Source organism: Acanthopagrus latus, chromosome 7 (assembly GCF_904848185.1).
Source record: "Acanthopagrus latus isolate v.2019 chromosome 7, fAcaLat1.1, whole genome shotgun sequence".
In the NCBI taxonomy this organism is placed as follows: Eukaryota; Metazoa; Chordata; class Actinopteri; order Spariformes; family Sparidae; genus Acanthopagrus; species Acanthopagrus latus.
Window position 1 is genome coordinate 8,197,455 of NC_051045.1, and position 1,026,873 is coordinate 9,224,327.

At 42.1% G+C, this 1,026,873-nt stretch overlaps 53 protein-coding genes and 5 long non-coding RNA genes across 142 annotated transcripts in view; 21 read left to right on the plus strand and 37 right to left on the minus strand.

Moving 5' to 3' along the window:
- LOC119022861 (NEDD8-activating enzyme E1 catalytic subunit-like) overlaps positions 1-596 on the plus strand; it is a 6,372-nt gene extending 5,776 nt beyond the window's left edge. For both annotated transcript variants that reach the window (XM_037104249.1, XM_037104250.1), the window contains 2 exons: positions 49-103; positions 201-596. In XM_037104249.1, the coding sequence (XP_036960144.1) occupies positions 49-103; positions 201-289 (144 nt within the window). In that variant the 3' untranslated portion in view covers positions 290-596. The remainder of the gene's footprint in view (positions 1-48; positions 104-200) is intronic.
- A 149-nt stretch (positions 597-745) lies between these two features.
- Positions 746-11,229, plus strand: LOC119022863 (chemokine-like protein TAFA-2). The gene is made up of 5 exons (XM_037104252.1): positions 746-2,365; positions 3,726-3,845; positions 5,977-6,132; positions 6,360-6,484; positions 9,189-11,229. Exons 1-5 carry the CDS (start codon positions 2,341-2,343, stop codon positions 9,198-9,200), a joined length of 438 nt encoding a protein of 145 aa, XP_036960147.1. The 5' UTR covers positions 746-2,340; the 3' UTR covers positions 9,201-11,229.
- Positions 11,230-22,013: 10,784 nt separating this feature from the next.
- Positions 22,014-57,665, minus strand: LOC119023320 (chemokine-like protein TAFA-1). Of its 4 annotated transcripts, XM_037105159.1 has the most exons (7): positions 57,608-57,665; positions 53,398-53,496; positions 48,219-48,360; positions 25,634-25,774; positions 22,545-22,669; positions 22,259-22,345; positions 22,014-22,094 (listed from the first exon to the last, which is right to left on the minus strand). In XM_037105159.1, the coding sequence occupies exons 2-6, from the start codon at positions 53,431-53,433 to the stop codon at positions 22,313-22,315; spliced, it is 477 nt and encodes a 158-aa protein (XP_036961054.1). In that variant the 5' UTR covers positions 53,434-53,496; positions 57,608-57,665; the 3' UTR covers positions 22,014-22,094; positions 22,259-22,312. The 4 variants fall into 4 exon arrangements, with proteins under 4 accessions (XP_036961054.1, XP_036961055.1, XP_036961056.1 ...); XM_037105160.1 differs by lacking the exons at positions 53,398-53,496; positions 57,608-57,665 and adding an exon at positions 52,918-53,007; XM_037105161.1 differs by lacking the exons at positions 53,398-53,496; positions 57,608-57,665 and adding an exon at positions 49,564-49,959.
- Positions 26,290-90,609, plus strand: LOC119023317 (calcium-independent phospholipase A2-gamma-like). Of its 3 annotated transcripts, none has more exons than XM_037105155.1 (9): positions 26,290-26,533; positions 85,487-86,977; positions 87,213-87,365; positions 87,456-87,613; positions 88,255-88,349; positions 88,476-88,647; positions 88,767-88,824; positions 88,979-89,173; positions 89,805-90,609. In XM_037105155.1, the coding sequence occupies exons 2-9, from the start codon at positions 85,583-85,585 to the stop codon at positions 90,261-90,263; spliced, it is 2,685 nt and encodes an 894-aa protein (XP_036961050.1). In that variant the 5' UTR covers positions 26,290-26,533; positions 85,487-85,582; the 3' UTR covers positions 90,264-90,609. The 3 variants fall into 3 exon arrangements, with proteins under 3 accessions (XP_036961050.1, XP_036961048.1, XP_036961049.1); XM_037105153.1 differs by lacking the exon at positions 26,290-26,533 and adding an exon at positions 84,418-84,636; XM_037105154.1 differs by lacking the exon at positions 26,290-26,533 and adding an exon at positions 84,502-84,618.
- slc16a7 (solute carrier family 16 member 7) lies at positions 71,555-78,743 on the minus strand. The gene is made up of 7 exons (XM_037105156.1): positions 78,694-78,743; positions 77,653-77,747; positions 75,363-75,476; positions 75,015-75,246; positions 74,780-74,923; positions 72,300-73,163; positions 71,555-71,876 (listed from the first exon to the last, which is right to left on the minus strand). Exons 4-7 carry the CDS (start codon positions 75,229-75,231, stop codon positions 71,665-71,667), a joined length of 1,437 nt encoding a protein of 478 aa, XP_036961051.1. The 5' UTR covers positions 75,232-75,246; positions 75,363-75,476; positions 77,653-77,747; positions 78,694-78,743; the 3' UTR covers positions 71,555-71,664.
- Positions 79,171-81,920, plus strand: LOC119023319 (uncharacterized protein At5g50100, chloroplastic-like). The gene is made up of 3 exons (XM_037105158.1): positions 79,171-79,705; positions 81,244-81,432; positions 81,560-81,920. The coding sequence occupies exons 1-3, from the start codon at positions 79,556-79,558 to the stop codon at positions 81,752-81,754; spliced, it is 534 nt and encodes a 177-aa protein (XP_036961053.1). The 5' UTR covers positions 79,171-79,555; the 3' UTR covers positions 81,755-81,920.
- A 165-nt stretch (positions 90,610-90,774) lies between the features above and the next one.
- On the plus strand, positions 90,775-107,675 carry nfascb (neurofascin homolog (chicken) b). Of its 5 annotated transcripts, none has more exons than XM_037105251.1 (28): positions 90,775-90,880; positions 91,133-91,413; positions 95,523-95,639; positions 95,722-95,827; positions 95,936-96,126; positions 96,503-96,625; positions 96,762-96,980; positions 97,356-97,467; positions 97,579-97,766; positions 97,852-97,983; positions 98,081-98,224; positions 99,501-99,612; positions 99,740-99,903; positions 100,677-100,824; positions 100,927-101,051; positions 101,146-101,247; positions 101,331-101,528; positions 101,777-101,847; positions 101,954-102,176; positions 102,414-102,529; positions 103,441-103,651; positions 103,950-104,072; positions 104,452-104,625; positions 104,744-104,875; positions 104,962-105,031; positions 106,219-106,230; positions 106,407-106,442; positions 106,564-107,675. In XM_037105251.1, exons 3-28 carry the CDS (start codon positions 95,564-95,566, stop codon positions 106,793-106,795), a joined length of 3,540 nt encoding a protein of 1,179 aa, XP_036961146.1. In that variant the 5' UTR covers positions 90,775-90,880; positions 91,133-91,413; positions 95,523-95,563; the 3' UTR covers positions 106,796-107,675. The 5 variants fall into 5 exon arrangements, with proteins under 5 accessions (XP_036961146.1, XP_036961147.1, XP_036961145.1 ...); XM_037105252.1 differs by lacking the exon at positions 90,775-90,880 and adding an exon at positions 94,114-94,215 and having other exon boundaries at positions 90,937-91,413; XM_037105250.1 differs by lacking the exon at positions 90,775-90,880 and having other exon boundaries at positions 90,937-91,413.
- Positions 107,676-109,682: 2,007 nt separating this feature from the next.
- Positions 109,683-113,666, plus strand: LOC119023370 (acidic mammalian chitinase-like). The gene is made up of 12 exons (XM_037105254.1): positions 109,683-109,753; positions 109,917-109,960; positions 110,043-110,072; positions 110,182-110,386; positions 111,404-111,460; positions 111,576-111,741; positions 111,868-111,992; positions 112,081-112,204; positions 112,291-112,473; positions 112,604-112,720; positions 112,958-113,090; positions 113,201-113,666. Exons 2-12 carry the CDS (start codon positions 109,936-109,938, stop codon positions 113,536-113,538), a joined length of 1,503 nt encoding a protein of 500 aa, XP_036961149.1. The 5' UTR covers positions 109,683-109,753; positions 109,917-109,935; the 3' UTR covers positions 113,539-113,666.
- Positions 113,667-114,733: 1,067 nt separating this feature from the next.
- LOC119022609 (acidic mammalian chitinase-like) lies at positions 114,734-125,526 on the plus strand. 4 transcript variants are annotated; one of them, XM_037103676.1, is made up of 12 exons: positions 119,113-119,534; positions 121,454-121,552; positions 121,636-121,662; positions 121,773-121,977; positions 122,052-122,108; positions 122,198-122,363; positions 122,442-122,566; positions 122,654-122,777; positions 123,290-123,472; positions 123,628-123,744; positions 123,875-124,007; positions 124,694-125,526. In XM_037103676.1, exons 2-12 carry the CDS (start codon positions 121,528-121,530, stop codon positions 124,972-124,974), a joined length of 1,443 nt encoding a protein of 480 aa, XP_036959571.1. In that variant the 5' UTR covers positions 119,113-119,534; positions 121,454-121,527; the 3' UTR covers positions 124,975-125,526. The 4 variants fall into 4 exon arrangements, with proteins under 4 accessions (XP_036959568.1, XP_036959570.1, XP_036959569.1 ...); XM_037103673.1 differs by lacking the exons at positions 119,113-119,534; positions 121,454-121,552; positions 121,636-121,662; ... (7 more) ...; positions 123,875-124,007; positions 124,694-125,526 and adding exons at positions 114,734-114,796; positions 114,881-114,907; positions 115,008-115,212; ... (6 more) ...; positions 116,884-117,016; positions 117,928-118,462; XM_037103675.1 differs by lacking the exons at positions 119,113-119,534; positions 121,454-121,552; positions 121,636-121,662; ... (7 more) ...; positions 123,875-124,007; positions 124,694-125,526 and adding exons at positions 114,734-114,796; positions 114,881-114,907; positions 115,008-115,212; ... (6 more) ...; positions 116,884-117,016; positions 117,952-118,462.
- Positions 125,527-126,984: 1,458 nt separating this feature from the next.
- Positions 126,985-132,148, minus strand: pm20d1.2 (peptidase M20 domain containing 1, tandem duplicate 2). Its single transcript, XM_037103670.1, has 13 exons — positions 131,809-132,148; positions 131,577-131,663; positions 130,205-130,440; positions 130,003-130,089; positions 129,758-129,891; positions 129,458-129,577; positions 129,215-129,290; positions 129,064-129,125; positions 128,609-128,687; positions 128,446-128,517; positions 128,177-128,342; positions 127,986-128,085; positions 126,985-127,616 (listed from the first exon to the last, which is right to left on the minus strand). The coding sequence occupies exons 1-13, from the start codon at positions 132,131-132,133 to the stop codon at positions 127,487-127,489; spliced, it is 1,674 nt and encodes a 557-aa protein (XP_036959565.1). The 5' UTR covers positions 132,134-132,148; the 3' UTR covers positions 126,985-127,486.
- A 126-nt stretch (positions 132,149-132,274) lies between these two features.
- On the minus strand, positions 132,275-137,938 carry lemd1 (LEM domain containing 1). Of its 6 annotated transcripts, none has more exons than XM_037103678.1 (11): positions 137,593-137,938; positions 135,772-135,874; positions 135,513-135,651; positions 135,345-135,411; positions 135,088-135,135; positions 134,796-134,951; positions 134,502-134,588; positions 134,289-134,381; positions 134,070-134,150; positions 133,664-133,737; positions 132,275-133,001 (listed from the first exon to the last, which is right to left on the minus strand). In XM_037103678.1, the coding sequence occupies exons 1-11, from the start codon at positions 137,785-137,787 to the stop codon at positions 132,689-132,691; spliced, it is 1,356 nt and encodes a 451-aa protein (XP_036959573.1). In that variant the 5' UTR covers positions 137,788-137,938; the 3' UTR covers positions 132,275-132,688. The 6 variants fall into 6 exon arrangements, with proteins under 6 accessions (XP_036959573.1, XP_036959572.1, XP_036959575.1 ...); XM_037103677.1 differs by having other exon boundaries at positions 135,345-135,409; positions 135,508-135,651; positions 137,593-137,936; XM_037103680.1 differs by lacking the exon at positions 135,088-135,135.
- Positions 137,861-140,056, plus strand: LOC119022613. 2 transcript variants are annotated; one of them, XR_005076006.1, is made up of 3 exons: positions 137,861-137,982; positions 139,412-139,521; positions 139,661-140,056. It is a non-coding gene; the product is annotated as an uncharacterized LOC119022613 (long non-coding RNA). The 2 variants fall into 2 exon arrangements; XR_005076005.1 differs by having other exon boundaries at positions 139,666-140,056.
- On the minus strand, positions 138,237-140,256 carry LOC119022612. Of its 2 annotated transcripts, XR_005076003.1 has the most exons (4): positions 140,048-140,179; positions 139,399-139,544; positions 138,970-139,074; positions 138,237-138,451 (listed from the first exon to the last, which is right to left on the minus strand). It is a non-coding gene; the product is annotated as an uncharacterized LOC119022612 (long non-coding RNA). The 2 variants fall into 2 exon arrangements; XR_005076004.1 differs by lacking the exon at positions 138,237-138,451 and having other exon boundaries at positions 138,472-139,074; positions 140,174-140,256.
- Positions 140,257-153,238: 12,982 nt separating this feature from the next.
- On the plus strand, positions 153,239-157,963 carry mfsd4ab (major facilitator superfamily domain containing 4Ab). Its single transcript, XM_037103672.1, has 10 exons — positions 153,239-154,705; positions 154,819-155,017; positions 155,155-155,397; positions 155,492-155,654; positions 155,803-155,918; positions 156,069-156,242; positions 156,333-156,480; positions 156,572-156,642; positions 156,788-156,908; positions 157,013-157,963. The coding sequence occupies exons 1-10, from the start codon at positions 154,476-154,478 to the stop codon at positions 157,105-157,107; spliced, it is 1,560 nt and encodes a 519-aa protein (XP_036959567.1). The 5' UTR covers positions 153,239-154,475; the 3' UTR covers positions 157,108-157,963.
- A 186-nt stretch (positions 157,964-158,149) lies between these two features.
- Positions 158,150-162,665, minus strand: LOC119022983 (acidic mammalian chitinase-like). Its single transcript, XM_037104531.1, has 10 exons — positions 162,575-162,665; positions 162,138-162,339; positions 161,988-162,044; positions 161,517-161,682; positions 161,146-161,270; positions 160,851-160,974; positions 159,629-159,814; positions 159,325-159,444; positions 158,578-158,719; positions 158,150-158,487 (listed from the first exon to the last, which is right to left on the minus strand). The coding sequence occupies exons 2-10, from the start codon at positions 162,269-162,271 to the stop codon at positions 158,210-158,212; spliced, it is 1,332 nt and encodes a 443-aa protein (XP_036960426.1). The 5' UTR covers positions 162,272-162,339; positions 162,575-162,665; the 3' UTR covers positions 158,150-158,209.
- A 2,869-nt stretch (positions 162,666-165,534) lies between these two features.
- On the plus strand, positions 165,535-167,667 carry LOC119023110 (CMRF35-like molecule 3). The gene is made up of 4 exons (XM_037104784.1): positions 165,535-165,631; positions 165,735-166,100; positions 166,332-166,389; positions 167,383-167,667. Exons 1-4 carry the CDS (start codon positions 165,595-165,597, stop codon positions 167,513-167,515), a joined length of 594 nt encoding a protein of 197 aa, XP_036960679.1. The 5' UTR covers positions 165,535-165,594; the 3' UTR covers positions 167,516-167,667.
- Positions 167,668-169,414: 1,747 nt separating this feature from the next.
- On the plus strand, positions 169,415-173,934 carry LOC119022281 (cell division control protein 42 homolog). Of its 2 annotated transcripts, none has more exons than XM_037102971.1 (6): positions 169,415-169,573; positions 170,133-170,273; positions 170,376-170,448; positions 170,566-170,675; positions 171,667-171,864; positions 172,724-173,934. In XM_037102971.1, exons 2-6 carry the CDS (start codon positions 170,169-170,171, stop codon positions 172,811-172,813), a joined length of 576 nt encoding a protein of 191 aa, XP_036958866.1. In that variant the 5' UTR covers positions 169,415-169,573; positions 170,133-170,168; the 3' UTR covers positions 172,814-173,934. The 2 variants fall into 2 exon arrangements, with proteins under 2 accessions (XP_036958866.1, XP_036958865.1); XM_037102970.1 differs by lacking the exon at positions 172,724-173,934 and adding an exon at positions 172,046-172,624.
- A 212-nt stretch (positions 173,935-174,146) lies between these two features.
- Positions 174,147-178,090, minus strand: LOC119022279 (F-box only protein 6-like). 2 transcript variants are annotated; one of them, XM_037102966.1, is made up of 7 exons: positions 177,966-178,090; positions 177,589-177,814; positions 176,355-176,604; positions 176,137-176,251; positions 175,942-176,037; positions 175,576-175,711; positions 174,147-175,479 (listed from the first exon to the last, which is right to left on the minus strand). In XM_037102966.1, exons 2-7 carry the CDS (start codon positions 177,694-177,696, stop codon positions 175,333-175,335), a joined length of 852 nt encoding a protein of 283 aa, XP_036958861.1. In that variant the 5' UTR covers positions 177,697-177,814; positions 177,966-178,090; the 3' UTR covers positions 174,147-175,332. The 2 variants fall into 2 exon arrangements, with proteins under 2 accessions (XP_036958861.1, XP_036958862.1); XM_037102967.1 differs by having other exon boundaries at positions 177,589-177,736; positions 177,966-178,069.
- A 915-nt stretch (positions 178,091-179,005) lies between these two features.
- LOC119022280 (F-box only protein 6-like) lies at positions 179,006-183,286 on the minus strand. Its single transcript, XM_037102969.1, has 6 exons — positions 182,765-183,286; positions 181,167-181,416; positions 180,946-181,060; positions 180,743-180,838; positions 179,875-180,010; positions 179,006-179,776 (listed from the first exon to the last, which is right to left on the minus strand). Exons 1-6 carry the CDS (start codon positions 182,843-182,845, stop codon positions 179,630-179,632), a joined length of 825 nt encoding a protein of 274 aa, XP_036958864.1. The 5' UTR covers positions 182,846-183,286; the 3' UTR covers positions 179,006-179,629.
- A 2,684-nt stretch (positions 183,287-185,970) lies between these two features.
- Positions 185,971-193,714, minus strand: dnajc11a (DnaJ (Hsp40) homolog, subfamily C, member 11a). The gene is made up of 16 exons (XM_037102965.1): positions 193,560-193,714; positions 192,323-192,452; positions 192,093-192,166; positions 191,267-191,368; positions 191,031-191,159; positions 190,751-190,873; positions 190,586-190,659; positions 190,291-190,480; positions 190,100-190,185; positions 189,779-189,895; positions 188,865-189,020; positions 188,667-188,736; positions 188,356-188,413; positions 187,048-187,190; positions 186,750-186,879; positions 185,971-186,421 (listed from the first exon to the last, which is right to left on the minus strand). Exons 1-16 carry the CDS (start codon positions 193,629-193,631, stop codon positions 186,396-186,398), a joined length of 1,680 nt encoding a protein of 559 aa, XP_036958860.1. The 5' UTR covers positions 193,632-193,714; the 3' UTR covers positions 185,971-186,395.
- A 2,301-nt stretch (positions 193,715-196,015) lies between these two features.
- On the plus strand, positions 196,016-483,530 carry camta1a (calmodulin binding transcription activator 1a). Of its 5 annotated transcripts, XM_037104955.1 has the most exons (25): positions 196,016-196,220; positions 199,998-200,099; positions 209,942-210,045; positions 324,981-325,048; positions 360,281-360,416; positions 419,884-419,955; positions 443,605-443,758; positions 449,151-449,291; positions 449,876-452,190; positions 454,426-454,552; positions 455,280-455,414; positions 468,807-468,893; positions 468,939-469,006; positions 469,188-469,384; positions 469,493-469,571; positions 469,697-470,045; positions 470,162-470,637; positions 471,357-471,535; positions 471,711-471,954; positions 472,804-472,875; positions 473,098-473,118; positions 473,259-473,458; positions 475,805-475,879; positions 476,257-476,310; positions 478,440-483,530. In XM_037104955.1, exons 1-25 carry the CDS (start codon positions 196,196-196,198, stop codon positions 478,501-478,503), a joined length of 5,544 nt encoding a protein of 1,847 aa, XP_036960850.1. In that variant the 5' UTR covers positions 196,016-196,195; the 3' UTR covers positions 478,504-483,530. The 5 variants fall into 5 exon arrangements, with proteins under 5 accessions (XP_036960850.1, XP_036960846.1, XP_036960848.1 ...); XM_037104951.1 differs by having other exon boundaries at positions 468,807-469,006; positions 476,257-476,287; XM_037104953.1 differs by lacking the exon at positions 449,151-449,291 and having other exon boundaries at positions 468,807-469,006; positions 476,257-476,287.
- On the minus strand, positions 288,975-291,150 carry LOC119023203. 2 transcript variants are annotated; one of them, XR_005076200.1, is made up of 4 exons: positions 290,961-291,150; positions 290,469-290,509; positions 289,927-290,110; positions 288,975-289,206 (listed from the first exon to the last, which is right to left on the minus strand). It is a non-coding gene; the product is annotated as an uncharacterized LOC119023203 (long non-coding RNA). The 2 variants fall into 2 exon arrangements; XR_005076199.1 differs by having other exon boundaries at positions 288,975-290,110.
- Positions 483,531-483,890: 360 nt separating the features above from the next.
- LOC119022268 (urotensin-2-like) lies at positions 483,891-488,925 on the minus strand. 2 transcript variants are annotated; one of them, XM_037102953.1, is made up of 5 exons: positions 488,819-488,925; positions 485,357-485,524; positions 484,851-484,976; positions 484,348-484,391; positions 483,891-484,251 (listed from the first exon to the last, which is right to left on the minus strand). In XM_037102953.1, exons 2-5 carry the CDS (start codon positions 485,463-485,465, stop codon positions 484,138-484,140), a joined length of 393 nt encoding a protein of 130 aa, XP_036958848.1. In that variant the 5' UTR covers positions 485,466-485,524; positions 488,819-488,925; the 3' UTR covers positions 483,891-484,137. The 2 variants fall into 2 exon arrangements, with proteins under 2 accessions (XP_036958848.1, XP_036958846.1); XM_037102951.1 differs by lacking the exon at positions 488,819-488,925 and having other exon boundaries at positions 485,357-485,675.
- ccdc187 (coiled-coil domain containing 187) lies at positions 488,895-506,470 on the plus strand. 4 transcript variants are annotated; one of them, XM_037102949.1, is made up of 12 exons: positions 488,895-489,215; positions 489,855-489,947; positions 495,159-495,221; positions 495,780-495,918; positions 496,075-496,165; positions 501,380-501,458; positions 503,962-504,083; positions 504,203-504,274; positions 504,369-504,503; positions 504,838-504,950; positions 505,044-505,138; positions 505,222-506,470. In XM_037102949.1, the coding sequence occupies exons 2-12, from the start codon at positions 489,899-489,901 to the stop codon at positions 505,368-505,370; spliced, it is 1,107 nt and encodes a 368-aa protein (XP_036958844.1). In that variant the 5' UTR covers positions 488,895-489,215; positions 489,855-489,898; the 3' UTR covers positions 505,371-506,470. The 4 variants fall into 4 exon arrangements, with proteins under 4 accessions (XP_036958844.1, XP_036958841.1, XP_036958843.1 ...); XM_037102946.1 differs by lacking the exons at positions 488,895-489,215; positions 489,855-489,947; positions 495,159-495,221; ... (1 more) ...; positions 496,075-496,165; positions 501,380-501,458 and adding an exon at positions 502,247-503,490; XM_037102948.1 differs by lacking the exons at positions 488,895-489,215; positions 489,855-489,947; positions 495,159-495,221; ... (1 more) ...; positions 496,075-496,165; positions 501,380-501,458 and adding an exon at positions 502,247-503,490 and having other exon boundaries at positions 504,862-504,950.
- tnfrsf9a (tumor necrosis factor receptor superfamily, member 9a) lies at positions 506,449-514,253 on the minus strand. Its single transcript, XM_037102950.1, has 7 exons — positions 510,566-514,253; positions 509,612-509,731; positions 509,355-509,492; positions 509,180-509,252; positions 508,959-509,062; positions 508,715-508,873; positions 506,449-508,584 (listed from the first exon to the last, which is right to left on the minus strand). The coding sequence occupies exons 1-7, from the start codon at positions 510,699-510,701 to the stop codon at positions 508,460-508,462; spliced, it is 855 nt and encodes a 284-aa protein (XP_036958845.1). The 5' UTR covers positions 510,702-514,253; the 3' UTR covers positions 506,449-508,459.
- Positions 514,254-514,350: 97 nt separating this feature from the next.
- dvl1a (dishevelled segment polarity protein 1a) lies at positions 514,351-541,118 on the minus strand. The gene is made up of 15 exons (XM_037102945.1): positions 540,555-541,118; positions 535,347-535,416; positions 531,993-532,114; positions 529,281-529,399; positions 524,656-524,794; positions 523,650-523,743; positions 523,425-523,494; positions 523,182-523,321; positions 522,569-522,645; positions 521,232-521,299; positions 520,851-520,928; positions 520,593-520,727; positions 519,820-519,987; positions 519,484-519,699; positions 514,351-516,463 (listed from the first exon to the last, which is right to left on the minus strand). Exons 1-15 carry the CDS (start codon positions 540,722-540,724, stop codon positions 515,943-515,945), a joined length of 2,187 nt encoding a protein of 728 aa, XP_036958840.1. The 5' UTR covers positions 540,725-541,118; the 3' UTR covers positions 514,351-515,942.
- A 1,658-nt stretch (positions 541,119-542,776) lies between these two features.
- LOC119023456 (matrix remodeling-associated protein 8-like) lies at positions 542,777-554,889 on the minus strand. 3 transcript variants are annotated; one of them, XM_037105394.1, is made up of 11 exons: positions 554,799-554,831; positions 554,123-554,374; positions 549,300-549,326; positions 548,868-549,176; positions 548,679-548,780; positions 547,781-548,239; positions 545,120-545,278; positions 544,989-545,019; positions 544,827-544,906; positions 544,296-544,349; positions 542,777-544,164 (listed from the first exon to the last, which is right to left on the minus strand). In XM_037105394.1, exons 2-11 carry the CDS (start codon positions 554,148-554,150, stop codon positions 544,139-544,141), a joined length of 1,275 nt encoding a protein of 424 aa, XP_036961289.1. In that variant the 5' UTR covers positions 554,151-554,374; positions 554,799-554,831; the 3' UTR covers positions 542,777-544,138. The 3 variants fall into 3 exon arrangements, with proteins under 3 accessions (XP_036961289.1, XP_036961290.1, XP_036961291.1); XM_037105395.1 differs by lacking the exons at positions 554,123-554,374; positions 554,799-554,831 and adding an exon at positions 552,083-552,495; XM_037105396.1 differs by lacking the exons at positions 542,777-544,164; positions 544,296-544,349; positions 544,827-544,906; positions 544,989-545,019; positions 545,120-545,278 and adding an exon at positions 546,867-547,578 and having other exon boundaries at positions 554,123-554,889.
- Positions 554,890-555,012: 123 nt separating this feature from the next.
- Positions 555,013-556,751, minus strand: aurkaip1 (aurora kinase A interacting protein 1). Its single transcript, XM_037105397.1, has 4 exons — positions 556,620-556,751; positions 556,080-556,185; positions 555,508-555,971; positions 555,013-555,273 (listed from the first exon to the last, which is right to left on the minus strand). The coding sequence occupies exons 2-4, from the start codon at positions 556,129-556,131 to the stop codon at positions 555,160-555,162; spliced, it is 630 nt and encodes a 209-aa protein (XP_036961292.1). The 5' UTR covers positions 556,132-556,185; positions 556,620-556,751; the 3' UTR covers positions 555,013-555,159.
- A 1,777-nt stretch (positions 556,752-558,528) lies between these two features.
- Positions 558,529-606,654, minus strand: LOC119023025 (rap1 GTPase-activating protein 1-like). 12 transcript variants are annotated; one of them, XM_037104617.1, is made up of 26 exons: positions 606,498-606,654; positions 595,478-595,513; positions 582,314-582,407; positions 576,436-576,471; positions 575,254-575,301; positions 574,743-574,781; positions 574,456-574,647; positions 573,407-573,510; positions 572,819-572,897; positions 572,667-572,720; positions 571,259-571,342; positions 570,139-570,239; positions 569,835-569,964; positions 568,509-568,664; positions 568,353-568,424; positions 568,177-568,263; positions 567,943-568,083; positions 566,402-566,533; positions 564,398-564,475; positions 562,778-562,887; positions 562,446-562,568; positions 562,143-562,278; positions 561,578-561,689; positions 560,975-561,054; positions 560,412-560,459; positions 558,529-560,232 (listed from the first exon to the last, which is right to left on the minus strand). In XM_037104617.1, the coding sequence occupies exons 1-25, from the start codon at positions 606,539-606,541 to the stop codon at positions 560,451-560,453; spliced, it is 2,277 nt and encodes a 758-aa protein (XP_036960512.1). In that variant the 5' UTR covers positions 606,542-606,654; the 3' UTR covers positions 558,529-560,232; positions 560,412-560,450. The 12 variants fall into 12 exon arrangements, with proteins under 12 accessions (XP_036960512.1, XP_036960517.1, XP_036960515.1 ...); XM_037104622.1 differs by lacking the exon at positions 566,402-566,533; XM_037104620.1 differs by lacking the exon at positions 564,398-564,475.
- A 14,779-nt stretch (positions 606,655-621,433) lies between these two features.
- nt5dc2 (5'-nucleotidase domain containing 2) lies at positions 621,434-632,572 on the minus strand. The gene is made up of 14 exons (XM_037105360.1): positions 631,154-632,572; positions 628,342-628,526; positions 628,180-628,254; positions 628,025-628,080; positions 627,329-627,422; positions 626,289-626,417; positions 625,829-625,889; positions 625,643-625,745; positions 625,433-625,534; positions 625,218-625,299; positions 624,925-625,011; positions 623,876-624,016; positions 622,899-622,963; positions 621,434-622,068 (listed from the first exon to the last, which is right to left on the minus strand). The coding sequence occupies exons 1-14, from the start codon at positions 631,590-631,592 to the stop codon at positions 621,807-621,809; spliced, it is 1,881 nt and encodes a 626-aa protein (XP_036961255.1). The 5' UTR covers positions 631,593-632,572; the 3' UTR covers positions 621,434-621,806.
- A 6,963-nt stretch (positions 632,573-639,535) lies between these two features.
- LOC119023441 (cytosolic sulfotransferase 3-like) lies at positions 639,536-644,662 on the minus strand. Of its 2 annotated transcripts, XM_037105370.1 has the most exons (6): positions 643,321-644,662; positions 643,069-643,194; positions 642,685-642,815; positions 642,419-642,545; positions 642,225-642,322; positions 639,536-641,825 (listed from the first exon to the last, which is right to left on the minus strand). In XM_037105370.1, the coding sequence occupies exons 1-6, from the start codon at positions 643,457-643,459 to the stop codon at positions 641,748-641,750; spliced, it is 699 nt and encodes a 232-aa protein (XP_036961265.1). In that variant the 5' UTR covers positions 643,460-644,662; the 3' UTR covers positions 639,536-641,747. The 2 variants fall into 2 exon arrangements, with proteins under 2 accessions (XP_036961265.1, XP_036961264.1); XM_037105369.1 differs by lacking the exon at positions 639,536-641,825 and having other exon boundaries at positions 642,110-642,322.
- Positions 644,663-644,785: 123 nt separating this feature from the next.
- LOC119023436 (cytosolic sulfotransferase 2-like) lies at positions 644,786-648,449 on the minus strand. 2 transcript variants are annotated; one of them, XM_037105362.1, is made up of 8 exons: positions 648,337-648,449; positions 647,510-647,648; positions 647,278-647,406; positions 646,275-646,375; positions 645,884-646,010; positions 645,701-645,798; positions 645,381-645,555; positions 644,786-645,299 (listed from the first exon to the last, which is right to left on the minus strand). In XM_037105362.1, exons 1-8 carry the CDS (start codon positions 648,370-648,372, stop codon positions 645,187-645,189), a joined length of 918 nt encoding a protein of 305 aa, XP_036961257.1. In that variant the 5' UTR covers positions 648,373-648,449; the 3' UTR covers positions 644,786-645,186. The 2 variants fall into 2 exon arrangements, with proteins under 2 accessions (XP_036961257.1, XP_036961258.1); XM_037105363.1 differs by having other exon boundaries at positions 645,158-645,299; positions 648,283-648,409.
- A 2,905-nt stretch (positions 648,450-651,354) lies between these two features.
- LOC119023438 (cytosolic sulfotransferase 3-like) lies at positions 651,355-656,339 on the minus strand. 2 transcript variants are annotated; one of them, XM_037105366.1, is made up of 8 exons: positions 656,214-656,339; positions 653,930-654,068; positions 653,687-653,815; positions 653,243-653,343; positions 652,215-652,341; positions 652,025-652,122; positions 651,749-651,923; positions 651,355-651,648 (listed from the first exon to the last, which is right to left on the minus strand). In XM_037105366.1, exons 2-8 carry the CDS (start codon positions 654,018-654,020, stop codon positions 651,536-651,538), a joined length of 834 nt encoding a protein of 277 aa, XP_036961261.1. In that variant the 5' UTR covers positions 654,021-654,068; positions 656,214-656,339; the 3' UTR covers positions 651,355-651,535. The 2 variants fall into 2 exon arrangements, with proteins under 2 accessions (XP_036961261.1, XP_036961260.1); XM_037105365.1 differs by lacking the exon at positions 656,214-656,339 and adding an exon at positions 654,375-654,871.
- On the minus strand, positions 656,214-659,845 carry LOC119023437 (cytosolic sulfotransferase 3-like). The gene is made up of 8 exons (XM_037105364.1): positions 659,402-659,845; positions 658,314-658,449; positions 657,924-658,052; positions 657,615-657,727; positions 656,911-657,037; positions 656,718-656,815; positions 656,433-656,607; positions 656,214-656,339 (listed from the first exon to the last, which is right to left on the minus strand). The coding sequence occupies exons 1-8, from the start codon at positions 659,420-659,422 to the stop codon at positions 656,227-656,229; spliced, it is 912 nt and encodes a 303-aa protein (XP_036961259.1). The 5' UTR covers positions 659,423-659,845; the 3' UTR covers positions 656,214-656,226.
- Positions 659,846-659,996: 151 nt separating this feature from the next.
- On the minus strand, positions 659,997-663,119 carry LOC119023439 (cytosolic sulfotransferase 1-like). The gene is made up of 8 exons (XM_037105367.1): positions 662,977-663,119; positions 662,567-662,702; positions 662,329-662,457; positions 661,989-662,089; positions 661,144-661,270; positions 660,958-661,055; positions 660,671-660,845; positions 659,997-660,579 (listed from the first exon to the last, which is right to left on the minus strand). The coding sequence occupies exons 1-8, from the start codon at positions 662,995-662,997 to the stop codon at positions 660,467-660,469; spliced, it is 900 nt and encodes a 299-aa protein (XP_036961262.1). The 5' UTR covers positions 662,998-663,119; the 3' UTR covers positions 659,997-660,466.
- A 1,886-nt stretch (positions 663,120-665,005) lies between these two features.
- LOC119023440 (cytosolic sulfotransferase 3-like) lies at positions 665,006-669,075 on the minus strand. The gene is made up of 8 exons (XM_037105368.1): positions 668,827-669,075; positions 667,909-668,047; positions 667,530-667,658; positions 667,262-667,362; positions 666,140-666,266; positions 665,957-666,054; positions 665,698-665,872; positions 665,006-665,597 (listed from the first exon to the last, which is right to left on the minus strand). Exons 1-8 carry the CDS (start codon positions 668,842-668,844, stop codon positions 665,485-665,487), a joined length of 900 nt encoding a protein of 299 aa, XP_036961263.1. The 5' UTR covers positions 668,845-669,075; the 3' UTR covers positions 665,006-665,484.
- A 1,725-nt stretch (positions 669,076-670,800) lies between these two features.
- Positions 670,801-678,583, plus strand: wdr46 (WD repeat domain 46). Its single transcript, XM_037105460.1, has 14 exons — positions 670,801-670,941; positions 671,198-671,365; positions 672,249-672,329; positions 672,427-672,539; positions 672,662-672,749; positions 673,025-673,086; positions 673,396-673,500; positions 673,617-673,767; positions 674,564-674,799; positions 675,572-675,725; positions 676,979-677,126; positions 677,219-677,409; positions 677,531-677,644; positions 677,744-678,583. The coding sequence occupies exons 1-14, from the start codon at positions 670,885-670,887 to the stop codon at positions 677,861-677,863; spliced, it is 1,788 nt and encodes a 595-aa protein (XP_036961355.1). The 5' UTR covers positions 670,801-670,884; the 3' UTR covers positions 677,864-678,583.
- Positions 678,584-680,646: 2,063 nt separating this feature from the next.
- b3galt4 (UDP-Gal:betaGlcNAc beta 1,3-galactosyltransferase, polypeptide 4) lies at positions 680,647-685,389 on the minus strand. The gene is made up of 2 exons (XM_037102759.1): positions 684,688-685,389; positions 680,647-684,562 (listed from the first exon to the last, which is right to left on the minus strand). The coding sequence occupies exon 2, from the start codon at positions 683,922-683,924 to the stop codon at positions 682,809-682,811; it is 1,116 nt and encodes a 371-aa protein (XP_036958654.1). The 5' UTR covers positions 683,925-684,562; positions 684,688-685,389; the 3' UTR covers positions 680,647-682,808.
- Positions 685,390-685,556: 167 nt separating this feature from the next.
- Positions 685,557-688,688, minus strand: LOC119023387. The gene is made up of 3 exons (XR_005076251.1): positions 688,559-688,688; positions 687,643-687,770; positions 685,557-686,422 (listed from the first exon to the last, which is right to left on the minus strand). It is a non-coding gene; the product is annotated as an uncharacterized LOC119023387 (long non-coding RNA).
- Positions 688,017-698,467, plus strand: nr2c2 (nuclear receptor subfamily 2, group C, member 2). 3 transcript variants are annotated; one of them, XM_037105278.1, is made up of 15 exons: positions 688,017-688,168; positions 690,265-690,346; positions 690,631-690,726; positions 690,933-691,133; positions 691,291-691,396; positions 691,545-691,724; positions 692,207-692,363; positions 692,460-692,550; positions 693,992-694,137; positions 694,304-694,481; positions 694,686-694,807; positions 694,918-695,057; positions 695,290-695,427; positions 695,651-695,756; positions 695,933-698,467. In XM_037105278.1, the coding sequence occupies exons 2-15, from the start codon at positions 690,290-690,292 to the stop codon at positions 696,105-696,107; spliced, it is 1,893 nt and encodes a 630-aa protein (XP_036961173.1). In that variant the 5' UTR covers positions 688,017-688,168; positions 690,265-690,289; the 3' UTR covers positions 696,108-698,467. The 3 variants fall into 3 exon arrangements, with proteins under 3 accessions (XP_036961173.1, XP_036961175.1, XP_036961174.1); XM_037105279.1 differs by lacking the exon at positions 688,017-688,168 and adding an exon at positions 688,723-688,855; XM_037105280.1 differs by lacking the exon at positions 690,265-690,346 and having other exon boundaries at positions 688,025-688,168.
- Positions 698,468-699,126: 659 nt separating this feature from the next.
- On the plus strand, positions 699,127-700,965 carry mrps25 (mitochondrial ribosomal protein S25). The gene is made up of 4 exons (XM_037104489.1): positions 699,127-699,260; positions 699,523-699,629; positions 699,721-699,808; positions 700,198-700,965. The coding sequence occupies exons 1-4, from the start codon at positions 699,127-699,129 to the stop codon at positions 700,385-700,387; spliced, it is 519 nt and encodes a 172-aa protein (XP_036960384.1). The 3' UTR covers positions 700,388-700,965.
- A 769-nt stretch (positions 700,966-701,734) lies between these two features.
- On the minus strand, positions 701,735-709,284 carry LOC119022963 (rabenosyn-5). Its single transcript, XM_037104488.1, has 12 exons — positions 709,156-709,284; positions 708,015-708,293; positions 707,554-707,688; positions 707,335-707,435; positions 706,499-706,544; positions 706,235-706,396; positions 705,883-706,145; positions 705,630-705,700; positions 705,450-705,536; positions 705,225-705,327; positions 704,664-704,768; positions 701,735-704,454 (listed from the first exon to the last, which is right to left on the minus strand). Exons 2-12 carry the CDS (start codon positions 708,241-708,243, stop codon positions 703,348-703,350), a joined length of 2,409 nt encoding a protein of 802 aa, XP_036960383.1. The 5' UTR covers positions 708,244-708,293; positions 709,156-709,284; the 3' UTR covers positions 701,735-703,347.
- A 2,265-nt stretch (positions 709,285-711,549) lies between these two features.
- Positions 711,550-714,081, minus strand: trh (thyrotropin-releasing hormone). Its single transcript, XM_037104701.1, has 3 exons — positions 713,885-714,081; positions 713,331-713,538; positions 711,550-712,878 (listed from the first exon to the last, which is right to left on the minus strand). Exons 2-3 carry the CDS (start codon positions 713,524-713,526, stop codon positions 712,253-712,255), a joined length of 822 nt encoding a protein of 273 aa, XP_036960596.1. The 5' UTR covers positions 713,527-713,538; positions 713,885-714,081; the 3' UTR covers positions 711,550-712,252.
- A 28,375-nt stretch (positions 714,082-742,456) lies between these two features.
- On the plus strand, positions 742,457-791,136 carry tmcc1a (transmembrane and coiled-coil domain family 1a). 18 transcript variants are annotated; one of them, XM_037104455.1, is made up of 9 exons: positions 742,534-742,550; positions 744,284-744,364; positions 744,928-745,028; positions 754,681-754,726; positions 755,247-756,178; positions 783,676-783,933; positions 784,147-784,838; positions 786,363-786,498; positions 788,904-791,136. In XM_037104455.1, the coding sequence occupies exons 5-9, from the start codon at positions 755,513-755,515 to the stop codon at positions 789,216-789,218; spliced, it is 2,067 nt and encodes a 688-aa protein (XP_036960350.1). In that variant the 5' UTR covers positions 742,534-742,550; positions 744,284-744,364; positions 744,928-745,028; positions 754,681-754,726; positions 755,247-755,512; the 3' UTR covers positions 789,219-791,136. The 18 variants fall into 18 exon arrangements, with proteins under 18 accessions (XP_036960349.1, XP_036960361.1, XP_036960350.1 ...); XM_037104458.1 differs by having other exon boundaries at positions 742,541-742,678; positions 754,681-754,730; XM_037104453.1 differs by having other exon boundaries at positions 742,541-742,678.
- A 1,715-nt stretch (positions 791,137-792,851) lies between these two features.
- plxnd1 (plexin D1) lies at positions 792,852-861,335 on the plus strand. The gene is made up of 36 exons (XM_037103585.1): positions 792,852-794,392; positions 796,591-796,767; positions 800,362-800,493; positions 802,672-802,772; positions 808,104-808,233; positions 810,550-810,727; positions 810,977-811,085; positions 816,649-816,748; positions 818,175-818,273; positions 819,819-819,908; positions 820,172-820,280; positions 821,270-821,427; positions 824,913-825,058; positions 830,662-830,767; positions 832,188-832,327; positions 833,358-833,537; positions 833,910-833,994; positions 834,588-834,863; positions 838,273-838,422; positions 842,329-842,443; positions 843,817-843,924; positions 845,611-845,723; positions 846,782-846,886; positions 847,957-848,087; positions 849,102-849,300; positions 849,414-849,560; positions 849,688-849,844; positions 850,225-850,328; positions 853,033-853,096; positions 854,359-854,393; positions 856,071-856,175; positions 856,361-856,524; positions 856,616-856,763; positions 859,075-859,215; positions 859,319-859,393; positions 860,303-861,335. Exons 1-36 carry the CDS (start codon positions 793,181-793,183, stop codon positions 860,417-860,419), a joined length of 5,706 nt encoding a protein of 1,901 aa, XP_036959480.1. The 5' UTR covers positions 792,852-793,180; the 3' UTR covers positions 860,420-861,335.
- A 207-nt stretch (positions 861,336-861,542) lies between these two features.
- On the minus strand, positions 861,543-866,365 carry LOC119022580 (rhodopsin-like). Its single transcript, XM_037103591.1, has 5 exons — positions 865,667-866,365; positions 865,292-865,460; positions 864,965-865,130; positions 862,598-862,837; positions 861,543-862,418 (listed from the first exon to the last, which is right to left on the minus strand). Exons 1-5 carry the CDS (start codon positions 866,025-866,027, stop codon positions 862,293-862,295), a joined length of 1,062 nt encoding a protein of 353 aa, XP_036959486.1. The 5' UTR covers positions 866,028-866,365; the 3' UTR covers positions 861,543-862,292.
- Positions 866,366-866,862: 497 nt separating this feature from the next.
- On the minus strand, positions 866,863-889,952 carry ift122 (intraflagellar transport 122 homolog (Chlamydomonas)). The gene is made up of 29 exons (XM_037103586.1): positions 889,812-889,952; positions 888,814-888,880; positions 888,635-888,719; positions 888,469-888,547; positions 888,281-888,357; positions 888,080-888,146; positions 887,850-887,996; positions 887,025-887,100; positions 885,529-885,720; positions 884,998-885,136; positions 884,316-884,518; positions 883,272-883,409; positions 882,029-882,193; positions 881,601-881,798; positions 881,341-881,481; positions 881,022-881,075; positions 880,256-880,417; positions 878,378-878,544; positions 876,516-876,687; positions 875,095-875,197; positions 872,191-872,331; positions 871,985-872,082; positions 870,772-870,872; positions 869,441-869,606; positions 868,819-868,936; positions 868,600-868,728; positions 867,936-868,012; positions 867,649-867,813; positions 866,863-867,530 (listed from the first exon to the last, which is right to left on the minus strand). The coding sequence occupies exons 1-29, from the start codon at positions 889,853-889,855 to the stop codon at positions 867,444-867,446; spliced, it is 3,558 nt and encodes a 1,185-aa protein (XP_036959481.1). The 5' UTR covers positions 889,856-889,952; the 3' UTR covers positions 866,863-867,443.
- On the minus strand, positions 870,004-870,761 carry LOC119022583. The gene is made up of 2 exons (XR_005075977.1): positions 870,546-870,761; positions 870,004-870,415 (listed from the first exon to the last, which is right to left on the minus strand). It is a non-coding gene; the product is annotated as an uncharacterized LOC119022583 (long non-coding RNA).
- A 6-nt stretch (positions 889,953-889,958) lies between the features above and the next one.
- On the plus strand, positions 889,959-894,307 carry mbd4 (methyl-CpG binding domain protein 4). 2 transcript variants are annotated; one of them, XM_037103589.1, is made up of 8 exons: positions 889,959-890,088; positions 890,284-890,613; positions 890,700-891,403; positions 892,774-892,839; positions 893,008-893,142; positions 893,257-893,406; positions 893,837-893,940; positions 894,043-894,307. In XM_037103589.1, exons 2-8 carry the CDS (start codon positions 890,339-890,341, stop codon positions 894,115-894,117), a joined length of 1,509 nt encoding a protein of 502 aa, XP_036959484.1. In that variant the 5' UTR covers positions 889,959-890,088; positions 890,284-890,338; the 3' UTR covers positions 894,118-894,307. The 2 variants fall into 2 exon arrangements, with proteins under 2 accessions (XP_036959484.1, XP_036959483.1); XM_037103588.1 differs by having other exon boundaries at positions 889,977-890,112.
- Positions 894,308-894,495: 188 nt separating this feature from the next.
- Positions 894,496-896,875, plus strand: LOC119022582. The gene is made up of 6 exons (XM_037103592.1): positions 894,496-894,711; positions 894,826-894,962; positions 895,070-895,197; positions 895,285-895,344; positions 895,459-895,648; positions 895,795-896,875. The coding sequence occupies exons 1-6, from the start codon at positions 894,702-894,704 to the stop codon at positions 895,903-895,905; spliced, it is 636 nt and encodes a 211-aa protein (XP_036959487.1). The 5' UTR covers positions 894,496-894,701; the 3' UTR covers positions 895,906-896,875.
- LOC119022579 (protein disulfide isomerase Creld1) lies at positions 896,873-903,102 on the minus strand. Its single transcript, XM_037103590.1, has 11 exons — positions 902,638-903,102; positions 901,014-901,134; positions 900,840-900,922; positions 900,366-900,476; positions 899,952-900,043; positions 899,648-899,827; positions 899,446-899,541; positions 899,268-899,351; positions 898,593-898,688; positions 898,355-898,495; positions 896,873-898,264 (listed from the first exon to the last, which is right to left on the minus strand). The coding sequence occupies exons 2-11, from the start codon at positions 901,128-901,130 to the stop codon at positions 898,044-898,046; spliced, it is 1,221 nt and encodes a 406-aa protein (XP_036959485.1). The 5' UTR covers positions 901,131-901,134; positions 902,638-903,102; the 3' UTR covers positions 896,873-898,043.
- A 270-nt stretch (positions 903,103-903,372) lies between these two features.
- On the minus strand, positions 903,373-912,154 carry wu:fl23c11. Its single transcript, XM_037103587.1, has 16 exons — positions 911,570-912,154; positions 909,590-909,617; positions 909,358-909,492; positions 909,052-909,165; positions 908,805-908,917; positions 907,791-907,902; positions 907,664-907,705; positions 907,353-907,486; positions 907,164-907,226; positions 907,016-907,073; positions 906,694-906,926; positions 906,243-906,290; positions 906,084-906,135; positions 905,832-905,927; positions 905,709-905,747; positions 903,373-904,765 (listed from the first exon to the last, which is right to left on the minus strand). The coding sequence occupies exons 1-16, from the start codon at positions 911,732-911,734 to the stop codon at positions 903,957-903,959; spliced, it is 2,241 nt and encodes a 746-aa protein (XP_036959482.1). The 5' UTR covers positions 911,735-912,154; the 3' UTR covers positions 903,373-903,956.
- Positions 912,155-914,519: 2,365 nt separating this feature from the next.
- LOC119023558 lies at positions 914,520-924,562 on the minus strand. Its single transcript, XM_037105600.1, has 18 exons — positions 924,423-924,562; positions 924,169-924,337; positions 922,752-922,767; positions 922,518-922,625; positions 922,341-922,423; positions 922,130-922,222; positions 921,939-922,041; positions 920,680-920,831; positions 920,511-920,579; positions 920,355-920,421; positions 919,029-919,204; positions 918,894-918,941; positions 918,749-918,794; positions 918,365-918,516; positions 918,207-918,275; positions 918,069-918,120; positions 917,255-917,362; positions 914,520-917,007 (listed from the first exon to the last, which is right to left on the minus strand). The coding sequence occupies exons 2-18, from the start codon at positions 924,256-924,258 to the stop codon at positions 916,076-916,078; spliced, it is 2,364 nt and encodes a 787-aa protein (XP_036961495.1). The 5' UTR covers positions 924,259-924,337; positions 924,423-924,562; the 3' UTR covers positions 914,520-916,075.
- Positions 924,563-927,144: 2,582 nt separating this feature from the next.
- Positions 927,145-941,308, minus strand: brpf1 (bromodomain and PHD finger containing, 1). 7 transcript variants are annotated; one of them, XM_037104849.1, is made up of 16 exons: positions 941,053-941,306; positions 938,996-939,776; positions 938,505-938,694; positions 938,130-938,417; positions 936,750-937,267; positions 936,418-936,607; positions 936,158-936,289; positions 935,561-935,689; positions 934,557-934,962; positions 933,523-933,831; positions 933,159-933,437; positions 932,931-933,078; positions 931,297-931,430; positions 930,263-930,378; positions 929,757-929,911; positions 927,145-928,304 (listed from the first exon to the last, which is right to left on the minus strand). In XM_037104849.1, exons 2-16 carry the CDS (start codon positions 939,736-939,738, stop codon positions 928,121-928,123), a joined length of 3,921 nt encoding a protein of 1,306 aa, XP_036960744.1. In that variant the 5' UTR covers positions 939,739-939,776; positions 941,053-941,306; the 3' UTR covers positions 927,145-928,120. The 7 variants fall into 7 exon arrangements, with proteins under 7 accessions (XP_036960744.1, XP_036960738.1, XP_036960741.1 ...); XM_037104843.1 differs by having other exon boundaries at positions 936,158-936,298; positions 941,053-941,305; XM_037104846.1 differs by lacking the exon at positions 941,053-941,306 and adding an exon at positions 940,674-940,897 and having other exon boundaries at positions 936,158-936,298.
- A 740-nt stretch (positions 941,309-942,048) lies between these two features.
- Positions 942,049-988,102, minus strand: LOC119022584 (serine/threonine-protein kinase WNK2-like). Of its 9 annotated transcripts, none has more exons than XM_037103596.1 (30): positions 987,541-988,097; positions 986,343-987,192; positions 968,764-968,936; positions 968,392-968,612; positions 968,147-968,304; positions 966,443-966,531; positions 965,789-966,008; positions 964,006-964,282; positions 963,794-963,906; positions 960,849-961,985; positions 960,290-960,328; positions 959,561-959,755; positions 958,914-959,345; positions 958,249-958,548; positions 958,008-958,051; positions 956,782-956,941; positions 956,534-956,650; positions 955,724-955,894; positions 955,393-955,444; positions 955,087-955,185; positions 953,880-954,673; positions 953,374-953,431; positions 953,216-953,274; positions 952,373-953,028; positions 950,737-950,963; positions 950,329-950,553; positions 948,695-948,793; positions 945,690-945,734; positions 944,885-945,186; positions 942,049-944,796 (listed from the first exon to the last, which is right to left on the minus strand). In XM_037103596.1, the coding sequence occupies exons 2-30, from the start codon at positions 986,988-986,990 to the stop codon at positions 944,446-944,448; spliced, it is 7,461 nt and encodes a 2,486-aa protein (XP_036959491.1). In that variant the 5' UTR covers positions 986,991-987,192; positions 987,541-988,097; the 3' UTR covers positions 942,049-944,445. The 9 variants fall into 9 exon arrangements, with proteins under 9 accessions (XP_036959491.1, XP_036959489.1, XP_036959488.1 ...); XM_037103594.1 differs by having other exon boundaries at positions 958,249-958,545; positions 963,794-963,909; positions 987,541-988,095; XM_037103593.1 differs by having other exon boundaries at positions 963,794-963,909; positions 987,541-988,095.
- LOC119022585 (ninjurin-1-like) lies at positions 988,103-1,001,152 on the plus strand. Of its 3 annotated transcripts, none has more exons than XM_037103604.1 (5): positions 988,103-988,189; positions 988,567-988,702; positions 994,839-995,076; positions 999,020-999,178; positions 1,000,585-1,001,152. In XM_037103604.1, the coding sequence occupies exons 2-4, from the start codon at positions 988,664-988,666 to the stop codon at positions 999,160-999,162; spliced, it is 420 nt and encodes a 139-aa protein (XP_036959499.1). In that variant the 5' UTR covers positions 988,103-988,189; positions 988,567-988,663; the 3' UTR covers positions 999,163-999,178; positions 1,000,585-1,001,152. The 3 variants fall into 3 exon arrangements, 2 of the variants coding, with proteins under 2 accessions (XP_036959499.1, XP_036959500.1); XR_005075978.1 differs by lacking the exon at positions 988,103-988,189 and having other exon boundaries at positions 988,572-988,702; positions 1,000,585-1,000,740; positions 1,000,902-1,001,152; XM_037103605.1 differs by lacking the exons at positions 988,103-988,189; positions 999,020-999,178; positions 1,000,585-1,001,152 and adding an exon at positions 995,171-995,563 and having other exon boundaries at positions 988,572-988,702.
- A 34-nt stretch (positions 1,001,153-1,001,186) lies between these two features.
- Positions 1,001,187-1,007,592, minus strand: LOC119023075 (caspase recruitment domain-containing protein 19-like). 2 transcript variants are annotated; one of them, XM_037104710.1, is made up of 6 exons: positions 1,006,989-1,007,592; positions 1,005,019-1,005,164; positions 1,004,737-1,004,893; positions 1,004,287-1,004,355; positions 1,002,496-1,002,561; positions 1,001,187-1,002,285 (listed from the first exon to the last, which is right to left on the minus strand). In XM_037104710.1, the coding sequence occupies exons 2-6, from the start codon at positions 1,005,100-1,005,102 to the stop codon at positions 1,002,185-1,002,187; spliced, it is 477 nt and encodes a 158-aa protein (XP_036960605.1). In that variant the 5' UTR covers positions 1,005,103-1,005,164; positions 1,006,989-1,007,592; the 3' UTR covers positions 1,001,187-1,002,184. The 2 variants fall into 2 exon arrangements, with proteins under 2 accessions (XP_036960605.1, XP_036960603.1); XM_037104708.1 differs by having other exon boundaries at positions 1,007,004-1,007,591.
- Positions 1,007,593-1,007,950: 358 nt separating this feature from the next.
- Positions 1,007,951-1,013,906, minus strand: LOC119023600. Its single transcript, XM_037105666.1, has 5 exons — positions 1,013,373-1,013,906; positions 1,011,136-1,011,324; positions 1,010,155-1,010,302; positions 1,008,816-1,008,983; positions 1,007,951-1,008,720 (listed from the first exon to the last, which is right to left on the minus strand). The coding sequence occupies exons 1-5, from the start codon at positions 1,013,857-1,013,859 to the stop codon at positions 1,008,393-1,008,395; spliced, it is 1,320 nt and encodes a 439-aa protein (XP_036961561.1). The 5' UTR covers positions 1,013,860-1,013,906; the 3' UTR covers positions 1,007,951-1,008,392.
- Between the last annotated feature and the right edge of the window lie 12,967 nt (positions 1,013,907-1,026,873).

Below are 1,026,873 nucleotides of genomic sequence, written 5' to 3' on the forward strand. Positions count from 1 at the left end.
CATTTAATCAGAAAATACAATGAAACTGTGATTACAATGTCATTCCAGTCTGTTAAATCCATCGAGGAACGCACCAGGCCAAACCTCTGCAAGACTTTGAAAGGTAATAACAAGCTGCGCTCAAATCATTTCCAGTACGTCCAAAGTGACCTTTTGTCTGCTGACATACGTGTCATATGTTTCCTTTTCCTCTGCTGCAGAGCTGGGCCTGTCTGACGGACAGGAGCTGGCTGTGGCTGACATCACTACGCCCCAGACGGTTCTGTTCAAGCTCAATTTCACCACCTGAACATTCATTACAGCACACAGCACTGATGTCAGATTGACTGCATCTGAATGCAGACTAGGTCTTGCATCACATGCTTCCTGTGATGTTGCAGTAGCACATTTGATATGATGTAAATAAGATGAGGAACGTCTCGCTTGTGGGATAGGATCGGTTGTCCTATGAAAATTGGGTTGTTTAACAACGTTTTTTTCTATTAGTAATGTTGTTTACTTCATTGTTTATTTGTCCCGTGTTGAGTTGTATCGTAACTATTTCAAAACGCGAATTATTATGTGCACTGTGCTCTAATAAAGTTTTATTATCATGATGTTGCAGAGGAAGCCTCTTTCACCAGGCATGTTGTGTCATCTTCACTTAAGAGCAGCAGGGCAGCCTCACTGTTTATCCTTGAAGGGTATTAAAAGCAACTGGATTAAACCCACGACCCATGAAAACATCCCATTAAAACAGGCAAGAACTGGTAGGAAGTGTTTCTGAAATAAAAAAAAAGATTGTAACAAAATATTGAGCAAACACGATATTATTATAAAGCAATGTAAATTATAATGTTTAATGTAATAGTCCCAACATTTTGGGAAAGCAACCTCATTTATTCTGCATTAAGGTTTATCACGTTTCAGTTGAACATATATAACCAGCCCAGCTTTACATACACTTGTGCAAGCATTTATTTTAAAGGGGTTTTCCACCAATTTTACAAATGAAATTGTGTCTACAGGTCTAGAGGATTTCTTTCTTTGTGAATAAACTTTTGTGGTTCCAGAAGAAGCTGCGTGTAATAAATTGCCTCCAGCGATGAGACTCAGTTGCTAAGTTGCCTTGTGGGTAATGTGGGCGCTGGGTATTTAAAAGTAAGAAAAAATGTGGAATGTAAAAGGCAATATCTGTTTCTAGTGTACGAATTTTGATCATTTGTTTGACTAGCGCAGTTGACTGTTTTTTTTGTTAGTTTTGTTGCATTGTGGGTAATGTAGTCCACTGTTCTAGCACTGTCAGGCTCATTACAGACAGCTTGAAAACAAATGATCAAAACAATTAAGCAGACCCAGAGACATGGCCTTTTTTGATCCTTCATTTGCAAAACCTGGCACCTACATTACCCACAATGCAACCTCACCAACAAGTGACATCTCTGGAGATCGTTGCATGCATCTCAAAAGGCCTTGCACTACTTTTCTCTCCTCCACATGTGCAGCAGCTCTCCATAAGGCCTGCAAACACACTTAAATATCTACAATTGGTGGAACTAACCTTTAATATGAATCACAGAGCTTATGGGGGATTATTATTTCTCTTTGCTGCCAGGCACTAATTGAATAATTTACATCTCAGCTTGACATTTTTGCCCCGAGTGGTGTGATCTGCTTAATTAAGCGAATTTGCAAATATTTATTTATGAGGGTGGGAAACTTAACAGCTGTGAAAAAAAACTCACATGGCGTTAATAGAATCCATGTTTCCAAATATTACATCTTAAAGAAGACATAAAGCAGAAAAAACACCGTCTCCCGAGAAGAAAGCAGACCACAGGACCGGACCTGCACACGCAGTTTTTAAATCCTCTGATCACTTTAAGCTTCTTAGAGGCGCTAATGAAAGTGGTCGCATATTGTCCGGGGACAGACATCTGTTTCCGTCTTGATTAAGTTTTTAATTTTCCCTAACAGAAAAAAAAGAAGCTGCTAGGCTTTGCTAATCGGAGTGATCCCGAGTGTGTTCACAGGAAACCTGCGCATCTCTCCCATCTCCCGCAGCCTGAGAGCCACTGTGACTGCAGAGGAGAGGAGAGGAGCTGAGGTGTGAAACAGAGCGCACCGTGTTTATTTATTTATTTATTAATTTTTTTATTGAGCTGTTAACTCCGTCAGCTGGAGCGTTATTTTTTTTTTTTTTTTTTTTTTACCTCTTCTCGCTCACTCTCTATATCGAGGCGGAGGAAACTTGAGAAATCGGAGGATTACATTTCCTGCAAAACTTTTTCTATTTTTGTCGAAACGGTCGTTGCTTTGTATGCAGGATGAGCCAGATGGAAGCTTCCGCAGAGGCTCATCATGTTGATCTGTAACTTCAGCGCAGGTGAGTGGTCGGGAATTTAAAATAGTGGTTTCAATCAATGTCAAAAGACTGCTTTTGAATGAACAGTGGCTTAAATTCCCTATTGAGCAAACTTCAGCATGTCATATTTTGATATAAAAGCAGTTGTTGTGTCTGCATATATAAAATGTGTCTCAGGCAGAATCACTTGTTGATCATTACATTTGTACAACATTGCGTGTGTGTTTAGATGTGGGTGTGTGTGTGTGACAGATGATATGTATGAAACAGTTATAAGAGTTTTGGCACAAACATGAAAAAATATATATATATTTATCATGTTTATTGCTGCATATATCTCTGAATATGAATGTGGAAAATGTGCTTCAGCAGTCCAGACAGAAAATTAATTGATGATCAAGTACTCTTCAATTTTCAACCAAAAATGCCCCCTATTTGTTGTCTCCAGCCACTTAAATGTCAGGATGTGCTCCTTTTCATTGCTTTTCACGATTTAAAGTTGAACACCCTGATTTTTTTCAACCTTTATTTAAATAGGAATAACTCTCATAAAGATTATAAACAAAAAAATCAAACCATCTACCTCTCCTTTCTTCCAAGTCATTCAAAGGGGCTCAAACTCAGATATTTACTTTTTCCATCGCTGAGTAAACAAGCCGTTCTCTGAGGAAAATGAGGTCCCCAGAACACTGTTAGAAGCCTGCAAGGTGGCAGGGCCCACCACATATAAACAAAGTAAAACGGTGTGAAGTTGTGTTGCCCTTTAAGGTCAGTTTGTTTACTCAGTCATGAAGAAAGAGTTTGTTTATTCAGTTTGTTAAGGTCACTGAAGATCCTTCTCTACTCCAAAACTACACAGTGCACCTTTAAAAATCACTGATATCAAATCAATTTTTTAAAGCTGTGACTTATTGAGTAACCAATTTAATTGAGAAAACAATCAGATCAGTTGACGAACGTAATCGCCTGCTGGTCTCGTCGTCTTTTGCTGTAGTCTGACATAAAACGTCCACGTCCCAGTTTCTTATTTTTTTTTCTGTGACTCACATACAACTATTTTTTTGGGGTGGGTTAACTTGTTTACAGCTGAAGGGGAAAACATGAGTCAGAAGTGAGTGTAAGGACCCACTCTCATCTGCCTCCACAGATGCCTCTGATTGGTCTTTTATTGGCATTTCTTTGATTTGCCTTGGCTCAGCTTAGTGATGTGAGAGTCATAATTGACCAAATGGACGCAGTGTTTTTTACTAAACCACTATCGAGATTCAGGATGACATTAAGAGCATTTAATAAGCCGTGTTATTTGGCTTTATCGTCACGCACTAGTGGTTTAATCCTAAGCGTGCTTGAAACCTCCTTTTTTTTTTTCTCCCCCGTGCAGGCGAGATGAAGCTGAACATATTGGCTCAACCAATACACTGGGGCCTCCTGCTTCTTTGTATTGTGGGCTTCTGCAGCCAGCCAGTGTCCAGTGGCAACCAAAGCTCCCGAGGACAGACAGGTAGGTCTCAGACCCGACCGGAACCCGTCACACCCCCTGAGGGACTCATTATGGCTCCAGGTCACCAGCCTGGTCGCCCGGTGGAGAGTTCAGCGTGAGCGACGAAGACCTGAAACTCACTGAGCTTCTCATTAGAATAAGAAAATTAATTACTTTTCTGCTCAGAACCTTGTAGTAGGGAAATGGATAACTCACGGACAGGAATATTCATGTGAAGGTGCTGTAAAAGGGATTTGATTGGCGAAGTAATTATATCCAGCATAATGATACATGTTGCACTGGTTGAAGAATTGAGTTATTAATGAGTCAAAACAATGAGGAGACAGCTGAATGTGGAGCAGGCAGGAAGGAGCTGAGGGAGACCTGAGCCTGAGGCATTAGCTGCATTTAAATGTAAACAGTTACATATAACTTTTTAAATTAAAAAAAAAAAAAAAAAAAAACAAATTTAGCAAATTGTTGTTAAACATATTTGTGGTTTTCAGAGTAAAAAAACTAACTTTTTCCTACTTAGGGTTAGGGTTGGGGCTAGAAGAAGTTGTGATTTTAGGTCCATTGTGTTAATATAGTATGTCAAAAAATAGCTTTATAGTCACACATGTGAGGTTGTGCTGAAAATAATGACACCAAACAAAGCAAGATAAACAGTTTTTAAGGTGAAATATAATGGCAAAATCATAAATGGTCAATAATGGCCAATTATACCCTGGACCCCAGAGGGTTAAGATACCAAAAATGTACCAAAAAATTAAACTTTCAAACCATTGTGCAACTAACAGAACAGTGTCACTGGTAAAATGTCTTAAAGGATAAGTTCACCCAAGAAATTTAAATTCTGTTGTTTATTTGGTTAAAAAAGAGTCAACTTCATAAACACAAACTGGCTCCCAACAGCTCATTCAGCATAATCCAAGTCTACGGAAGCCCTGCTGAGGTGCCAGATTGATTTGAAAAGACATTATTTACACCAATTTTTTTTTATTCGCCGCGGCTGCTCATCTACTGCTCTGATTCTTCTCAAATGCAATCAATGAGCTTGGGCTTCCGGATACCTGGATTAGGCCAGAACAAGTTGTACGGAGACCTTATTAACACCCTCGACATGCGGTTGAGCTGAGTCACCCACATCAGACGTGGTGCTTTAGCTCAGCAGCCACAGCGAAGATTTCCGCTTTAGAAAATGGCTTGAATAACATCCTTCACCTCAGCTTTCCAGAGATTATTGGTTCTGTCCATTGAATGAATGCATAAACTACATTTTACCCTCTTTATATACCTCTAGTCTACCCAGTTCAATCCGCTGTTCCTCAACCGAGGGCTCAGGCTCCCTCCTCGGAGGGACTGTGTGATGATAAAAGAGTCAGGAAAGATAAAGAATAAAATTGTGCCTCTGAGATATTATATTTAGTTGCTTTGTCAGGAGCCACAAGCTTTGTTTAATCTGGTTTAATCCGTTCCATTGCATCGCATTTTTGCCATTTTTTTTTTTAATCAACATTAAACCTTGATATGAAAAGTTAAATAAATGTTAAGTAAAATGTACAAAACTCCAAATGAACTGTAATAAAAGCACCTATGAATTGACCTTCCAGTACAGCACCTGCACAAATGTGCATATTTTAGATAGGAGACCTTGTGTTTGTCTGTTGATTAGTGACATGTTTCATTTTTTCTTTTAGTTCTGTTTTGATTGATGTCTGATTTCAAACCCCATCCTATTTAAGAATTGACCTTCTGGTTGATCATGCAGCCAGCCAGACAGCTCAGTTCTGAATTAGAAATATTCACGCCACTCTTTTTCTCCTCATGTTTTTTTTTTTTTTTTTTTTTTTCTTACCTGGGCTTTGTTGCTCCCCATTCTGTTGGAGGTTGAATTAAATGTCAGCGTGAGTCATCAGCTGGCCACTTGGTGGTGCTGTAGCTTCAGAAACACTGAAATTAGGCTTTGCTGACTGGCTCATCCTGAATGACTGTAACAAATAGACCACACCATTTAGTTAAATGAACATCTAATGAAGCGAAGAAACGATTGATGATGATCTCGAGAGGCTGAAGTGACTCAAGTTGCCTTTGCTTATATGCAAAATATGAAAAAATGGTTCTGTTTTTGCCTTTAAATTCTCCTCCTCAGGGTCAAAGCAGGAGAGGACGGGGACCTGTGAAGTGGTTGCTGCTCATCGCTGCTGCAATAAGAACAAGATTGAAGAACGCTCTCAAACAGTCAAGTGCTCCTGCTTCCCAGGACAGGTGGCGGGGACAACAAGGGCGCTGCCCTCTTGTGTTGAAGGTAACATTACGGAGGCCCTGTTTTAACTCTCTTAACCAGACATTTCCGACCTGACATGAATATGTAATTTATTAAAGTAGAGTGAGGTTAGTCAGTTTGACCACTGTCTATGGATACTGAGACTTTCAAGGACCACATTGTGGTTTTTTTCTCTCCCCCTTCCAAACACATCTTTCAAGTCCTGTCAGTAAAGTGACCTTCCACCGCTGTGGGTTTTTTTTTTTCAGCCGCTATTGTGCGTCAGAAGTGGTGGTGTAAGATGGAGCCCTGTCTTGAGGGGGAGGAGTGTCGAGTTCTCCCTGACCTCACCGGCTGGTCATGCATCTCCGGGAACAAAGTAAAGACCACAAAGGTGAGCAGAGTCCATGCATTAGTGTGAGTCACAGCGGCACCTAGAACTGCACAGAGAGACAGACCACAAAATGGTTTCAGTTTAAAGACACGGTATTTATAGACGCTAAAAAACGCGCTCGTACGGTAAATCTTCTCCTTTTCATTGCATCGCTCCGATGCAAAACAGGGGCCGACAGCTTTTCTTTTTTTTTTTTGAGTAAGCTCTGCTTTGATGCTGAAGGATTCCACAATCAAGCGTAATCACTGCTCCCACTGGCCATATCAACCCTCTTGCTCTGCACAAGGCACAGTGGGCTCAGAAAACCTAATTCTATAATCTGTTGAATGATGGGGCCAAGAGGACAAACATGAAATAAGCTGTGAACTAATACTGAACACTAAAACCCATGTAATTAAATCTGACGGCCAAAAGAAACCCCACTACATTTCAAAAAAATGCAATTTTTTTTCATAAGTTGCCGTTGCGTGGAACTGTTTAGTGTGTTAGATTCCTGGGGGAAACATTTTTTTTTTTTAACAGTGAAACAGGGGCAAGTTAGCGCTGGCAGCGTGCAGCCAGTGATCAAAAGATACCCAGCAGTCATGTGGTCCATCAGATTAAACTACTGAACAACAGAATGAAATAGAAACCAACAGGGTTAGAAGACATGCTCAAATCTTTTAGTAATACGACAGTGTGGAAAATCTTTTACGAGTAAAAAAAAGTCCAGCATTCAAAATTAAAGTAGCAGTATAAATATATATGCAAGCATTGAAATGTACTTGCAGTATCAAGAGTAAAAGCACAAAAGCAGACTGGCCCATTTCAGAACAATCTATAATGTATCATCATTGTGACGCTAATTCTAATTATTTTATATGCTGCTGTATAGCTTCCAATGTCCCATAGCAGAGATTAATAGTCTTATTTAATGTTAAACTATAGTCAGTGATGGAAAGTAACTAGATACATCTACTCCTGTATTGTAGTACCATTTGGTTGTATTTGTATTTCACTTGTCCTGCTGCGTTACATTCCTACTCCAACACATTATGGAGGCAAATATTAGTATTTTTTACTCCACTAAATTTATTCGATAACATTAGTTACTTTGCAGATTGCATGTTGCATCAGACCCAAAGTACATATTAATCTGCTCCACCAGCAATAAGATAAACAACAACAAAAAAACTAAACAATGATTCCACTAATCAGGAAAATGCTGAACATCAAATCCAGTATATATGTACGTACATGCAAAATATGTGTATCATTTACTTTGTACTTTTGTTTTAAATACATTAATTGGAGGACAAAGGGGTAAAGCCAGCGTCTTGTTATTGGAAGGTTGTTGGTTCGATTCCCCTGGTCTGCATGTCAAAGTGTCCTTAGGCAAGATACTGAACTCCAAAACTGCTCCTGATGTGCTGGTTTGCACTTTGCATGGCAGCCACCACCATCAGTGTATGAATATATGTATGATTTACTGTAAGTTGTTTTGGACAAAAGTGTCGGCTCAATGCCCTAAAATGCAAAATTACTTTTGTTACTAATAATTACATTTAATCTCAGAATTTTACCCCAGTTCTAGTCTTATGGGTGACGTTACTTTGTCTCACATATGACTTATAGTTACTTTTTACAACAAAATATTTTAGGCCTATATAAACTAAAAATTGTGCGTACAGTACTTGCATCACTGTGCTTCATTACTTTCCACCACTGGACAAGAATACAATTTACCTTTTCACTATGCCTGTCAGGCTGTCTGTAACAGAGGCAGGTTAACCTCTTGAAATTCTTGTTTTAAACAATAGGCCTTGATTTTGCAGAGAATTAAACAAAGAAAAAAACTGTTGGCTGACAGCTGTATTTAGCAGATTTTCAACCAGCATCAAGCAGAAGCTAACATATAATTATATAATAACTCTGAAACTCCACAGGTTGGTTGAAACGGTTCTCTCCTGTCTTCTGAGCTGATTTGTTTGAAGGGAAATTTGTTCAAGGGGCTTTAAATGTGTACAGTACATGACACCATGCTGAATAAACTCTTAAGCTACTTTTTTTTTTTAAGCAGAACATCAGCATGCAGAATGTGAAAATCAGGCGGTATTGTTCGTCCACTGAAAAACCATACTTCGATAAGCAGATTTGTGTTTTGATGATTCTATTTTCAAACCGAACGCGTCACATTTAAAGGGAAAAGGACTTGAGGATGACAAGTAACTGATGAACTGATTTTGGTGAACGTAACACCATCGAACGAAAGTTTGGCCAGAACTGACGGAGTCCCCTTAGAGAAGAGGACGGAGCTGCTCTAAGCTCTGGTGTTGTAGCATCTATGTTTCAGCCCTGATCAGATTTTCTGCTAATGTGACTTAAAAGCCCACAAAGCACTGCGTATAGCTAATGAAGTGCCTCATGCCTTTTTTTTTTTTTTAAATGTCACTCTGTTATTTCTGTAGGCAGTAAGCTAGTTAGCCGGGAACGCTAACAGCCACACACTTCTGTCCTTGTCCTTTAAGGTTGATAAAAGCTCTGAAGGACACCGCCCTCCAAACTCGTGAGATACGGACAATTGCTCAACAGAATAAAACACACAAAAAAAAGTCATTATGTCCCTCAGCATTATCTTGTGTAAAACGTATTTAAATAATTGCGATGGAAATTAACAAATCCACGTTGTTAATTCTTTTGTAATTTCACGTGCTCTTGTCCGCAGGTGGCGCGGTAGCAGCAAGACGGAAGCTCCATCTGATCGGCACGTGCCCATCCCGGCCTGCAGCGGTTACCTTAACTAACACGGGACTCTGAGGACGGCGAACACCACCGTCAGACGGAGCAAAGAACAATATAGATTTAATTAGATATCTCCTGGCTGGGCTTTAAAACAGCAGGAACTCATTATTTTAATTTCTTTTGACTTGAACACAATTTTGGATGGGGTTAATCCCGTGGAGTGGACAATCTATTAGCAACTGACTTGAGATAAAACGATGCAGCACCTTTCCCACCCGCCCCCGACCCCCCCAATCCAAACAGGGTGGCTCCTGCGAAAAAGTCTGTATCATTGTTTCAGTGCTTGATATGCTGAGCACATTGTGATGCACTCAATCAAAGTTTGGATGGGACTGCTGGCAGACTCTTAAAAAGAGATTTTTTTGTGGATTTTCAGGAGGCAGAATGTGAATCCAGGCACTGGCTTGTGACTCTCGCCGCCGATCAAAGCGGAAGACCACAAATACTGAGAAATTTATGATTATGCTGCATTTGTAGACAATGCTGTCCTGTCGACTTACTCGGAGCTTTGTAAAGAGGTCAGATCCCTTTGGACTACTCCTTACCACAAAGAGAGGCACGCCCGCATACACAAACACGCACAAAGGCTTGCTTTTTTTTTGTTTTTTGTTTTTTCCAACCGGCTGGACGGAGCACCACCTGCAAGGCTGTGATGGCATGCACACAGGCACGAGGCTCTGATGCAAAACAAGGACTGTTTGAAATGCTAATCATGGGGAGAATGGGGAGAGAGGAGAGGAGAGGAGCTTCTTCACTGTAGAGAGTATTTACATCATGCTTTTGTTTGTCTCTCTAAACCGAGTGCTCCTGTGGAGGGGAACTCCGATGCGAGCAGTGATGGGAAACATTTCTCCTGTCTTGAAGCAAGCGGCAGTCGCTAACAGAACAGAATGGTTACCGTTATTACCCCTCCATCAGCTGTCCTCTTCGTGTGAATCATTTCTCCTTCCGGCCCCGCCCTGATCGCCCGTCTTCCGTCTCTCGAGCTCAGTCAAACACTTTGCATTTTTTACCTTTTGCAATGAGGAGACACTTAACGATAACACAAGTACACAAGCGTCTGCGAATCATCACATCCGAGGCGTCAGGCCTGTACGAGGGGCCTCGAGTTGCCTAGTTGAGAGCAGCTGAATTTACATCAGTTTGCTCAACATCTGCTTAACGCAGTCATGCACTGTGATTGTTTTGGTCCAGACAAGATTCAACAGTGAGGTGTTACGGGGGGCCCAAAAAACATGCAACATTAAACTCATGATAATCATGATTATTTCTGTTGGTTATTCCTCTTAATGGGTAAAATCTTCTACTATCTTATTTAACCCACAGGAGCTTGTCGTGCAGCTGATAACAGTATTATTGACATGATCTGACCCGGCAGTCAGATGAAGTAGGAAAACGGCACTGTTTACAAAAGAACTCAGGTAGTACAACGATGACCCGCGCTCTAACCACAGTTATTAAGTATTATCTCGGAACAATCAGACTAAATGAAATGCTCAGCATCTATCTCCATTTCACCTGCTTGAACCATTTTGTAAAGCCTCAAAACATTCCCTGCTTCTAACATCTCAGTTGTGATCTTTCCTTTGTCTCATGTGATCGTTTACTGAATATTTTGGGCTGTGGGAAACTGTGAGGGGGGATCTGTCGACCTTCCTCTGACAAGCTTGAGACCAAATGATCGATCCAAAAAACAAAATAGCAGGTTCAAAGACCTAGAACAATCTTTGCGTCAATTATGTATTTATTCTGTTTTTCCAACCCTATTACAGCCGTCGGCATCAAATGCCATACATCATTTGATTAAGGGGAACGTTATGTTTTAGTCTGGCTCAACTGAAAGTCCCAATTTTACATTTGCTTTGAACGAGAATGAATGAATGTACAAACACAAGAGGCAATTCTTTCTTCTTGACTGGGAAGTGAGAATCTCAGGAAGTAAAAAAAAAAAAAAAAATAATAATTCTAAACACATACTTGAATATTTTAGTCTTCCATATGAATTCCTTCCTACATATGGTCTCTCCCAAGCAAGTTACAGCCATTTACTATAAGGCATAAAGGTATTGTCCTGTATTTCAGTTACTGACCATTCACATGTCCCCTAAATAATCTAGTCTGGAAGAAGAAACTATGACAAATCAATGTTGCTGAATGTGAAGGCGTACGAAGTCCCCGAATGCCCAAACAAGGCAACTTCATTTTACAAAAGTTTTTAAAGCATTAGCAGTTCAAAATGCATTAAACATTATAGAACAACAGCTTGTTATAGCCGCTGGTTATTGTCTAGGTCTTTGAGGGTTTAATCCTTAAACGCATCCCTCAAGTTTTTAAGAATTTCTTGCTTTTTATTTTGCTGAGTTTCGGTAGCCGAAGCCGACAAACTCTTGTGATGTGATGTGTACAAACTCTGGGAGTGAACCAAGAGACAGATGAATATGTTTGACCCCTTTGATTATGCAAACGGATTGAAATACTGTTGGAGATGCTCAGTGGTGGATTTAACTTCTCAGTGTTGGATTCCAAAAAAATTCCGTTTACACAAAGGGGTTAGATTTTAGATTTATATTATTAAGTTAAGATTAGGAAGTCCAACAGTAGTCTCGCTCAGGCTCATTAAAGTTAAATGTCCCAGGATTCCCCAACTGTCTCTTAAAATCCAAGTGAACCTGGACAAGTAAGTTTAGAGGAATCGGGAACTTGCCGAGCTACATTTTCTCACTAACTCCACAGAAGCTGTTAGAAAAAATCCACTGGGATTTGAACTGAGAGAGTTTTTGTGTGACTTACATATTATTAACACCCTCACACTCACACTTAACATTTTTTTCTTTTCTTTTTTTTTATAAACACATTAAGATTCTAACTTTTTATTCCTGCATGCACAACGTTGGTTATTGTCTGTAACGCAGTGTGCTGCCAACTTTGTGGGGATATTCCTTCAAATAAAAAAAGATTCAGTTTTTCAAATCCTTAACAAGAATGATTTTTTAGCAATAAAAGTTGAAATAAAGGTAAATCTTTTGAGTCCCACTGGGGTTTTTATCAACACTGACAAGACACCTCCACAAAATATCTGCCTCCACGTCTTAAAATACCAACAGCACTCACAACGTTGTTTGTCTGATTCATTTTTCAAAGGAGCCGGTGTGACATTCATTAGGTGACTTTAAGATGTGTTTTAGGTAAACTCTGTGATTCGTACACATTCACGTTGCTGCTTACCAAAGTTCAAGAAATCTGTGCATCTGTGAAATAGACTTCAAGCCAGTCGAAAGAGCTTCATTTCTGCAAACTGAGTCAAATCCCTTTGAGCGCCTGTCATAATACATGCCTTTAGAAATACAAGTCGTACCCTAAATTCAAAGAAAAAGTGCTTACGTTAAATATCAATATATGTTAAAATGTGGCAAATAATCTCAGTTTTACAAATGCTATTTCAAAATGTTCTGACCAGTTCGGTCTTGATTCTCCCAATTCCAACCAGTCACAAATAACACGTATCTGGCAGCTAATTTGATATCAGTTTGCAGTGATATGTGGCAGGGAACCTTCCCCCTCTTGTGACTGTCTACTGGGGACACTAGTTCATGCTCACTAATAGAACATGAACTGTCCTGGGGCTCATGAAAAACATAATGGAAGTGCTGTTCTGTTCCCCTTTAACAACTCCTTCCTCATCTGGAATTGACAGTTACAATAAAAAATGTAAACACAATTCTCCTTGTCTCTCCCTCTCGCTGTGTGTGTGTGTGTGTATGTGTGTGTGTGCATGAACTAAATTAGCCGTCTTTTACTGCAGGCAACTACATAGGCGACTCAGAGCAATATGCTGAAAGTAGTTTGGTTACAGCTGAGAGGTTTCATCTACTTGCCTTGTCATTATGCATACATACTATCTCGAATAGGGATGACTTTTTTTGTGGTTTGCTTAATTAAAACAGAGAGCTGAACAATTACATTTTAATGAACAAACATTAATTGGACAATATTAATGTTATCAGCTGTGTGTGATGGATATACATGCATTCATGCCTCATGGCTGTTTTTTACATTAATAAAACAGACAGTGTTATGCACCATTACAGGGAGGAGAGGCGATTGCCGGCGCTGCAATCTGAATCATTCTGTGTCTCGCAGAATGTATAAATTTCACACAGTTACTTTTTTAAGTTCTTTTTATGTCTAAAACAAGGCAAAAAGGGGTAATAGATCTTACATTGCCATTTTATTCATCGCCCAAGTAGTGAGAAGGTTTCGTTTATCTGGTTTCTGTGTAGATCATCACAGCAACTCTTGGTTTTACAGGGGTGGCGGGGGGGTGCCAGACTATTTTCATTTTTTTCCAGAGTCTCTTTTGGTTGCCTGGCAACCCCACTGAAATGACAAGACCCCAGAAAGAAATGGAAATAGTATTAACTTAACCCCTGTTAAACCCCAAATTGTTGTGAGTCACTGCACCCAGTTTAGAGAAAAGAAAGACTCAGACACAACTCTCCTTAACTAAAATAAACTACAAATTGTTTTTACACTTACACTCTATGTTCAGACAGGGACAAGTTAGCGGTTCCCTCTGTTTTCAGTTTTTCAGCTAAGCTAAGCTAACCATCATTTCAAACTGCTCGTCTGAACCATCTCCCTCAAAAGAAGTGTCACTATGACCTGGTGGAGCTCACAGTACCTGGACATTTTTATGGGCGTGACTGGGAGGAACAGCTTGCCTGACCTGAACCCGAGCCTTACAGAAGTTCTGGCAAGCCATTCGATGACTCATAAAGGTGGAGTGACTGGGACCATCCGTGTATAGCGAAGTGAGAGCTGTGTCTGTATTCTCGGCACAAATTCAAACACTTTTTCAGTGGGTGTTAGAATCTGCCAGGTGTCTCCTTGTATCCCATCCTATATCTGATATTCATGGATTATGGATTCAGGATCTCAAGGTGCAACCAAGGAAAGAAGAACTCTGGGAATCTCAGAATTGAGTTCCTGCTTTTTTTTGCGATGACATAGTCCTGTTGACTTCAGCAGCCCTTCACATTCATTGAGACGTTTTGCAGCAAGTCGTGAGGATGAGAGTCAGCTCCTCCAAATCTGAGTCCATGGTTCTCTAATGGAACATGGTTGATTACTCCCTCTGGATCAGGTCTGAGTTAAACTACATTGAGGTCTTGATCACGAGTGGCGGTAAGATGTAACATGAGATGGACAGGTGGATTGATGCAGCATCAGTCATAAATGCAGGTGTTATACCAGACTGTTGTGGTGAAATGGAGCCTGAAGACAAAACTTTTTGGCCATCTGGCTCTGTTACAACCCTCACCTATGGTCATGAGCTTTGGGTAGTGACTGAAAGAACGCGATTGCCGATACAAGTGGCCAAAATGAGTTTCCTCCTTAGGGTAGCTGCCGGGCTCAGCCTCAGGGCTGAGAAGCTCTGACATCTGAAGGAAACTCAGAGTAGAGCCACTGTTCCTTCAAGGTGAAAGGAGCAAGCTAGGGTAGACTGATTAAAGTTTTCCAGGCACATCCAACTGGAAGGAGACCTCGGGGTTGACCTAGAACTCGCTTAAAGGATTACATATCTCTGCTGGCCTGGGAATGCCTCAAGATCCTCCCGGGAATGGCAAGAAAGTGTTGCTTGGGGGGGGAGAAGGGACATGTGGAATACCCTGCTAAGCCTCCTGCCAACATGGATAAGCGTAAGAAGATGGATGGATGGAAGCTAAACATCTGCTGACTCTACCTTCATGATGGACACAGTCATCAGAGTGGTATCTATTCTCATCTCGCTCTCAGCAAGAAAGCGTATTTCCAAAAATGTCAAACTATTTCTTTGACAAAGACGCATGAACAAAATGAATGGGTCATTACACCACTAAGGTTTGACTAAGCACCAAGTAAACACATGACTACAGCTCTTCCCTCTGAACTTTTGACTGTCGTATGATGTGCTCTCACAGAACGCTGTTCAGGGCGGGCCATGTGTTCAACCTTCAGATTAGGGCTGCCTAATTTCCTAAACTATTTTTAAAGTGTGTTGTATGGGTAATTGTGATTTACTGTCAGCCTTCATTAAAGTCAGGCGTAAGGGATGTGGCCACTGTGGTGCGGAAGAAAATAACCTACAGCAAGACACCAAAGTGAGAGAGAGGAATTGGACACGAGTCGGCCGCTGCTCATTTCACTCCCTCCGCCTCAGCGGATGACGCTCACATTATGTCATTGTCTGCCACGAAACAAACAAACCAAAAAAAATCTTAGTCAGACGGTTCCTTGGTGATAAACACGACTGTATCCCTATCTAAAAATGTTTAGGATCTTACAAACTTGTTAACATTAGAGGTCCTGTCGGTCCTTTCGTAAGGCACAAACCCTTTTATTTTCAAGGCTGAGACATTAGAAACCAAACAATCGGTCTTGTAAAGTTATTGCTACCTATTAGCAGCACAACTCCAACTTATTTTCAGGGTTTTTAGAGACTTGATTTTCAGAATGCAGTTCCAATAAGAGCCTGGAGGCACTTCCATGGTGAATCTGTATTATACCAAACCTATTTTTGCATACCTGTAGTTATTGTGTACTATATGCTGTGTTGTTCACAATAGCTTGAAAAAGGGGGGGGCTCATCTTTAATTCAGGGCTGGCTTTCTCACACAGAGATAAATCCTCTTCCCACTTATATGGGGAGGAAAAAAGCCTCCACATATTCATCTCCCCATTCAGCAATTATTGAGCTACCTGTATCGTCTGCAATTTCAGAAAAGGTTTCAATTTTATGTTTCTGTCAGGCATTTAGGCCATGCTCTTACCAAGAACAACACTGCGTTGATTAATCTGATCCTCTTCCACTTTCCAGCGTTCCAGCCCACAACATATGGCTGACAGACACTTGTCACGTTCATTTCCAAACAACCACGTTGTGTTCACAGCAGGTCACATCCTATTCAAATTACCACCACAGGAAACTCAACATTTTGTTGTGACTGTCTCCACGATGCAGCTTGATTCTATTAGAAAACCATTTTTAGCCCTCTGATTTAATTTACTCTCACATTTGTCGGCGTGAATATCCGCAAATAACATCCACGCTAAAACACTGAATGTCAGCTGAGTGCCTCTGCATCGGTCTGACATAACTTGATATAAGCCGGTGCAACAGACACTGTGCCAGTGTCATTGTAAATCTGTCTACGTTCGCTTTGTGTGATCAAGTTGTTATTCCTTTGTGAGGACCTAACGGCATGAAAGGCCTGGTGTTCTCTGCATGAATCATTTAGATGAAAGCCTGAGGAGGAGGGGGAAAGGAGCATGAGGCACCTGATGTCAACTTTAATTAGAATCCAGTTTAGTCCGCGTTACCTTGACTTTGAAATCCCAGAATCCTGCAGGGGCAGTGGAGACAGTTCTCGGCTACAGGATGTGATTAGACTGGGTAATCTTGACGACTGCTCGATGCCACAGAAAACAACCGTGAAGAAGAGATAACTTTTACCCTGTTGAATGTTGTGAGAGCGCTGTATATTTCCATACGGCAAAGTTTCTCATCCGGTGCAGATGTGGCGCTCCGAAACAGCAATACCGGTAATTTTATACACTATTAATAAAAAAAGGCATCTGGAGCATTGATGTTCACTCAAGCAGATAATTATTGGTGTGTGGGGATTTACTCCTGATAGGAGTTATTTCACACTCAACGCTATATCATCCTGTTGCTTAAAGTCGCACCTTGATATTCATGGGAACCAAGCAGTGACTTCCAAGTGCAGAGAATGGAGCATGACTAGACTGTCTGAGTGTTTTGAATGAAATGTGTCTTAAGAACAAACCCATGGGAGACTCAATTCCCAGGACGTCCCTGGTGCATCATAAAAAGAAGTCAGGGCACATCATCATCACTCGTGTCTTATTTCTCACTGTTCTGCAGCCTGATGTGAGACATCAGAGCCTACAGCAGCGGCCCAGAGAGCCACTCAGAAGACTGACAGGAAATGTGATGCTGCTTGCTGCCATCTTGAAAATAATATGCCCACTTAGACAATCCCTTGTTGGGCAGGACACACTGTTTTAAAGGCTAGTTTGAATTGCCAAAGCCTGAGGCAAATACACCAAGACCTAAGGAGCATTTTATGTATTCATACAGGCACGTATGGCAGTCGCTGCTGCCTCGACAAATGGTGTAATTTCGGTACAATGGATGATGGACAGCACGCTGTAATTTGGCATCTGTTTTTTTTTTTCCTTTTTTTTTTTTTGCAGCACGATCCAAAGCTCGGATGGAGCCAACAGACCAGCATGTGCGAGGGCAGAAAACACAGCAGGGGAAACACTGAATGCAAGCCACGCAGACACCTAACGATCCACTATTGATCGTTAATCGAACCACACCTGTATTTACAGTACAGCGTCCTCTGTCTCATTAACGCTGAGCACGGTTGTCTCTCCTCATTAAAGTTAATTGAGCGAAATTCACACCCTGCATCATAATGAATTGGGATGGCAACTGCGAGTATGACAAGTCACAACAGGTAGCCCTGATGCAAGCTGACTTTGGTTGCCACTCGAAAATATGCTAAGCACGTGTGTCATTAAGAGTCACAGCCCACGTCTGAATTTGCTCCTAGTTGCACAGCGGGATTCTCTCAGAAGTCCTGTGAATATTGTTTTGATCGCTCCATTTATGATCTCAGGAAGTAATGAAAATACTTCGTTACTATACTTAAGAAGATATTTCAGGTATCTGGCCTCGAGTAGGTATTTTTCTGAGATCGTTTTGCTGTTGCTCCCTACACTTTAACGCAAATTTCTGTACTTTGTTCTCCTCACACTTTCAAAACAGGCTCAATACTTTGAAGGGACAATTACCCATTATCAACGCCGCCTTCCCAACATCACAGGACTGATTTCAGCCTATCAGTGAATGTCACGCACGGCAGACGCGGCAAGATGAAATGATGTAAATGACGTAATGAGTCGAAAATAAACAGAGAAAGGGGAGACTGGAATCAGAAGGGCGTCTTGCATCTGCAGAGACCCTGCAGACCTCTGTCTAGACTTTCTTATTTTTTTCTTTTCCTACCCAAAACATCAGTATTTCACAGCCTGGGATGAGACTCAACAATCAGCTATCTTTCTGGCGCTTTTACAAACATCACAGACAAATCCTACTGATTCTACCTTGAAGTCTATTAGTCTTTGTTTAATTATGTTAAAATTAAGTGAGGTTCAGTTAGTTTGCACAGAGATGGCCAGTAGAAATGTCTTTCCAAGAGATACCTTTTATTTTTTTATACTTCAAGTTCATTTTCAGAGCCTGTACTCTCTGACTTTAACTTTCTGAGTCATGAAGTCAAACCTGAACTTTAACTTTTACCAGTCTGGAAGTGTCCCTTCACAAACTTTCAGGAAAAGTCAAACTGTTATTTTCAAACTGAGGAGCTGGTAGTATCCTCAGAGGTATTTTCACCCCACAGATACTGTCTTATCAGAAAGATAAAATATTTGGCCACTGCCAGACACCTGTGCAGTGGACTTCACGCATTTTCTTGCACAGAGCGGCAGCGCCACGGTCGGTGAAAACACTGGATTTAAACATTGGTTGCGCCACAGGAAGCCTTTTTTATTTCTATGGGCAGAAAGCAGACATCTGTGAGATCACAAAAAAAAAAAAATGATGATGCAACCTGCTTCTGGATAATGGATAAAAACAAAATAACATTTGGACAGGGAATGCTACTCGACAGACTAAAGCGTAAGGAGATGCAAATGCTGAGGTAAAAGAAAGGACAGTTGTTTTAAAGTGACTCTGGAGCTGTCATCGTTGATTGCTACCGAAAATAATCACTGTTTCATTTTAATGATAATGGCATGGTGCTCAAAATTTCAACAGCAACTCGATTGGCAGATACTCACAATCACAGAGAATTCAGGAGAAACTTCGATTGCATAAATAAACTATCTTGGAGGGAAAAACAAGCTCTGCACTCCCGTTCAAAACATCACTAAGGTTGGCAGATTGTGGTGCAAATTGGTCAGATGCTGAGACACTTGAGGAAAACTATATATATATCTATATATAGATGGACATATCACATATATTTTTATCTCGTTGCATTGAATAAACAGACAAACAGTGCTTTTTTAAACAAAGCTGAATGAAACTGGAGAAGTAGAAAATGATGAAACAAGTGGACGGTCCAGGAAAAAACTTTAATTTTTCCAGAAGATGGATGACACCCTGCACAGCGGCCAGCGCTCGCCAACAGGGGCAGAGGCTGCAAAAGTAATGGCTGGTATCCCACTGTGATACTGCATCAAAGAGTTGTAAATACAGCGGCGTGTCCCTTTACCCATTCATCTGTGTGTGTAGACGCTCTTAGTTTTATATATCACACTACCTGTGTGTGAACAGAAAACGAGAGGAACTCCAGTTAATAATCTGGGCTGTCAGGCTGAAAGATGGTCTGAAGGGAGTGATTAAGATGTTTTCCGTTTAGATAATTATGATCAGAGGAATTGTTTGACATTTTGGGAATGCGATTATTTGCTTTCCCCCCCCCCCCCGAGAGATAGATGAGAGGATAGATAAGAAACGCTCATTTCTGTCTAGTAATTATGAAGCAATAGCAATGGTTTCGCATAAAGCCTGGTAACATGGGGAGGCTAGCCCGGCTCCAGATCCTCTTACCGGGACCTTTCACTTATAGACATTGCGTATTGGATTTGTTGCAAAAACACAATTTCCTGTTGTGTTTGTAGCAACAAAAAACAGATCTGGACATCTTGAAGGTATTTCATCTCAACATAAGCACAGTGTTGTCAAAACGTTCAACAGAAAATAAAGTTGCAACATAAAGAAATGTAAGGTTTAAAATGTTTGTGGCTTTTAGAAATGTACATTTACTGCATGTATTCTAGCAATGGGGTTGTTTGCCTGGAAATAACTGCTCCCAGCCAGAATTCGTGACCTCATGCCAGACTAGCTTCTGTAGCTCAATACAAATGTTGAAATTATGTCTGGTGAAAGGCCAGAAAGAAATATTTCTGGAGCATTTCTTTTCAGGACAATTCAGTCCAGCAGAACCAGACTGGCAGGGTTTTGAAATAATGGGATGTCGGAACTATGGGAAGTCCACGTTCCAGACTGGATTTTCAGTTGTGTTACAAAATGAATTTGAAAAGAGGTTTTCTTAAAGAGTCGCCAAGCTCCAGCTTCACTCTAGCTCTCAAAGTAAAACTGTCACTGGCAATTTTACACTTTGGTTTTGGTCTTCAATGCAAAGCTAAGCCCACCGTTTCCTGTCTCTAACTTCATATTTACCTTTAACATCTAAGAGTGGTGTTAATTTTAAGGGCCCTGACACACCAGGCCAACGGTCAGCTTTAGGTACAGCTGGTGAGCCTTGGCCCTAGTTTTCGGGGTGACATTAATCGGCCGTTGTAGGGGACTTTTTTGGTCAAGTGAGTGTTGGAGAAATCACTCTGATTGGCAGTTCAATTAAGCATATCCAAAAAAGAGAGGGAAAGCCCTTTGAGCCTGTCACTGTGGCAATGAGCCATGATTTCACCCATTTAGCACCGTCTCTTCATATTTTTTGCTTCCACCTCTTCGCCGGTGCCATTTGCAACTTTTTATCATATATTCTCGATTAATGTTGGCCATATTTGTGAGAGTGAAAAATGTGGCTTTATCAGAGTCTTCAGCTTTCTCTTTTTGTCCGTCAGCTGTAGTCTCTGCTCTTTTTTGGGTGAGCCATCGGCGACACACAAACGTGGGCCTTCAGCTCCTAGTTGTTTGATGTCGGCCTGGTTTTTTGGGGCCCTAAAGCGAAAGTTTGGCTTCAAGCTGCATCCATATCACTTTGATTCCGCCTGTGAGGGCAGTGGCAAGGATGAACTCGCATTAGCTACAGGAACAATGACTTTAATGAAATTTTCATCACATATCAATAGATGGCTTCATATGTACAATATCATCGTTTGAATGATTTGACACAAATAAGGCATTTCAAGTATCGAAAACAACCTACTGGCATCACATTTTTGGTGAATCAATCAGTTTCAGGGTAGCTGACATGTTACCAAGTTTGACTGGTAAAGCCATTTAAGAGGTGGTCAAAGGCATACAAGTACCGTACAAACAAATGGTAAAATATACAGTATCAAGACACACAAGCTGTATTTGTAAAACACGTCTCCCCCACAATGCATCTGTTTTACCCCAGCGTCGCCGCCTCTGTGAACTTTGGCTGTGTTGGGCTTCATGGGTAACAAGAGGGAAAGATGAAGACGGCATTCAGGGACTCGAATGATCGTTTTTCACCACCGACATAAACAGGAGTTCATGTGCACGAGAAGAGGACAAACAATTTATGTACAGTATTTTTCCCCACACGATATCAAAAAAAAAAAAAAAAAAAGAAAAACCTGAGGGCTGTCAACTACTGTACTCGCTCCGGCTGTGTCCTTTGTCGTATCCGTCTCCCGTTTCGTGCCTCACAGCGAAACATCTGTCTCACTAATGTCTGAGCGGGGCCGTCGGAGGCTCTCCTGATATTAATCCAAACGCACAGACATTGGCGCTCCATCTCGGAAGTTGGAAAGAAACGATGGAAATATATTCATTATAAGGTTGTGATGAAGTCCCCCGCAGGCAGCTCGGAGCGCTGGTATTTTCAGCAGCCTTGAGCAGGATGTGCTTTATGTATTCTACATCTTCTTTCTTTTTTTTTCTTTTTTTTTTTTTTTTTACACTTTAATCTGAGAAGTGTTCACATTTCTTAAAGCAACAATAGGTTCATTGTTTTTTGTGGTAATTGGTCCTGTGACAGTGCTGCAACAAGAGAGAGAGAGAGGATAATGTGAATATCACAGATATGAATTAAAAAAAAAAAAAAAAAAAGTTGTGTTTTGCCCCTCCACAGAGCTCGGCAATTAAATCAGTCGAGATAATTTAATTAGCATTCAAAATGTCGCAGGATAAATGAAGAGGCTGACCTGCAGATTAACCTTTGCTCCCGAGGCGTTCCCTTGCATCCTTTTGGCAAAGTGTTAATATGTTGATGTTGTGTATGGCTGAGTGTTCTGACGGGGAGGAAGAAGAAGGGAAATTGAGGGGTTAGACCGCGGTGTTAACAAGTGCAAATTGCAGCGAAATTCAATCTCAATAAGCATGCTGTTTTGTTGGCGCCAGAGCGAGCGTTCGCAGCGCTGTGCATCTCCCCTCCCACTGTTCTCCCGCTGTAACTCCTTGTGTTCCGGCGGTCAAGAGAGGTTATCTTACCCTTGTGGTTTTGATCTTGTTGCCGGCGTAGCACATCCAGCCCGAGTTGTCAGGGAGCGTCTTGCATTCTTCTCCCTCCAGGCAAGGCTCCATCTCACACCACCACTTCCCAATTACTATGGATGCTACAGGCAACAAAGAAGATGAAGAAAAAAAAAGATAGTGATGCAGGTAATGTTCACCCCAACACAGTGCAGAACCAGATAGCAGAGCTGACAGTTAACAGATGGATGACTGTTCGGTTGGGGTGTAGATTTATAATCATGTGCCATGTCAAAGGTGGCGGCAAGGAACTTGGCTACATGTGTCGCCTGTGCTTCAGAGAACTTGTTGTTTCTTCCAGTGTGGTTTCTTTAATTGCTGCAGTCATAAATCAGTGTTGATTTCGTTAATGAAAAAACATAATAAATGTTCCTCAACTACCTTTTTTCCCTGATGAAGTCAGGATGACGCTGAGCTAAAAATAGATGTTTTGGTAATAAAAACTACGCCGAAATGCATGTTTTGTTTTTTGTTGACGAATGATGAATGAAAGGCTTTTTTTTTATGGGGGGGGGGGGGCGTTAAGACCGTCTGTCAGAAAATAAACAATACATCCCTGTCACTGACTGACGTGTGCTGCGTTCCCAGAATCCCAGGCGATGCCTCCCAAACTGACAGCGAGTTAGTGACAACCTGATAGCTATTGGTCCGCAAAAAGGACAGAACAGACGCACGGTAGCACACTGTTTATCATTTGGCATAAACGGAAGACACAATGTTGTAAATGGAGACTGAGGGATGACCTGTTGCTTCAGGCCTCCATAAATATGTAGGATCTGGCCCAGATGGGCAGAGCAGTGAGATCTGTGACCCTCTCAACGTTGTTTTTAAATGTTTGTGTTTAACCTCATCTAGTTAGGTGAAAGGTGATATTCAGCCCTGTATGACAGTTTCAGTAGCTTTATAAGAAGTTTTTTCTGCTGGAAGACTTTGAGGTCTTCTCTGCATCTATTTTGAGTTTTGTACATGTATTGTTTTCAGGTATTTAAAATAATATTTTCACATTTCAGCTGCAGTTTCGTTAGATTTCAGCTATAAAGCTACCTGGTTAGGTTTTGCAAAGGGTCGTAGATTATATGAATAAAACAGGATAGGCGCAGCAATCATCATCAAAGATAAAACAGATTTCTGTTTCAAGTGAAATTAAGAATTAAAATCTCTTTTTTTTTCAAATCAATGTTACATCGCTTGTAAAATAATGATGTGATCAGACACCTAATGGGAGCTGACGAGACTGTGCATCAGGCACACAGCACTCTGTGTTTAGGGAGTCCCATGTTGCTACAGATTAAGTGGGAAGAATACAAATAACCTGAGGAGACACTCAATGTCATACCACCCTGCTATTAATGCCACAGTGACGCTAACTTACTGTAAATACTAGTGTTGGCAAAGCACATATATTTGCTAGTGTTATGTCAGCGTTACTGGGCAGTTAGCTGCGTCAACTTCTGTAAACACTTGGCTCAGCCTGTCTCAGTCAAAATAATGAATGAGTGAGTCTGGCCTCCAGGCTAACATCAGTTTGTTAGCTTTAAAGCTCAATAGTGAAACATGCAGGGCTTTACAATTAAAATTATAACTTGTCGGAGACAAATAAACGCTTCAGTCGGACAAATTAATTAATCTTATTTGATCCTGAAGTACAACATAAGGAGAAATTGTGTCTAAATGTGCATCATGCGTTGCTGCTGTGATGCTTACAGCCTGCAAGTTCATTTATCATTATTACTTGGACAAGAATTAGCTGTAATTGTAATCACAGTGCATCAAGTGTAAAGGCAGCTCTGAACACAGCATGCGTCGTGTATGATTTCTGAGCAAACTTTTTTTTTTTTTTTACATTAACAGACTAATTGTTTCAGCGCTTGAGGGACTTTAATTATAGTATTCGTAAGCACATTCCACACGACCGCCTGATCAAACTGTCTGACACATCGGTGAAGACATCGGCAAACATGAAGCTGCTGATTATGCAGAGACTATTTAGTCTCATTAAACGAGTTTATGGAGAGAAAACATGTTGATTACAAGGGGACCAAAATGTACGACTTCTTCTTTTTTTGTCAACTACAACTGTAAAGGGCAAAAAAAAGACTAAAAAAATGTGATTAAAACTAGTAAGCATTCATCTAAAGACCATGACTAAATCTAAAACAGCTGCCAGAATGAAACACTGTTACACATGAATGCAGAGGGGTTGGACTGAGGCATTTTATTGAGTGAGTAGATCGGTAGGTGTGACTGTGGCTTGACTTAAAAGCACGCCACATATCTGCCATCAGGGGAGAAAATTGCCTTAAATACAGGGTAAGTAGACAGTAAATGGTTGTAATGTGCGACAGAGGAAAAGAGTCTGTCAGAGCTGACATCCAGAGACCTCAAATACCCCCTGTCTGCCCGGAGATTGCAGCAATATTAGCAAAAGGATTTAAGATAAAAGCTGCAGGTGAGAGTTTTTTTTTCCTGAAGCCAATATACGTTTTTGTAACCGTCAGTCTTCAAATCTATTTTCTCACAAAGTATTGCTGACGTTTGTCAAGCGTTCAGACATGAAATATCGACATGGTACATCGACAACAGCCATTTTCCTCTGCAGCTCTTTGCTTTATGTTAGCCTTAATTTCTTGACTCTCCCCTATGGTGTGATACATTCGGTGTTTTGCATTGGACGGTATGCAGTTGGAGTAAAGCTTTCCCCTGCAGACACCTTCTGCCGCCTGTCAGTGGCCGTTATTTGAATGTGACATTATCCCAGGTAACGTTAATCTTATCCGGGACAAGGTATTATATGGGAGACTTAAGCTTTTATATGAACAAATCTCTGTATCTTTACAAAAACAGAACAGTTTTTCTTTTTTTTTTTTTTTTGCCTGACAGGATTTTTTTGATTTTCACTAACACAGCACATGTTTAGTTGAGTTAAATCTGAGAATATTGGAGTCTTTTTCCTGCAGTGCAAGGGATTTCAAAGCAAATATCTCATCTCATGCAGCCTTTAGCTGTAAAACCTGATATGTTCACTCTGCATCCGCGAAAATACTCACCATCGACACATGAAGGTCTGTTTCTGGTGGTTCCAGCCACCTTCCCTGGCAGACAGGAACACTTGACTGTCTGTGACCGCTCCTCTATACGATTCTTATTACAGCATCTGTGAGCAGCGATTACTTCACATGTGCCCCCCTCTGATAAGGAAGAAGAAGAAACGGAAAAGAAAAGACGTTAAGTCTACATCTCAGGGCTGATCAGACATAGACACATTTTGTCACATCTGAACGCGTCACTGCACGGACATTATCTCCGGCTGAAGACAGACAGTCGTTAGTGGTGGAAAGTAAATAAGTACATTTACTGAAGCACTTGTACTTCCATTTATGCTACATGTCAGAAAGAATTATATTACTTTTACTCCACTAACTACAAGCTGGAATGATTAGTCGAGTTGTAGTCTGTAACTTTTTTTTTTTGTCACATTTGCTAAAACTGTCTCTATGATCTGACAGTAGAATAAGATGCAGGTCAGCTGTGTAAGAATCCACTGTCCGTGGCTCCACCCAGTCACTGTAATTTCATTTGCAAGAATCCACTGCTCCTGGGTGAACACAACCAATCAGAGCCAAGGGGAGTGTCTGGGAAGTGTCAATCATTCTCGCATATACTGCTGGCAGTGCCCCTCCCCCGCACAGGTGCAGTGCTGGCTCTTACCTGGTCAGATATGTTCATGCCCAAACTGTAAACAATGGCGGCGAACAGACAAGAACAACAGAGACAAAAAATGCCCCACTATTAAAAAAGATGACTGATGAAGAAAGCAGTGTGAAAAGAAAGAATTGGACCGAGCCAGAGAGACAACAAGGATACATTTCAGAGCATCATTTCAGAGGTGGAGGGAGCTGCAGGATTTGTGAGGACTCAAGAGAGTTGGACGCTTCTCTGCTGGACAGGTAAGGACCCCTGCTTTATATATATATCATATTCTGTGTTTTAACCACAAGGCTATGGTGGTGGCGGCTACAGTAATACTCACAGTAGCGCATATGGCTGATGTTGCAGTTGAGCTACCTAGCTTGTTGGTAAATCTAGCTTGTTAGCTTGTATGCTAACCCTGGTGTTTATCTTTGTCTTTATGGTTAGCAAAAGTGTCTTTCAAGTGACCGGGCAGTTGTAATGTTAGTTTGTGTTCAGGATGCTCTGAAGTGGTTGAGAGAAATAACGTTACTCATGCTTCAGAAAGTCAGCATGGTGTCAATGATCACCTGAATCATTACCTGGTAACTCCATCTAAGTTACCGCGATGTGAGGAATGTTGTTTGTTACTCGGGTTACTACAGTGACTCTTCATGAGGCACTTGTCATTGTAATGTAGTTGTATTGATCAGAAATAGAACAGTCAGAGCTTATTATTTTGTCATCTTTTTTTAATGTGCCGGTTGCCTGCTCATGCAGGACGGGCTCCTCTGTGTGGGGGGCTTTGCAGGCAGGGCTGCAGGGCAGCAGAGGAAGTAGGAGGGACCTGCTCATTCAAATATTTTGGCTTAGTCCACTTTATTCTCAAGACTCCGGACTGCAGCTTTAATCATTATATGAAAATGTATTGACACTTCAGTGATAGTTATCTGCTTCTCGTGGTTGATACCAATAAGGTAAGTGATTATTTCATATTTCTGTTTTCAAAAACAAATCCATGTAGCGTTAGCTTTCTGACATATGATCTGGTATTTGCCTGGAAGTTATTGCAGCTACATGTTTACGGACGAGGTAATGGATTAAAGTTTTATTCACAATATGTCGATAAACATTATGTCATTTCATATTAATGAAATAGACACAAGTAACATAAGGCAAAGTAACATTACTCATTCACGGATGAATCATCTGGCATTTTTGTCTGTTTCCCTGGGAGTTATTGCAAATATGGGGTGTGAAGGAGATACAGCGCCGCTGACCATCGACCAAAAGAAACACACTGCTGCCTTGAATGAAGTCACAGATGTTCTGGTAGAACACATTTGGAAGCATCTGAGATAATGTTAGTTCACATCTGGCCTATTATCCAATATATCCTCTAAAAGTGAAGATTAGAGAAAGTTCAAAACATTGAAACAAATGTGTCGCAGAACTAGTTTTTTTTTCTTTCACTGAGAATCTCACAACCCCTCAGATTTATCTTAGAGAGAACCACTGAACTGAACCAAATGGAACCAGCTTGTCGACACACTACAAAAGTAAAATGCTGCTCACACACTGATGCATTGGTACAATTTCATAACCGTCAGATACATCAATACCTCTTAGAGTGGAAATAATATGGCCAAACTAGGACTTCTGCTTTGTCACTATAAACACATTTAACTGATAACTCTTCAGTAGGGTTTTGAATGAAAGACTGTTATGTGAAGAGGAGTTTTTTCATTGTATTGTAAGACTTCCCCCATCACTGACAGTCAGATTCACGTTTCAGCTCCTGATTTTGAATAATTGAAAACAAACCTCAAATTTGCCTTCATGGCTCGCACCTCATGCTTAATCTTAAACCGCCATAAATTCTTTATCCTCCCAGGTTAATTTTAAAGAGGACTATAACGATAAAAACATCACACGAGTCCGCTGTAAACAAGAATAATTGAGCTTTACATGCTTTTAGCAAAGTGAGGACCCCGCAGCTCGTTGAATGTGAAATGATGATGAAGAGTTGTGTGAGAGCGGGCAGAAAAACAGACATCTTGTCGCAGGAGGGGAGACCTGCTTCAGGGTTATCATGAATATGAACAGTGTCTCCACCATGCAATTATAACCAAACGGCTGCCTCCGCCCCGAAGCATGAGAGGACTGGACCGAGCGGACTCGACCCACCTCAACCGCTGGCCTCTCCCACCCACTGCGCTCAGACTCTCCACATATGAGAGGTGTGCAGCAAAGGACCATCTGACAATTACACCCGTCAGCATGACACAAGATCAAGGAGGTTGTAGAGAGAAAGAGCGGTGAGAGGGGGCAAAAGTATCCAGTATTTTGCCAGCAAAGTGATTTGAAGTAATGTTTGACAATGAGCTGTGGGTATGTGGAATGCGGCTTGATTTGCATATATCACTTCACTACATTTGAATTTTTCGGTTTGTGAGGCAGTCCCGACCCAGAGAAGGCTTTTAGAATGGCCGTGGACACTGTAGAGTTCAGAGAATGCCAAAAAAAAAAAAAAATGCCAAGACGATAAATTATTGTTTATATCAGCATTCCCTTATTTAAGCATATAAGAATATAAACAATACACACAATAACATAGCTGAATAAGCAGCATAATGCCTCTCTCAAGTTGATTTCTGTTATTTGCACACAAAGTGCCCAAGACAACAAAAGCAGAGTTGCAGCAAACATTTCAGTATAATTATTTTGCTATTTTGTAGCTTGGTAAAGCAAACAAACTGTAAAAGTAACATTTTTCATAACTAATTAGTCAAAATCAGCATAAATAGAGGACATTTTAGTAAAAAAAAAAAAAAAAAACAAGTACGTCCCTTATGCATGGAATCCCTGAGGGGCTTTTTGTGGCGATCAATTCGCTAAATCTCGTTTTAATTATTTTCTCTCATGACTTGTGATCTGGTATGAAAAAAAAGTTCTTGCTAGGATAATCTTTAAAAGTTTTTTTGTGAAAAAAGGATTTTTCATGAGGAAAAATGAATGTGTGAGACGAAGTAATTTTATTTTTCATATCTTTTTTGAAAGCATGCTTTGTTTGTAAAATGTCAGAAAGAGTAGCAGCATATTGATTACTTGTTTTATCAGGCCAAAACTCAAGGACATCAACTTTTCATTTGTAACAGAAGAAAAGCAATGACTTCACAACAAACGATCGATTGACGAAATTGTTGCCAAACAATTTTTAGGCCGATCAACTTGTTGATTCAAAAACAATTCCAAAATATATTATGATTTGTTATGTGTTCTTTTACAAAAGTAAAAGTAAAGTTGTAGCTTTAAATCTCAAATCTCAACAGGTCATTTGATGTGGACGCTGCAGTTTTTCAGTTGATATAGCTGCATTATATGGATTATTTTTCCGACGCGCAACTTCAAACTAGCTGAACGAAGCCATTAAATAGTTGAAATTCTAAAAAGAGGACAGAGAGAGAAGGAGAGAGAGAGAGAGAGAGAGAGAGAGAGTTGTGTGTCAATTTCTGGATATAATTGAGCCATCATGTGAGCGCCTGAGGGGATTAATCAACACAGCCCCACTTGACCTGCTGGATAGAAGTAGATCAGTGGCCTCATCTCACACTTGATTCTTTCATTTCTAACACGTTGCTTTATAGAAAAAAATAAATAAAAAAGATCATCATCTTCTTTTATGAGCATTTAAACCTGGGTAGAAGTCAGAATTAGATTGTGATGAGGTTGTTTGCACTTCATTCAGGATTCAGAGTTTTACTCCTGAGTGCTTCTAAAGTAATATGTGCAGTGCCTAATTTGAATCTGCCGGAGTAAATGACAAGTATTAATTAAACTGAAATAATGTCAAGCTGTTGATTGGGCAAAGTGAATTTTAACAAACTAAATTAACAGCCGGATGTCGGTGCAGGGGGCAGGAAAAACAATAATCGAGAAAAAGCTTGTCTTTCTCCTGCTTCTCGTCAAAGTGAGTTGAGTTTTCTTGGGGTTATCGTGACCCCTGGCCCTGTATTTCAGAAAACATCAACAGCCTTTGGTTTAAATGAAAAATATCCAGATCTTGTACGCCGGTCTGGGAGAATGTTGCCGGCTGTCTGATGCACTCAACAAAAGGGCATGTCTGCACAACGTTAATCGTGATGTACCAGTGGAAGCAGTGGGGCATCATTTGAAAACAACAGCCCACAGGGGTTTGTTCTTCTTAATGCATCTCCTTAATTGCATAAGACAGCCCCAGATTTCCTCTTTGATCTATTAAAAACACACCACTCAACAGAATTAACTTGCATTGCTCGTTGCTCGCAGACAGCGCAAAGAATCGGGGATACTCTATATTTGGAAATCATCACCTCAGAAGAATACATTAAAATCAAATAAAAATGCAAATCAGAGTGGTATTTCCAGCTGGCAGGTGTAGTGGGTACCTTTAAACAAAAGCTATGCAACGCCGATGAGCACTCTTCAAGTTCAACCCATGGTTTCCGCCCATGAGTACAACACGCTGCACGCTCCCAGACCCCATCTTTTTGCATTATAAATATTTCAGACGGAGATGGAGAATAACATGGCTGGAGATGAACGCTCTCATCAGGTGAAGGCTGGAGCCATGCAAGGGTATAATTGTTTTCTGTATTTCCATTTCCCCCCATTATTAGCGACTAGGAACAAAGTCAGTCTCCCAAATGACAAACAGCTTCAGGCTGTGAGAGCATGTGTGTGTGTGTGGATTGGTTGGTTGGTTGGTTCATGTGTGTGTGTGTGTGTGTGTGTGTGTGTGTGTGTGTGTGTGTGTGTGTGTGTGTGTGTGTGTGTGTGCGCGTGTGTGTGCTGGTGTGTGTGCTGGTGTTGTCTCTAGCAGCAACAGATTGATTGACAGGTAACAAGGGTCAGAGTGAAATTGTCATTTGTGGGATCAGAGGTCACGCGGGAGCAGAGGGTCTCAGCTGGAACTGCTCTGTTTTCTGTTGTCATGCTCGGTGCCCCTTTCTCTTCATTACTCCGAGCTGTGAAAACGAGGTGACCACCTACAACCTGCACACAGCAGGGCACGGCTCATTTATAGGCCTGGAGGAACTGGAGAAGTCATAACTTTGAGAGATATGAGGTTGAGGTTCTGTTGTAGTGTATAGGATCAATTTGTCCTTGTTTCCTGTGTTTTTGTTGGTCAGTTTTCTTGCTTAAGAAGAAAAATTATAGTGAACCTTTAATGAATTGATGTCAAGTGTTGTCAATGCACCTCCTCTCCTTCAGATTATATTTTCTATATGATGATGTGACAGCGTCGTCCGGATGATCCAGTTATGTGTCGGGAGCAAAATCCCTTTTTGTTAGAGTTCGGAAAAGATCATATTATGCCTGCTTTGTCTGTCTCAAACATGGCTGGAGATGTGCCATGGTCAAACACACTGGGGACATCCTGACTTCTTGTAAAATAGAGTCTGCTTTTTGTTGCCACAAACACAGCCGGGGTCCCTTTGCCAATATGCAGTTGTGTCACGCGTACAAATGTTACAGAATGCCCTGGTGATATCCAAAATATTGTCCAATACACAAAATGCAAATATTGTATTTGTATTTTATGTTAACTGGTGCTATGAGTAGAATGAATAAAGCACTTAGTGGTTAATATGCTTTCCACATACAACAATTTTAAATAACAGAATAATACTAAAAACAGGTGAGAACACTATAATAGATTAAAAATAGAATTAAAATACACTTGGACTAGTTCCTGTTGGCTGAAGAATCACAGGTCTGTTTGACATTCAATATTATGTATTGGGAATATCACATTTGAAGGCAAATATCATAATATTTGACAATATCTAGCTTCGTGCCAACTGATCACTGGCTCAGCAGATGTATCACCTTTATCTGACAGCTCCAGTTAATGCTTGCAGATTTTGCATGACATCTAGAAGGGCACTGAGTCAAGTGCATACCTTTGCCAAGGCCCAACACTACCCTTTAATACAATCAAACCTAACCAATGTCAAACTCTACATTTAAAACCAGCTATGAACTCTTAATAGTTGCAGACCAAATCTAGGATCCACACCTAAATAAGCCCGATTTTCTTTCATCATGATCCATACAGTACTTACTTAGAAAGTAACAAGGATGTCAGAAAACAGTCTTTCTTGCAGTGTTAAAGAAAGTTTCCTGATCTGCGCCAAAAGGTTATGCAGTCTATTTTGTGTCTAGACCCAAACATCATCGTCAAGGTGGCGAAAGTAAAAACATGATCTGCACAAGTGTGATTGGTTCTCAGAGCAGGTCCTTGCAAGAGGGTTGCAGAGGGTTCCAGCAAAGAGGATAAAAAAAAAATGTTTTTTCACTACAGTTCTCAAACATAACTGACACAATGACAGAATGGGTGAGTGTTGTCCATGGAACTTATATACTTTTAGTAGTAAAACATTTAAAAGCCCAGTTCAAAATCTTATGAAAAAGGGCCTGTGGCCTGACTTAGAGTTAGTTTAGGGTCATTGGGGTTTTAGTTCAAGGGCTCTTGAACTTTTGAAAATTAAAATTGTATAAAATATTTAATTAAGCTCCACCTCTTTATGCATAAAAAAGTCTCCTTATTATTAAGTATTTTTACTTAATATTTTAGTCCTACAGCCTTTATTTTGTTTTTGTTGCAAAACAGTCATTGTTTTAGTTTTTAGTTTTCATCGCCATGTGTCATGGTTCACTTTCAGCTTCCTCCCTTTGTCTGTTTTCCTGCCCTTTTTTGTACTCACCTGTGTCTCACTGGCTCATCACCCCCTGTGTATTTAAGCCAGAGTTTGGGTTTGTCCCTATGTTGCCCGGTCCTGTCTCCTCATTGCATTTTCCTGCATTTGCTTCCTAATTCCTTGTGTTATTCTGGTTTTGACTTTATTTTGTTTTCTGCTCTTGGATTTCTCTCATTTGTTGTCTACCTTTTGTTGTTTATGTTTTGGATTTTAACTCCCTTTTATTTTCTGTCTGCCTGCCTCTCTGTCTGTGTTTGGGTTCCCTGTGTGTCAACTTCACAACAATTAGTTTCATGTATCAATAAAATCAAATCATTCATTATTCTAGTGCAGCAACATCCCTTCAAGAACCGTCAGTTCAGTAGACAGGCTCATTCAAAATTTAAAAGGTTGGAATTAACTGGTTGAAATACTAAAATCTTACAGATTTATTGAGTTGTTATGTGAAAATAAGGTTTTTAAGACCCAGTTGTAGTCAGAAAAGTCTCTAGACTTTGAGTTTTGCAGTGTTTGAGCTGCACAACAGTGTATAACAGAGTCTATATACTCTGGAGCCTGGCAGTGTCCTTCAGAACTGGCTTGACAATGCTTATTGTCCTCACATGTACTGTTGTGCCATTCACCTTCACATTCTTCTGCATGATACACCCAGTCTGCTGAAACATCCTCTTCATCCTTAGACCACCAGTTTTACTTGCAACAGAAAAATGCTACTTAATAAAAAAAAATTGTAAAACTACACAATGGATAAACTTACTGTACCTTTAAAGGTCCTATATTGTACGAAAAGTCTTTACAAGCAATCAGGACTTTTGTGAGGTTCGGATGTCCATGCCTCAAACACAGCTGTGGTGGCTAAAACACTGGCAGAGCTGATGCAGAAACATGGTGGGCGGTGCCTGCTTAGGCCTGTGAGAGCCGATCAATCAGTGCAGACTGGGCTTTTTTGTTTGGGAGTGGGTGTTTAAAGAGCCAGGCACTGAAACGGAGCCCAAAATATGGGACCTTTAAGAATTTTATTTTAAAGTTTGCAGAAAAATACTGACATCATACTTTTTTTTTCATATATTCATTGCACTTCTTGTCTGTGTTAGCATACATACATACATACATACATACATACATACATACATACATACATACATACATACATACATACGTGCATACATAACAGTACATGTATGTATGTAAAGCTGAGTACAACACGCTGCAAGCTCCTAGACCCCATTTACTCAGCTCTACATGTATGTAAAGCTGAGGTTCTTTGGTATTTTGATTACCATGTTTTACTTTTAAATCGACATATGCAAGTCCACGATATCTGGGCAAACTCCATCTGCTGGCTGTAATATGATATGATATAAAGCCCCAGATGTTCGTCTACGAAACAGACCGAGTGGTGAGATTGATTTCAAAACCACATCACTGCTGAGGATATATTACTCCCAGAAAAACAACAGTTTGACTTATAAATGCAGAGACAGAAGAAGCTCTCAGCCATAAGTAAAGTAGAAATATGATGAATAAAACTTGGGTTGAGGTTGTTTTCTCATCTGCTCTATTTCAGGGTCACACATGCATAATGCTTTAGTGGCAGTCGTTACATACTGTGAAGTGTACAGCGGGACTGTTTCATGATGTTCTCATCCCCTGAAGCTATAGCGATGCCGTCAGACTCTTTTGTGCTACTGTGTGTTAACTTTTTCAGCAGCGACGGGGATGTAATCACAGAGTTTCACTTTAAAGGACTGATTGCCTGCTGTTGCATAGCAACAGCGGTTGTATGTCCACTTTTGTTTTACAAACTCTTCTTCTTCTTCTTCTCTCTTTCACATTAAGTCTAATATCTGATATCGCTGAACTCATCTTGAACCCATTTTCTGTCTATATGGGACTTCTAGTCTGCTCTAATTAATTATATTCTTTCTTCTTTTTGTCTGAAAATCAAGATGGAACAGTGCATCGACAGTAACTGTAAAAGAAATTTAACACTCAGAGTGAAAGGGCTTTTTTTGAAACCTAACTAACCCAGTGGCACTCTACCCAACTTCCCACAGAGGGACCTGCTTTGTTCAAGTTAATCACGTGGAAATTTGCTGGAGCACTTAACTGCAATGCTATTATCTACACAAATGACAACACCTGGCACGAGCAGTGTCTCAGCTGCTGCACGGAGAGCGAGGAGTGTCGCTGAGTCGACGGTCGGCAGCCCAATGAGTCACGCCGGAAAGCCAACGACACTGCATCAGAAATCCGGTGAGTTATGGACAGCAAGCCTGGATGAAGGCGAACGCCGTCAAATTGTGCGTGACATGAACGTGTATGGTGTCAATTCTGAATTTCTGCGGATCCGCGGTTCTGCCTGCCTAATGAATGTGAGCACAGTTCATGTGGGACCAGTAAATGGTTCTTCAAACGTGATGAAACAGCCATTCCGCAGAGGAAAATGGCCAGTCTATCTCAATAGAAATGTCAGTATGCAATAAGTATGCAATGACTCGCTGTCTACTGTAATGAGCCCAGACTGTGTGGTTGTCTCTGGAGACGCCGATAGCGAGTATACTGTCTGAATGGCAACACTCCGGTGCCCTCTGTTCCACACAGTGTGTACACGAGAAAATACTCTGTATTGTGGAGTCCTGAACATGGCCTATCATTTGTAAAAACCTAATAATCCAAGTGAAATATAATTTTAATGAATGCAGCATGCGAGCTGAAGGATAGCAGTGAGAGCAGCCACTGTCACACTCCATATACAAACTGGAAAGCCTAGGGGACTCAATTTAGCAGGTAACCTGTCTCTCCTGGGGCTTTGGATTCCAGTGATTGGCAGCCAAGTGACACTAGTGTACTGAATGCACACGCTCAAGCACACATTTAAGTGCTGTGTGACAATATATATTGATAACCAAGTGACAACAAAATAACTAAATAGACTCAATAAGTCCCTGCAAACTCGGAGTCTGTATCACCTGTGGTTAATTATTTTGTAGTTTAAAAGTCATTTATAAGAGACAGCACGCCCTGATCTCTAAACCGCGGCAGTCCGTGTTGTCGAGCAGCACGCCTGTCACCTTTTAATGGGAAATGGATTCAAGGTGACCCATAATAGGCTCCACTTTCTGTGTGCATGCTCTCTGCAGACATCGAAGCCAGCAGGCTACAGCAGTGCTGTCTGTGACAGGAAATGGGAGCGGCAGATTAGAGAATGTCAAATTAATGCAGATGGAAGACAGTGAGAGGCAGAAAAACATGTGACTGCATGGTGTCAAATTGAGTGACTATTTTGTTTCCCTGCCTTCTGTGAGAACATCTGAAGTCCCTGTAGCACTGTTGTTATTCCAGACATAAATGCTGGGGTGAAAGTGAGTGACATATTGCTCGATGAACTACGAGACAAATGTTTCAGGGCTGAAGAAAATGCAGGACTTGTGTGTTGTTGAAAATGATTAAAAAGAACGCTCTGGAATTTAAAATGTTTTGAGAATTAACAGCGTTTCTGAAAGGTTTCAACACATGAGGGTAGTTTTTTTTTGCTTAACAAACTCAATTTGATTGATGTGCATGGCCCAAGTTTACACTTGCGAGTGCATGTGCTCGCTGGAGAGAAAAATCAAAAACAATTTGCAAGCAAATAAATCTACGAATTGCTACCCTGAAAAAACAAAAAACAAAAACACTGTTCATGACAAACAAAAACAGAGAAATTCATGAAATATGGCTGGCGGATTTGACAGGGTGTCGCACGAGGAGGCCGAAAAATTGGTCCTGTGCAGTGGGCCAAAGATGGGTGATACTTTATTGAAATGCAAAATGACTCCTCGCCGAGCAGAGCTGGTGTTGTTTTAAGATGCATGAAAACTGCATGGAACAGAGGAAGCAGCGAGTACTAGGGAATGGGTTTCCCATTTGCATGTGAGCCTCAAAGCCTGTCGTCTCTGTTGTCACACACAACACAAGCCCAGGACACCGCAAGACGGGCCCCTGATCAAGGGCATTAAATGCTTTTCTGACTCTCAGCGAGCAGGACCCGCACATGAAAAACGCCAGTGGTTATTTGTTTTTTTCTTACGGTGGAGATGTGTGGCTTGTCGAGCATGACAGCGATGTACTGTACAACAGCAATCACACAGCAGCTTTCATGTCCATTAAACACATAAACAAAGCAAAAGCACTCTATCTCCGTTATCCTTTTTCTAGGACGCGTTAACTTCTCGTTTCCTCTGAAAATATGCAAACAGAAAAGGGAACAATGTAAAAAAAAAAAAAAAAAATATGTCATCTCTCTGTCAGTTAGATGTCATTCATTTTTTAAATGTCAAGCTGTCCCTGTCCTTTATTCTCGCCCCTTTTCCCCCAACTGGCAAATGTCCAGAGCTGGTGTTTCATACGGTTAGATCGCCTGCTCTGATGAAAGACTTATATTCAGGGAGAACAAAAGGAAGCAGAGATAGAGTCGAGTCAGAGAGCCTTCAGAGAACAGCTGCTCGCCTCTGATGTGACGGCTGGCCCCTCTCAATGCCGGCCAGATAATCTCTGCAGTGTGACTGCAATATGTAAACTGTGTAATAATGCATAATATAAAGGCTAAATGACCTTCCGCGCTGTGTAACATGTGCTCTGAAGGGAACAGGCGATGATGATTATGCAACACCTGCGAGCTGAAATCAGCGCGATGGTCCTTTACTTACTCAGTCGAACACAACAGATTGGATTGTGTCACACGATCATCAGTTTCATCACGTCTCACCGCAATCAAGGAAAAGGTATGGAGCATGTGCTGCTGTATGGATAAATATTGTTTCAGAACCTATACAACATGATTAAATCAGATATCAGGTGTGTTTACTCTACAGACCGCCTCATTCAGTTAAAGGACACAGTTTCAGATCCCAGAACTCACATACTGCTTTGTAGTTTTTGATTCGATTCCATCTTGTGACAGATCATGAAATGCTTCAGTCAATCCTTTCATCATGTTGTTCATATTTGACTTTTTTGTCCCCCCCCCTCCTCTTTTAGCGCCCATTCTCACACATGCCTACTCCAGTCTAACCAGGAAAAGGTAATTGGATCTGTAGTGTAAATATGCCAGAGGACTTGTGGCACACCGAGGAGATATTAGAGCGAGGAAAAAAAGCCGCAATATAGTGTGATAAACCCAATATTAATTACTTTGCTTATTTCTCCCACTACCCTCCGCCTTGGAACCAATTAGTAAGTTGAGATGCTTCTTCTGCTTTAATGAGGTCTAAGTAATGATAATGAATTTCATATTCCTGCCAAGCATTTAAAATAGGCAAGTGGAACCACAAAGACGACGCCATATGAAATGATCTGTCAGGCATAATTCCCACATTCTTTCACTGAGAAAATAAAAAAAATGAGGAATGAGGTCCCTTTTGTCACCACTACAAATACAGAGGGGGATTTAATAGAGGTAGTTTTTTTTTCTACTTCACACTGTCGGATGGCGGGGTGTTAGTCACATGAAATCACTCAGAATCCCCACAGATCCAGTTTTAACTGGATTTAAATAAAGTATGTGTCTCAGAACTGGGTCACCAAATCTTCAAAATCACATCGAAATTCCCCCACGAATGGCCAGCAGTGAAGTGACAAAAACCCTGTTCATCGTCTAAAGAGCAGAGAGAGCCTGAGGGCTGCCACACCTTGAAGACATTCATAAAAAACAATAAGTCAGAGAGGGACAGAAGCACCCTGGGACCAACTTGTAACATCTATGCACTTCCGTGTAAGGTTGGTTAACATGAAAACCAAACAGCAGGGTGGTCTTTTTACCCTGGCAGGGAGCATCTTCATCCTCAATCCCATGTTAACTTGAGAAAAAGAAGGTCTGAACTCTCTGATGTGAGATTTAAGAGATGGAGGGGACACAAAGCTATCATTATTTTTTCCCAGCAGACTTTATTTCACGGGGGAAAATGTTGTATTAAAAGAGGAACAGCGCTCACGCATGAACCCACACAGGCTTGTGCAGCCACTGGCATCAGCAATTAGTGTGAAGTGTGTCGATGGTGGGATCCTCCTCCATTGTGAGGGCTTGTTTTTATTCTCTGGCATGGGAACAAAAGATAAAAGGTTGGATTGATATTTTTTCCACGTTATTTATCAAGAGAAATTGGAAGTGCTGTCACTGTGTCGGGGTACAACAGGGTGTGACTCCAAATAGGGCAACCCGTGGCTAAAAAATAATGAGTTCAGTTATGGCACTGCGCGGTGCTTTAGATTAGTTGCGTTTACGTTCCTATCATTGTCCAATTTGGGGGCAGGGCCAGAGAGGTGGCCAATGGGTGGGATGAGCCTCCCTGTTTCCCCATTAGGTCCCAGAATCAGAGGGTGATAGGCTGCAGACTTGTTAGCATTGTTAATTAGGCCTGCGGGGTACAGGGCCCAGCACTCCTGGACCAGAACCTCTGTATGAAGTGACTCGAGAATGATCACAAAGAGACGCAAGACATGACATGACTGATGGATAAAAAAAAAAAAAAAAAGCAAAATGGGACGTAAAATGACAGACTAAACAGGGGCAACCACAAAAAGAGTGATCGATCACAGAAATGCACAACGAACGCACAAAACTAGTAAGAGAAAGGCAAAGTGACCACAAAGACACACAGAGGTTTGAAAAAGAGGTTTGAAATTACAAAAAAAGAAAAGCAAAATAGCCAATCCTCATCAGAAAAACAACCATATAGGTTGAGCTCTAACAGCTGTAGTAAGAGGAGGAAGAGAGTAGAAGTAGTAGGTAGTAGTATACAGAGTGAGAAGTCCGTATAGGAAGGAGGTCAAGGACATGTACATTCAGTCTGTCTGTCGTCAGTATGAAATCAGAAGTAAACTGTACTTTTAACTTACTTATGCCACATACACAGCATAATGTAAGCTGCTTAGATAATGTCGGTGTATTTGTTAATTACAGGAGTAACACATGGATTTTGACCCAAACCACAATGTTTTCCTGAACCTCACCAGGTAGTTTTAGTGCCTAGTAATGTAACTGGACTGCTTTTGTTACTTTTTGATTCCCTCAGTACGAAACATATACAAGTAAAGACTAGAGACAATAAGTATTGTCTAACAAGATTACTTTTTTGTCCTGTGTGATGTTATATGAGACTAGTGAAGTGTTGTCATGTGTGCACATGTGCATGGTTACAGACTAGTATATCATTAATTATTTCATAATTCTAATCCTATTAGTAATCCCCGTTTCTACTAAATGTATCTGTAATCAAATTCCTTTTCATTTTCTATCATTATACCAGAAGAAGTTATCTTTTCATATCCTAATGACTTAATCGTGTTACGTGTATCCTATTACTCCCCAAGCCTGGCAACGGTCATGTTGGTTAGGGAATAGTGATAGATGTAATTATGGGAGTCACTGGAAATTATTTTGATATGAGAATGTGTTGAAAAAGAGACTTTGAAACAACCTCAGAGAGACACAACAGGTCCAAACAACCATGAAAGGAAAGAAAATGTATTAAAACTATTGGGTGCTTATTGTCTCATTATCTGTCTATGGACTCTGGGCTGGTTAGGGTTCCAAACAGCTGCAGTTCATCGACATTAAAATATTTAAAGTTCATTTAGACCAATGAATAAAAGACAAACTATTAATAATGTACAGTTTGTTAATGTCAGGAACTGAAGCTTCTCACCAGCAGAACATTTTTTTTTTCTTTTTTTTTACAAATGTGCTTCCCTTCTTTATAACCGTGGCCCCAGTTTCTAAACCTGCTAATGCAGATACATAATTCAGAGTAATGAAAGTTTCAAAACTGATTACACCTAACATCCCTGTCGCACATTAATTAATATGAAACATTAATGTGATGCAGAAAAAGGAGCCATTGATTAATTTTTCCGCTGCAGATAGTTTTAAATGTTCAGCAGGCCCGGAACATTTTGCACAGCATTGTTTAATATTTGCAAAAAGCACTTATTTGGCTGTGCTGCTTACACACATACACACACATACGCGCACACAACAAAAAAGAGCAGTGTCTGTAAAAGCGAAGCTTTGTTTTGGACTATTTCTGGATTAAAGCAAACTGAACGTTTTTTTTTATCAGGACTCAGGGTTTCAGAGTCGACTATCCTTCAGCTATGTCAGCTGTCACAGCAACATATTTAGAAAACCGCTGCAAACTCCAAAACAAAACAAGGGGTCTTAAAATCTCGTTAATGACCCCGAGGCGATGCTCTGCTATTTTTTTTTTCTTTAACAGAGGCAAAGTGGTTTAAAGTGTTCAACTAATAATGCAAAATGTGCTGCTCTCTTCTCAGTGGTTATTAAACAGCAAATGTCTCTTAACCACAAACCTCCTTTATGTGCTGTCTGGATGATTTTTCTTTGGAGGAATAATTGGCCAGAGGCTGCAAATCATGGCGGCACTTCTCTAAAACAAATATACTTATTAATTTGAGTCTGAACAATATGCATCCCTCATGAGCGTTTTGGTGCAGGATGTTAAGTCTAGCGCACAAACTGTTTTCAAATCACTCTCTCGAAAAAATTATTCAAGGCTTATTAGTATAATACACCCTTACTGACAGTTTCCATCACTCAAACTGCAGGAGATTTATTCAAAAAGTCTGAATTTTAAACATTAAATTTGGCAGTGTGTCTGTTGTCTGCAATGTTTGTGAGTCCAGCTCATACAGCTTTGTCTCTTTTTTTAATCCCTGAATGAATGTCTCAACTCCGTTGAGGTCGATATTACACCCTAACTAATTGATGGATTGTGTTCAATTAAGCCCTCAAGTCCCCGCTATTTCTCACATTATTCGTTTAAAAAAAAAAAAAAAAAATTCTGTCGTCAGAATGATGAAATTATTGGAAATCCATTTTTGCTGCCAATCAGAACCCCAAAGAACGGACTGAATGGCAGCCTCCGCTGTTAAATGCTAAATGGTGACTGTTAGCATCAAGCTAAACTGGGATGGCAACCGAGAGTGGCTTTCAAGGTACGATAGCAGATGGCAGATACATATATGTTTGGAAGTTTACATACCATTTAGCTTTACACGTTTGAACTCAGTCTTAAACTTCTTGACTTCTTCCTCACTATTGGGGCTCAAATTTCAGTGTTCATGGTTCATTTATTTGTCATTTTAAAACACCAGGGTTGCAAAAACAAAACCGAGTTTGAATCCCTTAGTGCTACATCACAGAAACAATGAATGTGAACAAATAATTTCATAGAGTTGAGTCTGGAGGACGAATCGAGGAGACTCAGCCTGAAGAATGAAGCTTCTCCGTTGTCAGGTAGTGCTGCAGCTTCTACTTCTGTATCTTTTCGCCAAACAGGATATTTCTCTGAAAAGTAAGATGCTTGTCTGTTCATTTTTTTACGGTGGTTTCAGATCAGTGGCTTCTTCCTTGCATACTGATGTTCACACAGATGAACGAGGTACCTTAAGGCCTTTTGGAAATGTCTCGCAAGTATGACTCAGATTCTTGGAGGTCAACAATCTGAGGTCTTGTTTGATATGATTTCATTTTTCCCATGCTGTAGAACAAAGAGTCACCGAGTTTAAAAGTAGGCCTTAAAGCTGCATTTCTTGTTTGGTAAGATAGCAAAATGATGTCGCGTCACCTATCAGAACCCTTTAATGCCATGGCAAAATGTTCTTGAATGTTTTTATGCAGTTTAAAAGTGCGATATGTCATTATTTTAACATTAGTAATGGAATGAATGAATAAACAACAGTACTAAAGTGTTGACGTTAGCATGTTAAGTTAGCTAACTAGTTGAGGTAGCTACAGTCAGCAGCAGTTAGTATTTTTCTTTGTTATATGCTGCCCCCCATTTGTTTGGTGTATGAATTCAAGAGGTGAACAATTCTTACATATTGCACTGCTAAGGTCAAGTCAACTTATTGTATATGGTACAATATGATTGTAATTGTAAGCAAAATAATATGTCTATAAAACAAGTGATGCACTGATTACTTGTGTCGTACATGGAGTAAATGCCCGAACTATAGTTTGTTTTCCCTTCGGTAACTGATACTATGAATGAGCACAGCAACATGCCGCTGACAGGTCTCCAATTTTGTTTTTCGATGACAGTGGTAGTCTAAAAATGAAGACATGCCCGATGATGAGGATTATATTGTGCTAGCTCAGAGGTCATTGTCTTGACAGCAGAATAGCAAACTGCTCACAGGGTTGTGCACAGTTGTGTCGCGCTGACCACAAGACAGTGACAGTGATTTGTGGTGACTGCGCTTGCTAATTTGTGTTTGGTATCTGCCAGTCATTAAGCGCTAACAATGACCTATGTGTAACATAGTATAATTAATATAAACATAGAGACTCTACAGAGATCAATACAGTCTGAAACTCTATTTTCCTTGTATCTCTAACTGAGTGGAAAAGAAACAAGAACACTTTTTGGGGACAAGTTTTCAATTAGCATGTTCTGAAAAGGTTTAAAGATATGAATTGTGTAAAATAAGTCATTGTTCGAATGTAGGAACGTTTGCAAAAGCACAGCTTTCATCCACGACAGGGTTAAAATAACTAGAAAGACATGTAGTTTGTCATCCCTCCCCCTCCACACACTCCACCAAAAACAACCGTGACCTAAACACTGCCGTATGTATTGAGCTATGAACTTTGTCTGCTGTTAACACCCTTTTTATTAATGCTTGGGGATTCTGGCTAAGACAAGCAACAGCTGGTGTAGTCTTGAGAGAGCGAAAGCTGGCTAATTAATTAAGCTGTGGGCCACAGAAATTCATTTTGCATATAAGCGTTGTGACCACAAACCATAGCCCCTGCACAGAATTGGCTGAAAGACTTCAATTAAACATGCTGTTTAAACAAATATCCACAAGCTTAGAGGAGCTCTCTTTTATGAATAATTCATGGCCTGTAAGAAGAAATAAATGGGAAATATTGAAATATGCAAAACCTATTTGTAGCTGTGAGCATACAGTAATAATTAGGGCAGTGATTGTCCATAGAGTCATTTACTTAAGAAAATATTTTTCTTTCAGGGCTAACCATGGAAATAGCACAGATAGCTTGCTCCTGGTGAAATATGAGATACTGCGCCGGTTGTACAAGCTTTGCCTCTCAGAGCTACAAGAGCCAATAAAGCAAAAAATAAAATCACTGCAAAGGCTTTGGAGGAAGTTTTCTGGTGTTTTACAGAGCGGTCAGCGGTGCTTCGGCATCACAGTGGCATGTATAACAACATCAGAACAAAGTGGGTTTGCTGAGCTCCAGATGTGGAGAGGCCTCGGGGCTGAGGCTGCACGCCACTTCCCATTGGCACTGCGGCGGAGCAGCGATGACACTAGTGAGAGCATGGTTGAAAGGAGGTCTAGGGGAGGGGAAGAGGAAGATGCATGTCAAAATAATGTGCCTCCAGGACGCATTATATAAGGCTATTAAATTGTCAGTGTCTAAAACAGTGCATGGAGGATACGACCTTTGTTTGTGACAGCCGAAAATCCATTTTTCATGTTTGTTTCATTGTGAGCTTTACCAGTGAGTGGTTTCCTTTGTTGGAGTGCATAGAAGGGAAGAAAAAAAAAAAAAAGCCCTGATCCTCACTAAAGCTCCTGAAAGGGAGACAAGAGGGAATTTAATGGTATTTTCTCTCTGGAAAGAAATAATACTATAGGTTCTCCATGTATTCGAAGTCCACTGATATCTAAGTTGCTTAAAATTGATGTTACATAAATGTAGATATGTTATAGAAGGACTGACAGGCCTGCGAATTGGACTTAACACTAGCTGCTTTAGAGGATTTTCATCATAACAGAGGGAGACAATGAAATGGATATCACACAGAGTTAAGTATTTATGACTTAAGTCTGAATTAATTATAATATACAGTGGATACTTACAAGTGAGTTACTTCTGCCTGTATCCTCAGCTTCACCACCCTGCATATCTTATCTCATTATGCCCGTTAAGTTGCAGCTATACTCTTTTTCACAACAACCGTGAGTTTAGACTATCCGCACGGCGTTTAAAATCGATGACCTTTTTGTTATGAACAGTTTGACCCCGCGAAAGCTGACAGTTGGTGGGAGTGAGTTCATAAGGGAGCAAGGCCACCCCAGGCAGCTGCTATCTACTCTTTGTCGTACTCTCTGCTAACACCTCCACATGATGCACTGCATCACCAATGGCGCTATTCATTCCACTGGTAATAGACTGCTGCTTGAAAACATTCAGTGCACCTTTGTTCTTTCTGCAGTGAGCACATATTATATATCATCATTCTTTCAACAAACACAATGCAGGAGCAGAAGATGAGGGGAATTTGCCACAGCTACAATGCTGTTTTCAGGATTTCACACGTGATTGAAGGTCCAGTGGGGCGTGTTTCGTGGCATGTACTGGTGGTGTAGTTGCCATTAATAAAGTATTCAATTCAAAAGCGAATAGAAGCAGAATTGCATTTACATTTTGGCTTACAACTGTATAAACACTATCCAAGTGTTATACGGAAGTGCACTGAGTTGACAAGGCACTTCAGCTCGCCTCAGTGTGGTAAAAGAGAAACTTTCAGAGGGAATGCAGAAGTTGTTCGGTTGTTTTCTTCAGCCTCGGGAAAATGCGTGTCAGAATATTTCCTCTCTTGACACTCTGTGAGTTTAATTTGTTTACTCGTTGAGCGTGTAAGAACCTAGCGAAGTGCGGGAGCCACCTGTGTTTGTATTTGTATAATCTTAGTATTGATATTTTTCTACCAAACAAGAAGAAATAGGCCGATGTTGACGTGTTTCTCTCAACCATGCTGGCTATCTTTGTTTCAAGCCTTCAAGGCTGAACACGGCTAAGTTACGGACGTGTGGTGTGGTGAGGTGAGGAAGATGCTGTTGAACCTGTTATGGGGATGTATGTCAGTGGCGACAGGAGACTCTGTGAGATCAGTGGCTCAGACCAACAGTAGGAAGCAATGGTGACTACAGTATGCTAATGAGAAATACTTTGCTTTATGGCAACTCTGGTGGGACACACTGCCTCAAATTCAAACACACATTACCCCCACAACACAACGTTGTCACCCACAGCATTTCACAGTCAAATTCTGATTCAGAGGACATCACCCAACCTTCACCAGGATTCTTTGTTTCAAGCAGTTATGCAATAATCAAAACAGAACCATGAATATAAATTTCCATATCTGCCAGTGGTTGCCCTTAAATCCTACACAGGACCTTAAAGTTTAATAATCGAAGCAAGTTGGTGGAGCAAGTCGATGTTTAGAAGGAAAAAAAAAAAATCCTCTGCAGTTTCCTCTGGACATGTTCAGGGGTCGAGGAGCGCATGACCCCAAAAGCAACATCTCTCCCCGGCACATTACGGATGCACGACAAACACAATCTGTTCTGTTTAGTGCACAGTTCACGCTCTTTGCACCAAATAAATACAGCACCTTATGAATCATACCGCAGAGAGCAAAACTGCCTGCACCAGGGAGGCAGAGAACAGCCCTGAGCGTATCTGAGAGAGTGGCAGGCAGCAATCTGTAAGTAGAGCTGTAGGCTGAAAAAGCAGGCTGCCTCGTCCGAATCACTGAGCACACACAAGCACCTACTCAAGGGTCATCCAGCTAATGGACTTCTGGACACGCATTCCTCGCAATAAGACTGGCAATGTCTCCGCGCACGAGTGGAACAGCTGCATATTTGCTGTCAAAAAGAAATTATTACTGAGAAACACATTGGCAGCGAGCAACACAATGCTGCTGATAAATCTGTAATCATCCTGTCCATCCTTTTCACGCTACAGGTGCTTTTTATTTACAACCGGTGATTTATTTAGAGTTTGCTCGTGTTGAAAGTGTATGGAGTCACAGTTCCACAAGCTGTTTCCAAAGTCACCACACGTGATTGACTTTTTTTCTGAACAACATCCTCCCACAGATCTAAATTTCTATTGGCAAGGACACAACTGATCTCCCGCCCTCTGTAATCTCGATTTCCTCGGGTAATACCACTCACCGTGAACTTGTGGCATTTCGCTGCCTTTAATGATTGGCCCAGTGGTCTGCAACCAATGGCCTTCTTGCCACCAATTCATGACCCGTCAACCCCAATCCTCCCACCAATCCAACAGGCACACAACACACAGCACCGAACAAATGTCCCAGTGTCAGAATCAATCCAGACAGGCTTCCCATCCTCCTCTCATAAAACTGGCATCTCATTTATCCAGGAGTGAGGACTAGCCATACTAAGGTAAATGGAATGACAGGGCATTTACACTTTTAGAGGCAGAGAGTCCTGGAGGAGGAGTGGAATTGTTCGCTTTGAACTTGTTTCCCCCCCAAAATGGCACCTGAATGAATGCACATTTGAAATATTAATTCCATTTCCCCTTTTGTTGACATGAGACCACTTTATGGGAAGATATCCTATTTGCGAGCGTATTTTCCCTCTCCTGCTTTCAACCCCTTTTTTCTCCTCTGATGCACATGTGCAGACGTGAGTAATGAAATGAAGGTGTCAGAACAGGAAGTCTTCTGACTCACAATATTGGGAGTATTGAAAAGACCCGTTGCTGATATGCTTGAGGTGCACCGACGCAAAGAGAGGGAAATAACAGACGCTGAGGTCCCGCACGCTCATGCAGCTACTTCTCCCTTTGAAGTTCTGACAGCATTCAGCTTCCTCTCCTCTGTCGAAAAATCCTGAGATCATAATTATTTACCCTAACCGCAGCAGCTCACTTCTGCCTGACGTAAAAAAAAGAAAAGTTTGACCGTGGTGTTACGGTCGTATTCTATTCATTGCAATTTCTCCGGAACTACAGACGTGCGCGGATGAAATTGAGATCGAGCAGTGTAGCATGAATATCAACCGTAATAGCTCAAGAAGAAAAAGTGCAAAGGCGTACACCGTCTGTCTTTGAAACTCTCACGCTATCAAGGCCGAATCTTAATGAAAAAAACAGCCATTGTGCGATGCGCTTGCTAAATAATTGGTAGCTAGACCAACCTCATGTATCAGTGGATGCAATGATGATAAATCAAGATGGAAATACAAACCTAGAGTGAAAAAAAAAGAGATGTTATTTTCTCCAAAGCTTGTGACAATCTAATTAAACACACGAGCAACCAAAACCCAGGGTGCTGCTGCCGCGGCGACATCACACAGATGTCACTTGGGGTGGAAAACATTTGCTTTGGTTTATCAGAACAATCCGCGGTCCGCTCACCGATCATGTGGATGGTGGTCCGTCCAGGCCGCGTCCCGGGATGTTGTTGGATGGTGTCGTAGAAAGTGGCCTGACACAGCTGAATGGCAGTCACACTGACCCAGAGGCACAGGCAGAGCAGCCAGGACATGACAGGACACATCTGCTAAGGACCAGCAGAGGTGGAGTCAAAAAAAAGAACCAAAAAAAACCCCATCATGTTCCTCAACCTATGACCTCAACACACTTACGCAGTCGTGAGCAAGACAGAATTAATAAAAGCATTTCAAGACTTGTACAGGGTCTGTGATTGGCCTCGTCAGCAAAGTCTTTTAGTCATCGGCATTTATCATTAGCATGATTATATAAGTATGAGTTCTTCACTGTTTCGTCTTCCTAGTTTGCCCTGTCTTGTCCCTGAGCCACACTGCTGCAAATGTGGAGTGATCCCTGGGGAGTTTTTCCCATGCAGCAGAGATTTCCCCTGACAGGCTGACTCCCTTCAACTCCTGAGCTGTGCTCCTGCCTCAAAACCAGAATTCAAACTTAAAGAAAGATACGATTTTTTTTTTTTTTTTTTTTGGAGCAGCTGGCTGCCAAGTCTTTTCTGTATCTGTCAGAATAATGTGACAGTGACACAGCAGTAATAGGAATCAAAAGCCCTGTAATGTTTCACCACGCTGTTTGGATAAGAAAAAAAAAAAGAAAACTGAACAACAGCGAGGAATGCTCCTGGTCATAGGAGAAGAGTGGCTGTGAGGGAAATCTATGAAGGGGAAAATGGAAAATGTTTCAGCCCTGGCATCGTTTCACAACAGTTTTATTCGCAGAAGCAAACTGCCAACAAGCATTAGATTATTAATTATCTTTTCCAAGGCATTCATTCATAACATAGTCCAATTATCACATTAATGAGGGACATTTTAATGTAATTCTTTCTGGTATGATGAGTTCAATATCACACTGAATGAAACAAACTTTTAAAAACCTCACCAAGGAAAATGTGTGCGTGCATTGCTAGGGTCACAAATGGTTAAGGTTAGAAATGAAGTGGATTCTGCTCGGTGAAGAACACTTTTCAGTCCTCTCACATTTGTGAAATACTTCAGATTAAGGTAAATGGCTGAATGGTTAAGTAAATAAAATCATATTGAACAGAATAAAAAGGCATTTTGTTTATCTGATACAGACTATAATGATGTGTGCACATTATTTTTTAACCATCCACATTTAAATCCAAACTGAAATTCACAGTGAATGTAGTGATTTTCTAGTCTTCATGCAGAAAAAAAGCTAAATCTCCTCACAATGACATGATTCATTTTTTTTCCGCACACAGTAGAAAAGAGGAAAAAAAAAATCTTACCTGAGCAACCCAACAAAGAGTATATAAATATCTCAACAGAGTGACATAAATCCATCCATAACACTGCTCATGTTGATCCCATCCAATAACTCTGAATTTTAGCTCGAGGAGGGAACTCCGCTGACTCTGCCTCCCTTTGCTCCACACTTTGATGGCAACAGTCCGGTGATTCAGAAATGACCGTCAAGCCGGAGTCAGGAAATAGATTTACAGCTCTTTCAATTCCACCTTTGAAATATCACTGCCTCCCCTTGAGGAGCTGCTCCCACTAACACTGAATTCATTTGCCCCTTCGCGTTTATAGGCACGTGCGGAGTGCTCCTTAATTAACTGTAGTGGAATCTCTTCTTTCACCGTCTGCATCCTTCCAGTGAGAGGCAGCCTCTGAGCAGCGGCTCTCGCTGAGTCCCCCCTCAGCGAGCTCTAAGAAACAAATGTTCCCGTGCAGCCGGGCTGAGTGTAAAGACTGTATCACATGTCTTAAAGCTAGACTGCCTCTGGATCAGATGGCATGGTGGTGCTGCACCTGATTATATGCCTCTTCTGACAAATGCAAATCAGTGGAGAAACTGGCACCACTCGTGTTGCTGTGACCACATGATTAATAATTATTTACATTTAGAATGGATTCCTCTTCTCCGGAGGCAACATCCCCTTTTATTCCCTCTCCTTTTTTTTCTTGGTTGTCAATTTCTTCTCTGCCCTACATAAGGTTGAGATTATACCTTTTTTTTTTTTCTTTTTTTTTTAAGATTTCCAAGAAACTTAACAAGAAAAAGTCAAGATGTTATATCACCAGATACGAACAAGTGAGACAAGGGCAGGAAAGAAGTAAACTTTCAGACCTTCGCGTACCTTGGTGTTAGAGGAGAGCGCATAAAAGAAGATTAGGTAAGAACATGTTTTCACAAGCAGAGCAGAAAGGAAAATTGAAAGCGGATTGTGTTGAGAAGTAATAATGTCCATTCAGCTCAAGGTAATCTTCACCCACAGTGGGGGAGCTCTTCAGTCGATGATGGAGACGTAATGGTGATGGAAGCAAAGGCAATGGAGGTGAGCTCTGTTTCTGGCGCAAATCAGCATTGATCTGCACGTGTGGGAAAACGCTACATCCTCTCTGTTCCCCCCACCACCGTCACTGTACATGGTGAGCTCTTTTTGCATTGTGTCTGGATTTTTTTTTTTTTTTTTATCACTGCATGCAGAACATGCCCAAGGCCTGCAGCTCTCGTTGCCATCTCTACAGCATAAAGACTTCACATCTTATTTTGATGCTTGCTCAGGAAAGACAGGGTGCATTCCCAGTTCAGGGAGGAGTGAGAAATACCCAGAGTGAGAGGGAACAGCAAGAAACTGCTTGAGAAAGTAGGCTCGCGACAACACGGCATTAATGTCTGAGGCTTTGGCAGAGTCGACCCTGTGCAGAGGGGATTTGGGACGTATAGGAGGAAGCCAAATACCATAAATTGCTGAGTTGTTCTGTGCAAAAGAATAGTTTTGGAAGACGGGGCGCTGGTTAAGTGTTCATAAAGGAACTTCCCGTGTTGACACTATGTAGGATTCTTTGAGCACAGGGTCGGTCTTGTATCCCAAACACAGAGCCTTGATATCAATATCATTGATCTTTAGTGATCTGCATTTTCACAGCACTGAGATCAGGATTTCTATGTCAAATTGGGAATTCAACGGCAGTACAGACATCTGGATGTCATATGTGTTTGGGGTGTCATCGATACCAATGTTGATGAAAATGATGACATTTAAAAATGAATTATTGATATCATCTTACTTGTACACATCGGATATTATGTTGGTGTAAGTAATCCAGCAGCTCCCGAATCATGTCTGTTTCTTTTCTTTAACGCATTGTCATAGAAGTTGGCGGTTGTGCATCTTAACACTGACTGCGACCCATTTAGAAATGTAGACAATACAGAAACTAGCTAGCTACTGACACAGTGTGTGGCTGCTAATGAGGATATGAGAAGCTGAAGTGAAAGGCTGTACCTGCAGTGCAGATGGATCACGCAATAATGTCAATATTGTGACTTCTTTTAACTAGAACAAACATGTAGCAAAAATCTGATATCAAGACAGCCATAACACAGACCATTTTGACATTTCTACAAAAGGTGTCATATCACGTTCACAGTCATGAGCTGACTTTCATATCAGGAGGTGGGGGAGATGGTGGAGTTTCAACATTTGTAAGTGTGACACCACTGGATACTTTTGAGGATACCTCAGGACAATTTCTAGCCATGTTTGTGCTGACAAAACTGATATTTCAAGCCAGAGCAAGATGTTTTCCTAGCTGGAACCTAGTAGTTTTTGTGCCAAAATATAACCATACCACAAGCACAGTGTGTGAAATGTAAGGTTGCAAAAATCTGTGATTTGCTGAAAATGCATTGCCAACATTTATTCTGGCAGTTGGATTGGCACAGGAACAGAGTGAGAGTGTTTGTGTATCAAGACAGGGTTTTTTCTTTTTTCTTTCTTTTTTTTTTTCCCTGGCGTTGATCCTATTGAAGCTTGTGCTGACACGCAAACCAACTCAGCATCGGTAGTGATGAGAATTTAAGAATCAAGCCGCCTCATCCCTACTGGGTACCAACCTATAGCCTCTATGAATGGCCAGATTACAGCTTGTTACGCTTGTAATGAAGAAAGACACAATTAAACAGAAAATAAAGCCACTGGGAAACAAATGACTGTGAAAAACTTGAAAGAGATTGGAACGCGGTGAAGTGCTGTCAAGGTTCATTGCTGCTTGTTCAGAAATAATGAGCCTTTTTTTTCCTATCTTTTGGGGAAATGATAAATGTTGTCGCCTGATGAAGCCATGTCATCCCAGAATTCAGTCTTGCATGATCTCCCAGCGCATGGAAAAAAGTTACATTGATTTCACCTGTCTTTAAAGGTTAAATCTGATGTAATATACTATATTCCTCATATTTTTCTTGTTGCAAACAAATCTCATGAAAAGACCAAAACAGTCAGTAGCACTCCACCCAGTGATTCCAATCCCAGTGTGTAGAAACAACAGTTAACGATGTGACATCTATGTACTGTGTTGAAGAGATGTCTACTTAAGTTATCATGCTAACCAGCTAGCCACGGCCTGTCCTGTCTCATTATACCACACTGTACCTGCAAGAGCCCCCGTAGCTCTAGCTGGCTGATATATGCTAGCCGTTAGTAGTTAATAGATGAACAAAATAAACGTCATGTCACAAGAAATAAAAAGGTCATATATCTGTCTTTTTCTGAACTAAGACAAACTTAACTTAGCGCAAAAAACATTCTTCATTTGAACTCGACATACACGAAATAAAACTCACTAACACTCACGCTTGGATTCATTCAACGTGTGATCCGAGATAACCTTCTGTGGTCACCTGCTCCTAGGCTAAATGGGCTAACTGAGCCGTTAGCAGTAACGCTGGCTAATTTAGTGGACACCAGTCACTCCATCATTGGCGCATTTTATGTGATGTCAGTAATACATTTCAATGAAACATTTCTGTAAACATAAATGTTTTTCAGTCTCGACAAGAGCAACAAGGGAAAGTGAGACAGACACTTTCTTTGTAAATACTAAAGCATACTGAACTCTGTCAAGGTTGAGTGTTCTTTCCTGTGATACCCTCATACTTTCCAGTCCGAAAAAGGTATTAAATTAAATTTTTTTCACAGATCCGAGTTTCAGTGACTCATAATCACTCAGCTCAGCTTGAAAAATAATTCTGAATGCAAACAATTGCCCCAGACTGAACATATATAATTTTTGCAGCTCAACAAATCAATCATAAAGAGTTTTTTTTCCCTGACCTGCAGACCACCCGTTTCTGTCTGAAGAACGTTCATGCACTGCTGATTCAATGGAGTCCTCCGTGAGAGGTTCTGACGGCTGCTCTCTGAAAAGTAACCCTGGAAAAGAGGACAAGTTTTTTTGTAAGAATGTTCACATGAGTTGTCTCCTAAATCTAAAAAAGGGTCGGTACAGATATGGCCGAGAAGCAGTCAGCACATAAGCTCCCACGGGCATTTTGACCTGAACGGTACATACATACAGTGACGAGATTCTCAGGGACACGTCCGAAGCATTGTGCTCCCTCTTACATCTGCCGCTGAGACAATACAAGTCATGTATTTTACAAATAATGGCAGCAAATATGGGTCTGCTCTTAACGCCTGTCTGATTCCATGTCAATTTCCTTTTCCAAATGGCATGCCCACAAGATAAGGTGTCGGTTGCTACTTTTATGCAGAGGGTGGCTAAGCAGAGCAAAAATGCCAATAAATTGTTGTGTTTTGCTCGGGGTGGAGGAGCCGGGGACGTCTCTGGAAGAGCTATGGTCCAGTTTTCTATTTGGCTTTCCCCTCAGCTGTGCCTCCTCTTGTCGTAACAGGGATCACTAAACGTTTAGCCGCCCTAAAAAACATGTGACATTTGAAGATGATATCACTGTTGATTACAACGACTCCAACTCCCGGAGGGCCTGTTTGTAATAGACATAGGGAACATGTCATACTGTAGATCATGTCATGCATCCCCACGCAATGCCTTATGAACTGTAAAGAAGAGGAAGAAGAAGAAGAAGAAGCAGGAGGAGTTCTTCATGGATAAAAGTCATATATTTCTACAGGCATTCCCGCTATAATATCATGAAAACCGTCACGATCGCTCCCGGTTCACACGTGCTGTTTGGATCCAAAAGCCGAGACGCCAAAAGACAAGTGGTGTGAACGCGGCTTTGAAGCTTCGACAATAGAGGAAGATATTATCTGGCTGTTGGTTTAACAACTCATATCTTTTCATGGAGATCAATAAATCACTGCCAGCAAATTACTTACAGTGGAGTAGTGAGGGATGCCTTTCAAGTGATTCATTTGCATTTTCATTGAGTGTTTTTGTTTTTCTGAAGCATTCTCGGCTCCCTTTCTGGAAAGGTCAATGGGAAACGGTTGGTGTCTACTTTATCTGCATGAGCCAACCCTCAAGTTCAGCCAAGTAAGAAATAAGATTATCTTTATAGAAGGGAGTGTGAGAATCTGGCCTTTGAATCTTATTTCGGGAGAGTATTAACGTCTTAGTGGCTAGAATCAGCCCAAACTGCTATTAAAATCTCGAGTTTTCAATCTGCCGGGCCCCTTCACGTTTAATGGAAATTGAGTGTCTCACCTTTTTCTCTTACATCCGTCGATCTTAACATTTAATAGATTCTTTTAAGGATATTAATCTTTTCCATTATATCTTTGTTGTGGATAAGAGTGAGGCATATTCCTCTCAGGCGAAACAACTCATTAGCTTCCCAGACACAAACCTCTCCACGCCTGAGGTGTGATATGAGAAAGCTAAGGTGAAAAAAGCAGAATAAGAAATCCACCAGTCCTTGCAGACGTAAGGCACGCCTTAGCTCTGTTATTCTTTCTTAAAGCGTATAATTAATCGCTGGCAATGCCTTTTTTTTCCTCTGTTATTTCCCGAGTCCGATTGACATTTACTGAGAGCTACACTATTTGATCCCGCCATTAAGTCAAATGTCATTGCATGCGCGTTATGAGGCTTTTCAAATTAACAAAGAGAACTAGGGGTATTGCGGTGTCAGGTGGAGGAAAAAAATAGAGCCGGCACGCAGACATTTCAACATAAGTAGCCATTCTTTTAGCCCAAACTGCTGATGACAGTCTCCAGAGAGAGCAGATGCTGTTGCCTTCTGGCTCGGCTTCACCGTTCCATTCCAGTAACTGCCTCTGTGCCTCCTGAGATTTGCTACTGTAAAACCTGCTCTCTCTCCCCCTCTCTCTCTCATGGCAACCAGGTGAAGAAAAAACATTAATACAATAGGTGGCTTTAAAAATAAAATGTCATCACCCATCAGCAGTTATCTGCTTTAAGTTTGCAGGGCTGTGTTAATAATTGAGATCGAGTGTACAATATATGTCAAGCTGATGTAGGTGTCTTTCATTTTCTGCCCTTGAATCAGATGTGAAAACATTAAACGGGGAGATTACAGCTTCTTTGAGGGATTCTTTTTTTTTTTTTTTTTTAAAAAAAAAGGAGGAAGACATTTTCTCCCTAAAGTCATACAATCAATCATTTCCATCGCTGTAATGTGTCCCCCTCAGCTCGCATGACTGACGCGGTGCATTGAAGTCATGTTGGCTCCCATCACGACACGACAACCACCCCCCACCAAAAAAAGGATGCGTATGTTTGCGTAATTGAACTTGCTAGCCCTCCTCTGATGCCTGCATTGGTCTCCTGAGATGAAACCACATTTGCCCTTCAGATGTTTACATTAGCACCTGAACGGCATGAACATAATGATTTGGTCATGTCCCTGTAACAGCCATATGTTACACATCGTGGATGCACACACCCGATCAGACTGGTGCTGGACGAGTTGTGTCTGGGGCTGAGATGCATTAACACATCCTCCAGGAATGAAGTGAGAAAACTGCGTTCACACGAGGACAGAAAAAGGGTTATGTGCTATCTTTTGTGATATCAGGTGGCTGTTACAGCAATGTTAGGATGCACGATTTCAGGAAGAAGTCGGTGTGAGACATGTCAAATCTCTGCCGGTCTCCTTGGCGGACTTAAAGGGATTCAGGAGATATCCCAGTCTAACCCCCTTGACAAGGTCAGAGTGCCTCATGCAACCTTTTGTGGAAAGCACTCAGCACAACAAATGGACTCTAAACTGTTTGATACCTGCTGGTTGCACTCTAAAGGCAGCTCGCTGGAGTTGATTATGGAGACCCACCCCGGCACTCTCCATCCCAGTATTTGTTCTGGGCCACTGCTGACTGGATATGACTTGGAACAGCTGGAGGTGCCTCAGTGGAAGAGGTCAGCTAAAAGCCTTTCTATAAGTGATGATGCAATTTCTGTTATGTGACGGTTGGCTGACCAAAAATTAATAAACGGTACAGTATGACACGACGCTGCTACAGAGGAGAAGGACATCCCGTCGTCTCTGACCGTGAGGACCGCACGATGCTTCTTCGCTCAAGGGGATATCCAAGAACAAACTGTACTTAAAGTCAAACTAAGATTTAAGTTCATGTATTAAAAAGTTTTCTAATAAATCCATAAATTTACCCTCAGTATTTGTCTTGACTTATGCACATTGGTACCTCAGAGAGGAAGCCAAGTTTTATGTATTTTTCTGCAGTGTTCCCCTGGAGCGGGGATCATTTGGTGCTAACTGGATGTGTTTATAGGAAGTAAGTTGTTAAAAGTAATTACTAATATAGGTTAGCTAGGAGCAATTAACTTAATTTTTTAGAACTGGTTACGCTGCTCAGCCTTGCTTATTATTCTGCTCCTTATCCACTTACAGTATTGCCACCAAAAATTCCTTGAAGCCCACAAGGTTTTTTTTTTTTTGCCCACAGAGGCACCACTATAAATCCATTGACAGGACACCTGACACCACAAACAAGGTCGATTATCAGTCTATTATGAAATTTGGATTTATATTGTAATGTGTCCTTCAGCTGGAATAAACCAAGAGTGGCTTACCTCTGGTTTAGCCCCTCTGCTAATTTGAGGAAATAAAACAATTTATTGGCACAGCGCAGTTAGACTTCCCAAATGTTATAAAACTTATGGGATGACTTATGGGCCGGTGTCCACCAAGTGTAGTATTAAATAAACAGTTTGGCCGCTATGTCACACTGGCTTCGAAGGCTGTAGTTGTTCCTCATTTGACTGGATAGCCGCCATCTTTGCATCCGGTCGGCTCACTAGCTCAAATGTATACATTCATGGTGGAAGCTAGTTAGCCTCGCTTAGTGACTTTACCTTTCTAATTGGTATACACACTTAACAGCATGATGGGTAATCCAAAATATTGAATCACATAAAACAGACAGATGTCTCAAAGTTACAGTTTGACATGAAAAAAGAGAAAAGAATCACTCTCATATCTTAACAGTAAATATGAAGCTGTCTAGCTTTGCTTAGCTTAGCACAGAGGCTTGAAATCTGTCTAAAATCACAACATTTTTTTTAACTTTTTGTACTAACTTGCAGGCTAACTTCCCCTGGATCCAGTCTTTAGGCAAGCTGTCAGCGAGAGTCTCCTATGAGAGCGGTGTTGGTCTTCTCACATAATTTTCAAACCATTCATCTAACATGACTTTCCTAAATATGTGAGGGACCTCTCAACTTTGCAGTAGATGTCTGGTTTGAAGTAGAAGGTGGTGGAAGTAAAAGAGTTGCTGGAAATCTTTTCCATAATATTTCCCAACCTGTTCGAGTGAATTTCTTCTCACCATTACTGCGTTCACAATTTCTGCCCACCTCCACAGGCATAATAGGAAAATAGCTAATATGAAAAACTGAAATTGTATTCTTTCCTCTGTAAAGAGAGATGATTGCATATCAAGTTGGCTGGTTGAAGCACCTCCTGTGTATGACTCCTGTGTGGTGGGAGAGGAGGCATTTTTCTTCCAACCAATGGAAGAGTAAGTCAGGTTTATGACTATGGGGAGCAGAGGGTGGCCTTTATTTCCCTGAGAAGAGTCATTATTATTGCCCTGCAAATTTATGGCTTGCTTCAAGAGAGAACCTACCAGCAGAGTGCCTGTCATTTCTCTTACTATCTTATGCATTATTGATAAGTCTATGGTCCCATCATCCATTGTGTGCTATTGCCATAACTCAACAGCGGAAAACAACATATACAGTAAACTGTAGGTGTGTAGCATGAGTCTCTCTTTTGTTCTCTCTACTGTATTTCACGAGGACTTTCACCGGTTAAACAGAAGTTACAACAATAATGGACACAGTATCAACAAGTTTGACCCTTTTTTTAAAAGACAATGCTTCTGCTTGTCTTGTGATACATCATGATGTTCAGCATTCATGGCTGGGAAAGAGACACACTTCAGAGAATGATTCCCTTGCAGAAAAAAAATGAAATAAAATAATTGGCTTATCAAATTAAAATCAGTGTCACAGACCCGTTTACTCAGGTCTGACTGAATAGATGTGGGCTGTAATGAGCATGCTAATCCACAGCAAGAAGTAAGCTCCGGATCAGGCACAAGGGGACAAGAGCGGCACAAAAAAACAAGAAAAAAAAGTGTTCATTAAAGCATCTCTTTGAATTATAAAGAAATGAGACATTTAAAATCTGATGCTTTGCAAGGAAACAGCTGCTGTAGCGGGGCTGGGGCGAAAGTAACGCATCACATGACAATCGCCAGAACTACTGACTAATTGAGGCAGTCTGCTTCAATTAATATGCCCTGATAAATGGTTGCTATTAGTGATATGCTCAGCAGTCTCACGGGGCGATAATTAGATCATCATGTTGTTGAAAGATAATAAGGATCAGCCTCGTGCAACAAAGGATACCCTCCTTTGACTCTGTCCTTCACCTGTCCGTGAACGCAGCCACTGCAGTTCAAAGAGAAGACGAGAAGAAGAAGAAGAAAAAAGCAGAAAATCCAAGCTCAGACATCTTTCATTCTCTCTTAGGGACACAGTTGGTCTGTGTGTGGATGGATGTGCACAAAATGTGGCTGCATGTATAGGCTGCAAGTGTAAACCGCACAAATCACACATCCCAACACTAAACAAGTTAATCAGCGATGTTTTATTTGACACCTCCCACATGTGCTACCTCTTTCTCTGTGTCTCTTTCCTCCTGAGCTCCTCTCACTGAAGGACCCTTCAGACCAGCAGCAATCATCCTATTTAGACAGCTGAGAGGGCTGCCTTTTGAAACATTGTGTATTGTGCAAAGCCGCCGGTGTTTGCAATCATGCTCTTCACTCCGTGCTGATGAGGTTAATTTCAGTCTTTTGTGTATGTTTTTGCCTATTCGTTTGTTTATGTAAGCAGTTTAATTCAGCTGCAAAAAAAAGACAAGTCTTTTAATTTTAAACTGTCAACCTCCAGCGTGTTTTCTAATTTGCCTCAAAAAAAACACACATTTATCACATTTGTCTTGTTTGGAATTTGGGTTTTTATGCTCCTTTGTTGCCAAAGGATGCTGTATGAATCAGCCTTTAAATAATTTTTACATATCACACGCACCTTATTAGATATTTTTATTTGCTCTCCTCTTCATTCGATTGTAAAAATGTGTCTGCGTGACATATTTGAGGCTGCGCGCGTGGTTATGCATCCTGAGCTGCAACAGTGAAGGAAGATAAAGACTTAACAAATTTGTTTATTAGGTTCCCACTTTCTGAAGCTTAGCCAATCCATCAACACTGAACGACCTTATGAATATATTACAATACATTAAAGCTGATTGGCTGCACAGGAGTCAGTTTGTGAGTTATGTTGTTTGTCACATTGTTGCATTAGCTCTTCTCCTCTGCAAACATAGGTGCTGCTGCAGCTGTTCACTCAAATCGCTTGAAAAATCTATGTCAAATGATTCTTTGAGGTGTAATTTTCTACATGGAGGGAATAGGGAAGGAAAATAATTATTAATTCTCAGTTCAGGCTTCAGTGGAGCCTACACACATATTGCAAAACCAACAAATACTTGATAACCAAATGCAATTTTAAGCATTTTTAAGGTTGATCATTGATTTGTCCTGCCTGGCATGAAGCAGAGGACTGGAATGATTTGAGAGGAGGGGGGAAACCAAACAAAAACTGCAGAGTTGTTGAAGTGATGTGGACTGAGACTAGTTTGAGGACAGGAAGCTACTTTAGCAGACCTATACATATTTATACATAAACAGTTCTCATTAATAATTGAAGGACAGCCAAAGTGCAACAAAACCAAACGAGCTGGCTGGAAACGAAAAGCAGCCCGTGTCCAGCATCCCGTTGACCCAGCCATCTAACATAATCTGCTCGCTTCATCCTTGTCAACCAGTAACAACTATGACCACTAGGTGGTTTTGTTACTTTAATGCAAATATGGGAGAAAGGTCCAATAACATCCAGCTGCAATATGGATGTAAAGGATGTTAAAGGAGGCTGATCTTCCAAATATGGTTCCTGCAGCGTTCCTCGGCCAAAAACTACGTATTCATGTTCATAAAGATTGTAGCCAAGTGTTATAAATCGCACCTATGTTTATAAAGATGAAAAAATAAGGCAGACTTTATTCCACTCACAACTGCAGCACTTACAGACACGTTCTGTTTTTGTACCTTTCACAATAAAAGCCCTAGACAATATATGTAGTAACAGCCCAGTGGGGGGAACTACGGAAGAGCCACTCAATAGAAAAAATTGCAATATCAACCTTTGTTTATATTTTTAAGATAGGTTAGCACAAATCATAGTCCATCAAATTATTTTGTTTTCCTTAGCCATCTTTGTTAGCATAATTCATTGATTAAGAAGAAGAGTAACATCAAGACATACTTTATTAACCCATCTCAGGAAATCAATTTTCTTTTTGATTAAACCGCGTTATTTGCAGTGAAAGTCATATATTGATGTGCTTCTTTGCCTCATAATTGCTAAAAATTGCTGCCTTTAATTACATTCTCAATTTATTTTTCAGCTGTCGTATAGTCTGCAAAACACCTGCCGTAACAGGATGTTTTTATAAATGTCGCCAAAGCATCTATATGCTTGAAATAAGACCACTGTAAATAGCATTTTCAGCTGCTGTAGATGCTGAATTTGGACAGCAGGGGGTTGCAGTTTCACCTTCTCTTGGAGCAGTGCGCTTGCTGAGAGGCAAAGGGTGGACTGGGAAAATACAGCAAGTAAACACAACATGCTATTTTGCCGGTAATGGCTGCTGCTGCTATCGACGGTGAGAAAACGTATAAATAATGCTACGTTTTGTTGAAATATTTAACAGGATACCAAGACGTGTGTTCCTTTGTGTATGAAGTACAAAACATTATGTGTGGATCACCAGAGCTTCATAGGCTGGAAACCGATGGCAGTTCTTGATCTGTCTGTTGAACTGAAGAGGCTCCTCAGTTAGAACTGTTAGCTCTAGTGCTGGGAATTCACAGGAAAAGAGTGTATGTGTATATTTTTCTTTACTCCCTCCCAGAAAGGGGGCACTTTCACTGTAGTTGTACAGTTTTTTTTGTCGTTGTTGTTGCTTTGAACCGCACCAGTTTATTTTGTAAAGTGCAAATCAGTGGGACTCAGTGGGTTTTATTCTACTTTATTTTGTTTTTCTTTCCATAAGAAATAAACCCTCAAGTTCGGGAAGACAATGAAAGGAACCCATAAAAAGCATACAGGGAGCTGAAGTCCGGTTTGCCCCACGGGACCTTATCTCGGATAAAAATTGTCCGTTATTGAATTGGAGCAAAACAAATTATTTTTTGATCCTGCTTGAGTTGTACCGTGAACTACACATATGATGTCTGTCAATTTAAAAGATAATTTCTCAAGTCAAGAAAGTCGTTATATAAGTAAAATGTCATTCAGTTTTGTGTGAAACCGCTCGGTGAACTACATCGTCTCGCTCAACACAAGTCAGCAACACCAACTTGGCACAGAAAAGGTACAAAAAAAATATGAACATAAAAACGGGTCATATTGACAACTACAGACATGTGAAATAGTTTATTAGTTCTGCAAACTGTTGATATAAAGGTTAATATAAAGCGCTACAATGTTTACGTTTCAGTTTACGCTGACTGCTCAACGAGACCACACTGTGGCTGTGTAGTCCTTATAATCATATATTTTTTATGACAAACTACAACTTTCTCAAGTTTAAAAGACATATTTTAATATGTGTAATTCATGTCACAATTCAGACTGGATCAAACAACTTACACAGTTTTCTGAAATGAGGTTGTCATGAGGTCCACCGGAAGGGGCGTGACGTAGGCTCACTGTGGAAGTCATGACAAGTGATCCATCACGTTAAATGTCTCCGTTTTAAATTCAACTCCACCTGATCCTTCAAAAAGAAGAGGTGAAGAGAGAAATGCAAATAACTGGATAAAACCTGACATCCAGGGCAGTGAAAACATTTGAAAATGCGATGTACAACCCTGAAGCCCGTTCTCTCTCCGTACAAGCCGGCTCTCACGTGTCAGACAGAAAGCTCAATATTTACCATCAGGGAAATATTTTCTATTGGCAAATATGAACCCCTTAACTAGAAATAACTCGTGAAATGCAGTAACAATGGAACCTGCCTGAGGATAAAGAACATGGCAAGGCTCCTCAACCCCTTAGTGCTTTAATTAAGCAGGGGAAAAAAAAACAGGACAGATGAAGAGCAGCTCTACAAGGTCCAGCTCCGGCCGATGCTTCTCTGTGTAAGAGCGCCTCCATTGTGTGATGCCGGATCATTTGAAAACCATACCACCTACACACCTTCATACGAAATCTCAAGGCCCCTTCTTTTGAATTGTCATACCTGTAAAAAATTTCCAATCTACATAGTTTATTACTCATTTCATTATTGCCATTGTTATTATCAGCTGACCTGCCGAAGGCTCGGTTCAAGCCCTTTGCCAGTCGATTAGCTGTACATGTGCGTTATGAAATATCGACTAGAACTTCATTAAAAATAATCTTTAGTTGCGTCTAACAACTCTGCGATGCTATAACTGCAACTTTTGACTTGATCAAGATAAACATAATTATTGCTGTTTTCTTTATGTACGTGTTCTGCCACTGCTCTGCTGTTTCCCGTCGATCTGAGTGGCTTGTTTTTCCGTTTTGAGGATTCTTGTTTTGTCGTCTTTGTTCTGTACATTTTTGTCACTTTTTAATTGTTCCAGACATCTCAAGGTCTGTCGGTTGAAAATTTGCCAGCTGCCTACCACTGGCACGATGAAGGGAAATGTTAATTAGCGTGTGCTGTGCAGAACATTAATGAAATGAAATGAAATGAAACAGAAAATGAAATGAAATGTTGTCCATCAGGAGCAAAGGGAGGGAATGTGGTGCGGTGAAGTTGTAGAGACGGGTCACTAAAATGGTTTAACTCGTAACAAGCATTGCACCCTCACCTTACCTCAACCAATTCCTTCTAACCCAAACCGTGCTCTTTCCAAGGCAATTAACAGGTTCGCTTCATGTGTGAGCCTCGCCGAACCTTTGCAGTTAGAGAAAGAACCATTTTAGTTTTGCACTTTCCACAAATAGATATATATTTGCCCCTCTTGAAAACAAATCCTTGAAAGGACAACAAAGGAGATTTCTCAAGACTCTCAAGAATGCAGCATCATTATCCTCTCTGTGGCCCTCAACCCCCAAACAAACTATCTGTTTTTAAGGAGGATGTAAACATTTGAATTAGGCTCACAATAGACAGCTGTATTTAGTGTATTTTTTTTCAGTGATTTTGTTAAATAGCTGGGCACCACAGATTTTTTTTTAGGTTTTGAATTGCGGTTTAACCAAAATGGCTTTTTAGGGCCAATATTGATTATTAGAAATCAAGGAGAATGAAAACCGATATATTTGGGACCGATATTTACGGGAAATGCCGAATATCGGCCTTGGTAACTGGCCGGGGCAGATAAGCGGTCTACTGCTAATTTTGAATGACTTCCTTTCCACTTGTGTAGCTACTGAAAAGTCATTTAAAACAGTTCATCAACTACACGAAATAAGAAAAAGAAAGAGCTTATTGTGTTCATACATGCTGTGTGCAGCACACAAAGACAGTTTGTATTGTCGTTTCCTTCTAGGAGAATCAATAGGGTCTACTGGAAAGGCATTTTAGTGACTTGTCCATATGGTTTATAGGTTTCAAACTGGCTCCAGGTCTCTTTAGGAAAAGAATGGAAATTTAATCACGCACTTTTGGCGGGCTTAGCGAGGCAGCTGTGACAGTCAACAACCTCGTCATGTCAGCCTGAGACTCAGGAGAGACTGTCCTTGAAACACAAAGAGCGCCTGATGACACTGATTCAATTCAACCAGTGTAGTTCTCGTCCGCGGTATAAAGGCCAGTATTCTAAAAAAGCCTTTTCAGCACAGACAAACGACGATAAAACAACACAGTGTGCTCTGGGTTTTGGAATAAGTCACCAATGCCATGCACAGAGCTTCCATCATCTGCCGCTCCCTGCTCATCAACAATTTTTTGATTCGGGGTAATGATACACTTAATTATTTTTGGATCCGAGCCAGAGATGGGCAGATGACACAATTTGGTGAGAGATTCCCAGTATTACAAGGATCCTGATGTGTAATTACACAGATGTTAGGAGTGGATCAGGTACTGTATGTGGGCTTGCAGTTGATTTGCGCCATCATGTTTCATCCTGCTTTTCATTTTGAGGCAAGGACAAGCTGATACGCCTCAGTTGCTCTTATAATTATTTCTGCTCCTCTCCCTTTTCCATGCCCAGTCTCTCTCTGTCATGCTCTCAGCCTCAACCCAGGGCAGCCAGGGTGTCGATCCCTGAGGACATGATGCTGGAATGCCTATCTCGGGCATCTGCAGATTGGGGATGGGGGCGGAGGGGGAGGGGGTTGGGAACTGTCTTAGATCCAATACAATTTTCCAAATCAAACTGAGGAATTAAATGAAATCTTACAATGTTATCTCTCAGGTCGAATTGGTCGCTCAAGTGTGCTTCGCTGATGGACCGATAACACAGCCCACTTACTTTTTTTTTTTTTTTTTTTTTTTAACCATCCGCATGCCACAGAATGCACAATGTGTAGATGTGAGAGTGCCCCTGCGTAGTTGTACGTCATCCATCCAGCTCTCTTCAATCATAAGAGTTCGCATGGCAGTGTAATTCAGTGTGGTATTCAAATGATAGATTATAATCCGCAGGACAATCCTTGTATTCTTCCTGTAATATGCGCACAACAGGCACCCGCCGTCCCCAGACATGCAGGCTTCAGTGGCTGTCTGTGTTCGCCAGATAAAGAAGAACAATAGTTCTAATAGGCAGCGGAGAGTCTCCACGAGCAGTGTTTCAGACGCACACATTTGTTCTCACAAAGGCTAAATGTATTTTGAGTGGCAGATTAAGGATATTGGTCAGAGGCTCTGCATTGTCAACTGCGAAAAGTGGGGTAAATGTGTGTTGGGATGATAATTCGCACATTCTTCGGCTCCACGGCGGACAATGAAGACACACTGTTCCCCAGTTTGGGGAAATGTGTTTCACAGTTTGTTAATTATGGGTAACATAATCTCATTAAGTCCTTTTGGTTTGCGACTCAATTTCTTTTTACAAGCATTAGTCATGATTGAGTAGTTTAAGAGTTTAAGTTCCTCCATTGTCTGAGTTCAAAAAAATGTCCGTCTTCATAAGGGCTCTGCTTTGTCCCATTTGTATTCCACGAGGAAGCCTGGTGTCCAGCAGAAGCAACAGCACGGTTTGGCTGGTTGAGCGTCTGTAATACCAAACTGTCTTGGCCTGGACACAAACAAACAGAAATTATATTCATATGGCATTCATTCAAATATATCTGAGATGGAGTCTGGTTTTAGAATCCTTTTCAATACAAAACCTCTTATTAATTCTCAGCTCAATACACCAGTGTTGACAGAAGCATTCAGATCCTTTACTTAAAGCTCTAATCAATATTTCATAATAAAGTTAAATCAATGGAAATGTGAAAACACTAACGCAAGTTATTAATCTACAAAGAGTATGATCACCTAAATCGGCAGCTTCCCTCTGCTTCTACGAGCTTTATAGCGAGTGTCGGCTCATTGTTTGGCTGTTAGCTACAACTCCTCTGTTTTGCTTTTCTCTCACTGCTCTCTTAAGGTTTTCAGCTGCGGGCAGCTTTATTAAGAGAACAAGCTTTAAAAAAAAACATTGTTCTCTACCTGCTCAGCAGCAAGTATCGTACAAGTCACAGTCAGCAGACTAGCTGGGAAACATAATGGAGCATTGAGCACCTAAAGAGTTGGTGGAGACCAAACACAGAGCCAAAAGAGTTTCATTATTGGACCTCCAAGACAAAAAATGACCCTTGATCAGCCTGATCACTGGGATATAATGTTACATGCGATATCGCGGTCCGACTATACACTTATATGCCGACTCTTACATCAGATGGTGGAGGGGACGGAGATGGCATTATTACAAGCCAACCAGGTGGGCTGGGTCGAGACAGAAATGAAAAACCAAACCTAGTGATATAACATGACAACGATGCTATGATGATATAACATAACCTACATGATATAAGCCAAGCAATTATGCAGACTTGCCCCTTTCAGAATGTTTTATTATCATATTTTAGCATTATTATAATTATTATTATTATTATTATTATTATTATTATTATTATTATTATTATTATTATTAGGTGCACTTAAGTATAATACAATGAAATGAATGTACTGTTAGGAAGTTTAATTTGGGACTGAAACAATGAATTATTATTCATTAATGTTAAATGAGTTTCAGTGTGTCAGATTGAAGGATTCGCTTCACTCTGTTTCATAATCATTATAAACTGAATATGTTCAGTTTGTTGGACTGTTGGTTGGACAAAACAAGACATGATTAATCCAAAATGATTCAATTGGACACCTTCGGCTGATGGAAAACTGGGACGGCAGTCTTTCTCTGTTTTTTTTTTTTTTGACATTTTTAAAAGCTAAATGAAAAACAATCATAACATTTAAATTCAACTATTCATTAGTTTCAGTGTGGATGGTTTTAATTAGGTAGATCAGTACATTGCAAAGTAACTATAACTATATATAACTATATAGTAAGTTCAATGTAGAGTTCCTCTAACATTTAGTGTACTAGAAGTGTAATGTGGCAGTGCATAAACCCACTGAGGTGTTGCACAAGTGGTGGGGACACAAAAAAAAAACACATTTTGAATGGTCTGCAACATGTGCTGTTTAAGGTGATGTAATGAGGGGGATCATAGGAGGACACAGTAGTCAATTACGGCAGGAGACATATTGCATAATGGAGCGTCAAAATGTATTAAATCCCATTTGTTAGTTAACATTTCGTGGTGCAGGCTATCTGTTTTAGCTCATTTCTAAGTCATTACTCCTTTAAAAAAGTGACGGGGACAAAAACGGTCATTTCAAAAAGTGGTTCCCAGTGTTGAGTAAATGCATTTTGTGCAGCTTACTGCACATTTATCTCTGTACAAATGTCTCCTCAAAATGAACAATAACAAGTATAATCAGTTATCGCCACATTTTGTAGAACACATATCTCTCATCTGGTTCAGGCCCCCCCCCGGGACTGGGGATGGTGAAACTAAATCTTCATCCGTTTTTCCTTCTTGAATAATCAGACGTCAGCTGCTCGTGCTAGAGGAAAAACACATTTGTAAAAAAAAAAGTATCTGTGAAAATACGGGTGATTTTAGTCTACATATCAAGGTGACTTTCATGGATGTTAAGGCAGCTTCGAAGATTATTGATTTTGAGACTAGGGTGCTCTGTGCCTTGTTTTCACCAAATGATCTCAGTAAATCTTGTGTTTCATCAGGGACGACAGTCAGTTAAAGACACACGGCAGGACATGGTGTTTCTAGTCTCGGGGAGGTGTGATTGAGTCCTTGAGAGCTCCTTGGATAAAGTGACATGGCAATTGCTCCTCCGTCTGCGAGAACATGTCAGCATGCCCTGAGTATGTATGTTAGCAGGCCGGGGCTATCGATGTTTATTTTAGACCAGCGATGTGTCATTAATAGCTCCGTCCACAGGGCTGATGAATAAACTCTTAAGTCTCTGGTGCTCGCATGACGTTGCCCTCCCTCGGAGTGTAAACATTGTGAAGACAGATTAGTTCTGCCGCTGTGGTTAAAGGAGATTAGCAGAGATTATTAACAAACATGCTGGATTAAATAGACAGTATCACTCCCTTCTTTGCACACATCCCGACCGTGCGAGTTCTAACAGAACTCGGGTTGCAGCCGCTCAAAATCGGCTGCGTGGCTGAAACATCATGTCTCAGCGCGGCAGCAGTCACAGGGATTGGATGCAGAGCTGCGTGGATTCAATCTTCCTGGTCCCAATTAAAATCAGATTTGCTGACATCAGTCACAGTTCATCACAGTGATTATGCTCAAGCTGTTCACTGAGAAGATGATGGGGTTTACAGGAACTGCCACTTAATTGGAGGTCTTCACTCTCTCACTTTACGTCCACACATTAACCTTTCTTTTCTGGTGCCGTATGTGATACATTCACCACATATCAAAAGAATCAAGTTGAAAACGTTTTAATTTTTTTTCAAAGCAGCTTTAAATTATGTATGAACGCTTCCCTCTACACATTAAAATCACTGAGTCAACATTGACCCAGTTTTGGTTTACCCACTTAAAGATGCATCTACTGACATGATATTATCTGTGTCTGGTCGCAGTTTTACATAGCGTGGATACCCTGGTGAAAATTAACATGTACATCTACAGTTGTCTATGCTTTAAGTTTTTCCAGTTTTTGAAACCTAATAGATGTACTCAACCTTTATTTGTAAGCTATAGTTCACTACTTACCCTTTAAATTGAGATATTGCATTCAAAACACAGGCAGAACTTTAAGACATTGGTGCGTTGTCATAGTTTGTCGGCACTTTACACGTATTATCTACTCTTTCATTGGCCATGTGAATTCACAAATGTAAATGTAATGAAAAATTAGAGCCCATCTTTCTCAATCAAGCCTGTGGGCAGTTTGTTGAAGTTGTCTGATTTCTTTGTGAAGGACTCTGATGGGATTTTCCACGACTTACCAAGCACATTCTCTATACCTCATCTCAGGGCCTCTATCCACGCCGCTAACGGCTAGCGACAGTAGCTAACGTTAATTTACAAATGGAGTGAGCTGACATTAACTAACGACAAGTTTCCTCCACATTACTGACGTTCCACTGAGCCCCTTTAAATGTTTCACTGATAAATCGTTTAGTTGATTAGCTATTATCTAAAATGATAATGTGTGCCTCTTGATTAATTATTTGAGTCATTTTCCTTGTAAAGATGCCAAACATTTCTTGCTTCAAACATCTCAAACATGGTGATTTTTTTTTTCTTTCATAAAATTTTGTTTGTCAGACAAAAAAAGACATTTGAAGATGTCTCAACTCTGAAACTGTGATCAGCATTTGCCTCTTTCGTCCTACATTTTATAAATTAACATAAAAAAACACACACTGGTAGCTCCCTTAAATCCAATTTATTAGCACATTAGTGACGTTTTTCCAGCTAATGCTCTTCTCCAGACTTACATTTAGCAAACCACACAATGAAATTAATCATGTGCAAATTAATCCATGACAAAATAATCACTAGCTGCAACCCAATGTTAAATACTTAACAATTGGCTTAACCATAAAGAAGAGTGAAGTACTTACACATTAAACCATGATAATAACATTCTAATATACTATATAATGGTGTATATATATCATTATTAGTCATACTGAGGTTCCTTGAGAAATGAGTTCTGATATTTGACATACATTTTGCTGGTAATGCCTGCATGCTTTCACTTGAGTAACACTTTTATTGCATTGTATTTTCACAGTGTGGTATTGATGCTTTGACTTCGGCTGACTTTCAGTGTATGCACATCATTTTGTTCAACTAAAAGTAAACCTGTGAAAGGTTTAAGATAATAAAGGCTAGAATGTCTAACACCAGCTCAAAATAACCAGTTACGGTAAATAAACCAACAGTAATATGAAATAATTCACTGCCGCTGGGTCAAAACAACCCTTTGTTTAACATCAGCCCGGTGTTGCATTCGCGCAGTATTGATTCAAACTAGAATCCACAGACAGCACCGCCTACACATAAGCCATGGACTTACACTGTTTATCTGATTTTTCAGATAATGTTATCTAAGGATATAAATAAACATATTGATTTGCGCACTTAAGCAATTTTCATCCATCTGAAAAAAAAAAAAAAAAAAAAAAAAGGAAGTCAATATGCACCTTGCAGGGACATGATAAGAATGGATCATTTAAGCATGCATCTGTAATAATGGCATTGTTCTGTCCCTGAATGGCTCCCCCATGTATCTTGTATCGCAGGTGCTCGAGGTCTGGCACTCAGGGGCTGTAATCACGCTGCGTGTTAGAATAGAGAGTTTGACCTGTGGGTGGATGATGTGACCTGGTATAATCATCACAAATTTTATCCTCTGCCATGTATTTTCTCTCTGTGGTGCAGCAGATGAGTCAGAATCTTTGATCTCCTGTTATTAGGTTCCTCACATTTGCAGACTTTTCAGCCCTTCACCTACACATGCAAATTACATCTTGTTATGAAATACACACAAGGTTCACCGCACTTATCTGAAAGCTCGGCACTAAAACATTCCATAACTTCGCGCTGAATTTTTATGACTGTGCTAAAACGAATGCCCTGGTGAAACATCTCCAGCAGATCCCCAAGACACTGGAAATGTATTTTACCATGGACTAGAAAACTTGAAGTGTGAATAAAGAATTTTTTCTCTAAAAGTGGGAAGTAAATTTATGGGCAGCTTGAGGGGATTTCAGAAAAGGTATTTTAAGAGAGATTGTGTTTAATCTTTACGACGGTTTTCTCATTTTTTAATTGCTGTGCCCTTGGTGATCAATTCATATTATCTGGCGCCTCCTGGGAGGGTCAGGACCCAGACTTTTGGAAAGCAATGATCAAAAAAACAAAACAAACATCCACTGAAGATTCCTGTTATTTAATTGCAGTTTAATAGGAGGTATTTTGCTGCAAGTTGAGTTCTCACATGATAGTGTCCAGTGCCATCTGCTGGTAAAAAGCTAATAAACAGTCTCTGGACCTCTCTCTCTCTCTCTCTCTCTCTCACTCTCTCGCTCTGTTGTGGGTTTTGACTTGTCATATAACATCAGTCCCTTAGGAAAAAAATACTTTTGATTCACCCACTGCAGAAACAAAGAGGACCCATATTAGTTTATGGCACCATTAGGATAATTGCAGTGGAGCTAACAGAGGTATTTATGGCTGATTAATGAACAAAGGCCATTAGAGCTGCAGTTGTCACCTAATGTACTAAAATAATATATAAAACAACCATTTAAAATACCAAATGTTGTTGTGCAGATACGTAGCAAAGAGTCAAACAACCTCATCCAATGTGGAAAAACAAACTTTTATCCATAATAATGTATATAATGTGCGTCCCGCTATAATAAAGCGTATGCAGCGTTGTCTTTCTACATCCACTTCAACCAAAATCACAGTCATCCATCTGTTTTATTATCCTGGCTCATTTTGAGCTGGACGGCCTCTTCGCAAGTCCTCATCTCCGCAGCCACGCTCTGCCTCCGCTCCTCGTCCAGTCTCTTGTAGTTGAAGTAATGCATGATGAAGAAAAATATGCCAGGCACGAGCATAAACACGCCGCACGCGTAGTACATGTACTTGTAGTCTCCGAAGATGTCAACCAGAGCTCCTGCAAGAGAAGACGCACGCTTTGTAAGTCGTCATTTTATAATTCTCTTCAGTTCATTCATGCACTTATGAGCTGATGTAGGGCTGTCACAATATCAGATTTTCACTGCAGGATTATCGTTGCTAGACAAATTCACGATAACAATATTATCGCAATATCTATAAAAATGCAAGCAATGAAATCTGCCTTTAACTTTGTTTACTGTATTTTTTGGCAAATATATTACCCTCAAAATATGACCTAAAGAAGGTGGAGAGAGTCTGTAAGCTTAACTGTAAAGAAAAAAAAATGTCTACAAAAACAACAATTATATCAACTGCTCAATTACTGATGAAAAGCTGACCAGATTAACTAAGAAAGAAAAGATGCATAAGTCCGAACATCATGACAACCCTGATCTTAAATACAACTCAAATCACAAACCTGAAAGTGGAGGTCCAAGGAGCACTGGTCCACACTCGATGATGGTGACCAGTCCAACTGCACTAGAGAAGCGATGAGCTCCGACAAGGTCCATCAAAACTTCAAACAGCAGTGCAGACACCATCCCAAACGCCAAACCAAAGAAGACGGCATAGATGACCAGGCCCGAATATCCAGACGCCAGCGGGCACAAAAGGTGACACACACCATTGTATGAGACTGCGAAACTGAAAAAGTACTGGATCCGAGGCCTTATCCACTTGGAGTTGCCTAAGAAGCCAGTCGTTGGTCTGATAAACATGTCCACCAGAGCAAAAATAGAGAGCAAGAAAGCTGCTGAATATTCATCAATCCCTTGATGTTTGGCGTACGGAGCCAGAAAAACCACAGGCGCGAAAAAGCCAAAAAACATGACCACATTACCAATGAGATAAATGAGGAAGCCCCGGTGTCTGAAAAGCGAGACGTCAATGAATCTGTGCACACAGCCCTGACTCTTGCCCTCACTCTGGTTTTCTTCAGTCAGGAGGTTATCTGACTGAGCACTGGTGTCCGCAGTGGCAGCTTCCTCAGCGGCTGCCCCGTTACACTCGGCTGGTTCAGTCTTCGGTTTCTGTCCGGCAGTTTTGTTGACTGGTCGCATCAAAGAACCAGCCACACAGCAGTTCAAAACAATGGCTCCCAGGATGAAGAAGCTTCCTCTCCAGCCAAAAGAATCAAACAGGAATTGATTGAGAGGAGCTAGAGTGAAGAGAATGACTGGACTTCCTGTCATGGCGAGCCCGTTCGCCATGGGCCTTTTGACCTGGAAGTAGGTGCCTATGATCGTCAAGGCCGGCTGGAGGTTGAAGGCCAGGCCGAAACCTGTGGAAATAATAAAGTAGTTCATTATTTTTGCATGACTACTGGATTTTACTTGGATCACATCATGATACAGACTGAAACCTGTGATGCTGATGTCTCAGTGAGGTTTAAAAGACAGCTAAATAAAACATTGAGGTCAAGATCATTTCTGTGAGTAAAAGAACCAATGTCACATTGTTGGGTAGTCAATTCTACAGCAATGCATCATATTCCATAAACAATACAAGGCATTTGTAGCAGAGCTGTCCTGTGAGAACTGCCTGCAGCATCGTTAAGAAGTCAAGTTTTAATGAGGTCAGAAAAACAGCCCGTTTTCGGCTTTGTGACAAGGTGTTTTCCAGCTAATCTAGTGGGGGTTTTTAAATAGTTTATTAAGCTTAAGAAGTCGGAGAATTTTCTCAGCTCATTGCGGAACATTTAATCCTTCGCAACAACAAACGTTCACATTCAGAGTAACAATGTTTGAAGGTTTTTTCGCTGGAAAGGAAGATATGGACAATCATAGAGTGAAAAGTAACTAGTAACTCCCTCTGAGTTGTGGGTACTCAGGTGACCCTCAAAACTGCCACATCATCTACAAAATGTAATAGAAAGGGAATGTCTAGTGAAGAAAACGTGTGGAATCTTCATCAGCATCTTTCTAAGAATCATTTTTTAATATTCAGTATCTGGTTTTCATTACATCATAAAACTTTTCCATGACATCACCAGGACATTAACTTGGGTAGTGGGGTAGGATAATGCCATTTAAAATGATAATGGCGATATCAATTCTATCATTAAGTGCGATAAAAGACTAGTCTGATACAAAACTATCCACTTTGGGCGCTTTTGAGTGAATTCAAGCTATTTCCATAATAATGTAAAGCGGTAAATATTTTAATGAACAACTATGACGTTTTTTTTAAGAAAAAATGGCAATTGTTTTGTGACCAGCACCTAATTTATGGGGATTTCCTCCTTTGCTTGTCTATGTAACAGTACATTAAAATGTTTTGGCTGACACATGAAACTGGGACTCTTTGCACCACTTTTGACATTTTATGCACCAAAAGATTTACTGATGCATGTACAAAAATAATCTGCAGATTAATAAGTAATTAAAAAAAACAGGCACTTCCCTCATCAACAGGTCTTTTCAGCGCCACTGCAGGTAGATCATCTCCACTAGATTAAAGTTTAAAGTCTGAGAGGTTTGTTTGCTTGCTGTCAGAAACCCGATCATGTGGTCTGGCAAACATCACATCCCTGTAGCCATTCATTGATTTAGTGCACTGCTCTCAAAGGAACAAGGTGTAATAGCACCATTTTAACATGGCCTGTATGTTTCATTATGATTTTAAAAAAAATATTTATACATTCCACTGAAGGGATGGCCCGCGTTCACCCCGACACAGGTGCACAAACAGCACAAGTGGACTGGCACTGACAATCGGAGAACTCCTCCTGAGTCTCAGCCAGCATCCTCCTGTTCCAGCCAGTCGCAACCAGGCAACGTAAAGCAAACATTAGAAAAGAGCAGCGACAACCTTACATGTAAACAAACCAAAAACTCAAAATCTAAATGAACACGAGCTTAGCTGACATGATTAGCAATGAGACGACAAAATATTTACCTCCAATTACACCTACGCAAAGATACAGATGCACAATAGAATTGCCAAAGGAGGCGAGCACCATGCCAGTGCAGACCATGACCCCACCGACCATAACGACGGGTCTGCTGCCATAGCGGTTGACAAGTATGCTGCTCACAGGTCCTGCAGAGAGGAGAGAGAGAAAAGTCTTTGGTAGTTCCCTTCTCCTTTCACAGAAAGTTTGCAGCACCGAAGGGCTAAGTCTGCCACTGACCTGCTGCATACATAGAAGCGAGCATGACCGAGGACACCCAGGCAATCTGACTGTAGGAGACCGAAAAGTATTCCTGAATCTCCTTAAAGTAGATGGTGAGGGACTTGGGAAAGGCATAAGAGAATCCAATGGAGATGAAAGCCCCGAAGACGACAGCCCAGCCCCAGCCTCCGTCCGGCGGGGTGTACCCGAGTTTGGTTGCTGCTGCGGGGGGCATGTTCCTTTTCAGCAGCTGGGGAACAGGTAGGAGAAGTGAGCAAGGTCTTAAAAGAACATTTTCAAAGTGACAGTAATGATCGCACAACGCTAACACTAATGCACAGACTCTGCTGGTCATAAAGGGCTTACCTCTGCTCAGTCCTCGAAAGCGTGTTACCCAGTCTGAACCTTCTTGTTGTACTAGACTGTAGCGGTCTCCCGCAGAAAGACCCCGCTCTGAGGCCTTTGATCTCATCACGCGTGCTTGCACGAGAAATACAAGTGGCCACAAACACACACACACAGGCACACAGGCACACACACACACACACACACACACACACACAAAAGCAATTTCACTGCTAGAGCCTGTGATTTTAGGGCATACAGTGTAACTATGAACTGAAAAGCTAAAGTCAATGAGGATAAGGAGAAAAAGGATAAAGTAAAAAGCTAAAATACAATCTGTTTAAAAGTTCTGTGTAGTCCTGCCAAGTCCCTTTGTACTGTTTGTGTGTTTCTCTGAGTGTTATTTATTTTTATTTTTCTTACTAACCAGACTGGAGTGTCCGTTTTTGGTTAATATAATTAATTTAACACCGGAAATCTTGTTAATCCCATGTTGGGTAATGCTTTATCTTAATGTCTTCAAAATAAGTGTTACTTTATAGTTCGTAAGGTTCTTCTCAGTCCTTATAATATGTTTATTATTATTCATGCATCTCTCTAAGTGTTAATAATGGAGAAGGATAAAGGTGATCTTTTATTCAGCTATAATAAACATGTCAACAGTTTACAGAGTGCTTAATGTGTTTATAATAGCATTATAAGCAGATTTATTCACTTTAACCTAATAGTAGTAGTAGTTTTTAATCCTCCACTAAGATCTAGTTGTTGCTTCATTGAGAAAATTAAATACTTTATTATGCATTTATTATAAGGAAATACAGCACTCATTAACAGTTAACTGTTATTTTGCAGATAGATAGATAGATAGATAGATAGATAGATAGATAGATAGATAGATAGATAGATAGATAGATAGATAGATCATCATTTATCACTATCAGCATGTGTTTGCAGATATGTGCTGATTTCATTTTATTGTACCTCTTAATATCAACATCGGGATTGCTTCCAAAAATCAAGGGCTCAAGTCATTATCGTGTTATTTGATCTCAGACATTCAACAATTGAACCAGGAAAGCCAGATGTTCATGTTTGATATAACTTCAAAATTGGGAAAAACAATTCCCATTGTTTCTCTTAACAGCCTCCTGAATCAAATCACGTCTTAGCTATTCAACGTGACCTCCTTTTGATAACAAATATAACTTTTGAAGTATTTATTTCACTTCCATTCACTGAGCCTCCCCTGAGCCCTCCTGAGGAGGCCCAACCCTCCCACTTTGAAAACCTGTTGCCTGACCTGAGGCGTTCACACACAGTTGGAAACCGGCAAAGGACCCCCTCGTGATTCTAAGACAAATTTCTTCTCTGTTTGTTAGCGTTCAAAAACAGCTGTATCCCTTGAGTCTTTACCACAGATGTGGCATCAGGGCCTCGTGGGACATGTGGTTGTTGGAGGCAAACAAATTAAGATGTCTTTTATCATCATTTAAAATAATGAGGTGCTCAAATTTAATTTGCCATTACAGAAGAGACACTTTCAGTTGAACTATGTTATGAGCAGGAAACAGGAATATCATGTTCTTGCTGTTCAGAAAGTCTAACAAAACTGCTTTGAGAAATTACACAAGAATCATTTCTCTTTGGTAAATGAGGAAATTATCAAATATTACAGGCCAACATGGATGTATAGTATATTTACTTATTTGCAATACTTAAAGTATTGTACAGCCTAATTCCATCTTGTGACCAAAGGAAAATACTTTTAACTGTAAGTTTAGTTACTTATTACTTTGCATATTCAGATTAAAGAGGTCATATTATGCTAACTTTCAGGTTCATACTTTTTCTTGGGGGTCCTAGTGTAATAGGTCTATATACTTTCATTTTCAAAAAAGCCCATTATTTTTCTTATATGGTGAATTGCTGCAGCACTCTTTTCAACTGTGTCTTGCATGCTCTGTTTAAGCTAAAGAGTGAGACATCTCACCTCTCAATCTTTAATGAGAGTTGCACATGTGCATTACTTAACAGGCAGGATGCAGCCAATCAGAGGCCAGCAAGGTAGGGTGATTTTAAATAACTCTGCTTTTTATATTCCTATAACGCCTGTTACATGGTGATGCACTTAGTTACAGAAGTAAAGGCTCGACTTGAAACCAGGCATTTCAGACAGTGCACCCAAAATCCCAAACAGCATAATAAATATCTTTAATGATAAAAATGCAATCAAGGATGTTATTGATGCCTGTGTACATAACTTAAAAGATAAGTTCAACAAAAAACAATAATTCAGTCATTTTCCACTCACCCTCATGCTGATGGAAATTCAGGAGAAGTTTTGTAGTCCACAAAACACGTGGGGATCATCACAGCAAAAGGGCATTGAAGTATTCTCCTAAACAACTGAAGAACACAAGGACTGGTTTTAAATGTAAATAAAACATACAATGGCTTGATACAGCTTGTCCAGTATAATCCAAGTCTCTGGAAGCCCACTTATTCACAAATTGATTTGAAAAGACTTAATCGATACACTTTTACAAGCCCAGATCTTCACTGTAGATGCTAAGCTTTAAGCATTAGTGTACACCCCATGTGGAAAGAGTGCACAAGCTCGACTGCATGTCGAGGGTATAAATAACATCTCTAGAGTTTTCATCAGCATGAGGCTGACACATAAAATGGCTTGATTCAGCTGGTTCAGCGTAATCCAAGTCTCCAGAAGCCCCAGCGTCACAATTAGAAGTTATGGAAGTACAGGCTCGACTCCAACACAGGCAGTGCAGGAGCAGCGTTTTCTGTAAGAGAGAGTAACTCTCTTTGGCCTTAGGGCTTTTTCACTTTGCATACCTTTAACATGCACAGAAATGCAACATAACACAATAAAGGAAAGACTAAAAAACCTAGAGAGCATAATATGACGTCTTTAAAAGTTAATTTTCCCAGCCAAGAAAGTTGCAGGTTGTCTTTTGCGGTTTAACACAAAACTAACACTAACACAGCTGCCAACTTGGTGCAGAAAAAAATATTTAAAATTTAAAAATAACAATAAATTTGCTGTGTATTTTTTTTTTGCAGTTTTTACAGTTAAGAAGTCATATTATGCTCTTGGGGTTTTTGCCTTTCCTTTACTAGCATGTGTGTGCATGTTAAAAGTCTGCAAAGTGTTAAAGCCCAAAATCCACACCAAAGGGAGGTCCCCTCTTCCACAGAAAACCCTGCTCCTGCACTTCCTGACACGCCTGCCTGGAGTCGAGCCTTTACTTCAGTAACAGTAACGTGTTTTTATATAGAGTCAGCAGAAATACAGTTACTACTGCTGTAGAAGCGTTATTTTTGATCACACTACCTTGCTCGTCATGACCCTTGATTCGACCTCTGATTGTAACATCTGCTGGTTAAGTAACCCGCACTCTCACCGAAGATTGAACAGAGGCGAGATGTCTCACTCTGTAGCTAAAGTGACGCATTCAAGACACAGTGTGAAAAGAGAGGGCTGCAGCAATGCACCATCTGAAAAAAAAATGTTTCTTGAAAATTATATAATAAAAGTATATAAACTTATTTCACTAGTACCCCCAAATTATAGTATGAACCTGAAATTAGCATGGCCTCTTTACATCACAAACATCTTATGTGTAATTCACGGCACAATTCAAACAAGAACAAAAAATGATTTGTCTCTCTCCATTCCCCCAACGTACAAGGGTTTTTTTTCTTCCCAAAATAAGGTCCCATGCCGTCCACCTGAAAGGGGCGGGGCTAAGACTCTCTATTCCTCCAATATTCGGCCCGAGAAAACGCAGCAGAGTGAGACCTCTTCCCTCGGACAGAGAGGGGTCCACACTGTGCTCGCCACACCTCCTCGACTCTGTCAGCTGGGACGCTGTTATCAAACCGTGTAGATTTCATAGTTTGTATGAATTCAACTTTCTCTTACTAAATGGAGACATGTGAGGGAGCGAGATAATCTTGCTGTAACGTCGCAGCTTCTCTGTGTCCGCGGGTTGTCTGTTGGACACCATCAGCGACCTTTGTTTACGTTATTCAACCGCTTGTGTAACACGTGAGCTGCTGGTGTCTCTCCACGTTAGCTTAGCTGCTGTCTGACACACACTCAAGTCAGACACTTAGCTCATGCATTCACTGCTAGATAGTTTACCCCCTGTTTAGCTCTTCGCAGTGGTTCGTGGTCGTGGTGCGTTCAGGGTATGCAGATGTTTTCGGGGGTGAGAACATGTTTGGTGTCGGGTCTGACCAGGCTGCCCGGTTGTGTGAACTCAAGGGCGGCAGTGAGAGCGACACCTGCCCTCTGTAGACATCAGCATCGGACATTCAGCTCTGGACCTGCAGATGTCAAGGTAAACGTGTCTGTGTGTCACAGTCAAACTATACAGAAAGAAACAGGCTTTGAGTCTATTAATGGCTGATTTAGTTACTGACATCACTGTTGGTGAGTTAGTTAACCTGCTGGCAATGACAGAAAATAAACACACACATTAAAGGAGGACTGTACAGTTTTGGAGAAGAAATTCAAACTCAAAATTATGATCTTTACAATATCAATGACGTAATAATACAAATCAGAGATTTTCCATAACTGAATAAATAAGCTGTTCTCAGACGAAAACAAGGTCCCCAGAACACTGTTCAAAGAGGTGAGAGAGAGGTGGCAGGGTCCGCCATATATACACTGAGTGAAATGGTATGAAATCAGGCATTTATGGTCAGTTTGTTTGTTCAGTTTATGCAGTGATGAGAGTGTGATTGTTTAGGCATTAAACAAAATATCAGTCAATTGAGTTTTTTTTTCCACTGATTAGAATTTCTTCCCCAAAAACTACATTTTGCACCATTTTAAGTCGAGTTCTTGGGTAGATTTATGCACTTCTTACATCCAACGCTAGTAAGATAATAAACATGTCTTGTCAAATAAGTTTTTTTTTTACTTGTTTGCTATTGAAAAACGTCCATTCTGTCATCAAGAACAGTAGTGATGTGCGTCTGGGCTGCTATACATTGTGACTGGCCAATAACGAGTTAATGTTGGCTGATTAACAGCACTTTTTCCCTTGAAAACTTCTAAATGAATACCAAGTAAATATTGAAAACATTATTTTTGTGCAGAGTTGCTGGCTGGCCCGTCCTAATATCCCACAACATCAATTTTTTAAAGTTTGGTATCTGGACCAGCTCGGTATGTAGAGCTGAGCAGCAGTGTGTCCCGTCATTGGACACGAGTAGTTAGCTCAGAAGCAAGAGCTCTTCCTGAGAACTGCCTTATCAGTTACAGTAGCCAACTGTTAATGCTGGGAGATAAGATTTTATTGTGGATTGCAATAAAAAAAAAAATTAAAAAAAACCACTAAGATGATGGTGCTGAATTTCCAGATTATTGTAAATTGGGATAATCAAGAACATCATCGCACCAAGGGTTGGAAAGGGTTGTAATTTATATTTTTCTCCATTTTGGAATTCCTATGAGTTCTGCTCTGAACAAATGACTCTTACTTTAATAATACATCTAGTTTCATCAGTTTTTACAGTACTACTTATTTTTCCCCCTTAATAGATAAAACAGTAGTTGTCCAGAAAAAGCAGCCCCCTTAAAGACGAACCTGACTCAAACATGTATGCCATATTCAATCATAACTATACAGGCTAACACTACAGACACATCTGTAAACAGTCCAGTAAATATTGATATGGCATAGACCAGGTGTCATTGAATGTCTCAAGGTGTCATTGACTCATAAAAACACAAAGTGCCAACTGGAAATCTTCTTTTCTCCACTATTGATCATTTCCCGGTTGTGCGCTTAAGTCACTGAAACAGAAAATTGAATACAGCAGTGATTTAATAATCTAATACCCCCCCGTCTCTCTCTCTCTCTCTCAGGTGCTGTACGATGGACTCTGTCCTGTGTGTGTGACGGAAATCCGGTTCCTCGAGTTTCTGCAGAAAAACCGGCCTGGAAAAGTAGATTTCGTCGACATCTCCCTGCCGGCCTACGATGGAGCAAAATACAAGGACGTCAGCTACGAGATGGCCATGGAGGAAATGCATGTGATTGATGAGACAGGAAAGGTAAGATTGCATTTAATAAACGTTCAAAAAGCCGTAATATTCTGTACGTCAGACTGCTGTATTGGAAGATTTTTGCAGATCAGTGTAAATATTAAAACCAGTTGGGTAACCTGTCGTGTATTGGCAGGTTCACCGCGGGGTCCCGGCATTTGCGGTCATGTACGCCGCTGTAGGCCTCGGCTGGTTGGGTCGCTTCATGATGTGGTCGCCTGTGAGACCGTTCATGGACAAGTCCTACGCCATCTTTGCCCGGAATCGCTTAAAGTGGACCGGACGTGGGGAGGAGTGCGCCACAGGACGCTGTGAAAAGAAATCGCAATGACCCTGACCATTTAAAAATAACAAATGAAGTATGTTTAGCCCTTTTAATTTGATTGAGAAGAAGAACTCAAGAAATTCAACGTGGTTTTACGATCCTGTCTGGAAAAGTTCCAAGATGTTTAGGGGAAATATCTGCTGACTGATATAATAAATGTTGTGAAGCCATCGTTTGATGCAGAATTCTTTAAAACATATATCAGTTAGATCAGTTTAGAGCAATGGTTCTCAACCTTTTCTGAGCCAGCACTCCTGTTCATAACATCAAAGAGCACGCCACTGAGTGCCAGATATCTGATTTGATTCACCTAGACAGCTGGAATGTCATTGGGCCTATCATTAGTCTCTCAGCGAGGTACAAGGCCACATGAACAATGTCTAAAATTGTGTTTTTCTTCCTTCGCTTCTAATGCTGCATGTCACTGAACTTTTTTTTTTTTTTTTTTTTATCAGCCACCTCTGAAACCTTGATAGAATGAATTTGCACCTGACAGCAGAAACTTGAAATACATCACATCATCCTGTCACCTTAGGGGTGCAAAAAGTGTTTCTGGAGAAAGACCGTCAATTATCGAGTCCCGTTCTTCTGCGAGGTGTTGCAAGTTTCAACTCTTATGGTTGTGAATCTTTGGTGTAAACTCACCAAAACATCCTCCAAAGAACACCTCAGCGCCACCCATTTAAAAAATATTGCCTTCAGTGTTAGTTAAAATAATGAAGAATAACCAAAAATGAAATTGTTACAGTAAAAGAGATGATGACATTGTGACGTTAAAGCAAAAAAAAGAGCATCCAAATCGACAGGAAAATGCCTGACTATTAAACATTGCTCTCTAATGTTAAATGTCATGTAAGCATCCCAAAAAAAGAGAGCAAATACTGGTGATTTGGGGAAAAAAGAAGTTCTAAAGCAGCTCACTCTGACTAATAACACCATTTGTCACATCACTGGTAAAACTGACAGATGAGCAGAAGACATCAACTTTGGATATTGAATAAAATATTAAGCCTAACCACGGCAAACACCAAGTTGCGGAGAAAGAGGCCTCGAGGACGGAGAGAGGACATAGAGTAATGGTGTACTGTATATAAGCAACACTTGTCACACTATGACAAATAAACAGCACAGAGAAAATCACTGAGGCAAAATGCAATTTCCTGCCGCACACAGCGTGTCAGACCGATGTTCATTCAACGGCAGATGGAGAAGCAAACGGTCAGGAAGCTGCCACTAGATGTCATTGTAAGTCTAGAATGATACCAGCTGTGGGAGTGACGTACGCCATAAGAATTCTGTTCAATGTCAGATTATTGACCAGATCACAATAGACCTGTTCATTTCAAATCTTGCCTTTTCATCATTTCGGTACCAGATATATATATATATAAAAAAAAGGAAAGGTAATAAAAAAATCAACATGTAATGTGTCTTACAATAAAGAAAAGCCGACTGAAGCGGCTTATTTTTGACTTGAATGAGTCTTTGTAGGTAAAGTGGGAGTTTGAGGCGGACAGATAGGGAGCAGACTGTCAGCAGCCTCTCCTGTTCTGAGCGCGTTTCATCAACACGCCGCCAGGCAGAACAGCATGTGCTCGGCGGAGGTTGTGTGCTGACGTTTACAAAGGCACTCTCTGTGATATAGGGTGCACAAGACACACTTCAGCACGAATTAACTGCTCGGTTTCCTTTTCTTGTCTCGTCCAAGTAATCTAAATGATTTAAATGCTTTTTCTTAGATCAGGGTTGAGATGACAGCCAGCGACTTACAGGGTAATTGTCTCTCAAGGAGGTAGAAATAAATTACATGTTGGGTGAAGACAACTTTGTGAAATAAACTACACCAAGTAAATGTTTTTTTTGTTTTGTTTTGTTTTTTTGTCTGGGTACTTTTTTAATGATGCTTCTCCATGTTTAGTTCTGACTTCGGATGATTATTAAAGTAGCAGCAGGTCAGAAATGTATTTTCGGCCTGAAACCATTCAGTGCTTCATAATTAAAAGATAAGATGTGTCAGAGAGGTCAAGAAGCCACCAGCATTTCACAAAGGTCCCAAGAAAAAAACTCAAAAAATCAATGTAACATAATTTGAGGAATACATAAAAAAAATACACAAGAAACACAATAAAAACTTACATGATAAATTGAAAAAAAAAATGAACCAATCAATGGATGATGATCCAATGAAAACACAGAAATACAAAAAGAATCTATTGAGTGATTTGTACAGTGTAACTTAGTAATAGATTCCCGCCCTTGAAGCCATACACACACATTTTCTTCGTATCTGTGATGTACAGAGTATTTACACTGAAACTTGTGGGCTGTAATCTAAAGCTCACTACAGGCTTGTAATTGTTGTGTGTCACATGCTGCCGCCTGTGCAGAGCTTGTGACCAGTTTTACAGCTCTGTCTGTTTTGGAGGTGTGTGTGTGCGTGTGCGTGCGTGTGTGTGTGTGTGTGTGTGTGTGTGTGTGTGTGTGTGTGTGTGTGTGTGTGTGTGTGTGTGTGTGTGTGTGTGCTATGCTGTGCTGTGCTGTGCTGTGACGTAGGAGGCAGTTAACATCATCTCCCTGAGACCCGTGAGTATTCACCCCCCTCCCTAATTTTAGACTTGTGCTTCCAGTCCTGCAGTGACACACATGACCTTAAGCTCGTGTTGTCTTACAAAGCATTGGTCCTGCTGGTCCACCCCCCGGCCCAGCTCAACCAATGAGATTAAAGTACTGCAGGAGAGCGAAGCTGTGCTTTAAGTATCAAAACACAGAAAGAAAAAGTGTTCCTGGCTGGTTTGTCAAAAGTTGAGTACTGGATTTCAAACAGGAAACAACAGGAAATGACTTAAAGAGGAACTGGGAAGACAAGAGAAGTGGGTGCTGAGTTTCAGGTAAATCCTCAGTGAATGATTTCACCAGACATTTCCCGTCAAGGTTACAGTGGCCATAAGCTACTTTGGTTCATGACCTTCCTCCACTTAAGTGGAAAGCAACCACAGATAGTAGATGTCTGACTGCTGCATACCCAAGCTGTTTGCTTTTCTCTTATATTAGGACACAATGTATTTATGAATGCACTTTGTTTTACATAGTTATACAGCACACTCCTATTTGCTCTGGATACGAGAGTAACTAAAGGCAAAGCTTCCTGTGTCCTCGTATTTCTGTGTCACATTGCCGGCATACATGCATGAGCTGAACGTAGAGAGTTATTTACAGGTTGGGCACCCTGACGTGCTTGCTCCGAGGTTTCGTGTAACATTCATGATGGGGCAGTACCAGGAAAATGTGGAAGTGCAAGGGTATTGTGGCACATGATGTTTGTACGCGATCAGTTCACGTTGAACCTGTTTATAGATGTGAGGGTGCCTCTGATCTGAACTGATATGCAGCAAGACGTTGAAGGAAAAGATTTATCTGATGCCTCTATCCGAACGCTTTTTGTTATCTTTATCTTTTATCAAGTTTTTCCGTCTTCTGCAAGGTAATTCATTTGTTTTCATGCAGTAGTACAGCTAACGATAACCCTCATCATAATGAATGTGATATTTTTAGTTATTTAAACTCTAGTTCATAGTTAATTCACTGTAAAGTGTTAACAGTCATGTTCCCCAAATACTTAATCCTTTGATTGAGTCCTCTGGTTCCCATACAGCACCACTATTAGGCCAAAGTTGTAATACATACGATTATGACCTTCATGACATATGATTTTTACATTCCTTCCTTTTATTTTCCCAGATTCATGTCGGAAATGCTGCTGCAGCCCGAAACTGTGAAAGCTCGAGAGTGACATTTGGACTTTGATTGATCGCTGCTCACAACTCCAGGTCGAGCATGGGTCGCTACCTCAGCGCCAACTTGTGTTCAAGTTCTGTGAACAAGACTTTAAGGTCGTACTGCAAGATTAGGTACCTGATGAGCCTTCTCAGAAAGTACCCTCGTCTGGCCAAAGCACCGCTCTGCCTGGACCTGCACAGAAACTCACTGCTGTCACCTCCTCATTCTTCCAGATTTACAAGAAAACCTAAGAGTTTTAACAACACTGATACAAACTCTACCTCTTACCACTTCCACAGAGTTTTTTGCAAAGAAGTAACACTTCCCCAGTTTGTGCGTTTTTACTCATCCTCCAATAAGAATACATTCAAACCTGAAGCTCCAATTGGGATCTTTGAGGAGGCTCAGAGCGGCGTAAACCTCAGTTCACTGGGAGGTCGTCTCGGTCAATCATTTAATCGATGGTCCAGACACATTAACGTTTATTTCAAGAGACAGGACGTTGCACCTCTGGCTGAAAATGCCTGTCTTGTTGTCACAACTCCCGACTATCTTGGCAGGTCACAGAGGCGAAGTCAAAGTCAACGGGCAGCCAGGGAGCGAAAAATAACTGAGGGCAAAGCCGTGACGGAGACTTTGACATCCAAAGACAGACAGGAAAGCTCAGAAACAAGTGCAACAGCACAGGGGGCTTCTAAGCTCCAACTATTTCACATCAGCACTTTGGCGACAACATTCGGTGAGAGCTACAGCTACGTTGCTAATCACATTAACTCAGTCTTCTCTTGCGGCTCTTCCAAAGCTCAAGTGCACGAGAATTCGGACACCGTGCCTTCCACCAGTGGAACAAACAGAAGGCATGTGAGGAGAAAACTGCAAAACACCAAAGAAGCTGAAGTGCCTCAAGTAAAATCAGCAGCAGTGGAAGCTGACAGTATCTCCAGCAGCTGGGAGGAGGGATACCTCCACTTTGCAAGACATATCAATAAATACTTTGGTGCAAAGGTTACTGATGACGTTGACCAAAATCAGCACAGGGGAGAAAACAACACCAGTTACAAAATATACCTTTCAACACAGTCTACCTCACAAACCCAAGGTGCCATATCACAACTGAAACACAAAGAACCTCTCACCCCTGAAAATGAAGGCCTTTTCCACAGCAGCTGTAATACCACCAACTTTGGGGAGAACTACTTCCAAACGGCCGGACACATTAATCAGTATTTTAAGGGTCAAAGTGGATCAGATGAGGACACTGAGCGAAATGTCTTCATAGAGGTAGATGCTGGGACAGCTGCCTCTGAGAAGACTGTGTCCTTTATGGACTGCCTTCGCCGCCCCACAAGTGCCATCCCTGACCTGCTGGGTGCTTTTCTGAATCTGGGCCCCTTGACCCAGACCGGGAGGCCCAAACCTGCCATGGCATCACCAGCAATATTGAATAAAAAGGTGAGTTTATGTTTAGTTGTGTCAAATTAAGGAATAATACAAGAAACTGAAAATATGAAAAAGGAATAAGTTGCTGGTCTAGAAACCTGCACAGAGAGCTGACAGTATATTGTATCAGGCTACCTACAGGTAGCAAGATTGCTGCTGTCACAGAAGCTAAAACGCTTAAAAGCTTAAATTAAATCAAACTGTTGAGCAAATCTTTGCAAGTAATTTCTGGTCCCTGTGTTCTCAGCTTGTCTTGAGTCAGAGGCAGGCGGAGAAAATAACAAAAAGGCTGATTGGCAGCCTGGCACAGGCTTCATCTCCCGGAGCCCTGACTGCCTGCGTGGAGGCTCTCAATGAACACCTCATCCGCCATCCGTCATGTAAAGCTTTAATGTGGCAGGTCTGTCGGGAGTGAGACGATCACATCCACAAATGTTCAACAAGCTGATTTGATCTCAGCGGAAATTATAAACCCTGTTTCTGTCTGCAGGAGAGGACCGGGGTGACGTTGCTGAGAAAGCGGCGGAGCCACAGAGAAAACCAGGAGCTTCAGGGCGCCTTGAGAGAAACTTTGGCCCTTATTGGCTACATGGATCCAGTCAAAGGTCGCGGCATTAGAGTGCTATCGATTGACGGCGGAGGCACAAGGTAACTGTAAGGATTAAGAGTTGCAACCAATGATTGTTTCTATTATCAATGAAAGTAGATCAACTATCAAGGATACATTGTTTTTTAAGCAACAAATTATTTTTAAACGGTGGAAAGAGAGACAGTTAAACTAATTTTGCTTGAAAAGGGATTGATCCATTGTTTTACACTTTGTCAACCGTGTACCATCTCAGAGCTTTAAAGCTGCTGTAGGCGTTGTTGTCATTTCAGATAACTTCCTGTTCCATGTTGCAGTCAGTGATCCCTTCCCTCCTCTCTGTGCCACCACACTTGCACAACTTGACTTTGTTCCGAGGCAGCTCGGTGGTGTTGCTTTCTGCTCTAGTACTTTAATTCAAAATGATGCTGTTATCATAGTATTATATTTTGAATGAACTTATTTCGTTTTCAAAAAAACATTTCTGGGATTTCTCCACGTCTCCTTTTCGATTATCAGAAAAGCTGCTTATTATTTTCCATCTATCAAGACATTTTATTATCAAATAATTGTTTCAGCTCAGCCATCTCTGTCCTGTGCTCTGTGATCTGTAAAATCACTCGGGTAAATCTTATTACAGCTCATGGTGATGCATTTATCTTCCTCATTTAACCATCATTTTGTCGTCCTCATCTTTTTACAGAGGTGTAGTGCCTTTGCAGGTGTTAAAGCTGCTGGAAGCCGAGACAGGCAAGAAGATCTACCAGCTGTTTGACTACATCTGTGGAGTGAGCACAGGTGACAAACGGCAGAACTGAGAGTGACTAAAAATAACAATGTAATGCATTCTCAGCGACGTCTCCACGCCTTTTTCAGTCTGAATCTATAATTTTCTGTGTGTGTCTGCCTGCTTTTTTGTGAAAGGAGCCGTTCTTGCCTTCATGCTGGGTCTGGCCCATTTTTCTCTGGAGGAGTGTGCTGACATGTATCGTCGCTTTGGCTCTGAAGTGTTTCGGCAGAACCCGCTGGTTGGCACCGTGAAGATGGGCTGGAGTCACTCGTACTATGACACTGAGATCTGGGAGAAAATACTGCAGTATGCACAGAATTGATTCTGATACACATTTTCCAGTTAAGGAATTGAATACCGAGGGTGTTATTAAGAGCACAGCACAATCTGTTCTGATCAAATGTTTCCACTTTTATCCTTTTTAGGGAAAAGCTGGGAAATAGATTACTCATCCAAACAGCAAGAGATGAGTTGAGTCCAAAGGTAAGAACACATGATATCACCATCAGACTCACAGCACTGATAAATGTTTTACTGATGAGGCTAGAGCTGCTAAAGAGCTCCCTCCTGTGGTTGTAATACAACTGGCACCATTTTTTTGTTTGTACAAGTTATGCTGTTGTTGTTATCTTCTCAGGTTTCAGCAGTCAGCACGGTGGTAAACTGGGGCACCGGTCCAAAAGCCTTCGTCTTCCGCAACTACAACCACAAGCCAGGCTCTCTCAGCCGCTACGCAGGAGTCTCAGGCTGCCAGATGTGGCAGGCAGTGCGAGCATCATCAGCTGCTCCGGGGTACTTCCAGGAGTTCCCCTTACAAAGTGACATTCATCAGGTAGTGATACATAAAACAGCTGATGTAAACTCAGGAGATGCAGAGAGATTTAAAGGGAAAAAAAAACACAGGGGGGCTTCTGAACAAATGAAACTCAGCTGTACACAGAAAAATGTCAGAAAAACAGACAAAGACAGGAAGTAGGGTGTAAAATACGTCACATGGTAAACGTCCGACGTAAAAATTCAAAATCTGCACATACAGTGAGGTGCTGAACACTCAACTGAAGGAACATGAAGGAAAAACACATTCTTCACTGAAGGGGGACTCTATGGCTATTATGTTACTAAAGACACATTTATATGCAATAATTTCATTCATTAATTTTTACTTTAGACCTTCCCCCTTGACTACGAGAAAAATTCTAAAACCTTCTCCCCCAACGACCAGAGCTCCCTAAAAATTCAATGGAAAGAAAAAGTACATAAAAGTCCAGTTTTTGCCCCCCTGATGATTTTCATACAGTCCCTGATATTACTGAACCTGTTGGGTTGTATTATCTATATTCAAGCTTTAAAGTATCTAAATACAAACATGTTTAAAGGGCTTTGTGAGCAGCTTGGAGTGGGTGACAATCAAAGTACTTGTGTATATTTACTTTTTGTATTTGTATTTCTGTGTGTCTTTGTAGGATGGAGGAATTATCATGAACAATCCTTGTGCCCTGGCCGTCCACGAGAGCCGCCTGTTGTGGCCCAATCAGCCCTTCCAGTGCGTCCTGTCCCTTGGCACCGGCCGCTATGACAACGCTAAGAGGGCCCCCGGCACCTCCACCAGCCTGAGGGCCAAAATCAGCAGCCTGATCTGCAGCGCCACCGACACCGAAGGGGTCCACACCCTCCTGGACGACCTGCTGGCTCCAGACGTCTACTTCCGCTTCAACCCCATGTTGAGCGCCGTGGTGTCTCTGGACGAGAGCCGACCCCGGGCCATGGACCAGCTGCAGAGAGACACCCAGAGCTACCTGGAGAGGAACCGTCCAAAGTTGGCCAGGCTGTGTTTGGTGCTCGGGGCGGAGCGATCGGCTGCCAGCAGAACTAAGGACTGGATGAGTGAGAGGGCCTGGGAGATGAAGCAGAGATGGATGTGAGGAGGTATAACACGAAGAATCACAGGCTTTTGAATGTTTCGGCTGTTTTTTCCTGTGATACATAACCTTAATGCTGAAGTAATACAATGTTGACAACGTGACTTTTTCACATATATCGTTTCTGTTTGATGACTTTTTGACATGGCCCTACTGAACAAATATGCACATTCATAAACTAGGCACTTTTTAATGCACTTTATATGAAAAGCTTTGTGAAACATGCACATGTGACTTCATTCTTGTTGATTGTAATTTAAGCTATTTATTGTATTTACATGTGACATTACATCCCATGTAGTATATTATTGTACTACTTGGAGTATTTATTTGGAATAAATAATATTCATGAGAACCTTCCTTTCTTTTCCTTTTATTTTACTCCTTTACTGAACACCACCGTCACTAAATAACCCTGCTCTTGACAAATGATGCAAGACTTTATCAATGGGGATGAGGAGCCATCCAATCACTTGTGAATGTGACGGGTTAAATCCCCCCCCTCCCCGTGTGTCTGGAAGCTGTGCCCTCCCCGTCCACAATAGACTGACTTTGTTCCAAGACAGAAACGCTTTGTGTCAGAGAGTGTGCGTTCGTGCCAGCCACAGTGAAGCTACGAGGTCAGTATGCCACCCCCAATCTAACACACTGAAAATCAACAGCACACATGAACAAACACACACACACACACAAAAAAATATTTGATCTCTTAAACAAGCCGTAGCTAACTGTTGCCTCGGTGTAGGAGCTGGATGATACCTAATCTACCAACTAGTGCAGGACGTGTCAGCTCTGTTTAACTCTACTCTCCCCTCACGGTGGAGATGACGTTATGTTTATGTGTGGATTTCACAATGGATTTATTATAACAGGCCGTCGGGCCCTGTTCGCCAGGCGTGTGACCCAGGCTCCGGGTTAGCCATCCTGATCGGCCACGTGAGCCTCTGTTATCGGGCCTGTCACCTGCTTTGAGATGATGGAGTGACAAAATAACATGAAAAACCAGACGCTGCCGAAAAAAAAGGGGGAATCTCAACGTGAAGATCATGTTGTGAATGTGCTGTGACAGAAGATGAGAGGAAAGTAGGAGCCTGCCTTCAAGTGCGACGAGGCGGGAAAAGGAACAGAGAAAACACCTGAACTACACTCAAAGGTAAGACTTTCTAAACATTCACAAATTATATTTGAATTCTCTTATTTTGTGTAATGTTTGTTTTTGAATATAAAGGGCACGGTGTTGGAACACAGTAAGATTAGCATTGAGTACCAGCATGTGAAGGAGCGCTGTAGTCCTTGTAGCAGTCGTTCAAGAAGACCATCGAAGGAAGTCAAGGTTTTAATGATGTCATAGCCCGTGTTCAGAAGTGGGATGGGTCTACAACCGCATCAGCAGATTTTTTTGAGCACTCACACAAGATTGTTCAGCTCTCACACCTGCTGTAGAGACGAAGACTTGTGTCACTTCTTTCTGACACAGTATCTTCCTGTATCTTCTTGTTTAATGTGAGGAGAGTAAAGTTTAGTTTGTATGTCGTTGCATATTTACAGCATCACACATCAATCTGTCTTTATATTTGAGTCATGCGCTAACGGCTTGGTTGTGTGGATGGAAATGTACTGCAGGTCTGAAGATGTACCACTTTGGTCCAAGCTGAAATATCTTGACAACCATTTAATTATTTTTTATGGAATATTGTACAAATTCATTGTCCCTTATGATTAATCCACTGACTTGGGTGACCCACTGACTTTTCCTGCCACCATGAGGTTGATGTTGATGTTTGGGTTGGATTGTCATAAAAATTGGGTTAAAAAATGCCTAACTTTAGTGATAACTTAGCATTCCCTGTAGCACCACCACTATAAAAATGACTAATACTTAAGTCCACACTGACAAACACACCTGCAAAACTATTGACATTCAAAAAATTACTTTAAGAAGAAAAACTTAATCAAACTTTATCCCTGCTAAACATGAAATCAACATGTTAGTATTACTTCTGTGAGCATGTTTATGTTGGCACGCACATCTATGAAAGTTATGAAACTCAAGGTACCAAGTTCACTAAATCAAACGTCAAAGATTCATGTCCGCACACAAGATAATGCTCCCATGAACATTTATTCCCTCCACATGTGGAGTCTCAAGCTCAAGCCCTTCTTCGGACAGTGTACATGTGGAGACGACAAGCGCTTCATGGGAGAATTAGTGTGCAGACTCTTTAGTACAATGTTGAACATGTTAGCTTAATAGTTCTCATGTTTGTGAAATGATAATGTCCTGAGTGTGCAGAGGTGATGACTGAATGGAGGACAGTGTCCTGCTCAACTGGATTTTTATCTCCAATCGCTTCTTGTGCTCTCGCTGATGCAGTGACGTCAAAGTGCAAACGATAGGTGCTCTGGGTCTGAACAGGCAGCTTGTGCGGTCCAACCCTGCCTCCCACATGCCATCTGCTCTTACCCGGGCCCTGGGCACACGTGCCAAAGGAGACCCGCGGGCATAGAGACCTTCTTGTCGTCACTGAGCTGGCTCTGTCCTCCTCTCGGCCTCTTCACTGTGCAATCTGGTGCATGGCACTGATCACTGCTCACTGCCAGGCCTGCTTCGGTCCAATGTATAGGCAGAAAAAAAAGCCCATTCTGAGAGCCAAGAAGCTCAACATACCCTTCTCTGCTTTTGTTATCTGTGTGAGGCAAGTTGTGTTTCAGCTGTGAACACGGAGGACGGGATCAGGGCCAGAAGACACAGAGCTGTGAGAGTCTTCACGGTTTATGTCACAAGCGCTCTGATAAATATGAATGAAACGATGTTAGGATGATTATTTCTACAAACATTTAAGTCAACCTTATTATTAGACATGAAGATTTGAGTTTTGATTGCAAGTTTAACTGCTTCACCTCATTTACTCCATCCACCCACCTGCCGCCGAGCTATTGTTTGGTCCAGTCAGTGCTGGTTTGTATATGCAACCCTGTGTGGATTCCTGAAAGCCTACACAGGTCAGGACTCTGTCGACAGCCGTGAGATGGCTTTTGTTTAACACAAATGAAGCTTCTCCTGCATATTTGGCACCGCGTCTAGAAAAAGGATTTTCTCAGCTGAATGGTAATGACCTTTTCCTCTTCGGAGGAAATGCGAATGCGAATGGCTGAGTGAGTGTAATTGGCAAAATGGAAAATTGGGGATATATTGAAAAGACAGTTCCAAGGAGTCAGAGGGAGTTTAAGACGTATTATTTCACATCAGAGAAAGCTAACAATTAAAGGAGTTAGTCCAAGTGATACTGAGAATATTTCGAACGTTGGATGCCTCCATCCTGGGTGCCGGAGTCACGTGACTTGAGATTTGTCACATGTAAAATTCATGGTGGGAAACAAACGTCGCTTTCATGCTCCGTTCCCCTTTTTCTCCCTCCCGCCCCCATTTTGATGTCATCAAAACCAACAAGAATGCAAACTGCACAGAATATGAGTCGGTTTGTGCTTCCAGTCACCTAACCAGACTGTTTTTTTTGTTCAGGTCAAAGGTCACTCAACTACAGGAGAAAAAAATAATATCGGTGTGATAAATCCAAACATTTATTTAGTTTCTTGGTCATCATGTGGACGAACTTTGCATCCGCATTGTGTCGATGGATTGAATTATGAGAGCCCGGTCAGAACAGTGAGGCTGAGTGGGTGATGAGTAGGTGGTGTGGATGGTGCTCATTCATTATTCATGACATGGGTGGGCAGAGTGTAAGTGGCAGCGACGGACAGAAACTCTATTACTGAAGTGTATCAACTCCTCAAGGGTTCTTGACCTGATATTTGAAGGGCCGAGACATTAATTGGTATACTGCACAAACAGGAATAATTCCGGAGGAGTAAAGTCATTGGAATTATCGGGGGAATTGGGGAAACCGCAGAAATGGGGGAGGAGAGAGCCCTGATTTGACTTTACATGAGAGAGGTAGGTACGGACATGCTTTTGTTTTGATCGTATTCGCATGACTTATAGTTGAATACATATTTATAGCAATAATGTGAGAAAGAGAGGCATCGAATGAGACACTTCTTCCTGAGTCTTTCTGATATGGCAGTGCGATCTGAGTAGTGGAGATGTCAGTGGTGGAACAATATTAATACTTAATGTACTTTAATTAGGCATTTTAATTTAATGCTATTTCACACTTGAAATGAAAAGACTAATCCAGCTTTTTCTCAGAATTTTGTCATGTGAACGCTTTTTTTGTGTCAAATGTTGTAATGTTAGAAGTCTGTGAGCTGTGATGGGCTCACTGAGGGGAGTTACGTCCCATCTAAGATGATTTCATTCAAATAACCAGTGTTGTGTTGATTTACTTTACACTTTTTTACAAGATTATTACCATTAAAAAGTAAGTTATTACATTACAACATCTGATTTTCTTTTCTTTTTCTCTGCAGCCATAGAGCAACCCTAAACCTAAGCAGAGAAATCACAGAGAGATTCTCACAGTACTGATTTCCCTTATTGAAAACTAAATGATGGATTACTTGAACTGCAAAACTAATGACATACCTTATTAAAATAATTGTAATATTCTAAAAAAAAATAATAATAAAGTGCAGTTCTCTGATTATACTTTCTTCTTGAGTTTTTTGTAGTGTGGTATTAACTTGAATACTTTCCTCAACTTCTGTCATTGGCCACTGAAGTTAAAGTAAAAGCGTGTTCTATAGTTACTATTAGATACTATTTCACATGATTTGATTATTAGAATGTTCAGGATTTTACTGTTGTAGTATTTTTTTGTTTCAGACTGCAGCTAAGGATAATTTTCTATGTTAATCTTGTGAATATTTCTCAATTAATGTGTGTGAAAGTAGTGAGAAATTCCATCACAGTTACCTTAAACCCAAAGCGTCAACTTCACAATGTTAATTAACCACTGATTTAAGATGTACTTGTTTAAACATCTTGGTAGTTTAGTTTACAAAGGCATTATATCCCCAAAGCTCCTCGTGTGTTTTAAAAAGTCTTAATTTGTTCAATAACCACCAACTGATGCTGTCAGATAGTTGCTGTAAATTCCTCTTAAAATTGGTGGAAATCAAGTGAAGTACAAAGTACGAAGGATTTAACATTGTGGTTTTACTACTGTTAAGGATCTGAGAACTTTTCCCACCTCTGTGCGATGTTCAGTAAGTTTCATATACACTCACTTGGTCTCAGCTTTAACTGCATTAAATCTACGCATTGTACAGCAGATTGTTCATTATTTAATTTGAGAGCAGGAGATCTGGGGAAGTGCTGCTGGTTTCCATGCACTGTGAAGATGGGGACACTGGTCGAACCAGCACTGCTGCTACTCGTTTGGCAGAGTGTTTGGGCTCTGGACATCCCTCTGGAAGGTGAGTCAGTAACCTAAACGCATGTTTGTGATACTGTCTCATCACATTCGCAACTAAGCTTGATTTATTTCTCCGCCTGCAGTCCGGCAGCCCCCAACCATCATAAAGCAGTCGATGAAGGATCATATTGTTGACCCCAAAGACACCATGGTCATAGAATGTGAAGCCAAAGGCAACCCTCAACCCATGTAAGAGCTGTTGTTGCCCGCTGAACAGCTGTGTTAAAAACTTGATTATCATCTGCAAAAAAAACTCACTGTTTTTTTTTTTCTGTCTTCCTTCACTCATTCATGAAGTTTCTCATGGAGGCGGAATGGGAAGTATTTCAACGTGGCACGTGACTCTCAAGTATCGATGCGCAGGCGCTCAGGGACGCTGGACATCTACGCCTGGAACAATCCAGAACAGTACGAGGCAGAGTATCAGTGCATCGCCTCCAACGAGTATGGATCGGCATACTCCAACAAGATCAGACTACGACTATACAGTAAGACCAGCGACTGGGACTGTTAGACAATCAATGACTTGTTTTTCATCCACTCACAGAAGCTGTACAGGGACTCCTTACATCAGTATTACAACACTCAGCAGCAGCATTTCAACATGTTTTTCATACAGTATGTTGTGTAGTAATTTGAAATGACTCACAAAAATCTGTACTGCGTAGATGTCAACTAATGTATGTTGGTTGTATCTATATACATTTACTGTTGGTTTACAGGTTTCTTCATGAGATTTATTGATATTAATAAAGTTAATGGTAATTGTACTCAATAAGTACAATGTGTATCTGATCAGGTAGTTGATTCTATTTGTGTATAACATGTATATTAACATGTATACCCTATTTCTGTGTTGTAAAGGAGCCCCTGTGTGGCCGAGGGAGGTTCTGGAGCCGGTGGTGATCAGCGCCGGCTTGCCTCTGGTCCTGTCCTGTGACCCCCCGCCTGGCCCGCCAAGACCTGAAACCTACTGGATGACCAGCTGTACGTGTCTCACATTTGAGTCATATAACAGTTAAAGCATCAAAAAAAGGAAGCATTTTAACGATCTGGGAACCAAACAAGCCTTCAAGTATCATATTTAAATGTGTCTTCTGTGAACTGACCACATTTCTTTCAGGCTCATATGCGAGACCCTTCAACTGGCCCATCCAGACAGCCTTCCCCACCATGCAGCCTGTGCGGCAGGACCGCAGGGTATCCATGGGGGTCAACGGAGATCTGTACTTCTCCAACGTCCTCATCAACGACTCTGCTGCTGATTTCTGCTGTAACGCCCGCTTCCCCTACAAGAACGTCATCCAGCAGAAAATGCCCGTGGTTGTTAAAGTGCTTACGAGTGAGTGTTTTAGTGTTTCAGGTGTTTACACAACCTGTGGCAGTGAAGAGTCAAAATATACTTTTACTTTTACACTAACTCGTCTAACTAATCGTTTCTGTTCATTACCACTCATTTCTAACCAAACACATACACTAATAAGTACATCTATTGTGCTTTTTCCATTAACCTACCAACAAACTGGAGCATTTGTTTTATTTCAGACCCTAAAAAGACTCACCTCTTTCTCCAGCTAAACTTACTTATTGTGGTGAGTGTGTGTTCTGTCTCACACAGCTCTTTTCTCCTATTTTTCTCAGTGAACTTGCGCTGAACCTGCTTCTGTTGTCTCTGACTCTGTTTGATTTGGTGCGCTCGGGTTTGTTTCCTCTGCAGCTCGTACGGTGGCCGAGGCTGCCCCCTCCTGGCTGTCTCCCACAGGCTCGTCCAGCACCATAGTGGTCCTGCAAGGGGAGGAACTGCTCCTGGAGTGCATCGCTGCAGGAATGTGAGTGGGTTTTAAGTGTTACTTGTTTTAAAAAAGCCACAGAGGTGTCTGTTTGTTTTTTTCTATGTAAGTTTGACTCTGACCTGTGAGCCTTGTTTATCATCATCGAAGGCCGACTCCTCGTATCACGTGGACCAAGGACGGGGACGACCTTGTGGTGATCTCACCCATGAAAGTGAAGAACTTTAACAAGATGATTCAAATCCCAAGGGCCTCTTTCAGTGATGCGGGTGAATACGTCTGCACCGCCGCAAATAAGATCGGCTACATTGAGCACACGATAACCGTCAGGGTCAAAGGTGAGACACACTCTCATACAAGTGGCCCTTTTTTTTTTTCACTGCACAAGAATGTTGAAGCAACTAACGTGCTTGAATCTGACAGCGGCTCCGTTCTGGTTGGAGAAGCCCTCTGATTTGGTTTTGGCCCCAGAGGAAAATGGACGCTTAGTATGTCGCTCTGATGGCGTTCCTCGTCCCACAATCAGCTGGTTCCTCAATGGGGAACCGATTGAAAGTACGTTTTTTGGAGCTCATCACCTCATAGCTGTAAAAGTCTAAATTTAAATCATACCAACGACTTCTGCGATTTGTCTTTTTTTTCCCCCCTACAGCTGCCACACCGCAGCCCAACAGACAGGTGTCAGGAGACACACTGACATTACGCGGTGTGACCACAGTAAACAACGGCGTCTACCAGTGCAATGCCTCCAATCAATATGGATACTTATTCGCCAATGCTTTTGTCATTGTGCTGCGTAAGTTCACACTCTCTCAGTCATGAAACTTTTTGTTGCTGTCTTCACAGTCACGACCCAGACATGAGCTGTGGTTTTGATTTTGACTGAGAATAAAAAAAGGTTGTCACATATACTTTTAGAATTATTCACATTCACATTTCTGTAAAATGTAAGTGTCAGTTAGCTGAAAACTCTGTCTAAACTAATATCATTGTATCTTTTAGTCAATCAGACTCTCAGAAAAAGGCATATGTGTGTTTTACAACAGACAAAACAAAACAAATCACTGACATACAAAAAGGTGATAGGTGAAATGGTTTGATTTCCATTTTCTTGTTCGTATAATAATAGTAATAAAAAAATCACAAAAAACAGAAATAAAAAGCCTGTTTTTTCATTGCTGAGGCTGGATGTGGTTATATACAAGACAAGAGTGCCAAGTGTAGGATTGCATATGTGCCACACAGTGTTGCTAAAGCTCAGGCTGATATGTCTTAGGAAGTCAAGTCCTGTGTGATTTTATATATGACAAAAGCAGTCAGGGTGTACAGCATCAAATGTCATAAAGTAATGGCTGATCCCTGTTTTTTTTTTCACTATAACAATAAATATTCTTGACTTAATAAGTAACAAACTAAATCAATTAATTATAAAACAACTTTAGTTACTATTTAACATGAATTTTACTCTAAAAAAACTCAGCTTATCAGCTCTATCAGGACCGTGTGGGTGTAGCTGACAGTGTTCAAACAAAACATCGACTGTCATCAGATTTAAGGTCAAAGAGCACAAAAGGAACAGAACATGACATCACCTCCAAACCACTCTGAAATAACCAAAACTGTTACTTATATCACATACTGTATAAATGAATGTGCTCATGTAGGACCTCAGTATTCATATTAAGTCGCTGATCTAGAAAATACTGTGTGTTCAGGCCCTTTAAGGAGAAACAACTAACACTTTTAAAGATTAATTTGCTGTTTTGAGTACATCAAGATTTTGGTGACTACCAAAACTGGCAGTGAGGAATCCTTCATGGACGAGATTCTCCACTGACAGAAGCCTCAGAACACCATCATTTGAACAATACCAAAAGATAATCTGTATTTTCAGTAATGAGCATTTGTTTGTTTTGCTCCACGACCTTTCTTCCCACAGAAGACAGAAACTATGAGAAATCAGTTACAACACTAGACTGACAGGAGACGAGCAGGTTAAGGGAGAGTGTACCAACAATATCGATTCAAAAGTCCATTATGAAATGAATTATTAACTATCAGTGTTTCCCTAGATGCAACTCCTCGTATTCTCAGCCCCAGGAATGAACTCATCAAGGTGACAGAGGGCAGCAACAGCTTCTTAGACTGCCGCTACTTTGGTTCTCCAGTGCCAGACCTGCGATGGTGAGAACATGCAGCTTGACATTTTCCTGTAAAGGGTGTGTTCAGGCATCAGCTCACTCTGTGTGTGTGTGTGTGTGTGTGTGTATGTGTGTGTGTGTGTGTGTGTGTGTGTGTTTGTCTCACGCAGGTCCAAATATGGACAAGGCACTCTTGAAGGAAACCGTTTCAAGACCCACAGTAATGGGACTCTGGAGATAAAGCGCATACGGATCGAGGACCAGGGAACTTACCTGTGTGTAATCAGCAACGTCGCAGGAAGAGATGAGAGCCAAGTCCGTATAGAGGTCAAAGGTGGGAGTCGCAAGGACACCTGTCACAATTAGATGGCTCTAAGTCCGTCAGTTAACGCCTCACATTTACGTGCTTCTTGACCTGTGTCTTGAGAGACCACTTGTGATCAGATCAACTCCACAACTCACAAAAATTTGCAATTTTTTTAAAGGGAGTCCGCAGACTTTTGAAGATGTAGCCTATATTGGTTACTGTTAACTTTATTTGTAAAATCTGACATGTTTACCCTCAATGAATATTTTCTTCTTTCATAAATTTGGCGTTATTGATGAAATCAGTTGAAACGATTTGCTCAAACAGCTGTTAAATTTGGCCAGAATAAACACACTTCAGACACAGAAGGGGACGGGCTGGTGCAGCGATGCTACAAATCTTAATACAAGAGAAAAAAACGAATATGTTGCGTTTAATGCAGAAAATAAAAAGAAAGCTGCAAATTATTTAGAATTTGCTGTAGCTGTTCACAAAGATTTTTACGTCTCTCCTCCCTCAGCACCTCTTAAAAATCATATGATCTTTTAAGGGAGTCCAGGGAAACTGCGGTTGCAAGTTCAGTTGTTGTTGAAACAGGAAATGGGTTCATCATTCTGCCTGTTGTTGTGACCCAGACCATCTCCGAATTTGGTCCGATTGATCAGATCACAAATGTCTCTAACTAGAGCTTGTGATCGGATCAGGTCACATGTTGATACCTTTCATACTAAAAACGTTTGACTTAGCCGGACGATTTTACACAAATACTTTCTGATTGCTGTATAATTAATTCCTCGCAGAGCCCACTGTAATTGTCACGAGACCACAGAGTATGAAAGTCATCCGGGGAACTGATGTGCGCTTCGAGTGTGGCGTGAAATCAGATGTCACTACTCCCATCACAACCACCTGGATGAAAGGCAAAAAGCTGGTCACTCTTGGCTGGAGGTGTGTTCCTTCTACAGAAATATACGCTATGAACACAAACACGTTTGTACTTGAATTAAAAGTTTTAGCATCTTGATCTGATCACTTTTACTCAATCCTCAGACTCTCTATGGATGAATCAAACCTGGTCATCACTAACGTTAACAGAGGCGATGAGGGCAATTACACGTGTGTCGTTAAGAGCGAACTGGAACAGAAGTCTGCCTCAGCACGCCTAATGGTGATGGGTATGACATGTTTAAAATAAATCACATTTCATCAACCATACAGTGCGTTAGGCTTTTTAACTGTACATGGGGTTTTTTTTGTGTGTGTGTGTAGACCGTCCAGATCCTCCAACCAACCTGGAGTTGTCAGATCCATATGAACGTAGCGTAAGACTCAGCTGGGTTCCTGGAGACAGCAACCACAGCCCTGTCACAGGTAAGAGCCGGTCAGACTGAATAAACTCCAAAACATCTTTTCTTTCAGAGGAATTCTTCTCTGTTTACTTCTCTCTCACACAGAGTACTTAGTGCAATATGATGATGATGACTGGCTGCCTGGCAAGTGGAAAAACCTGTCGACGTACCCGGGGAACCTCAACTCTGTCATTCTGCATCTTTCACCGTTCACCTACTACGAGTTCCGGGTCATCGCCATCAATGAAATTGGAATGAGTCGCCCGAGTCGTCCATCTATGCGCTTTCAGAGCAGCGGTGCACGTAGGTTTGATACATCCTTGTTTTGTATCAAATTTTTAAGCAAAAGATACACATTAAGTTGTCCTGCCTGAGACAAGAAAATTAAACCACTCTAATGTCCCTACAGTAAGTATGAAGCTATCAGAAAAGATGTTAGCTTAGCATGAAGACTGGACTGGATGTACATGGAAGTAATACCAATCTTTCGTCTAACGTAATGCTGAAATGTTCCTTTAAAGTTAATGATCTGCTTTGGTTTTCCTCCACAGCGCCAGATGTCATCCCGAAGAACGTAAAGGGTGTGGGTACATGGAGGAATAACATGGAGATCAGCTGGGAGGTAATTGGGATTAAAACCAGTCAAAAATCGCACAACTTTAATATCAATACTGGCTGTTGAATATCGTAATTTCTGCCACAATGGTCACTGTGAAGCGTGCTTTCAGCCTCTGACCTGGAGAGAATGGAACGGCCCTCACTTGAAGTATCTAGTGTGGTGGAGGAGGAGAGATTCCAGAGAGGAGTGGAAGAACGCGACCACTAAATGGCTGAAATACTACATCTACGATGCAGATACCTTCACTCCTTATGAGATAAAAGTCCAGGCTGTCAACGACTTTGGACTCGGTCCAGAGTCTCCAGTTGTCATCGGTTACTCTGGAGAGGACCGTAAGTATCAGCATCATAATACACAGATTAGACTATAGACTAACAAAGGAAGAAGAAACTAACAGGACGCGTCTGTTTTAACTTGAATCTTAAGTCACAGGTAATCAGGATTCCTGATTAGAGAAGATGAGACTCTTCTTGTTTTTAGTGTGTTCTTTACCAATCTTTACCAATTTGTCCTTCTCATTACCTCTCTTTGTCTTCACTGACCATTAAGACAATCTCTGATTTCCCCAGGTCCCTTAACTGCACCCCTGAACCTGAGAATATCCGATATTGAGGCCACTCAGGTGACTGTGCACTGGGACCCAGTGTCACGCAACTCTCTCATGGGAGAACTGAAGGAATACAAGGTCTGTCTGTTGTTAATTCAAGGTTGGATAATGGATTTTGGGTACAGCTCCCATACTCATACTATACTCACTCAATAATTTGTCAAGCATCAAACACAAAACTTGTTTATACTAAAACCCACAAGGCAGTTACAAATCAGTCCCAACAAGTAGTGTATTAAAATAAAGGGGATAACAGAAGCAGATCAGACAGTTAGTCTATGTCTAACTCCCACGTTTTGTTTCCTTGCAATTACTTGACTTTATTATTAGTGCATTATAGTATTGATCATACAACCCAGATATGTAAACCTAGTTTGTTTGTAGATGACCGCATTCTGTTTTCAGTTAAGGGGGTTCAGTTTTACAGCACCCACCTTTCTTGGAATCTGGGTCTTGCAGTGTGTTGCATCAGTCGTTATTTGAAAGGTTTGTTTCTTCATATTTGTCTTCAGGAAGATCAGTCTTTTGTAGAATTAGTTTTACTTTAAGATTGTGGAAATATTCCCAGATGGACTGGCTGTCTGATCTGCCTCTCTTTATCTTCCACTGCACATGGAATCTTTCATAAAATCCACAAGACAGAGTCAAAGTAACCCTTGACTGAAACTCTAACAACCTTGGCGCTGATAGTGTTACTCAACAGGGTGACAAACTTTTAAATTTACTCAATGACAAATTTGTTGGTGACGCGCTTTATGCACAACAACATATTCTGCATCCTCCTAATAAACGCTCATTCTTCCTCCCACCACATGTACGCTCTCATACAGGAGGTTGGTGTTTAAAACCAGTACAGAAATATGAATAAATGCACATTAATACCTGAAACTAAACAAAGTGCAAGAACTCCAAAACTGTAACCAAAAATAATAATCCAGTGGTGGCAGCAGAATCAAAATGCTGAGTATATGTTGCTTCTCATCCGTCAGATCTACTACTGGAGGGACAGCAGCCAGCTGAGGTGGCTGTGGGTCAACAGAGGGATGAAGTCCAAAACATTTCCAGACGATGATCCGGAGCCCTCGGGGGTCCTCACTGGGCTCATCCCCTACAGCAACTATAAGATGTATATAGTTGTGACAAACAATCGATATGAGGGGCCGCCCAGTAACAATATACACTTCTCAACACCCGAAGGAGGTAAGACAAGTGTCTAATTCACCATCCAAGGAACAAGATGATGTCTCTGTCCTAGCAGACAAATCACAAGTTAAAATGGAACTTTGCTATTTTTAAACTGGACACGATTTTGCCAGGTTTTCCTTTCATTAACTTTTTTTTTTTTTTTTTTTTTTGCTCAATAGTACCAATGTCAAAAACCTCTTCTAGTCCCTTTGTACAAAAACATGGGGAAAGGACCCAAGTTAAAAACACCAGTTCCCGTGAATGTTTAATTCCAAATCTTAAATGTTGTTTCCTGTTTCACTTTTGTCCGCAGTTCCATCTGCTCCAAAGTCCTTCAGGATCCAACAGCGGCATCTGGACAGTATTTATGTCGACTGGGACCTGCCAGCAGAACCCAACGGTATCATTACCGGGTATTCCCTCAAGTACCAGACAGGTAAGCTACCCCAACATCTGAAACACTCTCAAATACCTCTTGAGACGTTTCCTTCCTCACAGGCTGCACATTCAAAGCATAAAATGCAGTCCTCTGAGGAGAAACAGCAAAGCCCTAATGATGTAAAAAGAAACGGTTCTTTTCACTAAAGCAGGTAAAGGCGTCCACAAGACACTCAAGTCCGCATCCCAGTTGCACATAATAGCGCACCTGAATATGCACTCAAAAACCAAAATACCACTGAAGTGTCTTCTCGAGAGGGTAATGAACACTTGTGTAGGCACTCTCCCAGCAGAAAGGTACTTATCAGCTCAGTTGTGTGCACTCTACCGGCATCAAGAGTCCTCCAAACACACTGAAATTTCCTCTCTCTCCACAGTGAACGCCACCAGGGGAGAAGAGCTGCGAGTCGAGGAGTTCCCTCCGAATGTAACAAGTTTCTCAATCCGCCGATTCGACCGCTACACTCGATACAGGTTCTCCGTGGCGGCACGAACTCAGATAGGGATAGGGGAATGGCACACAGAGGAGTCACCCCACTACACCACTGAGAGTAATTTACTGCTTTTCAACACATTTGGCGGTCTACAAAATTAACACTCTGAATGGGTTAGGTGGTGATGACTTTAATGCTGTGTGTGTGTGTGTGTGTGTGTGTGTGTGTGTTTCAGTTTACGCTCAGGACCAGGTGGACATCTCCACACAGGGTTGGTTCATCGGGATCATGTGTGCCGTGGCTCTCATCGTGCTCATCCTACTGATAGTCTGCTTTATCAAGAGGAGCCGAGGGGGGAAGTACCCAGGTACAGCTGGTGATCCCTCATACTCAAGATGTCCTTTTAACACCCAACTGTATCTCTTCTAACAGCGTAGCTTTATTAATTTTCAGTTCGGGATAAAAAAGACATTTCGTTGGAGCCGGTGGACGACAAAGATCAGGAGGGATCGTTTGACTACAGGTAAGGCTTACAGCAGACAGCTGATGGAAAATAAGTAAGAAAAACACACGCGCTGCAAACTTTACTGCTACCACCAGAGAGAATGTGGACACATCTTATCAACAAGTTATTTAACTTCTGTTACTGTTAATGTTAGTGTGATCTTCCAAACTGTTTTACGAAACTTTAGTTTTCTAAGGTTTTTTATGTCATGTACGAGTATTTTTATGATGGCACAGTAATAATACTCAACACTAGATCATTATGTTTCCCATAACACTGTACAGCGCTATCGTTATTGTGAACAGTAACAACAATAGCTTTTTATTTACATTGATTTGCTCTGTAGCTGTGCATTAGTATTCTGATTGGTGAATTAAAGCTGCTCTGTGGAGTCATTTTGTCTACACTCAAACCTTATGCTGACATCATCAAGGCCTTGTCTGTTCAGATGAGCGTGTTCGAACCATTTCAGAAGTAACCTCTTCTCGTACCAACATACCTGAAAATGTGTATCACGTGACCATCCACCTGCTATCATTAAAATATCAGAAAATACTATGACCAATCTTTACATTTACTTACTCTGAAGTTATTTAATTCTACTTTTAGGTTTGTTTTTTGTTTTTTGTTTTTTTGTATATTACAGATATCCATACTGGACAAAAATATGCGTACTCCCATCATTAACACTATCCCAAAAGATCCGTATTCTGCAACCTAAAATTATGTGTATGTGTGTACAAAAGGCTAAAGGCTAAACAAACCTACATTTTAAGAATTAGCCGTTTTAAATCATCCATTGCTGAGATCCATGTTGGCTGGCTGGAAGACTTCTTTAGCAAGTTACCACCACCGACTGTCGATAAGTGTCAGGGCAGGAAACCTTAAACATATATTCATGTTCATTGTGTCACATGCATGTAGACATAAATCAAAATGGAAGCCACTCATAAAAACGTTGCTCCCTCACGATTCTAGTGGTCAAAAACTCCACAGGGTGCCTTTAATTTTGATTGAAAGTCTGGATTGGTGCTGCACAGTTACAAATCAAATCTGTTGATAGTGTTGTGGCCTTATTTATGATAACTCCTTGACTGCATTTACATCATTTTCTTTTTTTTTTTTCTATTTATCCTACCTTTTCTATCTAAACCTTTATTCCCCCAAAACCTCAACCCTCTTCTTTTCCAACTGAACCACTCAAGGTCTCTTGAAAGGTATGGAAAGACTAAATATATTGACAGCTAAACTGTACATATGTAACCATAAGTTTAGAGCTAGAAATAATTAATTTACAGAATACTGGAACTGTTATCTGCATTTTGACAATCAATGAAATATGATTAAATCATGATCCTAGATGTTCATCTTAAACAAATTCTCTTCATTTTAGGATAGCACGTGTCTCCACTCTGCCTTACCCCCGCCGGTACGTACATTAACATTTGAAGTGTATTGAAACAGATTGAGTTTGTTTTCCACCATCCTCTCTTTCTTCTAGTCCTGACATGATCAAATACTTACTTCTTCTTGTTTCTGTTATCTTGTAGAGATGAGGAAAGAGGGCTTCAAAGAGGCCAGTCGTCCATGGAGGCAATGATGAAGCGATCAGACAGCGATGACAGTCTGGTGGATTACGGCGAAGGAGGAGAGATACCGTTCAACGAGGACGGCTCGTTCATTGGCCAGTACACCGGGACCAGGAGAGATGTCAGGGAGTTAGACTTTGGCGGCAGTCTGGAGCTCCACTCTCCAATGAACACCATCTACTCTCTGGCATAAAACTCAAAAATTCAATTCCTGACTTCAGCTCAGCTATCTGCCAAGAGACTCTACTGTGCTTGTACCTTCCACCCCGAATAAAGAATTTGTGGCGCTTGTCTGCAGGAGGGAACAGCTGCTGCTGAGCTGCTGTGACCCTCTGAGTTCTTGCAGTTATAGAGGAAAATGGTGGAATAGTTGGGACAGTACGCCAAGTGAGCTCACTCATCTGATAGAAGGCAAGCTTTACCTTTCGTGTTACCTGTAAATAAAAATGCTGTGTGTTTGTGTGCATTGAGTACACGTACATGTTCAATTATCCTGTCAATGGAGATCAGAAAAGATAGAAGTGGATGAGTTTATCATGTTGATAAAAGCCGTTGCAAGGACCAATTTAACCACAGTCTTTTTCTTTCAGCTAATTCCAATAATGACATTTGTGTTATTTTTACATCTTGGCTGTTATGAAATAGGGGCTGCATATACTTTCACCATCAGTGAACCTTTATGTAATCCCTGAACTTTTGCCAACAATTGATCTATACACTTGTGTTACGTGAACAATGTGAGAGTATAATAGTACTTGCGATAAGCGAAGGACAGTAAATGATCTATACAGACAAAGGATTCATCTGTATGATCATTTTGTGAATTGTCCTCTGATGGGAGGCAAGATGAGAAGACCATTTGGGGAATCAGAAAGCAGCCGTAAACCAGCTGATAAATCAGAACATTTCTAAGACCTTGCCTTAACAGTGTCTCCAGCTCACCCAGTCTGGAGCTGGATAGAATCATTAATCTTTATGTAACAACTTAAGTGTATCTGACCCCTAACGTCATCTGTGTGTCACCAGGTATTATGTCCTAAATGTAAATAAAGTGGAAATATTTATTTCTAGTATGCCTGATATGTCTCTGTATGTTGAATTCAGCATTTCTGTGTAAAGAGTTGGAATATAATTCTTGTAACCTTTGAGGCATTTGCAGGTGCCTGGGTTCAAGCCATCAAGAGGACAGTTAAATTATTAGAATGGTACTGTACTTGGTTGACTTTGACTTAAAAAAATGGAAGAAAATATTTTGGGTAACATATTTTCTTGAGTTTGTACAGAACTAACTTAAAAATTGGTATGTTAAATTAGTTACCATACACGTGAACTGTATGTGGTAGAACACTTCTCTTCCAAGTCTCCAAGTCTCATCAAGTAAGTGGTTTTATCCCATATGTCTCACTATCCTATTGCCCTAAGGGGCAAATGGAAAAAAGAAATTAAAGAACTTTGAAAGATTACCCTGGCAGGACTTTCTATTTCAACGTAGAGGAGAAATTTTAGCACAGACTTTGAAAATGTGTCCCCAGAACTGTTTTCTCACTTGACCTCAGCGCTTCTGTATTGTGCCATTTTGCATCTTAACACAACTTAACACAGTACTTGCTTTTGGGCAGTGGTCCACAATCAAATTTTAGCGTTAGCCCTCCAAGAGAAAAAAAGTGCACCCCTGCTTTAACTGTTGAACCTAGTAGTTCAGTCCCTTTGAACTCTGGCCAAATTGCTGCTCGATATGATAACTCATATCATCGAAGGATCCCACAGCTTATTGGAAAAGGACATCTTATCAAAAACCTTTCAAGCTTATCGGGCCTCTGATAGGATACTATACCATACTGTGTTAGTTGACTTGTGTGGATTTCTTAGTTTTTACGAGGGTGCCCCCCTGATTACAGATTGTAAAATCTTAATTTGAGGTTAACATTCAGGTCGAGACATGCCTTGAGCAAACAATGCTATTTCAGACCAAAACATGAGGGAAAAAGATCAACTGCGCAATATATCAATACTCGATACTGAGCTTTGTGCACCATCTCTCTACATTTATTCTGCTATTTGTAAGCACAGTTTTTTGAATATCATTCACAACTTGTCAAAAACTGATGCTTCAGAACTATAGGACTGGTCAGCCACCATCCAAAAGCGCCAGTTATTGAGTAGTTTAGAAACTATTTCAATTTTATTTTTTTTACATCAGATTTCTGTGCAATATTATGATGGCCATTTCATCACAATTGTTGGACACTTTATAGACAAACCCATCAATCAAAAATCCCCAAAAAACTCCAAGACAGTCTCCTTTGACCCATTAAAATGCATTTTCTATTCTGACAGGATGTTAAACCTTGAAAACAAGACATCGAGCCCTTGCTGGGGAGTTAAAACTCGCCTGATGAAGGCTTGACCACATCAGATTTTGACATGACAATGCCATGACAAGAAGGTATTTGAATATTTTAAAAGAGAATGCCTTGGAGCTTACTTTTGTTCCTTATTTCTAGGTGTATTTTCTATTAGAAAGGGACCTCTAATAAACCCAGTCTGAGACCAGGAACCATCCCAACCCTGACCTATTGATTAGACGAGAAAATGATCATCAGATTAACTGACAAGAGAATTGCTTTTAGTTGTAGCCCTACTGGATTGGGGTGCCAAAATTCCAAAATAGGTCAACAAGATCAACTTCAACACCAATCCGAGGCTAAATTCTGCAATCCTGCCTCTAACACAAATACATACTGCAGAACCTGCAACCATAAAATGTATGATACAAAATAGAATCATCAAAGGCGACTGTATAAGAGTTGTGCTTTTTGTTTGCACCATGGTAACCAACTACAAAATACAATGCATAGATTCACACATTTATCAAGATCATCCTATCTGCATATCTGCATGACTTGTTCAGCTGTGGTGGCATGTTAACATAACCTTATGCTCGTAACAAGGTTTTATCTGGTCATAAAAACAGTCGTCACCAGCTGTTGCCTTCAGACCACTCACTGCAGATGACAAATAATTATCTACTTCTGACGTATCCATTACACCTCACTGGCCTTGGTCCACAGCCTTTGTCACTGTCTTATCATGTCTATAAAAAGGACTCTCAGGTGGACCACAGCAGCATTTGACCAACTACTGGGAATAGGTAAGTCATCAGGGCACAGAGGTTTTACTAGCCTACATATTACACTTAAACTATTTTCTACACTGATACAGCATGTAAAATGATTTGCAGTTTCCAAAAACTACAATACAAGAACACAAGACATGAATAAAGATTCACGGCCCAACATTGTTAATTGTTGCAGGTGGCTCAGTTGATGAAACATGGCTCAACTTACAATCTTGGCTGGTAAGTTAAATTCTTTGTGTCATTTCATTCAATTCATTGATTGGCACTAGAATAAATGAAAATGTCGTGTGTTTTTTTTCAGGACTGGCTCTTATGCTATGTCTTCAGACAGGTGAGCATTGATTCAACTTTAACTTTAACTTTATATGTCATTTACTTCTCAACTGCCACGACCTTGAACGAAACTTAATTCACATAATTTCTCTTCCTTTCCCCAAAAGTATCTTCTACCAAACTAGTGTGCTACTTTACCAACTGGTCCCAGTATAGACCCGGCACTGGCAGATTTCTGCCTTCCAATGTGGATCCCAACCTCTGCACACACTTGATCTACGCCTTTGCAGTAATCAGCCCTTACAGCGAGCTCACAACCTATGAGTGGAACGACGATGTTCTCTATAAATCCTTCAATGAACTCAAGTATAGGTGAGTGTTTCCTCCCTGCAGTATCGATCTATCTGTAGTAATATTCAGTAATTTTACAACAGGTGATAACATCAGCAGGCAAGAGGATGTTTGCTGTTTTAGTGTAAGTGATTAAGTGGTATCATTGACTTTTGCATATCGAGAGCTAAAACTGTCAGACTAACTGTGGTGCATGTTTGTCTTTTAGTAGATCCTCTGGAGCAGGGCTGCCCAAACTTAAAACTTAATGGTGACTCACATTTGAATTAACAAAATATGAAAAATGCACAAAATGCCACTCTGCCCAGATTATTTTAAAAGATGATAATTAGGGATCCTAAGAAAATCGTTAAAATTGTACTATTAATTTTTTTCTACTAAAAACATCTGGTAGGCAAACTCTGGTCTACAGGCCACACTGGGCAGCCACACAACCTTCATTTTTGACATTTACTTATACAAACAAATATCTTGAATCTTGAATCTGCAGCAAGACATTTACAAAGAAAGATAAAATATACTCTGGAGAGTTAAAGCTACATTTATAAACATTGTGTTGTTACAAACGTAATAACCTAATAGTGTATAACGCTCCCTCCCTACCAGCTCCAACATTAAAGTGCTAATTACATTTGAATGCATCAGTAAAAAATGGTCCATTGATATATAATGTAATAAAATAAAACAGGGGCCATTCCACTGCACAATGAGTACCTTTCTTTTTACTTTTCGATTGCTAATGATTTTGCTGATACTGCTTCAGTTGTTTTCGTTAAGTAAGGTTTGTGATTCATAATGTTTTTCCAAGCGTTTTATTTATTAACACTGGAAAGAGCAAAAGGAGGTCACAAGAAAAACATACAGACCTACATACGTTGGTCATAAGCAAATATACATATACTGTATATAAGTATGAAATATTCTTAGTCTACATTGCTGGATTGCTACTGTACTTTTACATCATTATAGTGAATTATTTAAATTATCTCTATACTTATTAACTATATATCTACATGTTTTTTTTGTTTTTTTTTTCAGAAACCCCCAGCTGAAGACTCTGTTGGCTGTTGGCGGCTGGAACTTTGGAACTACACAGTAAGTCTGCACAGCTTCAACAGCAAGAACTTGCGAGGCTTTTGTATCACATTGTCTTATGTAATAATCAAGCATTATCAGCAGTGTAGCTAAGTTGTTTTCACATGAATTACAGATTCACCACCATGGTGGCTAACCCTGCCAACCGTCAGAGATTCATCCAGTCTACCATCAGATTCCTTAGAGTGCATGGCTTCGATGGGCTTGACCTAGACTGGGAGTATCCTGGTGCCAGAGGAAGCCCGCCAGAGGACAAGCAGAGGTACACAGTGCTCGTCCAGGTCAGTTTGGAAGTCTGCTCCTTCTCTAGTCAGCAGCATTGACATAATCCAACAAAGCATCTTGATTTAAGACATATCTTACATACTACACACGATTATCCTCAATGATTTCCACCTTACATTCAGGAATTACTTGCTGCCTATAAAAAAGAAGCCTCTGACAACAGAAGACCACGACTGCTGATCACCGCTGCAGTGGCTGCTGGGAAGGGAAACATTGACAGTGGATATGAGATTGCTGAAGTCTCAAAGTGAGTTTCCTGTGACAGGAAGTAATTCATAAAATCTGTCTTTCTTTATTGTTTTTTCATTATTGTGCGTGTCACCTTTGTCCAACAGATACTTGGACTTCATAAACGTCATGACCTACGATTTCCACGGAGCATGGGACCAGTTGACCGGGCACAACAGCCCTCTGTACCGCAGCTCTGTTGATCAAGGCGAAAACATCTACTATAATGTGGTGAGTAAAACTCTCGACAAAACCAAGTTATCACCCTCAAAGTCCAAGACGTGGAATACTTAACTTGTATTTATTTTGAAAATCAGGACTTTGCTATTAAATACTGGAGAGACAGAGGAGCTCCACTTGAGAAGCTCATACTGGGTTTCCCCACATATGGACGCACATTTCGCCTGTCATCAGGAGCTACCAGTGTTGGAGCACCAGTCAGTGGACCGGCCACAGCTGGACCCTACACCCGTGAAGCTGGGTTCTGGTCCTACTACGAGGTAAATGTTAAACACAAAAAACAATATTACATGACACAACTTGAAATGAATGCAAGCAGTGAGATGCTCAAACCAAGACATCACAAATTAACTTGAGGATGTTTATGTCTGATTTTCTTCCATTCTACAGATTTGCACTTTCCTCCATGGAGCCAGTCTCAGCTGGAATGATGAGCAAATGGTTCCCTATGCCACTAATGGAAATGAGTGGGTTGGGTTTGATAACTGGCAGAGCTATGAAATTAAGGTAATAAACAACAAAATTTACTCTTCATATCTATGTTTATGGCGGGTTTTAATATCTGTTGGATTAATAATTTTTCATGTGTTCAGACACTTTTGGACTTAAATAAAAACAAAGCTTTTATTTTGATTAATTTCAGCATTAACACTTGATAAAGATGCTGGAATTTATTTATGACAATATGTTATATTTGCACTGGTTATATATATTAAAACAAAAAATGTAACCGATATTCCACAGACACAATATCTGAAGGAAAATAAATTTGGAGGAGCCTTCATCTGGTCCCTGGACCTGGATGATTTTGCTGGACAGTTCTGTGGACAGGGAAGCTATCCCCTCATTAGACGTCTACGCACTCTTCTAGAATCAGGTAAACAAAAATCACTGTAGACCCCAACGCTGCACAGCAATAAGTACAATTGTATTTGCATAAACTCATTCATTTTAACTTGCTACATTTTCCATCTCCCCGTGTAACAGAACATCCACCAGTGAACAGCACTAACACTCCTAACACCACTACCCGGCCCAGCCCGTCCAACAACACCACTGCTGCAACTAAGCCTACAACTACCCAGCCCAGCACATCCACCTCCACCCCTGCTTCAACTAAACCTACATCTACCACTGCCAAGCCTGCCACCACAACTGTTGGCTCTGCAGAATCTTTCTGTGTTGGAAAGCGTGATGGCATCTACAAAAATGACAAAAATCCCAACACCTTTATTCAGTGTGTCGGCGGACACACATACATCCAGAGATGTCCAGTTAATCTTATTTTCAATGAGCATTGCCAGTGCTGCGTCTATCCTTATTAAATATCTCTTCAGGGAGCAAAATGTGGTTTGATTTTTAAAATGTTTTGCTGAATTTAAATCATTGAATTTGTATACATCAACCTTATTCACATGTGTATACATTCATATGAATAAAAAGTCAAAATTAATCATTTCTGACATGTTGCTTATTTATATGGTGCATATGATGAGATAATAGGGATTATATTTTAGATTGAATGCTCTAAAAGTTTTGTTACCCTATTAGTTACCTTTTACTATGTCATATATTGAGAAAAAACTATAGGCCTGTCTGGTTTGAAATCTGTAAGAGAATCAGTCTTTTTCTCACTAGTCAGTAACCCTAGACATGCTCTGAAGCTGTGGCAAGTCTGTCTGAAGCCAAAAGAAACCGAAGATGAGCTTAAGGCCACTAAAATTCTCCGGGAACATAAAAAAATTTAATGGTAAACGTACTTTAACACCACAAAACAAAGCATGGAGTTATTTTTCAAAAGTTTGGGGATAGAGGTTTTTTTGAAGGAACTGCAGAATTGATGCCAATTAGTGCAAGACAGGATCAATTTAAATGTCAGACAGAACAAATAGTAAAAATAATAATTGACCAAATAAGTTTCAGTTAATGCTCACAGTGTCTTTTGCACATGTCATGAGAGATTTCTTAGAACAAAAAAATATGATAAAATGTAGAGTTTTTGGTAAGCCTTTCTTCTACAGTCCCCTAATTACCAGGTATTTACCTGGTAAATTCATGGTAACATGAGAGTGTTACTAGGTAATTACCAATGGTAATAAGAAAGTAAATACAATGAAACTATGGCCAAAATACTAGGCATTTACCTGGTAACTATATGGTAAATTATAGTGTGTTACTGGGTATTTACTAAGAGGGTAAGTACAATGAAACTATGGCCACAATGCTGGATATTTACCTGGTAACTATATGGGAAATTATAGTGTATTACCGCTGGTAATTACCTAGTAAAACTTTTGTGTTACCATGACTTTACCTGGTAATTAGGGGACTGTAAAAAAAAGGCTTACCAGGTTCTTCTTTCAGGTCTTTTTTTTTTTTTTTTTTAAGTTTCGGTTATTTGGTTAAGGATGAAGCAACAGCTTAGTGTGCTAACCTTTGGGTTAGAGCATATTTGTTCCTGGTTAATGATTGTCATTGTCACGGTTTATTTATTCATCAGTAAGACAAAGACATTCACTAATTCATTCATTTCAAGGGCTCATCCAGGTACAACCACCATGAACAAGCTAATTTTAACAGCAGGTAAGGCACTAAGAAAAGCTTTAAAATGATTTCTTAAAATCAGTTTTTACTTTATATTTACCAACTAAACCTGTAACTTTGCAGGTCTCTGTCTTTGTCTTGGAAGTTTGGGTGAGTCATTTCTCTACAACTGAGCAAAGAATAATTGTTACAAGTCCAGTCAACAATTATTCATCAAAGAATAATGAAATAATTGTCTTCCAATGATTAGTGTCATCCTCCAGACTGGTTTGTTATTTCACCAACTGGTCACAGTACCGACCTGGCAGGGGGAAGTTTATGCCTCTGAACATTGAGCCAAACCTGTGTACCCACCTGATCTATGCCTTTTCTGGTATTAACGGGTCAAATGAGCTGGTCACCATAGAGTGGAACGACGAGGATCTATATAAATCCTTTAATGGACTCAAACAGAGGTCTGTCCAGAACTTTCAAGCATTATTTCTGATAAATCATCATAGCTGGATTCTAAATTTGGATATTCCCACAGGAATCCAAATCTGAAAACACTCTTAGCAGTTGGAGGTTGGAACTTTGGGACACAAAAGTAAGTTATGTATCAGAAAATAATCAATAAAGATCAATCTAATGTATATACAATCTTAGAAGACATTTCTTTCCCTGAATGCTATCCAGATTCACCACAATGGTGTCGACACAAGCCAACAGAAACACATTTGTCCAGTCTTCCATCAAACTACTGAGAAAACATGGTTTTGATGGACTTGACCTGGACTGGGAATATCCCGCTGCAAGAGGAAGTCCTCTGGAAGACAAGCAGAAATTCACATTGTTATGCAAGGTCAGATTCAGAATTACTGTCCTGGTGCTCAACTTATTTTTGACAGAACCATGAAGTGACTTTCCCATGATTTTACAGGAACTCCTAGAGGCTTATACAGCTGAAGGAACAGCAACTGGCCAGCCCAGATTAATGATCTCTGCTGCTGTGTCTGCTGGGAAAGGAACCATTGATGCCGGTTATGAAATCGCAGAGATTTCAAAGTACACTGAATTAGTAGTCCACACATCAACCCAATGATATGCTCTTATGAGGTTTTGGTGAATTTGATCTGACATGCATTTTATCAGGTACGTGGACTTTATTAATGTCATGACATATGACTTTCATGGCACCTGGGAGAGTGTGACAGGACATCATAGCCCTTTATACAATGGATCCCAAGACGTTGGGGATCATGTTTACTTGAATACTGTGAGTACAAGGATTTTTTTTTTTTTTAGTTGGATTATCTCATTTGAGCTTGCATAAATGCATGTCCAATCACAGGTTCCTTCATTTTACGTTTAATGGCCGTTCTTTTAATTGTGTCATCTCACCAAGCCATCTTCATCTGCAGTGGATTAATGGATGAGAACCATCACTACCAACTGCCACGTAGAAGTTGATGAAAGACAAATATATTGGATTTTCTTTGGCTGATTAAAAATTAGCACTGCATTTGAAATTTAACCACTGCATAACTCTTTCTATTCACATTTCAGGACTTTGCTATGAGGTATTGGCGTGACAAGGGAGCACCTGTAGAAAAACTAAACATGGGCTTTGCCACATACGGGAGAACATTTCGATTGTCTACCCAATCCAGTCAGGTTGGAGCACCAGCCAGTGGTCCTGCTTCTGCTGGAACTTTTACCAGGGAGGCCGGCATCTTGTCCTATTATGAGGTGAAACTGGCAACAATTACTTGAGTTTAATTGTCAGTCTAATTTTCTTTTAAATGAATATGTTGCTGATGAATAAAAAAAGTTTTTTTATGAAGTCATCCCAGATAGCATTAATTCATTGGTTTGAACTTTAAAATGTAACTCTTCCTTCAGATTTGTGGTTTTCTTCAAGGAGCCACTGTCAACATGATTGCAGACCAGAAAGTTCCGTATGCCGTCAAACAAAATGAGTGGGTTGGATATGACAACAAAGAAAGCTTTGCAACTAAGGTAATCAAAGTCAATAAAAGCAGTGCTCAATTATTTTGCAAGAAAAGCCTACCTGATGTCATATTAAATACAATGTTAAAGTGCATAAGTACATCATCGTTTAGGGTTTTCTATTGTTATTTGTTCAGGTCAGTTACTTAAAAGACAACAGATTTGGAGGAGCTTTTGTCTGGGCTCTGGATCTGGATGACTTTAATGGACAGTCGTGTGGACAGGGAAGCTACCCCCTCATCAACCACCTACGCTCTCTTTTAGCTCCAAGTAAGAAAGAATTACATACTAACATGAAGTGAATAACACTGATCATCTTGTTGGGTAGAAACCTTGGGTTCTAGCATTCATGTGGATGCCACTTGATATTAACACCTACATAAACACCCTTGCAGACCTATTTCACCTCTTTATGTCAATGTAATGCAGTGGCACCCATTCAAGCAATCATTGGACATGCTGGATCTTTGAAAACCTAACTGTAGACTGGACTTGGTTCTGAACTGTCCAGACATGGACACAGGACCTCTGGGGTTTTCTGAGTTACCTGATACCGAGGCGTTTGCGGTGGGTCCTTTGAGTTCTGTGGATTGTAACATGGGGCTTCAATTGATTGGACTTGTTCAGGCACATCCCAGAGACTTTTATTCCATTCTGGATCTGGAGAATTTGGAAGTCAAGTCATTGCCTTGCCCTCTAACCCCTTATATCCAAAGCAAACGGTATGCTGGTTCAGAGCTGGATCAGTCTGTGAAGATTCCATGAAGAGGTTTGCTTTGGCACAGGCACGAGAGCCAATATATAGTCACATCATTACTTCAGATGTTGCTTTCGGACCAGCAAAATTGTGTTGGCACTCTGGACAGTCTTTTGGCTGCTGAAATGTGGGTCGTTGCCATTTTGTGACTGCTGTTGAGAACTGTTGCCATGAGGGGATGTACTTGTCTGCTGCAGTTTTTGGTGCGTGTAAAGAGGCACACAAGTATTCCAGACCCCAAGGTTTCTAGTAGGGCATTGCATTGTAACAAGATGATCAATGTGAACTCTTCATCAGAGTGTCATTCTACTGTTCAAACTTTTGGGGGTTAAAATATTTTCATTATAATCCACAGAGATAAATCTCTTGATTTCTGTTAACACTGACCGTGTAGACTGCTGATAATTTACCATTTATTTCACAGATCTTCCTCCCCTTCCCTCATCAGAAACCCCCACAAATCCAGGGACCCCGTCTACCAAAGATCCACCTCAAACCACACCTCGTCCTAGACCTACAATCACTCCATCATCAAAAACCATAGACAGTCCCAACACCTTCTGTGCAACAAAGCCTGGTGGGGTTTATGCCAAAGCTGATGCCCCAGGTTCCTATTACAATTGTGCCAATGGCATCACCTGGATTCAACACTGCCCAGCTACTTTGGTCTTTCGAGATAGCTGCAAGTGCTGTGGCAGGCCCTAAAAGCATGCACATCATTTCATATTCCGGAAGCTCCTATATCTGTCAGCAATGAACAGAGATCACCATTCTTCTTATTTACAATTTCAAGAGTGACTTTTTGTGTTAAGTTCATTTAACAATGGAAATGTATTACTTTTAGGAATTTCTTTTTTCTAAATGCAAATCTTTAGCTTCAAAGTGGAACTTTTTTCCACCCAATGACAGCTAATTAAACCATATCAATTGCATTAAACACAGGGTGATCCTTAAAAGGATATAAGCTTTTGGTTGTCTTTTCATTACAATGCAACACAAATTATATACATGAAATATACTATTGTCATAATGGGCTGTAGTGTATACTATAATAACCATCTATGGCTGATATCTCCACTATTGTCACTTGTGTCAGTTGGTTTCTATGTTGGTTTGTTGATTGGTTTGTCAGCGTGATAACACAAAAACTACTATGTGGATTTCCACAAAGCTTGGATATGGGATGGGCCTCTGCCCAGAATAGACCCCATAAACATTTGGTGTGGATAAAGGGATAAGATCCATTTACACCTGTCAGAAAGATACCAGCATGAGCATGCGCACCCACACACATTAACATGCACACACATACACAGAAACACAGGCTACAAGCACACACACACACAGACAACGGGTTAAAAAAGTTGAGATACATACAATCCTGCCAGACACAAATACAACAAATGGACATTATACATAGTCTCATGAAATAATCTGATGAAAATCAGTAAAGAAATGGTGTTGAGCTGAGGTCATGAGGAAGTCTTAAAGAACTGAGCAGGTCAACATGAGGACAAGAGAAAAGGCCACGCATTGGCTTCGAGAACAAGATGGTTATTTCGTAACAAAGCGTTATGAAATTGTTAACAGTCATCAAGGGGTTATAAACCAGTCAACAAAGAGATTGCCAAAAAAATGTCCTAATAAGGACAAAAAACTGAGCCACTGTCCAAAGCAAGAGGCTAATGCACAGACTAAAGTGGGTTCTTCCACTCGCTCCAGCCCTGAAACAACACCTGAGACAGAGTACGTGAGCAGCCTAAACATCTCAAAAAGGATTACAAGAAATCTTCAGCAGCAACAAACCAAGGGAATAAGAGCACAAGGGATTAACCATTTTTACCAACAAGCTGTGGATTATAATTTGGACATTGGAGTACATTTGTTCACTCCGGCAGAAAATTTTAACATCAAAGAAGTTTATGACACCTCGGCCGGGGTGGTGATTTACCTCAAGATCTTGAGCTTTCAGCAGGAAGGGAGAGGCAAGCCAAGGAAGGACCTAACCCTCTTCATCTCACCTACATTCAGGTAATTTAACCGACCTCAGCTTGATTGATTGCAAATGAAATGAGTATTGAGTTGTATGCTTCGCCCTTGCTAAAGTCTATGCAATAAAGCCAACATAATATACACTGAACACAAATATAAACGCAACGCTTGTTTTTGCTCCCATTTTTCATGAGCTGAACTCAAAGATCCAAAACATTTTCTATATACACAAAAGACCATTCTCTCAAATATTGTTCTCAAATCTGTCTAAATCTGTGTTAGTGAGCATTTCTTCACCGAGATAGTGTATCCCACCTAACAGGTGTGGCATGTCAAGATGCTGATTAGAGACAGCATGAATATTGCGCAGGTGTTCCTCAGACTGGCCACAATAAAAGGCCACTCTGAAATGTACAGTTTTGCTTTATTGGGGGGGGGGGGGGTCAGAAAACCAGTCAGTATCTGGTTTGACCACCATTTGCCTCACACAATGCAACACATCTCCTTCGCATAGAGTTGATCAGGTTGTTGATTGTGGCCTTTGGTATGTTGGTCCACTCCTCTTCAATGGCCATGCGAAGTTGCTGGATATTGGCAGGAACCGGAACATGCTGTCATATATGCCGATCCAGAGCATCCCAAACATGCTCAATGGGTGACATGTCCAGTGAGAATGCTGGCCATGCAAGAACTGGGATGTTTTCAGCTTCCAGGAATTGTGTACAGATCCTTGCAACATGGGTCCGTGCATTATCATGCTGCGACATGAGGTGATGGTCGTGGATGAATGGCACAACAGTGGGCCTCAGGATCTCGTCACGCTATCTCTGTGCATTTGAAATGCCATCAATAAAATACACCTGTTGTCCATAACATACCATAACATGGGCCGCTCAATCCACAACGCTGACATTAGCAAACCGCTCATCCACACGATGCCACACGCTGTCTACCATCTGCCCTGAACAGTGAAAACCGGGATTCATCCATGAAGAGAACACCTCTCCAACGTGCCAGACGCCATCGAATGTGAGCATTTGCCCACCCAAGTCAGTTACGAACTGCAGTCAGGTCAAGACCCCGATGAGGACAATGAGCATGCAGATGAGATTCCCTGAGACGGTTTCTGACAGTTTGGGCAGAAATTCTTTGGTGATGCAAGCCAATTTTGCAGCAGCTGTCCAGGTGGCTGGTCTCAGACGATCTTGGAAGTGAACATGCTGGATGTGGAGGTCCTGGGCTGGTGCGGTTACACATGGTCTGCTATTGTGAGGCCAGTTGGATGTACTGCCAAATTGTCTGAAACGCCTTTGGAGATGGCTTATGGTAGAGAAATGAACATTCAATTCACGGGCAACAGCTCTGGTGGACATTCCTGTGAGCATGCCAATTGCATGCTCCCACAAAACTTGCGACATCTGTGGCATTGTGCTGTGTGATTAAACTGAAAATTTTAGAGTGGCCTTTTATCGTGGCCAGCCTAAGGCACACCCGTCTAATCAGCATCTTGATATGCCGCACCTGTTAGGTGGGATGGATTATTTTGGCAAAGGAGAAGTGCTCACTAACAGATTTAAACAGATTTGTGAACAATGTTTGAGAGAAATGGTCTTTTGTGTATATAGAAAATGCTTTAGATCTTTGAATTCAGCTCGTGAAAAATTGGAGCAGAAACAAAAGTGTTGGGTTTATATTTTCGTTCAGCGTAGTTAAAGTTAGGGTTATATATATATATATATGTGTGTATATATCCTTCAAAATGTTGCTTTAAAGTGGGAATTAGTGTGTAACGTATGTATGTGTGTAATGTAAATGCTCTGTAAGTGAGGTCTTTTTGACAGATACTTTTATTTGGTTAAGGATGAAGCAACAGTTTAGTGTGCTAACCTTTGGGTTGGACCATATTTGTTCCTGGTTAATAATTGTCATTGTCATTGGTTTATTTATTGTTTCACTAGTGAGACAAAAACAAACCATATCCCATTCACTGGACTATTTTGGTGTGACAAGAGCTCATCTAGGTACCTCCACCATGAACAAGCTAATTTTATTTGCAGGTAAGGCAGAAAGAAAGCTTTAAAATAATTTCTTAAAATCAGTTTTTACTTTATATTTACTAACTAAACCTGTAACTTTGCAGGACTCTGTCTTTGTCTTGGCAGTTTGGGTGAGTCATTACAACTGAGCAAAATATAATTGCTAAATGTCGAGTCATTGTTTATTCCTCAAAGAATGAAGATAATAAAGATGATGAAGTAATTGTCTTCCAATGATTAGTGTCATCCTCCAGACTGGTTTGTTATTTCACCAACTGGTCCCAGTACCGACCTGGCAGGGGGAAGTTTATGCCTCTGAACATTGAGCCAAACCTGTGTACCCACCTGATCTATGCCTTTTCTGGTATTAACGGGGCAAATGAGCTGGTCACCATAGAGTGGAATGATGGGGATCTCTACAAATCCTTTAATGGACTCAAACAGAGGTCAGTCCAGAATTTTCAAGCATTATTTCTGATAAATCATCATAGCTGGATACTAAATTTGGATATTCCCACAGGAATCCAAATCTGAAAACACTCTTGGCAGTTGGAGGTTGGAACTTTGGAACACAAAAGTAAGTTATGTATCAGAAAATAATCAATAAAGATCAATCTAATGTATATACAATCTTAGAAGACATTTCTTTCCCTGAATGCTATCCAGATTCACTACAATGGTGTCGACACAAGCCAACAGAAACACATTTGTCCAGTCTTCCATCAAACTACTGAGAAAACATGGTTTTGATGGACTTGACCTGGACTGGGAATATCCCGCTGCAAGAGGAAGTCCTCTGGAAGACAAGCAGAAATTCACATTGTTATGCAAGGTCAGATTCAGAATTACTGTCCTGGTGCTCAACTTATTTTTGACAGAACCATGAAGTGACTTTCCCATGATTCTACAGGAACTCCTAGAGGCTTATACAGCTGAAGGAACAACAACTGGCCGGCCCAGATTAATGATCTCTGCTGCTGTGTCTGCTGGGAAAGGAACCATTGATGCCGGTTATGAAATCGCACAGATTTCAAAGTACACTGAAGTATTAATCCACACATCGACCCAATGATATGGTCTTATGATGTATTAGTGAATTTGATCTAACATGCATTTTATCAGGTACGTGGACTTTATTAATGTCATGACGTATGACTTTCATGGCACCTGGGAGAGTGTGACAGGACATCATAGCCCTTTATACAATGGATCCCAAGACGTTGGGGATAATGTTTACTTGAATACTGTGAGTACTGGGATCAATTTCTTTAGCTGGAATATCTCATTTCAACTATATCTTTTGGTTTTGTTATCATGCATTTCCATCCACCTGTGTGTTTTAAATATTTTTTTATTTTTATGTGTTTTCGATTGGCACACATAAAGTGGCTGGAAACATTGGCAAAGTAAAGACAATGAAATATTACAATTCTTTTGCCAATTAATCCTGACAATGTCAAAAAGCATTGGAATCAATCATCCACTGAACTTTCTGCTCCACTGGAGCAATGTAAAGTGAGATACTGTCAATCATTGAGGAGGTTTCTATATTCCTCATTTATACATTACATTTCAGGGCCTATCTGTAACAATTTGTGGCAGTGTATCCTTTATTTTTTTGCACAGGTGAACAAAAGACACTAACTGTCACATAAAAGTAGTCAAAAGAGAAATATTTCTGATTTTCTTTGGCTGATTCAAAATGTGTGCTACATTTGAAATTTGACCTCTGCATAACTCTTTCTATTCACATTTCAGGACTTTGCTATGAGGTATTGGCGTGACAAGGGAGCACCAGCAGACAAACTAAACATGGGCTTTGCCACATATGGGAGAACATTTCGATTGTCTACCCAATCCAGTCAGGTTGGAGCACCAGCCAGTGGTCCTGCTTCTGCTGGAACTTTTACCAGGGAGGCCGGCATCTTGTCCTATTATGAGGTGAAACTGGCGACAATTACTTGAGTTTAATTGTCAGTCTAATTTTCTTATAAATAACTACGTTCAGATAAATATAAAAAGCTGTTTTCTTATGAAGTCATCACAAACAGCATTCATACATTGGTTTGAACTTTAAAATGTAACTCTTCCTTCAGATTTGTGGTTTTCTTCAAGGCGCCACTGTCAACATGATTGCAGACCAGAAAGTTCCGTATGCCGTCAAACAAAATGAGTGGGTTGGATATGACAACAAAGAAAGTTTTGCAACCAAGGTAATCAAAGTCAATAAAAGTGGTGCTCAATTATTTTGCAACATAGGCCAACCTGATGTCAAGGTCATACTAAATACAATGTAAAGTGTGTAAGTACATTGTCATTTAGGTTTTTCTATTGTTTGTTCAGGTCAGTTACCTCAAAGACAACAGATTCGGAGGAGCTTTTGTCTGGGCTCTTGATCTGGATGACTTTAATGGACAGTCGTGTGGACAGGGAAACTACCCCCTCATCAACCACCTACGCTCTCTTTTAGCTTCAGGTAAGAAAGAATTACACACTGACGTGAAATGAATAACACTCATCATCTTGTTGGGTAGAAACCTTGGGGAAGCATTCATGTGGATGCCACTTGATATTAACACCTACATAAACACCCTTGCAGACCTATTTCACCTCTTTATGTCAATGTAATGCAGTGGCACCCCCAGCAGGACAACTGCTGCAAAAACTGTTCAGAACTAGCCTCAAAAAGACAAGAAACCTGAGGATCTGACCTGGCCTCCAAATTCCAATCCATTCAAGCAATCATTAGACATGCTGGATCTTTGAAAACCTAACTATAGACTGGACTTAGTTCAGACGAGAGTCATTATATAGTGACATCATTAAATCAGACGTTCTCTCTCAGACCAGATGTTGTTGCTGCTCTGGAAACTTTTTTCAGGGTACAGAGACAGGTTTTCGGCTATTTAAAAGAGGGTCATTGGCATTTTTTGAGTGCTGTTGCCATGAAGGGATGGCAAGTTGCACACATGTATTCCAGACCCCAAGGCTTCTAGTAGGACACTGTATTGTAACAAGATGATCAGAGTGATCACTTCCTCAAGTAGTCCTTCTACTTTTGGGAGTTAAAAATATTTCCTTTATAATCCAGAGAGATATATCTCTTGACCTCTGTTAACATTGACTGTGTAGACTGCTAATAATTTACCTTTTATTTCACAGATCTTCCTCCCCTTCCCTCATCAGAAACCCCCACAAATCCAGGGACCCCGTCTACCACCAAAGATCCACCTCAAACCACATCTCGTCCTCGACCTACAATCATTCCATCAAAAACCACAGACAAGCCCAACAACTTCTGTGCAACAAAGCCTGGTGGGGTTTATGCCAAACCTGATGCCCCAGGTTCCTATTACAATTGTGCTAATGGCATCACCTGGATCCAACACTGCCCAGCTACTTTGGTCTTTCGAGATAGCTGCAAGTGCTGTGGCTGGCCTTAAAGGCATGCATATCATTTTACATTCCACAAGCTCCTAGTGGGCAAAAACTTTTGTTTTTGCAAGTCAAAACTTCTTACAAGTACTAAAGAACCACATCCAAGCAGCACCTTCCAATCTACTCTCTAGGTCTGCCACACAGAGATAACATATCTTCAACAAAAACCTGCATATCTGTTTCTTTAACCCTGTTAATCTGTTTTCTCTGCTTCTCTTGAGCAGTAGGGTTGTAAAGTAACACAAAGGTAATGCAGTGTTAAGGTGTTACTGGTATTAATCAATGCTGCTTATATAAATATAGACTTGGCTCTACTAATCACTGTAGCTGTGTTGTAAGAGGTTTCGATGTTTCTAGAAGTAGTCAGGGTTTAAGAAACTTTCAATACAATGCTCTCCATTACAACAACACCACAATGTGTCGTAACATAGCACAGAGGTGGAGGATCGTCAACAGTTTTAAGATGTAGACCATGTAATTGCAACATCCCTGGTTCAACTCTGCATTTCATTTCTCTCTGCACTAAATTCCACAATAAAAAAGCTTTCACAGTGAAATTATAATGTTGTATTTGACCACTGGGCTCTTTGCCAGCCAGCTCAAATGTTTGTCCTTGAGTAATCTGAATGAGTTTTGCATATTAAAACTGATGACTGCAGGGTTCTCAGTCCCTGTCTTAAAAGGAAGACATTTAAACATGGTGGCATCATGCTATTTCAGTGAATACAAACTGAATTTGTGACAAAACGGTCTGGCATTAGCTAAAATTACTTATCCGGATCATAAATCAACCACCACACCCCGTCAGTATTTCTGCCTGATGAGCGTTCCTGTGAATGTGTTCATTCTGGTGTTTCGCTCTCTCACAGTTTAACTTCGTTGAAGAGAGTGCCAGATTTCCATAGAGCCTTCCAGGCGAAAAAGCCGGCTAACGCACACCATAAACAGGCCTTAATATGTAGTGGAAAAACCCCCAATCTGGCAACACCAGCCACCACAGAGATGCACCGTCGCATGCATCATCAATGCTAAGCATGGAGACAAAAACAAATGATGGCAGCAGCACTACCTCAGACTCTGCACCCACCATGGCATATTTGTATGATTACTTAAAACAATGTTATGAAAAGGTCAATGATGATCCAGGTGGGACATCTGACCTTTTTGTGTAAACTTTGCCCGCCGGGTTTCAAGAAGCAACTCCGTACATCAAAAACGTCAACAGCAAACCTGAAATTGCAGATTGAACTAAAGCACCCGGCTAGCCTTTCAAGGTATGTGCGAGTGAATAAAAAATCAAAAGACACGGCAACGGCGAGCTAAAACAGATCACATCAATGATGTACAGTAGCAGCTCCGCTGTCTTCATCTCCCAGCCGCAGCTGGACAACCTGATTTTGCAGTATATTGTCGGAGAGCTGCAGTTTCAGTGTTAAAACTGATAAAATAATTGCTGTCTGTGGTTCTATATGGGCTATGGCAATCATTTTGAAAAATAATAGCTTGCAGCAACATGTTGAAAAAAAAAAGAACTATGAACTAGTTCATTTTTGGAACTGTGAACTTAGTTCAAAATTTTGCATCATGAACTATGAACTGAATTAGTTCATTTTAAAATCTGTGAACTGAACTTTGAAGAACACCGTCTTCTGGACTTCTTGATAAAACTCCAACGAGGGGACTAACTAAAAGGTACAATAGAGAGACAAAACCCACAGACCTTGAATACTTACTTTTGGTTTATATTTGACTCCGTCTGTTACATACTCAGAAAAGGGAGAAGGAAGTTATGTCTTCTGTGCGTGTTTTGCTCTTGTTATGTTAATTGTAAAAAAGTTTAGTTGATTGTCTCGCCCTTGGGTAGCACAAGCCTGAGAGTAAATGAGTAACCTGTTGTGTTTGTCAATACCAATATTGCGATTCTGTAAGTATATTGTGTAATGTCCTGGTTATATATATATATCACATGGCAATTTTTAAGTGATGACCATCTCACGATCGTGTGCAAATTTAAATCAGTGTTACAAATCAGTATTGATTTTAATGAGTCAGTCAAAGTACAGTGTACATTTTTTTCACAATTCAGTAGTTCCACAGTAAGAAGCATCTTTTTATATAAAAATATGTTTGTAGTGATTTCATTTAAATTAAGTTTACCATCGAACTTTCAAATGTTTTAGTACCACAGTCTTATCATTTCATTCAATTATACATTCACAATTAAAAAAAATAAAAAATTACCCCAGCAGCCTACCACAAAATCTTAATCACATGTGCAGAGGATTTCCACATAGTTATCTCAGACTCGTTTCATCCCAACTAGATCAATACTGTTTGTCATCAAAGAAGATTTACAAGAGACTGTTGTTTGGAAAATTTCACCTTTTGGCTCTAAAATGCAGTATCACGTAATTTTGTTTGAAAATTAGTGACAACCAGTAAGTCATGGTCCCATTGCATGCTCTTGAAATTTAACAAGAACAGTTTTTTTGAATTGCAAGTATTATGACCTATTCCTTAGAGTTCATGGACAGAGCTGTGAGGCTCGGGAAGCTTCTGAATGTCACAATTTTGAATCAGACTGGAGTAAAATACTACAAGCTCCTCATAGTTCTTTTTGGAAATCCTTTCGTTGATGCCATGGAATCTAAGAAAAAGAAACAAACATGTTTCTTTAATGGTATATTAAAAGAAAGAAAAATGCATTACCTCCTTTCAGTTATATGTCATTATTCTTGCATAATGGTTTGCAGTTACAAACGCTGAGAATTAAAAGAGGTATTAGGTTTTTTTTATAGAACTTCTTACTGTAATGATTCAAGAGGAACTTAAAGTCAGCACAGGTCAGGTAGGTAACGCCATCGCATCAAAAGTTTGATGTAACCGTGTGACCAGAAAGCTCTCTTACCCCAAAAGGTTACCTTTCCATCTTACAGAAATTATTTTAGACAGGCAGTTTACTATAATGACCACTGTGGTGAGACTTTATTCAGTATTAGACATATTAGATTCTTACCTCTGAGCATCTCCTGGTTTAAACCAGACGGGTGCAAAGCGATAAATATCATTGGTCAGGTCTTTGAAGTGTCGGCTGTCTGTGTTCCCGATGCAAATACCTGCACATTAAAATATTATACCATAACAATTGTGGAAAACTCTGACATTAATAACAAAAACATTATATTATCAAATCTATGTGAATTCTACCTGGAGCGACTGTAACTGTTGGAAACATGTCCAACACAGTTTTCTTTATGATCTGGAAGCCAAAGGATTTTTCATCACTAGAGCTGACAGGCAGAGGGTCAAACCCATCAACAAGTTCCATTTTCACTCGCTGGTCCCCTACTGTCAACTGGATGAGGTCTAGGACCTGGATGAAACAGTACCCATATTCTTATCAACTCAGAATATTGATAGACAGAGAAGTGAACAACAAGAATGCTCAAAAGAAAAGGTTTAATTTCTGACAGTACCTCTTGTAATGACTGTGCTGAATGGATTCGTAGATTTACGTAAGCTTCAGCGAGGGAAGGGATGACATTCACCTACAAGGTCGAAAAGTTTTTTAAGAAAAATCTAAATAGTTGAAATCCAATTTCCTCTGAATTTCTTTTGATTTTATGAAAATAAATATACCTTAACCCCTGCATTAAACATGGTGACTGCTGTGGTTGTCCTTACAAAAGCATTAGTGTCTGGTTTTCTTTCAAGAACCCTGAAAAGTAAAAACAACTTAACTTACAGTGCCTTGCAAAAGTATTCACCCCCCTTGAACTTTTTCACATTGTGTCATGTTTTATCCACAAATGTAAATGTATTTTATTGGGATTTTACATGATAGGCAAACGTGATGTTGTTTATTTTTAAAAAAAAATTAAAACCATGTATCATTTTCCTTCCTCTTCACAATTATGCACCAATTTGTGTTGGTCTATCACATAAAATCCCAATAAAATACATTTAAATTTGTGGTTAAAACGTGACAGAATGTGGAAAAGTTCAAGGGGGGTGAATACTTTTGCAAGGCACTATATCATTTCTAACAGACATGATTAGAAGAAAACATTGAATTAATTTTAGCATATAATTACCTGCCAAGGAGTGGAGAAAACAGCCACAAATTCGACATTATCAACTTCATTGGGAGTTTAAACTGAAGTCAAAAAGTGAGAAACTGAGAAACAACGGGGAGACATTGTGAAATCTGTGCTATGTAACAGAAAAATACTTGGTCCTACTTACTTTATGGGCCAGATGCTCAAAGGTTCCACTTTCAGGCCCATGACCAAACAATCTTGGCATGGGGTTTTCCTCAAGCCTGAGGAAGTGCATGACAAAATGTAAGTCTTAGAGTTAAGCTTTTTGTTTGTTGAGGGGTAAAAATGTAAAATCTGGCTAAATATGTGGTACAACGAGAAACAGAATTCATCTCAGCTCAATTAATTGAGCCATCATTCTCAATTTGTTCCAAAATGTTCCTCTCACCTTTTGACTGCTGCAGCCAAGATCCCAATGCTGGTCTCCCTGGGAGGCATTGAAGAGTGGCCAGGGAGCATAGCCACACTGAGCTTTACAGTGGCTTGACCCTTTTCACTTACTCCAATTCTACAAAACATTTAGACACAAAAAAAGACACAGAATAAATGAGTGTCAATCAATTACCTAAATTTTATTTTACACAATTGAATGGAGACGTGTGATTTCAAGGCTATGCCAGTGACATTACTTTACTATGAAAAAGCTACAAACTAAAGATCATGACACCAGACCATGGCAGGTTCTCACAGGGCAGCAGGTCCTTCAAGACCACTGATGACTCCGTCAAGTATAGCTAGGCCCTCATCCATGACAAATGACAGCTTTACACCGCGTTGCTTCAGGACACGTACTATGCTCATGGCCCCCTTGAAGCCACTGACCTTTAAAACAAATAGCAGAAGATGCAGACATTCAAAGAAATATTTGGCTCAACTATTATTTTCAGTTAAAAATATCAAAAAAAGTGCAAGTTTTATAAAAAGGTAAAGTACCTCTTCATCGTGACCAAGGCCGATGTAAAATCCTCTGCGTGGAGCATATCCTTTTATCAGCAAGTACTCCAGTGCCTGAAGTATTCCCTGGATGAAATACAACATGTAAGTTTTGCCTTGCTGGCAAAAGAAAGGGGAATAAATATATAACTCAATTATTTAGTATAGCCATTATCACACAAGTTATCATTTGATTTCTCACCATTACAGGGCTCTTGTCATCTATGGTCCCTCTACCATAGATGAAGTCATCTATCTCCTGCGCAGAAAATGGTGGGGCCTCCCAGCCGTCTGACTCTGAGGCAGGTACGACATCAATGTGGGCCAGCAGCAGGTATGGCATGAGGTCAGGCTGTGATCCTGGCACCCAAAACAAGTGACTGTATTTGGCCACCAATTCATGATGAACCAAGCTTGAAGAAAAAACTGTTGGGAAGGCTGACACAGAAAGGAGGGTAAAAGATTAAACACTCAGCCTATGAGAACTGTTTGCAAAAAACATGCGAGTCTGAAATAAAATAACCCTGAGGATGCAACCAAGGCTATCAATATTGATATGGGGGGGAAAACCCATATTAATATATAAAACAATAAACAATATTCTCACATACACAGGATATAGACTGTAAATAAAAACTGAGATTCTGTTCGTCATCTCCCCTTTTTCTATATACCGAATGTATGTTATCTAATTACATCTTATTTTCTGTAACTTTACCAGAATACATTTATCTTTTTTTCTATCATAATTATCTGTGTCTGTTATATGTTTCATGTACTCCGCGTCATATCCCAAGGCTGGCCATATCCCAATACCAATATCGCAGTTGCCAAGTCCGCTTATTATAAGTGACTTTGGGCTTGTTTGTCTGTAAAGTCGCTTATAAATATTGTTAGTCACGGGTTTCCTCGATCCTCTTCCTATTGTATTGTATGTCATATTGTTTGTCCTGGAACTAAAACAAAAAAGGATCATAACATATAAAAACAATAATAAATGCAATGATTCAATTCAATACATTTCTGGATTCAGGGTGATATTTATGTGTGTGTGCAAAGAGTAGTGATCTTGCTTGTTTTGGGCTTGTTTTCATAGGCCCCCTCGCTTGTTTCTCTCGCAAGATCTGGCAACACTGACCAATATAAGTATATGTAATAGGCCAGTATCGGCGGATAACGTAAGCCAACCATTATATCGGTCTGGTTCTCAGGTGACGTCTGTTGACACCTGTAAAGTGACACCATTGCGACTGTAACATGTAAGAAAACCTCACTGAACATGTCGTGAATGTTTGCAGCCATGAAGAGCGTCTGACAGATGTGGAATGTTAGTGCCTCTCCTCTGTCAGAACCGTTGACCGTTGGTAACCATTTTGGCTCAAGCTAGCTCAAGTTTGTAGCTCGTAGCTCTCTCTCGGTACATGTGTTGACCTCAATTAAACACCACTGGGTTTTGCTGTCAAGCGCTCAGCTGGAGCTGCTCGGCTAAGACGTCATGTGACATGTGCCGTTTCAGACTACACACCCACGACTACTAGCATGAAAGACAAATCGCTGTTCGTCACCGGGTTTACCTTTGCGGAGGAGCCTGTCAAATTCGAGCAGGGCGGTAGTGTTGATTTCCGTCTCTGAGAATGACACCGTGGGGATCCGGATAGCTTCTGGATGAATGAACAGAAACAACTCTTTGTCAGTGGCGGCTGCTTCTCCGCGTTTCTGTCCGCTCCCTACTTTTTTTCCCCCCCACACACGGGAGGAAACGCATATTTAGTCACAGTTCACAAGCTAAACAAGCATAAAAATTACCTTTAAAGTTAGCGAGCAGTTCCTCTCTCTGACGGTGGTCTATGTCCAGCGAGATGTTGTTTGTCTTTTCCCAGCGTGCGAGCTGGAGTCCGACGTTCACGTCCAGCGAAAGAGTCCTGAGAGACGCTACGGTGAATAGCAGCAGCAGCGTAAGGATGAAGCTACAGATAATAATCTTTAGGAACTTCAATATTTTGAACCTCGGCCCCGAGTCTGTCATTGTGGCGTTGTTGTGACAGCGGAACTGGCTGACGGTGTGTGCAGGCTGACTGAGCTGAGGGTTGTTGAAAGGGAGCCACCTGCTGGCCTGACAGCAACCATTCATCTACCTGTGACTGCAGGAGGAGTAATAATGTAACTTGTAATGTTACTCCCTTATGCCATGTGGCCTGGTAAAAGTGATTAAATATACGAAGGGTCCCTAATGATTTTTATATCGCCATGCATTCACTACTTGCACGAAATATATGAAGCAAAACATCCTTTATTTTGAAATATGGTTCAAATATATTATAAAAAAAACAAAAAAACACAAGTACAATGACAGAAATTCACTGAAGAAGGCACCATCACATATCACAATTTAGCTAATGAAACAGATAAACATACAGCATTCTAATTATTGTTTTAAATGAGAAAACCGTCTTGAGTCACTACACAAAACTGACAAAACTTTCATCCATAACAAATAAACATGTAAAACTGGATGTTGAGATTTGTTCCCAAACAGACACTCCATTACAGACAAGCAATTATGAACTTTTAAAGCAATATGCGTTTCCTGAAGATGTCCCAGGACACGGTCATCGTGGCCACGAAAACAACAGCAACAAAATACGGCATGTGTAAGTCAATGCAGAGAAATTTAAAAAGTCCAGATTTACTCCTCTCCAGAGGGCGCTGGTGTGTCCTGTACCTCAGCCTGAAGCAGGAGCTCCCCCTCACTGTCTGGCTCTGGGTTCAGACCATCTAGTAAGGCCATAAACGGACTAAGCGAGTTTTCCTCAACACAAGCATAAATGACATACAAAAGAACCACAACAATGAGGAAGATGAAAATCTGTATGTGGACGGGCACGAGGCGGCGCTCCAGTTCTCGTCTCTCCAGGGTCGTGGGACTGGCCGGGGAGTCTGGGTGCACATATTCAAAAGGTCTCCCTGCTGCACCCTTGATGGGTTTCCGACGTGTTGCACTGAAAAAAACAAAAAACAAAGAGGATGTGTCAGCCGATCCAGTTACAATTCTCTGCTATTAATCATAATGCTAGTTGTCTGTGTATCGACCCCCCATCTTTTATTTCTTCACATTTCATCTAATTCTGTGACATCCAATTCTCACTCAACAATAGACCACAGTCACACAGCGGCCATTTTGGAAAGCTCAAATGTCATTCTGCTGTGTTTCAGCTTTTCTATAAAAAATAAAGAATTAGAAACATTGTTAACAGATTGGTTGATAGTGAAAATCCAGAGGAAAATCCAGCTCCATTTCCAAGTAAAACAACATATTTGATAACCCGTTACCTTACCTTAGCATTCAGCCACTTCCTAGATTTCTGTTTAACAGTGTTGCAAGACATGATTGCAACACTATGGCTCTATGCTAATGTCAGCTAACAGATTACCAAACATGTGATTTTACCCTGAATATGGTGCGGTGCCCCTCCAGATTTTTACTGTCCATCATCTTTTCATTTGCAGATAATTCGGAAAATGGTGAAAGTCGCAACATTATCCCAGCATTTAAGCTTCCCACCTGTGACATCAGAGGGAGATGGCTGAAACATGAATATATGACTTAGAAAGCCGTGAGGACATTCTAATTGCACTGTTATAATGTCGGTGTGGCACTTACTAGATCCCTGTTGGTGTGACCTGAGTGTCTGGAAACAAGTCATTGAGAAGATCTTTCACAGGCTCCAGGGGAGGCTAGAAAAAGAAAGCCAAAATTACTGACAGTGTGAAACACAAATACATCACAGCCAGCAGTGTCCCCACAGAGATGGAAGTCCAGCAAGTCAGGTAGAAAAAAAATGAAGCGTAAGGGTGATTGTTGATGTAATGAGCAGAGATTGACATACTGACAAAGTACATAAAGTATTAAGGTTATTGTGTAATTCGGGTTATGTAACACTTGCTTATGGAAGCATTTACACCAAACAAAGTGTGTTCTTGTAGATCGTGCAAACACACACACCCATCAAAGTGACATGGACATAAAGAACAGATAAAGTAAAAACCCATCAAGAAATTGGTTATGCCTTTATTTCCTGTTTATAAGGGGAGGCCTCAGGAGTGTAGTACATGGACCGGTTGCGCTTGTCCACAATCCACGTGTCCAGCTAAGGAAAAGAAATGTAACAGATTATGAAACACTGGATTTCTGTGGTCTGAATTTCCTCCCACCTCTAGCAAACCTCTCCAACAACCACACAACGTTTAAGCTTAAAGTGTCACTGAACAAAATGGGCACTACTGACCCTGTTGGATTGTGTCCAACGTTCCTGCACATTGCTCCCATTCAGCTCTTTCTCTGTATCTGTGTTAGAAATGAGTGACCTCTGACTCTCCATCTGTTGTTTAAAGTGACAGTGTACAATACAGCATGAGAACCCTGACAGTGATGACTCACAAACAAAAATTAAAAATGGTAAAAATGTGAATGTGGGTTTTTTAGGAAGGAGTTAACTTTCCTCTTCAACCATCTGAGTGATGCTGAAGGCCTGAGAGGAAAATGATGAGCAACCATTAGGCACAGCTGATTGTGATCCCTGTGAAACCTGCAAGGATGAACATTATTATGTTAACGGCAGCAAAAACATGCAACTATTCATCACAAAATATACACACCAGTGAGCACCAAAACCCATCACTGTAAGACAAATAAAAAGATCCAATCTGTGGCTTGAAAAGTGCGCACCGTAAAGTCAGTCTAAACAAGGAATGCAGAGAACTTAAAATCCACGAGAGAAATAAGACCAGCCTACCCCTGATCCTAATCCCGAGCGTTGATCTACAGAGGATGCTTTACTAATTCCTGCTGGAATCTGTGAGCAGCGAGACCAACTCCGCTCTGATGATTTTAACACATTCCTTGAATTCCGCTTGGGACAAGGTTCCCTGATTCTCGGAGCATGAGCACGCTACAAAAGGATAGACCCAGTCAAACAAAGAAAAAAAAAAAAAAAACACACACATCAGTGTCTCCTGAGGATCAGGTTGAAATAATTTTGTACAAAAAAATAGGACTATCTGTTTATGAATATCTGTAAGATTTACCAGCCTTGATGAAGGTACAAAGCACTGCGGGTAAACAAATTCACCATTCTGGGAAAGAAAACAAATAATAAAGTGCTTTTCCGTTTAGAACCCCTAAAGTTGCAGCCTGTGACCACCGAGTGGCACTGTCGGGACAATTTTATGGCAAAGATGCAGATAAAGATGATCTATAAACAGGCAGTACATAGTTAGTGTTAGATCCAAGAGGCTCCGTATAATGCACGTAAAGGTATTAAGACCTTCTACAGTTTTCTCACCTGGCTTCTCTGTTGTCGGACCTGGACTGGCTGTTCAACAGTTTCTTCTGTTGCTGCATCAGAACCTGTACAAGTCACAGAAAATATGAAAAAAAGAACATGATTATCTGATAACAATAAACAAACATCTAGACTAACAGGTCATCAGTATTCCTGGTCATACCTTCTTCTTCCTCCTCTTCGTCTTCTTCCTCTCCTTCTTCACTGTCCGAGTATAATACATCTTTCTCTGGTCCGTTCACACGCTCGTGCCCATTAGGCTGAAGCAGCTTCCTCAGTTTATTCTCATACAAGGCCCTGGTGGAGGCTTGTAAAGACAGACCATACTTACTTACACAAATTTAGTAATGGTGACCAGAATCCTGTTTCTACAATTTAAAAAAAAAAAAAAAAAACATTTTCAGAACAGTCTGAAGTGCTGTCTTACCAACTATGGGTCCAGCTTTAAACCCATGTTTGAGCAGTGCAGCCTTGAGGTCATCATCCGTCAAACCACATGGGTCAAGAACCTCTGCATCCTCCTCCTCCACCTTACAAGACAAAATTAGCTGAAATTAGACAATAGCTGCAGCTTGACTGCATGTAGCTCCAAATCTGTTTAATATTCATTTAATTTGTGTATTTTAAGGGTCTCCTGATTTTTGTGTCATCTATTCTGAAAAACCACAGACGAATATGTAAAACAAACAACAGTCAAATCAAGAGTAAGGTGAAGCCCGACAATATTTCAAAGTGACCCTCCGATAACCACTCAACTACAAACAGGGCTCCTGCTAACCATTATCACCGTGACATCTTCCAATTATTTTCTCAATTAATAGTTTAGAAAAAGGGTTGCATCAGGTGACATCTTGAAATTGGCTGTTATGCCTGACCAACAGTCGTAAACAAAGAGACATCTGATTTATTACCTCCGCAAAGAAGATTATGTTTTCACCCCTATCCGCTTGTGTGCCGGTTGGTTGGTTTGTCAACAGGATAACACAGAAAAAAAAAAAAAAAAACTAAATCAATCTCCACAAATCTTGAAAGAAGGACGGGTCTCCCCGCCCAGAGGAGACCCCCCATTGAATTATGGTGAAGATCAGGATAAAGGGATGGATGCCAGATTTATTTCTTACTTTGTTAAACATTGCAAGATCGATAATTTAATCAGGGAATTATGCATGGAGCCTGGTGAAAAAATCTGCCACATTAAGGGGGCTGGTATCTGTGAGTAAGGTCCATTTAACGCCTATCCAAATAAAAATTATGATCTAGCAGACTTTAATGTGCTTTATTTGATACTGCATTAGGCTTGATTGAATTAAAGGGGACCCTGACGGAGGTAGTTTGATAACCTGTTGGCCTAGTTTGTTTACTGGTTGGTTTGTCAGCAGGATTACACAAAATCTACAGAACCGACCTCCACGAAACTTGGATGGAGGATGAGTTTCGGCCCGGACTACAGATCCAGTTAAAAGGAACAGATCAGGTTGTGAGATTAGATCAGGCTCGAGTGAATTAAAGGATGCCATTCTAGTTGTTTACATCAAAACAAAATAAAAAGCAGCACCTTATTCCATACAAGAGGGATATCAGTTCTTGACTGAACCAATACAGTGACTAATGTTTCAGCTGTTTCTCTTAGTTTATGGACCAGGGTGCACATCTTGAACAGATGATCTTCAGTCGGGTGCTTTGCCCACGCAGACTAAACACAGTCTGTCCAAACAGTCATGACACAGCACAGAAACAACCTCCAGACTTCTGCTGCTCTGCCTGGAGAAGATAAGTGAGTGTGACAGGTGTTCCAAGCACATGTACACTGACTGTAATGGCAGCCGCCAAGCGTCTCATGTAAACCTATACCAACTATACAGCTGGTGGCTCAGTGGTCAGGGGACCTCAGGAAGCTCAGTGACCCATATATCCCCCCTCCGCCTCCTCCTCCTCCTCTGCTCCACAGCTGTTCACCTTGCAGCGTGGGTTAGCTTCCCTCCATGCCAGAGTCTATCATGCAAAAACAACCTCTCATTATCAAATATAATGGTTGATGTCAGTGAAGGCAGCATTGTTGATAAGACAACAACGTATGTTAAGATGTGACAGTGAATTATGGGTGTTTTGTTGTTGTTGTTTTTTTCTCAGACATGCCAAGCAACTAGAGAAGGAAAAAAAAACTTTTAGTCAAGTTCTGATTGAAAGCAAAAGGTCAGTTGTGTGAATATTCTGACCGCAAAACACCCAACAGCTCGATCAAACTCACTGCCACATCTTCTCCTTGATCCTCCTCGTCGCTGGAGAAATCCGCTGCGTTTTTCTGGTCGACGTGTTTCAAGTGCAACTCCACGTAAACTTCCTTTCTGCTCTTGGCAGGTGGCAGCGCGACATTGTGGGCGACCAAATCCGACTTGAGTCGAGACTTGGAGAGGTGAGCAGGGTCCTCCTTAAACAGCGGCATGCCACAAGGACGGCGCGGGAAAAAAAGAGATTAAAAACAGTTGCTTCGCTTTTTTTTTCTTTATGTTTCGTGTGTAAAAACAAAACGTCGGCCCGACAGAAGCTGCTGGGAGAAAACCCCCCTGCCTGTGGTCTGTGAATCACAACGACTGAACTGGGAACAGCTGCACCTGATGACTTGATTGACAGCCAAGTAGTAAGCTTTACATACGTCACTGAGACAACATACAAGCTAGCATGAATGTGTCTAACCATCTTTGCCATTGATTACTTACATTTGAATTAAGACCGATTAATGGAAGTTTATTTATTCATAAAAAACTTTTTTTATTTTTAAAATGATAAAGTATTTCTTTGGTAAACTATTTTACTTATTTTGTGAGCTGCAGCTAATAACCGGTAAAAAACAAAAACAAAAACAAAAAAAAACCCCAATCATTTAATCAAATGTAATTCATTATTTAATTTTATTTTTGAATAGAAGCCTTTTTTTAAATAGACGTAATGACTTGCCATAGGGTGATTTCATACGTGGTCACTGCTAGCACCAGAGCATGCACATGTATAGCTGTTTGTATGTGTAACATTAGCCAGTTGCTAGCTCCAGCAGTAGCCCGAATGTCTAAAAGTTAAAGACGATTTTAGACCTCTTCATCGCAGCATCCCTAAGAAATAATAATAATAACTGATTATTAGAGTTTTCTTTATCATTTTCCCCATTCCCTCTGAGGGGAACAAAATATTTTATTTATCTTATTTTTGCCTTTCATATATGACCCTCACGAAATGTCAGTTTTACCATAGATGGAGATAAAACGTTTGTTTTTTTTCTCAGCAAAAACAGCCAGGCTTAGGTCAGAGTGAGGTTTTTATGTTACCTGACTGCATTGCTGACAGTAACCCAATATTCAATCAGAATAATGTTAGTGTATATGGATTGTCCCCTTCCTCCTACCTCTTATCACATTATAAATACTCTTGCTGTTGAGTGTGCTTTTTGACTGACAGCAAAAAGAAGGTGAGATGAGGAGAAAAAAGACAAAGAGCCAGAACGAGGCAGACAAATATTCCAGACTACGTAGTCATTATACCAAAACAGCTACTTTTTCCTGACTATTTGTGATTTCACATTGCTAAGCAGTGTATTGATACAGGTTACAGTTATCGAAATGTGGATTCTCACCAGACTCAGATTTGATTGGCTGAGTAGTGTCATATGAGTGATTTCCAAGCCATGCAACTGGTCTGTGAGTTTCCTGGACTTCAAGTCATGTAAAGGCTGTAAAAACTGCAAACATTAAAATTAAAACATTTTGTAAAAATATTATAATTTTCAATAATTTAAATTACACGTCCGCGTCCGAACATGATAGCATTTGGGTCCATACCTGGACAGCAGCCCATCTATCAGTGATATCAGGGGGGATAGAGATGGATGGCATGTAAACAACTGGGATGCATTTTGGTCATTTTGTTAACAAGGAGGTTTGGTGTCCCACCTCAGATAGGGGACATGTAAGAAGAATGTCCTGTCTGAAAACAGTCCAGCAGGAGCCACAAATATCAAAGTTAGTTCACACAGTAAAAATGTCTCCAGTCAAACCAACGTTACCTTTGACTTCCAGGTTTGACTTTGGCTTTGGTTGTCGTCGGTGTTGGGATGTCACCGGTGTATGTTGCTGCTGCTGCTGCATTTTTACTGAAGTGATGCATTCACCTTGTGTATGAAGAAGTGGTGAGTAGTGTCTTTGCTAACACCTGTTAATAGATAAAAAACAAAATAAGACATTGGTTCAGGTGATTGTTTGTAAAGCAGGTGGTACCAAATGTTTAAAAAAAACTTTTTTCCCCTTTCCCCTTTTCCCCTAATCAAGTACAGCAGGCATCTGATCCAACGAACATGTTGTTCACTGGAAAAACTTGCTGCGAAAAATCTGCCTTTTGGAACAGGCTTCCAGTACTTTAGTACAGGAAATGAGAAGAACCACCTGGTAGGATTTGTTTATCATGAAAACCAGGATCATGGGTACCTATAGCGCTCTTTATCAAAAACATGGTTATTAGATCCAGCTGAATATCTTAACATCTGGTACTAACTGAACTAGAGCATTCATCCCTCTTCATGAGACAGATCTCTGTTTTAAGAGATCCTCCAAATGATAACCATGCAAAGCAAAATAAAACAACTAATTGACTCCATTCACAAGAGAGGGATTTCTCAGTGTGTAATGTTACAAATCCTCCAAAAGAGCTAAACATACTCTTTTAAATTAGTTGACAACTTCACTATCTTGCTGCTATGTGCTTGGAAATATGAAAGGACAAGACAGCAGGTGTTTACTTCCCTCGCAGTCATATTTGAGTCTGAGTTGAAAAGACTTGATCACCTGCTGTTCTGTTTACTGCTGTGAACTTGAACTGTACCGTTTTTAGACTGGATCAACACATGGTGATGTGAGAAAAACATTTGTTTTCAGTGGGGATTTCCAAATAGATATGTGGGTTGGAATAGTCTGACTGGGAACCATCAGAACACGTGTACTGTTTTATTATTAGAATAAAAAAGATTGGCCTCCTTCAATTTTGAAGCTCTATTTTTGATATATCTCTCCACCTTTTTATATTAATCAGATTGTTTGTTGGCCGGCAGACATTACGCAGTTATTCAAAGCATGTATAGGTCCTGCTGTGTAGTATTAAAATAAAAATATACTAGATATGAAAGTATATAAAAGTCTCAAATCAAAATCATTAAAGGCAGAGAGTTGACTTGCTCATATTTGTTTTGCACAGATAATTATTACTTGTATACTTGAAGTTTGGTATTGCTACTTCCAAGTTCAAAGTCTGGAGATATTCAGCAGAGAGTTATTGCGGTCAGGAGGCTGAATGCTCTTGAAATCCTTTTTAAAAATCTACTCGACATGAAGGGGCTGAGAACCATGAGAGGCCAAATTTGAAGGGCTCTTTACAAGTGCTGTGATGCCTCAGCTGGCTAAGGTGTACACCATGTACCCATGATGATACACTTTCAAAATGTGTAATCTTGTTGCACAGTTTCCTCTTCTGGCCTCCATCCAAAATGAGCAGCATTAACATTACAATCAGAATCCAAATGACCATTAAACAGTCAGCCCCAGCATTAAATCAGCACAAAAATAGGAAAGTGGTAAAGAATTGGAGCTCAAAAAATGTCAGTTTTTCATGAAATAAATGTTATAATTGGGACTGACATTATGTGGTTAAGCACTGCTGCAGGTCAGCACACCGTCTTTGCTTGAATTTGGATTGCTGTTAACTCTCAGTTAATGAAAACCATGATGAATACTAAGCAGCTAATATTTCTTGTCTCTGGTCACTGTGAATTAGACAAATTGAATGTCTGGAAGATGAATCAAAATATTCCCTGATTTTAACTTAAATCCAAACGATATGCTACTACATACAGTAGTTGTGGATTTATGTAGCCGATATATAACTATAGTTAAAAAGTGTTCTTGGTTAAAACAGCCAGAGGCAAATACAGTTTGTTCCTTTGAATTTCAATATTTCCCTTAGGGTCTGAGTATGATTTTTTTTTTCTGTACATATTACAGCTGTGGCATAATATGCTTTACGTGTTCCTAGTCCTCACATGCTCCATGTCATCATTATAAATTCATATTTTTTTCTATTAATGCTACTCTTTAATTCCATTAAAATGCTACCTAGAGGGCTAGAGGGTGACAAGTGAAGCAATGTGTCACACTTTCACTCATTGGATAATCTTACCTCATTATTTTATAAATTGTAACACATGAAAGTACTGCATTTTATAGCAAAATAGTCTAGGCAGCTTTGATGTACAGTAGGTCTAAACCTTATGCAAATCAGATCGAGCATGTGGGGAAATTCCAACATTGATAGATTCAGAATTTTTACAGTTGTATCTTTTTGAAGCTCCGTTGTACAGTAATAATGTCTTATTGGATACATTTCAACTAAGGCTCAATCCCATTTCCATTTTTTTCCAGACATTTGGAATTCATGCTGTCATGAATCAAATAAATAAACGCACTGCTTCATCATGTGGCTACCAGTGGTGCTTTATTAAACATTAGCAATCCATGTTCCCACCCTGCCAGTCTGCGCTGATATTAGAGTGATGCTACTATGTGCAGCAATTCTGCTGCTGGACGCTAGTTAAATTTTATACTAACAAAGTCTGTATTGTCATAATGCAAAATGGCAAACATACATCAAATGCCATCAAAAGGGGGGAATGCAACAACAAAATATAGCAAAATGCAAGAATATCATGCAGCAATTAGCAAGAATAATGTAATGTTAGCTAGTTAGCTGCAAACTAGCAGCAAGTGCTTTATGCCTGTTTTTTTTTAATTGGTAGTTTAGGATTTAGCACAGTAATTGAATCAAACACATTTTGAAATGCAAGGAGTTGTGACTTAATTTCCCCAGTAGTAAAAGTATAGAGCTGTACGGTGTTCATGAAAGTTGTAGAACTGCTCACAGCAGCAGGAAGAGGAAGGATGCCTTCTGCCTAGTCACAACTTGAATGAAAATCATGCATTTCTCAAAATATCTACAGGAAAATGATTAATGTTTGCTCCATCTCAAAGTATCTGTATTTGCCCTACAACTCAAAAAGTTTGATGCAAGGAAAGTCCATGATGTAGATGCTGTGGGCAAACATTTTGGTGGAAGATTTTGAATGCTTCAAATAGTTGAACAAAATGCAACACAAGCTGAACTCATATTACAAAATTACAATGATTATTCCTTATGTTTGGAATCTGTTTTTTGTTGTCAAAAGTCATCATAGTTGACTGTCCACTGTGTATCCAATGGCTTTAAACCCTACATGACATTTTAAAAAGAACTCACATAGGAATAGAAAGCCATAAGACACAGTTGTGGTTTGATTTCGAAGAGAATGATACTGAATCAGTCTTAGATGCAGTTTGAGAAATCACGCCGTTAGAGCTGAAAGCTTGACAATTGGGAGGAAAACACAGGGGCAGTTTACGGACAACAGTCTGGATTAAAAATGCACATCCACATGAATAATGAAGCAAAGAAACTGGAAGTGTTCATCTGAGGCCCCGGGGGGATAAAATTAAACTGTCTTGTGAGTCTTTAGACCGAAGGAATTATATTTTTCCCAGCACAAACCCAAATAAATCGACCCCTACCGGGTGCTTGAATCTTACAACAATATTCTGCTAGCTGTTCAATTCCTCGGGGGTTTACAGAATAATCTTTGATTAAAAATGCAGTTTTAAATCAGCGTCTGTGGGGAAAGGTGCAGCATTAATCAAAAGGATTTTGTTTTTGAATTCAAAACAGATTACGTAAAGTCTTTCTATATTCTGTAGCAACCCCCTGCTTGACTTCCTCATGCACAAAGGAGATCACCACCTCAGCATTTTAATGCAATCACCGGGCTGCGAAAGCCAAGCAATTTTTTTTATTAATGACCAACATATTTTTGCAGATATGAACATTTCCATGCGGCAGCCCTTGTGTCTCTTTTATCAAATGCATCGTGCCAGTGAGTCAACTATCATTAATGCACAGAACCGCTACCAATAGGCTTTATTGAATAGAATTTCAATCACTCTGTGACCGTTTGCAACAATTTTTCAGCACTAAACTGTAGGAAGTTCTTTGGACTGCTTTCAACCCCTCAGTGTGTAGAGAATCAGCACTCAAGCTATGCAGGCCAAATCTGCTCACCCAGATGTCTGCTCAGAAAACAGTAGCCTTTATAAAAACATGAAAAAGTCTTGTGGACTGAGAGGAAACGGGCTACTATAGAAGACAGAGGAGGCATTTGTTGACATTGTATCAAGTGCAACGCTGAGGTATTTGGGGCTCAGAGGGGCCAGGTATTTGTCAGTCAGTGTTTCTTGTGCTTTTGCTGTCTCCAACTCAAACAACAAAAGCCCCATTGAGACAGCCTCTCCTTTTTTTTCCCTCTGAACAAGCACACAAAGCTTCCTGTACTAGGCTGCAACTGTCCAGTACTGAGAGAACCATGTCTAGTCGTCTTTTAATGCACCTGTTTAAATTTTTTTCTGGCAATCCAGTGAAGTTGAGTAAAAACAACTTTGTGAGATAGTTTCACATCCTTTCTCACACCTTTGCTGTATTTAATATTCCAAGATGACATAACTTTCATCAGAAGACGTCCTAACTTTATTCTAACTCAGTGGAGCCAAGCCAGATTAATCCTCATTGGGATTACATATGTTGGATATCCACATGACCTGTGACAGCAGAACATTACCCACCGATTGAGGGAAAGTGTTTACTCAATCAGCCTTTCCCAGGTTCAAAGAAATGACCACTGCCACTGAGCTCCAGGGAGCCTCTGCTCATGCATTTCTCAGCATAAATTAGTAAAGCCCCTGTGTCAGACTCTGTCCAGACAAGAAGGTGAATCTCAGCCACAGGGAGGATTAGTTTTAATCCCTAAACATCGTACATGGTCGCTCTCTGCTGGGAGCCAATTCAGGGAATCGTCAGCAGCCAGATGTTTTTAGTTGTTTTAGATATACATTCCCAGTAGAGCATGAGAAATGGTAGCCACAAAGCTTTAACAACACAGCAAATTATTAACATCTGACAATTTAAACACTTTTTTAAGACAAAAGATGAAGAAAAAAGGGGTGGCGCCTGATTTCTATTTATTGCAAACACACCTATAAGCACCTTCGACTGGCGGACAAGACAACCAAAACACATTGAAACACTGCACACAACACATGAAAAGCATCAGTGAAGCAGCTTCTCATCCTCACTGTCATCCTTGATGAAAGCAATATCATCACCGGCACACTTTATACTTCTGAAAGTAACAGTGACGTGCATTTCGTGCCAGATGTATTCTTATGCCATAAATCTGACTCTTACCTCCTTCTCCCTCTCCTCCGTCCCTCGCTGGAACGAGTATGGCATCCCCTCAGCCTAGCACTGTATGGAGAGACAATGGGTAGTGGGGGGGAGGAGTTACTATGTGAGCAGGAGCGAGAGTGGGGAGACAGAGGGAGTAAAAGCAGAATGAAAACTGGGAAAGAGAGGGAGAGGGAGAGCGTGAGAGGGAGAAAGAGGGCTCTGAGGGGAGATCACTCGCTCACAATACTCTCAAACCACGAATCTGACAAAAACGTTACATGAATGACAATTCTCGTAACCCCCCCCCCCCCCCCCTACTGCATCCCCGTCTCCCCTCCTCAGTTGCGATGTCATAGAGAAAACAGCATCCAGAAATCCTTCTCTTCACGTGGGAAATGTAAGGAAAAACAAGAGACTGTGAGAGAATGGGTCCTGGTTTTAAACAAGTCCCTTTCTTTGGCTTTCTTTGAATGAGTTCTTAAGATTCCAAGTTGGCAGAGTGCCCGTGGGTCCTGGATGGAAAAGGATAAAAGAGGGGCTGAGGTAGGGGGGCTGGCTATTGTGTTTGTTCCCTTCCTTTCAGTCCTGGCACTCTAGTTGATCTTTGCAGCCAGTTGCTGAATATTCCAGTCACTTATTCCTCGCTTGTAAATGGAACCTCTCACGTTTTTATTAATTGTTATCTGTGTTGCTGCTCATGTCATCACCTCGTAGATGACTCGAACTTTGTTATCGTCATCCTGCACATACAGGTTGAGGCTTAAAGTAGGGGTTCAAGGACCAAAAATAATTACCAAATGAGCAGTGGCTCAGTCAGTCAGCACGGATCTGAAGATCCTGGTGTCTTCAGAGTCTTTTAGTCTTTGTTTGGGCCTCTTTGTCCTCCCAACAGCCCATCACTAGTAGAGAGAGACTGCTGTTTTGCCTGGTGAATCTGGGATGAAGACAGCAGGTGTTGTTGCCCCTCTCTGAGTCACATTCAGCTTTCTCCCCCTCCATCCGTTTCCTCTACTAATACACCCTCCTCCCCCTTGTCTAGATGTGAGGAGGGGGGCTTAGACGGGGAGAATGAGCTACTGTATAATGAAGCACACCCAGAGAAAAAAATAAACAGTTTTCTAAAGGTTTTAATGAGTGATGTCATGTCGCCCTGATCAGAATGGCTGATGAGCTGTTTGACACAGAGCGGCGGCGATCATGTAAAGGGTGTAAAGGATTAACGCAACTGCATCTCTTGTCAGTCACCGCTGTGCCTCTCACCGCTGCTTGTGCTGCATCAGTGCCGCAAGAGAAGCCCTGTTTTCACTCACAGTCCCCCCACCACCTCCTCCTCCACCTCCTCCGCCTCCTCCTCCTTCCCCTCAAACCCTTCCCTTCCCTACCCTCTCTCTCTCTCTCTCTCTCTCTCTCTCTCTCTCTCTCTCTCTCTCTCTATATCTCTGTCTTCCTCTTGCTTTCCCTCAAATAAACACACAGGCTCGGTTCATTACTATTCACCAGGTTTCACTAAGACACGCATCATTGCTCTGCTCCCTACAACTGTGTCGGGAGAGGCGGGGGGACAGGAGGGCAGGGAGAAGGAGAGGAAGGGGAAAGCAAGAGACATCTTGTGATAGAAAAGAATAAATCACTATTGTGTTTTCTGTGTCCGCATGTGTGTACAAACATATATTACCAGACAGCTGCATGCATGAGTTGTTCTCTCTTCTGCCTCTGACAGTGAAATCTCCCGGGTAACAAAGCTGGTTCAGTCCTCAATACAGAAATCAGTTTCCTTATGTGGGGTTTTGATTCATCACTTGCCTTTCATTAAAAACCCACTGAGGTCGTACACTCGAATTATTATCTGTGCTGATATACTGACGGAGCATTTCATCCATGAAAATGGGCACAATGCTTGATTTATATTCCAGTGTTGGCTCAGTCTAAGCCTTAGATAGTGTAGAAGTCTCTGTCACATCCATTTCAGAAAAACCTTCACTATGAAACTAATCCTTTGGTAATTTTACTCTTTAGTCAGCTGTTCTCAATAGAGGGACAATGGTTTCGAGAATTAGAGCAAAATCACAAGGGACGCAGTGTGCACTGCAGGGATAACCACCAAAAATCACATAAATTTCATTGTTTGGTTAACTGACAGTCGATGATATCAGTTATTTTTTCATGAGCTGCTGTTCAGAGTTGTAAAATTACTCGGGGACATTAAGAGACATTTCTCAGATTCTGAAAAATAATTAGGAATTAGGAATCTTAGATATTTACAGAGCATTTTTCCTACCGCAACAAAACACATTTTTTCACTAGAAAGGCCAAATTGAACATTATGATAACTTTGGCCTGCTGACCCCACTTTGGACTTTGCAAGTGCAGCAGACTATTCTATTGTGGACTGTTGTGTTATCAGCTTTCTTCCTTGAAGGGGTTTCAAACAACAAATCTCAAGGGATCTCAACGATTTGCTAATGTAGTAGATGCATCGCCACTCTTCATTCCTGTCTAACATCAGCAGATGTTTGAGTATCTAGAAAAGCTCTGTATAAGTCTAATATATTAGTAGTAGTAGTAGTAGTAGTGGCAGTAGACATCTTTTAAAGATAGGATTACAAAATGAAATTTCTCCAGCTTCTGGTGGGCTTTAAACCATGTTAGCTGGATTTGAGTGGCACCTAATGAGATATATACTCCAGGATTTGTTGAAACATTTTAAAAAAAGAGCCCACCCGGCATTTTAAAATACTATCGAGAGGATTTAATGTCGGCTTTACAGCATCAAGAGGAAATTTCAGACCTAAATCTAATGAGTTCAACTTGATGTTAAACGCTCAGCTTTGTGTACGTACTGTATGTATGTACTGTCGATTAATATCAGTCACAAATGTTTCGTATATATTTTGTGAAAGTCTAAGGTGAAGCCAGATGCTAATGTTGCAAAACAAAGTGTATATACACCAACAAAACATGACTTGGCCACTACTGAATAATTCATGACAAGACCAATAATAACCATCATTAACAGCTTGCAGCGTTGGGGTTTAATTAGCCAATATAGCAGGGATCAACAGAGGCAGCATCGCTCCATTCATCCACGGTTCAGAGTGGGAATTGGCTGACAGAGGCCATTATATTCAGAGGGCTCCAGATGTGATCGGCTGCTGCGCTTTTAGGAATCCTGGGTGAGAATTGCTGATTGAAGCCTTTGGGTAAATGTCAACGCTTCACTGAGCTTAAACTTCTATTCACACAATATTAAAGCCCGGACTGTTGGAGAATGAGGCTCCACATTCAGTCCAATACAGTCCAAAACTCAAATGGCATTCTGAATGTGCACACATCTGAAGATTCGTGATAACTCTGACCGATGTACTGAAAAATCTCTCCCGCAAGGTCAGGCCTTTTATCTCCTGCTGTCCTTCTAGACATTCTGTGTATCTGTTACTAATGAAGAACATTTTCTTAGAAAGTAATGCTTTTTTTATTAACATAATAAGGAAAATGTGGTAACCAGTGTATTTGCATACTGAACATAGCGACTAGAAAATGATTGAACTCATTTACAGGCACACAAAGCGCTTGGCGAGAGCACAGATTCATTTCATCTTAGACCAATATCCAAACACTGTATGAACTTTGAAAGACTTCTTATTTTACTTTATCATTCCTGCTGTTCATACTGGCTGGTGCAATATCTCCTTCTAATACACTAAATGTAGATGGTGGGCATATTTTTCAAAACCTTGCAAAAAATAGGGAGCATTTTGAAAGTATTTTTGGCTATGGTACCTCCCCCACAGAAATTTCCTTTTCGGAAACTTTCTTCCTATATTATGGTGACTGCTAAAAAAATAACAACACGATACTGCAATGACATTGAGTTAGGGCTTGAGTTATGTTATACACTTTGTACTTATGCCCCTCTGGCATGCACTTAAACGTAAATCTCTGGCATAAACGTTCAACATCGACAACCATCAGTTTCCACGCAGTCGTTCATTTTATCCCCCGCCCTTTGGAGAGTCTGTACACACCACTGCCCAGAGCTTGTCAGCCTCTTGATGGCTATTGACGTCAGTGTGACAGAAAATCAATCACTGGGGCAACAAAATGAATGCCCCCTTCCTTTAAAACTTGATGTAAGAAACAGGAATTTATCGTTCTAGGACATCTGAAACTTGCTTGAGTATTTCTTTCTCTTCTCCGTTTCTCTGTCCGTCTTTCACTCGCTGAAGATGACGAGGCACAAAAGTGCAGTGGTACAGTACATGCTGTACAGTGCCAGGAACAGGTTTGATAACTTAAAGGGCTAAAGGTGTGGAGATGTGTCATCAATATCAAGAAATACAGGAGAATTGTGACCCTGGGAGGAAATCTCAACAGTCTGAGTCATGCTGCTTATCTTTTAGTCCTTAAAGTACAAATATTCTGTCTTTGTGCAACTATCACTACTATAAGTACAGAAATATATTTTCTTCTTTGTACTGAAAGTGCTGTAAATGTACCTGTGGTCTCTCAGGTTTGAGATTACTTTGAAATGCACTAAGTAACTGAATACAAACTGCATGGCAAGTTTGTCTGTTAGTGATGTCATTTATTGGATTAAAAAATGTAATATAATCTGAATACTTTATAAGTAACTTTATACAAAGAAATGGATGCAAAAACAAAAATTTGTGTTCCACACACATGTTTTTTCTTTTTCTTCTTAAACACACTTTCAATGCAAATAAAATGTCTTTTTGCATATTCAGTACATTTTCACTACGATGGTCAATTATACTTGAAAACTGGAAGAAAGAAAAACTGCATGTGCAGTGTGTGTATTCTACATCATCAACATGCAGGATGCTGTTTCTTCTGTGTACGTTTTTGTCATACAAAGTTGGGCACTCATCTCTGAGGCTCTGTACATGTCAGGGGAGCTTTTTCACAAGTTAAAATGAAACATCGGTGTCATCAAAAACACTTTCACAACAAATTAATTATTTTTAAATCTAACATATTCTAAAGACATAACCGAAAATGTAATCCTTGACAGTGTAACTATAATCTATCTAATATACATGATTTATTTGTTTAAATTTGACTACATAATCCCGATTACATATAATCTGTTACCCAACTCTGTGTTCAAGGCAAATTATTATCCCAAGAGGGGGGAAAAAAGCCAGAATACGCAAAATACTTCCTCATACAACATTTCAGTTTTAACCTTTATGTAAAAACATTCAATCATTTTCAATCCGTTTTACCATTTTTGGATTGGTTTTCTTCTCACTTTTAATAGAGTTTGCCCAGTGAATGCTCTCTAATCTGCTTTCAAGAAATGATTTCGCAGGAAAGTGACACTTCATTTTCTCAAACTTCTCTGAATAATTACGCCCAGATAACTTTTTGATCTCCTCATGCTCAAACTTTCAGTCGCGCTTGATGTCTTGGCTCCTTCACCGGCAGCCAGTTTCAAAGGCCAGAGCCTCGCAGAATGGCACCGTTTTGCCCTGCAGACTTGTCCGTTTTGCATACCACATAGCCTTGGCTCTATTTTGGGCCTGAGGAGATGTGTAGGGGGGCGCACTGCAGGGCATTTCCATCCAGGGCTGCAGGGAGTGACAGGAGAAACGTGGATAGGTGACAGATACGTTTTCTCAGTCCTCCAAGACGAGCCTGTGTACTTCAGCTAATCCCCTCGCTGGCGTTAATGCATACTGAATCAAGTATGCCTGCCTGACTTGACAAGTAATAATACACAAACATATTGTGACTTCCTCCTTCTCGAAGGCATCGAAATGTTCATTTTGCTCCCTCGCGTATGATTGAATATACACATCCAGAGGCTTATGAAGAAACACATCGAGCTCTGGAGGTATCAGCATGTAATCCATGTCATTAACTTTATCGTGTATGGCAGCATGTGCATTTCTCTGCAGCCTCACTGAACCTTTAGGAAACGCAGGATACAGATTAAACAAATAGTAGAGGTGGGAGAAGAGCAGAGAGAAAAATCAGATTATGATTCATGTCACATTGTCCTGGCACAGTCTCAGGCCTCTGATTGAGAGTTGGCTAAATGTCAGCCTATGGAGATGAGACAGAGGAGCAGGGCGATGCTGTTTTTGTCCACTTTAAATGCTGTTACTGATGTCTGGGCTCTTTATGTGGCTGCCATGTGTCCGACTGAACAAGAGATGCTGTGTTCAGAGAGCGTTTGAGGAAAAAGAAAGAGGGACAGCAAGTATGTTTTAGCAAAATATTTAATCATCATTCAATATTCCGACAGAGGGAAACCCGATTGATTCTGCCTTGAATTGTGCATAAATGTAACACTTGAGCACCATCTAGTGTTGAAACTCTGAAAAACAGAAAACCGCAATTTATCCACATGAACATCCACTGAATGTCCCCCTCTTCTTCAAAATGCGTTTTGCTACTGTGCAGGATTACACACCTAATCTTTTAAACATTTGAAATCACCTGTTTTATTGATGTTTTTCTAATATTTTGGAAGAATGGCACAAAGAAAAATGTTGAATTCAGACACTAGATGTATTATTTACATTCGAAATAGTTAAATAAGGAGTAAATTAAATGATTTTGACTTACAATCAGTTGGTGACCACAGTGTTTTTTAATGATTTACCTTTATTTCAAGATACAGTAAGGAAATCTGTATTAAAATGTCCAAAACTACTTGAATCCCATGTTACTCCAGGTCTTTATGCCTCCAAAAGGTCTGACTCTTCACCTGGCCCTCTACATGCAACATAGAGGGTCCTGGCCAACACAGGCAAAGTTACACAATTGAAGTGAAGACAAATGACAAATTGCTGAGACATATTATCAGCATTCACAACATCTACAGCCAGATGTCCTTTCTTCCTAGTCATCTAGAATCACTTGCATCCAGTGAGATCAGCTCCGATTCTTGTAATCGATTCCAAGAAGTAGGAGTGTTTTTTTTACTATATACTTCAGGGACAGTGAGTAGAAAGAAGTCCTGTGCAGGGACGATAACTTCCTGTACGTTTTTAAAGGATGAAGTTCTGTAGGTGTTGGAAGCGTACCAAGGATAGCCTTGTGGATCAGAATGTGCTTGTGGATCAGAATGTGTGGCATGACGGATGAGGAAACTGTTGCGACCATTTTTTACCCCAAACACCCAAAGTGTGCCCTCTGCTGTCTACTCAGTGGTTAGATTGAAGAGGTTTGGACTGTGATTTGTCATTCCATAGTATGTTCAGCAGATTTTCTGTGCAGGGACTAGGTCATTGTTTTCAAATAGTCATTGAATAAATAAATATCAAACAGTTCATGTGACTGTGGTTTTGTCTGTGAAACTGATTGTCCACCATTTTTTACCTTGTATTTACCAGCACCTGGAAATAACGTTACTACAGGCCTTTGTAGAATTACATTATAATCACCAGGCAAAGCATGTAGATCTTTGAATAACTGAATAATCATATAACACTTCCCGGTGACTCTCAATGTCATCTTTGCTTCAAAAATGTCCATCCCTTATTCTGTGATCCTGTTCCAATAGTGCTACCCTTCTATTTCTTCTTAAGATTTTAGTCAAGAACCAGGTATCTGCTGACCAAGGGAAGTTCCTCTGTGCTCAGTGAAATCTGAGTAACTAGCATCGGGATATTTCTCAACCTCAAGTGCACGTACGCTGAGAAGAGACTTTTCTGCAAAAAGAAGGAGACAATGTTGTTTTCAGCACTTAAGCATCTGAAATGATTTTCATCTTCGTTGTTCTTCAGTCTTCAATGAAACAGATGGAGAGGGATCTTCAAATGAAGGCTGACATTTAATTCCTGAACAAAGTGAAAAGGCTCAACAATAAATTAATTTAGGTGGATTACATTTACTGTTGTGCAGCAGCTGTTAGACATTTTCAAGGCACTTTGTTGTTCTTTAATTAGCAAACACAAACAGTATCTCTTAATCTGGCCTGTGTAGAAAAGTTAACTCTGAAACTGATGTCCTACTTCAGTAACTTGAAGTTGCTGTTGAATTTTAACGCTCCCTTGCGCACCTGAGATCACGTTAGTTGACAATTAGCTGGAGAAGCCATTTCTTGTTGCTATATCTCCAGAAGAGGAAGCTGATGTTAATGAATGCCTTTTGTGTAAACACATATATTTCTAAGGGTTTAGTACCTGACCAGCATCTCCAGGTTGTGCAGGGCATGTTGGCAAATCAGTTACACAGCTTAGCTTTGTAGGCTGTGTGATACTGGCGTAAAACAACTGTGCAGAAAGATAAAATCACAGGGACGGATAAGCGTGTTTTAAATCGGAGCGCGAGCACATAGATACGCATCATACTTGGGAATTTAGAGACGAACAAACTTCAGAACTGGCTAATTGTGTCACTGCAACAGCAAGATTAAAAACCAATAAAATAACACCAAGGGGATAAAATAACACATTCAAAACACATAAAGGCTTGTGTCATTATCATGCAAATAAAATACAGGAAATCTTTGTGCCATTTGGGGGCCGGGTTTTTTCATTATATGTAAGTTTAAAGATGTCTAAATTCTCAGTTTTAGCAATAAGCCTGTGTTGGGATTTTGTGAGTTTCCAGACCTTGCCGGAAGACCATATTTGGCCGCAGCTGGCAAAGCTTTGCTTCCTCCATGTAATCATTGAACGGATTAGGTTTTAAGTCCTTTCTTTTATTCATGGTCAAGTAATATAGTTATACACATTACTCACTATCATTCATTGTAGAATACATCATTTTAAAACCCAAAGAACAGTTAAGTGCAAGAATCCCTAATATCTAAATCGCAAAGCATCTGTCGACCAACATCCATTCTGAAATGAAGTCAAGCCAAACGTTGTGTCATATTGCACATATTGTCTGTTCTCAGTATTGTTTCTGAATTTTAAACGCACCCACGCCCACATACTACCTCGGAAAAGCAATCCAAGAAAATTCAGAAGTATTCTAGAAAGAAGAAAACAACATTTGACAGCAATTATTATCAAAATTATATTCTTTGACTCACACTGATACTGTTGTCACAGACACTGTTCATAGACAGAGAGAGGAGACACGAGAAGGAGGAGAATGCCTGATTGATCCAAGAGAGAAAGTGTTGTTACCTCAGGAAATGTCGTGAATAAAAACACCTGAATGAGAAAAGTAGATTTGAGCTAAATGCTAACATCAATATGACAATAACACCATGATGAACATGCGCGATATAATTTTTGTTAGGTCTAGAGACTCGATTGTTGGAGCAGATAGTGACATCAAGAGATCTACAAATAATATTTCCACAATCTATAGAAAAATATATGTGGGCGCCATCAAGACCCTGACAAAATGTATCATGTCAGCCAGGTAGAAATATGTATTTTAATGACAATGTTCTGTGGCACAGTATGTCATTTTTCAGCGTCAAAGATTTCGCAATGAGTGCTGCCAGGTCGTCCAGGTATGAAAGAAAAGACAACCTGTCCACGAGAAGCCGATGCGTCATTGCTTCCTGGACGATGCATTTTCCATTGATAGAGCTGGAAGCGCTATGACATACAAATGCACACTTAACTGGTAGCATTTCAACACACGCTCCTTTTCATTGCTAATCATTGACACAATTCAAATGGGGATATTTTTGTTGGAAGAATCTCCGCTTCACCCATTAACTCGAGAGGACATCCTCTCCAGTGAAGCAATCCAACAGGGAGGGAGCTGAAAGCTTTAAAAGAGATCAAGAAACTGGTTATACTACAACAGGCATCGACAGAGGCAGCTGTCACACATTGACACAGTGTTGCCAAGATGTTTGTGGATGAGCGGATCGTTACTCTGTTCAAAAGGAATGCCCATCACACACTGACCTACTGGAGTGTTTTCTTCAGCTTTGGACTCTGCATCGCCTTTCTTGGACCTACAATTTTGGACTTGCAGTGTCAAACAAACTCAACACTTAGTCAGATCACCTGGGTGTTCTTTTCCCAGCAGTTCTGCTTGTTGATTGGCAGCTCTGTCGGTGGTGTTTTCAAGAGGACGTAAGTATCATGAACTCCCATCTGGAGTGTTAGTCCCCCCCAGACTCTGCCAAAATAGTCGGAGACGGAGTGACCTTCACGTTAACTGAATCTCTCTCTTTTCTTTCTTAAAGGTTGTTCAGTGCTCTTGCTGCTTTGTTTGTGTCTGCTCTCCTCATCTCTGTAATATTTGCCATCATACCTCTGTGCAATAATGTCCTCCTGCTCGCCGTCGCCATGGCTGTGTCTGGATTGGCGATGGGCATTATCGACACCATCGCTAACATCCAACTGGTGACCATCTATCAGAAGGACTCTGCTGTTTTCTTACAGGTGAAAAAGCATGAAATATCCAGACCAGACCTGACACGATAGCATTCAAAAACTGTAGAGGGAATCATATGTGTTTTTTCTTTCCTCCTCATTAAAATACTGTAAGTCATGCCTGTGGCCTTTTGTCTTTTCTGCAGGCTCTTCATTTCTTCATTGGGTTTGGAGCCCTGGTGAGCCCACTGATTGCAGATCCTTTCCTCTCAGAGACGGGCTGTGGGAATCACACGGGGAATGGCACTGAGATCATACATCATTTCAGGAACATGCTGAGAAACAGTCCCATTGCTGAGCACAACATAACTCAGAGCCACCTGCCCCATGAGGGAGTGGAGGAGGATTCCAATGTGCACTACGCCTTCTGGATCATGGCGCTCATCAACGTAAGACACAGAAGACGTAAATTCTCAATATGTTATTTCAGTTAATTGTTGTGAAAAGTGGAAAACAGCTGAAATGTTATTTGTGCACCCTCAGCTGCCGGTGCCCGTTGCAGTCCTGTTCCTGATGTATCGGGAGCAGCTCATCCCGTGTTGCCCCAGCAGCACTCCTCGTCTCCTGGACAAAGATGAACTAGCAATGGAGACCCAGCAGGGGGCAGAGGGCCCGGACGTGGAGCAGAAGGAACACGAAGCTGGGGGTAAAGACAAAGAGGGAGTGATTTTTATACAGGAGTCCTATTTTTAAATGAATAATGCATTCTTTCTCTGTGAAAAATATGGAGAAAAAAATCACAATAAATGCCTTTTTGTGTGCTACAATCTGTCATTTGTGACGCTCTGTTTCAGGTCACGGGGATATCTTTAGCTGCTGTCGGAATGATAACCTGCGCGGGCTGCCAGTATCCTTCTTCATGATTCATATTCTTGGCGGGATGGTGCTCTTTATGACCGATGGTATTGTGGTGAGTGAGGGCTGCAGATGAATCATATGATGTGCATTTCACAAACTGTGTTCCACATAAAATTTTATGAACGCGTAGGCCTACAAAATCTGCTTCACATAAAACTCGGACAGCAGAGCACATGAAGGAATCTGCCTTTTCTCCTTTCAGGGTGCATATGCCGGGTTTGTCTACACCTACGGTGTGGCTCCACCGATGTCGCTGCCTCATAAGACAGCAGGTTACCTTGCCAGTATCTTTTGGGCAGCGATCACTGCTGGACGCCTGGTGTCCATACCTCTCTCGTACCGGTTCCAGCCTGTGAGACTGCTGATGTTCAACATAGTAAGACTGATAAAACGTTCAGACATTATCAATGAGACAAACTCGAGGTCAAACACTGATGTCAGCATTGTCTTTTCTTTGTTTTTGCAGGCCGGCGCTATTGTTACTGTGTTGATGCTGCTTATTTTCTACACCAGCAGCACCTTCCTCTTTGTCGGGACCTGCTTATGTGGGCTTTTCCTCAGCAGCATATTCCCCTGTATGCTTGCCTATACTGAAGACATCCTCGATTACCAGGGTATAATGAAGAGTTTAAAGCTCAATGATAATAAAAACAGTAATGGATTCAGAGCCAGGAGAGGGAATAAACTATACATTTCTTTCGGCAGGATGTGCAACATCGGTCCTGGTGACGAGTGCGGGGATGGGAGAGATGGTAATGCAGGTTGTGGTTGGCTCAGTAAGTCTGATGAGTGTCTTCATTATTATAGAAAAAGCAAGTGTGCAGAAGTAGAGATATAAGCTTATAATTGCAAAAAAAAACAAGCCCAGAGGAGGTTTAGATTCTTGTTTAAGTAGTTTAATGTTGCTATCTCATTCCCCAGATTATACAGACTGAAGGCAGCTACAGCTTCCTGCTGTGTGGAATGATAATCGCCTGCATCGGTTTTATCCTTTTTATTGGTCTCCTGCTGTTCCATCGAATGCACAGAAATTACCTTACAGGTACATTATGAACCAGCACCCTCATGCACACTGCAGCAGAGAGTTTGTTTTCGATCATTTCATATTCATTACCCTCTGTTCCATCTCCCTCTGCGACCCAACAGGAACAACGAAAAAGTCAGCCATGGTGGAGGAGCCGGCTCCAGAGCAGAACGGATCGCCCAAAACAGAGCAGAAAGAGGAGAACGAGATCAGCTGAGAGGGACAGCAGTTTTTCTTTTGTCTTTTACTGGCTACTGTAGGAGATGATGTTTTACAACTATCTATCATTAAAGGCTTCAAAATGGTTTACTAAAGCCTTGAGAAATGAACGTTGTGCGGATGTATTTTTACTGTGTTGGAAATGACATGGTATTTCTGAGGTTGTAGTTTAAACTCTTTTTGTCCTGTAAATCACGGAAAGTGTTCATCAAATTGTGGATCAGTCTTCTGTTTAATATTGTACCAGCGTTTGAAATTCACAATACAAGGATCATCATCATGATTTTAACAGAATACTTGAGGGATAAGTTGATCAAAAAGTAAAAAATCTGTCATTCTGTGCTCACCCTCATACCGATTAGAAGTTGGGTGACGTTTTGAAGTCCACAAATATTTTCCCCTAATAGCTGAAGCGGCTTTGGACTGTGGAAAAACTCCATAAATATAAATATTCACTGTAGCTGCTAGGCCAAAAGCAGTAGTATATGAAGTGGGTGCACAAGCTGGATCACATTTTAAGCATGTCAATTAAGTTTTTCAAATCAATTTGGGATCTCTGGGCTTCCATAGACATGAATAGTATAGAGAGAGCTGCTTTTTTGTGCGTTTTAAAATGCCTCCATCTACTTCAGTTGTTTAAGTAAATGCTGCAACATGTTTTATTTTTGAGTGGACTTATCCTTTAACAAATATCCTTGTTTTGTTTTGTTTTCCCTTTCTCTTCTTTTTAATTTCTGTCTTTTATTTTAATAAGATTAAGCGTACGTGTTTTTGCATATGTTTTCGCATTTGCACATGGAAATAAACATACTGTATAACATGTCCATTAAAACAGTGGCACTGGTTATAATGAACATCTGAACATTTGTTTTGACTGATACAAAGACAATTCTGACACCCACATTTTATGATCAATATAGAAAAAAAATGTGGATACATACAACACACCTGCAGCACATCGGATGTTTATTCAAACGAACCACTCAAGAGGAAAGCCTCAGGTTTTACATTGTTAAACATCCACAATGTGGAAGGAAGGACTCTGTACTCGGAGAAGTTGACCCTTTCAACAGTCAACCAGTCAATCTGTAACTTCAGCTTTAGGCCCAGTTGCAACAAGAACAGGAGCTGTCAAAAACCAGACCAGCAGCACAGTGCTCAAAGTAGGTCTTGCCGCTGCTGCAGTTGTAGAATTGGTTCTTGTCCTTTGGGTTGGGATACATGCCGTTGGCCTTTCCGGCACAGAACCCGCTGTCCATGCCGCCGGTTCCGGAGCCCCCACCAGAGGAGCTGCCGCCACTGGAGCCTCCTCCAGAGCTGCTCTGGGTCGTGCTCACACCGGCAATTGGAGGAAGTTTAGTCGCTGGTGCTGTGCAGGCTGAAAAACGAATGTCAATAAATAATTTTCCTGTTAACACTATGTGGATTTACCACTGATCATCTATGATAGAGGTATTAAAAGTCTTACACGCTTGCTCCAGATTAAGGCCCTTTTTGAGGACATTAATCAGTGGGTATTTGCCCTGGTTACAGAAAGTGCCCATGTAGTCATCCATGTCAAGGGTCCACACCATGGCACCTCCGAAGTTACTCTTTTTCAGCCAGTCAACCTACAGACAGCCAGAAGGAGGCGTCAGAAACAGCAACTTAAACAGATAGTCCGATAGTTGGACAAATGAACATGTTTCCTTAAAGTCAATAAGGAAAGGACAATACATGCGGACTAAGGAAAAGACCACCATGGTTCTAAGAGAATGTGACTGCACTTATACTGGTGCTGCAAGGAATTGTGGGACAGCATCTCCTTACCTTTCATAACGTATGCTCCAGTCTCCCCTATGCTACAGAAGACAAGCAGTGAAGCAACTTTCTTTTGAATTTAGAGAACTTCACCAGATGCTTCCATGTTATTTCACTCCAAGCATTTCTGAGCTTAAAAAAGACTATACGACCGCCGCCAGTGTTTCCTGATAACCGCAGCATGACCCCACATAGAAATATATAAATATGGGATCAAATGGATAAAGAACAACTCCTGTCAAATTCTACTGTAGGAGAGAGGAAAAACTTAACACATGTTTAAGACTTATATAAGTAATATACACCTTGGCAGGTTATGGAGTTATGGAAACATTTTTAGCTCAGAGGTAATAAACAGCAGCCGACAGATTGGCCTGTCAAATTGTAAAACAAGTGTTCTGTGCGGCTCTGTTACCTTGATCTGGAAGCTCTTGATGTTGTCATAGCCCACCCACTGGTTTCCCTTGTAGGCATATGGCACATCCTGGGCCTGGTTCCAAACCTCAGTTGCTCCATCTTTCAAAAAGCCGCAGATCTGTAGTTACACAAAGCGATGCATTAATGACAGCCCCGGAACACATTCACCCTTTCATCTGGAGCCTGTAATATGGAGATAAACCAATCTGCTCTGCTATCAAGCACACAGAGGAATATTAACTAACACCGGACTGCCATTAACAATCAAGCTTGTTCTTTATCACAGTAATAAGAAAGTGCACCTCAAAATAAGCGAGTTCTCCGGCCTCCTGCGTGTACTTTCCTGGAGTTCCGGCACCAGCGGTAGGTGCGCCAACGCCATGGTTAGCAGCGCTCCTAAGAGTGAACGTGTTGCCGTATGTGGGGAAACCAACAATCAGCTTCTCAGCCGGGGCCCCCTGGCTCTTCCAGTAGTTCATGGCGTAGTCCTGGAACAAAGCCAAAGGAATTAGATACATACTTGCCTCCGGTGCCGGATAGATTTTGTGGGTGCTTTAACCCTCAGAGAAGAACAATTTTGGTGGTGCCTAACTCTCCTGTATTTATTTAGAGTTTCAGCATCAAATGCCATACATGAATTTAACTCAGGAGAACTTCAAGTTTCCTTTTGGCTCATTTAAAGTCCTGATTTTACATCTGCTTTGTCTTAGGATACATGAATTTACCAGACTTTGAGTTTAAAAAAAAAATTGTCAAAGTTCTGTGTTGTTTTTTATTTCATTTTTCTTTTTTTAAAGTTTGGTTTCTTCTACATCTATCTACATCTGACCTTTCCTAAGCGAGTAACAACCATTTGTTCATATATTATCAGAGGCATTTTCTCAGTGAAAAACAGATGTGATCCTATATTTCATGTACTGCAGATGTGTCTGAAAGAAATTCAAATAGAGTGAATAGAAAGGGAAGAATTTGGGTCGGGTGGTATGTTTGAAGAAATGCTGCAAAAGTGCCCTCTTGAATCCCTCTATGGTCGACAAAAACATGATTAAGAAGCTCCTTTAGTGTACAAAACATGTTGAAATGCCCTCTGCAGTGCCTTTTCTGTGCACTGGTGCCACACTACATAAAGATGATGCCGTTTTTGTTTTTTTTACCCCTGCCCCTTCAAACATCCTGAGTCCGCCACTGGCTCTTCCAGTTACAAACTACGTGGGTGTCCTTGAGGAAACCAGTGCTGCAGAATGTGATGGTGTGATCACAATCACTGTGGAGCTCCTGAATGCCCAAACAAGACCTTGATTAAAGACCAGTGAGAAACTAAGAAACCCCACTGTGCATGAGTCTTTTTTTAAATCGTATGGATAGGATCAGCAAATCGAAAAGCTCTTAATCCATTTTAGAAAAATAGCTGTTTTTAGCCGCCAGCTAGGACTTTTAGAGTTGATGTAGCTGCAAATGAAAACTTGTGCATTCTATGGCCAAGCTTTACCACAGTCGGTTAAAACTGCATTCATGAGTACGCACCACGTTGAAATAGATGAAGCCACCCTGGTCCTCCGGGCCCTTGAACAGGGGACTGCACTCGCCAGTCATGGGGTCCCAGGAGCCGTGGAAGTCATAGCTCATGACGTTGATCATATCCAGGGACCTGGGTGTGGAAAAAAAGACGAGGAGAGATTACCGCACCAACATCAACAGGCTTACACTGACAGTTTAGCAGAAAGGGGATGCGATTCAGAGTTGTCCTGTTCGACTGTGACCCAGTTATGTTGCTGTAGATAAGACTGGACAGCCTACAAATACAGCTTCAGATGCTTACTGGCCAAGCTTGGGAATCTGATAAGCAGAATCAATGGTGTCCTTTCCAGCAGACACAGCAGCAGACATCAGAAGACGAGCCTTGTTGCTCTGCTTGGCCTCATTTTCAAAGGCAGCTCTCATCTCCTGTTGAATGTCAACAGATATAAAATATTTAGCATGAACTGAAATCCAGGATCCATAATCCATGATTTGCAACGTGGTCAGGTTGTGAGTTGTTGTGCTTTTATTTATCTTTTATTCAGGAAGGCACAGTGGTTATCCACCCAACAGGGATTTATCACAACCCCGAAAAAATTCAAGGCAAGCTGCAGTAGCTATATGTGCTGTTGGGCAAGGAATGATTTCAAAACTGTAACACAGAGAACAAACCTCCAGGAAAACGGAGTAGTACTGCTTATCTTGAGGAGAGCCTCCCCTGTTGGCTGGATACTCCCAGTCGATGTCGAGCCCGTCAAACTCATACTCCCTCAGGAATGAAATGACCGAGTTGATGAAGGTCTGACGGTTGGCAGAGCTCAACACCATTTGTGAAAACCTGATGTGGCAACAGAAATAAATGTAAGCGAACGCTGGTTTGAGCTTTACAGTGAGAAAAATGACATTGAGATTAGATAGATCTTCTTTTTTGTACATTTTCCCACAGTCCAATTTGGCATATTTGATATTTCTGAAAATGTTGAGATCCTTGGATGGATTTTGATATAATGATGAGTTAAAACACACAACCTGCAGCTTAATTAATGCATCGATCGTACAATCTGGCAGGTTTGAGAGGGTTAATAACTGAAGATCTCCACTGTTGGTAATGTCAAGTCTGCAGACGTCTGCCCATATTCTCACCCTGTAGAGCCAAAGTTCCACCCTCCAACAGACAGAAGAGTCTTCAGGTTGCCATTCCTGAAAAGAAATTGGATATTTTACTCATAAAAACGCTCCTACTTTATTGTTCTTTATATTGGTTGAGAAACAAACATATTTTTAGTGACTCACTGGTTCTTCAGGGCGTTGAACTGACTGTAAAGCTCCACATCGTTCCACTCATAGGTGGCCAGATGGTTGTTCTTTATGGTGGCGAAGGCGTACAGGAGATGGGTACACAGGCACGGGTCGATGTCATCGGGCATGAAAATGGTTGGAGGTGGTCTGTACTGCGCCCAGTTGGTGAAGTAGCATGACAGGATGAAGGATGAGCCTGTGATTCAAAAGGAAAGCTGTTGTTGGCAGACCAAACATGGGATACAATGCGTGAGGTCCCAAGCGTATTGGTTAAGTAAATAATACAACATTAGGTAGACAATGTGATCAGAGAGGCAGGTTTTTGTGAGGGCGTAACGATGGTGGTAAGGCCTACAAAGAGCCCAAGTTTCCTCCTCACAGATCTTTTCATGTTTGACGTAAAAAGAAATATTCAGGCTCAGATTGCTTACCAAGCTGCGCGTGAAGCAGCAGAGCCAGAGCTGGAACAACAAAAAAATGCGTGATTATCTTCCAGCACAGATATTCACTGACACAAGTGTTTAAAACTGTCCCTCTAATATTTGATGAAATATACTGTTTACCAAATCCTGAAAATAGCCGTTACCAGGACACCATCTGCTGCAAATAGAAGAGTAAAAATGGCCATGACTCACCCGTCACAAACAGTACTTTGCCCATGACTACCTTTGTACAAGGAAGGTCACCTAACAGGTGTGCTTTATTTTATAGGCAGCCAGTCTGCATGCAAAAAAAAAAAAAAAAAACACAATATCTGCCAGAAAGGTGTTTATTTGCAGAAGATTGTTTAAGAGGAGATTATCAAATGTGCTCACTCAAGGAGTAATATGTGATTACTTATCACACGGCCAGACATTTTCCCCACAGGCGCACTTTTCTCCTTGTCTGAAGGACTCATTCATCCAAACTAAGCATAATGCAGAAGCAAATACAAGACAGAGAATACACTCAAGGCAGAACACTGAAAGATTTACCTCAACTGTTTATATTTCACCAATTATGCCTGATTGTAATACATATTTTAAGCTCTGAATCACACTCATCAAAGTGGCATATATATGCATGAGAAACAAGAGGAAAGACAGATGTTTGGTTGTGATTTAACTCAAGTGCATAAATCTATGACAACCCCTTAAATACGCCCTCTGTTTCAGGCAGTAAATTTGCCGTCTCTGTTAGGCGGTGACACGAAACATTAAGAAGTCAGCTCACACTAACAACAGGCAAAATTGCCTTTGAGAAACTGTCTAGACCGCAGATATGTGATGATAAATATGTTTGACACGTCTAATCATGCTGAAGAAGTGGGTCGTGATATGTCATCATGGAGGAGGGGGTGGGAGTGCAATAAAAATCAAAAGCAATCACCTGGTAAACAGAGAACTTATCTTATCGTCTGGCTTCCATTATAGCACAGCCTTCTTTATCTTTAACATTTTATGTAATATTTAAAGAAAGATATGCCGATGTCGGTGGAAATCAACCTGGCTGAGCAAAAAAAAAAAAAAAAAAGGCCTGGAAGCAAAAGTAACGTCGTTTACGATGGCAAAACAAAACCTGCTTTCCATGACGCGTGAAAGGTTGAAAAAGAAAAGACGTCAGGCAAATGTCAGGAGGACTGAAAGTGTGAGGTTCCATTTAATCAACTGATTTTCTCTCCTGGATTTTTAACAGTCCAATTTAAGTTTTCACCAAGGTCATTTCATCATCTCAGGAAAGTTCCCTCAGCACTTAAAAGCTCCCCCCGAGGAGCAAATCAAAAACTAATCTTTCACACGCCATACATGTACTTACATTAAAATATCTGCTCGGTTAAAAAATCTAAAAGTGGCTCCAACAGTCACAAACTTGAAATGAGTTTCATAATAAGTGGTGGAGGCTCTGCCTTGTCTCTACGCCACGGTTATCGCATGAAAACTATCTCGCGCAGAGGTTTTCATAAGCCAAATGAGGCGTGGTTATAAAGGAAGTTTTTTAAACATAAATGTATTTCTTGAGGGTGTCGTAACTGAGTTCTGCTTCCTTAATGACTGCTGGTGCGTACCTCACCAAACATACAGTGGTTCTGTTTTTTTTTTCCTCTGTGGGTCGACCCTTAAAGGACACATTAGCGTCATTCCACTTCTCTGTTTCCATTTCCTTCCCTCAGCAAGTCTATTCATCCATTTTATCACTATGAATTAGTAACAGTAGTTCAGTGTGATCCAAACACATTGTTGGTCTACCTGAACATGAACTGTGCTGTAATCTATGACAACTGCTCGCTGACATCATCAGCTCAGACTACACAACCACATTTGTTACCAAAATGTCATTCAGGTCAATAGCAACATTTACTGTACATGCACAATGTATATGACGGGGTGTTAATCACCGGTTTCATCTCAATATGACACAATGTCAATTATTTTGACAACGGCACAACACAATATTTGCTGATATCACAAAGTCTGCCATGACTCAATTTTGATTTGTTCCACTTCAGGGGGCCTACGATTAGTACGAGATGAGATCCTCTGATGATTTAACACAATAATAAGTCACAGAAGTAGCTGCCATTTTCTTTATTTTCTGCTTAAAACATGGCTTAGAGACCAAGAACAAAAACATCAAATTTGGCACAAGGAGGCAGAATCCAAACTGAAGATGCTTCTTCAAGATGATGATTTAGCTCGATGTCTTAACTTTGCATCGACGATACTCAAAACCGGTACATCACTGTGAATCAATGTATCATCACACCCCGATACATGACTGTAAGCATTTCTGTTGCTCTAAAAGAGCAAGTTTGTAGCTGCATCGAGAAAAAGAAGTGACCGAGCTGCACCTCAGAAGTTAAACGCTGTGAATGCCCATGACAGAAATCTAACTGCGTGATCTTTTTATAACGACACCTAACACAAGTTACATCATTATCAAGCCGTTAAAAATATACATTGGCGCAAAATGACAGAGGATCAGCGTGGATGAACAAAAGCCTGAGGATGTAATCAGGCCGATGCGACTGTATGTGAGGCAAAAGATGATGTGAAATTATTATTATCTCCAAATTGTGCTACATGCTGCAGTTGATGAGCTGGTGGGAAGAAAACAAAACAACTATAGAAAAGGAAAAAAAAGGAGAGATCCCAAGGTGACAAAACACATCGTGTCCTCTGACGGTTTGGTCTTTAGTGCCACCTGCTGTTTGTGTACACACACTGGTCATACAGTTGCCTCTCTCCAGTGTCTCCTACAAAGCAACAACATTCACATGAGGAGTATTTTTTGTGTCTGTGGGATCCCAGCACAATACTTCCCATACATAAACAAACCCACGCTCGTAAACTTTGCAAACACCCTGATTTCACATAAAGCACCCGATTGCACAATGTGTTACCAAGTGGGAGGAATAAGAGGAACCCTCTGAATATTTGAACTTCTGCTTCAAGTTGTTGTCTCCATTCCCAACATGACGACCTCGGGGATAACGCTCGGCTTCTTTTATGGTAATAACAGCTTCTTCTTTTTTTTGTTTAATACTGTAGCTGTGTAACTTTGAAAGAACTCTTAACTTAGATCACATTAATTCTCTCTTTTTGTAATTTGCAGCCCCAGCTCTCTGTCTCCTCTGGCTCACACAGCATGCAGTGGGCTCAGCTCTGCTGTCGGCCCCGGGGTCAGTAACAGCAGCAGACGGAGGATCCGTGACAGTCCCGTGTCAGTACGACCAGCAGTTCAGGGAGAACACAAAGTACTGGTGCAAGGGAATCATCTATGAGTTCTGTAGCATAGTGGTGAAAACACCCAGGACCAGAGAGAACAACAGAAGCTCCATTAGAGATGATAAGGAGGCAGGAGTCTTCACTGTTACCATGACCTCTCTCAGGAAAAGTGATCAGGATACTTATTGGTGTGTTGTCGCCAGATATGGAAAGAACGTCTACACAAAGGTCACGCTCCGTGTCTCCCCCGCAGGTCAGCTATGAAATCTATCTAGTACATTGCTACAGCAGCTTCTTGACATTCCTGCCCTGATATGCACTGTTTTATTACTAACGCAGAAAGACAAATCTGAAATGACTCTAACTTGTTGTCCAAACTTGACAAATTGGCCCCATGTGATGGCAAAAAGTAGATGTACTGTATATAAATATAATTCTTGGTCAGTAAACCTCATTTGTTGATGCAAAGTGTTTTGTTCGGCAGTGATAACCACCGCAATCAACACACCAACCAGTTCATCACCTACACAAGATGAAATACGGTGAGGATATACTGTCGTTTCCATTTCACCATTGACATGAACCACTGAAATAACAGAGCTCTGGACTAACTTTTTACATTGGTGGGCCAAAATGTTTCATTTAAGTGCACCAAATAATGCAATTTAACCTAATTTCTTAACAAACTGCGTATCTGATTACATTACATTACATTTTTGAGGGTGTGATGTCTCATGATTTCTCTCATTCAGGTGCAAAGAATGTAAGACAACAGTTCATTGACTAAAGCCACAAAGGCATGCTCTACACACAGTGTTGTATAAAGTAATCAAAGTAATACTTAAAATACGTAAAATTAGATAGATATTGAAAGTAGAATAGATAGGCAGAAAATATTGTGCAAACTTCTTACTTTGGTAAGAGTGAAAGTCACCCACACAAACGGTAGTTGAGTGAAAGTGTACTTAAGTGTTAGAACTACAAGTGAAAGTAAATCATATCCTACGTGTGTACATATATACTGTATATGAGATGGCAGTTGATTATTGGCCCTGGCTGATAATCTGATCCCATATTCAGCATTTAAAGAAAATAAAAAAAAAAGTGTGTTTTTTATCTGAATGCAGACGTTATAAATCAATTTTAAATGGCTTTGATTCAGCAGGTAATCTGCAGAGCAACTAGTAACTAAAGTTGTCAAATAAATGTAGTGGAGTACAAACTACTAAATTTGCCTCTGAGCGGGGTTGCGGTGGAAGTGGAAAATGGAAATACTGCTACAAAATTGTACTTATGCGCAGTACTTGAGTAAATGTGCTTGCTTACATTCTTTCTCAGACTGCACTTGCGCAATATTTACGCAGAATACCACCATATACGTACAAATGATTCTACAGAAAAGATGGTATAGGCTCTAATGTTTGTTCAAAGATAAGTGATAAGAGATAAGAGTGTAGGAAATAGTGTTGAATAAATGCATGATGCAACTTCCCCCTAAATCATTTTGTCTTTGTTTTGCGTTTGTTTTAAACCAGCTGGTGGGCACCTCTGCGTTGGATCCTCTTTATTTCAATGTTGTGCTGTTTGGTAACAACGCACGTCATTGCGTGGAGGATAAAGACTTCAAGGAAATTACAGCCGCACCATCAATTTCAACATCAAAACTGAAGCATTCATGACTGAGGTGGGCAGAAAAACCATCACTTTGAATCCTGGCTGGATGATATGCACGCTCAGACTGCGGCTACAGAAGTCATTCCTCCACTGGACACTCTATTAGTGTGTGAATTAAACTGAAAAATAAACCAAATGAAAAAGTGGCTTTCAGGGTCCTTTTTTTCCTCTGTATTTTAATGATTAAAAGCTCATTAATTTCAGTGCCAGGGCCTGAGATAACTTTTGAATATCCAATCACTTTAAAATTAGCGCCTCTGGTGAGCCGAGGCTCGAGGCTTTTCATTTGATTTATTTGCAGATTTTTGTATGGACAGTCACAGAGGATGGTATTCATTTTGCTTTTTTAACCACCTGATTCTTGGTGGGGACTTTACAAGATCGGTCACTGTTCTGAATGCCAAGAAGAATCCTTTCGTGCATAAATGGAGTAAAAACTGGATGAATGATGAAGCTGAATAATGGTGTTGTGCTGCTCTGTTTGCTTTTTTTTTTCTTTTTTTTTTTCCCAATCTTAAAGTAAGGTCACAGAGGTGGGATGGCTACAGGCGGGATGGAGTGTTTCTCTCAATTTGTGCAAGCTGGTGACTTCCAGTTACTATATATATATATATATATATATATATATATATATATATATATATATATATATATATATATATATATATATATATATATATATATATATAAATATATAAATCCACTTAAATCACCCAGAAAGAGACATTACCTTGCTGACTGTAGCTCCAAGTAACAATTGTGTTTGTTTCTCCTGTATTAGTCGCTCCAGCACAATCTAATGCGATAGCCCTGGATAATCATATTTACTGCTATTTAACGGGTGTTTCTGAAACTCTGTCACCCACTTTTATGCACACAGAGGTGACAAAACATGCGAGACAGCTCTGAGCTTTGATGACATTGTGACTCCTCATAGTAAGAAAGACACAGATGTTACCAGTAACACTAATAATGGCAGTAAAATGGACTTCAGCCATCATTCATTTGATTATAAACACAGTGCATTTACTACATGTCTTCCATGTAAAGGCCTTTATTGCAAAGTCGCTGTGTCTTCAAAACAGAACTGACTGATGTGAACAACAACCCAGCACAGGGCTGTTTCATTGCATTTACGTTTTCTACCTACTGATCACTCAATCACTTTATTCCTCTCATCTCTTTCTGTCACATTTAAATCTACACATCTTCGTGTTTAAGATACAGAAGGGCCTTCCACCAGTGTGTTCACTGTGGAGGGAGGACGTAAAGCTCACTACCAGGTGAGGATGCAAGGTGCGAGGGAGCATCTAGGAGGTGATGTCACCACTTCTGCAGCAGGAACCTCTTTCGCAATAACTCACGTCAAGATGGACACCATCACTAGGGAAAGTCATCCTTCAAAGTAAAAGCACAAGCGAATAATCAGCAAAAAGGGGCATAAATCGTTTTTTCAAATGTGACATAAATTGATCCTCCTGTTTGCGTTGGCTTCTACATGTATTGACCTTTTTATGCATTCCTTTATTTACTGTTTATGTGCCATTGTATGATTAAATTAACTTTACATGTGTTTATTTGTGTATTTATTTTTTTGTTTATGTATCATTTTGGTATTTACAGATCCAGCATGCACTCTTTAAAATAACTAGTGACTCATCTTATAAAATAAATGTAGTAGAGTGACAGGTTGCTGCAATAGTTGCCTTTCAAAATGAGAAAGTATGAAGTAGAACAAAATGTAAATACTCAGTACCTCAAAATTACAGTTAGTACAGTACTTGAGTAAATTCACTTAAACATACAATACCTCAAACTAACAACTGTAGATTTAATCTTTACACCTTCTCTCTTCTGACATGTAGCATCAGATTTTGTAAGACATGCTGAATGTTTTACTCTGAAGGTGACTTCCGGGGTGATTGTGTGTAGCTTGACAGTTCCAGCGGCAGTCAGCAGGATCGGGGAGCTTGTAGCAAGTTAGTGCTCGCTGGTGCCAACGCCCGGCGAAACAGACGGCTAGTAAACTAGCGGAGCTACGAAGAGAGATTGGTGCGTATTTCAGACATTTCCTAACGTATCTGTGTGTGGAGTGATTACAAATACACGCCTTGACGTAGGTCTCCTGTCCCGAGATGCTTAACAGAAACTGGGGGGAAACATTTACAGCAACCAAGCCAGCGTTAGCTTACAAGCTTACGCTAGCCGGCCGGTTGCTAAGCTAGCTAGGGTTGACGGGTGTTTGCTAGCGATGCGTTAGCTTAGCTTGCCAACCGAAACACACATAAATGTTAAACTTCATTACTGTTTAAGTAGTTAGTGTTACTGTGTGTGGCTGGACCGCTACCTTGTTTACAAATGTTGATGTTCGCCGGGTGATAAAGTGAATAGGCAAGTGAGTAATGCTAGCTAACATTAGCCTCTTAGTTGTGAGGATGGGGCGTGTTTTCCTTAACTCGGTAAAGCGAGGAAACACAGCCTTTTCCTGTTATCCTGGCTTCATCAACGCTGCCATTAGCAGATGATAATGGGGGGCAGACTTAGCTCACTTGAGTTAAGTTACTGGCCTACAATATGAAACGTCCTAATGAGTTATCACTTGTCTTTGCAGCCAACGTTGTTGCCAGCAGCATCAGAAAGCACAAAGATGCAGACTATCAAATGTGTGGTGGTGGGTGATGGAGCAGTGGGTAAAACCTGCCTATTGATTTCCTACACCACCAACAAATTCCCCTCTGAATATGTACCAACGGTAAGTATGTTTGGTGTGTTTCACAGACAGATGCATGACTCATTTGGTTTAGAAATCAAAAAATGTTGACACAATGACATGCCATTCATTCTTCCATCACAGGTTTTTGACAACTATGCAGTTACTGTTATGATCGGAGGTGAACCATACACCCTGGGCTTATTTGATACCGCAGGCAAGATCTTGGTTTTACTCTTCTTTACTCTTTTGCTTTTGTGATTCCTACTTGAATTAAGTAGAGTTTAGGGGCTTGTCACACGGTGAGTTAATTTGCAGTGTGGTCTCTCTACAGGTCAGGAAGACTACGATCGGTTAAGACCTCTAAGCTACCCGCAGACAGATGTCTTTCTAGTCTGTTTCTCTGTTGTTTCACCTTCCTCTTTTGAGAATGTTAAAGAAAAGGTGAGTTCAAAGACTTCAATAGCAAACCTGACAGCACACTCTCCCTCCAACTATCTGAAATTGAACTGCTCGCATGGCACACTCCTCGTAATAGTACCCCAGATTCTATGTAGTTTTGGGGAATACATTTTAATCAGGAGAGAAAGATCCTAATCTTTCTTTTTGCTAAACAAACAAACTCTGTCTGTTTTCATGACTGGAGAAACAAACTGACCTAAAAGGACGGCGCAATTTCAGACTGCAACCTTTCTAGCCTTAAACAGTGTTCTGTGGACCCTGTTTTCCTCTAAGTTTTGAGACTGAATTCTTCTCCAAAACACAGTGCCGCTTTAAGTGATTGGAGGGTGGTAAAGAAACTGATAAATGAACTGAGTAACAATTTCATGTTTGAAATAGCAACAAACATTGTGGATTTCTATAGATAGAGAAACTGATTCAACCAAACATTTCACAGGATCCTATGATTACTGATTTTGATCTAATTGTAAGAGTAAAGTACTTTAAAAAGTAGATAAACATGAAAATATGATCCTGTTTCAGATTTGCAAAACAAAATGTTAATGCCAGAGGCATTTTTTAAATATCTGAAAAACTGTGGCTTGTGTTTTCTTAATGGCTCCCTGATCATAGGCAGTTATGATCATGACCTGGGGGGAAATATTGAGGAAATTTAGATGAATTAATATGATTTATGTACGCAAAATAAATAAATGAGAGTTTGCTGATGCTACCATGCTCACCTTTTTATCCACTGGAATTTAACTTTGATAATTTTTTAACAAGTTGCTCCCCCTTGATAAAAATAATGGTGTGTTGGCATGGACTTTTTTTGGCTTTCCTCAGAAAAAGTTTAGAGAAATTTATTTCATCTCCAGAACTGACTTCTTAGAATGCACCTGCATATTCTCATACTTGTACTGTCACTTATTTTTGTTTTACATGCGTATCTGCCTTTTGGTGACGAGGCTATTGTCGTCTTCTTTTTCTCCAGTGGGTCCCTGAAATAACCCACCACTGTCCCAAGACCCCGTTCCTGTTGGTAGGCACTCAGATCGACCTGCGTGACGACCCCTCCACTGTGGAGAAGCTAGCCAAGAACAAACAGAAGCCAATCACCCCGGAAACAGCCGAGAAGCTTGCTCGTGACCTTAAGGCAGTCAAATATGTTGAGTGCTCAGCCCTAACACAGGTAAGATCTCCCTTTAAATGACATCTGCAGCTGGTGTGGCATGCATGCGTTTAGATATCACGCCCCTAACAAGTGTGGAAATACTATGCCTTGTCTTTTTGCTAACAGCGTTTTGCTAAATAACTCCATCTAACTCGGTGTTGTGTGCCTGTCTTTCTCCCTTCTCTTCTTCTTTCTGTAGCGGGGACTGAAGAACGTATTTGATGAGGCTATCTTAGCCGCTTTAGAACCCCCTGAAACTCAAAGAAAGAGAAAATGCTGTTTGTTCTGATGTCTTCTTGCATCTGGCTTTGCCTCTCGATCGTCTGCTGCTTACTCGTTGTAAAGAGATGTCTGTCACTAAAATAACCACAATGCTCTTTTAAACTTCAAAAACTTTGTGCCCATTAACTTTATTTCCTTCTGTTCATGTGTGCTTTCTTTTCAACTTGGCCTAATCACAACTATCCATGCTGCCTGATAAAGACAAGAGTGCCAATCTTTAATTCTTTCTGCTTGTGTGCAAGTCTGTGTAACTGTACATGACTGGGTTTGTTTTTAAAAATGACATTCTGTTATTATCTCAGTATTGAGCTCTTCAGCATCACTTGTACCCTACAAAGCATTTATGCTAAATTCTGTCTTAGACAGCGATAACATTTTTTCTACTGCAGCATCAAAATTTTCCATGGGCTTTTGTCTTTACTCAGACAAGTTGATCATGAGGAGAGTCTTGTATAATGTTATTTGAATAAAGGAAAATTTTGATCGCCCTGCTCCATTTCTGCTCAGCCTTCTTTCGCAATTAAGTTCCCTGAAGATGTTAATTTGTATTTGGAACACAGCCCTGTTTTGAATATTAATATTTTATTTTCCACAGAAAGGATTAAAGAATGTGTTTGATGAGGCAATACTGGCTGCCCTGGAGCCTCCCGAACCTAAGAAAAGACGTAAATGTGTTCTGCTCTAAAGGAGCGTCGCAGCCTTCCTCCACACCACTTTTCCAAATCTAGGTTAACAGTACTGAAGAGGTTTTCTGCACGAGCACATTCCAGCATGAGTCGAGGTATCATGAAATATTTGCCTTCTGACTGACTTAACCTGAATACATATTCACTGTGTTGAACTTGATTTTTAAGACTGAGTAACATTTGATGCTGTTTGTGATGATTTGATGCCATTGAAATGGTCCTTACAAGATGTGAACACTGACTGTTTAAAGTTATCAACAAACTGAAGCTGAGATTATTAGATAGTGCTTCAGTTTGGTCCCATTATGTGATTATTTTACGCAAATGTTTTTACAAAACAAAGGACAATGAAGTAGTATTTTCATTAATAGAGCAACTGTTTTATTGACTGCCCTGTAAAACAAGCTGATGATGGATTAATGATATGCCGAAATTATGTCTTAGTATGTCCCACGTGTTTTGTTTTTGTTTTTTTCTCTTGACGCAATTCCCTCAAATTTGATCTTTTTTTCTATTTCATGTTAAACTTGGGTGTACAACACTGCATTTGGTTAACAATTTCTTAGTTTTCCAAACTTCATTTTTGGAAGAATGATACATTAAGGGTTAATAAAAGCCAGTGTATTTTACATAATTTAATATTCAGTGTCAACAAAGCCTATGGGGCAGATTTATGACATTTGACATTTCTAGGTGATGCTCCACCGTAGTTCTAGTTTGCCAAAAAAAAAAAAAAAAAAGATTTATTGATGCCTGTCGGTGTAGAAATCCACAGACTCTGATGAACGAGTGGAGCTTAAGTTTTAAATGCAATTCTAACTCTCCATTAGAAGTGATAAATCACTAATAGCCAGTGTCGATTTAGGTAATCACATTCAAGGAGTAAACAGTAGAGCACAATAACTTCAATTCACCTTTTGTAATCAAAGTAAGTTAACAAGAGTGTGATGGTGAATGCTTATCACAAGTTTTGATGGCTGTAGGGGCGTCTCAGCCTATAACCTCAGGCTAAGGAGCTATTTTGTAAACTGAGCATACCTGTTACTCACCACTCTGCAGCGTTGTTAAGTCAGACAAGAACACATTGTGACCTGTTCTTATAAAATGCTATATAATTGTTTTTGATCCTGTGAATATTTTTGAGTGACTGAACTAGCACTATTTGTCTATTACTACATCCACGCCTTCACAGTGGGCTTGAATTTGTAAATATAGTGAGAATCACTCATAACTTATTGACTGAATACAGTGTGTGCGTTACTGATAACAAGACTCGCAGAGAAGCCGAAAATGACCCTGAAATGAAATGAAATGAACCAGGAAAATGTGAAGAAGTTTCTTGGATTTTTATTGAAATTGACATCAAAGTTGTACTGTATCTTGCATAACAATAAACCAGTATTATGAATAAACCCACCTTTAAAAAAGAAAAGAAAAACTACGTCTGATTTGATGGAATTACAAAATACAACAGATTCTTCAACGACAACAAAAAAAAGGACAGGTACAATGACTACACTTCTTCGTCATCACAACGTTTACATTATGGACAGCAGTGCAAACAATATTCCCCTTCATGCTGTTTTTGTCAGTTACAGTAGTGCCATAGTTTAACAATAGCATTTATTGACAGAATCCTTCCCATGTTGCATTAGTTCTGGTCGCAGATGTTCAGAATAATGACATCACAGCACTACGATGACTTCACATCGCATGTTATTATCACGCCTCCATGACAAACAAACATAAACTGAGAGCACTTCATTTTAAGCTCTCATACTGTACAGGACAATGCTGTCTTTCCATGAGTAGCTGGTGAATGACAACACTTGAATGATTTAATTCAGGCTCAAGTGAATGTTACTGTGACGTTGCACTAACACTGAGTGTGATATGGCTGTTTTCTTAAAGTGACAAACTGCACTGTGTTCTCAGGGGCCGTGATGGCTCTTTGGTAAAACAATTAACCTCACTGTCAAGAGTGTGAAAGTGGATCACTACCTGTCCTGTCTGCCACATTTTCATTTACATGCAGGGAAATGCATTAATAATTAAAAGTAATGTAAATGTATTAAACCACCATTCAGAAATAGCAAATTTATAGTCAATAAAACTTAAGTTGATGGTTATTTCACTGTTGACAGAATAAACTGCTTTATAAACCATATATTAGGCAAAACTTAACTGTAAAGTTGCAAGTAATGTTAATCAGGCTTGGGGAGTAACAAATAATATTTCTGTTAATTGAATTCAGGGGGACTGCTGGGCCTTGGTGGAGGTATGCGCTCTAACTCATGACCTTTATTGGACCAGAGTATGCTATGCTGCTATTAATACATCTTCTTCAGGTGCGACATTGGGATATTTAAATGTAATAAAGAAAATGATGCATATGTGGTATGTATTCATAAACATTTATCTAACATGTAAAATGACTGCAGGTTACATAAGGCAAATAAGACCTGGTGCAATTTTGCAATTAAAGGCAGGAAGCGGGCATTGGTTGAATCCCGAAGAGCTACGTGTCGACTGCTGGACATATCTCAACACAGCTGTCGGTAACACGAATTCCGTACCATCCTGCCCAGCACAGTGTGTCTTTGCCTCCGTGGGTGAAACAGATGTATCTCACTCCAGGGCCGTAGTTCTGGAACACATGGGTCATCTGAAAAAAATATACATATATACATAATACGTATCAGTGTGTCTAGAGTGATCCTCTGAACTCCTCTGAAAGAATGCCTCATTACTCCGCAAGTACCTGATTCCATTTCTGATCGTTCCACTGCTCGAAGATGATCGTCTCCGGCTGGAAGGTCTGGACAGGTTTCTTCCTTTGGTTCAGCAACTCTACGTGGATCTCATATTCACTGCCACAGTCCCATCGTGGGGCGTACCTAATAAAACAGAAGCACAAGCATAGATCAGGTGTCAGCAACTTGGTTCAACAATGAAGCCGGTTGTATTCATCTTTTTTCAGTGGGTGACAAAAAGACAGTGGCAGAAACACATTCCTGCTTCACTATGTCTTGTTTACTACATTTATTTAGTTCTACAGTTATGTCAGCTCATGTCAATCTCCATTTGACAAGTAACAACTTGATTACTGTTTTTTATGTATTCTCACCAATCAGATATTTTGATGTCTGGCTGGAAGTGATCCATAAACGATGGGTTGTAACCTTCTGATGCCAGATCGATCAGCTGCGATTTCTTGCACATTCTGCGGAGAACAGACAGGGTTTTAGCTAACAAAAAATAGAAAGGTAGCATGTCATGGAACCTTCATATGTTTTTTGAGCCACAGCTGGTCAATACTTGCCCGTAAGACGTCACAAAATTTTTCTGGACGGTGTCATTCGGATGTGGCACCATAACTCCCTCTGTCTTCCATTGATCGCCACCATTCTCCAGTATTTGCCAATTCTTCATTTTATCTGTAAAACAAAAATGGGAGGGAAACCATTTGGTTGTTCGGCTGGAAAATAATGGTCGTAACGGCTCCTAACTTTCAGTAAAAAAAATAGTCTGACTCCTTACGTTCTGCTCTTGGGTTCTTGAGCAGATTTCTTCTCTTCTTGCACATGAAGTAAAACAACCTCCAGTCGTCGGGTGTCTTGGCAGCATCGCGGAGGCGGTACCTTTCTCTTCTGCACCTCTCTCTCCACAAGGACTCACTGTCAGCCACTTCTTTCCACTGACGGCACACTAACCGACACACACAGACCACCTGATCAGGAGGGAGGTTCAGTAAGATCTCCTCCAGGATCTCCAGAGGAACAGGGAAGACCTGAAAAGAACAGATGGGACAGGGATAAGCTCACCCTCTGGATAATCAATAGCTCTAAAGCACTGACTTTGGACCACGGATAGACTGATTATCGGCCTGCAATCTCCCAGAAAAAAAAAAAAAAAAAAAAAAGTCAATGATACTGATAATCTGAAAACTGCTGAATATCTGGGAAATATGCAGCAGTTTTCAGGGGGTTTTTTTTTGGCAGATTGCAGATAAAAACAGATGAAACTGAAAAATGTGGTGCTTTGGCTCGGATGCAGGCTTGTGACATGTATGCAGCATCTATACATGTATGGATGCGAGCGCTTATTTATTTAAATGTGCAGAGCAAATGTAGTGGAGTGGAATTATAAACTCACCTCACACTTGTTAATAAGTACAGTACTTGACTCGGTTGTTCTTAGTTACATCCAGTCACTTCTTACTTCACATTTTGATGGTAAGATTTCCATTTCTACTGTCATCAGTCTCCTTGATTTTGAATAATCAGTATCGGTCGACCCTTAATTTGGACTAGTGCACCCCTCTGATTACCATGGCACAACATCTACACTAAGCTGCATCAGCATGCCCGCCGTCAATGTTGGTACCTAGTTGTGAATCTTATATTTTATTTTCATTAATTTCCGTTGACTCATTTTCCCCTCTCAAATGTGGGCCCCACTCGGGCTGCACATGTCCCCCTTCTCAAAATAAAACAGAAACCAAAAGAGATCAGCGCCATGTGTCACCTCAAGCTGTTAAATACAGACAGACACACTTCAAAGCAGCAGGCTGTGAGAGATTTAAAGTCAGTAGTCATTTTAAGTATAAAGCAGCGCACCCCATCTGTAAACACTCAGTCTGTGGTTCTGATCTGACAGCTACAAGTGTTGACATGAGACTTTTAGCGCCTGGCTGTTACCTCAGTTAGCGGCAGTCAAACCACCTGAGGCTGTCAGCAGTTGCTCGGAGTTTGGATTCAAGTGAAGTACTCACAGATTCCTGTGAAAGCGAGGCTGGTGGTCCTGCAGACGGGACCTCTTCGTGTCTTGAAGCGATATCCGAGCTCTGAGATGTACTCATAGCTTCAGCTTTCCTCTTCATGCCGGGGACAGACCCAGGCTAGAGACGCGTTTACCGAGCGCTGCAACCAAACCGCACTCAAATCTCCAGAGTCCTTTCACGACCTCTTGGCGAGGGTAACACGTGTGTAATAACTTGCCTGGGTAACGTTACAGAATCACATATATATGGCCAAATTTATTTATACTAGATAACAGACAACACGGAAGTGCTGCTCGAAGTAACTACACATGTCAAGAGAAGTAAAAGTAGCTACAATACGCTACAGATGACCGAAGTTTATACATTACCAGCGATTCCACTGTTGCGACAGTCAGTTGAGGTTTTAGCTTTTTATACACAATCTATGACACATCTTCCAGAAAGACGTTGGTCATTAGCAGTTGACTAAAAGCGCGCTCGTTTTATCTCCCAGGACACTCGCTGGAAGGGCAGAAGCGTAAGCGGAGCTAGCCGCTGAAATGATAACGCAGCAAGCATACCTTAATCTCTTAAACGTAGTCACACATCTGGTTGTTTGAACCGACAGCGGTGATGAACGTCCTCCACAAGCACAACGGGCAGCAGAGATGAGCGTCATTTTTGCGGTTCTTTCCGCCGACAGGGGCGAGTGTCGGTGTACGCCGGGTGTTATTAGGAGCGAGCCATCTTAGATCATTCCTTAAAAGAAAACTTCCGGTATGTGTCATCCCTTCATAAGCATGCCAAGAATGACCTTACGCATGCACAAAATACAAATAATAACACTAATTTAAGCATGCAGAGATGTACACACCACTGAAATGAGCTATGACAAATGAGGTCACTGTATCTTCAGGTAAACGAGTGCAATGATTTTAAGCAGATGTGTGTCTTAGTTGTTTGTGTACAGTGTGGAACAATTTGGGACTTTTGTGTAGTTGTCTTTGTTCTAAATTCTGTTTCCAGTTACATGTCTTTGATTTAATTAAGGATTTGGAGAAGCCAAACAAAGTTGCATTGTACCAGGGTAAATTTACATTAAAGAACAATCTAAATCTGAATAAGGGGTGGATTGTAAGATAATGTGCTGTTCCATTTAGGAATTTGGACACAATCAGTAGACATCGCTGTTTAAAACGTGTGTATAATGATATATGAACTTGAGTTAGAGTAGTGCAACGTTTCCTTCAATGATGACAACACACAAAACATTGTTGGGTTTAAGATTAACACCCTAATCCTAACCCTGAACACAGTGTATAAAATATACTGGGGAACATTCCTTCACTGAAAAGTCAACAGGAAGTGTATCACAGAAAAGAAAATCATTAAGCTTTTCATGGTGACTTCAGAGAAAACACCAGAGACATCAGAGTGAATGAATTTGATATATTTTCTTAATAGGGGGAATGAAACATTTCATAAAGAATGCAAAAACTAATAGTTGTGCATACATTCCTACATTATTACATCAGTACTTTATGTGTCGGATGGACCACACCTATCTTTTAACTGCGGCTTCTATTTTCTATCTTGACACACTTGTCACTTTCATGACTGTATATTGCGAAGTTTTGATCCTATGGCACTGACAAAAATCTATCCAAAGACAGAAGTACAATAGATGTCTCCAGGACCACATTTTGTCATGATAAAACACACACACACACACACACACACACACACACACACATAGACACACACATAGGTGAAATCATTACCAGCCAAAGTTTTTGTGGCTGGTAAGATAGGTGCAATATCAGGTAAAGGCAGGCAGTTGAATCCTCGAGTGCTATGTGTCCTTTGCTGGACATCTTCTTCAGGTGCGACATTGGGATATTTAAATGTAATAAAGAAAGTGATGCATATGCGGTATGTATTCATAAACATTTATCTAACATGTAAAATGACTGCAGGTTACATAAGGCAAATAAGACCTGGTGCAATTTTGCAATTAAAGGCAGGAAGCGGGCATTGGTTGAATCCCGAAGAGCTACGTGTCGACTGCTGGACATATCTCAACGCAGCTGTCGGTAACACGAATTCCGTACCATCCTTTCCAGAACAGTGTGTCTTTGCCTCCGTGGGTAAAACAGATGTATCTTACTCCTGGTCCGTAGTTCTTGAATACATGGGTCATCTGAAAAATACACATCAATATGTCTCAGTTGTTATTGGGCTTTTTTACCCTCTCTAAACATCGTCGTCATAAATAAATGACTTGTGCTCTGTTCATACCTGATTCCATTTCTCCTCAGTCCACTGCTCAATGTAAATAGTCTTAGGAGCAAATATCTGAACAGGCTTCCCACTTTGATTCAGCAACTCTACTCGGATATGATATGAACTGCCACAGTCTGTTCTTGGGGCATACCTGCAACACACATGTAGATGCACATTCATGTAAAGGACTGTCATTTTTTCAGTGATAGTTTTGAATGTGGAACAGTCTTAATGTTTCATCCGAGTGATTTGGTACAGGTCGATATTACACTGCATGTAAGGAAGTATTGATAGCAAACGTGCTCATAGCTCATGAATATACATTTTACTACGACAGCCCTGAGAGGCAAGTGAGAAAAACAAATTGAGGAAATCCATTTTAAATTCAGGGGCTTTGCTATAGAAAGATTTGAACACCTGTTGTAACAGTTTGGTTTTATTAGAATTTAGTGCAAAAGAGTGAAAAACATGCAATCAAAGTGATCAAACAGGTTGTAAACAAGCCAAAGTTAGCTGTGTTACCGAAGCATATTTATTTGGGGGTTAATGAAATGTTGAATGCACCAATAAAACATTATTGTTGCATTCAACATAAAAAAAATGTAATTCTAGAGTTGAAACGGCAGCCAGACATTAACGCATAGTTTTAACAGAGTTTGGGTGGTAGTTTTATTTTATTTTCTTAACCTGTATGATTGTCTGGCTGCTTGTGTTTCTTTCCCCTCGCAGACACTTTGCAATCATGATGCTGCAATCACATATCTCAGCATTCACGGTTCACTCTCATACTTGATAGAAATTATAGCCATTACCACAAAAACAACAAGACGTGATGAACTTGAATAACCTTTTAATCAACAAGACTCAGGTTTATTTTTCTTACCAGTCTGATATCCTGATGTCTGGCTGGAAGTGATCCATAAAAGATGGGTTATAACCTTCCTTCTCCAAATCAATACACTGCGACTTCTTGCACATTCTGAACAACAGAAAATGTTTTAGCAACCACGTAATGAGAATATATCATATAAAATGAATGCCTTTTTTTTATATTTTGCATCTCTCCTGCTCCCAGTGAATACTCACTCGAAAGAGGTCACAAAGTTGTTCCTGACCGTCTCATCTGGATGTGGCACTCTGAGTCCATGTACAGCCCATTCATCACCACCATTCTCCACAATCTGCCAGCCATTCAGGGCTTCTACAAAAACAAAGAGGAGGGTTGTGAGAGAAAGAAAGGGAGTGCTAAGTTGTACTTCAGGAAAGTAAAATTTTCAGTAACCAAAGTTACTCCTGTCGCTTCTTACGTTCTCCTCTTGGATTCTTGAGAAGATTTCTTCTCTTCTTGCACAAGAAATAAAACAACCTCCAGTCCTGGGGCGTTCTGGAACCATCATGGAGGAGATATCCCTCCCTTCGACACCTTTCTCTCCACAGAGATTCACTATCAGCCACTTCTTTCCACTGATAGCACACTAACCGACACACACACACCACCTGATCAGGGGGAAGATGGAGGAAGATCTCTTCCAGGATCTCCAGAAGAACAGGGAATAACTGACAAGAAATAAAAGGAAACAAACAAGATCAAACTAGATAATGAGTTACACCTGGAGCCATGTCCCCTACTGCTTCATTTCTTCAGTTAGTTTCACCTTTAATAAACAGACACAGACACTTTACACAAACAAGTGTTATGACCGGGTCATTCCTTAATATAATGTGTGATCTACCACCACATGCAGTGCGGTTGCATTCAAAGGAAATATTTGAGCAGCTGTAACTACAGAGGTAGAGCAGCCATCCACCAATCAGATGGTCTGTGTTCCAATGCCTGGTCCCTGCAGTCTGCACGTCAAAGTATCCTTGGGCAAGACACTGAACCAAGATGCAGGACATTATGCTCCTGGGGGCTTTTCCATCTGTGTGTGAGTGCGTGTATGAATGGTCAACGCTCCTGATGAGCAGGTGGCGCCTTGCATGGTAGCCTCTGCCACCAGTGTGTGTAAATGCTGACTTGTGTACTTTGAGCGGTCATGAGAAAAGCACCATATAAATACAGTCAGGAAAGGAAATGAGATATATATGATATATGTGAGCTGCAAAACAAAGAAAAAAGCTTTGGTCCTCGGGCCATCATGTTAGTGAATTCTATCCTCTGTGTATGTCTGTCTCCCTTTTTGCTCTGCAGATTTGTACGCAATTTAATGTACAGTTTGTATAGATTGCAATTGTGATTAGAGGTCGACCAGTACATCTGCTGGCTGATATTGGCTGATATTGGCCGATCCTACATATATATTGGTATTGGCTCATATTGCAGTCAAATTGCAGTGATATGAAAACTTTAGACAATAAAGTGTAATGTTAAACTGTAAAATATCGTGCCTACGTAGAATATCTTTGTCACGAGTGTCTGATAACCACATCTGAGGGATCACTACAATAGCTCAATATCAGAAGATCGGTATCAACATCGGCCCCAAAAATCCAGATCCAGAAACACATGGACTAATAATCACACACTGATATACCTCATAGATTTCAGATTCCTATCTGTGACTCGTTATTTTTTAGTATTAATAATTTCCTTTTATAAAGTATCATTACTGCACACTTGTCTTTTAACACAGCCTTATGAAGATACCAACTTGATTTACCCTTTTATTCTGTGACATATTTGAAGTTTTATTTTGTGATTCGAGAAGATTTTTGGACCTGAAAAGAAACAAAATGCGACACATTTGACATTTCCATGCATGGACACGTGTACACATATCCCATCACCCCTGACTGATTTTGAGTAGTGCATCTATTGCTGTTTGCTTGATGTAATCCTAAATTACACCAAATCCCAGAGCCTACTAACTTCAGTCCTGGGTTCCAGTGTGCAACTCATACGTACCCCTGAAAATAATCTTGACGGTGCCGTTACTGTAGCCGAGGTCGGTGTCTGACGCCGGAATAAATCCAAACATTCCTCCATGTCTTAATGTCTGGGACAGACAGCCAGACCAGAGACGTCTTCGCAGCCAGATATATACTCTTGCCACAGTTTCTCTGTCTTTTTTTTTCTGACCTTTTGGTATTTAATATTTGTTGTAGTTTAACTTAACTTAACGCCGCACAAACGCTGGATGTAAGCTAACGTTAGCTACGACAACGTTAACGTTACAAATACGACATGGAAGTGCACTTCGAGTTACCGTTAACGCTAGAGACATCTGATAGCGACGTGGAAAAACAGCAAACAGCTAAGCAGACTAATGTTGTAATTCAGTCGAAGTCAAGAAATGGATGTCGTGCTCCTTCAGTTAACAGTAGAATATATTGTTATCGTAGAAATATGACGTTACTTTTGTTTTCGGTCACTTAAGCTCCAGTCAGTTCAGCCGTGGTGCGCTTGTTATTCACTCCCCTGCGACCAGGAGTCAGTAAGAAGGGTGGGCGGGGTTAATGTGATCTCCTTTGGATGTGGAGTTAACCAGTAAAGTAAAGTAGCGCTTGGCCAGCTAATCATTAACAAGCGCATATTTAAAAACTTTAAAGTGATGTATTTTGTTTTGATAGTCATCATGATGTTAAAGACTCTATCACGTTGAAATCTATTATGGTCTGTTAAAAAAGTACCAAAAGCATTATACACATTTCCCATTTTCAGAATAATTCATACCATATAGTAATTTATAAGGCAAATGTGTTCATCACTTATGTTGCACCAGGTAAAAGTGGGGCTGATTTTAATTATTTTGTATGTCGGTGGCATCTTAACCTCAGCTATAATATTACATAATTTATTTGTTGATTTCAGCCAGTAATTTGTATTTGTAATCTGAATCTGCAAAGGAACTTGTAACCAACTGTAAGATAAATGTAGTTCTGTAAAAAGTGCAACATTTCCCTCTGAAATTCAGTGGACTACAGGTGAAAAGCAGTATAAATAGAGAGAGAAATATGATATAGCCTGTAACATGTCTCTTGTGGTATGTGCATTTTATTGTATTTCCATACCAATTTCGTATTGTGGTCTGAGGATACTGACCACTGACAGCTGCATATTTTAATTATGCTGTACATGTCAAAGCAAAAAGCAATGAGAAAATAGAGATGTTTTATTTAAAAAAAAAATGCATTGAAAAGACAATAAAACAAAGCCAAGCAAATAAATTGTTAATGATTTTTTAAAAAAGTAATCTAATCGTGATCTATCGTAAAGCCCCGTTAAACATTAATGTTTGAAGGCCTCATTTAAATGAGCTGACAGTTTTAGCAGACCTCAGGTGTTCAGTAAGCTTGATCTACAAATGGGGAGCATAGACATAAAAAGCTGCTTTGCCTTGCTTGGTTTTGATCCAGGGAACTCTGAATAAACCTGTCCCTTATGACCTGAGGGGCTCTGGATGCTTTGTATGTACAGAGTAAACCAGAGATTGTACAAATTAGTTCCATTTCACCACTGTGTCCCTGACAATGAGCGTCTCCAGCCTCCAATGTATTGTGCTCCTGATCAATACAGCCTCTCAACAAGACTGTTTAATTCTTTTGATTATCTGGTTTGGTTATTGATTCCTGGAACACTTGGAATGCAAGCGTAATGAGCTGACAAAGGTTGCAATTGATTAACTTGTAAATAATGACTCTCTAACCAATCAGCTGACTTCCCATCAAGGAGCAGGGAGGCTTCCTCACAATAACAAAGAGCAACCCAAAACAGATTGTTTAAGAAGTCAGATTTTTACAAACAGAATGACTAAATACAAGCTCATTTAAGTGTCCTCCACACATGTAGGGAGTTTATCACACAATGAGTTGACATGTTTAGGTTATTATGTGTCTTTAATTATTCAGTACAAGTTGTCTTAGTCAGCTGCTGGAGAACTTTAGAGGAAACAAGGGTGATAATGTACTATTTTATACACTTAACATACCTGCTATGCCTTTTTGGATTTCAACTAAATGTCGGCTTAAATAAAGACGTGCGTATTCCTGGTATTAATGATGCTATATAAAACTGAACAGATGTAAGAAATACAATCAGGCTGCAGCATTTCACATGTATGAAATAAGCCTGTTTAATTTGACCGTATTAAAGGTTAAGTCCAGAAAACATTTATGGAACTTCACAGCAGAACAGAATTGCTTTTTTTGTATGTTTTGAAACAAGTCGCCATCTACTTCAGTTGTTCAGGAGAATGCTGCGACGTTGTTTCACTGCGAAGCTCCAGAAATGATTTTCATTTTTGGGTGAATTCATCCTTTAAAATAAGAGCAGCCAAAATACATATTCCCACAGCAGTATTCTTGATAACACATAAGATTCACTAAATCTAGTTTGATGATTGCCTAAACCACAGCTTTCAGTCATCCTGGGAGACAGATATAGATAAAAAAAAAGGGATTTTTGCCTGATGAAGAAACTGTCAAACTCCATTTGAAGACTCGTAAATTGTTAATGTGTTGTTTTGGGGTTTCAGGAATCATTTAGTCTTTATGTCTGCCCTCTTTACATCATCAGCTTATGAGTCTAATTATGGTTGGGTTGCATATTCACTGGGAGTACAACGATCTTTAGTCTTGTGCTGCCTTCAGTTCATCCACTCCTTTCTAATTATAGCACACAAACTAGCAAACAAGTGAGGGGAGGAACGCTTCATGAGCATTTCACCTAGATCAAGAAACGGATCATGGGGAGAGGACTTGCAGTATAACGGAATAAACACAGTTTGTCTGCATGCATTCGCCAAAGGAAGGTGATTGTGGTTCAGACCACGTTTAAAATCACAGTAATAAAGTCTTCTTTCTTGACTCCATCCAATCAAAACGCTTTTCATGTGCAGTTTTCCCAGGATGAACTACATTCCTAGATGTGTGGTTTTACCTCTGGCACTGGCAGGTATTCATTTTTTGTTCTTTTTTTAAATACCTCCTCTTTTTGTATCTGTTTACTCTCCACCACATTCACATTCAGCTGCACACATTTCAACAACAGTGTTCAAAGATAATTGCATGGGTACTACCGAAACAATCAAAAACATTTCATCTCACAAGCAGTACGAGAAAAACAAAACTCTCCTTGTTTTAAAAAAAAAAAAAAAAAAAAAAGTACCAAAATGGTTGAGCAACTTGAGAGAGACTGATTTTAATAATATTGGCAAATAAACAGAGGTGCATTCATGTCTTCAATCATAGGCACTGCAGTTTGTGTACAATACAGTACATAGAACTCGATTATAAATTACAAGCCATACCAAAAATAAATGGATACCGTGGAGGCTAGAAGATGGTAGCCATTGATTCTGGTGTCACATTAGAATTTCAAGCAGGCCACAATTCCTGTCCATGGATACTGAATTCTCATCAATCCAGTCTGTGATGCTTTTACTCCGCTCTGCATATTTAAATGAATATAAAGACAAAAGGTAAATGCACGATTTCTGTGTAACAAGGACTTCGATCCATGCCGTATCTAAAACAGGCTTATCCATCTTCTGTCAAACAGCTGACAGATGAGTCTTTTTTGGTCAGCGGAGGAGCTCCTATGTGTCAGCATCAATCCTGTGAGCTGTACGGTGGAAAAAAAAAACAAGAACAAAGAAGTCAGGCGTAACACTGCTGGGAGGTTATGTAGCCCAGCGGATTTTAGGAGACTTTTTTTCTGAGTGGAGATTAAATATTCTAAGATATATGGCATCAAACACATCTACAAAGGCTCAGTGGTTCAAGTAGATTCCCCTTGCCGTCAGTCACGATCTGAAACAGGGGCAGGTTGGAGAGTTCAAGGGAGTTTATGATCGACCACGTCATTAAAGCTAAAAGTAGCTAAATGTTAAAGTAATGGGGGGAAAAGTGTCTCCACAGAGTCGCCGTGTTTTATACCTCGTGAGACTTACATTGCTTTGGTATCCTGAGTGGTTCTGTGTCTCCTGACAGGACTTGATGCATGACTCCTCGGAACTGATACAGCACCTTTAGGCTCTTCTCCTCCCCCACACAGGGGTCGTAGAAGCCAGGGAGTCCTGACTGGAGAGGACATCACGAGGTCATGCACTGAATCATCATCATGCAGCACGTTGAGGACATCAGTTTGTAACACTGCGAAACCTTCTGTGCCATACAAGAACGCTTCACACACTAGGACAAATCTTCATGAATGATTGTAACAATCCTGCGCCGGATTACTGTACTTACCTTTGTGGCCTCAGTGAGGATGAGCTTAGAGTCTTTCACCAGACACTGCAGTGGCACAGTCACATCAATGACCTTTGCCCTCTCGTGTTTTCTGCTATTGTCCGTCACAAACTTGCCGTACCAGGCGTTGAGGATGATGAGACCTGTTTTAATGAAGCAGAGTTGAGGATGGCGTCAATTTATTGCATTATTGTGTTATGTTTGTCGACAAAATGGTAATTTTGGTGTGATTTAATGGTGGGTTTCAGGAATCCGGGGGACGACAGACAAGATACACACAGATTTTTGGATTAATTAATATTATATTATCCCACACAAATCCCCGCTTTCAACAATAAAGCTATTAGGAATCTTGCGTGACAGCAGTGTTAGCCACACATATTTTATGACAAGACCACTGTAATTATTGAGACTTGTTTATGGAAATCATTTTTGCAAGTATATAATAAAAAGACAGCAGAATTTATTTTAATTGCAAGCAGCATAAACAATACAGGAGCCATTTCATAGAGTGTAGCCCATTGAATAAAGAAAAGCAGCCGCGTGTCTGTCATCTCACACACACACAGACAAAAAAGACAGACAGACAGACAGACACACACTCACACTACAGCTATTAACTGTTACTTTACAAGTGCAAAGTCTAGGGGACCTCTGATGATACTAAAATGAAAGCAACCTCTACAGTGACAGGTGTCATAAGCCAATTATCACTTGACAAACTCCCCCTGGTGAAAATTATACTGTCTGCTGAGGGCTTTTTGTTAGTGTACTTATCAAAAGCAAACTAAAGAGCTCCAATTATCACTAGTCGAAACAGAAGCCGGAGGGTCATTAAAAAAAAAAAAAAAAAAGCCACACAGAACTCGACTGCCCCCCTAACAATTTTAACCCTGTTTAAAAAGCTCCCCGCATCTCCACTAAATCCACACTAGATACTAGCTACAAAGAATTCTTATACGACAAAGAAATGCCCTCCTCACACACTTTTTTTGTCTTTGTTAGATCTGAAGTCCTTTAAGATGTCAGCAAACTGCTCAAGACGGCCACTTAAAACACGTGCTCCGCTTTAGTTTTGGGGTTTTTGATGTGTAAACTAGTAGAAAATTTAATAGCGGTGAAACTCTTGTTTCATTTAGTGCAAACAGGCACTCTATCTCAGAAATTACACTTCCACATTCAACGCATTTCACCTACAAAATGCATGAAAAACTATTGAGAATATAAGAGAATCAGATAGTTTCACAACCTGCTTAAAAAACATTATTCCCAGGATAAGCTCACCCTCTAAAATATTACTGATCTTACCCATTCTAGACTCCTCTGCTTCAATAATCCGGCGCACAGACTCCTGCATGAGCAAGACCTTTAGAGATGAAAAAGGCACACAGAGGAAGGGGGAGGAGACAGACACAAACAATGAGATTCACGTCATATGGATTATACTAATGAATTTCTTTAAGACTTTGCATCTTATCTAATCCTATCTCATCCCCTTTTGTCTGACTGGTGTGGGACTTGTAATATTTCTCGACAGTCACACCTGCAAGTCTCATCTAAGACTCAACCACCATGTACGACTGGCACTGCGGCAACATATAAGCCAGTAAAATACTCACGGCAGACTCTGCCTCCTGTTTCTTTCTGGCTATATTAGAGGCCGAGCTCTCCTGCTGCTTCTCCAAGTCTCTGTTGAGTTCAAAGACAAATGGGGAAATAAAATGAGCTCATAAAATCTGACCATAATAATACATGTGGTGCTTCTTCCAATAACATTTCTCGCATGAAACAACCAACTTAAACTGAAGGTTTCTTACTGCTCCTTCTGGGCCCGCACGTAGGGTCGGATAATAAGCTGCTGGATGGCGAGGTAGAAAACCAGTGGTCCGACTGTGGCGTAAAATACAGCACTGGGCAGGAGTTGGTCAGTCAGGTGAATAGGAAAGAAATATGTCTGGCTGGCTCTGTTTAGTCTGCAAACAGAAAGTTGGATTCATTATTTATATTTGAATGGCTAATTGCTAAATTGGTTACTCCATGTAACATTGATAGGCAAAGGGAAATCACGTGCCATGCTCTCGGTTTTACAGGACAGTGAATGCTGTGCCAACTGTTCCATTAAATGTCAGAGAATTTATTGTGCGATATGTGCCTTAGATGGCTTTCAATGAAGTGTCCAAACATAATAAGAAGTATACTGTTGATGCTCAGGCATTTAAATGCATACCAAAACCAACTAGCATCACTTTGGTTCCAATCCAGAGTCTACATCCTCAAAGATTCAACCCGGGGAGACCTGAAACTGGCAGTTTTCATCATGATCGCCGATCATGTTTGAATGGCCAATTAGTGTCAGACATATCCGGTTCTGTGCTGGTCAAGTTTACACACACGCCAGCCGTTTGTTGCCCCATGATTCGGGGCAACAAACACACCTCTTACGTTTTTACCTCTTACAATTGGAGTACAGGATATGCCAGTACACACTGCCAAAATGGCTATCAGGGGGAGGTGAAACTCAATTATAGTTCGTAAAAATAAAATGGGAACAAGCCAAATCTTAAATGGGCAGGTCAGATCTCCATAGCATCTCTACACACAACTTGTCATAAAACAGAATTTGATTGGCTGATATGATGTCGGATCTTATCCTCTTTTACTTAGCACTGTGAGAAAAACCACCTTAGGAACCGACACCGAACAGGAAACAGGAGCAAAGAGACATGCGTACTTGATCTTGAGGGAGACACCTTGGGGCACTCCCACACTGACAGTGGCCCCCAGGACACTGTGTCGACTGATCTTCCTTTCAGCACCGTACTCTACCACAGTCCCAAAGAAGCCTGATCTGTAACATGAAAGACAGAGTCACTACCTCTCAACACGCAGACAAAGTTTCCTTAGATCCAACCTGTCAGATCTTGCACAAAAACTACCAACAATGCATACATAATGGGAGGAAGTTTGGGTTGCTGTACAGATAAATCCAATTATGACAACAAGGGTCGTAATATGAATTTATGATAACACATATTGTACTTTAAAAACATACTTTACTGAGCCCTTAATCTTCGTCTGGTCGTCATCCTGGAACTTGTACTGGTAGCTCATCATCAAAAAAGTGTGAGGAATGCCAAGCTGCAGAGACAAAAAATTTAAAAATCATTTTGGCACAAGCCTGACAAGCAGCTCTTGAAGTAATGATGTCCTAGCAAACATTTTCAATAACTCCTGGCTGCTGACCTGCATTGCGAAGGTGAAATGGCTACTCTTGGTGTCTCTGACTATGCTGGTGTTCATAGAGGACTGGATCCCCCAGCGCCACTGCAGATAGCCCATAGTGTTCTTGTCTAGGTGACGGGCCAGTACTGTCGTTACCCCAGGACGAACGCCTCGGGATGAAAACTGGAGCCCACACTGAGCGGTCACGAAGCTGAGGCAACAAGGAAAATAAAATATCACTTAATTTTTCATGTTGCAGTGAAAGAAATACTGAGACTGAGTGCTGATTTCTGTTCTCTTGAGTTTCATCGCGTACAATCGAGGGGTCAAGTTTCGGAATATCTTCAGTCCGAACAGAGGTCCGTGGGTGTCTCCAGCACCAATCTCTACCTGTGTAACACACAGATAACATTTTACATTCAGAGGCTCAAATACATTGAAAAAGTAAGTGAGTGTGGTGCCCAATGAGAGGGCAGCATACCTCTCCCCAACCCTTAGCTGAGGTGACTCTTCTCAAGGCCAAGTTGATGGTGCCCCCTCCATTTCCATTGTGGGTTGACAAGGAGCCAGACAAAACAGCTGTGTCTTTTGTGGTAAGAGGAGCCTGCAGTGGAGCACATAAAATTGTAAGTCCTTGGATAAGAAATGGCTCTGGAGTCTTTCATAGCAACCATCAAACATTTAATTGTGGCAACAACTTGTTCAATAAAAAACATACTCTAATAAACACCAGTCACGCAGAATCTGAAGCAACGCATTACCTCTATGGATTGTGATATGTGCATCTTGTTGATTTCCACATGTGGGACTCCTCCTCCTGCTGTATCCTCATAGTCCTCCTCATATCGGTCAAACAGGTCCGTAGCATCAATGCCCACACTAATCGTTCCCTGCAATTAAAAGATTCAAGAATAATTGTATGCAATTGGTGAAAGAATATTGCTCTTTAGGTTATCTTCAATTCAGTGTGAAAGCTGTCGTCTTCCTCTGAACACACCTTTGGGTTGGTCCTTTGCTGAAGCCTTCTCTCCTCTCGCTCTTTCTGGAGACGTTCGTACTCTTCACGAATCTCTGCAGGGGTTCTTTTTCTTTCCACCACCTGGAGTAAAGAGATACGACTTGAATGCAGAGAAAACAGCGGATTGACTGCTTCACGGCTGCAGAAGAGTAGCAGCTAAAGAAATTTCACCAGAATGTAACGTCCCCACATGCTCGTCGTGCATCAGCCAACCACTGATGGGTTTAGTAAACCCAGATGTAGCAAATCAAGAATTGTTTCACACAGGCTAAAAGAGGCAATGTCACATATGACAGAAAAAACAAATCAAGACCCGAAAGGCAACAATACGATTTAAAAATTTGAATTTACATTCATAATTTCTTCAATAAAATTTTAACAAATATGTTATGCTAGCTTTCAGTCAACATGGTGCAAAGTCACATGGTCAAGACATAAATGAGATAGAATTTTAGATTTAGATATAAATGCATAACTAAAATAAAGAAAAATGTACCTGGTGTTATGAATTTTATTTTCTATGGACTTGCTTTGAAGCTCACACTGTTTTGTGTGTGTTCTCAAAGTTAGAATTTGCAATGCAAGCGCACACATTTGGTTATTTGCACTCTGCTTGCAGTAAACTTCTTTACTGAAGCCCCAGAATTGTGGTTGTGAAATTCAGACCTCAAGTCTCCAGCCTGCATTCTAAGTTTTGGCCTTAATATATAGTGGACTGTCAGTCAACACAGAGGTTATTGTTTTCAGACTGCGTGTGGTGTCTAACTTAGGAATTATCAACCACTACAGTCACTAATGGGCTTACCTCCCATCCATCGACATCGAGTCCTCGCTTGCCATAGATATCATAGATAGCCCGCGTCTGTGGGTCACTAAGCACTACAAACACAAAAGACAACCACCAATAAGATTAACAATCAGAAGAGTTTAAGTTTCTCAAAAACTGTGTATACCACAACATATTCAAGTCAACATCAGCTTCATGCGCAGCTGCAAATGGAGTTAAGTACCTTATGTGATTACAGCTTCTCTTACCTTCATAAGCTTCATGTACAAGATTAAAAAGCTGCTCTGCCTGAACCTTTAGTTCAGGGTCCCGGTGTTTGTCTGGGTGATACAGCATGCATAACCGCCTGTATGCTGCCTTCAGCTCATCCTGTGTTGCCTGGAGGACAGCATTTGCAGACACGGAGAAAATGTGAGAGAGAAATCCTGGAGGGAAACTTAGGCAACAACACACAAAAGCTCCTATACTTTATTTACTCTTCATCCAACATTTAGTTGACATCTTTAAGTCTTCCAGCACCGCTAAAATGCCATAAAGGGTTTAGATGACAGTCTGAAGGGGAACTTGCTGCTGTTGCTTCAATACATTTAAATCACACTGTTGTGAGATGGACTATACACCAATCAACCACGATTACCTGTCAGTGGTTTTAATGTTAAGGCTGATCGGTGGAGTACATAAGGAGTTGGTCCAGTCATCACAGCTCAGGTAAGTATTTACATACAAACTTACCCAGCAACTTTCATTTTCGAAATTGTTGACACCAGACAACATGACTCACTTTGTGTTGAACTGCATTACATGCAAACTTTGTCAAATAAATTCATGAATTAAAGTTTGTTATGTTCACACTTTAAAAAAATAAAAAAAAATCATATTCTACCTGTCGACGCTCACTCACTGGAACACAAGTACATTATAAGAGCATATGAATTGCTGCACGTTTAGTCGTTCTAGAGAACAGAATGTCCCTGTGGCATAACTCAGAGTTTTATAAGATGTCACTAGCACACCAACATAATGTCCTCTGCTTTTCAAATACAAGCATGAAGACCGAAAGCGCCTGATTCCCAGATATTAGTGTAATCTGCTCGACTGAAATCGTTTGAAGCTCTGAAGTAAAGTTGTAGCATTAGCCAGTTAGCACTGTCCACATTCCAACAGTTTTTACGAAACTGAAAATAACTGTGTGTTTAACATCAGCGCCCATATCAGCGCCGTAACGGGGGGTGGCATCTAATTCATTGCATTAGCTGACAACTCGTGTTGGTAAAGTTGTGACCCCGCAACCTGTTGTGTGCCTGTGAAGTACCCAGCCGAAGAGTCACAGCACAGAAACCAATGTCGAGGGTCACGCTAGCAACCTAGCTAACGTAACATGTGTTTAAACAAGTAGCCGTTAAATATCAAGCGGAGGAAGTCAGTCGAGTGACCGCGACGTGCAGCCGCACAAACACCCACTGCGATCGCAACTGCACATTTTACCTCTCTTCTGACATTTAGCAGGGAATAATAATCATCATTCAGGATCTCATCATCTTCCAAGGCAGACGCCATGTTTACTCCCGGTCATTTCTTCTTCGTGTCATTTACTTCGCTCGGAGACTTCGCCGCGCGCTCTGTCGCCCCCTTGCGTACAGGAGGAAAACGACAGCACGGCAACTTTACTCATAGGGCTCGACGATGTTGTCCTTTGCATGTGCTTTTCGTTTTAAATGTCAAAGTAAAAACGCGATGATCATGATTGGCGATGGTTCGGGGAGTTTTGCAGGTTACTCAACCTATTTTCAAAATTAAAAGTAGGATAGCGACCTTTCATACTGCAATCACCATAGTTTTCAGATATTACTTCTAAAATGCATTATTACTATTCCGATTATTTGTTATAATTTACCCTTCTTTACAGCTATGTAATTCATTTTTTTTCTTTAAATAAACCTCTCATTTACATAAACGATTTTAACTCTCCATGCAATCAAATGGATATTGAAAACAGGTACACGTATGCCTCATTCTAAAGCGATATTGTCTTCATCCAATCACCCAGGAACAATTAAGGCAAGAGGGGGGTGAGAGAATCAGTTCACTGCATTATGTCTTTCATTAGTTCATTATTACTTTCTATGCAATAAGCCGCTGACTGTACGAGGCGCGCCAGCAGCAGGCTGCAGAAGGAGCTGTCCTTTCAGCACCACCACCTCCTCGAGCTGCATTTCAGCACCGACGGCCACCACCAGCCTGTTTATATAAGACGACGGCTGTCCTTAAGTGCCCGTGGCCGTCAGTAAGTGCCAAAAGCAAAGTCTGTTAAGCACAAATGCTCTGTAATTAGATTGGCTGTCGTCATTTAGCGCGACTATAGTATTTGCCCAACTGCGCCATGATGGTGTGAAGTCTAAAAAAAAAAAAAAAAAAACCTCGACAGCATAGTGGGAAGGATTAAAGTAACTGGCTTGGAATGTGTACTTCACACCGACCACGCCCCCTCCCCTCCCCTCCCCCCTCAGAACCTGACAGAACTGTTCAGACAGACTCCAACATTACACCCTTATTGGTGCATAAGAGGTTAGATCCACGTCTTGGAGGAGAAATCCCCGCAGCTTTCACTATCATGCTGCAATTGTCTGAAATCAGCTCGACTTGTCAAGAGAACAAACGTCCACAGACTTTTTTTTTTTTTTTAAATTTGAACTGACATCTTGAGTGATAGGCTCTGTTGCCAATATTTGATATGTCTCACATGTTTTATAGTCTGCTTTGTGGTTATGACACGCTTTAAAACCACAACTGATACTTAATTAACTTTACAACATTCACAAATTGACACTTATTGGCTGTTATGGATGATGTATCCAAAGACAAGGGTAAGAATTGAAGTCATCTCAGGAGGAGAAGATATTCAAACCCAGAATTTTAATATTTACAAAATAAATGAGGTAAGAGATTTTTTTCTTTAACTGAATAAACAAGCTGTTCTCAGAGAGGAAAACCAGCTCCCTAGAACACTCCTTGAAGCTAGAAAGGTGGCAGGGTCCGCCGATTATAAACAAAGTAAAACAGGATGTAGTCCTTCAAAAGTCCTTTATGCAGTTTTTGGGAAGCAGTTTTAATAAGAAGACAAATATCTTCATTGGCTGATTTTGTTTTATGCCTAAGCAAACTACATAATCAAACTGAGCTTAAGGGACAACACAATTTTTATTTGGCGGATTGTGCCACCTTTCTAGCTTCAAGTAGTGTCCTTGGGAGCTTTTTCTCCACTGAGAACAGCTTGTTCACTCAGTTATGGAATAGATACAGATACATTACTGATTTTGAATTCTGAATTAGGTTTTTTTTCTTTTTCTCCAAAACTACATAATGCCCCCTTAAGGCCAGCTTGTTTACTCAAAACAAAGAGAATTTGTTTATCTAGTTTGTTTAGACATAAAACTAACAAAAAAAAATCTGCCAATGAAAATCTTTCCCCCAAAATTTACATAGTGCACCTTAAAGATCAGTTTGATTATTCAAAACAGAAAATGTTGTTTAGTTTGTTTAGCCATAAAAAAAAAAATCTGTCAATATGCTCTCATAGTGCACGTTTAAGATCAGGAATTACTTTTTAAATGATTATTATCATTTACAACTTCAAGGGGGCAGCTCAAAAGATAAACATTTCATATTCACCATCCAACTGGTGTAAAATGAGGACAGAATATGTTAGGTTTTTTTCTAATCTAAATCAAATAACGCGTCGTCACAAAAGCATCATTCTCAACATGCAGTTGTTTTAAATTAACTGTGATACAAAACAAAAAGGAAAAAAACAAAACAAAACAAAACAAAACAAAACAGAAAAACAAAAAACACAACACTGCTGCTGCTGGTGGTGTCAAGGTGAGGGGTGTGTGTGTGTGTGTGTGTGTGTGTGTGTGTGTGTGTAGGGTGGGGGGGGGGGGATGTGTTTTTCATCCCGGAGCCTCTTCTGTCAGTCACCGCCTCACAGCCAATGGTAAGTTCGCCTCGGCCGGACCGGCTCGCCGCTTGCTCCTCCAGTCCCTCCTCGTGCTGTCCTCGCCGTGCACGCGCGTGGTACCCACGGTCGTGAGGAGGAGGAGGATGTTGCGCGTGAAGGGGAAATGGCTGCCGAAAACAAGCCGGAAGGTAAGAGAAATATAATGGGATTAATTTACTAGTTTGACCGCGGTGTGCTTGTAGAACAGCTGTAACTCTTGCGCGGGGACGAGGCACGCGTGCGGACGAGTGGAGAAATTTTCCGGCGGAGAGCGGCTCCGATATTTTCCTCCGAAAGAGGCAGCTAAAACGTGGAGACATCACCTAGCCAGCTAATATTAGCTTGCATTCTTAGCCAGCTACTATTCCCATCGTAGCCCACATTTAACGCACGCCACGGGGACAAACAGCCCGCGTGGTTAAAGTCCCGCGTTCGCCGTTTATTTTCGCCTCAGGATTCGCGTCAGACGACGGGCGATTCAAGTTATTAACAACAAGGCTAAGTTAATGACAACATGTCATTGGCATCGACTAACTTCTTCCCTTATTGCACAGCTTTAAAAAAAAAAAAAAAAAAAAAAAAAAGAAGAAGAAGAAGCGACATGCCTGTGTTAGTTTATCGGTCAGCACGGCTCTCTTCCGCCGTCGCTATTCGCAGCTTGTTTCTGAATTGATAATTATCTGCTTTAAAAAATGTATTAGTCTTGTTTTTTTTTTTTTTTCCTTCCCGTTCACTCCCCCCCGCTCTCTCTCTCTCCACTCGAAGCGCGACGATACGCGAATAGTGATTTGGAAGTAATGTATTTTTGTTTCGTCTTCTTTAAATAAACCAACGTGTGTTATAAGAAACGATTATCACAAAAGCCCGAGCACTTCGCATGCATTTGCTTTTGAGACTACGGGGCGTCAGAAGCGTTGTAGTGCCCCGTTCGACTCTCTTGTGCCCTGTATCGCACTTGAAAATGAAATGCCATCACACCAGAGCAAACAGGGAGGATGGAGAGAGTAGGATTTCCAAGCAGCCTGCCCATTAAACTACTTTACACATTGGACAAAATGATGAGGTTTTTTCCCCCCCTCCACCACCACCACCACCAACACCCCTTCAGCAGCTTATTTCTCGCGGCTCACTAACTTAAAATGAAACACATTAGACTTACTTATTCCCTGTTTAGTGGGCTACTTTATTGCTAAACATATGCAGAAGAGATCTGTTCTCATTCAGATGGGCCCATGGATATTTTGGGTGAGCAATTAAACGTTGCATATGTTGAAAATAAGGATGCCATGAAGATGAAACTAGATCCCAGACTGGGCAAAGTTATGTTTTTACAATCTCTTCTGAGATAATAAAGACACAAAGCAACTGTGACGTGTTTCTGTTATGGTGTTTGTTAGTTACATCACAATTTTAAATGTTTAACTTTTGTTTTCTTTATTTTTGGATGAGCTGAGCTGAGCAGAATGATAGCTCATTAATACAGCACATTCTTGCCTTCTTCCTCTAAACTTATGGTATTTTTATATTTATTGATTCATACTGACCTTCAGGGTGGAGCAAAAAGAGTCGTACTAGACTTTGAAACTGGCCGCATAATTTGTGTTTGTGAGAGAGAAAGAGGTAGAAAAAAAAGAAAAGATTTCAACATAAATCGTCAGGTCCAGCATTTTCTGAGCCCTTCATGCCCATATATTGACGCAGGCTTGGGGAAATTGAATAGACTCTCTGTCAGAGTTTGTCGTCAGTAACCTCAAACAGGAATTCCTCTTGATGTAGAATTACTTTAATGTTTTCAAATGAGTGTAAACAAATTGCCTCTGTCCATGTGAGGGGAAATGATAAAAGACTGGGAATTCAGTTGTTTGGATGTCAGTGTGCCAACCACCAAACAGAGTCCCACCAGGGGGTGGTATTGAGCTACACAAGCACACTTTACTATACGAGGGATCCGGCTGTGGCTATGACAAAAAATGAAGACATCTGGTTTTATGATAGTAATGACTTCACTGTGGTGTGTAGACCTAATGTATTCATCTACATAGCTGAACTTAACAAATAGTCTCCAGTTGTTAATCTCGGTGCCTCTCTCCGACACAGGGCGCTCTCACTGAAAACCCTGACTTGAAAGTCCCATTGCTGAGCAGGTTAAGTTATTTTCAGTGTTCCTGTGAGGCCGGTCAGTGAAAAAAAAGGAGGAGGAGGAGCTGGGGGAGCATAGAGAGAGAGGGACAGCTTCACACCTTCATGTGAATGTGATGTCGCTTCATGCAAACCTCACACAAAGAGCTGTCATGCTGAATCTTTAACCCTGCATCCACTCTTTCTTACTATAAGCTTTTCGTTCTTGTGGAACATGCCTTTTTAAAAAAAAAAAAAAAAAATTATACATCGGTATTACAGTTTTTAGATGACTTGTTCCTGGGTGTTAGGTAGCCAGTACTGAGAGAGCAGAACAGTGTTTCCTTAACCTTTTGTCCTTGTGGTATGCGGGCAGTGCTGATCTCTCTTAGCTGTTTGGCAGCTCTTATGATGGCCCGTAACAACTGAGGGTTACATCTTGTGTTAAACCCAGGGGCCATGACCCAGTCTCACTCAGTGGTGTAATGTTTACATCCTGGGGTATTTCTCTCCAGCCTAACTGATTGTCAGAGCCCTTGGGGGTATTTTTTTTCCTTCACACCCATAAAAAGCACCGTGGGTCCGTTACTTTAAGTACAAGGCCTGGAGGGCACTGAAAAGACAGGCTCGGTGTGTCTAACACCGAGACTGCGCTGGATAAAAGTATCGCCAATAGTCCTGTGAAGCTACTAGAGCAGATAGTCATACAAAATATTGCTGTACAGGAGCCAAATTTGAGAATTTAAATAAGCACTTTTGTAAACACAAGCTGCAGTGCTAACACCAGAAAAAGAAACACTGTGTTAAAACTAAATCTTGATGCTTACTGTGGAGAATTTTTGTGGACCGAGCACAACATTAATTCAAACATTAGATAAATGCAAGGATACTGATAAAAGGGAATAGTTTACTGACGCATTAAACTCACACAGGTGTGTTGAATAAACAACGTAAATCCAATGCAGTTTGAACTTTAGTGACAACAGAAACAATCAACAAAGCCTGCTTTCTAAAATGTAGTGAATTAGGCCTGCGGCCTCAGCTGCGCAGGAAGTAATATTTCTCTTTTATTTCCAAGCTGGTGCAGTTTAAAAAGTTTCATGATGTTATCATTTCACTCAAAGTTCAGGGTGAGGCGGCGGCAAAACATCAAGTAAGCACGCAGTCAGCCATTAACTTACAAAAGTGCTTGTGCAGCAATGGTATAAATATTTCTTCGCTGTTTTGTAAAGAAGGATGAATTTAACCTCCCGCGATGTCGGACGACTTGCTCTCCCCAGTTTTGTGTTGAATCAGGCGCTACATTTTTTTTTTCCCCACCAGCATTTTAATTGAATCAGTGAGGTGTGGATGGATGGGACCCAGGTCCGGTCTGTGGTTGCTGAGACGTATCATTCCTATCGCCTGCCTGTAATAGACCTTTACTGACTGCTTTGCACGGCCTCCACTGATTGATTGTATTGATTCATCCAGTTTACCACTGATACAATTGGGAGAGTTATTGACCCTTATCAAACCAGGCCAGAGCTGCAGTGACCCTGTCAGTTTTTCTTATAGGTATAAAAATATTCAGTCAATGAAGAACTTCACTGTTTTAAATGAAAATAGACACATTCATTGCTATTTCTATTATTATAATTATTAGCATTGTATGTTGACCAACAGCGTTTGTGTGTTTTAAATGTATTTCAATATACTGTTTAGCTTCTGTGAATATTGCTTGCATGGGGAGTTTGCTCAGCTATCACAGGCTGGGAGAATGCTTCTTTTCCTCGATTTTTCTCTACTTTTCTCTTTGCCTCCTGAAGGACTGAAGAAAGTTCGTAATCCGGATCGAATGTACAGATCAGCAGTGTGTTATGCTGGCCATGGTCCACCTAAGAGTATCAGTGATGACACAGAGACGAACAGTAAGAGTCAGTTATTAATACTGCATTGCTGCTCCAAGAGGCCACTAGCTGGCCCAATCTATTATTCATTCATTGATTCATTTATTTACTTCTTGATTTCATCCGTTCCCCCATGCCCCCCCTCCTCCTTTTTTTATTCTCCTCCAACACAACACCTCCTCGGGCTGCTTTGTTGATTGAAGTGTCTGCTTTACGGGATCACGCTGTCAATAGCTGAAGTGTTGTCGTTAACTAAGAGTGATTGTTTCAGGTTGAGGCCAGGGGATCAGAACCTGAGCAGACCCTCAGAGAGAAAGCTTACAGTTTGAGCCATCAATAATGGCCCTGTACTTGCCTTTTCTCCGCTTGTTCTCAAACCTGCTTTTGACAGGGAGGAAAAAAATCAACTAAAGTTAACGGCATGACTTTAAAAAACTCTGACAAAAATATTTACGCAATGCTTAACACAAATCCATCCTTTGATATGTGTTCCGTCAGATGGTTTAACCTTATACGCGTGCTCTATGAGAACCGTAGACGAGGGAGCAAAGAACAAAGACAGCACAACATCATAGCTGAGGTTTTTATGACTTGTAAAAACCAGCTTCTGTGGGAATTGCTTCAGTGCATTTACAAGTCTGTGTACAAGTGCTATTTTCTGTCACAGCCAAAACAAATCAGTGAGAAATATAGGCCAAAGTCTTGATTTTACTCGTTGGTGATTTTCCCTTCATTCCTCTTTAGAAAACGTGTCTGAATTTTAGCCTCTGTCTTTGCCCATTGAAAAAACTGTCCTCTGTGAAGCAGATTGTTTCTCAGCAGAAAGGAGCCCCTTCATTGTTAATAAATACACCAGTCTCTTCACTGCTGGAAGACTCTGTTGATCTAGACTGGGGACTGGATAATTAAGTGTGCTCATGTATTGTCAAAATATAGAGTCTGAAATCACCCACAACTTGTTAGACTCCTCTCTCGAATCCTGTCACTGGGAGAGCTCTGCTGCACCAAATCTTTTTGGTATTTCTTGAAAGAGAGTGTTTTGAGAGATTTAATGACAGGGGACTGCTTGTGCAGATCAATGAAACAAGAACGCAGACTGTAACAGCGACATTGTTGATAGACTTCTGCTTTACCCCCTCATGTGTGACAGCTGTGTCTGACAATACGTTTTGCCAGTCTTGCTATTTCCCCCCATGTTATTGCGTGGTATTACAGTATCCTGTACCCGTGTCACACACCCTGTTTAATGCGTTCAGCCCTGGAGGTTTCTCTCTGCCTCGCCACCAGGACACTCTAGCAGAATACAGCAACTCAAACAGGCAGGTAAACCATTGATCTGAGTAATCGTCTGAGTAATTGTGGGAGTAGTTATGACACAGAAAGAAGGGCTTTGTTTGTGTGCATGTGTAAGCAGAAGGGAGAAAGTGAAAGAGAGCCAGAGAGAGGGAGTGAGAGAGGGAGAGAGACCTCACCTCTGCTCTCCTTGAGATGGGATTTTTATGGATGGTTGAGCTTGGTGAGGGCTGAGAACACATAAAGAGTCATTTTCAGTTTGTTGCAGGCAGTTAACCGTGTGTGCATGTTTGTTGAACTTCCAGTAATAGGCCTAGCCTTTTTTTTTTTTCGGCTGTTTGACTTTTTGACAGTCTTCCCTTATTATATAAAATTACACCGTAATGTTATAACAACATGGAGTCATAGTGCATCCAGGGTATAGCCATTAAGGGAATGTAAACAGTGAATTCTGCCACCCTGCATATGGTGAGTGGTCATACCACACCTGCAAAATGATGTCCAGTGAGGTTTAGTGTAATTTAAATCTCTTACTGGCATACAGACGCGTTTTAATCTTTCCCACTGGGAGGAAAAAAAGAAACCTTCTGCGTCTTTTACAACAGCTGTTGTGTGCGTTACAGGTCAAATACTCATCCTGTTGCTAGAAGCCTGGTAATGTACTCTTTATTGTAGTTTTGTTGTAGCATAGCAACGCTACAGTGAAGTTCAGTAAGTCTTCTTTCTGCTTGTGGGCGGTTAGTAATTTCACCGTATGTAAGAGTGTTATCGAACAGGCTATAGGCCAAATGATAAAGATAATTGGTTTCCCTGTCCTACACTAACACATGGCTATTTTAAGTCTACGTACTCCTCTCCATGTCCCCACCAAGAGCCATCAGGCTGTGGGGAGACCAGTCCCTGGACTATGGGCCAATCATTGTTATTACTGCCAGGGAAATTTGACACTGCTTATATTGCCCTGTGTGTTGTAGTAAAGCTCAGCTCAGGATCTCCCACAAGCTGTAGGCTTTAGACATAAGTCCCATCAAGTGCTCTGTTCACGAGTGGCCAAGCACCACCTGTCTTCCTCGTAGATACAATGTAAAGTCGGAGGTGTTTTGTGAGCAATCATCTTGAAAATAGTGAATTCAGACTATTATGTAAAAGAGACACATGACAAAATGTAATATCTTTCACAGGAAAAAAAATTGTATTGCTTTTAATTTGATCATATATGATAGCTTTCATTGATATTAAATGTACCTTGAAGTTGTGACATTTGTATGCAAATGACAATTTAGGGGCTTAGCTGATTTACAGGAAAGTGTCCTAATGTGAAGACAACAGGGGCAATATTTAATTATTATAAATACCATCGCAGTAGACTCCTGCTGGTTAAACCCCCTCTTCACCTTTACTCCTTCTTCTTTCACGCCTCACAAGCAGACTGATCGCTTTTAATTGACAGCATGTCATCAGTTCACCACTGTGTGTTGGCTGTCTGAGTTCAACGCTGCTTCACATTCTTTCTCATGTCTGGATTTTTTTCTTCATCTGCCAACATCTTGTAAATGCTTTCACCACACTAGCCTGCCACTGCACCTTTGCTTTTGGTCCAAAGATCTTTCATCATTTTTCTTAACTAGTGCACGTCACATCCCAAACACTCCAGCTACTCCAGATACTTGTTACATTTCTCATCATCTTCCTGCATATCACAGACCATATTCTCACATCCCTTTAAAAGAAGCTGCATGCTGTAGAAACTGTTTCTTCCAAATCCCCTGCTAGAGATGCAAGTACAATGATTCAAATAATGAGTGATGTTATACTGTTTCTGTTCCTCAAACTGTGACTGCATAAGTGTATGAGTGTTATTCTGTCCATATAATACAGGGATTAAGTGAATGTCTGTTGCTTCTTAAAAAGTCAGCTTTCGGAACAAACACCATTGTTAGTTGCAGGAAGTGTGACAAATGAGGGTGCATCACAAGGTGAAACAACACAGCTTAATTTATATTTAAATACAACTGATGGTGTCAAATAAACTGAGGTCCCTTTATTTAAAACAGAACCACCGATATGTTGGTTGGTTGATATTATTGGTCAATATTGGCCTGTTACAGATATATCTGTATCCCAGTATATGTTTTCCAATATATGCTACTATACATGCATATCTTTATTGATAACCACATTTGAGAGATCATTGCAAAATGTGTTTATATTTGACCAACGTATCAATATCAGAATTGTTTTACTCCCCAATATTGGTATCAACCTCGGCTCATAAATCTCTTTTTAGAATATACTCATCAACCTGGGAAATATGCAAAACATGTAATAAATTCATGATTTAGAGGCGATGGACTTGTCGCCATCAGAGAGAATTTTGAAAGCTTTACTGTTAGATTTTTAAAAATAACTTTTGCTTGTGCGTACTATATCATTCACTACTTGTTGCTTGCCACTTGTTTATGTACAGCAGATAAAGGATTGTGTTTTTTTTTTTTTTTTTTGCTGGTAACTTGGAACTTCTCACCCCCACTGATGAAATATGTCTGAGCTAAGCTCTTTTGGCTAACTGCACTAATTTTGGAGCTGAACTCTTAGTGGCATTTTCGGTCCAGCCCAGTGGATGGCTGTCATCCAACCTAACGATAACAGACATTGCCATGGGCCTAATTCAGTTTCACAGCACTTCTTACTGGACAGAGATGAGAGCCAAATGTTTATCCACAAGACTGTTTGTTCTGCTGTAATTTAACTCCCTCATGTTTCAGGTGTTGCTCCAAAAGAGCAAATACTGTTACACTGGTCCTCGCCTCCTTAAGCCATATTAGCCACTGAACTGTTGTGGAAAATGCTTGCATTCAAACTGTTACTTTGGATATGCACCGCCAGCAGCGATTTGTTGAATGATCTATAGCCAAAACATTAGCTTGCAATTTCTCCACAATGTGGGCACAGATTAAAAAGAAAAACTGTCACTCCCAGAGCGCTCTGAGACAGAGACGGAAGAGAGAGGGTTTTGCGTTCAGGGCTCAGATATTGATTAAAGATTTGTTTTTGTCAGCCTTTCCAGTCTCATGACCCTCGCTCTCGTCTCTAGGGTGGGGCTGGAGCAAGCTAGCATGACAGATACCCTTAAATTTGGCCCAAGTGTTTGCTTAGCAGCCAGGATCAGTGATAATCCAAACATCAGCACACAGAAATATATATCTTTATACCCATTCGACAGAGGGTGATGTGAATTATGAAGGGGCATGCACAGGCTGCCTCTGTTCGCACACGGACAGTTAGTGATGGCAACATGAAAGCCACAGACCTGTAGCCTCTGTGTCAAACAGAGCTCCTCTCCCTGTTTAGCCTTTTGTATGTGAGCTCACTCATCAAGACCTAGAATGTAATTGGCTCCAGCATGCCAGCTCAGCTCAGCACATCCTCTCACGTAACAAGCTCTGGTATCAGCCTGTCTTGCACTTTAGTGTTTTACAACCAAATAGTAGTTTTCTGTGTATCCCTTTCTTGGCTAATGTACAAGCAGTCATTAAAGCTGCTGTTTAGACTCCAAAATAAATATTAAACCTTGCCGGGGACTCCACAGGAAATGCTAAGAAGTGCAGTTCCTCTCAGGCTTTGATGAGCCTCTGGTTGAGAAAAAAAAAGCTACATTTACATTTTCAAAGCCAAGTTTTTGTAGGTAATTTGTTGTTTATGAACTGATAAAATCAGAGGCTTTCGCTAGGAAAAGATTGTCTATGCTCTAAACCTTTTCCAAACCTGGCATTCAAGCTACTCACCCATGAGGATAGCCTTGCCACCTTGGACAGATCTTTAATAAGTACCAAATCCTTTGTTCCAATGCTCACAGCTCCTCCTTCACATCTGTGGAGGGAGCAGTAGACATAGAGCAGCTGAAATGTTATTAGTGGAGATAAATAGCAGCTGAAAGAAGGAAACGGTTTAGAGTTATGAGAGTGTAACGCTGTTGAAAAGAAACCTCAGCACTCAGCAACCTTTGAGTGCTTTGAGGGTCTTGTAAGAAACGTTCTGGTATTTAAAAAAGGGGCCCCTCTGAAATTAGACAACGAACATCTAAAAAATAACATCTAAAACACATGATTTAGTGAACAGCACAAAGGGCGGAACACTGTTTGAAACAAGACAACAGTTGGCCTGTTTTTCAAAGAAATACAGTCATCCATATCTGAGATAGATAAAACCTTGAACACCGTGGCTCACTGTATAATGTGATGTTAACGTGCTACAGGCCTCGACTGTATATGAACCATTTGTATACGACAGGCTGGACAGCTTCCTGGTCTGTCATCTTCACTGTTTTCTTCTTCAAAGTTTAGTGTTCATTTAGCAGTGGATATAAACACCCACACCAGCCTGTTTTAATAAATAAAGATGTCAATGCAAAAATATGTCAAAACCTAAGTGCAACACTGCGTGCATAGCATTTGTGAATAGTCGCCTTAATTTGGATATTGTAAAACGACATAGTTTAATCCTAAAATGCAGATATCTTAATACACATTTCATGGCTTGGATCCGTAGACGTATACTGTCAGTAAATTAAATATCTGGTTCCAAATCCTTTGCACTGAGGGACAGTCTGAAATTCCTAGACATCACCACACACTTGGCGTCTTCCCTGGTGATGCTCTGCCAGGCCTGTGCGACAGCCATATTCATTTCTTGCTTGTTTTGGGGCCTTTTTGCCTTCAGTCTGGTCTTTAGTAAGTGAAACACATGCTCACTTGGATTGAGGTCAGGTGACTCACTTGGCTCGACGAGAACATTTCACAGTGTGGCCATTTTAGTTTTGACTGCACCGCATGACTATAATTTTAAAAAATCAATCTAATCTGTAAATTCGATTTGTAACAGGGGGTTTTCAAGTTGCAAGGCATGTTGCGGGGCGTTGAGGGAAAGATGGAAGGCAACGAATGCCTGAGGTGAAAGGAACAGATGCATGTTGTTTTCTGAAAATGAAGGGAACATAGTTATGTTAGACTGACCCGTTAATTTGGTATGCCTATCAGCATGGTCAGCTGTTGATGTGGCACACACCTCAAGAAGGCTATTAAAGTATTTCATTGCCTTCCAGATTTCTGCAGTTAGCATCAATACTTGTACTCCTTCTACAAGTTATAACTCAGTTAAATCTGGACACACAGACACGTTAAATGTAGTGTAGTATAATTTCCAAGACATAAGAATCCATCGAACAAATCACAATAAATTCACCTTATAATGAGAGAACTACACATGGCAAGATTTAGCCGTAGGGTATCCGTTTTTATCGCGTATCACAGGTTTTCTTCAGTATTAACTTAATCCAGTGATGGTAGTTTGTCACGTATTTAAATGGTGCCAAAATGTCAAAATTCAAAAAAGATATGCTAAAAAGCAGCGCTCTAGTTGTTTAAAGTTCTAATGACATTATTATAGTTCCGGTTCCCTCCGCCAAAGCATCATTGTTACTGTCATTCCTAAACTAAAGGCTCATAAATTGCTGATTTTATTAGCTTATCAGCTAATAAAACAGGTGAGAACTTCTTTGCAAAATATAAGAAAATACAAACTTATACTTAAAGCTATTGTAAGCATTGTTGTTGTTTAAGCTAACTTACTGTCAGTTTTGCAGTTAGCATTCCTCTCCATCCTCTTCATGTCACCGCATGAACTGGCAGCAGTAATCTGCAGATATATTAACACACAGGAGGGTCCTGCTCTCTGCACATGAGCAGAATTCTCTGTCCTGATTGGATAAAGTGGGCAGGGATACTAGAAAGGGATTTTTTTTTTGGTTTTCTGGAGGTTTATATATATTTTAAATACATGTTTATCACAAATAATACATAATGTTTCCAATAGAAATGCATCCTCTATGTCACTACTGTCAGCTGTAAAGATAACTAAATATACTGGGCTCTGAGAATGCCTTCATAATAGAGTTGCGTCCTTTTTCCATTCAGAGTGTTTGCAGGCACATTAGTAATCAGTCCCTAGTTTCAGCTGTAACCTGATTTCAGAAGCGTCCATGTAAGGTTAAGGGATTAAGAGAAACCCAGTTAACATCTTGTTAGTCCTGCAGTGTTTACACAGGTTGCTCTGCTGCTTAGGGGGTTGTTAGCTGACAAATACAAGACTGGCATTTCAAAATAACATACATGTTTCAGACACTGAGCTTAGATGTGTTTTGCATAGTTGAGGACTTGTAGAGTCAACAACGCTTTGCCCAAAAAGGTGTCGGCAATGACCGGTGTAATTGTAAGGTTGTGAAAGGATTAAAACCAAGTGAGTGATTTTATTGCATTTGTCAAGATTCTTATGTATTCTCATCACACATATATTAGCCTGCTTGCATCTTGAGCAGACATATCCCCCCACGGTAGATTTCTATCTCGACTCTCTCTGTGAGAAAATCCTCAACATACTTGAGACATATTCCAATTCAGCTCTGTCTCAATGGTGTCATAGGAGGCTGTGCCAGGGGGCAGCATTGAATCCTGAATAATCTGTGCAGAGACAGACTCGCCATATGTATGCGCTTCTATTGCTGTCTGTCGGTTGCAAAGAGCAAATCTTCTGAGCACATTCTGTAAGATGGGAGATGGCCAAGACTTTGTACTGACCTGTGCTTTGCCAGAGTGTGGATCCGGCGTGATTTCCTATATGTGAGTGGGCTTCAGTATTGAGGCCCTTGCTTGTCTTGACCCTTTTAGTGAAAGATAACAAATATGTGGAACTGCATTAAAGCTAGACTGCTGCTCCTCGCTTCTTTTAAGTTGATGCCGTACAAGAAACCGTCTGCACATAAAAAAAGAACTTCTTTTGTTCTTTGGTACCTCTCTGATCATTCAGTTGCAGCATGTTTTTTAGTTCTGACAGTGAAACCGCTCTGCTGGTACCTGGGAGCAGATGCTGTATGTGATTCTTAATTGGGCGAAGCGAATGATTACAGTTACCTGTGCATATAAAACAGAGTGTACATGCAAAATTATAGGTACAGATGGAAATACTACAGATCTACTCGTCTGTTCCTTTGGGAGTGATGATGTTCCACCTTACTTATTACATTCAGAGGCTCCAAGCCAGCTCTTTCTCTGTGGACATACTGCATTCATCCCATTGAATTTTCCATTTCTGAGCAGCAGCTCTCTGCTCCAACTGTGATGTACAGCAAGCTGCACACACTCTTCTTATATTCCCATAATCAAGTGCACTACTGGCTTATTTGTATTGGCTTTAAAGTGGTGTTTTGCTTTGGTCGAACTTTTTCTCTTTTCTCCTAGTCAACCACTGATATCAGCTACCCCAGGGATCCATAGTCAGCACTCATATTCAGGCTTTTCTCTGTCTCTCACTGTACTTGTTCTAGTATCCCAACCTACAGTTATATAAATGTGAAGGGATGTTTTTTTTAGCTGTATTTTCGAGCTAAATTGAATTGCAGATGATTGTGGTATTGCTTGGATTAAGTAACTTCACATCCTGTATTTGCGGTGTTGTAGTTTGTAAATGCATGAAAGGTGTGGTATATGCAAAATGTTAGATTCTCTCTGTTTGTGAGGAATAAACCAAGCTATGTTGTTGGCTTGCTTGCTGTTTTGTGGATGATACACAGGCAAGTGTTTCTTCAATGACATTCTTACATAAGTCTCTATTCACCCTTTGTAATGAACCATAAACCTTTTTTACACAGGGTTTTTTGATGCCGATGCACCTGCTATTTCACCTAGTGCTGTCTCCAGCTTTAAGAGGCTTCGTCTGCTATTTCACTATGATTGACAATCACTGCAATTTTTCATTTAAACTAATTAATGATAAGATCCTTCCTTAGAATATCCCCATTTTGTATGTAAATTACTAAAATTATTGCCACATAAGCCTGCATCTCATGTTCTGATAAAAAAAGCACCCGAGACTATAATAGGATTCTTCACGATAGTATGAATTCAACATGTTTTTTGTCTCCCTAAACAAACATAATTTGTTCACACTTAAGCCATCTGCATATTTGAGCAGAAAGAAAGCAATAGAATGAGATGAACATTTGAATGTGTTCATGCATGAGGGCGCCTTTAAACCTCACTGTTTTATAATGCCTGTGAACTGGTTTGCAAAATGTAAATTCTAGATTGAAGGACATACATTATGATGTAAGCATCGAGGCCTTGTAATTGTAATTATTTCCCTGAATAATATACCACATTCTGGCATGCAGCACACAGATTCCCATACTAAATCCCCATACACTATAAAATCACTCAAGGGTGTTTATTGTGTATAAATAATGAATAGACACAGCCTTTACAAGTTGACAGTGAAAAATTTGCGTTGAACTCCCCTGATGGAATGCATTTCACAGTAAAATAATTTAGCTGAGCGCAAAATAAAATGTATGCAATCCTCTATTCTTAAATTAATTTCCTAATTCAGCCGGGGTTTGTTATTTTACAGTCGACGTGCTACTGCAGAATGACTGATAGACTGATAAAGAGGCAGACAACCAAGTCAGTGAGGAATGAAGCCTGTGCTAAATATTCTGTTTTGTCTTGCTCTTGTTGTAGATGAACATGGACATTTGAAAATATACCTGCCCAAGAAGCTGCTTGAATGTCTACCAAAATGCACCTCGCTGCCAAAGGAGAGACACCGGTGGAACACTAATGAGGTAAAGCCATCGCTCCTTATCACACCACGTTCTACACAGTCCATCTTTTTACCCATCCATAAGACACAATTTTCTTTTTTCAGACAGGTCTGTAAGTGATGTAAAGTATCTTGAAACTGTCTCTTAAGTGCTTGCATAGTTTACATGTTTCAGTATATCACGTGAACCTGTTACCATGTGACATATTTAATAAATTTAGATATATTAGATTAAGTTCATTTCCTGATGATCCCTCCTCAGATTACAACAGTTGAAAAAAAAAATCAACGCGATTGTTTTAACTTTGGCATTATTTTGTTGGTAAAAGTTATTTTGTAGATTTTTCGTTATATTTTTTATTTGTGAGGTTTAAAGTGCAAACATTGCTGAGCACTGAAGCTCCGAGCCTAAAATTGATTGTGTAAATATTGAACCAAAGCTTCCTTTCTTGTTTTCAGCGGCATCACATTTTTTTCCCTAACATACACAATTCATTGCCACTGGGCTTACCATGGATAGCCTGACCTATAATCGTGATGTGATATGTTTTTTTAGGTTGAATATAAGCATAAAACACAGAATAACGAAAAAAACAACTGAGACAGTTTTGAAATATGTACCTCATCTTATAGTAATTATTACCGTCGATTTCTAAATGCTCATTCCGCAAACAAAACAAAACCTGTGTGGCATGAATCAAGGTTAATGTCAGTTGCATGTTAGTGTTTTTCAAAAATCTCCACCGCTGCTGTATTTAGCAAGCATTGTGAGAGACTCTCGACGTAAACCAAAACAGTGTTTAACATTGCTGCTGTGAAAGCTCAAGGTGTCTCGCATTTCATATTTGCATCACATCAGGGAAGATAACACTCCACTTTACATTTCTTTACTTGAAAATCAAATCCAGAAACACTTTGCTTTTGTAAGAGGATGCAACAGAAGCTTATCGCTATGGTTTTCCTTTTGCGTTTTGCGAAAGGCCAGGCGTGTTAAATTATTGTTTAGTCCTTAATCATTTAAGAAATTTCGCCTTGTTTTGGTGTTTGAGGATTTACAAGCATAAGTATCTCCTTGAAAAGTGAACTGCAGAATTAGTTACTGCTCCCAAGGCCTGGACAATGTATCAATGATACATGTATATATAGTTGATAACGAGATATAAGATTGAATATCGGCGTACAATTTTTATTTCTTTTCATTGTGATATTTATTGTCTTTACCTGACTTTAAAGATGGGATTGAAGTAAAGTCATTTTCTGAACTTATCAGACTTGTCTACTTGTTCTAACACTTGCCTTAACCCACTTCGTCATTATCTCTACTATTAATAATTATAAATAGTTGTAATATCGATTTGGAGTTATTTGGTCAAAAGATGTCATATTTGATTTTGTTGCCCAGTCCAAACATTTTTTAAGCGCTCATAAGGAGGTATCAAATTATCAAGATATGTAATCTGTAATTATCATCTAATGCAAGCATACACACATCATTTAATTTGGTATTTTGTTTTTGTCATTATTACATTAGGAGGAAAAAAAATACATCTTAAAACGAAAACAACAGTTTTTGGAAAGAGCTGCCATTTATTAAAATCTTCATAAAATATAAGCACATAGTAATTTATTTGCTCTTGCATTATTTTCATTTAGTGCACCAACACATACACAAGTCTTAAATATGCTAAACTGTATTTCCCTCACAAGGAGTAACTGTATATTTCTTCATTTGCCTCTAAATGCATTTGCCAACCTGCTGTTTTTCTCAGGGGACAGGTTGATGGATTTATCACTTTCATTTCCGCTATTGATAGATGAAAAACTTTTTTTTCCTTTTCTCTTCTGAGATTAACTGGTAGTAATTAGACCTAAACACACACCATGACAAATCTTAAACCCAATGTGCAAAAATCAACCATCCATGCTTTTGATTAACACATTGTGACCATATAAATACAGTCATCTGCGGTGATGAAAGTTAATTGAGTGAAAAACAACCAGATGATAAGGCACCAGACACGCTTGTTTCTAAGGAACAGGATGTTCAAAAAGGTAATCTGTCACTGATGTACAGTTAGATATTATTATATATAGATAAGTTTATATATAGATTAGTTATAGATATTATTTATATGTGGTAAAGACATTGATCTGTAGGAGTCCACAAAATTACAGTTGTGATTAATACCAACATAGTTTCTTGTACTGTACATCACTTGCAGTCTGTCAAGGTCTCCATCTGTCATATTTTTGCTCTGCTCTAGTTATAAAAAAAATGCATAATGCTTGCGTGTTTCTAATTGGCTGATGTTGTAACTTGTTTGCCCTGTCTGACCTGCATTGTGCTGCTAGCAGTCTAAATTAATTAACATGGCTTTGAAATTGATCTCAAAATGTAAGTCTAAGCATTTGGTGGGGATAAATGCTGTCGGCTGCAGTTGTTAGCATGTCTTGTCGTTTATTACCACATTTAATCATAAGAGACACGTTTCAGGAAAAGCACCATTGACATTGTGTTACTGGGTTGCAGATTGTGGGTGTTTGGCTGCAGGGATATTACAAAAAAAATGAGAAAGAAAGACAGTTCCAGTGATGTTGCGGTGTGCATGCCAATAGTGCTTTCCAGGGTCGAAGAGAGCAAGGCAACCTTTCCTAAAATCAAGGACGTTTCGTTTTTGTGCAGACCATGCAAATCAGTGTTTGTGCCTCATTGGTGGCAGACAGGCAGGAAGGGAGGGATCAGAGTGGCTCTTGTCGGTGCATTTGTGTGACTCTTAGTGAAAGTGACACCTCATCAATTCTGTGCATATTTCTGGCACCAGCTCAGCATGCTTAATGCACTAATTTCCCACTTTCTATGTTTAAGGAATCTCAGTAGTCTGGCAGGAGACTATATTAGTATATGAGATATTTAGAGCTGCAGTGATTCAATAATTAACGTGATAGTTGATCAGTCGATTTGTTAATCTGCTACCATTTCCCTAACTAACTAGTTTAGTTTATTCTTAAGCAAAAATATTTAGTAGTTCTAGCTTCACAGATGTGAGAAGTTACTGCTTTTCCCTCAAATTATCGTATCATGTAATGTAAAATATGAAATAACAAAATTTAAAATTGCCAGGGAATTCATCATTTAATGACTGATGTTATGACTTTTACTGATAACAGCTTTAGGTTATTATGGTTATTATTAACCTAACCTGGTATTTGTTGTATTTAAGTATTAAAAATTGCATAGTGATACTCAGCTTTTGGGACTTTAGCTTGCTAACAATCCAAAAATGCAAATTGGTTATGTCGATTTCGATGACTCTTCTTCAACGTCAACTCACACTGTTTTTGAGAGCACACCTACAAAACAGCTGTCATACATTATAAAATAATTTTTTCTTGGCTTTATGATAAATCACCTAACCCGTTTATCATGCTTCTCACTTGTCTTTGGCTACAGATGTTCTTTGAATCCCTCGCATGACTGCAGAACTATTTGAACTTTGCACACACTGCATGAAGGCACATTTATGAAGTGTCTGTCTATTGTTTCTTTCCCCTTCCGCCCACTTTTTTACAGTTGTACATTGTTTGCACTTTGTTCACATCTGTGATAATTCCATCTCGGTTTCATTAATGAAGAGGAACACACTTAATTTCACTTTTGGTGGAAATGATTGAGGATACGTCTTGCTGGATTGGAAACTTTAATCTGGAAGGAGAATAAGTGTGCGTATGTGCGTGGGGGGTTGTTGCTAGTGATGTGAAGTGAAGCTAATGCAGAACTATTCATTTCTATCTCCTCCTCATGATTCCACTGTGTAGTTTCATGAGTGGAGGTGTGCAAGAATACATTTCAAGCATTTGCTGGAAAATTAGATAAACCAATCGAATCAAAATTCAAGGGAGGGAACGGGAGTTTAGAAGGTTGAATGGTACTCACGTCATTGAATAATGAGCAGCGTGCAAGGTACGGATATGCTATCAGCCTTCAAATAATCAATGGGAGAGAAGCATCTGGCAGTGCTTGAGAATTTACAGAGAAAAAAACAAGGTGTTATTGTAACAAAAAACAAAAGGAGATCGTGATTTGAATGTATTTTATAGAAATAATCACTGATTTCTTTGCAATTTATCATCTAATAAAATGAGACAAGATGACGGCCCACTTCATAGTTTGTACAGCAACATATAAATACTAACGGGAAGTCTATTTATTTACCTTGTTTTCCCCGCTTCTCCTTTTGCCATTGATGTTCCACAGTCTACCAGGTGAGACACATAAGAACAAATCCTCACAGAATTCCTCTCAGGTCTGCAGCGAAGCGTTATTGTCTGCTGGGTGCTCTGGCACGATGACCTCTATTTTGCTAGACATTTCGGTCGAGATTAGAATCTTTTTAAAGAAGGACATCTCACGTAGGAGCAGCTCTAGCCTTATATCCCTTTCAAGATCAAACAGTCAGCCTGATGTTTGGTTACGCTGGCATGGACGTTGCAGGACTTGAGATGTGCTGGAGAATTGCAATTTTACCAGTGCAATTTTCAAGATGGACTTCTTGCACTTTGGCTCACTTCAGAGCTCCTATTCAGGCAATGTACTATTATAGGATTCTAAGCAAGTGTATCATCCATTGGGAAACCACCAGTCAAAGAAAGGAGCTGATTTTGTTTAGGCAAGACTTTTCTGCTATTCACTGTGAGTTTGCCCCTTAACCATGTACATCTGTGGCAGTTCGTATGGACACAGTGTTTGAATGACTGCATTTAGGATTTACTGCTGGGGTCCTGAGGACAAGAGCGAGAAGTATTTTCTCTGGTGGATTTGACGCCACATTGTAGCCCCCTTGTAGTCGTGAACCTCGCTGACTTTTAACCAGTGGCTCAAATATGTGACATTATAAAGCAATGACAAACAGAAATTTTGTGACTACATTCCAAGTCACTCAGTCTTAAAAAAAGCAGAGGCAGAGGAGTACAGCATGAAGCCTTGGTTGAGGGAGGACACTGGGTCTAAGCTGGTGTGACACCCTCAGCCTTTAATGAACGGCACAACGCTCTGAGTACTGTGAGCTCCCACTCAGCTTAGGAGGGACTGCTTCTGAACTGGTGCTGAACCAAAACAGACAAGAGAGCATCAGCCCAGGCCTCCACCGGCCTGCTACACATTTAATGCCCCTGTCGTCAGGAATAATCCTCTCTGCCTCACGCCACCGCTAGCAGCAGCACAGCATGGCGCCTACATGCAATATGCCGCCGCTCAGGACAGAGCAGGAGCACCGGTGGAAACACGTTGCGGACTTACTGGGCAGCAGGCATAATAGGCAGGGGAAGCAGCGATCAAAATCCACAACAAATGAAATTAAAGGCAAGATCGGATAAACCTGAGAGACTGCCTGTAACACTATAAGATAGGCGTTATAATGACAGGCACAATTGGATGCAGTGTGGTGTAATCATTCACTCCTTATCTCTGACTGAAACATAATTTGTGTTAACCCGCTCCATGCCACCGTGGTATCTTGGATCCTGCCTTTATGATTTTACACAGCAGTACACTCCATTGAATACAATAACTGTGGGGAAATGAATTTTTTTTTTTATTCATTCATCTGTTCTTTTTTAAAATGACTCTTTTAGTGTTTCTTTTTCGAGTAAAATATTTTAATTTAAACTATGAAAGGATAACACAACAATGGCTCTTCATCTCAAATGTGTGTAATGGAGATCTTTCCCAATGAAAGGGCATTCCTGGCTATTAATAAAATTCCAGTTCACCATACCGTCACTATCTGTCTATTTGAATGTAATGCCACAATCATCCAGCTGCAGCCCTGCTGTGTTCCCTAAAATAAAAAAAAATGTAGTGTTCTTACTTTGGCCGTGAGAAATGTGAAAGGATTGCAACCAAAACAAAGATTAGCAGCTAGAGTTAGTGGAACGGCTACTGTCCAAAGCAAAAATCAGCCGTGTCAGGAGTACTGTCCTGCAACAGAGTTTTGCCCAGGACCTTGGTTAGAAGAGGTGATATGCGCTGTGGACCATTTCTGATCACACACATCGATGATGCATGTCCAAAAAGAAAGTGAAGCCGCCCAACAAAGTGCTCAAATGTACAATGCTGGGATGAATTAGACAGACCGTGATGCAACTTAACATGTAATTAATGTTGTTACTACATGGCCTTTTCTGCTGTGTCCTTGATCTTAGCCAAACTTTTTATTTCACGAAAATATGAAAGATCTTCCTGGCACTAGCTGAAGTTTTTTTTTAATTTCATTTCCAGTACAAAACACAGTGGAAAATCCAGTGCAACCTCTTTCATTTGTTGTGTGTTTTATTAAATAGCCAGACCTGAAATTATAGTGAGTATGTTAATCCCAAGCACTGTTTTCAACACCAGCACAGCCTTTACAAACAAAATAAATTAGAGTTTGTGTGGCGAGTAGTGCAGGCCAAAGATTTGACGTCCTGACCTCGTTAAAACACTGGTTGGGTAAAAGCTTTCTCCTGCAGAATAGAATGACGTGTCTTCGAGATATTTGGCAAGACCTGGTCGAATTAAGAGTTGCAGTAGTAGTCTTTTCTGCCTGTTTTGATACAATTCTGTCATTTTTCTGCCAAACAAGAACTGTCCGTGTTGTTTTTATGGGTGTCAGCCTTTGGAGAATTCACCTAATCGAACACAAGGTCACGCTTGATTAAATGTTTATCTTCATTTCAGCTCCTTGCCATGCATGGCTTTCTCAGTGGAGAGTAATTAAAATGACTTCCACCGGTTGCAAATGTTTACAGAAACGTTCATTAGCTTCTCTGGGGCAATCAGCGAAAATTAAAGGTCATGTTTGTCCATCTATCTGTTTGTTTGTTGTTGTTTTTCTTTTCAATATTCTCCACACAACATTTTTTCAGTTCAGGTACTGAAAATATGTCAATGATTAGGTGCCTGGCATCCTGTGGGGATCTTTTTTCAACCAAGGTTCACATTTTATTTATATCAGCTCTTCATTGAACCACTCAGTTGAGGTTTCGATGGCAAAATGCCGGCACAATTTATTTAGGCTTCTCAGCAAGCACAGTTATTCAGCCACAGTGTTGCAGTGACAACTTTTCACTACTCCCTTTCAAAGTGTTTTTAATAGGAACACCCAGGCTAATTTATGAGTTGAGTCTGTGTGGAGTGATCATACTTTCATCTCACTGTATTTTCCACTCAATTACAGTTTACTAAATATATTTCATGGTGCCTTTTTTTCATCATTTTGCTGCTGAGAGTAGAAGACAGTGAGATAAGGAATTGGTAGAGTTTCTTTGGATGGCTGACTTCATAGTAACTTCCTGTGAGCTTGATAGCTTTGCTGATTGCTAGTGTTGTGGCTCACTGTGAAGTGTCAATTGCGAGGCTTCGGTGTAGTGAGGCAGGTGTAATAGGAACCCACCAGTCAGGTCATTGAGGGGGTCCTGCAAGCTATGGGGACCCTTTGCTTTTTTCCCGTGGATGTGCACATCAAGGCAGGGGTCCTCAGTATCCTCTGAAGACAGGGGTATCCACTAAAAATTGCATGACCTCTATTGTAGCAGATACAGGTCACTCCACCTCCTGTGGGAAGCCTCTAAATTGAACCCAGCTTGTGTCTTCGATTTCTTTCCCGCTCTCTCTTCCTCTGGTTTCCCTCCTTTAGTCTTATCTTCTGTCTCTTTCCCTTTTCCCTCATGTGTTCACTGAGCTGCAAAGCCGTTCAGGTATAGACAGAAAGCAAGATTTCTACCCTTTTTCTCTGAACTGCTGGGTCAGGATTTTTCTGTGTGGAACCATTTTGTAATGGAGTTTAACTTTATTTACTAGATAAATGAAAATGAGATCTGCATTAGATGTGTGTGTGTGTGTGTGTGTGTGTGTGTGTGTGTGTGTGTGTGTGTGTGTGTGTGTGTGTGTGTGTGTGTGTGTGTGTGTGTGTGTGTGTATGCATCAATAAATTGTTATATTGTTCCATATCCAGTAGATGATCGTGGGAGTGAATACCTCTGTTCTGCCAGCCATGAGTGAGATTGAATCTGATTTATGATTTAAGTGGCCTCCTAGGTTTTTTAAAATGCATTTTGCATTTTTTATTTAATTATTGTATACAGGATGGTATGTTTTTTCCCCACTGATGGCACTGTGTGTCTCAGTGTTATGTCTGAACTCTTTTTACCACATGGAGAGGTTGTCCCTTGGGGGGACGAGTGTTCTTTGACTTTCACTAATGTGAGAGGGTGATTCAGTAGCACCCATGTATATAAACTTTTAGGAATCTACAAAAATATCCCACCTTCTCTTTAGGATTTTGGAAAGCTGTTTAAGCACCGTTTGTTGCACTGATAACTTAGTGTTCCTAAACATAAAGTTCCCAAAAATTCTCAGATAACATGATATAATTAGAAAATGCCTGTTTTATAAATAGACTATAATTTGCGTGATTTTTTATCTCCAGCAGCAATTAACAGATATGAAATTAACAACAAGCAGCTTCTAACCATTTGAATTGAGAACAAATTATAAGGAAATTGGTCAAAATGGAAACAAAAAGACAACCAAATTGGAGCTCGGAGGAAAATCTGCTGCTCACAGAGGAGATACATCAGAGAGCACATATAATGAAAGGGAAATTGAGTACCACATTGACAAGAGTAGACAAAAAAGATGCATGGAAAGAGATTGCAAACAAAATTAATGCCAGCTTCACTCTTGTCGGTTGTACCCTGTGGAATACAAAAAAACGTGGTTTAACATTCTGTCAGAAGGGTGTCAGGAGATTGCAGCTTACAAGAAGGCCGCTGCTGCAACTGGTAAGCTTTAAAATGACTCTTTTCTGAATTACGCATATTGCTTCAGATAATGTATTGTTCATGACCGGTGCTATAATGCTCAGTGAGTGCGCTTAATGCTTTGGGACCACCGCTTGTACAGTCAAGGTTTTTCAGGTTGACGTATCTTAAAAAACATTGAGTTTGTTGTTTTGCTGCGTATCTCGGGTTGTGTTACCCGCGAAGAAAATAAAGTTTTATGCCCCTGCAGCAGGAGGCAAACATATAAATAATGTTTAATGACAGACATAGACACAATAGATCACAAAGTGTAGTGGGAATTGCTGTGTGTTCGGAATAGAAATATACAGGTGAGTTACTGCTCACAGTATATTCCCTGACTGATCTACTGATCACTTTACATCCACATTTCTAAACCTGTACTTAGAGGTAATCTTCTAATTGTTTAGGCCTATCCACCTGCTTTAATCCCTTCATAAAACCTGATGAGTGAAGTAATAGATGACATCGACTCCACTCCAGTCTTCTTTCTTCTGTGGTTATTTTTTCTGTACTAGGAGCTTTGTACCTCCCTATCAGTCAAACATCTCTTCACATTTTACGCTGCCAGTGCAGAAAAAGCCGCTTTGCTAAAAGAGGTCTTCTTACTGGGTCGATGGTAGCACCTTTAAAGGGTAACTCCACCAATTTTACACTTAAAAGTGTGTTTACAGGTCTTTGGGAGTACTACTGCATTTGTGAAAGAAGTATAAAGCCTTTTGTGGCTCCAGAGGAAGCTGCAAGTAGTCTGATAAACTGCCTCTGGCGATGTCACTCAGTGTCTAAGTTGTATTGCTGGTAATGTAGGTGCCAGGGTTTGAAAACTGAAGTGAATTTGTGGAATAAAAATGTGATATCTCTGGCTCTGCTGTCTCGATTTTGATTTTTAAACAGTCTCATAATGAGTATAAACACCTACGTAACCCACAATGCAAATGCAGCCACTGACTGACATCACTGATGACAATATATCAGATTACATTCAGCTTCCTATGGAGCCACAAAAGTACTACTTTTAAAATACTACTTTTTTTCACTTTTTTCTGTGTCAGTGCATCTCAAGACTTGTAAAAACACCTTAATGTGTAAAATTGGTGGAATTACAGTTTAATTCTAGTGTGTCTTTGTAAATAATCACTTTAAGTATTGATGTGTAAAACTGTGTGTTGAACATTTTTGTGTCTGGGCCCACTGTTTGCTCTAATTGCACATACTGTCAGGACAATTGACAGTGATCAATCCAGTCATTTAATTGTTATAAAATTAGATTTAACTTGTCTTGTCTCCAGCTTTTTGTTTTGACACACAACAAACTGTATTCTCATTGGCTAGAAATCAGCTCTTCCACCTCAGGCCACCTAGGCACCATAGACTGCAGCGTTGAATAAAAAGAATAAATCATAAATCATCCATTATTTTTCTATCAAACTTTTTTTTTTTCAATACGTAGAAAGGTATTGAAGTGATGACTCTTCCCTTTGCCACAAACTGGGCTTGAACATCTGAGGAAACAGATCATTAGACCTCATATTTGTCATTATCTACTGATGTAATATTTTTGCTGTATATACTTTAAAGCAAACAAAAAAGGAAGACATACACTTTGAAATAAGTACAGGAAAGCTTGTGAAGGCTTGTGATTTGATCTGCACCACAGGAGCCATTTGAGTGCTGCTTTATTTGTAACTGAATTTGTGTTTGAATTACAGCCACATTAAACCACTGATTTAACAGATATATATTTTTTTCATTTTTCAATAAAACAAAATTGAAATCAAATGTTCCATCTGAAAATTAGGTTATGCTTATTGAAATTCAAATGTTGAACTTCAAACACACCTTTTCAGTCAGAATTCACTATCACAATCCAAGTTTACTAGAAATTCCATTCAAAGATAACTAAATTATAATTTTTTTTCATGATAAGAAAATGTTTATTTATTATGTTCTTTTGATTATGTTTAGACCATGGCAGCACTTGACAAAAAAATGAACAGTCTTGGTTTAACACACAAAAAGTTCACAGTGACTTGAGACTCCCTTTATTTAGGGATGCACGATGATATCAGCATGTCATCGGTATCAGCCAATACAGGCTTTAAAATTAAACACCAGCATCAGCTCAAAATTAACATTTAGGATGATATAATAGGCTGATAAGATAATGCATTTTTCACTGAGAAGTTTCCTTATTATGTCCAGGGAATGTGTACATTCTGATGTATCTGCCAGTGGGCCATCAGGATAAGCGTAGGCATGATAAATGTTAATTTACTTCAGGAAGGAGTTGATATAATCTGCAGTTAGGTGGGAAAAAATAAGTGCATACATTCTTATCGACATCGGCAATCAGCTTAAATTGATTGGAAAATATCAGCAAATCAGATATCAACAAAAGTCCAAAATCATGCATCACAATGTTTATTAGAACTTTTGGCAAAAACTTGTAGAAAACACAGAACACGTGTTATTCTTCATATTGCTTTAATCACACAGTTAAAATGGGTTGTATTGAATTGATCTCAAATATCATTTTTCAATACATTGTACACCATATGATGTCCCTAATATTTAACCATGCCCTGTGGTTGCTCTCCAGATTGGATGTACATTTTAAGCACACTACAACCCCTCTAGATAGCTCTGACGGAGTATATCTATCTGAAGAAACACCATCTCGCTTGAACTCTTTTTGTCTCCAATAAACTTGAGCCTTTCCCGGGCTGAGCTCGGGCTGAGATGATATGCGGGAGGTCTGCCCTTTCGGTTATATTTTTGTTGTCCATTTTTAGATGTTCTAAGTTGTTTCGTAATGCTTCATGTAGCTCAGTATTTGTTCGGCTCTGCTGCTTGTCCCATTTTGTATTTCGCCAAGGTTAAACAACAGCGCTGGCCGGCAGAAGAACACTGTGTATCTTTTTATTTTTGTTAAGAGAGTGAAAGAGGGAGAGAGGCTACTTCAGCTACTCCTCAGAGGAAAGCATATCTTTTTTTAGAGTATCAAAGGAGCACATCATTTCCACACTACAAAATATAACATGTTAGGATGGAGTTGAGGTCGGAAGATACTTCATCTGGCACCGGATGGAAGAGGCTGCCCTGACTCACAGTGGATGTTTCACAAACGTTCTCCAGGAAATCCCTTTGACTGTTCTTTGGACTCAGTAGGAGGCCACATGGGTTCTTCTGATTCATGGCATCCTTCCTCCTTACCCTACTCCCTTTCTTTGGTCCATCTCTCTCTATCTCCGTCTCTCACTTGCTGTCTCTCTTGTTGTGTGTTGGTCTTTGATCTCTAAAGGTCCTTGAGAATGAGAAGCCAGCAACAACAGCAGGCTGGGATTCTCTGTGGGCCTGTTTGGATCCCAGCCCATCATGCCCTTTTCTATCTGATGGACAGCTCCAGGCATGGCACTGCCTCTATAGTCCTGCTGCATTAGGCCTTCATCTGATTAAACTCTCCCTCATTGTCAAAGGCGGGGAACTAGAACTAGGGCTATCATTGACCTTGTTTGTAAGCAGCAGGGACGGCGTTAAAATGCAAGCATTTTCTTGCATTTTTACCTCCCTTAACTGTCTCCAGTAACCTTTTTTTTGCGAGACCAAAGGGTCTGTTAAGCTGATAGTTCTACCCAGTTTTGAAGAATCCGGTGTTTAATGTAGACACACAGCTCTCCTGCTTCATGTGTTAAGCATTTATTAAATTTGCAGACGAGGAACCTGAGCATTTGGCAGGTTGACACGGCTGTGGATGCACAGCTGACTGTGCTGTCATTTTCTCTTGTATAAAACCTGGCTTTTACATACAGAGGAGAGGGGGTGACTGAATAACAAGGTGTTCCCATCAAAGCAGATTGTTGTTTATGAGTTGAGTCTTAAATCTCTAGAAAATTTCAGCTCAAATAAGTGTATCTTGTTTTGAAATTGATATATTAAAGGAACTTGAATTATAATTATTTTAAAGCCTTTATAAAAAACAGCAACAACATCATCATAATGTTATAGTTAAAATGTATACGTTACTTTGTTAAAGGACCCCAGAATAGGTCACCCTGACCATTATGGCTATACAGTGTATTTGCTATTCAGTGAATCACTGTATCAAAGGTTATTCCCTATAAGTTCATTGTTTTTTTCTTATCAAAGCTGCCTATGCGTACGATCCTGGTCCGGTAGGATTCAGGCGTCCTTTTGGTTGGATGTCCTTGAGCCCTTTGTTCATCTGGGCAGTATGTGAAGTCCCTTTTCTCTTCGAGATGTTTACACATCAATAAAACTGGCTGAATTTGAAAAATAAAGCTGACAAGGACATAATGATCCATCCCATAGGCCCCAGATCCAGGACTGAGCAAGTTCTTAAAAACCTTTTTAGCAAGGATAAAGTTGCAGAATAGGAAAGCTCTCAGTGGGTTTGGCTTCTAATGGCTGTTTAAAGTGATAGGTCATTTATACTCTTATTTTTTTTATTTTTTTACGATCGTTTTCGTCTTTGAAGTCGCACGTGGAACAGAAATGATAGAATCCACATGGTGCTCTTCTTCTGTCACCTGAATGACTAAAACGTAGCTTCTTTACAGCTTAGCTTCATTGCATTTCCAGAGTAAGCATATATCTGGTAAAAGCTGAGGACAAAAACAGTTTCACTGAATGAATTATACGAAACGCTGAAGAGAGTGGACATTGAAATGATGAGTGACAGCAGATTGAGGTGTTTATTTTATTGCTCCGTGCTCTCCTTCGATTAGATTCTTTACTAGTGCATTTTTCTATCTTCTGTGAGTGATCTGCGCAGCTTATTTGAAAGTACGTCTGGCCGGGGAAGTTTATGGAGTTTCTGCAGGGGAGATGATTGTGATGAGGTCATACAAAGTGGAGGAATAGTACAAATTGTAGTTTATCGTTTCTGCTGCTACACAGAGAGCAAATGGAAAGATAGCAGTGAAAAGATGCTGTAAACCTTCCAATTAATATGAAATAGCTTTTAATAAAAAAAAATTATCATTGACATGATTTTTACGTTAAATAGTTCTAGTGCAGGACTCCAAGATATGCAGCTTTGTTAATCCCCTATATTTCAGAGCTTGTAAAGCACCCAACCTGAAACCTATTTGAATGAATGTACATTACAGATAACCAATGTGTCTGACACAGCACTCTGATTCACATGTGCTTAGCTGTGGCTTTTAGTACCTTCTCTGACCAGTGTCATTAGTTTGAGCTGTCTATTTCAACCTTTTATCTTTAGTCTTTGTGCTTTTGGATATTCTTCAGAGTAATTGAATGTTCTTCATTCATTTGTGGAAACGACGCTGGATCGTAATAGCTGTAGCTTCATACAGTGATGCATGGTGAGATTGTTGTTTGACCCCTTCATGCTGGTTGTTGTGTGGTGAAAGACAGCAGCATTTGCTCTTCAGCTTGAGCCTAAAAGGTTGAGGTGTCAACACAGTGTCTTTTCAAGAGTCCATAAATACCTGTCCTCCTCCCCTCCCTTTTCTTCCACTCCCTTCGCCTGTCCTTTAGCAGAACCTTGAAGCACCATTGAAATTCTGCACTGCCTTTTGAAATCTCTGTTGATGAGGCAACATGGACCCACAGTGGCTCCGCGTTCTCCCAGTGCTGGATGTTTTTCAAAGTCATGTTTATATACTATAAGTAGAAAGGAGTCAGAATGCTTTGATGGTATCTAACAATGAAAATACTTAGAAATCTCCTCTGGACTGCAGGGATGAATGCTTCAGCTGGGCTGTGTTACTCCCATGACATGTTAGCTTCTCTCACTAAGACAACTGTCTGCATTTCACATACCGACTCTGGGGTTATATTATGTGCAACCAATCATGCGTGAAACAAAACTCATTGCAAATTTAGAGTGGTAACATAGACTAAAATATGTTTGAGCAATTATGTCTTGTATGCATAATGTTTGGATGTAGCTATTTTGCAGAATAAGTTAGGTTCCGTGGCTCCAAAGAAGAAAAAAAGCAAAAAAAAAAACTTGCAGAGAGGAGGATGGGGTGGATGGCTGGGTGCACAGCTTGTGGTCTTCGCCTGAATCTTTTTCACTCGGCCGTATTATACTGAATTCATGCATTTGTTTCAGATACAAACACATTTTCACCACTTCAGTATTCGAGTGAAAATCTTTTTTTTTTTTCCCTTAGCCACAAATTGCTCCTATTCAAATCAGAAGACAGTTTTCTTTTGCTGGTTGACTCAGGAGTTATTGATGTTTATGTGTGTGTTTTCTTGCAACAGTTTTTCTGATGCTTCATACGTATCTCCAGATTGAAAAAAATAAATATCTTCAAATGCAAATCTGATCTTGTTTCAAGTCTGTGCAGTCTGCGCTGCTTCGCTGCTATCTTTGAGAGATGATCGCGCTTTACAATAAAGTCAGCGACACACATATCTTCATTAACTGCGGGTTGATAAACCATTAATCCATTCAAGCACTGTTTTATTTCCATTTATTCTTGTCCGCCCACACTGTAGAACAAATAAAAGGAGAGAAAACTCCCCCCCGACTGTTTCTTGACCGAAAACAATCCCATCGTAGGGCTCTGATGTCTGATGATAAAGGGTGTTTTTTTGTGGACATGACTGTTTCTCTCTGTGTCCAGTCACTCCGGTGACCTTTAAGGAGACCGTCTATATTGAGTTTCCAAGTATCGTGTATAGTATGTGAATTGATCATAAGAGGAAGAGATATGTTCCAGTAAGACTTTCCACAATGTGTGTGTGTGTGTGTGTGTGCGTGCGTATGTGTGTGTGTGTGTGTTAAGATGTACCTCTATTGCCATCCGTGTAGTGTTGGGGTTAGGTCAATATTATATTAGCACTGCCATCGCATTTTCCACAGCCCCATGAATAATGTAAGAGTAAGATATCCCTTCGTATAAATACAGCCCATTATCGCTCTGTATCCTTGGTGGACGTGAGACAGTTCATAGTTTCTTCCAACAGATTTGATTAACCTTATTGCGTCGTGTCGCCAAATGGTGGCCTAAAGTTGTTGCCACAGGAGATAGACCCCTCTCAGTGGAGAAAGAGACCTTATTGTGACCTTGTTGGAGACAATCAATGGCCTTTATCTCCCCCAATGCATAATAAATCCTACCAAAGAGTTGGACCACACATCCCCGTAATGTATTGACCTGCACCGCCAACATTTATCAACCAGACTCGCTGGCTAAATAATTTAGGTTTTGAGCTAAGACCGTACTTAGTCAGTGGCGCCTGGACCAAGTTTGGCCTGCCAAGTTAGATTGATGTGCTCCACAGGAAGTAAAGAATAGTGGGGAAAATAACTTTATTAACCTTATCAAGCATAGACACTGGTGTTCGACGTTTCATATCCCCTTTATACACACGCACAAAACAGCATGCATACACGGGGCCCATTTTATGGAAGAGGTTTAAACTTCAAGGTCAGACCCTGTGAATTGTTTTCCAAATGGCAAAATTCCTATCTACACATGAAAAAAAGCAAATCATGTATTTGCAATTCTTAAGTGGACATTTTTATTGCTTCTGTCAAGGAAGTTGTCATGGTTTACCTTTTTGGTCGGGTTATTTCCTATTTTATTCCGTGGTTCTCTCCCCATGTGTCCCGTTTCACTTTCTACTTCTTCCTTTTGTCTGTTTTTCACCCTTTTCTTCTGTGTACACCTGTGTCTCATTAGTCAATCACCCCCTGTGAGTTTTCCCCTCAGTCTTCGTTGGTTTGTCAGTCTCGGTCCTGTGTCTCCTGTCGCGTCTTCCCATCCTGTTTTCCTGCATTTTGCTTCCTGATTCCTCGTGTCACTCTGGCTCGTACTTTGTTTTTGTTTTTTTTTGTTTTTGCACTACATCAGTTTTGTTGACTCACTTTTGCCTGTCTTTTGTTGCCCCTAGGATCCTTAGGATTTTTGGTCTTCAGTTTTCATTAAAACTGCTTTTAGTTTTCAACCTGCCTGGTTTTCAGATGTCTACATTTGGGTCCCTCTGTGTCAAACCTGACAGAGGTTAAGTGTTCTCCAGTGTCTTTTGCTTTGTTAGCTGGTCAGTTGGAAAGTCGGTGAGATTGTTAAAACTTTAGTTCACATGTGACATTTTTGTAAGAATCTGTGGCTTGACTCGACTGCTGTAGAGACGTCTCACTGAATATAACACCTGTGCAGTTTTTGGCTGTAGACTTGAACCAGCTCATACCCAGAATCAAAACTTTCATCTGCTGGCTTCTGATTAGTCTTTCTTATCTCAGAACGAAACTTCCTCCTCTTAGACAGACACAATATATCCAACTCTGCTGCAAGATAAGGAAACCCTCAGACAGCAGTTTGTCCCATATTAGACTTATTTTCCAAACTGTACATTTATGTTTGTCCTGCTCAGTTTCTCCAGCGTTATATTGCCACAGGGTCTCCAATCACAGCCTCTTGAATCAACACAAGGGCTTAAACTACTGTTGCCGGCAGTGGGAAATTGCTTTCATTTACAAGAGCAAACTATAGATTTTTGCTAAGATTGTTAGTGGCAGGTTTAACGCCAGAAAGCTTGCTTCATATCTTAAATCAGAGTAATTGAATAATAAAAAACAACATTATATTCCTCTTTTAGTGTCTGACAGTTTTTAAAAATACTGAATTTCTTTTGATGGTATGAGTAATATTTAAAGTTAGCCCTGCAGTCATTAGTTTGTCAAATCCCTCTCAGATTAATTTGTGAAATATCATTAGACATGCTTTCAACAAAGGAGAAACGGACATAACATTCTTAAGTAAAAGTATAAATCCAAACTTTGAAGTCTGAGTTGTAAATTAGAGGTCAACAGCTAGTTTAAATTTAAATGAAATGTTTTTCATTTCTTCCCTCACTCCTCACACTTCTGTTTTGCTCAGGCTCAACTCTCTCCTTGTGGATATTTGCACTCTGTATTAATAAGAAATTGATGTAGCCGATGACTTTAGTAAAGCAACACCAGATTACCGTACTCAGCGTGAATACTAAACAAGAGGACGGGACGTGCTCAGGCTCTGGCTGAACCTTGATCCAAAATCTCTCTTTAACCAAATCATATTCCCCAGGATGAAAGAGGGAATTGTTCTGATAGGCTGATCAAAGCCGGGTATCGCTGTACTATAAAGGAACACCTGGAAACCTCATGGAGAATTCTGTTGAAGCAGTGAAGGCACTGGGCAATACATAATGTATTTGTACATAATGTTTATGTAAACATCTGCTCGAGGGGTTTCTTACTTATTTATTTCGCTCTCCCTGCTGGTGTGTCTGATGATGATGATGTGCTGATCTTAATGACCAAATCCAGAAGACCGGTTTCCTGGAGTCCTTGGCGTTTGAACCACTGCTTGTTATGATAAACATGCTGCATTGGATGGGTGGGGCTGCATAATCCACTTTTGTAATGGTCAAGGTCGCTCACATGCCCTCAGATTACCTCCTGACCAAAAACTATTCTTGAAATAATTGTTTTTTTTCTGATTATTTATGAGAAATTTAATAAAGTGCATTTAATTATTTTGTACTTACTCACCTAAGCTGTTCTCTTTTTCCTGCAGGCTTTGTAGATAAAAATGTGTTTTAAAAAGTAATGTAATAAATGACCCTATCAACATCACTATAGTCCTTTGAGGTAATACTAAGGCTCTAACGATTTAGTCAATTCAGCTAAGTTGCCACATGTTAGAGAATATAAAATCTTTCCTTTTCATCTATAAAAATAGTTTTTTTCATATGCAGTGCAGTTTTGTTTTGTAGATCATTCATAGGTAATTATATTTCAATTGTATGTTTTTCACATATTACAAATAGCAGTCTAACCTAATCACATCTTTATAATGTCATGCGTTGTATTATGAATTTAAACTGCTCTTTGTGTCATTAATTACAGATGTTTGGACAGTTTGCACCATGATGCATTTGCAAATATGTCTAAAATCAAGTGATTTAAATGAAAGTGATCATGATAATAGTTGATAATTTGTTATAGAAAATTCACATAATGCATTAATCAAGCTCTATGATGCCCCTTGACCCCATGCAACACCAAACACGTTCCACAATAGCTTTTTAAACATGATGGAAGCAGATGACAAGACGTTGCTTAGCATACTGAGAAAAAAATTACATTTAAAACAATACCCAGATAGGATAACCCCAACCATATACTGCAAGACTGAAATATCACCTCAACACAAAACACATAGCAGTGAACTCTGAGGTCAGACTTAGCTCAGCCCCTGATGCTAATGTTAGCTTTAGCAAACAAGCTACACTGAAACAGGCATTCAGATGCAAACTAAGTAAATCTGCCTTTAACAGATAAACCAAAGTGCAAAGTGCATTGCACTGCAGGCCAGTTTCACAGGAAGAGGACAAGGGGTTATTATTAATGTCTTTATCCCTTTTTCCCTTGACAGCACCAGTAATAACTAATTTTATTCATATGGTGTTTTATTGTTTTTCAAGATGCTTTACATGATTTTACAGGAAAAAGCAGTGAACATATACATGAAACACGTCAATCAGCGATAAAAAGTAGCTCTGAAAAGGTGAGTTTCTATTTGTGATTTAAGTGTGGATGGATAAGTACTGTGGGAGAGGAGAGAGTTCCATAGGGCCCAAACAAAATCTGCATAAACATAATATTTTCCGCATAAACACAATACTTCCCGCACTACTTCTTCAGTGTTTTTCAAGATTGCATCACCATGTACAGGCCAATAATCACAAGTCTGCAGATGGAAGCTTAAGATATCAGACTGTGGCAAAAAAGCTAACGTCTGTATTAGGTTGAAGAGAAGCAAAAAAACCCTGACATTTTAATATAGATTGTCCTGGTGCTGCGCAATAAAGCATCAAAGAATAAATGTATAGTGTCACTGCATAATGAACTACATCGAGCTCCTGCGAGTGGACCCACAAACCTGTTAGCACAACATGCTATCTGCTGCCAGTGTGCTGACATGATGGCTTTTCCAGTGAGTGAGCAGGGCTGCCAAAAGTGTCTGAGCTGGAATGGGCTCGCGGTGTAGAAAGGAGGGGAGAGTAAGGCTCTATGCTGCTCTATAAATACCCCTGTCACACTTATATCAAATCAGCCCTGCACACTAAAGGGCTGGCGTGAGTGTTCAGACTGTTTTTCACACATGTCTTGAGAGGTCCGGGGGGTCTGGAAAGGTCATTGTTACGCTCAATAGCACATTCATGTGAGTGGGTTTGTGCATTGATGTTTATCGTGATGGGTGTCGCAGATAAAGTATCATTAGAATTAATTATCCGGGGGTTATGGGACAAGACTGTTAAATTGCTGCATCTAAACGCTCTTACATTTATCATAATCCACATGGCTGTGTGGATGCTAGATCAAAGGCTAATTTAGATGTTAACTTAAACAAGCATTATTAGCTTACGTAGCATACAAAACAATGCTACTGAAATCCCCTCTGCCTGTTCCTCTCTCCAGGAGATGAATAGCGTGATGAGTTTCGATGTCAAAGACATCCACAAATTACAAGTTGAATTTAGAGCCTACATAAATTATTAATTTCCTTATTTTATTTTATGATAATTGAAGTCTTTCTATCTGCAAGTCATCCAAATGGAATTGAAAATGATCTTTTTGTGCATGCCCTCGAGAAGGACACGTAAAGGTGTTTTCTGGACTGTTGTCGTACCAACAAAACTTTTCCTCCAAAATGGTTACAAATCACTGTAAGAAAAATGTATGTGTCTTCTGATAGGACAGCTAGCAAGTCAAGGTTTTGGTAAGCTTAGGAAAGAACATTTTGTTAAATGCTGCTTATTCCCTTTGCTAATTGAATGATTACATGGTGAATCAGCATTGGATAATTTGAGCTTTTGTCTTTATTGTTAAACAACCAACAATGCGTCTGAAAATCTGACGTGACTCAGCAGAAATAAAGGTAATGCAGCCAATTTTTGCTCCGGTTACGCTTCGTCATGTTTCCTGAGTTTCTACTGTGCCTCATTCTCTGACGTATCGTATTATTTTTTTCTCAGATATTGTAGTGACAGGCTACCAAATGAAATGCACCGTTACCTTGAGTCAAATACATACTTCTCAGGATTTGAACAATTAGATTAAGTCTAACTTTAATGCAAAGATGTTACATATCATATTTTTTAATTAAGGGGATTTTCATCATCATAAATAAGAAAATAACCATGAGCTGACTGTTTTCGAAGGAAATGGAAAATTATCAAGCTTCTCCTGACTTGAAGTCCAATGTTTTGTTGTCTCATCCATCTATCTGAGGACTCTGTGGCTCATTAGTGAAGTCACACTATTTCTTCCTTGAAGAATTTCTTCCTAGAATGTGGCTGCTTGAGGTCTTTGTCTCTTATATGCTGTTTTGGGGGATTTGCTGGAACAAGTGATACTGTAGTTATTTTATCCTGGGAGGAAAATCTTCCTCTTATAGGTAATGATCCTCAAGACTGCTGCTTAATGAGTGCTGTTAGTGTTAACATTGTTACATTCTGATTTGTTTGGTTGTTCTAAAAAGAAAAAAAAAAAACAGGCTCCCTTAAGGCTCCAGTGTTGGCGAACTCTTGATTTAAAAGGCAAACACGGCTGCATGATGACACAGCCACAGCTGCTTGTGCCGACGATGATGAAGTTTCCAGAGAACGAATGATAATCCTGACACTGCATCCTCCTAAGTCAGTGAGCCATGCAGTATAGATATGGATGTGTCGCTGGCAGATCGGGAGGTAGATTTCCCATCTACACTTCCTGTGGTGGCTGGTGCCTCGGGGGAGCAGCTATGTAAATAATGAATGCCTGTGGGTGTGAAACATGCACAGATAACCTTCAAGACAGGTGCGGATCAGTGCCTTCACATTAGCTGATAGGATTAAGGTTAAAATCTACAGAAACCTCTCCATAAGAAAACACAAATCTAGCCACAGCGAACAGGAGGTTACATGGGTACATGGCATTCAGCTGATAAGGACAGGTAGAGGTAATCATGGGGGACTGGTAATAGTTCAGCAATCTGATGATGGAAATGACAGAGCTCCATATCCAGCAAAAAGGCAAAATAACCAGCCTGACCATGCTTTCATTACTTTCATTTTACTCAGCTTAAGTCATAAATATGATATGCTGTTGGTTAATAAGTCAAAGAATATTTGTAAAAGAAGTGGCATGAATACATCCTGTTTAGCACATCTTTTGTACTTGAGAATAGGCTTTGACCAGCCTCGTTTTGCACAGACCAGTTTACGGAAATGCGTCTAATTTGTTCTCTCTTTTTTTTGTCACATCAAATTTGCTTGACAATCACATGAAAACCGCTTGTGAGATCCTCCTGCGTCGAGGCTCTCTGAGAGAAACAACTCATTGAGCATATGTTGGCATCCATAAGAGAGGCAAATACATTGGGAACAAAACTAGTTTCCTCTGTTGTCCCATCTGTCTGCAGAGGACTTTGTGCACCCAACAGCGGCTTGCTATTTCCTCTTTCACGAGTCAGCTCTTGCTGTGCAACACAAGACGTCCCACAATTCTCTCATCTCTGTCACGACGCCCTGCTCACAATCACTTCAGGTAGAGTGACATCACAGATATTGATGCTTGAGGGTGAGGTGGTAATATTGGACTGGATGAATACATCTGAGAGAATGAAATCCTCCATGAATGACCCTCCAATTACAATAAGCTAGTGTTGCTGGGCTCTGATGAACACTTGGAAGTTGTGAGATGGAAATGATGAATTCTGGAAATTAGTGTCCTTGCTTCTTATTATTTGGCTGTGCGAAAGAATTACACCTGGAGTCATAATTCATTAAACTGGAGTAATTAGCATAAACAGCTGTAACACAATGACCCCTATTCATCACACATATTGGGAACGGCATGTTCTATAATATGTCTGTCTGTCTATACTATGTGTCTTACTGTTTATTTCATCACCACTAGTACTATACTTTTAACAGCACAACACATTGCATTATTGAATTGGCATTGCCTGAAGGTCAGGGACTGATGATGTCCATCTGTCTTTGATTCTTATCCCCCCCAGCGAATTGGTTATGGTCTGAGTTGGAATGAGGAAATGGAGGGTGAGTGAAAGAGAGACAGCAAGGAGATGTGGGGCTTGGACTTCATTGTTAAGCTGAGCTTCCGGCTGGTCCTGAAGGACGGTTAAACCTAAAGTCCAAACCAAGCTTAGAGAGAAGGGTGGAAGTTAATCCCCCATCCTGAGGCAGGTGTATGACAAAGGCTAAACATATACATAGGAAGACCAGGGGAGAAACTTTGGATAATTGAAGTCTGCTAAGAAATGAGCATGTGCACCCTTAGGGTGAGTCAGCCCTGCTTTGTGGTATTACTTCTTAATGTTATCAAGGTAGAAGAGATGGAGGTTTCATTGGCCAACCCTTTTAACATTGTTTATTGCTACCCTGCCTGGGAATTTAAGAGTGTATTGAGGGGGGAGTCTGTACAGCGCTAGTGGGTGAACTAGCTCAGCTCCATGTTTACATTTTTGTAAAGCTGCTTCAGTCAGGAAAAAGAAATAGCTTTGCCTCATGCCTCTGGCACTACTTGTTCAATTGCAGCAAACTTTCAGTTTAATATGTGTCGAATGAGAAGTTTATCGATTAACATATCAGCTTCCATGTCTATTGATAAAGAGGCATGGCAACAATGCAAGCCTTCACTGACCCAGGGAGAGGGAGGATGGGTTATCATTTTCTGTTCCACTAATCATTCATGACACCGCCCGTTGTCTCTACAAGGTGCTTCTGTCTTTGACTGTCCTGATTCCCCCTCAGCGGCAAAACAGCCAAAGTCAAATTGAATCCAGAAAGGAGGATTTTAAACGGAAAGATAAGGGGGCAGATATGCCTTAATCATCATTTGCTCTTGATTAGAAAATCAATGGCCTTTGATGCCAGAGTGCATGTCTGCCTTTGGAGTTAAGAGTGTGACAATGACAATGTGGACTGGAAAATTGGCCTTTTAAACAGCTACCTTCTCTTTGTTGTTTGGAGCCCCATTCTTTAATGCAGTGAAAAGTCTCCTCTATCACATAATGTCTGCCTGTCAAAGAAATTACTTTTTCTCTCGCTCCTGTGTGAAACTTTGTTAAAGAAATCCTTCGAAGCTTAGAAAGCACAGGGAATATCTTAGTTTGTAGAGCTGACTTTCACAGTTATTTCCTTGATTTATGTAACAGATGAGAAATAAAGTTGTCACTCAATTCTCTGTGGCAGTTTTGAGATATGCCAAAGAGAGAAAATCTTTGATGCCTTCCCAGGTTTACCTGTCAAAAAGGTTTAAAGGCACTGTGTCCCAAGTTATAGTACGGCTAGACTGGTGCAGTCAAAAAATCTTTGCACCTATGAACTGCAGAACAGTTTTTGCTCTGTGTTGATATAAAAAAGAAGAATATAGTGCCTCAAGACTTACTAATACAGTATTTTTAAAAACACCCTCTGGCATTTAAAGTAGTGCGATCTTGCTTACTTACCTTTAACTCTTCCTTTAAAATTAAAATGTGTACCTCCAAAACAGCTGGTAAAGAAGACGACATGACACAATCAATATAACAGTATCTATAACTTCCTTAAGTCTACAGTGTATCATTTCTACATTTCATTCTTCCTTTAACTAAAAGCTGAGGAATCCTCACTCTCTCTCCTTTTGTTAGCACGCACTGGATGACGATTTTTAAACTCACCTTACCGGGCATCTTTCTCTCACTCTCCTGTCCTCTCTAGTCATCGCCTTTGTGCCATGCTGTTGTACTTGCTGTGTTTTTACCAGCTCTGCATATCGATCGTGTTTTATCACCACCAGCTCCCCCTTGCAATAAGCCTGCAGGAATATGGATGAGGTCTGGTGGGCAAGGGATGCACTGCTGATTAATATACTCTGCATGAGAATCTGATAAAAAATTCACATTTATGTGTCTTGTATGATCACTGATGAAAGTGTAGAGAACATCCTTAATGGTAAATGAGGGATATGCTGTTAAATTGTGATAAAGTTGGGGCCATTTGTGGAAATCCTGAAATACCATTTGGATTTACTAGCGGGTTGTCTTTGCCTGTCACGTACTATGTGCACTAGTGTACTTAATATATTAATTGCAATTCAAATGGAGGATTGACAGCATCTAATCAGTGTGAGGGTATAAGCTGTTGTTATCTATGAATGGAAATGTGAGAACCCAGACACTGATCCTCCAAGTACTAACATGTACACCTATCTTTTTAAGATTACCCGTATTACGGCAGCATAATTAATCGAAATCTTATCGGAATCGCAGTATGGACACCTGAAGTTTTTTATTAAATGTAAAACTTACATTACAAAACAGCATTATAAACTGCCGCGCAATAGAGAAGCACTGGCCTAAAAAAATGTGTCCAGATGCACAAAATATGGGTTGTTTTCATTGAAAATGAAAATTGTAATGCAAAAAAGTGTGATTTCTACTAATTGTGAATCATATTGAACAATAATAATAATTGCAATTAATATTTTGCATATTGTGCAGGCCTAACCTGTATTATAGTGAGAGTCAGTTAACAGTACTGCAAAGAGGGAAAATGAACCAAATATTCTCATTTTATATGCAATTTAAATGCCTTTTAATGCGACAACGTTGTATTATTTTTTTTTTATTTGAACTCAAAATGTGGTCAAAATGATATTCTTTACTTTTTAAAATTAATTGTAAACCTACATACAGTACAGAAATTGGAAAGATACCCAAGAATATTTTTTTTCTTGCACACCCTCATTTCATATCAAAATAACATGGATGGAATAATTTCCATTTAATGAAATAAATCCTGGTATATAACACTTCTGTGAACCTGTGTGTGCAGTGTGGGATGAGAGGTGCATTAAGGGTCGTGTTGAATTTAACAGCTATTATATTGTTACTTTGATGTAAAAAATTAAAGGTATTCAGGAGCAAAGGGACAAAAGCACTTGCTCGACACCCTGGATCAGAGTGCCATATGAGAGCGCAATTATTAGAGCTGGCAGGTGCAATAACGTATTTATTGCTACATTATTGACTCCTTCTGGTTGCATTGTCTGATATAGTTTCTTTGGGTGATAGACAGAGTGAACCTTCAAATGTGAAAAGAAGTGACTGGTGTGACTCCATGTGTACTGGCAGATTCATGTTTTTGTTTGCATCCTCCCGAGGCCAACAGTGGGTGTTAGCAGTGACAGGCACCACAGTGTCTATTTAATAAATGTTTAAGAAAAGACGAGGACTTTCTACGATTTGTCCTTGTGTGTTAATCCATCTTTGGATCCTGTTTAACAGGAATAATGGAATTTAAGTAATGATTAATCAGCAATTCCTTTAGCTGAATACTACTCAGCAACTATTGTGATTACTAGTTAATAGTTTTGAGTCTGTTTCAAGCAAAAACATTTAATCTAGTAACATTTTTATTTGTTTTATTTTATTTAGTCTTTATTTTACCAGGAACATTCCCAATGAAATTCAGAATCTTCTTTACGAAGGGAGTCCTGGCCAAAACAGCAGCATAAAAGGTTTCACATAAGGGAATATGCAACATACTTAAATCAAGCAGACACTGAATTTACCCGCGTTCTGTAACAGGAAATGTGCATTCAGTCCTTAAACCTTTTTTTTTATTACCTTCCATTCTTCATTCAGTGCAAATAATAAAGTTTTGGCTTCTCAGATTTGAGGATTTGCATATCTTTATCTAAAATATATCTAAAAAACATATCTAGAATAGTAGAACAACCAAGATATTTGGGTTTTGGACTGTTGGTATGACCTAAACATTTTTAAGATGTCACTGCAGACTTAAATAATTGTGGTAAATGTTTAGAAAATGTTCTAACATTTTAAATACCAAAGGCTTTATCGATTAATTGAAAAAAAAAAAAAGATTGGCGCATTAATAATGATTTAGTTGCAGCTCTGGGCAGGACAAATTCCAAAACCTAACTGGAATAGATTTATTCTCAATAAATAATAAATCTCAAATCAAACATGAGTTCACCTTCGTCACGACTGCATTTTAAAAGAGATTTCAGAGAGCATGCTCAGAGCTGATATTTGTCTGAGCTGTGCGGTGAGATGCTTTAGCAGCTTTGCCCTTGACTTGCTTCAGTTGGTTTTGCACTGAATAAAAGCATCATTTTAAGAGAATTACGTAGCCATAACAACCATCTCAGGTACATCATATTGTGTCAGCTGCAGTTGTTGAAAGTGAAGTAGTGGCTTATTCTCTCTGGGGAATAGCCACATCAGTCAAACAGTAGTGATATGTCTTTCATTTCTGCCTCTAATGGCCCTGTTTCCTGTTTCTTGCCGTCCAGATCAGATTAGTGATTGAACAGTGGACCACCTCCATGTAAGCCACTCAAGTACCTGTGTGCACAAAAGTCACCTCAACACCTGCACTTGGTGTACAATAAAGAAACATGCTTCTACAGTACAAGTACATCAGACCTGCTGTGTATATTCTACAAAATATCATGTGTAACATTGCTTTCCAGTTCTGAATTTAGATAATGTCCTACCTGTCTGCAGTATGTTTTTCTTCCTATATGGTTAAAAAGGGAAAAAGGGAAACAAAAACTGTGTGGCATGGAACTAATTATCTGGTTTATCAGCTTGATCACAATTTCAATTGCTTTTCACTGCTTTTAGTCTCTTCAGTGTCACTTCCAATGCAATTTCCTGTAAGACTGTATGGTGCACACACTATATACATAGGAGACAAAGTATATCTTGCATTGTTATTGGTCTCCTCTAAGCCCATTCAGTTTTTGTTTTCCGAGAGAAAACCTTGTAGCTCTCTACTCTAATCCATGCAACACACCATGCTCACAGCGTGGCAGTGTGTTCCACTGTGGCAACCCTGCTGTGTGAAGGTAATGATTGCAGGTGTGTATGGAAACCACTTGTTGGCATGACAAGATGCGAGTTGGAGGAAAACAAACATGATGTTTTTTTTATTCTAAATAATGAGTCTGTCACACCCCCTGGAGTTTGATTCTTCAAATCCCATCTGCATTCTTTCTCCCTCGCTGGCTCACTCGCTCTTATTCCTGTTATTGTATTCAGACATCACTTCATAACCATAAGTAAATATCACATACATTTACATACGTATATACAGTGCATGCATATACATGATATTTACAGATAAATGTTATCCGTAGAGCAATGTTTATTTTTGTTTATTCTTAAAACATGCTGTTCTGCATAAATGATCTGGTAGTGTGAGGAGTTTACAGATCCAGTCTTAAACCTCCTGAACTACTCACATACTCATAATGGCCGTCCTGATCAGATCAAACATGTTTGATATTGATGACTTAAAATCGAAACGATTGCATCTGTGCTTTCCAAATCGGCACACAGCAACCAATGAGAGATGCATCCCTGAGCAGCTGACAGGGCTGCCAAGCAAAGGTAAACATTCTAGCCCTTGAGGCTAACATTAGCTAGCATACTACTGTTGACATAAACTGAAAACTCACCTCCAGTATTTGTTGTTGAATAGACAACCTGCGTTGGCAGCATCTCCCCTCACCAGACTCTTTCTATGGTCTGCTCTTGTCTTTTTGTCACTGCAGTGCTTTTCTACAGCAAGTTTCTCACACTATTTTTTTTTTTTTTTTTACGCTGGCTTCCCCATGAGATCACATGAGAAGGATCGCGTGAGGTGGTGCATTAATCCCTCCTGTAAAATATCAGTGTTTAAAATTAGAAAGAGGAATATATGTGTTCATGTATGGGACACAACCCAATTTCACAGTCTGTATTATTGTCCAGTTGTTTGAGATCCGCTTCAGTCTGCAGAGCCATGAAGCCAGAGTGCTGAGCCACACCCCTGCTGCTGCACAGAGCACAGTTTGCTGTTTATTCAAAATGTGTTAATATTGAATGCGTCATGTGTCCGTATTGCTGGCACTTGCTTGGGTCCTCAGAAATGCACCTGCAACGTGTCAGGTAGATTGGATTAAAGGTTCTTGAGATATGTGAAGAACATACAGAAAGATGGACAGGCAGACAGACAAACAGAGATTCATTCTTTATACTTAGATTCAATCCTTTGAAATCTTGTTTAGATAAATGAAAATACACAACTCACTGCCATTATAGACCGCATACTCAAGTACTTGAACCTGGACCTACTGGTAGAAAGACTCTGACTAGAGTTTGTTAAGACGAGAATTCCTCTGTTGAAGCAATGCAAGCCACCATATTGGTTTCCACAGCTGAAATTAAACCGCGGTTGCATCATGCACCCTGTGTGTTTCCGAGCCCTCCTTGGCTCTAGTGTTTAATATGAGTACTTCTGTGACCAGAGATAAGGCCGTTATGGCTGTGACAAGGCCTTGTCTTGCTCTGCCATGATGCTTCTATTGCTCCTAGTGCCGGTTTGCTCTCAGGGCCAAAAACAATATGCTGTAAATTGCACTACGGCCTCTTTAGGTTGATATGCTGCCTGCGAACGTGATGTGATTGGGTATCGATTCACACCACAACGCTAAAATTGCCTGCCTCATGGCCCCAGACACCAATAGTGACAGCTTCAGTACAGGACAGGAGCTGTGCCATGGCATGGGTCTGTGTCTTGGAGAGGATACCTTCTCTCTGCTTTCTGATCGTCACCCTTTCCTCCTCCTTGGAGATTAAATGTGCAGACCCCCCCTACTGTGATGCCTGAACATATCATAGCTACATTTACAGCAGTCTAACATGCCTCTAAATCTAGGCTGCCAATTTCTGTTGGCATTTTGCAACCTCATCACAAAAACAAAAAGGAAACATGTAAACATCTAACTTTCATTAAAATGCCAGGGAACGGACATGTTTTAATCTGTTGAAGTTTTAAAATGTGCGACAGGGAAAATAGATGGGCAGGCTTTTTTGCTTTTCAGTCAAAAGTAGTGGTGACACAGCACTGTCAATCTGCATTCAGTATGATTAAAACATGCCCCAGATCCTGTTGGAAGATGAATAATGCAAGAGAAATAGCTTGTGTAATGAATAATTGGCAAATAATCCCACCACAATTAACTCTCCTACATACAGTATGCAAACCAGTCGTGTGCCATCTACTAGTACAAGGTGTCTAGCTGAGGTAAATCCAGAGCAGCCTTGTACTGATGCACAAGGAGCCGTGATACTTTTAAAGTTATGAGGTAGAAAACCAACCTTGGAGGTACTAACTTATTTATATTCGTTACATGTTATTATAATAATAATATGTAATATTGAAGAATTTCATGCTTAACTGGCAGTAAACTTAAAAAAATATTATTTTTCTTTCTTTGAAGGCTGATTTTGGTTTGAAATGATGGCTGCTCACACGAGAAATCCAAGAGTTACTCACACAAGGTAAATGAGGAGCTGGCCTTCTACTTGTTGTTAGCATTTCTGTCCTAGTAACTGCCTACTTACCAACCTGCTGGACTGGTAACACACTCAGCTCATTAAAGACATTCCTAGCATACTGACTCTCTGTAGTTGGCAACTTCCAATACAGACCATTTAGAGAAATGCATCACTCAGAGGATGGTGACATTTATTTTTCCGATCTCTTTTCAGTCATTGCGTGAAATATGTGGCCTGTGATTTTCCCTGTAATTGCCCACATTTATTATAATCAATCATGATATCACCTACGAACTTTCAAAGCACAAGCTCACTCAAGGCTAAAACCCTGTGAAAGCCGTAGAGGACACAACAGAGCTTTAACCAGCTGCAAGCTGTTTGGATAGGCTCATTTGTGATAATATCTACATGGAACACAATCATTAACCACCTGGATTGAGGGAATTGCTTCTTTCCTAATGAGACTTTTTTTTTCACCACGGCAGTGCCTGAAAAATGTCAAACATGTGAAACCCATTTGTTCGACAGAGAAGGACGCTTTTTATGTCAGACTTAAACCAAATACCCTAAATCTCCAACTTATTCTAGATCACGAAAATAATAAACTCTAAGATTGAATGAACGTAAAGTTATTTATTTTTTGATAACAGCTTTTTGGTTGCTTTTCTTTCATTTTTCAATTTCAAACTGCGCTGTGCCAAAACTTAAACGCTCTCCTCCTGCAGCCCGTCCTTTGGCTCGCTGGGTGTTGATGTCCAAAGCTGAGGCAGTTTCCTTTACACACCACAGAACAAAGCGTGATTTAGGGAAGAGGGAGGGCAGCTATACTTGATATATTTGTGTTTTGCTTCATAGGTGAGAAGAATGATGAATGGATGAAGTCCACAGCCACCATAATGGTACCCTTGTGTACCATGGCAGAGGGAAAAGGGGAAGGGTGTACTTGAGAGAATAAAAGTCGGCCTCTTCAATCAGGGCTACCTAAAAGAATCCTTGACAATATATCCTTGTTGTGCTTTCATGATAAGCCTTATACTGGAGGATGGAGGGTGTGGGAGTATGAGAACTGAGAGGTGGAGGGTGTCGGGGGGGCATCAAATGAGGCGTCAGTCAGGGATTTTTCTATTGAAGAACAGAAGAAATAAAAAATCTGTTTACCTGACCACAAATCCCTTAAATAAAGTAGGCCTCTGTTGAAGAAAGTCACAGAGGACTTTGGTTTCTTTTCCACAACACTATTAATGCAGGAGCCTTCGAAATACAGCAACATGGGTACTGAAATATTTGCTCATACTTTCACATGTTACCGCTGGTGACATGCAGGAAACATTCATAGTGTGGGTATATCATACTGTCCTCTGTTGATGTTGTTTTTAAGGAAACATTACTCTGTGGTTTTGTGTATGAGTGTGTGTGTGTATGTGAATGTGTACAACTACTTTGTGTGTGTATGTTTTCAAGCCTCTTTGTCTGTCTGTGTGTTTGCAGTTGTCCTGTCAGGTCATTTGTTGCTGGAGCTATTAATTCCCCCCAAGTCCTCTGCTCCTGTTGTGCACTCATTTGCTGATATACTTGGTCTGTCATTAGTCTATATGCCTACTCTGCATGTTGTAGAGAAATATTGACATTGTCAAGGCGCTGCTCATTGCTCCTGAACACAAGCCGTGCTTTTACCTATCAAGTGTCAGACGTAAAGGGTAAATTCATCAGCGCATTCACACCTCGGTGATGTGGCAATTGTACTCCCCTCGGACAGAGATTGGGAGAAGAGGCACTTAACAGGGAGAGAACAGAGTGAGCAGCAAGACGCTGGAGCTGACCCAGCCATTTTGATGCATATGTTGCACAGAAATATTGACCAGGTCTTTAGTCTGACTCCCTCAAGACCTGGGTAATTGTCTGTCTGTGTTTCTATTGTTTAAACTAACTGCATTTTGGCAGTCTTTCTCCTTAAAATCAGCGATGGAGACCTCAGCAGAACAATGATGAGAGACAGTGGTATCGATACTGATCAGAGGAGCTAGCTTTACAGATCAATATCTTTTCATTCAGAAGTCTGAATATCTATTATATTGCTCATGGAACTTATTCAGATTTGATCTTTTGTTAGATTTATAGCAGAAAAGCACATGTGCATTGTCTTCATCTGGACTGTCTATGAAATTCAGCTTTAAAGGAATAGTTTCACATTTTGAGTAATGTGTTCGTATATTTCTTGCCGAGAGCTAGATGAGAAAAATCCACATCACTCTCATGTCTGCAACCTAAATATGAAGTTACAGCCTGGACACAGTGTTAAGGTTGAAAACCGCTGTTATACTGACGTCTTTGTGGTTTAACGTGAAGCTACAGTATGTGTGGGGCTACCTCTTGGCCATGTGCACTGATTGAGGACGCTGAACAGAGGACATTGTGTGAGAACGCTTTGCAGAGCAGCCTGCAACTTCAGATGGCTGCCTGCCACTAACAGTTTGTTGTCTGTGTAGAGAGAAGACCTTTATCTGTATATGATAATTTTTTTTATCACACTGTTGATAATGTACAAGGATGCAATTAACATCACCTTTGAAAAGCACCATGCCACAAATCAACAGCATACCAAGCAAGCGTATACTTATAACACAAGCAAGACTGAGCCCTTGATGTGTTTATAACTAAAATTACAATATGAATATGCACCATGATACCTGACATTAGATGCTTTGCAAAACAGAGAACACTTTGTTCAGATAGTAATCAACATTTTGCAGAACAAAAGGAACCGAGAGAGGCTGTTTTGCAGTGTGACTAAATTTAGATGTTCTTGTTATTTGTTTATTCTCAAGTGGGTAAGCATGTGCAGATAGAATATAGAAAAATAGTCATCACAAAAAACTGTTTACAAATTAATACACAAATAGATTACAGAAAATAGCAATGATCTAAAAAAAAAAAAAGAAAAGAAAGTCCACAGCATTTTAACTACAATGTTTGCAGAAATGCCTTTGCACAACAATCAATCCCAGAACAACAATCTAATTATAATCTGATTTAACATAGTTAGGGACCTAGAACTTGTGGCACAAAATTCCTCAGTGCAAATTCACAGATTATTTATTTACCCAACGTTAAATGTCCAGGGGAAATAAACCACTTTTACTTTTACTTGTGTGTGTGTGTGTGTGTGTGTGTGTGTGTGTGTGTGTGTGTGTGTGTGTGTGTATATATATATATATATATATATATATATATATATAACCTACTTGCAAAGCTCTTTTTTTAGCCAAACTGAGGTCCAAAGTAGAAATTAAACTGAGTTTACGGACACAAACGGAAAAAAATCTGCCTCTCTGACCCCTCAAGCAACCCCAGAATAGGGATTAAGAACATACATAATACTTAAGTGAAGGAATCACACTAAAATGTGTTTTAGATGATTGTTTCTCCGATATTACGTCTGAGATTAAATTATTCTATCACTGCCTCCTTTGTTGTAGGAGTGCCATGTCATGAGAGGGGAAACAAAACGAGACAGAAACTAAGGCAGCCATGAAAATGTTAAACTGGCTGTAGACAAGTTTTTTTGCTTCAACATATAATTTTTTAGTCAATGTTGATTGCACAATATGATGGCTATAGAATAATGACACCATTGCTGGATTGTTTCTATAAACCTCACTTTGCTTATGCAATTTTGTCTGCCACCGGGCATGAAATCTCCTGGGAAAAATTAAGGCTGACTGGCGATTTGTACCTGCTTTTTACATCTCTATTAAAGTGCAAATAAATTAATCAACTCACTTTTTGCCTTGTTTTGTAGGTAATGTTCTACTCAGAGGAGATATTTGCTACAGCGTCAACAATAATACCACTTTGAAACACAACTAATGATGACTGAATGTGTAACAGTTTGACTTACAGATGACTGTGAATGTTGGCAGCACATACGTTATCACAAAACACTGGTGAATAAGATATTTTAGGGGGCATATTTTCATATATCCACTAGTGAGACATGTGACTTGGCCATCACATAATATATGTTTTGTCCCATTTCCAGCACCGTGGTGTTTTGATTTTTTTTTTTTTTTTGTACCAATGATTGACTGCTCTTCTTTCGCTAAAACCACTGCTTGGACATCACTACCTATTTTTTCATCCACAATATCCACAATCTATGCAAAACATTTTGCTGTATTTAAAATTGATCTTAATGTTCATGCATGCTGTTGGCCTGGATTTGGTTCATGTTTTTTCCTGCAAAAATATATAGGTATTAAAGCCTCCTCTGAAAGCAGACATTTTCAATTTGTAGATGCAAAATATTGCAATGCTGATCTTTTGATGACTTGCATCTAATTTGGAATTAGCATATCCCAGTGAAGTGTACTGTAATTTGTCTTTGATGATTGGTTCGCCTGTAATAGATGGGGGATTGCCTGAGCTCCCCACTGCCCTGTCTCTCTCCCCCCGCCTCTCTCCCCCCTTCCCTCTGCTGGAGAGGCACACAGAATCTTTGAAATGTGCTTTGACCATCAGAGCAGTGAGAAAGCACTAATATTTTACTGACCTGAAATGAAAGGGATTAGGTGCAAAAACCTTCTGCAAAAGGCTATCTCGATTTACAGGTGATGTTTTGTTTGTTTCTTTTTTTTTCATCCTTTAAAAAAGAGGAGACTTGGATATAATCAAAAGACATATTCCAAAGCGTAAAGCTTTGGGCTTTGAAGCTTTTCAAATGTTTTGTTGGGAAAGGCGAGACGGTGGAACAGCATGTCTGCATTCAGAGCATCCATGAATCCCTGTCATCAGCCTCCTTCCATTTCCCTTCCCCTCACTTTTGCAAAATCTGGTTTTTACTACAAAGCAGATACAAATGCTAGATAATAAATGAATAGAAGACAGAGACTAGAGAAATGGGACTGTTTCAATTTCACAGCCAAGAGCCACATAGATTGCTTTTCTTTTATAGTGGGTATAGGTGGCACAAGAACTTTGCAATTATTTGCACAATTAGTTGTAATTATGGTGTAAGCATTTATCTTATCGCCCAAGAAGTTCCAGTGTGCATTCTGCAGGGGAGAAAAGGAAGAATTAATATAGATTGTTTTCAACAGAAAGTGCTGCTTGTTTGGTTGACGGCAATTAGCAGCTAATACCTGTGAGATCTCCCGTCTGCTCAAACCCGTGCTGTTTTCTGTTCCACAATGATCAGACAATTAATGATGGGTGGAAAACAGGCAGGACTATGGTTTACGCTTGGCGCCGCCACAGTGGTAGGCTATACCATACAGCAGTTGTTGTTGTTTTCTGGTTGAGTGTTTCCGTGCCTGTGTGACACATAGATTATGATGAGGTTACATTTGCTGTGCATGCGTTATCTTAGGTAGTGGAACTAATCACACACAGATGCAGAAGCCTTTAGAAGTGTTTCCCCATCCCTTGGGCTTTTCTCCGTATTTCACAGCGCTACAGGAAAATCTCAAAATGCATTTATTTGAGTTGGTGCATAATCCCTTTGTGACACAAATAAAGAAAAAAAAAAACTGTTGTTGAAAGGTACTTCCCTTCTTGTTTCAATACTTATATGTTGCCTTGGGGTGTAATATGTACTGTATTGTCTTACATCTAATGATGTTTGGATTTCAAGCTCAGGCTTTGTCTAGGGCCCGACAACATGTGTCTTCTTTGTAAAACCATTTATCTTGTTTTCTTTTTTTCTGCTGATAAATGTGACCTCTGGCCCCTCAGATTCTCCTCAGTGGATCTTTAGGTTTAGGTTTTAATAGCTGAGAAGTACCGTTTCTTGGACTTCAATTAAAAATGAGTCATCAGCCTATTATACTGAGAAATGAGACGGTGTTTTAGTGGGTGTTTTATTGGGCTCCACTGTAAAATTTGCAGTTCTGCGTTATTACATCTTTTGCATTCCAGCATTTAATGGGCATTGTCTCTGTTTCAACATGTCAGGACCTGGATTGTCTTTGTATCCTCTGGAGGAAAACATATACCACACACTACACTGCATGTGGAGATGCAGACAGCACAGGGATGATCACTGTGAACACTATTGTGAGAGGAAAACTGGAGAAAGATATTTAAAGACTGATTTTGTTCAAGCATAATATGTAAAAAACAAAAAAAACAAGAGCAGCACATTTGAATAGTATCTGCAAGGTTTTTTTTTTTTTTGTATTCTGTGTATCTCACATCCACTTCACACAAACAGTATTAAATAAATAAAAGTGAAGCATTTTATGTGAAGCCTAAATAGATGAATACTTTCTGCTTCGACTGCACAGCCATTTGTGTAGTTTTTCTTTATTTGGCAAAGAGTAATGCCTTTGTTGTCTTTGGTGTGCTGGAGCCTCACAGATTGTTTTCTAGGCTACTATAGGATTCTTCTTCTTTTTTTTTCCCGGGTTGAACAAAAAAAAAAAAAAAAATCAAACGCACTGTTTGTTTTACTAGTGTGTAAGCTCAGAATTTGCTTTGTGTGTAAGCGTAGGAGTAGGGGCGGGCATGAAAAGCATAAAACATAAAGCCTGAATGATGTGTTAGCATCGCACTGGTGTCTTGCTTAGTCTACCTAATTTTGCTGAGAGGTTTTGAAATGAGCAAACTTAATTTATGGCCTCGACAACGCTGTAATAGGATGATAAAAAGATGCCTCCTATTGTTTTAAAGGGCTGGAATAAGTGTGGCTGTGATTCACTAAAGCCTGAAATAGCCCACCACCACTTAAGGAAACCGAGCTTCCATGGTTTGTGCTCTGCTGTGAATCAGTGCTTACTACAGCATTGTGTCACATTAATGTTTGAGTGCTACATATTGTCAAGTAGATGTGGGACTTAAACAGCACTTACAGTGAAGTGTACTTACATCAACTCCTTGTTTATTTCTTCCAGAGACATCCGCGCAGACGCCATAATGGTTTCCGTGTTTATATTGAACTTGACCTCTGACCCCTGACCTCCTGCATAAGCTTGGTAATCATTTCATTTTTTATTTGGTGCATTATGATTGATTTTACCCTTTTGCCATTATCTATCATAATCACTGACATTATCTATCATAACTGTCAACTTCTTGCTTCTGTCTCGTCGCCTTATTTTCCCTCCTCTTTGTTAACTGTTATAAATGTTCCAGTTTGTGACGTTATAACTGTTGCATCCTCTTAATTTATTTATGTCCTGTTTTATTTCACACTTGTCTCTTTCTTTGCTCTGTTACCTCCACTGTTCTTGAGCCATTAGTGTTACACAAATAAATCTAACATCTTTAATTTCTTTTTTATATTCTCTCATTTGTTCTTCATCATCTTTCATATAATAGACCATTCAACCGTCCTTTCATTGATTTTTTTCTATCTATTACCAAGGATTACAACTCCCTATTTCATACACTGTGTACTGCAGTAAGTCTCTGTCACCATCTCTCTCTTCCCCTCTCCTTTTTTTCTCATTGTGTGTGGGTGGAGGTAATGTTTGAAAGTGACAACACAAGGAAACTTAAGACAGAGGGAGGAAATATGGCACAGCGATGTATTGCAGTATTACATCCCTTGTGTGTATTATGCTATTATTTCCTGAAATATCAACCCGACGCCCACCAGACAGACAATGTGCGCAGAAAATGCATCCTCCATTTTTGCCAGATTTATTTCAAAAACCCTGTCCGGGTAGATGGTAGGCATTTAGCAGTAGCGATAGGCCAGCGAGCCCCATGGAGTGGCAGGGCCAGGGCTAGACGTTAGGAGAGCTGGCAGCAGGAGGGAGAAGGAAGTCACAAGGTTGCAACCCAGAGCAGTAGACTTGCTTGTCTCAGCAGAGTAAACATCACCCCTCGTCTGCACACAGTAATGACTAACAGAGGAGGACGTGCACAGAAACACTATCAGGACTACTGCCTTGTCCTGCCAGACCCCACGCATGCCATTCGTATCATCTCCCAGCCTTTGCATTTTTAAAAACAAGCAGAGAGCCACCAGCCTGTGCAATGTTGCAGGCACAGGCATTATTGAAGGTGCTATTCCTCTTTTTACCTAAGCTCTTGTTTGGATAAGGTAACGTAGGCAAGTTTTGATGGCCAACTGCCTTCATTCAAAAACAAAATGGATAAATAGCCTGTTTTGCTGCTGTAATAGACTTCATCAGAGTTATTTTTTTAATGAGATACAGTTCCATATACAGAAGTGCTGACCAGTGTGCACACTAACTTGTCAGAGTCCAATCAGGAGCAGTGGAAATGCAGCATAACAACAGGAAATTATGAGTGATTGGGAGCATCTTGAGATCTGACCCCCAGTTGTTTGACTGATTTTCTTTTAATTGGTTGTCGTCTCCCACTTGACACCATCAAAGCTTCACGCTGGAGGTGAGGCAGATGAAATGGGTCTGTAATACCATGAGTTATGATAAGGCACAGTGCCTTGGAAGCATTTTAAAATGATTGTAATCACAAACTAGTCACCAGATTATTTGTCCTAATGTTAATGAAGAAATTTGAAGATACAGTGTAAATAGCATGCTGGAATTTGTATTTTTCTAACAAAAACAGGTCTTTGTGAATGTATTTTGTTCATGTGTTCCATAAGTTTACACCTAAACGTGTTAAACAAAACATAATAACAGAGCAGTTAAAATGTCAGTAATTGATTTATGGACCTGAGCGTATGTTTATACCTTTATTTGTCTTCACTGGTACGTATTCAGCATATCTTTTAGTGGTGGGGTGGAATTATAGTATTATCAGAACCATCTGCTGTCTTAATGTTAACTTCAGCTCCAACTTTAACTTTATTGTGCCCAAAGGGAAACTTGAATGCACACAGACTCGAACATACGATGCATAAAACATAATAAAATACATAAAACATAATCATCAATATGTAGAACATATGCTAAAAACCTCCAACCTAACAAAGTTGTTCCTATTTCATTATTAAAACAACGGATGAGCTAGCCAGCCAAAAATATGTGGATCAAACTACCAGCAGCAATAACAAGAGGCAGAGTTAAAGTTTAAGTTCACTGCTCAAAGATCAAATTTATATGACAGCAGTTCAGTTGTGAGTAAAACATGAACGAAAAGGCTGAAGATACACCCTTAGTAGCATCCATCCAAGGTGCCTCCAATTAAGAGCTCACTATGCAGTTCTGCACATAGTGGAGGATACAAACACAGACAAATTCCTCTTGGGTTGCATTTTATTTATCCAGCAGATTTTTACTGCAGAAACATTTGTTATAGCCTGCTTAACAAAAGCATCTTGTACTTTTTCTCATCGTGAGGGCAGAGTTGCTCCTGGAATGGGGCATTTGTTTACGAGGGGCATTAAGAGATCCTTTTAAACATGTCTGAGAGAATATTGCAGTCTATAGCAAGAGGGGGCAAAAGTCAATTTTCCAGTTGTTTGCAGCTCAAGGTTGAATCAAAGTAAAAATCCTCTTCGAGAATGAAGGTGTCAAGCTTGCCACTTATGAGCACTGGATTCATTAAGCAGCTGTATGAAAGATAGTGACTGGAAAAGGCTAAGGACATAGTTGTAATACAAAGAGCGACACAGCCCTGAAATTTGCATGGCAAGGAGAAGCTGATGCTGCCTGAGACTTGGTGAAGACAAGTGTTTGCTATGCCTGCTGATGTGCGAGACGGAGTGAGCAGAAGATTATTGTTAGCATACTGAGAAAAGATCATGAATTGCAATGATTCCCCAAAGCGCAGGCAGAAGATTTACTGAGACTATGCCTTTACCCCCTCTATCTATGTATGTCACTACAGAGGGCTGTCAGCGCAGACGATTTTAAGGTAGAGGGGAATTGATGGTGTCCCCCTGTGCACTGATTCAACATCTGATAATGAGAAGAAATGCTATTTCAGTTAAAATCACAAGCCATGTTTGAGGAAGAAAATAGCAGACAGCCAAGCCTGACGCACCATGCAACAAGCTAAAGAAGAAAAAAAAACAAAAAACAGATGACGTTGAAAAATTTCCTTTAGAGCCTGTTTAATATGTGTTAAGGCGTAGCTTGTGAGACCTCTCAGCTCCAGTAATTTCAGCACATCAAAGACATGCCTCCTCCCCAAGCTGGTGTAGTCTTAAGAAGGGCTCATCATATCCAATCACACATTCACCCAAGGATCTTGTACGAATACCTCCAACCCTGTAATTTTGTTCATTAAAACCACACTAATATGGGCCGGTCAACACCACAACTGAGCGCTGCAGTGTGACGGCAATGCAGCTGGTAGTCCTTGTCCCTCGTTGACCTGTTTTGTTAACTCTCCCGCTGTATTTCACTGCCTGATTAGATGTCACTCAATTAAAAGCACATTTCTGCGGGGAGAGCGGCCTCCCTCGTTGCCATGGATGCCGTGAGAAAGGTATCGGAGCTGCGTAATGTGTGTCCCAGAGCACCATAATGAAATATCCACATCGTTGCCGCAGAAATACACAGACAACCCAAACTTTCACACCCAATCAATGAGAGCTGTGTGGCTGAGGTTTTCTTTTTTTTTTACATTGAAAAATTAAAAAGGATGTGCCTAGTAAGTCACAGAGGACTCACACATTTTATAGTCAGCTATGAGAAGCATAGGATTAATAGACCTCTCCTAATATGCCTCGCATTGGTGGTCCCTGAACACCCTGATCAGGTAAGGCCCAGCGAAGCAAAGATCATTTATAAGTGGTTCATTATTTTACCTTCAGATTCCTCTGTCTGGCATTGATTTAATAAACACTGATGTATCTCCTTGTAGCAGAGAAGTGCCATTTTTCATTTCCCAGATTTGCTATCTTTGTTATCGCAGTTATCTGTCGAGCTCTGGCATTTCAGCGGTAATACGCTCCCAATCTCAGCCTGTGTACGGGAAGTGGAATGGGAAAGTGGTGCAATTCTTCTATGGCAGATATTCTTTTTAATGTTTACTGAGAGATTCTTTAAAAGAAAAATATTGTCTTTTATCTGTCTGACTCGGTGCCTGCGCGTCCAGACATGGCTTTGTAAATGAACAGCTTGTTTTAATAAAGTTCCGCCAAAGTGCTCTGATTATCCATGAAAGGATTCAACAATGTGTGACATCAACAGTGAGGTACAATAATTAATGATCTATCAATGTGTTCTGATGATTAATGTATTTGTTTTTGCAGTTTGATGGACCCATAAACTGTGTGAAACAGACAATGAGCTTTGCCATCACGTATTCCCTGTGGTGAATAGAGGCAACAGCACTGAGGCACACTATAAAAAGCGCACAGAAGTGATGAAAAGAAAAGGGAAAAAAATGGCTCTTTATTATTAAGGTTAACTGTCAGTAAAGGCTCGTGCTCTTGCCCTATAAGTTTTTTTGTAACTGAGATGCTTGTTGTTATTTCTCTGCTCAAAGGATTCTCCTGTGAAGTGTTAAAAGCAGTTTGTGGTCAGATTAGGTGTGTATGTCTGGCACATCAAATCAAGATGAAAATGAAATGGAATGATCAATTTGCCCTGCATTAATCCCTCCTCTCCAGCGGCATCCTATCGATTTTCTTGTTCAGCTTCCTTGATAACAAGAATCATTTAAAGGTCACATTTTGATGTCTGTCAAGAAGAAAACATTCTTAATGCACTATGAGTGGCCTTTGAGGCTTATGGTTGTCAGAAAGCGCCGACTGAATCCTGGCACCTCAGACAGATTATACAGAAAACAGGGCTAAATGGCCTAAATTGTGGTGGTTATCTGTTTGCAGGGCAGATGCAACTATTACTGAAGTAATAAGAAATCCTTTGGATAGATCATTCTTCCGAGCAACCCTCCTCTCTTGGAATGATTTGAATTTCCCTTTAAGGTAATAAGTATGATGTATACAAAATTATTTCCATCCAAGCATACATTTTCAATTCATCAGAGGACTGCAGACTTTGCAAAAACCCACCGATGGTGCATTTGCTCAAAATAGCTTGATGCTTGCTATCCTGATGGACATACAAAAATACTGCTAATGAGAGTGCTAGGCTTGTGTTGAGCTATGCCCTCACTCAGAAGACACCAATATTCGGTCTTATGTCATCTCAGGCCTCACAGATAGATTAATGCTGTTTCTAGTCTTTCTTCTTTCAGTTCTGAATGTCAGTGTCAGGCCACAGTGCTAGATTGTACACATATGCGGCTGTGTGAACACAATAACTGTTCAGAGATCAGCAGCTTCCCTGGTTTTCACAAACATCCAGCGCTGACCTTTACTTGCTCCAGCTCCAGGATATAGAGCCGTGCATCATGGGCCACTGCCTCAGGCACTTAGAATTCTGGGAGGGAATGTCTTCAGGGAGAATCTGATCAAACAGAAAGCATGCGTAGTTATCAAAGCATCTGCACTTCTGTTTGTACAGTTTTGTATAAAAGCCAACAATTATAGTCAATCCATTCACTCAGTCTTTATTTAGTGTGAAAGTACTTTTGCCAGTGACTACAAGTCAATCGTTATGGATTAGAGAAAGAAATATTTGAAAAATACGCTTAGAATGTTTTATATTTGAACCACTGCAAGATAAAATGCTTCTTTATGTCCATTCACTCTTTTAAATGAGTAAAATGGATTCCAAAAAAAAATCTTTAGAGTTGGCACAAGTCTATCTGGGTGTGATCAACCCATTTTTGTAATTTTGAGTACCAGAGGCAATTATCGTGCAGTGCAAACTGTGAGCCAGACTAAGAACGTAAATGTAATACATCTCAGCAGGTTGAATGCACTTTCAGCAGGTAGAGTTCACGCACGCTATAGTAACGTCCAATCACATCAGCTTCTCTCGCCTTTAATTAAATCAGCAGACAGTTTAATAGGTGAGGAGGAGCGTTCAGGCCCAGTCCTTCTGTGGAGGTGCAGAGTCTCTACAGTAAAATAAAAATACGAGACGAACACAAGTATAAACATGCTGTCTAGGGCAGTCACTTTTTCCCTAAGTTAGCATTAAAATTCTGCTGTGGCAAGTTAGTTAATGTGGACAAACAGTTTGATAAAATATTTTTGGAGAAGCCAAATACATTTCAATTTTTTTTTTTTTTACAATGATGTCAGAAGATATAAAAGATTAGATTAGTTTGAGCTACTACTAACTCGTATGTTCATCATCAAGTCATCTGTTCATTATTGTCTTGACTAATTGATTGATTTGTTTGCTCTATGAACAAGTCACAAGGTTTTTTCCAGAGATCAAAAAAAAAAAAAAGTCTGTTCCAAATGTCTCGTTTTGTCTGACAAACTGTCCAAAGCTTAAAAAGAAACTCCTTTTGCAATCATTTAAAATGGAGAAAAAAAAGCAAATCCTAAATGCTTTCAGAGAAAATTTGGCAATTTTTGCCAAACAAAATTACTCAAAGAATGAATCAATTATCGACAGAGTTGGCATGTAATTTTCTTTCCGTTGACTAATCAGTTAATTGGTCCAACTCTAAATTAACTGGGTAATGCACACAGTTTGACTGACTCTGCCTTACCCTCATTAAGAGTTGTATTCTGAATATTTCAAACTGAATTCATAAAATGTTATATTAAATGTGAAAGAGGCAAAGCACAACATGCTTGAGAGGGTTGATATGATATAAATTGCGACAGAAATTGCTGTCTGCGCCTAAGTTTGCGATAACAACTTGTGAAAAACCGAGCCAAAACGCCTCTGATGTTATGAGAAAAAAAAATATGTTCCTCCTGTTCAAGAAAGAAAAATAACTTACCATAAAAACCAGCTTGATAATGGAGGTGTATGAATACTTGATGAGTGCCCCTCATTTAGCTGTGTGTGTGTGTTCGCTCTGCTACCTGTCTGAGCCCATACTGGTTGTAGTTGTGGGGCCCCCAAATAAAGGATGAGGAGAGTCGACTGAGTTTAGGAGAAGAGGAGCAGCGAGCCCTTCCACTCACTGTGCCTGGGTCAATATAAAACCTCATTACTGGGGTGTCATAGAAAATTTGTGCACTTTCTGCTCCATCTAGCAGCAATTTTGCTGGATAAGCACTGCTCTCGTTTGGCCCGTTTTAAGCATTTTCACTAAAGAAAGGCTTGCAAACAGGAAGCCATTGCTTCCCCGCGGGGGCCCTGGCATCCCAAATCCCCCCAGCGCTGCCTCTGCTCTTATATGGGCTGTGTTGTGTTTGTGTGTACGCGTGTGTGCCCATGTGCATGCACTGACACTCATCTTATGACTCTTTATCATATCTATGGTTTGTGTAGGCTACATCTGCAAATGTCTGCTGAGCTACACGGCTTATGAAGTATAGAGTGTGACAGGCTTGTGAGCCACATTCCCATCCTGACTTGCTTCTTATGTCTTGGCTGTACATTTTGGTAGCTGAGAACGAAGCCATGTAACGTACATGTGGAAAGGTTTCCAACATAGAGATCCGACATAATTAATCTCTCTATAAGCTGGTGTTATGCTTGTTATTAAAATGACTGATGTGAAAGCTCTTTGACTCAACAGCTTGATTTTTTCCCCATAATTTTTTCTGTCCCTTTCCAGCTGAAATATACATTTTAGTCACTGTGGCTCTCAATGCCTCCCTGATGTCAAAAAGAACACCTCGGAGGGAAAAATACAGTTTCTTTTATATCCTTTGGGTGGCTGATGGGGACATTGGAAAGATATTCACATGTTTGTTAGAATGCTTTTTTCCCTCAGCCGTGCAAAATAGAATTTCATGAAAGCAAACAGAATGACATGTTTATAAATATGGATGTCTGCCCTCTGGACAAGCTTCTCAGCCAGTGCCACATTGGCCCCATCACTTCATGGTGGAACCTTGTAATTTCAGAGAGTGTGGAGAGAAAAAGAATCAAAGGGAAATCATAAAGGATAGAAGTGCCGGTTGGACAACCTGTAAAGTGTTTTTTTTTTTTTTTTTTTTTTTTTTTTGTGCAGCAGCAGAGACAGGCAGAACAGAATGTACACAACAAAGATCCTGAATAAAACATGATCAGATAAAAGCCAAACATGCAGAAAATACCGGAAAGGTCAGAAAGAACCCTGGCCATAATTATGGATGGAGAATTTGCCAAGAATGCACTAATTAAACCACAGAAACATCTCCAGTCTCAACCTCCCCCTCGTCCCTGCAGCTCTGCCATAAGTCTGCATATTAATCATTTGGGAGGGTAGCAAAGACTTAGCTGGCCCGTGCTGCTAAACTAAAAGAATGTATTTTAAAACACACACAAATGCACACTCATATATTGACACAGTCATATAAGCCACATTATAATTGAGGACAAACAACAACAAGGCAGGAGGAAGCTTCAGACTGGATCTGTGAAAAGTTGCACAGAAGGTTGAGTAGCTTCATGCTGAAATAAGGACTGGTACCAATCAGTGTCGTTAATTGAAGTGGGAGGGCTTTTTTTTATTTTTTATTTTTTTTTTACCACCAGGCCACCTTGGCTCAGAGTAAATGAAACAAAGGCATCGGAGCTGGGCTGTGTCATTGTGAGTGTTTTACGCAGCACCACACAGGCTAAAGCTGAGGCTGGAACATGCTGCTTCCCCCCTACAGAGTGCCCTGCAAGTGTGTGTGTGTGTGTGTGAGTGTGTGTGCAGGACTGACTATATCATGCTGTTCACCTCCGGTGGCGTGTCTGTAGGTGTCTTTCTTGTTAGCGTCGGATGGCTGGTGATGATCTGAGTGATCCTCTCTTTACTCTAGTATACAAAAGTGTACTACACTCTGCCTGTGGGGAGAAAAAGTAAAACAGCTGTGTTTAAATATCTTAATATCTTCAAATTCCTCATGTGTTATATGATCTACACTTTACACAAGCTATGTTTACGGCTGTTACCTGTTAAAGGTTATCAAAGAAAACAATATACTGTTTCTCTATGTAATTCATTGCCCCTATAAATATTAACAAAGCTGAGTACCTTTTCACATGTGAATTAAATCATGTAATATGTCAAATAATTTCTTTTATGTACATTAAAAATGTAATAATGGCATATGTGAAATGTACATTTTGACATGTGAATTGCATACGTTCACGTGTGATTGGATTTGCATGTGGATCACAATTTCCACATACGGATGTTCACAGGAGCCACGTTCACTTCTGTCTCTGGCTCAACTGCTCCTTCCACTCTGGTACCAGGGAGAATGTTTTACAGTTTCCCAGGATCCAGATGGCTAACTGTACACGACCTCCAGCACTGAATGATAAATGGCAAAAAAGCACATTTCATCCATCGCCCAGCTTACCTCTCAGCTGCACACTGATATTCCTGCTGGAAGTGTGGTGAAAAGCACAGTTGGATGTATGGATGCGGGCTGCATTGGAGAGGATTTGATATAGAATTATTCTGCTCAGCAGCTATTCTGCTTAGAAGCTTCCTGTGCATTTGGTGTTCACAGGTGGACGTTCAGGTCTCGAAACCTACCAGCTGGTTGGACAAAATGCTGCAGACGATGATGAGCAGCATCTGATTGTGAGCTGATGGGAAGCTCATGCTGCATCTTCATTTTTCAAGTCTAAAAGAAAAAAATCCTCGATTGTGAAAGGGCCTCTACTCTGGCGTGAAGTCATAAGGTGCTGAGAGAGGAACAGGTGTATTCCCCCAACACATCAGTGCCATAAGCATTGTTCAAGGAATTTACAGTGTTAATTGTGTGTTATACCACACCCTGTGGGGCGCCCAATAAAAGCAAGCCATCCAGTGAATTAGCTTGTACATATTACAGCACAACCTGAATGCAGTATCTGAGACTTGGGCAATGTTTTGTTGTTGTATTCTGTTGTGTTGGGCTCTCCGTCGGCCTGTACTGGGAGTGGAGCCCTGGGGCTCACTGAGCCACATAACCACCCCTGTCAAAGGAGGCCTGCTGGCTGGCTGGAGCAGCCATAGAGAGTTTGTGGCCTTCTCAGTTAATCATAACGCCGACTCACTCTTGCCTGATTGTATTGGCGGCTCCAGGGATCTGCCATAATTGGATCCTTGTAAGTGGGATGGAGGAGCTAAACAACCAGATTGCTGTTTGTTTATACCTTTTCATATATTAGTAACGTGCCGAGACTTCTCAAGCAGTCTGGGACTTGTCTCACTGCTTGCCGCTCTAATTAGTAATTCATTCTTAACATATGCCTCAATTGTGGCCCTATCCAGCTATTTGTGATTAACTCCACTTTAATTAGAGCTGCTCATGCAGACTTTGGCTCTGCGTGGACGTGTAGTGGGCACTTGAAAACAACCACTACCCTGCGTGGGTTCATGTGACAAAGGTGCCCTTGATAGATGGGCGACTTCCTGAGCTTGGGGTTGGAATTTCTATAACTTAAGAAATCGGTAGTGAATTGAACAAGGTGAGGACATTACAGAAATGTACTTTAAAGAAATATATAGACAAATCAGACCAAACAATTATTAAACAAGACAAGTCAGTTTAAGGTGAACTATGTAATATTCATTTCATTCTTTCCAATTGCAGGCTGTCTAAAGAAATGGGGTGTAGCTGTAATGGAAGGCTGTGGATGCCTGCTGTTTATGTGAATCAACCAATGCAAAGCATGGCAAATGTGGCAGCTAGCGAAGTGTGATACAATTGAGCTTATGCTTGATTTCAATGCATGAAAATACAAACGCGGTGTGAAATCGACGCTTCCAGTCCACTGGCTCTGTCTTGAAATGAATGATTTATTAACTAAAACATTACGGATACCAGTTTTAACTGGTTTCAAATATCAAAGCACTTAATATGAATCTGTGATATGTTGTATTATTCACTGTGAGTCCTTGACAGACATAGAAAGACACACACTGAGCCTCATCTAACAATTTCTCACCTCTCTAATACTTGTCACCACCCAGTGCTGTGACAACCTAACTTAATCATGAGCATTACACATTACTTTTATCGGTTCCTTCGCAGTAATTAACTGACATATTTGTCAGACAGTCCCCATGTCACCTTGGGGAGTATGTGTATAAAGAGTCGATGTGAACATTTTCATGATAAGAAATTAATATGTCTTAAATTGCAAACTGTCCAGCTGCCCTAGTGACATATAAGTCGAAACTTTGCTAAATGAATCAAAAGGTTTCCACATTGGATCACTCCAGTACCAAAAGCCAGTAATTAAAAGGCGACAGCTTTGCAGATTAACGGTGGAATGGAGTTTGTGGGGAAACTCATGCAGGGAAGGGGGCATTTAGTCACATGGCCTCGAGTTCCCCCACAGATAAAGCTCATTTTCTCTAGCAGTGGGGTAGAAAGAGTGGAGAACACAGCCCATTTGGTTTTGGCCCCACATGGGGCCCACAGGGGTAGCCAGCATTTTATTTAAGGTCACCAGGAATAAATGGGATTCAGGCTGTGTCTGGCAGGTTGCAGTGGACAGGGCCCAGGCTGGGGCTTTCCACCCCTGCTGCCCCCAGGCGCCCTCTCCATCTCGACTTGCAGGAAAGTGCAGGTCTTTTCCTGCCTTCTATTTCACTGTCTGGAGCCCTGGCTAAATACCTCACAACTCTCCTACTTCCAATACCAGCACTGTGTCAAAGGGTAATAGCATGTTAAAATCCCCCTCAGGTTGTTCAAAAGGGCGAGTGCAGAAAAAAGGATCCCAATAGAAAAGCTCTTAATTCCATTTAGCTCAATAATGAGAAACAAAGGGAGGGAGAGACATGGGAGGGCTTGCATTGTTGGGTCTGCACTGTGTAACACAGGAAACACAGGCACCCCATGGTAGACCACATCAGATGATCCTCTGTGGGGCGACACTTTGCTTGAGCCACTCTGTCAAAAGCCCACAATACGCTTTCAGGGGAATGAGTGGCCATCACAGTTTAAGGGCTTTTCTCTCAGGTGGAGGCTACAAAAAGCTACAGAGATGGATCTGGCTGCCAGTCAAGCGTTGTATCAGTGACTGTCCTTTTGAGGAAATATGAGAGGCTGGACTGCTGTCCCTTCGCAGCATGATTCAGAGTGAGAGGGATTGGAGCTCACGCCGAAGCCAAGCTGCTCTGCAGAGCTGTGAATATGTGAGTGGGCCATGTGTTGTGGTGAGGATGGTGGAGAGGGGGAGAGGAAGCCCCCGCCTGTTTTACCTTCAAACTGAGACATACTGTACAAGTGCTAAACAGGGACTAACTACATCTCTCATATCTGTCAAGTGCTCTGCCTAATCACTTCTCACCATTTTCAACTTGTTAGCTCCTAATGTCTTCTAAATGTCTTAAACGTGTGAAAAAGCTTACTGTGCAATGCAGCAGCATACGCACTACTGAGGTAATTGATATACTGTGCTGTCTCTGTGTAGGAGATCCCATGCAAGCTGTTTCAAGACAGGAAAGATGTGCAAACTATGAAAACCAGAGATAAACAGTGATTTAAAATCATCTTAGAAATACTATTTTTATGTGTTTTTCATATTTAGATATTACATCTTGGTTCCTGCTTGAACACTGAATACAGAACTGCTCTTGGTGCATAGGCATACAACACGAAGACAGCTACTGACATGGCAAGTAGTGGAGCTGCTTGACTTAGATGTCAGTCATTTAAAAGAAACACCTGTAATTGTTGCTACTGAGATTCTTAATTGAATAAAACTGACTTCATAACGCAGAGGTTGCAAGTTTTATGAACAGTAGAATTTGTAGTCAAAATCTGCATTTCAAGCTTAAGATTTAGTGCACCACAATGTAAGTCAAGCTGACTTTCAGGCCTATAGATAAGTATGATTGTCCTTCCTTGTTGTCCTGTAGTTGGGCAACTTAAAAGAAAAGGGCCAATCTTGTTCTAAAATCAATGTGAAAACCCTCAGCAAACACATCAACATTGGTCATTGTTTGATTTCAGTTCCAGTGTGTTTTAGTCCAGCATCAAAACAATGCAAATCGTAGACGTTCTTTTTGGGCTGCGCTGAACTGTAACTGCATTTGTACAATTTACAGTAATAATGGCCTAAAAGTGATCCATTGTATTGAACATGTACGGATGCATTTACTGAAAGTCTAAATACCCTTTCAAGGGGAATACTTACAGGCTTTATGCATCGAAGATGAGAAGTGTAGTATTGTACAGTGCCATAATGAACATTACCCCAAATGTTTCCAAGAGTGAAGAAACACTCAAGATAACGATGTGTTTAATTTGGGTGAATGTGACTAAACACAACGTGAATAAATCTTTAAAACATTACCTTGTCAGTGGATATTCGTGCCTCACCCTCATAGATAGATTTTCATTAGTGATGGTCGTTGTTTCACAATGAGGACAACAACTCCCATGATCCCACGCTACTTAGTTCTCTCATTATGTTCCTTAATTGGGAGACCCCTAGTGCCAGAAATGACATACTATGTCTTTGAATCTAAGGTAAGCAATGTGCTGTATTTTAGAAGCATTTTTCTGTCATTATTTTGTTTTATTTCTTTAAAAATTCTCTTTGCATCCCAACAGCAATCAATTATTGAATGCTCTGACAAAAACAAGAAAAAAAACAGTATCTGTGGCTGTCACAGGCCTGTAATAATTCCATTTAATCATTTCACCACCAACCCCAGCTTTAAAACCGACAGCAAAACTAGAATATTGCAAAGAGCACATACCTCCGTCAAGGCCCTGTGGTCTCCTTTAATTCAGTCGAGCCTAATCCAATATCAGACTTGATAGCCATGTAGCACTCTAAATATGAAACCACCCATTAGTGCCTAACCATAATTTATGGTTTATTGTGTGCACTCAGTGATACCAGCCACCTTAATATGTCTGATTGTTTTTCATCAAGTTAAATGCCTTATTCCCTGACAAATTAACACAATGGTTTTAAAAAAATCTTGCAATGTTAAAGCAGAGTTCCTAGATCTGTCTGGGATCCACAGGAACCAGATCATTTGAATATCATTTATTCTCTATTTTTGCTTGAAAAATGACAGAAATTATGAATCGTTATCAAAGTAATTGCAAAAAAAAATCAACTAATCGCCTCTGCTCCTAGTGTGCATACACTGCATTGTGCTATCTAATTTCTATTTCTTCCATGCAGACATCACAATACAAAAAAAATTCAACTTCTGTTTTTTTCCCCCCAAACATATGCATGGAAATTAGGTGGGAATGTGATTATGCAGATTTAGAGAGGAGCCATGGGTACCAAATGTCAGATGTCAGGTATGCATTTTTAGACCCTTGTGGGATGGAGATGATTATCATGGTAATTATTCAGCATTTGAACAATCCGTTTTCTGTGCAGAACACTGGGAAGCACATCTGCCCAGGGACCTGATGTTGGTGTTTGTCTGCCACCACAAACATGTTAGTCAGGGATATAGGAGGAGACGGGGAGGCGAGGCGAGGTAGAAGTGATGAAGATAGTGCAATGTCTGCAATTCAACCGTGATAAACTTGGTCGAGGGAGAAAGAGTTGCTGTACCTTGGGCTCAGTGCCCTCCCCTTTCTCTTTGCTCCTATCCTTGGTTCCTCTTAGCATTAAAGAGATTGGGCTGAAAGTGGAGCAGATATCAGTCATCTTTATCTCCCAGCTGGGGGAGGGCTGGCTCGGGCCCGGGCATTCCTCTTTTTATGGTTTCTTCCCCTCTTTTTGTTTTCCAACCACGTCCTGTGCATCCTTTTATGCACTCTGTATATTCTGAGGCCAGCTTTGTGGTTTAATATGCATGATAAATTTTATTCCTATGTTCATACCCATTATCCGTTGGACTGAACACCCCCTCCCAGACTCTGCTCTACTGACAGGGAAATGCCAAGCTATGGATGGCCAGCAGGAGAGTGAGAAGGCCTCCCCCATCTCAGTAGTCATTAACCCTGTGACTGGAGAGTGACCCCGACACCTACACCCACACAGACACACACACAAGAACACGCGCGCACACCTCCTGCTCATCATAATCCTTTGTCGCTGCTCTTTGATGTCCCTTTCAGTCCTGATGTACTCTGCTGAGCACACAGACATGGCTCAGTTCCCTTATGGCTGCCTACTCACACAACACACTTCACACAACACTCTTGTACTCCACACGGACACCCATTAACTGCCAAGGACATTGGTTATCTCTGTTCATAATAGATTTTAACTCTTTTTGTAAAGTGATTTATCAGGCAGCACTTAAGTTGTGAAGTTTTGCGCTTAGGAAGCTCATACAATAGTGTGCTTGGTGGTTACTAAACACACATCTGTTTAATAGTCACTGCCGATACTTTTAAACACTGAAAGATTCAGATTGCACACACGTTTAACTGCATATGATATGCCAGTTATACTTCAAAGCCTCTCTTGTTGGGCCACTTGACTTGCTCTGATGCTTAGGGGGGAGATTTGGCCTGAAAACTCAGTGTTCCATATCTGTGGCACAGGGACCTTGACCTAAAGGTCTCCAATAGAAGGCAGACACAGAACAAGGAGGAGATGAAGAGTACAACGGGAACAGACAGCCTAAAAGGGGGTTGAGTGAGTGCACTGAGACAGGCCGAACACCTACTGGCTCCAGACGCTTTTTGTGCCAAGTCCTGGCTGAAAGAGAGAAGAGAAACTTCCACCATGAATTGTTAACCAGGGTTGACCCAGGACAAGTCGAGCATGTAAACAGTCAAACTGGCCTTCTAACAAGCTTGACTCTTAATTTAGATTCAACCCCATTCCCTCTGGCTTCCATTATACATGAAACCCCTTATGAAAAAGTCATAAATGCAAGAATTTATCCTGGAAAAAGGCACAAGGATTAATTACAGACAATCTAGTGTCTGTTATATCTTAGGCATGCTACCGTTCCACTAGGGGCTCTGTTTGTGTTGTACCTTCTATCGTAGACAGTAGTTGTTTTCTTTTTTTTTTTTTTTTGCTGCACAGCAATGCAATGCCACTTCAATAAAAACACTACATTTCTGGCCTGTTTTCAACTTTCCACGTGTACACTATTTGACTCAGAAAAAGTTGTATGAACCCTTTTGTGGTTAAAAGTTATTGACCTCAGTATCCTGCTCCTCATCTCTGCTTGAGGCCAGTGGCTTAAGGTTACGTTAGCTGCAAATAGCATTAGACACTAGAAACTCCAGACCAACTATATATTTTGACCAAATGTAAACCCACCCATTGGTCACCTATCCACACGATGATTTCCAACATCGATATCACGTTGCATGAAGAATACTGGAAACTAGCGATTGAAACTATAAACTCTGTAGGAAAAAGTTCACAGAGATAACAGACCAAGTCAGAAGTGGGGTAATTTTCTTCTAACCATATTTTCTTCAACTTCTTTATGAAGCCAGTGGTGTTGCCCCCTGTTGAACAAAGAATGCAGGTTTAAGGCACTTACGCATTTACTCCAACCAGGAAACTACATCCAGATTCCAAGTCCATTGCAAGTCACAGAATTGTAATGCTGAATCATTTAAAGTAGTTTGAATAAAATATAACAAAATCCTTTTTTAGGCACACAGATTAATCCTGATTGTCTAAGGTTAAGTCAACACAGGCTGCGGACAGAAAATACTGCTGGATAAATGTCTGAAAACACAAGCACCCACTCCATCTAGAATCCCTTTCTCCTCTACCGTGTAGTATTGGGCTAATTGTACCATGACTTGCACAAACATTGAGACAGGAGAAAATTGTTGCTGCTGTGTTAACTTTCCTGGGTTGTAAATTCCTGTCTCAAAGCACTATAAGCCCCTGTGCAGTGTTTTAGCATTTAATGAACCCTCAAAATGGATCGGTTTATTTTTCATCTTCTCAACAGTACCTGTAGCAATACGCCCACACTAAAACAGTTTTAATTTTATTTCTGCACTAAACATGGTACCAATATGGAACACCAGATAAGTCGGTGGTCCTCCCTCCTTCTTCAGCTCGGTTTGAAACTCCCTGTCCTGATTAGTCAATAATGGAAATAGATAGTAATAACAGTAAAGTGAGATTTCAGCAGAGTGAGTAATTTTCAGCATGATAAAGGGTGCAGTCTGCCTTACTGTGGACAGAATATATTTTCTTTTTCCAAGGGACAGGAATGCGTTGTAGTTTGTACAGTTTCTTTTTTTTTTTGGGTGATTTCTGTGTTGCTGACTGTGCATCAGGAGAGTGAAAGACAGTTTCTAATATATTAACTTTGAGGGGCTTTGCATTGAGTTATTTTTGTGACAGCCACATTTCATTTCTGCTGCTTCCTTCTTGCTTTATCTAATTTCTTTTGTTGTGGCGTAAACATGGGATTTTTGTGAAAATTCAATTACTGGAGCCTTTGGACATTCTGCAAACAAAGACGTATCGGTTGTGTATCTCCCTCTCCCTCACCCTTAAAAGTGGATAGCCATTGGAGTCTCTAATTTATTCAAGCAAAACGTTGCTACCTCTGTTAATCATTCAGAGTGGGCTGAAAGGCCCAGATCGGCAAAGACTGGCACAGCCGGAAACACACAGGCCTTATTTATTGAGGTTTGCGTTTTTGTATTCTGAGGTTGTGTAATGCATTCAAATGAGTGTGCAACAAGCCAAAGTCACAGCAAGTTGCTGAGGGAGTACGTCAAGCGTTGTGCCGATGTTTTTATTCCTGTCTCCTTGCCTCTTCACTGCTCACCCTGCCATCAATAGATCTCATTCAGCTGAGGCTTTTCTTTCAGTATTGTGGCATTGTGGCAACAACCGCCTCTTGACGGAGGGGGAGAGGATGGCTTGTCAAGGTCAGAGCTGTGCACTAATTAGCGTTCACCACTGAACTGCTGGGTTGACTCTTGTGCCCTTCACCCCAGAGGCCTCATGGCATTATGTGTGTGTGTGTGTGTGTGTGTGTGTGTGTGTGTGTGTGTGCTGTGTTTTCTATCATGTTTGCCCCTGCCTTTTCTCTTGCAATGCAGAGGCCAGCCATCTGAGACTACCTGTACAATACATACCTCCTCTATCAGGCCCCAGACTTGACTCAGATGGGGCAGTCATATGTGACAAGCAGACAGAGGGAAAAGAGAGGGAGATGGGGAGGGCTGTGTGGAGGTGGCAGCGAGCATTAGCATCCCACTGGGCTTTGTGTGCTTGTTATAGCACGGGATCACACAGACAGGAGAGGGCAAAAGAGAGGGAAGGTGATGTAGGGAAAGAGAGAATGTTGCACCGATGGTCATAGGAGGCAGCGAGAATCCAAGTGATACCAACACAAACAAGAGGGTTCACTGAATAATGATGGCAACAGAGAGTTCAATGGCAAAAGTTCAGCCGTATCTTAAGGGGTAATTTTAGGCCCTACGCTTTGGAACAGCAATTTCCTCCAGCTCTGTCTCTGAGCGATATTACTGTGGAATCATTAGACTAATTCATCATCCTTGACTTCTTCGTGTTTTCTGCTGCACTAGTGGGAAAAAATGGTTGTTCTAATTGCAAGCCTTAGAATTCTGATGTAAGCGCCGAGTCCTGCTCATTGCTTCTCCACAGCTCTGCTCAGAACACTTGCAGAATTAGTCCCGATCAGTTGTTACTGGATAAAGCGAGGCCTTTAACGGTGTGTGAGTGTTTGGGTTGTGCAGTATGCTGAAGAATTTCCCTCTATCACAGTTTCATTACGACATTTTGAGTACTAACTGTATATAGTCTGTACAGCACATTACAATAAGTGCTTTGCACTTCATAGTAACAGTTGCCCAGAGATATTGATCCAATTTGGCATGAACATCATGCTTGGCAGGAATTTTTTTGCTGTATCATATTTTGTTGCTTTTTTTTTTTTTTTTTAATCCCTCCCACATAGAATCACATTGTTGTTATTAAATGTGGCTGATATGTATTCCATTTCTGTAACGCTTTGCTAGGAGCAGTGAGGGAGATATGTTAACAAGTCTGTTCTCTAAGCAGCATCCATATGGATGCTTCTGCCCTGCTCCAGTCACTGTAGTGGTAACTCACAGGCCGATGAAACACATGCATGCCGCTTGCCTCCATTAATTTTTGTTTATTATGTATTTATGCTCTAAGCCCGAGATTTGCTGTGATCAAATGCATCTGTTTCGGCATGGATCAGTGCATAACTTTGGCACACCACCACCTCCATCACATCCTGCTTTCCATCTATACCCTTTCCTCTGTTTCTACTTTAACTCTGTCTTTTTTTCTGCCCTCTCTTTACTCTCTCTCATCTTTTCCTTGTTCTCTGCCTGCATGTCTTTTTTTCCCTTTTTAGCCTCTAGTGCATTTGAGTCTGCATACTGTATGAATCACCCGGCTTTCTCTGAAAATCAGATCAGTTCACTTAATGGTCGAAGGGCATTGTGAGCTTTATTAGCCAAATCCAGGGACTTAAATAAGCAGGTCTCGTAAGGGACACAGCAGAGTCTTCTTTCAAACTATTTTAAATGACTTATTATGCTTGTGTGAAGAACCTCTGTTTGCATCTGGAAATTCCCTCTCTCCCTGATCTCAATGAGTGTAGCTTGTGTGTTATGCAAACATAATTAAAATGCCCATCATAATCATTAGAATCTCAATTGGTTGTTGGAAAATTTTAACACACAAACAAAAAAAAGAGAAAGAAATCACATTTAACACATTTGACTTTGAAACAGATTAGATTCAGATGACAAATTGTTTCCTTAAATGGATCGTCATGCGCTGTGGTTTCTGTAATTTGTTTCTAATTTTCAAGCAAATATTAGAATGTTTTCTTGTCGAGAGCCAAGAATTTCACACTTGTGTCTTTCTAACATGTCTCCTCGCACCAGGAAAAAAAATAATAAAAACACTGTTGGAAAACACGGCATTTACTGTATTTCAAAATACAGCAACAGCTGTTAACTACTACATCAGCAACAAACAAATATGTCCTGAGCGGTTGCTGTCTGCCGAATGCATCTGAGATTCAGCCTAGCATGAAAATCTCATCAGCTTTTTGGCCCGGTGTAAGAGAGACATTTTTTACTCATTATGTCTTAATGCCATCTCTTCAATGCTCTCAGTGCATTCTGGTAAAAGGAAGGTATGCCCTCTCAGCACTTCCTCCATGACATGCTAGTCCACAGTGGACAGTTGCACGTGCTTTAAGTGAGACTCAGTAATGAGCCAGCTGTAGACATGCAACCCAGGCTGAATAAGCAATGAGGACTAAAATGACAAGCAGTGATAGAGATGGAGGTAGCGATGGAAAAATATAGACATCCTTGTTACGTGAATCTAGTCACAAATCAGGTCACAAATACCTACTGTAGTAGATACACACACACAAAGTATTTGATATGTTGTGCATAAAAGCAAGTTATGTAGAATGTAAACAATATTGTATTTATCTAAAATCTTTGCCTTTACTTGTGCATATAATAAGATTAAACAAAAGAGAAGAGCTATACAATAACAAATAAATGCACAAGTGGGGTAAAAGGAAGCAACCTAACATTGAAATGTAAGATAGCTGTATAAGCTTGCCACAATTTTACAGACATAGAGCGAAAACAACACATTTTCCAAACAAGAAATACTAGAAATACAAAGACCACTGAATAAAAAAAGGAGAAACTGGGATTGCAATAACATGTATTTGCACTGTTTCCATTCACTGTTAGCATACCTCATTTACATAGTACTCTACTCCTTCAAGAGGAGCCTTTTTTTTAAGGTTTAAGGTCTTTAAAGACACAGATATGAGGAGAGTGTGTGAAGTGAAATCTCCGACTTTCAACAGCAGAACAAAGCCTTTGTTGCTTCCTCGAGAAACCACTAAAGAATAAAGATTATCACTTCACTGCCATTTATTTTTGTACTCATTTTATTTCTCATTAAGAAGAAATACATGCAAATTTAGAATATTGTGTATTACTACTCTACACTGGAATCATTTCAGAAAAATGTCATGAATATACACCATATAGTTTTTGTATGCTCTGATAAGAAAAGATAAAGTTTGTGCCCTAACACAGCCAGCCTCTTTTAGTACAGTCAGCGATTGCTGGGTGCTTTAGCTCCACATTGCATTTTTAATCTCTTTGTTAGGTGAGGATGAAGCGGGGATCACTTCTGCCCTGCTCATTATTTCTAACAGTTGTATCGCGGTCTTTTTTGGGGTTTGGATAATGTGCTTTCTGTTAAGCATACTCTAGTAAATTTATGACAGTGTTAGCATGGAATTAACAACTTGTTTGTCACAAAGAGAATAAATAGTGTAACCTTTTAGTAAACAGTGGAAGATCTGTTTATACTCTTCTATTGTTTGAAGCTTTTTAGGGGAGCTTAGCTATGTGAGAACAAAGTTTTGATCAAAAAGACTTGTAAGGTACAACCACTATCCTCGGCTCCTCATAATCATTTCTCTGGAGGCACCAGAGCAATCATTTGTTTTATTCAGCCAGCGTATGACATCATTAATTGACTTAGGGTACTGAGTAGAATGGCTGAAAAATTGAACCCTGGTAGAACACATTTGTTTTGAATGGATGATGACTGCCGGGCCTGCTGTTTAAACAGCCTTGCAGGCTTTGGGCAGGTGGAGGGAGAAAGCTCTTATCCGTCTTCATCGTAATATCAAGGTCATGGATGAGTAGCTGAGCTAATCTCCTTCTTCTCATATCTCTTACGGAGCGAAAGAGCTGGCAGGCCTGCCGTGTATTAAGCCCTCTCCAGCCAAAGACAGAATACGATGTCTGCTCCACACAGGGAAAAAATGATAAACTACACTGAAACGAAATTCAAGAATGCGGAGGTCCCGGTATTCGTCAGTGATGTACTGTACACATCCGCACCCAGACACCAGCTGCTAAATCAAATTGGAGATAATCTATGCATATTCAAATTCTGCGCCAAACTATATAATCTTCGGCATCTGCTTCATTATGCATGGAAGACACCATTTTGAGCACATCCAAACAACACATCCCTGTAAGTGTACATGACTGTTAAATATTGTACCAGCTATATTCAGGGGCATGATCAAAGGACAAAGCTTGTGTATGTGAGCTTAATAATGATAGACTCATGTTGACAGATGAGATGGGGGTAAAGGCTCTGAAGTACTGTATCTGAGAGAGAGTTGGCTCCTCCTCTCCCACAAATAGATTTGCCCTGCACAAGGTTTTATCCCCATTGTTCATTAGACTTCTGAAGGAATAATTAACAAGGCTTTAAAACACAGCTTTTATGGATCACCTGCTGTCCCCCCAATATCATTTTTGTGATTGCGCAGCAGAATACGGCGAGAAGCATTGATGCTAACGTCTGGCACCCAAATGCCTTGCAGGATCAGTAACTCTCCAATTAAAGCAATATCTCTCAGTCTTGTGCCTGGCACTGAAGCACTGAGCTCACCACAGGACTTGTCCGCATACAAACACCAAACTTCTTTATAATAGGACCACGGCCCCAAGATAAGGATAAACTGCCTAAACGCACTAATGCAACGTGCAGATACATTGTGTTTTATGAAGCTGAACTGTATTGTCTAGTGCTAAGCCAAGTCCACGGCAGAATAATGGGAGGCAAGGACATTGTTCATTTAAAAGTAAGAAAAGGGAAACAGGAATATTCTTTCATTTAAAACTTAGAGATTAGGCTAAGAACATTATGCCTTATCACAGACTGGAGCTGTTGAGAGCACCGTCTCCTTCCCTCTTTACCTGAATCACAGTGCCTTCTCAAAATGCACAAATATATTTGTCATGTCTGGGACCGCCAAATCACGAGGCAAATATTATCATCCAACAAGCAAACAAACAGTCTTTTGTGTGGTAGATAAAGGTGAAGCGTGTGGTGAGGTTAATGGGACCTGGCTATTAGCATTGTCACTCAGTCTGCCAGGTCTGACAGTGCAGCTCAGTCTGAGGGCCTCTCCTCCCCTCGTCCACCTGCTTATCACCCAGATAAATTAACTCCGGCAGACAGGAGAGGCAGGTGGAGCGGAGGGGTGGGGGTGCAGATCCTCACCTATCACAAGACAGGAACACCGGGCACAGATCATTGCTCTGTTGACTCTAGTTAATAGCGTGGGGCCACAGCGTGTGTCAGATTTTTGGGGGTCCGTTAGATTGACGTGCGAGGCAGGAGAGTAAACACTTGATAATTAAACACAACCGCATGTTTGTCAGAGGTGATGACAATGCCCACAGACAGTCCCTCTGCTCTTCTCACTCAATTTCTCCAACATCGTAGGAAGCAACAAATCGCCCTGCAAGGGTTCCTCGAACCTTAACAACAAAATGTGACATTTGTCACTGCCTTCCAGAGAGATGCATACAAGCGTTTTGTGATCCGATGCCCCCCTCATGAGGAAGGCACTGTTTGTCAGTGCTCAAATGACTGGTGGATTGAGAAATGGTTAGGCTTTAGCGACTGAAACTACACAGTAAAACTGAAAGCAGGGAAAGATTATTGACATGGTTGACAGGATGCAATAACTGTCTGATGTCAAATTTGGGCGCTTAGCACTCCTAATCACCTGCTGCCTCGGCCATCTTCATCTTGTTTGTTTTTCTCATGAGATTCACTTTTTGCGCAGGTTTTTTGTCAGGTAAACCTAAAAGTAGGTTGTTTGAAGGCAGTTGTTTTAGGAAATTTAGGAAAAAGGCTGGAAACAGGAAAACAGCAAGCTCACGGGTAAAAAAAAAATCAAACAGACATAGACTATTTCAGCTTTTTATTGCACTTGGCCAAGAAACGGTCCCTCTGTAACATCACAGTGTGTGGTTTTTACAGTTTGGGTTTGTAGAGATTAACCAAATTAGGTCAAATGTGTTAATTAGTGAGCTTTAAAGGTGCTCACAGGAGGATTTTGCTAACATTTAGAGTACAGATGTCACAATATCAGATCTCCACTACACCATTATAGTGAAAAGGCAACCAGATGAAGCCATAAACAAAACACAGTTATTGCTAATATCACCATCTTGCGACACCTCCCTACTTTAGAGGGAGCCAGGCTAGATGTTGCCAAGCAAAGCCAAGCTAACTGGCTGTTGGTGGTATCTTCATGTTTACCATGTAGACAAAGTGTACCAGTCCTCCCAAAACTGTCCATGGATGCATTTAGATAAATGACCAGATATGAGCTCTCTGGTGAGGGCAGTCTCAAGAGTTCTCACATCTAACAGAGCAGGATGGAGATGTTTATTTAAATTTGTGAAGTCTTTGATACAAACATGGATTGTTGACTCAAGACTTCAGTGAGACTTCGAGAAGAGACTATGTCAATTGGAAAGCATTAAATTGGCTTTATTGGGCCTGGTTTGCCTTGTGGGTGCTCTCTGTTTAATTGAACACTCATTAGAGACTACACTGTTATACCCCCACAGTTTATAGTGACATTCCCCCAAATGTAACGTAATTAGGTTTAGGCAAAATGGTGGACTGAATGGATCCAGATCTGTTCTATAACTGCATACAGTTTGTGCTCTCGCTGGATGGTCATAAAGGAAATCATTTTGGGGAAAAGTGTGTGACACTGGCTGGCACCCAGAGCATATGACTGGAACAGGAAGATTACAGGCGCGGCTAAAAGGGAACAGTAATTGAATTCCAGAGATCCTGACGCACATTACACCAGACCAAGAGACAAGAGAAAGCTTTTTTGCTCGATGAGGGAAACTGGAGGGTAGAGAGAGGTGAGTCTTCTCACTACACAACCCCTCCCCCTGTTAGTGCCACTCAGCAAAGCTGGAGCCATTGCTGTGTTAACAGTTTCTGTTCTCACGGGACGGGAGAGCCCTAACTGTCGCCCACCTCCAGTTGGCTGAGACCGGTGAAACCACTCCACTGTGTCTACTTTATATTGGTGGTTAGACGAAACAGTTCTGCCAAGAATTGTCTTTTCTGCTGCTGAACATTTAATAGAACCAACCTATCCATGAAAGACGAGCCAAAAGCCTTTATCAAACTACTTGCAAATCTGAGAGAAGGAAAATCCATCACAATGTCCAAGGGTAGCAATTTTTCAGGCACAAATAACAGCTGAAAAGACCAAACCAATCAAGAGATAGAGTCAACATAACAAACTCTTTTGCCTTGGAACAAATCATGAAAACATGCCGTTAGGTGCTGACGTGATCCTATAAAATGGTGACACAGTAGGCAATGAAACTGACCATTTTAGAACAAATGTAAATTGTGAGACATGCTTTATAGAAAATATTCAGCCTCAAAAAGAACATTGCGCTGGCATGCATTTCCATCTGAAAAAACAGCCACTTTTCTGTTTGTTCTTTGTTTGCTCCCTTTTTATTCAAATGACTTCAAATATATCACATGGATATATGGATATCTGCATTTGGATTTCTTATATATTCTCACCATTCCAAGGCTTTTTGAAATTTGTGAAAGTGGAGTGCCATACACTTTACTGCAACGACAAACCTCAAGACTTTTATTGTCTTAATAATTCAAGTCGCATCAGAAAACACCCAGTAAGCTGTAATGTTTAAGCTTCTCAAAAGAAATTGCAGAGCAGTTATACATTAGCCAGCTTATCAGATAGTTACACATCACATCAGCATTTGTGCTTTGTTTTGTTTACACCAACAAAGTAACACCGTGGAGATTTAGTTGAAATAGAAGAGCAGTATGCATAAAAAAAAAAGGAGTTCAGTAAACATCAAACACGCTTCAAATAACAGTCATGTCAAACTCACGAAATGTAGATATTACAAAAAGCACCTAATTGCAGCTAAATTTGAATGATAGAAGACACAAATCATTTTGCAATTACAAGTTGTTGGGTTATAAGTGCAGCAAAATGAAAGGAAAGTACGCAAAGATTTAAAATAGATATAACAACAGTGAAGAGGAGGGGAGATTGAATCTGTCAGCAAAGGCTCTTGCTGGATCTTACTGCTACCCAGGGTCTCATTTAACCCCCGGCTGATGCTGCAGCAGCCCTGTTAATTGGCCGAGGCCAAAGAAATCACGTTAAAAACAAACTGTGTTGCCTCCGCCTTTGATGGACCAGGACAAACATTTGGATCAATACAGAGAAATGGAAGGAGATAAACGGGCTGAAAAGTGATCATTTCGTCGGTAAATGGTGCTTTCAGATCACTGACCTGCTGATTTACCAGCTCTCCACAAGCACACCCACCTCCCATCTTGCAGCATACATAAGATGACTATCTGGTCCCGGGAAAAAAAGTTCCTCTTTCTAAAGTTTTCCAACAAGTGAGGAGGCACATAGTGTGGATATTGAGGTAAAGGTTGTGGGGTGCTTGAACTCTCTGTGGTGCAGGCAGTAACAGTCTTTACATTCAAGCGAAAGAAGATCAAAGAGTGTAAGTTTAAAGGGAGGAGGGGCGGTCTCAGAGTCTCTCCTCTGTTTGGGAGGCATCCAGGTATCTGCGCTGTGTATTGATGTGGAGCACCGTCGCGAGACACACTTTCCCATCCTTATTTCCTCTTGTCCTGTTGAAGCTAAACGGGCTGTGCTTCAAAAACATTGCTTTATCAAAGACACCACTTAAATTGTCTATCTCTCTTTTCTGTGCAGCTCCTCTGTTCTTCTGATAAATATTATGTGTCTTTCTGGCTGAAGCGCTGTAGAGGAGCCATCAGAGAGTGACTGGTTAGAAGTAATCCCAGAGAGAGGTCGAAAAAGGAAAAGATGCTGGTTAGCATTTCTTCAGAGATGCGACGCGGAATCGTGAACTGAAGTCAGATGTTATTTCAGCATGCATTGTGTGCTTTTCACTCGGTGTTTCTTTGTGTGACCTGCATGGTCTAATAAGACACTAGAGGAGGTTCCTTCAAGCTGCTCTACAAATGACTTTGCCCTGCAGTTCCACCTGTGTCCTCGTCTGGCCTGCGAAATAATCATATCAAGGAGTGGGTTGTCATTCAGACCAACAAAATGTATGAACTCAAGAGAGAGGCTGCCGTCTGTGAAGAAAGGGAAAAGCTCCCTCTGGAAAATACTGTAAAAATCTCTATACGACAATCTTTAAATATGGTGTTTTTCAATAAACTTTGAAGCTGTTTATTAGTCCAATTAAACTGCTACATGCTCCCTGCAACATGATGCCTGACATTGATGTTTAACCGCAAATCTTCTTTTACTAGATATCCCTCTCCATATTTATTGTCTTGTCACTTTAATTATTGCACCTGTCCTGCAGAAATCCAGAGCGTATGCCAATGCATGGCCATGCGTGAGCCCCTATTAAAAACCTGCAGTCACAGGGATTAGTGTCTGTATTCTACACAGATTGGAGCGGTGTCAAAGGAAAAGAAACCAAACTAGAGCTGGGGTAAATAAGGTCTGGCAGAGATTATAACAGTGGATATAATAAGGCTGGTTTCCACTCTAATTGTGACACCAAGCCAAAGCTTTGCAATTACGGTGCAACGAGCAGCACTCTAAGTCCACACACCAGCGGGGGGATCAGAAATCCTCAACAACTTTAAGCTATAGTATCAGATTATGTCACTATTAATTAGGTGCTGTATGAGAACAGCCCGGCACTGTGTCCTCTCCGCCCCACATGTTTCCAAGCAGGCAAGTAAACTTAGATCAATAATTACACAAGGACTGTCCTAGCTCCTCCACCGTTCTGTCACCAAATTTCACACTAATTGGCCACACCAGCTGAGAAACCCTGAAACAAAACCTTTATTGAGTCAGAGTATGACTGTGCATAGTCTGGAGGGACACATGCATTACCCAAAGTGGCTACCTTTGAAACTGAAGGCAACCACGCATCGATACAGATGCAAGTTGAGTGCAAACTGTTGCGTCCATTTTAAATAAGGCTCGGCTGTGTATTAGGCATGCAAGCATTGATCTGTTCATGCATACATACCGAACACTGCCTAGCATAATTATGTGATATATTCCCAACTAACCAACCGTATAGTTTCTCAGTCAGCCTTAGCTGTTTAGCAGTAGATGTGTGCAGTGTGTGTAGGTGCTGTCACAGATGTGATGTCTGTGTTTATATTTATGTCCTCATTTACCTCTTGATACTGGCTGGTGTTATCCTGCCTATTGATTGAAGAGAGTAAGAGGCCCGAGAGTCCTTTGGTTTGATCTGTGTAACATCCTTTCCTTAATTCTCCTCTGTGAGTTTAATACTGAACACACAGGTCCCTCTTGACAAAAGCCTGATCGAGTGAAATGTTGAGCCTTCGAAACGAAAGAGGTGAGAAACAACAACAACTAGAAACAGAGGATGACAGAGACGGAGATGCAGAGGCTCACGTCTTTTAACTGTCACGGATTTAGTTAAGATTGCCATCCCTGTCGTCTCTGACTGACCCCTTGCATCAAAATGACATGATATGCATCGAAGTGATACAAGAGATAGTGTTTATAATTGCTTCAGGTTGGGGATGTGTATTGTCTTTTATTGTGAGCATAGCTGTTTTATTGGTTCATCGCTGTCAAAGAAACGACAAGATTCATATCTTAACAGCCTTTCTCTGATTCATTGAGTGGCATATCGTTGCCTCTTTAGATATGGTTGGCGGGTACTAGGGCCTGGGTAGACACAGAGAGTCAGACAGCCAGCTGTCACATGAAAGTTTGCTTTCTGTAGCTGACAGGTCAGTTTTATGGTGGGTTTTTTCAAGCAGTGCTCATCCAGGTAAACGAACAGATCAAAAGCAGGGGCTTGAGCCAGCATCACTCTGCCTGTGATGTAAGGCCTCCTGTCCTTAGATCTTGGGCATTTCTTTCTGCCTCCTTCCCTGTGCCATATCTCTGCTGGAATTTTAATGATAAGCTCACTAAGACTGAATTGTTATCTTGGATGCACTATTGCTGCAACCACACCTCATACCCATATCACACACTCCTCTGCATAAATCCCCGAGAGCTGAACGAGCTGTATCCCCCCCGAAAAGTTTCACATTTTGACAGCTATCTTTTTTGACGGTTGCATACTCTTGCAGACATTGTGTTTCTGTTTGCAGGCCAGTTTTTGATTAGTGGCTGCACTGACGCCTTTAATAGTGGGAGAAAAAAAAAAATCAGCTCCGGATCTGGTGCTAAGTGTTTTTTTAAGGTTGGGAGATTTGCTGTAAAAAGCACCATCTTCTCCCTGAGGGGACACACCCACTCAGCAAGGGTGAGAGAGAGAGAGAGAGAGAGAGAGAGAGAGAGAGAGAGAGAGAGAGAGAGAGAGAGAGAGAGAGAGAGTGCTTGTGTGATGGTCAGAGAAGCAGACATCTCTGGTGCTGAAATTGAATCTGGTCCCAAGTTTGTAGTGGAAAAGCCAAAGTGACAGAATAGTAGATAATAGGTTTGCTGTAACGTCACGCCTGAGTATATGTCCACACTTGGGCATTTCTGGAACAGTCCAGCTTCTGACGTCCTTATGACAGGCCTCTTCCCATTTCTTTTCCTGTTACACGGCAGAGCAGCCACAGCCCATTTTTACTTCCACACTTTTAGCATGCTCCATGGATTGCTCTGTTGCCTATTACTTTGAGTGCTGAGCTATCAAAAATGTCTGATTTGTTATTGATAAAGTAATGTTAAAATGGTCATAAAAATGAAACAAAGCCCATTTGTGTGTTTGCCCAGTCAGTTACAGCGCCTGTCTTTTTTTTTTTTACTCCCTCACTGCATTGTTTTATTGTCGTAAAGCCTATGTAATCCTCTCCACTTTTAAAAGATAAGTGAACTGTGAAATAAGGAATTATTTAGGAACTATTATATTGTAATTCCATGTTGTTGGCAACGATTTCTGAGTGTGCAGCACTGGCCCAAAACAAAGAAGAAAAGTTTTCTGTTTTATTCTCTCTTTGATCCCAAATTCCTGGTCTCACCTGCACTTTACCTCTTCTCACTTCTTTTCAGCGTCCGTCTCTAAATCACTCTATCCCCCTCACTTTCATTTCCTCTTTTTTTCCTCTGATGGTGACCTTGAAGGTATTCCTCCTGTGTTTGTTCAGACACACAGAACTCTCTGTTTCTTTTTCTCTCCCTTTCCTTCCTCTGTTTTCATTAGCGGGCTCAGTCAGCCTGCCTAGGGACAGCCTGGTGCTGTGCTCACGTTACAGGCCTATTGACTTCGGAAGAGAGAGAAAATACTGTGGACATGATTCACCATGCATGAACCTCATGATACCAGTTTTATCTGTACCTTCTCTTCAATGGAGAAGGGAGTAGATAAACCGCACGGCATTTTTATCACCCTTACTTCAGGCATGTCAGTAATCAGATACACAGACAACGCTAATTAATATTTGGAGATACTGCCACGCTCTGGCACTGTTAAAAAAATGACGCAAACTTGACACAAAGCAAACATGTTCAGGCTTTACCGGAAACGTTTTGCTATTTATTGCAGTTGTTATTGTTTTTTTTTTTCTCGTTTTAACTTGCTTTTGTTCTACTATGTTGCAACAGGCATTATCAGCTACCTGAAATGGATGGAATAATTATTTTCATGGTGATAATCGATGCTGATTTTCAAGGTAGAAAAACCGCCTAGATTCAAACAAAAGGTTGAAAAAAAAATGGAAACATTTCTGTCTGAATTAATTGTTTCATTCATTATGCATGCCGAGTTCTCATACTGATGACAAAGCTTGTGAATGGAGCTCAGCCCTCACAACTTTCTGTGTATTAATCCGGCACCATGTTGGGCTTTAACATTCAATAACCTTTGTATATTAATTGTTGGTTGTTGTATCCAGGATAAATGATTCTGCAAATTAGTATGAGCTCTGAAAACAATGTTGAAGGCAGGAAGTAGCCCCTGTAGGTAGATGGGTGTTGTATCACACTTGTACCCAGTATTTAACTTGAACTGTCCTGGAATCCACTCTCTGTTCTCCTTCTCCTTTTATTCCCCTCTTCTAATGTGGAAGGGTGTGGTGGGGGTTGTCTCTGTTCATATCTGCAGCTGTACAATCCAAGCTTTGAACTATGCCACTGTGGCGTTATGGTAATCACAGATGGAATACATTTTGAAGAACAATTTAATGCAGCAGCACACTGTGCTCTCTCTATATACATATATATATATATATATATATATATATATATATATATATATATATATATACACACATATATATATATATATATATATATATATATATATATATATATATATATATATATATATATATATATATATATATATTGTTACTGGAAGGAGTTGGGGATAAATTCTGTAGTGCGCTTAGCAGCCCACATTCCAGTGATGATGCACCTGATAGGTTGGCAGCCATGCAGCAATCAGTTAAATGACAGACAGACAGGCTCGGAGCACAGCTGCACAGTGCAGTCTAAGCCAATTGTGTGACAATCAGAGGCAGCTATTTTAGGTTTCCCTCCCCCTACAGAGAACAGATTTCAGTGAATCAGTTGGCCCTCGGGCATCATAATTATGCAAAAGGCTCAGCAGAGAAAAGTTGTTTGTTCCACTATTGTTTTGACTTTCTTTCTTATCGTTTAATCATCTGAGGAAAGCGGTTGTGGTAATATATAGAGAGGTGTGAGCGTCTGTTGACTATAAACATTAGGCTTGAAAGCAATCTGAATGTTAGATTAGAAATACATCTATATGTACTGAATTTGGAGGCATGCAAATGAGTCAGATTTTGCAATTCAAATCATTTTTTTCTACTAAACAAAAACTCCATTTTGAAATGTGTGAACCTATAATTTTAGAAATACTCCAAAACTCGTGATGAAAAAATGACCAGACTTATGTGCTTTCCCATTTAAACCCAATAGAGTCAAATAGGTCTCAGGATTAACAGATTCAGCAACACAGTCAAGTTTTGAAAAAGCTTTATTAGGCACAACATATAGCTGGAGCAATGTCACTCACCTGTAGCTCACACTCATGCGTCAGTTAGAGGGGCAGTTTGGCATAAGGTCTGCCCACTTGAATGGGACCTGTTAGAGGAAAGGGCACAGGCTGCCACTCTTTTGACTGGCTCTCCCCCGTGGTGAAACATAGAACTGAAACAATTACCGGCCACTGTGAGGTCTTTCACACGGTGATGTCTGGAAATGTTATACACACATAAACACCTAGGCTCACAGAATGAAGCCAAAGTTATTAAAACTAATTAACTTGAATTAACATTTAAAAAACTTCTCTGTGCCCTTTTGAGATTTAGGTTGACTGCCGTAAGTAACACAAATCCATCCACACCCCCAGGATGTGTGTGTTAAGCCTCTGGTCAGTCTATCAATGCAAAGTGAGAAAAGCTGTTTCCCTCCCTGGGCTGCACTCCGCTTCCAGCTGCATGGAGCACTACAAGTCCTCTTCGCACCCATGAAGGTGGAAGACTTATGTGTTAATCCTGAAGCCCCCACCTAAGCCCCTGTAATAAAGCACGCTCTCAATGAGGACCTGTCCCCTCCCTCCAGGCAAGGCAGCTTAGGCCTCTGCAATCACTAGCTAGTGAGCCGCAGGAAAGCTAATGAGCCCCTCGTCTAGACGTCCTGCACCTGCATTCATAGCTGTTGAAGTGCGAGCTCTCTGGGGTGTAGACAGAATGCAGGTGGAGATGATGGAGGTCTGCAAAAGGCCAGCAGTAAGCGCCACCAGGGGGATCATCTGGTGACCAGCAGTTTGCTGGTCTGAATACATAGTAGTCAAACACACTGCTGGCACAGCCCCGATGGACGACTTGAACCCATCGCTAACCTGAAGCAGAGCTTTCACTCAGAGGGAAGGCTTGTGGACTTCAGTGTGAATTAATTAATGATGACTAACTCCATGCATAGGTCCAGTTGTTCAGCTTATGCTCGCTAGACCGACCATGTGTGGACAGTTTCCTGCCCTTTGTGGACCACTGTTGTGCAAAATGCAGATTGGCTTTTTTGTGAATGTTAAAGAGCACAATGCAGATGTTCTATTTAGAGTTTGTACATCTGTTGTGCCTGCAGAGAGCTGGGGATGTGCCTACACTTAGACTGGGTTCATGAAGTACCTTGACTTTTTCTTCTGTTCCATCTGGACGAGAGAATTTATTTATTTACACAATTTATTTTAGATATTGTATTGTTTTTAGATGAAATTATGTTATTTTTAATTCCCTAATGGTTTTAGATGAAAAATTAATTGTGTGTTTCCGACAATATGCAAATTTTTTTTTCTTTTACAAATTTAACTACTACACACAGGATGTCTCTCATTCCACTGTGATGTCATTATCATTCTGTGTTCACTGGAGGCTTCAAAATTTCACATCGAACTTGTGCATGGTGAATTTTTGACGAGGATTGTCATCCAAGCTTTTGTGATGTCACAGATCATGCTCATAGACCCGCCTCTTTAAATCACATTTTTATCGAGTGCCAAGAAAATTTACACTTTAAGGAATCAGAGAGCAGACTTCTAGTTGTAGTCTACTTGAGGGGACTTTTAAAAGATGTGCACACGTCCCATAATAGTTAAGATAAACTGCAGACCCAGTTAGTTACAACTAACCAAATTCTGAGTATGGTTAACAGGACTTCATTTATGTTGGCGATAATTGTCAATTGCCTAGGCTCCAATTATATTCTCAACACAGAAACAAATCCACTCTGATTGAGGGACCAACTAAAAAGAGCAGCGAGCTGGTGTCCTGGATGTTTTCAGAATCCTGTTCAGGAGAGCAGAGCACTTGTGTAAGTGTTTGTTATTCAGGTTTAATTATGTCCACGGGGCCTGGGAGTGTAGGCCAATCTACACAGCGCCTCTTTAGCCCGAGCCACAGTGGACTGGCTTGATGTCTTCCTCTTCTTTCCTCTGCACTGAATGAGCAATTAAAGGTCATATCAATTAGAGCATGTTGTGGTCTCCAGACTCATTTTGAAACAGCTTGCTCCTGTAGCGCAGTCAAGAAGGAATAAGTATACAAATGTAAACCTCGGCCCTCCTCGCTGAAATGTTATTTTTTAAATATATTTTGATAAATCTGCTCCAACATTTGGAGTTACAGTGGTAATAAGTTGCTCGGCTTGTAGTTTCACTCACAAGGAATATTTAATGTAAAGAGTTATTCATTAGTCAAACCAAAAGTAAATCCTCTACCTGATAATAATTATCAGGATAGAATCTTAACCTACACGACAGACAATTTGTTGTTTTTTTTGTTTTTTGTTGATGCTATGTTGAATACTCACAGTTAAGGGTCATGTTGTTGTTGCCAATGAACGCACATGTAATTCAGGACTGCAATACAGTGAACTTGAAACTGTGTTTGAACAGTACTTTGCTGTCATTTATTGGTCAGATATATTACAGCATTGGTACAAGAAGCAAAACAAAAACCTATTTAGTGTAAATATGGAGAGTCTATAATATCGTCTCCCTCGCATTGGTGTGCAAGCAAACATTCACACGGTGCCAAATGTGAGACAAAGAATTGTTTTCATTGAGGATCCATGAATCCTAATGAAGAAGCGTGCACAAAGAGACATATTGCAAAAGGTGATACGTGCCGTTGCCATAGTGAACCCCCCTCATTGTGTACTCCGAGATTAAATGTGTTTGTTTGCAAGTCAAACTACTGACGGAGGTTCCTTGGCAGTCTTGCAGCCAGGGTGTGTGTATGTGGGGGGGATTCCTGAAGTATGATTAGATGAATTTTAATTCATTCATATATTCATGAAATTCAATGGGTCTCATGTCTTCTAAGAGACAGCACACCAAATGCCCTTGCTAGTTTCATCATCACTCTTTGTATTATTTGTAAAGAAGAAATAAATTGTTTCCATTTCATACAAATAAGAAAAGGAGGAACCAAAGGAAGCAATATTACAGCAGAGCGCAAACATGATCATGGTGAGACAAGTGGTTTTGCATCAGTAGCCTACATTAATGGTCTGACACAGTTTTTAGTTTGTTTTTGTTGATAGCAGGCTGTTTGTGTTGATGACAGGTGGTGTTGCATCTGAGGCCCATTTCCTACAGAATGCAAAAAATGCGGCTGCTGTGATCTGAATGTAGCAGTAGATTACAAGCAGCTATAGAGGGTCTCATGTAGGGATAAGAGGTGTCCTGTTGAGAGCATGATATGAATAAATCAGATGATGCCACAACATATATGGGATCGTTTTTTTCCAATATCCCTGAGTAAAGTCATTTGGGACAGCTAGCTCATCAGTGGTCTCCGTGGTGATTGTTATAATCAGACAAAACTTAAATGAGTAGTATTAGCCTGAGACCACCCTCCATCATCTATAGGCCATTAAACTTAGGTTGTTCTATCTCTGCGAGGCCACTTTGCAAAGCTTTTCCTATCATAGTCGCACATTCGGATGAACCCATAAATAGTCCTTCATCACAGTAAATTAAAGTGTTGGGAACGTGGGCAAAGTTATTTTTATTTTATTGAATTCAATTTTATTTTGCCATGATTTTTCACTCCCCCGCCTGACAAAAGTGCTGTACTGCCCTTATGATTTATACTAAGAATGTAGTCGTGGGTAGTGCATGCATATATCAATATGTGTCAGCAGCCTCATACAGTAAATTGGGTGGCTTGATACAGCCCGCCTCAATGTGGTCTTGGCAGTGTCCTTGGGCAGGTAAAACCAAGGTCAACATGGAAGTTACTTTATTATGAGCTATTTTCCTATAAACAGTATGAAGGCGTCTCACCAGTAAATGTAGAATTACAGCCTTTGAGAAAACCCCATGACCTGTTGTTCTCTGCAGATCCAATTTTGGCAAACGTGACATGTTGCAACAGTCTGTTTGCAGAGGGAACAGTGTCTCCCTCATCTCCTCATGCCGCAGTTAAAAAAGAAAACTAATAGAGGTGCTTCAAAGAACAAAGCTTTCAAATGCCTGCTGAATGTTTCTTTTTAAATCCCTTTGAAAATACAGCATTTTCTTCATTGTCTATAATTATATGCATGTTGCTTCATTAAAGATATAGATAAAACATAAAGCTTATGGTAAACTAATGGTTTCTCTCTTTTTTTCCCCCATGTCTGTGGATTCCCCTGTGCGGCCACTGTCATCAACAGGTAAACACAATCTTTTTTTTCTACTTGATATATCTAGTGTTACAGATGAGTGATAAAATACCCCAGGCACCTGGAATGGTCAGATTATTTCCTGTCAAACTCCCCTTTGCCTCCCTTGACCAATCATATTTGATGTTTGCCACTGACTACCTGGGTGCGGGTGGGGTCCCCTGCTGTCTAAACAAGCCCCCACCCCCCTGACTGTGCAGCCCTTTTCCTGAGCGCTGTAGTGGAGAGAAAAGGGCAAGAGAGCAGCGCTCAGGCGAAACAATAGCGCTGTGAGGAGATGTCAGGCCCTGGGAGCTGTGAGGTGGATGATGATATGAGCCCACTGGTGTTATTGTTTCTCACTCTGCTGAATGCTAACACATGGCCCCCCGTGGCTGGGCGTCGACCCACTGTGTGGTCAGGACCCCGATGGTAGTGGTGGGAAGGGGATGGGTGGGATGTAATGAGCCCAGTCTGCACTGCTGGGCTGTTATCTGTTGTAGCAGGTTTTGTGAGTGTGTGTATGTGTGTATGCATACTTGCATGTATGTTTTAGTATGCCACCTAGGACACAGGGTGCCCTCCTTCTGTGTTCCTTGGTGGTGGATATCAAAGGCCTGTTGTAGTGCGACTCCACCTGTCTCCACCCGCCTGCTGCTCACCTCCGACAGTGTTCATTAAATTGAGGGCTTGATTTGACTGCCACTGTCTCACTCAGAAAATATTGACATTTGCCAAAAACAAAATTTGCATGATTTTTTTTTTTTTTAAATATGACATAAGGTGTTAATTGAAGTGCATTTTTGATAAAGCAAAACAGATTAAAAAAACAACCAATTATCAGTGTTTTAATTGCCACTTTTATCACAATTGCTTGCAGCATTTTCTTTTTTTCTAGATTTGTTTTTGTTTCATCTGAACATTGAAGCACGACACATTTTGAGGAGAATCTTGCAACAAAAGCAAAGTGATCTGAAATAAATGACCCATAAGTTTATTTAAGCTATAAAATCTTCACACCGAAAATATAATTTTTGAATTCATTCGGCCTGAACGTCTGCCCAAGTCTATTACATTGCATCATGGGTGAGTAAATATAGATTAAGGTTTTTGTAATCCTATCTGAAAGTTTACTTTACTTAGATGATTTGTGATATAATGTAAAGGTGGTCGTCTTTTTGTCTTGTCTGTGTAAAGTCAAAGTGTTTTCTTTCATTCTTTTTTAAGTGAGCCTGGAGGACAGCCTACTGGCAGGCAGGGATGCAGAGAGGTTTTCTCTAGCAATACATGAGTGAGGGAGACAGATGGAGCATGCCAGACAGGGGTTTGTGGATTTATCCAGATTTATGATGGGAGGAAGTGAGACTGGATGTGAGCGGGCAGAGAGTCGAGGGGGGTGGGGGGTGGGGGGGGCAAAAGGGCCATCTTTCAGTGAAAAGCTGGAAATCTCTGGGTGGGGAGGGGGTCCCTGCACAGTGGTGTTATTGTATGAATTGATTGTGTTTTATTTTAGCACACTGCTGTGTGTTTTGTCATCTACTGAGGAGAGCGTCCTTGCCTTCACATTGAACTCCATTACATCCCTCCCAGGACTCAGAGCTGTCTTTCAGATTGCTTGATTGGCATCTGCTTAGGCTCCTTCACCACAAAGGCAACTTGTTTTATTTTCCCGTAATTTGGGTTCCCTGGTCTCTCCACTATTATTAACAATACAAGATTGTTAACGCTTCCTCCCTTTTGTCATGTCATTTCAAGAGCTGAAAATCATGAATAACATCAAAACAATTGCTGGAATATGATAAAAATCACTGTTTATCAAGATAACAGTGCAATAAAAAAAGAAGAATGGGTGTAGTCACAAAAGAAAACTGCTGTATAAATTGATCAAGAGATAAAGGATGATGATAACTTATCTTAGCACATGTTTGCTTTCATAGAAATATCCCTTTGATAATCTACTTTGGATTCCACGTACCGTTGATGTTTACAAAGCTTCAAGGTTGTTAACTCCACCTTAGGGGAGAGGAAAACATAACAGCCATTCTGGGATCCAGGATGAAAGCAAATAGAGACATTTCTCTTTTTCCACAACATTGAAAATGTTGAATGCATTCTTTGAATAGGCTCTGTATTTTGCTATGCTGTCACAACATTGACAGGTTAATACAGAAGAGCCTGACCGATACTCGATTTTGGGGGTTGATGCCTAAAAAGAAACCAGGGCGGACAAATATATAATGACTAAGTCATTAAACATACATTACTGAGGATTATTTCTCAATGATTACTTGAATTGATTATTTGTAATTAATGAAAATATTGAGATATATACTGTGTATCTTATATACTGGGCCAACAAATATGTCAGTCAGGCTCTATGATACAATATTCTATTTGGGGAAGATACCGAAATCCAACTGAAAGAATTCAGGATTGCACAAAAGTAAAGCAATGTTACTTTCCCCTAAAACTTCACCCCATTTCTCAGCGTTGTGGCTGCAGTTTCAAAGAGAAAAGGCAACTTGGATGACACATAACTGTGGCGTGTACATACAGATTTTTATCCATGTTCACAAACAATTTCTGTTCTCATGAGTGGACCAGTGGGTTTCTGACAAATGATACCTTTCATCCTTCATCCATTGGTTGAGAATACATGGGGTTTGTTGGATCGGTAAGAATAAATCAATTTTCAAACAGCTAAAAAACATTGGGCAAGGCTCTCTCTCTAAGCCTGCCATTATTCCACTTGCTTGCGTTCTCCGCTATCTAGGGTAACCCTTCTCCGTCTGGTATCCCTGCTTATAGCCAATCACGGGGAGGCTTCTGTTTGAGTAAACCAAGGTATAATGGAGCGTCTCCCTGTAGAGGAGTCACATACCGGTGGTTTTCATTCATTTCATTTGTAAACGTCGGGGGTTGGGGAGGGGGATTGGCCCTCTCGAAAGGCCTTGAAGGAAAACGCAAATGAGAGAGAGTGTGAGGAAAGGAAAAATGCTGCGCAGCAAACAGTAAAAAGGGTCACAGTCCAAAAAAAAAGACACGAGAAGGAAGGTATTATAAAGTCACAGATGGATCCAGTGAACTACGAAGAGAAAGAAAACAGTGAAAAGAGGAGAGCAAAGGTTTTAGAGAATAACTAAGTAGTTGTTTGATTCAGTTTTGTTTGGGAAACCTTTTACAACACGGCAGAGATCTGAGGAGCATCAGATTTCTCAGGAGACACACAGAGTGGCTTTTTAGGGGGCTGATCGTAGTTCAGCAGGGGGCCAGAACAGCATTTTGAGAGGCCTTTTTAGCAACTCATTTTGTTGGCCTTGCCTGACAAGTACAGCCAATGGCAAATGCACTATACCGTGGCTGGATGAAGGTCAAGATCAAGGACACGATTTGGGAACTGAGTTCATGTGACAGTGAGTGTCCCCTGTAAGCAGTTTAGGCTGTCATGGATCATATGGATAGGAAAGGAGCCTGCGCTCTGCATTTTCTTAGGAGAGGATGACCCTGTGACAGAGTGGATTTTGGGATAGGTTTTGATGCAGACCAGAGGGACCTGGCAGGATGCGGGATGCTTTACTTTGTCAACATCTTGATTAATATACTGACTCCCTTTCTACAGTCGCTGTATGGACCAAATCATCAGGGGACAGTGTATGCGGCGCACCGATGAAAGAGAGAGAGAAAACAAATCACCTCAGTCTTTATTATAACACGGGGTGCCCCAGAGTATGGCAGCTAAATAAATTAACCGGCAAATAAATAAATGACACTCATCAGTGCAGGAGACGGGGGAAAAAAGAGGAAGGTGCAAATGTGAAGTTTAGATAGTTCCTCATTTAGTTTACATCAAAAAGACCTGCGCCGCGTAATCCCTGTCTTCTTTTTTTCTCACTCCTTTTGATTCTGTTCATGCAACCCAATTATGACAATCGCAGTCTGGGTGATTTGCAAACAAGAGACCATCGAGGAACTGTGAATGGAAAAACAAAGAAGCTTGATGAGAGAAAGGGAATCTTAATTACAAATCTGCATGAGGATAGTCAGATCCTAACAGCCTTGGGTAGGAATATCAAAAAAGGTGATAAAACGAGGTCCGTTTGAAACTTCTACCCCCGTCCATTCTTGTAACGTGAGTGGAAAGTTTTTATAGGACCTACTTGTGTCGTTACAGTTCTATCTCTGTGAGAAAACAGCTGGAGCGGCACACTGCCTGATGAGCAGTGCTGCTGGTGAGGGGAGCTTTATTGTCAAAGCCCCCTCTGTCACAGCACCTCCCTGTGGCTTTTGCCTTTACCAGCAGCCTGGCAGTCAGGGCATGGTGGAGATTGTTCCCTGGGTAAGGATTATTCTACAAAGTCATACTTCAGACAGTACTTTATGCCGTTACTCTTAATTTCCCCCCTTCATACACAAAAAGGCTTCAACCGAATTGTTTTCCCTCTCTCTCTCTTTTTCCACTTCTTTCTCCCCTGTTCTCCCACTCCTCTGCCCTTACAGGCAGATTGGCTTTCTTCATCTCGCCTCCCTCACAACACCGGCCATTTTCAATTCTCCTCGTTCTCCTTCAAAAGAGCCCCCCTCTGTCTTTTTTCCCCTACACCCCTCCCTCCCTGGGCCCCCCGCCACACCCCACCCCACGCCTGTCTCTCTGGGGAGTTTGAAAGGGAGAAGGGGGCAGTCATAAAAGATAAAGATGAAAGCAAACAGAGAGAAACAAACACGCAAACAAATAAAACCCTTAAGTAAAGTAGCTTTTTCCATCACAGTCGCGGCGGGGAAGACGCTGACAGGGAAACTCTGCTGACATGGGTGGGAATCAAAGATAGTTACGGGAGGGGGCATAATGGTGGTGCGTGTATGAATGTGCGTCTGCTTAGTGGACCCATTAGAGGACTAACCACCCTAGATGCAGTGTGGATGAATCATGGCCATGACACCTGGGTAAAAGAAAGTGTTAATTTCCATATTGTGCACACACCATAAGTACGGTTTCAAAAGCCTAATATGTCTTGGGTGAACTCTTAGATGAGTGCGTCTATGATGCATTTTCTTATGTGTTTTATCATCCGTCTCTGCCATCCTCCTAGCCCATTAGTGTATGGTGGTGTCTCGTAGTGTGTGCATGTTGCTTCCGTCAGAGGGACTCTGTAGGATCTAATGAGGCTAGGCTCCCAGCCATCTCCGCAGCCTAGCCTTACTTACCGGAGAGGGCTGGATGAACACAGGGCCAGGGCAGAGAGGTAATTAGGCAGGGAGTGGTGGTCAATGACGGGCCGCCCCACACCCCGGGCCTCCAGCCTCCAGCTGCTTTGTGCGCTGTGTGGCCCGCACAAAAGGGCTGATGAGGAGGCAGGCTGACCTTCAGGCCTGGCACACGCTTCCAAGGGTGTCTACAAAAAACCTGCTGAGCCATTGGAGCTTCAGCTTCCCCTGTACACATCCCATACACACCTTCTACAGCAGCTACCTAATGCACATGCTTCTTCTAAACTTTAAAAATCTCCCAACCCCCCAAACTACTTGCAGAGAATTTGTGGACTGAGGTGTGAATACAAATCACCATTTCGCCTCAGCTGCTGGTAAAGTTTTCCCGAGCTCGTTCTTCTCTGTTGTTCCTGTTTTTTTACACTTTCATCCGCCCAATCTATCCTCCGCTTTCCCTCCACAGCAGACTACATTAGCAAATGGCTATGTCAACTTTCCGTCCCTGACTGTGTGTCCAATCCAATACTGTGCAGACAAAGAGTAATCACTGCATGGAGAGGCAAAAGATTTATTGCGCTGCTGTTTGTATTGTTGTTGCTCAAAAGTAAATTCTCATGCACAATCGCAAAATGAATCATTTGATCTTTAGCATCAGACATGTCGTCGTTGGATGTGGCTGTGACATTGGACAATTTATTCCCTCGCAGGCTATAAAGCTGGCCATGGGCGGACAAGCATCTCTCTTAGATGGGCCACATAAAGGCCCAAGACCCAATAAAAGGAATGTCACAGGAAGTGCACTGAATGTCATTAATAATAAATCACAATTGTCGGAAACTGACCTGGCAGCAAGGATGGATGTAGAGGAAACCTCGGTGAGGAGGGAGAGCACCTCTATTTATGTCAATCACAGCCTCGAATCTGGCCTTTTATTACTACGAGAAGCAATTAACCTTTCAGAAAACAGTGTCACTCAAGCACAGACAAAAGAGCATTTTGGAGATGTTCAACAAGTCTTGAGACAAATGACTTTGATAAGGTTGGTGTTAATGGGCAACCTGCAAAAATGAGAGTAAAGTTCAGTTCCCTTTAAAGTTGTCCTGCAATATCCCTCCTTCTCAGTTGACACAGCTCACAGTGGCTCCTCCTGTCCTCTGTTTTCCTTGGAAATCTTATTCAGTTAAAAAGTTATAACCGTTTGTTTGCAGTGGCAAATATCAGAAGGATGTAGATGATAGCTAATAATTTTGGTAGCTTCAGATGCGGTCAGTGAAGCATGAACTTGGCCCAGCACCAGAAAAGCAGCATATGGTATCTTAACTCAGCAGGTGCTCAACTTTCACCTCCATTTTCGAGAAGGCTGCGTTATCCTTGGAGTATGAAACTTAAACAGTAAACACAGACTTTTAGGGGGAATAGTGAGAAAACAACATTTGAAGTACATGTACATATGTGCAAGTACCAATCCAGGACAGATAAGGACATGCAGAGAGACAGACACACATTTAGTACACACTCAGTGCATCGTGTAATTTGCTTACAAAACTCTACATCTTTGTCACTAAACAGCTGGGCCCAGATGAAGTTGGGCTATTACACAGCTCATAAATAGATTTAAAACTAGGCTGGGTGGAGCAGCAGGAGGGACGGCTCACAGAAACAGTCGGTGTGTTTCCATCCAAGTGAATGTATTTCACGTTTGCTGGCGAGGTCAGTGTGGAGGAATGTTTTCGGCTCTATGTGTCTTAATTGGAAAGCTTCCGGACCCCGGGGTTAGCACACCTGCTCCTCTATCTGTGGCTGCAGTGGGAGACTCCTTTCCAAAAATCCAAAATGAGCCTAGAGGGTATATGGAAGTGTGGGCATGTGGGCGTGTGTGTGTGTGTGTGTGTGTGTGTGTGTGTGTGTGTGTGTGTGTGTGTGTGTGTGTGTGTGTGTGTGTGTGTGTGTGTGTGTGTGTGTGTGTGTGAGGGAGAAAGAGGGAGAGATAGAGAGAAAGAGAGAAGAAATTTAAAAGGAAGTCTGGTAGATGTGTGTATGTACACACTTCCTAAACATCCAGTGCAGTACAAGCAATTTGGGTGAGATTGTTGTTTGGCTGAGGATCAAAAGATGAAGAAAGGTCGTGCACGCTGTCTGAAGCTTACAACTAGAACATTTTATGAGCAAAAAGACTTCATTTTGATCCCACAAGTACCTTCTTTAGTGGAGCCTGACCGATCACTGGCAGAGATTTTCCTATCAAAGATATATAGCCATCAGCATATATATATATTGTATATATGTGCCAATAATACATCTTTTTCTATTTAACTTAATGTAGAAAAAAAGATGCTTATGGTAATTTACAATTGATAGATTCCCAGCGAAGTTTACTGTTTCAATACACTGATCTTATTTTGAATAATAATTTTAACTGTCTAATTTAGGCCCCAAAAGTCCAGTACTGGTTGGACTCTTCTTTAGGTCTGCGAACCAAATGATGAGCTTACTTACTATGATTAGATTACTAAGCAGCAACAGATCAATCTAATTAGAAATGGCTAGAAATGATACTATAAAGTTGCATTTGTAGAATGATAAACAGCCGTAATAAGAGATAAATGTGTACATAAGACTTAAGTAGATCTATTTTTAAAAAGGTGAGTGGCCAATTAAATAGAAAAGAAGAAAATAAATATGTACATACATAAGAATCATATGCCTGGTTATCTTGTTGCCATAAGCAAAAGTATCCAGCCTGGAAACGAGGATGTTCAATTCCTGTACACATGCAGCTGATGCTCAGCAACAGTGTGATGACTGTCATTCTTTTTAAAAAAGAAACGGATACTGTGAAATAATTTATGTTTGTGGCAGCCTTGATCCTCTCCTCAAAAACTGGGTGTAACTAACAGCCAATTGTGTGGACTGAAAGGAACTTTTACATCATACAAAGGAATCTGAAAAGAAAGAGAAATGATGATTCCAAGCATTGGATAAAGGAAGCTTTTGAGCAAGCCTTGAATAAAAGCTAGTCAGATCTGCTGATGAAAAATATAAAAACGATGAAGAAATGTTCTGTGACTTTTTTTCCCTTCTTTTTCATAGGACTCTAAAATGATTCAATCAATTTCTGTTAAACACTGTTATATTTTATCATATCCTTTGTAAATGTTTTTATTCAAAAGTAGCGTCCATTCATAGTAGAAATGCCATCGAGTCTATTATACAGATTTTTAATTAGATTCATCTCTTATTATATTATGATGAGTATTTATTTCAAATAACCTTGACGGCTGCAAAACAAAAAGAAAAAACTGTTGCTGCTCACTAATTAAGTGACCTCCCATGTATTAGAAAAGGGCTTTGTACACTGTTAAGGACACTTTTTTTGTTTGCTTTTGCCCTGAGAGTGGATTTTCATCGGCACCTTTCTCTCAAGACTTTTACAGTTCAGGTCGTCTTGAGATGGGTGCAAAAGTAAAAGGCAGGACTTTCCTTACTGCTCTGACCCAGGCTGTGGAAAACACTGGACGCATTTATTGTTTTTGCCTATGCTGTAGTGCAGGACCAACATGCTCTGATGCGTTAGCTGTTCCCTGCAGGTTTATGGATGTTTTGGCCCCGCAGTCACCACTCCCTTAAAGAGGCTCTACTCTGAGAGATTAAGACTGCCAAACCTTCACCTCTCCCTCTCCTTTTAGAGTAATTACGCAATTCTGCCTCTCTGAGCGAAGAGGGGGAAAAGGCACTCAGATTCATTGAATGCTAATTCAAGCAGGAAATTCAAAAGGGATCTACATATTTTCACATTATGTGTACAAGGACGTGGTGAAGTAAAATAATAGCCAAATATTGTGAAGCAAGGAACTGTTTAGCCCAAGCAAAGGCTTCTCCCCAACAAAAGAACAACTGCAAATAAGGTGGGTCTTTGAGGTCAGGGGAGACATCAGTTCACAAGGTCTTGTTTTATTTTATCTTATTTATTATGGATGAGATGGAGAGGGAAACTGTTGCACAGCCTGGCAGAGCCCTGGCAAATATTTTGGCATCTGGATCCTTAACATTTCATGAGATAAGATGATGGAGACTAGGCAGACGATGGACATCATGCAGAGTTTCCCTTGTATTTGTGTCTGCCTGTTAGATAGATAGCCCAATTCATCCCTTCTTCTATGCCATGGACTTGTCATAAGACAGTCCTCTTCTCCTTTTTGAGATGCATAGAGGGGCAGAGAAAGCTAGTGGGCTGGCTGAGGCAATTAGGTCTATTATTAGTACGACAGTGGAAGGATTGATGCGCACAATAGTCGGTGTGTAAGCAGAAAGCCCGGCTACGTGAAGGAAATTCTAATGGTGAGAATTTCCTAGATTATATGGGCCTTCATTAACATTTTCACACATGGCTGCCTAACAAATGAGAAAAGAGCCCTGGCATACCAGCAGATTTATCACGTGCACACAACAGACCGGCTAGCTCCTTTTCCCCCTCTACGGTGCAGAACACACTCTGTACCACTCTCACAGCAACATTAGCCATGGGCACTTCGGGTGTCTTTGCCATTTGTATAATGGGGCAGCAGGACTGTGATACTGTTCCCTGCTACATAATATATAAAGGTACACATTGTGTACCTGGCCATCCCTTTTCGTTATGTTCCCTAGATAAAACAAGGCTGGTTAATGATGAGGGCCTGGGCTGTCAGTGCTGTTTGTCAGATTTTCCCAAATGCAGAGACCGGGCTCTCCAACACAGTATTCTGGACTTATTCCTAAATTCTCTATTCCCTGCTTTAATTTGGCATGAATTGTCCCTGTTAAGAACTGATACACAGGCAGGCCTCTTGCCTGCAGGGCAGGCCCACTTGAATTAACTGTGTTGCACACTTTACATTCTCTGCTCCCTGACATCTTGAGAAATGTTCCCCGGGATCTTTTTTTCCCACAGAGAAGTTCATTAGAATGACAAATAGCATCCTGCCATAAAGTGGAAAACATCAACACTGCACAACAGAAACTGCGATCTGAGGGAAGTGACATGCAGGGAGGGAAATGAATTAGACTCCATTTGATTCTATGTGATATCAGTAGCCACGGCCTCACCGTCCTGTCTGTTTGAGGATTCTGCTGACTCACTTCTGTTTTCTTTTAGATTTTCTGCTCTCTCCATGCGTTGGAGTTGGGGAGCTTTGTGTTCCTTCAAGTTGGCTGGCCCATGGGGCTTATTCTTTTAGCTTAGAACTAACATATTTGATTTAAGTGATCGGTTGGATGATATTGAGAGAGGTTCTGTTTGAAGAGTTGAGCCCAGCTCTCTCAGAGTGGTCTAATCTCCTCAATCTTGCAGTAGGTGCCATGTCAGCAGCAGCTCAGGTTGGAGGTAGAGTAGAGAGGTCAAAGTCGTTCTCTTCACTCAGCTTGTTTTGTGGATCGTTGCATGAATGACCTGTTGCCATGAAAAAGCCAGCAGCTCAGAGAGCTCTTCCCCTCTTCATCCTCTTCATGGTTGCCCTGGCTGTCTGCCAACCCAGCCCTCCGTATCAATAATGAACGTTTTAAAGAACAGCTTAGGCAAGTGCAAGCCTACCTAATGTCCTTAAGACAAAAGGAGATATTGCCATGGACAGGGGGGCTAGAAATCAATTTCCCATTTGCCGCTTTAATTTCAGTGAGATGGGCGGAGAGATTAGGGCCGAAGGCACCTGTAAGCCCCCTCGTTGATGAGCTTTACCTGGGCCTGCTGCACTGACTGGCCTGACCCCCTGGCTAATTAAAGTTCTCAAATTGATCCACAAACAACATGATACAGATCTGTCCTTTACCACCCTCAGCAACACGCCTCATTGTGGAAACTGCCCCATAATGGCCTCATAAAACAACAGTTGTGGTTGTTGCTTGACATCTATGCTGCCATCCATTAGATTGCCTTATTTTTGATTATGGTGATGTTCACAATTAGATAACACAGCCAATAGTGGTGCCTCTGTCTGCAGGCGTTTGTTTATTTATGTTTGGCTGCACACATGTGATTGTGATTGATGTCAATTTTTATTATTTTGGACTGACTGGATGGACTTAATGCCAGGTCTGTCTCACAGAGACGGCCCTTTTTATAGTGTAAATCTGGTGTTGCTCAGCACTAAACTCAAGTATAGCTGTTTATGTCGGTTCCAGTTACCACTAATCGTATTCAGAAATGTACCGAGAAGTACCATTCACATGCATTCAGGATGTTAAGAACAGCGAACATATAGTAACTGCTTGCAGAAGGTGAAATTGTTTTCATATGTTGAACCTGCAGCAGAAACAATTTGTGAACACATCATTAACATATCACTTTTTGGTTTGATGAGGCAAAGCTGTTAGCAAACAGTAGCTAATTTATACATTCAGCAGTTACAGAGCCACATTGTTGCTCCCTTTGAGCCATGTTTCTGTCCACCTGATCAGTGTAGGTCCAATCATCACCCTTACTAATTCTAAAGGGGCTTCTGTCCTGCCTGTTTGTGTGTGTGTCTGCTTGTCTCCGTCACTTTCTGTTTAGACACAACTGACAAATATGCAGAATAAGTACGTAATTTAAATAACACAGTTACAAACAGCAGCGATAGTATTCCTGATAAAAATAGAGTGTACGGGCAGGTTATGATATTTCATCATGCAGGAAATAATCGAGTGCATTGCAACTTCAGGAACACAGCAGGAAAGAAAATCAAAAGATTTGGGTAGCCTGGGATGCATATTTCATCATTTACCACAATCAGATCATTTATATCATGTTTAAAATATAATTTACATCATTTATAATAGATTATCAGTGTGTTTTCCTTCCAGATTCGCTCATGGCATGCGGTGAAAACAGATGCCAAAATGATTTCTTTAGACCGCAGCTGCGAGTGCTCTGTCTGAACGGCACAATGGGTTAACATGAGCACTGAATGGAAGCAGGCACCACTTCTGCCTACTCTCCGTCCCTGGCATTATTTTCCAAATGATCAGTGTTTAAAAAATCATCCTCAGTCATAAAATATTAACAATTAACAGTCAAGAACTTGCTTTGTGGTTCTATGAGATTTGACTGAAAAGTCTCCATGGAAACATGAGCAAACAACTGAACAACATTGTCATCCGCTTCTGGAGGGGAGGAGATATTTGACACCTCTGCTTTCCAACATTACATAATAACTATTTACATTTATACGTCTTTTATTTTTCTTTTCTTTTTTTCATGCTCATACATTGCAGCAGTCTTGTCTGTCTATCATCACACGCAATCGCACACACACACACAGCAGTGTGGTGATGAAATGGACAGCGCAGAAGAAAGATAGACTGAGATAAATAAAAGGTAGAGCGGAAAGGGAGCGCATTGGGTGTTTGTTTTTTTTAACTAAAAGGAAAAGATACAGGATAATGTCATGAACAGTAAAAGGGTCAGTAAAAAAATCAACAAAATTCTTACAGTACACATGGTCTGTTGTAAAGGGATTGAGTGTGGAGATGGGCCTGTACTGACATTAGATTTGCAGTCTGAATTACCTGTTTTTTTCCCAGATTGCACAACATTTTAATATGAAGTGACAAAAAAATAGGAAGAAATAGCCAAGCAGGGATTTGCACTGCCATTATTACCGGGCTGTTTAAAGCTGTGCCTTTAACTAATGATGTGCTTTTGCTCTTCTCCCCGAAGTATTATGAAAGAATAGCCGCTCTGTTAATTTGTTGATAAAAAAGTTAAATTTCATATAAATTCTTCACAATTAAAGTCCTCTGATTTTTTATTTATATAAAAGCTTTTATTTAAAAGCAGCAAAACCAGGAAAATTCGGGCTTTTCCTCAGCAGTAACTTAACAGTAACCAAAGGCTCTCATAACATCTCTGACTTAACACAGTTCCTGAAACAGCTGAAAGCGAACGTGATGAAACAGTAAAATAAAGTAGATATCTGAAAGAAAAAATAGGGACGCAGGAGAGAAACTGAACTTCAGAACATGGAGATTCAGTTTAAAGCTAGAAAAGTGCTAAGAGTCGAACACAGACACTTTAAAAAATAATCTGAACAGTCTTGCAAGTGCAGCTCACGTTTATTTAAAGGGTAGATGGGGGCTTGTCACGCGTTGGCCACAATGGCAGAACATCACTGCAGCCTGCTTGGTGGTGGGTGCAGTAAAACTGGGTATGAAAAAAGCAAATCGGCGTGGCATGGTTTGACTCAGCTCGGCAGTGGAAAAACCCCATGTGATGGTGCAATGTAAGACCCCAGTGCTTACGGTAAGAAGTCAATTTGAGATACGGGTTGTTAGGACAACGCAAGGGGAGGGTTCAAGACTTGATCGCAGATCGCAAACATTTGACTCCTCAGCCCCCACAACCTGTCACAGGCACTGAAAACATGGTCGTACTCCTCGTGTTTTTCATGTCACACACTCCTTGTCTGTGTTTTGGCCAGACAGCCTCTTTCTCTTCACAGGGTACAGTCCCTCCTAGACAGCCTTGCTGAGGTAGCATTACATTTCATGTCACACTACTAGAGTCTGAAAGTCCCCCACACGTTGGTGGGCTTACACTGCTGTGCCATGCGTTTGCTCCTGCATTTCAGAGCAGTCTCGTGAATGTAGCACAACTCTGTCCTTGACTTTGTTTGTGTAAGGACTACAGGAATCAAGCACAATTTAGAGCTAGAGAGCAGTGTTTTTTCGTGAGTAGAGTTTGGCAGAAGTAACATAAAGTTAACACAGACTGAACTTGGTCTAGTTTTCTAGCCAATGAAATTACATAATGGCCCATCTTAGTAGTCATGTGCTTTGCTTGGAAGAAGAAGTTATTTTTAGCAACCTGCATGTTGCCCTTCCCTCTCGTACAGTGGTTGTCGGCTCCATTGTGGTGAATTTTTAACAAGGGCCTTTTCCTAAGCCCCTCGGAGGAGTTAATTAAAGTGATAGAGGCTAGAGCTGATGAGCCACACCACCCTGACCTTGAGGCTACGCTTTCCCCACCTCCCCACAATTATACCTGCATAATCAGGACATGCATGCACACACACATCCATGTAAGTACACACACATACACATCGTTCAGACAGCCCACAGGACCCCAAGCCAGAGTCCCAGCCACATTCTCACTAGTCCCAGGGACAGTGAATAACCATGGAGCTGGAGTGGTCTCTACATGCGCGGAGACATTATCGCAAGAGGGGCTACATTGTTTTGTAGAGATGATTTTTATTTTGCAGCCTGATAATCGCAGCGGCGTTCTATGTTTGTGTCTAGGATTTTCCTCCTGTTCTGTGTGTGTATTTCTCCCTGTGTCTTGCTCCCCCCCATCACCTTTCCCCTCGTTTCTCTGCCTCCCTCTGTGTCTCCATGTCTCCCTGTCTCCAGTCTGACGTTACGGCCTCTGTGCAAAAGAGGAGACGACTTGGTATTTGGTGATGTGGTGCATGCAAATGATCTCTCTGTCAAGGCTGCTTATTCTAATATGACAGCGTAGTGAGTTATCTGGTCCGCTCTATATTGGCAACCAGATCTGCAGCTGCCAGCTAGAGGGCTCAAATGTGTGTGTGTCTCCTTGTGTGTGTGTGTTTGTGTGTGTGTATGTGTCATCATGCTAGACAGTCCGAGACAGCAAATAGATGAAGACATGCAAGGGAGAGAAGCCAGTCAAGACAGGCGTCATATAAGCAAGAGATGGGAAGATGGCTATAAAGGAGAGCGAGAGAGAGTGTGTCTTCCCAGCCCTGTCCCTTCCTCTTCTACAAGCCCCCCTACCCGTCCTAGTCCTCCAGTGTTAGTGCTGTTTAGTAGAGCTGTCTCTTTCAAGAACGCCATCTAGACATGAATAAAGAGAAAATGAGGAAAAAAATGTTTTGGCGAGAATGGGATGTCACAGCAGATAAGCATCACGAGCTGCTCCATATTTATTATGTGCAACAATTTGACTAACCAGAGAATTTAGATTAATAACATTGGGCCCCGGGAAGTAATTTCCTTTTTGCGAAAGTGATTTACATGGCGCATCGCTAAGAGAACAGCTCTCGCAGGCCTTTTTGTTGTGTCAGCTAAAAATAATGACATTTAAAGTACCAACCAAGGTTAATAGGCTTCCTCTGTGGTTATGAACTTTTTGTGCCTGCCCCTCCCTTTGTTCTCCCAACGAATCGACCCACTGCTTTTATAGTTTCGACATCCACACTCACAGTAAACCACCTATCTCCTCATTACCATAGCCTCCCTCAGACACCTTTTTTACCCGGAGCCTACCCTCATGCACAGAGATGTTCCTGCAAGGGAGTAACTATGGCCGTAAGGTTGCAGCTTAGCTTTGCAATGGGAAGGTTTTTGGACCATTACCTGAGATATTGGTGTAATCACTGTGCCATGGTCCAGTTGAGCAAGTAATTACACATTCTCTTGGAATGAAACCTCGAAAAGTAAATGTTTCTATAGGCAGCTGCCAACACAGTTTATTTAATCTTTTCATAGTAAAACACAACTTTGCCAGAGGGCCGGTGGAGTTATTTGACGTCAGAATGCGAGGAGTCTACTGTACTGTACCGAGGCGCACACTGGCCTTTTCTGAGTCAGCACACACAAAGCAGCTTAAAAGAACTGCATGGAGCTTACTGCACAGGAAGAAGTACTGTAGCTACAACTCCTACATTACTGTATGCTCTGTGTGTTTGGTTGGTATGGGGTAGTGGGCGGTTAGGTGCTGGGGGGCTGCTAAACTTCTCTATCTCCGGCAGTAAAGCTCCTGCCTCGGCTAGACCGGCCCACACCCGCCCACTCCCATATTTTGGATAGATCTATTTTTGATGTCGGGTTCCTCCCTGTGTTGGGCAGGTGTTTTTAATGAGGTGCGTCCAGCATCGCAGCCAGTCAGCAGGAGGGTAGCGTTATTGATAAATCATTAACGTCGGTGGAGAAGGTGTGGAGGAGTTGTAGCTTGCTCTCCTCCGGAGATCTGTCTTACTGCTGAATATTTCATCGGCACACAGATGTGCTGCTGTCTGTGTAACTGCTCGTGGCTCCTCAGCTCTCTGCCATTACGTAGCAGCATTAGAAGCAGTAGTATCCCCACACCTCAACCACTAGAAAAGTCAAAAACAGGTTTGATAAAGAAATTGCTGCACCCACCTCGGCCCACCAGCCACCTCTGCAATGCTCAGAACCCTTCCCACACTTTGCTAAAGTATATGTCAAGAAGGGCAGCTGCCTACAACACATGCCCCTCGGTAGGCAGAAAACAGCAAACAAATCTGTGTCATAACAGAAAGAGGCGTATTTGAGTTTTACCCAACCGTGGCGATGCGGCACTTCTAATGCTGCAATTCCATTAGACTTATCTCCAGTGGGGGAGACAGAGAAACGACTGCTGAGTCAGACCAGAAGGGGACAGGGATTACTTATTCCCCATGTCATCTGTACAGAAGCGTGTAGTTCATGTGCTGCTCCTTATCCCCTGCTTCCCTCTCACCAGCGCTTACTCTCCTGTGATGCCATCCTCAATGCACCCATTTGTCTCAACTGTGTAACACTGCCACCTCCTGTTTGGGAGCCCTGGGGTGCCAGCAGGCATGGCCAAAGTGCGGGCCGCTTACAAGGAACGTGGGAGGAAGAAAAATGAAAGAGGGAGGAGCAGAGTTGATAGAAAAGGAGAGAGAGGGAGGTAAAGAGTGTAAGGGGAAACAGGGAGGAATATGGGGGAAAGAGAAAGAGCGAGAGAGAGAGAGAAAGAGAGAGAGTGAAAGAGATCTCAGAGCTCACCCAGCCCTGATCAAAGAGCCGTCTCCCTAATCCTCCAGCTTCAGCAGTCAGCCTGTCTCTGAGCATTTCCAGTTGCCGACAAAAAGGAGAGGAAAAACACTTGCGGCTAAACTGCCCTGAAGTGCTGCTATTTTTACTTTTTCATAAAGGCAAAAAGTGAGACCCCCTGCTGGGGCTTTGCACAAGGACCGGGCAAAATTAAAAGAACAAAGCACAGAAGAGTAGGGAGAGATATGTATTCTAATAGAGCCAGCCATACAGAAGATACAAAACCACCTCTTTTTACAGTTATATGTATATGTGTGCATGTAATCTAAAGAGCAGCCAGGAAGACTATGTTTGCAAAACCGTATGCGATTTCCACTGTAACCAAAACTGGGCATGTATACGTTTACTGTAATGGATGATGTCTGCGAAAGATTGCATAAAGTTGCCACTGTTGTAGCTATGTCAACAATACTGAGGTACATTTTATGTGTTGATAAAACCTATAGAGTCCTCCCATATCTTGATATTTATATTTTTTTCATATATATGTATATTAATTGTTGGACCTAGAAACAGGCTGCGGGAGCCTAACTGCATTATCTACCTGGTCCCTTTTGTCTAAAAATGAAAATTAATTTTTGTTATGTTTCAAATGGGTGTTGTAAACCATTACTCGTAGAACAAGAGCCAAACTACTGAACAAGGATGAAAGCCTTAATGGCCTTTTTTATTTGTACATCTTGGGACAGAGAGCAAAGTTCTACGCTGTAAAGCAAATAAGTTAAATACAGACACCATGCAACCATGGTTTTTTGAGTTGTCTGAGGCCATGTTGGCCTAATGTTTTATTAACTGTTGCTGAGCTCCCCTTGAATAATGATTGTAATATTGCATCATAAATGTTAGATAATTAGTTGTTTAATATTTATGTGGTATACAGTTCTTTTGTTGCAGTTATGTTAAAGTGGTGTTGACTTTACTGGCTACCCTTTGGTGGACTCGCTGACCTGTTTTGAGTGGACTGAAAATGGTAAATACACTTTGCCTGCTAATCTGTGAAGATCATAAATCCAGTGGGAGTCAATTTTATAAGACCCCTTTAACCTAACACACGCTGTTCCGCTAGGTACCATATCAGTCTCGCAAAGACTGTGAATGAGAGGCCTCAAGGCTGCTGTAACAACACAGATGACAATTGTTATGCCCATATGCATGAAGCAGAATAATATTGGCAAAGAGTTAATGGAAAAAAGACGAGAGCAGGATGAATGCATTCAGAGACGGCGATGGAAAAAATAGGGACTGGGTGGAAGGAAATAATGAATGAATTGAGGAAAGGTGCGAGGAAAAGAGCGAGGAATGGGCTGAACGGGAGGCTGTAAATCAAAAGAGGGAGTCAGGATGGAGGGAGAGAGGTGAGGTCAGTCAGATGGAGAAAGAGAGGGAGGAGAGCTGGCCAGCAGCAGCGGAGGAGGAGGAGGAGGAGGATAAAAATGTGTGGTGAGGTAATGGCAGTGATGAATAGCCCTTGGCTGATCAGTAGAAGCCAGGTTGGTGTTTGAAGATTAGATTTTAATACAGCGCTTTGACTTCACTCTGCTCGCAAAATAATCACACGGAAAGAAAAGCAAATTAGGAATTATTTCATACAACACAAACTGATTATGCCATTTGGTCCTTGGTGAGGAGAGACTGCACAACCTGCCATGTTTAGGTTGCTTGGGTCTATGTTATAGTGCGAGGTGAGTGAATAACTCACAGTGATTTAGAAGCTGGTCCACCAGTCTTTGTGGATATTGTATGCATGACATCAGAGGCTTGTCTGCAACAACATGTTGTCCTGATTTATTGAACTCTGTTACTGCACTTGGACTTTAATTATTTGTCTATAGCTCCAACCATTATTGAAATAATAAATCGCTTAATGGATTAGTTGATCAAAAGACAGTTGATAGTCAACTTTTGTGATAATCGATTGATCACTTCAGTTATATTTAGCACAAATGTCAGACATTAGCTGGTTTCACCTTCCAGTGTATTGAGACAGGGCTCACCATGCGCATGTGTAAAGATATCTTTTGTTAAAATGGATTTGATAAAATTTGCATTGCAAAAAAAAAAAATCATCATTCAGGATCTGGCATCAAAGTCAAGGTGTCTGTATCTGTATTTGAAAGTCTGAATGATACCCAGCCCTATAGACAGCCATCGCCAGAGATGTACTTTGAATTTTGAATTCTACGCTATGTTTAGTTTGTGTTTACTAGTGTTGTTTTGTCTTAGTCTCTGGGTTTTGACCTGTCACTGTGGCCTAAAGCAACTAAAATAGAGGCTTTTGCATGTGCAGACATGATGCTGACATGACTTCAAGCCTAATCGCCTTTGTCATTTAACTTCTGCCTGGCCATACCTGCTGACATGCTTGAGATGTAAATGTACTAAAATATTGATTGAGAGGCTTGATAATGAAATACAAGCTGAGGTACGTGACAAGGCTCTGATGTATAGTATGTTCACTTTTTTGTGTCTACATGTATGTGAACAATGCAGACCATAGGCTGTAAAGATTCAGTTCGTCTTGCCACCCATTCCGGTGGCCAGTGGGGGGACTAAAATAGTACTCTGTCTGTTGCCAAGGTTACAACATTGACAACATGACGTGGCCATTCATTCTCAATACTGTATCTCCCTGGCCTTCTGTGAGAAAGTGGCTGCTAATCTTAGCCCTCAATCTACCCGCCTGTCAATGTGAAGAGGGAGGCAGCCGAGGTATGGGATGAGGGGAGTTGGGCCAGCTCCGTCCATTCGCGTTGCGACCTGTTCCACTCATCAACTGCCCCTCCCCCCATCCGCTGCCGCCACCCCACAGTTTCTCTCCAGGCGGTGCGTGTTCCCTCAGCTTGCAGATAAAAGCCATCGGTCCCCCCGCTCCTGCCAGCGTGTGATGGGGAAAGTCAGAGCTGTTTCTATGCAGACCCATGTGTCACTTTTCCTCTTCGCAGGTACGTGGTGACTTGAAGAGGAGAGAAGGGTTGAATGGCAACCGGATGGTAGTCACAATAAAACTGTAATTGAAAGATATGTTATCGTGACTATTTCAAGCTGAGGAAAGTGGTATCAAAGAGACATTCCTGTTAAAAAAAAAAAAAAAAAGAGAAGAAAGGGGACCTCTTTTAATTAAAAAACAGTGCTCAAAGGGGCGACCAAAAGTTGAAACTGGAGGCATGTTTGGCATGAATAAGTTGCCCCTCTCCTTTGTGTGGTGACACTGACAAATAGAGCTCCGTGTGTGAAAAGGAGACTTATCTTTGATGGGTAATGAATTCAAAGTCATGGAGATGAACGTGCTCTTTGAGGTTCAGAGGGCTTTAACTGAAGTCATATTATCTCACTCCAACAAATGGAAGCAGCGCTGTCACATGGTGCCATCCCCACGCCCTGATTCGTCAGAGGGAGAGAGTGTGATGTCTCTCTAGGCACAGATGTACCGCTGTTGGTTCTGAGGTAATGCTATTGTCATAGCAGTACATGCCGGTCATCCTAGCTCAATTTCACTATGGTCAAGTTGTGTAATAGCCTGTGTAACACACATAGCAGTCCCAGATAGACAGAGAATTGATTTTTGCGGTACACACACTAAAGCAAAGCTACAGTACAGTGGATGTGCTGCTGCTCTGATGTTGTTCCAAGTCAACAGTTGCCCTAGCCGAGGACACCTGCAGGCTACCAGTGGCCAGACACATGGATATTTAACCAGTTCTTTGTGCTGAACCTTTGTGTTTTTTATGACAGACACAGTTTTCAAGATGTGCACAAACCCATTTCTGCTCAATTGCTCCCAGCGGCGGCTCCAAATAGATTTAGCAATGATACTGTGAGAGGGGAGATAGGGAGCAGAAGTGAGAGAGGAGAGAGAGACCTAGAGAACAATGAAAAGGCAGGAAGGGAGAGTGAAAAAGAAGGAAAAAAAATAGTCTGAAAATGAGCCAGAATGGGATTTTTGCAGTTCAGTTAAGAAAGGCTTTGAATGTATTTGAATCACAGACTTGATCTGCCACCAGCCTATTTTTATTAGCTGCTTGACAGTGCAGCATAGTGTTGGGATTACAACCAGCGCCTGTGTTATTCAGGGTTCCTCACAGCTAAATTTGTATTTGAGCATTCCTAGCACGCCTCTGCCTCCTCCAAGCACACACTTTAATGCTTTCCCCGTCTCCTTTTTGTTTTCAAACTACATAATTTTAGTGTCGCGGGTCACATATTAGGAAACAAACATGGCAGCAATTAGAAATGCTTATCTTGTTCCCTTTCTTCTCCTCATTTTTTAACGAGTGATTCCTCATCCTAATATCTTGAGAGAATGGAGCAGATATTCAAATGAGTTCTTTTATTATGGGCAATATTAAAGCTAGGCTTTGACGTTGTTCAAATTCTTAATTGAAAAGAAATGTATCCTATCCTCTCGAGTGGTGTAAATCATATCCCTCCTCCATCCCCTGTGCGCTAGTTTATGTTATCTGTGGCTAATTCATGCCACACTTAATTTGGCCTTGATTGTAAATGTCCGGGGTGAGATGAGAGCCTTGTCGCTATTGTGCCTGTGCCTGAGTTGTACACGGTCTCATAGGATTAGATCATTTTGAATTTCAACTGCGACTCTCAAATGAGCATCTCTCTCATCAGATGAAAACCTCTTTATCGGTGTGACAGTTGTAGCCATCTGCTTATTTCCTCCCTGAGCCGAATCAGAAACAAGGAATTTCGTGTTTACACCTAGAGTAAAACCTAAATATTTTACTGCTAGGCAGAGATGTCTCCCCTCTGCCATTGTTGTTGACAGACGTTGCTTTGAGCAATTTTCATTTAAGCATCCTTCATTACTGGCAGACATGGTGAACACATGCGGTGGATTTGTCATAATTAAACCAGGGCTTGGCTTGGACTTGGAACAGAAGATGCAATAAAGACGACAGTTTATTTAGGATAAACTCCCCGGCTCCTTGGAGCTTCACAGGGGGAACCTCCACACTCTAAATCTAGTTGCCCGAACATATGAGGGGATAAAGTGGCTCTATTAAATTTGTTGACTCCAAAGATCCTCTCTGAAGCTGCAGCGTATTGCATTTGTTGGCTCCTCCATCCCTGCTAGCCTTCTCCAACAGCTTCTAGGATTGAATCAGACAGTGCCCAGATCCTCACCATTGCATGGGATGAACACTATTGAATTGCTTGGCTTGTAGATCCAAAATTCTAACTTCTTTAGACTATATTGAATTTACCATCCTGGGCAATCAATAATACTAAGTTTTGCAGGCAGTATTGAACTCTATCCTCACACATCTACTCTCTGGTCGGTTTCTCTCCAATTGCTTCGGAATCTGCAGGCTGTCACGCACAAAAGAACTGATTCTGAGTTGGCTTTTTAAAACAAGGTTCATAAAGCCATGGGAATTGTGCAGACTGGCCGACATAGTAAAACAAAAGGAGTGTACATGTAGTCAGATAAAATGTGAGTGGAATCATTTCCTGCTGAGGCGAGGAAGAGAGGTAGTTTCATATTCTTTGAGGTCTGTTGCAGTGCAGATATAGAAACATGAGCAATTATCCTTTTTTATGTTGAATTACTCATTTAATTTGGTAATCCAGATGGTTTCCAGTGTCTAATGAGACACTGTCCGGAAGATTATTCCGTCCTCTGAAAGCCTGTCCATGATACCAGTAGGCCTAGAGGGCAACAGCATAGCATTGCTGTGGCATTCAGTGCATTGCGATTCACCATTGGCCCCTTGGGTAATGAAAGGCCTAATAAATGAATCCATCAGAGTGTCTGTGTGTTGCTCTCTGTGTGTATCTGGGATGCAGTCAGGCCCAGACGTGCCCAGTCTCCGGGCACACAGAGGAAAGGGATGCCATTGCTGGCAGGCCTGATGAATGGGTGGCAGGCCGCGCCATGACAAAGACGAATGTGACAGCCCCCGTCTCGCAAAAGGGGGGCGGTGCTCAACTACCGAGGGGAGATCACGTGATGCTGACCACCTCCCCTTCCTAGTTACATCCCCTACTGCCTGAGCCGATGGTGGTGGAAGAACCAGAGGGGGGGAAAGGAGGAGAAAGAAGAATATCAGATCATCCTATTGAGTGACTGCCTCCCTCCTTTTCCACTCATATTCTTTTCATCAAACAGTATATAACGCAATACTACAGGCATAGGGAAGGCAGACTATATAGCATTTGCTGGGAAGTGAATGATAGGAAATAACAAACACTTCTTTAAATTGAGAGCAGTATTTAATAAAGGCACTCGAAAAATAACAGGCTTAAACAAACACAGAAGAATTCATCAAGAGATCTTCTTCGACCAGAATTGATGTGCTAATCTGTGCAAGATGGTAAATAGTGGAAGGCCCTGGGCTCTATTTGGTTTTCAACTTTATTAGAGGTGGGAGGAAATTAAAGACTGCAGATCAATAGCAATATTTGTTTTATATTACTCAGGTGTCCTTTGATTGTCTGCATGAGTGAGCGACTGGAGTCTGATTTTGGTGACTGTCTCTATCAGATAACTACATAGTATGGTCTATTAGGTGGATCACTTACACTTAAGATGAAGATGCTCTTGTACTCTTCAAAGTGCCTGTCAGTAATCACTTCTGTTTCTGGGCAGCTTATTATCATCAGAACTGAGTGCGGAGAGGTGTGTCTTTATTCTAAAATTTAAAATAATCACTTCATTTTGATCTTAATGATTAAGATAATGTAATGTTCTACACCAGTACAACGGTACCAAGGATGTTTTGAGCTATTTCCCAGACGTGTCAGTTTGGACTGGAACTATGTTGCAGTGCAACTGAAGAAAACCTCCTTGACCTCGCTTCCGAACTCCTCAATAGACAGAGTCATCTTCTCTGTGGTAAGGAGGGGAGGTGGGGGTCGGTTAACTATCCCCTTTAAGATAGGCCTTCGGTGAGAGGGAGAGAAGTAGGAGGGGGGGGGGATAAGTCAATGGGAAACTGAGATGATTAAGAGGCTTTCACTTTTAACAGAAAAGCGAGGATTGGTTTCTATTGCACCCTCTTCTTTTCATGGCCGGGTCTAGTGGACAGGCTGGTGCTGTAGTCTGAACAGAGCCAAGACTTGCCTATTAATAGACTATTGAGTGCTATTGATCCTTGGCTCGTGTGACACATAAGATACAATGAGCCATAGATCCCAGTAAAGAGCCATGTCTTTCTTTTCACTTTACCACAATTGCATATGATTATAGGAGTCTGGAGATCAGTCAGAGAGGCCTATCTTTGTGTAACGATGACCAAAAGTGCGACGGTACCCAGGGTAAAAGCCGACTGCAATTTGCAAACTTTTGTCATAAACACAAAAGCTCTTGAACAAAATGGCCACAATGGAGACTTGGCTTTGCTGAGACTGAATACTGCTTCTCCATAATTTGATGGATAGGTTTTTGAGTAAACTACCCAAACATGGATATGTTTCAAAAAGTGAAGATGCTTTCTCTTTGCATCCAAGGTGAGAATAACTCCAAAAAGCTGCTATACAATTACGGATGAATTAGAGGGCTAATGACGAGAGGGAATGGTGGTTATATCAATAACCCCTCTAATGGTCAATTCCAGAATGCTGTCTGCTGTGTGCTAGATTTAGTGTAATGGATAAGGTGCCTGTTTAGCAGAGGCTTACTTGTCGCCAAACGAGGGAACAAACCTCAAATAGCCAAATTAAAAACTGAATAATAGATGAGTGATGCCAGGATGAGAGAGAGGAGAGGAGACAGCTGTAATTTCTACTCTTGGAAAAAAAAAGGAAGCCTTGGCATGTAATTGTTGAGAATTTATAAGGACACCGGAGATAAGTAGAGACAATAGGAGATACACATCCCACTGTGAGAATCACCTTTACAGAAAGACACTTAATACTGATGGTTATTAGAGGTGAAAGTCTACAAAATCTTCAAAACATTGTAAATGCTACTGTTATTAAGGTTGACTGCCAGCCTGTGTGAGAGAGTGCTTCTCTTTCATGGGTTGTATCCTCTTTGCAGAAAACAGCAGCAGCAGTCTTGAGAAGATAAGAAGTTCTGAATTTGCTGGAATGACAGAGAGGAAGTTTATTTTGGCAGCGAATTGCGTCAGAATGCTATTAACAAGAAGAGCGCAGTCCATGGGGCATTACTTTTAATCTGCATATGAGAGGGATGTCTGAGGAGTGTCTGTCTGTGAGACATGTTCAATACCAACACCATCTCCCCAGAAGGCCATGTCTGAACCCTGTCATGCATTCAAAGACTCCCCCAATGACATGTTGTTTGAGTGTACGCAAGAGGGATGGATCTCCAGAAAATGTATTAACTGAGGGAGATTAAACCATTTTTTTTTTCCAATAAATGTAAAAATACATGCATTGGGATCTACACAAAGGAACAACTAGTTTACTAACAATAGCATTATGGGTAATGAGGCCGAATTGGTTCGCACAGCAGAATATTATAAGCCCCAGTTATTGTCATTTGGAGGAGACAGCTTCTGCGGATTTGCTAATAACAAGAGTCTGACTCATTCTGTGTTTTTAGCTCGCTGGGTTTTCCACTGGGCTTGTTTTTCTTTTTTTTTCCTGTGCACCTGTGAGAAAAAAAAGGACTTCCCTGCTTGGCGGCTGGTGATGCAATCTGATATGAGTGGGGGCTATGTGATCACAGAATAGCCTCTCTGGTGAAGAGGTGAAGCTATTACTGCACCATTGAGTGCAGGTCATTTGCCACAGCCACCTGGCCCTCTGATCGCTGCTTGGAAAGGGCTGTAGTAGCTGGACTGTTCTCTCCCTCTGTTATCCTTTGTGCCTCAGCAAAGAAGTCTAGCTTAACAAGCATCTTGGTCTCATGGATTTTCAGATTAAAAATGTGTGTGTGTGTTTGTGGGGTTGCAACGGTATTTTTCAAGGTACGATAATAATCTCAGGAAAACAGAAAATATCACGTTTCACAGTATCACTGTATTCCACAATTATTACAATTACTCTGTTTCTTATTATTGTATCAGTGAACAGAATTATGACGGATATATCTTTTAAGGGCTGACAACCAATATTTGGCACCATTTTGCATCTGTGATAAAGAAATACAATCTTGTCAAAAGATTAAAGAATAAGATAAATCAATAGTTGGACTTTAGTGCAATTTTTAGGTACTTTACTTTGCTACCTTACCTCCACACCACTTCTTTTATTTGACAACTTTAATAAGTACTTACTTTGCTGATCAGCATTATTCAGTGTCGATAGGCCATTAATTGTGATGTGTAATCAATCAGTAAGATCACAGAGTGGTGACTGCAGAAGGAAAGAAAGAATGCTACATCAGAGCCAAAGCATGAATTTTTAATCAGACACAAAAAACACAGATACCGATAATCAGAAAATGTCTGGTCCTGATAATTCATCCATGCATCACTTTTTCTTGCTTGAACAAGTTGAGTACAACTTTGATTTTATTAAATATTATGTCCAGACAGCCATGAAACAGTTGAAGATATACAGTTTAAATTGTATATTTCTTAAAAAGACTAATAGAGTTGATTTCAATACTGCCAATAAGCAAATGTATACATATATAGTATGATAATTATAGATGTTCTGTATTGACCAATGGCGGACAACAAGGATTTACCCTGACATGAACACAGTTACGTTTGCAACTGTAAAAGTGATTGTCATTTAGTCATCTTTGAGCATTTAAATGTATTTTTTTTAAATGTTCTTTAAATATGATTTTGACTTAGTAAGACAGATGTTTACTGTGTATGTATGTAACTTTGTTTTGGAAAAGATCTACACGGTGCTCTTTCTTTGAAGCATGCACCAGCCTGTTCAGATCAGAGCATCAAAACATTTCACAGGCATATTGTAGACTACCGAGGTAAAAGAGTGTGTAAGATAGGATTCAGAGATGGCAAGATTGTCTTCACTCCCATGTAAAATTCATTGCAGTACATTTGTATGGCACATTGATCCAAGTTGTTGTCTTGATACACTTTTTGCTCCATAGCATGTTAACATCATGTCATGCCAAATGGAGCACTATCTCATCAAAGTTTCAGCGATGTTTGGAGAGCCTGAGAGAAAAGGTTTGTAATGGAGAGACAGCGAAGAGGGATCCTGACAGCGCGATGGTGAAGAAGGCCTGCTGGCTTACCAGCTCACATACGCAGATGGACGATGTGTCAAGGGAATCTCATACACACTGATCAGAGGCTCTCTTCCCGGCCAGCAGTGGGAGGAAATGGGACTGAACGAAAGGAGGAAGAGCGAGAGAAGGAGTTAATCACTGCACTAATGCTGCACTTCATCATCGTTTCCTGAGCCCGCCTGCTCACCCTCACTGCCGGTACTTGGCTGTCTACACAGCGTCCCCCTCTCCTGGTTTTAGCTACGCCACTGTTGACTAGCCTACACTGGGCTTATCACTCAGTTAGATTAACTGGAACTCCAGTAGCATAACATGTTTATGGAGGAGACTCACAAAGCACCATATGAAAGTTGTTGATCCTTGAAGGTGATTCAAGTGGCCGCCAATAGGGAGAGGATTTGGACTGACCTTGGCTGTCGTGCGTCAGATATGTATGCAGGGGAAAGTGCTTTTTGTGCTTTTTCATGCATGCCTATTTGACACTGGTCCTTTGAGGAGGACTCTTTATTTTCGCAAAAGCCCACATGTGGTGTGCTGACCCTGTGCTATGTTTGAACACAGCTTGTGTGACGCGCGTGTGTGAGTGTGGACTCGGCTGTTTGTTTGTGTGTGTTCTTTGCTGTTAGTGCACGTGTGCATAAGTGCATGTAGGATGCATGCCGTGCACAAAGATGGATCTGAGGCCGGTGGTGAAGGTGAGTGAGTTTAAGCAGGTTCCTCCCTCGGGCTCTTGTTCCACAGACAGTTACAAACAGGATCTTAGGAAGTGCTGTGCTGCAGTGCATGGCCAACCATCGGCCTGGCCTCAAAAATATGAGTCCACATGCGACGCGCATAACACAGCATTGCTGTCATACCCGCCCCACTGCCCTGGCAGTCATTTCCTCACCACACAGCAGCTACCACAGCCTCTTAAACCCATTTCAGCCATCTGGATCAGATACTGTAAGGTGCCATCCATGCAAAGGTTATGTTCACAGTCCTTGTCTCAGTCTCTGACAAATGCACATGCTCACCCATAGTACACCCTGTTGAGATCTTTGTACACTGCATGCAAAGCTAATGCCAGCTTTATGGCTTTTATGTTGCCTTTGAATAGCTGAATGTTTGCTGGTGCCATCACAATTTGTGAAAAATAGCTATGAGAGAAAATTAACTGACATGGGGTCCAATACAAGATTGCTGATACACTCATAACCTTTATCGCTTCTAGGTACTCTGATGATGTCTCACACAGATGCTGTTAAAGATGGTTTCCCTTTTGTTTTCTTGTTTTTCAAACACATCAAGCAACCTCACTGATTTTGTCTCTAGTGATAATTTAAAACAAACTGATGAAACTCTGCCTTCAAATTACACCTCAAGCTACGAAGGAACAGAGTGTCTATTCAGATGAGACTATACAGCCAGGCGTTAGCACGTTGCAGTGTGATGGTGTGGTGTGTGTGTCTGTGTGTGTGTGTGTGTGTGTGTGTGTGTGTGTGTGTTGCCGTGAGTGATAGAGTGACAGCCACATGACAGGACTGCGCTGTGATCACATCTCTGTTGAGGAGACAGCGATGGCAGTGCTTGGCTAGAGGCCCATCAGTTTGTCTATCTTTCTGCCTTTCTGGTCATACTGTAGATGCAAACAAATGTAGACACACCTAAACATACCTGGCTCAGTGCTTAATGGGTGCCTGTCTGTCATACACATATGCCCATGTGCACACAGTCAACAAACGGGTGGCGGAGACGCCACGGTGCAGTGATTTCAGCTTTGGTTCCACATCACCTCCTACTAATGGTGGTAATTAATTGATGAATGAGGTCAAATCGGAGATATCCATGCACATCTCAATTCGGATACAACCCCATCTCATCCCTGTGCTCACCTCTCTGCCACCCCCCAAGTTGTTTTCTTATTGCGCAGTGCACCACATTCCCTCTGTGCTCATCTGCATAAGACCTTGGGATGAATGTTAACGATGTTTAATTAGACAAGACGTGGGATGGATGAGTGGGTGGAGGCAGTGAGGCCAGGGTGGTGCTGCCCCCCTCTGGGGGGAGAGAACACATAAAACACACACATAGACCCCTGCATGCATTCACACTCACGCATTTACACACACACACACACACACACACACACACACACACACACACACACACACACACACACACGATGAACAATAAATGACCATTAAAAGGCCAAAAGCTACAGGCGAACATGACCTTACCAGTGATTGGTACACTCTGACTTGGTACTGTGCTCCCATCCCATATTTTACCAACATCAAGGGCACAGACCCCTCATTGTTAATGCAATATAAATTAAACATTTTTAAACGAAATACATTTGTAGGATATTATGTAGCGATAATTAACTGCCCTTGATAGTAAATCTAATTAAGAAAACATTTATTTCTCCCAAGCATTTTGTCTGGAATCAACAATTTTCTTTGGCCATTAATTGGCCCCAAAATGAGTGGGTTAAACATTTCACAAAATGGAATTCATCCTCCTGGCTCAAGCCCTTGGGTCTGTTGTTGAGTGCTACCATTTGAGTACTAGTTGAATGAATGTAGTAAAAAAAAAAAAAACCTTCTCATTTTTAGTTTCTGGACTGATTAAAGTCCAGCTTATTCAAATTTCTGGTCCACAATTGGTTGACTGAACATTGTGACTGGGATCGATGCTAGGTGAGTGCACTGCGGTTCGTGCCTGAGGCTGGCATGCTGGCTTTTCATGCTTATCTAAGACATTGAGACAACTTTCTAGTCCCAGCTCGCTCTGTATAAACATTTCCACTACACTGATCTGTGAAAGAACATCAGGCAGCAGCTTACTGTAGGGTAATCCAGTAAATGATCGCCGTGTCGTTTCGACAGTGCAGCCATTGCAGAGATAAGGGGATGCAGATGTTTCTCGCTAGCTGTTCCCAGATGAGGTGTCATTATCCAGGCTCGGTCTCAGACCTGCTGTTTTCAGCCCATCTCCTCAACTGGGTGACTGACTGTGGACCAGATGCAAAGACACACTCAAATGTGCACTTCGTGTCTATTGCTCGCTGCTGTCTCCTCCAGGCTTGGGCTTATCTTGTGGTCACGGTCAGACAGAGACACCTGCGAATGCTGTGGATTAGCAGGCTGCCTGGAGTAAGGCGTTTAATGCTGTGCCCCAAGGATCCTCGGCTAAAGGCAGGCTGAGTTGTGAGGCTGACGCAAGCTCAAAAAAAGGCATCTCAGGGCCTAGATTGAGATCAATGACTTTTCAAAGCTTCCATATAAAACATTCAATGAACGAATCATTTGAGGGACGCAAGTAAACATGCTTTGATTACAACAGAGAAAAGGAGAGTGTGTTTGTTCACTTATAAGTCTTGCTGAAACAACAACAAGACGGCTTGTTCTCCTTTGTGTTGGAGATGCCATGTTGAATCTCCACTCTTAATTAATTTGGTGAGCACAGAGAGGGAGCGTTTGTCACCCCTGCTCTCGCCTGTTAGTGCTATTTGTCTGTGGGTGACCTTTGATTTCACACCGCATTGGTTTTCTCCCGTTATGGACAAGAGGCGGTTTTTGCTGACAACAGAGGAAACCTTATCTTTTAAATAAGTAATTCCTCAACTGCTCAGTGAGTTCACCAGCAGCAAAATATTGGGATTGCTGAAAAGGCAGGCACAGAAGCACACTGGGGAAAAGATCTCCTCCCTCTATATGCTACAGCACCTACTCCTGACTCTCATTAAAAATTCCACCACACTGTGTTTAAACAAGACTTTCTGCATAATAGTATATTATATACTACAACATTGCTTTGGTTTATCTACTAGATAAACATGTAAGTGCCTGTTTCTTTTATTTTTCCCCTGATTATATACAGTTTGTGGATACATTCTAGGCTTTAAATAAGCAGTATTGTTAGAATGTCAGTTCTTTGGAGGCCCTGTGGTTAAGAGGTCTCTATGCTAGTGTACATGGACAGCTCTTGGTTTGGCATGTGGCCTGTGTGGGACTGAGGAGGCAAAGAGGGGGCAGGTTTATCGTTGTATTGTGGAGGGGTTTAGGCGGTGACACAATAGCACCAGCCAGGCCTCCTTGGCACCAGCTGGGGCTCAGAGCTTTAGGTTTTTGGGAAGGAAGCATCGATTGGGGCGATGGCTGGAGTGACTGAGAGGTGGGACGGATGAGGGAATTGCAAGGGGATGGATGTGTTGGCACCTGGCTCTGTGGGTTCTGGCTGGGTGCTGGAGCAGTCTCCAGTAACATTGATGCATGGCCATGAATTATATTATGCCTTGGCAGCTGCTTACTCCCAGATTCATCTTAGCAGTCATTGGGTTATTTATTTATTTGTTTCCACAATTTGTCAAAAGAGTTCCCACGTAAAATGGAAAAAAAAAAACAACCTAACAAGATTAAAAAATGAGGCAGATTTAGAGTATTTTACCGAATGGGTATTTGTGCAGGTAAAAGCATTATGACAGCTCGCAAAGGTGTAGCAGCTAAATTCTGATGGAGTACTTTGTTTTTACCCAAATGTCACTGGGTGAAAAAAGAAAAGTACAAGACGGTTTACTCTGGAAATCTCTTGAACACCTGCCTCAAAACCAGCCGGGATAACACCTCATTCAATGGGCTGCCTGTGAGCTGTAGCGAGCTCCGGCTGTGGGAGATAGAAGTGATGCCTCGGGCCTTTTGTTCAACTCTGACATGGCTGTTCGGACACCTTTGTTCTGGGAGGAGAGGCCCATTCACAGCGTGCCCGGGGAACAAATTGAATCCGGTTGACAATTAATAGCCGTGCGGCATGTTTAATTAAGAGCATGTAGCCAGCGAGCGACGTGAGGGAGATAAACAGGGGAGAGCTGCACCGAGCCAGACTGGGCTCACAAAGGAGCAGGCCATTGGAGCGTCTGGCTGATCGATTCCCTACCGTCTGCAGAGAGCAGCCTTTACAAAGAGCAGCCTGAGCCTCCCCTCTCAACGGGCCAAACTTTTATAGGGGAGAGATGTGAGACTGATAATGCACACAAGGCAGATGTGAGTATGCAGATAGAGGCAGAAAAGTTGAGGAAAAGTTAGCTCAGTGGAAAAAAGAAGTGCAAGTGAAACCTATACAGCTGCACCGATGCACTTCAGTATTTGGTAGCTTCGGTTTGGCGAAAATGACCTTGAGCGGGATGATTGCCGGTTTTGAGTGGTCATTGACTGTAGCTCATGTGGATGGTTAGTGTTACATGGTTGTCTGGCGTTGGGGTCTGTTGTTGGGAGACCAAACATGCGTGCAGGCAAGCTGGTTTGACTTCAGGCGTATGTGACCTTCACAGTCCCACATTCCCGTTATTGTAACATGAACACAAAGCGGCAGAGAGCCAAGAGAGAGAGAGCACTTGACAGCTTGTCTGATAGGCCAAACAATACCAGCCATGGCTGGGCGATGCTCCGGACAGATAGTTATACGCACACACACACACGCACGCACACACACACGCTCCCACACCCACTTCAATTAAAGAGAGCCCTCCTCCAGAACTAACAATCACATCAGTCAGCGAGGTGGCAGGAGCTGAGAGGAGATAGTGAAAGCGGTTCATGTGAGGATTTGACTTATACCGTTCGTACGCGTGTGAGTGCGTGTGTCTGTATGTGTGTTCTGCCTGGACATATGTGTGCTGACAGGCGTACAGAGAGATGACAGGAACAGAAAAGGGAGTTGCAGGAATGTAACTTGTTCATGTAAGAATTAAAAGGGTGCGCGTGCGTGGCGTACAGACTGTGTACAGGAAGTAGCAAGAGAGGATAAAGGCATGAGTCTGACAGACAAAGGGTGATCCTTTCATGCTGACGAGTAGTTGGGGGGGGGGAGTTTCTGCCGGCTAATTGGCCTGAGCTGGAAATCTGGCCATCCCTTTGGTGAATTTTCAGTCCTGTCTTGTCTTCATGTCTTTTCCCTCCGTCTTTAGAGCAGAGAGTGTCGCTCTCTATGAGTGGACAGTGTGGGCTAAATATTTCATCCTGTTTCTTTTCATGACATGTACTGTAGTTGATTAAAAACATAACATTTTGACCTTTAACACATAATCTGCCTTCTCTTCTATCTTTTTCATTCCTCTTTCTCCACTCCTCCGCCTCCTCCTCCTTCCACTCCTTCACCTCTCTCTTCCTGCCTTTAACATGGTGCAGGCTTCAGTTAGTGTGTCACAATTTGTCCTCCTGCCAATATTCAACAGCTCTTTCATCTACAGCTACATATTGAAAGCAGGTTGAAAATAACACTTTAAAACATACCCACTTGACCTCACGTTTTCTCTTTACTGTATGCTACATATGCAAACACACACACACACACACATTTGCACCACATGCTCACAGGCACCCGTGCATCACACTGTGGTCAAAGATAGGTGCAATTTTGAAGGAAGACCTGTAGGTGGTTCCTGGGTGTGTCTCGGATTGAAAGTTAGAAATTGGTTTCATGCAAGGGTGCCCCAGTCATTTGGCTGGACTGAATAGTTGAATTCAGAGGATAATGCAGGCATTAATTGATTCTGGAGCCTGAAATAAATAGGCTTTCAGCTCACATGAGACAGAACTCTGCTCATTTGTGCCTTTCGAGGAATACGGGGGAGTGTCTGCCCTTCTCCCCTCCCGTCTTTGGATCGGTCCTGCAGGAGTCCTAAAATGAAAGCTGACATCATTTGATGGATATGAAGTGAATGGTGACCTTCTAGATTCCACTGTCACTTCATTTATGCATGATACCATCGCTCCTTGACTTTTGGGAAAATTTGGATGATATTTGAGGATATAGTGCTTATATTCTTAGAATGTCTCCACAGAGAAAATTCACACCTCAATTATATTTAGATGACATTTAATGCCCTCTCTGTGGATTTTCCCTACAATATCTTTCTCACACAAAACATAAGAAGGCAACAAATGTAGCATTTATGTCTGCGCTCTATAACAAATTGTGAAATTACATTAGGAGTCACACAGGCCTGATGGCTGTTGGCGGTGAAATCTGACACGGCACTTTCAATATCTGCTGTCTTCCAAAACAAGAGCATCTGTCAAATAGGAGACATACAGTAAAGAATTAGAGAGGGGAGACACAGAGAGAAACACCCCTTCTGGTGAGTTTGACTGCTCCTGCAGGGTTTTTCTTTACCTCTGTTGGTGGACAGAAGTTGGGTTTGAGGGGAAGAAAAGTTCAGCGGCAGAGTGGGGTAACAGCCTGGAGTCTCGGCAGTGGGGCTCGGGTAAGGTCAGTATCATGGAAGCTCCGCCACTCTCCGTTCTCCTTGGTTGGGCTGTCAGCAGGGGGGGAAACAGACATCCTGCTGCATAGATGATGAAGAGGACGTGCAGTGTGGACGCCAGAGGTCAGACAGCCACGGGGTGCCAGGAAGTGAACCTGGCCGCTTCCCGCCGCGCCCTGCAGCACACCATGATGTGTCCGCGTGCACGCACGTACATATTTTTTTGCCCTGTTTACTAATGTATTGCTTCATATTGCCGTCGTAACTTCCAACGCATTTTAAAGTCTTGCCAGAAGTTAGAGCCTGAGGGAAAGAGAAAGGAGGGAGCGATAGAAGAAGAGAGAGGTGTAATAGAATCATTACACAAGACACATCTCTCAAGGGTACAGCAGTAGGAGGTCCCATATGGGCTTTACATCAGCGGGCACACACACATCCATAGCAACAACCACAGGGTCACAAAGCTGCCTAATTATGGCTGACAAAGATGGATGTATTTCATCTCAGTCAACTTTACGTCCAATCCTCATTCAGTCTCTGCCTAACACACTACATACTATAGATCCATTCCCTCATAAACTCTCCCTGTGAGACCTCCAGGTTTTTCTCAGTGTCTCCACTTTTCTCCTTATCTCATCTTTTCTGTCTTTGTGGCTCCTTCTTTTTTTTTTTTTTTACTACACAGATGAATAGAAATGCAGGACATGCACGCACAGGTGTACGGTTACAGTGTGGGAGTCGGTGTCTGACCATTGCAAGGCCAAATAATTACATCCTCTCAACGAACATATGAGACAGCAGCAATGGCACTGAAGCCAAAACAATCCCGTCTCATGCCAGCTCCTTGTTCCTGGTCTCTCCGTCTTTCTGTCCGTCCTGCTTTCCCTTCAGCATATGGCTGCAGCTTCTCACTCCGTGGCAGAGTATTCACACACTGTGTCATGGAGCACAGAGTACAACAACAACAAAAAAAAAGACATTTTCTATAAAATTATGTTTGGTGCAAGATAACAATGATATGAATACTTTTCTCACATGTTAAAACATAACATCACAAATAATATGCATTTTATTACCACAATTAATTCCTCACTTCAGACTGTCACTATGAAGTCTTTATTAGACCCTTCAGTGGAGCCCTTGGCTGGCTAAGCGGAGCAGTGGGAATCAAAACTGAGAAGACTGTCTCCTGTGTGATTATGATATTAGCTAAATTTTAATTAGGTTTAGTTAGTAAATATGTTTTTCTGACATGATGTAGTAATAATAATTGAGAAACATTTCTTCTACATCTCTTGTCAAAGTCAACAACTGTCCCTTGAAAAACAGGACTAGTCTTTTAGCTACTGGTTAACTTAGCTTATCCTCATTAAGCCAGTTTTCCTCTGCTGCAGTGCTGCTGTCTTTGACTAATTGGAGTATTGTGTCAGATTTTGGATTAGATTTTTTTTCTTTTGCAATGAACTATTTCTGTGTCATAGAATAGGCCCATTGGACAAGCAAGCTGCTTGATTGTTTGCTGGACACTGGTAACGTTTTTGCAATGCGCGCCGACGTGACAAATGAAACAAAGTATCAAGTCTCGATAACGATGTTGAGTCACACCTCAGTGTGGCTAAATCTACCTCTATTTACAAACAGGACAAATTCTCCACAGAACGCCTTTAAATGTAGGCTGTTCGCTGATAAGGCACATTATCAAAATCCCTCCCCACCCAGAGCCAGACCCCTCCTCTGCCACTGGTCTTTCTCGTTGCTAAGTCTTCTCGTATAAAACTATATAGTATATAGAAGCAATATTGTAAACAAAAAGGAGAGTGCTGGTGGAGCAGCTGCTGTGGGTTACATTGATTGTGGGAGCAGGGAGGCGTGCAGCATTGAGGCGTGAGAGGAGGCTCCCCAGGAGAATGCCTCCTTTTTCAGAACGGTCTTATGACCAGCATCCCAAGCAGAAATGTGAAGAGAGGCATTGACCAACTACTGGAAAACATCTAAGCTATCCAGGATCAATGCCAAATTGATCCCCGAACTATGTATAATGTAGGCCAGTGGATGGCTTGTCTTGCTCTTCCCACCTCTTGTACGGCGAGAGGGAGCAGAGCTGCAGGAGCTGAAGAGGTACATCGCAAACTAGATGGAGAAACTGAGCAAAATTGCCTGAGGTGTGTTTTAAACATATGGTAGGGCCTTTGTGGTGAAGGAGTTTGCCGAGCAACTGTGCTCAGTGTGATGTGCGAACATGCATTTTTTCGCGAGCTCACAGAATTTCGTGTTCAGCGATGATGATGCACTTTCTTTTTTTAAATCGATCAGGTGTATCACTTGGCAAAAAAACACAGGATGGTTTGGGGTTAGGGGTGAGGTAGAGCAGAACACCTCTGTTGCTCCTTCGCAGTGGAGCAGCAGAGTGAACACAGTGTGACTTCCACCCCTCCCCTTTAGCATGGGTGTCCCTTGCAAGCCCCATGCAGGTCCTAATGAGCAGTATGCTGGAGAGGGCATCTTTTTAACCCAGCACAGGGACTCATAGAGCAGCCTTACTCCTCTTCAACAGATGCCAAGTGCAGCTGTCAACATCTCCATGCGCTTATTGTTGCTTACTTTCACTTTCTCAACTTTTCTCACTCTCTTATGTCTCCGTTTCAGTCTCATACATCTCAGGTTCTCTCTTTTACACTGTCCTGACCGTTCGCCTTGATGCCAATTCCACTGCATTCTATTATGAGGCGTGCTAGAACAATCTTAAAGGCTAGCTGGAGGTTACAGCTTTCTAAAATAGATTCACTCTACCTCACTACTTTCCCTGGCTTAAAAGAGTAATATGGCCATATGAGATTACATAGATACAGTGTGTGATACATTATTGCTAGTGCATTAAGAATTCATGAAGTATAAACAAAAAACACCCAAAATGATTCAGCACAGGCATTTTTGTCTGCAGAATCGAACCCAAGCGCTCTTTTTTAATCACCATACCTTCACGCTTCTCCTGTTTAAAATGCATTTATCACTGTCATGGGTAAAAAACTTTAAACTTTGTTCCTCCTCTCTCCTTTTTGATTATCCCCTCCCTTTTCAGTAACCCTCCCGCCCTCCTTCTCCATCCCTTTCTTTAGTGCCAGTCTATCTCTTCTGTGTCTAATTACATTTGAATTTTTTCTGGTGTAATCTCGTGATAGCCTCAAGCTTCAGCAAACCCCTCCACCACCCGGCCCCCCAAATCCCCGTCAGTCCATTTGTGCCTGGCCCCGGGCAGGTTGGTTTCCTGGGCTGCCCTGGAGGAAATATCAGATGACCTGGCTCTCCACAGCAAAACCCAGGTCATCAGGGAGGGCTCCTCTCACCGTATCCCTTCCTTGCCCCCTCTCATCCACTTCCTGCTTTCAAGTGCAGGGCAAGGTCAAAGCTTTGAGGATGCATTCCCCAGACTTCACCAGGAGGCAGGCTGGAGGCGCTGTGCTCGCCTCTCTCGCCAGACTTTTACTCCATCTATTCTTTAGCATCTTCCTGCTCTCTCATATTAATTTCATTAGCTCAAGCTTTTACTGCAATCAATACTGTTGCTAAAGTTAGTTTTTCTAACACAGCGATTCATTAAGTGCCTTTTCATTAGTGTCACTAGAGCACCAGTATAACTGGAATAATACTGTAATGGACAAACATATGCTGTAATTGTTGAATCCTTTTTTGGGTGATGAAGACTGGTTTTAAATGGCTGAGCGCACAATGAATGACTCATTACTCTATGTTTTTGCATAATGTGTCTCGTAAATCGTGGGTTTTAAAAACCGAGATTAAATTCTCAGACAATGATGTAATGTATTGGTATGTTAATGTAGGCAGTGGCACAGAAGGAAATGTGCCTCAGAGTTTTGTCCTCTCAGCTCCGTACCGTTCCCACCTCTCATCTTCTGTCTGCTCGAATGCAGAAGGAGAGGGGAGACATTATGGATGGTGTTTAGAGACAGGTGTCTGATGCTTGCTGAGATAATGCCAAAAGACTCCTATCTCTCCTTCTAATGGAACAGCGACAGTTGTTTCAAGTGATCAGGTCTGTCATCCAAATGCCAGAGTGTTGGTCCTCTCAACGCCTCTCTTTTCTCCCATAAATCAAAGTTCCTAGTGAGAGGGAGAATCAGAGGGAACAGCAAAACAGTGTAGCCTCAGGTCATCCCGGGATAGTGAATCTGCCGTGGAGGCTTTTGTGCAATAAGAAAGGGTGATGGTCTAATGAAATCCATCTGACAAACAGTTGCTCCTGAAATTGTCATCGCAACTGATTTTGAGATCATCAAAATGTGGGACAAATAGTGTTTATATTCTGAGAGTTTACTGCTCCCGCAACCCCCCCACCCACCCCTTGCTTGGTGCAAAGAAGTGAAATGGGATGAATATGTTAGTGTCATCTCCAATTTCAAATAGGTAGACATTTCAAAAGCTGATTCTCTCTGGAGAAAATGTTGTACCTCGAGAGTGAAAATATCATTTGAAAGGCGAGACAGTAAAAGCCAGTCATCTCAAAATGAAAATTTTCTCATGGTGGCTTTCCTTTCACGTCAGCGGTTATGGGAAAGAGAAAAAAAAATGGAGTGAGTGAGGGAGTGAGTGAGTGAGAGTCAGATTGAAGGAGGTGTATAGAAGCTATGGAAGAGAGAACGAGAGGAGAGACACACTGATGAGTGTACAGGAGTGACACCTCCTGAGGAGCATGTTAATAACTTGCCAGGCCCAGACAGGTAACCAGTAATCAGACCCTCTGATTGTTACACGTTAGACAGGAACACACACACGCAAACACACTTTGCTCTCCATCTCCATCAGCCCTGAAACTGCTAGACTGCTCAGTCATGTTCTGGGGCGGCCCCCTTTGCTAACAGTGTGTCGCGGCTCTTACAGAGACAAAAGAAACAAATGAGATGGCTGGGTTACAACAAACAGCTCCGGGTTGTTCTTTCCCCTGTAAAATGAAAGGGCCTTTTTTTGCAACCACTGTGTCAATTAGAGGAGGTATTGCTCATACTCACTCTCTGGTTCACTGCCAGCTCGTGCTGATTGTTATTTATTTAGATCAGGCTTGGAAGGAGTTTGCCTCAATTTAAGCTGTGAGGAAGACAGCCCTTACTGGTACAGTGTATTTCAACAGCACCTGGAGATAAAAACCCAGCAAAGATCATGTCAGTGGGGAGGCTGAGGCTTAAAGCAAGGAAGTACAAACAGTATTGCGTGAGCAGGATTTTGACCTAAGAGGTAGAGTGAGGTAGGAGCTGTGTGTACAGAGAGCCTCCTCTGAATATTTCCCCAGCGACGGAGAGCAGGCCAGAGGCACTGAGGTCAGCAGATAGAGTCCAGAGCCCATTGACAGCTGCTGGTTTGACTTTGATGCACCATCAGTGTTCAGCACACCGGTTGCCCGCTTCCCCCTCCACCCCTCTCACACTAACCCGCAAGCGTGTTTGCTCAACCTGAACGCACGCTAGCCTCTCATTATGCTGCCCATGCAAACTTTGTCTCTTTGCAGCTGTTTAATGGCTGCACGTCTGTTTTTGTTTGTTTCCTCACCATAAGATTATTGCACCTTTATGGTTGGTCGGGGGGTTGGAATAATCCCTGGCATCTGTTCAGAGAGGGAGGGGTGCGCAAAGAGCCAAAGGTAGAGGCTCACTTCTTTTTTTTTATTTTGTTCAGTACGAGACCATGCGGCCCCCTATTTCATCCTCTGCCACCGAGGCTGGGGCTGTGACTCTATTTTAAAGACAAGACTGATGTGCTAACAAGCACAGAGGTCACTGAAGGAGCCTCCTGCTGCCGTTTATCCTTCGCAAAATGAACACAGAATAGCAGGGATTAATCTAATCACTGTCGTGTTAGTCTAATTTCCTCATAAATATATGCAGAAAAGTAACTTTATTGTGACCTTAGTACTGAATTGTAATTTTTTTTGTCACACAGTGAACATTTCACTGCTTTATTGTGGAGTAGCCCTGAGCTCCCATCGACAGCCTCATCCTCCTCCTATCTTTTTCTTAATTCAAGACTCCATCTTGTCATGACTTCATCGCCTCCGGTCATTATGGCAGGAGAACAGGAAGTTAATCAACGCAGCATTATCTCCCAGCCTGCACCTGGAGGCAAGGGTGCCAGTCATGCTACCACCCCTCTTTCTGTTGGGACCCCTGCCAGCCTGGGAACTCCTCACATCGCAATGCCCTGCAGCATCCCGAAGGGCTATTGCCAGTGTGCTGTGTCTCTGTGCCAGGTCACACTTGTGACACAGCCCGGACGAGCCAATGGGAGCCTCCTTGCAGTGGCGCATACTTGATGGTGTTTTTGGATGCAACAATAAAAAGAGGAAGAAAAGAGTCTCAAGGAGATAAAAAAAAAATAAAACAAAGCAAAGAAATGTCTTGGTTTTTGGGATGGCTTTGTGCCACCACATATGTTTTATATTTTTTCCAATTTCTGCTGTAGAGAAAGCTGGTGTTTTTGGATACATTATGGCCCCATGTGGAGGGGCAAAGTAACAACATAAAGCCCGGAGGAGACTTTTTTTTTTTTTTTTTCCAAACTCTTCTCCTCACAGACCAAACAAGACAATATTTGAACAACATATTCACACTTAAGTGTTTGTTGACACTCCAACATGAGGAGAGATGCACATCCTTAGAAACTATAAAGACATTTTTTTGTGGCATCTGGTCTGTCCTTGTGTCTAGCTCTCTCTAACAGTCTGGGAAGCTGACAAATGTTCTTGCTGAAGAGTGAATTGCTGGCTGTCGCTGGTAATCATTAGGTTGTCCACCAGCATCCAAAGTGCTTTTATTTCTGCCCATTAGTTTGGTGAGAAAATGGCCGGGTATGGTCTAGCGTGTTCCCCCCTTACACTCAGACTGATGCAGTAGGATGGGTGAGCATGGGAAACATGAAAGTGTTTGAAGTATCTCTATTTATACCAGTGGCAGTCAGGACATATTTCTTTTACTTTCTTTTTTTTTATCTCTTTGTACACAATTAACTCCCGAGGATCTAGAACCTTTACTGAAGTAGCGGTACACATGTGTGTCAATATTGTGAGACTGGCGTGTAATTATTATTCAAAGGTTAAAGAGTGGATTGATCCATAGAAGAGTGTCAAGGGCAGATCAAAGGGATTTGGGGGAGGATCGGTCCAAAAATGTTAAAAGCCGCTCGCTCTCAAACACAGAGATGTCAATCTTTCTGAGAGCACCTTGATGTCCTCAGAGGAGAAGTTGATCAAAGCTTTTGTAACAAAGATGGTCTCAGAAGATGATCTGACCTCAGCTGCATCCCACTTCTGTCTTTCACTTTACTTTTACCACTCTCCATTTACCTGCCTGAGCTCCCTGGCACTGCCCCTGTTTCCGTCTTTCTCCCGTGTTTGTGCTGCTGGTTAAACTGTCTGAATATCAATGAAGCAGTCTCACCGATGTATTACAAACACAAGAGAACAGTGATTAAAGATGACATATCTAAGCCTCACTCCCTTCCTCTCTCCTCTCTTCTCTTTTTCACAGGAGATTGCAGCTTACTTGATAACATTTGAAAAGCATGAAGAATGGCTAACGACGTCCCCTAAAACAAGGTAAGAAAATTACACTCCTGCCCTCTCTTAAAACATAAGTTAAGATTCATACCCCTTAAAGTATTACGTTCAGGGAGACAAAATTTCCATTTTTAGTTTTACATAATTTTCTCTCCAAGACCATTTCCCTCATCACAGCTTGCAGCCTCCTTCAGATTCAGTGTAGGATGTTTAATCTTACAGGCTGCTTGTGGCTGTTCAGGAAAGTTTACAGTTTGCAGATAAATGATAGAATATTAATATTGACTAATAATTGCCTTTTAGCAAGCCAATTAACATGACATGCACTAGCACAGCATCTGCTTTAAATGGTGTGTTAATGTGTTCCTATCTGTCTGCACATTCACCACGCAACTAATAACACTGTTAAAGCTGGGGGTGTTTGTCTGGGTCAGATGTTACACCCACATGTGGAACAAAATGCCAAGAGCTTACTGTAATATTTGAAAAAGAAGACGGATGCCAGCGTTGCAGTTAATTTATTAATGTATGCAGATACATAAAGGGCCAGTAAGCAAATGAAGACCATCAGCAAACTTTAACACCTGAAATTTAATGTCAGCAGGCAAATGTGTTTTGTAGCAGCACTGGCTGTGATGTAATTATATAATCTATGTAGTGTAATAATTAATAATGCATGTAGCTTTGTAGTAGCATTCTCCATTTGACAGAAGTAGACAGGCTTCTGTTTGAATAGCCTCAGTTAATCTCTTCATGTCGGACATCACTAGGATTGACATCCTCGGCCTCTATTCGTCTTACTGTTGCCCTGCTAGACCACACAATCATTTCACCGCTGCAGCAAATACACAATGTTAACACATTGTCCCCTTTACTAAAGTTTACATTTTCATGCATTTGGAATCAGCTCAATGTATGAAAACCACGTTTTTTTCTTTTTCTGCAAGGTGGACTGGCTACGCTGCTGTTATTAGCAGTCCTCATCCATGTGTAAATGGACCCTGGGCTCATTGACATAGAACCCATTCCTCACGTCCCTCTCCCCACCCCTCCTCTCTTCCACTGCCTCGGAGGGACATTGATAATAGTTCTGCATAAAGACACTGCCAATTAGAATACGCTCTCTGGTGTAATTATGGAGCACGGGCCAAAAGAGCACTGAGCTCACCTGTTTTTTTTTATCAAGAATGCTCCATCCTCCCTCAGCCTCTTCTCGCCAACTCGCCAAAAATGAAAACAATGTCAGGCAGCTTTCAATCTTGAGATTTGGACTATATTTTTACTCTGTCCAAAATATGGAGGGGACTGTTATGTTGCTGTTGTATGATAAAGCTACATCTCCACCAAGGAAGGTGGCATTAATATTTATGTTCCATGAAGTCACAAGCCTCTCGTCCATGAGTTGATGCACACTACTGCCATCTAGTTCCATGATATTCGACACAAGGCGGACATCTCTATGGCCGATCTCTCCAAAATATGACAACTTATAACAAAACAATCTAGATGGATAAATAGCAGTATAGGTTAGAGGAGAAATGTGGTTTCTGTTCCTTTAAGATAGAAAAGAACAGACAGAGGCTGTGAGGGGTGATAGAGCATTCCAAATGTCAGAGCACTGGCATCTACCAGCACAAGACAGCCTAAAAATGACACTTTTGTGAGATGTGCAAGACTTTTGATCCAGTGGCTTTAAAGCCAAATGGTCCTCAGGATGCTCATGGCCACAGTCTGTCACCACTGTCTGTGGTCTCAGCTGTCTGTGTGCTAAGGGATTTCAACCTCATGTCATGTCTCAGCGCAGGTGCAGATATCTTAGAAAACGTGTCACCGGGGAGCATCTCCCAGTGTACACCTGCAGTTCACCTGACAACACAACACATTGTGAGGTGCTTACTGTATGTGCGTGTGTTTCCGCACACGAGGGGCAGAGAGAGAGAGAGAGAGAGAGAGAGAGAGAGAGAGAGAGGTGTTGAAGTGTTTGTGTTTTCCCAGATGTCAGTGAAAGGGTAGAGCGTAGTGATGGATGTTGGGGCCAGGAGAGGTTGGGGGGAGTGAGGGGGTGAGGCATACATGTGAGATTGATGGGAGCTGATTGATGGCTGGCCTCTATATGAAAAGCTTTTCTGCTCAAGGTCATGGGTGAAAGGTCAAACTTGGGACACCTGTGGTTAAGTGCTGCCTTACCATTTGTCATCACACATCTTACGGTGCTTGTGGTGTGTGTGCGCCCGTCTGATTGTGGGCGTGCTGTCTGCATGTCTGTGTGTGGGTTGACCCCTGTGGGGAATAGGCTAAGTAGGCTAATTCTCCCCCTGCCAGCGTCTGTAGACAGGGTCAGCGGGGCATGATGGGAGGCAGAGATAAGCAGCAGGGTCATACACGGAGCGGCACCGCACTGCATGGCTGCACCGCATGCATGTTACAACTCTGACACATGCAGGTCGTAAACATGCGAGTGGGCTGCAGCCAGAACTCAAGGAGCTGACGTTAGCTGTTTGACCAAGGTGACACGCGATGCAGGACATGCCCTGAATAGAGATGGCATCCTGTCAACACAAGGAAGATGAGATGAAGTGGACCAATTACATGCATGCACAGATGTATTTTACCAGGCTGATGCTCGCACACATCAGCTACAGCTGTACAACAGTACAGCCGGTGCTCTCTTTTGTTTGTATGTTTCTGTTTGTTTATCATTTCAAAATCTGAAGCGTGCCAGGGGAGAGTGGTGGAATGCTGAGTGATTGATGTGCCTAGCTCTAGTAATACACATTCCCTTTCAGATAGGAAGTGCAACAGTGCTTAAAATCAATACCAGTGTTCTCCCACTGACTGCTTGAACAGCACTACAGCTAATTCAGGCCGCACCTGTCAGAGCTGGGGAAATCTTTCCCTGCCCGGGCCTTACACTTTAATTTACACCCACAGCCTCGCTGACTTCCATTTCCATTAAAGGGAGAGCCTGGCATTATGGCTTTAATGAAGGCCGCGGCCAGGCTGTGATTTAAGATGGCCGTTACCCCGCACCTTCACTCCACAGGAGGGAACACACTTAAAGGGACAATTAGGATTTTCCTCTCCTACATCCTCCCAGATATAGCCACACTCATTCTTTCCGTTCACCTTTTTAAAGATGTGTCCATGTTGCTTTAACTGATGGGATCTGAAGGTGCCTGTGGGAGAAGAGAAAAAACAGAGGGGAGGCACAGAAACAGTGTGGCTCCGGATCTAGACAATAACGTTTGATTTGACCTCATCATGGGCGTTACATTGTGCTCCTGCTGATAGCAGGCATTTGTTGTCCATCACACATGACGCAAACGTCTCCTTGAGGGGCTTTTTCAGAGGTGTTTGTATGCTGACAGATGGAGAAACTATTGACTGGAGGTTGTCACAGATTGGTCAGTCCAAAGAGCTAATGGGCACCTGTGTGTCGTATAGAGATGGCTCGTTATCCTGAGCATCCCCTAAATGGCGCACAGCTTCATGAGTGGAGCAGTTGCACAAAGTGTTTCTTTTCCCCACTGTTTGTTTTATAGGACTGCTCAACCCATCTCAAAACACAACAGAGAGGGTGCTTTTACACCTGTCATCCAGATCCCACTGTATGTGTGTTTATTTGTGTAATCTTCTGTCTTGCATAAAATACAAACATACAGTGGACTTGTTACAGCAGTTGGAAAGTTTAAGTGGGGGGTCTTTGTCAGCCTTTTGCTGTGCTTTCCACACAAGTTTGCAACTCAGAAATTTACACATGTGCTTGCCATGACCATTACACACACACACACAAACACACACACACACACACACACACACACACACACACACACACACACACACACACACACACACACACACACACACACACACACACACACACATTGTATATTGAAACTATCAAACAATAAGCGCCAGTCCTTGGAGGGCCCCGCAATGACACTGAACCTAGCCGCCCCCACGTCCCAGCGCAATAGCCCTCTCTCCTCCCACATCCACGGCAACAGCAGCAGCAGCACTCCAAAATGAAACCGAGTCCCTTTAGACAGCTTCCAAAGACAATGCTTTTATTAAAACCTACAGCAGCGGCGCCACCCCAGAGGCTCGGGCACACCAACAACAGAGTAGAGCAGAACTGAGAGGCAGCCTGAAATCTACTAATGACTGTTTGTTTGCTATTGTGTATGGTGTTTTCTATTGTGTATGGAGCCTGTGAATTTGTGCAGATCTGTGTGTGTGCGCATGGCTGTGTGTGAGTGAAAGAGAAATAGGGGGGATTGTGTTTATGCATGTGTATACATACGTAAATGTACTCTTGCGTATGCACACAGTACGTGTGCGAACCTGAGAGAGCGTGACTACGCATTCGAATAACTCTTTGTGGATGAACATATGCAGGCATTTATGAATGTATTGAGATGGCACGTGCATGTGTAATTACCAGTGAAACTGTGTGGATGTGTTTTGAATTAAAAATAGAGTGCAAGTCTATGTGTGTGCCTTTTTTATAAGAGGGTTTGTATCTGGGTGAGTCTGCCACTGTGAATAAGACCTCCCTAGGCCTACGTGTAAACTCTGTTTCTGTCACCTAGTCTGGCACATGGTGTGAGGAAGTGCTGGGCTTTCTGTGTGTGTGTGTGTGTGTGTGTGTGTGTGTGTGTGTGTGTGTGTGTGTATGTATAAGTGGGGGTGGGGGCTGATGTGTAGGATGTGCCTGAGAAGGGCGTCTGATAGTGTTTGGTCCTAATGCTTTGTGGCACTCGTTGGCTGGCAGAGTTTCAGAGGAGAGTGGAAAAGGACAGGAGCAGCAGGAGAGAGAGAGACAGGGAAAGAGAGGGAGAGGGTAAAGCACAAAGAAAGAGGGACACATACAGAATCAAAGGGATAAGGGAAAAATAGGTATTAGATAAAATCTCATTAAAAGAAAGACAGTAAGTCATCTGGCACTGAATCACGCCAGCGTTGTGAATAACATGTCAAGTTAATGTGGAAAGCCAGTTTGGTGAGGTGAATCGCGCAATCTCTTTCCTCTGCTTGTCCTTCTTCTCTGTTGTTTTATTCCAACTCATCATGAGTAAAAGTTTAGTTTGCTGCTCAGTGACACTTCTCCCCTGGCTGCCCCATTCTGTTGAGCCCTGGAGGACACTGTCCCACGCAGCTTCCACCCAGTCAACAGTGCTGACAAGGACAGCTAGGCCCACCTGGGGCCTTGTAGGCAGGGTGAAATAAAGCCCACCGGGGGAAAGCAGAGAGGACAGGAGTGAGGTGAACCCAGAGAGCACGAGGTAAGAGTGAATGAAAGAGAGAAAATGAAAAATGGCCATCGAAGAAAGAGTGAATATGATGGAGCGAGAGCAGTTTAGAAAATGGAAACATGTCGATAAGAGAAGGGAACGGACGAGATGGAGATGGGAGGAATTGTGATGGATGGAGTGAGGAGGAGAAGGAGCGAGGAGGGGGGATTTACGCAAACAGACGAAAGAGCAACGAGAAAGATGGAATAGAGGGGGATTGAGCTGACATAGGGCGAGTGGGAGAAAAAAGAGAAAAATAGAGTGGGTAAACAGCAGATAGAGATGGAGGGAGGTGAGCAATGGATTTAACTGACAGATAGAGAAAAGTCCTGTGGTTTTGGGGCATGGGAGGGAGAATGCAAACGGTCAATAGATTACAGCTAGTGCTGGGCCGAGTGCCTGGGCCTCAGACTCCTAGCCAACTTAATAGTGCCTCTTGTTTGTCTGTCCTCTAAAGTAATGCCCAAGCCGAGCCCAGGGAAGCAGCCTGAGCCTGAGGCTAGTGGAAATGGACAGGGGACTAGATATATGTTAGTTCTCATCCCAGCTGCTGTATATTACCCTGGCCAACTTGCCCACTGGAGACTATTCAATAGAACATAGAACATCATCTAGCTTTATCGCCTTTATTCCCTCCACAGTCACCAGTCGTCCGCTGAAGGCCAGGAAGGGCAGGACCAGTATTCTGGAATTAATCCTTTTTATTATGTGTCCCTTTTTTGTATGGTAATAGACATCGAGGTGTAGGGCATGTTGTTACCTGTCTCGCTGTAGAGCTTTTACAAAGAGCGCTAAAATAAAAGACACTTAAGTCTGTGATGGTGAGGTTATTCTAGCCAAGGAGTGTTGTGCAGCACGGGTACACAAAGCAGCGTGAAAAAACAAGCAGGCCTAGCCTCGCTCAGTATGCCAATATGGAGGAGGAGGTGGAGGGGAGGAAGGAGTGCAGCCAGTGGCTGGCCACAGGAGAGAGGGGATAAATAAATAGAGGAGGAAGTTGATGTCAAGCAGGTGTTCAAGGAGAAAGTGTCAGCCAAGCGGGCCGAGATGGGGAGAAGTGCTGCCTCTGCAGCCTGATAATAAAGACTTAATTCAATTAGCGCTTCTGCACCGGTGAGCAGCGTGCAGGCTGGCTGTCATGGAGTGGGCCATAGACACAGCAGTGCACACCCTCAGCCACCTAGACGACCAGCCCTATACCGACCCAGCACTTCACTCTGCTCGCTGTCTCTCTGGCTCTCTCTCTCACACACACACACACACACACACACACACAAAGGAGACTTAACGTATTATTCACACCTGAGTCACTGAGTAGTCCAGACACTAAACCCTGCCTACACATCTCTCCTACACACACACAATGACACTCTCAACACACAGACACTCTGCCTCATTCCTCACTCTCATCCGTCCCTACAAACTAAACTCTCTTCAGCTCCTCTCCCTTCACCTCCTTGATTTTCTATTTTCAACCCCCCTCTGCTCTCCACCCCCTTTTTTACCATCCTTTTCCACCTCATCACTCTGCTCTGTTGGTACCAAGTGGCCGTATGTTGGCCAGTACGGTGAAGATTGTGACTGCGCGTCCCTATTTTCAGCCCGTCACGCCCCTGTGCCCAGTTGGGTGCTGTCCTGTAGGCATATGGTGTAGCGGATCCCGGATCCTGCCTTTAGGAAGCTCTGGGGGGCATTGCAGTCAAAAACAGCCTTTCTTCCCACGCATCTCCCCATGCCGTACCCTGGAATCTGGTCTACCACTCGCTGATTTGGGTGTGGTCCGAGAACGTTTGTTCCGGACCGGTCACTTCATGATCCCATGGGTGATGCAGTAGCACTGGGGAGTGACGCACTGTTAGGTCTCCTACACATGCAGCAAGTTGGGGGGGCGGGTGGGTGGGGGAGAACAGGAAGTGGCAGAGGAGGAGGAGGAGGAGGAGGAGAAAGAGAAAGGACAGGACACAAGGCTTCAGTGATACCGTTTGCTGTTATGTAAAGAGAAGGAGAAAATAGGTCCTGGATGACTGCCAGAGAGCTGGGTGAATCACCAGCAAAGAACAGGCACGACATGGGTGCGCACAAACACACACACACACACACACACACACACACACACGCACACACTCTCACTGGCACACATTCTGTCCCATTTCTTTGCCCCAGCTGAGCTTCACAGAACAGGAAGTACAGCGGATGATGAGTTGCCACGTGGTATCATTCAGCGTGTAAAAACGGCAAATGGCAGGAATGACCCCTTGCACCCCCTCATCAGTTAGCAACTGTCTGCCTATATGCAATCTGGCTTGTACACTAGGGCCTTTTTGTTGATCAGACACTAATACAGAGAGCATTCAGGTTCCGAGCCCACTTATTTACTTGAACTTAGCCCTTAATCTATCTGGACGACCTGCACAGCTTGTTTCCATCGCTTCCCATTTCGTCTTTCTCGCCTATTAGTTTTTTTTTTTTGTGACCAATCCATGTAGAAAAGCTGCTCCCTAAAGAGCACTGGCTCATTGGGCACAAAGCACTCTGGGTATTTCTTACCTGTCTTGGTCTGGAAGATAGTTAGCTTGTTGATTCTGGTGAGACATCTTCATTATTGCAGATTTGTGTTAGACACCCCAGCCCTCCACAACCCTGCCCACTTCCTCTGCCATTACCTTACCTCAAGCAAGAACCTGTATACTACTTTAACTGCTTCATTAAAGAGGGGAGACGATGGAGTGGGCGGAATGTGGAAGATGGCCACGTATTAATTTTGCATCAGTAAATTAATCAATTCAAATATAAGTCAATTGATAAATTATTCAAATCTCTTTTTTTTGTCGCATTTGAGAGGAGTGCGTTGAAGGAAAGGTGAGAACCATTTCAGATTGGATAATTAATATTAATAACTTCTTTAAAATGTAGTAAGAAAAATAGCTATCACTTTAATATGAAGTTTTTTTAAACACTTGGGTAATTAAGAGTGTTTGAAAGGGACAATTCCCACTATGGTACAATTAATTAAAGCAAAAGGTTTGATTTCTCTTGTCGTCCTTGTCTCCCATCAACTTGAAGTATCTTCTACCACTCTGTAGTCTTGCAGCCTTTAATATCCCTGCTTGACTGATAGAACTCTGAGAGAGGTAAATAAATGAGGAGATGATGAATCTCTCTTATGCTCATCATAGGCAAAGATAATTATCAAGCCAGCAAAAATGCGTGCCCTCCACCTACGATCCACTGCTGCTTTGGTGAGAAGTCTTGCGTTTGTTTACTATATTTTTTTACATATTTCATAATTTCTCAGCACCGTCCTTCATCTTTATTTTCTTCTGTTTGCTGGTGGGTGGTACTCAGCAGAGTTATGGAGACAGGTCAACCAAGATTTAGAGTAGTCCTACGCCTGACCCAAAGGAAAGCACTGCTGGATACATTAACATGATAGCGATATGATTATGTCGGAATGGACATGAAGGGTTTCAATTATTTACAGGTGATGTGCCCGTTGAATTGGCAATGAAGTGGCTCGTAAATTACCCCCTCTGTCTAATCAAGCCTCCAGTGGAATAATGGAGCAAGTACTGCCAGTGATGAAGCTCTCTCTCTCTTTCTCTCTCTCTCTCTCTCTCTCTCTCTCTCTCTCTCTCTCTCTCTCTCTCTCTCTCTCTCTCTCTCTCTCTCTCTCTCTCTCTCTCTCTCTCTCTCTATCTCTTCAGTGTTTTGGGTGGGGAGCAGAGGTTGGCTGCTTTCACAGTGGGATGATGACACTCTCCAAATGACATTGGTTGAAAGGCAAGAAATGTGCCAGTGAGCGCAGGTTTAAAACCTCTCCACTTCATCACTGCTCAGTGCTTTACTGCGCTTTATGTCACCAGACAATGATACAGTGACAGCCAAGCATCAAAATGTGCAGCACCAGCACCTAATGTGCGCCTTGGTTTTGTGCCTGAGAGAGAGAGTACAAGGCAGACATATAGACACATTGAGAGAGAGAGAGGGGAGAGGGAGAGAGAGAGAGGGGGGGGGGGCACAGACAACCAGACAGAAAAATAGAGGGCTGCTTAAAAGGTTGGCATGGCACAGCTCCAATGCAACACTGTTCAGACAAAACACAGCCAGCCACCAGTCGCTGGCTCCTTTCTCGCATCTTGTTCTGAGGCCTGTGGTGAGGGATTCTGCTCATTTGACTGATGGCCTCTTTGATTAAAAGAAATCAAAGGCCAGAGAGCTTAATAGGCTGTTTTAATGTGTCTCCAGTGAGTGTGCATATGTGTGTGATTTCTTGCTTATCCCGCTGATATGCAGACCTGGCACGATTGATGCAACCTACCAGTTCTAACCGTCAAGGAGAGAAAACCACCAGTAGGTGCCGAGCCACCCGCCTGCTTTCTCCATCTTAAATGGAGACCACCGTCTTTAACTCTGTGCTGTGTGATGTGTCTTGTACCCCAATCTATTGTAACAATCACACAGAGGTTCTCAACAGTGTTGGGTAACAGTGTATTAAACCTATTTTAAGGAAACAAAGACAGGGATTCGCCTTCCCCACCCACAACCATCACAAGCCATAATCACCTTAGGCGGTTTACAGTAGAAAGAGGAGAGGGAGAGAAAAGAGAGCTGGATATGACAGGAAGATGGAGTGGCAAAGGGGAAGTGAGATAAAAGTGAAATGTAATGGAGAGAGAGTACCACCTACCGTTCTGGTGTCTTCTGGCAGAGAAAATCATTTTTAGGGGAAGATGGGGTGGTCTGTTCTCAGCCAGTGCCTTAACTCTCCTACTCTCTGCATCATATCTACCCCAAGAACTGAATCTGGGGTGACTGCACCCACAATTAGGGCAGGAGAGGATTAGTGGCGAGTGGGAAGGTGGTTGGGGGCTGTTTTTGTTTGTGTGCTTACTATTCCCTGCAATGCATTGTGGCAGTAGATCTGTGATTTTCATTTTTTTTTTTCAATTCCCATGTTTTCAAAAATAGAAACATCACAAACAACATAACAAGCTAAAATGCAAAAAGAGAGGAGGGCAAAATAAGGAGCCCGATGTATTCTGTGCTCCTGTGTGTGTTAGCAGTTTCGTGCATTGCCACAACTTTCCCTGTCGCCGCAGAACATGTCCTGGGAGCCTGTTTGCTCTCTGTTCCCCTTTGCTAATGCCTTTATAGAAGCCAAATCCCCAGCAATCCCCGGAATGTCTGAACATACCCCATCTTTGCATCTATTTCAATTGCATTTCATTTTCTTACAGATAAACACAAAGCTCATGGGGAGGGGGGAGCCGAGCATTAGGGTTATTATGAGTTTAAAGCACTTAAAAGCTTTTGGCCGACACCAGGAGAAGTGAGGGTCCAGGGGAGCAGGGAGGCATCACGCTCCAGTTTTTAGAGAGAGGCGAGTCCCAGATGATCACGCTTGAGGTTTTGTAAGTGTGTGTACGTGTAGGTCTGTGTTCTGTATGCACATATATAAATAAACATGCAAGGATTGCCTCGTCTCCAGGAGCCTTGTGTCATGCCTCTAGCTCTCCTCAGTGTGGCTTGTGGCAGACTGTATTAGCTCACTGCTTCGCAACAGTCAAATTCTGTATCATGGCATCTTAGGCTGACTCTTTAGAGCTCTCTCCCTTAGGTCACACATGGAATTTAAGAGCTTTTCTGAGGCAAAGAGGTGTGACTCGCCCTGAGACTCCCCTCTTGCTCTTTGGCTGCATCTGTGTCTCTCTTCTCTCTCTCTCTCTCTCTCTCTCTCTCTCTCTCATACTTATTTCTCCTCACTTTATTTTCCCCTGCTTTGCCGCTCCACTTTAGAGTCATGGGGCGCACACTCAGCGGTAAACCAATTTCATTTAGTATGTTTTCATATTTTTATCCAATCATGGCATGCTCCGAGGTTTCAGAAGCCACATGATGCTTTTATTGGGGCCTAATTAAGGATCTCTGATTTAATCCATGTAATTTAATAGAGATCAGTCATGGATGTGAGGCTCTTTGTGCATAGGGAAGTGATGCATCGCAACCCTTGCCTTTTACTGCAGCAGGTCAGAGTTAAAGGGATTTGCGTGAGAGCTACTATGAATGTATGGTGTCCACACTCCACCTGTTGGGCAGCAAGGGTAAAGAAGCTGAATGAATGATTCAAATTTAGACTAACACCCTCTAGCTTCTCTCACATGTGTTTTTAACTGACAGCCCAAGCTTCAGAACACAGGCACTCAGGTGGTTTCACTGCCACAAGCAGATCAGCCTGTACCCAAATACATCCGCTCTGTAATTGCCTCTTGGCTCGCTCATTGTTCTCATTCATTTGTCTCTCAGCGTACAAAAAGTACTTTCAATTGTTATTTTTGTTTTTCAGGGGTGTGTCCACATCTTTGAATGATTGGTGCCGGCTGCCTCATTCCAATTGTGCACACTTACAGTCAACCCTCGAGACTGTCTGATAAGTTCTAGTCTTGGATTGTGATCATTTCAGTTTCTCTTACATGAGGATTGAAGCGAATTGCTGAACAGCATTTTTTCTTAAACCTTCCAGTGAATGACTTGAATGAGGGTAAGAGAGAGAAGTACCTGGAATTGTTCTGTCCTTTTCAGTGGCCCTTCACAGCCCTCCAGCCAGCCAGTGTTGTGACGCAGTGTTTGAGCAGAGAGAAAGCAGAGGAGCTGAGAACAGCCCGGGTTGGCTGGGGTGAGGGATCGCGTGCTGGGAGGTGTCTAGACAGTCAGGGATAACAGGCCAGACAGAGAGAGGGAAGGAGACTGGCAGAGCAGTCTGGGCCAGAGGGAGGCCATGTCCAGGGCATGGCTGGATGGGCACCTTATCTGAAATCTCGTCTAGTCGCTGTAGACTTCAGCTTCTGGACACTAACGGCATTGACAGTTGACAGGGGGAGCGGCCACTTCCTGGCCCAACACACCATCACTCACTCCTGCCTCCATCAGTGACATCCCTTTTTTTGTTTTTACCCTGACTGTCTGCCACTTGACTCAGTGTTGTGACGCATGTTAAATGTAGCCAAACTGCGAAAACGTTCAACCAGCAACTTTGACATGTTTTATGTATTTGCTAGAACCAACATTGTTTCATAAAACTTATTGTGATGTCACCTAGAGCCGAAAAGAATAGGCAATTAATCAATTGGTTGTCAGCTTTTAAATTAATCACCAGCTGTTTTGATAGTCAATCAATCAGTTTGAGTACTCTTTCGAGAAAAAGTCCAAATTCGCTGAATTCAGCGTCTTAAATGTGAATATCTTCTGGATCCTTTACTCTTCTATGACAGAAAACCAATGAACAAAACAAGATGTTTGAGGACATCATCTTGGACATGTTGTAGACCAAACAACCAATCAGTTAATCGACACATGACTAGAAAGATTAATCGACATGAAAATAACCGCTAGTTGCAGCCCTACAGTCGTCCTAGGTGTACACTCTCTAAGAGACCTCATGTCTGGCTCTTCCATGCTATAATACATGGCTTTCTTCTGTAAAGTCCCAAATTCATGAGATCTCTTGACTCTTATACGAGGTAAGAGTTTTTTTTATAGCTGATCTGTGACAGATGAGGAAAAATGTGATGACTAATGTCTCCTATGCGTAGGACTTGGGCTCATCCCTCTACCGCTCATTATGCCTGAGCCCTACGACAGTTTGGAGGGCGTCGGAGGCATTGCCACGTTGGCCATATGCTTTCCACGGCTCCTATCTGTCAGAATGTCAGGACGTGGCGGGGGTGCGCTTTTCTGCACCAACAGAGGAGTGGAGCGTAGCACTACAGGAGGGCCTCATTACCTACACACCCTGCAAGAGAGACTCAGGGACGGGCGAACAGGCATACTGAGCGTTGTGTTTAGAACCAGAGGGTGAGCCGTTTAAAAGGCACTCAACCCGTAGCACGGCCCCTCCCTCCCTGTAGCTCCATTATCACAGCAGAAAATGTGACACAGGATTTTTCTAAGTTAATGCTTTAACAAATTAACAAAGTAATTAAGGCAAACAAATTGATTCCTTCAGCATTTTTAATTGAACTTTTGCCTTTGTGTCTCTTCTGGCCAATTCCCTTTCACCCAGAGGCCCACACGTCACCTCTTTATCTGGATTGCCATTAGAGAATTTATGTTGTGGCCCACACCCTCCTTTGCAGCATCTAAACAAATTCAACATTGACATTTATTCTTCTTCTGGTATGTGAAGATACGTCACACTGTGCTTTGCTTTTTTGGTAACGAGTGACTGCATCTGTTCAGGTGTGTTTATCGTAGCAGTGTTTACACAAGTCTAAACACCTGACATGTTTTCTTTTTAAGCAGTGCATAGATCATTTAGCTCTTAGTAAAGGTCCACAGAGCACAGTGATCCCAGTCCTGCATGGTAATTTGCAACAGAAAGTAGTAAGGTCCCTCACAATTCTCAGCCCTCCATCACCATTGATCCCTTAAATTTATATTGGGAGCCTGCTTTCACATGGTCAGGGGAAAAATCAAACTTTTGCCCTTGACAATCTGTAATCTATACAGTCTGAATTAGGATGCATTAGTGATCTGGTCGCTTTCGCACTTTGGTGGTTGAAATGCTCAGTGGAGGGAGGCTCCATTAGAAATCAGGGGAAACTTTAAAAGAGATTTTCTTTTATGACTTTTTATTGTTCAGAAAGTTATCTCAGCTGGGGGAAAGTCTCCTCTCAGTCGACTAATGACTATCAAAGCAGCTCATCTAAATCTCTACTTTATTTTTGAGCTATTTTGCTCTGCTTTTCAGTGAAATTGCTCTAGCCTTTGAATGGGTTTATTTTCAATACGTATTCATCTAGAAAATGTCTATTTAAGATGGATGAAATGGTGTTTCCCACATAGACAAGATAGTTGGATGGTCACAAATACCTCAGCATTAATATCTTTTGCATCCTGCTGCAATATTCTGTTATAATAGCAACATCATTATGAGCCATGAGAATATCTATGTCTAAAATATTCATGATGTTTAACATTGTCACATAATCATGGAGGGTAAAATGATATGAATGTTTGTGTTTTCTACCATTAAGAAATGGAAATTGGAAGGCTGATACATACTAGCTGCTCATCTGTATGATCGCACTCATGCCACGCAAGTACTTTTGTGCACAATGATGTGACTTGCTACAGTGTTTAATGATTCAGTTGTTACAAACTTTTCAAATATTGTAAAACTGCACACTGGATACGATAATGCAGTATTCTCGATACTTCCAGAGATGACCGCAGGTTCAGGAGGGATCAGGTCGGGATCGAGAGGGTGGGGCTCACTGCAGTTCCACACAGCGTAATCCCATGTCCCCTAATTAAATCGCCCAGTCCCATGTAGCGTGGAAGCTAGCGGCTCGGCAGATGTAGCGCCATGTTAAACTTTATGTTGCTTGAAAATGGCTTCCGCTCCAAGTGCATTTGAGACAGAGATGGTTTGACTGTAAAATGATGTGTTTTATGGCACCGTTATCGGAGCGATATTCCTTAAAGATGCAGCGCTGCACACTGTGGCATTCTCCGTCTGCAGGAGGGAGCAAATTGATATGAACAGATCAACAGAGCTATGCCCTTCTGGATGTCCTTGGCACCATACTTGGCCCTCAAATTGATTTCTCTCCATATCTCCTATGCCAAAAAACTCTCATTCAGAGATTTTATACTCCCACTGCTGACACATTTTGTTCAGGTTTGGAGAGGATGTACTGTTGGAATGTCATTCATTTCCTCCCACATTTCTTTCCACACTTTTAAAGTAACCTAATAGTAATGCAGTGCATTGGATAGTGGAATTTGTCAGTTTGTGTATGTGTATGTACAGGTGCATGTGTGAGAGCACTCTGAGTATGAATTGCCAGGAGCAGAGAGATTGCTTTTGATTTAATAGCTATTGTGCTTGACTTTGTGTGTGTTCCACTGTAGTGGTGTGTCCTTCCCTTGCCTCTGCTGTAGCGGGTAAACTCTCTGTCTAACATTATTTCACACATACACGTACTTACACACACAAACACACATATCGTGCCTTGGCTATGCTCCATTAGGTGGGCTGTGTCTTAAACAGGAGTGTGACGTCACCGCTTGGCCAGGGAATATAGGCCTACTCCTGTGTTTGTGTGCGTCTCTGTTTGTGTGTGCCTCTGTTTTATTCTCGATGTCCTTATTGTCTGTCCCATGGGACCCCCCCTCCGCACACCCCTCATCTCTGTATTTGTGGCCTGCTGGATTCTATTGATCAGCCTGTGAAAGCTTGAACGTCTGAAGAGGAGGACACGGAGAGAGTGAGAGAGAGCGAAAGAGAAAGAGAGAGAGTATGAGAAAGGGAGGGTGGAGAGTGGCGTTTGTGTGCCAATATGTGTTTTTCAATTTGTGTGTGTGTGTGTGTGTGTGTGTGTGTGTGTGTGTGTGTGTGTGTGTGTGTGTGTGTGTGTGTGTGTGTGTGTGTGTGTGTGTGTGAGTGTGATTGCTGATCAAATAAAAAAGAAATAAGTATCTGGCTCCAGTCCCTTTGAGGTACGAACTTTAGATCTTGCATTTATTAGTTTCATTGGTGATTCACTAATATTGTTGCTATGGATACTTAAGCTTGTGCGGAGCTGCCTCTGTTTGTTGCTCTTTTTTACAGAAACTGTGAATGAAGATTTGCAGCCAGGCTGCATTATGTTAAGACCTAATGTGTAAACTTTTCAGCCGACTATGAGATTCTAACAAAGACACGCAGCGAATGTGCACAAGAAACTGAGGAAACTGCAGCCAAAAGGTCACCTACGTCAGTGCTGTTACAGATGGCAAACTACAGTTGAATTTTATAATTTGCACATTTTTTGCTCTGTGTGCCTTTTAAAGATTGAAAAGTGGTAGAAGTGTAAATTTGAGCAGTTGGCATGTCCATGCACAGGGAGGTGTGAATGGAGGTTGGCTCCCTCAGAGACAGACTGCTACTGTTCAGACCCTCCCTCAGGGCCACACCACTGTCAACTAAGCTTCCAGTCACAAAACACAACACAGTGTTGGTACTATCAACATGGTTGGAGCGGTTGTTGTTGCCGTGGGATGTTGGAATTCCTCCCATAGATCCGATGGTCTTTCTGCTGAAATCTGGCTAAAATGATAAACCTTGAGGATATTTTTTTTCTCTTTCAAAAAAGGTAGAATAACAATACAGAAACACCAGCTTGAAAAACCTGAAAATCGTCTGAGTATTTTGTGATGAGTCGATAAGAGATCACCACAATGACGTCAGTGGGAATTAGTTTCTGCCTGCATTTAAAGGAAAAGTTTTCTGTCTAGTCAGTTTTCATGATAGGCTAAATGTAGTCAATCCAATGCTGAGTATCCTGTTGCAAAAATTGTTCCAACACCGGTGATATGATTGGTGTTAAAGGGATAATCTGGTGTACATTTATTCCATGGTCTAACACACCTTGACACCGAGTAAGACCCCCCCCCCCCCCGCGAGAGATCAAGTTTTCCGGCTGCTAGCTTATGTAGTTTTAGCAACCTCAGGAAAGACAGCACAATAAAAATATACTGCAGTCTATGACTTCACTGAGAAACCGCCATCAAAAAGCCACTCATAGCTACAAATAATGCTCAAAACAGCACCGAACTTCAGCAACAGTACAAATAGGGTCCCAGCACATAGTTCAAGGTATCAGACTTCTGCTAGCTTTGCCAGATTTCTATTGAAAAGACAACACAGCTCACCACTCTCCTGCAGCTGCTCATTGTGGGGAAGCCCTGACGAGTAGATTACCAAGTGCAGTAGAGTTCCGCAGCTCAAGGATGAAGATGTATGGCTGTATGGATGTGTGGCTTTTTGATGGCGGTTTCTTGTAGGAGGCATAGACTGCAGTATATTGTTATCGTGCGGTCTTTTCTGAGGTTGCTAAAACTACATAAGCTAGCGGTCGGAAAACTTGATCTCTCGAGGGGGGGGTCTTACTCAGTGTCATGGTGTGTTAGACTGTGGATTAAATTTACACTGGAATATCCCTTTAAGGAAGAACTACAAGCCTCAGATTTCAGCTCAGGTTTAGCCTCCGGGTAGCCAGGGGGCGTGCTGCTGCTCATTAACAAAACATGTTTTCTTGCTTGTAAACCACCTAAAATTCCAGTGGTGCAAATCGCATACCAAAGTATGCATGCAGAGGATTTTATGGTGTTTTATAGTGATTTTTGTGTGCAATGCATTTTGGTACATGTAGGCTTTGAGGCAAGAGAACTCTTGCTCGCTTTCTCTGTCAATATAGCAGGACTTCAGTTGGCCACATTTAGCATCCAAAATGTGGCAAATTTGATCTTAAATAGTCATAATCTTCTTTATTCCAGTCTGTACAGTGTCTGTATACTAGCTCTGCCATGGGCTGCTGTTTTTGGCATTGTTTCAGACCACTCACCTCGCAGAGGGCAAGGTCAACGCTAATCACTGCTTACATAATGAATTTGCATGATCATATGGGCCTTCCATCTTAATGACGCTAGTGGAAAATGCCATCTCATACTTTGCTTCAGAATTTCCCATCAATGCACAAATGGCGTCCTCGGTAGTGATTAAGACAGCCTTGACACATGGCTAATGTTTTTTATCATGCTGTTCAAACCACTGGGTGACCATTTGTGTCTTGTTGATAGGGACGTTGACATCCTGTAAGGCATTGTTCCCATCAAGAGAGAGATGCATTATGAGATAAAGGCAGTTACTGACAATTAATATATTATAAGCACAGAGCTTGTCTGACTGACGAAGGAAGACTGGAACCTAAATCCTGAAAGAAATTCTACTTCAAGTCAGAGCAGATCCAGCATATCTGCATTTCATGTCATATTGATCATGCCCTGTACATATGACATGCGGGCCATGATGGTAGGCTTCTGGCCTGACTGTCATGTTTATTATGTGTAACACAGAAACCGCCTCTCAGGCTTTCTAGAACACATTCATCTCTGTCTTCTTTCTACTTTAAGCTACAACAAATGGTGAATGAGGCGCAAAACAAAGAGTTCTTTGAAGAACAAAGTGAACCTGCCACATCCAACTACTGGCTGGAGACGAATCCCATCGCAAAGATTGCACGCTTTCAAGACAGGGGAGGGAAAAGCATCCCTAACAACAAAATGATATAAATTACTACTGTTATGGTCTATACGGTTCAATTTAATGTGCTTGTAATGATAAATTATTTTGGTTATGAATCTAAAGTGGACCTGAGTGCAGTCGGAGCAGCAGGACTGTTAGAACAATTGCAGCTGTCTCCCAGGGCTGTGGCCATTAGTCAATAAATTAGAAAGTAATTAGTTTCTGCTTCTGTGGCTCTATTTGAAGCGCTTCACACAGGTGTAATGAAAATTTATTGGAGCTGTTGATCCGGAGGAGAAAAGAAAAGTAGAGGATTTGTAGCGTGTGATTGTAATGCAGGATTTCCATCTTCCTCCTCTACTTTTTTGCACGCAGCGACAGGTAAAGTTACCCTTGATGGCCGGTATTATGAGATTTGGCTTCAATGTTTTGAGCGTTGTCAGCAGGATGATTAGCTACCAGCTGTGAATGTTTCATATGTGAATACTTAATAAGAGGAATATCTTTTTTAGAATATTTTGAATTCACAGTGATTCAAATGATGTATCTGCTACACAAATGAGAAGACTTTTTGGTGAGAGGAGCTAAATAAATACAACCAAAATCGACCCCGAGACATTCATGCAGCACCATCTGTGCACTCTCCGCTGTCTTATTTACAGTCATAAATCCTGTGGTTCAACTGAAGACCAAAATTACCAGTGGAATATTTACATACACACATGAAGCATCACATATTGTAAAAATGCATGCATAAAGTTCAGAGAGGTCACATTTTGTTTGCTTTAATTTAACAATGTCGACTGCACTCACAGAAGCCTATGAGGAAGACAGCTAGTTCCCCGGACTGTCTGTTTCATCCTGATTCTGTGTGCTTTTTGGCCAGCGGGCATCTTATCACCCTTTGTTCTTCATACAGCACACTCATTTTTTTCGGTGTCATTTGACGCACAGTCTGTGTTTTCTCACTCCTACATGAAAAGAGGGAGAACAGCAGACTTCAGCCATCAGGTTTACCTAATTGAACAGCTTCACATTTCTCTTTCATGCCATTGTGTGCGGATCAAGGCAGTCACACAGAGCTTTTTGTTGCCAGACAACATCAAGGCTATTTGTTTTGTCTATTGGAATGTAAGGTCAACAGGAGAGGAAAAACAGAAATTGGAAAGCGTTCGCACAACTGTGATGTCAATGAACGGCACGAACAACAGACAGGGGGAGGGAGCCGCAATGGCAGCATATGGGCAAAAAAGAAAAAATTAGAGGTGAAAGAGAGAGGAGGCAGTGGGGAGACGAAGAAACAAGCGCAGGCGTGAAGTTGTAAAGGCGGCAAGAGAGAGGGAGAGAGACAGAGGAGGAGCAGAAAGGACGCCGAGTGGAACAGAGATGGGATGGACGGATGGATGAGGACAATGAGGCAGATCGGTCCCAGCCCAGTCTATGGCCAATTAGAATAAAATTAGCTGGACCTTGGCAAAGGCTAGGGCGCACAGTAGGGCATGAAGAGAGGGGAGGAGAGGTTGGGGAGGGACAAAGGGGGAGAATATCCCGGTGATTAAAACCAAATGATTAGTGGTGTGCAAGGCAGAGGGCTGGAGAGCTGGGGTCACCTGAGCCTGCAGGGAGAGAGAAGGTCTAATAGTAATGAGACCAACCTTCCCACTCCTCGTCGTCACTCTCCTCCTTTCACCCCCTCCACCCCCCCTCAGCTTCCTTTTCTCTTGTTCAGACTCCATTTTTCTCTCTTAACCATTTTTCTCCGTCTCCCACTGCTCTTTATTTACACTTTCCCCCCTATTCTGTCTATCACAGTGCTTTACCCTGTCTGCGCCTCTGCCTTCCTGTAGTAAACCCTATTACTATCTATTACTGTCTCTTGCCTTTGGCCAAAGCACGCACTAATGCTATTGTTGTGGGAGACAGTTTAGCTTTTCGTGATAAGCAAAGATTTATGAGCAGTTTGTTTATCTTTTTTAGTCATGGGTGTAGATCTGCAGATGTATGCTAATAGATGGATTGCACTGCAACAAAACACGACACAATGATGGCATCTGTTGCAGATTCCTCATCTACTGCTGCCTCGATTTTACCAATGAAGCCGGAATTTTGTGCTTGTTCTTGGCTAAAACAATAATAATTTATGGTATGTGATTTGTGGCACTCAAATATAGGAGTATCTCGGTCATGTAATGTCATGTAACAGGAATAATATGAATTTCTATTATTTTTTATTATTTTGATATTTAATTATAGCCAATGGTTAGAGTTAAATAGTATAAGTGTGGACTGCATTTATACATCACCTTTCTACTCTTTATGACCACTCAAGGTGCTTTAAAACACAAGTCAGCATTCACCCATTCATACACTTTGACATGTAGACTTAAGGGAACCAAACCACCAATCCTCCAACTAGTGGACAACTACTCTACTTCTGAAGCCACAACCAAACACAGAAAGTGTGAAGAAGAAGTAGAGGACAAAGTGCCAATGACATCAAACTTCTGAAATAGCGTAAAGCCACGCAGGGTAGACTAAAGCGCCAAATCTGCCGCTGCAGGTGTGGACGTTCTTGCAGTTGCAATTTGACATGCATCTTCTGCAAGCGTGCAAAGACGGGGGAAAATGAATTTTAACACAACAAATCTTATCAGAGCCATGGAGTATTTACTACATCTTAGCCTTTCTTACCCTCAGGTCCTCATGAACTACAGGTTAGACACTAAAATTCAAAACTGTGAAATCATCTGTTATCTTATCAGTATCATCCATTAGAAGCGGGTAATTAATGGTCATTAGCATCGACTGAAATAAATCCATATTGTGTGTATCCCTGGTGACTGTTGTAGGAACCCCCAGAAATGTGGTCCAAACTCTGAATTTGCCTAATAAGTGTAAGGCATCTGATCTGGTCTTGTAGGCGTCCTCTATACTGTGTGCATATATAATTTTGTTGGCAAACGTGAGAACATGCTTGGCACGTGCGAGAGTGTAAGTATGTATCTATCAATAATGAAGTATGGCCCTTGGCATGTTTAATGGCCGGAAGCATGCTAATGGCCAGAACCAGGACCACTGATGCATTAACTGTTCAGGCATCAAAGAACAGCCTATAAGCCTGGTCGGTTGTGTGCAGTTATCTTTCTTGCTCTCTACTACCACAGTTTTTTTAAATCATTCATTTGTTCTTGTTTTCCAATTATTTGACGTTCCCTTTTAAATGTCCTTCCATTCTTCCACCTGCTTTCTCCGGCTCATCTTAGCATCTTTGGGAGGGCTGGTATGTTGATCTGTGTTTCAGAACTTTTTACATTTGAGAAATGCTATCCGAGATATGACCCCCACCCACCTATTCAGGTTTTTCTTGTGTAGTCTGCCATGAAAAGGTAGAGATATCATTGTGTCTTTTTCCAGGGAAGCAGCCAGGGTAACACCAGTATGCTGCGAATCAACAGGCAATCTTGCAGAACATGAACAGAGCTCTGATAGCCTGAGAGGAGAGATATCCTGCTCCTAGATGCGCCTCCAAGCCCCAATTTACCCTAATTACAAACATTTGAGATCTTCTTTAAATTAGATTTGCCTTATAGTAGACACACTACTTTCTGGTGAGTCTGTATTTTTTTTTTTTTTTTTGCAAGACAGTTTTTGCAAAAGCAAAGACTCACACTTTGTTTATCTCAAGTGTCCTCTGTCTCTCTGCTGCTCCTTTCCCTCCATCATACTTTCTGTTTCAGTCTCAGTTTTCTTTTTCTAATTTGCCACTCTCCTCTAGCAGAGCAAAGTTTCCTCTGCAGAGAGGTAGAGTACAGTAAGCCTGTCAGCCCTGGAGGAATGTTGGAGATGAGAAGACATGTCAAAAGGCTGCTGGGTCTTTTCCTCTTTTCCACACAGACCCCCCTTCGATACTTGGTTGAAGCCCATAGAGAAAGAGCAAAACCCAGTCGTGGGTCCAGTCTACAGGTCTGCTTCCATGGGATGGCATCCGACTGCAGTCAGACAGGCCTGAATAAAGAAATCAATCCACAGGGTGGATTGGTTGGTGAGAGAATGTAATTCCATATGTGCTCCATTTTACAATGGCAAGAAACACAGGCAGGCAGTGGCATGCACAGAGGGAGAGAGAAGTGACAAATGGACAGGGCACTATATGTGACCATTGTTTGAGTTGCCAAATTGCTCTGTTGTTGGCCAGCGATTATCTGTGCTACAGAAGACCATGATGAGTTTTCAGTTTGGTGAACATCGGAGAGCGTGAGAAAGGGAGCAAATAAAGGCCTTCCCTGTTGGCCACCTGTGATGACTTAGCCAAGCCAGGAGACGTATAGCAGTCTGACACATAAGGCCTGGGGGCCTGTATCACTTTAAAACAAGAAAAGGAGAAACAGTAAAACTGCAAACGTCTGCTACACAGCCCCCAATGTATTGTACTGTATTACAATGCCCCAGAATGGCCTCTGGTCGGAGGTGAGCAGTGGCAGTTTTAGCTGGCCGTAGGGACAGTGGACAGGAGGCCTGGTCAAGTGGACGACAGCGAGGGTCACAGGGTCCCCTGGGGAGGAGATATCCCAAAGGGGGTGGGCAGATGGGGTCTGGAATGAGAGTGTTCTCAGACAGGTGGATGGCTGTCACCCTCATTCCGCCACCGCCAGCAAGCAGGTGGCCTCTCCCTCCTCCTCTTCGCCTCAAGGGTCACCTTCACATGGCACTGCTTCCCCCTGGGTCCCATCCCATCATATATACACTGTATGCAGACACACTGGTGCTCACACACGGACGCGCACACATACACACACCAATGGTTCTCATACTGCGCGACTCTCAGTCAACCCCAGCACCTGGGGACTGGGCGCGTAAACAGTCGCTCTCAAGGTTGAACCCAGGTGTTTCATTTCCATTAAGGCCCTCATCACATTCACAGCCTCCTCCCTCTGACTTTGGTCATAGCACAGACGGAATAGTCATTAAATTTCAGATTACCTTCTCTTTGCCTTTGTAGATGTTGAGATGCACAGGGTCTATTTTAGATGTCTGTCTATGAAATAATTATCTCCCAACTCTCTGCCCCTGACATCTTCAAAAGAGGATGTTCCATTGATGATTTTTGCCCTACATCATAGCTTTGCTCTTGCCACGACTCTAAAACCCAATATAGCGTAATTAAACTAACAAAGTGACATCAATAAAGACAGAAGTGCTCTGTAATTACAGTCTGTGCTAGGACATCATAAGCAGGCAGTGTCATCACCCTAACGAAGGAAATAAATCGATGGCAGACAGACAAAGCCCCGCTTTACGATCCCCTTCTCCTCTGACACACAAAGCTAACCATAAATACGAGTAAGGCGAGAGTTTAATGGCAATCTTAAAGTTGCAGAGGCCACTAGCTTGTCTTTACTGCTCCTGCCCAGCAATACAATGGGTGCCTTGACACTTCAACCACTCCCTTACTCTCCTTCATTAGTTGTGCTTCTCTCTGTTTCTCCTTCCAGTCTGCCTTTTCCCTTCTCTTTCCTTCCTATATGGTGTCTGGTCTCCTCACCCTCTGGAGACACATGAGTGGCAGGCCTCCCCCTTAATAACTGTGTATTCCGATTCTGACACGGTTGCACAAAAAACAGGCACACGCAGATAGACACCCACACAAATACACACACACACAAAAATAATATGTTGCAGGATTCAAGATTGGCATTCCCACGTTGCCGCTTCCTGCAGAGCGCCATGTGGACAGCTAGGCTAAATGTCAGGGAAAGATATTTAATTCCACGTGCACACACACATGCATACAGACACGCTCAGAAACCCAACAGAGACAAGACACCCAGCACTGATAGTGTGTGGAGTATGAGGCTAAATGTCAAGGGATGATGTAAATTCACATGATTGCTTCCAGAAGTAGTTCATCACAATGCCAACGCTGGCCGGAGTGGTGTCTTATTGTCCTCCAAGAATTTCACTGAGCCGGACAGTGGGGCCTCAGCAGGAGCAGCAGACAATGTTTGTGTTGATGTGCGTGTGTGTGTGGGTGACGATAAGGAGGGGGGTCCTCTAAAAAATAAAACCCACTGTCTTTCTTAACTCTGTGTTTTATCACGGATGACCCAATTTCCTGAGAGGTATAGTAGTATACATTCACAAAGGAACAACATTCAGCAATGTACATAGATATTTCCCTATGCAGTTTGTAGTGTACATCACAGGTTCCTACTGAGATTAGTTCTAGATGTATCCAGGTCTGGTATGCTAACACAAAGAAGTATATGGACCAGACTTGGATCAGAAACCGGAATGCGTGCCATGTTTGAAACAATTTTTTACACATTCTGCCTCTCAGGATGACAGCAGTGGATCTCCCTTCAGCCCGCGTTCCCCCTAAACATCTTTTGATCAAAGTAATCCCCTCAGTATTTTAAAGAAATACGAGCAACTGATGAGTTTAAAAGTTCAGTATAGAACGACACATGCAACACTGATGAATGAAAACATAGATTTCATTTCCTCTTCCTTTGCCAGGCCCCATATGTGGCACAGAGCCAGAAGCAAACTCTTTGCCATGCTGTGGCTGTTGCTTTGTCCCCCACCCCACCCCACCCCCATAATTCTCACAGTCTACTTGCTGAGGTGACTGATGAGCAGACTCACTGGTGTGTCAAATATGGGGGAAATAGTCAATCAGCTATGCTGGTGTGGCAGGCCTGCGTGCCGCTGTAGTTTGGAAATGCTGCTGCAGGAAGTGTGTAAAAGCCATGCTCTCTGCCAGCCTGAGGATAAACATTTTACAGTTCTGAAATAGGAGGGTTACACCTCTTCCGTCTCTGGAAGGCATGGCTAGATGCTCATTGCATCTGTGTTTAGTCCACCCCAAGCTGTGCGGGATTTATTAGGCTATACCTACTATCATGCCAGCCATGCTTGAGTGTGTCTCTCTCTCTCTCTGTATATTTATGTGTGTGTGTGAATGTGATTTTAAGAAACAAAAGGATGAAGGGAAGAGAGGAGAAGAGGGAATGCTAGTGTGTGTGGATCATTTATGGAGGGGAGAGTGTTGATGTGATTTAGTGCGTGGGAGCTCAATGGGCCACTGAACTTGGAAAATGAAAAGGCAGAGGTGGCCATGATTAGAGGTGTGCCTTGCTGACTACTTTATGAGTGTATTCAAATGTGTGTGTACACGCGCATGTAGATGACAGTGGGAGTCTGTAGCTTGAGGGGGGAAGATAAACATAGCGGGGCACATACAGTCTATCATCTTCATTGTGTAAAGCCTATCAGTGTTGGTGTGTATAACCAGGAGAAACGGGATTGACTTATCCTCTGCTTGGCTCAGTCACACCGAGCGTGTTTGTATGTGTGTGAGGTCCTGGCCCCAGCTGATGCATCAGAGATGGAGCTGAGTGGTCTCAGACATATGCCAGGGGCCAAGGTCAAGGGTCATCATATACAAACATACCCAGAGAAATTGAGTGTGAGAGAGCAACGGAGCCTGTGGGACCACTTGACTAACACTCTCACCCGTAACATCATATACTATCCACACCCTCTCAGTCTCATCTCTTCTTTCAGTCAATCTTTTTATACATTTTATTCCCCCACCAGTGTGCCTTTACTCTGCTATTGGAAACAGATTAGTTACACCCTCAGAATAACATCAGCAAAAACATGTCAGAAGTAATAATATTTTGGAATATAGCTGGTATCCTACCATGCATGATGAGGCCCCCATAAAAACCTTACTCTTCAGTAAGAATTGTCTTTAGTCTAGCAGAAGACAAGGACAAAAACAAAACGCCAGGCTACTTGTATCTGCATTGTTTGTGACAAATGCTGTCACATTCAGCGGCGGCTGTGTGCATCTTCAGAAGTGTTAAGTTGCATCCACCATAGTCAAGCAGTTACACGAAGATTGCCTTTGTATCAGGCCATGCCTCGATGGTCATCCCTCCATCCATCACCAAAGTGTCTGCAACAGATCTGTTTACAGTGCTGCTTTATGGTCAGTGGTCAACATATTACCTGTCTCCACTGCGTCTACAGAAACAGCGTGGACTACTTTTAATTGTCGGCAAGTAAACAGTGTTAGCTGTCATGTTTTTCTTTTGTCTATTTTTTTTTCTTTGCTTTGTTTAACCAGGGCACAGTAGATTCACTGAGCCTGCATGCTCTTTTCTATGAATACCTTGCTCCACACTGACACAGTTGCACACATTCACAGTTGAAAGCCTCCCAACACAGCAACAGTCTGATCTTTTGGCCAGCTGAGCAGCTTTAATCTGTTTTGTCGAAAGCTGGATCATACTGATTGTCCCACACACTGCTTTGTTGCAGCGGTTCAAAGGCAAGTCAGAGCTCAGGTTGATGGTCAATATATTAACTGATTGCCGAAAATCCACTGCTTTAAGCAAAATATTTCCAGTGGACATCACTTTTAATTGCCAACCGCTAAAGAGGCGTGATCAGCATGTGATTGAGCTGTTGTGGGAAAGAAACCAATAAACTGGCATGCTGTGGCGTACAGTGCACCACTGCTTAGCCTTTTATGCTGTTGCTCCAACCAAATATCCTTTGACTGTCTTTATGTTGTTTCTTTCTTGTGGACATAGCTCATTAATCAGCAGTAGCTCCTGGTTGAATGTTGATAAAAAAGGTGCTAAAAATAGAAAACAAACAATGCAATAGGAAATCTGCTTGAGTCTTTCTGTTTCACCACTAAATTTAATGGCAGACATGACTTTGTAGTTACCACCCCTGTCATTTTCTTTTGCTTTTATCTCAAACAAGACCATAAACGACACAGAAGGCTCCCCTCTGTTGACACTATGTACACTCAACATTCTGGCACAGGTTGTGTTTATGGAGGCGAATCACAGTGTGTCAGTGTTTGTGTGAAATCCCCACACCACGCACAGGGATCAGAGACGAAAAACCAACGCTATGCTGTGAACTTCATCCCGGAATCCAATCCAAGCATTACTGCGGAGGTGGCTGGGACTCCAATATGTTTAGTGCTACCTCGAGACCATATCAGCTCTGCAATGCCTGAAATTCGATTTGATCTGCATGGCCGCCATCACTTGACCGTGGCTGATGTCCGTCCTTCTCCCCCTCACTCTCTATCTGTGCCTGAGCTGCCGCTGAGCCCTGGGCTCCAATTAATCCCATGATTCCTGGCTGTGGTTGGTATGGTGACCAGACAGGGCACAGAGAGAGCTGTGATTCCCAGGTGAAAGGTGGGATAGACTTTCTGATTCGCTCCAGCACACAGATAGAGTTACAGCTCAATTTCAAACTCTCGCCCTCACTGGTCTATCCTCATGACTAAAATAGGACCAAGGAATAGGAGACGGGAGAGGAAGAATAGCTTCTTCTTTTCTTTCTCTCTGTTTTCCTGTCTTTCTCTCTCTTTCCCTTTTCCCACTTTTTTCTCAATCCTTCCTTTCAACCCGACCCCTGTCCCCTCCATCTCTGTGCTGATGTTTTTCTGTGACAGAAGGGACTCAGATGTGTTTTTTAACTTGGTCAGCTTATGAGCACCAATTCTGACTCTTAACTTCTTTGTGACTTTAGAAAGAGGCGTGGTTTTGACCTCACTTGGTCTTTATCTGTCTTCCTTTCCACTTGTTCCTAGTGCTTGTGCTTTGTTCTTTTACCTTTTTTGTGGACAAAGCAGGATTTGTGAATTAATCATAAGTGGTTCAATAGCTGGCCTTAGCTGTGCTCTGTCACTGGGGGATCAATAGGGGAAGGTCAGTTGCACTGTGGTGGCACTGACTGCTCTGAAGGAGAGAGACAGAGGGCCACGTCCAGGTGATCCATAAGCTCGGTCTGGCATGAGGCAAGAGGGGAGCCTGTCCTTGTCCAATCGTGTCCCTGTCCTGATCTCCGGAGAGACAGACAACCGTCCTCACTTCAGGTGGACTTTCCAGTCCTTGTGTCATCTTCTATGATGGTGCAACATTTTTAAATAATTTGAGGGTAATGTCTTAACTGTGTACATGTAGTGAGTGTATCATGTTAGGGAAGAAAAGAAAAAATTGGCATATTCACAACCTTTGCAAGTACAGGCAGGATCAAGGTTTTACCCTTCATGGTCCCGTCTTTATAATCAAGGTTTTGATCCTCTTTCTTATAACTGTCTTCCTCTGACCCGTCCTTCTGCTTTCTTTTTACATGCTGGCTTTTATTTGATTTGTTCTATTGAATCCTGTCAATAAAAGAAGTTCATGGTGTTTGCTGAATGTAGCATCAACAGGACACCAGGAAAAAAAAAGATACAAATCTTTGATCATCTGCTCTGAATTGGGTTCTTGAAAATGCATGGCCACATCATTAACTAGGTGGCTGAATTCTCCTGTTTCTTGGTTTAATAGAGAGCAAGTTTGTTGTTACCAATAATGAAAACCTGACCTTTTCTTGCTGCAGTCTGTTTCGACTTGGATTTAATTGCATTAGTATTTCCTTACCACGGAAGAACGTAAGCTGATAAAACAGCAACTTTACCCCATGACATAAAATAACGCTGTGTGCAATTCCCTGCTGCCCATGCATTATTGAATGTACAAAAGCGTCCTCTTTACAAATTGTCATAATAAGGCAGTGCTACAGGACTTAAGTCTACACATGCTCGATGCACACAGCATGTAGCTGTCAGCAGGAGCTGGGCCGCAGAGAGGCTTCTTTCTGATGGCACCTTTATTTACAACGTACTGAGACACACCACGGATGATTTGTGAAGATTAGCGGGGAGGATGTGAGGTATGAATCATCGTCTCTGTAGACGCTATTTCCAAGTAAGCATATGCATACTGACTAAAGGCTGAAAATAGCATTCACCACAAATATAATGTGGAAGCCTTTTGAGCAAGCAGTTGAAAGTCATCATCATTTCAAACCAGTTAAACATATTTTATGCACCAACACACACACACACGCACGCACACACGCGCACACACACGGTGACGGTATGCATTTCAAGTCAATAAGAAATGTCTTCACAGCCAAAACCTTACAAGCTCTGAAATTCAAATTCTGTGTCACCTAAGCTGTACATCAAAGCTGCACATTAGCCCCCACGGCTATGTGTGTATGTGTTGACACAGAGAATGGAGCAGTGTAACTAGTGAACAACATGGCTATTTGTAAATAGCGTCCCAACTTCATCCACTGGCGGCAGCTGAGAGCTTTAAGTCTGAGTAGTGATGGCAGCCTCCCTGAAATGTGCATGAAACCGGCTTAGTGCTATCAGCGCAGCATCACCGCCAGTCACCAGCCTCTCTCTCATTCTGCCGGGCTGCTGTGGACCAGATAAGAGCAGCACCACCCTCCTCCCCTGCTGCTCCCATCCGCCGCCTTATGTTGTCTCCCAACAATCCACCCACCCTCCCACACCAATTCACCCTTATCCTCTTTACAAGGTCTTATAGGGACAGAGACATTGATGTCTAGCTACAACAGTAATTTATATTCTTTGTAAATTGTCTGTGATTTTTTCATTCAGATAAGTGCGTGGGGAACATCTGTTTTGTGCTGGAGGGCAGTGGGCTGAGGCCTGAGTTCTGTGGCAGTCGGCGGCAGTATAGATAGAGAGGATGAGGGGAGGCACACGATCTGTCTCCCTATCCTGAATTACAACTCCAGGGGCCCAGCTAGCCTCTCATCATTATTGCTGTATTTAGTCGAACACATTGGGTAAACAAACACTGCTCCATCTGTACAGGCTTTGAGATACATGGTATCATATTAAGACTTAAATTTATGGTCCAGTTGCCACGACCAGCGTTTTCTCTCAGAGATGACCGTGACTGTTTAACCAGACTACTGGGAGGGGGGAAAATAAAGATCAACATGTTATGGCGAGAAAGGGAGGATGTGACATGATTTTAAAGATGTTGCATAACTTGTTCCAGCTGACTGACCCAACACAATGCCCCTTACTCCATTAATTACCATACATAATTAAGCATTCATAGGTGAGGGCTGAGGACGAGAGTAGTAAAAACTGTGGGCATGACAGTGACCAGGCGCCAAGGCCTCATTGGCAGTCAAAGAGGTACGCGACCTGCGGCGTCTCGACATACGAACACTGGCGGGGGAGTTGGAGGGGTTCAGAGCAGCGCAGACAATGAATCTCAATCCTGAGGCCGTGGCAGATTTACATTTAAAGTAGTTTTAGCGAACGCCCCACTTCCTGATGCATTCTTTGGCAGGGCTGAAGGGAGCGGCTTATCTGCGAGTCATCAATTGCACGTGATGCGTCCAGATAGGAGCTCCCGATGCGGTGCCGGCACCTTTCTGCTCACACCAGCTCAAAGATGATGTGCCATCTAATAGAGTGCCGTTGCTTGAAGCATAATTACATTACACATTTAGACACCTCTGCTCAGTGTCGACAGCTCCAGATGTGTATGTGTGTGTGTGAGTGTGTTTGCTCGCACCCATGTGTCGTAACACATGTGACCTATGTTTTACCTGTGATTGACAGAACCAGTAATGACCAGCATCAGTGTGTTATTGATGTTCTGTCACTCGTTGTGCTATTAATGTTCTCCCTGGTTGGAGCAACAGGGTTACCACAAACTTAGTGTGTATGCGTGTGATGCATGTGTGTGAGTGCTCAGGGGCATATTTGTACTGCATATTTATACTTAATGTGTGTGTGTGTGTGTGTGTGTGTGTGTGTGTGTGTGTGTGTGTGTGTGTGTGTCTGGATGAGTAGTAGGTGTGAGTGTGGCTGTTGACACAGTGGAGTAAAGGCTGTGATGGCTGAAGGCTCTGATGGGTAATTGAGAACAGCAGGTGTTGCCTCCCTCTGCAGCCACTTCAGGCCCCAAACCAGCTCACCGTCCGATCTTCAAAGTCTCTCCTCTCCTCTCCTCTCCTCTCCTCTCCTCTCCTCTCCTCTCCTCTCCTCTCCTCTCCTCTCCTCTCCTCACCTCACCTCTCCTTTCCTCTCCTCTCCTCTCCTTTCCTCTCCTCTCCTCTCCTCTCCTACACTCTCCTATACTCTGCTATACTCCCCTCGCCTCCTGGCTGCACTGCCAGTTGAGCTTGCTGGGGAGAAAAACAGCATGTATGGTATTAATCAAACCCAGGGCATCATGGGGAATAGGGTAGAGAGAAGACGGGGGGAGGGAGACTAGAGCCCAGCTATTACTGCTACATCGACTCCAAAATATTTCAATCTCTGTATCCCTTTTGAGAAGAATACATCCGGCAGCACCAAATTTTTACTATTATAAGCTGAAGTACCAATAATTAAAATGCTGAATGCTTGTCTTACACTTGAGTACACTTGATATAGTTGAGTAGTTTCGAGTCCGGTAATACAATAATAGCTTATTTCATGTATTATAAGTAATATACTGAGGACAAATGTGTGTTTTTTTTGTTTGTTTTTTTTACTCTTGGAATAGCTTAAAGTTGCCAAGAACATGTTTGGTTTTGTTATGTTCTACATGCTCAATGCAGCTGAAGGAGGAGAATTTGTCTCTCTCTGTCTTCTTTTGTTTCAGCTCACCTAGTCTTTCACACTGGAAAAAAAACATCACCCACGACACCCACTAACATGGCTTATGTCTTTAATTTGAATGTGTACAATAGACATTTACTCCTGGGTCAAAAACACCAGCAGCCCTCAAACAGTCAGTCAGTGCTAAGTTTGAATGAGGAAGACGCAAGATGTCTCACTCTCTTCTACTTCCAATCATCAGCTCCATGAGAAAACGATGTGTCGAATCTAGAATGTTATTGCTTCCAACCTTTAAGTTTAAAATTTGATCTGATAAGGAATATGAGCTGCTGCTTGCTACTGTTCCTTGTTTTGTTTTGTTTTTCAGAGCATTCTTGAATGTGACCAAAAAAAAAAAAACCAAAAAACAGAAAGACAAACTCATCTACTTGCAATGAGAAAGGTGTCCATCACCTATTTTTTAGAACTTACCACCTACACATACATGCTAATTTTGGTGTAAATGTGCCTATAGGCCTTTAGACAGTGAGGCTGAGCCTGTCAGGGTGTTCTCCCTGCCTGCGGGCCAGGGCTCCCCTGCTTTGCCTTTGTTACCCATGCTGAACACGTCACCAACCTCATAAACCCCCCATCCTCCCTCCGCTTTTTCAAATGAACAAATCTGATTGAGCGAATGCCATTACCTGGGTAAATGAATGATTCCTAAAGGACTGGACAAGGCCTAACACCACCCTGAGGGTAAAGCTTATTATCGCTGCAAACTCCAAAGAGAAGCGAGGCAGCTGTGGAGCTTGTGTGCACTTTGTCAGAGGCCTTTATTTCCATATTAATCTGCCACATTTAGGCATCTGAGACAGAGGGCCTCCTGTCACGCTTCTTTGATAACAGAGCAGTTAGCTTTTCCCCCTCATGTATAAATATGTATAATTCTGATAAGATTAATTGAAGCGCCTAAGTATACACTGGTAGGAGATGAGTGTGAGGGAGGGAGAGAGAGAGAGAGAGAGACAGCGGGAGGGAGAGGAGACACATTATATTGCCAAAGCGTGCATTTTAGGCTGGCCTATGCCTCAGACCTACTCCAGTGTGAGTGCCTAGGCTCTCTCCTCTGGGTCCAAGTGCCTTGAATTGAAAATAGCATCCACCTAACAGTCCCTCAAAAATAGCTGAGCGAATAAGTTTTTGCGCAGAGCCGATAAATACGGCGTGGAGCCTCTGACACCGAAGCCTCACCCCAATTTCCAGTGCTCGGGAGGAGATCAGATAGCCCCGTGTCATTTGATTTTCTGCCTTATCTCATCTGCACCCATCTTTTTGTCTCAAGCAGTGCTACATTTTAAGAAGCACACACTCCTTGTATCTTTTGAAGGACAAAACCCAGAATGATACTGAAACAAATAATAGGATCACGCCTTTAGAGAGAGGGCCATTCCGGTGTTTGATTGATACCAAGTGCTGATGTTGGCATGTCAAATGAGCGTCCTTCAGGTGACATTTAGGATGCAAATCTGTACAAGTACATGTTGAGATTTCAGCAAATCTGCAAAGTTCTCAGTTCATGAGTGCCGTTTATGATCACACCTCCACGATGGGTGACATTACAGATGCTGTAAAGTAGATCACAATTTATTCTTCTTGTATATCCCGTACAGCCATTGAGCAGTTCCACTTTTCAAACTGACCAATAAAAATGTCTGTTTAATGGTTGTTTTCCGCAAAGTATGCTGAGTACGAAACAAGAGAGGGCAGTGAATGAGGAGAGGACAGCCGGAGAGAGGGAGGTGTGGGATAGTGGAGGTGAGGGATCCTGAAACAGATGAAACGAGGGGGAGAGAGAAAGCAGAAGAAGATTTGGAGCGAGGGAGGAGACAAAAACATTCCCTAGTGCACAGCTTGAGTTGACTGACGGCAAGAAGAGAGGCTGTAGCGAGGGAGAAAGGGAGGAGGAAAGGGAAGAAGGGAGATCAGAAAGGAGTGAGCACGTCAGTGTGTGAGTGGCGTCTCTCATTAGAAGGTGCTGTCAGGGGCCACAGAGGGGGGACTGCAGGGACCCCACCTCCCCCTTCTCCTCCCTCTCCACTGGCCCCTGAGATCCGGCCGGGAAAATGATTGATGAGTGATACCAAGATAAACATGTGCCCTGGCCCCCATAGGCAGCCCTGCAAAATGATGCATGCAACGTTATAAATAGACCTCGTGAGAAAAAAATTACAACAAACAACAAAACAACTCAAAAAACAACAGTTGGGTTTCCTCATTTTGAATATTGTTACAGACGACACCAATCAGCCCGGCTTTTGTTCTTTGCTTTGATGAGACTTCTTCCAGTTTTTCATGTTCTTGTTTTTATGCTTGTTTGTGTGTGTGTGTGTGTGTGTGTGTGTATTGTGTCCATGCATGTGAGCAGTGAGCACACGGCTAACAAGGCTCACCAGCTGACTGGATGGTTAAGCCCCCCTCAACAGTTACACTGCTTCCTCAGCAGCTTGGGCAGGCGGCTTTCCCACTCGTTCACTGTGAGGCACCAAACACTCAGGCAAACCTGTTCTCATTTGGGAGAGCTCCAAATCATAGCAGCTGTGTGTGTGTGTGTGTGTGTGTGTGTGTGTGTGTGTGTGTGTGTGTGTGTGTGTGTGTGTGTGTGTGTGTGTGTGTGTGTGTGTGTGTGTGTGTGTGTGTGTGTGTGTGTTGGAAGAGTGCAAAAGTGTGTTGGAAACTGATGTGCAGTGTGGCGTATGGATTCATACTGATGATACGTGGCCACTTCACACAATACACACAAGTACATGCATACAAAACTATGTCCAACTGCTCACTAATTGTTGAGTAAGTCATAAATGTTTTATGCTACACTTTCTGTTAATGTTTAACACTGAGTGCCAAATGCCTGTATTACAAATCGAAGTGGAAAGGCAGATTATCATCAAATAGTTACATTATATCATTATGAGCCTACAGGCTGTGGTCTGGTGGAGGGAGAATGAATTATGAATGGAGTGTGAGGGAGGATCTTCTCTTACCCCGAGGGACTTCCACCACCACAACTCATTTAAGTTGGATGAATGAGAGATAAGGACAGAACCCACCCCCGCCCCCCATTTCTGCTTGCCTTACACACTGGCCTTCATGTAATTTACTCCGTGAGGAGTGTCACTTCAGCTGCTCGGAGCACACGCACTCCTCATTGCGAGAAATGTATGCTGAAGGGTGCTTTGTTCATTGTCAAACTGTGCATACCAATGCTGAAAAACACCATAAAGAAGTCTTGTCATCTAAGTCACTGGTGCATTTTCTGCCTGGCGCAGACTCGTGTCGGCCCTCTTTGTACATCTCTAAAATGAGTCCCTTAGCTGTGCTGTAGCTTTGCCTAAAAATTCTTCTCATCTCATTTCATCTTTCTCTCTTTTGCTCTCCCTCGCTCTGTCCTGTCTCCACGGATCCAGGCCGCAGAATGGGTCGATGATATTGTACAATAGGAAGAAGGTGAAGTACAGAAAGGATGGCTACTGTTGGAAGAAGAGGAAAGACGGGAAGACCACACGGGAGGATCACATGAAGCTGAAAGTACAGGGAGTTGAGGTGAGTGCGCTTACAAGAGTTTGAATTTGGAGGGAGTGAATGTGGAAAGCGGCGGGGCGGGGGTGGGTGTGGGGCGGCTGAGAGCCAACCTTCACCCTGACACAGACAAACACAGGTCTACATAGAGCTCTCCCCTGGCTGTAATGGAGACAGTCACATGCTGCAGTCAGCCCGTGTCTCCAAGGAGCCTTACCAAGAAACAATGCGGCACAACAATAGTTTTCCCTGGGAAGCCAGTCGAGTGGAACCGATTGTTTGTACCTTATTAAGGCTCTGGATGTTGCCTTTGCTCCAGAGAGCCTACATTAATCTTGCTGGCTCAAAGCAGTGCTGTGGAGCCAGCGTTCCCTTACCTCACTCCAAGTCACTCCCCATACCAGCCTCTGCCATAAAAGGCCCAGTTGTATCTGTCCTTGGCTCACCTAGGCTCAATCTTGCTCCACCTGAGGTGTTGGCAATGCAGTGTTGGCACCCCCGCTGATTTATCAGCACGCCCATATATGAGAACAGGCAAGTCTAAGCTCCGAACTCCTTCATATCCTTTGCTCTCAATTGTACTGAAGTTTGTGTCCAGCACTGTTATTGTGTCACAAGAACAGATGCCATAAGCGCAGGAGTTGAGATGGAGCAGAGATGTGAGGGTGGGTGAATTTGGTCTCCCATTGGTGTGTGCGCACATGCACGCACACAAACACCTGCACACAATTCACGCACATGTACACATAACTGGGCGCCTCAGGGAGTGGTGCTGTGAGTCTATGTCACACAGTGTGACAAAGACAAAGCTCAGGCATTCTCCCAACAGGGGCTCTGCTCTCTGTTTGTACTCCTCCAGATATTTGTCACTCCAAGAAAATGGCCTCTTCCTTTGCCTAGCCAGCTCAGTGTCATCTCAAGTCCTGCAGAGGCCTGATAACCTGATGGGACTACGCACATCCATCCTTCTGGACTGTTACATATTTCTCCTGTTTCTGACAGTCCTGGCTTTACAGAATGTTTAGTTAGTCAACTTGACAGTTATGTTGACATGTGGATTGTGATTATTTACACTAATGTTCAGTGTGTAAACTTGATCTTTGCCCTTTCCCATTGAATACAAGGAAATCTGTACAGACTGGGATTCCGAAGTGATTTTGCCCCTTTTTTCTGGTTTCCCGAAAAAGGAGCAGGACCAGCATTTCAAGCACTTTTAGTCTGTTGTATCCAAGTGGCAATTGCCCAAGATGTTTGTTGGGAAGCAAAACAGAGGTAAATTAAGAAGCACTTACTACCTCAGTTGACAGGAAAACCTCAAACTAATCTAAAGGTTTATGTTTCAACAACAGGATAGGGTCATACACTATGGTCAGTTTTTAATTTAATTGTTTTGAGATGGGTTTACAGGTCTTTTACATTGTCACACTAATCTGTAGTGCCCCTTTTGACTGTCTTAACTCCACCCAGGTTCAACTACTATTGCCCATATGTGGATTTCCTGCCTCAAGTAATAGAGAAAGGTGGCATCTTGACTGCCTCCAGGGACATTTGGCTATGATATGTTGTAATTCGCTCTGCTCTGGTAAACATGGCCTGCAAAGTTCATTGCAGGAATTAGCTATTCCCCCAAACCAGTTCTAAGCTATAGGTTTTAGATAAACATTTGTCTTACACAGAACATTTACAAGAAAAGAGCCAACAGATGTCTGTTGAGAGTGTCCGCATATCGACCCGACTTCTGCTGTCTGCTTTATCATTTAGGCCCACTACAGCACATGCAGAAGTACTCCCTCCAACAGCATACTGTACTGTATGCAGCTGTCCTATTTTCCAGCATCAATGCTGGTCAATGCTCCAGAAAAAGAGAGCCACTCTCTCAAATGGCACATCACAGCTACTGCATCTTTACTACTCCCCTCGTCCATATAGCACGTGTTCTTCTGTGGTCTTGTAGCTGTCACGATGGACGATGAGAAACATACTGCTATATATAAAAATACCCAGACCTCTGTGACCAGAAGTCCCAGCTATATAAGAATAACATGAAGAAAATATATTTCCTGGCGAGCCAGAGCTGAAGAAACTGGCTCTTAGTGAGGAGTCACGTGAAATAAAAGACTAAAAGACTCTTGAATCCAGGACAGCGCTCAGGATGCACTTTCTTATGCTGCACATTGTTCTGTATATGCCGTGTGGTCCTGTTGACTTGCCACGGCATCAAAAGATGTGCATTTTCCCAAACAGTAACAACAATGCTAGAAATAGAAAGCAGGCAGATTTGTTTATCATCCAACCCTTGGCTGTTTGAGTTTTTTCTTCACACTTTAGTCGAATTTTGACTTCAACATTAAGTAATGCGCTGGTGACTATTACAGTATTTTACATCCATCAGTAGCTCTAAGCGGTCAGAGGCTGAGATGAAGTTATCGAATTACTAAACCTATAGTATGCAGCGTTGAGTACACAACAGCATTGCGATAAAGGATGGACTGAGGCAAAATGAGTCATATACATAAAGACTGAGGGATCTTCCCTGAGCCATTGGTACAAAGTGTAACTGTAATCCAGTGATTTCATTCTGTGAGCTTGTATAAGTTGTAACCAGTTGTTTACCAGAGCTAATTGCAGTATGAGCAGCAGAGCCAGTACAAGGTGTGAAGGTAAGTATAGTGGAAAGAGAGCAAGCACAGGAAAAACTGATTGAGGACTGCAAAGAAACATTAAAAAATTGATAGAAATTGGATCATAACTGCTATTTCCCATGCTGTACATCAAAATACAGGGCACACGTTGTCTTTGTTGTGTTTTTGAGTGTGCATTCACATCTTTGCAGTCTTGGAAGACCTGAGTCATGTCCTTTAACCACCTCACCCATCAAGACTGACACGAGTGATCCATCACTGCTGTAACAAGCCTGTGTTGGGATCCATGACCCATCTTGCACAGTCATGTTTACTGTAAGCACATACAAATGACTTGGCCCTTGCCTTCTGCTCAGTGAAAGTACAAGACCTCAGGAGAGGATAAAGAGCTATCAATTTCGGCGTAGTACTCTGTTTAGAAAGAGAAAAAGAAAGATTCATTTAAATACATAATTCATATCATACCTTCATAAGGCAGAACACAAAGAATTGACAGAACTCGAGCATAGCCCCCCTTGTTTTACAGGAGTGTCACTCATGCTGGCCTGTAGATGCTCTGATTCCCCAGCCATCCAGTGCTTAATAGAGGTCCTATGGTTATTACACGGGCCAGGTTTAGTGCACAGAGAGGACAAGTGTTGTGGGTGGTTCAGGCTAGTGATGTTCAGTGGCTCCGGCGGGGGAGAGGCTTTAAGTCCGGGAGTGAGGGGCCTTCTGGGGCCTGCAAGAGGCAGCCTAGCGTGGCAGGAGTAGATGTCAGCGTGTGCTGCTGCTGTCCTGTCTGCTCCGCAGTGCTGGCTCAGCAGTCCGTGTAAACCAAAGCTCTACGCTCTTTCTCCCTCCCTCTCGCTGTCTCCACCTTTTACTCTCTTCACGTGTCTCTCTGTGTCTTTCATTGCTTAGTCTTTTAATTCTTTCACTTGATTAGTCATTGTCCTGAACTACTCCCATCTCTTTTTCACCTAACTGCCCCCCCACCCCTTTACTACCCTCTAAGCCCACAGTCCAGACGGACAGAACCTTGAGTTGGGCGGTAATGCTCCCTGTTCCCTAAAATTGGAGCGCAGGGCATGTTGCGGCATTAGCGCTTAACAGGCCGTGAAATAGCAGCCTGCCTTCCTGACGTCTCCCCCATCACTCCAGGTGAGCTGGCCAGACGGCTGGATAAATGAGCAAGCAGCACCCCCAGCAACCAGCATGCGTTTGGGGCACCTGAGGAGAGATGTCCATCAGTGATTATCTCACCACACCCTGCTTGTACCAAGCTCAAGTTGTTTGCCAGCTCATGGCCATGGCTGAACCTCCATCGGGATCCTTGAAACCACACTGAAGATGTCCAGTGGCTGTCTCTGAGTCAGGATCGTCAGCCACACCAGGTTTTGATTGGCTTTATTCTCACACAGAGTGATGTCATCTTAATTCAGGCTGTAGGTCTCACATAGCTCTAGCATCCCCTGGCTTCTTGCTGTGAAATAGCAGAGACCTCAGACACATCTGCTTTGACAAACTCCAACTGATCTGCGTTCTGCTTCTTGTCAGGCGTCTACCCCAACGCTACCACCTCTTCTTATCTGATTAGCTGTTAATGTCAGCTCAACCCCCCCATCTCCTCCACTCCTCCACCCCTTCTATCCTTTCTCCCCATTATTCCTAAGCTTTAATAAACTCCCTCAAACACAGATCGATTTCTCTTAAGTGAAGGTGGCAGTGCCTCTGACTTATTTCATTACCACAGGCTAATTATACCGATTGAAATGAGCTTCTCTTCTTAAGGTGTGCCGTGCTGCTCTGCGGCCCCATGCTCCCAAGACTTTAATGCCAATACAGTTCTCGACCAATTCCCTAACTCCCATTCCTGCCTCAGCTCCACCCCACCATCCCTTCACCCAGCCCTCTCACCCATCGACACCTAAATAATCAGCGGCTGCGTCCTTAGCCCCCGTAACTTGTCATTTCATGTTGGATCCACCCTAATGTGTGATTTCAACTGTGCAACTGTGCAATGAAGGAAGGTAATGGAGCATGCTGGTGGCTCAATCGCCTCTGTTCATTGATAATAATGAAGACAAATGTCAAAACATTAGTTGCTAATGTTGTAATGGAGTGGATGCTAGTGGATGCGCGCGGGATGCTACACTGCATTGGCTTTCAATATCACATGACCTTCAACATTTAACTCCTCATCTTATTAGTAGTCTGGCCTCTCCCTTTGCAGCAAATCAAATATTTTTTGTCCATCAAAGCACATTTATACCTGAACCCTCTTGTGGCAAAGCTTTATATTTATACTTTTTTGTCTGCTAGTTAGAAAAATGGTGGGAACAAATGACGTTTCTTAATTTTATTGCAATCTCAGTGGGTTGCATTGGTAAGTTATAATCAAACTAGTGGCATATCTGTGAAATAGAGTTGCTTTGGGTGGCTGTGTGTGTATTCAGTAGCAGCCGTAGCAATGATTTACAGATGCAGTGGCTGATATCACCAGATTGTGAGGCCAGATGTGAGAGGGCACTAAACAAACCCCTGTTTCTGAGAGGAGGTGACACTATGCATGCTTTCCCTCTTGCCCCTGCTCCAAGTCAACTGTGAAATTAAGATCAGATTACTGATACAGGCAATGCCCAAAGCAAAAAAAAAAAAAGTTTGTTTTCCATTTTTATTCAAACTTATAGGCTGTCTTTTAAACAACAGTCAGCTGCCTGCTCTGTAAAGACAGTAAATCGATTACTGTTTCCATTGTCTTCTCTCTTCTCCTGGAGCCTGCTTTGTTATTCAATATTTTTTTCCTTGCCTTGGAGCTCCTACAGCGAGCTCTTCCTTTTTGAATTACCTGATTGTGGAGGAGTTAAGACCAATCTGTGTGTGATATTTTATAGAACTGTTACCATGGTTATAACTCCTAACCTTCTGCTCTCACATATAGCAGCATACTTGTATTGTGCATTACTATAATGTAATGTATTTTCAAACCAGCTACTATTCTAGCAGTATGCACTGGTTTTTGTTGCATGCAAACAAAAGCAATATTTGCAGGATGTGTCCCACAATGCAGCATGCTGGGACAGTCACAACAGCCAGTCAGGAGAACAAAACTCGATCAACAATGTAGATTTCTAATATTGGTATTTTTATTCAAATTGATGATGAATAAAAAATTTGCATTTTTCGGAGTTGAGACGCTCAATTAGAAGAGATAGACAGCTATCCAGCAGGCCAATAGGACTCACCCGTCCACATTACCCAACGATGCAGACAGCTTCTGCAACTGTATTTTGAATTTTGACATTTCATTAAATCTATGACAAATTGCGTAGAATGGAGTAATCGTCATTGTCAGTCGTCTTTGAGACATTTACTCAAACATACCTGGCATACTGCAAAATGAATTCATGTGACAGTTTTATACTGTATACTACCACGAAAGTACCACCAGTATTTACTACACACAGCTTATTGTGTTCTTCAGCAGTATTTAGTATTTGCATACAGTCTTCATCAGTGTGTGGTTGCACTGGCACAGGAAGTGTATATTTAGTGTCTGCAGGTTATCTAGTTCATTAATGCTAATATGAGGGAACCTGCAAAGAGAGAATAGGAAAAGCATCATACTCTAATAATGAGCAAATCACAGTGGATACAAATACAATCATGACTAAGGCCTTTAAATAGAAATTGCAGCATTTAGCTTGAGATGTTGCCATGCATGGGAGGTAGGTTATGGAGGCGAATATCCACTCTGGTTATTGTGTGATTTCTCCGTTTTTTTTGTTTTTTTTTCACCCTGCACAGAAGATTAAAGCAGTGATCCTCACCCCGGCATAATGGCTTAATGGGGGTTGTTATGTTGTTATTAGCAACTGAACCAAAGCCTTCCCACATGAACGCCTTACCCCCAGCAATGGGAGCGTCCACTTTAACCATGGTTTTCCTTAAAGACCGCAGTAATTAGTTTTCCTCTCTTATTTCTCACAATTGCCCAATCACTCAGCCTCTGTTAAGCCCTCAGCCTGCCTTTCATGCTGACCCCGCTATCACCATTTCAATCCAGCAGCCGGGTTTCGAGGGGGCTAATTTTGGAAAGGTTGCTGTGGGGAGGGAGAGTAAAAAGGACCTGTCGAAAAAGCTGTGCATTACTGACAGCCTCCATAATTTAATTTACCACATGTTGTCACATGTTGAAATGTTGTCATGGTGAGGCATCTCCACAGGGGTCACCTTCTTTATTGTCGAAATTTCCCCAAGAAGACGGCCTGAGAAATATCAGATATTTTTGCAAAACCTGAGGACTTTGACTTCCATTTAAAGACTTTTATGGTTTTATGGAGCCCACTACTGTAGCGCCCCTCCTCCCTCCTGGGTTCCATTGAAGTGGGAAGAACTGTCCAGCAGCTGCAAACACCTTTGTCATTGTTCCTGTGGTAAATAGAAAATCAGAAGTCTAATGGAGCACGATAAAATGAGGGAGCAAAGATGACTTGAAGCCATATGAATGTTTTCATCCTGTGGGGACACTTGGCACAGAGAAAATCTTTAGAGACAAATAACAGGAATGCTTCCCAGTCCTTCACATGTCACTCATTATCCTTATTAATACTGCTGGTGCACCAAATCAAGTGCGTTTGCCAGCGTTTGATACATGTAACCCGCATGGGAAGCGTACAGCAGAACCAACACCAGATATGCAAAGCAGGGGCGAGAGGTTTGTAGAAAGGGTGAAGAAAACAGAGAGCTGCAGGCAGTGAGCAGGCTTTACGTGACTCCATGGTTTGCTCTAAGAGTGTGAATTCTCCTTTTTTGTTTGGTCTCGTGAGCGAAATGCAGATCCCTGGGCAACATAAGGCCTGGGTTTTATGTTAATGAGCAACGTTCACCAAGGCTTCTGCTGCCTGCTACCATTCCTCAGATCCAGGCCAGAATACTCTACAGAGATTCGTATTACTCAGAAAACACCACCAAGTGAGACAGTGTGCAGTGTTTTGCACTCAAAGGCCCACTCTGGTCTAGACCTCAAACCATTGCTGGGGTTCAGTTGATTCACTTGAATTTAAAGGTAGCAGTTCAAAGGAAAGCAAGTAGTTTCAGCATCAGTCATATTCTCACCTCCTTCATGTCAAGGTGCAAGTTGTTTTTTTTTTTGCAAAATCTCTGTTTAATGATCTACAACCCGCTTTTGGCTGTTTCACACATTTCTGGGGCATTTCTGTCTCCAGGCCAGGACCACACTGTCAGCTGAGGTCTGAGTATTGAGTCAAGTCAAATAGTGGTTTTCTATTCCTCAAAAAAACGTGTAAATGCATTGTATAGATTGCTTGAAATGCCTCGGATATCCCTTCAGGATTCGCCTTTTTACCGAATCTGCAAATTTCCCTTGCTCCCCATCTGTCTTTATCCTCTTCCTTTTCTTCTCTCTTTCCTTCTTCTTGCCTCCATCTGCTTCTTCCCTTTGAAAAAAGCTGCTTGCTCCTATAGTCTCCATTAATGTGAGGGCCATTCCTGTAGAGAAGGCAGACCCCTATGTCAAGAGCAGCAGTTTTCTTCGGGTTCTGTAAGGCCTTGGCAGAATCATCGCTTCTTTCCCCTGCTGGCTCTGGAACACTTGGTTCTTTTAATATCCTTCAGATAGCGAGTGCAGTGCCGGTGTTTAGGATACTACTATACACGAAGGGGCAAGAGCATTGAGGAGGAATCATCCAGTGACATTATCTCCTTCGACTCAAAAAGGCAATTCAGCTGGTCCCACAATTCCACACAAGCTTTTCTGCCTCATCTGCAAAAATATTTGTCTATTGACGTGTGCAGCGGGATGAACTTGTTACACTCAAGCGTCTCGCTCATCGGCTACCTTTATCTCCCTTTTTGCTTGACTGTTTATTCTGCTGGCTGCTGCTCTTAGTCTATGTATTATTAACCAGCAACACAGAGGTTTAGATGTAATTTGCTGCTGTGTCACATTTAATAACTGCAGAATCAAAATGTAGCATTGCTCCAGCATTCACTCTTCAAAGGAGGTATAATGAGTGGAGCTGCAAAGTTCAAAGAGAATGGTTAAGTGTTTGTATAGAATTATACAGGGTGTGCAACTGTGCTCTCCTCAGAGTGATATTGAAAGGTTTGATATTTTACATGAAAGGTTGCTAAAGAGGAGTTTAACACAGGAAACAGGTTTAACCCTTCTGCTGTGGGCAACAGAGGAAATTCTAATGCAGATAAAAGTCTCCTCATCAGTGGTCTTGTCTCGTAAGTTTTGTTAGTCATAACTTCCGGCCTTCTATCTGCCTTCTCCCCGTCAATTTGCATTTGTATTGTATTCCACATCACTCCGGCTGATGCATCCGTGTTCACCTTGTTCTTTTCACAGTAATCTGAATAGATGCTCGCTTCTGTGTCCTCCTGTTTTTTTTTTTTGTTCCCCTGCGTTTCTTCAATTTTGGTAGATTTTCAACGCTGCTTCTGTTTGAGTTCCCTTTTTTGTTTTGTTCTCTTTTTTTTCGGGTTGTCGGGTTGATGTGTATTTTTTTTTTTTTGTTGATGGTGCTGAAATAAAAGGCAGCAACAGACTTTTGTGGATTTCTATTGCGCATTTAGATGTGAAGAGAGAATGAGTCATTTGTTTAAGCCCAAGGGGGTGCTAAGCTTGTTCTGCATTGTGTGTCGACACTGGTCCCCTGGTAATGTCACTGTCACTAAAATAATGATGCATGCATGTAGACAGATACACTGACATGCACACAAGCCCACACACCAGTTATTGCATCTATGTACAATATTGCTGACAGAATGTCAAGGGACAAAAAAGTTTTGTTATTGTATGTATGTATGCTACATATGAATTTGCACATTTGAACATACACATGAGCAGATATGATAAAAACTCATTTCATAAATGGCGCCCGTAATTGCCAGAAAATTACATTTAAAGAGCTGGGGAAACAAAAAAAATCTCCTATGTGATAAATGAAAATGGGAGAGATAAAAATGAATCAAAAACACTGTGGACTGTGGAAAATAAAACGACTGATGAAAAGGAGAGGAGGGAGCAGGAGAGGCTTAGAAGGTGGATGGATGGTGAGGGAGGAGGGAGGGTGGGGAGGGAGGGAGGGAGGGAGGAAGGGAGAGGCGAGTGTTGAGCGGAGAGGAGAGAGAAAGCCGGAATGAACGATATATAGCCTCTGGCAAACAGAAAACAATTGTTACACTGCCTCCCATAACCCACTTCAACCTTAAACAGCAGATTTTTTTCACTCAATTAATTTCTACACATTGGAGCAGGGGCCTTGGCTGAAGCTGGGCTTTTATGTGCTCCTGCTGCTGCAAGGCCTATACACATCTCTGTCTCTCTCTCTCCCCTCTTTCCTTCTGTCTCCAGCTTTCCTCTTTTTTTCCCACCAGAAAATGAACACTCTGCATTGGAATGGACTGGAACACTTTGAGAGATGAAGCCTGAATAAACAGGGAGATGTTATGTATTGTACGAAGAGCACACACGGAGATGATTGCGCTTTGATTCTGTAGCGGGAAAATAAATGCCTTTTAACCTAATCAGTAAGAGAGCAGAGCCTCATGCAAAAATAATACTTCAACTGCAATTCTGCCGAATGCTCTTCCCGATTCATCAGTGATTTTCATTGTGCATTAGCTGATAGAAAGCAAGAACATCACGACAGACGACTTTGAATGTTGATTCAGACCCCAAAAGGAAAAACAAGATTTTATTACAAAAGATTGAAAACAGTAATGATTGGAAATAATGCGAGCAGTCCTGATTATAATCACACGCAGGAGCAAGCCGGCCGTGGTGGCCCTGTGTGGACAGCAGGTTGACTTCGTGCCTGAGGCCAGAGAGAGGGAGAGCAGGCAGAGACAGATGGACAGATAGATAGGGGAGGGCATGACTGAGCTGTGTCTGTGTGTGGTGAGTGAGGCCCAGTCGGAACAACATGAATCATGGCTCCAGTTGAGAGAGGAGGAGATCAGATCAATAACAGCCCAGAGGAGGGAGAAGAGTGAGAGAGAGAAAGAGGATGAAGGGAGGACACAGGAGGTGTTCATCACTGGACCACCCTGACTCCCAGCATGCTCCCTTTTTTTTTTTTTTTTTTCCTTTCACAGGCTGTACAGTTAATGTATCGAGCATTGAGCATTTTCTTGGTGGAAACTGAAACATAGGTGGATGCAGACAATGTGTTAATGTGCGATTTATTGATCATTCAAATGAAGTCATGTAGTGTACAGGCTATTCATGATCATCCTGTGCAAAGGCATTTTTTTAGGATTCCCTTGTGTTCATTTCACTTCAGCAAAGCGTTGACCTGCACTTAATCTAATGAGACACACTTAAAGTGCATTTCCAAATATTACAGTCAAATTTTGCACTGTGCAGTTTTATCAGTTGAAAGGAAAGCACTCAACGATTAATTTTCCTCTTGAACCCACAGAGCTTGCTTGATTGTGCATGAGCAATTTTAGTTGCTTGTCTCGACGTGCATGAAGTGTGTGTGTTTTCGTCCAGTGCATGGGGAGTGCAAAGCCTCAGCAGTGGTCATTTCTCATTAAGTGACCAGTGTGCCTAAGGGACAGACCTGATTTTTACAGAATATGTGTGTGTGCCAGGAGCAGCCACAGAGTTAGTGGCCAGTGTTGGAAAAATAGTTTCTGGTTGTTTTAGCATGCTACACACACAAGTGTAAGATGGCCAAGCGCTCCTCTCCACCATTGTACCGTGGAAAAGGCAAGCAATTTTTCTCATCCCTCCTTTTTTATATAATTTGGTCGATAAAGGTGAAGGACGTTTCATCGCTATTTCTCCCTCCCGCCTCCCTCCTCCTTGCGCTCTCTGCTCTGTCTCAGAGTGAAATCCCAAGATAAAGCTCGGCGGCGCTCCATGTTTAATGGAGCTTAATCCCACAGATTTGAGATATGGAGCTGTGAGGTAATTCCCTCATGCCCATCTTCACTAACACAGAATGGTCATGTGACCACCTAATTCTGCCCCCTTACTAGACACAGACAGACAGGTGGACAAATGGAAAACAAAAAGAATAACTCAGCCAAGGACAAACGTGTTACCTTTTTGAAACAATTTATCAGGAAAACGGCTGTGCTTTTTCTCAGGATCACACGATGCTCACCATCTCATCTGCTGTTATTTTCTGCTTTCCCTTCAACTCGGTTAAATGTGGTCATGTTTACTTTAGCTGGTCAGTCAACCTCCCTCTTGATGGGGGATTTATAAATTAATCTGCAACACAGAGATGAATATGAGCCAAAGTGTCGAGTTTGGAGAGTCATAACTGAAAGCTTAGTGTCCACAGACAGGACCCCAGCCACAGCATCGCGTCAGGACGCTTGGAGAGAGTTAAGAGGGGTTGGCTGGTTTGAGACTATTTGGAGGAGCCATGTGCTGAGAAGTATTATACCCACCAACAATCCTCCTTAAGTGATGAGCTGACACTAAGCAATTTACTATTCACCCTGCCAGAGAGAAAATATTTTCAATCCGAGTGCATAAAGCTCCCATGGCAGGCAATACGCCAAACCATCTGACACTTTTTGTTTCAGAATAGCCACTGTGTGGTTCAATTTACCCGAAGACATGCTTGTCAGGCCCGCCTGACATGAGCTTCGTTGTCAACGTGTAAAACAGTCCGCATGGGTGATTGCAGAGCAGCACTGGTTGTTAGTGGTAGTGAGTGAGGTTTGAGAGAAAGGAAATGCGTCTGCTATCTAATATTCCTGTTCTTAATATTTGCTTAAAAGGATGCTGAAAGCAAAAATGAGGAAACAAGCAGCTCCATTTATTTAATCAGTATTAGTAGGAAGACTCTGTGGACTACACGCAACTCCCCACAGATTTCCTTGTCCGCTCTCATTCCATCCTTTCTTCCTCCTCCTATTGTTTTCTGCAGTGTTCTCTTATCTTCTCCTGCCTCCTACCCCGCCTTTATTGGTGCCTCTCAGGTAAAGGACACCTAATTGTCATGGGAGTAGAGGCGAACCACAAAGTGAAAAAAAACACGAGAACACTGTGTAGTTATTGTCCAAAACAAAAAACAGGCAGGCTTGAGCACCTAGAAAAGCCACACGCGCAAAAGGCGTCCGGATGTCAGCGCACTGGGGCAGAAGCTGAGTTTGTTTGTTTATATGTGTGTGAGTGTATGTTTCTGGCAGGTGAAGGGGCACGTCGTCCTTTATAGCTGCACTCTCCCTGGCACTGTCACTTCAAAGTCTCAATCGCTTGCCATTCTGGGCCCCAACCACTGCCGACGCAGCCAATCCACCCCTGCCAAGGTCCTCTTCATCCCTCTGCTACTGCTCTTCTCTCTCCTCCTTTGCATAATTACCCAGGTAATTGTGGAGTAATTGACTGCATCACCTGCTCCTAGGAAGCTCTGGCATTGTTTAATAAACAGCTGGAATATGCGCCACATGTTGTTGGAGAGCAAGAGGAAGCACATATTGGGGCAGAGGGGGAGGGCTGGGGATTGGGAAAGAAGGAAGGAGGAGGACGGAAAAGAGTTGGGTGGCGGAGTCTGAAATAGAGGCGACGACACGAGAGCGTACACATGCTAATTTCCCCAAACACAGACACACAGCTATAACATTCTCTAGGCAAGTCCTGAACTTGTTATGCAAGGTGAACATATTATTGCCTGTGGAAAGATTAGTGAGGGAGAGGGTAATGAGAGTGGGAGATGGATAGATTTAGAGACACAGGGAAGAGAAGAGGTAACATAAAGTGAGTGAGAGAAAGTTTGAGGCATGAGAGATAGATGGAAGGGGGGGGAGCGAGAAAGGAATGAGGGGTGAAGCGAGCCTCTCCGGGCTAATGACATTAAGGAGGTCTGATGAATCGACACCCGCTGAGTGTTATTGACGTCCCCTGAGCCTGCCCAGGCAGATCCAGCCTTCTAGCCCGGGTATTGGCTAGCCCTGCTCCTCAATTAGACTGCCTGATTAGATTCCCTCGGTTGTGCCCTCTCGTGGGGTGAGCAGGGTGGCATGATGGATGTGATGGAAGGGATTATCAGAGGGGGGTGTCACCCATGCCCCGCCTGGGGGGCACCAGACGATGGGTTTGACCAGTCGTCGCAGGGGCGTGTAGGCGGAGGGCAGGGGGCGCGGCGCGTGTCTCTTATTGAGGCTGTCAATCATTGCCTCTTACAAGATAGAGGCTGTGTCTCTGCACAGAGATGCACAGGAGTAATTACTATTCCATCTCACTTGGCATCTAGATATATGAGGCTGTTCACAACCACTGACCTCACGTGGCAGCCCTTCACCATCTTTGAAATTGTTAGAAAATGCTCCATTTACATATCCTGTCCTTCATTCACTAATCCTTCGAAGAGGGACTCGGAATGTGAGTGTGCTCGCGTACTTCAGAGTCTGTGGTTAAGGTTTAGTGTGCTTTTCATTTAGCAAAGTAAATGTGAAAAAATGCTAAAGTGCTCAGAGATAAGTTTGTGTTCCTGCATTAGTCCCTAATGTTGAAGACTTTGGCTAGGATATGTCCTTAACCCTATTCTCTCCACTCTCTGGAAGTGACAGTTTCTCACAACCATTCATCAACATCTTGGCTCGTGTGGTGCAAAAAATGGGGCAAGTCAGGTAAGTGTCCCAATTCAGCAGTTTTGAAAGGCAGTAACTAATGATATCTCAGGAATGGGGGCTGCTGCTGTTTCCGTGAGAACTTTCCTTCCTGTTCCATTGTGTGTTTGTGTGGCTGGATAGCTAGCTAATGGCCTGTCTCTGATGAATTAGGGGGTCTGACACCCTGCAAACACACTCTCCCAAGGTCAGAGCAGCCCACAGATTACCATATCCGGGGGCTTTAACAATCTAACACAGCCTCAAGTCAGTCGGATGACAATTGAGTCGAGCACACAAGAAGATAAGGCAGTTGGAGAATGGGGAGGGGGGATTTTGCTCCAAAGGAAGAAATTGCTTTTAAAGTGGAGAAAACCTGCAGTGATCTCTACCGCTGATGTCCCCAACTGTGGCTGTGATGCCAAGTGTCCATTTGTGCATCCCTCTCAGTTGCACTTGCAGTCGTTCACTCGACAATGTTATCCCTTTTCTTTATTGAAAGCTGGTATTCAGCCCTCCAGTTTGTGTTAAAGACTCCTCTTACACCCAGCAAAGTGCTTAGTGAATGTGCTGTGCCAAGGCACTTCCATATGTCTTCACAATAGCACCAAGTTGTTTTCAAATACAGCATAGTATAATGTTCCATTAAGTAGTGTAACATATTGTATAATGTGTTGCATTGATTTATATCAGAATGTGATAAATGTAACCCTTGCTGCCAGGTGGAGGGTGTCACAAAAAAGTACATCAGAAAAAATCAGAGAGAGGAGAAGTTGTAATGTGAATATTTAGATTCACGTACCAAAATATATGCACAAGGAAGGACTAAACCAAAACTGTAGTCATTTAAACCCACACACATACACATGCATACATGCTCACAGAAGCACATTTTTAACACATAAGGGCATACACACATCCACCCACACTCTTGCCAAATGTGTCTGCAGGGAGCTGGCTAAAATGTCAAGCTATGTGCATGGCTGCCTCCTGTCGCCGCCTCTCTCCTTATTTCACAGCAGCACCTGGTGGTGACAAAGAGCACAGAGAGAGACTCCCCAGGAGAGGAGAGGAAAGGACAGGACAGTAAAGGAGAGGAGATGAGGCGCGAGGAAATAAGAGAGGAAGAGAGGAAAAGAAGAGTCCACTCACACTGAGACAACAGACCCTCCCCGTCCCATCATGTTCAACTTGCCTGTCAATCCAACTCAGGGCTGCTTAATTTCACTTTGAATTGACGATGTTCGAGCCCCTGCCAAAGTTTGAGGGATTTTAGACGTAGTACCAAAGCCAAGGAGCATAATGAATGAAAAGCCCCTTCCCAAATTGATTTCAAACTAAATCAAACCCTGGTATTCAATTATCTGCCAGAGCTGCCACTGAGGAACTTTAAAGTTGTACGGGCAGAGAAAGAGAGAAAGAGAACGAGGGGAGAAAGTGAGGAGAGGGAAAGAGGACGGTCGGAGCAGAATGCAAATGACTCCATCCCTGCGTGGTGTCAGAACAGGTGGCCCAGTGGTAGCGCTGGGGCTGATGAATGAGCTGTTGAAGTGGAGCCCATTGCTACCTCTAGCTAGTGGCAGCTCCAATTCTGCCTAGTTAAGCATTTGGCCTCCTCTGCCAGGAAGGCTTAATTGAAGAAATCATCACAGGGACCGGGACAGGTCTGGTGTTACTGGGACCAAATTGTCTGTCTGCCCAACCAGACTGTAACATCGTAATGGTGTGATACTATCCATCCACTAATCACAAGAAAAAGTGCTTCATTACGGCATACCAGACCAGGACCTGATTCCTTTTTTATTATGCTCCCAGTCTGGATTGCTTGTGTGTATTTGCGACTTCTTTATGATCTGTTCATGTAGATTACTGGCTCACACTGTTGTTTAAAAAATCCATTAAAAAAACACCTCACAAAGACATACTGCTGCTTTGACTAATGTAATACATCATGCTGAACAGCACTTGTACTTGCTGGTTTTCCTAACATGCCTTTATCGCTCAGGTAATTACTGTTTTAGTATCATTTAATACAGTATTACACCTGCTTGAGGAAGACAAAATATCCTGTTCTTTTGTGACATTTCCTTCTATTTTTTTTCCTCCTTTGTAATATTTAATTCAGTCTAACACAGCCCGTTGGACATTATTCACAGCAGACAAGCGGACCATGAGGCAGGGAGCAGAGGGAGTAAGCCCCGATTGGTTTATCTTAGCAGAGACCAGTGACTTTTTTATTGTATCAGAGAGTGAGGGTAATTATTGGTAAATTACAAAAACCTGTCCTGTCAGCGATATCAAGCAGAAACCAATCAAGTCATTGACACCGCAACTGCACTCCAAAAAACAAGTAGCCTTTGGCCCCCTGCCGCACCTGCGCACAGTGTATCAAATGTTTGGCCTAACTAATGAACGACTGAATGCAATTATAATATACTATGCCTGAAATTAGGCCTGCCATGGTGTTAATTACATAATTACTGAAGATGTCAGCTCTATGCGGGAGGGTGGAGTGTCAGTGGAAAACGTGGAGCACACAGGGAGGGATGTTGCTTTGCTTTCAGGGATGAACTATAGACGCTTCTTTGATTCATGATGCCGACTTTGTGGAAAATATCGCCTTTGCCAAGTTAATTTTGAAAAGGCCAGCATATTTGGGCAGAGACAATCAGCCTGACCTTTCTGAGAACAACCCAAGTTTTCACTCTTTCACCTCTTTTTTTGTTCTCTCTTATTTTCCCCTTTTCTTTCTACTGTCTTTCTCTCATTCACTTTCTCCTTCTCTCTCTGCTTTCTCTCCTCTCCTCTCCTCTCCTCTCCTCTCCTCTCCTCTCCTCTCCCCGTTCGGTGCGGCTGACATGCACGTCCTTGACAGCAGCGTCTGCTAATAGACACCGCCATTGTTTATCAACACATCCCACTGATGAAGCGGCCTTCCCGTTTCTGTTGGAATATTTGTACAAATTTATTGGAGGCTGCCTCTATTAGACGCAGGGCCTTTGCTTGAAAACAAGTATGCTTCCAGTGTAGACAGACAATTGTATTCTCCTGCTTGTGTACTGCACTAATCAAGGCGACGCAGATGACTTTGCCGTTGTTCTGCGCGCGGTTATATCATGCAGATGATTGGAATATCAATTCATTCCACACTCGCAGCCTTGTGGCTAATTTGCAATGGCTGTATATCAAATGTGTCATGAGAATGGGGAGCCATATTTCCCGTTCTGAGAATATGGAAGAGAATTTATCATTTGCCATTCAATGCGTACCTCTCCCTGGTGCCATTTGATTTGGAAACTGTGTGTGTGTGTGTGTGTGTGTGTGTGTGTGTGTGTGTGTGTGTGTGTGTGTGTGTGTGTGTGTGTGTGCGTGCGTGTATAAGAGTGAGTGAGAGAGAAAGAGTGGAAGTGTTGATGTATTTATGTTGAGTGTGTTTGAGAGTGTTTGTCGCCAGGATCTGGGGTTGCAGACAGACGGGGTATGATGGGGCCATGGCGCCCCAAACTAGATGCAAATGAAGAGCCATGCTGAATAATCATGTACCAGCACCACTCTTCCACAGACAGGGAGGGGTCTCCATCACAGCTGTTTCAACCCAGACACAACTCCACCACCACCACCCTTCCTATCCCTGCACACCCCCACCTCTCTCCCCGTCCACCTGTGCCATGTCAGTACTGCCAGGAGAACAAACTCTGACGAGACTTTTCAAGGATGTGAAAATAGTTTACCTCCTCCCTGTTCCCTGTTACACCTCCACCCGCAGCCTCCTGCCTCGGTAGTCTGCTGTTTTCACAGGAAATTAGCCAGACGTCCCCTGAGGTGGATCTCGTGCATAGCAAGATATCTGCCTGTCAAGGTATTCTACGGCTTCTGCATTCATTTGCTGCTCCGCGCTCTCTCGCTATTTTCCCCCTTCCTCTGCCTCTCCATCTGACCCCTGCAACCACACTATCGCTGAAGTGAGTTTAAAGCCCCTTGTCTGAACCACAGGATGTGACTGGTGTTTTTTCCTTTGTTTTATCAAAAACAAGTATTTGTTTTTACACAATAGACGTCTGCAAGCATGTCGTACAGATTAAGATGACAGATCAGTCAGTTTTTCCTCCTCTTCCGTTGCTCCTGTCACTCTTGCCACGCTGTGACTCTGTGAAAGATTACAATATTAGGGTGCTGCCTTCAATCACCACCTGTGTCTTGAGTGTTATGCTCTAACCTTTGCCATACAGGGCTTGACATCACTCTCGAGAGGAATAATTGCTTTGCCTTAAGCTGATTTAGCTCAGTCTGTGGCCGCACCATGGGTATCGGAACTTAACAACTCTTTGACCCGAGGCGCTGTATTTATCACACCTTGGTTTATGACCCCATTAAACAGTCCCTTGATGAATTTGATAGGCTTATGAAAACATTTCCATCCAGACGGGCTGTAACAGTTTCAGAGGGACACGCCTGTACAGTAACTTTCTCCATCAGTTCTGCCCGAGGCCAGCCAGTAAACTAGCCACAGCATTTCACGCGGTTCCTGTTCTACAGATTTTTGTGCTCTCCCAGTTGAAAGACGGCATGATGAATCGCTGTGAAGCTGAGTGACTGAACAGAAGACTGGTCTTCTTACACAAGAGATGGAGAAAAAAAAATCACAAATGCATTTAACAAAAGTTTTGTGGTGTTAGTGGTTCTGCTTCCACTTATTTTCCACAACTCTTCCTCAGACCGTCTTGTGTCCATACTGGTGTGCCCGTATGTGGTTATAGGCGACCTCTCCCTCCATCCCTTCATGCTTTTAAGAACAGTTGTGTTCAAGTAGTGGAGTAAGTCATTGAAATGGGTCAGATAGCGGCCCACATTTGCCCCTTTACATTAGAACAGAAGGTGGACGTCAGTCACAGTGGGGGAGCCCAGGGAGAGGCAGCACCTCTCGGGATCCGTCCCCAGTAAAGAATCGCTGAAACAGGGAATTCAGTGGCCCAAGACTTCTGCAACACAAAGGACTGTCCTCCTGCTCTGGCACTCAGGGGACACAGTCAGCAAAGTGCCTCTCTACAGCCAAGATCAGAGCGCTGGATTCATTGTGTGTCTTTTGTACTCTTAGAGGCTCTGCCCCGCTTTTGCTTTTTTCTATTTTGTTCAACTCGTGCAGACGCTTGAGAGGTGCCAATGAGGGATGGCACCCATTTGTGGATGTCTGACACAGCATCTTACAATTGCGCATTAGAGGCTCATGATTGGCTTAAAAGAGAAATGGCTGTTGTCTTGTTTTGGTGCAGTGGACAAAGGGACTGTTAGGTAAAATGACCAAGTCGCGCCTGTGACATTCAAGGCTTTCAAGATGTAATGATCTCCAGTTTATAGTGATGTTTGCCTATTTGTTGTCTATCTTGATAATGGGAAAGTGTTTTTCTATGGCAGATAATGTGGCACCCTCACAGGATAGATTTTAAGGTGGCGGTATGATGTGATGTGGTTTAGTGCAGGACGGGCAGATCACAGTGCTGGGATAAATAAGCCCTCTCTGCAGCACTACACCTCCTCAGTTCAAGGATACAGGCTAGCATCACTAATCCACTGAATGAGTGCGTTGACCACTCAGCGTTGCTCTTCAATACATTTACTCTGCATTGTCAGGTAAAGAGAGAAAGTGACAGCTACCGGAGAGCAGAGCCTCATACACACACGCTGAGCTACATGTACAACACATCCAATCCAATGACAAACATACAATACTCGTCTGACAGGATGCATTTGAAGTGTCAGAGCATGGGGGGAGTGAGGGGGGCTCTGGAGTCTCCCGTGAGCTTACACCTTCTTATTCAGTTGCTTGGCCCATGAAATATTAACAGTGGCTGCCTCCCCTCTGAATAAGCCAATAGAGTAGTAAAGGGTGAGGTCTGCCTCACACAGTGTTTAATGCATGCCCCTTAGGGCCTCAGCTTGGTCTGAAAAAATAGGGCCTTTTCTCTCACTCTTACCCTCACTCATGTATTTCTTCAGTTTTCTGGCTGGCTTTTTTTTTTTTTTTGCCGTAATGTCTTTTTCTCGATCTTCTCTCCCTCATCTGCTTTAAGAGAGGGAAAGACATGAAGCCAGAGAAAAAGAAAAGAGAAAGACATCGAGTGGTGGGATTCGTGGATAACTAATGTCATCAGATGGCCCGTGCGTTGGCTCCTCCACCACAGCCTGTTGTCTGTCCTCTGGCTGTTTTTTTTTTTTCTTCTTCTTCTTCTTCTTCTTTTTTTCACCATTTGCTCGGAGGAAATGGTTGTTCTCTGGCGATCTCTGTTTTATGATGCATGCAGGCGCTTTCTCATCTGTTCGTTGCTTTTCACCCAACGCCATTGCAGTTTTTTCCTCCCACGGCAGAGCAGCAGACCACCCTTTACAAGGTGACTATAACAAAAACAGTACATAGCATGAATAAATTAAACAGATGCTTCGGTTTCTCCTTTTTAATGGCAGATTTTTGACAGTTTGTGATATCCTCTGTTTCACTTTGAGACACCGCTGCCGAGGCCACGGTACTCTTTTAAAAGGACACAAAAATGTTACGGCATATCAATCCTTTCGACAGTGTATTACACCATATTTGGACAGTGTGACAGTGACAGCAATGTAGCCTAGGTGCTTCCCTGTTTCCATCCACATAAATGTGCTCGCCAGTTATTTCTTAATCCACAGCCATCTGGCTGGAGATGATTGAGCGCCTTTTCAGAGCGTCTTGCAGTACGTTCACTTGGCACCACAGAGTACAAAAAAAACCCCATTCCAATTTAATTAAACTGAAAGAATATCATTAGGCTCCTTAATGATGATTAATGTCTAAATAATAATAACATTTATGAAGTATTAGGGTATTAGAGTTCCAGTTGGATGTGAAATTATTCTTTCAGTTCAGGTACAGGACATTGTTATAACAAATAGCAACCCTCATTACTCATATCATTGGCTTCTGGGTTAGACATTCAGACGAATCGGGAATCCATTTTATCTCCAAGTTTACTCTCCACTGGAGTCTTTCTTCTTCGTAAACTATAGAACATTCGGCGATCCACTCAGCCCTGAAAGCCGCTGACAACAAACTCTTTGTAGTTTTCTTCCTGTTGACTTATTTCCTTACTTTCCTCCCCCTGTGTTAAAACAAATGGCAACTGCAGGAAGCGAAAAGAGAAAAAAAAAAAGAGCTGAAAAGTTGACATTTAGCTTAAATGGAGGTGGAATGGGCCGCGGGGATGCTGCTGTAACGATGCAGGGGAGACTAGGGCTTCTTTGTCTCTCCCCTTCCCGCTAAAACAAGATTTATGACCTCACGAATACCATCATATTTTAGCAGCTGATGTACACTGTGGGTGGTTTATCTGGGATTGAGGGCTTTGCTGTTGAGCCCATCAGTGTGGGGATTCGAAGACTTACAGTGGCAACATGCAACAAGAGGTAAAAAAAAAAAAAAAAATCTTGTTGGTTTAGTCCAACACATGACACATATATGACAGTTTTTCATGCAAAATGTCCCGTTTTTTTGTTGTTGTTGTCCATTTTGCAGAGAAACTCTTAGACAAAGGGTCAGGCAAAATTAAGTGAGGGAGTGAATTAATTAAATAACAATCTAAAAGTCAACTTCTCTGTTAGATTCGTCCTCAGACATTATCCATTATCTCTCTGATGGAGCACAGGGAGTCATAGAGCACTGAATGAGAGATCTTATATTCATCTGTGCCCCCTGCTTTGCGTGTCATTGCCATACCCTCTTGCTCTTCCCTCACCGCTTTCCTCTGGCAGTGTAATTGACAGGCTTCAGCAGTTAAGACCTCCAACAGCTCTTTCTTCATTTGGAGACACTTTGTCGGTTTTAATCAGGGCTTTAATTGGCAGGCTGGCAGTGGGTGAGTGGCACCAGGGGCTTGGGCGTCGAGGCGACACTGACTTTCCAGAGATACGTAACATTCGTCCTTTTTTCGGTCTCTTTGTCACATCTCTTTCTTTTTCCCTTCTTTGTTTCCTTACTTCTTAGTCGCTTTCTTTCTTCTTGTCCCTGCTCGTAATCTCCTTTGTCCCGGCTCCTATTTACAAATAGGTTCACAAATATTAAATCATAAATCAATATGTTTGTCCTTACACTCTTTGTTTTCATTTTATGTGTTTGAACTGTTTGTTAACTTACAGAAATAGTCAAACACACTGTTACACATAGATTAAAAGAGCGCGCTGATGGCATTACTGATACGGCAAATCTGACCACAGGGAATACCACAGGAATAATCCCTAACCATAACACACTGCAGCTGTAAATGTGTGTGTACGTGAGCATTGACTGGGTGTCCTGTGGGCTCGTCTGTATTGTTTGAACTGGGCTGCTTTGTGTGGCTGATTTTTTTTAGTCTGTATGGCAGCTTGTACGACAGGCCAGTATGTGCCGTGCTCCTGCCAGTGTAGCTGAATCTAGGACACCAGGACTCTTGTCTGTGATTCTCCCTCCTGCTGAGGTGTTAGCAATGCCAGGGGACGAGCTAGAGCGGATTGAAAGAGTGAAAATAGGTGGTGGGAGGTAGAGGGAGATAGAAGGAAGTATAGATAGAAGAGAGAGAATATGTCCCAGAATTCTTTGTTAGAAGCCTTTGTTGACAGCCGAAGCCCTGCTTTTGAACCTGGCACAGCAAAGCCTTGAATTGTCTGTCAGTTTTGATGACATGACAGTTATTGTCAGCACTGCCTGAGCTAAAGCAGGCCTCTTTTCTAGTTTTCTGTGTCCTGCTGTGTATAGACTTTGTGTATTTGTGCGTCTGTGTCGAAGTACAAGCACTGGCTGGGAAAAAAAAATCCCCTCCTATAATCAACAAGCATCCTGTGTATTTGCCAGGCCAATTAAGAGTCATTCATTTGCTAATGAAGGCCCTGTCGAGGTCTAAACTGCTCCTAGGGGCATGCAGACATGCAGTCAGCACACACACAGCCCTCAGCAATGCTCAGTGCCACCAACATAGTCATCAGTCTGTGCCCGCTGCTGTGCACGCGTCTCGTGTTGCCCACTCAGCACATCTCACCAGCAGCCCCTAAACACTAAAAAGTATAATTGAATTCATTATTTCCTGTTTTATGACTTGTTCCGCTGTGGTTTTAATTTGTCCTGTAAAAGATGAGGCAGGCAGGCAGTTCTTCTGCCTTGAATTCCCTCCAGTTCCCCTCTCCCAGGCTCCCTTGTTCTGCAACCGAGCTCTGGATTTTATGAGGCGGGGATCTCCTGTGTCGTGGGAGCCGTCTCTACCGCTAATCAACTCCTCAAGGTTGCTACCTCTGTGCCATGCAGGAGGAGGTAGAGATGTGCTGCCAAATCGCGTGCCTAGCTACCTCTTTAATGGGCTAACTGCTTGACCTTCACGATGACTCCGTCCTAACTCCACTCTGAAGACGTGGCCCATCTGTGTATTGATTTAGTCATGAGAAAATAATCTGAAAACATTTCTGTCAATATTTCCTCCCTGCCTTCAGCTTCCTGGGGAGAGATGATGTTCAGCACAAGTGCAAGGTTATCAACAACATCTTTATCTTCATTGGAGGCATGCTGTATTTTTTTTGTGATAAGAAGCCTTTATTTTAGACTTTTTAGACTTCAGACTTGGCAGAGCAGTTGTGCAGTAATTGCCTCAAGGCTCTTCACTTTGGCCCCAAAGACTTAAGTTGACTGCTTTCCTGCCAGAAACGGCTGCCTTACCTGTTCCCCTGACTCCATAGACGTTTCTTTTCATTTTCCCCTCTCTGTTTCCTCCTCCCACCATACCTTTCTTTCATTTTGTACATACATTTATCCCTTCTTTATTTGTTGCTTTGCAGTATGCTCAAGGTCTCTGCTGTGTAGGTACGAGATGGCCTTTGTGGGAGGGCTGACCCCTGGAGCTCTGACGTCAACAGACTCAAAGCGATCCTGGCCCGAGTGAGCACACGACTCTACAGCATTATCAAAGAACAGAAAAGAGCTTTGTGCTGACATTTTCTGCAACCTTCACAATTCAATAACTGTCAGCTGATATGACTTTGGGTGACCTTGGTTATTGAATAAGATCTAACATCAGTTTTGCTGTTTGCCATGAGCGTGGATGTCCTGCTTATGTTGATGTGATTTCTTCACTTTTCAGTCATGATTAATACTTTTTGTTGTTTAAAGCTTTGTTTCTGAATGTGACCACAGTTTGCCTTCATCATTGCGGCGGACACTGGTACCAATCTATCTGCAGGCGTTTTGACGGTAGGACTGTGGAGCAAATGTGGTGTGTGTTTAACCGTTGGTGAGATGTAACCGTTTCATTTCATGGTGTCAACATAGAATCGGCGTCAGATCATAAAGCATTATGGTACTTATACAGAGAGGAACTGCACTGTAAATCGGCAGAGTGCACTTCTGGCGCAGATGGAGTGCGATCTATTGTGCAGTTTTTAGTACATATGTGTTTAGTGGCTGGGTTGAGCGTCAGCAATGACGATAATGATAATAACAGGCAATGTACCGTGTATTCATCTGTTTGTTTTAAGAACTCAATTTGGCAGGAGTGCCAGGTGAGACATTTTAAAATGCATGAGAAACACCATATGAGCGAACAACAGGAAAGAAAATCCTGTATCTTATGCAATTTGGAAATGTAGGCCACCTGGTTGGTATGGGGGTAAATGTAGGTCTTCCTTTGTTCCTGCGCTGTGTGGGTCGAGCTCTGATGATGTCATGTGCACTTGTTTCTATAGCACGATCCACCGTGGGCGGCTGGGCCTGGCACAGAGGCACAGGGGGATTTGGCAAGTGCCGTTATTTCAGTGAGATCCAGAAAATCCCTAAATACAGGCTGAAGTAAGCGATGTGTCAGAATGTAAAGTGACGCAGAAATAGAAAGACATTTCAGGGAGAAAACAAAGAAAGGTGTCGTCTTTTGCTATACCAACAGAAAGCAGCTCATTGCATCACTGAGTGAAATACCATGATGGTGTTTATTGTTAAAACAGTGCTGCACTTGCTGACACTACCGTGTACTTTTAAGTGTAGGGTTAATGCGTTGTATGACATGTTAGCAATGTCAGCACCTGCCTTTAGGTCCTCAGTACTATTGGGCAGAGTGTATTAAGAGACATTTTAAAAAAAAAGAATAAGACAAGCTGTATGCACTGTGCATTTGAGTAGCTCGGGGAGGGGGGGAAGTGTTTTGAACACATGCCTGGCACGTACGACTCAGCCGAGCAAAAGAGCTTTGTATCCTCCTCACCAGGGGAAATAAAGAGAAGGTGAGACAAAAAAAACTTTTCCATTGCTCCGGGCTACTGTTACCTGGCAGCCGCCAAGGAATTTAAAATATCATTCTGCAGCTGCATATAGTCAAGATCTCGGTGAGAGACACACACCTTACTCATAGGTTGCTCTCTCTCTTACACACAGGCACATGTCAAACCTTCAGGAATACACTACAGAGGGAAGAGAGTGAGAGGGGGACTCCTGCCAGGCCTCAGGCAGCCATAGGTGGTGTCTTTCGTTTTGGACGGTGTTTCTGTCTGTGTCTAAAAAATGATGATGTTAGTTTCTCACTGTCACCTAACCTGCTCCTTTGACTCCCAGCCATTTGCATAGGCAGCGTTATTCCGCCAGGAAATATGGGGCAGCTTTAAGAAAACTCCACTTTGGAGAGGCGGGTGGAGGAAAGGCGGGTGGAGGAGAGTAAGTGATAGTGATAGACGGTGTGATATAAATAGAAGTGGTGATGGCAGGATAATGCATGGCTCTTTCTGCCGGGCCGAGGTTCAGGCCTGTCAGTGAGACGAGGAAGAGGGGAGGAGGAGAGGGAGGAAGGAGGGGAGCAGGGGAAAAGAGGTCCGGGTGTCTTTTCCAGGTCACTGTGGGCTCCTAGAGGTGCAGGAAGAACCCTTGATTAATTATGATCATTATTATCATCATCTTGGCCAGGGGCATTAATCACAGTCATGTCAGAGCGAGGACCGGACAGAGGGGAAGGTGCAGAGAGGGAGGGGGAGCTGGCCTCATAGTGGACATGAGATTGTTGGCATGGTAGACACACCCCTATCCCAGTTCCCCCTCGCACGTGTCAGTGCTCAACATCCATATGTCCACTGTCAGCCCTGCATCTATCAAGGGTAGGTCTGTTGTCAATCCGGCCATCTCCCACTGCTCCGTAACAAACGGACTGGACGCACGGTGATCAATGATGGCTCTTTACTTGAACTACATGCCAATAAAGCCAGCCAAGTATGAATTGACTGCAGCTAACTTGACAGCCAGTCGGCTATCGGGCAGAAAACATTGTTTGTCAGGACATCCGTTGTTAAACTGTAATGAGCGGTTATGACAAGTTGTGTTAGTGTCAGCACACTGGGATTTGCAATAAAGCAGTTTGTCTCAAGGTTCAACTGCTGTCCTGACAAATCATTTTCAAATACTTGCACAAGCTTAGATACCCCTCTTAACATACTTACCTCTGTATTGATCATTTTTAAGTGAAGGCCATAAACAGATTTATGCATTGCTGGAATCCTTGAGCCTCTAACAGAGAAGAAAAATTGTGTAGCTCCTTTGACTAAGGGCTTGCGGTGTTTTAGATGCTCAAAGATGTTTTTTAACTCAACTCAGGCCTCCTATGTTTTGTGTGTCATTCTGAACGAATGTTACATGGTGCACATTATATAAAACATGATTTAGAAAAATCAGTTACCTTACATGTTGCCCTTTCATCATATTTGCTGTCTTGCTGTTGACTCTCATTCTCAGTTTTATTCATCTTTGCCTATTTTTCACCTTCACATCCCACACCATCTCTGTGTGTTACACCAGATGATGGACAGCTCCATGCAGCCATGACAAGCTTGAGCTAGGATGTGTTCGTCGCCAGCCAGCCGGCGTTGCTGGGCACTCCACTCTGTCGAGACGTCTCTCTGACTTTTATGAATACATGTACACAGCTCAGAGCGGCGGTGGATTTGTCTTTATAAGTCTGGGTGACACGTCCGCAGCGGCCCCACTTCATTTATTCCACTTGCGTAGATTAAGGCTGGCATTACAAGTAAGGTCACACCATGCATCAATGTTACCTAGACACCACAGCGCTGCTGAGCGTGCTCAGGCGTTGCTATTACCCCACCCCAGCTTCTCCACAGGAAATTTCCATCAATTTCTTGTTTTTGCATCTTCCTCTTCCCCCCTGATTTCCCTGATCCTCAGTCCGTCTCATACTTCCCCGTTGCGGTGTGTGTTGCGGCGAGGCTAGGACAGGTGTAAACACTGCTCCAGGAACGGCTCGGAGCCTCACACTGTGTCAGAACAGGTGCGCTTCTGGACAGGAGGTGTGAGGCAGGTGTTAGATGAAGCCTCGGCTCATGAGTGTAACTGTCAAAATGTCTGTGTTACCCCTTCTGTGATGACATGTTAATCCCTAACACTTGGTCTCCACTGGGAGCTTCCACACTCGTCAGTCTAATAATAAACAGGAAGTCAAGGAACATCCTTTACTGACACCTGAAAACTAATGAGATTTTTAGCTGCTCCGTCCCAGTGTGCATCCGAAAAAACCCTTTTCTGAGCCATTTAATTTCTTGTCATATTTTCTACCTCATTCAAAACCCCAGTTACTACCTGCATGATATGTACGATATGTAAATTGGGTTATCTCAAGCTAAAAACGCACCCCTGCTTGGGTTTCTCGTGAGAGGAGAAGTTTGACTTTGTAAATGCAGCTTGGTGGTGGATGGTGGGCTGAGGTCCTCTTAACCTTAAACCGGCCTCTTTTAGCAAAGGGACTCAGGGACAGTGTCAGGGACGGTCATTTGTCCTTGCAGGTCCGGGTCCTTGTGAGGCAAAGAAGAGCTCTTAACTGTGTTGGTATTTATATCAACGTGCTCCTTGTCTGTCCAGGACTTTACACGGGCTCCCTTAGCCTCTTAAGTAGGGAATATCTCCTTGAAAAATAAACTTGACAAAGGAGAGTGTGACAGTCCTCAGGGCTACTCTTTGCCTGTTTTCAGCGCTGTCTTGACTGTGGGTAAAATATAAAAGTCTGTGGGATAAAAAAAGTTGTTTGAAGTGGCATGGCAGTTTGATGTGTATTTTCTGCTGTTTACTATATCCGGTGTTGATTTGTGGTTAGATTTTCTGGCATACTGTATGTGTGTCAGCCGCCAGTGTCTCAGTCTTCTGCCTGTTGTCTTGTATGAGTCTCCATCACGAGCCTGAGGTTGTATTTTTTTTTTCAGCGGCTGTTGGGAGGATTTATTCGTCTTTTACTACATCACTGAAACAGACTCGTAACTCATGAATGAACTCCATTCCACTCCAACGCCCTGGCTTGCTGCGCTTCAAGCTCCATCCTTAGCATCTTATAGCCGTCAATCAGGCTAATCTGCTCCCTCTCACGTAGCTACGAAAGGCTTTGGATTTTCTTATTGACATCGAAAGAATGGCAGGCCTGCCCTCTCACCACACACCCCGGCAATGGGTTCATCTGCTCGATCTAACACTGACCCCAGATAAGGGTCAGAGGCAATCTTGCTGCTGTTTCGAGAGCAGGAATTTACAAGCAGGTGCGGCAGATGAAGAGATGAAAAAAAGGGTAGATATGATTTCCGCAATTTGCTTTTTATTTTGCGGCCTGTGTTTCATACAGAGTAACTGATATGTTGTTATCACCAGTCAATAAATCCATCTCATACACAGCACTTCCATTTTAGCGTTGTTTAAAAAAAAAAAAGTTTCATTATTATGGTCGACTTGGTTTTGAATGCTCACAAAGAATGATTGCTTCATATTTTACAGGCTCTATTGATTGTGTTGTCACCGAGCATTTTCTTTTGGAACTCACTCAGGTGATAACATTTCCCCGTTGCCAGCCTTTTGTGCTGTGATGGCGGGAGTCTATAGGAAGTGGGGGCCATCACTGTCAGCCCGGCGTATCTAAAAATGACACATGGATGACTGCATCATGTAAAGGTGACATTTGAAGTGACACAGACATGTTGCATTACCGATGCAATGTTTGCAGCTCGGGGGTGACCTCCGCTGCCCTTATCCCAGCTTTTATCCTGCCTGCCTCACCTTTGCCAAACGCCAGAGCTGTTTGTCATGGATGATTTGGTAATAAAATGAGAAAGGTGTTGAGTCAGCGACAGAAGTCTCCGTTCCACCTGGCCCTCTGTCATCCCTTTCACACAAACTCATGCGAACACACACACAGTGCACGCACGCACGCTCACGCACAGACACACAAGCTCTTATGCACACGTGCACAGGCCGACACTCTGTGCGTGCGTTGCGTGCGTTTTGATCTCTGTTTTTACACACACATACAAGATTGCATAGCAGCAACAGACACAGTGCAACACACACAAACTGTATGCTTTCTTACCCTCTTCTTCTCTCTCCCTTGTTCTTACTCCTAACCTACCTGATACCAGATGTTTCATCTTCCCTCACGTAAAAGTCGGCCCCAAAGACATTTTGCGGTGCTGATTACAGCATACATAAATGTGCTGTTGCGCACTTTTACACACCCAAAGTTATGCCGTGTAACATGCTATGCTTTGTGCTGCTCTCCTCTTCTTCTTAATGGGGAAATATGAACATATTGATAGCAGAAGTCACATTGCAGGATAACACACTATGCATTTATCATAACTCACTTGATTTGGCTGGGTCAAATGACTCAGCAGGCCAAATAATTGGTGTAATGAAGTGCAAAAAGGAGTCTGTCAGAGTACTCTTTCTAGATACACATTAGTTCACCATACTGTAGCTACCATTACTGACTGACTGAGAGGAGACTATGGTAATGGAGAACACGAGCTCGATGGTCTCTCGGGAGCGTCAGCTGACACGAAAGGGCTGCTTGACGGTATTCTGCACAACTTGAATACTTGCAGGAGGGAAATTTCATTGCACATGAACGGTTTGAGTGATACGGTTACTATGCATGAACTTTGCATGGAGCACAGACATCATGCATCGTTTTCTAGGTGACAGGCTCATAGATTTAAAACTGGAACAAAAGGTACTTGACGTGATGTGATATTAGCGCTGATCCCATGTTATCGGGAAAAAAAACAGCTTTTTTGTTTCATATTCCGGATTTATGCAAAGTGGTGACCTGACGATGTTTTGGCTTCGATTGTGCAGCAGAATATTGAGTGCCTTATGATAATCCGTGGCACCAGTGTAGTGGTTGAGGATCATACATTATGCAGACTTTATGATATAAAGCACTGTAGTAGGACACTCTGTGGACCTAACCACCCTCTGTTCTTCACACATCCCTCAAGGATGTACACACACACACACAGACACACACGCGCATTCAAAAAAATCACGCATAACTCACATCACACTTACTCTACACTCACCTAAGCAGTGCTGATTTTATCCGAGTGCACACAGCGAGTAAACAAGAGTTACCAAGCAGCAGCTCCTCAGATGAATATTGTATACACCTAGTCTGGCTAAGTGTTGTTGTTTATGTCAGGGACAGTGTTTATGGTGCTTGGTGGGCCTCTTAGTGCAGTTAAGTTTCTACAGCATCCCACTATGGCCATCAATTTCAGTACAAGATCGTCCAGGTTTGTGTTTTCTCTCCCCCCTCTCCTCCCGCTCTCTTCTTCTCCTCCCTTCCTCCGTGCTCGGCTGGTGTTGCCTGCCTTCTCCCTCGTCTCCGCTTGCCCATCTCACCTTCCTTCCTTCCAGATGGCGCATTTCACAACCTGCTAGGCACGATCAATCAAGCCCAGATGCAGACTGGGCTATTAAGGTCAGTAATGATCGGCCTTTGAGCGTTATGGGCCCGGCTCCTGTTGTAAAGCCATGCATCAAACTCTGTTCCAGCACTCAGCTCGCCTGCCCTTAACAAGCCAGCTTAAAATATCGGCCGGAGGATACAAAATGAAAAGGGTACAACCTTATCTCTCCAAAGACAGGCCGCTGTAGCCCCAAGGTGTAATAAAACTACAGAACTTGGCCGTCGCCTGGAGTCATCTCTTTTATAAGCAATATCTTTCAAAGATCAGCTAAGCGGTGGGCTATGGGTGCTGGGTTGAAAGATGTAATGCATCACACGATATTCCTGTGCACAGGAAAAACCTCTGCTCACTATTCAAGGCTTTTCATGGGGGCTAGGTTCTTCTATTCTTCCCTTACACCACACATGGGATTTGGATTTAATTGTGAGAGAAGCCCAGGATATGAAGGGGGATTTGACAGTGTCCTGAACCCTGGCCCCTCTGACCATGTACAAATACACAAAGAGGAGCCAAACCAAATCACACACCCGGGAGGGAGACACCTAGAGGTCCTGGAGGACAGCTGCTCTCTTGGTATAGAGCTGGGTCATCTGGCCGTCATCTAACGGTTGCTTTAAATCCTCCTTATCGAGTTACCTTCCCATCAAGCTTGTATTTACACCTGAAAAAAGCCAAGTTCATGGAGTTTCAATCCAAGTAATGATTCGATTTGGATCCATTGAGTGCCAAGAGGCAGCAAAAGCAACTGAGGCTGCAGACAGGGGAGATGTGGAGTCGTGGAAAATGTGTGCTCATTGGATGATGGATGCTCACAGGAGGGAACACCTGTTGTTAATTTTGTCGTCACATCTCTATTCCGTATCTCCAATCCAAGCGACAACATTTACTAATATGGTTTCTTTGCAAATAGGCTTCATGTGCTCAGAAGTGATAATAACTCTTATCTGGGTTATGTTATACAGGCTGCAGCTGCTGTCTGTAATTTTACAATGACATTGTGTATTTAGATGTCAGACTGGGTTGTTATTGAATGATGTTTTCTCCGGTGGCCACACAAAATGCACTGACCACTATTGCAGTGATAAGTCACTGATACAATAAAAAGCATTTAGAGGTGATGCTAAGATGAAGCTTAATTAATGCATGAATAGAAGCAGACAGGACATTCAGAGAGAAAGATGTGGCTTTTACCCGTTGTTCATCATTAAATGTTTAACATAAAAGCAGGCCCAGGCTCCTCCCTGTGCTTATGCTCTGCTTGTACAGTCGCTGTGGTTTGCTTATCCCATCCATCTGTCTGAACAGGTAATTACAGATTTTGAGCCAGGTTTAGAAAGGAATTTCATTTCCCTTTCAGCTTTGCATAACCCATTTTCATAGGAACTGGAGCAAAAACAAAGAGTGGCTCAGACTCTTTGCCTATGCCAATGGAAATCGGCTTTTTGTTTCAGAGCAATGGATGGGCTTTAAAAAGAGCTATAATATTCTGGACTAAAGCAACTGTCACCTCAGCCTGACGCTGTCTGTTATGATTACTCTTTGTATATGAGAGTGCTGCATGTGTTGCCAGCATGTGTGGAACATGATGTCTTCCTGTGTAGCTGTGGATGGGGTGTCTAGGTCCTCTGTGGTTGGCCAGTGATGCCACGCAGCCCTGTCCCTGGTTGGCCAATGGCCTTGATGTCACCCCAGCCACAGCACACACACCAACAGGCTGGGAGTCCAGGACAGCCCAGCCAGTCAGTCTGGAACCTTTGCACAGGCCCATAAAACACGGAAGCACAGAGCAGAAAATTGAAAGCATCACGGAGGTGCCATGCCTGTGCTGGGGAGGAAGATAAAAGTCTTTGGCCAGGGTTGGAAGCATCTTAGCTGGAGATGCATGCTGGGGGCTGTAGGATTTAATAACCTAAGACCAGGGGTTGTGGGGCTGCAAGCACACAGTGGCAGTGCACAGTAATAGTTTACAGTTGTATGACAGTAAACTGCAAACCCCTGTGATTAATAATATAGCTCTAAGGCATGACATGGCGGCAGTGTCCTCTGTATCTGTTTAACTATTCCATGTATTATAGATAGACTTGGTGAACTGTGTCTTGTCATTCACTGTCTCAGATATGTGACTAGTTGTCATGTTATGGCCTGTCATGAGCCTGTCTCCCAGGATCAAATAATGCTTGCCCAGAGAGACACGGGGTGTTTGTAGCCCTCTGTCTGTGACATTTGGATGAAGTCATCACAGCTCCTGTTTGATCACCTCAGCCCCTTTGTGGACGTCACTGTGACTAAAGCTGTCATGGAAGCAGAGGCAACATGATTTATCCTCAGAGCCACTCCTTCCTGCCACCTTTGGCATTCAGTTATAACATCACGAGGCAATAAGCTGATGGATTTTCTCCAATTTGGTCCGGGCCTAAGCCCCGCTCCTCTTCCTTCCTTCCTTCTCTGCAAATTATTCTCTTCCATGCTGTGCTGTCCACCACTCTCTGCCACATACTTCTGTCTTACCAATGCCTGTTATTCTTCCATTTTTAACTGCTTGTACTCGTAAAGCCGCTGTGGGTTTTATCAGCGGAATAAAAGCTGAATGTTAGCCTTAGTGCACTGGGCCATTCCTTCAACTCAGCGCCTGACAAATGAGTTGTGACCTTGAGTAATATTTGCCCATTATTCAGAAGGCACCCGAGCAGATATTAAAAATAGCCCTCGTTTCACAAGCCACGGTGGAAGAGGTTGTGGAGGTTGGCTGTTATGGCGGTATGTGTATAAGGTGAATATACATTATGCATATACAGATTTTTGTTTTGTCTCTCCTTCCTTCTGAGAAATGTTCTCTATTTTGCAAAGTTTGATGGCCATAATTTTGAGATAAAGATACAAAGGATGAAGTGAATTCTGGATCAATAAAATGGTTCACTGAAGGTATTAAACAGTAACTACCATAGCAGTATAAAATACTTGATTGAGAATATTAGTTTCGGTGACACCTAATTTTCCAAGTTTTATTCTAGTTTTAGTTGATGAAAAACTACTCTCGTTTTTAATAGGTGAATATTTTATAATACCCAGTCTAACTTTAATTGATTAAAGGGGTATTTCAGTGGTCTACTTTTGCTTTTCTATGAAGTTGGGCTTGAAACTTTCAAGCCTTGTGCCTAAACTGAGATAAGCTGTTACTGTACCATTTAATTCAGGCCCATAATTCATAGAAGAAACTTGTAAAAACAGTTGTGTGTGTATTTTTCTCTGATTTATTTTCAACAACAGCCCAAACCAGACATCCATTTTATAATTCAGCGATATCCAGAACGGTGACTCATTCATATGGGGGTGCATGAAATGTGAAACCAACTGAAACACTTAAAAAAAAAAAATCGCTATTTTTATGATGACGATGTGCCAAAACAACTATGTGAAACAGAGTCTTGACGTTGATGTCTCATTGTGATGAACCTACAGGCAATTATCACCTAAAGCTTCAGCTTCCATCAGCTTTACAGAGCTTGATAGTGAGTTATACGTTCATTGTTTAGCTGTTTGGCCCACAACATTACTTTTCTGGTTCATTCTCATAGTAAATTGAGCAAGAGCTTGAAACACCTGCTGTATAATACCTGCTCAGCACCAAACAGCAAACATATAGTTGGTGAATAGCTGTTGAGCATGGTGGAACATGGTTTGAAGGGTCTGATATTTTACAGGGAGAGAAGCAGAGCAAAAAAGTGAATATTGAACATAGCTGTCTCTGTGCCTCAGGGTAGCATGCTCCAGTTCTTGTTGGGATTGGGGGGTAGGGCAAAGTGTCAGGACTCCATGGCCCTCCAAGCCGAGGTTTTTCAGAGGCACACGTCAAACCGAGGGTCATGAGAACTCTGTCATTTCAATGTTTTATCGTCCCTTTGTTTATAACAAGCCTAAAACAATCGCTACTAGTTTGCTGACGTCTCAGTAGCTAACAAGCTAGATAGCTTTCACTAACCCTTCTAACTGCATTTTGAAGTGTAATGGTGCACTCGAAAATGAGCCGTAGGGGTAAAAATTTGAAGAATCATTGTATTTTTGTTACAATAGAAGGAGACTTTTATATTAACAGAGGGAGTTGTACCACCGTGTTTTACAATAGTCCAGAGTAGACAAACCCAATACTGGTGGGCTGTTTGAGGTTTCTTGTTTTAAACAGCGATTGTAGGGTATCAAAGGAACATTTGATTTAGTTATTGTACTATATTTCATTGTGGATGCTTTGTAAACAACAATATGTTTTGTGATTGCTCCGTCTGATGAAACTAACACTGGCAGGAACTTTTGGCAGCAGACTTGATCCAGCCTGGACTTACCCACAGTAAGTCTGGATCCAGCCCCGGGCTTACTCTAAGAGCCTCTGACAGCATCGTGTCGTCCAAAAACCCTTGCGCTTCCCCTATCCTTTCCTCCCATCCTCCTACTGTGTCCCCTCTGCCTTTCAGCCCACAGAGGGCCGTTTAGCTTCCCAAGGGCCGGAGCATGACCGCATGGCCGCTCTGCTGAAAGGCATGATGGGTAATAAGTGGAAATGGCAGTGATCCGGCTCACGGCTCTCGCTGCTCCTGCTCCCCCAGCTCACAAATGCCAGTGGATGAAGATGGATCCATCCCTGGTTTGACCCCAGTAAGGGCTCTTGCTGTCACACCCTGTCTGTCCCTCTCTTTATCTCTCACTCCCGCTCTCTCGTTCTGACCTCAAAACACCACCTTGCTCTCTCGCACTTTAGCCCGTAACCTTACTTATCTCCTTCTTATCACGTATCCTCTCTCGTCCTCTTCTTTCACTTTTTCTTTACAGTTCCACATACCACTGTCACTCAGTCCCCTCCCTCTCATTTTCATCCCTATTATATTCTTTGGTCACTCCTTCCCTCATTTCCCCTTGGCTTATTACCTGCTATACCTTCCCTGTCCTCTTTGCGGTTTCACCCCCTCCATCTCCTGTTTTCTTTTACCAGCACAGGCACAATTTCCTCCCTCTCTCCCTTTCCCTCACCTCTGCTTTTTCTCTTTCTGTTACTCGTCTGCTACTTTTATTCCATAACCCCCCTCACCCTTCCCACTCCCTGACCCGCTCTCTCCTTCTTCCCCTCTCATCCTCCCCCCTCTCTCTCTCTCTCTCCCTCTCTCTCTGTCTCTCTCTCTCTCTCTCTCTCTCTCCCCCTCGCTCTCTCTCTCTCTCTCTCTCTCTCCCTCGCTCTCTCTCTCTCTCTCTCTCCCTCTCTCTCTCTCCATCTGAGCTGGGTTCGCAGGCAGGCTCCTGAGTGGCAAGGTGACATTGTGTGTCATATCAGCATTCCACGGCAGTCCCCTTTCTCTCCAGAGAGTAATTATTTCTTTCAGAGTGAAAGGTTCAATTTGCTATAAAAGAACAAGAGCCTCAGGTATAGAGGGAGTGAGGGTGGGAGCGTGAGGTGGGGAAGGAAGGAGAATGGAAGTGATAGGGTGGCAGTAAGAGAGAGGGAGAAAAAGTGGGGGAGAAAAAGTGAGGGAGAAAGGGGACGAAAGCTGGAGAAGAATGAGAGGGTGGGACAGGGAAGCGATGAGGAAGGGAGGAGAGAAAAAAGTTGCGAGGGAGGGAGGACAGGCCAAAACGTTCCCTCTGTGTACTGGACACACTGTTCTCAGAGGAGAGCTTCTGTGTGTGTGGGACGATAGTGGGCTGCTAGAGGTGCTGGGTGACATCATAGCCCTCTCTTCTCCCTCTCTGGCCCACGATTACGTCACCTAGCTGGGACTAAGTATGGCTCACACCACAGCCTGGCAGAGACAGAGAGGCCAAGGAGCACAAGTTGTGTTCAGAAACAGAAACTGAGCAGCACCGACTGTAAATATTTGTGCCTTGTTTCTGCCCCCTGGACTTGTATATTTTTATTGCTAGTATTTCCGGCCTTTTTCTGTTTTCTGCAGCTCCATTTTTAAAATGCAAATTTGTGCTTGAGTGCCCCTAAAGGATGTATTGTGTGTGGGTCCGGACACTGAGGTATTTGTAGGTAAGCTGTCTCATTTCCATTCCATGTATATTCCCTTTCCACTTCTGCACACCCCCCGTGCGCTCTCTGTTGCTCCCTCTATCTTGCCCTGCCGGTGAATCCTGCTTCCCACAGTCACCTGCTGTAAATTGTTCCAGTCTCTCTGGTGCAGGAGTGTTTTTTCACCCCAGTGTCTTCCTGTTGGAGTGTCTCTCACCACTGGGATTAAGGAGCCTCTCCAGACAGGCTGAGGCGCTTATTTAAAGCAGCAGGCTTGTCACCAGGACTATTTTAAGTGGGAGCTTGAAAGCAATTGCTGCCGCGTTCCAGCACGATGTTGGCTATGAGTTATTATGCACTGCTTCAGTGGCGAGGAGCAGTGGAACCGGAAAGGCTTGCCCTGTTGCTTTCTGACTGGAGCCCAGAGATGAATACAAGAATGGGGCAATGAGAGATAGGGAGAGAAGACTTAAACGTAAATGTTGCCATTTGTTAGTCTTTGTAATATAGCCTTTAGCAGATCTCTCTTATATTTTAATGACTTTTCCTTGCAGCCAATATCTGTCAAGCCACTTCCCTCGGGGACAAAAAGAGGCATTCAAAAATGTCCCACTGATCACTTAATTCAGTGAATTTTTAAAAAGAATTGCACTGATTGGTCATAACGACAATGCTTCAGGCCAGTAACTTCTATATTATATCCAGAAAATGTCTGTGAATTGTCTCATTTTGCCCATACTGAATATTGTCTCTCATCCACCAAATGGAATGCACAGCGTCCTCTGAGGTGTGTACCCAGCTTTGCCTGATGAATATTTGGAGTTGGTCCCATCAGCAGAAGCAGCAAAGCATCTTTCTGGGCGAAAGAGCCGCTGGATGCAGCTGGGTCTTGCTCTGTTGACTGAAGCGATTTTAATGTTTTATTGATTTTTTGATTTATTTTTTTCTGCTCCAGCCTCCATATACACACTCTCACTCTATCTTCGTCATAAGGAACAGCCAACCACCCCCCCCCCCCCTCCTCCCCGAAAGCTCCGGTCCCTGTCCCCATGTATCCACATCCGGCCTTGCCAGAACAAGGGTGCAGAACAAGAGTGCTAATGATGATAGTTCGGGGTGTTTGATTTTGACTCAACTCCAGTTTTACTGAATGATTAATAGCCTGGCCCTAGATTACAGCAGATTTCTAATACCCCTTTCACAATGCACAAAAAAACCCACCAACTAAAATCTGGCTGTTGCCTTCAATGGAAAAGGGTACAATCGGCACACATTACTGGGTCAGTGACTTTGCAATACACAGTATTAAATTAACAGATTAAATTAAAAAGTAACCACAATGACATTGTCAATGGCCTTCATGCTGCCTTCTGCTGCTCTTTTGACACTGAATGTGACACACAGGAAAAAAATAGTCAAACTCGTCTACTGACAATGGAAAATAACACTAAATATTCAAAGAATGCATATATATGTGTGTGTGTGTGTGTGTGTGTGTGTGTATATATATATACGTATGTGTATATATATATATACGTATGTGTATATATATATACGTATGTGTATATATATATATATATATATATATATATATATATATATATATATATATATATATATATATATATATACGTATGTGTATATATATATACACACACACACACACACACGGTATACAGTGGTATTAAACAGACCTGCCCAGACCACTTAGTAGCTTTTTATTTCCCCCTCTGAAAGATATGGAAAGTAGAATTAGCAACAAAAGAAAAAAACAAAAAAACACCTCAAAGAAAATTATAAAATGAAAGAAAGGGGAGATGAAACAAATTTTCATACACCCTCCCAGAGGTGTCTGTTTAAGTGGGAGGGATGGGAGGGGGGGGACTGGAGAGAAGAGGGTGAGGAGTGGAGGGCAAAGAACAGAGAGTGTTTACGAGGGAGCTAAAGCAGCATCTGACGCCACTGGATGCAGGCTGTTGTTCTTCTCTCACAGGCATTAGAGCAAACCACACCACTCCATCTCTCATACGCGCATGCATCAACATCTCCAAGGTTGTATAAATCAAACCACTCTTGCTACTGAACCAGCATATCCTGCCCACCACGAACAATTACCACCCCACCCCTTGCTCAGATAACAAAGCATCCTATCTTAATAAGCATCCACCATGGGGAGCTAATGGTCTCGCTGCTCCTTTTAATTTTATTCATACCTAACTATGAGATATTAATAATGAATGCAGAGTAAACAACAGTTTAAGATGCCGGCCACGCCATTGTGGACTAATTGGCTCATTAAATGTAACATTAGGTGGGAGAGGGGCCCTTGATTGGGAGCTGTAGGCCCAAGTCAATGCTAACACTCAGAGATCATTGATCTTTACCCAGCCTGCACTGCTCTGATTAAAGAGCAATAAAGATGGGGCTGGTTCCCCTTGGCTCCACAACATGATTCCCTGAAAGTGCCTCAGACACTGCCCAAACGTAGGCTGATATTTTTCGTCTGCCATGATCTTACTGCCAAGTGTGCCATGGTGAATCTATAGGACCACACAGACACAGCTGTGGCCAGGGCCTCCAGAGTAACAGAAGTGCTAAATGGTCTGAGGAAGAGATCGATTAGAGAGGGACTGTCTGTGTCCATCAGATCCGAACGCCCAGCATTTCAACTCGCTGCCCAGGTCTTGCCGTGACGTGTGTGCGCGATTGTTTTTGTATGTGCCTCAGCCAAGTTCATCTCTCATGTTGCTGCAGGGCTCTATAAAGTGCCTCTGGCCAGTGCTGTGGTTCCCCCTTTAAAAATTGAAGAAGAAGCCCGTACGCGGCTCTGCCAGACATTGGGGCTGTTGTAGTACTGTGCTGCTAAATTAGGATCTGGCTTACATTCTTTTGTGTGCTAGCTAATCCATTGCACACATGCACAGATGCCTATGAAGTATGTACTATAAGCATTAATTGAGCCACCAGTACATGCTGGATGAGGTCACATATTACAGTAAACAAAGCAGACGTTCCCTCTGTGTACATGACTCGTAGACCTTTCCAGGGTGACCTGCTGGTGATGGGGATTAGGGGACAGAAGTGCTCCTAGCCGCCCAGTGGCATCTGGCCTGTGCAGGCTAGCAGCCCAGTTGACTGCCTCTGCTGACCAGCTATAGAGGGCAGTTTTATAGCAGCGCTCTGGCGTGGGCATTGACTCCAGGTCTAATAAACATCCAATATGTTATCCCACCCTCACACAACAAGCAGAGATGATACTCTGTAAAAACACAACAAGCCTGCAGATTGGCCTGCAATAAAAGCCTTTTTACACACTATGTGAACCTGTAAAGGCCTTCCATGGCACAGGCAAACAGACTCTGACCAGTTGTTGAGAGACTTCAGGTGCTACTGGTGAAAAAAATATAACGCCTCTGAAAGGTTAGTGATAGTGTTGCAGTTTTGTACTGTGAAATGATATCATTATCAAGCTTATAATGCAGGTCGCGCAAAGGGGAAGGATATCCATGTGTGCAGACTAAAATAAAGAAAGCTGCTGTAAAAAGAACATTCTCATGTATGCTCCCTGGCATCTCTCCTACAACACAAGGTCAATAAGCTATTATACTAAACATAATGATTCATATAGGCCTTTCATCTTCCCAGTGGTGGTGAAAAAAGCTCTCAGTTCTGTAAAAGCTGAAAGGCAACTATATCAAGATAAGGAAAAGGCCTTTTTGTATGTTTCCTGTTATTGTCAGTGCTGTAAAATGTTGTATTTTACTGATCGTGGCATTTGACGAAGGGAAGGCCGTGACTTTTCATGCAACATATTGATGTTTCTTTTAACTTGACTACATTGCTGCTATCTTTTTAAGTGTTAGAAGTTGATTTTTTTTTTCCTCAAGGATTGGATGGATATTAGCTCCCTGTTGACTTGGATGTCATTTTGATAAATATGCTAAAAGCTCAGCACTTGAAAATAAACATCTTTTCTTCTTTAAAAATGGCTAATCCCTTTGACTTCCCGCTGCCACGTCCATGTTCACACCCGACAGCCATTACAATGAGCTGAGTATGTGGAGCAGCATAGCAAGAAATCAAACCACGATAACGAGTGCCTCGAGTCTGGTTTGAGGCATGGGCTGATATCTTCCATGCACAGCCCTCCTCCTTCTCCCATCTCTCCCCTACGCCCTCATCTGCCTCTCTTCCCGCTTCGAGCATGCCTGTGCTGCACCCTTCCTTTGCCCTCCAATGCCCCACCTTCCTGATCTCATCTGGAGACGGAGCAGGTGCTATAGAGAGATAGAGGATGGCTGAGAAAGGCATCTCCAAGCAGGCTAATGACGCCTGCTCCTTCTCTCAGCTCGCTATGCTGAAACAGTTTCTCTGCAGCAGTCAGCTGAAGCCAGATGAGAGCAGGAAACATCACAGAAGTCGAGGCGAGACTGGAGATGGTCTCCTGTAGATGAGAAAGAGATTGTTTTGAGTGTATGCACTCACATAACAAGATGCTCTCCCTCACATCCGCATAGTATACACATACTGATTACTGGATGTATGTGTGATCGCTGTCGGAAAAAAAAACATATCTCCCAACTCATCAACTTTCAGAGATGCAGGCGCAGGCTCACACACATCTTACCCCTGCAGGGGTGCTGTATACTGTATATATATGGCACAATTGTATCACACCACATACAGCATCACTTAGACTGAAGTTGTTTTTATTTCTCGCATTCTCTTTCCTCACTCAAGCCCGAATGGACACACAACAAACACACACACACACACACACACACACACACACACACACACACACACACACACTGTTCTGTGGAAAGGCAGCATTTTCCATTGACCTCTGTGTTGCCAAAAAGTGATATTCAGTCAAGGTCAGCAGTCATCAGCAGGGGGCCTGGGGAGGGAGAGCCAGTTGAAAAGTTAAAACAACATGCACACCAACACACTCAGATACAGTACATGCACACGCGCTTCCATACACAAACCACAGCAGAGAGAATAATGGGCTGTGCTCTGAATCAGGGATGCCACAGGTCACAGCAAGTCACTGTCAAAGAGCACATCCTGTGACTCCCGCTCATGATATGTCACCAGCACACACACTAGTAATAAGACAAAATGTAATCTGATCTCTAATAAGATTTGCAGTTACTCTATAGAGTTCTGTGAAATATATTCACTGAAACTATGGATTTGAAATATTTAAATGATTCTGCTTGCTGTGTGCATCGGTTGTACAGGTCTGAGTTAAACTAACTTTGCATACTTCTTCCAATATTGTGAACACACGCTTACGGATACGCACATTCCTACACCGAATGAGAGACAAAAGGGGATGGCGGGATTAACGGATCAGTTCCCAATTTCCCCCAGCCGCCCAGCGGTAATCAGATCATCTTGCACCTGACGTGAGGCCTGAATTCCATTAGGCTTTATTAGCAGTAATTATCCCCTGCTTCCACCCCATGCTGTTCTCTCACTCCCTATCCTCTATTTTACCTCCGGATACTGACACTGCCCTCTTCTTCCTCTATCCAATTCACTTTTCACACATTTTTGCCTGTTGTTCTCCACTCGTAGTCACTGTAAGTTTTATCCCACCTCTAAATCATCTGGACGGTTTCTCCTTGGCTTGTACATTTTGTCACCTCTGTCTGTCTCTTTGGAGTTTGCCCACATAAACACGTTAGGCTTTTACTCTTTGTGAACCTATGGCTGAAAGGGCTCCTTGAGTTGCTCTCTAGTAACACTGAGGGACGCATCAGACAATCACTCCTCTTTTCTTTTTTTTTTTCTTTTTTTTTTTTCCACACTTGTTTCTTTTTGCAGTAGGCCCAGAGATGAGATGGACAGTCGTGGGCTCTTTCAGATAGTGTTTCTCACTCAAGCAGGAAGGAGCATGAGGACTACAGAAAAGGCAAAATCCTCCCGGGAGCAGCTTTTTACTCCCAGTTTGTGTTCATTTGTCCCCCCGCTCCCCTCGGCTGCCTTTGGGAGCGAGTCAGCACTTGTTTTATTGGCCGTTACTGTGTGTCAGGGAGCAAATCGGTTTTTACTCACAGGTGCGAGTGGAGGACAAGTGTGAGTGTTCCATTACTTTTTGTATCAGGTTGGAATTATCTGGGTGCGAAAGGGTTTGGCCGTCTCCCTCTGTGTTGGTGCAGGGCTGCGCATGAATAGAGGGTGTGTGTACTAGTTAAAAAGCGAGAACTGTTTTCTATATTTACTTGTTTGTTCACGAGAAAATGACTATATGTGTATATATGAGGTGTAGCAAAGTAGATGATGGAGCTGATTCCCTCTGTGCTGTTTATTATCACATTTTGTGTAATTATATAATTACCGCTAATCACCCACCTGAGGTGGCATAGCTCTGCGGCAACACACTATTACAGAACAAACACAGCGACCTCAGCACATCTCACACTCATTAACACACTCCTCCCTCCCTCATTCTCTTTCCCGCTCTTGCTATATCTCCCTCTTGCTCTCTTTCTCTTTGCTCATTATCTCTTGTCTTTATTTACATGCATGGAAACACACATGCACGCACACGCTTGTGTGCACTCTCTAATGTAATGAGGATCCCAATCAACTGTAATGAGATGAATAGTGTTTTCAGCGGCAGATAGGGTAAATTTATAGAGAGAATATCTTCCCAGCAGGTATGTTTCTGATGTGAAACGGAAACAAGAAGAAAGCCTCTCCAAATCACATCTGATGTTCCATCTCTTCGACAGGCAGTTGAGAGAATGGGGTAATAGCGTAGCGTCGCCATATACTGCGCATTAGTTAACTGAATGTGCCAGTGTCCAAATGAGAGAGAATGAGGGGGGGCGGGGGGAGGGTGTGTGGTGTGAGCCATTCAGAGGCAAAAGACAAATCTCACATTTCAGACTCCATTTCAAAGAACATGAAATTCAATATACCATACCAATCTAGTGCACACTGTCATTGCTTATTCCAGTAATAGCAATCAGAGATATTGTATTCACTCCCCTCAGCCTCCTGGTGTCAATTTATGTTTATGTTTGCCAGTAAATATATTAAATGTCATTTAAGCCTTTTCAAGAAGTTGATTGTTTTGCTTTAGTTTTGTGCCGTCTGGTTCTTGCTGTTTTTCATCTTGCAGATCTTGACACAAGCTTTTATTAATCTGCAGGCTTGATAGAAACTCTCACTGGTGCTCCCCAACGCCCCACTGTCATCTGGTTGTGTATAAAACTCCTTACTAAATTAAATCTTACCCTCAGCAGTGGGCACAAATTGAAAAGACGAATCTACAGTAGGTATTGTATTTACACTGGTCAGTTGAACATAGAGTGACACTTGAGTCTTGCATTAGTGTGGAAACCCTCTGCACTATAAATGCCACCTTATTCCCTGCCTTGCTTTTGAGCTGTGTGAAAAGAATCCAGCAGGAGAGGAGAGAAATTCTGTGGATGTGGAATTCATCCACAAACAGACACGCACACAGAAACAAACTGTGTGCCGCAGTTGCTACGGCGCCCACTGAGAGGCATTATGCTTGCTGACAGTACGACAGGCTGGCACAGAGAGACCCCCAAACATCTCGCCCACATAATGAGACAGGGCAGGAGCACTGGGGCCTCTTGAGGAAGAGGGGGGTTGGCAGTGGGAGGAGCCATTGAATCATGTCAGTCCTCATGTAGCCCACAGAGGATGTGCTGGACCCCTCTGTCACCAAGTGTATCTGAAGGATGGCAGCTGCAGACAGAGGCTGACATGCACGGCTCAACTGGCTCATATCTTCCAGGCAGAATGAATTCATCACAAGGCAGAGACAGACAACACAGCCTAACCGTGTTCATCAGATGGAAAAGGAACTTTAATTAAGTCTCTGTGTGTCTATAGTGTCTGCGTGTTGATAAGAGAGCATCTCCCAGCTCTCCCTGACAGATAACAACCTGCATTGGACTTAAAGAAGACTTGAGACAGAGATTCTAGTTTGCACAGACTTTTTTTTTCCCCCTTCTCCTCCCAGATTCCTCTTTACGAAGTCTGTAGCACTGCAATTCTACCCATTCTAAAAATGCAGTCGCAGCACTTTACAGGCCTCACCGAAGCCTATTACTGTACAGCACAAATAGTGCTGGAGGCCTGTTTGTAGGTATTGTATACACAGATGTATGGCCATCCTCATTCTCATCAAGTATCACTTAGGGATACACCTTGTTTTAGCTAATGGGTTGCAGCAAATGCTCTCAAACTGTGGCAGCTTTAAAGTAACTTCTAGCTCCAGGAGGAGACTGACTTCATTACTGTCATCATCAACTTGAGGAGGAATCATCTAAAACTGCAGTATTCATCGTTGGGTCATGAAATCAGCAGCCGGCTAAATGTTAGTCCAGGGCTCTTGACTGAAGACCAGACACTCTGCCTTTCTCTCGCTTTCACTCTCTCTCTTTCTCTCTCTCCCTCTCCTTCGCTTTCTGTGTCTATCTTTTTCAGCCTGTGTCTCGCTGACCTCTGTATCTCACTCCGGTGTCTGTGTCTGTGTTCCCTTTGGAAAAAGCGAGAGGAGGTGTGCACACAGAGATGAGGGGGACTCCAGCCCAATCTCATTTAGGCAGGGAGAGGGCAGAGTGCCACCAGGAACCTCCACTCAGTTACACCTGAGGGGCCCCTGCTATGGAAGAAGGATATGCAGCTTTGCATGCAAATCGCTGCCGGGAGCCATCCGCCTGCCACCTTACACAGGGGCACAGGAACACTGGCGCCTGATTAACATGAAGGGTGTTTGAACTCTGCTCTGCAAACATGTGTTAGGGACTGTGATTTTCTTTCTGGGGGTTGTATCCATCACATGTGCTCCAGCGCCTGGGAACATAGAGATGACATTCCCTGACATTTCATGCGATCCATGTGTCATAAAGATGACACAAAGGTTGACATACAGCTTACTTGACGATGGATTGGCTGTCATAAACATTGATGGCACTACATAACAAATGATGCTAAATTTTCATGGCACTGTCGTGACATTGAACAATGTCGTCTCTGCAATCGAATCCAGAGCTCATTTTCCGAGCGCTGACCTAAATCTTGGTAATGTCACTTCGACCAACATGTTATGATTGAATGACTCTGTGATGAAACGCTATTTGTCATAAGACGTCATAATACACGGTAAATATCATAATCAAATTGTTATTTGTGAAGTCGTTACGCGTGCATTGAGGTCTAAGAAGATCAACATCTTTCAATGTCTTCAAGACCCAATTGCCTCGCATAGCTGCACACTGCATTTTACTGTGAAAATCCAGCGACACTGTGCTCCTTCTGCCTTTTAAAGTAAATGTTTGCTGTGGTTTTGATTGTATGGTGCAGCTTTCTTGCAGCTTTGTTCGATAATCTTCATCAAAAATAGCCTCTGTCATGGCTTTATATACGTGGGTAACATTAAACACCTTAGTTAAAGGATGCCCTTTTTTTGTACGCCCTCTTGTTTGCTCCGGTGTGTGGTTGTGCATGCGCATATGTGTACCTCCAGTCTGGGCCAGAAGCTTTAGGGCGAGCCAAGGAGATTGCTAGATTGGTCCCATCCTCATCCGTATGCATGGCTAGGCCTCCTCCAGAACTCTTATGTTTTTAATGATAACTGGTCCCATGCATTGTTTACTAAGATGACAGGTCTATTTTCCTCTGATTTATAGCTCTGTGGCATTCAAGGAGATACTGTACTTATTACTTTAAATGCAGTATGCAAAAACAAGTCACAGAGACAGGCAGAAGTGGGGAGGAGGGAGGGGTGTGGACATAAATTAAGGGTCATTGTTCCCCTTCTGGTCCACACTGAGCAGCTGTTTGTTGAGGTCTAGACAGAGAGCTGAGAGCTGATCACCTTAGGAGGTCACTGCTTCTCCCGGCCCCCGGCTTACTTGGCTGCCAGGACTCGAGAGTGGAGGCATTGTCAGATTACCCTGTCAACAACATCTTTATATTTTGTTTTCGCATTTAGTGAAGTGGCCGGGCTTCCTCTCCGGATCCGCGCATTCAGTCATGGGTAAACTCCCTCTGGTGGTTGAACAACAGTGTCACACACATAAAACACCTCTCCAACTAACCCTAACCCTGTACCTGCCTGATTGTACTTGGCATAAAACTGTGAAAGCTCCGCGGTAGATTTATTTTTTTAGAACAACTGGAGTGTTACGGAGGCACGGGAAGGCGGTTCTGAGGAGCGAGGTAACGACAAAGTAAAGGGATAAAGAAGGAGGTGTGGTGTCATTGTTTTGACGGATTTAGATACAGTTGCACGGAGATCAATTATTCAGCAGAGGCATGCATGGTCCCAGGATTAATGGTGCATGCAGCAGATAAATCAACCATTGGTCTCGAACCTCTCTGGGAGAGGGGAAACAGCACAAGACAAACATAGAAACGCGTTTGACGTTGGCATTTTATATCCATCCTTTACCATTAGTAACCTTGAGATTTCCAGAGAGAATGGGGACGGAGAGCACATCCAGCCACAAATAACCATCCAGATTTGGGGATATAATGTCAAAAAATGAGCACATTATATCATCTTGAATGCCGATTTGGCTCTGAAGGACAGAAGTATCTCTCTGTCCTCAGACTGTGGAGGGATATGAAAAAGGAGGGCTGTAGTTGCTGTTGAGAGATTGAAACGATGCTATATATTACAACCTCTGGAGACCTGTCGGCACTCCAACTTGCTACCCCCCCCCACCACCATCTCCGTGTCTGTCTCTGTCCCTTCCCCCTCCTCTCTCTCTCTCTTTCTCCCTTATTCTCACTTTGACTTTGCTCTGGGTCCTTTTCCCTCTCCGCTTTACAGTTACATTTCTCATCACACCACCGTTGTGTATTCATACAGTGCATCTATCCATGTTCTTGTCTGTCTTGCTGTACCTGTATTTGTATGTGTGTGTGTGTGTGTGCGCATCGCTCTGCCTGATTAAATTTGCTACGCTCAGGCCCCCGCCCCCCTCCTCCATCCTTGTCTGTTTTGGCTGCCAGATTGTACCTGTCTGGTACTTCAGGTACGTTTTAGCCCATGTATCTGTGTGTGCCTATAATTCCCTACCTCTATTTGTCTGCCTCCTTTATCTGTCCGTCTCCTTTATCTGTCTGCTCCCCAGCTGCTGCCCAAGCCCAAAACAGCCCTCATGGCCTTCCTCCTCCTACTGTGGAAATCATATACCCTGGTCAGGCTCCCATCTTCAAACACCAAGCCTTGCCCAGCCAGAATGTCAAATCATTTCAGACACAGTGCCATTTTTCTTTCTCTGTGTGTTTGTTTCTATTGGCCTCTCACTCTTGCACTGTCTTCCTCTTGTTACGTCTCTGCTTCGGTGTGCAATTCTTTCTCAGGCACGTGCATTCACTCTATTAGGTGTATTCTCCGTTTCTGCGTCCCCTCAGTGGTTATCTTGATATGTAGCACTAGTGCACCACTACATCCAGAAGTGCTTTTATGCAGTCAAAGCTAACCTTCGCCTCCCAGTTTAAAGTAATCACAATTAATTAAGAGTGGAGGGAGTATGGAGGGCTTTGGTCATATCAAAGCAGCAAAAGGACACACGGAGACACATTTTGCATATGAGCGATGTTGGAGGAGGGAATCGGGGAGGGAGGGAGAGGTGGGGAGGCAGCGAGGCAGCCATGGTGTAAGTGGGAGGATCAAAGCAGAGGATGGTGGCAGAGTGCTGTCCCCTGCTGTGCAGCTCAGATAAAGACAGGTTAGCGCCACAGGTCTCCTCAGTGAGAGGGAGCCAGGCACGAGGCCAGGGGAGATGCATGAACAAGCCAGCTTACAAACATCTCATAATAACTCAGGCAGAAGAAGCCCTCTGAATTAAAGTGTCACTTTTCATTTGCTTTCCTTTCCCTCTTTTTGGCTCACTAGCTGATTTTTCCCTCTCCCTCTTTCTCTCTCACTCCATCTCTCTTGTCTGTCTACCCCACCCTCCCCCTTAACCAACCACCCCATCCTTCTCTTCATCACAATCCGCACATAACATGGACTCCTTTGGTTGCGGTCCCCACTGTCTTCATCATAGGGCTGCCCGGGGGCTCTCAGGCTCCTCCATCTGCCTGCTGTGTGTCTGTGGCTCTCCCTGTCTTCCTTTACTTGTCTCTCTGTCTGTTTGTGGCACTCCCCGTCTCTCCGAATCTGTCTTTTGTGTTTGGCCTTGTGTCTGTCTGCAGGGCTGTCTGTCTCCCCATGCACACGTACACTCAGAAGTATGTGCATTGGCAAAGTTTATTTTTTTATTATTATATGTCCATACGAAGTGCATTACAGACATTAAGAATCCACAAAGGTCGCTCGTTCATGGGTAAACACTTGTTGAAAACATGACAGAAACAAACAACAATAAAGTCAGCATGGCACTTTCGAAACATTTTGTCAATACTGCATGTGCCTCACCAAGTGGATGCAGCTGAGAGCTGCAGAACACACTTTTGTTTTCAGTGTGTTGCTGTTGACCTTTCATAAGCCCTGATAGGCGCAAACTCAAGGGTATGTGTGTTAACAGAAACATATTATTTGTTTTTTTGTTTTTTTCAATTCAGTTGGCTGATATGTTGTGGAAGTCACAGCTCTGCACACAGGATATGACATAGCAGGCAGATTGTAGAGTGTGGGTGAGCTTGCTGCTGTTCCCATCTTTCCATGATCGATGTCAATTCTGTCATTGTTCTCAATCCTGCTAATCCGGCCGCTAAGCCTGGATGTCCAAATTGGGTGTGCTGGGTGCTGCAAGAAGGGACAGAGGAAAAGAAACACAGAAGTTGAGGAAGGTTGTTGCCGTGCTCTGAAGTAGCGCACCGTCTCTCCCACTGCGTTGACGGTGGATGCGGCCGCTATCGGCCCTTAATTGGGCACTGTGGGCAATAATAAAGAGATCTCAGAGTACTGAGAAATAGAATGAGGGAGAATGAGAGAAAGATACGGCGCGGTATCGAAGGCCAAAGAGCGGGGTGAACCTAGTGCACTTTAATGCAATGCGTATTGGCAGGTGTCGCTCTGCCTAATTTCACGCCTCTGTGAGTGAATGTGCACCCAGACGATCGCCACTTCCAAGCCTGTTCTCTTTCTCAGTCTCTCCATTTCAGTCGCTCTGCTTTAATTTACAGTTGGTTGCTGTGAGTGTGGTTGTCCTTCCGCATGACTGTATGATTTGGCCCGTACAGAACGTGGACTCTGGTTCCCCTGGAACCTGCAAGTGCGTACCTGTGAGCTCCATGACAGAATAAATGTGCTGCAGCAGCGCTATATGGAGGCATGGTGACAGTGACGGAAGCACAAGGGCCTGCCTTGTCCATCTGTCACGTCCAGGCCATATGATGAGGAATGCTTGTTCTTTTGCTTCTGTCAGTTATCCGGCCCGTTGGACCTGAGGCCGGTGGGAAGAGACGACGGCGGGTGGAATGGGTTAAACAATGGTGTGTGTGTGTGTGTGTGTGTGTCTGTGTGTGTGTGTCTGCGTGCGCGCGTCACACAGCGGGACTTTCAGAGTTTGACATGGGGGCATCCCGTGGCAGCAGAGACGGAAACGAGTTCTGATCTGCGATGCCCTGCCCGGCTTCTCGTATGACCCTCGGTTGCTCCAGAAACCTCCCCCCTCCCGTCCTCACCCTCTTCCCCTTCCTCACCCTTGTCCCCTCCTTCTCGCTCGTCCTTTACCCTCCGTTCCCCTCACCACTGTTCTTCCCTCCTCACCCCTCCTCACCCTTTTCTCGCCCCTCCTTCCTGTAGTCTGTGTTTGTGTTGGGAAGATTAAGCTGCTCTGACAAAGCTGTGTTTACAAATATGCAGGCAGAGAAACAGGCCAAGCGACGCTGAATAGGAATAGAATACAAATTGCTTTTTTATCTCTCTTAGGGCCAGGGCGAGAGAAAATGTGTTTGCGATTGTTGCTCCTCCGCCTGTGAAGGATAAAGCCTCAGTACTGGGTTTGGGCTCCCTGTTAGCATTCATTCTATCCTCTCCTCTCTCTGTCTGTCCCCTCTCTCTCTCTCTCTCTCTCTCTCTCTCTCTCTCTCTCTCTCTCTTTCTCTCTCTCTCTCTCTGTATCTCTCTGTGTCTCTCTTTCTCCCTCTCTCTGTCCTCCCACCCCCTTTCTTCCCCCATGCTCTTTCTCCTCTTTGTCTGCTCCACACTCTCTCTGTCTCTTCTCCCCAGCGGGAAATTTTTTTCTTGCTGTTTCCTTGGTAATCATATCTCCTTTCCTCTCCTCTCTTCTTTCCTCCCCAACTCTCTCATGTCTCCCCGACGTGTGCTCCTCTCCCCTATATATGTGCGCTACTCCCTCTCCCATCACCTCACTCCCTCAATAATTTTCTCCATCCTTCTCCCCCTTCATATTTCCACACGAGTCTCTCTGTGTTGCTCACTCTCTCCCGCCGATTCCACCCATCCATCCTTTTTTTCTCTCTCCTGCACTCAGTAGGACTTGTCATGATTTACAGTCCCTCTCAGCTCTTCCTTGCTCACACCGGAGATATTGGAAATTTGGAGTGCCTATAGATCACGGCAGGGGGAGAAGCCGTGAGCCTCCGCTAATCAGCCCTAACAGAAGTGTGGAGCATTACAAATCTGGGCTCTCTCTTACAATTAGGCAGCATGTCTGCCTGGCATAACCCACGGCAGGGAGGCTGAGCCTGTGATGTCATCTTCAACAGGTCGCCACTGTGTGTGTGTGTGTCTATGTGTGTATGTGCGTTTTCGGGGGAAACAGTGGCTTGGATGGTTTGCTCTCATTAATGCAGAGGACGTGCTCCCCTTTTCCACACAGTGGCACTTTTATCCTTACCTCAGCTAACACAAGGGAAGGTTAATGTGCGGTCATACAGGCTCAAACAATGCCATTAAGCAGCAGCAGTCTCACCATGTGATGCTTTTATTAATAAATTATTTAAATTTAAAATTCTGGACATGCCTTTAGGACTAGTTGGGGGCCTAGCTTTTGAGGACAATGTCAGGAGAGAACAGATCAGTCTTTCTTGCCTCGTAGGTGCATCTGGTACTGTAACTCTCTTCCTTTCCACCCACTTCATGTCCATGTTCTGTGCTGATATCCCTTTGGCCTTTTTCCAGCACATGCATTTGTGTTTGACGAAGCATGTGGAGACACCGGGTGCGGGAAACACTGCCCAGACTCAGCCATTTCCCACCCACCAAAATGACAGCTAAAACCTGACCTCTGACCTCCGGTCTCTAAACTGTGGCCCAATAAGCTGATTGCTGTATCCATTACCCCATCTTTTAATGGAATGAAGTGCCTATCGTGGTTGATAGCCACGGCCTCGTAATGCAAACAGATGCCCATTACTCTTTTTGCTGCAAGACATTTTTTACATGACTCTGCTGGCCAGGGAATCTAGAGGTCAATGCAAAGGTTAGGTGATAAGGAAGTGGTGTCTCGAGATAATGACTGGTTTCCATTTGCCAATTTACCTTTTACACATATACATAACAACCATTAATAACTTGTCATCCCCTCACATTAGTATGATTTGCCGATCTCCTCACGAATGAAAATTTTGACTGGAGCTATTTTGCTTTATCCAGATGCACCAAGGTCAAACACAAATTTGCAAGGCCATTAGGCTATTTGAAAAACAGATTCTTGACTCAGGCTAATTTAATCTGTAGTGCATCTCCAAAGCAAAGCCACTCTCTCATGTGTCAAGCAAAGGCAGTTGAGGAGAGGAGAGGAGAAAGATGGGAGAAATGAAAGAACGCGGAGGGAAAGTGGAAGGAGAAGCTTTGCTACCATTGCTGCTTAGGCATCTGCTCATAGTGTGGGTACTAGAGAAACACAGTTTGACTTTTGAGAAGCTGTCAGAAGTGCTGCAAGGCTTACTGAGATTTCCTTTGTTGACAGGCATCAGTGTGTTGACTGCTGTTGTGGGCTGAGGTCAAGGCAAGGCCTCTACTGGCTCTTTGTGAAATATGAAAAATAGCCCGATGTGTTCACTCGTCACCTCTCTTTTTGTGCTGAGGGTTTCAACATTTTTGCGAGGTGTACTTAAAGTGAATGGGCCTTTATGCTGTACTATATTCAGAACAGATGTAGCTATAGTAACAGAGAGCCAAAGGTTTTATTTCTGTGTGTAGGTACACTGTACGCTGGACTCTGTTAGCTGAAATATTATAGGGCTCATAGGTATCGAATAGGCAGTCTGATTTGTTTCTGCAGACAAGTTACATCTTTAAAGCGCATATGTTTACATTTATGGCCTGCATCCATCTTTCACTCCTCACCTTAGCTGGCTATTTATAGCTGGTCAAGACATCAATTATCTAAAGGCAAAACTATACGTGTGATATATTCACACACGTATGGATGCATTAGTCTCTTATCGTCAGATCTTTTTTTATCATGACGATGTTGCAATGATGAATTTTACATATGGTCTGGCTGTGACCTGTTCCTGCTGAGAATTTTTTATCCAGCTTCTGTCATCGTGTGTCACTGCACTTACAGTTGTGTGCATTATGCATATTTGTGTGCTGGTGTTTGTCCCGCACACGTACAGTCACACACGGGTGAAACTGTATTTCTGTCGGCGTGTGTGCATTATTTTTATAGGCTGGCGTGACTTGGCAAACACTAAAGTGTGTGGCTGTGTTTGTGTCTATGCATGCATTGCGTCCTTGTGTATAAATGTGTGTGTTGGTGTATGGTGGCATGCCGTAGGCCCCATGCCACCCTTCCATCCCATTAGCTGAGCCCAGCCCCTGCCTGTGTCTGCTTTAACCTTGGCCAGCGGGCTGGAGGAGAGGGAGAGTAATTCTAACCTTAAAAACCTGCTGATTAAAGCTAGTTTGGTGGAATTCGATTCCACTTAATGCCTTTGGCCGTGAGCCCAGCTGGCTAGCATTAGCATCAACAGACACTGTGTCTTCAGTCAGGGAGACAGACGTGCATGAGCATGTGCATGAGCTTCCTCTGGCACGTGCAAAAGCGGGGCTGTAAACCCCACATCCCCTCGTCTATCTTTCCATCTCTATTCTTCTTCTCTGTCCTCTGTCTCTCGTTCCACCCTCATTCCTCCCTTTAGCCAATATATAACTCCTGTACTCAGCTTCATCACCATAGCTCTCCGCCTTAAAGTGCCTTTCCCCTTTCTTTTGTCTTGAATTTGTTCTTGTCTTCCTTAGCCTCAGGAACAAGGCCGTGGAGAGTCAGGGCTTTTTTTCGGTATGGCGGGTGGTCAGGAGTACTTCTCTTAGTGCCTCAGCCCTGTTGTTGTTGTTTTCCTTTTGAACTTGATGTATGGCTGTGTTTACGCGTCCAGCGTGGCTAATTAATTCTCCTCTTCAGGGCCTGTTTATCAACTGTTTGTGTTTATTTCACAATGAGTATGCTATTTTTAGAGCCGGTCATTTCCATAACACATGCATTTTTCCAGAGCATCATTTGTTTTGCTTTGTTGAGGAATTTTGGTTTGTTTTTCATTTTCTCCTTCAGCTCGGGTGCAGCCTGCCAATTCATTTTGTAGCCCGCTCAGTTTTGACTGATTTAGAGGCTGCAGCTGGTCCAACGGAGAGGACCGGGGAGATAAATCTAAGCCTCTTTTGATTTATTATGTATAATGTCTCATCAACCGTTGCTTAAGTCTTCAGATGCACTGAAGAATGATACTGTTACAACTTTACAAGTAGTGGCTTATTTAAAGGGGTATGGGGAAGGAGAAGAATCTTAATTGTGAAAGCAGTTGCTGGAGTAAAAAGCCACAGCCATTGTGCGAGTTACAAGCAGGAGCTGTGCATTCCTCTATGAATTCAAAATGCAAGTAAGACACTGTATATTATGGGCATTCTGGGCACAGTGCCACTCTACCAGACACTACAGATAATTTGATTCTCACTGAACGATTGGGAGAGAGCAGAGCAGAGTAGCTGACTGTAAAAGACAGCAGGTGAAATGCAGAGCGTTACGGTATCAGTCGAAAATGAGCTCATTCTCCAAACTGGAAGTGGCACTTTTCAGCCGTAAGTCATCTAATCACGTCTGTATAGAGCCAGAAATCGTTGGCTGATCAATAGTCATCATGGATGCTGTCAATGGCCAGGGTAGCTTGAATCTTGCATGGTCCATGAATCTCTATTGAGTATGGATTTTGCGTTCCCTCCACGGATGGGGTTTGATAGTACTGCCTGATTGGCTGCTGCGTGAGCTCTATTTATGCTGCTGTGCCCCAGGCTGAATCACCTGCCCCAGGCATCCGAGTGAACAGACATATGCAAAGATGTACACACAGAGAAGTACACATACACAAAATGCTACATTCCCTGTAATGAAGCAGTGAGCCAGAACTGGCTTTACCAGGTAGATGTTCATGTCAACATCTGTATAACGGTGCAAAGCACTCGCTCAATACAGCCAGTGCTGAAAATTTTTATTTGAGATCCTACTGTAGATCATTCGTTTAATAGAGTGATGATGTGTGTGAACAAATATTGGCTAAGGAAACATTATAGGGCACATGATTCACACATGAATCAATGGTAAAACTATCCTTGAGGAAGTTATGTGATAGATCGAATCTGGGTGCTGGACGGCTTGGAATAAAAATCAGGGAGAGTTTTTAACAAAATGCCCGGCATGTTGTCAGTCCATGCAAACATTTGTTTGTGTGGGTGTGAGTGTGCACATGTGTGTTTTTCCCAGTTGGACTGACAATCCAAGAGACAAATGTGTGGCAGCCTCTGACAGTAAGACGTTTGCATCACTGCAGGAAAACAGCAAATTGCCAACATAAATAAGGTGCCACGCTCTGATTAGGACTGTCTTCACACATCATTATGGTCTAATGAGAGAGTTTCCCCTCTCTCTCAGTCTCACTATTACCCGTGCCAGCTTTGCCTCCACAGACTTTGCATTTTGCTAACCCATCTCTTGCTGTGCCTGACACCTGTCAGCCATGATGGATGAATGTAAGTGAGGTGTCGCCAGGGTAACAGGCAGGCCAGGGGCAGCGGTGGCCTCCAGAGGCAGGACAGGTAACCGGTGGTGGCCCTGCCTTTATATCTGAAGGCTTTATTTAGGCCGAACTGTTTATCACTGGGCTGTCTGGCCTGCTTGCCCTGTGTGAACTGCGATCCCGCTCCACTCAGGACCACTTTAACACCCCAAGGGGGGGGCGTGTTCAGGCCAGGCAATAATACCCTCTCATTGGGCCAAGGCAGAGTTTCATCGCCTTGGCCATTCGCTTGAGTGACAACACCAAATGAATTTGCTGCATCAGTGTCTGACTTTGGAGGACACACGTCGCTGTAACTCTTTTTTCCTGCTGTCTGCAGTGACAGCACATGAATACATTATGGACACGCTGCCTGTGAATATTTCTATAAACCAAGTATCATTGTTCTATCGTGGCTCATTTGCACCCCCAACACAGCAGTAAACCAATAACATATTCACATGCGTCTGAACATGTGTGCGTGTGCCTGTGTGTGTGTGCAGATACACCTATGTTTTTGTTTTCTCCTAAGTGAGCTCTTCAAAAATTACACACTGGGAAACTGCACTTTTTTATGAGAGGCTATGTGTGTATGTGTGTATAATTATGGTTTAATTGCTTGCCCTGTGATGTGCTGTCATCTGTCACAGCCCACAGACAGCAAATAATGGTTCTGCTGCCGTCACTTTGTCACCCAGACGCTCAGCATGCAGAGAGCAGCAGAAACACCAGTAACTGATATGCGTCTTGAATTACTGATAAGCACTCGAATATGATGAGCTTTGTGTATGTGGGCGTGCTTGTGCTCTCAAAAGTATCTTGGCTAGCCTTTTCTGTCTCAGTCTATTGTCATTGTCTGTGTGTGTGCAAAAGTGTGTGTGCCGTAGTGTAACAGTATGTGTCTGTGCTTCTGTGAATATTTCTGTGTTTAAGGGTGGGTGTAGTTTGGTGCTGAAGAACTTGTTGTTTAACTGTGTGTGTGTGTGGGTGTGTGTGTGAGTGCGTGTGTTTGTGTGTGTGTGTGTGTGTGTATGTGTTTGAGTGTGTGTGTGTGCGTGCGTGGGTGGGAGTGTGGTGGGAGGGTGAGAGAGCACAAGCTTTTGCGTGTGTGCAAATGTGTTTGATGCCTACTGTATATCGGCACTGACAGGTGCAACAGTTGTGTTATGCTTTAAGCTGCTTGTTTGTCTGGCACGCTGCTTTGTGTGGTTGAGAAATGGAGTAAACAGAGGGAGAGGAAAGCAGCCTGGGGGCTAATTTATTCACTCCCCAGTCACCCTAGTCACTGAGGCCTGTTGCACTGGCCCACCTGTCAATCCTGAGGAGCACGCCATAGCCTCGTCCAACTACACACCGCCACGCCACAGCCCACTCTCAGTGGGCCAAGTGCTTGAGGCTAGAGCAGTATTAGCCATGATATATCAATAAACTCTCTGTAATCAGAATTAACAAGACAGCAAGTTTATTTAGCACACATGCAGCATTAAAAAGAAGTCTGCCATCTTCAGTGAAAGTAAATGCAAATATGCAGTGTGCGTATCAGCATTGTTGAATTTTTAAACTCAAATACTGAACAGACAGAATGGATGCATTTCTGTTTATAAGCACCTTTCACAAACATATTGCAACACATGAATGTAGTGAAATTCCTAAACAGTTAAATACCTTATTGCATCACAGCTGCCTAATCCCTGAAAAAAAAGCGCAAAGTACAGTTTATGACATAAATACTTATAAAACTGCACGGCAGAGATGTGTGTGCTGCTAGCAGTTGTGGCTGACTGTAGTAATGTGATGTTCAATGCACTGTGGGAGTGGGAGGAAGTGTCTGTCTGTTGCCAGCGTGGAGTAATGGATGGCAGAGCTATGGGAGTGGGAGGAGGCATACATCCTATTTCAGACAGCTGTAATGGATGAGAGTACAGGGAAAAATAAGAACAGGAGGAAGTCTGCATGCCTTTCACTATCTCCAACTCGCACGCAGAGTTCAGTAGCATTGAAATCAGTTCACAATAGGTGTGATTGGAACAATGGAACACCTGGAGGAGCAGTCGAGGTGTAAGTGACTTTTGTTGTTTGTGAATTGGTCATGGGATCGTCTGTGTGTGTGAATGCGTTGTGCACACACGGCCACACATGCATGTTTGTGCATCTGTGTGATGTGTTTGTTTTGGGGTTTTTTTTGCAATGTAATGTGTCTCTCACTGTGTGCCCAGTCTGTGCAGCTGTGCAGCAGTTCTCTGGTATAATTAATCAGACGGTTTGATGTTGGCAAATGAGTGTTTATACAGAGTGACTTCCTCTGCAGGCCCTGCTCTTTTTAACTAGGTTTTAGTTAAACAAGACGAGCACATCACACACTTCAAGGCACCTATTTATCACATGGTCCTCCAAGCAGTGCAGCCCAAACGTCCCTGTGCCCCACCACCCTCCATCCCTCTTCCCTGCCCCCTTCCCCACCACCTAACTGTTCACATCTACATAGCCTGAGGAAACCTTCATTAACTTATTGAACACAAAACTGCTGAATAATGAAGCTGTGTCAGTGTATATATCTCTACATGCGCACACCCTCACTAACAGTGTGTGTATCACCCCTGCTGTGATTTCTCCTAAATTCTAAACAAACAACTATCCCAAAGTAGATAGCAGTGGAGCTCAAGCCTCAAGACCCACTTGTTTGATTTATTCCTGTAAGAGCCAAGCGTCCTGTCTTAAGAGCAATCCACCCTACCCTCACCTCTTACAAATATTTTATTGCACAAAATCACAGCCTATTTCCTAGCCGGTTGGGTTCGGGGGAGAGACTGCTGTAGGCTCTTGTTGTAAACAAGCAAAAGCAGGCCGGCCATCCCTCTGGGTCACCTGGGAACCGGGGCTGTGGGTCTCCCAGAGAAGGATTGAGGAGGAGACAGGAGTGGAGGAGGATAAGTGGTGCCTTGCTCCTGTTCCTCACTGCACATCGCTTTGCTGCGTTTGCCTCTGCTGCCGGCTGTTGAAAAATGTCTCCTGGCCCCTCTGCCCGATACCGGGAGGCGTTATCAGCCCTGCCTAGCTCTCTCCACGGGTAACGAGCCCCCAGGCACAGTATTATCTGTTTACGATAAGGATATTAATAACACCGTGCTTTAGTTATGTGCCGGGGTGCCCTGCGAGGTGATGGCAGGGGGCTGGGGTGGAGTTAGGAGCACCTGAATCATTCTGTCAGGGGTTCTCTCCAAGCAGGACAGGTTATAAGTGGAAGCAAGAGAAGGAAAGGAAGTAAGGAATGAAGGAAAGAGTCATATGGTGATGCTGGGACAGTGCTGAGGTGTTCACTGGTTAACCCCATCCACTTTCTCCTTCAGGGGTTGTTTCCGAGAACAATAACTTGACCATCTGCCAGCAGGTCCATGTGGGAGTTTCCGTAAGGAGGGAAGAGGTCAGGGGTTCAGAGGTCCCAGCTGTCATGGTCAGCAAAGAGGTCAGCCTATTGTCTGTGCTTTACTGCAGTCTAATGTCCTTTTTTTCTCTCTTCTCTCTTGCTCTCTTACAGTGTTTGTATGGCTGCTACGTGCACTCCTCCATCATCCCCACCTTCCACCGCAGGTGCTACTGGCTGCTCCAGGTAAGAACTCCTCTTCCTCTCCTCTACAGTTCACCACACGTTCGTTTCACTCTCAGACTCTCCCGGCCTATCCACAAGAACTAGAATGAGTTGCATGATATCAGTTTCCATTTAACCGAAGCATTTTCCTTTGACAGCCGGCAGGCAGACATCAACCTATCCCCCCTACCACCACCTCCCCCTCCCTCTCTCTTTTCTCTCCCTGGCCTCCATTTCCCTTATCTTTCCCAGTTATTCTCTTTTCTGATGGCATTGCCCATACACGCCGTCCAGCACGAGGACGGTATCTCAGTCTGCTAAAAGCTTTGCCATCTCCCCTGTCTAACAGCTGCAGTGATGGGCAGTAAAAGCATGATGGAAGACGTTCCCTGTACAGTACAGTGTACTTACAGTGGGTCGCCGAGTCCGCGGGCCGAGAGTGGTTGTAAATAGTAGTCCTTTGATCACCTCCCCAATACATCTCATCATTCTTGTTTAGCATGGCAGCCATTATTGTTGGAAGGTGCCTGATACGTACAACCATTCACACACAAGATATCAAGGGGACATAAAACACACACTCACGTAGAGTAGGGGTGTGTTGAGCTGCTGCTATTTCTATCTATCTATCTATCTATCTATCTATCTATCTATCTATCTATCTATCTATCTATCTATCTATCTATCTATCTATCTATCTATCTATCTATCTATCTATCTGTCTATCTATCTATATTCAGATCAATATACTTTGTCTACAGTGCCTTTAGTTTGGTTTCTCAAAGTTGTATTTTATACATTCCTGCTGTACTAAAGAGACCCAGAAGACAAATGCATTTGTAGTCTAACCAAACCAACCACACTGACAGTGTCTGTTAGCAACAGAGCAGAGCAGACCGGTTGGGAAAAGACAAAAAAGGAATAAACTGACCTAAACAATGCTTAAATACTAATCTAAATAATTAGAGTGTTCCCACAGCAAACAAAAGCTTTCAGACTACAACTGTTTATATCTGTTGGCCCTGTGTGTGTGTGTGTGTGTGTGTGTGTGTGTGTGTGTGTGTGTGTGTGTGTGTGTGCGCGCGCGTGTGTGTGTGTGTGTGTGTGTGTGTGTGTGTGTGTGTGTCAGAGGCAGTAATGACAGCACTAGCAGACAAAAAGCATGTCTCTTCCCATCTCTTCTGACTTCAGTTAGCAAAGCCACTCGGGTTGTTTTCACTCCAATATATTTGTCCAATTGATTAGAGGTGCAGTATATTATTAAAAAGTCTAAGTAATAAAAGCAAGGAAAACAATGAAATAATTATATCAGGAATATATTAATTCTGATTCTGGAAACAACACAATGCACAGTGGTGTGTGTTCAGAGGCGGGAATGGCAAATTATCAGAGGAAGCTCTTGTACTGTTGGGTGAAGCTGCATATTTATCTTTGATCTGCTTCCATTTGCAAACTGTCAGGGAAAAATCCTGGGCTGATATTCTGGAGTCATTTTGTGATGGTATTAAGGTGCTCTTATAAAGGACAGGTTCACACTATTTCAATCTATCTGTCCTAAGTCTTTCTTAATACATGCTGACATTCATTTATGTACATTGAAATGGTTTCTGGTGGCGGAATCATTCCTCTTGAAGAATAGATCTCTTCCTAACACCATTTCCATGTAAATGATGGAAGACAAATTCAGTCCTTGTTATATGCAAACATGCATTACAAATTTCAAGTCATTCAAGTGGGAGTCTTCTGATATTATGGTTTTACTGGCATGAAATTCTCTTTGTTTTTTTGCCACAGTCTCCCTCTTGAGCTGGAGGTTCGGGGTCGTAATTGAAGGGAATTTCTTATGTTGGCTACAAGTTCTGTCACCCACTTGATTTGACTAATTGATACTGCTGGATCCTCATATTAGCTCCAGCTGAATTTTAAAATACATTATAGCACAGACTGAGTAGTGTGAATTTTGTCTTCCGTATTTTACATTTGAACTGTAATGGTAAAGGACTTTCACAGACTTGAAACCTGGAGTCAAGCCAAAGCTATTCATGACCCAACTAGAATGGCACTCAGTAGAGAAGGGTTAAAAATGTCTAATCTCAAGCCATTCACCATCCAGCGATATTCAACTGGAAGTACTGGACGAGTGGCACTGAATTTCCAAGATTTCACTTCAAAACTATAACTGGGGCTGAGTTATTCACTGATTTATAGCTTTATCCTCCTTTTGGTTAAAATTGGATCATAATAATGGAGACTATGTTTTCTGTGTATTCCTCTAATCCTCTAGTCCTTCAGCTGCTCCGCCTGAATCCACAGTGATCCTAATGAACTGATGGCTTCACTTGTTGCTAAAGTAACCACTAACAGTTGCTTATTGTACTGGGCTCCAAGTGAACTGAACATGGCTGGTGTCCAATCTCAAACTCTGAGACCAACCGTGGCTAGTTTGACTGTAGGGAATCCAGTACCGAGGTAGTTTACAGAGTTCAGCTGTTACAGTTTTACTCGGTTAGTCATGCAATGAACGTTACTGGTCCTATTAGTTCATTGAAATAGGCCCCGGGTTGCCAAAACCTTGGTATTGTATTCCTTGCCATCAAATAATAATGTCAATAGACTATAAATGAAAAAAATCCAGGATTAATCCCTTTGTCTGACTCATACCAAAAGTTAATGGGGTCTTCTGTCCTCCATCCATGTTAAGTGAAAATCCTTACACTAGTTTTTGTGAAATCCTGCATCAACCAACCAACAAGCAAATTGACATGGGTGAAAACACAACCCCCATCGCTGATGTGATAAAACAAGGACACGCAGACATTAAGAAACATGAGAACCCGCCGCACAGCAAGCCAGGGCCACACTGGGTCACTCGCTTTTCAGACCTACAGCCTTCATTTTCACTCTGTCTCTCTGCCAGTTTCAGGATACAAGCAAATAAACTCTCATCAAACTTTGAGGAGTTCACTGACTCTACTTTTCTTCCCTGTTACTGCAGAGCTCCAGCTATGAACAACTGGTTAGTTGAATCTTTGGCCCTCATGTCTCCTTTTCGCACTCTGCTCAGCAGATCTCCTAACATGACTCAGAAGGCACTGGTGTGCAGCTAACATATCCACTCATTCAAAAAAAAAAAGGAGAAAAAAAAAGAAAAGAAGAGGCAGCCTGCTGCCTTACAAAAACACTAAGTATTCCTGGAGCCCCAGATTTACATCTCTTTTCAGGCAGTTTATTGCAGACCATCTGTGCTGACAGGAAACCACAATCAAGATGACACTAGAGGTAAAAGATTACACCACTTCAGTCCATATCTCTGCACATGCAGATAGACCTTCAGCAGCTCTGTCTCTTCAATTTTCAATCAGACGACCGACAGTCTGCCCTGGATACAACAGTCTCTCTTGCTCTCTCATTCTGCCTTTCCCTCTCTCTCTTTTTCTACCTTTCTCCAGTCTCTGAACCCTCTGTCCCTGACTCCCTGTGTACCATTTGCTGTGTCCATATGAGATTTGCAGGCAGTAGTCTGTCAACAGCAGAGCAGCAAGGAGACTGGAGCTCCCAGAGCGGCAACAGGGAAAGGTCACCAGTGAGTGAAAAATGTAAATATTCAGCCATCCAGCGGCCACAGTCACGGAGAGACAGGGATGAAAATAACTCCTATTACACAGCACCGACAGGGAGGGAACACAGAGGACAGAGAGGGTAGAGACACCCTGTGAATGAGAGAGCAAGTGAGATGGACACACAACTTTTAAAAACTTTGGATAAAAAAAATAAAAAAAAACACTGAAGGGAGCGCTGGAGAGAGAGATAGATTCAAAGATTTGAAATAATAAAAAAAGAGAGAGCGAGAGACAGGGGACAGTGTGTATATGTGTGTATTTTTAGATATGTGTGCCAGAAAGCGAGGAAAGACAGACAGAGTTGGTGAAAGGTGTTTTAGGGAGGGGGGTGTTAGCCTGTGGGTGTGTGCCTCTTTATCCACTCTTTATCCACTCTTTATTGAGTCAAAGCCTGGGTAATGAGACAGGGGACGGGAATGAAGACCTGCGAGGGGGGTCCTCTCTCACTCCATTCATTTTCTTTTGTTCTTTTCACCTCTCACTCTCAATCTGCTCATCCCCGCCACGCTACCTCCACCTCTCTATGGCATTAGACCACTTTAAAATGTCTGGCCCATCCCCGCAAATGGCTGAGACTGAAGAAAAGTACCACCGCAGTTATCTGGGGTTGCAAACAATGAATCCAAATTGCTGCTGAGACAGAGAGCTGCCCAGGGCAGGCTGTGTGGTTTGTCACTCTAAAAAGTTTCCATTTCAAAGGATTTGATAGGGGCAGGGGGCTGGGGTGCTCTGCGTCATACCAAGGTATATTGTCATCAGAGGTGGAAGAAGTACTCTGAAAACAATTTTTTTAAGAAAGTAATAGTACAAAAGTATTAGCACCAAAAATAAGGTTCTAGTTCGGCAGACTAGTCAGTTTCATAATGATGTCGCTCATATTACTTTATTAATTATTTTACATTCTACTCTATCTGCAGCATATCTTGTGAAATTCATCAATAAAATTTTGTCTTTACCTTTATAACATGTTAATCGATTTGTCACTTACATATCGTGCTTTGAATCTAACCACGCACAGGACCTAATAGATAAAGTCATTAAATAAATGTAGTGTACAATATTCCCCTCCTAAATGTAGTTAAGTAGAACTGCGAAAAATGGAAATGGAAAATATTGCATTGAGTAAATGTACTTAGTCACTTTCCATCACTGATATTCAAAACTTGCAATAAATAACACTCATGTCCCCAAGTGATTATAACATAAGCAGAATTTATCTACTCTTTAAATGGTGTCGGTGTGCATAAACGAACACTTTAAGGCATACCCCTATGACTTTGGTACTACGCAGTCTTGATGCTGTCATGAGACACACACACACACACACACACATACAGAGGATTGTGCCTGTCCTGGTGGCACTGATTGATTCTATTGCTCCGTGTCCCCTTCTCTTGTTTAGTGCTAATCGAATGTAATTCCCTGCTTGCGCCTCTCCATCAAATCAGACAGTGGAGTTTGCGCTGGCCGGCAGGGGCACAGAGGTGGGGATAATTATGATATTAATACGGAGGGGGTCTGAGGGGAAACTTCATTTGTCCTGCTGCCTGCCACGAACGCAGAGAGGGGTCAATAGCCTCACCCGCTTTTCCTACTTTAAAGAGGAGGAGAGAGGGATGAGATAATGAAATGACTAGTAAGGCAGGAGGGAATGCTGACGACCTTGTTTCTTCACAGCTATCACTTTCTCCCTCTTACCTTCCTCAGCTTAGGCCACTGCGCTTCTATTCTCTGTCTCACATGAATACATTATTAATATCACCATTCACTGCAGTTACATTTTTCTTATTACATTAGTCCTTCAGAGTATAATGACTTTGGAACCACTTGAATTAGTGTTATGTTGGAAAATGAGTTGTCACTGTTGTCCCTGTGATCATTCCAGCACTATTAGCCAGTATTTCAGCGATATTAATTTATGGAATAATTCAAAGGTTACTTAATTGGACAGGTAGAGTGATAACTCTGCCCGTTATCACAGTTATCACAGTGATGGCTCTGTGATTAAAGAGAGCCTTGAGGAGTGGAGCCTCTGCGGTGCTGTCCATGGTGCTGAAAACTACTCCGCTCTAACCTCTCTTAACAGTTCACCACATCAGTGTCTGTTTCTTTTTTATTTATTTTTACAATTTTGGGGCTGTGTTGATTTATCAAAAATCTCATAGCGCCTTGAGCTCTCACACCATTCACCTCTCATAACAAGTTCAACAATCTCCACGGATACACTACACCTGGCCAGTGCTGTCAGCAGATCCTGCCGAACACATGCACTCATCATGGCACCACGTCACCAGTCAGGGCAGAAGCTCTCCCTCTCTCTCTCTCTCTCTCCCTCTCTCTCTCTCTCTCTTTCTCTCTCTCTCTCCCTCTCTCTCTCTCTCTCTCTATCTCTCTCTCTCTCTCTTACTCTCACTCTCTCTCTCTCTCCAGCTAATTGAATGGGAAAAGTTGAGTAGCTCTTTTGCTGTGGTGATCTGTCATAGGTCTGTGTGCAAGCAGGATACAGTAGCTACAGACCCAGAGCGGACATGCCTGCAGGCTAAAGGTAGACAGATGGATTCTTCATATCTGCCCGAGTCCTCTATTCATTCGAATCAGTTTAGTTGCCTCTGTCTTGAGCCATGGGAGACAGGTGCCGGATTCAGAGTGGCTCAGGTGATGTGTGATGACGGAGCAGAGCTGTCAGGTCCAGATTCACATCAGATACGTCCAGACTATGCAAGGCTACATAATGAATATTTCACCGAGATAAATCATGGATGAGCCAAGGCACCGTTCTGTTGATTTCACTGAGAGGGTAGAGAGACAGGAAAACCTGGGGAAGTTTTGACTGGCTGTCTACAACCTCAGGGCAAATGGAGGCAGTAGAAATATAATTGCCTTTAGCTATGCAGGCTGTTGTTTGTATCAAATGGAAATGCACCTCTACAGAGTATGAGATCAGATTTATAGCATATGAATTTGACTCTAACACCTGGCGGTTTCGACTCTGTCAACTGTCTCAACACTGGACTGGCAGGAGAGGGTGGCAGTATATGCAGTGGGACTTTCTCTCTGTATATCATTCAGTGTGAGCACATGCTTGCCTCTATGTGTGTGTGTGTATGTGTATGCGCGCCGTTCTGTTTCTGCACTATGGTGGGAGACCATGGTGTTCTCAGCAGCATGCTGCTGCTGGCAGGCCCCCACTCTCTCTGCCATGAGGAGAACAGCTGCTTCACAAGCATGCCGGGGTGTGAGCCATGTCCCCGTGGCTCCCCTCATCTCCTCCGCTTCTCCTCCTCCTTGTGTGCAGTCACACAGTTACACTGCGTCTGACATTAACCCGCTCCATCCTCTCTACTCATAAACATTCAAATATGTCCCTCTGCCTGCTATCACTTTTCTGAGCACTTCTTCCACCCTCTGTTTCCACTCTGAGAGAATATAGAGTTAGTTCTAAGTTGGTTTCTGCCCAAAACAAGGACTCTGGGGCTTCTGACCTCTAAACAAATTGAAGGTTACTCTGGTGCTTAATTAATGGCCCCTGCTGGAGCGCTCTCTCCCCATATGAAGAAACAGAGAAGTTGAGCTACACCCCAGAGGCACACAGAGCCTCCTCCCCTCCTGGCAGACTGATCTGTTTCTCAGTGCCTACGACCTTTTATCTAGGCCCGTCGCCTAGCCCACCAGCACGGCCAATTATCACAAATCCCCCGCCGCATTTGTCTTGCCATTTTCACTCTGCGGCCAAAGAGGTGTGCGTGGCCGTAGACTCATGCAGCCTCCTAACCAGCCTGAACCCAGACAGAGAAACAGAGGCCCACAACAGGTATGTGGTGCTTAAATAATTCAGTTATCCTGAAAGGTTAAGGCTCTGCCAGTAAGACGAATTGACATTCATCTTGCGCCACAGTTGTGCACCCCACTTTCAGAAGGAGCAGCCTTAGATGTGTTTGCATTTTGTGACTTCCAAGATTGTTATTGATGCCAATATTGTACATGTTACTCTGCTGGTCATGCTGTCTTTACACAGGCCAGCTCAAAAGAGCACAGTGAGCTGCCAAGTTAACCAGAGCAGGAAACAAATGTCTTAGTCCCTTGCTGATAATGTGAGTGTTGAGATTGAGATATCTCTAATAGTGTAAGCTTGCTAAGGAGTATTGCAACAACTGCTGATCCTGATTTGATATCACCACTCAGTGTTGTACTTCACAAGCTCTCTCTTTTGCAGCCTTTCGCTAGCTCTCCCATAAGATGGTCCCTGTGCCTGGTGTCACCAGCAGGGCTTATTTGTGTTTACTAGAGAGCAGAGGAGATAAATGACTCCACACTACGTCTGTTCTGTGCTGTGCCAATCTCTGCATCCCTTTTCGTGTCAAGCCACAGATCTGCCCGTGTCACTATGCAGGCTCAGGCGTGATGGCAGAAGTGTGTACTCATCTCCCAGTTTCCCAGAGAACACTGGTCACAGCTAATGACCAGAACTGTCCGATTTGTCCTGCCCTGATTACTCCTCTGAGCCCCAATTAGCCGTGGATGAGGGTTGACATCCCGACACGATCACTTGGACGTGTCATAGAGGGAGAGAAGAGACAGGGAAGGAAAGGATGGAGGTAAGGAGAAGACAGAGGGAGACAGAGGAGAAGTGCTAAGGGGAGTCAGTGTGAAAGACGTAGTAATATAAGGCCAGAGCCATTTGCTCTGCATTCAGTCAGATATCGATCTCAGTTCCACTTTAACCAGCTACCACTCATCAACATACAAACCAACTGCTTTGATTGCAATTTCTATAATTGGCAATTTTCATTGTAAAAAAAACCTGTCTATCTGAGGGTGTTAGCTGCATCTGGTCGGAGACGAGCTGATTTCTCTGTGGGTTAAGGATTAAGAGACTAAAGACTGTTTTTTGGAAAAGATATAAGATAAAAATGAAGCATTGTGCCAATGCGGTGGAGTCAATTTACAAGTTCAATCAAACAGTGAAGTTCTGCGAGCCTCAAAGGTATTTTATTATGGATAAAAACAATACCATTTGTTATTGATAATTAGGGAAGCAATCTCTGATATGAACATTGTTTTCATTGGTTTCCTCCCTCATATGCACATCTTTTTCTTTTCCTTTCTCTCCAGCCTTTTGTTCTGACCCCAACCCTCATCTCTGTCTTTATTTCTGTGTGCCACTGTGTCTCCCCAGGATTGCTGAGCTTTCTCCCCTCTGCAAGTTTTGAGAGAAAATCTCTCTCTTTTTTTAGGCTTGCTCTCATTCTCTCTCAGTAGGGGGCAGTGGAAAAGTAACTACAAGGGCACATAAAGCCTTCAGAGTCAAACCAGACTTCTTTTAGTCTTTTTTGATCTGGATAGATGTCATATTGAACACACATGCACACACACCCTTCAGTGGGATGGCTCTGCTATCTCTGTCTGCACCCCCATCTCAAAACTCACCCACGCAAACCTGAGAAGACACAGAGATTGAGAGGAGGAGGAGGGAGGGAAGAGGAGGAGGAGGCGGAGGCGAGAGAAAGCAGAATGTGCAAGGGTAGGAGAGGAGGAATGGCAGGAGGGAAGGAAACAAGAGGTGGGAGGGGTGGAGGTGCTCTGAGAATGGGGGATTAGAGTTAGAAGATTAGAGGTAGAAGATGATATCATTTGGTAGAGATGAGCGGGAGCAAACGAGCAGTGCAAATCACCCGACGTTAACGAGCTGCCTCATAAATTACTGTAGCCGAGTGTATGCTTGAAGCTGGATCTGGATAGGACTGCACAGTGCAAGGGAGGCATAATGCTTGTCTTAATATTATTTACTTTCCCCTCCTGTGACAGTATCAGGGGATGCATCTCTTATAAATAGTGGGAGGTTTTAGTCAGCCTGAGTGCCCCCTGTGTGGCCCATCCTCACCCTCCTGCTGTCTGCAAAGGATAGCCTCCCCTCCTCTCAGACCCCAACAGGGGAGAGCTCAGATACAACAAACAAAGCAAAACAAAACAAAAAAGAAAGTTGACTTCCTCATATAATGGAGATTTAACAGGCTGTTCCTCCATTCCTGGTAGTGTTCACAGTGTTTACGTCCTAATGCAAAAGCTGCAGCAAAGCAGGACTATGGAGGTATTTAATTATCTTAAAACGTTTTCAATGAAATGTGGTTTTGGTTTTCTAAAAATTCCTTAAACCATTTAGGCAAATCCAGCAAGGATTACGGCAGTTCTCTGTGTACTAACCTGCATGTTTCAGACTTTTCTCTGGGGGGGGCCAGCCCGAGAGAGAGTGAGAGCGAGACAGAGTCAGGGATATGGATGGCAGAGAGTTGAAGTCTCTCTCTTCTTGTGCTCTTAGGCTGTGAGGGAGGGCGGGGTGGATGGGGGGAAATATACATTTCTATTTTAGCCAGAAGCCCAGCAGCAGGAGAATGACTTTCATTGGCTGAATTCTAAATATTACATGACTTCCTGATGGCAGTGCGCTGTCTGAGGCGCTGTCTGGCCTGGTATTAACCTGTCCGGATAAATCAGCCGTTTACCCAACTCTGTTCCTCTATCCAAAGTACCGTTTTCTCCCTTCTTGCCTCATTTTCCCTCATTTTTTTTTTCTTCTTTACCTGTCACCCTCCAGCTTCACCTTTTTCTCATGCACCATTTCCGCCTCTGGACCGCTTGCTATGGCGCAACCCATTTTGTGTGTGTACAGTGTGTATATGTGGAGTTACTCTGTGGTCCTCTGCCAAGGCCCCTAACGTCATATGCAGCCTGGCAGGTGACAAATAGTTTTTTAATTGCTTGCACCAGGAAAATCATTAGTCTCTTCCCTTTCCTTGGTGGGACCAGGCAGGACGTGTGCGCAATAATAATAGCTTCAGTCCCGTTTCTCCACTCCCGTCTGCTATTTTTAGAACAGGTATTTTAAGGGCCTTCTCTGTGTTTGCCTATGTGTGTGTGTTTATAAATGTATACCTGTGTGTGTGCTTGTGTATTTGCGAGTGTGTGGGAGCCCACTCTAAGGGTGGGCTAAATGGTCCAGAGGTGCTTTTCCCTGCTTGTGACGGAGGAGAGAGTGTGTTTGTCAACCCTGTTCCTGCCTCATGAGAGTTTTTCTCATTGCTGTTGCTATTCCCCAGCCCCTGGGAGCATGCTGTTTGTCTCTGTGTATGTGTGTTTTGTGTGTGTCTGTGTATGTGTGTGTACCTCTGTGTCTGGCAGGCTCTGGCCCAGGCCATTGTGCTGTAGTGCATTACTGTAGCAATCCACCGACACAGCGGCCGGCCAGATGAAGCCGTCCAGTTTATGGAGCAACCTGCAAACTCCAGCTGCTTTTGGTTGGGATTGTGCTTAGTGGTGAGATATAGTATTGATTTTCTCTCCTCGGTGCCCTTGCCATCCCTGCGTAGATATGCACCAGTGCTCAGCATCCATTCACAGAGAAAGGGGAGGAGGGGGGGGGGAGTGAGCAGAGGATGATGTTTATGTGACGATACTGACCCCATTCGTTCACATGGAAAAGGCGTGGAACGTGAGGCGGCGAGACGTCAGAAGGGAATTGAGTTTGCGAGGCTCAGATTGCAAGATGAACCCTGAATTTGATTTCTGTGTTATACAAGCGTCTGTTATTATATATGTGGGTGTTTGTGTGTCTGCATTCCTGTAGGGGTATATTACATGTGTGGGTTTGTGTGGATTTAGGAGTGTACAAGAGTGTTTGTGCACACGTGTGTGTTAGCAAGCAATTTGGATCTGTGCTGTCGATGTTTGCCTATTTTTTTTCTTTTTTTTTTTTCTTTTTTTTTTTTTTTGCCCTTGGTTTGAATCCCAACAGGGAGCCATGTTCAGTACAGCACTGTTCCAAAGCCGTTCAGATCCCACTCTCCCTCCACTCCCTCCCCTCCCTCCTGCCATCCTTTCCTCTAACAACATGGTAAAAATCAAATACATGGTCAGTCATTATTTGAAACATTTTGGTGAAACCCCCTAGCCGCACTGCAGCAGTTAATGTAAGCGGCTCATTACACAAAATCTTTCATACATAAATGATATAACTTAAAAATCTTATTATAAGTATTATATAAAAATATTAGTGTGTGACCTTTCTGTGAGTTTTAAGCCCGGTGCTTATAAAATGTTTAAGCAATGAAAACCGAATTGAACCTTCTAGACTGTCGGTGTTAATGATACCTTTAGGTGTGCAGTACATCAAACATCACAGTACCAGTACTATGTTCGATATAGACACACTCTCACACTCTCACACACACAGACACGGACACACACACAGATTCTCCAAGCCATTAGAATTTGTGCCAAGTCGTCTACAGAAAAATATATAATGCAGTCTGTATCGCCTATATTCTTCTTGCTCAGACCCTCAGCCCTTTTCCTCCCAAATGCCCCCTCAACTAATACTGGATTCATTTGTTCATTTTTGACAAAAATTAATTAATTAATTGTCACTCCTGTGGAAGAGTTGACAATAGCCCACTATACTTCCCAATTTGAATGATTTTGTTTTGTCAACAACTGATTGATTACCCCCTGAGAGACCATGATATTATTTCACTGTGATTCAAGTTAATTGAAAGAAAAGATACAAAAAACATTTTTTAAACCCTGCTGTACAGCCTGGCATGAACAAATTAGTATTTTGCAGTTTCTACTAATAATTTATCAGGGTGAATCAAAGTGAAGGCGACTAGCCCATGAAGAGATTATAGAACTCTCTCTTGTATGGTGGCACACATCGAAAGTGTCACAAAATTAAGGGGGTGGCTAGCCAAACAGCTGAAAGCCATAACTCTGTATATGTATGTGTACGTGTATAATCAGGCTGTGTTATCCAAGCTAAGCAGCCCTACCCTGGCAGTGCTGAGGCTGGGGAGACCCCGTCTCTTTCCAGATTCATCTCTCCAGCTTTGTTTGACTAAGTAGTGCCATGGTGTTGGTGTTGGAGAGGGCTGGAGTGGCAACAGCAGCAGCAGCGCAGCGTATGCGTGGGTTGCCTGAGCCAGTGGGGCTTGGCACAGAGAGGCAGCATATGTTCATGGCCAGCTTCCTTCCTCCTCTCCCATCTTTCTCTCTCCCTCTCGCTTGCTCACTCTCGATAACCCTCATCTTTCCCTACCCCCTGTTTTCTTTCCTTCTTTTGAGCTTTGTGTGTCCTGGTATCACCTGTGGGAGAGCGCGCGGTGCAGAGATCAAAGGCCGATTGGGATTCCAGCATCCCCCAAGGACAGCCCACCATGTCTCACTAATGCCGTATCCCCATCTTCTAACAAAGACACACACGCACTCCTCTTTGTCATTTTGTCATCTGGCATACGATCAGAGAATATGGGGTGCAGCAGGTAATAAGTTATGGCTGTGCTGTGACTCTATGCTTAATTTTTGATGCCTTTCCAAGGGTTGGTCACCAGCACCTCGCCCTGTCCCTGCTCTACATAAACTCTGGCTGCTATCCAAGCATGTCAGAACCAACCTTTCCTGAATACTACTGAACTGGTAGATACGGGCCGCCTTCCTGCTGGCCAGCAAAGGGTTAACTGTGTCCCAGATAGCCCCAGCTGTTTCAGCCTTTCACACCTTCTCTCCTGCTGCCTGCTCTCCTCCCTGCCTCTTGGACCAGTAAATGAACACTCATTTGCAAGTTAGATAAATCCTTTGAATGTATTATTGATGCAAACAAATTAGCCTGTGGGCCCCAGACAATACCTAATGGAGCCTTGGCTTATGGGTGAGGTGGTTTCCAGCGAGGGCACTGTCGGTGTTCCAGGATTGATGCCTGCTCTTCTGCCCCGTAATTATTTCTCCTACAAATTATTCAGCTGTTCTGATGCAGTTTGGAGTTTAAAGCAGTGCTACTTATTGCCGCCTATGTGATTCCAGGCCTCAATCCAGCCACATTCATTAGTTTAATAAAGAAAAAAAAAAGACATGGGCAATTAGATAACTGGGATAAAGCCACCGAAATGAGGGGATGTATTATTATTCAAGTTTATGCATGCTGCTCATAATTCACTGGGGTTTATGTTGGTGTTGCTTTTTCAAGGATATTGTCTTATCTTCTTGTACACAGACACATGCACACATTTAACAGCCTTGTATAAGCCTGTTCACGTATTTACAGAGACTCAAACTGACTCCCTTTCACAAATATGCATATAAACACTAGCAGGGTGTGTGTGGCTGACACACGCAAAGGTGTGGACACATGCATGGACATACCCCCACAGAGAATACACTAGAGTTTGTAATGCGAGCTGGCAAGAGCATAGTAGTAGCAGAGTTTGTAAAACCACAAGAAGATGAAGTGAGAGAGGAGATGAGAAAAAGAGAGGACTACCATACTGTCCTAAGTGATTAGGACCTAGTATTGATCAGAGGACAGGGGGGAGGCGGGCTTCGAGGGGGAGGGAAGAACAGGCCCCTGGGCTCGGGCCCCAACTCTCTCGTGGCCTCTGCTCTGTTCCTCTACAACAAGCTGGCCAGGGCCGTCGGGGGATACATCAAAGGGTCTCATCTATCTATCCGTCCCACATGCGCACACACAAATGCACATATGCATGCACGCACTTTGCTCTGGCCTTTGAAAAACGCCCTATTTGATGACATCATTTGCACTTTTTGTTCCACCGTTAATCAAAGATGATATGTCATCACCAGGGTGTTAAAGAGAGCCGGGGCCTCCTGTTCTCCCATGAAGCCCTTTTTTGTGTTAGTGGCTATTTTTTTTTTTTTTTTTTTTTTTTTACTAAAGTCCGTGTTTCATCTTCCTTCACATGAAAATTTTATATTAGAACTTTTCATTGACACCTGACACATAACCGTTCAATTTACAGTCAGACATATACATATCAAATCCTGGCTGGCAAATAGTTTGGCTGCACCTGCTGTTTTTTGTTAGCATCATTAGGACCATTTAATTTTCTTTCAACTAGCAGAAGTCTCACGGATCAAACAGAAGCACAAGGCATCAACCAGCCCGTCGTGATGGTGCGTCTGCATTCTCTGCACAGTATTCAGTGTGTGTAGAGGAAGTACTCATTACTCCATGCTCTCTCAGGGCCAGACCTGTGTTAATGCTTTTTCTCCTGTTACTCTCTTTTTCTCCGCCCCTCTGCTCCCTCTTGCTGCTTTTCAGCTGACTCTGGGCTTTGGCAATCTTATTTGCCTTTCAATCCAGATCAATCTCCAGCTTATCTACAGCTCCTGAATCATAAACATTTCATAGGCTCAGCCTTGACACTGACAGACATGGGATGGTGAGGGTTTGGTGTAAAGTGTCTGTAGAGGCTAGTTGATGCTGGACTTCACTCAGTATGAGGAAACGTTTTGAACATCACCTTGTCAAAACCCAGATCCTGCACAGCTGTCCCACTGTCTCAGCAAGAGACACACGCGGTGTTACATGGCATCGTGTGTGTCTTCATGTGCACTTGCATGCACACATATATAAACCATGTGTCTGGTTCGGTCTGTGTGTGCTCTATGTGCGTGATGTATTATTCATAAGAAGAAGCATTCATCTCAGTGAGACACCTTCAACAATTTGGAGACGTGGTGTGCTTAACGGCTTAATGTAGTTGCTGCAATTTGGCTCTCCTCTGGCTGATTAACACCGGCACTCCAGTCCTCACTGTGCTTTGCCTCACGAAGGATTAGGTGTTATAAGAAACATAGCTTCCCAGGGAGTTGATGAATATTTCCCCAAATTTACCTGACATTTTCTGATTTGAGCGTCTTTCAGAATACCCACTCCTATTCAATTTCTGTCTCGCTATTTAGTCGTTATCTGAGGGAGCTCAAAAGAGGTGAACACAAACCAGGCGATGCAGGAATGACCTTGGATTGCTGTGTATTAAACTGCTCCCAGTGTCTCTAAATGGAGTGTGAATGGAGGATAGAGACTTTCCTTTTTCTAATTTCCTTTGTCTCTTCCACTCCTGTTTTTTTTTTTTGTCCCCACCTAGATTTTTGCAAAACAGCAGGTCAAACTTTTACTGTGCGTGTATGCGAGCGCTGCCAACAGTAGAGCAGTCAGCAAAGTGCCACCTCAGCACCTGTGCTTTAATGATTAATACCATATTGATGGTCTCAATTAATTTCCTATTACACCACCAGAAGGCTGCGGTCGCTCTGTCTCTGTCATGGCCCCTGCGCTTGTTTTGGGAAGCCTCTTTGTGGCAGCTGCTGGATGGAGATAGTATGCCTCTCAGTAACACGCACACACACACTCACACACACACACACACACACAATTTCAGACAGATGTAGCAAACATGAACACGCACAATCACACACACTAGTATCTTAGGGAAACACGCGCACACACCATTACACGCTGCTTTGCTCCTTGCATTTAACACACTTTTGCACACAGATAAACAAATAAAATGTAACTCTGTCTTTTAGTTGGATCATTTTAAAGGGGACTTGCTGTGTTTTAGCGACAATGTTTGGCAATGATCAAAAAACTCTAAAGAGTCCCAGAGATTCAGCTAAGCCTCTTTGTACAGTGCTCTGCGGCAATTTTACAAACCACTACTCTCACCTGACAGTGTGCCTTTGGTACAGCTCAACCCCCTGTGTTTTGCATTCGAACCTGGTGTGATTTGCAGCATTGCGTTTTAGGACATTTTCCTGAAGCCTATGCTTTGGTTCTTGCATAATCCTCTCCCCTGCAGCGCTGCTACATATTTGTAACAGTGTGTAAGATTCTGATTTATTCCCATGATGATCTCTCTCTCAGCTGTGATTTGATAACACATTCCCATGACCTCAACTGTCTGTGGACCTGCTCCATGGATCAACTCGCAGTCAACACTGCCCCCGTGGAGAGGCTGGGGAAATGCTCGTGTTTGTCGATCAGATTGGCAGACTTCTGATGGCGCCCTTTTTCTCTTTCTCTCTTCATTACCTTTTCATATCCCATTCACGACATCTTATCTGTGGCCACTCTGTACATCACCCTATAAACCCCTCTATCTCTCTTTAATATTCACTGTTAATCTCAACCTCATTCTTTCATCCTGACAGACACACACACATAAACACACGCGCAGTCTTTATTTTTCATTTTTCATGTGGACCCAATACACACCATTGGTTGCTAGGAAACCATTTGAGCATTTTTTTTCCCAGGGGCAGACGTTTGATTACCCATTTGTATGGTGTGTATGTGTGTGTGTGTGTGTGTGTGTGTGTGTGTGTGTGTGTGTGTGTGTGTGCGTGCGTGCGTGCGTGCGTGCGTGTGTGCGTGCGTGCGTACGTGCGTGCGTGTGTGTGTGTGTAGTGGCCAGTGTGTGTCTCCAGAGAGAGGTCTTGCCAAGCTGAGCTCTGGGGCTGCTCCAGTATCCAGCCCAGTAATAATAATGAGCCCCTCACCATGCTTGACAGAGCACACAGGCTCAGCAGTCCTGTGGCCATTGCTGTTGTCATAGTGTGTAAGTTGACGTATGTGTAGAGTGAGTATATATCTATTAATGTGCATATGTATGTGCATTTACCCTACTAGTTTGTGCCTGACTGGGTCTGTTTTCTGTTACGACCTCAACAGTTGTTGTTGTTGTTGATGCTGACAACTGGTGTTATCTATTGTTGTTCAGTGGGCCATTGCAGAAGCAGATAGTCGCCAGGTTGGACTGTCTTGCTGCTGGACACACATCAGTCCTCCTTGTGACTGCCTGTTTAGAAATGCACCAGCACATCTTTCTCCCCTGGCTGCTCCTATGGAGTCCTGATTCGCTCACAGACACGGGCAGAGGCACATAAATAGCACGCCTTGTCGACTGGCACGGGGAGAAAGACGACGCACACAAACAAATCAGACTCAGCACCGATATGAAAGGGAGCAAGAGCAGAAGAGAGGGAGTATAGAGAGATGGCATTAGCCGTGTTTTCCTCCTCCAAATGAATTGCACTGTGCCCTAGGAGGAAGAGATGAAATGAGAGAGCAAGCAAGTGGAAAAGACTCAGAGAAAGCCAAAGGTTGAGAGGTTATTTTGAGGCAGAAACAAAAGAAAAGAGCCATGGTTAAATCTTCCCTGTGTCTGTAAGAGCTCAGTAACTTCCTTTCCCTCCTTATTCTCCAGTGTGACTCGGTGTCACCTGGATGGACACTGAATATTAGGATCAGTGCCATGGGCTCAGCCAAGGCCATTATGGCAGCCGGATGGACTCCTGATGGCCTTTTCTCAGCTTGCCCCTGGGCAGCTTGGCCTCACACATGGGACCACCACAACTAATGGAGAGGGCAGTGTGCTCTGTAAGGGCCTTAGGAAGAATAAGTAGGCTGTAAACTGTGAGTTGAGTTGTGGCAGCTAAAGGGGCTTCAGTGCCTCACTGCCCGGCTTACCGCCTGACTTACTGCCTGCCTGCTTGGCATCCAGAATGCTCCTCCATATTCAGGCTCTGAATACTGGCCTTTTGCACTTTTATTGTAATGCATGCAGATGCTTGGCACAGCAACAAACACTCTCCACCTTTTACTGTGGTGCACTGCACAAATAAAATATTTCAAAGCAAGGAGGAGCCACACACAAAAATAGAGGAGCACTCTCGTGCATACTCACTCACAGAAATGCGAAATGCACTCACATATGCACAATTACACACACAAGTGCACAGACATGTGCACTTGCGCACACACACACGCGCACAGACTTGCATTCCCCCACCCAGAGTGATGCAGTTCTGCCCCTCTAAGCTGAGTTATTTAAAGCCCCGCTCTCAACTCCATCGGAGTGATTATGTGCTACTGAATTAAACATCACAGGCCTCAGCCCCTGGCTTCCTCTGAAACACGCTCAAACATGCTGGCCTCTTCCTGTTCCTCAAAAGTTCCAAGCTCTGCCTTTCATATCTCCTAGCCAGTGCAGTAGGTAGTGGAGGTAAAGAGGTGGAGTATGAATCTTCCCTAAATCAGGATCTCCTGCTGTGCCCCCTGCTCTGTCATCTCTCTCGCAGACCTTGGACAGAGGCATTTGAGGCAATTCACGTTAAGAGACCCTCTGTAAACTGGCTCTTACCCCTGGATCGGTACCCGCCATGGGCATCGTTTTAGCTTGGCACTCGGGCAGTGTTGTAGTTGGTGGAGAGCCGGGTGCAATAGAGGGTGAACTGTAGCAGCTAAGTTGAGCGGTGACTCCAGACACCCCAATTAGGGTGTCTGCTTTCTAAACTGGGAACATTTAAACAAAGAGTTTGTCATACAGGACCTGGAGAGAGAGGGGGAGAGCAGGTTCAGTTGGGGGATTGCTCTGCTACGTAGACAGGAGCTTCAGGCTGTTTGCTGCCTTTTTGGGAGGGTTTGACGTTTGTTTACCTCGGTGTGTGCGTTTGTATGTGCGTCTGTGTGTGTTCATGCGCTGCATGCGTGTGCGTGTGCTTCTTGTGTGTCTGCACGAGCCAAGGCACCAGCCAGCCACCCCCACATTCCAAAACACACCCGTTGGCAGTGAGCGATAAAGGTTCCAAACAAAAGGAAGAAGTCTTGTGCCTCATGGAGGTGAACTTACAGAACCACAGAGGCAGTTGACCTTGAAATGAGCAGCAGTGTTTGGGGACAGGCGGGGGAGGTCGGTGTTTAAGAGTGCAACCTCAGTGCCAGAGGCCAGGAGGCTGCCTAATGACTGGCACCCTACGCCATCCATCACTATGCCACTGCCAGGGCAACTGCCCCCACACAGCCAAAAGAGCAGGGTCTTAATAATCCCTCGTACCCATTCAGTGGACCACAGAACACAACATGAAACACATGCATTCAGTACATGTGTGTTCCTTATGCACATGAAACTGCACAGACAGATGCAAGGATGCACACCACAAATTCTAATACGGATTGTGAGCACAGACAGAATGAATATGCAGTCAAAATAGCAGATGCACTCAGACTTACACTCACAGCTCATTGGGCTCATTCTGCATGCATACTGATGTGCGTACGCCAACCAACATACAGAAATCTGCCTCTAGACACTCATTCACACGCTATTTATGATTTTATGTAGGCAGACACAAAAAAAAAACATAAAGGGACAGATCCACAAACACAAATACACCAACACAGTCACATCCCCTCTGTATTTATACCTTCTATCCTGAATGTTTGTGACAAAACAATTGACTGCTGCTGCTTTCATGATATTTTGTATTGAAATGGATCTCCCGGCAGCCTGCTAGTTCAGTTCTCCCATGAAGAACTATCTCGTTCCTTTTCCCTTTTGCTTATTTTTCCTTGTTTCTTCCTTGGAGTAAAAATGGAAAAGGGGGGGCTTTTCCCATACCTGAGCCCCTGTCTGCTCTGCTCTCTCCTTCAGTGTGACAGGCTTTGAAGCCCCCATTCCTCGGTGTGGGTTATTTTATCAGAGAGGAACAAGGTTTCCCCCTGCACTCCCAGGCTCATCCACGTTGCATGAAGCATCCCCTCTCAATTAAGATCCTTTCATGTTAATGGTGTTTTTATCGCTCCTGTGCACGGGATGTGAAAGCGAGGCCTTCTGTGGTAGAGTACAAGCATGGAGCAGAGCTGCCTGCCTGACATTATAAGAGCTGTTCCTCCCATTCTTCTTTCTGTCTCCGTCGCTGTCTGTCTTTCCATGTATCTCTACCCGGAACTCTGACTCTTTCCCTTGCTCTCTGAGTCTTAATGAGCTGCGGTAAGCTGTTGGAGTAGCAGCTACATGGAGGTGTTCCACGAGGGTGGCAGGGTCACTGAGACAGCAGACACATCCCTTGACCACTTATGCCAGATTCTACCAGAAGACGTGTTTTGTGCTCAAGTCTCAGTTAGTTATATCTCCGCCACGGCTCAACATTCACTTCCCCACATTCAGCACAAAGTAGAAGGTCATTATATCTGTTTCCACCGACATCGAACTCCGTGTGTGTCTTCAGCTCCATTAGCAAATCTTTTTCTCCCTCCTTGTCTTTTGGAGTAGAACAGGGTGTATGACTTCAGGATGAGGTAGGCAGTCACTGAAAGAACGTTGGAGCACTGGCTGACTCTAAGTGCGTGGGTGCCAGAGAAACCTGTTGCCTGGCTACAACAGCACCTTTATCCTCCGGTTGCGATGGCGATGTCCTGCATATCGCATATGCATGGGTGTGCAAAGTGTTGGCACCCCAACTTTGTCATGCATGTCTGATGCGCTGTGTGTTAGGCCGTGAATGTATGTGTGTGTGTGTGTGTGTGTGTGTGTGTGTGTGTGTGTGTGTGTTCGTGTGTGTGTTCGTGCATGACTGTCTGTACCGTCTTTGCTTATGTGCATGCGTGTCTTTGTATGCTGATGTGTTTGCGTGTGTTTGTGAGGGAGGGAGAGAGAGAGAGAGAGAGAGGGAGAGAGAGAGAGAGAGAGAGACAGGGTGGTGAAAGGAGGGGCAGGAAGGCGCTCCACCACCCACTCAGCAGGCCTTCCGCCCCCATGGCTGACTCCCCAAGACTCTGCTAGTAATTATCTCAACATCTATCCATCTGTTCTAGGGAGGCGCAGTAAACATTAACACAACGCAGCAACATCAAAATGCTGGCTGGAGACACGCTACGTTTTACTCATACACGATATGTTAATGTTGCTGTAAGAGGCCTTAACTTGTGAGTAGTTGGCACACATGAATAGAAATATGGCCAATATGTATCATGCGCACATTGTCTCATAGCGATAAGCGATACGAACGCCTTCCTCACACATGCACACCACAGGCTCCTGCAACTGTATCCCAGTCTCGCCTTCCACTGCGGAAGTGAGGCTGGATAGCTGCCCTGAGACTCACATGGGAAACCAGCAGAAAAAAAAAAACAACCAAAAGACTACATTACACAATTAATCAATAAGTTAATGAGATCTCATTTTCTCAGGAAAATAGTATCCAGGCAAAAAGTTCCCCCTCAGCCTTTTTCCCCCCCTACTCCTGGAGAACCAACTCCTGATATTACACTGTGGAAAAAGAAAAGGCAGCCAACAGGAAATTAAATTAAATTACCATCCCGATAGATTTATGTTATGCCTTACATTTCCATTGTGTTGTTTTCGTCTTAGAGTGGATGTAGGCCTGAGTTGAGGAGGAGAGCTGTTAAATATGTGGTAAAGTATGAAGAGAGAAAGATTGGCAAAGAGGGGGGGAGTTCCATACTGACGGATCGGAGATTACTCGGGCTTTGATGAGCTTTAACGCTGCCACATGATCTCTCCCTTTTGTGTGGAGTGTGTGTTTGCTCGCATGTTTGTGTGGCTATATGTGAAAAGGCAGGAAACAGCTGGGAATGTGGGTGTTGGAAGGAGGAGATTGTGCTTAACCATGTGAATGATCATGTACAGCTAACATTTCAGTTATATATGTTTGTTAAAGTATACTAATCTGTTTGTCCTTGCTCAGTTTGTGTGTTTCCGCGCTCGTATGTTTGCCTAATGCCAGAGCCGTGCATCTATGCATATTCACTCCTATCCGCACCCATACATCCACATATGCACGCTCATAATTGAATGAAGCTGTCTACATCTGACGCTCTCTTACCAAGTAAAGATTGAGGGCATCTCTTCGCTATTGACACAGCTGGTGATGCCATCTGGGGGCATCACACACCACCCTGTGCCTTCTCCATCCAAACAGGGCAGCCATCGCCCAGTGTCCATACCAATGACAGGGGACAAGGAAAGCAGTGAGATAACACTCTGTAATGTCCAGCTCCAGCTCCTGTAGGAAGTGTTTGAGGAACATAATCTGTCGTTAAGACACCACTTCACATATGACTTGTTGCTCTTACACTACTGGAGACACACTCACAGAGTTGTAGTTATTTAAACATTTTGGATGCTTTTTTCAAAGAAGTATTCCTTTCTTTGGATCCATTTGCCCCCAACCACACCCCTGTCTGATGAAACGGGAGAAGGAGAGAGGAAGAGAGGGGGGTGTAGTCGTAGATTAATGGTTCACACTGAGAGGGAGCACAGACCTACAGCAGCAGCGCCTTGATTTATTTGCCACTTAGTACTGATGAAGCTTCAAACTGCAGTCACACACACATGTTGTCACAGCATTTTTCTCCATCAAGGTCTTTGTTGGTTTGTCGATTCTTGTGACTTCTTTAGCTTCGAGTGTATGCATGCATGCATGTGTTCTTTTCATGCACGTCCTTTTGTTTTTGTTTATTCATACATCTGCTGATATTTTTTCTCCCAAACGCTGTATATCTGCTTGTATTTGGCTGCTCTCAGGTCAGTTATAATCAGCAGCTTTTATTTGTATCCTGTGTGTCGGTGTTTGGATATTGTGCAGTATTTGTGAGTTAAGTTTGCGTGGGCTTAGTGGCAGTCGGATGTGTATAATAAATTGGAAGCGATAAGGACTGAAACGGGAACACTCTTTGTGTGAGTCTTTGCCATGCTGAGTAATCAAAGCGTTTCATGATTACAGGAGCGAATTGATGTTACTCACACCACCACAACATTCCTTTAAACGCTACCTATTATTCATAAGCTGTCAATTTAGGGAATTTGCGGAGAGGTAACCTGGTAACAATTTGCAGGCGGCAAATCGTTGAGTTTTGACTTGGTAAATACAGGCAGAGTTAATTGAGGGCATCAACTCAGCATGTGGGTGGACTTGACAAAATGCCATAAGTGTGTTACATGAGCACACATTGTAATTATCACACATATGCACATACAAATACACACACGCACACACGCTTACGCAGTCACTAGTTTACACATCTGAGCACACACACATTTGGAGATAGAGAGATACAGAGAGCCACATAATGAGTGAGATTATTGCACATTTCTGATCCCAGATTTGTTCTGCTCCCTGGTTGTGGTTTGGATTGTGCATTTACTCTTCTGTTCTTGGGCACTATTGTGTGTGTGGGTACCATCCAGTGTATCTAGTTCAGCAACACTTTACTTCTCACCAGCCAGCTGGCATGTTCCACATAAAAGCCCTAACAGCTGAGCCACAGTATCTATGTGTCACTACCACTCCTCACTATTGTATCCTCAAGAAACCATGCTCATAGATGCACTTTCCTCTGTGTCATCTCATGGAGCCCCTCGCCTCTCTCTCTCTCTCTCTCTCTGTGTGTTTCCCGCAGAACCCCGATATTGTGCTCGTCCACTATTTGAATGTCCCAGCCATCGAGGATTGTGGGAAACCATGTGGTCCAATCCTGTGCTCCATCAATACAGACAAGAAGGAGTGGGCCAAGTGGACCAAGGAGGAGCTGATTGGCCAGCTCAAGCCCATGTGTGAGTATCTGAATCATTCAGCAGTATGCATTTATCAATTCTTCTCACTCCAGTCTCAGCTTTGATTCATAGCCTTTAATACAAACAGCTGCTGTCTCCTCTAAAAAGGTCTTAATAGTCTTTACATGTCTGCCTGCATGGGAAGACTAAACATAGTGGCTGTTGTTTTTGTCTGAGGATTTAATGTCTGGTCCTGTTAGCTGAAAGCTGGTACACTAAGTGCCCTCAGCACCTCAGTCAGAGAGCATCTTCAGCCAGTGTTCCAACGCTGCTGTATGAGTGTGCATTCTTCCTGGAGCCGTCTGCTAGTAATGGGTCAAAGTTCAGCCCTTCCCTCGACCTCTGGCACCACTCTGGCCAGGCTCAGAGTGCGCCTCATCTCTGGCCCAAGAAGGAAGTCAAGGAAGAGGAGGGCAGCAAGCTGGTTATTGATTCATGTTAGTGCGTGGGAGCAAGAATGTCTGACTCACCAGAAATCCCGCTTCTACCCTTTCTCCGAGTCTCGCTGTTCCCCCCACCCCCAATGGATTGATCCATGATGTTATCAGCTATACTAATGCTCTGCGAGATGCACTATGTGTTTTTATGGGTCTCTAGACCTGCCCAGAGACTGAGGCAATGTTTTGGAAAAAGTCAGGGTTTGTCTGATGATGATAATAGCCAAATGGGGACCTTGTGGGGTATTGAAAATCTTTCAGAGAGCTGTTAAGATACCTTTAACAGCCACACTGTGATTCAGGCATGTCTGGCAGGGCAGTGACTGATATTCCGATGGCCAATTATTGGTGATGGTGGCCAGGTAAAGAGGAACGTGTCAGCAGCTTTACAAGCACACACACATGCTGGCTGCATACTGACAAGGCAGTCAGGACCATCATCACTGAGGTCTCGGCTGTATTGTTATCCTCCTCGCTGCTCTGCTTGCTATCAGTCTCAGGACATATTTTAACATAAAGCCTTACCTCAGGACAGCCACTGAACAACAACAGCCTACTGTATTCATTATGTCTTTGGCTTAATGTAAAAACGAAGCGCCATTTGCAGTAATGCGTAAAGTCATTAACTTTGGGAGTTGTTGGGACAGAGAGGGTGAGTGTGAGATGCCTTCTAGCTGCCAGGCTACATGAGGGGGCTACGTAAAGAGTAAAAATCCCTCTTCTGCTTTCTATCTCTGCTTTCTATCTTTCTTCTCCTCTCCATCCCTCTCTCTTCCTACCGGACCAGCCAGCATGTCAACACAGGCTCAGTGATGGAGCAACATTGCCATCTAGTGGTCATTGTGAGATAGCAACTGCCATCCCACTGTACAGAGAAAAGACTTGATGCGATGAAGTCATGCTATATTATCCATGCAGTATTCAGTCTTAAATAAAACATTAGCCCTTAACATCCAGCATTTCTTTTTCCCAGACTGACCTATATCTTTGGAAACTTGCATTCAAAAGTATTTTGCTTTGCACAGGAATGTTCCAATATGTGTGCGGGGCTGTGGATCATAGCAGAACTTCCTTGGTCACTCAGAGATTGTATAGCTAAACTGGCTGGGGAAGTTTCTCCTCTCCTTTTTATCAGGAATCTGAAAAACCATCAATCTTTGCAGTATGAAGCAAGATTGCAGGAGTGCACAGTACAATATGTCTGACAGCATCAGTCTTATATTGTGTGTTGCTATATGTGAAGAAAATGTTCTTACATAGTAATGATGGTACCTGTTTCACATGCTGATTTTTGTCAGCACACAAACCCTTAGTTTAATGTCAAATAGTTATTTTTCCAGAACATCGTCAACTTTTGCAATATAATTGCCCTCTTCCATCTTGCCCTTCCCTTTTGTTGTAATCGGCACAATATTTCAATGCGCAAACCATTTGACATCTCTAATGATACAAAAAAAAACAACAAAGGAAAAGTGTGGATTTCATGGATCAGTTGAGCTTATTTCTTCTCCCTGCGACAAAAACACACACACAAACTCGAGCTCCCAGTCGCAAAAAAAACTTTCAGATGCACGGATGCTCACACACACCAGTTCAGATATAAGCCCTGTGAAACACTGCCGTGTCTGACCTCTTCCTCCTTAACGCCCTGCGGTGTTTGATGAGAAAGAAAAGAAGTGAGCGGGTGAGGAAGCGGGGGTAGAGGGGGGAGAATGGCATCACTACTCAGTCACGCTACAGTTCCATAGACAAGGCAGCCAGCTTGATTCACTCTTTTGGTCTAATGCTATAAACACGCAGCACTCTCTCCAGCTATGCCCCAAGCCTGCTGACAGATAGCGCATGAGCGGCTTTAACAAACACTCAGACAGACAGAAGTCCTGTCTCCAGGCTACAAAGACAGGGTCAGAGAAGAACAGACCAAGGCAAAATAGACAGGGCCAGCCATCACGCAAACTACTGTACTCCACTGTCCCATATAGTGTCCAGTGGTGCAGAGGCAGCCAGATGGGATATGCATGTGTCCTACAGATCATCTGTGTTTGTCATTAGAGCTGGGTGATGCTGCTCATGACAGGACGCAGTCATCGGGATGATGATGTGACTGGGTTGCTGTTTGGTGCCTCGGCTGTTGCTGCCACTGGAATTAAACCTAGTGGCACTGCTCCTGTCATGTCTGCTTTGAAACATAACCCTCAGTGAGAAGAGCAGACAGGCAGACGCGGCGGTAACTGTACGTCAACAACCCAGAGCCTCCGGGGGTGACGCCCGTCTACATGAGGAGGGCTTTGGCAATTCTGGCATGAGGGATCAGGGCAGAGGGGAGACAAGATTGTTTGGACAAATAGGGAAGGCACTACATGGCGGATGTAAGCTGTTGTATTAGGCTCTCACTCTTGCTCTGTCGCCCTCTCCGAATCAGATCAGCAGAGCCGATGCACTCCTGTCCTGCAGCCTCCCTGCTGGCTTTGTCAAGGGATTCATGACAGCGTTTTTAGTACGCCCATGGCCCTATCATCTCTGTGTCAGTAATACTAGCATCATCTAATTTGTACTGTTGCATTACACATCATCAGGAGGTGACTCAAGCCACACACTCTAATGTGTTCTCTAGACAGACACAATTATTTGTTCAGTAATTATAATGACATTAGATGAAACCTTCCTGTCACACTTCACATCCAATCTCTTTTTCAGCTCAGTCACTCTGAATTAATGACTGAATAAATCTGACTTTATAATAGATCAAAATGAATCCTGTTCATGTTTCTATAACCTGCCACAGTGGGCTGTCTGCGGAGCGTATGATCTTCGCTTGATCACAGCAGCTCTACTGACATCTGCTGGTGACCAGTCTGTAATCTTCCAAAGGCTCTGAAAGCTTTCAAGTTAGATCCTTATCACAGTCATCCAATCATGTTTCACAGCTTTTTTTCACTCCACTTTAACTAGCTCTGTCTTTAATCTGCATTGGCCTCACACTCTTTTGCTGTTTCCATATCTTTTTTATCTAATATGCAAATTGGCATACACTAAGCAAATTCCCACTGTTTGTCATACATGCTCTAAAGCTTGCACTCCTTATACATCTCTCTCTTGCATATTTGACCAAAGAAGGTACCGAAGTGCAGAGAACTTGAGTTAAAGTAGGTTTGATTTTGTTTGATAGTCTAGATATGCCTCAGTTCAAATATCACCTTTTTCCCCGCTTGAGAGCTTGAGCACTGCCATACTCGTCTCCTACCACCTTACAGACACTAAAACCACGACAGTATCTGTCTCACCAAAAGTGCCAGCTGGTTGGCAAGTGGAGCTGTGTTAGGAGTTGCTAACAAGCCAGGTGTGACTGAGGTATGGAGTGGAGCTTTAATGGAGAAAGTCTTTTTTTCTTGTTGGTGCAGCAGCACACCCAGCAGCTAGGTGATATTCTTCAGGAGAGATTTTCACAAGAGTCAGAGGTTGAGGGTAAGGGTGAAAGTCATCAGCGCTGAGACCACAGAGTAGCAACTGCCGCTGTCACATTGGAGGGACAAGGCTTGGCTATACAGTGACGGAGGAAAGAGAAAGTCAGATGTTCAGAGGAAGAGCTATTGGAGTTTAGAATCAGATTCAGGTTTATTAGCCAGGTATGAGTAAACATACAAGGAATTTGACACCAGTTTACATCACTCTCAGTGTACTTACACAGAAATAGAGATACTTTACAGCTAGAAACAAGAACAAGAACAAAAAAATGTAACGGTAAATGATCACAATTGTACATTACAGTTGCATGTGGAGTAGTAGAGCCCTGCTGCACAATGGCAGACACGCTTCAGTTGTGCCATAATTCAAGCTTCTGTTTTTCCAGGGAAAATCCAGTCCTGTGGTAGACCGAATATCATAGTGAAAGTGAAAGTTTTTATAGGAAAGCAATCTTCATTGCTTCGCCATAAAAGCAATGAAAATGCTTTTTTTAAAGCAAAGAAATCTGCCCATTGTCAATTTTCCAAAGGCATCTTTTTCTGCACCTTGTCCTGCAAATAAATAAAAATCATATTGGTGCATATCCGCAAGCACAAGTACAGTTACAATACTGAAATATTACAGTTAAAACTACTAATAATAATTGAAATAATATTTAAGTAAAAGTAAACAGTATTCTTCTCAAACCCTACTCAGAGTTATAGTTAATTTTCAAACATGGATGTTTAATGCATTAGCAGTAGCAGCCACTCAGAAGGTTTTTTGCTTCAAATCTTTGGCCTAAATATCTTAAAACCCCGACTGTTCTGTTAGTGGTCGCAGTCACATCTCCAAACGTGCGTCTGCTGCACAGTTTAGGGTTGGGTTTTTTTGTCAGGGTTTTCATTGGCCTGTTTGTGATTGGATAACCTTATTGGTTACATTAATGCAGATGAAAGGTTTGGAAATCAATCAAATTTTACTCAGTACAAAATGATGAATTCAAATGAAACTCAGTAGATTACATTGTTTAATACATATTTAAATATGAGTTAAATTAAAGAATTGAAAAGTTCACCCAAAAATGACTTAATTACGGTAATTTGAGAAGCTGTAATTCATTATGTCCAGCCCAACATATCTAATAACATATATGCCGATACCAATATATCTATGACTATACTGGGTAATAATATAGGTCCACCGATATATTTGACAGGCCTTTGTAAATAGGTGTTTAAACAGTATGATCACCAATGGCAAACACAACAAAAAGTATACACATTAAAGTCTGTGTACAAGAAGACTTTTCGTAGTATGGTTGATGGAAAACATTAATACTCACTTCTCGATTCTACCATGGTAACTTTGAAATTTAAAGAGGTGTCCACTGAGCGGCATGCGGTATACTGGCAGATAGACAGGGAGAGCAGAGGGTGGGGCGGGGGGTTGGCGTGGCTGGTGGTCTGTTGGGCTGGCTGACATCTCTGTCTCCTCCTCTCTCCCGGCAGTTCATGGCATCAAGTGGACTTGCAGCAATGGGAACAGCAGCTCTGGCTTCTCAGTGGAGCAGCTAGTGCAACAGATTCTGGACAGCCACCAAACTAAGCCACCTCCCCGGACTCACAACTGCCTCTGCACAGGCACCCTGGGTAAGGGCTAGTGGGTGGGATGGAGTTCAGTAAGGGAAAAAAAGGCCATAAAAATCATGTTCTGAGATGGTGGTTGAGGTCTCTTGGTATTGATTTTTGAGTTTCAAGGTTACTGAGCTTATTGTTTTTGTTCACTGATAATTGTGTCAGAGCCATATCTGAAACATCTCAGCTGTTCTCCAGTGTTATGCTGAATCACTCAGATAGTTTCATCTGAGTAATTCCACTAAGGGCTGGCACACAAAAAAAAGTCTGTGGATCAGTGGTTTACTAATTTTTAAAACAATTTAATCTATTACAATTTCTGATGACTCAAAGTAACAAGCCATGCAAAACTCCCCATATGCTTCACTCACTGTTTACTAAAAAGAAAGTTTTGTCACCCCCAGGAGAAAAACATCCTTCACGAATTGATAAATACAAAAGCAAACAGAGCATCCATCTTTTTCCCTGCTCCCTGAACAGTACTATTGTCCAATTCTTATTATTCCTAATGCGGAAATCAATTGCAGGTTTTGCAGGTCTTTGCTTGTTTCTTACCCACAAAAATCCCCAACCAATTTCCTTTGTTTGTAATCGTATAGGTGCAGGGAGCAGTGTGCACCATAAATGCAACAGCGCCAAACACCGCATCATCTCCCCTAAGGTGGATCCCCGCTCAGGTGGCTACAGCAGTGCTCACTCTGAGGTACAGAACAACGATGTGTCAGAGGGGAAGACCGAGCACAGCGCCCATGGTGGGGGCAAAAGCTCTGGTGGAGGAGGTGGAGGCGGTAGTGCCAGGGAGAAGCGCAATGGCAAAGTCCACAAGCCCGTCCTGCTGCACCAGAACAGCACGGAGGTGTCGTCCACCAACCAGGTTGAGGTCCCTGACACCACGCAGAACTCCCCCGTCTCCATCAGTAGTGGCCTCAACAGCGATCCAGACATGGCTGACAGCCCTGTGGTGACAGGGATGAGCCACGTGGCCTCTGTCATGTCTGGCCTCTCCCAGAGTGTCTTTATGTCTGAAGTCGCTGGAGATCCTGTCTACAGCATGTCTCCCACTGGGGGTCCCAACAGTCACCTGATGGGTGCAGATGCCACCCCACAGGGCTTGGTGCTGTCTGTGACCTCTGATCGTCACAAATTTGCCTTCCCCAGTGGAGGAGTCGGGGAACCTGGGACTAATGCAGCAGGGGACAGTCTGTCCATGCTGTCTTCAGCTGGGGTGTCTGAGGAACTGGTCCTATCCAGTAGTCTAGACTCTGGAAGCATCAAGATCCCAGAGACCAATATGAACTTTGACCCTGACTGCTTCCTGAACAACCCCAAACAAGGTCAGACCTATGGAGGCAGTGCGATGAAGACAGAGGGCAACTCTTCCTCGAGCTCATCTTCCTCTTGCGGCAACGGAAACACCAATGGCAGTCTGCAGCGTTCCCCCTCCATGTCAGACAATGGTTACACCTTCAGCTCAGCTTTGGTGAAGAACATCAAGACTGAAGACACATCCTTCGAGCAGCAGCTAGCCAAGGAGAGCGGCTACCAGGTGGGGTCAGTAGTGAACTGTGGCGGTGGGGTGTCCGTGACATCTGGTGCTGGTTCAGGCCAGGGCAGCCTTACTCTGACTGCAGCAGGCTCCCTCCTTCCTTCTGGTGGGGGCCTGAGTCCCAGCACCACCCTGGAGCAGATGGATTTCAGTGCCATTGATGCCAAACAGGACTATACATCCAACGCTACTGGAGTGAATTATGGTCAGGCCATGTCCAGTCCTCACATGCAACATCAGAATCGTTCGCCCAACTTCTTCCTCCAGGATGCCTCTCAGACTGGCCAGGCCCAGCAGGGGAGGTCTAGCATGGGCCAGAAAACACATATGATGGAGCACAACTCCCATGACTCTGGAGCTTATATGGGGATGCAGGTGGTGAAGACGGACTCCCCTGGCAGCAACGGCCACCTCCACCACCACCACCAGGCCCACCAGACCCAGCACAGGGCCAACTGCAATGGAGGCTCACCCACTGAGGGGCCCGGCCAGGCTGGCTCTCTCCAGCTGCTACAGTACCAGGGGAGCTTTCCTGGGATGGGCACTGAGCATGAAGAGGTGGTGGGTCTCGAGCAACAGGGCAGTGTGAGTTCAGGTCAGGCTGGAGCCACCGAGAATGGAGCTGAGAATCTGCTCAAGCCAGGAGACCACATTCAGGCCTGTGGGCCAGGAAACGGAGAGGGAGGAGGCGCAGAGCACTTCCTGCAACAGGCCTCGGATGGTGGTGGTGGAGGGACAGGAGGAACTGGAGAAGGGGTAGCAATTCACAATGGAAACAACAGCAGTGATGGCAGCAACCGCTCCCAGCAGCAACAACAGCTGCAGCCTCTCCTCCAGGGCACGAGCATGGTCCAGGGACTCTACAACGCTGTTGGAACCCACCAAGGCCTGGGTGGAGGGGCCGCCAATGGAGGAGCCGGAGGGACAGGCATGGAAATCAGTCTGGATCACTTTGACATCTCTTTTGGTAACCAGTTCTCTGACCTCATTAATGACTTCATCTCAGTGGATGGCAGTGGAGCCACCATGGCAGCTGGAGGGGCACTTTATGCTCATCAGCTGGTTACATCCCATAGCTCTGATAGTCAGAACACAGCTGCTGGGGCACCCCAGCAAGGCCAGGAAGACGGAGGGGGCAGAGGCTCTGGCTACAACCCCTCAGAGCTCTGCCTTCAGCCTTGCTGCAGCCCCCAGTCTTTGAGTGGAGGGGCGGGAGCAGGGGGCAACGCAGGAGAGGCAGGCTCATTGTCCTACATGAATGTAGCGGAGGTGGTTTCTGCAGCTGTGGCCCAGGGGATGGGGATGCTTCAGGCCACAGGCCGACTCTTCATGGTCACTGACTATTCTCCTGAGTGGTCCTACCCTGAGGTGAGTGACAGGACTTTTACTGTTTTATTAACCATCACTGTTTTTGGTTATTATATCTCATAGTCCATCTTAAATACTGAGGAAGACTGATGACTTAACTCGAGAGATTTTGTGACTCATCCTGTATTTCAAACTAAGCAGTCCATCAGGTTTTAAATAGATTTAGTTTATACAACTTGTCTGAAGTACTAATTTTTTAAAATAAAAACAAAGTTGAAGGATTAATTAATCAAATAAATGCAAATGAAGGTGAAATAATAGCTCAATTATCATTTAAAATATAAATGATTTTCAATTATTTTAATGACAGTCAAGGCACCTTCACTGTTTTCACTTCCAACAAAGTGGTTTGTATAATGTTCTGCCAGATTTAACTTAACCTTTTGGATGTACAGTATGGGGACATTAAATACTGATAGAAATAATTTAAAACTGAATTTTTTTTTCTAGCTCTTCCAATCAGGAAGGGTTAGGGTTAGGGTTAGGGTTATTATAGACACAAGACAAGAAAGATACAAGGTAGATGCCAAACTGAAGTTTTCAGAAATACTTAAAACAAATTGATAAATGATCTCTACGCTTAGGTGATGCAGAGGTATGAAACCAATCTGAGAAAACCTGCTAACTACAAGGATTAATCAATCAAATGACTTTCATTTGAACTTTCCCAGAGAAAGTGTTGATAAACTCATCTTAGTTGCCGTCGATCATTACTGTGTGCTCACAGCTTTCAACTTTACAAGCAGTGGCTTTGCAGACACCATTGCCCCTGGTTTCATGTCTCACTCCACCCTACAATCTGACTGATGGAGCTTCTAGGTGCAATTCAGCCTAAGGGTCAGATCATGCTCAATCTGAGTAGTTTGTAAGATGTGTGGGGGAAACAGCTGGTCGTCACTAGGAGGGGGAGATGTTTTTGTTTAGATACTGACACATTTTTATACAAGCTCACCCAGAGGGCATTCACACGAGAAGTGAAAAAAACAGATAAAAACAAGAGAAGTAGAGAGAGAAATTAGAAAGGTGCATGGGAGGATTATTCTAAAGTTATCGGACCGGTGAACAAGAATTTCTGAGTATACTGAACCCCTTGGTAACATTGGCACAAAACAGGAATTTCTCCCTTTGATAAAATACCTTGAAAAAAAAGTTGAATCATTGAGGACATGACATTTTAGATTTTATCAAAACTCATATATACACGACAATACTACACATAAGAGCTGTAGACACTACTCGGGAATAATACTGAATTGATCATCCATATTTACAATTAATATTATCTTTTGAATTTAAACTAGATTAGGCAGTTAGGATCAGTGAGCTGTTTAGTAACAATTGCTGTGTTTAGTATTACACAGCGATTAAATAATTTCTTTTTTTAGATCATGAAGCTAAGGAAAGTACAATACATTTCATCATGACATTACATCTTTTCCATGAGATGAATGTATGTAAATTAATCAGATAAACAAAACATGATGTCCATGCAGGAGAATAATGATTTATGATCATATCAAAAACATGGGAATTTAAAGATGGACATGAACATTCCCGATGAGATATTCCCTAAAGAGATTACTGTAAAGATTTTGCAGTTGTAACTGTTTAGAGGCTCTTTTCACTTTCCTGTTGCAGAGCAGAGACTGATGAGCGCTGCATTAGTGCTGAGGACTCAGGTCTCGAACTCTTCAGTAGGGAAGGTTTTGAATTTTGAAACAGATACCACCAGTCGCATGGAGTCTGTAAAGGACGCATATAAGCAAAACGGCATGTTGTTTCTTTTGATACATTTGTATGGATAACAGCATCTGGCATCAACTTAATGATAAAAGTAATATTTTACTGAAATATATCATCCAAATCTTGTAGATACTTTAATGTAACAAAATGTGACAAATGTGACAAAAAAGTCACCTTATTCACCATTCTCAGGTAGTGCACAGTCTTGTCAGTATTACAATTAAGTTGTGAGGTGCAATACCTTCTTTCAACCTCTGGAGGGAAGCACAGTCTTTTAAACTCAGCGTTGGTAGAAAAGGGTGCAGTGAAATGATGTCTGTTATCCACACGATGGCAGCAGAAATCAGTATAAGAGAGCTGTTTTCTTTTCCTTTGTGTCAATCCTATCTTTGTACTCTAGATGGCAGGATACCACAAATAATCTAAGGGATTCTCAGACCTGACTTGGCAGCTGTGTCATGAGTTTGTTAAACCATTTGTCCTGTTTTTCAGGGTGGAGTTAAGGTTCTGATCACTGGGCCCTGGCAAGAGGCCAGCTCAAACTACAGCTGCCTGTTTGACCAGATCTCAGTCCCAGCCTCTCTCATCCAGCCTGGGGTGCTGCGCTGCTACTGCCCAGGTAAGACAGGAGAGCGCTCAAAATCACATCTCAGAAGAGAGGCGAGGAGAGCGAGAACATTTATGAAGAAGCTTCACAATATTATTTAGAAACTAGAAGCTTCTAACGTAAACCTATCAACAATCAGACCAATTTATAGCATAAAAAATACTTAGGTTTTCTTTGTTGTGGTTTTTAGTTTGTGTTTGTCAATGAAATATGTTTCATCCATCACATAACTCACTAGCTGTCATTTATTTGTTTGAAGTAATAGCCTTCAGGTTGACAATATTCAGGTAACTGGTAAGCAAGTTTTTTTGTGTGTATTATGGATTTTTAAAGGAAGCAAATCAGTCACAACATTTAGATGTTAAAATATTTAAAATCCAAGTCAGTTTTGTAACAGTGAGTAGAAGCTGTGCTTAACCAAAAAGATGTTTATGTGTTGCATACTTTCAAGTCCTCTATCAAAAGCTTCTGTATCAGTCCATCAGTCAAATATGTATTTTCTCATTTATTTAATTCAGCAGGTTAAGCCTGGTGTGGCATAATACGAGTTGCTGTAATAAACTTGATATTTATAACCATTTAAATTCTAATGTAGTCATGTAGTTTCAACCTTAAAGTGTATGTTTTTATTTACACTGTCAGTAGTTCTGCATGGAAAATTTACCCAGCCACTACAACTAAAATGATATTTGTGTATTTTCAACAGGTATTAAATTCTTGTTATCCTCTCCTCCTCCAGCTCACGATACAGGTCTGGTGACGCTACAGGTGGCTGTCAGTAACCAGATCATCTCCAACTCAGTGGTGTTTGAGTACAAGGCCCGCGCTCTTCCTTCACTGCCATCATCTCAGCACGACTGGCTCTCGCTGGATGGTAGGTCTATCTTCAGTTTTACTTAAGCTTGGGACCATTGCCCTGATTCTCTCTATCCGCCCTCTAGCTCATTTTTTTCCTCTGTTTTTCACATCTTTATCTTTCTCCTAATTCTTCTATCTGGCTCTCCAAATCTCATGTGGGCTTATTAATTTTGATTAATTATCTGCTAGACCATCATGCATGAGAAAACCTCTGTCTTCCTTTGCTTCAGACTAATTTGTCACAACTCACACATTTTAATAGCTTTCTGTGGAGCCAGACAAGTCTGCAGTAGAACTGCCAAAAGATAAATGTGACCATAATTGACAACATCAACTTTATTCACACAATGTATGTTTATTATGGTTCTTGATGTTTCCGCTGCAAAGATATTCAGCAATTTTGGTTGGGATTTATGTTGTTACATCTCATAGATCAAAATGACAGGAGTACAGAGTTCGAACAATAACTGGGAAGAATGGGTGGTGTTTCAAATATTGTTTTTCTCGCTAGAAAACATGCCGGCTCTTTAATCCCTGAGCAAAGTTACTGAGTCACAGGACAATTCTTTGTTTGTCTGTTTCTCACAGTATAGTACGTCTTGAGACTGAGTGCGAGTCGGAGCCTTGAGAACTTGTTGTTGGAGTTGTTGGAGTGTGCCCTGTGTGGGATGGACAATAACTCGATAATTTAATTAATCAGCTTTTATTGTGTTGTTAGGATATAGACTGAGAGGCTGCAACATTGACACGACTGACAGCTGAAGTGAATAAAAATCGATCATCTCATCACAATCAAAAGTTCTACTGGGTGTTTAGGTGGGTGGTGCGTCGCATTGTAACAAAATAATCAATGTCATCCACGTCACTCAAGGGTATCAAGTTGTGGGGATATAAAAGCTCAGATAAAAAACATTTTCAAACAGTCTTCAGCATATGCGTATTTTAGACTATGTCGTGGGGGGATTGTATGTGGTCAGAAAAGATAATTACCTTAGGGATTATTATAATTAAATATACAGATATTACAGTACGTGCTGATCATATATATGCTGTTGATTAGCCCTAGTGTATAAATATGAGGTCCTTGGTTAAAATGTCATATTACACACAAGAATTAGCTGCAGCCAGTTTTAACTTAAGGTGCTGATGAAGGCGATTTATGTGACGATTTAAAAAAAGTGGCGGGAACACATCCCCAATATAAATCAAACTTATTACTTCACCTGTCAGTGGTATTAATGTTGTGGCCAATCTGGGATTACTATGTTACTGTTTTACATTAAGAACTAAATTAATTGAGCTTTCATTACATTCTTGTGAAGAGCTGTTCCTGTTGTAATGTAGTCGAAGAATGACTTAATATCAGTTTGGTTTAATTGCTGTTATTGTTAGGTCATAACAAATGTGACTTAAAGTAATACTGCTATATTCTAAAATGTTAGTATCTGAAAAACTCTCATTAATATTGTGATATGGATTGTAACCTTACCGCACAGCTTTTGTCAGTTGACTCTGAAATTTGTTTTGCATCCTTTAGCACTTCGATGAGATGAATCTACATACAGGTTAACATATTTACATCATATTCACAGATTTATAAAACATATCCAACAGTCATGACCATTTTAACTTATCAAAATATATCCACTCATTCAAATCTCAGTTAGCAGCACACTGATTTTGGTTTAGCAACGGGATAGGCTGATGTAAACAAGAATTTTTCAGCCTGTCGCCTTAAAATGGAGGGACTCATAATCACCTTTTGGAGGGCAAGTTGTTTTTTTCATAAGGACATGTGAAGAGTCACGAGAGACTCTTTTAGCAAGTCTGAGTATGCTCTGGTTTGAGAGTTAACTGTTGTGTTAAGATGTGTTTGGTGACACATTTTCACTCTCACTTTGCAGTCTGCTCTTCTGGGATGTGCGAATGAAATATCAGTTGTCGTTTTGTAGGCTTTATTTTAAGGTCAGTTCAGAGAGAGAATGTCTCAGAGTGTCATCTTGCCTCTATTACAGTCAGCCAATGGGGAAGTTATTTTGTATACAGCAGTGCAGATGAGAGGACAGATTTGGACATTGGTATTTGCAGATTATGTTTCATTGTCTTGTGTGATCACATTGAGGTAAAAATGCTTTCTTAGATCAACATTATACAGGTATTTTATGTGAAATGATAGGTGCTGCAGGATTGGCAGATTTCCATTTTGTTTAATTTCAATACAAGTCGGAGTCAGAAGACGTACTGTAGACATTGCCACCGTGATGTAATGAGAATCTAACTCACTGTATGTTTATATATCTGTGTGTCTGCTGCTGGGGAAGCGTTGCTGCAGTGCTCGAGCATTGACAGGATAAAGTAGGGCACGGCGAAGCACAGGCTCACAGGACAGCTGCATTGCAGACGGCCCTTGAGGGAGTGGGAGTGAGTAATCGAGAGCTGGCGGCTCCCATACACGGCAGTACCGGTGGATCCCTCCGCCATTCATACCCTACTGCCTCACTGGCCCATTCAGAGAACCAGTTAAGGAGGAGCTGACTGTCTCAGGGAAAACACAGCCCACCCTATTACCTTACTTATATTAACCCCTTGCCTGCCACCGCTCACTATTTTGTTTCATGGCAATTCGAGCTTCTCCTATTATATTTGAATTGGGATTTTAAAATTGTGAATTTTGACAGGATTATATCTTAATTTGTCTCTGTTTTATCCATCTGCCAATAAACCATTTGTCCCTACAATAATAAGGGAAGTTAAATCAAGTTATTTTTATTTGTAAAGCTCAGAATCAAAAATCAGAATTTGCTTCAAGGGGCTTTGCAATCACTTTAATTTACAATACCCTCTGTCCTTAGAGTACTCAATGTGACCTTAAAGGGGGAAAAGAGGGAGAAACCTCAGAACGAACGGAAGAGGGATTCCTCTCCAAGCAGACACAGACATGCAGTAGACATCATGTGTACAGAATAGATCAGTGAAAATAAACCTGTGAAAAGTAAAAAGTATAGATCCAGCAGGATGTTGATCTATGTTAGTTGACGCCAGATCGGTGAGCCACATGACCTCCTCTCAACCGTGGAGACCTCAAAGAAGGACGGAATTAGACAGACAGACAAACATAACAAGGGTGAGAGAGATATGATAGCATGCAGACTAAGGAGACAGGAGGAGGAGGAGGAGGTGGAGGAAGAGGCTGAATCTCTAGGGGTCAAATGATTAAATCCATACCAGCGGAGAGGAGGAGAAAACTAGAGAAAGAGAGAGAGCGAGAGAGATGCACTCAGCATGGAAGCCTGTGAGAAAAACAACAGAAATGCAGTGGTAACAAGGAAGCTGAAAGTTTGTTAAATGATTTCTAGTCAGCAGGTTAATAGATTCATGAGACCGAGACCGACCTGCTGTAACAATAAGGTTAACAGGGACAGAGGTTGAAGATTAGCACTTAGTTAGAAAGATGAGTTTTTAGCTTAGATCTTTCTGATATCAACAGGAAGATTATCCCCAGAGAAAATGGGGATGACAGAAAAGGTCCTGCAGGTTGCTGACTTCTATGTAACTCTGGGGACTGACCTGGATGGGACATAAGCTATAATTTCGATCAGTCAGGTGCGAAAGGGGCACGACCGCATGCAGTTAACGTAGAAGAAGACATCTGAAGTGATGTCAGAATATCACAAAATAAGTTGGTGGATACATCACCAGATCGACGTGCACAGTAGACGTCTGGGTGTTTTTGCTTTGTGTGTACAAATGATGCAACATCATGCCAAGCTGAGGTGGCACCAGGTGAGGTTCTGTGTGGACTGGAGCGACAGGAGAGGCTCATCCATACCAGAAGCACTTGAGAGAGTTGACTGTGCTAAATATTAAAGTGTGCCAATAACACACATGATGGACTGTTGCTACAAGGTGTCCTGCAGCTTCAGGTCCACCACACTGAGGGGGGCAGCGACTCTGGACTCTGCAGAGCGCACTAGCAACTCCATGTGGGGGTTTTGTCTTTTTTTAATGTTATTTTACAGATAACAAAAGGCGCATGGTGGGATATGTTTCAGTTTCAAGTGTGACACCTAGACCCTGTGATCACTTAGGGACGTCCACATGTCCACACAGTGTTGAGGAGCAAGAGGTGCTGCACATGTCACACAATAAGGTGTTACCTACCGTGCTTTTACAGGCTCACGCTGCCTTGCCCCTGCGGCCAGTCACATGGCTACCTATAGGCTGCTGACATTACGCGCCATACGTATTTGCACGTATTTATTGTTGTCTGAGACCGCAGCGGTGAACTGTAAAAGCCTCTGTGAGTTTGTTCTCCCACGGAAGACTCGCTGTGCTATGATGTGCTAATGGCACAGCTGCCTGCCTGCCTTGATTTGTCATAATGCAGAGTGGGGGAAGGGGCGCCTTTTTCTCTGCAGCACTGCAGGTACGGAGCCATGGGCAGGACAGAAAAAAAAAAAAAAAAGCTGTCGGAGCTGCAGAGCACTCACCGTCCGCCCCAATGAGTCCCCGAGCTCAGATCCCACGACCCCGAGCCGGGGAGAGGTTTCGCTGGGAAGTGCCAAAAAATTACAGCCCCGCATAGCGGCACGGTGCCGGTTAGTGTTGAAGGGAAAGCGTGCTGAACAGCACTGAGTCAGAGCCCAACTACACCGGCGTGACAAACGGCAGACCGTGCACACACAATGCAGGAGCGGAGGAGTGGGCGTGTTTGGGTAAACATGGTAAACTACCGCAAACAGAGCAAGATTTAGTTACAGGCGGCAGCTTGGAGCCGGGAGAGGATGAATCCAAGCGGCGGGGTTTTTTTGGTTTTTTTTTTTTTTGGTTTTTTTTTACGCGTGTGCCGACTTTCATCCAGTGTGCGGAGAGACTCCCAGCCACACGCGTCGAGCAGGAGTAGATCTATTAGAATAACACTCCTTATTATTAGCGTCATCATTGCAATAATAAGGTCAGATAAGCAGCAGTAGGAATAAGGCATGGGCGAGCGTTTAGGAGGAGGAGGACCGCGGCTCCTGACGGGAATTAGGGCGTCTGTTTACCGGCGGCACGTGCGCACAACGTCTCCAAACAGCGGTATTTGTCATTTTACTGCAGGCTGAGAGAGCAGCGACTACTAGAAAACACACGGGAAGTGTGTGTGTGCGTGTGTGTTTGAGGTGAAACAAGTGAAGAGGAGGAGGGGGCTATTAGAGGAAGAGGAGTAGTGAGCGGTCTTCCTCTCTCCCTCTCTCTCTCTCTCTCTCTCTCCTCCCTCGCTCCTCACGTCGCTCTCTTCCCTCACTTTGTTCTATTGTTGACGAGTGCTCTGTTGAGATTGAGATTCAGTCTACACCAAGGATATATTTATATTGTTTTGTTGTTGTTTTATCTATTTATTTTTATTTTTTTTAAACAAAGATTGTTTCTCCGTATAACACCATGCTGTAAAGCCCTGACCGCCAGACTGTGGGGGCTTAAACTGCAATTTGAGTGAGAGATGCAGCTTTGGTTGGACTTCTTTGGGTCAGGATGCCAGTGAATGACACCTGCACGTCCTAAAAGACAAAAGAGGCAGTGTTTTTTGCCTTTGAGCTGGACTCTACCAATGGAAAATAAAATAGAAGGTTAGAAGTGTTAAGTTCAACCTATGGCTGTAGTGCTGTGCTGTGCTGTGTTTGTGTTGTGTTGTTTTTTGTTCTTCGTTTTAATATTCCCTGCGTTTTTGTTTGTTTTGGATTTTTTTTTTTTTTTGCCAGCAGAAGTTGAAAGTTTGTCTTTATGTAGTCCCAGTGTGTGCCTGTGCTTTGGCGAGAGTTGGAGAGAAATCGCTCTATTTTGGACACATGCTTTTTTTTTCTTCTCCTCGCAAGTGTTTCATGTGACTCTGCCACATTGCAGCGCGCTGGAGAGTTGACGCTGATAGTAGCTAACTCATGACTCACGACTTGTGCTCGGGCATGTGGAAAAAAAAAAACACCTGAAGACGCCCTCGGAGACAAAACAATAATAATGATGTGTTGTTTACGGCATTTTGAAGCGCAGAGGAACTTGCAGCTCTCACGCGACTGTGTCGGTACTTTTTTTATTATTATTATTTTTATTTTGGGGGGGCGACCGCATTAGAAGCGCTCACGACTCCTTCTTGGTAGTTTCGGTGTCTGTGGGACTACATGCTGTCTGTGTCCCAGGATGATCCATCGCTACATCGCCGAGCTGAAAGTGCAGTTTTCACGTGTTTCACGAGTAGTCACTTGCTATAAGCGCATTGGAGGGCTGTCGCATCCCTGAGTGCTGCTCAGGTTATCGGTGGGGGGGGGCGACCAGCCCAGCTCGTCGCCGAAATCTACCCGTGCTGTAGTTCAAGTGGCGTTCAGGGGGGGTCGACCCTCTCAACCACATGGACTCAACTGAACGATTAAAATGGTGCCAAAATCCCAAAGTGCACGTTGCTGTAGCGGGTCCGGGCACCTCTGTGCGTTTTCAGCACCACAGATGTGCGAGCAGCGACTTCTCTCTAACCCACGATCAGCCTTTAAAACTTTGCTCTGGTTGCAAAAGTTTCGTCTGTTAAAAATGAGGGGATTTCGGACATACATTTATGTACCTGTTGCTCCTCTGATAGGTTTTTGGGTTTCCCTTTCTTAAAGGCATAGGACGAGATGCATTGCCCCTTTTCAAAGAACTGTGAAATATATAACAACAGACACAAGTTGCTTAGTATTGAAGACCATGTTTGGAAAGAGTTGTTGCACAAGAGTCTGATGCATATGCAGTTATCGTACTAATACCAACCACTTTAATGCAAACAAGTTTATCTATATGGATGGCAGCAGCAAGGCATATACAATACCACAGCTGAATAAAACATTTTTTACGGAAGGCATTATAGTAGCAGTTGTTGGAGCAGTGTGCATGTTGCAGAAGCATGTGTAGAAAAATTAATATTAAAAAGAATCGCTTTAGCTGGAGTTTTCCCCCCTTGGCCCTAGCAAGGCGTGAATGTATGTGACTGAATGTGTATGTCAAATGCATGTACAACAGGACATAACGTATCTATCTATCTATCCATCTATCTATATATTTATCTATCTGTCTATCTATCTGTCTGTCTTTGAGATGATGAGAGATTGTTTTTTTTCTGTCCGTTTTAAGCATTTATGCTGCTGTTAATATCAATAATTATATAAAAAGTAACCGTACTATATTAGTTACCGTAGCCCTGGCGGTAATAACAGGAGCAATAGTAGTAGTACTAGTAACGGCAGCAGTGACGTAGGATGCTTACACCTAAAGGTGATGGATCACCCCACACAAGGTTTTAAAGAGATAGGTACCTGTGAAGAGAAACAGTCATTTGGATCCCTGTTGTTTTCTTCTATTATGCATTTTTGTTGTTGTGGCATTGTATTTATTTGGCATTATGATTGATTATCTTTACATAGAAACCATGTAAGTCTAAAATATAGTGGGTAATGGTCAGACAGTAAACAGTAAACACTATCTCTATCTAATAGTCATGCGGTAAATTCTACTTTTGTTAAGCTTAGTGTGTAACATTGTGGTGGAACTGTCAAAGAAGTGTCAAGTAAAGATTTTAATAAATTCAAAGCTAAAGTTTTGGTTTGCTTTAGCGAAAGGTTGTTATAAATCAGTCAGTCTGTGTTTGAACTCTGCATTATACTGCCCACCTCTGTGCTCACATGCCCCAGTCTTCTTATAAAGAGGACAGGCATCGTGTATTTCTCTGTATTCTTGGCTAATTGTACTGTATATTAATAGCTATAATCCAGTGAAAGTGCTTCTTTTATGTTCTGTTGTAAGTTCAGTTTCCCTTTTGTTGGCCAGTCGGCTAATGTGCTTATCGCCTTCAGCTTCCCTGTTCATGCTGTGCAACTGCTTCTCCTCTGAGTTGCCATTAAACCAAATTAAAATAGAGAAGGGCATATAAATAGTCTCAAACCAAGCGTACATAATATCACATTCAAGATCAAAAAGTCTCGGGTCTATGTCTCTGCTCACTTTTCCTGTCTGTCCTTGCTCATAAATCACAGTTGTCGCTACAGTACAATTTGCCCTAGTCAGGATTCCAGTATGTGACAAAAGACTGAAAATATGATTTTAAGTGCCATGTTGAAAGAGATTCAGAGACGAGGCGGGCTGAGAATCCTGTGAATGCATTCAGCCTAAGTGTGGTGTCTAACTATTAATGGAAAGCTTTGGAGACGTCCTGTCCCTTGGGTCTCGGTGTTTCATATCAGATTGATTCATCTTTGAAATTATTCCTTCACTCATTTCTCATTTGCGCTCTTGCCTGCAGCAGATGTGTCAGGCAGTATATAGTTGTTTATGCAAATGGGAAGCTAATGATATGTACTTGTGACTGTGTCAATTGGGTGTCTTTTAAAACAAAATCAAGCACCTTATTCACCAAGACAAAAAGCCAATGCTGTATCACTCTATTAGCGTGATAGCAGATGACAGTAAATCCCCATGGTGTGCACTCTTGGCATTTTACCTTCAATGTGACACAGTGTATCTGTTCAGCATTCAGACTGTACTCATATTGACCTATTTAGCTGGACAAATGCCAGTAGGTTAAGAGCTGCTTCACCATTAATGCAGAACTGAGAAGTATCATTAAGGCAATGCAACCTTTGTATGCAGTTGTTAAACTTCTGTAAATGCCTGAGAATGGATTCTTTGTGGAAACAGTGGTAAGACAGAATTGTTGTGCAGGACTTATTGTTATGCCTCTTAATATTGCATTTTCCGCACGTGGCTGTTGTAGTTTGTTGATTCACTGCAAGGCAGGAATTCCAACTTGTGTTTTTAGGCTGATTGCTTTGCGTGTGAGGGATTTCTGTTGTTGTGCACCGGTTGCAAATTGGGCCTGTACCTAATGGAAAGAGAACAGCAAACATGTTTTCCAGCACTGAAACGGCAAATCAAAAATAAATATGTATCAATCTGTAGAGGTTGTTTTATTATCCGTTGTTGTGCAGAGACTACATATTTTAAGGGTTTCCAACAGGTGACCCAGTTTCTTACAAGAGTCCAAAGACTTGCAGGTTAAGTGAACTGGAAACTCCAGATAACATAGTCTGTTTGTGTGTGTTAGCCTTGAGATGGATTGACAACCTGTCCAGGGTGTACCCTGCCTCTCACCCCGCCACCCTGTAACCCTGAACAGGATTAGTCATATAGCAGATGGATGGATAGATTGCGTCCTCAAATAGATTTGATGCCGTAATAACAGATTGTGCGAAAGAAAGATGTCTCTATCACATGTTGCATTATTCTGCGAACGATTTAGATATTCTGCTGTCACCCTGCAAAGAAGAATGAGGCGAAATAGAAATAAGAATAGACAGAACAAAACCAGTCATTACACTATGTCAAAGGAAAGTCGGCCTTTAATCAAAAGACAGCCGTGTGTTCCAGCTGCGAGGGCTGCTGCCAGATGGCCTGGCCCCTTCCCCTGCACGGTCACAAATACCAGCCCCTGTCAGTCAGCTCACCCAGAGACCCGGAGGGAGGCTGCCCTCGGGTCTTTCCACTGGGTTACTTGTGAGAACTCGACTGGCTGCGGAGAGATAATGAGGTCCAGCACCAGACGTGATTGGCATGAACACATCCAGAGGTTCAGAAGTGAGGATTAAAGATGTCTTCACACACTCTATCAGAAGTGCACTATATTAATAACCCTACTCCTTTCTTCTCATCTCGCTTCACCCCTGTCCTTTCTTACCTGTAATCTCTCCTGCTGTCTCCGTCCTCCCTTCTGCCTGTTCTCACTCCCACTGTGCTCCACTGAGAGTCAATAAACAGCCCCGTCCTTCCTTCCCTTATCCATCTGTATATTAATCTGTCTCATGAGGAGCTGCTGCCACGTCCCAGAGATGAGACAGATCATGCGGGGCAGGGCTGTGAAGTTGTGTTAGTTGAAACCTAGTGAACATCTTACAGGTCCTTTGCTCTCTGCGTCTCTCAGAGGAAGTGGCTGTCCTTTGAGAGAGGCTAATAAGAAGCAACAGCAGAGCCACGGTGACACACAGCAGTCATCACACACTAAGGAACGCTACTGACTTCCCCCACTAGAAGTATGATTTTCTCCCAGCTCCTTAATCTCTGTGACGGGACCAGGTCATGAACATGTGTCTGGTGGCTCGCATGATGACAACACTAGTCACTCATTCTAATGAGCATTGGTCCCAAGGCAAGCGACAAAAATTACTCACTTGGGTTAACAGTCATAAAAGTTCAAGACCTCTTGTCACACACTGTTACGCGGGTGTTTTCTCACATTCAAGATGTGAAGTGCTCCCTTTTCAGCCAAGGCTACTGCCACTCTATTTAAACCCCCGAAGTGTGGTATTTTCCCATCCCGTCAAGGATTTCGTCCCAGAGCTGCAAGGTTTTCCTCTCACTTCTAAGGGGAGACAAGTCAGGTCATCATTTAGCAACATGTGCACCGTAATTTCAAAAATCACACTCCACCTGTTATGTAACAGACTGCACAGAAACTCACACTTAACTCTTTTAGCAGTTCTCATTGAAATAACACTTTGCCCTCTACAATATAACCCACAACAGATATTAGTGCAGGTAGATTGAAGTGTAATAGAACTGATGGAACATGAAAATCAGTGAAACTTTTTAGTCAGTCCTTCTGTATTTTTCATGTCATTTGGAAGGAGAGAGTTAGCAAGGGTCCAAGTACTGCAGGGGAATAAATCACCAAAAGTGAGGAGGAGTTATATCATAAATATCCACAAGCGATGGAACTGGACTGACACACAGAAAGTTAACCTGGCTCCGGAGGGCATATTTTTTGCCATGACAGCTGTACAATTTAATTTGATTCGCTTGACCCCTTTCACTCAAATGCTCTAACGTTAATGAGTTGCACCCAACTACTTTTCAAAATAGCACCTCACAGTCTGCCCTAAATGAGCAAGAGTGACCACGTCTGCTTGCCACACACCGTCACAAGGGAGTAAACCAGAGAGTGGGAGGGCGTTTGCGACGTCAACCTGCTGTTACAGTTCTGTTTGGCTGCTTACCTTCCATGTCTCCTCCCTCTCCCCTCCCACTTGTCTCTACCCCCATCCTCCCTCTGCAGTAGACGTGCATCGCATTTGGAGCAGCAGGCAGCAGGTGGAGATGACATCATCTGCACTGCAGCACACTGCAGCACTGGGTCTGAACAAAGACATGTCAGCCTACCGCTAACTATCCCCTCTCTCTCTCTCTCTACATCTCTCTGTCTGTGTCTCTTCCCCCTTGTCAGCCAGAGGGAGAGGGAGAGCATAGCCCTGTACCAAAGCAGGTTGTAGTGCTGTGACCTATCTCAACCCTCTGATTCACCTCCTGACACAAGCCCTCAGTCTTGAACAGGCTCTCAACTCTTCACCTCGCCCGTTTCCACAACTCACAGTGTTGTTTGGCGAAGAAGAAAGTGGCAGTCGATAAACATTCCTGCTGAATAAGAGAATGATCTGCTCAAGTGACAGCAGGTCCATGTAGACATGCTACAGCACACACAGCGATCGAAGGCAGAGACCTGTGTTGTCCTCCAAGTCCATTATTCACAGTGCAGCATGTTGTCACTGAGAAGAGTAATTTACCAACCAGCGACATTACGTTTTTCTCTCCAATGATAGTAGCTACTTGACCTCTTTTACACTGGCTTATAGGAGGTCTGTCTGTGACATTAGCTCTCCACAGAGCCCTGAGCCGTGACTGCCAAGATACCATAAAGCGCAAATGTCACCAGGTCGTGCTGTGAAGACTCCCCACTTAGAGTCATTAGGTCCTTACCTACGGCGTCAACACTGAGAAAAGAGAGTAGGGCAAGTACACAAAAGCACAGGAAAGAAGATTTATGGACTCTTATTTTTTCATTGTTTGCCTTTCTCTCCATTTTTTTATTTTTTTATTTTTTTGCAGGAGTACTGAGTCCTTCTCCTCCCCTTCATCAATAAGCCAATAGCACGCAGGCAGACCATACACACACAGCCATGTTCCTGTCGCCTAGTTACCGCTCGGCAGCAGGTTGCCACAGAAACGGCCTCATAGTGGCTAAATGGGGAATGCTAATGCAGTCTTCTATGCTCCCTGCTGCAGTGGGCTCTCTGTGCCCATCCCATTCTACTGTCTGTACACAGCATAGTTTGTGTGTGTGTGTGTGTGTGTGTGTGTGTGTGTGTGCGTGCGTGCGTGCGTGTGCGTGTGTGTGTGCAGGCATATTCATGCTGACAAGTGTTTGTTATTTGTGTGTAGGTGAGTGTTGTTGGGGGGGCTTGTGTCTTATAATCTCACGTTAACTTATTGCAACAGGTTTAATTGCAATATTTGCAAGTGTGTGGACTGTTTGATGTTAGTTGCTCAAATGTATTTTCTGTAGAGATTCTGCTTAATTTTCCCAATGCGTCATGTTTATCTTTTGTGATTGTTCCACTAATTGAACACACTTAGTGTTTAGAAGTCACTTGCTCTGCCCTCTCCTCACTTAGCTTTTGAATTATGCAGCGTGTTATATATGTCAGACAGAGAAAATAGCTTGTCTTGTTGCAAGGCTGACAATCTGAGCAGAACCCGTCTCTAAAACTACACAGACTGACACGGGGTACAAAGCAGTAGTTGTGTGTACACACTCTGAGATCTCATACACCTCCATCCATCTTGATGTATGGAATGCATGCATTTTCAAGGACTCTGGATAGGTGCAAGTTGTGATTGATTCCTTACTGTCAGCTTCTTAGTCCTCCCACCATACAGGCTCATGGAACGGGGGTGGGCTGGCACTCCTTGGTCGTAATAGGGTGTACTTAATCAGTTGGAGAGGGCCTTCAGCTGCACACTCCCCTCAGAGCATGTCTGAAGCCCTTTGTGAAAGGGTGGACACATTTAACATGCCCCCACTCATTGGCCAATCATTCAGCCCGTATTAGTCTGCTGTGGTTGTGTTTGAGTGAGAGATGGCGGCAGGAGTTTAGTGATGGCAGCTATTAGCAGATGATTGATGGGCTTTAAAGGTTATTTTGGTAAAGCCAATTGTTTTGATGAAGTCCATGATTGATGCTTTTGTTTTCCCTCACATTATGGGATTAATAATGATTGTAAGGGCTCTTGTGCTGTAGCTAAAAGCAGCTTTGCAGCATCTCAGAAAAAGACTCAGAGGATGCATTTGTTCCTAAATGGTTGATTGCATGCCTCGTGGTGTTAAACCCCAAGTCACTGCGACAGTCTTATTGCTGCTCAGTGCAACATATTTGGTGCAGCTTGTGGTGCATACAGTGTAATCATTTGTCTTGTCAGGACACAGGGTTGTTTGTGCTGGTTATAGCAAAGACAGCCATTTTTTTTGCACACTTGCTACTTGCATGCTGACGTGTTCTTCTGTGTCCCACCGTTTGCCTAGATAACCAGTTCAGAATGTCTATCCTGGAGCGCTTGGAGCAGATGGAGAGGAGGATGGCGGAGATGGCCAGCCACCAGCAGCCGAGCAGTGCAGGGAGTGGCGGAGCTGGGGGAGGAACAGGGGGAGGAGGAGGAGGAGGAGGGGGGGGAGGCGGCGGAGGCGGAGGGGGTGGAGGTGGGGGCAACAACAGCCAGTCACAGGTAAAAAGCCACATCACGCTACTCATCCTAAAGCCAGTCATTCTGCATGTGACAGTACACTTCAGGCACATTGTGTTTTGTCACTATTGATTGACAAAAGTAGTGCATAACAAGTAGTATAACGTTATTGAGTGATTTTGCACATATAACAAACAATGATTTCCTCTTTTGTGTATGTCAGTGTGTATCTGGCCAGATGCAGGCCAGCAGCTCCTTCGAAAGCCGCGTCGTGGTGGTCTGCGAGAAGATGATGAGCAGAGCTTGCTGGGCCAAGTCCAAACATTTAATCCACTCCAAGACCTTCAGAGGCATGACACTCCTTCACCTGGCTGCCGGCCAAGGCTATGCCACCCTCATCCAGACACTCATCAAGTGGCGGTGAGTACCAAAGGCTCTACATAGAGTATAATGGTGCTTTAGTTTGTAATTGGTGTATGCCACACTAAATAGCCGTAAGATGCTAATTGTTTTCTCTCCTACATCCAGCACCAAACACGCTGATAGTATTGACTTGGAGTTAGAAGTGGACCCTCTCAATGTGGATCACTTCTCTTGCACACCTTTGGTAAGACAGCTGAAGTTAACATGTTTAAAGCAGTTTGATTAATAACAAAGAAAATCCTAGTATGTGCGATCGCTGGTGACATAGACATAAAACTCTGTTTCTCTTTGCTGCTTTCTTTTATCTAGATGTGGGCATGTGCACTGGGTCACCTGGAAGCAGCGGTGGTCCTGTATAAATGGGACAGACGTGCCCTCGCCATCCCAGATTCCCTGGGACGCTTACCCCTCTCGATTGCCCGTTCTCGCGGCCATACCAAATTAGCTGAATGTCTGGAGCAGCTACAACGGGAAGAACAGCAACCACCAGCCCCTCTACCGCCCACAACTCGCATGTCTTTCTCCCCAGCCCCCGACACCCCCACCACAGACAGCTGGATGGTCAGCTGGGCAAACAACAGTGCAGTAGCACCAAGCGGCAAGAAAGGGGGTCCTGCCACCACTACAACCACATCCAGCACGACAAGCCTCAATCCAGGCCAGTACAATACTCTTTCTCTCACTGTGTACTTGGAGAAAAACTAGTTAAGCTGACAGACTTTCATAAAACAAGTGTGTTATGCAACTAATAGTTACATGTTTTATTTTCTGCAGACTTGAGAAGGCCCCGGTCAGAGCCCTCCAACTACTATAGCAGTGAGGGCCAAAGAGACCTCCCACTAGCTAAAAAGCATAAACCCAACCCCGAACTGTTTCAGACTCGGCCTGACAAGGCCATGTCTGTTCCTCTGAGCCTGGAGCAGCAACAGCTCCACAAGCTGTCGTCCAGCCCCAAGAGCCTGTCCTCGGAGGGCCTGAGCTCAGACAAGAGCCTGTCTACAGGAGGCAGCACGGGGACAACCAGATGGACCTCCAGAGAGAGTTTCTCCGGCAGCAGCCTGGGGAGGAAGACGCTTGGGGTCAGTGGAAGCAGCAGCCTGGGGAAGGAGAAACTGGTCAACCGGTTACGTCAGAGGGAGCAGCTAGGCATGCTGGTGATGGCAGACAGAGAAATGGCTGATGCAGAACTATTATCCTATCGGGAAGATCTGGAGAACCAGGACTGTCTCACGCAGATGAATGACCTGCAGGTGAGAATTAGAAAAACAGCTGTGATGTTTGTAGTCAGCTAAATGTGCAGCACCTGGGACAACTACAGCCACAGACTAAAGGTTCAAAGTGATTTTGCTGTTGGTTTGAATACCTGCATCACAGAATTACATAGCATGACTTCTTTCTGCAGCAAATGTGAAAACTTGGAGCAAAAAAACACATTTTAAAATACTTTTTGAGTGAACATGTATGAAAATAGAAGCCTTACATTACATATGTTATCAGAATGATGAATGGATATTTTAATGGCACCACTTCAAAAAGCTGCATACAATTACACTGCCACGAGTGAAGAACACATTTAAATTGGACGTTATAGTATAATGCCACGTATTTTATGTCTCTTCTGCTCTGGGTAGGCAGTGTACACCAGGCCAACCTGGCACTCTGTCGATGACTATCACTGCATAATAAACTCTCCCTATTGATCCACTTCCATAGCCAGGGGATTCTTCCAGCCATCTATCTCAATCTAACTACTGCACCAATAGATGAAAAGCTGGATTAGGAATTTCCAAACAGTATCACTCTCATCATTATTGTACTCTTCCCTGGTATTACCGCAAAGAAAAAAATCACCATGCCAAATTATTAGATTGCATGTGGAGACTATTTCTAATCTCAAAAATAGGCAGTCCCTAAAATATGTGCTGAGAAAGCATAAACAAGGTCATGTTTGTTTGTCACAATGAAACAGGTAAATATGATGACTCTGGCTGAGCACATCATTGAAGCAACGCCGGAGAGAATCAAAAGAGAGAACTTCACAGCAGCAGACTCTGTGCCCTTAGACACGTCAGGGGTCAGCAACACCATGAACTGGCTGGCCAACTATCTTGGAGATGTGGAACAGCTCCCGAGTATCATACACCTACGGTGAGGAGAATTGTGGGCAGGGGAGCAACAGATACACATTATGTGTTATTTCAATGCTTTGTTGCACTGTGGTATTGTCCAAAGAGATCCACCACAAGTGTACTATTCAACAGCTGCACATGCCCACGCTAAACATGCAAAATGAATACAAATTTATGTCCTCTACCTTCCCTAGATCTCTGTATAATGAACCCCTAACCCCATCGTCCAACCCCAGTCTTAGTCCTGGGGGGTCTCCGCTGAGAGAGGGGCCCCTGGAGAGATCTACACTTCCATCCCCAGCTGACTGGAGTGAGTTCATCAATGCCTCCAACAGCAAGGTGGAGCGAGACCTGGCCCAGCTGACTCTGTCAGACCCAGAGCAGAGAGAGCTGTATGAGGCTGCCCGACTAGTCCAAACTGCCTTCCGCAAGTACAAGGTACAGGCTCGGCGCTCGGGTGCCATATGCTGTGTGTACTGCAGCCCGCAGTAACAGGGTTGTACTGTTAGGACTGGTACTGTTAGATGGTTTTGGCTTTTGGAGGAATGTTGAAGGGTTCACTTTGATTTGGTTCCAAGCTATGGAGCTCTGATTTCTGCAGTAAAGTTCAGGGTTGTGATTGATTGATATCTTTTGCCAGGGGTTAAGTTGTTTCTAATCATGTTTATATTATTCACATTTTTCTATCTCTATCTCTGTCTCATTCTCTGTTCCTCTGCTCATATACACAAAACAGCATAAACAAAAAATATATCCAAATATGCCCCTGTGGTTTCAGCATGGGAAGGTGCCTTGAGCAGAGCATGGCCTTGCTTAGAGGAACGACTGCACTGCCCCCTGTACCCCTGCTCCGAGTAGACACAATTAAGCTTATGTTCTCCTCCTCGCTCTCTCTGTCTCTGTTTCTCTCTTAGTTAGATGTATGGAGCCTGCTACTGCCTGTTTTTAACTAGCTCACCACACACCAGTCCTTTCTCCCTGCCCGATCCCATTCCTCAACTTGCTATCCGCCCCCCAGCTTCTTTTAATGAGTTTTCAAATGACAAACTGATCACTGTCGTTTACAGTCATCTGTTATGTCTGTCTACCAGCTGATTCTGAGGTGGACGTTTGGCTCTCTGTCGCTCAACTGTTCCTCCCCACTGGGGTGGACTCGTGCCAGGGTGGCTTTCACATGTCGGCCACCAGGAGACCGTCAGGGAGACTTGACAGAGCCACCAATATCCTTTGTGGCAAAATGCAGGTTTTACTGTGACCTCTGACCTATCCCACTCTACTCTCCAACAGGGGCGGCCGCTCAGAGAGCAACAGGAAGTAGCTGCTGCTGTTATTCAACGTTGTTACAAGAAGTACAAACAGGTAGGCACCACCAGAGCACTGTGTGTCCTTAATGAGGTCACATCGGATAAGTGCTTTTGTTCTAGTGTAGTTAGTGAATAGCATAGTCTTTGAGGACACAGATATATTCATGAGTTAACTATCTAAACACTGTATTTAATGAGGATTTTAACATTTTCAAACAGAGTACATTAGAGTATGGTAGTTCATCATTCACAGTCTTTTCCCTCTTCTGTTTGCAAGCTAACATGGATAGCCTTGAAGGTAAATGTTTTTCTCTATCAGCTGCTGAATTCTTTGCCAAACTTCAGGTTGTGTTCTTCTAACGCAGATTGAACCCTTAGCACTAACGCAGTATTCATACACGGTAAAGCGTGACATGTTTTTTTTGTTCTCGTTGGCAGTATGCACTTTATAAGAAGATGACGCAGGCCGCCATCCTTATCCAGAGTAAATTCCGCAGCTACCACGAACAGAAGAAGTTCCAGCAGAGCAGGAGGGCTGCCGTGCTCATTCAGCAATACTACCGCAGCTACAAGGAGTTTGGCAGGCTGAAGCCCCACCACCGCGGGGCTGCTGCTGCCCTGGTGCAGCACAAACTGAGGTAGAGACTCGGACACTACTGGAATATACTCTCACAAACTTGCTCAAGGAATGTGACAAGAAGCAGAGTGCACACATACTTCAACAAGCCCAATTGATTAAAACCAAGGTTAACACAAATTAACAATGGAGCTCAGCAAAAAAAAGCAGTGCATTCTTTGGGAGTGTTAAAGGTGGAAACAAAAAAAGTGATGCTGGGTGGATGTCAGCTGTCAAAGAACGAGGCAGGTGTAGTCACTTAGGCTAGGACCTTGGCCCCAAGTGAACGTAATCAGCTGACAACCTCTCACTTCAGTCAAGACAACCATCAAATAGTCAGAAATAATTACATCCCATGTCCTTTCCTAAACACTTTTCCTAGACCTCAATGGAAAATGTTACAAGGTCAAGGAAAGATGTGGAGGAGAATTCATAAGGAGTTAGAAAAAGACAACCACAGTGCTAAGAGAATCTGTCTGCACTTACACTGTGTCCTGACAGCGTGCGAGCTGATGTCCACACTGATTCTGCTAATTATGCATTTTGTCATGTCACGTAAACAAACCATCAGCTTTGTGCTAGAGATCAGATTGCAAACTTAACCATTCAGGTAAAAGATGGGTGTGTTAGGAGTTATGAATTTTTACATTTTTCAGCCAACAGTAAGTAGAGATGGTGAGTTTTCTTACCTGAAACGTTCAGCTCCTTGTGATCTCCTTCTAACAAGCTGGCACCTTATTTATGTTATTGTAGTAAAAGGAGACAGAATTGTATAGATTCACTATCAATGCCAGTGACAGTAATGAAACAGGAACAGGGCATGGGGTTCATTATGGTGCCGTGTGGCTTGCAGCCAGTTCGTAAACCTGAAGAGGAAAGAATGAAATCAAGCTGATTTTGCACTGATGCTCATTTGTTCCGCATGTGGTTTGCAAGTGGTGTTACACTCAGGCTGCAAGGAATTGTGGGATGACATTATCTCCTTTCCTTTCATAAAGTGTGGTCCCATATACCCTATACCAAATGAGATAAGAAATGAAGTGTTAAAGCACCTTTTCTTAACCTTTAAAGAATTCAACCAGCTGTTATCATTGTTGCCCCTTAGATACCTGCAGGTCATTTCACTCAGTCAGGAACCTCCCTGAGCAAAAAAACAAGACTATTAAACATCTGCTTTGTCTAATGAGGTCAACCAGGCCAGCCACCACAATGTGGTAATAACAAAGTTCCACCTTGACGTCTGACGGTTAGTACCAAAAAGTAAAAGACATTACATTAAGGCAATACAAAAATACCTCTCAATTTAAACCCATAGCCTTTGATAAATGTCCCCATCACACCAGAATGGCTCTCACACAAACAACCTGCCATATGAATACAGTAACCAACAGTGTTCAAAATCATACTTGCGTGAAAACTAAAATATTTCTTACAAATGTTACTCGGGTAAAATGGAAATGCACCCATACAAATAGTTCTTGAGTAAACGTCTCAGTGTTTCTAATATTAACCCTAACCCTATATTAACATGTATGTATACACAGAATGATTGGTCTGATATTCAACATCAAATTGCCAATAAAAGTAGTAAACAATATTTAAATATGTGTTAATATGGCTCTGATGCAGCTTGCAATCTTCAAAGTAAGTAGTAACTAAATTTACCAAACAAATCTAGTGCACTAAAAGTACTTTACTTACTTTCAAAAACTCTATAGTGGTAGTAGTACAAAATGGAAATACTTGACTAAAGTAGAGGTAACTCAAAATTTTACTGAATTAAGCAGTTGAATAAGTGTACACTCTATCACTGGTAACTACTGCTTCCAACCACCGCCATCCATCTTACCAGATCCAACCTCCCTCCAGCAAACCTTGGATCCAAAGGAGCAAATTAAGGATGTTAAATGAGCAGCAAAGAGAAGCCAGTGAATTGAAAACGTGTGCAGTTACATGGTATGTAACTGGGATAAAGGAAACAGTAACCACCTCAGACAGCAGATTTGGTTTGTGCAGGAACATAGAAAATAGTAGACAAGTGAGAAATGTGGTCAGCTGGTTCAACCCCTGATCCAAGGTACATTAAGAAATACCCATTTTCACTAAAGGATGAAAATTGACTCACATTCATATTAAAGAGGTTCAACGTAAGAATTTGTAGTGATTTATATGTATTAATCACCTTTCTTTGTGACCATATGTGACTGGCCAGAGGGTGTGACGTGCTCGATTGTCTCTTCTCAAGTGCCTCTTTCTGCTCCGATAACAAAGAGCAACAGTGACTAGCACAACACAGTTGACATATATGCCAGTTTCAATTGCTGTTCTACAAACAGTTTGACACTGTTCTCTTTGTGGTGTTTTACAGAGGTAGCCTGCTCACAAAGAGGCAGGATCAGGCTGCCAGGAAGATCATGAGGTTCCTGCGTCGCTGCCGCCACAGGTAGAACCCAACACTGTCTCACACACATGATAACACACTCACTCATGCATACAGTACAGACAATAACACACACTACTTTACATAGGCTGGATAAAATGTCACATTCAGATTTACTGCAAGGGTTCATGGTCTAAAAAAAAAAATCCCATTGAGCTAATCAGTAAGACACAGTACCACTGATTTTATAATCTTGTCCATCTATTCTTACATGTTTGATTTGTTTTTCTTGGACGATTGGGTGGTTAGAAATGTCTCCAACACCTAAGCTCCACCCCTCCCCCTCACTGTATTTGGCCCCCACCTTTCCTCGCCCCCTCCTCCACAGTGCCTACTGTGTGCTAATAGCTGTCTGGTATTGTTTTGCTGTTTATGCCAAGCCCCTTGATGGACCATAGACTGTTCAAGCGGGTGAGTGCAGCCTCAGCAACTCAGTTCGTGCCTCTCTCTCTCTCTCTCTTCCTCCCTCTCTGTTTATTCTGTATGCCTCTTTCTCCCTCTTATCTCCCTCGCTGTCTCTCACTCTTTAATAATACAATTATCTCCTCCTGAGGTCTCGGCCTTCGCATTCTCTCCTCCCTTCCCTCACTCTCATTTTCTCTTTTGCTCTCTGTCTCTCTCTCCCATCCCCTCGACCCACCCTACCTCCTTCTCCATCACTGTTGCTTGATGCCTGCTTGCATGAAGGCTGCCGACTGGAGCCACAGGTGGACTGAGAAGCTCAGATTTAGAGCAGAACCTATCTCAAACTAACAAAATGCTTATGAATGACGATTTCACTGCAACACTTAACAGGCACCTCTCTGACTCTCTTAATCTCTGTCTTTTCTCTCCTTGGAAATTACTTTCAGTTCATGGTTGTTTTGTTTTTTTTCTCTTTTGTTTCAGTTTTGTGTGGTTATGCAGAAAAAGCCAGTTTGAGAAAGCGGGAAGTGTTTTCCATCATGTTTTATTCTGCTGCATGCCGAGTGGTGATAACTATGGGCCTTGCTCTTCTACCTTTAGGCATGCTATGGGCCTGCTGTTTCTCAATCAGTTGTCTGTCTGTCTGACTGGCTGTGTGTCCTGTTTCTAGCCACTCGACAGACTGAGAGGGGGCGCTTCACCCCTCTAATTTCCATTTACTAAAATTGTCAAAATGTTGAATGTACTATACCCACGAAACAAAACAAGTAAATAAAAGATATCGCACGAAAAGATACACCTGAATGGGAACGTGCTCAGAATATCATATACAACATTTAAAGAAGTTTAAGCATTTGATTATTGTCATAAAATCATTAACCTCCTTGTTGTTGACATTCATTTACAGTTGTTTTATGTTTCATATCTGCTGTTTGCTGTAATGAAAGAGGGTAGAGCAGGTGAAATTATTAATGTAACCACCTATTAAAGCGGGCTTGTATGCTGAACTGAGATATAGGTTAGGAAGCTGTGATAGCATATAGGTCACAGTGGAAAAACAAACAATACGTTCCTCTGCCCTTTGGGACCAAAACACAGAGCTGAAATGGATTCATACCTCCGGGGATTACTCCAGCTCAGCATGAGAGGATACAACACACACACACACACACACTAACACTAACACACATGTGACGCAGTGTTTGCAAACGCAAGCATGAACACACTGCACACATGAACACAATGCATCTACACAGAATCTCTTCAATGCATAAATGTTGCAGTGGGTACTTTCTGCTAAGAATAAGATAAGGGTTAAATCCATTACTTAATGGTAGTTGATGTTTTGAAATCAAATTTCGGGGGGATAGAGTGCCCTGTCTTCAGTAGGCTGACCTCTTTTTGCTCATACACTTGAGACACATGTCTCCTCTATGAACCCACGCCAGCTTTTGGTTGTATTCTTTTGTGAACTGCATTTATGGAGACCTGGAGTTATCAGTTTCTTCTTCTTTCCTTGCAAAGACAGACTTGTTTGGAAAGAGTTGTTAGTCCTTTCAGACAGTTCTTTTGAGCTCTGCCATGAGCATTAACCTTAAGTGCAATTAATTATGCTTTTCGTCACTCAATAGGGTTTATTTAAAAATGTTTAAGAACAGTTTTACATTATAATTGGCATTAATTAAAGGAGTAGTCACATCATGCTGTGAACCACTGGTGTCAGACTCTGCATTTTAGTGTTTCAGGGTACCAAGTGTCACTTTGAAATGAGTAATATTGATTTAGAATGATTGTAATTATAATGATTATAATATTACCATATTGTTTTGAAAATTAAATGTATTTCATGATGAGATTTATTTATTTTGTCAAAAAAAGTTGATCCCAAATGCAACAGATTGGTATGGTAATGATTCTTTGACCTCCTCCCTTTTGTTCATTCCAAAGTGCAACTTCACTTCAATCTTGACCAACATTTTCTTTCACAGAACAACCTGCACTCCCTGATGATCTGGGCTGTAATTGATGATATTGTTCTGTTAGTTCTGTCTGACCAGAGTGATACTGTCAGGCCTGTGTGTGTCTTGATCAGCTTGCAACTAGAAACTCCAGTCATAGATGCTCTATTCATGGACTCCCATCTCTCTCTGTGTTCCAGGGTGAAAGAATTGAAAAGGGCCAGGGAACATGAGACCCCTCAGAAGAGCCCCCTCGCGATGTGACATCACTCTCCTGACTCCTCTTTTCTTTTTTGTTTGTACCCGAGACATTTTACAAGAGAAATGGAAAAAAAACATCAATGCAATCACTGCAAATATTACTACTACTGCAGTGTTACTGGTTCAACTACTATTACATGTACAACAGCATTTTTTCACATATCTATTCTTTCCACTGACTTGATTTTGGTCGGAGAGCAGCAACTCCTATCGGATTATAAACTAAAAGGGTCGGGGTGGGGGGGTGCAGAACATTTGCTTAATGGCATTTTTTGCACTTTTTCATGGATTGTTTTGTCTTTTGGATATGAAGAGGTTGTGGACGGTGAAGGGAGCAAACCGAGGACAAGTCCAAGGAGGTCCGTCACACGTGAGGACCTGAAGAGACGTAAACTAAGGCTGCTGCAGAAGATCTCAGAGGATAGGGAGACCATGCAGAAAACACTCTGGGCTCTAATTGTATTTCATAATTTTTTAAGTGACCAATCAATTCATTTGAAGAAGGATTTTTTTTACCAGATATATTGGTAACCCACACGCCCACTTCTATCCACTGCTGTAGATCACATATTGTTCAGTCAGCTCTACAATTCCTCCTGTCCCACTGTGCTCTACCCCAACAGTCTGCCCACACGGGTGGAGCTACAAATGAATGTAGTCGGGGGGGGTTTAACCATACAGATGCAGATGGAGGATAAAGTATTCCTGTTTTGCCATTTCTTAAAAAAAAAAAAACCCTATGCTTTATCGTATATATTGCCACTTTATTACTTGAATTTGTTCCATACTGTCCAATGTATTTCTTCCATCATGTCCAATGTATTGGTGATCTGTATCTTCAGACTCTATGTTGTCGAATCCTACCAAGAAAAAATGCATGGCTTCTTGGCAAGAAAAGTCTTTGCTTGTGTGCGTATGGTCTCGTCTTTCAGCCTATCCTCTGATTTCATTTTTTGTTTCCATCTCGCCCCCCCCATGAGTTCTACCATGTCAGTAATGAAGCTATCCCTGTATTTTCCTTCATCTTTTTTTTATGTTGTTTCATTTTGCCTCGTTCGGTTGATTGCTCCTCTGAAACCCAACAAGTGAAAAGAACTTGCCTATTTGTGTTGTAATGGTCATGGTTATTACTGTTCTTTTTAAATGAACTTCAGAGCCTGTTAAGGCTTTTGAGGGGAAGATCACATACATTGCCTTGACGTCTTAGAGATTCTTTGAGGGGTCCCTAAGCTTGTCCCAAAATAGGGGTTTGACAAATCCATATTTTTGACAATTGAGCGATTTCTGTATATAACGAAGGCTGAAAGTACGTAGGGGAAAAAAAAAAAAAACATTTACCCAAAGGGGATTGTATTTTAGAAATATATTATTTTATTCATTAAAAATGGGTCAAAAACAGGTACGAGACAAAAACAGAATATTTGTATAGTTTTGTTTGAATGCCTAAGAAGTATGGTTGTATTGTTTGTAAATAGTGTAAATACCTGGGATAAAAATGAGCTATGTGCATGAAAAGTATGAACAGAGTTAAAAGGGAAAAAAACAACAAAAGCAGTAGTGGCTATGCTCTGTAAAATTAAAACTATTTCACTATTAGAGTATTTTATTTTATTTTGATTGTTCTTGAGAAGAACATTTTGCTAAAGCATGATACTATTGCAATATAAAAAAAGTACAAAAAAATACTGTATTTAGAGTTAGGAGAAGTCTGCAAAATTATCTGATAACAAGTATGTTTATGTTTACATTTTTCTTTTTTTTTTCTTTTTTCTTGTTTTTTCATTTGTTTGTTTTGGGCTACCAAGAATTTTTTGCCAATGGTGCCAAGGTATGTGAATGCTATATAGCTTAAGAAGAGAATTAAGTTAATTTTTTGCAGAACAGATAATCATACAGTGAAATACACACTAGCACTGAAGACCATAAGATCACAACTGGCCGAGGATCAGTAGAACAATAAGGCACACAGTTTGCAGGGGTGGGGGTGGGGGTCGTATTTAAGCAGAAAGCATTTAAGTCTCTCATGTCTCCACTGAAGCATCTGACCATCACTGAATACTGTTTGAGTTTTATTTTTGTTTTCATTGCAAATGGAATGTGATTTGTTGCTGAAGTTTCTTGTCTGAACTTAAAAGGTTGGCAGCCTTGCGCATGGTGTCCCTGTAAAGTGATCCATGTAATGACTCTCTGTCACTGAGAAAGATTGAACTCACCTCTTTACTGTAAAATGTGCAGTATGTTGCAGCAAGCATTTATTTATGAAGTAGTAAACTGGTGACAGAATTGTCCTGACACGGTATGTTTTGATAGAAGAAAACCTCCTTGAGCAAGGCTGCCAGGGTCTGAATAGACCTTGCATCCCATGTCAAAAAGAACAAAGATGTGTAGCATACTGTACATGACTGGATTTCTTTGTCAAGCAGCTGAAAATATTTACAAAATGAACTGTTCCAACTGTCAAAGGTGCTAAAATGATTATACACAGAAGGACAGCACTAGAAGTTGTCACTTGCCTCGATGGAGGTTCAATGAGCCAAAATTACGATTACTGTAATGTGTAAAACAGTGCACTGGTGCCATTTATTATTTAGGAGGCAGAAAATGTGTCTTGCACATTAGAAGATATCTACATATTTAGCAGTTTTTGATTGGGCTTTAGGAACAATCTTAGAGAGAGTACACATGAGCTGCTGGTTTAGAAGGTGCCTATTGGTTGCTGCCTAATTCCTATAATATATTCCTACCAGAAAATGTATTCTGTATCCAAGTAATGCCATTTGATTATTCAGCCAAGTGCCACAGAAAAACTTGAGTTTTTGTTTATCGACGTCTTGTCATGTTTGTTCAATAATTACTAGGCTAAATAGGTATTTATTTCCTCAGATGACTGGTTTGTTTGTTGTTTTTCCACACGCCTGATATGTAAATTTCATTTCCCGAGTGTTTATGTAGAAAGTGCCTATTCATATCCTGATCACACGAATCCAATGTCAGAATGCATACAATGTACCTGAGGTTGAGGCAAAACTTAGAGAACATGGTCACCCACCAACAGTGCTGAATCCTCTACATGATCACCGCCACCTTACACACACCAACATGATATTCCCCCGCTCACACCAGTATCACCACAACACTCCGGCTTGTCAACATGCTAAGCTTTACCTTAGTTTTTTCTGCCTTCTTTTCTGTTATCTAGTGGGACAGCTTGTTAAAACCACACTTAGAAATGCCACTACTGGGGTTTGTTGCCTCGCATTCATCCTCTAGTCTGTGGTTTCGAATGCATAGCCGATGCAATGTTGTGGCAAAAACGGAGAAGGATTTATTATGCTTGCATGGGTAAAATAGTTAACTGGGTGAAAGAACTGCACCTAAAGCATGCTTATTTTCCTAGAATCGGTAGTCAGATAGACTTGTTAAAAGACTTACTGTTCTGTAAAACGATGAACGTTGGTTTGACGTGTCACAGAACTCAGAAAGACAGAGGGCATGTGACCGGAGGGCAGACGGGAAAGCCCACAAATGAGCCACTGTTTAAATGCTCAGTAACTGCTGACGTTTTCATGGCGAAGCATGACGACAAGATTGTTTTTTTAGGCCGAGCTCTAACTTTTTAGAACTTTTACTTTTTTTTTTCTTTTTTCTTTTTTTTTTAAATTCATTTAGATTCGATCAGTGTGCTCCCAACTTCAAATAGGACAAAATGGACAAGGTTGGAGACCATTGTGACAGTATGTATAGCAAGTATTAATATTAAGTGACACACGGAACACACAGACACATGCACAAGACACAGCACAGCACACATGCAGACATGTCAAGGTGTCAGTTTCATTCGTACGCTGAGCATGAAGGCAGCATTGCTCTTCGACAGGCTGAGGGACTGGTTCACCTCCCTTCTGTATTTTACTCAGGGTGCCAAAATGGGGAGGAGGAAACAGAGCAGGACACGTGATTCACAGCAGAAGAAGCTGAAATTGAAATAGGCGAACCTTTCAGCAGTGCTTTCTGGTAAAGAATCTGGGACTGACAGGTTCACCGCCGCGACACTGAAGTCTTTAAAATGAATGACTATGAAATGATATCCACTTTCCTCTCTGTAACGCTGAGCATTACAGACACCAGTGGAGCCCTGGAATAAAGTCCTGTTATATATAGCTCATTAAGATAAATGATTTGACTTTCTTTCATAGAAGCCTGTCAAATCATAGTACAATTCTGGCCGGTTCTTTAGGCCTTTAATTTATCTAAGTGACAAAGTGTAGAAGTATTTAAGATTAAGAGTGTAGTTATATGAAAAGTTCACCTGCAAATCTTGTTTTTACTGCCATTTATGAATGGGATGACAGGTTAGCTGATAGGCACTCTTCATTAGTATATAGAATTATTCAATTTCAAGACGTTCTGTGAATTGACCTGGGAATCTGCCTTTCCTCCTCTTCTTTTTCCCCCCAAGCACCCAAACCGGAGAAAGGTAGGCACATCAGGACAACAGAACAGAAACAGTTTTACAACATATTCCACTCGTGGACACAGAGCAATAAAGAACTATTTTGTGGAGACCTATAGACCTAGTGAAGTTTAAAATGATTGGACACATGTAGTCGACTTACTCTTATGCAAATGCCAGTATTGCAAGACAAGCATTCAGTAGTTTATGGACAGCAATTATATGGCACCCTTTACCGAACTGCACGTTTTCATCAATTCCAAACCGAGAAGAAAAAAAAAGGCCCTGCTTTGATAGAAAGTCATGGGTCCTCGACACTTTGCATGTGAACTAGTGTTAGATCTATTTTCCTCTCCTCTATAGCTGTCTTTCTCTCTGTCTTTCCCTGTTATGTGACCCAATTTTTCTCCGCTCCCAGCCCCTGCCCTTAAAAGTTTCATCTCTTCTTGGTTCTCCCAATGTGTTTTTGCTTTTACCTCCTTTTTCTCCCCTTCTCTTGTTTGTAAGTTTTATTTTTGTAATTGTGCATGTACAAGCGTCACTGACTCGATGGATATGTTAAAAAAAAAAAAAAAAAGAGATTTCAGCTGCTGAAGCCATGCAAAACGTTTTGAATTGCCCTTAAAATATGGAAGATGTTTTCTGAATGCTTTATATTCTTTCTGCTGTAAAATAATAAAAAAAGGAAAAAATGAAGAAAACCCGAGAACAAAGTTTGCCACGTCTTTTTGTTTCCTCTTTTCACTTTTTAAGGAAGGCAGGGTGGTTTGCTCTGCTGCCAGCATTTCTCACCAACACCATTTATCACGAAAAGACAATAAGCGGTTCCTATTTATAACATAGTTTTTATTTATATTCAACATACATTGCTGTATAACCTCTCACATTTAAGAGACATTCGGTCTTACGTCAGACAACCAAGGACATGAATGTAGTTTCACACAACAGAAAAGTAATCTCAATAAATCATCTTAAAGTTCCCAAGCAACACATCTCAGTCATCCCATGGCAAGTCCTATGTATATGTGAGTACATGCAACTGGCCGTGCATGTGCGCACATACGGTAGAATGCATGCACAATGTTTCTTATTTTGTCTGCATGTACTTGTGTGAGTGCAAGATAGGGATGTCTGTCTTAGTGCAAGCCCTGTCTCACGGGTGGCCTCGATGCCTGTCGGCAGGTTTAGACACAGTACTTCCAGAAACATTCAGAATTCCCCGCTCTCTTCCTGAACTGCTTCCGGATGCCCAGCACATGGCTGAAGGGATTTAGGAGACTTTGTTTTTCCAGTAGGACCTGAAAGACAGGATGAGTTAGCAGTGGTAAACATTCTACCTCTACGATATGTAGCTTACTTTTCTTTGCTGTTTGTAAAAAAAAAAAGAAACCTACCTCTCTCTTCATTCCCCGAGGAAGCAGGCCTGTAGTTCTGACACCTGAGAGGAAAATAAAACACATAGTTATTCTGATTTATTGAAAAACATCATGGCAGATTTTTGCATTAGCAATGTTTTTGTGCATGTCAGGGTTTTGGTTAAAGAGGCAAAAAGTGTGGAAAATGAAGGGATGTCCTTCCTGGGTCCTCAACTTCAAACTACCTGGTCTCATTGGGTCTCCAGTTGTGCTGTTTGGTCACCAGGGGTATAAAAAAATGGTTATGCTGTTACAGCTGTGTGTATCAACATCATTTGGAGCATGATGTTGCTGCAAACGAGAAAGTGTGCAGTGTTACCTGGATAAAGTACGTGATTACAAGCACTTACATATAGGATGAGCTTAAACAATTCTGTACTAATAGGCATGTGTGTGTGTGTGTGTGTGTGTGTGTGTGTGTGTGTGTGTGTGTGTGTGTGTGTGTGTGTGTGTGTGTGTGTGTGTGTGTGTGTGTTTCTTACCATCTCTGTTGATCTCCCCAGATATCAGAGTGGAATATCTGAGACCGGCACCATCCTGGAGAGGGAAGGTTTGCTCAGAGAGAGGCAGATCATCCAGAGCGCTGACTCCCCGGTCCTCCACCGACACTGAGAGTACGCACAAAGTTGTGAACACACAGTTGAGATTTACATGGTGTGCACTGTCTAGACAACCTACACAGTAAACACTTTTATTAAGATAAAGTCATCAATGACAACTTAATATCTGGAAGTATTCAAACAGAAAAGTGGAATTTATTCTCTGACAGCAGGGAAATCCTGCATTAATGGTCCATGGTGTGTGAACTTTGGCAGAACAATCAGTGCTCAATACTGCGGCTCTGAAGCAATTACTTCAAGGACTTGCCTGCCATTAATCTTCACAAATTAAGTTTCATTATTTATGCATTGCTAAAAATGCTAATCAAGGTACTGAATTAGTGAATTACGGTGAATAACAGCTAATTAAGGTATTGTGTTCCACTCACCAGGTCCCGGATAGGGCATCTCAATGGACTCTGTGATTGGGTGGGCCAGCAGTGGGCCAGAGGCCACGAGCAGGAAGGCCCAGGACAGCAGATGGTTACACTTCATCATGACAGGATGCTGTTGTTGGAAGTGGAGCTCCTCAGGTGGAAAGAAGACTTGTAGATCTTCTGTTGGTCCCAACAGGGTTATATACCTCCAGCTGTAGCCTTCTCCCCCCTCCCACATGCCACAAAGCAGACACGCGCACACTTTTGCTGGCCACGACAGCCATCAGCAATATCCACCGTCCCATCCCTTCCAACTGTGATAAATCAGCAGGCAGTCACAGTTGAATTATAGGCTCAATAAACAGACAAGTGCCGTGGCCCATGCTTCAAGGGCACAGTCATGTTTTACCAGCTCTTCAGCCTGATTGACTGTTTTACTGACTGCGTAAATGGGATCGAAGCAGGTGTTTCCGATGTCACTCTCAACAACAGCCCGTAGGGGAGCAGGTGGAGAAACTGGGCAGCTAAATGACTGATGTTTTTATGCTACCAGTTCATTAAACTCTTGGGCCATTTGAATCCTCTTGACTCAGAGCCCACAAAACGCCACATTCAGAGCTGCATACAAAGCAGAGAGAAGCCCTAATAAAACCACATAATTACCTGCACAGAGCTACAGTGGAAATGCTAAAATGTTCGAGGTTTTGTTGCCTATAAGCCACTTGACATTTTAAGTCAGTTTAAGGGGGAGTAGAATTTTCCATGGGTCGCTGAATCCGATTGTTTCATGCACATTATTTAGAGGCCTTGTTCTGCTAAAATGTTACATTTGTGCTTTCACTTCCTCCTCGTCACACAATAAAAGGAGACTTTATTAGTGCGTCCAGCGGAGGTGGACAGAGTCAGAGAAGCTTTCCTAAAAGCTCTGGGGGACAGGTGGAGACTGCGAATTACAAAGTCACATTTTGCACCTCTGTATGCCATTTGTATATTTATTAGATGTGTGACGTCAGTGTTCAGTCTCTTGTATTATAATGAGGGTCGACGAAGCGACAGTGACATTTAATTTTACTACCAGAAGGCCAGACACTCTATTAGGTGTTGCGGTATATCATAGAAAGCTATTTAGATTTATATTCTGTCCTGCTGCCTATCCCAGTTTATTCCATCGTCTAAAATAAATGTTGTCTCCTCCGAGGTTTATCCTGCTCTCTATATATAGATATATAAATCCTACTATATATGTATATATGCTTCATAGAATTTTTTTTCAGGGCACATGGACACATACTAAACTTTCTTGAGATCCATTTGATGTAATGTAGACAGAGCAAAACGAGAGAGAAGCAGTTAATAGATTCAAAGAGTATGTTTAAGAACAGCTGCAACAGATCCAAACATCTGAAAACCAACACAACATTAGGTTGTTGTATATGAAGTGATGGTTGTGGATGCATCTAACTTTCACCATAGACAGAATTTTCAGACTGCTTTCAGCTCTAAAACCCATTTTTTTTTGTGAAGAAACTTGATATTTGAACACTTTCCTTGAAGTCATGTGGAAATGAATGCCTTCAGTAAAGCTGAATCTTATCGTAAGTAGCAATATCTCCCTGGAAAACATGTATTACATATAAAGTCTTGCTTTTGGAACATTGAATATGAATTGAAATGAGTATTTGCAGTTGAATTAGTATCAAATGTAGTGCAAAATGTGACAGATTGTCCATTTCGAAGGCTAGGGTACTGCTGCATTACTCTATAAACAGCATTTTATTGTTTGTATCTGGCTAAAGTGGTGCTTTATTAGATCTCTGCTAGTAGGCGGTTTAAAACACAATAATGTAGTGTATTCCATGATTGTACTTGTTTTTCCCATGAACACTCAATACAGCTGTCAGATGAATGCTCAATTAAGTACAAACAGAGACAGGTTTTAATCTTTACAACAGAATATAATGGCTCTGTATATTAAATTATTGTTTGCTTCAGGCCTGATTCTGATGGTTTGTGTTATTTATCATCTAAATGTGCTCACAGTCACGGGCATGCTACTGTAACAGTGCAAGCTTCTCTCAAAAACATTCCCTTTCACTTTCAGCTATGTGACCCAACAGGTTTTTTTGGATTTGTTTACAGTTTTTGACCCCACACATTTTTTAACTGACACGAGTACAGCCAGCAGAGGGCAGTGTTAAGTTTTGGAAACAAAAACAAATGTAATATACCAGTTCAAGACATTTTCAGCTATTTTGCTTGCACTGGTAAGTCCTTAGTGTAGTTCAGAGGGGGGAAATAGATTCCTGTGCAGTCTTCTTTGTTGCTTTCTCATTTAACAAAGGTTTAAAAGAATTTCAAACTGCATCTACGCTGAAACCTACACCTGCCTTTAAATTCACATAATTACAGCAAGACCCTTTTCAAAAGTAGAAAGTAGAAATTGAATCTATTTTTTAAATTTCTTTCCCATGTGAATATATGCAGGTAATGGCTATCATGTTTCATAAAAGAAGTCATGTTCAGCCTTTTCTTAAACCAGAAGTCAAGTGAAATGATTCACCCCATTTGCAATCTTTTAGAGATGCTGCTAATGACATAATCACTCCAAACTTTGAAGCAGTTTTCTCCTTAATATACATATATATATATATATATATATATATATATATATATATATATATATATATATATATATATATATATATATATATATTATATTTTTTTAATTCTTGAACTATTCATGTAGATTCAGGGATTGTTGGTTTGTTGGGATTGTTGGCTTTAGTTATTTACTGGTTATTGCTTCTTTACTAACTGATCACTGATCAGATTCATTATATTATATCATATGTAAATCTGCTTTTTCAGCCCAGTTGATACATTTCCCAAATATGTAGCAGTCAGTTGAAAATCAAATTCAGAGCTGATTATGTATGACACACCCCAAAATTCTTTATTTTTATCTAATTTTTGCATTAAAAATGATAAATGCCTCGTGCAGCCAATAAAAGTTGCACTTTGGAAATTTCAGCTGAGTGACTGGAACATTTGGCTAGTTAGGTGCTGCCTTCACTAACTGTTGGAAATATCGCCACTCTGAGAAAACGAGCGCGTAGGCTTGTTTGATATTCGAGTAATATTAGCGTGGGCTGAGTGTTGGGCTCTGAAAAGTGAAACTCTGCTGTTGTGTTGGTGTGAATGAGTTACCACGCGCCTGTCTTTGCCAACCTTTCGGCTAATCGTTAACCTTAATTGATCAGCTTTGAAAAGTCTAGCTACGCTTATCTGTGTGCTCTTTCAGTGAAACATCCCAAAACGATTAAAGAGAGCGTATTTATCCATCCACGTGGTGAATAAAAAGTAATTTTCATACATAACGTTATAGGCGGACTTCGTGACTAAAGATTCAGGGTTTTTGTTTTTTTGTTTTTTTGTTTTTTTTTGGCTAGGATAAGTCTGAGTTTGTAGGCGCACCTGAAGGCAGCAGCCGTTAACCGCCCCCAACTGCTGCTGGCGAACAGGAGCCGTGAAGAAGCAGCCGAAGCGACAGACTGCGGGGCTAAGTTGGTCCGCGCCGGCTCACCATCACGAGTCGACGGGGGCTTTGTTTCATTGATGAACGACAATCGTCCGTGTTCGTTTAAACAGTTTTCCACCCAAAGTGGAGGCGGTGGCAGCGGTGGAGCACCTTCGTGACTGTTTGGACAATAGAGACACAGATAAAAACAGAGAGGGAGGGAGAGAGGGAGTGTGCGACGGACTCTAAAGTTGACACTTGGCTGTCATGGTTGGTACAGTAGCTACTTGTTGAACAGGCTGTGTGCACACATACACAACACTGGAGCCTGTGTGGGCAGCAGGCTGGAAACAGGTAGGTTATCAAACAATGACTCTTTGGACTGAATGAATGTTTGTCTGGTTGTTATTTTAACTTTTATCGACAAACAAGTGCCCCACAGGTTTTAACGTTCGGGTTCCTGTTTTTATTACCAGCAGCACTGCTCGTGTTAGCTTAGGTTGCTGCGAGAGGGAAAAACAACCAGCTAGTTTCACCTCTGTAGGATATGTTGGTACATTAGTTGAGTTTTTTGGGAGTTAAAACTGAGATGAACCAGAACTGTTTGCTTCAAAGACAAATGTTTGTCAAATGTCTCGTTGTGTAGCTTGGGGGTTCCCTTGTACATTTAAAAGGGCATTTCACTGTATTAATGCTTCATACGTATTTGTATTTTGCCATAACTGAATAGATAAGCTCTTCTCAGAGGAAAATAAGCTCCCAAGAACACTATGTGGAGCTAGAAGGGTGGCAGGGTCCGCCAAGTATAAACAAAGTAAAACAGTATGAATTTGTGTTGTCCTTTAAGGTCAGTTTGTTTATTCAGTCTTGAAAACAAATGGAGATACTTTATGTAGTTTGTTTAGGCATACAAAAGTCTTTCAATGAAGTCCTCTGATTAAAATTTCCTGCAAAGAACTCCCATTTTATTGACCCCCTCTCCCTCCTCATCAGGGTCATCTCTATCACCATGAGGCAGTGACAGAACAGGGACTGTGATGGCAGAGCTGGAAATTGACCAGACCAACCTTCCGCGTGTCCAAGAAGGTAAGCACACACTCTCACAGTGACCCAACTCCTGCATCTGTACATGGGTCATGGTCCGTCCTGGAGTAAAGTTGTTTATGTGGAACCTCCCCACCCAGGTCAGGGTCAGCGACTGACATGGAGCCACAAAGTTTTTGATTCAAGTACCCTTCAGCATAGCAAATACTGAGGGGAGACTTGTCTAACCATCTCCTGCGTCCTTGAAGAGAATGAGAAATATGACAACTTAGTCTGCTCTTGGCCTTATGAATAACTGGCCTTGGCACCAAATGGCAGCTTTTTTCAGTCCTTGTGCATCTGTGCTTTATTTCTGTGGCTGCAATACTCCGTGAAATAGCTTGCTGTATGTTTTGACTACATGCCGGATACAGTTTCAGGAATACAGCTGCGTGGAGATGGATGTGATTATAGGCAAGTCTGATGTGCTGGTTGCAGATAAGAGTTAGGAAAGGAATGAGATAGCTCTTTGTGATATGTGATTTCTGAGGAAGAAAGTGCTGTCGTTTGAGATGGAAACTTGTACTGCAACTTAAGTTACATCTCCTGATGTTGAAAGATGCTGATGTGCAAAGCAAACAGTAGTTTATTAAGAATATAGGGTTCCAATATCGATTGGAAAAAAATTAGAGCCGTACAATATGGTCAAAAAAAATCATGTTGTTATTGCAATATATGATTAGCGGTTATTGTTAATGATATATTTTGCATCGCAATTTTCATTTTCACTGAAAAAAGTATTAAAATCATGATGAAGTGATGTTTGTCATTCAAACTCAAAGTCATCTTTATTATACATTTAAACAAAGCAATTAGGAGGCATCTTTGGTCTCTGGACTATAGACTTTATGTGTTAATTGACTGTCAAACATTTGTAGACATTTAGATACTGAAAAACAAAATGCTGAGGTGAGAATTAAAATTAATTTAGCACAGGAAAATTTCACATGCTAAGCTACAGAATGTGTTATTGTTGTACTAATGCAGCTCTTGTAAGTAAGATTATGTGTGTTTTCATCCATGAGAGTGTTTTAAACATTCACAGGTAAGGAATGTCTAAGCTGTGGCCTGGGTGTAGACCGTTGACTCAGTCTTTGGCATGTCCACACTAATGAATGAGATAGAAATAGGTCTGCATGTCTTTTATCAAGGGAGATAATTCAGCACTCCACTCTTGTTTCCGTACACAAAGGGTACACTGTGCAGCTTTGCATTTTCATGCTTTATCGAGCGGGGGCCAGTGCACAAACAAAGCTGGTAATGGCAGCGATAAACTGTTCATCGAGACAATAGCAGCATGTAAATCAGAAGTCTGGTGGTCAGTGTAATTTTTTCCACTCATCATCTACTTTCAGCAGACAGATTTGTCAAGCTGCGCTGTTGTCTTCACTTGGGCTGTTTGCTTAATATCCCATTGTGGGTGTTTACGCTTCAATTTCCCTAAGAGCTGTAGGTCCTCGTGTTCCACTTCTCCTTAATTTTCCCCTCCATCTGTGACTCTCTGCCAAGTCAACTTTCTTTGTTTTCACTGCCCCCTTATCAGTTCCTGTTTTGTCCGTCCTCTAGCTGTTCCTGATATAGCCTGATGTGCAGAGGGAATGCAGCTCCCAGAGGAATTCCCCCCTGTTCCTCATTTCACTCCCCCCAACTGACCTAGAGTCCCATTACCCCTCACCTCTCTTTGTTCAAGTTGGCCCAATTCATGAGCTGGCTGGCACAGTTCACCTAGTTTATAACAGAGCAAAGAGAGCTGTGGGATGGACGGACAGACAGTTCATGGTGAAATTCTGTGCAAAAAAACAGCCAGCAGGGGAAGAGAAAAGACCAGGGAGAAGGAAAGAGAGAGTGAGAGAGGGAGGGAGACAGCTTGTGGGCGGTCGGTGGGGGATTTTGGCTGAAAATAGAACCCATGTCATTTTCTCCTTTTGCCAGTTTCTTTGTTTGGCAGACACTCGCTGCAACTGCTGCTATCCAAGAGGCTGCGGAGATGAAAGGGAAACATCTCTGTGGTGTTTCATCGGCTGCTACCTCGCGCTGGATGTCTGAGATGATCTGCAGAATTTCATTTTGGATGACTGGCTGTCAGTTCTCTGATGTCGGAGGGAGTTTTTCAGCTTTTTGACTAAAAAGAGAAAGTGAACACTTTCACCTATGAGATTTAGTTACATCAGCAAAAAGGAAAAAAATTGCTGCATGTGTCATTTTTCTATTTTTGGCCTCCAGTAATGTGGAGTATTTGTAAGGGAGAAAAGGCATCATAATAGAAACTAATTCACAGTGTTTTGACTGTATCCATATCCCCTGCAGTCTTGATGCAGAGACCGTTTGCACACACTGTTGGGGAGCATACTTGGCCATACAGTGGGTGGCTGCTGATATTTTTAAATCTTACTGACTTGTTCTTCTCGCTTTTCTTAGACGATCTTAGTCTCTGGTGTTCAAATGCCACAGCCAATTTCTGTCGTCTCCAGGATCTTTTATTTACTATCCTCTTAGGAAAAAGGCATGGCTTGATGGGGTCCTTTCAGTGGCCTTATTAAGAAGCTTACAGTAGGAGTCTGTGCACGATTTTCAAAACGCAGTCAACCCGGACTCGCCTGTCCCTCAAAACCTGTTTAGCAGCCATAATAACACAGTCTCCCTGTCCCTCCCCTAGAGTGGTAATGTGACCGTAGTTTAAAGAAGTTTGGAAAAACAAGTTAACCCACAATGCAGACACACCCACACATACACTCTTGCACACTTACATAGACTAGACTGTCATTCTCCTCCATTTCTCCATCCTTTCTTTCCTTCTGCTTTTCTGCTGTTCGACTTTAGAGTTAAGTCATGTTTTAAGCTGTCAATTTGTCCTGTTGGATTAAAACCAGGCCTTTACTTAATCCCTCCTCACTGACAGACTGGACACGTACGGGCAGGTTGGAGATCCAGTTAGCGGATAGTCTGTTAAGCTCCACGACAGGTGTAAGTGGTCATGCATGTCTGCCATGGTATGGGTTAAGTCTCAGTGTGGACTTCTGTGGTCATTTATGGTGTAAACAGACTCTTTTGATGGCTTAGCGCTGTCTGAGTATTTTTTATGAACTTAAAAGTGTCAGGCTGAAACATACCCAGGGACTTAATCTCTGTAGGAAAGTCCCCCCAAGTTTTATGATTTAGTTTGACTAAATTTGACCACAGAAAAAAGTTTAGAGAAGACTCTTTCTCCCACTTCCCTATTTACAGAACTGGACAAGGAGGAGACATCCTCATTTGGACTGGTAATATAAACCCAGAAACAATTGTGAAAATGTTGAAATTTAACAATGCATTGTTAGAGCACACTCTAATAGTTTGGTGGATAAGTCACTCATATGGTACAGAGAATCTCAAGACCTTGCATCCGTTGTTGTCATACACAGTACTGATTTGGCACTTGCGAAAAAATGGTGGCGGGTAAAGTTGTGTTTGAGCTGAAGTGCAAGAGAATGCTTGAAACCGGAGTGTAGTGTGGTGGCTTTGATGGAGAGAGTGAGTCAAACTCTGACTATGTTTTGTGCAGTTGACCACAAGCTTGAGAGTGAAGAAAAAAAAGATTCAAGAGGACCACTATCTTTGTTGTTATGACAGCCCCTAATACATAAAACTATTTGTACAGTGGTTAGCATATTGCCTTTGGTGTTACAGCCATATAAAATGTATCTTGATGGAGTATTATAAACAGCATAACACATGGTGTTTATGTGTGGACACTCAGCTCATAAACTGAATACTTGAGTGTCTAAGCATTAAGCAAAGGGTTGTAAATGTCTCCACAGGCATGGCCCAGCGGCTCAGTCGAAGGATTAGTAGTAGACAGGTGTTTTTAATTGGCCCTGCCTCTGGCTCAGGCTGGAGGCTTTTCCATCAGCAGTGAGTTTAATCCCTTCTTAAACACCGTCTTCTGTCCTTCTCTTGCCATTTGAAGGCTCCATTGAAGAAAAAGACAGCCATTCTTGGTTCCCTGATAACAATCTGTGAGATGGCAAAGTGGTTTTGGCTGCTCAAAGTGAGCCGTGTGCTTGCAAAGATGGAGGAAATCGAGAAAACAGCTGGGCCACAGTGCTGCTGTCTGTCTGTGTTTATTTTCTCTTCAGTAACTTTGAGTTTGTTTGACAGACTTAAAAACACACATGGGCTGCAGCTCATGGAGCCTTTAGTGGCCCGCTAAGCACTAATGTAAACACTTGGCATGTTTATAGATGAGATTAACAGTTAACAAATGCTAAAATTATATGACCAATGCACAGATCATAGAGTATTTCAATCTGTGGGTATTCACAGCCTTATGATTGAAGTTTTGAATTATATCCAGATCAAAACAGAGTATTTAACTGTCTCTCTTGGTGACTCTTTGTTTGATTTCACATATTTGGGAATGCTTTCTTTGTATAACTGTGTCTTATGTTTTTTGTCTCTTTATAAGGGTCCCTGTCTTGACAGCCTTGTGACAAAAAGGGATGAGGATAGGCAGTGTTAATAAATAAATAAATAAATAAATAAATAAATATAAATAAAGTGCATGTGCATACTATGGGTGGGACAAAATAAATAACAATTGGATTATTGATACACTGATGCCAAATACTGATATTATTATCAAAGCAGATCAACAGATTCCGCTCCCAGTTTGACCCACTGGAGTCACTACTTCATGACTCCTCACTGTGTGAACTTCTTTAAAAGTACATGTAGTCCTAGAGCGTACATGTACATGTACTTATGACACTCGCAAACAAATACACCCAGATAGAGTTGGTCACATTGTTGCTTTTATTCAAATGAGACAAACACCAGTAGCCTGCAAGGCTTTTATGAGAGCCTTTTTATGTTTTTACACAGGGATTTCATGCCAGAGTGGCTTATGGTTTCTTTTTTTACTAAAGTTTTGAGGGACACTCCGCCCCCGTCTGTTTCAAATAAACAGTGTTCATGACACACAGCACTTGTATCCACTTGTTTTCTTTAGACAGAGTGCTGCTGAATCAAAAGCTCCACATTACTGACTCCTTTCAATCTACCCAAAGGCTTAAATGTTGATTGGTTGTTGTCATTTTCCTGTTGTTTTATATAATCATCCAAGTGAGAGAACTGCTCACTTGATTAAAATACCTTAAACCCCTTCATCCATTCATTTTCAATGCTGTGTTCATAGCATTTGTTTGATGCAGAAGTGTTGCTTTCCTCTGGTTTCAGTGCGGCAGTGTTTTGCAGTGCTGGAGGATGGAGTATTGGCACACAACCTGCAGGAACAGGAGAGTAAGTTCAATGTCAAGCTGCACAGCTGCACACTTCAAACGTGTAGTCATTTATGTTATGTGGGCTGCTTTCCAGCCTGTCTCAATGAATCACTGATTCTGCATTGTGAGGGTTCATCTTTAGTTATACCTTCAAAAAATTTAGCTTAGGATTTTTCTTACAGATGGTGAGCACAAATTACATTTTTAAAACAAAACATTTTAGTAAAATGCTGTATTAATCTCATGGTTGACCAAGGCAGACTGGGAACATGAAGTACTTACTTTTGGTTTGCTTTTCTCTGTAAGTGGTGTTATGGTTCGTCTCTTCAACTTTAATTGTAAACACAAAAGTAAAAATAGTTTGGCACATAAATTGGTGTCTGTTTTTAGGATTCCTCATAAAGTCAGACATGCCACAGATCCTGTTTCAAACAAATAATATAGCAGTCAGAAAATATGCAAAAATCAACGAATTTAGATAAGAAGTGTTTATAGTAATTATCGATTAATAGCTTTTTATTGCCACACATTGAACACTGTCGTATGCTCTGCCGTTTTCTTTGCCCTGCCCTCATAGTTGAGCAATACTATACCACCAACATCCAGAAGAACCACCTAGTACAGAACGACATTCGTGTAGCCAAAAGGCTGCAGGATGAAGAAGAAGAGCAGTTGGCCCAGCAGAGTGACCTCCTCAGACAGGCCTCCAGACAACTGTAGGTGACCCCTCACACAGCCCACACTGCTACAACATTCAGATATCACTGGATGTCCTCATGTCCTGCATGTGTCATTGCTTTATGATGTGTCAAGTAGTTGTATCATTAAATCAGAAGTGTAAGAAGTATTTTTCTTCCCTGTCTGTCCCTCAGAGAGGAAGAAGACTTTGAGTATGCCCGAGTAATTCAAGATGAGATCCTGCGTCGTGCTGAGGAGGCTCAGAGGAGGGAGCTGGATGATGAGGTGAGCACAATCTGACTTAATTGTCTGCATCTAGTTAACACTCCTCTTATACTGCTTTTGGTTTGGGTGAGAAGGGGCAGGTGAGTACTACTATTAACCTTTAGCATTCGCCACATTTAACAGTGAAAAGATTGTGAAGTCTTCCTTCTGTCTAACAGAAGTGACTATGCAGACATGCACTTAGCACTACAGAACTACAGAGTAGGACTGCAAATAAGGTTTTTTTAAATTATGGATTTATCTTCAGACTGTTTTTACAAGGAAGTTTTTGGTTGACAAATATTTAAAAAAAAAAAAAAAAAGATTGAAAACGCTCATCACCAATGTGACGTCAAAAATGATGAAGAAAAGCAGCAAATCCTCACATTTAAGAAGCAGAAACAAACACATGTTGGACATTTTTGTTTGCGAAATGACTGAAAGGATTAATTCAAAACCGTTTGGAATTAATTTTCCCTAGGTCATTAATTCATTACTTGCTGCAGCTGTAATGGAGAGAAACTTTGGCTCGGCCATAACAGAGAAACTTGCACTAAGCAGTGAGCCTCAGTTCAGTCCATCAGATAATGATTGATGGAAAACAAATCTTAGCAAAGCTACAGGTGCCTACAATAATACAGAGAATATTTTGGACTATTAAGACATTTCCCTTGAATGACTAATAAATGGAAACTGAAAATCAGTGTTCTTTTACCAGTCACTCATTTTGACACTTTTATATCAAAACCTCTTGGTGTTGTTGAGCTTAACTTGAAACCATATGCTGTTCCCTAAGTAGACAGAAACGTGACAGCATGTTTTGTAAAGCAAAATATTTTGAGGGATTTGCTTTTTGAAAGAGGAAGAAAACCTTTGCTGTGCGTGTCAAGTTGCTGGCTGTGAGCAGAGCAAGTGACTGCCGTGTATGGACAAGTTCAACTTGGCACAATGCAGTGATAAAACACAATGTTGGACAAAAGTCGAACTTAAGTTTGTTTAAAGCTGGTAGTTTTCTCACTCACAGGCTGAGTGACTGTGGTCCTCTTGAATTCATATTCATTTCAGTTAATGTTAGTATTAGTTCATCATAATGTCCATTTAAAAACTATCCAGTTTGAGAAACAATAGAATGTGGTAAAGGTAGCACTGTAGTGGATTATTTGTCTTAGTAAATGTAGAAGCCTGTACACTTAGTTTGGCTGCAGAAGCTACAATTACAAACTGAAAGTCTGATCTACAGCAGCAGAGTTGTAGCACGGAGAAGGAGGAGTCAGATTTCACTTATCATGTGAGTTGACAGACTCAGGAACGAGGGGGCCAAAGGCAAAAGCACATATTTGGCAATATATTGATTTTCTAATTGGGAACATGATATCGTTAATGAGGGATAAGGGGCTGGTTGCCTTAATGAGAAGTTTGAGGTGTGTAGCCTGCCACCTGCAGCTCTTCATCCAAGAGCCCACTGTGGCTGCTGCCTCTTATATTTCTCCCAGAGACTTTTTTTAAACTTATCTCCTGTCATCAAATGCAGAAATTGACAACTGGCCTGTTTTTGTAGACACATTTCTGATTAACAGTAATGCAATATCTGTATGGTGTAATGAGTAAGACTGGTTTCATGTCATAGCTGTGTCCCTATTGGAAAAATCTGAAAATAGAATTTAGCGAAGGTAGATTCATGACCAATCATCCCGAATTCCAGTAACTACATCAGTGTGAGTAGAAAAAAACAGGCATGATCTATGAGGACAGCTATAGCAGTTGTCACAAACTTAAAATAGCACCACTATTATCCTTCAAGATTAGCACATTCAGCACAGGGACTCAGAGTTATATGGCACTTGGGACATACCTGTATGTCTTTTATTTACCTGCCTGTTACCAGGAGGTCAGGGAGTATCATATGGTTCACTTTGCCCTCTCTTAGGACTTAGTGAGTCCTTAATGAATGGCGGGTGCAGTAAAGTGCTGTTCTGGGCCTCTGAAGAATCTGTTGTGCTAGAGGAAGGCCATATGAGCAAAGTCAGCTGTTCAACAGAGACACAAGCTGTCAGCTACCCATCTGGAAGATTGCTCAAGCAATTTCTCTGGTGGTTGGTTCCAGACATGGACCATCAACCTCTTTATACAGAATCCACTCATGTGGGCACATAACTGGATGTGCACGCTCAACATGTGTAAACACTGTGCAGTTTGAGGAAGAAGCAGGTCATGTAAAAATGTTATCCAAGTATAGTGTTTGATAAAGACACTTGGCTTCATTTAGAATGATGGCCCCTGCATAAAACTGGGATGCCTATGGAGTAGACAATTAAATTGGTCCCACATAATCAGAGAAAAAGTTTTACCTTTTGCTCTAAAGGTATAAAACCTACAGCAACCAGAATGCACTCGGCTGCACCAGTTTGGTTCTGGCCCTGGCCCGTAATCTGTTCTTTTTTTCAAGCAGGCAAGCAATATCATCTCTGGTTCACAAACCTTCTCTATTGCAGCTTAACACTATACTACAATATGTACCTGAAAACATTACAGAATCTTGGATCGTAGTCCGTCAGCACTGCCTTGTTTTTATAGTGTGATTAAAGTTTGGTAAGACAGAGGTATTTTGCCAGCCATAGATTTGGGAGCTTTGTTTACAGGCAATATGAAGAGAAAAAGGTTTCCCTGTGCCTCAAAACAACCATATAGAGCATAAAGTGTGGCTGTAGACTTTTTTTTTCCTTGATTCAGTTGTAGACAACATGGGTTTAAATTTTTGCCGTCTGACTTTAAATAAAAATGTAATCTAGATAATGTTGTGACATTTATGTTTTCCATTTCCCTTCTTTTTAAATTCAAAAAGAATAAGCTTGCAACCCAAGCAGGACGAGGCAACCAGATGGTTCCCATCAATCACTCCCTTGTTGTTCCGATGTTCAGGCCCTACCCCTCAACTTAGTTTTTATGTCTGTGCATTTTTACGGCATTTCTGAACATTGGTTACTTTACAAAAAGAGGGGCAACTGTGCCACAACACTCCCCAGCTGGTCCAGTGGAGCGGTCTGCGTCAAAAAAACCTGCTCCAGTATAACATTTTCCTTTACCCTGCAGTTTCCTTTTTAGAGGAGGCTGCCTTGGCCAGGGTTATAAAAGCTCCTTGTTTGGAGGATATGAGGTCAGAGGCTGTGAGGTTCATTCATCACTGGTAAGAAGTTGGGTTTGTGAATTGGTAAAGCCTCATTTACCTACTGGGTTAAAAGTCATGCTAGGTTATGCAGCAGGTTTCATGAGAATATATTCATTCCTGTGTGAATGTGATCATTTCTTTTATGAGTGTTGATGTTTGGAGCAAATGATGACCTATTAATACTCCCGTTAGCTTACCTTCCTTAATGACTGGCTGATCAGAGGTGTTGATTAAATATTTGCCTCCCTGTAGATTGTGTCTTTAATTAAGGAACAGAAGGTGCCAGGCTGAGCTGTTTTTAAATGCCAGATCCCTGTGGCACTCCATGCCTAACCTGCCATGGCAAGCTGTTAATTGTCTGCTGATGCTGGCAAAGTGGCTGACACACACGCCCTGATTGCAAAGAAAAGTAGCTGCATTAGCTTATCGGCATGATTTATGTTGCAAATGTAGCCAACAGAGACATATCTTCTATTTCATAGAAATTACTGGTAGAATTTGCTGATCTGCAGGGAACATTATTAGTTCTGGGATTTCCAAGAAACGTGACCCAGACACATCATGTGGGGGGGGGGGTCTCATTTAGAGAGAAGACAAGTTTAGCAGCTATGGTAAGAGCAGGCATTCCCCAGTGACAAGGTGTTAGTTCATGTGTAACAGTCCTGCTGACCTGCTTCTGTTGGGAGTTTTTTCAGGTCTGGAGTTCAGGCTGAAGGAGATGAAAGGTTTGCTTGTCTCAGTCAATCAACTAGTTTCCATTGAGTCAGCTTCAGCCCCAGTTAAAATATTTTGTTTTGGCCACCCAGAGCTGGCACTGGGTGAAATAGTCACCATAAAGATGTTGTATCACTTCAAACCACACTAAATCAGCCAACATAGCATTTAGTGTAGCCTCCTCCATAGATATGCCTTATATACATGGATTAGATTCTCCAGTTGATGTAAACTTGGCCAACTCAAAACAGTCAAGGCTGTGAGTTGAGCATTAATAATATGTAGGGAGCAAAGGGAGCAGTACAATATTGCTTTCTCTGTAATTTGTTGTACATTGTGGAAAGAACATGGTACAAAATAAAACAATCCTGGCACAATGAAGGCAGTTGCTGTCTTGCTTCACTTTTTACAGTTTATGCTATGCTTCCCTCTAGTGGTTGAACACAGCCAAATATACATGGTGTCTTGAAGAAAATTCTAGTCTTGCCAACTCGTGGTTGGGCAGGTGTGGAAAAACCTGACTGTATAGTAGGTGGATTATATTTTGACATTTTGTAATGCTTTCATCTCAATAATTTCATTATGATCTTTGATGTGATGACTAAAATGAGCTCCATGATGGAAATAAGCCAGACTATGGCTTTTATTATTGGCAAAAAAAGGGGTTATGGTCAAGGGCAGGGATAGTTTTTTTTTGTAGTTTGTGCTGATAACTGATAACTTACTTCTTATGGCAGATGACATAATGATGACTGATAATTTTATTTTTTTTTATTTTAAAAGAATTCAGTAACCTGCTGTTTATGATAAGGGTAAGAAAGGTTGTTTCCCCTCCTCTGATATCTTGCTGAACATGATTGCAAATTGAAATCATGTTGTGTTCCTGTGAACTTGTAAAAAAACACCTCCACGCAGGCGATGATATGTTTGGCACTTTAGTCGACACTGCCTGGCTGTACCCACATGCAGCAGTTTGATGTTGTGACAAGAGCATGACAGCAACATGCAATGCTTGTTCTTCTTGTCTTCTCCCTCCTTCTTTTTCTTGTTCATGGGAAGACTTCAAACCACTTAAAATGTGCATACTGCCACCTACTGATTCAGAGTTTATAGGTGCTCACTTTTAAAGCCAATGAAAACAATTTGGTTTAAGCATATCAACTCTATTTATTTGCTTTATTTTCATTATAGCTGATAAATGACAGATATTGTATACATTTACCATTATCAAGCCAATACATTGTTGAACTTGAAAGTTTTCAGCCTACTTATGTTTATTTAGGTATTTGACAGACCAGCTTAACATCTTAATCTTCCTTCAACCTTTACATCTCCTTTCGGCTGTGTCTCCTCAGGAAATAGCTAAACAAATGCAGGAAGAGGAGGCAGAGAGAATCAGAAGGAGGAGCAGACAGCAGCTGCGTCACAATGAAGGTACAATTTAACCATTTTGTTAATGTTTTATTTTGTTTAAGTGGTTACCATAGGCAGCAATCATAAAATACTGCCAAATCATTTTACAGAAAAAAATGATATTTCAATATTTAGGAATTTGGCATTCTGAACAAATTATATATTTTTAAGTTTATTTTTGAGAGGCATATTTTTTTTGTTCCACCTACGAAAAAACCCAGGACATCTTTCACTTCTCTCTAACCATCCTCTGCTATTGCTAGCTATTGTTATATTTTAATCCATTGTCAAGTATGTTACAACAGCATGAACAAAACATACCCTTCATAGCTCTTGCATAGTATTGTTATTGCCATGTGTTGTATCTATCCATCCATCCATTTCCTTCCGCTTATCCGGGGCCGGATTGCGGGGGCAGCTGCCTGAGCAGGGCCATGTGTTGTAATTCATCTGAATTATATGCATGCATATAAAATGTCTTTTATATTGTCTTTAACCCATGACTGTACATTTGTATTTCAGTATAGAGACATATTGGAATCCTTCAGCTGTGCCTAAAACATTAATGTAAAATATGTAACAAATGTATTGTGGTATTTAATGCCGTGTTACCTCATCATTAACTGCACTTGTCTAATAGTACCTGCTAACAGCCTCATCCATCCTCCCTGCTTTTGTGTTTGCATGTTTGGCTTAACTAAAGGCAGCGCCAGCGATCCTGCACTGCTATCCCCTCACCAGCATACATTCAGCAGCCGTCACCGAAGAGAGGAGCAGTACTCATCCACCACCACCAGGTGGGGGTGTTCTACCTCTCACAACAGTTCATACTTAACTGAGCCTCAGGCGAACTCCCCCAGGGGGGTAACGGCTCAGAGAAACAGAAATTCATGGTCAAATCAAGGACACCGAGATTCCTTTAGGGAAATCAGTGTATTGAGAGAGCCTTTGAATGAGGATTCTGAGGACTCGGACACGGCTTTCTCTGAACAGCGTTCTGTCCTGTCCCAGAGAATGAATGATGGAGTCAACACAGCACCTCCTCGACGGCGGGTATCTATACAACATCCATCGCAAGAGAGAAAGTATAGAAGTGTTTGCTCTCGCAACGGCTTTACAGATGAGCAGAGAGTTTGGGAGGAGGAGGGAGGAGAGTGTGGTGAGGACTATAATTATGAAAATGGTGACCTAGAGAAGAGAAGGTGCAGGGTCTGGGACTGGGAAAGGAACCAGAGAGATGAGTATGAGGGTTCGCATAGGAGAAGAGATCAGGATAGACAAAGGCAATGTAGTCGCAGTGAATCTGTCCGGCTACATGACAGGAGTAGACACAGTAACAGAGACCTGGTGAGAACTTGGAGTTACGACGACAACCCTGACAAACATGTACATTTTCAGGAGGACACCAGAAGCTCTAACAGGCAGCGCAGTGAAGGCAGCAATGTCTGGGACATGCTAGGCCAGATCCTCATGGAGAGGGGTGTGCCTGTGAGGTTTGGCACCAATGGGGCGCCACTGCAAATATGTCCCCGAAGCAGAGACAGCCAGGTGCTCCACGGGAGTGAGGCCTCCTGCAGTGACTCCCAGCCACATCAGAGAGCCTTCCAGAGAGCTGCTACCACCAGGCACAGTTTCCATGGAGATATCAGGGAAAGGAGGAGATTGTCATACCAAGAGAACAGTGGGAGAGATCAAGGAGAAGACCGAGACAGGCACCGTAATATTGTGGAGCCTGATGAAGAGGTTTATGAGATTAGTAGTAGAGACTCATATTTTGCTAACAGAGAAAGGGGAGGCAGTGGAAGGTGGAGAGCGCACAAATCCACTAATGATGATAATAAAGAGGAAAGCAATGTAAATGGTCATAGGGTCAAGAGGACAACGAGTGAACGCAGGCGTTGGCACCAAACTATAGAAGAAAGGTTAAGCTCAGAGGAGGAGCAGGAGGTGGAGAGGAGAAGAGAGCAGCCCCGCCGAAGAGCCCCACAACGTAGCCAAAGCCTCAGCACCAGCAGGGTTTCAACCAGGGATAGATCAAGGCACATGGCAGCAGGTAACCCCCAGAACTGCAGCCAACTTCTGTCTGCAAAGCGAGAGCTTCCAATGCTGTGTGTGCATTTGCTCCTCTTATCTTCCCTCAATCGTCTCCTAATCTAGAGAAAGTTGGGTTTTAGTGGTGACTGAAGTGTGGACATTTTCCTTTTCAAATGTATAATTCAAGTGATCCTGGTATAAAATCAATGTGTGCTTTGGTTTCATTCTCATCTCCATCTTCATCATTATCCTTTCAGCTTTGACGTAGTGAGGGTATGAGTTCTATGGAGTCCCATTTGGAACAATCTTAAACTTTTACATACTGCTTCCTCTCATCTCTTTGTGTGATTTTTTTTTTTTTTCAACCTGTTTTAATGAACTTGTGTGATTTCTCTGAACACCTCTTACGAATTTTACCCCTCCTTTATGTTTTATCATCACCATCATCTTTGTTTCCTTCATATTTGACACTGTCATATCTCACTGTTAGGAGCGTCACTGCAACCAGAGCTTGACGCGGCATGCCTGGACCTGGGTGTGCTGCAGCAGGTCCTACAGGATGAAGAGCTGGCTCGCAAGCTGCAGCAGGATGAGGAAAAGCTGTTGAGGAGGGTAAGCGCCCCTAGAGATTAATATTACAATCTTTGATTTGGATGTCATGAGAAAGTGCAGATGCTCAGTTTCTCTTTTGATTCCTTTTGTGTCTAAATTAAACTCTCTTGTTTTCATAGAACTCCCAGCCCTCTTCATGCAGCACTTACCCAGAGGGAGACTTTAGAGTAGCACAAGTGGCGCAGGATCAGGTACAATTATGAACTGAATTTAATTTCATCACCCCATGTATCTCATGGTTAATATCCACCAGTGGAATGATCTGTTGTTATGTTTTTGCATTAGGAAATTGCGCATTTTATGCAAAGGCAGGAAATTAAGACAAAGCGTCGATCTCGCGAGCTAGAAGGGCCGTCATCATGGCGCGAACACAGAGCGATGATCAGCCATCATGACCGACGAGCTGCTCGAGACAGACAGGTAAATGTCTTCACCATCCAGAGATGCTGTCTTTTGTAATGCATGTCTTTTTATTTTTCAACTTTTTATTGAGCTTTTTGGCACATGGCACACAAATACAGTACCATGCAAATACAAGTACCATGCATACACACAGCATGTGACACTAAAATATATACAAGCCACTACAAAAAACAACATAATGCATGTCTTTTCAAAGATCCCATAACTCTTGGTTTACTCTCTATCAATACTAAATAGCTGACTTGTGAGTACTTTTTATCATGTTTTTATTATGTTGGATCTATTGTCAGTGTTGTTGCAAAACGTGACTGTTTTGAATGAAATGAGTCAGACTTCTCCTCTGTGGAAGGTCCAGCGGGAAAGGCTTGACTCAGAGGGCCTTCCTTCCCCAACTGAGGACTGTTCCCCAGAGATTGAGACACCCAGCTCCCCCTGCACAATACTGTAACTGTCTCCACTTGATTACACATAAAACTGACTAATGTCTCTATTGTCACTCTTATACCTTCTTTAAATGACTCACAACTACGTTTACAGACAAACCCAGCAGATCAGAAACATTGCGGAAGAGCTTGACCCGACTTTCCAGGCCAGGAGACAGGGCACAGACAGCCTCAGAGTTGGACAAACAGGTACTTTAAACAGGAAGAGTAGCTTACAAAAATAAATTTCAACAACAATAGCTGACACTTGTATTGTTTTTCCTTCAATATAGGTCCAACTGGTCAGTCACCTCCCACTCCACATTCTGGCATACATGACTTTGTAGAGGAGCCTACTTTCATCCCACCCACAAAACGTCCAACTGAAAAATCAGGGCGCACTAAACCCAAAGAGAAAAAGGAAAACTGCAAGCAACAGTAGCTGTCATTACTGTTGGATGCATATATATTTCATAACACTAAACATGAGTTCAGCTACAGAGTTCTGATGAAGAACCACCATCTACCAGCCAGCCCTGCGAGCACTTTAGACCAGAAAAAACAGACAGAAAGAATTGTGAGGGGTGACACTTTACCTAATAATGACTACACTTTGGACTCTGCCTTTATCAGTTTCAAAGGGAAAATCAAGATTTATTGAAATATTGTTTGAATTCTTCAGTGTTAATGAGTGTTTAATTTAAACAGTATACCATTTTTTATTTTTATTTTTTAGAAGCAGCTTTTGTTTGTTTTTATCTAGTAAAGCAGTATACCATTAGTATCTAAAACGTCAAATGACAAAAATAAGACGTCACTGTGATGACCCTTGATCCTGCGTAACGTGGTTTCCGGACAAGCCAGTTAAAGACATCCACTTTTGGAGCATTTACTAACTTTTTGTAAAGGCAGATTGGCAGGACACCAGCCGATTTTTACAATGACAATCAAATTAACTTTTGTAACTCTTATTAAATGGAAATCCCATTTTCTTCCTCTACATCAAGCTTTGTAATGTCAAGATGTAAATATATCCTCTTGGAACAAGGTAAGTATGTAATCAAAACTCAAAGGTCCACTTGGAGGTTCAAGTGCATCTCAGGTCAATGATGGTTTTCTGTATCTGATGTGATATAAATGACTGAGACAGGGGTTAGCTCTCCCCCTATATATGGGCACTTATTAGCATGTGACCAAAAAGCTTTTAATTAGACATGAAAACTTAGATTATTTGGTACATATTCAACTCATATTTTTGTATATTTTGACAGGAATGTTTCCAGAGGCAATTATTATTCTTTATACTGAACACTTACTCCAGCAACAGATTTGAATTGATTTTTACACTCATAACTATTCACTGGTCTCAGTTTTTGTCTTGTGTTTTGTTTGATTATATTGTTCCCAAGTTTAAAACACTCTTTTTGTTGTTGTTGTTTGTTTTTGTCTTGAGTGAAATATACCACTGCTCAGGTGGACCACTATGAATGCAACTGTTCTGTATGAAAATGAAAAAAAAATAAAAATAAAACAAATCCTTTTTTTATTGGCCATTTTGAAAAGTCATTAAAATAAAGTACAAAGAAAACCGCTATAAAAAAACAAAAGTCATGTATAAACATCAAAGGCAGAAGGATAAATTCACCTCAACAAACCAGTGCTTCAGGTAACCATTGACAGGTAAAATAAAGTGCTGCAGTTCTCATGAAAATGTTTAATGATCATACTTTGGCTTCTCTGCTCAAGGCAGTACCTGAACCTTGTGGTCTTTTAACAGACTTCTTGAGCTGTGACTCATACCAACGCACCGATATAGTGACTATAGGTGTGGGCTAACATTTTCAACCCTGAGCCCACACAGCGCATGACTCAGATCTTCCATGTCAAGATAGGCCTGCTACAGTTCATAAAAGACATGTTTTTTAAAAAAAAAAAAAAAAAGTTCCACTTGGTCTCATCTTGCTGCCTACTACACTGTACTAAATGATATTCACAACAATAAGGAGTACAGGACTGAGTACAGGGGGGTTTCCACATGACCCTTGAATATTGTTTTATCAAACAGCTGCTTTCTGTCATGTTCTTTTCCCCAAGGTATTCATGTGATGCACTTAATAGGAATCTTGGCAATCCATTCAAAGCACATGAGTAACAAAATGATCTGCCATTTTATCCAAAGATTACTCTCGGTGTTTGCCAAGCTCTCAGGGGGCATGCCTCAACTTGAGATGAACGCTACTGAACCAGAACCAGCTCTTATCTACAATAGTGTAGATGGGCAGATTCTGTACTGTACTGTAGGCTCCCTTTATCATAACATGGTGTAGAATTAGCTTGTAACAAAAAGGGAAGGTCCCTTCATTGGACTTTTTGACACCAATAAAACAAGAGCAGGAAAGTCCATGTAGTTCCTGGTAGTAGGGTGGAGGAGGTTATATACCACACTCTCTTCAGTCTGATTGTCGCCTGACATTTACAATAGTACACAAAGCTAGTGTCTTCTGTGCACTACTATTTTCACAATATATCACAAGTAGTCTACAATCAAAAACATTTAAATAATAAACCATAACATACAAAAAAAGTAACAAGCTATCCACTGATAAATCCTGTTTCACCATAAAAAAGTCACATATAAGACATCATTGTTCCAGTTTGGTTGCTGCAACATAACCTGGTCATAAATATACAATTTCAGCAGTAAACACTAGTTGGAGAATTGGAGCCTGAGTTAAATGAATCTCGTATTCTATTTTAGGAGTCGTATGTGGGCTCAGCAATGGACATGGCTGAAAGCTGACGTCAGACACAGCTGAACACCCTCCCGCGCTTGCACTGTACATCCACACAGAGCAGCTTTACCGCTCAGACATGCAAATGTGCAGAGATATGAAACTCTCTCCCACTCATTCATGCATCACAGTATTATTTAACAGTGTATTGGCCAAAGTTCAACTACTTGAAAAAAAAAAACTAAAAAAACGGAAGAACTTAAAAAGAAAAACAAATTTGTTTCCAGTGGCTTCTAAAGGCTATGATCTTGATCAATTAATTCAACCATATAATTCAAAGCCTGTCAGATATTTGAGGACTGTCAAGATTAATGCCAGGGAAAAAACACAGCCTCCATGATGGCTATAATTTACATGATGAATAGGCTGTTGTAAGTCCACTTTGTTTTTTCCCCTCTCAGAATTCCCCTTCCTCCCCTGTGTCTATTCACTGTGTTATCAAGAGATTGCTAGAATTGTATCCTGGTAATTTCACAACACGATGCTACCTCATATTCAACCCATCAGTATTCTCACAGTTGCTTTGCTTATTCATATAAAAGAGGGTGGATAAAAGACAGCTGGGTGAACAAAGTGCTCCTTTTGTTGCACTTTGAGTCGAGCAAGGACATCCTCAAAACTTTGTATCACAAAGAAAGGCCCTATCGTATTCCGGAAATCCTTGTTTTTTGTTTGTTTTTTTTCCTTTCTTTTCCCTTTCACCAAATTCAATGGAACCTCCACAGGTGTTTCAGGGTCGTCATCCAATAAGCTGCTCGGAGGAGTCCTTGGAGGCGAGTGACTCTGAGCTGCTCCCCTGCTCTTGCTGGGCCTCATGGAAACTGCACTCAATTGCAATTAATGTCTGAGGGTCATCTGAAGAAGCTAAAAAAACAGGGCAAATTGAATACCTTTACAGAGTGATTGTCTGATAAATGTTCTGCATAATGGCTCATTCAGGTAACATGGTTAGGCTTATCTTTTCATGATTTGTATGAAGTACAACAGTGATTACCTGTAGGGTTCACGATTATCGGCTTTTTCGATGTTGCAATTTTGCGCGTTTTTCTTTTCTGGTGGATTTTCAGGGTCACAACAATGATCACGATGGTGAGGCCGAAGACTACGCTGGTAATCACGGATAAGACCAACGGCCATGCCTGTTCTGGGGGAGCTGATGCAAAATGGCAAGAAATGAATGTCGGCCTACAGTGAAAATAAGAACACAGGTACATTATGGGAGCAGAATCGTGTCCTACCAGGTCCTTTTGAAGGTTTAGGGTCATCAGTCGGTCCAGAGTCACACTTGATGTCAGAGGTTGCATTTCCCTTGGCCACGATCTTATCATCCGGTTTGGGACACCTTTTGAGAAAGATAAAGCGATGACAACAGGACTTGAGTGATTTTTCTGGGTTTTTACTGAAACGTGGCTTCAAAAAACAGGTGCTGATTTTAGAGCAGGGTATATATATATCTTACTTGGTACTCCAAGGTTTGCACTTCTGGTGAATTTGGTCATTGAAGGTTCCCTCCGGACATGGTCTGCATGAACCTGTGTAGAAAAAAAAATCATTCAGGTGAGTTTCAAGTCAGTCTAACCTGTGAGTCTAGAGTCTCTGTGCCAAATCCACTAGCTTATCTTTAGTTTACTTACGATCCTTCGTGGGTTCCTGACCTTTGTTACACTTCATGACACAGAAGGTACAGGAGGGATCACCACAGATGAGTCCTTCTTTACAGCCACACTGTGTGTCAGTCATGGTTGTGCATTCTTTCAGTAGGACATGGGCACCTACTCATACAAAGAGGGAAACAGAGTTGTAAAACTAAGTACTTTGACATATTTCCACTAGTAGTCCCATAATGAAAAAAACATGGCATTATTGTGACCAGTAGGATCACTGAACGCACCTACACACTGGTTACATCTCGAACAACTGAGGCGTAGAGGATCCACTGTATATGTGTCTGGCTCACAAGGTTTACAAAGGTCCTGTGGCTTTGGACCACATTCACTGACCAGGCGGTTTCCTACAAACACACACACATACACACACACACACACACACACACACACACACACACACACACACACACACACAGGGAACAGACAACTGTAAATATACTGTATATTCTGCCACATTTTGACTCTGTTTCACTGAGATTAGCTCAAGTATTCAGAGACACTTTGACCTTCCTACTTAAACCTTTAAAAGTCAAAATGCAGCACAGGAGAGCCTTAAAGAAAATGTCAAGTGTTTTGGTACTCTAGGGACATGTGGAGGTATAAGTCACAATTCCAAATGATTTGAGTAATCATTACATCACCCAATCCCTGCCTCTCTGTTGTGGTATTAGCTGAGAAAACCACTGAAACTATTGTTGGTTACAGGCAGCCACCACGGAGGAACAGGGGCTGGAAAATCTGCAGCTGAAAGTGCATACAACTCAGGAAGCTTATTGCTCATATTAGATATTACTATTAACACAACTCTTGAGGTATGAGGAAGGAAGAAAAAAAACATTAGTGTAACATCTAAGTTCATGTGGGAACTGAACAGAATGTCATTACAGGTCAGTTTTGCACATTAAAGTGTGTTTCTTCCTTTTTGAAACTTGTCATCTACGATACACGCAATACATCTTAGTCAGTGAGTGACATACTACATGCATCTTCTCCTGGAGCAGCAAAATATTTTATATTTATCATGTTCACATATACATTGATAGAGTTATCCTTGTGGATCAGTGCTGCTGGATTACTTTCAAAACAGTTTGGACAGAGATGAGAGCACAGCATTTCAGCAAGAGTTTTATCAACACCAAAAGAAAAAAAAAAAGGTAATTATCTCCTTTATTACTTACCAGGATGACAGGCTTCACAGCAAACATTGTCTCCACTTTGTCTCCATGTCATGCAGCCAATGGCAGTTTGTCCAGGACGGCACAAACATACCTGCATGAGCAGAGAGACACCCAGCACCCAAAGGATCACAGCCATACTGTTGTCAACTTCCCAGCCTCAGGGCAAATGTGAGGTAATCCAAGTTCAAGAAAATATCCCAGGCACCTAAATTATTTTAATCCTTTTTGTTATTTCTAAATCTGAAGCTGTAGTCCTCAGTAAACAAGCACCATTTATATTCTTCTCAAGTTAGAGCCACTCAGCAGTAATGTCATGAAGTTGAAAAAATGAGTAATGTCATGTGAAGTAGTCTCTCTGTGCTGTTGTGGGCTCAGTGCGCTCAAACTTACTCACCACACAGCCAGCTGAGCATGCTTTTTCATACCCATACTTCTGAAACTGGGGGGCGTGACTAAGAGTGACTTCATTAATATTGATCAGATTCAGATGAGTAGCATGGAAAATAACCCAACATAAAAAAAACATAAACTGTCAACAAACTGTCGCTGTGAACTATAAAATCATAAATATAAATTGTTTGCTAACAATTTTTTTTTTTTTTTACAAAGATATAACTTATTTTTTATTTAGTGTGAAAGCAAACACAGCAAGATTAGAAATATCAAAATGGCAAGATGCAGGAGTTGTTTAACCAGCAAAATAAAATAAAGAACATTAAGAACAAGCCTGGTTACAATATTTAGCTCTCTTCCCTCTACCCAACTGCTGCTTTTGTGCCACCTCCCTTATCTTTTTGTTTTCTTTGTTGTATCTGTCACATCAGGTCCACTTTGTACATTTAATTGGTAACCAGATAGTCTTGTGGAATTCGCGCAAGTGACTCTTACTAAGAAGTAGATCCTGTAAATATTAGATAACAGCATGGACTTGTTCAAACCTGTCTAGATGAAGGGACTTAAGTGAGAACGGCATCTGCTTTGACCTTAATTCAGACTCACCACTTACATGCTGGCAACCAAAGTTCAGTGGGTGTGTTAGAAAAAAAAAAATAATGCAATAAATGAATGTTTTCTGGAGCTTATTGCTGACAGCAGCACTGCAACGTTCTGCTGAACAGCAGAAGTAGATGACAAATAGAATGTGGAGGTCTGAGCTCATTCATGAGTAAATCTTTAAAATTGAAAAACCTCTTATGTGTTGTTCATGGCACAGTTCAAACCGGATTAAATAAATTATTTGTCTCTCTCTGTTCACTATCGTACAAGGTTTTTCTGAAATTAGGTCCTATAGGGTAAACCTAGGTTAATGAACTCAAGTGAAAACAATGTACTTTTACCTTAGCGTCACTACTGCATACCTGTTCAAGCCATGACTCCTGGGTGTGTCAATGAAAACTATAAACAAGTCTCTGTCATTACAGTAGGCACCCTGTTAGCTGGGGTGATGCCAACCATATGGCTCATGGCTACCTGTCAAAGCAGCAACGCCCCTAATTATGCATAACTAAATATAATTTGGTGCAAAATTTCAATTCAGTTTGTGATCTCTGGGCGTCCACAGACCTGGATTATGCCAGACAGGCTGTAGGAGCCATATAATGTTTTTTTCAAGTTTTTAAAAACAAGTCCCCATCAACTTCATTTGTTAAGGAGGATACCGTTTAGCTGTGAAGCCCCAGAAATATTGTGTGGACTACAAAACATCACTTGATTTGCCCTCGGCATGAGGGTGAGTAGAAAGTGACTGAATTTTAATTTTTGGGTGAACTTATCCTTTAGTGAGAGAGGCATTTCGTGGTGTGGATGGCACATCTCTGGATCTTTAACTGTGGCCAAATGTTGCTTAATGTTTTCAGAAAGGATTTTTTTTTTTTTGTACTAGAGTAGTTTTACTTATTACACCCAAGTAAATGTTAAGTGAAATAGGTTAATTGATCTTTTACTTGTAATCTTCCTGGCCTCTTTCATGTGCTTCATTCACTATAGTTGTATAGTTATATTGGGTATGTTTATTAAACAAAGCTTAAGCTGATGTCATTGTAAAAGGATGGGCTTTCCTGCTTTTGTTTAGCTGTCATTGGTGGAACAATAGAGATTACTAAGAGTTATAAACAGAGATATCAAAAATGAAAACTTAAGATATCATACAATTTCTAATGGAGGAAGCAGCTTGTTATTGAGCGCATAATATCAGGTCACAATGTGAATTGTGGGTTGATGAGTCATCACTGCCCAGAGTCACGAGTAAAGCTAAAGGGCACTGAAAAGTTTTAAATTTCCCATTCTTTTCTGTCATCATCTGCTATCATGACCAAATGAGCGGTGGTCATAGGTAATCACAGTGAAAGGGAAACGGAAACAAAAAGTGCAGTGACTTCTGTGCTTCACTGTGCCAAATTGAAAGTGTGACTGGCCTAAAGGTTACCCTTGTTAAGTGGCTTTTGTTGATGATTTGCATCGTGACAATTCCCAAAAACCAGTTGAAAGGTGTTTCCTTACAGTACGTGCTTTTGGACTTTTGGAAAACGGAAAATTTGCTTACTAATGATGAGACAAGCAAAAAAAAAAAAAAAAATACTCACTCGGGGTTGGTGCGTCTCATCCTCTGACTCAGCTCCAATTCACACAAAGCCACACATTATGTCTAACGCACCATGATCTCATGATACACGAATGACATTTGACAGACTTCGCCTTTGACCTTCTAAGGCTTCAGCTTCAGCGTAGAAGGGCTCGCCCACTGTAAGAGCTCACGTAGGTCATCAGAGACTGTGATGTCAAAAACTCAGCACCTCACCTGCCCACACATCCCTTGGGCAAGAAACACCTCCCACACTTACCCTGCAACCTCCCTCTAAATTCAGCTGTGAAGCGGAGTAAACCCCAATAGCTCTATTAACATACTGACTCGGGAAATACATTTCAGTTTGATCGGTAAGCACAGTAGAGTACCGTAGTAATGACATTCACTCTGCTGGTAAATGAGTGTATGTGTGTAATCACATGTAGGCTGACATCAGCCTCCGTGTGAGTCAAACAACGATAACAGTGTGCCAGTTGTGACAGAATTTGTTTCATTCCGGGACTACTTATTTTCACTTTGTCTAATACTCTTTACAATGAGCGTTTATCATGGCGATCACCGTTCTTTGCACTCCTCTGGGGGCTGCTTTTTCTCGCAGGGCACTTTAATCTGCCTCTGCACACGAGGGTGTCATTGTAAGAGCTCTGACATCACATCCTTCCTGAAAAACACATCCCCTCATGTGGGGGCGTCACCACCAAAGTCACATTCAGCAGCTTCAGTCATCTGTGGTTAGTGGGTCAAGCAAGACAAGGGGGTCTGTACAGGTTACGTTTACATCTGAGCTTGGTGAAAATATCGCCAGCCCACTGGGAAAGTACGTCGTGCCGCTAGTGCTCGGAAGTTCCACTCCGGGGTGTTAACTGTTAAGTGTCAACCAGTACGAGTGTTGCTGACACATTTAGGTGTTGTGGTGTTTTTACAACGTGCAGTTAGTCTGCGCTTTATTATAGCCTTTCACTTGAAGAGCCAACACTGGTCATCGAGTCGTGACTTCCTGCTCGCTGTGACAGTGAAACGTTTTCATTGTCACGCATTGCTGAGCAGACATTTACAAAATGCATTTTTTTATGAATTAAAAGTTGAAATTCAAGAGGGTTAAAAAGGAGCAAGTTCAGATTAAAAGTCTCCATCTAGTGGCTACAAAAGAGACATTCAAGAGACTATAATAACACGTAAGAGATGATCTTGGAAAATCAGACAGTTTTTAACATATATATTTTTTATTCATATATAATAAATTTCTATGTACAATTTATTCTTCTTTTGTAAAGAAACAAAATTAAAGAGAAAGCTTTGATTGCAAACAGTGTTTCATACTAAAGGGGAGGGAGAGACAAAATGGAAAAGTGCTCATAAAACTGGTGTTGGTGTGTGATTTCCCTCCTGTAACTAAACTTTAGGTAGATACAACAGGGGTTTGCCATTGTTTTGCAAGGAGATCAGAATCTGAAGGCCAGGATTCCCCTTGAAGTCACTTGGTAGACGTAAAATGAGAAGTGCCAGATGATATTCATAAAGGAGTTTTTACATCATTGACAGTGTCTGCATTGCTGAGAAATAACCACCACACGTTTGCGAGGCTTTGGCTTTTATCGCACTGACTTTTTATCAAAGCTCAGGAAGGAAGTTCGTAAATGACCGTGACGCTCTGATGCATCCTGGTTCATCTCGTGTCACCACTTTGAGCTCGCTTTCACAGCTGTGGCTGTGTGTCCACTGTTTGCAATCCTGTTTGTAAGTTGGTTTTCTTACCTAACCAACGTGTTATGAATGTCAGGGTTTCTTAATCACTAACAGGAATAATGATACATTCGACAAAGCACAGTTGGACAGTGGCAACAGGCCACTGATTCACAAATGATGATGTCTGATTGTCTGTCAGTCAGCCAAGTATGACACCATCAATGCAACATGATCACATAAATAACAGCACAAAAAAATCATCCAGTGTACGGATTCTTCCTTTAGAACATTGGCAAGAGGTAATGCCTCCTCCCAGTAATGGTAATACTTTAAACAAAATGTATTAATAAAATTTCTTTTCTTTAAAGCAGTTGAGACAGTCATGCAATATGCAGCCTAGTTAAACTAACGACTGGCTACGGGGCCTCCCTTATGAAATAGAAGTAATCCACAAATCGTGAACTGGTCAAGGTTAGCGTTTAGTAGTTGGCAGGTAAGAGCTTAAACAAGCTGGTGGCAATGCCACAGTAGAAAGGAAACGGGACAAGAAGTTTGGCGTCACTTGCTAAATTGTATCTGTACGCATAGATACGAGTCAGGAGATCGATTCCAAGTACTAGACCCAGAGAAATGTTCGGGTGCGGGTAAGTGCGGGCTGTAGTTTTCGGTCTGGGTCTGGGGGATTGAGATCCAGGGCCCAGCCAGCTTAAAGGTCTTGCAGAACAAAAAATATCCTAGGTAGAGTACACACTCCCGAGGAATGTCTGCGTGGCAGCTTTCAAAAAATCACCACACTGAATACCACTCACATTTCACAAACTGTACACGTCACGTCAATACAGAAGAGGGTTTTCAGCCACAGAGGACCCTTGCTTGTGTTTGTGAGAGGACTCCCTCCTGTTGTGCGCTTGCTGTCTGTATTCCTTTGCTTAGACATCAGAAGGATAGACAGATAGCAGGGGGTAGGTGGAGGGCCAGTCAGGGTCTACATTCTGAACTTGGAGACAGTCAGAGGCAAAGGATCGCGAGGAAAGGGAGAAGGAGGTGACAGAGTTTGGGGGAAAACAACTGTTTTGTGCTCCATGAGTTTTAAAAGGCACTGTCCTGTTACATGATGTCAACAAAGAACTCACAGGGATTGCCCATAGCATGCTGGAAGGACTGGCGACTGGCGGTGAGCTCAGGAGGAACGGCTGCTAACTCTCTCCCAGGAGGGGCTCCGGGGGGCGTGCTGCTGCTGTACGAGGTCTTAGGGGCCAGTCGGGCCAGACAATAAGGGGGAGGTAAGCCTGGGGGGCCGTAGGAGGAGGCATGGCTCCGCTCACTGTGGGCACACGAGCCTGGCCCTGGCTGGGTGAAGGGGGCGTGGCTGTAAGTGAAGGATGGGTGGCTGTTCTGTGAGACAGTGTGGCTCCTGTGTGATTGACTGTGACTGAGGCTTGATCGGGCGTGACTGTGACTTGAGATGGCGTGGCTGTGGTGGCTCATTTGGCTGGCGGACCTATCACCGCGCTTCCCTCCACGGACGCGGGGCTCTGATTCGCTGCATGTTGACCTCTGACCCTTCTCCTGTGGGGAGGAACGTCTCCCTTTGCCTGCACTGGGGTTGGATCCACTGCTTCGGCTTCCTGTCGAGGAAGACAAACTCTGACATTTTAGTTTGGCCTCCTACGAGTACACTTACTAAATAAACATGCTGCCTTCAAATGGGGTCAATGTTGTTGTCAGTCTTTACGCATGACCTCATAAGTGGAAATTTTCTGAAAACTCCCAAGTTCACATGTAAGATAAGGTTTTTTTTTTTTTTTAATGGCCACAGAAGTTCATTTTTCTGTGGATGGTGAGTTAATATATTACTTTATAGTTGTTCCTTTTACAATATGTCTGAGGAAAATATGGATTTTCCCAATGCCCTTATCTATTTTATGCTTTTGCATCTCCAGCATCATGTTTCCCCATTGCTAGCTTGCTAGACTGTTAGCCGAGGTGGCTTCTAGAAGCCGTTGCCTAGAAGCTCTTGACTTAACCACTTGAACACCAAACACACTGCGTCATGTCCACAACTTTCCACGTTGTAACCACAAGCTCACAAGTTCCATTTGAAGGCAGCAACAGTTATTAGCTCATCAGCCACAGCGGCTATAGATCACCTTATTAGCTTGTGATAAATATCAGGGGGTCACACATTAAACAAAATATATTGTAAAGCTTAATGAAGCAGTCATCAAGTGCACCAGACACTATACGTCTCACAGCACGAACGCATTAATGCTGTTGTACACATTACTGCACTTTGTTTAAGGTGTGACGAGATATTGTCTTAGGGCAATCTAGCAAAAGTCAGCAGTCAAGGGCAAACATGATTATCTCAAAGGTTTCTTCCCCAAGTTCTACCAGCAGCAACTAACACCACGGCCGTCATCTGATATTCATACGGACACTGAAACATTCACATGTTCTCAACGTAAACATGATACACCTGCATCAGAGGGACACTGCTACACAGCACTAAGTGGACAACACAGAGAAGCACATTTATTTAAGTTATTATATCGTCAATGTTTGGTAACACTTTATAATAACCATCATTAATAAATAGTTAATCATATTTAAATTAAGCTTTGTTGATAGTTATATATATTATTGTGTGAATTACCTTTTTCCACAAGTTAGGTTCCAACTCGTAAAGACTGCAGGTCATTTTTAGTGCACCTGACTCCTATAGCACCTAATAAAATCAATACTCTTACATCATTATTAATGTTTTTAATTGAACCTGTATTCTGTTATCACATTATTGTAATCGTAGCTATTCTACATAACTATATTTTGATTTTAGCCGTTTAATTTTCTGACATAACTGCAACATTTCTGTGGGTTTCGTGCAATGTTATTGACATGTTATCTTATTTTTTTTTATCAAATTATCTGATTTATAATGTCCATCTAGACAATCTTTATAGATGAACAATACAGTTTTTATTAACACTTACCAAGCATTATAGATGTCAGTTAAATTAACTATAGATTTACCATTTATTAATGACGGTTGTTAGAAAGTATTACCCAATGTTATTTTAAAAGGAGCTTAATGTCTCAGTGCTGGCGTTGCATACTGACACAGGGGTACCACAAGGTTGCAAAATCACACATTCCAGGCCTCCCCCTTCCACGATGAGCCCAACAGTACTGGGTAAAGTGGTGCATGATCGCCCCCTATCAGTGAGAATGATAGCACACGCCCCAGGGTGATCATCCTGCATCATGCACCTCCCAGCACAGTACGAATGCATGCCCAGAGGTGCAGAGAGGGAGAATGGACTGTCAGGAGAGTCACACATGGGATACACATGGAACAGAGAAAAGATGCATGGGACGGGCGGAGGGGAAAATAAAACAAAAAAAAAAACCTTAAAGCCACAATATGATAGGTGGAGAATGTTGAGCATGAGAGAGAGAGGAGAGGAAGATAGCAGGAAGATGAGAGGAGGATGAAAGAGAGGGAGAGAGAGAGAGAGAGAGAGAGAGCAGCAGAGGAGGAGAGGGGGTTAGCAGGCTTACCGGTTCCCCCAGTGTCCTGGGACTACCTCCTCCTTCAGTCTAACGTTGCCCAGCAGAAACAGAGGGAACAACAGAATTACACACACCTCCCAGCCCGACCCTTCCCACACTAACCTAACTGTGCATCTGGCCCCGTAACGTCATTGCTTATATTACACCCAAGGCTGTTTTTTTTTGTTTTTTTTGTCTTCTCATGGACATCCAACTTAACAAATCTTCAAGTTATGGAGAAACTGCCCCCTTCAAAAATGCACACATGCACTCATTCAAACAAGCAGGCGGACATATAATCACCATTACCATTTGACTTACTGAAAAGCACATCACATGACTAGTCTTATCTTTGTCAACTCTGTCCTTCCACATTTCAGGGGGTTGCAGTTAAGCCAACTGAAAGAGTGACAACCGGCTGAAAGCAAGACATGACGATGTCTGGATGAGTCACTCAAAACAATGGAAATTAGACTGATAGATGGTAACAAGTAACTTACCATTATCTGTCTGGACTGTCTGGTTTTAAAAAGTGTATGACAAGCACACTTTCACAGCCACCCACTTATGTGCTGTGGAAAACCCACCCCGGTGCGCCATTCTCCCTCAATGCAGATATCAAAAAGAAAAAAACATGCAGCGGCAACACAAAGCACTGATTCAAAATGCGAACAAAAAGATCATTCGAGAAACTGATGAGGAGGGATGGACTCGGCGCTGATCATTACAAGCTGGCGATTTGTAATCACATGGTTGATCCGATTGTTTTTGTCATGTACACACCCAGTACTGCAGAGCTGTCCGCTGTGTGACTCAAGATGCTCATGATTGACCTTGACAATACAGGACGTGTTTCAGAGATACACATTAATTAATCAAGAAGCAATCCAATGTCAGTTTCCTGCCCAGTGAGCCGAAAAAAAAGAGCTAACATTAGCATGAGTCAGATACGTGCTAATAGTGATGTCATATGTCACGAATACTGAGATTAGGGAGAATGCCATGTTGCATGTTGAGTCAAATTATTACACATTAATTAATGAAGAGCTGATGGAGAACTCAAAGGCCCGCCTCGCCCCTGCTTCTCATTGCTCACCCTCGCTGTGCTGGCTGCCCGCACTCCCACTGTGGAAACTGTGGCACGGGTCTGAGTAGCCTGGCGGGAAGCTGGGGGGTGCGGAGGGAAAGGGAGGATAGGGGTATGGCTGCCCGCCCAGGGGCCAGGGGTTGCTGGTGGGTGGAAGCGGTGCCAGAGTGTCCTGCTCAGAGCCTCCGCCGCTGGATCCCTCGTTTAAATTGAGTGATGCCATGTCTTATTGGAGAGAAAACAGAAGCAGAGAGGGAGTGACTTAGCACAATCCTTCTATTCATGAATAAAAAAAGCCATACGTGTGGAAAGGCATTATTGACACGCTGAGGGAAGCGGCCGTACTTTGACAGAGGTCCCCGAAGGTATAGTAGCACTGCTCGGAGAAGGTGATCTTGTTGACGGTGTGTCTCAGGTAGCCGTGTTTCAGCAGACTGCTGGCGTACTTTCTCGCATCCCGCCGGTCCTTGAATCCTTCTACTCTGGAGTAAAGCCAGTCGACCACGTCAGCACCTGACACAGCGAAAAACACACACAAACAGACATGAGGTCTGTTTCTCTAATGTGTTGAGCAGATGCTAAAAATTCTGTCAACATGCAAGCTGCAACAACCACAGTGGCTACATGTAGACAGGCAGCACGATGTTCCAAGAACTTTAAAGACAGTGAAATTAATGTCAAAACTGCTGCATGCATGTTTATTTTTAGGGCTCAGAATTAGATTTTATGGCTAGGCCACAAAAAAAGGAACTAGTATTAATAACTTGCAATAAATCTTATTTTAAAACAAAAAACAGTTTCTAATAGATTACACAATGGATTTGAGAAAAGCTGGTATATGATTATAGATTTAATCAATTTCTGCACAGTTAAAAAAAAATAATTTAACGGTCAATAAACATCACTTTCTTTATTCTTCATTTCTTGGTGTGTAAAGTTACTGGGGCAATTATCCTCACAGACACAACCACGATGTTGTTGCATAAAACCACAAGTATACAGTAAGTACATGCATTACTTACAGTAAATCACTTAAAAAAAATTCTGAATCTTCAATTGGAGGAAACAAGTGTTTGCTTTTAGTTTTGTGTGTGCCCACAGGGCTCAGCTTTTCACACCTATGACAGCGTTGGCGATGGTGATCTTCAACCACATCCTGTCTCGAATTTCCAGGCCAGAGTCTGGCAACTGCATCACCTTGACGATGGTTGCCATGTCTGTTTTACTCGCCGATAGAGGCAGGTCATCAAACTCTGGGGCGGGAGAGGAGTTTGTGAGTGGAACTTCTCAATTGTTGAAGTGTTGTGAAGTTGTCATAATTAAAACAGAGTTGATGTTTCTAGTGTGTGATGGAGATGTTGGTTGGTTGTCTTTACCATAGTGTGGGTAAGGGCCTGTCAAGGCGGTGGTGTGTGAAATCCAGGCTGCAGGGTCGATAGGTCTCACTGGTTCAGCTGAACAAATGCAACAAATAACATAAGGCAACTCTGATAAAACATGCAGTTTAAACACTGTCTGGCTCAAACCTCGTCGGAGACATGAGCTACACTGCTTCTTATGTAAAATAAAGTAAAAATAAGCATAATTTAGTAAAATATGCATTTATACAGGCCAAAATCACAATCACATTGCCTCAGTGGGATTTTCAAACTGTACAGTGAACAACAGCCTCTGTCCTTAGACCCTCGATTCAATAAGTAAATTCAGATAAGTATGTACAGTATGTGATTGCAGTACAGTACTGGGGCTTGTCTTACCACGTGGGATGGTGAAATAGCTTCGTGGAGACGGGTCCCAACATTTGGCAACAGTAAGACTAATAGGACTGCAGAGGAAGCAAACAGGAGATCAGTTTTGATTTAAAAAAAAAACTTTTAAATTCACGGTATGTAATCTCAGATGCTCAGGGTCTCTAGGTCTAAACAAAAGATGCAATTAATGTCGGATCATGGGAGCTGTTGTCTTCAGTGTTCAACAGCCACCATTTCTGATGAAAATCTATGTACGTTTTATGCAGCGTTTTATTCATGTTATGTTCAGTCACATGTGCAGACCTCATTCTATGACTCTCTCTGGGAACTTATAACAACGAGCGACCGAATGAAACACATCATAATGTTAGTAAAATGAAAGAATTATCTATGTTTGAACAGAATTGGAAACATTTCTGATAAATATAGGACTAAGGACTTCTTAGATGTTTTATTGCGGAAATGTTGCACATTATATATTTAAAGACAAATGAGCAAAATTTGGTTAAGACATATAATAAAACATCAGGAATGAACAGATTACGCTCCACTCCACATCACTGACCGCTTTACTTCAATCAATTCATTGATCAAGTCAGTGTTTTTGGGTGGAATGTACCACAAATCACAAGCGAGATGTCTGACTCCTTAACAACTGCTGTTGTCAGCTCCAGAAAGAAAGAAAATTCAGACTTCTTGAAACACCTTTTAACATCCGCCTGATATAGCCTCATCTGATGTTTACTTATTTGCGATGACAAGTGTGACACACACAGGAAAAAAAGCAGAAAGGCAAACTCATCTCCTGGTAATGTGGAAAAAGTCAAACACCTATTTTAAGCATTTATAAAAAAAAATCTCATTTGTGCACAGAGCTTTTGATGTTAAAGTGGTTAAAATGACACCCCAGGTTAATGCATATTTAGTATTAGCAAGTACATTACTACATTTACTGTAAGAGCTTGTTCTGAACTGGTGTAACAGCAACGGGAAAAGCTGATGTCAGCTTAGAGAGTCACTTGTCCTCTTTTAGAAAAAAGCCACAAAAGGGATCTGAAAAGTCAACAAATCTACCGTAGCAGCGAACACACTGCTTTGGCAAAAATGGATAAACTCAAGGGATATGCTTGTATTTTACAGTTATGATTTCCTCAATGGGCTCTCCTAACTCTTTTAATCCTCTAAATACCCAACAAGCGCCCCGTCTAATTTACATGTAAGTCTCGAGTGTAATATTACCACCACACGTACACTAAGTTATGCTCTCTATGTGATAATCGTCTGCTGCAGAGAGTTAAACAATCCTAATGCTCAGCCGCTGCTCTGAGACAAGCTGTTCTCACCCAGTTTTGGAAACGATCTCTCTGAGGATCCTCACAGCGTCATCGTTGCTCATGTTCTCAAAGTTGACGTCATTCACCTGGTTGGCGGACAACAGCAAACATAATTACCTTGTTAAATCAAATGACACGACACCATTACACTATGTTTTCATGACAAAAATGTTATTTAGAGGCTCTGCAGAAGGGCTCAGTTGTGTGTTTATGCACTTCTCGTCTCTGCTGTGCCTCACATGCCTTCAGATGCCTGCAAATCCTAAGCTGCTTTCTATGGGGAACACGGTAAACAATATAAAAACCGATAATATGAATGTTGGGGCAACAACAACAAATTGTAATCAGGCATCGTGTGTTTTGTTGGAGGGCGTAGCTGCACAGAGATGAAAAGGGAGGAAAGAACAGGAAGGAAAAGGAGAGGCAGAATTACGACTTGTATCAAAGAGCCTCGTAATGGAAGCGAATGCATCATTGAGGTTATTAACAGGCCACGAAACTTCAAATGGAAATACAGTTGTTTCTTTGTAAGACCCGTTCAGCTTTCAGCATTTACAAAAGAGCAGCAGCAGAGGTGTCTTCATTACAGCGGTGAAAAAAACAGAAGGATCTGCAGGTGTACCTGAAGGAGCATGTCTCCAGGCTCTATTCTTCCATCGGCAGCAACAGCTCCTCCTTTCATGATGGAGCCGATGTAAATGCCGCCGTCTCCCCTGTCGTTGCTCTGACCGACAATACTGATACCCAAAAAGTTGTACTTCTCTGTGGAGGATGAAAAGAAATGAGAACAAGCACAGTGTCAGCTCTGAAAAACGTTATATACATATTCATAAATCAAATCGTATCTTTGAAGCCTCATGTTTACCCATGTTGAGCGTGACCGTGATGATGTTGAGGCTCATGGTGGAGTCTGTGATACTACTGAAGGATGACGACTAGAAAGGCAGGAAGAGGACACAATAAGTAAAGCACATCAGAAATAGTCAGAGTGGCATAAAATCTATATCAATCAGCGCTCTCATCTGGTTTCACACACGGCGCGTCGATTTGGATTCCAGCAGGGGCGGTGATGTGTCTTAGAGGCGCTCACCCGATCTATTTTGGCCACTTTGTGCCTCCGTCGGCGGCGCTTGTGTCGGCGCATCAGCTGCGAAGAGGAACTCTGTTCTGTGGAGCTACTGAGCCTGAAACACAGACAAGAAAGAGAGGGGATGATGACAAGGAACTGAAGACAAAGACAGGATATTAGAACAAGAAGGGTTTATATATTAGGACGACAAAATAAAAGGAAACGCGGTAAAACACAAGTCATCTGTCACTTTGTAAGCATGCTGGTGTGGCTTCACAGGCTGACTGCAGGACTCTCATCCATCCTGACTCTATCTAGAGTCAAGACTATCTACACACCGTTCCACAACGTTTAACACGCGTAATAGTAGTCTAGTAGTACATAGTTACAGTAAATATACTGTGCTGCTAATTGCTATTTAACATCGTATGACTTATTCACTTCTGTGGTTGATTTTAATTAAATGTAGCTGCAGTGTGAATTGCGGGTGGATTAGCAACAGTCAGAGCTGAAACAATCAATTAACTGTTTTAATAATTGATGTCATTTATTGAACAAAAATTGCAAAACACTAACTAATTCTAGCTTCGCAAATCCTACGGGATTTCTCCTTTTGGTGTGTTTTATATCTTTGTTATTTGAATATCTTTGACTTTTGGACATTTGGACTGGAAAAACAAGCAAGCTGAATCCATCAACTTGGGCTTTGGGAAATTGTGAATTTTTTTTTCACTAACTTTGGACATTTTATGATTAAGCAACAAAAAAATAATTGATTATTAACAGTGAGTTGCAACCATAGCCAATGCAAAAATGTACATTGTCATGCAAAAAAAGTCTCAAAGATCATCTGACCTATTGGGAAAGAACACCCGGGCAGACTCTCATGACAGACAATCAAATGATGTGCTTCACACAAATGGCATTCACTGAAGAGATATTACTGTGCTCTGTGTCAAGTTGTTTAGGGGGAAAAAAAGTGTTTTCATGGAGCAAAAAATGCTTTTGATGATAGGTAGTATGTTACCTGCTGGCATCCTCATCTTCCTCACTGTCCACAAATGAGCTGGACTCCAGCTCGCTGCTCATTACCGAGGCGCTGTCGTAACCCATGGCTGAGTCCCTCGCAGTGCGCTCTGATTTCGAGTGACCGTTGATGCGAGGGACTGGAGAGAGAAAGAGAGGAAGAGCAGCAGTGAGTCAGACAGGGAGGTCACGCTGCTCGCCGTGAGGTCGCATCAGAACAAGAGGGAGCACCCGGGAGGGGAGGTAAGTCAGCGGTAGTGAGAGTGGCGGAATCAGAAAAAGATCATAATTATCTGAGCAGCAGTGACGACAAACAACAGAGGATCTTTGTTCTCTCGCACCTCTGGATGACTTCAGCACTGTGAGAAACATGAACTGAAAATTGGAACTTTGGTTTCAGCCATTCAAGGCAATGGTGCAACACATAAATGTCAAAAAGGAGAAACAATCAGAGTTGAATACATGACATAAATTCACTCATCCAATTCCCAGCAGTGTACGACCCACCCTTGTCCATCTCCATACGTACATTGCCAGTGGGGCGGAGCTGTCTCTGGATAACAGCGGATTGGCTGGAAAGGTCTCCTAAGGCGAAGAGGGCGTGGCAGCCAGCGTATGCGGCGCGAGCAAGCAAAACATTCCAGCAATGTGGTTGTTCCCATTGCAAACTCCGCCCAGGCGTTGCTTTATGTAAGCTGAGCTGTGCATAAGCACTCAATCAGCAGAGGGACATCCACTGTCAGGACTCACTCAAACATATCTCCTCCCACGCTCAGAGGACTGCCGCACCAGAGAAAGCAAAACAAAAACAACGAGTGTGCAGGTTCACCGAGTCAGACTGAAATCTGTGCCTTTGTGCTCTGCGCCGTCTGTGCTAGCTGCTCTCTTAAAAAACCTGAGCCTCAGACGGTCTCTGCCCAACGGCTGGCTGCTGACAGGCTTCACAGCTTATCTACAATAGAGGCAGTGAAAAAAAAGGCAGTAAGAATAGAAACAGTCTGAGGAGTGGGCAGGAAGAAAACAAGAAGTGAGTGAATCACTTTCTGACTAGACATGTGAAACTTTGGACACAATGACCCATTCAAAAGTTCTCATGTTTAAAGGATAGGCTGGCTGTGTGATTTTTTTTGTTATCAACTATTAATAAATAATAAATAATGTACTAATCAGATAAAGTCAAAATGTAACAATGTTCAAATTGGTAATTTCTTTACATTACATAAACTACATCAACCAGTAAAAGCTCACTACACAACAAGAAAACCTCCTACTTTAACCACCTTTGCTTAACAACATTGGACCTGTTTTAAAGAAATACCTGCATTAAACTAACCCCAAAATGAATCCACATCAAATCATGTTACATGTTCAAATGTCAAACATCCTAACACAATAACACACAAATCCCTCTCACCACAGCCGTCAGTGTGCCTTCCTCCAACGCACAGATAAACTGAGCTGAGAGTCAGGAGAAAGTATTCCTCCGCCCTTCCTCCCTCCCGTCCTCCCGTTGCACACTACTATAGAATGACTGCTAATCTGCGTCCGACCAATCAGGTGACGCTATTCTCCCAAACAGAGATAATGTGGGATTTGAGATGATGTTCTGTCCTCTCCCATCCCTGCCTCAGGTGAAAACACCATCAGGTGATTGAAAGCCTGACCGCCTTTAGCAGCGTCGCGTGACAAAAAGTGTGTTTTTGGTGCGTTTTCTACTTTCACCAGCTGTTTTCATGCTTTGGTTTTAATACTCTAATACAAGCATAAGTGCTTTGGCTTAGCCAGGTCTTCTCTGACCTCAGCCTTAAATCCCAGCAGCGCTGAACATCCTTGCTGCTTAATGTAATGGAAATGCTTTTTTCTTTATTGCATTTATTAAATGCTCCCACACTGCCACAATACAATAACCGACTATACAATATCATGTAACTCTTGAACACGTGTTCACCCTCCTAAAAGGGTTCAAATGCTGCATTAATCATCCATTCATTCTCACAACAGCACCGACAGAAAGTATGAAGGGATACTTTTACCACTTTAACTGATCGCTGTAAAACATCTAGCATTCACACTGAGACAAAATCACTTGAAGCGAGCGTATAAGGTGACAGGGGAATTCTGCTGCTGCAGGCTGTGAGGTGAAAAGGTGGAGCCACTTGCACCTTTTTTTTTATATATGCCTGTACATCCAGGCCACGTGTCTGTGACAGCAAGTACTGAGCCAACACAGCCAAACTGAACTGCATTATATGGGGTCTTGTTTGCTAGATTTACGAGCCATGAAACTGCTCTGCATAACACTCAATTTCCCTGATGGATTCACTTAATTACAGCTAATAAAGTAGCAGGTGAGGAAACAGACATAATGTGTTTGTGTGTGTGTGTGTGTGTGTGTGTGTGTGTGTGTGTGAGAGAGAGAGAGAGAGAGAGAAATAGTAAGTCACCATTTCTGTTTTCTGTATGATATGATGATGACGATGATGATTCTGTCTGCATGAAGATATATCAAATGAGGAAGGAAACATTAAAAAGCTTAAATATCTTTTTTAAAAAGCCAACATGTTTTGATCATTAAGTCTTCATCGGGCGCCAAATAACAGACAGAAGGGGAGAAAATACAGAAACTTAACCAAAGTGACGCTTTTTGGATTCATAGACTGGAGGTGAAATACATGTAGCCGTATGGACTATATAAGTGAGGCGGCATTGTGTTGTTTGGCTTTTTAAATGATTCAGCCTTCATGATAAAGACTTTTTGAAAGTATCTTTCCTTCTTGACTTAAGCTACATTGAACCTGAGTGCAAAAATGATGCCTTGAGCGAAGACATAAAAACTCCAGGTCTGCATCTAACTGTAATTTTCATTATCGATTAATCTGCTGCCCGTTTTCAAGATGAATCAGTGCGTTGTTTATTGCATCGGACTGATATGCCGATTCTTGAGCTCATGCCAAAACCGACATTAGGGAATTACAAACTAAAGTTTATATATCAGTCGATTTTCACAGTTTTGACTTTATACATTTTTTAAATGATCCCTAAAATGCTCAAACATGGTTATTGAACACTCGTGATGAAGATTTGTGACGAAGGCAGGATATTTTAAGGTGAACAATTTAACAAATGTCAGTGAAAAATATGAAAATATGTCTTTCAGTCAACACATAGCAGATACCATTATATCTGTGATGGCCAAACAATATATATCAGTCCAGCTCTAATCATTTAGTCTAAAGAATATCCGAAACATACTGAAAAATGTCAATCCAAAATTCAAATAACTAGCTTAACATGATACAATATACATAGAAAAGGAGGAAATCTCCACATTTGAGAGTCTGAAAGCAGCAATTTTGCCTAAAAATATTCCTTTAACAATTAATCAATTTTCAGGAAAGTTGGTTTATTTTTCTGTCAACTGAATAATGAATAAGTCGACTAATGAGTGCAGCTCTAACACCATTAACGGATACACGAGAGTGATGCAATCAATGGATATGATTATGCAGTTATTCTGCTAGGGTAAAGATAAATCTGTTTCCCCGCGTATGAGAGAGTTACAGATCTTTCTTCAACCTCAATGTAATGCTGTGCAATGCGATGCTAATTGCTTAATGAGTCTGGAGTGCAGGATGCAAAGCGCCAGGCGAGGGGAGGAAAGATGGAGGAAAATGTAGACAGTGATCATTAGCAGCTACTGGTTTAATACTTCCTGCCATGAAAAAAAAAAAAAACTCATTGTGCCACAATGTCTGCGTGGCAAAGGCAGGAATAGAATGAAGCGGATATCTTAAAATATCACAGGTACGATGGTTCTGATAAGCGAGCACACCTTTTTCCTGCAGCACCAGTAGCCCCTGTTCTCTGCTGTGGACAGGGCAGACATGTGATGCTGGCTGGCAGGCTACTCATATTAAAAAAAACAAAAAACACTGAGCCTGTGAAGGAGGGCAGCTCTTCTGAAGGAGCCAGGAGAAAGCAGTCCTTCTGCCAAAGTGATTTGAATGGAAAACACTGCAGTCAAATACCAAAACTGCGGAGCAGATGCGTTTGCACTTGATAACGGCAATCAGGGGGCTTTTAAAAATCCAGATCCTAACTATTTCTCATCCATTTTCAACTGTAGATGGTTGCATTTAAAAGTCAACAATAGCAGCAAAAGACTTTCCTCTGATATTCTGACAGGGTATAATCATGGTACAAGACTGGAGTGTGACTGCCGAGTGGAAAACAGCCTCTGACCATAAACCTGAGCCGCACACAGGAAACAGAAGGAGGACAATTATTGGGCAAGACAGTGAATTCCAGAAAAACTTTGACACACTGTGAACTTATTCACTTCTTTCCTCTTTCCTTCCTTCTTCACCCTTCTGAGAATTCAGATATGCATGTGTTTAAAGTTCAACTCACACCACATGAACCCTGAGGGCCTTTTTTTTTTCATACATGTCTGCTGTCTGTCCAAATTTTTTTTTTTGTGGGGAGGGGAGTGGTGGGGGGGGATGAATGACTTGTGTAGAGTAAGACAGTTAGGAGTCGAGTGAGAGGAACTGAAATGTAATAACTTGGAAATGACAGGATAATTGCATTTATGGGATCCATCTGTTCCCGGCTGATAATACTCACGCTCAGTTTCTCGAGCTCTCCTCCGCGCCCGCTCTCTCTCTCGCTCTCTGCGGTGGCTCAGGAGAGACTCCGTACCCGTTTCGGTGTCCAGGCCATCTCGAATGCTCACCGCATTGGCACTGCAATACACACATTGGAAATCTTCAGTCATATTCATAATGATGCACAAAACACACACACATGCGCGCGCTCTCGGTCTCTCTCACAGAAAAGTCTTTCAAATGAATTCGCCAGGCAGCCTGCGACCGACACTCCTGAACATAATCCCCAGCTACAATATACTCCTGTCTGTTATAATATCTGTTTGCCTGCCATTCAGCCTTAGGGGAATATGCAACTCGTATTGTGACTCTGTTTCAAATTCAATCCCTCCGGCCAAAATAGCAGTTTCATTGTTCTGCGGTATGTGATGTGTTTTTCACTAAGTGTCATTAATGACCAGATACCCTGAGAGGGAGCCATTCTGGACAATACTGGCATTAATGAGACCTATTGAAAGCCCAGATGGTGCCTGGAGCGTGATTGGGAGAGAGACAGAGAGGAGAATGACAGATTGCATTAAAAAAAAAAAAAAAAAAAAAAAAGCGAGAAGTGGTAGATCAGGTGTGGGCTGAGCAATACACCGGCCTGTGTGCTCAGGGTCTAGGAGGAGTCTGGGGGGGTTCTGGAGAGGCTGGAGGGCAGGTTGTTATTTTGTCAGAGGGATGGAGACACTGTGGCCTCAGGCACCGGGGTTAAGGGACCTACACAGCCACCGGGCACCTAAGAAACCTGAAGACGGTGAGAACTTTACTCAACCCTGTCAGCGTGTCACACACACTTAGGCATGTGTGCAACATGTACTTTACACCTGCATGAATAATCACACTCGCATGCAGGCGCATTCATGCATTCATGCACACTCACTGGCGGTGCACGTGTGCAAACAGTGTTGTATTTATTGTCGTAAACAGGACATAAAGAGGCACAAAACACAGACATGGTCAAGAAAAAAAACACTCTGACACACCTCAGCGGCAGTGTGTGTATGATCAATGCAAATTAAAAACACGAGAGCAGACAGGATGCTGCGTCTGCTGTGTTCACTCAGCGGGATAAAGTGCTCAATGAGGCATGCTTACACGCTTCTGCTCCGGAGTACTAATGGGTGCACCTGGGCTGGGACTCACCCGCACAGGTCAGTGCGTGTATACAAATATGACTGAAGATGCATAGTTTGGATGCGTTACTATTGGCAGTGATTGGGAGGCAGTGTGATGATTGATGTGGCGGTGGATGCCTGCCTGTCAGGCTGTCGATGGCTGCTGACCAGGCGGGCGGCAGACCTGCTGATCTGGGGGGAGATTATCCAAGGCGCTAGGCTGCAGCTGTGAACAAATGCCACCCCCTTTCAACCCCCTCCACCCCCCGCCCTCTCTTCTCTGCTGCCAATCGCCACCGCCCCCCCCCCCCTCTTGGGAAATGGAGATGGGTGCTTTTAATGTCTGGTAATCCGGATTAACAGGCAGAGGCACATCAGTTGTGTCCATTCTCAGCCCAAAACACCTATTCTGTGTGCTCATCAAATAGAGCCATTCACGCCAACAAACACATGAAATGCATGAATAAAGCACAAAGAGAAATGAAGTGGTAATAATATTCTAGCTATTTACAGACAGAGGTAGAGGGTTGGAAGACTGGATTCATTTCAGAAAGAGAGGAGGTTCGCTATAGGGAATTCACCACGCTGTTTCTCTGAGAGAAAGGCCTGCCTGTCTGACTCAAAGAGGGAGAGAGAAAGGGAAAGTGGAGGGGGGGGGTAAGAGGGCCGGCACACTGCTGTTATTCACCACAAGGTGGCGATAGTCCTAGTGAGGGCTGGCCAGGAACAATAAAATCATCAGGACAGCTGACAGCCAAGCAGTGGGGAGCGGCCCATAGAGGGCAAATGTGAGCCGAGATGTCAAACACTGGATAAAGAGATACACAGAGACATGACAGATTGCATGTTCTCAATATAGAGCCTCAGCCATATTGCTCCAGCACGGTAATGGCAACAACCCCCACTGCCCCCAGCGTTTTTTAGCTATATTTAGCTTGGGACTTTCTCCTCAGCAAGTGCAGTCATATTCTCTAATCTGCCAGATTGAAATCAAAAACAGGGCTCAGGTAACCGTCATCAAGCTGTCAGGAAAGTCTCCATTTGCGAGCTTTCAGGCCCCACTGTTTTTTTTTGGACCACGTACGCCTTTATTAAGCGAGTATGGCTGAATGCTCTTAGTGAGCGTATACAATGGGGCCTCACTGAGAGCCAGTATTTGCCTGAAGATGTGTATGCTGTCAAGGCTATTTCAAGAATCAGCAGCACTGGCAGCGTACGCATCATGTTTACATAGATGAGCGGACTAACGCCTTACTCCACGGTTGAGTGGGCGGGACGGAACATACACTCTAGTGGGAAAAATACTCACACCCGTGCATGCTCCCACACTGAAGCTTTAGCACATACTTCATGCCATAATTCACAGAGAGGCGTATAGACCACCTAGTCCTCCCATACAAGCCAGAGATGACAATCTCTCAGATGAGCTTTTCCACATTCTAATTAGCACATATGGCATGCTGTGAAATAAAAAGGTCACCCAGAGCTCAGGGTTGTGTGCATGAATACATCTGGCTAATGCACATGTGTGTAACTGTGCGTGTATGGCACGCAGCGATCAGCCAACTTACTGGAAGGAGGGGGGCCGCGAGTCTCCGATGCCTCCCGTTCTCTCAAGAGGAGGGGGCAGCTCCGGGTGGCTCTCTGTGCACTGAGATCCGCCATCCGAGTGGGCACTCTCTGCCAGGACCAACTGAGAAAGAGAGACGGAAGTCGGAGGGATTCATTAGAGAGCAGATAATATTGTGAGAGATTCTTCAGAGGGAGCAGATATATTCAGCTGAGAGCAACACAAACAATAATAAATGTTTTGTTGGATGATACAGGCCCCACTGTGAGGCGAGAGAAGATCAAAAACAACCTCGACAGACTCTCTGCGACACTCGGGAGATAAACAAACACATCGACGTCGGCACCAGAGGCAGGCGCATCTTGTGTGCAAGTACACATGAGGGAAGGTTGGTGAAATGAGATGCTGCACAGAGGCCTGGAGATGACTTGTGGCGTCACGTGAACGACTTGAGAAACACCGCAAGAAACAGAGGAACCTAAAAGACCACGCTGCTTCTTATTCAGTTAAGTGTCAGCACAAAGGATGATATATGATGATGACCCGCAGATACAACTACTCTCCTTTCATCTGAGCCAGAATAATGAAAGTCAAAGCAGGTAGCCGCGGGGACACTAACAGCTGTATGGACTATGATTATTCGAATGCGAGCTGTGGGACTCACAGGTGTCACACTTGTGTCACTAGATTCTTATATGAGCCCCGTGGGCCACTTTGTGTTCCATTTTCGAAGTCGGAATGTGTTTTTTTCACATTTTCTATCACCTTCTGTGTCTGCGAGCTGCTGACTAGCTCTCTGTCTGGGAGCTGAACACATTAAGAACGAGCAGACATCTGAGCTCTCGTCTTTGATTCTCCAGTTTTATGGAAAACTGCCTGATATAAGAACACTTTTTTTCGGAGTTTGACAGAATGAAGAGGTTAAAATACCGCCATACTGTACTCTGGGGTGCATTAATCTGACTTCTGCACTTCTTACTGACTCCTGATCTGATACCACTGCTCTCTTTTCCCCCCCAAGTTTAAATTCTATCTACCACAATGTGTGCTGTCGTAATGTGATGTAAGACCAGCGTTGGCTGTGGAGGCATGAACAGCCTGGTGTCTCTTAATGAATGTAATCCTCAGTGGAAACACTACATTTTATGATGACACTGATGAAGAAACTAATGTCCATTGATCCCGTGTGGTCAATGCTGATCCACTTAATGTGGTCAGTATCCGCTCCAGTACGTCTAATACGTCAGTGCATCCAAAGGCTACAACTGAAGATTTATTTTCATTGGCGATTAACCTGTCAGGTCTTTTCTTGTTTAACTGATTAGTTATTTGATCTGTAAAATGCCAGGGAAATGGTGATGAATGTCAATTAATGTTTAAGGTGATGTCCACAACCAAAAGATCTTCAGTTTACAGTCATAGAGGAGTAAAGAAACTGGAAAATATTTACGTTTAAGAAGCATCATTTTTTAAATTTCTTGTTAAAAAAATTGGCAAAACAAAATTGATAATTAATTGTTGCAGCTCTTCTGACTCTAGATACTTCAGTTTGTGTACTTTCACCCAAACAAATCTAATACACACGAGCACATAAACGATGTAGCATTTCTCTACCCTGGTAAGATTTATCCAAAATTAGAGGTTAACAGCGACAATAGCAACAGCAGTTGTGCACTTCAGAAGTGCCATGGGCAAATGAGAATTTGTTCATTTAGTTTAATTTTTCAATCAAATTTCATGACATAAAAAACTACATTTTATGTTTGCTTTTAAAATGGGCCCCAATAAACAATCTGTAACATTTACATGTATTAATAACTTTCTTATTTGCCATATGCGAGCCAATCGTAATTTGATGTCAAAAAGGAGACATTCCCCATCTCACTCTCGGTTGCCTACACAAGCCTGTGGATGATTTGTATTAGTTGTTTAATGCTGCTGGACTGTGGATTTCTTTGTGAAGGACGGGTTGGATTTTCCATGACAGTTCCCTGTCTTTCCGCTCTGCTAACCGAGAGCAACATTAGCTACTATTAGTTTAGAAATAGTGTACGGCAACATCGTAAATCTACCGCCCTCAAGCGCAGCACAGAGGTCCCACAGAGCCCCTTTAAACATGTCAGAGTAAAAAGTAAATTAAAGTTAGAAAATATGCAGAAGCGCCCCAGCTTAGATTGAGGAAATAATAGTTCATGCTTGCCTTAACTTTCAAGCAGTCAGAAATAACAAATGCCTTGGGCTATTGTTGTTCAGATTTTTCGTTGTCAATGAAGTTAAAAGAAATGTTGACTGATTTCAATCCAACACAAATTAGTACCGTGCTGGATACGGCTGATAGCAACGCTTTTCAAGTTCATATTATTCACAGCAGCCAAAACATAGCTAGAATCACAAACTGCCATACTTCTGCTAATTACATTACAGGCTTACTGATAAAGTGTTATAAAAACAATGTTATATACTGGGCGTTTAATGTGCAAAATTTAATCCAAGTGTCAAAAACAGAAAACCTTTTTTTTCCTTTGAAATGTTGGTGCTATGGAGAGAAATCTCTCCATGACCATTGGCCAGCCACTGGTTTAAAGACCCTCTGAAGCGTCTGGTGTAGATTAATTCTGACAAATTGAATGTAAATAAATCATACAGTTGTATAAATGCGACTAACTGGTCACTGAGCTGCAGTGTGGTGTGGTGAGGGCCGACACTGCTTAAGTGATATTGAATGCAACCGTCCTTAACAACTCTACTGCCACAACTGTGTCACCGATTCTGACCTCTGACCTCCCTGTGGAGGCTGGGAACAAAAGTAATGAATTTCCACACAGAAATCAATAAAGTACAATAGTTATCTTCCGGCTTGTCATTAAAAAAGGACAAAGAGCCACCAAGTGAAAGAAAGGTACAGCCTGTCGATGTTTAAAGGCAGAGCTACATCCCGTGTCTTCTGTTCTGTATGACGGAGCAATGATTAAGATGTAAATTCTCCTCTGACTTTTGACAGATTGATTTAATTTAACATGCTTTATTGTCCCTGAGGGAAAGTTAGGCTCGCAGCACTGTTCATCTTCCATAATTACAAATCACTATAAAGCTGCATTGGTCAGTAGAGCAATCGACCCATCAGATCGGTTACACTAGACGCCGGGATATTTCCTCTTTAAGTCGTCGAACTCGGTTACCTCTGATAGAGTTTCGTAACAGTCACCGAGTTAAGTATGTAATGGAATCGCTCGCACCTATACAATACAGCAGAACAGTGAGGTCAAGGTGGAGAGCGTCGGAAAAGCTCTGTGGAGGCGTTGCATGGCCAACATTTACATCATCCGGCACGGGTTGCGCCATCCATCTCACTTACCCAGGACACTACTCTCCCGTTGAAGCAGGGCAGCTTGGCGTTGTCATCGGAAATCTCTTCTTTGACAACCCTGGGGAACAGGCAGACAGATTCAGAGTCAGGCCGGGAGAAGGGCACAAGAGTCAACACGATTACAGAGTGGACACATTCATCCGCTCCTGGTCCACACACACACACACACACACACACACACACACACACACACACACACACTCGGAGAGATTCTTTTGCGAGTCCAATTTTTTCACATGGCTTTTCAACAGGCTTTGCGCCCCTCACTAGCACGGCGTAAAACTGAATGAACAGCAGCGATGACACTCTCGGAGTCTGTATCAGTGATTTATTAACGTCGTGGCTGTCTGTCCAGTAACACTAAGCACAACAGCGTGATAAGGGCTGCTCAGCCTGGCAAGGATAGGGCCATAAATCAGTAATGAATAGCTCTAATAGTAAATCTGCGCAGGTGTGCATGTTTCACTATGACCACCTGACAGCCAGATAGTCAGATAGCCACATAGATGGACAGATAGATAGAGTCTGTCTGAATGTTTCCTGTGTTTATGTCAGAGCTGTTACAACAGGGTGCCAAGGCCCATGAGAGTTTATTAATAGAGTGATCCAGCGTGAGCCTCCCGCAGTGTGTTCCTCTTTGGCTGTAAACTCCCTACGAAAATACCTCCCAGTTACCCTTTGACCTGCTGGGACACAGTTCAGCTGCAAACAGTCGCCACACCTGCTAGGCTCATGACACGAAGATCAACCCCCCACCGGGGCAACAGTCAAAGGACACGGGAGACTAGCGTGCAAACACCTTACATCCTCACTTGGGGTTAAACCGCCATGATATATTTATCGCTTTTTTTTTTCCACTATTGAGTCCCTGCGTGGTTTCATGCACGTTTGTTTGTGGTTGGTTTTTTTTTTTTTTTTTTTTTTTTTGCAGAGGATTTTCCCAGTCTTGGTACAACCACACATTTCTGAGACTTAGAAGAGATCTCACATTAGCTTCTTGGCTTTGAACACGGTACATGAAAGGCGAGAGGCTCGACTTTGGAGCAGCAGGAAAGCCTAAGAAGATTTTACGCAGGGGTGTCTCTGACAGTGACTTTACAGCTTTTATTTTTCCGCTTCTCATTTGCCAGAACTTCTCCGCCACAGAAATGATTAGCCAAGCCGGCTGTGTTTTTGTGTGCCCCCGCTGCTGAGGGAGCCGCGTTGCTGGGAGTGGTGGACGGAGATAACGCAGCCTTGTGGCTGGAGCTGACGACCACAGAGTCTGCTGCTGCGGCCTGTTCCACCCCGGGGAGGAAGAGGGAGGGAGGGAGGCGAGGGAAGGAGGGAGGCGAGGGCCGAATCTGCCGGCTGCTTGTTAGGTAGGAAGTGTTTGCATCCTCTCTGCCTCTCGAGCCGCGCGAGCAGCTGTAAGGTGACTTGTGAGGATGTGGGAGTGGCCCCCCCAAACAAATAAAATACGAGCGGCGGTTCCCCTTTCCTACGTTTGACGGGAATGCGGTCGCCTGTTTCCACAATTTTACAGTATTTTTCCGTTTTCTGAAAAGAGCTGGCATGCACAAAATAAATCCTTTTAACATATCTCTGTCTGTTGGAGGAACGGAAACCACGAAGCGCCAAGAAAACCGGTCCAATCATAACAGATGACGCCTTTAACATGCGGTAAAATATCCACGGCCCGCATTCTTTTCAGCTTCCATCTGATATCAGGAGTGTTAGTTCCACCCTGAACACTTAAATACAGACACACACACACACACACACACACACACACACACACCGTATGCCTTGTTTAGAGTAGCATGTGTCGTGGTGTGGGCTGCTGTCACAGATCTGACATCTTACAGCAGACAGCTTAAATAGGTCTTAACAGATTTCACAGGATAAAGACACAAGATTTGCCCTGGTGATCGCTGAATATTCCACTGCTGGGGATATTTGTGTAGCTGGGGAAGATTAGATGTGTTTGTTTATGCTTTGAGAGACAGAGGAGGGCCGGCTAGTTACAGCCCACACCAGAAACCAAGGGCAGGAAGAAGCGAGCCAGTGCCGACCGGCCGTCCAAGGACTTCGGTGGGCTGATGCTAATGATCCTATAAACAGGGAAGCAAAATATTTGTAGTCAAATAAGACTGCGAAAAAGATAGACTTTAATGTGACACGGAGTCTGACTCAGTAAACAGCTAAATTCACCTTAAACCATCAAGAAAGCTGTTAGTGACAGGTTTCATGCTGCTGATGTCACATTTGGTGCTGTAACCATGATTTTTCAAAGCATCTTAATAACAACCTTCAGATGTTTTTCCATTCATAAAGTTGCTACCTCACAAATATTGTGTGTTCACCATTACATTAAGAGTGGGTTGCTAATGTTACGACGCACAAATGCAGCACAACCTTCAAAATCCGTCCTCAAACAGCAAAAACAAGCGAGGTGAGGCGGAGGTGAATTTGTGCGAGAAAGAAAAAAAAAAAATCTGCAGATTTTTGTCCTACAGGGGCTCAGCATCACTTCCTCAGCAGAAAAAAACGATTCCCCTACCAGCCCCCCTCTTCTCTAAAGGCACAAACAAGTCTGTTTCTTTCAGACCTTCAGCTTGGCTGCGTCCTCAGCTCCAGAGTGCCTCTGTGACTTGCATTATAGTGAGGTCTCAAACCCACTCACCACCAGTGGCGATGACAAAACGCCGTATCATCACCTTGAAGTCTCCGAAAAAGCCAAGTGGGTTGCTTCAAAACAACCCTGCCTCAATTAATTTCCTGTCTTATGAATATTGATGAATGAATGAATATTACCGAAAAAGAAAAACAACCGAGGTATGAAATGTGCACAAAGAAACGTTCATCGTATAATGTGCTGCGCTCTGTTGTGTGAGTGGGAACGCCACGCCATTCCGCGCGATTGCATGGAGAACCGATGTGACTTGCTCGCTGCAGTAAGCTGAGGCATTTTGGGGGCAAACCATTTATCAAATTTGTGCGGCCATCGCTTAAAGACCCGATTTTGCCGGCACAAATGTAGTTCAGCAATCCCTTAAGAAAATGGCTGGTTTTTCCTGCATGGCAGGGGGTCTACTACAGAGGACCTTGCACTGACTGCTCATTTACATTTCAAACACTGTCTATAACTGCAAGGGATTTGATGTTTTCCCTCTCTGCTCAGCAGTCTTATTCCTCCCCAGCTAATTCTCCAGCAGCCATACTGTCTGTGTGTATGCAGTACAGCCAGCATGGCTACCACAAAGCGCTGCTATCCTCTGTGCCTTTGACTGGGTTTGCTTCCATACTGTGCCAGTACCATACGGCACCCTCAGAGCCTGAATATTCAACCTTAACTCAAAGGCGTGGATGCTGATGGAGACTCCTTTATAATCTTCCCTATGTGGAAAACAGTCGTTTGTCAGTGTCCACTTCGGCATGTAATTTTAACATGCTTTCTTGTTGCACATGCGGGAGCCGGTCGGCCCACTGTAGCGGTGTGTTCAGCAACATGGAGCCACGTCTCCATGTGGAGAAAGCAAACATGCTTTGTTTGTTTCCATAATCTGCTTGTTGATCACCTGAGGCCCAGTGAGCAGCCTGGCCCGCAGTGCAACAGAGGCAGGAAGCCGGGGCTGGGGACAAAGCAGCGCACCAGGCCTAGCCTGCCACCAGGAAGAGCCAGCTTCCCTCACAAGGTCAGGCTGCAGTGGAAATGCGTGACGTTCAGCTCTAAAGACACTGCCTTGCCTCTGCATTTCCTCCAGTCGTGTTTAGCGACTACAGCGCTAGATATGAATGTGTGTGCGCCCATGTATGACTGTTCAGACTGGAATGAGAAACAGGCGCTGACACAAATATGTCATTCCCAGCAGAGGCCCGATACAAGTAGATCCTGCTGACCAAGAGAGCTGCAGAGCTTTGTAGACTCGGTGTAACTCCTGAGAATCAGGGCAGGATTACACACAGAGGGAGAGAAAGGAAGGTGAGAAAGAGGGAGGAAATATTTTTCTATTATTTAAAAAGTCTAGCGTCCAGTGGATGGAGGAGGCAGTTCCTGTGACTGTCCGGGGGTTAAATTCACAGTGAAAAAGGAAAAATGAATAAACAATAAGGGCAAATTATTTCAAATGAGAGCACGCTTTGATCATTAGGCTAAAAAAGATGTCCAATAACGTAATATCATGTTCCTTAAATGACGGTGAAACTAGATTTTAAGCGTAATAATTGAATTTCTCTCTTTCCTGAGGACTGTTAATGACAGTGCTGTCTATTACACATCTAAATACCTGCAAACTGGACTGTGTGGGGGCCTAGTTAAGGTCTTCTCCAGTATTTAACCAACAGACCAGCATTCAAAAATGAGTCTGTCGGGGCATCAGTGTAACGACACAGGATATGATACGACATTAATAATTGAGGGAGCAGTGTTGCTTTGACAGATCTGCTCCTCTGGGGCAATTAAATGCAAACGGTGGTTACATGATTGTATCTGATATTCACATCCAACTGGCTCTGTGGCTGACACAGTCCCTCAGGGATTCACCTGCAGCCCCATTGTGTGTGTGTGTGTGTGTGTGTGTGTGTGTGTGTGTGTGTGTGTGTGTGTGTGTGTGTGTGTGTGTGTGTGTGTGTGTGTGAAGAACTTCCTAACCCATCTATCAAAAAGCCATTTTCTGATGATCACCTCCTCACTTCACATGCTTACCAAAACCAAGCCAAACAAGCAGGGCAATATGAAAACCTGAGAATATACCTCTCACGTTCATATATAACGTTATATATAAATATTTATATTCCACATGGTTATTGTACCCGCTGACGTTAGTGTGTGTTAGTACAATGACAGTAATAAGGGGGAGCCAGGGGTCTGGCTCTGTGTTAATACATGCAGGGCTGCGTCATTAGGGGCTCTGGACAGATCTGGTATCACTTCAAACACTCGTGTGTCTCCTCCACTGCGCACAGGATAGCCTGGAATAATGAGCAGGTGCCAGGAGCATGGAGGCGAGACATGGCACTATACAGTCCCGCACACATGGAACAATGTGATGGGGTTTTTTTAACCCCGTCACAACCTGGTGATAAGCTCTTTTCTTATTACTATTTTAATATACACTACTACTACTGCTGCTGCTGCTGCTGCTGTACGATGATAAACAGCGAGGGGAGCCAGACGAGCAGGCTAATAATAATCGCAGACGGGTGGCCACTTACCCAAAATCCTGGTCCATCGATTTGAAGAAGAATTTGTAGCTGTTGACCGGCCGATTGTTGAGGACATTTTTGAAATCCGCTAAGGTGACTTTCTCTGGAGAAACGGACAGCTTGACCAGATAAGGAGTCTCCTCCTCGTCTATGTGATATATGATTTTAGTCTCCGCCATGAGAGGACAATCATTGACACAGGAAAGGAACAAGGGTTGGCAGCGCAATAAACAGGCCTGCTATGTTACCAGCTACCCGTAGAATAACATAACAGCATTCCCTAATATATAAGCCAGCACAGCCCCCGGCGGAGAACACAGCTTCGTGTATTTGACGAGCACAGCGAGGATCCAGACATAATCGCGTTGTGAGCGCCTGTATTCCTGCTCCGGTGTGAGTCGGTACGGTGGCTCCCTCGGCACTAAAACAGGAAGGGACAGTCCACATCCTTGCGATATGGAGTTGGAATATTGCTGGTCTATTTTTTTTCACAAGCTAATTGGTGAGACAGTGCTGTCATCTAGTGGTGTGTCTGAGCTGTGCGCAGGCCCGAGCACACCTTACACAACACGCTCATATACAGTACACTGTACAGTAGCGACAAAACACGGAACAAAGAGGAGGTGGACTGGAGTTATATAGAGCCTATATAGAGACTGTCTGCTTCTTCTTCTTTATTTCTTCTTCTTCTTCTTCTTCTTCTTCTTCTTCTTCTTCTTCTTCCTTTTCTTCTTTATTTCTTTTTATTATTCTTTTTTTTAAACTTTTTTTTTTACTGCTTCTTCTTCTTCTTCTTCTTCTTCTTCTTCTTCTTCTTTTAAAACCATTACTACGGTGGGTTACTATTCAACTCATTAAAATGCATTAATAATATATTCTGATAAAAATCTATCATGATCTTACAAACGACATTAAATAATAATTAGACTTTTTTTTTAAATCAAGAATACAAACTGATATTACGGTGAGATATTTAATTCAACTCAATTCAACTCATTATAATGTATTAAAAATATATTCTGATGAAAAATATATGAAATAGATCATGATCTTACAACCTACAGTAATATTACTGTAAGACATGAAAAATATGTAAGTCAAATAATAAATATAAAAATCTAATAATAAATATATGATGACCTATTTTTGCACAAATGTCTGATCAGCTGTGATTTAAAAGAATGCATCCTTATAATTGTTGTTTTTAGTGCCCAACAGACACTCGATTTTGGAGCTGATACTGACATTAAGGGGTAAAAAAAAAATAAAAAATCAGTTCTTGATGTATCAGCTGATATACACACATACACAAAAGAATATTTTATAGTTTAGTGATAAATGTCATTACCTTAAATAACATCAGTGCACTAACACAGTAAACTTCACTGAAAAAAAATAAAAATTGCACATTTTAACTTTTTGTAATCTCTAAATATAGATAAATAAATAAATGAAATGGCCAGCCAATATCAGCCAATCGAGGGTTGATCCTGTTGAATATTACTTATGGCTCTAACAGTAATTATAACTGACAGTAATAGTAGTTAGTTCTTCTGCATTATAATCTCAAAAAGATACTGAACAGCATATATGAGATATTCATATGTGTGCAGTATTTGTTGATAATATTGTCCTACTGATATATCGGTCGGGCTCCTAACCCTGTACAAATCCTAAAACTAAGATAAAATAAAAGCAATGTGGGGCATTTGGGGAAAATCTGGAAAACATCAACAATGATTATGAATGACAGTAACAGTAATTAGACATTATTTTGTTAGCATTAAGACAAACTCTGATACTCTGATATGCATTCAGTCCATTATTAAAAATCATGTCATATAAAATATATGATGAAGTAGTTTTGCACAAATGTCTCGTTAGTTGTGCTTTAAAATAATGTACAGTTATTGTTTTTTTTTTGTTTGTTTGTTTTAGAGCGCTATGACACTTGATTTTGGGGCTGATATTGGTATTAGGGGGTAAAATAACAAAAGATATACGCACATGTTTTGCAATATATGTATATGTATAATATCAACATTTCAGCCAGTTTCAACCAATAGTATTTGCCAGCCAAGTAACTGGTCTGGCTCTTGGCAGAAATTTCTTTACTAATGATTGTATGGTCTAATTTGCTTTCAGCCCCAGTTAAAAGACTTATATTAATATTATATAGGTCTCTAACAATGATTACAAATGACGATAATAAAAATGAGACATTAATCGTATGATTTTTACTGCTTTATTATCACTGGATGTGTATTATCAACCCAGGAGTAAAAATAGGTGGAAGCCCTGGGCTGAACAGCTGGTTACAACATTGCATGATGAAATGCACCTTTATTAGATAAGAACACATTGTTAATTCTTAAAGCAGAGCCTGCAGTGCCTCGTCATCCCTTGTCTCTCTACGAGTTAAAACAATTCATTATTTAGTTCAGATGTTCCTTCACTCATACGTGTAATCCCTCTACTGATTCATGATGGGGTCATATCATAGCTCCCTTTGCATCCAAAAAAACAAATGAACAGATAGTGATTGATGAGTCTGTGGCCACTGTTGCGAATCTTTAATAAAACAAATATTTCCCATTAGAGTTTGCACAAGTGAGCAAGAGACAAAGAGAAAAAAAACAAAAAAAACAAAACGGGGTCATTACAGTTTGTAATTTAGCATTACTGAGACAGTAGATGCTCTTCTACCTGCAGTGAGCATTGACCAGCAGATTTAGAAATGGCAGTTCAGTGTAATATAAACGATGGTACATTGTACATGCTTGATGCAAACAAGTACTGCACATTTAAAAAAAAAAAAAATGGCTTAAAGATTTTTTTTCTTCCTGAGATTCAGCAGACTGAGCCTTTAGTCCATGGTCTTACAATTTCATTATTTGTCACCTGATAAATAATCTATACCAAGATCTATTCCCACTGTATATGTTAATCTGGGTAAAAAAAAAAAAACATTATTCAGAGGCAGTCTGTATACCTAAAACACATACAAATCTGGGCAAAAAGTGTGATTTTGTTCATCGTTGTAGGAAAGTACCATGATCTGTTTAAAATGTATCACGATCTAAAGCTAGAAATTTTTTGGCACTTGTTTTCAAAGACTGTCTGAAACTGTCTACATACAATAAATTTACCTTTGAAACACAATGAAACACTTTTATAAAATAACAGTACAGCAGAATTTGCGCCATGAGGGAGAAAATGATCAGATTTCAAGAGTAGAAAGGAGCCGTGAGCTTCTCTGTAAGCATGCAAAGTACACATGAAACATACTTTTATAAACAACATGCATTTCTCTTAAAAAAAGGATGATAAAAAAATGCCTAATATTCAATATAAATCAACCAATGAATGCAAGGAGTAAGGGTCAAAATATATGTGTAACCATATAATGCTCCAACAGCTGGTGAAAATGCAAGTAATATAAACAATAATGAGTAAAAAAAACAACTTATGGTGAAAAAGCTTAGTGTGCTAGAGTTACAGCAGAGGGAGCATTCCTCCTGTCCTCTCCTGGGTCCTTTACTCTTCCGGTGTTTGCCCTGGAACCTGCCAGCAGCGTCTCAGAAATATTGCACTCACTTCCACAGCTTCCCATCAAAGTCTGAGCGAGGAGGTGGGAGAGAGATGCCACATGAAGAAAAAAATGTCAATCTTCTTCTCTGTGCCTGCAAGGCTGTTATTGCTGGATTTTTATTTACTGAAATACAGCTGTTCTGCTCAGCGGCTACTCACCCATATTGCAGTCTTTGGCCATTCCTCTCTCTTTCAGTAGGTTGTTTTTGTAGTCTGTGGATTGTATTAGACTTTCAGGTTATGAGAATGCTTAAAGGATAAATTCACCTAAAAAAGTTTCATGGCCAATGGAACATTTCTGAGGCTTCACAGCAAAACAGTGTTGCGGTGCTCTCCTGAACAGCTGCGGTATATGGGGACTTAAAAGTAGCAAAAACATCAGAAAAAAGAAACATAAAATGGCTCCATATAGGTCAACTAGCATAGGGCAAGTCTGAAGCGCAGAGATCCCAAGCTAAGGCTTTTAGTTTAGTAGCTACAGTGAAGATTTCAACTTCAAAAATCAATTTGGGCTTTCAGAAACATGGATTATGCCAGACTAGCTGCAAGTAGCCATTTTTTTTTTTTGGGTGTGTGTGTGTTTGTTTCCATTTTAGAACAAGTCCCTTCGTACTTCATTCTGCTGGAAAATGCTGCAACTCTGTTTTTCTGTGAAGCTGCAGCAATGTGTGTGAATTGGGCTTACTGTACCTGAATTCAAGGGCTCCTGGTTACAGGTCTTGAGCTCTGTGCAGTCTAATGACATTTCTCCTCCACTTATCACATTCCCTCTGCAGAGAAATAGACAAAGTTCTGCTTATAATTTCAATTTAAAGGAATACATACAAGATGTATTGTATGGTAATGTCTTACCGATCCGATCTACGCAGCTCATACTCCTGCCCTGGAAAACAGATTCAACACACAACCTCAAACACACTGTATCACACTATCTTTTATACTCAAGACAAGCTTGTTGTCAGATGCAAGACAACGACAAATACCTCTCTTTTTGCGTCGTCGGGTCAGCACGATGACAGCGACGGCGATGAACGCCAGCAGTAAGAAAGTTGCCAGGAAGTAGCCCAGATGCTGCACAAAATAACCTCGGTGCTCAGGAAGGATGACAGTCACCACATGCGGGGTCTCCACCTCTTCAGTCCCTGAAGGCAGAGCACAGATAAACTCAAACCTGTCCAATAATAAACCGCATGATTCGCTCATACGCAAACAGGAAAAATCCAAAATATCCCACATGGTAAATATGAAGGGAACTCAATGAGCTTCCACATAAAACAACAATGGGATGCATTGTTGTATTCTGACTATATATTGCATAGTTACATTGGATTTATATGAAGGCAATAAACCCCCAGGCTTCTTAATTTGTTTTTGTTTTTTCCCCCCAAAAGCCAGAGACAGATGGAGGGAGAGCAGGAGTTAAAAGTGCCCAAATGCTGTTTGCCGGTAATGGCTTCCAGACCTGATGTCATGCAGCTGTTATTTTTTTTTCTTTCCTCAGAAAAACACGGGCTGACCAGAAAAAGAGGAGGGGACGTGTGAGGAAAGAGAGACGACTCCTGTTATGTGGTTTTGTCTGCACGTCCTCATGAGTTTTCCATTTGGGCCTTTTTTCGCGTCTTCTCACAAACACAAAAGTCTGGTTTTTCTGCATGCATGGAAAAGAAAAACCGGTGACACCTCCTTCAAACGAGCTCATCAGTGAGCCCCTCAGTCCGACAGTCTAAATACATTATGTGACTACTCTGCGGGCAGCTCCCAGTCTGACCCGGACTGGTTGTGTACACTTCTGTAGATAGCTGACAGTAATTACTCAGAATGACAAGCACCAGGCGATGCAAGACCAAAACGAGTATGTCTGCGTCGATTATAAATAATATGATACAGCACAGTGTATCACACCACGGCTACTTTTGCAGAATAACCTTTCAGTGAATCTTCAGAGCTGTTGAAGGATTAAAAAAAAAACGTGTTGTTAGTATAGTCGTTCAGTTTCTCTCTAAATTCAAATGCGGCCTGATCACAGGAACTAGATCACAGAAAAAAAAAATTGGATCATGAGAGACATCAAGTCTTTTCCTCTTAAATATTTCTCTTAAGGATAGCATTACTCTGTGATCTCTCATTAAAGCAGCTAAGTTGGACACTAGTAAAACTAGGCACTGCTGAGGGACTAATGAGGAAAACATGCGATGTACCATCTCTGATCACACTTTAAAAACCCTCCAATCATGAAAAAACTTAATTTACTTAATGTATTCTGCCTTAATCACCCACCTCCAATGTGGGAGCTCGGTTGGCAATTATCACCCGTCATTGTTCAATCCCACCTAATGTGCATGAAGCTGCAAAGACATGGTCCAAGGTCATCGTCTCTAGAGCACGAATGTCACAACTGGAGCTGTGGCCATGTCCCAGCTGCGGCCTAATTTCCATTTTCTGGATGGATCTGACAAGTGTGTACGTGTTGATGGCTCTTTCACATATGCGGCACAGAGAATACCCTGTGTTTTTGTTCCTGTGGGATATGCACAATTTGCAAGTCAGTGAACTGAAGCCAAGCATCTTCATTCCCGAAGATAAGGATTTCTGTGGAAGCGCTGACAGTTCACAAAACACCTCCTTTGTGATTGCAAAGAAATAATATTCTATTCGCTCATGCCATAAATAATTACAGCGTGAGAGTGAACGGCTCTCGTGACGTGTAATTTCGGGTGATTGCTGGCGCCTGCGTGAGCACGGACAGCTTGGTTTTAATCCAACAGACTTGAAGAGCAGCCGTGTGTAAAGAAGAAGTGAATATCCGGATGAAGTGCACTTAAAGGCTACAGACAGGATGCCATCTATCCATGTGTTCAGTTCTTCACAACAGTATGGAGCTCGTAAATGGGCTGTAATGAACTGAAAGATGAAGAGGATCTATAGGCTAACACATACCTCCATCCCCTCCCCTTACTTTCCTCTTTCATGTCACAGCTCGCCCAGATGTTAAACAGATGTATCAGACTTGCTCTGTAACTGCTGGTTAAACAGACCTCTATCAGAAGCTGATACACATCAGCAGAGAAAAAGAGCAGACTGGGAGAAAAAGATGAATAAACAAAACTCGAGATAGAATGTAACCAGTCTAGACACGTGTTTGAGTCTTCTGGAAAATGGGGTCAAATGGAGGAAAAAACACAACATATGACCCTCCTCTCCCACAATTACTGCGCAGCTAAAATGTCTCCAGCTGTAAATGTAAAATAGTCGCCAAGGAAAATAAGACCACTTCCGCTGTAGCCAATTTAAAGATGTTTACTGTAGACTAGCTTCTTTCTTTCTTTCTTTCTTTCTTTCTTGCTTCTTTCTTTCTTTCTTGCTTCTTTCTTGTCTCTTTTTTTCAGCTGCGACATTCCTTCTACATCCTCCCTCTTCAGCTCAAACACAAAAACAGAGAGGTCTGAGGAGAGAATTGGCAAGAAGAAGAACTGATTTAACTGACCAACTATGTCTATAAATAAAAAAAAACCCAGGAGCTGTGTTGTCACACTCTGAGCATTTTAGCCGAGAAACCATATGGGGAAAAACATTAACCATTAGTGTCTGGAAGAACAACGTTTTTAGTGATTACTCTCTCGATGTTTTTAACTCTGAAAGCTTACTTGGCTCTGGCTCATCATGTGGCAATATTTCGGGTGCTGTAGTGGGAGCAGAGGGAAGTGGAGGTCCCACAGTGAGCCTGAAGATGCGCCTTTCCTGAAGCCCGCAATAGTGGTGATGCAGGTGGCAGGAGTACAGGCCCTTATCAACGGGCCTCAAGTCAGAAATGGTCAGTGAGAAGTCCCCTACGGTGAAGGCGTCCTCCTCCACGCTCATCTTGCTGGCAAAGAGTGGTCCGTAATCCCGCCGCTCTCCGGAGGCGTAGAGGTCCACCAGGCGGTCGGCCTTGTCAGGTCGCACTCCAGGGGGCTGGAAGTCCCAGTGAGCCACCTGCTGCTGGTCCTCCTGGAGGCCCTCTCTCCACAGGGGGCGTCGGTTCACACAGGGGAGTGCCACCGAGCTGCCCAGTAAGACCACTAACACTGTCTTCTCTCCATCCCAGTAACGTTTCTCTTTCTTTGCTGGAAGTAGATGAGTGCGAAATTAATTTATATTACATAGATTGAATACATTAAAGGGTAATTCCACCAATTTCACACAGTAATATGTGTTTACAGGTCTTGGGAGCAACAGCATATGTGAAAAAAGTAGTAGTATTAAGCCTTTTGTAGCTCCAGAGAAAGCTGCATGTAATCTGATAAACTGCCTCCAGCGATGAAACTTGGGTTTAGTTGCATTATGGGTAATCTAGGCGCCATGTGTGATACAGCAGAAGCACAGATACCATTACCCATAATGCAACTAGCCACAGCTTCCTCTGTCACACAAGACTTTATAACACTTTTTTTCACATATTCAGAAGTATTCCACAAGACCTGTTAATATGTTTTGTGGAGTTGCCCGTTAATGATCTTTTTCATGTGTCAGGTCCGTACAACAACACGATTAGGGACGCCTCACCTGACTTGGTGACATTGAGCTGGATTTGAATGGACTGGTGAATCTGGCAGTAGTGATGGTGCAGATTACATGTATAAACTCCTTTGTCAGTTGAGACCACATCTGAAAAAATACAACATCCAAACAAGCTTATTATAGATGTAGATATAAATCTTCATGCCACAGTTGCAGATTAAAGAATAGTCTCACTGTTGATGACGAGGGAGAAGTTGCCGTCATTGAACGCAGACTCTGGGACAGAAACGCGTCCTTTGTTGAAGCCATTGTAGACCCTCTGGCGAGCGCCGGGGGACATGTCCAGGATTCGCTCCACAGAATACTCTGGGCTGTTGCGAAACAGGTCCCAGTGCACCACCCTCTGACGGTCTTTCAGTCCGTCACGGGTCCACACCATTCGGGGGCTGTGGCAGGGCAGAACCGCCTTAGAGCCTGCGGGGAGGGTGATGTTCTTGGCCTCCACCACCACACCAGGCCTGCTGCTGCTGCCCTGACCCCATGCTGACACAAGGAAATAAACACACAGATTCAAACAACCAATGTAGTGATGACAGAAGGAGAAGTATACTAACTCTACATTCAATGGTTATTAAGGTAGTGCACTGAGAAACAAAAATGTCTTACCTTCTGGCAGGAGGAGCACAGCAAGAACTAAAAGAGACAAAAACAAAAGTGATTAGAGCTCCTGAGGTGCTGTATTCTCACTTGCTGCTGCTGAATTACCAATATTTGCCTGTTTAATAATTAAATCTTGATAAATATTTATTATAAGCCTCTGCGTTATGCGGTCCAAGGGTGTAGTTTTGACCTGGACTGACCCGACAGTGAAGGATTTCAGCGTTGGAGTAGATGTGGGTTCAGTGAGAGGACTGTTTAAAATAACGGAGGAACACTGACGAAACGAGGACACAGCACAAGGTAAGATTTTAAAACAGAAAATGTTCCACACAGGAACACACCAGCAGAAAGAATACACCAGATGTCAATGATCCCCTCTTGAACAAGTTTGCCGTTTGTGTTTTCTTGCTCTGGAGATAGGACATTTTCCGACGGCTCTTTTGCTATTTCTAACGTGTTTTTTTCCCACAGTGCTATTTGGTCGTGTGTTTACTGAAGGGCCAGTGGAGATGCGTGCAGCCAAAGCATACAGAGCCTCTATTCATCCTGGCTGATGCTGGCTTGTTGCAAGGCCATGATCCTGAGGGGATGAAGGACCGTGCTGCTATTCAGCTCACTTCAGTCACACTGCCCCGGTAATAAAACCAAAAAAAAAAAATCCAGACACCTGTGTATTTTTACAGTACTGGTAATGGGTACAGTGAACTATAGAGGCCAGAGATGCAGAGCCTTCAGGATGGTGTTATGTGTGGACACATTCATTACATAAAGAAATAAATCAGTAAGAAGTGGATTTTTATTTCCAACGCACAGATGTTACCCATTTGAAAATACCAGCACTTTCAAAAAACAAGTGAAAAAGTCCTTCACACAGGGCAGAACATGAAAATATATGGTAACAAATCCAATTCTAAATGTAAAAGAGATCAAATGAAATGACTCATTAAACCTTAATTCCCCTCAGCAGATCGCTGTATACAGCACTGAGGTCCTGATGGTAAACCCCTCTGTCCCCTGTAGTTTAATGCATGGCCTCTGGAACAGTTAAAATCCCTCTGCCCCAAGACTCAAACTTCACAGGCTCGCATCGAACAACAAGAGGACAAAATACTGCTAGAAGTGATACCATGAAGTGCCTGAAAACCAATCATTAAGACCAATAATAATGTGGTCACAGTCTGGAGATGAATAAAAGGAATACTTGAGTAAAAGTGAAGATTAAAAGTTAAAATAATACTTTTTTTATGAATTAAAGTTGACTTTAGTTTCCCCCAGGAGTGGAGGCATGGAGTAGCAGAAATTACTAGTACCTCATACTTGTACTTTAGAACAGTAGCTGACTGAATGTACTTAGTTTCCATCACTGACAATAACTGCTGTATATATCTTAAAAACAGTGGTGAAATGTAATGAAGTACAATCACTCAAGCTCTGCCCTCAAGCACAAATTTGAGGTACACATACACTTTTTACTTGTACTCTGCTGCAATAGAGAGGGGAATATTTTACTTCTAAGTGCCATTTCTACTGCAGGTATTGCTCCTTTCACTCGAGTTAAAGATGTGACTACTTCCTCCACGACTCTCTGAAAAAAGTGGCAATTAACAAAACAACTCGATGAAGTGCATCTTTATCACCGTGAGTAAAGGCCGAGCACAAATGCAAGCTGCAAAAAAATACATGTTTAACACGCAGTGCAGGAAAGAAAGGGCCTTCTCCTGCCAGATGTTATTTTCATCGTAGCAGCACATGGTTGATTCACTTCATATGTGAGTGTGAAGACGTCACGTGAAGAGGGTGTTCAGTTCACCACATCCAAACAAGACTTCCCCAGAGCGCTGCTACTGTGCCGTTATGCAGTAATTCTATAAGTGTGCATTAGCATATAATAACATTTCAAGCTGAGCGAAATTATCTCAGCACACACGCTGGCATCGGAGAATAGGCCTCCGGCTGGAAAACTTTGGTGGCTTTTCTATTGAGGGGTATAAACTTTCCTGCAGTAGGTAAAACAAAGTGTCCCAGCCTCTGTAATTTTCTCTCATGTCTCCTCCAGACACACACAGGCTGGTGATTCAGCTGGCTGGTTTAACACTAAAGACTTAACAATGTGCTCTTGAGTTTCTGGCTTTAATAACAGGCATTAACCAAATGGCCTGCAAAATCACTGTTGTCATTAGCCCCAGAAATCACAGTGAGAATCACCTCACAGAACATCTACCCGAAGGTAAAAAAAAAAAAAAAAAAGGGATTTAAATATTTTACTCAGACATAAAGCATGTATTTGCTCAGCGTAATTTCTGTGATTCATGGATGTTGTGGGTGTGTAAAGTTTACTCACAGCCGCGTCACAGGATGAGAATAAATCAAAACGAATGTGTCCAGCTGCAGACTCAGCTAAACATACAAAGATACATTCAGAGGCCTGGAGAGGCTGTTGACTCTCCGGAGGGAACACTCAGGTGTGCATTGAAATGGCAGCCAAGATTTTTTTTAAGTAGGTGTATTATTAGTCACTGCAAGTACTTCAAACTTTACTTTGCAATCCAATGTATATATTCTGTGTCACATCATTTCATTGTGAGTTGTTAGAGTCATAGTTATTTGATGTTTATGGATAACTTAACCGTGTATATTATTATAAATGTGTATATTTATCTTCCTGTAACGAATGGTGCGGGATCAGGAGATGTCTATATGAACAACACCTTCTTGATCATGTTTCATGTATATCTGAGAAAGCCCCGGTGAATGGGAAGTTCATCCTAAAATAAAAATGTTGTCATTACCTGCTCACACCCATGCTGATGAAAAATTGGGTGAGGTTCTGTAGTCCACAAAACATTTCTGGAGTTTCACAGCAAAACAGTGTTGCAGCTTTCTCCTAAACAACAGAAGTAACTGGGCAATTGTTTAAAAGAAAGAAAGAAAGAAAGAAAACCCAGATGAAATGGCACCAGTTTGTATGATGTAATCTAAGTCTCCTGAAGTCCAGACATCCCAAACTGATTTAGCTAATTACACCCTTTTAAAAAAGCTGGAACCTTTAAAGGTGCATTATGTAAGAATTACCAAACTCCCACTTTACTCCAAACAAATGGGGAGCAGTATATCAGCAGAGTAACTGTAAATAATACTAAGCTGCTGAGCTAAAGTGGGTGCCTGAGTTAGACCGGGCACTGAGTGCGGATACGCTGACTTCTCAAATCAAACAGGGCTCTCGAGCTACCGAAGAGGATTAGGGCCACTGAAAAAAAAAAAAATTAATAAAAAAGATTTTTTTGGGGGGGGGGGGGTGTAAGAAATCTGACTTTTTTCTCAGAATTCTGAGATTAAACTCAGAATTCTGACTTTTTTCCTCAGTATTCTGAGAAAAAAGTCAGAATTCTTACACCCCCCCCCAAAAAAAATCTTTTTTATTATTATTTATTTTTTTTCAGTGGCCCTAATCCTCTTCCGTACTCGAGCAGCGTGGAGCCATTTTAATGTTTAGTTTCAATTGTGTCCCCATCTACTTTAGTTGCTTAAAAGAATATCAAGACTGTTTTGCTGTGAAACTCCAGAAATATTTTGTCGATCCACATGAAAATAACTGTGTTTTTGTTTTGGGGTGAAACATAAAGGTGGCATAATCTCTCTCTCTCTGTGTGGGCACTTTTTTCTTTAAAACAAACAAACAAACAAACAAAAAACATTCTGTTGTACACAGTTGTTTACAGGATCTTCACATAACACAGACATGTTCATTTATTGTTCGCTTGGCATGTTTCCATCTCGAATGAGTAACTTCATGTTTATGAGCTTATTTTGTGCAAAACAGCAGTTCTGATCTTTCCCCCGCCTTGTAGCTTTTTTGCTGGAGGCTGTTAATTAAGACAGACCCCATCATGGACGTGGTCGGCGTGGTAATCCCCCTCCTCCAGCAGCCCACTCGTGGTGCAAAACACTCGTTACTGACACATATAATGACCGGCTGCTGGATTGTGCTGACTCCTCCACTCAGACCGCAGTTAACTAGAAACACATTGGGCCGAAGCCATAAGAAAAAATCCCACATACACACAATGAGTCAACAGGCCCAGGCTGCAGTCAAAGCCACGCAGCTTTACTGGAGATAATTAATTTCACTTTCAAGTCCACAAGGCTCCAGGTGCTGGATGAACTTTTATTTTACAGAACTCTGAATAATTTCAAAATAAAGGCTGTCAATAGAAGGAAGGTTTTCTTTAGGCATTATATTGGGTAACATCACTTACACAGGAAATGTGCTCGAGATAAGAGAAGACAGGCTAGAGACATGATACATAACATATACAGTACTACAAAAAATAATAAAGATATATTGGCTAAATATGCAGACTGTCAATGATTAAAAGCAACAGCATACAAAAAAAGCGGTGGGGGGGCAGTAAATGATCAAGAGTCAGGTTCAAAACACGTAAACGCCTATGAGATCACACTTGTTGATGTGATTATGACAATAAATACGTAAATGATCTGCTGTACAAACATAATGAAAGCAGGTCGTTTAAACAAAACGTAGTGCAGCAGCTAACGTCGGCTGAGTCTTATTAATGCAGAAAGTTTTGGGTCAACAAAGGCAAAGACTTTTTAGACAGTTTTCATCTCAAAGATACCCTGAGAAAAAAACGTCCTTTTAAAAAAGAAGGCATTTACAGCGGATCAGAGCCAACCTGGCAACTCAGAGAATGTTCGGCTTTTGTTCCTGACGGGTCAGTCTAACCTGGATCCAATTATGGCAAAAAAGAAAAGTTTCCTCAACTTTTTTTTTTCTCTTTATAAAAGCAAAAGACAACTCAAGAACTTACTCTGAAGGAGAGTCATGTCGAGGTGCATCTTTTTTTTTTTCACAGTGCTGGCAGCGGAGGTAAGAGCCTGACAGAGGTGGAGAGCATCTACTGACGAAACAAAAGAAGGCTTCAAGTTCACGGAGCTGCGGCGGCGGCAGCGGCGGAGGCTCAGCTGTGTTTTGTTGTATTCCTGCAGGCTGGAGCCTCCACACGCTCCGCCTCCGCCCGCTCCATGAAATCCAACACTCCTCTGCGCTTTGGTGCTGCAGTCTCACCGAAAAAAAAGTGTGTTTGCGTTAGTGTAAGAAAAAAATGTTAATACGAGACAACTACAAATGCATTGAAGGTGCAATTCTCCTTGTGTGAACAACAGAACAGTCCCGAAATTCACAAGAGAGGATTGTCACTTTTTATCAGTCCCAAAAATCGAATCTAACACTGAGAGACAAAATATAGTCTGAGGGTTATTTCAGAACTTTGTTTACATTAGTTTTGCTTTTAATAAAGAAACAAGTGCTTTTGATACATCAAACTATTTATCTGAAATAAATATGTGAAGATATCATTTTATATACAAATAAATACATGGAAACCAATCCAAATCACATATGGGATCAATTTGAGAAAGGCTGTTTTTTTCGCTTCTCTAAATCATTCCCTTCCACCCACAATAAGAGATCAGAGCTAAACTTACCTCAAAACAGTCACAGTCTACTCAGATGTTGTTGCTTTTATTTCTCCTTCAGCTGTGTTTTGATGAAAGATTATGTTTAACTAAATAACTATGGACAGTGGTAATTCCAGGATGAGGACATCATTTTACTTTGCACAATACTGCCATCCACAGTATGAACAGGAGAAATGTAAGTTGTTCAAATAATACTTAAAAAAAAACAGCACACCATGGCTTGGGTTCAACAGAGAAAGATCTTTATTAGATTATGTACATGTTGTCAAAAAAATCATTGAACACGTTGGGAAACATGCTCCACTTTAGTGTGGTGTGAGCAGAGCCGTCCATTGTGAGCGGGATGTGACACAAAGTCAAGTGTTTCTCAGTCTTTGTTTCCGTGGCGTTTAATGAAGATCTTAGGCGTAGTCCATCCCTCCGGAGCTTTCTTCAGGCCGGCTCGGGTCCAAATTCTCTTTAGATCCTCCTCAAATCGTTTCTGCGCGGGACAAACACACAGAGTTGTCAGTGTCGAGGTGGATAATTGAGTATCAAAAAGTAAATCTGTATTCAGCCAGTTTTGGAACATTGTGTCGGAATAAGAGCACATCATTTTGTCATGATAAACTACAGTGAGAAACAGTCAAATTTTAGTGTTAATTTACTCATTGTCAAAAATGAAAATATGAGCATACAGAAACCCTTTTTATCTTTAAATATAGTAAACTCCCACCTGCTTCTTTTTACCCCGGCCCTCTAGCACTCTCCTCTTCAAGAATTTAGTCCGCTTTTGCAGCTTTTTGTATTTATGCCGGTTCATCTTCCGCCGTCTGATCTTGAGAACATTCTTGCATTCAAGGGGTGTCACTGAACCCTCCCCATCCTCCATAACAGGGACGGAGATGGGCGGCAGCACCTTTTCTTCCAGCAGCCCTACGTCCTCCAGCGGCAGAGCGGATTCCATCAGGGGAGGAAGGGAGTAGCGCAGGGAGAGCCAGCTCTCCAGAGGACTTACTGACAGTTTACGCGGCACGAGAGCCTCTTCCAGCTCTGGCTCAAGTTGGATCCATCGGGGAGGAGGTGTGTTGTCTGCTGCTGTTGAGTAGTTTCTCTGTTTTTGCTGTAGTGAAGAGCAGTAAACAGGAAGGACTGACTGTACACATCCATTCAAACTCTCCCCATGGGCTTGAAGTGAACCTAGAGAAAAAAATATATATATATGTTAACAGTGCCAGCGCTTCCACAGAGAATGTATCATAGGATGAGATTACATTACTGGATTGCTTTTTGTTTGTTCATACTTACAAGATGCTCTACGTAATAGACTGAGACGAGTGACAACTTTTGAAGCAAACATCGTTGATGATCATCCAAATAAATACATGAGGAATGAGTTGACTGGTCACTTGTCCTGTGGGCAGAAGCAAAGTACTTTGTGTTAGCCACAGATCTTTCATAGAGCTTTCAAACTGGAGGTAACACAATGACAGATGGCGGCGTCATCTCTTCATGCATGGCTTCTATCAGCGTGTACATCCATTGGATTATGAAACTTGTGTCCTTAACCAACTATACTGAAATCATGAAATACATCGTGTTTCTAATGCGAATGCAAATTAACCCACATTAAAAAGATGTGACCAAAAGTCAAGCTATTTTTCAGGTACCGGTTCCTGGACACACTGACATGATTGCTAATTCTAGCTAGCAATGTAGCTCCGTCTTCGGTGTGAAAGTCGCAAGACTGTCTCAAAAATAACAGTTAATATTGTTTAAGCTATCAACTACCTGCCAACACCGACTACAATTATTATCAATTTTAACATAATAATAATGTTATGTTACCTAAATTTCCTGCGACCGGGGCTTTGGTCTTCAATGTGACTCTAAAAGGCCACTTCCGGGACGGTGCGACATGAATGTAAAGCGCTTCCTGTTTCTCCGAGAGGACGAAGGTTCCGCCGGAGCAGCTATAAACCTAAACCGGAAGTTTCAGAATCAATTCAGTTTTTACTACTACTACTACTACTACTACTACTACTACTACTAATAATAATAATAATAATAATAATAATAATAATAAGAAGAAGAAGAAGAAGAACAACAACAACAACAACAAGAACAAGAACAAGAAGTAGAAGAAGACAAAGACGCTTTCTTGTACTTTTTGTGTAGACTACTTTTAATAATGTATTATATTGTCAGGGCCTATAATAAGCAACATAGGTTGAAGGCTTAACTTATTCCAGTGGAGGGCATTAATGTCATGTCATGTCATTGTCCGTAACCGCTTATCCCTTTCCATGGGGTGGCGGTGTGTTGCTGCTGGAGCCAATCCCAGCCTTGTCTCAGGGCGAGGGCAGGGTACTCCCTGAATAAGTCGCCAGCTCATCACAGGGCCTCACTGATGAGCAATGTGGGGTTCAGTATCTCGCTCAAGGACACTTCGACATGCAGCTCAGCCCTGATTTGGGATTTGAACCAGTGACCTTCTGATCACTAGTCGACCTGCTCTACCCGCTGAGCTACAGCCGCCCAGAGGGCATGAATTATTAATTAATTAATTATTAATTAATCTTTAATTATTATTCCATGTTAATGGAATTAACATTAAGCAGTTTAATTGAGAGAGAGGTTGTGACCCGTCAGTTTGTATGAATGCTGCGCAGTTATGTAAGGCAAGGCAAGTTTATTTGTATAGCACAATTCTGACACAAGGCAACTCAAAGTGATTTACAGGAGCATACAAATTACATTAAAAGATATTAAAATTTTAATTTAAAATACATTAAAAATTGCATTAATTATTTGTATGAAATACAAATGTGGATTAAACAATTGTTCGAAGAACCCTTGAGAGAACAAGAACTGGGCAGAAATGGAAATGCAACTCCATTTTCTAGTTAAATAAAAAGTAAATACAAATACAGGTAAACATGTCTGGGATAATTTTGCTGTTCTCTGTTGGCCTACATTTTATTAGCTCTGTCATTTTGCACATCTTGTCTCTTATCTTCAGTCATGTTGCACAAAATGTCTGTCATGTCTACATGGTTACTTCTGTTACATCTGTAGAATAAAGGGTCATCATTGTCTGCGTTGTATCACCAAACACAAAATACAATTTCAGCTTGTAGCACAGAGGACACAATTGAGCCAGAATATTATACCTGTGCCAAATGGTGTTCTTCCTAATGGATTCACACAACCTGTACAAACACCAGATAAGTCAAGAGCAGTTTTATGTAAAAATAGAAAGTATTTAATTTACTAATGACTGCAATTATAGCATATATTCCAGCTCTTATTATCTTAAAGGACAGAGTAGAATTTACAATTCTTGTGTTGTCTGAAACTTTGCTCATTTCTAAGCATATTTATGAAGTGCTATTAACATGCTACAATTGGGCCATTATAGTTGTGTGAGCAGATACATTTGGAGAGCCTGTTGCATTTATGATTCTGTTTTATTTCGTTTTGACTCATCGAGACTGACTGTGTTTCCGTCTTCCTAGTGACACAGTTGTATAACGACGGAAACCTCCACTTTTAGACTGCTCTAGTTTTTACACACTTGTGGGCAACCACATCAAATCTTTTATTCATTGGGCATTCTCACTTAGCTTTCATTAAGACAACGAGAAGTGGAGCATCTACACTTTTGTGAGGATTTCACAATGTGGCTTTCAGAACATTGCATGTGTACGCAAATGAAAATGTCAAAAGTCAAAGAAGGTGCACGCACAGTAGAGTGTAAAGTTCTCAGGGCATTTATTTACAATAAAAACAACAAAAACAAAACATTCATTTCATTGTAAATCCTGCTGGCTAATAACTGTTTGCTTTACTATCTATACTTACACCATCATTTTGTGATGATAAGGCAACTGAAATGATCAGCAGGATGTACTGTGAGATTTCCCTTTTACATATACAGTCTGAAGAGCTTTTAAAATCATTTTCTTCTACAAAACCCTCTGAAAAATATTTAAAATAAGGGTACGTGAAATAAAACGATAAATTGTTAACTTGGCAGTTATTTCAATGCATTGGCTGATCCCATTTTAAATCAAAGGCCTATACATTATACACTATGTGCTCCAACCAAATATCTAAATTATATACAAAATCAGTAGTTGTATTTGGAGTCGTTTTCTCACTTTACAAGCAAATAAATATTCACTGTTGTATTATAATTGCATTGCAAGTTTACTGCACTGAAAGAGATCAGACCCTTGAAATAGAGCTTCACAGATGACAACATTATAATTTACTCGAAAAGCAACACTTACAGTTTTAATCATATGACAGGATGCTGAATGTAGTCACCATAGAAGTACAGTATAGCAGATGTATGCCATAAATACAACTTCAACATGAACCAAATCAATAAATAAAAACACATATTAGAGAGACTAAAGCAACTCAGAACATAGTGTAGAGAATTGGTCTCCTCACCAACAGACAAGACAGACAAAGCAGTTTAATCAGACATCGGTGGATATATCCATACATTAGCAGACTATACAGACAATGCCGAAGTATGACTGCATTGCACCAGAAAAACTAGTGTGCTTAAAAAATGATTCTGAATATATTAGCTTTAATCTTATGCTGCAATCCCATTTTTGGCTGCAGAACACGTGATAAAAAAAAATAGGTAAAAATACATCTGAGGGACAAAGAAATTGCATGATTAAGTTTTAAGGCCATTTCATGTTTTCTACAATACATTTCCTCTCTTCACTGTGACATGTGGTCAGTTTGGAATCTAACTTTGTGGGGATTTGACTGGTAAAAGAGTACAATTGTTTTGCTGTAACTATACAGTCCTTCAACTTGGATTTTACACAGAAAAATAATTATGTTTGACAGCATCAAACAGAGCACTGTCATGTCACATTAGATGTTTTGTCAGAAAATAGCCACCTTTGATGCTGAATATTTGGTATTTTTCTAATATAAGGGATCTTTAATGAGCCAGATACCTTTTTGATTTGTTTGCAGGATGGGGGATTCTCACAATCTCTCTAAAGCGCTCGATGGCACGGTCTTTACCCTGAATATCCAACGTACCTGGGCTTCAACAAGACAAGCTAATCAAACGTTTTATTGTCTACGAATAAAACTATTCAATTTGTAGATAAAAATGTGCACTTTTGAAACAAGGGGTGTGGTAAAAAAAAACCCATACAACTAGGCAACAGATGTGTGAACAGGCAAAGAAAAGAGTGGAAGGAAACAACACTGTGCAAAAGCTGGCCCCCCTCTGTGCGTCATCCTCTCCTGTGTCCTCCAGGTTTCTGGATATGCTGCACTCTGGCCCTCACTGAGCAGCAGGCTGGCCCGGCTCCACACGTTTCTTCTCTTCTTTCTCATCTTCCTCCTTCTCATCATTGGCCGTGGCGAACGCCTGCACTTGTCTCATCTCCCAGAGGGATTGTGACTTATGGGAATGCTTTGGGATGAAGAGATGTCTGATCAGTTGCTGACAAAAAACAAGAATGCCTTCTGTTCACATTATTAGTCACATTGACACCAATTTCTTTGTTTGTTTGTTTGTTTATTCCCCAGTAACTGTCCAAAGCTTAAATCCATGGACTGAAAGACCATGAGAGTGTACAGAGGAAATCTAACCTGAAGATGGAGATCCAGGATACAACCAGGTAGGTGGAGCTAACAGTTCTGCACACAGAAACGCACAAAAGGCGATAAAAAAACAGAGCACAACCAAACACCAGCAACAGCACATAAAACGCTGATTTAAAGAGGCTCTGTTGACCTTCTGGGTTGTGGCGGAAGCCGTTCGTTAGTTTATGTTAGCAGGCTCCATTTCTAAACAAATGTTAGCTACTGCTGCTCTCTGTTAGCGGAGCGGAGAGAGGCAATGAGATGAGACACTCGAGAGCGAGCATAAAGTTACATCATTACGACTGTCGCAGAAGATCAGGCCGGAGTCCTTCACAAGGAAACCCACAGTCCAGGAGCATTTCACAACTTAAACAAATTGTCCACAGGCTTGTATAGGTGTATAGGGAAGGTCTCATTCTACACGTCATGTTACTGTCCACTTGCATTTGGCCAATAAAACAGCAAATAATACATGAAAACTGCTACAAATTGTTGCACAGAGCCCCTTTAAAGGTAGCTGATAATGATAAAAGAAATTTAAAGCGTAGCCCCGGAGAGGTTTCACTCACTGATGAGGACTGATGATCGTGTGGTCGTTCCAGTTTGATACGTATGTCGGTTCCCTTCCCTCGTTCAGGTTTACCAGGTCCTAAAGGACATGTCAGCAGTCTATTGAACCAGTCGGACATATCCAATACAGACTGACTTAATATTAGAGAGTTAAGTTTACTGTGTTTTGAAAAATGAGGTAGAGAGAAAATATGTCACTCGTTGCTTTGTATTGAATAATGGATACTTGACCTTTTTACCCATTGTTAGGTTGGAATGAAAGATTGCCGGTAATGCCGGTAATATGACATCATGTAGTCATGGTCAATAATTAAAGATCCATTAAGCGTTAACCGATCACATAAATTTCATAGCGACTCAATTGTTTTTTTAATGATGAGCAAGAGAAAACAATCATACATCCTACATTCATTTCTGCATTAATCATCATGAGTCACTGCATGCATTAGCTATGCATCAATAAATCAGTAAGCATCTGTGTTTTCTACCCTTATTGTGAAGTGTTTCCACATAAATAAATCAACAAATGAGCACACGATGGCAAAGGTTTTAATAGAAGTAGTGGTGAAATGTTTTAATATGCCTAACCTAACCTCTCTCACCTGGGGAGTTACCACGACTGTTGGTACTAGCGGTGCTGATGCTGTCCTCCAGCCAGGTGCTGTAGGTGAGGGAGTCCCGCTTGTGTGGCGTCCCGGCCGACGACAGACTCTCCTGGAGAGACACACCAACACATGACAGTTTTAAAACTTTGAGGGTACCTTTCCCATTAAGTAATTATCTACTCATCATCTTGCTGATGGGCAACTGAGTTAATTTTTGGAGTCCAAAAAACATTTCTTGAGCTTCAAAGTGAAAAAAAAACAAACCCAAAACATAATATGCTCCAAACAGCTCATCTGGCATAATCCAAGTCTCCGGAAGCCCAGAGATCCCATATTGATTTGAAAAGACATTATTTACAATCTCGACACACAGTCAAGTGTGTGCAGATGGCAGAATGATTTTAGTTTGGCAGCTAAGCTGAAGATTTTGGCTTTAAAAAGGATGTAAGTCCATTGGCATTGAAGTAGATAATGACTGAATTTTTCATTTGTGGTTGAAGCTATCCTTTAAAGGAGCTTGTCCTGTCTTCTTACAGGCACACACACTGAATAAAGCCCTCACCATGCCCGTGTCGTAGTCCTCTGTGGCCTCTGTCTCGTTGTCCTCCACCACACTGGCGAAGCTGCTGGCGTTGGAGGAGGAGCGGGAGAGGTCTTGACCCTCGGGGATGGATGGGGCCCTGCCACCGAGATAAGAACTACACCCTGGGTTAACCACTCTCCAGCACAGCAACACCTGATTTTATCTTATGTATAGGCCACAGTTGTTCAACACGCTGCCACAGTTGAGGGTTGCCCAGCAGCTACACAAACACTCGGGTGATCAATACATCTGATATGGCAGCGACGTGTCTGTCATACACACCTGTTCTTTGCAGTTGTGAGCACCTCAGGAGAGCTCTGATTGGACGAGTTGTCAGATTTGGGGTCTTGGGAGATGTGCCCGCTGTCAGGGGTCTTCTGGGTATTTGGGGAACTCTCTCTACTGCTACATGAGACATGTGGTACAAAATATCAGACAAGTAGGAGCAAACAGGACGCTGCATAGACAGAATCCCCACAGTCATCATGCATGCACTGATTACAAACGAAAGGCAATACATTGTGAACCTCAGCGAGAGTTTACAAGGCTTTAAAAACAGACAATGCCAGAGATAGAAAATACAAAATGGTGTAAGTGCAGGGGTCCTCTCTCACCTCTTCTCCTGGACTTCTTGAATGTTTTCAATACCGATAGCGCTGCTTCTCCTGGAGCTGAAAGGACCTGACTTTTTCCTAGTCGGGCTTTTCCCGGGGATAATCAAAGACTGCCAGAGAGAGAGGATAGACAGTCAGTGTCAAAATCTGTCTAATACCTTAAACATCTCTGATCACCTCAACAGCTTATCAGTCTATTCATTTATTACTAGAGGAAGGTAATGGTTGTTTCGACTTAACCACTTAATTCAATCGTTTTCACTTGGAAATATGCTTGTCATAAACAAATCGGCCTGAATTATAGGGCTGAACAGTGACATCTCTCCCTTGGAGTTGTTTCAGAGACGACAAAAAGTAAAAATATGCACTTAGCCGCTTAATGTCAAGCCCCAGTGCCAGTCTTTGAGCCAGAGCAGAGCACACTAAGGCGGGAGATGAAAGATGGATTTAAAGGCTCCAGGGCCTACCACTAAATATGCTTTCTCAGCGACTGCTTTGTTCATTCAATCTCCCTTTTAAAGCTCTCAGAGCAAGAACTTGAAAAAGCCTTTTATTCAGTGCGGCTTCAAAGAGCAAGGGGGAGGATTATTTTTTATATAATTCCACTGTGAGGTCCTCATTAAATCATTAATATTCATCAGTTTTAGTCAAATAGGGAATTAAGCATAGTGGAGTTAAACACAGAAACGTCATATTAAACACACACACAGCAGTAAAGTAAGTAAGACAGTGAGAGAAGAGGAAAGTCTATATTATCTGTCTGCAGGAAGCCAAAGGTGGTGCTTTCAAATATGACTTTTACTGTGTTTGTGCCACACTCATATCACAGAACTCCTTATCTGATAATATGTGAATAATTTTAGATGATTTATACTTGAATGATTTCTACATATAAGTCAATGTAAAATCCTAAAGATTGAAATTATCAAATTATTTCATTATTCTATGTTTTATACAGGTTCCTGTGCATGTAAAAGGTCTTGAAAGTTAAAAAGGTCAAGTCCACATGAACAGAAGCTCCTCTCTCCCACTGTTCCTGAAACGCCTCACCAGTAATCTCGCCTTTAATTCTGTGACTTTGTCACATCACACTACATCACCATTTAACACAGCTGGCAGCTAGTTTGGCACACAAGAATTAATTCAGCACAGCTGCTCTGTTGTTGTTAGTGGTGCTGGCTCAGGCGTTTGTGAGCTGACCAACCACAGCAAACATACTATTTGGTAGGGGGGCCTGAAAGAGACAGGAGCTAAAACAGAGTGTTTCAGACAGAGGGGGAACACAGTGTTGCAGAAAAAAGTGAGAAAAAGAGAAAACAAGTGCTTTTTGAGCATTACAGCATGTAAACCTATTCTAGTAGTAAACCAAAACTAAATTAAAAACCTGAAAATGAGCAGAATATATCTCCTTAAAACAATTAAAAAACTGAAACTGAAATGAGCAAACACACTCAGGAAACCAAGTGAAGCTAAACTATATTACTATATCAACTATATTAATATATAGAGACACGTGTTTGGCCATGATGCAGTGGAGCCATGCAGACACATAAAAAAGGGGAAAAAAAGAGCAAAGAGGAGAAGTGAACTGTTAGAGAGTAGTTAGAATTAGACATGAACCTCTTCTACTGTTCCTATCCCTATGGCACTGCCTCGACGTCCATATTTACTGGGACTTTTGCCTGGGACAAGCAATGACTGAGCCACAGGGAGAGAGATAGGGATACAGTGAAAGAGAGAGAGAGAGAGGTGATGAGGACAGAGGACAAAAGGAAGAGAGGAGGGTGGGGGGGGAGACAGAACATGAAAAATATACAAATATATATGAGAATCCATGCAGTAAGTCATGTTGTTCAAACAAAATACAAAGCACATGTTAACTGGATAATACAGAGAGGGACATTTGGGCTCCATGGGTGCAACAAAGGCAGCTGAATGGGAGAGAGAAGTGATGAGCCAGTTATGTGAGCCTGTGAGAAAGAGGATGAAGAAGAGATAAAAAAAAACAGCAGAGGAGCACATACAGCACGTTAAACATTAGGTTCCACATCAAGACAGGGTTATGGGGTAAACGCAGACTTGAGTTACATTCATTGATATAGAATGTTGGTTAATAACGGTTAGTTATTTCTGAAGGCATTTTTAAACATGATCTAGACATATAGTGTTAATGTTAGCATCCGTTTCCAATGTATACATCACTGAATACTCTTGCTCAATTCTTACACATATAAATAGGACTTTTACTTCCATTCAGAGTATTTTCATTAAAAAACAAAATCACTACCCCTTAATATACAGTGTATAACATTGCATAACATAATCAGACAGCAGCAAGTAACTAGCAGTAACTGCAAATTAAAGGTCCAGTGTGTAGGAATTTAGTGGCACAGAGAGGTGTGATTGCAGATTGTAACTAACTGAATTTTCCTCAACCTAACCCTAACCCTCATCCTATAGTGGCTGCTAAGAACGCAAAAAATGTCAGTAATCCTCTTAAGTGACAGTGTTTGGCTCGTCTATACCGAATGTCACAGGAATGTTTCACAAAACCTGGAAATAAGTTAGAATTTTTTGCACTTCCGGTACCCTGGACTCGAAGTCAATAGATTTTCAACAGTTGTTTTAGGATGGCTGCAATAAGGTGCTTAACATAAGTTTAGGGGATTTTCCTGTTTGGTCTATGACATAAAATATTTCATTAAATATTCCACAATTTAGGGCGTGTCTTTAAAAAGTTGGCTGCCAGCGAGTGGTGAATAGAGACAACAGATGCTGTCACGAATGTTCCAGCTGCAGTGTAGTTTGTGTCATACTTGCTGCAATAATCCAAAATCAGATTGAACCATCCCATAGCTTTTTTTTGTTAGGGGATCCAGGGCGATGCTTACTTCTGGGTTAGTCTACAAAAATAGGCCATTCCTGCTGCTCTCTATACACTGTCACAAACATTAATTATAAATATTATTTTCCATTTCTTCCTCCAAATCCAGCACAGTGGACCTTTAAGTGAGTTACATGTATAACTTTCAACTGAAAGATGAGAAAGCTCCCTTCTGTGTTGAAAAAAATATGTCCAAGTTAGCTTTTTGAAATTAAAAAATGCATTAAAAAATGTGCCATCTGGAGGTAAAAGGCTTTCATTTTATGTCAGAAAAAGTTACGTGTTATGAAATCACAAATATTGTGTAGTCACCCAAGAAGTCCACAAGCTTTCGCCGGCATGCACACACACATACACACAAACAATAGTCAATTCTCATTCATTAGAGGTAAAGTGAGCACTTCTGAGCAATGCAGTTGGACAGGGATTTAAATAATCAGAGTAGTAGTAGTAATAAGGTATTAGAGGCGGCTTTGACCCTGGGAGACGTTCACCTTGTGTCCTAGAAGCATTCAAGAGTGTCCAGTCACTTCATCTTGTGGTGGCAGACAATGTGCAACCGTTGCAGTGTGAGAGCTTAAGTTTTAGACTCGCTCGATCGGACCGAGTGTGCAGCCCTTCTCTGTGAGAAGTTAGTGCAGCAGGCAAGTGAGAAAGAAGGGGGGAGGGGGGCATGATCTTTAGTAAGAGGGAGCGAGACTCGCCTCACTCAAGACCAGGAGGAGAGGCACTGTACTTACTATCCCTGGGAATTTGGGGGTCTCTGTGGTGTCGTGGTTAAAGCTGCCACTGAGGCTAGTGGAGACTGTGTGTGGCTTCTTGAGAGTAAGACCCATGGCATCCATAGACTGGCTCCTGCTGCGGATCACCCGCTACAGAGAGAGACGAGGAGGAGGAGATACATTCAGATGGAGCTGACCCCTGTGACCCCTCAGCATCGCTGCACGGGCCGAGAGGAGCCTCGGGGCCAAACACTGACCTCTACAGGCAGGGAGCACTGGCCTGACTCTAATCCTGACAGACAAGGAAGCCACAGAGAACACTGCTAAGCTTTAGTGCCCGGAGGGGGGGTTCAGATGAGTCATTATGTGAAAAAGGTGGTAAGAAGAGAGAGGGGAAGTACAAGGGCCAAGTGGCTCGCAGATGTTTGACCGCACTGAATTTAAACACGGCCAGGAGAAGTTAAAAGCCCAGTGCACCAACTGTCAGGCATGGAGCAGAGAGAGGAGGCAGAGGCATCTAATAGGGAGAGAAATCTATCCCATTCCCTTTGATTTTATGACGTACAAAGGAGACAGAATCAGCGACCGGTGACTGAACACCAGAGCAGTGCGGAGAGCACAGCAGCACTAAACAGCTAGGAAGCAAGAGGAAGAGAAGCTTTGTTCCAGCAGGAGTGAGCAGCAGAGCGTCTCCTCTTTCAGACTGAGAGAGATTAATAAAGCCTTTACAGCCCACAGCTTGCACAGAGCCAGAGAGAAGACACCCAGAAACATCTGACATCTGCTACAACAATTGGTCTCTGCACCTTCTGTTGCTGCCAGTTTTTTTTTTCACTGTCCCTGTGCAGTAACAATGATTTTTATAGTCTTACAATGACACTGGAAAGTATAGCTAGACATTTTGGGAAAATGTGCCTGTAAGCTTTCTTGATGAGGAGATCAATTTCACTCTACAAAATAAAACTACAGCCAGTAGCTGGTTAACTTAGCTTAGCATAAAGACTAGAAACAAGGGGAGCGAGCTAATCCAGATGTCAGAAAAAAATTAAGTTGCTAATCAACACATTAAATCATGTTTCTTCAATCCATATATAGACAGAGTGTGAGAATGACAGTTTGTGACTTTACAGCGAGTAATCTGGGTTCTTCTGTATGAAACTCTGAGCCAGGCAAGTTGTTTCCCCCAGTTCCAGTGTTTATGCTAAGCTAAGCTACACTAGCTGCTGGCTGAACCTTCATATATGGCAGAGAGTGGGATCCATCTTCTCATCCAGCCCTCAGCAACGCAGCGAATATGTTTTATTGCCCCAAATTTCTAACTACCCTGAATTAAAACTGCTGTCTTTACAGTGTCCCTAAATTAGTGGCAGCATGAGAAAAATATAGAAATCAAATCATCACAAAGGGCTTAGTTTCTGCAGTTATGTTGTAATTCATCAAGGCCCTTCTCTTTGACTAATTCTCATACTGCTTCTTTTTGTTTTGGAGCAGAGAGTCTAAGAAAGAGAGTGATGCTGTCAGTTTGAAGCCCCGGCACCTGCTGCTGCCTCTCCAGTTACCTTGAAGGACTCAAAGAAGCCCCCTCCTCCTCCACTCCCATTTTCCAGTTTATCGTCCTCTCCTCCAACGCCCATCATGGCCTGGCTATTCACGTGGAGCTCCTCATAAAGGGTTTCTAACAAGGCGGACCGCGTTCGTTCCTTAAACACGTAAACACACACAAAGAGGGAAATGAAAGAGTGTGTAGCAACGGACATTTGATAGAAATGCTTAAATGCTTTTCAACAACTCACCTCTAATTTGGCAAACTTCTCAGCTTTGTAGCAGGCATACTCTGCATTGATGAGCTTAGTAAAAAGGAATTCATGGAATTCAGGGCCCTGGAAAGCGTTGAGAGGAAAGAGGCATCATGTTAGAAGCTAAATGATGAAGAAAGTGCTCGTTCAGGTCAACAAGTTCTCTCTCTTACTTTTTTAAAGACAGCAGGGTTCGGGAGGGCGGGGCCAAAGAAAGGTACGTCATCCCGCGCTGTCACCGACACCTGAAAACAAAGAGAGAGATGAATTTTAATCAGGCACTTATCACAGGAAACAAAGTCAGTCGGTAGTGAGGGAAATGAGTTTACCCTGTAGAGGACATTGTCAGAGCAGGGGTTGACCACTTGGACCACAATGTAGGCGTGAAGAAAGTTGGAGGCGATCATGTCGGGGACGAAGGGAGTGTTTTCCTCTTGGAATACGATGCCCACGATGTCGTTCCCTATGTGCCGCTTTCTCTGCAACTGCAGCAAGACAAATCAATTTAGAGGAAAATTCATGCAAAATGTATGAATGCTGCAGGTTTCAAAAAAGCTTTGTCATGGTTTGTTTTTAGTTTTTCGTGGTTTTTAGTCATCGTGCTTTTTTCTGTTTTCCTTCTGTGATCACTGTGTTCCTGTAGTTTGTCCTCAGTTTTATAAGTTCTTTCTCCATTTTTTTTTCCTTTGACTTTCCTTTTTTGGCTTACTTTTGGGATTTTGGATTTCATCTTATCATTTAAGCTCGCTTAATGTTCTCTTCCCGTCGGCCTCGCTGTCTCTGCCTTTGGGTCTTCACCATTTTTTTTACAAACCTTAACATTTATGGCAGTTCTTGATAAATAAAATTCAGCCCGGAACAGAATCTGAAAGGTAATAAGACACCCTTTTGTTGCACTTCATAACTAATTAAAATAACTCATACTTCATGCTTCTTTTTAACACACATGACAACACAAAGGAAAACCAGGCATATGTCAGCAGAACACAGCTGATCAGTGGCGTTAAATTACTGATGGGCGGTATGCAGTGGGAAAAATGAGAAAGGGTATCTTGACTGCTTTTAATATTGTGCAATCAAGCCCTTGTTGTGCAGTATGTAAACAATAGAGATTATACATCTTTACAAAGCAGTGCTCTCTGTCTCTCTCTGTCTCTCTCCCTCTCTCTCTCTCCCACAATTATAATCTAGTGATCTCGTGAAACTCCACCAGGGAGTGCTGTTTCCCAAATGACAGCCTGAGCAAGCAAGATTAAACATACAGGCATGCCTCATCTGTCTCTGCGCAAACCACGATAGCAAATGGTGTGTGAGCTTGCGCTATTAATCAGTGCTCGTGTAAATATGTGTGAGAGGGAGGAGGAGAAGGAGGACACGGGTAATGTAATGCGCCTCTGCATCAGCCTTAAATCACGCTGAGGGAGGACTGCTGCTGCTCCTATGTGCAGACACTGAAGCTTGAATTTAAAGTGATTCATGTTTACTATCAGGGATTTTTTTTGTTTTTCTTCCTGCAAATATGTACTGCGGTTGTTTGGCTCAACAACAGGGAGGTACATGCAAATAATACATTGCTACGATGCCCGGGGGAAACCTGTCGGACTGCTTGTAGTGAATCATGCAGGGCGTGTTAGTCTTGTATTGCATTACATTACCTGCTGGGTGTCCCCTTCTGTATAAGGCAGCTTTGTGGACACATGGAACATGACCTCTTTGTTGCGGTAGTTGCAGTAGACAGATTCGGTGCCAGTCTGCCCGTGAGTCACGTCCAACCCTCCGCGGAAACTGCAAGCGAGCACACATAGAGACCATGTCTAACAAGATACTCTCCACCATGGCTGCAGGCTCAAGGACCATCAATCCTGCAGCGAGCCTGATCGAATGTAAATCACAGTTGGCGTCATGTTACGGAACATATGGCAGAGTATACATACGGTGCCTTCAAACCAAACTCCTCACCCTTTAAAGTTGTGCAGCTCAATTTTCTCTCCCAGAAACTCCAGGAATTCTACAAAGGCAGGACTCTCTTCACTGTTTCCAAACAGCTCTTCCTCTGAAGTCTGTGAGCAGTGACAAAAAAAAAAAAAACAACTCATAAACATCCAGGCTCAGAGGACAAAATGGTTTCAGCAGCTAGAAGTTAAAAGAGGCGGATTTGTACGGTACAGTTTTTAGTGCCCCGTAATAATGGCACAAACAAACGAAAAGGAAAAAGAACAATGAGAGCTGATCACAAGAGAGAGGATTTGCATACTAAGTATCATCGAGGGCATGATGAGAATTTTATGTAAGGTGCGTTTTTTTTACTGCGACAGATCATTAGGGTCAGTCACTGAAGGCAGGGAAGTGAAGAGTATCGTGTGTGTGTATGTGTGTGTGTCCGGCACACTTGTTCAAACACACCGCATTTGCATTTGAGATAACAGGGGTGCCTTCAATCAATAACAGCCGTCAGTGCGAGCGAAGGTTTAAAGCCTATAATGATCAGCTGTGATGGACTGTTGATTATCTATTGTGAGCAAATGGAGAGGTGATGTTGACACAAAGGCCTGCTTCGTAACAAACGGACAGAAACGTCGCCTGAGAAGATGCTTATTTAGAATTTCTGCTTTGTTTTCTGCATGCACGATGCCCACTTAATCATCTTTTCAGCCCTACTGAATATAAAGCGTCCTGAGGTGATGGCAGAGAGCCCTCACACTGTCTTCGTGAGATCACCCTTGGCTCATTTACAATGCATTTAAACCACCGCAGGCTATAAGGGATCAACAGCGCAGATCTTTACACACCGGGGGTCTCCACTCAAAGGTATAAGTGCCCTCAGCAAAGCACTGAATAGCTCTCCTGCCCCCGACACAGTAAACAAGAGGGCTGTGATTGCCTCAGAAAATGAGAGGGAGTGTTGATGACTGGGCTGGACTGAAAGGCATAATTAAGAACGAGGACGGCCGAGCATAATCAGCTTCCTCGAGGAAATCAGAAATTACAATGTATTGTACAGTCTCATTGTTTCATGGACTGAATACAGTGAATATTACAGGCGCATGCACTAAAAAGGAGCGAAGCTTTTATCACTCACCTGTCCAAATTTTTGATAAATGACCCCAAACTTGAAATTGTTGCTTATCACATGTTCGTCAAAGGTGACGATTAGTCTTGAAGCCTGTAAAAAAAACAACAACACATGGATATAAAAATTAAAAGAATTAAAGCAAGAAAATGGAGAAAGATGGTTGATTGTTGAGCCTCATCTCCACATTGTCAAATACTGACACTTTGGGCTGGCGTCTGTATTTGGCGATGTTTATAGGGCAGGCTCACAGTTTTTCAAGACCGTCGTTAAACAACAGTAAGGTGCCCGTGTGAACATTGTTATTGCTGTTATCATACTTCCTGATTAAACTGGCTGTGAAGAGATCTTGTCCCATCATACTACCAATACTTTAAGTGATCCGGAATGAAATCCTCAGTCCTCGATTTGTGTGAAAGTGTTTTTTAATTTCTAAAGTTATTACTCGGCTTTAGACTTAGGTAAGACACTTGCTCTTATTGTTGTCCTGAGCCATATTCACACAGAACTAGTGTGAGCAGAGGACCATGTGATTTAGAAATGACAAACCCAGATTTGTGTTTTGTGTGGAGAAAAAGCTGAAGAAGCTTTAGAGTAGACGTGTTAAAAGAATCACCACATATTTGCAATTCCTCAGATCAGGTAACAGATGTTTTGTGGCTGTAATTGAATATAACGACCTTTGTCGCTGCTATGTTTTAAATGTCAGTATAGTCCATCTCACAGCACAGCAGTTGACATTATGAGCTGCAGTCAAATTTCACAATTGTTCACTTGTCTGTCCACAGAAAACAGTGGTACACACAGAAATATGTTGGGTAGTATGCAGTTAAATGTTTACTTGACTAATTATGGACACAGCAGATTTGCACAGGACAAAGATCACAGACGTCCTGTCAGTAGATAGTACCTGCAGGTTGACACTGCAACATCAGCATCTGTAAGTGAGCCAGCCACTGGATATCTTTGACCGGGGAACACACTGTTCCAAAATTTGTAACCATGAACACTACTAGATATTTTTAAGGTGACCTCGGGATGATTTCCAGCCGCGTTTCTGGCGACAAATTCAGATGTTTTCAGTGACGCCTCAGGATCTCGTTGACGTTCTTTTTGGCAATTGAAGTAGATATTTGAAGCCAAAACAATAATCTTTTCTTAACCCCAACAGTGTTTTTTTGTGCTTAAAACCTAACGAGAATAAGCACAGCGTCGGTGCAAGATAAGACACATAAAGTTGTATAATTAAGAACAAATATTGCCAACATTAATTAATCAGTTGGGTTGATGGGCACCTGATTATTATCTTAAGACAGGCTTGAAAAATGACAACTCTGTCCTTAAAACCATCAAATGTGTGGGACCTTTAAAAGCACATCCATCAGCTGCAACTACAGAAAGCAAAACCAGATCTTACTTTTGGATAAAGGACAGGAAAAAAGCGGTCCACGTTGACCTCTTCACAGACAAGCTTGGATTTATCAAGAGAGAGAGAGAAACATGTCAGACTGTGGTTAGACACGGTCACAGCAGATCAATCTCCGTACAATAAAAACAACCTCTTCTTACTTTGGCCATCTGTACCACGTTGGGAAACTCTGTCAGACAGGAGATTGGGATCACATCGTGGTGGGTTTTCAGCTTGTTCCTGGTGATAAATAAAAGCCATAAAAGAATCAGTGTGTTTTCACAGCCATATAATGTGATGCAACACTTTCTCAGAACCAATCGGATGGGAAAGTGATGATCCGGTATAGACCATTATCAAACTTCCCCACCCTCGCCTCTCTTCGCTTTCTCTCACTCCATCCATCCGTCCCCACCCACTCGCTGGCCTAAATAGTCCATCTGTTACTCTGCTGTGTGAATGACAGTGCTTGTTGACAGTCTCTCCAGCTTTATGACTCTTATGATAACACCAGTGCTGGCTGGATGTGTTTATCCAGTCATCACTGGGCCGTTTAGGAACAAAAAAGAAATCACAGAATTATCCTGCATTCATTTCCTGCTGAACATGAAAGTAGTGACATTTTGTTTAAGCCTACACATTAATTTCCTCTCATGCCGCTCTGCAGAACACAGAGTTAAAGGTTTCGTTTTTTTCTCTCCAAATGACGCAACATTGTGCTGCACCGTGTTATGCATAATGAGCACTACCTGAGCATTAGACGGAGATGTTCCTGGTCACCGATCACGTCGTACTTTAGAGAGAACACCAGATGTCCAAGGGCACCGTCCACTGAATAGTAATTAAAGTGTTCCTGAGGGCACAGTGCACAGACGCAGCCATTAGTATCTGTCATAAATACAGTGCACGGGGCATGTGCACACGCTCCAGTCATTAAACCATATCTTCCAGATCTGAGTACCTTTTTCTTCCTTTGTTGCCCTTCCTCCACAAGCAGATTAAATTTGTTCATATTATGCGTGCGTCAGAACAGGTGGTAAAGCGTAATGCATCTTCATTAGCGGCAGCGTACGAGGTGCCAAGCAGCAAGGCTGGTCGCTGTAAGTGGTTTTAGTCAACTGGGATTTGCTTATTGCTTATTCATTTCATTACTATAATGAGCAAGAAGCGAAATTGATTGTGAAAAATTCCACGAGAGTAATGAGGAAGGAAGGAAGCCGTTACAATGAAGGCCTTCATGAGGATGACTCCAGTAATATCACTTTGAAAGCAGATCACACCTTTTAGAAAAAGTGTTGAGCTGAGTTTAGTGCTAAATAAACACGATGTTCCTATTATCATTCTGATTTGCAACCATGAAAATGAAAATGGGAAAAACTGCAAAACTGCATTAATCAACTTTAAAAGCTGAAGATGTTGGAGATCTAGGAACATTTTTGATAACAAGTCATTTAACTACAGCACACTGTATCAGGAGAATAAACATATTTTTTTTGGAACTTATGAATATATAATAGTTTCAGAACACTTTTCAGAGCATCCAGGACTGGAAAGAGATAACAGGTCAAATTCAAACCATGGAGCTAATTACATTTAAGTTAAGAGGGAAGTGACAAATATAAAGAAAGAATACAGAGGAAATGGATTCAGTATTTGGGTTTTCATAAAAGTCTTTTTGAGTTCCGTCATTATCCCAAATATTGTTTTTTTTAGCTTAATGTGATGACAACAAAAGGGATCAAAAATGATATAAACATTTAAAAAGGCATCTCACTCTGTGTTGTCCAAAGGGACTAACCTTGCCCAGGAAGTGTTTTCTGTAGATTGTTGCCATCGTGTTACATTCCAGTTTGGTGCGGGTGTTCGGGGACAGAGGCTGCAGTTGTTCCGTGTCCGCCGTTTCACTCAGATCGTGGTTTGTCCCTTCGATCCAGTAACCCCCAAACTGCGGCAGGAGGATGAGAGGAAAGGGGCTTTTTCGGCCCAGCACCTGACCCGAGAAGAGTTGTGAGAGACAGAACGGTGTAAATATGAAAGTCATTCCAGGACAAGAATGCAATCAGTGAAAAGTGCCCATCATCCTACCTCGTGGACACTTGGGTATGGAATGTAATCCTCCTCAGTCTGCAAAAATAGGAAATAAAAATAAATAAAGCTTTGTTTCCTCATCAAGGAATAAAAACAACCACACTGTCCAACTCTATGATCCCCAGGGACGCTCTTTCGCAGTAATTACATAACTGTTACGCAATGAAATTCAAAACTACAAAGGGAATCGATGCATTTCTTGTTCAAAGTATTGCCATTATTTGGCACATTAAAAGTTTACTGGATTACACACTAAACTATTGTATCCTGCTAAGTTCTTATCACTAAGATTTTTCTATCTACAACAGAGGATACATGATTATGAATCCAAACTCATTTTTCTAAAACTGATGGCAAGGTTTGAGAGCATCGCACTGCTTTATGGGTAATATTTGTGCTCCGGTGTGCTGAAGTAATCAGCTCGTCTGGCAGGGCGAGATAACTGCGGAGACAATGACCTCATCATGTGCGACTACGCAACACTGTGTCCCTACACGGAGAGTCGCACCTTGAGTGGGGGAGGAAAGGTGCACCTCTGCTCATCCATCCTTTTTCCCTACGAGAGGAGAGGGTGAGATAAGACAACCACAGAGAGAGAGAGAGAGAGAGAGAGAGAGAGAGAGAGAGAGAGAGAGAGAGAGAGAGAGAAAGAGAGAGGGGTCAGCAGCTGGTTTTGCATAACACAAATAGCTGCATTCACATGCTCACAAAAAAAAAAAAATCTACATAGAGCAGTGTAATAATCAAGCTTTAAATGACTACAACATCATGAGCCGGGAGAAAATTATCAAGCTCATTACGCAACAACACAGTTTTACCCAAGAGATGTGCAGCAGGCAAAAAGACAGAGAGGGACAGATGAGAACGTACAGAAAGAAAGACACGGAAAGATAGTTAAGGGATGCTAAAGAGCAGGCGTTTAGGAGTAGCTGAAAAGTCTGTTAGCACACAGAAGAAGCGTGGTGACGATACCTCAGGGATTGAAAAGATGCTGGGCTAGCTGGCACTGTAACACCCATTGGACCTGAGGTGTGTATCCGTTTGTGTGTTTGAGTGTCTGTGTGCATGAAACGATGCAGAAAAAGAGATGCAGCGATACTAAATCATGGCTGGGTGATGGCGGCTGGCGTCAAGGAATACAGTACATCATTTCGACGTATTGTAGAAAAAAACGCCTGCCTGCATTACAAGCAGTATGTCATTTTTTTTTATAATATGCAGTTAAGCCAACATACGCCGTCAGACGTGAAAGCTACGTGGACTCCAGCGCAAGTGCACTAATTGCAAACACACATGCATGAAAACATTGAGTTTTTTTTTTTTTTTATAAGCTTATAAAACTCTTAACGCCCATTCTGTGTGGGATCGCATGATTAAAAATAAACATTCTCCTCAAGGCTTCAGGAACCAGGAGACAGTTTGTGAGGTGAGATAATAAGCTTACAGGGCTGTCAGTCAGTGTTACAACCAGAATGTTAACAGAGACGCCGAGACACACACACATGTAACGCTCTGACGACTCTCCTCCTCTGTATCCTTCTTGTGTACAGAAGGGAACAGAAAGTCTGGTGGGTTGAGGAGAGGGCCAGAATTAGGAGGAGACACACTGACTGTTACTGGTTAGTGGCTTGGTGAGTAGACAGCTCGGAAAACTTGAAGACGGAAGGCAAAGCTCGACGCGTCATCTTACCTGCATCTTTTCAATCATTTCAAATAAATCTGTGGTCTGGGGAGAGGAGAGTGAGACGAAATGTTTTTTTTGAGTTCATTTGTTTGTCATTGTTACATATCAGCACTTTATACTGTGGGGCCCCATCACTGTCCATCCAGTGACGGAAACACAAAGTCAGTTGACTGTATTTTGCTGACCTGACTTCCTTATTGTTTTCTGAGTCTGTTTATGACAGAGAGGAACGGCTGTATCATTGCACCGTGCCTCCAGGAACACTGTAATTACTACACAGTACCCCTGGGCATCTGGCGGTCTCTCTAAAGTGTGATGTGAGTGGTAGTAGTAGTAACAATTCTTTTGTTTTTCACCTTCACAGAGACAGTTCACCCAGAAATAAAAAAAGACATCTTTTTTCTTCTTACCTGTCATGTCTGTTCATCCATTGTTTTTCTTCTGAGCTTTGATTTGATTCAGGTTTGACCCAAAAGTCATCCTTGAATCCATCGTAAGATATGGGGGCATGAGGTTCACTCATACAAATAGTAGTTCAGTACTTCAGTATACATTTACTGTATACTATCAGATATTCTGCATTTTTCTAATTACAGGAATCAATCTTATTTTCTGGGGGAAAAAAACAACTTAATTTAAACCTGCATGACAACCTCTCACAAGACGGTCTTCAGAAAACTGGTTCATGTGTTTCTGGAGAGAGATTTCCTCTGCTGAGTGTGATTTAGTTACATTATGTTTGAGAGAAAGCTGATATCTCCGTGGCTGATATCTCCAAAAGTCAGTGACTTGCACCAAAACAATCTAGATGCATAAATCACACTGCAGGCAAGAAGAATTTTAGTTTTAATTTGAGGTGAGCTGTCCCTGTTGAAGTGTTTTTTTTTTTCTTTACTTCACCACAAATTTGATGACGATGACAAAATAAGAACATTACCTTAGAGTATTGTTATTACACCAAATATTATAACATATTCCACATATTCCATGCATTAACAAATACTACTTATGATAACCAAAAAGTCAGGCAGGTCTAAATCTCTGTTAGACTTCTAGGGAACACGTTATGAAACACCAAAAACAGGACTCCAAATAACTTATGCAGGATTTGCAAAATAAGTACTGTCACACTAATCACAGATATAGAGCATATGAAAGAGTTTATAGCTGTTGTTATCTGAGACCTCACACAGAAGTAATGGGACAGTTTCTCTAGTGAACCTCTGTCATCTATTCTGATTCATGTTTATCAGCAGTTTACTTAAAATCGGGAAAATGCATGACATTGCAAGTTCAAACTTTGTGTTTTGAGTTGTTAGAAGAGGCTCCGGTTTCTCCAAGACCCAAACAGCATTATGATTTATTTGCTTAAAACATTTCTGCCAAATATTGAACACTGTCATCCATGAAAACTGTCCCAACACCCCACATTTTACATGAGTGTTGTAAAATTGGCAAAGCACATATTCCTACTTTTACTATTTTACAAAACTGCCAAAGTTATGAACTAAACTTGTTTTAATCCACGTTTTACCTGAATGCAGCATGTGATTTCTTGCCTCTCCCCCTGTGGTTTGAACGGCTATGTGTGACTGACCCGATTTCCCACACTAAACACCTGCCTAATTCTACATCCCGACCACAGCTGTTTGGGCATTGTCCTTAAAAATTTCACACTGAAAACCTTCAAGCCTCAGACTCTCGCACCTGCTGAAAATGCTGAATCAAAACAGCGCATGTTGAACGTTGTTCTGGAGTAGTCAAGCGCTGGCTTAAGCGCTCAGCCAGCAAAGCCTGACATAGCCAAAAAGTTCTGTGTACAGAGCAATCTTGTCTTAGCTTTCAGTGTGTGTAAAGTCCTCCACCATGTGCAAACAATAGTCAGCCACAAACCCTGAAAGTAAATATCCCCGGCTTCAACAACATTAAACAGAGCTTAGAACAAGGGGGGCGGGGGGGCTGCAGCGCTCAGCTCCATGTTATCTTTGGACTTAAAAACAACTGCACTGGCCATAATACTGTATGTATGACCTACAGCCCTAAAAAGGCACAGGTACGTCTGAGCAAATGTTGCAGCGTTGCATTTGTTTGAACAAATGGAAAACAACTGAAAATGGAACAAGAAATGCTCCAGCGCGAACATACATTTTTCTCCAGCTCATCACTTCACTAAACAGGCAACATGAACTGTCAGGTTTTGCAACTTTAATCTCGCTTTGAAGAGGCAGTCGTCCAAGCCTCTGCTGAGAGCGCTGCCAAATTCCCTCTGCTGTTTGCCATCTAGTGATGTCTTCTATCCTGCATGTTTCTACAGTAAAGCTACTTACATGGCTGGGCTTCTTCCAGCGTGCCTTTGTCACCACCGGAGCACCGAAGTGGCTGCGATGATTTTTAGCCATCTTTAACTTTCCGCAGACCGACGTCCTGCGGCTTCAAAAGACGATTTGGCTCGACTGACTTCAACAGGTTCGGATTAAACCCGCTCTCTGACTACTGTGCCTCTGTCAAACTGCAGACAGCTGACCGAGTCCCACTGTGACACCTGAGGTAAAGCTGCATCCCTGCTCACTGCAACCATGACTGGCAAAGTTTTGCAGTGGGGGAAAAAAAAAAAGTTCAAGACGAGATCCACAGGCTCTCCCACTGTGTGCTCTGAACATACAGAAAGGATCAGCGAGCCTCACGTTGCAGGCAGGCAGCAACCAGCTGATGTAGCTTTAGGTGTGGAAGTAGTAATCCTCTGACTGCAGCTAGAGGTGTCTTGTCGTCTGCTGATCCTTCTTTGTCACTCTCTCTGTGCAGCAATGCAGAAAGACGTCCAAAGCACACATCAACCACCTGTGTTTTTATTATCACAAACCATGCCGTATCTTCACGCAGGCTGACAGATCGCAGAGGTGGAGTCCAGCTCTACTACTCTATCAAACAATTCCTTCAACAGCTTCCTGTTCACGGAGGAGCTACCATGTATGTGGCGGTCCCACTATCTAGGACTATAAAACTATAAAGTGAGTGCAGTTAAATTATGAGACCATCAACCATGGATACAATGATGCGTGGGGAAAAAAAAGATACAGACAGAGTAAATAAGACAACACTCCATAAAAGCTGCAGATGAAACAAAGAGGAGACAGCCAGCAGAACAAAACAAGACATCTCACTGTGACACAAAAACACTGTGCAGAGTGACGGAGACGCGAGGATCCGCAGGGAGACACAGTGCAGTCGTTAGAGCTGAGACCTTTCATTAGGGCTAATAGGATCGTCATCATGACAAGGGGCTGATTGAATGTGTGAAACCTCCCCTCTGCTCCAGACTTCTCAGGTGCAACTAATGCAGCTCATTTTATCTTTGAGCAAGAATGCATGAATATCAGAGGGACAGAGGGGCTGACGTGTTTGTCTTATTCTTTGATGCACTGTATCTGGTTCTTATTGTAGTTCTAATATTTGCTTGCTCTCTAGATTAGCGAGGGTTATTTAAAGGATAACTCCTAAGAATTAAAATTCAGTCTTCATCTACTCACCCTTAGTTTCAAAGACTGTAAACAACAGATGTAGCTGGGGACTTCTTTCACAACAGGAAAATAAACATAAAATTGCCTCATACAACTTGCCGGGCATAATCCACATCTAACATCCAAGATCCCAGAACTGATTTGAAGAAACACTGTTTGCACCCATTTTAAAGCTGAAATCTGAACTGAAACCTAAAAGCGATTAATCTGAAGTAGGTCCACAAGCTCGACCACATGTCAGGGTATAAATATACACTTTTTTAGGTTCTGTTTCAAATAAACTTGGGATCTTGAGGTTCTGGAGACTTTTATTACACAGAATGAGCTGTATGGAGCCATGGAGCCAGATTTTGTTTTGATGTTTTAAAAGGAAGTCCCCATCTTCTTCAGTTGTTCAGAGGAGTGCTGCATCGCTGTTTTTCTGTGAGGCCCCAGAAATGTTTGGTCGACTACAAAACCTCATCCAGCTTTCCATCGTCATGACAAGTCGTATAGCAGTGCAACAGAAAACGTGTCTGCATTAGAAACCCAACCAAAAAAAAAGGCGAAGCAATACTGATCATTTCCTGGTGCTGTTGATTTGGTCACATTGATTTTCACCTGTCTGGTGAGGCGCAGACTTACTAGCATCTCAAAATTGTCTCAGCTGGAGATCCATGCTTTTTAATTAGCTCATGATGGAAAAACTGTACAGGAGACCACTGTAACCCTTTTCTCTTTCAGAAATGTGCAACACTGTTAATATGACAGTATAGCAATGTGGTTTGAATTAGGCAGTGACCATAAGACCTGCTGGGGTTAATTGCAGATTGACCTGGTTTTCGCGTGGCTCTGATTAAAGTGATATGCTCCTCTGAGTCTTGCCCCACTAAGCCCTTATCATACTACAGTGCATTACATTACCCATGCTGTCCCTCAACATACGCATCAAATCTGCTCTTCTTTTATGGATTCTAATCAAAGGGGGCTGAAGAACGAGGCTACAGAGATCAAACATGAAATGTGACTTCATTGTAAGTCTTGCTGAGTGTTTTCCTCTGTCCAATTACAAAGCCATATGTAATGTGCCTCCCTGCTCTGCTGTTTCTTGCCCAGTATGAGAGAAGACTAGTTTGGGAATACTTTCATCTGCGCCTTTGGTGGCTGCTTCCATGTCACGCAAATCTGTAGACACACAGAAGTTTCACAAATCCTCGTGTCTGACTAATTGTAACTACTCAGTCTGAGGCACCTACAGATGGTGCATGCTGCAGGGATCAGGAGTGACGGTTTAACAACCCAATCCCCAAATTCTCCTTTAATCCCTTTCTCTTCTCACTCCCTCTGCTCTAATCAAATCGCATCGCCAGATTTGCAAGTGCAAGTGTACGCCTCATCCAAAGTGTGAGAGACCTTATGAAACCAGGCTGACGTGAGTGAGATTGTACCCACTCTTAGTTCCCCAAAAATATCCCTGACAGGTTTTTTTTTTTTTTTTTTTTATCATAGCGTGCGCTCGTTTATAATGATATGACGAGCCAAAAAGGTAGGCACGAGCATTCTGACAGCAAGATGGATTTAATAGGTCCTGTGACAGTCTAAATAGATTAATTGAAATGATTTCCTCCTTAATCTTTTCCACTTTCTGCATGTGAAATCGCAGCAATTGAGTCCTTTTTTCATATGGCTTCCTCTGAAAGGATGAATGTTGAGCTGATTTAAGAATGCTGAAACTCTTAAAGTGTCGTAGCGAAATGGAAAAATTGAATGATCTCACAAAGTTCAAGGCAGAAAATATATATTTATCTTACAAAAAGCCTTAAAAAAGACTTGATTATTTTTAACTGACGCTGACATAAAACTGGATAACACTTGAACCCCACGCAAAGACTGATGACTGACATTAATGACTTCCAAACTTTGGTGCCATATCTGAGATGATGGCGAGGACGAAGAAGTCTGTCTTTTGATACAAAAAGGACAATTGCTTAGACAGGCTGTATTTTGTCGGCTTTGATGCAATCAGGCTCGGATTGAGAAACTGTCTGCATCCAGCTGACAATTTACGGCTAAAAATAGATGTTATATTAATTGAATCAGGCCAACACAATCATCCCAGACACAGAGAGCTCTGTGCGCTCTAATTACACAAGTTGAACAAAAGAAGTTAAGAATTTAAAAAAAAACAAACTCTGCAAGCAGAAAGTCTGGGCCTGATACAGTCGGGAGAGATCAGATACAGAGAGAACACAGAGAAAGAAGCAGGTGTAGAGACAAGATGAGCAGAGACACCTCACAAACACCACAGAAAGAAAAAGGTCACAGAGGCTGACAAGGTCGGGGGTCAAAGTGCAAACTCAACCCCCCACCCCTCATTCTCCTCCTACCTTGTGGAATGGTGAGCTGGTGTATGGGAGCGTAGGCTGGAACAGCTGGGGCTCTAGTGTGGCAGAAACTCGGGGGTCGCTCCCATCTTGTTTCCTACACACGGACAGATGCAAGAGAACATTTGGTCAGAAAAGGTCACTCAGTTTGAGATAAAGCAAGAGGACATCTGAAAAGGTAACGCCTCAGGTGCTGCTCTTATTTAGCAACAGAATGTGTTTGTATGGACTGAGGCTTTGCAATGGCCTTAAGCCCAGAGAGGAGGCTTCTTGTCATTAAAATTACAACGCTTTCTGTTTGATAAATGATCCACTGATATTTTTTTCTTTTTGTCTCTGCAGGAAAAAGAGCAGGAAGTGGTAAAAACATTATTAAAAAACATATTCAGACACACAAATGCAGAGAATTCAAACTGCAACATAAGGAACTGCAGCTACCCTTAATATTCTCACTGAAAATCATCTATTCTGTCTAATCTTCAGTGCTCTAATAATAGGAGGTTAAACCAGGTGCAGAAAAGCTCTCCTCGCCCCTGACGCCATTTATTTTAAATCTAAATATCACTCTGACGACCGTCATACAAGTTATGTCTGACACAAGTCAATATATGAATCTGCTGCTTGAGCATCATTCCCAAAGGATATCACATCGTATTCCTCTGTGGAGGCATAAGCCGCTATTCACAAACACTTCAGGGATCTGGGGACACAATACCCACAGTTTCACATTTATTCAGACAGAGGATCTCTCTCTTCTCAAACCCAGGAGAGTAGCACATTGCTAATGCAGAATCCGGCTAATACTACTGTCACGCATCCTTTGCTCTGAACTCAATATATCTCGACAAGGACGGCTTTATCTCCACAGGATCACTGATCGATAGCCCGGCTGAATATTGTGCCCTATTGACACGGGCAACCGGCCGGTTTGCACAGCAGGTTTTCAATTTGTTTGATTAATTCAATCTGTTTCAAATGCACAGAGAGATCGATCGGTGTGAATGTGGCTCTGAACTGGCCAAGAAGCAGTGAAAAATGTATATTGCTCTCTGTGCTGATCAAAGGCTGAGGCTGCAGCAGCCATGATGAAATATGTGTCATATCTCCTCAAACTGTGAGTATGAACCTTTTTCTCAGCACGCTCACTAAACAGGAAGGAGGAGAGGAACCCCGCAGCAGCTCTCCCGTGGGAGAATGGGATACGATTGGGCATCAGCTGCCCTGAACTCTTAATTAGAACTGATGCACAATAGATGGATGCACAACAAACACACCCACACACAAACAGACACACAAAAGAAAGCAAATTCTTTCATCTCTAACAGTTGGTTTAAAGAATTATGTTGTGATGTATCAAAACAATTTGAGGTAATACTTGTTAAACATTTCTATTCACCAGTTTGTGTCAAGTTGTAGCGTGTTGGTGTATGAAAATGACACACATTTGCAACAAGATATACCATCTATGTCCCCTTCAACAGCATCAAAACACACATCAGAGTAAGAGAGACAGAAGACATGTCCTGGTTCTTCATTGGACACCCCACAATGCCTTTCACACACACCTGCCTGCTCTTTAGAGCGCCACCACGTAAGCCCTCCTGCGGATCAGTTTGCAGCGCTAAGCCACAGCTTCGTCCCAACAACACAACAAATTACATAACACACCTCAGCTGGGTTAGCCATGCACCGCAGAAATGAGCCGTGTGAAGGAGTCACAGCGCATCACCTGGGCGACCTGACGTCCTGCACGGAGCAGAGCGGCACAACTTACTCACACAGTGGCAGCTGAACGCCGGGCGCTCCCCGTGAAGTCCGGACAGTGACCAGCAGTCCAGCAGATGACTCACAGTCTACGCTTCTCCTCCAGTTAAGCCTTTCGCTCCCTCTCCCTCCCTCTCTTTCACAGTTATCTCCTCTCTCTCGGCTTCTGTGCGTTTACTCTTCTCTCTCTCTCTCTCTCTCCAGCTTCACTTGCTGCTTCCCATCAGTCGTTCACCTGCTGGCCTCACTCTCAGCTCTTTAGACTCACACACTCTCCCAGCGAGCATCCCCTCTACTGCTCATCTCTCCTCCCTCTCCCTCCCTCTCCCTCTCTCTCTCTCCCCTCCCACTCAGTCTCTCACACATACACATATGTGCTCTCCAGTTGTCACTTCCTTCATCTCCACCCTCTTTGTCTGCTCTGAGGCTCACGCACACACTGTGCCACTTGCGTCCGGAAGCCCCAAACTCAAACCATCGCACCCATCCCCAACTACCAACACCAGCCTTATCCGCTTTAAAGTGGGAGACCCTTCCCCCAATCATCCATTTAGGGGACGACTGAAGTCTGACGTTCGGAAAGAGAAAGGAGAGCAGGGCTGATTAGGGCAACGGGGGTTGCCTTAAATCCCCAGACTGCCTCACGAGCCAGCTAGGGCTGTTGCTGTGGCAACCACATCAGCCACGCGTGAAGAGAAAAAAAAAAAAAAAGAAGTAACACCCACATGCAAATTCATGTTCATTATGATATGGCTTCAACAAGGTTATTAAGACCAGCATTAGGCTCCCAAAGGTGAACAGGTACCACCTAAATGCTCACTGTGCAGAAGAGAGCCTGTGTGTTTAAGGCTTTTAATTACTGTAATGACTCTCGTTCAATCCCTGGTGAACATGTGCGTTTCCTGCACTAAGCTACCATCTGCAGTTCCCGGCAGACCTGTGACTAATTTCACCAACAGTGCCCTTTTTTTCTTGGTAAATCCCAGCTAAAGAACATATAATTCAGTGAGTGAGGACACCTCCTTAGACACCTCTCAATGAAATGTGGGGTTAGGGTGTGTGTGTGTGTGTGTGTGTGTGTGTGTGTGTGTGTGTGTGTGTGTGTGTGTGTGTGTGTGTGTGTGTCAGACGTGAAGAGATAACAAGGGATTACATCGCGGCCATCATACTGTGCTCCATTAAGAGCCGTGTATTGTGATAAACAAAACAAATAATCCTCTCACTGTCCAAAGCTTACTGGTTAAAAAAGAAAAAAAAAAGTATTACATCATTGGACAAAACTTGTACAGATTAGCAGTAATTTGTTGAGGCGTCCTGCTGCAGTGGGACAGTAATCTCTCATGATCTCTCTCTTTTAAACCCCCTTGAGCAAAGAGTGCAGATGTTACATGTGTGGTTTAGTTTGTTTTTTTCTTTTTTTCGGCAGGGGCTCAGCTTGGAGTTAAACAAATTAAAAAATGTGTCGATAGTACTTATAGATGGAAACACATTATCGGATGAGTGCAGGATGATTTTTTCGCGGCTGGTCGCTATCAAAACATACATTTAGAATGGCACTGTGGGACCTCTACTATACGCTGACAAAATGATAAACAATAGCGGAACAGGGAGAAAATCCTCAGCCATGTGGAGCTTTATTGTTTTGGTTTTTTTATCTCCTATAGAGGAAGATAAATTGATAGTATCCTCGCTGCTCTCTGAATCCCACAGTAAATCCCTTCCGACCGGCCCCTGCTGCCAGGGATTCCCATCCCATTAGCCTGGTGAAATGGCCTGTGGTGGTCACTCCTCTCTCCTCTCTCCCTCTCCCCCTCTTCCGCCACTCACCCCTTATCCCCTGAGAATTGCCGCTGTCCTGAAATTTCTCCATCTCCGGCCCTCTCACTCTCTCTTGCCACTCTCTAGCTTTTTTTTTTCACAGCTATTTCTCCCCCGAGACAAGTTAGATAATAAGGAGCTCGAATAATGGCTAAAGCTAGCCGGTTGCTGGATCCTGTAATTCCCAGAGGATTAGGGTGAGTCGAATCGAGAGTCAGCAACTGTGTATTCGTAATTCTTCATTAATCAAATTTAACGTTCGTTCTGATTCAAACAAAGCAATTCAAAACCGAGCAAGGAGAGGCAGCTTTGGTGCTTTGATGCTCTTCACCTGTGGAACAAGCTTCTTGAACACCACATGTCTGATAAAGCTGTCAGCTCATTCAAATCTGGGTTAAAAATATGATTGTTTTCTGCAGATTTTGAATAAATAATACACAATCTGGTTAATTATGTACCTATCCATGTGCTTGCTTCTGCTTAATAAAATGTTTAATTTTTGTTTATTTGCTTGTTTTGTCATCTTTTTGATTTTAATGTTTTTTATTAATGACAAAAATGTCTTTATCTAGGACCTTTTTAAAGCTGAAATCTTCACTCTAGCTGTTCAGCTACAAGTGCTGGTGTGCACCCTGTCTGAAGTGGGTGCCTGAGCAGAAGGCCAACCACATTTTGAGGGTGTAAATTCCATCTTTTTAAAACAATTTTGGCTTCCCTGAGACATGGCCCATTCAATCAAGTTGTATGGAGCCAACTTATCCTTAAATGTGTTTTTTATTCTGTCGTCCCATGGCCCTGGAAAGCACTTTGAAATGCCTCAGATCTGAATGGTGCTCCTGAAATAAACCTGCCTGGTCTCATGTTGCCTTGTGTGTATGGGGGGCTGTGTGCGACCAGCCAGTATAGCCAAAGGTTTTGGACTCCAGTCACAGATACATCATACAAGAGCAACATGTCAGAGGTCTCCAGCAAGCAAGAAGGCTGCGGCGGTTCTGAAATATGGATGAATGGTTATTTATGCATAACCATTGAGTGTCTCCCACAGGTTGAGATTTAATTAGTGGTGGTTGACCTCAGGGGGGAGGAAGGAGAACAGAGAGCTGCAAACAGTTCTGAGCCTCAAGAGTCGGCTGGAAAAACACAGCTGAATTTATGAGCTATTTAATGACTGTACATGAATCATTCCAGCAGCGTTTACTGCCTTCAACTGCATTTCCACTCAGACAAAAGAAAAAGGTAAACAAATAAAGCACCAAAGTATTCTCGTGCTGGATTTTACACGGATCAGACAGAAACAGAAATATTTCCAGTGGAAACAGTCAATGCTGTCTTTGAATCTGTGACAATCAAAACGTTGGATGCAGAATGTCTGAAAGTTTTTCCTGATTTGTTAAATCCCGCCTCATATCACTCTGAAACAAATTGGCTGGGTTCAATCAGGCACAATGTTTGCAAGGCAAAGCAGGAGCACCTACTGCTTCCTAACTTTTAAAGAAACTTTACATCCCCTCCATGATTTCTCTGCAGCTCACCTGACCCCCACTGTGACTCTGATTGTGACTGGTTTGATAATCATGTATCATTTTTTTTTAAATATCTTGTTTTGTACGTGGTAATTGCTCTACATTAGGAGGCCTCTGAAAAGACACTGTATGAGCGCTGTGGATGTTCATCCTGATATTGACTGTGACCTCTTTTTCTCACAGTGGATTCACTCCTGGCAGACTGACCCACTTGGCTCAGGTCATGACTGCAGAGACGCAAAGTAAACACTAGATATTATTCATGTTGTTCATACCAGCCCCAAGTCTTTAAATCTTGTCCAAGATTCATGAAGCACAAAGCATTTCTGAGGCATCAGCCATGCCAGCAGCTCTTCGAGGCTGTACATGGATAAATGCAAATGTAAAATGTAAAATGCTAACCTACAGATGTTTCGCAGGTATCCCGATGTCCCCGATCTTATTTTTACTGGTCAGCATGCTAACATTTCATTGTTGGTACTACACCACTCAAAATTATTGAGGGATATTTTAGTGTTTCACTAAACTTCAGATGAAATATAAGGGATTTACAAAAGTTTAAAAAAGTATTTTTTGGGGAGACTGGAAAGCAGAGCCTGTGGTTTATGACTTGCATGTGTTGTGTTTGTTTCAGTCAAAAGAGGTGCTGCTCAATATACCAACTTCCTCCTCTGCTAACTACTTGTTTGCACCAGTTTGAGAGAAAACTGCAGAGGAAAACAAAATAAAAGTAGGATTTATTGAGTGAATCCACAACATTGCCATGAATGTCTTTTCAAGCCAGGAAGAGTGGAAAGGGAGGAGAGGAGGTGGACTAGGAGGATAAGATGAAGAGTGGAGGAGATAGAGGAGGCAATGAGAACACATTCCAAACATTTTGCGATAAAATACAACAATAAAGCAAGAAATGGGGTATGTTAGAGAGGACGGAAGAGAGTGGGACAGAAAAATGAAAAGAGTAAAAAGAAAGTCTATTCAGATTGGACATGAGTTAATTAGTTCCCAAATTTTCAGCCTATTTCAATGATGTATGAAGATTGAATTAGAAATGTCCCCATTTTATATTTCAAAAGATCATCCTGATGAACACCTGTGCCAGATTTCAGGACAATCCGCACAAAAATTTGCAGAAGACATTTAACCAAAATAAAAAAATGCCAACATTCTGGCAGAACGAGACTAAAAGCCAGCGGGTCACCAAAGTCATTAGGGTTCATCCTCTGGTCACCATGAATGAATGTGTGAAAATCAACAAAACGGTGGTGCAAGAACAAAAGTCAAAAGTTCACCGAAATCAGTAGGGTTCTTTTTTTTTCTGAGTATTTTTTCTTATTTATTAGTTACTATTTTAATACGTCCAGTAGCTGAGATATGTCAGACTGAATCAATAATAATGAGTTTGTGTGGCTAAAAAAGCTCACAGTCAGTACTGGAATAAATCAAAACAAATATGTCTCATGATCTCTGAGTAATACGAGTCTAATGCCTCACCTCCTTGTCAACATGAACCGGAGATTTGACCTCAATTAACGTATAAGCACTGCCAACAACCCTCCCCAACACCACTTATTTAACAAGAAGGCTGTTCATAATGTGTGTGAAAATTTACTTCAGAGGTCAGTCATAAGCATGCTCAGATGTGCTGCTCGGTGATCTTATTTGACTCAGTGTCATCATATATTACAGCGATGACACTGAAGAGCTCAGACATTAGGGAACCGACCTCCCTCTTAAATTCATCATGAAGTAGCAACACCTGCTCCCTTGCCTGCCATCAGTCCTCCAACAAGTAGAGATATGAGGAGCACATGTGCTATGAATTACTGCACAAATAGACCCTGGAATTGCCCTGTTGTCGAGGCCAACCCCCCCATTCTCCACCCCCCAATCCCCTCAGACTGACCCAAAGCCCTCAAACTAATGGGAGGATGATTGTCTGCGGTATGAAACCATTTCCCTACGCGGTTCTCATATCAGTCATTTGTCATGTGTGTATGTGGCTGCATTCACTCTACCAAAAGTGCTAAAATTTGAGCTGCGATTGGCAATCTTTCCAGATGAAAACATCTGATTTCCACTCTTCTTCAGCTACTGTATCACCTCCTGGGTCCACTTTATTTAGATATCACATTCTGTGTTGAGAAAAGGAAGTAACAAAAAAACTACTCAAGGACTTTCCACAATCTGTTTTCGGAAGATAGCTGCGAAAGCTATCGCTGCCACAATCAGACGAAAGCAGTACTGGCAAAAACTCAGAAAGAAGATAAGTGTGAGAAGGTGATTGTTCCCCAGGGAACTATATCTCTAAAAGTCCTTTAACACAACAGTCCAAATCCTATTCAGCAGCTCATATCAGCGCATCAAAACACACCCTCTGTGAGGATATCAGCGCATGTTCTATGCTATGCTACTGTATTCACGTGAAGAATAGAAAAATACAATCAAATACTACAGAGGGGAATTATACATAATGATGTATTTGTAGGATCTGACGCATGAGGAGACTCCTCAATGGGTTCTCTTGAACTCGCACATCCCCTGTCAGTTGGCCTTATTGTGTATGCATTAAAAAGGCCAGGTACAGCAGGTGTTTTTGAATTAAAGCATATCCACTCTCCCTAGCTTTCTTATCTCTCACAGTGTCACTGGCCAGATTTCCTTGGACAACATGCCCCCTGGGGAAATCACACTCAAGCAGATGTGCCTTTTCAACAGCAGACGGTCACTGCAGGAGCATTTTGTGCTCTTTTGTGTTTAATATTAGAGCTGCGAGTGTATGCAGTGACATTAACATACAATTTGATCCATGAGGCGTCCATCCTATCAGTCAAAACAGAAACATCCACAGCAGATCTCAGCAAAACTGCACAAAGGATTTTGGGTCATGCATGGATTTCCTTTTCCTTTGGAGAGAAAAACCAGGAGGAAGGCGAGGAAAAGTAAATCCTTCTCTCTTCTCCCGCTGGCTTACCACACCATCCTCAGCGTGACAGGTGTCAGTAAAGAGGCTCCACGAGGGATACACATTTCCTTAAATGTATACTCAGGGATCTACCCGTCCACAAACACAAGGATTAAAGGCCATGGCTGCCTCTTCACTACCTGAAGCCCTTTCTTCCAATGATACTGCAGCTTCAGGAGATGGTCTGAAGTCAAAGAAGTGAACTTTGGTACAACTTTGCCACAGAAGAGCTCCAACAATCAGATAAAAAGAAAAAGGAAAATGTCCTGTCAAAGCTGCCGACACTCATCTCAACCTCAACAGCCTGCTGTCGTCTGGGCTTTATGATTTCTAAGACATCTTGTGCTGGTGCTGGATGGTGGATGACATGTAAGGATTTGGATTATTGAGACGGGAAGAACCCGGGGCGAGCTTGTCACTTCGGCGCTATATTTGGTCGGACAGCAGGAGACTCACAGAGAGACAGTCTAGTCTGATCGGGCTTGACAGTTTGCTCTCCCACAACGTCCGCTCTTCCAGACAACTCGGCTTGACGTGCACAGATGAGCGTGCACAAGCAAACTGACACCCGGGCCGGCGAGCGCATGTGCGGCATCAGCACACAGAGGATGATGCAGAGTGACATCTCATGGGAAATCAGTGAACACAAACAGAGGAGTGGTTACAGCGACACCTTTTAAGTGTTTACGGGCAGGAGCAGGACACAAAAGGATGAAATGGGCCTAGAATTTAGAGAGCGTCATAAAAATAGAAGACAGAAGACAGATCGCATCAAACAATTTGGAATAAATAGCAATGTCATTCAGCAGCATCAGAAGAGCTGGTTTAAGAAAGCCACGGAGCAAAACAATAAATGTTTGAAACCACTAAACACATGCGCGCGCACACACACACACACACACACGCACACACACACACATTGTGCCAGCCAAAACTAAGACATAAGGAAAAGTGTCTTCAGCTTGTGAAGAAGGTAGGATTACTGCAGACTGTCCCTGCACTGCATTGAATAATACATTGTTTCTGGTGTGGTTTTCCACCAATTAGGTGTCATAAAATCACAAAAAGACATTCTTCTGCCTCAATGAAACATCAATAAGTTTACCTACTTGATACAAGACAAACCGTTTCAAGTTTCCACCTTCTCACCTTTTCTAGCTGCATTTTAGACGATATGATTGGCTCAAAACTAGTAGCATCAAACCTTCCCCCTACAGCAGATGAGAGTGAAGATTGCCTTCAATTTATAAACTCTGCACAAGAAACACTGCATCAAATATCAATGTGAGTTGAGGAGTCTACAAGATACATATTTTGGAAGAAACGCCAACAATGTGATGGCTGACAGAAAAAAGTCACAATTGTTAATAACTGCATTCAAAGCTGGAGTTAGTAAGACTGTAGAAACCAACGAGAGCAGTCTAAATTTAAAAAGTATCCACCCCCGTCTAGAGCAAAGGCTAATATCCTGACTAATATCAAGTTCTCTCGTGTCTAACATGAATTCGTCCATGCTAGCCAAAGTAGCACCAGCAGTCAATTTAAAAATGCAGAGTTGTCCTTTATGAGGGGTCAAGTGGTCTAACGCTAGGATTTAAGGCTGGACAGGAAGTAATACAAGTGACAACCTGCCACATTAATCCATCATGCTCCAAGGAACAGCCAGGCGGCTGGATGTATGTTCGTATGTAGGAGAGACAGACACAAAGAGGCTCTTACACAACATCTCGGTATAGCCATTATCCACACTAACACTCATCTCCCATTTCCTCCCATCAGGGGGCTTAGCAAGACTGGATTACAACCAATTACAGGCCTCCCCTGGAGAGAGCGGAGACAGGGCCTCGAAGATCATCTCTTCATTGCGTGTGACCCACAATGACCAGATGTAAGATGGTCATTTCACATTTAATCAAAAAACAAAGACTGGGAGGATCAAAAGTGAACGATTACAGGCACTAAAGATGTCAAACAGATTCTGTGGTATTGCTAACTGAGTCCACATACAGTGGTTGGAAGAAAGTATTAGTGCAAGTTGAAACTGTGTATACTATATGATAAAAAGAAAATCAGAGTTTCAGAGGCTCAGAGAGTCTAGCACCACCATACTTGTCTGCCATGCCTCCAGTCTTTGAACCAGGACGGCCTCACAGGTCCTCTGAGTCTTTAGGTTTAGTGAGGCATCTTTTAGTATTTATGCTCCAAGAGCTGCTCCTAGGTTAGAAACTTGTGCAGAAACTACATTGTGTCATCAGTGCAAGTCCTGTTAGCTGAGGTTAGCTATAACTGCAGTTTAATGTGGAAGTGGGATGAAAAAAAATCACAAGAGAAGAAACACTGTATGTTTGAGAAGAAAATGAGGTTTCAAGAAAATTGATCGACTCTTACTTTGTCTGACAAAGTACGTGCACACAGATGCTAAAAAAGGTGTTAAAAATGTTACTGTGATCTTGTTTTAAAATGTTTTTCATTAGAGTTACGGAACAGGAAATAATAGTAATAACAGTGCCTAATGACCTTGTATCAAACAAATTTCACAAATTTCCCCCTCTGCGGGACATTAAAGGATTTCTGATTCTGCTTCTGATCACTTTATCTGATCATTTCTCTCTAGTTGGAATAAACAGATTAATGCTGCGCAGGAACATGGAGCTAACATTTAGTGACGTTGCTTCCGGGAGGGTCTGTGGCCGATGCAACCTTTTGTCGGAGATCTCTGAAGATTTCAGGATTGCTGAACACCTCGTTGGGCGAAATGCTCAAAACAACAAGGGGTTCAAACAAGTGTTTGAAAAAAGGTGAACAAAGCCAGAACTCATGAGCCAGTCCTGTGAAATAGTGTTCACAGGGCACGATGTGGCTCCATCTTGAAAACTGGATAAACACGTGGGACAAATGAAAGAATTTCATCAATACAGTTGGGGAAAATGTGTTGCATTGTAATATTTCCAGCAGATTAGATGCAACACAGCAGACAGCACCACTCTGCTCATGTCAAGAAAGTTACATTCTGATAAAAAATTCTTGAAATTCAAACACACATCCTCTAAGACTACGTTATTCAGTATCCATATAAACAGTTTAGTTGGGATGTCTAATCTCCTTTAATTTATTTCATTTTTTGTCTACTTTGTTTTGCCACATAATAATAATTTGTACTTCTCATGAGTGTCAGTCTAAAATTGTTTTCCTGTTTGCACTCCTGCTGTCTTTTTAACAGCACGTCAGTCACCTGAAAAGCACTTAGAGCTACGCTAACCTGTATAAAGGCTGTGCACGTTTGATTGACAGGTTGATACGGATCAAGTTTTGCATATTGCTGCCTTTTGTATGGAAATCACAGCTTGGTTTCAGTCAATCATTTCGTGAGAGTTGGCAAGAATGAATGCATGCATCCGTCAGGTAAATTGAAATTGTTTGTACCATTTGATGGCGGAATCATGCGGCTGTCATCAGAACTACCTTTAGGCAGGTTAAAAGGGAACTCACCAGAATTTCCTTGGCCTTCCGATTCGGAAAGGTGAGCATGGCATTTTACTGGGTTGTGCTGTTACAGCCTCGCCGGCAGTCGATTTAGTAGCTCGCTGTTCTAATTTCCAGTCACATCCTGTCCAACACTCAGTACCTGGAGGAAGATTCAGACTCTGGCTCTTCCAGATTGCAGAGGCTTTCTTTGACTTTTCTGCTGAAATCTAACTTTTGTCCTCAGGCTTAACAAAGTGAAGAATCCTTTCTAAAAGCAGTGGAAATATCTGATGCCACTTCGACTGATGCTTCAATCCTAGCACCACAGGTTCTGTTGTTAGAAATTGGTCTGTCCTGCTGGGCATGAACACTGATGATTATGTAGTAAAACTCAAGTTGTATTAACACAGTGGGAAGGATCCTCCACATTCATTAAGCAGCATTCATTCCTTGCATTGAAGAAGAGCCTGGAAAAGGACCGAGCGTGACTCTGCTGAACTCTAAATGCATTTTGTTTTGCAGCCATCACACTTTACTGCTCTCTTCTGTCTCCTCCTGTCACGTCACCACATCCGCTCACTTCCTTTCCTCCTTCTTCCACCTCTTCACACCCACAAATCTTTAATCTTCTGTGCTGCCTTGTATCCTCCCTTTAGATTCTCCTCTTCATCTCTACTTTGTGTCTCCAGTGTCTCTCCTCGTCTTCTTTACCTTGAGCTGCAGTTGTTCTGTTATAGCCTGCTGCAGTGGTATCCCGACGGGCAGACTGTAGTCTCTGCAAACAAGCTCAGCCACTGCTGAGTAATGCAGGCCTAGCCAGTAAGAAAGATCCTCCTGTATCTGTATTCCAGAGGGAAGGAGTGATGACACTGCGGCGAGGCACTGTTTAGCCTGCTGCAGTCAGACAGAGGGGGTTAAGGGCTCGACACTCGTGCCACCACACCTAAAGCGTTCGGAAACGGAGTGGTCCATCCGCAGTGGCAAGAGGTGTGCATGCTCAGCTCCCTGCCTGCCTTCACGTGCCACTCACAGCAGCACTCCAAACCTGCCAGCACTGCAGAGATGGCAGCACGGACCGGCTCACTGTTTCCCTGCTGCTGCCCATCTGCTCTAACTTCCAACTTCCAAATCCAAATGAAGTCTCAAGTCATTTATTTTCTGTCAAGTTACAAGTAATTCATACTGTAACATGACTCAAGTCTAAGTCACAATGACTCAGGTCCACATGGGGCGTAGCCTGGGCCACTGCAGTCCACTATACAGCCAACAATATTAACACAATCATGACCACACAAGTAACACTATAGGTGGTTAATAAGTCTGTATAATGTATTGCATTGATCATACAGTAAATACTAATAACATCTGTTATCTCTAAAGAACAACATATTGTGGGCTGTTTCTTCTCCATAGTTTATGGCGCATAGTACATATCAGGCCCTGGGTTAAAGACAATTTTGCACTAGAATCAGTGGCAGCCAGTTTCAGCTGCAGGTGCTGATGGACAACAAAACCTATGGATCACACACACAGAATCAAAGAGTACAAATCCAATAATGTCAACACCATCAATCCTAAACACACTATGATTAATTTCGGGATTTACTGACAAAAAAAAAGAGCAGAATAACTCACCACAAGCCTCTTGCCTTGGCGAAGGTCTTGTCCACTCTAAAAAGAAAAAAAAAAGGTAAAGGTTTTATGAACAGCCCCAGTCAGACATTTTTACACATTTGGTGTTAATCTACGTCAAATCACATTGAAAAATCATCTGAAAATGGTCGAAGTCTGCCGAGGAAGTAACCACTTTAAAACAACCAGGTGAGGACAGCTGAGTAAATCCAAATACTACAGATTTCAAATTTTCATATCAGCAAAAAGGCACGACAAATTGCAGTACAACAGCACCAGGTGGCATGTTACTGAAGCCTACACTCACTGATCGTCTCCTTGTCTTTCCCCTGTCTGCACTTGTGTCCACGGCACTGAGCGAGGTTGGTTATGCAGTGGGCCGCGTTACCCTGAAATAACTTCTGCCATCTGTTGAAGTGGCATTTCCAAGGATGAAAGGATGATTACTAGGCTTGTGTTTTCTGAGACAAAATGAAACTTGTCCTGGCTTGAATCCACACTAAGAGGCTCATTACTCACTGACAGTCAGGAATAAACCATCATCTGTCCTTAAGCCACACTGGATAAACAGGTCTGAGCAGTAATCACTGGAAACAATAACCACATGATGCAGCGCTGAGAGCTCCTCAGAGGATGCATGGTGGGGTGTCTTCCAATAGATGGCGCTGTTTGTGCAGGAGAAATATCTGCCTCACGTCTGACAGGCGAAGTACATGACAAACAAGGCTTCCTCTCTGCTCATCCGCCGTTTATCACGACAAATACGTCCATAATGCAGCCTGACACTATAAGAAAAATGCGTTTTCTTTGCCTCTAAATGGAAAACATCACAATCATAAAAAACTTTACTGGCAACAACAAAGTAGATACTTGATACTAATAAAGGGTGCACTACAGCACAGTGAATGACTCATGCTGCTTGCCTGTCTCTTGTGACGGCTGGAGGAGGTGACACAGGGAAAAGGGAATGTTTAGTATGTCTCTCAGGCCTCCTGCAGCTGCTGCAGACACATACACTGACCCCTCAGACATTCTCAGGATGACACACCACCAAGCAGCACAAAGTTAACACATAACGCAAATAATCCTAAAGCTGTGAGACTGCATTTATGTGGTTCTTTCCCCTTGCTGTCGGCTGCGTGTCCTAGCTACGTCCCTCAAGCCGTGTCTCCCAGTGGAGCCACCAGAGTTCAAACCTCTTACTCATCTTCCCCTGGACATGATTAGTTTGCATGACACAGCAGCACCCGAAGGATCAAACAACCAATTCTGGAAAGAGAAGTGACTCTCGCTGAAACACAAATATGGGTAAAAACGAGACTAAGAGTCTACAGAGCGAGTTTGTCTGTGAGGATGTACTCAGGAGAAGTGGTTGTCCGAGCTGAATGCTAATGCCCCACTTACAATGAGAACTATAAAGGATCAGTTTCATCCAGAAATCAAAAATACACACTTTTTCTGCTGTTGTACTTATTATCCATCTAGTGTGCATCAACTCCTGGTTTGGTGTGGATTTAAACATTATAGGTTCATTATGTAAGAATTGGTGGATTATCTCGAGTCCTCCAAATGTATTCTTTTGTCATCCAGGTCCATTCTATTCAAAAAGAAGGCAGATATCTGTATGGCCGATATCTTCAAAATACGGCCCCTCACACCAAGACAATCTAGATGGATGACTCTGTCTCTCCAATTAAGTGGTAGAATATGTATTTTTGATTCTGGGAAGAACTAATCCTTTAACATGGTGATGGGTAAAGGATACATCCAGATGCAGATGGAGAGTCAGGTGAACATTTGCTTTTAGCTGACAGTGGAAACTTTGCCTTAAAAGGGTGTAAATCTCAGATCTCGGATCTCAGGGCTGCTGCAGACTCAGACTACTGTAGCTGTGTGGAGCCGTTTAATGTATTATTATTTCTTAAGGTTGGCTAGTAGATGTGGACATTTCAAAAGTCCACATCTACCTCAGTTGTTTAGGAGAATGCTACAACACTGTTCTGCTGTGAAGCAAAGACACTTTGTCGGACTTTCCATCAGCATGAGGGGGAGTAGATAATGACTGAGTTTCTCACGCTCTCATTTTCAGGTGAAGTTATCCTTCAACAGGTAAAATGTTTACCCTCTTAGTATAGTGTGTTAACATTTACACAATAACTAGTTAGCCTGAAGCACAAACTACAGGTGACAGAAGCTATCACAGTTCATCCTGAGGAGGATATGACTGTTTATATGTTGTGCCTGTCGTCCTTTTAGCTTTTGAGATATATAAGATAAGGAATGAAAACTTTCCCCTGCTGATGTTGCAATAGAGGAAAATGAAAAGTTGTTTTGATTCATTCTCTGAATACCATGGATACCAAACGTCTTCACAGGATCACATGCGTATGGACTGATTATGACCGACACAGCATCTCAAGAGTCTTGACACAAGCGTGGATAAAAACCAATGAGTCAGCCGACAGACGGAGCTCCCGTTTTCATTTCATTCATATATACATCTATGTTTCATCGATTACGAGAAATCCCCAAAGGGGTAATGATCGCAATGTAAAAAAAAAAAAAAAACTGTACTTCTTCTTTTGCTGTGAGAAATTCTCCAAAGATAAATGAAAGTGTAACACTTCCTCCTTCTCGGAAACTGTGTTAGTGAGAGGAAACAGGCCCTGGGGGGTTTGTTTGTTCACTGTACTGTGGAGTGCCGAATCAACAGACTTGTGTTGTTACAGTCGGTTGTCGCCTGATCCCCCTCGGTGCAGACAATCGCTCATCATTTCCCATCCCCCGGCCTCCAAGCCACATATAATGCCTCTGAGATGGATTCTGTGCTGCTGTTTAATCTCAGATCTACCACCAGTGTTGATTTCACTGCACCTGACGTGAGAGACACGTGTGTGCAGATGAATCAAGACTCTACCTTTAGTGGAATGCATATTGCTCCTTGGGAGAGAGACAAAATACTTACGCACTGTCGGCTCTGCTCCGGTGAGGCTGAGCGTGGGGAGGTGTTTTCATATGTACTGCATCACTAAGAATAACATTTTCTAAACCTCATCCTGTGCTGCTCGCCCATTCTCAAGTTTCATGGAATTCCCACAAAATGAAATCAACCAGGGTGTGTCTACATTATTGGATAAAGGCTCCAAACTGAAGCACCTAAACCAACACAGGAAACATGCAATAAAATGTACCCTCGGTTACAAAGCAGAGCGCGACACCGAAGAGCCGAGACCTCCAATCAACATAATGGGATGGATGAGGGATGAATTTGTCAAAGATTTGTGAGATTAAGAACATGCCCTTGTCTTTTATTGTGCTAAGCTGCTAAAATATGTCCCTGCATACAAAATTGTGCTTGGACATCTTGCTACAAGGTAGGGAAGGGCTGTGAAAGCTGTCTGAGGACCCAAAATAATGTTGTTTTCAGATAGTGGACAAAGAGAAACTGAATTCACTGCAGAAGCTACAGGCAAAGCTGCTCGCCCTAGCTCTTTTTAGTAATTTATCTGAAAACCCCTAAAAGTGTGGGGTTCAAAGAGCAGATATTGTATGTGAAATAATAATTAAGATATCATCACTCTTTAAATCATGTACCCAACAGTCATTCATACCTTTTCTCATCAAGCAGGAACTAATCTGATCCCTGAGATTCACAGGAGAGACATTCCACGACGCAAAATCAAAACATACCTGGACTCAGCAGGTCAGTGTGCAGATAAAGAGGGCGAAGCAGAGCTGAAAACAGCGAGATGTGAAGAAATCTCAGCCTTATCAGGAACACGGAGATTATTCTGTCCCTCTGTGAGAGAACAATGCTTGGTGTGTTCATATGTAGACTATAACAAATTTGCCTGTGCTAATGCATTTTGTGGGCTATGAGTCATATTTGCACATTCAAATCTCACAACAGCGTGTAGCCTAGTTTTTTATTTAAAGCAGCTGCAAGAACTCTCGCTTTTGTGGATTCTGGCGGCTCCTGTGGACAAGAGAGGTACGAGCACCTTGGCCTCCTGTCATACAGATCATCAGTATCAGCATTTTAATTTCTCTTGAGGTATCTTAACTGTAGTGAAGTATGACTAAGATGTGTAATATGATGATGGTGAAACACCTCTTAAGTTACTTTGTTCCTACATTGTACATTTTTTAATTTGACTTTACAACGTCAGGAGCAGTTACCAAGTAAAGCAGACTATTCAGCGTAAGTTGTAGGATCTAAAAGTTTTCAGACATTAAAATAATTAGTCTACTTAACAACTACTAATACTATACAGAAATCTCCAGCCAATCTTTTTTCTTATGGCCTCATTTGCTCATGTAGGTCAAACAGAGGCACCAGCACTGGAAACAATCAGACTGTTTCTTGTCTGGCTAAATACTCCTCGTAGTACGCTTAAAACGAGACGAGATGAACCAGCGCATTTAGGAATGCAATCAAGCTGGAGGCCAAATACTGGAAAATTGTTTTTCATGCTTCCTCTACTCTGAGCAAGGTATCAACCATGGGATGGATCCAAATATCAGCAAGGGATAAGAGGGCTCAATGCAGGTCCTAGAAACCCTGTAGGCTAACACGGTGTCAGCAGCCATGACAATTAGTTCATTAAACTTAATCTGACTTTGAGCACAGCTTTTAAATTCTTAATTTCTTTGCCGCTAAACTTTTTTTGAAAGAGTATCCTTTGTGGTACAGTATATACGTGAAGTCAGCAACACTGCTCATGGCAAGTAGGTCAGCAGACAAGGCTGAGGACTCAGTCTGGAGGAAATCCAGCTTAAAGCAGACAAGTTTGTTGTTCGGGCACCCGTCTGCTGCAGTAACATACCCCTGCAGTGATAATTCTATATCTGAAATATAAGACTCTAAATTTAGGATTACTCAGATGGAGACAAAAAACATGTCTGACCAAATTATCTTAATAGGTCTGTGAATGCATCTGAACCATCACACCAGCTGTTCAGTACAGCTCTTCAGTATTGAACTTTCCAGATGTTTACTGAAAGAATGGAAAGACACTTGAAAATAACCATCAGCAACAAATATTTATTAAATAAAAGAAATTAAATACTGTAGAATAAAGTCTGTTGGTACACATTTTAAACATCCGTTTTAAAAGAGACATTTGTATTGTGAGACTGATGCTGGGGACATGATCCAAGTGTACCCAGCTTCCACAGAAAGTATTCCCCTTCCCTGCAGCTACAATAAATTCTGGAGCAGTCGCGGTGAGTGTTACATCCAGGTTTGGGATTAAGACTCCACCCAATAAAGAATGCATGCTTGATTTAAATTTTGCACACACGCTGCAATAGTTTTAAGCTAGAAAAATATCCATTATATTATCATTATTATTATTGAATTAAAGCCCCAGTTAGGTTCAACTGAAATGTGTGGCTGTACTGGAGCATATTTGTGTTTTAAACTAAATCAGTCAACATCATCATGCTGATGATGGTGCTGTTAAGTTATAGTTAGTGGTGTAATTTGCCCAAATTCAAAGGTGGTGCCAAAACAATAGGTGCTGCTGCTCTCTACACGCTTTACGGTGATCTTTTAGCTGTAGCGACTAGCTCCCATTAACAAATAGTTCAGTTAGCTGTGTTGAAAGTTCTTTGTTAATTTGTCCAGATATTTCATTAAAAGCTAAAACCTGTGTTTTTTTCACTAGAGAGAAACTCAGGGGATTAATCCTTTAGTTACCACAAATGTTTTGTTTTTTTTCTGAATGAGCTCTTTCTCACATTAACACCTACAGTAAACACATATTCTAGTATCTGACTCTGCAGTTCACCATTCACGATGCTTCAGCACAGAAGCTGGATACTGTCAAAAACAGACACAAAGGGCCTCAAGCAAATCTGAACAATATCTTTATATTGAAAGGCTCTGGGCATAAGAAACACTGGCAAACAATACTGAACACGACCAGATCTAGACTGTGTACTGTATCTGCACCCAGCATGGCTGCTGTATCCACACCCAGCATGGACTGAATGAGCCTTTTGACAGAGAAATGAGCATGAAGTGGTTGAATGTGCTCATTTAGCTCCAGTACAGTTGGATACAGTGTTTATGAAAACACACACACAACACGTACTGGTACAACAGCCATGCTGAGTGCTGGCACTGCAATATCTACTGTATCACATCCACCCAACAGAGAAAACACACGACACGTTTTCTGTTGTCAGTGTCATCGTTTTGTGTGACTATATGAAGACACTATAGATGGTCCTTGAACATCACAGTAAACTCAAAAGGGGTGGCAGAACAAAACAAGTCTACGATGTATCGCAATTCTCACTTGAAATATCGTCTCAATACAGAAAAGCTAATGATTTAAGGAACTTTTAAAAAACCTATTCCTGACATTATGATCACCTGTAACAGAAATGTAACAGATGTAAAACATGTGCCACAGCTTTAAACTTATGGCAAGGCTGCTTATCGAGTTTTGGCGAGGTCGGTTGATTGTGATGAAAGAAGCAATTAAAGCAAAGCTCCAGATTAACTTTTTCACAATCGTAACACTGATGCTCCCTTCTAAAAATGAACAAAGCACCAGAACTAAACTCAGGAGCTCCACTTTCATCATCATGCAGCACAACACATTCATATTTTTCCATTTTCACTGTATTAGTGATAAACCCTTCAGCAAGTTGTCACGCAAGATCATGTATAAAAATCCTAATCTGGATGCAAGACTCATCGATAATACAGTATATACTGTCAATGGATATTATTGCGTTGAAGTCCTCTGAATCAGAATCATATTGAATCATGAGGTGCCTCGAGATCCCCACCTTTAAACTCACAGTGCCCAATATTTTCAAAAATGTATGTGAGTTCACATTTTTATACAGTTTTGTCTGGAGTGTGTGTGGGAGTTTTGGAATTTTCACTCACTGTTACCAGAGTTAAACCTTAACCGTATGATTCATTCCTAATAATACCTAATCTTTTTCAGAGCACGTTACAAAAAAACAAAAACAAAAACAGATTCACTTCAAACACAGTAATGATGTACATTAAAACCCGATCATGGGTACCAAAGTCAATGAGAGTCTAACCAGTTGAGTAAGACTCAAACTTCGCACAGAAGAGCATGCCAGTTTGAAAAGGTGTGTTCTGGATTTTTTTATGATTTCTGATAAATTGGTTGTAAAGATGAAGCCACAGGTGGAGTGGTTCAATGAAGAAACGCCGGTGATAAGGAAAAACTAAACATAGACTCACTGTAAGTGCAGGTTACTGCTGTCTGGTTATACTATTCCAGTGCAGGGGGTCCTATAATCAATATCTCAATAAACTGCGAGCCATTTGTTGCTCTCTTCATGATGTTATTTTAACATAAAAACTACATATTTTACTGGCAAAGAGGAAGCAACAAACGTGTTTGGAGCAGACCAATCTGGATGTATGTAAGAGTGACAAAGTAAGAAAAATCCCTCCTGTGGTTCTTATCAGAGCAGAAATAAGAGAACGAGCACGGCCCCACGAGCATTAGATAATTAACCACAGCTTACCTAATGCATTCCCGCCCTATTCATCTCCCTGGATGGCTGGGCAGTATGAATATGGATATGAATGTCAAAGTACATATGGAAGGTGGATCCACTGAGTAGGCAATGAAGAGCACTCTGGTAGCCTCACATCTTCTGTTTGTTTTGCCTCTGCCCTTGGAAAGGTACTTGAATGACCTCCTGATCTCAAGTAGCCCTGCCTCGCGGTCTAATCATCTTTTGTCATGCAAACATTTGCTTTTGTCAAACAGAAAGACTCTGTGTGGCCTTCCTATTTGTCCCCGGTTCAATATTCAACGCATGAAGCTTTAGACATTGGGAATAAAAAAAAAAACAAAACATTCAGGGATAGAAGCCTCTTCCTATTCTGTGTCAAGGCAGCAGTTCATGTCAAAAATGTTTTTTCATTTTGACAGTGCTACACAAGCACTTTGATACACCACCACCACCCAAGTGGGATACAATCAGTTGCTAATCTTGAACATCATCATCATAATAAGTGTTATCAAGAACCGAGTACTCTGTTTAACACTGCATAAACACCTCTTTCCGCAACGGTTCTCTTGTCGTGTTTAGTTGAAGCAATGACATTTTGAAATCAGCTGACCAGAGGATTCCAGCTACAATTCAGGCCTGCTCGAATTTCAAAACAATGTGGGTCTTTCCACTCGGCTGTTCTTGAACAGGACGGACATGCATTCCTCCCATCTTTCTATAAGTCACGACAACATACAACATTATTGTTCGCGTTTGCCTGAAGGCTGCGGAGGTTACTAAGAGAGCATTCATTTTAATGGAGACAAATCATAGCTCCGTGTTTCTCTAATGATTTAATAGTTTAAAAAAGTCAGAAAATACATATCATACCTACAGTCTGTCTCTTACAACAGGCATTTAAGACATTTAAGTCAACAAACTTAGCCTCAAAAAGTGAAAAGAATACTTAGAGACGTGTCAGTAAAGGGATATGAAAGCTCAGTGGTGCAATGGATCTGCTGCCAAACTACAGTCTCAGGTAAAAAAGGCTCTAATAACAAAACAAAAGAGCCATAACCTAGCAAAAAATAAAATGAAATTAAAACCTAATACATAAGAATTCAAACGAAGTGGCAGCTCCATTAATATTTGATGCCAAAATGACAAGCTTCCTTTAAGAAAGACCGAACGGAACAAAGGGGGCAGCGCTCCATTCGGTGAATGCCAACGGGATGCAGAGTGGGCAGAGTGTATTACAGCTCACCTGCTGATGTGAGCAATCAAACTGACCTATTGAAAATGTCAATCGGAATGGCATTCAAGGATGCCACAAAACAAAAAAGCAAGTAGTTTGTTTTATGTAGAGAGCTGCTCCACTACACGGATGAAATAAACAAGGGGTGACAGATCCTAAACATGGTGGTTCGTTTTATGCGGTAAGACCTGTTCAATATGTGCAGACACCAAAACGTTTGATAGCGCTTTATTTCAAGCTCACCCAACTTCTATGATAATAACAAGTTGTCAGCTTTGCTTCTCATGTCCAAAGTATGTTTTTCTAGTGCAACATTATCTTTGCTTCATTGTGGTGCGCCAAGCTGGCACCCTAAAGCCAACAACCATCAACAAAGATCCTGATAAGAATTTCGATAAGCAACACAAAAGGGAGATAAATGCTCTGTATCTTTTTTTTTAACAAAACAAAAGCAAACAAGGGAACTGCTATCTTGAATGGGCTATGGACAACTTTTATTGTCCATAGCCCATTTATTCTATTTTATTTTATAACTTATCATTCTAAAGTAGATATTGATTGCACAGTGTAATGGCTGTACAAAAAGACACCACCCCTGTTCCCTATAAACCCTTATGTTCACCGAGCCAGAGTTTTCCAATTACAGCAAATAAAGGAAGCGTGTCTGCCATTGCGCTAACAGGAAGAGGCATTGTTTTTCCAGGTTGCCGCCCCCAGGTAATGGTGGAGCAACTGCACTGCAAAAGAGTAAGAACCCCACGCTGATGGTGGAGGCAAAGAAGGTAAAGATGGAGACTGATAGAATCAAGAGTGAGCAGACAGACATTCACTCAATGGAGGACTGCTGATGAGTGTCCCCCCCGATGCAAACTGGCATTCTTTCAACAAGATCAGTTAGTAACACAACCTGCATACCTGTTATTACACCCAGGTGTTTTACTCTGCCTTTTCAAAGCACTGAGAGTTTCTTGGTCAAATTCAGATTCTTACAGTTGTTTTTTGGTTTGGACAGTAGCCATGTTGCTAATGTTGTCTATGTGACAATGGCACCATAAGTAGTACCACAGGGGATTGCCAGGAGGGGGGACAGTTGAAAAGATGACTACTTTTGCTTTAACTGGTGTAACCAACAAATCCAAAACGAACGGTCACATGCTCAAAGGTATCCACAAATTGTCAGGGAAGTGATCCAGGTGAAGTAATCCGAGCAGCAACATCCAAATTACATGATGTTTCCATAGCTTGTTGCTCATGAAGACAGCTTTCTATGAACAATGCTTCAGCTGCTGTATCCATTATATGCTGTCTCTGCTTCCCACATCATTTGTCGTGTATTATGTTTTGTTTTTTTGCAGAAGCCTCTTAAAAAAATAGGGTAACTGCTGTAGGGACAGTGAAGCAAAAGTGTAACCATCACCGTGACTGCCCATAATGCATCTGTATTAGTGTCTCTGGCTCCACCTGGCCGACAGCCCACACACACTGACAACAATTATAGCCACTGTGCCAAAATTGCCACACAGCCAAGCCTGGCTGTAACTACTGCCTGAGCTAGTTGTTAGCTAATGGTATATTTGCAGCCTCTCGTGACGCCTTCAACACATGCACACCCAAAAATATTGTTCGACACAAAACTTAGCCTGAAGTGGAGTCTGGCGTGCTGTTGCACTGGAGCACCTGTTCACCTTTTGTCCAATTAAAAAGCTCTTTGCTGACTGTGCGTCTCCGGCTCAGCATCCTGTAAAGTCTGAAGTGAGCCACATAAAAACACTGGGGACATGAGTGCCTACAGACAACATGGGGGATACAGCACTTTACTGAGGAGCACGCATTTTTCAAGCATACGTGTACTTGTGCAGCTCCGTCAGTGCCACAGTAATTCTTTCCTGTAACCTACACCCTACCTACTTTTCTCTGTTGATTTTATCACCTTATCTTGTTAATGCATCTACATCTGATACCTCACCATTACTGTACAACATGTAACCATTAATGATTCGCCATCAAGCACCAACAGCAGCATTACCGGGTCCAATTCATGAGAGGGAGCCAGGATGAAGACAACTAAGACATTTTACGACAAAAGCCGTTCTTAATAGGATGGCATTCCTGCGCAAATGGCACAAACATGCAGGCACAAACACAGCCACAGAATCTGCATTGTCATCAAACAGGGAGACAGACACAGACACAAAAAAAAAATCCAATCACACAAATGAGAGCTGTGTGTTGTGACGAGCTTCGGCTGATTAAGATATTCGTTCTTACCCTCCATAGGCTCCAAAAGTAAAACTCCTCTTTCTCTGCGGCATGCCGGCTAATGGATAGCAGTGAGTCAGTCAACTCAGAGCTGAATGGAGCCAGCACTTGTGTCACTTACGCTGACTGAGCATGTGTGTGCGTGTGTGTGTGTGAATGTGTGTGTTTGTATGCTTTGCCTGCCGTCTGAGTTCCACTCCCACAGCCTCAGCTAACGTGCCCTGCCTCTTCCTTGCTCACACGCCTCCTTGACAAACAGGGGAGGTGGGGAGAGACGGCAAGAGGATGAGGGAAGGGAGGAAAAGGGGGGAGGGGGCTGGAGTGAGGGCTGCTGACCATGCCAGTCTCCCAGGGAACCAGGAGTGTGGTGGCAGCCTTTCACACAAACAGGCAACATCCTCTCGCTCATACGGTGAAAATTACAGAGAACAAGGTGGCAGGTGTTTGGTTTTTTTTTTCCATTTGAAACAGGCTCCCTGAAACCACACAACACTGACACAATTCAAAATGATAAAAAAAAAAATGGCTTCAGGCAAAACGGAGAGGAGTTCTTGGCATTGTGACAATGCTTAGAACAAGTCTTGCAACGCTGGTTCTAGTGGAAGACAGCTGGTCAAACGAGCTGTAGACATCAGACAGACAGTCGTCACAAATGTCCCAATCACAGAGTCTCGCAGGTACACGCCTGCATACTGTTTCTAATCTTCCTTTTGTGAGCCCATCACCTCTGGTATGTGCACTATAAGGAGAGTTAAGTTAGTGCAGAGTTATACTGCACTGCCATTAGCTGCACTGATGGAAACTGAGTAAAGGTCTGGACAAAGAAAGCATCCTTCAGCAGGCTGTTGATAAACTGGCAGCGGTGACAACAATGCATTAATGCTGCCATGGATTATTGAATAAAGGAGGATTGCAGTCTAGCGTGTTAGCCTGCTATCTGATGGACTTCTAAACCATTTGCAATATGCTGGGTGAAACCTGTTTTCATGGTCAGTGTCGGGTAGGCGAGAGTCAGCCGTGTTTTTATCCTAAACCATGAAGTAAATCTCTCCAATGCAAGACCGCTTTCTCCCCGAGGCCCTATGAAGTCGGTATGATAACCCATCACATCAAATGAAAAGCACTCATAGTAACTGAGCAGCCAAGCACTTAATTAATCAATGTGCCTATCAAACGAGCACAATCATGCTGATAGACAATTACATCACCTCTCCAAAATTGCATCACCCCTTTCCTCTGAGACTGCAATTTTCTAAAAAAAACATTGCACCACTGCATCACAGTCCTTGGCTGACTTTGTTGGTAATAAACCTCCCCTTGTCTCTTGGCTAACACAGACATTTGGCTTCATTGATTGTGGCTAAAATTGATTAGACTGGCATTATTGGGCACTTGTTTTTAACCAGGCCGGTTGCTTGGCTCTAGGGATGCCACTGACGGTCTGTCAGTCTGTTCACCATTTGATCCAGACTGAAAAATCTGACTGATTGGCGATCCCTTTCGTTTCTACTGATATTTAAAGAAAGGACATTCATCCTCTGAACACTGTAAGCAGTAATGTGTGCAAGGATATGCAAGATTTTCTCAGTAAGTAAGACTGTTAAGAGTTACTTTCTTATGGCTACAATCTTTTAAAAATAATGCTACCCAGCCCTGATCATCGTTCCCAAAACAACCCGATCATTACAGCATATCAGTGACATGCAGGTTCCTTTGTGGTAAGTTGGTTATATTTAGGCAAGAAAACTACTTGGTTAGGTTTAGAAGACCATTGTGGTTCTGATTAAAATGACTGTACCATCGGTTATGTGATAACTGTGTTAGTTAGTGAAAAAAACTGGCCATATTTTCATAACTTTTGCTTTCACACCAGGTACAAACTCCTGGGCTTGTTTGACCAAAGAATTTCATGCTATATTGGAGAGGACTCAAAACTGGTGATTGAGACCATTAACTTCCTGTTTACTGAGGTAATAAATCAAGTAGAACGGATGATTTTCTCATAAGCTTACATACAGTCCAGTGAAGACGCCCCCTGCTGGCCCACAGAAATAATATACATTTAAGACACTTCCATTTCCACAAACGCAGATTTAAGACACTTCCACTTTCACTTGTCAGACCCAGTACAGCACATATGCACCAATAAATAACGCCACAATCTAGCACGGATACCTACCTAAGTAAGTAAATTTCCACTTGACAGTTGTTCATGAGAGTGTATCAAATACCAAAACCGCATATATCCTGTCCAGCATGGGAATAAATCTTTAACCAAACCATCAGCTCAATGACTTTTATGCAGCTGACACAATCAGAAACCATTATCTTGATCCCAGCAAACAGACAGCTACTCAGTTTTGGCACAGCCACAGCCCAACTTTTATTTAAGTGGCACTCTATTGATTCCGCACATCAGTCTTGGTGCTACCTTCAGCCCTGTCTGCTTTCCTGACAATTCAATTAACTAAAGCAGCTGTGGCGTGTGCGAGGCATCTGAATGGGTGCAGCCCAGACAGAGGCCTTTAATCACATCACCTCAGAAACACAGCACAGTCCTCTGAGCGAGCGTTGGCTCCTGTTTTGTCTTAAAGGAAGGAGACGGGCAGGAAGACGTTTAAAGAGCACAAGAGAAATGGAGTTCCCTTCCCGATATCTATGTCGTCACCAGAAAACTACTGACAGACAAACAAAACACCAACCCAAAACAAAACATAGATTGTTCATGGCTCGTGTTTTATGTATGACTTAACAATTCACACTAATCAGAAAAAAACAGCATCATAATTCAACCATAATCACGAAATCCCCATTAAATGTTATTATTGCTACACATGTGAACAAATGTGTGACATCTTCTCCGACATGAGTCTGTGACTGGGTATCTATCATCCCATAAACTCAACAGTTAATTTTCAGTGAGGAGAGGCCAGCAGTGGTAGCAGCAGGGCAGATGTGGAGGCAGAGCCGGTGTGTGATACAGGAGGAGTGTATGGAGCCGAGGCAGGAAATTTGCTGTCGTGGGATAAATGACAATCATCCCTGTCTAAAGAGATGCAGACGCTGATTAAACAGGCAAGTTGTGTGAAAGCCTTCGTCAAAGAGGTGCATCGCAATTCATCATATCAGTGCTTTTAAAAAGGAATCTGATTTTCTTTGTGCGGGAGTTTAATGTGTTTGAGGCTGGACAAACATCATAAATCAACCCTGCTACAAAACAACACGAGGTACAGCCCTGTTGGCTTAACAGAAAAAACAATAATGCAACTTTAAGCTGTGTTTATTCTCATTAATATTTGATTGTCTCGGTAATGTTAGCGTCTCAGAGATGATTCAAAGCAGGGCAATGAATAGAACAGGTAAGAATAAAACACTCTTATTCATTTTTCTCTTTTAAAGCAAGGAGCACTTTCTCTGCAGAGGAAAATAAAAGCCAATGAGCTGGTACAGCAAAAAAGGAGAAAACCTTTGTTCTTCACCTGAATTTGTAGCATCTGTTTATTATTTTGCAATATATGTGTATTCATCTGCATTAGTAAGTGCTTGGCTTGTAGCTGATGTAAACATAAAAGAAACTCCCCCAGTGGTTTGAAGTTATTTTAGAGGTTTTCTATTTGCTCCTGCATGCCAATAAAGCAAGAAAAATCTAACTTACTGGAGGAAGAGAGTTGATGTTTCGTCCCAGATCTTTGGTTTTTGCTGACTTGGGATGAGACTCAATAATCAACTACTTTTCTCTGTGAAGTTCTGTAGATCACTAGATATTTACTCAAACTTTGGGTTATGGTTGTTTCTGTGGTTTTGAATGAACTGAATTCAACCAGAGCATTGCACAGTGTGCTGTCACAAGATGAAATTGAAAGATTCAAAGTTTCAGCATATCCGTGATTTGCAGAATCGTTCACTGTCAATATTTATTCTGGTGATTGGTGCACAGTATGTCTGCTGTTCAGGGGGGGTAATGGGCTGCTGATTCGTCATAAAAAGGGAGCAACATTTTTTAGCATGTGTTTTGGTTGAATAGGTCCCTCTGCAGAATTCTTGCTGCTGCTTCGATTCAGAGAGAGTTCCCTCCAACAGTTTCTCTAAAATCTGACAGTATAACAATGAGCTGTAAAGGGAAAGCTAGGGAAAATAAGACCTCATATTTAAAGACATATGGCACGTGGAGTTGAGGAAGCATGGGCTGGCAATAAGCAAGTGAACAGCCCCTTAATGGGACTTAAGCAACTTAATAGTTCCACAATATCTATACTGTATCGTCATGAACACACTGCCTATGGCCCGTGTGTATATTCTAAATATTTTCCAGATACTTGACTGAACAAGGAGGACACATACACTCAGATATTTGGACAGGGTGAGTTTGCAGAGGAAGGGGTGCCATACAAATATTTGAAGGGAGTGAATATTCAAAGGGCAATTGTGCTTTGAAGCGTGAGGAAATAAGCCAGGCCTTATCTCTGCCAGCATTTCATTTTCATTACACCTTTCAAAATTCAGTGGCTGACTGAGCGTAATAGTGCTCGACTGAAGCCACGGCAGATGTAATTATTTAAGGCTGTGGCTATTTGTTAGTTTTGGATGGTTCAAAGTGCCTCACATTGAACAGAGGATGGTCTTTGACTTCACAGGACTTTATTGTCACTTCAAAGGAATAGAAAGTTAATTTGATACTACATTTGGTTTTTTTTTTTGTAATGCAGCCCTCCTTCTCACTTCTTCTTCAGTTTTAGCAGACCATGCATCAGTTTCGTATCCTCTGCCGGATTCGTAGGCACTTGGAGGCTCGACTTCTCAAGCAGAAAAATGTCCAGGCTGAAAATAACACAGTTGAAAAGAAGTTACAGTACTGCTTGTTGACCGTCTGACTGGGAGGAATGGCGCGAGCCCACTGATCCGTCCTCCTCCCAATGAGGTCACGTGGCCCTCGGGCCCCTGGGAGCCTCCACAAACAGCTTGAAGCAGACACTGTCCTCTTTCATGGCTTCTCATTAGAGGGCCAGGATATTATGGTGGACACGTCAAAAGAAAAAGAGGTGCTGTTGCATCGCGCTTGAATCGAACGACCCCTATCCCACTTTACACTCCACTGTCAGTTCTATTCATTGTTCCCACTTTTTTCACATCACTAGTGAGAGACTGGTCGTATTAAGTAAGTTACAAGAGAGTGATTATTCGCGTTTTTCTCTGTCTTAAAACCGCTAAAAGCTCACCAATAACTTAACAATAAATGGGACTTAGTAAAGACTCCTTGTTGTATCAGCCTCAAATCCAATGAACCACAGCAGGTCATCTTCTTCAGACAATTATGATCTGATTCAGGATGAGAAACAGCTACAGCTACAGAGACATGTTGCTCATTGATCTTTGTTGCAGAGAAAGATCCATTTCAGTTATAATGGATCCTCAGTGCCAGGCTATCTCTCTCCGCTCTGTCCCGGTCAGTGATGGATGGTTCTCTGCAACTAAGGAGGACTTTGTCTTCATGCCAGGTGATCAATAGATGACTCGCCACACCAGAGACAGGCTCAACTTTAAATCCCTTGACAGGGGGAGAAATGCCAGAAAGCTAGAGGGTAAGTTTTAATGCCTTTAATTCCAACTCCTGGTGGGAATAGAACATTTGCTAGCTTTTTATTTCCACAGACTGTCATTGCAGTATCGACTGATTCAATGTTCAGTGTTGGTAGATTCCAGAAGCGGTCGCTCTGGAAAGGTCAATAGAAAAGTTGGTTGAGAAAAGTGGGTGCTCTTATACTGTGTGTGTCTTTAAATGTTGTAAGGAGTGAGTCTACGTGTCTGTGCATTTATTACTGAGTTGTGAGTGATGGTCAAGAAAGAAAAAATGCAGAGCAACAGCACCCTCTCCTGGACACTGTGGTGTAACTCATGCAATACTTGTTATTCGGGATAAAATATAGTATGTTTAATGCTTATATAATCTGGTACTGTACATTATTTGTTTGGTCTTGAAGGTTGAGCTAAGATTTAAGTTTTCAAAGCAATACATAATGTGTTACCATTGCTGGCAGATGGAGTGTGTTAACGTCACTGAACATGCTTATTTCATATTACTGAAGGTGCATTTTCGCTCCTTCCATGCATCGTTTCAGCGATTTTGCAAACCACTAAGAGAAGCTTGCAAAATCTATGCTAATCTTTAAAAAGACACTTTAAAGTTTACACATTTTACACATTAGAAGCGTGTTCACATGTCTTGCGTAGTAACACCACACATATGAAAAGAATTGTAGAAAGGCCTTTTGTGCAGAGATGGGAAGTACAAAACGTTGGTATGTGACATCATGGAAATGAGATTCAACAATCAACTACCTTTCTGGTGCATTTAGGAACAGCTTGGATAAATCACACTGATTCTCCCTCGAAGTTTAATAGTCTTTACAGTTTAATTATATTAATATGAGGTGAGGTTGAGTTAGCTTTGCACATAAATGGCTGGTAAAAATGCCTTATACTTTGATAACATTTCAGAGCCTGTACTCTTTTTTAACTTTTACTTGAGAAAAGAAGTTGAATCAATACTTTTTATCTGGGTATCAGTGCGTCTACTTGAGTAAAGAATATGAACACTTTTGCAGCCTCTGCTATTGTGGCTCCAGAGGAAGCTGCATGTAATTTTAATTTCTATAAATTACGTCCACTGATGTCACTCAGTGGCTAAATTGCACTATGGGTAGTGTTGGAAAAGCAGCCCTACTGTCTAACATCAAGACAAAACAAACGTAAATCGTACTGTTAACTTCTGCACTTTAATGCTCGTGTCTGCTGTCGGGTTCTTCTGTTTGTCATCAGCCAGTTATACTGGAGAGGAGAGTGTGTGTGGGGTCAGAGCCTCTGCAGGGGAACAGCAGATGTCTCCCAAAATAGAGGCAAAGGTCCGCATGTGTCACCCAGAAAACAGTAGACTGTGGTGACACTGAGGGCAGAAGTGTTGACTCAGGAACTGTGCTCGATGTCCTGCAATGGAGACAACCTTAGCAGCAAGCAAATCTCCATCTGCAATATCGGTGTACGTTAAAAGTTACATTGCAAGTCATCATGTTGCTTTAAAAGCAATGTTTCCGCAGAAAAACAACAGATTGTGTGGGGTGGGGTCCCCTCCCCTGTACCTATTCTCTATCTCTCTGTGATACGGCTCAGTGGTGCAGAGAGGAAACAATATTAATCGTCACAGGAACAGCGCAAAGTGTTTGTCATTTGTTATGTTAATTTCACACTTAATTGAGAATAACCTTCTCACAATCATCCTGAACAAATGCTTCCAGATGGTGACAGAAAGCTAAATTGTACAGTTCCCTTATCACAGAGCGCCTGAAGTCCTACATGATATTGGCTTGTTCTTGCGACAGAGTGCTCCTCAGCCAATAGAAAACTGGAGGTAATAATAGCAATACACTACATTTAGGGAATCAAAGCATGAAACCTGAAGCCAGAGCCCTCTTTTGTATGATGATTACTTTATACCACTTTGGTTTGAAGCCATAAATCACTTTCTCTGTTTAAAGGAGAGCACTTCGGTCCCTGATGAAAGGCTGAACTTTAATACTAAAGCAATCCAGTCCCAGCATCTTTGAATATTAGCCTGCTGTCTGTATTGTTTACATTTATTATTACACCATTGCTCATGTTTCCGTTTGCAGCAAAAGAGTGCATTTTTTATCTTCTTGCCTTGAACAAAGAGTGAATCAAAGACTAAACAGAATGAGTAAGGAGGATAGATCAGAAGTCAGCGATCAAATCGATCATGTTCATACAAACCCCAGACTGCGGCAACACAGTGGCATAGCATGCCAACTTTCAAAGCACTCAGCTACAGGCCCTGCATTTTAAAATGCTGTCATTAAATACTAATTAGTTTTATCTAAATGCTTCCTCTGGTTTCAATGTTTTCATACTGTCCTAATTTAAACCTAATAAAGAGATTACTGTGGGGCTAATTTAACTCTATGTCATAAAAAACCGTGGCACATTGTAAAACTAGAACGGCACTCAGTAGAGTGCATACCTTTGCCAAGGCCCAACTCTCCCCTCTGATTCAATCAAGCCTGATCACCGTTGCTACATTTCTGAATCCCCATGATCTCAGCTGCAGATTGGTGTTAGTTGCAGGTTTCTATCCTCATTTGTTGCCATATACCAGCTGAAAAGGTGCTCCCCTCTAAATCAAATGTACATTATTTTACACATGGTTGTTTTTCAGGATCCGTGTCTCTCAACCAAACAAGATGTGTGGGATGGACTTTTCATACAAGCTGTTATAATAAAGGCCAAAAGCAAAGAGCCGATGACTCTACACCTATGACAACATACTTCTCTGAATGTTAATCAGGTTGACAACAAAGAGTGTGGGTGAGGGGGAGAACTGAGTAAATTAAAAAAAAAAAAAAAGAGCCAGTGTTATGCCTATAGGCTCCAGTAAGGCATTGAGATTACTGAATGGGCAACAGTACAAAGGCAACTTGTGATGAAAATCAAGGAGATACACGGAAGCCTCACAGATACAGAGGCAGGGAGTGGGTGACTCATTCAAAGCCCATCAAAGAGACAGTACACTTTCGCTCTAATAAGCTGTTTGCAGTGGTCCAGCTGACATCCTCCTCTGAGCAGAAGATGCACACAAATGCAGTCTGCATATGAATTATTCAACGGGGAGGAAAATGATGCATCCAATTTCTATAAAAAGACCTTTAAGTATCAACACAAGGCTTTAAATGGTGTTTGTTTTGTTGTGCCTGCAGAAGTGCCGGGACAGCTCTATAATTAATGCATCACATGAGACACACGGTGACTTTTAATATAGGAGAAGAGGGGGGTAAATGTATGATTAAAAACATAATAATGAGCAGGATCTCATTAGAAATATCCCCGCTGTACAATCACATAAACCATTCTCTCTTCCCATCAGTCAGGTTTTTCCGGCTTGCCGTCACACAACACGCCTTCATTTAATGCAGCTTCTCATCCTGTTAATTACAGCACACGCTTGTATTACAGACATCACAGACAGGGCTGTAATTTACATAGCAGGTGTAATAACATATTAGACAGCAAACCAACGCATGAGAGGGCGAGGGTGCAGAAGAAAAACTGCGCCGATGACAGGCACATCTTCACAGACGAGCATGTTTGACGCGGTGCCAAAGGGGCATCCTACATGTATGATGATGAAAGAGTGGGGTGTCTCAGGAGAAGCCAATGGCCTCGCATAAACCAACATATAAATAATCCATGTGTAATCTCGCATGGAAACTGGCTGGGTGAAGTTCTGAGGCTTCCCCTGCATGGCTTATTTAAAATACAATAGAGGTTCATGAATGGAGAGGCTGCATGGTTCTCTCCATGTTTAATAAGCCATTGAGGTGACTGAAAGTAAAGAATAAGGTCCAAATTATAGGATGAAAACAACTGGAAGAAACATAGAGGTAAACTATATATAGACATCAAAATAGGATACAATAGAGCGGTAAAAGCTATTCAAAAGATGACTTTTGTGTCAGGATAATTGCACGTCTGAGTCACGCCATAGAGGATCGGGAACTCAGGACAGACGTTATGGACCCGCTCATAAAAGTGGAAGTAATCAATTACACTTTAAGGTCACGTCAGAAAAGAAAGACACGACCATTGAAGTGGCATTAAAAAGAGGTACCGTCTTGTCTGTTTTCAGCCTCGCTGCAACATTTCAGCAGTGCAGCCATCATAATTCTTTACAATAAAAGCAGGTTAACAGCAGCATGGGTGAAGGAACACTGCACAAAATATATAAAGATGCAGTAGAACTGAAGCTCGGTGCTTTCTCAGATATCTGTTTACAGGTCTTGAGGAGCTCTATGGCCCCAGACTGTCTAACATGATGCTGTGATCAACTGAGACTGAGCACATCACCTTCATAATGTCTGCAATATAGAAGTTAAAAAGCTGATATATAAAAGCTGTATTACATTGTAAAATTTCCATCATAAGTTCAATAATATAATAGGAGTGAAATGCTAAATGATTGGGATGCTCTTTCAATATGTCGAATGAGATGTGATTTGATTGGGTTTTGATTAAACATCTACCAATGCCTATGATTAGTATTTTAATTTCACCCATATATCTATATGAAAATGCAAATTATTAGGTTAAAATAATCTGATGTGCACTCAAAGTATTATTTTTTTTCCTAGTTTCCATCATAGTGGCCTTAAATAATTTAGTTTTTACCATTTAGTGTATTTTTGCAAGTCCTCACGTGCATATAAAACAGAAAGTTGTGGCTCTGACACAGTACAGCAGGCCCCCATCCTCAAAGGATCGATCTTATCAAACCAGTCAACATCTCTCTGACCCAGGAGGCACCCCATGTCAATAGATTGGTGAAATGATTGATTGAATGATCATAAGAATATTAATAATGGCCTCCATAAGACAGGTATTCCTCCAGTGCTGCCCAGAAATCCAGATTCAGAGTATTTGCAGAATTTAGAAAAGGGGACAAATAAGTAATAAACTTTTGTTGATCTCAGCAACTCACTCAACCCTGTGACTTTTTTTTTTTAAAATGGAGTTTCGGGACTTTGTATTCAGGTGGCTAAAGATCGAATTGAAGTCATTCTGTCTTTTTTTTTTTTTGTATTTCTGCAGCGCGTGTTGGCAGGTAAAAGGTAAAAGCACAGAGGAGCCTACACGCTGTTAACAGCAACATTCCAGGACAAATGAGGACAATATTTTTTTATTCGCTGCAATGTGATAGCACAAAAATGCAAATGAAGGCCAATTATAAAAGATTGATCTTAATTAATCTCTCAAAGTTAATTTCATACTGTATTTCTCATCGCTGACACTCACGCGAATCAATTATCCTCCTCCATCAGCCGCACGTCAAAATAGCTACAAAAAAACAATCTGGGCTAATGGTGATTTGACCGAATTCATTACAGACTAATTGCTTATCATGTGAGATCTGATTAATGATTACACAACAGTGTATTCAAACTGCCTCGCTCCAGGACATTTGTAGGAGCCAATTAGCCTCTGCCTTGAGGCCCCTCTCCTCTGCTCATCCTCCCGGTCTCTATGTGTTTGAGTCCATACTAAGATTTCCAGTCCCACCAAGCCGAGCCCATCTGCTTTTTTCTCTGCTGGTCGGACGAGAGCAATACAGACCTCATGAATTAAGAAGGATGTTGTGGTTTTATAATGCTTTAACCGAAGAATGACAGTGATAATACAGTCAAAACAATGCAAGTGTGTTCTCTCAAAGGGGCTCCCATTGTTTTAGATTCAAGGCGGTTGAAGGAATATCGTCTTCCTACACCGAGCAGAGACCCTAACCTCGCTGAGCTGTAAAAGTAAAGGTCCCGTTACATTTAATTATAGAAGAGGCTGCCGTGTGGAGGGACTGGCTGCCGGGGTGCACAAACTACTGAGTGCATAGCATGGTAACAGACACAGAGGCACTCAACTGGAAGCATGAAGATCCGAAGGAAGGGAGGGAGAGATTTAGGGGTGAGAGGATGAGGGAGGGAGGATGGGAAAAAAGTGTAGGGGATGGAAAGATAGAAACGGGAAAAGGATGAAGAAATGGAGCTGCAAATGTGGCGAGAAAAATCCAGGATGGAGGCATTGAAGGATGAAGAGCTGTGAGGGTGGGGCGGGTAAAGCTCACTGGCAAAGGAGGAAGACTGACCTGTGTAATCATTTCATTTTAGAGACTGTCATACATCTACATCACTGAATCGAGTCTATATTGCAGTATATACAAATGTATTCCTTTTTTCAGTAAATTGAGACTTTCTTGCTTTCTTGCCAAATACCACATTTACAGTAGTCCGCTGACACACACACACACAAAAAATCCTGCCAGCCTCTGCTGCTCAGGTGCAAGCTTATTCACTGTAGGCACGGGGCCATGAAATAGACTAGAATACCAGTCGGCCCTGCAGATGCACAGATGCACCACCGGAGATCACATGAAGCACTAAGTACTAAAAATAAAAGAAAAGAGAAATCTAACACCGCAGGATGAAACACCTCTCCGCTCTCAGCACTTATCTTAGCGGCATGCTTCAAATCATAACTACGTCATCTGATCACCAGCCACAAGAAATCAATATGGCCTGATAGCAGCGTTGGTACTGGGTATCATAGGGTTTACAATAAGGAAATCAGAGAAATTCATCTCATGCTGAAATCAAACCGGAGGAGATATACTGTAACGCCAAAAAAAGACCAAAACCGAGCTGATAGCCTTTCTGTTTCTAACCTCAGAACGAAATATCTCATTAATAAGCACAAAGAAACCATCTGACGCGCCGGTAGCTCGTACGAAATAGTCAGGAAATGAGATGGATCCAATTTCTAATGTCTGCTCAATCTAGATCATTCCTTTCAGCTCCTCATCTACACTTTTCCTGATGTCTTGCATTTTCAGTGAAGAAACCTTTGTATCGAAGGTCATCACTTTGTTCTGGAAAGGGTTGCTTGAAATAAGGGCTCTGGTAAAGAGACATTTTCGAAACAATCCTCATTATGCAACTTTAATGTGGATTATAATTCTAATATAAAAAAAACTGCATATCAGAAAGGGCACAACCGAGGCTATTACAGAGCCAACACTAAGAAAGCACCAATAAGCTTTCTTAACAAGCATTTTTAACTTAGTTAAAATGAAAACATAGGCATGAGGTATGTCCTGACACCTATGTGTGTCTCCTTTTTCCAGTCCACAGTGGAACAAAACATCACATGGAGGAGACCTGTTTTCTGACGATTCGGTTGGATACTCAAATCTGCTGGATCTGGGATAAAACACAAGGAGAATTCAACGCTGGCTACGATGCACCCAGTGATGCCAAAAGGTGTTGATGTGAAACATACACACTCCTCAGTGAGGGAACGCGAGTCCTGCAAACCCCTGCGATGGAGAACTGAGGGAAAATGTCAATCTGTCACATAAATGTCACGTGAATCTAAAAACCTTGGACGGGAATGTTGATGTGCAGCGAATCGCTGAATGTCAAATGCTGTCAAACGGTGTCATAAAGGCAATCTATATAGAAAGTCGAAGGCATACATGCAGGATAATAATGATATCTTAGTTTTAAATAGCACGTTTAAAGAGAGCCAGGGATGCTTTATATAGGGCAGGGGAAGAAGGAAGGATCCGTCACGACATGTCGGGATGCGGTTATCAGAACAAAGACGCTTGATAAACAGTGTTTGGCGGAAAAAAATCTCAATATACTCCAATAAAACTTGAAAAATTAACTAAAACAACAATTTCTTAAATTGTCATACTTCATATACTGTATATAATGCCTTCTTTAAGTGTTATCATTCTTATATTTCATGTAAAGCAGGCACAAGTTCTCCAACATATCCTCAATACAAAAAATGTGAATCTCCACATGTTGATTAGCGCTTTATCGAGATGTGACTCATGTAGAAAAACAGTGAGGTCTTACACAGCCTATTATTTATTATTAATATTTCCGGTCCCCAAAAACATTGCGACACATTTAATTCGCCTCTCTCTGCATATACATGCACATGCACATAGGCACCCATATCCCAAAATCCCTGACTAATTTTACATAGCAATTTTTGATTGTCATTGAAAAACTCCCTAGTCTCTACCAGACATCCAAATTTCATCAAAACACTGTTTTGTGACACATTTTGCCTTATTATAAAGAATATAATCATAAAAAATAATGGTTTCTTGCAATTTCGAGTATTTTGCAATTAGTTGTGCAGCCCTTGTGTATATAAACCCTTTATCAAATGCACGGATATGGTAATATATGTTTATATAATCTTTTACAACAAATGAGTACAGATCTTCAAACCAAACTTCATAATCCTCATGTAGCCTAACATGATGTCAGCGGTCCATTTGCGATTAGTCTAATTTGGAGGAGAAAAAAAATGGTGACTGTCATTTAAGCAAACTTTTTGATCTTACAATCTGTTCCTGCGGGCGAAAATGGGTCCGTGAACAGAGGAGACATATCGCCGTGTAACAATGCATAAACAACTGCCAACAATAGCAGCACAACACGCGGTTTATCCGACACAAACGTCCGTTCAACCGCGCTCAGCAGCGGCCACGCCAATGATTCCTACACGGGACAGCACGACTCAACTTCACCAAGACCGAGACGATATACTGTCTCTGTCCTCGATATCTCAATTCAGCTCCAACTACATTAAAAAGCGATAAATACCCATTCACTCAGTGTGGACATTTAATGAAACCCCGGAGTACACAGAGAGTACAGTACCTTTGCTGTTGTCTTCAGGCGGGCGGCTGGATGTCAATGAGTTTGTGACGCTGGGTGGTGATGAATGGATGCTGCGCTGCCTAGCAACCCAACGACCAATTAAAAAAAAATTAATACAATTTAAATGAGAAAGCTCTAAATGCACAACTCGCTATTTCTCAACGCTTCGCTTCAGTAATCAGTAAGTTGCTTTATATTAACCTGCCTTTTATAACATTAAAGGGTGAGTTCACCCAAAATGTTATATTTTAGTAATCATCTGCTCAACTACAATCGAAAGGCAGGTGGAGTTCGGTTCACAAATAATTTCTGGAGCACTAAAGCAAACAGCAGAGGTTAACAGGGTCGAACCAAAAAACAAAGTGGATTTATTCATAATCAAAGTCTCCCTCAGAGCCGAGATCCAAAATTAACTTGAAAAGGTGTTATTTAACCCTTTCAAAAGCCAAATTCCTCACTGTATCTGTTAAGCCTTTTATTTTTTTTGTGTGTGTGGGGCGGGGCAGGGGGGTATTTTTCTATTTCATTTTTCTATTGGACCTTCAAAAATGTTCTGAATTTTCTTTTTTTGGGTGAACTTGTCCTTTATAATGTGATGTCCAGTATAAAATGTTTTTAAAAAAAATAAATAAATAAATAATCAACACAAAAATGTCAGGTTTTACTTGTTTATTTGTTGTAACTGTGCAACTGGAGCTCACTGTCGTTAAGTACCTCTGTATCACTTTGATTCAGGCAGCAACTACAGTATCTGTCAGTCTTGTACCACAACATACTCTCCGGATAGCACAGATGCATAATACATTCATGGAAGAAGCTAAATCCACAGCACCCTCTAGTGAATTCATTGGGGAAGTAGGTCACAGTTTAGAACAAGAACACTTTGCCCTGTGGAAGGAGTTGTGCGGCATCTTCTTCTCTAAAAGGAAACCCTGCTGCTACATCAAGGATTCTTCAGGCATTCTCAAGAGTTTGCCCGACCTGAAATATAAAAGCCTAACAGTCACTGGGGGGGGGAGCACAGCTCTCATCGTATGTGAGACATCTCCTCCAGATAGGGCGTCTTCATGCAGCCTGTGCAAAGCTGGTCCATCCACAGAGGAGCCTCATGCTGCAGAGGGGTGCGGCGGGGGTAGAACGTGTACGACAGATCGTAATTCAAAAGACAGCTGAGGGAGGTCATGTAGATGTCTGAGAAACGACACAGATGTCTGGAGAAGTAGGTGGGGTTGTGACGAGTTCTGAAGATGCTGCCAAAGTGAGGGTTGAACAAGTTCTTTATCATTGCCCTGCAAAGTAAAAGGTTAAGGTCTAAGTTAGAATGTTTTTAATATTAATTCATATACTTTGGTGGTGGAAGGAGTATTCAGACCCTTTAGCTGAATAAAGAAGAAATACTTCTCAGTAAGAAATACCAAATTAGAAGTGGATGTCTTGCACTCAAAATTAAGTGATAGTAAAGAGCATATGAATAATTGACTTAAACTTATATACGGTTGGTTAGCCTAATTAACTGTATAATAGCATCATTTTATGTGTTCCTTATAGCAGTGGACCCAACCACCGGGCCACAGAGAAAGAAAGTTATATTATTTCCATTATATTGTCCCAATTATAAGTCCAAATGATAACACAAGAGGATCCTACGACTGCCGAGAAAAAGGAAGCTACATGAAGCTGATAAAGTGGCTGAACTGCAGCTGTGGGGACGATGAGTGGACAACTGCTGGAGACTGCAGATGACGGTGGCCTTAAAGTATGTTACCTTGGTAAGTTACGGAGTAGAGTAGACATAAGGAAGGCAAATCGGGTGGCAATTATCTATTGTAAAATTGATACCAAATTGACACCCCCTGGTCCGTCAAATAATGTCTTACATGAAACCGGTCCATTGTGCAAAAAAGGTTGGGGCCTGCCTTATAGGGCTTAAAATCTTAATCTGTAAAGTCAATTCTAAAAATAGCTGCCAAGTAAACATAGTGGAGCAGAGGTATCAAGTACCATAAAAGTTCTCAAAGTCAAAAGGGCCTCAGAAATACACTTATGTCATGTGCTTTTATATATGTAGCATAGAGTAGTGCTGATGAAGATGGTGAAGATTGAAGATAACTGCAGTCACCTGAGTTCTTCTCGCTCATTCTGCCATTCCTGAAAAACCTGTTTAGACTCTGGGTCCCGATGTGTCTAGAATAATGAAGAGGATAAAATCATCAACATCACCATAGGGTCAAAAAGTCTGAGATCTCTGGTCAAAACACACAAAGTTTTGCAGCTTGAGTGAATAGTGTATATGACTGGCATGGACTCCACAGGTCTGTGTTAAATCTGATGACTCATGTTATCCCGGCAGGATTTGACAAGTGTTCCACAAAGCTCCAGATGTTGTCAGGTGATGAGGTCAGGTGATTGTGGAGGACAGTCCATGACAGTCTTTGGTTGTCTCTGCATTTCAACTATTTCTTGCAGTGCTCTGAGGTGTGTTAGGGGTCATGAGGCGGTCACTTGAAGAACTGAGAAATCCAAGCATTCTGTGACATGACAAGAAACTTCGCAAAACACTGTCGAATCAGAATCTAAAATCTTTTAATTCTCTGCAGATGGAGAAATGTGTTTGTTGCAGCAGCATCAGAATGTTACAAGAACAGAGAAATAGCAAAACAGACAATAGACAATATAATCAGAAAGGAAAGAAAACAGAATCATGCTGGGATAACATGAGTCAGCAGTTTTTGGCCAAACTTGTGGAGTCCATGCCAGCTCCAGTACGTGCTGTCATTAAAGCAAATGGGGCTTGTAAACAGAAGTTAAGAAGAGTTAGGTAACTTAGTGACTGGGCAGTTTCTTTGGCATCTGTTCTGTCATCACACTAGTCAAGAACCAATGATAACTGAGTGTCCAGATTGTGGTTTGTCATCAGTTTATTTAGCAATTTGGGGCTTACCAAACATGAGTAACTGCTGGCTACGAAATTCAACATCTGTTACCCTTAACCCCAGCATACTTTGATAGAATTTAGTTGAGACTTGTGTTTTTACTCTGTGAGTGCTTTTGTTTGGTTAGAAAAAGCTCCACAAAATCCTGGGATTAGCTTCTCACCTGCATGCGCTCCATCAGGCCGGTTAAAGCCTGTAGCCAGGTGAGGTTCAGAGCATACCGGTCTGTGCACACCACTTTGGTTTCCTGCTCCAGCTCAGGAACTATGGCTGCTGTACGCCAGCCATGTCGCAACATCAGGTCCTGCCACAACAAGTGTAATTCCTTTAGTCAAACTCTATCTTGTGTAATTATGAATCATTCAAGAACTTATCAAGGATTTGCATTTAGTAGAGGACAGCAGTAGAAAACTTATGGGGAATTTAATTCACAGCAGGTGGAATATACGACAAGGCAGGCCAACCATACCATATATTTACTGATCCTTGAAATCTAAAGCAGAAACACTAAATATACTCAGCAGGAACATGTTTCATCACCAGGTCTCTTTAGTTTCACCATTCTGGATATCGTCATTTTATGAGTGAATCAGTGGCATGGTTTACAAATCACCTACCAAGCAGTTTTAGATTTCTTGTTTGATTTCCGCTCTGCTTGAAAAAAAAAATAAAGGAAACTCCCTTGGCCTATGGGTGAAAATCTGCCGTTTTAAGATAGGAACCAACTAGCAGCCCAGCTTCAAGAATTTTTCAAATCTAATTTCAAAGAACATGCTGGTTCCCTGTATGGAGGACTGACACTGCCTGATATTTCATAAGTTGGGAATGAGACTCAAATATCAATTTACAAATAGGCCCTTTAAACACCGCTGTAATGCAAAATGCAAATAAAATGCACTCCTTGCTTGTTGTGTAGGATGACACACATCTGGTGTTTAAAACTTTCCCTGTAGAGCCCCTCCTGCCCCTCCTAAAAACCACAAGGTGAGTTTTTAGAATTATCTGTGTTGGCGTTTGAGAGGGCCTGGACCATACGTCATGTGTAATGACAAATTTGTCTGTCACTGTTTCTAAAATCAAATTAATGTCATGTAAACAATCCTGAAAAAAGCGACGTTTCTTGAAAATGAACAATTCTTTGGAAACAATCTGAATAATGAACAACATTACACTGCAAATTATCAGTCACAAAGACAACAGTCAGACACTTACAGCCAAGTCACTATAAAGATGATCTCCGAAGTAGAGAACCTTTGAACCTCGCCAGCCTGTCAGTCTGAGAAAGTCAAACAAGTTTCCCTGAAACACAAAAGAAAACCACAAACCACAGGTTATCCTCTTGAGTACATTGAGAGTCACAGGATGCAACATGAACAAACATGTAACATTTTCAACATGTATCAGCTTCACACAGCTATTAAATAGAGAAGAATAGGTCTAAGCTCAAACATCAGCCAATGTTTAGCTTTTGGAGCAGTCAGACAGACGCCTTCAGTGATACAGACCTGTTTGTAGATCTGTCCTTTGTCTAAACTGTTAATCTTTTCCCACCGAAGGTCTCCGTTATCATCCAACCGTCTGAAAGGTCTGTAAGAGTGACAATATTAGGAACATTTGTGAGATCGCTCTCCTAAACAAGAAACTGATGAGAATATATAAGGTGTATCATTTCCTACAAACATTTCTGAATCAAATCATCTGATCCAAAATATTTACTCACTTGATACAGTCGGTAAAGAAGTGAGGTTTATCTGCCTGCACAATGACAACATCAAAGAAGTCTCTCCAGTTTTTTCCCACCATGTGCGTCATCCCTTTATCCCTGCGCACAGGGAAAAAAGAAAAAATAGATACCAGATTGCAACAGAACAGTTTATTATGACTCAGAGTGCAGTCACGAAGACACGTGCCACAGAGAGCGTACACTTACACAAAGCTAAAGGGACTGTTGGTGATGAGAAAGAGCTTCTTTCCATTATTGACCAGTCGATGCAAAACAGCATCAGTCTCTTCGCCTCTCAGAATATACTTATCTATGAAGAGAATCAGGACAGAATGTTATTTCGTGTGAAGCAATGTGGCGGCTTGATGCAAAAAGAAGAAAGGGATTTCTTACCAAGATCTTCCATGACCCATTTGTACATGTAGCCTTTGAGGTGAACCATGCCAATTGCTTCCTGAGGATTATATAAGTGTTACAGAGAGTGACTGATCTGTGTTATTCAACAATTTCACAGCAGTTTGTCTGACCTAGCATGAGTATGCGAAGATCTACAGACTCCAAAAAGAAATGGTCCATTTTATGAAAATGCTTAGGAAGGTTAGAGTTTGGATCTTATCAAAACAGATGTAACAGTGAAATAGCAGACACATTGTTCTTTCTTCTACCCATCAGAGTCCATTGTAAACATTTTCTAAGCTCAGCAAATTCCTGAGCGTCCAGCTGAAGAATCACAGTGTGAAAAAAGTCTGATACAATAGATCTGTATACTTCTCAGTGTGAGATACAGGGTGAGGCCACAGCTCAAAAACAGGGTGTAACATTTAATACCGTGAGAGTTTTGGGGAATACTCACCGAGACGTCCCTGAACAGGTGAACTGGATCATAAGGAATGTCGTTTGTGATGAAAAAATCATTTGCTACAGCCAAGAGAGTCATCTCTGGGATAGAGAAGATGTCCATGAACTGCTTCACTTTTGGTCCCTGTGATAGAAAATATATTTTAATGTATGATATCTCATTTTGCATGTTTACAAGGAATGTAGTTAATGCTTGTAAACTTGGGCAATTAACAGTATTCTACCTGTGGTATTTAGATGACTTCCTAATCCCATTTAAAAAACCATTACTCACTAAGAGGCAACCTTGAAAACAGAGCCAAGTCTCCAAATGAGATTGGCGCCACACCAAAACTAATTTGGACGACTGTCCCAAGGAGAATAACAAGACTTGGAAGCATACTTCCTGCAGCAGGAAAGCACATCAAATTGTTTGAGCCTGATTCAAAACATTAGAGTCCAAATTGCTCCTAATTAGCAAACAGGTCAGATTAGCGTTTGTGACTGTCAGGCTCTATAGAGATTTCAGCTTTTCCTGACGGATGGAGTGCAGCTTATAAAATGCCCTGACAAAAACAAATTATTTTGTTGGACACAGAGTTCTTCTGGCCAGCTTTTTAGGGACTGGAACACTACCTTCCTGCTGCTTCATGTCGACAATAGAACAAAAACGATTACAAGGTTCAACATCGGTACTTATGTAATAGTAAAGCCACGAATAAGCACAGCCAGACACTTGAAATATCTCTGGACAGGCACAGATTTAATCCTGAATTACATCCCTGTTTGAGAGGGAGCAGAGGGGATTATGACAGATGTGTTGAGCCCACAAAGTTAAGAAGAGCTTTCCCATCTGTGCCAAACCAAACACTTTCACAGAGAGGAAACATTCAGAAAATATATGAATGTAAGGTGAAATAACTGTAAAGAACGTCAGGTAGCACTCTGTACCCAAATACTGAAAATGACTACAAACATTCCAGTCCATCAGAGCCGATATAGATGATATAGACTACCCTGTTGTATTCAAACTATTGTACACTATTAGAACCTCACCTTTCCATAGAAGCCACTGTCTTGCTGAAGGGGGATATGGTAAGTTCCCCCAAAAAGCTGAAGGACCTCCTCATCTGGCATTGGGCTCAGTCCCCTGGAGACATGAAATATAAGTTAATGCACAACATCTTTACAACCCATACATCATGATCAAACAATACAAACAGATTTTTCCTCTTCAGCTGCAGTGATGTAGATAAAGAAACTTTAAAAATGATGGCCATGATCAGGAAGGGTTTGCACGATTTTTTAAGAGTAAAGTTCGAGCCCTTTTTAAGCATTGTCAGGACACCCTAACCAAAAACTTCCAGACTTTTTTAAGCTTATATCGTCAATTCTAAATTGTTAGTATGAATGCAGTTGTGAAAGCTTGAGCTGGCATTCAATACAATAATAATGTTGCACTGTAATTATTTTTTTTGACATTTTCATTCATTTAAGTGAAGAAATTAAATCTCTACAATGCTCTCGGGAGAGCCCCCAGGAAAGGACCCCTCCTAATTCCCTTCTCACTTCCCCTGTCAAAATTCTCACATTTTTTTAGGTCTCAAGTTTGGCGAGTATGTTTACACCAACAGCAAGCAGTCTATATTGGCAACTTTTTTTATTTGACCAGCTGTTCTTGATTATATGTTTTGATTATGATTAATACATTCTTGCTAACTGACACCAGAGGACAACAAACAAACCTCTTACCGATACACTGTCCCTGACTGAATGTAATGGAAGGCATCTATCTTCATCAGAAGACCCTACAACAGGAAAAAGGAGTTTCACATGTATTTGCCTGTACAGAATAATGTAAACACTGATCTTTCTCTAATGTCACATTTTAGTTTCAAAGGTATTACCTTTTGGATGTCATAGTGAAGACCTCGAGCGGCAAAGTTGGGGATGTAATCATATTTGCGGATGCCTTCAGGGTACTGTCAAGGAGGAGCACAGAATGGATCAACTAACCAGAAAAGCAGTTTTAAGGTACAATTAATGAATGCAGCTACTGTAAAACACACCTTAAAGTGTTCAATAAGGAAATCTCTTGCTGTATTGTAGATCATTGTGTCAAGCGCATTTGAGTACAGAGCCAGCGTGTAGTCATAGTCGAAGCCGTAGATGTCCACTTCAGCCAGGCTGACCTCGTTGTTGGCGAAGATGGTGGAGGAGTTGAGGAGGTTACAAGTACCAGGTGGAATCAGGTCTGGGAGCAGATGGGAAACTCACATTTTAGCAAAACAAGACAGATGCAGACCAAATCAGACAGACAGCTATAATAAAGCAGGTAAAGGGAACAAAACACAAGCCACATTCATGGGTAGGATTAGGTCATTCACAATGTGCAACTAATATTTAATTAAATAAAAATCTGTCATGTTCTCCTTTATTATGAAAGCTGCTGATTATGCACTTGTACAGGCAGGAAAGAAGTAATTCCACTGCTGTTTTCAATCTAGCTTCGCTGGCAAGCTCATCTGAGGTTGCGTAATGGAGAATATCAACTGCCTCGCCACTAGACTGAAGTCAATCCAAAAGAACATTTTGAACAACTCTCAAAAAGTCAGAGTATTTAAAGGAACAGGGAGCATAACATTCAGTACCTCTTGTGTTTGTTTTCATTATCACATTTATCAGCTGCCCACTCTTTTCATAAACAGTCATGCATCTAACACACGGTCACCGATTAAACAGTTTACAATCTGCCTGAGCCTCTAAAACCCTGGCTGGAATATGAGCAAAGAGCTGTGTCATCATCAGTCTACAGTGAAAATGGGTCATGGCTTTCTGTCCTGGGACAGTTCAATGAAGGCCACAGCTGGGCATAAATATGCATGTACCAACCCTGACGATGGTTTTCCTGAAGCTACTCTATACCTGGAAATGGCTTTATTCCCATGCTGCTGAGTTCAACATTAGATCTATGAAATTACCGTCTTTAACGGTGCAAAAAGTTATTCTGGAAAAAAGATTGTTGACCGTTGTGGCTCATTCCCAAGATGTCAAATACAAACAGTTACACAAAGATTATTTGATGAATCCCTAACCCAGACAGTCCGTATCTGATGACCTGGAAATGAGACCCAACAATAAACTATCTCTCTCCAGAATCTGTTATCGAGCTTTTAATTGGTCTGTATATTGTTTGTTGATTTGATATTCAACTGAAGATCCAAAATCGTTATATGTGAAAACATAGTAAAAAAGTAGTGGTCTGCAGCTAACTACATTTATGCAAGGACTCAACTCAAAATACAACTTTTATGCATTTTTAACTATACTGGAGTCTATCCATTTAATGCTACTTCATACTTATACTACACCACATTTCAGAGGCAAATAATATACTTGTTACTCCACATTTCTCTGACAGCTATACTTACACTACAGTTTTTCCTGTGTAGCAGTGGTGGCAGGGGGTAATTTGGGGTATTTGTTCTGCATCCATCCTGGCTGGTCTTAGTTTTGGTTCTAGCGCCAAAAGTACTGTCTTTGTAAGCTGTCAGTTGCTTTTATTTAGCGATTTGATCATGATTAAAGAGATTAATGAGCTAATTCTATGCACATTTTTCTTTGTTTTGTTCTATCTATACTATAATATCTATATTCCCATTTTACCTAGCTGTGGTGGTAATGTTCCTGCTGTTTTGCTCCACAGTAAGAACATTGCAGTATTCCAGAATCTGTAATAATCATCATACATTTTTATATCTGAAAAGAATTGACGGGGAACTGTATACTCTGTGATGAGAACTTTTACTATTAGTAACTTGTGTGCATGTTTACCTATACAGATTTGTGTTATTATTGTTACTGATATCGAAATATAAAGGGTTATATAAGGATCTCAATACTGTATTTTTGTTCCGCAACTCTATGAATACACAAAAAATATATGGACGGAATAAATCTAAATGTTTGGATAGTGGTTTTGCAAATTATATGTTAAAGGTCTGAAAGAATTTCTAAAGAGTCAGAAGCGAAAGATCTTCACTTTATGCCTAAACAAACAAACAAACTCTGTTTTCATGACTGAACAAACTGACCTAAAAGTACAAGTTAATTTCATGCAGATTTTCTTTGTTTATATTTGGCGGACCCTGCCACCTTTCTAGCTTTAAACTGTGTCCTGGAAAAAATAAAATCATATTTTTGAGTTTGTATTATTACCTCATTAACATTGTAAATGTCATAATTATGCCTCTGGATTTCTTCTCAAAAACTACATAGTGAACAGAATCAATGTCCATCATGTTTATTCATTCAGAGCTAACGTTAGCATAAAGCCACATCAAGTCTAGCTGGCAGTTGTGTCAACATAACTAACTTAACGAAAAATTAGACTTAACTTGCGGTTGGCCCTGCCCTAAATAAAAAAAAATCCTTTCACCATGAGTTCTTGCTGCCTAAATAGCTTAAGTTACACATGAAAAAGTTAACTTCTAACCTAGCGTTTTCGTTAGCTAGTGTACGTGTGTTTTTAGCCAGAATAGAGGAACCACTGGAGAGCACATGAACCCAACGTCTTTCTGACTTGTTGTTGACCTTTGTTTAAGCACGACAGGACGATAAAGTTCATTAACCTTTACGCTAATAAAGGTTCGGCGTGGTGGAGCTGTTAACTGTGGTGACCGATAGCATTAACGTGCCATCTGTCGGATTTGACAGTCAGTTAGTTGTGCAGAGGATAAACACAATCCCCCAAACAAACGAACAAAATGTCTCCGCTAACGGTTTTAACATCGTTGATGCCGGGAACGTGCGGTCCTGGTGACGTGGATGGTTAATTGTAAAGACATGGAGGAGACAAAGGAGTGCGGACCGTCTGCTTACCGTGAACCAGCTTTTTCATGTCATTGTAACGAGCCCACAAGTAGGACCTCTTGTCCACCGGAGCTGCTGTGGCGGAGGTGAAAGACCGTCTCCGTACACCGGTGACACCCGGGGCACCCACGGGCTCCTTGGATCGCTTTTTGTCCGCAGAGGTGCATCTGTGAGGAGGCTCGCTGGAGGACCGCCCGTCCTCACTGGGCCTGGCCGAGCAGGAGTCGAAACTTTTTGTTTTCTCGCGGCCCTGCTTTCCCTCTCCGGACAGCGTGGATGTGGTAGAAAGTCTGTTCACTTTTGGGGATCGCACGAGAGGAGGGGTCCTGTTTCCTGTTGTCAACAGAATACGGGTAACAGCTGTGCCCACGGTCTTTAGAGACATGTTTAGAGACGCAACGTGCACACATCCAGAAACTGCTGCTGCAGCACACTGGTACTTGCACATCAAAACATCCTGTACCCGTGGCTGGAATGTAACCACGCCCCTGTCTTAAAGGGGCGGGGCGGTCGTCCCTGCAGCCAATCAGAACTGCACGATGGTCATAACAGTTTTTCACATGGGACCATAGGAGTGTTTGAGAAGAAGAATTTGTTTATAAATCTACTGTACTGAACTATAACTTCAATGTATTCAATTTCATATTAGATACAAATATTTGCATAAAGTCAACAATGACACAAGATTTAACTCCACAATAATTATGAAAATAATAGCGATAATTCTAACTTTAATTAGATAGCACCTGTCTAAATAAAAGGTCAAAACAAGCTTCACAGTATACATGAGAATAAAACAAAATGAAGAACACTGGCTCTGCTGCATGGAGCAATGATATTAAGTTATATTTGATTTATCATTTATTTGTAATAATTGATTAAAATACCAATATTGCCAAATGGATGGCCCAATAAGAAAAAAAATTAAACAGAATGACCCAGGCAGCGTCTTTTCTCACTGAACATCTGCAGTAGAGAGACAAACGGCAGTATCGCGAGGGAATAAAATGTACAATATATGCTGCAGTTAGCCGTGAATAAACGTGATGGCACCTCAAAAGACAGCAAAGCTCCCTGGCATTATTTACCAACCAACGACAGATGTGAAAGTGGTTCAGCCTGATTATGATTGTAACAGGAAAAGAGAAGATGTAATCAGAGTATGGACACATCAGGCAAAAAGGGGATTTCTTGCAGGATTATCATTTTATAATAAAGAATGATATAGCAATCTGCAACCATGTGCATGACATCATTTCAGGAGTCTCACATCATTCTACACTATAAAATCTGCTATAATCTGATTTAATAAATGTGTTTTTCAAAGGTAAACCAAAAGTGAACCCACTTTATCAAGTCCTGAGAACTCAGTACAGTGATTTATACAACATATTAAACCAGAAATGAGACAAACTCACAGAATATATTCTGTGCAGGCTACAATGAGGCTGCATATTGTGTTATGAACTACTTTAGCTGCTCAAAGATTTTTTATAGCTTTTAGATGTTTTGTGTGTTTGTGTGGGTTTTTATATGTTAGAGGTTTTGTGTGTTTGTTTTTAGAGATTTTTGTTTGTTTGTGTAGGTTTTTATTGTTTTAAGGGGTTTGTGTCTTTCAAGGTTTTGTGTGTTTGTTTTTAGAGGTTTTGTGTGTTTGTTTTCAGAGGTTTTTATAGTTTTTAGAGGTTTTGTGTGTTTGTGGGGATTCTGTGTTTGTTTTTAGAGGTTTTGTGTTTTTAGAGGTTTTGTTTGTTTGTGGGGGGTTTTATAGTTTTTAGAGGTTTTTATAGCTTTTAGAATTTTTTATAGCTTTTAGATGTTTTGTGTGTTTGTGCGGGTTTTTATATGTTAGAGGTTTTGTGTGTTTGTTTCTAGAGATTTTTGTGTGTTTGTTTTCAGAGGTTTTTATAGTTTTTAGAGGTTATGTGTGTTTGTGGGGATTCTGTGTTTGTTTTTAGAGGTTTTGTGTTTTTAGAGGTTTTGTGTGTTTGTTTTTAGAGGTTTTGTGTTTTTAGAGGTTTTGTGTTTTTAGAGGTTTTGTGTGTTTGTTTTTAGAGGTTTTGTGTTTTTAGAGGTTTTGTGTGTTTGTGGAAGTGATGTTTTTGTGGTAGTTGTTTGTCCTCCACAAAGAGACCTGGGTCTATTTTTGATGAGTTTTGAGTCTCCTTGTGAGTCCCTACCTCAGTTGTATTTAACCTGAAATCATTTCTCATAATTTTTTAATGGAGTTTTAAGGGTTAGGGTTAGGGTTAGGGTTAGGGTTGAGAAGTACATTTGAACATTTACATTGTGTAAAATTACTATATACATTAATTTAAGTAGTGTACTTAACTTCAATTTTGTACTGTTCTTGAGTATTTCTATTTTCACAACTTTGAACTGATTTGAAATTAATATTTTCACTATACATTATTTAACAGCTGACATTTTATGACATTGTGTAGTTAATAGTTACTTTGCAAGTTTATAATCAATACAACTTTCCCCACTTGCGGGGGACTAATAAAGGAATTCCTGATTCTGATCACTTACTGATCTCACCTATAAAATATTTAACATGTGTACATACAACAATCCACCACAATATTAAAATCAATGATAGGTGAAATGAATAACATTAATCATCTTGTGACAATGCTATGTTCTGCTTGGAAACCTTGAGTCCTAGCCTTCACGTGGATGCCTGTTTGACAGGCACCGCTCACCCAAACACCGTTGCAGATCAAGTGCGGCCGCTCATGGCAAAGACACTCCTCAATGGCAGTAGCCGCCCAGCAGGACAGTGCAGCTGCATCACTGCAAAAAGTGCTCAGGAACAACCCAAGGAACATGACAAAGAGCTCAAAGTGTCAAATCAGCCTCTGAATTCCCCAGATCTCAAACCAACTGAACGTCCATCGGATGTACCATGAGCTGAGAACGATCCATGGGGTCCCCAACATGGATGGGACTTGGCTCTGGTGCATCCCACAGATGTTCAACTGGATTGGGATCTGAGGAATGCAAAGGCCAATCCAACGCCTTGAGTTCTTTGTCAGGTTCATCGGACCATTCCTGAGCCATTTCTGCAGTGTTGCAGGTACATTGTCCTGCAGGTGTGGCACTGCTATCAAGGAGTTCTGTTGGCATGAGGGGGCATCCACATAAATGCCAGGACTCGAGGGTTTCCAGCAGAACATTTGATTGAAACAAGATGATCAATGCTCACTTCGCCTATTAGTGTTTTAATGTTTTGGCTGAAGGTGTATATACATGTTAAATGCTTCATATAAGGAGATCAATAACGTGCATTATTTAACAGCTTACATTTTACAATATTATTTAGTTAATAGTTATTTTGCAGATTCACATAATTAATACAAAATATTAACTGATCATACATGACATGTTATCATAGATTAAGACACATACTCTTGAAGCAGTTCTAGTTTATGTTTGAGTCTCATTCTCAGGTCTTCAAATAATGCACTTTCTGGGCTATTAACAGGACTCACAGACTCCTTTTCTGTGTTTATCCAGTCGCTGTAAAAACACTCCTTGATTCCTTTGGGTTTTGAGGTGGGACCTAAGTCTGCACTGGTTGGTCGGTGCAAACAAGCCTGATAACCAGGTTTGCCTAGCAGATTACTAACAACTGGATTACTGTTACTGAACTTTTGTGCCTAGAAATCTACGGAGGTGAACTTAACATTGTTTAGCTAACACTGTTAGCCTGAAAAACTTTACACCATGATGTTTCTCCAGCAAAACAACAACTTCCAAGGCTTCATAAAGCTTATCAATCTATCTCTGAATGCACATTTGCGCACTCGGGTGGAGATGTACCTTACCTGAAAACCAGCCTTCAATACACTCAGAAGGACGCAGACAAACTATCAACCACTCAAGGTGTTTGTAGCTATCAGTTCACAACGCAACAACCTCAAAGGCTTCATAAAGCTTACTGAGCACTCTCTGAACGCACATTTGTGCGCTCGAGTGGAGAGGTACCTGAACTGAAAACAAACCTTCAATACACTCAGAAGGATGCAGACAAACTAAGAACTGCTCAAGCTGTTTGTAGCTATCAGTTCGCTGCACTTCTACCATGACTATGTCCACAACAACTGATTCCAAACGAAAAACGTCACCACAGCACAATCGGATCCTTGTTAGTGGCCTGCTGGGCAGTGAGGCCGAGGGCCCTGTAACAGCTTTGTAATGATCTCTGCTTGGTGTTATCAAGCAGGATGCTGTTGCACACAGTTGCAAAGAAACTGAATTCCTGCAATTTTTGTTTTTTTGTTTTTTTTCATTTTGTTTTATCACAGAGTTCAACATTATCTTCAAGCAAAGGCATCGCATCCATGCACACTGAACTCGCGAGTGGAATCGTCATGGACAGATGAGGGCAGAGATCCAAGCTGCTTTAGTGGCGTCAGGCTAGCTTCTACCGTGGCCCTGAGCATGTCCCTAGCCAGGCACAAGGCCCAAGCTAAACACGCACACTTTGTGCACGCTTCTACTAACCATAGGTTTCTGAACATGAGGGACCTGTAAGTTAGCGGGATCGCACAAGGGCTCATAAGATACGCTATTACCAATACCAGCGGCTGATCAAAGGCCTGACTACTGCCATTCATGGAAACCACAGCTTACAGCTCCGATGGACAGCACTCGGGCATTTGCCATTGAAGATAGCTGAAGTCTGCTAAAGTTAATCTGTAACTTACACTAATAACACCAGGTTTGCCTGGCAGACCACTAACAACTGGACTGCTGGTACTGAACTTTTGTCCCTCGAAAGCTCTATACTACGAGGCCTTCAAAACAACATGTCTCCGCTCAGTTCTGCTGTTGTAGCTCTCAATTTTCTGCACTTCTACCATGAATAAAAACGCCTATGTTAACACCAGGCTATGCTCAACATAGTTTATACACTCAGAGGGATGTAGGCAAACTAACGACCACTCAAGAGAAACCTAATACAGGCCACCAAAAATAAACATGTCTCTGGTCATTCTGCTGGTGTTTGCTGCACCTCTACCATGAATGAGACAACAAGAACCGCCTCTAAACCAAAGCCTTCTCCACCGCACAGTTGCACGTCAGAAACTGAATATAATCCTTATTAGTGGCCTGCTATACAATTATGGGCCGAGGCTAATGTTAATGTTGAATCTAAAATGAAGCTGTCCATTTAAAATGTATAAGTTCCAGCTCAAAACCCACAGGGTTCAAAGGAAGTATTTTAAACAGAATTTGTTTTACTGAGAGGAAATATGAACAAGTCTACTAACACTGCCTAAATGCATTTATTTGATCTAATTAATAAATTATTTAACAGGTGTATACACTGAGAGCCACAACATTAGAACCAGTGACAGGTGAAATAAATAACACTAATCATTGTGTTCCAATGTCATGTTCGGCTGTGAAGCCATGAGTCCTAGCATTCATGCGGATGTCTCTTTGACAAACAGCAGTCACCCAAACACAGCTGCAGACCAAGTACTCCCCCTCATGGCAGCAGCACTCCTTAATGGCAGTGCCCCCCCCAGCAGGACAACGCGCCTGCAACACTGCAAAAACTGCTCAGGAACTACCCGAGGAACATGGGAAAGAGCTCAAGGTGCCAACCTGGCCTCCAGATTCCCCAGATCTCAATCCAACCGAGCTTCCACTGGATGCAGTCTGAGCCAAGAACGATCCATGGGGGCCCCAACATGGATAGGAGTTGGCTCTGGCGCATCCCATAGATGCTCAGCTGGATTGGGATCTGGAGAATGAGGAGGCCAGTTTGACACCTTGGGCTCTTTGCAATGAGGGGGTGTCGTTGGTCTGCAACAGTATTTGGGTGGGTGGTGTTTGTCAAAGAGGATCCGCAGAAATGACAGAACACAAAGTTTCCCAGCAGAACATTTGATTGTAACAAGATGATCAATGCTCACTTCACTTGTCAGTTGTTTTAATATTGTGGCTGAGCAGGGTAGATAGACGTGTTAAATAAACTATTTTATATATATATATATATATATAAAACACACTAACAGAAAAAGAGGGAGAGAGACTAGTGTCCCAACAGTGACACTGTAGTGGCCTCTGCCAACACAAACTGTCTGTATTCAGCAACTTGTGAATGAGACTCAACTATCCTCTGGAATCATATTGATCCTAGAGTATTAATGATCAGCAACTGACAAATCTCACACTTTCTGCCTTTAATTTTTGGATCTACACTGCACTGACCTTGTTGGACCAGGTGTCTCTCCTGTCCAGGTCACCATACAGGTCACAACTGTTCCACTTAAAGGTGAAGTCCCACTGTTAACCTAGAGACAGGAAAAAGTAATTTAGTATAACAGGATGACTACATGCATGTGTGTGTATGTGTCCAGAAATGAGGCAAACACACAGAATAAAGTCTTTGTAGACTACAATGGGGCTGCATATTGTGTTATGAACTACTTTAGCTACTCAAAATGACCTTCTAGATGCTGACATACTACATTCTTAGACTTATTACACACAGCACATGGTGCCTGTTAGCTAACTGTGCTGTACGCAGATATTTTTGGCTGTAACAATGCTAGTATTAAAACAAGTTAACATTACATAGCTCGATAATGGCGTCATGCTAACATTCTTCAACAGACACACATGTTAGCTAACATGCAAACCTGTCTGTAAAAACACGACGATTAAATGACTCGACGTCTTTATAAGATCTTTCTAGTGTCAGTAGCGGTTCATGTGTCCTTACCCATTAATACAGGCAGCTGAGCCACTGCTAACATGTTTACTAAACCGTGCAATGCATCTCCAACAACTTTAAAGTCAGCTAGCTAGCTAACATAACATAACCACTTACCTAAACTGACCAGCACACATTAGCTAACCAGATTTCATGCCGATTTTACCAAAACTACTGACTTGTTTTGAGAAAGTGACCTACATTTCATTAACTGTGCACTTTTCATGTTATAAACAGGGCAGAGAAAAAACGGCCAAAATCACAATGGAGTTTGGTGCAACAAGCAAAACATAGCGTCCATAGCAGGCTTAATTGGATGTAATGGGAGGATTATGTTAAAGCCGAATTTACATCAACACTTAACAGTTAAATGGGATGTCTTCAGCTTCCTGTTGAGAGTTACTTCAGAAACATTTGAGGTAAAAACAAATCTCACCAACATGAGAGGAAGGCCGGCTCCCTTTTAACTGGTACATATGTAGAACTTAGTTTGCTTAGACAAGGCATGACGGTATGTGGAGCTCTCTGATATATGAAGGAACATCACCTGGGCTTATTACCTGAGATCCATATATAATAACTGATCTGTACACCTCAAAAACAAACAGGGATATACCTGTACTGAGCAGGTAACTGTACACATAATGCAGATTCGTTTTACTTACCATATTCATGTCCTCAAAGAAGAGCTGTTTGGACCAGAGTGAATATCCCTCAGGCACTAATACAGGTACCTATAGTTTAGGAGGGAAATGTGCTAACTTCGCGCGGGAAGCGAGAGAGACCGCCCATTTTGGCACGCATCACCTGCATTCGTCAGAAAATCTGTAGGCGGGACTTATTTTGTGCAGGATTGAGAAATGCTCTTTAGCTAGGTTGGTCAAGCAGGCACCCAGTGACCAGAGTCTCAGCTTTCACCCTGGCTTTGAGTCCTGGTCTGAGATTCTTCACTGCATCCGGTTTCTGTAATCTCTCTTGTCATTAAAAAATAAATAAAACAGATATTAACAGATACAGTTGTCAATGAAAAAAAAGTGCTTTTTTATTGATATGTCATCAAGTCATGTAATCAAGTTACATTATTTTAATATTGTAATTGGGTGAATTCAGGTAATTTGGACACCTTAGCTGAAGTGTTATCGATTTCTGTTCTGTACTTTTACCATGAAATTAAGAGAAATTAAATAAACTGAAGGCTTCTTATTTAACCAAGCAATGGCGAACCATGGCTGGCTTGACCGCAGTGAAAATTTCGCCAGTTCAGGATTGTAAACAGTGTAAAAATTTTAACCACACTGTGCCGTTGGCCCACAGCGGTCTGGAGCTATTTCTCTGTCATGTTCTGGGTTTGAAGCTCATGTGTATTATTCCTCACATCATCTTCCTTTCTCTGTCCTCTCATTGGAGTCTGTCGTCCTCCACTGACCACTTATCAATTAAGCTTGATGCCCGTATATAGAAATCATTCTGACATTACACTTGAAATGTAAATGTCTAGAGAGGCAGAACGTTTTATTAAGGATTCTTAAGACATTAACAGCTCTATAGATACTTTCTGTTCATTATTATACACAAACAAGCATCATTTACACTCAATTTCTAGTGAGCAGATTGTTTTAGGAAAGCAACTTGAGCAGTAAAGCTCCTTGATTATTTTATTTGCGTTTTTATGGTTTATTTGATATTCCATAGCTTTGATAAGACTTTTGTTTTTCCTCGTGCTATGTTCTTCTTGTAAAAAAGAAATCCACACCAGTGACAACATGTCTGGCTCCTGTCTACATTGCGTAGCTCTACACAGGTGCAGCAGTTTGGTATCATGAGCACGACAACAGTGTGTTTGTTCTTCCTCTCTGTGTTTATTAGCTGCGCACAATATTAAAGGCGCATGCCAGCCACCATGTAATGTGTGTAGATGCTGCACTTGTTCATTCATCAAAAGCAACAACAGTAACCTCTGTGAACCAGTAGAGGGAAACCTCACACCTGATACTGATGATGAATCTGGTGTCAGCTGTCATTAAAGGAACAGTTCATGATCAGAATGTCATCATACAGGAAGCTTTCATGAACTGACTGATGTCACATGACTGACTGACAGGTTTTGAACACAGAGCAATAAAGCAACTAAATTAAAGCTTGATTAAAATAATTTTGACATTATTTACTTTATTACTCAAAGACAGAATTAACATGTATTTGTTATTATGATCAGATGAAAAAAAATACAAAAAACATTATTCACATAATTAAATATTTTCATACTGAAACACTTGTGATCATAGAACTTGAGTCACAGCACATAACCTTTGTTCTATCAGAGGTTCCAAAGTGACAAATAAGAAGAAAACATTTAGAGACTTTATTTAGAGACTAATATAAGAATCACCACAGCTGCTCACAGGCCAAGTATGAGCAGGAACTGATCTGTTCAGATAAAGAGACACAAAAATCTGGAGTGGATCTTGACTTCAGCACCATGGGTCATCTCTGCTGGAGGAAGCAACAGTTTGATTAGTGTGGGTGATGTTAGTGGAGAGTTTTGGACATTATGATGTTACCCTTACCTTCAAAGTTGTGGTAAAAATGGATTTTCAAACACAGTTTTGAAAAGAACAGCTTCCAGACTTACACAAGCATAAATATGAATATGCCAATGGACTTCCTGTGGTCAATAAACATAAAATAGACACCACACCCTCATCTGTAGCGCATTTGGTTAAATGTTTGTGGCCAAATCCCTTTTTCAGATAGTGGCCATATTGAATTTAGGGAATTTGGGGGGTCCTGATATGTTTCCTATGGTCAAAATAGGTAAAATAGACATCAAGTTTGTATTTGTATCTCATCTGGCTGAATTCAGCTATGGCTGAATCCCTTTCAGGTGGTGGCCATATTGGATTTGGCTGCCATCTTGGTCACAGGGACCATTGGCTTGGGTGCCCTGGCTAAATCATTTCAGTATGCCCTCAGCTACATCTGTTCCAAATTTGGTGACAGTGGGGTGTAAGGCCCACACCACAGTCAAAACTGCTTTTTTGGACAGCAGCCATATTGGAATTGGAGGATTAAGGGGTCCAGATGCACCAGGTCATAATTATTAACATTCCTATGTGTTTCCCATCATCAAATAATCTGAAAAAGTTATCAAGTTTGTATTGGTTACTCATATGGTTCAAAAGTTATAGCCAGAACCCTTTTCAGGAAGCGGCCATATTGGATGTGGCGGCCAAATTTGCCCCAGGGGTCATTAGCTAAATCATTTCAGTATGAGCTACATATGTGCAAAATTGCTGTGCTTTTAGATGAATTTGCGCAAAAATGTGCTTAAGGCCCCCAACTATTTGTCAGCAGTTATCACCTTCTTTTTTTTTTTCACAGAGAAAAAATACAGAGGACATGACCTCGGTGTCCTCAATGGTAGTTACGGCCCTGATGACAACAACTCTGTTTGACTCTATATGGGCAAAAAGTTTATTTAGTTGAAGAAGGAGGGGTACTGCGGTGCATCTCTCTGTGCGTGATTTGATGCACAGATCTTAGTCTGCTGATCAGGCAGGCCATACCAGACACATCATCCTGGCTACATCAGTGAAGCTGCCATGATGACTTGAGGGGGTTAAATTCCCACGCAAAGCTCATAGTCCAACTGTCCTCACTGCTAAACCTCTTTATTATCTCTGATTATGAGCATTTTTCCAACATATTGACAAATTCCACAAAATGTAGGCTAACTTTACATTTAATGCTGCATTTGTACAGCATACAGAAAAAAAATGGAACCATCCAGTCAGTTGTGGACCAGTCTCCACATACACTGCCTTTTCAGTCCCATTCAGACTCCAGTGCGGAACTGAAGTGTGTGGTCCTTCATCTTTTTCTTGTAATCCTCCTCAAATGCTTCGTTCTGGGCCACAGTGAAATGGTTCTTCCAGTCACCAACCTTCCCTGCAGAACAATCAGTCAGGTATTTTAGCTGAACATGGAGAGGGAATTTTGTTTCCCATCACATGTTAGAATCATTGTAGACTGTAGACCTTTTCTGATGAAGGAGGAAACCTTGAAATCCATCTCTCTGAGTGTTGAGTGGTTGACCATGTTGTCTGATTTCATTTTATCAAACTGCACTCTGTTCAAAATGTTTTCCTTTACCTCAGCTGAAGGAGACAAACCGAGGAAGGAGCAGAGTTTGTCTATTTCCCGTCCAGTGTCCTGGCAGCACAGTGGTTAAAAGTTACAGCGCTACTACCAGCTCGGGCAGAGCTTTAGAGAAGCAACGTGAACAAGAAGAGACGCTGGAGTCACACAAACACATGCACAGACAAGCCACAAAAAAGAATAAATTACCTCACCCAGATCTTCATAGAACACGTAATGGATGTTTGAGGGACTCTGTTTCTTCCTCCACCAGCCGTTCACATGTTTGTACCAGGGACCAAACAGCACTGCAGCAACACAACAATAAAAGAAAGCACTTGATGAATGTGGAGGAAATCTGTGGATCTCTCATACAAGCAAATTTAATAGTTTTCCATACATACTCTTTCCCTCCATGAACCTCTGGAGGTAACTGCTCCAATCTCCAGGCTCTGGGTGGATCATGGTCATACGTTCAAGATGGAAGTAAGACACCACATTGTCCTTGGAATTGCGGGCAGAATAGACTATCTGCACAACAAGAAAACTCTGTTATCTGAAGAGCAGCTTTGCACTAATGATGAAATACCTCCATGTATCAGCAGGGATCACACTAGAACAGATTCCTGCAACCACCAATCTCATCTTGAAATAATACAATAATACAAACTCTGCAGTTTTGCTCCCAGATTGACTTTGGTATGAACTGGACAGGAAGATGAGTCTTGATGAGTCGAGGAGAGGTTTGGAGCTTCTCCACCATGTCTGTTCCTCTTATCACATGTGGAGTTCCCCCTGGTCCTGTAAATTATTAAAATAGTTTTTTGTTGTTGATATGAGTAGTGATTTTAGTGTGATCTGTCAAATGACACCCGATGTCTTCCTTCGTCGCACTGTTTCAACCTGAAATTTAGCGGGTCTAATTTAAAAGAAAACAGCACTTGCCTTCGAACAAATATTAGCCTCAAGCCTTCGAGTAAATATATTCTGTGAAGCTATTCTGTAAAAATGTTTGCACCTGTCTGACAAATGAGTTATGTGATTGTTAGGTCACCTGCTCTGCAGGTGAAGGTGGCCTCCAACAATGGCACTCTTCTAAAGATTGGGATGGATGCCTGACGCTCTGGAAACCTTTCACCAAAATACAGCAGGTCCAGGATGCAGCAGAGCCAGGTGTTCCCTAAAAGAAAGGGGAAATGAATAAATTAGTAATCAGTGATTAAATAAATCACAATCCCTCACCTCCATACACACATCTATTCAGGCGCCACAGCAAAACACATCCTGTTCATGTCTGAGGACTGACCGGATCTGGGGTATGTTGCTATGAGTACATCATCTGGCCTGGCCTGAAAGTTTTGAAGCTTCTCCCAGTTGTCTGTGTAATGGTGCGTCATCGAGACTCCATGAAAGTCAAACAGCTCTGGTCGTAAAGGAATATCCATCTTTAAAAGGCAAGGAATAGAGAAGTCTCAGACCATACAGTACTGTTGCAACAGCAGTGGTTGTTAGGGAAAGGATGCAAACAACATTGTTAACTTTCAGTTATAGCAGCAAAGTCAAATTGTCTGAGAAAATCATTTGTCATCTTAATAGAGAATAAATAGTTCATAGTCCATAAGAACCTAGGTAGTCTGAGTTTAGATTGACTCAGAAAACAATTCAAACTTCTACAAGTTATCTAAGAGACATCATTTAAATTTCTGTTCTAATTAGCTCCATGTAGTATGTTAAACATGCACTGAACCCCACTGGAAATTAATCATGTTTTGAATAAAAGCACACTGTAGATATGAAAATTGAAATCCTGGTTATTTGAAGAAATACCTTGAACATATTTGAGTACCCTTTCTTCTATTATCCCACGCCTTGGCTCCGCTGTACGATGACAGTCCCACTAATTCAATAATATGTACGTATATTAATTCCCTTTAAGAGAAAGTGTTTTTAGTGTTAGCAGTCAGCTTGTCTAATCCACTGGGCTCGAGGAACAAAATGTCAGTATCACAATTCAGCCTGGAAGACTACACCCACAGCCCAAAGCAAAACATTACCAAACTAAATATGGACAAAAAGGCACTTCGGTGTGAACTTACGCCAAGAACATCTTTCACTGAGTGACTAAGGCTGGAACTAAATTAAAATTCTTGCCAAAATGTGCTTACTGACTTGTGTTTTTAATTTGCTCCATACATCCATCATAGAATAAAAAATAAGATGTCAAAGTGTTTTTTTTTTTTCTTTTGTTTCCTCACCCACCAGCCTGTTGCATGTCTGTACTGGTAACCAAACAATTAACCCAGACACCAGAATAAAGGTTAGCTGAGTACACTTCTGCGAAACCACAGGGGGAGACTGGAACTGGAAGATTCTTTTTGTTGCAATTTTGCGTCTGTTTGGGATGATTTTTCTTTTTTTCCCCCCCTTTTCTCACAAAGCTTTGTTCACAACGCTCTGCTCAGGTTTAGGCAGACAAACCACTTGGTTAGGGTTTAAGACTTGAAATTTAAGGCTTGAAATAAACATTTTGGATGGAGATACTCTGACTTCCCGTTAAAAATGGCAAAGATCACTGGCAGCCAATCAAAATCCCTCTGACATGTACACGGCATCACATTCACAACTCATTAAAAGCTTCTATAACCTAATGTTAGGCTGCACAAATTACACATTACAGTCAAAGTGTCTTTGCAGCTAACTGGGGTCCCAGAAGTTCATTTCGTGCTCACCAATTGTACAGGTCAGCTGCTTAGAGAAGAAAGTTCGGTAAATCTTTTGCACTGAAACATTTATTGAAGCTCCAAATTCAGGAAAAAGCAAACACTGAAAGAAACACTGTGTGTTGCCAAACCAATCCTGGAAGAACACTTCCTAAGTAGTATATTACCCGTCTCAGACCCATCAGACTTCCTGTCCAAATAAGGTAACTCTTCACTCATCTATACAAATGGATTCTTCTGGGAATACACAAAATAGGCAAATATGCTCCAGTTTGATTAATTTCCACAAACTGTCACATGATGCAGGTTCAAAAATCACACAAAAAGGAGATTCAACATTTCTGACATCAACCAAGCTTTGATTCTAATGGTTTTTTATCACATCAGTAGAAATCTGTGCAGAGGGAAATGTCCCACACAACGTTCTCATTGCATCATCAGCATTCAGGACTCTAAACTTCAGTACGAAACTTCAGTGTAGCATTCTTCATTTTCTGCTTGTAGTCCTCGTCAAGCTTTTCATTTTGGGCCACAGTGAACTGGTTCTTCCAGTCGCCAACTTTCCCTTGAGAGGACGAAAGATTCGTTCAGGTCATCTGGTAAGAACAGGTGATGCGTGGTTTCGAGCAGATTTGTTTTAGCGTACCTTTCCTCATGAACGGAGACACCTTGTGATTCATTACTTGGACAGTGGAGTAGTTGGCCATTTTGTTTTGTTTCATATTGTCAAACTTTGATCCAATTTTGACTTTTTCCTTTTCCTCAGCAGAAGGAGACAAACCGAGGAAGGAGCAGAGTCGGTCTATCTCTCGTCCACAGTCCTGCAGAAAATGAGAGGATCTGAGCACCGGCCTCATGAAACACAAATTAAAAGCACAGAGTGGTTATCATTCTAAACGTGCAGTCCTAAAAATGTAACATTACCAGTTACTAACATATCACAATGTCTGTCACTTCTCAGCTCACCTCAATCATATCCTCAAAGAACATGTAGTGAAGTTTTGAATAAGTCTGCTTCTTCTCCCGCCAGCCGTTCACGTGGTCATACCACGATCCAAATACCACTGAAACCACACAATCATGTATGAGGGGACGCTGGAAATGAACTGATATTGTTCATTCTTTACAGTAAAAGCACTTTGAACCCACCCTTTCCCTCCAAGAAATCGTGCAGAAAGGTGCCCCAGTCCCCTGGTTCGGGCTGAAGAGAGTTCATGCGGCCAAAGTGGTAATAGGACACTGCATTGTCCTTTATGTTACGAGCCACGTAGACTATCTACAGAGAGAGAAACACACTCAATCACAAACTGTCAGCACCTAATAATAATCCAAGTATTTCAAGCATTAAAGCAACTAAAATCTAACTTCATGAAGAAATATGATTGACAGTTGAGTCATCCCGAAATCTTCAAATATTGATGATTTGGGTTGGAAGGCAAACTGAAGCAAATATAGACAGCCTGGGGATAAGACTCAACAGTCAACTTTCTCTGGGGAGTTACATTTTGTCTTTTTAACACTGTGTGTGTGCTGCAATTACCCTGCAGTTCTGCTCCCAGAAGGACTTGGGTATGAACTGAACTGGTAGATGAGTTTTAATGAGTCGAGGTGTGGTGGGAAGCTTGTCTGCCAAGTCTACACCTGTGTGAAGAGAGGCATTATTTACATGCCACAAATGGACTTTGCACAAACACATTGACTAGTCTCATGATGTTATCCCAATGTGAATACACCTAGTTCATCTAAAATACATGTTCTATGCTTTACGTTAATAACAGCTTTTTCATTAACAGTAGGTCGGGGAACTATTTTTTCTGTTAGAAAAAGCGACCGGACTAGCAGGTAGGATAAGATGTCAATACTGTACACACACCACTGCTGTTGCTGCAGAATGATAATGCTGCTCTGTAACTGCTGGATGTGTAAATAAGGAGCTGGTAGCTGTTTGCCATGTCAACTCAAAGGCATATTATACAAGATTAGCCAGGTCCCTCTCTCTCTCTCTCTCTCTCTCTCTCTCTCTCTCTCTCTCTCTCTCTCACACAGTCTTTCAGCTCGTGTACATGCAGGCGGTGCAGTGGTAGGGGTCCCTGCAGACACAGACATCACCACACATTTCAAATGGGTCTTAAGTGGAAGTGCTTTTTGTAAGAGTTTTTTTGGGTGTTTTTTTTTTCTCAAAAAATGCGGCATAGAATACCTTTTAAAAGATCTGTGATTGTTAAGTTCACAACTTATATCTGCTGCCCTCAAGTGACCAGAAATATTATCACCCTTTAAATTGATATGGTGGAAATGATATTAACAAACATTTGCCTTTTTTATAAATCAATCAGACCTTTCACCAGATGACACACACGACAGAGTGCATGCCCACAAACAAAACCGATGCACTGCCTGGTCCGGCTTCTGTAACATCTCACACGCTGTGGCTTTACACAAGGAACAACAATAATAAAGAGATTAAGGAGACAAAGTGCGCCAATCAAGCGATCATGGTGTAATATAAAGATATCTGAGTGATTGTGGGGGCATTATTCTACCTGAGGGTTGCGACGGGCTGCAGAGCTCCAAAAATGGCACCCTCTCATGAAGAGGAGTGGACTCCTGGAGCTCTGGATGTGTCTGCCCAAAATACAGAAGATCCAGGATGTAAGAGACCCATGTGGTTCCTGAGATTATATGACATCAAAATGTATCAATCGATCAACAGAACATGAATACAAGTATAATAATGATGCACTAGAGTCTACACTCCTATACACACAACCCCACCTGCTTTAGGATAAGTAGCTATGAGGATATCATCTGGTCTCGCTTTGAAGTTCTGTACGTTGTCCCAGTTATCGGTGAAGTATTTGGTCATACAGACTCCATGGAAGTCAATTGGTGTCGGTCGCAGTGGCTGCTCCATCTGCAAAAAAAGGCTTGTTTTAAAATACTAAGATGCCACTGTGATTTTTGCCCATGCTGTCAGGACTGAAGCAAATTAGTCAGTAATCATCTGGTCCAGTCCAGATAACAATGTTTGAGATTTGACCAGTAGCCAGTGCAGCACTGATTAATGAAGAGTCATAGAGCAGTAAAAACGTCCATTGGTGCCTTGCTCATACTGGGAAATGCTAAAATTACAACATTTCCTTCTCCATCACGGTAAGTGTTCCCCACCGAAACCAAATTAAATACACACTGAAATACACAAAAGAACCATCACTAACATGAAGAAATGTTCAGACAAATTAAATTATATCCTTTTAATATTATTTTCTTTAAGGAAAAATTTGGCAGATGTATTGCACTGTAGGCTGATTAATATGCTTCTTTGCCTCACTGGTTCACAACATAAATATTCACCAGATTGGCAGTGAGATGTCGACCTGCACCTTTTAATCATTCACCCTGAAAGGCTACAGAACATTCATGAAAATGTTAAAGGTTAAAGGTCTACTGTACATGACCTGTAACTTTTGGAGCTCGAAAACAAGACATTCCAAGACATTATTATGGTCAGTTGATGATCTGCCAGATAACTTTCAAATGCAGCATACCATAGTATGTTGTCTTCTGTGAATATTTCAATCCAAAGCCTGCTGCTAACTCACCCTGTTGAGTTGGTATTTCTCCAAAAATGTGATCATCCAGTCTAAAGAAAAGTCTGTGCGTTGAGTAATACTCCCCACAAAATGCTGCACAACTTCCTGAAACTAATGTAGGCGTGTACTGTGCCAGGGGTCATCATCCCCAGTGGAAGTCAGGTCGAATCAGGGCATACAACATCATTAAAGATGTAAGCGTTGCAAAAAAAAAAAAAAACACCTGTCCTCTTTGTTTGTTTGAATTATTTTATCTTTGCACGCACAGAATGAAATGGTAAATTATGTTGCATACATAAAAAGTGGTATTTCACAAACTAGATCAGGATCAAAACACAGTACCTTTGATAGCCTTGCACTGTGTCCTTCAGCAGTAAGGAAATAGTGGAGTCATACAGCACCAACGAGACACTGAGGGAAATGCTCTCATTCACTCTCTTAGGCTATCTTAATGTCTTACGCTGATTGTTAGATCACAAAAGTTCTGATCACTGACTCACAGATAAATATTCAAACAAAATGAATCATATCCTATAGCTCACACTGACTTAGGATAGAGAAACCTGTAGGAGTAAACATGAAGTAAAGAGGTTGAAAAAGAAACGAAAAGAAAAGATTACAACCATGTTTTACTGACAGGTGAATAGTGAAGGAGATGGGGAGGATATGGACGTCAGATCACCTGGATTGTTTAGGTGATGTCTGGGGGCATCTAGTGGACACAAATGGCAACAAAACTAAAAAGAGATCCAGCAGATGGGGGAAGTAGGAATGTGCAGGTCCCCTGACTGCTCTACTAAAGAGGCTGCCCTGGTAATGTAGCATATAATTTGCGGTGCTCGGTTCCTGATTTTAAGCCACCTTAGCATAGCTTTGCACAATGCTGACAAAGACAATTATCCATAGATCACAGATGAAAATATGTAAATATAACAGACATATATACAATGATGACATATATCATTGTGTCAACACTCCTTCTCTAGAGGGGATCTGCCTTCTGCTTCCTTTTGCTAGTTATTCAAACAAAAACAGTTTCATGTCCTCAGTTTCCACAGCTTGAATTTATCTGCGGTGTCACACAAATGTACTTAGCTAACATTTATCTTGATGATCATGTCGAACATTTTCAGCTTCGGAGGCATCCCACGAGGGCAACATGTCTTGCATGTGGAGGCCAACTATTTTTCAAGAATGTGGGGCAGCCTGTATGTGATTACACTCAGTCGTGGGATGTAACGCTCACTGTGGCACAGCCCAACTACTTGAAAACACTACTTGTTAATAGCGTGCCATGGTTCATTTTTATCAGCTGTCAGTCTGACTGCTCAACTGTGAACCACTGTTTTTATCAGGTCAGAGTTATAATCGTTGTCCTCACAAAGTCAGGTCAAAGCAGGTCTTACAACTCTATCAAAGCTCTAAGTAGTTTAATCTTTGCACACTCAGAATGACAAAGCAAACTGGGTGAATGACTCAGATGTGAGAGTTGTATTACTTAAAAAACTCATATGTTAGCCGCCGCAGAGGTTTTCTGTTGGACGGCTGCGGCCTAAAATGGGGATTTATGTTGCAATGTTTATGTTTGCAGTGAAATTGTTTGGGAGAACGTGAAAATGCAAAATTAGTTCTGATTTTTTCGAATGATCAAAAAACACACACGCTGTCAATCTTTGGTTTTATTAGACATCCAACTTGATGTTTTCAATCATTTTCAAGCCACGTTTCAGTATCTTCATTTGAGAGACACACACAAGCAGGTAAACACATCTGTCACTTTACAAGTCATACTGCTAATATTACAACTAACCAAGTCACCTTGATTCTATAGCAATGTAGCAGTGTCTGCGAGTTTTCATTTATGCTCCACCGTAACTTTGCTCATGGAAAAAAAAACAGTTTACTCCTGCTTTCATGCAGAACATCAGGGAATTGCTATGCTCAATGTCATTTCTGTTTGTGAATGTGAGACATTCACGTCATGTCTGCACCTGCTCAACCAGAAGAGAGTTTGATAATGCACGTGTATGATTTAAATTTTTGCACAGATAACTTACTGCTATGACTGGTGAGACTTGTTGGAACTTGTTTGTTTGTTTGGCCCTGACCTGCCACTGGAAAACTGCTGTTTGTACAGAGTAGAGAAGAACTCTTGCAGAGGAGAAGCTGGGAAGACATACATTCACTATGTAAGCTATTACAGGCAAAAGGAGTGGAAGGAAGAAAAGAGACATGTTGACAAGGATAAGGTTATATTTCAGCTCTGTGACAGGAGATGAAATTGTGACCTTGCTATCACATGTCACTGTGGCCCAGTAAGCACACACGTGGCTAATGTTCATGTGTATAACTTACAGAGTTGAAACTGTTTAAAGAGCTGTCATATTTAAGTTTTCTTACTTTGCATGATGTTGTTGCCTTTTGGGGGGTTGGAATAGCTCTCAGATGGTTGGAAAAGACCATCTACATATTTTTCATTTTCATTCCTCCCAGAACTGCTGCCTCATATCCCAGACAAAAGGGCATGAAATGTTCATTGCTAATCCTCCACAAACATGCATACAGTCAAGAGGTATAAAGATAAGCACACCTGACACACCCTGACCAAACCTGTTCATGTTTGTGAACTGACCTGAGAATTGAGGTGATCAGTCATGGATGTATGGTTGCAAGAGGTACAACACCGAGTCTTACAGCTTTGAATGCGTTCCCAGTCTCCTGTGAAACACTGATATGAGAGACTTCACAATTCTTGTCTCGAACACGGCTTGTTTGGGCCATACCTAATGTGTTTATGGTTGCCAGTGTAAAAAAAAATCATTTCTGGGGGGGGGTGTCCGACAAAAATCGCCAAGATAGTTTCAGACTGTACTCTATGAACAGTGTGTGAATAACTTACTGCTCAATGTGGATTGTTGATGTTAGGAAAAAGGGAGACAGAGACACATCGTCCTGGCTACAACAGTGAAGCTGCCATGATAACTTGAGTGGGTTAAATTCATGTGCAAAGCTCATAGTCCACCTGTCCTCATTGATAAACCTCTTTATTATCTCTGATTATGAGCACTTTTTCCAACATGTTGACAGATTCCACAAAATGTAGGCTACCTTTACATGTAATGTTGCATTTGCACAGCATACAGAAAAAAAACGGAATCATCTAGTCAGTTGTGGACCAGTCTCCACATACACCCCTGTTCAGTCCCGTTCAGACTTCAGTGCGGAACTCAAGTGTGAGGTCCTTCATCTTTTTCTTGTAGTCTTCCTCAAACTCTTCATTCTGGGCCACAGTGAAATGGTTCTTCCAGTCACCGACCTTCCCTGCAGAACCACAGAGAATCAAGAGTCATTTTAGCTGGTGGCGATCTGATTTTGTCTCATGACACACACACACATTCAGCTGACTTGTTTATCAGTTTACCTTTTCTCATGAAAGGAGAAATTTTGAAATCCATAATTGGAATTGTGCAATGGTTGACCATGTCGTTCTTCTTCATGGTGTCAAACTGCACTCCACCTGTGATTTGTTTCTTCTCCTCGGCCGAAGGAGACAAACCAAGAAAGGAGCAGAGTTTGTCTATTTCCCGGCCAGTGTCCTGGAAACACAATAGTCACATGTTATTGTAGCCAGCTAGAGGAGAGCTATAAAAGAAAAAGTTGCCTGAATAGAAAGAACCCACAGAATGAACAGAAATACCTCGATCATGTCTTCGTAGAACATGTAATGGATGTTTGAGTAGGTCTGTTTCTTCTTCCACCAGTTGGTCACATGGTCATACCAGGATCCAAACACCACTGAACCAATGGAACAATATATGAAAGCCCATCGATAGAAATCTGCGCATCTCGGTTCCTATAGAAACAACTCAAATGTATTTCATACACACTCTTTCCCTCCATGAATCTGTGGAAGTAGCTGTTCCAGTCGCCAGGCTCCGGCTCGGCCATGTTCATGCGATCAAAGTGAAAAAAAGACACCATATTGTCTTTGGCATTTCGGGCCACGTAGACCACCTACAGAAATGGAAAACACATAAATCACCATTTAATTCAACCTTTTCGGTGAAGGGCACATCCCAACAACACTCTATAAAGAGTTCTGAGTGTGGCTGTGCTTTTCTCGGTTGGTCAGTCAGTGGTGGTGCTGATACATGGAGTTGTAGTTTCCATGGTGAATACACCGACCTCTCCAGCTGTCACGTCCTCCCCACAGGACTGCTCCTCTCAGAGCTGCTCTTCCCTGTCAGGGTGTCTCTTGGCATATTCGCCAACCCTCCCGATTTTGCCAGGAATATTTAATCACATATCCGATGCTCTGGAGGGAGGAATTTCTGTATTTCTGTAAATCTGCTGCGTTGATTTTAGTCAAGGGGCCACAACACATCAGTCAACATCAAGTACAGACATGTTTCCCTGATAATCAAAGTAGTCATTTAACCTAAAAATGCTGCAGCATTTAACTTGTTATTTTGCAATTTTCATTTTTTAAATGCAACCAGCATGCAGGAAACAGTCCTTGAAACGTGGACAGGCTCGTTGTCTGCAGGATCAGCTGTTGCAAAGCTGGCCCGCCACAATCAGCCTGGCAGTAGAGGCAAGCTCCCCACTTGCTCAAACCATGTAACATTATTCCTAGATGTATCCCTGATTTTACCAAGCTCAGGTCGGTCTGTTAAGCAGAAAAACAACAGCTATGCAATCCACTGTATCAGAAGAAACACAGGAAGGCCTGTGAGGAGCAGGTGGGATTCTTTCAGCTGCACGTTCAACATTTCGCCTTCTCTTAATGTCATTTTTCCAGCGTTACCAACTAGAGTGCTATGGGTCCGTAATGCTGCTGAAGCTCCTTTGTACAGTGTGTCAGCATCTTGTCACTGTACTTTGAAATCGTGCAAATAACACACAAACCTCTGACCTTGCAGTTTTGCTCCCAGAAGGATTTTGGCACAAACTGAACTGGAAAATGAGTTTTAATGAGCCGTGGAGAGGTGGGGAGGTTTTCTGCCATGTCAATTCCTGTAAGAAGATTAGAGATAGACTGAGCCAAAGTCTGATCTTAATGTGCGGAAGCTGTTTCTTGACTTCCACACGCTAGTGTAGACTGACTTAGTTATATATCTAACAGTAACATATTACTCCTGCATATGCTTTGCTGACTCGCTGTGAATGATCTCAACACTGTGTCTCTTTAGTTGAGATTGTATTAGTTGAACTGCAAAAACTAGTTACCGTCTTTTGAGTTTGAGCTCAAAGGTCAAATTTGCAAGTTGATATTTAAAGCTCAATCCCAACTTATCAAATACTGAGGATCTGGGATTGAATTTGGATTATGGTGCGTATGTTTGATCATCTGTACAACCTTGAAACATAGACGGGATGTTGATCTCCAAGAAAGGCACTCTATGTTCGATTGGGAAGGACGTCTGACGCTCTGGGGCTGTTTTGCCAAAATACAGCAAGTCAAGGATCAAGGAGACCCACGTGGTCCCTAAGAGAAAGACACAGGCAGAGAGAGGAAAACAAAATCTCAACCGCTCACCTCTATTCACACATTTATCATGAGCTGTAAAAGCATTTATGCTGACTGCTTATGGGTACTGACCTGCTTTGGGGTATGTTGCAATGAGTATATCATCTGGCCTGGCCTGAAAGTTTTGAATGTTCTCCCAGTTGTTGGTGAAATAGTGGGTCATGGAGACGCCACGGAACTCAAACAGTTCTGGTCGAGAGGGTACATCTGTCTTTTTTTTTGCAAACAAACCATATGATCATTGTGTGAGAGAGATCAAACCACAGCAATTTTGACGGTGCGCCAAGGAATTCAAACACTGTGCACCAGATGCTGCAGATGAAGAAGTCAGATCAGAATGTCTGATAAAATATTAACTTCCACAAGTCATCTTAGAAGGAGAGACAGAAACAAAGTCATAGCTATTGCCGGCATTTACCTTAGCTAATTCTCAGCAGCTCAGCATTTCATGTTTACCAAGTACATATAAAAGTAAAGCACGCCAAAGCTTTATATAGAAATTCATTGAGAGACATACCATCTTCGGATCAAACGACATTCTGATCGCTGCTGGTTACCCTGCTGTGTTTTGTGACACTGCTCCTTTCCTGTTGTAATTCTGAAAAGCAACCCGTTGCCCTGCCCCTCTCTTGTTGTTGCACAACACTGTATCTGTCATATGTGGGTCAGATCCAGACGCTCCTGGGTTGTTACCCTTTACTCTCATTCCCCTCATCTCAGTGCAATCATGTTTGCAGCAGCGTGCTGGTGTGCGTTTCAAGAATCGGAACAGGAAAGATTAGTAGACACGCATCAACTTCAAGTTTTACTACTTCCATGACCTGATTTGTTGTTTTTACCCGTTTCAGGAATCAAGTTTTCAAATTGTTTTCCAAAGCTTTAACTGTGTGAACATTTAAACAAATGCTTGTCTGCTACAGCTTAAAGCTGCTCTGAGTGTTATTTTCTTAATCAAATCAGTGTTGAATAGCTCTATGTTTAAACAGTAAACACTTTCATACACTGTTTGTTCAGTTATCCATGTCTCTTCTGGTTATCTTATTTTGGTCTCCCTGCGCCTTTTATCCAATCAGGACAGAGAACTTCAAAAAGAGTGATTGTAAACAAAACACAAACAACAGAGGCAAACGCCAAAGGATAATGGGCCTGTGAGTGCTGTTTAAATCAAACAAACAAATACAACCAAAGGAGGATCCATGAACCGAGCTACAATTACAACTAACAGAAAACAAAATGAAAATAATAATATATATATATATTTATAACAATAAGCATCAGCAGAAATGTAAGATTTTTTTTAAATGTCACAGTTGTGGCTGAAAATGGCAACAGAAACACACAAGTTTGCTGATTTTACATCTCTTCCGCTAGTTTTTTCTATCTAGAAGTTACTGTTGTTGTTGCGGTGTCACAGTGATACGGTCTACAAATAAAAAAAAACAACATTGCCTGTGTAGCATATATTGTAATGAGTGAACGTCACCCATTGTAACAACAGAACAAATTGACTAGGTTAGATCACGTCTACACGGGCAGGACTTGTTAGTAAGATCAATTATTAGCAACGTAGCCAATCCCAGACTGGCTGTCAGACTAAATATGTGTGGGTCAGGTTAGGTCACTCCCTTGTCCTCTCTCCACTCACGCTGGTCAGCGTTCTCAAAAACAACTAATTGTTCTGTAGATTCTGTAGGCAACATTAGTGAACTCCTGCTAGCGTGGCACTTGGTGTGGTTTGCTGGTGCTGCTCCTGCTAGCTTTGTGCTAGCAATAATACAAAACAAATCCTAGAGGGAAACATTTTAATTTAACAGAACTGAACTGAAAAGGCCAAACTTTGTTTTGTATTATCCATTTATGGATTACAATACAAAAAATACAAAAAACCCAATCAAATTTACCTGTGTGTTGTCAGTGTTCATGTCAAGTTTGTTTAAAAATGAACAGCACGTTAGCCACCTAACTGGTAAAAGGAGGTCTGATAGTTGATGATGGCAAGAGTCAACAGTGATTTTTAATTGAACGGTTTTGTTATTTCATGTCTCAGACAACAAAACAAACAATGTGAATGAGAAGTTTTATTGCATAAATACAATATGGACATGAATAGAAAACCTTGAGATTCATTTTACAGATCGCACTAACTTTGTGGTCTCACTGGAGAGGATCAGTTCAATTGTTGTGCTCTCACAGCTGCTCTTTAATTACACATATCACTCTTGTAAGAGTCAGAATAAAGGATATTAGGCATGATTAAAGTCCAACCCATACTTTGTTTGAGGATTTTTGGTTTGTATATCATTGGCTAATTTTTCCACACATTCTTTTCTTGTTATGATGGACATAACATACACACCGCATGTTCACGCTCAAATCTCAGTGCGGAGCTCAAGTGTGGGGTCCTTCATCTTTTTCTTGTAGTCTTCATCAAACTCTTCATTCTGGGCCACAGTGAAATGGTTCCTCCAGTCACCGACCTTCCCTGCAGAACCACAGAGATTCAGTCATTTTAGCTAATAGAGGACATCTGATTTTTTCTTTCTTGTCACACACATTCAGTCACTTATTTGGTTACCTTTCCTCATGAACGGAGAAATTTTGAAATCCATGATCGGGAGTGTAGAATAATTGGCCATTTTGTTTCTCTTCATGTTGTCAAACTGCACTCCATACAGGATTTGTTTCCTCTCCTCGGCCGAAAGAGACAAACAAAGAAACGAGCAGAGTTTGTCTATTTCCCGTCCAGTGTCCTGCAAGCACAATTGTTTGAAAACATATTGCATTGTTTGATATCATTGTATTATACCAGCTAGGGGAGAATTGACTCTACAGAAAGAGCCCACAGAAACAACTGTCATACCTCGATCATGTCTTCGTAGAACATGTAATGGATGTTTGAGTAGGTCTGTTTCTTCTTCCACCAGTTGTTCACATGGTCATACCAGGATCCAAACACCACTGAAGCAACAGAACAATACATGAATACACATCGGTAGAAATCAGTGCATCTCTGTTCCAGTGGAAACAGCTCACGTATTACTGTTCATACACACTCTGTCCCTCCATGAATCTGTGGAAGTAGCTGTTCCAGTCTCCAGGGTCTGGCTGGGTCATCATCATGCGATCAAAGTGAAAAAAAGACACCATACTGTCTTTGGCATTGCGGGCCATGTAGACTATCTTCAGAAGAAGTAAAAACAAATTATAACATTACATACATATATCATATATTTTGAAACACCCAATGTCAAATCCACACATTTATCTAATATAAAAGCAGCAAGGCTGACAGGAAATAACCCAGTGTATGGGTAGTATTTAACCCAGTAATAGTATTAATTTCACCCACTGGGTTGGGTCAAATAATCAGCATTCTGAAATAACCCAGTCTATTGGTTATATCTAACCCTGCAATAGTTAATTTCACCCACTAGGTTGGGTCAAATTAACAACCCAGCATCTGGGTTACACAGTAAAACCCAGCACTTGGGTCAAACCGACCCAGCGCGTGTTCTATCCCATAGTGACCCAGCGTCTGGGTTAAGGTTGGGTTATTTTTTAACCCAGCACTTTTTTGTGTGTGGGTATCTATTAAAACACTGTCCAAATGCAAATGCATTTCAGACCCTTTGGAAAACTGCTTCCAGGGTGAAGGTATTCAGGAACTCTGTTTTACGTTTTGGAAGACTTTTTAAAACAATTACACATTCACCAATATTCCTACCTTATTTGGTCTTATCAGTCACAAACCACTGACCTTGCAGTTTTGCTCCCAAAAGGACTTCGGCACGAACTGGACTGGATAATGAGTTTTAATGAGTCGTGGAGAGGTGGTGAGGTTCTCTGCTACATCGGTTCCTAAATGAAGACCTAAATATGGAATTTGTCAAAACCCTGCTCCTGTAAATTGCTTAAGTATATTTGTTATTGACTGCAACAGCATTCAGAGTGTGTTTTTGTTAAACAACATGGTACTGAGAACCTCAGACTATTAAGACAGTACTATATGATTGTCCCTGGTGCATGTTTGTGAAATATGGTGTACGTGTTTTATCGTTCGTTCAACCTGCATCATTGGACGGGAGGGTGGACTCCAAGAAAGGCACTCTTTTATGGATTGGGATGGATGTCTGACGCTCGGGAGATGTTTGACCAAAATACAGCAGGTCAAGTATCAAAGAGACCCATGTGGTTCCTAAAGGAAACAGAGAAAGAGAGAGAGAGAGGAAATATCACAGCGACTGTGACAATAACATCACTTGCGGTTGTGCTGTGTGGAAGGACAGCGACAATGAGGGATCAGCATTAGGAGGCCAGTATGTGAACTAAAACCCTTTCTGCATGTTCCTTTATATAAAATTCCATACATGTTCCTGATTTCACCACCTCTCGCCTCTATACTCACATCTTTTATGAGCTATAAAGCATCTACCAAGACTTTTTCATATGCACTGACCTGCTTTGGGGTATGTCGCAATAAGTATATCATCTGGCCTGGCCTGAAAGTTCTGGACCTTCTCCCAGTTTTTGGTGAACTGCTCGACCATTGCGACTCCATGGAAATCAAAGAGTTCCCCTCGACTAAACTCCATCTATAGATTGAAAATAAACAAAACACACAAGATCGTACAATAATGTCATGACTCGAGATTCCGTGTCTTTGTGTTGTGTCTTATGTCTCATGTTTTGATTTTCCACGCCCTTCTTGTGTCTCTTGTCCTTTAAGTTCGCGTGTGCTTTTCCCTTGGTGCATCATCTACCTCTGTCTGTCAGTGTTCTTCTCTGTGCTCCCCCTTTACCACACCTGGCCTCCTCCCTGCTCTCTCTCCTCACCTGTTCCTTGTCTTGTCAGTAGTGTCTGTGTATTTAGTCTGTGGCTGTGTCCGAAATCACTCACTACTCCCTATATAGTGCACTACATAGTGACTATGCTACTTTATAGTGCTGTCTGAATGTCAGCCAGTGTCTTCCCTGCACTCCATGTCCGTTCATTGCCTCTGTCTGCGTTTGCTCATGTTCCTGCTTCTGTCTGCCTGCCTGCCTGATGTTCTCCCTGTACCTCGTCTCCTGTTTGGTATGTTTTGGATTTTTGCCTTTTGGTTTGAACTTTGCCTTTTGTTGAACTTTGCTTTGGCTTTAGCTGCTACCTTGTTTTTGCCCTCGTCATTTTTGGTTTTCTCATTCATCTGGTTTTTGTATTTCTCAGCTTTGATTTAATAAAGCTCGCCTTGTGTTTCCCCACCTCCCCACACCTCCTATCTCCTAAGCCTTTGAGTTTTTCCCCTTTAATCCCGCCGTGACAATTAATCAAACTCAAGCAATTTGGTTTGTGTGCAACAGAATATGAACAAAGTCATTCTGTCATCATTCTGCAGACATTGAAGACAGATTGAGAACAGTCATTCTAAAGGAGGAGAGAGACGACATATTCTCAGCATTTCAAAATACCCCCTGGGCTCAACTACTCAGCATTTTCATTTTTTACAAGTAGTGCATAAAAGTAAAGCACACTGTAGCTCTAAACAGAGTACTTCAGAGACATACCTTCTTTGGATCGAAAGACATCCTCTGTTTTCTCCTCGAAACAACTGTTGACTTCACTTGTAAGAACACTCAGAATCTACAAAGAGAGCTCAAAAACACAGGACAACACACAGACTGAGCAGACATGGGGCAGGGGCAGTTCAGTGAGGCACTGAATGAATTACTAGATGGATTAATTAACAAAGCCCATAAAAAACAGTGTGAGAACAACACAGTGCAGGTTGTTCCAATCAGTCTTGTCATACTAACTGGGTTCAAAGTCCAAACCGTGGCACAATGAAAACAGAATGCTTTGCCAAAACTGGGAGACAGACTGACAAAAATTTTGGTGCCAGTCCTCCAGGGCCAGCAGCTCCCTGTTCCCCTTCTGTCTATCAGCAGCAGGAGCTTCAGTCTAACGTTAGAGCACTGATTAGTTCTAAGATCAACAACCCATTTTGCACCCATAGCTTACATTTGCAATTTAGGTATGCTAGAGTACTAACTATCAACCACTTCCTCAAATACATCTGAACGTGTTTCTACCCATCTATGCTTTTGACCTATTTTGTGACCATTATGTCATTAAATGACCAACACACAGAAGACAACAATATGAAGATGAAACGGTTCTATCGTTTTTATTGCAAATACACAACATTGATATGATTAAAATCCAGCTTTGGATTCATTTTACCGATCACACTTATCTAGTGGTTTCATTTGAGAGTTTCCATGTTTATGGTGTCACAGCTGCTCTTTCATTGCACATTATGTTTAACATGGAAGACTCACAAACATTTGGGCTTTATTGGAGACGTGACACAAACTCAAGGCCAATATTTTTGCTTTATCTGAGTATTTTTGCTTTATTCGTTCATTTTTGTACACATACATTCTCCTGTTTTGACGTGATTGTCTAAATAGTAATTTGCTATGCACTGTGTTTCCCAGCATGCATTTCATAGCCTCAATTCGAATGTTAATAACAAGAGGACACCCTCCACACCGATCACATCAGAGGCAAGTATGTCCAGTCAGTCATGGACCGATCTCCACATATACACAGCTACCGTTCAGACCTGGTCAGACCTCAGTGCGGAACTGAAGTGTGGGGTCCTTCATCTTTTTCTTGTAGTCTTCCTCAAACTCTTTATTCTGGGCCACAGTGAAATGGTTCTTCCAGTCTCCGACCTTCCCTGCAGAACCACAGAGACATAGGCATTTCAGCTAAAAGTAGAGATCTGATTTTGTTTCTTATCACGCACACTTAGTGATTTATCAGATTACCTTTTCTCATGAAAGTAGAAATACTGAAATCCATAACATGGAATGTTGAATAGTTGGTCATGTCGTTCTTCTTCATGTTGTCAAACTGTACTCCATACAGGATTTGTTTCTTGTCCTCGGCTGAAGGAGACAAACCGAGAAAGGAACAGAGTTTGTCCAGTTCCCGTCCAGTGTCCTGCAAGCACAGTGATCAGATACCATCATATCGTTTTACAACCAGCCTGAGGAGAGGCTGTAAAAAGTAGGCCGAATTGTAAAAGACCCACAAAAAAAAAAAAATGAAATACCTCAATCATGTCTTCATAGAACATGTAATGGAGTTTTGAGTAGGTCTGTTTCTTCTTCCACCAGTTGTTCACATGGTCATACCAGGATCCAAACAGTACTGAAGCAACAGACCAATACATGAAAGCACATCAGGAAAAGCCTGTTCCAATATAAACAACTCTATCATTATTGTCTTTCGTGCTTACCCTTTCCCTCCATGAATCTGTGGAAGTAGGTGTTCCAGTCTCCAGGGTCTGGCTGGGTCAAAGTCATGCGATCCATGTGAAAATATGAGACCATGTTGTCTTTGGCATTGCGGGCCACGTAGACTATCTACAGAAGAAGAAAAAGGTTGTGTAATATATAATTCTAACAATACATGAAACAACATGTACTTCCAACATCTAAGGTGCATTAAATAAGTATTTCTTAAACACCTTTTTCTTTGTCTTTGCCTTTTGTCCACACTTTTCCTTATTTGTCACTCCCCTATCACATGACCCTTTTCTGGACAAGAGACACAGAACATCAGCAAGTGGTTACAAGTGGTTGCTTTAACACGATTAACAGGAATTGCTGACCTTGTTGTCTATGTTAGTGTCCGCTGCGCGATTAAATTCTGCATTTACATTTCTCTATTGCTGCCTAAATGTGCAGGAGGCAAGCTGTTATTTGAGTGGGCTGGCGCAGTCCATGTGTCCTGTGTTACACTGAGCTCTGGTTTCGGGCGAGGCAATCGAGAAGAACCGCTGCCTGGTTGGATAATTGTATCAATGAGTGTGTGGTTCCTGAGGAATGGCAAGAAATCTCGAATGGCCAGATCACCCCAGATCAACCTCAGAGACAAACTACACCCACATGTGAAATGAGCAACGGCAGAATGAAGGAGCCCCGTGGATTTACAAAGGTAGCAGGCACATTGTATAACCTGAGTGCTGAGAAAAGACACCAGAAATCTGCTCATACATTTAGACTTTGTCCTACCATTAATGCATGGCCCTTGAGCCTTTCCCAAGAGCACAGCTCTGATATATGAACACAAACAACTGACCTTGCAGTTTTGTTCCCAAAACGACTTTGGCACAAACTGGATTGGAAGATGAGTTTTAATCAGTCGTGGAGAGGTAGCGAGGTTCTCTGCCAGGTCAACTCCTAAGTGAACGGGTAAAGATGGAATCAAAACCCTGATCTTGTAAAGTGCTTAGGGTGCTTTCAGTTAGAGACATGACACTCATAAAAAAAATTAAAAAAAAACAGATGGACGTCTCAGAGACAATGGCACAATTCACTGAAGTTTGAGTAAAAGGTAAAATACGCCTGCATAGTATACTGAAGCTTAAATAAGAAAACATTTTTCAGAAATAAAATCCATGTTTGACAATCTGTTGAACCTGAATCCATAGACGGGAAGGTGATCTCCAGGAAAGGCACTCTTTCATAGATAGGGATGGATGTCTGACGCTCTGGTGCTGTTTTACCAAAATACAGCAGGTCAAGGAGCACAGACACCCACGTGGTTCCTAAAACAAAAAACACAGAGCGAGGATGGTCATATAATTCAACCCCTCCCCTCTTTGCCTATCTTCCAATCCAATAAATCATTTACACCAGCTACTCGGATGCACTGACCTGCCTTTGGGTATGTTGCAATAAGTATATCATCTGGCCTGGCCTGAAAGTTTTGAATGTTCTCCCAGTTTTCGGTGAAATATTTGGTCATTTGGACTCCGTGGAAATCAAAGAGCACTGATCGAGTGAACTCCATCTACAGAAAAAAACAAAAAGAAAGAAAAGAAGATAAGAAAAGAAATCAAAACATACTTGAGTGTGATAATAAAAACAAAGCTCATGCAAAAAACACTGATCTCTGTCAGTTTGCAGACATTGAAGACATTCATCTTAAGGAAAGCTTTTGCAAGTGCTGCAAAATACCTCAGTGTGTGGTCAGTTGCTCAACATCACATGTTTACTATGAGTGAACCATGCATGAAAGTTTGGCAGACTGTTGCTTTAAAGACAGAATAATTAACAGAAAATACCTTTTTTGGATCATCAGACATTCTGACGCTGCTGGTGGCTTCTCAGTATACTGTATGTATCTACAACTTTTCTCCAGGAGGATAAGCACTCTATCTCCACAACTCCCTCCTCTCATTGCGTAACGTCTTCCTTTTTTGGTTGCACAGTCCGAGCCGTGATGTGAAAGTCCAGCCCCTTCCTGAATGTTTCAGATCTCCAGGGCTTTTACCTTTTCATCAGTACATATAATCCTTAAGGTTTTACTACATCTATACCCTGGTCTGTGTGCAATGTCAGCCACTTAGAAATTCTCTAAATAGTGTGAATGTGAATATATGTTATTTTATTCAACATAAAACTCATAAAACTCTCTTTTTCTGTTTTTTTCTACAGCTCTCTTCTGGAAAATTAAAGATCAGTATTTCTGTGGTTACCTGGAGAACTTCACCTTCCCCTGTTTGTTTTAATTAACAACAATCCCTATGCAAGTGTTTGCCCAGAGTCAATATACAGCAGTGAATATGTTGTAACCCTTTAGTGACATCACATTAATTTGAGGAAAAAGGATTTATCGTTTGGCATGCCAGAATTGAAGAAACTAAGTTGGATTTTTGCCCTGCAGAGCATTGTTCACCATCAGGTGCAATGCAACAGACATATTAAAAGAAGCAAAGTAACTTTAAAATACTATTATACTATTACATTTTCAGTAACCGAGCATTACATAATTAATAAGTAATGCAGTAAAGCAAAGCACACTCAATCTTTAAAGAGATCAATTTAGAGACATACTGTCTTTGTATCAGCAGACTTAGAGGCTTTCTGTGTTCTCTTTGCTAAAACTGTAGAAAGAAGAAGTCAGAAGATTAGGCAACAAAATCCGTTGACGAGACAACAAAAGGTGAGATCCTGGGAAACAAAGCAGGGACCAGAAACAAAGGAAAACTGGTCACTAGGCAAATAAAAAATATGTTTAAAGATATGCACAATGAGGGGAATGGCCGGTTTGAGTGACAACTAATTGACAGCTAACAGCTAACTGTCTTCTTGGCTTCAGCTAAGCTAATTGGAGTCCCACAGCTTCTGGAGGCATAAACACTTGAAACCAAGGAGAGCACAGAGTCACTAGCCTGTCACCTAGTCACCTAGCTGGAAGCTACCAAGCAAGCTAGGCTAACAAGCTATCCGTGTTTGTTATTTGCTTGAGTTTGAGCATACAAAATGAACTCTGTGCTCTCCTTGACTTCAGGTGTTTATTCCTCCAGAGGCTCTGCCATCTGCCAGAGATTACAGACTCCAGCAGCTGTCTGCTGGTTGACGCTTCCAGGGTCGCTCATAAATCCCAAACAACCAACATCTGTCCTTCCATTCCAGGCTTTTTGTCCAATTAAACATACAGAAAGTTGTATTATTTGTCAGGTATTTGCATTCAATATTTTCCAAAAGTTGCCAAAATCACAAACATGGCCAGGATTTGAAGATCAATGACTCCAATTAGCTTGGGTGAAGCTAAAGCTAACAGCTCAGTTAGCTGTCACTCAATGTTTGTTGCATTATAGTCATCACCTGTTTACCACAAAATGTAACACTGAACATAGCACTGCAGTTACTGCAAACTGTTGTTTCAGAGATTACATACAATTTATTTCCAAGATTTTATGTATGGTTTCTCAGCCCTGTGGCCAGATAGGATTAATAATCAAATAATTGTTTCAGCACAAGTTCATCATAATGGTAGTATTTGTAAGTGCAGCCTACACAACAACCTGATCAAACTGTCTGTTATGTTTGAAAGAGAACTCTACAAATGACATGGAGTTGCTGATTATGCAGAAGCTTCTTATCCTAACAGAACGACTTTAAAAAAAAAGAATGAAGGATAAAAATGACTAAAATGTGACTGAAACTATATTGCCTCGAGACTCAAACTAAGATCAAATCTAAAATAACTGCCATTCAAGTAATCAAGTACCGATCATGTACAAAATGACATAATCTTTAGTTTTTACCTGTTTTTCAATAATGACTCACGCAGAGACAAGGACAACATGTTGTTTTATCGTTGTTTTATTGCAAATACACATTATGGATATGAATGAAACACTTTGGATTAATTTTACTGATCACACTAATCCTCCGGTGTCCTATCAGTGTAAATGATGTAGTCACATAACTGCTCTGAGATTACACATTAACTTTTGTACTAACAATAGCATGAATGTATAAATGTATGTCTGCTTTGTAAAATAGTTAATTTTTTTTTTTTTTTATAATTTTCTGAAGTTTTCTTTACATACCTCCTTTAGTGCTGGTGGATATATTCTCCTTCCACATGGATATAGTGGCTTGATTTGCACTTTGCTTCATGATATGTAATTCACAGTCTTAATTTGGATAAAAATCACAGTAAGATACATTGCACACCTCTGTTGTCACACCAGAGGCAACTGTAACTTGATATATTTTTTTTACAGAAATGCCACAGTTACAGTCAGTTGTGGACAAAGCTCCACTTATACACAGCTTGTTCAGACTTCAGTGCGGAAATGAAGTGTGGGGTCCTTCATCTTTTTCTTGTAGTCTTCCTCGAACTCCTCATTTTGGGCCACAGTGAAATGGTTCTTCCAGTCACCGACCTTCCCTGCAGAACCACAGAGAATCAGTCATTTTAGCTAAAAGTGGCAATCTGATTTTTATTTTTCTTTCCCCTGTCACACATATTCAGTTATTTATCAGTTTACCTTTTCTCATGAAAGGAGAAATCTTGAAATCCATGACCGGGATTGTAGAATAATTGGTCATTTTGTTCTTCTTCATGTTGTCAAACTGCACTCCGCCTGCGATTTGTTTCTTCTCCTCGGCCGAAGGAGACAAACCAAGAAAGGAGCAGAGTTTGTCTATTTCCCGTCCAGTGTCCTGGAAACACAATGGTTGGATATCATCATTGCATTATATCATGTTGACTCAATAGCAAATCACCCACAAAAATAACTGAACTACCTCAATCATGTCTTCGTAGAACATGTAATGGATGTTTGAGTAGGTCTGTTTCTTTTTCCACCAGTTGCTCACATGGTCATACCAGGATCCAAACGTCACTAAAGCAACAGAACCACACATGAAATCTGTCAGTATAAATTTGCACATCTCAGTTCCAATAATAGTTCTGTATTTCATACATACATTTTCCCTCCATGAACCTGTGGAAGTAGCTGTTCCAGTCTCCAGGCGCTGGCTGGACCACATTCATGCGATCAAAGTGAAAATACGAGACCATGTTGTCTTTGGCGTTGCGGGCCACGTAGACCATCTACAGTAGAAGAAAATACCTGAATTACCTGAGGACCAACCTGTCATGAGACAAGATGTACTTTCACACACACCTACTTAAGCGCTGTAATAACGGAGCAACTCCAAAGTCTCAAGTCAACTTCACTAGCAATGCTGCGAGTTTGTAGGGAGGATGCACGCTGACCATTAATGCTCCCTCTCCTTCATCTGCTAACAACTAACACCACTTCAGACTTTCACACTGCATGCAGTGCATACGCAGAAGTTCAATTTTGCCTTCAGGCGATGCTAAATACAAAGTATAAAATAAAAATGACGTAGTGTCATGAGCGAGAAAGTCAGAGGAGGTTGATGGATGGGTCAAACAGACACAGGGCTTTCACCCAGGAGATCAGTAATCGTGCCCTTTATTTGAACCCAAATCATGATCAAGTCCTAAACCAGTTTTAACAACTAGTTTTATTGCCCAAACCTAACCAAGTACGTTTGTTGCCTTTTAACATACAACATGTAACTTCTGCTGCTTGGGTTGGCTGCTAATGTTGGCTTATGGCTAGTGTACAGTAAAGTAAATCTGCTGCTTGGGGCAGATAAAGACTGCACGAGGAATGCAAAAAAAATCATGCGTCACTTTTGATGTATACACCATTAAACTACCACGGCTGCTGATGAGGAACTGTCTGAAGTGACTCTTGCATAAATGCTCACCCATGAGGTGATGTTATGATGTTTTATTTGCCTTAATTATTTTTTTGGCGGGGGGGGGGGATAATGTAAGCACACAACTCAACAAAATATATAAGAAAGGTCTTGTGGGGTTAAGATTTGTTAATGCAGAATTAATTAACACTCCCTAAGGAGGATGGTTTTCCACTCTCAGACACTGTTCTGTGTTCTCCTTCCACATGCATGTACCATGTTTTAATGTGCACAGGTTTTGATGCTATTCATGCTCTATTTTAGCATCTTCTGATCATGCACTGATATCAAGCAAATGACACACAAACCGCTGACCTTGCAGTTTTGCTCCCAAAAGGACTTTGGCACAAACTGAACTGGAAAATGAGTTTTAATGATTCGAGGAGTGGTGGGGAGATTCTCTGCCTGGTCAACGCCTACACGAAGAGTTAAAGAGGAAGAGGTAAGGATGCAGGAAGAGCCCTCATGCTCTGACATGCCTCAGTAGCATTGTCTGCTGTCCTGTTAGCAACAGACATCATGGTAGATAAGATTCACTTAAAGTTTGAGAAAAAGGCAGAAATGATCTGTTCGTCTGTTCAACCTGATTTCATAGACGGGATGGAGATCTCCAGGAAAGGCACTCTGTCATAGATTGGGATGGATGTCTGGCGCTCTGGAGACGTTTTACCAAAATACAGCAGGTCAAGAATTAAGGAGCCCCATGTGGTTCCTAAAAGAAACAGAGAGAGCAAGAGAGAGAGAGAGAGAGAGAGGAAATACCACAGCAACAATAACAATTACATCACCAGTGGTTGTGCTGTGTGTTGAAGAACAGCAGCAATCAGGGATCAGCACCAGGAGACCAGTGTGTGAACAAAATCCTTTTATGCATGTTCCTGATTTCACCACCTCTCACGTCAATACTTTTATCTTTTATGAGCTATAAAGCATTCACAAAGACTTATTTCATGTGCACTGACCTGCTTTGGGGTATGTTGCAATGAGTACATCATCTGGCCTGGCCTGAAAGTTCTGGACCTTCTCCCAGCTGTCTGTGAAATAGTGGACCATTGCGACTCCTTGGAAATCAAACATTTCCGGTCGGGGGAAATCCATCTTCTTTGTGAATCAAAAACACAAAGCACATGATCATTGTGTTGGAGTAATATTATGATAATATAAACTTGGTTCATAAAGCACCTTTGATAAAAGTCTGCAAAAGAAAGAAGCTCAGGAAGAATTACAGAGACACTCAAGAGTCCAGCCGAACAAGGAGGCCTAGTCTAAGGTGAAGCTGAAAACAAGGCAAAGCAAAATGCAAAAGACAGAATGCCACCATGAGTAATACAGGTAAAAAGAGTAAAAGTGACAAAACAGGCAAATACCTAAATAAAGGAAACAAAAAACAAAATCAGTAGAGGATAATAAGAACAGAGCATCAAATGACACTGAATAACAAACAGCAAGCACAAGAAAACATGATGAATAAGTTGACAATCAACAAAAAAAGGGCAATACAGAAGATGGTAAGAAGACATCACATAAGACGAATTAGAAACAGATGAAGGATAGAAAGACCAAAATCACTTAGAAAGGGTGTGTTCCCACTTTAGCAGCTTGGTAAAAGTAGGTTTTTAAGAAGTGATTAAAGGAAGTTTAAAGTGTGTTCAAGTGTGACAGTAATCAAACTAAAGAGTGCAAACATTAGTCACTGTCAGCTGCAGACAGTGAAGTCAGATTCTTGCAGTTATCCGCAAAGAAGAAGAAGTGAGACAACACAGTCATCACTTTCCCCCTCCCTCAGTCCATTCTCATTTGCTCATGTTTTGCAGTTAGTGAACCCCGATTTCCAGCCAGGCACAGCGTAGGTTTAAAGAGAGAACTTTTTAGAAACATACCATCCCTGGCTCAGACATTCTGATCGCTGCTGGTTTCTCCGCTGTAATTCTGACACTTTTCTCTTGAGCCGTGATCTCCCCCAGACAGGCGAACTGCTTTCCTTCCTCCCTTCACTCCTTACATAACACTGTCTCCCTGTTATTGGAGGCACGGCCCTGAATGTGGTATGAAAGCCTAGCTCCTCCCTGTCCTCCCACTTCTCAGGAGCTTTCACCCTTTGTTGCCCTCCCCTGTCAACTCTGCATCTTCACAGTTAGGCAGTTACATTCAAAGGTGTGGACGCCTGGAGACATCCTGGGGTTTGAGCTTTTATAAGTCCCTGTCTTTGTTTGCCCTGCAGGTGAGTGATTACAGTGATTTAGAATACCTTTTACAGCCCCACTGTTATCTAGGTCACACAAGTCTTGGCAGTAGTCTGCCCACTCTCTCTGCCCTCCTCCACTGGCACACAACAGGTTTATGTGAAGCAATGAAGAAAAGGAACAAACAAAACACAAAAGCACAACTCCTCTCCTTAAAAAAAGACATAAAAATAATGCAGTCTTCACCTTCTCACATGTGATATGGTCTCAATAAAAAAAAATAAAAAAAACAGTTGGTGACAATACAACCCCCACTTTAATTGTGTATTTACATTTTCTGGTTTAGACTTCCACGCTATTACATTCTGAAGGCCAGTCTACATGTAATGCTGCATCAGAGACATATGACTGCATGTTTAAACCAACTTTTCAAACTTTTTTTTAAATGCTGATTCAAAAAGTGCGAAAAAATGTGGGAATAATAAATAGTCGTTATTAAACATATGTGTAATTTACTTTTATAATTTGATTTACAATGTTTTTCTTAGACAAATACTTTCCCAACTCCACCCCCCACCAAAGAGGTCCGCTGCAATCCCAGCAACAAATCCTCGGTTACCAGCGACCTAAAGGGCCCTACTCAATGAGAAAAGGAGGTCAGGGGGCCGAGGAAACAGAACTCAAACACAGCATCAGGTGGAGCAAGGACAACGATAGGAGAAAACTGGTAGGAGCAGCAAATGAACAAGAGAAAGTGAACAGCAGGGAAAACACCTTAAGTGTTGTTTTTCTCCACTCAAAATTTTAAGACTTTTCCTAAAGTGACCTCAACATTAGAAAAAGGGAAATACTGCCTTTATTGATATTTCCATGGAAGTTGTAAAGCAAGTGGGCCCAGTGGTTAGCACTGCTGCCTCACAGCTAGAAGATCGCCGGTTCGCGTCCCGGTTGGGCCGCCTGGGATCTTTCTGTGTGGAGTTTGTATGTTCTCCCTGTGCAAGCGTGGGTTTTCACCGGGTACTCCGGCTTCCTCCCACAGTCCAAAAACATACTGAGGTTAATTGATCATTCTAAATTGTCCGTAGGTGTGAATGAGAGTGTGGTTGTTCGTCTCTATGTGTAGCCCTGCGATAGACTGGCGACCTGTCCAGGGTGTCCCCTGCCTTCGCCCTAAGTCAGCTGGGATAGGCTCCAGCCCCCCCGCGACCCTGCAGAGGATTAAGCGGCGTACATATAATGTGTACAGATGATGGATGGATGGATGGAAGTTGTAAAGCACATGGGTACAAACATTGTCTTTCGGTCATTTTTAAAAATCACAGAGTCAGTTACAGACTACAAAACACACAGACACACACACACGCAACCTTTGTGGCTGAAAGGTTGTTCCTGCATCACAATGACTTGATTCCACTCTTGGTGGTTATATTTGGCAGATTATAACCAATCCAATCCTTTTTACTTGTTGAAATACCTTTAAAGGGCCAATACAACTTATAACAAGCAGTATTTCCCCTGCCAAAATGTTATAAAAGCTCCTACCTTGTTTTTTGTTTATCTATCTATCTATCTATCTATCTATCTATCTATCTATCTATCTATCTATCTATCTATCTATCTATCTATCTATCTATCTATCTATCCGATTAAATTCTGTAAGTGGCCAGTGGAGGGCAGCAAGGCGCATGCGCTGCGTCCAGTCTGCCCGAAATTCATCAGTAGAAGAAGAAGGAGGAAAAAACGTATACAACAAAGATGGCGTCTCCCGGCGAGGCAACGGTGAAGGATTCACACGTGGGGAAAAAGAAGAAGGTAACTACGGATAAAGAAGTAGTAAGAGGACGTCACTGTAACCGTGTCAAACGTTTTATATAATCAGCTAAGGCAGACTAGCGCAGTGCTTTTCAAACTGACAGAAACAACGTAGCATTGGCTGATTAGTTGCTAGTAGCACCGGGCAGCTAACGCAAGTAGTGCTGGTGTGCGGTGGGCTAATACACAAAATAATGCACTGAACTCTCGTGTTTCCTCCTGCTAACTTGCCAGTGTTTTCTAATTTTTGTTACAGCCTCCAGCCCGTTACTGGCTGGAGCAACAGAAGGAGGGGAAAGATGACAGCAAAGTGGGAAAAGAACATGCCGAACAGGCTGTGGAACAAGAGGAGCGAAAGACACAGAAAACAACGAAAAGAAAGCAAGAAGAGGGTGAAAGAGATGAAAAGAAGTTCATATCAGGGGTAAGGCTATGTGTGACCGACTCAAGGTGTCACTGTCATCAGAGAAGTGGGAACTCGAGTTGAGAGTCACAGGGAATGGGATTAAATACCTGACATGGTCCTTCAGGTGTTTATTTTGTTTTTCCTTAAGATTGTATAAATCGTTATCTTTTTTATATACTTGTGCCCTATTCTGTTCAATTGGAAATAGTGTTGTAGTTTTATTAAAATTTCCCCAAACTTCAACCTGACATGTTTTAGATTGCTTGGACTCGTTATAAGATGATTCTACCTCACAATAAAAGTTCAGTAGTCGTCAAAACATTTATGGAGCTACACGGCAGTCATTTTTGCAGCATTATCCCAAGCAACTGGAGTAGATGGGGACTTGTTTTGAAATATTAAAGAAAGAATTGAAAACATCAACAATGAATGCCTCCATGTAATTTGTCTGACGCAATACAAGTCCTTCCGGAAGCCACAAGATCCAAAATTGATTTTTTTTTTTTTTTTTTAAAAACTTTAATCACATCCTTGATTTGCATTTGAGCTTGTCACCCCACCTCAAGCTGAGCCTCCAAGAAGAGGGCAAGCCTTGAAGTCAATTTCCATAGTGGCCAAACCTTAGCTAGCATTAAACTCACATCATCAAAGAAGCGGCTCTAAAATAGTGGATACATTTTTTGGGGGGTGTGTCACAACCCCAGTCAAATGAATAGTTTCACTGTCCGAATTTGGACCCGATTACATTTAGAAAGGCTTCAATAGCTACATAACTGATTCTTTTTATTCCCATTCAAGTTATCAAGGCACTAAACAGGAAATTGGCCAGCTCAGCTGATGTAAGTCTCCAGTGCGCACGCTCTTTGGGCCCCACTTTTGATTATTGTTCATATTCTCTCAGAAAACGGACCCTTTCCCTGGGCCTGCTCATATTCCAGAGGACAGGATAAATAAGTTCAAGAGGAAAGATAAAACTAAAAAGGTAAGCACTCCAATTTGACTTATTGAAAATCTATCTAGCGAGTTGGGTTAGCTGTTGCTACCAGCCAACAAGTCATTAATGTATTGTTCTTTCCCAGCCTCGTGGAAGTCATTACAAGCTGAAAGACATGATGAGTCGCTCACAAAAAGAATCAGAAATGGCCCAGAAACAAGCTGCCCGGTTCGACCTCCTACTCCCAGAGGATGCAGGGTAATTTTCTTTTTGCTTCTTTGTATCATGCTTTATAATGTGATGGAGATTAACCTGTGAAAAATGTAACTTTGAGTTCCTTCTTCAAAGCCTGGTTGTGACACATTTCCCTCCAATCTCAGGTTTCTAGAAGGAGATGAAGATGAGGACACATGTACGATCTCTCAGGAAGATATTGCAGATGCTGTGGACATAACAGCTGGGTCAAAGGTGGGACACTGACAGGACACTTCACTTCAGACACTTAAGTGCTGGGGCCTTTGTTGCAAAATATTGATTTAAATACTGCAAAATACTTTATACTTTAAGTAAGGATGTCAAAATTGATTATGACAAAATAAAAGAATTGCATTATCTTTAATCATGTTTGGATTACATTTCAATTGAATTTCAGAGTACCTTTATAGATTATGTTCCAGGTTTCCTGTTGTTGGTCAGATTATTTGCCTTTTATGAATTCATTTTATCTCTCACTTCCTCCTCAGTATTTTAATCTGAAACTGTCACAGTTTGGACCGTATCGCGTGGATTATAGCAAGACTGGACGGTCAGTATCACTTTCTAATGCTGGTCATTCGAAGTTCTGCTTGATCGTCCCTATACAATACACAGATACACTTTATAGAAGGAAACTTTACAAACAAATATTACAATATTTAAATTAACATGGAATAAACCATTAGAATAGGCAGTCAGTTAGAAGAGAGTATTTAAAGGTGATACAAATGGAAATGAATATAATGGAAATGTAAACTGTGTGTGCACTCAGACTGTCGCGATTTCAAAATATTTTAGATAACTGTGATACTAAAAGAAATGAAATATTAATGTGAACAGTTTGTTCTCTTCACTTCAGTCACCTGGTGCTTGGTGGGAGGAGAGGCCACGTTGCCTGTATAGACTGGCAGTCCAAACAGCTTATGTGTGAGATAAATGTGATGGAGTCAGTGAATGATGTGAAGTAAGTCATCAGCATTACATAAAGCACAAAACATAGTATATTACAGGCATCTATGACAGCTGTTATCATAATCCGGGTGAAAAAAACTAATTTTCTGTTGTTCCGTCTTTTTGTAGGTGGCTTCACAGTGAGGCCATGTATGCGGTGGCTCAGAAGAAGTGGCTGTATATCTATGACTCAAATGGAATAGAGCTTCACTGCATCCGAAAATTCAATGATGTCCTGCGAATGCAGTTCCTCCCGTACCACTTCTTGCTTGCCACAGCAGTAGGTTCATTAAACCCATTCTTGTAGATTTTACATGTTTATTATCTAAATACACTCACCAGTCACTTCATGTAGTACACTTGTACTGCATGGCTTTATTTACATCTTCAGTGCGTGGTCAAGCTCTTGCACCCACTTCAGACGGGCTATGCTTGCAATTTCATCCTGGCAGCTAAAGTGACAACTTGTCATGTTCTCAAGGCAGAGACTTGGACTGCACAGGACGAGCTATATGTTTTTCCTGGTTGTCTTATTGTTATGTTAATATTTTGATTAACTTTTGATTTAATTTAACTGCATGTTAATTGACGATGATGATATTTGCAGAATAATAAACACAAAGTAGAATTATTGTGTTTATTATTATTATTATTATTATTATTATTATTATTATTATTATTATTATTATTACTGACAGTGTGAACAAAAACTAAATAATTGAAGCATGTGTTGATAGGCTGACAGGGTTTGTGCAAACTCTTGAAAGTTTGGAAAATTTCCACCAATACACTTTTAATGTTTGGGAATGTGCTTAAATTCAAATACATTCCTTTAAAAGTGAATTGATGATAGTGTTTTTCATCACTTATTCATGTAATTATGTTTTCAAATTTGAAAGGAATCAATCCTGTCACCATATTTGTCTCCTGAAATCAGCGAGTAGTATCTTTGAGTCACATCTCTCCCCTCTGCACCTCACAGTTTATAAACTGTTGATGTTGAGTAAAGTAAAAACAACAAATCTCACACCGAAGGCAAACACACTGACAAATCTTCCTGTTGTTTGCATCGTCAGAGTGCTACAGGTTTCCTGCAGTACTTGGACGTGTCTGTGGGAAAGGAGGTGACAGCCATCTGCACCAAGACTGGTCGGCTTGACGTGATGTGCCAGAACCCACACAATGCCATTATCCATCTTGGCCACCACAACGGCACAGTCACCCTCTGGTCACCCAACCAGAAGGAGGCCCTCGTCAAGATGCTCTGTCACCAGGGCGGCGTTCGCTCTGTCACTGTGGACAAGACGGGCACGTGAGTCACTGAAAACTGAAGTTATTAACATAGAAACTAACATTTCTCACGTAGGACAACGTGGTCTTCATTTAGTGGCAGGAAGCTGTGGATAGTTGTTCACAAAATGTTACGGAATTCTTTAAGAGTGTAATAGGGGTGTAACTATTCTGAAACTGATCTTGAAGCCACAATACAAATGTCCATGGTCTTGGTTCACAATTCTGGACACCCTCAAACTCAAAAACGGTCAGCCTCTTGACTTCCTGCTGTTTGCTGTCAGGCCCGTCCTTAAAAGGAAAAAACTTTGAATACATAAAAATCCCCCTTCAAAACAGATCCTCCCTCTCAGACTAAATCTTCTGGTTTTGTCACTTTGTTGGACCGTATCCTACTGTCAACAGCTGTCTGCTTCTGTTGACTGAAAGCCTAGTTGCATGATAATTGTTTTTTTAAGCAAGTCCATTTATGTTAAGTAATTTATAAAGTTATTTTACATTCATAGTGTTTCTTATTCACCCAAAACCCTGTTCCCCCCAAAACAAACAAAAAGAAAAATGTAGGTCTGAGTCAATCCACATTTAGAGAATTATAATACCCATAGGGTTTAACAAGTCCTTGTAATTATTGACACAATTTTTCTGTTTTCTCCTCTCTGTGTGTTTAACACGTTGATAAACAGCTTTATGATCACGATGAATAAGATTATATTTTCTGTTCTGACAGTGAGCTGCACTTCCCTCAGTGTCCACCAGAGAGCAATCTGTAACACCTGTCTCCTCTCTCTGGGCAGATACATGGTGACGTCTGGCATGGATAAAAAGCTGAAGGTGTATGACATTAGAAGCTTTAAGCCCTTGAAGTCCTACTTCCTGCCTGCTGGAGCTTCCTGTTTGTCACTGAGTCAGAGGGGACTGCTGTCTGCAGCCACAGGGGATATTGTCCAGGTCATTATCAACTCCATACTGTGTGGTTAATGATTTGTTATTGAAAACGGATCTAGGGCAGAGGAAGCTATGCATTTGGCTCGCTGCGAATGAACACACTTAAATCATGAGCAGCACTGACACGATATACTGAAAAACAAATGTCACTGAATTGTGACAATACTCAATACAGACACGGTAGTGTATGCAGTTTCCTTTTGGTTAAAACAAGGAAGAGAAAGAGTTTAGACTTTAGTGGTCATTGGGCATAGCTTGTATCCCTTTCAACTTCTTCAGACTGTGTAAAAACCAACAGTTCACACATATCAAGGCTTGTCACAGGTTACACTCAAGAGAGTGGGCCTGTTCATAAACAGGCAAATTCTCTTCATGTCTTTGCATTTCTTTTACCTTATCTCAAAATCGAGCCAGATTTGAAGGCACAGGCAAAAGAAATGCAAACACAGTTTTTTGATAGAGGCTACAAGTCCATTAACCAGGCCTAACTGAGAAACTGAGAAGACAGGAATACATTGACCCATGACTAATTAGTTGTGATGACTACATTTTTACATCAGTTGTCAGTACTCATTGGTAATTTTTATCTCAGCAAAAACACCTGTAAAGTTTGCATGACTGTATCTTTAATCGCTGTGGCGATACCAAGGTGACAAACTCTACACAAAAAACAGACATGTAAACAAGTGCTGGTTCTGGGCTGGTGCCAGTGCTGGTTCATGGTAGGTCTTTAGATCCAAACAGCCCGTGTCGTTAATGCAGACATAATAACAGACGTATTATCTGCAAAAGCCCACGTGAAACGAAATTTGGTAAGTATGGTTCTAGTTCAACGAAATTGAATGCTTTTTTTGATGTTATCGATTACAGCTCTGCATTTCCTGATATGACAAGCACAGTGTAGATAAGTTGTGCGGTTAAGTTAAGATTGGCAAAACATGCAGACACTTTGTCCGCTATAACTTTAAACTACCTGTGACAAAGCAGACAGTTAGAGAAGCAAGCTCATAAAAGGAAGGTCTGCAGTCAGTCACTGAACTGACAGGATACATCTACTAATCTAAGAATGGAAGGTGTGAATGTGTAACTGTGTGTATTTAACATGGGTGTTCCTGGAAAAGGGAACATTGCTCTCAGCGAACCTGCCCTCAACCTTTTTATGTTTTTGTGACTATGGTCTTTTCTTAAATACAGGTGATAAAAGTTAAATTTTAACCTCACATCACTTCATCTGCGTCTGAAAACTCTCCCTGCAGGTGTACAGGGACGTGTGGAGCTCTCCAGTGACTAAACCCTACATGGCTCACAGAGTTCCAAGAACAGTTTGGGGCCTGAACTTCTGTCCCTTTGAAGATGTACTCGGAGTGGGGCACGGTGATGGTTTCACCAGCATGCTCATTCCAGGTCCTGCTCAGTTTCACATTATACCGTATGATTTCTGTGCATTGAAGCCATTCCCATCTTTACCTGTTGTCTTCCTCCATTTGCATTGACAGGTGCAGGAGAGCCTAACTTTGATGGTCTGGATGCAAATCCATTCCGCAGCGCAAAGCAGAGGCAAGAGTGGGAGGTCAAAGCCCTGCTGGAGAAAATCCAGCCAGAGCTCATCAGCCTCGACCCAGCCGAGCTGGGGCACGTTGACCGTGCCAGCTTTGCACAAAGGCACCAAGACAGGGTCCAAGCTCTGGTCAGTGGCTGCATCTTGATTGGCACAGATCTAACGTTATTTTAAGATTAAGATCTTTACTTCTTGGTCATGAAATTGTTATCTTATTTATAGCTTTTAAGTGCATTTTTTGTCTCCCCAGGGCTTTGACCCATTGGCCAAAGAAAAGTTTATTCCCAAGTATAAGACAAAAGGTCGTAGCTCTGCCGGTGGTGTTGAAAGGCGCAAGAAACAAGTGGCTTATGAGGACCAGAGGGTAAGAAATCCAGAATATAAGATACTGATGACCGATGCATTCACTTAATGATTGTTCTGCAGTGTTGGGCTCATCTATCTTGACTTGTTTACCCCCCAGGATGTGATCAGGAAAACTGTGGAGACCAAAATGAAGATGGAAAAAGAGAGAAAGCAGAAGGAACAGAAGGCGACAGTGTTCTCTAGCCAGAGATCCGCTCTAGACAGATTCAAGAAATAGAAAAGGAGAACCCTTTGTGCTGCCCAGAACCCAGTGACTTTCTGTGGGAGTGACCTCTTACATTCATATAAAGGACACATTTTTGGGCACATTGCTCCACCAAGGGAACAAAACACTGTTCAGTTGTGCAGAAGTGCAGAAATCCTGCATGTAGTCGCGTCACTCAAGTTGAGACTTGAATTCTGACTAATGAGTATTTTATCTGAATTCAATGTTGATCGCAGTTAAACAGAACAGTGGGGCTGAGGGAGTGGCTGTCACCCAGAATATGTCGTCATTGTTTTCTCTGATAAACAATTTTTACACATGTTTGATCTTGTTGAGTGCTTTGGAAGCTGAACTGACTGTCAAATTTTTTGTATAAATATGTTCTCAAAATAAGTTAATGTTTTATTAATTAATTATTTGAGATAGCAACTGAATGTAAAACATGCTCACACAATTACTATATAATGGACTGTTGCCTGGAATTAGGTGGGCCCATTGGCAGAAATTGGATACAATATTTATGTCCATTCTCAAAAATGTAGAACAAATTGTGTTCCATGCACCATCAGTGGTCTGCGAGAGCCCCATTGTAAAATATGTTCTGAATTAAGTGTTTCTCAATCTGTATGCGATAATGAGAAACTCCAAAGCCTCCTAGTGAGGTGTTGTAATGGACGTAAGACAGTGGACGGTTTGAAAACAAAAACCCAAGGTCAACGCATCAGAATCAGATATTGTCTTTCCCTTAGTCTGTGCATTCTTCCTCCTCTTAAAAACCTTGTACCTACATTACTCACAGTGCAGCCTGTGTGGAGTGACATCACTGGTAGAATTTTATCAGATTACATGGAGCTTCCTCTGGAGCCACAAAAGGCTTTGTATTACTTTTTCACATATGTAATAGTGCACCATAAAAGTTGGTGGAGTTCCCCTTTGACAGAATTCTTTGATTACTAATATTACGGTTGGTGGTTATGAAATGGTAAGAAAATGAGACCCATCTGCAAGAATATTTGCTATTTCTGTTTAGTTACAATTCTTCTTAAAGAGGTCATGTTATACTTTTGGGTTTTTTTGCTTTTCCTTTATTGTATCATGTTGCATTTCTGTGCATGTAAGACATCTGGAAAATCAAAAAGGCTAAAGTCCAGGCCTAACTTACTCTCCCACAGAAAACACTGCTCCTTTCCTTTCCTTTCCTTTCTCCAACTGCAACTGCAATGCACAAGTCATCATTCCTCCATTTGGTCCTCTCCCTAGCTTCTTTGTTATCTATTTCCCTCTTGTTTGACACCTTTGGACAAACAGTTGGTACGTACGAACAAGTTATGTGCTCTGGGAGAGGAAGTTCAATAGCTGAAATCAGTGCACAGAGGGCCTTTGGGGACGCATTCCTTCCTTTATTCTTAGCCCATGCGTTACACCTCGCTTTGGTACAGGCCTCTGTATCTATACGATTGGACTGCTGAATCTGCATTTAAACCAACAGCCTTGCTTACATCCAGCCTTTTTCATCAATCTATGTATATGTTGAAATGCTATATAGCCAACACTCCCTTAAATCGTGCATTTCAGATCAGCCGACAGCCGCACACATTTCTTCTCATCGTCTTTTTCTTGCTCTACGCCGGAAACCTCAGCCCATTCCTTCCCAACTTGAACAATATGACTGTTACCCCATGTGGGATTACCAACCAGTGGGTTCACATTCCTAAAGAGCAACTCGATTTTATCATGTTCCATCATACGGCCACTCATGCTTTGTCCAAACTCTCGTCAATACAGTAAATAGATACACACAGTCCCATCCTTTTTCTCTGGTAACGTTTCCTGCAGGTACGCTCACAGGAAACAAGGCGCCATAGTCGGAGTTAAACTCATGTCTTAAAAAGTTATTGCACTTGCATTAATATATGGCTCTATGGCCGCTGACCTATAGAGTCTTTCACAGAGTCACCGTCTGATCTTGCCTTTAAATAAAATTGATTCTACTCAATAATGCGACACCAGAATGTCTTCCCACGGATACAGGCTCACAGTTTGTTCCCTCCGTGTCCGGCACGGCCTTGATGTTGCCTACTTTCTTCAGGACTGCTGTGGTGATCGAAATTAACCCCCAGTCTTTTCTTTAAGCCCAACTCAGACCAGTTGCAATGATTTCTTCTCTCAGAATATTTCCAATTTTATTCTACTTTTGTGAAGCTTGAATTAATTAACTTGCTTTGCCCTGGCTTGGTTCATCTGTTCTATGGACATATCTGCAGTAGCTACGAATCACTAGGTTGCAGAGACCATGAGATATAAACTCATAGAGCAGACATCAGAATGCCCTTATCCAGATGTTAACGTTTATAAAGGGTACGTATGACATCCTGTCGTATGAAGACACAATGTCCTGGGAGAATCATATTTTCCGCCCCCGAAGTGTGTATGGGCAACTCTTATCAGAGACTGAAAAGAGGAGAGATGTCTCACTCCTTCGCTAAAACGGGGTGTTGCAGCAATGCACCATATGAGTAAAATAAGTTATTTTTTTGAACATAGAGTGTGTAATCCTATTCTATTGGGACCCCCAAATAAAAGTATGAACCTGAAAAGTAACATAAAATCACCTCTTTAATGCCTCTCACCATGTTCCATTCTAACATGCATGTCGAGGTTGGATAAGTCATAAAAATAAACTGTGTGGCGAAGTGCTGAAGATGAATCACAGAGTCTCACAGCCTGAGGAAAGCGGCTGCTCTGTTGTCTGGTGGTACAGTGAGGTACGACACACAGATGTTTCACATCTTCCCTTTCCACCTTTCCCTTGAAGCAAAAAAGTCAGGACCTGGTGCCCTCAGTTGTAAAACAGACACACAAAAACACAAATAGGTAAACAGCGTTTTTTTCAGGTAACAAAACATAACATCACCCATAAGAAAATCTACAGAAGTAGGTTTTAAGAAGTGATAAACATGGAAGTAAGAGGGAGGTGGAAGAGGAACCACAGCCTGAGTAACTAAGGAAGAGATGTGACAACTAAATCTTTGTCTAAAGTTCATATCCACAGTTGAATTGAAAGTGCAGGTTGGAGAAGATCACCGGAGAGATTTGCTTTAAACTCAGAGGACTGGCCTCCTATAACACCTTAGACTGCTAAATACTTTAAGGTTAGAAATGCTCGTTCCTGCCGTTGGACGTTCAAGTTCCAACTACTGATACATTATATGGTCTTTGTTATCATGCATTGTGTAAGTGATTTGCTGAATAATTAATATCAATTTACATAGCACTTTACACACAGTTTGTTATAAGTGCTTCGCAGCAGACACAAAGGAAAACAAAACAACAGAAGAAAAAGGAATGAAAGAGGAGAGGAACCTGAGTTTATGGATAAATAAAGATTAAACACAAATTTAGTTCTCTCAAACAGGACGACTCTGACTGGTACCTGTGTGGAGCTGTGATTTGGGACTTGGCATACAGAAATGGATGCAAAAACAAACAACTTGACTTAAAGGTCTTTAAATATTGCAGGATGATGGCGGCGCGTAGCTGTAGGCACTAATATTGTAAATTAGCACTGGGACCTGAGCATTGTGTTTTGTATTTTTCCATGTTCCTTGGCGAAGAAATGACAATAAACTGAGTCTGAGTCTGATATTGAAGACGGGACTGCTGTGGGGAAAGGATGATTTAAGTCAGGAAGCAATGCTGTCTCAAAAACATACACATTATTTATTAATAGCATAGTCAAACTACCTGTATATTGTTGCGCCCCCAACATGTGTTTCCTCATTATTTAATGCCTCTCTTCCTTTGATTCATCTGTCAAGGTGAAAAGTGGAGGCCCCTGACAAAATACAGTGTATATACAGTGTGTGAGTGTGTTGGTAAGTCCATCTCCTCTAAGAAATGATATCCGTCAAACTACAGATAAGATACAGAGCAGTTTATTGGTGACAGTACATATTTTTTCCTGAGCGTAAACACACCGACTGTCTCTCCGTTCACATAGTGGCTGCAGCACGACTGCCAGGACTTTTCTCCTGACACGTTGCACTCAGAACATACACACCAGCACAAAGCTGTCATTCACACTCAGCATTTCTTTGTTGTTATTATTGGAAAGAAAAAACGCACACACACACACACACACACACAATAATTAAAGGATAAGTTCACCCAAAAGTAGAAATTCTACTCTTTTTTTTCTGTTTTGCTGTGAAACTCCAGCAATATTCTGTGGACTACGAAATTCCCCCCGTCCTTCCATCTACATGGGGGGTCAGTAGGTAATGACAGAATTTTAACTTTTTTGTTGAACTGATCCTTTAAAATCCTTGAAAGCATCCTGCACTGAGGTGATTGTTTTTTCTACTTTGATCATAAAAGGATTTAAGCTAATATTTGTTTTTAATCATATCGGGTACTTGAAGCCTGTGGTTCGATACCTATTGTACTATTATTTGGAGCATCATGCATTTAGGCATCTTCATAATCTAACATCTACATTTAAAGTACCTGGCAAAAGACTACAGGGGGGTTAAATATATGACTTTAGCAGCATATAGATGTAAGACCTAGTGTGTTAACTGAATACCTGTCCCTGTGCGCATTTAAACAGAAGCAGCTGTATTTCCTCAATCTATAATATCAGCATGCTAATATTGTTTGCTCAACATCTACGATACTGTCAGTGTGAGGATGAAGGATGCTCTAACAGTCAAAGGATAGGCTACAGACTACTGTGACAGTTCTTCGTACCACCAGCTGGTCGTCCCCCTTTTTCTTCTGCAAAATAAAAAGCAGGTTAAATACATTGTAGTGTTTTAAAAAAATAAAGCTACAAAAATAAAGTGACATTTTCTCAGTGCACAATGTGTAGCTTCACAGCCTCAAGTGCACTTGTGCTGTTCACAGTATTGAAGCGAGGCACAGACAGAAACCCGAGTGAGTTCAGCGTTCCCTCTCATTATAGCCCCCTCTCCAGCCCCAGGACCGAGCCGAGCATCGACCTGACTTTGCACATCCCCAGTGAGGCGCGCACGCTCAGCCAGGAGCACGGTTGTGATGAGTGGATGTCAGCCCAGAATTGGAGCATCTCCCTGGGCGAGATGTGGTGGATGGACACCATCGCCTGATAGCAGCACCGCCCGTATGGCACACCTGGACCACCGGAGAAGAGGGGGCAGTGAGAGGGCAGCACCCCAGCCGCCCGGGCACACAGGCCCACAAATACATCCTCGGGGGGCAGAGGGGTGGATAAGGGTGATGCAGAGGCCGCCAGGGAAATTTTCAGCAATGCAGAGCGTGACAGGACATAAGCTGTACCGCTGCAATAGTCCGGGAAGACAGAGGGAGGGTAGGCCCCTGAGGGGAGATAGTGTTTGCTGTCCGGGTCACGGTTTGGAGCCACTTGGAGGTGCACCCTGCCAAGGTACAGGTCCCCTTGTTCATACGGGTTACGGCTCTTGTTGAGGAAGTACAGGAGGGTGCTGGGATTGAACAGGACGTCATCATCCACTTTGGCCATGAAGTGAGCCTGAGGGCAGAAGCGGCGGGCCCAGCCCAGCATGGACAGGGTCTTCAGGGTGAGGTTGGAGTAGGTGTCCAGGAAGCGGCCCTGGATCAGGTCCCCTCTCTCCCTCGCCTCCTCTATCAGCAGCTTGGCCAGCCCCGGGTCAGACGCCACGCCAACCATGAAGAGGGTCATGACACGCAGGCCCCTCACCTCCACGTCCCCTCCCCAGGTGTCTCTGATGGCTTGGCGGGCCCTCTGATTGGCAGGAGCCGAGGTAACCATGGTGATGAGGTAAGGCTTGGCACGCTGACACACGAGCGGGCTGGGCATGAGCAGGAACTCCTCGGGTCTGGTGGGAGAGACGCTCTGCGGGGGGATGATGCCGGCGTGCGGCTCCACCACCGTGTTCATGCCCATGGAGGTGACCCATGACTCGATGCAGTCCACGAAGAGCAGCGCCAGCAGGGCCGCGCCCGAGATCCCCGCGCACAGAAACGGCAAGACGCCAAGCCTGCTGCCACGCTTTCCAAACCGGAGCTTGCACGTCCACAGCCCCCGTCCGACCATGACCGACCCCCACCACCACCTACACCACCGCTACCACTGCGCCGCTCTGCACACCGCTGTAGCCGCTCCAACTCGCCCCTTTTCTTCCTCCCTGATCCTCCTTCCCTTGTCTCCACGACCTGGATCACTCTCTCATTCGCCCGCTCCTGAACTCATCTCTGCTCGCAGGCGGAGTTGGGTGTGTGTGTGTGGGGGGGGGGAACCCTGATGGTACCACGGAGGATGCAGTAAAGCAAGCTGGTGATCCCGTGTTGATGCTGCAGCCCGGCCACTTTCCACTAAAGTGAGATACGCAGCTGCGCAAATGGAGCGGTCGATTGGGCAGAAAGCCCGAGGCTGTTGAAAAAAAAAAAATCAACCGGAGCGACTCAAAGGTCGATTGCGATACGTGTCAAATGATGGCGACAGCTCCACCCCGACGCGGTGTTGTTTTAATGTGTGATGCTCTGATGCTCTGCTCTGCTCCGCGTCTGGCAAAGATGATGATGATGATGATGATGATGATGGTGAACGGTGTTTTTCCGACCATCGGCCTGCGTGACCGTCCTGTAGACGAACCAGCACACTACGGCTAAACACACACCGCGCTGGGCATCCCACATTCCGATCTGCGTTCAGGCATTTGCGCAAATGCTGACCTAAAACACAAATAGTTTTATTTTATTTTTGATTAATTTATTTTATGTTTGCATGCATGTATTTGATGCAATTGGGTCATTTAACGGCTGCATCTATTGGAAAATGGCCATGCCTGAAAACCTACCCAGCTAATACAGGTCCGGATTCCGATTATTGCGGCATAATGTGCAGTCTAAATGTGCAAACAAATTGATGTGGGGATTAAGTAAAGACTCATTTGTTTGAAAGGAGCGAGCACACACCGCTAACGTGATTTTTTAGGGCAGCTGTGAGGCTCTGCTGTGCGCCTATTGTTCTCCGGCACACGTCGTCCAACCGCACCTGGTGTTGCAGAGCGACACCTGGTGGTCGCTCTTAGGTACTTTTCCTGGTAGTTTGTTTTTCTTTCCCTTATTTTGGAGGAGAATTTTTTTTTTTTTTCACAAAAGGGGGGAGAGGAGGTCATGTAAATACAGGCAAATGCTCTCATGCAAATCCTAATGGTTCTCGGGCTGGTCTACTTCAGAGATCCAATTGATTGGAACTATGGGAGGAGAAAGACGTGGGAAAGATGCCTGTGGTGCAACAGATGTAAAAATAGCCTTCTGGCTAACTCTGGTACACTTACATGAATGTTTAATTAATGTACATGTCCCTGTTAAAATAAACCAATAAATAAATGAATAAATAAATAAATAAATTCAGAATGCATTTAGGGGAGTCATTTAGTTGAGGTGGGCCATGCAACAAACACAACTACATTAAATCCACTCATTGGAGTAAAAGAGATTTATATATCTTGAGACAACGGTGACGAGATGACATCTATTTAGCCCTCTGGAAATGTTTAGGACATATGTTGTAAAAAAAAAACCAAAACAACAAAAACAACAACAAAAAGTCCTTTCTCAGTACACTTGTTTAATAAATAATACCATTAATAATAACAAAAAATAATGAATAATAAAAACAATTCAATTAGTAAATGAATACAAGTAAAAGAAATACATACAGGTACGTACAGGTCTTAAACCCAGATTTTAGGTTGGGGAAACTTTGAACATTTAGCAGATGATTTTGAAAACTGCCTATAGTGTCAAACTACACACATACACAGGTAAATTGAAAAAAGAAAGTGTTTTGTTAAAATATTACTTTGCCCACCCGTACAAATAATACTTGAGTAAAGTCGTGATGAATTAGATCAAAAGTACAAGTAGCAGTAAGTTGCACAATAGGTTACATGCATGCATAAACCACCTGTAAGTAATGGGATCTGATATTCAGCATTTTGCCGATGACCTGAATTAGTGCTCAATCTGTTTAATCTGATCGCAAGTAAATTAAATTCATTTAAAATGTGCTACTTTGGTAAAGTAATGGAGTAGTGTGGTGAGCAAAAAGTGTAATAATTTGCCTCAGAAATGCAATGGAGTAGAGGTGTTAGGTAGCAGAAAATGGAAGTGCTCAAGTGAAGTCTAAGTGCCTCAAAATAGTCTTTAAGTAGAGCACTTTAGTAAATGTACTTAGTTACATTCTGCCACTGCACACACAGTAAGTCACTCTGCTTAGTGAAGGTCAAACATCCAACACCAAGTGAAGTGACATTGAGCAGCACATTTACATTCATAAGTATATTTATGTGCATGTAAATGTGTGACTCCTGCTTTGGCTATAATAACAGACATCTATTATGAGCACACTGTGTTTTAAATGACCTGAAATGAAAACACATGGAGTCTCATGGCTGTGATGGAACCAAGAAATGTTTGTGTTTTTATTGCACTGTAAAAGTTGTATTAATTAACTTCTAATATATACATAGTGACAGACCTTTTCTTGTGCTGGTCCTGGACAGCTGGACATGTATGTGGACAGCGCTAGTCACAAGAAACAAGTGATTGTCAGTGTAAAAACAGCACATAGGAGAAAAAAAACATCAGATGTTATTTATATTTAAACATATGAATTAAAAGCTGTGTTTTGCCTAACTGCAAAATCTGGCCCCTCTTCTCTACAGGGGCAACCATCTACTATATAATGTATAGTGTGTATGTGTGTGTGTGTGTGTGCGTGTAATTATTTCTTTACAAATAAATACATAAAAATACATCTCTGATCTACTTGTATGCTACAAAGCATCCCGACCCCCCCAGAACATCAGGGACAGGTTCAGTCAGTGTTCCCAGAATCAAATTCAAACGAGGTGAAGCAGCTTTTTGTTCCATTGTTCCACCCGTGGGGCAACTTTTCTGATTACCTGAAGGCTGTTAAAACCGTTGGCTCATGTAAATCATTGTTACAGTTCATTGTGGCTTTCAAAGATTAGATTAGTAACGTCCTTTTGAATCTGTGACATTGTACTAGCTTGCTTATGTTTTAATAGCATTTTTAAACAGGTAATAATTTGCATGGGTTGCCCTTTTGTTTGAATGATGTCTCAGCATGTTTGGATGAACATACCTGATTTGTTGTAAATTTTGCATGTAGTATCTGAACTGTAAAATTGCATAGATTTAGAAAGATTGTCTAAAAATTGTTATATTTCAGGGACAGTGTGGGAGAACAATATGTAAATAAAAGTGTAAATAAAAGCTGTGGTATTTTGACAGTATCTGCAAAGTGTGGCCCCTCTTTCCACTAGATTACTCAATAACTAAATAATGTACTTTGTATGTCACAGATCCAGATCTGTCTCTTGAAAATGATTTATATGGAGTGCCAGGACTGCATTTGTCTTTGTCTATTATAAATGTTTGTGTCTTTAGATAGATAGATAGATAGATAGATAGATAGATAGATAGATAGATAGATAGATAGATAGATAGATAGATAGATAGATAGATAGATAGATTTATCCCCAAGGGGAAATGCATTTTTGCATTTTTAATATATTAAATTTGTCCTTATATCAATATACGTATATGTATATATACTAACCATACTCTACTTATTATTGTTTCACCTTACCTTTCAGCTATCCCCTTTTACTTTCAATTCCCACTCCCCACTTTCTGTATCCAAACATGCACACACACACACACACACAACAAAAAAACCCACACATATACACACACCCTCGACATACAATGCAATATACCTGTTTGTTTTGGGGGTTTTGCTTGCTTGAATATTTGTCTTGCTGTCATCATTGTTAACGCTGTCTTATTTGTCTTTTTCGTTTGTTTGTGTGCTATCATGTCTCTCACTGGTCTTCTGTTGCACCATCTAATAAAAACAAAAGAAGAAATGGCTGCATTAATAATGTGGAAGCAGTGCTAATGCTAGTAGGTTTTTCCGCTTAACATTTGTTATGACAGTTTTTGTCTTGATTGTGTACATTTTCCAACATTATATCTTGACAGCATCATCCCTAGACAGTCAGACACGGTGACGTCAGTCCTGTCTGGCTCGCGTCAAGAGGGTAAGGGAGGGGTGGAGGCGCGCGGGGACGCGAGAGAGGAAGGAGTGAAAAAAAAAAAAAAAAAGAAAAAAAAAAAAAAGAACCATCACCGACGCGCTGGCGGAGCGGGGTCACGAACTATGACCTTTAACAGAAGAAAACCAAAACAAATATTTTATAAAATAGCCGAGAGCCCTAAATCTGTGACCACCGCTTCTCAGAGGTAAGTCTCAGTCTCGCATTGAAAACCGCTGAAAGCTCTGTGAGATACTGGATGATTAAAGAGCGAAGCTAATCTTCCAGCTAGCTTGTTAGCCTGCCGATGCGGAGCTCCCTCCCTGGCCGACTCTGGCTGCTCGGGATCCGGGGCAGGGAGCGTGAAACGCTGGGCGCCGTCCGGCAACGCTGGTCTGCTTTACGGACAGTTAAACTAAGTATTAATGTCTGACACTGCTGTTGACGTATCCTCAAGTAGCTCCTGCATGCTAGAGAGGGGAAACACGGGTAGAGTCGGCTCCTGCTGCAGCCTTTATTGCGTTTAGGTGAATAAAGCTAGCTTAAACGGCTAAAAGTGAAAAGCTACAGCGGCTGCAGATGAACTCGACCCTTTTACCTTTGCCATCCCGGGGACAGAAGTGGGTTGAGATGACAGGGACTGTGACTTAATTCACCAGGGCTGCATTTTTATATTTAAGATCAGCACATCATGTCTTCCACCGTAACCTACAGTTTTGAAAGAAAAATGCCCCAGTATATTTATCAATAGGATTCGTCTCCAGTGTTATTGGCTGACTGCCAAATTCTCCATTTTGTTCTGTGTTGTGATGCGTTTTGGGGAGGGAGGTATTGATGATGGGCACTGTGTTACACCAATTGGTCCACAGCGTGAGGCAGCATGCTCCTCCCTTTGGTGAGTAAGCATGTGGAGCCACTGCAGTCACATAAATCAGTTTTCACTTAGGCTGTCAGGATGCATTAGTAGTTATGATCCCAAATTAACAGGGACAGGGTCAGAACTGTCAAGTGCAGGGAGGTCATTAATGGTGGGACTATATCCTGTCACCTGTTTCTGCAGAGGATGATGCTCAGATGCAATGTGTCACCCACAATTTAAATATAGAGCTTTAGAAATCATGTCGTATTGTCTGTGGTAGAGGTGTAACAATATGGCTACTGATTATTAGAAAGCAAGGAGGCTGAAATTGATATTTTGGACTGATATTCATTTGCAGTTAAAATGTTAATCTCTGTTTGAAAATCTCCAACAACCAGTGATGAAATGAATCTAAGTACATTATACTTAAAGCTGCTCTTAAGTATACATTTGAGGTACTTTGCTTGAGTTTTTCCAGTTTCTGCTACCTCTACTTCCTCTCCACTACATTTATTTGATGCATTACTTTGCAGAGTCGGGATTATTCATTCTTAATAGGCTATCAATTGTGACGTGCTGGCTGTCAGATTGTCGTAGGCAGGATATTGTGTCAGAGGATGTTGCATCAGAGCCAAAGTAGAACATTTTAAAATGCGTTTATTTTAGTGGCTGTTGTAGAGAAAAATCTAGTCACACATATATTAGAATTCAATACTGTCGGTATGCAAATATACACGGCACTGAACTGGTGCAACCCTGGTGCAAAAACTTCTTTTTCCCATGGTGTCTGCTCATCCTCTATGTGCCAGTATGCTGGATTATATGATACAATATGCCTGACACCATAATCATTGTGAAGTCACATGTAAAGGGACACACCAGGCTAGTAGCCTGAGAAGCAATGGTAGCAGGAAAAGCAGCTGGGAAATGGGGATGTGTACATCTGAGGTGGTTAATTTATATGGAGGGACATAAGCGATCCTGTGTCGGGTTCAGACTGCAGTGTAATCTGGTTATCAACACTCTCTCAAATCTCATGCCCAGGTCACACTCAGAGGTCATGGATTTGGCTTGCGGTGACATCACTGCAGTCATGTCAAGGCTGGATATGTCACACAAAGTATTTATCCAAGGTATCTGAACAGGAAGAACATAAGAGTAGTGTTTTTCATTTTTGTTTCTTGATTAAGAATTTTTAACCTTTATATAACTAGGACTGAAGTCTCAAGTCTCAAAAGTGCAGCCAGCAGCCAGCAGTACAGTGCACAGTTTTAGACCTGAAACATAAACACACACTTCAATTTGTCACCAAATTGTCACAATGCATCCTCTGTGAGCCACCAGCACAACTTTATATCAGTAAAACCGCCCCGGCATTGGCCAGCTCTTCTGTGACACTTTGCACCTTTGTGGTTGATTAATGTCTGTGGCATCTTTCCAAACAGACTTCACTAATGACCTTACATCATCATGACGACCAACCTCAATCTGCTCGCTCAGCAGAAAGTGGAGGAGCACGAGGCAGAGGTGAGCGTGCACTGGGTGACCTTGATGATGTACTGTTTGCTCGCAGTCTGAGATGTTCCATTTAACCTAAAGTTGATTTTGATTCAAATACTGCAGTGCCTCTGTCTGGCTGTCTGATTAGTGGATGCTGCCTTTATTTATTGCCATTGAGACTTACCTGCTGTAGACAGCTTTTCTTTAGACGTGTTACATAGTGGCATTTCTATGCTTTAAACAGACTCAAGTAAAATATATTTGTGTTGTAGACTTATTGATTATAATTTGTATATGTTTACAATCTGCAGGTGTCATCCTCTCCATCAGACTCAATGATGAGTGAGTCTCCACAGCGCTTTCAGATCATCTCCACAGAGCCTGCAACGACACCACAGCGAATACAGGTAACAGATCACATGAAACTGCTGCTACCTGTTGCTGCCTGATTTTGCACTTTTTCAGAAGCAACAGCAGTGAACAAGTAGATGTAACAACATGTGGCTTATCTCTCCAACCTTCAGTCTCACCCTCTTCTCTTTTCTTTTTTTAGCACAACCTCATTGGTGCATGTTAATTTCCACCTCCCTCTCTTTCTGTCTCCCTCTGTCAGATTGTAACCGATCAGCAGACAGGTCAGAAGATCCAGATAGTGACAGCGATGAAGCCGGCCAGTGCTCCCAAGCAGCAGTTCATTCTGACAACAGCTGACAGCTCAGGGGCAGGCAAGGTTATCCTGGCCTCACCAGACAGCCACAACACTAAGCAGCTCATCTTCACTGCTGCAGACAGCCTGATGCCAGGAAGAATACAGGTACAGTCCCCCCCATAATATCACCCCCTGCTACATAGTGTGATGGTACTATTGGAAGTATTTGTTATTATTTTCAGACAGTGTTATAACCATGATATTGACATTGTGTTAAGGTGAAAAACAAGATAAATGGCCTGTGTTTGACTTTGATCCTCAGATCGTCACAGATCCAGTGTCAATGGAACGGTTGTTAGGGCAGTCGGGGGACTTAAGCCGACCACAGCCAGTTGAGTACTGCGTTGTGTGTGGGGACAAGGCTTCAGGTACTAAAGTTTCTTTACCAGGTGATGTAAGGATTTGTTTGTGTTTTTACCATTGCATCCTGATGCCAAACCTGACTGTGTGTTCAGCAGTCGAACATGCACCCACGCACACAGTGACTCACTCACTGATTAGTTTCTTTGTGCGCAGGGCGTCACTATGGAGCGGTCAGTTGTGAGGGATGCAAAGGTTTCTTCAAGCGGAGTGTGAGGAAGAACCTGACCTACAGCTGCCGCAGTAAACAGGACTGCGTCATCAACAAACACCACCGCAATCGCTGTCAGTTCTGTCGGTTGAAGAAATGCCTTAAGATGGGAATGAAGACCGACTGTGAGTTAGCATCGAAATCCAGAGGATGATATGAAAATATGTAGAAAAGCACAATGCTGTTCAGACCGTCTGGCTGTCTGCAAGTCTCAAAAAGTGTTGAAAAGTTCAGTTCCCATTACAAACCATTTATGAAGCAGTTGCTGAGTTCAACAAAGAACATGTGCAGCTATTAATGGCCATAGAAAAAATGTTTATAGATGAGTATTTATTAACCACTTACAAAGTGGAAGAAGTATCAGTCATAACTTAATAGTTGCTTAATAATGATCTTATGATGCATTTTATTGTTTTTTAACAGTGAAAAAACTATTAACTAAAGAGTTTTTACTTGGTTAAACCTGCTAGAGTAAAGTGACATTTATATAACTGGGAATTGATCTGTACAACTTAGAAATACTGGAAAAATGTGATATAAATGCTTCATATTTTATAACAATTAGAAAAAAGTAAATACAGTTTTTATGCATTCTGTTTCTCCTCAGCTGTCCAGAGTGAGAGAAAGCCCATCGACGTAGTGCCCAGAGAGAAGCATACCAACTGTGCTGCCTCCACCCAAAAGATCTACATTCGCAAGGATCTGAACAGTCCACTCATCGCCACACCAACCTTTATTTCTGATACAGAGACAGATGGCTCCAGGTCAGTGGTAATATGAGCTACAGACAGACCTCAGGCCCCAAAGCTTCTTGATGTTATGTGAACTGTTTTTTGATAATGCTCTTTGGTTCTGTGCAGATCCAGCCTGCTGGACCAGGGGATGCTGGTTAATATCCAGCAGCCGGTCATCCAGAGTGATGGAACTTTGCTGCTGGCCACTGACTCAAAGGTACAGCTGCAGATACTATAAATATAACATCTGCCTGCAGCTTTGTCCTTCTGCTCCTTGAATTATGTGTGATCGTTCAGACGGAGATGTAGCAAGTTTCTGTTGCTCTTGCTCTTGGGGCTGTTATGTTTGGTACTAAGTATTAGAGGAGAAACTAAATAAAGACATTTGCGCTTAGAGGTCTTTATAGCTGGGAAGACGCTGTGCGCATTAATTTATCTTGTACATCGTGTGGACTCACTTTTCCTCAGCCTTTTGCATGGCCAGAACCTGCAACATTTATGCTCTGTGCAGATCAATTGACTGTCCATGATGATACTGCTGACAGTGAACATAAGCACAGAAACCCCACGCTATTTTGTTTATTCAAACCATACAAGTGTGTCAGTCAGGCCAACAACTTCTATTTTGTTTATTTACAGAAACAATTGACTTGTATATAGACATTCTATGTTGTTGATCACTGTTGGTTTTACAGACACCTGATTATTCGCTCACCTGTATGTACATAATATGTTTATTTTGAACTACATTACCCATCTTAGTTGTCCTTGTTTTTAGCCATATGTTTATAATAAATTCCTGTATGTTGCTCTTGGAACTGTGTCTAAGTTCATTGTTAGTATCTAAAAACCAGAGTCACATTTCATGTGCACATGCTTGGCAAATAAAGCTGATTCTGATTCTGTTACTTAAATTGATTTTGAATGGCAAGTTGAAAGAAATGAAGAAAAATATGGAGCTGCACATGACTGGAGTAAGCAGTTTGACTGTAATTTCTAACCTGCCAGAAATCATTATCAATGATCTGGCTATTATACCTGGTGGCATGTTCTAACTAGAATGGTGCACAGTAAAGTGCATACCTCTGCCAAGAACCAACAGTCGCCTTTAATTCAGTCAAGCCTGATCCAATATCAGTCGCCCTGTTTGCTCTGAATTTTAAACCACCCATAACTGATTAAGTATCATTTAAGATCACCAGATCTGGGATCCACATCATGTTGTACTCACTCATGGACACCAGCCATTGAGTAGATTTTTTTATTTTTTTTAAATCAAGATCCGTGCATTATTTCCTGAGAAATACGTGAAAATATTGAAAAACACACTGCAATACACTGTAACTTAAGCTTAATTAACAATACATTTACAATTTATCAATGATGGTTATTGTAAGTTTATTTTTGGTAAAAGTGTTACCTTGTACCATTTAGAACTAGGCAGGGACTAAAATCCAGCTCAGATTGTCAAGTATCTTCCCAACTTAAGGCAGATTTATTTTTTAGAACAAAAAGTAAGTTTTTACAGTGTAATTTGAGCATTTGTCATTTATTTTTGTTGCATACATGTTTGTGTTTTATTTTGTGTCTGTAGTGGGTCCTGGTTCAGTTGACCTATTTGATGAAAAAATAACCTGCATTGTTTTGTTTGTCTTCAGATGGAGTCTGGGCAGGGGGACTTGGGGACACTAGCCAATGTGGTGACATCACTGGCCAACCTGAGTGACTCACTCAAAGAGAATCTAAACAATGGTGATACCTCGGACAGCCAACATGAGGAGCAGTCTGCCAGCGAGATAACACGGTCAGTCAGCAGTGCCATGCAACATTAAATAAACATCACTGTATTATCTGCAATGATTTTACCCCTTACATTTGTCCATTTTAGGCATTTAGCCAGCTTTTCTGTGTTTTTCTCTATTTTTTTTTCAACTCATGGTCTCTCTGGTTTTTCCGTGTGGTATGCACAGTGCCTTTGACACCCTGGCCAAAGTTTTCAATCCACCTGAAGTTGGTGTTGGACAGAGACTGGCAGAGAAGTCGCAGTGTGTTGGTGGAACAACCATCCAGCTGATTGGTCGAGACCAGGAGACCCCCATCATTGAAGTGGAGGGACCATTGCTCACAGACGGCCATGTTGGCTTTAAGGTGGGTGGAGTCAACACACTTGAATCACATTAGATTTTTAACAGTTCATCAAAATTTCATGAAAATGGCAGTATGGATGACTACAATTTCCAAATTGTAGGAGACCCAATATTTAATATAGGCCAACTTTGGCATGTATCTGTCACCAAATATGTTTTAATAATTTCCTTTTTCCTTCATCTCTGTCTTTTCCTCTCTGTGTAGCTGACCATGCCCAGCCCCATGCCCGAGTATCTGAATGTGCATTACATCTGTGAGTCAGCATCCAGACTTCTCTTTCTCTCCATGCACTGGGCGCGCTCCATCCCTGCCTTCTCAGCTCTTGGGTATGAATGGATTGCACTACTGTCTTTCAGTATGTAAATTTGTGAAGACTATATGAATACAGTGCATTATCTTCTATATACATGCTCACACTTTTTTTTCTCTGTCTCAGCCAGGAGGCAAACACAAGTTTGGTGCGAGCCTGTTGGAATGAGCTGTTCACTCTGGGCCTCGCTCAGTGCGCTCATATAATGAACCTGTCGACCATCCTGACTGCCATCATCAACCACCTTCAAAGCAGCATCCAGGATGGTATGGACCTTGGAACTCGTCAAAAAAACTGAAGATTGAGACATGTGTCTAAAGTTACAATAACTTTTACATATTACACGTATGAGCCCCAAATGATGCTACATCATTATTTATTTGTCCATGTATCTTTTGATGATGACACCATGTGTTTTGTTGTTTTTTCAAATTAACTTTCCTGGTTAGATAAAGCTTAAACAACACGAAGAAAAGTTGGCATTATCTTCTCTTTCAGACAAGCTTTCGGGGGAAAGGGTGAAGCAGGTGATGGAGCATATTTGGAAGTTCCAGGAGTTCTGTAACAGCATGACAAGGTTGGAGACTGACAGCTACGAATATGCCTACCTGAAGGCTATAGTGTTGTTCAGCCCTGGTGAGTCTGCTTTTCTTAATCAAGAATAAAATTTCAATAATTTATTACTCTGTCTGGTACATTAAGAAAACCTGCTAGGAGACACAAGTGAACTGATGATGAGGAGTTAAGGTTACGCAAACTGGTCTTAATTCTACATACCTATTTTCCGGAAGGAAGGGGGACAGAAATTGAATGATCTGTATAAGCATTTTTGAAAACAGCTGTATATTTGACCTATCAGATCACCCTGGTGTGGACAGCAGTGGGCAGATTGAGAAGTTCCAGGAAAAAGCACTGATGGAGTTGCAGGACTACGTGCAGAAAACATACCCAGATGACTCCTACAGGTACATTTCTACCTCTAATGTTAAGTGTCAGTTCAATGATTGTTTTAGTTGTGTCTGCTGTTACTGTACATCTGTACCTCAGTACCATTGTAAAAGAGGGCTCTCCCTGAATGTGCCACACTGCTGTCGCTGGTGAACATTACTTTGCTGTACCTGTTGTGTGTTCGTTTCCTCAGGTTGACCCGTATCCTGACTCGTCTCCCGGCCCTGCGCCTCATGAACTCCAGCATCACAGAGGAGCTTTTCTTCACCGGCTTGATAGGTAACGTCACTATTGACAGCATCATTCCCTACATCCTCAAGATGGAGACGGCTGAGTATAACAGCCAGGATTCTGAAGCCACTGAATGACAGCACATCACTGCAACAGCCAGAACTGCCTACTTAAAGATGGGCGGGGTACTCACAGTGACAGTAAACAGTAAACCTTAACTGTTGAACTGTAGTCCAGAATCCTGCAGCGACCCCTTTTTTCCTAACGATGCATGGTGCAAAGTCATTCAGGAATCCAGCACTGGAGAGCCGGGATGACACTTGGAATGTTTTGGGTATTTTCACTCTTAACTGAATGAAAAAAGGAATCCTCTGCAGCTGCAACAACACTCATCTCCATTAATGTCTTTATAGCACTTAAAGCTGATTACATGGCAACTTCACCTTCTGAGCTAAGCCTTTCAAATAATTTTTGTCTTTTATAAGCCTTACCATGCTCTCATGTTGATCACATACATAAATCAGCACTAGCTTTTGTTGCAGACATTAAGATGTCCGTAATCTAAAACTCCCGAGTATAAATCTTACATGTGGAAGGAATGATTTCGGACTAAAAACATTGGCGTAAGTACTTTTAGACCTGTGCACCTAGAAGCCATATAGTACTGGTATTTGTTGGTTTTGGGCACATTGGCGCTGTAAAAACTGATATTTTTAATGATCTGTTAGTTCTCTCAATTCAGGCTTTTCCAAAGACTCAGTTGGACTTCTCTGAATATCACACAAAAAATTCAAACAAGTTTTGTAAAATTGTCCTCCCTGTTCAATGTTTAAACAAGACAATAACATAGAAGGTACGAGACATGAATCTACAATTCCTTATGTGTATTATTTATTAGCTTTTAACTAGTTTGCTTCTTTACTCTGTTTCCAGTTACATGTCTTTTATTTAATTAACAGAGAGAAGCCAGACAAAGTCTCATTGTACCAGGGTATAATGAAAAAATAAAGATAAATATTTAAATACCTTTTTAAAAGTGTTGGAATGGGATCTGAAATCAGGTACTAGAGAGCTAACTTAAACCTTAAATGATTAACACTTAAACTTTATTAATGTGGACTGGCTATCATAGTATGCGTTCTTAGCCAATTTTAACGTTGTTCAGTTTCACGTAAGTCAAATTAGCCTCTATAATTGGCCATGTGTCCTTTTTTATACGGAATGACATCTCAGATTTTTAGGTTTGGGGGCATTTCATGTTTAGCGAAACTTAATTCTGGGTCATCATGAGTTTGTTGTTAATATAACCTGTGCAATCACCTCATCACTTTTCCCTTAATGACAATCAATTCTATGTTATTTCCCTCTGTCCCAGCAGTGTCATGACTGTTCTTCTCAATCTTCATTTTGTTTGCCTATTTATCAATTGCAATGATATCTTTTGAAGAGTTAGATTATCTTTAAGATTTTCGGTTCAGTTATGTTACTTATGTGTAGCTATGCTAATGTGTTTTTTTTTGTTTTGTACGTGTGTTTGCATTTGTACTCTGCTAAGTGCACATCATCAGCTTTTGTGGCGTTCCACTGTGTTCATGCTGACTAAAACTTTGTGTTTTGTATGTTTTCTAAAAACGTTTTCATTTGTTGTGAATTTTGCGTGTTGCATACTAAGTGTACTTAAAGTACTTTTGGGCAGGTTTCCCTTGATTTAAAAAATAGAAGAAAAAAAAACAAGACATTTTCTGGTAGGCAGTCTTGAGTGCACGGATGTCTTGAAGAACATATGGAGATGTGCATCGGCTAACCCACTTGTAAAAGGTCAGAATAAGCATCCACAGCAACATGAATAGTAACAGCGATGTAAAGAAATAAACAAGGATTATGTCTTGTGAAATAAATGTCAATTGTAATATTTGGGTTTAAAACCCTTTCAGACTTTGTAAAGGCACTGTCGTGAAATGACCTTTGTACATGTAATTTCATAAAAATGAGTGCATGTTGTTTTTAAGCGAGGTTTTATAATCTCTGTCTGTCCCAATAAGGAGCATTGTTATAATTTTTATAGTGCATTGCAGTGCATGATGAAGTTGCTAAAGTGCATTTTATTAAATGCTGTATGAAAAATGTTAATTTAAATGTTGTGGCTTTAAAATATTTACCATGAAAAGCTCCCACATTAGAGGAAATAAGATCAGTCATTTGTTTTGTTTTGTTTTTTTCAGCTTTGTGGATGGAGTATCATATGGTTGAAATTTTATACAATGTAAATGTACTTTGTTTTTCTGCTCATGTAAAATGTATTTCTTCAGACACAGATCGAGAAATTCAGACGGCATTCACATTATATCACAATCCTACATTTCTACCTCACACCAATGACAATATAAAACAAATGTATTAACGACTGAGCACCTGTATCAGCATTCCAGTCTCTGAGGCTGGCTTCTCTGAAGCCAAACATTATAAAAAAAATAAATAAATATGAATTATGACATGACTGAGTCTGTTCATGTTGAAAATGCACCTGGATACTGTAGAGTCTGCTATCATAAAATAAATCTTTGGTAGTAATATGGACAATACCAGATTTTCTCATCAGTTAAGTGATGCTGTGTCTGTGATGAAGTTAAAAACTAACTGTAGTCTATAAACCATTCATTCCTAGATTTGTTAACTTGTGGAAAATGACGACAGCAAAAAGCAAATCTTTTTTTTTTTTTTTTTTTTTCCCACAAATGGACGCAAAAGCTGTAAAATGCAGTTAGTCAGGATTATTTTCTAAAACACTGGAAGTGAGACGTAATATTTTTTTTTCTTTTAATTGTTCTGTATTGTAAAGAAATTTGAAAGGGACATAAACCATTAAAATATCAACACAAATACTGAACATAGGGGGCAATAAGATAGATATCATAGTAAAACGTGACATTATCATTGTCAAAATAAGGAATGAAAAAAAAGTCAATCAATGTATACCATAGATCATTGGTAATATAATTTTCTTCAAGAAATAAAAATGAAAAATTGCTAACTCGTCGCTCGGGTGACGACAACATCCGTAAACGTCATCAAAACGCGCCTCAACGTGTGCTATGCGACTTCTGCAAGCTGCAGTCCCTTCAAATGCTCTCTTGTAGATAAAAATACAACTTTAAAATGCCTATGAAAGGACGGTTTCCGATCCGGAGGACTATGGAGTACCTCCAGAAGGGGGACATCATCTTTAAAAACAGAGTGAAGATCATGACGGTCAATTATAACACACATGGAGAGCTTAGCGACGGAGCAAGGTCAGAGCTAACAACAGCTAGCTAAAACATTTCCTGCTAAAGAAAAACAAATTATTGTCTTTCTCAGATTCACATTGTATCTATGTATGTATCTATATCTAAAGGTGTTGTTATGAACTAATAATCAGGCAGGCTGTCTGTTCATTCAGAAGTAAGAAGAGGCTTAGAATGCTGTCCTATCTTGTTTAAATTAGCCAAAGTGGACCTTTGTCAGACTGCCAGTTGTGTGATTAATTGTGCATTTTCTCCTTTTGTTTTGCAGAAAGTTTGTCTTCTTCAATATTCCTCAGATTCAGTACAAAAACCCATGGGTCCAAATAATGATGTTCAAAAATATGACACCGTCACCTTTCGTGAAGTTCTACCTGGGTGTGTAGCCTCGCTTACACTGTTGTCTGGGCTTTATTACTATTGTTGTTTTAGTATCGAGCTTGTCCTCATCTCCTCTGTCTCCTTGCAGATGATGGTGAGCAAGTTCTGGTGGATGTGGAAGGGAAGGACCACAAACAAATATCACAACATGTGAAGAAGATTTTGGGCAAAACAGAGTAAGATATCCAGAGTTATTGTGAACTAAATGTGGACGCCTACATGACTATATTCGTTTATGGCTAGAGCTTAGATAAATTAAATATTAGATACTCAAATCAATACACAAAGATCGTTAGTAATGTGGGTCCATTTCCACATTTCACTTGGAAAGATCAACTCACTTACGAAAACTGTATCATTCGACTGGAGACAGTGTCTATTCAAATTACAACATAACTGGAGAAAATATATATTGGTAATATTTATTAACTTCCATCTATATCCGACAGAAAATGACTGTCTTTAAGTAACCATGATGGTGCCTGAGTCATAAAATAATTTGAGGTTTTCTATAATAATGACATAAATATGACTATATTGATTTGCCTCCCTCTCTTGTTTGCAGCGAAGTGTTACAAGCTGAGGCTCGAGCGAAGATGCAAGCCTCCAACCCTGCCAACTTTGGGCCGAAAAAGTACTGTCTGAGAGAGTGTATCTGTGAGGTGGACGGCCAGGTGCCGTGTCCTGGCACCACGCCGCTGCCCAAGGAGATGACAGGCAAATACCGTGCCAAGATGGCGGCGTCACAGGAGTGAGAAGAAGAGGATAAAAATGCTCTTGTTTATTTGGACAATATATTGATTAGATTTTGTACGATGATGCAAAAAAAGGACTACGACATTGCATATTTTGTTGTAAATATGTCTAACTTAATGGATCATAACTGGCTGGACTGAGACAGTTTTAATCGTTCATAACCAGCAGGAACCTTTGACACCTTGACCTGTCGTGGGCGGTGTTTGTACATGATGTGACCTGGTTGAAGTCTCCACACGTCTAGATGTGATTTACATTCAGCACAGTGTCTATGTTGTAATGTGAGCATTCAAATAAAAACTCTATTTGCCTATTGCTCTATGGAAATATCAGGAAAATCTCAGTCCTACTAATAACAACCAACCAGGTCACCAAGCAGAAATGAGAAACAGGAACATTCTTCATTAGACAACTTTTTTTTTTTTTTTTTTTATTGGTGATGAGATGGATTTTTCTCAAGTTATTAAATCGATATCTGTGCGTCCAAAATGTTTAGGTTTTGCAATTAATGTTGCTAAAATCAACTGCTAACACACATTAGCAAAGCTCCTCAACTTATTCACAATGTCACAAAACATATACAGTGTCACGTGTCTTGCTTAAAATCTGCGGACGTCATAGATGAGCAGTGAGATCAACAGACTGCACTAAACACTGTTATGTCTATGAAGAGAAATGTGGACATTCTGACTGACAGGAAAGCACTATGAAACATCCATGTACGGACTAGGCAGCACTGTGAGTGATAATACTTGCTGGCATTTCTGTAGTGTAATTGATCTGAAAAAAATTAAAAACAAAAGGCTTAAACACAAGAAGTTAGTCGACCTTTACGTACATGGATAAACGTCTGTGCACACTGGGATTCCAGTTAATTCCGGTGTCTTATATCTTCACTTAAAGTTGCCTACGATGTGCCTTGGTAAATAGTGTTTTGGATATTCATGGGGAGAGCTAGATGGATGAACTCTGAATGGACTTAACCTACTGGACAGACAACATGCTTTACATACAGATCTTGCCCGACAGCATGGAAGAGTAGCGGTACGTTGGGAGATTTTATCATTTTTGTCCAAAATGTACAAAACATGAAAGCAGGATAACGAGCTCAGCCAATAGCTGGATAGAAAGTCCTGCATTAAACAGCACTTTCAAAGACACACAGACACACGAATCATGCAACCCAAGTGCTCAGCTGGATCGGTAGTGCCATTGTAAAAGGTGAGATAACAACCTTGAGGGGTCGAACAAGAGGATGAGGAAAATGTTTTGCTCACTTGGCTCACTGTGGCATTTGGAAGGCAGCCATGCCAAGGCTAACCACATAGACAAGATGCAGAAAATAATGACTGATGAAGTGAATTGGCTTTAGTAACACTTTGATCATAAACATGCAGACAGGACGAGAAGTTATCACTGAGGAACAGGTTTCAATTTGCTTGTACAGAAAAAGCAACTTTCACTGAAACAGAAATCATCAGCTGTTAGAAGAAATACTTCGATTTAAGGTGTTCTTGGTAAGTAACGGTATGATTTAAGATCAGAAGCTTTTCCTTGCCTTGTCATAGTCATGAGTGACAATTAACTTACAGGAGCAACATGAATGGCTTGATTCTGTGTTAGGTGCTTTTAATATCCCTATGACACAAAGGCAGCTGCTGCAATAAGTGGTGCAAAGCACGTGACTGAATTAGTCATTTACGAATGTGATTAAATTTGAATATATAACAAATTATTCAACGTTAGGTGTCTTTCAAATACAATTATAAAAATCTAATTTGAACTGTTTCTTGTTAAATTATCAGATGGTCATTTTGTCTGAGGATGATTAGTGCCGAGTTAGATCAGAAATGTATGGTCTGGTTCTTTGGTACAAGTTTAATCAACGGCAGGAGTTTCAATTACGGCAAACTTTAAAGGATGAGATCACCCAAAAATGAAAAATTCTGTCATCCTCTAATCATCCTCATCCTGATAGAAAGTCGGGTGAAGTTTCATTGTCCGCAAAAACATTTCTGGAGCTTCACAGCAAAACAGTGTTGGCATATTCTTCTTAACAAGTGAAGGAGATGGGTACTTTTGTGGACCAATGAGGCTTCACTCAATTTTCCATCAGCATGACAGTTGAGTAGAAAACAACTGAATTTTCATTTTGAGTGAACTTGAGTGTCCTTTAAGTTGAAAACCGATGCCAAGATTGAAAACAAATAAATCCTGTCACTTGCTTGAGGTTAAATAAACTGCTACTAGCATTCAAACACTAATCTCTGACCTGACTGTCAGCCGTTGCATTGTGGGTAATATAGGTGGTACATTATAACAACAAAGAACCACAAGAAGTGTGAAAGAAAGACAATATCTCTGGTTCCTCTACAATAAATTTACCTTTACAAAAAAAAGAAAAAAAAATTGTTATATAACCACAGTTTTTAAAACATGCACGGTCTGCCTCATGGCTCTAAGTGCATTTACCCTTAGCTATTAATACATTTTGACTTTGTTCATTGATCTTCTGGCAAAGAGCCAAACCAGACATCCTGATTTCTGTACAGCCAAACTCAACTCAAGTAACCATCTGACAGTCCCATTAAAAATCTTTTAAGTGGCATTAATTTATCTTCCATTGCTCATGTTTGCACTGATACAACAGGGTTAATAGCTTCAGCAACTTGCCTGTATGAATGGATTTCTACTTGCAGTGCTTATGAACTGTGCTGGGATAGGCAGCAGCACTCTGCGCCCCTGTGCAGGATAAGTAATTAAGAGAGAAATAAACAGTCACTCCAGACTACTGAGATCTAGCATGTATTTGATTTTGGGACTAACCTAACCTTTTTTGCGGTGCAGAAAACCTCCCCCAAACAAAAAGCAGTGGGCTCATAAGTCATGTAAAGTGAGCTAGCCTTGCAGGACTTGGTAAGTAGTGGGTAATCGGACTCGGGGAGTTGAAAGAAATGTGTCAGTGCTTCTTTTTTTTCTGTTCCTGTAGGGTGTGCTGCAGCTCTCTGAGGTTCTCTGACAGGAGCTCCACCTCATCGAGGCGGCCGCTGAGTTTGGCATCAAAAATGTAGGCCCTGATGTTGTCAATCTGCTGCAGCAGCAGTTCCTCCTCTATCATGTCCACGTCTGGCAAAACCTCATCATCGTCCCCGTCAAAGGGGTTGGTCGAGACTTCTGGAGAATTCCCAGACGCCTCAAGGAAAGGGTTACCTGTGTCAGTATCATCCTCCTCCTCAAAGGGGTTTCCAGTTACAGTCTCAGCCTGTTTGTCCTCCTCGATGTCTTCATCTTCATCGAAGGGGTTGTATTCTTTCTTCCCATTGGTTACCTCTTTGTGCTCCTTTTTGATGTCCTCAAAGAAGGGGTTGGATGGATCCTCCTCTATAGGAGTTGACTCCTCATCGAAAGGGTTAAGGGAGGTGCAGTTCTGTCCTTCACCACCAGGGGGGGTTACATGCCCACCTAAGCTCCTCAGCCTGGGAGGTGACTCCTCCTGACTTGAGAGAGCAGGGAATGCTCTTACAGAGGATGGACTCCTGTCAGCTTTAGGAGTCAGCTCATCCTCTGCTTCAGCTTTCTCCTCTTCTTGGAAGCCCTCAGCTGGACTGATATCAAGCAACTTCCCCCAGGTGATGGATGGCTGGGTGGACCCCACAGCGGGGCCCCAGTGCTCCCTCTCATCCTTTTTCCGGGTCTCCAGACGATCAAGCTCACCCTGCTGCAAGCTCTCTTCCTCGGCCAACTGCTGGGAGAGCGCAATGGCCAGACTGGTCTGCTGCTGGTCGTATTCATCCTGCAGCTGTCTCAAGTTCTCCTCCAGCATAGCTACCTCATCCGTCCGCTGGGCTTCCCGTGCTTGACGAAGGAATGACTGGATGTTCTCAATCTGCTGCAGGAGGGGATCTTCCAGCTCGCTGCGTGCATTGGCAGAGTCTGCAGAGGGCAGCCAACCACCAGCTTTGGTCATGCGTGGAGCTCTATGGGCCTGCGGCAGCTCTCCATTGGTGCTTGGGGGTGGACGGTTCTTCTCTGACTCCTGCCTCTTCTTCAGGGCCTCCTGGGATGCCTGTTGATCAGGGAAATTAAGAATAATCATTTAGTAGCTTGTAACATGTATGTCAGCACAGACGTTTTTGTACACAATTCATGTCAAGTCTCTATAAAGATATTAATTAAAAAGTATGATCTAGTCCTGCTCCTACTGAATAGTGTCATGAGATAACTTTTGCTGTGAATTGGCGTTACACAAATTAAGATTGATTGATTGAATCTTACCAGTCTCTCTTGCTGAAGTCTCTTCTCTTGTTCCTCCTTCCTCTTTTCTTTGAGCTCTTCATATTTCTCCTTTGTGGGTAAAGACATAAGACCCAACAGCTTCTCCTAAAACAGGAAGGATACAAAGACAGGGTAAATTCAGGGGAAGAAATCATCAGAGCAGGAGACACTGGCAAAAATACTGTGTAATGTAATAATGTGTAGTCCAGTTCTGACAGAATGTATTTCTCTGGGAGAGGTGGAAACATTTTTAGTCAACCGCCCTTCATGTTAAACGTGTAATATGAACTCAAAACAAACAAGGGGCGGTATATTACCACAGTCACCGCTAACTGCCATTAGTTAGTTAGCCATGCTAGCAGCCTGGTTAGCAGGCTAAACAAGCTTTCCAACCCAATGTCACAATGTGAAAACTGCTACTCACTGGGGTGGGAAAGCTGTCTGTTGCCACATTAAGTTCGGATGTTTGCTTGTTTCTAACCAATTCTAAAATTCTTACATATCACACCTTTAATATTTATTCGGTCTGATTGTGGTTTATGTCTTTGTCACTGGTCTCACCTGGACAAATAGCGTGGCCGTATAGCGGATCATTTTCTGCAGCTGGATAGACTTCGGATGTGGTGGTGGATCATCTTTTGCATTTAGTGTTAAAATTTTCTTACTGAGAATAAAACACAACACCGCATTTGAAAAAAGACAAATAATGACCGACAAGACAGAATTATGACAGAAGACATGCGTTCAATTTGGAAGTTTCTTCAGTGATTTAGGACTGATATCTACCTCAGGGCATCGATCAGTTCGTAGTATTTCTGTACTTCCAGTCTCAGTCCACCAGCAGTGTCAAGATTGTATGTGGTTTCTCCGGCACTGTGAAAGCATAGAACCATTGAGCAAAAGTCTCTCAAATCAAAGATCCGAAGATTATTTCTTACACCAGAAATGCTTTTTCATGGGGCTTACTTAAGAGACTCGGCCATTCTGATGTATTCTGGAGCCTTTTCATCTACCTTCTCCATGCACATCCTCAGCCTCTGACAGGAAGACAAGTTTAGAATAAAATGAACAACAGGAAAGCCCAAAAGTAAAACATTGTATGACAGGAAGGATACTACAGTGTAAACTCAAGACAGCATGAAAAGAAAACCCAGAATCCACTGCACTACTGGGAACAGAAGAGGAGACAGAATGAGAAATTTGTTCTTTTCATTTTTACCTCGTAAAGTTTCACTATATCTGGCACATGATCCTTCTCTTCCAACTTCTGCTGCCTCTTCAGCAGCGTGTCCATACAGTGGTGACAACAGCGAATCTTCTCATCATCCTTTTCCTCCAGCATGGAGGTAACGCTGCTCAGGCTGCTGATGCTGCCCCTCCTGGAGCCCATCCCGCTGCCGCCACCTCCTGCTGGGGGCGACTGGGTCTGACCTGGGCTTCCAGGCACACACAGGGCCTCCCGGGTTCCACTGGTCAGCTTTTCTGAGGACAGAAACCAGGTGAACATTTCATAAAACTTTAACTTGATATCTAATGATTTTCTTGCTTGTAGGGGTTCTGTATATACGTACGGGCCAAAGGCAAGGGGACGAATTCCATACACTTCCTACACATGATGGACCCACAGAGACGACAGTGGTGACGCCTGTTCCGGATGTTGAACTTGTTTCCACAGTCGGGACAGAACGGGACATCCGAGTCATTCACCCATGACACCACTGACTTTTCAATGGCTATAAAGTGAAGGAACGCTCATTAATTAACAATGTTAAATGCACCATATCACTGTACACTGAGAGGAGTCAGAATTGTAATGAAAACACATGTGGACAAACCTCTGATCCTAGCAGCATCTGAGTTGGTCCTGTCAAACGACGTCAACTGAAAGGACAATTTTCATGGTAAATAAGTTGTCACAGTTAAGCCCATCTGAAGTTACAAACCAAAACAAATTTATGATAACACAATTATTGTGAGATTTAAAGAAATTTGAAGAAAAAAAAAGCCAGCAAAAAACTTTATCTTGAACTTTGTTACTGTGTGTCTCGTCTCTTTTTTAAAATTTTTTAATATCACATTTATATCGCAACACCTCTAGTTCCATAATTAACATAAGCAGATGATTTTTCTTCAATGATCTTTTCTCAAGCTCCCTTTATTCTGCATAGCTCAAGAGGTAGTTTAACTTGAACATTAAGACGACACACCTTTACATATGCTTTATTTCAGTTGTGAGGAACGTACAGCCTGGTCTTATGAAATTGTTACAGGCTATCATGACGCTGAGAATTGGGATCCAATTAGTTACTGACATTTCAGTAATTCATAATATGTATTTTTAAATGGTAAATCACAATTCATTAAACTTAAGTTATAGTTATTTCACTGTTTATGAAGTGTCTTACAAACTTTGAGCAGCTGTTAAGGTTAATAAACATTAGTTGCAACTTAAAACAAACAATAAAAAAACTGTTTAAGAATTGTTTAATAAATGTTTAATTATTTCATTATTCAACAGTAACTATTTCTTAAAGTTTAATAAACTAAAATTAACAAGAATTGCAATGCATCTAAGAATTGTTTTTCCCCACCCTTAACCTCAGTGTAATTTCAATAACTGCAGGAAAAGATGATGGTGTGAATGAGTTATGAGAACCCGTTGTAAACAGACCTTTTCCAGTCTGATGATGAGCTTGTTGACCTCAATGACATAGTGATCTATCCTGGCTGCTCGGTGCTTTTTAAAGAAGTCCAGATGACTTTTGGTCGCTCCTGTAAAAACAGCAAGAGTTCAAACTTAGGGTTGCCGCTTTAACACCTTCTTAATCATTCTCATTGCTAATTATCAAATTCATACAACAGATTTGAGAAGCAGTTTTTCCAGTCTCACCCAGTTCCTGAGGTTCCCACATGTAGGGGTCCACTCCACCATAGTAGAAAGACTCATAACTGCCTGTATCTGGTCTGTCCTCTCCGTCCCTTTTCAGCAGCTTGTCTTTGGCTTTCTTTGCCTTCTGGACCAAACCTGTGCACAAAGAAAATTAGGACAGCTGCCTTCACGTGTCAACATGCAGAGAGGATATAACATACACTGAAGCTTATGTATATGTGATTCATTTGTGTGTGCTTATTCTCTGTTGCATCTGCTGTCCCTCCCTGAGAGGCTGCAGCAGAAAACTTGCCAATTCATCCTGGCAACAATTCCCCCTCATCCAGCACTGCAGTGCCCTTATATCAAATTTAAATTCTTCTCCTGAAATTGCATTTTAAGGAGGTCACACTGTCCTCGTGCCCAAAAATCAGCACACATAAGACTCAAGGGCACAATGGTTGTGAATAAATGGAGCTTACTTTTGAGCTGTCCCCGAACATGCCGGTCATCCCCAGAGTGCTCTTCTTCGTAGTGGTCTTGGAGTTGGTAGAATGACTGCAGGTCCTTCAGGCACAGCGGGCAGAGAAAGCCCTCCTTCACTTCACCTGCACCTTCAAAGGGGGGTAGATAACTGGAGGCCATGACAGCAGTCAGCCGTGTTGTCGGCGAAACAGATCTGATGTGAAGTAGTCTTGCTTCGGTCCACATGTCACGGGGTGGGAAACCCACCCCATATTAACTCCATCACACCAGAGACACTGAAAAGCAGGAAAAAGCAGATTCAACAAAATCCATACATAAAACTCCAGATTAATTAAGTGTGTACTAACTTGTCCAAAAACACAGAATTTGTTTTTCATTCATGTCTCATGTCTGCCACTGAAACTGTGGCTTTGAAGGGATTTCTATCTGTCAGACACGACTATGAAATACATATATTTCACTTCTAACTGGGTATGGGCGTATTACAATACAGTTGGTGTTATTACACGCTTAAAGATTCAGTTAATTATGGTGTATTATTATTGCTCACATAAGCCCAGTAACACAGGTTCCGTTTCACTCCTATCCTTGTGTAATTCCAGCCAACAAGTTAACCGACAATTTTATGACTCACACAAATCTTGCTCGCCGATTATTTCACAATCATTTCAGTGACTCGACGCTGCATGTCCCCCCTTTCTTTTTCATCTCAAGCACTTGGAGTCAACATGACTTACGTTTGAAGGCTAACGTACCAGATAACGTTGGCTAAGAGTTTATACACCTAACGTTAACTAATCCACTAAGTCAACTTGTACATGCCACACACGCAGTCAGTGCAAAACAAACCTAACCAAAAGAAAAGTATTTGTGTTTTTTGCCTGTAAGTGAGCACTATTCTATTTGTTTTGTGGTGCTAGTATATCGGCTGACAAGCCAACGGCTGAAGTTACATTGTTTAACAGTTTGGCTAACGTCGGCCGCCGTTACACTGGACAACGTTAGCTAGAAAATGCTAACAGCAGCTATCGCCTTCTTTCCCCATCTCGTCGTTCAAAACGCGAGAACAAATAACTTCCAACTGCACAAACACGAACACCCTCGGACTTATCTGCACGATGCGTGGTATCTACTTACAATTTAACACCACAATAACTGTTCGGTTGACACTGGGTCCTCCCTTTGACAGCTCGACAACACCAGCTGCAGCAGCAGCAGCAGCAGCCCTGCCTGGTCATGTGATTAGCATTCAGTCTGTAAGGGAAGCGGAGAGGGACAAACCAGACGAAACACACGGGCTGTTTTCAGGGTGTGACACTGTTATCATACCGTGCTTATTTGATATCTACGGTATGTGCAGCAATGCCACCTTCAGTGTTTTTCGTGTTATGTTTATATCAAGTGTCATGTCAAGGATGTCGTGGGATAAAACCTCAAAACGATGTGGTAAATAAAGAATACTGTGAGTTTAAGAAGTAATAATTATGACAAAAGAAGTCAGAATTATGACACAAAAATGATCATTAATAATAATAATTTTAAAAAAAATCCCAAATCATAACATAAAAAGTCATAGTTATGAGTTCAAAAGAAGAATCATGTCATAAAAACTCATATTAATGGATAATAAAAGATAATTATGATTTCAAAAAGTCATACTTATAAGATAAAAGACATCATTTCTTGATAAAAGAACACAAATAAAGTTATACTTGTGAATTTCAATAAAGAAATTATGGGATAAAAAGACAATTTATAAGATCAATGTTTAATTTTGTTTCTCATGATATATTTCTCTCATATTTTTATCCCATAATCGTGACTTACCATAGAAATATATGTTTCATCAAGTCCAGTTTTCATCTTATTGTATTCTCTCTAACTTGAAGAAATGGGCTTCAATGGAATATAGTCCGCTTCAACATTATGGAACATATGGAGGTAAAGCAGTTACATAATGTTATACTTAAGTTTCTTAATTTTAAGTTAATGTTGGTGTAAAAGTTTTGTAACATGTAACTTTTTGCTAGTTTGGAAATCTATGCCAATGATCCTGGCTATAGCATCTAAAATATCTTACAGTTCTGACGTTGTAGAACTTGAGCCTCCAAAACACGTTATTTTTTTCATCTCTCTCTTTTGCTCTGTCTGTGTGAGCAGCAGGACATGATGGAGTTCAGCTGTTTGAGTCCACAAATCCAGCACTGTGGCACTTATCTGCAGGCCTGTACCTGAATGTGCCACATGAGTGTGATATCTGTCACTTTACTTGAGGATTACTGGTCACACTTGTCTTTCAGCCACAGTGACAAACACAATGTACTTTGTAGTTTTTTTGTTTTTTTTTATGTTTTTATCTTTGAAACAGATTCATGTAAGTTCAATTATGTTGTTATGTTGGCAAATGCAAGGTTGATGTGCAAATCCGAAAACTCGACCCTGGCACTCAGATATGACCTGAAATGAGAAGAGCTTCAAGGTGGGTGCTGTGCTTTTACATAAGCCTGAGGTTCAGGGTGAGTTGAGAGGCCTTGTGTCAAACCCTAATTTAAAGATGTTCAGTTATTTCAGGTTCAGTTCAGACATTTTAAACTGTATCAATAGTTTAAAGGACCTATTCGTAAGAAAAGTTGATATTTGAGCTTCACATCCAGCTGAATGAGACTCAAAAGTCAACTTTTCTTACAAATAAGACTTTAAAGCCTCCAGCTCAGTGGCAAAACAGAATCAAGATAGCTTGGGTGACGTGTGCTGTGTACTTGTTGATGTCAGCTGGGAGGAGGAGGACTGAGAGGTCAGAAGGGGGCAAAAACTCATTTTAGCTTAATTTGGAGGTTAGTCAGTCAGGGGCAAAATAACATCTAACTTGATGGACTGTCTCATTCTGGGTGTCAGGATAATAAATAATGAGGTGTCAAATGAAAAATGAAATGGAACACCTGCTTATAAGATCTAATCTTTACTGTGAAATTATTCATTTTGAATTTTTTCTCTTGCTTTGTGAACTTTCGGTGTGTTTTTCCTTTTCTTTTCTTTTTTTGGTTAAAGGTCTAAAAGCTTACATCCCCACTAAAGACATAATCTGCGAGGAGATCACTTGTTGACTTTTTTTTCTGAAGTTGAAGGGTTCACAAACCAACCAGATGCCACTAAATCCTATCTGTTGTCTTCTGCCTTCTCTTCTCTCTCGTCTATGCATGAAATCTCCATCTGAAAATGTGTCTCTGCACACGTGTGAGATACTGCACATTTTCTCCTGAACCCTGAGCCTCACTGCTGGAGCTGAAAGTTGTGGGCATGTTTCAGTAATGAATAATTTGCATATTGATCAGGCCAGTGGACAGCAGCTCCCAAGGCACCGGTGGAATGAGCCCAATTAAACTGAGAATAGTGATGCCTGACACACTCAGCCTGAGAGGCTATTGACGTGCACTTATCCCTCCAGATGATACACACTCATTAGACCTGTAGTCGGGTTGAATAAACCGTTTAATAGACTTTTTTAAATAGTGACTTAAACACACCAAAGACTTTTACCAATGCGTTTTATTGTCCAACAAAAACATTGGTGGTTGACTTTAAGGCAAGGGTAGCTTAATAATTTAACAACATCAGGTTAAATAAATTAATCCATGCAAAGATGAGTAGAAAAATAATCAATGACACATCTTATTTGCTGTGGTATTAATTATATTTTACACATGTAGCAATAATAATAATAAAACAAATGAAAAAAAAAACAAAACACAAAAATCAATCAGTCAGTGGATGGATGGATTTCCTACACGTGACCGCGAACGTGAGCCACTTTGATTGATCTTTATTTCAAGCACGTACTGAAGGAGCGTGTTTCCTCACAGAGGCAACGCTGCAGAGGCCAATAGACTGATGCTTTCATTCTCGGACTTGAGCACAAGTAGCCTGAATAAACGGAATAAATCATGATGGTGTTAATTATGACAAATAAAGTTCAGCGCTGTCACGCACTCTCATGAGAGACTTATTTACAGCGACACAGTCTGGAGGACAATTACGCACAAGCTCTCCAAAGAAACAAACAGCAGTTAAACGTATTTTTTGTTCTTTTTTGCACTGATGATACACGAACTGGTTAAATGAAAGGTTAAACGGTGTCAATTCTTTTTTCGTTTTTAATGATTCATCATGGTCACTTAATTTACACATGTACGTGTTTACAATACAGCAGTAAACGCACACCAGACTTCAGCTGAACCTACTCTGCTTCCACTGGCTCCTCCTCGGGCGCAAACCTTTTACCCGGGTGCTGTCTCTTCTCCTCGGCGTGACTCTTGTTTATGTTGTCTAAAAAGTCGAGCAGCAGGCTGGTCTTGCTGCAGCTCGTAGGGTCCAATACGTCACACGGACTGTTTGTGCCCAAATCCGGGCTGGAGTTATCCCAAAAGCGTTTCCCCGGGTGCTGACGCTTTTCCAGCTCAGCGAGGTCTTCGTCTCCATCTGCGTCCGCATCCCAGTCCCCATCGCCGTCCTCGTCCTCCAGATAGCGCTTACCTGGGTGCTGGCGTTTGCTGTGCAGCACCAGGTAGCGCTTGCCCGGGTGCTGTCGTTTTGAAAGTTCACTCAGGAACATCACGGGGTTCTCAGAAATGTGTCCCACCGTGGTGCGCTTCCCCGGGTGCTGCCTTTTCTGGATGTTCTCCATGAACGAGTGCATTTCGTCTTCGCGTTTGCCCGGGTGCTGTCTCCTTTGAACATCCAAGTACTGTTCATCCTCGTCCTCATCTCTCCTGCCCGGATGCTGCCGCTTCTCCAGGTCGTCGCTGTACCTCTTACCGGGATGCTGCCGTTTTGTCACCCATTCGGTCTGAGAGGGAAAACCATCTGTAATGAGGAAAACATTATTTAGATTACGTGCCACAACCCTGCTGCAGAAATGCGTTTACCAAGCTTGGGTACGTCGTGCGTAAATTGCGCACAAATGAACGGGGCTGGTGGTCCACAGACCATGCACCGCACTGAATTGGACGCTGAATCTTTGCCATTTCCATGTATTCAGACACAGTTTCACACATTATTATTTTTTTTTTCAAAATGATGATCATCATAATTGTTTTCAAAATCATGGAAAACATCCATATCTAGGCTTGACCAGTACAACTTTTTGGAAGGTGTTGCCACTCTAAACACAAACCCAACAACAACCCACAGTAGCGCAAAAAGATATTTAATGACAGTTTACTTACAACTGAAAATAAAAGATTTTTAAGCATTGCATCAAATAAATCGTTCCTGGCTTGCCTGTAAAATGTATCCCAGACGCGCATTTTACGCACCGTTTCTGCCGTCTTCATCCTGCAGCTTTTGGAGAATTGATCGTAACAGGAGACTCTCTGCTCTCTGCAGTATGATGTCGTCTATGGTCCTTCGGTCCACGTCGTCCTCAGCGGGGATGCCCTGTCCGCCACACACTCTCAAGTTGCAGACCACGAAAGAAGCCAAGATGAGCAGGCATGTCGACTTCATGATCATTTAGTTGGTCGTCTGTTGAATTAAAAGGATTATTACGCGTGAAATGAATGAGGGTGCAGTAAGCAAGTTTCATTCTCAAGTTTTATTTTTCTGAAAAAAGAGAAGCAAATCAACCAGAGGAGATGAACTCTCCAGAGCAAATTTCAGCTTGTTTCAAACCTGATGGCTATCCTTTAATTCTGGAACAAAAATCCTGGAACAAGTCAATCTGCTTTTGAAAACAAAAGAGTCAAATCAGGAGCATTTAAACTTGCTTCGCTGTAAAATCTAAAGCTGACTGGATAAAAAAAAGGGGTGAATTTTTACTCCAATTGTTCCAGAGTTTTTGTTTTGTTTTCTCCCTGAACCTGAGACTCACCTGGGAAGTATCCGAACTCTCCTGCTTCTGTTGGAGCGCACCGCCGGCGGATGTGATGGTCGCTCTCACTCTCAGCCTCTCGCAGCGGTTGGTGACCCGTAAAGGCCAAGTCTGGAGGTATGAGCCGATAACTTTCCTGCCCTGCATTTATACTTGCTGCTCGCTGTCGTCACAACAACGCTGGAGTCATTTTTCAGGATCCCTCGTCCCCACTGATGTCACCAAGTCGTGCGCAACTGGATGTGGTGAATGATCGCCTTATAGGGGCCTCTGCCCGAGCTGTCAATGGAAAAAACAAACAAACAAATAAACGTTTTATTGATGACTGGATAAGACAAAAATAATTCGCTAGAGGTGAATTTTAGACATTGCATACACAATCAATTCTCTTTTAAGGGTGAACAAACTTTGATTTGGAGTGGATGAATATTTCATTTATTCAGACTGTTCATACTAAGTATCCTTAAAACTCGCTTCTATCTTGTTTCTTTGTCATTCTTTTTAATGCTGTTTGCAGCTCAGACATTGGTTTAAAAAAAAATCAGACACAGTCTCCCATTGCGCGCCAGTAAGGACCGCAGAGAGATGCATTTATATATTTTTCATAAATACCCTGAGGTCACAGGACTCAGGGGGGAGATCTGAATCCATCTGCTTCTTCTGAGTACATAACTCACTATCTGGTCACGATGCAACTCAGCTGAATGTTGCAGGAGGAGGATCTAACAAGTTTTACATGCAGTGGGAGCAGGCAGGGGATTTTTTTACTTGTTCTTGTTCTAAAGCAGCCAGGAGAACAATACGTACTGGTTTCTGAAGCCAGTTTTAATGTTTAATAATTTGATGTCTTATGTCTAATTTTTGTCTTATATTACCCAGATAATATGTACAATGATGAACTACACAGTATTTAATAGAAAGTGTTAACATAGTTGCAACTTAATATCTTAGTCACAATATCTTAGTTGTAGTTTCACTTAAGCATTCGCTGGTGTATTGTCAGAGAAACAACTATTAAGTAAAGTTTAATTAACCATAAATTCCCCATGTATTAATGATGGTGAAGTGCCAGCCTGGTTACTTTGCAGATAAAGGAGAAACAATTAAAATGAAGTTGCATTGTAAAAGATGAAACTATCCAGTTGTTTGTACAATTAAAACTTGCTCAGCTTCATTCAAGGGTAAGTCTAACAAAAGATGAAATTGCAGTCATTATCAGCCCCATACTGATGGTAAGCCAGGTGACATTTATAGTCACCGAAACATTTCTGGAACTTCACAGCAAAACAGTGTTGCAGCATTCTAATAAACAGCAGAAGTAGATGGGGACTTGTTTCGGGGCTTCTGGAGACTAGGATCAAGCCAGATGAGCTGTATGGAGTCTTTTTCCCCTCCCATTTACTTCATTTGTTTAGGAGAATGCTGCGACACTGGTTTGCTGTGAAGCTCCAGAAATCTTTTGTGGACTAAGGAAGTTCACCTGACATTTCATCTGCATAGTCGAGTGGATAAAGACTGTGGGGGGAAGTTAGGTGAGGTAGTGGTTAGCCAGGGGTTAACAAAACAACACAGGGCAACCTGTACTTCTCCTTTTTCTACACAGTGTCCTGAGCTCTGATATGATCAACTTAGATTTAAACGTGCAGATGCCACAGAGGATGATCTAAGAAGTCTGCACCCGTCTACTTCTGTTTGGATGGGATTGTGTCAGCATTGGTGGATTGTTCATCGCAGCATGGTGTCCGGTCGGTGATGGTCGGTGCGTTCACTCAATCGTTGCTGAGCTGGTCCTGAGTATAAGGGCAGACAGTCAGCATTCTATTTACAAGGAAGTTCTCAATGAAACAGCTGACATCTATAACTGTATGAAACTGTCTGGACTCCTCCTCAGAAAATAAGCATTTTTGAAGCTTTGCCGTCACAAATTATAAAACTGTCTGCAGATCTTTTCCGTTATGCAGAGCCCAATCAATCCACCATCTGGATGAGCTCCTGTATAGTCACACACAGTCAGTGGTGAGAGTCTGAATGAAATGAATTGACCATATAATGCCAATAATTGGCTGCTCTCAACATGCTGTCATGTCCAATACGTCAAAACAGGTTGATGCTCCCGATGAGCCCGCAGTCAAAAAACATCAAGTTCATGGTGGAGATCATTAGGTTTGCTTCATGACTGACTTTTATTGAGCGGCATCATAAATCCTAAGCTCATCTTCAGCTGTAATGTAATGACGTCTAAGTGGGGGGAAATGATAGCTGTCGCTGACATTTATCCATTCATCTGTGGAGAGAGACAAATGACTTTCTGATCCAGTTTAACTCGTGCCGTGAAATCTACATATGATGTTTGGGAATATAAGAGATAATCATTCAGCTTGAGAAAGTCGCAGCTTGTCGTTAAACTGTTTAAAGATGATGCTGATAAAATATTTATGTGGACAAATCATTTAAAAAAAATAAATAAATCCACAGAGCTTGTAGAAAGGTGCAGAATGAATAACTTTTTTTTAATTAAAAAAAAAACATTATGATGATTGTGAATTAGGCATTTTAGAGTGCTTGTCGGGTCCAAAATGATGATTGTTTATCTCTGCAAGAAATTCTGACAGGTGGTTCCAGCTTCAACCAAGGTTTGTCAGCACATGGTATCACTCCGCTGGCATATTTGCCAACCCTCCTGATTTTCCTGGGAGACTCCATGTTTTTTATCTCCCTCTTCCGGTTTCCCGCTGGGGTCTCAAATCTCCTCAGTCATTTCACACGTGTTCCCCTCTAGTTTTGTTTCTGGCACCGTACAGCGAGCAGTCTGCTGTATTGTTGTGCTCGTCCTCCTCACTGAGTCAGAGGCAGACAGGGAAACCGAGGGGAGAAAGCTTATGTAGGTTATGTAGACAGCTTGGAGGAAAGATTTCCAGTTTCTCACATAAAGTCTTAAAAGGAACGGGGCTGTGGAATCTGCCACGTTACAGTTTCTGTCGATCACGGGGGGGTCGCCCAGCGTTCACGAGATGATGTAGTTCACTGCAACTTTCTCGACTTGCAAAATTAACTTTTAAACTTCAAATGTGTATTTCAAACTCGACCACCAAATTATGTCTCTCACCATTAACCACCAAACTGAAATACGTTCCCATGAGGGAAACCTGGAGGGTTTTTGGACCCTCTATTAACCTTTTTGTCAACTTGAAACTAAAATACGCCTTGAAACAAGTGTTCAAGTGAGTGTTTTGTTAAAGCCCACAAGACAAGTTCATTGTCTCCCCCAGTTAGACTCAGACTACAGTGTTCCGGTCCAGGAATGATTCCGTGCGAGACTCTCAGTGTGGCGGCGATTTCTTTCCAACGCCTCAGACGAGCAGAGCAACCGACGGCTGCACAATTAAGACATGCCTGATCTGTATGGGAACCCACCGCCTCCCATCTGTCATGTCCGTCCCCTCCCTCCTATTAGGGCCATGTATGTTACGACATGCCCGCAGGAACCAATTAATTGCCCGAGAGGATCTCAAGCAGTTTAAAAGACATGTGAAAGTCTTGTGAAATACGCAGGAAATCTGTTCCGTGAATGTGTTGGCTCGACGCTGAGAATGTGGAGCAATTAAAGCAGATGGAGTGATTGCTGCAGGTGTAGCGGCATTCAACTTTTCTTTTATCCACCGTCCCTGTGAGGCTGTGATTAAGAATAGGCACCCTTTCTTTTGGATTCACTCACGCTCATCCCGCGCGCCATCAGAGTCTTTCAGAGCTTGGAAATCATGACAATTAGTATTCCGGTCAGCATTATGTACCTAGTGTACTGCGGAAGGGGACAGGTTAAGTATACGCCCTGTGCGGTGGGAGAAAATAATAAGACTCATTAGCCTCTGTACTCTGTTTACTCCCGCTGCTGGTAATTACATATCTTTTAAAGTGAACTTCTTCAGTGTAAGGGAGGTTTTCTGCACACAGCGTGGCCGCGTTGTACGTGAGCCATGATTAATGCCGCAGAGATCACGACCCTGTGCCACGAAGTGATACCAGAGGATTACCGGCTATCTTTGGATTTATAAAAAGGAACACTTCACCCAAAAATGAGAGACGGATATTCGGTCATTATCTACTCAGTTGTCAGGTTACAACGGTAGCAATTTCTGCAAACCACAGGTACATTCGGGGTTGACATTTGCACCAAACGTGGCATATCACGTTCACATTATGTGCTTATTAGCCCGCTTTCACATCTGGAAGTGGAGGTATGTGGAGGCTTGGTCTTAAAACAGGTATTTAAAGCCAAACCGTGATGTTTTTCCAACCCTAGTCAAGGGGGTTTTGTGTGTGAACCTAACCAAAGCATTCGCACGCCGTTGTCCAAAGGGAGAAACAGAAAATTACTTTGATTGTGGTGACTGGGTTAACTCAGCCCATGCAGAGGAAAAGCCAGGTGAATTGCAATGCACGAAAAGTTTCTGGCGCTTCACTGCAAAGCAGCGCTGGCAAGTTGTGATAGGAACAAGAATGTGCGGAAAAAGTCAACATCTCTGCATCTGTGGCATCAATTTCTATCCTGTTTTTTAGCTGTCCAGTTTGGCAATGCTCTTCTAAGAAAGCGTGTACCCTCTGTTCCTTTGTAGCTTCTTGTTCTATTCCAGGCATGTGGCTGTGCTGTGCGCTATGTTTAACCTCAGTGAAAAACACTGAGTCAAAAGCACCTGAAATATCATCTACAAAAAACAGCAACACAGTATAAAACCACCCTGAACATCACACTTGACCGCTGACCATTTCATTATACATGCATAGATGACACAAACGATCCCAGAGAGGAAACTGGTTCTACACAGCGACAAAGACGAGGTTGAATTTGCATCACTGCATCCAAATTAAACTTAAACTGCTTCATGTGCTGTCTTCTGAGAAGCTCTGACATATATCTCTGTCCTCATCTCCAGCGACTTCATTCACATTTATTCTCAATAATGGACCATAGCTTAGTTTGGATTGACACAAATTACAGTCAGCAGGTGTCTCATCAAGTGTCAGGCTGACCGGGTTGTCATCAAGTAGGATGTGATCTAAAATTGGTTCACAACACGTACTTTCTGAGAGAGACTGAGCAGACGTATATGATCTTTCATCTATTTCATCAGACAAGCTTAAACTGTTGAGGGCTGTTTTTTTAAACATATTCAAAGCTGCAATAACAGATTTTTGGAGTCGTGTTTCAGGGAACTCATCGTATGTGTTGACATTTCTACCGAATGTTTCATAGCACATTCACATTACTTTCTTATCGGGTGGTGGAGCCAGTGACTGCAGTTCAAGGCTCTGTCTGAAAACAGTGGAAATATTTAAGGAGACCCTTGGATAATTTCCAGCTGTACTGTAGCAACACAAACATATATTTTAGACAGGAAGTCTGGACATCTTTAGCTGGGTTTGTCATGACCAAAACTTTGTGGATTTTTTTAGCCTAAATGTAACCAGATCGTAAGAACAGCATCATCACAAGATAGATATGAAAACTGTACCTAAAGAAATTAAAATTTGCAACATAAAGAAAAAAGCAAGGTTTCCACATATCTGTAATTTGCAAAAGCTAACATTGTCAACATTCAGTCCAGCAAGTGGGTTGCAATATTTATTGTCTTTTGGCTTTGTCAAATATTTCACTCCTTGCGTGGATGAATGCTAAATGTAATCAAGTATTGTCAGACAACAGCTTAGGCAGGCATAACTGTTTGGGTATATTGTTCGAAAGGGTAGTTACAAAACAAGGTTGGGTCTTTAGCCTACGCAAACACATATGATAAGAGCACTGGAACCTGCAAAACCAAAGCTGTGAGTTGAAAGACGCTAAAACACTCTGTTGTGATAACTATTTGTTACCTTGCATGAAGTCTACTGACCTAAACTGACAGTAATACAAAAATATTTATAGTAACAGGTTTCGGTTAAAAAAAAAAAAAAAGTCTCTAATCTTGCGATTATTTGTTGAATTTGCAAAATGATTAATGATTAGTGGGAATGATAATTTTTGCATCACAGTTTTCATTTTCACTGAGACAATCTGCTGATGTGATGGGGTCTGTATCAAACAAAGGCCCGGGCGTCCCTGCAGCACTGTAACACTTTATATTAATCCTGTTTGTCACACATTTATCGGAAACTTTGTGCTAGCTGCAATTTGGATATTGACTTGGCAATATTGTGAATTACATAATGTTTCCATTAATTGTCTAGTCCAAGTCAGAGGGTGGCAGGAGGGCTCAGCAGCCGTGGAGTTTACAGTATGCTCTAGAGAGCCATACTGCAGTCAGCCAGAGGCCACGATGCCTCTACGCAGCTCTAAAATGACACTGAGGCACAGCCTCTCATGACTTACTGCTTAATAATCCTCCAGTTTTCGTTCAAGGCTTGGAATGAAGGATGTTTTGGTTGCACAAAAACAGATGCATTCAGGAAAGTCAATTTAAAAAAGTCTCGACAAAGTTTCGAGAAACTCACGGAGAGTACTTCTGAAGACAGGTGAAATCCAACACCTGGGTGTTCATCGACACCTCAGAGCAAAGCAGTCGGAGGTGGCAAGTGAAAAGACACGACATCCGACTGTGGCCACAGGGGCGTGCGAGAGGGGTAGAGTGGAAGACAGACAGGATGAAGGCAGACACCAGAGAAGGAAGCGACAAAAGCAAATAAATAAACAAATGGAAACGAGAGCGTGTATGGATGGCGTGATAACCCCGTCGCCCAAACAGTGACACAGGCCTGACAGGGGTCACTGCAGCGGGGAATGACTGACAGCTTACAGGGTGCACTGGTGGAGACGGCTGGCTGGAAGTTCGTGTGTGTGAGTGCGTGTGTGTGTGTGTGTGTGTGTGTGTGTGTGTGTGTGTGTGTGTGTGTGTGTGTGTGTGTGCGCGCGCGCGTGTGACAGGTCAGGAAGGCATAGGCTTTACTGGTCAGCTCGTTGTCTTTGTCTTGCATGTTGATATCCCGTAGAAATCCAAAGCAAAGTTCTCAGTGGTGATTCTTTCCAGCTGAGATCATTCAACTTTGTGCTTGACAGTGATTGGTTTTGTTTCTCATGACTGTTTCTCTCTACCACTGTAATATCTCTATGTTGGTGAATTATTACAGGAATCATTTAGGTTCCATCAAAGAGCCATTTCCAGTTGAATGCATGTTGTTGAATAAATTGCGAACTGCAGTGCTCGGCGGTTGTCCAGATTTGCATCCAAAGGGAAGGAGGGGATGACGGACAGGATCAATTTGCACCAGAGGATGTACAATGTCCTCAAAGTAAAGATCAGGGCAGGTTCTTAAAGGGCTCGCTCAGTGGGTGATTTTACAGCAGCCCCCTGCAGCTGTTCATGAAATAACAACACCGTCACCGCGCCATGATCCATCACAGCGATGACGACAGGCCAAGTCACTCAACTAACCCTGCCATCTATGACGTGCTGTCAACTATGTGAGAAAACAATATCAAATAATTTGAACATTTGGGCAATAATGAAGCTCCTCCCACAGGAGGAGTTGCCTGTGTAGCCTTCATGTGTGTAAAAGCTTATACTTTTCTCATAAATGCCGAATCCAGAAGTAGCAGCCAAACAGCCAGGAGGTCGGATAAATAAAATAAAAACGTAATAGAAGATGGAAATACGTACAACATGAAGAAAGGTCTGCACGTTGTAGCTCCTTCGAGTGCAGTTTATTAACATTAGCATTTTTTCTGCTGGGCTGCAAAACCAGGTAAGGAAACCCTGAGGAATGTCATTTGTGCCACTACGCCTGGGTCAGCTCCTTTTTAACGTGCATCATCGATGCTTTAAGAACTTTAGTAAGAAATAGCTACCTGAATAAAAGCTTTTCACATTTTTTTGCCAGAAGTGCATCTTGGATGTTTCTTCATCTTTGAACTTCTGCGTTCCCCACCAAAGAGCACAGGAAGGAAAGCAAGCTGCAAAATGTCCACGTTTATGGCAACAAAATCAAGTATCTTTAGCCAAAGCACGATCTTTACCAAAGTGTTTTTTGTGCCTAAACCTTACCAAATCCAAGCACAATGTTGTCACAACCTAAGAATAATTTTTAAAAAATGCAACGTAAATCGGATACAAGAAACAGACTGTGAGGTTAAATAACAGCAGCTCAAAAAACCTATGACATGCCAAAAAACTGTCTCATCTGATTCAAACAAGATATTTTTAAGACTCTTTCACTTCACTAGATATTCAAGATTCGCTGACTAAAAGGACAAAGACATTCATTTTCCAAAAGACGATTCATCTCCAAAAATATACGTGGATGGATTTGGTGCTTTTGCAGTGATTTTATGCTGTTTTGTGCCGAGGAAGTTTGCTCTTCAAACTCTGAAAGCCGGGGCCGTTTCTGTTCCCATATTGACTAATGCCTATTTTCCTCATTACTCAACACACAGAACCGTCACGTGGAGTCACATCATGCACACCCAAAGACCGACATATATGCACAAACAACACCCAGCAGAGGAGAGAGAGGATTGTGCATTATTTATTTTCAGATTTCATCTCTGTCTTTAGCTGTGTCTGTTGCCCTCAGAATCCCATTATCTCCCAATAACCTGTGAGGCGCCCGTGTGTTCCCTCAGCCGGAGACCATGATTAGTGCGCTACTACCACATGCTACAGCTCACTTATCATCGCACTCCCCTCTCTCCCCTCCGTGTCTGTCCTCCCTCGTCTCTGCGCCCCTCCATCACAGTCAGGTAGCGGCTGCGACGAGCTGTAATCGTGGTAGATTGAGCTGATCTTTCTGTCTCACGCCCGGCTGAAATGGCAGATGTGAGTTTTTGAATATTTCACTCTTCGGGAGTGATGAAGGATCTATATTTCACTAGGGGGGGAATAAGTTTCATGAGGAGTCTCTCTCTCATCAGAGGGCTGTAGAACAAAAAAAAATCACCATGTCATCAAAGCATTTTGTCCGTAACTGAGTCCGAAAACACACTGATGATAGATTATTACTTATATTCTACACTTAGATTATTTCAACCTGTCAACCTGATAATCAGACTGACTTGTCACTTCATATCACTTGATCATTCGTTAGAAACACTCTCTGAATTGCTGAAAATGAGTCAGTGTGGAGCCAGACTGTCAAGCTGTTTCCAGTTCCATTACAGAATATTGGAGTGTCAGTTTTCTTGATAACAGTTGATTGGCTTCATCTGTCATGTTCTGAGATAGTTAAGCCATTTTTTTGTTTTGGTTTGGTTTTTTTTTCAGAAATTTGATATAAGTGCAAAACAAGCTGAAGCAATCCAATAACCCTGCAGAGATTGTCACTTGTTTTGAGAAACTATGGCTTTTAAGAATCAACAACAGATAAAATTGGCTTAAGATGAGCTTGATATTTATGTGAAATTATGATACATTTGCATAGATTTTTTATGAAGGACAAAAAACAGCCGCAGTATACATGTACATTCACCATCTAGGTGCTGTATCGTAGTCAACTGGTCCATGTTGACAATCATATTTTATCGTCTATTTTACTCTAAATTCGACCATGGTTTACTAACTGAACATAATACTGTAATAAAGAAGACCTGAAACTAGCGATTGAGACGGTAAACTCATTAGGAAACTGTTTACTGAGGTGCTAAATCAAATGAGAAGTGTGGTCATTTTCTTATAGGATTAAATGGACTTATTTTTGAAACCAGTGGAGTTGCCCCACATTTAAGGCACCTCTGCGTTGGCTTCGCTTTGAGATCCAGAGGCTCCTTCTACAAGCCTTTTATACTCTCATCCATGATCACGTTTAAGTTTGCGAGTCAGCAGATTTCCGATGTTTCTTTGTCTTCAGTCTATTGTTATCAAACACTATATAACTTCAGATTGGACTGTCAAACCTCAGAGCACTGCAGTGCTAAACGATGCGTCGCTAGGCTATGCTTTGCTCACAATATTTTACATGCATCTCAGAGAGAGCTGGTGCCTGAGATACAATCACCCAGTAGTATTTTCAGCCTTTGGTGGTCCTCGGGGGCTGTGTGGGAATGTGTGAGGAGGTAACAGGATAGAGATGTGCTGCTACCAGTGTATCACTATCAGCACATAATGCTGAGAGGTGTTTAAGCATCATATGCAAACCATCCATCTTGTGAAGGTAACCAGGGGGGAGTGCAAACACACACATGCACAGACACACACACACACACACACACCAGTCCATCTCTGGTATCCCACCCTGAACATCCTTCAGCTTAGTTGATCTAGTTTGGGGAAATGGTAGGCAGCTGCAAAGCATATTAAATGTATATTTATCACCTAATGTAAATGCCACAACATGCAAATGCCGCTATCTTCCTCATCGTTATATTCCCCCAGCACAGGATGGAGAAGTAATGTCATATCCATCGCACACGCACTGAGGAAAACATTTCTAACTGCCATTCTAGCAAAGGCTCATTAGGAATGCAATGAGCCTTTTAAATGCCTCTGTTTAAGGGAATTGTAAGAAAGGATAACTGTCTGGGAAACACAGCCATCGGTGCCACAATTGTCTGTTTTCAGTGCGCAGGATGAGCTGGAGGCTGAGGTGAAATGGGCCAGTCCCTTTATTTTTAACCACAAATAAATTCACAACCACTTAAACAGTCTCACTACTTCTACTAGTCAAGTAAATTGCTTTTATACAGCCCACAATCACAAATCACATCGCCTCAGTGCACTTTACAACTCTGTCTGTGTTTAGACCCTCGATTTAAAGGAGGAAAAACTCCCTGACTACTAGTTTCTTCTCCGATTTCCATGTTTATTCAGGTCTAGTTGCCATGGGAATAGGCTGTGCAAGGCAACCCAGCTGTCCCTCCTCCGCCCAGCCACGTCCTCCAGCTCTCCCTGGGAAATCCCCGGGTGTTCCTGGTTCAGCTTGGGTACATAATCCATCCAGCTCCCGGAGTTTATCCCACGTTCTCCTCCTGGTAATGTGCATCCACAAAGGGTGGCGCTGCATTCAGATACCTGAATTTAATTTTGCTTTCGTTGCCACAAGTGTAGTGTTCATAATTACACTTCATGACACTCAGCATACAGAGAGTTATATACACCACGTTACCTCAAGGTTTATTCAGCATTTAAGTCACCTCCGTCAGCCAAACGCTAGGATTAGCGTGTGCAGGGACGTAACACATTATCGACCAGTACGAATTTTAAATTGACTGCCAATGCCGCACTAATCCACCCGTCGATTTCCCTCTTCAGCTTACCTCACTTAGGAACAAGTGACTGACAATCTTGAGCGCTGCTTAAGGGAGAAACTCGACTGTTTTAGGGCGGGGAGCTTTGGCCTCAGACAGGATGACTCTCAGCCCAGCCTCCACACTTCACCAGTGTCCTCTGGAGCTCCCAACGGTTCAGGAAGAAGGAAGATCAGGGGTGGAAAGTAACTAAATCCTTCTGTACTTTACTTGAGTATTTGTTTTTTGACAACTTCTTACTTTCACTCTCCACATTTGAGCGCAAATATCTGTACTCCCTACATTTTCAATTGTTTTCTATTTGGCATTATTGCATCAGTCAGTTTTATTTGCACAAGTGTTCGTATTTATCTTGAGTAAAACATGCTTGTACAACTGCTACCTCTCCACGCCATGTCAATTGTATTGATATAGCCAACAGATCCCATAACCTCTGCGAGCTTAACAATCTGTACAATGAACGACTGCCTCTGTTATTTATCTCTTGATTCGAGCAAGGAAAAAACTCTCCCCAAAAACTCCAGGCAAGATTGCTTCCCGCCTTTGATATGTTGGCTGGCCTAACTTGGACTTTTGTTGACCTGTTTGAGATCTGATTTAGACTTGACACAATACTTGAAGTAGACAGACTACTCCAAGCAGGAAAATAAGCAAATCCTCATCAAACCTCATGATGTCTCTGGCTGTCTTCTTCCCATATTAGCACACAGACTGGGGCAAAAGTGATGTGCCATACATTACAGCAGGCATTCAGCAAGAACTTTATTTCAGCAAAAAGTTGTTCTGCCCCTTTATGCTTCTTCTTTTTGCATCATTTTGTCTTTCAAGCGGGCAAACAAACACATACACGATCACACATCCTCACACCGCTTGTATCTGTTTTTGAGGCTTTTTTTAAGCTCGCAATCAGAGGGTGGACTTTAGGGAGGCAATGTCAAGGACTGCTGCTTGATTGTGTCTCTGCAGAGCAGTGAGTGAGCATCTATTTATGTCCGCCGCAGCAATCGATGCAGGAGGCTTGATGAGCAACACATAGGTCCAGGAACTGACGTCAGATCAACAATAACCTTTTCCAGCCTTTCATCTTTACAGAAATATAGGTAAAAGATTAACTTTATCCTTGAGGGAGAGAGGTGGCTGAGGCCATATTGAGGCGAAGATTGACAGAAACAGTCAGACATGTGGATGTCTCGGCCTGCCACAAATGAAAGCAATTCAAGAATCGAAAATTGACCCTCGACACCACCTCAGAAACAGGTCCTATTCTTACTCATAAGTCCTAAAATCTAAAATAATTACTGCCAGATTTTTTCAAATTGTGCTTTTTCAGCATCTAGAAGAGAATTTGCATTGTATGGTCTTGTTCAGGGTGTCTCATGCATGGAAAGACTACTTGGGGAGTCGGTCGAACTGCCTTAGATATGCATCTGCAGCAGCAGGTGGTGATTCTCCCCACTGACCTATTCCTATGAGACAGCAGATGAAAAGGTCCTGTCTGCTCTGTCAGTTCTAGCAGGAAAACAATACCCCACATCTTCATTTGCTGTCACTACTGAGAAAGATGCACCTGTATCAGTACTAATAACGTTGTTTTCATTACGTTAGGGTCAAGTGAAAGCACCACCCATTAGGTCACAGCTATTGTTCTTCTTTTTTATCTTTGCTGATGAGGTTGTGTTCGGTTGAGGCTCACTGCTATTGTCATTTTATCTGAGTTTGTATTGTATCGTTCTCACATGAGACAAGTCTGGGGTCTCCTGGGATGACAACACAGCCGTCGTCTACAGTAAAGAGCATCACTGACAGGGTCGTCTGTTCCGCCATCCTAATTGACCGCAAGTGTGGATGAAGATGTCTGTCTGCGACGTTTGCAGAGGTTGTAAAGGTCAGACTGAAAAAAGAGTTGATCTAAGGGCCAGGCAATCATGTTTTGTTGTGACTGAACTCTTGTCACAGCTCCGTAAGATGCCAACTGAGTTGCACAGCCACGAAGGGATGTATCCATCTCGAGAGCCACCGCTGCTTCAACTGAAGCCATGCACTTTGGAGTGAAGTATGAGATTTCAAATTTAAAGACGCTGGGTGTCGGTCTCCTGGCAAACAGCTTCACAGGGAGCATGATGGAGAAAAAAGGCATTACTGACAAATGTACTTACTCTCAGCTTCTCTTGTCATCAGCATTAGACAAATGGAATAACATAATGGCTGTTAAATTATTCAATTTGTCTCAGGGTGATGGATGTTTGAATTGTTGGCAGTAGTCTCCTGGTATCCCTTATTGTACTCCAAATTCTACAACCTTAAATGATAAGATCTGATGTTATCACAATATTTCTCGTGGTCAAAATCTCCCATGAAAACACCAAAACAGGCAGTGCATTCGTTGATCTATCAATACCTTTGTCTTCTCTTACCTGTCAAGATCCCGATTAACCTGCCATATCCACTGCCCTCCCTCAGTCTTCACACACCCTAACAATAAGAACATCAACATAAGAATGTCGTTTGTTGTTTTCTCCCATTAGATTGATCAGGGCTCTGCACTCTGCAACTTGCTATTGGAGGCAAAGTCACGATTTTGCTCAAATCATCCTTGGGCCTAAAAGTACAGCCTCTTATCGGTCTTTTGAATAAGTTCCTGTGTTAACTTGTTTGAAACTTGTTGCATGAATCAAAATCAAAAAAAGAAAGGAAAGGCAGGACCAGCCTTATTCTTAAAGAATATGTTAGTTACGGTTTCCTGTGATTTGAATTTTAACTAAACAGAACAATAGAAAAGCAATCACAGGCATATTCAGGACATTAGATAGCACTAGTGTCTGAAACAGCAGTATTCAAAGATGACTGCTCACAATAAAGACTGATTAATTCAGAGTCTTTGTATAGTTGAATGAGACATATGTTTCGCTTCCGGACAGGAACTTAAGGGGGGGGGAGTGTGACAAAGGTGGGACAGATGGGAGCTCATCACATGTGAGTCGGCTGAATCAAAAAATCACTTCACTTAGGCCTTTTGTCGACCCTGAAACACTACTGAGCTGCACAAAAAGTAAGCTGATTTCAGTAAATAAGGCCACTGAAGAAAACATAATGCCATGGTGATTGTGGTGTATAGGTGGCTTTCTTATTGTCCATTATCGGAGCAACGCGCACACAAACACATGGTTCGGTTTTCCGCTGCCTTGCCCACTCACACGCTGTTTCATGAGATTGATGCGAAGAAACCGATGCCCAAAATGAATTGTGTCTATGATGTCTTGTTTTCTTGTGGCTGACCTTTTAGCCTGTCTCTGCATGATGCAGTTATTCCCATGTGAAAAGAAAAAAAAAATCAAATGTCACATTAAAAATATATCCTGATTCTGTCAAAGAAGACCTTTAGTATTCCAGCCAAGTTCTGCCTCCTTTATCACTCCCCCCACCCCCCAGCCTCCAAACTGTTTTTAGAGCGGTTAGTTTGCAGAGGATGATGACTTTGATACAAAAGTTAAGATCATACAGGGCAGGAAAGTTGATTCTCTGCGGTGTTTGTGACTTAGTTTCAACAGATAATAGCTTTGTGATCAGGTCCAACGCTCAAAGAAAAGAGACTTCCAGTCTTTCACCGAGGCCACGCCGCACACACGCCCACTTAGATTGATTTTTATCTCTGCTGCCACAACTCTGATGGACTTTGTTAAGAGACACTGGAAAGTTGAGATGATAGTTTTCAAAAACGCATTTCGGTTTTGTTTCACTGTAATTGGTTTCAGTGAATGAGCGAAACAGAGAAATCACTTAAAGAGAAAGTGAGCAATTCGTTTCTATACTTTGAGAGAAAATCTGACGTACAGCATGACTGTTTTTAGAAAATGTGTTTGAACAGTTCTGTCTTCTCCTGTCATGCCCTTGACATATGATGCACGCAGCATCCCGTGTTGTTTACTGGTCTCACAGAGAGGAAAGGTCTACATTTCTTGCTCTTTTGAGCCCCCCTGCACCATCCTCTGCCCCGCTGGTCACGTGTCTGTGCTTCCTGTCAGACACCCCTGTCACTGTCCTGCTGCCCTGCCAAGCTGAGAAACAGCCAGGCTGACAGTCGGGGTGACTCACCGGCCCCAAATGGGTTCTCTAAAGATATCCTCAAACTCCGAAAGAACAGTGTGTATTCGATCTACATCAGTTGTTTTGCCTCCACTAATAGGAACAATAACAGATTCGGAGACTAATGCCTGAGAAAAGTTTGTGCTTTATCCAGATTTATTTTCGAAATACAGACAGATCTGAGCTGAAGTGACGGGGATAATTTAGATATCAGGGGAATTAGGGAAATAAGATTTTGCTCTGATTTAAGTTTGAAATTTTTTGTTTATAACCAAATATGGGGGCTTTCAAATGTTACGAATATTCGTCTACAATTAGAATACTGAGTCTTTCAGGTTGTCGACTATAGAGATGCGTATGTAAATGTGAGTCACACACAGCCGGGGAATCAAAGAAATCCCAAGAATTTACATCCAATCATGACACAGGGCGTACAAATCATTCAGGAATTTTCCATGCATTTAAATGTGTGTGCTGCCGCTCCCGTATGCAGTTTTAGCTTTGAATGGAAATGTGCCTTTAATTAGCTTTCTTCCACTCGGTTTGACGCGGTCTGTAGGACGAAGTCATGTTTTGAAGCAGAGATGTAACATACACATCTAACATGCACACACACACACGCACACACAGCACCGAAGATAACTCTATGATGATGACTGTCAGCTACATTAGCAACATGGCACCGCTCTGTGATCTTTAGATTAGCTTCTGCAACAGGGTTTGAAGAAAGCTCCCCTTTATGAAACACGAGCAGTAATTTGGGGTCTTCACTCTGAGCATAAGGTAGACTCACATGTAGCAGGCTGCAGTAATGTGTAATAATTAACAGGATCTCCTGACAGCCGCCGCCTCCCACGTATGCCTTTACATTAACTGCAGAAGGAAAGAGAAAGGCCGAGCAGGGTCTCGTATTGTGTGTGTGACATCTGCAGCAGAGAATTAAAGAGATAAAGATAGCTAGGGGTTGTTGTTCTCTCTCTCCCACACTTTCTCTCTCTCTCCCTGTGTGTGTGGTTGTGTGTGGTGTCTGTGTGTGTGTGTGTGTGTGTGAGACGGCCACAGTGCTGTGGGCTGTAATAGAGAGGAGAGAACATTAGGCACACTCAACACTGAGGCAGCAGGAACTTGCAGCACAACTCCACAGAGTCCTCTCCATCTGTAATCAGCCGAGTGAGAGGGGAGTCACACCTTCTTCTTTTTATTTTCTTCCTCCACACAAACAATCCCGGTCGCCCTCTCCCTCGCACACTGCTCGAAGAGGCGATTCCTTATGCAGCAGCGCAGGTTATTACAATGTGCTTTTACATTAAAGCACATGCGGCAACATGTAACGCGTGCAGGAGAATATGAGAAAAATGCAAAAACAATGTGCAAGAAATTCTTTATTGGAGGCAGAAGACACGGCTCCAGAAATATGAATTAAAGCTCTGTTTCAAGCAAGTAAGAAATGGCTGCTCTTGGCTCCAGCGCAGCGCTTTCCAAACTGTTTGCTTCACATTTGACAGCAAGCTGCTTTCAACTTAAAACTCCTCTCCGCGCCTCCTGTCCCACCTCTTCTTCTCACCAACTCTTCCCCACTTGCCGAGTCTTTTATAACCCCGAAATGGCCCTCAGTAATATTACCTGTTGTCCTGCTCATCTTCCCTGTCTCTCCGTCTGTCCCCCGGTCTCAGCAGGTTTTTTTTTAGTATTACAGTATTCTTCTCGGTGCCGATGGTTGGCCCCCGGCCCCCTTAAGTAGCCATTTCATGAATAAATGAATAGAACGGGCAAATGATAATAAGATTGCTCATTCTGTTGCACAGCGTCGTGTGTGCATCTGTGTGTGAGGGTGAGAAAAGAGAGAGGCTCCAATTACCAGAACTGTATTTACTGCACGCCATCCCAGTTGTCAGTCGTGTCAGAGGACCACTCGCACCTGCACTTTAATGAACTGATAAAACTGCTGATTGGACAAATAAGATGATACATGTATATCCTCAATTAATTATTTACCTTTGAGAATTTTCTTTCCCGTTTCAATGTCCGACGCTTAAATAGTCCCACTGGCCTTCCTCACTCAACTATATCATGTACCTACAGCTACCTCAGTCTCTATGGACACACTAGTTCGAGGTTTATATTTATCCATCCATTTATCATCAACACGCACCATCTCCGTTCAAAACTTTTCTGCAACCGCTATTTCACGAAATAGTGCACAGTTGAAGGGCCACTTTGTGGTTTTGGAGAGGAGTTATAATGTATTCCCCAAAACTACACAGTACACATAGTTAACAGAAAATGAGAGGCCGGAAAGATGCGTATGAAATGGATCCGGGAACCTTATGAACCTTTGTTGTGGTGAAGTTTGTTACGAATGCTTGATGAGAATAAACAACAGATGTGCAACGACAAGAGCAGAAAAAGTAGAGTATATAAAATGTAAATTCATTACAAAAGGTATTGTCTACAGCAGCTCTGTGGTCCTGGACAGCTGTGCTTTGAGTTTTTTGTCAGCATGCTGACATACTAATCTGTTTAGCAAGTAAAATTCACTGTTATAGTTTTGTGTGTGAGCTGTGAGCATGCTTAAAAAAACACAAATGATGGCTGTATCTCATGGGAATGTTATTAGTTTTTCCAGGTATGTGGTCCAAACCCATACTCATACCTCGGTGACTGAATAGGTTGATTGACATTTATTCCCAAAATGACGTGTAAACGCTCCAAAAGCGACATGATCATTGCAGCATATCAGCGACAGGCGCACCAGGCCTCTGTCGTACGCTTGCTGTTTGGTTAGTTTCAGGAAAACATCATGTTTGGAGATAAAATAACAGTTGCTTATGCAGCTTCAGTCACTGTGTAGTTGCATTATGTACGTGACGAAACTCGGTTTGACAAGAAGAGCGTTCTTCTTGGTCAAAATCCTGTGCTTCTCCGACCTAACCATGTGCCTCCAACCTCCTCCCTCAGTGGACCTTCTCGCTGAGTAGGATATGAATGACAAATCAAATTTCACGGGAAACCATCAAATTGTTTTTTGAGACTTTCCACTGAAAACTTCAAATGTTCACCTGTCAGAGGAGAAGTCAGGGGATCACCAGTCATACTTCATGATCGTCGTTATCTAAGGATCATGAGTAACTGTACAGAATTTCACAGCAAGTCTGAACCCCAGAGGTAGACCGACCAAATTGATACAGATAACGATTGTGTGTATGATATGCCAACCACATACTGTTAACATATTTCAGTGCATCTTAATGAGGTTTACCTTCATCCTGAGTGATGGAGCAGCATAAGATTGCAGAGGTGATGGTAGCTGGAGGAAACAGCTCCTTAATTCAACATCCATCCATCCACATTTCAAAAGATTCGACCAAGCCAAGAGAGGAAGAGAGATGGGGCCCTGTAGGCAGAACGCCGACTCTGCACTGCAGTGATGGATGGAGACTCCTGGAGTCGTCTCACAAGGTGCGCCATCAGCTCTGACTTTGAGCTTCATTCTCACTTTTCAGATGATGAAAGTATACGTGTTCTCAATGCACCGCATGGAAAAGATGGTGAATGTGCTGCTCAGGGGATGCAAGTTTCACCTGACTGGATTCTTCATGCAAACCTCTGTTATCTGAATCCTGGGACGACAGGAGTGAACCACTGAAAGCAGACAGCTCAGCCCGGACTGCCCCTGTGGCCTTTCTCTGTAGCTCGATGTCAAAGAAAGTGTACGACTTCGGGGGCCGTCGGAGTGCGGCTAATCAGCCGATTTTACAACTAAACCTGAAGACTGTGAGACTCATAGATCTGCATGTCATTATCTGTACAGGCACGCACACTGAAACATAGAAAGCAGATACAAACAAGCACACACTAGCTGACAGGTGGGGCAGCCCACTCTGTTTCCTTTTGATTGACCACTTTATAAATGGCGCTGAATGGAGCAGGTGCTTGGCTGCTGTCACTGGGAAGGTCAGAGCTGTCACACGTGTGTAAGCAATCGTTTGTGTTTGTGTCCACCAACATACATGTAATTGCTGAGGTGTGTTTCAGCTCTGAATAAATAAAGAACAAATAAGAGAAGATATTTATCATCATTGTAACGGCGTAATCGTCTGTTTACAATCAGTGTTCATTTTATATTCTATAATGTGTAATTGCACCATATTGTCTTCCATGATTTCAGGCTGAAGTAGAAGCAATAGCTGTGATATTATAAGTACTAGCAGTGGTAATACTACTGTTGTCGTGGTGAATATTAGAATAAAGGTGCTAACACACTGTTATGTCCCCAGTAAGGCCTTCCCCTCCAACAGACTGGGAATGTGGCTTTTTAATTGCTCTCACCATTATGTCCTAAAAGGGACTGCAAAGTCTTCAGCTGAGAGTTTTATCTTTAATAAGACAGAAAGTGGCTGAAACCCAAAGTGGCATGTCCTATTAGCAGGCCGTAAAGAGAGTGGGAAATCTCAGTGTGTCAGTGGCACAGACTGAAGCACATTAGGTAAGTCAGCCTGTTGCCTGGGCGATCACAAGACAGTTTGAAGGGGGCCCGGAGCAGGTATTATCCTCCCTCCTGCCCATTTCCCCTGATGTATTTACTCTTCATTTATTTATCCTAATAGCTTACAAACAAGTTCACGCCAGCTTAGCCTTAGTTAGTGAAAATGTTCACCTTGCAGTTTGTTGGAAATGAAACTAGAGCAATGAAATGAAATATGTAAATAAAAATATTTTATCTGAGAAGCATGTCCATTTTTAAAGATTTATGATGCTTTTTCTGGTTTCCGGTGAAAGGATCGTTCCACCTTTCATGTCTGTCAAATACGTTGCTGCAGCTCAGGGAGAGTCGGCTTAGCCTCGCATTAAGAGCGGAAACAAGGGGGGGCAGCTCGCTCACCTTTGTCCAACATCTGTCTGTTTTCAAACATTTATTTTTGTACAGATTAAACAACTGAGATATTCAAACATTGCCCTTTAATTAGATTTAGCAAAATCCAATATTCAATAAAACATTTAAAGCCACTAGATCCAGATTTCTTTTTCGCATCAAGATCCATGCATCATTCCTTGAAAGAGTTAATGAATGAATGATGTTGCAATGTTAAAAAAAGGGAGAAAAATATATCTTTATTCTGTTCTGAGTTGGAACTGATCCTTACCTGGAAAGCTGCACTATGTTTTTACGAAGCTAAGCTAACTACTGCTTTGCTGTAGAAACTGGCATTCTGGCAACAGTCAGTCTTGATTCATGTTCGATCAGCACTGCCTCGTTTGACAGTTTGATCTGAGCTTGGTGTACTGCTGGGCGGACCTGCAGACTGGATGCAATCGGCTAGACCCTCAACCAATCAGAGCAGCAAGTCAGGTGTCATGTAACTTTTTTCAAATCTGGACAGGTGATGCTCCTCCGTCAGTCGTCTTGACGCCTGTGAATGACCTGTTGCAATCCAAGAGGCATGCAAATCTGTCTGAACAGGAGGGTGGTGAGATGTGTGTACCAGAGAAAAAGAAACATACGCTTGCAGATTCATCTTTGTCCTGAGAACGACATAGTTATGTAACTAAGACAAATTAGTTTTTAGTTGTTAGAGCATTTCTATGTCTCTGTTTGGCACTTTGAATTACCTTGTGTATGAATGATTTTTTTTTAAAAACACACTGTTTTTCCACAAATGTTTTACCTATTTGCATCCAAGAAATCACTATTTAGCTCCTTAATCCTTACAGGGTATCTTGCTTAATCCTTGCTGGCTAATCTGTGGTTTCATATCTGGTAATGAGGAGCTCACACTGTGCTTGTTTGTTTTCTGACATGGCAAGACCAAAAGAGTGACGGGTGAAGGAGTGTTGATCCCCAATTAATCAGTTATTTTTATCCAGTCGTTCTCAGTCGAATACTGTCTGTGTCGTGACTTTGATCCAGATAACCAGATTCTTTTCTCCGCGCCTGTACTCTATTTTACTAAGTGAGAAGACGGATAACACTCCAACATATCAATTTATGTCCTGCTGATTTTTTTCTCTCCACTTCTTTAGATCCCTCCATCGATTCAATAATCTATACAAGTGGAATTTGGCACTTAATTCAATGTGGTGGCCACGCATTGGCAACAAATAGGATTTGACCCGTCTTGCAATCGTACATTTGCATCGACACACAAGTTCATTATATTGGTCTGATGCCATATGGATCACCTCTGTCCTCCCACAATGTCTCTCATCAAATTATCTCCGATCAATAAGGCACGATGGAACACGCTGTGACCCACACCAGCAATTCTTTTACTTGCTTTGCCTTTAAGGGTTAAAAGCCAATAAAAACAATATGTCAGTATGTGACAGTGACAATATTAAAATCAATCAACATGTTTCTGTCACACGGATGTAGCCATGAAAACTGATGCCTACATGTATTTCAATGGCTTTGAAAGGAGGCCATTTAATCTTGCGCAGTAGCTCACATGTTGTGTTGGGGGAGCACAAAGTTTTGAAAATTTTTCTTGTCTATCTCATGAGGGAAAAGACTCCTAAGGTAATATAAGGGTCTCATTAATGGAATTCCCTCTTGTCTGACTTGGGGTATGATATAATTCATACCATGACTCACCCCGTATCCTGAAGCATTTGTATCGCAGCCCACCACTATTCCCTGCTGATCAGGACACCCATAAGAGCCCTTGGCTATAAATCAGGTTCAAAGAAAAGCAATTAGGCCACGTCGTCGCAGCATTTCTCAAAATATCTCACCAGCGTCTCCGCTACCATTCAACTCTCATCTATCAGTGACTTTTACATCTACGCTAAGAATATTTGGCTTTAGTAAGTGTCCAATTAGGAAGAAATTGGTCATTTAAAACACTACTCAGATAATTCATTTTCTAATCAAGTTGTCTTTGCAATTATTCGAGATTTAGAATTGAATTGATGCAAACAAATACTTCCAAAGCTCAAACACAAGCAGGAATATTCAACAAATGAAGACACAGTATGTAGCAGGGGGGAAACTGTAACTCGTTTGCAGTGGGCAACAGCATGTGAGGCCCACAGTGGTGGACCAGATGATCAACAGACAGAAAATAGTGTTACGCTAGTACCAACTGAACAGTATATTTGGATTCAGGCATCAAAGACATACAGCTTTAACTTCGGAACAATATTCTGGGTGCCGAGATATACAACCCTGTCAAACCTTGTCACTGTTTAAAAGAGATCCAAAATCAGTCTGAATAGTCTCGTAATTTCCACGGTAACAATTGTTTCTGCAGGTAAATTTCACGGAACCTAACCTAAAAACTAAGAATGTCTTCGTCGGTGTTAGCGTTAGCCATAGCAGCTGTCAGCCATCCTGGCGACCCCTTTCTGCTGAATGCTAATCCAAAACTAGAAATGGCAATTAGCCCTTTTAGCATGCTCATCACCGCGGATATGCAGAAGCACTGAGGGGGAGGCAGGAAGTCCTGACCTTATCAAAGACTGAGCGGCAGTGGGCTTGCTCAGAATACAGAGTGACCGTGTAGGAGTATGTGTTTATTTCTTCTTATAAAAAAAGCTATGGTTGTGCATAGAAATGCTGTGATTAAGGGGGTTTTAGAAGTCCATGCAAAAATAGAATTCACAGTGGATGCATTAAAAGGATATGTCTGATGGTATTTGAACTTTTTGTTATTTGAAACAAATTCTCATAAAACAAAAACTGTTGCAACACATACAACAACATTCTATAGATATATAGATAGAGATAGAGATATATAAATACACACACACAGTACATATATTTTATTTTTTATTTTACTGTGAACATGGGCACTGTAAGTTTATTACAGTGGAAATGGAGTTGTAGAGTTGTTAAAAACAGTCGCCTTATTCACTTTGATAGAGGAAAATAACACCCAAGGCAACAGTAAGGCTTTTCAATGTGTTTGTGGATATTGGAGAGTCATGGGGCTACAGGCAGAACAGTCTCATTCCAGCACTGCGGCTATACAGACAACGCTTGTTAGCATCAATTTATTGCTTACTGTTGATTTCTTCAGGGGAAGTGTTGCTAAAAACAAGAGTCTACATCCAAGCCAATGACTGTGGCAATTTGAGCTATATACTAATATCGGAATGCAAACACCCTCATGGTTTGACATGCTGATGCTTAGAAAACGTAATGTCTATTAATCAGGATCATCATCTTGGTTTGACTAATGACGGTGCTGCAGATACAGTTAAGGTATCACCAGATACCTGACAAATGATCCTCAGGAGATCATAAATGTCTGCATCAAATGTTCTGGCAATCCACCCATTAGTTGTGCGCATATTTGAGTCTAAACCAGAAATGTCTGATCCGCTGATGGTGCCAGAGAAAATCTCCCCAGAATCATTTCATCAAGTATATCTCTGAATGCCAGTTGGAGAAGAGGAAGAGTCAGGGGATCGTCATAGTTGTAAGAATTCACCCTCAGGGAACAAGGAATATTTTTTTCATGGCAAGAGACTCAAAAATGTTAATCATATGGCCTTGTGGCCTTGGAGGAACAATCTGGGAATCACCAAAATTGGCAGGCTACATCCTCTGAAAAGACACCAGCTTTATCCTTCAAGAGGCTCCCCAGATACTAGAGTCTCTGATATAACCACAACATACTTAAAACTGAACGCCATGGACAACCTGTCATTCATAGAGTACAGTTCATTAAATTTACGGTTGAAGAAGGGTTGCTGTAGCTCCCACCATGGAGGAACAATTACTGCTTTGACACAATTATTCTACAAAACACAAGGCTTGAAAAACTTCCCGAAGCATAGTTTGACGTTAAAAAGATGAAGGCTCGAGAGAGTTACGAGACACCAGCCTGCCCTGATGTACATCAATAGTTAAGAGAGGGGAACGATATTCAAAATGAGAAACAGAGTAAGTATAATGATGTTAAAAGGTCAAACGGGGGGAACGCAGACACGGATAAAGCCCCATCCCCCTGAGGGCGACCTACGTATGATAGAGGAAGACGATGTCGTCCCCAGGCTTTCCCATGCCGGGCCCCCAGCTGTGCCCTCACCAGGCTGGGGATCGATCCTTGCCTACCCGCCTCCAGTCCCATGCTCCGGCCTCTTCATTAGGTCGGGCCTGCTGGAGTGGATGCTCTAATTGGCGAGGGCCACTGAGAGCCAGCATCCTCGCCTGCCGTGCTCCCAGAGAAAGGGTCGCCAGGCATCAGCCGCTCACACTAATCTCCCCTATTATTCTCTACTCTACTGTGGGAGAAGGAAAACAGCCAGACCGTGGTTTGTGTGCTTTTGAGTGTGTATGTCAGATATTAGCTTGTTTCTGCAGGTGTGAGTCCTTTTTCTAACGGGGGAACAGGTCGGATCACATGAAAAACTGAACTCCATTGAACCCATCTCCGACACTTGTTGGCAGCTTACTTACTTGCTTGCTCGATTTTTCCGTTCTATGGGATGTTTTTCATCCGAACTTTGCTTTGCTGCTCATCACTGCACTTCCTGTTATGTGAACAACAGCTCGGACACAATCATTAAGAGCTTTTTACAGCAGCACATAAACACTTCAAACTCCCCCTATATGCCGTTTCTGTTCCTTCGCTGAACCCTCACCGATGAGAGCTGACTGATTTCATTTTCACTCACCGTTCCTCTGGTGGTCCATATGTCTCATAGGTCTAATTTCATTCCCTAATCATATTGATTGAACATTTTAATTTAGACATTAAAGCAATTTACAGCAAGGCAATGATAATCTGCAAGGTCAGTTAGAATCTTTGATGGCCTAATGAGAAATTAGATGAAACTATTTTTACTCGCTTCCGCCGACAGTCGCATGAAGACAACTTCAGGGGCAACATGATAGGGATCACGGGCTGGAGGCATGGAGGTTTATATATCTAATACAAACTTTGGAGGGAGACAGCTATTAAATGTTCTCAAGAGCACTTCCTGAGGGGGACACCAAAAGTAGAGATTGAACGACTGGGAACTCAGAGCAGAGAAGAAGACTGGTGAGGATTATTTGTGTGTTTTTCTTGTAGTCAGTGAGAGAAGAAAACACGTCAACTATATCATTTGTTTGAGCTACTTACAGTTCGGCCATCGACGACAGACTCAGATTCCTTTACACGTACTGTGCCTGCATCAGCAGCCAATGCTGGGGGCCAGGGGGCAACAAGTCCTTTATTGTTTGTTATTAATATTACATAATTGTGATTACACTGATCTGTTCAAGGAAACAAATCATATTTTTTCCCAGGATTGATGTGACGTTATGTCCTACCTGTCCCTGTTGTCATTTACACCTGTGGCAGGGCTATAAAGCAGTGTGAATGTGTGATTTCTGCTGGATTTTACTGTCTTAAGTAGTGAGCTCAACAGTTTTTCATGTCTTTCAAATCTTACCAGCCATAAAGCAAAATGACAGTGTGAACAACAACAAAAAAAAAAGCTGCTAAACTGCACCCCATAAAGTTATCTTTCCTCTGTGCAGTCAAACAAAATTTGCAATCCTTTATTATCATAATTATCATAATTTTTCAGTGCTCAGAAACATAGATCAGTGTGTTTACACGCAACAATTTCTTTACACGTAATTCAGCCAAACCATGTCCAAAGCCATGCCAGGATTCTGTACCTACACTACTCCAACGAGACTACAACGGTCTACCTTTGAGCTAGCAGCTCTATGATAACATGCACACACAATGACAAGGCAAACATTTTCCAGCAGAAGCTGAACACAATGTACAGCTGAGTCTGGCGGGAATGTACTGCAAGTATTTGTCCTGAGTATTTGAAACGGTATATATTTTACCCGTTGGTGGCACCTGATGACAACAAATCGTAGATCCATGAATTTCTGTACCAAATTTCAGGGCAATCATGATGGCGGTAATGATGATGCCTTCTCTAGGTTAACAGTTGCTGCTGCATTGTGTTTGTGTTGTACAATGACTCTATTACAGTTCTTTGCGAACTGATCCTTACACATCGATTTCTCCTTTTTGACTTGAACAGTCTGTGCCTCTCACTTTTCTATAAAAATCTAAGGATGACCATAAGCAGTGAACATTGTGTGGAGTCTGTGAAAGACAGCGCAGAGTAATCACTTGGTGGTGAGTATTGTTTATTGGAGGTGACTCAGAGTTCTATTTATCGCATTAAATGTGTGAAAATGAATGTGTGAAATCCAAACTGCTCTAAAACCCATCAGGATTCCCAAGACTCTCCAAGTACGCTGCCAAACAGAATTCATGGAGCAGACAGACACGTTGTATCATCACCTGCAGCCAATCACAAGTCAAGACTAAAAGTTGAACTTCAGAGTTAGTGGTGTGATGTCCATATCAGACAATGACACTGTCAAGTGCCGTAAGTGTTGTCTGAAGGAGCAGAAGGAAATAGGAAGTATTCTGAATCAGCCCACCAACAGGGCACACACCTGCTGTGTACCTGCATGTCTGCGTCAATGCTGACATCTAGTGGAGAAGAAACAAACCACAACCAATAGCGCGCTCAGTTAACAGATAGAATCGTAGAGAGATGTATTTATTGAATTATATCACATTAATACAATTGAATGAAAAACGCAGATATATTGTTCTACAGCATTTAGTTCTGGTTTTGAGGATTCAAACCACGGCAGAGATTTGATGTGTCAACTGACAAAAAGTCAACTTTGGTTGTTTCATGTTTGAAACACCTGTTAAGTCTGAAATCAGGAGGGCGTGATTCTTGGCACTGATGTAGAAGATACATTATACGTTGCCATTGCCATATGTGGGTTTTCTCTCCAGCTCTATCTTAAAGGTGCACTGTGTAGTTTTGGGGCAGATATTTTAGTAAGAAGAGAAAGATCTTCATGGACAGATTTTATTATACTTAAAAAAAGACTACATCAATAGTCTGTCTTTGTTTTCATTGCTGAACAACCCGAATAAACAAACTGACCTTAAAAGACAACACAATGTCATACTGTTTTACTTTGTTTATATTTGGCGGACCCTGCCACCTTTTTAACCTCAAACAGTGTTCTAGGGAGCTTGTTTTCAGTCAGTGGAAAAGTAAAAATGTCTGTATTATGCTGCATGTTATTACCTTATCATTTTGGAAAAAAATTGAAATTCGGAGTTTGCATTTCTTCTCCAAAACTACATAGTGCCCCTTTTACACTGATTGAACTTACTGGAGATCCACCAATGCCATTTTCTTCAACCCAACGCTCACTCCGATCCCTGACCTGAACTTCTGGATAGTATCAAGTAATAACCAGTTCTAAACATATGTTTATGTATGTACTATAATTATTGATATTCAGTCACAAAATGTTTTTATAAACGCTGGCTTTTCCAAACAGGGCCCCTCAACTTTGGAATGACCAACCTGAAGAGCTCAGGCTCGCAGAATCAGTAACGTCTTTTAAATCATTCCTTAAAACCTTCTTCTTAAAGATTTACTTTTATGTCATGTCACCCTTTCAAATTGACTTTTCATCTTTCTATCTTCTTCTAAGAGTTACTGCTCTTAGTGTATGTATCATTTTGATTTCCTCTCATTAGTTACTGTTTTTAATCATTTATTATGTCTATTTTAAGCATAACCTTTCCTCTCATTTTCTTTCTCTGTGATTTTACCTGTGTTAAGGCTTTGATTCCTTTTACTTGGAATGACTCATAATGTAATTTTGTGTTTCTACACTTTCTGTTCTGCCTGCTTGTTTTAACTCATGTCAGACAAGGGTTTCTTGTTTTTGGCTTGACTGTTGAGTGTTTACTCTGCAATACTGTCTTCCTGAGTTTCCTGCTTTTGCTTGTTTGTCAAAGCACTTAGTAAACTCATGAAGATACAGTATATCATTATTATTATTTGAGTCACTACGTCTGAAGTCAAGTCAGAAGTCTTTAGGTTCCAAATCCAAGTGGACAAATATGTGTTCTGAATAATAATTCAACGGGGGTTTTTTTTGTTTTTCATTCCTTTAATTTTCTCTTTTTATTTAAGACCTTCACATAAATTACAAACAATCCACCCTCAGCACAGCCAAACATTAACAAACCCAATATAACACAAAAAAAAAAAAACACAGTCTAGTGGTCTGCGAATTACAAGCACTAGATTTGAAATATCTAGAGGAAGAGAAGTTGGACTTTAAGGATGAGTAAAATACCAATCGTTGTTGGAGTGACAAGTGGGTCCTCTTGTCACAACACAACCTCTGGTGTCTTCCGTTTAGTTTACGTTATACGTCATGACGTCAATCTGTGGGCGGGACGACGGCAGACCGTGGGGCGGACGGACGAACTGGCACTCGGAGGAGGGCTGCCGCCGCTGCTCGCTCAACGTCTGTGTCAGCCCCAACAGTTTGCTATCAGCCTCGTAAGTGTGAACTATATTTTTTTTAGTTTGGTCGTTTTTGGGGTTGTTTTTCACCGTCAGTTAAGTTGTGTGTGCCTGGTGTGCTGGGTGTCTGCGCCGCGAAGAAGAGCTGTTAAGAGAGTGTCGAGGTAGATATCTCATCGTACAAGCAGCTCTGTGCAAATGACACACTAACGGGACTGTCAAACTGAGTCCGTTAACACTGCTGCTGCTCACTGACAACACTGGACCAACACTACAAACACTTTTAGCATTATTTATACATTTTATACAGCTAAATGTAGTTTCAAAACATACACGAAGTCTTAGAAGTTGCGTGAAGTACGTTAGGGGAAAATTGGCAGTTATCTTTCCCAACGGTCGCTATAAGGTTATTCCATGTCCTGTGCGGACGTTTTGCTGCAGTACATCAATAACAACATGATTGAAAGTTGTAGTTGTGTACAGGTTCGTGCAACAGCAAAAACACACCTGAAATTCGTCGCAACTGGACATATAATCACCTTATCTGCTCCCACATTTTACTATTGGCAAGCCTGTTATAGAGTATTATTTGTAAGTAATTTAAGTTCCAGTTGGTTCATTAAACTTATTTACTAGATATAAAGTGAAAATAAAATCTTTTTTTTTTCTTTTTTCTTTTTTTTTTTTAAGAGATTATATTGCATGAAAATTTGCTTGGAGTGATCTATAATTACTGTGTCAGTGCATAAATGTCATTGTAAACAGTGAATGTTATTGTTGTTTAGGGCTGCAGCATATGGACAAAAGGTGACACTGCTATTATTTTTCACAGATACTGCGATTGTGATGTAACTCATGATTCATATGGATGATTAAATGTTACATCACAGTTTTCATTGTCATCGAAAAACTAGTAAAATCATGATGATGTGGCATTTCTCCCGGTCTCTGCCAAACAAACTGGTTTTATTACATCTTGAGAAGATGCTTCCTAGGCCAAAGCATCTCTGCAAGTTTTATTCGAACTGTTTTGTGGCACATTTTACCTCATAAGATAACTGCTGTTCTTGCGATTTGGATATTGCACCTAGTCATATTGCGGTTTTGATTATTTTGCGATTAATAGTGCAGCCCTATTGTTGTTATATTACTACATATGTTTGTCACAAGAGTTTGATAACCACAATTGAGGGATTGTTGCAATAAAATGTGTGTTTCTTAGTCAACATATAGATATCATGTTGATCAAGATTGGTAGTCATCCAAGTCATGGTAAGTGCTGCATCACAGGCACGATGTAGCACTTAGTATTACCTTCAGTTTCTTGAAGATGTTTCACCTCTCATTCAAAAGGCTTCTCCAGTTCTAACTTACTTCAGTAAGTAAGTAATATTGGCATCGGTATCATCCTAGAAAATGAAGTATCTGTTGAGCTCCACTCATATTGATCTGTTTCTATGGCTCTTGATATTAACCAGGGCCCCCTGCCAGTTGCTTTCAACCTGCACAAGTTTTAATAAACCCTCTGATAAACTGCAGACATGTCAAGGGAATGGATAGACATCTGCAGCCTCATTTAATCTGATCCTTTGTATTCCTCACAGAGGAGCATTTTTTCCCCGCAACCAATAATTATCGGTGTCTGGGAGACAGACAGACATACGCACTCTCACACACGGGCATGCAGTTAGACGCAGAGAGTACAACGTGCCAAGGAAGCATTTAGAGGATTACTGTTTCCATCTCACTTTCTATTTTCTCTGTTGAAGACCTGGGGGCCTGATGTAGCAGGTTGTCATCTCCTCTGCAATGAAGGAAATCCAATCCAGCGATGTGATTATGGACTGAAGGTTTGTTTTCATCCACTTACTTTACTCATCCATTCTGATCACTGTTTGCATCTCTCTTGCTCCTTCTCTGATGGTTGTGTCACTACATTGCATGTAAATATGATACACATGTAGAGGTCTGGAAGGACCTGGTATGACATGATGTATCTCACTATCTGTTCAGCATACTCTGCTAAGTGGCTGAGAGCTTGGCTGCCCCTTCAGGGCACTGCTAACGCAGCCATTCATGTCTCACTCTGACGGTCAGACCACCACGATGACGCTACCCTCCTCCTCCTCCTCCTCCTCCTCCTCCTCCTCCTCCTCCTCCTCTTCCCACTGCACTCACATTGTGCCTGAGCTTAGAATTCTTTGTACAAGTGTGTTTGTGTAAATGTATGTGTGTTTGCATGCACGATGCTTACAAAATAGAACTCTGTGGTGGTTGCTAAAGATGGAGTTGCCTCCTCCTCTGATATGCGCTCAGCCTCATGTAACACTTCGGCATCGGCTGAAGATGTGCTTATCCAGGATCAGATCACAAGATTAACACAGCTCGCTGTATTCTCGCCTTGCTGTCACAGGGGCTGATTAATTGGCTGTGTGTACAGGAAGCCTGCATTTTACACAACAAAGCTGCAGAGATGGAAATAGAAAGATGACACGAGATGGATCATAGTTAAAGGTATAAATATGATGGGTTTTATTCTGTATATCTACTATATGTGTAGAGACTTCTGTTGTAAAGACTTAAGAATTTTAGTGTATGTACAGTTAAGAGTTTGGTTGGAATATATAAACACTGAAAAAACTAATAAATTATCATTCTGCACGGCAGTAATATGATCACAAACACTTTCCCCAATAGTTCAAAGACACGCAGGTTTGTTAGATCTGCATTTAAACTGCCCTAGGTGTGATCCTGAAGATGTGTTTGACTCTTTATTTGGATGAGTTTGAGTGTGCTTTGCCAGGGATGTACTTCTAGACCAAAGTAGGCCATGCAAAAGCCTCAGCCCCATGTATCCCTGAATAGGATAAGTGGCATGGAAAATAGCTGAATGTTGTTACAGAACATGTTGTCATAAGAATAGTCAATTTATATAAGAAGAATATTAAAGGATAAGTTCACCTAAAAATTTAAATTCAGTCGTTATCTACTCTGCTTTTGGAAAATTTGAAATTGTTGTCAACAAGACATTTTTGTGGCGTCACAGCAAAAAGATGATGCAGCATTCTCCTAAACAACTGAAGTAGGTTTGGATTTATTTTAAGATGAAGTAAAAAAAAAATAGAACATCAAATGGTTCTATCCAGTTAATTTGCCGTAATCCAAGTCTGTAGAAGCACAGATATTTCAGAATTCTTTGAAAAAACGCTACTTACACCCCTGTTGTGCGGTCGATTTGGGATTAAAGAAAAGATGTACTGTAAAATTTACAGTGTAAATGACATCTTTTAAAATCAATTTGGGATCTCAGGGTTTCCGGAGACTTCGATTATATGCTGGATTAGCTGCTGGAGCTGATGAAGCCATTTTATGCTTTCCTTTTCAGCTGTTGTTTTTAATGTTTTGAGCTTCAGGTGTTTAGGAGACTGTTTCAGCGCTGTTTGTCGTGAAGCGCCAGAAAGGTTTTTTGGGGACTTCAAAACTTCACCCAAGTTTGTATCACCGCGGGGTTGAGTAGACAAATTTCATGGCATATTCTCATTTTTGGGTGAACTAATGCTTTGTTTCTTTTGTTTAGTGCCTAATGCATGGCTGCTCAGATGAAAACATTGTATTTTTTGTACTGTGGAAACAATACTGCCAAGGTCTGTGTTCAGTTCTTGGCAGTGGTACAGTACCTCAGGCAATGTTTGCGAGTGGGAAGCTGGTGAAGGATCATATCTTTGTTGCTGCACTGAAGTCCTTCTGGTTAACACTTATGAGCTCAAATCATGTTAAAGTCCCATTGAGATGCTCAGCTGAGAATGTTCATTGGGTCATTTTATCTTTGTTAATGTAATTATTACTGCAGATAAACAATATTGAGATGAACAACCACAACACGACACAGGACGCCTCATTATCATTTGTGAAGTTGGGTTTTGATGAATGTAGAGTTGTGATTAAGTTATAAGAAGGTCTCTTCTAAGAATGGTCGCAAATTTTATTTTGTTGTCCCTTCCTTTCAAACAAATGATGCAAAACGTTCAGTAAGGGATTCAAAAGGATTCGGATTATCTGTCTTTTGCCCTTTGGAGTCTAAATCTCAGCATAGTTTGGGCACTGATTGGCTTTGCAAGGCCAGTCAAGGCTAAGGAGGAAATGCTGTATCTGTGAGAGGAAACATGCTTTCCTTTCCTCTCTGTCTCACACACATGCTCTCTCACCTTCCTGCTCTTCCAGCAGGCCAAGGGTAGCAGAGGTGTCATGGCGCAGCTTATTTTGGATGCCACGGACTGAAATCATTTTTCATCAGTGTTTTTCCCATCAAGAAACATGCACAAGTTTAAAGCTTGGCTTCACCATCCTGCTCATGCCCTAACTGTGGACAGACTGAGTTTATTCTTTCCAGTACGACTGACTCCCACACTTCTAGATTGAAGGTGAAATTCCTTTATAAAAGCTGTGGTTTCTCGTGGCAACGAGTTGCCTGCTTCCCTCAGATCCCTTCCTGTTTGAAGACAGAGGCAGAAAAGAGGCAGGGGTCACAGAGCGTCACAGGAGTTTATGCTCTAAAACGGGGCTGAGGTTTGTGTTGTAGTATTAAAGGATATGTTCAAAATTCATTATGTTCTGAAGTTTATCCAAAGCTTCAAAGACTTCAGTATCTTCTCACAAAGTTAATAATTTTGGTATAAAATTCCATCTTTGTTTTTCCCTGTTGAGCACCAACATGAAGAGGGAAGTTTGTACCAAAAAGGATCAAACTAGAAGATCTTCTCTTGACTTGTCTGCTGATAAACTTTCCAAAACATTTTTCCACTGAAGGACCGCAGCAAATTTTGATGTTTTATAGACGATTCCTTCTGCACAATATTGTTCACCTTCGTTCGCGTTTGTTTACATCTTCTAGTCTTCAGATGACTGACTTTAGAAGAGGGCATGTTAAGGTTTGGCGGTCATGAGCAATATCTCCTTTCAGCGTAAATCTTCTCCCAGAACCTAGACTTGATATTGTTGACCCTCAGCCTACGTGTTGAGCCCTATATTACGCTCACAGTAAAAGCTTCAAGACCAGTGCTTGGATGTGCTGATCCCCTCTAACCCTCCTGCTGGGCCGTAGGGGGTGTCTGGTTACCTGAACTCCAAGATCTGACTGAGGAGTTATTTAAATAGGTGACGATGCAGATGATTCATATCTGACCGCGTAAAGCTCTTCTCACCTGCTGACACCAGAGAGACCCAGATGCCCCCTGGCCTGAAAACCTGGCAGGTTTATTTGCTCAGTCGCACAAAGTGTTTGTTGACCCTGACACGCATTGTCCATTCCTTATGTCTGTGCGCGTTTAACACAATCTCTGGTATGAGATTTCAGCTGGTGTGTAGGTGGTTTCCAGCATGTTGACAGTTAATGATGCACTGCCAGAGCTGGTGGAATATGAGATATGTTGGCCAAGTTGGAGGCTTGGGCCGCTGTTAACCGCCTATCAGGTTAGAGAGTGAGAACCAGTTTGGAGAGCTTTAGATGTTTCACATACTAATTTCTCCTCTCGTCCACGGGAAACAGTTCGAGAAAATCTGTAAATGAGAACCTTAGTCTCGCCATCAGGTTAGACTTATTAGGTCTTATTAGCTGAGCAGTATTGCAGTTGTTGTCAGCATGGAGCAGTGTCGGTTCCATCCACATGTTGAATTATTCATTAGAACACTTGCCGTGCTGTTGAGCACAGATGCAGAGGTGTGCCTTAAATAAGGTTTCCCCACTACAAATGTAGAGCCTCATCCTACATAAAGTTTAACATGCCGTCCGATGACTCACAGCCAGTCTTTAGTTATGTTTCACTTCACTGCCCCATTATTTGGATTTGTTCACTGTCTCTACACCTCCAGAGATATTTAAAGCCATGTGTAACTATAAAAGATGAATAGCTCCTCTGTCGAGATGAAATTTAAATAAGCAAAGTCTATGTTACTTTGTCTTTGCATCCTCCCACCTCACCCACAGACTTAGTTCATCTCAGATGACTCAGTCTTTCTTCAAACCCAATTTACCACCTGTTTATCCCTTTGTCCTAATGTGTGTCTTTGGTATATGTGTGCATTTGTATATTTTGGATTTGATTTTTATGATCAAAATTTTTCATAACAACATGGGCGGTGGCAGTAATGAGCGAAGCATGTAGAAAACTGAATAAATGATTGGAGAGGCATAGCAAATGGTGGCTCAGTTATGTTGTTGATCAGATGAATTAGATAAATGTCAGGCAAGGCAGACTTCCGCATCCACACATGAAGCTCATGCCTTTAGTTAAGCTCAAGGTTATCATATAACATGCATCCTCTCAGAAGTGAGTGGCTCGGAAGCGTCTTTCAAAATCAAGTCACAATCTCTGGGCATATGGAGACATGGATTGCAGCAAACGAGCCTCATTGAGCCATTTTATGTCCTTATTTTGTTTTAAAAAGTTTCCATCTTATTCAGTTGTTTAGGAAAATACCACAAAGCTGTTTAATGTGAAGCTCCAGAAATGTTTTCTGGGATATTAAACTTGTCTGACTTTCCATTGGCGTAGGGGGTGAGTAGATGATATCTGCATTTTTATTTTGGTTGATATTTTCCATTCATTACCAAAAATCTTTGGTAAAACCTTTATCAAGGTCAGTTTAAGACACTTACCTGCTGTGGATCTGTGTCATTCTTTAAACCTTTAAATACAAGTCTGTGGCATCACTAAGCAAACAACAATGTGTTTGTTTTTATGTCTGCATGTGTGACTAAGTGATTGTGTGTCTTCTGGTTTGACAAGTATCTGGAAAGCAGAGCACAACTTTGGCAGCAAGGCCTCCCCCTGGGTTCCACCTTGCACACTGGGGCGTTGTGCCTGCCTCTGTCAGGGAGCTACCTGCCATTCACCTCCTCATTCAGACACACTCTCTGCTGAGCACCCGGGCTGAACCCGACACGGCCAGGCGAAACACGCCTTGTACAGATGCCTTTGATCCAGTATGGACCCTTTCACCCCCCTCTGTAACCCTCTGTGTCTCCTCTCTCACTTACTCCCCATCTGATACAAACAGTTGTGTCTCTTATCACACTGTTTGCAGTATGCTGAAGTCATCTCCTGCACTGTCAGAACTGACACAACTCTGCCATTTGCTGCCTGCCTGCCACACACACTCACACACAGATAAATACAATAACGATTGTTCCTGTTTCCTGCCTATGCTGTCATTATGCAGCTGCTGAATGAGATATGGTCCATTTTCCATTTGTCAAAGACAACACACACAAACATATATACACGTATGCACAGTTCCACACAATATAATTCCTGGTATCTCTCTGTTTTCCTTTCCTTTTTCTGTCTTTGTGTGATAAAAACACAAATTCGTGCACACAGTCACACACAAACATCGCTGCCAGAACTCTCTGGCCTAATTCCCCTCTTATTGATGTGTGTCTGTCAGTGAAAGAGGCGCAGCACAAAGAGCAGCGATGGGCCTGTGTGTGGCTCAGAGGGAACAAAGAGTGGTCTATTCCACGCCAGCTCTCAGACTCTTCTGGAAACACTGCATGGGCTTGTTTAAGCTATGGCCATATTTTGAGTTCAGTAACTGTATGTTCAACAATGAACAACAACATGGCTGCTTTACTGTCAAAGAGCATGGGACAGATTGACCTCCACTTGTGTTAGTCATGCCCTGTTTGCGACTTGTTTTGCAAGTCAAGAGTGAAATTAAGGGGCAATGTGTAAGAATTCTATGAACAATTATCAACACGATGTGAATAAATAGCAGTTTTGACACAATGATAGTAAGTATGATAAAGAATTATATTGCAGAGATATCTAATGAAGTTAGCATGCTAACGAGCTTGCTCCAGTCCAAAGCTCCTCAGCTAGCAGTGTTAACATTGACACTCCCTTGCTCCCAAGCTCCCAGTCCAAACCGCTACCTGCACGGCAAACTGAGCTAGCCATAGGCAGCTACGGTTAACAGCAGTTTGCAGTTGGGGGGACTATTTTAACTATGGGAAGAAAAAAACTGGAAAGACTGTACTACAATATTAATTAATAATTTATCTCGTGTTTTTAGAGATGGCAGATTGTATACTAAATCATGTAAATAAACAAGTTGTCACGCCACCATTGCAACGCTGGAGCTTAACATCCTTTTCAAATAATCATCTTTGATTGCCATCTTTGTTTAATTATGATAATGGATGTTATTTTAGAACACTTCAGTGCCACATTTTCATCAGGATAATCTTTCTGCCTGATTGAGGACTCAGCTATCAATACAAAGAGCTGAAGTAAACATTTACAGCGAGTTGTGATATTATGATTTGTTGTTAAATACCGGCTGCTTTTCTAAATGAAGCGAAGAAATCAGGAAGCTAATTGTGATTGTTGTGAAGAATTGATTGCTAAACCTTTTATTACATTTGAGTTAATACTGTCTGCAAAATGGCAAAATGACAAAATGGCCCAGGAGAGTGGTGCTCGTTCCCAGTTGTTCACTATCTATCTAGTTAAGCTGGTCAAAGACAATGACTTCAGGGCCAGACGACTGGCAGCTCAGCTGAATGGAATGAGCTACAGAGCTAAGGACAAGGATGTGTGTGTGCGTGCATGTGTGTATTTATACAAGGGTATGAGCGAGGGTGACGCGGTTCCAGAGAGGCCATTGTCCATGTGGCCGTTTGTAATTCCTCTCTGACAGCATTGTCAAATTTCTGAGAAACATGCTGACTCACTGCCGAGGCTACTGACCCCAGCTGTCACTGACACCTGTTAATCACTGATCTGTTTCTGTGGTGGACCCGGTCTAAATACACCAAACTACATCCATCCATGTTTCAGAGGTTGATCTGAGGAGCGAATGAAGAGAGAAAGTGCAGTTGCACATTTCATTTAAAATTGTCTGAAGGATACACTAGATAAGAAAAAAAATTGGTGGTGAACCTGAGACTTCTTGCTCTTTTGCATTATTTTTTAAGTACTAACGTGTTTATGTTTAAATGTGAAGTATTATCTTGGTGTTCTGTTACAAGTTTATTGAAGCAATCTAATGTCATTTGGGTCAGAATTGGACGGCCGTCATTCTAAGATCCATCTGGTGTTTGTTCTTTTGCGTCATCACCTCATCAAGGTGCCTGCATGCTTTAAATGAAACTCGCGGGGACCCCTCACACATGCACAATCATACACACCAAGTCTGATAATAAAGCTTTGTCCTCTAAAGGCTTCTGAAAGAGGATTTAGTTCGAATATAAAACCGTAGGCAATCAAGAAAACATCCAATCCAGTGTTGGGATCATCCTAGGGATGAAGGAGGGGATTTACAGACACAGAGGGAGGGAGGGGCAGGGCTTCAGGTTCAGTTTCAGCTTCGGGACAGGATTAACTTAGTTTACCCCCAAACTGCCCAGCTCCCAAACAACAGAAACCCAGTGCTTCGTCATAATCAATTAGACTTCACTGTGGCTGCCAAAAAATGCAACTTCCTGTCTCAGTGTTAGGGTGAAGGCATGCATGCAGAATTGAGTATGCATGCACTCTTGATTATGTTACACTTGTGTGCATGTGTGGTTCATATTCTATGGTCATACAGGAAGTTCATAGAAAGTTGAAGAAAGGAAGGAAGGAAGGAAGAAAGAAAGAAAACAAGGCAACAATTTAAATCAGATGAAATAATCTAGAAACATGCTCAATCATGTAAAAAAAAAGTGCTCATTACATTGAGCTATGTGTTAATATTAAAGTGACAGTTCACCACCGAATTAGAAAAACACTCACTTGCAGTGCTAGTTGTCCATCTAGATTGTTTTGGTTTTAGTTGCTGAGTTCTTTTGAGGCTAGCACCACGAGATTGCCATCTTGCTTCGTTTTATATTGGAGAAAAGATGGACATCGTAGTGGCTGGTATCTCGTAAACTCAGCAACTCACTCCAAAACAATCTAGACGGATGAATAGGACTACAAGTATGGGGAAAATTATCCATTTTTTATTTTTGAGTGAACTGTCCCTTTAATATGTATGTTTGAATATTTGCATTCCTTATTATTCTCAGGTAATACGAGCAGGTTTCCTTCAGAGTACTTGCAACATAATTGTTCATTATTTTAATTGTGCAAATAATTACTATTATTTTCTCATAATGAAATGGATTTTTACTGGGGAAAAAACAACCTTCAAACATATGGAATCATGGCCCAGGTGTAATCAGTAAACCGTAGCAAGTTGAAGCTGTGTTATTATTCGTATGAAGGGGCACCGCTTAATGGTTGACAGCACAATATTTTAAGAGCTCCGGGCAGCAGCCAGCCAGCCAGCAGGTGACTAAAGAGAACCTGTTTAACACCTGCTCCCTCTCTCTTTCTCTTTCCCTCTCTCTCTGTATTTGGCAGGCTACAGCGGCATGTAACTGATTGGCATCGACATCCTCTGAATTGTGCACATCAGTATCTGCCGGTCTGAATCTGCCTATCACGATTAGCTTGTGGACAAAGTAAAAGCTGCTGTGTGAATGTGTTTAAGTTGCATGAATGTGCCCATTCTTGGCAGTGACAGTGTGGCATTGTGACGAGCAGTGCGCTACCTGCAATCAGCTTCTTGCTCGTTCTTCTTCCGTCACTGGACGGAGTGCGAAACTGAACAGCTGATTGTCTCCACAGCGATGTGAAGCAAGCGTGTCACAGCTTAATTTGCATAGATTGTTTTCTCACACAAGGCTGTACAATACGGCTGAAATCTCATATCCTGTGGTCATTTCAGACACAGATAGTGGTACATATCATAATATAGCCCACGTTCTGTAATTTGAATGAATAGTTTATACAAAATAACATCATAGAAAGACATATTCCTTATATTTTGTATTACATACTGTCAAATTAAAGGTGCACGCTCATATTTGATTATTTTTCTGCCTTTAATTCAAGCCTTTGTGCACATTTTTTTCATGTAATAAACCATTAAGGTAAATTATTTTTAGAAAAGATAGATTGCAGGTAAGCTGCATGCAGCTTGTTGTTAATGATGTAGTCTATGAAAAAGATTGAAACCTACGTTGGATTGACTGACATTAAGCATCTGCAAGATTTTTTAACACAACTGCAAGTTGAGCCACAATAACAGTAGGGATGGGATTCAGTTGTAATTAGATGGTCCTTGAAATGTCCAAAAATAGTGAACAATATCAGTGGGTGTTTCCGAAAGCCCACGATGACATGCTCAAATGTCTTGTTTTGTCCAAAAAAAGAAGACATTGAATTTGCTGTCAAAGATGAGTGAATAAACCAGAAAACATTCTCTCTTAAAAATAACTGTTTAATATTTTATTAAAAAATATTTCACAGTAAATTTAAAAGATGACAACTAATTTTATAATTGTTGCAGCTCAAAACTGTAGTCATTAAAGGGTTAACATTGCTGACAGCTGCTTGCCACAATATTGCTGTAAAGAGCTACAAAATAAACATTTGAGCATAATCTGAAAGGAAAGATGTTTCTCTATTGTCAAATGATGTTTAATGCCATATCCCAAAGCCCTTTTAGTGCAGTTATAAGAGGTGCGCCTGTCCGTCCAACTTTGTGTTATTTTTCGTGACCTGACAGTGCAGCTGAAGGAATATAGTTTGAGTATGTAAGCGTCCCTCCCCAGGGCTCTGAATGTTCCTGCCTGGCTTGTTTTGCTTCCCCTCAGTGGGAGCAGCTATTGATGCTGCGGGGAGGCTCAGGCAGACTGCCTGTCTGTCTGTGGGTCTATCTCTGAGGTGATCACTGCTCCACCAATAAGGTCCCTTCTTGAGGGAGACGGCTTGTGTGTTATCAGGTGTCCACTCTGTTGGGTTTGTCGCTGACTTCAATGCAGCGAGGCAGCGTGCGGGGCTGCAGGATGCGATCGTGCACTGTGTGCTGTGTTCGTGACACGGCTCTGTGTGTTGTTTCGTGCACGGAAACCCTCATCTCTTGATACCGCCACGGAATAAGGAAGAGATGTCTTTTGGGATACTAAATGAGCTCTTGAAGGAATACGCCCGGAGTTATGTCACACTTGTTCTATTCAATACACCAAGCATGCTCACAGCTCATGGTGAAAATAATTATTGCAAACAGAATCACATGCTAAAAATTATTCTCTGTGTTTCTGTCTTTGGTCTCCCTCCCTCCATCTTCCTCCCAGGTAAACCACAGGACTGAGTCACACGCGGCTGACAGTTGGGCTGATGGTAGGTGGGTTCCTCCTCTCCTGGTATGCGTCGTTATCTCTTTCCCTCTCTCACGCCTCTGCTCTTCTCTTCATCCTTTCTTTTATTCTGCCAGCCTCTTGTGCTTGTCTGACTCCATCCGCCTCCAGGCTGTTGTTTGCATTCTCAGTGTGATTAATTGATTAATTTATGCTTCATTTTGTGAACTTTGTGTCATGCTAGCAAACCTGGATCCAGTTTGTTTTCCTTTTACTACATGTATTTGCCCACAAAAGATTGGCCAGTTTGAATGTGGAATGATTCAGATGCCTGGCATGGCTGTCACCGATGCAGCCTGTCTTCTATTCATTCATTTAACCTAAAAATACTAGTTGCGTGTAAATGTCGGTGTTTCAATGCAGATGAATGCCGACCAGCATGCACACTTTTTTAATTTTGAAGATGCAAATGGTCATGAGTTTAAGTGAAAATAAGTGAATGCATGTCACTGGATCTAGGCCACATTCCAGCTTCTCATACAACATCTCTCTCTCTGTGCTAGACCAGCATGGCTACTTGTTCCTGAATCAAAGATGCACGCTCCCATTGGATTCATCCCTCTGACAGCCACTGAGCCAATCCAACCCTCCATCAGACAGTTCCATCTCCACTTACACTGTTACCTTTTGTTACAGAAGCGTAGTATTTTTTAGTCTGTTCGCCTTCAGTCTTTGCCCTAGTATGACCCTCTGCATGTAGAGAGGTGTTAGCAGACTGATTAATAGGGCATTTTCTCCCTGCTATTCCTGAGGGGTCAATAGGGACATAATGCAGCAGAGGGATGATAGTCAGATGGAGCAGGAGGAGGTGGGTTCTAGTTCAGGTCCTGGAGCTAGAAGAGAGGCAGTGGGGTCACAATGCCCGGGGTTGAAGAGGGCCTCATCCCAGTCAGAGCACCCCTCCTTCAGTAAGATGAGCCAAAACGCCAGGGAGAGCATGGGGATTCTCGGCCAGGGACTGAAGCAGCTGTTCCAGCAGCAGCGTAAACGCCTCTCCCTCTCTCGTTCCACCATCCCCTCCTCGTCCTCCTCCTCGTCTTCCTCTGTAGTGTCAGCAGGTGGCACCTCCCCCTCTGCCCCCCAGGACGCCTTGGGGCCCTGCTCTCCTGAATCTGACCACCTCTCTGCTCATGTGGTTCCCTCTGCAGCTGGGCAGGGCTCAGCCGCTGCGGGCATGATGAGGCGCGGGACCAGCCTCCAGAGCCGGCGCAGTAAGGGATCCGGGTCGGGATCCGGGAGCGGAGACCGTGATCCTCTCCTGAGAGGCAGCCCCCAGGCCCCGCACCGCCGCTACACCCACGATCCACAGCATCATACCAGCCGCCCACGTTCCTCTTCCACCACTGACACCACACCCAGCAGCCCCACCCCTGGGTACATTGGTGGCGATGTGGTGCTTTCGTCGGGGTACCAGTCAACAGAGGAGACTGATAGGGTAAGTGACAGCAACCGTGAATCATATTATCGCGACACAGGCTGATCGATGCGCCTCTTTACCCTTTTACTGGTGTCAGACCTTGTTTGTCAGTGAACTGTCAATCAAAAGCCGATGTTCACCTTGCTCCTGATGTAACACTTCCTGCTGTATTAGCTGTGAATGCAGAGAGCTGGGTCTATACTGCTGTGTACTATTGATCAAGTGCAAATATGTTTTTATGAGCAAAACATTGTCATTAATCCAAGCCATGGCCTGACGCGATGCAGCTTACTAACAAATGAAACACAAAAACAAATGGATGCACACACTTATATAGATACACGCCAACAGTGTAGCCAGTGGTTAGAAGATAGGGTTACAATTTTTATTTATTTTTTTTTTTTGTTCACAAAAAAGTCTCAGTACAATAGTGCTGTCCATATAAACATAGAATACACAATCCTTATCATGTTCAACAGTGTATGTGATGCTAACATGAGACAGTCAGAGTAATCCTATGAAGTTCATTCATTTAAGTACCAGATTCTCTCTTTGAGTCACCATCCCTCCACAGCGTGGGATACAAACACCATCTGTAGAGAAACAGAAATGTTGCTGACTTTGGGAGATATTCCCTTGACTGACAAACTCTGCTACTCTGTTGACTGATGAAGCATTTTGTAATAAATTCAGATAGAGTTCAAACTTTCCACTAAAACCGTATTTCACGTTTAACGGATTTATTCCAGGTTTACAGTAAGTTCTGTAATATACTGCACGTCACTGTGATTTCAGGGTCTTTCCTTAAGTATTCTGCTTGGATAATCATCTGTTGATAAAGTAGTCTAAGTAAAGTCTATTTGAAATACATTTGATGGCTGTATGATTAGTTTGTGAAAAGCTCTGTCTTTTTTGTAATCCATACATCATTAAGAGTAGTGTACTGTTTTCCATGTTAAACAACTTTAATGGGGAAAAAATCGTCTTTGTGTAGCACATTTCATAAATCAAACGATTGAATGTGCTGTACCGGATAAGGTACGGCAAAAGTTAAAACATTTCAAAAAAGCTAACAAACAGTCACCCAATACAAGAGACACATTTCAAATTCAACAACTTCGGTTTAATATTTGTCTATTTTAATAACAAAAAGATTAGATAACACATTATTTGGTGGAAACATTGAAAAAACAAATTCAAGTAAATGAAGGCAGTTTAACAGCTATTCTAAGAAGTTTCGTTTTAGAGAAGGCCGCACAGTTTGAGCTATTATTTAAAAGTGGTCAGAGTCAGGGCTTGTCTAATATGAACAGGTAAATTATTCAAAGACTGAATTGCAAGGTATTTGTTTGATAAAATGTCACAGCTCCATTCAATCTTATATTATACCCCAAGTTTGGATTTTTATCCAGACTCAGTATTAGGTATCACAGACTAATCCAGACATTTTCTTTCTCTCCGCCACCAGAGGTCACTGTCAGATCAGCTAACCTGCTGTGGACAGCGCTGGGCTTGGTTCATGTGGAGGTTGTGTTTGCATTATGAGCTCATGTTTGGTGTAGACTAGACTGATCTTTGGGTTAATGAAATAAGCTGTGCCAATGACTCAGTTTCAGTTTGTCACAGATAGAGTGATGGCTGGTTTCCTATCAGTTGAGCAGTGAACAGTATGTGTGGACCAGTGGTTTTTGATATCCATGTTAACTGATAGCTTTAATTTGTAAGATGAATTAAATATCCCCCTTTCCCCCTCACTTCATCCGCAAATTCAAGTATCCTTGGGTCCTGTGCGAATGACCTCACCTGGGGTGACGGAGCAAGGCTGAAAGCCAGACATCTGTGCTCCATTAGTCCTGCTGCTGTGATGGACGACCATCAACCATTTTGTGTCTGTCGCTCGCCCTTGACAGGCACGATATAACCTGTCTCCCTCATCTTGAGCTAACATCATAGCCCTGTCTCCACATGGCAACACAGCAATGTCATTTCTTGCCTTGAACTACACCCTGCTTGGGTTGCCATAGTAACAGTGTGGTCGACCTTGGAGGTGTGTGACATCCTGCTGTTTGTAGGGTTCGAGGGGTGCACATCATGTCTAAATTTGAAAATCAGGAATCTTTTTTTTTCTTTTCTTTTCTTTTCTTTTCTTTTCTTTTCTTTTCTTTTCTTTTCTTTTCTTTTCTTTTCTTCATCATGTGTCCCCTTCTCCTTTTCTTCCTCTTTTCTCTCTCGCGTTCCCTACCCTGTCCCCCTCCCTCTGTCCCTGGAGAGAGTTAGTATAGACAGTCAGCTGCTACCGCCTCCTCTCCAATCTCCCCCTCCTCCACCTCCTCCTCCTCCTCCTCCTCCTCACTCCACCCTTCGGCTCACTGACAGGAAGCAGGAGGCAACCTTGCCTTGTCCTAGATGAGTGAGAGCTTAGCACCGGTTGTGTGAATGTGTTATCAGTGCTGTGTTCAGAAGAGGATGTGGAGGGGTGTGTACATGTGTGACTGCTAGACTGCTCAGCATGTGCGCAAGTATGCATACTAGAAATCATTTGTGCAATGGCAGCCATGTGGGGTGAGCATCTTGTGTGAGAGAGAGAAGGACAGAGCTCAGGGGATCACTGTGAATATGGGTAGAGCGCAACACAGCTGAGCTGTCTTTATCTTTACTTGCTCTCCCTCCCCTTTTTTGTTCGTCTCCCCCTCTCTCTCTCCTTTTCTCTCTCTCTCTCTCTCTCTCTCTCTCTCTCTCTCTCTCTCTCTCTCTCTCTCTCTCTCTCCCCTCACTTGTGTTTGCATAGTAGACGAAAGCAGTGACTAGAAATGTGTGTGGACATGGATGTTTGGAGAAGAGGGTTAGCTTGTGTACCTTCAGTGTGTGTGTATGTGTGTGTGTGTGTGTGTGTCTGTGTATGTGTGTGACTGACTGTACAATGCACTATGTGAGGCGGTGTGTACTTTGGAGGGATATCAGTGGAGAGGAGTAGAGCACAGGTTCCAGCTGTGGGCACGTCAGGATGGTGCAGCGCTTCAGTCTTCGTAGACAGTACTCCAAGGTAAGCTTAAAACACACAGGCTTGTTTAGAGGTTAAAGTATTGTCTATGTCTTCCTATGTCCACCCGGCAGTGCCATTCATTGCTAAAAGCACAGTTGTCTTTGATTTTTGCTCCTGGCAAACCCTTGTGTGATGGTTTTGCAAATCTTTTCCCAACTCTTTGTCTATCTTTCTCTGTCTCTATCTTTCAGCTATTTGGTATTGTCAGGAGTTGTTTTGTGGCTATTTGGTCAGTGCTTTGTTCAGGACTGCAATCACAATGGTAAAAAATGGTCTCTATTATCAGTTGCAGAACAATACACTTCAGCGAGCTGACAACTGTGGAGACAGCATTGCTTGCAGTTCTTGTGCTAAACAAAGATTTTCCTCTGAGTTTACTCTCATTTTAAGGAGTTCGATCTATACAGTAACCAAGCAGTCTGTCTTTATCTCAGCTCTTGTTAAACAGTAACTCGTAGTACAGCAGTGAGAGAGGTAGCCTGTGAGGTGGATTAGAGCCATCACCAAGGGGATGTTACATGCAACTATTGGAAAATGTTATGTTTGATTATTGCTGATTAGGGAGCATTTATGACTCATTTGCAATAACAGGCTACTTTACTGTGCTATGCAACTTCCCATGAGTTTGATGTATGTTTCCCCTGACAACAGTGTTAAAGCTCAGCATTAGGTCTGTTAAGAACTCACTCTGCTGCAGCTGGTGCTCAGCCTGTGGGATGGATTACAAATTAGCTACTTATTAATTGATTGACTGAATACACCCTCTCTATTCATCTTATGCTTTGTGCAGTAGTGCTGGAGGATGATCATGAAATGCCTGGAAGCGTCAACATGCACAGATGTACACATGGGCAGACAGCTCTCGGCACAGTCTCCCTTTCAGACTGGAAGGCCTGATCTCAGACTGGTAGGGATTGATCTAGTCTGGTCTTCCCTAACTTCTCAGAGGGATAAAACAGTAGTAAAAACAAACAGAGGAAATGAAGGGCCGCAAGGTGCAGAATGTTTAGTGTCAAGAGGATGGAGGAGTTGTTTAAGACAGGAGGTTGCACAGAGCCAGGGAGTAGGCTGTAGTGGGATACGAGCTACCGAGTTGAGATGAAACAGAAGCCAAGCCTCGGGGTTGGTCCTCTTACACTGCAGGATTTTTGTGCGTGAGAAAGACTGAAGCAGAGTTTGTCTTTGGAGAACATAAAATCCTCCAGGGCCTGTCTGCGAATGTTCACTAACCCTGTCTCCCTTGGGTAGATGACCCCATCACTTTACCCCAGGCCACATATCCACATGTCCACCTGTCCTTCTGCTCATCCTTCTTTTGTCTGTCATTTTTTGTCTAACATCCTGCATGTTCTCCTGCAGCGATCACTAACCAGCTCAATACAAAAATGCCTCATAGAGGAATACCAGCCAAACTGTAATCATGCAACTGTGTGTACTGCTAAAACGTGAAATACTCTTAGCAAGGACAAGTCTCAGAGGATCCGTATATTATATTGTGCAAGGCAATTCACATTTTAAAGGGATAGTTTGAGGTTTTTTAAAGTGGGGTTGTATCAGTGACATATCCATAGTTAGACGGTGGGAGGAACACCTTAAATTTGGAGAAGCTGTAAGAGCAAAGGTGCAGGAAGCTTATCAACCTACTGCTGTGGACAACGGGAATATTTATTTTAGCCACCTCAAAGCAGCCCAACAAAAACATCAGTCCAAGTGTAAGCTATATTTAAAACATTTTCAGCTTTACCTTGCTTTACCTTGCTGTCAGAAAGCCCATACCAACTGAAGCCATTATATTGCTTCCTCCAACGCCACCAGACTCCATTGAGTTTGAGGCTATTTTGTTTGTGTTGTTGTGTGACTTCTGTGAACCAGAACTAACCTTTTAAAACACAATAACACAAACACACTAAGCGATCCAGGCAGCGGTAGACCAGCAACTTCCATGTTCCGTGAGGTACAATTACTGTTTTTAACAAAGGAGTCTAGTGGCTTTGAAGACAGAATAAATGGATAAAATGGCTTCAGTTCCCCGTCAGAAAAGGCTGTCTAACAGCAAAGTAAAGTGATAGAAATATTCTAAATATAGTGTAGACTTAAACTGATTTTTTTTTGCTTTCAAGATCCTAAAATACATTTTGCTGCCACTGCTCACAGCAGTACATAACATAGCTTCAGACAAACTTTAATTTTAAATCTCAGTTATGTGAAGGCAGCTAAAAACTGCATAAGGAAAAGTTATGACTTCTTAAAATTGACTAATAACTCAGAGTGATAAAAAGAAAAAAAGGCTAGTTTTGTACATAATGTGGACATGAAAAAAAAATGAATGACATGGAAAAAGGTCTAAGAATTTGTTTCCTGAAGCTCCCCAAGTTTATGTTATTGTGTGAATCATATAATGTAAATGGACTGAAACACAAACAGACAAGTATCTTAATGTTTGTCTCTTCATATTGATCAGGCTGGGCCTTGAAGAATGAAAGAGTCCAAATACGCCAGTGTTTAAAAACTGGGTCAATTTATGAATCAGAACAACATCATATTAGATAATGAAAGAATAAATAAATGTATTTAATCTGTATAGCTAACCCAATTATTTTTATGTTGGTCTTTGGATTGAACACACAAAATGACAAGATTTAGAGAAAGACATGTAGTGTGGCCTGATAATGCCATACTGTTAGATATTATTTTTAAGGGAGAAGGAAAAAGAAATGTTGCTTGATTCTCTCTCCGAAATGAGAGAAAATGCTTGAAGGTTGTTGAAGACATGGTCAAAATAGATTGTTTAAAGACTCTATATAAAATTGTGTGTTTTTTTTTTTTACTTGAGCAGTTTGATACGTGCCATCAAATTTCAACCATGTATTTATGGTACATATAGTGGCTCTCACTAAAACGATTCCTGGAGGGTGGAGGGGGGGAATAAAACAAAACAGAATTAATCACCGCATTTTTTGACAATGCACACCCACTTATGAAGGATTTTGTCCTCCTTTATAACCTCACCATTGCTGTCCCGTTAGAAAGTGGAAAGAAGCAGTGTCAGTGGGAGGTGCTGAACATCACCTGGTCTCCTGGGGCTTGTTCCGTCCCTGGTAGTTTAACATCCTCATCACTGAGCTCTCATCATCGCTCACCTCCCGAGGCTACTGGCTGTGTGTTGACGAAAGCGCCTGTGCCCTTCACATCAGGACACCGTGGCTCGTCCTGGAACTATTTTGGGAAGATTGAGTTGTTTGAAAAGACAAACACAGGTTATTTGGCAGCTTACAATTAGTTTAATACAAGCTGATGCTTATTGAAACTGTCAAGTCTTATCAAACCACTTCCACCACAGTCATAGTCGTGGGGAAGACAGTCACAGAAACAGGCAGTCGAACCCTTTGTCTAATCAAACAACTGAGTTTCGGTGGCCTTTCAGCAGAGAGAGAGAGAGAGCCACAGGGATGATGAAGCATGTGCTCTTAGTCTACACTGAAGGTGATGTCATTCCACTGCTGTGTTTGCCAACTATCAGCCCGTGGCAAATTGTTTTTCAGGCACTCTGAGTGTTTCAGTTGTCAGTGTACCATCACAACTCTCTGTGGTTAACAGTTATTGACATGAGCTCTGAGAAACTTATACAGTGTTAGAGTCATGAGGAAGTAGCGTGAAGCCACTAAATGGATTGGCTGATCTGTGACTTATGGTTTGTACTAACTTTCAGAGAGGAGCCGCAGCATTTTGAAACTTGTCTTCTTCTCTGTGCCGTAATCAGTCTTTCAGTCCACACAATCAGTAGTGGTATGTTTGACAGTCGGCAGGTGTGTGGCAGTCAATTCTGTGGTGTGTGTTTACGTGTGATGGTGTGTGTGTGTGGCAGGAAGACAGTCATTGATCAGAAGAACAAACACCAGTATTGACTGTGAATTAAACACAATGGATCTCCTGTTCTGGCCCTTAATCCTGTCCTGTTTACTGCGCGCTCCTTAATTACATTACTTGTTTCCAGTGTGTTGTGTGTGTACTTATGTGTTTGTACTCAGATGTCAAATTAATTGGTGTTGGGCCGCCACAAGGCGCCAGGACAGCTTTATTACTCCTTGGTCCACACAAACCCAGAAAGTACCAGAAGCAGTCATGTCACCATTACTGCAGTGGCAGCTCCCTAAAATAACCGCTTGTTTGAATGCAAGAGCTGTCCTAGAAAGTGAAAATCTTTTCTATTTTTAACTTTACTTTCTGTGAAACATTAGTTATGACAAAGATGCAGAGGAAATTGGGAAGAACATGTGCAGCTACTTCAACAGTGTTGGTAAACTACAGCTTTGAAAATAAACTGAATGCAAAATACACAAGCCTTCACCTAATGAAGAGGAGTAAACACTTTACACTTTTGTTAACATAGCTCAAGATCGACTCTCGAGGACTTGTCTCACAGTGTGATCTAGAACCACAGTTTTGAATTGACAGCCAAAGATTTGTGTCTGACAACGTTATGAAAACAATTCCTGTGGAGATAAGCCTTTTTGTTAAATGATTTTGTAACCAGAAACACAAGTCTGGCTCAAGAAGAAGTCTCACACTGGAATCTTGCCAAATCTTGAGTTGTTGCAGGAGGACAATGTTGGAAAGGTAGGGCAGAGTTGGAGAGAGAAGTCTAGAGTCTAGAATTTATTTCCAAAGTCATGGCTGACTGTATGTCTGATTTGGATCTAGATGAAGCAACAACTGTAACAACTTAACTTGTGACATTTCAGAGCAAGACTTCTCCTTTAAGAAGACTTTCTGGTTACAAAGATTACTGGAATTCCACTTTTACCAAAATCTCTGATAGGTGATCAACTGGACTGAGGATCATATCAGATGACTCACAAAATGTTTATACTCCACTCTACTACTACTACTACTACTACTACTACCACTCATATATAATAATCTAGCTGCTTTTGTTCAGCCCTGTTTATTCTTGTTCCTTGTGAGAGAGCCCACCCAGGATCAGTAATCAGCCAGGAGGTCCGTCCCTGTGAAGTATGTGTTTTTTTTATTCCTGTTCTTCACCTCTTCAACTATCTTTCTTCCTTTTTCTCTTTTTTTTCTCTCCACCCTTTTACCCTCCCACTGTTTGTCTCACTTCATGTCTGAGAAACTGCCTTTCTTTAGCTTTCACTCCCTCTTCATCTCCCTCCCTCTCATCTGTGTCCAGTGCTCAGACGGTGGAGCCGGCTGCCCATCTCCATGGTAACAGGGTGATGTTCAAAGAGGGCCATAGCGGCTTTACCCAGCTGAACGCTCACAGGTTCACAGACTGATTTTTCAAGCCACCCCACCAGCCGAGTCTGGTGAAATAACAACCGCTCAGGGAGGGGGGAAAGTGTTCGCTAAAATTAGACCCCTGTTCAAATTCGTCAATTCGTTTATTCTCAGCCTTGTAATTAAGCTTTCTCTTTTGTCAAGTATTTGAAATGGCAGAGCTACTTGGGAGACGTGTTGGAATGGCACCCCGTCGCTCAGATCTAAAGCGGCAGCGCTGTTTCCTGTTCCTGTTCTGGCACATATTTAAATTGAGTCCTCTGAACGACGTACAAAGACAGATGTGAATAGTGTAGCTGTGATGATAAAGAAAAGTTTGACAGTTAACAGACCTCCGAGGGGCTCCTGTCCTCCACTTCAAAGAGAATGAACAAACAAAATAAATAGATGCCATGTTAATGTTTTGTTGAACTATTTAAAATATGGAGAATAGCCTTGAATCTATGTGTGTGTGTGTGTGTGTGTGTGTGTGTGTGTGTGTGTGTGTGTGTGTGTGTGTGTGTGTGCGTGTGTGTTTTCACATGTGTGCTTGAACTCTCCACCCAACTGTTTGCGCTCCCTTTGAAGCGTAGCCCCAGCCTGTTTAATTAGGCTGTTGAATATTCATATGTGATTATACATATAGGCCAACGCCCTTATCCAGTGTTGGTTGCTATTAGCATTCATGACAGCGGGAAACACGTCGGGCTACTCCACACACACACACACACACACTTACAGCTGATGCATAACAATCAATTATGTGCGCGTGAAACCATCCAGGCGGATGTGATGGTGTGAAAAGAAAGGACTGAGAGAAGGGCTCAGAAGAGAGATGGGGTGGAGGAATGTTTTAGATAAATGTGTGTGTGTGTGTGTGTGTGAGAGAGAGAGAGAGAGAGAGAGAGAGAGGGCGGGTGTGGATCAGCAGGACGGATGGAGTCGTGGGGAGAAAGAGAGAGGAAGATGGAGCTGCAAATTCTGAGCCATTTTTCCCTCTCAGTTAGTTTGATAGGTTCTAATCTGAGCTTCAATGAGGAAGGAGTCTGCTGCGGCTCTCTGCCTGCTTCTCTGCTGCTATTAATAGACAGATGTCTGAACCAAAGCTGGTCAAGTTCACTCTTCAAGGTCATTGACTATTAATATGACCTGAGAAAAGAACGTTTTTTTTTTTTATTTTTTTTTTTTTGACTGATATTCAACCTCTTGAGAAGTAGATTCCCCGCATCTCTTTATCTCTGCCTGGATCATTCACTCAGTCAATAACTTAGCTGTATTAACACTGGTGATCAAAATACTTAGCAGGGGGCGTACTTGTAGCCTGATGGAATATGCTTAAGTTTCTTGTTCTTGTCTGTGCAAGGGGTCATGTGCATTTATGTGCACATGTCCACAGTGAGTCACTATGGGTCATCCTTTGTGTATTTATTTTTGGCCTGCAGCTGGTCCTTCCTCTTTGGACTAGTGTGTGTCTATGTGTTAGAGAGAAGGAGAGAAGAAATTAGTGTGGGTATGCACGTGTTTCTATGCTGTTTTCTCAGCCGTTGCAGGATTGCCACATACTCAGTCAGTCACTGAGGATGTTCTAGTCAACCTTGACCCACATACATGTCAGTGCCTCAGACACTGTCCTCCTGCCGGGTTAATTGTCAGGGCTTTGACTGAGGAAGCTGTCAGCATTAAGTGTGAGAACGACTTCATTCCAAATATGCACCTTAATGAAACATGATGTGTTTAGTTTACTTCTCTTTGCTCAGGGTGGTGGTTGTTTTCAAAAGGAAATTACTCATTCTGAGGGAGGCAGAGCAGAGAAAACAACACAGACTGACTGAGACGGGGCATGCTCTGCATCCCTGCCACTCCCTGCTCTGTCTATATCATTTGTGTGACTCTGATGAATTATGGATGAGGCTATAGATCGCTGAGCTCAGCTCTGCTCCACTGACCCACTTAGAACAAACATGCACACACATTTCAAATCTGATCAGAACCTCTAGGGAAATATGGTCATATTTTCTCTTCCCTAATAACCAGAGCCATTCCTCTCTCATTCTCATGTGTGTCAGCCAGTAGGAATCCAAAGAATCTGTCATTTTTTTTACTGTTTTCATCCCACCAGAAAGGCTCATTCCCCACTGGGAAATTACCTCTTGACTACTGAAACAAAGCTATTTATTTGTGTTTGTTCAGGCAAATAATGCAGTTGGCTGAAAATGACACAGCAACACAAATAGGCTTTTTCTGCTCGCTGACACACTAGTTTCATCGTCCGACATTATGTATACTCAACTCCCACTTTGTTTTTTTTTCTCTTCTCATGATCTTCTGACCTTAAATATTGCATAAACAAAAATGTCACGCAGTTTACCGCCCGCACTCACGCCATTTCTGCTGTTCATCTCCTTGACATATCCTCCCTTCCTCCCTGCTGTTAGTGTCAGCCCACAATGCACCTGTGTGTGCCTGGATGTGACTGCCACATCAGGTCTGAATTATGTTAGATAAAGGGCTGAATGTCTGTCAGCAGGAGGACTGATAATGAAAGAATGCAAAAGAATTTTTATTGACAGGAAATGGTTGGCAGACCAGTAACGGAGGGTACTGTCCATACAGAAGATGACAAAATGTGTAGAATATTTTGTGCTCTAGCTCCCCCTTCTGGATTGAGGCTGAAGTTGCTTGTGATATTAATTTATTGAAATATTCTATTTTGATCTATTTACCTTTTTATATGGGTTATTCTATGTTGAAGAGAATGGGGAAAGCCCTCAACTCTCACAGAGAGTACAGCAGACTGATTCTGACTTAGATGTGATTTTGACAAGGGTCATACTTAAGAGTGAACCATGATAATTACTGTGTGTTTCCCAAGTCATGGAAATTACAGTATGTTTGTGAGCTCGGTTTTGAAAGTTAGCTTCAGTACATAAGACAGTCTCCATTAGATAAACTGAACGTCCTCGAAGATTTTCATTAGATAATAGCTGTCAAGGGCTGACGAACGCTATTAGCCAAATGCCAATCCTCGTTATCTGTCCTCCTGTTATGAAAACTTCTGCTTCCTAGCGGCCTAATTCACACAGTGTTGTCTCGCTAAAACATCCCAAACAGTACCCAAAGCCCCAGACCATCCAATAAGTCTGTTTCAAAGTGGGCAGTGAGGTCAACATTGGGGAACAATGCATGGTATGGGGTTTGGTTGGAGAGAACAAGAAAACTGAGAAGGGGCCAGACCAAATAATCTCTCGGGGGCCAAAAAGCTGGGACTGTTTGTTCTAGATTCTCCATCTTCCTGCTTATGAATAGGCTGGCGGTCTGTTTGGGCCTGCATACTGCCCCATGGTACTCTGGGTATTGTACAGCATCCAGCCAGACCAACTCTGCTTTTTGGGCCAGTGCCCTGTCTGTTTCCATGTTGCATAACCAGGATGGGTTTAGTATAAACTGAAGCAGCTCCAACAAATACCATTCAGCACCAATGGACAAATGTTTCCACCCACGTACTCTCTCTGTTTCCCTTCATGTACACACATTTCTTTGCTGTGCGTACACACTTTGTCTCACCCCATTAATCCACAATGTAAGTTACATATCACACCATCAACTGCACATTCATGCTCCTTCATGCTATCTGTTGGCACTTTGTATTGAGCAGGGCGTACTTTTACCTCTGAATTGCCCCAAACCTACTGTAGCTCGGGCATTTCTGCAGTGGAAGTTCTTATTACCTTATGACCTAATTTAAGGTCACCAGATATAGGATGAGTACCAAATTATACTCACTTATTGATGCCAGCCTAGTGATTATTTTCATCAAGATCCATGAATTTTCCCCTGAGAAATTAACTCAAATGTCAAAAACCTCCTATCTCACAATGTAAGAAAGAAAGTTAAAAAAAAAAAATCTTTATTCCATCGCTTTCCACTCCCTTCCAAAAGTTAATGGGATCTATATTGGGCAGGAACCCATTCTTCTCCCAAGTTTTGTGGAGATGTATTCAGTAGTTTTTGTGTACTTCCTCTGACAAACCAACCAACCAACCAACCAACAAACGTACACAGGTGATAACATAATCACCTTGGCTGAGGTAATAACTTGATATCAGCTTACATATCGGCCAGCCGGTTTATTGGTCTAACTCCACTTGAGATAAATTGGCATGTCATATACTTGTATTTTCCAGTGACTTCATCGTACACTTACAGAATGCACAGGCAATAAAAGATAACAGATATGCTGCTTTCATTTTCAAAGGTTCAAACATTAGACAGTATCTTAGCAAACCCTCATGTACACGTGTTGTATTTTCATGATTTTAGCTGATGATCAGCTGCAGTGTTTTTATAACATTTCTTAAGTAGAATATAATTCCAATGAAAACAGCAATACAGATGTGAAGGTATGTGGTTTTTGCAGAGTTAACAGGAATACTTACTTCCAGAAAAACATGTTGATGTAAACCCTTTTCTAGATGCTTTGAGTATGGAAGTAGATGCTAATGCCTGGATGAGAAGTCTCAAAACACCCACACAAATGCAGTGAAGCTTACACATGACAGGAGGCCTCTAAATGCAGATATTTTGAATGCATATATTTATGGATTCTGTTACACTTATTTTAAAGAAGTATACGTGAGAAATACAATTGTAAACCTATTTTATGCATGGGTTGTTTTTTTGTTTTGTTTTTTTACTTATATATATATATATATATGCAATGATACATATTTATGTGCATATTGTGTAAAAATGTGTTTGTGGAGAGTCATTTATACATAAATCACAAAAAACATTTATGAATATCGAGACCTATCTCAGAATTTGGACGATTCATCAGAGTAGCTAAATACCACAGTGAGAAAATGTGCTACTCAAGTGTCTGACGGAGAACTGATGTTATTCATTTTTATCTGTATCCAGACAGGAGATGGGACAGAGAACACCTAATTGTTTGTGTTGTTGTTGTTATTGCTTGTTTGTTTTCCTTCCTGCCTGGCTCTTTTAGATGCCAGTATTGGAGTTGGCCACTAGGATGTTTCACGCTCTCTGACCCTGCCAGTCATAATGGCCTCTGTGTATAAAGTGCCCAGTGGTTTATGTAACTGCTAATAGGGCCATTGATTATGCTGGAGCTTGGACAGGGGGCTTCTTTTTATTGGGAAGGTATTGTTCACCAAGGCCTGAGCCCCTAGTCATGGTTGTCTCCTCTCTCAGGCTTGAATTAGCCCCAGTCCGTGCTCACAAAGCTCTTGGTCTTCTGGCTTTATGTAACCTCTCGCACCCCCAAACCAGTGCTGCAGCATAACTCATCGCACTTTACGATCACATGGAGGGGATTGTGGTGGTCGCACACCCCCAATTCAATTCAAGTTTAATGTGTTATTCCTACTCTCCTTATGGAACTCTGTGTAACATGTTTGCTCAATATACTCTGTCTCCAGTTACATCAGAGCTGGTCTCCTCCCTTTCTCTTCTGGACTCTTCCATAACCGTTTTGGCTGTGTGGAACCCACCTGGCATCAATTCAGGATCAGGATCTGTCCCTCGAATGACAATGAGTATTATGTATTATTGAGGATCCTGTTGCCTCTGCCTTCACGTGTGAGCTCATCAGTTCGGGCATTGTCAATTCAAGATGTACACTGACTCTATTTTTAAACCAGAAACTGGAGAAAATATTGTGCGTGACAGATCGGATTTTTGTTACATTTTACTGTGTTGGTGAAGTTGGAATCAGCCATAAGTCTCAAATGGCTCATTAGTATCTAATCATGTGCCAAGCATTCTCTAAATAATCCCTGCATCATATTAAAAGCTGCCTTTGTCCTCAAAATACTTTATTGTCAACAGTAATATCGAAAGGCATAGAAATGATTACAAAAAGACTAGCTTTAGATCTGTCAACCTTAATCTTAATTAAGGGATCAATTCGCCCAAACGTTAAAATTCAGTTATTATCTACTCACCCCCATGTAGATGGAAAGTTTCATATTCCACAAAACATTTCTGGAGCTTCAAAGCACAACAGTGGTGCAGCATTCTCCTAAACAAATGAAGTAGATGGGGTCAAGTCCTCAGAAGCCCAGAGTTGAGTTCCCAAATGGCTTTGAAAAGACACTTGTTCAAGCTTTTGTACCCACTTCAAAGCATGCTAACGCTAACCCTACACTTAGCATCTATAGTCAAGTTTTCAGGTTTCCAAAAGGGGGTAAATAATTTCCCTATTCCTAAATTTTGGATCTGAGGACTTTAGGAGAATTTGGATTTCGCTAGACGAGCTGTATGGAAAATATTTAGAACAAGTCTCTGCTTCAGTTGTTTAGGAGAAGGCTGCAACGCTGTTTTGCTGTAAAGCTCTGTACATGATTGGTGGGCCACAAAACTTCACTCGACCTTCCATTGGCATGGTAGTGAGTAAATGAGGACCGGAATTTTCATTTTGGTTAGACGTAAAAGATGAAGCTGTACAAATTGCTGTATAATACTCATCTACTTAGGTCCATTAGTGGTTCATCTCAGTTGTTCATCAAATGTAGCGTAATAGCACAAAAATGTTATCCTAAATGTTCAAAGCAAAATGCAAATAAGGCCTTAGAACTACAATGTATTAAGAGAATGCCTGTGTGGGTGTTTTAAGCTATTTATCATAACATTCATGGCCTTGCTTGAGCCTTTGTACTTTACATATTAAAGAATAATGCAGTTGAGGTGGAAATATTTCCAATTAATAGTCATCATCTGCCAAAGTTTGATGTGTCTGCATAACATCGGTGGAATGCAACACTGTCAGAATGATTTAGACAGTTATTTTGGCATGAATACCATTCATAATCTGTTTTCATATTCATTTCAATAGGAATTGCTAAACTATACATAACATGATACTGCAGTAGCCTAAAGTCCTACAGCTGGGTGTGTCAAGCTGTATAACTAGATAAGCATGCCTGCTCTGGATTGGCCACATACATCACAAGTTCAGCAGGTCGTGTCCACTAAACACATGCATAACATGCGTGTGAGTGTGTGTGTGTTTGTGCGTCAAACCCATTAAATGAGACACCACAAAAATCAATCCTAGACATGAACTTTATTGCCAGCATAATGTGACTCAGATAAACATGTTTTAGGACAGAGACACAACTCAGATCCCAGATCTGTCTCTGTAGAAAATATGTACATTTAACTCTATTCTTAAATGGAAAATGTGACAGCTAATTTATTGTATACACAAACTGTGTTCCATCACTAACAAGATGTATAATCGCTCCAGATCTAACCCTAAAGTCTGGAACAAATTGAAGTGCCTGAGAGTTCATGTATAAACTGGAATTTCTAATGTAATCATAATAAGGCAAACCAGACTTATTTTGCCATCTTATTTTACATGTAGCCAACATGAATTCCGCTGTTCTAAATAACACCTTAGACAGGTTACAGCTGTTCATTCTGTCCCCTGAACGGCAAATTTGGCACTGATAGGGATTTTTTTTTTTTTTTTTAAAAAGAGGCCCTTGATGCCAACATCTCAATTTTCTCTGTAGCTTTCGGACATCAGTCACTTGTCCAGGCATGGGAATACCCCCCTCTATGAGTTTGTCATTGCGGACCCACTCTGCTATTTTAGGTATGTTATTAAAGCAGGCTGCCGAAGAGTTTGTATAGATGTCCTCCTGAGTCACCCTGAAAGCTTGAGTATTCCTGGACTGACAGGAGCTGCTGGGGGCCACAAACCATCCAGAGAGGAGTTAGACCTCAGGCTGAAGTGACACTAAGAGCAGGGTTAAGAATGAGTGTCTGAAAGGAACCAGTGTGGGATTCCCCTAAGTGACTAATGATGGACAGGAAGGTTGCAGCAGTTGGCGGATGTCATACCATGTGCACCTGTTTATCTATGGCAGGGGTCACCAACACGGTGCCCGCGGCCACCAGGTAGCCCTCCATGGACCACATGAGTAGCCCTCAGGCCTGTTCTAAAACTGAAAATCAAATATTGATATTATCTGTTTCATGTCATATATCTGTATCAAGTCCCTGGTGATAATTATTGTGAGAAATCTTTAACATGATCAGTGTCTTCACATAGATGAGTATCATTAATCATTAATAATCATGTATGACTAAAGGCAAACTGTGAAAATGTGTTATTTCACAAGAGTGTATCAAACTGGAGCCCTTCGTATGACTCAGTACCCATGAAGTAGCTCTCAGTTTCAAAAAGGTTGGTGACCCCTGATCTATGGTATTGAATTCTACTGTACTGGTGTTATTTGTTGGGGTATAGGACAGAATGTGTTGTGAAAATACACTAACACTGTTGTTAAACAAAAAAAAAAACCCTCCATGTTTGCGCTGCCTTGTAGGTCATTGTAACAGAGTATACTCATTACAATGATTGTGTAATTGTATACCATGATACTGTGACACTGTGATTGTAACGTGACAATCTAATACTTCAGTCTTGCACCATAATTGACACATGATGTTACTGATATATTTCATACATGAATCGAATGTGTGAAAAAAAATCAATTAAGCTTTTATTAGTTCCTGTATGATGTTTGTTTATTTGTGGTCCATTTCCAGCAGCTGTTTAGAAGTTCAGACTTAAACAGTTTACTTGTCAGCTTGTTAACACTGAAGTAATATCGTATCCATTTTGTATTGGAGAGTGGTTACCTTAACCATTGTCAGGATCTCCCAAGTTGTGCTTACTAAGAGACACTGCTCTGCTGCCTCCAGGTTTATCTAAACAACAATTTGGACTTACAACAGCATGCTTCATCGGTTTTTCAGATTCAGAGTGTTGCTGTTTTAAATGAATGGTTAAAGTTGCTGGCCAACATTGCCTTTTTCAAATCTTTAATAGCAAGGCTTGAAAAGAGCTCTACTTTCTTAAAGTTGCACTATTTAACAATTTGCCATGTTTCTTAATCCTACTCCAAACAAATAGGGGGATGCATATCAGTGGGGTAACCACTAACTGCTGCTAACTGTAGCTGGTACTAGTGAGTTAGCCCAGCCAGTAGCTGATTCTCCTCTTGGAGCTCGGAGCACTGGGGGAGTAGATCTCTGCAACACAATACATCGATGACTTTGATATATGGTTAAAACTGTTAATACTACACATTCTGTTGATAACTTTAGTTTTTTTGGTTTGTTTTTAATGATTTCATCTAGAATTCTTACATTTTGCGACCTTTAGGGAAATTGTGCTTCTTTGTTTATCCTGTATGTCAGATTTGAGTTTGTTTACTGGTTATTTCTCATTCCCCCTTTTCTTCTCTGTTGAAGTACTTTGTACTCTTTTCCTCCACGTTCTCTTTTGATTGACTGGTGACCAGATCTGTTCTGTTTGCTTTGGCAATTGTCCTTCAGTCATTTACTGTAATGTGTGCGATTTCATTGCATTTTACTGTTTAGAAAGTGGAACTATGAATTAAAAACACTAAACAACTGTGAAGAATTTTAATTACAGATTTCACAAAAGCACAATGTAGATTCGCCATATTACACAAAATATAATACTAATAATATTAGACAAAGATAAATGTTATATAGTGTTTATTTTAAGGGGACCTTTTTTATGTAGTTCTGAAGAATGAGAGGCCTAACCAGCAGTGCTGAAAAGGCAAGAGCCATGTAGTTTGGGGGGTATAAATGACCAAAGAGTGTTTGATAGGTGAGCATTAATTAAATGTTTTCTTTCACGGGTTCCATTTACTGAAATACACAAGTCATACCCACATGTACAAAGAACTGGTTGTTGAGTTGAATGTATTGTTTGCCTCCTAAAGCCATTGATTGTGTGTTTATGTGCGCGTGTTGAAGTGAAGTGAATGAGTGATTTAGATTTAGTGATGTGTAGCTTTGGAATCGCTAAACTTTCTGGACTTTCCTTTTGCAATGTTATGACTGGGCTCGGACTTTAAACCACTCCTGCTGCCATGTGTCCCTTTCGATTCAATACTGGGGTCAAACCAACATGTCACACACTTCCACTTCCATCTGAGAGCAAGTTGTTATTATATAAGCAGCCTTTTCCTTCAAGCCTACCCTCTCCCTCTCTCCTGGTCCCCTAACTCCTCCCGCTTTCTCATTAAAGCCTTTATTCATGCTCCTCTCTTCGCCTCCCTCCTGTCGGTCTCTGCACAGGAGTCTTTAGTAGCCCTTGTCCTGCCTAACCCCCTGCACTCCCTGCTTTGCTTTTTCTCCCTAATTGGTTTGTACAATTCTGGAAGTGATGGCTCACAAACCCCCTGACTTTATCGTGGAGAACAATGGGCCACAGCTCATAAAATGGTGTTTGTGCTTGTATTTGAATATGAATCTGCATGTGTTTTAAGGTAGCAAAGGTGACCGTCTAGCTGTTAACCACTGGTCATTGATAGGAGCCCCAGAGCAAACTGGAATTGAAAATGTTGTAGTGGATCATTTCTATTTCCACTTGGCTAATAAACCAGAATCTACACTACATTTGATAGCTGCAAAGTGCTGACAAACAGTTTTCTCTCTACATAATTGCTTTATCTATTCAGTAATATAGTAAAAGTGATCACAAGGCTATTCAAACACTTCTTTCATCAGCGGATAAGTATCCGATGACGTACTCTTAGATTGTAGTCATGTGTCCACACATATGCACAGTTTTGAATAGCAGCTTTGTAATCGTCATATGACTGTGTAATCTTGTGTTTTTTTTAGCCTTGGATTCCAGTTTTTTTCTATCTTAAATCTAAACAGTCCACTGCTGTCCATGTGTGAACTTTATGTTATACAACCTTGGTTAAAAAAACAGAAACACATGCCACTTTTAGTACAGTTAAGTACATTTAAGTTCAGTTCAGGCAGTTCAGTGTGTGTTATTGGTCAGCAGCAATACGGGCAAGCAGAGGGGTGATTCATTACAGCATGATCGCTCAGGAAACTGATTGGCTGCGACAATCAAACTGTGAGATAATTGAAAGGCGGGAGCGCAAGATTCTTCTCCCTTTCTTTCTGCCTGAGCTCGCCACTGTTTTGGAGCTGAGCTGGCCTAGAAAACTCCAACAGAAGAAAAGCCCCCCCTCCCTCGCTTCACAAAGCTTTCTCACAACCCCTCACTCCTTTGCTCCCTCTCGCTCCGTCTCCCTCTCACTGACAGCTCCTGGTGGGCTCTTTTTTCCCCGTCTGCTCCCTCGCTCCCCTCACATCCGTCCTCCGGGTCTCTGCCTCTCTTTCTCTCCCTTCTGAGGATTTTATCCCCGACGGATTCTTTGAACACTTAACTTCACAGTAAACTCTTCCTGCCTCCATCCAACCCGGCTAGCCTTCATCCGATTAACCGCCTCGGCTCCATCACCCCACACCCGCTTCAGAGGGGACCCTTTGCTCCAGAGGAGTCCTTGCTCTCCCACCGATGCACGTGGGAGTCGTGCTTGGTGAACCGCGTACGTGTTCCATAGGCTGTCTGCTGGTTGCTGTGCACTGTGGAGCGTGTGTTAGCACTGAAGCGTGGCCATGGGCTTTGAAGAGCGTCTGCTCTGTGAACCAGCAGCACAACTCCCCCTAGATTCTGCGGCTGTCAATAGTCATGGCACATTGCTGGAGGGACTGAGCACTCTATGGATTCTGGATATTCAATTAAGCCACCAGTGATTCCCAAGAGTCCTAAGTGGAGTCTTTGTCAAGTGGACTTTGTTTGGGAGAAGTGTCCTGAGTGATGTGGGTTCCTCCAGGGCCAACCTCGTCCCCTCATCTCCCCCGGCTATGGTTGTCTCCCGAGGGACACGCAAACAGATAGACAGAGCAAACGAAGTTCCAGCCGAATCCGTGCGCATGCGTCTCCCCACTATGGAGGTCATCCTCAACCTGGTAACTGCTGAAACCTCTCCACAAGTCGCCACCAATGTGAGTCTCCACCTGTATAAGTGTGTGGTCATCATTTTAATCATTATTGTTGTGGGGTTTGGGACACTTGCTCTTTAATGATTAATGAATCCAGTGAAAGGGCCTACAATGATGTGGTGTTTACACTATATGGCTACTCACCTGTGTGTTGTGACTAAATACAGTACCGCGTTGAGTCCATATAAGGTGTTTCAGAGACTCAGACGTCACAAAACCTGGTAGGAGACCAGTCTGGTCTGAAAAGGATTTTGTCTTGAAATCGCAGGGATTGAAAGTCTTTGTTGCAATAACGCGGCCCTAGAAAAGCCTTTGTTTTTGTTTTTTCTCTCTCTCTCTTTTTTCCCCAGACCTGCACCCTCAGCTGCTGGTGTGTGTTTCTTTCTTTTAGATGTGAACACGAAGAGCTTTTCTCACACCCTCTGAATTCCTTAGGAAATGCACGGGCAGGCATTGGCTGTGTGTGTGTGTGTGTGTGTGTGTGTGTGTGTGTGTGTGTGTGTGTGTGTGTGTGTGTGTGTGTGTGTGTGTGTGTGTGTTGTGCATGATTATATGCGCAGCTAATTAATAAGTGCATGTGTTGAGTAAACTCCCTCTCGTCAAGCATGATGTTATGTAATTTTCCATATCCAGTGAATGGGGGACATTGTTGCCACACTGGGTCCCCTTAAAGGACACAAAAAGCGGATTTCCATTAAAAACATCTCTTTTGTGTCAATTTCAGCACTGCTTAATTTGGCATGGCTGAGTGGGAACTGAAACCACAAGGACATGAAAAGAGGTCGGAAAAAAAAATCAAATAGTTTGGGGTTAAGATATGCCACAGAATTGTCCCGTGCACTGAAATAACTATGAATAAGGAACAAGCTCTTCACAGTCTGCTTATGTCACCTCTGTTCCACACACCTTCAGATGCAAACTGGCTTTTTATCATTTTTATAATCTTGATCATTACTGTCATTTTGTTGCTGTAACAAACACAACTAATCAGTCAGTCAGAGATGATTGACCTCCCTGATGATGAGGTCAGGGAGGTACAGGTGGTATAAACGGAAAGAAGACAGCCTAGAATGCAAAATTATAGTTTACAGGTGGACAGATCACAGAAATCATTTAGACACAGCACTAAGCTGGCACCTAAAGACCATGTTTCTTATGTCCATCATGGATCCAAAGTCCCATCCCTCATGAATGTTGGACTGTAGATAAGGGGGGTCGGAGAGACAGCTAGCCCAGCCTTCAGCTGCTAAAACTTCGATATGCCCTGACATATCAGCACTACACCTTTTGAATAGTTTGCTTGTAATAGGAAAGGTGTAGAGCAGAGCGGATTTCCCAGAGAGAAACCTGAAGTTACAGTATCGACGTAGTATCACTCTTGCATCTCGGCACGTGAAGTCGCTGCTTCGCAATAAACCTGAGCTGACATCACAGATGATGGTGCACAGTCACTCCGCAGGAATTCGAGGCATAACAACCAACAAGGTACTGTAGATTTAAACTTGACCTTGACCATCAAGAACTCACCTTTTTTTTTTTTTTTTTTTTTTGTAAAAGAAAATAGAGAGGAGCTAAGATAACAGGCATTGCAGACCATGATGTTTATATCCAAAACAATCACAGCACAGCTCAGTGCTCCAGTTTATGACTGCCATGTTTACGCTAAAAGCCGTGTTTAACACCTTTATATAAGCTATAAGTCTAGAACATAACAATCATTATGGTGATCTTGTTTCAGTCTCAAACACATGGTATAAAACCCCATGTATATTTAAACAAAGATTAACTGTGGTTCAAATTCCATTCAACCTGACCTGGTTGGGGTGAAAATATTAATCGTCGTGTGACAAGGAGCTTAAGACTGTGTCTGTTTCCACTCTGGCTATCAGAACATCTCGACTTTAACTAAACAGGATCTCACCTGAGTCATCTGACAAACACACATTAGCAAACACATTAAACAGGAAACAGAAGAAAACATGATGGCATGTCTGAAGCTCAGAGGAAAAGAGAACTGAGAAATCATCCAAAATTTATAGGAAATGGTGTTATGACAGCATCAGGACATTTTCTGCTCTATGACCTACATTGAGCGTGCAGGAATTTGGGGCATATGTGTGTCCTGTGTGGCTGAGGAAGATTGAGATGGGGCAGCACAAGATGTTCTTGTTGCCTCGATCTAATTATGTGCATTAGCTCACTAATTCTGTCCAAATGCCTTTTTGTGTGAGACATACATATGGCCATATGATAAGCTTTCCACGGTAGACGGCCCTCCTGGTATTACGAGCTGATCGGACATACACCGCATGTATATCTTGCCCATCATCATTGTTTAAAAAATCTATGCTTGGTCGGAGGTCGGATGCTCCAATTACAAACTGCTGCAGCAGCCGAGTCACGGCACAGAGTAACAGAATTCATGTTTCACTTGTAACATACGTGACAATAGCTGACTGACCAGAAGATGGCGGAGCCTTGCTGTGCAAACGAATAGCAAAACCAGACTTAAAAGCTGCCACAAGTACAAAACGTTCAAAAATTACCTGAAATTGTAAACCAAATGGAAGTAAACAACAGTTGTAATGTTGTGTCATTTATGTATTATCCACTGAAGTTAACATGCTAACCAGTTAACCTTGTAATACTGATTGGAGCTCCCAGTCTGGACCGCTATCTGCATGGCTAGCTGAGCTAGCTAGCTAACGGCAGCTACAGTTAGCAGTATTTAGCAGTGGCAAGTCTTATATATTACATCTTAATGAGGAAAAGAAGTTGGTTCCTTCACTGCTCACCTCCAATTGGAGGTGTGCAGCATTTTGCTCGAGGCTCTTCATCTAACAGCTCCTTCTTCTTCATATACTCCCACAGAATGAATAAAAATAGTAGCTGACATCTTTCAAAATAATCCGCTGTCAACAAATCAACAGCAATGCTAAACGCACAGAACACATTGCATTTTCCGTGACTAACCTACTTCAAAGTTTCACCAGTTGAATGCTTTTAATATGAAAGTGCAGCTGTAGGAAAAATGTTTTTTGATTTGCATTAGCAGTAAATTAACAGACAGCGAGCATGCCGGTGAACTGTTGCCACTGTTCTCAGAAGCTTTGTAGTCACCACAGCAACCCTACTGTAGGTCTGAGTGTGTAGATTTGTCTGGGCACTTCCCAGGCTTCTGATGGATCTAAAGTAAATCAGGGTTGCCCTTTCACGGCTTGAACCAGTTTTACATGGATCAGAGGCACATTGCATAAAGGGGCCCACCAGCAGTTTTGGACATGGGTGTAGTGAGAACAGCCTCCTTTAAGTAAAGGTGTGGGGCATTCAAGAAGCCATAGGGCAGTGGACAGGTCTGTGCAGACCCCTTTGTCTTTCTTACTGATAATCAGAGTGAGATCAGACAGCCCTGCCCCCCATTACAAACACATTCTCAGCCTCCCCCGTGAGGCTGCACAAGCTTCAGTGATGCAGCGCCTGTCTCTTCTTGCTCCAGTGGCTCAGCACATCAACATGTTTGGCTGTGTTAACCCAGGGAAATTAGTCTAATCCGTCAGCTCACCATCTTTAATTACATGCATGATTAGTCCCAGAAAAACTTGACCGTTTGGGGGATGACACTGATCCTACAGACAATTTGTTCGACTAACTGGAACTTTTTATCTGCATCAGGGATGAAGCATTGCTTCGCTATGTGTGGCAGCATAACAGCACAAGTCTGTATGAAAATGAGATCATAACTGTGCAGTGATGAGTCATAGAGCAGTAAATGAGTTGTCTGCAGAGCTGTAGAAGAAGGTGAACCACCTGGCAGACCGGCTGTGTGGTTCCTCCATTTACGTAACTGAAATAATCAGCTTACAATGACTTTATTGATCAGTGACAGGGTGTTGATTTGGTGCCAGTGTGTACTGGTCACTAGGTCCTCTTATCACAATATCTAAACCCCCTATCTACTCTGTACTGCAGGTAACTCCAGTTCAGGGTTCAGCAGATGCGTCCTTTGCCCTCTTTATCTATATCTTCTTTCAGAGGGCACACATTTGGTTATTCATGTAATTGAATCACCTGTAAGACGAGAGCAAACTGTGACATTTGTGTTCACATATCTTCACATTGGTGCCCATATAGATGAAACGAGCCCTTCATTCACGCCCGCCATCATAAAGCTATTAATATTGTTTTGTTTATAGCCAAGAACAGGCCAGGTGCTGCTCTGAAACGTCACCTCTCAGTTCTCAGCAGCGGCGCAGCAGGCTGTTCCAGTCCTCTGATTCATTTGATCAGCTTGGCCGACCATCAAGAGGATTTAACAATGATTACTGTACCCAGCATTTGTTACAGTACATAGAACGACTCATGGATGTGAGCCCTGCTGTACAGTAATCAGCATCTTCTAACCTAAACCAAATAACCTAAAATGTTTAATGATTTGCCAAATCTGTAGTGTTTCCCAGTGCACAGAGGAATGTGCCCTCTTTGGCTCGGTGTAATGTGTGTGCTGGTAAGAGACGTCAGACTGGTTTTTCTTGCCCTCTGGTGCTCCCGTCTGTATGCTAGCACAGGCACAGACACAAAGACTGGGAGCTGATATAGTTTCAGATCTGGGCTCAGACTCCCAGTCTTCCCTGTGCCTTCCCTTTTATTCAACTTGATACTGTAACCTGTATTTGGACAATTTGTTGTCCAGCTCTGGCGTAAATGCAATAGTTTTATGTTTAAGTTTTTAATGCCTGTTTCTGCATTGTCCTGTAATATGGTCCACTGGAGGAAGAATCCACGTTGCTGAAAGTGGCAATACTACCATATAAAAATATTCCATAGCTTATTGAAGTTCTAGTTCTAGTTCTAGTTGCTCTCTGTTGGTGGACTGTCGCAGAAAATCCAGCCTGTCCTTCACAAAGAAATCCAGTCCAGCAGTATTAAACAACCTTTCATGTCTTGTTCCGCTCACATGCGGCAAAGAAAAAGGTGATTTAACCCCCTCCCCTCTCACGTTCCATAATCATCTGTTATGTACATATTTAGACTATTAATTTGGCATGTATGTGAAAGTAGTATTTTACTTTTATAATTATCAAGTATTAAATCCTCACGTGAAACACAAGTGCCTCTAAATTGGCCCCTAGCACAGTACCTGAGTTAATGTGGGCGTCTCAGCTGTGTTCAGTTGCTGCTACAGAGAACTTGAGTCAACACGCTTTGCCAGTAAAATTGATTATTGGAGAAGTGTGACACAGAGGTTACAGCTGTAGTCTTATAGGTCTAGTAGTGTGCGTTATCAGGAGTTGTGCTAATGTTCCTGTGTTTTGCTCTTTGGGAAGTCAAATGAAAAAGTCACTGACTGTGGAGCTATTTCTGCTCCGGCTGATTGACGGCTGCCTGCCGTGCAGCTCACAGGGTGATGTCATCCCTCAGCTGGGAGGGGAGAGGAGGGGGGGCAGGGGGCGGGGCCTCCCAGTTGACAGAGTTCCAGGTGCGCTTCAACTTTCACAACAAGCCCGGCGAGTTGGAGCGGCAGGAGGACCGGGCGAAACTTGAGGGAAAACCGGGAGCGGAGATTTAACGCACTGCTTGATTTTAGCTGATTCGCTCCACTGAAGCGTCCGGACAGATGAAAATACAAGGCTCGCTTTTATTCCTGAGATAATGCACTGGGAACAGTTCCTCCGCTTGACTAACGGAAAGGTGAGCCGCTTTTTTTTTTCTTTCTTTTTTTTTTTGCGCACGCTGTGGTCGCTTTTGTGACAGAATGAAAGAGAGAGACATAGAGAGGGTCAGTTTGGTTAAATTTCTCTGAGGAAGAAAGGAACTGTAATCTGGGTTTGTGGTTTTGTCCCGGGCGCGTTGTGCCGTGTGTGTTGTTGACTGTGGTGTCCGTCATCAGTTAGTCATGCTGTTGCGCATGCAGGTGAGCCTCGTCTTGACCTGTTATGGAGAGGTGATACCGGGATGACTGATGGATGCCAGACGCTCATCCTCCCCCTGGTCCTCAGCTTTTTCTGGGTCGCGTCAGACCCCTCCTTGGTCCTGTGGTGCGCTGTCGGCTCCAGCTGCTTATTCTGTGTAAAAACGACAAGACGAATATTTTTGATCACTCACACACACACACACACACCCTGAAGCCCGATCGGCCCCAGCAGTATCGCAATGTTCTGCCTGTTGTTCCCCTGAGGTGTCTGAGGAAATGAGTCACATCAGCTGCCTGTGATTGAAGGTGCTAGGTTCATCATCTTCTCAGGTGGAGTTTATCTGGTTGTAAAAAAAAAAACAAAAAAAAACAAAACACACACACACAGGAAAAATCCAATTTAGCTTTTGTTTGTTTTTTAGAAAACAGGTGTTTGTGGCTTTATAGACAAAATCTGTCCGGTATCTGTGAAGGCATCACACAGAAATATTCTTAATCTGCGAAACTGTTGTAAACAAAAATCTAATATCCTGTCAGTCTTGTGTCATATCAGTGTTCTCTAAAACAAACAAAACTGGACTTGGCTGCTAATGTTTTCATTCTGTCGTTGCCTGTTTAACAAAAGAAGATGATTGGCGAATAGCTCTGAACTCACAACTGGAAGAAGAAGGAATAATATCAATAATAAATAATGATTTAAGAGAGACTTTTCATATGAGAAATACAGGTCAGTGCTTTACATCAAAGAAAATACCATAATTAAGAACCATAATTAATGTAAAGTAGGGTGGAGAAAGAAACCCACATTGATTATAGTAGTAAAAATAGGATGAAGAGAAGAATGAAATAGAATACAGAAAATGCATGACATAAGATGGAGAATAATACTAATAAAGATGACATTCAAAATACATTTAAAAGCAAAATGCTAATGAAAGCTTCAATCCTGTATCAGTAAAGTCATAACTTGTTAAAGTCTAAAGTGAAGGCATACATTCTTAGCTTTTCTTTTTAAAACATTTAAATGTTTACAGTAAAACTGTGTTCAAAAATAAGAATGGAGCTGTGAATGGACAAGCTGGAAACCATGAGGTTTTTTTTGTGTTCTACTTTCTTTTCTCTGTGAAAACCCTGAATGAAACAGTAATATCTTGCACCTTCCTCTTCGGGAAAGCTGACCGCGAGTGGCCTTTTTAACCGTCTCAAAATGCCCTCCGCCCAGGCGACTGGCTGCAGAAATGCAGAAGCCTCTGCTTTTATTGTGTGTCAGCAAAATGACTAAGAGTCTGCAATATGCAGCTCACACTTTTCTTCCCTCTCCCACCTATTTTGTTTTCCTCCTTCATCCCCAATTTCCTCTTTTGACCCTTCACCTACTCCAATCTCCCTCTCTGTCTTCTTCAGATCGACCGGCTGGAGGTGAGCGGGCTGGGCCAAACACCGCTGGCAGTTTCATGTGGGGCAGACGGTTCGTTCCCGGGAGGTGAGGATGCCACCCCAGATCCTCAGCGCACTAAGCAGGCAATCGCCCAGCTGCAGCAGAAAATCCTCAAGCTCACGGAGCAGATTAAGATCGAGCAGACAGCCAGGGATGACAACGTTGCTGAGTACCTCAAACTGGCCAACAATGCTGACAAACAGCAAAGCACAAGGATCAAACAGGTAAATGAGGAGCCGCTGCACTCTAAGAATCTGTTTGTGTTTATTGAGGAGAGTAATTGTCTTCTATTTTTAGGCTGGAAATTTCTGTGCAATAACACTAAAACCTGTTCGTCCAGTTTTTTTGTTGAGAAGAAACTCACCCTAAAGTGAGGTCATTAATTCAGTGTAATGGTTATTCCCCTGACAAATGAAAACCTGTTCTGTGGCTTTCAGGTTTTTGAGAAAAAGAACCAGAAGTCAGCGCAGACCATCCAGCAGCTGCAGAGAAAACTGGAGCACTACCACCGGAAGCTGCGGGAAGTGGAGCACAACGGCATCCCACGCCAGCCCAAGGATGTTCTGCGGGACATGCAGCAGGGCCTGAAGGATGTCGGAGCCAAAGTCACGGGCTTCAGCGAAGGCGTGGTCGACAGCGTGAAGGGAGGCCTTTCCAGCTTCTCCCAGGCCACCCACTCTGCCGCCGGAGCCGTCGTCTCCAAACCGCGCGAGATCGCCTCGCTGATTCGTAACAAATTCGGCAGCGCTGACAACATCCCCTCGCTCAAAGACTCTCTGGACGACCCCTCAGTGGAAGAAGGTGTGACGGGGGCTGGCGGGCGTTCGCTGGGTAGCGCTGGGCATCACCTCCAACCCAGTCCCAAGTACGGCAGCGAGGACGACTGCTCTAGTGCTACGTCAGGCTCGGCAGGGGCTAACAGCACCACAGGGGCCCCTGGAGGCCCCCCCAGTTCCAAGGGCAACACACTGGAGAGGAGTCAGAGCTCGAGCCTCGACATGCTGCTGCAGGAGTTGCAGGAGCTGAGGGAGGGCCAGGCGAGGCTAGAGGAGAGCCTTGATGGTTTGAAGAGCCACTATCAGAGAGACTACACAGTTGTTATGCAAGCACTGCAGGAGGAGCGCTTCAGGTAAAATCAGAACAGAGGATGTGGTATCACACAGTCTTGAACAATATCCAGTGACGCTTAAGAAAACACCTAATGATCCAACAGTGTGTAATCAGTGAGTTATGAGTTATTTTTGGAAACACACACACCGGGACCCATACTGATCATGTTGTTGTGTCATCAAAAAAGCAACAGTCACCCTGCTCATTCTCGAGGAAGCTCTTATCAAAACAAAACCTTGACTTGGACCTCCTCTTCAAAAAAATTAAACACTTAACTAAATTTTTTCCGATAGCATTAAGACTGAACTCAGTGCTACACACAATAAAATGTTCTTTTTATTATTTAGAGACAGCATCTCAATTAAATTGATGGATAGACACACCTGCTCAGTACTTGCGTCCTCTACATTAAAAAATGTTTGTTATTATTTCAGCCCTTGTCCCATGTCTCGCACGTCTCTGTGCAGCCTTTTGTTCTCCTCTGTCTGTGGGCAGTTGGCCTTAAAAAAACAGCCCTCCCATTCCTCCCGCTCTGACAGGGAGAGCACAGAGATTAAGACGACAGAACAGGGGCAAGCAGGGGGGATATAGCAAGTCACTCACATAGCGAAAGAAACACGAGCATTTTTCTCCCTAAAATGTCCATCCAAGACCGGAGTGGTCTGTGTTCTTCCTCCAGGACCAAAATAATAGCCAACAGAACAGAGTGACCACTTCTCAGCCTGCCTGCTGGGAATAATAAATCATAAAGCAATCATGTTTCTAAATAGCTCCGCACAGACTGAATCCATCCTTTGAGAAATGCTTCAAATGTCTTTTATTAGAGCTGCAAATAATGTCTTTGTTTTTGAACTTAGGGAGTAAACACTTCACCAATCAATTGAAAGCTGATAAGCAAATGTATTTGACAAGCATGGGATTTTTTTGTAAGCAAAATGCAGAAATATACTTAAGTCTTTTAAAATACTTGGTGCATAGTCTTCTGTAACAGTAAACTCAATATGAATCCTGTTTGAAGACATCGCCGTCAGCTCTGGGGTAACACAATTATCTCCACCTACTATTCTCTGATATGTTACAGACAAGGTCTTTTTTTTTTTCCCCCCCAAGCAAAAATGTCAAACATTTGCCGCTTTTCTTTGGACTCTCTGATCATGTGAAAAGAAAATATAAATATCAGTAAAAAAGCAAACAAACTGAGGCAAACATATACAGGGGGCGCTCTCCTTATCTATTCTTGCCCAATGTGGTCCTCACATGCATCTGCCTGCCAAAATAAACAGCAGTATAGAGCCCTCTCTTCCTGCTGACTACCTCCAGTTGGCCAGTCTCATCCTGCTGTCTCTCTGATTGGCCGGTTGGATCAGCAGATGAGTAAGCATGTCCTAATCTTGTCAGGGCAAGTCATCAGTTCAGTCAGGTGCCATGTGGTCAGATGCCTTCAGGGTCTGTTTCTACTAATTCCAGCATGTGTTTCTTTTGTTTTAAGCCAATTATGTCGCAGACTCTCACGTGCCTGTTTTCCTCCCGTTTGTGTGTTCAGGTGTGAGCGTCTGGAGGAGCAGCTCAACGACCTGACAGAACTTCACCAGAACGAAATCCTCAACCTCAAGCAGGAGCTGGCCAGCATGGAGGAGAAGATCGCCTACCAGTCGTACGAGAGAGCCAGAGACATTCAGGTCTGTCCATCTGTCAGGCCGACGTCCGCAAGCACGCAGCTCATGTCGGAAATACATTAACCGCTATTAAAATCAGCTTAGCCCGAATGACATTTTCTTGTTCTCTCATTGTGCTCAAAATTGGCCGTTCCAAAGCTTGCTGTCAGCCACACAAATGACTTGTCAGGAAGAGATGATGAGAAATTTTAGAGGTTAAAGCGAAAGTGTTCAAATTAATGGCCACTTCTTGTCCTCACTTCTGACTGGCTGTCATTCAAAGTCGTTACAAAAAAGCTGATAAACATACACAATTAAAGGCACAGGCGAGGATAAAAGATGCATGTGCGTAGCAAGCGTTAGAGTAATACAACAGGATTAATAACAAAGCAATTTAAACCATAATTTAAAACCCAGGGCATCCAATAGAATAAAAACAAGTCAAATACATTTAAGAGTCAGGAGAATAAAAGTGGGTCCTCAGGTGCATCAACAGACTTGGCCTCAGACCTACCTTTTGCTAAAGAAATAAGCAACTTAACACAGATTTAGTTGTGATTTTTTTTTTTTGTTTTCCTTTTTTCTATAATTTAAAGAAGGTTTTAAAAATGTAATAATTGTACTAGTAAATAAAGAAAATAATACACAAATCAAGTTGAATTAAAACTCAAATAAATATAATCACATGTCATTTTGTCTTGTGATTTTTGCCTGTCTGCGGTAGTCTTATTCCAACATGCCGTTGTCAGAAGTTTACTTTTGAAGCAATGCTATTGTTGTCACTTAATAGCATTACTAATCCGTGCCCCCTGACCCGACAGCCGACGTGATGAACCCAATCCCTTCATACGCTCAGCAGCCACTAATTAATTCAGAGTAGCTTCTGTCAGCCTGAGCAACAAAAATGTGAGATTCTGAACTATTGTGAAAATGGTACATTGGGACCAGTTTTTAACAATCAAGTAAGAATAACATTAATACATTATGTCATATATGTTGTTTAAATTCTACTTTCTCATTTAGAGAAAATACAAACTGCTACACTGAAGTCAGCATCTCCAATTTTCTCATCTATTTAGTATTAATCTAATGTAGGCTGCTCAGACTGAAGAGGTGTCAAGGTGTCGGTCTTGAGTGAGGTGAAAGTGGTTGCGGCTGTAGCTCAGGAGGTAGAGTGGCTCATCCATCGAATCCCCAGCTCCCCCAGCTGCACGTTGAAGCATCCTTGACCAGCATACTGAACCCAAAATTGCTCCTGACGATCAGCACTTTGCATGGCAGCCCCAGTGTACAAATGTGTGTGTGAATGGCTAAATATGACGTGTTGTAAGGCGCTTTAAGCGGTCAGAAGACTGGAAAAGTGCCCAATGTCCATTTACCAAAGTCTGCAGTTGTCACACGCCCTCCCAACAGTCAAAGGCATTATCTCATTGTTCCTGTTGACAGTGTCAACAGGAAGATGAGACGGAGTATCCAGCCAGTCCATCTGCTTTTATGTTTGTTCACAACAGAGGCATTTCCTTGTTGCTGATACACATTACTTCTGTCCTTTCCTGTAGCCATGGGGGCTTGTGTGTGTGTGTGTGTGTGTGTGTGTGTGCGTGCGTGTGTGTGTTCGTGTTCGTGTGTGTCTGAAGTGCCCCTTGACTGCATTTCTTTAACCCAACAGCAGGGGGTGGTAGACGATGGGACATGAGGAGAGAGGCGCTGAGGCAACAGGCATTAAACAAATCAGACATCCATGCCTGAGGGCTGTATTTTAAAGCGATGTCAACCAACTGTATGACGTCACCTTAAATAACTAATACAGATGATGAATACAAAAGGAAGTCACGGATGGTCACGGATGCAGCTTTGCACCCTCACTCATTGCTCGAACAGCTGCTCCCTCTCTCCACGCTCCTCTTGCCTCAAGGAGCATTTTAGGGAATTGAGACATCCTTCAATATGGCGTGTGAATATCGATTTTCAGGTCACAGGCAGGAGGATGGAGGAGAGAGCAGACGAGGAGGCAAAATGTAGAGTAATGAGATGTGTCTTCTTCATCTCGTATTATTATTCCCTCTTCTTCTGTTTTTGTTTTTTAATGGCAGCTGGAATACAGCTTTTAGGCAAATTAACTCCAATTACTGAATCAGAGAGGCGATCAGGATGGTTACATGCTCGCCCGCTGATATATGCTCCCGTCATAGTGTGAATGCCAGACACCGCTGGTTTGAGACTGGAACACGGACTTATTACACCCCGTGAAAATAGAAATGAAAATAGAATTTAAATGTTCTGGTCCCTTAACAGCCTATAATTCTACCCTCGCTAAAACAGTAGTGTCCGGTATTGATCGACATGGGTATTATTTTAATTGTGTCTGGACGTGCTTGGAGAAGGTGACTTTGCTGACTGATTGTTGTTATTTTCTGTGTCCTCTGCAGGAGGCGTTGGAGGCGTGTCAGACCAGGATCTCTAAGATGGAGCTCCAGCAGCAGCAACAGCAGGTCGTCCAGTTGGAGGGGCTGGAAAATGCCACGGCCCGGACCCTCCTGGGAAAACTTATCAATGTGCTGCTGGCCCTTATGGCTGTCCTTCTGGTCTTTGTCTCAACTGTGGCCAACTGCGTGGTCCCCCTGATGAAGACACGCTCGCGCTCGCTCTCCACCCTCCTCCTCATCCTCCTGCTGGCCTTTTTGTGGAGAAACTGGGACGCTCTCTCGGGGTACACGCACCGCGCTCTGCAGCCACCGGGATGACCAGATTGAAGCCAGCACGTGTTGCTTTGTTGATACCGGGCGAAGTTACTGTAGCTGCCGTTCGTGCAGGAAGTTTGAAGAACGTGATTGCCACTAGGATGGCTGCGTGGCCGGGCTCTGAAAAATTGGGCTGAAGACATTCGGACACGGCCTGGAATCATGAAGAGGAAGAGTAGAGCTGAAAACACTCATGATTGTCATTTAGGAAGGACGAGACTGTTTACATTTCTTGAACATGAACTGTTGCGTTGCTACACCTCACAGAACGCAACATCGTACTGTTTTTATCCTTAGAGTTTAATCAATTATAATGTATTATTTCTAATAATATTATTTTTATTTTCAATGTTATTTTATTCAGTACCATGTAGCATTTACGCTCCTCTCGCTCTACATGAAGGGGAGTTTAGTCAGGAAACTGGGTTGGCTGTTCGCCCTCAAGGCCCGGTCTAATTGTAGAGACATGCAAATGTGATAATGTGATTGATTGCCTTTAGGAAGAGAACTCTTACCTAGCTGTGATTGGTAGATTTGTGCCATGGCTGAAAACCTTCCTGGGAGTTGCTCCTGTTTTGTTGCTGTGATGAAATGGAACATTTTTTTGAAGGACTGACCAGACAAGAGACTTTTTGTGCTTCCTCACCATTTCTAATGGAAAAGATCACATGCTTTTACTTATTCCCCTTTTTTTGTTTGTTTTTAAAGTAAAACAAGAGGAACTGTTTAACAGACGAGGTTATGAATGAAACACAAAGACGGACTGGGCCAGCAGCAGCACAGGAACACAGAGAGAACATCTGGTTATTGTTAAGTATCTGCAGTGTGTGTGTGCAACATGTAAACAATGCTGCATGTTTTCATTAAGAAAAATGACATATGACCCAACTTTGCTTTTAAAAATCAATGGCTAAAGGCCACTGTCCAAGTAAAACCAATTTGCCAGGATAATTGCCTCCCTACCGCCATATTTGATGTGATCAGGTTAGGAAAAGAGACTCACTGGTGCTTATCCAGCTCCATCTCAGTCGGAACAGGAATGCTGCTGCTTCATATCTACAGTGCAAGTCGTCTCCACTGCCATGACAGTCAAATGCACACTGCCTGTATGTGATACTGTACTGCTCATCAGACTTTGTCCCCGCTTATTGTCTCTGTAGCCGTCCTTCTTTTTCTACAAGTGCACCGCTATCTCATGGTGTGATCACCTAGTGCCAAACCTTAGTCTACCCGCGGATGCCTGAGCACCCAAAGGGTCCAATCTGAGAGGAGGAGTGCGTGCTTTTATTCTCACACGTCATGAATGTCTTGGCTGGATGTCAAGGTTGTATCTTTTTGGGAGACTTAACCTTTGCAAGGGAAAAAAAAAAATCTATTAGAGAATTCACAACTGTGACTCCAGATGACCTTGCACATTTTTAATAGTTCACCCCGCATTTCGAGCCGAGACGCTGATTTCCTAACTGATAGCGAGATCGTTCTAACTGTACAGCTGCACTTTAGCACACGCGTAGATAACATGTAGGTCAGGCTGAGGCTCGAGAGAGAGAGACCTTTGATAGTGACTTCAAAGGTTGTCACGCACAAGACGGCGGTCCTCGGTGGGACAAGAAGAGTTGACTCAGGTCAGGATCACTGTCATCCTCCTCTCAAGATCAAACCCAGAGAGAGGATTTTAGTTCATTTCTCGTCGAAACGTCGATATGATCGATTCCCTCTGAAGCCGAACACAGTAAGTAGGCTTAGGGATGTGTTTCAGCTCTGCTGTCACAGGAGCAGCAGACAGGTTGAGAGTGAGCTGACCTTCGACCTTAGCTTGACCTTGCAGTAACAACTGATGTAGGGTTGTGTGCTAAACCACTCCAGTGCCTTCTGATGTCCTTTTCTAAGTGTGGAATAAATAAAGTGCATTCCTGACTTACCCATGAGCCACTGCTGTTTCTTAACACTGATTTGCTTTATTTTAATACCAATGTGTGCAGCAATTTTTATTTTTTTGTGGTCTGAAGTCACCTCCTGCAGGTTCGCCTTGTGACCACTAGAGGGAGATCTGTTGCCATGTATGTTCTCGGATGTTCTCTCTCCACCCATGCCTTTGCAGGGCTGTGTTTAGTTTGCGTTGAATGGGCTGCTGTGAGGGAGTGTGGTGGTGGGGAGGGGTCAGAACGCACGGAGGTGTCATCTCTTATCACGAAGGAAACAGGTTGGGGTGGAAGACCCCTTTAACCACAGACTAACTGCTAAAGAGCGGGCCAGAAGGGACAATATTTTCATTATAAACACAGGAGAGACCACGTCTGCTACACTTTATTATACTGTTCTCTCTCACTCACACAGCCACACACACACATACACACACACACACACAGACTAATTCCGTTGAATGTTTGATTGAGCAGCAGCAAACCGCAGCACGCAGTCACACCTCGCCGGTGATATCTGATGCTGACAGCTCTGACCCACACTGAGCCCTATCCCTGCAGGACCCCGGCGCTGAGACTGCCGGTGGCTCCGTCATTGTGTGATGCAGTCGGGGGGTCATTATGTTGCACTTTATCAGAGCGCCTTTCCTCCTTCTCTCCGCTGCCAGATTTGATGCGCATGGCTGTGCGCCAAGGTAAACACGGGGCGCACTTATCTGCCCCAGTGAGAGCAGCAAGTGGCGACGGAGAGGAGGGAGAGAGAGCTGGTCCCCGGAGGAGTCCACGGTAAATAGGCACAGGCGATTGCGCACGATTTAGCATCAACTTTAATTATTGCATGTATTCAGAGATAACACTTCTCGGGCTCGCCTGCAAACTGATTTATGCAGTGTCTGACACACTCGTTGTCGTTTCCCTTACTAGGGGGATCATTCATTTCTATTCAGAGTTGTGAGCATATGCACACACACACACCACCCAGAGACAAAAAAAAAAAAATGCAAACCATATTCGTGCATTTTGAGTGTGGGGGGGCGCATGTGTTGCGCCTGAATATTTATGAGGCGGAGCGCGCAAGAAAGCTATGTTGGATGGATGTGAATGTCAAAACCCGGAAAGGTGCGTTGATGTGCCCATCTGGTAGCACTTTCACGGTGCTTACCGTGCCGTATGTGCCCAAAACGGAACCCTCCGGATCTGCAGAACTAATCTGAGAGCTGAGGGGGCCGGGGGGGGAGCACAGGAGGTGGGACGGTGACCCGTCATTAACCCCGGGATGAGCGGAACCACGCAGGGGCGGAGATTCATCAAGGAGCCTGTGATGGTCATTAAAACTTCATACGGCTGAACGAGCTCACATTAAAGAAGTTCGGCCATTTAGAAGAATCGGAACATATTTCACAAGTTTCAGATGTAGCTGGATAAAAAGGTTGGGTGGGAATGACATGGGGACAGATGAGCTCCAATAATTCAGTGAGCCGCATCTGATCATTGTTCAGTGATCAATCACAGCAGAGTGGCCTGACAGCGCGCTTTGATGGGAGGTGTCCCGCGGAGGCTCGTAGGGGTTAACACGCTGACGCCCCTGTTCTCTGTAAAGCTCACATTCCACATAAATACGCACTTTATCAATGTTTTATCCCACTAATCAATTGTTGAACGAGCCCGACTAACACCAGACTCCGAGCAAGTTTGATCTCCCCTCCGTGGGCTCCACGTCGTGCAGAAAATGCGCATCGCCAAATCAACTTTAACTGTTTGTCCCTAATAGGATGTTGGCTGAAGATCACACAGACGTCAACGAGTATTGTGGCTCAGTGCGCCTCGGGAGAGAGGCTGCTGAGCTGCACAGTGGGCAGAGAGGGACAGAGGAGGCAGCCTGTGAAGGAAGCACGACTCGCTTATCGCGTCACTCTGGGTTCAGGCGTTGAGCAGGAAACAGCCTTTCCTCTCGGATTGTCGCAGTAGGAACAAACACACAATTTTGTCTTTGCTCAATGCACCCCTCGGCACAGAACACGCGGAAGCCGGTCAGAAGGAAAAATGCCTCCTTCGATAGAGATAGCTGTTCTGCTCCTCGGCGTCCTGGCTTTGGAGACGCGCCGGAGCGCCAGCGCGCTGCACATCCAACAGTTATTCGCGTCTCCAAATCACACCAATAACTTCGTGGTGGACCCGGTGTCCAGGAAGGTCTACCTGGCCACCGTCAACAGCATCTACCAGCTGAACGGGACCTTGAACCTCGAGGTGGAGAAGAGGACCGGACCGGTGGAGGACAACCTGTTGTGCCATGCGCCACAGCTGCCCCAGGCTCCGTGCGAGCATCCCAAATCCCTCACTGACAACCACAACAAGCTCCTGGAGCTGGACCGAGAGCAGGGGGTCGTGGTGGTCTGCGGATCCGTGTATCAGGGCTTTTGCGAGCTCCGGAAAATGGAGAACATTTCGGAGATAGCGGTGGAGTTCCCACCTCAGGGCGAGAAGACTGTTTTCCCCAGCATGCTCAACATCGCCGCCAACCACCCGAACGCGTCCACCGTGGGGCTCATCTTCAAGAGCCACGGGGGAAACACCCGGCTCCTCGTCGGGGCCACTTACACAGGGGCGGGTACCCAGTTTTTCCCCAAGAACCACAGCAAGGAGGACCTGCGCTTCGAAAACACCCCGGAGATCGCCATCCGCTCCTTGAACATCCAGGATTTATCCCGGCTGTTCACCTATGACATTAACCCCTCCGAGGATAACGTGTTCAAGATCAAGCAAGAGGTCAAAACCAAAAACAAGCTCAACTTCGTGCTCGCCTTCCTCCAGAAGACTTACTCCTACATCGCCTTTAATAATGACGCCAAAATGGGCCACAAGGAGAGCCAGCCCAACAGCATCCTGGCCAGGATCTGTCTGGACACCGAGAACCCGCGGAAACCCTCCGGGCCGGAGAGCAGGAAGCTCACCGAGTCCTACATCCAGATGCCTCTCCAGTGCGGATTTAACGGGAACATTTACAACCGGCTGCTGTCCGTCTACCAGGCGGAGATCCAGGCGGGCGACGGGAGGAGCCCCGAGCCCTACCTGTTCGGAGTGTTCTCCAAGGGGGACAGAAAGTCCGCTCTGTGCGCCTTCAAGTTTGGAGACATCGAGGAGGAGATCCGACAAGGCCGCAGGAACTGCTCCAACTCCCCCAGCAGCGACGTGCAGGTGCTGGACAGCGTTATCCAGGGCTCCGGGGCGGCGTGTATACAGAAGGGAAACCTGGTGGTAAGGGCTGAAATATCTGCTTTGTACTGGCTGACGTGGAATATCACATTTGGAATGAGTTCAGTTTAGTTTGGTGTGAGTTTATGCGGCCATGTGCTGCGAAAATTGTACATTTTATCAAGGGATTTTGATCTAAAATTGTAATTGAAGGGGGGGGAAACTGAATTTTCAATAAATAAGTTGTTGTGACCGCTCAAGCTCATTGGGACTTCCTGGTAAAATAAAGATGAACAAAAAGATGAGAAAAAAAAATACAACAAGGAAAAGGACAGACAAGTCATTAACTTCACTAACATTATTATCTTATTATTTAATTTATGTTTTGATTTCATATTAAAGCATTCATTTGTTTGTGATTTTTTAAATTTTTTTAAAGGTGCACTAAGTGGTTCTGGGGAAGATATTTTAATCAGAGGAGAAAGATCTTCACAGACAGATTTGTTTCTTTAAAAGCCGAAACAAACTATATAAACAAACTTAAACTGACCTTAAAGGACAACATCATTTCTTCCTGTTTTACTTTGTTTATATTTGGCGGACCCTGCCACCATTCTGACTTCAAACTGTGTACTGGAGATGTATTTTCCAGTGTGAATTGCTTGTTTATTCATTTTAAAAAAAAAAAAAATTATGTCTGAGTTTGTGTTATTCCCTCATTAATATTGTGAATATTAAAGTTTAAATTTCTTCTCCAAAACTACACACTGCTCCTTTAACGGTCTGCTACCAACCAGAGTTTTCCCATGTTCGCTTAAACACACTTAAACGTCTGACTATGATTTGCGAAAGCTGTCTGCCCTCACAGTTGTCCTGACCCGACAAAACAAGACGAATACAACTGTATCGTTGACAGTTTCCCATTTTTGCTTACAACAGTTATCCTCCTTAGCCCCCGCGGCTCATGACTCGGTGAGGGGATCTCCCATGTCACGAGTATGGAGGTCATGATAGCTGGAAAAGATGCTCCAGAGCCGCGCTGTGGGGTTATGGGAAGGGTGAGATTCCCCTCACATCCAGCAGCTCCCTGTCTGCTCAAATATGAAGAGAGGAGGGGGGTCGATGATTCCAGTCAAGCCTCAGACATGTTCTGTTTTTCTCTCATCGGCTGCGTGTTGCTAACTATAGCTGCGCCACAAATTCAACGTACCCTCAGTGAATAAACACCAGCTTTGTCGCGAACACGTGGTCAGATAATTATCTTGCGTTTTCAATGCTTTCCACTCACATACCAAACCAAATATTTGCCTCTAAGGAAGCATTGCATACTGTATTTGTCTCCAGCGTTTTCCCTCTTTGCTAATGGCGCCTGATAGTGAAAGCAAAGAAAGCCTTGCACAGTTTCATTGGAATGCATTGTGGTGGTTTTTTGAGTGACAGAGCCGAGGTCACAGGAGGCTGTCCCATGACCGCTGTGCTGTCAGGTCAGAAAGTTGCCCTCCTCGCTGGCACTGTCTTGTTGGCTGTGGCCCCGGGGCCGCTCCTCCCGTGACCAGTACTATCTCAATTGGCCCGCAGGCCTTCCTGAGACAGACAGCGGCTAAGTTCAAAGTAATTTTGTGTCGGATTTCTTTTCTCGTTTGCCGTAATACAACCTCACAGAGTAAAAAGTTTCTGAAGTCCTACGTTTGTGTTGCCACGGTCGCTGAAATGTGATCTTTTTTGTAGTCGACTGTCTGAAGGCCAGCTCTGAGGGAAAGCCAGACACAATTTATGATAAGAGAGACGAGGCCGCGAGCAGAAGGGCCCGTGGGAAACGACTCTACAAATATCCACTGTGCTTAATTCTTGTGCTTTTTTTTTCTTTTCTTTTCCTTTTTTTTTTTTTTTTTTTTTTTTTTGCCTGTGCGTGCTCTAAAATATTCAGAGAATTCCCAGTAGATCCTGGTGCTCATCCAAGCGTGGCACTAATGTTTTATCATTGCCCGCTGAGGATTTGACAAAAGCAGAGTCTTATGAGTGTTGAAGACCCTTGTAAGCCCTTTTCAAGTATTCACTGAGATGTCTAAAGAGTGATTTAGAAGAATGAGCTGTGCCGATGTGATAGCTACTATCAGATCTTGTTTTCCCCTTAGCTTTCATCATACAGTGCTTCTCTTTTTGTCTCAGTTCTCTCCCCGTTTTCTAATCTGTGTGGCGTGCTTCCATATGAGAGCTGATGGGCATTGATCTCTCCCTCTCTCTCATTTTGTTTCTTCCAGTTGCAGCCCGAGCAGCTGGACTGCGGTGCGGCCCACCTACAGCATCCTCTGGCCCTGCGGAGGCCCCTGAAGGCCATTCCTCTCGTTGAATACACCGGTCTCAGTTCAGTCTCTGTGGACTCGGTGCACAACCACACTGTGGTTTTTCTGGGAACCAGTAATGGACGCCTTCGTAAGGTGAGACACATGTGCCCACCGGCATACACACACTCACACACACAATAAATGAGACAGTTAATGCTAAGATTCAGGTTCATATTTTTTTTATTTTGGATTACTACTAGAATAATTTTACATTCTTTAATGCTCATAAAAAAACATCCTCCTCTGTCTGAAACACTCTGTTTTAGCTCCCGTCTTTTTAAAGTTCCTCCCTCCTGAATACCCAGTCTCCTCTGATTGGTCAGCTCACACATGCCTGAGCCAGCATCACCACAACAGGGCAGCTGTGCTAAATCAGTTCTTACATGCCTAACTAGCCATTAGGCATAAATTATGCGATTGTGTGGCACAGTGATGTCGTGTGATGTCACAAAGTTGCAGAATTAAAGGCGGGACTACTGACGAGGCGTTCCAGGGGCAGTGTTTTCCGTGGGAGAGAGGAGCTCCTGTTGGTTCAGACTTCGAGACATTTTAACTTTCCAGATCTTTCACACGCGATGCAGGAGCATATAACACTCTGACAGAAAGGTATAAAACAAAAACTGCATAATAGGTCTCTCGTAAGGATTCCAAGTTGACGCAACCTCAGGTCAAAACACAGATGTGGCGGTGACTGAGTGGAGTTAATACATAATGTGAGCGAGCCCTCAAGCTTGGAAAAACTACAGCGGTAACGATTACGCGGTGCTGCTCTGATGTGGCCGCTGAGCTTGTCAATAAACCAAAGCTAGGTGTGTGATGAAACACCCGAGCAGGAATGTCTGCTTTCATCTCGTAGGTTCTCAGCGCTGTCACTCCCTCAACCCCCTCGCTCCGTTCGAACACGACCCATTAAGCAGTCCTTAATCATGGGCTTTAATGTCCCTCAGACCTGGCTGTTGTCTCAGAGATCACCAGAAGGCCGTTTAATAAACATCGGCTGACGGTGTATGACTCAGCCCTGTTGGTCTACGACCTCGGCTCCAGAACATCTGCGGAGGGGTCCGGCTCGTGAAAACCCTTTTTCCCGACTAATTAACAGCATTCCTTAATTCTGTCTCAGCCACATTCCTAGTCACCCCTGACTGAGCTAGCTAGGCAGCAGAGTGCCTGCGAGCGCCGCAAGCTGCTCCTCAGCTGTGCGGGGAAACAACATAAACTGACTCTGAGTGCTTTCTGACCCTGTTGTTCTGCATTAGGCTCGTACCTTTTTACAACATTAAAATCACTGTGCTCGAGGGGTGTTTCATTCCGGGGGCCCCGCTTAAAGAGCTCCTTGTTTTCCTCCCCAGATGAAGGCACTGTTTTAGCTCCGGCTGAGCATGCTGTAATTGGTTTTTGGATGGTTTATGCCGGATGCACAACATCGGTCGGCGATGGTGTGAGCGGCTCTGTGCGCGAGTGTGTTTGTGGATGTCTGTTTGCCTGATTGCAGGTTTGACTTTGCTTTTAGGTGTTTGACTTTGTCTCCGGGCCAGTGCAAGTGGCTGAGCGAGTTCATGTGTTTACTCAGTAGAATGCATAACCTGTGATTATGCTGCTATATGTGTGTGTTCACTCTCAACCTCGTTATGCAGTGAGCATCTGTGACCTTGGGGTGGCGACTTGCTCTGTGTTTTTTTAGCTTTACTCGTCTTTTATTGTTTGTGTATGTATCCGCGTGTGTGGCAGCGTCTGTCTGAGTGTGTGTGTCTGTGTGTGTGTGTGTGTGTGTGTGTGTGCCCTGAGGATAGAGCTGTTACAGAGGTTAATGGTGCTGTTAGCGTGTGTAATGTGATTCTGACTGTGAGTTTGGCTCCGACTAAACACAGGGGAACGGTGGTTGAGATTAAGTTAGGCCTCTTTTACTGTCTTTGAGAGAGCCCCTCAGTGAAGTAATTTGTAATTACATGCAATTTTTTAATGAAGTCTCTCCCCTCCCATTACAGCTGACTTCCATATTCTGCCTCTCGCAGTGTCCGCCCTTTATCTCGCTCGCTCCTGTCCAATTTTTGCTCCCTCACTCAGTCCGCCCCTCCGGTCCTCAGTTCATCGCTTCATTGTCTCCTGTTTCTGTTCCTCTCGCACTCCGTCTCACATATAAAAGGCCCCTTTGATTCATTTTGCAAACAAACAGACTTTATCTCCTTCCCTCTCTTGTTCTCCTCTCTCCTGCCCCACCTCCGCCTGCCTTTATTCTCTCTCCTTTACACCTAGGTACACACACACACACACACACACACATATGCACACACACACTCACACACATGCATAGAGAATGAGTGCACAGCAGCTGAGCACTCCCCGGTTGAATAGGGGGCTTTCATCTGCAGGCAGATAGACAGAGAATAGAGTCAGAGCGACCTGCCAGTACAGCAGGTGTTTTTGTTGCCTGACCTGGTGGCATACTGTGCCACAGCTCTCCTCGTTTCTCCTCCTCCCCTGCTCCCATTCTGCTCCCTGTCCAGGTGTGTGGGCTGCTGTTTACTCGCTCCTCATTGTGTCACTCCGCGTATGTGTTTGGAGACACCGGGGTGCGGGGTGAAGACATAGTGCAGCTGCTTACTATCTCCAAGCAGGAGAGTGTATTAGTGTGTGTGTGTGTGTGTGTGTGTGTGTGTGTGTGTGTGTGTGTGTGTGTGTGTGTGTGTGTGTTTCGACAGGTGGGTGGTGTTATAAAAACGACAGTGATATTTGGAGGATGAGATAATGCCGCTCCTCGCAGGTTAAGCCAATGGTTTACTAAGCTTCTGTCTGCTCCGGTTTAACATTAACCAGCTCGTCTCAGTGGGTGGGGAGGTTTTTGTGTGTTTGTGCTGTGTGTGTGTGTGCGTACTTGAGGGGGCGTTCAAGCGGATGGAGAAGTGGCACAACCCGTGCTTGTCACCAGACGCCGGTCAGTTTGCCAGTTCCTCAGGACGGCAGGATGTCTCCATTGAAGGGAGACCCCGGCAAAATCTTGGTAATAAGAGCTCTCACTGTCTGCGTGACAGGAAGTCTCACTCAGCGCAGTTTGTTTTTCTACGCAGCTCGAGTGTGTGTGCGTGTCTGTGTGTGCGTATGTTTGTGCTTACGTGAGAACATGTCACCCGTTTTATTATCTTGAGCTGCAGGAAGGCCAGTATGTAGATAAATCACTGCGCAGCTAAACAAGATAAGGCACACAGCTCGACAAAAGGACCCCCTAAAATACACATTAAAAAAATATTTGGAAATAAGTGATAGGAACATTTTTAGATTAACTTACTGTGGCAACAATTGTTTATAGATAATACATACATCCACTTCCTAAAAAGAGAGAGTTTTTGGTGGCTGTCTTGTGCGCGCAGGTTCAGAGGAGCTAAAGTTTACCTATAATACGAATACATTTATCTTGGAGGAACACCTTAGTGCAGGTAGCTGCCGCCTCAAAGCGAGACGCGTGGTCACGATGCGTGGGTGGGAAAGAAAAAGCTGCTTCTTTCAAGGTGTCGCCGTGCAAAACTGGCCTTGAATTTTGCATGAAATGCGCCGCTCGATTTTTGATGTTTGAGAAGTTTGTGTTGCTCAGCTGACTTTTCCATGTTGAACTGACCTTGAGAAAAATAATAATTGCACCTGTCTGCACCTGCGATCCAACCTGTGTCCTCTGCTCTCATCTCCCCCTCACAGCTGACCCTCTTGCCGAACATGACCTTGGCCAATCAGTGGACACTGAAGCTGCCCACCAGCGAGGCGGTCCATCACGTCATGACCTTCGACCCCAACGACAGCAACTACCTTTATCTCATGACCTCTCACCACGTAAGAATCTGCCTCCGGCCTCCAGACGTCTATTGATTCTCCTCACCTCTGATTTATTCATGTCAGCGTGGGAGCGACAATCAGACCTCACTTCACATCCAGTGAATCCTCCCCGCCTCAGTTTTAGCTGAACACACACCGATTTGTGGCCGCAGGCCTTAAGTAGGTTTAGGTGTTGCGTTTCCAAACAGATGTGTTGCATAACAGACGTGCTTTTGACAGGATGTGGCTGCACCTCCAAGCACGTCTGTGGTACATTGCAAATGCAGCCGATTGTCTGATTGTTTTTGTGTGTCTGTCATCAGGCATAACCGCGTCTGTGAGTGCAAACAGATAAAATAGGATGATTAAAAATGCATTAAGTCTTCATAGAGGCAGTTATAACTGTTGACAAATACTGCACTTTGATGAACACCTGGATACATGATTGTCCTTCTGTCGGCTTGTTACAACAGTGGTGTGTGCTGTAAGCCTTTTTCTTAAATGTTTGTAGGGATGAGTGAGTGCACCATTATCTATAATCTCTTTAACCAACTTATCTGTACTTATCTGTACCTGTACCAGGACTGAGTGAAAATGGTAGGAGCCATGTAGGACCTGTTTACTTTTTTTGAGAGAGGCAGGAATGACGTACTTTTGTAGGCTAACCCCAAAGTTAGCATCAGCCTGGCTCCCTCGACAAAAAGCCGACAGGATTTATTTTTTTTAAGCTCCGTGGCGAACACAAGTTTATGATACTTACAAGTTTTGTTTACAAGATCATCCAGACGAATGAGCACCACTTGTGTACGATTTTTGAAGCGTAAACGTAGTATTAAGCTGACGTTAGACTGTGAACAAACAGCATCAGGGTCATATGACTCCTACTACACTATACTGCACACAAAAACTGATCAGTCTACAAGTTGTAAAGTTAGAGCTGGAACAGTTTGCAACTGAAATCCTGCAAAGACAGACTAGTGAGTAGATGACTCTCCATGTTTAATGTCAAACACTTAGCAGTCTTAGTAAATGTTTTGTAATTTGTATGTTGGGCATTTCCAGACGTATGTTAAGTTTTAGAACAAAACATGGACACGACAACATTATGTAACTTTTTTACTTTTGATGGAACAGTGTCTTATAACAGAGTGAATGGTGTCTCTGTCTCAGCCGCTCCGCCCCTCCTATCACTTGTTCCCGCGCCATGTAACTCCAGCCTTAGATACATGTTTATTTTTAGATACAGGTTTTCATGCCATTACATTGTTGTTGTGTAATGAGTTTTGTTCGTAGTTAGCACCACCTACTACACTTACACCTTTGTCTAACAAATTGTTACAGACCTGGGATTTGTATTTACGACAGTGGTGTTGCACACAGAACGTGCGAGGGGTGCCAAATCGCAATAAAATGCCAATTTCTACATAATTTCGCTTTAACCACAGACCTTATGTCAGGCATCTACCCAAAAACCCAGTCCAAAAACCAACTGACCTCTACGAGGGAACCGAAAGTGCATAAATGCTCATTTATTTCTGGGTTTTAGGACTCTTTCCTGCAGCTCTCCATTGATATGGGTTGATCAGAAGTTGGCATAAATTATTTATTAGAAAACTAATTACAGAACAGCCTCAGAGCTGCGCTTCAGATAAATGTTTTTGAATAGAGGAGACTAGTTTTTATGAACTTGAATAAATAAATTCTCAGTTTATCCAATTAAGGATTTTCCTATCACAAATGTACATTATCAGTGCTGAAGACCTGTTTCATCTGCATACTGTCTCAACCCTAGCTTATGTACTGCTTATGATTATGAGGTCTGAATGAGGAAGTACGACTGATACTTGACATATTCTGTTTCCACACTGATGTGTATGAAATGTCAGAAAATGGTGAATCAGTGTCTTTAAATACCTTGTTTTGCCTGCCTGACGGTCCAAACCCTTGACTTATTAAATTAACAATCAGACAAAACAGAGAAAAGCGGCATGTAAGAGAATTAACTGAGGAATGTTTGGTATTTTTGCGTGACTGAAATGAGTAGTCGATTACCGAAATTGTTGTCGAGTCATCCTCTTAGAGTCGCTCCAGCACGAGTTCTGTGTTAAAACGTCTGCACGAATCTTGTTGCTTCTACCTGACATACTTACCATGCTGTTTGTGTGTGTGTGTGTGTGTGTGTGCTGTCATGTGCAGATGCTCAGGGTGAAAGTGGCAGATTGTGACCAGTGGAGGAGCTGCAGCGACTGTTTGGGAGCGGGCGACGCCCACTGTGGCTGGTGTACGCTGGAGAACCGGTAGGAAACGCACACAGTTTGCTTTTTGTTTTCTCTGTCTATCGGTTCCCCATCTATCAAGTTAATTATCCCTTGTTCTCTTCTGCTGCCAATAAAACATATAATTCAATCAAATTGTCATGCTGTGTATTCATGCACAAGCCACATGCTTTTTTTTCCCTTCTTTTTTTTTTTCTTAAGAGAGAAAATGTGGACAGATCTTCTGTCCCCCTCCTGCCTTTATTTAAGAAGTGATCCAGCTGCATCTGTTTAGATATGTGATTGATTTGAGTTTATGCTCATTTCGAGGCAATAAAAAGATCATATTAAGATCAATGGCACGATAAAATAATTTGAGCTTGTAGTTTTGATGCTTCTTAACGTCTTAATCCATAAAAACCGCTGAGACTCGTTTGCTGGTTTTCATCATCTTCTCTCTCGATTTCAAAATGTCGCCCCGGATGAATGAGCCTTGGCAGTAACGGAGTGAGTTTTTGGGCTGGAGGGCTGTTTCTTTGGATCGAGCAGAATTGATTTGCTTTTCATTAGGCCCCAGACTTGGGAGCCACATCATTGTTCAGAGCAGTCCCCTGGTTCGTTGGTAGTTTTGGGAGGGGATGACAGGCTCGGAGTGCCCGGCGAGGAGTGACTTGGCTGAAGTGCTGCTGTGAGCGAGCGGGTGTACCCTGTGATTAATGTGGCTCTGTCAGGACCGGCTCTCTGGCTCTGCGTTCACTTGCTTCTCGGGGAGAATATGTGTGGTGTCGAGCTGTGTTTGTTTGTATTTGTGTGTGTGTGTGTGTGTGTGTGTGTGTGTGTGTGTGTGTGTGTGTGTGTGAGTCGGTTGGTTGCTCGGTGATTAAGGCAGATCAGACAAGATAGTGAATTTTGTGATGAGTTGTGCTGCAGCTCTGGAGGCTCTGGCATTGCCAGGGGCCATTCAGAGCTGGAAGAGTGGAACTGATGAGAGTTGTGTGTTTGTGTGTCTGATTGGTGTGTGTGTGTATGTGTGTGCGTGTGTGTGGGATGCGTGTGTGTGTGTGTGTGTGTGTGGTCAGACTGTCTCGCTGTCATCTCCCTGTCTCCTCTACTTATTTATCTATCTGTCGTCTCTTTATCCCAGTCCCTTTCTCGCTTCACTGCATTTTTTTTCTACCCTTGTGATTCTCTCTCTGTCTTTGGCTCCCCCCCCCCCCCCTTGCCCCTTCTCTTTTCTAGTAGCTTTGAGAATTTAGCCATCCCTCGCTCAACCTTCCTCTCTGTCTCACTCTTCCTCGTCTCCTCCTCTCCTCGTCTCCTCGTCTCCTCCTCCCCCAGTGCCCTTGTCCTCCTCTCTATCCTTCTACAAAGGAGCGTTGATTGTGATGATGGTGGTGGGAGGGAGAGTGCACACTGGTTCTTTTGACAAGGAAATGTCAAAGTGTGTAAGCCTGTGTGTAAGTGTCAGCGTGTGTTTGTGTGTGAGTGTGTGTCGCTGTCTGGCTCTCGGAGGCCAGGGAGCTGATGTCATGCGTGTGTGTGTGTGTTTGAGTGTGTGTGTGTGTGTAAGGGTGTGTGTGTGTGTGTGTGTGTGTGTGTGTGTGTGTGTGTGTGTTTGATGCACCGTTTGGCCAGTCATGCCAGCCGCTGGGCAGGAGCTGTGGCCTCAGAGCCCGGGGGATCAGGGGGTTGAAGTGTGGGGGTGGATGGTCTTCTCCATCACCTCACTGTCTGACACAACTACAGAAACTGAGTGGGGGTGGGGGGGGGTGTGGGGGTGGGGGTGGGGGGGGGGGGGGGTGTGGGGGGGGGGGGGGGGGCGGTGAGAGCGAGAGAGAGAGAGAGAGAGAAGACCACTAGAGAACTATCTCACAATCTGTGAAGCCACCACTGTCTTTGTGGGCGTCTGTTTGATTTTATGCACGGCTCTGACGTCTCTCAGCACGTCTGCATGGAGAGCGAGCATGAAAACATGTCTGTTCGCTCGTTGGAGTCAGCATTGTTGGCAAAAAAAAAAAAAAGAGAGAGAGCTAGTTTCATCCACCAGAGATAAAGCTTAGTCCTTGATCACTCTTTTCATGCTGGTGGTGGTTTAATCTGCCACATGTCACAAGAAAGCACTTAAATATCTTTGTCTGAATCAAATTATGCGTCATGTGCCATCTTTTCTGCTATTCACAAATTATCGTGCTTATCTGTATGAGCTTGCCTCACGCTGACTTTGTGTTCGTGTCTGTGTGTTTCTGTGTCTGCATGCGCCGTTAGAAGCTTGCGTGTTCTCCTGCTGTTTAACAGTCTCACTTGTTTCCCACCTTATCTGAGACTTAGGAGGCAGCCAGTTTTCTCAGGTCATATTTTAGCTCCACAAGGTATGTTGGCTGTTTATTTTTAGGAGCTGTTTGAAAGGCTTTTATAGTCAGCGCGCTGTCGTGAGGCAGGTGCTGAGTAAATGGTAAATGGAGTGTGCGTGTGTGTGTGCGTGTGTGTGTCTATTATGTTTTTTGTATGTATATTAGCTGTTGAAGCCTTTCAGCGAAGAGAGGAGTGCTTTGAATTTATTTCTCCTCACTGCTGCACTTGATCAGATTGTTTCTTTGATTTGGCGGGGATGTCATGAATGCATTTTAAAAAAGAATAGAGAAAGGAAAATATATCATGATGTGAGTGACTTCAGCTTGATAGGCAGTCTTACTAGCAATCACTTACTGTTTGTTGATGTTCATCTGAGACTGAATGTCTTTTTCTTTTGAGATTGTCAAATGATAAAAGTTTCCGGGATGCCAGCTTCAGTTTATACCAAGTATCATCTATGAGGTCTTCAGCACTTTAAGATAAAATCTGGAGTTTACTTGGCAATCTAAATATATACTTCTAGATGGGAAACAAGGAGGGCACTTTTGACCCATTGTAACCCAAGAGGACATTGCATTTAACAATTATGATTTCAACATCCAAGGGTAGCCACCACAAATGATTTTCATTATAATTTGGGCAACAGCTGATATTTCATTCCACTGTTGCGGGTGGCCATAAACAGGAAGATTTCTTGGGCAATTCCTGAGGGGACACAAAAGGTGCTGCCAAAAGGAGTGTTGTGTTACATTTAGAAAGAATAAAACAACTTTAAGAATAACTTCAGGGTTTAACCAGCTTGGTAAGGGAAGCTGCTCCTGAGAACCAATATTGCAGCCACATTGATGCACAAGATTCAACTGTGAGGTAATGGACTGCAAATATTTTCATGTTCACACTTTTATTTTGGGTTACTATTAAAATCAGCTGCTGTAGTTGTTTGAGACTCTACATTTCGCTGGAAGTGTCCACCTTTTTCCGAGCGAAAACACTGGATGCACTTTTAGATTGGATGCGGAAATTCCGATTTACGACGTACAATGGAACGCACCATTCGTACGCGACAGTTATCTCGCGCACATGGGGTTCAAACGCGAGTATATGTGGATCAAACCACTGTGAAGCATAAAATAGGGTTACGTAATCTATAAAAAAATAAATAAATCACACTGTATCGCTCTACAGTTAGCACACATGTTTCCAATGCACGCTATCGTATTATTTGTATCTATAGTTTACAATGATATAAGCTGTTTAAGGGGATATCTCTTTGTTTTACCCCCCCCCGTATTTTTCTGCATATGAATTGTCTGTAGCATCGCGTGTCAAAAACGTTAGCGTCAAACCTCATTCTTCGTTCAAGCTTGTTCAGAGTCAATTCACGACTTTGCTCATTTTGCACTATTGTATTTCAGCAAAAATTGTGTACGAAAAGTTTGGCATGTTTTCCGTTAAATGAACAAAAATGGAGCAAGAGTAAAGAGCCGCCAGCCACCCTCGCAGCTCGGTGAAGTTGTACTGAGGCACAGCTAAATGTTGACATCAGCATGCTAACTTTCTTGACTGCCTACAAGCTGTTGTTTGGCAGGTAATTAATGTTTGTCCGTCAAAGTAAAAACATGTCGCTCTGGAGCTCACACTGCAACACACACTTCGCTGTAGGTTATCATGTTCACCACCTGAGGCCGGGGAATGTCATTAGCTGTGCAGGTACTTGGTCATAAAACAAAGTGTTTCTAGCTGATGGTGTTGTAAGATGTTAAGAGATTATAAAAGTTATCAGCATTCGTCCTCCGGGATAAAGAAAGTGCAACATTTTCAAAGTAACAGCAGTGCAAAAAAAACCCCAAAACAAAATAAGAATGACTTTTAAAATAAAGTTAAATCAATACAAATAAGTCCAGTGTATTACCTGTAAATCCACTTTAGTGTGACTGAGTTTGCTGAGTGTATTCAGAGTTGATGAGGTTTGTTTGTGTCTAGGGGATTTTTGTGTGGCTCACTTCTATTTTTAGTCCGGCAGCTGACCTCACGGCAGCTCTCAGTCCCCTCAGTGCCAATGGGACTGAAAATCTGGACCTTCGCTTTCCGGACACTCACACGTACAGAAGTGTGGACGCACAGACGCACACTTTATTTTCAAACAACGATAGAAGCGTGAGAGAGGGAAGTGGGATGAGCCAAACTCATTATGTGGCATGTTAGGACGCTGCTAAATGGGGCCCATTTGGTTTCTCGTTACTGTGAGGTCACTTTGTCCTTTTCAGCGTGCACTGCAGATGAACTGAGCTCTGTGCCAATGGCCAGTGAAGTTCATTAGTGAAGCAGAAGTCAGATTGTGTGAGGCCACCTTGCATGTTGAATGCCCTCTTACAATTCTTCTGTCCTAGACATTCATTATACTCACAGATGGGCTCATACACACAGTATGCACTATGCTTGTCCACACAAACACACACGTTCATGGATGTACCGTTGGTCAGCGCAGATTAAGAATCAGTAGTGTTTTTTATTCAGCTATGGGTAACTGGCCCCTGATCTGAGTGCCTGCGGGATGGGTTGCCATAGAAATGTGTGTGACCTAGAGTCAAGTAGTCTCTTGTTGAGCCAGACAAACTGACAGCCGAGGACTGAATGTGGCTTTAGGAGACTATAGGACCTCATAAATCTGTGGGAAGCAGACCATGAACCCCAGCGGTGAGAATTTGTCAAGTCCTGGAATGAAATGGAAAACACAAAAGTTTTTCTTCTCTCCACAAAGGATAAAATGTTGACCTTAAAGCTCCGCGTTCAGACACCACTGTGGTAATCCAGTGACTGACTGACTTTCAGCTGGAGCCTTGAAAAGCAATTACTATATATGAGATAGTCATATCTTGATAGAAGATCTTATCCCAAAATGTTACGCCTATTTTCCATGACATATTCAGTACAGAAAATCAAGTATCCCTGTCTCTTTGTGCCGTCCTCTAATCTAAATATGGCATGATAATTATGATTGCTGTCTGTCACTCTGTCCAGATGTACCCTCCAGAAGGAGTGTGCCCAGGGGCTGTTGGCACGGTCCTGGATTAGCATGGGTGAGGGCCCCCAGCAGTGTCCGTCCATGACCCTGACACCCCCAGAGATCAGCATCTCTGCAGACATCAAGGTAATATCAACTCCCTCCATTTTAATGTCCTCCATTACATTCATGTTACAAGTGTTGTTGTCCATCAAGTTATGTTTGTAATGGGGTCAGTGTATTTAAAGCCAAAGAAACGGGGTGTCTCATGACCACCTTCATAACTTGATACCTCTCACTATTATTAAACACACTGTTGTTATCACTCTGCTGTTAGACTGTTTACAATATGTGCTTATTTTTCTATTCGTGTGGGTGCCTTTCACTTACACCAAAATAATATGTTAACATGATATATTTACTTCTACTTATAGGACTTATGGATTCTTTTTACATCACTGCCTACTTTGACTAATTGTGACAGACAGACACCTTGTGTTTTTTTCGTGTTTTTTTAAATCAAATTAATCATGACATTCAGACCCCTCACCAATAATTCTCATACTATCCCTCAGTCAGTAGCAACAGTAAAATGAACATTTACAAAAAACCTGAATAAACCGTCACCTTAACTTAGTTTAGCATTAGCATGCCAGATTAGCATGTCATCTTCGGTGTGCAGTTAGTGCATTAGCACTTACACCTGTTCGTGTGATTATAATGGGGGTGTTGATGCTCTCAGCAGAACTGTTGGTGCGCAGATTCTGCAAGTGCTCATACAAAAGAGCCTTCTTAGCCAAATGTAACTGTGTAACCACTGGCTTGAAATGCTCAGTTTGTTGATGTTGCTCTATCCCAAATCAATTCAACAGTTATTGGATTTGGGTTTTGTCTGAAAAAGTGACAAAAGTATGTGCAAAATGTCACTATGCATACCAAATTTGTGAGATTTTTAGGGGTGCTGCTGATGAACACCATTGTTGCTAAATGCAAATGGAAGAAAATGGAGGAGCTACTCACACCTGAAAAAACAGCAAATCTGAGACAGTGGCAAGACAGCTCAGAAGAGTTGGTGTGAAATTAAGAAGAAAAACAATGTTCTTTGTTTTTTGTAGATTTAATTTGCAGTAGTTTTCCAAAGTGGCTTTCCAAAGTGACTTTTGTCATAAAAAGATGTTAAATTACTATACTAAGTATGCTAGTTTCGTAAGATTAGTATATGAAACATACTGTATTGTCTTCTCATTTGCATTGGCAAACACATTAGATTTTTATAATTATTCACACTTACAGTAAAAAACATGTACTATTATCAAGTATATAAACTGAATCATTCTATTCCTCTTCACACAAGTTTATATTGTGCAACTGAAGAAATGAAAGTGAAACTCCAGTGCTGAGCTCTAGTTTTCAGACAAACAGGACACAAAGGCTTTCCTGCTGCACTGAAAATGTTTCAATGAATGTTAGAGTAGATCTTGACTTTGATGATGAGTATTATCTTCCATATCTGTCATCTTGTACTCTTAAAACATCTTGTTATGAATTTAGGACACAGAGAAACTGTTGAGTATTGAGTGCTTCTTCACACCCATTATCTGATTTTAATCAATCCTGGCTGGATGATATATTCTGACCGGCATCATACTTGGGGTGTGACATGCAAACCGTTGTTTTCAATGATTTCTTCCCTTCAGTACATCATGAAACAGAAGCCAAACAACAATATGATAATTAGCTCACAGAGTTTTGACACTGGGAATGTATTTGACCTTTAATTACAGCTCATAATTAGACGAGGCTGAGAGACGACAGGTCATTAATTGGTTCATTAATTGCAGATATTTGCTTGTTATGTAGGTCAGTTCGGCTGGGCTGTAATAGATCCACCAGCTGCCAGATTCACAGGCATCCTTCAGAGCCACAGGAAGCTCGGCTCAAGGTTGTCTTTGCAAACAGGAAGCAGCAGGCAGGAAGTCGGACCGTAGCCAGGAAATGATCAATTCTAACAAACAATGGGGCGAATTTTTAAGCCACGTTTGCACATGCTTTTGGCCACTTCTGCTGGTATCTGCTGAATATGTCATCTTGCTCTTCCTCTCTTCTTAACGATATTTGCCTGCCTCCTGCACCCCCCTCAGATTTTTTTTTCTCACATTGAAATCATTTAACTGAAATTCAGTCATGTCAGAGAGGTGTAATGTTTCTCATTATACATCTATCTATCACACAGTCAGATTTAGAAATAGATGTAGCGCTGTGCCATCTGTTTCTTCATTGCACATTAGGTCCTCAATTTCTCTGCCTGAACTCCTGAACAAATCTCAAGTAATGCAAGCACTATTTGCCCAGCGATGATTAACTGTACAGTACATCCTACTGGATTTGAATACATGTGTGGGAATTAAGATTAAGATGAGTAGTTATTTATATTTATGCTCCTTTATCTGTTTTATGTCGTAGGATGTTGGCATTCTGATAAATGGCAGTGTTCCTGATCTGGTCGGCTCCCTGGTGGAGTGTGAATATGGGCCGGGTGTTTCTACAGCTGCCACGGTGCACCTGGACTATGGTCCCGCTCAGATTCAAACCTGTCCCCTGCTCTCTCGAGAAAACTACCAACCAATCCTCCCCGGAACAGGTGTGACTGAGCACATGCATTCATTTGGCAGTGTGCCTGCCTTATCTCCCAACAACATACAAGTACAGTTACAAAAAAACATTTAGAAGATGTTGAGCTTTATCAGAACAAATGTAATTTCCCGTTTTAGCTTTCAGAGTGCAGCAAAGTCAGTGGAGCATGAGGACGTACCGCTGTCAAGTTATGACACTGATACCATCTCGAATGCTTGACACATGCGGCTCTGTTTACATGCCTTTGTTTTTGCAGATCATCTGACTGTTTCTGTGGCGATAAAGGTGAATGGCACATCTGTGGTATCAGGGAGCTTCATAATCTATGACTGCGAGAGGACGGGAGCAATACATCCCAAAACATCGTGAGTCACACTTCTATCGTCACTGGTGGTTTATCTCAAATTCTGAATTTGTTCTAGGTCGATGATGCTTGGTCAACTGACAGCATTTTAAAGGTCTCTTTGGTCCAGTATCAATATATCAGCTGATATAAAACTCTTTTTGCAAATGAGCCTTCAAATGTGGTTATGATACACTTTTGATAGCAACAGATATTTTACAGTTTAAAAGCAGGTTTTTTCTACTGACCCTTTGGAATTTCTGTATTTAAAGCAGGAATTGTACTCATAATGCAGTATTTTTACATTATTTTATTGGTATTTTGTCTTAAGTACCGGATCTGAGTATTTCTCCCACCACTACTCAGGCTCTCATCCAATTGCATCTTGAATTACAAGCGATACCTCCAAACAAACCTTATGAAATGAGACCTAAATACTAATAAGCTGTCCCCAAACAGAGGGCTCTACAAAGCTGTAGCATTGCTCAAATGTCAGCTTGAGTCTCTGTGGCATTGCAGATGTGCACATGTAGCTGATGGCTGAAAGAAAAGCGACGCTTTTCTATTCTGCCTCGAAGGCCTTTCTGCTTGGTCTGTAACCTCTTCCTCTCGTGTTTTTTTTCTTCTGCTTTCTATTTAGGCCCTGGTGAGTAAATATTGCCGACACGTCCTCTTGCAGGGCTTATTGTGTATTTGGCTTACTCAAGGTTTCTCAGTGCAGGATCAAATGTGGGATTAATATGCTGTAAACGTTAAGCCAAGGGAAATTGGATATGTATGTCTGGCTGGTCATGTTGATGTTTGTTTTTGTGAAGGACCGCGACTGGTCACAAAGAGGGTTTTCTCATATCTGGAGGCGATCCAGCTGGCTTCCTCTCACATGTTGGACCATGTCAAAAGATCCACTTTATCTGATGGGCAGATCTTAGGCTTACACGGGCATCAGTGTGTGTGTGTGTGTTTGTGTGTGTGTTTGACTGATTCCCTGAGATTGAATTCATTTGGGTGTGTCCCTTTTGTTCACTTTTTGAAAACAGCCTGTAGGTGTGAACGCAGCAGTTGCAGGTACATGTGTGCAAGACTGCACCCAATATGTGCACATGGCCTCTGTGCTCGGCGAGGTCCAGAAGTGTGAAATTAGACGGTGGTTTGTTGAAGGTGATAATGAGCAAAGTGCCATTCTCACAGGATGAGTATTGGGCTGCAAACTGTGGAGCTGCTATACTCTGTCTGATTTTAATCACTTCAAGCTGTTTTTTTTTTAATATTCCCTAAACAGAGTCTTATGAGGCACTTCACCGCAGTGAATCGAGTTAATGGTGTCTGTTTGTTTCGTGTCTTATGAAGAAATAGCCATCACTTTGTTTTTTTAATACGTTAAAGCCGGATTGAAGTCATCGTTTGCACATTTGAGTGTTACTCATCTTTGATGCTAAAAATATAACCAACCATTAATGTCACATAGGAAGTGTTTTTAAAAGTATATTACTGCAAAACTAAAAAGACCGGAAAATGTCTCATCTGATGCTTTTTCAGCTTGTGCTTGATTACCTGATTAAAAACTACGTTGGTGTTAACATCACACGCCACAACGTGATGTTGTCAGCCACATTTCATTTTGGGCAATCTGCCAAAGAACTAGACAACAAACCCAATTTCAGGGCTGCAACCACTGATAATGATCATTGTCGATCAATGTACCACAACCATCAATTAATCATTTGGTGTGTGAATTGTCAGAGAATAATCAAACTGTCTAAGATATTGTTTGTTTTGTCCAACCAACCATCTAAAACTCAATTTACCGACACATAAGACAAAGGAAAGCAACAAATCCTGACTGCTGAGAAGTTGAAACTTTGTAATGTTCAGAACCTTGAGAAATGACAAACAGTTAAATGATTTTCATAGTAGCTGCCAGTTATTATTATTTTTTTTCACCATATTAATGTTATTAAGGATATATATTTCAAGTTTATATTTGTCGGGATGCAACATTTTTGAGAAATTGTTACTGATAATAGTAACAATTGTGTAATGTTGTGATACCATGAAATCGTGATATATTCTGAGATCATAATCTGAAAATCTCATACTATTGCAACCCTAAACACTGTAGTAATAAGCCGCAATAAGGGAGGAAAACATTATCCACTGATAGTAATGAAAAGAAATCCATTACTGTATGTATCATTGTTAAGGTAAATGTGCTTAAATATCCTAATTATTTGGTTGAAGTTTGAAAAATACCCAACCGATGAAGGGTAAAATTACGGGTTCCTGCTTTCGGTGGATCCTTTTCATGAAATGATATTCGTGTTTTGAACCCGTTTGTCTTTGAAGGACTCTGTGTTTGTGTGTTTGTGTATCTGTGTGTGAGAGAGTGTTTAGACAGTTCTCCCATGACCCATTGAGAGTGGTTACTAGGCAGAGTGTTAATGACAACCAGACGACAGCATTCCAGTCTCACCAAACAGCCCAGTAGGACAACCACCTAACCTGCCCTCTTACTCTGTTTGTCCCACTCTCTTTATGTCTCTCAGCCACACACACACACACGCACACGTACAGGAACACACATACACACATACTCTCTCTCTGTTGTATTTGCTTTTTATGTTCCTCCTTGTGTCTCAAGTTTTTTCCAGCACTTCTCCTTTCTCTTCCCTTTGTCCGTCTCTGTTCCTCTCTCGGTCTCTCCGCCTCAAACTGGTCTTTGCTTCTGGATGTATTTCTTCTTTGACAGAAACGTGATTGAGGATGTGTGTTTAACCGCTGTGTCCACCGAGAGGCCCCCGAGAGTGTGAGCCCCGACTGTGTATTTTGTGTGTGTGTGTGTGTGTGTGTGTGTGTGTGTGTGCGCGTGTGCATGGTCATTATGACTCAGGGTGGGCAGTGTCAGAGGGTATTTACTGTCAGTGTTAGGTCAAGCAGAGAGAGGGAGAGTGTACGAACAATCTTTGTGTGTGTGTGTGAGGTAGTGTATAGGTGTTTTAGTAGGACAGAAAGGGAGTCAGAGAAAACAGAAAAGCTGAAGCTGATAAGAGCCTTGAGGGGGCCGTCTGCTTCCAATCACAAGACACACACACACACACACACACACACACACACATTTCGATTAGGTTTCTGCATCCCCTTACATCCACCCCCCGCCCCCCCCAGTCTAAAGACCCCCTCAGAGTGCTGCTATCACTGGAGGCACTATCATTCCTAGTGTGGGACATCTGTCTCTTCCCGGAGGCGATACAGTGACACACACTCGACTCTCACACATACATTGGAGGTGTTCCACTTAAGGCAGTTTATCTGTAAGACACACACACACACACACACACACACACACACACACACACACACACACACACACACACACACACGCACTCCATTCACAGGAAGAATCAATACAGTACAATCATTATCACCAAACACAGCCCTTAGTCTTCACAACTACATGTCTAAACTTAACTCATAGCCTCGTTTTCGAGGGGCAGTTTGTAAGATATGGCCCGTTTTAGTTTATAATGTTTAAAAAAGCCAGCATTATCAACAGAGTGGGAATTAGCAACAGTATTGGTGTTACATCAAAAACATCTATGTATTGAGTTGCCTATCGAAGTTAACATGTTAATGAGCTAGACCCACCCAGTCCTGAGAAAATTCAGTATTTTTCAAGTGAATTCAGTATTTTTTATTCACTTATTGTGTTTAGATATTTTCTACTCTGATTATTATTTTATTCACCTATGTGCCTGTTACTGTGCCTGTGATTCATCCATCCATGCACAATAGTAAGAAGCATGAAAATGAGTTAAATGAGTGAGATAATTTTATTTTTTATTTTTATGCCTGTCAACAAATCCCTTAAAAAGACTTAAACTAACAATCTGTTAGTCAGTCCCTACACTGTCTGTGATTCTCTGCCAATTCATTTCTACTGGAAGTGAGTCTTTTAAATCTGGTCACGTATGTGGTTTAATTTTTTTTTTTTAATTTCCTTTAACAGCTTTGTGACAAATGTTATTCAAAGAGGAGTAAAGATTGCATTTACTGGGGGTTATTTTCATCTGCAGATTTGGTGTATTATAAGTGAATAATAATCAAAAGTGCCCAATGAAGCAACGTGTCACCCAGTGTAACAGTGTGACTCTTTTATATGTATTTAATAGGTTTTAAACATCAGTTGAGCTCAGTTGCAGAGGAATCAGATATATCTAGCTTTGGATACACATAAAATATTTCTGGTAATTGTTGGTTTGGGCTGTTCGTTGGATTTGATGAAAAAAAAATACAGACTATCACCAGACTTATTCTTTGTCAATAAGAGCACATTCTAGCCATCAGACATCCCCCTGAGGAGCTAATTACTCGCCAGAGACTCGTCACTTTACAAACTGTCGGACATGTCAATCAATCCCCATGACTGTTTCAAAGTGTCTTCAGACTGTATAGACTGTTCGTGCTGACGTCATGATTAGGTCACAGGGTTAGCTTGAGGCAGCACAAAGAATAAACTGGGAGGGAGGATGATGCGAGTCATCCCAGAGTGGTAGGCTACATAACATACCAAAAAATGTCATCCTGTTGGATGTGACTGGATGCCAGAAGCACTAATGGCTCCAAATTGAAATTGGGTTGACAACCACTTTAAAATATGATATCTAGGCTAGCTAGGGATCACTGTCAAGATGTAGCTCTTTGTTCTATGTACAGTAATCGAAGCCTGATACATGGTTGTGCTCTGTCCCTGCTGCTAGCTAGGCAGAACTTGACACAACACAAAACTCATTTGTTAAATCTTATTATTATGTATTTCAGTTCCTGTAAATGACTATTAAGGACATAGTCATAGGCATCTAAAGATTTACACACCCTTATTTAGGTTATTAGATTGTCCATCCATTGAGTGAGTGTGTGTGGGTTGGTTGGCAATTCTGGGATTATTAATTAACTTTTACAAGTAACACTCACAATCCCAGAGAGTGAGTGCCTGTACATATTCAGAGAGACTTGTATATTCCTTTAGCCATTGTGAAACACATCTTGCTAGCTAGTGCTCACTAACTTGTTCAGGGAATTGTTTTGCCTCCGCCCACAAAAACAAAGTCATGTTTACTACAAAAAAAGCGGTCTGTGTGTGGGCGTTTGAAGCTGCTGATGAACTCTACTTACCAATATGTTAGTTGGTGTACAAACTCAAAATGGCACTCTCAAAGATAGAGGCAACATGAGACAACACTCTCGCACACCATCATTTACCAGTGTGAGTGTTTATAGAAAAGGCTTTTTTGTTTAATTTCAGCAGATTTGACCCAGTTTGACCTCCTGACTGTGGAATAAATGTGTCTGCTACTGTGACTAATCATTACTTCCATTTATTAAAGCTTAACTTTGATGCGTGTAATCATTTCGGCCTCTCAATTCATGTTACACTGAATCAATGAATCAGAGTGTTTCACATGCTCCGTTTGTGAAAAGACTGTTTTTATAGCATGTCAACAGATCTGTGGGAGAAAACATTGCAGATTTCGCTAACCATGATCCTTGTTGCTGAACACTTACCGTGTGTGTGTTTCCATCTATAACAGATGTGTGAGCTGCCTGAGCACCAGGTGGAAGTGTTACTGGGATCAAGAGAACCACCTATGTGTCTCCAATAAAGATGAATCAGTGCACACCCTGCTAGAGGTGAGTAATTCTCCTTTTTTTTTAATCCAATCGCCGCCTGGAGGATCTCATAACATTAAGATCCTACTAGTCAGAGCCTCAGACATAATCCAGACTCTTCTGTCCAACAACTCCTGTGTGCTGTAATGGTCTGAGTCCAGACGGGGTTAGTCAAGAGCAATCATGTGGTAATTCAGTGTGACATTTCAAGTGTCTCAACTACAGTGTGTAGAAATGTTGAAACCTGCTGTAAAATCTCATGAGGTTCTGGTTTACTGGCTCCTTACAGGGTAATGTACCATTTTAAAGCTCCTCAGACCTCCTCTAAGGTTCTCTTTTTGGCAGTGAAGTTTGATTGCCCAGCATGTGGAAAAGTAGATTCACTGTGTCCCTATTTTTATAGGAAATTAGTCCTAAATGTCAGGACTGCTTGTTGCCAGCAAAGAGATGAACCTACGCGTACATTTCCAGATATCTGGCTTAATTTTTAGTAGGTGACTATACAAATGGATTATGTAGATGTAGGTATGTTTGGCAATGTAAAAACCCCATGAGACTGTAGACATCTCTAAAAAGCAACCAAACTAAATAGAAGTCTTGGCACGACTGTGTCAAAAAACTGGGAAACTGGGAAAATTATCCAAAACTAAAGTAGCCTCATTGAAACCGTTTTACAGCTTCCCCGACACAACCGTCCTTTGTGCATTATCCTGACAGCATCAAGACTAATTTTAGCCATCATATTACTCCTGTCCCCTCTGGTGTTTTATTGCCACGCCAGGTCCCATGACCTGAGTGGGGAGGCATCCTGCCAGTAGACTCTGACCCTGAGGGTGCAGAGGGGTCTGACCACTCACAGCACTGATCCCAGTCGGAGTGGAGAGGATGTGACTCACAGCCCTCTGGTCTAGAGTCATAGTGCGTAATTTTGTGTTTAATGTGTGCCTTTCTATCACAAGACCCCCTGAAAAGTGAAAAAGGTGTTTGTGTTAAACAACTGAAGTAATAAGGACATCATTGCATTTTTCTAAGCATAACCATAAATCCTAGCCAGGCATCCTGCGCTCAGATCCCAAGATACGCAAATATAAACATATTAAGACACAAGAGGTTTCTTCTTTTTTAGTCACTTTTGGTTATGTAAATTTGCGTTCTTGTTAAAATGTGGTAATGTAGGTCATACAGAAATGGGGAGTTGGTTTTGTTTCCTGTTCTGCTGAGTCCATCACAATGTCCGGTGGGTCTGTTTTTCTAATCCCTCATCGTCTCTCTATTTGAAGCTATTGTTGTTTCCCTCAGAGCGAGACATTACCCTCTCATTTCCTCCTCCTCCAGATAAACAGGACAGGTATTTTGGGTTGTGCGGATGTGTGCAGGGGAGCCATTGTTTTCTCTAACTCTGACTTATATATGTCACTTCCTGACCCTACACCCGTCCTCGCCACAGAATGCAGCTTCCTGTCCCAGTCTGGTTGCCTCAGAGGTTCCTCCATCACCATCAGGAATGGCTCAGGACTTCACGTTATCCCTCAGCAACATCCAGGAGGTACGGCACACATCCTCCGGCCATGGAGCTGGACTTGGACCTTGTCCAAAATGCATGTTGTGAAAATGATTGGAATAAAACAGAAGCATATGGTGTGTTTGCTTCAAGCTGAGTTAAACACAGATGGATATTTTGTGTGCTGTGATTTGGGTCAATGAATTCGCAAAACCTGAGTTTGGGTGATCTCGAATATGAAAATGAAGTATGAGCGAGTATCTTTGTGCTTATGTTGCTCGCAGCTCAGCTGTCTGGGCCCGCCGTGCATCTGGTGTCTAACTGTGACTAGCTGAGTTGTGCCATCGTCAGCAATGTGACAGTGTACATTGTGCAGTCGGTCTGAGGCAGCAGACGCGGCAGGAGCTTTATTTACACTCACGTTCATTTTAAATTCGGCCTGTCCTTCCAGATCAGTTTTTTTAAACTCCTATTCTCATCCTTAATCCACACGGAGCCAGTCAGGCACTGATTCTGCATCACTGATAAGGACACGACCAGGATCCTCTAAAAATTCCAATGCTTACTAGTTGCCAGGCGTGGTCAGTCATACGCCTAACCCTGGCTGGCCTTTTGAGCTCTCTCCTGGTGTGTTGCTATGGTGACAGACATTGAGTCACACACACACACACACACACACACACACACAGACACACAAACTTCCTCAGGGAAGCCTGGAGGTGGTTGGCTTTTTCATACTAGTCATCATTACAAAAAGTTTATGCAAACTGAAGTTGTTTGAATAACGTCTTCATCTTGTCAGCAAGTCAATATAGCAGGAAGTGTGGTGTCACTTACGTTTGCACGTCGCCACCGCTCAGACCCCTCTGGAACTTGTGGTGATTTTTGGTTCCCACACTTTTCTTCTGGCAAACTGAAAATAGATTGTTTAGACTTATCTGTGATAAACTGTCAAACCAAAACAAGTTTGTCCTCCAGTATCTAGTAGTATCTTTCAGACTGAACATAATGTCCAGGGAGATTTTTCTGGGAAAAATAAGCTGCCAAATATCAAGAAATCAAGCTTCTCCGGTGTCAAGAAGCAAAGGGAAATGGCCCAGAAATAGTCCAATTATCAGCTGGCTGTATTCACAGACAAATGATATCTTCCACTTTAAGCACTTATCCTTTCCTGTTCTTAGCCACCTTAGCTTCTTTGTGGACTTACCTTCCCATTTCTTGGCTCATTTAAACTCAGGGCTCAGATTTTATGAAGAATGAATTCATATTCATTACTCTGGCTCCCAGATGACTTGCCGAGGTGTGGGAGACCAGATGTTTATGAATATGAATTTTGAATGGATTGCATCTTTTCCTGGCAGCAACAATTATTGTGGCTTTTTTCAGTTTCTTGGTTCTTTCTCAGAGTTGTCAATTGTTACCAGACATGTTTGAGAGAGCGCTCTTTAGTGGAAACTTTCCCCAATTTTCTCATTTTGGGAACTAAAGTGGTGATTATCTCATACCGAGAACAACATAATATCACAGTTTGCTTGCTTGTTATTGCTGAAGTACCACATATTGTTTTGAAATAAGTGCTTGTCGCAACAGGGGGAGGAGCTGGAGTGTGACTTCGGGACAGATCAGCGATATAAGGCCGCATGGCTGAGCAGCTCGACTGTTAAGTGCAGTGAAGTAACAGTAAGTGCAGACAATGACATACCAGAAATAACTTGTAAGTCTGTTTCCAAAAAACTAAAGATAAGTTAAGCTCTTCTGCAGTTACTCTGCATTTACTGGTTCAGTGAGCTCATTATTGTTGGGTTTAAGCCTAGTTGGTAAGTTGTTTTTATTGCAATTATTGTAAACCCTTGTTTATAACTTGACCAAGAACCCATTATTATCTCAAGCGAGGGGGAGCTGATGCTCAGCTTGTTTTATTGTTCTCCCCTATGTCCATGTAGCTGTCCACTAACCAGAGGAGTCAGATTTACCACCTCAACCTGAGGAGGAGAGGACACTCAAGCAGACATAGGGGGGATATTTTTGTCGACAGCCCTGAGCCCATGAGAGGTAAGACTCTCCTGTATTTACAGTGTAATTAGACACTCAGAACAAAAACAATAAGAAATCTTACTTAGCTGGCACCTTTGCTCCCAGAATGCATATCATCTGTGCAAGATTGTTTTCTGATGATGATGAACCTGAAGAGAAAAATAAAGAAATCTTTCAGGGACAAACAGTGTTGGACCGCCTTTCACTTGCAATAATAGTAGTTCCTGTATTACAACACATAATTTGCCAACAACTAGTAATTTAAAATAATATTACATTCTGCTACTGTCTAATTACATATAATGACGATAGAACATAGAGAGCTGCAATTTTAAGGTGTTGTCATTGTCTCTCACAAGCCATGTCCGCATTTATTGTTGCAAATACAATTTGAGCTCCATGACAACAGTGAGTTGATGAGAATTGGCGTCCATGTCGTTGAGCTTGGCATGTCATCTATAGTGCTGCTACAAGCCAATCCTTGCCTATCCCGGTCCCAGATGTGCTGTTTGCAGTCCATGTGTCTACCATCTGAACAACAGCCCTGGGCCGCCGCCAACCACTCTGCACTGTTAACGGACATCACGGTCGCTTTGCAACATGCAGAGTCATCACATTTAAAAAAGACGCACACTTTATCACACGTGTGCAGCCACGCACACACTGTAATATGCACACAAATGCATGCACAGATGCACATGCAGTGATACAAATGGGACTTCTCACTGGGTGGCACATTTGAACATGAACAGAATCATCTGTTCCTCTGCTGGCTTTGTTCTCCTGCACTCCACTAGCTCTCTTTTTTCCTGATTTATTTTTATAGCCATGAATGTATCATCCTGCATATGCTTTAGCTGTTTATTTAAAGCATGCCGCCCATATGGTTCACATGAGCTATAAAAGAAATTTAAGAGCCTGGAGTACCTTAAGTTAACCAGACAAGGCAAACACAGTTCAGTTATGCTGTGTTACAATAATAACTGGCTCTCTGTCTGTCTCTCTAGTGGAAGTGTACAACTGTAAAGTGGGTAGTTTGGACTGTTCCCAGTGCTGGGGCCGTGAGGATCAAGGCCACCTCTGTGGCTGGTGTGAAAACAGCTGCAAACCAAGGGATGACTGCCAGCCAATCATTGATCAGTGTCCAGCTCCTGAGATCGACAAGGTAAGCTCACAGGTTAAACATGCATGAATTCAGGCTACAAATGATTTGCAGTCATCCTCCTACACTCTCCGCAGCCTCCAGGCTCTATTTTCAGGCCATAAAATGGTGAATCATGGGGTCACTCACATGGTGCAGCGGCCCCATGCCCTGTCTGTCCAGAGTCAGCTGCTGGGGGAGCGTTTGAATAGAGTCTCATTAAAGCAGTACACTCCGTAATAACGCTTACTTAGCCACAGCCCTCAGGGGACACAGCGGAGTCGATCTGCAATCACTCAGGAGGGCATGGGAACACCTTCTGCCCTGTGTAACTACAGTATGTGTGTCAGCTGTGTGGATGGATATATGTGTGGGGCTCTTTGTGAAGAAAACCACAGGAACTCAAAGAAAGCAAACAAGAACCATAAGGGATTTCAGACCATAATATGAGCAAGACCACAAAAGAATTAAGACTGTTTATCTTACACAGGATCTGACTGTGGTCACGTTGAAACGGTCATCGCGGTTACCGGCAGGGCCTTTACGGAGCTCATTTGCATGATCATATTCATTTGTTTGTCCAACTGGAATGGGAATGTGTTTAGAGCTGTCTTCCAGTCTTTCTCTGCCCCTGCTGAACGTTATATCAGAATGGCCACGGTAGGCGGTCATGGGAAGCACGGCTCACATGAGACCCAGTCGGCCTGAACTTCCTGTAGATAAAACCTGGTCTGCCCAGGAGAATAAGCAAGCAGAACAAAGCAGACTGACACACACACACACTCACTCCGTCTCTCACATACACACTGTGTGAGTGTTGCCCGCAGAATGTCACACAAATAGGCCATATTGAAGCATTCACGATTATTCCTCATTCTTTGTAGCTGTCAGCATACTGTGACTAACAGGATGCTCTGCGAGAGTCTAACTTGTGTGGACTTCTTACGTGACTGAAGTTAGTTGGGCTGAGATGCCTTATGCGTGGGTAGACCATTGTTGCAGTACTCTCTCTCTCTTTCTCACACACATACACACTCCCACTGGCTTTCTCAGGAGAGGAGCGGGTTGCAGAAAGGATACATGGGGCTGTGGCTCTGTGGGGTGGGTGATGCAATGCTTTGGCAGCCATGTTTTCCCAGAGAATCCACAGGGGTTTTGAGCCCGAGTACTTCGGCTTATACGGAGGAAAAGATCAGCTCTCCCTAAACATTCACACACACAGCAGCAGCTCTTTGTTTTATAGCTGTATGGTGAGTGTGTGTACAGCTAAGATAATGAAATGTGTTTTTTCACGCTCTGCTTTGTCACATGCAATCTCTCTCCCAATATACTAGCGCCGCAATATCAATAATATGAAGGAGGATTTCATTAGTCTCTAAACTTTGCCACACAACAACTAATTGTGAAAAATGCTCTCAATTCAATGCAGTCATGGAAAGACAATAGAGACATTTATTATCTCTGCAGGTCCTTTATTCTCATGTTATGTGTGGGCTAGTTCGCTGTTTTAAAAAAAAAAGCATTGATTAGAAGTACTTTGGCGTCCAAAACAGGAACTGCCAAACATAGTTTATCCACGACATGAAAAGAGAAAGAGAACAGAAGGATCTGGGTGAGACATAAATGGTTAGGGTAGAGAGGATGGAGAGCTATTTGGACAGAGAGAGGGTGGAGAAGGGTACAGTATAGTGAGAAGCCTTTTCCTGTTTTTGTCCTCATGTCCTCCCTGATTAGCGTGATGCAGAAGAACTGGAGTGAGGAGAGGAAGATGAAAGCTCTGGCCTCGAAGCGATCTATTCAGAACAAGAACATAACAAAGACGGACATATGGATTTTGTAAGTCAGGTAGTGCAGCTGGTGCAGGCCGCTTATGTTATGCTCATGTGCAATAATAAGCGCAGAATATATTTGATTTGAATACAAGCGTGTGGAATAATTTAGTCCTCAAAAGTGTTTAATAGCTCCAAGATTCCTTGTGGAGGGTTTTTTTTTTTTTTTTTGCAGACACACATTCACTCCGCGTGATCTCCCTGGAGGCCTGGCAGAGTTTGTGCTGTAAATCAAGACTCACAGACTTGTAAGAGGTGTAAATGAACAGCATGCCAGCTGATGTTGATGTCAATGCTCAACGGCACCACAGAGACACACTTGGTGCCATAAGACGCATAGTGATAATAAATAACTCTGCCTACCGCTCGGCTCAGCAGAGCGGGTGTGTACCTGCTCATTTATGTGGTGTTTGTGCGTTACATGTGTATGAAAGAATTTGGATATGTGACGAGGAAGTATATATAGATGTATGTGGTGTAAAGTGGTCACACTGAATATGTAGATGCTCAATGTAACCACAGAAACATTAGCATCATTTCCTGTGGTGTAGATCTCACAGATATACTCTAAGCTTGGTTTGTTTTCACACGATATTAAAAGTAATACACTCCTTCTTTACTTAACTGCCTCTCCCCATTTTTAGCTGGGAAATATATGGTTTATTTTTCTGCGCTGTCACTCTTGCGGGTTTCAAATTATCCAAATGCAAAGCCAAACCTCACCCTCTCACCTAGACCAAACAGAAGTGCTGTTTTCATTCTTAAGCTCAGTCTCTGATAGAGCCGGAGCCAGGCTAATAACACAGCAGAAGGGTCATGCTGACCTCGGCTCAGCCGGGGGGGTCATTCAGAAAAGCATGCTGCGCACTGCCAGGCTAGCTACGCTACAGTGGCGAGATGATGGTAGATTGCTTCTGTCTGGCTGTCGGAGACACTATCTGTAAAGCATGTGTGTTACCGTGGTGATTGGAGAGGTGACTGTCCTCTTCTTTCTTTGCTGGTGAGTAGAAAGTTTAGAGACCAAAGGAAAGAGCTGAAATGATGCATGTGAGCCTCTGAACAACAGCAGAAATGGGACTGAGGAATTTGACAGAGCAGACGCAGGAAAACAGATGAAAGGGAATGTGCGCTGTGCATTAATTCCCCTGTTGAGGCTTTGCTCTCTCACCACCACCATCAGCATTCACTCTCCTCTCGACACTCAGTTCCCTAAATTGCCTCCCCACTCATCCACCTTTCTGCTGCGCTCTCCAGCCTCTCTTTCTCTCTCTCACTCTGTCTGTCTCTTGTGGGATGTGAAGGGGGCTCTTAGCCTGCTCTTTATTTGCATGTGCTGTAGAGGATTAGGGGCTGAAGAGTCTCAGACTGGCACAGTTAAGAGTCTGCTTTGTGTGTGTGTATACCTAAACCGTGTGTCTATTCTATTAGACCTCAGTCTTCAGCAGAAGAACACTTACACAAGCCCACTTGTCCTTATCTCTCGGCGTGCCACACTCCATGTCAACATCACGCGAAGCATCTCCATTCTCTTAATTCGCTGTCATGTTCATTATCATCCGTCATTAGTGGAACATTTTAAGGGAGGTAATCTACTTATGTGCTATAATTTATTGTGCTTATTACAGGGTTTTCAAAGGCTTTTGTTTCTCTCTGTTCATTACTTCATTCTGTCTTTGTCAGATCTTCCCTCTGAGGGGTCCCGTGGAGGGAGGCACCCTGCTGACAGTTCAGGGCAAGAACCTGGGCCGGAGGGCTGCAGCCGTGAAGGTCTCTATTGGAGATGTGCCATGCACTCTCATGCATGAGCGCTACACTGTCTCTGAAGAGTAAGTACTATGAAATATGGTTGAATTAAGTCACAGAAGTGTTTGCATAGCAGCATGCAGGGACTTTCTTTTTTATTTCCATCGCTTTGTACTTCTTTAATTACATTTTACATCATATGCATTGTCGAAATGACAAGATGGAGGAAATAACATCATGTCCTATACAGCATTCATATTCAAAACCCAGCTAAAATATGCAGTTACGCTGCAAACGCTTGGACTGGTGGGATGATAGCTAACAATTACCCATTGTCATGGTAACCTGACATGCTTTCAGGCAGGTGATTGCTCAGGTTTAACAGACCAAAATAGAGACAATTTGAACAAGTGATTGAGAGATTTTATCACAGTTATAAAGAAATCCTGACATGCACATTTCAGCCAGACGGTGTGAGACCAGACCCTGAACCTGTGAAAATGAAATCCAGACAGTACATTGAGAGAGCCGCTCGATTTATTATATTTAATGAATGGAAGATGCCAGCTGTCACTCCTCTTATCTGCAGTGAAAAGTATGAGAAACTAAGTGGTGCAATTCATCTGAAAATGGCAGAAATCTTGAATACCTGTAATACAGGTGTCTCAATATATTTTGAAGGGAAACACCACTGACTTTACACATCAAAGTCTGTTTACAAGTTTTGTTTCCTTGAGTGATGTTGCTTGAGGCAGTGACGGTTATTTGAAAAATAAATAAAATCCGGCAGCATGGACATAGAAAGAAGTGAAATTACCAGACCCCTGTAGCCTGCCTCTGTTCTCAGCTGAAGCTATCCTCTTAAGGCTACATTAGCCGTGACTAGCATAACACACCTGATGCCACCTGTGCCACAGGAACTGTCAGCTCTTGAATTACATGAAATGTACATCAGCGACGTCTTCCTCTAACTCTGAGAATATGAAATTGTGAGATATGTTATATTATAATCATGGTAAGAAAGATTTCCAAAATGTATGTTACGGATCCGACCAGTTAATTACAGTCAGTGGTAGCTTAGTACATTTAATCAAGTAAGAATTCAAGGTACTTGTAAACTACAAGTACCTTGAATATGTAGTTTACTTTAAACTTACTATGCAATGTTATATTTTACTGTTTAGACAAATACTCTACTTTTTACTCAACCACATTTATCTGATACCTTTGGTTAATAGTTATTTTTCAGAGTAAAATGTTTCCTGTAACTATTTGTCTCCAGATGTGTTGATTCTGAATGTGAAAACGTTCCATAAACTGAAGGATTAACTGTTTCTTCATGGGCCCGGAAAACTCTCCTACTTCTTGAGCTAAATAAACTCTTTAAAAACCATTGGATTAGGTGGGAAATGTATTGTCACAAAGCTGAAATCAGAGCTCTTGAAAAGTTTACTCTCTAGAGAAACTGTACGTGAATCTCACCAGACGGTGACACTGCAATTTGATTTTATAGAATATGCTGCACTGCTGTACCACTCCTGGGAGTTTATGTAGGATTATCCCAAAACGCCAATCCCTGCCTGGCTTAAAGTAAATTCAAATCTGTTGTTGAACCATTTGGAGTACAGACATGGTTTAGGCTCTTTTGAAAGGTTACATTCCGTGCACCACTACTAGAAAGTAGAAGGAAGGTAAAAGAGGACAATAATAGTAGCTCATGTGAGCCTGTGATACTTTTTTAGTTATCAATGAAAAACTTTTGAGTAAAGAAAAGCACAAATGAGCAGAGTAGTAATCCGTAGAATCTGCATTGTACATACCCACCAGACTTGAAATTAGAGCAACAACCATCCTTGCATGGTTTAGTTTTCATGTATTCATGAAGCTTATTTTCACAAATATTATTATGCAGCACACTTCTCATTTTAAATGACTCCAACGCCATGCATGCGTAGCTCAGGGACCATCACACTGTCACCATGGAGACAGCAGGACCCCGCTTTGACACAGGCATAACAGAGCTCAGTGGAAGTCAGTAACTCTACGCTTATATCCAAACTTCCATTCAGTATCTGTAATGTTCCCTGAATGGAAGTGTTTATCTGGTCTTGCTCCACTGAAGCTAATCATTGTGTTAAGACCAGTTCGAGGGTGACCTGCGGGTCTTACCTGTCACTCCAGCTGCCTGACACATACCCCGTAAAACCGCACATGTCGAAAACATCGAATCACATTTCACTCTGGGGTGTTCTCATCTTGTGTCGTCATCCTCATTGGCTCCCCAGGCTGGTTGTTATGACAGCAAAGCATAGCCTCGTTGCTGGAAGTGGCACTGACAAATCATAACACGTCAGAGCATCTGACAGTGTCAGCACATTTGACTTGCACACACAAACACATGCACAAACACACACACGCATATTTCAATATCTCACCTTCCCAATGTAAACATTCAATCTAAACATTTAATCGGACTTAGTAATAAACTTTATTTTAAATAAAAAAACAAAATCTGAACCTACTAATACCACCACTGTAAAGCTGCTTGAGGATGTGCTCAAAATAATTCACGCAAATCTGTCTGTCTCTTAGAGAAAGTGCCCTACACGCACACACACACACACACACACACCTGCACATGTGACCTCATTTACCAGGGCTGTTGAGACAGGTGTCTGCTCGTGTGCCGAGAGGTCAAAGTTCACATCTGCATGCCAAAAGGAAAATGTGCAGCCACTAGAGAGAGACTCCAATCCACTCACTCGGTGTCAACATTTTAATTAATGGCACAGTCAGTCCAGGCACACCTCATTTACTGAAGCACTTCTCTGGCTTTTGGCTCAGGCCCTCCATTCTGCCCTCTCTGTCATTTTAATACAAGCCTTGAGAGGCCTCCGCCCCGTCTATTTAGCCGAACACGCGCTGACTTGATTGTTGATGATCCTCATCATCCACTCAAGGGAAATGAACAGAGACATCTTCAGAAGTAGTCAAAATATCACCCTCTGAAACCTATAATAACACCACAGTGGGGAGGTGCTGGAATGTGGAGCAGAGGGTCAGTCTGTGCTCTGTCTGCACTACGTCCTTTGACTGGGATCAGACTGCATCAACATCATACTCAGCTCACACACACGGGGTTCTGCAGAGATCTTTAGAAGCATTGAATTAAGTTTCCCTAAAAAGAAAAAAAAAAAGCCCTTTAATCTTTTAAAAAGTCTTTAATTTTGTCTCCAATAATCTTTTTATTTGTCAAAAAACACCTCTTAACTAAAAGTCTGATTGTTGCGACACTGGATTGGCCCTGAGTGTCAAAACATAACATCTCAGACAGCACATTATTTCTTGTTTTCTGAAATGTCATATTGTTTTCTATCTTCAAGGCCACTGTAGAAACCAAAGCACACCAAAGAAGCAAACAAAAAAGCCCACGAGTTTGTCTGCAGCAAATAACCAGCAGGGTTACAATACTACTGATGGTTTTCATCAGCATCAACTTAAATCAGTCTGCTCATGTGGGTGGTCCTTGGCATAATGTTTTATTTTGATCTATTTGATAATTTATTGTGTAAGTTTATTTAAGCAAAAATTATTTGTCTGGTTCTAGCATCTCTAAAATGATGATTATCTGCCTTTCTCTATTTTATATTTTTGTAAAGTGGATATCTTTTGCTTTTGGAGCAATACAAGACCTCTTAAGGTGTCAGCTTGGACATGTGAAGGACCTTTGTCAGTATTTTGAGTTTGATACAGTAAATGAATATGGAAAATAATTGCCTCAGGCCATAACGCAACCCAAAACCAAGGATAAATGTTGGCAGTTTACATTTCTGCAAACCACATATATGTTCAGTTTTTAATGTTGTGTTTATGACAGTGATGCACTAGTGTTGCAGTTAGGTTTGTGTGCAAAAAAACAATTGGTCAGGGTTTGCGAAAAATCATGTATTGGCATAAAACATGTGGTTTTGTCACCACAAACACAGCTGGAAATTGTCCCATGTTAACCCTCCATAAAAATATCCAGTAGTGTCACACTTACAAGTGTGGTTCACAACCATGTAAACGTGATATCACATGTATTGTAGACATGTCAGTATGTTACGTAGCCCCTGTGCAAATGTGATCGCATCAGTTGTTTGCAGGAATGTTGTCTGCCAGCGTTTTATTCTGACAACTGGGCTGCATTTGCCCCTGCTGTTTTTATATCATACTCTCATATTTACGCGATATGATCATGAGCAGGTACTAAATGACACTCTATGAAGTATTCAAAAAACTGAACCCTGCACAAACCTCGTCCTTCAGTGTGTAGTATTTAAATGCCAAAGGCTGCATTCTTGGGTTTGTCTGCACTCCTCAGGAAGTATTCAGTTTACGTTTGTATTTTTTCCACAGTATAATCCTTAACATTATGGTTCGATAGCAGATCATACGATGCTGTGTATCATTCTGATAACAGCTTGATTCTCAGCCTGAATCCACTAAAGCCTGAAGCAACCCCACAGATTCAGACAGATTCAGGCTCTAGTTCCTCTTATTTCCCCCTGGCTGCAAGCTGTGAATACTCATGTTTCATTTTATTTGTTCTATTTGTTTTCTCTTTCTTCCCCTAAATAGGAGCATGTGAGATGATGCTTTTTGCTTCAAACACAGGTGTGCTCTGCCCTCGTGGCACTTTACTGACAGGCATGTAATTTGAGTGTAGTGGCATTCTTTACCTGATGCTCCTGTAATTAATGAGCAGAAATATAGAGTCTGTTTTCAACAGATGGCCGGTCCTGCAGGTTAGTTTGGAATATTCTTAATAGCTATTCAGGCATATAAAAGAAAATCTGGCAGTGTCTCAGACTTGGAGACTTTGTTTGAGTTTTATAAAAACACACTCGGATACAGCTTTTCTCTGTGGTCAGCCTAACCCCAGACGGACCCAAATCTGTCCAGCCCAGCCTCATCTTAGCGAGTGTCCTGCCAGGTCCTCCTACATAAAACACAGCTCCTCCGCTTATGTAAATTTCCCTCAACTCCTCCTGTCAATCACCTGATCACCAACTGAGAATTTATAACCACTGTAGCACCAGGCACCTGACTAAATAAACCGACAGGGTGTCAGGCTGGAGGGGGGGATCATGTGAGGTGATAAAGGTTGCTCCCCCCCTCCAGTCCATTCATCCCAGCAAGGCCCCCCGAACAGTAGATCCCTGTGCCTTGCTACACCACCGTGTCATTAATATGAGACGTCCCTGTAGAGGGTGCACTGATGACACAGGGCTTAATCACAGCCAGGAGGCAAGCGAACAGGCCTCAGCAGCCCCTTAATCTCCTCTGTGGTAAGACACATCTGGTCTGAGGAGCTTTGAACTTTACATCTCCTGATATCTGATATCTCAAGGCTTTATTGGATTCCATATGTAAATGCATTAGGGTTTGATGAATTAGTTCATAACCACCATTCTCCAACATTAATTACGGGTCTTTGTGTAGGCCACAATGATCAAGATCTCATTCTTCGTCTTCATATTGGTTCCCTCTCTTTTAGAATTAGTTGATTAAATTAAAATTAAAAGATGTATTATTGTGTTCTTATCTATTATCCTTGTAATTTATTAACTGATCTGTGATTATGGACTTTTGACAATCAAACAAGGAGGTCACTCCATTTATTTATTTATTTTTTCTTCCCCAGACTGGTGTGTATCACTGGACAGTCTGCACATGACAGGACAGATATTGTCCAAGTGGATGTGGATCAGAGTGGGACGGGGACGTCAAAGGAGAGCTTCTCATACTTAGTGAGTATCCACCAGACATTTACCCTTTCCCTGATCTTTGCTTTCTATTCTATCTGTCTCTCCCTTCTGCATTCTTCTTCTTCTACGCTCTCTTGTTCCCCTTTCCCCGCTGGGAAAGCCTTCCCAAGTGTGTCAGTTGAGTGTTAACAGATGCGTTTTATGATTCTGAGGAATGCGAGTGTGTGGGAATCTTCAAACATGCATCTGAGCTGCAACCAAGCACCATTGTCATACTGCACTCGCCGCCAGCAAAAACAAATATGGCAATTGTTGGAATGTCCCTTTGCTCTGAATTCATCACTGGTCGGGTCGAACTAGCCAGCATTGTGTTAATGGACCTCGACCCACACAGTCTCCCATTGGATTTAGAGCATTCAGCCTGTGGAAATACCCATGTTAAGCCCTTTGTTTGTCTTTGTTTGTGGACAAAGAGTTGTTCATAATTCAATGCTGGAACGCTCTATCATTTAAGCGGCTCCAAAGAGCAGCTCTGCCTGTGAGTCATCCCACAGCAAAAATCACCCTGATCTCGAAGCCTTTTCTTGATACTTGAGGATGAAGGAAATCCAGAACAACAAACATTACGCTGTGCTGTTGTGGGAACCCCTCTCGGGCTTCCTTATCCAACTTCAGAGATGCTCAGTGTGAGTGAGAGGGTTTTTTTTACTACAGGGTGTTGCGGGTAAGAAAGGGAAAACAGTTTTGGAGACAGGATATGTGCCTCCACTGCATCTCCTTCCTCGGACCTCTAGACGGAAACATCTGCCTCCTTACACCCACTCTGACATACAAATGCACAATAGGTCTCCTCCATCCGTGCACACTAAGGAAGTGAATCCTGTCAGTGAGGATAAGAGGTTTCCCTGGAGGCGAGGTTCATGGCGGGGATAGAAAGTTCGGAAAGAGCAGGAATGCTGATAGCTGCAGAGCTGGACAGGGAGATTCATCTTCGCCCGGGGAGCCTTTGTGTGTGTGTGTGTGTGTGTGTGTGTGTGTGTGTGTGTGTGTGTGTGTGTGTGCGTGCATGCGCGTGTTTGTATGTCCATATATGACTGTGTATGCATGCAGTTTTTCATGTGTATGCACGAACATGTATATGCCTTTCACCCGCAGTATAGCTGCCCTGCAAGTTTGGGGCCCAAAGGCCTGTTGGATTCAGCAGCACTTTAACATACTTCAGCATGGGCTGTCTTCACAGTTTTCTTCACTAATTTAATGTTAGAGTCAGCAGCTGTCTCAGCCACTCTGTAAAGACAAGATCTTCGAACCTCAAAGGATGGTGAAAGATTTTATTTGGTGTCAAAGAGTACAACACACAGTTTGAGTAAGCTTGTCTTTTCCAGTGACAGAGGCTGTCAGATGTCTGGTGATAAATTTGTTGTCCTCTTAGTCATGTGATCTATCTCTCGTCTGCATTCAGATCCCAAAGCTGCTGTCCATGGAGCCGAGGAAAGGCTCTCGTGCCGGAGGAACCAGAGTTTCCATTCAGGGGGAGCACCTGGACATTGGCTCTGAGGTCAGAGTCATGGTCAACAACACAGAGGAGTGTAGAATCACAGAGTGAGTATTTATTAATATTACCACCAAGGTGGTTCTGAAGGTTTTCACCCATTTTCTGTTTGCTGATTGGACTGTCAGCAGGATTACACAAAAAGTAATTAACGGATCTCCATGAGACTTTAGTAGAGGGTTGTTCTCAGCCCAGAGTCTTTATCTCACTTTCTTGACCATTGCGCAATAGGATGTATTTCACCATTTTCACTCACCAAAATGCTTTTACAATCAGGAGTATTTATGTGGCTTGTATCGGAGTGAGTACAAAAGGGGACTGTTGGGACTTGACAGAGGTATGCACTCTACTGAGCACCATTCCAGTTTTGAATTGTTTTCTTGGCAAGTCTCAAGTCTGTCAGAGCAGTTCGTAAGTGACAAGACTCCATGAGAAAATTGCAGTCATGATGCAAGACTTCATGTCTCTTAATGTTGACAGTTAAATCACACAGCAGTGGAAAGTGCTTTTCTGGGTTATGTTTAACATAGCTGATACTAAGTTTTGTAAACTGACCCACTGATTAACTTTTCAAGCTGCGTGGCTATGCAAGGCCTGCACGATGCTGATTAGGGTTGCAGCAACATACCAATTTCAGGGTATATTGTGGAATGAAAACTGATGTTCCATTTGCTTATCAATGGCTCTGAATGTGTATATATATATATATATATATATATATATACATATATATATATATATATATATATATATATATATGTATATATATATATATATATATATATATATATATATATTGGGGGCGGGGCATTTTTTCTACCGAATAAACCTTCTAACTTTTGTTTCTTGAACGGTCCCTAAAGAGTAACTGACGATAATTAGTTAGTCTGACTTGAAATTAAGTGTTGCGATTTGAGTCAGCAGCTTTGCGTGTATCTATAATGTTACAGTTTATAAAATAAAAATTTGCCAAAATTGCAATAAACGTAACTTTGAATCTAAGTGGAAAATCCTCTGTGTTTGAGCACTTGTAGACATCACAAAATGTGTGGTTACAATGTTTACTTCTCTGTTTTTCAGGAAAACAGATGAAACCATTGACTGCATCATGCCTGCAGCCCTACTTCCACACACTGACTCAGTGACAGTGTGTGTAGAGTTTGAAAACCTACCCTGTCAAAGTGCCGAGCTCAGCACAACGTATACTTACGAGAAGAACCCCACTATCAGTTACATCCACCCCAAAAAGAGCTATCTCAGGTATGTAGACTGCTACACACATACTACAAGCAGTAAAACCAAAACAGCCTCAACATCTCAAGCTTGATGACTGCGGTTCCCTTCCCTGAGTCCCTGACATAATTCATTATTGTAATGTCGTCCTGATGTGCAGCATTTTCTCCCTATTGTGTTCTAAATAGCTCTGCATGTGTGTAACAGGGCGGCAGCGTGTCTTTGATGACATGAGTGCGGATTTTCACTGCAGTCAAACTGTTTTGCATTATTATCTGGTCCCCTGTTTCCCTCTCGTGTTTTTTTAAACTGTGTCCCTGAGTATTTGCATACCCGTATGAATTTGACACATTTATGTCATCGCTGAGATGTGACTCTCTGTGTCTGTGTGTGTCACAGTGGTGGCAGGACCATCACAGTGACAGGCCAGGGTTTTAATCTGGTGCAAAGTGTCACCATGGAGGTGCCGGGAATTGGACAAACGGTGAGTAAGCAGCTGAATTCTTTCCTTTTTTCACTTCATAAAGCTCTTTCAACCATATAATTAGACTTGTGGGATTGAATAATTAAGTGAAGCACCATAAAAATATGTTCTTTTAGTGTGTCAAGGTCATCACACACACACAAAAAAACAAGACATACATTTTGGGAAATAGGCTTTATTCACTTTCTTGCAGAGAATTAGAAGAGAAGCATGATACCACTCTTACATTTGTAGGATAATTTGAAGCTACAACCAGTAGCTGGTTCACTTATCTTAGCAGTCTACAATCCCAAGTCCCAATCTTCCTCAGTTTTAAAATGCTACAACAAGATTTGCTGTGAATCTCCAGAAATGCTTTCACAATTGAGATGTAACACATGCTGGTAGACATATCTTTTTAACTCCAGTATCAATATTCTTGTCAGACTTGTGGCCAGAAATTGAATAGCCAGTGTATTCTTAAAAAAGTCAACTATTCCTTTAAAAAGGATGCATACATTCATAGTTTTAAGGGAATTCTGTTCCTGGTAGATCATGTCATTGACCATCTCATCTGTGAATTCCAAATGCAACTGGTCTTTTGTCCTTCTCAGCGCTGCAGTGTGGTGTCCAACTCCATGATCACTTGTCCATCTCACGCGTCCAGCCAATCCCAGCAGACCTTGGTGCAGTTCATCCTAAACGACGTGCCCTACACGGGTGACAGCCCCTCGTCCACTGACAGCGAGGCAGAGGAAGAGGAAGAGGAAGGAGAGCCTCATAAAGGTCACTTCCTTTTGGAATACGTGGAGGACCCTCAGTTCTTCACTGCCAACAAGGAGAAACTGATTAAACACCACCCAGGAGAGCCGCTGACACTCATCATCAATGTGAGTGACGCTGCTGAGACAGGGAGTTCAGAACAGTGCTTTACTGTGGTGTTTCCTGATTAATCCAAAAAAGATCCTGTGTTCTTAGAGAATGTTTTCAAGTTGGTGCTGATCGATCACATATACTATCTTTTGTATGATTGGTAAAAGTAGTAATTATGATTGGAAGCCTTTAAACTGTCTTTTCACTTTAGTATTTTTGATCAGATTCAACACAATTGTGCAGTGTTATAGCACTATTGTTGTATACAACATGAATCTAAAATTTGATCTGCATCTCAAATCTGAATGATTTTGAGTAGTTTTAAGTGGAAGACATCAGAAATTAATATCCAAGTTTGGTCATATTACATAACTGTCGAGTTAAATAATTAAAACAAATATATAGATTTTTTTACACTGTGCTTTGCTAATTAAAAAGGGAAGAGATAAAGGATTCAAGAAGAGATTTGACACTCAACATAATGAACCAAAATTGGAGTATAAGCTGACCCGATTTTAAGTAACAGACATGGAAACAGGAAATTAATGAATATTTGGCAAACCAAATACTAAATGAATAGTCTTGATTTCAAATTTTGTCAGACAGATTACATAATTAGCGTCTAGTTGAATGATAAAATTATATTTTGTACATTGTGCTTTGCTAATTAAAAAGGAAGGCGATAAAGGATTCAAGTAGAGATTTGACACTGAGCATAATGAACCAAAAATGGAGCATAACCCGACCCAGAAGCACAAATTAACACCTCTAACTTTCTCTCTGAAAAACAAAACCAAAAGACGTGAAAGAAGATCAACCAGCCAACCAACTGACACTGCCATCTCCAGAGCCAAGATGCTAACATGGCTAGAAATATGACAGCAACACTGACTCGCACAGACGGTCAAACTTAAAGACGCAACCTGCATAAAACAGTGCCTATTGACATCTTGGCTCTCAAAAAAAAAAAATTTAAATTATGCATAAACAAGTGATATTTTATAAAGGTTGCTTGTTCCTTGCCTGCAAAAGCACCCCTGCTGTAAATTGACTGCACCCAACTGTGAACAGCAGCCAAGGCTGAACGTTCCTTTATTCATATTCACATAAACCAGAGGCACATAAAACACATCAAAGGCCCCGTCTGCTGGAACGTGTTGATTTCTGTCGGGGGTCCGTTGTGGGGGAAGGGCGCAGTGGCACTTCAGTGGGAGGTCCGGTGTTCCTGTGGCCCGGCTGATCTTAGCACCTGTCGGCATGGATTCATCATCCTTACAGGGCTAAAGGACACGCACATGCTAGCAGCACAGACAGGGAAGTTTGGACATGATGCAGTTTCCTCTTCGTGTGTTTGTGTGTCAGGATGAGGCGCCTGCAGGAATCGCTGCCTCAGCCCAGCCTGTCTACACAGGCGACTTGTCTGTTGTTTCCTGTTTTCTTGAGGAAGGTGGATTCCACTTGTGGTGGACCTGAAGGGGGGGGGAGAGGCTGGAAAGAGAATGTGTGTTTGTTTAATAGTGAGCCAGCTCCTATATTAAGGAGCAGAGCTGGAATGTGGGTGGGCTTTGTTTGCTTTCATCCTGTTTTGGCCTTAAGAATCCATTGTTTTGGTCCAATGAATTTAAGTGTGAAAATGTTGTGTATACGAAGGCTATGCAGTATATTTCACAATATGCAAAAACATATTTTGATATTTTGGTATATGTGTGAATTACAAATGTGTATATGTTTGTGCGTGTGTTGTGTCTGTGTTAGGAAGCATTTGTTGACAGAGACCCAGGGGGTGGCATCCTGCAGTAGGGACAGGACAGGGCCCTAAGGGTGTAATCAAAGCAAGGAAGCACACTGGGGATAAACACACACGCATACACACACACACACACACACACACACACTCTTCCTCATTTGTCATTCTTGCATTAAAGGGAAATTGCAGTTTCATCCAAATTGGATCTTATTTTTGTCGTTGCCATCATTCCTCATCATTAATGATAACGCAGTACATACCGAGTTAATTGCAGAGGAATGCTGTTAAGAGTCTGACAGAGCACGAAACAAGAGCAGTCAGAGGATTGTGTATTTTTAAAATGATACACTAGGTTAGCCAAACTTAGGTAGAAGAGAAAACAAAGGCTAATGGTTGAATTATATACTCAAATTGTCTGTTTTAAACATCCTTCAGTGTCTTCCTGGTTTAGTCTTACCTCCAGATATCAAGCTTCAGATATGATGCTAAACTGCTGACTTGCTTACAAAATGTCAGATTTCCAATTTGAACAGTCAGATGCACCATTCCAACCCCATTTACAAAATCCAAGATGGCTGCTCTGTTCATCAGCAGCACTGCTGTCTTATTTGAGTCTGATGAAATCAGTTTTGCACAAAGTACCATCCAGTATATAGTGTACATGTTGCTTCGGCGTTTGTAAGTTGAAAATGTGTTGTTGTGTAGAGTTGCTAACAATGGCTAACCTGACCAGAACTGGTTTTCCAACTTATTGAATGCAGTCAGCTCAGGTGTGATCTCAGCAATTCCCAGCTCTGACTTGCCACTTTGGATGTAAATTGAATCCACCATAAGTTATAGTGATATTGCCACATTCCCTTATCAGGTTTGGGAGTGATGACCAAAATTAAAAAAATAAAAGCCAAGTTGCAAACTGAAATTTGCCTCTATGCCAGTCTTTATTAGGAGTGTCCGGCGGAATAAATATGTTGTTTAGAAGCACGCATGGACAAGCATCTATAGTTAAACCCTCCCTTCCTGGTAAACCTCTTTCAATGATGCCTCACAGGTTTTCTGCTTTTCTGTAGTCTCTAAACCAATCAACCTGATGACATCGCTGTGATACCAGGGTTATTTAATTCAGACTTTAGAAAGCTCTCTCTAGTTCCTCGGAAGACCACTGTTTTGTTTTTTTGACATAAACTGAACTTGAAGTGTGAAATCGGTGTAATGCCCCTCTACTTCGCATTAAAAAGCAGCCCATGGATTGACACCAACACAGAGTTGGACTGATTTTATAAAAGAGCTGTGCAGCTTATTCCAACGGGCTCCTGTAAAGGCCCTGAGAATGTTATTTTGGGCAGAGGCGGGGATGACTGTCAGCGGGTTTGTTTGTAGAAACTATCCTGGCCATGTGAGAGAGGCAGCGGGAATGTTTGCTGCTTTAAGCTGAACTCTAGCCCAGAATGGATGAGTTCTGTGCTGGCTTCCTCTGTGTGACAGCTGCGTGACAGGCCTGCCGCAGTTTGGTTTCTGTGTGCGAATGTGTGCAGATAGGAGAATGAATATGTGTCTGCACGTATATGTGGGTTAAAGCTGCTGTGGTCTTTATGAATGTTATCTGTGCCTGCTAAAACCAGGCCTCTCCAGTCTCTTACCGCTGACCGGCTGACGGCTGTTTTTGTTCATTTCTGGCGCAGAAAGGGCCGAGCGATCTGGAGCTGGTGCCCGAGGAATACTCAGTGATGATTGGCTCCTATCCCTGTAACATCAGCTTTCACAACGACCAGCTGTTCCACTGCACCATCGACGGACTGCTGAGCTCCAGTGAGGGAGAGCTGCCTGTCACTGTAAGTATGCAAGCATGTATAACACCATAATGAAATACAAATACCCACACAGACCCGTGTTGAAAATATCGCTGGATAGACCCTGATAATTTAGGGATATCACCCATCTGTCACACACTACTCAACCAAAACATTCAGTCACAATCCACACCATCTGTGCTGTTCATTGAGACAGATTTGATCTGCACAGTCAGTGTTGTGTGTGTTTCTCTCATGCATTATGAATGGTTTGTAGACTCTGAGCGTGCAGCCATGAATCAGCAGTTAGTGGGGGTGGTGCCACAATGCCACAGTGAAACGGTGAACTGTTTTCCCCCGTCATCTCTTTAATCCTTTATCAGTCCGTCTATCATCACCCAGTCACACAGACATTGTGTGCTCACCGCAAGAGACCCTCTGAGTCAGTGGGTGATTCCCCCCGCCGTCTTTGTTTTTGTTTCGTCTCCGGGTTCACTCTGTCAAATTAAAAGTCTTAATCAAGACGTGGCCGAGCCCTGCGCACACACATCTCTTTACCTACGTTTCCCATCTGTTGTTGTCTGTTTTGGTTGACTTGATAGGGCTTTATTAAATGGGGAAAGCACTCATCTATATTTAAATATGAGCAAGGCTGTGAGTGGTGTTCTGAAATAGCTCAGAAACATATGTTAGAGTGTCTCTGTCAGTTGAGTTGTACTGTAAAAATGTTTCTCCACTTTGACACAGAAATAGAAAGAAAGCTCTTATATTCCCCCACCACCACCACCACCTTACTCTTTCTGCCTCTGTGTACCTGTGGCTTGTCTCGTACCAGCCCTCCCCATATGTCTCTCAGGATGTCTGAGACTAAACATGACCAATTAGCAAAGACATAAAGGCAGGGCAAGGGTCAAAGGAGATGTCATAACACAAATGGGTGGGCTGCGAGGATGATTAGTGTGCATAATCATAGCTCATTCGCATTCCCCTTTGTGTCAGCCCATTTGTGTACATGCATGCACGTTGAGGTGTGTATAGCTTATGGCCATTCTTGTTCCTTCACTTACTTTTGGTGGCAAATCTATTTTTATATCCCAGTGTTTTGCTTCGCTCTGAAGTAGAGCTGAGCTGCAGAAGTAGATGTAAGGAAGCAGTGTTTTTGTACCCCGAGAGAAACAGGAACACGGAACAATGGCATTTTCCCCTCCATTACACCAGGACCTGGCTGTTGCAGTCTCTGGAAGAGGGCCTTCTCTCGCTGATGGTCTGGGTAAATAAACGCCGAGACCAGAAAGAGAGAAAATGGGCAGGGGAGCAAAAGGAGCGAGCTTGGTGAGCCAGTATCCCCCCCCCCCCCCCCTCAGAGTTAGACCGGTGTAAGAGGGATTTGGTGTGAGGATTTGAGGCTTTTTATCAGAGGCTCTTTTTTATGAAGTATTCGGATTGGGGAAGAAGAGGGAGAGAGATGTGAGGAGGGACCACAGAGCCCTGCTGACTAATCAGAAGGCAGAAGTGAAAGTCCATTTCTTGTCACATCTAGGTTACTCTGAACTGGGTGACTCTTCCAGCTCGTTGCAGCGAGAGACCATTTTTCAAAATCTACAGCGTGTTGCTTTGTTTCTCTGCATGCACCTGTGTCCATGAGAAAAATGATGTGTCTGTAGATTTGTGCACATGTGCAGACACTTGTGTTACCATTAGGAACTTCCTGTATTATAGTGCATGCATTCATAGACTATATGTCCAAAGAAAATACTTAATGCATCTGCTGTCTCTGCTCATTACTGCTCCATCTGTCTCTGCCATTGTCTCTCCTGCTCAAATTGCTTCATAATTAAGTATTGTCACATCAGATGAACCAGGTTTACTATAGAATAATACAGAACTTTTTTATGCAAAAGAAAACAAAGGACTATATTCAACTCCGGCCTACCACTTGGCAACCAAATACCCAGGAAGGTTATTAACAGTTTCACATCTTGAGAAAGAAGTTCATGCCTTTATTTCCTCTCACTTGGACTACTCTCATCCTCTTCACTGCCACTATAAGTTGATTGCTCGCCTCCAGCTTAAGGGCTTTTAAAAGTGCTATTTATGACATTCAGCACCATTTTTAGAACCAATTCATAATAAAAGTAACAGCTAGTCAGCTATAAAGCCTGCTCTAGTCAGTCTTTAATCAAAACAGACATGTAACTTTTCGTACCTTATGTACTGACCTATGTACCTATGTACCTATATAAGTTTAGCCTGCTCTGAGTGAAGTTGGAATCCTTTAGCAACTTGTAAGGCATTCTCAACTGCTGCATTTAAGTCCTTATCAAATAGTAAATTATTTGCTGGACCTTTTATTTATGTCATTGGCAACACTAGCTTTGTGGTTGAAACATGTATTGCCCATGACAGAAATGGAAACATCCTCATTTCAAAAGAAAGGGAAGGTTTTGGATTAGGGGAAGCGGACCATGAGACAACCACTGCCCATGGCATCTTTGGATCATCCAGTCTGGGACAAAATGGGTCAAACAATGGGAAATCAGAGACAGTTGTGGCCAGATTTTTACAGAAACATGTCTTCACCACAACATCCTGGATCAAGCTGTTGCACTCAACAGGCAGACCTTGTTCCAAGCCAACAGAGTGCAGGATGTGGAGAAGTGGACTCTGTGTTTATTTCATTGATGCTTGATGTTCACGGGAAGTCAAAAGTACATTGACAGTGTTTACCTGATGTTGAAATTTTGAAGAAACTTTTTTTTGTCATCACCATCCTGTTAAGGCTGTTTACATTCACCTCAACACAAATGGAAGAAATGCAGTGCAGAATAATATCCTATTCTTAAACCTTTTTCATGTAGATATGTTTATAGCATAAATAACTGTATATACGTTCAAAGTTTGTGTACTTCCAAGTACCTCAAGTTTATGTAACATAGCATAATGTAGAAAATAATTGCCCAAAACAAATATACGCACTGCATGTTCAACAGCAACTAAAGTTCTGTCCACCTTCATCCCAAAAGCTCAGAATCGCCTACTGATGAATTATCATGTCACTTACTGCTGCACCATGCTAAAATCTCAGATGAACAATTGGCCTACAAAATGCACAGTGTCATCGAGATGTTTTGACAGTCGACTAGTAAGAAAGAAAAAGTCAGATTTCAACACACGCTGGAGTTCTTAATTACCTTCTCAGGATGCCATTACTCCACTATATCTTTACATAGCAAATAGTAGTTTACTGCTGTTAATGCTCAACATCACCAAACCTGCACAGCTTTGAAGTTACACTGATATCTGGCTTGCTTGGAAGATCTTATAACTGGGTTATTACTTTATGTTTTATGAGAAAATTATTTTTTTCACAGGTCAGAATGCCCGGTAATATTCATAAAAGACAAATGTGTTTGGAATGATGGTCTGTTGTTTCTTATGATAAATAGGGTAGGTTTAATGGTCTCCCTGAAGAAGATATGTTTTGTTTGTTATGTGATTTAAGAGATTTGTATTGCTCTTTATACCTTATGATGATTAAAGAGCCTTTTATTAAAATGCATTTCATCTCTTACACTTCTTCTAGTCCGATGACTATAAAAGACTCGAGTGATGATTCATGTAGGGAGGCTTTTGTAGTAGGTTTTATTTATAGTGCTTACTGTAGGAGACGAGACAAAGGTTTTGTTTACAATATAAGGTTTTATGTAAGATTATTTTTCTGACAGGTTTCACCAATGCAACAGTATATTTGGCGTCCACGTGGGCTGAACACAAGCACACAACTATTACTACTATGATCAGAGAAAAACAAATAATTAAAAATATACTATAAAGGATGATGACAGATACTTCAGCATTCAGTGTACAATAATAAAAGAAAACAAAAGTATGTGGAGTTTTTGAAGGAGCTCAGTCAAGTTTTGATGTGTTGCTCTTTATTCTTTTCAGGTCCAAGTGGGAAACTTTCGTCACACTATTGCCAAAGTGCAGCTTGGCGGCAGTGAGCTGGCCATCGTGGTATCCATTGTGGTGTGCTGCGTGATGCTACTGGTGTGCACTGTGGGTAGGTTGTGTGCACTTGCTCACCAGCGGTTGATGAATGTGTGCCTGCTGTAGCGATTGACGCTCCAGATGTGGAACAGATAAAAGGAATTTGGGGGTCGTAGTTTCATGCACTTGCTTTATCCCTCCTCTGTATTTGAAGCACAAAGACCCCACTGTTCCTCTCACTGTCTACTCTGCGTGCTTGTGTGTGTGTGTGTGTGTGTGTGCGCGCGCGTGCGTGCGTGTGTTTGTGTGTGTGCTCTTGTTCCGTAATCTTTGTGTTAGAGTGTACAGAGCAGGTGTAGGGGTGGAAATTGGGGCTTGTGGGGATTTTCTCACAGTTTTCTGCCTCAGATCCGTTGTCACTTACTAAGTGACTCTCATTTTAACATTAACATTCAAAAAGCTTTCCTTTGTGATTAAAAATAAGCTAGTTGCTATAGTTGTTTTAGTTGCTTATCTGCATGACCATAGTAAATAACTGCTAGGCCATCAAGAGTTTTCCCTCACTAACCTCCCAATTATTGTTGCTCATTGTTAAGTTCCTGACTGCTTCCTTCACTGTTGTGTTGATGCTTATTCACAAACAACAGGTTCTACTTGTGAATCAGAGATGAGAGAGACCTTGCTTTAGAATGGAGAACATATTAAAACTTAATGTATTTAAAGTTATTCGGAGTCACACACTATAAACACCTCTAGTTGTGTGTTTTATCACATAAGATTAGACCACATTTTGTAAGTGTCATTAAGGTAGAATGACATTTCTTGTGGTAATGCCATCTTGTAATTCATGTGCAACAACGTCTACCGTCAATAAGCAGTAATTAGAAGGGATTATTGAGGGAAAGGTTTTAGTTACAGCAACCCCCAAGAGTGCAACACAATTGACGTAACTACAAATCCCATGTCTGTAACAATTTGTAAACACTACAATTCATTACATCATAACAATGTCGTCTCTTGAAAAATTGAGTACAACATGCGGAGTGAAGGTGTGTACAGGCTTTGCATACAACTCAAATCAGTAACATGACCAGATCCAGAGACAATAACACAAAGTCCAGCCTGGTATCTGTCACCAGAATCCAGCCTTAGATTTACTCCAGTCTTTTGCCTCTTGGTTGGTTACTATCTCTTTTTCTTTTCTAGTTCCTCAGTTAATGTCTTCCTCAGTCTCTTCACCTCTGTCATGATGTCCTTACAGGCAGCCGAGCCTGTTTTCTCTGTCCTGGTCTCCGAGTGGTCTCTGAAAACTCAGTTGTTTAACATTGTCATGCACACAACAAGATACTAATACGCAACCTTTCAATTATGTTTGAGGCTAACATTGTGTTATAACAGTCTTTTGTTTGAAACAAATTGTATATCAATTGGTTTTATCTTTCTCAGCTCTCGTAGTGTACTGCACCAAGAGTCGAAGGGCCGAGCGCTACTGGCAGAAAACTCTACTCCAAATGGAGGAAATGGAGTCTCAGATCAGAGAGGAGATCCGTAAAGGTGTGTTTACACAAGAACCCACACATGCACACGCACAATTGTGCACATGCACACACATACACCCTCCAGTATTGTACAAGCTCAGAGTTGTTTAGGCCTCAAATGATTATTTGTGTCGATTGACATGAAAAAGGAGCTTCTGGGAAGACAGAAATATTGACCACATAGTGTATTTGTTTGTACGTGTGTGTGTGTGCATACCAAATGTGTGTCTGTTAGAGATTTTTTTTTTGTAGGATGAAGTGGGAGGGACATACAACAGTTGACAGATTTGTGCCTAGTAAGCGTGACTCATAAAACACAGTGTCTGACAAATGATCAGTCACACGCAAGATACACTGAATGGCCAAATCGCCTCTGCTGGAGGAACAGTCCCTGTGTGTGTGTGTGTGTGTGTGTGTGTGTGTGTGTGTGTGTGTGTGTGTGTGTGCGTGCGTGCGTGTGTGTGTGTGTGTGTGTTCGTTTGTCTGTCTGTCTATGTATGTGTGTGTGTGTTTATAGTACTTTGTGTCTGTCTGTGCATATGTGCGTATGTGTGTCCAGGGCATTAGAGTAAAGCCGTGTGAAGGCCACTCCATGTCTGTGCACCCAGATTTATGGCGTAGAGATAGGGGGGACGGATAGAGAAAGAAAAGTGGAAGGAGGAAGAGATAGGAGCGAGGGAGTCAGGGCCGCAAGTCTGGGTAGAAGCAGAAGCGTGGGAGGAGGACGAGAGGTTATTTAGTCAGAGGACGCAGATAGATTTGCAGCCGAGTTCAGGGTGAGTGTGCACAAAGCAAGTGATAGTTCAGCTGTGATGAAAGATGTGATAAAAGCAAAGGAAGAGGGAGTGAAGGGAGATGGAGAATTGACATATTCCAGGTTACAGGAACAGGAGGGTTTTGGTATTTGTCTGAAAAATGAGGAAGAGGGGAGGTTTGACATTCCTGCATCCAATCAGGACTTTGGTGTGAACAGACTGGTGGTTTAGATGACGCTTTAGTGAGCAGGAGGATAAATAACCTGCAGGAGTAATGAAATATGCCTTAAATCCCCCAGGTCTAGTATTCTTTTCTCTCTACACACACAATTTGAAGAAGCTGGCATTGTAACCCAAATACGTCTCTCATCCTGCGACAGGAAGAGATTCTCCATAAAGGGATCTCCAGCGTCTCATTAGAGGAGAACATTATCCTCTCCTAGAACATGCTATCCAATGAAGTGGCTCGGGTATTAGCATGCAGATTCAAGTCAGTGTCTGCATATATGCTGATACTGTTTCTGCAGCATGTAAACCTCAGCCTGCACAGATGTTTTGGATGAGGGCCTCAAACTGGATTTGGCTGCTGTGATGGTTGTTTGGTAAATATTTGCCTGTGTGCCGTGCTGGACTGCACAAGCTGGCAAAGAGAGAGTAGAAGAGAGAGGGAGGAAAAAGATCAGAGGATGAGCGTTTGGCTTATTCAGTATTCAACCAGGAAATAAAATGATAAAATTCCATGTACGATCTAATATTTTTCTTCCCCTGAAATCTGACAGATTCTCACAGATCCCACAGCAGCATGACAGAATTTGATGGTTATTGCCTGTGAACTTATTTCTGACTCACTTAGCTAAGGAACTAATGAAGTTAGAGGAGCCAGAAACAGGATTGTGCTTCTCAAAACATTCCCAGGATTCAAGCCTGTTTTCCTTTTGTCCTTTCAGGCTTTGCCGAGCTGCAGACAGACATGACAGATCTGACCAAGGAGCTGAATCGCAGCCAGGGCATCCCCTTTTTGGAGTACAAACAGTTTGTCACACGCACGTTCTTCCCCAAGGTGAGAAAGCCTATTTTTTCCCCTGCTATCTGATTTCCATTGGCACACTGACATACCATTTTTCTCAATGGGGTCTTAGTACTTTCTGTCCCACTTCAGATTTCCCACTGTTTGTAATATGCAGGGTAAAAATTCACCTTGGAACTTTTAAACACACAGTAGATGTCTAGCAAAGTGTAGCTCACTCTGGCACCCTGTGGGAGAGTTAATGTGTTCTAATAGGTAAGCGTTTTTCTGATGTGTGATCCACCCTGAAGGGCTATCTGTTGGTGGGTGTTTTTTCCACCGCTGTAGACAGACGCAGCTCAGCGGGCTTTGTCTTCCAACCACAGGCATGGACTTTCAAGGAGACGGAACAATGGCGGGCACTGGGACAAGGAAACTTTCCCCTTGATTTCTCAAAACACACTCCTTGCCTCGGCTCACACACCCACATTTGTTTTGCAAGCACACATGCTCTTGTGCAATGGCAGCCGCGCCGGTTTGTTGCAGTGGACACTGGACACTGTTTGCCGTTGTGAAGGAAGTTAGTAGGGACAGTGATGAAAAGCTGCATGGAGAGAAACATAAATCCAAATGTTTCTTCTTCAGTATCATTTCTCCCATAGTTTTCCACTACGACAGCAAACACTCACAACCCTTCGTGCTCTTGGTTTTTCCACAAGCGCTTCTGGGTCTTATAGATTACACACACACACAACAGGGTTAGACTTTTAGACACAGCGAGAATACAAGCCAAATGTAGCTGCCCTGAAATGACAGCCTGTGTTGAAAGGCTGCCTCTTGGCTCTGGGTCAGTTTGTCTCCGAAGCCATTAAAGCTCACGACGTTTCATGTCACCGTGTCATGTTTCCTTTTCATGGTCAGTCAGGGCCTATTCAGAGCCTTGTAGAGAAATTCTGCCCTTTGGTTCCAGACTCCCAAAATTACAGCCAAAGTCTCCAGGCCAGCTCTTTTTGTTCTCCCTGCCTATCCATCCATCCGCCTTTGTTTACAACCAGAGCTGAGTTTGTATGACAGTATTCTGCATATGTTTATGTGTGTTTCATGTGTTTCAGATGTGTTCCGATTACGAGAAGAGTCTGGTCCAGCCCGCCTACGAGAATGACGGTCTGGGCCCTCGAGCGCTGCCAGAGACCCACCCGCTACTGCAAGACTGGCAGGTGAGGGGTTAAGCCATTAGGCTGTTAGGTCAGGTGGTGCTTTCTTCTGCCAGAGTGCCTTGATTCGGGTCCTTTTTCACTCCCTTGCTGCTCAACTGGGTCACACTGAAGCTTATTAAGGTTTCACAGTGGGGTTGTTGTTGATGAGGAGTAAAGAAAGGCATATTGTGTGTTTTTACCTTTTGTGTTTGTTATGATGTGTGTGTGGAGTGTGTTGGCATGATTCACACGTGCATATGAATACTAATGAATGTCACACAGTGGTTTCTCACGAGTGAGACACAAAGAAATTTTCAGCTTGTCATAAAATACACTGCCCACCAAGTTGATAACACGTTGTTGACACCCTTCCCACTGGCTCGTGGACACCTTAACAGTATGTTTTTCATCAAAATCCTTCTGTAGTTGTGTGTGTGTAATGGAGGGGTGGACGGGAGGGAGAGTTATAAAGAGAGAGTGGGAGAGGGAGCGTGCGCTTTCACACACCTCTGCGCGAGTATGTGCTGAAAGCGAAGGCACCTGCATGCATGTGCGTGCGCATGTTTGAAAGGGAGAAAGTAACGATTGCAGAGCTAGTTTTGGGTCGGCAGCCGGGGGAGCCTGTCTAACCGTGATGAAGTGCCTTGGATCCACATCGTCTTCCCAGGAAGTGTTTTCCAGGTCACAGCAAATAAATCTCACAGGCGGGCATTTATCTTAATGGACACCCCTGTTCTCCTTCTGTCAGGCTGCAAACTACACCATATGGCTGCAGTCCAGAGGGAAGACTTCATCACACTGCTGCTTAGTCGCACCCATAGATAGACCATGCTCATTAAGTCGACTAGGCACATTTAGAGACAATCAAACACAGTCAAGGACCGGGAGTGGGAGATACTGTAGAGTGAGAACCAGACAGAGGTGTCTGAAGAAAGCAGAAGGAAGAGCTGTGATAGAAATTTGAAGCCTTCTCTAGATGGGTCACTCGAGACGGGAGGTGGTGAAATAGATTAAGGAAGGTGCAGCAGGTGTGTAATGCACTTAGAGTGATATCACACAGAGAAAAAACTGCTTCATCTCCTTGTCTTCAGGCCACCAACACAACAAGGCCTAACGTAGAGGAGGGCATCACACTGTTCTCCACTCTTCTCAACAACAAGCACTTCCTGATCACCTTCGTGCACGCCTTGGAGCAGCAGAAGGACTTTGCAGTACGAGACAGGTAAATGCATCAGTTGGTATATAGAGCTGGTATAGAAAAAGCATCCATCTAGATTGACTTAAAACTAGGAGAATTAATTATACCACCCCCTGAATAAACATTGTCAGAAAGAATTTAATTCTGTGGTCACTTTTTGAAGCAGAAGCAGTGGTATTCTGTTGGATTGCATCACGTTGTAAGATGCTTTTAAAGATGCTGTAATCCATATTTTCAATTAACAACATACGTGAAAGATCTCTTACCCTAACATCACATTGTGAGGTGTTTTTAAAGCTGCTATAATCAATGTTTTTTACATTAACAAGGTGAAAGGTGTTACCTGTGGCAAACCCACAGAGGAATATCACCTGACTCTACAGAGCATTTTACCCATAGACTGCTCAAAGAGGTGGATTGCCAATGCGACAGTGCTTTAAAACCTGCACTCTAATGGCAATTTAGGTTAGGGTTGAAGGGACAATTTACCAATTGGGGGTACAGTGGGAGAAACAGTTAAGAATAAATAGACTCTATCATTATAAAATCTATAGATCTATTTAGTTTATAATTACATACACATTCACAAGACTTTTAACAGCACAGTTGTATTTATTGCATGGCTTTGTTATTGCCTTATTGAAATACTAAATCCAGCTTTGTAAATACTTGGTCATTTTTCTGTGGAGCTGTTTTGATGTCCTAAAACTAGCCAGTCATTGTGGAAAAAACTTTCAGAGGCAAAACCACATCCCTGTCCCAAAACAGTGTCAGCACTTAGTGACTGATGCAGCCCCTTTCTCCTGGATTAAAGGAGCTTTGTTGGGGAAATCCCCTCCACCTCTGGATTTACTCACCCAGACACTCCCTGCATTAGATCAGGCCTTTATTTGGCTCTGCAGTCACAGGTGCTGTGGGGGAAGACGAAACGTTGTTGTTGTTTCTGTAATATACTGACCACACACTGACAGGGCATGTTTGCAAGAGCCTGTTTTTGCTCATCTGTCTCCTCTACTAATCTGTTTTCTCACCGTTCAGATGCAGCCTGGCGTCTCTGCTCACTATTGCCCTTCATGGTAAGCTGGAGTACTACACCAGTATCATGAAAGACCTGCTGGTGGACCTGATTGATGCTTCGGCTTCCAAGAACCCCAAACTGATGCTGCGCCGCACTGAGTCTGTCGTGGAGAAAATGCTGACCAACTGGATGTCCATCTGCATGTACAGCTACCTCAAGGTGAGGATGGAAGGAAGGAGGCTCAGTAAAGCTTGCAATGATTGCAAAAACATTGATTTAAAGAATTAGCACAGGCCTGATTTTTGACTGCAACTTTCTGCCACGTTCTGCAGGAAACAGTGGGTGAGCCCTTCTTCCTGCTGCTGTGTGCAATCAAGCAGCAGATCAACAAGGGCTCCATAGATGCCATCACAGGGAAGGCCCGCTACACTCTCAATGAGGAGTGGCTGCTCCGCGAGAATGTTGAGGCCAAGCCACAGGTCTGACACCTCACACAGTCTGACAGTTTAGCTTTTTTCTAAACCTTGTTTGAGTTGACTGCCAGAAAGGTTTAGTCATGCTGAAATTCAGAACTAAAGTTTTAAATGTATTCCTTTTTTTTTGCAGAACATAAACGTGTCCTTCCAGGGCTGTGGCATGGACTCACTGTCTGTCAGGGTCATGCATACAGACACAATCTGCCAGGTGAAGGAGAAAATCCTAGAGGCCTTTTATAAAAACCTGCCATTCTCCCAGTGGCCCCGAGCAGAGGATGTAGACCTGGGTAAGAGCACATTTTTTCTGATTATTTTCATCCTCTCCCCTTCCCAACCCTCTGAGATATAGTAATCTCCTTTGCAAAAGGTCAATTCCTCTCATGAAGCTCAACTAACCTGCGGCTGCAATATAATAAATGACAGAATGCATCGAGGAGAGTGTAGAGTCATAATCACAAAGAGTTATTGCTTTCAAAAGCTGTGCAGCCTGCAGAGCTGATTTGATTAATGGCCTGAAAATATTTCTCCATAGGTCGTGACACAGAGAAGCATTGGCTGGCCTATGTCTTGTGTCTTCTTTTCCAAATATAGGATGAAATTGTCTAATATCCCTCTCCTCCCTTTTCCATCTCTGTCTCTTTTGCCTTCTCTCTTTTCTGTCCTCCAGAGTGGTTTGACTCCGGCAGCAACAGCAAGCTTCTGCAGGACCTGGATAACTCCTCAGTGATGGAGGATGGCAGGAAGAAGCTCAACACAGTCTTCCATTACCAGGTATGTGTGTGTCCGTGTCTGTGTGTATGTGTGAGAGACCACTGTGGTGGCTGTTGTCATTGCTGTACCTTTGTATCCCTGATATTGTAACAGCAACAGCGGGGGTGTTGAAGGTGAGAACTCCTTATAAATGGTGTCACTGGCTATCCACGGGTGGGAGGACACTCTCTGTTTCTATGTGTCTCTACACACTTTATTAGCGGTGCTTCTGTGTGTGTTTGTCTGCTGCTGAATGATATGCAGGTCATTTAATTCTGCCTTTAGACAAACAGTATACAGTGTGTTTGTGTTCTGATGACACTAATTAGGTAACATTTTACAATAAAAGGTTATTGTTGTCAGTGAACTTTTATTTTCAGTTGCTTGTAAATAAACAGTAACTGTGATAATAAACATGATTTATGAATATTTATGTACTCAGATTATAACTATTTGTTAAAGTAGAATTAGTTATAAATGTACCAAATATCAATGATTGTTTTCTACTTCCTTTGCCTTATTGAAAAAACAGAATCTACAAATATTCAAATATTGTTTATTCCCAGAGTTTTTTTTACAGAAAATGGTGCGTGAAAGCTGATTAGATGTTCCCAAAAAGAAAAAATGAGTAAATGCAATTACAATGTTTTGACATTTCATCAAATATGATTAATATGATAACGATAACCAGGCTTCATTGGACCTAATAAATCATCATTTTGGGACTATATATAGAGTGCAGGCAGCTTTTCCCTTTAAAATACATTTTCCTTTTAGCCCACTCACCTGATATCATGATGGGATATGACTACACTTTGAAGCATTATTTTCAAAAGTCTAACTGCTGGACCCTGTATGTCTCCACTCTCAGTGTGTGTGACCAGGAGGCTGCAGTTTACCACATTACACTGTGTCAGTTACATAACAGACCTTGATTGGCTTCTGAACTGGTTATTCTGCTCACACGGTGACATTGTACAGTCAGATTTAAGGTCAGCACAGAGAAATGTCCCATCCTTGGGGCAGCTGTGTCTCAGGAGGTAGAGAGAGTAGGTCGTCCACTAATCAGAAGGTCAGCGGTTCGATCTCTAGCTTCAGCTGCGCATCAAAGTGTCCTTGGGCAAGATAATAGCTGTTACATCTGTGTGTGAGTTTATGTGTGAATGGCTGACCACAGAAATAGTGTGCTAGAGAGTGCTCTTCCGCTCCTGATGAGCAGGTCGGCACCTTGCATGGCAGCCTCTGCCATCAGTGTATGAATGTGAGTGTGAATGGATCAATGTGTTGTAGACTGGAGGCGGTAGAATAGAAAAGGGTGGTGTGATTACAGTCCATTTATTTCAGCAGATCAATGCAGACAAACATTCAAGAAGAGAAACAATAATTCAGTTTTCACTGTCATTTCAATGTCATTGTCTCACAGAATGGAAATATGATAAATGATTATGTAAAACTGTATTATTATGTCTTTAAGGGGTAATATGTCAGAATATTCTGACATATTACCGCTTAAAGACATAGGGGTGATATGTCAGAATATCAGTTGATAAGATTGAAAAATGAACTAAAATGATCAACAGAATGTGAGGAAATAACAGGTTTGATGTTATGATGTCATTGTATCATGTATCACCGTTAGCTGCAATGTATCTACTGAAGTTAGCATGCTAATCAGCTAGTCCTGAAACACCAGCATTCCCTCAGTGCTCTGAACTGCCAGTCTATACTGCTAGCTGCACTGCTAACTAAGCTAACTAGCTAATGGCAGCTACAGTTGGCAGCAGTTAGCAGTAATCCTGCTGATATGCAGCCCTGTTTCTTTTGAATTTGGTGGCTGATTCTTAGATACTGCATTTTCAAAACCGTTGTGTGTGGAGATCCTTAGAAGTAATAATTGACATCATGTGAGCACTTTAGAAGTTGTATCAGATATTTATGATGCTTAATCATAAATTACTAACTACTGTAGTCATTTACTACATATGCCATCCTCAAATGCAGGAAATGAACCAATCATTATGTATATATTTGATTAATACGCTGACAAATGATAATATAAATATACACTCATTACAAATACATCAGTTATGGTAAATCATATGTTTTTTAATACAAAAAAATACAAAATATTTAAATTATGAACTACATTGAATTGAATATGTTCAAAAAACTAAAATAATAAAACCTTTTATTTCCAGCACGCATTAAAACATTTTAATAGAATTTTTAACAATAACTAAGAAAAGACTAAAATCATGTCTGGTATGTTGTTAAGAGTGTCTCTACGTGTGTGTGTGTGTGTGTTTTCTTATGTCCATGTTCATTTGTGCGTGAGTAAACAGTCATTCAGTGACCCCCGACCCCCGACCTTTTACCTGTACTTGTTAAGTGCTCTGTTTAGTTTTTGCTGAGCCATTGGGACAGAGCTGTGAAAGCAGTGAGCTGCAGCGTGTACTAACAGTCTGGGTTCACTGGCGAGGCTGTTCAATCCATTTCACCGCAGGTTGACTTTAATGAGCCCAGCCAGGCTCCTGCAGACTTGCCACCACTCTAGATGCACGCAAGACTAACACAGACGCACACACATCAACATACGCACCTCTCAACACCACCATCCCCTTGAGGGCATGCCTAATGACGCTGTTCTGGTGCACCCAAGCTAACCCCTGACCCTGTGCCCCCTGTCCTCTCTCGTCCCCCCCCTTCTTCTTTTCTCCCTTCACAGATCCCAGAGGGGGCATCGCTAGCTATGAGCTTGAAAGACAAGAAGGAGAACACCCTGGGGAGAGGTACGTCACCTTCAAACAGACCCACTCCCTGTTTCTTTGTCACACACACTCACCCACACTTGGGTAAATACAGGCACTCACTCCATCACAGGAAACAGCACATGCTTAGTTGGTCACGAGAACACGATACGCTCATGTAAACACGCATGAAACTGCACACCCTCCCATCCCCGAAAGACACAGTGGACATCTAAACACACTCACACCTAATAAATCACAACACATACTCTCTGCTACCGCCTCATTCAGAGCTCTTTTTTTTTCTCTGTTATAGATGTACTCCATTAGCAAATGTCAGCTTTCGGGAAAAATGCGACACAAGTTGGCCCATATTGTTCAGTCTCAACTCCGAATATAATGACTGCTCTGCCTGTTGACAGATGAGTTTACATGCAGGCTTTAATGGCCTTGTCCGTTCGTTGTCTTGGGCCTACCTTACATAATCAGTACCAGACCAGAGCTCAGTTCTGCTCAGGGTCTGTCCATCAAAGCCTCTCCTCTCATTCACTCTGGGCCAAAAATAGGCTTATGTGCGCCAAACCTGGCTCCGGCTTCAAAGCATCAAGGGGGTGTTATGAGCCTGTAGTGCTCCCTGGCTAATATAAAACACTGTCCTGTCTGCCTGTGATCAGTGTTGAGGGTCTGGACTGAAGCCCGCTGGGCAGGAGCATCTCTGGCAGAGCAGGCTGTAATGAGAATACACTCACAATGCTGTTGTGTGTGTCTGCACAAATGCCTTTGTCTGTGCTGGTGTGTGCATCGACAATAATATGCAGCATTTGTGTTGTTTGTGTCTGCTTCGAGTTTGTATGTTTGTGTTTACATGTATCCAGGTATTTATACATGATCATGCATGTGTATGAGTGTGTTTGTGTTTAGATCTATATATAAACCGGCATGGTTTAATGCTGTTCCCGGCGCTGGCCAAGCATTACCATCTCATTACACTGGCTCCAGAACCAATCAGAGACTGCGTGTGTCTGTCTCCCCTAATCTCTCTCTTTTCCCTCTCCTTTCACTCGTAATCTTTCTCTTTCATTCTCTCAGACAGTTCCCCTCCCCTACCTGCCCACAGTCCACCTTAATCACTTTCTCCTCTCACCATGTACTCTATCTCCCTCACTCTCCTGTCAATCTACCTCTCGTTCTCCCCCCTCCTGTCGCACTCCTCTGTCGTTCCTCCCTCTGTGTCCTCTCTCTCCTCTCAGGTCTTCACCTTACTGATTGCACATTGTTGTGTGTTTCTTTTTTTTTCTCCTTAGTTAAAGATCTGGATACGGAGAAGTATATACACTTGGTGAGTATCTCCAGAATATTTCTGTAAGTGTGCTCAGAGTATATTACCAGAGCTTTTCCTGTGTGTGCCACCTTTAGTCAGCCCGGAGCGGACATACCACAGAGAGAATAAGGGGTGAATGGAGGTGAAAAGGAAAGCTGCTGAGAGGACATGACAGTGCTAATGCAGCTTAAGCTCTTTCATAAACGTCAGCCAAGATATGGGCCCTTTTGACTTTAAATAATGAGTTCCTTGGAACACAATTTGCCGGGTGAATAGTTGGTTTTACAGGACGGTTCTGCCCTACAAAGCCAAAACGCAGTAACTACACTTTGGAATTTGAATCAAGACCATAGTGTTACTTTTAGAGTTTTTTTTGTTTTTTTTTCATTTTGCCACGACAATGTCTTTGTGCCATAGAAATGTACAATATCTGAGAAAACAGCAAGTAAAGTGTAGCAAACACAAGCTTCAAAACACAGCATTAAGTTACGCCAGCTGGTGACATCGCTATAGCCAGAGCTAGCCTAGCTTAAGCTAAAGTACATTTTCTGTAACTAAAAAAATCTTTTTTGATGATGTATTTTAGAGAAAACAGATAGTAAAGTTTGTAAAACTACAAAAGACAAGCTAAAAAACAGCAGCGTTAAGTTAAGCTACCTAGTGACACCTGTCAGGAATGGTCTCTTTCTTTTCTGTAGCTAAATCAAACCATGACAAAATATTGCTAAACTAGTGCAAAATAAGTAGCTATAACTTGTCAGTCCTTGTCACCCCTTTTTATTTTTTAAAAATTTGAGACAAAAATGTAACTTTTAGACAAATGTCTTAGCTTAGTTGGTTGTATCCAGCATCTCAGTCCCCGACACCCTAACAGTTTGATGTTTTGTTCCTAAAACTTTTATCATGAAACCTTCCTACTACTCACCCACACTGTGATTGATAGATAGGGGAAGTTCCAAAGTCCTCAAAACATTTCTTGAGCTTCACAGAAAAACATAGTTGGAGAATTCATCTTAGTAACGGAAGTAGATGGGGACTTTTTAAAACTCAAAAACCACAACCACAAAAAAGAATAAAAGCAACATAAAACAGCTCCATAAAATGACATAATCCAAGTCTCCAGAAGCTCAGAGATCTGAAATTGATTTTGAAAGGGTGCTCAGAAATGTTTTGTTGACTATGAAACTTCCCACGACTTTCCATCTTAATGTGGGCGAGTAGATACTGACTACATATTTTATTTTTGAGAGAACATATCCTTTAATATCATACAAAGGCAGAGTGTAAAAAAATATTCTGCTTGAAATGCATCACAGTTATCAGGTTCTGTTTGCCTTCAGTTACTGCTCTCAGATTTCTGTAGACCTTTTCTGACACATGTAGGTGGATTCTGTCTCGTTTCTTTTTCCTACCCCTATTTAGACCTGTGTGAGCAGGTCAGAGACATGATCCTGCTTACAGCAACCAAAGAAAAAAACCTCGAGAATTTCCCAACTCCCATCAGTTCCTCAATCCTGTGTATTATTTAGCGTTTCAAAATACCCTGATGTGGTTTCTGGATCATGTGTCTAATGCAAGAAACAGAAATTTCCACTCTTAGAACTGTGACAGCTAAGACAGTAGAGCATTCATTTAGCCCCTTATGAGGGGGATTTATTGCTACAACATGTTGATCTTTGGCCTCTTCTTTTCTAGGTCCTACCTCATGATGAGCTAATGGAGAACAGGAAGTCACACAGGCAGAGCCACCGAAAGAAGGTCCTCCCTGAAATCTACCTGACACGTCTGCTGTCAACCAAGGTGAACACAAGACTGTTTGTTTACACTACAATGAGATTTAGGTTACAGCTCAATATCTGAGTCATCTTTCTATTTCTTGTTTTTATGGCCTATATTAGCCTCAGGAGCCATCTAGAAATTCCCACTTCCCATGAAACCTTGTCTCTGCCTATGTATGAGCCGCCTTTTTTCTTTTTCCTCCACAGGGAACTCTTCAGAAGTTCTTGGATGACCTCTTTCAAGCCATCCTCAGCATCCCTCCGGACCGCCCCCCTCTAGCTGTCAAATACTTCTTTGACTTCCTTGAGGAGCAGGCAGACAAACGGGGCATCACAGACCCAGACACCCTGCACATCTGGAAAACCAACAGGTAGACGACTCAACTCTATGATTAAAGTCCCCTTTGGCTGCCTCACTGTGCAAAGTGCAAGGCTTTAAAAGGCTTATCTTTCCCCCTGCAGTTTACCTCTGCGTTTCTGGGTGAACATCCTGAAGAATCCTCAGTTTGTGTTTGACATTGATAAGACGGATCACATGGACGCCTGTCTGTCTGTCATCGCCCAAGCCTTCATAGACGCCTGCTCCATTTCTGACCTGCAGCTCGGCAAGGTGGGATTATCTGTCTGTCTATCTACCTATCTGTTTATCACAGAGGTTTTCAAAGTCTGACGCTATGAAACTGAGACGACTGAAAACCAGTGTGAACTCCTAAATAGGCTGTTTTTTAAACCTCTGTTTATTTCCATTTTGGCAAGTTACCATTAATAGTAAGGCCAAATTAGCTACTACTGGTTCCTGTTTTCAGTATACCCCTGAATATACAGACTACTATTACTGGATTATTTTGGTACTGAACCCAATTTAATAATGGATAAATCTTAGTTAAGTTCTGGAGTCATAAGGAGCGTCCTTTTTATATGATTTTTGACGTTTATTCTTGATGGTCATTGGAGATAATGATTTCATCGGGAGGTGTCAGGTACACTGAATCAAAATAAGATATGTTTATCAGGCCTCTGTGTAAAGATATGACTGAGTTATGAGAAAAGGAATAAAAATGTTCTCTAAACTTTGTTGTCCCTGCACCCTTCTCATGCACCTCACAGTCTGATAACTGATTAAATCTTGGTTAAGTTAATTTTATGTATCTATTTATATGTCTATATATATCTGTCCATTTGTCTATCTAATGCACATAAACACACAAGTGCGTGCACGCACACACACACGTACCTCCTGGGTCCCCCTGTGAACCCTCATCCCTAAGCCTTCAGACTGTCAGCTCCATCTACCTCTCCTCATGTTATTTCAGCCGAGTCGGCTGATCCAAGGTCATGAGCACCAGGGATCTCTTTTTTTGTGATGCGCGCGAGTATGTGTGGGTGTGTTCAGGCACGCATATGTCTGTCTGTCTGTCCATCTGTGTGTGTGTGCGCGCTTGCATGTCAATGTCCTCACTGCTCACAAATCCGTCTCATCCCTCAGACACCGTGACCCTGAGCACGCTCTGCTTCCTGTCTCCCTCTGACTGGCTTCCTCCCTGGAGAGAGCCGAGGACTCATCAAATAATGCTCCTCTTTCACTGAGAAACCGTCTGATTTATATACTTCAGTTTAGTACCAAGGAGCCAGGGCACTCACAGCTGCAATATTCACATATAGATGCAGGCAGGTATTTATCTGCTGTATGGATGCTAAGACATGCATTAAAAACTCCAATTGTGATGAGTCCTTATGCAGCCTCCCTCATTAGCATGTCACATCTGGCTGTGAACCTATTTTGGAGTCACAGGTTCAAGGATATGGCCACGTTCCTCCTGTAGGTCAAGGAGACTGGCATGACACACTTCAGCGTTTTTCCTCGTGTGTTTACTGTAGTTTATTTGTGCATCTGCATGTGTGTGTGTGTGATAGCCTCGAGACAGGACACTGAAGGGTACGTGAGTCTGGATTAGCAGTAGCGTAGCAGGGGTGAGAGAGAGGGTTAGGGAATGAAGCAACGCACGCTGTTTCCACAGAAACCCTCTTATCTGGCGAGATGCAGACATGGAGGGCCACGGGGTCACAGGGGGGTTACCAGGCAGATGGGCGAACAGCAGGAAGTGACCTTGTGGACAGGAACAGAGAGGGTTCCCTATCAGGAGGAGCGACGGCGGCCACAGCCTCTCCAACTCCCCCTGCACCTTTACCGCGCACACACATGCTAACAAACACACATATTAGGTGACACAAATAACTCATGACACATAGAAATATTAAGGTGCGCTGTAAGCACATTCACTGATGCTGAAAGCTGAGGCTGGCCGCCTCTTTTCCCTGCCCTACTTTCTCTCTGTCCCTTTCTCTCGCTCGCAACAGTAGACATCACTAAAGCCAGAGTGTGCCCACAACCTCTTAGCCTCGCTACTTTTGTTCATGCTCGAATAAGCACGAGAGCCTGAAGTGACTGTGGCGAGAGTGGCAGAGGTATGAAGGAGTATTGTTTAGACTGGAATGTTCCTTCTCTGCCTCTGAGTCCTTTGAGTCTCCTGTTGTGCAGAAAGGAAACTGTTCCCTCCCCCCATTGTCTCACTTTAGGCTGGTTTAGGTTGGGTCTTCAACAAATAACATCCAGTCCAACTGAACAGCTCCATTTTAGGTCATCTTAGCCACCCAGTTGCAGACTGTACGATAACGTACAAACATCTTCTTTAAAGACTGGATTCAAGTACTAAATTATCGATTAACCCTCTGACGGGCATTATGCCATATGTAGAGCCTGGCAGTAGGTCAGGCAGTAAAAGGGCTAGTTTTATATTAGTTGTGCCGTATTTTGAACGTTTTTAATGTGTTCCAGCCCTTTTGGATTTGTTCCAGAGCATCCACATAAGCCAAACCAAAAAATGCATATTCCTGACTGAAATGTGTTTTGCTCTTTCCAGGACTCCCCTACTAACAAGCTGCTGTATGCCAAGGAGATCCCAGAGTATAAGAAGAGAGTGCAATGCTACTACGCACAGATACAGGAAATGCCTCCACTCAGCGAGCAGGAGATGAATGCTCACCTCGCTGAAGAGTCACGAGTGAGTGTCCAGGAAGCTCCGCAGAAGCCTGCAATAACTGTATGTGCTTAATGTTTTATTCTGAAATTGAATGTAATATAATTGCCTGTCATCCATTCTGTAGAAGTACCGAAATGAATTCAACACCAATCTGGCCTTGACGGAAATCTACAAATATGCCAAGAGATACAGAAGCCAGGTAAGAGAAGAGTTTTGTACGTTTCTTATCTGTCTTTCTGATTTTAGATTAGACATGCTGCTAGTGTTTGAACCGGCCCTTTCCTGCAGCCACGACACCTCAGTCAGTTTCGCAGACGGGTATCAGAGCGTGACATATCAGCGTGGACGATCATGCACATGTTGAGAATGTATCACACTGTCAACAGCCTTACAACATGTCTGTCAAGAGCCTTGAATACTAAACAACTACCTTCTTTCTTAAATGTGACCCCTCCTGCCCTCCAGCCCACATATTGCTCTCATTTTAAGCAAGCAGCCCGTGTGTTTACCTTCTCCTTATCTGTTCAGTGACGCTGTTAAGTTGCTGCTTCATATCTCATGCTTCTCTTTGAACTAGCCTTCTTCAAGCCGTTGCTGTCCTCCCCCATGTTTCTTTACTGCTGTGACTATTCTCAGGAGAGGCTTAGTCAGTGGTGACTCTGCCTTAATGGAGCACCCTTGTGATAATACTGCTTAGCTGCTTTCCTCTGTCATGCTACTGTACTGACGTGGGCCAAGGGCTTAGACTCTGATTCACAGAGCTCTGTGAATGGCCCCTGATTGCCTATTCTCTCGCCCCAGCTCGGTGCGCTCTGCCTGGTAGCACACTGCCGCTAAGAGCCCATAAATCCCACTGACACGGTGACAACTATTGGGCATGAATAACAGAGCAGATGTGGGTTTTGTAAATATGTGAAGAGTGAAGAGCTTTTGTGGTGTGGAGGCATGCGTGCAGGCTGAAGCACTTCAGCTGTTCCTCCGCTGCTCTCCCTTCTCTCTCGTGAAAACTTTCTATGTCCAGGCAGGTGGCTGATTTCCTCCCTTTCCCAGATAGATGTAGATGCATGAACGCATGACAGCCGCTGAAAGTTGTTGTGTTTTTCTTCAGGTGGTGAGCGCTCTGGAGGCAAACCCCACCGCACGACGCACTCAGCTGCACCACAAGTTCGAGCAGGTCATTGCCCTCGTGGAGGACAACATCTACGAGTGCTGCAGCGAAGCCTGAACCTGCCAGTGTCTTCTCTACCAGCCATCTCTTTCTCCTGCTGACAGCTGCCTTTCTCCTACTTGCATAGCTACTTGGGAATGTCGGCCACTGAGGAGTTAGCCTTCATAAGTGTCATTATTGTTCCCACAGGCTGTTGAGAGGTGTGAAAATTGGCAGAGCAAAAGGACTTAAACCTGCCTCTCAAGCGTCCCACATTTCACGAGGTGTTCCTCCTCTGATCTGGGAAGGCTGAGCAACTTTCCCAAATCGCTTCCTATGACATGGACAGAATTACAGTCTGGCTCAGCTACGCTTTAGAGGGAAAAGTGTAGTAGCTTGGAAATTAGGCTTTTTCTGGATGTCTTTACAGTTACTGGGACCTACATTAAGCCCTGGTGGCAATCTTAACGCACTGAACCCTTTTTCATAAGGGAACGAGCCAATGATGCACTGTACTGTATTATAATGTCCATAGCAATATTTATAGATGTGTTATAATGCTTTCAAGTGGCCTGTTCATCAGGATGAGTAGAAAGGACCACGATGAGCTCCTCCCATCTCCTAAAGCCTGCAAACGTTCTCAGGTGTGACCGCTGAAGATTGGGTAACCGACGGCCCATCGGTGCTTTGAACAATACGTCCCAGTGTGCTTTGCAGGTTGATGACGGGTTGAGGAGGAGTGGAGAATGAAATGTATGAAATCAGATGTTATGCAGTTCACTGGGAAGAACTGCATCAGTATAGAAAATGTTGATCAGTGTGTTAAACGAATGACTTCCATGTTGGATTCTGACCAATTTAAGAGGGAAAACTTTACATTTATGAGGAAAAAAAAAAAATAAGAGCTCAATATAATCTGAAGAGAGACTGTATTTGTGATGCCAAATGACTTGTCAGAGTTTGTGAAATAAATTACAGTATTTAGGATTTTAAAGTGTCCAGTGATGATAATGTTTATTGTACGACATCTCGAAGTGTTTAATTTCTAGATGCATTACATAGCACGGTGAGTTTTTAACAACATTTGAGAACCATTAAGTTCTTGGCCTGCCACCATAAAGCCCGCAAACAAGCATCTGGAACTTCTCAGAAAGTCTTGTAAAAGTTCCCATGAAACAGAAAGTAAAGGAAAAGCCGTGCAGATATTTAGCTTTGTTTTTATTGCAGGACACAGAACAACTTCCACAAGATCCTAGCTTTACACAGCGGACAAAATAATATCTCTTTAGTGCACATACGTTCACATTCAGACATCCATTCAGACATCAAACACGCGCAAAAACACACATCCACTCTCTTGCAGGAGGCGCCTTCTCCCTGCAGAGGCTCTTTTCAGGTCCATCTGTTTACACTCATGTCTCAGTTGATGCCAAAAGAAAACAACCAGACAGACAGACCACAGCCCCATCTTAAAATCTCATCTAATTAATAATATTCATCACTAATCTCGCCTAAGTATTCATAAAAAGAATGGTTTGAAGCGCATTTTGGGGACAAATAGCTGCAACGATTACTTAAACAAGAGTTGATGTGGATCACGCACTGTGTTTTGCTTGGATGAGTATTTCACCTATCATGTGTTTGGGGTGGTGGGGAGTTGGAATGTGTTCAGTTGGATCATCACACGGACAACACCCCCTTGGTGCCGGGTTAAACTCTGTGAAGCCAGCTGAACACTTTCCATGATTAAATGGATTGAAAGTACACATGCTGGCTCTCGACTATGTCAGTCCCACCAAAGGTGCAGTTGTGCCACGACAGTGAAGACACATGGAGAGGTAAGTCAAGAGGACTGGCCAATAGAACGTAGTGCTGCTTGGCGGTGGTGGGTCCCGAGGTGTGCGGGAACAGATGGGACATTGGAAGGGGAGATGAGGAAGGGGGGTGCAGGTCAAGCGGGGGCCACCTGGCTGGAGGAGACGGATGAGGTCTGAGTTTTGGATACGGCGGCGGCGGCCTCGTCATCTCCAAAGGGGTTTCTCCCACAGCACACCGTGGTGAGCATGCAGTTTCTGAACTGGAGGGATAAAACCGTAAACATCAGAGTCACACTGATACACCTTCTCATGTATTAGAGCAGAAGTAGAAACAAAATTGTACTTCAGTGCAGTACTTGACATGATGTACTCTTCCCCCCCGCTTTAACTACAGCTCTCACACTCAATAAAACAGATCTGGGGTATTTGCGTCACATACCTGTCTGTTTAGCAGGATGTAGATGATTGGATTGTAGAGAGCAGCACTCTTGGCGAAGAAGGCCGGAGCGGTCATGAAGACTGGTCCAAACTCAGTGCCCTGATTGGCGAAGATGTACCATGCCACAGTGGCGTACGGCACCCAGCACACCAGGAAGGAGATCACCATGACGATCACCATGCGTGTGACCTCTCTCTCCGCTCTCTGGGTGGTTTCAGACTCCTGCTGCTGGGCTGCAGCCTGAGCACAGGCAGACTCAAGTTATTAACTTATTGAAGCTCTAATCTGTGATCCAAAGTAAAGAAAAGGCTCGGCCCATTACCAAAATTAAAGAGCACAGGATTAGCAAAGCAAAATGAGTGACTGTAGATTTCACTGTCCATTAATTAAAAAAAAAAAAAAACAATCACTCATGTTTTCTCATCCTGATGAAGGTCTGTTTACATTTGCAATGGTTTCAAACGCAGCCGTAAAACAAACTCATCGAGTTTACTTATCATTATTAAGTAGGACTCTCCAATTAAATATGCAAATATGTCTTTAATTTATGTTTCAGAGTCAAAATATAACTTCAACATAACCTCAAGAGATTTAAACTTGAAATAAAGCGATGGATTTTGGCCTTTTGGGGGAAATGAGCTGTGAACACAACAATAACATGTTATTCCTACCTTTAAACATGTTACTTAAAAGATCCAGAGTTGGATTTTGTGAAACAATTTTGTTTTCGATAACTGAGAACGAGCCCTTTATATCTACAGAGGGAGCGTGTCTGGGTGTGTCCTCTTCAACAGAGGCCGGCATGTTTCCACAGTAGCCCAGAACAGACAAACCAACCCCTGGCCATAGAGAGGGCTTTTCACACTTTTAGCAGGCACCGTAGGGGAAGGTGGGTAAGACGAGGGGTGTTCAGTTGGTCACAATTTGCCTCCTCGCTGCTTAACGCCACTGAATCCAGAAACAAACTGGACTCTGAGTCCTCAGCGCAGAATCCAAATGTATCTTTTTATAAATTGTGTCCAAGATTATTTTTTACTCATGCCTTAATGTAAAAGCAGGATCTCACTGATGTAGCTGGTTGAGGTGAAGCTCGTTTGCAACTAACATTTTGCGACTGCAACTCATAATTATTTTCATTTATAATCTGCAGATTTTTTTTTCTCCATCTTTGATTGCTTGATGTTTTTTTGTTTTGTTTTTCTTCACAAAATTATGAAAATAGTGGGGAATGCCATCACAGTTACTCAAAGCCCAAAGTGACAGCTTGGTGAGGATTACAATGCTTTGACCAACCAAAAATCATTTAAGTTATTAAAAGAAAGTAAATGAAAAAGCAGCAAATCCACAATTTGTAGAGCTGGTCTAGCATATTTTTGTTAAAAATGAGTGAAATGCTCATCAAAATAGCTGCCAATTAATTTTCTCTCAGTTGACTAATTGGTTAGCTCATCAAAATCCAAAGTGAACTTTTATAATTTCCTTTTCAGCATTTAAAGTTTTTCCTTAACATTTTTGTGTAGTTCTGTATTTTTTCAAAATCCACCACTACAACTTTGTCTGGCTAATCAGGCGTGTTACATATATGAAATAAAAATGTTGATATCGCCATGTGTCCAGAGCGTTTCCACAGCAAATACTGTTTGCACTTCTAGAAATTAAATTCTGTTGGGGGCGGGGGGTTCCTTTAGATATCTGATACAGTTGTTAGTCATTTATGGGTTAACTGATCAATCGTTTCAGCTGTACTTATATATACTATCAGTGTAACTGTTGGTTCTGTATGTTTGTTTGCAGCAGTGTAAATTTCTAAAGTAACGACTGACTAAATCTGTCAAATAATTTGTGACATAAGAAGTACAATAGTTATCTCTTAAATGCTGTAAAAGTATAAAATGGCATGAGAAGTAAAGTACAGGTACCTTAAATTTGCACTTATCTGCAGTACTTGAGTAAATGTACCCAACTACATTCCACCACTGTGTATTGTTGTAATAAAAGTATAAAATATTGTTGCTTTAACCTCAGCATTCTGTTTGATAATGCATAAGCAGTCATGAATAGTTTAATGTCGTTATGCTATATTAATGAGGGCACCAGGATGGCACAGTGAGCAGGCAGACTGCCCTCCAGCTGGAGGACCAGGGTATAAGCTGCCATGTTGGCAATGAGCTGCCCTCCTGAAGTGTCCTTGAGCCATTAAATCCCTCGCATCTCCAGAGACTCTGCTCTGTGTTGTGGCTAACATCCCTAAAGGTAAAAAAAAAAAAAAAAAAAAAAAGAGGAAGGAGAAAGAAGGATCTCTCTACAGGGATAAACAAGGTACCACATCCTCATTATTAACATTGCATCTGGCAGCAGTGATCTTACCGCTCGCACGGTGCAGAGCAGGCGACTGTAGCAGAAGAAGATGATGAAGAGGGGGATGCAGAAATGGAGGACAAACATATAGATGACAAACGAGGTGTTGTGGATCTCGGGCTTGGGAGTGTAGTAGTCAATCCCGCAGGAACACTGCATTCCCTCTGGGATGTACCTGCATTCACACATGTAATCCAAATCTAAGAATTTCCATCAACACCATCACACTCAGCATTTGTTACTACGCGTGTATCTTTGAGTAAGTGTGCAGTGGTAAATAAACAACAGTACAATATTGTGTGGCAAACACGGTCTAGACACTGAAACATACAGTACCGGGACCATCCGAGGAGAGGGGGAGCGGCACAGGTGAGGGCCATGATCCATGTGAACGCCAGCCCAAAGATTGCGTGTTTCTCCCCGAAGCGGAAGTTGGTCATTGGCTTGCAGACCACAATGTAGCGCTCAATAGCCAAAACCACCAGAGACCAGAGAGCAATCTCTCCTAAGAAAAGAAATAAGGCACTGTACTATAGCCCTGTTACTGGATATTAAACTCCTGTAAAAAAGACAGACCTACTGCCAAATCTCTCTCAAAAATTGATGTTAAAAATATCAAATACAAAAGTGACACAGACTTAAATGAATCTAAACAAAAGCATCTTACACACAACATACACCTACAAACATTTGCACATCTCCATGTCTTACCTCCTAAGGTGGCAAAGAAGCCTTCGATGTTGCAGCCGATCTCCCCTAAGACAAAGTAGGCATGCAGGGCTGTGTAGAGGGTGACCGTGAAGCCCCCGATGACCATAAAGAGGTCGGCCACTGCCAGGTTGAGCAGCACGAAGTTCAGCGGCGTCCTCAGCTTTTTGTGCTTGACAGTGACATAGAGGGTGAGGGAGTTGATTGGGAGTGCGGTGATGATGAGGAACAGCATGTACGCAGCGACGAGAGAGTACTTCCAGGGCTCGGCCAGGTAGTACTGCGGGTACTCAAACGGGCTCCGAACTACCCCAGTCTTGTTAGACATGGGGACATAAAAGTTGGGTCCTTCTGTGCCATTCATGGCTGCGGTGGGTGATAGGGTTTTTTTTCTTCTTTTTCTTCCTCTGAGACCTTGACACTGAATAAAAAGGTCTCTCCTCAGAATAAAATACTGTGAGGGAGTCTTGTCTCGCAGCTGTAGTGCAAATGGGGGTGAGAGGACGGCTGGAGGGATGGATCTTGCAGTAAGTAAGACTTTCTCTGGAGCCCCCTGAAGAGGTGCGGCACCTTTTAACCAGCCGGTCGGATTAGGGACGTGTTAGGGAAAGTGTTAGCAGAGATGGAATTAAGACAGTCAATCTCAGTCTCACTCCCTCCCACACACACACACACACACACACACACACACACACACACACACACACACACACACACACACACACACACACAAAGCATTACAGCAGAAACCTCCACAAATAGCTATGCGGTATGTTAAGCATTTTCAAGGTGAGAGGTTGCACCCGCTGCTGTCCGAAACCCACAATTACTGTCATGTGCATCAATGCATCATTAGAATGAGATGAGAGTGGAGAGTGTGGGAGGAGAGGCAGAGAGGGAAAGCGGGCTATTTGTGATTTAAACCACGCCGAGTGGACAAACTACAAATGAAATTTCTTGAGCAATCCAACTTATTTGCATCCGTGAAAGCCTAATCCCTCGCCACTGCATAATGCAGAGCTCAGCTCATAGCCGTAAGTGTAATCAGAATCAGTGGGGCATACCGCTCATGGCATGCACTCGTCCTCCAGCCCTCTCTCTCTCTCTCTCTCTCCCAAGAATCCCAAAGTTCAATCTGCGAGAGCAAGAAGTTCATATTAGTCAAGTTGCTTTAGTAACATCATTAAGGAAAGCCGCTGTCTTACAGAATACCAAAATATTTTATTGAAAAGTTTGTTTTTCCCTTTGTAACAATATATAAAAATATGATGCTCATACGGTTATGAATCATACAGTGTTCAGAAGCTAAGCCCGAGGAATGCACTTGTTGGCAGATGTATTTGGTAAATAACAACATTATCTACATAACAAAAAATGTTTTCTATCAACCTAAAATAGTGTTGTTTTTAAATAAATTTGTCATCACAGCAATTTTCTTTTTTTTTTTTACACTGTACACCCATGTTCCCTTTAAAAACAATGTTATCAGTTACAGCCCACGGTAATCTGATCCTTATAATCCATTTGGGTTGATTGGCTGACGCTGCACTTTTCTCACACTCTATAATGACCGACGCACTAACACTACAGCTATTACTGCTCTCGAGAAAACGCTCGAAGAACAGCACAGTTGCCCAGTAACACTACAACAACAGAACATATGTCTACATATATTACAGTGACAATGCAAAACAGCAATGGCGAAATGTGAGAAAAGGGCAGAAAGATTAGCTTGAGGGGACAATAATCTATTAAAATAGCTGCTCTAGTTTTAGGTGGCTCAGTTTGGCTCGTCGATGGGTCTGCGGCAGTAAGGACAGCAGTTGTGTTGAAGCACCAGAAGCTCGTAATCCTCACTGTGGAACATCTACAAGGAAATAAAAAGACAGGAACATTGGGACAGTCCAGAATAAAAAGGAAAGGGAAAGAATGGCCAATAAAGTTTGTCTGTGCTTCGCAGCAGGTGTGTCTTATAAATGGTGTACCTTGAAGCAGGTGGGGCACATGGTGATGCTCACATCAGGCAGCAGGGAGCGGAAGTATTCCCATTTGAGCGGCCGGGGCCAGCGTTTGATCAGGACGTCCCTCCTGCTCATCGAGCGCAGCACCGAGCGACTCACCTTGACTGGGACAAAGTTCGAGCCCCCCTGCTGCTCGGACAGACACACAAACACATCCATGTTTTATTCTGGACCCTGTCCTTTCACCCTCTCCAGCTGGTCTGCCCAGTTGGTGGAATATTAATCGCCTCATCTCCTCTGCCCTTCCTTACCTCGAAGCTCATTTTGGCTGTGAACGGGTCTTCCTCTGAATCATTCGAACCATCACCTATCCTCATAGCCTGCAGCTCTGATTGGTGTTAATTAAGAACAAATAGCTCAGCCATTTCACACATCAACATCATATTGTACTTGTAATGTATGGTTTCTGTTCTCGAAACAGGAAAATTATCCCCCAGAGAATATTCTAAAAGTGAGAGTGCTTGAAATGCCAATCAGTTGTGGCTGTCAGTCACGTCGTAGCTCGGGAGGAACAGAGCAGACCTCAGTGCCCTTGAGTGTCTGCCGGCTAATGCAGGTTAATCCCTGCATCGGGGCTGTGGCTGTGGCTCTCGGAGGGTTAGTGTCATTAAGATGAGACAGGAGAGCCTCGCTAACCCTATTAGCTCAAGAGCTAAGATGACTTAGCTCTGACAGCTTACCCACCAGCGCAGAATCAAGGCCAGCGCAAACTAAACAGCTTCTTAGAACTGTCACAAGGCGGAGGGGAGTCACGTGACTTCATTTCCAAGAGATGTGCAATGTGTTGGGGCAGGGATACACACTCAGGACCAGCAGGGTGAGGAGTTAATTATTCATACAAGGCATGTGGATCATCTGTCACTCTGTCCGTGTGTATTAATGTGCCGTTATATTGTACTGATGAACAAAGGATACCACCACTGTCTATATCGTGCCAGTGCGCATCCCCCTGATCCATGTGTGGAACTTCTAGGTCAATCAGAGACACAGCCTCTTCATCACCGATGCCCTCCTCCAGGTAGAACTGCACCAAGGGCAACACCTCTGCACACGAGGAGATACGCTACATTAGAGACACATATGGAGTCCTCTCTTTTGCAAACACAGCGCACAATCTGCTTGTGTGTCACTGACCATATGATGAAGCCGAGTAGATGAAAGGCTGCCTGCAGTTGATGCACACGCTCCCCTGGTTGTTCAGCAGGGGGTTGTTGGTGGAGCAGCGGTAGCACATCATGCCCTCAATAAGGTCCTGGAGGGAACACATAGAAGTTTAAAGGGGCAGTTCAGCCTAAAATTGACATATCATCCCTGTTAACCATTGTGCTACTTATCAGACTAGACTGTTCTGTCTGGTGTGTGTTGCTGAGTTGTTTCTACTCATGGAGGAAAGTCTAGCTAACATTTCAGCTCAGCCATGGAGGTCTTCTTTAATATTCCCATGAATATACTATTGAAACCTAGATAAGATGCCACCACTCAGCCTTGTTCCAGTTGCCCGGTGGCCACTTGTGGTGTTGCAGCAAAAAAAATTAAAAAATGATCAGCTTCAGCCCAAAAAGGATTTTCCCAACAGAGCATCACTACAAGAGAGAAGACAGACATTTCTACAGCCAATATCTCCAAAGCCAACATGAAAAAAACAAACAAAAAAAAAACAGAATGTGATAACCCTTTTCAACATACACAGGGGCAAAAAAAGAACAAAGATTTATTTGAGAATAAATATTTCCGCATGTCCGACTTTTAAACACACCTCGCTGTCTTGAAAAGGCTTGGAGCGAATGGTGAGGCTGCCCAGCTCTATAGAATCCTGGAAGCGGGAGGGGATGTGCAGCTCCTGCAGCTTCTCGTAGGAATACCTGGCAAGCTTATACGCACCCAGTTTTCGACTCTGCTTGGCCAACGCATACAAAGTGTTGCTGATAATCAGGTCAAGGAAAACTAAAGGGAACAAGTAAGTGGAATCGTTGGCAGTCTAAATATAGCTTCACCGAGATATTACTCATTTCTAGGTGCCTTTTTCAAAATTAATTACTTTTTCTGTTATGTTTTTATGTTTACACTTGTGTGCATTTATAAATAGGTATAATTGTCAATCCCCTCGTTTCTTTTAATTAGTAGAACATCAGCCTTGTTGAGCCAGCAACATTGGCTAATGCCTTGAAAGTAACAACTCGGTAAGAGTGTTTGTGTGCTTACACAGGCCTGTGTGGCTGTAGTTGTGTTTCAGTTGAGGAAATAGTTGCTTATTTGTATTTATATGGAGGCAGATTGTGAAGCGAGCAGCTCCAGGAGTGGCAATGACAGGTCAATGAGTTGCAGCTGCAAACAGCTCTATGCTGGCTCTCCTCCATCACCTACAACTTAACACCACTCCTCTCCTTTCCACTCCACTCAGCTACTCTCCTGCTCCTCCCACACACCCAGTTATGTTCCACTGCCGGGACTGTTGATAAATGCGTGTCCTCCTATTGTTTCACTTGTTTATCGCAGCTTCTTTGCGACACTGTGTTTAATTGTTCGAACCAAGTCCAACATTAAGTCTATAAATCTGAGCTCTAAGTTTCTGGAACACCTCACTTTGGCCACAGAGGATCCCAGCTGCTCAGTCTGGTTTCCTCCACGGAGAATTAGCCTTTCCTTCCTCGTGTTCTGCCTCCGCTGTGTGGGACCACATGGATTTCTCTGCGTGGCTGCGGGTGTGGCTGGCTCTGTGGGCATGTTTTTCCTAATTAAAGCACATTGTTAGGTTTGTTTATATGTGCACACGTATGCACAAAGTTCAGTAATCAAAGCATTTGTTAAGATAATGGAGAATGCGCCGGTCGCTGGCATCATCTCCTCCTCCGCATCATCACCCCTTTTCTCTCAGCTGCAGCATGGTTTCCGCAGTGGCGCCAGCTCTTCCGTCCTCTCTCTTACTTCTATCTCTCCTCCAACACTTTATCATCACTGTCTCTGCCACTCTTGATTTCAGATTGGCATGTTTGGTGTTTTCCAGAAAGGAAGTGCCCCACAATACCTTATTCTAAAAATATTTGCTTGAAATCCATGGCACGAGTATGTTCTCAAATGGAAGGATACACTTTAGAAATGCCTTGAGGAATGTCCTTGGTGAGGTTGTTCAGGAGGAATCTGCAGATGTTGAAGAGCGTCTCTGGCATGTGGGAACTGAAAGGCTCATCCTGAAGATACAAATGGTTAAAAATGAGTGATGGAAAATGAAGGGATTATAGAATGAGAGAAATCTCTGATAAAAATATGCAGGTTTAACACTTTTTAAACCTTCATCTCTCCCATTCCTAATCGTTTACCCTGGTCTAAAAGCAGCCTAACCCTTTACAGTGCCTCATCCCACCTCGCAGGGCTCTGAAAGGGAAAAGGGAATTTGCTAAAGCAATCACTAACAGCACCTTATCCCAAAATGTTGATAATTCAAATCTATAGTGCCTGCCCATGAGAGTTAAAGTGAGATATAGAGGTTTCTTGCTCTGCTCTGGATCACAGTAATGCTTCACTGTTGCAGAGGGGTGTGACCAGAGCCGAGCAGAAAGCTGAAACAACAAACTGAGGACACTGACACAGGCCAGGTCACCCGTATAGTTCCTCATAACCACGAAAATGCTTGTTTGTAAGTAGGTTAGGGCTGGAACGGCTTGGAGAAGGCCACTGATTAGGAAGTCATCATGATCAATCAAGCAGCTGGTTACTACGGTGATAGAGGTCAGAGAGGTTTCAGGAAGTGAATCATTTATCACCATGAGCAGTTATGTGTGGCACGTCCATCAGAAATGTTCTGTCAGTCAACTTTTAAGAAGAACATTAGCAAAAATAATGGTGGCTCAAGCTGATTAAATTCTCCTTAGAGTTTCTCCACCTGGACTTAATACCCTGGACTCCACTTTTGTTCACTTTTCCTCACAACCTCTGTGCATATCTTAATTTCTTCTTTACCCTGATTCGCTTTCTTTTTTTTTGGGATTGACATAATCTTGCAGAGCCAGACCTCTTTCTTGTCAAACTCACAGCGGTCTGGAGAAATCTGAGCGCAAAAGTTGATTAAAAAGTGGGCAGAAATGCAGAGGGGCTGTCAGTATCCTTCCACTGAAAAAACCTATATTAGAAACATGAATGTGTTTGTATCGAAAAAGAAATCTAACCACATAGCAGGCACTGTTTCCAGGGATTTCGATATGACAGCCAGTCATACAGCTGCCTCATGATTTCTAAGGCCTCCTCCACTTTTGTCTGGTCTGGCTATAAAAGATTAGGGTTGACAACTGTAGCATGTTCTCACCGTGTAGCGTTGAATGGAGCGATAGACGTGGTAGAGCTCAGCAAGATGCTGAAAACGCTCAAACTTCCTCAGCATTTCACCCCTCTGATCTTCACTTTCTGTTTCAGTCAAACACAGATGCAACAGCGTGTTTAGTAAGAACCAACAGACGTGTCAATCTAACAACGAAATGTGCTTCTTTCCACTGTGTAGGAGTCGGGTCCTACCTCTGGCAATGTCTAGACACTGCATGGACAGCATCCAGTAATAGTACCCTGCATCATTGAACCTGTTCTCCACCACAGCATTGTGGGTCAGCTGCTCCAGGACTTTCACGGCTTCGTTCTGTCGCCCTGCCTTGTGAAATGCTAAAGATTGAAAGACAGACAGAGAGTGGTGATGGATGGATCATTTAGTGTCCTTGAAAAACTGTGCTTGATTTCAAGTGTCAGCCCAGACATCCTGCTTCATTTACTTATATTTGGGTGACATCTTTGGCACTAAGTTTGTCATTGTTGTGTTTTCTCAATGTACTTCCCAGAATTATTCTCCTCATCAAACAATATTATTATTTTCTTGTGTCTTTGTATGAAGTTTCAGTGTCTCTCATGTCCTGTTTGGTAAAGGATGTTAACAGGAAAGAGCTAACAGATATTAGCTGTGGTTACATGAACAATGTTTTATCAAAACAATTGGAATCATTCTGATTAGAGATTCTAGCTTAGCAGGTTACACAGATACTAAATAAAGGGATCCATGTGTGTTTACATTCCCCAAAGCTTTTAATCAGAATGTTCTGCAACTACTTGGGCATGTGCACAATCATTTCAATCACTGTTCTGCATCTAATCTGCCAGATATATAACAGCAAAAGAAGGTTTTGGGTTTTTTTTTTTTTTTTGCAGCTTTGGGAATATTCTATTTATTCCTTCATTTGCGCCTCCTGTTTATGCAGTTTTCACTGTTTCACTAAACTTGGATTCTGAGTTCATATTTATAAAGACTTGTTTGTACTACACGTTGTTTAGAGCCTTTCTACCATCATTCAACCTGAATATTTCAAGATGTCCAACAGAACAGCAGTATGGGCCCCAGACCTGTTTTACACTGCCATGTTTCTGCTTCTCCTGGAAGAAACGTCACCTAATGTTTCCCCCATAAGAGGTGACCACACACAGAAAGAAAAATACTTATTCCAACCAGAGAGAAATAATTAAAATAAGTTCTCACATGATTATCAGGAGCTAATATTTTCCTATTTAACAGATTATCAAAGGTTTACACCACATGTCTCGATCTGATTAAAAATTGGTTTGGTTTTATATTTTGATAGGGATATTATTATGATTATTAGTGAAATATCAGGGTCCATGTAAATGTAAATTGGCTGAATCTCTTTTACGTACACAAAACAAAGGGTTTTTTTTTTCCAATTTTTTCCATGTAATAACTAAAACAATTCCAAACAAGGAGGTTGCTCCAAACACCAACTATGCACTTTGACTTGAAAGTCCTAATAACCACAAGCTCTATTCTTCTTGTTCCGATCAGAGGGTAATTAGAAGCAGCTTTGGGGAGGCGACCCCACCACTGACCCTGCCCCGGCAATCACAGCAGGGTTCAGGACATATTACCGGCAAATATTAATCAGTCTACCTAACTGGATAAAAACCACATTCAGCTGCCTTTGGTTAAGGTAAGCAAGGAGCACACACACACGTTTCCCCTTATGGAAACATAAAACACAAGCTGAGGAAGATGCAGAGTACAGCAGTGGTTCTCAAAATGTTCTGGTAAAAGCTCACAAACAAACAAGCAAACAAACACACTTTGCCATGTTCTGTAGTGGTAAATAAAGATTTAAAAAAAAGAAGGTTGTTTTAGGACAATTGTAATCTCAGCACCCAACATGTTTTTCCTGTGTGGATGAGAGAAATCAGGTCAATCAAGTTAAGAGTATGACACTGATGCAACTTTGTGACGCATTACTGTCTGCTTCCTATTGGGAGAGGTTAATTACTTTCACAGATCAATTAGAAGACTTCAGAGTGATCTAGTTTTGTAAGGCTCAGAGTGAATAGAGCTGAGAAATGTTACCACTGTAAGGAGATATCTTCAAACAAAAGACAAGGGAGAAAAAAAACAATCAGACTGGTGATTGTGAAAATGCTGCAGACCCACTCGAAACCACTTTGGATGGACCACCCTGAGGTCCAGAACCCCTTTTTGGGATCAACTGAGCTTCACTTAAGCCACCAAGCTATGTACCCATTATCAATTGAGTCTGGTATGAACCACTTCTAAAGCTGTTATTGAGAAGTGAAGTGGGCAGCCGACAGTCCCAGAGACTCAATTCCAATCACTGGTTACACAATACTGCCTCACTGCCTCACTTAAATGCATGTGATCAGCAAAATTCATGACCATGAGCAAGCTCCAATACAATCAGGCCTGTTCAGTTATGTCGAGACAGGCAGTGGAAGATTATGTAGAGGAGGAAATATGCCTGCTGAGATCATAATTATAAATCTATGAGCTGATTATAACTATGGTTACAGTTGGTAATCATCATCAGAGCCGCTTGTAGCACTGGTGATTACAGGCATGCATGTCATTCAGTTAACAGGCAGCCCAGCTCTGTTCTGCTCCGCTCTGGCAAAGAGGATCATGTTTTACAGTGGATACAGAGAATCTTAAGGAAGTAGTGAAAAATGTCCAGAGCCGGCCAGGCTTTATCACTTCCATATGTAAACACTGGCTGCAGCTGTAAGACTTCTCTGAAATAGCCCTGGAAACTTATATTTTAAAAAGAAATAAGTGAACATGTGCATTGGCACAACCTATACAGGCACATTCCAGGTGTAGAGCCGGTTGTGACACAAATTACAGATGTACCCATCCACTTTTTTTCACGTTTCAATACTAGCCCACTATTTAAGGCAAAATTGCCCAAATTTACTCATAAGTGTGTTTACAGTTCTTGGGGAGTACTACTGTATATGTGAAAAAAGTAGTTCAAATTCCCAAGAGGAAGATGCATGTAATGTGATAAATTGCCTCCAGAGATGTCAATCAATCAATCACACTTTTTATTCTGGATCGGACTGGTCCCAATTCTGAGCCAAACATACCTTTTTGTGCCTCTTCAAAGCGGTCGTTCTCAGCCAACCACTGGGCATAAGGCACAAAGACGTTATTTTTGAACTGTGGGTGTTTCTCCACCAGTGAGAAGGCCTGAGAAAAACGGACAGATGGAAGCAAAAATAAGAGATGTTGTACAGTGAATGTGACAAGTTGAGAATGTATAAATCCCACAGATTGTAACACATAGAGAAGAGCCTGAGGGCTGCCCTGGGTAATTAGGGCTGAACGGCAGTTGATCAGGGACAAATGAATTGCCACACATTATTCAGAGTAGCACACGTTATTTCCTCTCCAAACATTGCTTCAGCATTATTAATTAGCTGACAACAAAGAAAAGTGTATGAGCTAAGTTGATTTCACACTCAATTAGAACTAAAACTGCAGCACTTATCCTGTGTGAATGACGGGATATAAAGAGCTGTTGTAGTGCCCTGTGGACATATATTCGCCTGTCATAGTGACTGATTGAATAAATGTCCTGTGGCAAAATCTGAGCCAAGAAACACACACCGGTCATACCATACGGTAAAAGAGAGAAAGGGAGTATGTGTGTGTCCCAGGCCAGTGAGCCCAAAGTCACTTAAAGAAATACTTTGTTTTAGAAAAGTGCAGTGAATAGCATCCATATGGTCCGTTGTAACTATAGTCTGTGCTCTGTCCTGTCTGGGTGTCCGCCTCCCCCGCTGAAGCACATAAAGCCAACAGTTCGCTCAACCTCTGCCTCCCTCGCTCCCTCTGCTCTCTTTTTTTCCCTCTCTGAGGATCAAATAAATATCCAGGAAGACGTCCTCAGACACTACAGCAGAACTGTCTGATCACGATTTGATGTTCTGTTTTTGGCTGTTCTGTTTCAGCGTGCAAATCGCCAATGTGCATCACTGTAACGCTTTTAACTCGATTAAAAGACTGCAGATGGATTAAAGAATTGCAATATTTTCTTGTCTAAGCGGCATGATCCACCCTGATGGAGGAATTTGATTGGAAGCAGAATAGAGCTTTAAGCCGATACTCTTTCAGTGCAGTGGAGTGTTTTGTGCTTCTCACTCTCTAATCATCGTGTGGGCTTGGATTCAGAGAAATCCAAAGCTGGATGATTAGCTCTGGAGTGCGCGCATGGTTTAAGTTTGTCAGTGTAAGAGGAAATTAAGCAGATGCATTGTCTTATTATTTGGATTCTGCTGTGGTTACTTTAGCAAATACAATCTACTTTTCTGGCAATCCCTGCAAAAGTTCAACAAGCCACGAACACTAAATAGTTCACGATATTGGCTTCTGAGTACCACAGCAGTTTATTTAGCACAGTCCAATGTGGCTCAGGTTATATTTATGTGATTGTCTGAGGAAACTCTATAAATACGCCATGATGAGCAGAGCAGGTGTGCCTCCCATGTGCATAAGTGTGTCAGACCTCTTCCCAGTGCCGGGTTTCCACATGCAGCTGCACTAGAGCCTGCAAGTCTCCCATCTTGGAATAAGTCTCTGAGGCATAGCCATGGTGCTTCAGCTTTGTGAAGTACAGCGCACACTTTGCCAGCGGTTCACGCTCAGCCTTGTCCAACTTGCGAGCGATGTCGATGAGCCTGGGTGAGAGGAGAGAGGAGTGAGCAGACACACAGAGGTCAAGTACAGATAAGCCCTAACACGGTGGGTTCATTGTATCACACTATGCTCATGACCCCAAAAGAATATGAACCAGTCAGGGTCACTAGCTGAATCAGATTCAGGTTAAAGAGCCCTGACTCCGTCCAGCTGCAGCGACTGTTGTGCTGAACAACTGGTTGCACCACAGGAGGGTTACAGCATTAAGGCAACAGGTCAGATGGAGTCAATGGGGAGTTCTGATATGATCACCAGACACAGGTTTATCAGTTTGCCTGTTTTTTGACAACACACACTTAAACCCCAGAATCCCACTATTCATGTGTGACTGAAAGCTACAGGATAGGTAATTAATCACTGTGTACTTTCTAAGTTATATCAAATATGCCTTTAAATAATCCGTGCACTGATCCTCTGAGTGTTCTTGATGTTTATTATTGGTGCGTTGCTACCAAATATTGTAAATCTCTGATAAGTCTGTAAGTCTTTTAAAAAAGAATTAGTGACCATTAGTTAAAACAGTATTTAAAAGTTGTTTGTAGGATTTAAGGGGACTTGGGAGCAGAAATGGAATACAAGATTCCCTATTATGGGCATATGTAAGGAAGGATGAGGCGAGACGTTTTCAGTTGGTTGCAATCGGCAACCTTACCACTGGGTGCAATTTAATTATACACACTGAATTACTCATTAAAATCTCCTTTCTCCCCTCATGGGCAAATCAAGAAATCTAGGAATATGCAACTATTTTTCATTTAAAAACTTGAGCTACTGGAAACAAGACATCACTCAAAATGTTACTACTTAAATGTTCTCCTTCAGCAGATGGGTGAGAAACCCTGTTTCCGGTGTCACACTCGACATATACGTCTTTCTGAGGAGTGAGGGAAAAACTGTGTGAAGTAGGTATAGGCAGCAAATATACTTGATTGGAGGAGGACTTAAATTTTCAATATGTCTAATCAGGAGACTTCAATGTTTGAGGAATCTTGATAGCTGAGTTGGTTAAGTGTGTATCAGTGTTAGATTCAATCCTGGGGTTAGGGTTTTTAATCTGCATCAGGGTTTCTGCTACTTTATATTTGCTCCGCTCTCTGTCATAAGCTACTTAAACTCTTTTACTTCAAATAAAATTCCACAAATATTCAATCAATGTCAACAATTAAGTCAAACAGAGAGTTCCACCACTGAAGGTAAAATTGTGTATATCTGTTTAGTTATGAACAAGAAAATGTAAATAAATAGAGAAGCTGACTGGTCGTTCGATCTAAAAAATGTGTTGGGTGTTACTGGAAAACAATAGAAAAGTGTGATTATAAAAGTAATACAAAACAGAAAAATATCAAGAACGAGGAAGGAAATATCAAAAAAGCCTCCACTCTAGGGGCAAAATCATTAAAAGGGTAATCACTGAAAAAAAACAACATGTTGGGCCCTGATTAATAATTCCTTCTTTGCTTTTGATTTCTTTTTTGGTGTCCCTGGATTGCGTTTGTAATCAAGAAAATAAGAGGTATTTATATTCAAAGATGGAGTTTGACAATCTAGATGGATAAACATTTTGGTGTATCATGCACAAAAATCTAAGAAGGCAGTTTGAGGTTAAATAAAAGGAACAGTGTTTCTAAGAAGGCTGATCTAGAGGGATTTCATACAGTGACTGACACCTACATGTCTGCCCAGCCGTGTTCCCCTATAATGTCTATGGCTTTGAGATGCTCTCCTGCTGACAGGTACATCTCCGCTGCTGCCCGGGGCTCCTTGCTGCTCTTAGCCCAGTCTGCCTGCTTGGTCATCAGGATCCTAGAGCTCTTAGGATCTGTCGCTCCAACAAAATCCTGCCAGAAAAGACGAACAAGTGCAAACTTATTAACATACCAATATTAATTTTCAAAGTTGAACCCTGAGAAAAAAGTGGACTTAGCCAGAATATTTGAATGAGCACAGCTCCCAGGTCCCTCCTTCTTCCTCTCTGCTGCACTACAGCCCTGCCTTCAAGGCTCCTCCCCACAGAGTAGTCAATAACATAAACCCCGATTGTTGTATTTAAGATCAATATAACTAAATAACAATGACAAGTGCCTCATGCCAATCACTGTGGTAACCCGAGTAACAAGCAAAATTCCCCACATCGCGGTAGACAGAGTTACCATCTAAGTTAACGTTATTGGTCCGGCGCAACATTTTGTTTTGCTGCCTTTCTGAGGCATGAGTAACCCTTTTCTCTAAACTAATTCAGCCACTTCAGAGCATCCAGGACACAAACTAACGTTGTAACTGCTTGGTTACTTGAAAGACACTTTTGCTAACCAGTAGCCATAAAGACAAAGCTAAACACCAGAGTTAGCATACAAGCTAGGTTTAGCAATAAGCTACGTAGCTCAACTGCAACATCAGCGATATGCGCTATTGCCAGCACTACTGTAACAGCAGCCATCTTAGCCTTGTGGTTAAATGATACAAATAAACATATCAAGCAGCAGTCCGAATTTGTCCAGCAGAAAAACGGCAAGTTCTGCCTTGTTCTTAAGTGCTTACAAAATGCACAGCTCCGTACATTGTGCACTGTGCAAGGTAGCGGTAAGAATGATTGACACTTCTCAGACACGCCCCTTGGCTCTGATTGGTTGTGTGGTCCGGGAGCAGTTGATTCTTGAAATTTGACATTATGGCCACTGGGTGGACCCACGCACTGTGGATTTTTACACAGCTTACCTATATCTTGTTCTGCCATCAGATCATGATGACAATTTTAGCAAAGATAACAAAAAAAATAGGTACAGACTATAGCCATAATCTGGAATAAGATCAAGAGATGTCTAGCCCAAACAGTCATAATCATGCGGGTCAAGGCCAAGACAGGAGGAAGACAGTCACAGAAACAGCAGGCGGCTAGAGGGTCTTTCCCTCCGGTGTCCATCCTACCTAAAACAAACAGCCTGTAGGACCAGATGGCCACACAGCCACATAAATATACAGCAGCCACATCAAACACACATACAATCTGATACACATGCACACACAAATATACATGAACGAGTCATGACTGTGTCATCCGCCTCCGAAATGTGAATGTAAGGCTGGTGATCAAAGTGTCCCCCCACATGTAAACATAATAAAGCATGAATGTGTCTCAACTTCAACTGACCTCCTCATCAAAGTATTCATGTTAAAGCAGACGTTCGCCTTATTTCTCGCCAATTGTGCTCCATTACAAGCTAGTTACCCTTATGTTGTACAGCGATATGTACGTAAAGGCTCAGTGTGTGTGTGTGTGTGTGTGTGTGTGTGTATGTGTGTGTGTGTGTGTGTGTGCTGATCAGATGATATATGTGGAGATTCCAGTGATATATGAGGAGATGAAAGACAGACGGTAAAGGGGGCCAGTCGAACGTAGTGCAGGGCCTCAACTTGGCATAACTGCACATGATGAAGAAAAACACATGTTCTACACTCTTTAAACCTGCAGCCCTCTCCTGGTCGTTCTGTCTGTATCGATACAAAGGTATGCTGTACATGTGTGTTTCTGTTGATCAATGATTTAATCACCTTGGCGTACTCAAACATGCGCAGGTCAGTGTACATGCTCAGTGCTCTGGATTCGTGGCCAGTGCGTTTGTAAAGCTTGGCTGCCTCGTGGAATTTCCCCTGGTAGGCATAGACGTCTGCCAGGAACAGCTCATTGTCGCTCTCACCCCGCTTCTTCCGCTCCTGCAAATCAGTCAACACAAACATTGGCATGTGTGCGGAGATAAACACTCACATACAACAGTTATACATGACTGTACACAAACACACCACCAGTCAAACATCACAGAAGGCACCGAAAACTATTGACTCGCTAGATCAGCCTCACTTTTTCGTCAAACTCTTATACCAACAATCAAAATGAAATCAGAGAACAAATACTACATTTACAGAATACAGTGAACATTTCTTTCGCATCACAAAGGACATTTGCTCTTTTTATAGGGGACAACATCAGAGAAACCTTGTGCTGGTGCTAGCCAAGTTAAAAAAACTTTGCTCTGCTCTGCATGCTTATTAATGTGTGTATGTGCTTTCCTTTGCTGTGTGTATGTATTTGCTTGCATGTGTGTTTGGACTGGACCCAAGAAGGTCATTCAGGATACAGGTTACCTCCCTTGTTCGATTGTGTAGCGTGTGGAGTGTTGCCCAGGGTAAAGTCGAGCGATTAAATGTGCGATGACTAAAATAATTGTGATTGGCCCTTGTGTAATGTTGATGATGTCAGCTCTGGTCAGAGCAGAAAAAAAAGATGTGAACTTGGCTTTTCATGAGACGGAAGGATTACCTCGATGCTGTTGATGAGCTCAAGGTAGCGCAGGTCTCTGATTCGAATGAATGCCTGAAAATGGGACAAGACAATAATTAATTCAGAGGAAGGCTTCTTAGAATCTGCAGTGCCATCTCAAAGATTTAATTGAACAACGCTTGTGTTTATGTTTGGCTGCCTGGGTAATGTTCATGCTGTAAATTGGCGGTGCATGTTTTCACATGATAAAGCAAGGTACTGTCAGAGGAGTTGCTGCCGTTCATTGGTTTTATCACTCTGCCAAGATCAAAGTAGTAAAATGAGTAGGATCAGAACAATTTGTGTGTGTCTGACTGGCCTTCTTGGCAGTGTCAAAGTCAAGTCCCTCCAGGGCTTCTGTGGCTAAATCCCTCCAGTCACTGTCTGTCACGCCGAGACAGGCGATCTGATAGGCCTCTTTAAACATCTTCCTCTCCAGGTACTGGTACATGGGCGCCGACTAGGCAGAGCAAAAGCACAATTGTCAAAAAGCGTTACAAAGTTTACATCGTGAAAACTTCTTTTTCCTTTGTAGGACAATGATATTTAAGAGACAATGGCTCACTACATACTACATACCTGAGGCACCTCCACAGCGGACATGGAATAGACATGAAGACAGAAGATTTTTGAGCCATTGTAGCCAACCATAAAGCCCTGCATCTTCTGCTGGTGTACAGGAAAGTTGCTAGCTTTGATGTTTAGGTAGCCATTGCCAGAGAAGCACAGCATGTCCTCACACTGGGTGTTCCAGGCCACGCTGTTAGCATTAGGCTCCTGCAGGGAAAGCAAGAGGGAGGAGGCAGGTAAAGGCGGGTAATGGGGATATAAGGTCTAGAGGTGGCTGAAGAACACGTACCAGGCAGTATATGAGTAAGATGTGTTGTACCTGTGCTTAATGCAAATAACTACACGTACATGTATGTTTATATTTTGTCAAAACCACTGCCCCCCAGAAATGTTTTTCAAGCTTGTTCCCGCCACCATGTCCATAAGCTTCTGCTGACCTGAAAAAGCAGTTCTTTACTGTTGATGTCGTAGACCAGCAGAGTGTTGTGCTCATCCACCACAGCGAGTTTATTGCGAGAGGCGCTCATGTCCAGGCAGCGCACTGACGTCGACAGTTTCAGCAACGTGATGGGAAACAGGTTGTCGACAAATATCTTCAGGATCTACATCAAAGAAAAACAATGACGAGCAGAATGAAATCAGAATACAGCATCAGTGATGACGGGTGTGATGATAGTTTTACAGCTAGATGGAGAGAGACTGAGAGACATATCCCGTGCTAGGACATCCAAATAAAAGTTCTCCCTGGACGTCATCATGAGCATAATCGATCCAATCACAATATTTACCTTAGTAACCTGGATCACACTTACCAAACAATGTACAGGAAAAAAAAGGGGTTGAGCTTTTGATACAGAATTTAAACCAGAGATGTATGACACAATACATGTTTCCAACTGTCAATGAAAACTGATTCAAAATTGTATATCAAATAAGTATAAAAGAAGTATTATATATAATAAATAATTCCTTCAAAAAAATAATATTACAACCAAAAACTTAGAACGGATTGCACCTGAACAATACAATCCAGTGGCAGAAACAATGGTCAGCACATGTCATCATGAAATGCTGAGGATCATTTCTCAACTTTCCCATAACCAAATCCAATGTCAGGCTAAAACTTTTTTATGTGAAACTTGAATGGCAAAAAGAACCGAACATGATTTTACAAGAAGAACTGCATCATGTGTGTAACACACAACAGACAAATTGATGAAGGACATGTGGCCTTACAGAGACAAACTGTGCACTTTATCTAGAGCCATTTTGGAATAACATGAATTCACTATTGAATGAGGTATTAGGACATATAATCTCCAGGAAATGTTCTGTTTCATACTTGGGCAATCTAACCAAAGTGGTGCTGAGGGAACATAATTACTTGGTCAAAATTCTACTCACAGCTGTCAGAAAGGTCATTACAAGAACTGGCTTACAATGGACCCTCCCTGACAGAGACAGTATGCGGCTAAAATACAGTGAGCTGTGATGGAAAAAATGAGTTATTCACTCAGTGTGAAGACAGAGAAATAAAGTTCTATTGTATACAAGTATTAATAGCAAATAGTTTTAATAAGCAAATAGTACTGTAAACAACATTACTACTTGTACACTAGTTGTATGTTTCGGTGTCATGTTTTTGTTTAACTTGTGTAGGTGCAAAGATAAAATACTCACAGCTCCATTCTTTAAACCCACAAGCAGACCCTCTCTGCCTGGCGGACCACCGATTACTTTGATGTAGCGAATTAGAGACTCCATCACCCATTCTTTTTCCCTGACGCTGGTGAAGGACATGCACTGGAGCCTCTTTTCCTGCACAAGAGCAGAATGGGAAAGGTGAGACCACAATTTCATATAACACATGAACAAATTCCCCTGTTTATTATTATTTCACAGTCTGTTAATCACCATTTACGTTACTTATGCATACCGGAAATGTCTTACAAATCTCAGCACATTGTTGTTTTAAACACTGCAAAGTGTGGCTCGATGTCAGAAAGCGATGCCATAAAGATAAACAACGATTTGATTTGACACAGACATCAGCAGCCTGTACTGGCACAGCCCATTTATAAAGTTTAAAGCTGTCTGAGGCAAGAAACACGAGAATGTCTTAGAGAGAGATCTGAAGCACCTCTGTCACACACAGGCAGATTTAAAGGGAAATAACCTCTGTGTTATGGCTGCTCCTCCTCCCTACTAGCGTCTGTCAAACACATAGAGACAAGAAGCAGAGAGGAAGCCCGAGGGACACCCACTGGTTCAACAGACTGTGGTTCTTCCCCTTCATTCAACTGTCTTGCTCTATCCAGTTTGAAAGGAGTTGAGAAAGGGAAAGAGAGAGAGCCTGCAGAGCACATGCACAGCTGGAGTCTTTTGCAAACTAGGCAGCAACATCTGGAAAACCAGCAATTTCATGATATTATCATTTTTCTCTGGGCTGTTTGGGCTACAATTGAACGGTTAAACACTGAATCACTCTGCTTCCATCATGTTATTAGTGCTCAAATGTCTCTACGGCTTCTTGCACAATATGTTAAGTGTGCTTTAGTGTAATTTACAAAAACAAGAGTGTCACTGCAGGTCAGTAGAATTTAGTCTGAGAAGCATAACTGAAGAAAATTGCTTATCTTATTATGTGAGGAATGTTCAAGGACACAAACCGTTAGAGACAAGCAAGGAATCTTAAGTTGACTTTGAAACTCTATCTCCCCTGACCTGACACAGGATGATATGTTGAGAGCAGACCACCAGCAAGTTGCATTCAAACTTCCTGCAAATTTTCTCCTTGATGCGGTAGTGCATGTCTGAAGAGTCGTCTGAATAGAGCTCGTAGATGAGGATCTTCTCGGGCAGCTGGATAGCAAGACGGTTTCTGTAGATGGCGATCTTCTTCACCAGCTCACGACACTTGATCCTCACTAGGGGGAAAATGAAATGAAGGGAGCAGGTTGATGAAGGTTCTCAGTCACCCAGGTCATGGTAATTGGCAAGTGCTATATCGTAGGCAACTGGACTGATTTGCTTCAGTTTCTTGAAAAAGAAATGAAGGGAGAGAAGGAGGGTGAGAAAAGTTGAATCGTCTAAGTCAGTGCATTCTGTTAAATCAGAGTTGTGAGGGCTGCAACCTCTCCGTTATAAAAACAAGTCCTTTTATATCAAGTTTGAAATGGGATATTCACCATTTTACAACAGATCGTCAACCAGTACAAACTAGTAGATAGATGGCAGCTGAAAGGAAAGATTTAATTGATATTACAACAGAATCCTATTAAACGTATTGCTAATGTTTACAGTTTAGCTCTGAACTGGCACTTACTGTGATGCTTCTAGACACATACAACACTATTATTGGAGTAGCTCTTCTTCTTCTTAAAAACTAATTTCTTGAAAAGTGCACCTTTTTGATCAGTGATGAGGTGCTGGACAATGACATCAGTCATGCTGTCTCGATAAGCATAGCGATCCTTGTAGAGGCCGTGAACCGTACTGAAGATAAGCTGGTAGCAGGCAATGGTCCCATCCTGGCAGCCCAACACCTAGACAAGAGATAACAATGTAGCAGTACATTCTATTAACACCTCTAAGAAAAGACTGTGAAAGTGGGAAAGTGTTCCTGTTGTTAAAGCAACTCCACAGTGGAACTGAGAGAATCCGCCAGCAACCAATTCATTCTTATATGCCTCATCATTCTCAGTTAAATATGGTGAAAGGAAAAGCTGCTAAGGTGTCACTGTAAAATCAAATGACTTGTGTATCTGTGTAGCTAAAGGGGTATCATGTTATCTCATCAGCAAAATACATCAAACACAGATTAGCACGTTGCAAGTTTTATCAGTGGTTTACATTAAAACTTCCCTCTTCTTTTCTCACTCTGACACCGAGCATTATAGCTTCCCCGGACATTTAGCTTCATAAGCTGTGGACCCACCACATAGTTGGAGTCAGGCTTAACCCGGCATGTCCACACCCAGGTATTCTGCTCTCCGATGGTGCCTAGCCGCACCCCATCCTTAGTGTAGAGGGAAGCCTGTTTATCAGAGCCACCCATAACTATATATTCGCCCTTGGAAAAGTAGCTGACGCAACAAGGGTCATAGGTGAGAGTCCTGTCTTTTCCAATCTGAGAGAGACAAAGAGAGAAGTGGACATTAAACCAAGAATCAAATGAGCATTTCTCATATGTATTGCCTAGAGGCCAACACTTCCCGCCGTCTGGACTGACACACATCAAAGTCTACGGAACATTCCCTCTGAGTGTTTGATGAAAAGATAAGAAGAAAAGAAAGTGTTTCATTGGTTTAAATGGCCTCCATTGTATTAGTGTTCAAAGTCCATTTGCACATCATATTACTTCTCACACGCCGTGCATCTGTTTCTCCTCACTCTGGAAAAAAATCTGCCAGACAATCCCTAGTTATTTTCTCTCATTGCAAACAATTCTTGGCGTTGTAATCAAAACAGAATGTTCACTTAAATAGATAAATAGGCCGATGACAATTTATGAGCCTAAGGCATAACGGCACGGTAATGAACAGTGCATATTTGTCCACAATTACGACATTGCCCACAGGGGATTTAGGAGGGAGGAGGGACAGCAAGGGGGCCTATTAGAGCATAGCAGGATCACTTCAAATGTGCTGTTATGGTTTCAATAGACCCTGACAGTCTGATTACAACAGGAAACACAGGTCTTAAACTCAGTAAAGAGTTTCCAATGCCATATATTTTGGAGAAATAGGCAGCCTAGAGAATTCTTGTTTTCTTAATGCTACAGCAAGTGATAACACATACAGTGAGGAGACACTGTTGCAATTAGTCTTCTGCTACTAACCATGCGCTGTAATAAGACTGTCTACATCTAGACATCTAAACGCCCCTTTAAACAGTGTGAAGTGGTGGAGGAGAGAGCTGTGTTTAATTGGAGCATATTGCATATGAAAGACTCAATCAAAGGAAACAAGGGGACTGGAGCACACAGATAAATGTACAGCTCTTAACCATGCAAACAAAGCTTAGGTTTGACACTACTATGACTTCATCAGATTCAAAGTGGAGGGGCAAACAATTACAGTTAACCTAAATCAGGCAGGCAGCTGCCCCGCCCTAGCATCATGTCCAAAACTAAAACCATAGACTTTTCATAAAGTTAAGATTACAGAAATTACAAAAAGTTTAAGTACCTCTCAAATGTGATAAGTATAAGAAACATTATAAATACAGTAATTCAGCAATGCCTGGTGATGACATAGTTGTATTGAATTGGCTTTAAATTTACCAGTGTGCTACATTCTCCTTCTTTCCTTGAATAGTTTGCTGTCTTCAGCCCTGTTTCAGCATTTACCATGTGCGTATATATAACTACATTGAGAAGTCACAATGTGTTAATTTAGCACCAAGGACTTTTTATAGAACTGTGATATTCACCTGCTTCCCACTGAGCTGATAGAAGGACAGCTTCTGACCCCAGTCTGCCACAGCCAGAATGTCATTGTGCTCATCCCTGTGAAAAATACAACAAAAATGACTTTGGGCGTTAAGTACTCCTGTCAACATACTGTACTGATGGGGCTTTGTTTGTTTAGGGAATGATGAAAGTGTCATCACAGTGAGGTATAGTCACTGCTTTTTCCCCAGTAACCAAGAGCTTCGAGTATTGCTTTTATCTTTTTTATTCTCACGTACAGAGACTTTACACATCTCTCCATCTAAACCCTTGTCCAAGAGCAAGACACTGAATCCCAGCAGCTCAAGGGACATTATTTCCTGACTGACATCATGACCTCCCTGTGATGACCAAACATACTCCATGAAGCTAGCCAATAGTATTAAGTCTGGTGTATCTTATCATGGTTACTCATCACTGGCCTCTTTCCCCTTCCTGTCTACCCTCTTTCTTTCAAATAACCTGATCGGGAGTATTTGGCAGTGGCTACAGGTGAGCTCTTGGCTTTGGCTTTTGCTGTGGGGGCCATCAAAGTACAGAGACAGCTGCTCCAAGCCCTAATGATTTTTTCCCTTACAGATCCACTTCCACAGCGCTATGTTAGACCACTGCCACCTGCTGGCCCTACACCATCATTTCACTTAAAATGTCAACATACTGTCATGTGCACATCATCACTTAAATCATGGCAGGGTGGTGTATGGACAGTGAATGTGTGGGAGGATGTGAGGCATTTAATATGTAGTATAAATGTAGATATGATACCATTCTGCTTTTTCTACAAACATATGCTGCAAAAGACCAACTTAGATGGGTTCCATGCAATGGACCAGATTGGAGAGGACGAGCCTCCTGGACGCTCTATCTTGACTCTCTCCTCTCCGTTCTTGTTCCGAATGCTCACCACACCATTCATCATGCCAAGGGCTAGGTACTGGCCATCATTTGTCCACCTTCAATCAAATGAAACTCTTCAACAATAATATGTCACATTAAAGTGTACCAATGTTGCAGACAGTTATAACTACAGACTTACCCACAACATGTTATTTTGCTGCTAACTTTGTGTTTGTTCACAGATTTTTGCTCCGGTGACCACAGACCTAAAAATGTTAAAGAAGGTGAGATGTCCATCACCCCATGAGCGCAATCTCTCTTTTCAAAAAAATATTTACATTTACAGTATATGTAGAAGATATAAATCCAGTATGGACTCAAACACATTGTGTGCACTCACCAAAGTCACCAGTAGAGCAGGAGGCGAGTTGGTGAGTGACAGGATTATAGGCAACACACTGGATAGAGTCATTGTGACTACAGATGAACATATGAAAGAAGAAAGAAGAAAAAAGAAAAAAGAGATGGAGGAATACATTTCACAGAGGATAACTTCATACTAAAGTGTTGAAAAAAGCTGACACTCACGTATATTTTAAAATACCCTCCAGTTTAGATGTCCAGATGATGATGCTTTTGTCTGCTGACCCCGAGGCAAATCTTTTACCTGCAGAAGAATGCAGTAATTTGGTGAGATAACAATGATGACCAATAAAGGGAAATGTAGTGTACATATGGGAAGGCAGTTCAGTACCATCTTTAGCGTAGGCCACACAGTAAACTATGTCTTTGTGCCCTTTTAAAGGCTGGATAATAGCTCCATCTGCTGTATCATAAACCTGTGACAAAAATACAATGCATTAAAATGTAATGATGACACTTGTATTCTTTAGCTATATGCCTTGGCCAAACAAAAAAGCAGTGAAGCCTTACCAGGACACGAAGCCCTGCGGCAATGATGAGTTGGCTGCCATCCGGCTTAAAGGCAAGATCATAAACACTGAAAAAGAAATTAATGGTGAAATGTTCATTCAATTGAATGATTAGTCGATTTCGTGTTCATCATGTAATTCATCTTTTGAGAAAAGATGCTGAAAATTAATGGGTTCAAGCTTCTCAAATTTGAGGATTTTCTGCTTTGAGACTTCGCTCTATAGCTGTAAATTGAATTATTTTGGATTTGGGGAAGTCCATTAAACAAAACAAGTAACAGAGCTTAATTTTTGGAAACAGCAGTTTTACAGAAACAATCCTATCACAAGGTTGGGGTTAGGGTTTCACTAAAATAAAAATGAAATCGAGTAAAAGGCTAAATGCTCCAGAACCCTAAGCCTAACCCTCCCGACCAAGTCAGACGGTAGAAATGGGCGTTAATTGCTGACATAGTTGTAGCCTCTAATCAACATTTCAAGACTTGCAAAAGTGGAATATAACGCTACATTATAATGCAACTCTACAGGAATAAGTGGCATAGCTAATTAAGATGCTCCTGTAAATTTTCAAATCTTGAATACATGTTGGATTAACAGAGGTAACGTTGTGGACATATAACGCTTCATAAATGAAAACTGATGTTATTCAGCAAGCGATGATGTGCAGCAACACACACGACGTACAGCTAATGACAGCTAGCAAGCTTAAAATTAACATTAGCTCCGAGCTAACCTTAAATCGTTAATGTTATATGGCAAAAGTCAGTTTACATGCTTCATGGTATGATATATATGGTATGGCATCTTGCATAGAAGAAATTCGCACCAGAAGTAATATCCGTGTCATGTATGAACGATGAAGGAATTGTGAGGCTAATGCTAGCTAACCTAGCTGGCTAACCCTAGTTTACATAGCAACCGCCGTTGCTAACCACCTAGCGTTACATCCCAGCACCGGGCCTCGGCTGACAACGTAATAACAAACATGCAGACTCTCACCATTGTTCGGGGATAGATTCCTTCCACGCCAGAACGGCCCTCATTTCAGCCTTTTAACAGCAGAAACGACTGCTGGGCTTTTAATCAACAGGTTGTTTGCTGCTTGTTCGGTGGGTTTTTCATACTAACCTCCGTTTTCGTGTGGCGTACTTACTGCGCATGCGCGGATTCGCCAGCTACTTCCTGTGTCCTCTTGCGCTCCAGTGTTTACATCAGAAAGTAGCCGGGGAAGAAGCGGGCAGACATCAGGCGCCACATTCCTCCGACATGCCTATAAGTGAGGATTTCGACCAATTTTCTTGTATGTCAACAAACGTCTGGCGAAGTCTGTTATACTTCCGTTTTTTGACTTTGCTGCTAATGTCAACATCTGGTCAATAAGTTAACAGACACGATGTGTTCTGTAGTGTACTAACCTGCTCTCTGTGATACTGCATATTGCTTTTTTAAATGTATGTGTTGTTCATTCAAGGTAAAGATGACACAGACAGAAAATAGCTGCTGACTCGGGGGTAAAAAATCAGCTGATGGAAATGTACGATGAGCTGAAGGAAATCAGTGGCTGTGCTGTGTCCACCACTTCTGGAGCCACAACTGAGCTAAGGAGCAACACTACACTTCTTGAAATGCATCCCACAAGCTGTGATCTCCAGCTGGAGACCGGCAGAGACATAAACAACCAAAGTGGCAAGGAGGAGGATGAGTCGTGCCGCACTTCAACAGTTCCCCCTGGCTGGACCAGAGAGGTGAGGCAGAGGAAAACAGGCAAGACCGCGGGCAAACTGGACGTATACATCATCAGGTGACCCAGTGTTTTCTTGTTATCCTCACTGTCTCTGCAGGTTGCAGATAGATCAGTGTCTAATTGATCTTTTCTTTCGTTTGAAGTCCGCAAGGGTTGAAGTTCCGGTCAAGAACATCCCTGCACACTTTCCTCCTAGAGAACGAAGAAGGGAACTTGGACATAAACCTTTTTGATTTCACTGCATCCAAAGGCAGTGATGTCACCACTCCCTCCAAAGTGAAACTGAAGCGAAGAAAGAAAAAGCATGCAGATGGGCAGCAGGAGGATGTGACAGAAGGGACTGATCCACCTCCACATAAATCCAAAAGAGCCTCCTCCTCCCTCAGAAGTACTAAAGAAGTGAAGTGTTCAAAAGACAGTAACAGTAGTAATCATGACACTGTAGAAGAGGAGCTCACACATGTAATAGGAGTGAAAGCCGCACCTTCAACCTCAGCAGATGATGTCATACTGCAGAAGAGCCCTCAGAGGGTCGGTCAGCTGAGAGAGAAGCTCCTCAGACTGGCACCGTCCAGCTCCCAACTAAACACTCTGACTGCTCACGAAGACAAACAGGCCGACTCGCAGCCTTCACTCCCGACTCTGAGTGTTGAACCTGCCACTGAGAGCGAGAACGAGGGTGAGGATGAGCAAAGCAGACGCCAGATACAGATTCTCAGCGAAGGTGACAACAAGCCTAATTCTGTACTGGAGGCTGTTGTTGACAGTTACCAGCATGTGGAAGAGGAGGTGTTGTTACCTGACATCACTGGTGGGAGCTGCACACCAGCGAGAGAATCCCAGAATAGTAAGCATGATCTGCACTGTATGACAACTTGTGAAAGCATCAGTTAAAGTTAGTTTATGCTCGATGTGCTTTTTTTTTTTTTTTAAACAAATTACTTACTTTTAATTAGGGCTGCACCAAACAGATATTTCTCTCGAAGTCCATGGGGATGTTTTTAAATGCCTTTTCCTGTCATTGCAAAAGATGTTAAACATTTTACATAAAACAGAGCAAAAAAAAAATCTCCATATTTGAGAGTCTGAAAACGGCAATATCCTGACATTTTCTCTGAAAGATAGTTCTCACAATGAATCAATCATCAAAAAAGTTGGTGAGTATTTTCCTTTTGACTGACTGATCAAGCTTTACTCGTTTTGGGGGGTTTCGACATATTATTCAGTGCAGTATTATGTCAAACCAATTTCACATCAGTGTCAGCTGTCTTCACATTTTCAACAAAAGGAGTAGATATGTTTGAAAAAGAGTGAGGGGATGTATGTGTTGTATAACACGGCATCAGGTTATTGGTGATATTAGGTCAAAGGCTTGATGGTGTCCACCAGTTTGACTTGTATCAAGCAAAGTTCGGACACCTGCTTCTCATAATTACTTAATTTTGGGCATGACCCAAAAAATGCATAAATGATGGCTATTACTTACCTGTGGTGTCTAGGGCTGTTAATAATTAGCCTTTAATCACTGTTAAGAATTTAACCAATTAAAAATTCTTTCATATCAAATATGTCAAAATTTTAAAAAATGATTATAAAAAGTATTATATACAAAATGATTCAAAGCCATTAACAAGCCTCACTAGGTGTTGTAGTTGTTGGGCGGGTTGTTGGACAGCATCATACGGGAGCGCTGCATTTAAAAGGAAGTGAAGATAAAGATGATCTTTAGCTGTTCTTTTAACTCCTGACCTGTAACCTAGTCTGATTTTGCATCGGCAGCAGTTTTCTGCAGTAATCGCACAACTCCCAGCACATTTCAAATATTATTCATAATTAACTGATAATCAATTTTTAAAGCTGCTGACTCATTTTAAAGATTTGTTTAAAATTTGCATCCTGTAGTGGAGTCAGTTGGACGGATATAGTCACCAGCTGTGGCTCCCCGCATTGATTTCTCCTCATTTTTGGGTTCAAGGACAGAAATATTTGACCGGCATTAGAAATCTGTCAAGTGAGGTCACTTTTATTTATACAGCCAAAAGGCGCAGTCACATCGCCTCAGTGGGTTTTACAATCTGTAAATCTGTCCTCAGTTCTCATTTCTAATGTGCAACACTAAAAGAAAATGCTCTGTTAGACTTGTTGTTTTTTTCCCATTCCTATCCCAATGTGACTTTTGTTTTTTCTAAAATGAATAAATCATTCCTCTCTGTCTAGAGTCGAAGAGCGTGGAAGACAAACGGAAAACAAGCCCTTATTTCAGCAGGAAAAGCCCCAGAGATGGTAATGTTAAAGTGGGATATTGAATCAAGGAAGCAGAGAAAGCTTGTGTACATTTTCTGTGTCAGACATGAAGTGTCTCTCAGCAGCTCTCAAATAAAATAATGTGCTCGCAAGGAGACTTGTAAACCAAACAGCACTTAGAGAGACTTGTAAATTATCTGTACACAGGCCTCAGCCCACCCAGGAGGAAGGCCTTCAAGAAGTGGACTCCACCTCGCTCTCCCTTCAACCTTGTACAGGAAACACTTTTCCACGACCCCTGGAAGCTCCTGGTGGCCACCATTTTTCTGAATAAGACAAGTGGTGAGAGCCAGCAAACATACACACATCACACTGCAGCAATATTTTATAGACTCAAGCATTGCTAACCTTTCTCTATTTTTTCTTGTCTTTTTCTTTTTTTTTTTAATCCTCCAGGTAAAATGGCCATACCAGTACTGTGGCAGTTCTTCGAGCGTTACCCCTCTGCAGAGGTGACCCGGGAGGCCGACTGGAAGCCCATGTCTGAGCTCATGAAGCCCCTGGGTCTGTATGAGCTCAGGGCCAAAACACTCATCCGCCTCTCAGGTGATTATGCTTGTCCACTGTAGGTGATGGATTACAGTTTCCACTAGGAGTGGGAATCTCAAGGCAGCTCACGATTTGATTCAGACACGTGTTATTTTTAAACATACTGTATTCGTAATGATCCATTATTTAGATATACTGGTGAACTCAATCCAATCAACTTTGCTCATACTCAGCCATCCTCACCAAGAAGCGGCGAAGCGTACAACGTAAAAATGATGCACGTGTTTTAAGCCCATTACATTTCACTGTACAAGCCGGTACAGCATGGTCTTCCAAAATTATGACATATCATTAAGATTTAATTTTTCCCCCACCCACCTCTAGAATGTACCCTTTGTTTTTCACTGTAAATTTATATGGCTTAAGTCAGAATATATGAAGGAATGTGTGTGGCTGAAAAGTCCTCTATTTGTTTTGTTCTGCGTAGATGAATATCTGACTAAACAGTGGCGTTACCCCATTGAGCTGCATGGGATTGGGAAGTATGGCAACGACTCCTACAGGATCTTCTGTGTGGGAGAATGGAGACAGGTGAGTGTAATCCCTAAACACTTTCACTGTCAGTGGATTAAATTGGTTTTGTAATGATTATTAATGCCAGCTCTGTTTTTCCTTTTGTTTTTTCCAACAAAGGTGACACCTGAAGATCACATGTTGAATAAATACCACGCCTGGCTGTGGGAGAACCATGAGACACTCGGAATCTGAAACGCAAAGTTTGAGGAACTGCGAGGAAGATTTGTCGTTAGATTCACTGCAGTTGTCTAACAATAATAGTATCACGATGAACTTGCAAAGTTAAACTTTAGTTGCTTTGAAATTGTGCAGGGACCTTCTGAAGATATCAGTGTTCTTCAAAAACTTTTACTCGTTGTGTAATAAAATGTATTAAAAGTTGCATTGACTCATGAGTGAATCATTCAGTCAGTCTGCATGGTTTCCTCGGGCCATCTGGAGACGTCCTCTGACAGTATCTGGTTAGTCCATTGTCACCAGCCAATAATCTTCCACTTTGAGTGCACTGGTGCGTGTCGTCAGAGTCCACGCAGCAGCTTTCTTCTGCCTGGGGGTAACCTGATCCCCAAGGCAACTGTTGCCACTGCAAAACACTCAGTGAATGCACAGGCATGTCACAGCTTAATCGCTAACTAGCACCAGTATTAATTTTCTATATTTACCCTTGGAGTCATGCTATGATTTACTGCTAATAGAACTGTAATCACACTTCAGAGAGTTTATTTCATAAAGATTGGACTTTTGTGGTGGGCGACCAGGAGAACCTAAACTACATAATGAGACTACGTAAGAAAACAGCTTTATTTTTCTTTTTTTCTTTTTTTTTTAATTTCTAAGCGCCACTAGTCAACATGTTAAACATGTGCTGTGATTCTGTTCATCTAAATCTCATCACCGCAGCGGCTATAGCTCCCACACCAGTGTGTTTTCCTTGGGACGCAGCTCCAACTCCTGTCCGGCCGAGTCGCTGCCTGGTGGTCACTCCCATGACATTTCCCATCATCTCAGACTCTGACCTGATGTGGAGGTGCAATCAGGTGAGCGGGGAATCACTGACGCTTGATTCAGTATCTGACTGTTCTCCTTATCCTAATGGAGGTCGGTGTTTGTGAGGAAAGAAAACTTGAACAAATCTGATCCCTAGAGTATTCCAAGACTGAATCCTTTACATCCACCTTGGGTCCATAAACCCACCGTCAGTCTGGAGACACCAGCTGTTCACCACCACAACCACCAGAGGACACTCATCCTGCAGAGAAGAGAACATTACAAGTAGGAGTACCTGACTGATACTTAACGACAATTGATTTTTTACCTTAGAGTTCAAAGTGTCTGACTTATATTTTGCCGATGTGTTAGGTGTCATCAGGTGTGGCGAAAACCCTTTTACGGAACCAGCAGTGAGAGAGAGGAGTACAGGTAACATAATGAATGCTTTCATTTCACCTTAAGGTCTTTTTTCCCCCAGTAAATCTCTCCTGAAGAAGGAATGCAGTGTACTTCCTCAAGTTAATTTGTTACTCTTCTTCGTAGGAAGGAGTTACGAGATCAGTTAAAGAGGCAGATGGAGGAGAAATGTGCAACCCTGAAGCTGCAGCTGGCCGGGAAAGCGAAGGAAGCAGAGTACGTCTGTGAGGTGGACCGCCTTGCCCTGTCCGGTGATAGAGAGCAAACGATCCAACACCGCAAAGCAATGACGGCCTACAGGGATGAGAACAAGAGGGTACACTCCCACACATGCATTATGTATCCCCTGCTAATGCTTTTGTGTACATGCCAGCTGCTCTCAGGTTACAATACAGGGAGTGTTTGCGGTTATCCTCATTGCCATGTGTATTTGTGTGTGTGGGTGTGGGTGTGTGTGTGCAGCTAATGGAGCAGAGCTGGAGGGACAGAGCCCTAACACGCTCCCAGGAGGCCCTGAAGGAGAGAGAGCTGCTGTGCCTCAACCCCATTAACTGGAGTGGAACACTAAAATAGGGTGCACCTCAACAGCCAGAGTGAGGACTCATGCCTTACCGTAGCACTTTGGCATGTGTGAGTGTCAGATGGAAATGGGATGCAAAATGTGTTACATGTGATTAGCGCTGTGATAACCAGGAATATCTCTCCAGTGGACCTTCCGAGCTGGGGATGAACCAAAAGCTCTGCAGCATTCTTCTGAATATGTGAGAATGTTGCTATATTTCCAGTCTTACTTTATAAAGCTTCTGCGGTGGGTTCCTATACAGTCAGTTCAAAATTTTAAGTCCACCCAAATATGAAAATTTAGTCAGTATCTTCTCACTCCCATGCCAAGGGGAAATTTCTTAGTCCACAAAACATTTCTGGAGCTTTCCAACAAAACAGCATTGGAGCGTTGAGTACATGGGAACGTAAAAAAAAAATTCAAAATGGCTCCGTCTAGCTTGTCCTCCAGATTCCAAGTCTCCAAAAGTCCTGCGATCCCTAATTGATTGGAAAACTGATTCGAAAACGCTGTTTTGCTGTGAAGCTCCAGAAATGTTTTGTGGACTGTGAATCTTCACCTGATTTTCCATCAGCATGAGGGTAAGCAAATCATGACTGAATATTTATTTCTGTGCAAACTTGGAAGTCCTCCATTGCACTCATGCAGCAATGCAGAGGTACCAGATATGTCAGATATCAGATATCACATCCTTTCTTCCTCATTAAAATTGGCTAATGTAGTCTAGAGCTGCTAACCTAAAATAGAGATGCAGTGTTGGATACAGAGATCTGTTAATCAAATTATTATTATTTTTTTTTTACATCAAACTTCTCCCTTTAAAAAAAGATTTCCCCTATGATTGACTTCCTGCATTACCTTTAACTTATTGTGCAACAGAAAGTACAAAAGCATTTTCCACAAGCTATAATCTTTTTCCTCATTATGTTTTATGAGAGATTTTTGACAAAACAAAATTAAAAATTTGAACAAAAAACATGAGGAGTGACAGACTTTTTATTGTAAACCAATCTGAAAGAATCTGTGATGTATAATGGACAACAAACCAAAGATAAATTCAATGGATGGGTAAGAAGTGATTCTTCGGTGGTTTTCTAACATGATGCTACTATATCTGCCAGAATTACAATTCAGCAGATTAAAAAAAAAAAACTGCATTGAAAATGCACACATGAAATACACAGAGGAACTTTCAAGAGCAAAATATGATAAATATCTTCCCAATAAATATTGCTTTAAAATAATAGAAAGGCAACAAAAAATGGCTTTAATTGTCCACATAAGAGCTGGTATTTATCCAAGCACATTTCCTCATATCCTCATAAAAATGGTCATTAGCAATAATGATCATGATCCAGCAGCTGTCTTCCATGCCCAAGTTAGACAATAAATTAATACATACAGTGTAGTACCTTACATTTCAAATCCTATTTTCATGCATTGTTACTAAAAAGATTCATCCAGTGAGTAAGGAGGTAAAAAGTCATTCTGTGAACATAAATAACCAATGGATCATAATGGAAATATCCCAGAGTTTCCATGAATTTTCTTTTTGGGGTGATTGAGGATATACTTAAAATTCCCTTATCAAACCCCATGCCCAATGCAAAAAATAAAAAAAAGCTTAGGTGATGCAGTAACCTGGCACGGCCAAAACTTACGTACCATTCAGTCAATGGGGAAACCTCTGCTTCATCGCATTGAGATTATGGGAAAAAATGATGGAGGTGATAACAGGAGGTTTTGATTGTGTGGAAGAAAACGACATCATTTCTTGAGCAACATCGAGGCAAGATGAGACATCCAAATGCATAATAGATTATAACAATCAGTAGTGGTCTTCGTGTCACCCTTTTTCCCAACAAAGTTGAGGTAGGGGAAGTTCAGTTCTTTTATATCAGTGCAGTGTTGCTTTGCTATTCCTCTTCAAGATTCCTGGCATCAAAGCCTTCAAGTTCTCCCTTTTTCCTGCATTATCCTATGTGACCACATAGGTGAGCCCAAGCCCTTTCAAGTAACTCCCCAACCCCAAATAAATCCCTGAAAAGCTTAGCATTGCAGGGATGTTCTCCTGCCCACCGTTGAGTCTTATTCACCCTTACTGGCTGGTATTTCCAAGGTCCTTTCTCAAGTTGTGGCCCCAGACAGTCTAGCGTCCCTTCAGAAATCCATCCAGCATGATGTCTCCCTTTTCTGTCAGCCAGTATCCCGCCATGGCAGCCACACCTCCAATGAAAATGGCCGTGAAAACCATGTCACCCTTGGCAGCGAGTGTGGCCAGGGCGCAGATTACAACGCCGAAGAACATCTGCTGCAGCACAAGGACCTCCTCGTCTGTTATGTCGTCGAACAGGCCCTTCTCTGGCCCAGCTGCGGCGGAAGAGGAAAAGAGAACTTAGCCAACAGCTCTTTCGAAGATTTAATAATGTGTGAGTTCGCTTGTATACAAGCTCTACTAACCGGGAGGCTTATTCTCAACACAAATGCTATCTCTTCTAATGAATCCATCGGCACAGTCACAGTGGAAGGAGCCCTCCTCGTTGATGCAGGCCTCATTGAGTCCTGGGCATGCTATTGCACGTTCATTACATTCATCTATATCTGCATGAGGAAGTGAAATAAGACAGTTTAAAATCAGGAAATCAGGAAGATTAAGTTATGGCAACGAAAAATCTGTAAATCAGCGGTACGTCCTTACCAAGACACTTAGCTCCTTTCAATTTGTAGCCACGTGAACATTTCTTACAGCGTGCAGGACCACTACCCATGCAGCCCACACACGCCTGGTCACAGCCTGGGTACAACGAGGGCAAAGTGGTCAACATTACACACTGAAATGGGCATTGAATAGCATTATGTATGATCAACTATGAATTTGATATATAGTATATAGTGACATGAACAACCACCTGGAGGCGAGTATTAGTTACCAGAAAATTAATTGACTACTATTTTGATAAACAGTTGAAACTTTTAGTTATTTGTGAAGAAGATTTACTGCTTTTCTTTGTCATATGTGCCATTAAATTGAATGTCTTTGGGTTTTGGACTATTGATCAAATAAATGAGGGAATTTAAATAGAATTCCTTGAGCTGTGGGAAATTATAAAAGCCATTTCTGAAATGCTGTTAAATAAAATAATTCAATAATGAAAATAATTGTTAATCAAAAATCTCTGTGATAACATTTAGTCAAACGTTTTAGCAAATCTTCTACATGTAACTGTAAACATGCACACACCCGCATCACACTTAAAAAAATAGCTGAAAAGTGAAAAATAACAGGAAATGTACATCTATACTTCTGGAGGGAAGCAAATTTAGGTAAAATACGGTATTAGTAAGTTTAAACAGCCAGTACAAGAGAGCATACCTCTGCATTCATATGATCCATCTGTGTTGTGACAGTAGGTGTTAGAAGGACAACGAGCCAGCTCTGTGCCACACTCATCAATGTCTAAGAGACATACAAGGGCAGTCAAATGACACATCCAGGAAACTGGCACTGAGTCAATGAAATGTGACCACTTGAACTCTAAATCCACACTCACCCACGCACTTGTTGTCATGCAGCATCCAGCCGGGCTTACAGTCAAGGCATTTGTAGTCCTGTGGCCCGGCACATTTCTTACATGAGTGGTAGCAAGCTACAGAGGGTGACAGACGGATGAGGAGACAGCGAGAGGGTCAGTTTTGGATGACCTCAAACAGAATTCAGTCCATGTAGAGGGGTGAGACTTTTGTCTGAGGTACCTGCGCAGGCGCCTGTGCTATCGTTGGAGCTTTTCTCTCTGAAGTAGCCGTCAGCACAGCTCTGGCACAGATGGCCCGAGTATCCGGGATCACAGACACACTCTCCATCTCCAAGGCGAGTCCCCTCCCCCTCGCAGCGCCCCAGGCCTCCACACACACCGCCAGGGCCGGATGGACATTCTGTGTTTCACAAAAACGTAGTTGGTATTGCAGTTTTTTTTTCATATAGTGAAGAGGGTTTGTCATGGTAAGATTTTCTATACTGATATCAGGAAGCTTGTCTTTATTTGTATGTGTTTCACACCTTTGCAGTCAGGTCCAAAGCGTCCTGGTGGACAGCAGAGCCTCAGCTCCTCAATGCACAGCCACTCAAACAGGTCTGGTGCCTCCTGCTGCCTGCAGGACACACAAATCATATCAGTCATCAAGTTAAAACAGGAGCCGGGTAATTAATCTCAACAAAACATAATTGTAAACACAGCTTTGCCCAATATTGTCTCAATTAAAAAAGAAAACTTGGGTTTAAAACTTATTTAATTGCAGAATGTCATTTTTTCTAATTACAGGACACTAATTGCTTAAATACTGAATGGTGACATCCCCAATTTTGTTTTCCCATTAAATTACAGCTTATTTTGAATTCGCCGCTCCTCTGTGATTCACCAAAAACACAAAACAAAATTAGAAGTCGACAACATACTGGACGCATCGCATTTACCTGTGGAACCACCATGTCTCCACTTGGTCCTCGATCTGCTCGAGCAGCTGGTTACATTCAAAATCTGTTTTTTCACAAGCAGCTTCTACGATCTCCAGGAGCCGAGTCTCACTGAAACAAGGGGCAAATTAATTAGAGATGTTAGATCAAAGCAGAGTAGCAGAACAGATGCCGTCCCACCCACACACCCCAAAAGAATAGTGGAGCATTACTCTGGTCCACTGAGAGGTTTAAATCCCCTTAAAGTAGATGATCTTATGTAATCACTCACACATTAAAAACATTTTTAATAGTTCCACTGATATGATTTCAAGAAATACCAAAGCAGAAGTTGGCTGTGTGACAATATTTATATGACCATTCAGATTATCTGTTAGTCCTTTCCTTCTGGTGTTTGTGATCCAAATATTAAGTGAGTACACACTCCCTGAAGATTAAAAAAAGGGTAGGTGGGTTCGCTTAAAACTCTCTTACCTGCGTGCATACTTTGCCAGCTTCTCCTCTTCCCAGGCAGTGTTGCCTCCCCCAAAGTTCTTGTTGGCTGTATTCTCCAAGCCCTAAAAAGAGGAAAAATCTCAGGACTCAGGAATACTGGAAAACTTAGCTCGAGACGAAAAGCACATTGGTTCAGTAACTCAACTGCAGTACCTTTATGAAGCTCTCTGTGAGTTTTCGGCAGGTCTGGCACGGCGCAGTCTGGACCCTCACCACTGAGAGCTCGGAGAGAAGCACCAGAGCGGGCAGGAACGGCCAGGCCAACCACATGATCCTTCACGGGGGGGTTGGGGGCAGCAATGTATGATAAATGTAAAAAAATGTTCAGGTTTGAATACATGATGATAGAAAAGCTGGTTATCCACACATCATAGTAGGGGCGGGACAATAACATATTTTATCTGGGATCCCCTTAATAAACACTCACAATAAGGTGATTGTGGTGAATAATAATTGTGAATCAATATAATCATAAATAACAGTCCTGTATTAGTTTCCTAACTTATTTTAGTTTGTCTCAGCCTGTCAACATGACTTAAGGCACAGCTTACACATTATATCCCCCAAACACACAAGTTAAATCTGAGTGCATAAATATGGTTCCAGAGTAAAAAACAAGATGAGGTTACCACAGTTTATTTGTCCTTTATTTGTGCCAAAGACCTTATGATTCACGTTTACCGATTTAAAGCTCTATGATTTTGCAAAAAAAATGTATAGGTCTTTGTTCCCCAACAAAATAAAAAGTTAAAGTGACTCCCGTATGTTTAAGCTACATGTTAAGAACACTGTTGATGATATGGAGATAATATTGTGTATTGCAATTATGTTGGGACAGGATAACTATGACATGACATTTTTCTATCGTGCCATGCCTACACATAGGTACAAAACAGGGTAACACCTGCACACTTACTCTGTACCCCAGAAGATAAATCTAAACTGAATTTGATCCCTCTTTGGATCTTTATCAAATCGGACCCGGTGAAGATGAAAGTGGGATCGTAGCATTGTCTTTATTTAAAATTCTGTTGTATGGAGTAAGTGTAAGTTTCATTTATAAGGTTTTAATACCTGATCATCACTTTCAATTATGATGAAGCACTCTTATCATCTTAGAAAAGCCTTGTTTCCCTAGAGACCCAAACAGAGGACTGCATGGGTTTTTACTGCAACAAAGCAGTATGAACATCTGTATAATGTGAAGCAATCGATCCATAGTCATGCAATATTTATACCATGGGGCATGATGTTCAGTATTTACTGGGATTTTCACTCTGGTATTTTTAAGCTGTCGTCTTATAGTAGTAAAACTGTATTATGTTGCTGTCCTGCTCTATAGTTCACCCTCTGTCACGTCAAACGTATATTAATTTCATAAAGATTTAAGTTATATTCATCATTTAGGTGTTTAAACATAGTATCTACATACACTCATCAAGTAGCTCAATGGCAGTTCTTCAAATGTTGTTAAATTAAGTCAGTCTCATTAGAAAAAGCTTTAAAAACACATAGCTCAGTCTGGTTGGGATGCTCCTCTTTCACTATTAGCTTAGCCGTTAGCTAGCTCAGCATCAGCACCACAAAATTAGCCAACTAGCAGCCGGCTAAGGTCAATAGTTAGCTGCTAGCCTCGGCTAACGTTGTCTATCACAGTCTGCCGATCAGTCTTTCAAGTCTACTCAGCGGTAGTCTAGTCTGCTGAGTAATATTAAACGCAGTTATTGGAAAGCTAGCTAGCTAGCCGAAGTGTTTATATTAGCTCTCCTGGTCCTACCTTGTTGAAAAGCCACTACGTCTGCTGCACCACTGATGATTGTCTGACTCCCCTGCTGGCTCGCACAACTGCAAGGCGCAGTTTCACATTTTTGGGGGGGGGGGAAAGAGCAGCTTTCAAAGCTTCGAGTGAGCCATTAGAGTCGGCAACGCCAGCCGGCTGAATGACGAGCTAGCTAGGCTAAATGTGTTCGCTCGGGCTGCGCTGGGGTGAATCAATGAGCGGCTTCCAGTTGGTTCTCTGTGGTCCGAACAGCTGAGCCACACGCACAGGATCAGGATATGGCACCACCCAAACCCGCTGGGATTTAACTCATCAACCAATCAGTCGGCATCCAGTTTCCTCGCAGACGGGGCGCGTGTGCCAGTGATGTCATGTTGACGGTACATTTGAAATCACAGGACGTGTCGCAGCTCTCAGACCGTCCACAGTAACAGGTCAGATGCATTTATAAAACACAGTTCAACAACCTGCATGTAGAAACCCAAAGACAACACATCTGTGAGAAAAGGAAAGGATGAGTCAGAATTGATTATATGGATAATTCATTTTTTCTCATGACAACCTAAAAAAAAAAAAAAAAACACTTCACTGTGACAACCTTAAAGGATAAGTTCACCCAAAAAATGACAATCCATTGCCTTCTCGGCTTCATGTGGATGGAAAGTGGGCTGACGTTTCATAGTCCACCACAGATTTCTAGAGCTTTGCAAGGGAAACAGAATTGCAGCATTCACCTAAAAAGCTCAAAGGAACACTATGTCATGGAGGCCTACCTCTGCACACACACATGATCTTCTGCCATGTTTGTAATGAACGTAAACTGACACTGGGTTTCAGTAAAGAAGAGCATCTGGCGACATGAGTCAGACAGATTCTTTATTCAATCCCACTGTAGAATGATTGAAAATAAGAGTTAATCCCAGTGAAGATAAAACACAGTATAAAATTGACTCACCATGCCTGGACAAAGCACTTGTGTTCAAACTCAGGTAAATAAATAGCGTATTTTTGATTATTATTTCTTTCTTCATGTCTCTCCAGGATGACACATGCAATAAATACAAATGCAGAATATCAAATACAGGTAAATATTTCAAACACACAGACACACAATAGCTCAGTTTAAAGCTGTAGAACAACTCAAAACTGAGCCTTTAGTAGTGGTGAGGTTTTAATGTTGAGCACTTTCAGCAAGATCTCAAGCTGAAACAACCCAGCTTTTATTTGAAACGTAAACCAGCAAATGCAAAAAGCTGCTCCCAGAGTCAACTCACTATTGGCTCGGCATCCCGAAACTGAAGCTTGTGCTCCCACAATCAGACCCATTCCACTTCAGTGACCTTAGGGCTCGAGTCAGGGCTGGATGGAGGCGTAACAAGACATGGCTGCAAGGGCACCGTTTCCCCCGAGTCTTCAGCTCCCACCCCGACACAACTCTGAGACACTCCTGCCAGGTTTAACACCGTAGTCCCTGCCGTGAACCCCGACAGCCCTCGTGCCAGAGCCCGGGACGCCATCCTGAGCCCCCCTGCCCTTTTCCGTCTGGCTGACGCTGTGGTTATTTGCCGAGCCCCGGCCAGTTCAGTCAGGAAACCCAGGCTCTGGGAGGGGAGGCTGTAGACGTGAAGGCCGCGGAAAAGTTCTGGCAGCGGCCGGAAACCCCCTGGAGGCTTGGGTGGAAGTGATTCAAACTGCACCAACATAAACCGCTCACCGGCGCGGCCCTGTAAATAGTCTGCAAGAATGCAGCTAAATGAAGCAGTAAAAACATCGACACATTGAGAAGAGGCAGTGAAGCTTCCCGCCTCCTCTTCCTCCATGTCTGCCTTACTTTCCCTGGGAGCATTTCTCTCCCAGCTCCGAGCTCCCCATTCTTCAGCCCTTATCCAGCCGGCCTTGGTGAGGACCAGCACCACTTTGCCCCCTTGCTTTTGCAGTCGATTGAGTCTTGAATGGAGCCAAGGCACAGGGCCCAGGACGCTGAGCTCAGACCTGCTCCACAGGTCTACAGACACGCTGAAGCCCAGGGCTTGGAGGGTCGTGCCCAGGTGACATATCAGCTCCGGCAAAGCCTGGTCGTCATCGGGTGGGTACAGCAGCACCACATGACCCCCACCCACAGCACCTGGAACAGAGAAATAATTAACACCTTTTGGTTAGTCAGAAATACTCTTGATTTTGTTAGTTTACTTGATTATACCTGTTGGTTTAATGTGAAGCTAACACCAGGAAACACATAGCTTAGCATGGCTTTGCACAAAAACTGCAGAAACTTCGCTCTTCCCAGGTTACAACAAAACTGCTCCGAGGCCGCGTTAGCTACCGTTGGACAGAGCCAAGCTAGCTGTTTCCAACTGTTTTCTGTCTTTGTGTGAGGCTAAGTTAATAGCTGCTAGCTGTAGCCTTATGTTGAATGGACAGATGTGATGAATGTAGCGACCAGAAGTGTATTTTTCAAAAACATAGGACTTCCTTCAAGTAGATTCAAACTATGGGACAGGATAAGAGATTTGTTTTCCCTCTTTCTGTTGTGAAGAATTGGCCAAAATAGCATTAACAGTAGCTAGCTAACACTAACACAAGCTAATACAGAATATACATTAGATTATAGGACAAAAGACTAGGATGTGCGATTAAAAAACTGAATCGTAAGAACACAACTATCAGACATTGGGACAAATTTCAAAGTCAACCAGCATAATTGGTAACCCACTGGCTACTGTTAGCATTCAACCTCTTAGTTAACATTACTGTTTGATTACATTTATTTCGTTTCACTTCAGGACTTAAATAAATGTGCCCAAGGTATGCATAGATATTTTACAATAACATAGGCCTTTCTTATGGTAATGTTGATTAGGGACTGGTTCAGTACTAACAATAGCTGTTGTATGTTGGAAGCTAATGGGTCCACAAATATGTAGTTTTACCTTGAAATAAGCAGTTAATTCACTTTTTTGATTCCCTGTGTTTATATGTCTTGGAACACAGCTGTGTGACAGCTTTCCTGAGAGTGATAGCCAACGTGTTTAAATGGTCTATTATTAAATAGTCAGCATTACGTATACCTTTAACATCATCTTCTTTCAACCATCTCCACACGTAGCCTGAAGGGAGAACAGAAGCACACATTAAGGTATTTTTGCTAAGGTGCTATTAATATTCGATGACCTACAAATAGAAGAACTGACCTTTCAGGACCCCTTGTACAAAATAGGCTCCCAGTACGACCAAACACACAAGTAGTAATCCGATGAGAAGTGGCAGGCTCCATCTCCATCGAGACGCTGAAGAATTAATCAATCATTATGTAAAAACCTCTTTAAAAAACAAGTGCACGGTGACTGCCACTTCCTTCTGAAAATATGTAGCTTGTTCCAGCTGATAAGAGTTAAACATTAAACACACTCAACCTGGATCTCAACAGTAAATAACAGTCTTACTTGCAAATGGACAGTGGGGCTCTAGGTGTGACTCCATCCCCTTTATCTTTATCTAAAAAAGAGTGCATGGGTTAAGATTAGCACAGTGTCTACTGAAGGACACAGTGGAATATATGTACAAGATTACATTGAATATATCAGGACAAAGACAAAGATCACCTGAACACAAAGCAGAGGATGTGACGACACGTTGAACTCTCCTGTTTCCTGGGAGAAAATTATGAAATGATGCAGTGTCAGCAAAATGTTTAAATTATTGTAAGTAAAACTACCTGTGGGCAGAAAATCCGTTATTAGGTGTAAGTAGGCCTTATACTTTTACATATTATTATTATTATTATTATTATTATTATTATTATTATTATTATTATTATTATTAGATTATTGTTAAAAACCACACTGGTTGCACAACATTTTTTAAACAAGTCCCTATCTTCTTAAGTTGTTACACAGAATGCTCCAACACTGTTTTGCTGTGAAGCTCCTGAAACTTGACTTGGCTTTCCATCTGCATCAGTGCTGAGTGGACAATGACTGAATGATGACTGAATTTTCATCTTTGGGTGAACGTTTCCCTTAAAAGTGAAGTCGTACAGCAACTTTTTTTTACCCAATATCTATTGTGCGTTGCACTCCAGCCAGCTTGCACGTGGTTGTCGAGCCTCTGTCTGGAGCCTGTCACCTCCTCACACTGGCCCCCTGCCAGGTCCTTCTTGCAGAGCCACACCTCTGCCTCCAGTCTGCAGGGGGCAGTCACATTCCAGCTCAGCCCTGTGCCAACCCCTCTCACCTGACACTCCGCCACAGAAACAGACACGTTGTGCTGCATTCTTTCCAAGACGTCTGAAAACAAAAAAACATTGCGCGTTGCGAAAACTTTTATTGTGCAGTTTCATCTTGCTCTCCGTTTGACCTCTGAACTCTGTTTTTACCTTGTTGGTGTTTGAATGGGCAGGATTCCATTCGAAGGGGCTTTCCCTTCCACCACACCTGCAAACAGAGGTGCTCAATTTCATTTTCTTCATTCACAAAGTTTTACAGATGTCTTTTCTTGCCAGTTGTAAGTAAAATGTCTACTACCTGAAAGCATAGGCACGGTGCAACCAAGTATGATGAAATTACCATTTCTCTTTTGCCTTTGGGCTGCAATGGTAAAAAAAAAAAAAAAAAAGAAATTTTAGTTAAAAAGCTACACGCAGACAATATTATTATTATTATTATTTTTACTAAGATAGTGAAACTATAGAACAGTTTTGAATATTGACTGACCCACGGAAGAAACTCTCCAGGCATTTCATTCCAAACCATCTGGCACATGATCTCATCTTGTCTGGCATCAGCGTTTTCCAGCTGGAGGAGGACGACGTTTCTCTTATGATCAGTGACAGCTCGGAGTCTCGGGGCTGAGACAGAGACGCATCAATCATAAGTAACCTCAACCGTCTAAGCTGAGCTTTATCACTCAACAACTGTGTATACTGGCACTGCCTTGGTCATTAACCTCTGCATTACACAGGATACAAGCTCAGCAAGATGAACAAGTAAAGGCAGAGCAAAACTGACGCTCATTCATCACATACCATCACATGCCGCCACAGTCCACCCGAGCCTCGTGGAGCAAACTGTAAAAAGACAAGTGAACGTTCAGTGAGATTTGTGGTTGGTAGTTTAGCATGTCTTTGCTTACGCTGCAGCACTTAACCTCACCTTCTTCTAAAGATGGGACTGTAATATTTTGAACCATGTGAGCTCCACTTGAATGTCCGTCAACGCTGACCACAACAGGACTGCCGAACGTCACCTTTTCTGTCAACAGAAGCTGCATTTGCAGGAAATAAGAGCGTTTAAATAACTAAGTAGCACAAATATTGTGGAAACTAGTCTTTGAACAGTTCAGTAAGACTGGGTGCAACACTTTTGCCCTTTTTCCACCAACATGGAACCGGTTCTGTACTAGTTGGTGCACCGAATCGCAAACTTTTGGAAACAAAAAATGTCAAATTTACTTGACCTGAACTGCAATCTATAATGGACGTGTCATATTCTACAGGTCATGCATTGGGCAACGCTCTCTTGTTGATGACGCGTCCCTGATTACCCACAATTACACTCAAAACTGCTGGAAACTATAGATTGATTTGAAGAACTCTCTTACATTTTTGTATTAAGGATGGATGTTATGTTGGTTTGTTGGTTGCAAAGATATGCAAAGATGCTTGGTAACTATTTGGGTTGATGAGAACTGCTCGCCTGCCGCAGATGCCAAAACAAATTTTCCTGCTTTGAGCTTGACTTCCTTGTTATGTGGCCCAATGAATATTCCCATCAGTCTGTCCAGCTCAGTCCACAGACTTTACATTGTGATGATGTCAGAGGTGATTAACATTTTCTTGGCTCAAGGAAAGTTTGACAAATAGAAAACCTCCATGGATACAAAAAAGTTTTAACAGAAAGAGTCTGAGTTGACTTCAATTGGAGTTTAAGAGATCCCAACAATTCAGCTTGCAACTCTTTACAAAGAGTTGCACGCTGAATTGTTGGGATCTCCTGGTTTAATCTTAATAATTTGCTGCATTTTATGAGCTCTTATAAGTAAAAAGTCTTATCGATAAAATGACACTTACAGAGTAAATCTACATAGTTACTTCCAGAGACTAGTTAATTAATCATCAACGGAAACTGCGTGAGGAAGTTCCTTCAGCCCTGCACAATATATACTACCTTGTGTGTGGGCTGTCGAGAAGCTTGGACTAAACCGGAGTAGCTCGGTCTAAACTGGAGCAACTTGCAAAGTTCATTGGAGCCGGGGGAGCTGAGACACACTTTCACTAAACCTGTAACGCAGAGAGAGGAAGAAGAAGAAGAAGAGGAAGAAGAAGAAGAGAAATATTAAACCTTTTGATTATAGTGAAAAAAGTAAATTATGGAATACAAAGTGTGTGACTTTGCGTGAGTTTTGCTCCTCTACCTTTTGGCTCAGGAAGCACAAACTGACCGCTTCCTGTGTTTGTGCTCGACTCCACCTCCTCTTCATCATTATGGTCACCAGACTCCCCAGAAGCCTGCTTTACATTATCCACTTCTGCAACAAGACGTGTCATCCGTGAGTACGTCAGTGGAAAACAAACTGTTTTAGAGCCAGCTCACTAATGGACAACAACAACAACTATGATAAGAATACAGGAAGAACTGACAAAAATAAGGCTAGCATTTACTGTCAGAGGGAAAGTGCACCATGACTCACTGACATTATAAACATACTTAAGATACAGACCATGTGCTGTGATGATGATCTGCAGGCATGGTTCACATTCTTGGCCGTTGGTGCAGCACAGAACCGCCTCAAGCTGCACGTATGTGACATTCACTGTGTCAGTAGGGTCGGGCAGGGCGGCAGTGAACAGAGAGGCTGCGGAGAGAAAACAGCAAATTCTGCTCTTAGACAAACCGCAGACTGACACTCTCTGGCGTGAGGTAATTACGCTGAAAATGTATCCTGTAGTTACCTGAGCTCACGTGGCAATCAGTCAAACCCTGAAGAGAGAAAAGTCGTGGATGAAAATTGAATGACGACAATCCCACTCATCTATAATGAAGCACACCTCTTAACTGCAGTACGCCTAAAGTAGAAAACAGCCCCACCACGAGTTAACGTCCACAGAATTAAAGGTAAAATTGCTCATTATGAAGGTTATTCTGTAAAATTCTTCAGCTAAAAGGAGTGAATACAGAAGCGGATGTGGTGAGGAGCTTCAGAAGTTGTCAGAATAATCTGAATTACATTTTTGTATCAATATGTGAGGCATGTGGAAATGTTTTACCAACTGTGACTTCTGATGCCAAATACTTTGTCTATTGTGAGATGGGTATGTGTGATAAACTGAAGCTGCCACATGTAGGCAATCTTTGTTTTTCGGGGGTGTAATTGCTCAACTATTGCTTTTTTTTGTAACTATTTATGGAATGCAATATATTTTTACCTCCAAAAAGCATGTTATATTGGTTTGTTGACTGCAAACAAACAAACAAAAAAAAACACAGGACAGGTTTCTAAAAAAAAACAAAAACAAAAAACAAACAAACAAAACATGGATGGAGGATCGGTCTCTGCCCAGAAAAGACTTCTGGTCATTGTGATGTGATTATGATCATTTTTTTGTTATTTTCTCAGGTAATAATGAATTGATCTCCATGCAAAAAAATAAATAAAAATCGGGTGTATTTTGGAGGCTGGTATCTATGTGTGAGAACGATGTGAAGCGGATCCTAGAGCTCTCTGGCTAAAATCATTGTGAAGCAGTTATGGGTGTGTTAAAATGTGGCGCTATCAAGTGTGATATTGGATTCGGTTGACTGAATTAACAGGGCCTTGGCAGAGGTACGCGCTCTGTTGTAACGTATTTTTATTTCAAAGTTTGATGAAGCGGCAGTGATCAAAAATCAATTACTTGATCAAAAAGCAAATTAATTGGCATTTAACCTGATGATCAACTGATCATTTCATTTACAAGTTCCACCTTATTAAATGTCAGGATTTGCTGTTTTTTTCTTTGTCATTATGAGAGTAAACAAAGAGTCTTTGGGTTTCAGAGTGTCAGTGAGACAAAAGAAGCTTTTTACAAACGTCACCTTGGGCTCTGGGAAATTTTTAAAATTTTTCAGCATTTTTCAAAAACAAAATCACACATTATCCAGACTAAACGACTAATCAATACTGAAATCAAATTGACAATGATGATAATGATGATGATTGTGAGTTGCAGCCCAAACACATTATCAGTGAAAACTACAGACAGGTGAGAAACTAAAAGAAAAAGAGTGTTCAGAATATCATTTCAGGAGGAATAGCGAGGATCATTTTGGATCACGTTCGACATCCCTTCGCTTTCGTGATGAAACTGATCCCATTACCCAAACATAGCACATAAGGTGTTACTGTATCCCTCAGCATGACAAACCACAGCCTCCACAATCAAACACAACAAATGACTGAACACACACACACACACAGAGAGTTTTCTAATCCTTTGTTGTAATGGTTGATCTTGTCTGCTGCTGTAAAGTCGTAATTATTATCATGTGCAGCTACAGTACATATGCTGACTCTGATTTGTTTGATTAACTTCTCTGGAAAAAGCTACGACCAGCCTCAGTGGAACTGGAGCAGTGGAGTAAGGTTTCATGCTCAGGCACAATAGTAAATAAGTAATGGACATTAAACTCTCTCTCTCTCTCTCTCTCTCTCTCTCTCTCTCTCTCTCTCTCTCTCTCTCTCTCTCTCTCTCTCTCTCTCTCGCTTCTAGCTCACTCAAAACATGAAGCTTTCGAGCTGTAATGTTTTAATTTTCATAGACAACAACGATCAAAGCTTGGAGCACACTTCATCGATCACAGTCCACATGGGTCACTCACAACAGAAGCCCCCCCTGCTGCTTCAGCCTGGTTCATCCTTCTTTAGCTCTGAACACATCACGCTGACTTGTTACCTCGCTGCAGGTGAGATCAGGTGCGTGTCGGTCCACCGTCCCCAGCGCTCTCGCGGACACGGACGGCCAGAAGCGCAGCAGCAGTGACAGCAGCAGCAGCAGCAGCAGCGGCGGCGGCGGCGGCCGGACGGAGCCATGTGGCCCCCGGAGGAGCGCAGGAGCCATGTCTTTGGAGAGGGCGCGCCTCTGTGCCCGGCACAGCGCGCACGACTCCTGCCCCGCGGGGGGTGTCCCGTCATCCGACCCACAGAGAGCGAAAGCCCGTTACCCTTTACACGAGCAACACAACATCACACTGGGGTGTACTCGGAAAAACCACCATCCTAACGGCTGGCCGTGGTCCCGTCGCGTTTATGGCACTCCTTTCTCTCTGACGCCCTCTTCTCGGGAACCGACGGCTCAGAGGTGATGGGCGTGTCACACCTGGAGAGAGGCGACCTGACACTCTCCACATGTTCCTGTTTGTGTGTGGGCGCGTTAATCATTCAACGGAATGTAGGTAATACATAAGCTATGAGTCAGCATTATAGATACATATTTCAACTGGAATCAAGTTCTTCTAACTTTCTGATGAGTTTCAATCAACTTCATTAAAAATGAGTTTCTAAAGAAGTTATGGGCAGACCTCCCAGCATGCATTCTTTGGAAGTGAAAACTTTCCTCAGAACTTTGTTTTTCATAGCTGGAAGAGAGCCTGTGAGATGTGAATGTGCAGTGTGACTGTAATGTCCTACGTTTGAAGATAAGGTCGTTTTCACAATAATTGAAAACAGTGATAATCACGATAAAGATTCGTGTCTTCCCCTTTCACAGTTTCAATCTTGGTGGGTTTCTTTCAACAATGTGCATGTAATGCAGAAATAAAAGGCTTCAGTCACACATATAAAGATTAAAAAAACAACAACACTAATTTAATACAGTCAGGTAGACTTTATAAGTTAGGCAGAAATGACTTTGTCATCTTTGGGAGTCCAGTCAAATGACATTGAATGTTTTGTGCTGACTCAGATTAATCTAGGAGTTGAATTGTTATTAAAGGGAAATTCCACAATCTTCAAAAAGTTGGCCCTGTATTTGCATGTTCTGGCATGAAAATGATTCATGCTTACCAAGTATCAGTCTACTAGCTGCAATGGCGGCAACTGGATCTCTTGGAGCAAACTCCAAGTGTCAAAGCCGCCTTCTCCTAAAGTGCTTGTTTTTGCCCCCGATGGGCTGAGGTTGTTATTCTAAGTGTCTGACAACACCACAAGATGACTCCTCTTATGGACCTTTTATTCAGTACTGAGATCTGGTTTGCTACCAGGAACACATGGGGAAGTCTCTCTCTGAAACCTGGCAATGAAGACAACATGCAGAATGAGCGAGATGAAGGGGCGAGTGTGGACTCTACTTTGGAGGAACCGCCATCAAGAATTCTTTTTTGACAGTATACTTGTGAGTGAGGCTTGTGTTTAAAACACTTATGATATTGCATGACTTGAAGGTTTTCCCTCTGAAGGAATAGTTTTCTTAGTTAAGTCATGTTTCATCCTCAGCTTGTCAGTTGTGTCAGTTTAACAGCTGAAACAATTGGAGCCGTGTGAGTCAGGTGGACCGATTCCAAAACTTTTGGTGCGCAGCAATCATTTATACACATGGCTCGGGCTCGATCGCAGCATAATTCCTTCTTTAAGGGACCTTTTTAAAAGAAATGTTGATTTTTGAGTCTTGTTCCAAACTCGTCAAATAATGACGCTTTGAGATAGTGGGATGGGTTGGTCGCCATCCCAAAGTGTCAGTTTTTGACATTTGGGAGTGAGAAAACTCTTTTGGTTGTCTCTGCCTTTTTACATTTAAGCACAAGCGAATTGATAACAAGTTTAAAAATTTCAAGATAAAAAATGTTTTTGTTTTCAGTGACTTGTGTGTCACAAGCATGTGACAAAAAACAGCCTAAGGCGTGTTGGCTTGGCAGAGGATGCCGACCGTTGCCAAATTACAAGCAACGCAAACTGTTGCCGATGACAAACCCATCAGATAAGGTTAAGTGTTTTCTTGCCTGTCTGGCGGATAGAGATGGCAGCACTGGGCCTTGTGTTGGATCTCACTCGACCATCACTGTACCAACTTCACGCCGTTAATGTGTTTCTTTTGAAGCCTCTAACTGAAATGCTTACACCCGGAGCAGTGTAAGGTGGTTCAGCATCCAATAGCTGTCAATAAACATAAACCTGGCTGTGAGCATTTGGTTTCAGGATAAGCCCATTAACTCTTACGGAGCTCTTTATGCTGAGTTACTCTGGCAACAGAGGCAGTGTTTCAGTTGGAGTACTCAAGTTTAATCATTAACCTCAGGTGAGCGGGTCACTTAAATCCACCGTTGTAGATTGTAAGTGGTATTCGTTGCTTATCTGCTGTACATGAAGGATCCATAGCACCTGTGTTGACTGTGTGGTCCTCAGGTCCAACTACTGCAATTAGAAATGCAAATTCACAGCGGATCTTAAACGTGCCTGGATTGTTTCCATGACAGCCAGATGCCCAAGGATCATATTCCAGATTCGGCCGTTCAGATCTTTTACCGCATGAAGCCTCTTTCCGTGTGACTAAACTGACCTGCCAACAGTAATCTTTGTAGGGGGATCTACTTTTCTTGTGCTTTTTCTGATCATCTGGCTACGCTTGTGTTAACTTAACCCATGTGAAGTTGCGAAATGAAAGTCCAAAGTCTGTTTTTTTTGTTTTCCATGAACCTGAACTGTATGTCTTGGCAGGGACGGGGGTTCAAGTGTTTCAGTGTCAGTTGATTTCCTTAATCCCGTCGAGCAGGTCTGTCTCTCTAGACTCGAGTCGATGTCATGACAATACAGGTTGAAGAAAACACAATACATCTTGTGAAATAGACTGGATGCCTAAAAAAAAAAATAAATATTTCAGTCGTATAAAAGCAGTTTCTCGTCATCACACATGAATCTTTTTTTTTTTTTATTAAAAGCATCTTTTTTTCATAGAGAATGTAGTAATGCCAACAGTGTTAGGCTAATATACAGTTGATATAATGTACAGTTAAGTGACACTGAACAAATACTTCATCAACAGTCGATAAAAGGGTAAGTTCACCCAAAAATGAAAATCCAGTAATTATCTCTTCACCCTCATGTTGGATGGAAAAAGTTGGGTGAAGTTTTGAAGTCAACAAAACATTTCTGGAGCCTCACAGCAAAAGCAGCTTTGCAGAATTTTTCTAAGCAACTGAAATAGATGGGGACAATACAGCCGCGGGACACAGCTCTTCATATTTGGATTTTTGTGGCCGTTTTGGGTGGTGTTCTCGTGCTTGATGTGTTGAGGCTGGGAGGGGTTTTCCCCGTCAGGGTGCTGCGGACTCTCTCACACACACCTGCAGCGCGTGGGCACACAGCACAAATGTCGAAAAGCCCTGGTCTTTTCCTTTACCGCTACCAGATGATTTTTGCCAGTTACCAAGTGGCACATGGTCAACATTTCTAGAGTCTTATTTCCCCTGAACTACTCCCGACCTATCACCAGCCTCCGGCACCTCTGTTCACCTCTCCACCCAAGAGACGCCTCCCTGAGACATCCACCACTGCCACTGTGTGCCATCTCCCCTTACCGCAAGTGGAGTCTTTCATACAAGCCCAAGCTTGTTCTTTCATTCAGCCGTATCCACCTGCTGTGTAAAATGAATTCCTTTTTCTAACCGCAAACTAGTCTGTTATCACTTTTTGATCGAGATCACAACTACCAGTCCACCACAACACAACCATAGTAATTTAAAATCGAATCCACGATCCCAGATTGATTAGAGAAGATGTTATTTGTGCCCTTAAGACTTCAGGCAGTGTGGGAACTACTTTTAGCAGCTACTGTGAGGATTTTTGGACACTTTGAAAAAGGTGTAAATAATGTCTTAGAGATTCACCTTGGGGCTTCCAGAGAGGTCATTTTTAAGAGGTAGCGTGTGTGCAAATATTTGCTAATAGGGCTGCAGATGAACTCAGTCTATGTGTAACATGATACGTCAAACAAACTGCCACATAGTCAACAACACTTCAGTACAAGACACTTTCTCTGTGCACCTACAGATCCATGTTTAGAAAATCCTATGCAAATATCTTCAGTTGTCACCTGTGCACACAGCGTTTCAAACATGAAGCATGCACTCATAAAGAAATTGAGGTGTAATTTGCAAACAGATTTTCATAGTGGCTCTAACATGTACAGAGATAAGGCAGGTGTTCACAATGGCTTCAGTCACAGAGGTCAACATAAAGAGCCCCTGTTAGAGACCAAAAGCAACAGAGTGTTGAGAGAATTTCTCTTCTTTACATGCAAAATAAGTGGTTGAACTTTTGACCAAATGATGTCAGTGTTATAAACAGTTCTTACGGAGCGATTGGTGCCCAGGTGCTAACAATGAGACGCCAGCTCGTGTGTCTTGGGTGCAGATTGTGTTTCATGAAGGACTAAAGTCCGTCCTCATCAGACGCGTGAAACCTGAGATCATAGCATCTCTGCTCTCCAGCCGTGGAGAGGCTCGTGCTCCTGTGCAGTCCCCGGCCTCTCCACTGGCAACTTGAGCCTGCTCTGCGTCTTCTCTGACATCATTCTCAGTGATGACGTGACGCCCGGCCCTTCCATTTGCTTTCCTTGCATCCGAGGCAGCAGTGTTTGTAGTCTCCGGGCTAGCTGCCGTGCTAACCATATTGACAGTACTTTAGACATGAGCCTTGGCCAGCATAGCCAGCTGAATTTACCACTTTGTGTCTGTCTTCTCATCCCTCCCAGCTCCTGTATTAAACCACTTAAATCCTGTGGTAAGCAGTACCGAGGAACACCTCTGAAGGCCTTTGGGATGTCCCTGCTGTGGCAGTGGCCCTGGAAGTAAACAAGGGCCACTCCATGACCTTTGCACCCCTGCAGCGCCCCCTCTAGGCAGGCCAGAGCAGCTGTAAACACTGGTGCTATCACTGTAGAGGGCTCCTTCTGGGTGTACCAGTCTTTCTCATCACATAATTTAACACAGTTTCCCGCAGTTTTCTCTTTTTTGCATTTTCTTTCATTTATCTTTAAATCGTCCTCCACCTTGGCTTTGCTGCGGTCTTCCTCTTTGCTCTCGTCCTTACCCATGTTCACTCTCTCTTCTCTCCACCTCTCATAGCTCTTTTTGGCTTCAGGACTCCAAACAATCAGCACTTTTCCTTGTGCCTTACGCACGGCCTCCCACCGCCCGTAGAGCCAGGGAAGTGGACCCAGATCGGCCACACCAGTCCCAGCCCCGGTCTGCGTTTGTGAACCTAGGGCCCACAATGCCAGGTGCACCGTGGCACTTAGCTCCGCCCGCAGGATCGAGGCTAAAGCACACACAGCCGAGACGTGGGCCGACTGCTCTGATGAGCACACCAGCAACACTGGCTCCTGGATGCAGAGCCAACCTAGTGATACGGGGAAGACGGGAGGGAAAAAAAGATAGTGTTTATCTTTTGTTGGCTAAAATTGAGTTGTTCCAAGAGGACTGGGCACAGCTGCAATCAGATCAAATCAATTCAGGCAATACGACAGTGGATTTTAAAATGATTTTCACACAAAGACGGAAACATGGAACCACTCAAGGGATCAAAGCAACGAGCATAAAAGTGGAACGAACCCTGAAGCAGTATTTAACGAGACGAGTGAACTAACCTGCTGTTCCACTCTTGGTCAGACGGTGGATGAAAATTCCCAGAAATGCAGCAAGAACCACAAATACCAAAGCTGCCACAGCGAACAGGCCGCGTCTACTGTGAGCGTCTGTTGAGACACAAGAAAAACGGCACTTGGTTTATTTTACTTTGTGCGACTCATGTTTCATGCATTCACACATAAGCTGATGCACGTGTTTGTACGCTTGGGCCCGTGTGTGTCTCTTGAGTACGGTAGCTACACTGCAGAAATGCAGAACCGGAGAACACGGCAACGCAGGGGCTGATTAACTAAAGGTACGTGTTCGTTTTCCCGCTTCCCATTCGTTGACTACTTAGAAAGATATTCAGTGCTTCTCGGGTAACGGAGCTTTGTGTGTCAGGAGACGGGACACTGTGTCACCCGCTCCTTATTTGCATAACGTTGAGTTCTGGTTACTTATGCAAATCAGAGGCGTCTCACGTGATGCTCTGCCTCTGGAGACTCCTCGAACACTATGAAAACTAAACCCTGTCGGGGTTAAAATGAAGGCAGATTCCGCAACTGCATGGCTTATTTCTCGCCTTTCGCAGGTTGCTTTTGTAACATGAGAAAGTTTCCAAGCGTGCCCGCCATGTCGTTCCATTTTGAAATCCTGGACCACACAGCCCACGAGTGGGGATTATCCGACCAGGTGCAGAGGGAATGTTTTTGCGTGGTTGTCGGGGGCACAGGCAGGAAAAAGACAAAGGCGGGAAGTGGAAGGTAAGACATGGCAAATGAGGGTAAAACCTACTAATTAAAATAGGAAATGACTAAACCATGACACACTCACAGTCCGGGCACAGAATTCTTCTACCACGAAGAGCAGGATTTGACTGCCACACCTGCGGAAAAGCAAGAGGAGAGGTAAGAGGAGGGAAAAATGACGAGAGACACCTTCCTCAGTCCTGCACATGGTTACGGCCTTTACCTGCACACAGGGCCTCTCAGCAAGAGAGCGTAAAGGGACATTAATCCTCCTCTCAGTCACGTTCCCATCCTGTAAAAATAGATAAGAGGAGTCACATGTTTGCTCTGATTACACCACAGCTATTTTTTTTTTCCTCAAATAAACAAACACATGCTAACCACTGTTAAGGAGTGGACCTGGCCCATGGGTGTACATCCTGTCCCGTCAGGAACACAGAGCTGAGCTGAGAACGTTGCTGGAACAGAAGAAGTGAGATACAAAAACACACTCTGCCTGCCCGGTGCCATGTACACCTCCCATGAGGACATGTCTGTGAAGGACAAGAGAGGGAGTCCATGAACAAAGTAAAATATTTGTGACAAAAGTGACTTTACTTGAAAAAAAAAAATCGAGGGCACCGATTACCTCAAAATGACCAAGTTGTCCAACTGATTTGGCTCAAACAACTTAAGTTAATAATCTTTCTTACCTGGTTATTCTGAGGTTATCAATTTCCTGACTTTAAAAGACAACTTTCAAAATGTACGATGCGTGTGACTCACCCGCCGGGAAGGGGCAGGAGATATTGTGGCTGCCTTGTAGAGAAAACTGCAAAAAATGAATGAACGCAAGTATGAGAATTGGCAGATGAAAAGGTTGGCAACTGGACACCTTTTAAGTGAAGGCACATTGGTTTTTTTTTCTCACCTGCACACACATACGAGGGTGTCTGTCCACTGTGGCTGTGTTATATATCTGTTTGTGAAACAAAGTGGGAGTTTGAGAGAGTTTAACTTATTTTTAAATCAGGAATTTTTAAGTGACACATCCTGCCATACTTACAAAGTCTTCATCCTCGTCCTCCAGCGTGGAGTTGAGCACAGGTATGCAGAGGTGTTCGTGTTGCTTCCAGCAGAGGGAGGCAGAGATCTGTAGGTCGCTGGCTGGACACGGTGACTGTAATTTGAAGCGCGACTCGAACAATGTGACTTCGGATGAGGCCCAAACATCTCTGACATCTGCAGAGGCAGAGAAGAGAGAGATTCCAGACACTATGACAACATGCCTGACAATGGTTTATACAGGTATTCAGACTTATGAGCTGAAGGCATAAGATATCTGTCTCTGAAACTTCACCTGCCTTCACCGGTATGATGGAAGCAAAATGGAATTAAAGGAACAGTTTGACAATTAGGGAAATATGCTCATTCACTATTTGCTGACCCTTAGAAAGTGAGATTGAGATTTTTAGCAAATACATGGTATAACATATGTAAGCTTGCCAGGTGACTGTCAGCATAGTTTAGCATATAAACACTAAGCCGCTGTAAAACCATTACCTGTCTTTTTTTTTTTTTAAATATACTTAAGTTTTTGTTATGATTAGACAAATAAGATATAAAAAACATATCTGAAAACCTCAATAGCAAACTATCCGTATGGCTAGATAATATGAGGTGATGACAATTTTTTGTAATTTTGGTAGCAATCCTGAAACTTTAATGATTTTCATTGTAAAAACTGATGAAACGTTTGTGCTCCGCATGAGACATTACAGAACAGAAATAAATCTTTGCCTTCATTCATTTCAAACTTGACCTCGTCTAGCACCTTTGTTTGGCTCTCTTCCTTCTGTCTGGTTGAAAACGCAGCGATGGAAAAAGAAGCCACACTTTGTGTCCTAGTTTACACAACTTATAAACTGCTTATACATAGTAAACTTTGTGACCAGCGGTGCCGCTTGGGTGCAATACAACATGCCACATTTCCCCCCTAAAGCTGGAAAAAACCAACTAAATGGGTCACAATAAATATGCTCATGAGTCAAGGCTGGAGGTCAGTGTGATGAAAGTTCGCTGTCTTCTCATTTCCTGTTTCCTGCCTGCCTTAGATGTGGAACACTGGCAACCTTTTGAGGCCTGTCAGCAGAATCCTAATTAAGATTATCAAATGTTTAAATAAATAACTGAAAAACAGTCAATGTGTGTTATGAGCTGTAACAGGAGCGAAAATATAGGTAGGACACCCCTCAGCAGGGGTGGGGGGGGGGGCTATTTTATTTCTCAACCATGACACAAAGTGTTGTCTGAGCTGTTAATGACGGCAGAAACACAACATTTCCTACAAGATATTTTCATTCGCAATCAGACTCTGATACGAGTGACTCACCTGCGATGGTTCGATTCTGAAATGGGCACTTTTTATGTCGAAGGGCATCCATATTGGTGTAATACGCCTGTCAACACAGACAAGACACACACAGACAATGGCACACAGGTTGACTCAACATTCCCTGTGTGGAGAGTGATTTGGTGCGGGGAGTACCTCTACGCAGACGCAGGGCAGCAGGTAGGGGACGTTCAGAAGAGCTGATTGAGACCGAGATGGATCAATCTGAACAGAACAAACACATCGAGGAACAACAACAAAACGCTGAAGCTCACGTTTTCTTTTAGCACATACATATGCAAATAAATGTGCCGCTGACACTCACAGTTATCCGGGCGGCGGGATTATTCCCAGCCATGCAGTGAACTGAACTTTTTCGGTAACACCATCTGGTGTGGACTTTGTCTCCAGGCTCCACTGTCACAGTGATGGATTTAGATGACCCATTGACAGACAGATCGAAATCTGGTATGGGAGCTGAGTCACAGAGGCGAGCAAGAAAACAGGAAATGAAAATCACACCATGACAGGTCAAAACACACAGTAAGTTGAGAAGATGAGAGGCGCCATCTGAGCCTTTGTTTCCAGCGTCACAACGCCCCCAGTCGCGGGGCTCGGGCCGTGATGACTGAATGTTTACCGACCATGAAAGCGTCTGCTTGTAATCACTTCAACTTCGTGGTCAGTGTGACACATTCTGCTGCTGGAACTAAGAGAGAGGCAGATTTGGGGGACTTTGGCAGACGTTTGTATGTCCATGAAGGCATCACAATTGTGTAAGACACACTCATGAAGCTTTGCAGGTATGTAGTTGAGCTCAAGATGAAGAGTTCAGCCATGGGTTTGCCCTGACTCGTGAGTGTTGAGCGCTAATGTGGTGATGTTGTTTATGGGTACTGAGTAGGAAGATGCTGACAGGTGTCGAGAATGGTCTTATCCAATCGCAAGACGGCAGACACTTGACTCAAGTGATTTGGGCTGCGTTCTGTGGCAAGTGAAGTCGAGTCCTTAGAAGAAAAAGTCCAAGTCCAGTCTCAAGCATACTTGCCAAACTTGAAGAAATAGGGAGGATTTTGAAACCAAAGCAGGGATCAGTGTCAGAAACATTGTTTTCCTGCATTCTGGTGACTTTCAAAATAAGAAAATAATCAAATTCACTGCAACAGCTTTTTTTTTTTTTTCCAAGTTCTTCTATCCAGGACGTCTGAAATTGGCTCCAGTGTTTCATTTCTACAATTCTCTTTGTCACTCACTGAGGGGGATCAGGCGACGCAGTATGCTAAAACATGCGCGATATGGTGAAACAAACTGTAATTACTAAAATAGGTTTTAGGGAGAATTGTGACCCCAGGGGAAGCTGGGAAATGGCAATGAACACTGGGGGCCTCCGGGGAAACTGAGGAAGGTTGCCAAGGATGGTTTCAAGTCATTTATTTTCAGTCAAGTCAATATGCCATCCATCTGAGTCAGGATATATCCCTGTCCACCAGACTCTTACGCTGCCTGAGCTAGAGTGTGTAAAAAAAGCCAAAAGGAGGTTTGAACTGTGGCGGAAAGGAAAGAAGTAAAACCTAAACATCCTACCTGGTACAGTGTAACTGACGTTGCAGTTCACTGACGTGCTGCTATAGGCAACAGAAACAACACTGTTTGTGTCAGCCTCGATGGGATCGAGTACCAGTTCCCACTACAGAGAAAATAAATAAATAATGAATTACCTCCAAAAAACCCACAAGCAATATGTCAGAGGCTGTAAGAGGAAAAAGTCATCCTACCAGGCCCAGACTGGTATTTCTGTTTGGCACCATCTCCGCGGCGCCTCTGTTACACTTGACTCGAGTTTCACCCGTTTTTTTCTCATTGTTACACTAAGACAGAGAAAACAGAGACAGAGAGATGAAACCACACGGCTGAACTGATATGAACTGTTCTGCTCGCTATGACAATGTTTTGGGGGGAAAGTGCAAAAAAGGGGGAAACCTTTACTTTTTTCATCTTTGGCCTCATGGTCGGCCTGTAGATCTTTTTGTGTGGGGAGAGAACTTCAATCCTCGGGGTCTTACAGAAGTCTGGAAAGAAGAGGCAGTTGTGACACTTTGGTCAAAACAAGACAGTGACAGCTGTAGAGACGCTTGAATGATCGATGTGATTTTCACTCTGTACCATCAGCCTTCATCCAAACACGGACAGCGACATGTTCGGTGTATGGCTTCCCAGACACAAGGGAAGGCACCGGGCTCAGTGTCACGGGGCAGCTTCCCTCAACGAACCCTGACCACACAGACGAGGAGAGCATGAGTAGAGCGAGTGACACATGTGACTTTCACTTGTGGCTTCTGAAATGATGTTGGTGCCTTTAATGTGATGAGATATTCATGAGGGGGGAAAAAAACCTACCTTGCTGATTTGTCTTCTAAAGTAAAGATGAGAGAAATATGACGTTAGTTTGGGGGATGTGACGCGTTCAGAAAAAAAGCACACAGATTTTTCCACCATACATTTATCACTATATGAAGTACTCAGATCTCAGACTCAGACTTTTACTTTAGCGAGAGTAGCGTTACTTCAACACAGCGTAAAAAAGTAAAAATACCATGTCAAAATAATACAAGTAAAAGTGCAAATCACATGAAAAGTGCTTGTGTAGAAGTCACAAAGTATCTGATATTAAATATAAGTATAAAAAGTGCAAATAAAGGTAAACTTGACTTATATTTACATTTATGTATTTAGCATTTTTTGTTTTGTTTTGTCGTTTTTTTATTTTTTTACCCCGAATGGCCAGTAAGATAAATGAAATATTAAATGCACCACTTTGGCTCTGATGCAGCATGAAATCCACAAAATAACTAGTACCTCAATGCATTATCAAATAAATGTAGTAGAGTAAAAAAGTATAATACTTGCTTACAAAATGTAGTGAGTGAAAATACAAAGTAGCATAAAACTGTTGATACTCAAATAAACTACTGTACCAAGTTGCTCTCCTCCAGTGAGTGTATCTACACAAGTACTTTACTTGTGCTTAACTTGAGTATTTCCTCTTTCTGCTACTTTACACTTCCGCTCCATAACAAGGAGGCAAATATTGTACTTTTTTTACACCACTACATTCATTTGACAACTTGAGTTACTAGTTACTGAGAGTATCACATGGAGCATCACAGCCAAAATGGAAAAATATATGTATATTGGAGACAATAATCATCCTGGCTGATAACCAGTCGACCCATCCTATTTAGTTTATATGCATGTATCTGTGTATTATTTGAGAAGCTGCCTAGTGTGCAAGCTTGTATGTATGTTTATGCATGAGAGTAAGACTACAATGACTAAGCAGTAGTAGTAGTAGTAGTATGATATTCACTGTACTACTTTCTTTTCCTTTTTTTTTTTTGCAACATTGTAGATTATTGGATAATAACTATAGATGCATTCATGTGTTTACCACCCTGAAGATGAAGATGATTTTTTACACACAACAAGGCAGCTTGAACTCCAATAACAATTCACAAATCCTTGGTTGATTATATTTTTTTGTGTTCATAATGTGAGACTGCCAAGTGACCAAATCTATCAAATAGATGAAGCAGAGTAGACAGTACAGTAATGGAGAGCATCAGTCATTCTTTGCTGTGCTAGTTACTCTCCACCACTGAAAAATGTGATCATATTGATATACACTAATACACACACACACACACACACACACACACACACACATACATACATACATACATACATACATACATACATACATACATACATACATACATACATACATACATACATACATACATGTGTGTTGACTCACATTGCATCTTGGGTCGACACCTTCCAGCAGCAGAGGAGACATCATGAGGGCAACAAATGCGCCCGTGATGCCAACGCGCCTGGCACACATGAGGACGTTTCACGCACAATTAGAAGCCAGGATTGTTGTTTCCTCGGGAGATCACAGACACGTCACCGGTCGCTGATCCCTGCCGATTAGAGAGAAAGCGTGTGCAGTAACTCCTCTGTGATACTCAGCTGCTCTATCAGAGCCAGAGAGAGTGAACACCATACCGGAGGAGCTCCGCGCGTCCTCTGCCTCTGTCAGCTCACTCCTTGCTGTCTGGAGTTCACGGGTCCTGACAGATGAGTACAACGTGCGGGCCTGAAAAAACATATGCTGAGTGACAAAACGCAGCCAGCTCCGCCTCTCATGTCACATTCAGAGTGCAGCGGGAGGAGGAGAGGAGGAGGAGGAGGAGGAGGAGGACAGGACCCAGTTTCTACCTTCCCTCTCCCCTCTTCAGGGTCGACGCCCAGCCAGAGAGAACGTAATACTCCCAGCGGGGCGGCTGGTGTGGTGCATTTAGTATACTGGATATATGAATGAATGAACTAGGAAATGGACCTTCAGTCACTGTCACCTACAAAGTGGAGTTGAAGGTTGTTTTACCGAGGTGACGTTAGTTTAAAGTTGGACATTTGACAGAAACTAAACTAATTTTCATGCAGCACACTTATTTTGCAATGGCTCCCCCCCCCAACAGCTTCCATGTCATGCTGACTCTAAACTAATGCCGAGTTGTATCACCACACTGGTCACAAAAGACACAACTCTTTCCACTGGATTTAACTGCTTCTTTTATTTTATATGAATATTTATTATGTAAATTCGTCGTTTCTTTTCATTAGCTTCCATGTGATGTGACCCAGTGACTCCAAACCAATGCCGAATTGTATCACAACACAGGTCACATAAGCCACACCTATTTTCATTGGATATTACTGCTTTTTCTATGTTAGATGAATATTTATTATGAAAATTCATCATTTTTCTCAATAGGTTCAATGCCATGTGACAAGTTACTCCAAACTAATCCCTAATCATATTTCTAAATGGGCCAAATGAAACACGTCTTTTGATTACATTTTCACTGCTTGCTCTATGTTATATGAATATTTATTTTGAAAATGCAGCATTTTTTTTAGCATATGTAGCAGCATTTTCTACACATTACTATACAAGTGTTCTTTGACTGTCTGAAATACATGTGGAGGGCTGTATCACTAGAGCACCTGTGTGGGTGTGTGTGCTGCAACAGGTTACAGTACGTGTAGGTGTTACAGTCAGAGCGGAAATCTAAGACACGGCTTAAAACAAACCGAACAGGTTCCAACGACACCATAAGGTCGCGTCCTGAGGTGCTGCTGATGCTTATCAGTAGTTTCCACTCACTCTGAGTGTCTCTGAGGGCGCCTCTACTCAGAAGGGGTGTCACTTTGATTGCAAAGCTGGAGACAGATGTTGTGGCGTGTGGGTGTTCCAGCTGGGTGGGGGATCTTTCTAAGGAAAAAAAAAAAAAGATTTAAAAATATCTGGTGTCGATGAGAGGAAATTCACATCGGTTGCGGAGATGTATTTGTCATCACAGGCAAATGAGCTCTTATAGCAACTCATGATGTAAACAGGCAGCTGACTGATGGGAAATGTCATTAAAATGGCAGTGAGATGAGTGGTTTCCCCCTAAAAATGCCAAGATACTGATGTACAATTGTGATATTCTGCATCTTCAAAGGCCTTGACCCTGTTTTTAGTATTTTATTTAGTTTTGCATGTATTACTACAGACAAAATCAGACAACCAGACCACTTCCCTCAGGTTAATTTGGTACCCTCTGCAAAAAAAGAAGTGCAAAAGTCTAGACAGGCATAATAATGACACATCACACCTGTGTGTTCATGTAACTCGTGCTCACACTACTATCAGCCCTGTCAGTAATTTGGAGAAAGAAAAAACGGTCGTTCTTTCACTTTCTTCATTTCTTGGTCACAAGTCATACAACACAGATATGCTGAGTTTTAGTGCATCTCCCACTGACTTCAATACAGCCGACAGCACAATCTGGCACCAAAGCAAGAACCACCGACGTTTTTGTTTAGGTTCCATGTTTGGTATGGATGAGGGGGAGGATCGGGAGCAGTTTGAGATCATGTTTGTCAACTGTATTGATAAAAGTTGTCTATCAGTGATGGATAATCACTGCTGTAAGTTCTTTGAATTATTGATTGTCATCTCCTGCAGTAGGACGAGCTAACATTTGCATAAACAAACGTTAGCTGGCCACGGTGGCTTTCCACTAACTTAAAGGGGGGCCCTTGTGTAACTATTATAAGACAAAGACAACATACAGAAACATTTGCATGGCTATAATAAAACACTGATGACCAAATAACATTTTCTACAAAACTGCCTCAGGTTGCAGGACCTTCTCTCACTCATAATCTCATAATCAAGTTCAAGGTTACTGGGCAGGGCTTTTTTTTATACTAATAACATCCAGTATGCCAATTTATCTAACATGAAGTACGCTATTTTATTCAGTAGCCTGTTAGTAAAATGGTCTAAGTGGAATAAGGTCCAGCAGGAGTCCGGTCTAATGCACTGCTGCTGAACGTTGGCTGCCCTGGTTCAGACAACAGAGCCTTTTTTTTCCCCCATTTTTCTTATTTTGGTTTTGGCCAAGCCAATCTGCAGTGTAAATAAACTGCACTAATCCACAGCTGAAAACAAAATAAAGAATCTGGACTGCTACAGTTTAAAAAGGTGCCTTAGAAAAAGAGGAAGTTAACTGTTCAACAAATATGGAGAATAAACGGCCCCTTCCAGAGAAACATGAAAAAACCTGACTGCTAATGTTCCTTGGAAACAAAACAATCGTCTCCCCCTATCATGAAGGAAACCAGGAGAAACCCCGAGGGTAAACAAGTACACAGTAACCACAACATGACCCAGAGGTTTAAAAAACTCAATCATTTTTTATTAAACTTCTATCTTTATGCAATCTGTATATATAAAAGTTCTAAAGCCATCAGCCTGAGACTAAGACAGACAGTGAGGCGCTCATGTGTTTCAGTTAAGTCCTCATTATTCATTGACCAGCTGGCCTGTGTGATGCAGGCGTGCGTTAACAAAACCGTAAAAACAGGAGATATGAACACTGTGACAGACGAGAAATGGGACCACACGACGACGACGATGTCTCGTGTGGCCGGAGTGATTAGAAGTAGTCCATGGTAAAAACGAGCTTGTGGTCCTTGTTAAGAAGGAGTAAGCAGAATAAATAACGTTAACGTTGGGGTTTGCCCGCAGTTCAGTCTCTCTTTGTGCTCCTCTGAAGAATGACCAGACACTAGCACCAGGCCTGTTTGTTTCCTCTTTTTTTTTTTTTCCTGTTTGGGAAAATGTGGACGCTTGCATGTGAAGGTTTCGTTGAGCCAACGACATTCGCAGCCAAACCCACCGGTGTGCATCGTAATGTGCGCTGCGTGCGTTCCCCTGTTCAAATGTTAAAAAAAAAAAAAATGACTGACTGCAAGTGTAACAACGTCAGGGCGAGGCAGAGTCGTGTATGCATCATAGTGCAGTACATTTTCTGAGTCTGTAAACCATCATTTCATTCATTATTAAACATATATCGACCACGGACGAGGAATATTTTTGATTGATGATTCTGAATATAGCATACTTTTCATTCATTAATATTAATACCACTTTTTCATTTCTCTTAAATACAATATTTTACATGTCAGATTAAATACGGCTTAGTGTGCATGAGTGTGTCTCAGGGGGCGGCCAATGTAGTGGAACGTTGTCGTCCCCACTATGTTTCTCGTGTTCTGTGGCGGAGGGCTGGGCTCTCGACGGAGGAAACGTTTATATTCCACGACACCTCGAAGGACCAAAGCAATAAGGTGTGTGTCTCGGTGTGTTTTCAGTCGCTGTCGCTGGTCTCGCTGCTGGGGTCTCCCTGCACCTTGCTGCGGTGCTGCATGGCACGATGGTAGGCCACCTGCACCGACTTGCGGATGTTGGATTTCCTGCCCTCCAGCATCTTCTCCTTGTCCAGCTCCTGGTCCACACCGAGCGGCACCAGCTTAGAGCGCGGCAGCCACTGCCTGGAAACACACAAGCATATAGACACGTAGTCAACAAACAGTTTACTACTGTACTGCACTTATTTCAACACAAATATCTGTATTCTCTCTTACATTTTCAAAACAGGCTTGTTTTAGTTTTAATCCATTTCACTGGAACTACCGATTATGTTCATTCTGCATCGTGGCCCGCTGCCTTCCCAACATCACGAGTCTGATTTCAACCAACGATGCATACTACAGCTGGACAAAACAATGCAAAAGGCATAACAAGACGGGAACAGAAAAGATTCGAAAGGTGAGAAAAAGACGTGATGAGGCAGAGGATGTGAGGTTCAGGCGGAAATGACCTTCAGAGGAAAACTTTTATACTTTGAGTAAAAGTCAGAGCCTATACTTTTACCTGAATAAAGTTGAGTCAGTGCTTTTTTTTCTTACATAGTATTTGTACTTCTACTTCCGGAACAAACATATGTACTGATGTCAGCTCCACGCATAGTGAATATAACTTGCAGAAAAACATGCAACGAAGGCAGAAACAAATGTCGGGCTGTACTGAATAGGTTAAAGTTTTCAAACTTGATTTATAATGTTGACCTCAAATTCTACACAAATATTTAAATGCAGCAAAGCTTTTTATCTGTTTTTTTTTTTCCAGATTAATATTTGTAGAATTACTTTCCAGTTGTGTTTCCTTAGGATCGTTTCTAACTTATGTGCACCAAATATTTCCAGTGAATCCAGAATGTTTACTGAAAATAGAAACTTGCAATTATTTCCGAAATCCACAATATGTTTTTATCTTATGAAGTAAATCTGCTTCAATCCATATTTGACTGACTTTATTTGATGTATCATTATATTCAAACTGAGGGGGTTTTTTTTGAAGTAACGCCATAAAAGGTGATGACAGACATTCAAAAACCTGTGACTCTGAAATGACTGTGCAAAGAGAGATTGTATCAACATACAGATATGTTGGTAATGCATACGACACCCAAATGTTTCATGAGGAAGAGAGACTATAAGTAAGTTCCTTGTTCTTTAAGTCTGGAGTTTAGACACAATCACTGAAAGCAATTCAACTTCTTAATTTCCTTAAGAATCACACCAGCTGCTGTCATCTCTTTTTTACATTTTTTTTCCCATCTTAGAAGCAATCTTTGAACAGAACTGATTGCACAGTGCATGTTCCCCCCCCTTCTATATGTAAAACCACATTGCCCTATTTCTGCTAAACTTTCTGTCGCCTTGCATTCTGGCACTAGAAGTTTCCTTTGAACTACCGCCGCAGAGCTACCTGTGTGTACACATCCAGTAACACCAGGCGCCTGTTTCGCTTGCGTCTTGTACTTCACTGTATTTTTTCTCTCAATGTCAGCAAGAAAATAAAGAGGAGACAAACACCCGGAATGAGCGACAACACATTGAGTGAACACAAAAAGACGACACAAGATGACCCAAAGCACTGACCAAGTTCTCTTGTTGTCAAAGAACAGCACCAGGAACAGGTGCTCCCTCGCCTCCTGGGTCATTTGCTCCCCTAGTTTCAGCACATCCAAAGGAGGGACAGGGATTGGGACGCCTCGATGGAACACCCCCTCCCTGGGCATCTTTGGGTCAATTATCTGCAGGCAAATGGTGACAAGAGTTGGGTTAGACATGCAATCCTTAACCTGCAGAATGTTCAAATAAAGTAAACAGTTCTTCTAAATGATAAGTTGCCCATGGAAAGTCAAGTCAGTAGAACGTTTCTGGAGCTTCACAGTCAAACAGTGTTGCAGAATCTTCCTACAATTCAACAACAAAAAAACATAAAATGGCCGTGGGATGCCAATTACCCAAGTGTATTAATACAGGGGAACCCTTTGTAAAACAGTTTTCAATAAACACTTTCTTTGTAAATGACTGCAATCTGTTTTTATGTGGCGTCCAAACTTATTTGGAATCGGGGTTGTACTTGTCCATTCATGTCTCACCAGAGCAGGATATGAAGGGTAGCCTCTGCACTTGGCCCACACCAGGTCGAGAGCTTCCAGAGAAGTATAGTCGTCAGAGGTCATCCAGCATCCTGACCTGGACCGGCTACGCACCACTGATGGAATGAGACACAGGAAGACACAGTCAGCATTGTGCAACCTCTCTTCTAGCTAAATAGGCATCATGTACGCAATCAAACAAGAGGTCATTGCAAGATACACCCTTTTTGATCCTGTTTAATATTTGAGATGACATTCTGGTAACAGTAATCTGTTTATGTTAAGAGGAAACTGGGATGGTTGTGGAAGATGCATCTCCAACAAGATGGCTGAGAGCTGGTTTGGGTGGCCAAAACAAATACTGTTGGTTGCTATTTGAGCTGAAAAACATCACAACATTGCAACACTTCATGTCATGCACGCAGAAACCTTTGGTGAAATTGTCCCTTTGTCACAGTTCATTTTCCCTCTATGACAAAGACAACAACCACAACAGCTGCCATGTCTGTGTCTAGTGCTAAAAATGTTGTGCTGTTTAAGCTTGTTTGTTATCATTGTTAGCTGTTACAGCACAGGGAGATGTTAAAGACATTGTAAGTCGCAGATTAACTTGTAAGACGTATCAGTTATTTACATAACTTAAATTCCTATATTATAGATTATGAATTACTTCATTTAATGAGGAGACAATATGAATAAATGTATTATAAATAAATGAATACATTCTAAGAGATCCTTGGCGTGGGTGTAAAAAAAGAATAACTATAGCACCGTGATATGTGAAAGTCACACATAACTCACAAAAGGCACCAACTCAAATATTATCAGATCAAATACATTAATGATCATACTGGTTTCATTACTGACACAAAGACATGACAGCTCGCCGTCACTGAAGTGCCAGGACATTAAGATAAAAATCGTTCTGAGAAGTCACCCACTAGCTACATAAATAGAAACTAATCATTTACACAGTGACAAATGGGAGGCGTGTGTGTGCGCGTGTGGCTTTGAGTGTGTGAAAACGTGCTTACAATGTGAAACGCTCCGTGATCCCCCGACGGAGTACGAATCATTTTCGGTGCCCGACGTCTCCTCGCTGCTGTCCTCCTGGAAGGCAGAGCGAGAGAACGACGCCTTCCCTCTGCCCTGCTTAGAGGGGGTCGTGCTGAAAAAGAAGGGGGAGACAGGACCTTAAAGATACAAATGACTGTATAACAAGTGTTTATCAGACAGACAGCTCAAAGCTGTCATCAGCTACTGATGTTAACGCTGCTGAATGCAGCTCATGACGCTTCACTGGATGCTTTCAAACTGCTGTGTTAAACAAGAGTGTTGCAGATCTTAATCCCATGTGGTTTTATACTTGTATCTGTTTATTTATACTAAATATGTTATGTTATTAACTGTTTAAAAGTCATAATACTTTCGAGATGACTACCTAGGAGTTCAAAGTTTGGGTCTTTGATCTCTTGAGAATCTCATACCATAAGCTTAGCGTGAAGAAATCAGGAGTCCCATGGGGAAAAAAGCGAGCCTGGTTCACTTCAAAGCTGCTCTTTAAATGCTAAAACAAGCTGCAGTTTCACAGGATGAGAGATGTTTCTCAGCTGGGTGCAGTGACTTCCGGGAGTCACTGCTGGCCTCCTGGCAACCTCACAGTGATTACAAAACTCCAGGAAGCCACCTCAAAGCAATTACGCATATTTTGCAATACACATCATTTTTAAGGTTGAATCGGCGGATAAGATCACCCTAAAATGGAAATTCAGTCATGGTCTACTCACCCTCGTGTTGATGGAGAAGATTTGTAGTCCACAAAACATTTCTGGAGCTTCACAGCGAATCAGCGTCGTAGCAATCTCCTAAACAACTGAAGTAGATGGGGACTTGTTTTAAAATGTAAAATAACAACTTTAGAAAATACACAAAATGGCTCCATACACCTTGTCTAGCGGAGATCCCAAATTGATTTGAAAAGACAACATTTACATCTTTGATGCGTGCATCCAGTTCAGACGGGGTGCACGCTTTTAGCTTAGCAGCTACAGTGAAGATTTCAGCTTAAAAAGGGTGCAAGTACTGTCAAATCAATTTGAGATCTTGTATGGAGCCATTTTATATTTATTTTCTGTTGTTTTTTTTACTTTTTTAAACAAGTACCCATCTACGCTACTATTTATATAGGAAATGATGCAGTGCTGTTTTGCTGTGAGGCTCCAGAAATGTTTTGCAGACAATAAAACCTCATCAGACAGGGTGTGTGGGTGAGATGACTAAATGTTCGGATGAAAAAAAATATTCTTTAATTGTTTTGATAGCCTCTTTGGGGGAGAATAACAAGCTTACAGGCACATTACCCTGTTAAATGCTAATGCTGTATGTCTGTTTTGTCTGCTGGCAGCAACAGCTGGAAAAAGTGAAAAATACAGTAGGTAGGAATAGACCATACTTGTAAATCCGTGCTGTTAAACCAAAACAATGAGCTAGTTAAAGGAAGCCAAAAGGTTCAGTAAAACTGCAGAGACATTTGCCAAGTTAGGCAAGTTAGTTATTGAAAGTAATTTGATAGCCTTTTGATTCTTGGGTGAAAGGAAAAAAAACTGGGTAAGAGGAGCTGACTGCTCTGTATCTAATGAAACATCCTGTATATTTGCGCACTAATCACCTGGTCCTGTCAGAAGCGGCACTGCTGCTACTGCTGGTCGTGGACTCCGAGTCTGAGCTGGAACGAGGGAGACGAGACTCACTTCTGTAAACGCGGAAGCTCTCTGTTACTGGCTGGTTTCCTCCGTCAAAACCGTTACTTGGCAACCCTGAGGAAAAGAGAGTGAAGTGAGTGTAAGCCACTCAAGAATTGTAGGCTTATGAGTTTATGAGTGAATGTCTACTGTACCTGGGAGCAGGTCGTCGTTGTCACTGTCGCTGTCAGAGGTGGAGCTGCTGTGGGGGCTGCGGGGCCTCTTCCTCTGCCTGGTTTGTGACAGCAGGGGCAGCTGAGGAGGACCGATGGGGCTTTGGCTCACTCCTGCGCCACCGTAGCCAGCATCCCGGTTCTTAGGGGGGCGTCCTGGCCTTTTAGGGGGTCCAGCCATTTTTTGGTTCTTCTTGGAGAAGAGGACAGATGTCCGACGGCCCACCTCTGGAGCCAGGGCAGACGAGGATACACTCAGATCTTGAGGGAGAGAGAGGTTCAAAGGTTAATTTGACATTATTTTCATCCTGAACATTAATATTATTTTAAATCTTCCTAAACACACCTTTCCCACCAATCTCCTGGCTGCTGCTTTCTCCCCCCTCATCGTGGTGTCCTGCAGAGGACGGATGATGCGGGAGGGAAGAACCCCGGTCTCCTCCTCCAACAGACTCCCGGCCCCCCATACCGGAGCCTCCCTCCCGCTGGTGCGCGAGCTTCCTCTTGATGACGCTGATCTCCTTTCTAAGAGCTTTGGCTCTACGAGACTGACCAATGCTGTGCTTTCCTGAGCTGACCTCCTCGAGACGCATCTGCAGGTAATGCAGCTGCTCCTCCAGCGGCAGCCGTCGCCTGTTCTCCGGCAGGAGCAGGTCTGTGAGGGGCAGGGAGAGAAACACTGTTAAAACAACTTCAAGGAGAACAACCTATAAAAGCCGCTGTTACAGAAACTGTACTGCAGCACAAAAAACACACACTGACTGGTGCTTCAGGGTGTGGATTTCTGGGTATTATTTGTGGTGTAGTTCTTGTGTAATCTTCAATGTCTTCTGTCTGCTGGTATTGTGCCCATATGTGTGAACTACTTTGAACAGTCAAAGAGAAATCTGCCCTTGGGACAGTTTCAGCATGTCTGCAAGATTCGTCAAATTTAATTGGAGGCTGTGCAAAACATAAAATAAATGTTTTTTTCCCTCGTTCCTGTAGTTGAACATTTGAGCTGTGATATGTGCAGAGTTTGACACTAGAGGGCTGTTTTCACATCCACTTAAAGTGTTACATTCCTGAAAAACATCTTGGTGGATCTTCAAGCATGATTTGTGACATCACATATAATTTGCAAGGAAATCCTGTTCCAAATTTCAGCATTCAGCGTTTTAGCCTGACAGATATTCCTGATTTGCAAGTGCGTGTCATTTTAGAACACACTGTATCGTCTCCAAATCCAAGGTACTGTGGCCACAAAATGTTGTTGCATGACCTACAAGTCCACATTTGAAATACTTTGCCTCTCGCCTGCTCTTCCTAACTTAATTTCCATACATGAGAAAAGATGCTTTGCCATAACACACCCAACCAAAGTCAGAGAGGTTCACTTACCATCTTCATTAGAGGACAACAGCCCGTCTTTTTCTCTCTCTCTCTCCCGCTCCCTCTGCCTCTCCCTCTCCCGGAGCCTCTCTCGCTCCCTCTCTCGGTCTCTCTCCTGGTCGCGCTGGCTGTCCGGGCTCGGCTCTCTGGGCAGGTGCATGCCGGTCTCGTAGTCAAAGCCTATCCGCTCTGCTTGTCGCCTGGCGGTTCTTATGACCGCCCCGCCCATCTCCCTGAGGCGCAGGGCGGCGCGGTAGAAGACCGTGTCCTTGGCGTTGTACTTGAGGCAGTTGTTGACAATGAGGCCAAAGTCTGCCTCAAAGGCTTCAAAAGTGAGGTAGCGATGGGACTCCAGCAGGTTCCACATGGTCTGGAAGTCCATTGGTGTGTCAATATGGTCCAGGTAGTCTGGCACCTGGAGTGGAGAGGGCAGAGATCAGGAAGAGGTGTGACCTGCAGGTTCTAGTAAACCTTCGTAGTTGAAAAGTGTGTACAAGGCCTTATAGCCCTATTTGTAGAGGTGATAAAGTTAACCCCAACTACTGTTTCCTGCAGCACATTCACACAGAATAAACACAGTCTGTATTTTACTAGAATTCAATGACATTATCCCCTGGATGTGAAGGCTCCGTATAACATTGATGTTCCAGAGGCAAAGCATCTATTCTTCAGCAGCCACATTTATAAAATAGAGGAGTTGTTTTGCTCACTGTCTGCATGTGTTACAAGCAAAAATACACATTTAGATCAAATTAAAGATACTCTGTGGCTGGCCTCAAATATAAAAACCTTTCATTGGTCCTGGCCCTCTCTGTTATTAACTCACAGTCGTTAACTTCTATTAAACATTTTATGCAGTACAGTAAATTTTCATAATTATTAATTGCATCAATTGAGGTGATATATCATTTAACATGCATTGTATTGTGTATGAAAACAGGACACACAGCTCAAATGAACATGCAAACCTCTTAAATGTGTGTGTGTGTGTGTGTGTGTGTGTGTGTATTCACCTCTGCCAGCGGTACAGGCTCAGTGAAGAAGTTGTTAGTGTCTCTTTCCTGTAACTGCTCCAACGTGCTCCTCAACAACACCAGGAAGGGAGTCAGCTGCATCTCCAGCGCCATCTGCTGAACTTTAATCTGAACACACACAGTGACAGTGTTTTGAAACAATACACACCTGCCGCCTGGAGAAATGTACGTAGAGAAATCTGTGTGGTAAGAACTATGTATGTGCACACAAATTCAACTCAAATATATGGATGCAGCCAGTGTGACTCGATAAGTTGCTGGGAGCTTGTACAGGTTTTATTTTGGCAGTCCACTTGTATAGATCAGAAAAATAGCTAATGAATGCACTTCTGTTGTGCAGCTGATTCTCAACTGGCAGATGTGTCAGAGATCCCCGCCAGCACTTTACCATCCCACCACATCAAACACTTGATCACAACAAAATATTTATTGTTAATTTATTCTATTTTTATTGGAAAAACAGAATACATTTTTAAGGATCAAGAAGACATATCACTGAAATGGCTTTTGAACCTAATTATTGAGGGGGTGTTACATTGCATGCATGGAAGGAAGTCTACACCAATTGTGTCTCACCGTCTCCCTCTTGAGTTTCTCCCTCTTTCGGATGAGCTCCACCAGCAGCCTGGCCCTCTCCAGGTCATGTCGCAGTCTCTGCCACGCCTTCAGCTGCTCCTTTAAAGCCGACTGCTTCTCCTCGCTGTCCCGCTGCGATACCAGTTTGCGCAAACCCAAAAAACATGTTAGACGACTGACTGAAGCAAACGCAGAATCACAGTAACGTACACTGAAAATGAGTTGCTGCATATTTTATCTGACCAATTTACTCTGCTTACTGAAGGGAGTTGTGACGGAGGCTGTGGTGGGAGAGGGTCAATATGTCGTTGTGACTGCAGGTGGGTCTGGAGCCGGCGTAGCAGAGGTACGCCATTTCGACTTTGCCTCTTCAGGGTCCAGTAGCTGTGAAGTCGTTGCATGAACTGACTTTTTCTGGGAACCGTCAAGTTACTGGTGATTTTGCTGAGCCTGGAGAGAAACAAACACTGCTTGAACTCTCGTGGTATGAATGTGTTCCAGCAGGTGAGGATGATTTAAAAACACAGGTATCTAAATCATAATCCTGCTGTTCCTCACTCAGTTTTGTATAAAATGTGCAGTTGCTGGGTACCTGTGGGGAGGTATGCACGGCACAGACACCACAGGCGCAGCAGCTCTCCTCTCGGCTAAGATCTTCCTCGCTCTCTTCATCTTCAGCCTGGACTTGGCCTTCGCTCTCTTGGCTCGCTCGGAGCTCCAGCCTTTTGAGTCATCGTCATGGCCAATGCTGGGCTCGTCATCCTCCTCCAGCTCACCGTCGCTGTGAGACGAACCCATGCTGGCCCCGCCAACTCCCCCCAAAGGTCGGGCTGATCCCGGGGGCGTGTGGATGTCACAGTAAGCAGTCTTGCGGACGCTGAAAGAAGTGCCATTTGCCCCAGTCTCTCTTACAGGCTCCATTTTCATGTAGAGGCCCGCCTGCTGGGCACAGGTGACGTGGAAGGCTGTGTAACAGTTGGCTTTGTGACACTGGATGCAGGCACCGGAACCACGCTGCTTGCAGATGTAGCAGGTGAGCTTCCAGCGTGCGGGAGGAATGTGCTCAATACTATCGATCGGCTCCAGAAAGACTGTGTTAGCAAAGCAGACCTGAGGAAAAGCAGCAAAACTCACTTTAATGCATTGCTCTAATCCAGGGGAGACCTGGACAGCAAAAAAAACAAACAAAAAACTTCATGGTGAGCTGAAGGCGATATAAAAACTCCTATCGTATCGTATGGTTTAGATGCACTGTTTTTTGATCCACAGTTCTGTTACTTGAACAGAAGTCCTGCACAAAGTGTCAACCTGCCTGCCATGCTTAGATAATGAAAAATATCAATACGGTATCCTAAATAATTAAAGAGCATTTTAAATTTGATTGAATAGACTTTCAATGAAAGCTGTGTGCACTACAGGTACACAGAACACGATGCAGGGTTCCTATCGCAGTGTAGATGCCTAAGTGGGCACTGGAGCGTACGTCACCATTTCTCCATTTCGGAGAAGGCAAGACTGGACTGTAATCAAATGGGGGAACTTGCGGTATTTCTGCACAATAGGCATTATAATGTTTTTATTTCTCAATCAAATTCAGATAGTAACATTTACATTCAAGTTCGTATAATCTAATGTAGTCAAAAATGTTTTGTCATCAGTTATTTAGAGTCCAGATTCTCAAAAGAGGTGTGTGTATATGGACGCCAGGCTTACAGATTTTAAGTAACTGGAAATAAAAGTTTCTTGTATTTTGTGTAGCTAAATCATAAATACTGGAATACAAAGTAACTTATTTAAACATTATAGTGTTGTTTATTCATAAAAAAGCAGTTCCCACATTTACTTGTATTTATATACAGGCCAGTCTTGGCAGCGATGTTGTTGTGTCGCGGCAACGAGCTGAAGTAGCTGATGTGGCGTCTACGTATTTATGGCTCTGATCAAGAATGCATGTGAAGGTGTGTACATCTACCTCTGGGATCCAGAGCGCACACACGACGTGCGCCCAGCGTGCGTCGTCCGTCTGTTTGAAAGCTCCTCCCTTGTTGGGACAGAGAGCACAGTCCACGGCTCTGCTTGGCGACTGCAGGCAGCGACGACACAACCACTGGCCCTCTGGGATGTAGGGCACACCGTAGCACTCTTGGTGTACCGCCAAGTTACACATGTCGCAGAACAGGATCACATTGCTGTTCTGACACTCTCCGTCATTACAGATGCAGCAGACAGCATCTTCATCGATCAGGGTGCTGGGGTCTGCCTGAGAGAGAGATCAGAGTTGGATACGTTCTATGCATGTTTCACAGTTAAAATATTATTTTTCATTCAGTTTGGAAAGTTCAGGTACCTTGTTGTGGCTCTCAAAGTAGGACTCCTTCTCTAATCGGTCCATGAGGTACTCAAAGACCTCCTGGGGGATGGGTGTCACACCGTCACGCCGCCGCTTGTCGTTCATGATGTCAAGCCAGATGTAGTCCTCCTCATCAATGTCGTACTCTACCTCCTCATCCAGCTCCTCCACAGACTTATCAATGTACCTGAACACCAGAGTGGTTAGAAGAGATACTGTGTTTATATCATTACATGATAGTGCATGCGTATTAAAGGAGTGTTTTATCTAGGGTATAGGAGAAACTTCAACTTTTCTCTAAAAGAGGAAATAATGTCAGAATAAGGATTCTGAGGTTTAATTCAATTCCTGATTCGTGTTCAACGATAAGCTGTGAAACTACAATCGAGGTTGTGACCAGCTATGTTAATGTGAGCTGCAAATATGTACATAAGCATAACCCTGCAGTGTCATTTTGAATCAACCAGCTTAAAATTGTCAACACAGACCTGTAGTAAGATGATGGGCGAGGAGGAGCATCAGGTCTCTCCTGGTCCAGCTCTCTGAACACCGCCTCAGGGAGCTTGACTGCAGGCCCAGACTGAGTGCTGTGGTGATGAGATGAGCCATCCTTCTTCTTCTCTTTACTCTTATGCTTCCCAGACTTTGGAGTGGATTTGCCCCCATTAGAAGAAGGGATATCTTGGCGATCCTTGCCACTTCCTCCCACCTCGCTGCCTCCGCCTCCACCATCGCTGCCGTTACACACTCCTCCGCCACTGCCACCTGTACCAGATGGCGGAGCATCCTCCGCATCGCTGTCCTCCTCCGACACCACATCAATGTTATCAAAGATGCTGATGCGGTGGATCCGTCCTTGGATCTCCAGCTCCACCATGCGCTGAGCCTGGGCATAAGTCATTGTCTCTCTGCCCGGGGAGTGAGAGCGTTCTGACCGGTTAGGGCTGCCAGGTGTATTCCCCCCATGCCCCAGTCCTCCACCTCCATTACCCCCACCATCGTCCGTATCCCCTGACCCAGCCAATGACGCGCGGGGAGGCCGTCCCTTTCTCTTCTTCTGGGGTAAGGCCTGCGCAGGAGTTGGGTTGTCGTGGTCATAGTGGTAAAGGTGATACTCGATGCCACTGTAGCTCTTGTAGACCTTACGGCAAGTCTCCACAGGGCACTCATATGGGGGCTTGGTGGCCCGCAGATTGTGACAGAATGTCTTTACATCAAAGTCCAGCCCCATCGTGCCACTGCTGGGACAGATGCTGTTCAGGTTTACATCTGGCAGAGGGAAAACACAAAGGAAGACGATTCCAGATATTCATTTGTGATTGTTATGTGTTCAGAACATAATACATTATTAAACACTAGCTAATGTAATTACATTGCAGTAGTTAGAGACTCCAGTCTAGACAAGTCGTGCCTGCACAATGTGCACCTGTTATGGTGCAGTCACGTGACCATGCCCCCCCATTCCCACTGGCAAAACACATTGTTGTTATGTTTTCCAATAACAGGTGCAGTTTAGCTCAATATGTTTGCTTCACTTCCTCGCTAACTACAGTTGTATTCTCTTAGCATGCAGTTAAACAAACGGCACAACAGTGAGTCAATCTGACGACAGTGATGTCAAGCTTGTACACAGCCCGTGTGCTCGAACAAAACTGTCTACAGCATCAATGCACAGCACAAAAATGTAGTTGGAAATCCCAGTATGTAGCATCTTTAATCTATTTTAATCCAGCTAACGTTAGCTTTAGCATTTTGCTGAAGCCCCCCCAACCCCAAACAATGAAACATTGCAGCCTGGCGCAATTAGCCAGCAAGCTAACATCAGCTAGCAAACAACACCAGCTCACTCTGCGAACAGCAGAGCCACGGAGAATAAAAGCTAGTTACAACGAGTTAAAGATATTAACTAGTATTACTAACTTGCGTTATTTCTCCACCTCAGCCGACGCTGTGTTTCATTCAGCTCGGTAACGTCAACTAGGTTAGTTTAATTAGCGTGCTAATTTGTAGCAGGGGAGAGGTTAGCTGTACAAAGCGGTGTCTTATTCACGTACCAGAGCATTTTTTAGCGGCATTCACAACACTAAATAAACCGAATCGTGTTCAAAGTTACAAACACTGTGTGGCCATTCAGCTCTCTGCTGTTTCCCTCCACAATGACCTCACCCTGTGAATCCCAGACACTGAGCTGCAGAATTACAGTACACCGTCTGATTTCACGAGGTTACCACACTACTACATCATGTCTGATCAGGTCTACTAATTAATCGAATAGCTAAGATCGATCGGCCAATTAGTCGTCCCTCTCAGTGGTGAAATAGCTCCAGAACGAGCGATACGAGCAACATAGCCAGACATGCTTAATATGCATTAGGGCTTCTTTACTACTTCGTGTTTTCAGGTTCACTGTGGGTTCAGATGGAACAGTAAGATTACCGTTAATTTACAAGAGCCTTAACCGTCAAAATGTGACCCAATTATCAACGTAAACAAAGCATTCAACCGTTAATCGCCACAGATCTGGACTAAGGTTATAAACACTTACTACTCCACGTTCCTCAAGACTGCGTGCTTCCGAAACCTCAAGCCAGATCAGATCGGGAGGGCTGCAGATCGAGTTTAATTCATTAACATAATCCCAGATGAGGCCACGGGAAGCGTAGGAACAGTGAGAATGTTTTTATGAAACAGTATAATATCCCGATCATTTCATTGTGTTGGGAATAATTCAGGAACTCGGTTGAACAAAAGGGGCAACCGTTGCTGTAACGTTACGCCGCGGACCGCGGGCCGACACATTCGCCACACAGAGCGGGATCTATTTCTCCGGGTTTGGGTTCAAATGAAGCCCGTTTTTACACTTTAACTGGTATGTTGGAATGATATTCTGTTCTGGAAGTCTTTAAAATAATTAATTTTTGAATTTCTACTCGGACATGCTCGGCCACAGGTTATTTGTGTTGACTGTGGCGAATCTGTGGATGTGTTTCAAAGATGTCGGCCGAGTCGAGCTTGAAAACATCCGTGTCTGGGCTGATCTCACGTCAGATTTACTAATTGATTCTGCAAACTTAAAATCAAATGTATTAATGGAATTAATCCTATTTAAAGGTGCATTATGTAGTTTTCGGGAACTCATTCTAATCAAAATAGAAAGATCTTCATTGACTGATTTTTTAAATTATAATGTATGCATAAACAAGCTAAATAGACAAACTTTTTAAATTTTTCATGACTGAATAAACACATGCCACCTGCCTAGCTTCAAACTGTTTTCTTATTTTCCTCTAAGGACAGCTCATTTGGTCAGTTAATGAACAACTAAATATGACTGAGTTTTTAATTTCACCACATAATATCTACTAAAAATGCAATTGTGAGCTTGAATTGCTTCTCCAAAACCACATAGTGCCCCTTCAATATATATACATACATATAATACTGACTCAATGCTACAGAATGCTTGTAAGAAATCAGACATATACTTTGAATAAAAACCTCCGAAGTAAAATAGAAATAAAGACAACGTTGAAACAAACCATCAAGCACAAAATAATATTTATTTCTCTCTCAACATACAGTCTGTGATTAGAGTGCAGCAGGGTAGGGTGGGGTAATGCAGTGGGACATACAGCAGGCAGAAGCAATCCCACAGTTTGAACACAAGCTTTTTGACAGTCAGAGCACATTCACCAGGGGGCAATGTTGTCTGCAGAGAAGTGAGACAAGCAGAGAAGGAAAAGGGGTCTGAACCGCTCCTCCTCTGTGCAATCCCAGCCCCTCCGCTTCACCACTGCATCCGGATGAACGCGCCAACATTAGTTACTCCCCCGTCTGCTCCCGGTGTGTTAGCAGCAAGGGGGAGGTGGAATGAAACAAAAACAGATACAAGTGACAGAGAACAGAAATCTCTTACTACTGGAAGTATTTCACCAAAGCAGAAGACTCTGCATAATATCCTATAAAAGTCCAATTCAAACCGAATTGATGGAATAATATACATCAACGCAACCCCTCCACTGCCACCGACACCCCTTAAACAGTCAGACAAACAAAATGTACAAATATAAACTACAAGAAAACTGTACAATTCACAGCTTGGCAGGATTGGGGTGCTGAAACCATTCAAATGTGTTGTGGAGATGTGAGATATCTAACCATAGAAGCTCTATTGTTTATCTTTGCTTTGTGGAACGTGAAACGTTGGCCATGCTTGTCAGTGATATAAAAGTACAGGCGGTGACACCCACTTATATACAGTGTAGGAAACTCTTTAACATAGGTTGGAATTAAAGGAGACCATATGTTGTGCAAATCTCCCGCATCAAGTATCATTTGAATTTTGCAATATATATATATATGTATATTACTGGAAACGAAAATAAAAAGAGGCTATCACCAAAAGCAGCCTGGGAAATCATAAATCCACAACATCAAAATTTCAACAAGGCAATAACACTGCTTTGTGAGCGTCTTGTTTGTGTAATTTGAGGAGTTTTTTTTTCTCGTACCATCTCATGTGAATCGAATGTTTAACTGTACAGTGGAATCACCTCAGACGATAGCAGCAGCATCAAAAAAGAATAAAAAAAAAAAATCAAGCTTTAAACATCAAATAATTTAAAAGACAACGTCAGACTTAACTGGTGATTGCACAAAAACATTTGACATACAGTGTATGCGGAGTAATAGGAAAGCCAAGTTGAAAGAACATTTAGCAGTAGTGACTTTCGGGTTTTACTGGTGGTTTGTTGTGTTATACTTTGCCAGGGAACGTCTATCTGTTGCTTGGTGATTTGTAACTTTGTTCAGCTTCAACTTTTGAGCTTGCTCCTGTTTGCACACATCAGAGATAAGGCTTGTGGCAAGGCCACGATCAAAGCTTTGTGGAGGGGTTAAATTGCACTTTAAAGCCTCAAGCCTTCACATATGAATTGCTACATTCTGATCCGAACACTACCAGAGGTACATACTGTAGAAAGAGCTATGTACAGTATATATGGCTCTGGACACCGCCTTTCATCTGAGCACAAGGCTACAACACTGACACCACTTGTGCTGCCCAACGCATTCGCCCTAAAAAGAGGCCGTGTCCGACTGAACCATTTGACCTGAAAGAGTGGATTTTGGCTGCTGGCATAATGTTTTATTTTTTTCCTCCTTCTCTCATCAGTCGTACATTAACCATTTTTTTCTGCAAGGCAACGGTACATCTCACCACTATGGCATTCCATCTGTCACAGGGGTGGAAAGTAAACAAGGGTTAAAACATGATTTTATTGTTTAAATAAGAGCATATACTGTGTTAATAGTGCAGTACTACAAGGGCATTCATATGTAAACCGAAAACAAAAGTGTCTGTAATGCATTTAAAAAAAAAGAGAGACTGCACTCAAGCTTTAAATAAAAATAACTTGGATGCAGACATGCTTTGTTTCACAGAAGAAGAAAAAAAATCTATAAATCAATTATCAAGGCACTACATTTCTTCAAACAATTCATCATAAATACTGTCCTGTTCATGTATCTCAAACCACTTGTATTTGGATTCCAATGTAGTGTTTAACGTGTATTTAACACAGAGAAAGGCGATGTGAAAACTGCATTAATAAAGAATAAAGTGAAATATGTTTTTTCGTGACCGCAGACAAAATGTCTTGTATGGCTGAGTTTAGTCAAGACCAAAGCCAAAAAGCATTAGGTATCCCATACATACGCAACATGTACTGTATAGCATACACACATACGTTCACGCACACACACCCAAACACACACGTACACATTGAACTACAGATATAGGTGTTGTATAAAGACTATCAACACTCGCATCATGTTATTTACAACATCAGAATATGTACATGTGTGGCTCTGGCGATCCAGAACAGAGTGGAGTTGGGCCATCCTGCTCACACACACTAAACAAATTTTAGTTGGCAGATTAGGTAGTCCTAGTGGTTTTCGGACAGGGGCCATTCTCTGGGTCATGCATGACCAGAGGGTAGGCTTTGATCCCCGCGTTTGCCATTGTGGCATAGGGCATCATTCGCGCAGCACCAAGCAGGCCTACAGGACCCACGGACCCTACGGGACTAGGCATGCCAGGCCACTGCTGGGAGTAAAGAGGACCAGGAACCATCCCGCCATAGGAGCCTGCTGGAATAAGGTACCCAGGAGGGAGCATTGCTGAGGAGTTGGGAGCTAGGGATGTGGGCAAACCAGGGCCTAAAGCAGCAGTCAGGGGGCAGGAAAGAGGCAGCTGGAACCTGCTCGGACCAACATGGCATTTCATCTGAAACAGAAGGGAGCCGTTGTACAAAGACGTCCACCTCAAAATGTCATAGATCAAATCCGAAAACTGATCCTAATCCTTCGAATACCTCACGTGGAGCTGCTCCCATGGGTGGAGTTCTCCCTTCCAGGTCCTGCTGGCGTCTCTGCTGTTTGATTTGGTTCAGAGAGGGCCGAGGCTGATTGGCTGCCGCGACGGTCTCTTTCGTCCAGTCATCTACAAGTTTGTGAAGATCGTCGGTGAATGTGCCTCTCTTGTTGTTGCTGTTGTTTGTCTGCACCTGGGCAAGCCTCATGAGTGGCTGGGGAGACGGTGAGGGTGTGGCCGCGGTCAGCGAAGGCGGTGTCTGACTGGCAGCCGTCTGAGCTGTGGTGGTGTTGAGAGACGACCCTGAAAACACACAAAGGTCTTAGAAATCTGGCCAGTTCAAGAAATGGGACAGTCAAATCAATTGGCTGCTGTATGGCATCATTAAGGCACTTGAACCTGTAGTATCACCTTCATCTTTCAGTACTGTCAGAATAGTCCTTTTGGTTTTGTTGAGGACAGAGTAAACAGCTGATGTACTGTGACACATTTTGCCAACAGAGCAGCCAACAGATTGCAACATAAATGACTTTTCTGAGTAATCATAGACAAATGAAATGTTTGATATGCAAGCAATGACAAAATTCAGCAATCAAGACACTGACACCGCCATGCAAAACAACAACAAACTTATATCAATGCAACCATCTGAGGGTTATTACCCACATTTTCAACAGTAACTGTCACACTTTGAAAGTGACAAAACATAAAGAGAAAATAAAGTGCACATACAAACACAAGGAGGACTAAAATAGTGAAGACAGAGGAAGAAAGACAGAGAGTAAGAAAGTAAATGAGATAGTTACTACTACTGCGCTCTTTGCCTAGACATAGTCGTTTCAGAGTGGACCCTATAAGAAGGTAAAACAGCACAAGACAGAAACAGTTAGGCCAGGACACACTGAACACCACACGTATGTGGACAAGCTGCTTCAAAAGCACATTCAGCTATCAAAACAATTGGGGAGAGAGAGAGGAAGAGGAGGACAAGGGGGTTGAGAATCAGTGAGGAGAACTGGAAGAAGGAGCCTAAGTGTTTTTTCTTTTTAAAATGCGAAATCATTGGAAAAGTTGACTACTAGCGGGTGCACCTTACACGCTAAAAAAACAGAGAGCACATCTAGCTGTGACCCTTGGGTTGTGATGTTGAATGTTCAGTTCCTGCATTGTCTAACAACCTTTTCAGGATGAAGACCATCAGACTTAAATCTGCCTTGTAAATTAATAACTAGAACAATTGTGTTGGACAGAAATCTGGTAAACTATCATCCATTTAATCACCTCTGCACATAATTTGGAAGTATTTGTTTGTAAGACTTGGTATGAATTAATGGTGCATTAAATGTAAGTGAGAGACCACAACAAGATACTAAGTGTTTTCTAAGAAAGGAAGACTGCAGCCTGGATTAAAAGGAGATCCCTTTGTCGATGTGAGAATGCCTGTGAAACAAAATGTGACAGCAAAACAAATAAAACTTGAAACTGAAAGAGCACACAGATACTAGCTGGGACTCATCACTTCAGTGATGTCAGCACTTGTCAGAAACATGCAGGTAACTCAGGAGAGGTGGAAGGAGAAAAAAATAAAGTAGTAATATTGATGATACAGCCCTTCAAATGGCGGAGCAAGTCTCCATCAGTGCCCTGCCTGGCGCCTGCACCATGCACGTCTTCTCCGTCCAAACATGAGGGACAGAGAGAGCTCTCCTATACCACAGCAAAGGGTCCTGCCTATCAGGGAAGGGGGTGTGGGGCGTTCTCTGTGTTAGTATACACAGGAGTGCTGACTTGGGCAAAGTGCCTTGACTTGGGAGATGTTATACAATCAAAATTAACGGTGGATGGAAACAGACAAATAAATAGGGTGTAAAGGCTTTGGTAGTCTCTCTTACATATAACATACACACACACGAGGCTTTTCCATTAGCACATTAAGCCGCACTGAGTCAACATGCCTTGCTGATTTGTGTTTTCATTACGAGTTTTAAATGCACAAAGTTGAGCCAAGCTGTGTCCAAGATGGATCATCTCCAGAATGAGGGCTAAGTGCACCTTCAAGCCTTCGAGCAGGCTGCAATAATGTGTGCTGGACGTGGCTGACCAGTGACAACGCCCTTTTCCTCAAACAAGCAAAATGTTTGTACGTTTGTCATTCTGAACTTTATTTTGCTTCCCTGTCTGTGCTTTCTGACATCTGCTTTACTTTACTGTATCATCGTGTTCGCTCTCAGCTGTTTCAGGGGTTGTGTTAAGTGACTGCTGGTGAAAACCCAACATCTCCTCATTCAGGTGCTTCATAATAAAAGCTTCAAAAACTAAATCACAGGGGTGTTTTATTGTGAAGAATTTTTAGGAAATGAAATGTGTTTTTCACGATATTGGCAGGCCTTCGTTATTTTCCGTTGTTAAAAAATACTGCAGTGTGGAAAAGTATTTACAGCCATTTCTTTGATCACTAATAAAAAATAGTGTATCGTCACTTAAAGACACACCTTCAAGCAGGTAGACCTGCTGTAATGAAAATCAAATCCCTGCTGCACTGGTCTGACATGCCAAGTCAAACCAAATAAAGAAGTGCCAGCAAATGTGTAAGGAAAAACCTCAACACACACAAAACACAGACACACTGTCTTGCTTCAGATCTGACCTCAGGCCCATGTTTGGAGAGAACTTGCCCCACTGTGCTCGTGGGGTCCATTTTGTAAAAGCCAGAAGCACGGCACAAAGCATTTGTATGAGGGGGAGAGGGCAGTAAAATATCAAATGAATGTTATGAATGTAATTGTGGTTCTGTGAATTGTTGGTTGAAGACTGTGCTAAGTTACTTGCAGCCTGGGCATTGGAGGACATACACATGAATCTATGAGAGGCATGCAGACCTGGACATATTTCCTTTTCAGTCTTTTTACCAAGAAATGTAAAGATGGTCATTGTTACTTATTTTCCCTTGTACTTCATTCTCTCTGACATTCTCAATCTACAACAAAGCTCATATTGTTGTTGCTCAACTATCTGAGATGCTACTCAGCAGTAAGTGGAAACACGACTTGATAACAAGAGGAGCATGAGTTACTCTGACCCTGCAGTTAAGGACAATTCTTTCACCAATAAATGTAGGAGGCCACTACTTTGATAAGGCATAACTTCTTATTTACATAAGGACTGCTGAACCATATCTAAATACCTGCAGAAGGAAGTCATACTACAACTATTACTACAGATGCAAAAGAGCAAAACATGAAATTGAAAATATACAGCCATTTATGCCATTTATATTTGAATTGGTGGTGAGTGCACGACTGTTAAAAAGGTGTATATTTCCACTAACCAGTGTCTTACTTGATACTACCACTGGGAGGCACCAGAGTCGGAAAATGTTAAATTCTACAGCAGTTCACAGGTGAAGTGACCTCCAGTAAAGACATAAGCTACACAGAAAAATGTCCTGCTACACTGATTGGCTTGAAGATGAAAAGAAAACACATCCTCACTGCACCAGCCTTTAATTCGGGTAGAGTGTGCCTTTGTTGGTTAGAATCATATTACTTTGTTCATATGTGTTTTGAATATCAATATCGAGTGCGTGCATGTGATGGACACAACTTTGAAGTTGCTGAAGGAGGGGGGACTAGTGGTAGGAATAGAAAATGGGTGATCTATGTCAGATGAGGCCTGTGGGGAGGGTGAAACAGAAGATCAAATATATATCATTTAAATAAAAAAATAAATCTGGTTGGTAGAAGAGAGAGGTGGGTTAAATAAAGATAAGATGGAAATGAGTGAGGGGAAATAGAAAAGAACAAATACAAACAGATGGACAGAGACACAGGTCCACTGAGGAATCTAGTGCGTGGTTTGCTACTAGATTTATAGGTGACTCTCTCTGACGTTTGGTGGTAAACCGTCCAGCCTGTAAAAATGAATATAAGAGGGAAGAAGAGAAGAAACAAGAGAGACACTTTGTAAAAGTGCACAGAGACTGGGATGAGAAACCCCCACCATCAAAAGCACCAGCAAAGGATACTAAGAAGAAGTGCACGAAATGCAGGCTCCAACTAAATTATCTGGTGATTTAAGGGACATTTTAGCCAATAGTTACAATTCATACTAGACAGCATTATTAGGGGGAAAAATCACTATCAGTTAAGAGTACTGAGGTTGCAGATTGAGGTTGCATTAATCTAATGTTAGATAAGATACATTTTTTAATCAGTGCATTAAATTAATCATATAATAATTCTAATATTAGAGTATTTCAACTTTTTTAGTTAAGTAAAGGCCAAATATATTGAATATATTGAGACCACAACATTTAAAAGCCAGAGACCAGCCAAATACAGAAAGACTAAGGTTCTGGGGCTGGTTTCACATAAACACACTCTGGTCTTCGATTTAAGAAAATGTTTAATACAAATTGATGTTCAGCAGCTTCACACTGCTGTTCTTAGTCAAGAATACTTCTTGACCATTTTAAGTTTTACTAAATTAAAACATGTCAAACTATAAGCATGAAAAGCTGCTACAGCTTCAAGCACAAAAATTGCACTGAGGTACAATGGGTTTTTTTCTTAAAAGGAGAGATGCTGTGTTAAATACTAATTTCAAAACATTGTTTGCAAACAACAAAAAGAGCTTTTTTTATTTTCAGCAGCTGATGCTGACCATAAGAACTGTTAATTTAACATTTATTCATCTTATTTTATTATGCCTGAAACCTAAAACATAGTAGATGAGTATTATGTACCGTAATATCAACTTGGTATTGTCTACACTGCAGATTATAGTAGATAACTGAATAATTTTCCATGTTTTCCTTTAAGTTTTATTTGCAGTACATGGTACACCGTATGTGTTATTTCTACATTAAGTTTTTGTCTTGAACTAAATGTTATCTTGGTTCATAAGGCATAATGAGATATAAATGTAACAAAGTATTAAATATATTTGCAATGCAGATATAGGATTGAAGTGAATAAAGTGGAGAAAGTAACAACTACAGATAATTATCTGTTATTGTTATTAGTTTGCATTTTGAACAGCAGTGTGTCCAAAATACATAGATGATATATGTACCAGGACACAATGCACATATTCATGTATAGCACAAAAGTGACAATTCTTTCTCAATTTGAAAGACACTATTCTCCTGATAAGTACATTAGAGGTGGAGATGTTTAAGGTATGGTTTTAGTTAAAAATCTTTTTATCTTAGATATACGTACTAAACGGATTTCAGCTAAATTGACGTGGTCCTGTTTCTGTCCATCATCCTTCATGATGACACTCTTGATCCTTTACATGCAAAATGTATTCCATGAACTGAACAGTATGGACAACATTTTGTTAAGCATTTACCTTAGCCCTAGAGGCAGTCATGTAGATAGCATGTCCCATCCACACACACAGACACGCTCACCAGCATGCACATGAACCTATAATGTGTACCTTGACCAGGGCCAGCTTGGCTGGCTGTTCCATCACCATGTAGCCCAGCGTAGATGTTGTCTGATGAGAACGAGCCCTTCAACGAACAGGGCTGTTGGGTGTGGACTTGCTCTTGGCCGGTGCTGGGCTGAGTGCTAGAGCTGGAGCTGCCACTAGAGTGGGCAGAGCCATCTGACAGAACTGAACTTTTAGCTGGGGAGCTGGATGAACTGGCAGCACTTTCACCTTGGCACAAAAATTTTAAAAGAAATGTGTGAGTCAGAATGAATCATTGTGTGAATCACACACTCCTACAGTTTTCTGAGCCTGATGCCATTCCTGTGTTTTCAACTTCAGACTGAAAAGCTTTGCCGTACACACAAATCAGCACAATAACCACTTATCACCCCACCATACCAACCCACATACCTTTCCTCTCCGTGGAGGTGTTGAGATTGTTTTTGAGCTGCTGCACCATGGGATTCAGGAGTTTTCCAGCCTTCAGCTTGTGTTTGCTGGCCCTGCGCCTGCGGCCACTTGGAGGTGCAGCATGAAGCAGGCCAACATTGGGGGGCAGTGTTTTGCCCAGCTCTTTGTATAGACGCTCAATCTCATTCCTCTGGAACGCCTGCAGCTCAGAGATCTCTTTCATGTGTCTAGTGAGAAGGTACGGAAAGAGATCACACAGAAATGAATTTAAAGCATTGGCTGTCATCATCATCTTTTTTAAGGTATTTTGCTTAGTAATTTATTCTCCAAGTAGTCCACTTAAGCCTGTCATTAGGACTTGTAGTCCTGATACCTAAGTCGAGAATCCTCTCCATGAGCACGTATCATATTACTGAGTTGTTCAAAATCCTCCCCAAGTCTTCCAAATACAGGCTGCATTGACTTGACTGATAAACCTGATAAACAATAAAAGCAACTAACTAACTAACTAACTAACTAACTAACTAACTAACAAACTAAACTTCAACCTAGTAATATCATTTAATGAGCTTCCACAAGATCTTTTCCCTCTTGATGTGCTCTGTGCACAGGAAAACAAAAGTACCGTGATTTTCTAAGATGTAATGAATGTGCTTTTAGTTTACTGTGATTAAAATCACAATAATGGGAAAACAGTCAAAATTATTAAGTAACATTGTATTGGTGTACATCATGTTATTAAAGTCCTCATTGCATTTTTATTGTTGCTCATATTAATGCCCTGATTTTATCACAGCTAATCTGTTTGTTGATAAATGACTGCTCTAAAGTTTTCTTCTGTGGTCCAATATCAGTCTATGGGAGCTTGGAAAACAGATGAACTTCTGTCAAATTTCCTGTGTCCTGTTAAACTGATATGTACAATGTGCTTGGTTTGTCTATACTGAAAGAAAAACAATTTAACAGGATGATTACAAGATACTGCTGGGGGACCTCGTAATTTTGCCTCGTTCATATAATGCAAGATTTTCTATATATCCTTCTATTGTGTACTGTAGTCCTTGCTGTTGTCTTCTTCAGGCTATGTTGCCAAGACTCCCAGAAACTAATAAACACTTTGTGGTACTGACAATAATGCTGCTACTCACAGCATGAAGTCATGGTTCAGTAACTTCAAGTCTGTGGGGACGCAACCTCTTATTTTTACACTATGAGGGACTTCTCTCATCAGAGCAGTGTTGTTTTTTTAATAAAATTATAGAGCACACCTATTTTTATTAGGTTAACTTGTGATACAGTATCTGCTTTTGGGAGAGGATAGGCCTCCTTTATAAAAAGCAGAACTGGATCAATGTGCAGCATCTGCAAAACTGCAATTACAACAGTCAGACCTGCAGACACATTTGTGCAGTGTCACTTGAATATAAACTGTGCATGTCACTTTACAATACCCTGTTTATACTCATGCTCACTTTTCAATTATTGGGTCTGACTGCTGTAATTGCAGCTATGCAGATGCCGCACATTGATCCAGTTTTCATTTTTGAAATCCTCCCAAAGTATATACTGTATCACAAGTTAATAAAAATAGGTATAGGTATAGGTATAGGTGTGAGTGCATATGTGTGTGCTTTACTTTTCTCTCAGTTTCTGTAGCTCTTTCCTCATATCTGCATCCTCAAACTCGGAGTCATTGTCACTGCTGATGTAGGATGAATGGGCATGTCCTGCAGAGGCATGGCCGTTCATTGCCAGAGGCTGTCTGCTTGGTGATTCAGAGCTCTGCTCACTTTTGCTCCGACCAGAACGCCGCAGGAAGGCCACTGCCCTCTTCACAAGGTCACTTCCACTGTGCTCAGACAGGGTATGAGGTGGGGGAGTGGGGTGGGCCGGAGGAAGGGCTATACTGCTGCTGTCCTCATCTGCCGAGTCAGAGTAGAGGTGAGAGGAGTTGTGTTGTTGTTGATGGGTCGGAGTGTCAATGGTCTGGGCACGAGGGATGTGGTGTGGGGTGAGATCAGGGCTGGAGGTAGGGGTGGCCTGGTAGAAGTTTGGTGGGGCAGAGAAACGGTTACTAATGTGGGGTTTGGATGCTCGTACATTCTCATTAACAGCTGCAGATGCCAAAGAGGACTTCCCCACAGGGACATTGCCCTTTTCTTTGCTCCCTTTGCCCTGACTCTGGCTGTAAGACCCTCCAGAACCACTAGAGGGTGCTGGGGAACTATAGGTGCTGAGGCTCGTCTGGCTCTTTTCTGAACGACAAATGACATCCGGTGGAGTGGGGATAATCTGGAAGAAAAGTTAGCCCATGTTCATAACAAAAACAGGATCTATAAACATCATCAACTGACCTAATGTTTAAGCAACAAACTGGACAAACAATGGCATCAGTCATAACCTGTAATATAATTTAATTTGGTCAAACTACATTATATTGAGCTGATTTACTCATTAAGTGCTTTCAGTGGATTCTTACTTGAAAACGGCTTTTGGAGCTGGTGGTGACATCCTGTCTGTTCACAACCTTGTTAGTGGCTGAAGAAGCAGGAAGAATGATTTTCAAAATGAATGTCTCTAAAACGATACCACAGCAATGATGTGATGTATACACATTACATAAATAATGTTACCTACCTGCCACTGCAGAGTCACTTAGTGCACCCACACTATCTGTGCGCTCAGGAATCTGCGGCTAAAAGAGAAAAAGAGAGGGGTGTGTGTGTGGGAGGCTGCAATCATTTTGAACAGTGGCAAGTGGTAAATCACTAGATGCACAAGATGAGTATGGTAAGGCCAGCCATTATCCTCTCCTGACCTCACTTTTGTCTGAATGAGTCAGACCCTAATTTGTTTTTGGTAGCAGCCACGCACACAAAGAAACACACACAAACACACACAGACACACACACAGAATAAAGCTGCCAGTGGAAGAGATCATGATGAATTATCGTGCTGACAGCAGTAATTTTATTACCCTCCGCTCTCTCTAAACACAGTATTGGTCTCACTCTTAAAAGCCAATAGTCAAATCAATAACATAGTGCAGGGGAACGATTCAGTGACGCTGCCATTAACTGGGCTCCCAACCAATGACTGACTACCCAGAATTCTCTCTCAAACACACAGACAATGTAATTTACCAGGGGCTCCCCTTTCTTCTTTGTTAGCGCTCCTTCAGTGCTCTGGCAGTCTGAGACTGGAGGTGAGCTGACTCCCTCTGTACCGGAGGCCGGGGGGTCAGACGCAGTGCTGGAGGGCTGGGAGGGAGCATGCTCCTGGTACAACAGGTTTCTCAGCTTCTCATCTAAAGTCTTGATGGTGCGGTCAACAAACTCCACCCTGCGTGGTCCCTCACCATCCGACTCTCCTGGAGCCCCACTGGCTGGCTGCTGGTGGCCTGACGACTGGGAGCTCTGAGAGGGCTGATGTGCTGGGCTCTGGGGCTGGGAAGTGACTGTACCAGGCTGCATGGGGGTGGCATAGGGTTGCTGGAGAACTACAGACTGATGGGAGGCCAGCTGGGGCGGTAGTTCTCCAGTAGGACTGGACTTCTGATTAGGCTGATTAGTTTTAGAGGAGTTCAAACCACCAGCTGCTCCTTTATCAGCAGCATTTACATCCAGAGAGACAGGTGGCACAATAGGGCAGCATGGCATGTCTGTGACCAAAGACACAGCAGAGATGCAAGGCTCCTCCACGGGATGAGTGTTGGGATGGTTGGCACTTGCAGCAGCAAGGGCATGTTTAGATACACACGACTGAGGCTGTTGGATACGGGTTTTGTCAATGTTTTGGTCTTGAGTTTGCAATGAGGTCTGAGCTGCAGGGGGCAGAGAGGAGGACGCACTTTGGGAGGATAAAGGTGTAATTGGGGTAGTCACTGCAGTTGTGTTGCTGTTGAGCCTGACTGATGATGAGGCAGACTTTTCAGATTCTGGAGAAATAAAAAAAGGACAATTAGGAGGATAACAGATTTGGAGTCTGTTCTCAGTTCAGCTAAGGCCGAAGAACAGGAGCCGGGTCCTGTGGGTGCCAAAGTGTTACATCACTGCTTGTCTTGCCCCATCAGGCTCTGTCAGCTGGAGTATAAATCCTGCCCTTCACTTCAGCCTAGAACCACTGCAGAAGCACTCTTATGTAACTGACCCCAGCTCTAATGCATGCGCAGTGTCTTCACTAACCAAATGCAGCAAGCTAGACACAAATTATTCAGTTTTTTCTAAAGACAATGTACTCCTGACAGAGAAAGCAACTCCTCACATAAAATATTTTTATTGAGTAAGTAGTAAATCTGAAGACAGGAAGGAAGCGATACTGATACTCAGTATTTCCAAGTGTGTAGCATACCATGGACCGTAGAGGTGTCAGATGTAGTCTTCTCTTTGTCTAACATAGGCGTCTCAGCCACAGGGCAGATGATAAACCAGCGCTTGCCAGTGTGGAGGACTGTCAAGGACAGAGAGACAGAAAAACCCATAAATCCTCATTGACTATTAAACAAATTCAGTAGTAGGGCTGAAGGTACTGACTGACCACTGTAAAAGCCGAAGGATGAAAACAAACAGAATTTTAAGTGATTTAATAAATCATCCTCTTTCCAATGTCACATCACAACAGACCTCTTAAGAATGGAAATGTACAAGAAAGTCATACCATTTTGCTGGTACACCAGTTGTGGGGTGCTGGGTGTGGAAGCCTTGAATCCCTAAAGAGAGAAATGATTACTACTCAGATCTGATGCATGTGCATCAATTTAATAGACATTTAAAAAGGTTTCTGCAAAGGCCTGAACTTCAGAAATAAATTAAGTTAAATCAAAACATCACATCAGCAAGAACTGTATTTTTGGCAGCTCTTGTTGGCAGCGTTGCATGCAAAGGCAATCCTGAAAGTGCTGTCAGGATGATGCATCCAAAGGCAGAGAAACTCTGAGACAGCTTTCACCATTGCAACTATGTCAACAGTTCAACAGTTCCTTTCTCACCTCTGATCCCAGTGTGCCAGCTCCGTCACTCTGTTTGGGACTGCCTCCCTGGTCAGAGTTCCTCTCGCCCTCCGTGTCCTCACTCAACATGTCCTCAGCCTTGTCCACAATGTCCTTAAGCTGCTCAATGAACACTTCTTTTTCTAAAGGCAGGATGAAATCATTCTCCACCTTAGAGGGTCAAAAGAGACAAAGGTGAGAGAACATGTAAGGTTTCAGTGTAACAAGTAAGACTTCAAGGAAGAAAGGAACAACAAATCCATGAACATGATTAGAAGGGAAAACATTTTAAAAAGGTAAAAAAAAAGGTCAAAAGCTATTCTCTTAATGTAGTTAGCTACCAGGATAGAGCAAATTCAAACAAAGGATTAAGAAGATCTAATACTACTGAAATAACAGCTTCTGCATAATTTGTTTAAGTTTATTAAGTATTTATATTTCTAAGCATTTCACATCATAAAGTGTGATTAAATGTACTGCTTTAGTGAGATTCAGAAGCAGATATTTGCCTTAGACCACCTATTTTTGTACATGATAATTTAGTGGAGAAATCATGCCATAAATATTCATCCATCTATCTAAAAATATGAGCCCAATATGAATTGGTTGGGATTGGCGGGGAGAAGGAGCAAGAGAGAGACAGACAAAGATTTTTTGCTGCATTGCAGCTGAGAAGAGCAACACAGGGAGTTTCAGGGTTCTGAGCCATAAGAAGCAGAGGCAAAACATAGCTTACAGCACGCTACAAACACCTTTTTTTTTTCTTTTTTTTTTTTTTTATCAACTGACATGGCAGGGACTTCTACACACCATGTATGTAGCAATCTCCTCAGGGGCATCGCCATCCAGGTCAAACTTGAACGTGACCATTTTATGGTTATGGGTTTCCAGCTGGCACTCGACCATCTTATCGCCAGTGTTACACACCTACAATAAGAATGGGAACAATAAATTCATTGTCTACCATTACTTTATATTCATAGATATGTTATATAATATGTGTGTGTGTACAGCTGACAGATACGTGCTCCTTGTTGGAATGTATTTCAGTTACCCACATTGAGCATGTTGAGCTTTGGCCTGCTAATCTTCTCTTGCCGAGAACGAGTCCGTGTAGATCTGCGGTGGTGTTTGCGGACCTTCCCATCGCCTTTGCCTCCATGTGTCCCCTCATAACCATCACTCATCTCCTTCCCTGACGTGGCATCAGAGTTGACGCTGGTTTTGTAAAGGAAAGGTGAGTGTGAGTCAAGTCCTGCAGCGTTCATGAAAACTGAATACTAAAACAGTTATGCCAAAATAAAGATGGTGTACTGACAAAGATGGAAATGGTTAATAAGGTGTGTAATAAATAAAAAGGATTTATCGAAGTGAGACGAGTTTCAGGTGTCACATAATCTTCTGGATGCGATGGACATCAATATTGTACTGGAAATAGAAAGACACTAATGGTGTTGAACTCCCTTCCTCGATATGGAGCTCAGTGAAAAGATTTTTTTATCTATCGCTGCTCTGGAATGCCTGCAGGATTTGGAAAAATCTGATATGTCAGCCATGGGTGAAGCTAAACTCCACATAAGCTCCACATAACGAGATATAGATTTGTGGGGGATTAGCTATCTGCCATCCATTATGAAGGGACACATGAACTTTCTGATAATTAAATAAGTTTAAGCTGCTGCTGGTCACAATGATACAAAAAAATCAACAGATGCCAACACAGTGCTCATCAGAGTGCACTTTTAGAAACATATCTCTGTCTAGCTGGAGAGCTGTCCTTTGGTCAACACAGTGACACACTGCCAGATAATAGCTGTCAACTAGGTCCTAATTACATGACAAATACTTTAGTATTACTGTTTCAATGTTTTCTAGAAGTAAACAATGTCTTTGCCTCAAAGAGTTTAAAACAAAATGATAAAAATTAGTCTTTTGGTCAATTTGAATCCTTTTCCCCTTTTTTTGCTTAAGATCAAAGAGTGATGTCAATCAATACAATTTCCCTTTGATCATAGCAATTATTAGGGTATTCATTAGCTCAGTCTAAATAAAGGAGCTTCTAACTCTGATGTTGAAGTAGTATGAAGTATGAGAGTTTAAGAACAAATGCATTATGTAAACATTCATGCCACTGCAGATGGGGCAGAATGTGGCCCTATGGATTCATGTCAATTTGATAGCTCCTGAAAGCTGGCTGGAATGAGTCTGTAATTCTGAGAAATGCATACTTGCTCAATCACTGATATTTCCCCTGCAGAGATGGCTGCAAGAAAAAAACTTGTACCTGTCATAGCTTTGTCCTCCAGTTTGTTTCTCTGCAGCTTGATCCTACAGACAGAACACAAGAATACTGAATCAAAGAGCTGCATATATCAATTAAGTACTTTATTTAAGATTACATTTCTGGCAGTGACTAGAGAGGAAGTACCATACTACAGCCTAGTGCCCGATGTCTCTACAAAGCAAGCTGGGTGGAGGGGAAAAAAAGGTAGTGAGAAGTGTGGAAGTGAGTCATACGTCCATACCTCTGTGTTGGTCTCTGTTGGACCCTGACCTGAAGCTCCTGTGACAGTACTGAGCTGCTTCTGCTGAGTCAGACAGGAACTGGCAGACCCAGAAGATGCTCTCTGAGAGTCAGAGGGCTGCAGCACAGAAATCTGGCTCTGAACCTGATTCTGAGACTGGGCCTGCAGGGGCAGCTGGCATGGGTTCTTGTTGTCCAGCTGGGCAGCAGTAGTAGCTGTGCCCTGGTCTGACCCATTCTGCAAAGCTGAGGAGAAGACTTCAAGCTCAGGACGGCTGACCTGGGCCTGCTGGGGAATCTGCTATGAAAGACAAACAACATAACACATTATCATCATCTTGTTTATATATGAATTTGTGCATTTAGTAATTAGATTCACTGTTCATAATATCTCAAAATGTCTTCAGCAGGATTTTCATCTATGAAGCACAGTATGTAAAAAAAACATATATCAGCAACAACTCATTTCATCATCTGCATTATCTAATTAATCTCACTTTAATATTAAAATGTTAATTATCCTTCAGCCACAGAACAATAGCACAGTGACTAAAAATTATGCAAACACAGATACGAAAACAGTCTGACCAAGATTATCACAAACAAAGGATCCAGTTCACACCCTCTTGGTAAACATCTGCACTCCACTGCAGCCATCATAATTACCTGTATCAGAGGCTGAGTGCTGCCATTTTTGGGTGGGTGTGTGCTCTGGGATGGGGCAATGTGTGTGTGTATGGGGTGGGTGGTTGGTGCAGATATGAAGGCAGGTTGCAAATTGGAAGCATCAGATCTTACACTCTGCTGCAAAGCAGTGGTGGGTTGATGCTGTGGGGATGTGGGCCCCACCTTGCCCAGCATATGTGAGGGGGAAGGTATCAAGGACACTGGAATTGGTGAAACCATAATGTTTTCAGTGTGTAGAGGAGAAAGGGGAGAAACAGAAGGGGTTACTGGGAGGTTCTGTCCAGGACAAAGGTAGAGGTGGTTAAGGGAAGAGGAAGCTGAAGGGTGAGGGGCAGTACAGGAGTGAGGGTAGGAGGATTCAGTGTCAGTCACAGCTGCCATCACCTGGACTGTGGGATACTGTGAAGGAAACTGGAAGGAAAAGGAAAAAGGAAGGAAGAAACAGAGGGAAATCAAATAATCTAGTGAACACAGTTCAAACAAAGGAGGAAAAGATAACTTGCTTTAAGTTGTAATCGTTATTGCACTGTATAAATCCAAGCTAGAAGAAAGTGCTCAGACATACATTAATTCAGCAGGTAAAATCTAAATTATTTGTGAAAGCAGTGGGAACAGATAAATGATACCTGGGATGGGTGGGTTGGAGGTAGAGAGTTTGAAATCTGCAGAGGCTGGAGTTGTTGGTGGACAGCATGCTGAGCAATTGACTGTTGAGGGGGAAGTGCCTGAGCTGGCACACCAGAAGCTGATTGGCTGAGATTCTGCCCATGGCCTTGTCCATCTTGGCCAAGCTGTGAAATGTTTTGACCAGCAGGAACATTCTGCCGAAGAAGAAGAAGAAGAAGAAGAAGAAGAAGAAGAAGAGGGAGAAAAAGATGGAGGAAGTTCAACAATGGCAGGGATTCCAGTTTCATCTTTGTTTGGAAATCTGAATTTCCTGCTATTGACCCAGATGAGAATAGCTCACAATTTCCATCCTGTCCCTAAGCCTAGAATCAGTCTGAATCTGCTGCACACATTTGAGCACGGTGAACCACAGGCACAGAGCAAATCTGGGAGGGCTGACGGATGCAGCAGCTAAAACCACTCTTATTGTTTTCATTACTGTTCAATTATCTCTGTTGGCTGATGTCCAAGGAAACTCCTCTTTACTGGACTGTTCATTTTTTCATTCGCCTGCATGTCCACCAACACACCTGCTTCCAATTCAGCTGCATCAAATCAAAACCAGGCACCACATTTGAGCGGCTTCAAAACTAGCAGAACAATAATGTTAACTTGTTTAAATGTATTTCTTTGTCCCTTTCACATTGAGTCCTACAATGACAAAGTGTGTTGAGACAAAAGAGTTCTACCTGATTCAGGAAAGCAGCGTTGCAAAGATAGGGTTGAAACTGATGAAAAATGGGAAAAAAGTGCGAAGTCAGAGGGGGGGAAAACACACACAACATAGGAAAACTGGTGTTGGAGTGATTCATCGCTTTTTAAATAAAAATGGCGATGTGAAACAACACAATTAGCAAATCGCAAAGGCTGCGATACATTTTGCTGTGTGATGAACATCTAATGCACGTTCAGACACATGTCAACGGCTTTACAAATTCATGTTGTGTTCTTCATGACATAGTCATGCTCGCCAATCAGACATGGTCCAAGGTGACTGCATATACCAACAACATTATATTAAGCCAAAGTATTTCCGTATCACAGATGTGCAACAAATATATTACACAGTGATTATTGAACTGAAGCTTGACTTGAAAAAAAAAAAAAGCAAATCGAATTGCAGTCTTGGTCAGTATAATCGCAATTCGATTTCTTTCCCCCCAAAATAGTTCATCCCTAAACTGGTTCACCTTGTGTGCCACCTTATTACAATGTACTTTATTTTGATCATCAATACCATTTACGCACCTGTTGGGTAAGATGTGAAGCCTGGCTATGCTGGGAAGAGGCTGGGAGGCTCTGAGGAGTCACCACCTGGTTAGCTCTGCCATATGCCTGTGAAGCAGCAGTAGCCTGTGCAGGCAGGTACTGGCTCTGGGCTGGAGCAGTCTGTTGCTGCAGCACATTTAGGGCAGAATGTGCATAGCACTGCGAGGTGGCATCAGGTAGACCTGCAGCAGGGTAACTCTGATGTGTGGCTGCAACTTGCACAACTGGGGCTACTGTAGCATGAGGTTGAGCAGCGTGGCTCTGAACCTGTTGGACTGTAGACTGGGACACGTCATGGCTCTGTTGTTGAACTGTTGTCTGCATGGATTTCTGACTGTGCTTCTGTAGAGTTGGGGTATGTACTTGTTGCTGAACAGAAGACTGAACACTTTGAGAATGCTGGGTTGGCTGTTGTGCCATTTGTTGGTGTATGCTATGCAGAGTTTCTTGGCTACGCTGGAGCTGAGGCTGAATATAAGCCTGTCCAGCATGTTGTGTTAGTTGTATACTGGACTGAGTATTTTGCAGTAAGGGCTGTTGGTGCTCTTGCTGAATAGGTATCTGTTGTTTATAAAGTGCTGGTGTGGAGGAGCTCTGACCAGGCTGCTGACTTGGCAGAATGACTGCAGTTTGGAGATGTTGCAGTGCGCTGGGAGCTTGTGCAGGATGACACTGGGCTGTGGCTGCCAAAGTTGGGGCTACAGATGCAAGAGGGTAGCTTTGTGCTGGCTGCTGTGCTGACAAGGTGGTTGCTGCCGCTGCAGTCTGTTGCTGGACTGGTGCAGGATATCCTGAAGCAGAGTGAGCCTGTTGGTGTGGGCCTGGTGCTTGGTAGCTCTGTGCAACATGTTGTGGCACAGTTGATGTTGAAATACTTGCTGCATTTTGGGTGTGTTGCACATTTGGAGGTGTATAGCTAGCAGCACTGGCTGTATGCTGGATGTTTACTGAACATAGACTGGCTGGAGCTGGTGTTGCAGCACTGTGTTGGCCAGCATATGGAGCAGCAGGGTAGCTGTGTCCAGGCTGGAGGTACTGCAGTGGTGCATGCACTGGTGTGCTGGAAGAGGGCAGGCCCTGGATAGACTGTTGATTCTGGTGACCTGCTGAAGTGGCCTGGAGGAGGACACAAAGGTGAGAAATTAAAGTTACCCTGTCTTGGGGATAAAATTCTGTTTCAATTTCATTAAGTCATACAGGATATATGTATAATGAGAGGATGAGGGATAAAAATAAGTTAATGAAACATCCGTTTCAACAATGAGCAGGCTGTGCCAGGTGTGCGCTAAATTAAGGACGCAAGGAAGACATTGTAAGAGAGACCGAGAGAAGAGGAATTAGACAGCCAGTCCATGTCCTTCCATCAGAGGTCATCTATCCAAGGCAGGTGAGGGAGTAAGACAGCTGTAGCATTTTGCCAGTAAAGCAGAAAAGGAAAATGTTAAAATGGAGGTTCTATAAGGGATTGATTAAAGTTAATCAGCAGGGATGTGCGGTCTGTTAGAGTTGCGCAATTGTCCTCAGAAATGAGCAAGCTTATGATTGTTAAGAGGACGGTCAGCTCTATAGGCCTACACAGTCAGCAAGACTCAGACAGTAGACAGGAGATCGGACCAGCCCCATGGATAAAAATGCTGCATCTCCCACAAGCTGGGATAAATCAGTTAAGCAGGTTGGCCCCCTCGCGGGAAATTAAAGCGATGTGTCTATTATTGTGACCTACCACTCCCACAGCCTTGGTAACTTGTTGCTCTCCAGCACAGAATCGTTTGTCGCAGCCTCCAACAGGATCTTGGTGTCCAACCAAACTGCCACTCAGATGATGAGCTGAGGAGTGCAGCAAGGAGGCCTGGGTTGTTGGGGTGTGACAAGGGGCTGCTTTGCGGCTGATTATATTGAACAGGGACTGCTGCAGCAGTGAGAAATCAGAACAATCACTTGAACCTTTCAGCCGTCCATTACCAGGGGTGGTCACTGGTGCACCAGAGGACGGGTGGTGTCTAAAGTCACATGGACAGTGGTGTTTTGGCATGACAACAGAAGGGTGTCGGTGCATCCCTTCTCGTGACCTTAGAAGAAGCAACGAGAGGCAAGCTGGGCACATGTGGCTTCTATGCATTGCAAAATGTTGGTTATGATGAGAGTTTAGACCGATAAGACTACTAAGATCAGAGTGTCTGCGTCCACTCGGCACAGGCACTGTTAAGTTCTCACTGGTAGATGGCATAATGCAGGTGTCACTGAGGCGGCGGTACTCAGTAGGTGAACAGACAGGGGAGACCTGCAGCAGTGGCAAAGCACTCGGAGAGGGGAAGTCATCCTTTGCCTCTGAATGAAGTCCAGAGGAGCAGAGTTCTGTCTGAACCTCTGGTACTGTAGGGGTGGGACTGATAGATCTCTGAGGCTGAATGAGGGCATGGAGTTGAGCAATGCGGTTTGCCCGCTGTGTGTCGATAACAGGGGCACTTCCTCTCCGGGCTGCAGCTCCCAAACGAGTCCTGAGGTCTGGGCTCATTGTTGCCCCCCATACTTGACTTGTTTCACAGGAGTGAGGTCGATCTGGCAGAGAGGGGCTACTGCTTTGGCACTGATAGAGGAGTTACCCAAAAGCAAAACACATTTTATGTTATTCAAAATGAAAGGATCATAAACAAAAAAGGGAGTAATGAGATGAGAAGGAACAAACTTGTTTGCAATGACACATTAATACCTGAAAACGAATTATGTGTGTTATGTGCATGACTGTGTTCATGAAGACGGATCTGCACGTGTCCAAAAATGTGTGTAGACTGTGGAGATCAGCACACAGTGCCTGCATTCTGTTTGTTCATAGGCTGTGAGCAATGGCTGCATTCAGACTGTGTGTATTTCAATAAATCTGAATGTACATGATCCACCTGGGTGTGTATGCTCCCAATACAGACCTGCTGTGTTGCCATAGTAATAGGCTCCAGCAGGGACTGGTAGAGGACACTCTGCTGGCTGCTGTGGGAGTCTGAGTACACAGTGGAGCCCATGCCACTGTCAAGTGTGCTGTCTGCTGCAGAGACACAAAAATCATGTACTCATAAAATTCTTTTTAAAAAAGTCAAAGATCAAGCTCATGTGTTTCTGTGTGGTGAGCAGAATTTCTTACATGTCACTGAGGTGGCACTGGCTGGAAGGTTTCTCAGCCTGTTATGCTGGTCTGCCTCTGGATCGTCTGGTTCCAGCAAAGGCTGTCCTACATGTGGAGCCCCAGCAGAGATGCTCTGAGATGGTGTCATCTGGACCCTGTGCCCCCCTTCACCTTGATCCATTGCAGCTGCAGCAGACACTGTTCTCTCCCTTCTCCATTTGATCAGTGCCACGCGGTCCCTGATCGACTTTCCCACAGTCTTAGCATCACTCTCGTGGAAGAAGCCAGACTCCACCTGACAAAGAAGAGGGAAGAGCATGACTTCCAGGATATTTTTAGCATAGACCATGTGAGAGAAGAGAGGGCGCATTAAAAAGGGGAGTGTGTGAGGGAGAGAGAAAGAGTAAGAAAAGGAAGGAATAGAAAGCTATTTTAAGGGGATCAGAGCAGTTGGGAGATTTTCCCTTTGTCAGCAGCTTGGCTCATTGTTCACAACAGAACTGTCTAGGCTGGTACATCTGCAAATAACAAAGATGAAGACACAATACATGTACCTACAATGACATGATGATGAACAACACAGTAGAATAAGATAATAGCTAATGTGAAAAAATAGTAGTCAAGCAGCTATGCTGTGCTTATTAAAACTAATGCTATTTATATAAAGCATAATATTTCATCCACTCTGCAGCATGAAGTACAATATGCAAGCCGATTGTGCTGTTGTTCTACAAGTCTGCCTTCATCCACAAAGCGATTGTTACAGAGAGGTCTCTAATTTTTTTTCCCAGCTTCACAGCCTGGTCAAGGCCAAAACAGACAATTGGTGGGAGATATAGCAGACAAGAATGAGGGAAAGATGTGTGGGTGAGAGAACAACAATGAAAAGAAAGAAATGTGTTAAAACAATACACAGAAACATAGGAGGCAAGGACAGCAGATTCTCAGTCACTGCTTTTAATAACCTACTGTAACTCACCTTACTGAAATGTTTAATATGCAGACCTATCGACTGCCAAAAATTTGGTTTGGTTTGGTTTACTTATAAATTACGTATGAGCATTTAGTGTAGGTGTATTTGTGAAATATTTAATTACTGCAGATGCTCCTCAGTTCTAACGTATCAGATAGTCCTATGACAGGCCTTTTTTAATCAAACAAAGCCACACAATTATTTTGTTTATATTCTCCAGCTGATGCCAAACTATTCTAAATTAGTCTCTCCTTTAATCCCATTACCCAATGAATAATATTTTTGTGCTTGAGAATTTTAGACTGATAGAAAAGCTTGAAGTCAGAATTATCATGGCCTCCACACTGAGAGAAATCTTCAGTGAACACCATCAGATGAGGCACTCACGGACTGTGCAATAAAAGCCAAGCTGGGAAAGACAGGAGAAAACGATGTAAACAAAAACGCAAAAAATACAACAGCAATCACTGTATTCCTGGAAGAGCAGGGGAAGTTATTGCAAGCAATCTGCAGTTGAGTGCATTCCCTGATGATGAGATACGAGTACTGCCAGCAGCTAGAACACACCAAGCCACAAAGACATGCAAAGTATGACAAACTGCAACACAAGCATGGATCACAACCATCTCACTATTCAAAAGATCTTAAAAAAGTAAAACAAACAAACAAATGATGTCTAACGTGTGGACAGCACAATGTAAAAAAAAAAAATAATAATAATAACAATAATATAATCAGAAGAGTCTAAATCCATATTTATCTCCAAATATGTTACTATTTTGGGTTCTATGTAAGTTTTTCTGACTACACCTGCAATCATCAACTTACCATCTCTTGCGCCACAACCTCAGGGACCTCCTTTTCCAGGTCAAATGTGAACTCGATGGCTCCACTCTCCTTGTACTTCCCTTTTAACTTCTTATGGTCTTCCACCCAGAGTTTCAGAGCTATTGAGGCCTTTTTCCCGTCATCCTCCTCAGCTAGCTCCACTCTTACACCAGTGTCCTCAGCAAAGAAGGCATGGTTTAATAGGTCCTTGATGCTGTACCTGGAAGAAAGAACATAAACGCTTAAGACTCTGGCACATATTTGTACAACACACACTGATGCCACTATTCTGTAATGTACAGTGTTTGGAGATAGTAGTAGCATCGATATGGTTAGCTGTGGAGCAATAATTCTGATGTGTTCATTAGGAAAGGAATTCTTGGTCACTTGAAGAAACCAATCAAGCCTTAATTTAAAAAAAACTAAACCGGAAGCTAATCAACAGTTATTTTCCTCTATGTGCATAAACTCATTATGTAACAGAAAATAAAAGACAAACTGCAGATATGTTGGGATACTGCAGTGCTGCTGAGAGCCAAACTGTCAGCGCCACAGCAATGAAGCGGGGGAGGTGAGACAAGGCATGAAAGATGAGAGGGCACCTTGTGGGCCCTGTTGGCCGGACACTGGACAATGATGGGGACAGACACTCACCGCTCCTCTTTCTTTTGGCAGATACACTCCCCAATAATCTCCTTGATTTCAGGATCCATGACCTTGTTGTAGCTGGCTGGCTTCACTCCCTGAGGAATGAGGAATATAAACAAAGCACTGAGGGCATGCCATGAAGGGATACGGTATTGAAGAAAAATAATCACAAAGGAAAAACAAAGGAGAGAGAATGCAGGGATGTTTTTAGTGATACTCCACCCCAATCTTATCTTTTAAGGATCACACACTCACACCCTGTAGGCTTGTCAGCAGAGCAAGGCAGCTGTGGTCAGCTCTAATCTATGTCAGTTGCAGCGAATTCCAGAAAGCCTAAAAACGTCCATAGAAGCCTCTTAAATGCCTACCCTGGTTCAGACTTTCCAATACTTTTTTTTAAATGGTGAGTGTTTGATAGATTTTAGCTGGAGAAATACATTTAAAATAGTGGATTTTTTATGAATAGTTTCTTTGTTAAAGGTTCACTGATTTTTGCCCAGTTATTCTCTCTATGGAGCAACATGAACTATGCTGTCGATATTAGTTGTGATGATTAATTCTTAAAAAGAGAGAGACTTTCTGCATCTAAGATATAAATGATATGCATCTCTGGATTAACATTGCTACCAATTATGCAGCTGCAAGCTGTATGTACTCAGAGAGTAGTATAAAGCTATCAGGGTTCCTCTTTGATCAATCTCCTATTAATATCCTGTAGTGGGCCCCGCAGGGCACTGTAATATGCATACAGTAACAACGCAAAGAACAGTATCTAAAAACACTTGCACTGATGCTGCCCTGATGGTAATATGGGCTTTTCAGGCCTTTTCTTTTTCAACAGCAGTTGGAAGAGTCATCTCTCAGAATCTAGCACTGCCAAGTCTCAAGAGTGGAAAATCAATACTCTTCATCAAATCAGGAAGTCTATCATGACACCCCCTTATCTTAAACGGTTTGCTGTGTGCTTTATTAGAGACACACTCATTGAAATGGAGTGGAATACAGCCTTTAGCTTTATCTAAAAAACAAAGGAGATTTGGACTCCCTCTGTGACTCCATATGGCTCATTAGATTCTTCACCCAAGAAATTCAAGGCTGAGGACCCATCTAGCTAAAAACAACAGAAGAGCTTGTGCTGCAGTTCTGCAATAAAAAACTCCCTGGACTTATTATGTTTGGAAGCAGCTAAAAACATTGCTGACATAGATATGCCTCATTGCACAGGTTCTCAAAGCATGACCTCGAAGTATTAAAAATGCATTAAAAGACTGTGGCATAAAAAAGCTTCATTTGTTGCAAACTAGCAGAGTCACTAGTATGACTAAGCAAATAAGGATAATATTCTGAACCTGCGCATAAAACAGTTTCATAAACAAGTTAAACTGTCAAGTTAGAATTGTCTAATTAAGCCCTTTTGTTGCATTGATATTAAGATTTGATAATTGAGGTAAGGAATTAGCTTCTTCTCCCCCTGGCTAAGCCTGAGGTCAGAATGTTGTTGCTACAGCACCAGTCTGTTTGACACAAAAGCCATGTTCTATTGATTTCCTTTGGCAACAAAAATGACTTGAGTGAGAGTGCAAATTTCTTAGGACACTTGCTAGGTGCTGAAGATGGCAAATGTTTAGTTTTTGGAGAGAGAGCCCTGAAAGAGAGTCTCTATTCAGTTACATAAAAAAAAACCAAATGATTAACAAACAACAGACTCACACTAGTGACTTTGCGGTATATCTGAGCGGCGTTCTGACACTCAGAGTAGGGGTACTCTGAGGTGGCCATCTCTAGCATGCACATGCCAAAGGCGTAGACATCCACAGCCTCGTCATAGTGTTCTTCATACATTTCTGGAGCCATGAACTCTGGGGTGCCTGAAGAGAGAAGAGTACCAAAAGGGGTGTATCATTTATTACTGTGAGACCCATAAAGCTGCTGAGTTACATTTCAAAATCATCTACCTATGACACTCTTAGCGAAGGATGCAGCCTTGAGTGTTGCCAGTCCTAAATCCCCTATCTTGACCGAGCCTGTAGGTCCAGTGATAAAGATGTTATCGCATTTGAGGTCCCTATGTATGATGGGAGGAGTCCTGGTGTGGAGAAAGTGAAGGCCTTTCAGGATCTGTCTGCACCAGCTCCTCAGCACCTTGGGCTTCATTACTTTGAAACGCTTGAGATAGCTATAGGGAGGAGAAGGAAATGCATTATTTGATGGTGATAAGTTCATGAGTATATTTTAGAAAGTGTAAAGAAGAGAGCCCGACTGAGAATCAGTTTTTGGGGCTGGGGCAGGGTTGATCCGGTGTATTTTCTGCCCTAATCCATACTCACGTTTTTAGTGTTCCTGACGTCATGAGCTCTGTGACTAAAACAATGCACTTCTTCCCTTTCAGGGGCGACTCCCAAAAGTCATAGAAACGGACAATGTTGGGATGTTGAAGACCCTTCAACATCTCTGCCTCCTCCTTAAATCGCTGACGTTCCACTTTTGACAGCTTACGATCCTGGAGGGAGGACAGCAGATGCAGCAGAAAGAAATAATTAATACGAAGCCCTAATGATAAGTAAGATACTCATTATTTGCTTCACAGGAACTACCAGATGGAAGAGGCAGTCACCTTGGAGGCACATTTTAAATTCATACATCCAGTATGCTTTAAGCAAAGACTGAGTGAATGTGGGGGTAGGTTAGTGTCAGTCTTTGAGCCATACTGTATATCAAAGCTTATTACAGGAAGCATTTTATAAGTGTGGGGGGGGGGATAATCCAGATCGAGTGGCTTTCCCAAGCAGTAACAAGAATCAGCCTAAATATCCTGTGTGTGTGTGTGTGTGTGTGTGTGTGTGTGTGTGTGTGTGTGTGTGAGTGTGTGAGTGTAATTAAAAAGGGCTATATCAGACCCTTTCACTCATTATGTTCCAGGAACACAGAGACTGTAACAAGACATAACAGGGTGACAAACCACAATGACTGGAGGGAGAATGAACCCTCACATTAACATTGCCACACCCACTACACACTGCAGCTAAAGGTTATGTGTCATCGATCCCTTCCATCTCCTTTACTTGCTTGCTCACTTTCTCACCCACTACCTTTTGCTCCTTCCCCCCTCCCCCAACATCTGCAATCTGTCTTCCTCTCTGCACCCCGAACATCAACCACTCCCTACTCCATCACAAAACATCCCCCACACTAACAGAAACGCATCTTCGGCAACCGCTCCCTCTCAGTCCCTTCCCTCCCCGATTCTCTTTAAAGCTGACCCCACTCTGGGAGCACGATGCTGTAGGTATTGCCTCGGGTTTCTTTTCTGCAATTTCTCTTTTTTCTGTATCCACCACACCAGCGACTTACGTAACGAACACACACGTGCACTGAGCATGGACTAGAGGCGCGACCCCACCCCTCACAGAGACGGACGACACTAACAGCGGAGTGCAATGAACACAACCTAGCGAGATGTAATCTATTTAATTATTCACCACAGCAAACTCATTCTGAGATGAAACAGCAGGATGGACACGAAATCAGCCTGAATAACCTGAAAATGATCAATGAGGCAGGACGTGCTATGGTGCAATGTGTTGAAGAGTAGAGTGATATGATGATCAAGCATCGTGTGTGTGTGTGTGTGTGTGTGTCCGTTTGTGTGTTTGTGCGTGTGAATGTGACATATCAGGTTTTGTGTGCAAGTGTGCGGGGGGTGGGGATTTTCACTGCACTCTTCTAAAGTCAAATGAATAATTCAGTTCTGCAGAGAACCCTTTCTACTGTGGCAAGCTGAGCAATGCAAGGCTGGGGCCAAGTTGGGCTGGGTTCACCCCAAGTGCTCTTTGCTGCACAACAGCAGCACATGGACCAAAGTTTGTGTGAACCAAAGGTCTCAAAGGAGAGACAGGACTGAGACAGACAGCTAAGAGCACATTTAAACCCTTGAGCATTGCATCTTTCCTCCCCTCCTCTTCCCACATCACTGCCCCATCCTCTCATCATCTCAGTCCTCAGCTTTCAGGATTTCTGCTGTTTTTCCTAAATAACCCCCACTACAGAGTGTTCCCCAAGTCCCAATTACCCCCCCTCCCACACACACACAAACACCTCCATTGGCTCTCTCACTTCTGTTTTCCCTCTCAGCAGACTTTGGGGCTTCTGCATAATTCAGAAGCCACATGTAGGCTCAGAGGTGTTGTGCACAGCAGGGCGAAATACACAGACAGATACACATTGAGACACCATGAGAATGTCACTCCCAAGGCAAACACACACACATACAGACAATGGATATCACAAAAGCATCAGTATGTGAGTCCTTTACTGCTTCGTAGCTACTGTGAGGGATGTGAGCCTTTAAGAAGTGTGACTCATTACTGCATTACATTCAATATCAGTGTGGTGCTGCAAACATCATGCTGCATTTGTGTGCATGTATGTTTTCAGAATCTTATCAAGTCTGTGCACTTCACTAAAAGAAAAGGCTCAGCTGACCACAGCAGAGTGTGGAGCCACCCAGTCGAGGGTAAACATACTCAAAGACAAACATACCTGGCCACAATGACAAGAAAAATAGATGACATTGGCAGGAAGCAATCTATAAAGCTGTGTCCCGACATGCTGCCATCCCCTATATCTTGGTGCTGAGAACCATTAGTCCCACAGCTATGGTAGTTCATACAGAAACACAGACATATCAGACTGAGATACCACAACAAGGGACCTCTGGTAACAGATTAAAATATTAGTCCTGGGAACTCTGCAGTGGAATATACCATGTAATTGCAAAACTATTTGCTCAAGTCAAGTTCCTGGCCTGATGTCACATGTCACCTTAAGGCATACTGTCCAATTAAGAAGAGAGCACCCTTATTGTGGCAAGATAGCCAAAAGGTGAGCTTCTATACCTGGGGATCTAAGGGTAGATAAGACTTGCCAGATATAAACATCTCTCCTTGGTTCCCTGTCTGACACTGAAATAATCAGAAATGTATTATATAACTCCATAGGTAGAGCATGGCACAAATACAGCCTTAGTTTGAAACTGGATTTACAGTGAGGCCATCTATGCTACAGAATGTACGGTATGCACTGTTAGATGGTATCTCTCCAGGTGCTGTACAGTGCAAGCGTTTTGTTATTCAGTACAATTTTCCAGCCAGGTTGAAGACACAATATGCAAGTCTAACATACCAGATAAAAAAACTGCCATGCTTAAATTATTGAAACAACGTAATGTGATTATGCAAGATTTTCCTGAAAAAAAACAAAACAAATGATATACTCTCATACAAAAGAAAACTCCCTCTCTACAGTCATATAATTGTGTGGCGGGGTCTGCATCTGCAGAGTCCCTGATGTAATACCAGACAACAACTCTCTCTTTGTGGTTCTCTGTAGAGCATGTGGATGTCAGTAGGTGGACAGATAGAGCAAGGGGAGATTGTTCATCTTTCTCAGATGGATTTGTTCTTTTACAAAGTAAAAAAAAAAATCATAAAATGGGTCAATAAATATCCTTATATCACCCGTTAACATAATGGGCACCTGCCCAAGTAAAGTCAATGTGTGGGAAATAGTAGATGATTAACATTTCATTTGGCTCCCCTCGGAACCCTGACATTATGGTTAGTGGCTTGCTAAACCAAAGCATCCGTATTTGATGACCTGGGAATGAGACATAACAATCAACTATCTTTCTCCACAATTGCTTACTGCACCCTTGAATGGTTTGCTTACAAACAGCAAAAGGAAAAGCCTGCATTGTATGCCCTTTAAGAAAAAACAACTGGGAATCCAGCCTATGTAATGTATTCAGCATCGCTTATCAAGCTTGATTAATGGCCCATCAAACTCATGCAGAGAGCCAAATCGCAACACACTACGCAACAGAATCTGCAAAACAATGAACATTATCAGGTGAATATAGTTCTGGAATATAAGGCTCTCCAGCGAACACAAGTACTAAATTGTAGAGAGCTCTGCAAGCATGTCAAAGGATTTTCCATTAAATTGGAATTTCTCCCATGAACAGAAGCGTAAAAAATACCCAAAACCAACTCGTCATGCTCAAACAACATCACAAACACACTTATTGTGTGTACAAACACAACGCAGGCACAATTGTGTGTAGGAGTCAAAACATAGTTTCACTAACAGAATGACACAGCAGATTTTTCCTCAGGGGGCCACTTTTGTTTGATATAAAAACAGTGCAGTGAAGTGCCACAGGGACTGAGGGGGCTATGGCAGGATGAGTGTCTACTATTGATTATCTGCTAATAGCATGAGATTGCCCATAGTAGAGGAGAGTGATTGGGTTGAAGAGTGTTCAGGCATCTCTCTGGAGCATCAATCTACAGTAAGACACATCTGACAGACTACACAAGTGCCCACACACGTGACTTTAGAAATACATACATTTATCAAGATTCTTCCCATCTCATGACTGAAAAGGTCACAAAAGGTCTACAACAAGACAGGCAACTTAAATTAAGTGTGTCAAATTCTTACACAAGCCTTTAGCTGAGAAACAGACAGGTTCACAGCAGGTAAACCCACTTTCTGTTACTTTATTACTATAAAATGTCAGTGGTAGAAAAACAGCCTGATGTCTGAAATACTTAATAAGTGCTGGGCATAAATTATAAATCAATAAATAAACATTTGAAACTAAGCCAATGAATCACATGTGATATTCTGAAATATGGAAAAGGCAAAAACAAAATGTAAAAATTTCAGCTGATAAATCGCATGTATTAAATGGGCCTTAATGAGATGCTGTCAGGTTCTCACTTTTCCACAAATGATGTTGGGACTGTTTTTGTGTTTCTATGTTGCTGTGTTTTATAAATAAGTGGTATAACAGTGCATGTTTTTGCCCCGAACCATTCGATGCAGGACGTTCGGCATGTGACATTAGGCATTCTTCGCTTCTGTATGCACAGTGACCTAAAAAAATCATCCCATGACATTTAGATCCACTTTGGGAGCATGACAGTTTCCTGGTTAGTTACAGCAAAAAAGGTACAGAGGTACAGGTATGTATGTGTAAATTGCGATGGCATTATCAGAATCATGTTCAATGCTCAACTGATACAGTAAGAATTATGCCCAAAGAGCCACAGATGAATGTTAACATATTCCTACATGTTTTCCCTCTTGTACCAATAATGTACTGAACTGTGACCCCAGAAAGGAGATACACAGTAAACTGTAAATGCTGTTAACAGATAAAAAGCAAGAAGCCTTACTTGGTGGTCACACTAGAATTGTATGGGACTGGATCATTATTTTAAACCCCATAAAACGCCCCCTAATCAATGATCCATTTTTTAACTTTGGCATAATGCTTTATAGTTCACTTATATTTAAGTGAACAGACCAGTAGAAAAGTATAGAAGTAAACAAATGGGTTTTAAGAAAGTAGAAATCTGTAGGAATATATCTGTAAGAAATCTAAGGAAAATAATGTTTTTGGACAATGGCCCGTTGACTCTTTAAATTGGCGAAGCAGCTGACACAAATCACCATTTAAACAACATCCAACTGGTTTTATCTAGTTCTCCAAAAGCCAAGTTTACACTACAAGACATTTGGCTCTAATTTTCCAGTTGCCAATGGTTTTTTGAGCTTGTCGAGAAATGAAAAAAGTCCCAGATCAAAGGCAAATCAGAATTCACTCCCATATGTGAACTAAGCTATATTGCTCTCCTTTTCTCCCTTTTTCCTTCACAGTCATCCGCACCAGTATCATTATGAATCTATTCATATGGAGCTTTTAGCTTAAAAGTTTCTTCCACAATACATCGGACAAGCTGTTCAGTATTTATTTCAGTTAACATGTCACCCTTGCTGTATCCAAATACAAGTGAGCAGTTTCACATTTTCAGGGCAAATAAAAGTCCTGCTGCCTGCACAATCCAATCTATCTTTTCTCCCAAAGCCTTTTCGTTTTCTTTCTTGTTTTTTGCTGCAAATCAGTGCACCAAAAACCGGGTAATACCATTTGTCATGTCTCACATCTTATCTTGTAATGTGTGACCCCTTGTTGCTGATCAGTCATGAATTGTGCAAACCACAACAACTGTAAGATTCCAAGACAATGAAAGTGGTGTAGTTTGACCAAAGCACTGTTCTCACAGTATGCCTGATGAGATCGTTCAAGTTCAAATCTCACTGATCAGTTAACCATTCAGGGGAGAAAACCTCTTAGCAGAGCAACAGGTTTCAGCATTAGTCCCAATTATGGAGAAAAAAAAGTTAACTTAGTTCCTTTCCACATCTTTGTGTTCCTAATTACATTTCCTCTTTCCCTCCATTAACTTGGCTTCATCTTGATCCTTGGTTAACAAGGTGCAGATTAGCATCATTTGGACTTGGAAACAATAGTGTGAGGGATTTATATTCAACAACCTGTCAACAGTCTCTACTATAAAACCTAGACAGCTAAACCCAGCGTACTAAATGTGTGTCACAACATTTGGCTAAGGAGATTAAAAGAGAAAATATTTCACTCCAGGATGTACTTGTAAAACAAACTAAACCAGACTCTGTACAGATTTGTCTCAAACACACGCGCACACGGAAACCAGAGCAAGGAAGTCTTAGCATAGCTTTTTCACACTGCAATAAAGAGCTTAAGGTCAGTCAAAATTCATCCATGCAGGAAAATACTTTATACTACTTTTGGAGACCTAAATCATAGAAAAGCTGTCTTATCCACAGCTTTTTTAACATTTCAATGACGATATTTGGAATCATGGGATACAATGAAAGTAATCTTATTGAGATTATTTTGACAGATATTGCAACTGCAATATGATTCATGATTAGTAATAAATTCAATTATTATGTTACATTTGTTGGGCTTGGTAGCAAACAAACATGTTTTCTTACATCAAGAAAAAAAATTTGTAGGCCAGGACACACTAAAGTTTTTTTTTTTTTTTTTTTTTTTTTAAATTGCAGCTCCCTGCGATTTGGATATTGCTCTTGGCATTTTTGCAATTTTTACAATATTTCTATTAATTGTGCAGGCCTTATGGGATATGCCAGCTTGCCAGATTGAAGGAGGTATGCAAAATGAGTTGGCCATCCTGCCACCCTATGCACCAGTCCTCCATAACAGATGGGTATTGCAGTGCTTCCGCTGCTGTAACAAAAGCTGGTGCAGGGCGAGCCATGAGCCAGCAGACTGCCCACAGCTGAAGTGTGTTCCATCAGTTATGACTGCAGGAGAATTTGGCCTACAGCTGTGCCGGTCACTCTATTATCACTATTTCACTGCTGCCCTGACTTGCAGCCCCTCTACACTCATGCTGTGATAATTGGCATGTTGGCATTGAGTGTGGTACAGAGTAATGTTTTAAATGAGGAAGATCTAGTCAGACTGCTGAAAGGCTAAGAGGAGAGTAAAAGATGTTCATGTATCAACCAGCTTTGACAAGGACAAACCTGAAAGACAGAAACACGAGTCAAAGATGACAACCCAGTGCAATTTACAATATTATTCAAATCAACCCTCTGACTAAATTAATACTCTGCTGTTTGGGAGTGAGAGGAGTGAGATAAGAACAATGGGGGGGAAGAGATAAAGAGAAGCTATGAGGAGGAGATGTATTACAGCACCACACCTCCAGCAGCCCTAATGAACAAGAAACATAAAGAGTGTTACATCACATATGCATTTGTGAAATGATCTATAAGTGGACAATAGTGAAAGGAACTTATGTTTGTTGCATGGGTGTTTAGGTGCGCAAATGTCTGGCTGATTGTGACCGAGAGTTAGCCAATGTGGATTAGGGCATACAAACCTTCTATAAACCTCTTTCCTGTCACAGACTAAATGCGTAGGCTGACAAACAAACAGTTCTTTGACAGAGAGACAAAGAAACAAAAAATTCTGATTACTCACTTGCCTCATCAAAAGACTAATGCTGCTTATGCAATGGCCATGACAACTGCTGACTTAGAAACTAACTAATGCTGGATTTCCATCAGTCAGTGCTGTTATCAATATTTATGTTTTATACATCAGATATGTTTGGAAGTTTCTGGTAATTTAATATTTTTCTTGCACAGTTATTGAAGTTGACTGTAAATGAAAATATAGGATAACAAATTTCTGCATAGTTGACCGTAAACTAATGTTCTAAAAAATAAAAAAACAAAAGGCTTGTCTATCAAATTAGGACAAATAGTAGTAAAATATACATAGATATGCAATCTAATTCTTTTTCCTGCAATTTATTTTTGTGTATCCGTAAATATACATAAATACATAGATAATGGATACATCTATGATATGCTTATTAGGGTAAGAACCTTTTGAAATATTGATTTATCTATCCATTATTTATTTGATTAATTTAATTCAATTAATCATTTAGTCCAGCGTTCCACAATCCTGGTCCTCAGGGTCCCTTGCCCTACAGGTTTTTAGATATTCCCTGCCCCAAAACACGTATTCAAATCATCAGCTTGACTTCAAACTCTGCTGAATTCTGATAATGATCCATTCATTTCAATCAGATGCGCTGGTGCAGGAAACATCTAAAACATTCAGGGATTTAGTCAACTTAGTCTATAAATGTCAAAAAAGGGGAAAATGGCCATCATGATGAATAAGCTGATGTTTTCATATTGTTTGATTCAACAATCCAAAATCGCAAACAGCCTGTATTGAATTTTCAATGACGTAAACCAGAGATAAGTAGCAACTCCTCGCATTTGAGTAGTTTGAATCACAGAATGCTTGATTTGGTTGCAATTTGATTTGACTAATTGAGTAACTGACTACTCTTTTCAGCACTAAATCCAATGTATCTTCTAGTGATTCGTGCCTGCCAGTGCATTGGCTGGGCTCCAAACTAGAGCCACAGCGAAACAAAAAGAGACAAAGTGAGTGGGTTCCATGTTTCCATTTTGTGGGTCTATGCTTCTGTGCACCACTCAAGTTACAGTTTATATTCATGTCTGTCAAGACTCTGAATACACATATCTTTGGTGATGAAATTTACTGCCTTTTCTCTACAATCTATTTGGGCAAGATTGCACCCCATTTTCTGGTGTGAGACAAATATCTTTTAAAAATATTATTGGCAGTCAGCACGAAAGCTGTAACCCGAAAGTGGTTGCAGGCCACACCTCCAACAGAGACAGACTGGATTGATATCGTGACTAATATTCAAAATATGGAAAGGGTGACCTTTTCGCTAAGTCAAAGAATGGATAGGTATTTGCAATACTGGGAAAAATGGATTGTGTTTGTGAAAACAAGAGATGCTCACTGAGCCATCACTGTATGAAATGACTTGAATCTCCATCAGTATGTCTGTATGAATGTGTAGGTGGCCAACTATTCTATGTCTTTCTGTGTGTTGTATATCGTTTATATCCTTTCTACAAAAATAAAGTACAAAAATAAAAAAGACTCTTAATCAACCTATGCAGTGAAGACTTACAAAAAAAGATTTAAAGAACATATTTAGTGTTGTTCTTGGCAAAATGGAAGATATTACTAGTGTGATGTATAATTACAGTGAATAATTTCCAGAAAAACATGCTGTTTTCATTTGGAGAATGCATCAGCAGCAACAATTGTGGTTGACGACTGCTGTATGTCTATTAAGAATATACAAAGAAACTAGAAACTGTCAAATTCCTTTAATGTGTCCACATGCTTGGCCAAAAAGGAGCTACAAATTCTAAAACATGTAATGCCTCAAACACATGTTCAACCTGGCAGCACAGAACTACTACATAATATGTCACCAAAGTTTCAAAGTGGGCACCCAAGATAAGTCTCAGTAACTCATTATCCAACCAAATTTGAAGTATGGTCATAATGTTATCTTCTGTTCCTCAGTTATTGCATTGAATAACAGCCAGGAAAGTGTTTTTACAAAACATTATGATTTTACAATGTAGCTGACCCTTAAGCTTTGAGATATAGAAACGTCATCCCTTCATGATTTTATCCTATTAGACATTTGTGTGAAATGTTGTCATAATTAGCTTATGAATTTGAGGGTTATGGCCAAAAATGTGTTTGGTGAGGTCACAGGGACCTTGATCTCCAAATTCTAATCAGTTAATCCTTTAGTCCGAGGGGACGTTTGTGCCGTGTTTGAAGAAATTCCCTCTAGGCATTACTGAGACATCATCTTCATAAAAATAGGACAGCATGGGCATGGGACCTCTTGACCACTAAAATCTTATCACTTCATCCTTGAGTCCAAGAAGACTTTTATACCACATTTGAACAAAGTGCCTTAAGGCATTCCTGACATATAGCGTTCACAAAAATGGGACAGACAGCGGTGTGGACGAATGGACGAAAGGACAACTCAAAATCATAATGCCTCCAGGCCACAGCTGTCGTAGAAAGCAGAGAGACTATTTCACAGTAAATGCCACATATTCAACAAGTGTGATTACTGTTCAGGCTGTCATCTACTGACTTAATTGATCACAATATGTCCAGACCGTAACCCCAAATATGAGTGGCTAACCAAACAAACCCATTAACCTCCCTCTAGCAATGTGCAGGGCCTGAGAACAGGGAAAGTCAGTGAGATTCAATGTACCCAAATGAACATTTGTCTCCTTGATACTCTGCTTCAATAGTACTGAAACTATTAGTTGCTTAATCAGATGGTCAGCTGACTATTAATACTGACATATAATAATCACTGATGTCAATTATTCTTTATTGTTACTCCAATAAAATTTATTAACAAGGCTTCTCAGCGGGCAGGGGGCAGTGCTAGCCACCGTTTCCAACAAAACTCGAGGCCCGACAGCTGGTGCTGACATCCTCAACACAGACACCTGCCCAAACACACAGATACTCAGACCCATTGTAAAAACCATACAGTAGCTAATTCAGCTAGCTATGAATACCTGTGGTGCTATGATACCCAGGGTGGCACTGAACTGAGCTTGAGACAGATAGTCACAACTCTGGTCATTGCCCATGTAAATGACTAAAGCCTAATGAAGCCAGTGTGGACCGGTGCTAGCCAAAAAGTGAGAGTGTAGAGGGTGGGCTGTCTTGCACATCACCAATGATGAGAGTTGGAGCTGAGACAAGACAGAGAAGAGTGGTGCTTTTGGTAGAGATGTCCTCAGCCGTACTGGACGACCTGGGGTAACCCTCCTCCCTTGATAATTTTATCAGCCGCTGCACTGTAGGGGCACAGAGCCAAAGAGACAGCCTTGATTCAGCATAATACCCTGACCCAGACTAAATACCACATGGTATATACAAAGGTAGGCGAATTTAAAAGGCAACCCTCTTTCTTATCCAAAGAACCTTTACCATAACCCAACCAGATTATAAATAATAAAACCAATTTCAAAAAATGTTTCACTTCCAACTGTAACTATAACTACTGTACTAAAAATATAAAAAACATTGGAGCAAGGTGTGACTGCTTACAGTGCTGTCCAAAAAAAACTGAAAAAAAATATGCTAATTTGTTAGGACTACTTGTAAATTAGAGTTCAGTGGGTCGCATTTTTGGTATAACCTTGCCTCAATGGCAGCCAAGAACTAAATAAAACACACACACACTAAAAAAACCCTAGATGCTCATTATGTACAAAATGTACATATATAATGCATTTAATATTACAATACAAACAGTGATTTTACTGAAGCTAAACACTAAAAACTCAGATTAAAATCTCTGTTCATCTATCCAACAGTCCTTGGACATAAGATTCAAGTTTAATTTTACATTCTACAACACAGGGTTGTACAATAAAATACAAGATGAAGTCCTTTCTGCTACACAAGAAGAACTATCATTTTACTGGGGATTGCAGAGGATGAGTTAAGGAGTCTCACAGCCTGAGGAAAGAAGCTGCTTCACACTCTGATTGTACAGCAGCAAATACTACTGTATCTTTTGCCTGATGCCAGCAGGGTGGACAGCAACTCACCGACATCACTAACACCCCATAGATAAGTACCAATGATGACCTACGCAGTTTCAATCATTCTCTCCTGGGCTGTGAATGAACCATGCCATGTTAACGATGTAAAGTTTCCAATTAGTATGCTTTCTTCTTTCTATAAATTTGACAAGAACTCTGCACAGGAATTTAGCCTTCTCAGGTTTCCTTAAGAAGGCTTTACATGTGAAAATTAGATGTCAAAACAAATCTTAACAGTTCACAGTTAGACTTAAAACACAAGTGCTACTGTATGGCAGTTTGTTGTGCATTCATTATTACGTAAATAGCTTAGTGACGCAGAGGTCATCTGGAGTGTGTTAAAAGTAAGCCTTGTCTTCATACCACAGAGCATAAGCAGGAGGATTTAACAGGATGCAGAGGTGCTCTAGATTTGTTCATACAAATAACCATCTTAAATTCCAAAAGGGATTACTAGTCCTAATGAGCTGTTGTGACACTTTATACTGCTGAGGGAGGAAAGAGGGAGGTCAAAGGCCAATTAGTTAAATTCATCAGTTCAAGGGTAACTACAGGTTGCTCACTAAATTCTCTATGATTATGAAGACAAAAACACTACTATAGTATTATAACAAACAGTCATGTGCAGATACAGTCACAACAAGTTTAATAGTTTGCCCACTTAATAATGAGCAGTGTTTAACTTGATAAATTGAATGTCCATTGATGTTTTTTTCCCATTTTAAACCAAGTTTTTAAGTAAAAACCATGGAACACACAGGGATACAAGATGTCAGATTGTTGGTGCATTTGTTGCAAATATGGATATTAGAATTGAAATGATCTATAAATGAATCAATTACTCAATCATCAGAAACTGAATATATACACATTATTTTGATATATTACTAATCTAGTTGACTGAATATTAATATTATTATATTGAGAACGGTTTAGACCATCTTTGACAAAACAAGACTTCTGATAACATCAAGAAGAAAAATGTGATTTTCTTTTCTTTTTTCTGGAATTTTACATGCTAAATAATCTGGAATTATGTCTGGAATTTGGAACAACAAAAAAACACTTACAAAACAATTCTGAAGATCTTCTTATGAATACTCAGAACTATCTACATAAGCAAACCTTGCCTTTGACAACACTGAAAACCGAACCACTTCACTACTTAGTAGGGTGTGTGCATATTTCTGTCCCAGTGGGGCACTGCTAAACATTAAGACACAAGAGAATTAGCTGTACAAAGCATACAATTAGTTTAAGACAAAAGTCAGTTTTGGAAGATTTATTCCCCTGCATCCTTCCCCTTTAAAAACTGTGGGACTAAATGACAAAAAACTGTAAGCTGTGTTTTAAGAGACATGCTCTGCTTTTTCAACTCTGAGCTGTCTCCTATGTATTAGATCTATGTTCCATTAACTAGCCTGTTTCCATGAAGCCTGTTGGGGCTATACCACAGGCTGCATTGCTGTGGCTCTAACAGACTTGTCCTCCTTCCCCTCTGGGTCTTCGGTTGGCTGACTGACATGGAAGCTAAGGCATGCCTGAAGATGAGGCTGACAAGGCATTGTTAGCTACAGCCACTGGGCCTGGCTGCTCCTTGCCTCCCTGGGCCCCTTAATGCCAAATGGGGTGTAACCAATGACCCACTTGAGCATCGTTGTTTTCCTTTGGCCATCTGAGAGCAGTCAAAGAGGGGTTGTTGTTGTTGTTAGTGCTGTACATGTTAATAATAAGAGACCATCATAACTACACACAAAAACACATTAACATCCTAGAACATGGCTCAATCTAATCTATCATTACAGCCAAACCCACTGTTTGGGACCAAGATGTTGACCCAGTGACTCATGGTGTCATTTGCTGGGTTTGTTTGGTTTAAGGACTGCCAAATCTCTAGCAAACACATATCACTGTCATGGTATCATTGCAAGCTTTGCATTCACTAGCAAAGAACCTGATTTAATCTACAAAACAACAATCTCACTGCCAAATACCACAGAGCAGTCTGCACAAAAGCCAGAAGTACACTTGGTGTCTGCAAGTGTGCGGCCAGCATTCAACACTGAGATAAAAATCTATACACAGAGCCACAATTGGCAGAAATGGGAAGTTTCCAAAGTTTAAAAAATAAATTCCAGTAAGCCAGGATAGAATGAGGAAAATAGAAACACACAAAGTGTTTCCTCTCGACAATGAAAACCTCACAACAGGCATCTTTCTCTCAGATTAACATCCTTGCCTGAGCCACGGCCATCTGTGTTATGCCAGCAGCTTGGCATGAAAACAGAGATGTGGGGGAGATGGGCATGGGAGGAAAGGGGCATGGGAGTGAGAGAGGCAGAGAGAATAAATACAGGACCAGATTAAAATTTCTAGGCAAGAAAGCCATGTGACCACTGGAGGAAGGGGAAACAGTGGAAAATCACAGACTCATATCTCTTTCACAGAGAGCTCCTCTGTCTTGCGCTACAGCCTCCACGACAAGGCAAAGCTGGCATCATCTACATGTGACACTAAAGAGGAAATATGCTTAACACAGCCATAAAATCTCCAATAGATTGTGGACAGTCTTAAGACTAGTTGATACCTGTACTTGCACTATTGCTATATGAATATGATAAGAGATTTGGCATGATTGTGGGCAATGTAGGTTCTTGGCTCAGACCATGTTCTTCTTTACAGAGACGTTTTACATGCCACAAAACAACGTCATGCATGCTAGTAATTCCCACTGAAGTTACAAACTTCAAAAGTCAAGTCCTGGCTGAGCTTAGTACACCTACTCAGGTTTAGGAAATATTCAGTGTACAACATCACACAATGAAGCAACTCTAATCCTTGTCCAAATCACTAAACATTAAATGGCACTTTGCAGATTTGTGTGCTGAAGTACTGAAGCACTGCAATGATTAGTCCAGTGTTTTTCAATCCTGGTCCTGGTGGCCCGTTTCACATGTTTTAGGCCAGCCCACACAAACACTGAAAACAGAGCTTTTGGAATACTCCAGCCAGGGAGAAGATATTCAGAAACAAGGTTGCCAATGTTGCATCTGGATGGGCAGAAACTGAGCTTTTTGGAAAAAATGGTGCAGAAGTACACACTTAATGTTTGAAGAATTATTGGCAAACTGTTTTCAGTGATGATGGAAAAGAGAGACGAAATGGGTGCTTACAGTGTTTTGCTGACAAATTATCCATGAGGATGCAAGCAACCACTCTGAGAATAGAACATCCTTCCTGTTTACAACACTATGCAGATGCTCAGTGTACGTTAATTGCCATGAGGTATGTGTTTCAGTTGTGTTGTAGGACAGACATGATTTCTGAAATGGTGTTAACTGATCGTTTCAATCAGCTGAGTTGTGAGCAGGGAAACATCTTTAACAGTTGGCCTCCAAGACTAGAATGGAAAACACTGGATTAGTTGATTAAACAACTGTTTCAAATTAATCTGTAAATCTTATCTATCAATCAACTGTAATTGTTAAGGAAAAACACAAAAACTCACCGGTTCTAGCCTCTCAGATGTGAATGATCTCTTGGTCTTTTATAATAGTAAAGTGAATTACTTCTTGGTTAGGAGAGCTTTATTTTATTCATCTATTAAATCAACAGTATATTTTCTCGATTTATGGTTGATAACAGTGTTGTCACGATGATGGAATTTCTAACTTTGGTACAATACCTTGAAAAATATCAATATTCAATACATTATTCAATACCATGGGGAAAAATTTTGAGGGCATGATATTTCTATTTTTTTCAAATAAAAGAAAAATATACCAAGACTTGTAGTTTCAAAGACAGGCCGGGGACTGGAGCATACAGATACATTTGCTGCCTATAATATCAAAACAACCTACTGTTTCAACACAGCTGTGCCTGTATCAGAGTTTGAGGATTTGGATACTTTGATACTTTTGATAACACCAGTCTGTAAAACACCAGAGAAGACTCAAAATCATATTGTTTATATTTCTTCTGACGAATGGTCCAATTATTCGAAGAGAATCCATTTATTATAATCTAAGACAAATTTATCACACTTTAGACGCTGGACTCAATTTTTTGAATCGATCAATGATTTGTCAACAACTAGGTGCAGTTGTCATCTAAAAACATCAATTTAGACTTAGAGGGAATTAGGAATTACTTTACATTTTTCCCAAATTTGGGCATTTTAAAGTTAAATTAAACAGATTAGTCAATAATGAAATACCTCTTTAGTTGCAGTCAAAGTGTAATGTAATGGAGCAAGGAGAAGGGCCTCAATTATGAAAATACAACAAAATGCAGTCAGAAATGTGTTTTCTTTGGTTTATTAATACTCTTAGTTAGCCACACTTTATTCATCTAAAAGTTTAACAATTAACTGCATGTCATAAACCACTTAGATGGTTCAACTTGATTCGCGATTCTGGTCACCAGAAGATGGAACCACATGAGAAATGATTGACTGAAGCACAATTAATGGTTCTGATACACTAAGTAAGTTAATGAGCCATAGAACTTTCTGATTAAACACACTGATCAGATCTGTGTAGTATTTTCCTTTTTCAACTGTTTTAGTCAAAGCGTGTCAGCTCAGAGCTATAGTATATGACAGCGCAGAGATGAGAACATGATTGTGAGAAAGGACCATTTGTATGGTGACTGCTTAACATCTATTATTCACTGTCCACTAGAGGGAGTTTTTATGTGTCACTAGGGGAGAATAAAAAGCAGTAAATTGCTTCCGGTTCTGCATCCTATTATCTTCTGAGTCCAATTCAAGCTCAGTGATGTCAAGTTGAGGGAGATGTAGGATTGCTCACTCACTACCATCAGTCTGCATGACATCACCATCCAAGTGAGGTCATCCTTTTCTGCTCTGCTATATCTTTACTACTTCCCAGCCAATGGCATGTTATCTCCTGAATCCAGCGAGATGTGTTACTGCCTTAGAACACTCGCCATACACAAACAAATTTAGCTCATTCAAACGCATCAAACAGTTTGCATTCTTCAGTTTCTCAGGTTACTGATGGAGCATGTTTTCAGTACCCTAGGCATTAGTATTCATTGAGGCCACAGGACCGCCACACAGTTCCCAGCAGGCTACAGTGCACTTCAGCTGCTTCCTGTCTGCCTACCTCCTGTTGCACAGAGGGAGGGAGGCTGGGAGTAGCACGGCTCATAGCATGCAGACACACTGCTGGGACGAGAGCGCACACAGCCATCACATGCACCGTCCCATCTAATAAATTCACCGTCATCATCAGCTGCACAAATGACTACAGCAAAATGAAGGACGGTTGAATGAAAATGGTTGGAAATGACTGCTTAATGGTATTTAATCTAAATGGTGAAAGAATAACAAATCACAGTACAGGTTTTCTTTCTTTGGGGGGGGCAGTCATGCTTACTGTAGTCCCCCTTAAGCCTCCTGGGAGAGAGAGGGAGACAGATAATCCCCGCTGCAGTCTCCAAAGGACGGAAATAATTAGTTAATACCTTTGCACAGTCTAAGCTGGCAATTCTCCTGTGTCTGTGTAATGCAAGACCAGATAGACTTTCCTTGTGCATTTGTAAAACTGCTGATCACCATACCTCAGTGGTGGGATGTGTTTCCACGTCAGCAGCAAATGCTTGTCAATCACTTTTCCCGTGGAAACCATTTAAAACTTAGTGGTAACCCATTTGCAACTAAGTGGAGTCTCTCGTGAGACTCTGGCTGACTGACAGCTCCCTAAAGACATCACCATTACACCATGGTGATGTGTGAACCTTCACCCACCGACAGGGGAGCACAGAGAGAGTGCTTCCAGTCCGGCATTTCTCCACACAGTCATCACTAAACTTGATTATTGTTTGAATGTGTCTCTCATGCCTACCTGCAAGTCTAAGAATAAGAAAGAAATAGCTGTACATGAAGCGGCCTGATATTGTGTGCTATACCTGGGTGTCAGAGAGTTTGAGTTTTGCGTTATTTTACCTGCAGCTCACACCAAGCAACTTCCACCCAGGTCTCAGTATCCAGGCCTTTGTAGACCGTCTTGAAGGAACCTCTCCCCAGCTCGATGTCAAATTTGAGGAATCTTCCTCCTGGAGATGTGGAGACCGCTTTCATCTCTGCCTCCTCCTCGTTCTCCTCGCTGGCAGCCTTGATAGCAGCTTTCCCAGCATCAGTGCATGTGAGATTTAATGCATTCCCACCTTTCTCCTTCTCCTCATCGGCACTGGCACTCTCAGTTGCACTGTCTTTCTGCCCACCTTGACTTTCAGTGCTCGAACCTTCCTGTATCCCGCAACTGGTCCCCCGCGTCCTGTCCACTATTGTTCGCAGGTTTATGTTAAGGATCTTACTCCTGTTATCGCACTCTGGTGGTTCATAGGGCTGCTCATCTGTGTCCGAGAACCAAAGGCTTCTCCTGATGAATCTCTGATGCACATTCCTCTGATAACTGCAGGAAGGATATGCACTGGGGTCACTCCCACCTCTCACTACTGAGTCCACAAGATTGACATTCCCATCAGCCATGGCCTCATACATATTCACGGCCAGTTCGCGATGAGAGTTGGGTACAGATGGGTATTTCAGTTCCTGGTGGGGCTCGGAGTTTGAATTGGCCTCCGGCTCCATGGCGAGTTACGAGTTCAGTCACTTTGGTTTCCAGGTCATTCGTGCCATGGCTAGACTTCCCAACATGCAGATTTTTTTTTTTTTTTTTTTTTTTTAGAGATGAATACCTGCAGCGCCCACTCGGTGACGCAGTTTGCCAGCAGAGGCCCCTAACAACACCGGGATGGATGACATAGACAAGATTTTCATCCGATATCAAGAGCTGCAAAAGAAACGTTGCCAGTTAGTGAAACAAAACCTCAGCATTTTTTCTGCTCTGGAGGGCAAAGCTGAGAGCTACAACGTTAAACATTTGTTTAATGGGCGTGAGTCATGACGGAGTTGGGAGTTAGTTGGTGTCAGTGAAAGCAGGTGGATGAACAGACGAGCCCAGGAGTTTAAAAACACACTGCTAGCAGAAGCCATTATCGAGAAACTAGCAAAACTGGCTTTGACGACACAAGTTAACGTTAAGTTCGCTAATTCAGAACAGACGTTTGGACGGTAGAAAGACGTTAGTTAGTGTCGGAAACATTTTATCACAGTTACATTGAAGCAAAATGGGACTCACCTTGTTTGAAAAAAAAAAAAAATCGAAGAAAAGCGGACTCGGCTAAACTCACGTGAACGACCCGGGCGGACCTGCCAGGTCTAGTGTTAAAAAAAGGTTGCTAACGTTACCCGAGTGTCCGCGGCTGAGAGGTGGACTTTAAAACGCCCTATCTGCATTTTATCCTCATTTTCACGCTAACCCAAATAAATTCGAATTCAACTCCGTCTTTTGCTAACTGAGCACTGAACCCATCCTGACGGGGGAGAGGTGGGGGTGAAAAAAAGGAAGGAAAACGTATTTATGTCCTTTCAAGTCCTCGCATCCCTCCTCTCGGTTGCGGATACAGCAGCTAACGATGCCGCGTCTCTCCGCGGCTCCTTTTTCTTCTTCTTCTTCTTCGTGGCTCCTGAATGCGGGGCGTGTAGTTCAAGACCAGTCGGAGCGCTTTAAATCGTGGGAGATTTCAGCTCTCCTGTCGTCCCCTCGGCAATCAACGCCACTTGACGAGGACAACTGTATTCTCCTGTCATCGTCTCCCTCCCTCCCTTTAGGTTAATACGGCAGCAGCGAGGCACAACGATGTGTTTCCCATTCAGCTCGCTCGGTTCCACGCCCCTGGTAACGACTGGAGGGACCGGCCAATAACGCAGCACGCTGAGGCACCACGGTGAGCCTATGCTGCTGCTGCTGCTGCTGCTGTAGCGTCCGAGTGTGACACATACCTGACACGAAAAACACCAACAAAGACTGGCTGGCATCAAAAGGCAAAGCGGTTAAGAGACAATCCCTCGCTTGTTATCGCCTGTGATTTTTTTTTCTTCTTTCACGCCCTTCAACAACTCATCCAATCACATGCATGTCTCTCTCTCTCCCTATCTCCCTCCCTGCTCCTCACTCACCGCTCAACAGCTTGCTGCACATCATTTCTTTAAACAGAGATAAATAAATAACATGACCTGTTCTGGTTGCACACAATAAAAAAAGAGAGAGGGAATGGCTGCAGGTGTGTCTGCTGCTCTGTTTAAGCAGGCTGTATGCTTGCAGGTCCTCTCCTCTCCTACAACATGACACCCACCACCTCGGTGTCTCCAGGGCTGCACCCCGCAGCTCAGGTGCAGAGGAGAATACGCATGGGAGGATAATGAACATCAGCAGCAGCAACAGGGGGAGTGAGACTGGGGTAAGTTATATGAACCCATTTCTTTATTTTGAATGATTTAGGAGAAGATTAGTTTAGTTTATCTTTTTTTTCGACATGGACATAACAGTACCTCTGCTGCTGCAGCATTAAATTAAACACAAGCCCCAGATGCACTGCACTAAGCTGCAAAGAAGACATTATGAGAAAAGAAAAAAGAATTTTAAAAAAATACTATTTTAAATGCAATGCAGGTAGAAATTCTGCACAGGTATGATTATTCAGTACTGTATGATGGTTTGTTTTTTTCAGGGCTGATGCTGATTATTAGTAATCCAGGAGACGAATAACTGAGAATTAGCACCAATACCTTTAGAGCTAAAACAGCAGGTGATGGAATGTCACCAACTACAATTTACTCAAGCACTGTACTTATGTACAGTTTGGAGGTACTTTGCTTCAGTATTTTCCATCCTCTGCTGCTGAGTACTTTCACTCCACTTCATTTATTTGATAACTACAGCAAGCAAATTTGGATTATTCAGTGCTGATCGGCTACTGCTCGTGACATTGGAAAGTGTTTTGGACAATGAGAGAACAGAGTGATGACCACTAACTGCAAAAGGATGCTGCATCAGTGAAAACAATACTACTGCATTTTAACTTTTTTTGGATTTGGTCAGCCACAAAAATCACAGATCGAAAAAAAATCCAACTGACCTGACAATATCCAAATCCAACTAGGGCTACTGCATGATATGGTCAACACATATTATAGAGATTATTCTGATGTGATGGTGATATTTTCCTGGACTAGTGGGAATGACCGTTTATGCATGGGTTATGCAATTTACAACTTTTCTTGAACAAATATTTTGAAACGAACCTGTTTTCGTTCTCTTGGAGAACAATTTGTAGGTCGTCTCTGCAGATTTACAGTACTTAATTATTTTGTCACACATGTTACCAAAACTTGCAGTTTCATGCACTTAGATATTTTGGGATTTCAAGTATATTTTGTATAATTCTGCAGTCCTAAATCCAACCATAGACATATTCAACAAGTGCAAAACAAGTGCTCACAGAGTGTCAGGAAACTACATGGAATTCATTGCAGCAGCCAAGAAAGAAACACTACAATTGCAGAGATTACATTTTTGAATTATTGTCTCGGATTTGTCAAAGAGCTGTTGATTGACCTTTGCAGCCATTTTTTTGAAGCCAAAGTCTGTGGTGTTGCCGCATTTCCATGTGTGGAGATCATGTTATATCCACCCCTGTGTTGTTTCTGCATTTTCATGCCACGTCTATCCTCTTCTCGTATTACATGTCATCTCTACTTAAGGGTGGATGAAACTATACATAAAATCTTTGCAGAACAGAAATGACCCTGAATGGGATGTGTTGCATGTTCATACAGAAAAAAAGGAAATGAGAAAGAAAACATTTCCACAGAGATTTCCATGTCTGTTGGTGGCATGCTGGGTCAGGTGACAGTCTGAGGACTGAACCATTGTTGGCACCTGAGTGACCTTATAAATAATCAATGCCCTCCTTTGTTTCCACTTGACTGGCCAAAATGCCTACACACAAACACACAAACTAGTTTTACTTTTACATAATGTCATCCTCCTCTGTGCCGTGGCTAGATTGGACGAGGACTGTTTATTGTGCTTTATGTGGCGATTTAAGTTGCCATTTGACAAGTAATTACAATATTGTATTTCAAAGCTGCATCCAGTTTTACAAGGCAAGGTAATGGGCTTCACTGCTGTATGTCATCTCCATAGGCACTGTCTTAATAGGGCAATTTAATTTCAGATTAATGTGCGTGTGTGTGTTTGAGGAAGAAGGGAGGAGGAAGAGAGATGCCCTGGCTTGCCAGAGGTACTTCCTTGTGACTGAGCTCGGCCAGCAGATGCAGAATGCAATACCCTTACGCTCAATAAAATGAGCAATTGGTCTCATTTACAATGTGTCTCAGACCAGTGTGAGTCAATGAGAATGGAATCAATCCTTGGTTGTTTTGTGGGGTGAAGATCTTTTTATGCAGACTCTCCACAGGCTTTTAATATCTGGGCCCTGAAATTTAAGACCAATTAGATTCCGGATCAGATTTCAGCGCTGCATCCAGCACATTCTCCAGCATGTCCTTTTGTCTTTTTTTTTTTTTTTTTTTTTTTTTTTTTTTGATCAGAAGGTTTGTTCAAGACTGAGAAAGCGTTTCCCTTCTCCGTGCTCTTGACGGCCATGTTTGCTTTGCTCTGAGCGAGGCTGTAAAACTAAAAGCCCTACAGAGAATCATGGAAATTAGATTTACAGTTGGGTCGATTCTCATCTGGACGAGGGCCAGAGTTTGAGGTGAGTGAGTGAGAGAGAGCGAGGGAGCTTGCTGATAGGACATGATGGATTGAAAGCAAAGAAGTGCTGATGTATAAGGAAAAAACAAAAGGAGGGGAAACACACGCACACACGCACACACATGCAGTTACAGATGCAAGCTCATTTGCTCTTTTATCACATTGCTGTGCTCAATTAGCTAAATAATAAATGCACGGTCTCTCTGTGTCTTAAATGGTGTCCTGCATTATTGCTGTCCAACCGTTACAAAGCAAAAGTCACGACACGCTCCAACCGTAACTGACATGCAGGTATTTAGCTTAGCTGTAATCAGATGGTGTGACCATGTGGGAAAGGTGGGGGCGGGTGGGGGGGACAGTTTAGGATTAGGTGTGTGGGAGTTGAATAAGTTCATTTTCTTTTGCTTGGAAGTGAGCCAACACTTTACTCTGCCTTTCAGTACATGATGAAAAACTTTTTAATGGTTCAATTAGGTTTAAGGTTTAAGGTTCAATCTCAGGAATTTAGAAAATTGCAGACCTGTTGAGGCAGTCAGCTCCTCCGCTCTCTGCAGTAGTGGCTGTATGTCTGATCGTGTTCAGTACAGTGAGAGTGATGTAAACCAAATGTAAAGCCCGTTCTGATCCTGATTTCAGAGGCTGCACTCTGCCAACCAACTTGGAGAAACACAAAGATACTTGTTAACAATGGGACACTTTTAACTTTTATTCACAGATGAGGTGGTAAAGAAGCTGTTTCAAAACACGGCACAGTTTGGCACCTGTTTAAATTTTGCTTCGCCTGATCTCTCCCTAAATTTCCTTCAGGGCCTTTAGTTTTTTCAGCCCAATTACACCTCTCAGTTTGACTGTTCAGGTACAGTGTAACAGTGAAAATGCATTCGTTTTCGTTATTCGTTTTTGTAAATATAAGACTTGACCGTCTGATTTCCTTTGTAACATGTTCTCTCATACTTTAATATCAGCACCCTGACTATTTTTAACACTTCCCTCCATTTCATCATCTGTTGCTCATGTGTATATTCATTCTTTCCAGTTGAATCTGTGTGAACCAACAGAAGAAAGGAAAGGAAAGCTTCTGCAGTAAGCAGAATATGTAAAATAGTGAGTGAATGTTCGTCTCTGCTATTCCACAGTGACGCATAACTGAGAGTTTATACAGTTTCAAACAACTTTTTTCTGTCTCCGTCTCCCACATCCTCCTCCCTTCCGCTGTCCTCGGCGTGTCCCCTGAGTCTATTTCAGTCAAGGAATGAAGTGTGAATAATTCATCAAAAAAAAAAAAAAAGCATCGAAACCTTGGACCAGCACAGAGCGACTGACTTAATGAGAGCCTTTCGTTTTAGATTGTGCCAAATAACAATAGATCTGTGATGGCTGTGTGACTGGCGAGGGCTTTGTTTCTCAAATGGCGTAACAAATGTGCTCATGTGGGTTGTCTTCTGTGGTTTCTTAATTTGAAGTGCTGTCTTAATGAAAGCCTGGATCTGATGCATCCTCGAATATGGGTGCTTACCCCCCCCCCCCCCCCCCAAGCTTCCCTCATGATAGGACACTTCTACTGTACATCATCTCCTCTGCTGTGATTAGTTGTCCTCAGCCATATGATACGAGCAGATAGGACTGACCGAGGTAGATGATTTTAGTCTTGTCCTCGCCTACAAACGACACATGTGAGTTCTTCATTTGCTGGTGAATTCCGGAGAAAATGACTCTGCTCTGTTTCTAGACCGACTGCACCTTTCCAACCTATGATCTCACAACAAGCATTATCTCACCGTGGTGTGTTGACTTGGGGATAAAGGGCTGTCTTTGAAAAGCCTGTGTCAGTGTGTTTGAGAGCAGAATGGGTGACCATGACAAGTCATGACAGTGTGCCATTTTGTGGCATTTGGCACAAGTCGCAGTCACAAGGGCACCACACTGCCTTCTTTTTCCCAAGGAATGTTAGGAGGCATGTGTTGAAGAGCTGTTTAATTCCTTGTTATGAGTCTTACCACGGGGTGTTTTGGCCCCGGGTGAAAAAAATCTGGAGAAAACCCGTGGAGACTTTTTTTGCTGGATGTTGTCGGGATGTGTCTGCAGTGTTCTCATGAAGCGCCGAATGATAATATCTAAACTGATACGAGGTACGCTGCCAGATGAAGGAGCCAGCTACATGTGTAATCCATATCCCCAAAAAGCTTATCAAACGATTAAACATGGCTGGTCCAGTGGTTATCGCAGGGTTGCAGAGAAACTCATCGAGATAAGCACTGCAAACCAGAGTACGTGCTCTTCTCCAACCCTCAAGACCACACCTTCTGCGCAGCGTGTACTTCCCCCTCATACATCAACTTAACCACGTCGGCTGATTGTTGTGAATCTCCTAAAGACATTGTAATTCAGCTGTAGCCTACCCTGTGGCAAATTAGAGGGTGCTGCTCCTCTTCTCCCTCTTTTTTCGTCTCTATCCCCCGGAGCGGAGGGAAGACAGTTTGTAGCAGCACTGTGGTTTGGTTAATCCCTGACAAGCTTTGCTCCCTGCAGTTTCAGGGGGAGTGTTGTGAGAAAAAAAAAAAAGAAAAAAAAAAAAGGAAGGCTTCTCTGTCGAGGAAGAGGCTGCGAACACTGCTGATTATTTCCTGTTCTCAGCAGCAGCAGCAGTGAGCATGCGAGTGTGCAGGCTTCGGCCTCGACGCGTCCGAATCTTCAGCGAGTGGTGCTCAGGTGTGAGCGAGGCATCGCTGAATAGAAGGTCCAAGTGGATGTTCATCCAGGCAGCAGTGCTGAGTTCAGGATGTGTTTTCGGCACATGAAAAGCGGGATTTCTTATTTATCAACAAGCAGACTGTTTATCCACTACCTGCTGACCCAGGGCATGTTTTTGGCTTAATGGTGCAGAGTCCACGGGGATGGAGTGGACACACAAACGCACAACCTAGCTTAGCTTCCGTTGCATAATCACCACCCACACAAGAATCAATAGCTTATAGAATTCAGTTTTAAACTGAGATTTATCTTTTCTTTCATGCTTTCTGATATCACCTGTTGATAGAGGGGATGCAGTCCGATTCACTCTCCTCCCTTCTTTATAAAGCACTGTAAAATAATAAATGAATTAATGTGCAATTTGTTATCTGCTGCATATACAGTATGAGTAAAAATGTTGATGCTCAGGAAAAGAGCCCATCTCAGAAAAGCAGGATTAATGGCTGCTGTCGTGAAAAGAGCTGTTCTGGGTTTTACTCAGTGCAGATATCCTGTTAACTCTGTTAGCACTGCTTGGAGGGACGGGGATATATGAGCAGGACATGAACGGAGGGGTCACAGTGTCACACACCTGACACAAAACAGACACACTGCTGTGACTTTAAAAGTCAGCAGATCGCGTTAAAGAGGTCCCTCCGCAACACATATGGTATGAGATGCTCAGCGAGAACATGCAAATGTGCAGGCATAGAGTGATCACTCGAAAACCGCAGCGAGCGGAAAAAGCCTCGGACACTGTGCTCGCTGACTGGATCACGTTCACCATGTTTTAATGGGTCTGTTGCCAGTGTGTCAGTATCTCTTTGCTGTACTAATGGCTCTGTTTCCGAAGGTCACTCTTTGTAATGACTGCGTGTTGCGCTAATTGGGTCAGAATGACAACCAGATCCTCACCATCAACGCACAGGAAGCACAGAATTACTGCTGGCCTCATCATCGCGCTGCCTCGTTGCTCTGTGGGGAGAACAAAGCGCAGCACGACAGAGCATGCTTCTCTGTTTACTTCCAGGCATTCTTCTTTCAAGGCGTTATCCCGAAGCCATAAACATTACCTCTTCTCTCTCCAGGCCTCCCATCCAGATGCTTGGCCCGGCAGTCCAGCCCCCCTGAACATGAACCACTATGCCAACAAGAAGAGCGCAGCCGAGAGCATGCTGGATGTGGCTCTGCTGATGGCCAACGCCTCACAGCTGAAGGCCGTGCTGGAGCAGGGGCCAAACTTGTCCTTTTACACCCCCATTGTCACCCTCATCAGCATCTCCCTCTGTCTGCAGGTCACAGTTGGGGTCCTGCTTATCTTCACAGGTGAGAGAATCAAGAGCCCGAGCACTTTAAGAGGCGAGCTTCACAACCTTCACGTGCCCTTTGTTTAACATCCCCCCTCCACCCTGTTCCTCAGCAAGATTAACCAATGTCAAGTCCACTGATTCCCGACAAACCCGTTGCCAGTCGGACGAGCGGTAAGCATGGCAACCAGGCCTGACAGCAGGTCAGAGGTCACTAGGTCAGACTGCTCCCGGGAGTCCAGGGAGGGAGCTTGTCTCTCTGCTGTGTAGGCAAGACCATGTTTGTTTTGGTCTCAGTGTCATTACTTAAAAACCTTTTGAACTAATGACATACAAGGTTCATGTAGGTGACTTGTAGCTGTGTTCTTCTTAGTCATTGAAGGTTTTTACAAGCAATGTTAGAGTCAGAATATTGATTGAAACACCAGTCAGTGTTAGCTACATTGGCCCTTATGTGCAGGGGCAATTGTAACATATGGAATGCCTTCATATGAATATCAAGAACCACAGAATAAAATAATCTAATCTCCACTGAACAATGGATTCTAGTTTGATTAAAGCTAGGGTTGGTAAGTTATTGTTGAAGCATTTTTTGTTAAATTTGTAGATAATCATCCTGACGGCAATCGATAAATGCTCTGACAAAAGAAAAACATTTCTGTGTTTTGTAACATTTGAGTAAGACATGAGCTCATCGGACACGGTTAGCAATTTACGATGTGCTGCACTCACAGTACACAGCCTCTGAGCTTGTTTTTCAGCAGCTAGCTAACTCTGTCGCACAAAGCACACAGCCCCTGATACCCAAGGCCAAGTGAGCAGCAGTGGCGATGACAGACTGTGGTTCAGTCGCTAACTGACTAGCACAAAGCACACAACCCCTGGAACAGAGCTGCAGCAACAGCCTTCATCAGCAGCTAATGTTAGCACAAAGCACACAGCCCCTGAGCCACTCTAACACAGCACAAGGCACACACCTGTAACATTAAGGAGTAGCCTTTTTTGACTGAGGTAAATTCTATTTTGTTTGTGTTTTTAGGATTGTGGCATTTGGGTATGTAACAGAGTTGTTTATATATGTATGTATAAGCCTGATAAAGCTAAGAGATCTTGTTGAATGTAGCAAATGGCCACCAAAAAAATCCTTGTGCTGTCCAGTGGCAGTTACAGGGCAGTCGTTGTCTGTAGTAAGGCAGTGCACGTTCATGTATTAAGGAGAAGTGGCTCTGGAGGAAGGTCGTGGGATTTTTTCAGTTGAATACTCTCACTAAAACAGTACAATCATACAAGCGCCCCCAGTCTCCCGCATGTGTGTGAAAATGTGTCAACGTGAGTCATTGAGCATGTGTACTCATGTCTTGGAGTAAATAGGAAGAAATAAAACAAACTAAATATAAAGGTGCCATCTGTTCACACATTCAGAGATTCTGACGATGTCTGTGTTTACCAGCTGCACCTGTGGGTGGAAAAAAACCCCCGGTCCATTAAGACAGAAAGACGAGTTAAGATGAGATGTACCGGCGCAGGTCAGACTGCGGATCATTTTCCTCCAATGGGCTGAACTTTAGCCAGATCACACTGACTCGTCTCAGCTCTTGCAGGAGGACTAACTGTTTGTCAGTTTATCTGCAGTACAACTAAATCGGTGCATACACACATATCTCTTACCGGTTAAATAAATCACAAGATTTGTAATTAATTCATGTTTTCTCAAGTTTTTTTCCAAAGCCTCATGTGTCAGAAAGAAGGTCAGTCAGCGCGTTTGAGTCATCACACATTCATGAAGGGCCCGCCCCGCTTTGAACGCAAAATCCTTTGACTCCACCCCCAACCCGTCTCCACCAGAATATCAAACACATCTCATTCTCATTGCTCTTTTCAATCCGTCATTTTTCTTTGACTGTTCTAAGTCCCACTGCCCTCTCTGCCCCCCTCCCCTTGTCCTCCCCTCCCTCTCCAGTGGATCCAGCTCTGTCTAATGGAGCCAGTGATGCGTAATGTGAGTGGCCTACATACCACCACCACCACAACCCCAGTCCGCTCCACCCCAGGCAGATCAGACACACACGTACACAGTCAGGAGGGGTCCTCACACAGTTTAACCTTTGGTAATGTCCACACACACACACACACACACACACACACACACATAGCATGTGCTTGTAGCGTCACCAGTCACTCCCCCCCCCCCCACACACACATCCTCATTTTGACATCATTCATAAATCAGTCCCTGTGATGATGAAGATGACAACATGTGTTAGTTTGTCATTTTCACAAAGATTAGAATTTTTTGATATCCACTTTTGTTTAGATCAACTTGTTAACAAAGCACAAATGAAATGAAGCAGTGATAAGGAAATAAAAGCTTCCCTTGATCAGGTGACTCTTCCCTGTATTGTTTTTACTGTTTGTTTCTGTGTGCTTTGAGTCAGAAGTTGTTTTTTTTGTCTTTGCCTGTCTCAGATGAAAGAATCCATAATGACTCATGCCTAAAAATAACAAATACCGGGATGTTACAAGATTAACCAATCCGTCCTCTAAATGACATAATTGATTGAAATGGTGACCTTTACACAAACTGGGCTTGCACTATGATGAATATGACAAAACACAGAAATGGGCAAGTGCATGAACAAATAACAAAGAAACATCACCCAAAATAATGACGTTTGAGGTCAACTCATGCTAGGCCTCCTCAAACTCAGATATCAGAAATCCAAACGGACCTATTTGACATTTGGGAAAGTACCGCTGAGTAAGCATTTCTGTCAACACCTATCACAGAAATAAATAGAAGATTAATGTATTTAAACACGTTTTACACAGAAGTAATGCAGCATTTTCTTGTCAGTCATCAGTCATGTCAGCAGTCATGTTTATAAGCAATTTTCTTGCACTCTTAAATATGGGTTCCAAAAGTTGTTGTTTTTTTTTCCCCCGAAGGGCTGAGGTTCTCCCCAAAACCATTTGCATCTGGAGGAAAGCATATAGTCATTATAAGAGACTGAGGGTTTCATTAAGAACCATTTCCATCCAGACGTTTGACTTATTAAAAAGTGTGTGAATGTTTAATCAATTTAGACATTGGGTTCCACATGAAACCCTTGGAATCTAAAAGGGTTTCCCAGTATGTAGAAATACCTTGGTAGGTCCTTATTAGTGCCCTAAGAGGGTGAGAAGGTTCTGAGGAAGAGTTCTCTGTAAGGGGTTTCAGGGTGGAGCCTTCAAAGATGGTTCCTCGTATAACCCTTTATGTTGGGTTCTGTGTAGATGATGACTATGTAGAAAGGTTTTAAAATAACCCAAAAAGGGTTCTACTATTGAAACAAGCCAAAGAACCACATATTGTTCTAATAAGTGTAGAATAAAGAAAGTTGTGAAGTATCAAGTTGATAAAACTGTTGTTCAGTTCACACTATGTAAAATATCTGTTGTTATTTCCCTTGTGATATATTTAATAAACAAGTGAAAATAGATTTACATACGGCAGTCTATTGTAGCTATTTATAAAAAAAAAACAAACATTAAATTAGTTGTGAAGCAACACAGGTTTAATCCCAAAACTAATCATAGTTTATGCTCACATAAACGGGAACATATTTTCAAAGAGTCTCCAATTTTAATTTGGAACGGACCAACTATGCAAAACCATGACAAGTTTTTGTTTGTCCTACTCCTTTGTGTTTAGTGAAAAGCTGATAGCTCAAACGACCCCTTTCTCCTCACATGCTCCTGTCAAAACTGAATATTGGATTCACTTCATTTCTGTGGGATCACTGATTAACATTTGAACTGCCTGCACCCTGAATTAAATACATTATTGACTCACATTTGACAGGAAATCTGTGTATAATGACTTGACTTGTGTCCCAGACTACTGTAGAATGCTGATGTTTGAGTGGATGTTCACTGAGTGTGTGTTTTTATTTTTAAATGGTATTTCCTGGTTTTGTCCACAGTTCGATGGAACCTGAATGATGAACAAAAGCACTGGAGGCTGAACTTTATGGAAAACCTAACCACGGGCCTGGTTTTTATGATAGTGGTCGTCAATGTCTTCATCACGGCTTTTGGAGTCCACAGGCCGAACCGCAGCGACTGACCAAGAACGCGCGCAGGTATTCTTTCTCTTTTCGCTTTATGTTCATCCTCTTTCTCTCCTCCCCTCTCTCTATACAAACAGTTTCTTTTCTCTCCAGCCTTTTACCGTGCAGTTTGCCCCAATAGACATCCATGTAGTCAGCATGTTTTCGGTCCTCTCCTCTCCTGACCTCCTGACCTCCAACCTTCACAATCCTCCCTACCTGACCTACAAACACACTGACCTCACTGGGCCCTCGGAGAAATTTCCAGCGGAAAGCAACTCAAGACCACAAACCCAGCCACTGTTCGTTTACCAGAAAATCATTGTCCTGCACTGCGGAAAACAAGAGAGAAACAGCAAAGACAGGGACAAAGGGGTCTGGTACACAAACAACACAACAATTGTTCCTGTTGGACAAACAGGAAAGCGGAGACAGGCGCACGTGACCTCGCTGTCTGTCTCCTTTGCTGCCCGGGAGTGACCTCGGCGAGGCACACAACCACAGTTACACGAAAGCTTCATGGGCTTCAATTTTTAATCACCATGATGATGTACAAGCATGATGTCATCGTTCCCTTTCCAGACAGCTGACGAATCTGTTGGGTAAATGTATGCACAGCAGAGGAGAGCGTACCTCATGTGACTCAAAGCTCCGGCACACCTTCACAGTTTCAACCTCACCGACACATGTCCCCGACCACAGGCGTCGTGTCCAACGTACAATTATAACAACGTTTGACTCGCTGTGCTGGGAGCAAAACTTGGAGAGTGTCTGTGGTTCTCTGGACCGGCAGCTGGTGAGTCAGAGTCAACACAGCACAGAGCCCAGCAGAACTGCTTGTTAAAATGGAAGCTTTAATTAGTCTGTATTTCAGCAGTGTCACCGAAACCCTAATTAGAGTCCATGCAAATGCTCAGTTTACACACCCGAGCGGGTCGACACACAACGTTTCGAGCCTGTTTCACATAATCGTTCCGCTTAAAACACCGCCAGAAGAATATACATGCCTGCATGTTTAATTTTTTTTTCCCCCAACGTGACTGTGACAGAGCACCTTCGAGATGACAAACCAACATCACAATCTGATCCTCTTCCTCCTCCACAACTATCACTGGTAACCGTGGAAACTGCCAGACGAGCCGCGAGCCAGATTCATGACACACACACAACGGCTCCACTCAAGACAGATCTGTAGACTGATAAATATATACATAGAATAGAGTATGGCTCCTACTCCTCTGGCTCTGTGGAAGGAGCTGACTCCACGGGGGAGGGTGCGACATCAGAGGATGCTGATGAGCACGTGGCAACGTGGATGCCAGTTTAGAAACTGGGCAATCACCCTTGTGACATTTCCAACCCCCTGTAACACCCATCTCCCCATCTCCCCCTCTCTCGTTCTCTCACTCCCCTCTCTCATCTGTTGCTCATCTTTGCAGAGAATACAGAGGCGGCAAAAAGTGACGCTCAGTGACGCAAATCTCCAGAGATCCGGCACCTGACACCTGACACCTGTACTGAATATACACCACCTTTTTGATGCGGCCATTTTCCTGCTGATTCACTCAAATAAGAAGTGCTTGAAAGGGCCTTAAGTGAGTATGAAGTGCATCCGCCCCTGCACACAAGTCTTTTCTTAAGCAGTCAACAGGGTTTGATGTAGCATTTAATTAAGTTGACTTCAATCTTTCAATCAATTTGATGTTATTATTAATTAATGCGGGCTTGTCTGTTGCCCTCGATTTGTCATTGTTAGAGCACTCCAGTACATTTTCCATCGGCCTTGTTGCCCGCTGTGGCGCACTGGATGAGGGAGCAGTGCCCTCTAGTGTAACTTTCAGATAGAGGCGACGCGTGTGCAGTCATCATCTCCATTTCATGCTCACAGCAGACGGAACAGTGCCAGATACAAACTACTCAGTGTGATATTCCCCAAAGACCGTACAGTATTTGATGCTGATTAATTGTACACATGTCTGTGCATAGCTTTTGTCGTACTAGATTAAAAATAAGATGCAACTCCAAGTGATGCCAAAATGTTTTGTGCTTTATTTGAGCAAAAGTTGAACATCGTAACTCAAAAAGTCAAATTCGAGTGAGCGGGGCTGCAGTCGGATAGTCTTTGCCGTTTAGGAAGGTTCCTAACAGAGTGAAATTACAAAGTATCCCAATGCTGCCTTCAAGACAGCTCGGAAACTCCCAATGGAACAGCACTTGAAGATTTCTTACCAAATAGCAAATCCGTCTGCCTCTCATCTGTTATCCTCTCCTTGCAGTCCTGGTTTCAGTGCAGTTGGTTGCAGTTGTCTTGACCTCATGAAGTTTTTCATCAAGGTTGAAGGAAAGCATCCAGGAAAAGATTTAGGTCACGGTGTTTTTGAAAGTGGACCACAGCCCATGTCCCTGCACCCCAACACAGGTGCTTTCACTTCAGTTGCCCAATTACACTTCCTCTCAGGATAGAGTGGATGTGTACGAACTGCACTTGATTGATAGTTCCCCCAACTTCCTGTTGGCTTTGAGTAGAGAGAGTCGCGTCGTTTCCATTTACTCCAACTTTTTCCTTTTTTTTTAAAGAAGCAATGGTGGATTGTTGAGCCTCACAACACTTCACAAAAGTCGGCTGCAAATACTAGCAGCCCAGCACATTAAATCAATCACTCAGTTTATCGTGTTGTAACTACAAACTGCCAAGCATTGTACTTCTATGTCTTCACAAATTGTCCACTTAGAACTCCCTGGAACTATCGGAAGTCTCAGTCAATCTCGTGACGATCGGCATTTTGTACTTCCGTTGCTGTGACTCCGTCTGCACTCTCTACAGGACTCTGGTTCAGCACGTAAAATGAATCCATGTAAGACTCATACATACAAGAATTATGCTGGAACAGTACATACAGCAAGTCAGTTTGTGCTTACATTTTAGAAAAAAAAAGTCTCTAGCTCTCAAGTAGAATATGAGTATGGCACAGCAGTGTGGAAAATGTCATGGCTTGTCCTTCTCACCAGGGCTTGTTCTTCACCTTACCAGCCCCACTTTTACTGTTTTCCAACCTCAGCATAGGAAATTAAAACATCTTTACTAAGTCTTGCCGCAGAGCAGTGAAGAAACGGGCCGGTGCATCTCAGCGTCTCACCCTCTGTGGGCAGAAAAGAGTGGCAACAAAAAGGTTTTCAGGAAAAATGGGAGGGAGAGGATCAGATAAACACAAACAGAGTGGAAAGAGAGTTTTTGAATATGAAAAGAGGGGCTCTGGATCTGGATTTTGTGCATTGCTATTCAACAGTAATTTTCAGATCTCTGTGGACAAATAGGTCTGAAGTGCTCTCCATCAACGTGTGTGACTCACCTCTGTAATAGTAGAGCATTGCAATACAAGCTATGAAACTGAAACAGCTCAGGAAGAACAATGTTCCTGCAGAAACAGAGAGAGGAACGATAAAAATAGACCAATAATGAACCAGCAGGTGGGCGTACTAAATGTGCATTAGTAATCAATCAAATTAACTGAAAAATAATACAGATAAACTAGAATGAAAACCAGGATATGTGGTAAGAGTGTAAAAACTGCTCTGTGAAAGGACGCTTGTCTTGTTTTTCGCAGTCTAAACACGCCAGGTTTTCTTCGTATGACTCGTGATTTGCAGTAAGTGATGACCCACTTCCCTGCTGCCTGACACACCTTTGACCCAGTGGATGTGCCCCCTGACTGTTCAAAGGAATGCAGGACGGAGGAAACTGTTTTGAACGGGGTTGGAGGGTGGGGGGGATTTTTTACACGTGAGCTTTACTGACCCACAAAGCCAAAGCTCTGGATGCGATGGGATGATGAATGGTGAAGCAGTGCAGAACAGTGGGGCCCACATTCTGATGCCAGGGGTTAAAAGGTTCAGCAGACAGCTACATGTGCTGAAGAACAAAGCTCGGTTGGGCTTAAGGGGGCTTATCGGAGGATCGGTGAGGGGCGGCGGGGGGACAGAGGGCACCCTGACAGCCACACACAAACCGTAAGACCACCATATTATAGAATCAAGCCACAAATCATTGTAACATTACATTACTGTGCAACACCTTCTTTAAACAGCTCATCCAGTAACAGACTAGATCTATAGATTACATATGCTTCTACTGTCCCTGTAATTAATTACTTTCCCCTCATTATTAAAGCCTCTATCGCCTCATGCAAACACAAAATTCTATTAATTAATAAAATCTTCCTATAATTCCAGATTTAACATATTGTCACATTTTAATGCAGGGATGTTCGGGTATGTATCATATCGCTTTCTCTTGCTTTCTCTGAAGATACACAGAATGAAAATTATTTAGTGGCCATAGATGTTTCCTTTTAATCATTTTAATTCCAGAAATGTTCTGCTTTCCGTCAGCTCTGCCTTTGGCCAGTTTAGACTAGTTTAAGACTCTATGCCCTTTAATACATTTTTTCATTTTAGTTAGTAAAATGCAATTCCGGGAATAATTACAAAATTCCTGTATTTCACTGTATCCTGATACTATTGTCATTGTGGGCAACATATTGTGAATCGTATAGTGTTGTGTTGTGAGTGATTCCCTGCTCCAGTTTCTTGGATCAAAACAGAATTGTTTTGGTAGACAATGATTAAATCCAAGATGTCAGAGAATGATGCACCAAAGAGGAAATGTTTTCATATCAGATCCTGCTCACGCTTGCATCTCTACGTGACAATAATATAAACTGACTGACCGCTCACTCAATTAAGCTTAAAAGCCCTCCAAGGTGATGTTTCTAAAATAGAGAAAGAAAAAAAAACAAAAAACAAAAACAACCTTGTACACAAAAAATAATTTTGGCTTAAACTGTGACATGTAGAATTATCTCTAATGGTATTACAAATATTCTATGTAAAGTCACATTTAATACAAAATGTTTCTATCAAGGTGAGTGATCGTGTATAAATTAACTAATGAGATGTGTGATTTAACACTGTACAAGTATACAAGGACGGTACGAATTTGGCTAAAATGTACACAAATCACTGATGTGATTCTTGGTCACACCAGCACTCAGCTAGCAAATGCCTCTTTGGAATTTGATTTAAAAATATAAATCAGAAACACGAGGCGTGGGACAGTAGTGTGAGATGTTAATTAGATTTACCTCTGTCATTAAGCATGTATCGCTCCGGGCAGATTTCCACATTGTACGTCCATTTTGGATCTTCCATGTCTAGAACAGAGGGTAAAAATGGTTACTGGTTAAATGGGTAGAGCCCACACTTTAAATAACAGCCTGGACTTTAACAGCAGCCCAGGCTTCTCTCTCTGTGTCTTAAATAGGATGAGCTTATCTAAGGCCAGACAAGGCAACTACACAGCAGGGGATCCACCAATGCAGGACACTGGGGAAGTTGCTAGTGAGATCACAGTCTCATTTACAATATATTGCATGAAAGAAAAAAATAAGGATGGTACTTATGCATAGATTTCTGCACTAAGACACATATACAATATTCAGATGAGAGCCTGCAGGAGCAACATCTTTAAGACAAGAGCGTTCTCAGCCATCTGCAGCGCTACTTGGAAATCTTCCTCCGCTGAAACCTCTCACCTCTCTGTATGACTCTGGAGGGCAGACTGGAGTAAACGTCCTCAGCGTGGATGTGAAGTCCTCTGTAGAATTCGTGACATGCCTCCTCTCCCTTCCCATGCAGGTGCTTCAGCAGCTCAGCTAACCGCACCTTGGTGGGCACGCTCAGGTTCCTGAACTGCAAGGGAGACACACGCTGAGTTGAATCACCGTAAAACTGCCAGCCAGAGTTCAGATTCAGTTTAGCACGTTCAAGTGACTGAAAACAGGATGTTTTTTTGGTTGTATGTCATCTGTAGTGACCCTGTGGGCTTCCTTGTCGCTGAGTATCTGGGGGTAGATCCTGTTGAGCTGCAGCACCAGTGTGTCGACCAGCTCAGTGTCCATCCTCTGGTCTGAGCACAGGAAGTGAGCGTCCCTCTGGAGCTGCTGATGGTGATCGTCAATGTCTAGTCAAAGACGAGTGAGAGATGACATGTTAAACACGTGTTAAATAAAATCAACCCTACCCTACACGTATTTTCGTACTGTGCTGTGGACGTCAGGTGAGAAAGAGGTCGTGACCCCGAGCAGTGAAGGGCACAGAGCTACAAGGCTCCAGTGGAAGGCGTGCAAATTTAAGTCTGGTCTTAAGTGGTTTCTTAGTGAGCTGGTCTTTGGCAGCAGTCCTGCTCTGAGAATAAATGACTGAGAGGTTCATTCGCTTGTTAAGAAAGGTAAATACACTTGCTTTCTGGCAACACTTTATACAATTCATGAAAATAAACAAAAATCATTTGACTGTAATGTCTGAATCACATGTCTGAGTCAGGGTGTTCATAGATAACGGAACACATTAGTTACCATGGAGCGTTTTTGCCGGTTGTCAAAGTTGTCGGATCGACGTGATGCTCATTTTTCAGCTGAGGCTTTCAAAAAGATAGTCTCTGATTTTGTTTTAATTTCTACATGGCACCGCCAAATGTGCAAATTTCCTGCCAACTCACTTGCTGATTCCCTCCTCTTGCTCACTCTGATGGTAGAAGACAGCGTGAAGAAGGGAGAAAACAAGGGGACTTGTAACAAAAAATGTGGTGCGCAGTACAGAAGCAGAGGAAGTGGCTGTTAGGAGGTCTTGGTGGTGACCGTTGTTCAATTTTGCCTGTGCAGTTATGTGTTCGACATCAGTCACTAGTATAGCTGGAATTCTGGGGTTGATGCGATAATGGAGTGTAAAAAAAAAAAAAAAAATTCTTGTATGCTCAGAATATTAAACACAGATATGTACTATACGTATGGAGGCAGGATATCTTTTTCTGCATGATTTTCTCTAAAACAAATGTGTCTACGAGTTGTTAGTTTTATGCTGCCGCATATCGGTCAACATATACGCACATACCAATATATCTGTGAGAGGCCAGTATCAGCCAAAGGATATCGTGGTCTAGTCATTAGGATTTCTTTAAAAAATGTCCTTGCAGTCATTGGTGATACTAAACATTTGTCCCGTTTTACATTTTATCCTCCAGTTTATATCTCAACATCTGTACAGTTTTTCTGCAGCATTCTTGTTTGATTTTTCTTTATTCAATCCGACTGCTAACATCTTTAAAAAGGTGCATTATGGAGTTTTTTGTGCGAAAAAAAATGTAATCAGAAGAGAAAAAATGATTTCCACACCAGCATAAACAATACTAGCTTCAAACATGGCTGTGGGAACCTTATTCTTCTCTGAGAACAGATTGTTTATTCAATCACGGAGATAAATTCATTTTTTTCAATTCGTATTATTACCTTAGTATCTATTTTCCAAAACTACATAGTGCACTATCAAACAAGCAAAACACAGAATATGGTATAAACTGAATTAAGGCAGATAAAATAAGATAAAACTGCCACATTACAGTGTTAGACTTATGCCAGTTAGTTATTTAAAAAAAGTGAAACAATGCTTGGACCAGACCATCACACTTATTTTTTAATAAAGGTCTGGATTGCTCCATAGACAGAATTTATTGAACAGAATGCAAAAATCTGCTCATGTTTTATATTTATAGACTCGGAACATTCGGGCTGCATTAAATCATGTTAAGTAACACCCAAATACGTGTTCACGTAAAGAAACATAGATGAATGCATTCAAACTAATGACAACAATCACACTTCAAACTGATTCTATGCAACAAGTGGCACACACACACACTCACACACACTTCACTTCAGGTGGTCATCCAGCCTGTGTATCCTTCAAGTCGCTGCGCAGGGGACTACTGTAAATCATCAAAACATCTTACCCTTCAGTCACAAACCTGTCATACTGACAAACACACACGGAGCGTGGGTCTTTGCCTCGCTCCGACCGACAGCTTCTCCCGGTGAAACTTCCTGTTCTCCCCTGGTGTGACGGTCCCTGCTGTGCTGTTACATCAGCACGCTGCGCCGCCCTGCGCCTGCCCAGGGGCCACGTGTCTGACCTCAGGGCCACATGATCATTATCAGTGCGGTAGACTGAGCTGATTACTGGGATCTGATTAAGATATCTGCTGCACACACTGAGCCACAGAGGTGTTGTCTATCACTTTAGAGTCCCTTCCTCCATTTATAATGACTGCACTGGGCCAAATAAACCAGTCAATAATAATAATAATAATAATAATAATAATAATAATAATAATAATAATAATAATAATAATAATAATAATGAACTGCCTCTGTTTTGGGTTACCACTGAAGTAGGTTAACATGCTTTAGTGCTCAAAAACACCTCAGTTTCCTCCTACTCTGTCTGAAAGTCTGTTTTAAGGCCCCCACCTCTCAAGTATGCAGTCTCCTCTGATTGGTCAACTTACACAAGCCTGTCCCAGCACTGCTTCCAACAAGGACGGCGCGGCTGTGCTAACTTGAAGAGCATGACGCATGAAGACGCACAATTATTCGAACAAATATATATATATATATATATATATATATATATATATATATATATATATATATATATATATATATATATATATATATATATATATATATATAATGAATGGAGCCATGGCAGGACTACTGAGGAGGCATTTCAGCAGCAGTGTTCTTTGTGGGAGAGAAGAGCTTCTGCCAATGCAGATTTTGTACTTTTAATCTCTCAACGCAGGAAAGGAAAAAAGAACAAAAAACAGAAAAGAAAAGCATGATAGGTCTGCACTGCTCCACAATCATGTCAGCTTGTAAACATCTGCCTGAGAGAGAAATGTACACCATCACACTCCTTCCATCGTTACCAGAAGTGTTTCATTTATTTACATTCTTTAAAAATTGTATTTACATACTGGCCAGCGGTTTCCCAGCTGCTCTAGTCCACCAACTTCCTCAGCTGCCTACAAAGTAAACCTCGGTCATTAACTTTAACCTCAGCATAACAGTCAAGCTTGTTCCTGGAAAGCTCAATTACAGGGAGTCGTCCAACAAGGCCGGCGTCCTGGAAGTGCAGTAGCTTTTCTTTTCAGACAGAGGGCGGTGTGCCACAACAGTTTACAAAAGGCACATGAGTCTGTCAGATCAGCATGTCTATACAGTACAGAGCCCTCACACTGTGTAGAACTGCAGACATACACATTTCGACAAGATCAGTTCAGTTACTATTTCCCATAGTCCTCATTGATACAGGTGACAGTGACATACATTTGGTCAGCAGACGAGCTCTTGTTTCACACTGATATAATCCGTATGGAAAATTCCTTGGCAGGGTTTATGTTCCTCGAGTTAGACTCATCTGCGTTTGACAAGCCGCCCTGCTGTCCTCCATACTGCCACACCAGACCAGGCCCCGCGGCCGAGATCTGCACCATGCCTGGGCTCGTAGGTCGACTGGAGGACTGAGGAGGTCCGTAGTACTGAGGCGGCGGACCCGAGATCTGCAATGACTCTGCGTATCGGGGTAAGAGAGGCTGGTTGTAGTCGTTGCCGGGGAGAGTGGAGAGCGGAGGAGTCGGGCCATATGTTTGGCCAGGACCATAGGTGTACTGCTGATGACACCTGTGGAGGAAAGGACAGAATGTTTCTTTAATGTTTCACCTGGTTAAGGGAAGTTTTTTTTTGTTCCCTTTGGATTGTTTAAGCACACATCTCACCTGCAGGCTCGCATGTTCTCACACATAGCCGGGTTTCCAGTGTCCCACAGTGAAAGCACCTTCTCCTGGGTGTTGTTGTTGTTGTTGTTCCTGCAGTTATGGCTGTACCGAGACCTGCTGTCCTCCCGATGCTGGGCCTGCTCCTCCCACTGCCACACTTCTGCATCCCTGTTAAAAAAGAATACATTTTATCCTGAGTGTCAGTATTTCCAGCCCAGCTGCTAAGATGTACACATCTAATTGACACTTCATCTGTGTTTATGACCTGACTCTTTTTATGAGAGCGAGCTGACCAATCAGGAGAGTTACAGGCTGCAAGGATTTAAAGCCAGTGACCTCAGTTCAAGACTGTGTTCAACATTTGTAAGCATGACATGGTTGTTACTTTACAGAGAGATCTTGAATACTTCAAGTCGTGTTTGTGGCGAGCAAAACAGGTATTTTCAGTTTTTGCAAGATACCATTGGAAAATTTTAACTAAAGCAGCGTTAAGTTGTAGCAAAAGGCATTTAGTCTTTTCTTTTTACTTTTGTAGCCCATTATTCTTCTCTTGACCCTTCAAATGCCACTTATACAGGATGCATTATTGTTAACAATCTAATAATAATCTAATCTAATCTTATCTAATCTAATCTAATAAAGGTCATGTTAGTCACAGAGGCCATTTTCCTACCCTTTCACTTTTGTATAATTTCTCTACCAATCGACGAGCGACCCTCACACAAGTCCCTGACTGCAGCATTTTATTTCAGCTACCCTTCAAAGAAAAAAAATCTTCAATCTGCAGCTGAAGAACTGAAGTTCAGGTTTTGTTTATTGTGATTCAACACATCGACAAGGAGCTACAGAGGAAAGCATACAGCAGATGGACCGACGTCTGTCAACCATGATAATGTCAAAAATCTGTCTTCTAAAACAGATGTCTTTTTTTTCATGCATCAGCAGGCTAATTTGCCTTATCTTTCATGAATCTGTGGAATGTAATGGAAAGGCATTCAACAATTGGCTGAAGGAACCTTTTTACCTTGACAGGTAGGACTTGAATGAATGGGACTGGGATGAAACATTTGGTGTACTTTGGGTGGAAATGTGGCTTTCAAGTACATTCTGCTGAACAGACTTTGTATACTTTTACTTAAAGGTCATCTGTGGTGTTTTTGACTGAGACTTTGATCTACAAGTAGCAGAAACACGCCAAAATGTACAAAAATGCGCCATCCGTGAAGGAGAGTACGAGCTAGTGAAGATGTAAATAATGCTGGAATTAAAATACTTAAAGGACACGCCCGTGGCTCTTTGGTGTAAACACCTTCAGCAGGATGTTTTCCCTTTCACTCACCTCTCCTCCTGTTTCCTCTTGTCCTCTTTGATGCAGTCGAGCAAACAGCAGGTGATGAAGGCCACAGACATGATGAGGATGATGGCTGAGCTGACAATGGATGCCAGCACAGCCACGCGGAACCCATAGTCCTCGAAGGAAGACATAGCTGGAGTGCCAGAGGGGGAAAAAAAAAAAACGATTGAGTGATTCATCGACTTCACGTCCACGTCGTGCACTCCACGTATTAGACACCTCCACTCATCACGCAGCAGAATTCAGAAATAACAGCTCCTGATTGGACCAGAAAACCACACCAAACACCGTGCAGATGAAGCCTGGCACGTCGACTGCTACACAACTAGTCTGTCATCATCATTTAATCAGAAGGAGATTGGCGAAGATAGTGCAACAAAGTTCGCCATGGAACAGTTGACAAAACCAAAAATCATTTCATTTTCTTTTAAGTTTCACATCAGACTGCTTCTTCTCTCCCGTGATGATTGACCCTGGAACATTATTAAGATTGCGCTCTCACTTTTTCCACTCGCTCACCAAAATAATGACTAACTATGCACCTGCTTGAATCCATTCCTCTCCACCTGCATTAAAATTCCTCTTAAATGAGCTTCATTCATCCCCGGGTAACATATTATTTTCTCCAGCACGCACCCTTACATAATTTAGGGCATTAATTAGCACAAGTCAACTAATACCTTAATCGCCCTCATGTAAGATTGTCCATAGCCACAATGCCACATCACATAATGTTTAATATATATTCCATCTCTTCAGAATAATGAGCTGACAGAATGTTCGGGGGGGGGGGAGTTTTGCCGTCACTGCAGTTCTCCCAGTAATAGTATTGGAAACATTTAATCTGCACACAAAACACATTTCAGTGTAGGAATAATTAGATTCATGAAGAGCAGGCAACTCCTGCACTGAGGGCCACTCTTTCCATATTAAAACTATTGCGTCTTAGTCTAAGTTTGTACTTACGTTTACAGTAGGGCCCCCCAACCCAGTGGGTGCTGTTGGTGTCCATGATGCACATCAGCTGACCTCCGATTAGTTTGTGTTTGTCCGGGCACTGCAGGGAAATGACTGTGCCCACATTGGTACCGTTGCCCTGGATGATCCTCTGGGTACCCAGGGCCGGCAGGGGCTGGGGCGTGCACTGGGCCTGACCTAAAAGAAAGAGTGTGTGCGTCAAAAAAAAACCAAACACTTGTAGCAATCGAATCATGATGCAGATCTTAAATGTGCATAGATCATCCAGAAGTTTGAACAGATGTATAATTCATGCATCTTCACAAGAAATTTATTTTTTTCTCAGAGATATCAGACATCTCCGATTCTAAAAGTAGCACAACAACAATTTAGGGAGAGCAGTGTGAACAACAAAGGAGAGAAGAGTGGAGCACTGCAGATGAGATTCATTGTGGAATGGGACAGTCATTCCACAGCTATCAGCACTGAACCCCTGTAGGGCTGCACAACACTGCGTGACAAAACACTAACACCCCCCCTCGCCCTCGCCGAAACAGCCCGGTGCTGCGCTGCATCGAATTTTAACGGTATCGAAACAGGAAACGTGATAAATCATTAAACAAAAGGCCTGCAAGGATGGTGGAAACACACAGGCCATCTGGAGCCATGCTAAACAACCGCTTATCATACAGCACTGCACAGCGTTTTACAGGAGGGGAGGCTCCTCGCTGTGTCATCTCAGTACGCCAGCAGTCTGGCACAATGAACCTAAAACATAAGGGTATCACTTCATCATGACACAAGCTGTTGGAATGCAAATAAACACAATGACATCACCGCAGTGACTTCCAACTGGAACTGGGGAGGAAAATCAGATCAGGAGAGAGGAAAAGTCAAAAAACAACTTGTTTACTGAGGGGAGCTTACTTCTGTTTTTCACTTGAGAAATACAACAGGATGAGACGTTTAGTAGATTTTGTAATATTTATCTTTGTAACCATCAAAGGAGACATATTATGCTTATTCATGTTTGTTCTATGCATCAGAATTTTTTAGGTTCTTGTGCATGTAAAAGATCTGGAAAGTGTAAAAGGTCTAAAAAAGGCTCCCCTTTCCCACAGAAAACACCGCTCCTGAAACACCTCGCCAGGAATCCCACCTGTGATTCTGTCACTTGGTGACATCAACATAATTGCATAATTTATACCCAGCTGCTAGTTTGGCCATAAGACATGTTTTAGCACAGCTGTTCTGTTGATGTTGGCGGTGCTGGGTCAGGCGTGTGTGAGCTGACCAATCAGAGGAGGCAGAGCCTTAAAGAGACAGGAGCGAAAACAGAGCGTTTCAGACAGTATGAGAAAACCAATGCTTCTTGAGCACTAAAATATGTCAAATATTCTAGTAGTAACCCTAAATAAAATTATGAACATGAGAAATGAACATTTGGTAAACTTTGGTCACCACAAGGGGCATCAAATGAAATAAAAAAGTTGGTGGTTTCATAAAGAAAGAAAGAAAGAAAGAAAGAAAGAAAGAAAGAAAGAACGACTGGACTGGGATGAACACTTCTCTCAGGTCCATTTACATCAGCTCACCATGTTCGCCTTTATGTAACACAAGGACGCACTTCATTGCCGATAAGTAGACAGCATCACTTTTACATAACGTACGTGAGCTGCGTGTGAGACGCCCAGCTGTGCAGGGCCTCGAGAGAGTTTCTGATGTTAAAATTACAGGCGTTGCCTCCCCTCTTCACTTCCTCCTCTCCATTGTTTTCGATTTAATTATTTAAAAGTATTTATTTTATGATCAGGATGAAAGGTGTGCACGGAGTTCAGCAACCCCACACGGCACTCGCTGTGCGAGGTGAAGTGTAGCCTATTTATTAATGCAACTTATATTTATGCGAAATGATCACACACCCATAAATAGAGTTCATCTGTAAATGCATCACTGAGCAATTTTTTTTTTTTTTTTTAAACACTGCCAGTAACATAAAGGGCTGTCGCACAAGCGGAACGGAGACAGACACAGGTTTATCATCACATAATCTCTAGAAATGTTGCAGTGAGCTTTTTAGTGTTTAAATGCGATTGTAAAATTATAAAATACAAGCTTTTAAGTTAATAACAGTCGTGCAATGAGTGCCAAGTGCCACGAACGAACCTCCGTCCCGCACACATCCTACACGCTCAGCTCGAGTATGAACTGGACACCGTTGGGTTCGCAGTTTCCCTCCGTCTCACCTGATTTATTCCGGTCACGGCCGTCATCTGTGTTTGCGAAATCAGTCCTGGACACGTCTGCTATCGAAGCTGTTGCCGCTGACATGGTGGCGACGGACGGACGGACGGGCGCCCGCTCCGGTCCGCTCCTTGGTTGTGCGTAAAAGACTGCGCAACGGTGCTCCTCAGTGCCCCGGTGCAGGGTAAACAAGTCAGGACTCCGTAGCGTGCGCCTCGATCCTCTCCTCTCTCTCTCCTTGTGAACAGCCCTCACAGAGCGCTCTCTCAACGCACCATTCACTTCCTCTGACGCGCGGGCTTTGGACAGCGCGCCGAGGCGGATGAGCCTTTTTTTTTTTCTCTCTCTCTCTCTCTCTCGACAGGTCGGAGACAGATGAAGCGATCGGTCAAGACCTTGTCGACCGAGGCGAGGATGACTTTCTGGATTATACCGGGTCAGGTCAAGTTGCGTGTGTAAGAGCTGCGCGTTGACGAGAAAAACTAACATCAGCAGCGAGGAGCTCTTCGCTGGCAGGATGTCGCACCGTCGTTCTGCTTTGAGCCCGTCAGGATGTGGTGTGTTTCAGACAGGGGGCTGAAAATGTGCGAAACACACTCGATCAGTGACGTGCAGTTTACAGCAACATCACAACACAAACACTACAGGCCACCAGCTTAAAGGATAAGTTCACCCCCCAAAAAATTAAGAAATGGAAATTCACTCATTATCCTCTCACTACTCAACCTACAGGGTTTATGTGTTCAAGAAGTGGGAGAAGTTACTTTACCCATGAAGGAACACTTGATCTGCCAGTTTTCAGAATGATTCAGATTCACCAAATCATAAGAAACGCGGCTTTCACTGGAAAGGAAGGGTACAACATGTTCACTAGAAAGAAACCACAGCTGGCAGATGCATTTAGCAGCAAGTGCAAGAACCGTCCCTGTTCAGCCAAAAATGAAAATTCAGACATTATTTGTTCGCTCAGGTGGAAAGGCGGGTGAGGTTTCATAGTGTTGCAGCATTCTCCCAAACAACTGACAAGTTTTAAAATATAACAGAAAAGATATCATTAAAGGGCCCCATACAACTTGTTCGGGTTAATCCACGTCCCCTGAAAAGCCCAGAGATCCTGAATTGATTTGAGAGGACGCAATTAACACCCTCCACACGCGGTTGAGCTTGTGCACCCACTTCAGACACGAAGCTCCGCAGCTGAAGTGAAGATTTCTGCTTTAGAAAAAGGTGTTAATGACATTTTTTTTTCAAGTCAATTTTGGATCTTGGGCTTTACGCTGACTATAAAAACAACAAAGTTGAATCATGGCATGGCTCCATGCAGCTTGTCTAGCTTAATCAAAGTCTCCGGAAGGACTGAGATTTCAAATTAGAGACAGTATTTACACCTTTTTTTTTTCTTTTTTTTTTTAAGCTAAATTTACATCTTCACATTAGCTGATGCGCTAAAAATGTTTGCGCGCACTCCGTCTGAAGTGGGTGCACAAACTTGACCGCTTGACTGAGGTTGTAAATTGGGATCTTGAGGCTTCTGGAGACTTGGGTTACTTTTTCCGAGTTGTGTGGAGCCATTTCACGTTTGTCTTTTTGGTTTGTCTGCTTCTTCTGCTTCAGCTGTTCAGGCGAACGCTGCGACACTGTTTCGCTGTGACGCTCCTGAAAGGTTTCGTGGGCTACACAACGTCGCCTGCTTTCCCAGCAGCAAGAGGGGCGAGCGGATAATGACTGAATTTCCAATTTTTTGGTGAAATTATCCATTAAGAGTTTTTTTTTTTCTTCTTTTTTTCAATCAGAAAGAAAAAGAGGCAGGTCATAATGAGAATTCTGGCTGCAGAGGACCATCACGGGGGACTTCACATTCATGGAACGGTGCTCGACGTGCAGGAAATTCAGTTGAACAGCAAGTCGCAACAAAAGTCACGGTGAACGCGGAGTGGAGAGAGGAGCCAGAGAGATAATGTAATGGAGAAGAGTCCTACAAAAGATGTGAGAGGGAGAGAGCTCTCAGCGCGGTTACGCAACTGGTTTTATAGTGAAGAGACCTGCGCTCTGAGTACCTTTGACTCAACACTGTCTGCATGTTGGTGTCTGTTTGAAACCACACTGTTGCTGTTTCCGTGTGACTATACCTGTGTGTCTCAGACGGAGCGCTTTCACTTCCCTTCCCCCGCGTCTAACTCTGTGTCACAGGTCGGTTTGGCTTGTGGTCGCAGTGCTAACTGCTGACCTGGATGCCATCAGTCATTTCAACAGAGTTAAGTCAGCTGATGCCAATGCGTTTGTTCCACGAGAGAGATAAGTAAAGAGCTCAGACCGGGTCTTCATTACGAGAGGAGTAACCATGGTAAGTTAAATCTCTCTGACAGCTTTAGCTACTTTTGACATTACAATTTTATACCCTTCCTTTCCAGTGAAAGCCATGTATCCCCATGTGTCATTACGAGAGGAGTAACCATGGTCGGTTGCTACGTGGAAATGTAATGATGATGATGTGCATGCGGCTATAAATGAACACAAGCAAAAAATATAAAAAATACCTGATGAGTCCTCAGTGCTTTAATGTGGAGAATTTAAACACACACACATCAAAGGACACAAGAAAACATGAAAACTCCTCAAATTTTGGTATGAAGGTCGCTGTTTTTCTCGCTTCCCATTCCCCATCTGAGAGCAGCACTTTCCTTTCTGTTTCAAACTCATTCACGGATGTCGGCGTGATGTCATTGAGGATTCTGGGCACGCGTGAGACTGACTCTGCCGTGGGTGATAAGCGTCTCCGAAGGCGCGGCCCTGTTCACCTGAGCAAACCCCACTCACGCCAGTCTGAGACACACTGGGAGCCTCTGTTCAGACAGCTGCATGCCTCATCATTCATGAATATATTAGCATGGCTGATTAAAAAGGGGCTCACACTCAAGACTTAAGGACTATGCAAATTCTCAAGTGTCCTGTTGGTGAGTGTCCTGAGATGAGCTGTTTGTTGTGCACTTCATGTTGCGGAGCGGCGCTTTTTTTTTTTCTTCGTCAGGACGTGGGCTGAAATGGTTCCATGTCGCTCGCCCGGTGCGATCTCACAGCGTTAAAAAAGAAAAAAAACAACAAAAAGAACCCGGCAAGATCCAAAACTGACTTGAAAAAATGTAATTTACACATTTTTTCTGAAGCTGAAACCTTCACTTTAGCTGCAGAGCTAAAAGTGTTAGCGAGCACCTACATCTGAAGTGGGTGCACGAGCGCAGCCGCGTGTCGAGGGTGTTGATTGCGTCTTTACGGATCAATTTGGGAACCTGGGACTGCCAGAGATGTGGATTGACCTGGAAAAGCTTTATAAAGCCATTTAATGTTATTTTTTTTTCGGTTGTTTCGTTCATATTTAAATCAGGTCTCCATCTACTTCAGTTGTGCAGGAGAATGCTGTCAACTCTGTCTTGCTGTGTAGCTCCAGAAAGTTTCCATGGGCTTAGAAACTCAGTCCGACCCTCCATCAGCATGGGGGTGAATAGATAATGACTGAATTTAAATTTTTGGGGTGAACTCATCTTTTAAGTAAAAATTTGAGGTTCATTATTTTTTTATTTGAGTATTTGCATATTACGCAACCTCATATTATTACTCCACTATATTCCACAGGCTAATACTGTATTCTTTTTTTTTTTACCTGATTAAATCTCTCTGACAGCTTTAGCTACTTTTCACATTACAATTTTATACCCTTCCTTTCCAGTGAAAGCCATGTATCCCCAGAGTTAGTGATGACTACGGGTCTCATTTTAACACTGATCCTGTGAGAAGATATGGCTATTTCTGTGTAATTATTATAGTTGTTCTTGATGCCTGTCAGTCATAAGTATTAAAAACTGCTCCTCACAGCAGACTGCTGATGATGAAGGGAGGAACGAGGAAATGGTACGGCGCGGCGCTTTTTGTCTGGCCCTCGTCATCTTTTGTCGAAATCAAAAACATAAAAAAAAGAAAGTTCCTTGTAAGAGCTTCAAGCAAAGGATCTGATTTGTTCTCCCACCGCTGATTGTTTCCTCTGAACTCTTCATTAGTCAGGAGGCGTAAAACAAGTCTCCCAAAAAATGTCTAAATCTGTGCGGCTCCGGGAGAGAGGCTGGAGGTCATCCGGCAATGTCGCTTTGCTTTTTTCGAGGCATGTATTGAATTTTAATGATGAGGTGCTTAAAAGCAAGCCCCATGTCAGAATTTGCACCTCTTCCTTTATTAACTTTTGGTAATAAGGTTAAACCACTTTTGATTCTATGACTTAAGTGTTTGATAATATGTTGAATTACCTGTGGAGGTAAGACTGGCAGGGTGAAGGTAGAGACGTTGTGAATGAGGATGTTTTGAGAAATTCTGCTTGCAGTGTTTGACTTTTCCTTTTCTAATTCGGAGACAGTTGCTACAGCAACAGTAAATGTGGTCTGGCGTAGTCTCCGCGGGTACAGTTTGGACACTCAGTGCCTTCCACTTTATTCTCTGCCCGGGCTCGTGTGTGCTCCGTGCTTTGTGCAATCCAATAAACCAGGAGGCTTGCTAATGAAGTCTGGGACGGTCAATAATGCCTCTTCTGCTGTATTTAAAGGGAATAAAGCTGATATTGAGTGTTTTGCTTGCCGCCATCACCCAACAGCAACAACAACAAAAAGGGCAAAGAAGATGGGAGAAAAGCAGAAAGAGACACCGAACTATTCCCTTTGACGAAAAATTGAAATTACCCTCCGCTCAATGGTGCTCTATTTTATTATTAATGACGTGACAAAGGAGATGGAGGAAGGTGAGGCAGGTGAGGCTGGCCAGCTCCGTGCGTGTCCGCACTGCCCCTGACACAGTGTGGCACGGTGGCTCTGCTGGAGGGGGGAGGGTAACCACTCCATCACCGAGGTAATTAAGCAGAGCAGGAGGAGCACCGTCTCCCAACTGCCAGCGGCCCCGCGTCAGTGCCGCTGCTCGATTTCAGGCCACATATGGCAGGAGGTCTGGGTGGAGGAGGCTGAAGGTGCCCTCTCCACAGCGTCCTGGGGTTAGTTCTTAGAGTGATTAAAAACAAACACCCGGAGAGATGTTCATGTTATTTGCTTGACTACCCAGCCACGAGGCAATTATTTTATTCAGAGGGCCTCTCGCTTTGAAGGGGATGAGGAGCGCGTTTGAGTGATTGCTGATTGCAAATTTTAAAAAAGCCCACAATGAGCAAGTGTGAGTCATCATAACTGCAACTGAAACATGAAAGTTTTTTTTTTGTTTTTTTTTTTAAATTGACTTCAGAGTCTCGGCGAGGTTGATCTGTCTCTGTACTGCTGAGGGATGCATATGGCTGACAGCCCTTGTCAAGCAGAGACCATTTCTGAGCACCCACATTCTCTCTCTCTCCCTCTGTCTCTCTCTATCCATCTCACACCTGGTGATCTGTTCATAACGCCATTAACGCTCCCTTTTTCTGTCTCCTGTGCCTGTAATCTCTGAACGAATCACTTGTTCGGGCCACCAGCGACTGGGCTGCTCCATAAATCTGAACCTCCATACACAGCCAGCGAGAAAAGAAAAAAACAGAGAGAAAAAAGAAAGGGGAGATAGAAAACGGGTGGCAGGTAAGAGGAATGAGACTTTAGGAGGAAATTGAGTTGATCAAGCATTTCTTCGCCACGGAGCTTCCTCTGCGGTGCACAGCTTGCAAGGCACGGGCTGCAGACGCACAGCGTTTCTCAGACACCAGAGGATAAGAGGACGAAAATGAGTCAAGTAGACACACTGTTTTTGTCAGAAAAGGTAGACTGAAGTCAACAAACGCATTAGAAAATTAACTTAGGCTGTAGTTACGTGAGCTAAATGCTAAAAGCAGCACGCAGTCATGCCAATAGTGACAATGTTGACGCAGTAATTCGTAGATTGTAGGCACATATTTTTTTTTTTAACATATTCACCGTTTTAGTTGAGCAAGCTAGCGCGCTATCTGTAGCTACTTGCTAAAGGTAGCACAAATCAACGCTTCAGGCCGATGTGTGGGTCGTTAGCTTCACAGGTATTTGGTCATAAACAACTGGCAACCTCCGAGGCTGAAAAAGGAAGCCGATGTGGAATGGCAGAGAGCACCGAGGTTGTTTTTAAAAGTTTCGGGATTAAAAAAAATGTGATTTATGTTCACTCTCGCAGCCTGTCTGCATCAACAAGCCGCGGAGGAGCTGAAATCCACTGTGATGTACTGTTATTCTCTCCTATTTGTCTGCTGGATGGAGGGAAAATGTACTTTATTTCATGGACATAGAGAGAGGAGATGGGGGGAAGAAAAGACAGCAGGACAACAATAAAGAAACAGAGTATCAAGTGAGTTCTACTTCGCTCAGAGACAAAGCTGAACACAAAGACAGACACACACGCCACAGTGCAGGTTGTTGCTCGCAATCTTTCGGGCTAATATGCAGTAAAGTATCCTGGCAGATAAACCCACAGTCAAACTCACAAGAGTATTTCTAATCACTAGAAATTATCCTGCAGTCATACTGAATAATGTGGCTTCTCTTACATGTGAAGACAGCTTTGGAGTCTTAGCTAGCTTGGTAGCTTAGCCAAATGGGCTAACTAGACTAACTTCAGTTGTCGTAGGTCAATATTGTTCAAACCGACACATTGGATGGGCTCTAGTAAAGGTCTGTCAAAGGCACAAATAATTTTGTTTTGAAAAGCTGTCTGTGCGTTATCTGCCTTCATCCATACTCACGTTTTCATAGTTCCTGACATCATGAGCTCTGTGACTAGCTGGGATTAGCGCCAGTTAGCTGGAAGTTAGGCGGAGCGATGAATTGCCAAGATGGCAACCAACAGTACCGCTCACTTTGAGCTTCATTTGGGCTGTTTTGAAACCTATGGGTGGCGTCACTGTGGCTCTGTTCACAATTTTTTACAGTCAATGGTCAAAAAAGTGACGTTTGGAAATTTAAAATTTTGACCAGATTGGGGTGCTATATGAAGGGTTGACCTGCAATACAACCTTAAAGACCTACACAAACAATTCAAAACTAACTTCAGCCATCAATAACTGTATAGTTAATAATATACAAACTTCAATATTTGTTTATTTATCGCAAGTCATATCGTCATCGCAATATTGAACAGTGTTATCGCATATCACAGATTTTTCTCATATCCTGCAGGCCTATTGTGCATCTTTTCTTGGTAATGCAACAGTTAGGGAGGCATTTTACTCAACGTTGCAAATGTCAGCATGATAATGGGGCAAGAGAAAAAAGTCAGGGGGTCACAAAAGTGAGTAAGACGCAGCCATTAAAGCCAGGGGCCATTATGCATGCCATTTTTTATCCAGTATACCTTGACCTTTCAGTGTGGACAGCCCATCATAGGAAGTTAAGAGTGACCAGTCAGCTGTTAAATGACATTGCTGCAATACTTCCAGATGAATACAACCTACCACCTCCCCTCACACCGAGGCCCACATACGTTCAACAGAAAGGAAGGGGAATGAAAAAACAAGATACATAAGCAAAGAGGGAGAAAGATGAAGGAAAGCACGAAAACACAGCAAGGGAATTGCATCAGTTTCATTGTGTCAAAGCTTTCCCGCTGGTTTCTTAAAATGCTTGGACATCCATGTGCGCCGAGCAGTGTTAATATGACCGGTGTAACAGGGGGACGATTCCCACTGAGGTATCGACAGAGAGCTAACAGCAGGGCCACTAACCCCGACAGTGCAGAAGATAACAAATCAAAGATGAGAGAATGTGGAGGGCGGCATGGACGGACGTTCCGGAAGAAAACAGGAGAGGAAGATAAGTGATGAGGTCGACCTGACAGCAGAAGGTGGGAGGAGAGTGAGATTGTGGAAAATGGACTTCTCTCAAGGTTAAGTGTTCATTTTTAGACCTTCTTTTACAAATGAGTGACACAGCAGAAAAGAAAAGACGAGTCACTCAAAACAGAAATCTGCTTTTTCACGGTCGGGCGGCTCCACTCTGAAGTTCACGAACTTCTTATCTTCTCTTGACGTTCGTCGTCCTCCAATTCACAGGACAGATGTGCCTTTATTACTGAGGACATTTGACGAACACAGCCTCAGCAGAGATTGTCTTACAGAACATGATGTTCACAGATTTCTAAACTGAACTTTTAACATTGTTTCTGGGTCAGAAACAACAGAGACACATGGTGGCTTGTTGTAGCTCTATAATAAACATTGTCTGTCTTATCTAACGGCGTCATGTTTGTGTTTTATTTAGCTGTGTCTCACTTGACTTTTTGTTCAAATGCCACCGCCAAATGACTCATCCTGTCATCAGTCCTGTGATTCAAAATCGCCCCTTTGTTTCTCTCAGCGAGCTTCTGATGCTGCCATATCGCTCCACAACGTTTCGTTGTTCGGTAGCAGTTTATAATACAGCCCCATATTTACCGTGTTATTTGTCACGACTTGCTGAGGTTATGTTGTCGCATGATTAAGGAGCCTACATGCACTGCGCTGGTGCATCATTTCACGTACTGGAGATGAGGGAGTAACACTTGGAAATTTTAGAGAAAAGCAGTACTGTAAGTGTTTTGCAAGCGGTGGGTACGTTTTTGTGCTCAGATACTTTAAAATCCAACCTGCTTCCGTTAAAGCACAACGTAAGTATGGGGTATGTTTTTACATAATAAAGTCATGGTACCACAGGATGTCACAGTTTGGCTCTAAAAATTAAATATTAGTGTCAAATTTTAGAACAAACAACGGTGGAATTAACCAAAGTACGATTTACTCAAGTGCTGTCATGTGTGAGGATGTTGCATCAGAGCCAAAGTCTACCTCTAGTAGGTGCCCAGTACTTGCGAAATATTTTCAAAATAATTGATTTATCATTTCAATACCCAGTAGCTTTTCAGTATTATAGAAAAAAAAAGGGTATGATTTACTCAATTGTTTCCTCTGAGACACCACGTAGGTACCCAGTACTGACAAAAAACTGTGGTAAATACACAGTAAAATTACACTACCAGTGGCGGGCAGTGTTGTAAAGTGCTCCCCAGTGCTCCATACAAGCTGATGAGATGACTGATAATCTTTATAATTTAGTATTCCGGTCTGGTGTTGTGTTCAATGGCCCAGAGTGGACAGCGCTCGGTTATGGATGGTGTTATTGTCAGTAGATGCGCTCGTTTATGCTGCAGTGTAATTCCATTGAGTGGAAGCACATGCATTTACATGTCTCTTACAGGTGTGAAGCTCTGGGGAATAAATGAGGTACTGAGTTGACTCAGGAATGAATCAACAAACACTCCGTTATGATATGAAATAACGTTGTTTTGTCTTGTGGAAAATGTGTAACCAGGAGGATTTGGGGAGAGGCGAAGTCAGGGAGGATCGAGCGAGCGCATCACAGATAATATATCTCCTCTGATGCAATTTTCACCACTCCACTTAAATAGACCTCTAATCATCATCATCAAATCCGGCTTAACGATTTCCAATTATCGCATAATGATAGAATGACCAACCCTCTCCAGTGGCCGTGAATCTGAATGAGGTTGCTTCTGTATTCCACCTCCACTCAGACTGCGAGTGAGAGAAAGACGTGAATGACATTTTCTCAGGTGATGGATTGTTACTGTCACAGCAGTTCGTCATCATGGAGTAAACCTGAATCGTCTACCTTCCAGGTTCTGTGACTGAATGTTGGACATTTCCCCAGAGATTCGGGCGGAAGTTGGGGTGTGACTGATTACAACAAGAACAATGGTTTGGAAATTCTCTTCCGTCTGATCTCACTTCCAGAGTACTATTTGTTGGGGAAGCTGTTTAAAAAAAAAAAAAAAAAAAAAAAAAGTCTTGCGTAAACGTGCAGTGCAACAAGCCTTTATCTCGTGTGCAGAAACGGGCAGGAAGCAGTTGCAACCACTTCCTTTACTGGAACAGAGAACTGTCTACTGTCTTTACTGCACGATGAAAAAAATGAAGGTTTCATCATTTGCATTGAGCCGTGGGCGTTACGGCAAAGTACAGCATGAGGCAACACATCCTGACTGTACTGTTAGCACGACCCTTTATCTAATGAAGGGTGAAGTGGAAAGTGGAAAACAAACCCAGACAGAAAGACAAATATCAAATGCAATTGTTGGAAGGATAAGAAAAATGTGCTGTTTTGATCCACCCTAATGTTGTTGGTAAGTTTGACTTGATCCATCAGTGATGATATGTTGCTGTGGACCAATCTGTTGGACCAACAGATTATCTACAGATGCTGCTCGCGTGGCTTAACAGAGGCGAGAGGAGAGACATTGGAGGTACCGTGTGTGTAAAACGCAGGTGGTAATTTATTCTTTCCCCAAATAGCTAGGTCAGGCAGTGGTGTGTACTCAGAGATTTGGGAATGCGCAAATGCAAATGTTTCTGGGCCACGCAAATGCATACACACAGACGTACACACACACAAACATGCACATGCACAAACACACATGTGAACAGCTGGTAAGAGGCTTACAGCTCTGGTGGCATATGACAGCTTTCCCATTAAAACCATTCTCCCTCAGCTGCTGTGGGAGAGGGAGTGAGCCACACGCAAACGTGGCCAAAACCCGAAACCCCTGAAGAAAACATCATCACTCGTAGCGCTCTGCTTGGCTTAGCTACAACTGTACTACGACATCCCTGGCTCAGTTCGGCCGAACCCTGCCTTTTCTGCTCATTCAGAGATGTTTGCATCCCTGATGAATGGAGCCGTTAAAGGAGGCCTTGAGGCCACTGCGAGGACGGTTCCACTGCAACCTTGGTGAAGCCAGCTGTTACTGGCAAACGTGCAAAAACACCCGAAAGCGTGAAAGTGAGGTGTGATGCTTTAACCAATGAGGAAACCGGTATCGTGAACAATTAGCGAGAAGACAAACTTTCTGTCACAAACTCTTTGTCAACAGACTAAATTTTCTGTTCAACTGTAGGGAGAGGAGCTGCTCAGATGTATTTTCAAAAGGGTTGGGGGGTAAGAAAAAAGTCAAAGATTAGTTGGAAAGAAAGACAACAACACAGAGACTTGAGTTTTCAAGGAGAGGACTCGGGAGAGATGATGAGAGGCTTATCTCAGCGTGGCCTCCGTCCTGCAGCAGACACAGTATCCGCCCTGCTCCACTCTATCTGTTTCGAGATGTACAGCATGTAAAACCATGACAGAAGGAGGCAGTCAGCAGTTTGCTCTCTATCTCTGCACCACAGCTCACAGCCCCACAGAGACACCGGCCCTTCCAATCCATCATGTTCTGATCCTTCGCGTTGACTCGCTAAATAAAGAAAAAGATGAAGTTATCAATTTCCGTCCTATCTCCTTTTCCTTACAAATGTGCATCGATAGGCATACGCCCACAGAAACTGCATGAACAAGACCGCAAAGCTGAGACAAAACACAGGAAGGGAGGGGCTGAATTAAAGCAAGATGTAGAGAAGCACACCCATTTTATACATACATACATATCTGAGAGCTGAAATCAGCATAAGTTTAAGTACCCAACCCTTTTGGTGATTCATATTTTCTATTGTCTTTCTCTTTCCCCCTCGTAGCTTCATTTCTCTCTCTTTTGAGAACTGCATAAATAAATGAGTCACGACTTGAGCAAGTTGAGGTGTGAATAATCCGACCGCTGCACAGCCGCACACGAAGACGCACAGATCACCAGCACCGAGCAAAAAGTCTGGCACGCCAAACATTTCTTGATACTCAAACTGCTCGCTGTGGGACGCACGCAGGCAGGAGATTTCAACCATACAGCTGTGGCTCTCCGAAACCCCTCTAATGAGCAATGAGATGTGCGTCGCCTGTGTTACTTTTTTTTTGAGGGGGATGTCTTAAGTCACCCCCAGTGCAGCGCGCTCAGTGCTGTTCTCATGGTGACAGCTGGCTATACTGCAGCCCAGCAGGCGGAGTGTCTTTTGGAAAAAAAAAAAAAAAAAAAGACGCGATGTGCTTGACTTCGTGTCGATGAAGGCTTTTGTTCCCACAGTTGCTATAGATTTGTGCTCAGCAGCTTGAATCCATATCAAAACACTCGCACGCCAACAAGAAAATGCGCAGAGCCAAAGCAACTGAATCACAGCTGACAGGAAACACAGCGTGTGTTCAAAAAGTGGAGACGGAGCTTGAAAACTGAAGATATTATTTTTCATTTTCCACACTGGCGGTAAAACGTCTGTCTGTTGTTTTGCGGTCCACTTTTTGTCCAACCAGACGCACCTCAACAACAGGCCTCGCGATCCCCAGAGGATGATCCGGCACCGCCAGCAGGTCAACGCTTTCAATTATCCTGTGAAATATCTTCAAGATAGATTACTGTGAAACTTGGCACACGCATTCATGTCCCCCTGAGGATAAACTGTGGTCAATGTGGTGATTCCCTAACTTTTCAACAAGTATAGTCAGTCAGGTTAGCATTTCAATTTGTCCAATACTTTGTTTTATTTAAAGTTATGTAACATTTTGCCTTCGTCCTCCTCTTGGAACAGGGTGAATGGTGTCACTGTCTCAGCCGCTCCTCTTGATTCTGCACTATGTAACTTCAGTGAGAGGGTCGGACCACAGCGTTACATACATGTTTACTTCAAGATACAGGTTTTCAACAGGTCACACTGTTATGATGCGATGAGTTTTGTCTGTAGCCGGCGCCTACATTACATCTGACAAAGCTATTTAGACTATCCATCTAATATTGTTTTGGGGTGTAAGTAACAGATAAGTCTGTTCTCTAGCTAATCACTGTAGCTCAGTCCAGTAGGATGCCATTATCGTTTACATCCCGCACGGTCACAAGCAGGACTTATCTATAACTCAGGAAGGCTAAAAATCCCGAGCAAGATTCTGGTCGGCTTTCACAGAGCAGAAAGTATCCTGACTGGAAACATCACATCATGCACGACCCAGAAAATCACTGGTACCCATCAACAGTGCATGAGCGACATCCGTGAAGTGAGATGTCTGCACAGAGCCTAAAGGATACTTAAAGACAACACCCAGCCCAGCCACAGTATGTTCATCTGACAATATATACACAAGTATCCGCTGCCGTACAACCAGATCACGGAGCAGCTTCATTCCCCGGGCTGCAAGACTCCTCAATTCATCATCAGCGCTCTAGTGTCTAAAATACATGTAGCAGGACTCAAGGACACAATCTTTTTTTTTTCTTCAAACCCTTGTTTGAAAACCTTGTATGAGTAGATGCAGGTCTCTGAGCGGTGGTACAGTTTTCGCACTGTGGTGTTCTGGGTAGAAAGAAAGACGATGAGTTCCTAGATGAGACTATTCGCAACAAGGTCTTTTATGATGATTTATCATAAGTATTCTTTCTGGAAAGGGGAATCGCTGTTGAGTTTTTCAAATGCTACCATCTTGTTCCACTGTATTTGAGAAGATGCTGATATTGCCAAAACCCACCAACCTCTACCAAAACAATCTAAATGGATGCAGTTGTGAGGAAAAATATGAAATATTCATTTTTTAAGGTGAATGTGCCTTTATTTGTTTTGCTGCTATT

Excerpts from the sequence above, each read along its gene's own strand:
- nt5dc2 (XM_037105360.1), bottom strand. The coding sequence starts at position 631,592 with ATGTGCAAGTACCAGTGTGCTGCAGCAGCAGTTTCTGGATGTGTGCAC. Across the intron at positions 625,535-625,642 it reads AACAGTCCCTTTAGCTTTGT|GGATAAAGGGATGACGCACA; the intron begins GTAAGTGTACGC and ends CCCTGTGCGCAG. Across the intron at positions 624,017-624,924 it reads ATCTTTATAGTGACTTGGCT|GACCTGATGTTGCGACATGG; the intron begins GTAAGTGTCTGA and ends TTGTTGTGGCAG.
- LOC119022863 (XM_037104252.1), top strand. The coding sequence starts at position 2,341 with ATGTTGATCTGTAACTTCAGCGCAG. Across the intron at positions 2,366-3,725 it reads GATCTGTAACTTCAGCGCAG|GCGAGATGAAGCTGAACATA; the intron begins GTGAGTGGTCGG and ends TCCCCCGTGCAG. Across the intron at positions 3,846-5,976 it reads AAGCTCCCGAGGACAGACAG|GGTCAAAGCAGGAGAGGACG; the intron begins GTAGGTCTCAGA and ends TCTCCTCCTCAG.
- LOC119023456 (XM_037105394.1), bottom strand. The coding sequence starts at position 554,150 with ATGCACCTCGACATGACTCTCCTTCAGA. Across the intron at positions 544,907-544,988 it reads GAGCTGCGTAGATCGGATCG|AGGGAATGTGATAAGTGGAG; the intron begins GTAAGACATTAC and ends ATTTCTCTGCAG. Across the intron at positions 544,165-544,295 it reads GGCCAAAGACTGCAATATGG|ACTTTGATGGGAAGCTGTGG; the intron begins GTGAGTAGCCGC and ends CTCCTCGCTCAG.
- LOC119023075 (XM_037104708.1), bottom strand. Across the intron at positions 1,004,356-1,004,736 it reads CTCCAGAGTCATACAGAGAG|ACATGGAAGATCCAAAATGG; the intron begins GTGAGAGGTTTC and ends CCTCTGTTCTAG. Across the intron at positions 1,002,562-1,004,286 it reads ATACATGCTTAATGACAGAG|GAACATTGTTCTTCCTGAGC; the intron begins GTAAATCTAATT and ends CTGTTTCTGCAG.
- ccdc187 (XM_037102946.1), top strand. The coding sequence starts at position 502,452 with ATGAATGATGGAGTCAACACAGCACCTCCTCGACGGCGGGTATCTATA. Across the intron at positions 504,084-504,202 it reads AGGAAAAGCTGTTGAGGAGG|AACTCCCAGCCCTCTTCATG; the intron begins GTAAGCGCCCCT and ends TTGTTTTCATAG. Across the intron at positions 504,275-504,368 it reads CACAAGTGGCGCAGGATCAG|GAAATTGCGCATTTTATGCA; the intron begins GTACAATTATGA and ends TTTTTGCATTAG.
- LOC119023441 (XM_037105369.1), bottom strand. The coding sequence starts at position 643,459 with ATGGATATTCCTTTACGACCAGAGCTGTTTGACTTTCATGGAGTCTCG. Across the intron at positions 642,816-643,068 it reads CACCTTCACCTGCAGAGCAG|GACCAGGGGGAACTCCACAT; the intron begins GTGACCTAACAA and ends AATAATTTACAG. Across the intron at positions 642,546-642,684 it reads TCTGGGAGCAAAACTGCAGA|ATAGTCTATTCTGCCCGCAA; the intron begins GTTTGTATTATT and ends CTTGTTGTGCAG.
- LOC119023558 (XM_037105600.1), bottom strand. The coding sequence starts at position 924,258 with ATGTGTGCCAGGCGCGTTGGCATCACGGGCGCATTTGTTGCCCTCATG. Across the intron at positions 922,223-922,340 it reads TGAGGCCAAAGATGAAAAAA|TGTAACAATGAGAAAAAAAC; the intron begins GTAAAGGTTTCC and ends TCTCTGTCTTAG. Across the intron at positions 919,205-920,354 it reads TCAGAATCGAACCATCGCAG|ATGTCAGAGATGTTTGGGCC; the intron begins GTGAGTCACTCG and ends CTGCCTCTGCAG.
- tmcc1a (XM_037104454.1), top strand. The coding sequence starts at position 755,513 with ATGCAGCAGAGGGATGATAGTCAGATGGAGCAGGAGGAGGTGGGTTCT. Across the intron at positions 783,934-784,146 it reads AAAGCACAAGGATCAAACAG|GTTTTTGAGAAAAAGAACCA; the intron begins GTAAATGAGGAG and ends TGTGGCTTTCAG. Across the intron at positions 784,839-786,362 it reads CTGCAGGAGGAGCGCTTCAG|GTGTGAGCGTCTGGAGGAGC; the intron begins GTAAAATCAGAA and ends TTGTGTGTTCAG.
- LOC119023370 (XM_037105254.1), top strand. The coding sequence starts at position 109,936 with ATGGCTCAACTTACAATCTTGGCTG. Across the intron at positions 111,461-111,575 it reads TGGAACTTTGGAACTACACA|ATTCACCACCATGGTGGCTA; the intron begins GTAAGTCTGCAC and ends CATGAATTACAG. Across the intron at positions 111,742-111,867 it reads GGTACACAGTGCTCGTCCAG|GAATTACTTGCTGCCTATAA; the intron begins GTCAGTTTGGAA and ends CCTTACATTCAG.
- LOC119023319 (XM_037105158.1), top strand. The coding sequence starts at position 79,556 with ATGCAGATGTTTTCGGGGGTGAGAACATGTTTGGTGTCGGGTCTGACC. Across the intron at positions 79,706-81,243 it reads CTGGACCTGCAGATGTCAAG|GTGCTGTACGATGGACTCTG; the intron begins GTAAACGTGTCT and ends TCTCTCTCTCAG. Across the intron at positions 81,433-81,559 it reads TGATTGATGAGACAGGAAAG|GTTCACCGCGGGGTCCCGGC; the intron begins GTAAGATTGCAT and ends GTGTATTGGCAG.
- tnfrsf9a (XM_037102950.1), bottom strand. The coding sequence starts at position 510,701 with ATGGCTGTGATCCTTTGGGTGCTGGGTGTCTCTCTGCTCATGCAGGTA. Across the intron at positions 508,874-508,958 it reads TAAACCTTCAAAAGGACCTG|CTCCCCCAGAACAGGCATGG; the intron begins GTAGGACACGAT and ends ATTTTGCATCAG. Across the intron at positions 508,585-508,714 it reads GATAATCGTGAACCCTACAG|CTTCTTCAGATGACCCTCAG; the intron begins GTAATCACTGTT and ends CTGTTTTTTTAG.
- slc16a7 (XM_037105156.1), bottom strand. The coding sequence starts at position 75,231 with ATGCCCCCCGCAGCAGCAACCAAACTCGGGTACACCCCGCCGGACGGA. Across the intron at positions 74,924-75,014 it reads CGCTTCTATGTATGCAGCAG|GACCTGTGAGCAGCATACTT; the intron begins GTCAGTGGCAGA and ends TCCTCTCTGCAG. Across the intron at positions 71,877-72,299 it reads CCTTGGACCTCCACTTTCAG|GAGCTCTGGTTGACATCTTC; the intron begins GTTTGTGATTTG and ends CTTCTCTTGCAG.
- mfsd4ab (XM_037103672.1), top strand. The coding sequence starts at position 154,476 with ATGTTTGTGGATGAGCGGATCGTTACTCTGTTCAAAAGGAATGCCCAT. Across the intron at positions 154,706-154,818 it reads GGTGGTGTTTTCAAGAGGAC|GTTGTTCAGTGCTCTTGCTG; the intron begins GTAAGTATCATG and ends TCTTTCTTAAAG. Across the intron at positions 155,018-155,154 it reads ACTCTGCTGTTTTCTTACAG|GCTCTTCATTTCTTCATTGG; the intron begins GTGAAAAAGCAT and ends TCTTTTCTGCAG.
- LOC119023320 (XM_037105159.1), bottom strand. The coding sequence starts at position 53,433 with ATGAACGTTCTTCAGACAGAAACGGGTGGTCTGCAG. Across the intron at positions 22,670-25,633 it reads CAGACCTTCATGTGTCGATG|CATCCATAGTAATTGGGAAG; the intron begins GTGAGTATTTTC and ends TGTTGCCTGTAG. Across the intron at positions 22,346-22,544 it reads ACAAGATCAAAACCACAAGG|AACACTCAGCCATACACAAC; the intron begins GTAAGATAACCT and ends CCTCCCCGTCAG.
- LOC119023110 (XM_037104784.1), top strand. The coding sequence starts at position 165,595 with ATGACGACCTCGGGGATAACGCTCGGCTTCTTTTATG. Across the intron at positions 166,101-166,331 it reads GCTCCGTGTCTCCCCCGCAG|TGATAACCACCGCAATCAAC; the intron begins GTCAGCTATGAA and ends TTTGTTCGGCAG. Across the intron at positions 166,390-167,382 it reads CCTACACAAGATGAAATACG|CTGGTGGGCACCTCTGCGTT; the intron begins GTGAGGATATAC and ends GTTTTAAACCAG.
- LOC119023600 (XM_037105666.1), bottom strand. The coding sequence starts at position 1,013,859 with ATGTTAGTTTTTCTCGTCAACGCGCAGCTCTTACACACGCAACTTGAC. Across the intron at positions 1,008,984-1,010,154 it reads AAGAGGAAACAGGAGGAGAG|GGATGCAGAAGTGTGGCAGT; the intron begins GTGAGTGAAAGG and ends CTTTTTTAACAG. Across the intron at positions 1,008,721-1,008,815 it reads GAGAACATGCGAGCCTGCAG|GTGTCATCAGCAGTACACCT; the intron begins GTGAGATGTGTG and ends TTTCCTCCACAG.
- LOC119023438 (XM_037105365.1), bottom strand. The coding sequence starts at position 654,395 with ATGTCGTTTGATCCGAAGATG. Across the intron at positions 653,816-653,929 it reads TGCAACATACCCCAAAGCAG|GGACCACGTGGGTCTCCTTG; the intron begins GTCAGTACCCAT and ends TCTTTCTCTTAG. Across the intron at positions 653,344-653,686 it reads CATCCCGTCTATGTTTCAAG|GAATTGACATGGCAGAAAAC; the intron begins GTTGTACAGATG and ends ATCTTCTTACAG.
- pm20d1.2 (XM_037103670.1), bottom strand. The coding sequence starts at position 132,133 with ATGAATGGTTGCTGTCAGGCCAGCAGGTGGCTCCCTTTCAACAACCCT. Across the intron at positions 128,343-128,445 it reads CAGCACAGTCATTACAAGAG|GTCCTAGACCTCATCCAGTT; the intron begins GTACTGTCAGAA and ends TGTTTCATCCAG. Across the intron at positions 128,086-128,176 it reads AACAGTTACAGTCGCTCCAG|GTATTTGCATCGGGAACACA; the intron begins GTAGAATTCACA and ends TTTAATGTGCAG.
- LOC119022963 (XM_037104488.1), bottom strand. The coding sequence starts at position 708,243 with ATGTGGACCGAAGCAAGACTACTTCACATCAGATCTGTTTCGCCGACA. Across the intron at positions 705,537-705,629 it reads AGAATGGCCGAGTCTCTTAA|TGCCGGAGAAACCACATACA; the intron begins GTAAGCCCCATG and ends ATGCTTTCACAG. Across the intron at positions 704,769-705,224 it reads CGGCCACGCTATTTGTCCAG|GAGAAGCTGTTGGGTCTTAT; the intron begins GTGAGACCAGTG and ends TTCCTGTTTTAG.
- camta1a (XM_037104955.1), top strand. The coding sequence starts at position 196,196 with ATGGCTGCCGAAAACAAGCCGGAAG. Across the intron at positions 454,553-455,279 it reads GCTGCGCTGCTACTGCCCAG|CTCACGATACAGGTCTGGTG; the intron begins GTAAGACAGGAG and ends CTCCTCCTCCAG. Across the intron at positions 472,876-473,097 it reads GTTACAAGAAGTACAAACAG|CTAACATGGATAGCCTTGAA; the intron begins GTAGGCACCACC and ends TCTGTTTGCAAG.
- LOC119022582 (XM_037103592.1), top strand. Across the intron at positions 895,345-895,458 it reads AGTGAGAGAGAGGAGTACAG|GAAGGAGTTACGAGATCAGT; the intron begins GTAACATAATGA and ends TCTTCTTCGTAG. Across the intron at positions 895,649-895,794 it reads ACAGGGATGAGAACAAGAGG|CTAATGGAGCAGAGCTGGAG; the intron begins GTACACTCCCAC and ends GTGTGTGTGCAG.
- LOC119023437 (XM_037105364.1), bottom strand. The coding sequence starts at position 659,422 with ATGTCTTTCGATCCAAAGAAG. Across the intron at positions 656,816-656,910 it reads CAGATTCATGGAGGGACAGA|TGGTGTTTGGATCCTGGTAT; the intron begins GTGTGTATGAAC and ends CTGTTGCTTCAG. Across the intron at positions 656,340-656,432 it reads TTCTCCGTTCATGAGGAAAG|GGAAGGTCGGTGACTGGAGG; the intron begins GTAACCAAATAA and ends GTGGTTCTGCAG.
- LOC119023439 (XM_037105367.1), bottom strand. The coding sequence starts at position 662,997 with ATGTCTGATGATCCAAAAAAG. Across the intron at positions 662,703-662,976 it reads TGTCTGATGATCCAAAAAAG|ATGGAGTTCACTCGATCAGT; the intron begins GTATTTTCTGTT and ends TTTTTTCTGTAG. Across the intron at positions 661,271-661,988 it reads TTTGGGAACAAAACTGCAAG|ATAGTCTACGTGGCCCGCAA; the intron begins GTCAGTTGTTTG and ends CTTCTTCTGTAG.
- LOC119022268 (XM_037102951.1), bottom strand. The coding sequence starts at position 485,582 with ATGTGGGAGGGGGGAGAAGGCTACAGCTGGAGGTATATAACCCTGTTG. Across the intron at positions 484,977-485,356 it reads GATGCCCTATCCGGGACCTG|TGTCGGTGGAGGACCGGGGA; the intron begins GTGAGTGGAACA and ends GCGTACTCTCAG. Across the intron at positions 484,392-484,850 it reads TGGGGAGATCAACAGAGATG|GTGTCAGAACTACAGGCCTG; the intron begins GTAAGAAACACA and ends TTTTCCTCTCAG.
- lemd1 (XM_037103677.1), bottom strand. The coding sequence starts at position 137,787 with ATGCCGCTGTTTAAGGAGGACCCTGCTCACCTCTCCAAGTCTCGACTC. Across the intron at positions 134,952-135,087 it reads TTGTACCTTCATCAAGGCTG|CGTGCTCATGCTCCGAGAAT; the intron begins GTAAATCTTACA and ends ATCCTTTTGTAG. Across the intron at positions 134,151-134,288 it reads GTTGGACACAATCCAACAGG|CTGGACACGTGGATTGTGGA; the intron begins GTCAGTAGTGCC and ends TCTTTTCCTTAG.
- ift122 (XM_037103586.1), bottom strand. The coding sequence starts at position 889,855 with ATGAGGGCCGTTCTGGCGTGGAAGGAATCTATCCCCGAACAATG. Across the intron at positions 883,410-884,315 it reads AACATATCATCCTGTGTCAG|GAAAAGAGGCTCCAGTGCAT; the intron begins GTCAGGGGAGAT and ends GCTCTTGTGCAG. Across the intron at positions 872,332-875,094 it reads CTTTGAAGAGGCACAAAAAG|CATTTCACAAGGCAGGGCGA; the intron begins GTATGTTTGGCT and ends TTCAATCTTTAG.
- LOC119023317 (XM_037105155.1), top strand. The coding sequence starts at position 85,583 with ATGGGTCGCTACCTCAGCGCCAACTTGTGTTCAAGTTCTGTGAACAAG. Across the intron at positions 88,825-88,978 it reads GAGATGAGTTGAGTCCAAAG|GTTTCAGCAGTCAGCACGGT; the intron begins GTAAGAACACAT and ends TTATCTTCTCAG. Across the intron at positions 89,174-89,804 it reads TACAAAGTGACATTCATCAG|GATGGAGGAATTATCATGAA; the intron begins GTAGTGATACAT and ends GTGTCTTTGTAG.
- LOC119022584 (XM_037103593.1), bottom strand. The coding sequence starts at position 986,990 with ATGGAGCCGGAGGCCAATTCAAACTCCGAGCCCCACCAGGAACTGAAA. Across the intron at positions 956,942-958,007 it reads GGAGGACAAAGCTATGACAG|CGTCAACTCTGATGCCACGT; the intron begins GTACAAGTTTTT and ends TTACAAAACCAG. Across the intron at positions 948,794-950,328 it reads CCAAGCTGGCCCTGGTCAAG|GCTGGACGGTTTACCACCAA; the intron begins GTACACATTATA and ends TCATTTTTACAG.
- LOC119023436 (XM_037105362.1), bottom strand. The coding sequence starts at position 648,372 with ATGATCACATTTTTGGAGAAATACCAACTCAACAGG. Across the intron at positions 647,407-647,509 it reads AGCTACTTATCCTAAAGCAG|GAACCACATGGGTCTCTTAC; the intron begins GTGGGGTTGTGT and ends ATATAATCTCAG. Across the intron at positions 645,799-645,883 it reads CGATTTCTTGGAGGGAAAGG|TGGTATTTGGATCGTGGTAT; the intron begins GTGGGTTCAAAG and ends GTGTGGTTTCAG.
- dnajc11a (XM_037102965.1), bottom strand. The coding sequence starts at position 193,631 with ATGGCGTCTGCCTTGGAAGATGATGAGATCCTGAATGATGATTATTAT. Across the intron at positions 192,453-193,559 it reads TGCTAAATGTCAGAAGAGAG|GCAACACAGGATGAGCTGAA; the intron begins GTAAAATGTGCA and ends GCTGTCCTCCAG. Across the intron at positions 188,414-188,666 it reads AACAGGAGGCAGAGTCTGCC|GTCTTGCTCATGCAGGAGTC; the intron begins GTGAGTATTTTA and ends TCATCTCTAAAG.
- LOC119022580 (XM_037103591.1), bottom strand. The coding sequence starts at position 866,027 with ATGAATGGCACAGAAGGACCCAACTTTTATGTCCCCATGTCTAACAAG. Across the intron at positions 865,461-865,666 it reads CTTCTTTGCCACCTTAGGAG|GAGAGATTGCTCTCTGGTCT; the intron begins GTAAGACATGGA and ends TTCTTTTCTTAG. Across the intron at positions 862,838-864,964 it reads TGCTCTGCACCGTGCGAGCG|GCTGCAGCCCAGCAGCAGGA; the intron begins GTAAGATCACTG and ends GCCTGTGCTCAG.
- LOC119022609 (XM_037103673.1), top strand. The coding sequence starts at position 114,772 with ATGAACAAGCTAATTTTAACAGCAG. Across the intron at positions 115,344-115,432 it reads TGGAACTTTGGGACACAAAA|ATTCACCACAATGGTGTCGA; the intron begins GTAAGTTATGTA and ends AATGCTATCCAG. Across the intron at positions 116,486-116,638 it reads GCATCTTGTCCTATTATGAG|ATTTGTGGTTTTCTTCAAGG; the intron begins GTGAAACTGGCA and ends CTCTTCCTTCAG.
- trh (XM_037104701.1), bottom strand. The coding sequence starts at position 713,526 with ATGATCATGAAGTCGACATGCCTGCTCATCTTGGCTTCTTTCGTGGTC. Across the intron at positions 712,879-713,330 it reads GGATGAAGACGGCAGAAACG|ATGGTTTTCCCTCTCAGACC; the intron begins GTGCGTAAAATG and ends TCCTCATTACAG.
- wdr46 (XM_037105460.1), top strand. The coding sequence starts at position 670,885 with ATGGCGTCTCCCGGCGAGGCAACGGTGAAGGATTCACACGTGGGGAAA. Across the intron at positions 671,366-672,248 it reads AAAAGAAGTTCATATCAGGG|AAAACGGACCCTTTCCCTGG; the intron begins GTAAGGCTATGT and ends ATATTCTCTCAG. Across the intron at positions 673,087-673,395 it reads GATTATAGCAAGACTGGACG|TCACCTGGTGCTTGGTGGGA; the intron begins GTCAGTATCACT and ends TCTTCACTTCAG.
- LOC119023440 (XM_037105368.1), bottom strand. Across the intron at positions 665,873-665,956 it reads TCTACGAAGACATGATTGAG|GACACTGGACGGGAAATAGA; the intron begins GTAGTTCAGTTA and ends TTGTGTTTCCAG. Across the intron at positions 665,598-665,697 it reads TTCTCCTTTCATGAGAAAAG|GGAAGGTCGGTGACTGGAAG; the intron begins GTAAACTGATAA and ends GTGGTTCTGCAG.
- brpf1 (XM_037104843.1), bottom strand. The coding sequence starts at position 939,738 with ATGGGGCTGGACTTTGATGTAAAGACATTCTGTCACAATCTGCGGGCC. Across the intron at positions 937,268-938,129 it reads GTGCGCTCTGGATCCCAGAG|GTCTGCTTTGCTAACACAGT; the intron begins GTAGATGTACAC and ends GCTTTTCCTCAG. Across the intron at positions 930,379-931,296 it reads ATCACGGAGCGTTTCACATT|TGGTGCGTAGCCGGTCCAGG; the intron begins GTAAGCACGTTT and ends TCATTCCATCAG.
- LOC119023025 (XM_037104617.1), bottom strand. The coding sequence starts at position 606,541 with ATGCCGCAGAGAAAGAGGAGTTTTACTTTTGGAGCCTATGGAGG. Across the intron at positions 573,511-574,455 it reads GAAAACACTTCCTGGGCAAG|GAACACTTTAATTACTATTC; the intron begins GTTAGTCCCTTT and ends CTGTGCCCTCAG. Across the intron at positions 562,888-564,397 it reads GGATAGGAACAGTAGAAGAG|TCTTTGATTATCCCCGGGAA; the intron begins GTTCATGTCTAA and ends TCTCTCTGGCAG.
- LOC119022281 (XM_037102971.1), top strand. The coding sequence starts at position 170,169 with ATGCAGACTATCAAATGTGTGGTGGTGGGTGATGGAGCAGTGGGTAAA. Across the intron at positions 170,274-170,375 it reads CCTCTGAATATGTACCAACG|GTTTTTGACAACTATGCAGT; the intron begins GTAAGTATGTTT and ends CTTCCATCACAG. Across the intron at positions 171,865-172,723 it reads AGTGCTCAGCCCTAACACAG|AAAGGATTAAAGAATGTGTT; the intron begins GTAAGATCTCCC and ends TATTTTCCACAG.
- mbd4 (XM_037103589.1), top strand. The coding sequence starts at position 890,339 with ATGGAAATGTACGATGAGCTGAAGGAAATCAGTGGCTGTGCTGTGTCC. Across the intron at positions 892,840-893,007 it reads CAGGAAAAGCCCCAGAGATG|GCCTCAGCCCACCCAGGAGG; the intron begins GTAATGTTAAAG and ends ATCTGTACACAG. Across the intron at positions 893,941-894,042 it reads GTGTGGGAGAATGGAGACAG|GTGACACCTGAAGATCACAT; the intron begins GTGAGTGTAATC and ends TTTCCAACAAAG.
- aurkaip1 (XM_037105397.1), bottom strand. The coding sequence starts at position 556,131 with ATGTTTGCTTCAAAAGTTGTCACTCGTCTCAGTCTATTACGTAGAGCA. Across the intron at positions 555,972-556,079 it reads TCTATTACGTAGAGCATCTT|GTTCACTTCAAGCCCATGGG; the intron begins GTAAGTATGAAC and ends TTTTTTCTCTAG. Across the intron at positions 555,274-555,507 it reads GCCGGGGTAAAAAGAAGCAG|AAACGATTTGAGGAGGATCT; the intron begins GTGGGAGTTTAC and ends TGTCCCGCGCAG.
- plxnd1 (XM_037103585.1), top strand. The coding sequence starts at position 793,181 with ATGCCTCCTTCGATAGAGATAGCTGTTCTGCTCCTCGGCGTCCTGGCT. Across the intron at positions 818,274-819,818 it reads CCCTCAGCAACATCCAGGAG|GGGGAGGAGCTGGAGTGTGA; the intron begins GTACGGCACACA and ends TTGTCGCAACAG. Across the intron at positions 856,176-856,360 it reads CACGTCTGCTGTCAACCAAG|GGAACTCTTCAGAAGTTCTT; the intron begins GTGAACACAAGA and ends TTTCCTCCACAG.
- dvl1a (XM_037102945.1), bottom strand. The coding sequence starts at position 540,724 with ATGGCGGAGACTAAAATCATATATCACATAGACGAGGAGGAGACTCCT. Across the intron at positions 523,744-524,655 it reads GAAGATGAGGATGCCAGCAG|GCTCAGTAGCTCCACAGAAC; the intron begins GTAACATACTAC and ends TCTGTGTTTCAG. Across the intron at positions 520,728-520,850 it reads AGGCCCTTACCCACACTATG|AGTTTGATGACCTGCCTCTA; the intron begins GTAAAGACAACC and ends CTCCCGCCCCAG.
- nfascb (XM_037105248.1), top strand. The coding sequence starts at position 95,423 with ATGTTCAGTAAGTTTCATATACACTCACTTGGTCTCAGCTTTAACTGC. Across the intron at positions 101,248-101,330 it reads CAACCACAGCCCTGTCACAG|AGTACTTAGTGCAATATGAT; the intron begins GTAAGAGCCGGT and ends TCTCTCACACAG. Across the intron at positions 104,876-104,961 it reads CCGAGGGGGGAAGTACCCAG|TTCGGGATAAAAAAGACATT; the intron begins GTACAGCTGGTG and ends ATTAATTTTCAG.
- nr2c2 (XM_037105278.1), top strand. The coding sequence starts at position 690,290 with ATGACGACCAACCTCAATCTGCTCGCTCAGCAGAAAGTGGAGGAGCAC. Across the intron at positions 692,551-693,991 it reads TGCTGGCCACTGACTCAAAG|ATGGAGTCTGGGCAGGGGGA; the intron begins GTACAGCTGCAG and ends GTTTGTCTTCAG. Across the intron at positions 695,058-695,289 it reads TCAAAGCAGCATCCAGGATG|ACAAGCTTTCGGGGGAAAGG; the intron begins GTATGGACCTTG and ends CTTCTCTTTCAG.
- LOC119022585 (XM_037103604.1), top strand. The coding sequence starts at position 988,664 with ATGAACATCAGCAGCAGCAACAGGGGGAGTGAGACTGGG. Across the intron at positions 988,703-994,838 it reads ACAGGGGGAGTGAGACTGGG|GCCTCCCATCCAGATGCTTG; the intron begins GTAAGTTATATG and ends TTCTCTCTCCAG. Across the intron at positions 995,077-999,019 it reads GGTCCTGCTTATCTTCACAG|TTCGATGGAACCTGAATGAT; the intron begins GTGAGAGAATCA and ends TTTTGTCCACAG.
- b3galt4 (XM_037102759.1), bottom strand. The coding sequence starts at position 683,924 with ATGGTCGGACGGGGGCTGTGGACGTGCAAGCTCCGGTTTGGAAAGCGT.
- LOC119022983 (XM_037104531.1), bottom strand. The coding sequence starts at position 162,271 with ATGCCCGATGACATCGACCCGTGCCTGTGTACCCATCTCCTGTACGCC. Across the intron at positions 162,045-162,137 it reads TTCAACGCCCTGAAGAACCA|GAATGGCAACCTGAAGACTC; the intron begins GTGAGTCACTAA and ends ATTTCTTTTCAG. Across the intron at positions 159,815-160,850 it reads GCTTCATCTATTTCAACGTG|GACTACGCCATGAACTACTG; the intron begins GTGCGTACTCAT and ends GCTTTGTTCCAG.
- wu:fl23c11 (XM_037103587.1), bottom strand. The coding sequence starts at position 911,734 with ATGGCTCCTGCGCTCCTCCGGGGGCCACATGGCTCCGTCCGGCCGCCG. Across the intron at positions 906,291-906,693 it reads CAACGCACAATAGATATTGG|GAAACAGGAGAGTTCAACGT; the intron begins GTAAAAAAAAGT and ends ATTTTCTCCCAG. Across the intron at positions 905,748-905,831 it reads TGTACAAGGGGTCCTGAAAG|GCTACGTGTGGAGATGGTTG; the intron begins GTCAGTTCTTCT and ends TTCTCCCTTCAG.
- mrps25 (XM_037104489.1), top strand. The coding sequence starts at position 699,127 with ATGCCTATGAAAGGACGGTTTCCGATCCGGAGGACTATGGAGTACCTC. Across the intron at positions 699,261-699,522 it reads GAGCTTAGCGACGGAGCAAG|AAAGTTTGTCTTCTTCAATA; the intron begins GTCAGAGCTAAC and ends TTTGTTTTGCAG. Across the intron at positions 699,630-699,720 it reads TTTCGTGAAGTTCTACCTGG|ATGATGGTGAGCAAGTTCTG; the intron begins GTGTGTAGCCTC and ends GTCTCCTTGCAG.
- LOC119022280 (XM_037102969.1), bottom strand. The coding sequence starts at position 182,845 with ATGGAGGAATGTTTGGATTTATTCCGGCGTCAGACACCGACCTCGGCT. Across the intron at positions 180,839-180,945 it reads AACTTTGTGACCTCTTTCGA|AATGTGCAAGAAGTCGCAGT; the intron begins GTGAGTATTCAC and ends TCTGTTGTTCAG. Across the intron at positions 180,011-180,742 it reads GACATCAGGATATCAGACTG|GTATGCCCCAAGAACAGACT; the intron begins GTAAGAAAAATA and ends TGTGTGTTGCAG.
- LOC119022579 (XM_037103590.1), bottom strand. The coding sequence starts at position 901,130 with ATGTGGTTGGCCTGGCCGTTCCTGCCCGCTCTGGTGCTTCTCTCCGAG. Across the intron at positions 900,477-900,839 it reads CTGGCAAAGTATGCACGCAG|TGAGACTCGGCTCCTGGAGA; the intron begins GTAAGAGAGTTT and ends CCCTTGTTTCAG. Across the intron at positions 899,542-899,647 it reads TAGCACAGGCGCCTGCGCAG|CTTGCTACCACTCATGTAAG; the intron begins GTACCTCAGACA and ends CACCCTCTGTAG.
- LOC119022279 (XM_037102966.1), bottom strand. The coding sequence starts at position 177,696 with ATGAAGAGGAAAGCTGAAGCTATGAGTACATCTCAGAGCTCGGATATC. Across the intron at positions 176,252-176,354 it reads CAAGAACCCAAGAGCAGAAC|ATAAAATGAAGAATTGGCAA; the intron begins GTAAGGAGTCAG and ends TTTGTTTTACAG. Across the intron at positions 175,712-175,941 it reads GACATCAAAATATCTGATTG|GTACGCCCCACGATGGGACT; the intron begins GTGAGAATACAT and ends CTGTTTTATTAG.